This window comes from Ochlerotatus camptorhynchus, unplaced genomic scaffold (genome assembly GCF_037179485.1).
Source record: "Ochlerotatus camptorhynchus isolate MF236.1 unplaced genomic scaffold, CSIRO-AGI_Acam_v1.1 ptg000131l, whole genome shotgun sequence".
NCBI lineage: Eukaryota > Metazoa > Arthropoda > Insecta > Diptera > Culicidae > Ochlerotatus > Ochlerotatus camptorhynchus.
The window spans coordinates 435,551-1,561,307 of record NW_027040621.1 but is presented as its reverse complement, the minus strand read 5'-3'; the positions used below and the strand labels follow the sequence as shown (position 1 = coordinate 1,561,307).

The 1,125,757-nt window shown below is 38.9% G+C and overlaps 13 protein-coding genes and 1 pseudogene across 25 annotated transcripts; 8 read left to right on the top strand and 6 right to left on the bottom strand.

The window, feature by feature from the left end:
• The first annotated feature begins 7,848 nt into the window (after nucleotides 1–7,848).
• On the top strand, nucleotides 7,849–9,045 carry LOC135700254 (uncharacterized). Its single transcript, XM_065220698.1, has 2 exons — nucleotides 7,849–8,253; nucleotides 8,324–9,045. Exons 1-2 carry the CDS (start codon nucleotides 8,180–8,182, stop codon nucleotides 8,958–8,960), a joined length of 711 nt encoding a protein of 236 aa, XP_065076770.1. The 5' UTR covers nucleotides 7,849–8,179; the 3' UTR covers nucleotides 8,961–9,045.
• Nucleotides 9,046–28,621: 19,576 nt separating this feature from the next.
• On the bottom strand, nucleotides 28,622–31,214 carry CCT5 (chaperonin containing TCP1 subunit 5). Its single transcript, XM_065220700.1, has 3 exons — nucleotides 30,889–31,214; nucleotides 29,586–30,567; nucleotides 28,622–29,523 (listed from the first exon to the last, which is right to left on the bottom strand). Exons 1-3 carry the CDS (start codon nucleotides 30,994–30,996, stop codon nucleotides 28,991–28,993), a joined length of 1,623 nt encoding a protein of 540 aa, XP_065076772.1. The 5' UTR covers nucleotides 30,997–31,214; the 3' UTR covers nucleotides 28,622–28,990.
• Nucleotides 31,215–34,851: 3,637 nt separating this feature from the next.
• Nucleotides 34,852–35,464, bottom strand: LOC135700275 (large ribosomal subunit protein eL20-like; annotated as a pseudogene).
• Nucleotides 35,465–37,039: 1,575 nt separating this feature from the next.
• On the top strand, nucleotides 37,040–186,399 carry babo (TGF-beta receptor type-1 babo). Of its 5 annotated transcripts, none has more exons than XM_065220737.1 (8): nucleotides 37,040–38,338; nucleotides 107,932–108,258; nucleotides 114,622–114,736; nucleotides 163,581–163,795; nucleotides 177,511–177,747; nucleotides 183,611–183,844; nucleotides 183,910–184,433; nucleotides 184,509–186,399. In XM_065220737.1, the coding sequence occupies exons 1-8, from the start codon at nucleotides 38,209–38,211 to the stop codon at nucleotides 184,668–184,670; spliced, it is 1,944 nt and encodes a 647-aa protein (XP_065076809.1). In that variant the 5' UTR covers nucleotides 37,040–38,208; the 3' UTR covers nucleotides 184,671–186,399. The 5 variants fall into 5 exon arrangements, with proteins under 5 accessions (XP_065076809.1, XP_065076810.1, XP_065076808.1 ...); XM_065220738.1 differs by having other exon boundaries at nucleotides 107,929–108,258; nucleotides 163,581–163,768; XM_065220736.1 differs by having other exon boundaries at nucleotides 107,929–108,258.
• A 35,793-nt stretch (nucleotides 186,400–222,192) lies between these two features.
• Nucleotides 222,193–240,292, top strand: LOC135700269 (gamma-butyrobetaine dioxygenase-like). Its single transcript, XM_065220741.1, has 4 exons — nucleotides 222,193–222,320; nucleotides 222,400–223,153; nucleotides 238,331–238,639; nucleotides 238,703–240,292. Exons 2-4 carry the CDS (start codon nucleotides 222,408–222,410, stop codon nucleotides 239,040–239,042), a joined length of 1,395 nt encoding a protein of 464 aa, XP_065076813.1. The 5' UTR covers nucleotides 222,193–222,320; nucleotides 222,400–222,407; the 3' UTR covers nucleotides 239,043–240,292.
• Shrm (Shroom) lies at nucleotides 239,061–813,802 on the bottom strand. Of its 3 annotated transcripts, none has more exons than XM_065220703.1 (12): nucleotides 812,230–813,802; nucleotides 628,569–628,879; nucleotides 560,033–560,244; nucleotides 532,268–532,883; nucleotides 531,178–532,041; nucleotides 529,990–530,967; nucleotides 310,362–310,661; nucleotides 276,443–277,923; nucleotides 263,913–263,973; nucleotides 263,698–263,827; nucleotides 241,286–241,552; nucleotides 239,061–241,225 (listed from the first exon to the last, which is right to left on the bottom strand). In XM_065220703.1, exons 1-12 carry the CDS (start codon nucleotides 812,599–812,601, stop codon nucleotides 240,962–240,964), a joined length of 5,856 nt encoding a protein of 1,951 aa, XP_065076775.1. In that variant the 5' UTR covers nucleotides 812,602–813,802; the 3' UTR covers nucleotides 239,061–240,961. The 3 variants fall into 3 exon arrangements, with proteins under 3 accessions (XP_065076775.1, XP_065076774.1, XP_065076776.1); XM_065220702.1 differs by having other exon boundaries at nucleotides 263,913–264,033; nucleotides 812,230–813,801; XM_065220704.1 differs by lacking the exon at nucleotides 310,362–310,661 and having other exon boundaries at nucleotides 263,913–264,033; nucleotides 812,230–813,799.
• Nucleotides 813,803–813,810: 8 nt separating this feature from the next.
• On the bottom strand, nucleotides 813,811–921,571 carry LOC135700267 (dual specificity tyrosine-phosphorylation-regulated kinase 2). Of its 6 annotated transcripts, none has more exons than XM_065220729.1 (4): nucleotides 920,987–921,571; nucleotides 917,739–918,342; nucleotides 889,404–891,814; nucleotides 813,811–814,046 (listed from the first exon to the last, which is right to left on the bottom strand). In XM_065220729.1, the coding sequence occupies exons 3-4, from the start codon at nucleotides 891,415–891,417 to the stop codon at nucleotides 813,811–813,813; spliced, it is 2,250 nt and encodes a 749-aa protein (XP_065076801.1). In that variant the 5' UTR covers nucleotides 891,418–891,814; nucleotides 917,739–918,342; nucleotides 920,987–921,571. The 6 variants fall into 6 exon arrangements, with proteins under 6 accessions (XP_065076801.1, XP_065076802.1, XP_065076804.1 ...); XM_065220730.1 differs by lacking the exon at nucleotides 920,987–921,571 and adding an exon at nucleotides 918,426–919,096; XM_065220732.1 differs by lacking the exon at nucleotides 920,987–921,571 and adding an exon at nucleotides 918,569–919,096.
• Nucleotides 921,572–927,434: 5,863 nt separating this feature from the next.
• On the top strand, nucleotides 927,435–945,261 carry Rhau (RHAU helicase). The gene is made up of 5 exons (XM_065220697.1): nucleotides 927,435–927,582; nucleotides 927,724–930,413; nucleotides 930,482–930,631; nucleotides 930,711–930,839; nucleotides 944,776–945,261. Exons 1-5 carry the CDS (start codon nucleotides 927,526–927,528, stop codon nucleotides 944,936–944,938), a joined length of 3,189 nt encoding a protein of 1,062 aa, XP_065076769.1. The 5' UTR covers nucleotides 927,435–927,525; the 3' UTR covers nucleotides 944,939–945,261.
• Nucleotides 945,262–946,234: 973 nt separating this feature from the next.
• Nucleotides 946,235–953,585, top strand: LOC135700271 (UPF0764 protein C16orf89). Its single transcript, XM_065220743.1, has 5 exons — nucleotides 946,235–946,525; nucleotides 952,322–952,456; nucleotides 952,512–952,712; nucleotides 952,779–952,947; nucleotides 953,010–953,585. Exons 1-5 carry the CDS (start codon nucleotides 946,309–946,311, stop codon nucleotides 953,386–953,388), a joined length of 1,101 nt encoding a protein of 366 aa, XP_065076815.1. The 5' UTR covers nucleotides 946,235–946,308; the 3' UTR covers nucleotides 953,389–953,585.
• Nucleotides 953,586–963,592: 10,007 nt separating this feature from the next.
• Nucleotides 963,593–971,155, top strand: LOC135700270 (G-protein coupled receptor 143-like). The gene is made up of 5 exons (XM_065220742.1): nucleotides 963,593–964,362; nucleotides 969,787–970,208; nucleotides 970,277–970,604; nucleotides 970,667–970,774; nucleotides 970,833–971,155. The coding sequence occupies exons 1-5, from the start codon at nucleotides 964,213–964,215 to the stop codon at nucleotides 970,998–971,000; spliced, it is 1,176 nt and encodes a 391-aa protein (XP_065076814.1). The 5' UTR covers nucleotides 963,593–964,212; the 3' UTR covers nucleotides 971,001–971,155.
• Nucleotides 971,156–971,576: 421 nt separating this feature from the next.
• Nucleotides 971,577–1,001,512, bottom strand: tho2 (THO complex subunit 2-like protein). Of its 2 annotated transcripts, XM_065220706.1 has the most exons (13): nucleotides 1,001,413–1,001,512; nucleotides 1,000,613–1,001,038; nucleotides 999,281–1,000,544; nucleotides 998,948–999,219; nucleotides 998,764–998,881; nucleotides 998,336–998,680; nucleotides 997,104–998,268; nucleotides 996,690–997,040; nucleotides 996,436–996,624; nucleotides 984,758–984,792; nucleotides 972,093–972,239; nucleotides 971,900–972,025; nucleotides 971,577–971,817 (listed from the first exon to the last, which is right to left on the bottom strand). In XM_065220706.1, the coding sequence occupies exons 1-13, from the start codon at nucleotides 1,001,463–1,001,465 to the stop codon at nucleotides 971,704–971,706; spliced, it is 4,605 nt and encodes a 1,534-aa protein (XP_065076778.1). In that variant the 5' UTR covers nucleotides 1,001,466–1,001,512; the 3' UTR covers nucleotides 971,577–971,703. The 2 variants fall into 2 exon arrangements, 1 of the variants encoding a protein (XP_065076778.1); XR_010517574.1 differs by lacking the exons at nucleotides 971,577–971,817; nucleotides 971,900–972,025 and having other exon boundaries at nucleotides 972,092–972,239; nucleotides 983,149–984,792.
• Nucleotides 1,001,513–1,001,759: 247 nt separating this feature from the next.
• On the top strand, nucleotides 1,001,760–1,002,419 carry Nxt1 (NTF2-related export protein 1). Its single transcript, XM_065220696.1, has 2 exons — nucleotides 1,001,760–1,001,913; nucleotides 1,001,981–1,002,419. Exons 1-2 carry the CDS (start codon nucleotides 1,001,893–1,001,895, stop codon nucleotides 1,002,377–1,002,379), a joined length of 420 nt encoding a protein of 139 aa, XP_065076768.1. The 5' UTR covers nucleotides 1,001,760–1,001,892; the 3' UTR covers nucleotides 1,002,380–1,002,419.
• A 54-nt stretch (nucleotides 1,002,420–1,002,473) lies between these two features.
• Nucleotides 1,002,474–1,004,566, bottom strand: LOC135700251 (gastrulation defective protein 1 homolog). The gene is made up of 2 exons (XM_065220695.1): nucleotides 1,004,429–1,004,566; nucleotides 1,002,474–1,004,373 (listed from the first exon to the last, which is right to left on the bottom strand). The coding sequence occupies exons 1-2, from the start codon at nucleotides 1,004,514–1,004,516 to the stop codon at nucleotides 1,002,476–1,002,478; spliced, it is 1,986 nt and encodes a 661-aa protein (XP_065076767.1). The 5' UTR covers nucleotides 1,004,517–1,004,566; the 3' UTR covers nucleotides 1,002,474–1,002,475.
• A 93,381-nt stretch (nucleotides 1,004,567–1,097,947) lies between these two features.
• On the top strand, nucleotides 1,097,948–1,099,081 carry LOC135700277 (uncharacterized protein K02A2.6-like). Its single transcript, XM_065220748.1, has 2 exons — nucleotides 1,097,948–1,098,668; nucleotides 1,098,711–1,099,081. The coding sequence occupies exons 1-2, from the start codon at nucleotides 1,097,948–1,097,950 to the stop codon at nucleotides 1,099,079–1,099,081; spliced, it is 1,092 nt and encodes a 363-aa protein (XP_065076820.1).
• The last annotated feature ends 26,676 nt before the right edge of the window (nucleotides 1,099,082–1,125,757 follow it).

Below are 1,125,757 nucleotides of genomic sequence, written 5' to 3'. Positions count from 1 at the left end.
CAGCTTAAAATGGCACATGTTATTTTAACTATGCAGAATTTTCTCGTAAAACCTATGTTTTGAATTAAACGTAATCCACTTTTAATTTCTGCACTACCAAACTTTTTATTTGACAGTACTACAATTATTTTTAAAAGCTTAAACTTTTAAAAGAAAGTAGCAGGAAACTTTTGAATTGACAGTTGGATTACTTTCATTTTGAAAGCCAAGCGCTTTCTACCAAAAAGAACCAATGCAAACTTTTAATTCGACGAATGGTTTTTTTTAATTTTATTAGCGATTATTTTTTGTGTGTATTAATAATTACGGTCTTTTGTGATAAGTAACATTTTATTTACCAGCATTCATTAAGGAAGAGGGGTTTAAATCTCTGAGAATATTTAGCTGGAAAATGGCAGAGTTAGAGTCAACTCTCTCCAGAAGCGTTCGTTGTTTGCCCTGATACTCCTACAAACATCAATAGACACGAGTTGAAAAAGGTTGAACAGGAACAGGTTGAATTTTCATCGTCTGATATTTCTCGATGAACATTTCAAATGGTCCTATCTGCTTTGATCGATTCTCTTCATCGACTTTCTCTTTCGTCAATAACTCAGCTGCAAAACCTTTCCCTGTTGTATTTGACGTTTTGGACGCTAAATAAGAACCTCATTTATCAAACTATGTTGTAGAATTAGCGCGAAATCTGTTTGAATAGCAGTGGTTATGAAAAGAGAAAGTCGATGAAGAGAATCGATCAAAGCAGATAGGACCATTTGAAATGTTCATCGAGATTTAACACAAAAGGAGCATTGTTGAATGCAGTCGTTTATTTAATTATTCATCCTAAGTCCAAATAGGTTAGTTCTGGCCAACTTCATAGTTGATTCTATTCTGAAACTTCGTCGTCGTCGATCGTCGAAAGGATATAGGAACCATCACATACCATTTTTTAATACTGGAACTGTCCAGAATCTACCATTGGATTAACTGGATTATATGGAATCATCCCTGGACAGTCATGACTCCCCCTTAATATTGAGTGCAATTCTTCCTTTGATTGTCCGGAATCCTCCCTGGGATAGTTCATGTTCCTTCTTTGGATTTTCCGAAGTTACCTTTGATATTGTTGGGAAACCGAACTGGGATTGTCTGAAATTCCCGCTAGGCTTCCCGCATAAACGCGAACCATAAATTGACCTTACCTAAAATGGTTAAAAATTGTTTATAATCCCTGCTAAACTTTAACTGAAATGGTTATGGAACTTTACATGAATGTTTAATGATAAAGTTTCAACCTTATGTATTATGGTTTTTTGGAACTGGACCTTACAAATAATGGGTTGTTAAGAACCATTACCGTTCCAAATTATTGTTTTCTCCATACATTTTCGGAAAGAGAACTTATGGTTCGCGTTTATGCGGGTTGTTCGGAATCTCTACTTAGACTGTCATAAATCTCCTTTGCGATTGACTGGAACCCTCCTAGAGATTGTACAAAATCACCCTAATAAAACGTCATCGGCATGGCAGTAAAGCAAGACAGCTCTGACTGTTCCGTAAGGTCACCATAGAAATCTTCCATCGATTTTGAGGGGAAAGCTTGTAGTTCCTTTCATACACGTGCAATTGCCCTTTGCTTGCTGAAAGATCTTCCCAGTAAAGCATTGCAAGCGCACCGTTTAAAATGTTGTTGCTTTGCTTTGCTTGACAGTATCGATTGCTATGTGTATCTTATGTTGAGCAACGCGAGTTACTCAGAGTTACTCAAAATTAACTCCGATTTTACTCATGATCAAAAGCTGTCTTGCCGCAAGGGTAATAGCAACAGTAATAGCAAGTACTGAATTTTTCGTAAAATGACAGATTTACGGTGAATGACTAAAACTCAGTAAAATAGTAGAATCCAAGTGAAATTTATGCGTCACTTGTGGCGGGAAATAATACTAGTCGATGGTGTTAAATTTATGACAGCCGGTTCAAATACCAGAGTTTGATTGATAAATTTAAAAAAAATGCAAAATAGTGACATGATCTTGGATACGATCAAGTATGGGTGATACATGTAGGAAATTTGTCGAATAATGTAATGTTATGTTAATTTTCATTGCAATGTCGTTGAAAGATAATGAAAATGCGTTTTTGATGCACCGATATTATTTAGGTAATGTTTTGAATGATTGCAGATTCCCATCCCGAAATTGACGTCCAAGTCAGTCTGCTGGATGTACTGGATTATGTGCTAGAGACCTAGCATATTGTGTGCCTGGGCTACACCAGTAGATCAGCAGCAAAGCAAGAATTGAGGGGAATGGGTTTGAGCTGCAAAGTTCCCATCCCGGAGAGCGGCCACATGAAATTAATCTCAAATTACCGCACGACAACAAACTTTGGGACTTATATTTGTAATCAGGTAAAAGTTGATAGAATATTACAGTTATCAACATGATTTGTTCTCGAATTCTGTGTACATCGTACAACGTAATATTAGGAACGGAATGACTAATGTGCAGCAGTTTTGATGTAATATTCTACAACTTTTTTATGTATTCGTCAGATGTGGTATGTCTCTCCAGTGGGATGCCTTGACCATTTATCATTTTCAAGAGCTGACATCTACTAACTAGACGTGAAAAAGAACTGGCATCACTGATAAGTTCGAAATTTGGTGGCTTGCTCAATGCTTCAGTGGCGCCACCATGAAAAATGCAAGCACATTCCCAACTAAAACATTATTTGCGATGAATGTGATTGTGAGAGTTATGTCTGTTTGTCTGTGGCCTAAGTCAACTTGCTTGTGTCATCCTCCTCCGTTTCATCTCGTGCACTTTACCTCGGAAATCTCTGTGTGATAACAGAAAACCCTCGAGAAAACCTATGTGAAAATAAGTGAAACACACGACCATGCATGCCAATCAATAATTGTCCGTGGTAGAACATTCGCGTTCGGCACAATACCGGCACAATGTGGCTCACTGTAAACAGCGTTAAGCGTTTTTTTTTTGTTCTTTTTTTTTTGTAAAAGTATTGTTTATTTCTGTGTTAAAACATTAATTTACACGTATTATTGTTCACAATCGATGTAAAAATTTAGGGCACTAACATCTATTCTATCGTTAACAGAATTAACATAGTCGATGTACAATACAAAGATTTTCAAAATTTCGTTTCGTTTTCTTAGCCCTATGTTCAGAAGTTCTGGTCGAAGCAGATCCTCGATGGACAGCCTTTGCCAGCCGCCGAGTATCGTCGTAGTCCTCTGCTGTATGGAAGCCCATGCGTGCGCCACGCGGGGGCAGGCGCCGAACTTGTGCTGCAATGTTTCAACCGTAGCGTTGCAGTGCAAGCAGCTCTCGCCGGCTACCCATTGGATGATCTTCATCAACCTTCTATGCTCCGTCTTCTCGTTGATCAGCATATACAAGCTGCTCCGATGGCTTGATGACATTTGTTTCGACCCGATATTCGTCTAAATACGTCTCCAGTTTGATCCAGGATATTTTCTCTCGACCCGTGGGGTATCTGTCCGCTCCAGAAGAACACGATGAATTTGGTCGCTGGAGGGGTGTTCTCGGATAAGTGGGGGGAGAAGTGGAATTTGTTGGGCTAATAGTTTAAGGCAAGGAAGATCTGCGGGAGGAGGAATTGCTTGGTTCAGAAGGGACCAAGCATATTCTTGCGGTAAGCGCTTTGTGGTTCGTAAAAGAGCATACATGCGTGTCTGCACTCCGGAGATACGTGCATAGACCATTGCTGACGTATATGCGGTCGAGCCTGGAGACCGAGTTGTGCGTTACGTATGTGGACGAGGGGGTCGTGGGGTACAACTTAACCCAAACATCGTTGAGTTGTAGCTGCTGTACCGTGGCCTGGAGAGCGGGGCTGCTGTTGAAGCCCGACGAGTCACATGATCGTAGCACACAGTTAAAATCTCCGGCAAGTATTAGATGTTCGGTGTTATGCCGAAGATAAAAGGCGACGGTATTATTGAAAAAGCGTTCTCGCTCGGCAAGCATTGCTGTGCCCGACGGTGCATATACGTTTGCCAATGTGGTGTTTTCAACCCGCAGAGCAACGAGCCTGCCATCCAAGCTCTTTTCTATATGGGAAAACCGAATGTATTCTTTTAGCGCTATAGCAGTCCCCCTTCTCGAATGATCGACATTTGCGACAACGTTATAGCCACACACAAAAAATTATCGTTAGTACAACTGAAAAAACCATTGGTAGAATTAAAAGTTTTCGTTGGTTCTTTTTGGTAGAAAGTCTTTAGCTTTCAAAACAAAAGTCAGCTTACTGTCAATTCAAAAGTTGCGTGCATGCTACTTTTAAAAGTTGAAACTTTCAAAACGAATTGTAGTTCTGTCAAATGAAAAGCATGATAGTGTTATAATTAAAAGTGGATTATTTTTGTATTGAATCAAACTTTTGTCATGAAAGTTTGGTATAGTTGAAATAACATGTGCCGTTTTGAATCTATAACATAAGTATTTTCAATTTAAATTCGAGCATTTTCAACATTACAATATCAATTTTGATTTTAAGTATTATTTCTATTAATTATTTTTTTATGAATTAAAAAAAATAACCTCAAATATATTTATTAATATCCGCAAGAATATACGTATTGTAAAATATAACAAATATTATCCATAGGCTCTCAGCGAGTATAAAATCGTTGTCATTGTTCTACTTTATCACAAAAGTTGGATCACCGACGAGGTTGGATGGAATCCGGAACCCAGATGGATTTTTTCCGCCGATTATTGATTCGGACCTATTGATGACAACGGTAGATTTCATCGTCTGGAAATAAAATAAAGTTTACTTGATGCAATAATATTGATAATTAAATACTTACAATTTTAACTGTTGATGTCACCGCGTGCGAACTACATATCCGGCAAAACCAGCAATCCGGCAAGTAAGAATATTGCCTTGAATATCTAACGAATTTTAATTTATGCTTCTAGTTTCGTTCCACACAAAGAACATGATTTGCAAATTTTGACGTCAAGGTTAAAATTAGCGGCAAATCTATGTCCAGTGCTGCCAAAAACGTTGCTATGACAAGGTGTTTTTGACAGTTAAACAGTTTTCATTTTAAAAATATGCACTTTTAAAAATACAAGTTGAAAATGAAAAATAAACTTTCAAAACAAATCAAATACTTTCATTTTGAGAATTTTCGTGCTTAAAACTATCAAAGTCGGGAAACTTTTATTTTGAAAATGTATGGTTTTTATTAATACAATTTTTGTTTTTTGTGTGCAGGAATCGAGAGCTGCTCGTTCTCCACTTCTTGCAGAAACACGATGTCAAGCTCCATCGTTCTGAGAAAAGTTCGGAAGGCGTTGAGTTTTGTTTCGTTGGTGATCGTGTTTATATTGATAGTAGCGATGTTGTAGCTGGCGATTGGATTCACGATTGGTTTTCCAGATCCCGCTCGTCATCGATACCATCTCGTCGCTTTCTGGTTCTAGGGCGTCCTCTAGAGTTTGAGCTGTGCGTTGACATTGTCGAGTCGTCTGTCTCGTTGCCATCGGACTTTCCACCACAGACAAACAGACATAACACATTGAATATTTCTCACTGTAAAACATCGTCGCTAAAACATTACCGCCATCTGTTGAGTACACTCTGGTGGGCACTCACTGAACAGATGGCGGCAGTGTGTAAACGTCAAACGCAAGGGAATTGACTATGCGCGCCACAGGTGGCGGTACTACCAACTACGATACTTTTAAATTGTCCGTTAAATGCTTGTTCGACGAACAACTTGCAAGTGTTATGTCTGTTTGTCTGTGTTTCCACCATCAGGGGACTGTTGACCGGACGTGTTGGACAGCGACCTTTTCTCTGGCGGCGGTTTTGGACCCGATACGGGTATGATGGGGAGAGTGAGTGGAGGAAATTGTGTCTCCGACTGCGTGTTAATTGGTTTTTGTGTAACCGACAACAACTGCTGTTTCGGCTTCTTCGACGGTGGGGGTTTTGTCTGCAACGTTGGCTTTTGGCTCCGTGGCTTCGCATATGGTTTGGTTGGTGTTGGTGCAGGCTGCTTTGTCGCATCGGCATACGACTTCTGCACTAGCAGCTTTTTGTTCTGCACGCAGGTGGCACCGATGTGGATGAAATCCCGGCAGTGTCGGCAAGTTTGACGTTGACCAAAATAGGATAGCAACGTCGATTCCCCGTCGATAGTGACCCACGACTCGATGTTGTGTTTCACGATCATCTTGGCAATCCGAACACCAGTGGAAATGCCCGGAAAGTACAAATCACCTCCGCACATGTGTTCGCGAACTGAGATGACGTCACCGTACGTGGACAGGAATTTGATGATGGCTTCGTCCGATACGTCCTCAGACAGATCATACAGCTTCACCTCCACTGCCCCGTCTTCCATGGTTATTCGCAGGGGAACCATCTTCCCCTCACTCACTTGCACTTCGTGTTTTCTGTCGTGTTCTTCGCACACTTTTTGTGCCAGCTCCAGGTCGACGACCTTCACGAAGGCACACCCGAGACTTCTGCTATACTGTATTCTCAGCACTTCACCGGGCTTTAAACCCAACATGGTTCCAACAAAGTTTTGCACTTTTGCATAGTCCGGTTTTTTCGGCAACATCGCATAATCTATGCGGAATGTGTTGGCAAAACAAGAATGTAAACAAACTTTATGAAAGTCATGCGGGCTCGAGCACTCCTTACTCAGATTTTTTTTGGCGGGATTCATCTGAAGAAGAGCAAAACTATTTGCTAATTGAGAACATTTTCAAGCAGTTATCGATTGACTTGCAAAATGAAATAGATTCAATCCGCAGTACCCAGATACGACCCAATCAAAAAGGACTCCAGACATATTCCGGAGAACTTCGAGGTTTGGGCGTAATTGGTTTTGTAAACAAACACGTAAATCGCCGATTTCTCGCGAATAAAAGGTCAATATTGCAAACAAACTATGCCAAATGATGGAGAACCTCTACCTGTTTGGGCCTGTTCATAAACTACGTAGACAGTTTTTTGGGATTCTTGACCCCCCCCCCCCACCCCCTGCGTAGACAATTCTCGATGAACATTTCAAATGGTCCTATCTGCTTTGATCGATTCTCTTAATCGACTTTCTCTTTTCATAACCACTGCTATGCAAACAGATTTCGCGTTAATTCTACCACATAGTTTGATAAAGGAGGTTCTAATCTAGCGTCCAAAACGTCAAATACAACAGGGAAAGGTTTTGCAGCTGAGTTATTGACGAAAGAGAAAGTCGATGAAGAGAATCGATCAAAGCAGATAGGACCATTTGAAATGTTCATCGAGAATTGTCCATACAAAAAATTTAAAATTTGTATGGGCCGTGGATAATTGTCAACCCCCCCCCCCCCCCTAAACGGTCTACGTAGTTTATGGACAGCCCCTTTGTGGTGTTAGTTTTTTAGAGTGGACTTTAATTCGCGAGAAATAGGCGATTGACCGGTTTGTTTACAAAACCAATTACGCCCTAATCTTGAAGTTCTCCTGATATGCTAGCAGTTCCACATGGTAAGAAAAAACACACCCAAAAGTAAGTTTTTTCCACTCATCTCGGTATACTATCAGGCGCCCAATGCCAAATGACGTCACTTTTTCGCCGGCAATTCGAGTGGGTAGTTTACCCATATTATGGTACGTTTAGTTTTGACCGATCCGGGTGGTTCTACCCAAATTTGGGTATTTTTGAAATAGCGTGTATACACTAATAAAATCGACAATATTGATTTTATAAGAATATCGACGATATCGACGTCAGATCGCCCAATGGTAACACTACTTTGTTTCTAGATTTCCTTTCATAAGGGCCAATGTCGCAAACGTAAACAATGATTATTCTTCCATGATTTTCTCGAGAATGAAAACTAGCCCAAGTAAACCAACACGATCATTGTGTAGAGGCAGAGACTCTCTATGCATTACAATTGGTGACTTACATGGGTTTACGAAAGACGCCATTGTTTACGTTTGCGACATTGGCCCTTATGAATGCTCACTGTCGGTTTGGTTTTTTATCGAACCACCACACCATCAGGACACAGGAATCAAACATCTTTAACAACAGTGGAAGTAAACAAACGTTTTATGTTCTTAAAACATAAAAACATATTCAGTTAACTAGTGTAAAAGCATAGGAGTGCGAAAGTAACCTGGAAAAGCCTTCAACATGCGATGCATCATTCCATCATGCGGCATGGACCTGCACAGGCGGAAAGAACACTGTGGATTCTCGTCCCACAGGTAAGAATGTTTTCATGGCTTTCACAGTGAACCATCATTCGGGATACAAGTTGCTTCTTTTGTGTGATAGATTGCCGAAAAATGCAAAGAAGCGCCTGGCTTGGCTGAAGATGCTCGACCCATCCGGTACCCAGTACTCCATCGTTAATGATGCAAGGGTCTGCTCCCGCCACTTCCTGGAAAGTGACTTCTACGAAGTCGGTTCAAGACGGAAGCTTCATAAAGGCGCTGTGCCATCGCGCCGTCTTGGACCAGCTGCCAAGCTACCTGCGACATATATTCCCGAGCAGTCGCACTGTGTATTTCTGGATGAATCGTCGATGGTATGTCCTGTTCAGCGAAGTGCACCAGTGACGCTTCACAGCACAGCAATAGAGGCCATGCAGGAAGCTGAGTCGTCTACCGGTGAAAAAAGGGTCAAAACCATACGATATGCGGGAGACCTGAGGGACGATGAAGTTCCCTTTATCTCTCCAGAAGAGGCCCAAGAGATTCTTCCCAAAATTTACAAACAACTGCATCGAACCAAGATGCGCCTGAGCTGCTACAAACAGCAAAACTTGCGTCTCCGGAAGAAGGTGGAACAATTGAAGGAAATTATAATTGATTTGAGGGACGAGCACGACGGTGTCAAATCCAAGCGTGACCAGCTGGTGTCTGAACTGAAGATTGAGCCGACGCAGCTGTCCGAGGGCTTTGATGAATAGGAAAATCAAATGGCATCCTGCGCGATGATTTCCGGTAAAACATGATTCCCGCGTGCAAAATTGGACTATTCTATGATAATAAACTCGAACTGAATACATAATAAATTTTTCGGATTGTTGATTTTCATTTATTGTTTAGAATAGTAGTAGTAGGGGAAATGGATGTAATGTCGGCTTAAATGCACCTAATTTGGGCAAATACATAAATTCAGCAATCGACTAAATTTTCAATAGCGACCATTAATATCCATTAGTACCGTCCCAATGACTCGTTCATCTAGATAAAATTGATAAATAGCTGATTTTTAACGATGGGCCCAATCTTAGATTCATAGGCCAACATTAGACCCATTTCCCCTATTTACCGCACAACATTTATTTATTTATTTGGCGCAGCTACTCTTGAAGATGGCTGAAGTGACATCCGTTCCACCATAGGTAGCGCCACTAGGTACTGCGATCCCGGACCGAAGAAATGACTGGTTTGATGGCGGATGCAAACTGTTAGTAGAAATTTACTAAGAGAAGCTAAATAGTTCGCACACGGATTACGTGCCGCAAGCCGATATGTGCAAGGACTTGGACGGTAACCTTCTTACGAACAAGTGTAAGGTGATTGAGATGTGGAAGCAGTACTATGGTACTAATGGTACTATCGTACCACATCGTTGTCTGTGATCGTACTATGACGAACACCTCAACACGGTGATGCAGCAGAAAACGAAGGTAGCACGGCAAAAGACCTTAGAGCACGCGCAGAAGACGACAGGCTACAGGCCCCTGATCTCCCTGAGGAGTGCATGGAAGGTGTCGCATGCCCAATCTACAAAAAGGGCCACAAGTTGGATTGCTACAGCTACCGCGAGATCACACTGCTAAGGGGCCGCCTACAAGGTACTCTCCCAAATTCATCGATTTCAAATCCGCATACGACACAATCGATCGGGATCAGCTATGGCAGATTATGCACGAGTACGGATTTCCGGATAAACTGACGAGATTGATCAAGGCAACGATGGATCGAATGATGTGCGTTGTTTGAGTATCGGGGATACTCGGGAGTCCATTTGAATCTTTAATTAGGTTACGGCAAGGTGATGGATTCTCGTGTCTGCTATTCAACATCGCGTTAGAAGGTGTGATCAGAAGAACTGGTAAAGAAACGAGTGGCACGATCTTCAGGAAGTCCAGCCAGCTTATTGGCTTCGCCGATGACATCGACATTACGGCACGGAACTTTGAGACGATGGCGGAAACATACAAGCTAAGCGGATTGGATGTGCCATCAACGCATCGAAGACGAGGCTGGTAAATGGCTGGACAATGCGTACCATTGATACCCCGCGTATCTGCAGGTATAAAATAGACCCCATTGTGGTCCTTAGCCTATTGTCCAGAAATTCCTATCCCTACCTCCCCGCGGTGCCGGCTGAGGTATGAGTAACCATATAGGAAAGATCGGGTAACCAACTCCGGTGGGACCTTGATCGTATGCTGACAGGGAAGGGGAGGTTTCTCTCTCCGGAGGGCGTAGCCTAAACGACCGTCTGTTCTCCATATAAGGAGCGGCTGATCACCATCCTAGTACCAGCTTGGGACTCTAAACAGAGCTGTACACGATGGTCCTCCGGTGCAGACCCTACAAGCCAACCGTAAAACTTAAAAAGGACAGGAAGCAACGGACCGGAACAATCGGCATTGACCCAGGCAACGAATACGGACTAGCGATTGGAAACTCGGAACATGGAACTGTTAGTATCTCAATTTCTTGGGAAGTAACCGCATTCTTTCCGACTTATTGAGGGTTCGCAAGTTCGACATTGTAGCGCTGCAGGAGGTTTGCTGGAAGGGATCTTCGGAACATACGTATCCAGCTTTCCATGCTCGGTAATGGCGGCCTGTTGGTATGAATAAATGTATCTTCACTGTGCTTTTTGACACTAACTGGAGGGCCTATGTTGTTCCATTTTCTTCTGTTCCTGAGAGATGGAAAGGGAGGGATTAAAATCCGAACCTCCAGATAGTCCCCCCTATTTTGCGAGTCACGTGACTCTCTCTCACCGGTGAGGTGACAATAGTCACCTCGTGTGAGGTGACAATAGTCACCTCGTGTGAGGTGACTCTCCATTTGATTTACATGGAGAGTCACCGGTGACAGAGAGTCACGTGACTCGCAGAATAAGGGGGAGTGTCAAAAAGCACAGTGAAGGATACATTTATTCATACAAACAGGCCACCATTACCGAGCATGAAAGTTGGATAAGCATGGTTATACCAACAATCAATATGAAACTATCGATTTGAAATTGGCTCACTACTTGACTAGCCTATTGGTCCCAAGCAAATCGATTAACGTACCCCATTCTAGTCAAAATTCTAGTACTACACAATGTTTGTTTTGATTCGCTATGAAAGTTTGACAGATAAAATGAGGGGTTAATGGATTTTCCTATGTTTCGAGGGGTGAATCGATTAGCTTGGGACCGAAGATAGTACCAGAGCTGAGCCAAAAAGTAGAGCTCGTTTCTTCGGGACCTACTAGTCTTAGAGTTACCTCTATAGTTATACCAACAATCAATACGAAACCAACGATTTTAAATTGGCTCACTACTTGACTAGCCTATTGATACCAAGCAAACGATTAACGTATCCCATTCTAGTCGAAATTCTAGTACTACGCAATGTTTGTTTTGATTCGCTATAGAGATCTCCAAGCGCAATCTCACGAACACTAAAATCCAACATCCATACATAAAAATAAAGAAGAAGAAGAAACAAAAAGGTATCGCGATATCACAACTACTTAAAAAGGTAGCGCGCGGTCTCACGCACACTTTTGTGCATCTGGAGAACCATAGAGGTAACTCTAAGACCACTGGGTCCCGAAGAAAATCATTATTATTTTTGGCTCACTCAGTACCAGAACAACGGTCCCAAGCAGTCCCAAGCTATTTCACTCACCCCTGCATGTTCTGCATGAATCCACACACCCCTGATGTTATCTGTCAAACTTTCATAGCGAATCAAAACAAACATAGTGTAGTAATAGAATTTCAACTAGAATAGGGTACGTTAATCGTTTGCTTGGGACCAATAGGCTACTAAAGTGGTGAGCCAATTTAAAATCGTTAGTTTCGTATTGATTGTTGGGAGAACTCTATGAAAGTTTGACAGATAAAATGAGGGGTTATTGGTTTTTCCTATGTTTCGAGGGGTGAATCGATTAGCTTGGGACCGAAGATAGTACCAGAGCTGAGCCAAAAAGTTGAGCACGTTATTTTGGGACCTTCTAGTCTTAGAGTTACCTCTATGGTTATACCATTTAGCAGAGCTGCGGCAACACACATGAGCTGGGTACAGGTTTCATCGTGCTGAGTGATATGCAAAAGCGCGTGATTGGGTGGTCGACAACACGAATGTGCAAGTTGAGGATCAAATGCCGTTTCTTCAATGTCAGCATAATAAACGTGCATAGCCCTCACTCAGGAGGTGACGCTGATGATAAAGACGCATGACGTCAAAATCGTAATCGGAGATCTAAACGCTCAGGTTGGCCAGGAGGAGGAATTTAGACCGGTTATCGGAGAGTTCAGCGCTCACCAGTTTACGAACGACAATGGCCTCAGACACATAGGTTAGGTTGGGTTATCGTTAATAGCGAGACTTTCAGCCAGAGGCTGGTTCATCTCTTGACGAATATTGGGGAATCCAGAAGCGGTCCCCCCTAGTGACAGAATTTGAAATGGCGGTGGGCAGCCAGAAGGGACCCTCTAGTTATAGAGTTAATGAGGTGGGGTATCCAGAAGGGACCCACTAATTAAAAGGAGTGGACAGTCCAGAAGAGACCTCCCTAGTAACAGAATATTTGTTTATCAGAGTTGGTTGTCGAGGTGCTGTCGTAGTTAGTATTTAGATGTTCCTGGTTTGGTGCATTTGATCGGCTAATTGTTATGGAGATGTATACAGAGTCCGTTATAGTGGTTGGTCCTGGTTCGATGCAGTGGGTCAGTTATGGTTGGTTCTTGTCAGTGAGTTAGGTCAGATGTTCTTATACATGTTGGCGTCCTTGATGAAACATATAACAGCTGCTTCGGTTGAAGGCTCAGACTCATAGATTTCGGTACACCTGGAGATCACCACTACAGACCGAATCACAAATCGACCACGTTTTGATTGATGGAAGACACTTAAGTATTCTGATGTTTTATGCGGGCAACAAATTACATCGTGATGAAGTTTGATTCTAATGTAACGTAAGGTTCTGTTGTCATTGGATGTATTCTGATGTCAAGTTTTACATCGTCAAGACGTTTGATTCTGATGTTACGTTTGAGGCTAATGTATTTTTATGTACTTGGACGTCACACTGAAGTCTAAATACATTAAGGGTACAGCAATACGCGTTAAAATTTAATGTATTGAAGATGTCTGCTGATGTTTCCTACATTACAATTTCTATTCGGGTCTCGGATATTATCGACGTTGTGACCTATCGCGGCGCAAACATCGATTCGGACCACTACCTTGTAATGGTAAACATGCGTCAAAGACTTTCCGTTGTCAACAACATTCGGTACCGACGCCCACCACGGTACAATCTGGAACGACTCAAGTTACCCGAAGTCACAACTGACTACGCGCAAGACCTTGAAGCAGCGCTGCCGGTTGAGGGAAAGCTGACCGAAGCCCCTCTTGAAGACTGCTGGGATAGTGCCAAAGCAATCATTAACAGCGCAGCAGAAGGTGCCATTGGGTTTGTGGAACGGAATCGACGAAACGATTGGTTTGACGAGTTTAAACGAGAAGAATACAGCGCGGGTGATGATGCTGCAGAAAGGTACCCGTCAGCATGTGGAGCGATATAAACAGAAGCGAACACAGCAACTTCACCTTTTCCGGGATAAGAAGCGTCGCCTGGAAGAGGCAGAGTGCGAAGAAATGGAACCGCTGTATCGTTCACAACAGACCCGGAAGTTCTACAAGAAACTCAACGGATCCCTATGAAAGTTTTACAGATAAAATGAGGGGTTCGTGGATTTTCCTTTGTTTCGAGGGGTGCATCGATTACCTTGGGACCGAAGAGAGTACCAGAGCTGAGCCAAAAAGTTGATCACGTTTCTTCGGGACCTTCTGGTCTTAGAGTTACCTCTATGGTAATATCACCAACAAACCGACATGAATGACCTTACAAATTACCATAACATTTCTGATCAAAGTACAAAAGTGACATCTGCCACCGTGTTCGCGAAAAATGTTTATCCTAGCCACGAACACGCGTACAAAATGTATGAGTTGGTACGTGTCTAATCTATCGCGGGCAAATTATTTTTATCTAGATAAAAATAATTCTATGGTTTTGACAGATGGGATCACTGTATATTTGAATCGGCCGTTATGGATTCTCGATCAAGAGTTAAGTTTAAGTTTCATGTCGGTTTGTCGGTGGTAATATGCCCAATATACAAAAAGGATGAAAGTTAGAATGTGAGAACTACCGAGCGATCACCATTCTCAACACAGCCTACAAAGTGCTCTCCCAGATCATCTTCCGCCGTCTAAAGGGTGTCCACGATGAAATTGCCACACACAAAATTGATTCGCAAAATTCGAGTTTTCATCCGATTGCCATCAAATTTTCAGGGATTGAGAAATAACTATTAAACTTCATTTTACCATTTTACTCGTATTTTATTTACAGTCCATACGCAAATGCCCGCACCTTGGCCTTAACCCCGGCCATAAGATTCTGCACAACCTGTGAATCAACCGTTTTTTGCATGTAAACCCATAGTTTCTTCAGTTCCTCGACTGTCTTCACTACCTTAGGTCGTTTAAGAAGGTGCTGCTTCATAATCGCCCAGTACTTCTCGATGGGGCGGAGCTCCGGAGTGTTGGGAGGGTTGAACATTTTCGGCACGAAATTGACCTTATTGTCCGCATACCACTTCAGCACGTCCTTGGAGTAGTGGCATGAGGCCAAATCCGGCCAGAAGATTGTTGGGACGTTGTGGGCCTTCAGGAGAGGAAGCAGCCGCTTCTGGAGGCATTCTTTTATGTACACCTGTCCGTTCATCGTGTCCTGGGTCACGAAAGGTGCACTCCGCTTCCCGCACGTGCAGATGGCTTGCCAAACCAGGAATTTCTTCGCAAATTTGGACATCTTCTGAGTGCGGACATGCTCCGGAACGCTGAACTTATCCTTGGCCGTGAAAAACAGGTTGCCGGGGATCTGTTTGAAGTCGGCCTTCACATATCTTTCGTCGTCCATGATGCAGCATTCAACTTTCGTCAGCATGTTGAGGTACAACTTCCTGGCACGGGTTTTGGCGGACTTGTTCTGCTTCTCGTCGCGATTAGGGGCCTTTTGTACCTTGAACGTTCGAAGCCCAGCCTTAGTTTTGGCCTTCTGGACAAAACTTCGGCTTAGGTGCAGCTTCTTAGCCACATCCCTAACGGAGGCGTTCGGATTTCGGTTGAAGGCCCCAACTACGCGGTTGTGATTTTTGGTGTTGTACGGAATACTTTTTCCTTCACTTCTGGGCTTCCGATCGGTGGTCAACCGTTCCTCGAACCGCTTAATCACTCGCGACACCGTGGAATTCGCGATTCCCAACGTTTTAGCGATGGAACGATGCGAGAGATCCTTGTTCTCGTGATGAATGCGCAAGATTTTATCACGCACGAGCTGTTCTTTCGACTCCATTTCCGCGAGTTTTGATCACAGGACTTTAAATAATGCACTATGAACTAAATCCACCCAAATTTTCATCAAATTCTACCCAACGGTTAAAAAGTTAGAGCAATTTCATAGTGTGGCAATTTCATCGTGGACACCCTTTATCGCCGCTAGCAAGCAGATTTGTGGGAAGTTATCAAGCCGGTTTTGTGGACGGGCGTTCGACAACAGACCAAATCTTCACGTTGCGCCAGATCCTCCAAAAATGTCGCGAATATCAAGTTTCTACACACCACCTATTCATCGATTTTAAAGCCGCTTACGATACTATTGACCGTGAACAGCTATGGAACGACAACGGTTTTCCCGGGACACTGACGAGACTGATTAAGGCTACGATGGATGGTGTACAGTGCTGCGTGAAGATATCGGGTGCGTTATCGGACTCGTTTGAAACTCGCAAAGGACTTCGACAAGAAACGTGCGGGCTTTAACATGCGGGACACGATCTTCAATAAGTCCAGCCAGCTCATCTGCTTCGCTGACGACGTGGACATTGTCGGAAGAACGTTTCAGGCCATGGCGGAGCAGTACATCAGGCTGAAACGTGATGCAGAAAAGGTTGGACTGAAGGTGAATACGTCGAAGACAAAGTATCTGTTAGATGGAGGAACCGAGCGCGATAGGGCTCGCATTGGCAGAAGTGTGACAATAGACGGACATGAGTTCGAAGTGGTGGATGAATTTGTGTACCTCGGATCATTGGTGCCGTCAAATAACAATTGCAGTAGAGACATTCGGAGACACATTATTGCCGGATCGTGCCTACTACGGACTCCACAAGACCCTAAGATCGTGTAAACTTCATCTTCGTACTAATTGTACCATGTACAATACGCTGATAAGACCGGTAGCTCGAGGAGGACTTGCAAGCAATGGGAGTTTCGAACGACGGGGTATATGAAAACTCGTATGAAAATGGTGTTTGGAGGAGAAGAATCAACTACGAACTGGCGAAACTCTATGGTGAACCCAGTGTCCAGAAAGTCGCTAAAACTGGAAGGGTACAATGGGCGGGACACGTTGTAAGAATGCCGGATAATAATCCTGCAAAAATTGTGTTTACCTCAAATCCGGCTGGAACAAGACGCAGATGAGCGCAGCGTGCGAGGTGGTTCGACCAAGTGGAGCAAGATCTAGGAAGTGTGGAGACAAGCAGCCAGGGATCGAGTTAGTTGGCACAACATTGTTATGCAGGTCAAATCCTGAGGGACGTCGGGAGTAAGTAAAGTAAGCATCGAAGACGAAATAGATGAGAGGAAGAGGTTCTAGGGAAAACAATTTTAGCCTCCCACCCCGAGTTCAGATTGACGGTGACGAAATCGAGGTGGTCGACGAGTTCGTGTATTTGGGCTCCCTGGTGACCGCCGAAAATGATACCAGCAGAGAAATTGAATGACGCATTATGGCAGGGAATCGTGCCTACTTTGGACTCCGGAGGACGCAACGATCGAATAAAATTCACCGCCGCACGAAGTTGACTACGCTGATTAGACCGGTGGTCCCCAACGGCCACGAGACTTGGACTATTCTCGTGGTGGTTTCGAATGGAAGATGTTGCGTGCCATCTACTTGTTACAAGATTGGTATGATTTTTAATATGTGCATAAAGGCCCAAGCCGAAGACAACAAATCAAGAAGACTGGCAACTTTGCCAGAACCCAAGCGACAGATACAGTAGCGCTGCACTTGAGTGAAGGTGGAAGCAACGTGTGGATTCAACTTTCCGTTGGGAAGAATCGCCCCCGACCGATGAACACGACTTACTCCGTTGACGTCCTGGATACGAAAGAGGACGAGTGAGCTGCTGCTGCATTGCAGTCGGCTCGGACTCGATAGGCGGCGAACGAATGCCGTGTTGCCAACACTACGAGCACAAACGAAGTGACAGACGACTAACTGGCGAAGAAATCCATTAAAATAATGTGGTTCACTGTAATAGAATTTTCTTGGAAGCTTGTGCCATCATCCACCAGATGGGTTAGTTTTTTTGTTTTGATTTGAACAAAGTTGATTTTGTGTACAATGATTATTTGACAGTGTGCAAAGAGTGCGTATCATTCCGTCTCGCACGCTGAGCCGATCAAGTCGCATCGGTCTCGTTGTACGACACTAGTATTTGAGTTTTTGAGTTTTTCCCCACGCAAGGGTTTTTTCTCGCCAAAGTTAGTTGGCATAGTGCTTATACAACTAGTGCGCGAGTGAGGAAGCCGTTAACCATACGCCGAGCGCTTTGCTTACGGTCCAGCTTTAATCACCATCATCGCATCATCACATCATCCCATTGATAGCAACAACGAAAGCACGTTAAATTGCCTACCGAGGCGACCGAGGCATACCAGCTATCAGGTTATCGACCCTACAGCCGTTGGGGCAAACAATAACCTCGCACCAGTCATCTGCCGCCTCAGTGTAATAGGTATACCGTGTCGCTTTGTTTTCACCAGTATCGCATCTCCCCGCATGGTCCAGTATTAGATTAGGTTGGGTCATAATTAGGGTGATTCAAAATTTTGTAAATAGTATATATCTATATTTTTTTTTTCTCTTGGTTTTTTTTTTCTCGTACTATTTATAAGTAGAGCATAGTTAGGGTGATCCAAAAACATTTTTTTTTTTTTTTTTTTAGTATATATATTCTTTTTTTCTTTTTTTGGTTTTTTTTCCTTCTTTCGTATTACTCTTTATCAGAGTAAAACTATATAATTTTTTTTTGTATTTTTTTTTTTTATTTTTTATTTTATTTTTTTTTTCATTTTTTTGATACTATTTGAAATTATTGTAATTATTTGTAAAATATTTATTAAAAACACCATTGTGGCGATATTTAACCGCAATGGATGAAAATGATAAAGGCGGGGGATGGTCGCTTTCCATCTCAGACGACGAAACTCTTAATTCCTCACACGAAAGTCTCGAGGAAGTTGTGGAAATGGAAACCCTTGACGTCCCAGTTGACTCGCTCTCCAGCAAAAATACTGGAGCATATCCCAAGAATAGGTATTCCCCACAACCCTCTCCCCCACCATCACCTCCTCGTCCTGCACCCCCCACACCATTGCCCCCAAAAATCTCTGCGCTCCCCCGCCTAAAGGCTTACCCAGAAGCCTCGAAAGGCCCATGGGTTGTTTTTTTCCGGCCCAAACAAAAACCTTTGAACATTCCGAGGATCTCTAAGGATCTAACAACACATTTTTCGGCCGTTACCGATATTTTCAAGGTAACACCAAAAAAACTGCGCGTTACCGTTGATGACCGGAAGCAGGCTAACCAAATTGTTGCGTGCGAGCTTTTTTCATTGGAATACCGAGTCTACATACCCAGTAGTGAGGTAGAAATTGAAGGAGTGGTCACCGAAGCGAGTTTGACTAGTTATGATTTCTTGGGTCCCGATTCCTTCGGAATCTTTAAAAACCGTGCTCTGCCGAAGGTGAAGATATTGGACTGCCTTCAAATGCAGTCAGTATCGGTAGTAGGCTCCAAAAAACTTATTCCTTGTCAAACTCGTTTCGTGTGACCTTTTCGGGTTCAGCGTTACCTCACTACGTCGCTATTGGCAAGGTTCGGCTGCCTGTACGTCTGTTTGTACCTCGGGTAATGAACTGCTCGAAATGTAAACAACTTGGTCATACATCGGACTACTGCTCGAACAAACCACGCTGCGATCAGTGTGGCGAGCAACATCAAGAGGGCCCTTGCGGTGCTCCTCCAAAATGCGTGTACTGCAAGGAAAGCCTACATACCCTGACTGACTGCCCGAGGTATAAACAGCAGGGAGAAAAACTTAAGCGGTCTCTGCAAGCTCGCTCCAAGAGAACACTAGCAGAACTCTTGAAGAATACCGCTTCATCTTCTCAGACCACACCAAAAAGCAGTAACACGTTCTCCATTTTGCCAGTTGATGATCTAGACTCTGACTCAGAGGTCGGTGAGGGTAGTCCGTTTGTCTTTAAAGGCAATACGAGAAAACGAGCAAAACAACACAACACCGAAAAGCCTCGTAAGGCCACTCGTACGGACCACCCTTCCACCTTGGAAAAATCAAGAGGTAACGGAAATGCACCGAAGCCCATTCCACCGGGTTTTCAACCTTGTAATTATGACAAGAACTTTCCGTCACTTCCAGGATCATCTAAAACCCCAGATGTCCCAGTTTTTCGGCCAGAAAAGCAGCTGAATAATCAGCAAGAACATGCCCCCATGTTCACGTTTTCTGGTATTGTGGATAGCTTCTTCAGTATATTCAATGTCTCTGACTCAACGAGGAGCATTATTAATTTAGTGCTGCCAATGGTGAAAACTCTTTTGAAGCAACTAGCTTCTAGGTGGTCCTTCCTTGCATCGATCATATCTTTCGATGGATAATTCTCCGAATGAGGTCGGGGATATGATCTCTGTTCTTCAGTGGAACTGTAGAAGTCTTATGCCAAAACTTGACACATTTAAATTTTTAGTTAACAACTCACTTTCTGATGCATTTGCCCTTTGTGAAACATGGCTCTCTTCAGACAACGATCTTGCTTTCCACGATTTCAACATTATTCGCCTTGACCGCGCAGATTCGTATGGAGGGGTGCTTCTGGGGATCAACAAGCTCCATTCCTTCTACAGAATCGATCTGCCTTCGGTGACAGGCATTGAAGTTGTTGCATGTCAGGTTAATATTCGAGGTAAATGCCTCAGTATTGCCTCAGTATATCTTCCACCGCGAACTGCGATTTCTCGTCAAAGTTTCTCGGATATCTGCACGGCTATGCCAGAGCCACGGTTGATCTTGGGAGATTTTAACTCTCACGGTACAGGCTGGGGGGAACTGTACGACGACAACCGCTCAACCTTGATATACGACATGTGCGACTTCTTCAAAATGACAATTCTAAACACCGGGGAAGCAACACGAGTAGCCAAACCTCCAGCAAAAATAAGCAGATTAGACCTCTCACTTTGTTCGAGTTCACTATCGTTGGATTGCTCGTGGAAAGTAATTCAAGATCCCTACGGTAGTGACCATTTGCCAATCAAAATTTCTATTACCAATGGTTCATCTTCTACTCGCTCGGTCGACATCGCGTACGATCTTACGAAAAACATTGACTGGCGAAAATTCGCGACCGCGGTTCTTGATGCCAGTCAATCGGTTGACGTACTTCCTCCGCTGGACGAGTACTCCTTTCTCGCGCGTGTCATCATCGATTCTGCGCTGCAAGCACAGACGAAACGTGTTCCGGGTGTTTCCGTCCGCAAGCGACCTCCCACCCCGTGGTGGGATAAGGATTGCACCGACGCGAACAGCGAGAAGTCCGCCGCGTTTAAACGCTTCCGCAAACACGGCAAGGTCGGGGATTTCGAGCGGTACAGCGACCTCGAGAAAACTTTTAAGGACTTAATTAAAGCAAAAAAACGCGGTTACTGGCGTCGGTTCGTCGATGGTTTGTCGCGAGAGACTTCCATGAGAACACTCTGGAATGTCGGCAGGAGAATGCGAAACGCGTCTACACCGATTAACGAAGACAAGGAGTACTCGGACAGATGGATTTTCAGCTTCGCGCGGAAAGTTTGCCCGGATTCGGTGGCGGTTCAAACCAACGTTCGTGATCGTCCGTCGGGTAATAACGAAATAGATTCCCCGTTTTCGATGGTGGAATTCTCACTTGCTCTCCTTTCATGTAACAATTCAGCTCCAGGAATGGATAGAATCAAGTTCAACTTGCTTAAAAATCTCCCAGATGTCGCGAAGAGACGCTTGTTGAACTTATTCAATCAATTTCTGGAGCACAACATTGTTCCGGATGACTGGAGACAAGTAAGAGTTATCGCCATTCGAAAACCCGGTAAACCCGCGTCGGATTATAACTCGTACCGTCCCATCGCGATGCTGTCCTGTATACGGAAATTGTTGGAGAAAATGATTCTTTTTCGTCTAGACAAATGGGTCGAGTCGAATGGTTTACTTTCAGATACGCAATTTGGATTTCGGAGAGGCAAAGGAACGAGCGACTGTCTTGCGTTGCTTTCAACTGAAATTCAACTGGCTTATGCGCAAAAACAGCAAATGGGTTCAGTTTTCTTGGACATTAAGGGGGCTTTTGATTCTGTTTGTATCGATGTCCTTTCGGATAAACTCCACGATAGTGGGCTTTCACCAATTATAAACAACTATTTGAGCAACTTGTTGTCTGAGAAATATATGAGCTTTTCTCATGGAAACTCGACAACTTCACGAATTAGTTACATGGGTCTCCCCCAGGGCTCATGTTTAAGCCCCCTTCTTTATAATTTTTATGTAAAAGACATTGATGGTTGTCTTGATGAAAATTGCTCGCTTAGGCAGCTTGCAGATGACGGGGTTGTGTCCGTTATAGGGCCAAGTGCACCGGACCTGCAAGGACCATTGCAAGATACCTTAGACAATTTGTCTACTTGGGCTATGAAGCTGGGTATCGAATTCTCTCCGGAGAAAACTGAGTTGGTTGTTTTTTCTAGGAAGCATCATCCTGCACAGTTACAGCTTCAACTAAAGGGTAGAACAATCACTCAAAGTATATCTTTCAAGTATTTAGGTGTCTGGTTCGATTCCAAAAGCACGTGGGGAAAACATATTGCGTATGTAATTGTAATTGTAATTGTTCAGTGCATAGGCTGTGCCTTCCGCTAAGAAGGCTTATCTAGGGACCAACCCCCTAGTCTATACACCTACTGTCCTTCCCGTTGCACTCGTCAGCTCGTGCGATACTCTAGACACACATGGGTGGTCGTATCCGGGTCCTCCCCTGGGTAGGCTCGTGTCCGTCCAGGTTCTGGTACATTAACTTATCTATATGCATGGTAATTATACTTTTAAAACTCACCTTTTGATTATAATGTCGAAAATGCTGAAACTAAATAAAGGTTAGCGATCCATATAAGGTGTGTGCTGCGACGGAGTAGTATTCGAAGGAAATGAGGTTCTGATGTGAAGTATAGGTAATTCTAAAATAGGTAAATCAATTCATCATTAGCTGCTAACAGTTACTAATAAATGGGTACGATAAATCACTCATCAATTTATTTAAAATCTTTATTTTAGAGATTTTTAGCCTGAGGCTAGTTCATCTCTTAACACTCATCAATGAGTATTGCCACTCCCACTGAAAAATGGGCAAAACCTTAATCATAAATGGATATTCGATTCCTACCGTGTATTTAAAGTAAAGTTAGGATCTTATCAAGCAAGCACACACCTTATACGATTCTTATCCTACTTACGGTTTCCTGCACATACGACTTTTCCTAGATACAAGCTTCGTCCAGTATACATTGGCTGTCTCCAACCGGCATGATCCTTTCTGTCTGCTTGCCGGTGCAAGTTTAATTATTCTTTTCTTGTTCGAATTTTCTTTTTCTCCTATTGATCTTCTGGTCGTGTTCCCATTTGTCCTCAGGCAGTTAATATTAGTACATGATAGGAAGAAAGAAATAAATAGAACAAGTTAAGTGTGAGCCGCATGCATTGGTTACTTATTTGGGTCATGGTGTTGTCTTCCCTATTTATTTGCCTCTATTCGCTCTCATATCGCAACGTTTAACTCACCCCCTTCCCTCACACTATTATAGTCGGAAAAGAGTATAAGTAATCTATCGCGAACTGCGATACAGAAGATATTAATAGCAAACTAATATGGAACTGGTCTAAGACACATAACCCAGCGAGTATTGACACATCACACTGTTGTGAATGAGCACGGACGCGAGATTTACTAGAGTATTAAATGCAAAACGCAAATTCAAAATAAAACTTGACAAGACATCGTCAATCCCCTTATTCTTGGGCAGAGTCTGACGATGTGAATCTGATTTTGATCAGTGAACGGGCCCCATATGGTACATTTTCTCACTATGAACCTGTCATTTCCAGCCTATCTGAACTATTTAATAAATGGAAACCATAACATGGGTTACGCTTCCCCTAAGCGGGCCCTCCGCATCCTATCTCTGTCTTATCTCAAATGCCAATGGTTTGAATGTATCAATATATACATTGGAAATGACGTTCAATCAAATAAACCCATACCCCACTCACTTGGCCAGGCTTCAGAATCGTCCAGTGGGCAGTGCGCTCTACACTCCAAGTTACCTTTCTTTCAAATTCACCCCAAATTTGAGATTTTACCCCTTTGAGTGTTGATTAATCACAATGAAACATTGTGACAGAGCACGGACTTGAGGATACTAGAGTATTAAATAATCTAGGTCCTATTTAGGATTATATCCGAAAAATCCAAATCTGGCCAACGCCCACCAAAAAAAAACATATTGCGTATGTGAAACAAAAATGCCAACAAAGAATCAATTTTCTTCGTACAATTACTGGAACTTGGTGGGGAGCACACCCGGAAGATCTGATCAGGTTGTATCGAACAACCATCTTGTCGGTTCTAGAGTACGGTAGCTTCTGTTTTCAATCCGCGGCGAAAACACATATCCTGAAGCTGCAACGGGTTCAATACCGTTGCCTCCGAATCGCGCTTGGCTGTATGCACTCGACGCATACGATGAGCCTCGAAGTACTTGCGGGTGTTCTCCCACTGACAGATCGTTTCGCGGAACTGTCCTTCCGGTTTCTTATCCGTTGTGAAGTAATGAACCCATTGGTAATAGAAAATTTTGAGAAGCTGCTCGACAGAAATCCTCAAACAAGATTCATGAGTCTCTATTACGAGTACATGACGCTGGAGATTGGCCCTTCTTCATTCAATTCCTCTCGTGTTTGCCTCCAAGACTTTTATAGTTCCTCTGTAAATTTTGATCTGACCATGTTGCAAGAAATCCGTGGAATACCAGATCACCATCGGTCGATGGTTGTTCCCTTAATTTTTGCAAACAAGTACCACCATGTTAGTAACAATAAGAGTTTTTTCACAGATGGGTCAACTATAAACGCTTCCACTGGATTTGGAGTATTCAACGAATTTCATAGCGCCTCATATCAACTGCAAAAACCCTGTTCCGTATACGTTGCGGAACTAGCAGCCATATTTTACGCAGTAGAGCAAATTGCCTCACTACCATCTGATCACTATTTTATTTTTACTGATAGCCTTAGCTCGTTGGAGGCTATTCGATCAATGAGGCCGATGAAGCACTCCTCGTATTTCCTGACCGAAATCCGAGCTAAATTGAGTACTTTATCTAACTGCTCCTATACTATCACCTTAGTTTGGGTCCCATCTCATTGCTCAATTCCGGGCAATGAGAAAGCGGACTCGCTAGCTAAGGTGGGCGCTATGGAAGGCGATATTTTTGATCGACAAATCGCCTTTGCGGAATTTTTCTCAATTACCCGTCAGCACGTCCTCACCAACTGGCAACAAAAATGGAATGAGAGTGACCTGGGAAGATGGTTACATTCTATTCTCCCACAGGTGTCGAACAAGCCATGGTTCAAAGGATTGGACATGAGCCGTGACTTTATACGGGTCATATCAAGGCTCATGTCCAATCACTACTCGTTAGACTCGCATTTCTTCCGAATCGAGCTCGCAGGCAGCAATTTGTGCGCTTGTGGTAGTGGCTATCACGATATCGACCACGTACTTTGGTCATGTACCCTCCATTGTGTTGCTAGATCCGAATTATCCGCATCCCTCAGGGCCCGAGGAAAACAACCCATGCGGCCCGTTAGAGACATCTTGGCGAGCCGAGATCTCGACTATTGCAATTTAATATATGTGTTTTTAAAACGGATAGATCTGAAGATTTAGTAGTTAGTGTCATCTTGTGTTCCCCCAAGTTGTTAGCTGCCCATCGGTGTACCCCCATGTTTGTCTTTTTCATCAGTTGGTCGCTTAGTTCGAGATCAAGAGCACATTGCTCTCCAAACCTTGTGTTCTCAATCCCTACCCTGCCATCCATTTGTTACAATTTGTTACCCCTAACCTCGAGATAGCCGCGAGTAATCGGCCCCCGCTTTACTAACGTTAGTCTTAAGAAATTTTGTAACCTAAACAATGAATATCGGCTCCGCAAAGCTACGGCAAATAAGCCTGGAAAAATAAACACATTAAAAAAAAAAAAAAAAAAGAGTGCGTATCATTTTGTCATTTTTTTATGCATTTCAGTTTTGAGTAGAGTGAAAGAGATAGAACCAAAACATGCTAGTTCAATCCAGTAGTAGTGTTGCCATGTGGTACAATCCAGTAGTAGTGGTGTTGCCATGTGGTACACTGAAAAATTGCAATAGCAGGTTAGTCACCAAAGTTTTCGAGCCGCTCCGTCTGTCACTTCGTTTGTGCTACGAGTATAGTGATTGCGTAACGCTGTTGCGTAACATATGCTTGGAGTCACTAAATGTCAGAGAATATGCATGTCCCACATCTTCCCTCTTCTCCATAAAATCAGTACCAACATTTCAAAGGGGCGTAATTGCATTTGTAAACAATGGCTTTAGTCGTCGATGAAAGCTCACTTATGAAAATAAATGACACCAGCACGCAGAGAAATGTTTCCTGTATCAGCTAGCATTTGTAATTTATAGGGGTGGGTTTTCATTTGCGAGAAATCGACGTCTAAAGCCATTGTTTACAAAAGCAATTACGCCCCTTTGAAATGTTGGCACTGAAATAATAACCGTACCAAATTGAAAAATACAGACTGTAGATGAAAACAAACGAGAAAATGGGATAGAAACACTTGCTTTCTATATTTTTTTGGTTTTCAAGCATGGAAAGGAAATAAAACACTAAACTTCAAAATTCAAATAAAACAGGTGTTCTCCGCAGTTATGGGTAACAAAAGCAGTATAAAAGTGTAAGATAGAAAAAAAATGTTTTGAGATCATCCTTGTCATCTTCGACGCTTGGCTCACGAGTTTTTGTAGGGAGACGACGATCCTCGGGATAGTCTCCAGAAGTGCTGTTAACTCGCTTGCGTCGGCACATTACAGCGAAGTGGCCCCGCTTACCGCACGCGTTGCAGGTGCGAGCAAATACACAAACCCTTCTTCTGAGGATGTAATCTTTGCTATCAAATTCGTTCGAAGCATTTCCCTTCGAGCGGCAGATGACGCGATTGTACCTGTCTCATAGCGTTTGTATGAGAAAATGGAAGAGTTGCCAGTCTTCTTGATTTGTTGTCTTCGCCCAAGCGCAATGACAGCGGAAGCGGAACGGCAGCGGCATCGGAAAAGCCCGATCTGAGTAAGCCTACTTGTCGGATTGAAAACTAGTTAGACCCAAATCGACATCGGTTAGGCTTCTTGATGTCATTTGTGACAACTGTCAAACTTCCCGTTTCCGTTCCGCTTCCGTCCACATTGCGTTTGGGAATTAACTGTTTAATGTACTGTCACGTTTTTATAAGTTATTTGGTGTTGGTTAGTAGGATTATTAAAAGATTATATATTAAAATATTGTAAATTTGTTAGTAGGGAATTGTTTAAAATTTAAATTGTATAACAGTAAAGTGGGGATAGGTTACAGTACAGGGGGTGCAACTACTACAAGGAGATGCAGGCGAGAAAGGATTTTTTGGATTGGGATATAGGATGGAGGGATGGAAAAGCGAAGGGACAGAGGTCAGATAGCCCACGAACGACCCGCCATTCCTCATAACTATCCAGGCGTTCACGAGTGAAAGGTGTTGAACAGTTAAAGTGCTTGAAATAGCCAAACTATAGCTAACGACTGAACTAACGTCCATTCGTTACACTCACAGGACCTTTTGTATTATCGTTTGGTATACACCGCCATTTTGTCCATTGACAAGATAGTAGTAGTCTCTAGGGGCCGCTAGGTCTAAAAGCAAAGGAACTAGCCTTCCTCAAGCCAGACCAAAAATAATCGGCTGGAAGGAATTTGTCTCGGGAACCATCCCTAACCGCCAAGGAGCCGTTCCCCTCTCGGTAGAGTCACTCTGGCCTTGCCTGGGTTCTGCCGATGTAAGTCTATGAGGGAAGACGCCTGGGAGGACCTATAGTAGTTTCACGCGCCGACGATACCGCTTCCTCAGCCAACTTTGACCACGATCGCGACAGCGAATCTGGCAGAATTCGTAGCACAGTGAGTCCAGCGAGCGCTCGCTGAAACTCTTCAGCATCAGTCATCATCATCAGCAGTACCGGTACGTTTTTCAAGAATAAACCCCCCACTTTACACCGACACCCACAATAGTAGTAATATAAACCAACCCTCTCAAACAATAGTTGTCCTCAATAAAATGTTTCCATCTTGAACCACAGTTGCATTTTTTTCATAACGTTAATCAGGTGACCGTTTTCTGCACGTTTGGTCGCGTAGCGATTGCCCAGTAGTAAGCCGACCTTGAGACCCAGCTCGAGAGGTCTCATGCTATTGAGAACTTACCGGGAACATACAGTAGAGTTACACTAGTTACACTACGGTCGGAGTGCAGATGGATGACGGAACGTGGAGGAGGCAACCACGAATTGCACCAGCCGCTGGGAGAACCATCCATCGTCCACACTGCAAAAATTGGGCGACTACGGTGGGCTGGGTACGTCGTAAGAATGCCGGACGACGACCCAGTGAAAATGATTCTCGAAAGCGTCCCAACAGGAACATAAAGAAGAGGCGCACAGCGAGCAAAGTGGATCGACCAAGTAGAATGCGACCTGCGGACCCTTCGCAGACTGGAGACGACTTCTTCGGATTCGTAGGTGGCCTAAATTATAGTACCAGTGATGTAGTCGCTCATCCTTCATCACTTGGGCAGCAATTTAGGATTAGTCACCGCCGCTTAAACGGATGTGATACGTACAACCTGCAATAATACTGACCTGGTAGCGTCCTTGCAACTGGTGAGCATGGAAAGGACTGTGTGATCAACAGTTTGAAGGAGATTTCTTTCACAGAATAAAAACCTCCTCCAAATTCATACGTTCAAAAGCATAATCACGTATTTATTGGTTGTTTTGTTATTGTTGTGTTTAATGTATGTGTGTTCATTTGTGTTTGCGTGAGTAAGTGTTATCAAGTGAACAAGTTGAGTACCGACAGTTTCAGAACTTAACAGCCGCGTAGTTAAGGAAATTATGTGTTGATCAATTCTTCCAGCAGTTGTTGGAATTTCAACCGCTGTAAAAGACATTAGCGTTAAGTTAAAGCACAAAGAAGACCGGTTCTTACATAGCAATCCTTTTTCAGACGGGTATTTTCACGGGTGCATGAAAGGAGAAGATTAAATGTATAATGTTTGTTTGACACACTTGCCTACGGTTGTTTAATATACTAAGCTTAGGATGTCAAATTAAACGATGGAAACGTGAAACTAAATAAGAGGAATATTATTAGCAATGCAATTACTTATCGGCTGGCGATCGGACGTCGTCGATTTTCAGGATCATTTTCACCAGTTGCGTAGCGAGGATGATCTGCTGTTTCTTCGAATGCAACGACTCGATCACATGGTGTTCCTTCATGTCCGAGTTTCCGGACAGCATGCAGTCGACTCCGAGCGTGGAGGTATTTTCCGCCACCTGACGAGATTTCAGCTCGGATAGGGTTTCGATGGGCAGCAGACCACTGTTCTCGGCCAGGGCCAGCGGGACCGACTCCAGGGCAACACTGAACGAACGGAAAGCGTACTGTTCCAGGGTGGAAAGCTGATCGGCTTCACGAGCAACGGCCAATGAGCAGCTGATTTCAGCCGCGCCGCCTCCATAGACGATGCGGGAATCCTGGATGAGCGAACGGACCACGCACAGGGCATCGTGGATGGAACGCTTTGCCTCGGCTGTGATCATTTGGTTTCCACCACGGATCAGAATGGTGACGGCACGAGTATTTTTGCAGTCCTCAATCACCAACATCTTATCCTTGGTGGTTCCGAAACCTAAAAGTAGGAAATTGATGTTGAATTCTAAAGAAACCTTCGGCCACTAGCAGAATACTTACTCATTTCCCTCACCAGTCCAGCGTAACCCAGCTTGTCCGAGGTCAGTTCCTCGAATCGCGGCACGATCCGACCACCGGTAGCAATCGCAATTAGTTCAATTTCCGGGCCACCAACCCAACGAACCGCTGGCAGTTCCTGCTGCAGCAGTAAATGGTTTGCTTCATCGTCGAAGCCCCACTGGCAAATGGCCAGCGTTGCACCAGCATCCTTGACCTGTTTGACCATGGTCAAGAACTTCTCCTTCTCGTACTCGCGCAGCTTGCGGTAATCCTCGGCCGAGGTGACGTCCAACTTATGCTTGGTCTTGGGCTTTGGCGGTTCGAACGGGCAGGTGAGGACGGCCAGCTTGACGTCCTTCAAAACCTTCGGCATCTGCGAGTGGGACATGGTCTTGTCTATGACAACACCCTTAACCAGGCAAGTGTCCTCCATACGTCCTCCGACCTTGCACTCCAGTTTGATCAGTTCAAAGTTGACGTCTTTCTTCTCCAGATCGGCCACGATCAGTACGGCATCGACGGCAATCTCTGCCATCTGCCGGTGGCACTTGTTGACAATCTTACTTCCCAACGTAGTCATTGCCACCTCAATCAACGGTTCCTTATTGTCCCGGGAAATCGGGAACGGCTCGGCAACCGAATCCAAGTGCTTGATAGCGCACTGGGCAGCCAATTCGAAACCATCGGCAATACGGATCGGATGAATGCCACGGTCCAAAAGAGACTCTGCTTGCTCAAGCAAAGCTCCCGCCAGCACCACAACGCCGGTCGTTCCGTCACCGATCTCATCATCCTGCGACTGACTCAACTGGACCATCAGTTTACCGATTTCGTGATCCACATCCATCAACTTGAGGATCGTGGCTCCGTCGTTGGTCACCGTCACTTCACCGTCCCCGCTGACCATCATCTTGTCCAATCCTTTCGGTCCCAGCGAGGTTCTGATGGTATGAGCAATCTGTTTCGCTGCCTGGATGTGACTCTAGAAAAGCGACACACAAAGTGAGGTTAGGTTCAAGTTGATTCATCCGGCTGTTTTGAGAAAATCGATTTTAAACTGAAAAATCATCTAATTTGCACAAAATACCCAATGAAACATCAAATTGATGTCAAAAACTATGATTTCAACCAAGTTCTCATAAAATAAATCGAGCATTTTTCACTTAACAATCTAGAAGATTCCGGCCCGTCCCAAAGGTTCATCCTACACAAATCAAAATTCAATTGATTTTCAAACCATGTGACGAAGTCGAATCAAATTCCAAAAACTTTCGATTCCACAGCACCACCCGGCGGAACCTACCTTGATGGCTTCATTGCCGGTGAGGCGCTTCTGGTTCTCCTGATCCCGCAGGATGATGAACGGACGCCCGTACTCGTCGAAGGCGATACTTCCCGGTAAGGACATCATCTTGGATGCTTTTCGGTTTTACTTTCGGAACACTTCACCAGAAAACTTAATTGCCGACTCGTTTTTTTTCCGGAAGTTTTCACTTGAGGAAAATATGCAGATTTTCCTGATTTTTTCTTTGATTCCGTAAAAGAACTAACGGGAGCCTACGCACACGCGAGCTGCCTCGTTCTCGTGATGAATGGAGGACCGATGTTTTCTCGCTTCGGTTGCTTCTCGCTTCGACAAAGGAGGAGTTTTGACAGATATACGGCGAAAATGACTCATTGTTTTCGTGCATGTTTTTTTCAATAAGTGACAGTTGTGCGGGATGTCCGTCGGCGGATGGTGGTTTTCCGCAGGGATCGCTAAAGGTTTTTTTTCTCTGGTTGGTGTCTTCACTAGGTGGATAGGGGTGCACTCCAAAATATTACAAAACGTATAGATTAAATTTAATGCATTTTACGGTTTTTCAAAATTTAGACATTGGTTCGATTAAATTTTTAGTTAAAATTATACTAAGTCCGAATAACGGAGTGGAATTCGATCAGTGTTTACTAAAATGATAGGAAAAAGAACATCTGGATTCTCTTCGGTGCTTCGTGCTAGATTGCGTGAGCACCAGGGGGTAAGTCACTCTGCCACCTTGTGTTAACACCCACAAAAACACACTCCGACACACTCCAAACACCTTGCCACCAGGCAGTCTCCACATAACAGATAGTTTTTCATCAATCCTGGCACCACTTCCAAGAATGTTTACATCATATGTTGTTTATAATAGACCAATCCATGATCTGATTTTAACATTCATTTTTGACAGTATGATCTGCTTTTTATTGATCTGAACCTCTCAAATGAGTAAACAAACCAAACTAACCTGCCAAATTATTCAGAACGCTTGGTTTATTTATGTGACCCAGGATATCCAGGATATATATCAGCGATTGTTTTGCTGCAGGTTTTTATATAGCTAATTACCCTACTTACCGTATATTTTAATCTGTATATGCGGTTATTTCCTGGGTTGTTTTTAAAATTTGTAAATTTATTTTCGCGATATTATTGCAGTTCATCATGGATGAGGTAAGTTTTTATTTAGCATTTTTACCTGCATTTTTAATTGTTTAGTTAACACCGAATTTTATTGCAGGATTACTTCTGGCAAAAACTGGAAGGAATGTATGGAAGCATTCATACTCATATAAAAACTATATTGAGCATGTCTAACCTATGCAATCAGTCGCTTGGTAGATTGACCAGGAAAGAGATAATGCTTGTCGAACAAGATCTGCGAGAGATGGCAGAGGATGTAATCGCAAAAGCGCATGCTGGTGGTCCCTCGCTTGAAAGCGTGTATGGGCGGTTTGCAGGCCGACCGCATCAATTTAAATTCCTCGAGGGGGAGATTTTATGTCTAATGGACTTAGCGAACATCATCCAAACTCATGGGGTCAAGACGTTTATCCGTCCGGTGATGAAAATCGGGAAAAGTTCACATGGACAGTTCAGACACGAGTCCGCTACCGATGAGCTTGACAGACTTCGGCTAAAGATTTCGGCACATTTTTCTAATCCGTATGTCGTAATATTATGTAATCACATTCAATTATGTATTTAATACTATACTATATTGTATGACGTTTCTTGCATTTGTATGATTTTTTCAGAATATATTTATTCTTCATATTTCATTACTTAAAGCAGGTGCTTACCTGTAAAAATAATGTAATTGAAGAGAGTTTTTTGAGTTTGTCGTCTTGATGAAAATTGAGTAAGGATAGAAAAAATATTATGGGATTTATAATGGGATTGCATTGGATGCAAAGGTGCTTTAAATTGTCATCGGGATGCGTGCACCTGAAATGAAACAGTACGAAAGAAAAACATTGAAGTAGCCATTTTAGTCAATGCTCAGTGAAAAATAATGTTTGGATGGTGACAGCTGGACTACAAAAGCCCTCTACTAATAGAATGCATCGATTCTACGACGAAACTGCAAAAACCTTTAATTCTAAACACGCAAACGAAATTTGTGAAAGCCAGCAGAAGCGGCAGCAGTTGCAGGAATAGCAGCATTCCGGATTCATGTAGCCATTACCGAGGCTGGAAACCTCGGTCAGGTCACGATACTGTGATCTTCACAACCGATTTGCAATTCTCCACAGATTAACTTAAAAATCCTACCCTGAATTTGAACTCACAAAAGTGACTTGGAGCACAGAGAACAGACATGGAGGCTCGAACAAAATTTCTCTAAAAACTTGTGTAAAGATTCCTATTTGACTTAAGCACCACTAACGGCGACTTCCCCACTTAAAAACCCTCTTTGATAACATGATGGCGCTGGCGTTGCACAAATTACACTAGACACTAAGCGCTAGTAGCGCCAAGTGGCAATTTTCAACAGATAATTTATCGATACTAGCGCCAAACTGGTCGAAAGTGGAAAATTTATATAGAAAATCAGGAGATGCTAACACCACGTAACGGCGACGTTCCCACTTATTTTACACAAGTTTCTGACCAAGGGGTAACTCACTCTGCCACCTTGTGTTTAACACTCCAAAAACACAGTTCGACACACTCCAAACACACTTCCACCAGAATTTTCTATTAATACTGGCACCACTTCCATGACTGTTTACATTCGATCAAGTATTCGATTGTTATGTTTATAAATAGTAGCTTTGCATCTACGACGAATGTGTTACTCTTTACTCTTATTGGCTAACAGCAACTGATATTCGTAAAACACGATGGATTTTTCCTTACCTTTTCACTCCACTGAAAAAGCCTGAAACTGTTTTTTTTCTGCTCCAGACAAGGCTTATGGTTTCCTGCGCTAAATACCCATTGCTATCTGGAGCCATAACGTGCGTGACATAATTGTCGATGTCTTGCTTGTCTATTTGGGAATTACATAAATTGACCGCACCGGTAGATTGGATAGCATAAAAATTCTCCAACAGCCATATGCCCCTTTTCACGACACCTACTGGACATTTCAGCGGAACGGTTGTCATCGGGCAACTTCGTATTTTTCCTGTAAATGTATCTTAAATTATTTACACAGAAAGCTAACAGCCATCGCCGATGCCTCTGAGAACTGGAACATCTTTAGTTTCACGTGGCATGTTGCTAAGCTGCATGATTCACTGGCATCAGAAGTCATCAAACGCCTTTCGTCAGATGTCGCTTGCCTAGAAGCTTCACCTCCTCCGAGGAAGCTTCCTCTAATTGAAATGGGCGATATAGAGAACACGATCGGGATCGAGAACGACCATCAGCAAAATGGTGAAACGACTCATTTCACCGAGACTCAATGTTAATCAACAATACCGTCTCCGTTGGTTGCCAACCTCAAGCTTGAGTCAACAAATGCTACCGAACCTGACGAAGATGAAGATTTCATGATGATAAATTACAATCAAATTTGTCGATCACCCGCTATTCCGTTGTATGGGAAATCCGTTTCGAGAGACCTACCAGTCTTATACACTTAGTAAGGGGCGAAGTTTACCAGCTGTGATCTTATTATTATTATTATTTAGCTTTATTAAGGAGGCTTTCAGCCTTGGGCTGGTTCGCCTCCAAAAACTGTGATCTTTCATTCGCGAGTAATCAACGTCTAAAGCCATTGTTTACAAAAGCAATTCGGCCCTTTTGAAATGTTCACAGCGCATTACTCAATTACGAATGTCCGTCATTGCTAAATTTAATGCGGCATGAAATCGCTAATTCAAACTCATCCATCTTCACAAAATAGTTGTTCTCAAGGGAAACATTGAACGAACTTACTCCAACCATCAGGATCCACTTTTTATTCCACTCACGGATTTTCTTTCTCAACGAATCACGAAGAATTTTCACATGGTTTCTTACGGATCTTCATCATTTTACTCCCTAAAAAAGAGTGGAATTAACAGAACATGAACGGCGGCTCCTGGTTTACTGATAGTAAGTATCCGGTCGGCGGAAAGAGAACAGCTTCCTGTAGCGCTTGTGGTGGTATCTTTGCACCAGCGGGAAGCGGATCTTCGAGTCGTAGAACTGCTTGATGTGAGCACGACGGGTCTTGGAGGCCTCAAATGATTCGACCTTGATGATCTGTTGGGAAAACATTCGCATCAGTGATTCTTTCCGAGTCAATACTACCAAAAAGCAACTCACCTGAATGGAGTGGGCACGGGCACGGTGGCGCGAAGCCATATCGCTATAGCACTGCGTGACAGCACCGCCAACGGTCAGATCACGATACTCGCGGTACATATTGTGGGTACGGGACGGGAATCGTAGCGCAGCCAGATGCCGAAGTTCTTCACGCGCAGCGGAGTTTTCTCCAGGATACGCTTGACCTAGACAATCTCACCGGTGGCTTTCTTGAACTTACGCAGCTGCCGCAGGAAGTACCAGAAACGGGACTTGGCCACGATCTGGTCCGATGCGAAGATGTGCATCAATTCCGCCATGTATCACGCACAGACTGTCGTTTGCTTATTGGATTTTACAGGATTTTACCATAAGAGCAAAGAGCTATACCTGTATACAGAGTCACCGTCAACGCCAATAAACAACGACGATCGCAGGGGGATCTGTCATTTTCAGCGATGTGGAAGTCATGGTTGCCAGTAAACATTGTATGATGCCGCTTGACGTTTTGACAGCTCATTCGACACAGAAACACCCTGAAACACCCAAAAACACACAAGAAACACAATCAGCACAGTCACAAGGTGGCAGAGTGACTTACCCCCTGGGATAAGTTGGGAATAGAAAGAATAGATAGGATGAATTGAAATTTTGTGCACGTTGAAAATTGTAGAAGTGTTTTGGGTAAAAATGGGATAATCCTGAAGTGTCGTCCCCCCTGCTTGGGACCAATAGGCTAGTCAAGTAGTGAGCCAATTTAAAAACGTTAGTTTCGTATTGGTTGTTGGTATCTCCCCACTCCGGTTTTCCTTAATCCGACATCATGGTCTCTTATGGAGCTTTTTTTACATTGGTAACATTGATTTGTAAGGACTTGACAGTCAGATTATCAAATTTGTAGGATTAGCGGGGGGATACTGTAATAAGTACGCACTTACTCGCTGCAAAACAAATTCTTTTTTTGTTCATCATCCACAATAATAGCAATAGCTTTTAAATCAATATCCTCGCTCAGTTCACATTTGTTTCGATTAATTCGATGACAATCACATATTTTCGTTTTACAAATCATATGTTTAAACTTTTGGTTCTGTTCTGCTCAAAGACACACGAGACTACAAAAAAAGTTTAATAAACTGATTATGAATTGTGCATACGACCTCGCATACGACTGAAACGCAAAACGACATTTTCGCTGGCATCACTGGACTTCCTATGCCACTAATGTTAATTTTGACGTCAGACAATGAGATGAATTTTAAGCTTGGATTTTATTTATTGTAAATCATTTCCGCATTCGCCCTATTCAGATAACCCTTCTGAAAATTGTGAGTTTGACAGAACCACCAGCACCAAATTGTCGGGGTACACTGGCAATATACTGGAGTTGTCAAGTTGCCCCCGGGTTGTTTTGCTCAAATAGTTCTATCATTTAGCTTATCGTTCGCTTATGGTGGTTTTTTTTATTAAGGAAGTGTATCCGCGGCATTTCTCTGAGGTAATAGATATGGAACAATATGGCAACACTGCAACAGAAAGGCCTATTCACTATCCTAGCCCTCTCTCATTGGACACCTGTCATTTTTGCATAAAAAAACTGCCCGGCGAACGCAACACAAACACCGCACCAAACCAACACTGTCAAACTGCGTCACTGTTTTTAATGTTTCGTACCCACGGAGAGCTTTCCATAAAGTTTTCCATGCAGCTTCTCACGAACACTAGCGCAGTGTTGTGTTTCTACCAGCAAAGCCCATGCAAATCTCATAAAATACATGTGAAGAGCTGGAGAACTCCATTCATGTTTGTGTGCAATCCAAACGCTGGATCCACATTTTGGACTGGGAACTTGTGCAACTCGAGAGGTTCGCTGTGTGCGTTTCGCATTCGTCCCCATCTGTCTGTCGCTGGCTGTGCTACTGATGACAGCGAAATTCTTTTCCTTCACTTTGCTCGCCTTCGGTGCGGATTCGATTTGATTGCTCTGCAGAGCGCAGGCAGGCAGGCAGAAGAAGTTCGTGTGTGATGTGTGTTGAAGAAAATGGCCATCATCGGTGAAAATTAATCCGCTCGGATCGGGGATTTGCGTTGTTCCGGATCGGTCGAATTGTGCGGTAAACTGCGAACGGTGACGTTGCCGACCGGGAGAAGTTGGAGAATTGGCCGGAATCGGGCCGGATCGTGACAAGTGTTGAATTTTTATATGCATCGGCTGCTGGCAGTAGTCGGTTCGCGGCGGATGGCAGAGTGAAAAAGGGTTTTTATTTTTTTTTTTCCTGCGAGGAGCAGCGCGGTGGCATTAGCAAAAAAATACGGAAAAGGGAAGAAAATTGCAGTCCGGTGTGCATCTCGGTGCATTTGGCTGGTTGTGAAGGAAACCGGGAGCGGTTCCGGTGTTTAAGAAGAAAAAAGGTTTGAAGGTTTGCACTGGATTCGGCAGGAGGAAAATACAAATTTGTGCAGAGTGACAGGCTTCCAGAAAGAAGGAACTGTCAAAAATTGCGAGTGTTTTGTTGGATGCCAAAAGTTTGCCTGTTCCGTGCGAGCAAATAAAAAATAATATAGATTGGGGGAAAGAGTTCAATGGTTTTTCGCCTTTGCTAGTGAAGAAGAAAAATATATACGAAATACGATTTGTCATTAGACCGACACAGAAAAGCAGCCTTTGTAGCAAATAAAAGTGAGTGATTGTGTTTGTTTTGATCGCTGTGTTGGTTGGTTGGCAAAAATATTTGTTGGGCCCCAATGGCATCATCGAAATCCGACGAAGAGTGATTTATTGTCGGATCCGATCGGAGAAGAATATTCAACAACAAAAACTGCCATCTCGTGAAGGAAAGTAAGATAAATCATGCGGCATCAGTGTTTGGTTAAACAACCGCAGTTCCCAATTTGTGTGATTGTGTGTGAATTAATGCGCAAAAGTGGTTCTTTCTGAGGTGGAATCCATAATATAAAAAAGACGACACCAATCAGGGAACAGGAAGGAACCAATCTTCCGAAATAATAATTATTCTTGTAGTTGTACGCCACGAATGACGTTCTATTGGTTTTGGTTGTTGTTACTGAAAGAGCCTCATCATGATGGAATCGAGTAGAAGTAGTTCGGAACATATCACCCGACGGCCGGCGGTACAGCTCCGCTGGATTGCCATTGGGCTGCTGGTCCTGACAACGGTAGCCGGACTCGGGAGGCACAATGCCGCAAATGGTAAATATTGCTTTATTTCTATGCCTCAAAGTTTCAGCTGTAACTCATCAAACTTTTCCCGGCTCGCTTGTCGCACGGAAATAATTGCTGATTGCCATTGCGCCACTTTCTGGGTCCCCAAACAACAAGTAGTGCCTTTTCCGTCGTCCTCTCGTTCGATGCTAACAACACTAATGAAGGTCATTGCCCCTTCTCTCTGACGACAAAAAAAAAAAAGAAGTTTTATCGAATCGATATAGAAAACGGCTATCGTGATGGGATGTGATTGCTCTGGCTTCAAATGAACGAGGGTTTGATTGGAATTGATGTGCCGACCTGGGAATACCAAGCTGCCAGACTCCCAGGCAATTTGCTCCAAATGGAAAAAGGATGTTTTACTTGCGATGAGCTGTCGTCATTAAATTGTTAGGTGGAAAACTCATTGGGAGGAGGGTTCGATTCAATTAAAGGTACGGACATTGTCTGCTAAAATCATAGCTACGTTTACTGAATGGCTAATTTGATAGCTATCTTTAGAACATTTCCAGTCAACTTTAGGAAAAAAATATGAACCACTTAAAAAAAAATATTTCTTGGAAGAACAATAGGTAATTCACTGAAAACTTTTTGTCATCTCCGGTGACATAGCTGGAATTTATTTCAAGATTGATCATTCTTCTTGCAGTGTGTAGGATCTGATAGTCCAATCGATGCCTACATTTTATTCTAATTTTCGAACAATTCTGGAGTCCTTTTTGATTGGGTCGTATGTAACATTTTTGTCAATTAGAGAAATGAGGTGTTTTGTTTTGGTGAACAAGTAATTCCTTCAAAATTCCCATTTACTAACATCGGCTGAAAATCTCCTAAATAAAGGAAATCAAATCAATCATTTCCTAACATCTCAGGAGTGCTTCTATCGACTGAGTAAGGTATTTATAGTGTTACTGTGTAAAAAATATATGTTTTTTAACCAATCAATATTATAGGACCATTTGCATGCTGTGGTGTTACATTCGACCGTACGAATTTTAGCGGTTTAAACAAGTATTACAATTAGTAATATATCACGGCAAGCGTAGTTATCAACCGTTTAACATTGAAGATTTACAAAATTTGCAAGGTTTATTAGAAAAAACAACAGGTCGTATGTACAGTTTTTAAGCTTCTGTATAATTTATTGCATACGACGATTGACATCTCCATAGCCGGCGCTGGTGGTGTAGTGGTAAGCGTGACTGCTTTCTCACACCAATGGGTCTGGGTTCAATCCCAGCCGAGGTCGGTGGGATTTTTCTGAGGCATAAAAATCTCTGGTCACGTCTTCCTTCAGAAGGGAAGTAAAGCCCGTTGGTCCCGGCCCATGTGTGTTGAATGGGTGCGATATCCTACGCAGGTGTGGAAGCTGCCTTCCTGGCAATGATGGCAATCGATGTCCGTCGGTGATTGGCACTAGATTGCGGAACAGAGACCGACTTTAAATAAACGAATGAAGAAGAAGAAGAAGACATCTCCATAGAAGTTAGATGACGTATGTAACATTGAGCTATGTTTTGATCGGTTGGCACATCCGACAAACAGTTTTTTGATGAGCCAGTGAAAGAGAAATGAGGTAGTGGATCTAAATTTTGCCTCTAGGAAGAGTAATGTCTGGTATCATTAAAATATCAATTTGTTTGCGTTTGTTACATACGACCCAATCAAAAAGGACTCCAGAATTCGCAGGTGTTGTGTAACTATAGAGCTTTTGACGTAGCTCGTCTTTCTCTATCTACAGGGTGTCTACTCATTTGACTATGTAAATTTACCTGAGTTTTCCCGATTTTTACTTGACAGAACTTTAACGGATGATTTCAAGGTTTATAAAAAGAAAGCAATTTTTTGAATTTGTTAAAAATATGCTTATTTTGGTAATACAACAACAACAGTTATTAACGCGAACGTTTTTAAGACATGACCATGAGTTTTTAAGAAACAGTTCAAATCCATTAAATCTAGAGTAACATTTGAAATGGGCCTATGTTCAAAACGTAAACAAACCAGAAAATGCCATTCCGCCATTATTCAAATCATATTTAAGAAAATTGAAATATTTTAGACATTTATATTGTTCACAATAACAATAGTAACTGTATATCAGTATACAACATCTAAAATATGCGTAAAGCTTTCAAAAATATATGCAAAATCGATAACAACTTAATTTCATACATTAATAAGCCTTTTTGTGAATCTTTCAATGGATAGGCCCTTTGTTAAGCCGTTGTGCTTGTCATCAGAAATGGTACGCCCTTTGCTAAGCATTTTCGCAACGTCAAATAAATTCAAAACAAATCATCGGCCCTGCCTCAAGCAGCAGGGCCTAGTTTTGTGGTTTGAAAATTTTCAATCATCGGCCCTTATACGTCACTTGGTGTACCAATGAAATTAAATAAATGAATGGTTGGCCGTTTTAGCGTGCGGGCCTATTAATGAATCGAAAAATTTCGTTGTTCGGGCGTTTCGAAAATCGAATTATTTTTAATGATTTTCCTCGATTATGCGGAACTTTCCTACACGATTAGTAGCTATCAAGCGGTGCTAAAGAATGGTATAAAAACCCGATTTGTTTACGTTTTGGACATAGTCCCATTTCAAATGTTACTCGAGAAATGTTGAAGTTTAACACTCACTTAATTTTAGTAAGTCTATGATCTCAAAATATTCAACGCTTGAAGTTTCCATGTACAAGTTCAAGTTGAAGATTTTCAAAGTGCCAGATTTAAGGAAAACACATGATTTATTTCAAGGTTGTAGTTAACTTTTTGAAAGATTAGAGATCTTCAGTGAGCTTGAGCTTGAGCTTGAGCTTGAGCTTGATTGACCGCCCACGGTTGCTACTTTGTTATTGCCAGATCAGCTGTAATTACACAGAGAACCAATAGACGATGCTTGGGACTAGCAATCATCCTCAATGTGTAAAAACTGGTGATCTTAAATTAGGCAATACCAGCGCCGGCCGCGCCCGAACACAGGTCAAGAAAGGAATGGGAAGGATTGTGTTGACATGACACTCGCTTTGATGGAAGCCGAGAACACCTCTGCACTTCCACGAGGAATCACTGGATGTTGGATAAGAGGGTTGGGTTTGCAGCAGGGTTCGTTTTGGTAAACGATAAGCTGAATTGATGTCCTAACGAGCATATAACGCGAAGGAGCTTGGGACTAAACCCACGGTCTTCTGCTCAGTAAGCAAAAACGTTTGCCACTAGGCAGACGAGAACCTTTTTAATCACCGAGTTGCTGTTATTACCATGTAGTCGTATTAACAAATAAAACGATTGACGAATCTTGAATGTGGATGGGCCTGAGATTAGACTCATGATGTTCTGCTCAGTAAGCGAAAACGGTTGCTCTAAGGCCACCGAGCCCCTCATATCACATAATACCGTTGCTCAAATTTGTGTATCCATTCAAACCCGCAACCAACGACAACAACGAGTTTCGCAAAATACACGATACACAAGCGATTTTACCATAAATCTCTTTGATATGTAAGGACCTGGGACCGCGTTTTTCTGCTCAGTAAGCAGGCCACTGTAACCGACGATCTCTCAAATCCGAAAACTAAAAACTACGAAAAAGTACTTAGGCCTTCATTAAGTTCCACTTCCACGCGACGTTCAATGACAGGGTCCTATCCAGGATTACATCTGAAAAATCCAAATCTGGCCAACGCCCACCCTAAACCTAAACCTGTTCTAATCCACCTGAAATGACTAACGAATGGAAGACTTTGACTACCCAGCCATGCAATAGTCTCATTCCGTGCCTTATGGCAACTTGATGATTCTATTGCGCTCATCTTCTGGCACCACCCAGGAGAGACTTGGTCCTGTACCCAATGCTTAACTTATCTCCATTCCACTCAGCTACTCGCAATTTCTTGTGATATAGTGGGCGGAATATTATTATATGAGACAATTCAATGCAGACGTCTTTCCAAATTTGGCAGATCGACAGGTAATCGGTGAGTTACCACGATAGTTGCTATTCAACAACTCGACAACGTCCCATCGTCAACGCCTCCTATGAGAATTTCCCATTGCAGACGTCAACGAAATGACGTCATCGAGCTATCGATCAACTACCCTGGTTATCGCCTGGTACCTTATAGCACGATGCTAGGAGGCGAACCGGAAGAATCGATGAGCTACCTCTCCCCCTAGATTAGAGATCTTCAGTGAAGTACCATTAACTTCACAACAATTGTAGGAACTTCATAGAAGTTCTGAGGAATGAAAGGAAATGGTGAGAATTTTAGTCAAGCTTCATAAACAAACTGCGGGAATATAAGAGAAATTAACACCCAGAAAATTTGGGGCGGTTCTATTAGCTTTCGAAAAACTGCAGGAACCTTTAAGAAGTTCCTAGAATTTCAGAGATCTTCACCGGTGTCAGAAGAACTTCAGAATATATAGAACTTGAGGAAAAGTGTAGAAGCTTTTGAGAAGTTCTAAGTACCTAAGAAAAGCTAGATCTAGAGAGCTTTGGGAAATTTAAGGGCAGTTCCCGTAGTTTTATTCCAGACTTTTGGAGCAGTTTAAACATCTATAAGTGTGAATTTCGAAAAATTCGGGACAGTTTCATAATGTGCTGAAAAAAATCGAGTACAGTTAAGATTTTTCGAGAATTTCAGGGAAGTACAGATACCTTCACGGAATTTATGAAAACTTCAAATATATTTCAGGAACTGCACAGAAGTCCCGACAATTTCAGGGAAGTTTAAAAATGTTAACGAGAATTCCATTTATTTCAGAGCAGATCAAAGATCTTCAATAGACAGGTCAGAGAATCAAAGGGCAGTTCAAATGATTTCAAGAAATTCGCAGAAACGTTAAATAAGTTTCATAAGAATCTCAGAAAATGTCCGGAAACTTCAGCAAAGCTCCGAGAGAATTTCTGGAAGGCAATACATATTATATGAACATCCGGAAAATGTGGGATAATTTTAAGGGTATTATATCATGGAAATTTCAAGAACTTAATTAAATTGCCAACATTTAGTTAAGTGGATTAGAGAACACAAATGCCACAACTTGTAGCAAGCACCGATATCAACAAATTCCAGAGAACTTCTAAGAAAATTTCGATACTTTTAGATAGTTTCATGATATTCAGTGCACAGCAAAAAAATAATTTTGATATCACATCAAAGTGGATGCACTACAATCATGTCGAAAATTTCATGTAATTTTTATGACCACATAAATAAACAAATGCAGTAAAAGCAGCGTAGTGTCAGTTCATGCATTGTATTAATGATAATTTTGTCCTTTTTAGCAAGTAATATTACACCATATTTTCGACATGATTGTAGTGCATCCACTTTGACGTGATATCAAAATTATTTTTTTGCTGTGTGAAGTTCCGAGTACTTCGAGGACGATCAGATAACTTCAGGAAAATTCCATTAACTAGAGGAAATTTGCAGCGACTTACAAAGAGTTCCACGGAATTATGCGATATTCCAAGAATTGACTGATCCGAAAACTTAAAAAGCGTCAGGGAATTATGAATATATATCAGAAAATTTTTCTGAACATTAAACAAATTTAGAGAACTTCAGGAATGCATAGAAAACTTGAGGGATGATCCAGAGATATGCTCAGGGCAAATGAGTGATGTAAGGCAAAGTTCGTTTATAAAACATCAGGAAAATTGTAGAAACTTATGAAAAATACCAGTGGCGCTTCCTTAATCTTTCTGCGCACCAACTCTCAAAACATAAACAATTATCATAATATTGCTTGCAATCGAGTAAACTAGAAGATCAAGTGTATTTTTCAACCGATTCGATATTCATATGGTATTAAATCTGGTTTTGAAAGTGCCACTGAAAAATACTGAGAAATTCAGGGCAGTCTAGAGAACTTAAAGGAAATTCATAAACATTTTGGCAAGTTCTAATAACATCAGTCTATCTTGAAAACTGTCGCTTTAATGGCCCTTCGCTCATTTTCAACTTCTATTCAATTTTCATACTGCCGTACTCTAACGGAACTATCCACCTACACTCTTCTAAAGATCATTCTCTAGCTAATAAATCATCACACTAAAGCTTCATGTTAGCATTTCCAACCAACTCTGAACATCAGGAAGTTATGAATTAGTGTCGATAATTTAAGGCCAGTTCTATGAACTTCCGAAAAATCTTGAGAACTTCAGTGGAAATCATAGAACTATATTGATGATTCAATATTAACTTGAGCCAATTAAAAAAAACATGCTATATTGTACGTAGCCCCTCCCCCATCTTCGCTAAGGGGCTACCCCCTATGACCTCTACATGCTAAATTTGGTTCCATTTGCCTGATTAGTTCTCGAGTTATGCAGAAATTTCTGTTTAATTTGTATGGGAGCCCCCCTTTACAGAGGGGGAGGGGTCTCGAACCATCATAAGAACCTTTCCCTGCCCCAAAAACCCCTGTTTCCGAGTCTATAAGGGTCAGACAGACAGACAGAAATTCATTTTTACCTATATAGATTGTTCGATTCCAAGAAAATTGCGGGAGCTTAAAGAAATTTCAGAAAATGTTCGAAAACTTCACAGAATTGCAGAGATCTTCAGAAACATTTCGAAAACTTCATAGAAGTCTATGAAACTTAAGGAAGATCCGAGCACTTAAGGAACATTCATGAACATTAGCGAAATGCGGGAGCATTTCAAAGAAGTTTAATAATCTCCAAAAATAAGGGAATTTCAGGGGAAATACAGTTCCAAGAGTTTCAGAAAATTATCGGGATATTTAAAGAAATTCCCAGATTTCTAAAGATCTTCAGAGATGTTCAATTAAATTCTGGGCAGTACAACAAGCTTCATGAGAACTGCAAAAACTTTTACCACCGCGCCGTTGTGGTAAGCGTGATTCCCTCTCACACCAAAGGGCCTGGGTTCAATCCCAGTCGGCGCCGCCGGGATTTTCTGAGGCATAACATCTCTGAGCACGATTTCCTTCGGAAGGGAAGTACAGTCGTTGGTCTCCGGTCCATGATTGTGTGGAAGCTGCCTCCTTGATGGCGGTAGCATTGGCATTCAGTACGGAAAACAAAATATTTAGAGAAGATTTCGAGAACTGCAGGAAAGAACAGAGAAGCTCAGAGTTAACAGAGTTAACATTAGAGAAATTACCTACATTTTAAAGAAGTTTCAAGCACTTCCGGTAATTGTTCAAACTTTAGAGCAGATCCATGATTGTTAGGAAAATTGAGGAAACTTAAGGAAGTTCGAAAAAGTTCAGGGAGGTTTAAAATGTGCTGAGAAGTATTTTTAGTTAGCATCAGGCTAGTATAATGAGAGAGAGAGAAGAATTAGTATTTTCCATTTAATTCACTACTTTATTTGCTTATCCTTAACAGATACGCGTATTTCGTCTACAATGTGCAGACTTCTTCAGTGTCTTGTACTAATACTCGACTCGACCCATTGAGTCGAGTATTAGTACAAGACACTGAAGAAGTCTGCACATTGTAGACGAAATACGCGTATCTGTTAAGGATAAGCAAATAAAGTAGTGGAATTAAATGGAAAATACTAATCCTTCTCTCTCTCATTATACAGGTATTCCACTAAGACGCCCACATTCATCAGGATTCATCAGGCTAGTTTCTCAAACTACAAAAAAATTTTTGAAGGTTGTGTTCAAAGCAGGACCGCATTGTTGACGTAGGACTACGATATTATTTTTGCTGCTCCATTCAATAATGTATTAATAAAAATACAAATTGTTTAGAAATCTACCTTCAAAATGAATAATTCATTATTAATTATTTTTTTGAAATTGGATGGTTATTGAATAAATCCTAAAATTAGGATTAAATTTTTAAAATTATATAATCAGTTCCAGTATTATTCATATCTAGCTTCCAAAAATGTTCATCTAACTATCGGAAACTTAGTAAAACAACTTTAGAAATCAAAGTGCCCCTGACATCACAAATATTTATGTTGCAGAACTAACTTAACTTAACAGATAACTTAAATTCAGTTTATCTTTACCAGTGACCAATAAAAATTCTATAAAATAGCAAACGTCAATTTGATTGTTCCATTGTAGCATGTTAAACTCCCAATACTCCATGTGTGTAAAACATACAGTTCTAGTATAAATATATCACAGACAAACAGACATAACTCATTGATCATTTTTCACTGTAAAATATCGTCATTAAAACACTACCGCCATCTGTTGCGCACACTGTCATGGGCAGTACGCTCAACAGATGGCGGTAGTGTGTAAACTTCAAATGCAAAGGAATTGACTATGCGCGCCACAGACCGTTAAATGCATGTTCAATGAAAACCATGTAAGAGTTATGTCTGTTTTTCTGTGGTTGTAGTTTTCATAACTTTCATTATTATTAGTCCTCTTTTCTTTCGACAAAAATTGCATGTATAGTGAGATATTCACCAATTTTCCACTTGAATAAGACGTGAATTTTCTCACGGCACTAACGACAAAAGTCACTCCAATTCTTGGAATAATCCCCATTTACTTAATCTTGATCTTAATCTTAATTTCAAGATTCTTTGACTAGACTAGAATTTTTTGGAAGGAATTTTGAGATTATTTTAGAATGGATAACACCAGAGTTTTTTTTTTAGAGAAAATCCAAAGGAGTTTTGGAAAGAGCTTTTAGTGATTGTAGACTTTGACTCCATGTCACTTGTGTGAGTTCAGAGTAACATTTTTAAATGGCTCTGTAGAAAATTCCAAATCAATTGTGAAGAGGATCCCAGGATCCGTAAAAATACCAAGTAAATCGAATTTTGGGCGTACGATTCCAAAGAAATTCTTATGAACATTTAAATTCAAAAAAATTCCGAGAATAATTTCAAAGGTATCACGAAACGAATGTCTAGAGAATTTTAAGAAAATTTCTAAGCGAAATTGCAGAAAAATTTAGAAGAGAAGTCCAAGATAATTTTGAACTAAATTTCAAGGCAATCCTGAAGGGAATGGTTTCGGAATTCAATAGTGAATTAAAGCGAATTTTGAATAGAATTATAGCCGGAATCTTCAGCGAATTCCTAGAAAAGCTTTAAAATTTGAAGGAAATCCAAGGATTTTTTTTAATTGATTTATTTGATAAGGCTCAGTCGAATTAACTTTACAGAGCCGAGGATTCTTGTTCACTATACCATACATCTTTAAACTATAGTGAAATGGTACAACACTATAAACATTTTATTTTCTGCTATCCAATAAGCCTTCTTCACCAGAACGGGAGCCGCTTCCAGCGGTTTCATTATATGGCAGATTCGCCAAAGGGGGGCCAGAGGGCTTCCATTGCAGCAATGGACGCAAAACGTGGTCAGAACTTACACATTCATCACGAAACGGTTGCTTTCCAAAGTCGATGACGAGAGAACCGCAATCTTATTTTAGAATAATTCTGAAAAGTTTCTCATGTTGTTTAATCTTCTCCCTAATTCCCCTTCATGTCCGGAATATTTAATTATAGGTAAAAGTAAAGTATTGTTGGAAGGAGATTCTTAAATTCCCGTGGATTTCGTGTATGTCTCTGCTTACGGGTCCACCCCTCCGTTTTTGGCCATTCATACAACGATATTGTGAATTCAGATCGGTAGCTCAAATTGATCCTGCTATTAAGTGGAGCTGCATACAAGACAAGATTTTCGAAGGGATGGTGGCTACCTTACATATAGGAAATCTAAGTCTAAGGATTTCCATTTTTTCCCAAACCTTGAATCTTAACCTTTTTCTGTGTTCAATTGTAGACCTTCTTTTATAATTAATTTTATGATTTGAGTAGTAGCTATACTGAAGATCCGAGAGATGTCGCCCCTTCAGTGGTAGGAAAATCATTTTTGCAGTATGGAGAATATCAGAAAATCCACGATTTGTGACTAAACATGCTTTCACAGAAGGAAAAAAATAAACGAGTATTTACCTTCTCACCATAGTAATGTTCTCGTGCAATTTTTGTGCATCTAAAACTGCTTATAAAGACGATAATGAATAAAAACTGAAAATTTTCATACATTTCCAAATGGTTTCCTACCATTCCCATACATTCGAAAGTGACTGGCCCTCTGGATGTGGATGATGTCAAAAACAACAAAACATGATTAATTTCCATAAAATGCTTGAAAATCTTCTGCAGAACACTCTCTGAATTCACTCTGCAATGCTCCTCATATTAGTAATAACTCTAGCAATTCCCTGAAAAATACTCCTGAAAAAATCACTTGAAGTTCTCCTCAGCATGCACTTAGTATTCTCTTGAAATTCTCATAGAATGACCACAGGAATTTCTTTTTAGTTCTGCTCAGAATTCTCATTAATTCCTTAAAATTCTCCTCATAGTTTCTTTGAAAATCTCTTTTAAATTTTCTAAACATTATCACCGGAGTATCCTTGGAATACTCCTCAGAATTTCTTAGAAATTTTCCTCAAAATTTTGTTTGAGCTATCCTCGGGATTCAGAATTCAATTTTCATGGAATTTGGTTGGCATTACCTTAAAAATTTCATCAAAACTCTTTTGAACTACTCCTAAGAAGAATTATGTTCAGTATTATTTTTCTTAAAAATGATCAGATTTGCTCAATCGGTAAAGGCGCTGCTACGAAGCAAGTCTATGCTGGAGGAAGCTGGGTTCAATTCCCGTCAGGTCTATTAATTTTACGGGATGGAACATTTCTTGACTCCCTTGGGCATAGGCAATTAAAATGTGAAAGCGTTTCAAAAACAATAAGCTTAAAGCAAGCAATCAGCTTTTTTTATCTGTCGTAAGTATTTGAAGTCGCGGATTTATTTTGAGAAATCGCGGATTTCGCGGATCAAATTTTTTTTGCTATATTATAGAGACTTTCAGCCTCTAGCTGGTTCGTCTCTTGCGGATCAAATTTTGAAGATCTTGTAACAGGAGTCGAACAGCTTCGCAGCATTCTAGAACCTCAGTCGGCGTCCACAAACAAATGTTCAATCGCTGGTCTCTCTTTCTTTCAAGCTTCGGTAAACGGACGAGCGAAAGAGCGCTCGACTTTGATAGTTTCGTCTTTCATGAAACACACCAACAGAGGTTTCATGACGTAACATATGTAACATAAGTCCTGGGAATACTTTCAGGTGTTTATTTGACGGCATGAACAAACACACATATGTCAACCAATGCACTTGTCACGCTTATCTATACTACTACTAAACTGTCAAACTCAAATTGCGCAGTAGTTTCCATTTAAAATGTCGTACAAGTGAAATTCTAAGCGTGTTCAAAGACAAGCCAATATCAAAATCAACTATTTATCGAGTTTTGAAGGATTGTCGTGATGGCAAAGAACCGGAAAATAAAAAGAAATGCGGTCGCCCAACAAAATTGAGTGCCAGAACAACCAAAAAATGTTGTCAAGTGCTGAAAACAAATTTAGTCAATCAACACGCAAATTAGCACGAAAATTTCATGTTTCAAACATGTCAATCCATCGGATTAAAAAAAATGCAACGTAATCTATCGGAAACGTCATCGTGCTCTAAAATATACAATGAGAGAAATTTTCCTTTTTTGCAATATGAACATAGCATTTTTCGTTGTTAAATCATAAACGAATCGTATATATGCGAGTAATTGCCATGTATACCGGATATTCTAGGTTCTCCAAATCGCCCTGGAGTTCAGTTGATTTGTTCTACTATATCAACCAAGACTCCAATAATGTATATAATATCGAAATATGTCCAAACAGATTCAAAGTGTCTATGTGGATTGCACCCGACCTATTGCTACGTATACAAGATGTTATAGGTTCCGAAATCATTCTGCAGATCAGATAATTTTTCTGCTAGATCACCCAAGACTAATTCAATATCTGTAGTATCGAAATATGCCCCAGGCAATGTCTATGTGGATCATGCCAACCTATTTTCGTGTATGGCAAATGTTCTAGGATTTCCAAACCGATATTTCGATACTACAGATATTATCCCAGTCTTTGTTGATCTAGTAAAACAAATCATCTGAACTGCAGGACGATTTGGAGAACCTTGAACATCTGGATTACTCGGAAATAGATCATCACAGAGGCACTTTGAATCTGATTGGACATTTTTCGATACTACAGACATTATTGCAGTCTTGGTTGATCAAGTAGAACAAGTCAACTGATGCCCTGAACGATTTGGAAAACCTATAATTTCCGGTATACATAGTAATAAGACGTGTATGATCCACAAAGTCACATATATACGATTCGGTTATGATTTGACAACGAATAGTGCTAGGTACATATTAGAAAAAAAAACATGAACATGTCTCACCATTGGACAGAACCAAAGGAATATCAATTAAATTGTGAAAGTACTTCAAAGAACACTAAGTTGAGAGCAGGCAAAAATCTAATAAGCTATAAGCAATAAGCTTGAAATGCCGTGTAGTAGTATTCAAATGCTATTTTTAGTCGATGAAAACAGTTTTTTTGTCGCGAATTTCTTTTGAGAAATCGCGGATTTCGTGGGTCAAAATTAGAAAATCTTGAAACAGCCCTGGAACTGAGCAAAAAATACCATTTGTACCATCAAACGTGCCTCAGGCTCATCCGGGTGTACTCAAGGCTACGGTGTACGACAACGGCTGGGAAGCTCAAATTGAGCAACAATTGGTTGATCGAATCAAGCAAAATTTAAAAGAAATCGTCAAAGTCCAAACCGTCATTGTTGGCCTATGGATTTAAGATTGGGCCCATCGCTAAAAATCTGATATTTATCAATTTTATCTAGATGAACGCGTCATTGGATGGTACTTATGGATATTTTTGGTCGCTATTAAAAATTTCAAGACCAACAATTGAAATGGCCTCAACTCCATTTTGTAAACAAACCTTGTAAGGCCATTTTCTCCTACATTTGCAAACCTTCACCACAAACGGGTAGAGGAGAATTTCCCCTAACTGATTTGCCTTGGCGGACTTCGGTTCGCGAGAAAATGGCCTTACAAGGGTTGTTTACAAAATGGAGTTGAGGCCTTTTCAATTGTTAGTCTTGATTTTTTTTTTATTAATTACTTTATTTGTACAGGCTCAATCGAATAAACTTTACAGAGCCGAGTTATCATTTTCGTTATACATTATTGATGTCTTATAAGGTCTTGATTTAGTCGATTGCTGAATTTATGTATGGGCCCAAATTAGTAGTATATGGGTCGACATTACATCCATTTCCCCTACTTCAAAAATCTATCAATGATATCTCGTTTTTGGGGTTTTTTTTTTCCATATTTATCTGTATAGGGGAATTTACGTATTCTCGGCAACCTAAGCAGCGACCTTCTTTCTATAGCCTTTTTCTCTATGAAACGCACACATATGCAGTATTGGTTTGTTTACAATCTTTTGCTGCCAGCTGCTCTAACAATTTCAGTCGAAAGAATTGTCAAAAACTGTTTTGAAACGCTTTTACAAAGCTCCAATCTTCTCTACTGAGAGCGAGTATTGTCGGCAACCAGTTTTTCATCGGCAACTCGAAATCAGCTACAATTTGTAGTGTGTGTGTTTCATTTCAAGAAAACCCTGCTAGATTGCTTTTTCTCAGTGGTAAAAATATAATCAAATTGAAGCTGAAAGCATAAAGAATCGTTTGCATGCATTCAGTGAAGTGTTTTCGTAAGAAAATCCAGTGAAAATAGTGTTTCAATTTGGGTTGCCGAAAATAGTCTGTCATGCCGAAGCCGTCATTTCCCCTATATAAAACCGAGCATTTAATTTCTTAAAATTTATTGCCCACCCTGGGATAGATCCATGCTAGAATTAAAAAAACATCATGATTAAATAGATTTTTTTTTTGGCTTTCTCAGTCTAGGATAATCCCAACGGTCAGTTCCAATTTATAGTGGCCTTTTCCAATGGAATTTTCTCGACTTCCCTGGGCATAGAGTATCATTGTGCTTGTCACACAATATACAAATGGCATTGGCATTTTAAAGCTCTAAATTAATAACTGTGGAAGTCCATTTAGAACACTAAGTTGAGAGCATGCAAAAAGCTAATATGCGCTAAGCAATAGCATTGAAATGCGAATAAGAAGAAAGAAGAAGTTTTTCAAGGGTAAGACAGTTTTACCCTTGAAAAAGGCCACAATAAACAGCCGAAACGTTGAGCAATGCATAACTGACCGTTTAGAGTACCCTAGACTGAGAAATTAATAAAAAAAATGTAGGGAGATTTCCAGTCGAACAACATATTAAATTAAATACAAAGTAACAATCTCAAGCACCAATTATCGAGTTCCAAACTTCAAAACAACAAACTCACCCTACTCAATTAATTCAATAAAATACCTTTATGAAAGCAATTATGACTGCAGCAGTGCAAATAAATCGGAAAAATATCTTTTCGCTCCAATCAACAGAAATCTGTGTGTAAGGCCTGTCAGCAATCTACTGCTGACTGATGTTATCCTCAAATCTAATAACTCGCTGGACTGCACACTCACTGGCCGGATGGATGCGAGTCGCGGCTCTGTTGATATCGAATTATATGAAGCTCTACAATGTTGCAAAAGTCGAGCCTATACCCATAGGGGGCTGTTCATAAACTACGTAGACTATTTAAGGGGAGGGGGACCAGATTTCCAACGGTTTAAAAAAAATGTATGGATGATTGTCTACACGGGGAGAGCGAGCGGGGGGTCTAAAACATCGCAAAACGGTCTACGTAGTTTATGCACAGCCCCTAGACATATTTACTGTTGTTGTTCGCTACAACCTCATTCGAGCCATACATGATCAGGGAAAGGCAGAGTGGGGAGCTGCATTCCTGACATTATGGATTCTCACCTTCGGTTTGTTCCGAAGGCTTCACGCAATTCATTGTACCTATGCCTCAATGCAGCAACCGGGAAGAACTCATGCTTCTCGGCACGTAGGAAGACCGTCCGTGCATCGTTCTTTGGTGTCCGAGTGGCAATATACTTCCAACCATGACGTAGGAGTACACACTTCCAAACCACGCACGCATTTGGGAAAACTTTGGATTCACGGAGGAAAAGAATCCTCAATAGCAGCAGCAAGCAAACAATGTATAATGAACAATGGAAATGAAAAATAACTGAAACGAATATTTCGGAATGGCACTCCGGGAAAAAATTGCGTGGGTTGGAAAGGATTACAACTGAGACAGTTCTCCAATCAATCCGGATGAAAAATAAATAAAAATAATTGTATCAATCTTGCGAATCTTGTGAAGTAAAATAAGGTTATTGTATTTCACAGTTTAGGAGGTCCATAATAAATCTTGATAGAGCTGGAATAAGGGCCTAATAGCATTAATTAACAATGACTTTTTTCGATGGCTGTTGGTTTGCGTGATGTGTCCTGATTTTTCAAATATACAGTGCTTTCCCGATTTTCTCAGCCCCTTCTCACCAGTGTTTTATATATGTTAGGCTGAGTTTCCCGTTTTAACTGGCAAAATCGGGGAAAAAATCCTCATGTTTGTTCGATCAAAATTATTACAGAATAATTCAATTGTTTTACTTATGACTATTATTTGTGAAATCTCTTCTTAAACAATCAGTAATCAGTATTACAATTATTGAATCAATTTTTCCTTGACGATATAGAAATATCTAGGGGTATCTACCAACATTGATTACCGGTCGACTGCCTATGAAATTACCACGAATTACTGCAATTATTATACTATTATTATACACTGATTACATACTTATACAATACACACATACAATTATACGCTGAATAAATACTTTGTGCTGAATCGAGTGTTAGCGCAGTAAAAGATTCAAATGCGTTTCGACAGGTGCACATTAGCCTCTTGAAGATGCTTTTTTTTTAAATTTGGTTCCTCAATAAAAGGTGCCTGAACAAAACAGTGTCTATGACGATGATTATTATGAAAGCCCAAGCGATAGCTGAAGGTTGCAAAGTTCCAAAAACGTTCAAATTTTCGCAACATCAGGCTCATAGCTTCAAAGTATGGTATGGAATAAGAAAGCTAAAAATTCGCGGCGAAATATTGTTCAGTGACACAACAAGTATTGAGGGTTTCCTGGAATAATTTCACGAGGAAATTTGCCGAGTTTACACCTCAAATGATTTACAATGAGGACGAATCGGGGATTGTTTTTTTTTTAATGTTACCGTCAGAATTGTTTGTTGGTTTATTGGTTTATTTGGTTCTACATCAACAGTTTAGTCCTAATGATGGATTAATTAATACTAGGAAATACAATATAGTCAAGAAGTTGACAAGCTGCAAAGGTCGTGAAGTCCAAATTAATTCCTAATTCTTAAAAATATATCACGGAATCACTGACGCAGCGTCTCGCGTGCCAAGTGAAAATCAACACGATTGAAAACCCTTTGTAGCCCATTGATACAGGGTGTCTTCTGCCTGGAAAAACCTGGAAAACCGGGAATTTACAGGGAATTTTACTTTTTCTGGAAAAACCTGGAATATTCAGGGAATTTTGGTTCCACTCAGGGAATTTTCCAATTATCACTTCATTCGTAATTCAAAAGAAGTTTTTCGTTCAGTTTGTCGAAACGTTTTTTAAGGGCACTGAACTTGACTAGCATCTGACAGCTAAGACAACGTGTGCGAACGAGACAAGTTCATTCAGAGAGTCTTGTCACGCTCGCTCTTGGCTGATTTGTATGTGGAGGATCAAAATCGTCGTAAAAATGAAACAGTCGAAGAAGAGAGACTGGCAACCGTCAAAAGGAAGCATACGAAGCATGTATTGTATAAGAATAAGCATGCCAGACAGCAGGTCTGAGAGCCTACATAGAATTTTTGTTTGAGCTTCAGAGAGGGTCGGAGATCTACTGAGAAATGTGTTGAGTTTCAGGGTAGTTCGTAGATCTTGAGAACAGAACTACAAACAAATTAAAAGTAATTAATAGAAATTCATAAAAACAAAATCACAAGAGATTAATGTTCAAAGAAATTTTCAAAACTTCAAGCAAGCAAAAATAATTTCAAATCAATTTGTAAAACTATAAGCGAAATTTTGCATATCTTCAGGGAAATTCGCATAACTTTAGACAAGTCCAAGAATCTACAGTGAAATATAAAGTACTTCACATAAGATTTGGAGATCCTCGAAACATTATTCAACATCAGAAAAGTTCGTAGATCTTCAGAACAAAGCTACAGAACTTTGAAAAAAATTACAGGACTTCTGAAAAAATCACAAGAATCTCAGAAATGTTATTGGATCTTCAGTAACAATTGCAGAACTTCAGGGAAGTTCGACAATTAAAAAAAAAATATTTAAACGATTTCAAGAAAATTTGTAGATTCTGAGAGAGACATTTAAAACTTCAAGGAAGCTCAAATATTTTCAGATAAATTTTGACAACTTTAGGCAATCTTCAAGGAAATTTTCAAATCTTCAGGGTAACCCGAGAGGAATTTACAAAACATCAGAGAATTTTGCAGATCTACTGAGAAATTTATTGAACCTCAAGTTTTTTTTTGTAGATTTTGGGAATAGAGCTATGGAGCTTAAGACAACTTTACAGAACTTTAAAGATATTTGCAGGAATTTGACAGAAAATTTCACACAAATTGTGAGATCTTCAGAAAAATTCGTTAAATGTCAGAAAAGCACCTCAATTCCAAAAACAAATCGCAGCGAAGTACAAAAGTACAATATGTTGCAGAACTCCATGGAAGTCGGAAATAGTTAGATCTAAAGAACTTCAGAGAAGTCCGTAGACCTTAAAAGAAGTCTGTAGAACGTCAGAAAGTTCGTACGTTTTTAGAAAAATTTGCAAAACTTCAGCAAAACTAACAGATCTTCGGGAAAGTTCGCCGATCTTTAGATCAAGAATCCACAAAGAAATTTAAAGAACTTTAGAAAAGTTCGGAGATCTACTGTGAAATTTATTGAACTTCAGGGCAGCTCGTAGATCTTTAGAGCAGAAATACAGTACTTTAGAAAACATTACAGAATTTGAAATAAATTTTAGGAACTTCAGAAAAGTTCAGAGGGTAGATCGTAAATCTACTCAAAAATTAGCAAATGTTTAAATAAATTTTCAGAATTTTACTGCGGTTCTTGGATTTTGAAAGACATTCACAGAACTTCAGGTATGTTCGCTGATCTTTAGAGATATTTGTACAGCTTGAGAAAAATAAGAAAATTTTCAGAATACTTCCTAAAACTTCCGGAAGCTCAAAAATTTCTAGATAATCTTTTAATTCTTTAGAAAATGGTATAGATGTTCATTGAATCATGAAAATCTGTAGAAAAAATTGCGGAACTTTCGAGAAATTTGTAGATTATTAGAAATTTTGAGGAACATCAGAGATAATTGTCGATCTTCAAGGATCTTAAATCTTCAGGGATTCAGAAACTTTGTAGATTCTTAGGAAAATTTGCAGAACTTCTGAAGAACACACAGAACTTCAAAGAAATCTGTAGAACTACCGAGAAATTTGCAGATCATCAGGAAAGATTGTTGATCTGTAAAGAAATTTTACCGGAGAACAGAAACAAAACTTCAGGGACGTCAAAAGGTTTGAAGACCTTACAGAATTGCGTTGTTAACAGAAATTTTCAGAACTCAAGGAATCATGTAGATCTAGTGAGAACTTTTCCCACTAGCTTGTCTAAAGTTGGTATCGACATCCTGGCGAAGTTTTGAAATCCATTTTCATCTTCATATCGCAGCTCTTGAAGGACAAGATGAGCCAGATCCCTGCCGGTGTTCCTCCTGAGCAAAAATTTCCTACTCCACAAAGTTCACCTTCTCCTTCTCATTTTATTTAAAATAATAAAAGCAAATACGTCTGCCGAAACTAGAGCAATTTTCCGGTAATTCATGATGGAAGTATTTACTTTTGATTCCTGATACAGTTTTGTTTTGAAATCTAAATTGACAGTTCTTTCGACATGTGCAAGCAGTGTGAACACCAGCAAACAGGGGGGTTCGACAAAGTGTGTCGAAAGTAAATTTGAGCAGATTTTTCATCATGGCGGCGGTTAAAATCAGATAGTCTAAACGGACCTTAAGAGATTGTAGACATGTGAAACCATGATTTATTCTGTCTTGATCTTCCAAACAGAGTTGGACTCAAACATATTATTAAAATTATATTTTGTTTTTGAAAGCATATTGTTATCAAATTTTGATATATCGTTTTATCGAATAGTATAGACAGGTTTCTTACTTGTATTTATATTCTTGAATTAAAAAAATATTACACAAATACCAAAAAAGCATGTAATATTGATTGACGTAATGCATGCTACTGTATGAATAACTAATGTGATTGCAAAAACCAAATACAATATTACACCCATGGATATAATTTCTTTTCGCAAATTATGTGTAGGATAAATGCACCAATAGTGGAGGTACTTTAGTGTAATGTGTTCCTATGGTGGCTTATAGAGTCTCCCTAAGCCGCTGTAGAAGTACATTGTACTAACGTACCTCCACTATTGATGCATTTACTAAACATAAATTGAACAAATTAATATTAAACAACCTATGTGCAACGCCCAAGTTTGAAGAATCGAAAATAACATAAATCAATAAGGGATTCCAGATGGATAAATAGATAAAATAATAATGTGTATAATTTGTATGCACCTGGAATTTTTTTCATCCGACCTGGAAAAACCTGGAAAACTCAGGGAATTTGATTCCTTGAATTGAGTAGACACCCTGTGATAGCACCATACGAACTATAGTTTGTACGACGAAAAGGTATCCTCAGCATTGCGTTGTTACGGAGTGATCGTGGTTGAACGTTAACGTTGATTTGTTGTAGAATAGAAGGACAATCGATTCTGCCCTGTAGAATGTCTGCCACAAACAGGGCCCTTGTCGTATCTCTTCGACTCCACAAAGGAGCCAGGTGAATTAACTGGCACCGACTTTCGTAGCTTGGAAGGCGATGAGGATCCCTCCAAGGCAATCGTCAAAGGGCAAACCAGATGAATCGTCGTAGAAAAGACTATACTCTTTGTACACTGTTTTGGTAATTGGGATTCCATACATGGCAGCAGTATTCTAACACCGACCGGGGGAGGGAGCAGTAAAGCGACTTCAAACAGTAGATGTCCGTGAAACTTTTAGCTATCCTGAAAATGAAGCCGAGCGTTCTGGATGCCTTGTCGATCACGTACGAGATATGCTGGCTGTATGTGAGTTGACAATCTAAGATGACTCCCAGATCCTTAATGTGATTCACACGATGTACGTCAACGCCTTCTAGGATATAACTGAATGTAATTGGATGTTTCTTCCGTGAAAACGTGATTACTGAGCATTTTGTTGGATTTACACCCATGCGGTTCAGTTGGCACCGATTAGCAAAAGCGTTGAGTTGGAGTTGGACAAGGTGGCAGTCAGCGATGAAAGTGATGGTTCGATCAATAAAAATGCCCTGGGTTTAAAATTATGTTACGGCAAACAACAAACTGCGATTGGGGGTCATTGGATCATACAACCGGTGAGTGGGGAGAACAGCCTGCCCTCTATGCACGAAATATTAAAGAGAGGGATTTGGAATTCCCACTCTTCATTTCGCTTCAATCGGGTTGGTGGACCATCCCGTACCCTGCATATAATGTTTCATTTAATAATTTACTTAAAGTTAAGAGAAAAATGAAGTACTGACCTCACCCGATACGTTGCAAAGGAATCCATCCCATCACGATGATTTCGAAGAGCTCCGATAGATATGCTGCCGCTACTTCTCCAACCGGTGTTGAAAACAGTACACAGCCTGGAAGTCGCAGCGCTAGCTCCTCACCGGCCGCATCAACTCGCCACCAGCGCCGAAATCAGAACAGACAACTCCAGCGATCGAAAACAAACGCGTCTAATAGCGGCCATGGCACACTTCGATTGATTCAACCGATGGATCAAAATGTGATCCAAAATATTGAACTACGGTACCGAGAAAAGCGCTTGCGCCATGTGATGGACCGCGACAAGCATAGCAACACCGATGAATGTTTGAAGCTGACTGGGTACATGAAGCCTAGACTGAATTACACGACGATGTGATACAGGAATCATGGATGAAATTTGGCCTATTGGTTGGAGGAAAATTTGTTCATGAAGACGACATTCCTTTGGCACAACTATTGGGCTGGAGCAATAATCACCGTGATCGTCTACAATGTGGAAGAACGATATGCTAGTAAAGCTCATACAGATGAAGATATTTTGAAACTTGTGATGGGTGATCATCAGGTGATAAATGAAGAGCCAGAACAGCCAGAAGATCCAGAGCAGAATGAGTCTTATCTCTCCGAATCAGCAAACCAGCAAATCCAGGAGCAACCAGAAACATAGCTGAAGCATCGTCCCTATCAATTGACGATGTTATTTATCTCCGTCGAATTCAAGCATTTGTGATGACGAAATCGCTTGATGATTCAAAGTCATAATTAAAAAAAAAAAGGATTAATGTTGGTGACAATGTGTTTTATTACAATAGCAAAGAAGACATTTTCAAGCAAACAGAAATTCAAAACTCATAATTCCTAGTTGCTGAACAGGGAGTAAAATGAACAATTCTATACTAAGCTGGAAAAAGCGCCTAGCTGCTTTGATTTATTTTCTTCATCGACTTTCTCTTTTGATAACTACGGCAATGCAAACAGTTTTCGTGCTATTTTTACCACATAGCATGATAAAGGAGGTTTTCATCTATCGTCCAAATAGTCAAATGCACCAAGGAATGTTGTTACAGCTGAGTTATTAACAAAAGAGAAAGTCGATGAAGAGAATCGATCAAAGCAGTTAGACCCTTTTTCCAGTTCGTTCATTTTACCCCGTATGCCCATTTTACCCGCACTACCCTAACATTCAAATTTCAGTGAAGGGTAAGAACAAAAATCATCCAGATTTCATTGTTTAAAAGCCTGACAATTTAGTGAAACATGTAGGCTGACAAAATCGGGGGTATATTTTCCTGAAGAATATTAACCTTAGATTGTAAGTTTGATTAACTTTGTGTTTAGTTTGTATTTTGTGTGTTTGCTTTTTTCAGTTTTTGTTTTTGTTATAATTGTAAACTTATAGTGCTGATAACAAGTTGAATAGAAATAAGTTCATGTTTTAGAAATAGTGAAATCTCCTCCTCCCTCTCCCCATCCATAAAATTGTTAATCTCCACTAACCTCGAGACGACCACGAGTATTATTCGGTTCAATCCCTGTAACTCTAGATTTAAGATTAGGATTAAGTAGGTATAACGAAAATGATAACTTGGCTCTGTGAAGTTTATTCGATTGAGCCTGTACAAATAAATCAATTCATAAAAAAAATCAGGGATGTACACAGTCGGGAAAGCACTGTATATATTCATATTTATTTGATAAAGTTTTGAATTCCTAGAAATCATCGTGAGAAGTCATTGTTTACAAAGCTGTTAGACCCTTATATTAGTGTGCTTTCAAATTGCTTCCAAATTTAATGTAATTTGTGCAGTGGCGTTGCGTAACCTCACTTTTTACCTGTTCAACAACTTTGAAAACGTTATTTAGGGTCATGTTTACATTCAATTCAGTTTCAAAAGGCATGGGGTCTTCTAGTTTCACTGATTTGTATCCATTGGAACAAATATTGTTTTGTTTGTTTACGTTTTGGGAGTTGTTGAACAGGTAGATTGAGGTTAGGGCGACGCCACTGAATTTGTGTAATTACTTCTTTTGTATTTTTGATTTTAAACTCATTGGAATACGCAACACAGCAAAATTGATTTCCATCAATACATATTTCCCACAGTGCACCCTCGTCAGGTCATAAACCAACACGATTGGGAACGGGCTCCATACTACAGTGGCAGCAGTGCGGGGGAAGAGCGGGCAAAACGAACAACAGATAGATTTATCGATTTTGTTTATTATGATTCATACATGGTGGAGTAGGATCACAAAACTCGCACTCGCTATAGATCCTTATGTAAGTATGCGTGGACGACCGACGTCGCAGTTTACGTGCATCCATATGCTTTATTATAAGCAGACGAACAAACAGACAGACCGACGAACCGCGCGCGTTTCGCATGCAATTTTTTCGTTATTGCCATTCACCGTTGTTGTTATTGTTGTTGTTGTTGTAGTTTTAGCAAAAGTTAGTCGTCATACACTAGAGGACTTCCTCGTCGTGTGTCTGTGGCAATACACATAGGTGTTCGTCTTCGTCTTCGAGTCCGCCGCCGGGCCGTCAAAACAAGAACAACTGCATGCCGGCGGCAGCCCCAAGTTGAAGTTCACTTTACCATCAGCGAGGCGGGGGACGGCGACGGTGACGGGCGGGCGGTGCGAATGTGTAAACAGTCAAGCGTGAATAAGTTTGTTACCGCCATGTAGCGATTCGTGGTGGTGGCCCAATGAGGGAGGAAAGCGTCCTAATGCAGCAATATTTTGTATTTGTTTGTTCTGTTTGATTGGCTAGTAGGAGACTCCTGTGGTGGATTTATAAAATCTTTACACAAAAAAAAATGCGAAACGAGAATTGTTCATGTTGTTCGATAAAACAACATTGAATTTTCAGTTTAGTAATTACTTGTTCGCTGCTCTGTTCGTCGACAGTTACGAGGAAACGAGCGACGTCGAGGTTGATGAATGGTCTCACTTATACCAAGAAAGTAGGCGCTTATCGGACAAGTGAAAATGGTTTTTAGATTATCAACCTGATTATGGTTTCGCACTCTCGGCTGTAGCGAAACACGAATGGTCAAGTGCTTGGATCGACGAAATGGGGAGATGATTGAACAAACGTAGCTACATGCAATAGGAAAAAAATGTGTTGTTTTGTTGGTAATCAATCGTACCTGGTAGAGAATTTGTAACAAAAGCTATGGGTTTATTTCCTGTAAAGTTTTGTCGAAATATTTCCGATCCTTTTTTAATATTGATTCGCATATATGCATGCATTCAATCATTGAAACTTAAAAAAAAATCCACACCCAATACTTAATGAATCACGTTTCATCCATTTCTGAAATTATTACAAAATCCATAAGAAATGGATTATTAGATTTTAATGTTCCGTAGGGGAAAAGTCGGCTTCGGCAATACCTATTATCGTCATCCATATGCCAAAATTGAGCTCTCAAGGACGTTGTTTACCCCCCGTACCAATTTTGGCATGAGGATACATTGTGTTTCAGAGCATCTATTGGCCAAATTTGAGTGCTCTGAGTTTCGGAGAACGTTTAACTGTCCATCGGAAGTGCAAGTGAGTGCAAGAAAAAGTACTGCGTTGAAGATCACGAGCGAGTGGTTGCTGCCTTCAAACCAGCGTTGCCAGGTCATTTTCAGATAAATCTGGAGCAGTTAAAATATAAAATCTGGAATGCTCCTAAAAAATCCTGTTTTTAACATAATGCTATTGAAATCAAAGTGATGTGCCAATCTCCCGTAAAAATCAGTTTGTATGATCATCTAGAATTTATTCAAAGTACCAGAATGTTTATGAATTCCATGTTTAAATAAATTAAATAAAGCAAATAACTTATCCAAAAGTAAAAAAAGAAACAGTGTACCCAAAATGTTTAAATATTCATTACGCAGCATTTCAAAAAATAAGTTAATTTGTTGGTGCAATTCAGCAGAAAATATTTATAGATTTTTTTTTTAATTATGAGAAGCAAAGAATCAAGCAACTTTGATGGGGTGGATTTTTTTACTAATAGTCGTTTAGTCCTTACTATTCATTCGTAGTCGTTTAGTTTAGTAGATCTAAATAACTGTAATATTACCCTAAGGTTGATCAGACTTACAATTTAATTCTTGACATCATACAACACACAACACCCGGTAGACCAGTAGGCGATTCAATTTTAAACTTAAATTCTCCTGGCTGAAGTGAGAATCAAAACCTAATATCGCGGTACTCATGCACAGTTTACCTAAACAACGAGTAACTTTATTTTATGCCAAAGAATAATTTTATTATGTAAATAAAATAAAAGTCTTAAAGCGTTATTTTTGAAGTATTAGGATTATATTTTTCCGGGGTCCTAGATGATGAAATTTTTTCTTAGTCTGAATTTACGTGGAACTCTTCCCAGGATATATTCGTCCTTTTTTAGAGTTCCATTTGAATCATCCTAGAATTCCGTTATACTTCTTTTCTGGATTCCTCTAAATAATCTTGATAATATCCGAACTTGTTCAGTACCATTCTTAGAGTTCTTATCATTAACTCTTATAATCTCTTATAAATCACTCTCCAAATCCACAATTCTCTCAAACTGGTAATAATTTCCATTTAACTCTACGAAATTCCCTTAGAATATTCTTAATAATTTCCTTGGTACACTTTTCAGAATGGCTGACACATTCTTCCCAGACTAATACGATAATTCCCTTTGAACTGCTTTGTAGGTAAGGTCAGAATTTTTTTGAAATCCTCTTTAGTATTTCCTAAGTACTCACGTACTTTGCCAAACTGGCCTTGAAAGTCTTCCAGAAATTTCCAGATGTTCTTTTCGCAGAATTCCATTTCAATTTCGTAAAATATAATAAAAATGTTCAAAGTGTTTTTATGTTACTTCATACGCGAAGTTAACGATTTTCAGAGTTGGTTGGAAATGCTAACATGAAGCTTTAGTGTGATGATTTATTAGCTAGAGAATGATCTTTAGAAGAGGGTAGGTGGATAGTTCCGTTAGAGTACGGCAGTATGAAAATTGAATAAAAGTTGAAAATGAGCGAAGGGCCATTAATGCGACAGTTTTTCAAGATAGACGCACTATTAAACTATTTTAAGAATTACCTTAAAAATCTGAATTGTAGGGTTATTCAGAATTCTAAAGTAATTCAAACTGCTAAGGTAGCTCAATATTCACAGGTACTTTAAAAAAATCTAAAAATAAAAAGATGTCTATAAAATTCTCCTTAAAAATCTTATAAATAATCCTCAAAATTCGCACGAACATACTTCAAAGTCCTGGTGGTTGTCTAAATTCAAAAGCCTTGCTTATTTCCCAAAGCTCAATTTATTGTTTTCAATCCTTAACAGTTTTCGATTTCTCTAAACTCCAAAATTAGACAAATTCCTCCATATTGAATTTTTTATTTTTATAAATCCAGGATTTAAAAAAAAAATATAACCAAAATCTAAACAAAAAATCCCAATAAAAAATCCATGTTCGATTTTTTTTTTAAAGTTTGATGATTTTTTCAGTCAATAATCTTTAGAAAAAGTCTCAATTTTCATGATTCTGCAACCCATTGCAAACATGGTGTAATAATGTTCAACGTTGATGGCCTTTAATGATTAAAGAAACAAGATTAGCTTTTTATTTTTTGATTAGATGGACTTTCAATTTCAGTGATATTTTTAAAGCAACATATTTAAAAAATCTGGGAAAATCTGGAACATATTTAATAAATCTGGAAATATACGTGATCTGTCTGTGTGTCTGGTAAGACGACTGGAAATCTGGAAAATCCAGGTAAATCTGGAATACTGGCAACGCTGCTTCAAACGCAAATCCAACTATTAAGTTCGGGTTGTCGCGAAAAAACTGCACCTGACAAAAAGCTTCGTGCAGAAAGCCAAGAAGCGAGCTGGACTACGTTCATTCAGGGTTCAGAAAGAACCGAACCGCAATGAACGACAGAGTATGACAGCTGGAACGCGTACACGTAAGCAGCAAAGTCTGAGATCAAATGGAAATCTAAATTTGATGTTGTGATTTCGCTGATAATGATTACTCAGGTTGCTGTCGTTTTGGTCGTTTTAACGGTTAAAATATCATTGACATCCTGTGACATCACATTGAAAACTATTTCTGCTATCAGTGAGAGCAAACTGAAAACTAAATTTGATGTAAATTTTTCCTATTGATTACAAAACAAGTATTCAATTTGATGTTATGCTAAGGTAATGAAAACAAACCCGCAACAACATATTTTTGAAGAGCAAATGTACAGCAAAATGAAAACAAAATTTGGTATCAAATTTGTGAATTGCGAAACTGAAATCAAATTATGATTTCAGTTTGATGTTGATATAAAAACTTGATTCCAATTTGCTGTCATTTTGATGCTGGACTTTGCTCGGGTGTACACACAATGGACGATGAAACATACGTAAAATCGGACTTCAAACGAATTCCTGGTGTGACTGCGAAAGCCAAGTTCGATGTTTCAGAGTCTCTATGGAAACAGCAAGTGTCGAAGTTCCCCAAGAAATTCATGATTTGGCAGGCGATTTGTTCGTGCAGAACCAAGCCTTTCGTAACAACTACAATCGTAAATGGCCAAGTCTACAATAATAAGTGCCACTGCTTCCGTTTCTCAAATCGCACACGTTCCTAAAATTTTTTGGCCGGTTCTAGCCTCTTGTCACTACTCCAAGGATGTTCTGAAGTGGTACAAGACGAATGGGGTCAATTTCGTGCCGAAGGATCTCAATCCCCCAAAAACACCGGACCCCCAAACACGAACTCCGTAAGCATCCTAAAGACAATCGGCTGATAGACTTATTTTTGGCGATGTACTTCTAAGTGATGCAATTTAACTGTGGACACCTTTAAAGGTAATATTCGGTTCTCATGAAGATTTATGAATGGCAAAAAATGTATGGGTTTAGTATTAATAGATTAAAAATTAACAATTATTTTCTGTAGAATATGTTATTTAAGGCTATTTTTTATCAATCCTATGAATTATTGATTTTATAACAGAACTAATGTTTATTAGATACCGTCATATTTTTAATAGAAACAATGCACAATCGGAGAATTTATGTAGAAAGTGGTTGAAATATGAAGGGTTCTCATATTGCCCCAAAGGGAACCAAGAAATATTTAGTGAATAAAAGCTTGTATTTTTTTTATTGAAAACCACTAAAACATATTGTCATATTAGAAACCAATGACCGTTTATGTAGCAGCAGTAGAAGGATTACCGATTAGTTATTACAAACTACTGATAAACCTTATTTTCCGATGTAGGAATAATTTTGGCATTTTGAGCTAGTCTAACACTGTTCAAGTAAATGCGCTATAGAAAAGTAAATTTCCATACTAAAATGAAATGAATAGTTTTAGTCTGCAAGAGATTCTAGTAAAATATATACGATTAGTTGATTTTTAGTGCCCACATTACCCCTATGGACAAACTGCCCCACTTACCCCGACATGCAAAAGGATAAAGGAAGAATTTGTTACATTGTTGGTAATAAATCGTAATTGGAAGAGAATATGTAACCAAAGCCAAACTATCAAATTGTGTCAACATATTTCCAATCCTTTTTCAATATTAGCTCGCATGTAAGTATACATCCAAAAATTGAAGCTTTAATAAAAAAAATCCACATCCAATCCATATGAGCTTTCTGAATCACATTCAACCTACCCATTTCAGAAATTATTACGAAATCCAGAAGTAATGGGTTATTAAATTTTGATTTTTCGTACCGTGAAACGGGGTAACATTGATAGTTTTTTAAAGTAAATTATAATTATTTTTTACAACAATAAATGTTTTCCAAATTTTATATTTTTAAAACAAGTACTGAGTATCCAAGAGTTAATTCGTCAGTAATATGTTTAACGAAAATTTAAACATTTGCACTAGTTTTTTAGTTTTCTGACTGAACTTCAGTATTTTGATTTGGGGTTACTTTGATAATGCTCGATTAATGTAGAAGAAAATGAGTGAAACTCAAACAATTTAGTTCTTTAAATATGAAACTTTGAATGAGTATATAATCAGAAACCATCATAAGCAATAAGAATACAACATTGAATTTGTGATGGATGTATCGGAAATACATTTCATATGTGATGGTTTGAGTGCTTTTCCAATCAGGCGAAAAACACGAAAATTTCTTTTCAATATATGTATGTAATATATGTATATGTATAATATATGTAACACATACTATATAAAAATTATATACGATATCAACGGAAATACCCTGAGCTACAATATGGAACCAATGTTTCTAATTTGGAAAAAGCGCAGCGAGTAAATTTTATCTTTATATTATACTATCAAAGTTACCCGCATTATCAAAGATACCCCGTTTTACGGTAATTCATTGCGGGTGAGCGATGAGAGGTATTATCTGTCTCTGTCACTAGTGAAGTGAGAACAGTTACCAAGAGTGACGTAACTCTCCGTGCGAATCAAATGAAGAAAAAAAAAACAGAGTCAGAGTAACAGAGAGGCAGCTCATCTCATTATCAGCGTAAAATTTTATCTTCCAAGTTATTCACTTTTTATCATTGAACATAATAATTCTGGAGTGGATGTACTTTCAGTAACAATATACATTCTCAAACAAGAATTATTTTAGGAGTTTTGGGACATGGATTAGAAAAAACTTGGAATTCCATATTCGAAGATATTTCTGAGTAGAATCTCAAGAGAATCATCCAAAGTAAATTTTCAACGGCATTTCGAGGAGAATTTCACTCCAAGATTCTTGTAAGTAGCAAGGAGAAAATAATTCAATGATAATTCTGAGCATAATTGCAATGGAAATCTAAGGAAATTTATTAGGAAATTAAATTAAATTTTAAAGGAAAACTTAAGAGAGTTTCAAGAATATTCCTGTAATTCTGTTTAGAGAACTCAAAGAAGAGTTCCTTGAGGATCAATGCATAGAATTTACGGGACTACTTCGATTTAATTCTGTGTGGAACTTAGTGGACATTCAGAAGATAATTCATTGGGAATTTTAGGATAATCAAAACCTTTCGAATGCTAGCTAGATTAGTTCAGAATTCTGCCACCATACTGTGCTAGTACAGGGTGCGTGACGAATTTTTGCAGTAAATTTCAAATAGTAATTTCTCATGCTTGTGCATCATGATTTAGATATATTTGGCAGCACTGGATAGCTTATACTATTAGGTGTAAGATTTAAACAAACAATGTTGAGTAAACGTAAAGATGTCGAAACAAGAGAGCAATCTGTCAGCCGTTGTCGCTTTGTTGCGCGCCGGAGTATGCATGAAAGAAATAATTCGGTCGGTAAATGTGTCTGAAAGAACAGTGTATAATATTAAAAAAGGCTTGGGAAAGTGATAAGACGGAGCACCTGCTCATACTGCTAATAAAGCACAGAAATGGCTTACGGAAAATATTTCGGAAATTTGGAAGGAAGAAATTTGGCCCCCAAGCAGTCCCGATATCAATCCGTTGGATTATTTTGTATAGGGCTTCGTCCAACAGGATACCAATAGAACCCCTCACACCACACTTGAGTCGCTAAAAGCTAAAATCAAGGCAGTGATGACATCTATGGATCGAAACATTTTAAAACGTGACAGTCGTCGAAAGGGAAGCCAATTTTTTGAATAAATTTACTTACAACTTCCATATGTTGCGAAAGAAAATAAATCGCACAAAATTCATTGCTAGAATAACTAACTGGTGTATTTTTTTTCTCAAATATGCCATTTACTGCAAAAATTCGTCACGCACCCTGTATGTAACTTCAAAGAGAAAGTCGATGGACAGACATTGCTGTCTTTGGCAAAATTACTCAGATATGCAAAACCATTCGAATGGTGAGTAGTTCAGAATTATGCAACTGTGCGGCAATACTGTATATGTGAAATTTCGAAATGCGCTCTCCTGATCATGTAGGAAGCTGTTGTCTTTGGCAAAGTTATTCAAATAGTTAAAATCTTTCGAATGATGAATATATTCGTTCAGAATGCATGTGAAATATCAAAGTATGCTATATCTCGAGATCCTGACTATCTGGGAAGTTGTTGACTTCTGCAAAGTTGTTCAGCTAACCAAGGCCTTATACATGGTGTATAGATAAGTTTAAAATTCTGCATGTAAAAGGCCTTGTCTAAGACAATAATTTCCTAAATAGCGCTGCTTAGTGGCAGAATTCAGAATTTATCTTCTCACGTTTCAAATGGTTTTGATAAACCAATAAACCAATAAAAAGACCGAGTCCTTACCTAAAGAATGGCTTGCTCTATTTGCTGCATTGTTTCCATAAGTTTCACAACTTGATTTTGTTTAGCATTTAATCACTCATCAATATTTTAAATTTATTTTTCGTCCCATTCCAATTTCAGGTGTAAAGTACTTGGGTCTCAACATATCATATGGAATATTCTGGACTTTGGAAAGAATATTTGTAAAAACCGAAAATGAACGGGGTTATATTTTTTTAGTTTTCAATTCTAAATTAAAATAACCATGCAATTTTATTCACAAATTACACGATATGAATTCCAGATTTTACTTGGAATTCAACTCTGAACTATCATGGAATTCTTCTTAAATTAACCAGAAAACTCTCCAAGAAAATAGAAATTTTCTTTGGAATTTCCTTGATACCCCGTCTAAGAATTTGATTATAGGGGTAATGTCGGCCTAAATGCCTCTAATTTAGGCCCATACATAAATTCAGCAATCGACTAAATTTTCAATATCGACCAAAAATATCCATTAGTACCGTCCCAATGACACGTTCATCTAGATAAAATTGATAAATAGAAGATTTTTAGCGATGGGCCCAATCTTAGATCCAAAGGCCAACATTAGAGCCATTCCCCCTAATTCTTTTGTAATTCAATTCGACTATTTTTTTTAACTCTAGTCAATTTTATTCATAAACCCCTTGTAGCATTTTTAAGAATTTCTTTCACAGCCCTTTCTTTTGGAATCTCCGCAGTACCCCTTTGAATTTATCTCCAAGACGAATACTCTTAAAATTCTTTTTGGATTCTCATCATAATTCACTTGGAATTCTCCTTAAAAATCATTTTCCTCACAATCCCCATTCAATCTCCTCTTTATGATGATGATGGTCCCACCTCTTACCCCTACAAAGGTTTGAGCTGGACGATTTATCTTTAAGATAATTAAATATAAACATTTTAACCAGGTTAGCAAACAAAAACGAGCTGGTTACAGTTACAGATATAAATTCCCTCTAGACTTTACAGTTGCTTCACAGCAATATACATAAATGTGAAAAAGCTTAGGCGTCCACCTCTTAGTTCGCCTTTTTGTCCACCTAGAATATTCATAAGTATTACAAGCAATCAAGAGTTAATGAACAATCAACAAAGCATCCTATACACTAGCAACCCCGCAATGATGCTATTATAATTTTCAGCAATGTCAGGAATGCTCACGAACCCCCGACATTCAGCCAGAAAACTTAATACTAACTCAAAGTATCTTCCAAATAAGCTTCAAAGTTGCATTTTTTTTTATCAAATGTTAAATTCAGTCCTCTATATCCGTAATACGCGCGCGAGGCTCAAACCTTTGTAGACTACTACTTTTTTTTTTAACTACTACTTTAATTCAAATATAAAAAAAAAATCCATCATCACCATCGTGGCGAACAAAATAGTTTTTGCAGTGCTACAATAATTATTAAAAAGTCGTTATGACAGCTATCCATACAAAATAATCCGTTATAAATAACTTCGTCAAGATACATACTTCGTCCATTCATAAAAAAAAAAAAAATAAAAATCACTGGATAACTGTTCAAAAGACAGTTTTAACGTGTGAAATACAATGTCTCTTGAATTCTGCTAATGTTGTTGCACGTTTAATATGTCTAGGCATCGAATTGAAAACATTTACTCCTTTAAAATACAATGAATTCTGTGAAGCGCAAGTCAAGAAATGTGGTGTTCTTATTTCATCCGCGTTTCTAGTATTATATCTATGAAAATCACTTCCTCTTTCAATTCGATCACACAAATATCGAGGCAGCAAACCATTTACTACTTTAAAAATGAACACCATAGTCAAATATACAATTCTTTGCTTCACCGACAACCATTGTAAGGCGTCCAGCATCAAAGTTGAGGAAGTGAATCTATTACATCGCAAAATCAAACGCATTATTTTATTCTGCAAGCGCTGTAATCTCGATATTTGTGTTGCATTGGCCAGAAATAAAATGGAAGGGCAAAAGTCAAGATGATGATTGATTTGTATAGCTGTATTTTACTGGCAATAGTTAAATCGTTTTTCAGTCGACATAGAATTCCATACTTCTTGGCAATTTTCTTGATGACATTGTCAATGTGAGAGTTGAACTTAAGTTTGTCATCAATAATCACGCCAAGATATTTAATCTCCCGAACGCGATCAATAGCCTCATCATCAATTACCACGGAGACATTATCATTTACTCGGTTCCGCGAAATTACCATGAATTTAGTTTTACTTGTATTTAATTTCAACTGCTTACACTTCAACCATCTACTTAGAGAACGCAAATCTTCATTCAAATGTGAGACGGCAACTTCTAAATCCTTAGCTGCAATGAATAACACAGTATCATCTGCAAAAAGATTAATGTCGCAAAATCGTAAAACGCGTCGCAAATCATTAATATACATAATAAATAAAAGAGGCCCTAATACACTTCCCTGGGGCACTCCAAGGTTATTCCCCACGGGACTGGAAACAGAATCATTAAAAACAGTCCGTTGAGTTCTGTCAGATAAATAGCTTTCAAACCATTTATAAGCCGTACTCGTAATTCCAAAGCGCTTGATTGTACTTAACAGTAAGGGCCTAGAAATTGTTTCAAAAGCGCGTTTCAGATCCAAAAAAACAGCAACAGTCGTATCTTTACGCTCCAAGTTGTCTTTCCACTTTGCTAACACCAAATTCAACGCAGTTTCACAGGAATGACCTTCCCGATATCCTGATTGTTCTGGTATCAACAAAGAGTTACTATTCAAATACTCCAACAGCTGGCCTTTAACAACAAGTTCTAAAATTTTCTCTAATGTGTGCAACATGTTGATGGGACGAAACTCTTCGGCTTTAATCGTTCCAGCAACTTTTTGAATAGGAACCACTAAGGATTCCTTCCAAATTTGTGGCACATGTCCAGTCTGCAAAGATTCATTAATAAGGTCCAGCAAGATGTGGCCAATGACATGAAAGCAATCTTGAATAACTCTAGAATTAACATTATCTACTCCAGCCGATTTTCCTAATGAAAAGCAAATAACTCTAAGTTCATCTAAAGTAATTTGGTGAAAACCTTCAAATCTACAACTACTATTAACTGGCTGTTTTATTTCGTCAGGTTCATCGACCAATTCAATGGATTGATTAATCAATGAAACACTTTCGACAAAATAATCATTAAACATAGATGCAATTACTGGTTCTGACTGTTCTAATGTGCCATTAAAAGTTATGGACCGCGGTTTGCAATTACTAGGTTTTAATAAAGATTTCAAAATTTTCCATAACTCTTTGCTGTTGTTTTGATGCTGATCAATCTTCCTCTGGACATATTCACAACGAGTTTGTTTTATCGATTGTGAATATTTATTACGCGCGATTGTGTACCTATTCCAATGATTATCATTATTTGATCTGCAAAACTTTTTGTACCATTTGTCCCTCTTACGTTTAAGACGCAAAAGTTCCAAATTGTACCAGCTGTTCGAGTTTTTCAAAGAAACAAACTTTTGCTCAACTAATTGATTGGTACACGTTTTCAAAGTGTTAGTTAGAACAGCTGCAGATTCATCTAAATTACCGGCCGCGAATGGAAAATTCACGCTTCTCTCAAAAAGATTTGAAACAGCCTGTTTCGAATATTTCCTCCAGCACTTCAATTTGACTAAGTCATCGTTATTATTGATATTATCTAATACATTAATCACTAAGGTCTCATGATCGGTTATTTTCAAATCAGCATCCGGAACTGAACAAATGGACTCAAAATTGGAATAAACGTGGTCAATTCAAGTTCTACTGTGCCTGGAAATACGCGTATACTCATCTACCGTTTGTTTTAAATTGAAAAAATCAGCTAAACGCTTCAAATGATTCGAATTATGGTTGTCACGCCAATTAATATTAAAATCACCAGCTAATATATTTAATTTACTTGAATCAAGGAATGTCTCTAGCCAGTTCTCTAAAACATCAACAAAACGCTGGTCACTAGAACTGGGAGAATGATACAAAACACCATAATTACCCATCTTCATGCCACGCACAACTGTAATGCCCAAGAACCAGTTACCATCGATAACTTCGTTGATTCGAAGGTCGAATTGAATTGATTCTTTGACATAAATAGCAACACCGCCAGTGTGTCTAGAATGTGATAAACAAGCAGCAACAATATATCCCGGAATACTATACTGGTCAAAAGCTTCAGTTTCTACAATATGAGTTTCAGCTAATAAAACTAAAAGTGGACGTTTTTCCTCAACAATCTGACGTAATGCTACGTAGTTTGTTGACAACCCCGCAATATTCAAATATAAAAAATCAAAATCAATATTCAAATATAAAAAATCAAATCTCCTCTGAACAATGTTGGAATTTTCCTTGAATTTAATCACAACACCTTTTGAAATCTTCTAAATTATTTGAGGATTTAATTTAAAACTTCCTTTCTTCTCCACAGAAATCCCTTCAAATTCATCCCACAATTTCTCAGAATAATTTTAGGATTCTGCTCAGTACTTCTCCTTGCAAAATTATAAAGGAATCCCCCTCAGTAATTTTTTTTTTCTAATTCAACACTTGAGAAGATTCAATTTTTTCTTGAAATTCCAGGAATACTCTATGGAATGATCTGGAATTTGTTATAACCCTTAAATTTCCCATAATTATGATTTTTTTCATAATTTACAATTTAATTATTTTTCTCTAAATCTAGGATCACGAAAGTTGTTCCCTCCCCTTGGCTAGTTTTTAACCTGGACTTTGGTGGGCGGGCCTAATCTTATGCTTCATAGTGGAGCGTTGGAGACGGTTGGTTTAGGTCCGGCATCGTTGGCTCATGCCGTGACAGAATAGCGTCATGAGCATGCGATGAGGATTACTGAGTTTCCCCTCTCTGATGAACCATTGCATAAGAGAACCAAAGTTCTAGCCTGAAGTGATAGTATCACACTTGTTACTCCTTTATTTGAAAGCCGCGTTGTAGTACGCTTACGTATAGGCACTGACGTTGGGTGCGATACTGGCGGGTTTTGCCGCAAATCACTCTTATTTTATTTATTTTTGCGCAGATAGATTTATTTGGGTTTGCAGGGGAATTATACTATTGAAATATTTCAGAAAGTGCCTAACAGTGCTCCTTCTACTTGCGTGACAAGCTTTCGTTGTTGTTTTCATTGAGGTATTACTCAGGGAACAATGTTAAACACCATTTTTGTACATGGTATTGCAACTAATCTTATATGTGCTTCATTTTGATTTGGGATAAGTGTTTGAACTATGGCTCGGAATTTCCACTGTGGCGCGCTTCTATTGTGACATAACCATACGTATTTTTGTTGTGCGACATAGTGGAAACGTGTGAGCGTAGTTGAAGCATATGCCCTATGTAATTTAAAAATCAGCTAGGAAACTAACTTCAAAGTTGAAGCATTTTAGTCACTTGAAGGTGTCACCTGGGTCGATCTAAGATATAATAAATATAGATCAAAGTCAAAATTACTTGAAACACGTTCAATTTTAGATTACATAGCATGAGTTAGGATTGATTAGGTAAATTAGAGATTTCAATTATTTATTAAACTAGGTTAATGAGATATCATAATCATCAAACGAACTTAAATAGGAAAATTTAGACAGCCTAATAACATTAAGTAGATTAACAAAAGAGTTAGGATGCGGGGGGTCCGCTTAGGGAGGCAACTAGCCTTTAAAGTAACTGGCAACTAGCCTTTTCATATATTGTCTGTTTATTCTGATGGTTGCTTTGAAATATCAATTTGGTATATATGTGAAAGGATGAATCAGTGGGAGATGGATTTTCGGTTTCTTTACATTTTGCATCACAAATCTAGTACTATGTGTCATTTCAAAACTCCCCAATAACCGACCTCTTCAATCCCTTCCTTTTCCCATGGCGACCAAGTGGTCCGCATAGACTATTCAGCCATTACCCTTACTTTATCCTCGGCTTTGGATTGACTTGCGCTCCCATTGCCCCACCATACGCTGCAAAATGAAAATGAAAATGAAATCTAGGATCTCGAAAATTGTTATTAGTCACAAACTTTGGAGACAAGTTCTGATCTAACACATTTTTTTTTATTAAGAATTACGTCAGTTCCCACAGACAATGGAGGGAAGACACATTTTCTTAATCCTAAATCCTAAAATTTTCACTAAGTTCTTTTTTTTCTAAATCAATTTTTTTGATTCAATTTTTCATTCTTTACAATTTTGTCTTATGAGTGAGAGCGAATAAAAGTGAAGGGCATGCGAAGCATTGAATCAAATTTAAGGAATAATATCAATAATTGAAATACCCATTATTGATATTATTCCTTACACTCGTTTTAACGCTTCGCTCACCTCTTCGCTTCTCTTCGCTCTTACTATGGTGGTGGCCTCACCTTTTCACTACACAACATTCTCTCTATGATTTTTGGTTCATGAGTTATGCATTTTAAAAATTCGTGATGTCCGGAAAATCCGAAAACTTAAACTAAAATTTTCTGAAAAAATAATCACCCCGATTTTTTCGTTCATATGACCATAAACTCTGAATGTGGGCACAGTTTCATACAATTCAGAGACCCTTCGGTCCATTTAGTCCGATAATAAAAAGAAATATCCATATGCAAAAATTGTAAGCATGCATTTCTTGCACAACTGTAGTAAAAACAAATAACTTTTTTCAGAGTCAATTTTATCAAACCTTCATAAGATAATTTTCTTGGTTTAGTTAATTTTCGGAAATGTATTTAAATTTATTTTCTAAAATAAGCTAAGCTTGTTAAGATTTAGATTAGTTTTACACACTTATTTGAAAAATCTTCCGAATCAGTTCATGCGGTGATTCCTTACAGATTCGGTTTGTATGTAAACTGTAAGAGAATCTTACATTTCCCGGTGGGGTGTACTGTATTAAAACAAGCTTTCAAGGGAACTAATTCACCAGTAATTGAAGAATTTCAAATGTATTTTAAACATATAATGCACAATCCTTCGATAGCACCCTACAGTATACAGTTCTGGTGATAAATCAAATTCCATGTAGGGTGGTAAATGACGGTTTCGGCAATACCTTTACCTTTAATCGTCAGTGGGGTAAACAATGTCCTTGAGCGCTCAATTTCGGCCAATCGATGCGCTGAACCACGATGTATCATCCCTTATACAGAAAGTGAACGTTCGAGGACTTCCTTTACTTCCCTGACGATAATAGGGAAAGGTTTTGCCGAAGCCGTCATTTACCCTGGGTTTTATTTTATTTTCTGTTCCTTGTTAACGACCAAATGACCCCACTTGCTTATCTCTAGAAAACAGTCATTATCATTTCGATACACACTCGAAATCAGCCAACCAACCATCCGTCCCAAAGCTTGATTCAATTATCTTGAATTCCGCATGCTTCAGCTAAACAATAAACAACTGTGCGGCAACCAATTTGTCCGACAAGACAGAAGGAAAGAAAAAAAAACGAGAATCCCCTACAGTATAACGAGAGTGGTGGTAGCTACCCTCATCCCGTGGCAGAAGATATTTTTCCTCCGTTGCTTGATTATTTTTCCTGATCCTTACCCAACCCGAATCGAATCGATGAGAGCTTTTCTGTAGCAACTTTTTTTTTCCCTTTCCACCACCGATGCAGCAATCGTGGTTGCGTACGGACGAACCAACATTTCGTTATCTTTCGTGCACCCTCGTCGTCGTCGGCCGTCGTCCTCATCGTCATCGTAAACAGACAACCAAGAGGAAAATCGTATCCATAATCGTATCCTCATCATTCTCATCAGCCCCTACCAAGACCCTGGGGGAGCAACACAGACAGTATCTACCTACTATCTAGTCATCAGCCAAGACGACTACAACTTTCCTTGCCGTTCTTCTGTTCTGACTCGGACTGACGAAGCGCGCGCGGTCTCCCTGCCGGGACTGGATGATGACGGATGCGTTGTTGTTAAGTGCACCCCACACGACAGAAATTTCGTTAATATTTCCATCAATATTTTCATATCAATATTTCGGTGGTACCATCAATACTAGGCTGCTCCTTATTAAAATTGTTGTAACCGATGGAATATTCCGAGTCAAATCACAACCTTCCTGATAAAAGCTGCATGCATAAATATTTTAATTTTGCTTTTCAATAATGTTTACAATACCATTGAGTATTGACAATATTTTTGTTCGTGTGGTGCCTGCTTCAGAGGTCAATCCCCTTTTGCCAGCTTTTTTCCCGCGCGAGCATTATGTTTACGTGACGACGAGGATATGATGGAGAAAAAAAGGAATCCCGAGATGGGATAAATCCGAATGAAAGGATCAAGTGGTCCCACCACACACACGCTGCTACAATGGCTACAACAGTCTAACTCGGTTTATGGGACTTCATTCGTCTGCGCTGCGAGGTTGTATCTTTGTGTGTGAGTTTATATTTACGCGCGGCAGTTCGTTTTGTGGGAGATTTCTGGTTTGAGGGGGTGGATAAAAGTGCGTCTTGCGAGATGGATAACACAACCCCGAACCGGAAAAGGACGACGTTTGCTCGTCGTTCGGTGGTTCGTTTACTACCTATGCCAACAATTCTCTTCTGGCACCTCGTTATCCTTGCCGGTTGGTGGGAGGTGGCAATGGTGGGAGGAATAGACTGAAGTGCATTCGACGCTTTTAATTATTTTTCCCTTTTGCCGGTACCTTCGTCGGGTTGGCAGTGGACGACGACGACAACGCCACCGCAGGCCATAATGAAGTATCATCAGGTGGATTGGGTGTGGGTCGTTTTTCCTGGCCGTCCGGGATGTAACTTTTCCTTCCACCATCATCCACTGCCACCGGTTGAGCTTTCTTTTCCTGGTTGGATGTAGCTATATTTCTAAATAAAGATGTCGGTGGTATGGGTGGGAGTGATGCGTGCCGGTCGTTGGTTGTGAGCTTCACGATGAGACAGTAAAATGCGTAATAAAAAGTAATAACTCGTCTATTGAACTACTAACGACCGGTGCGGTACTTCTGGGGTTAGTGTCCTGGACTTATGCGACGCATTTTCCAGTTTCCATACGGAAACACAGAAGATGTTTTTTTTTGTATTGAAATGCCACCGTTGATGTGTACTTTCTTTATTTGTGACATAGAAATGCGGTTGTTTGTTTCATGTAATTTATTAGTTGTGCCAAAATTAAGTTGTACAGACGATATACCATTTAGTCATTCATAATCCACATTTTTGGATTTAAGTAACCATGAATCATCACAAAAATAGTAAAATTTATCAAACAATAACGAACTACTTTCTTTGAAAAACAACGTATATCTTTTGACTTTTGGGCGCAACTGTACTTGTAAATTATATAAGTCTGAGATGTGACGCTCTATGAAACGAATCATGAATTGTATCTTCCGATTACTTTGCGTATTCTTCGAATGAATTTCATAAAAATTTCAGCGTTAAAATGTCCAAAATGTGGAGCTGCTTTGGTTAACAATGAAGATTTGTTCTACACATAAGCCTAGATCTTCTTTGTTGAAACCTAGTAGTAGTCACATAGTCACTATCAACGGAGTTCCAATTTCTTGGTCAAGTCTAGTGAAATATCTTGGATAAGTATTTGACGAAAAATTAACTTTTAAAGATCACATTGAGGGCATTCAAGCTAAACAGGAAAGCCAAACATTGCCTGAAGAATAAACTTCTAATATTCAAACAAGTTGTTAGACCGGCCATGATTTATGCTGAGCCAATATGTTGTAGTTGTTACACTATCAGAAAAAAAAAATCAAAAGAATTCAGAACAAAATTTTGAAAATGATTTTGAAATTACCTCCCTTGTACCGTTCTACGGAGGTACATAGGTAAATACTCTTCTTGTAGCTCGACCCACAGGTGTTATGGAGAAGGAAGGGAGTTACTGTGAATGCTCACAGTAATATATCAACCACTTCTTGTAACTTAGAAGTACAATGATGAAATCATGAAATAATTTTTTGCACATGGAAGTTAAAAGAAGAGGTTGTAAAGTATGTGTCTGACATATAAAACCTCAATCCTTTAAATTTGTCGAACCTCTTAACGAAATACGCGTATCTGTCAAAAGATAAGCAATTATAACGGAATTTAAAGGAAATAAATCAACGCACTCAAAGCTCTTCATATAAAATCTGTCATTTTCGCTTTCAGAGAGTCCCAATTTAATGATCAGTAAATATTAACCCTTCATGATTGATGAGTGAATACTCACCTTCAGGGTGATTGCGACTTTCATGTACCAAAATTGGCAGGTATTATGTGTCAAACCCAAACTTCACAATATTTTCTTGTTGCTTACACAAACAAAATATTATCATAATATCTTATTATTCCATAATTTCATAGAACCTTTTTTTAGCCAAAATGAATGAAAGGCAATGTCAACCGTCAAAACCAAGTAGAGAAGGAGGGAACAATTCGATCGGAAACACGATTTTAATTGTTTAAAATCGACATAATACAATAAGGGGCTCGGTGTCCTAGTGGTGAACTTTTTTACTTACCTAGCAGAAGATCATGGGTTCAATGTCAGTCTCCTCTGTAATATTGAGTTGTTAGCGTCACAATGTGTCTTATTCTGCTACCCTTTCAACCAAAATAAATTTCTTTCTCATGATAGATGTGTAGATGCAGATGTGCTCTCGGTTTCTAGTAACAACGTCTGTCATTCTAACAATCCTTTCCTTTCCCGATGACCCTAGGGACGTGACCGGATCGCTATTGATCTTGAAAATACTGGGTCACCGGAATTTGCACACTGAAAATGGATAGCTAATCCCAAGCCCTATTCATTTGGTTCTTTGTGCAACTTAAACTGGATCTGGTCAATCAAGGAGTAGCAACTACGAATTGTACGGTCATCGATGCTCATGCTCTAGCGGCGGTGGTGTAGTGGTAAGCATGATTACCTCTCACCCCAGCAGGGCTGGGTTCAATCCCAGTAGGCGTCGCCGGGATGTTCTGAGGCATAACAACGCTGATCACGCCTTCCTTCGGAAGGGAAGTAAAGCCGTTGGTCCCCGGTTCATGAGTTGTTGGGTCGATATGCAGGGTCCAGGTGTGGGACCTGTCTCCCTGGCGTCGGTTGGTGCTCAGCACGGAAAACGCACGGAGTTAAGGCATTTGAGGAAAATTTTAACTCAAAACTCCATGTTACCATCTAAGTTCCATGATTACATTTCTAAAAAAACGTAAGAGCTGTTCAACGGATCTAGTTCTTGTTAGTAAAGTGAACGACTCATAACCGAACTCAGGGCTGGTAGCAGGTCACTATTTTCAAGTCAGTCACTAAAAAGTCACTTTTTACACCAAAAAGTCACTAATGTTACAATTTCTTAAAATTAAGTCACTAAAGCCTTTTTTACTACCAATGTGAATGAATTTGCCTTTAAAATATCACACCAAAAAGCCTGATCTGGTAAAAAAAATGTGTTTGAAAGATTCATTGAAAATCAGCGTGTTAAATCCGACTAGAATAGTTGTGAACAGCCGTAACGTTAACTGTCCAATTGCATTTGACAGAATCACTAATATTTTAATATTTGTTCCACCAACTCCTTGATCTAGACATTTGCAGGGTGGCCACTTAACCAGAAAAACCAGTAGAAGCGTGAATTCGAAGTTTTAGAATTTTGAAAGCTATTTACCCAATCCTGTCTTGAATTTATATGTCAGGAGCCTGAGCAAATTTTCAGTGTCTGAATTACCTATGTAATCGCTTCATTGAATATCCTTTGGAATTTTTTGAGAATTTTCTTAGAACCATCCCATGATGTCTACAGATTTGCTTTCTCCTTGATTCCTCTGAATACTGTTATTATTCTCTCTGTCATTCCATTGAAATGTTTGAATCTAAGAGCCTTGAAAATTCTCTGTGTATCACTTTTAGAATCCTCTCTGGGACATTCTTAGAATTCAATCTACAACTATACTGAATACTAAGCTTAATAATTCTCGCGAGGTTGCAATTGTAAGCAATTGTCGTTCAAATAGTGAGCAAAGTCATTACTAACATTTGGTACATAGGCCCTTTTCACTTTTTTTCAGTAACTTATCTTGAAATTTTGCTAAGCATTCTTAAATCATCCAGCTGGAATTTCCTTTAAATTCCGAGAAGATTAAAAAAAAAATTCAAAGATCCTCATTCGAATTTCTTTGGATTTCTCGTCTCAATTTGTTTTTGAACATTGTTGAACATGAGCATTCTTTGAGGCCCGGTAGCTTCAGTATCTGTCCAAACATCGAACAATCACGATTCTGAGTTCTTTATTCAAATGATTCCTTTTATAAGTCCGGAATCAAAAAATTTCCCGGTTTAGATTTTAGAAAAAATTCTATATCCAAGATTATGAAATATTTTCTATGTTTTTCTACAGTCTTACATATCGACTATTTATTTACTTTATTATTCTAGGCTTTCTAAATTTGTTTGTATTAGAGATCGTGAATTTCGAAGTCCCAACATTTAAAAAAAGTTCAACATCTCAATTTATCCCAGAATCTTACAACTTTTTTCAAGATCGAGATTTTAAATAATAAACACTTCCTCGTTCCAGAATAATGGGAATTTTTCCTAGACTACAGTCTAGAACAGTTGTTCAAAGGGTGTCCCACATCAAATTGCATCACGGAAAAACGCTGTAGAAAATTACCCATTGGGTATTTTCTCTTGAAAATTTGGGCAGAATACATTACTTTACACTGTATTTTTATCGCTTTCAATTTTTCGAAAGTTGGAAAAAATGGCTTCACCCGAAAAGCAACGTCACGAATTAAATTTGCGCAAGAACCTGGAAAATCCTCAACTCTCTCATCGTGACATCGGAAAACAACTCGGAATCGTGCAGTCAACGGTGAGCCGTGTGATTAAACTTTACTACGAAACTCTGAACATCAAACGGAAGGAGAAATGCGGTCAGAATGGATGGATCACAAACGTGTCGTGAAAGCGTTTTAGCGCTTCGGCTAGGGATGTGGCCAAAAAGTTGAATCTGTCGTTCAGAGAGTCAAGGATCGGGAGGGACAGCATACGTACAAAGTGCAGAAGGCTCCAAATTCTGACGAACGGCAAAGTCACGGGCTCGGAAACTGTACACCCAGATGCTGACGAAGCCTCATTGTCTCATCATGGATGATGAGACTTACGACAAGGCGGACTTCCGGGCGCTTTCGGGGCTACTGTTCTTCAACGCTCAGCACAAGTTTGATGTTCTGGAGGAAGTAAGGAAGCAGAAACTTGGCAATCGATCTGCTCATGTGGCAAACGGAGTGCGCCGATCGTGACTACCGGGACTATAAACGAGAAGATATACCGCAAGGAGTGTCTACTTCCTCTGTTGAAGCAACACGAAGGCCCTAAGAGCTTCTGGCCGGATCTAGCTTCGTACCACTATTTAAATGTTGTCCTGGAGTGGTACGAAGCCAACGGGATCACTTTCGTACCCGAGGACATGAACCCCCCAACGCACCGGAAGTAAGGCCCATCGAAAAATACTGCTAATATGAAGCAGGCACTACGGAAGCATCCCAAGGAGGTGATATCTGAGGAAGATGAAGAAAAAGTAGGTTTCCGTACAGAAGAAGCTGCAGCCAGATATTGTACAGAACCTAATGAGCGGAGTTAAGCGTAAGGTGCGAGCGTACGGTTATAGTACTGAAGTTGAATGAAATAAATATGCCAAAAACTTACTAATGGATTATATTGTATTGTCTGAAAGTTTGAAAAGGATCGGTCAACTAGGTAATTTTTTACAGCGTTTTTTTTTTCCGTGATGCAATTTGATGTGGGACACCCTTTAGGTTCCAAAGTTATGAAAATTTGTCTACAGAAATTTCTATATCCGAGATCTTTAAAATTGCATGTCATAAAATTTTCAAAATTTGATCAAGTCTGAAACTTTGAACTTTTTTCTCTGCAACTCAATTTTTCTCAAGTCCAAGATTTCTTAATAACTTTCTATGTTCAATCTTTCATATAACGAAATTCTTTCTAATAACCAATTCGCGATCTGAATCTAAGTTCACTTTAGTAAATGGTTTGTTTTCAAAAATTCGAGACAGGAAATTTAGTACTGTGTGAGGGAATGTAGGTTAGTAATGAACCTATTGAGTATTGAATTAATACTGCTTTTATGAAAACAAATTTATGGAATCTTTCAACCATTTGTATTATTTTTAATAAACTTGAAAAATACTCATGGTGGGTGGTAGGTTTATAATATTTCTCAAAGCTGGTGAACGATTGGATCCATGTCTTTCGTATCTTTTCGATCAATAAATGGTCACTTTTTTATTGTTTTAAAGTCATTATTTGGTCGCTATTTTCGTAATTTTAGTCACTAAAAGTTACTACTATTGTATTAAATACCCGCTGCCAGCCCTGCAAACTAACGTCGTAATTCCTTTGTTAACAATTACTTCAAACGTCAATTTGTAGCAACTGCTAGCTCGATCACGTAAACCTATACCACCAGCGACCTAGCAGTTTTGACAAATTTACATTTGAACTTTACAAAAGCAGTTTGTGTTTTGATTGTTTGCACGAGATTTATCTAAGACTTCTTATTTTATTTGTTCGCATATCCTAACTGAATTGTTATGCTTGGGTGCTAATTCCACATACATTCTTTGATCACTTTCACAGTTGCCATTGTGTCCAATGACGGATGTCTAGGTCTATATCTTTTTCTGCATTCGTATACATATTGAGCATTTCAAGGCCAAACAGCAAAAAAAAAATAATAAGTTTGTTGTATCTAGGAACACAACTGTGGTTTTCATCATAAGACTACGAAAATTTCAATGAATTCGTTTATTTAAAATGAAATTTGTATGTCCCTATTACATATGCACATTCAGTATGAGTGGAATATGAGTCAAGAAAGAATAACCTTCTAGAAAGAGGATTCTTGATTTTAGAAGAAGCTTCTTTCTAGAAGCTTCTGAAAAGAAGAATATTCTAGAGAAACTTCTAGAAGAATCATCTTATATTATAAAGTAGCTTCTAGAAGAAGCTTCCAGCACGAAGTGGCTAGAAGAAGCTTCCAGCACGAAGAAAGAATGCGTGATCGTTTTCAAGTAAAGGGTGATACGGTCAAAATTTGGTCAATATCAACTTGACGTATTTCTTTCAATTTTGCATTTAAAAAACCTGAACACCCCTCATTTTGAAGGTGTGTGTGTGTAGAATGTTGCTCCTATTTTGATTTTGGAATTCACTCTTCAGTTGTCAAAATGCCGTCCAAGCAAGAAGAGCAGCGTATCAAAATTTTGCTCGCGCATCGCGAAAATCCGAGCTACTCGCACGCAAAGTTGGCAAAATCGCTAAAACTTGCCAAATCAACCGTTACAAATGTAATTAAAGTGTTTGGGGAACGTTTGTCGACAACCAGGAAGTCTGGATCGGGGAGAAATCGAAAACCGGAAGCCACTGAGACGACAAAGAGATTTGCCGGTAGTTTCAAGCGAAACCCTAACCTCTCTCTCCGAGATGCCGCAAATAAGCTGGGTGTATCGTCTACAACCGTGCATCGAGCCAAAAAACGAGCCGGACTATCGACTTACAAGAAGGTAGTGACTCCAAATCGCGATGATAAACAAAATACGACGGCCAAAGCGCGATCCCGGAGGCTGTACACGACGATGCTGACGAAGTTTGACTGCGTGGTAATGGACGACGAAACCTACGTCAAAGCCGACTACAAGCAGCTTCCGGGACAGGAGTTTTATACGGCAAAAGGAAGGGGAAAGGTAGCAGATGTTTTCAAGCACATGAAACTGTCAAAGTTCGCAAAGAAATATCTGGTTTGGCAAGCCATCTGTACCTATGGCTTGAAAAGCAGCATTTTCATAGCTTCCGGGACTGTCAACCAAGAAATTTACGTGAAAGAGTGTTTGAATAAACGTCTGCTGCCTTTCCTGAAGAAACACGGTTGTTCCGTACTGTTTTGGCCGGATTTGGCATCTTGCCATTACGGTAAAAAGGCCATGGAGTGGTACGCCGCCAACAACGTGCAGGTGGTTCCCAAGGACAAGAACCCTCCCAACACGCCAGAGCTCCGCCCAATTGAGAAATACTGGGCTATTGTCAAGCGGAACCTAAAGAAGACCAAAAAAACTGCTAAGGGCGAGCAGCAGTTTAAGGCAAACTGGCTTTCTGCGGCGAAGAAGGTGGACAAGGCTGTACAAAATCTGATGGCAGGGGTCAAGCGTAAGGCCCGGCAATTCGGATTTGGAAAAGCGGAAGCCTAACTGAATATTTTTCCTGAATTTTATACTAATTGAACTTGAAAAAGAAATTTAATTTGATTTTTTAAATAAACGATTTCACCGATTTACACGCGTTTTCCCTTGACCAAATTTTGACCGTATCACCCTTTACATTGCATTTAGCGGTGCCGGTGATGTAGTGGTAAGCGTGATTTCCTCAGACCCCAAAAGGCTTGGGTTCAATCCCAGTCGGCGCCTCCGGGATTTTCTGAGGTATAAAATCTGTGAACCCGCCTTCCTTCGGAAGGGAAGTAAACCCGTTGGTCTACAGTTCATAAGGTAGTGTCCAGGTGTGAGAGCTGCCTGTCTGGTGTCGGTAGCATTGGTATTCAGTACGGAAAACAAGATCGACGGAAAACAAATCAAAGAAAAAAAAAGCACATTGCATTTATACGCAATTCATGTGAGAGATTCCACATATTTGGTATATGTATTATGCTACATTTCGCAATTGTTTACTGGTTGAATTTATGTTAGTGTTAGTGTGTTGGCATTTGAATTTGGCGTCCGTGTTAGGGAATTGTTATCATCGATACTCATTTTTAATTAGTATACTATTGATTAACATTATCAAATTATTACCGAACAAATCATGCATTAAATCTATTCAAATGATATATTAAACTTATAAGTCCATCCAATAATGGCCTAGTTATAAGCGTTTAAACCTTAAATGATTTTGTGACGCTGATTCGATGAAATTACCTACGCCATACGTCAAAAAGTCTAGGATATCAAAATGATTCAAATCAGGGTTAGAATTCCAAACAAAAATAAATAGATCGAATATCATAAAAAAATGCTCTCTTTGTGGAACTTAGTGCAAAAACAGTGTCTTGACTTAATTTTCTGAATGTTTTCTTGAATTTTTCGGAAAATTTAGTTCTCTGAATTTCTCCTGGATTAGCTTTCTGAATATTCACTTGAAGATATCATCACTCATTTAAAAGTCCCTTTTATTTGACGTTTGGAGTCCTGAACACTCTAAAAGTGTTCCAAGCTTACTCCTGGATGTACATACTATGTGAGTCTTCGGTACTTTCTTTTAAATGTTTCTGTTAGTTCTTTGAAATTTTCTTGAATGGTCGCAAGACTACATCTTCCTGAATGACGAATGTTATTAGAGTTCTTAAAAAAAATCTCATAGCTTTTAATGGAATGTCTTGCAACCAGTGTTCGGAAAATCATTCTCAAATCTCATTCATTGGGCCTCCCTGCGAAAATAAACTCGCGTGCGTATGCGGTAAACAAAATTCACGCTTGAGATTCTCATGCATATTCACGCACTCACACTCACAACGCCGAAAAATCATTCCAGCTTTAAACTCAACGTCAACGTCAACGTCAATTTATATTATGCCTATGCATGTTGTGTTAGTTTTCCAACCCCTGACGCACAAGCAATAGTAATAACAATGAACAAACAATAGTAATAAAGCAATGAATTTTTGAACCTTAAAACTCATCGGTGATTTTAACGACGTTGAATTTTGCAAGGCCAAACTCATAGGCGCATAAGCCCATGCATTAAATTTGAGTTTTTGAGTTTTTCCGAACACTGCTTGCAACATATATTGAAGAATTCTATCAGTTTCACGACGAAATCTCCCAGGAACTTTACAACATGGACAATTGAGTTCAATCCCAGTCGGCGCCGCCGGGATGTTCTGAGGCATAACATCTCTGATCACGCCTTCCTTCGAAAGGGAAGTAAAGCCGTTGGTCCCGGGTTCATGAGTTGATGGGTCGATAGGTAGGGTCCAGGTGTGGGAGCTGCCTCCCTGGCGTCGGTTGGTGCTCAGCACGGAAAACACGGAAAACGGAATTTAAATCTCGTTTGCCACGAACTCTTCTCAAAGAAAGTATTCGATCACCGCGCTGCACCGGTCACAACTTTTCAAACCTTGTTACGGAATAACCCACCACCACAGATCCCGGTGTGCAAACTACCGCAATGAAGGCAATTGCCATTTCCGTGCTCAACCGACCCAGGTTGGTTAGCTGGTCGCTAGCCATCATCGGTTACAATAGGTCCCCAAAGGCATGCCATTGCTGCTGCTGTTCATGGATGCCACCAGCAGCACCTAGTTAGCTAGTCTGAACGTCGGACACGGCGACCATCAAGGAGGAAGCGGAACAAAAACACATCCGAGCCAGGCGGAAAAAAATGGCAGTTAGAGGAGAAAAATCGAAGGAGCGTGCTCTTTTAGCTTTTCTTTGTAGTCATCCAGGTGATATCGGAGCACAGAATGCACTACGAAATAAAGTTTCATTATTCCTGGCTTGCCGTTAGGTCCCCAAAGGGTGAATAAGGTGAAAGTTTTTTTTTTTCGAGATTTTAGGAAAAAAATGTGCATGCATACTCATAGGTATTATCTACGTGTAACTGGAGAGGAGGTAAATCAAAGTGTAAGGTATAGATTAGCGGTTACAGTAATTGCCAAAGTTTTACAACGACCGAAAGTAGAGGGAAGGGGAATGAATCTCGATTAATTCCGGAGGTTTAAGGTGCTGCCCCTCTGTAGCGATTCTTTGGATTTTGCTGTTGCTGGTGGTGCACCGGAGAAATCCAGTGAAGATTTATGGGACTCGATTGTGGCTTGAATTAAGCTTCCTGTAAATCTTAAAGTTTTGTTGCGGGTTTATCTGTGTGGCTTCGGTAATGAATATAAATGGGGGTTCTTTGCGAAAAGCGAGTGGACGGGGTTGGTTTTCTATGAGAACTTTACAACAATGCAGTGAGTAATGAGATCTGGTTGAGGTGTGGAGAGATTGTTTGAAAAATCTGTAAAGTAGGGTGGTGAATTGACTTTTGTTAATCGAAGTTTAATTCAATGTTCATACCGGGGTAAGAATCATGTCGACACATGGAGTATACTTAACCAGCACACAATTATCGAATGATATTACTACGTGCAGGACTTCTTCAATTCTTCTAGGAAGGATTTTCATCGAATGTCAGTAACGCACCACGAAAAGGTTATCTACCAGGCGTTACTGTAGACAGTTACTCAAACTTATGCTGAATTGAAAGAACGTTTATTTGACAGTCAATTGTTATCTGAATAGTGATATTTTTCATTGCATCCACACGGGCACTGTATAAAATAGCTAAAGTAACAAAAAATAATCATTGTATCCCGTTTATGTTTCAAAGCGAAAGTCTGCATTCCAGGTAATGCCGACATTCCATCTATACTGCTCATATATCGAAAATCATAATTTCGCTTCCTTCACCGAGACAAGGAGCACAAAAGAAGGTCAATGAATTCGAAATGAATTTCCTTTCCATTGTTACCGATGCTGGCTGCTACTACTACTCCGAAAGATACCAGAACACATCCGTATGGATAGTTCTCAAAAGCATGATGGGTCCATTGAGGCTATAGATTCTCCTTCCTCGACGACAGTGAGCTAAAAATGAGGAAAGAATCCTTCCTAGCTGACTCCCTGCGGCCGGCGATGGTGGCAAAGCAAGACTGCTGAGTAGTGTGCAATTCCATCCCGTCCGCTCCGTACACCTACTCTAGAGTCTAGAACGAAAGTAGAGGATCAGGAGAAAACCCCTATCATTTAGAATATTACGATTATGATGATGATGATGGCAATGGGTTATACGATAATCCGCATACAAAGCGAACTTTTATTCCTCTCCTGGCGCGAACCAAACAACCAACGGATCCTGTCTGTCCTAGGAAGCAGAACGGACGAACCTGCAGCACATATAGCGGGGCCATAAACAAAGAACAGAAAGTTTAATCTTTATAACGCCATTTCTCACACCCCACGGAACGGTATTCTCGAGAAATCCTCCAAACGGTAAAGCAAAGCTTTGCTTTGCATCTCATTTCCCGCCAATTTTCCCGTCTTTGTTGTGCTGCTCCGTGCCTTTCGATTTGAAATCCTCAGGAATTCAATTCCGAGTGCGGACCAAGCTAAACCAACCAACGGAATCAGCTAAAAAAAGTAGGGGAAATACCCCTAATTTGGGCCCATACATAAATTCAGCTATCGACTAAATTTTCAATAGCGTCCAAAAACAGCCATTAGTACCGTTCCAATGACGCGTTCATCTAGATAAAATTGATAAATAGCAGATTTTTAGCGATGGGCCCAATCTTAGATCCTTAGGCCAACATTAGAGCCATTTCCCCTATATAAAAATTAATATTTTAAAACCCATCTATAAATTCAAAGGCGATTTTTATTATGATGCATGTAGTCACGTTCCGTTGCCGAGATGATTTCGTTCCGAACGAAGGCAGAGAGTTCGTGTGGTCGACGTGCGCCGGTTCACGAGTTCAACGGAAACTAAAGGAGTAGGAACCATGACCAACTCGGAATTGGCTGTGCTATTGGAATTTTTCCTCCCAAGACGGAAATTGCAAAAGGAAAAACCACCTTTCCCGTCCTACCGACCAACGTCGTCATTCATCGCTTATAAAGAGAAACCAGTTAGAAATGGTATTTTTCATGTTATCCCATTTTCCTTGTTGCGTTCGCGTTTTACTTCGTCGTCGTCGTCGTCGTCGTCGTCTTTGGTATCGGGTGTGTTTTGGCTTTTGATGTCTTCGTCCCGTCTTGGTCGTCATCGATGAAAGGTGTTTGCTATTTTGCCGGATGCCGAGCATATTCCGATGACCTATGACACTCCTGGCATGACACCGCACCGAATAACGACGACGACGACGACGACAAAGACGGACGACCGGGGTTGACATGGAAAGCGATGACTAAGAGCGGTCAGCGGAACAACAACGTAAAGCACGTTTGGTATTTTATTTTGTCACTTCCGGGGATGGTCGGTGTTGAATGGAATGGCCTTTTGGAGAGGAATATGTGAAAAAATGCCATTGGAAGGTCACACGGAATGGTTTTTTTTTATTCAATGAATAGGAATGGGAATGTGTCATTCCTATCCTGATGTTGGGAACGGGCAACGTATAGCTTGGTACCTATGCATTTGAAGTTCCAGATTTTTATTAGGACCATTAATTATTTTCATTCGATCTTTAATCCTACTGATGATTTATTGATGGCGGTGGGATGCACTTGAATTTTCTTCTTTGTTAAGGCTCGTGAAGTTTTAGGAAAACTATTCAAAAATTTATCATGGGTTTGCTTGAAATATTCCTGCAAAAACCCGGAATAATCTTATTATTAATTATCAAAAATGTTTGCAATCTCAAGATAAGTCTTGTTTTTGTTTGTCTTTCGACATCTACCTGGCTTCAATGCTCTTAAACGAGCTTTCACCTACTTACGATCAGGTTTTAATAGATAACGAATTTGGCCATATAAAACCACTTGAAACCATTATGTGGAACTGGTTTTATGGTGGCCCATATGGCGCTGTAATTGTTGTTTTGCGTACCATTGGTCATATTTCATCGAGTAGATGTGATTTGATATAATGTTTTCTATGTTTAATAATCCGATTTTTATTACTTCATGCGAGAAGTTGACGACTACAACGTTGAGGGAGATATTTAAGGTGATATGGCACGTCATGTATCAATGGCTGTCCCCACCAGTGCTAAGATTTGTCTTTGTCATTTTCAAACTTTCGCGCGATATCGACAAAATTGTTTTTTACATAATACTAGATCCTCAAAAAAACCTTCGTCAAAATCTCATTAATTTTTTCGTCAATGGCTAAGATTCACCTGGTAACAGAAAAAATGTAACTTCGTGAATTCTGTGTCACATTATTGTTATCCAAGCAGTTCAGGACGTAGACGGTTGTTCAATTTAACGGCTCCAAGTAATTGTATTGCTCAAGTCACAAGGCTGGTAGCGAGTCACTTTTTAGTGACTTGGTCACTTTTTTCAAGTCAGTCACTAAAAAGTCTCTTTTTTAAGGCCAAGTCACTAAAGTCACTTTTTCTTGTAATAAGTCACTATTTTCAACTTTTTTAGCGTGAATTTATTTCAAGATTGATTATTCTTTGCGTTGTGACGTTTAATCGTCTTTCTTTATATACAGGATGTTTCGAAGTAAGTAAGCCCATGATCTAAAAATATTCAATATCTTGAAGTTTCGTATTCCATGTACAAGTTCAAGACATTGAAAATATTCAAAGTGCTAGAATTAAGTAAAAAAAAAAAATATTTCAACTTCGTAATTAACTTTATGAAAGAATAGAGATCTTCATTGTAGTCCCAGTCCCATTAACTTTACCACAACTGTAGGAACTTTGGAGAAGTTCTGAGGAATGAAAGGAAATGCTGAGAATTTCAGAGAAGCTCTATAAACAAACTGCAGGAACTTAAGGGAAGTTAACACGCTGATATGGGAAACTTACTGGAAGCTGTAAGAACCTCAAAGCAGTTCTTTTAGCATCCGAGACTTTTCAGGAACTTTTATGCAGTTGCTAGAATTTCAGAGAACTTCACAAGTGTCACCTTGATAAATTTAAGAAAACTTGAGGGGTATTGAGCAATTTTTTTTAAAGAAATTCTAAGCACCTCCGAAAACCTAGATCTAGAAATCTTTGGAAAATTTCAGGTCTTAAGAGCAGTTCCCGTAACTATAGTCCAGACTTTTGGAGCAGTTTAAAATCTATAATGGTATATTTAGATAAATTCAAGATAGTTGCATGATGCGCTGAAAAACAAATCAAGAGCGCTTAAGGGGTTACGCCTACCTGCAAACTTTCAAAAAATCGATTTTTTTTATTGTCCTAATCGAAAGTATATAAAGTCAAGAATATTTCCTCAAAAGATCAAGTTGATCCGATGAAAATTGTGAAAGTTATGCGACGTACAAAAATATTCACTTATAGTGGACTAAACCCAACTTGAAACTTTAAACGCGATTATCTCGGAATCATATTTTCAAAACCGGTGCCATATATTTCTCGAAATGTATACATTCGATTCGTCCGATTCGTTTTGATTTCTGTTCAGTACTATTTTGTGCAGTCCACGATCGTTCGGATTTCGTCTATCATTTAATTTCGATTTTTTACAGCCGATCAAAGACAAATTTTAAGGATAAAAAATCGGCACTTCAACTTTGCAAGGCCGCCATTTTGTCAAAAAAATTAAAAAAAAAAACCGAACGATCAAGGACTAGTTTAACACATGCTTAACGATTTGGCATGGTTTTTTTTATTTCAGATGATTACATCACAACCGCAGTTGGCACCGCAAAAAGCGTTTTTTAGAACATCGTCCACGGGGAGCAGCCGTGCGGGGCACCAGGACCTCGTTTTTACAGCATCGACTGATAAATGTACCATTTAATGTGTGTTCAATAAACGGCAGAAAACCGATTTTCAATATGTTGCGTCGTTTTCGAGAAGAAAAAAAATCCAAACTTTCGCTTTTTTTCGGTCTTGTAGGTAAGCGTAACCCCTTAATATGTTTCGCGAATCTCAGGGAAGTACAGAGACCTTCAGAGAATTTATGAAAACTTCAGAAATATTTCAAAAACTTCACAGAAGTCCAGAGAATTTCAGGGAAATTTAAAGGTGTTTGATAGGTGTTTAATATACGGGAATTCTATTTATTTCCGAGCAGAACAATCTTCAATAGAACTAAGAGCTTTATGGAAGCTTCGATAACATCAAGACAGGTCAGAGAATCAAAGGGCAGTTCAAATAATTGCAAGGAAATATTAGAAACCTTTAAGAACTTTCGAGAAACTCAATGAATTTCCGAAAACTGCACCAAAGCTCCGATGAACTCCTGGAACGTGATACAAATTTTATGAACATGCGGAAAACGTGAGAGTATTTTTAAGTTCTTATATCATGAAGATTTCAAGAACTTAAAAATGCGAAAATTTAGCTAAGTTGATTAGAGAACATAAACGAAGTTCCATTAATAATAAAAAAGCGAGTACTTTTAGCAAGCAGCGATATCTTTAAGAAATTCTAGAGGACTAAATTTAGATATTTTTAGATAGTTTAATGATATTCAGCGAAGTTCCGAGTACTTCGAGGACGATCAGATAGCTTCAGAATAATCCCATTAACTTAAGCAAATTTGCAGCGACTTACAAGGAGTTCCGTGGAATTATAGGGTATTCCAAGAATTCTATGATTGATCCGAAAACGTCAGAAGCGTCAGGCAATTATGAACATATTTCAGAACATTTGATGGATTATTAAACAAATTTAGACAATTTTAGGCAAGCATAGATTAGTTCAGGGAAAATTAACGAGTGATAATTGGTTACAATACTCAAGGAAAATTTTCGAAACTTCGATGCAAATTAATTAATTTAAGTAAAGTTGCGGGTTCTTAAAAAATAATGATAAATTCAGGGCAGTCTAGAGAACTTTGAAGAAATTCAATAACCGTTTAGGCACCAGGAAAGTCTAGATTATTGAAGAAGTTTTAAATTAAATAATTAATTTTAATTTATAAAATAAATTTTTTTTTGTCGATAATTTAAGGGAAGTTTTATGAATTTTATAAAAAATCTTGAGAACAGCAGTGAAAATCATAGAACTATATTAATTATTTCGTTCTAATTCCAAATTGCTGCAGCACAAAAGGTCCAGAAATTTAGAAAAACTTCGGACACTTCACAGAAGGACAGTTGTCTTCAGAAACATTACTTCATAGAAATCTATGGAGCTTAAGATGAGATCCATGAACTTCAGAAAATTGTATGAACATTAGCAAAATGCGGGAGCATTTGAAAGAAGTTTAATAAGCTCCGAAAATTGGAGGAATTTCAGGGGGAGGTCAGTTCCATTAGTTTCAGAAAACTAGTGGGGAACAGATTTTCAGATAATTTTAGAGACGTTCAAAAATTATTTGAGGTCTTCGCATAAGTTCAGAAGTTTACTGAAGCATAAACATTTTTAGGACGATTTAATTAAGTTCAGTGCAGTACAACAAGCTTCATAAGAACTGCAAAAACTTTAGAGAAGTTTTGAGAATTTCAGAAAAGAACAGAGAACATCAGAGCAGTTCCGCCAACATTAGAGAAGTCACATAAATTTTAAAGAAGTTTAGAGAACTTCAGTTAATTGTTAAAGCTTTAAAGGAAATCCATGATCGTTAGAAAAATTGAGGAAACTTAAGGAAGTCCTATAAAGTTTAGTTAGTTAGTCCAGAATTTAAGGAGAAGTATTGTGAGCATCAGGCTAGTTTATCAAACTACAAAAGAACTTCAAGGCAGTTTCATTAACTTCAGGAAAAATTTGAGAACTTTCAAGTGGATCTGAAGACCTTAAAATAGTCCATTCCATATTCAACGGAGATTTCATCAAAATCTCGTTGAAGCTATCTTCAGAATTAGATTTTCTTTTAGTTTTCCTCGGAATTACCTTGAAATTCTCCACAATTAGAAATCCTTTGGAAAGATTATTCGAGTATTAATTGAATTTATTTCAGAGTCCTTTTTCAATCTCACTCCTTCCCTTGGAATTCTACTCACATTGAAAGTCTCCTAACAATTCATTGGCATTTCTCCTCAGAAATTCCTTCGATTTCTTTTCATAATTTGTTTGGCAAACTCTCCTGAATTTATTTTCCGAATTCCTTTGAAGATGTTCTCGAGTTATTTTTCACATTTAATTGTAATCCTCCTTTTAGTATTTTCAAACAATTTCCAAGGACTTGTGCTCCGTATTCATTTTTCCAATAAACTTTATGAAATTATTCTCAGAATGCCCTTGGAATTTTCCGGTGAAGTTCACAAGAGTTGTGCTCTTCAGAAATTCCTAAGATTTTTCATTAAAAATTACTTTTCTCAATTTCAGTGTGTCTTGTAATTCTACTCAAAACTAAGGCTTCACATGAAATCTAAAATTCCTCAGAACTACCTCGAAAGCCGATTGTGTTTGATATTTTTCTGAATGATTTTTTTCCCAGCGCTCCCTTGGAATGAGGTCTTTGGAAATTATAATAAAATTCCTCGAGTCTTTAAAACTGTGCATGGAATTAGACTACAGATTTTTGAAAATTTCTTGAAGTATTATAGCTGTTAAGTCCAGAACTAGTTCAAATAATATTTTTTCGGAAATATGCATGTTTAAAAAAATTCAATTATTTTAAATTTATTTGTTATTGAAGATTAATTCACTGTGAATTTTTAAAGTTAAATGCTTCGAACGAATTTGACAGCAAATATTACATCCTCAGAAGAAAGGTTTGTGTATTTGCTCATTTTTCTATGCGTTGCTTCCACCTTCACTCAAGCGCAGCGCTATTGTGTCTGTCGCTTTGATTCTGTGGCAATGTTGCCAGTCTTCTTGATATGATGTCTTCGCTAATACCGTGGTTTTGGTTATAAACTTTCTATTGAATCTTTCGCTTTAAAGGTTCATATCGTACATAAGTGTTTATGAGATAATAATTGAATAAGTCTAAAACATCAAACATTTATTTGCTGCGCCTCCTCTTAGGTCACTTTTAGTCACTAGTTTTACAACTATAGGTCACTATTTGGTCGCTTATTTATTCAACATGGTCACAAAAATCACTATTTCTGACTAAAGTGATCGCTATCAGCCCTGGTAATTTAATTTCGTTTCAAATTTAGTAAATAAAAAATCCACACTCGTCACTGACAACATTGGATTGACAAATGACATGGTTTGCCTTGACGATGACTTTTAGCTCAAATGAGAGACCAAAGCAGATTTGAAAATGATAAATTAATAGTTACGTACCTTCAAAATGGGCCAGAATTGTATGAATAAGATCTGTGATAATAGGTAAAGAAATGCAGAAGCTGTCATTTCGTTTATAACGATAATAACGTGATACTGCAAACATTTAATCACTTTAGTTTTTTGCTGCACATTAACAACCGGGAAATTTTTGTGATTTAAACCGGGAGAATTCGTAAAAGTTCCTTCTCCAACTTCAAACCACGCGTTACCCACAACCGCGATGAAGGTTCACAACACGGGAAAATTTTCCAGTAAATTTATATTCATCGTTCAAAGAATTATTTGCTTGAATATCTGGGAACAATTACAATTTTATATAAATTTTAAAACTTGAAAAATTACTACCGTAAAGTATCGAAATAACTTTAGTCATAAGAAATATTGTTAATATACATTGAAATACAGCTCCACAAAGCTAATGGAATTGAGCCTTGACAAATAAGTGAATAAAAAAAAAGTATCGAAATCCAGGTTCACATTTCCGGTCAGTTTTATAAAATGATTATCAATGCTTAAAATTGCATGCACACGAAATGTCAGGATTTATAAACCGTCCGGTATTCGGTTTTTTTTTTCAAAGTTTTTATAATTTATTCATTTTACGGGTCTTGATAATTTCCCGTGGTTTTTCTCGCTTATTCCATTTTCGTTGACGAGGAGAAAAGAAGACCCAGCGATTGCAAATACTGATTGTAAGTCTATGATAATTGTTAATTGCTAAAGACATTTAACTCATCGCTTAGGACTTATGATGAACAGTTACTGTTTGTTATCTTCTTTTTGAAGTCTGAGATGTTGAGATAGACAAGTTTTCTGAACTAAACTCTCCCTGTTAAACCTTCCAATAGTCTTCTATACATCTATTCGAGATGTTGAACCTTGTCACAGATATTGATTGAATCTTTGCATTCATTTGATTACCTTCAATCCTCACGCAACTTGAACCACCTATAACTGATACAACTCACCTGTTTCGCACTGCACACGAACAACAGGTCCCAGTGCAAAGCGACACTAAATGCTCGTTCCTGATGGCAGCAATTTACCCTAACACCTTGATTATCTTATCGCCCAGGTCGTATCTTATCATTGCAAGCCCCGCGAATAAATACTCACGGCAAGGGATGAGTTAGCAATTCTGTAGAGGAATCGGGAACGTTGCAAATGGACTACAAACGTTCGATATTCCATCCATGTTTCTCGTAACCATGGTTCATCGATGATATACAAGATAACGCGCCGATACGGATGATATGGAATGCCATTTGTTGGACGAAGATTTGCATTAATTGATTGTCCGATGGCATGAGTAGCACCGGTCGATGAAAGCACCTGAAGGTTAATTTCGCTCCATTTTGCTTGGAATGTGATTTTTATTCAAATCATCCAAGAAGACGGGTGTCATGACGAATCGCGACAAGCGAAGAAGAAGGCCTCGAAGATATTTAGGTTCTTCTGTTCCGTGCTGTGGCGCTCTCACTCCCCTGCGCTTTGTCTGTAATTAATTTAATTGCGAATTTATGCTCTATTTTCTTGATTTGTGGTCTCCGATGAAGTCGCGCTATTTTCTAGCCCTGGGCCGTTACAACAAGTGGAAGGAGGGATACCCATTATCTTTAATATTCCCATCATACTAACTACTGGTGAAATATTTCTTCCACCAGCCATTAATTAATTTGCATACTAGGTCTTTTCTTCTTCGGCTTTCTGCTCGGGTCTGGTTGAAGGAAAATGGTGATCATGAAGAGGTTGCGGCTGGTTGTTTTGTCGAACAGATGTTAACGACGCGGCGACTTTGTTGCAGAACTTCAAAGCAGATTGAACGCGGAATCACTCAAAATCAGTACCTAATTGTTGCGGGAAAAGTTAGTCAAAACTTTTGACGGATAGGTGCTCCAGGGCAGCAACACGAAGAGTTTATTGCTGAGCCGAAATATTCTCATCACGACAATGAATAACGTCTTGCACAGTGGGGCTAAGCTATTGCGAACCTTGAAGATTATTTTTAATTAATGATGAAACAATCAAATTCGTATATTCATTTTAATAATGAACAAGCTATAAATGAGGCATTATCCCTAAATGTAACACTTATGACGTGGGTATAATATTACTACGGTCAACTAAAGCAATATCCCATTCTCGCAAGTCCAAGTGTAATACAGTACGCTACGACTTCCACGCTTTCTGCCAGAAACGGTGTATAACTTTTCAGTCGAGTGTCGCTTAAAAGGTGCAATACTCAAACTAGGCATGAACACCAACCCGACAGCAAAGATTTTCCCCTTTCATTGTCCCCTGACAGAGATTCGAGCAAAAGAGGCTAACTTTGAAACAAGTTGAAACTCTCGGTATTATGTAGGTACCATACCACCATCGTCATACTGCTACAGCACAGCCAAACTTGAATTCTCTGTTCACCCATCGTGCAGCTCCAAAGCCACACTGCAATCGATTCCGTTTCCCTTTCAACAACCCAGAACCGTTTGCAGCATCAAGCCAAGTGTAAACACACTTGAACTTGACGACAACGACGACGACGACGACGAACCCAATGGTGACGGTGTACCACCTCCGGTGCAAAGGACGTCTCCAGTAGCAAGGCGCTACCATGCTACTACGCTCGTTGAAAGAAAGATAAAAAGAAGGAAATTATTGCCGCATATACAGTAATCCCCCGATTTATGCGGTGTATGATATCGTCTACCCATTGCTGTTTCTCAGCTGTTCTTCAACCAATTATGCTGATTTTTTGTTTGTGATTAATGTCAACCATAGTTATCTACAGAAAATCAGATCAATTGGTTGAAGGACAACTGAGCAATAGCCACCGCATAAATGGAGCGATTTCTGTACTTCCTTCCCACCCCTTTAGTTTAGACGAGGACGAGGAAGAAAGCAGCAGTTCAAGCTTTGACAACGTCGTCGGGGTTGTTCAGGATTGTGAAAACGGGAGGAACGAAGAGGAGATTCAACTTTGATTCAAGCAAAGTGAGATGCTTTCTCAAGAGAAAGAGCGAAAATGTGTGTAACGTCAAATTGGAGTGCGGTGAAAATCACGATAGGAGCTTAAATTTTTTATTTTATTTATCTTTTAGCACTTTTCTTCTTTCCCTTGCTATTGCATCTACCCACTCGAGCTTAGGTTCAGTGCGTCCTGGCCGTCAGTCGTTGAACACCCGGAGATGGATCTTTCAATTTTCACAGATTTCAAACCTTATTTACATCCCTCCTTCCTAGCACACCCCGGCAAGTTCATTAACGAATGACAAGAATCCTGTCACGGAGAAAGAGGAAAAACTGTCGCATCTTGATGCCGTTGGAAGCTGCTGAACCGAAACAGTTTGCACACTGATCTAAGTCTAAGTGTACTAAGTGAGTGTGGCTGGCTGTGTGTTTGTGTTTGTGGAAAGGTGATTCAAGATGATTGTAGGTGTTGCTGCGTGGCAGAATAAATTATCAGCTCGAGATCGGAACCTGGATAGAATGTCGAGTAAATTGGCAGCAGCCGGTAGAGTGTCATCATCGTTTTGGAAGAACACTGAACACTGAACACTGAACACAAATTTAATTTAGAGTCTAACGTTTTTCGTTGAACTTATTTTTTGTTCGGTTCTGGAGGAGGAGACGGAGTTTGTTGGAAGTAAAATTATCGTGTTAAACTGTGTTATAAAAATTTGACCGAAAATTGAGTAAACCTCGTTTGTCAAGGCGCTGATTGCTGGATATTGTTTTTGTTAAGGTGAACTCAGGCCATCGCTTGGTGTTTATTCTCGTGAGTTAAACAGTGTGTCGCTATTTGGCAGTACGATTTTCATTCAAACACAGCTATTGAAACAATAATTAGTATTCTAATCCTTTTTTTGAGCGACGCCGGTGATGTAGTGGTAAGCGTGATTACCTGTCACCCAGCAGGCCTGGGTTCAATCCCAGCCGGCGTCACCGGCATAACATATCACGCTTTCTTTCGGAAGGGAAGTAAAGTCGTTGGTTCCCGGTTCATGAGTTGATGGGTCGAGAGGTAGGGTCCAGGTTTGGGAGCTGCCTCCCTGGCGTCCGAATGCATTGGTGCTCAGCACGGAAAGCAAGATCGACGGAAAATAAATCAAGGAGAAAAAAAACCTTTTTTGTTCTATATAATACGATTTCCTACAAATCATACTCATGCATTTCTCAGAACCCATTCCGAACAATGTGTGAAAATATTTACAGAAAAAAAGCTTCCTCCCACGATGGCGTCTTATATCACTCTTACCCTCCTCCCTGCTCCCATTCAGTAGACATGCCTCATACTGTGAACCGTCGCCGGAGACAACAACAACTTTGTCACAACAGCATTAACATTATACAATACACGAAAAATGTAACGCAAAACCCTTCTTCCATGCCTTTCGGCTAGTCGCTCGTCAATCGAGCAGCAGCAGCAGGACTACACCTACAAAACGACGAAGTAAACTGATCCCCCATGGTTCTCCCGGCCTCTCGAGAAAAGCACCACCCAATCAGATCGTAAGTGATCAACGACACGACAGTGACAATATTTCGTCTGCTGCGCTGTCTCCTCCTTCCCCCCTCCGTTGATTCGACTAAAGTCTACCCGTGAAGACTTTTGAACGAACGTCACTCACAGCTAGTCACATCCAAAGCCAAGTCAACCGTCAGCCAGCTAGCCAGCCAGCCAGCCAGTGTGCGATTAAGAAGACTGCGACGCGATGGGGGATATATGTGCATGAATGAATGAATATTCATTTGAAGAAATTACGCATTCCACACTTACGGTTTCGCGCGCGCGGTCTGGACAAGCCACCACCACCGTTGCACCGTCGTATCGTTCGTCGTCGCCTTCGACGGTCGTCGGATAGTCAACAGAAGGAGACAGTATGTTACTAGGGGGTCTCTCCGTGTTCCCCTGTTGTACTCCCAATTTCGATCCGGGCGGTCACCGGCGGTGCGGCCTACACGCTCATATATCGCGTAAACCTTGCTTCCGTCGTCTCTTGCGAACAACCGGCGATCACACTCCTGACTTTCACTGTTTTGTTCAAGTTCGTCTGTCGTCTGTGGTCGTCGCAGGCAGCGCAGGTCTTAGCGGTTCTTGCCATCGTCGACGTCGTCGTTGTTGTGTTTTTTTTTAATGCTCGTGTCGTCTTGTTTGTGCGGTGATTTAGTCGTTAGGTTGATTGATATTATTAGTTTGTTACTCTGGCGCAGACAGATTTTTTTTATGCTGCAACTCGCCACGGTTCAACTTCTAGCTTGTGTTGTGTTTTTGGAGAGGTGGACATGAAGGATTGCGTATTTCTTTTGCAAACTTTTTCAACCATCTGGTGCAGATTTCAATTCAATTGATGGTGATTTAGTTTAACATCAGCCGGTCAAAGTTGGTTATTATTCAAGTTTTGGCCCATAATCGTATATCAGTATTAAAAAAAGAAGTTGACATTGATTAATTGGCGGTCAAAGGAGTAATAGTCAGTAAAGGTGCGGCATGACTGAAGACTTATTAATCAAAATAGGTTCCAAAGTTTAGTTTCAACTTCTTAATTATAAAATCCACTCTCATCAATCAATTTAGATTATAAATCAGTTCAGTTTAGTTTTCAAGGTGAATCTACTTATAACATAATTTATGATTGGAGGTTTACCGGAGCTTCTGTTCAAAATTTATCTAACAAAAATGGGAATATTAAAGAGTACTGCCCAACGTGATTTCACGCCCACGCAAACTTAACCATGGGGTAGAGGAAGACTTTCCCTACCCGAGGGATATGTTTATTTACTTGGGCGTGTCTTTAATTCCTAGAAATCATCGAGAGAAGTTATTTACAAAAGCTGTTAGGCCCTTATTCTTCCTTTAGTTTGATATGTTTAGATTGACTAAAAGATGGTTCCGGAAGATTAATACTGCAAAGTTTGTTATGGCCAGTATGTTAACGATGCCGATACAATTAGTTTTTACGGAAAAATTCTGCGAAAAGGCCATGGTTTGAAAAGCAATATATGAGTGTAGCATGTTGTTAATAGTGTTTACATTTCCTGGCCATTTTTGACTAGCCGGAAATCAGATTTTTTCCGTTAACCATATATAATGTAAGGCCAAGTTATTCATTTGATAGTTATCATAAAAATTAGAACTAAGTCCGACTTTGCACAACAATTTCTTTCAACATCTTCCGGAGGTTACTTAAAATTTGGCCTAGAAAATTCAACCATCTTTTCATGAAGTTTCTTCAAACCTTTCTGGGGAGTATCTTCCGATTTCTCACAGAAGTGATACTGGCTTCCTCTGAAAGTGGAAATTGTCTTCTAACTTCAGCGGGAAGTTTTTGCAGAGATACCCGCGAGAATTCATTTCCGACTTTTCCTGGAAGTCTCTTCAAACTTTCTTCCGAAATGTCTGTCACCTTACCCTGGAAGTTTCATCCGGATGCTCCAGATAGGTTTATCTGATTTTCCCCGGCTTTCCTAACTTTGCTTCGAAAGCTTCTTCTCACTTCGCACGAAACTTTCTTCCAACTTCTCTAGGAGGTTTCTTCAAAATTTCTTCGGATATTTCTTCCAAATTTCCCCGCAAAATTTATCTTAGCTGATATCTCCGGATTTGTTTACCTATTTCCTCGGAAGTTTCATCTGACTTCTCCCGGAAGACTCTTCGGACTTTCTCAAAAGTCCTTTAGACTATATAAATCAAATAAGTGAATTTCCCGAGTGTTGTGGTCTATTTACAGAGTAAATGTAAGTTTTATCATGGCTACTGTATAACCAAGCTGTTAACCGAGAACTCATTTCCGATAATATCTATACTGTAGGGTAATTAAAAGATTTTCTAAAATCAACAGTCATCATCCAGATTGGTGGTGGAAATCGATTTCCGGTCTTTTTTTTCTAAGCCGGTAACCAATTCGGAATTCCAAAATGGTATTGAACATCTACTTTAAACTTAAGTGCACTAAAGTACACTACATCCATTTGGATTGACCGTTTCACTCTGTTAAAAAGCAAAATAAAAATAAGAAGAACTAAGGACATTTTTTCACGTTTATATATTAGATTAGATAAGATGAAGGAGGAAATAAGTACGCATTTTCAGAATACAGTCACTTTGAGAAAATATTAAGAGAATTATTGCCCAAAGTCATTTGGAGCAGATTTTAGAATGAATTGTAGGTATTTCAGAGAAAATTTCAGGGTTTGGGGGACAACTCTAAAAGTTGAACTTGTACTCAATTGTCTCAAGTCCCAAGGCAATTGTGTGAGTTCCGAGAAAAAATTAGCTCTGTTGAAAGTTCCATGATGATTGTGAAGAAGATTCTAGGATCCGTGAAAAATACCAAGGGAATCAAGGGGACAATTCCAATGGAATTCTGCGAAGAGTTTCAAGGGAATTCCAATGATAATTCCAAAGGCATACCGAAAAGAAGTGTGTAGGGAATTTTAAGAAGAATTTTAAATGAATTCTCAGAAGGAATTAGAGAAGAACTCCAAAATATTTCTGATATTTTTTTTTTAGACAAATGGAAATTATAAGGAAAATTCAATCAAAAATTGGAATGGACCTTCAGTGAATTCTTGGAAAAAAGTTAAAATTTGAAGAGAATCTAAGCACGAATGTCATGAATTTTTTGGAGTGGTCGGCAGAGAACTGTATTGCTATAAATAAATTTGCAAATGACTCCTAGAGAGAATCTGAAATTTATTCTAGATGAATTCTGAAAAGAATTCTGTGACAAGAAAGAATTCTAAAGGGATTGCTTGAGAACAATAAAATGAGATCTTGTAAAGTTTTGAGCGAATTTTCGTAGATAAATTTTGAAGACTCGATCGCAGTATCAAATTCAGTATACAGGAAAAATGATGCTGTGTTAGTAATAGCTCATTTAACCTGATGATCTCTTCGGATCAATCGCGTTTGGTTGTATGCTTAATTTGTATGTGTATCACACAACCGGGAAAATTTCCGAAATACCGGGAAAATACGGGGGAAAATGGGAATCGACGAGGCTCGGTAGCTTAGTGTTTCCCGTTTCTGCTTACTGTGCAGAAGGTCGGGAGTTCAATTCTAGGCCCGTCTCTTTTCTTGTTATTTGTCACTATGCCTAGTTATCTATCTCCACTTGATTTAAATAAACTAATCTGCTTTACTTATCGCAGCACTTATCTCAGTGTCATGACCAAATAAAAATAATCCCCACACTAACACCACTTTCCATCCAATGGCAATCATAGAGACGCAAAGGTAAACACGATCTCTATAACAACGGTCGTTATACTAATCATCCTTCCCCTTCCGTAATCCCTGTGGATGTGGTTGGTGCTGATCTATAAATAGCTTGAATTAGTGAACTTGCACATTGAAGATATATAAATTAATCTCAAACGCCATCCATGTGGATCTCTATGCAATTCCACTAGTTCTGATCAGAAACAGAGTAGCACAATATCCACGGTCTTTAAAAATATAAAAAAAAAAAATAAAAGACGGGGAAAACGGGAAATTGCTAATCGGGATTTACTGGTGATTAACCAATTCAAATAATGCCTGTAAAATAATCAAAGTGTCGAAATGATAATGGTGATTCATTTGGACTTTTGTAATTGTTTATACATCACTGATTAATCCGTTGTGGAAAATTTAGTGATCTTATCCATTTAAAAATGTGAAAGATGTGTTAGTGATGCAACAACTTCTTAGGTTATGTTCAACTTATGAAATGTTAGAAAAAGTAAGAGGTTGTATCCAAGACCCGACCGTAGATTTGACGTAGGATTACGTGTTCGGTATTAATATTCGGCAACTGTGTTAGGAAAACCACTTTTTCCTATCACTGAAACGCCTCGTTTTCTGATCACAAAATTACGCATTTTCGTGCACAAAATGCACGGAATTTTTGGTTTATTCAATAAATAATAAAAACAGCGGAAATTGATTGGAGGAATTTCTTGCTAAAATTTTCCAATCGCGAGATATTCGCGATCAATCATATAAATTCGAGATTTTTTTGTTTTTCCAAGCGTCCTGTAGAAAACCTTACCTTAATTCAAAGTGTTTCTGGTTAATTGACAAGGTATTCGGTCATTGCGTGAATTTGTATGTACCACTTCAATGCTGTTACGCATTTGACCACAAACTTTTGGTTGCTGGGTACATTATCAAAGAACTTTTGAGGTGATGCGGCTGGCAGCAAGGCGAGCGAACGTGAATTAACTCTTAAACAACAATAATTTATGGTGGTCCTGAAAAGAACCGTTTTGTCGTGATGGTTGAGTAATGCTGTGCTATTAGGGTGTTCAACACGGATGAGGCTGGCGAGCTATATGTTGTTTGGAACGAGGGTGACGCACTTGGCATAGATGGCCCACAGCGACTCACGAAGAGCTACTGAATCCGATCAGTAGCGGTGAGCCTTGTGTGTACTGAAGAACAATGTTCAACGCCATGCACCGAAAGCACTGCTGCTGCTGATGTCGTCCGACCGGACACCACCACACACAGCACCGTTCGGCGAGGCCGGATGGAATTCGATTTTGAAATCTGTGTTAGGGAAAGCGCTTTTTGCAGGCAATCGGTGATAATTATGATCACCATTGCAGCAGTTGGACATTTGTGTAATTTTCAATAGTGACCTATTAAAAATTGATAAAGTGTTCGTTTTAGCAGATTCGTAGAAAAATTTCCTATCGATTGGCTTGTTTAGAATTAAAATCCATCCGCTATGAACAGAGTAGTGGTCAAAACCTTACCACTTTTCGTAACGCGGTTGTTTTTGGTTTTTTGAAATTTCACCCCAAATATGTTTCTGAAAGACGTAGTCCTACGTAAAAAAAAAAAAAAAAAACGTTTCAGAGGATCCAGTTATTTTAATGCACTTTTTCAGTGCATCTTTATTAAAAAAAAAACTGTCCTAACACCATGAAAAATCGTCCATGTCCAGAATCTTAAAAATTCAAATGTTAGGAGTCCGAGAACTAATTTGTTTGCCCAGATTCTCATTTTTTCAAGTCTAAGGGTTTTAAATATATTTTCTAAGTTCAGGGACAGGTATAGCGTAGTGGTTAGTATCCATGCCTTTCTCGCTGAAGGTTATAAATTAAAATCTCATCCTCATCACGAATGATCTTAAAATTTTCTATCGAAAGAGATGAACCAGCCCATGGCAAAAAGAGTGTTCTTCATTTAGATTTGGATAATACGATAAATACGAATATCGAAAAAGGAGAGAGGGCATTTCGTTGAATATGTCTTTCGTCATCAATAAAATTTCCAATTGGGAAAAATAAGAGGTCGAAAGGTCGCAGTATAGGGTTTGAATTCGAGCTGTGTCATTCCACTGATGGTCAGTCGGATAGCTAATAGACCAAAAGGTCATTAAGTCGAATGGATTTCAGGGCATAGATATGATGGCTTACATGTATACTCCAGACTTTGAGAAACGATTGAGAACCGGTTTTCAAAAACTTAATAAGAATACATTACCTTGATTTAAAAGCTGCTCGTTCTTTTCTTAAAATTCATAGCATCAAAATTAATTAAAAAAATAGGAAGTGTTCCCTTTCTTCTTATTTAATATACCATACCGTAATCTGAACACTTAGGCCATAAATCCGGCCAATTGATGTCATTCTAGCAAAATGTTATTCATCATTATGTATGAGAAATAAACAAAATTAGCAGCGCCGATGGTGCAGTGGTAAGCGTGATTACCTCTCACCCCAGCAGGCCTGGGTTCAATCCCAGTCGGCGCCGCCGGAATGTTCTGAGGCATAACATCTCTGATCACGCTTTCCTTCGGAAGGGAAGTAAAGCCGTTGGTCCCCGGTTCATGAGTTGATGAGTCGATAGATAGGGTCCCAGGTGTGGGAGCTGCCTCCTGGCGTTGGTAGCATTGGTGCTCAGCACGGAAAACAAGATCGACGGAAAACAAATCAAGAAAAAAAAAGGTAGGGTCAGGTGTGGAAGCTGCCTCCCTGGCGTCAAGACAAAAAAAAAACAAGATCGACGGAAAACAAATCAAGTAAAAAAGAAATAAACAAAATTCAGCTTGAAACCTGTTACAACAAAGATACTTAAATGGTAGTTTAAACAAGTTTAAAAAAGTTGGATAGGCCTGCCTTAAACGTTCGAGGTCTGATCTCTCATCAATCTTTGAAATTCTTAATCCCAAATCTAAAAAATTTCGCAAAATATTTGCAATTCTTCTAATGTTAGCTGTTTTACTATTTCTCTTGTTATTGCTTCTTCAATTTATATTGAAAGGCAAATGCTCATAGTGAAACGGTATCATTTTACATGTTTTCATGAAGTCATGTGCTGTTGTTTTACTAGGAATTATGGAATCCACTACCTTTCATACGCTAGCCTACCTCAGAGCTCGGAAAATTTCCCACCGTGGTTTTTAAAATCTTTTATTGCATTCTTTCCACAATCAATTTCATACTTGACATTCGCCATGCCCCATTTGCCACCCGGTTCACATTAGCACACTCACTCCGGCACGGACTTGACGCGTGAAATCACTCTCTAAATTAGAGAGCCCCATATCTCCCAGAATGGATCACCCCCTCCCCGTCATAACACTTACCATAAACATTTATATCCCCCTCTAATTTCTTCGGGACGGCAGCTGAAGAGCGATTGTTGTTGTCGTTTTCCCTGCGGCCGCCGTCGCATCAACCACTAACCATTCAAAAGTTGAAGAAAAACAACCACTAATCTCTCAATTTGATTTCTCGCGTCTCATTCCAGCAGCAACATCGTCAAGGATTCTTCGGCATACCAACAGCAAACGAAGTAGTAGCAGTCTCAACGATTATAGCGATTCGGCGACGGGGTCGTTATTCAAGGAACACCACCGCCAACAGCAACAGCAGCAGCAGCAGATTAATGGAAAATATTTAAATTCAAATGAGAACGGTGGTGGACTGGATGACAGCAACGGTGGCACCGCCGGGGCGGAACTGGGAGCAACACTATTCTCATCCGGCCCGTCGTCGGCGTCCTCAGCGTCACTGTCATCGCCGCTGTCGCATAATTCGCCGCAAACATTGACGCTGACGGCGGATAAAAATAAAACAAGTGAGTGTTTGTTTCGTGGTGCGGTCCTTGTGATTTTTGGCGGTGGCGCTTCTTTTTGCGCCGCGTTTTGCTTGTCCTACGTTGCTGGAGCTGAGGAGATTCTCCACTCCACTAGAGTTGTTTTATCATGTTTCAGTTCTCTCACCTCGTCGTGTCGAGTGTGTTGCGACATTTCGTGGAACTTTAATGGGACTTGATGAAATTCTTGTTCTGTGTTCTTGGCTGGTGCGGAAAAGTAGTGGCTTGAATGAGTTTCTCGGGGATATGGCTATGCATCATCTGGCATATTTGGCTTGTCTATTTGTGAAACCAGGTGGAGCATTTCACCAGACTGAATCATTACAAGATTTTTTGCACGACAGCACTTCTGTAGTTGTGTAGTAGTTTTATTTTCATAATACCGAAGTGTAAAAAAAAAAGCGAAGGATCTGAAAATTAGTAGCTAAGGGCCAACATTTCAGCCATTCCCCATTTTAAACACTATACAGTGGGGGAAATTCGTTTAAACGCAATGTCATTTTTGCGTTTATTTTCAACACAAAAGATCGAGACAAAAAATCAAATATAGTTTGTCATAGCCCATCAGAAGTCTCGTATTTGAGAACACAATTTGAACGGAAGTTCATTGTGGTCTCTGAAAAAATCCAATAAAGGTGATTTTAGAGGGGAAATTCGTTTAAACGCACACTAACGTAAAGCCGCATTGAGCGTACCTAAGCTCCTGTTATCTTGCGCATCTGTCATATTTACACTGTATAGCCCTCGTTCGCCATTAACACGAGTTTAAATTTGCGTTGCGCGGTAGTTGTTGCTTGTTTTCGGCAAAATGGGTAAAGGAAAGTATTTAAGCCAGTCGGAGCAAATACTGGTTCGAGAACTCAAAAGTCGCGGTGAGAGCAATCGCAAAATTGCACGTGTGATCCACAGATCGGAAGCAGCAATCAGGAACCTGCTGAAAAAAGGCAAGACGTATGGCGTAAAAAAGAAAACAAAGGGAAATTCGAAGATCACCAACCGTGTCCGAAACCAAATCATACAAATGGGAGACTCTGGAAACTTCTCTGCTGCGCAAATCAAGCAAGAAATGGGGCTTTCCATTTCTAAGAGGCGTGTACGGCAGATTCTACATGGAAGTGGCCACTTAAAGTACACCAAAAAAGCAAAAAAACCCAATCTTCAACCGGCCCACATTAGCGCCAGATTGAATTTCGCTAAAAAATACATGTCTTGGACTACGGAATGGGACAATGTTATTTTTTCTGACGAGAAGAAATTCAATTTAGACGGCCCAGACTGCACCGCATATTATTGGCACGATTTGAGGAAATCTCCGCAGGTTAAGTTGAGCAGGAACTTTGGAGGTGGTACTCTAATGTGTTGGGCCGCTTTTTCGATCCATGGAAAGACCCCTATTGCCACCATTTCAACCAGGATGAATTCGGGAAAGTACTTGGAGCTTCTGGAAGATGTTTTGATCCCGTTTACTGAAGACGTTATGCCGGAAAATTTCGTATTTCAACAGGATAATGCAGCAATTCATGTCAGCAAGCAATCTTTGAAATGGTTTTCTGAACGAGACATCAGTCTTTTGGATTGGCCAGCTCGTAGTCCGGATCTAAATCCTATCGAGAACTTGTGGGGCATCCTGGCACGACAGGTTTACAAAGGCGGAAGGCAGTTTAAAACAGTTCGTGAACTTGAGTCAGTCGTAAGAGAAGCCTGGAGCTTGATACCTGATACAACTCTGCAGAAGCTGGTGAAATCAATGCCGAACAGAATTTTCGAAACTATTCAGAAAAACGGAAAGCAAACGAAGTATTAACTATTGTTTATTGTTGATTTTTGAACTGTGAACTCGATTTGATTAATAAAACTAAAAGTGCGTTTAAACGAATTTCCCCCCCAAAATCACCTTTTTTGGGATTTTTTCAAAAGTCATTATGAACTTCCAATCAAATTGTGTTCTCAAATACGAGACTTCTGATGGGCTATGACAAACTATATTTGATTTTTTGTCTCGATCTTTTGTGTTGAAAATAAACGCAAAAATGACATTGCGTTTAAACGAATTTCCCCCACTGTACTTGGAACAACATTTTCCTGAGGTGGTTCGAATTTGAAATTAGCAGTTAAGATTCTCTATTTCATATGCATCACAATGTTTTTCAAGGGCTAAGTGGTGCTCCTGAACTAAAGTCGAGCCATCTGAATTTTCTGCAAAAATGTTTGATATACTTTGATCTTAATTTGTAATTGACCACTTCCCCGGGGATGTTCTGAAATGTATGTTTGATTTTTTTCACCTTCTACGAATGATTAAAAAAAAAGAAGAGATTTCTTCAAACTAGATACACCAGATTTGAAGACATATCTTCATTTTGAAGACATTCAAAGTTCAGTGAAGGTATTTTTTCATGCAGACATTTTGAAACTATTTCATGATTTGTGAAGTTGTTTGAAGATATGCGGAAGCTGAAGAAGACTTCCGATGGATTTTTTTTTTTAATTTTAAGTTGGCATATGATGATTTTTGATTTTTTACCTTCCTGAATATGTCGATAATGAATAATGTATCCAAAATCGGATATGGGATATGGGCACATGGGCCTGGACCAACGGCTTTACTTCCCTTCCGAAGGAAGACGTGACCAGAGATTTTTATGCCTCAAAAAAATCCAACCGACCTCTTCCTGGGATTGAACCCAGACCCATTGGGATAGGAAAGCAGTCACGCTTACAACTACATCACCGGCGCCGGCTGTAATACATTTTGATTTTACACGAATTCATGATTCCATGAGATTTTGGAGATCTAGATCATCAACATGTTAATGTAAATCTCATCTTATATTTGTAGTCAACAATTTATATGATCATTTCTAAACGGTTATTTTTGAACGCCTTTTTTGTTTAAGGCAGGGGTGATATTTGAGTTGGGTTTATTATTAAATAACCGGAAAAAATGGGAATTGAAATAAGGGATTTGAATGGACACCTTACCCGAGATCAAATTGAAATCTAAATTTGGTGTTGTGATTTCGCTGATAATGATTACACGGGTTGCTGTCGTTTTAACGGTTAAAATATCAAAATTGAGAGCAAAAAAATCTTCCTGTGACATCACATTGAAAACTATTTCTGCTATAAGTGAGAGCAAACTGAAAACTCAATTTGATATCAATTTTTGCTGTTGATAAAAAAACAAGTATTCAATTTGATGTTATGTTAAGGCAATGACAAACTCGCAACAACATATTTTTGAAGAGTAAATGTATCAAATTTGTCAATTACGTAGATTGCAAGGTTGCAAATACACATTTCAGCTAAAATAATGTTTTTCGGAATAATAAAATCAAAAGATGGTATGATGACATGTTTTACTTGTAACTTACAAGAAGAAATTACACAGTGTGCGTTTGAAACATAAAACCTGTAAATTTTGCTTTCTATGAGTCACAATCAGCGATTTACTGATCGCTGAGTGAGTGAGTGAGTGAGTGAGTGAGTGAGTGAGTGAGTGAGTGAGTGAGTGAGTGAGTGAGTGAGTGAGTGAGTGAGTGAGTGAGTGAGTGAGTGAGTGAGTGAGTGAGTGAGTGAGTGAGTGAGTGAGTGAGTGAGTGAGTGAGTGAGTGAGTGAGTGAGTGAGTGAGTGAGTGAGTGAGTGAGTGAGTGAGTGAGTGAGTGAGTGAGTGAGTGAGTGAGTGAGTGAGTGAGTGAGTGAGTGAGTGAGTGAGTGAGTGAGTGAGTGAGTGAGTGAGTGAGTGAGTGAGTGAGTGAGTGAGTGAGTGAGTGAGTGAGTGAGTGAGTGAGTGAGTGAGTGAGTGAGTGAGTGAGTGAGTGAGTGAGTGAGTGAGTGAGTGAGTGAGTGAGTGAGTGAGTGAGTGAGTGAGTGAGTGAGTGAGTGAGTGAGTGAGTGAGTGAGTGAGTGAGTGAGTGAGTGAGTGAGTGAGTGAGTGAGTGAGTGAGTGAGTGAGTGAGTGAGTGAGTGAGTGAGTGAGTGAGTGAGTGAGTGAGTGAGTGAGTGAGTGAGTGAGTGAGTGAGTGAGTGAGTGAGTGAGTGAGTGAGTGAGTGAGTGAGTGAGTGAGTGAGTGAGTGAGTGAGTGAGTGAGTGAGTGAGTGAGTGAGTGAGTGAGTGAGTGAGTGAGTGAGTGAGTGAGTGAGTGAGTGAGTGAGTGAGTGAGTGAGTGAGTGAGTGAGTGAGTGAGTGAGTGAGTGAGTGAGTGAGTGAGTGAGTGAGTGTGTGTGTGTGTGTGTGTGTGTGTGTGTGTGTGTGTGTGTGTGTGTGTGTGTGTGTGTGTGTGTGTGAAAAATCGCTGATTGTGACTTCTCATGAAGTGAAATAAACAGGTTTAATATGTCAAACACATTCTTTTCAACCTCTTCTTGTATCTTACCAATTCAAAATATGATCATAGCTTCCAATTATTTCATAATTAAAAAAAAAAATTGTTTTAGCTTAAATGAGTATTTGCAACCTTAGTAAACCGAAATCAAATTATGATTTCAGTTTGATGTTGACATCAAAACTTGATTTCCATTTGCTGTCATTTTGATGCTGGACTTTGCTCGGGTACCACTTTCACTACCCAAATTTCATCGTGGTAAGCACAAAGATACTAAATGCTCAGAGGAGTCATGAAAAATTCGACCGGGAAATGAACATGTTGCCAGTGTTGCTTTTAAGCCAGGAATTTTACAAACACTTAGATTGTTTCACCTTTTTCCTGTGTATGCAAACTTTTCAGATGTGTAACACTTCACGACTTAATTATTCTTAGTCCGGGAAAGAGAATCAAACAAAAAGTTCCTAGTCGCTTCGAAGTTTCATTACTTTTTCAAAGTGCTGACTCGTGCCGTGCGAGGCAGATTTTCCCTTTTGAAGCGTTTACATAGACCGGGATTTTATTTTTAAGGTAAGCATGACATCTTAACAACTGCTTGAAGTATCAGAATTTAACAAGTATTATCAAATCCTTAATCTTGAATTTCTGTGCCTGATGTCTTGAAGCATTTTCGATGCATGAATCACCTAGATAATTTCTAGATTTCTATATTAACTCTTCATAGGTTAATTACGGAATTTTATCATGAATTTGCTTAGAATTAGCTCACAATTACATACAGTATTCCTAAGGGTCAACAGTCGACAGAAATAATAATACATGTCTCAAGTATCAATTTTCGTTTTATCATGCTCTTGTACACCACGTTGCAGGCTTGGATAATGCTTTAAATTCTTAATAAAACTTGGAATTTTACTTGGGTTGTTTTACCATACACAGAAAAAAGTTCTGAATTTTACTGGTAATGTAAACCTCTATGCATGTCTTTCACGTAAACTAGCAAAACTAGCAAATTGCAAGAAATGAAATCGACGCCTGCATACAATATTTAGTGAAATGGCTCATAAATTTACGCTATCTTTAATGTAAATTTGTATAATATAAGGGAAATGGCTCTAATGTTGGCCTATGAATCTTAGGCCCATCGCTAAAAATCTGCTATTTATCAATTTTATCTAGATAAACGCGTCATTGGGACGGTACTAATAGATTTTTTTTTTAAATTATTATAGTCACTTTAACACTCTTGGGTCATTCGTGACTTGTCCGGGGATGAGATTTGAACTCGTGAGAGGTATGGATGTTAACCACTACGCCGGGGTCGCTCCCTACAGTTATTTTTGGTCGCATTGAAAATTTAGTCGATTGCTAAATTTATGTTTTGGCCCACATTAGGGGCATTTAGGCCGACATTACATCCATTTCCCCTATGATGCTCCATTTATGTGCATCTTATTAACAGAAATTTACACTACTTTTTCGAACTGTTTACCAACTGTGTGTGTCATACAACCGGGAAAAACCGCCATTTACCTTATACGTCCAAAACTTTCTACTTTGCTCGGAGCCTTTTTTTAATGCATTTCTGTAAATCTTATCTGAATCAGCTCCGATTGCATTTTTGGACACATCCTGACAATTTAATGAACTTTCCAAGCTACCGGTAATGGGAAACAACATCCCACGATAGCGTTGTTGATCAATGTACAAGACAAACATCTTCGACCGTCTGCCCGCAAGATGTTCCTAGAGAATTTCGCTCCTGCACCTTTAAAGATTTATTTTTTAAACAAATCTTCCGACCTACACCTCTCCTGGAACCACTCGCGAAAAGGCCACGCCACTTGCTAAATTAAAACCCATAAATCTCCAAGAGCTCAAGAAGCAAGCAGCATGCTGGTCGTAGTGTAGTACATCACACTGACTGTTTTCCTTGCTCAGAATCTCTTTGGCCATATTTTAACTCCTGTTTTTTTCTTCTTCTCTCTATCGTTATTTTTGTTCCGTTTTCTTTCGCAGAATTATTAAAATGTCACTGTGACATTTGCAAGGATCAGAACTACGTGTGCGAAACAGATGGACTGTGCTTCACTTCCCTGTCGCTCGAGCATGGCGTCTACAAGTACTCGTACAGGTATGTTACCAACTGTTACCAAATACAACCAGAGAGGATGCTCCCGACCCGAAGAAATTACTCCCGGATGTTTATTCTTCGCAGTCGATCAGAGAAAAGAGTGTTCTCTAGATGTGTAATCCTATTATTACGTTCAACTCATCGTCATTCATTAAGCACCACATTTCTCGTTTGCGTTGCTGCAGTTCTTCTTCCACTACCAAATTTTATAATAAATGTACTATGTTCGCACAGGCAGGGGATGCTGCTTTTAGGATGGCAGTCTTTTGATAAACTCTCCGGATCCGGCGTTGTCCCGTGTTGCGGAGTATTCGTTCGTTTGCATTCCACGTAGATCCCACCTTCTCCGGACTCAGACTCAGGAAAACGCCTAATTGTGAAGACGAGAGCGGGACTGTTTTAATTAAATTTCATAATAATTTTCAAAGAGAACATTCGGAGGAAAAACACGAATTGGCTTTCGCGAGGCGGGAGATTAGGGTACGATTGGCGATAGCGGTCTCAGTCTACAATGGTCCATCTTTGTTGGAAAAGTTCACCCTATTTCCAACAGAATCAGTTGGCTGACCTTCCCATTAGTCCAATAACAACAACAACAATAAGAACGAGCAACCAAGTGCGACGGTCTTGGTACTATCGTGATCTTCATTTAAATTTCAATTGAATGTTCGGTTCATTTTTCCTTTATGATATTAATAGTTGGCTTCCTGTCTCTCACGGTCGCTCCTCAGCTGAACCTCACCGGGTAGCGGAATATCCTGTGCCACTCCCAGCTGGAACTGGTGTGCCCCGTTTCATTCCATTTCGATTCCAGAGTTTATTTTATTATTATTTTCGCTTTCGGGTTATTTTTTCGCAATTCTCTCCCCGCTTCTCTACGGCCGGTGCTGTGGGGGTATGATCTTCGGACGACGGACCGGGTACTATGCACACCAACGTGTGCCGCTGCTCCTAAAGCCAATTCCATTCGTATGGAGCGTACTTTGAAATTTAATTTAATTATTCTCTTGTTCCTCGCAGCCGGGTCCTCTCCTAGGTTATGAAGGGGAAGCATGAATTTTAGAGTATTTGAAAATCATTTGGATTTGCAAATTGAATACCAAGAGTTTCGGATTGCAAAACGATGTAATCAAGCAGTAAAATTATCCTTTTCGAATGTTTCACCGGGAATCGATGGGAATCGAATTTTGTTTGCAGTTCGAATTGTTTCGAGTTCGATTATACTTGAACCTTTTCAACAGTACCGATAAAAATGGGAATGAAAATTCAAAATTATGGCATCATATTTCGGGGTCGGTTGGCAGGACACCATTGCCAAACACACACTCGCACTGGCGGTATTATGTCGGTTCCTTTTCGGTCGATTTTATGCTTTCCCATCGTATTACCGGTCTTGAAAGTGATTCCACAGTGTGTGGCTGTTTAGGTGGTTGGTTATGTTTCTGTGCATTTTTTTTTCCTTCACTAGCAGGGCGAATGGTGGAATTGCACCACAGCTATTCACTCATACGTTTATGAGTGGTGGAGCAAGGGGAAAAGGACAGACGATACGGGATGATAGGGGAAGGGTCTGCCAGGAATATAAAAGGAGAATCACTAGGATAGCATAGCATATGTGCGTTTAAACATTTATTTTTACTGCGCTCTGTATCGGTTGCAAGGGTGGTATGCAGTTGTCCCTTAATGTGTTAATAATTCATAAACTTTATTCAGTTTGCTCATTGCTCATTGAATTATGGAGTTAAAAGGATTTTGTTGTTGTTATTTCTCTTGATTTTGATCATAATCTTGATAATGTGCACAATATTTGTGGGCTATTTGATGGGTTTTAACGTTATGTGAGTGACGGGGTACACAGGTTCCCAAATCCCATTTGAATAACATCGAGCAGACATTCCATCGAAGTGCTACAGAAGATCTCTATGAATTCCAGAAGATCGTATAATTTCTTTAGGAATTCCGATTAGTCCAAAGCAAATTCAATCAGAAATCATTATGATTGCACGATGAATTTCTAAGAAACTCAATGAAGATTCTACACAACTATCTATAACACTCTGGTGATATTTCCCTTGAGGTAATATTAGGGCACTAGAAGAGTGAACGCGATACACCGAGTCGAGCGAAAAATGTTATGCATTTAGATAAAAGTAATCTGTATGTTGTTGATGAAGTCACTTCCGACTGGTAGCATTGTAAAAGAGCTGTCGAAAGTACCAAAATAACAATAACAACAACTATGCTTTCTGTTAAAATTGGAAGTAAGATCGGAAGTAGATTCGAAAGTCAGAAGTCAGACTGTGCTGGTGACACAATATCACAAGTTTCAAAGGCTCCCTTTTTTACATTATTCTAGTGAGTGTGTTGATTTCCTTTCAATTCCGTTATAATTGCTTATCTTTGGACAGTACTCAACACCACTGGCACTGATGAAGTCTGCAAGTAGTAGACGAAATACGTATATCTGTCAAAAGATATACAATTATAACGGAATTAAAATGAAATAAATCAACACACTCAAAAAGCTCTTCATACGGGATTTCGTTAAGAATTTCGACAAAATTAAAAGATATTCTCGTGTTTTATTTTATTTTTTGCTTGACTCGGCTTCTCGCATCCACTAATGTGAGGAAATTGAATGTAAAAGTTATTTCAAAATGCCTCTTATGTTAGGCAACATTTTGTTAGCATTTTTGACGGATTCTAAAAGATTTATATGAGAAATTTCAAAAGAAAAACCATGACAAATTATGACTGAATTTGAAACGAATTCTATCTAAAATAGACCTGTTCCGTTTCATAAATTCAACTTTAATATTTGTAAACGAGCGATTAGTAGTTTCACCAGTCTATTAGGTGTACAGTATCACGGAGTGACGCTCCAGGCGGTGAAAATTTTCACATAAAATGGAAATTCAAGGATAAATTAATAAGCTTTTTTAATCTTTATTATGTGATATCCAGCCGTTGTCACATAATTACCAAACAAGCGTAGCTGATTCTGTAAACAAAGATTCAAACGATAATTTGTCGAAATTACTAGATAGCCCATGTAAACTAATACAATCATCAGGTAAAAGTTTCCACAACCTAATGGTGGTGTTAGTTTGCGTAGGTCATTGACGTTTGAGTCATTGTTTTCAAAATCAGCTACGGAATTTCAACAATTTATGTTTGAATTCCCCTACTGATCTACTGGGTTGGCTGTCGTTCATTCTATTATGTAAAGTGTTCAGTATGTTCTATTTGATAACAATGTCTATTGTCCATATTTTTCTAAAATCCATTATTTTTATTGGAAGCTTAAAAGTTTGGTTATGGTCACAGCTTGGATTTGAAATTTGAAAAAAAAAGGAAATCATAACATCGTAGTATTATCAAGAATGTTTTGATCTGGATTTCATATTAGTATTATATGAATTTCGTGGTAAATATAGAAAGAATTCTAGTGATAATATCAATGGATTAAGGGATTTCATATTCATATTATATGAATTTCGTGGTGAATATAGAAGGAATTCTAGTGATAATATCAAAGAATTCCAACAAAGTTCTAGCTACAATTCCATCGAAGACACATATCAAGAAGATCGGCAACTTTACCAGAATCCAAGCAACAGGAACAGTCGTGCTGCACATGAACGAAAATGGAAGCAATGCATAGAAAAATGAAGAAATACACTAACCTTTTTTTCTGAGGTTTAAATATTTGTTATCTTATTCGGAGTATTTACCTTTGTGCGACAAATGACGCGAATGTGCCTAACAAAAAACGGGAGAGTTGTACATTAGAGTGATGCAAAATTTGAAATTTTCGCTCCACAATACTTAAACGATTCCAAATCGGATCCTGACTAATCTCTCAAAATTTGAAACTATTCGGTGAGAAACTGAGATGGCACAATTTATTTGAAGTTTGTATGGGAATTACTATGGTAAAATCAAGAGTTTTGTTCATGTCGATCTAATAATTCACCATATCGGTCTGCTTCAAAAACTTTCAATTGTACTTGTAGGAAATTTTCCCAGCTACAACTTTGCTGAAGACCATTTTTGATTAAATGCAAGGATCGAAAGTTATCAATGGTTCAATGCGCTGATGTCTTATGATCATGCTCAATCAACTGCTCAGAAGAGCAGAAAGAAGAAGCAACATTGGTGTTTCTGGGGCGTTGAATAGGACACAAAAATCATGGCTACTATGTCACACTGCAAAATACAGTGTTGCCTACAGAGCAGCTACTTGATCATGTCATAAGTTTAGCAATCTCTTAAATAATTAATAACTTTTTTTCCTGTCTCGTTTTACATAGAAACGATCTTCAGCAAAGTTGTAGCTGAGTAAATTTTCTGTAAGAAAGGCTATCGAACTGTTTCGCAGCTCAATATGGAAAAAGACTAGAAGACAATGAACAAAAAGTTGAGATTTCCTATAGTAATTTACATGTAAACTTCAAAAGGCTTGTGCGAACACGCTAACTCGGAAGTACCCATTAAATAAGTATCTTGTACTCATTTTTTGAAGTTATTCAAATCTGTAAAAAATGGGTATTTAAAAAAAAAGAAAAGCGGGTACTTTTTCCCCATTTGAGAAAATATCTTCTGCAAAAAAGAATGGGTAAAAACATGCTTTCAATCAACGATCATTCGCGAAGCGAGTATTGTCTTTTTCATTCGAGACAATACTTACCGGAACCATTTCAAAAATCGTCGCTATAAGAATTTTGAACCGGTTGTTACGTGGTAAGAATTAGAAGTGCAATCATGATGAAAATTATGACACGTATTTTGAAAATGTGTTCCGTTTCAGGCTAACGAAGAACTCTAAAAAGGGAAAAGCGGACCTGTGCGATGAGCAGCTCTCTCGCGGACTTTAAGTGTTCTTTCACAAGGACAACTTTATGCCTCGGAACTCGGATATATGATGATTATTGTGATTATAAACAATAAAGAGTATGACGTGTTTCAATTATTAAGGATTTTTTAAAAGATTTAATTGGTTTAATGCCAGGTAGCATCATGAAGCAAAACACTCGGCAAAACACAAATCAACAAAAGGTACTGTTTTACTCATCTACAGAAATAAAAAGGGTGCATTTTTTTGACGTATTCATCATATACTCATTAATGAGTAAAGTCTGTTTTACTCATTTCATGAGTTAAGCCACTTTTCTTCAAAATGGGTCTTTTTTACTCTTTAATGGGTACTTTTAAGTTAGCGTGAAGTCTGTTTCTGACCAAATGAGTTGTAACTTTGAGAGGCTAATCAGGACCCGATTTGAAACCATTTAAGCACTGTGGAGCGAAAAAGTCAAATTTTGCATCAGTCTATTGTACATCTTCTTGATATGTTGTCTTCAATTCCATGGTAGTTATGAGGAGAATTCTAAGAAAATTGTAAAGAGTTCTCAAGTGAATTCTTAGAACTGCTTTCATGGTAGTTCAGAGAAGAATCCCAACGTGATTCCGAAGGCCTCCTAATTCCGAGTGAATCTTAAAGAGAGTTCCATTGGAATACTGAGTTGAATACCAACGTGATTCTGAAGAAGAATTTAAAGGACTTGTAAAGAGAACTTCATGTGAATTCTGTGAAGAATTCAAAGAGAAGTGACTTCGAAGGAAATTTTGGGGAGAATTTAAAGTAAATTCCAAGGACTGCTTCCAAGGTAGTTCTCTGGAGGAGTCTTGGGGGAATATTTAACCTCGTATTTGCGCCAAAAAACTTACGTTGGCTGACCCCAAATTGAAGTTGCCGTAACTCAGCAATGGTTCAAAGGATTTTTGAAATTTCGAAGGCTTTGCAAAATAAATTTAGTGCAAGTTAAAACCATCCAAAAATTTGGAGTTAGATTTCGCGTGGGGAGCGGTCATTGCAAAAATGTAATAAAATGAGATATTTCGATGTCAGGATTGTTTATATGCTCACCATTAGGATATTACTTCCTTCAGCAAATATGTTCATGAATACAAGATCCCAAATTTTGTTTGAATAATTTTAATTTAAAGTACACTAAATTTACTTTACAAAACCTCTGTAATTTAAAAAAAAATCCATTGAAACATCGATGAGATACGGCAGTTTGAATTTGGGGTAAAATTTACCCCATGGGTACAGACAAAGGGTTATAGAATACTGAGTAGAATTCCATGAGAATTTTCAGAAGAATCGTGAGGAGAATTCCAACAGAGCTCCAAGAGAATTTTCAGAAGAATTATGAAGATCATTCCAAGGTAATTCTGTGAGAACTTTTAGAACTTAATGAGAAATACAGAAACAAGTTCCAATAGTTCTTTTTGAAGAGAATTCCGCAAGGTGAAAATCATAATGCAATTCCAGATAAAGTCCCGAGACTGTCCCAAAGAAGATTCTAAGAAGATTCTAAGGAATTTTTTGTGCTAATTTCTATGAAGTCCGTTTAGGAGTTCTATGGAAATTTTTAAGATGATTCAGACATTGACAAATCTTCAAGATTCAGGATTTTGAAAATGAAGATTTCGGATTTAAAGAAAAATTCTATACATCATGCTAAGAAAAGATTTAAAAATTCTGAAATAAAAATCCTGAAATAAAAATCTTTAAGATTGGGGACATTCCTGAAGTTATGAAAATTGAGATCTTAGATCTAAAACCTGGTTATGAAGTAATTTTCAAGATTCTGGATCATGAGAAGTTTCATGTTTCAATACTAACAGAAATATTGGGCTTTGAAACAATTGTAAGATTGTGACTTGGACTAATTATAGGATTATATTTTCAACGAATATAACGGTATTAAATCACATTAAAACACTTTACACTGGACAACAAAAAAACAACCATTTGAACGGTAGCCAAATATCATGCTTGACATTCATTTTATTCACAACGTGTTAAGTTGAAACTGAGAGTTGAATCGACGTATAACTGATTACGTTGCACCTCATTTTCTTAGAAAGAGAAGGTATGATAATGCTATCTTTTTTTTTTTCTTCGCCGATGGCAGACACGAAGTGACTGTTCTGTTGCGTTCGGGTGTAAAGCAAAAATCATGAAACTCAATCTCACCACAGTTTGGTGAGATTTGCAGTTGATAAGTTTGTTAGCTTAATATTCCCCCAGCTGCGGCACAACAGCTTGCAATATCAATATCAATCGTAGTTTTTTGCTTGTTGATTTTTGTCTACGAAAAACAAGCGAATGTGTTGAGGTTTGATTTTTTGAATTTGTTCGATCATAGCCTTACCCCATTTACACACGCACAAAACACCGAAACGACTGGTGACGCCGCTAACCGGAGAGCCACGAAGCTCACAATTGTCGGAATTTGGGAAATTTCTCCAGGAACTTCCAGGGGCTGTGGGTGGAATTCTAGGACTGCTACTGAGTACTGGAACTGCTGAATAAGTTTGAGAAATTCTTGTGGAAATCATGGATATTCAAGAATCTCAAACTTATTAAAGAAATACAGTTAGATTATTTAAAAATTCTTCTAATCAGTTGGTAACAATTATAATACATTCATGACGGGCGCGGTGTAGTGGTTAACATTTATACCCCTCGCGCCAAAGTCACGAGTTTAAAGCTCATCCCTGGAGAAGTCACAAATGACCCAAGAATATTAAAGTAATTATAAAAAATAAATAAATAATAACATAAAACATTGAATGATCATTTTGTTCTAAAGTTCCTGATATTCTTCAGATAATTTTAACGACTCCTATTGGGGTATTAGAAAACGTTAGATCATTAATAATTATTCCATAAACTGTAAGACGAATTATTCAAGATGCTCTATAAATTTATCAAAAAGTATACCGAATTAGTGCGAAAAGTTTTTTAAATCTCTGAATTGTGTTCATAAGTGTTAATACTAACTTCTTGGAATTATAATTCCGATGATCCATCAAGATTTAAAAAAAAATATCGTTTGATAATCTCTCAGATCCCCGATTCGACCAAACTACTGCATACCACCCTGCAACCAATCCGTTCTCAGTCGATCGTCGCAACGAGCCCTGTCGAAGGTACCCATGTGTTGAAAACATACTCCCAGGCCCTCGTGTGCTTTATATTTATTGGCGTAATTTTCCGGCGAAAAATATCTTTCCCGAAAACCACCAACCGACGAACGGAAATTGAGCTCGCGAGGAAAATCCCGGCCAGGGAAACGAGGATGACATAAGAAACGACTTTTCGATGTTGTTGTCGTTTGGTTGTTTGTGGATGGAAGTTCAATTTGCTACTTGATAATAACATAATAACGTCGAAGGCCCGTCCGGAGAATGGTGGGGAGAGAAAAGATCGCAAATTGTGGCACCGCGCCGCGTATGTAGCAAAACATTGCTATTATCCATTTATCGGAATTGGCTGTTTCTCCCCATTCTATCTGGTACTTATTTTGCTGCAGCAGTTATGATTGACAAGTTCGTCGCTTAACTTCGTGGGAAGTCTCCTCCGGGCCATCGAGTTAATTAGGGTGTAGGTGATTTGTATGTTTGTTTTGGTTTCGCTCGGTCTGCCATTCGGCCTTGGAGGTAATTAAATCGTCGATTTGTGGAAATGTTGGATGTTGACGAGCCTAGACGGGACTTACTTGACCATTTCGAATGTTTTGATTGTTGTTGAATTACATTGACTTTATCTCGTCTTAAACATCAAGGTGTCTGCATCGGAAGGACTATCTTGGTCCGTTCACTTGGAACTGGTGCCGCAATAAGAGCGCCGAACTGCACAGCGACCACTATTGCTGCTTCGGTCCCGATCTCTGTAACCGTTATCTCAAGCCGCAGCTACCGCTAGAGCAAGGTGCGATTTTGTTTTTATTTTTCGTTATCATTTCTACCTTTTCCTATATTTTCCGTTCCATTTTTATCGTTTTAGTTTTTTTTAAACAAAGTTTTCGATTGCATTGCTAATATTCAATTATGTTATTTTTTTCATTTTTTTTTTCGGTTATGCACTTTTGCCGATTCCGCCACCACCAGAATCAAGTGCTTACTAATAACTTTCCTTCGTTTTAATTTTGTTATTTTTGTTAACCGAATGATGAAAATTTTGTTATTTTATGCTTTGTTCTAACTCAAATCAGCCTCTTTGTAGACAGAGTTTTCCGTGTAAGTTACGGCAAAAATTAAACCGAAATGTGTGTTTACCCTTTTTCCCAGGAAGTTAACCCTCGAACGGCCACAGAACCATCTGCCATTCGGTGTTTCGAATCGTCTCCGTCGTCGTTGGTTTCGAAAATTGGTCCATTTCCTTACAGAATCTGTAGTAAAATCCTCACGCCGAAATAAGAAATAGAAACCAATAACTGAGCGAACAAAATTTCTCATTTCTCCCTTTTTCTCTTTTTCTCTTTCCTCATGCTCACGCGTCCAATACTTACACGAACCCAACCGTAACCCCAAAAACACACTCATACGCGTGCAATCGGTGATTTGCAATTCGGCTCCAAATATTAAAAAAAAAAAAAAAAAAAAAACAAAATGATCAGCTGCCAGCCGAAAAAGTACGAGCTGGCCGATCGGCTTCCGTTGAGTTGTCTCACCTCCAAGGAAAAGCGTAATTCGTTCACGATCGAGTGCTGCGCCACTGACTTCTGCAACCATAACAAACTATTACAACTGCCCAATCCAGGTACCGAATCGATTAAAACAAATTATAGCCCTCTACTGTAACCTTCACACTTAATCCTCCTCTAATTTTTTTTTGAAATTCCTATTAGAATGTTCAAAATTGGTTTTCGGTTGCCCAAGCAAATCCTCCTCTTTTGTTTCATAGTATATGGTTTCACTTTAATTGCTCGATTGTAGTTAAAAAAAGCCAGGTTATGGTCGCTATTTTTCCAGTAATTTCACTTAGGCTTTTGGAATGCTAGCAATTACCACTCTCTTTCTTGACTGTTTCCGATTGGAAATTAGACGTTGACTAAATGGCATCGCTCTGTAACTAACTTGCGTGCATCTGCAAGCTGTATAAATAGTAGTTAAACTTCAGTTCTTAATGTCTCGTAGCTGGTTGCTAGCTTTATATATTTGCAATTTAGTTGCTGCAAAAAATCCTCGTGGTTTTTTTTTTTAATTTAGTTATCACTCATAGAATGCGGATGAAAATAATATCTGTCATCAACTTATCTTAGTTCCGAACTTGTTATTGTGAATAATTTTTATCTAGTAGGTTCGGTAATGGGTCATTCCCTATTTCGAGGTTAAGGTGTACAATTAGTGTAAATAGCTTGACATTTAACATGATGACAAATAAATTATTTAATTATTTTTTCAGCTCTCAAAAGTATCCGAAATTATTTTACCTGATTGAAATCCGAAATTATGTTGCAGGTTATAGAGAAAACTGTAGTAACTGGTAGAACCGGAAATATCCGCTGATAACGCTCCTTATGGTTTATGAAGTTCTAATGGTTTAATTTTTGGATTTGCAATCGTTGTTTTGTTCGTTGAAAAGTTTTCAAACTCAGTTTATCCTTTGAGACAAACCAGTCTAGGGCTGAAAATCTCTTCAATAAAGCCAAACAAAAACTCAATTATTGAATCGTGAATTATTGTGATGGACGGAATTGTTGATTATATGTATTAATATTTGGGACCTCCCTTAGTTCTGTCGGTAAAAGCGGAGCTATAAAGCAGGATCATGCTAGAGGCGGCTGGGTTCGATTCCCGGTCTTGTATAGGAATTTTTCGGGTTGATAGAATATATTGCGGTTCTAAATCAATATGATTCTACTTGCCACAATAATACTAAAAATGGTCCAGACATTGACAGCTCTCAATTAACAACTACGATTTCATTAGATTTAGCATATTCAGATACCGTTTGGAGGCAAGTTTAAAGGAATAATTCCTGAGCCATATAATAAGTGTCTTATGACACAACGTTCTTTAGACCTATTGAGTCAATAAATAAGGTTTTCTAGAATAACGGTTTTGGAATTGATGCATAAAGTTTCTAAAATAGACTCATAATATCATTTTAAAAAAACATTCGAAGTATACTGGATTTAAGCCTATAGGCTCCCACAGTTGACTTAATTGAAATTGGTTGCCTATATAAAGTTCAGAAGCCCTATAATAACTATTGATCTTTAAGAGAATTTTCCTTTGTTTTCTCTTCTGAAAAAATATGATTATGACCTTTGAAAATTTCGAAGACCTTTGGATTGGATTGGATTCTGTAATTTTGAATAATAATAAAAAAAACAACGTTTTTTTTTGGGGAAAAATCTAAGGAAGTTTTGACTAGAACTTCAAGGTAATTGTGAAACAAACTTTAGTTGAATTTTAAGGAGAGTTCTGTTGGTAATTCAAAGGAGAATTTAATGAACATTGTGAGTAGGATTCCCGACTCAAAAAATGAATATTCCAAATAAGTTCTGATAAGAACGGCACGAAGTGAGTATTCCATTGACATCCCCAAAAGAACTCCAAGGGTATTGATTTTTGAGGATAGTTCCAACATAATTGTGGTGCATTTTCCAAGAAAATTCTGAGGATAATTCTAGGAGAATTCTAATGAGAGTTCAAAACGAATTCCGAGAAGAATAAGAAAGGAATAGCATTTCGAGGGTACAATAGTTCCATGAGAATTCCGAAGATAATTTCATAACAATTCCTAGAATAATTTCTAGTGAATTCTGAGAAGAATTCAAAGTAAATTTTCGGAAGTATTCTGTGAAACAAGCTTTCAAGACATTTCTGAGGTAAGTTGCATGGGCATTTGATGAAGAATTATGGAAGGAAGCTTCAACGAATTCTTGTGAGAATCAATAAAATTTTTACGAAATTCCATGAATATTTTGAAATGTTCCGATTTTTTGATGAAGGTGATTCCCGTCCATCAGCCGTCAGATTAGTCTTTATTATCGATGGTCGTCATGATGCCTATTACTTCAAGTTTTCTAGAGCACAAATCTCGGACCCGTAAAATTACTAATCGACATTTGCTGGTCAGCACAGTGATATACGGCTAGTACAACGTTTGCAAGTCCTATACAGTAATGACCCGATTTTGTCAGCCCCCTTTTCGAACATCTTTTCTAATGTTCTACGAAACCCATACACTTTTTCAGGGGTCTATTGCACCAAAGTAAATATTAATCATCCATCGTTAAGATAAATGAGAAAGATTTGGAATTACGGTTATGTGAAATTATTGAAAGATAAAAGTCTGATGCGAAGAAGGGCTGACAAAATCGGTTCATTACTGTATTAGCCTTTTTCAGCTGTATATTGCAACTATGTAGGGTAAATGACGGCTTTGGCAAAATTATCTGTTGTAATGATCTACTATCGTCAGGGGGGTAAATGAAGACCTTGAGCACACATTTTTTGAGTGAGGATACATCATGTTCCAAAGCCAATAATTAACTAAGAATTCTACTCTGGTAGAAGATTTCGGTGATCTTATTGAAAAAAAAAATGCCAATTCTCAAATTGCCCACAATTTCGTCAACCGTCAAGTGAAATTGACATTTGAAATCCACTGTTGACATATAAGTGATTTATGACGGCCGGTTTTAAAATGGGGTAAGCTTAAGAAATATCGACTCCATCACTTATGTGCACTAAAATTGTATTCCGATTCAGTAGGAACCCATATAACCATCAGCAACCAAAAATTTCCCCCATTTCAAAGTTGGCATCGGGATAAGACATCCAAATAAACGACTTCCCACCATAGGCAAGGTTATGTGTTGCAGAAAGGATTCCTCCTTTACGTCTATCCTGACAAAAACAGGGCACACGAATTCGGCTTGAACGCCGAGCAAGAAGAAGCAACGAAGAGGCGGGAGCCCGAATTCCATTAAACCAACCATCTCGGCATCGTAGGCAGGTCGAGAGTGGTTTACATAACTTGTGGCATATCACCTTGTCAAGAAGCCCATTATCGAGAGTGAATGGGGTTGTTGTTCGGCAGAGAAAAGAGCTTCGATGTCCTGGAATCCACCTCCACCTGCAATGGAGGTGGTCGATGGTGGGAAGCAGGTTAGATATCTGCGCGTCGATAAGAGAACAAAGGCCACCTTGTCAGCGAGGAGTGGGGGAGAGAAAGTGCCGGCCGGGACAAGGAAGGAGCAGATTTGGGAACTTCCTCTAATGGCAAAACAGATCGTATTATGTGCGGGCCAACACAAAGATATAATTTAATGTCTCCATATCTGCCCGGCAAACGAGCTGCTCTCGCAGGATGGCTTCCGAAGCAAAGGTAATTTGACACCTTTTTGCTGATTTAATTAACTCCTGGATGGGTGAATCTGGCGGTGTCTTGTCGTTTAGAAAGTCCACTCGGGAGCTATATTCAAGGATTGTCTTGAGTCCAACCTACTGGAAATGGCTGGTAATATATGACTAGAGAAAGGAGCAACCGTTCTCCTACAATATGGTGCGGCTTAGCCCTCGTTGACTCTTCAATAAAAAAGCTCGTCTATTGGTAGCCAAAATATGGCTTTGTCGCCATTTGTCCCGTTGTTGTCGGTGTATAACCATTCTGACTCCCTGATTCAATCTTCTCAGCTGGAAATCCAATTCAGCATTCATTCCCAATAATGGCTTCACTTCTTGGCGCGCTGGCGTGTCAATCCCGATGCTCATTATTCGCTCCAGACGATGGCAACAACGCCTTCTCCGCACTAGAGCGAATACAGTAATCCCTCCATTTATGCGGTGGATGGTACCGTCCGCCCATAGCTGTTTCTGGGTTCTCTTTCAACAAATTACACTGGTTTTTTGTATGTGATTAAGTCAATCAATTGGTTGAAGAACAGCAGAGAAATAGCTGTGGGTGGACGGTACGGCCCACCGCATAAATAAAGGGATTTCTGTAGCAATAACAGCTATAACAATAACACACAATAGCCAGAAGCCATTTGCCATCATTTCTTTGCTGCCGCCACCGCGGGCCGATGTTTGATCAAGCATTGTGTACACATCCCGAAATCATTAGTTTCCCAACCCAAACGGCCACCGACCATCCGACCCAGAAAGGAAATTGTCACGTGTATATTTATTTATGGGCAAAATATTGTGCCCGGCAGATTCCTTATTGTTGTGACCTTACGGCTACTGTACGGCGCGTCGATTGTGATGATTGTGATGGCTGGTGTGATGTTGAGGCATGAAGTCAGAGTGAAGCATTTTTTTTTTCTAGCGTTATCTGTTTTCTCGAATGCTTGTGATTTTGTTATGACAATGATGAAGAACAAATTAAGTTTCTATAATATTTGAAAGTGGTTAAAATCGCGTGTCATTCTCTGTGATTTAAATGGTAAACATTGTGACAACTGCGGACCTCGGGTATGCGAGCATGTCTTGTGACCTCGTAATTTAGATAATTCATAGTTTAGGACATCGATTGCAACCTGAGGTTCACGAACTTGTCTAACTGTCAGATTTGTCGCAATTTATCACTAACGGATAAAAAATAAAAAATTAAAAAAAAAATTAAAGGTTGCATGGGATTTCCGTTATTTAGTGCACTTCACACGGAGCAACACTAGAGTTCCACCTGTTGCTGTGAGATCTCGCGGAAAACTGATGGTAGCTTCTCTCTCTCTCTTTCACTTCGTTGCGATCACTTGTTGTCCGTCTCTCTTTTCCTTACATAGATATATATGTCCAGGATAATAATAATAAAAAATATACATATCCAGGTTGATAAAGTAAATCATTTGATCTTATCTTTAAGACGGTTCGGAGCATCGAGGATGTCTCATAAAAATTGTATTGCTTCCTAAATGATGTATCATAAACCTATGAAGCTGACTCGATATCTATTGGTAACATAAACATTGTATAGGTTATGTAGATCCTCAGATATGAGCTCCAGAAATATTGGATTGACTACGCCATGTTCAGCACTAAAGGTCCACCCATATTAGATCCGTTTGCGTTGCGTTGACGTTAATTTGACAGTTAGGCAATAGATTTAGCTGTCATTTTGCCGCAACGCTTCCAATCCGGATCTAATGTGCGTTGGCCTTAAAGATATTTTCCAGGGTGTCGACTACCTGAAAAATCTGGGAATCTCAGGGAATTTAATTCAAATTCAGGGAAATGTTTCTTTGAAACAGATACTTATTAATAAGTATGACTGACTTCGCTACTTTCAAACAACTTAACTACTCGATGTAGTTTGAGGATGGTTTTTCATTTCAAATTTTAAATAGAGTGGCGAACTTGTGGTTGTTCAATACTTTTGTAAGTTGAGCAAAAGTAACTCAAATAAAAGGGTATTTCAATGATTTTGAGCCTATTATAAATTGAGCTCCCACTGGGTGTTGTCATAGTCCTGAGTTGAACTGAGTTAAAAATCCATTTCCGTAGACGCTAGATGCTGTTAGTTGTTGCAAAATTTAAGCTGCTAATGGGTATGTGCGTCTCTTAATAGATGTTACTCCTAATTGCGTCTGACAAAATTTAACCTCCCTTAGCTCAGTCGGTAAAGGCGCAGCTACAAAGCAAGACCTTGCTGGAGGTGGCTGGGTTTGATTCCCGGTCCGGTCTAGGAATTTTTCGGGTTGAAAAATTTCTCGACTTCCCTGGGCATAGAGTATGATTGTACTTACCACACAATTATACTAATGCAGAAATGATACAGGCATCGAAAGCGCTAAATTAATAACTGTAGAAGTGCATCTTAGAACACTAAGTTGAGAGTACGCAATAAGCTAATATGTGATATGCAATAAGCTTGAAATGCGAAAAAAGAAAATGAAACTTTAACATACGAGTAGATTGGTGCGTCTGCTCGATCCAGCTGTGTCCAACAAAAATCAATCCCTTAAGTGCTCTTAAATCAATCCCATTGCGCCTTTGAGTAAATGTAAGAATGATAAAGAGTTAAGCTGGGCTTAGACAAGGCGAGTAATTGATCAAATCAGTTGAATTCAATTGGCTTGACGAGTTTAACCTGGTTCAACTTGGAGCAAGTATTGAATTATCAATCACCTGTGATTTTATACAGCTTTGAATGACAAGGGTCCATATAATCAGGATGTCCAACAAACCGGGAAAACCAGGAATTCGGATTTGCCGGGAAAAAACCGGGAAAATGCGGGAAAACGTAAATCGCACCGGGAGAGATCATAAATACTCATCATTAAAAACAATTTTGGTTTTATCATAGTATTGCAGGCCATAATTTGGTCTTGAAGATGCATAAAATAAAGTTTTGCAATGTTACTTGGAATCAATCAAGTTATATCGCATACACCATTATAACCTTCTGTTTACAACTTTCATATTATGTCTCTCACTGTAGTAAAATATCAAAAATCCTCAAAATTACAACTACTATATACTTTTTTCCACTCGCAATCTGTTCGCGCACGGGGAAACGACGAGTTTTTCCAACCACTATAGCTTACAGAGTAAATTTTAAGAATTTATTTTGGTGTCAGTGGAAGAAGAGTGTTTGAATTCTTTTACTACGATTTTCCGAGTGAAGTAGTGCTAGTATAAAGCCTGAGCCAGACATATTTTGTTACGAAGCTACACCGGACACAATCAACTAAAAATTATTACATCTGTAAAACATTACATAAAACATACAGCCTGTGGTTAGTCTGTAAAACATAAAGATCTGAATCCATATTTCTCACGCTAAAGTTTTGAGTTCAAATCTCACCCGGATATGGCACGAATGATCCAAGAGTGTTAATGTTACTATAAAAAAATAAACAGCTGAACTATAGAAATTGTAGAAAACCCAATAGACCAAACCAATTGTATCATTATTTTTAAACATAATTCAACATTTTAAATTATTTTATGAATCTCCGGTATGCACAAAATGCTCAAAAATTCTAACTGGGCATAGAACAAGATTTCGATTAACCTTTAAAATATCTCTAGGAAAATTTGAAGCATGATAAGTATTTTGATAACATATCTTTGTATTCCACAAAATGTTGCATGGCTTATAGAATTTTAAGATCCAAACTCCAGCAAGGTTTGAAGAACTTTTGATACTGCGTTTCTCCTGTTTAGATCTCTTGTATTGATATATGCTTTTTTTGACATTGAATTTTGCTCGATTTCTTTCCGATGAATTTAATTATTTGTTGGCAATTAGTTAAATATGATTCAAGTCATTTCAGGAGTCGTGACTCAATTCCAATTTTATGCAATTTAACATTCCGAACACGATGTCTCCGGTAAAATATGTAACGAAAAATTGACAATGTTTGAAAAATCATTGCTCAAAAATCTATTGAAAAATCATGGCTTAAATCTATTGATACCGAATAAATCTTTAAATAATGTAGTTTTAAATGGTGCCCTTAGATTCGCCAATAAATAGCTGAGCTATGATTTTTCATACATTGCCAGTTTCCCGATATACATTTACCGGAGGCTTCGTATTCGTAGTGTTAAATGGTCAAATGGTCTTTATAGAGGGCTTTTACGTGGTTTCCAATATCTATTGCATTCAATGAATAGTATATACATTCAAGTAAATTTGTCGAGGTAGAACGACTCTTGAAGAAGCCATGCATGTTAGTTATTCAATTTTTGATTTGAAGAAATAATGTTTCGTTGACAATTGACTCGAAAAGTTTAGGAATGCAAGAAATGATGGCTATTCCACAATAGTTACGTACGTCAGAACTAGGCATAAGCTTTTCTAAATTTTTGGGAGGTTCCGGATTCCAGGGACATATTTTTTTTTGAAGATGCCAAAACAATGGAGCAGTAAGTTCCATTGCCAGGCATTTCATAAATACTGGAGGAATTGCGTCAGGTCCAGGACCTTTAGAGGCGTCTACATATTTTAAAGCCTGCAAAACATCCTAAATTTGAAGTTGATTGACGCCAACGTCCCTTGAAGATTCGAAATAAAATGCAAAATAAATAAGATCTTCTTCCGAAAATGTTGTGTAGTTCGTCTCGCTCTAAAAGGGGAAGGAGGTTCTACAAGTAGTGCTGATACAAATCATTTGATCTACACTCAAATTAGCTAAAAATCAAGACAGCCTGAAAATATAAACCAACTACCTGTAGTAATTTGAATTTTGACATAACCACATTATCTTGATCAAGGCCGCTGATTTTCGAAGTCAACATTTGTTTTGGTTCATTCAATATAAAATGAAAATGATTTTTTTTTTGCTTTTAAGTTTCGCTTCCGATTTTGACAATGTTGGGTTGGAAACTCAAGCGTTGATGAACTTCAACAAACGCTTATTCGTCGGTGCATAATGAACTCATTTGTTCATTTCACTCGTACGTGATAGCAAAGGTATTCAAAACAAACGCAATTCTAAAATAGTCTTCATGGAAAACTTTTCAAAACTCTGAGAGATAAATTTGATGGCCTTGGGCGTAGAAAAGAGGAAATTAACTAAGGCTCGAAAAACATTTCGGGATCTCGCATAGCAACACTTTTAAGGTTCAATTTACTTTGATGCTTTTTGGAAAATTTCAAAAGCAGTTTTTTCCGACGCATTATTTTAGATTGCAAAAAGCTCGCGTCATTTTGTGTAAAATATCAAAAGGAATCGAATAGTGCGAGCTTTTTGTAATCTGAAATAATGCGTCGGAAAAAAACTGCCTTTGAAATTTTCCAAGAAGCATCAAAGTAAATTGAACCTTAACTGAAGAATTTGATTCCTGAGAATTGTTCTTCTTTGAACCATAAGTTGGTGATATTGGGCAATGTTGGTATCTTTAAATATAAGCATAATTTTACTCTCTTTTTTTGCTGCTAATTCTTTTAATAAACCAAACAATACAGATCCCGTATGATGCAAAGAGAATTACTATTAATATCTAAGCCTTGCAACCCATCCGGCCGATAGGCATTCGGCCTAATTCCCCTTCATCATCATCAAAGATCGCTTTCTGTGGAAACACAAATGCAAATTCCTTTCTGTGGTGAGACCTTTGAAGCCTCCGGTGACTGTTTTGTTGTTTTCATTCCAATCAAGCTCAATTCGTTCTTTTCGATCTACAGACAAGTCTGAGCTACCTTCTTCAAACAGTCATAACTCAATATTTTCCTTGGTAATTAGCGGAAATCCCCACGATGATGTGCTCCTTCCAAACAAAGACACTTGAACCACCTGGGGCCTCCTTCTTAACGTGCGGCCGGTGAAAGCAGAAGCTGAAAATGCTCACTCAAGTGATTAGCAAGGCGAGGCTCGTCTCCACCCGTTTCACTCCGACATCCAACCGGTAGGTGATTGCCATTTTCATTGTCATCGAGCTTGTACCGAGCGTTTTCGTATTAACCATGTGTGTTTATTATTTTATAACCGTGTTGCTGAGGTGTTATCGACAGCCGGAGCCGTAGGACGTAAGACTGCTGATGGCTCGGTTATATACTCCGACAAACAACAAAACATGCCAAATATTTGTTTTAATACATGGAATAACAAACAGTTGAACCTTGTTGTACCGCCATCTGGTTGAGGAGGGGGGAGTAGTGTCTCCTCGAGTGTCTTCTACTTAGTCTAGTTTGTTGTCGTTGAACTGATTTGCTTTTCAATCCCACAAGTGTGTGTGTGTGTCTTTGAGATAGACATCCATTTTCGGAAGTTCCGTAACGTTCTAAGTTTAATAAGAAGTTTGTGTTGACAGGGGATCTGATTAAAACAGGTGTTGGGAGTGTTTGCCGGAGTATCAAAGTTTAAGCAAACAGTCTACGCGACGCATCAAAAATTTGCATTTCAGATTTTAGATACTAATTCCTGATTTGCATTTTTATAGGAAATTGCGAATGAATAAAGTTTCTTGTGGAGCTTCAATTTTGAATTCCTCGAATTTGGAAAAACCCAACCAATAGCTTTTTTTCCCTCATCTTACCTGGGAAAAGTACTGAATGAGGGTTCAACTACACTACGGTGGAGAAAGCCAAATGCAAACCACAGAAAAAAAAGGACCCGGCAAAGGAAGAATCACATTTTTCATCGACTTAATCGAACGAAGATAAGAAGGTTGATTCCCTGTGGGTGGTGAGGTAATTGAACTTTCTCCGAGTACGTCTGTGAGCATTTCGGAAATGGCGATTTTCAGTAAAAACATTCTGATAGACTTGTTGATGTGTTCGCTGCCGAAAAGATTTAACAAAATTTGGTTTGATCCCACTTCAGTCAATTGTTGCTCCTCCCGGAATGCGTCCAATTAATTTTGAATAATATCACATTTCTAATGAATCTAAATGGCTACGAGGCGACAAATAATTAGCAAAGCTAATAAACCACTTGTAAAATTGCGAAAACAAAAAATACGGAAGAAAATCTGCCGCAAAGCTTTCCCCACACACAAAGCTTTCAACAAATTTCGCATCTTCGGAAAGAACGTCAATTTCCGTCTTCGCCTTTGTCGTCCTTGTGTACATCCTACAGATTCTGTCCCAAACAAAGAAAAGATTCCCAAATCGTCCCTCGCGTGAACGTCAATTTTGTTTTTGCTGTTTCCTCTCAGCGCACTCTATCTTGCTTCTTAACAGCTTAGCAAAGGTGTTCTGCCACCTGCACAGGTCCGGTCCTTCCAGAGGTGGCGTGGGGGTTCTCGATCCGCCAGCCGAGGCAGTCAGAATGCTTAATGAGATAATGCCAAGGTGTATCCAATTTAACATTTTCCTCTTGGCTGACTGACACTGGCAGGAACGGCAACAGCCAGCAGCTCATTCTTCATTTATTTCTTTGTATTGGCAGTGTTGCCAGCTTTGTTGGTTTTCAGAACTGCGTCCTCAACCAATATCGACCAATTTTCCGTGGTTTGAAGCAAAGCAGCTGTTTGAAATTCCATTTTATAACGGAATGCGATTCAGCCTGGCCTCCTGGCGCCCTGGAGGGTAATTCTTTGTTGTTATTTTCCCCGAGATGATACCTTGGAAGCCATCTCATCAGAGCAGACAAAGAGCGCGCCAAGACAAGACGAGAAACTCACTCTGAACGTGACGAGTTCTCGGTAGCTGGATGGATGGTGATGGGTCTTGTGTGGGGTCGGTGGGCGATAATGCTGTCCGTTCACCCACTTTATAGACTCGATCCAGAGTGGCAGCGGCGTACTTAGGGGGAGGGTTTGAAAGCAGCAATCATGATGGATTTAGAAGATCTATTTGGCATAAGGAGGCCTTTCGATAGCCGCGGTTGTTGTGTTGGATTGTTCGATCGATTGTATCTGTCAAAGAACAGGCAACTCCAAGAGAGAGAAATGATTTTTGAGTATTTTATTTGGATATCTCGAATTGAATCTATGTTTCTGTAATCGTATAATATATGTGATCGTATTAATGAAATTCTGGATGGTGGCATTCTGGGAAATGTAATTCGGGTAATGACGTTCGGGGTAATGGGTCATTTGAAGTAATGTTCTATAGCCTTTGTGCAGCCATCAGAAAAGATCCTTTTTGCCCAATTTCCACGTCAACTAGTGAAACTTCGCGTATCAAACTGACAATAAAGCAGGGATTGTCTGGAAGCTATTGGTCTCATAAACACGATTTTTTGAGAGCAAGAGACCAGAGGGAGCACGCAAAATTTTGAGAGACGTGCAAGATGGGTAGGAGCGCACAAAAAAGCAGATAGGAAGCTCAAAATTAGCGCAAGATAAACTCATTCCATTATAAATAGTTCCAAAATGATGGTTACAAGCAACATTTTGAATGTGAGTTCCGTAGCATGAAACAATATTATACTTCACTCAAACTTTAAATTTTTTTTTTGGTTTTTTTTTTAAATTAGTACATTCTGTATGAGCGCATAAGCGCATAGCTTATGCTCATTGAACGTCTCTTTATTTTTGACATGCAAACACACAGATGTTTCTGTTTACTTGTATGTGCTTTGTCTGTTCCTGCAATAAAGTTGGTTACGTTTTGAACCCACATACTGTTCACTATTAAAATATTTAAAATAATAGGGGAAATGGTTCTAATGTTGGCCTGTGGATCTAAGATTGGGCCCATCGCTAAAAATCTGTTATTTATCAATTTTATCTAGATGAACGCGTCACTGGGACGGTACTAATGGATATTTTTGGTCGCTATTGAAAATTTAGTCGAAATCTTCATTTATGTATGGGCCCAAATTATGAGCATTTAGGCCGACATTACATCCATTTCCCCTATATATAGTAGAATGCTACATAGTCGAACTTTTACTTGCACTACTGAACTATTGTGGAAAATTTTGTTAAAACATGAGAATCTGAATTTTACGGTACAATGACAACATATTAATGAAAAATTAAGAAATAACATAACCATCGGTACAAAACATTAGATAACAGATAAATAGAATCCGAGATACCTACATCATTTTGAAAATAATATCAAGTTCATTTTCAGTTTGGTGCCCGAAGAGTTAACCCTCATGAACTACATTATTGTAAAGATGTTGCGATGTCGGATAAATTCTTAAGGGCGATTATGGGACAGCGGGATAATTTATGGTAGAGGCCGAGTTTTTGTCGGATTGGAAGGCAGCCATTCGAATGAGGTCCTTGCGGTTCTCATTTTCGTCAAACATTTTCAATTGCAATTGAAAATTAGCAACACTACACTCAATTCTGATTCGTCCGTATTTTGATCGTGTGATCTCAAATTGATTTCAGATTAAGTGCAACTTGTTTCAAATAATCCGTGAACAATCAAAGCAAAATATGGTGGTATTGAAATTGCTGGACTCATCCTAAATGGGGACAAAACCAAACAAATTAAAATCCAGTGAATAATTGAGTGTACTTGAATATTATTGAACATACTTTGTGGATTTCTAGGAACCTTTTGAAACTTGGTCTGAAAATAGATATACCTAGATATGACAAACGGTCGAAAGGACAAAATGTCGAATGGACAAAACGATGTATGAATCCTAAATGGAATAAAAGATCGAATGGATAAAACGTTCCTAGAGGGACAAGTGGAATGGGTAAAATGTAAAATTGACGAAAGGTTAAATGGTCCGAAGAGGAACAAAACGTCGAATGGTCTCAAGAGGGTCCCTCTTGGGACAGTTCGTCATTTTGACGCCCCCATCCCCCTCCACTTTTAATGATTTGACGTTTTGTACCTCTTTGGATAATTTGACATGTAGCCCTCGGCCCTCTTCAAATTATTCGACGTTTTTGCTATTCAGCACAACAAATGACGAATCGCTTACTCAGATTTGCATGAATGTTTATTTTGGGCCTTTTGGCCATTTGATAAATTGATTAATTGATTATTCTTTATTCAAGAGATTTTCAGCCGTCTCCCAGATCTTTTGTCTCCCTTTCAATAATTTGACCTTTTGTACTTTCGACATTTCGTTGTTCGACTTTTTACAGGGTGGCCACTGAACTGGGAAAACTGTAAGAAGCTGTTCAATTTACGTCTGACTTCTAGAGAGGATTTTTCCAAGTGTGAGATCTCACACATCTCACTGTTACACTTTTCAGACTATTGGTTTTTGAAATTTCTAGCTCCAGTTTTCTTAAAGCAGGCTCATGCCATTTTTTGTGAATCGAAGTCTCAGAATTTTGAACATGTTTTTTTTTTTTATCCTGGAACTTGAATTTAACTGTCTATTGAGAAATGCCCAATGACTGAATTATTTCTTTGGAACGTATATCAGAATAGCTTTGAAAATTTCTCAAGGATTTCCTTAGGATCAGTCCAAAGTGTCTTGAGTTGAGTTTTCCCTTTAATAATCATATGATTCTCTCCGGTAACCCCTAGAAATATTGTCCGTTACAATCGAAGAATTCTTTTCCAAAACGTTTCCTGGCGTTTCCTTAACCTCAGTCTACCTGTGCACCAACTCTAAAAACATAAACAATTATCAAAATATTGCTAGAATGGATATACATCGAGTAAACTAGAAGATTCAGTGTATTTTTCTACCGATTCGAGTATGAATATGGCATTAAATCTGGTTTTGAACGTTGGTGAACAGGTAAAAAGTGAGGTTACGGGACGCCACGGAAATTAACTCTACATGATCTTCGTATGCTAAATAATTCTCATAGGAATTTGCTCTAATTGCTCTCCCTAATTTTCATTAAAATCCGTTTTCGATATTCCTTAGAAATCCCGTGATATGCCCTTTAGTAATTAGAAAGTATTCTCGCAAAATTTTCTTGGATTTCCCCTGGGAATTCTTCGGAAATTTTCCTCATAAATTTCTTGATTTTTTTTTTCTCCAGAAAGTTCCGTGGATGTAACCTTTAACCTTAAATACCTTTAGATTTTTCATGGAATTCTCTTTAAACTCTCTTCAGAATGTCCTGCAACGCTACTCAGAATTTATTTGTAAATATGCTTAAAACTCCTTGTGAGTACTCTTCTTTGAAAACCCTCTCAGAAATTCCTTGAAATTCCCTCAAAATTCTTATAAGTTCTCTTAGGTATTCCATTCAAACTATTTTCAAGCTAGTTCGGAATTTTGCATAGAACGTTGTGTGTGCTTTATTCAGAATTCGATATCCCTTGGATTGAAAACTGATTAACACTTAAGAGATTGTCAGCCTTAGGTGATCATTGGGGGTAGAGTCAGGATTGTAAGCATTAAGTTAGTTGTAAGATTAATTTACTTTATATACTCATACGAATTCCAGAACAATGCTCCCTGAAATTCCTTCAAATTTGCTCCCCATAAACTTCATTCACCTTTACCTCTCTTTACAATTTTCTTGAAATTTTGACTTCTACTTCTTCTTCTCATTCGCATTTCAAGCTTATTGCTTAGCGCATATTAGCTTATAGCGTGCTCTCAACTTAGTGTTCTAGATGCACGTCCTCAGTTATTAATTGATAGCTTTCGATGCCTGTACTATTTTTGAATTAGTATAATTGTGTGGCAAGTACAATCATACTCTATGCTGAGAGAAGTCGAGAAATTTTCCAACCCAAAAAATTCCTGGACTGGACCGGGAATCGAACCCAGCCGTTTCCTGCATGGTCTTGCTTTGTAGTTGCGCCTTTACCGACTGGGCTAAGGGAGATTTCTTTTTCATCGCTAAAACTCATCACGATTTTCCTGAAAACTCATTTGGCACTATCATCAAAATTCTTCAAAATGTCAGAATCCTAAAATGTTGTCTAAATTTTAAGTTCTTTGAAATCTGAAATCTTTAAAAAATCAAGCATATAAAACACAGGTCTAGCTTGAAAATTTTGAAAAATTCCTATTGAATATTGAACATATTTTGGAAGTTTGTAAGATTCAGGCTAGGCCTGTTTTTTATATATTTGTTTTTTTTTCAGATTTAGAAGAGTTTTAAATTTGGACAACAGTAAGATCGAAGATTCTCAGATACCCAGGGTGGCCAGCAAACCGGGAAAATCGGGAATACCGGGAAATATCCGGGAATCCGAAAAGTAACCGGGAATTCGGCGAGAGAGCCGGGAAAAATAAATTAACCATACCATAGGAACAAAGTTTAGACCAGAATTTCAGAATAAACCATTAAAACAGAGTGATCCTTTACCAAATGAATGTCTTGCTCTATTTGCTGCATAATTTTCTTCAGTTTCCCGTCTTATTGTTTTTACAATTTAATTACTCAGCAATATTACAAATTTATTTTTGTCGGTTCAATTTCAGATGTAAAGTGCATGGTCCTTAAAAGAAAATATTGAAGATGCTGGACTTGGGAAACAAGTATTTGTAAAAATCGAAACAGAATTATTCTTTTCCGGGGTTTTAATTTTTCGTTGTTCAAAATTCTCATGATATGAATTTCAGAATTAACTTGGAATTCTGCTCTAGATTATCTTGAAATTGTTCTGAAATAAACCAGAAAACACTCCGCGTAATATTTACCGTTAAATTATTTTTGGAATTTCTTTGAAACCCCTTCTAAGAATTTAATTTAAATCCTTCTTAGAATTCCCTTGTGCGTATCCGGAGACTGATTCCTTTGAAAATCTTTTCAAAAATTTCTTTTAACTGTATTCAAAATAGCAGAAATCTATCGATGTATCTTTCGCACTAGGGTTGAAATTATTGCCAAAACACTCTCAGAACTCTGTTTCTTGTTGATTTCTGATCATAATTCTCTTGAAATTCTTCTTAAACGTCATCTGTCATTTTCCTCACGATCCCCATAAAATCTCCTCAGAATAACGTAGAAATTTTCCGCAAAGTTTTGTTTATCACAACTTCTTTTTAAATCTCTAAAATTACGTAACAATTTAATTTAGAACACTCATTCTTCTCCACAGAAATCCCTCCAAATTCATCTAACAATTTCTAAGGATTTCATGTCAGAATAATTCTGGAATTCTGCTCAGAACTTCTCCTTCGAAAACTGTGTGGGAATCCTTCTCAATATTTGTTTGAAATCAACGCTTTGAATTCTTTTAAATTTTACTAAAAATTTCAGAGTTTGTCCGCTAGATTCTATAAATTGTTCTGTAATTCGTTATAACTCTTGAAATGCTTCCAAGTCTCAGAGCGTAACAATTATGACTCCATACTCATAAGTATGATTTTTTTTTCAAATCTGTGATCTTGAATTTTTTTTTTTTAATTAATTAATTAATTTATTCATTTTTTCTCCAAATCTTGCATCACAAAGGTTGTTATTAATCACTAATTTAAAAAAAAAAAGTTCTAGTTTCAGACTCTACACAAATTTGAAAGCCCCAGAATCTTGGAATCTTCTTAAATCAATTTTTTTATCCTTTCAGAAATTACTTTCAGCACGTTCTTAAAATGCGTTCAATTTCGTTTTGCTGTTGAATAATAACAACCGGGAACTTTTTAAGATTTGAACTGGGAAAACCGGGAATTTCAAAATGAAAATTCACTGGCCACCCTGTATACCTTAGATTTAATTGTTATCTATGTTAATTTATGTTTTCAATATTTCACTTTATAACATTCGGTCCAATGACCCAGTAGCGTTCGGCCTACCCAATTAACAATTTTTAGCTGCAGATTAGCTTATAAGGAAAAAAAATGACTTATTCAGCTTATTTTTGCCTGTATAATCTAGTCTGCAGATAAAATTGTTATTGTGTGGGGACGCTTAAAAAAACATTTCATGTAATTTATAAAGTTTTTAAAATCACGACATTTTCAAAAACATTTCAAAATTAGATTTCAAAAAATGATCTTAATAATAGAACATAATTCGCCTTTCTTTTACGATCCTAGAGCCTAATAAATTAAAAAAAAATTAAACAATAAGGGGCGCTGTTTTTCCTGTTTTCTGAATTTAAAATAATATGTTGTAATGTGTTTATCCATTGCTGAAGTAAACTATTCATTTTTATCATATTAAGCTGTGTATAGGAAACCTTGAAAAACAAGTTGAGCGTCCTGTAAATGGCGTATTTTTTTTTATTTTGTGGCCAGATTTTTTAATGAATTTCAAAAACTCTTCAGAAAAGAGTTTTCTGTTCAAAATTATTCAATTTGAATCCGGGCGACCCCGGCGTAGTGGTTAACATCCATACCTCTCACGCCAAAGTCACGAGTTCAAATCTCACTCAAAGTGACTATATAAACAAAAATAAAAAAAATAAAAATTAATTCGAATCCATTATTTCTTAGACATTGGCATATTTCAGGAATGGTGCTTAGCATGCTCCAATACCCTCTTCGAAAAAGACAACCAACTCCCTTCTTGGTTGCTACCACTGCACTGTGCAAACCCAGAGATATCCCAGGAAATTCAAGCGTAACAACGCAACCTTGCAAAACCCCAGCTGAAAGGGGGGGCAACAAAAGAAAACAAGAAGAGCACTTAATTGAATCAACGATTCCTTCGGTTTTGATAACAGATTCAGATCACATCTTGCTATCGTCATAAAGTTTGGCAAACATGCTCAAGCTCAACACAAGGTGATACGAGCCGCACGTTGCACGAGGGCGGAAAAAGGAAATGAACCTTGTTGCTCCTGACGAACTTCCTTAGTCGAACGATATCTACCTGCCTGCTGGGTGGTTGTGAAACGCCAACCAAGGGAAACGAGGGTACAATTATAGGAATTTAAAATTAGATGGAGAAAATTGAGAATTTCGGGACTCGTTTTCGGCGCGGAGATCTTTGAGAGAGATATCCCATCAGACAGTCAATTTCCGTAATCGTTCGTCGTCGCCTGTTTCGCTGTCGTCCCAAACTTTGGCATTCAGTGTCCTATCCTCTGTGTTGCTTGAGTGCGTTGCTTGGTTCGGTCTGGGACCGGTTAACCTTTGTTGTTTGTCTTTTCCACCCCAAATTAGAGGGCTGCTGCTGCTGCTACTTTTCCGGACGAGTGTTCCTATGGGGTGGGAATTGGATTGCCACGAATTTTGATAAAACTGTTCCTCATCCCACCCTCTCTCTTTCTCTCGTACTGTTTGAAGCTTTCAAGGAAAGTTTCCCACTCTTTGTTATGTCGGTGATGTTGGATTGCTTCGCTGGCTGCTAAAAAGCTTAGCGTTCGTACGCGGCTTAGAATGCCAAATGTACAAATCTCTTTCGAGAGGGGGAAAGTTGGAAAAGTTTTGCGAATGTATAAACAAATGGAAATTGTGTTGGTACTTAGCGCACTCAAGAGTCAAGCGAGGGGAGGGGGGCGTGAATGTTTTAGTAGATTATTGTTGGTGGGCGGTCAAATCACGCAGATCAATGGAAAAGTCTACCAGGATGTATCTACGTTTTTGCCAGATTTTCGTATTGTATCTGAAAAAATTTAAATGTAAATCTCAAATATTATTGCAGATTTGGAAAGTGTGATATATTTCCTATTATATTTGTTTTGAGTAGCTCAACATTATTTGTTTAACGACTATGTTGCGAGACGGAACAACATTTTGCACTTCTCAACTACAGTACTCAACAACTACTCATCAAAACGCTTTAAGCTACTCTTATAAGAAACTCTTGATCAAATGTTATAGGAAATTAAACGCAATTTCCAAACCTGCAATAATATTTAAGGGTTATTTTATTTTGTTTTCAGTTACGGGTACAACAACTGCTAAACTTAGACAAAACCGCTGTAACGTCGCGTAGAATGTGCCAGTTGCTAATTTTCACTTGCAATGAGCTTTTCAAAATCAAATTTTAGAAAGGATTTTCTACAATCGATCAATTCTCGATTATTTTTATACAGGGTGCCCCTAGCTCTTGAAGATACTGACTTTTTCCCAACTCTGAATCCCAACACGAAAAACATTTCCTAATCCGCTAGACATCGCTAGCAAATTTCCCCCCACAAACAATGGATTTCCGTTCACCGATGTTTACGACCGTATCAACAACGCATCAATAAAATCCAGTAACCAACCGCGGTGCTGATAAACACAAACATCACCGACAATAGAATCACGCAGAATTGAAAAGCGTAAAACCTGCCGCGTCGATTCGAATCCTTTCCATTGCAACCACCAGATCGTCATCGGTCTTCGGTCGGAGGCTATAAAAAACCTCTCAGTATCTGGTCCTGCAGTGTGTACATAGATACAGGCTACAGTTTTCCATCGGATCATTTCGCCAAACCGAACTCAACTTTTATATAGATAAGCTTTTTTTACTGCCCCAATGTTGCTCTTTTCGAAACGGGAAAAATGCTACCCACTTCACAGAATCCATCTCGACTCGTTTGCGAGTTTTCCTCGCTTCTCTACAGACCAGATTCTTTCGCTCTCTACCGCGTTCTTAGCTAGAACGACGCTGGCTGTAAAAACTTAGATAAAATATTAAAACAGCACTAAAATGTTTACGCCAAAAACTCAGCTGCTCTGGTTAGTCTATGCTACTATTGCCTGGCGAACAGCGAGAGCAAGCGCCGGCTGGGGTGTTCAACTTGAAAAGGGAGATAGTCATGATGCGAAATTGCAAACCGGGAAGAAAGAAAGGCTCAATTTGAAGGGAACGTGCGACTCCATGAAGTATATATTTCTGCTGAAATTTCGGTTTGGCTCGAAAACCAACCAACCATCACTACTAGAAAAACAGAAGACTCTAGCTTCGGCGGAAATTCGGTTGTTGTTTATGTTGGTGATGCCATGTACCACGATTTCCTTCCTGAAGGGTAAAGAGAATCCTCAAAAAGTGGTGCTCTTGGAAATTGGTGTCAATATTTCCGAAGAGCTGTGTGCGTTCTATGCAAACATGGATTTTCGATGGAGAAACATGGTAGTTTGGAGGATTTTGCGTTCTTGCCAACTCGGGTGCTTGAACATTGAAATTGGTTTTCGGTCGTAAAACTTCTTCTCGAGGAGAGGAACTGCTAACGTGGCAGGAATGAGTTCCTTCGTTTATACATATATTTAAACGTGCGAAGCGTGACTGGCTGTTGTATTTTTTTAAGGTTTCCTAATCACTGACTTGCATATTTAATCAGTTTAGTTGGCGTAATTCGATGGAAATGTTTGCCAGAGTTAGCTGGGATCATAGACGCGTTTTCCGCTCACGTTGCTTGTTGTGCTTGTTTTCACACTTTTGGGTGGAAAATCTCCCTCCTCTCTTTCTCACTTTGTTGTTTGGGCATGTGCACCATTAGCATAGAAAATACATAATTTACCTTTGCCATTATTGTACCATAATGCCCTTGTTGTCGCCGCTAGGTGAACAATTTAGCTGCCAAAGTCAAATGGTGGCGATTGAACTCGTGGAAAACGGACATGAATCGTTAATTAATATGCTCAATATTGAGGGTTCTAATGGTGGTTGGCTTTCTATTCGTTTTCCGGAGTAATTACTTAAGCAAGAATGGGACAGTTTAGTAGTTCTTTGTTTTGGTTAATTCTTGGACCATCTGTCTATTCGATCTATACTTCTCTCGGACCTACATTCTTCGGATTTGCGGATAAACTGCCATTCCATACCGGAATGCTTTGAAGATTCAACTGCGAGTGTTTATTATAACATTAGAGAGGTTTTGAGTAAGCTAGGGTACATGTGTGAATGTATACGGCATATGCTGCGTCTGCAAATTAGAGCCTCGGAATAAGTACTAAGACTTGGCTTATGTCTTTGCTGTATTTACCGTGTGCATTGGTCATATTACGGATTCACAAGTCGAGCTGTAATTCTGATCAATTGGTATGCTGGTACGACATTTTTTTGCTCATGTAGAAAGTTCGTGTACTGTATCGGTTCAAATTTAAGTACAGTAATTACCAGATTTTGTCAGCCCCTCTGTGCATCACACACTTCGAAATACCTAATCTTACACGTGACGGAATCCATCATTGACATAAACGGTGGGACGTAAACAAACATGTCATGTAAAATTAAGTGCTCCGAGATTGAAAACTTCGAAAGTACGTTTGATTGAGCTGAATTTCACGTCTATTATGACTTAATTTTATGTCGAAATTGACGCTCGTATATGTCAGTCTCAGAGCACCTAAATTTACATCAATTTTTCTAAGTGTGCAGACTTTTATCATTCAGTAATTTCACATAGCCATAATTCCAAATCATTCATCTTCAAGATGGATGTTTCAAATATGCTTTGGTGCATCAAGACCACTGAATAAGCGCATGGGCTTCATGGAGCATAAAACAAGATTTTCAAAAAGGGGGCTGACAAAATCGGGTCATTACTGTATTGCATGTGAGTACTGATTTGGGTAGCAAGATTTGGGAAGGTCTATTACACTACAGCGAATCAGCAAGCGGGTGAACTTGTCTTATACATTACAGGGTCACTTAAAATTCTAATTTTTTAAGGCCAAGTCACTAAAGTCACTTTTTATGGTAGTCAGTCACTATTTTAAACTTTTTTAACGTGAATTAATTTCAAGATTGATCATTCTTCTTGCAAGAATAGGCGTACATTTTGTTCTAATTTTTGAACAATTCGAAGTTGACGACCTTGTATAGAGTTTTTTTTACGTTTAATCGTCTCTCTTTATTTACAGGGTGTCCACTAATTTGGATAAATAAAGTTCCCTGAGTTTTCCAGGTTTTTCGATAACTTTGGCGGCTAATTTTCAGGTTTTTATGAAATGCGTTGAAAATATGTTTTATTTTTGTAAAACAGCAGCAACAACAATTAATCCAAACGTGTTTAAGACATGGTAATCAGTTTTAAAGAAACAGCTTTACTTAATATTAGTAAGTCTAAGATCACAACATTTTTAATGTCTTGTCTTGTCTAGCAAAATTGTGGAAACTTTTAAGAAGTTCTATTTATCTCAGAAAAACTAGATCTAGAGAATTCCAGCGATCTTAAGCGGAAGTCTCCGAAATTTTAGCCCAGACTATTGGATTGGTTTAAAAACTTTAAGCGTGAGCTTGGACAAATTCAGGACAATTCCATGATGTGCTGAAATAAAATTGAGAACCCTTAAGATGTTCCGAGAGTTTCAGTACAGAGAACTTAAAAAATATTTCTGGAACTTCACAGAAATCCAGAGAATTCCAGGGAAATTTAATGCTGTTCACGAGAATTCAATTTATTTTAAAGCATAACCGAGATCTTCATTAGAATTAAGAGCTTTAGGGGAGCTCCGAGAACATCAAGACAGATCATAGAATTAGAGGGCAGTTAAAACAAATTCTAGGAAATTGCAGAAACCTTAAAGAAGTTTCGAGAAAATTTCCAGGAATTTCCGGAAACATCGGTTTGCTCAGAGAAATTTTTTGTAACGCACTAAAAATTATATGAACATCCGAAAAATATGAGAGTATTTCAGGGGATTCGAAAATTTAGCTAAGTTGATTAGAGAACATCAAAGAAGTTCCATTAATTAAAAAAAAGCTAGAACTTTTAGCAAGTACCGATATTTTCAAGAAATTTAGATATTTTTAGATTGTTTCGTTATATTCAGTGAAGTTCCGAGTACTTCGAGGACGATCAGATAACATCACAAAAATCTCATTAACTTAAGGAAATTTGCAGCGACTTACTAGGAGTTCCTTGGAAATATGGGATATTTCGAGAATTCTATGATTGATCTGAAAACTTTAGAAGATACATGGAATTATAAATATATATCAGGAAATTTACCGGAACATTTGATCAATTTCGAGAAATTTAGGTAAGCAGAGAAAACTTCAGAGTTGTATAACTTAAAGGCAATTCAATCAATTGAAGTACAATTGTGGGATCCTTTAAAAATACTAAGATATTCAGGGCAGTCTAGAGAATTTTAAGGAAATCAAGAAATATTTTGGGAAGTTTTAAAAACACCAGGAAACTCTAAACTATTGAACAAGCTATGAATTAGTTTCGAAAATCGACAAATCTTGAGAATTTCAGTGAAAATCATAGAACTATATTAATTATTTCGTTGCGGGAGTTTAAAGAAGTTCCTGAAATTTCATAAAAACTTACAGAAGTACAGAGATCTTAAGAAACATTTCGAGAACTTCATAAAAGTCTATGGAACTTAAGGGAAGATCTGAGAACTTCAGGAACTTATATGGACATTTCGGGAGCATTTTAAATAAGTTTAGTAAAGCTCAAAAAACAAGGGAATAGTTTAACTAAATTAGCGGAGAATTACAAGAAGTTCCCAGATTTTCAGAGAATTTTAGAGATATTAAGAATATTATTGAGGTTTTCACATAAGTTCACGGAAGCTTAAACATTTTTAGAACAGTTAAATTCAATTCAGGGTAGTACAACAAGCTTCATGAGAAATGCAAACACTTTCGAGAAGTTTCTAGAACTTCAAGAAAGATATTGATCTCATCAAAAAGCTCAACAATAAACTTTATTCTTAGAGCAAAGATATTCCAGAGCAGTGAAATTACATAAACTTTAAAAAAGTTTCGAGAATTTCAGTGAATTTTTAAAACTTTAGAGAAGATTCATGATTGTTAGGAAAATTGTGGAAACTTAAGGAAGTCCGAAAAAGTTTAGAGAAGTTAAAAACAATGATGAGAAGTATTGCGAGCATCAGGCTAGTTCCTCAAACTACAAAAGAACTTCAAGGCAGTTTCATTAACTTCAGGAATATTTTGGGAACTTTCAAGTTGTTCTGAAGATCATTACATATTCAACGAAAATTTCTCATGATAATTCGCTTGGAGTTCCCCTCATCATTCGCTCGTATTCTACCGAAACTTTCCTGGAATTCAACTGGTCTACATTTGATTAACGACGAATAAACAAATAAACACTTTTTTTTAAGAAATTCACTTGGAACGCTTCTCTGAATTCTCTAAACAATATCACTAGAATATAGTTAGAATACTTCTCTTAACTATCCTCCAATTTTCTTTTAATTTTCCTAGGAATTGCCTTAAAATTCTTCTCAGTAAGAAATCCTATGGAAAGGCTCTCAGAATTCATTTCAGATTTTTTTAAATCTCACTCCTTCCCTTGGAATTCAACTCACATTGCAAGCCTCCTTAGAATTCATTTTCATTTCTCCTCTCAAATTTCTTAGAGTAATTGCTTTTGTAAACAAACACGTAATTTGCCGATTTCTCTCGAATTAAAGCTCAATCTAAAAAAACTAATAACACAAACAGGTGGAGGAATAGTTCCTCTATGATTTGGTGCAGTTTGTTTGCAAGATTGTTCTTATAGTCGCGAGAAATCGGCGATTGACGTGTTTGTTTACAAAAGCAACTACGCCCAAATCTCAAAGTTCTCCGGATTTAACTGTAATCCTCCTTTTTAGCATCCCCTTCACCTCTAAGTATTCATCCAGTGATGGCATAATCATTAGCAAATTGATATTTTTTCGCTCTCATACGCTCTCAATATCACGCGTGATATTGAAGCAAAATATCATGCTTGATATTGATTTAAAAAGCTCCTTTGATATTGCGAGACTATTCACAACGTGTCAGGTTGAAGCTTAGAGTTGAATCGAAGCAAAAATGATTCGGCTGCACCTCATTTTCTTAAAAAGAGAAGGTATAATAATGTTATCTCATGTATCTTTTCACCGATGGCAGATACGATGCGACTGCTGCCAGCTGTTATGGAAGTTTCGGTTGCGTTCGGGTGTAAAGCAAAAATCATGAAACTCAATATCACCACAGATGAGATTTGCAGGTGGTGAGTTTTGTCAGCTTGATATTTCAAGCTGCGATATCACAGCTTGCAATATCAACCGCAGTTTGCATGTTGATTTTTACCTACTAAAATCAAGCGTGATCTTGTTCTTTGGTGAGATTTGATTTTTTTTTATATTTTCCCAACACTGTATTCATCATAAAATTACGAGGACTTATGCTCCGATTTCAAATGTGTGAATGAAAATAACTAGGAATATTGAATGTTTTTATTTTAAAATGCATTCTTTTCTTTGGAGTATCCTTAGTAAAAAATCCTGAGTACTGATGAGATTCCCTGAGACTTCCAGATATTTTCAGGTAGTAGACACTTGGAAGTCATAAACTTCCTTTTGAATATTTCGCTCTAAATGTTCCTATCTTAGACATTTAAGTGTTTATGAGGTTCTAATTGATTAAGTCTAAGTCATCAAACATTTACTATCATGCCATATGCCATCAGAACGGCTAATTTTCTTCCCTTAGGTCACTTTTTAGTCACTTTTTTACAACTATAAGTCACTATTTGGTCACTTATTTCTTCAACATGGTCACTAAAATCACTATTTTGACAATTGATCGCTGCCAGTCCTGAAATTATATGTATGTTTCACATCATTGCAATGCATTGCTTATTTTAATGAGAGAACTTATTTGGAATCTTTTTCTCAACTTTGTTTAAATCAGAATGGAAACTCTACTAGGATATAAATTTGAAGGTTGAAGTCCAACATACCACCATAGATTGGTTTCAGGTCGAATACTTTGGTCTACCGTTATTTTTAAGAGGAAAATGTAAAATAATAGTAACTTTTACAAGAAAATAATGCATTCGATAGAGATAAAGTGATATCTGCCATTTCCTTCTCAGCTTTTTTCCACTTTATTTTTACTTAATTTTTGGCTATAAAATTAGCGACTTTGTATCATAAACATGATTTCAAGTAAAATCTGAATTAGTTGCCTATATTTAGACGTATTTTTAAATTGAACAGCAAAAAGGTTATCTTCCATTTAATTCCACTTAATTCATTTAGGTATCCATGACAGATACGTATTTCGTGCAGTCTTCATCAGTGTCATTCCCACTGAAGAACTTATCAAAATCTAACCCCCTTACGTACTCATCCCTTAGGTAAAAATGTCAAGATCACAGGTATAAAAATGAAACTACAATGTGTAGAATCGAAACCTACCTAAATATAAAACCAAAGATTTAAGTAAACTAAAGGAGAAAAATCTTTACAAATCTCTAATAAAGAAAATTCCCAATGGCTTGGTAGCCATCATAATGAATGCTTTAAATAAAACAGCAAAAAGGTTATCTTCTGGGGTTTAGTGAGAATAACACTGATATATTGTGTAAAAAAGCCTAAATTTTCAAGCAAAAATATAACAACATATCGCGCCCTCTGTCTACAATCCATGAAATCAAACACAATCAGTTTAAAAAAAAAAACGAGTTTTTGGACCACCCTAACATGGAAATGATCACCCCCATGTAAAAATAAGTAAAATACGGGTCTAATATTTTGCGATAAAAAACAAAACTACAAATTTTTACGAAATTCTGAGACCCTGGGGCCTATGGAGGTCCATAAGCCACATTGCACTAACGTACCTCCGCTATAGGTGTGTTTACCCTAGTGTTATTAAAATAGTAGAATTCATAGAAAAAAAAGGTTTCCTCTATTATTTAGGAACTTCCACAAGTATAACAATACAAATAGTGCCTATTAATGGACGAGCCAAATAATTTACTTTCTAATTCAACCATAATATAATATTTCTCCAGTAAAGTATAATTATCAACTGTAGATTCACCCATTTAACTTTAATCAGTATACTTCATTTATTTTTTGATTTCCTTTATTTCTATATCTAAAACCCTGTCTGAAATTTATTGTTCGTCATTGAGGCGACACCCTGCGTTTCCTACCACTCGAACTTTGCCGTGGAACAATATTTTGATATTTGCTCTTCTAGAACCTCGAGAAAATAGGGTCTTATTAATGCTCAGCTTGAAAAATCTTGAGTTCATTGCTTCATTAAATTAAAATATCTGATAGAAGGTCGTCACAAAACGGGTCGACAATATGATGAATTGAACTATCCGATTTACTATCGAGCAGTTCCAAGAATCCGATGGCGGCTCCTCCCCGGTCATCTTTTCCAATCGCCCATGATTCATGACTGTAAAAATGCTACGAACGGGGTCAATTGAAAATGCCCTGTAAATCCACATCGATTCTATTCAATATTTCCAGCCAAATGGACACCACTTTCCAACTCTATTCGAAGAAAAGATATTTTCCTAACGGCATGAATACTCGCTCGGTGGAAAGCTGATGAAGTGAATGAAAGTAGAAAATAAGCACGCGCCTGTTCCTGCTCCTGCTGCGGTGGCAGTTAGCCTTTTTCGCTTTCCATCGTATACATACATATGAGACGATTGTGTGAACTAAAGTCAGCCAGTGGTTGACTGTGTGACGTTCAACAGGATCGCCCGGTCCCCGTCAGAAGCCAGGGATCCGCTTTGATGCAGAGCGAGAGCAAAATCCGCAATATCGAAGGAATCAACCGGTTCGGTTTTTCGCTTCCCCTGGAGAAATATCAATTCGAACGTCGTTGGTTCGTCCGTGGGTTGGAGACCAGGAGAATGGAAAGCAGCAGGGCAACAGGGGAAATGTTGCTTCTGGTGATGTTTGGGCTATTACAAGTCGTAAAGTAAAGGATTTGAATTGTACCCTTTTCGAGCTTTATGTTGATATTTATGTTTTATACGGTAATTTATGCTGGGGTTCTGACAGTGTGTAGTTGCAGGGTACAAAGAGAAAGTGGAGACCCGCAGAAAGAGGGTGCAGCAAATTTGTGTCCATATTGCTAGAAGACACGCTCCTTCTTGGATCCATGGAATCCGGCAGTAAAAAGGATATAAGTGTCCGTAAATACTTTAGGGGTATCCGGTCCCTTTCTTGCGCCCTAAGGATGATAGTAGGGTGCCCCAGAAGAAATTGACTTTCTCTTTGAGATGGTCTCTTTGCCAGTGGTGGGGGTGGGCCACCGACTAAGGTGACCGTGATTAATTCCGCAAATTTTACATTCCTTCATGAATTTTCCAACGATGGCGACCGGGGATTGTCTGAAGCAAGTCTGGGGATTCCGGAGAGAAAGACCCATTGCCGTTTCGAATTCTAATTTCACACACGATTTATTTTTTGCCTTTTCTCGCAATGCGAAGAAGAATCTTCTTTTCTTTTCTTTTTTTCTCGTGAGAGTCACTCGACATGCCATAAAAATCAACGATCGATTTCCCCACGCTACCCATATACGCCAAATTTACCCGATTCGAAACGGGCCGCGAAATGGCGCTGATGACGACGGTAATATTCGTGATGAGGATGATAAAAATCAATAAGCATTGCGCCGAGTTCAGTTTTCTGGGAAGTTTATGTTCCACCTTCGCAATCAACTGCGGCGGAATCGAATATGCCGGCTCACTCGTATTGAACGTCGTCTTCGTCTTCATCGTCGTCGGTCGAACGATGGACGGCCTCTGACTGACGAGGAGCAAAATGGATGAGAAAACGAAAGAACGGGCAAAAAAATGTAAATTGCAGCTGATATAAATTTTTATTAATATTATTACGATCCGTTAAATATATTTATTTGACAGAGCAAACAGCCAACGGTTGCTTCCTTTTGTGAATCGTCCAATGCCACCAACGTTCTCCCAGCTCCGGGTGCTTCATTCGAATTCCTCGCATAAAGAGAAAATGGTTCCTGGAAGAGCGCTTTTCTTTTTCTGTTTGATTCCCTGTTTCTTCACCAACCAGTACCATGATCCTGGCGGCGTGTCCCTCGGAGAACCTGGTCCGGTAGGGGATGGATTTCTTTGAATGGAAATTCACTCTCTGTGTGCTGATTGTCTTGCTACTTATCCTAATCAAAATTGAAAATCGCTGTCGTTCAGAAATGTTGCAGAAAATATCATCCTTTCTGATTTACGCAAACACGCATCGCGAAACATTTGTTACCGGTTGACTGATGACTCGGTGTCACTTTCCATTGAACCGTTCCAATCGATCACCTTCCGCTCTATGGAGCGTTTCACTATTTTTTCGCTCTCTCGGAAGAAAATACAGGCGCGAAGGAAATCGTTGCTGCCACCATGTCCGTTCGTCAGAACAGGTAACACACTGTTGGGCGTTCGTTGACTTTTTGTAAGGGTAAATGTGTGTGTGTGTCGAGGTGAGCTGACGACTATTTATTTCTTTAATAGGATAAACCAAATTCACACAAAACCATTCTCCGGAAACGTCAGTAGGCAAGCAGGCTAGTAGCATCTATCCTAAAGAACCCTATTCCAGCCGCCAGCTCCGAATTGAATTGAGCCGTTAGTCGTGCAATCTACATTCGGGCACAAATTATTTTAAATTTGAATTTTATTAACGAGATTCAGATTTGCTCCGGTTTGCTTCTACTGCTACAAAATCTGCTACTACAATGCCAACGACGATGCGATGACGATGGTTTGGTTGCCGTCCTCTGGATTCCAGAAGCAGTACCGGCAAAGCCAGCCGTAGGAACAAGAATGTGCGTTCTACAAGCTATGATGGTATGGTAAAATTGCCGGCTCGATTACAAAATCAAATAAAGTTATTCATTGTTTCTTTGTCGTGCCGGCTGCCTTGGCACACACTTTCTCTGGTCTACGGTTCGATGGCAATTTTAGCAGATGTAAACTGGCGTTATACGCATAACTGATCCACATTCTGGGCAATTCTTGTGGATCGTGGGACATTCTTGCGTGCAACAGTAGTGGAAATGTTTACAGAAAGAAAATTACCCGAGTCAATTTACCTTTGGTGAGATCTTATTCTGCTTTTACGCATCCTAATTCTAATGGCTCATATAATTTGACGAATACCAACATCATAATAGAGTGCTATTATACAGTTAATGTAGTACCGTTGTGCTTCTTTAATCCAGTACCGCAATCGACGTACTAGATTAAAGGAGTACAATGGTAATACTACAACAATCATGTCTGTTGAAGGTATAAGGTATCTGGTCAAATACATCGCAATATTTACGTACAAAACCTTCATTAGATGATTTTTTAGACCAACGATTGGTAGAAATCAACTTAGTTCCTGAAGCTAGTTTAAAATTAAATAAATTTCACGCAGATCGTGCATAAGGTTTATTGGTGAAAGTTGCTGATTTTCACTTGCAATGAGTTTTTCAAAATCGAATTTTGGAAAGGATTGGCTACAACATCCAAGTAGAAAATGTAAGATTATATTACAACAAACTTGCAATGTTTCCCGACATGAACAGATTTTGTAATGTGGTTGCCGGAGGGTTTTTAAAATAATTTTGTAATTTTATGTTTGCTTTCACTATCACTTTTTAAAAAAACCTTTCACTTTCACTGTCACTTTAAAAAAAACCTCTAACAGATACGTATTTCGTTTACTACTTCCAAACTTCTTCAGTGTCTAGTCATAGACTCAATCAATTTAGAACCTTGAAACGCTAGAAAGGAGAAATGGTACATACAGACAACTCTCCATAGCTCGATATTGAAGGGACCAGAGAAAAATTCCGATTTATTCCAGATCTGACACATGGTAGAAGAAAATATTTATAGAAGGTCTGAACAGTTGACCCGGAATATGCAGGCAATATTAACGAAGGTACACAATACTTGAAATAAAGCTATTTACCTCAAGAACAGCCCGAAGAATGTGTCTGCAATAGTGCAATGTAATGTAGCATAAGGTGACCAGTAGTTCGGTAAAAAATCGGGAATTTGAAATCATCGGGTAAAACCGAGAAAAGCTTGTCAATTTCCATAGAAAATCGAAAAAAAAAATGTAATCCATCCTCTCTAGGGCAATAAACCCAAGCAACATTTGAGTTTTATTGTGGTCTTCAAGTCAATTCTAATCCTTACGGACCCCTTCAAATCCATGATAAAACCAAAATTATTAATTGGGAAAGGATTCCAGAAATTTTAAAATTTGCATGACCCTTGGACCGTGTTCGGTTTTAAAAATCTCTGTCACGTTGAAGAATTATTTAGATAATTTAGATGAAAATTCTTACGGAGTTTTGAGGAAAATTTAAAGCGAATTGTACGGATCACTCCAAGATAATTTAGAGGATATCTCAAAGGTATCTCTGGGGCGATTTTTAAGAGAGGTCTGGGGAGATTTTTTTTTATATAATTCCATGATGATTGTGTGGAGGATTTCTGGTTCAACTTTAATGAGTGTTTCAAATAAGCTCTGAGAAGAATTTCATGAGGGTTATGATCCGAGTTCCAATAACATTCCTAAAAGAAGTTTAAGGGTATTTTGTTCTGAATATAGTTGCAAAAGGGGGTGAAATCAGAGAAAATGTTGAGGATAATTCCAAATGAATCCTAAAGAGAGTTCCCAAGGAATCCTGAGAAAAAATACCAAAGATACCAGATAGACAATTTGTTATGCTAATTCTGAGGAGATTCTGTGTGCAATTCCAGAAGATTTCAGATGAGAATTCCACGATACTCTTCTGAGCAAGACATTTCTGGGATGAATTTCATGAGAATTCTAAAGGACCACCCACATTAGATCCGAATGTGACGCGTTGCTACAAAGTGGCAGCTAAATCTATTGTCTACTATAACTGTCAAATTTACGTCAACGCAACACATGCGGATTTAATGTGAGTGGCCGTCAAGAAAAGATCAAGCGAATTTTAAAAGTAGGGTATACGTCCCTAACCTCGGTCTAATATGCAGCCATCGATTACGTTTTTAATCATAACTCATCAATGAATTTACCTGCAAACGATATTCTACTGCTAAATGGTATGCTTAGATATGCTTATCATGTCGTTTGCTATCAGAAACCACGAAAAGTTGAAAAACTTACTTTTTTTAAGACAATAACTCACGAGGGAAATGTATGTAATATGGGTCTATTGTCCCCAAATTGGGTCTATTTATGGATGCAACTTCGTCCTATCTTGTTTGATCCTCAAAAAAACGCTCTTGGTAACGTTTTCTGATGTATTTTTTTTTATCACTATCACTGTTAACTTAATGCTCTTCATTCCTCAAAACATTTCTTAGAGAAAATTTTACGAAAACTACATTAAATCACTCAATTTAAAAATTAAAAATTAAAAATTTCGCTTATCGTCTTTTGACCGCAGAATATCTAAATCAGAACATTGTGATGTTCATTATACAGGTTTGGCAGAAAAAATCTCCCTTCCTGTTCGTTCCTTATCATCCAAATGCAAAACAACATTGTTGACGTTACTCTTATTGCTATATGCTGTCAAATGAATTTCATGGGCCATAGTTAGGAACATAGAAAAGAAATGTGTCCCTAAAGTTGGGTCCATGTTTTACTTGTGAAAACGTTGTTAAACAATTAAAATAAACATAAAATATTCAAACAGCAACTGTAAGTTTTACGTCTAGTGTGTATTATCAGGTAATTCCAATCAATAAATGCCATAATCAGGCCATTTGATGATCGTCAGTCAACCTTCCCATCTTAACCTTATAAGTCATGGCGGCTAAAAACTCCGAACATTGTGATATTCTCAACCAGTTTTATTACTTACGAGAGCTGAAAATGTATTGAAATGTTGTGATATAAATTGATTTGTGTGTGGTACACATTTATCAACCATCAGTGATCAATATTTTCCTTATTTTTTGTGTAATATTCCTTAATTAATTATTTATTTGCGTGATAGGCCGAATGAAAGGACTAGACCCACATTACATACCGTAACCCTATTATGGAAGGAAACTTCAGTGAATTCTTGAAAGAATCGTTCATAACTCAAATAGAATTTAAATTTTAGAGTAAATTCAATGAGTGTTTTTGGACTGCAGAGAATTTTTGGACTGTTATGTAGATAATTTCAATATCAGAAAAACCCGAGAGAATTTAGTTTATGTCAGATGAATACTCGAAAGATCTCTGAGAGAGGGAATATTAATTTTAAGGAAATTATTAACACAATTCAAAACCCCGTAAAACGCTCTGAGCGAATTAATAACCTCAGCAACATTTTTTTCTCGAGATTCTAAATCATTCTTTAAGTCTGAATTAAAAACTATAAGACTATCAAAAACGATAAAACTTAAATTGTAAATTACAAATTCATGTTGTTGGTTAAAACATTAAAGAATTTTGACGATCTCGGTCGCTGAAACAAATCCAAGATCCAGGAACATAATTCTGTCGTAAACTACGTAGACTAACGAAGAGTAATCACTCATCACGATTACTCTGTACATCTAAAATAGCTAATTCTGAAAGTAAAATTTACAGGTTTTATGGGTCATGCACACACTTTACTTCCTCATCTGGCATCTTACACATAAAAATTATTATTATAATATCTCATAGTTTCATAACTTTGAAATGTAGCATTTTAGCTGTAATGAGCCTTTTTAAGCCATCGTAGTAATTACACATGTAACTTGATGACCGCTTTAGCTCAAACGCATTTGGTTTATTCTCAATTTAAATTCATATCGCACAACAGGAGAGAAAAAAAAAATAAAAAAAATTGCCGATTAATTTGCCGGAAATTGCTAATAGACATTTGCAGGTCCCCATTGAAAACAGCAAGCCCGGCCTTACATACTATGAAATGGTGAAAAAAAAAATCTTAAAAAGTCATGCCATCTTGGAAAGTCAATCTTAGTGCACTAATGTGGCCTGAAAGCTCCTGAAAAATACCAAAAATGTTATTTGAACCATCAAATGGCTTCAAACCCTTTAAAAAGCTAAAATGGCCTATAAATTCCAAAATATCCCTTGTATTAGGGTGCAATTTACTTTGGTACGATGTCCACACATTTAACCAGTGTTGGAAAAATATCAAAAAATCAAATCTTACCAAAGCCCAAAATCACGCTTGATTTTCTTAGATAAAAATCAACAAGCACACACAACTGTGTGATCTTGCAGCTCGAAATATCAAGCCAGAAATATCACCAAACTGTGGTGAGATTGAGTTTCATGATTTTTGCTTTACACCCGAACGCAACCAAAACTTCCATACCATACCGGCTAGCAGCAGTCGCTTCGTGTCTGCCATCGGTGAATATAAAAAGAGATCGACAGTGAGCATGCATAAGGGCCTATACGCGATGATCGATTCTCTTCGTCGATTTTCTCTTTTGTTAATAACTCGCTAGATTTAACGTTTCTCGATGCGTTTGCTATTGCTTTTGATAGCCAATACAACCTGTTACTACTCTGCATTGAACAAATTCTAGAAAATTGTTTCGCCTAGCTGTAGCAATGCAAAGAGAAAATCGATGAAGAGAATCGATCATTGCGTATTCGCCCTTATGAATGCTCACTGTCGAGATAGCATTATTATGCTTTCTCTTTCTAAGAAAACGAGATCCAACGGAATCATTTTTGCGTCGATTCAACTCTCAGCTTCAACGTTACACGTTGTGAATAGTCGTGCAATATCAAAGGAGCTTGTAAAATCAATACCAAGCATGATATTTTGCTCCAATATCACGCGTGATGCGTATGAGAGCGGAAAAATATTAACTTGTTAATGATCATGTCATCACTACATTAAATAGGATTGGGTGATCTTCAGAGAAAGATCGATCTTATATTTGGCTCTATAATCGATCCACTGATTATTCGGTACCAAAGAATCGATCTAGATCGATGGTAGATCGATCTTTTTATTTTAATTTTAATACGCTTGTTTCCGTTGGTACCCCAAGAATTCTTTCTTTTATAATATTCAATTAAATGACGGTTGGGAGCAATTAGCACAGGAGAGAGCTAGTGCAAACCATCAAATGATGCTGTAACGCAAATAGTGATGTCATTGTAGGGAGCGATGCTGATGTTGATGTTATGTTCGTTAAATTTTCCACGCAGTCTGGAGTGAAAGTAAATCGTTTTTTTTTTATGTAAATCCACTTAAAAAATTTAACACCAATTTTTTTTAAGATCGAAAAGATCGAAAGAAGAGATCAATTTTTTCGATCTTTTCGTGGATAAAGAATCGATCAGAAAAATCGGAAATTAATCATGTTTTGTTGTTTTTGATATCATCCACAGCCAGAGGGCCAGTCACTATCGAATGTATGGGAATGGTAGGAAACCATTTGGAAATGCATGAAAATTTTCAGTTTTTATTCATTATCGTCTTTACGGGCAGTTTTAGATGCACAAAAATTGCACGAGTACATTACTATGGTGATAAGGTAAACACTCGTTTATTTGTTTCCTTCTGTGAAAGAAAGTTTAGTCACAAATCGTGGATTTTCTGATATTCTCCATACTGCAAAAATTATTTTCCTACCACTGAAGGGGCGACATCTCTCGGATCTGCAGTATAGCTACTACTCAAATCATATAATTAATTGTCATGAAAAAGATCGATCTTCCAAAGATCGATTCAAGATCGCCCAATTCTAGCATTAAAGCTCGTTTTTTTCGACGATTGCAAAAAGCTGTGGTCATTACATTCCTTTTGTCATTTTACTGAAACTGGGTTTGAATGTTCCGAAAATGCATCTAAGTAAATTGCACCTTAAATGATTATACCCGGGGACTGGCCTGGAGTAGCGACGTAGCATCCATGGCTCTCAGGCTCAGTGCTCGGAAAATTATTCTCAAATCTCATTCGTTGAGATTAGCCTCTTGAGCGAATAAACTCACATGCGAATTTGCAAACAAATCATTTGAAAAGTCAATATTACCTTAAATCCTAAAATTTGCTTTAAAGGGAAGTTCACGACTACGAAAAACAAATATTACGTTTTGATTTTTCACTGTTCCATAGCTCAATATTGACTAATATACCCAAAGAAAAATTTATCTGAGCTATGCGACGATCTCAGCTCGCGTCACTTTTCAGTAGGTCTTATCTTCATTGATCCATTCTCTTCGTCGACCTTTCTCTTTGGATCGCCACGGCCGTGTTAAGATGTTTCCGGATATTTTCGACACACAGATCGATGGAAGAAGCAACAAAGTAGCATCTAATACAACAAAGACGACAGGAAACGTTTGTGTAGACGAGTTATTTACGAAAGAGAGAGTCGATGAAGATAATCGATCTTTGATTGGTCTATTCGAAAAGTGATGCGAGCCAGAGATAATTTCTAGAGTATCAACTTATGAAGATCAGACTGTACCTACACATCAACAATCCAATCTTATAAATTTACATGTGGTACATTAACGTATTTTATGGCCTTAGTTGAAACATATACAGCAATAAAACATAAATTTTACATGAAATTATTTAATAATTCATTCATTTGCATTTCATTTTACACGTATGTGTGTTTTTACATGGAAGTGAAAAGTTCATCTAACGTCGATTACAATTTACATGAACATGTAAATTTCAGCTTTGATTCATTGGATTTCAGATATTTAAACGTGAAATTCTATATTTAAAAACCTGCTCCAGTTAGTAGTTGAAAATTACAAAATATTTTTATCTATGTATGTTTCTATAGCCGTGAAAGTGATAAAAAGTATCCCAAAAATTGATACCGATAAAAAACGACCAATGTCAAAGCCTGTACTCTTATACAACCCAGAGTCTAACGATTCAAAACACCATACTTCAGTCACACTGCATAACAAAGCAACGGCTCAGCAGACATGGGAGTGTGTGAAATCTAAACTTTAGTTAGATTATGATAACTCTATGCGTCTGGCAAAGGTTACGTGCTGAGAGGGATGCTCGGTTATAAAAAAAAGTGTTTCACACGAATTTCAAGTAGATGTTGAATGGGACAGAATCTACCAGGGGAAATCTTACAAAATTGAAATGTAGTATATAATTATATGTGAATGGAACTCCCAGCGTACGATTCAAATTGTTCAGCCACACATTTCAACCATTTCGTAAAATGTTCACCCCTACCCACAAAACCGTTCAGTCTGCACTTCTTGAATGGTGTTTAATATTTATTGTATATCATGAAATTATTCACGCGATTCGGACACATTTATTCATTGGATAATTCTATACCTAGTTCTCCGTTTACATTTTTTTTTAGTTTCTCATTCCAACCGCGGCTGCTGCTGCTGAGCTGTGACGATCGTCTGTCGTCTGATACCAATAAAATATAGCCTTAGTTTGTGAGACACGCGCTTTTTGGCTGGTCGGCTAGTTGGAATTTGTTGTTTCTCGTTGCCGTCGCCGTGTCGTTCATATTATCGCCAACAGAACCGACGACGGCATGAAATATAATGAAGGTTTCGTCTTTCTCTAGAGCCTGTCAACTGATCAGCAAAAAAAAAAACAAAAACGGTTGGAAGGTGCAACCACAGTTCATACGTATAAATTATATTAGAGAAATAAAGAGCGTTATCAGCATGGATGTTTTGTCTGAAATTACGAACACGATACACGATTCGGTTGCTGTTGCTGCGTAGCAGTTTTAGTTTTAGCATTGGCTAACCTGTAAAGGTAATGAGTTATAGTATAATATAGCAGTGACTGGAAAGTGGTTCAAGTGCGAACAAAATGTAAGGTCAGTCAGTGCAAACAAATGGGGGTATTATTTCATAATTTATTAAGATCTTTATTAGGCGACTGATGGACGTAATCCGCCGCCGAATGAATGCACCTGTGGGCGGCGGCTGCGATTCACATTTGAGGTGTTGTATTTTATGACCTACAGAAGGTGTGTATCTCCTCTGACCAGGCAGACAACAGTAGAGACAGGTTACGGCTACTAATAATAGCAACTATGAGTGGCATTTTTATAATAATTGACTTCTGTTTTGGAATTTATCAGCGGTGTTCGGGTGTTGTAAAATGGATTCCTCGGTCATATGCTGCTGTGTCCCGATCTACCGTTGATCTATTTTATGGCATAATTTGTGTGTCGTAAACCCAGTTGCTACCACCGGATGGCAGTTAAGTAATTCTCTGCTCGATAATGGAAGCAATCGTCGGTCACGGATGTGATTTCATTGTGTTCCACAGTACGCAAATTCTTTTTAGGGAATGTCTGTTATTTTCTATTTATAATCTAAACGAATAAGGACTCTCATATTGGTCGAAGATTCTACAGATTTGTCCATCAATTCTACACTTTTTCAATTTTTCTCCGTTTCTCTCTACGGTTGGTTTTGTTGGTTGATAATGAAAAATTGAGTTTTTTTTTGCATTCGATCAACATTTTTCAATATGATATAGACTAGGGGGGTACCTGACCAGAGGTCGAACGCAATTGTTCTAAACCAAGAGAACCTTAAAAATAATTAAAAAAAAAATCATTCAAGGCACCCTAGATAGGGTGTTGAAAGGCTTAAGCTCCACTGAGATCCTACTCCAATCATGGGATTAATAGTAACGTTCGACCGCATGATACAGCACGTATTAGAGCATCTTTAGGGGAACACTGAAAACGAATCTTACTCAGAGAGTGAGTTACTTTTACTCATTCGTATTGAGTAATTTCTAAAAGCGTAGGTTTTTTTTAATGCGCTGAGTGACCTACGCTTTTAGAAATGTTTCCATACTGATGAATAAACGTGACTCACAATTAAGTAATTTTTTTGTCTGTATTATTGAAATTTTTAGCCATTTGGCTAGTTCATCTCATACAACTGAGTAAAAGTGGCTCACTCTCTGAGTTAGTTCCGTTTTCAATGTAGGTTCTCTAGTAATTTTCTTGAGAAGAACTCAATGCTTGAAAAAGTGTCTCGAGTGGTCAAAGCCTTTCGTAACCCACATGTATTTTTTTTGTACGAATTGCGTATATTCAAACTATTTCAATGATTTATATATCTGCCATCTGGCGACTCTCCCGCCAGAAATCGTTTCGCATCATCATCACAGTCATACCTAACTAGCTATATAAGAAATATCCCAACTAGCACGTGATGACAACCGTTCGAACCGCTATGATTGCTATCAATTTATGTAGATGCATCCCACGACGAATCCTCAACCCACCGGACGACCCAATCTGGTGCCGGGAGAAGCTCCTTGTATCGACGGCTAGCACCCATTCCACCGCCACCACCACTGGAAACCACTCCTACCACACGATGGCTTGTTGCGATTTCAGCTATTGCAATCTGGAACTTACCTTTCCGCACGTGAAACCGATCGGTAATGCCACGCTAGGTTCCCAACAACGTAAGACTATAAGTAAACGAAGCAAAAGCAAGGCAGCAGTGTTGTCTTCATTCGTCTGTCGTCTCTGCATTTTCATTCGACATGGGTTTCCTAGGGTCACTTTTTGTTTTGGTGGAAAATCTCGGAAAGAAGCAGCTAGCAGTAGCAGAGTGTAACCGGAATGGCTCGCACATTAGAATAAATTAGTCATCGCGTGTGCGACTGCGAACTGTTTCCTTCCGTTTAACTCACATCTGCGATGTCTGTTTCCCTTTATCATAACGCACATCATATCGTCTGTCGTTGTGACACGAGTAGTTTGTTTCTGGGTCCGAGGTCTGTGATGATGAAATGTCCCTGTTTTATCACTCGCTCGTTTTCTTTTCATGGGGCACCGTGTATGTCTGTTTCCAGAGCTCCCAAGAGCTGCTACAATGATGCAAAATGACACGAAATTAATGTACCTTTTCGCACACGCACATGAACCCACCCGAAAAAGTGTTTCTTCTTTTTGTGTGTGTGTCTTTTTTGTTTCCACTCATTTACTGTGATATTATTGTCGCCATCAACTATTATCCTACATAGAAAAGTCCATCATCATCATCAGCAGCAGCACTTTGTGATCAATGACACAGTGGACAGCTTGGGATTTGGCCCCAAGTCCGACTTTTGTAATGTCTATTTCTTCGTGGAAATTGTGCGATTGTCTGTCTGTCTGTGAACCCACACATACGCACACATTCACTTACTCATTCACTGGAGGGTCGTCGTCTCTGATGGGTCGTTTGGTTAAACTTTGGTCACATGTCAAAATCACGAGCACCCGTCATGTTGTTCCTAGTGTATGTATATCTACGACACGATAGGGGAGGTAGGGGAATGTGATGCTGGGGTGTCAATGGTTGTGTTTGTTGCTGGGATTAGAGCTTTGGGGCGGGAGAAAGTTTGTTTTTATTCTTTTCAGTCATCAAGGGGTTGTTCGAGCATCGGTGTTTTCGGCGAAGATTTTTATTTGAGAAATTGCGAATACCTTCCATGATATCTAGAAAAAGCATCGAACACTTTATTACACACTTGTGATTTGCCTAGATCATCCATTAGGGAATAGAGGTGGTTGATGAAAAATTGTACAATGAGCACGATTACAAATTTGCGGAAATAAATAGCTGAAAAGGTCGTGTTGCCAAAAACTGGAAGGCACTGTACCTGTTACTACAGCTCTGTTTATGAGTGCAACTTTAATCGTGGACAATGATCCACGACTTAATTGCCTAGAGATTTGCTGGAACTTAAATAACTGCTAGAACTCTCAGAAGTCTAGGAGCTTCTGAGACATCAGTAATCCTTAAAACTTCTCATGACCGCTTCAAGCGCTACCTGGAAAACCGTGTTCACTGCACTACATAGGTATTTCTTATACGCCTTTTGCCTTCCATCTTATTCAAGTACTGATAGTCTAGCGGTCAAAGTATGGGTTTAATGATCGTAAGGTTTTGGTTCGAATCCAGGCTGTTTTGGTTTAAAAACTAAAGCTCAAGTGTTTTTTTTTTCGAAGGTTGTGATCAATGTCAGCGATGTCGAACAAACTTTGCCAAAATGTGTGTTATGATATTCTGAGAAAACATATTTTTGGTTTTTTTCTATAGTGCTTGGTTCCCACTAGGTTACAACCCTGGATTTAATTTTAGGTTGATTTTTAGAAATTATTTTTTTTAATAGAGCTTACTCTGTAAGCAAACAAGTTATGTTTACTCTTGACCCATGTAGAATTTGATCAATCAACATTTGATTTGTGTTGTAAACAGCCGATTATAGGAAAGAATCCAAATGACCAAACAATCACTCTTTTGAATAAGAGGTATGGCCAGATAATTTCATACAGGAAATACTATGCTTTTCAGCCGGAATATCACTATAACTTTGTAAGTTTGCAATTTTATTCGTATACAAAACTGCACAATGGTTCAAAAGCCATATTTTGGAGTTTTAAATTGTTTGAGCCTGAAACAATAATTTAAGGTCAATTACAGGATTTCGGGGGTTTTCATTTATTCAGCCAATCTTTAGATGAAAAATACATTAGGATGGTTCTTACAAATAATGAGTTCTTAATATAAACTTTTTGGGTATTTGAGATTGATCAACTCAAAGTTGTAGATTAATTAATTTAAAGCAATTTTGCTGAAGAAATCAATTCTTTATGTCTGATGGTTCTCGGTTTATACTAGTAACTTAGGCTTACCTATGAAACATAAGTCTAATTAAACTCATTAAATAAACTCTTTAAACATTTGTTTTTCGTCTATGATTTATTCTAGGCCTTATGTACATTCGAGTGGGTGAAGTTTGTATGGGGAATAATAACCTCCTGCTGCCCACTGATCTGTATTGAAAACCGTAACACCTGTACCAAGTTTGGTTACGGTCTGGATTTGTGGGAGTACTTTTTGTTTGGGAAACGGAATAAATCTATTCAGTAGCTTGTACAAAATTGGCTTAATTTAGACCAAACTTGAGACTTAGATTAAGTTTGCAATGGCATAGCTTAGCCATTTCTATATTAATTTCAAAAAGTGTGGTACTTCTAGAATTCCTAGGCTCTGTAGATTATTTTAATTGCAAAAAGATTGAAAATAGGGTCGTCTACTTTTTCAAAAGCGAAAAGAGTCGTTATTAACGACTCGTTACACGTTTTTTTAAAGGAGTGTTTATGGGTTTTGCAAGTGGCATAAGATCCATAAATTAGATTAATGGGCACAAATGTTCATAATTAGCCAGTCATGGTTCCTATATATGGATCCTGGAGACAACGGAACGGTCTTCGAAAGATCCGGAACATCCGTAAAAGTGGTCAATCCATAAACCCCTGATCCTAGAACTCCGCGGTTTTTTTTCGAAAACATTAGGAACTGTGATATAAGAAAGAATTTAGGTTCATGACATAAACATAGAACCGGAAGGCCATCGAACCGTCTTTCCGAAGATCCGAAACTTCCGTAAATGTGTTTAATCTATCAAACTAATCCTAGAGCTCCACGGTTTTTTTTTCGAAAACACTTGTAACTGTCATATATAAATTAATTAGGAGTCATGAGATAAACATGTACCTAGAAGGCCATGGGACAGTCCTCCGGAAGATCTGGAACATCCTTAAAAATGGTCAATCTATGAAACTGATCCTAGAACCTTTTTTTTCGAAAGCATTAGGAACTGTGATATAAGAAAGGATCATGAATTATGTCATGTTCATGACATAAAAATGGACCTGTATGGCCATAAGACCGTCCTCCGGAAGATCCGAAACATCCGTAAAAGTGGTCAATTCATGAGACTGATCCTAGAGTTCTACGTTTTTTTCAAAAGCACTTGAAACTGTGATATAATAAAGAATTTGGGGTCATGACATAAACATGGACCCAGATGGCCATGGGGCCGTCCTCTGGTAGGTCCGAAACATCCGGAAAAGAGGTCAACCAATAAAACTGATCCTAGAGTTCCGCAGTTTTTTTTCAAAAACATTAGGAACTGTGATATAAGAATTTGGGGTCATGGCATAAACATGTACCTGCATGGCCATGGGATTGTCGTCTAGAAGATCTGGAAAATTCGAAAAAATTGTCAATCCATAAAACTGATCCATGAGTTCCACAGTTTTTTAGAAAACACGTGGAACTGTGATATAAGAAATAATCTGGGGTCGTAACATAAACATGAACTCGAATGACCATGAAAACGTCTTCCGGAAGATCCGTAAAACTGGTGCATCGATGATACTGATTCTGGAACTTCGCGGTTTGCTCGAGAACACTTCGAACTGTGATGTTTTCGAAAAAAAAATCACGATTTGTTTGAAACACTTTTACGGATGTTCCGGATCTTCCGAATGACGGTCCAATGGCCATCCAGGTCCATGTTTATGTCACGACCCCAAATTCATTTTTATAACACAGTTCCTACTATTTTTTTAAAGTAAACTGCGGAGCCCTAGGATCATTTTCATGGATTGACCACTTTTACAGATGTTTTTGATCTTCCAGAGGACGGTCTCATGCCCATCCAGGTCCATATTTACGTACGGCCCTAATTTTTTTTTCTTGTACCACAGTTCCAAGATATAAAAAAAAACTGCTGAGCTCTAGAACCAGTTTCATGGATGAACCAATTTTACCGATGCTCCGAATCTTCCGAAGGATGGTTCCATAGCCAACCGGGTCCATATTTATGTCACGACCCGAAATTCTTTCTTATAGGGGAAATGGCTCTAATGTTGGCCTATGAATCTAAGATTGGGCCCCTAAAAATCTGCTATTTATCAATTTTATCTAGATGAACGCTTCATTTGGACGGTACTAATGGATATTTTTGGTCGCTATTGAAAATTTAGTAAATTGCTGAATTTATGGATGGGCCCAAATAAGGGGCATTTAGGCTGACATTACATCCATTTCCCCTATTACAGTTCCGCGTGTTTTCGAAACAACTGCGGAGCTCTAGGATCAGTTTCATGGATGAACCACTTTTATGGATGTTTCGGATTTTCTGGAGGATGGTCCTTTGGCCTTTAAGATCCAGGTTTACGTCATGATCCCATATTTTTTCTTATATCACAGTTCGTAATGTTTTAGAAAAAAAAACGGCGGAACTCTAGGATCAGTTTCGTTGATCGACCAGTTTTACGGATGTTCCTAATCTTCCGGAGGACCGTTCTGTTGTCTCCAGGATCCATATATAGGAACCATGACTGTATTCTGGCTAATTATGCACATTTGTACCCATTAATCTAATTTATGCATCTTAGGCCACTTGCAAAACCCATAAACACTCCTTTAAAAAAACGTGTAACGACTCTTTTCGGTTTTGGATAAAGTGGGCGACCCTATTTTAATTTTTTTACAATCAAAATAATCTACAGACCCTAGGAATTTTAGAAGTACCACAATTTTTGAAATTCATCAATAAATGACTAAGTTATGCTATTGCAAACTTGCTATTACACGTTTTTCGGAGGCATCGTATTCGGAGTGTTAAGAAAACTTTTTTTTTATATATATTTGTAATTTGATGTTAGCTTATTTTTCAAACAAAGTTTGTTTCTCTTAATGCATTGCGTCTAGAAAATCATCTCAGTTTATTACAAAAATATGCATTCTGGAAAAATATGCTTATGTACGTATGTCTATATGGTCCTTATACTTTACGCTTATTGGGATTAAAGCAACTGAAAGAAACATCGACAAAATTTTAATTTAACATAAAACACGTAGGACTTAGATCTAATTTTGGGCCTACTAAGCACAACCTGCCCTCTTTTTGGAACGGATTTCTTCACAAAATGGAATGTTCTCACTGCAGATGCCTTCCAAATTTATTTAACTTTCCGTACGTATCGTAAGATTTGATAAAGAGTAACACATTGTTGAGATATTGTTAAAAATCTCGCACTGCTTCTCGACCCCAAACTCGGCCTAACGATTTGAAACGTAATTGAATTCACTTCGGCCTACCGGATAAAGATAATAATTGATTCGGTTAGAGCGCCCTTTTTGTTTTTGAGAATAATGGGTGCAAACATTCGTTCGGTAGATTTTGAACAGAAGTATCGTACCATACGCATAATGGACTTGTTAAATGGTCAAAAATGGGCGATTAGGCCGAAGTAGTGCTCTACCCTATATGCACAGTGTGAAAGGACACATAGTTGAATGAACAAAAGTCTAATGCATAAATAGTCAAACTGGATCAAAGTCGAATTCTCTCTCCTGAATTCCTTCTTCGGGCCGTTTAGTCGATATTGTCACTCATTTTTTTTTTAAACTTTGGTTTATTTTGACCTTCTATCCCTTCATTCGGCCTTTTGTCGATGCGAATCTTTTGTCCTTTTCGACATTTTGTTATTTTCAACCTTTTGATCATTCAACCTTCTGTCCCTTTAACTTTCGTTTAACATTTAACCTTGTGTCCTTTGACTTTTGTCAGACACTATGGCTATCGGGTGGCCTCCCCCAGCTTAGTATCTAAGAAACATAAATTACCATCCCAGTAACTCCAACCGCAGCCAGTCGCAGCGTGATGGTCTTATCTGAGAAATCTCTCAATCGGCTTAAATGTGTCTCCTTGACCAAAAGAATCGCTCGGCCTACTATCGCATCATTTATCTTACTTTCCATCGAGCACATGCACACACAAAATTCCAACACTAACCACCCGCTGCGGAGCAAACGCACCAAATCATCAATCTTTCCTCATTCGGTGTACTCCGGCAACCTTGTTGCACGTATTGCAGACCGCACTGGGCTTTTCAGTTTCAAGCAACACACCCCTTAGTCTTTAGATGTTGAACTCAACGTGAAATCGCTTTCGTTTCGTCGCCATTTTCAGTGTCAAATGTATACGCATGTGTATCCAATTTCTTACAAAAAAATTTAATCATAGAAATATTTAATTCAGTATGTGTATTGGTGTGTTGGTCCAAATGTGTTTTTTTGGTTGAGGGATTTTAACTGCTTTCTTGCAGCCTTTCATCCCTATCCCAAATGTGTTGTTTTCACTTTCTTTTTAGTTTATCTCAGCTCTGTATTTTATAGCTACATTGAAGTAACACTTTAATGCACTTACCCCCCTGATGTATACATTTGTATACATTTTTTAAGCCCACTTTAATATCCGATTGTCTGCTTTTGTTATGAAACTTTTTTATCACGGATTTACACACACACAAATTCACATTGGTACACCCATAGTATCATTCCGGGAGTAATCAAACTTCTCTCCCCCCGAAAGACATCCATTTGTCGTCATCGCCAGTTGGTGTCCGCCCCGGGTCGTTATGAGCAACAATTCCGGTGACAATTAATCAAAACAAAGTGCTTGAAACAATCTGCGAGTCGGGCCAAATTACATTTTTGCGAAAATATTTTTGACAGTGAGAACACGGTTATTTCAGTCGAATCAATTTGATGGAACCATTCTTGGTAAAATACCACCAAGAAGCAACAACTACACCTGTTATTATTTTCCCCGTAAATTATTGTAATGAGAGCCTTTGGTTTTCTATTTCACGGCCAACAAACGAAAATGGTACCATTTTCTCGGGAAAACGATACAATTTTTCCTCAAACTTCAGATCCAGCACGACGCGTCGTTCCCCTCAATTCGGTCGAATTCTAGCCGTTCGTTACCGATTTAACGGCGCGCAGCACTTGCCCTTGTCCGATACATATTGACGCCAATACCATCCCAATCCGATCGCACGGAGGAGGATGGGCGGGCAGATCGCCTTCGCCGTCGTCGTCGACGGTGACATAAAAAGCCAAACGAAGAAAGGTGGCCCGGCAAATGCCCCCCGCTGCGTAGCGCGGTACGACAAAAAGTTCCACTTGTCGAGATTTCCTAGAAACTCGTTTTTCATCTTCTGTGGCGGTGGTGAAGCGATATTCTTACAGTTCGATTCAGTGATAATATAACCAACGTACCGACCCTACCGATAGACAATATATCCAAATTTATGGCTACCGCGGAGAACGTTGAAAGGTGCGCCCAATTCTGGGTCGGGAAAATGTGACTTTGTGCCGGAGACAAGGTTTTTCCTTGCTACTGTGGGTGGCCTTTTTCTTATCGTGACATGTTTTTGCCTTGGGGCTTAGTTCAGTTTATGGTTCTTTTGAAAAGTGACTGCTAATGCTAAGCTTTTTTTCTTTTCTTTTTTACCATGAAATCAGATGGTGAATATCGAGCTCAAACGACTTGTTCTAAAGAAAACAATTTTTAAATAACCATTTCTTGAATGCAAGCAAGGCTGACAAGCAATCTTTGAATAAATTATCCTTGTTTATCATGATTTGTCTTTATTTAGATCTTATGTGTCTAGATTGTACACGGTACAGTAGGTAAGTGAACGTATTGAATACAGCCCCCTCACACAATTCTATAAGAAGAGAGCAAAGTAATTTGGAAACGTCAATCATAATAAGCGTTTGTACTGAAATTTGCTTTTTTGCATTATGTCAGCCCTATATTGATATCAAGAGCAAATTTTCATCACATCGAAAGTAACAAAGGTAAACAAAGTCGAGCTATCAGTGTCAATCGATGCTCCTGCTACTGCCTATATTCTGATCACATCCCATTTTTAAATTAATTTACCCGTCAAATTGCTTTTTGACGTAATCACCTTCCGATCAAAATATTTTTCGATGTTACTTAAGTCAGTCGATTTCTATGGTGATGCCGTTTGTCTTAAGTAACAGCGCAAAGAAACTCGTGAAAAGTGTACGTTCTTCGTTTCGCTTTCTCATTATTAAAGTGAATAAATCGAACTGTTTGTTGTTAACCCTCCGTTACTCGCGCTGTTGTACTTTGTACAACACACATGAATTTTCCATTGCCATTTTGTTGCTGAGTTACCAATCGAGCTGAAACCAACGAGTATTCCTTAAAACAACTTGTTTTGATCTGAACAAGCTAAGCTTTTATTACAGTAAACACCTAAAATGCGGATAATGGGGAAAATGTAAATGGAAACCGCGTAAACTATGACTAAACTACGTGGGATTTGACTTAATTGATTACAACATGGAATATATCGAGATTCTGACCAGATAGAAAGTTGACCGTGCACACGTAAATACAGGGATTTTTTTTGTTTTAGACCCCTCTATAAGACATTTTGAAATTAGCCTAAAATGAAAGGGAGTCTCCCTTTCCCTAAACATTTATTTGGTGGAAGTTTCAGCGATATTGATCTTTTAAGATAATGTTTTCTATCTGAGATACGTGTTACCACTAATGTATCAGAGGTATAAAAGTGTATGTTTCCACAAATCTGCATGAAAATCTTCACGAGTAAATGAAATCCAGAATATATTTGTCTTATCCCACTTAGGCTTATGTAAATTGTATTTTTATTTAATGATATTTGATATGCAAGAATTGCCCGCCAAGTTTTGAAATATTTCTGAACTACTGTTCATCAGCCAAAAGATCTTTATCTCCTTAACAGCTTTGCCAAAAACAGTAAATTTCTAGCTGTTCAGGATCTCGAGATATTATATATGCGAAGACTTCACGTATATTCTAGCGCCGCGTAGTGAGAAAATTCTGTACTATCGACCAACGAAAAAGTTTTCATCTCCTGGACAACTTTGCCGATGAAAGTTTAGCAGGTCTCGAAATATATCTAATGAGAGAATTGCACGTGGGGACGACTCCGGCGTAGTGGTTAACATCCATACCTCTCACACCAAAGTCACGAGTTCAAATCTCACCCCCGGACAAGTCACGAATGACCCAAGAGTTAACACTCTATAATATATAACTATAATATATATAAAAAAAAAAAAAAAAAAATTGCACGTGTATACAAGTGCAATGATGTAAAAAAATGAATTTCTGTCCACCAGCCAAAAGGCCTTGGCCCCCTGAACAAGTTTGCCGAAGACAGTAACATTCTATTTTTTCAGAACCCCGTGATATTTTATATGTGAAAATTTTACGTGTATACTACCGCCGCTTAGGAAATTCTCAACTATTGTACACCAATAGGCTTTGACCTCCTGAACAACTTTGTCGAAGACGGTAACTTTTTGTCAGGATCTCGAAACAAACCACATGCGAGAATTTCACGTGTATACTAGCACTACGTAGTGAGAAAATTTTGAACTACTGTCCACTAGCGAAAAAGTTATGACCTCTTAAATAACTTTGTCGACCACAGTAACTTTCTATCTGATCAGAATCTCGAGATGTTTTACATGCGAGAATTTCGCGTATATACTAACGCCGCGTAGTGTGAAAATTCTGAACTATTGTGCACCAAGCATAACTCATAAACAACTTTTTCAAAGACAGTAATTTTCGACCTGTTCAGGATCTCGAGCTATAGCATACGCGAGAATTGTACACGTTTACTAGCGCCACGTGGTGAGAAAATTCTGGGTGACTGCCCACCAACCAAAAATTCTTGACCCCTTGATCTCGAGCTATTGTATATGCGAGAATTGGATGTGTATACTAGCCAACCGTCCACCAACGAAAAGATCTTGACTTCCTGACCAACTTTGTCAAAGACATTTACCCTCTATCTGGTCAGGATCTAGTGATGTATCACATGCGAGAACTTAACATGTATACGAGCGCTACCTAGTGAGAAGATTCTGAACAACTGTTCATCAGCGAAAAGGTTATCTCCGATCTCCTGAACAGCTTTGCCGAAGACAGTAACTTTCTATCTGCTCAGGATCTCGAGCTATTGTATATGCGAAAATTGCACGTATATACCAGCACCACGTAGTGACAATTTTCTAAACTACTCCACCTACGAAAAGATCCTGAAAAACTTTGCCGAAGACATTAAATTTTTATCTGGTAAAGATCTAGAGATATTTTATATATGCGAGAATTTTACATGTATACTAGCGCCGCGAAGTGAGAAAACTCTGAACTACTGTCCACCAACGAAAAGGCCTTGACCTTCTGAACAACTTTTCCGAAGACAGTAACTTTCTATCTGGTCAGGATCTCGAGATTGTCTATGTTGTAACCAATTAAGTCAAATCCCACCGTTTATGCGGTTTCCATTCACATTTTCTTTACTATCCGTATTTTTTTAGGGTTAATTGTGATAAAAGTTAAGCTTGTTTAGTTAAAAACAAGTTTTTTAAGGAATACCCGTTGGTTTCATATCGATTGGTAGCTCGGCTGCAAAATTGCAAAGGAAAACTCACACTGTTGTACAAAGTACACCGCGCGAGTACTCGTGTTACAAAAGTTGGCGCGCGTAACGGAGGGTTAAAATGATTTCTTTGGTCCTAAAATGATGAATGGGCCGCACGTAAGCAGACGTGATTGATAATTCTCCCGAATATCCTGGTAAATACACTTTGACTTAAGTAACATTAGAGGGCCACCAAACGACGTATAATAACTTTTGACTCAAAATCCAGTATTTTTAGCATGAAAGCTAGCGATTTGCTTTGTATGATTAAATAAAACCCTGTTTAATATGTTGAATATTGCTATCACTGTGAGATTATATGTGTTTAATTGCTAATAGGAATAACTTTTCGGTCATAAAAACAAAACTTACTTTTTCTCGGATCGGTGCGAATGTTACTTTCGACATAATGAAAATTTGCTCTTGATATACTCTTGGCTCAACTTGAAATCTCGTAAATTCTCGGATCTTTCGAAAGAAAGAATTGCCGAAGCAGAAGTTGTTTGGCTATTTATATAAATAAAATTAAAATCTGATTAGGGCGATACTAAACACATTGATAAATTGGTAGTACGATATATAAAAATGTTTGTATTGAAAGGTGACCTTAACTCCGCATACTTGGAACTCCTGATTATTCCTGCTTCTCCTCTTTAGGTGCTTCAGATAATTCCGATGCTAAAAGTACTCTTGAGATCACCGGAAAAATCCGGTACACTGATAATTTTTAAATTTATACAACTCCAAACATTCTTCCGGAGTCGTTCAAGTCCCAAGAACTGTCAAAAGTCCCAGAACTATCCAAACTGTTAAAATCTTAGATACCCCGACCACTTTACACACATCCTGATTTATCGAAATACCAAAAACATAAGGAACAGTCGGAAGTGCGAGAGCTCTTGAAATCTTAGAAGCTTCGAGACACCTGATACTTAAGGAGCAAGAACTGCAAGAACTTTTGATACTCCCGGTAAATCCCAGAGCTGTGAAAAGCTCCATACTTAAAGCTCCATGTTTTTTCAGGAACTCCATAAAATCCCGGCACATCCGGAACATTAAAATCATTCAAACTCTATTTTGAGAACTAAAAAACGATGCGAGTCCTCGAAGCTCGGATAGTTTTAAGTTCTACGGAAGCTTCAGGAGTTTCTGTATTTGCATGTGTGCTGGAAGTTTTCGGTGCTCCGGAGCTATGACAGTTTTTTTTTTAAATTCCCGAAGAAATAAATCCTCACGAACTACCGATATTAGGGTGGGTCAACTTAACAACCCTCCTGCTCCCGACTGCTCTGTAGATCTGTATTGGGGTCCTGCACGGGTGTGCAGGATACACGAGTGAGCGAGTGACTATATAAGATTGGAACTCATCACCCAAGTAACACATATTGATGGGATTATGTTGAGTAAACTTCTTTACAACTAAAACCAGTCATACAAAGGTTATAGGTTGGGCACACGGTGGTTATGTTGTAATCGTATTGAATACACAATTTGATCGATTATATTTTGGTATCGTATAATAGTACATATTATATCGGATAAAATCGTAAGACTTCAGAAATACAATTTGTTATTGGAGATTAAATCGTATAGGATGTATACAATGTAAATTTAAATTTTCCTCCACTTCTCTACATATTAGTCATTTCTGTGAAAGGTGAACGGTAGACATATATAAAATAACAATTATTTTTATTATCACCAAAAACCTATTATTAGGCTACAACATCATCTGGATGATTTCTCGATGAACATTTCAAATGGTCCTATCTGCTTTGATCGATTCTCTTCATCGACTTTCTCTTTCGTTAATAACTCAGCTGCAAAACCTTTCCCTGTTGTATTTGACGTTTTGGACGCTAGATAAGAACCTCCTTTATCAAACTATGTGGTAGAATTAGCGCGAAATCTGTTTGCATAACAGTGGTTATGAAAAGAGAAAGTCGATGAAGAGAATCGATCAAAGCAGATAGGACCATTTGAAATGTTCATCGAGATTTGTTCATTCCAGAAGAGGAAGTATAGGGTCAACATCGCTTCGCGTGGTGCTGCTGCTTACCCCCAACTGTACTGCCGGTGTTATTTGTTATGCATGGTGATGATAAAAATAAGCACTAAATAAATATTAAACCTAACATCCTTTTTCGTCGACGAGTGCTGGCTTTTATTGAACTTTCCGCTCAAACTGTTTTCCTTCCATCTATGCCACAGGCGGGTGCACTTACTAACTCACTCATTCACTCACTCACTCTCTTCCCCACCACCCGCTTACATCATGGTGGGGGTATATGTTTTATTTTATTATTCGCTTCGCTCTGTACTAAATGTTGCATGTGGAATAATAATGCGAAAAAAGCGCTTTTTATGTGAGCTTTTCAAGTTGTTTGTTTTACGAGAGTAATATGTGTGATGCTAACACGGAGGAGATGCTCGAGGAAGAATTGGGTGCTGTCGGAGGAGGAAAATTCCTTCCTACATCCGACCTTCTTCAGTTTTTTTTTTGTCAATCGACTTCTCCCTGAAGGCACTCACGCGCTTCTCACGGGTGATGGTGGTAGTAAAACGGAATATACTTGTGCATGATACTAATCCCTCTTTTATCCGCTGCTTTCCTATGTTTGTGCTGCTGCTTTTCCTGCATGGCATGGTATGCTTCTTGCTATCCGGATAGAGTTTATTTTATGCTTCACTAACTAGCGAAACAGGATTTGCGAGTTTTTGTCCTTCCTAAAGATTTTCTCCCTTTCCTCTTTCCTCATCCCAGAGAAAATCTGCTCTCGGTCCTAAGGACCAGTGCGGAGAATACGAAAAACGAGCATAAACTTTGATTTATCTTGCTGATTTTCTAATAAAACTTTTTTCCTCTTTCAACTTTTATTTTATTGCTGCTGCGTTCGTGTTTTGACGTCGCTCACCTGACGTTTCGGAACGGAAAAAATATATCTAATTTTCATTTGCGACACGCTGCGCGGTTACGTGCCCTGGAATAATTTGGGAAATTTTTCCGGTGACGCTGAATAAACAGCCCCCGAGGTGGACAAACTGGATAATGTACTGGTGATCGTGTTGGTCGTAGGAGCAGGGGTAACCCTCACGGCTCTGGTCAGCCTGATGTTCGTGATGCTGCGGCGCCGGAAGAGGAACAGCGGAGCTAGGCAAATCTTGCCGGAGGACTCGGTGTGCGGAGCTAGCTATCCCATTCTGAACGGACATACCACGATTCAGGACTTTATCGAGATGACCACTTCCGGGTCCGGATCAGGTGAGTGGAAGTGTTTGAGAGTATGTTGTTGTTGTTGAACAGAATTTCATAAATTTATGCGGATTTGGATGAGTATTAACGATAAATCAACGATGGCATCATATGCCATAAATAGGTTCCGCTACCCTATCATTGTTTGTATTTCCCCAACATTTTCAGACGATCACGTTTTTCGTGAGTCAAACTTCTCTAAAGATTGGCAAAATTCGGTTCAATATGCCAGACAGCGCTGTAATGAGCGGGTAGTGGACGCCAAGGGTGACAAGGCAAAGGGGTGAATTCAAAGAGTTTCTCTTAGCAACTATGGGCCAGAGACAACAAAGGAAGAAGACGGATGTAACAAATTTTCGCTAGGATTTTGCTCCACATTGACATTAGGCCAAATTGAAAAATGTCTATTGATGCAAATATCTTGAATATACAGAAAATTATGACTAGAATATGTTTTTTAAACTCCTGTAGTAAAGTGTTGATAACATTGGCCAGTTGTTTTATTTAAATAGGGCTGTACAGTAAAATGTCATGCATTGTAGCAAAATCACGTTTTTAAAAAATGTCCACAGGCAAACAAAAGTTAGAACACACTTTTAAGTGGATAGACGAGGGTTACACGTGATCTTTAGCCATACATACGAAGCACATTGTGGTCATTAGAGTGGATCATCGTTATATGAAAAAACGCAAACTTTACCTCACCAATCGAGAAAAACCTTTTTTTGATTTCATTTGGGGTCCCAAACAACTGTGCAAAATTTGGGGACGATTGGTTGTAACTCGGCATTCTGCATTGCGTTTGAAATTTGTATGGAAATTAGTATGGGAAAATCAACATTTTTGCATTTTTATCTCTAGAGACCACAATTTTGAATGAACCGTGCAACTAAGTATGCAGCAATTCCATAGAAAAAAGTTATAGTGGGTCTCAGAATTTCATGAAAATTGGTATAGTTCTTCCATAACAAAAAATATTAGACTCGTATTTTTTTTATTGCGCCATTAGGGTGACCATTTCCGTGTTAGGGTGGTCCAGAAAATCATTTTTTTTCAAAAATGTATTTTTTCAAAAATTTATAACTTCTGAACCTCTTGACCGATTTTTAAGATTGACCCTTCAAATGAAAGATGTTTTAATGTAATTTTAAGAAAAATTATGAAACACTCAGAGATATTTGATTTTGTAGGAAAAAAATATGTTACAAATGCTTTTTCTTGATTTTCACTGCGAGGGTCTTCAACAACTTCTTATTTTAGTATTTTTAATTGAAAGATCATTTAATTTTACATAATATATTAAAAATTAGCGATGTCGGAGAAGCAGTTTTGGAGATAAATTTTTTTAAAAATAAAAAATTATTGCTCCGCAATATATGCACCACACGTGCATGGAAACGATGAAGACACAAGGTAGTTCACAATGCGTCTCCATCGAGTCACAGCAGCTGTGACTAATGAAATCTATGAGTAACTTACAAGCTGGGTGCAACATTCAGTTCAGCCTGGAGGCTGTCCATAAACCACGTAGACCAGTTTTTTGATGTTATGTAAAATTAAATGATCTTTCAATTAAAAATACTAAAATAAGAAGTTGTTGAAGACCCTCGCAGCGAAAATCAAGAAAAAGCATTTGTAGCATATTTTTTTCCTACAAAATCAAATATCTCTGAGTGTTTCATAATTTTTCTTAAAACTACATTAAAACATCTTTTATTTGAAGGGTCAATCTTAAAAATCGGTCAAGAGGTTCAGAAGTTATAAATTTTTGAAAAAAGACATTTTTGAAAAAAAATGATTTTTTGGACCACCCTAACACGGAAATGGTCACCCTAATGGCGCAATAAAAAATACGAGTCTAATATTTTTTGATAAGGAAGAACTATACCAATTTTCATGAAATTCTGAGACCCACTATGACTTTTTTTCTATGGAATTGCTGATGTATAAATATAGTCCATGAAGTGCCTAACAACTTTGCCAAAGGAAGTTTGAAGCTATAATGTATCTAAAAAAAGTTATAACTATTCAAATATTTATGATTTGAATTAAACACCAAAAATCCCTTTTGCTGCCAACACTGCCCGTGTACCAATGGGAGTCAGATTCCAAACTGAAATATTTTCGGAGTTTCTTATGAATTATTCAAAAACAATTGCTCTATCTCATATGTGTAGTTTGAGGGGGGGGGGGGGGGTAATAATATACCACGCCCCCTCACTCATATCAATAGAAGTAAAGTCTCAAACTGAAATAACTTCGGAGTTTCTTATCTTATCGATTTCATATGTTCAGAATGAATTCTTCAAACATATTTGCTCAATCTCATAAGCGTTGTTTGAAATCGAGGGGGGGGGGGGTACTCTATAAGAACTTTTAAAACGAAAATTGTTGTAGTGTAAATATTTAATATCCACTTGTCCGTTTATTTGTTAGTGAGGAGATGTTGTTTGATTTATTAGTCCAGCTGCTATATTATTCCTATAAAAAGCTTTTATTTGAAATATTAAATAGCCACCCGCATATAGAAAACACATTTAAAACAACGCTTATTGGGCTTACTTAAAGTGGGCTACGTTTCAGTTGAGCTCCCAAGTCAAACGTCATTTCTAAAAGTGCTGATTCCTTTTCGAAATTTCGACCAACTTCATGCAAAAACCGGCAAACAAGTGGAGTAATGATACAGGTTATTTCAATGCGATACAACGAGTTGCTTCCGATACCGTCAACGATACCGTCAACGATACCGTTGTCAACGATATGGTTGAATGAGGTGTGAAACTAATTTCTGACTTATCAAGAAATTCACCCGAGACCTAGTTCAACAGCAATATTTGCTTCAGGGGATGGAACAGCATCGGAAAGAGTACCTTGAGAAATCGTTGAATATAATAAAATGAAACATAATCATTTCAATCCAATGACATTTGTGTGTGAATATATCTGACATTTTATACTGCACCAAAAGAGTACGGAAGGGAATGGGGGTACTCGCTTTCAAACTGCTCTTATGAGATTAAGCAAATGTTGTTGAATAACCCATCAAAATAACTCGAGAGATGGGAAACTCCGAAGTTATTTCAGTCTTTATGTTTACTTTCATTGATATAAGTGAGGGGTGGAAAGGATACAGTAAGCTCCCCTCCATATCTAACTACGCCTATTAAACGCAGCACATGCTTTTGAATACATCTGAACATACCAACTTGACAAGATCAGAAACACCGAAGTTATTGCAGTTTGAAGCTTTACTTCCATTTATAAAGGGTGTCCACGATGAAATTGCCACACACAAAATTGATTCGCAAAATTCGAGTTTTCATCCGATTGCCATAAAATTTTCAGGGATTGAGAAATAACTATTAAACTTCATTTTACCATTTTACTCGTATTTTATTTACAGTCCATACGCAAATGCCCGCACCTTGGCCTTAACCCCGGCCATAAGATTCTGCACAACCTGTGAATCAACCGTTTTTTGCATGTAAACCCATACTTTCTTCAGTTCCTCGACTGTCTTCACTACCTTAGGTCGTTTAAGAAGGTGCTGCTTCATAATCGCCCAGTACTTCTCGATGGGGCGGAGCTCCGGAGTGTTGGGAGGGTTGAACATTTTCGGCACGAAATTGACCTTATTGTCCGCATACCACTTCAGCACGTCCTTGGAGTAGTGGCATGAGGCCAAATCCGGCCAGAAGATTGTTGGGACGTTATGGGCCTTCAGGAGAGGAAGCAGCCGCTTCTGGAGGCACTCTTTTATGTACACCTGTCCGTTCATCGTGTCCTGGGTCACGAAAGGTGCACTCCGCTTCCCGCACGTGCAGATGGCTTGCCAAACCAGGAATTTCTTCGCAAATTTGGACATCTTCTGAGTGCGGACATGCTCCGGAACGCTGAACTTATCCTTGGCCGTGAAAAACAGGTTGCCGGGGTCTGTTTGAAGTCGGCCTTCACATATGTTTCGTCGTCCATGATGCAGCGCTCAACTTTCGTCAGCATGTTGAGGTACAACTTCCTGGCACGGGTTTTGGTGGACTTGTTCTGCTTCTCGTCGCGATTAGGGGCCTTTTGTACCTTGAACGTTCGAAGCCCAGCCTTAGTTTTGGCCTTCTGGACAAAACTTCGGCTTAGGTGCAGCTTCTTAGCCACATCCCTAACGGAGGCGTTCGGATTTCGGTTGAAGGCCCCAACTACGCGGTTGTGATTTTTGGTGTTGTACGGAATACTTTTTCCTTCACTTCTGGGCTTCCGATCGGTGGTCAACCGTTCCTCGAACCGCTTAATCACTCGCGACACCGTGGAATTCGCGATTCCCAACGTTTTAGCGATGGAACGATGCGAGAGATCCTTGTTCTCGTGATGAATGCGCAAGATTTTATCACGCACGAGCTGTTCTTTCGACTCCATTTCCGCGAGTTTTGATCACAGGACTTTAAAACTTGCAGGATGTAAATAATGCACTATGAACTAAATCCACCCAAATTTTCATTAAATTCTACCCAACGGTTAAAAAGTTAGAGCAATTTCATAGTGTGGCAATTTCATCGTGGACACCCTTTATGAGTGAAGGGGGCGGGGTATAGTTAGCCCTCATCTCTTAGTATGCCCATGAGATTGAAAAATTGTTTTTGAACAATTCATTTGAACATACCAAATCGATAAGATAAGAAACTCCGAAGTTATTTCAGTTTGAAACTTTATTTCTATTGATATTAGTGACATACAGTCAAAATTGGATACCTTAGCAACAAAATTAAGGAATTACACCGATAATGACCATGCGTCAGAACCCTAGTCTTAACCACTTCAAGCTAGGGAACAACGAATAGAAGATTAGGAATCACATAGATGAAGACTAACTCATTTTTTCCTTGTTTCAAGATCATCCTCGGTGGACAAAGCCGAGTCTTGTCACTATCAACAAGGCATGAAAAGTAACAAGGACTAAGATGTGTTCCTTGGATTACTGAAAAATCGTGTTCCCCTAGTTTGAAGTAATCAGGTTTGTATTTGTACTTGATTTGTGTTCGCTGATAACAAATCTGGTGATTTATGGACAAATTTCAAGTTGTGGTTTGCAAAAAACTGCATATTTTATCGCAAAATAGCTTTAAAAAATACGCCTAAATTTAGGCAATAAACATCAGTTTTATATGTTTTATGATACTAAATTGGTCATTTTACTGAAATATGATTTCAGTTTCGAATTCAGCAACCCAAAATTAAGTAAAATAAGTAATTTCGCCAGAATAAATGTTGATTTTGATCGGTTTTTGAGAATCACTTCCACAAACTAGTACATTTAGAGCGGTAGATTGGATCGTTTGCTACGGAAAACGTTTGAAAAGTATTGTTTATTTTATCATACTTAAATCACTATTTTCTAACTCAACAGTAGGTGAAGGTGCATCAGTTATGACACTACTTAATAGTTATACTAATTTTAACCTATGGGATTTAAATTAGGTAGGGGCAGAGTCATAACTGATACCAACTCGATGGGATTGTGCCAAAACTGGTACACCTACCCTACTAGCCCTGTATGCTTAAAATAATGAAAACAAACTTAAGGTACATCATGCTTGGATCACTGCGGAATCGTAGTATGGAATTTAGTTTGTCCTTAATCGGCTAGGAAACAATGTTTCCATCCTTATTATTTCGCTACACTTCAAGTCAATTTGACTCTTCTCGGAGAGTGCTCACCGCAAATGATTAATTGCCCCTTGTGTCGATATTAATTTCCACGCTGCCATTCTAATGCTGACACATGACTCATACCACACATCTTTCGATTGAATCGCTTCTAATATTTCTTATTCTGTGTTTACTTTCTCCCCGCTCTCTCTCTATCTCTTTCCGAACATATTAGCCGGATTGCCACTGCTGGTGCAGAGATCGATTGCCCGTCAGATCCAGCTGGTTGAGGTCATCGGTAAGGGTCGCTTCGGCGAGGTCTGGCGCGGCAAGTGGCGTGGCGAGAATGTGGCCGTCAAGATTTTCTCCAGCCGCGAGGAGTGCTCCTGGTTCCGGGAGGCGGAAATCTATCAGACGATTATGCTGCGGCACGAGAACATACTCGGATTTATTGCTGCTGATAATAAAGGTGATGTATTTGGAGGGGAAGATTTGTTGGGAAAGTTTGTGCTGATGGTGTTTCTCTTCAACCAGATAATGGCACATGGACTCAGCTATGGCTCGTCACAGATTACCATGAAAATGGGTCGTTGTTCGATTTCCTGATGTCACGCTACATCGATACTAAGACGATGGTTGAAATGGCCTATTCAATTGCCACTGGTTTGGCGCATCTTCACATGGATATTGTCGGCACCCGAGGAAAGCCAGCGATTGCCCATCGAGATCTCAAGTCAAAGAACATCCTGGTGAAGTCGAACCTCACGTGCTGCGTTGGTGATTTAGGGTTGGCGGTGCGTCACAATGTGGCCACCGATACCGTGGATATTCCGTCCACCCACCGGGTGGGAACGAAACGCTACATGGCTCCGGAAGTGCTGGACGAAACGATCAACGTGAATCAGTTTGATTCATTCAAGCGTGCCGATGTGTACGCATTCGGGTTGGTCCTGTGGGAAATTGCCCGGCGATGTAACGTCGGGGGCATCTACGATGAGTACCAGTTGCCTTTCTACGACGTAGTGCAACCGGATCCCACGATCGAGGAGATGAGAAAGGTAGGTTCATGGGCGTTTGCTTGAGCGAATAAATGTCAGTTCTAATATTCTACAACCACAACAACAACAAAATAGGTTGTCTGCATCGATCGGCAACGGCCGAGCATACCGAACCGATGGATCGCGTCCGACACGCTGCATTCGATCTCGAAGGTGATGAAAGAATGCTGGTACCAGAATCCGGCCGCCCGTCTTACCGCACTCAGGATCAAGAAAACACTCGCCAACATTCGCTAGAGGTGGGCCACCCGGGATCCCTCGTGGGTCTAATCTACTACAACTACTATTACTACTATTACTATTACTACAACTACTACTCCAGCAGCTTTTAAAAGGTGACCCGAAGAAGTTGAGATGAGGTGAGAACTTCCGGTCAACACATGAACTCTCGATTTAGGAATTAACATACACACATACACTTTTTATAGCCGGTAAGGATGATCTTTAGGTTTAAGGTGAATGCTGGAGATAATGAGTTTAGGTTGCTCCGCTAGTGGTGGAGCGAGTATTTGCGTGAGCTGACGATGAATGCGGGGGGAATGCGAGTGATAAATCTAGTTGTGTAAGTTTACAGTTTATTGTAAATGTATAAAAGTGAACAGCTAGTGTAGCAAAAAGGTAGCCGAGCAGATGAGAATTAGGTTTAACGGAAAATTGAAAATCTGATCCGTAGTTAAGCGTGGATACCATTTTTTGGTAACAAACACTGTCCGTACGTACTATCAAATCAATCGTCGATGTTTGTGTTTAGTTTGTTTTTTTAAATTATGGAAACTGGTTGACCGATGAGCGTTGAATGGTTGATTTTTATTGTGAAGCCTTAGGTTCAGAGCAGATGCATATAGTAATATATTATTATTATTTATGTTTGTCAACTTTATTTATCACACACACACTTGGTGCATTTTTTTTCGGGGGGCTTGAAGCCCTATCGCATATTATGCATACAACATTTGTATACACACACACACAAACACATACTATAGTACCAATCAGTAGCAAACATTAGTGGAAACCGCATAGTGCTGCGAAAAGTGTAGGAACGTAAGAAACCGGAAGGCAAAATCGGGAATGAAGTGTTAATGTGTCTAGTATAGTTTACATATCTAGTTTTTCCTCATACTATTTTTCCTCACGCATATTGTGGATTGTATCGGATGTTAGGATTTAGATTTGATTGGATCATGTTGATGCAAGGATAGTACCTCCATTTACACAGTTTATGACGAAAAATCCTCAGATGAAATGAACAATGCAGATATATTGGATGATTGACTGTAAAAAAAAACTTATGGAATCGAGATTGAAGCGTATTTCTTCCATACAAAAACGAGTGGTTAAATATTGCGTATTATCAAACTTATTTTCAGAGGAAATGTTGAACACGGAGTGGAAGGGTTTATTTAGCAATTATTTTTCTTCTTCATGTTTATTATGGCCAATGTTACGCCTGCCTTCAACTTGGAGTTATTTGAGCACGTTGTTAATTGAGAGCTGGTTTTTCTTTGTAGCTGCACCTTTTATAGGTTGAGCTTCGAAAGGCCTTTTATATAAAAATACGCTTTCAAAATCATCTGAGCGACTTACAACAAAAGGAATTGCAAAAATGGCAATCTTTTAAACAACAATTTACAATCTTCATTGCAACAGAGGATGGAAATGTAGCCCCCCCTCCCAATACTTTGTTTGGTCATTCTTATGTACAATGACTTGTCTTATAGTTGTATGTATTAAGCCTGAACATTGTACAAGAAGTTAATATTTTTTAATATTTATAAGAAAAATTACGTTTTACAATTTTGCTTTTATCATCCCCGTTTATATATCTACCCAAAAATAATTTCGTAACAAAATTCCCATAATGACGCATTTCGCGCCAAATCGTATTTGGAGCTGGCAGCCCCCTTTAAGATTTCAATTAAACTTTCTGGATTTGTGGACCTTGACTAAATAAGCCACTTTGCATATACTTAGTTTTTCCAAAATTTATCTAGAATAACCTTAAATAACTTTTTTTGCCGATTTTTTTTTTCAAAAAAATTTTATGGAAAAATGACAACTCCTACAAAAATGTGTTGTATGGATTACTTTTAGGAAATTTTCTAACTTGGAAAACTTTGACAATTTACTAAAAGTCATCCATACAACACATTTTTGTAGGAGTTGTCATTTTTCCGTAATATTGTTTTGAATAAAAAAAAACTGCAGAAAAAGTTTGGTCCTTCTCAAATGTTAGTCTAGATAAATTTTGGAAAAACTGAGTATGCAAAAGTGCTTATTTAGTCAAAGTCTACACATCCAGCTTCGATTCGATTTGACGCGAAATGCGTCTAATGCGGATTTCGTTTTAACCCTCTCCATCCCAGATGGTTTTTCATTGTTTTGATATGAAAAAAATGTATTTTTTTAGAAAAGTGCTAGAACAAAAGATGTTCTATACAGTTTAAATGATCGAATCCATAAAACGAAATTTTGTTTAAAATCAATAGTATTATTTTTTTCAAACGTAACTCAGTTGAATTATCAAGAATTAATATAGGCGAGAATAATAACCACACGGAAAAGCTTAAATAAGTACTGACTATTTAATGGTTGATTGACAAACATGAGATGCACCGAATAGTTGTAGATCACCTGTGCTACCATGGAAAAGAAAGGGATCTTTAAAGGGAAGTTGGAGATCAAATTGAAATCAAAATTTGCTGTTTAGATGTAACTTATTTTGAATACTCCAGTAAATTTCATTTTGGTTGACTTAACGGTTAAAGAGCAACATTTTACACTGTTAAATCAAATGGAAAACTTATCCTGCTTCTAATGAAATCAATTGGATTACTGATGTTGCATTTATAATATTTAACTGAATACAAGCCTGGCGTAAATCGTTAGCATCCATAGCATAACATATGCTTAATTTAATTTATTTTCATTGCCTATGATCCCGATATATAACCAATTTTCTGAGGTTTTTTGCGTTGCCTTGCGTTGCGTTTGTAACGGAGTAATTCGTAGATTGCATAATGGCAACCGTCACGTATCTACTTAAACGTTTTTATTCTAATTGCTTAAGGAAAACTATTTGGAAGTGAATAGCTCTCCAGAGTTCAGAATAGGAGAAGCATGACAATTACCATTACCGACCACGTCCATCTTCTTCGTTACGGAGAAAGGAAGGATATTGTTGATGTAACATCTACTTAACGGGAGGTCAGCGACTCAACGACGCCCCTTTACATGCTACGGAGTTGGATAGTTGGGTAGGAGATGGGTTAGGATTCGCTTAAGCAGGCAATGCAACCATAGTAATTGTTTTATTTTGGAGGAGGCTGGGAGTAAACCCACGATCCTCTACTCAGTAAGCAAAAGCGGCTGCCACCCAGCTAGCCGAACTCCTCAATTCTAATTTTGGGACCTTATTTGGTAAAGTTAAAGTTTATAAGAATGTTTATTGAAATATAATGTAAGCAAATAAGATGTTACATACGGATTCATGGAAATGAAGTTTGAGTAGAGGAAATGACGGCTTCGGCATGACATACTATTTTCGGCAACCCAAATTAAAACGCTAATTTAGCTGGATTTTCTCACGAAAACACTTCGCTGAATGCATTCAAACGATTCTCTAGGCTTTCAGCTTCAATTTGATTACATTTTTCCCACTGAGAAAAAGTAATCTAGCAGGGTTTTCTTGAAATGAAATACACGCACTACAAAATGCTGCTGATTTCGAGCTGCCGATGAAAGCACAGCCGTTTAACACGCAGCTCAAATAGAAAGGTTGCCGAATAAAAAGATGTTGCCCACAATAGTCGCTCTCACTAGAGAAGATTGGAGCTTTGTAAAAACGTTTCAAAACAATTTTTGACAATTCTTTCGAATGAAATTGTTAGAGCAGCTGGCAGCAAAAGGTTGTAAACAAACCAATACTGCATATGTGTGCGTTCCTTAGAGAAAAAGACTATAGAAAGATGATCGCTGCTTAGGTTGCCGAGAATACGTAAATTCCCCTAGATAAAAGTAGAAAACAAATACAATCTCACCAAATTAGTCCAACTGAATCCGTAGCAAGCAGCCCTGTCACGGTTTGTATAGCAGTTCCGATCACAGACGGTCTGCCTTACGGTGATCAAGTAGGTACAGCACGAACGGGAATGATGGGACGTCACAAGCCTGATGGAGCACTTTTGAAACTGCATGTCAACGGCACCCATAGGGCCGTAGAACCAGTATACGTTCGGGGACGGGATGCAGCACTCGTAAAAATTTCACTTTAAGCTTTCAGTCGTTAAATTAGCTTCAGTCATTTTGAATGGATGTGCAATCGAAAATATATGTGAATAAAATCCAAAAACAAGACGAACGTCATCTATAACAAATTTGGTGAGGTTTTGAAAAAAAACTCTGGTTCTAATAACCTGGCTTCTTTATTGTGTCATCTTGTTGAAGATGTTGAAGATGTTGAAAAATAGTCCAGCAAACTTTTCAAGCTCTAGAGATTTTTTGAAGACTTGAATTTTGAAAAATCTTAAATCTTAAGTATCTGTCCAATTGTCGAAAAACCTTGTAGAAGAATCATAAGTTTTTTTAAGTTCATCAAAATGTATTTCGGAATCAAGAACTGTCCAATCCCAGATTTTACAAAAATGCTATGTCCAAGCCCATAAAATCTTTTCCATATTTCAGAAACATTTAAATTTTTTTTACGACTGATCTTACATTCTCACATATCGAAAATAATTCCAGGCTTTCTAAATTGGTTTGTATTAGAGATCGTGAATTTCAATGTCCTAGCATTTATAAAACGACCAATATCTCTAACATTTATCCCAGAATCTTACAACCTTTTTCAAGATCGAGATTTTGAATCATAAACGCATGTAAATTTGTCTATTTCGGTGATAGTTCCAAGTGGGAAAATTTCCTCGTCTCAGAATAATGAGATTTTTTCTTAGACTACAATCTAGAATAGTTTTCTAGGTTCCACAGTTGTAAAAAAAAATTTTTTTTTAGGAGTTATAGAAATTTCTGTATTCGAGATCTTTAAAATTTCTTGTTTTAAAATTGCCAAAATTTGTTTAAGTTCGAGACTCAATTTTCTCTATGGCTTAATTTTTCTCAAGTCGCTGATTTCCTTAATAACTTTCTATGGTCAATTTTTCACATACAGAAATTCATTCCAATAACCAATTCGCGATCTGAATCTAAATTCAATTTCATTCTAAATTAGTACTGAATGGTGAAATAAACCAACACACTCAAAGCTCTTCATATCTGGATTCCGTTAAGAGGTTCGACAAATTTAATGAGTGTTAATAAGTTTTTAATATTTCCGATCAATAAATGTCACTATTGGTCACTTTTTAATTGTTGTTAAGTCACTATTTTCATAATTTTAGTCACTTCGTTTCTATCAAATACCCACTACCCTAGCCCTGAGATATGCATTGCATTAAGATGTATGCATTACTTAGAATACATTATCAGGTAAACATTTCTGTGCCTATTCTCGATGAACATTTCAAATGGTCCAATCTGCTTTTATCAATTCTCTTCATCGTATTTCTCTTTTGATAACCACTGCTATGCAAACAAATTTCGCGCTAATTTTACCACATATAGTTTGATAAAGGAGGCTCTTATCTAGCGTCCAAAATGTTAAATACAACAGGGAAAGGTTTTGCAGCTGAGTTATTAACGAAAGAGAAAGTAGATTAAGAGAATCGATCGATGCAATTGTACATTTTGATTGGTTTAAACATTCGTAGTTTTGGAAATGAAAGCTCTACCATAGACCTAGAGACCCATTTTAAGAATGACTGATACACGTGCTTTCTAAAGTCACTCTCACGTTCAATAAACGGGCTGAAGTGGGGCTGAAGGTGTTCGAAGGAATCATTTGTTTTATGCTATTTGAATACAGCGTCTATTGGGCCAATCGTCCATGATGGTTGTGTCAGATGGCATACATGTGCGGGATACCCGCATTGAGGGTCTTCGACATCAGAAAATCGTCATTTAATAATGACCAGAGGCGCGTCCACGTTCAAAGATGTGGGTGAGATAAGGTACTATGGTCCCCAAGGTTGCAAAGACTCATTTCAGCTAAAACAATGTTTTTCTAAATTATGAAATAATTAGATGCCATGATCAAATTTTGAATTGGTAGGATACAAGAAGAGGTTGCAAAGAATGTGTTTGACATATTAAACCTGTTTATTTCACTTCATGAGAGTCACAGTCAGCGATTTTTCACAAACTCACTCACTCACTCACTCACTCACTCAGCGATCAGCAAATCGCTGATTGTGACTCATAGAAAGCAAAATTTACAGGTTTTATGTTTCCAACGCATACTTTGTAACCTCTTCTTGTAAGTTACAAGTAAAACATGCCATCATACCATCTTTTGGTTTTATTATTCCGAAAAACATTATTTTAGCTGAAATGAGTCTTTGCAACCTTGAGGTCCCATGAAACGCTTTTGAATATTGTTGAATCGATCAACTGATTCCGGAGACATGACCGGAACATGATCTAGTCTGTATGAGCCATAAGACTAAACCCACCCTGAAATCAATAAAACCCATCATGTGACACATAAGCAAATGAGATAAGAATTCAAAACCCAGGTCAATGGTAGCCACCCAGGACCACACTGGCCACATCTAGACATGTTCCGGGTAAGTGGCCTGACTAGGGTCAAAATCCATCCTGTGATACCTTAAATCACAAGAGAATAATTCTGAAGTGTGAATTATTCATCACCTATCACCTATCACCACACATCATATCAGTAGTTTTGTCGGAATTACTATAAGTAAGAAGTGACAGATCTCACCATAGGTGGATTTTATCTATGTACTCTTTAAAATCGTGGGTAGGACAATGCTTCAACATTGTCCTATTCAGGTATTTTTGTGCGTAGGACAAGTCCCACCCACTCCACGCGCCTCTGATAATGACTGTTACTATATCATAACCGTCATGATATTGCACAACCTAAAATTTCACTTCCCGATTTGCACGGCCATTGAATGAGATTCAAATTTGAATTGCGTTCACTGAAATTCGCAAAAACGCAGCTCACTCATAGACTGATTAAATTTTCCTCGATTTCCCTCATAAATCTGCTCGTATTGGAGGAAAATCGAAGAAAACTTTACTCAGTGTATGAGTATAACCTTAGACTGAGTGAAATATGCCTCGATTTTCCTTCTTGTTGGTTGTAACTTGCAACTAAAACTGGACTTTTCCAAAAATGCATGTGTGATAAAAGTGCACGTTTACGTTAAATCGTTTTGTTGTCTTCAGAGCACTTATTTCTTGCTTGATAAGGAATAGGAAGTGCACCGAAGACAGCAAAACGGTTTTAGGAAACCGTGCCCTTTTTTCACACTTTTTTACCGAATGGAAACGCACTTATTTGGCCTGGTTGGTATGAAATTTTCAATATATTCAAGTTGATATTTATGTACATACTATTTTGAGGTGTCTCATTTTTGAGGCGAAAATGACATGCTTTTACTCAAATTTGAGTAAACGCGTCTATGGAGGAAACTGGGTAACGGTTACTCAAATTATGACATTTGTCAACTGAGTAGACCTCACGCATTTCGATAGAAACGAATGAATGCCCCATGAATGCTTTATACATACTTAAAAAACATTATGAAAATGATTATTCTGTATTTATTGATACCAACAAACAATTTGTTAAAGTTGTATTATACCTCACAATGTGTTAGTTGTATAATAAATCACCAAATAACTGCTGATAGCTTTCGCCATCGAGGTTATTACGTAGCTGCTCCACTTTCACTGCTTCATTTTTAAAAGCTAATTTTAGACTCACTGCGCAAAAATCGCCTGTTCACAGCTTCAAAGTGCGCCATTTTGAACTTAGAAAAAAAATCATCAGAACCATTTACCCAGAATCTGGGAGCAAAACCAGGTTACTCATTTTTTGTCAACTCCATACAGTGCGATCTACCTCTACACACTACTAAAAAGTCATGTACATTTCGGTTCCCTGAGACCGACACATGTAAGCGGGCCTTTTGACATAAGAATCAGTTGAAAGAAACGTGAAAATCATTTCATTCAAACGTTGTCTTCGTCGACTAGCTGATGTTTCGGTTTGAGAACACTTAATTTTACATGAAATTTTTGTTTACGTTCTATGATTTACGTCCAATACGAATTACGTCTCGTGTAAAAGTAGTTATTTCTAAGTGTGAACCCAGTCTCAAAATAGCGTGTAAAATCGAGGAAAATCTTACGCAGTCCTATAAGTTATACTCATAGACTGAGTAAAATTGTCCTCGATTTTCCTCATTTTCCAGCAGATTTTTGATGAAAATTTGCTCAATATATGAGTGACTTGCGTTTTGTGTATTTGAGTCGGATTTTTCCAGTGGCGACGAGTCCACAGGGTGAACTCCCTGGCCGACGAAGGGGAGAAAGCCGCAAACACTGGCGATATACGCCTCCTCTACTATATCTCACGACGCCTGAGTGGAGCAAGGATGAACCCGAGGATGCCAGTGAAGGACACGACTGGACAATTGCTTACCGACCCCACTGACCAGCTGAAACGCTGGTTTAAGCACTTCGAACAACTTCTTCAAGTTTCGACGGCCAACCAGTCATCAACATCTTGGCATGATCCGCCTAGGGTGCGGCGCATCACTCGCGTCAATTCCGAGGCCCCATCACTGCAGGAGATTGAAGCAGCTATACGAAGCATGAAATCTAACAAGGCTCCAGGGGTCGATCGCATATCAGCAGAGATGCTCAAAGCTGACCCCATGCTATCCGCACAAATGTTGTATCGACTATTCTGTAATATCTGGGACACCGCGACTTTTCCGGCCGACTGGATGCAGGGCATCTTAGTGAAGGTCCCAAAAAAGGGGGATCTGACTGTGTGCGACAATTGGCGAGGAATCATGTTACTGTGTATTGTTCTCAAAGTTCTGTGCAAAGTTATCCTGAATCGGATACAGGAGAAGATCGACACGACTCTCCGACGGCAGCAGGCAGGATTCCGTGCCGGAAGATCTTGTGTGGACCATATTGTCACGCTCCGCATCATCCTGGAGCAGGTCAATGAATTCCAAGAGTCCCTTTATTTGGTATTCATTGACTACGAAAAAGCTTTCGACCGTCTCAATCACGAGAATCTGTGGGGCGCTCTGAGACGCAAGGGAGTCCCGGATAAAATCGTCAACCTCATCGAAGCGCAGTATGAGGCTTTCACGTGCAGAGTTCTGCATAACGGAGCCTTGTCTGACCCTATCCGGGTAGTCGCTGGTGTGAGACAAGGATGTATACTATCACTGCTACTGTTTCTCATCGTAATCGACGAGATCATGGTAGGAGCAATTGACCGTGTACCGAACCGTGGGCTGCTTTGGCAGCCTATTACCATGGAGCATCTCAACGACTTCGATTTGGCTGATGATGTTGCTCTACTAGCACAACGGCGCTCTGATATGCAGAGTAAGCTCAATGACCGCCGAACGCTACTCTGCGGCGGGTCTCACCATTAACGTCAACAAGACCAAATCGTTGGATATCAACACGGGCAACCCTTCCAACTTTACGGTAGCGGGGCAAGCAGTGGAGAAGGTCGAAAGTTTCCAATATCTTGACAGCCAAATAGCGTTGGACGGCAGGACCAAGAAGTCTTTCACGTAGGCCCTTTGCACCGCTGGTGGTGCACAGGACCCTTAAGTAAGTCGCGTCCACATGTGCAACCTGTGCACGACACAAGTGTAAATAATTAAAAAAAAAATATGTTTAGATTTTTATAGATTTTATGGTCACATTACAGCTGTACTTCTTTACTCCAGACCACAAGTGACCATGAATACACTATTTTATAGTGTGGCTCAATTAAATCTTCGATCTTGGTTTGCTTTTTTTGGGTGGCGGGTGGCAAGTTTGTGAATGTTCAAATTCCTGATGTAAGCCAAGCAGACCTTCTATCACCTCTTGAAACATACCACAAATTTTCCACAATACATGGCGGTTTGCACCACTAGTTGTAATTGAAACTTTCAGCAGTCCCGCGTCAAACGGGAGCAACACGGAAACAACAGTCTGGTACGCTTTGGACGTGTATCATACTTGCAGACTGGTTTGAATGTGTGAGTTTGAATTAGAAGAACATTTGTAATGTATGGGTGCCTAAAGTGTGCATTTCTCGCTGTGCACTTGGATATCTGATTGCAGGCAAAGAGAGTAATGGAGAAAGAGAGCGCAAAAGCTCTCTTGTCAGTTGTAAATCTCTCAATTACCGATGGTTGTGCCGGTGCGCCTGTCAAAACTTATGAGCTTCCCCAGGTTCATTCTGATAGTGTTGTTCTGATGAATAAAGAGTTGATTAATTCGAGTTTGCTACCCAGGGGACTTCATGAATTTTCTCTAGATTTTGACACTGTTTTGTATCAAAAAATGTTTTCGGAAGTGTTTGACGGATATTCATCATTACACTTCAGTCGAAATAGTTAGCCTTGTAATAAAACCGAGGATTAGTTAAGTTTTGCAATTCCTCCTACTTCGGTTAGCGCGAAAAGGGCCATACAAGTTTTGTTTACACAACATGATAGGCCCTTCAAATGTTACGTTAGGTAGTGATTAATATAGTAATTGAGAATATGTCCTTCGAATTCATGGAGCATTGAAAAATGAAACAAAAACTAATATGTGGTGGTAAACTATAACGAAGAAAGTTTGGTGCACAGTTAAAATTGGTATAACACTAAAACTGCTCTGGACAAAAAAAAAAGTTTTAGAAGGCATCTTCTTCAAAGCCGTATAGGGCTACCGGTTAAAGTATCAGTGTTTTATACAACAAGAATTTAATTTTCATCTGCATCCTGGTGACGCAATCCGTAAAAAGACATTCTTCCTACCCATTGAAAATGTCACAAACAATTGTTCTATAAAACCAACCACTCCTAAGCAACATTTCCCCTGTTAGAGCAGCTCAGAAATAATTGTACCACTTTTCAAAACAACGATAAATCTCCTAGCAATTGTCCACAGCCATCACATTTCCATTTCCTGTTTGTCAGTTGTTCACCGATATTCTCGTTTGGTCATCCATTAAATACAATCGTTACAAGTGTTAAATGTGGTAAAATGCATAAGAAAACAAAACATAAACTCAGGCAATTGGAGCGCCCCTCCATCCTCCTGTAAGTAAATCCATCCCCTCCTCATCTACACATTCAACTCTAGGAAAAGTAAGAAAGCATTAAATGAACGAAGTTATTATATTCCATTCCCAACAGAAAAAAAACCCAATAAATACAGAAAATCTTCCCCCAGTCAGTGGCAAACAACACAACTCAAGACGAAACCAATTCCCAATTCAAGGAACACAAAAACGCAAAACAAATGATCTAAACACAAAACAGAATAGATACCTACACCTAATACCAAGTGAGTAAAGCGGTGCAAGTTGTTCGAAGTGTTAATTAGTAGAAGTTAGAACGAGTGGAAAGAGACGGAAGACATAAAACTTTATTGCAACAAGAAAACTGCCGTTAAATGTGTAATTTTTGAGATTAACCGTCAGAGAGAGAGAGAGAGAGAAAGAGAAACGCGATAAGCAAGAGTGAAGTGGATCTTCGTTTCAGTTTCGTTGCTTGAATAATCTGCGTAGCTTTGCAATCGATTATAGTACCTACTGCGTTTATTTAGCTGGTCTAAATGGGTTACGTTTAATTTCCCCTCACTTCCGTTTTTTTGTAATCGGTGGTAGAAGTTATTCAGACGAGAGGCGGGATTGAGACGGAAGAAGGGTTTGTTCGTAATCAATAGTCCTCATAAGCAAAAAATAATAAAACAGTATACAGAAACAAATTCCGAATCCTAGGAGCGAAGTATCGTACATATACATAGACATTCAAACACAGGAAAAAAAATGATATTAGCAATTTATATTTTGCGTGTAGAAAACAAAACAACAGGAGAATGAAAAGGAAGGTATGACGATGTTAGAAAAAAAAATGAGTTTCAGAATTTTTATATTAATCGCTTCTATTGCTTTTTATTTGACAGATGAAATCCAATATTTTTCCTTAATTTGTCCAGAGTTTTGACTGCTAATTTGTATGTGAGACAACCAATACCTAGTGAGCAATGGCAAAGAAAGCTACATAACCTATTTATTGTGCGAGAAAGTGGCTCGTTATTTTAGAGTGTAAAAAGCAAATGAATATCCTACTCCCTATCCTCTTATTCATGCAAAGATACATGCGTATTGCACTATGGATTAAAATAATTGAGTAACACTTATTATCATCGTAATTATGTACATCGTATGCATCATCCTGATTATTGTAATTATAATTACGCAAGCATTTCCTGTCCTAACTATAAATATTGGAGGGAAAATTACTAATTACTTACCAACAGCATCTAAAAGTAAATTACCATTTTGATTTTTGAATCTAATTTCGATTCGAAAGCTTACATTTGTATCAAAGTTCGTCAAAGAAGTTTGTTTTGAATGTGTACGTCATACCGACATCAGGATGGTTTACAAACGGGATCGCGTTTAGCATTTAGGAATGAGAGAATCGTTTCGATCAAACATGCAACTCCTGTTCTGTCAAAGCAGAGCCCAAGCAAAACTTTGTAATATTTACAAAGTGGCAATCATGTTTTGGCGGCCTGTTTTGATCAATTATTATCGTCGTCGTCGTGATTGTCGCAGTGTGATGATGTTGAATTTGTTGATACACAAACTGGAACTACCTTTGCATGTAAACAAACACATACAAATAAACCAACAAACAAAAACGAAAGATGTACACGAGCAACTAACCTGACCCATGTTGAAAAATATTGCATAACAAAACAAACAACAAACAAAATGAAAAGGATAACAAAGAGGAATGTGAAAGTGGAGAAGAGTGTTGCTGATAAACATACATAAATAAACAAACAAACCAGAGCATCTAACCAGTGTTATGAGAAGATAGAGTGTGAAAAACAAATCCATAGTAACAAATCAACAAATGGAAGATACAAACAAAGAAAACGCAAGTGACAAAAATGAGTAAGAGTAAAAGAAGAGAAAACTTATTACAATTATAATTGAACTACTAAGCACAGTGCAGATAAAGTTTATTTCTTGATTCGAAATGGGTGGAAAAGGAATCTAAAGTAGTAGTACAGTGAGCGGGAGAGGGCTATAAAGAGTTGCGTGTTTAAGGTTTGGTGTAAAACCCAGTAGTAACGTGCATAGTTTTGTTTTCCGTTTTTATCACTTGCCTACCTACCTACCTACCTACCTACCTACTACCGACATACTATACTATTGCTGCTTTCTGGTGACATTTAACAACACAGAAGCCATAGTAAACCGGAAAGAATCATTTGCTCAAGCTAATTGCAGCAGCACCCCGTCACTACCACTTGAATAAGAGACTTAGTAAAACAAAACAAAAAATGCTTTATCATTTTCAATCTCAAACGTTTACACTGTAGGATGTAGCTTGAAACATGAAAGCAGTGAAGCATAAAGTAAACGAAACCGGAAACTTGTGACTGACTGATTTTTTTTCCGTTGTTGAAGAACACCGAAGCTAAGATGCCACTTTTTCCTGGGTCATTCCATCTCAACGTCAAGTGACGGGATCAGGCGAAACAACGGTCTACGAATTGAACTAAAATTGATGGAATTATTTGTTTAGGATATTAGGCGTTCATAAAAGCAAGCCTTTGTACCGATCGGCCTACCCCTCGGTTCTGGGGATCTCTTCCCCCATTTTAACTCTGGATCTTATATACATGGGTACCCTTTTTAAATGAGATCGAACGTACAATTCTACAGTGTTGCCAACTTAATGATTTTTGCAAGTTATAAATTTGGGTGTACCTCTAGCTACACTATTCTAGTTAACTGATTTGTTATTTTGTTAAATTAGTCACCTCTATTCCCGTTTTCGTTCGAATCGTTCGTTCGTACGAACGACTCGATTCGAACGAGTTCGAAAACGGCATTATGGTTTTCGTACGAATCCGTTCGAACGAAAGCTTTTTCGAAAATAAACAGTGTTAGTGGTACCAGATGCACTTTGACATTTCTTAACAATTCGAAGCATAGACCGCGCACGAAATTGACATTATTCGGTCAAGTCGGTCAAACGATGTCAACAAAACAATAATATTGTTGAAATTTTTTGGTTGAAAATTTGAAAATCTCACTGATTTGAAAAGATAACTTCCTGATGTCTTCTGAGAAGTTGTTAAGCAGAAAGTTGGCCACCTTTTGGGACGATTCAGTTTCCGGTAGGATACAAGTCTGATCCTGTGGATGATCCGGAATATCCGTAAAAGTGGTCAATTCATGAAACTGATCCTAGAAATCCGCGTTTTTTAGAAACCACTCATAAACGTCTTATCAGAATGAATTCGGAGTTGTGACCGAAATATGGACACTGGGGACTACAGGATGGTCCACTAAAAGAACCGGAACATCCGTAAAAGTGTTCAATTCATGAAACTGATCCTAGAGCTCCGCGGTTTTTTCAAAACCACTCATAAACGTCTTATCAGAATGAATTCGGAGTTGTGACTGGAATATGGACCCTGCGGACCACGAGATGGTTCACCGGAAGATCCGGAGCATCAAAAAAGTGGTCAATTCATGAAACTGATCCTAGAGCTCCGTGGATTTTTCAAACCACTTATAGACGTCTTATCAGAATGTATTTGGAGGGACTACATGATGGTCCACCGGAAGATCCGGCACATCCGTAAAAGTGGTCAATTCATTAAACTGATCCTAGAGCTCTACGGATTTTTCGGAACCACTCATAAACGTCTTGTCGGAATGTATTCGGAGTTGTGTTCAGAAATAAGTATATGAAGACTACAGGTTGGTCCACCGGAAGATCCGGAATATCCCTAAAAGTGCTCAATTCATGAAATTGATCCTTGAGCTCCACGATTTTTTAGAAAGCACTCATAGACATCTTATCACAATAAAATCGGAGTTTTGACCAGATAGTTTATACTGGGGACCACGGGATGGTCCATTAAAAGATCCGGAAGATCATCAAAAATTCCGTTAAAAGTGTCTAGAAGTTATTAATTACTTAAATACCACCTAGAAATCATCCATGATAATAAATAAAAAATGTGTCTATGAGCAGTTCTAAAAAACCATAGAGTGCTTAGATCAGTTTTCTTGACCTATCCACTTTAATGGATGTTCCGGATATTCCGAAGGACCATCCAATGGACCCTGGGGTCCATTTTCCAGTCACAACTCCGAGTTCATGGTCTGCAGGGTCTGTTTTCCGATCATAACTCCGAATTCATAATTATAAGACGTCTATGAGAGCTTACGAAAAAAAACGGAGTTCTTGGATCAGTTCCATGGATTGAGCCTTTTTACGGATGTTTCGGATCTTTCGGAAGACCATCCACTGCACAATGGTCTCAAAGCCGTATTTAGGAAGACAAAAATGCTTGCGCCCAAACCGTTTTAGGTATATAGTGTCTTCGGGAAAGTTTCTTCATATTGTTTGGCCGATCTTTTTATGTTAGTGAAATTAGGGTGGTCCACAAAATTGGAGATTTGAAAAAACAAAATTATTTGAGATAGACTAATGCAATATTCTAAAAGTTGTAGAACAATCAATTCGAAGCAATTTTGCTCAAGACACCAAATTTTTGTCTCTTAAGGTTCATGAGTTAAGATTTTTTAAACAAGCAGGTTACAATGGCTCATAAAAACAGATTTCTTCGAATATCTTTTCATAAGTTCATTTCTCGTAAAAACCTTGTTTTGGTTACATTTAGAACTTATGATGACGCATATTTTTGCTGAAGCAACCAGGCTGCCATCTTTTTTATTATTAGAAAATTAATGGAGATTTTCTTCGAAAAAATGGTTCTATTAAAATGACAATGTCTCTAAATGGAGCAAACCGATTTTCAAACTTTCGATTTCATTTAAAAGATCGTGTTTTTTTTTCAGTATTTGTGGAAAAACTGTGAGAGCGTTTTTTGTTTAAAGTATTTAATTTAATTTAAAAAAAAAATCTTTTTTTTTATCAAAAACTAGCCATAACTTTTAAATAGGGAGATTCAAATTAGTGACTTCTGCAAAAATATGCGTCATAAAAAGTTCTAAAAGTATTTAGAATTATGTTTTTACGAGAGGTTAGGGTGGCCCCTAGAAAATCGGCTTTTTTTAAATATTGTTTATACGTTGATCACCAATAAAAATATTTAAAGAAAGATTTTCTAGGGGCCACTCCAACCTACTTGTTTAAAATAACCATAAGTCATGAACCATAAGAGATAAAAATTTGATGCCATGAGCAAAGTTGGTTCAAATTGATTGTTCTACAACTTGAAAAAAACTGCATTAGTCTATCTCAAGTAATAAAAAAGGTTGAATTTTTAATTCACCAATTTTAAGCACCACCCTAATTTCAATTCGGCTAAAAATACGAATAAGCTTTCCCCAGACACCATATACCCAAAAGTGATGGTTTTGGTGCTAATATTTTTGTCTTCATAAATACGGCTTTTATGGATGTTCAGGATCTTCCTGGTGAACCATCTCGTGGTCCCGGTCCATTTTCCGTCTAAGCGTTCATATTCCGGCCACAGCTCCAAATTCATTCTGATAAAATTTTTATGAGTAGTTTCGCAAACTCATGGAGCTCTAGAATCAGTCTCATGAATTGACAACTTTTGCGGATGTTCCGGATCTTTCGGTGGACCATCCTGTAGTCCCCAGAGTCCAAATTCTAGTCAAAACTCCGAATTAATTGTAGTAAGACGTTTATGAAAGGTTTAACAAAAACATGGAGCTCTATGAATTGACCACTTTTACGGATGTTCCGGATCTTCTTTTGAACCATCCTGTGGTCCCCACAATCAATATTTAGGTCACAACTCTGAATTCATTCTGATAAGACGTGTATGAGTATTTTCGGAAAGTTCACGGAGTTCTAGGATCAGTTTCATAACTTTACAACTTTTACGGATATTCCGGATCTTCCCGTGGACCATCTTGTAGTCCCCAGAGTCCATATTCCAGTCAAAACTCCAAATTAATTGTGATAAGCGGTTTCTTAAAAAAATACGAAACTCTAGGATCAGTTTTATGAATTAACCACTTTTCAGGATGTTCCGGATCTACCGGTGAACCATTCCATGGTCCCCAGAGTACATTTTCCAAACACAACTCCGAATTTATTGTGATAAGACGTCTATGAGTGGTTTCAAAAAATCCGTGGAGCTCTAGGATCAGTTTCATGAATTGACCACTTTTACGGATGTTCCGGATATCATAATCAGGCATGGAAAATCATTTGCATTCATTTCATACATTCATTTACATTCATTTGCCTCTAACTTTTTTCATCAACAGCATTCCGCAAAATGATGTATAGAGCTTTTGTAGGTTTTGTTATTAGCTACTACTTTTGTAAACAAGTCAAATCCGGATCTCTTATGCATGACGAAGCAGAGCGAACAGAAGCCACTACTGTTTTTCAGTGAATGTATTTTACATTCACCGAAAAACAGTAACAAGTTCTGCCCGCTCTAGTTCATGATGCATAAGAGATACAGATTTGAATTATGACCAAAACTTGTAGTTAATAACAAAACCTTTAAAGGTCTATACATCATTTTGCGGAATGCTGTTGATGAAAAAAGTTAGAGGCAAATGAATGTAAATGAATGTATGAAATAAATGCAAATGATTTTCCATGCCTGATCATAATGGATCCGTAGTCCCCAGGGTCAATTTTTCGGTCATAACTCCGAACTCATTCTGATAAGACGTGTATGAGTGGTTTCGAAAAATCCGCGGAGCTCTAGGATCAGTTTCGTGAATTGACCACATTTACGGATGTTCCGGATCTTCCGGTGAACTATCCCGTGGTCACCAGGACCAATATTCTGGTCACAACTCCAAATTCATTCTGATAAGACGTTTATGAGTGGTTTCGAAAAATCCGCGGAGCTCTATGATCAGTTTCATGAATCGGCCACTTTTACGGATATTCCGGATCTTCCACAGGATCAGACTTGTGTCCTACCGGAAACTGAATCGTCCCAAAAGGTAGCCAACATTCTGCTTAACAATTTCTCAAAAGACATCAGAAAGTTATCTCTTCAAATTGCCGTACAATCAGTGTTTGGTCCCAATGAGCTCTAATCCCATATGCTACGTGTATTCGTTAATGCCGGATCGACCGTACTATAGGAATCCGGCAAGAACGAATCCACACTATAGGAATCTTGACTGTATATGGCTATGGCAATGTTTTTGAGTCATAATTAAATGCATAAATATTTGTTATGTAAGCTGTTACATAGGGTAAATTATGGCTTCGGCACCCATTGACTGTTTTCGGCAACCGAAATTGAAACGTTTATTTCACTGTATTTTCCCATCAAAACTCTTCGCTGAATGTATTAAGCCGATTCTTTACCTTTTCAGCTTCAATCTGATTACATTTTTACGACTGTGAATTCCTGTTATACCATATTTTTCTTTAAATGAAATATACATACTACAAAATACGGCTGATTTCGAGTTGCCGATAATAGAACAGCTGGTTAACACGCAGTTCAAATGGAAAGGGTGCCGAAGAAAAAGAGACTGCCGACAATAGTCACTCTCACCTGAGAAGTTTGGAGCGTTGTAAAAATATGTTCAACCCGTTTTGATCAATTCTGTCGATTGGAATTGGTAGAACAGCAAGCAGCAGATAAATGTCAACAAACAAACCTGTCATGTATGTGTGTGACGCTGAGAAATCGCTAATAGAAGTTCGGACGCTGCTTAGATTGACGAGAATACGTAAATTCCCCTAAATGCTTTTGTCCAAATTTTTTTAGTTATTTCGTTCCTTATTAAATCTAAATTATATTTTTATTGCATGATTTTTCAATCAATTTCCATATGAGATCTTTAACTTCACGTAAGTTTAAGTAAAATTATTACAATCAAACACCAAAAATTTGGTTGTAGATTTTTTTGTACACTCAGGCCATCCCTTATAAAAAAATACCATACACGAACGATAACCCAAATGATTGAACTATTCCAAAAATAGTTTGGATGATACCCCGAACACGTTGGAGGCGAACCAGCCTCAGGCTGAAAGCCTCCTTATTAAAGATAAATCAATCAATCAACCCCGAACACGTCGTTATGTAAATTAACATTTTTATTAGGGATTACAAAAAATTTCAAAGTTTTTATCCCCTGGCTCTCTCTCGATTCGCGAGTTTGGAGTGACGTTTGGAAAGCGAACAAAAAAACGCATTCGTACGAAAATGGGAATAGCAACATCGTTCGAACGAACGATGTTCGAAAGTTAGAATTGCTTCGAACGAAAACGGGAATGGGAAATTGCTTTCGTTTCGAACGAATCCGGTTCGTACGAAAACGGGAATAGAGGTGATAATTTTGACTGACAAAGACCGCGCCTTTGGACGGTGTTTCAACACTCCGAAGGGTTTAAATAGTGGGACCCTTTAATTAGAGTCGGATCCTTTCGATAAATGCAAGAAAGACAACTGTAAAAAATCAAATACTTCATCATTTCTCAATAGTAATGGAGTAATACAGAGGAAAAAAATGGTTAGGTTTCTACTTCATTGCTTTATTGGATCTCCGCTCCATAACAGAATGCCCGCATCTTGCCCTTTACACCACTCATAAGGTTTTGGGCAATGGTGAGGCTGACTTCTTTTGATACTTTTACCCACTGATTCAAAGCCAGCTCATTCTCCAACACTTTAGGTGTTTTACGAAGTCTGACCTTCATGATGGCCCAAAACTTCTTAATCGGACGAAGTTCCGGCGAGTTCGGTGAGTTGCCGTCTTTTGGTACAAAAACAACATTGTTGTCTCTGTACCAGTCTACTTAAACCTGAAACCTAAAATGGTCGTGCGTAGTGGCAGAATGCCAAATCCGGCCAAAACAGCGTCTCGCCTCCATGATGCCGTAGGAAGGGTAGGAGTCGCTTCTGGCGGCACTCGTCCCGGTAGATTTGCCCGTTGATGATGGTACCCGTCGTGATGTACGGCTGGCTCACCTTGCCGCACCCGCAGATGGCCTGCCAAACCAAGAACTTTTTGGATAATTTGTGGGGAGAAACGATCAATCGTGATGTGGCAACGTAAAACACCTTCTCGGCAACTGCTTTGTGTCCCCATTGATGTAAGTCTCGTCGGCCATCACGATGCACCTCGGTTCCGTCAGCCACTCCCAGGACAGCTTCATGGCGCGGGTTTAGGCCACCGTGTTTTGTTTGCGTTTCGGTTCGGTACCTTCCGGACCTTGTAGACGTGGATGCCGGCACGTTTCGACGCTTGAAAACACTCAACACCTTCCTGGCCTTCACCGGGCCAGCTGGATCATCTGGGTCTCCTTGAATGACTTCACCATCCGGGAAATCGTCGAATGATGGATTCCCAGATGTTTCGTGATCCATCTGTGGGACGTAGTTGGATTTTCCACGATGGCGCACAAGATTTTTTGGCGGATCTGCTCTTGCTCCGATGCCATCCCGATAACCACTTGACAGATTGTGATGAAATTCTGCCAGCGTAAACATTACACTCTTAGCTAGTTTCAGTCAAAATTTAATCAATTTTTACCCACACGGTAAAAAAGATACAAACTAATCAATATGTCTCACTTTTTTCGAGTACAGTCTTTAAATATGTGGATGGAAGATACATTAAACATATAACGTGTAATCTGTGTTTTCACGTGAGAAATGCTTAAAGTATATAATGTTATATTATGTTCATTTTCCGTCATATAGGGGAAATGTAGGTAATGTCGGCCTACATGTCCCTAATTTGGGCCCATACATAAATTCAGCAATCGACTAAATTTTCAATAGCGACCAAAAATATCCATTAGTACCGTCCTAATGACGCGTTCATCTAGATAACATTGATAAATAGCAGACTTTTAGTGATAGGCCCAAATTAGGGACATGTAGGCCGACATTACCTACATTTCCCCTATGTCATAAAACCTCGGTTGATGTGTTTTATGAAAGAGTCGAGCGCTCTTTTACTCGCCTAGGGGAAATGTAGGTAATGTCAGCCTACATGTTCCTAATTTGGGCCCATCGCTTAAAGTCTGCTATTTATCAATTTTATCTAGATGAACGCGTTATTGGGACGTTACTAATGGATATTTTTGGTTGCTATTGAAAATTTAGTTGGTAGCAGAATTTATGTATGGGCCCAAATTAGGGACACTTAGGCCGACATTACCTGCATTTCCCCTACTTCACCGAAGTTTGGAAGAAAGACGAATGAAGCGACGGGAGAAAGAGAGACAAACGATTGAAAATTTGTTTGTAGTCGCCGGCTGAGGCACTAGCTAGAATGCTGCGAAGCTGCTCGACATCAACAGAAAAATAAAGCTAGCAATTTCTTCGTCGCATCGATTTTGTGAATCCCTGGTATCCAATCGCAAAACGTTATGGGCTCGACCAGTAAGGATTCGATTCGCGGATTTCTTCAATATATGGACGCTGTTGGAGCAGAACATGCCTACCTACCTTGACAGAAGAGTCCCCGAAAGCGTCTGCAGCGAAGGTTAAGTTCAATGAGGTGGGCAAGACGGCAAAATATGTTGATTGACGAGACGATTGCCTGGAGAATGTCTAAGAAAAATGAACCGTGAAAGAGGGGCGATGCATTAATTATGTCACGCTAAATTGAGGATAAATGTATCTCCCTCCCCTCTTTCGTCACGTTTTTCCTATACCTAATAATGCATTGCTCGTCACAAAATCATACGCCCCCTTCCCCCCTTAGAGCGTGACATATTCCCCCTTATTCTGCGCCGCGAGAGAGCTGAGCTGACTCGCTGTCACTAGTGAAGTGACAAAAGTCACCGCGTGTGATGTGACTCTCCGTGCAAATCAAACGGAGAGTCACATCACTCGCGGTTACTTTTTAGGCCTATTCTGCGCGGCGCATGAGGTGAGATGACTCTCTGTCACTAGTGTAGTGACAATTGTGACCTCGGGTGAGGTGACTCTCCATTTGATTTGCATGGAGACTCACCTCAGCCGAGGTGACTATTATTGTCACTTCACCATCACTTCACTGTCACCTCACCTCACTCGGTGCGCAGAATAGACCTCAATATATGGATCGTCCCAGAGGTGGAATATTCACCTGCTAAGAAATCGCTAGCGAAGTAAAACCTGGTGCGGAAGCAGCTTGGGCAATTGCTTGCTGAAGGAAGGTGAATCAATGCGGAATCATTTGGGGCGTTTTGATTAACTGATCCGCCATTGCGAGTAACAGGAGGGAAACTGAAGAACTGAATATAACCTGAAGAACATTTGGTTCTTGGGCGAAGATTTGAAGCAGCTCGATAGACATTAAGGTTGTACAAAAAAGAAGTCTACTGCATTTGCGGGTAACAACCAGCTATATTGCGGATTAGGCACGATTCCGGATTTCCGGACATCCTGGTGCGATTGGTAATTGATGTTTTTAGCCGAGTGGTGCGACGAGTGCCTCAAAACATTAGATTTTTTAATGTTTGCCTAAACCAAATAATTCCACCAAGTTCGATTCAAAATCGTAGAGGGTTTAATGTAACTGGTTCGGTCACTTTCAATCTTCATTATTTAGCTTTCTGTTTGATTTTACCAGCCACCAAATGTGTTGTTCGATTTTGCGATGACACTATAAGTTCTGTATCAGAGTATGGCAAAACACGTTTAAATCCACTGCTAAGCAATTTGGATTATCCTAAATTGCTCGATTGGAATCTGTTTTTTACTATTCTATAAAATACAATATTGCATCCAAATACTTCAATATGGCATCCTGCCATACTTTCATTACAGAACTTCACCGCTTTCGCTACAATCTGTCGATCACAGCAAGTCGAATTTCATTCCCAGTTGCAAAAGTCGAACCCCTTCTTTGAAAGGTTTCTGCAGTACCTAACATACCCGGTGAAATTGTTTATGATTTTTTTTCGAGCAATTCGAATAGTGTCCGAAAAGTATAACAGATGAAAACAGTGAGACAGAGAAAACATGAAAACAGCAAAACAAAAACGTCGATAAGTTGTATGATATGAATTATAATTTTCTACCTCATTTATTTAGTAACTTTTTTTATAAACACGTGAAAATATAAGAAGAAAAGAAGAAGAAAAATACAAAAAAAAAGTGTAAAAAGATATGAAAAATTTAGAAACAACACCGAGTAAGAAGATATTTTTAAATATGTAAGTCAAAGCAGAAAAAGTAACATTTAATATTAATAAAACAGAAAACAAATTTACTATTAAGAGAGTAACTTTAGAGACAGCAGTGGTAAAACTAAGGTGAACGCGAATTGTTACAATTCGCCGAAGCGGAGAGAGTTTAAATAAAGTGATTTGTTTTCCCAATCGAGATTACGTTTGTCCACCCAACAAAATTACCAGAAAACAAAAACAAGAAGCAGAACACAAATAAAGCTATTTTGAAGGCAATAACGGAATAAAACCGAACGAAAATTAAAAAAAAAAAGAATACACACGCAGCACAGAAAACCGTGAAAAACATATATTTTGAGAGAACACTTTAAAAACAGAAACTGTAAAAAAAGCTACAAAACTTTAAAAGTTTTGAAAGATTGGGAATCGAAAGAAGAAAGAAGAACACTAAAATTTTGTGATCAAATTGCTTGGAAGTTACTAAGAACAAAAAAAAAAAAGAAGTGAACAAAACGAGAATTTTTTTAAAAATAATTACTTTAGAATAAGTAACCGTGTGTAGAGAGTAAAATTCAAACCATTCAAAGATCTTCGTAGAAACATTACTGAAAACAATGTTTTATCGGCTGGAATCGTATCGACACCATTTTCCGTTCTCGTTTGTGTTCACTCTTTCCGTTTGGTCTATACATATAATTTTCGTCGTTTGGTTAGTGTGTTACTCAAAATCTAGCTAGGGTGACAACAGTAAATTATTAAGCTATATTCTACTCACTCACACACATACGTACGTAAAACGATACGCGATAGCGAAGAAGGAGGTAAAGAGAAAAGTCTGTTTTTCGAAAGGATCGCTGAAAGCGAATTTGTCAAACAACGTTCGATCGCATTCGGGAAATTGCGATTAACGGCAAGACTATCACCATCAAAACTGCGGGGTAGGGAAGCAGCGACAAGCCAGAAAATATATCGATTCGGATTTAGAAATTGAGAGTGGACAGCACTCTTCAAACCGAGGAAGGCGACGGAACGAAAACGGTAACATGAGTAAAGTGAGCGCGTGCGCGCGTCGTTAGAAATTCTATTATCATTCATTATTATAATTATTCATTATTACAAACAATAAAAGCTATCATTATATTACTTGATTAATTGAGTATATTACGCGTATATATTATTAACAATGAAAAACAAAAATCAGCAGGACAAACCAAGACAAACAATACACACACACTCACACGAAAGAAACAAAATATTACAAAGCTATCCGTTGCCCGTTTGTGGGAAGGCAATGGGTTTGCAATCCATAATTACGATACAAAACAAAACAAAAAAAAAATGTCTTCAATGAGTAAGAGTAACAAACGAGTCATTTCAGATTAGAACGAAACTAATAACACACAAACAAACACACGCAGTTTGAAACTTAGTTCTGAACCATAGAATTACAAGTGAATAAAAAAAAAATACAAGAAAAAAAGCAGAAAAAAAGTGGTGAAATTAAAAACCAGTGATTGATTATTGTCTTTTGTAATAAAAAAAAAATTGTGAAAAATATCTGCTGGAATAATGTTAAAGGAAAGAACACTCCCATTTAATAGATTATAGGTACCTAGTACAAACATTCATACAACTAGTATGAAAATGTATGTGCTTCCAATGGCGAATCTATAATGCAAAATTTCCCCGATCCAATATTTGAAAAAGAAATCCAGATTTTGGGTCCTGGGAAATAGTGAAGGCTATTGAAGGCAGGAAGAATTTTCTAACGAATTTCGATGAGTATTGTGATAATTCCAAACGTTTTCTCAATAGAACTCCTGGAGGACTCTGAACAGTATTCTTAACCCTTTCCACGGTAGCACAGGTGTTCCGCAACTTTTTGGTCAGTTTGCCATGGTCAGGCCCAGAGCTGGTAAATATCACGGCCGTCATGTGACTATGAGAAAACAGGGTCTCTCACTATCACGAGACAAAATTACCTATCATTAGCTTTCTTGTCAATTTTCAATGATCAAGCACTCATGAGAATAATTCTTATGCAGTTTTGACATCAACATGTCTAACTGATTTAGATGAATTTAAGCAAGTAACCGAATGTAATCGGTAGAGAGAATATAATTTTAAGATTTCCTTGGTACAAGTAACTTTAATAGCAATACATGAGCTAGTAATCACACAGGACTGTAATGCCTGTCATCTGCGAACAACTCAAGTGAAGCCAAATTTCTCTGGTGCTCTGGTGCTAATTTGACATGTTCGCCTTTTCCTCTACGATTAAGCTTGGTACATGTCGCGCTTCGTTGCGGAAAATAGAGAAAGTTTTCTAGATAACGTTCTAGTAAAGCATGTTTCATGCACATTGTGCCCGTCAATTCGAAAACAACTAAATCCATTTTTAATTGACCTTTGCAGGAAATTAAAAATGGTCTCTAAGACGTTAATTGTTTTGCTACCTTGCTGCATTTTATGTTACATCGTTGGAGCTTAAATATGTCATGGAACATCAGTGCTGCTAATGTTTATGGCAGTTTCAGGAACTGGTTCTTAAGGCAGGGGATTGAGTAATCACGATGATCACAGGACTGTCACGTTCTGTCATGACAATAAAATCGATGAGATTTTGAAGAAAATCTCTGTCATCGTTTTCTTATCCGATGATAGTGACAAAAGTATCTCTGTAAATATCGCGTGAGATCTTTCATTGAAAATGACATTTGCCAGCCCTGGTCAGGTCATCTTGGTGAGAAAACCGCTAGTTCAGAACCTGAGAAGTGCCGCTTCTTCGCTCAACATTTCGTTGGTTCGTTCAACGAAACTGCAACCTCACCAAACCAACTTGTAAAACACTTAAAAATGTTGCTGAAATACAACAGCTTTAGAGTTCCTTTTCTAGGTGTCGTTGTAAGCATCCAAATCGCATGTAAAGTTTTCATGGGAGATTCTTTTCTCTACATATCAATTTGATTAAGGCATATCAGGATTTAAAACCGAGTTGATACAAAAGAAATTTATTTAGGTTTTATTAAAAATGATTGAGAATCGAATGACTTTGTCTTCGATGTTTTGAACTTGTTTCTCGAATCAGAAACCAACAATAGTCACCCATCATTGCTTCATCCCAAAATCCTTGGTAACGACGTTCAATCATCTTCATTTGTTGGTGACAACGTTCGCCGTGCTCATCACTCTCGTCACCAAGATTTTCCGGGAAAAAATCCATGTGAGAATGTAGGAAATGTATCTTCAAAGGCATATTCACACCTGTGTTCAGTGAAATAAAAGGATTTGAAATTAATTATATGTAACAAACACAATATTTTTGATTTATACCTATTTTCTCATAATTTTTAAGCAATTCATCGACGGCTTCCTTATAATCTGGGCTTCTGAAATTTCCTAAAAAGGTTGTGACAACTCGCTGGAACGATTTCCACGCTTCTTCCTCATCTGGTGTCAAAACTGTATTGAATGCGGAATCATTGAGCAGTTTTTTGATCTGTGGGCCAACAAATACACCTTCCTTTATCTTTGCGTCAGATAAATTTGGAAATACTGATTTCAAGTACTGGAATGCCGGCCCTTCTTTTTGCAATGCTTTGACGAAATTTTTGAATAGCCCAAGTTTTATATGTAGTGGTGGAAGTATTATGCGTTCTTTTACCACAAGAGGATCATTTTTAACGTTGTCTTTACCAATTGTGAAATTATCCCGTTTTGGCCAATCTTTTCGGACGTAGTGTTCCTTACGAGCTCGACTGTCCCATTTACACAAAAAAACACATATATTTTGTGTATCCCTGTTGCAATCCAGTCAACATGGCAACCACTTTAAGATCGGAACAAATTTTCCAATTGTGTTGATTGTAATTTATCAAATTGAGCAATAGAGCCATTGATTCATACGTTTCCTTCATATTAACGGCATGAGCTAATGGAATAGAAGGTTTCTCATTCCCTTGATGCAGTAAAACGGCTTTCAAGCTCAACTTGCTGCTATCGATGAATAAACGCCATTCAGCTGGATCATATGGCTCACCAAACTCTTCAAACAAGCCGTTTACGTCATGGCAAAAACATGCCTTGTCCTTTGTAGAATAATATTTGTCAAATTTCTTGTGACGATTCCTGTGACAAGAAATTTTGACCTCCTTGCTCAGCATGTTGTGCTCTTTCAAGCGTGATGCCAGCAATTCGGATTTCTCCTTCGATAAGTCGAGATCTCGCACCAAATCATTAAATTCGGATTGTGTAAACAGTTTTGGGTTTCTTTCCAATTCCACCTCGAAGTCTTCCTCGCATTCCTCCTTGAATTCCTCCTCACTTTTTGTAACGGTCGATTCAACAGAGGGTTCTCGTTTCCGCTTTGGATAAACAGGATACGGGACCGAACTTGAATGTGGAACAGGTTTTGTCATAGAAGCCACTTGTGGATACTCAACTGTTTTCTGACGTCCTTGTTGCTTAACTTTTGTCAAGCAGAAATAACAATCCGTTGCATGACAAAACGGTCGACGCCATATGGTGGGCATGTCAAAGGACAAATATCGACTGACAGATAACAAATAAGTGAGTTAGTAAGTAATACATTAACACTTATCAAAAATAGATGAAGTAAGATAATGTCGATCAGGAAAGAACAAAGCACTACCATGCTGTACATAAATTGTTTATATGAAAGTTATTCAAAAAATCAATTTACCTTGCGCCTGACATCCACCTAGCCAAGCACGTTTTGCACGAACTACATAATACCATAGAGGTAACTCTAAGACCACTGGGTCCCGAAGAAAATCATTATTATTTTTGGCTCCTCAGTACCAGAACAACGGTCCCAAGCAGTCCCAAGCTATTTCACTCACCCCTGCATGTTCTGCATGAATCCACACACCCCTGATGTTATCTGTCAAACTTTCATAGCGAATCAAAACAAACATAGTGTAGTAATAGAATTTCAACTAGAATAGGGTACGTTAATCGTTTGCTTGGGACCAATAGGCTACTAAAGTGGTGAGCCAATTTAAAATCGTTAGTTTCGTATTGATTGTTGATAATACTTTTGGAATCCACGGTTCGTCAAAGTCTCCAGGATCAATTTAAAAATAAAGCCTGTATGCAGTTTGCAACGAAGCAGTGAAATTGACCGATTTTGTAAATATATAGTTGCCACACGCGTAACAAAACTTTTGAGGATCATTTTTACACTTGAATTCACGTTTTGTCGTAAACATCGTTAAGCAATGTTAAAGAAAGAAAGCTGTCAAATTGAGTTGGTTGCGTTAGGTTCTCGCCGAGCGGTCTCACAAACACTAACGTAAATTATATTGTTGAAAATATCCCATTTAATTTTGCGTGACAGCTGGTAGTGTTAGTGAAATGCACCGTATGCGTACACGTCCGCAGAAAGGCTTACTGGAAGTGGTGCATGAACCTAGGAGCGGGACAACGGCCAATCTTAGAACATTCAATTTCCATGATTTTACAAAAAATTTCATAACTTCGACAATTTCCAACCGATTTAATCCAATAAAGGCTCATTTTCTCCAGTTTTTAATGGACTTTAAGAACAAATTATGGAATGATTTTTTGAATCTTTTTATACCATTAAAAATGTTGATTAAAACAAGATTTTTATGAAAAATTCGCAGGAAAAATAAAAAAAAAAATGCTGTAAATTTTTAAATGACCTCAAAATTAAATTTTTAATTAAGACATAATATTCTAGTGAACGATAGCAAATGTATTTAGCTTCACTTTCATAAAAAAAGATTTAAAATTGGTGCACTAGTTCCAAAGATATTGACATTTTAGTAATCGTACTTTTGTCCAAAATTCAAAAAATCAAAATTTTTGTATACCTCAAAAATGGCTCTACTTTAATTTTTTCTGACCACGGCATTGAATTCAGCGTAGGATTTTGCATTAGAAACGTTGGTCAACCACTAAAGTTCACACTTTTTATGTTGTTTTGTAAACTAGTGTTACATACGGTTGTTTGCTCAAATTCATCTAAATCAGTTAGAAATGTTGATGTCAAAACCGCATAAGAATTATTCTCATGAGTGCTTGATCATTGAAAAATTACAAGAAAGCTAATGATAGGTAGTTTCGTCTCGTGATAGTGAATGGACCTGTTTTCCTATCTCTCCTGTCACGATATCTGCGGAGCAGATAATCCTTGCAAAGTGGGCCGACAAATGAAATTGTTGATGCAAAATTCTAACTGTTATATTTTACTTTACATTACCGGCCACCTTGAAATAATCACAATTTCAACAAATTATTAGAAAATCCTAACATTATTGATAAACCTAACATGCATTACACAATTGAAACACTGTACTAAGCAACATCGCCGAATGCTTCGAATCTCCGGATAGTCTGCAGTGATTGGACAGTCAGCCGAGTTTCGCAGTACCAACGGTGGTGTGCCTTGTCCCAAGTCTATACTTCGATCCACAATCGTCGATCTCCGTTCAGCGATCATGGCTTCCTCAGCCTTCGTCCGACAGTATTTAACAAATTTTTAATGACTTCCCTGGAGTGGAGGCTTGCGTGCATCCGCGGGTGCTCCTGCACCGATGACAGTGTCGTCCACATTAGTGATGCGAACGTTGTCTCTCTCAATGATGCTACGACTCGCAAGATTTGTGATGACGCGACAATATAACAGTATACGGCAATACCGATGGTCGCAACTATAGTGCAGTTGAGTAATAATCGTGATCGACTGGGTGGGTTAATGATGAATCCAAATCACATGCTGGTTGGAGCGCTCCGGTCTTCGGCGCATAGCTATGAAGACAAAACATTCCTGGAATTTTTTGATCTAACATTGAAAAGCAAAAACTTAACTGGCATGTGGGAACCAGTTGGCTCCCGTAGGCGCACTATGGGGATTCAGGTGACCAATAAGAAGAAGACCGACTTCTCTCGATTCGGATTCTGTAATCTGCTATCGAAAGAAGACTATTTGATACTTAAAATCCCACAAAAAGAATTCTCAAAACCGACTATTACTGCGATACAGGTAATAGAGTTGGTCACCCGCAATTTTTTTGTGAAAAGCAGTCATTTATTTGAAACTTAATTTCTCTAAACTGAAACAACCTAGTGCTTAGGAATAAGATGTAGCTGAAAGCTTAAATCTTAAGCTTTCAAATTGTATACAATTTTTTTATAAACGATTAGAAAAAGTATGCAATATAGACCAACGAAAAAAAAAAGTTTTTTTTTCAGCTTAAATGTTCAGAGTACTTAGAATGACCTGCAAAAAAAAAATTAGCTGCGCAGATGAACTTATGACTAGATTGAGTATATTTGACTTAACAATTATAATTAGTGATAAATCAAATATTCGGCAGCTTGAACTCGGGCAAACATGTGTGTTCCCGTACCTTTTTTTTTGCTGTTGCTGTAAGATACTGTAAAATAGCATGGGAAAACCAAGATTAGTAAGTTTAAAATGTGCAAAATGCATGTTTTTAACTTACTTTATTAGGTTTTACCAGATTCTTATTTTACTGCAACATACAGCGGAAGCGTTAAAGCATGTGCGGGAACAAACCTATTATTTACTGAAGTTTGCGTCCAAGTTGATAAACAATCAAGACCACTTTTTGATTAAATGCAAGGATCGAAAGTTATCATGGTTCAATGCGCTGATGTCTTATGATCATGCTCAATCAACTGCTCAGCAGGCAACATTGGTGTTTCTGGGGCGTTGAATAGGACACAAAAATCATGGCTACTATGTTACACTGCAAAATACAGTGTTGCCTACAGAGCAGCTGCTTGATCATGTCATAAGTTTACCTATCTCTTAAATAATTAATAACTTTTTCCTGTCTCGTTTTACATAGAAACGATCTTCAGCAAAGTTGTAGCTCAGAATATTTTCTATAAGAAAGGCTATCAAAATGTTTCGCAGCTCAATATGGAAAAAGACTAGAAGGCAGTGAACAAAAAGTTGAGATTTCCCATAGTAATTTACATGTAAGCTTCAAATGGCTTGTGCGAAGTCTGTTTCTAACCAAATGAGTTGTAACTTTTGGAGGCTAATCAGGACCCGATTTGAAGTTATTTAAGCATTATGGAGCGAAAAAGTCAAATTTTGCATCAGTCTAACCTACATGCATATAAAGCATGAAGTGATTCATATGACGCATGTTAGTGTGAGATGTGATTATTCAAAGATAATATGGAGAACCGAAAAAGCCCCAGGGCAGCAAACTCAAAAAATTGAAAAGGCATTTGAGTACATCTTCGAAAACTTCCGAGTGAATAAAAACAAACAACTGCAGCTGAAGCAAAAATTAAAAAAAATCTTGGCTTAAAATTCCGACATCTATGGGAAAAGGCTAACAGCGTTTTGAGTTAATAAGGATTTTCTTGACGCGCAGTTTAACATGGAAATATTCGTGGAAATCGAACCAGAACCTTCAACTTCATCGGGACATGGACGGCCATCAAAACAATTCGATATATCAAGCGAGCGTAGTAAATAGCGGAAAATAAACGACGAATTGATCGATCCAAAAGTGGATTCGATAGAAAAAGCGCTTTTGGTAGCAAGAAGAACTGCGTACAATCGTCGTGAAACCAGTCTTGTTAACACATTTTGAAGAACAGTGACAATGCTGCCAAAATGTTTGTTACTTTAAAAGATTCTTGAGAAATGATGTCAGCTGAAGAAGCATTTGAGTATTTTCTAGATTGTGACATGACCAAATATGTGTACGAACAGACACATAAAAAAAATCCCGCGAGGTTTCCTACCTATAAAGTGATACAAACTATGAAAACGATCTGCTCTCCTCCTGAAGAGTGCATTGAAGAAACGTCAACAAAAATATAAGTGAGTAATAATGCATTTATATTGAATAAACCAATAATAAAGGTTTTGATTTTGCTTTTTATAGGTTAAATTACAATCGCTTATGCAGCATACAGCGGAAAGAATTTTAAAAGTGGTAAACTCAGAAATTCAACGATACCTCAATGACAATGATCTTGACTACTTAGACTTAGTTCTTCTGAGTGTTGAAGCATGGACGACTCAACTGGATACTCACAATATCATCAAACGTTCTCATCTGCTAATCAGCAAGATGATTCCGATGTTTTTTTTCGGTAACAACAACTCCAATTCAACTATTTTTTCGTAACGATCAAATACAAATATTTTGGTATAATTTGACACCACAGAGTATAAGATATTGTAGACCCATAATGTTAGAGTTTGTTAAAGAATCTAAACAATTAGTCCTCGACACAAAGACAAGTATAGAAAAGGAAATGAGTAAATTAGTTCCTATAAAAATTGATTTACTCTATGATAAGCAAGTTCTCAATTACATTACAGATACAGCATCCATGCAGAACTGTCCAATTTGTAAAGCTACTCCAAATATTATGACCAGTATAGAGGTATACATGACTATAAACTATTATTTCGTAATACACAGAAGAAAAAAAGTTGTTGAATATTACATCCAAACTGCTGCAACCAGGTCAATCCATCGGTTGTGTAATATAACGTTGTACGATGTACATCGAATTTGCGAACAAAATTACATCCATTGATGTAATATTGTATCTGTTTTTTGTTATTACATCATTATTTCATACATCAGCTTGAATTACATTGATCGATATTACATTTGTTTTGCTGTGTAAGCGAATAGCCCCGAAATACTAGACACATATAGCAAAGAAACGTATCATCTATATCTACAATTATATAGTTGGTATAAAATTCCAGCTACAGTGCATAAAGTACTCGCTCATGCAGGAGATATAGTGATCCATTCTCCTGCACCACTTGGAATACTAGCCGAAGAAGCAGCCGAATGCCAGCACAAACACTTGAAAAAAAGTCGAACCCATCATGCTAGGAAAAGATCAAGAGTGGAAAATTTACATGATGTTTTCATAAGAGCCATGAATGCTTCTGATCCTTTCATAAGTTCGCTTTATTTTAGTAATCGATTACATAAAAAATCAATTCATGAATATCCCGCAGTTGTACGGACATTTCTTGTATTTAAGAATAATAACATTTCAACAGAAACAACTTCAGAGAGAACAGCATTAGAAGAATTATTGAGTGACGTTGATGAAATTGACTATGACTTTGTTGAAGATGCAAATGTAGAAAATGCGTGAATAAATATAACAGCATAACAGCAATAAATTAAAACTTTATTTTTTCGCACAGTTACTTGGATGCTACACCATTCCCAGGCCCATAATCTTGACAAATTTATTTCCTTGCTTGCTGCTTGTCGTTGAATCGTAGAGGATCCTACAGGGCGCGCTCTTCAACAGCGCGGTATGCAGATTTGCAGGTTTCACAAACGACTACAACACAGACATAGCGAGGGAGACACATAAATGATAATTGCTTCAATCTTCCGCAGCGACTTGCGAGCGAGAGAGTCACATGTGCGGGCTCGTATCAGGAAGCGTTCAAACTCTTCTAGTGACTTACCTTACGTACTACTCCTAGATCACACACAAAGCCACCTTAAAGCCTGAGTACGGCGGCGGCGAATGCAGCCAGTTTGGGTCAGCCTCTACTAAAGCGCTTATAGACTGGTTTTAATTTGAATTTTAAATCGTTCCTTCATGACAGAACAAAGGAGGTCATCAGCGTGGCATAAGTAGATGCGGTGCGGGTCGAGAGCGAGTATTCTCACACGACAAAATGGCAAAGGTGCCACTGCCGCACCGCACCCTCGCTCGTTTAGGGTCAAAATGACAGATTCTAGTGCTTAGGTGAAGAAACCAGAAACTGCTGTTGGATTTTTTTTATGGATCACGAAAAAACAAAAACAGAGAAGCTTCGGTTTAGGGGTTCAGGGAAATCGAAAATCAAAAGTGAAGCTTTGATGTCTGGATATGGAGAATCGATCACGACCACGACTACCAAGTGGACACACGATCATCTCGAATCGGATCAATGCAATGCGAAGCATGAAACGTGCATTACGAAGTACTCACTGCTTCACTTACTGCTTCATGACTGCGGGATGAAATATTAACCTAATAATGTAGTTCAACTGCGATGTGATACCCTCATGGGATTTGAGAGAGAGAGAGAGGGACAGGGAGGTTGATTGACAGACGGTGGCAGTGGAAGTCGCTTCCAAGTCCGGTCGATTCCACGTGCGCTGTGTAATTATTAGTCCATTTTTCTTAGGTCTTTCGATGGATGGCCGTGAGTGGACCCGTATATTTAGAGATGCTCTGCTCTGCTCATTGAAGATGATATTGGCAGTAGTCGTACCCATAGAAGGGAAATCATATCCTATCCATTTCGGAATTTCCATTGACCGAACTTGTTGGTGATCTGTACTTTGCGACCAATGCGGGTAATAACGATGGAGGATCTTGTTGGTTTTGAAGATGACCTCCGGATGGATTTTGTAGCTTTCATAGAATTCAAATTTAAATGTAGGTAATTATAGAAATGGATTGAAGCACTAGAGACTTAGGTCCGCGCTGGTTTGTTCGTTGAAGATATACTTAACTTGTTCCGATTTTGAAGTAATGTTACTGATGTGGATGTCAGCCTAATAGAACATCAAGTCTAGAGGTTCTGTGGCCAAAGGAAATTCTTGAAGGTTGGGTGCTGAGAGACTAGAATTTGGCTTACTTTAGGAGCCTTATGAGTTAAGTTCAGAGGCCGTATAAGTTGATTGCAAAGGCCTTACAAATTAAGGTTTAAATATCTGACTCGTCAACTACAAAGACAGTGAGTATTTTGAGTCAATTAAAAAGTTCATTCGAATGGAATCAATATCCGAGAGGAGCATGATGTTAGGCATAAATACGTTAGGAGTACGAACGTTAGATATTTCCATTATCTGCAATTCCCAGTCAAGGGCGTTTAGAAAAAGACAATTTGTTTTTTTTTAGCGATGGGCCAATCACAACAATCTCTGAAATTTCACTTATGAGCTATTCTTTGATTGCAATTTTCATCTCGTCCAACAAATAGTTATCCGAATAAACGAGCAAACACTTTACTAAGAAAGAAAAAGCTTTGCAAAAGAGATGAATGCTTCCGTAGAATTTCAGAACACTATCAAAGATTCGATTGTAGATATTGTAGATCTTTTCAAAGATAGTCAAGATATTTACCCCAATTCAACGTACCGCATCGTCTCTCTTTCACCTACGAGACAATAAAAGTCACTTTGTGAGGTGACTCTCCATGCGAATCAAATGTAGAGTCTTCTCACAAGGCGTGACTTTCATTGCCTCGTAAATGACAGAAGGTCAACCCGATTTACAGAATAGGGGTGATTGCTTAAGGCCATGATCTTGACTTGTAAAGTTCCATCATCTTTTTGCTCCAGAATAGTGAGGAGGGCACCGAATACCATTCTGTGATTTACATATAACCAGAACTTCCTGAGCTCATAAAGATTTTCGGGACATTTTTTACGACATAATTTAACCTAACTTAATGACCATAACTCCAGAATAGTTTGGAAGTAATTAATATTTAATCACTCATACTCTACGAGGCTGTTCAGAAACCACGTGGTACATTTTTTATGATTTTGAACCTCTCCCCACAACGTGGTCAAACTGAAAATCTGAAAAAAATCTAAATTGACGACGTGGTTTCTGCATGGCCCCTACGATGCATATTGCATTAAACATCATTAGTAGGGACCTGATGGCATGTCAAATACGTCGAAAATTTACGAGTCAAACCACATTGATTCAAGAGGACATCTAGATCTCGACTTGAGGACATTTTGTAGACCTTAAGATATTACATGACTTCCAAAACTTCTTGAAGCTAACAATTCATACCCATACCCATAAATCAAGACAAAAATGCATAAAAAGCACGAAAATATTTTTGGCTACCTTCTTGTATGGAGACTCCCCACTGTGCGCCGGTTGTGTAGTGGTAAGCGAGATTACCTCTCACTCCAGCAGGCCTGGGTTCAATCCCAGTCGGCGCCACCGGGATGTTCTGCGGCATAACATCTCTGATCACGCCTTCCTTCGGAAGGGAAGTAAAGCCGTTGGTCCCCGGTTCATGAGTTGACCTCCCTGGCGTGGGTAGCGTTGGTGCTCAGCACGAAAAACAAGATCGACGGAAAACAATGCAAAGGTTAAAAAAGTTTGTGGGAACGAAAAATATATCATTGTGATCAGAAAAATGATCTCTTTCAGATACATATTTTAAAATCAAAGATCTGAAATTCATGAAGGTTTAATTTAAAAATAAGCGTGTTCTTGGTGTAATTTATTACATTTGATTATCTCTTTTGTATAAAAATGCAATAAGGCAATTGGAATATTTTTAATCATAAAACACAACGCTACCAGTTTTGATGAAATCTTGTCAAGATCTAACAGCCATACATTCAGAAGCTAGATATTCCACTGGCGTAATCAAGATAGCAGTAGGTATCGTTTCTTCATTAATTTTATGTCTTCAATAATCAAATTTTATGGGGTTTATCAATTAATGCAAATATTAGTGACCCGTGTACCGAAGAGTTAATAAAATTTAAAAATTCTCCTACAATTTTATTCTAGGTCAGCCTATGTGGCTTGGATCAAAGGAAAACCTTTCCTTTAATTTCAATTATGACTGCTATTTGACTTGTTTGTGATCTACGCTTAAATGAGTGAGTATTTGCATACCTTTTATTTGTTTTCATCAGAAGCTCAGACCAGAAAGAAAAACATATTTTATCAGTCTCTTGACACCCGGACATATTCTCTCTCTGTGTGTATTGCAAATTTCGTACCTCATTAGACTACTGCGCTAAAAATAAGTACACCTATGTTCCCACTGATAATACAATTTAAATATTGAATTTCTTTAAGTTTTCTAGAGCTTGAAATCATTAGTGTACCTTGCCACTACTGTTCCAAAGCTGCTGCTACTTTCAAATAAACTCAATTTTGTTTTTACGCGAATTTTTTTTACTAATACCATAGAGGTAACTTTAAGACTAGAAGGTCCCGAAATAACGTGCTCAACTTTTTGGCTCAGCTCTGGTACTCTCTTCGGTCCCAAGCTAATCGATTCACCCCTCGAAACATAGGAAAATCCTATAACCCCTCATTTTATCTGTCAAACTTTCATAGCGAATCAAAACAAACATAGTGTAGTACTAGAATTTATACCAGAATGGGGTACGTTAATCGATTTGATTGGGACCAATAGTCTAGTCAAGTAGTGAGCCAATTTAAAATCGTTAGTTTCGTATTGATTGTTGCTAATACCATCTGATTTTTATTTTTTGGTGGTTAAAGATCACACGATCAAAAATAGAGGCCAAAAAAAAGCGCTTGTGCAAAACTCTAAAGTGGTGCAAAATGCGCAATACACGAAGCGTTCATTCGTTTGTCTATTTTATCGCTTGGTACCGGTTTTAGACTATATCGCCGTGCGTCCACTCGACCACATGCTGACTGCGCGTGAGCGAGCGAAAGTGAATATTATTCTTACGTGGTATCAGTATTACTTGAACCATCCAACGAGCAGCACACGTTCATCACGCGCCTCCATTTGAACAATTTCGCGTCATCGTGGGAATCCTACCTTCCAAACTAGGTTCATTTTTTTGATACGTACGGTACTCGCTCAGTATGTTGATAATTCACCGTTCAAAGTCCAATCGGTTCTCTCTATATGACTGATGATTTAGCGTCTAATCTAATTTTAGCACTCCATATGGCACTTCGAGCGATCACAACGGCTCGCGCATTCCGCCACTTGCTACGCGGTAGTGCATCCGTTATCAACTCGGAATCGTATCTTGTTGCTGCATCATCGTATGGTCAACACTTTCGTACGATTCACCGAGGGCCACACTCGCGAAAGGCGGTCAGTGCCAGTGAGCCTTTGACGGTGGAATCGGGTGCTGTTGTTTCACCGATAAAGTCGGCTTATCAGCTCGCCATAGGACGTCATCAGCTGGTGGTGGAATTAGTGAACGGTCAGCGGTTCGAGTTCCCACTAGTTTGGCTGCGAGATAATTGCCGGTGTTCGGAGTGTTTTCATCCGGGATCGCACAGCCGAATTTTGAACTGGGAGTTGTTCGATGTCGACGGAGTGCAGTTGAAGGAATGTGCAGTGGCTGAAGATGGAAGCCAGGTGCAGATTGTGTGGAGTGATGGGCATAGATCTGAGTTCACCGGCGAGTGGCTGGTTGAGAGGAACTTTACGCAGGAAAATTGCAGCGAATATTTGGAAGAGTGGTACAGACCGACGCCTCGGTTGTGGGGAAAGAAAAAGTTTAGTGAGATTCTGAAGAATTTTGAATTCCGAGATGTGATCACAGAGGACGAAGCTTTGCGGGGGTGGATCGAAGCGTTGATACGGTATGGCATTGTCATGATCAAGAACACACCGTTGACGGAGCAGGAGTGCCGCAGGTTGGCGGACCGCGTCGGATTCATTCGGAAAACGCACTATGGGTGAGTAGCAGCTTGGTGAATGGGACACCTCTGTATAAATAATTGCCTGTTACAAATGATTAATTACTCATAAGGTGTTTCCTTGGAGAGTTCTTTTACTTATCACGCGGAGATGATCTACCCAGTTGGCTAAAAATCTCCATAATAAAGCTTAAAAAAAAAACAAAATTCTCAACACACTTCGCAATCAGTGAATATGAGCGTGTCAAGTTGTGAGCATCGTTACAATTTTTTGTGAAGATAGCGCAACCAGTGTCCTTATGCCTGTAATTGACTGACAGAGTGGTGACAGACCTGGTGAGATCATTCCATTCTAAGGGGTTATGTGCTCACCCCCCTTAGAATCAACTAACGGAATATATTTTTCAAAAATCTTTTGCAATTGAAACTATTAATTAAAAAAAAAATCGGTTCTTTAGTGCGAATATTCGAAAAATGTGTGGGTGTATTGCATGTTTGATATCGTAAGATTTCAGAATCAGAAAATAATGTTTATCAGTAACTACTAATAACTTGAAATGGTCGAGGAGCCTGACGAAATAAAACAACCAGTTAATAGTAGTTGTAGATTTGAAGGTTTTCACCCAATTACATTAGATGAACTTAGAGTTATTTGTTTTTCATTAGGAAAATCGGCTGGAGTAGATAATGCTAATGCTAGGGTTATTCAAGATTGCTTTCATGTCATTGGCCACATCTTGCTGGACGAATCATTGCAAACTGGACATGTGCCACAAATTTGGAAGGAATCCTTAGTGGTCCCTATTCAAAAAGTTGCTGGAAAGATTAAAGCCGAAGAGTTTCATTCCATCAACATGTTGCACACATTAGAGAAACTTTTGGAACTTGTTGTGAAAGGCCAGCTAGGGTTAACTGAAGGGCGAACACGAAATTATTGCGACACATTCAACAGGGCATAACTTTTTTACCATTGGGTAAAAATCAACCAAATTTTGCACACTTTCTCATTGATCTGTATTGTGTACATGCTGTCAAACTCGAAGTCGTGTTTTTCGATTCAACGAAAATGGAGGTGAACCAACGCGAGTTGAGAGAACAAATTCTTTCCAAACACCTGGAATTTCCTGACCTGTCGCACCGGCAGTTGGGAAAAATGTTGAACATTCACCATTCAACCGTCTCCAGAGTGTTGAAGCGGTTCCAGGAGCGGTTGACGTTGGACCACGGCAAAGGAGCTGGAAGAAAACCGGGACCGGAGAACAAAAAGACGGAGGGAAAGGTGAAGCGGATGATTAAAGCAAATCCCAACGTCTCAAGCCGTGATTTGGCTAAAAAGATCGGCATGTCGCAGAGCTACGTCCAGAATGCAAAGAAGAGAGCTGGACTACATACATACAAGGTACAGAACTTCCCAAACCACGATGAGCGGCAACAATCGACGGCTAAAACTCGGGCACGGAAGCTCTACGACAAGATGCTGACAAAATATGGCTGCTGTGTGATGGACGACGAAACGTATATAAAAGCCAATTTTAAACAAACTCCGAGGTTGGAGTTTTTCACCGGCAAGAGCAAGTTCGATGTGGACGACAAATTTAAGAAGAAGAAAATGTCGAAGTTCGCCTCCAAATATCTCAGGCCATCTGCTCTTGCGGACTGAGGAGTGAGCCTTTCGTGACAAAGGGCACAGTAAATGGCGAGATCTACAAATCTGAGTGCCTCGAGAAGCGCCTTTTGCTGTTCTTGCAGCAGCACGACGAAGCTCCGCTATTTTGGCCAGATTTGGCATCATGCCACTATTCTAAAAGTGTCCTGGAGTGGTCATGAGGCCAATTCTGTCCATTTTGTTCCAAAGGACATGAATCCACCAAACTGTCCGGAGCTGCGCCCGGTGGAGCAGTACTGGGCAATAATGAAGCGGGAACTTCGGAAGAGCAAGAAGACAGTCAAAGACGAGAAGGACATGTTAAGAAAATGAAAAAAACTGAGACACTGGTACCGGATGACACTGTAAAGACTTTGATAGAGGACATCAAGCGAAAATGCGTTCAATTTTACACTCAAGGCTCTATCGATTAACTTTTCTTTTGATTTTTGAAGTAAATATATGTATAAAACTACCCTAAAATTTTGGTTTGATTCTAAACATTATAAGAAAATTGGCATGACATTTTCGGTGTCGGAATAATTTCGTGTTCGCCCTTTACCCCATTTCCGGCCTATTAAGCACAACCCGCACTTAGTCTTTCTTAATCTATCGCAGTTTAGCACCAAACGGAATGTTATTATTACTGATGGCTTCCAAATTTATTTTCCTCAATCGTAAGATTTGATAAAGAGAAACCAATTGTTGAGATATTGTCAAAAGTTTAACACTGCTTCTTGACGCCAAACTCGGCCTACGGATTCTAAATTCGGCTTAAAGCATTGAAACGCCATTGAAACGCCAATGAATTCACTTCGGCCTATCGGATGAAGATAAAAATTGCTTCGGTCGGAGCGCTTCTTTTGTTTTTGAGAATAATTGGTGCAAACCTTTATATCACGCGTTCTCATTGACTTCGTTCCGTAGCTTATTAACTAAAGTATCGTACCAAATGCATAATTAACTTTTTAACCCTGAAATCATGGATTTATTTGAAGTTTTCTGCTCGATAGGCCCAAAATGGGCGATTAGGCCGAAGTAGTTCTCTACCCTATTGGAGTATTTAAATAGTAATAGTTTGTTGATATCAGAACAGTCGGGATATCGGAAAGGTCGTTCTTGTGAAACCGCGATGAATTTGGTATTAGCGAAGTGCAAAGATAACTTGGAGAGTAAAGATACGATTTTTGCTGTTTATTTTGGATCTAAAACGCGATTTTGAAACAATTTCTAGGCCCTTATTGTTATGATCAATCAAGCGCTTTGGAATTACGTGTTCTGCATAAAAATGGTTTAAAAGCTATTTCTGTGGACTGTTTTAAATTATTCAATTTAAAATCCCGTGTGGAATAACCTTGGGAAGTGTATTAAGACCACTTTTTTATTTATTATGCGACGTGTTTTACGATTTGGCGACAAAAATCTTTTTGCAGATGATACTGTGTTATTAATTTCAACTAAGGATTTAAATGATGCCGTTTTACACTTGAATGAAGATTTGCATTGTCTAAGCAGATCGTTGAAGTACACTAATAGGAATGCCAGGAATGCGGTGCGGTTTTAGATGTAAATCATCTATTGGTGGAGTGCCCGGCAAGAGCACAATTGAGGGAAGACATGGGTGTCGTTGGTTCAATCCGAGAGGTATTGTTCAACGACAGGAGTACAGAACAAACCGTACTCAACTTCCTGCGGGCGGTTGACTTACACGATATGATATAAGCATAAGTAAGTTGAAGTGGCATTGAAAAGAAAATGACTAGTGTAGTCACTCCACTTCATTCGACAAGAAGCAGTCTTTAAGGTCCTAAAGACCATGGTGTGTGAGGGAGGACGACCCAATGGGGGACGATGATGAAACAGCTGCAGTTTGAAACCCGTCTCGAATGAACTAAATTCTCCTCTTGCAGGGGAACAGTTTAAAGAGACGTTAGTAAACTGTACAAATGGCTCAAACTGGTGCATTTGCACGCGTGATCGCATTTGATTCAGTTGGAAAAAAAATGGAAAATGCAGTGATTTCGAAAGCAATTCCCTTGTGTATCCGAAAATTGGTGGTTCGTGATGTGCAAAACGGTGAATCAGCAAGGCAGCGGTTGGGAAAATTCTTCTGAAACTAAAAACGATCGGATCAGTGGCGTATCGCCCTGACAGAGGCAAGAAGCGCAAAACGGATGCGAGAACGGACACCAAGGTCATGCCCGAAGTCAAGAAGAACCCGAAGGTAACTATCCGCGAGATCTAGGAAACCCTTCAACTATCAGTTTCCAGTCGAACAGTTTGTCTCCGTCTCGTAGCACAGGGGTTGAATAGCAAAGTTGCCTGGAGTTTGCTAAGGAGCATGCTGATAAGCCGCTAGAGATTTGGAAGACGGTTCTCTGGACGGACGAATCAAAATTCGAGCTGTTCAACCGAAAGCGGCGGGTTCGTGTGTGATGCAGATCTGGTGAGGAGCTTCAGGGGCGCCACATCCAAAGCACGGTGAAGCGTGGATGAGAAAATGTGATGGGGGTGTTTTTCCTGGGGTGGATTGGGAAACCTCGTGAAAATCGACGGGATAATGACGGCAGATTACTACATTAACATCCTACGGCAAAAACTAGAGGTTTCGCTTGAAGAGAAGTTCGTATTTCAGCTGGACAACGACCATGCTTCGGGAAGACCAAGTCCGGTCTTGTCGGATCAAACCGCTGGAATAGCCTCCACAAAGCCCGAACCTCAACCCCATCGATAATTTCTGAGCGATTCTCGATGTCAAGGTGGACAAAACTGGTGTTACCGATAAAAATAACTATTTTGAAGCCCTGGAGCGCGCCTGGGAAGAGGCAGATCGACAGCACCTAAAGAACCTGGTGGAGAGCATGCCGAAGCGCCTGCATCAGGTCCTGAAGGCCAAACGAGGACACTAGACCTGTTCATTTTAACAGCCATCCAAAATGTTCGTTATTTTATAAATTGCTGTTATGGCTCGAGTTTACTAGCCTTTGATAAAAAAAAACACGTCTACTGAGGATTCATATTTCTATCAATGAAACAGTCATCGGTCGACATTGAAAAGCAATGCAACTATGTTCTGTCAATCTAATTGAAACTTTTATTGGCTCTGTTGTCTTGTGAATTTTAGCTATAACGGCCTCTTTTCTGATTTTTATCTCTCAATCTATGGAATCTACACGAAAACTATGTATCAACGATAGTTCTAGAACAGCATGAGGAACATTATGTCTTAGACTACACATTTTTATATCATATGGGTGGAAAGTTCGTAGAACAAATACTTTAAAATTCTTCACTTTTTAAGATATCTTCGAGTATGAAACTAAGTCAAACTTCAATAAAACCATTTTGAATCGTCAACCTTTGGTGACAAAGTTAATAGATAACACATTAAGCATTGCTATGAAAGTTGTTACAGCAGTTTTAGTTGTTTCAGTCTCGAGATACAAATATTATAAGCCGTAAATTACCTTAAAAACATAAAATTAACTTGAAACACCTTTAAATCATCACCGATTTTGCTGAAAATTTGCACAGAAGTTCAAATTAACATGATAAACAGTAATCTCGGTTGACCCGTTGCATTCCAAACATTTCTGTTAACATGAACAGGTCTAGAGGACACATTCACTATTAAAGTGCTTTTCTTTTACTTTAATTAATATTTTCTGGAATCGCGCGGAATCGAGTAAATGAGAACGTCTCTGATGTGATTCTTTAAATCCAATTTGTAACTTTGATTTTCTTCTCTTCCATGACACTCATATGACTTTAAAACTTTTTCAAGAACCTGACATATTGAAATATTTTCAAAGTTCTTATAATTAGCTTGTTTTTCGACAGAAAGATTGACAATGTTGGCTACAATTCTAAAGAAATTTTTTTGCTCGAGAGATAATTTCAATGGGTTCTTAATAAATATTAGGGAATTTTAAGAAAAACCCTTGCAGCATTCCAAAAAAAATTATAACAAAGTTCTGAGGAAATTTTCAGGAGTGTTCTGAGGAAAGTTTCGAGAAAATTTTTAGCAAAATTCGATAGCAGGTCGGAGATGAATTTCAAAAGGTTTCTGAAAAATGCTGTAGATAAATCTGAAGAAGTTAGAAAAGGAACTGTAATGAAAGTTACAAGAGTATTTTATACATAGAATAAACTGAAGTTCGAGGTTTCATGAGAATATCAAGAATACTGTAGAGTGAATTTCAAAAAAATCAGTAGATGGTGAAAGTTTGAAGGGAATTCCAATTAGGAAATTGAGAACCTAAATTGTTTCTAGTGTGTCAGAAACAGTCTTGTTAGCGGTCACGGTAGTCGACAAATTTTCTGTGATAATCGACTGCCTTTGCCTCCGACACATGCAAAACCAGCTATCATAGTAAAGTACCAAACTAAAATGTCATATGACAGGCTCTGTCATACGACATACGACATTGAATGTATTTTAGTTTTTCTCATAATAAAAGCTGCTGATGTTGTGCTTGTGTGAATTCTGAAAATAACAAGCAATGATGTCCTAGAAATAACATTTCTGATCAGAAATGACTTAATTTACACCAAATTGAGGAATTAGAACGAAGTCACTCATGTCATATGATAGTTATTTGATAATTTTCTTTTTTCTTGAATGTATTCTACACCCAACCGGTGGATGTAAGATTCGCTTACGATTATGTGGAATTCATCATCAGAGGATGCAAGTGGAGACCGCATGAACCGAGGATGCAATATACCTAGCTGCGGTCCAACGCAAGAAAATTGGAGGCCGAAAAATGAGGAGTGTATTAGTGAGTGAAAATAATTATGTCGAAAAAAAAAATAGGTAGAAGGTTGCCGACTGGACTCGAACAATGAACGTTGCGATTATCAGGCCTGTGCTTTCTCCACTGCTCTCTCCATGCATCTGAATATGGGTAGCCTAAAAGCAAACAAGAAGCGCTCATTTCCTCTCACACTTGACTTCGTATGCTTTTTCTGCTGCAGAGATTCAAGGCAAGTGTGTACGTCGTTCTACCATGTTATACATAAAAATCAACCTAACTCATACTTTAAGATAAATCTAAAATAAAATGTTTCCAGCAAATGTTGAAGATAATGGTGATTATTGAAAAACTTTTATCGAATAAAATGGTAGATCTCTACCAAGACTAAGTTTTCAACCATAATTTTGTAAGTTGTTAAAAATTAATAGATGAGATGATATGAGGCATTGGGAATGTATTCGATAAAATAAGAAATCTTTAAGTATTGAACGTTCACCAAATTGTAGAATATTAAAATCATTTTCATTCATACGTTTGTTGAAAATTTTAATAGATTAGGGATACTAAAGATGCTTTATCATTTTGCTTTGCTTAAATGTCGGAGTCACAAAATATTGTAAAATTTTCTAAATGCTACAATCGTTTAGAGTTGATTATATGGACAACTTTAAAAGGACTATTAATGCAACGTTATGATCATTTTAAAAGTCTTTGTTTAAAAAAATATGTTTAAAATGCTCAACATTTACCCAAGCAGGTAAAATTTAAAATTATATTAGACTCCGAATTTAAAGAATCTGCCACTGTCTGGTGAAAATAAAATTCAGATATCGAGAAAAACATGAGTAACCGTAACATTAAGCAACCTATTCTTTGGATCTTAAATTCTTGCAAGCTGTAGATTCCTTAAACAATTCGTAAAACCAATTTATCGCTTTTACACCCTGGTTAATTCTTGTCTTCTTCCTAAAGTTATTGAGATCCCCGTCATCTTTATTAATAATTTAAATGACATAACTTGAAACTTGTTACTAAGAAAATTCTTGGAAACATTAAAAAAAATATGTTGTTCGGGTTTTCTAGGGAAACTAAAAAGATCCAGGAGCGGAAAATCAGAGGATTGTAAGACTTAAAAATGACTTAATTTTAATACGACTAGTAAAAACATGAAACTTGAAGACAATCCCAAGAGTTTTGAAAGGTTCTAGCACACAGTTCTATTTTTATACAAATTCATAAAATACCGATGACATATGCCGAAGTATGACTGAAAATTCAGACGATCGACCTAGTAATCCATACGATATAATACCATTCGGTATAATGGTGTTCAGCTAATCGATGTCTAACCTAATTCTCCATAAAACAAACCCCTAATTCGAAACCTTGCTACGCCCTTGATCTCTCCTCACTAGACTTTTGCCCTTCCATTTTATTTCTGGCCAATGATGCGTTTGATTTTGAGATGTAATAGATTCACTTCCTCAACGTTGATTTTGGACGCCTTACAATGGTAGTCGGTGAAGCAAAGAATTATATATTTGACTATAGTGTTCATTTTTAGAGTAGTTAGGGAACTAGGGGAATCATAAATACCCTAAAGATTTTGCCAAGTTTGACTTGATAGGAATCAAAATATCGCTATTTGTTATTTACTACACACTTTTGTCACTAATTTAGCAACAGTTGCACATTGAAGCAAATTTAAAAAATAACTTTTTTCTTCTTCAAAAACAATTTGAAAATTTGTTACATTACATTGACCTTTTTAAGCTAGCGGGGTAAAATGGAGCAGTATAGACACCTACCAAAAATTAATCAACGATATACTATATGTGGGAACAACAAAAACAATTGAATATTCCACAACAAACGATAATTCAAGAGCAACATGTGAAAAGGGCATACAAGCTTTTTGTAAACAAACCTTTGTAGGCTCTTTTATCGTTAACCGAGGGTCACCCACGCAAACCAACAACATCATCGGGAAGGGGAAAGCTTCCCCTACCCACTAATGTTAATGGTTTGCGTTGGTGTCATGTGGGTCGCGAGAAAAGGGCATAAGAAGGTTTGTTTACAAAAAGCTTGTATGCCCTTTTCACATGTTGTTCTTGAATTCCAGTCTAATTACCGTCATCTGCACGCTACACCTTATTTGGTGATACGTGAGAATTATAATTTTTCAGCACACAGCAAGACTGTGCTTTTTTTTCAAGAATTTAGGGTGTTTGGGAACATATTGAAATTAGTTCACTCGTTAAATTACTCATTTAGAAGAAGAATGTGAAACAACATATAGTATCGAAATTGAAAAAAAAAATTGATTTTTTGGAACCCCCTTGTGGGTTTCCAATCTGCCCCGGGTGTTCATAATGCCCCTAGTTTCCCTAACGATTTGCTGCCTCGATATTTGTGTGATCGAATTGAAAATTGGACTGACTTTCATAGATATAATACTAGAAACGCAGATGAATTAAGAACACCACATTTCTTTACTTGTGCTTCACAAAATTCATTGTATTTTAAAGGAATAAATGTTTTCAATTCGATGCCTAGACACATTAAACGTGCAACTACACTTACAGAATGCAAGATACATTGCATTTCACACGTTAAAGCTGTATGTTGAACAGTTATCTAGTGAATTTATTTTTATTAATTGACAAATTATGTATCTTGACGATGTTTGTAACGGATTACTTTGTATGGTTAGCTGTCCTAACGACCTTTTTAAATTATTATTGTTGCACTGCAAAAGCTATCTTAATCGCCACAATGGTGATCATGGATTTGTAACAGGGGAGAGGTAGCTCATCGATTCTTCCGGTTCGCCTCCTAGCATCGTGCTATAAGGTACCAGGCGATAACCAGGGTAGTTGATCGATAGCTCGATGACGTCATTTCGTTGGCGTCTGCAATGTGAAATTCTCATAGCAGGCGTTGACGATGGGACGTTGTCGAGTTGTTGAATAGCAACTATCGTGGTAACTCACCGATTACCTGGCGATCTGCCAAATTTGGAAAGACGTCTGCATTGAATTGTCTCATATAATAATATTCCGCCCACTATATCACACGAAATTGCGAGTAGTTGAGTGGAATGGAGATAAGTTAAGCATTGGGTACAGGACCAAGTCTCCCCTGGGTGGTGCAAGAAGATGAGCGCAATAGAATCATCAAGTTGCCATAAGGCACAGAATGAGACTATTACTTTGCTGGGTAGTCAAAGTCTTCCATTCGTTAGTCATTTCAGGTGGATTAGAACAGGTTTAGGTTTAGGGTGGGCGTTGGCCAGATTTGGATTTTTCAGATATAATCCTAAATAGGACCCAGATTATTTAATACACTAGTAACCTCAACTTCTGTCACAATGTTTCATTGTGACTAATCAACACTCAATGGGTAAAATATCAAATTTGCGGTAAATTTGAAAAAAAGGGTTTTTGCAAACTGGACGATTCTGAAGCCTGACCAAGTGAGTGGGTTACGGGTTTATTTGATTGTACGTCATTTCCAAGTTATATATAGATACATTCATTCCATTGGCATTTTGTATTTGAGATAAGACAGAGACAGATCGTTATTACATTTTTTTTTGCTGTGCACTACACCACCGGAGCCAGCAAAGTTCAACAATCCATCGTTGCTTATGCCTTTGTTGTCGTTTGGAACCAGTTTTGCGAGGTAGGCGACGATTGTGCGTATTTCTCGCGTAACTTTTGAAAAGGGCCTATTTATAGCCTGAACAATACGTAAAGAGCAAATTGAAACATTGAACGTCGCGTGAAAGTGGAACTTAATGAAGGCCTAAGTACTTTTTCGTAGTTTTTAGTTTGCGGATTTGAAAGATCGTTGGTTACAGTGGCCTGCTTACTGAGCAGAAAAACGCGGTCTCAGGTCAGATTTATGGTAAAATCGCTTGTGTATCGTGTATTTTGCGAAACTCGTTGTTGTCGTTGGTTCCGGATTTGAATGGATACACAAATTTGAGCAACGGTATTATGTGATATGAGGGGCTCGGTGGCCTTAGAGCAACCGTTTTTGCTTACTGAGCAGAACATCATGAGTCTAATCTCAGGCCCATCCACATTCAAGATTCGTCAATCGTTTTATTTGTTAATATGACTAAATGGTAATACAGGCCGGACTCGATTATCCGGAGGCTCGATTATCCGGGGCTCGATTATCCGGAGAAAATGGCTCGATTATCCGGAGTCATATTTTTTTTTACCTAGCTTGCAAATTATTTTTCATAAACCGCTTGGAAAACCGACTTCCGATCAGAGGACGAGTAACATACATCGTTCGACTCAGTCTGACAAGATTGGGAAATGACTATATTTAAGTGTTTATGTGCCTTTGTTACAAAATTCGGCGTTAAGGGGTTTTGGATTTACTTTGACCTGACAGGAATCAAACATATCATGTGCCACAACAACATACAAAAACTGAATCCCATGATGGTACGTTCACTAATTATGTCACGTTTCAGAGGGGGGGGGGAATGGCAACCAAACAAAAATTTTGAAAATCCGTAAAAAAATGTACCAAAGGGCTTTTAACCCTCCGTTACTCGCGCTGTTGTACTTTGTACAACACACATCAGTTTTCCATTGCCATTTTGTTGCTGAGTTACCAATCGACCTGAAACCAACGAGTATTCATCGAAAAACTTGTTTTGATCTAAACAAGCTAAAACTTTGATTACAGTAAACACCTAAAAAATGCGGATAATAGGGAAAATATAAATGGAAACCGCGAAAACTGTGACCATACTAAGTGGGATTTGACTTAATTGATTACAACATGGAATATATCAAGATTTTGACAAGATAGAAAGTTACTGTCTTTGCCAAAGTTGTTCAGGAGATCATAGCCTTGTCGCTGGCGGACAGTAGTTCAGAATTTTCTAACTAAGTAGCGCTAGTATACATGTGAAATTCTCGCATGTGATATATCTCGAGATCCTGACCAGATAAAAAGTTACTGTCTTTCACAAAGTTTTTCAGGAGATCAAAGCCTATTGCTTGGTGCTTAATAGTTCAGAATTTGCTCACTACGCGACGCTAGTATACACGTGAAACTCTTGCATATAAAATATCTCTAGATCCAGTAATTAAATGTATTCGGCAAAGTTTTTCAGGAAGTCAAGATCTTTTTGTTGGGTGACAATAGTTTAGAATTTTCTCACTATGTTGCTGTCTTCGGCAAAGTTGTTTAGGGGGTCAAGACTTTTTGGCTGGTAAACAGTAGTTAATAATTTTCTCACCACGTGGCGTTAGTATACATGTACACTTCTCGCATATGCTATATCTCGAGATCCTCATCAGATAGAAAGTTGTTCAGGAGGTCAAGGTCTTTTGGCTGGTGGACAGTAGTTCAGAATTTTCTCACTTCATGATGCTAGTATACATGTGAAATTCTCGCATATAAAATATCTCACGTTCTTGACCAGATAGAAAGTTACTGTCTTGAACAAAGTTGTTCAGGAGTTTAAAGCCTAGAGTTTATGAGAAAATTCTAAACTATTGTTCACCAGCCAAAAGACTTTGACCTCCTGAATAACTTTGTTGTAGACAGTAACTTTCTATCTGATTAGGATCTCGAGATATAGCATATGCGAGAAATGTACATCTATGCCACGTGGTGAGAAAATTCTTATTCTTTATCTCGTCAGGATCTAGTGATGTATCACATGCGAGAACTTAACATGTATACGAGCACTACCTAGTGAGAAGATTTTGAACTACTGTTAATCAGCAAAAAAGCTATGATCTCCTGAACAGCTTTGCCTAAGGCAGTAACTTTCTATCTGGTCAGGATCTCGAGATATTTTATATGAGAATTTCACGTTTATACTAGCGCCGTGTAGTGAGAAAATTCTGAAATACTGTCCACCAGTCAAAACTACTTGACACCCTGAACAAGTTTGCCGAAGACAGTAACTTCTATCTGCTCAGGATCTCGAGCTATTGTATATGCGAAAATTGCATGTACATACTAGCGCCACGTAGTGAGAATTTTCTGAACTACTCCACCTACGAAAAGATCTGGACTTCCTGAAAAACTTTGCCGAAAACAGTAACTTTTTATATGGTAAGGATCTCGAGCTATTGTATATGCGAAAATTGCATGTACATACTAGCGCCACGTAGTGAGAATTTTCTGAACTACTCCACCTACGAAAAGATCTGGACTTCCTGAAAAACTTTGCCGAAAACAGTAACTTTTTATATGGTAAGGATCTAGAAATATTTTATATATGCGAGAATTTTACATGTATACTAGTGCCGCGATGTGAGAAAACGCTGAACTACTGTCCACCAACGAAAAGGCCTTAACCTTCTGAACAACTTTGCCCAAGACAGTAATTTTCAATTTGGTCAGGATCTTGAGATTTTCCATGTTGGAACCAATTAAGTCAAATCCCACGTAGTACGGACACCGTTTACGCGGTTTCCATTCACATCTTCTCTATTATCCGCATTTTTGTGGGTTAACTGTGATAAAATTTTAGCTTGTTTAGTTAAAAACAAGTTTTTAATGAATACCCGTTGGTTTCATATCGATTGGTGGCTTGGCTGCAAAATGGCAATGGAAAGCTCACACTGTTGTACAAAGTACGACGCGCGAGTACTCGTGTTATAAAAGTTGGCGCGAGTAAACGGAGGGTTAAAGGGGGGTTTCGTGAGAATTGGTCTTTTGGTGGCTTCATACTTGAAAATTTATATCAATTTTCTTATCTTATTTTGTAGTTCAATTCATTTAATCATCATTCCAGTAAAAACAGTAGTTCATCAGTAAAGTGATTCAGTAAAAACAAAGAGAATTGCAAATTTGGTCATAAATCAATCCTTATTGACTATTTTATCAATAATATTTCCCCTGATTTCACGAAGTAAAAACTGCCGTTCCAACGGCAATTGGTTTTCCTCAGCCCATGTGATGATAGTGTCAATACTGTTCAGCGCTAATTGATCTGGAACTGGTTCGTACTCCTCATCTTGGTTGTCATCTGCTGTAGCAATGTTTGCAGTTTCATCCAGAGTGGTGTTCGTCACGCTTTCTCCTTCATAAAAATGTGAATCATGGTTAAGAACAGCATTGACTATGTCAGCATCAGACATGACATCGAATTCCGCATTCTCGTCTTCATTTTCGCCTGCAGCCGCTTTATCAGCAACCGTCAGTTGAATTGTTACACTATCATACCTAGAGGACCGGAACTAATATTTGCAATGTTAACATTTCAAAAATATTCATGGAAAATGGTCGAAATTGATCGAGTGCGTCAAGTTAGGAACCGCGTCAAATATTGTGCCTTCACGGTAGCCGTGATTTTTAGCCAAGCTCAACTTTGTCTTTACACACTCTTGAGGGTCGCGAGACTACGATTTTTCTCAAGTTGAGGGGTCCCAAGGCGTGGTTGGCTACACGTTCGCTTCTCAAGCGGATGGTCCGTGGGTTCAATTCCATTGATCTTCTTATCGAATTTTGATGTATTTTAATGTGCCTCATGATAGGTTATTATCCAAGTCCGATTCTGGTCACTTTCCCGGGGCACCTGGAACTTCTCCGGAAGTGGCCAATATGGTCCAAGGTACTTAATTTTTTCCACCATTGATCTGGTTATCGAATTTTGATATAATCTGATGTGTCGCATGATAGGTTATTATTCAAGTCTGGTTCTGGCCACTTTTCCGGAGGCACCCGGAACTTGCCCGGAAGTAGCCAATATTGTCCAAGGTACTTAATTTTTGCCACCAGTGATCTTGATATCAAATTTTGATTTAATTTGATGTGTCGCTTAATGGGTTTTGTTCCTTTCAAGACAAATTTAGTCTCATGGCCCATAAACGCCGGAACTTGATCCGGCCATATCTACAAAAACAGTGGTCTGATTCCATAATCCTTCAATAGCGTTCAATGGGACCACTAAAAACATTAAATGAGACCACATAAGACCAAAAAAAATATTTTTTTTTGATGGCTCGATTATCCGGAGGGCTCGATTATCCGGAGTGAAATTTTTTTCAAGACTCCGGATAATCGAGTCCGCCCTGTAACAGCAACTTGGTGATTAAAAATGTGCTCGTCTGCCTAGTGGCAAACGTTTTTGCTTACTGAGCAGAAGACCGTGGGTTTAGTCCCAAGCTCCTTCGCGTTCTATGATCGTTAGGACATCAATTCAGCTTATCTTTCACCAAAACGAACCCTGCTGCAAACCCAACCCTCTTATCCAACATCCCAGTGATTCCTCGTGGAAGTGCAGAGGTGTTCTCGGCTTCCATCAAAGTGAGTGTCATGTCAACACAATCCTTCCCATTCCTTTCTTGACCTGTGTTCGGGCGCGGCCGGCGCTGGTATTGCCTAATTTAAGATCACCAGTTTTTACACATTGAGGATGATTGCTAGTCCCAAGCATCGTCTATTGGTTCTCTGTGTATTTACAGCTGATCTGGCAGTAACAGAGTAGCAACCGTGGGCGGTCAATCAAACTCAAACTCAAACTCAACAATGGTGATCATGGATTTGTAACATTTGATTTAATAGTAGTAGTTATAAAAAATGTAATTTTCAGTAGTCTACAAAGGTTTAAGTCCCGCGCTGAAATTTACGATAGCATTTCCCCTATCAATTTTCCAAAATACAATTTCCCGGAATGCATTTGACATTCTTTTAGTTGCTTTTGTTCTGTATTTTTAGAATTTTGTCATTGTAGCCTTTCGAATTCTGTCGTACATTAGAATTACGAAGCTCTACCATGAGCAAATGAAATCTTTGTTCAGTAATAAATGCGTTCGTCAATTTCAGAGAGGAGTTCATCGTCAAAGCCAAGGAGGGCACCAGCAACGTGGCCTACCTGTCCACTCCGCTGCAGATGCACACCGATCTGCCGTACTACGACTACAAACCGGGCTGCAATCTGCTCCACTGTCTGGTACAATCCCAATCCCAGGGGGGACAGAACCTCATCTCGGATGCCTTCTACGTGGCGGATCTGATGCGCCGGGAGCACCCGGAGGATTTTGCCATTTTGAGTGAAACGTTGATCAACTGGACGGATATTGGCGAGGATGAAGGCGGGCGGTTTCACAGCATCTACCGGGCGCCGGTTATTTGGTACGCATACGTGGTTAAATTAACAGCTCAGTAGTATTTATCTAATACTGTTTGTTTTCGCAGCATTGGCCGCGATGGCAAGCTCGAGCGGATCAACCACAGCGTTCCACAACGGGATAGCTTCTTCAACGTGCCATTGGATCGCGTGCAACCCTGGTACCGTGCCATGGCTCGCTTCGTGAAGTTGATTCACCAGGAAGCGGTGGAGTTTAAAACCGCTCCGGGCGACACTCTTACCTTCAGCAATGTCCGGATGGTGCACGGTCGCACCGGTTATAGCGATACGGATGTCAATATGCGTCATATCGTCGGCGCCTACCTGGATTGGGACGAGATCTACTCCAAGCTGAGGGTCTTGAAAAGTCTTGATGCTGCGAAGAATGGAGATGTGAAATTGAATTGAGATGCTGAGGACAGGGGGTTTTAAATTTTCAAGCGAATTTATTCCTTACTCTCGTTTACTCGACACAGAGAACATACATTTATGTTAGGTTTTAACCGTGGAAGAAACTAGTTACTTGTTTGATTTTCGTAAATAATTTGCACACATAGTAAAAGTAGAGCGAAAGGAGACACAGATTTTACATAACAGTTCTGATTATAATAATTATCCTCTAAAAGAAACGATTTACGTGTATTTTAAAATTCGCAATAAAATCACAATACTTTTTTGATTTCTCCCACATTTCTCCTTGTCCGCGGCTAATCTTGTTTGAAAATTGCATCCTAATTTAAAAAAAAAAATATACACAGTTGTAAGGTCTCTTTCTAACTATTGAGGCTAAATAATAAGGAAACTAAGAAACGATAAACATAGGGAGTAGGTTGCGGATATGATTATATATTTTGATTGCAGTTTCTAGCGGACGAACGCGAGCGAAGGAGGAAAGAAAAGTTTCCCACCCCCGCCAGCGTGGATAAAATATAATGGGCAAACTGTATATAAATTGTTAAGTAATCGTTTAAGCACCTAGTTGCAATACGTTTTGCTTATTAACAAAGTGATAATGTAAAACTAATCGACGCATTGACTTACGATTTAGTTGAAACGAGCTCTTGTTGACGTTAAGTGGGTTTTAAAACAAACGTGAACTTACTTTGAGAGGTGTTTATTTTAAAAAGGAGGGGGGGGGGGTTGTTGAGAAAGAATTGGTTACATAAATTTAACGAATCACAAAACCTACACTACACACCCGTCAACCAAATTTCGAACATTTGGTTTCTGGTGAGACACGTTTTAAATACACGGTTAATGAGGGTTTTAAGGTGTTTTCAAGTAGAGCCCTTTTTCTTACCACACTTTGCAATTTCGAGAGCACAAATCTCAAGATTTACGATGTTTATAAATCTATAAAGTTCAGTTTTTGCTTGCTGCTCCGCAGCTGACAACAAGTAAGCAATAGTTTTAGCCACTAAAAGACCTTACTATTTTGACTTGTGACATTGCGAAGTGTAAGGTGAAAAAGAACGCTACAAGGAATCACCTTAACATAATAAGGCACTGCACACTGAACAAAAAATAAGAAATTACAACAAAAAAGAAAAAAAAAAAATGAAGAAGGGGAAAAAGGGAAAACCGTAGACCAATTCATACAAAGGAAAGCGGTGCAAAATGGAAAGAGATCACACAAAACAAAACAAAGAAAAAACAATGAGCGGGTGCACTTAAAAACTCTTTGAATTTCAACATCATACATTGAAATGCAAGAACTTTCTGCCTTATCACCAGAATGTTAGTACTTGGAAAAAGGATAAATATCATTTGTAGAAAGTTAATTGCAATGTTACTTTGCTAAATTTGTAGCAATCAAGAGCAGTCGTCCAGGTTCGTCACTTGACGAACCATTCAAGTTGCACGTTTTTGCTTGCGTTAACTAATGATTGAACTTTAGATTCTATTGGCCTAAACGATTGGGAGTTTCTTTGATTTTGTTTCCAAACAATTTACGAAAGACAAACACTTATTTCCGAAACATCTTAAGTAATGATAAAATAAAATATTTGCGATAATTTACATAAATTTACAAATTTGCGAGAGTTGCTCTAACTGCAGCGATGCTCCCTATCAGCTCAAATTTTCTCTTGTTAAATCTAATTCTACTCAACAGCCGATCGATTATTTTTTTACCTCTTTTCGCTCCGTTCGCTCAAAGAGTTAACTTGTTTCTGTTCTAGATTAACTTCGCCCCTTACTACGCTACACAGACTAAACACGTACACATACGTTAAAAAAAATCGACTTGTCTAATGCTACCTTAAAACGACGAAAATATAACGACTATTTACACGACGACGAGACCCCCCTGGGGACCGGAGCTTTGATCAACATTCGCTCTGCACCAGGGTGTCCTTGAGGGCGGCCAACTGCTCCTCGCCCAGTTTGATCTTGTCGGCAATCTCCCGCGAGTCCACGATAAGCTTCGCCTTCATGTTGATGAAGTAATCATAGTCGGCGTACTCCTCGATGGTCAGCGACTTTTCCAGGATCTTCGAGATGATTGCCCCTCGACGGTCGATGTCGTCCTTGAGCTGTTTGGCTTCCTCCAACTGTTCCAGCAGTCGATCCCTCTTGGCTTCGAGGATTTTCTGTGAATAGAGCAAACATTGATTAATTTCTGTGAGAAATCGAATGAATAACGTACGGACCTTATCTGGGTGAGAATCGTCGATGTTGTGCAGGGCATTGTCGGTTCGGGCTAGGCGACCGGAGAGGGACAACAGGAGCATGGTGATGTATCCGACATCGTCGACGTAGGAACGGAACTTGGACGCATCGGTGGGCCGCACATTTTGGGCCACCTTGAGGGCGACGTCGTTGCCGAGCATGTCGTTGGCGTTGCTCTCCTCGGCAATGCTCGTTTGCTCGTTTGACAGGACTAGTAACTTTTTGCCAAGACGTTGGACGAGCTCCTCCTGGAAGAGAAATGATAGAAGAAAGGGATAGGTGAACGGGATTGGTTACGTGGTGTGCTAAATACATGAGGAAGTGGAAATGGATGTAATGTCGGCCTAAATGCCCGTGATTTAGGCCCATACATAATACAGCAAACGATTAAATTTCCAATAGCGACCAAAAATATCAATTAGTACCGTCCCAATGACGCGTTCATCTAGATAAAATTGATTTATAGCAGATTTTTAGCGATGGGTAGAATCTTAGATTCATAGGACAACATTAGAGCCATTTTCCCTATGCGATTTTTTTTTATGATAACAGGTCACCATGTAGACAGCTTAGAGGGGTGGTTGGCAAGTGTTTATAGTTTAGACTTAGCCTGATATTGCCTCGTAACGTGGGTGGATCACCTTCTCGTGGTAAGTTATGGGATGTAAGATCTACCACATCGAACTCTGGCCCGAGGCTCTTCTTGTTGACGGTTATGAACCGCGGTTTTGAGATTGGGTACAAGAAAAGAATCGGACCAGGGTTCCGATGCATGGTCAAATATCAGTATCATCGCTTGTGTTTCTCACTAAAGAGACATATCAAATGATGCCGAACATTACTATTGAATGAGGATTCATGAAAGACCTATTTTGATTGATAATAGAAAAAGGTTGGAAAGGTTCTAGAACGCTTCGATTATTAGAAACATTATAATTGAATGAAGCTTCTTGTGAAATGAGCAAGTATGTATGATTCAACTGTATCGAAAACGAATAGCTCATTACTTTTTCATAGAAATTAGGTACTACGGCATGCACTAAACAAACGACACGAACATATAACAAACGGGGAGTAAAAGAAGCTTGATGTTTTCAAAATGTTTAAAACAGTTGGAATCCTAAAAATTTGCAGGTCCCTTCAAGTATATTACCAGCTTTCTGTATTACTTCTTCAAGTCCCGGAATGTCGAAAATATATCTGGAAATCGCTAAAGCTTGAACAGGGGGATGTGGGGGTTAAATGGGCAGGTACTAGTTTTATCGGAAAAACGTCAAATATCACCGCTACCCATTTAAAAAAATGCAGGTAATCAGCAATTAATTCACGTCTTACGGTGTTGAGAATTCGTTTAAAAATGTCCATTTTCGAACATTTAAAAAATGTGCTGATTGATGGGTAAAATTATACCTGTCTATTTGGGAGGCAAGTCTTGTTTGCCAACTTCATAGATAACAAGTTGAAAGTTTGCGACATTTATAGGTAATAAATAATTTCCATGAAAATCGTACTTAATAATGCTGCATACTTTATACTTTAGCTGAGGCCATTTTCAAATGAAATAGGGTAAATTATTAATTATTAAGCCGATTCCTTACCTTTTCAGCTTCAATCTGATTACATTTTTACGACTGTGAATTCCTGTTATACCATATTTTTCTTTAAATGAAATATACATACTACAAAATACGGCTGATTTCGAGTTGCCGATAATAGAACAGCTGGTTAACACGCAGTTCAAATGGAAAAGGTGCCGAAGAAAAAGAGACTGCCGACAATAGTCATTCTCACCTGAGAAGTTTGGAGCGTTGTAAAAACATGTTCAACCCGTTTTGATCAATTCTGTCGATTGGAATTGGTAGAACAGCAAGCAGCAGATAAATGTCAACAAACAAACCTGTCATGTATGTGTGTGACGCTGAGAAATCGCTAATAGAAGTTCGGACGCTGCTTAGATTGACGAGAATACGTAAATTCCCCTACGTGTATTTCAATCATGCTATCCAGCTACTCAGATATCACTTTAAGCTGCATTACTACTAACACCTCCAAACCAAAATTTAACAAGAAATCATGTTTAGTTTTAATTTAAAAAAGTTGAATATTATTTTTTTAATTTTCAATATCATAATGACACAATGGCGTATGTCGTCGAGGAAGCGTCCAGAACTCTTGGTTTTGTCTTCAAGATTACAAAGAACTTCACAGACATTTACTGCTTGAAATCGCTCTATTGCTCTCTCGTATGATCTACGTTGGAATACTGCTCTGCATTCTGGAGCCCGAACTACTATAATGGAAATGAGCGAATTGAATCTGTGCAACGACGTTTCCTTCGCTTCGTCTTCCAAGCTACGAGAATCGCTGCCAATTGATTAATGTCGAGCCCTTACGTATCCGAAGAGATGTTTTCAGAGCCTTAACCGTCGCCGATACTTTGCCATGAAGAATCGAAGCAATTATGCAACAAGTGAACATTAATGTTCAACCTCGATCACTACGCAGCAGTATTAAAGGGTGATACGGTCAAAATTTGGTCAAGGGAAAACGCGTGTAAATCGGTGAAATCGTTTATTTAAAAAATCAAATTAAATTTCTTTTTCAAGTTCAATTAGTATAAAATTCAGGAAAAATATTCAGTTAGGCTTCCGCTTTTCCAAATCCGAATTGCCGGGCCTTACGCTTGACCCCTGCCATCAGATTTTGTACAGCCACCTTGTCCACCTTCTTCGCCGCAGAAAGCCAGTTTGCCTTGAACTGCTGCTCGCCCTTAGCAGTTTTTTTGGTCTTCTTTAGGTTCCGCTTGACAATAGCTCAGTATTTCTCAATTGGGTGGAGCTCTGGCGTGTTGGGAGGGTTCTTGTCCTTGGGAACCACCTGCACGTTGTTGGCGGCGTACCACTCCATGGCCTTTTTACCGTAATGGCAAGATGCCAAATCCGGCCAAAACAGTACGGAACAACCGTGTTTCTTCAGGAAAGGCAGCAGACGTTTATTCAAACACTCTTTCACGTAAATTTCTTGGTTGACAGTCCCGGAAGCTATGAAAATGCTGCTTTTCAAGCCACAGGTACAGATGGCTTGCCAAACCAGATATTTCTTTGCGAACTTTGACAGTTTCATGTGCTTGAAAACATCTGCTACCTTTCCCCTTCCTTTTGCCGTATAAAACTCCTGTCCCGGAAGCTGCTTGTAGTTTCGTCGTCCATTACCACGCAGTCAAACTTCGTCAGCATCGTCGTGTACTGCCTCCGGGATCGCGCTTTGGCCGTCGTATTTTGTTTATCATCGCGATTTGGAGTCACTACCTTCTTGTAAGTCGATAGTCCGGCTCGTTTTTTGGCTCGATGCACGGTTGTAGACGATACACCCAGCTTATTTGCGGCATCTCGGAGAGAGAGGTTAGGGTTTCGCTTGAAACTACCGGCAACTCTCTTTGTCGTCTCAGCGGCTTCCGGTTTTCGATTTCCCCCCGATCCAGACTTCCTGGCTGTCGACAAACGTTCCCCAAACACTTTAATTACATTTGTAACAGTTGATTTGGCAACTTTTAGCGATTTTGCCAACTTTGCGTGCGAGTAGCTCGGATTTTCGCGATGCGCGAGCAAAATTTTGATACGCTGCTCTTCTTGCTTGGACGGCATTTTGACAACTGAAGAGTGAATTCCAAAATCAAAATAGGAGCAACATTCTACACACACACACACCTTCAAAATGAGGGGTGTTCAGGTTTTTTAAATGCAAAATTGAAAGAAATACGTCAAGTTGATATTGACCAAATTTTGACCGTATCACCCTTTACACTCGACACGGAATATGCTTCGCCGAAGATTCATTGACTTTTTTGCTGACCGAAGGCGCTTGACAGCTAAGTGTAAAATTTTAGACTTATATATTTTTAGTATCTTGACGACAATGCTTTCCTTGTTATTTTCGTTTGTAACTGTAGTATATGTAGTCTGTATAATGTGTACTTTTTTACAACACATCATTGGGACTATTTCTAGTCTGTTTATGCAAACATAACAAATAAACAAATAAGTTTAACAAACATTATGTCTAACTAGCTACTTAGAATACACTTATTTTCATCATAAACAAATTAATCTCCTTAAGGTGCCCGTTTTACCCTCACCACCCCTCACCCCGGCAACATGATTATTTTGAATATTGTCGACCTCAGAGTCAAAAACCTTGATATTATCATAAATTCAGCATGACGCAATAATTTGCATCGATCTGTGTGCAAAAACCAACACAACACGTTCCACAGCGCTATATTTGTGTAAAATGAAAATAATCATTTTGCAATTGATCCTCAAAATCATCTCCACCAAGATGAAGACGAATATTAATATTGACAACAACACAGGCGATAATGAACATCCAGCCACGAATGGACGAAAATTTGTGATTTTTTTTTCTGAAAATAGCAGTCCCACAGAAAATGACGAATCTGAAAAACTCGACCTGCTCCAATTTTAATTTTTTTTTTTGCATAATTGTGTGTTATGGGTAATTATTCACATTTTTACAAAAATTCGACCATTTTGGATGCTGAAATTTTTTCAAAACGGCGTCAGTAAATCTTACCAAAATCGTTTAACAAAAACTTTTGGTAAATTTTTTGAATTTTTTTGCTAGTTTGCATTTTTGTAATTTCTGCACATAAAAAGCGTTACCAATAAATTTTACAATATGATCAAAAGATGATGTCCTACGATTTTTGTAAATTTTTAAGTGTCCATTGTTTTAAATACTCAAAAAGTTTTAATTCTTCATGAGCTTGAAGATATACTTTTTGAGATATTTAAAAAATACCGTTTATATTTTTCCCAGAAAGACTTAATTTTTCTAAACAACTTTGTCCCATACGTCATTTTCATCTGAAGTGACGTTTTCGTGTTACAATTTATTAAAAAAGATTACAAGATCCAAAATGGCCAATGTTTTACAAAAACACATAACTACGCAAACTTTCATGAAAATCTTTTTTTTTTTCCTATTTGGCCTGGAACTGAAAAATTAGGCGAGAGTCAAAATAGACGGAAAAATAAAAGCGATTCGTCAGCTAGCGTGGAACTGCTCAAATGACATGAGAATTTAAAACCCAGTTCGATGGTATATATTTGAAGTGCCCAGTACCGCACTGACCACACCCGGACAGGCTACAGGTACCCCCGGGGAAGTGGCCAGCTTCTGACTAGGGTCAAAACCCATCATGCGATACCTCAAATCACATGATAATTCATTTATCACCTCACACCATATTATGAGCACTTTTGTCGGAATTTCTATTCGTAAGAAGGGTCAGATCTCACCATAGGTGGATTCATTCAGTTTTTCCTATACCGAATGCATTGCTTGTCACACATTTGTAAATCCTCCCTCCCTCCTCCTCAATTAGAGCGTGACGTATGTATGTATGTAGGGGCAATCCATAAATTACGCCACGAATTTAGGAGGGAAGGGGGGGTTCAAATATACACTCAGGTCTTTTTTAAACGAGTTTTTTATGTTTATTGCAAGAGTTCACTGAATCATCATTCAATAATTCTAATTTAAATTAACTTAAGGGGTTACGCCTACCTGCAAACTTTCAAAAAATCGATTCTTTTTTTATTGTCCTAATCGAAAGTATATAAAGTCAAGTTATTTTTTTGGGGCAGTCTTGTTAATACGTTGCATAAGCGACACGGTGAATGAGAATGACCCAAATTTGAGTTTAGTTTACTAATAAATCAGAAACTAAGCGATGAGTATATTTGCCTCATGTTTTCCAGGTTTGTCCAGGAAAAAATCCCGAATATCAGAAAAGTAAAGATTGGATTCACTCAGTCTATTGGTACTACTCCTAGACTGAGTAAATTTTTTGTAAATTTTTCGTAAATTTTTCGTAAATTTTCCTCATTTTCCGGCAGGTTTTTGAGGTTTTCCACAGTTCCTGCACTTTTGGCGATTATGAGTAAACTAAAATTAAATTTGGATCGTTCTCATTCGCCGTACACCACCATGTTGTTGAACTTTATGACCAAAATACATACATACATTAAAGAATAATATATCTATAACCTAACTTGAATCACGATGCAGTCCTCAGTCCCGTTTTTGACGTAGGACTACGTCTTTCGGACAGGGTGCCAATTCAGGGAAATGCACCGAAAATTGGTCAGACTTTAAATGCTACCGCAAAGTGCTCACCCCTAACACAGCCATCAGAAAGTTAATCCCTAACGACACAATCCCTATTCAATGTTGCACGTTGGACGATTCGACCTTGGACTTGTTTGCTGCAGCGTGGAGGACATCGTAGCATTCCTAGCAGCTCAATACATATACATACATACATACATACATTTATTTGTACAACATCACATTTAAGATAAGACATAATCAACAATAGTCCGCCACAATACTCGGTTTGCGGCTGCCGCTCTCCATCCTCGGTCATGTCCAATGCTCGCTAGATCGCGCTCTACCTGATCCGCCCATCGTGCTCTCTGCGCTCCACGCCTTCTTGTGCCAAACGGATCAGTAGCGAACACCAACTTTGCAGGGTTGTTGTCCGGCATTCTTGCAACATGCCCTGCCCACCGCATCCTTCCGGCTTTGGCCACCTTCTGGATGCTGGGTTCGCCGTAGAGTGCAGCGAGCTCGTGGTTCATTCTTCGCCGCCACTCACCGTTCTTCTGCACACCGCCGAAGATCGTCCTTAGCACACGTCGCTCGAAAACTCCGAGTGCTTGCAGGTCCTCCTCGAGCATAGTCCATGTCTCGTGTCCATAGAGGACTACCGGTCTTATTAGCGTTCTGTACATGGTACATTTGGTGCGGGGGTTAATCTTTTTTGACCGTAGTTTCTTCTGGAGCCCGTAGTAGGCACGACTTCCACTGATGATGCGCCTTCGTATTTCACGACTCACATTGTTGTCAGCCGTCATTAAGGATCCAAGGTAAACGAATTCCTCCACTACCTCGAAAGTATCCCCGTCTATCGTGACATTACTTCCTAGACGAATCCTGTCATGTTCGGTTCCGCCTATTAGCATGTACTTTGTTTTTAACGCACTCACCACCAGTCCGACCTTTGCTGCTTCGTGTTTCAGGCGGGTGTATAGTTCTGCCACCGTTCCAAATGTTCTTGCGATAATGTCCATGTCGTCCGCAAAGCACACAAATTGACCGGATTTCGTGAAAATCGTACCCCGGCTGTTGAGCCCGGCTCGTCGCATTACACCTTCTAGAGCAATGTTGAAGAGTAGGCATGAGAGTCCGTCACCTTGTCGCAGTCCCCGGCGAGATTCGAATGAACTGGATAGTTCACCCGAAACCCTTACGCAGTTTTGCACACCGTTCATCGTTGCTTTGATCAGTCTGATCAGCTTCCCAGGAAAGCCGTTCTAGTCCATGTTTTTCCATAGCTCTGTGCGGTCGATACTGTCGTATGCCGCCTTAAAGTCGATGAACAAATGATGCGTTGGGACCTGTTATTCACGGCATTTCTGGAGGATTTGCCGTACGGTGAAGATCTGGTCCGTTGTCGATCGGCCGTCAATGAAGCCGGCTTGATAACTTCCCACGAACTCGGTCATTTTAGGTGATAGACGACGGAAGATGATCTGGGATAGCACTTTGTAGGCGGCATTCAAAATGGTGATCGCTCTGAAGTTCTCACATTCCAAATGGTCGCCTTTCTTGTGAATGGGGCAGATTACCCCCTCCTTCCACTCCTCCGGTAGCTGTTCTGTTTCCCAGATCCTGACTATCATCCGGTGCAGGCAGGTGGCGAAATTTTCTGGGCCCATCTTGATGAGTTCGGCTGCGATACCATCCTTACCAGATGCTTTGTTGTTTTTGAGCTGCTGAATGGAGTCCTTAACTTCCCTCAGCGTGGGAGTTGGGTCAGTTCTGTCCTCTGTTGCACTGACGTAGTCGTTTCCTAAATAGCGCTGGTCTCCCGTGCCTACGTTCTCCTCGCCATTCAGGTGCGCATGGAAGTGCTGCTTCCACCTTTAAATCACCTCACGTCCGTCCGTCAAGAGGCTCCCGTCCTTATCCTTGCACATTTCGGCTCGCGGCACGAAGCCGTTGCGGGATGCGTTGAGCTTCTGGTAGAACTTCCGTGTTTCTTGGGAACGGCACAGCAGTTCCATTTCGTCGCACTCCGCTTCTATCAGGCGGCGTTTTTTCTCCCGAAAGATGCGGGTCTGCTGTTTCCGCTTCTGTTTATACCGTTTCACGTTCTGTCGGGTTCCATGCTGCAGCATTACCGCCCGCACTGCGTTCTTCTCCTCCAAAATCGCTCTGCACTCCTCGTCGAACCATTCATTCCGTCGACTTCTTTCCACGTTCCCCGTTGGTGCTCTCGGCTGCGTCGGTGATGGCTGCTTTTACTGTACTCCAGCGTTCCTCTAGAGGGGGCACATTGAGCTCGCCCTCCTCTGACAATGCTGCCTCGAGATTCTGCGCGTATGCTAAGGCGACATCCGGTTGCTTCAGTCGCTCTAGGTTGTACCGTGGCGGGCGTCGGTACCGTACATTGTTGATGACGGAAAGTTTTGGGCGCAGTTTGACCATCACCAGGTAGTGTGACATACACCTCACACCAATGAAAAACAATAAGACGCAGACACAAATCGGTCCAGGGAAATGGAAAAGCTGCACGTCGTGAGAACCGCCGCCATGGTCCGTGGGTTATCTTTGCCAAACACGTACCTACCTAAAATTCCGTCGAACATCCAGCTCATCGGAGTAGCTGTGATTGTTCAATTTATCAGTCACCAATAACAGTGTTCACTCGGCTGTCGACAAAAGCAGGCCACTCTCGATGTGTGCCACGCGATCGTCTGTTTTCTCGGCATCAACCATTGTGTGGTCCTCCTCATTGTTCTCTATCAGCAGTTCTTTCGGTTCATGCGTCGTCGAGTTTGGAAAGCAACCGTTTCGTGATGAGTGTGTGAGTGATGACCACGTTTTGCGTCCATTGCTGCAATGGAAGCGCTCTGACCCCCGTTGGCGAATCTGCCATACAATGAAACCACTGGAAGCGACTCCCGTTCTGGTGGAGGAGGCTTATTGGATAGCGAAAGATAAAATGTTTATTGTGTTGTACCTTTTGACTATAGTTTTAAGATGTATTGCATAGTGAACAAGAATCTTCGGCTCTGTAAAGTTTATTCGGTTGAGCCTTATCAAATAAATTAATAAACAACGACAGTCACCCATAAAAATGTAGTGAAAACAAACGATATTTTTCAAGGCCAGCAATAAATCATTACATAAGAGCTCTAGTTTATTGTAAATAAAACTGAACCGTCCTTAAAAGTACAAAACACGTGTAATAGTGCGCGATTAGCGTGTATCGCTTTGATGTGTTTGGCAAGCAAGGAACAAGTGCGCCATAGATACCGATAAACGATTTTGATAGAATTTACACCTTCCAGAACGTGCTCCGAGCGGAATCCAATTTGTATTTGTGTGAGCGCACGTCCGGTCTTGTGTTAATGCTCATCAAAACCGCAGTTTTACAGCTCACCTCATTGCATCCAACTCAACTTTTACTTACTTTTACACATTCGTATGGGAAATTTTCTTAAAGCGTAGGTTACTCAGCGCATGAGTAACCTACGCTTTTAAAAATTTCTTCATACGAATGAGTAAAAGTGACTCATTCTCTGAGTAAGATTTGTTTTCAGTATACAACGCAACGAACACTGCACTAAAGAGTTGAGTTATGAAATTCACTTTTTTCCAAACAATAAACTAGAAAATCGAAAAAAAAATCGTAGTCCTACGTCAACAATGCGGTCGTGTCTTGTACACCACCCTCCAACTTTCTTCCCCGTAGCTTCAGGTACGAGTGCTGAAATTATAAGCATAATCGAGTTTACTGAACCAGTTAGATGTACGAAAGAGTGGAGTGTTATGTCTCCATACATTTTAAGAAAATATACCCATATAAACTTTAAACTAAAAGCACCAGCTTCTGTTATAATCAAATGAGCTGGAACATGCAGAGAGTTGTTTTCTCACCTAAAGGAAAGAGTCTGGGGGTGGGGGGGTATCGATTTTTGTGAAATTTTGCGTTTTCGACCATAGTGCACTCTCCAAGCATAGTTTTCCAAATGCGTGGCATGAACGAAAGAGGAACGAAATATTCCATGAAATCGCTTTTCTGGTAAAAATTATTTTGAAATAAATAAAGATCATATGTTGGTTAAAAATCTGTAAAATTAATTCCCAAACAACTTAGAAATAATTAAGTGTTGAGATAACGTGACGTAATTTTAAAGGGGGTGGAAGAAACATTGTGACGATATGTGACACAGGGTGTTAATTTTGGACAAATTTTACGTGTCATAGTTAATAAACACTCCTTTAGCAAAAAAGTCACTGAGGTTTTGTCATACAATTTTCATCCACAGATAGAACTTAGGAAATATTTCGATTAAAATCGCGTAATACCTTTTCATTGAAAAACACTCAAGTTTGCAGCTCTGAGCAACAGCATACTACGGAAAGGGTTGAACCCAATTTACACGCATATTCTTGTTTTCGTTCGAACCGTTCGAACTATACATTTTTGTATGGTTCGCACGATCTGAAAGAAAACAAAAATATGGGTGATAAGGTTGCATGAAATTAATCTTGTTATAAATTGCCTGAATATAAAAAATGTGGATAGGATTAACGCAAAAAATTATCTTTACAGGCTTAGCAGATTTTCAGATTAGCAAATGCTTTACTATTGCACCACTTTCGAGACTAGACACCCGTACAATATTGTATTGCATCACATCCTAATTCAAATCAAAATCTGCTGGAAAAATGTGTACCAAAGAACCACCTCAAATCGTTGCGCAAGCCACAAGTTCGATCTTCATTATGAATGAGCCTAAATTCAAAAAAGAGCATAAACTGACACACATTTCAAATTTCAACCAAGAGTCACTGCGCGGCATACGATTGTTAAAAATTGGATTCGGATACGGAAAATTAGGCAGATTACAACAACAACAACAACAACAACAGCTACAACAGAAAAATGACCACCAGGCAAAACCAAAACAAACAATCACCCGAACTAGCCAAGAAGATTCACGAAAAAAAAAACCACTCTCCCAATCGTACCAGCTGATCTCTTGTCGTGGTGCTGCCCGTTTCCTTTCGCTTTTGACGATGGAGCTGATCGCGTTGCGATCGATGTGATTGCCGTTGTACAGCCGGCGCCGGTAGATCGTGCCCGATGATCTTCGCCATTGATTGGTCTTTAGGCCGAGCGAAAAATGAAGAAGATTCACTTCCTTTCTTCCTCCGTTTCAGCAGAGAAATACTTAAAACAAAAAGGAAAATACTAAGCAATCGATGATGGCACGCGCGTGCGCGAGAGTGACGGCGTGTCGTCGGCGACGGCGGTCGATGGTTGACTGCGGAATGATCAGCGAAGGTGCCCCTTCTGACTGTGGCGACAGACGTCTTCGAAGCTGAGAGGTACTAGGGTAATTTGCAAATTGTTGCACACTTCACATTGTTTACACTGTGCAGCATTTATCCATGGCCATGACGTTTACGGATCATGGTGACATGTTAATCATTTATCAATTATTGAAAAAAATATACTTTTCATTTTCAATGCTAGAAATATTGTTGGCATTGTGCACATCCCAGACAACCAGAAGTCCCATAACAATGTAGACAGTATCGTAAATTGCTACAGTTTAAGTCAACATCGTATATATGAATGACATACATCGCATTATGGTTAAGTTATAGTACATAAGTTAAGTATAGAATGCAAATTCCGACTTTTATACTGTGAATATTTTTTCCATCGCACTGTATCACAAATTAAATCGGATTACATCGTAAGACTTTTCAAATTGAATTTGTTACTACAGATTAAATCGTATATAATGTCAAATCAACTCGTTTCAAAAGCAAATAAAATAAGCATTTTTTATATTCTATACGATTTATTTGTTTGTATACATGTTTGTTAATCACAGAAACAGCTTTGAATATACGTGCATTCTGGTTGTCTGGAATCATTTCAAGGGATTTCTTAATTTTTCAGCTAAGAATTGTCAAGGAAAATGTAGGGGAAACAGCCCTATTGTTGCGGTACGTTAGCAGCGTTAGAAGTCTATTGTTGTGTATGGAGACCTCCATACACAACAATAGGCTTCTAAAGCTGCTAACGTACCGCAACAATAGGGCTGTTTCCCCTAGATGCAATAAATTTAATAGACATGTAACATTTTCAGAAAAAATTATTGATGTTCAATAATTAAATAGCATTTGAACTCTTGGCCCTGGATTATTGTCTATGGAGATAACGCCTAAAGGTATGCAACGTTTCATATAAAACAGCTGCTGCGTATATTTTCCTTCTACTGTTCAATAAATTGAATAAAGTAACTGATATCGTAAGTACAATATACCGAAAAGTTACGTTTAATAATCTAACAGAATCACTGAAAGTTCCTTCTTGCTGAAAAAAAAAGATGCATTTAATTAAATACAAAGTGTGCAATAATAGAATTTCAAAGTAAATTTATGCGTGCACCAATTGGACTCTGAGGCACGGTCAAAAGATTCATACGAATATAAATTACCGATCAGTTCGGGAAACGCTTCATGAATCGCATTTAAAAGTTTCCGGAGAAATTAATAGTTCAAAAACGTTTTTAATCTCATCTAAGCTGTGCAACAATTGGCAAACTACCCTAGTAATTGTCACGGCAAGCAAACCAACAAAAGCACGTTCGTTGAAGGGAATTTTCGTAACATGGGCAAATTTGACTTTCAGGTGATCAATGCGGTAGTTTTGGGAGGCGATCGGAGATCTGTCAACTGGCTGTGTGGCTAAGTAGTTGGTCAAACAAGCCAAACGAGAAGTTTCGTGCTAATCGAGCTTGGAGTAAATATTTTTCCAACGCGCTTTTAGTCTGTTGACAGAAGCTAGAGGGGTAGTGGTTGCCGTGTGGTGATAGATGGTTCAACAATCTCTTGGCGTTGAGTGTGAGAATTTGTGAGCGATGGAAAGCTTCATCTTCATCACCATCAGAGGCAAAGGCGGCATCATCAACGCAGGTGGATCATGATTCGAAATGAGATTGTCGGCTGACGAAGTGTGAGAGAGGTGAACTATTAGTTGTAATTTGTGGCTGTGTTATGCTCTCAATGCGGTTTCAAGATCTGCGATCATGACAAATTCGAGTGGTGATCGAGCGTTATGGTGTTTGGAAAACTTATTTGCAGCAAGGTGGGACGAGCAGGGGGATGACGGAGCGGTCTTGTGCGAGGCACGTGATTAAACATAATTATCTCGGTGCTTTGAGTGATTCGTTTTCACTTGGGCGATTTGAAGAATGTGATCCTCAGTACTTCAGGTCATGCCATGGCGATGTTTTAATTGCACACGGTAGTCTTTTGGTGGAATTTTGTTGTTGGCCTTGTCACTTCCGTGTTTCAGGGTCAGGTGATTGAATCTGGGTTCGCACCAAATGAGCTAAAATTTTGGGAGAATGATCAGGACCTGATTTAGAATCGATTGAGAGGGATGGAGCAAAATCAATGATGCCAAAAATTTTTTGCCAATGATTTTTTTTTTAATTGGCTCTATACTAAATGTACATTACCTCGAAAAAGACGCTATGCATAATTTGGGCTCAATCGGACATGATTTGAGGTGGCGCAACATCGTCAAAGTCTGTGATTTCTATATGGGGGTACACTTTGTGAAAATGGAACATGTAACACAATTATGAAAGATTTTGACCGTTAATAACTCAGCTGCCCCTGGACCGATTTCAATAACTTTATCACCAATCGATCAGATATGTTTCTACGCATCAGTTAATTTTAAGACTTTACTGTTTTTCAAAACGTCACTATTGAAAATTGCATGAATGTGCAACTGTTGCTTTAATAATTAAAATTGCCGGTGAAAAGCAATTTCCCTAAAACAGATTTCCAAGTTGAATTCCATCCGGTCTCACCAAACGGTGTTTATTCAATCACTGCGTAGTGAGTGGTGGTGTTCCCCAGTACACAGCGAAAGGCTGCCTGCAAGCAGCAAGCTGCAGCCAACATGAGCATCCATAGAAAGAGGAAGAAGCCGCACCGCTATTGATCGGAATCAGTAGCTCTTCGTGGGTTGCTGTGAGCCATCTATGTCAAGCGCGTCGTACTAAAGAGTATAAACAGAGAGAACCCCGCTCAAATTCCTATTCATACACGAAACACAAGCTCCTGCTGCTGTTAACATATAAGATTTATTATATAAGACCACGTAGTCCTACGTCACCATTGCGTACAGCCCCATAGGGCTGTCCCTTGTAGTTTTTTCATCTAAAAAATCTTTAACAGTAGTTAGGGTGTCTACTATCAAAACAATCAGCAAATTGTTTCGTTGATGTAAGGAAGCTCTTTTCATTCTAGATTCTAGACCAAAAAATAAATTAGCAAAAAACTAAATTTATAAAAATACACATACACAGATAAAAATGTAAATGTATTATTTTAATTATCCTAGTTTTATTTAATGGTAATAAGTATATTTCTGAATTTAAAATGTTCTGATTTTCAGCGAAATGGTGCTAATTTTAGGGATATCATTTAACAACAAAAGATCTACTCATGTATTCTGTTTTTCCATGTATACCTCATATGTTATGTCAACATCTAATGCTAATGCTCAATAACATTAATAATCAACGGCGTAAACAAGGGAGTGCAAATTGTTGAAGGAACTGATAATTCCAGAGCAAATTGTGATTAGGGTGAAACTAGCTAAATGTAAACAAATTATAAAAAAACGAGCAAGTGCAAACTTTAATTTAATTTTATTTTTAATTGATGGTGTAGCATTTTTTTTTCCAATGCAATTAAATTTTTGATCGTAAAATTGATCCATTTTCATTTGTGTTGAGTGTAAAATCTCTGTTTAGTTCATTTTCTCTAGAAAACTCATCATGTTTATAATTTCGCCCGTAAATGCGGAACGTTAATAATACTAAAGCCATACAGTTAAAGTATGGACGTCTGTCAAAAGTTGTTCCAATAGAACCGTCAAAATGCACCGCTTTGCTCGATTGGAACAGTTTTTTTTTAAATTTTGTAGTGACAGTAGTCTATACTTTTACTGTAGGGCTTTAAATAATACACCCTCATTAAATCGCCCAAATATTTACTCCGGAATTTTCAAACGAAGATAAATCTAACCCAAGGAGTCAATAATTTATTTTATACTAAAGACTTATCACTTTTTATATCTAGACTAACATTTCAAAAGTTCGTAACTCCAAAATGTAAACAAACCATATTTTGCCACATATAGAGAGAACAGTTTACACAGTACTCGATAAACACGAAAAAGTAGAAGTAAATATCACTTCAAATCATCAAAAACGTTTCTTTTTACATGGCGTATTTCCAACTTTCAACTGTAGGATGCATCTGGTTGTTACGCCTTGCACCAGAACTATGAATTATATTGTTTTAATATGCCAAACGTACTGATTATGTAGTATCTAGTCACGCCCGATTCATTTGAAATGCATCCGATTGATATTTCACGTGTAAACAACGAACAAAAAGAAGACCAAAAAAAAATAATTCTCCTGGCGTAATTCCACTCTCACAAAATTTGCGAACAAAGAACCAAGGCGGAACAACAAACAAAAAATCGCAAGTGTACTTCCACGGCGTTTCACCAGTGTTGGCAGTTCAAAGGATGGAAGATCCGGGGGGCAACAACATGTAAGAAATTATCAGGGGGCGTATGATGTTTTATTCTCAATTTCACGACAAAAAAATTTAGTGATGCATGATGATAGATTACACTATTAACTATATGTCAAGCTTATAAAATCATCCAGAAAATGGAAAGTCGTGAAATAGGATTAATTTTTAGGTCATCAAAATTTGGAAGCGATTTTCTCGATATGGTCATTTTGGAGTTACGCCCTTTTAAAATGTTAGTCTAGATATATAATTTCTTTTATTTGGATGGCTCAATCACGTTAGCTTTACGGATCTGATAATTCATTGTTCATTTTTTTTTAAACAAAATCACTTATTGACTCTTCGCTTTATTACTAAGTCTAACATAGCAATAAACGTTGCAAATACTCATTTTAGCTAACACAATGTTTTTCTGAATTATGAAATAATTAGATGCTACATGATCATATTTTGTTTTGGTAAGATACAAGAAGAGCTTGCGAAGAATGTGTTTGACACATTAAACATGTTTATTTAACTTCATGAGAGTCACAATCAACGATTTTTCACTCACTGCAAATCGCTGAGTGTGACTCTTAAAAAGCAAAATTTACAGGTTTTATGTGTCAAACACATACTTTGTAACCTCTTCTTGTAACTTACAAGTAAAACATGTGATCATAGCAGTAGAGAAAATAACTAAAAGTTCTAATTTATCTGAACAGGCATATATCATAAAACAGGATCATAAATTCGCCGAAAAAAGTGTTAAGCATCTTTCTGCTAAAGGCTAAAATTTACCAGCTTGTTGAGAGAAGGAGTTTAACGAGAAAAACTAAAAAGGGGGAAGGCTGAAGCTGGGTGGACACTGATATTCTGCGGCCTTCCAACCTGTCACAGACACCAGTTCAACCAGCAGCAGATGGGCCGAGTCTCTTGCGAGTATCCAATCATTGAACCGAAGAATATGGGATTGTCCGGGCCAATTTACTGATCCAGCTGCCTACACGTCATCATCATCTTCCAAAGGCCTGTAGTACCATCGGCCCTTTTCAGGGCCACCAAGATTTTCTAAAAGAATTAAATTTCTGAACATGTCCCAACTAAAATTCATATCAAAAGGTTCTTTTCAGGGCAATCATAGTCATACTAAAGAGTATGAACAGAGAGAACCCCGCTCTCATTCCTATTCCTACACAAAACACAAGCTCCTGCTGCAGTTAATAACATTTAACATTAACATTTATTATATAAGACCACGTGGTCCTACATCACCATTGCGTACAACCCCGTAGGGCTGTCTCTTGTAGTTTTTGTTTATTTCTTCCATATTCCTGCCGCCAATCACTCGAGGTGGCAGGACAATAGTGTTTTAAAACCCCCAGTAAGTTTGAGTAGTTTCAGCAACCCTGGTCCAAGCACTCATTAAATAGTGGTCCAGGATGAGAATTCAGTGAGATAAAGTACAAGTGCTCTCTTCGATCAACTTATGTTTGCCTTAAAAGCTAGTTCTTTTGACCGTTTGTAAAATTTGGGTGGTCCTTAACACTCCGAATAAGATGCCTCCGAAAAACGTGTAACGGCAAGTTTGGTTCCGCATAGCTTGACAATTTCTTGATGAATTTCAAAAATTTTGGTACCTTTAAAATTCCTTAGGTCTGTAGATGATTTTGATTGCAAAAACATTGAAAATAGAGTCATCTACTTTTTCAAAATATGAAAAGAGTCGTTACACCTTTTTTTTTTTAAAGTGTGTATGGGTTTTGCAAATGGCTCAAGATCTATAATCTACATTAATGGGCACAAATGTTCATAATTAGTTAGAATACCTTCATGGTTCCTATACATGGATCTTGGAGACACCGGAACGGTCCTCCGGCAGATCCGGCACATCCGTAAAAGTGGTCAATCCACGAAACTGAGGCTTGAGCTCCGTGTTTTTTTAAACATTAGGATCAGTGATTTAAGGCAGAATTTGTGGTCGTGACAAAAACATGGACCTGGATGGCCATAGAACCGTCCAGCGGAAGATACGGAAAATCCGTAAAAGTGGTCCAGTGGTTTCTTATATCACAGTGTTTAAAAAAGAATTGCAGAGCTCTAGGATCATTTTCGCAGATTGACAAATTTACGGATGTTCCGGATCTTTTGGAGGACAGTCCCATGGACATCCGGATGCATGTTAATGTCACGAACCTTAATTCAGTTCCAAGAGTTAAAAAAAACTACGGGTTTCTTACAGTTTCATGGATGATCCACTTTTACGGATAATCCGGATCTTCTGGAGGACGGCCCAATGGCCATCCAGGTTTATGCTGATGTCTCGACCCTAAATTCTTTCATATATCACAGTTCGAAGTGTTTTCAACAAAACTACGGAGCTCTAGAGTCAGTATCATGGATGGAATACTTTTATGGATCTTCCGGAGGACGGTCCCATGGTCATTCGGGTCCACGTTTATGTTAAGATCCCAAATTCATTCTAATATCACAGTTCCACGTGTTTTCGAAAAAACCGTGGAACTCTTGGATCAATTTTATGGCTTGCTTGCTTGCAATCAGGCTAAGGCCTTGTTGTCCTCTGCTGTCCGAAGAAGTCGTCTCCACTCTACTCGATCCATGGCCACACTTCGCCAGCTTCGTAGTCTGCAAAGGACCCACAGGTCGTCTTCTACTTAGTCGATCCACCTTGCCCGCTTACGATATGCCCAGCCCACCGTAGTCGCCCAATTTTTGCAATGTGGACGATGGATGGTTCTCCCAGCAGCAGTGCAGCGCGGTAGGCAGTGCTTCACCACCGTATTTAATAGCTCACTTGGTTGTTTATCTACACCAGTTGCTTTGTTGTTATTGAGCCGACCGATTTCCTCCTCAACTTCTTGAAGATCAGGGGCCGGTAGCCTGTCGTCTTCTGCGTGTGCTCCAAGGTCTGTGCCGTGCCACCTTCGTTTTCTGCTGCATCACCGTTGAGGTGCTCGTCATAGTACTGCTTCCATCTCTCAGTTTCATGGAGTGACCATTTGACGGATGTTGTTTATCTTCCGGACGACAGTCCCATGGCTATCTAGGTAAATGTTTATGTCACGACCCCAAATTCATTCTTATATCACAGTTCCTAATGTTTTTTTTTTTTGAAAAAACTGCTCTAGGATCAGTTTCATTGATTGACCTCTTTTAAGGATGTTATGGACTTACCACAGGATGGCCCCATGGCCATTTGGGTTCATGTTTATGTCATGACCCCAAATTATTTCTTAAAACAAAGTTCCACATGCTTTCGGATCAGTTTCATACATTGACCACTTTTACGGATTTTTCGGATCTTCCGGAGGACGGTCCGATGGCTATCTTTGTCCATGTTTATGTCACGATCCCAAACTCATTCTTATATCACAGTTCCTAAACGTGGAGCTCTACAAACAGTTTCATGGATTGACCACTGTTACGGATCTTCCGGATCTTCCGGAGGACGGTCCCATGGACATCCAGGTCCAAGTTTATGTCACAACCCCAATTTTTTTCTATCATCACAGTTCCTAATGTTAAAAAACGCGGAGCTCTAGGATCAGAGGATCGTGGATTTACCACTTTTAAGGATGCTCCGGATCTTCCACTAGACATGGCCCAAATTCATCTTATATCACAGTTCCTAATGTTTAAAATACGCGGAGCTCTAGGATCAGTTTCATGGATTGTCTAATTTTACGAATGATCCGGATCTTCCGGAGGACGGTCCTATGGCCATCCAGCTCCATGTTTATGTCACGACCCCAAATACTTTTTTATATCACAGTTCCTAATGTTTTCAGAAAAACCGCGGAGCTCTAGGATCAGGTTCATGGATTGACTACTTTTACGGATGTTCCGGATTTGTCGAGGACCGTTCTGTTGTCTCCAGGATTCATATATAGGAACCATGACTGTATTCTGGCTAATTGTGAACATTTGTGCCCATTAATCTAAATAACAGATCTTGCGCCACTTACAAAAAAACGTGTAACAACTCTTTTCGCTTTTTAAAAAACAGACGACTCTATTTTCAAAATTATTACAATCAAAATCATCTACAGACCCTAGAAATTCTACAGGTACCACAATTTTTGAAATTCATTTAGAAATGGCTAAGTTATGCCGAAGCAAACTTGCCGTTACAAGTTTTTCGGAGACTTCGTAGTCGGCGTAAAGTTTTTTACCCACCGTATTTGGAGTGTTAATTGAAATTCAACTAGGGGAAACGCTCCTATAAAGGGTGATACGGTCAAAATTTGGTCAATATCAATTTGACGTATTTCTTTCAATTTTGCATTTAAAAAACCTGAACACCCCTCATTTTGAAGGTGTGTGTGTGTAGAATGTTGCTCCTATTTTGATTTTGAAATTCACTCTTCAGTTGTCAAAATGCCGTCCAAGCAAGAAGAGCAGCGTATCAAAATTTTGCTCGCGCATCGCGAAAATCCGAGCTACTCGCACGCAAAGTTGGCAAAATCGCTAAAAGTTGCCAAATCAACCGTTACAAATGTAATTAAAGTGTTTGGGGAACGTTTGTCGACAGCCAGGAAGTCTGGATCGGGGGGAAATCGAAAACCGGAAGCCGCTGAGACGACAAAGAGAGTTGCCGGTAGTTTCAAGCGAAACCCTAACCTCTCTCTCCGAGATGCCGCAAATAAGCTGGGTGTATCGTCTACAACCGTGCATCGAGCCAAAAAACGAGCCGGACTATCGACTTACAAGAAGGTAGTGACTCCAAATCGCGATGATAAACAAAATACGACGGCCAAAGCGCGATCCCGGAGGCTGTACACGACGATGCTGACGAAGTTTGACTGCGTGGTAATGGACGACGAAACCTACGTCAAAGCCGACTACAAGCAGCTTCCGGGACAGGAGTTTTATACGGCAAAAGGAAGGGGAAAGGTAGCAGATGTTTTCAAGCACATGAAACTGTCAAAGTTCGCAAAGAAATATCTGGTTTGGCAAGCCATCTGTACCTGCGGCTTGAAAAGCAGCATTTTCATAGCTTCCGGGACTGTCAACCAAGAAATTTACGTGAAAGAGTGTTAGAATAAACGTCTGCTGCCTTTCCTGAAGAAACACGGTTGTTCCGTACTGTTTTGGCCGGATTTGGCATCTTGCCATTACGGTAAAAAGGCCATGGAGTGGTACGCCGCCAACAACGTGCAGGTGGTTCCCAAGGACTTACTTGTAACTTGCAAGAAGAGGTTACAAAGTATGCGTTTGAAACATAAAACCTGTAAATTTTGCTTTCTATGAGTTACAATCATCGATTTGCTGATCGCTGAGTGAGTGAGTGAAAAATCGCTGATTATGACTCTCATGAAGTGAAATAAACAGGTTTAATATGTCAACCACATTCTTTGCAACCTCTTCTTGTATCCTACCAATTCAAAATATGATCATGGCATCCAATTATTTCATAATTAAACAAATCATTGTTTTAGCTGAAATGAGTATTTACAACCTTGGTTAAAAGATATCGATTTGCTCTATTCGACAAAAATGTACGGTAAGGCGAGTCAAGATTAGTCACGGGGCAAGAAGGGTCAGCTAGCACATTTATTAATTTATTTGTTTGTCGATATCCACAGGTTCAATGCAACTCCAATGATATTTTGCTTTTTCCAAATCAGCACTGGGGCTACATTGAGTCTGTTGATGTTGACAAAAATATAAATAAATCAAGCAGGGGTAAGAGGGGCATACTGAACAGGTGGGGCATAGTAAGCCTTTCGTGCACCAGCTTGGATTTCCGGCCGTTCGGAGCACATTGCTTGGTGGTAGGATCAATATCATAATGATATTGAACCTTCTACCAGTTGATTTGTTTCATGCAGCTGGAGATCCAGAGCCAAAGTGCGGGATGCTCACTATGCCCCTCCTTTCCCTACACAGCAAAAAAATAATTTTGATATCACATCAAGGTGAATGCACTTCAACCATGTCAAAAATATGGTGTAATATTACTTGCCAAAAAGGACAGGATTATCATTAATACATTGCATGAACTGAAATTACGTTGCTTTTATTGCATTTGTTTATTTTTGTGGCCATAAATTGTACATGAGATTTTCGACATAAGTGAAGTGCATCCTCTTGGATGTAATATTAAAAAATTTATTTTTTGCTTATTAGTTGACCCATCTTGCCCTACTTTACCCTACATATTAATAATCTCTACAAGATGACTTCCTCGGTAAATTTAGGATAAAAAAGTTAGAGCTCAAAAACATGATATTTCAGGATCACCCTATGTCCATTCTGAAAAATTGCTCTAAATTGAGAACATTAGGAGATATAAAAGATGTTTCCTTTCTTCAACAAAGTAGTTTGAAATTATCTCAGCTACATTTTTACCCAAAACTGTGTGTCTCTATATTCAAAACTAAGAGTTTTAGTTTTTAAATATTAATTAATATGAGGACCACCATAACTTTAAAACCGCCAAAAAGAAGAAAATTTCTAAACAAAATAAATTGTAAAAATTAAAGCGATGTTATGTTCGGTATGGTATATTATCCATTACAAAGAAACATCCTCAGTAGTATTTTTATATGACAGTTGTTTACCTAGTAGCACCCTATTGAACGGTATGTTACCAACATCATAAACAAAATTACGATCAAAGTCACCATTGCCAAACGAAACTCACCTTCTTCTTGGTCAGATCACAGCAATCGCCATTGATTAGCGTCATCTCGCGACTGTAGCGGGTCATCAGTTTCGCCTTCGGTTCCGACACTTGGAAGTAGGTGGAACTGGTGGTCAGTATGTCCAGCGGGCTAAAACAAAAACAAACAAAAAAAAAACCGACACCGGTGAATATTTTGTCAACCAAAACGGCAAACAGGTACTTCTGAGTCTTACCTTTTCTGCGGACTGACTTCCGGCGTCGCCGTCGAGGCATCCTTCTTCATCGGTCGGGGTGCTATTTGAATGTTGAACAGGTCAGAAACATAATCGGAGGTCGATTTGAACGTTTTGGGAGCTGATGGAGGGGGGAGGTGCATAGGTTGCAAGCATGTAGCAATAGAAAAAAATAACGTAAATGAAACAAAAAAAAATGGATGAGTAAAAAGTTGGATTTTAGCAATACATATAGGAAAAAACTAATTGCAGCTGTTGAGCCACGTGTGATGATCGTTTTGAAAGGGAAGTGTGCGACGACGCAGAGACCTAAAAATTTACGTAAATTTGACCTAATTAATAATTGCGCTGCACATGGTGCGGCGTCTGCGCGGGAAACCCGCTTTGATGCACATTTTTATGCTTTAGCTGCGGAACCTTTTTTTTTTGCTTCTTTCATTTCGATAGAGACTAGTAATTATCTCGTATTTGGTTGATGGAGTATGAAGGCTGTTGGTTGGTTGGTTGTTGTTGTTGTTGTTGTTCGTTCGTGTGTATGGATGTAACTTTCACGTAGGGAACCGTCCGTGCGCTCGCAGTGTTGACGTGAAAATTGGTTAAGGTCGCGCACCGACTGATTCTGCATCTTCGATTTGGATGCGAGCGATCGGATGAGATGGGAAGTCGGTAATTAAAATTGAGTGAAAATTAATTCGTTTTATTAAAAGTAGAGCAAAATTGAATTAAACGGGCTTTGATTGGGGAATACACGTCGATCGGTGTTCAGCGGCGCGGCTGTTGTCATATTTGGAAGTGGACGGTGCGAAGACGTGCATCCGTCCGGTTGCTGGCTTGCGTTTTGGCGATTCGAGTTTTGATTGATTGAATATGATTGCGCTTGTATAGTATTTGGCTGAATGGGAAGAGCAAGTTCGATCAGTGAAAGGTAGGCTTATTTTCTTCATCGAATGAGGAGAAATTTTGTGTAAAAACTTGTAGCTTGCAAGTTTACTACATGTTTTGAAATTTTCAAGTACAACCTGGAGCAGAATTTTAGATATAAAATTACACGTTGATGATCTGTAATTCTATGATTTAATTTAAATTTATTAACTCAATCAATTTTGATTCACTATAACTAAAAACACAGATCCATGTTAAATTCAATACAAATGGATGGAATATTAAATAATTTCACGGAAAATTAAAGTTTTATTGCTGTATGTTTCAATTAAGGAGGCCGGAAAATACATCAATGTGTTACATGTATATTTACAAAGTCTTAATAATCTAAAGAAAAACATTTCAAAGCTTTGGAAGCTCACAACCATAAACACACCCCCGAGTGTAAGGTAACTTGTAGCAAAACTTTTGCGATTGCTCGCCACCTACATTTTGAAGTTAGAACTAAGAAAATGATGATGACTAAAATAGTTCCTTCAGGTACGGCCGGTTTTTAGCAAAATAAAACGTTAATATGAAGAAATTGTTGATTGCGTCTGGTAAGAAAACATGATTTCTATTCTATTGTCATATTGCGGAAAAATTCTATGGGTTTTAAACGGGGAAAATTTCAAAAATATTATTACTCCATACGGTCATGAATAATTTTCCGGAAAACGATGAAAACTGATGATTTTTTAAACCAAATGAATGTTTTCAGTAAAACATTAATCTTAGTTAAGGAAGTTAAGAAGTGGTTGCAAAATGCAACAATAGGAGAAAAACATTCATAATCACCTCCGGTCTATTTGCATTTTGTTTTTCAATGTTTCTTGATTTCGTTCCAAATGATTGCTTTATGTTGCAATCACCTTTTAAGTGTAAATTGATGAATCTTTCATTTGTTTACATTTGCTTTCGATTGTAGCATCACTGCTGCAAAATATCAATATCAATACCTACAACATACTGAATTTAACTAGCCACCTGATGTCATTATAAGATCACACAGTTAGAATATCAATGTCATTCGCCTCAATATCAGTGCTGAAATAACATTGACATCGTAGAGGGACCACTGATATTCCATATTCTGTCGCATTTTTTTTTCTTCTAATGTACGCTAACTAATCGAGAACTGATCTTTAGAAAACTCATCAGTTATATTAAAACAATGCAGCGGTTATACAAAGTTGATTTATTGAGATAAAAGTAAGATTTTCAACTTTTCCGTAGTGATATTCAAATGGATAGTAATGTCAAAGCCGTTCCATTTGAAATCATGCTTACTACGAATATCATTGTCGGAAGTGAAAGACCAATATCTTACGTCATTGGACATTGTTGACAGCACACAGCACTGTGTAGCATTGATAACATCATGAAATAAAATGAGCATTTCAGTTGAAAATTAACCTGTAAAGTCGACGTAGTTTGCCAGTTTGGAAAGAGCTTTCTTACATGTTTCAATAGTCGTTCCAAATTAAATTAAAAAAAATGCATTCTAATGTTGAATTTCGTGTACTTAATTTCTTCGTACCTCGTCACATTCATCATAATTTCTCAGTAGTGACATCTGGCTGCAGTTTTTGCGGCAATTTATCAATTGGCTACTGTGCTCTTCAAACTCGGTGTGAAAACACAAGTTATGCGCTCTTCATTTTTTGCAGTATACACTGTAAAAAATCGCTGCTTTTAAGTTTGTTGATATTTCAGATAAAAAAACGAAGTTTGCTGGAAATTTCAGCAAAAAAAACAAAAAAATGCCGAGATAATGTGTGGCTTTTTTTTTGCCGATTTACAGTGAGTGTCATAATCTCTTCGTTTATTGCTCGCTGCTTGCTTGCAGTAGTGTGTATGAATATGTTGTTGGGCATCGGGTTCCGTAACATGCCTTTCATGTGTAAGCAGTTCTAAATTGATATACATTACGACACTTGTTTGTACAATACGTAATAAGATGTTTTATGTTATGATGAGTGCATAGGTGGCACTAGTTGTATCACTGTGAATTGTTTTGATCGTCCTGATTATTGTATGTGTTGTGTTTGTATGCATCAGAAAAGGACGATAAATTATTCGGTTTTCAGCTATTGCCATGGTGGTATCGTATTGCAACCACTTCAATATTATTTAAATTAGGTTATGTCACAACGTAAGGGTCATACCCGTGCTAGATTAACCCCTTTTATGGAGTAATCTGACCATTTTGACGATCTGACCAGCAACGATCAGTACCTATTGAGCAGTTCCACGCCAAGTGACGAATCGATCTGACGCAACCTTATCCAATTTGCATAATTGTTTGTTATGATCAATCATTCATATTTGGTATGAAATACAACCATTTTGAATCTAGCAAAAAAAAAAAAAAACAAAAAAAAAGAATCGAACTGGCGTTGGGTATGGTGCCAGTTTTTGGCCCAAGTGGTCTTTTAATTGGCCCAATCTTAAATTTCACATTTTTTAGCTTTCAAAATTTATTTCGATACAAAACTAGAACATATATCAAGAGCCACATGTGAAAAGGGCATACAAGCTTTTTGTAAACAAACCTTTGTAGGCCCTTTTTTCGCCAACCGAGGGTCACCCACACAAACTAACAACATCATTGGCAAGGGTAAAGTTTTCCCTACCCGGTGATGATGATGGTTTGCGTTGGTGTCATATAGGTGGCGAGAAAAGGTCATAAGAAGGTTTGTTTACAAAAAGCTTGTATGCCCTTTTCACATGTTGTTCTTGATATAGCATACAATTTTAACTGTCCACAATAGATCAGACACGCACGACCTCATAACATATGCACACGTGTTCATAGTTCAACTAAACGCGAAAATGATGATCAGAAAATTCGTTGAAACAATCGTCTATGGTTATTAGGGTGGGTAAACTTTACAACTCCACTACTTTTTCGATCTGTATTGGTATCCCCAACCTACTGTGCCAAATTTGAACACATTTGGTTAAAATCTGCATTAAAGTTTGTATGGGAAAATGTATAGGAAACTGAGCGAAACTATTAATTTACTTCATTTCATTCATTCGAAATTTGATCAATATTTAACCAATTTTGAGGTTTAGATTGGGAAATCTATGCCGAACAATGTTTTCGAAGATTGCAAATCGATTAGACTTCGATACAAACAATTTTTTTTACTTTACACCAAGTTCACCAGGCATACCTAAGGGGCTGTCCATAAACTACGTAGACAGTTTATGGGGGGGAGGGAGTTGACAATTATCCACGGTCCATATAAATTTTAATTTCAAGAATCCCAAAAAAACTGTCTACGTAGTTTATGAACAGACCCTTTGTAAAAAATTATATCTTCATACAAAGAACCCGAATCGGCAAAGTTTTGAAAATCTAAGTCAGTGGTTTGGTCAAAATTGAGCAATTTCTGAATTTTTGACAAGTAAATGAATAGTTTCGCACCGTTTCCCATACATTTTTCATTCAATGTTGGGAAAATATCAAAATATCCAATCTCACCAACGCCCAAGGTCACGCTTGATTTTCGTAGAGAAAAATCAGCAAGTAAACAACTGTGGTTGATTTTGCAAGCTGTGATATCGCAGCTGGGAATATCAAGCTAATAAAACTCACCAGCTGCAAATCTCAACAAACTGTGGTGAGATTGAATTTCATGATTTTTGCTTTACACCCAAACGCAACCGAAGCTTCCATAACGGCTGGCAGCAGTCACTTTGTGTCTGCCACACAGCAAAAAAAAATAATTTTAATATCACATCAAAGTGGATGCACTTCAATCGTGTCGAAAATATGGTGTAATATTACTTGCCAAAAAGGGCAAAATTATCATTAATACAGTGCATGTGCTGACATTACGTTGCTTTTGCTGCATTTGTTTATTTGTGTGGCCATAAAAATTACATGAGATTTTCGACATGATTGAAGTGCATCCTCTTGGATGTAATATTAAAATTTATTTTTTGCTGTGCATCGATGAAGAGTAAAAAGAGATAGCAAACTATACTTTCTCTCTTTCTAAGAACGGAATCATTATTGTGTCGAGTCACCTCTCAGCTTGATTTTTGCACGTTATGAATAGTCTCGCAATATCAAAGGAGCTTGTAAAATCAATATCAAGCATGATATTTTGTTCCAATATCACGCGTGATATTGAGAGTGTATGAGAGCGGAAAAATATCAATTGATTGCTGATTTTCCGAACACTGCCAACATTGAAGTTCTCGCGCAAGTCTAGAACGTAACAAAATTCGTTCAAATTTAGCACAGTTGTTGGGGACCTCAATAAAAACCGAAAAAGCAGTGGGAGCAGGGGATTGTGTTCCGTTATACAAACTTGACTCATCCTAATGGTCATGTACGTTGGTTTTTCGGTGGTAAAATACCGTCGAAAAGCAGCAATTGAATGTTTTGCACTCTGACAGGCTTCGCCATAATCATAAAATTACGCGAAATTTTGACCGTTACGTGTTCACGTTATTATTCCATTGAAGTAGTATCACGAAATCGTGTAAGGCTTTAAACGCTTGTAACTTGGCCAATGGCCATTTATGGATGGATTTACATTCGCAAGTTTAATTTCTTGTTTTGCAAGGGTTCTGAAGATCATGAGTTAGACTTATAGTATACTTTAAGACCTCGATAAAACTTGCAATGTTGCTTGGGTTGGAAATGTACCATTTGAATCGGATTTGATATAAGAATTGATACGTATCAAAATTAAAACTGGTTATCAATAGTAAACTAATAAAAATTGATCACACTTGCTTATTACTATTACTATCGAGTGTAGGCAGACTAGCCGAATGAATTTTTGGCAAGCAAATGAATAGTTTCGTTTCATTTCTCGAACATTTTCCCAAACCAAATTTAAAATTCTATTGCAAATCCAGATCATAACCAAATTCGCTCAAATTTTACACAATTGTTGGGGGCATCAATGCACATCGAAATAGCAGTCGGGAGCAAGGGGTTGTGATCCACCATATAAACTTGACCCACCCTAATGGGGATGGTGTGGAGATTGGCAGGTGAATTTTAGGGAGAATTTCAAGATAAATATAAACATAATTTAAGGCGTGATCTGAGGATAATTTCAAAGAAATACTACGAGAGAATCAAAAGAGAACTTTAAGGAAGTTCCGAGAAAAATTCAGAAGGATATTCTGGTATGAATTTACGTACGAAGAAACTCAAAGAAAATTTTGAAATTAATTTTAAATGAATTTTAAGGCCATACTCATTACGTCTGGATTGGATTAGGGAAGACGATTTGAACTACTAATGAGTAATTAAATCATAAAGAACAGTACTAATACGGTCTTTCAAAATAACACTTTGTCTGGAAACCTGGCGGCTCGCCCTTTAAATGATAGCCCGATCAGATTTTTGAAAAAAGTCGATTTTTCATAGTCAGAGCTGAACAAATATTTCTAAAGTATCGAAATTTAGTGCAACGCAACCCTTTTATATTTTTTACACATATAGCTTTGGGTACCTACTATAACAGAAACAAAATTCAATGCCTACTTAAGGGGAAGCAGACCGCTCCGAAAAAAAAATTACGTTTTGATTTTTCTAAAAATATTGAAAAAAAGTATCAAAAATCTAAAAAAATCACATTTTTTCTAATTTTTTAAAGAAAATTCACGTGCAAAAACATGTTTTAGAAGTCATTATGGCATAAAGTTGGACTCAAAAAACCACAAAACATCAACTTTTCGGTTTTTCTGAGAGTCCAATTTTTTTTCATGATGATGATGATGATGATGATGATGATGGTCCCACCTCTTACCCCTACAAAGGTTTGAGCTGGACAAGTTATCTTTAAGATAATTAAATATAAACATTTTAACCAGGTTTGCAAACAAAATCGAGCTGGTTACAATTACAGATATAAATGTCCTGTTAAATATGCTATAGGCATCAACCAAAAACATTCAAAGGTGTAACTAGTTATCAAAAGTCCAAGTATAGTCCTCGACAATACTTCCATTTACACGTGACCTGGGATTTACACGTTTAAGCTTCCGCAGTGCCAGGACTATATCCAAGGAAACGACTTCCAGCCAATCCTTTACTAATTTAAGGCTTTTGCCACAATTTCCACGTATTAGTCATTTATACCTGTATTCCGCGCGCGAGGCTCAAACCATCGTAGACTACTCAAAGCTATTTTTACTATTACTACTACAAAATCAAAAAACTAAAAATCCATCATCACCATCGAGGCAAACAATGTAGTTTTTTTGTATATGCTACACCAATTACTAAAATGTCTTTATGACAGTCTCCATACAAAAATAATCCGTTAGAGATAACTTTGTCAAGATACATGATTTATCCATTCATAAAAATTTAACTGCTCAATAAACAGCTTTTACATGTGAAATGCAGCGTCTCTTGAATTCTGTAAGTGTAGTTGCACGCTTGATGTGTCTAGGCATCGAATTGAAAACATTTATACCTTTGAAAAATAATGAATTTTGTGAAGCATTATTCAAAAGATGTGGTGTTCTTACTTCATCTGCGTTTCTAGTGTTATATCTATGAAAATCACTTCCTCTTTCAATCCGATCACACAAATATCGAGGCAGCAAACCGTTAACTACTTTAAAAATGAACAGCATAGTCAAAAACACAATTCTTTGCTTCACTGACAGCCATTGCAAAGCATCCAGCATAAAAGTTGAGGAAGTGAATCTATTACATCTTAAAATCAAACGCATTACTTTATTCTGCAAACGCTGTAATCTCGATATTTGTGTTTCATTGGCCAAAAATAAAATGGAAGGGCAAAAGTCTAGATGAGGGGAGATGATTGATTTGTATAACTGTATTTTACTACCAATAGTTAAATCGTTTTTCAAGCGACATAGGATTCCATACTTCTTGGCAATTTTCTTGATGACATTGTCAATATGAGAATTGAACTTGAGTTTGTCATCAATAATCACGCCAAGATATTTAATTTCCTGAACGCGATCAAGTGTCTCATCATCAATAACAACAGAGACATCATCATCTACACGATTCCGCGAAATTACCATGAATTTAGTTTTACTTATATTCAATTTCAATTGTTTATACTTCAACCATCTACTTAGAGAACGCAAATCTTCATTCAAGCGTGAAACGGCTTCTTCTAAATCTTTAGCTGCAATGAATAACACAGTATCGTCAGCAAAAAGATTAATATCACAAAACCGTAAAACTCGTCGCATGTCATTAATATACATAATAAATAAAAGGGGCCCTAATACACTTCCCTGAGGCACTCCAAGGTCATTGTCAACGGGACAAGATACAAAATCATTAAAAACAGTCCTTTGTGTTCTGTCAGATAAATAGCTTTCAAACCATTTGTATGCAGAACCCGAAATTCCAAATCTCCAAATCCAAATGATGGGATGGAAAAAAAATTTTTGCATGTAATTTTTGACAAAAATCGAAGGAAGAAATTTTTTGATTTTCTTGGATTTTTGATAATTTTTCCCAATATTTTTAGAAAAATATAAACGTACCGAAATTTTTTTTTATTTTTGGGCCGGTGAGCTTTCCCTTAATGTAAAAAAATTGTATGACATTTTTTTCAATTGTCAGGAACTGCGATTTTTTAGGTGCTTAATGAAATCTTTGATACAATGGAGCATCTAGTAGGCCGTGACAAGTTTTTCTCTTATAGTAGGGAGGGAGTAAATGGAGGGAGACTCATGCATGATTTTTCGCGTATACACAATAAGAACTTTAAAATTCTTGCTCACAACTAAAATGAGCTACTTTTAAGAGTTTATTTTAGAAGCTTCTTCTGGATGCTCCTTTTGCAAGCTTCTTCTGAGGAGATTTATCAACAAGCATCTTCTTGAAACTTCTTTTAGAACTTTGACTATATGTTTAGTATTACTTCTGCGTGAAGTCTACGATTAACATAGTTGAAGATGCTAATTTCGAAAAACTGACTGAAGTGGTAATTTTTATACGATAGATGAGGAGGAGATTAAAGCATAGAATTGATAGTTCCGTTTAGATTACGGCAGTGTGAAAATTGCATATAGAGAGTAGATAGCGAGCTAGGACAACTTTTAAGGAAGGTACAAATCGGTTTTATCATCTCTCTTTACCAAACTCCCCCTTTGGAGAGAGATGGTGAGGTGTCCCCCGTAGGTTTGGAAATCGATCCCTCAAGATCGTCAAGTCGACGATGACAGGAGTACATACCGTGGTAGCTGCAATTTCCAAACCTACGACTGGATGCCTTCCTTCGAATAACAACTGGAGTGCGGTAAAAATCGATAGAACTGTTTCAAACACATCGTTGAGCGGTCGGCGATCATCTCTTTTTGCCAGTGGTGGCGGGGAGGACATACCCCTCACCATCCCTCTCCAAAGGGGGAGTTTGGTAAAGAGAGATGATAAAACCGATTTGTACCTTCCTTAAAAGTTGTCCTAGCTCGCTATCTACTCTCTATATGCAATTTTCACACTACCGTGATCTAAACGGAACTATCAATTCTATACTTTCATCTCCTCCTCATCTATCGTATAAAAATTACCACTTCAGTCAGTTATTCGAAATTAGCATCTTCAACTAAGTAAATTCTTTTAGAAGCTTTTTGTAGAAACTGTTTTTAAGTAGCTTCTTCTTTCTTTTAAGTTCAAATATGATAATGACTGTTTATAAATTATTCGGATTCAGTAATTTCAGTAAATTCAGAATTCATTGTAATTATTGTAGTCCTACACCGCTGGTATGTCCTTAGACATAATCCCCTTAATTTTGTATCATATCGATCCCTTAGCAACCGTACGGGATCCTTTGTATATTTGCCATACAAATTGGCAGTGATGAGTGTACCCCATCAGGCATAAATACGTAAGGCATAATGGACGTTAGGCATAAAATACATTGCTGCTGTGCAACTCTAGAAACCTGTTGCGAGCATGGTAAACAATGCTTAAATTAGGCTAAGCGTTGAAGTGACGTAGCTACATATGTACTTAGATCCAGATGTTTTTTTTTAGTTATGTAGGTTCCGATTCTACACGTTGTAGTTTCATTTTCATACCTGTGATCTTGAAATTTTTCCCTAGGGGTTGAGTAATTAAGGGGGTTAGGTTTTGATAAGTTCTTTAGTGGGAATGACACTGATGAAGACTGCACATTGTAGTTGAAATACGATGGGTACCAAAATGTATTAAGTGGAATTAAATGAAAGATAACATTTGTTGCTGTTTTATTTCAAGCATTGCGCTAACAACCCAATTTCATTACTTCATTAGATCCAAAATTAGTAGCGATAGCGGTTAAGTTATCTGGCAGTGAAAACTCAGCATGGTTTTGAACTATATCTTGAAATCAATCGCATCTATAAATAAAAAAAAATCACACATTTGTTGTAATATACTCTCACACACATATTGCAATTGTCAAAGAAGAAAAGGTTTTCCTCAAAGAACAACTCATGAAATAAAGAATTGTGAATTCTATGCTTTTTCATTCAATAACAAAAAAACAGCTTACGGTTGAATAAGAGATGAAGAATAGTGAATTCTGTGGTTTTTCATTCGATAACAGGATTTCCTCCCATACTTTTCGATACAACGATTCTGTTTTAGTTGTCATCAGAATGAAAACTAACGGAACCGTCTGCTGATGTGAGGGAGCAATACTTCCATGAACAGTGACGAGTTGTTGAAACAAACAAGGAACTGTGGCAAACGTATCATCTGCAATCCAATACTTTGCCTGTCCAAGACGTCGCAAGTTTTCATTAGCCCCAAAAATTAAGGCTCTTTCATTATTGCCACCGGTGTCAGCAATCAATAGACGGTCCCCATTATCATCCTTCTGGAATTCATCGGGTAGATTATGCCTAACGTCCATTATGCCTAACGTCCTTTATGCCTATCGTACATTATGCCTAAGGTCCGTATGCCTAACGACCGTATGCCTAACGTCGTGTACCCGGCAGTGATTGCTTCAGATAGGTAATTTGTTAACTTTCATTTGTCATCTAATAAAAAATCAAAAACCTTCGGTAGCTTGCTATTTATATAAACATATATTCTTCATAGTAGCCAAATGTCAACTCTTAAGCACCCACACGACCATACTTGGCATACACAGTTTTGGTCACGAACTGCTCATTTGCTAATAACTTTGCATACAGTTGACGAAACATAGTTATTTTTGAAGCAGTAGATATAATAGAGTTTAAGCTTGTTATAGATACGTAAAACAAAGTAGATTTCAATTCTAGTAATAAACTGTATTTGTGTTTGTTGTAAAAATTAAGTGAGAAATGCTCGCTGCACATCTCGGACTTTAAGCGTAAAAAATCATTGGTGTTGATGCAAATGTTAAGATTTACCTACTCTTGCATATCTATAGTAAACTATGATCCTAATCTATCAATTACTATAAAGAAAATCAAATTTCAATGACAATTAGTGTGTACTATACAACTGTGCATGCCAAGCATGACTTGACAGAAGTTTCGTCAATATTTCTATCAATACTTTCATCTCAATATTTTCAACAATATTCTCAATGGGTACATCAACAAAGGGATGCTCCTCACTAAAATATGGTTGTATTTGAGTCAAATCACAACCAACTTGACAACAATTGAAGACACAGGCCCCTACATGGATTAGTATAGGTTGCACAGTACTCACAGTCCGCTAGTGTTGGTGAGTAATTTGCCGTTAATGTTCATGAAAAGTTCACTATTTTGCAGTAAACGATGCCAAAACAAATAACTTTACATGCGGATTTAAATAGATTTGGACCTGCTTCATACGACCGGAAGGCGTATGCTAGTCACAAATGCCGTGCCACATTGATTTTCTACGCAAGTGATCAATCTTTGATGTGAATTTCGAGAATAAACACTAGATGGCTTGATTATAGTAAAATTTGCCATATACAACAGTCTTAATTCATTTTTAGTAAACAAACAAACACTTCTTCTTCCTTTTGCACCTGTACTAATCCATCTTGAACAGACCCCATCTGCTGCTGTAGTCAAACAGAAGGAGAAAATGAGTGGAAAAATTAAAACATGAATACTTTTTGATTTTGCGATTTTTCATCAATATTTTCGTCGCCAATATTTATATCATTATGGTTGTCAATTCTATTACCCGTGTGGCGCTTGAATTACAAATGCTTATTCACTTGTAGGACCAATGTTGTTAATTGCATCTGAAACTAGACTGCCCCAGAAATGCAAAAAGTGTGAAAAAATTGCAAGTTTCCGTTTTAATCGTTTTGGTGTCTTCGGAGCGCTTATTGCTTGCATCATAAGGAATAAGTGCACGGAAGACTCCGAAGAAACTCGCACTTTGATCACACTTTTCAACAAGTGAAAACGGTGCTTATTTGTCCAGTTCGGTGTGAAATGGGCAATATCTAAAAAAAATACTAACGGAACTTCTATCGCGTGGGGTCCACTAAACACTAGTTTGGAAAACAGTGACCCTTTACCAATTTTGTTTACCTTTCAAAACAATCAATCAACACGTGCTCACTACGATCACAACAAAACACAAAAATCGAATTCAAATAATAAACCACCCACATACATACGTCCTACCCGGTGGTGCTGGTACTCACCCAGTATGGTGTGCAGCTTATCCGAGGGCGACAGTTGACTGATCAGATCGTGCGACAGCTTATCACAGTCGATTTCCTCCGGGTGCACCTTGCGGGGTGCGGCCGTGCACGCTTTGCTGAAGAAGCCTCCCGGAGCTTTGGCACTGGTCGGTGTGCTGGGTGGCGAGGACGTCGTCGAAGTGGCCACCGAATGCTTGGTCACTCCTGCCGCTCCTGTGTGATCTATCACCAGTTCGGCGATACCTACGGCGATGGACGACGAGCTGGTCGTCGTGGGCGATCGGAGAGGCGCGTTCGATTCGCTACTGCAGGCCGCCGCGGCTAGTTCGTTGTCCGTTTGCGAGGATGCTTCCGATGTGGGGGCGGCTACCCGAAGAACGATTTCCGTTCGTTGAACCACTTTAGTTGCCGCTGCCGGTGGTTGTTCGGATGATTCAACAACGGGTTCTAGGTTGATCTCCTTGGTGACACGTTCGAGCGCGACGACGGTGAGAGATTCTTCGACGTTGCACGCGGCGATCGGATTCGATAGGTTTGCTTCCGCACAGATTGAGGTGTTGTTGCTACTGATCGAATCTTCTTCCTCTTGGGCCGCGAAACCATCGTAAGTGGCAGCAGCGCCGATCTTGCTGGTGTTGGTGCCGTTTTGGTTCGCTTCCACTGGCTCAACGGTGCTTGTACTGGTGGTGCCAGTGCTAATGCTCGACTCGAAGCTATCGGATTTTTCTGAAATTTCGTTACAATTATTTACAGTTTGCTGGCTGCAGCCAGTAGTGTTGGGGCCACCGTGCGGATGATTGAAATAATTGGTATTATTGATCGATTCATTGTACGGCGGCGGCGGCGGCGGAGGTGCTGGCGCTGGTGGTAGTCCAATCTGGGCCGGGTACTGCTGATGCTGCTGGATCAGATACTTGGAGTCGAGAATTTGCGTCTTTTTCAGATCGAACGTCGACTGGGATGTATATTTGGGGCTGATAGCTTGGTTAGTGGGGCTTCCTCCTGACGGGGAGGATGATGATGGCTTGTACGCAGGCGGCGGGGTCACCGGTGAGGAAGCACTCGGAGGTGTGACCTGATTTTGCTGTGGCTGCTGGGGCGTAAAATTGAACATCGATTTCAGACTATTGGTCGAGATTATGGGCGCACTGTGGGGAATCGTTTTCGGCGGTTTTCCAACGATTGGCTTTCCAATGCCCCCTAGGGTGGTGGTGGTGGTGCTGCTGCTATTGTTGTTGTTGTTGTTATTGTTGCTATTGTTATTATTGTTATTGTTTGAGTAGAGCGAGTACTTGACCCCGGGGGGCAGTACGTCCGGCAGATTGCACTTGGGCGAGGTGATAATCTCCTCTGGGAAGACGTCGTTGTGATTGATGCTGTCCTCGTTGGAGGTTAATGTCAGTTTGTAGCTGCCATGGTCCGGATCCGAGTGGAGCTTGTCCCGTGGTTGGCGCGGTAGATATGAGGCCTTGGAGTTACTCCTGCGAATGGGAAGAGAGAAAATCGGATGCAAAACATTAATATCCATTTCGGACAATTTAATCATAAGGTATACTGCCGCTATTCGCATAACCGTCCCATGTTAATAGGAATCCAACAGGACATGGGACTGTTATGCGAATAGCTAGGAAAGAAATCCAACACGTACGAAAATAGATACAAAAATACATAAATGTATGAACAGAGGGCGCGAAGCGATTGCAGCAGAGGCAAAACGATTACTGGCACATGTGCCTGGCTGGGTAGAGCCCCAAAGGGAGCGCGAGCGTGCATGGATGGATGGATGCTGATGGATGGAATCGGATGAGTCAGTGCGTTCATGCGGATGGATTGGGCTTTTCTGGTTGAGCGAGTCGTACAGGATGGAAGCGAGGGAGGGAGAGAGGGCTGAAACGGGTGCATGTTTTGGGTTGATCCAGCCAGGCTTTGTGTCTGTTTTGGGTTCCTGTTTGGGCAGCCCATCTGTTGTGCTCCATTTTGGGACGCGGGTTTGGACGATTTGTAATGCGGCGATGGAGAAACTTCGGACAAGGGGTCGCACAGCTGGGTAACGAATTGCGTTTGTAGTGTGTAATTTCGTTTTTTTTCCTCAATAATTTATCAAATCCAATATTGATATCCAATTGCATGATGCGACAAAAATACATATTCCATCCTTCAGAATCGGTTGATAAAATTATCATTACAATATTTCGAATAGTTCTCGAAGTATCTTGAATATTTCTTCAAGATTGAAATTCTATATTTCTGTTAAGCCCTAGGTATGGAAAAATTTTCTAACCAGTTTAAGTGCGAATCATAGATAATAAATAATCATAAATAATCTTTCTGACGATGTCCTGCTCATAGAAAATTTCTACACAAATACAACACAATACAAACGGTGGAACAACATTTGAGCAAAACGAATATTATATAATAACTATCATATTACAATATGTTATTTCGATCTAATTCCTCAATTTTTTGCAAACTAAACCATGACTGATCAGAAATGTTATTACTAGAACATCACTGCTTGCTATTTTCAGAATTCACATAAGCACAACATTAGCAGCTCTTATTATGAGAAAAACTAAAATACATAAATACGTGACGGTCTTCGATGACAATACCGTATCACAGAGACTTTCATGACATTTTAGTTTGGTACTGTAGTTTGATAGCTTGTTTTGCGAACATCGGAAGCAAAGGCTGTTGATTTTCACAGAAAACGCGTCAACTACGGTGAATTTTGGAAATTTTGAAATGTGCGAGTTATCTTTGAACCAAGGTTACAAAAGCTCATTTCGCATAAAAACATGGTTTTTGGAACAATGGAATGACATTTTAATTAATCATATCGTCCGGCCATTTTCCACAGAGATGGCGGTGTTCCGCTGGAAGGAAGTGATAAAAATCCCCATATAGAAATTGAGAGAAGCGGGAATAATTAGCTTTCGGTGCTTATTCAGGTCAAAAAAAAAGTGAACGGCAACCTAAAGAACTTTGGGACTTTGTCGTTCAGTTTTCCCCGGATATTATTGTTAAACAAGCCACAATTAAATAAAAAGGATTTTTCCCCATACAGTTCTACCAGTCCCCAGATAGCCAACAAAATTCAAATTTGTGAGAGAAAATTAGCTCTCACGAGCTCAATCTCTCAACATGCCATGTATTTTTAAAACACTCGATTTGTGATTTCCTTTTCACAGACTACAAAATAGAGTACCTGACACTGCAAAACATGTCAGGTACCTCTATATATGCATTTAGATTAACATTTGAAGTCCCTTCTTTTTTATAAATTCTGTGCAAACGATACTTTCTGCCCCGCCCCATTCATATAATTTGGCAGGAAATCCTGTAAGGGGTGAGCTATTTCGAGTGCAGAATGTTTAAAGAAGGAGGGACTTCGGATGTAGATTAACATGAACGCATGTATAGAAGTTGAGACATGTTTTGCACAGCACTGTCCTCTGTGTAACAATGATGGAAAATGAATGCAGAAGCTTGACTAAATGATTATTTTTTAATTTTTTCAAAATATTACTAGAATGATTGATGATGTTATGAACACATGTTTTACTTGTAAGATACAAGATTCAAAGTATATATTTGACACACAACACCTGTCCATTTTACTTTCTTAGAGTCGCAATCAGCGATTTTATCTTAGGAGTCATTTCAAATTGAGCTACTCTTAGGACTCCTTTGGGATAATGGTCTTGGATTCTCTCTAGTATTTCCTTAGAAATTTGTTCAAAACAAATCCCGGCATTCTCTGAAAAATACATCAGTTATTATGTTTATTAAACTTCTGGAATTCACTCAACAATACTTTTAAAATTTTCAATAATTCTCTCCAAAATTAGCCTAAGTTTCTATATTTTCATTGAAATTTGCTTGTAGTAATCCCTAGAAAACCCAGTGTACGTCGTTGGAATTAACTCTCCTAAAAATTTCCTAAAAATTCTCCAAAGCATTCACTTCGTATTCTTCTCAAACTCATAAGAAATCAGAAATGGATTCATAATTAAATATTTCATCAATCTTGATGCACAGGAACTATACTAAACAAGTGTTTTTTTGTATCACAAGTCATGTAAACAGGTTTTATGAGTCTTGGCTAAAATCATCATCAAAGCTCTCATTAAAAATACATTAGTAATGGGACGAGCTATTAATTTGTTAGTTACGAATAATTCACGCTTTTTGTATCTTGAAAGGCTATGGAATCGAAACAGAAAATCATTATGCTCAGAAAAATTAGCTCATTCAGATGAGGTATAAAATTAATATATTCTTCAAAATTGATAAACACGATTTGCTTCAAAATATTTCCAAAAATTTCATGAAATTCTTCTTAAAAATTGTATTAGCTTTATCGTGGAATTGTCTACACAAGTTCTGTGGAATATGCACATAATTCATCTCAGAATTATTTTGAAATTATCCTCATGTCAACAAAATTATCTCAGAGTCTTCTCAGAAAAACTTTCAGTATTCCCCTAGAATAGTCTTTTTCATTTTCTCTGGTATTTTCTTAAAAAATCCTCCATAACATTCTCGGAATCCTCTGTAAGATGCAATTTAACCTACAAATCTTCAAAATTTATATTTTCAATAATTGTCTCGAATGCTAGTTTGAATTTCTATCCATATTTATCTTTGAATTCTTGGGTTGCAATATTCTCCAGAATCCTCGTGATACCATCGATTGGTACTTGAAAAACCTTGAAAAAGTCACCAGAACCCCTAGAAAATCCCATGACATTCGCCTACATAGAGTAGCCACTCTCCTAAAATGTCTGCTTAAATTTCAAATTTTCTTGAAAAGTATTCAAACAATTCTAGCACTTCTCTCAAAACCCTTCCTAACAATGCACGTGGAACTGGCTTTAATTTTTTCTTTGGGTTCTCCGGGACATGCTTGGCATGCACAGTTGTACACACCAACTGCTCATTTGTTAATAACTTTTCACTCAGTTTTTGAAATTTGTTTTTCTTTAAAATAAATGATAGATTAGGATCATACTATAGATCTGCAAAGAGTAGGTAAATCTTAACATTTGCATCAACACCAATGAGCGAGCATTTCTCACTTCAATTTTAGAACGCAAATACAAATTCAGTTTATTACTAGAATTAAAATCTACCTTTTTTTACGAATCTAAAACAAGCTTAAACTCAAGTCTATCTACTGCTTCAAAAAGAGCTACACTACCGATCATAAGTTTAAGGACACCCCCAAAAAACCATGCAAATATCAGAGTTGGTTGGAAATGCTAACATGAAGCTTTAGTGTGATGATTTATTAGCTAGAGAATGATCTTTAGAAGAATGTAGGTGGATAGTTCCGTTAGAGTACGGCAGTATGAAAATTGAATAGAAGTTGAAAATGAGCGAAGGGCCATTAAAGCGACAGTTTTCAAGATGACGCACATTTTTGCCTGTGGACTTGGAGACATACTTCAAGTCCCCGCGTACATCGTACGGGCTAGGCAAAAATGTGCGTCATCTTGAAAACTGTCGCTTTAATGGCCCTTCGCTCATTTTCAACTTCTATTCAATTTTCATACTGCCGTACTCTAACGGAACTATCCACCTACATTCTTCTAAAGATCATTCTCTAGCTAATAAATCATCACACTAAAGCTTCATGTTAGCATTTCCAACCAACTCTGAAAATCGTTAACTTCGCGTATGAAGTAACATAAAAAACACTTTGAATGTAACAACTCAAGGCGGGAGTAGCCGTCAACAATGCTGATGATGGTACAGCACGCAACAACCACCCTACTGCTTTCTCTCTGAGATGATCACGTTGGTCATGACGAGAGGAGCAACACAATAGTTGGGTAAAGAAGAACTGCATTATAACACACCATCGACTGGAAATGCTCTCGCGACGTGGGGCTTTAGGTAGTGATGAAAACGTCGCTAGAACTATTCCACAGCCGCAGTCAGTTTATGAGCAACAAGAGTGACGCACATTTTTGCCTGTGGACTTGGAGACATACTTCAAGTCCCCGCGTACATCGTACGGGCTAGGCAAAAATGTGCGTCATCTTGAAAACTGTCGCTTTAATGGCCCTTCGCTCATTTTCAACTTCTATTCAATTTTCATACTGCCGTACTCTAACGGAACTATCCACCTACATTCTTCTAAAGATCATTCTCTAGCTAATAAATCATCACACTAAAGCTTCATGTTAGCATTTCCAACCAACTCTGAAAATCGTTAACTTCGCGTATGAAGTAACATAAAAAACACTTTGAATGTAACAACTCAAGGCGGGAGTAGCCGTCAACAATGCTGATGATGGTACAGCACGCAACAACCACCCTACTGCTTTCTCTCTGAGATGATCACGTTGGTCATGACGAGAGGAGCAACACAATAGTTGGGTAAAGAAGAACTGCATTATAACACACCATCGACTGGAAATGCTCTCGCGACGTGGGGCTTTAGGTAGTGATGAAAACGTCGCTAGAACTATTCCACAGCCGCAGTCAGTTTATGAGCAACAAGAGTGACGCACATTTTTGCCTGTGGACTTGGAGACATACTTCAAGTCCCCGCGTACATCGTACGGGCTAGGCAAAAATGTGCGTCATCTTGAAAACTGTCGCTTTAATGGCCCTTCGCTCATTTTCAACTTCTATTCAATTTTCATACTGCCGTACTCTAACGGAACTATCCACCTACATTCTTCTAAAGATCATTCTCTAGCTAATAAATCATCACACTAAAGCTTCATGTTAGCATTTCCAACCAACTCTGAAAATCGTTAACTTCGCGTATGAAGTAACATAAAAAACACTTTGAACATGCAAATATGTTTTGTTCAATGATCTCTCATTTTACGTTCAATTTTTGATCTCCAAAGGTTATTTGAATGGTATGAATGGTATAGTATAAGTGTCCTACTACTACTTTTGTTTCAAAATTTGGCCAACCCAATTCTGAGAAAAACAGTCACAATTCTTCGGAGTAAATTTTGAAAAATATTGTAACTTTGGGTGAACTTTTAGCACACAAAATTTAAAAATTAGATTGAATAATTTGCCTACAAGGAAAGTTCCATTCAATACCTTTCAAATGATCTAAAGAGAACGAAAATTGGACGTAACTTGACAGAGATATGAACATAACAAATTTGTAATGTTTTTTTTTATGATCGGGACTGTATGTTCCGTCAACTGTGTGCAATGTTATTACCAAATGAGCAGTTCGTGGCCAAAACTGTGTATGCCAAGCATGCTCCGGGGAGTATCCTTGGAATTGTCCTGAAAACGTATCTGAAATTTACTGGGAATCGTTCTCAATCGTACTTGTAAAGCGTCAGTACAAGTAATCAGAACTCCTTGGAATTAAGTTCAGAGTTTCAATGGAATCTGAAATCCTAATCACATGTTTTATGCGATGCTCCTTCTTTTAGTATTCTCCTAGGAGCTCCCTTGATACCCACCTTCAAATTTGAATTAATTTTTTTCTTGAATGCCATTGGAATTATCTCCAGAATTTGATTCCCATTCCGTGCTTCGGAATATGGATTGGCTAAAACCGAATAAGAACCGCTCATTTCCTCTCATACTCGATTTTGTATGTTTTTTTTTCCTACTGAACGGGAATTGGAGAGAGTCGTGGCAAGTGTGTGCAACAAATTTTTTAAAAATGTCAAAGACGCCATTTGGAAATTTTTACATGATCCTAAAAGGCCGAATTTAAACAAAAATGTGAATCATTGCCCATAAAATACAATGATGTAAAGTTGCACGCAAATCAGATTCCAATTCGTCACTTCGTTCCATATTCTCATCGGAATGCCCTGGAATTTTACTCCATACAATTTTCGTAGAATTCCTCTCAGAACTGAATTGGTATTTTTTTTTAGAATTCACCAGTAGTTTTCCTCACAAATTGCTTGAATTTCTCCTCTGAATTCTCTAGGAATTATTAACGGAATTACCTTTAAATTCACATCAAACGTTTTTGGATTCTAATCTAGTTGCCCTCAAACTTTCTTTGAAGTAACAGTTCCTATTAGAGTGGTTCAAAATATCGATTTTGCTTTACCAAGCTTAATCGATTTCAAATCAGGTGCTGAATGTTCACCCAAAATTTGATCTCATTTGAATGCGAACTCACACTGTACTGGCCCCCTTTGAAGTTTATATGGGAATAGTGAACATGTTGTTCTCGTAGTTCTAGCCCTTTGCTGTAATGATCTGCTATCCAAACTTATATGTAATTTTCTAAGCTACAACTTTGCTCAAGACCGCATTTGGATTGATCGCCATGATAATTAGTTATTAATTAATTAGGAAGATAACATTCTTCTGACATGCTCCGTAAACAGGCAACATTGGTGTGCTTGGCGCGAAGATTTGGGCAAAAAATCCAGGCTACTATGTCATAAGTGCAAGATGCAGTGTTGCCCTGAAAGCAGTCGATTGATCATATAAGAAAGTTATCTACTTTGCAATCAATTAATAACTAATGTAATTGAAATCTAACAAAAAGTGGTCTTGAGCAAAGTTGTAGCTGATGAAATTTCACATATGAGCGGATAGCAAGCTTTTCCGTAAATTGTTATGACGATGTGCTAGGACGTTGAGAACATGTTCAGTTTTCCCATAGTAATTCCCGTATAAACTTCTAAGGGCCAGTGCATTCGCACCCAAATAAACTCAAATTTTGGGAGAATGATCAGGACCTGATTTAGAATCAATTCAAGTCTGGTGGGGCAAAATCAACATTTTAAACCACCCTTGCCTTTTTTCAATGCTATAATCCTGATTTTTTGCTTTGATCAACAAGCTGTCAACCCTTGTAACCGGGAAGGCCACGATTATGTCAATATATGAATAAATTCAAAATTTGAGCGTTGATAGAGCAGATACGTAACTCTTAAGGGTAACATTTTACATACATTTTAATTTAAAAAAAAGTTATGAAGTATGAAAAAGTATGCCTCTAATGTGTCTGTGATAAACACTCACAGCAATTAAATGTATTGTAATTGAATTTTGAAAATAACAGAGGCGTCACTACTAATTTCTTTTCACAAATATTTTCAAACCAGGTTTGAGTCCCTAGTGACACTCCCCAAATTTTCAAAATCAAATTATAATTGTTATGAGTGTTTATAAAAAAAAACATTTTGGAGGCATAAATATTTCAATTTATGAAATCAATGAAGTTTAAAAAATAATTTATTGATGTCCAATTTGACGCTTCAGAGCCCCTCCTGCCTACGTATCTGCTGCATTACCATTAAATTGTTTGATTTCATCATATTTTAGCATGCTGAATATGAAAAAAATAGTCCCGTTTGAAAACTCTGAGGACCTTCCCGTTACATAAATAATTTTCTCAGATATTGAGTTTATTGAATCTTCCTTGATCAATTTGCCTTGATCAACCATTTTTCAAACTGCTTTGATCAATAATCGGCATCAAACAGTGATCAAACATGACCAAAATTTTTTTTTTAATCCGCAATCTGCCTTGATCAGCATTCTGTCTCGATCAAAAATTATCCTTGATGAACAGGCAGCGGCTACCTTGATCAATAAATTTGCATGATCAACAATCTTTCCATGATCAACGATCATCATTATAACTTGATCAAAAATTTATCTTGATACAAAATCTGCGTTGATCAACAGCTTGTATAGGACAGCAATAAGCATTAATCAACGATTGTTCTTGATCAAATACTTGCCATCATCAACAACTTGCCTTGATCAACTTCTCAATAAACATCATAAATTCTAGGTTGATCAAAATTTTCCCTTGATCAACAATCTGCTGGGATGATTAAACTGCCTTGGTCAAGAAACTGCCCTGATCGATATTTTGCTTGATCAACCAAGGTGCATGCATCAACAACTTATTACGATCAATAATCCATCATAATTGTCATTTTGCCTTGATTAGCAATTATCCTTGATTATGATGATATTCTAAGGAAGCCATAGCGTGAATCTTCAAAAGCACAAATTTCAGCTTCCACAAACATACAATTATCAAATTGTTACTCTCTGTTTGTAGTAGAGCAACAAACAAGGACTATTTCATATTGGTATGTTTTGGCCTTCTTGGGGCCTTGCTTAGCTCAGTCGGTAAAGGCGCAGCTACAAAGCAAGACCATGCTGGAGGTGGCTGGGTTCGATTCCCGGTCCAGTCTAGGTATTTTTCGGGATGGACAATGTCTCGACTTCCCTGGGCATAGAGTATGATTGTACTAGTCAAACAGTATACTAATGCAAAAATGGTACAGGCATCGAAAGCTCTCAATTAATAACTATGGAAGTGCATCTAGAACATTCAATTGAGAGTAGGCAATAAGCTAATATGCGATACACAGTAAGCTTGAAATACAAAAAAAGAAGATGTTTTGTGGAAGCTCACATTGGTGCTTTTGCAGTTTCTATAGAGTATCACCCAAAAATCTGCATTAATCTAAAGCTTCCCTTTGGTATCAATTGGCTTTGATCATCATTTGACTTTGATCAACTTCTTGACATGATGAAAAATGAGCCTTGACTAACGCTTTGTCTTGATTAAATACTTGCCTTGATCGTCATTGGTGTAGAAGGGTTAATATCAAACAAGATTTTTTTTCTATGGTAGAATTATTTCTAGTGACACCGATGTTGATCAACCATTTTCCTTTATAAATTACCCTATATTTAATCAAGAAAAAAAAAGGAATTTTAAAGGCAATATTTTCCACTTGAATAGCCCCTCGATTAAATGTAGATAAACGATAAAGCCTCACAAAAAAAAAACGAGCTTCGTACGGAAGGAAACACCACCGAAAAAAAAGCCTTCTCCTACCATAATCGCTCAAGCAAAGCAGTTACAGCAGGTAGGAGAAGCCAAGGGAGAAAAAAAACCTGACCAATTTATTAACCCCAACGCGTACAATAAAATCCAAAACATGCAACAGGTATGACGCATAGATTAACGGGGCCCAGTCGGTTTCCCTTCCTTGCTTTCGATCAGTTCATGAGACTTAAATATGAATGGAACAAAGTGGGAGAAATACAGATTGATACCTTTATTACAAAATCAACCATGTTTCTTGCATCGAAATCCGTCGAAATTAAGATGTTCCGGAGCGCATCTTAGGCCCGCATGTGGCCCACAAAGGTTAATTAATAAAACAACGGTAGCATAAACGCATAATTGATTAATCATTCCAGGCACGTGATTGTTTTCACCTCTTTCTTCGTACAAATTGGTGAATCATAGCAAGCGAAATCGCATCGCGGGCGGTTTCATGATGCTGGGAGCACTTCTCAAAGTGTTGATTGGTTGCCTACATTTGGGCGCTTTTCGCTACTCGTGAATCACGCAGTAGAGCTCAACGCCAACTTGTTGGACGCCGCTGTCTTCGATTGGTGCAGAGTGAATTAAGGTGATTATTTTATTTTTTGAAGCTAGCTGTAAATTTGCAATTCAAAACTTGTTGACGAACGTGTCATAAAACCAAACAAAAGTCTAATAAAAGAAAGAGCAAAGTTAAACAATAATTACGGAAGCGGGGCCGGTGAGCGTTTGCGTTTGTGTGCACCTTGTTTCGGTATCACTTTCCTTCGGCTTGCCGGATTTGATTGCCACCACCGCTCTCTGATTGGGGCTTTTGCTTTGTTGTGTTTCCATTAATTACCGCGCATTGATTGATTATGGCTGGGGCGAATCAATTGATAATTCGGTGCTACCGGAATTTTTATATGAATGAAAGCGGGGTGTTTCGTTCGACTTGATAATGTGCGGAATGCCAAAATTGGACAGGTGAGAATTGTGCCAAAGTCGTTTGATTAATTTAATCGCTTGGGACGTATTGACTAATTTAAGAGTAATAACTATATTTTAGTCACTTTGAAACAGTTTGCAATGTGCAGGTTTAAGCGTGGCAAAACTTCACGGATGTAGGACAAATTCGTTACGTCCTTTAAACGGCGATTTTGCATAACGAATGAAACTTTCCATGGTAGCTTCGATTTTTATTAAAAGCTTCACGCAAAATTTGCACAAGCCAATAATCGAGAAGGAGGCTCGGCTACGCAGCGCCCACTATTCATTTTTTCCCCTATGAACACCGTTAAAGCCCGCTAAAGACCAAGCCAAGGTACTTAAGCCTTAACTTTGAAAGTAGTTAATCTGTGTGACAGACAGGCGTTTATAATTGAATTAGTTCCAAGCTCGCGGGATAGAAGCAACTCTACCTAGAGGGATTGGAAGCCATTCTGGTGTCCACCAGCGACGAGATAGTCACGCTCACTTTTATTATTTTTTTCGCAAACGTCAACAAAGTTGGGTTAGGTTCGGATTTCAAACCCACGCGCGTTGGAACTTTTAAAAGTACGTTCACCATTCAATGCCTATTAAGCAACTTCTGTCTTTTCTGTCCGTATTGTGCGCGGCCATCCAAACTCAAACTTTGGCCACACCTTGGCCATTTGAGCCCGCAACGTTTTCGTATTTCCAACAGGTGCGGTAATTTTACTGCGACACCCGAATTATCGCGGCATGCTACTGTTTTACTGCGATCGCTGGTGGTTTTCACTTTTACCGAGTTAATCATCTTTAGTGCTAGCTGTCAAGTCGAACCAAATTTAGACGACGACAATGACCTTGGTAGCGATCTTTTCCTCATTATTTGAGAGATAATGAGCGCCATCTTTGGTCGGATTACGCGCTGCTACCGAAGTTGTTCAAATTAAAAAGCAATTATCCGATGTGGTTTGGATTTCCTAAAATCGGGGTGTACAATACTCTGCTAATCTGTCTGTTTGATTGATGACGACGACGACTACCTACTAGATTGGACGAAACGATGGAGACGAGTTTCTCTTTCGACATGGCTTGCTTCGAGAGGCTCGTTTACGTTTACATATGAGTGAGAAAAACAGTTCACGAGTAACGTCTCCCGTCATATCATGAATGATTCATCACAGAGCCTACAACGAGTCTACTGCCGGTGGCTGGTGGTGCAATGATACAATTAAAACAAATATACGATGTCGGTTTGAGGTGAGGTGCGTTTTTGATTGACACGTAGACAGCGGAGAAGATAGAATAAATGGATGGTTATGGTCGGTGGTGGCTGGCTGGGTGCGACGACTTCGAGGTGTGTAATGAAATGGGAAAGTTTGTTTTTCTGTCCGGTGGCAGTGACCTTGACTGATGGATGATGGTGTGGGAATTTTTGGGTTTTGTGATTCACTGTGTTTTTAATTTAAAGTTCAATGCCGATTATCATTGATTGAGATTAGATAATACTGAACCATTGAACACGTAATACAGAATTTGGTTATGTAGTTTACGTGAAATTTAACTGGCCCGGCAATTAGTTTTAGTGATATCTCAGCTAAAAATGACATTTACTTGCGGAAATTTAGAGGAACGTATTTCGAAAATCAAAAAATACTTTGGCTTAAATAACTGAAATCTGATCTGATTATTTGAGAGACTTTCAGCCATTCATCTCTTCAGGGTAATGGGGCACCATAAGAGTTGCCCCCAAGTGACTGTGATGTCTGTAAAATTGGATTGATGGGTGCTAGGTTGCAAAAATATCCGTAGAATTCTGGATTTTGACAAATTTCAAATTGAGGTCTTTGAAATTTATCGAATCCCGGAATTCAATGGCACTTAAAATTTTCCAATAAAATATAAATTAAGTTAAAACTATTAAACAGATTTCAATAATTCATTTTTCTTATATATTACACAATAAAATAATTGATTTGAACATCTAGAAAGGGATAATGATTAGTAATATCCATTTAATTAAACTAAAATTTGGGATGATTTTTTTTCTGCTCTATTTGAACACGATTCGCTGTTTTTTCGAAAGATTATATCACAAATCAAAGACAAAATGCAAGCAAATGGAGTACTAAACATTGAATATACCACAGAAATGACCGAGAGGGTGGTACGTAATAGGACAAATCAAGACCAACAATTGAAAAGGCCTCAACTGCATCTTGTAAACAAACCTTGTAAGGCCATTTTGTTGACCGAAGTCCGAAGTCCGTCAACGCAAACCAACAAAATGAACAGGTAGGGGAACTTCTCCTCTACCCTATTGTGTTCTAGGTTTGCGAATGTAGTTTTAGGTTCGCAAGAAAATGGCCTTACAAGGTTTGTTTACAAAATGGAGTTGAGGCCTTTTCAATTGTTGGTCTTGAAATGTACAAAGTTATTCATGGAGTCTATACGCATCACTTGTGATACATGTGAGATGTTTGTGGTTCTCCAAATCGTCCTGGAGTTTTGGTCAGATATTGTACTAAATCAACCAAGACTGTCTGAAGAATCAAACTATATCCAAGTAGATTCATGGAGCCAATATAAACCATGATTTCTCCAAATTGTCCTGGAGTCCGGATGATTTGTTCTACTAGCTCAACCAGATGTTCTAGATTCGATTCCGGGCAATGAGAAAGCGGACTCGCTTGAAAAGGTGCGCACTATGGAAGGCGATATTTACGATCAACATATCGCCTTCAACGAACTTTTCTTCATTTATCGTCAACAGTCGCTTGTCAGCTGGCAAAATAAATGGAGTGAAGGGATTCTCCTTCTCCCTCTCCACATCCATAACATTTTCATCTACTAAACTCGAGAAGAACGCGAGTAAAGAATCGTTAAATTTTATATTGAAGACATTAATAATGTATAACGAAAATTTTAACTTGGCTCTGTAAAGTTTATTCGATTGACCCTGTACAAATAAAGTAATTAACAAAAAAATATAAACTGATATAGTATATCAGGCTGGCCTGGAACAGTATATGTGGTATCTAAATATGCCCAAACAGATTCATGGTGTATTTCTTCATTTATTTGGAAGGCTCAATAGCGTTAGCTTTACGGAGCCAATATTGTTTGTAGTTTAACTAGAATAACTCAATACTATATCTAGATTAATGGTGTTTATGTGCATCATTTACGATCTGGTTCCATGTATATAAGATGCTTTACGTTGTCCAAATCGTCCTGGAGGTCAAATCAAATGATCTACTTAATCAACTACGTCTCAAAAATGCATCCTTAGAATCTAAACTAAATGTTCAAAGATTCTGTGCGCATGATTTGCAATCTATTTCCATGTACATCGGACATTCTGCGTTCTCTAAATCGTCCAAGAGTTCAGGTCAATTTATCAACGAGATCAACCTTTAAACTTTGAACTTTAAACATTGCCTTGTTGCAAAGCTCACCGTTGTGGTCACCGTCAGTTGCCCTCCTATGATTGGCTGTATGAAATTACAGATAATAGATAGCCACTTAATTTTTTGTTGTTTCTAGTGGTTTTAACTATTTAGAAAACAATGAGAAGGGATGTATATCATATAATTTAGGATCTTATATATATATATGAGCTCTGAATGTCAAAATATGAAACCCCCTAATATAGAAGATTCGATTTCTATAAATCCTGAATCAATAGAACTAGATTTTTTTTATTTTTTAACATTGATTTCTCTTCTGTGATCTTGATTTTTAAAATGTTTGAAACATCTAGGAGTTATGTACAGGATTTATTTAGGGTTGTCAAATGAATTTCCTTAAAGGCAACTCAAAATGTCCACAGAGTTCGTCTTAGAACTCTCTCTGGTATTCTCTCTCCATAATACACTAGAAATTTTCTCATGAAGACTCTTTGATTCACTTTACAGTCCCTTAAAATTCATAATTAGGTTCGCTGTATTACCTAGGAAACCCCAAAGAATACTCCTGATATAAACGCTCATCAGTATCTTCTGAAATTGCCTTGGAATTATCTTCGGAATTCCCTTTAAATTAAACTCCTTAAAACTCCTAAGTATTCCTTTGAAATTTACCCCAAAACTTTTTTGGTAATTTCTTGGAAACTTTCCTTAGAATTCAGTAGGAATCAGCCTCAAAATTTTAATTGAAGCCTTTCCAAATTTCCCTTCAAATTCTACTTCTGCTCTTGGAATTCTACTCGCAATAACCATGGAATTCTCCTTACAAATTTCTTAGGCAGAAATTCTCTTTGCAATTACCTTGGAATCCTCGTCAGAATTGGAAATTTCCTTTGATTCCTACTCAAGATACCTTGGGATTATACTCAGAGATACCTTGGAATTATCCTTACGATTCATGTGGAGTCCAACGGAACTCACTTGAAATGCATTTTCAGATATCACTTCAAGTTTTCCTAACAATACTTCCCCTGGAATTTTCCTCTAAATTCCGTTGAAAACATCCCTGCAGTACCTTGGAAATTCTCATCAAATTACTTCATCAAAGTCCATAAGCTAAGAAACTTTTGCAACGTCAATATTTTTTTATCTAATTTGGGTTCTTGGAAAACATTCAATGTCCGATGTCCAGATTCTTAAAATTCATCATTAGGTCCAGGGTTTAAAATATTTGTTTGAAATATGTAGAAATTACCCAACGATTCAGAACCCTAAAAAATTGAAGTTTCAGAATTTATGTGGTTACGTAAGATAAATCCACCCCAGAATTATTATGTTCAAAGTGTATAACGAGGAAATTAAAATGATTCGACATTCTTGAGAAGGTCCTTCGGTGTACTTCAATATATTCTATTATAATTGAAAAAAAAATCGCTTAATGCTTGATGATTCCTAAAAAAACCGTTTTTTCTGGGAAAAATAAAATTCCCTGAGGGTCTCTGGTTTTCTAGTTATTTCCAGGTTTTTCAAGGTAGTAGATACCCTGTAATTGGGATAACTTCTCGTACTCGACAGTTGTCTTTCAAGTTAGGAGCTGTTCATAAACTACGTAGAAAGGTTTTTGGGGTTCTTGACCCCCCTCCCCCTGCGTAGACAATTTTCCATACAATTTTAAAATTTGTATGGGCCGTGGATAATTGTCACCCCCCCCATAAACCGTCTACATAGTTTATGAACATCCCCTTATGAGCAAAATTAGATTATTTTAACATTTGGATTGACAACGGTAGTAATTCGTGTGAACATTCGAAATAAATTGGTGACATTATCAGTTCAAAACAATTAGTTTAAAAGCGTCCTCTGATATTTCCAGCGAAAATATGCCATCATCTTCCAAAACTGACTCCGTAGCAACCAATTTCTTATTGAATATTAATGGTTTCAATTTGGACCAAAGTTTGTTTTCTGAATTCTTGTATCAGTCATATTAGGTTGAAAATCATGGAGCACCATTTGCACGACATTTTTAAAGTTTTAATAAACTTCTCTAGATATTCTTAATTGATCTAGACTACAATACACCTTTTTTAAATTTTCATATCTGTGTGTGGTCCTTTCGAAACGAAATATGCATTAAATCCGTACTTGCGAACGAAAACCAATTTGGCAAAATTGGCTCCATACGGCAAACCCTAGGACTAGGAGTTCTGAAATTTCCCTTCAACCTAATAAGCTCGTTACGGCTGAAAGGGCATTCATTTCCAGACTCAGTATCAGCATCCATTGGCTAAAAAGTAATACTTTACCCAGCAAAACCATCACGTTGTCCATATTATTGCCTCACATTGTGATCCTCCACCGCCAACGGCATGACATTTACTGCCGCTATGGTTCGGCGGGCGCTACTGTTCGACTCAATCTCCCGCAATCGATCAGCTGGGCGTCAACTGTAACGTAATCATTCAATTATACTTTCAAATAAATCGACCCTTTCAACTCCCTCTTTGGATGTCGAAAACTCGACTTTGCCTAGCTGCTGCTGCTGCTGCTATTAAAATGTGCACCAATAATAACAAACGGGATAAACTCGGTTGGTAGGGAGATATTGCAGAAGCAGCGCAGCATCGAAAGCCGTGCAGTAGTAACCTTCGACTTGCTTTTTTTTGCGCGCGCGCTCTTGGGCCTGTTTAATCGAAGAAAATAATATGCGCGGGAATCAAAGTTCAAAGCCCGTTCGCCCGCCAAAGCTTTGGTAATGTGTTTCGAAAATGCCATCTTTTGAGATCTCCTCCTAAATTATACGTCCTCGCTGCGATCGTTGTTCATAAGGTAGTTTCCCTTCAGTCAGTTTGATCCACAGTGGCTGATGGGTTTTCTTCAGTTGCAGCTACTCATGAGCCTGCGTGGTAAATGGCGGGAAGGCCCTCCTACGAGAATGTATAATTATTTTATTATAACCACATTTCAGACCGTTTAGGCACGCGGCGGGGAGAGTGAGAAACCCCAACGCTTACCTCTAATATTTAATGTGAGCTACCCCTTTTGATTCATTCAAGTGACCCGTGCCGACGACCGCGGGCCATAAGCAGCATGAATTACAATTATTGGATATGTTTCGCCCACGGAACCCAATGCCACCGAGTCACCCACACACACATACACATAAATGCTGACTGAGCATACTGGCGCGCTCAACATCAATCGGTTGCAAATCGTAATTTAGTGCAGCTCACTCCACCCTGTCCCCCATGGATGGATGCATGGATGGACAGATCGGATTACCAATTGGAAGAGCCTGCACCTCATTAAACTCGAGCAGAAATTGATTTCTCGATTTTATTTTCTACACAGCCTGGACAAGCAAGACACGACGAGGCACTCGCCATCGACGAGCAAAACGAGATGTTCTAAATTAAAATATCACTTCGGGAATCGTGCCGACATAAATCAGATTCGTTGGATAAGAGAACCTTAGCTCACGGGTCGAGTTCTTCGGCGGGTGAGAATAATTGAATTATTTATTGCTCAGCCAGTCGCCGTATGCTGCGCCGCCGAGTTAGGAAGCGTGAAAATGAAATCGTTAGAAACGAGGTTACTACGGGAGATTCACTCGTTTGGTTGTAGAAGAGCAGCCTCAGCGGAATTTACGAGCTGATGGTTCATAGGTGAAAAATGAGCTGGCTTATTAGCGGAGGCTGGTTTTCTGAGTAGGAGGGTGCCCCCTCCGCTAACGGAGAGGGTTCTAATTCGAAGATGATTGGTTGTGTTTACCTGCGTTGATGGGGCTGCTCGCTACCACCTACGGGTTTCAAGGGATCGTGCTTGCGGGGGGTGTTTCGCAGTGACCCAGTTTTTGGTCGTTAGTTGCAAAATGATGAATCGAGTCATTTGTAGGGTACGAAATGTGGTTCAATGTTTGAGGTAAGCGTTTGATCATGTGGTACAGACGACTTAATTTTTGTACGCGGCTTTCCACGAAGGCGCTGGTTGAAATAGCATTGATTTTGAGCATGAGAAATGAGAGGTAGTCCTCTTGAAAAGTGGGTTGTCTGTGAAGGTATTTACTCAATCTAACCCCCAATAACCGGCAGTGGTATCATGGAAATAATCTGCTTGTAATAATACTTGAAGTGACAGTTGAATGTAGCTTTAGTCCGGGAGTTAGAATGTGATAGCTCTACTGCAGATCCAGTAACTCATTTCAGAATGCCTGGTAATTCACGTTCATTCCAATGTCACTTTATTATATGGATTATGGTACTGCATACACAGTTCCAGCTTTCGAAGGGCGAAGTTTCAAAATCCGGATTGTATTTAGTAGTAATTGGAAATAGGTATTTATATATTTATGTTTATAATTACATAGATCTTATCAAATTCCACCTCAGAATAGTTCACGTTTTCTGCTTTTTAGCCCAGGATTGCATTTTAAATCACACACGAAATTATTGAATAAGTTTCCTGGCGTCCACTAGTTGAGAAGTTTTACGTAAATTTGCACTTAACAAGCAGTAAAAACAAAACACGTCAATTTCAATGCACGGCCTACCTCGATCTTCTTACCTATGTATTTTGAAATTTATCACAATATTTACATAGCATAGATCTTGAAATCTTACTAGTATATTATATTTAGGATCATATTAAGGATGAACACTGAGAAACTCGAGGCCTCACTATATTATTATTTTATTTAGTAATATTTCTCATAGTCTCAGAGCCTTGAAAATTTATCTAATAACCTGGACAGACTATGGCTTATATCATGTAATATAGGCTGTCTTGCAATGAGCACTCATACATAGGATTTCCAGTGAAAACTAGATGTATGAGTGCTCATTGCAAGACAGCTTATATTACATGATATAAGCCATAGTCTGTCCAGGGTATAAAGCTTGGACCATTTAGAAATGTAACAAACATATCGGGCTATTACAGAATTGATAGAAAATAAAATTTGTCGATTTCAATGATTCCTTACGGATAACAGGGACACTAGGGCACTATTTTGAAGTCAGTGACTAGAAAGTCACTATTTTCAAACGAAAGTCACTTAAGTCACTAATTCCGAATTATTGCAAAAAATGCGAATGATTGCTCATAACCACTAGCGTGCACAGGAATCTTGTTAAGGAGGGGCATTTTTTTCGATGGTGCATTTAATCTGGGGATGGGGAGTACTCCAAAGTGCGTGGTGGATGGTGTTGTCCACCCACCACTGTTTCCCTACTGTTCAATTTAGCTAATTTTATTTATTTTTGCTCCGGTGGTGGTTCATGTTCTTCAATGCAAACTGCTTTCAGACAGCCAATGGACTTTTTTTTCCTCAGAACACATTGGAACTCAAATTCCCCTAAAGTTTCAGAAGAATTTCTCCCTGTATTCTCGAGAAATTCTTCCCAGAATGAGCTTAAAATTATCCTCAGAATTCCCTTGAAATTTTTCTCAACATACTTTTGGAGTTTCATTCAAAATTTGATTCTCTCGGTATTCATTTCGAAATTATCTTGGAACTATCTGCAGGATTCACTTGAAATTATTCTCAAAATTTTCCCCAGGAATCATCCCCAGAAATCTTTTCTTTTTGAACTGGCCTCAGAATTCAATACCCTTGAGGTTCATCTCGGAAGTCAAGTTTGAGTTGTTGTTTTTTTCTACCAGAAATATTCAATAAAGCTTGCCCCTCCAGTCACCAGAACGTTGCAATTTTTGCATCAGGAATTTTCAATTCAGCTTGCCCCTCCATGCAGCAGATTGTTGCAAATCTTACACCAGAAATTTTCAATACAAACTTGCCTCCAGAAAAGTTCAACTGACCAGAACAATGTAAATTTTCCACCGTTAATGTTCAATAAAAGTTGCTTCTCCAATCTTCTGACTGGTGCAGATTTCCTTTTTCTATTTTCCACCAGACATTTTCAATATAGCTTGCTTCTCCTATCATCAGAATGTTGCAGGTTTTCCATCAAATAAAGCTTGCCCCTATTTTCAGATTTTTCATCATAAATTTTCAGTATAGCAGCTTCCCTCCAATCATCAGAATGGTACAACTTTCACACCAGAAATTATTATTAAAGTTTGTTTCTCTATTCAGCAGAAGGAGCAAATTTAAGACCAAAAATTTTCCAAAAAGCTTGCCCATCCGTTCACCAGAACGGTGCAGATTTTCCACCAGAAATTTTCAATATAGCTTAATTTTAAATAAAGCTTGTGCCTTCATTTACCAGACCAGTGTCAGTTTTCCACCAGAAATTTTCTGATCATTTCATTTATCAGAGCGATGCCAATTTTGTACCATAAATTTTCAATAAAGCATGCTTCTCCATTCACCAGAACGGTGGACCAAAAATTGTCAGTGAAGTTTAATTCACCATGCACCTTTTTGGTGCAATTTTCAGGCTTTGGTGCAAATTTTGTACCATAAATTTTCAATGAAGCTTGCATGCATCAGATGCAAACTACCCAAGTAACATTTTAAGTTTTATGAAATACTACAAAGCAACTATAAAACAACATTCATAAAACCCTGGTAAAGGCTATCTTATCATTAATGCATCCACCAAAACCTCATTAAGACTAGAATATGTCTAGTTGGCCCACCCTGAAGAAGGTTCTGAAGGGTGTATTATCGAAGCTCTTCAAGATTGATTTACTGCAAAAGGTTGTATGACGAACGCATTGAGAACCATTTGAAAACTACAACAAAAGCTATTTAGCAACAATAAAAACCCTTTCCGAGCCATTTCCCCTAGCCGCTTACTAAATCCACTAGGAAAGCATCAATCAAGATAGAAAAGGATTTATGAATCCGATCTTAACAAAATAATTAAAATAGAAACTGATGATAAAATACTGATAAAAACTGATAAAAATGGTGTTGAATATCCAAATTTATTACAATAGTTCTCATTATGTGGCCTAGTTTTAAGTGCCTTATTAAATGTCATGTGAAGTGTACATGAAAACATCGAAAAAAAATAGGTCCGCTCTCGTAAAACGTCGATTTGACTAATTATTTTACATTGAATAAAATAAATTATTTTTCAGATCGAGCTAGGCCGAGATTCTTTTTTTTTATGATTTTCGCATTTTAATGTTTGCTCATTGCTAAATTTACCAAAATATAGTTATATCCAAGGAAATATAGATAGAAAATCGAAGATTGTAAAAAAACAAGCAAACTAATTGTAACATGGCGGTGGCATAAAAGTTGATTTTCATGGGTCATTTGTGAAAAAGTTGTTTTGCTTTTAAGAAATCCATAACAAAATCCTTAGGTTGTAAAATGGCTTTTATGAAGAAAACTTGCAGGCTGAATTGTATTTATCTAAAGCCATTTTGCTTGATCTTAACCCGTTCATATTTATGGCAGCATTTATGGAGGCAAAGTTGCCTGCAAAAGTTAAACGTCAAAGTTTGTTTATCTTTCGATAGTTGCGCTGTGAGATTCAGCGTTCTTCCAAGAGATTATCTCCCGATGACTTGGAAGCAGTTACTAAGAAAGTGTTCACAACATTTCGCATTTCGCACACAGCTGTAACCTCGATAATTCCCGAAAAGTTCCTGTTCTTCCGGATGGTTCTGGAAGTGCACCATCAAACGATGCAGAAATGTACAGTTGAATTAATTTTTTCCAAGTGATGACAATACGTTTACGACACCTTTCACCGAATAAAATCGCAGCTATGGATCGGAAACCAACTAGTGTCCGCTAACTGACAGTTTCAGTGGTTTTCTGTCGGTACTGACGCAAGTTATTCCGATCTCCATCTATTCGCAAGGTCTGGAGAAGGCTGGTCTGTTTTCAGGCTGTTTTGACAATGTTTTATGAATTTGAGGACCACGCTCACTTCTCTCTTCTCCACCAGATGCTCAGTCGTTGATTGTACCCGTTCCGCCGGACGTGCTGGTTCTTCTAAAGAACTAAATTTTACTGAAATCGACCTCCCTTCGGTCGTTAGCATCGCTTGAATTTTTTTTCCATCTTCGTTTATCCTTGTCATAAATTTGGTTTTTATTCACTGTGAGGATCCATCCTTAAAATTCAATTTGTAAACAGAGGAGATTTTATGATACACTTTTAAAAGCCTAAAAGGCAACAATATATGCCATTTGCTCTCATTTAAAACTTAATGGTTTTATGATTGCTTTCATAATGATAGAACAGGTTTATAGAGTATTTTATCAAGACATTTATAAAAAAAAGCTAATGAAGTTTATGATTGATTTATAGAACAGTTTTATGGTGGGATTGAGAACAACTTTAAATTTAATTTTAAAACAAGACAGTTTTTGACTTCTCGACAGACTGTAAAAGGTTTTTTAAAACAGCGAAAAGGTGAACTACTAAGCAGGAACGTGTTACACTGCGAAATGCTGTATTTAAACTAAATGGATCATTCATTGCCATTATAAAACCATCATAAATCAGAGTGGATGCCAAATGATTGCAGAATTGTTACTTGGGTATGCACCATGAAAATGAATAAACCTTGCTTTTACATTCACCACAGTGCTGCGAACTTTCCACCAGACATTTTCAGTTAAATGTGCACCTTCAAATTTTTAGCATGATTCAATTTTTCCACGAAAGTTATTCATTTTGATTAGTCCCGATGCCCTTAATGATATTTTTACAAAAAAAAAAATCATTAAAGTTTGTCCCTTCATGCACCTTTGTCGTGCAATTTCAGGCACCATTTCAAAGGAATTTACGCAAGGTTTTCAGTGCCCTTATATTATGAAATGAAGTTATTTTTCCTTCAAATCAAGTTATTTTATATCATAATTTTGTAAATGTGGAAATAAAATACTTATCTATAAAGGGGGGGGGGATTGCCCCACCTTGCCCCACCCTGTGTATGCCAGTGCTCATAACACACAATTATTTTAAGTGTTATGAAAATCGGAGAAGGTCGAGTTTTCCGATACGTCATTTGGTGTTGAACTGCTCAAAAGACTAAACGCTTTGAAAGTATAAAGTTTTGATCTAGTTGGTCTTATTTATGTCTAGCAAATCTGGAATTAATTGCTTCATTTTCTTTAAATTGCTGGAAGGAGGTTGTCTAAAAACTGGTCGGCAATATATTATGATTTTCGGTTGGGTAGACTTAACATTTAACATATATTCCAAGATCCCAAAGTTAGCAGTAGTACCGAGAGTAATGTTTCCCCAGTAATGTAACGCAACATGACATTTCTTAAGTACGGTGACGAGCACTGCGCAAAATTAGCAGTCATTAAATTCATCATGCAACGCAAAACCCGTAATTGGAAGCGCGTGCATTAATTTATTCAATCTGCCACGCGAGTGAAGACCATGAAGCGTCGACGAATGCAACTATGTTGCTGGAAGTAGTTGCCACAGTCAATATGTGCAACTAACCATGTTTGGAATCCCTCCTCCCTCTGCTGTGATTAAGAGGAGATCGAACGGAGATTACACGCAATCGCGTCACGCGTTAAGTAGCCCAAGTGTGTGTTATGACTCGATCCGAAGGGAGCGACTTATTTAATTGCTCTCGGCCGCAAAGTGACAGGTTTCGTTTCACGATTGTGTAATAATTTTAATTCGAGCAACTCGTGGTCGGTCGTGGGAAGATGATGGACCTGCTACAGCTGCTGCTGGTGACTCGGGGTGTAATGTTATTTAAACGATCCGCATAGTAAAAATATGCAATTCGCAAGTGGCACGAAATTTCGAACCGTCGCTGTTTCCGTGACAAGTACCTGCAATTTTCTTAATCAACGTAAATGATATAATCTCCACTTGAGACGCAGTAATTATGGCTCGAAACATCCAAATGCGATTACCTTGGATGACCGCTGCCGTCAACAATTAGCGAGATACGGTTGATATCAAATCACGTGTGTCCTGTTGTTGTTGTTGTTGTTGTTTCTATCAATTCCAATCCGTTCAAACTCCCCTTTTTGAAAGTCAAATCATCTCAAAGTCGGACGGAGGGGCCACTAAACTTATCGTTTTTAGCTGTTCCTGGGAACGTGTTCACCTCTGACAGGTTCACTCGGCCCACTGCATTGCATGGGTTGGCGGCTGGCACAAGTGCTTCAAAGTTTCCATAAATAAAAAATTCAAATTAGCCGACTATAGAGACTGTTGCTGCGTGTTTGATAACAGACATCCACCACAGCCGACTTAACATATTCCCGAAATGGCAAACCGCTGGCTCGCAGCAGTTTGGAATTGCGTTTCTAACACGATTTGCACGATTTGTATTAACGTGCGGGCGCACAAACTCGTGGCCGATTTATGAACTGAACTTCACCAACCCTCCCTCCCACCATTTTCGGATTACAACTTAGTAAGTTCCCTCCCGGTTCGGTTCCGAGCAAGTGAGGGAGACACCTCGATTTACCCGTGCGATTTATTATGCGCGTGTACACCTTTTTGCACGCCTTCCACTCCACCGCACCACCCCATCCCTGGGTTACTGATATTGTGGAAAATCTCTGACATGCTCAAATAGGCACACACCGGGTTCGTTGTTTTATTTCCCTTAATTAGCGGAATTGACAGATTTATTTGCAAACCCCTTGGGTACCTACACGCAAATCTCGAAGGCACAAAACCGACGGTGGAACTGGCCGGAGCCGAAATGACAGGTTGAATTAAATTGTCATTACAGCACATGCGGTTGAATTGGTCAAGTTGGAAGCGGAATAGAGAGATTAGCCTAAGTGGTACATTTGTTTGGCGGTGCAATGTTTGACGCGATTCTATTTGTATCGTTTATTGACTTATGTCTGTTTGTGCCTGCTAACATGTCATGTAAACAGTTTACGTTTGTGTAAAGTGTACTGCAAATTTGGATGTTGAATCATTACCTTTTTCCCCTTGATATTTCCGTTCTTTCTATAAATGTGTGCTACGTTTAGGGGTTAAGGAAGGTAACAAATAAACGTCACCTTAAGAATTCAGATGGTCAGTTTGACCCCAAATTCAAATTGTCTTATCTCAGCGCAGGTTCAACGGATTTTAGAAAAATTCTAATGTATTGTAAAGTAAATTTTATGTACTTTCAGTTTACATTAACAATATTTATTGTAAGGGGCGGATCTCTCATAGGGTCATTGTAAAACTATTCTCATAACGTGGCATACTTTGATATTAGAGATGTTTATATCACGAGATCCCAAACAAATAGGATGTTGCTTCCTTCTGCAAATATATTCAAAATACAAGGTCTTTAAAACTATGGATAGTGTATTACAGAATATACTTACAAAATGGCGCTAAAACGAAAATGATCAAGTATACACATCATATAAAGGTTTCTACAGAACCTGCTTATATAGATGGTTCCCGCCTTCGGCAAAGTTGTTCAGATGGGCAAGATTTATCCTAAAGTAAAGAGTTAAGTTAAAATTTGCTCACAAGGCGGCGCTAGTATGACATTCGTTTTGAATTGCTTGCCCTAACTTAACATATTTACTATATAGAAGGTTCCCGTCTACGGTCAAAGTTGTTCAAATGGACACGACCCATATTATGCTAAAGAGTTCAGCTCATAATGCACTCACCAGGTGGCGCTAGTATGACATTCATTTTTCATTGTTTGCCCTAACTTATCATATGGACTAGATAGAAGGTTTCCGTCTTCCGTAAAGTTGTTCAGATGAACAAGACCAATCTTAAGGTAAATAGTTCAGTTCAGAATTTACTCACCAGCGCCGCCGTGAGAAGAAGAATATTCCTTTATTTAATGTCGGTCTCTGTTTCGCAACCTAGTGCCAATCACCGACGGACATCGATTGCCATCCATTGACACACCTGCGTAGGATATCGCACCCATTCAAACACACATGGGCCGGAACCAACGGCTTTACTTCCCTTTCGAAGGAAGACGTGACCTGAGATTTTTATGCCTCAGAAAAATTCCACCGACCCAATTGAACCCAGCATTGGGGTGATAATGCAGTCGGCGGCGCTAGTGTGACATTCATATTGAATTGTTTACCCTAACTTAACATCTTGCCTAGATAGAAGGTTCCCGTGTTCGGTAAAGTTGTTCAGATGGACAAGACCAATCTTAAGGTAAAGAGTTAAGTTCAATATTTAATCACCAGGCAGCGCTAGTGTGACAATCATTAAGAATTGTTTGTCCTAACTTAACATCTTGACTAGATAGAAGGATCCCGTCTTCAGCAAAATTGTTCAGATGGACAAGACCTATTTTATGGTTAAGAGTTTAGTTCAGGCGGTGGTTGGTGACGTTAATTTGTCATTGTTTGCTCTAACTTAATATATGGACTAGGGTCTGTTCATAAACTACGTAGACAGTTTTTTTGGGATTCTTGACCCCCCCCCCTCCCCTGCGTAGACAATTGTCCATACAAACATTTTAAAATTTGTATGCGCCGTGGATAATTCTCAACCCCCCCTAAACTGTCTACGTAGTTTATGAACAGCCCCCTAGATAGAAGGTCTTCGGCAAAGTTGTATAGATGTACAAGACCAATCTTAAGGTAAAAAGTTCAGTTCAGTATTTAATCTACCTGGCGCTAGTGTGACAATTATTAAGAATTGTTTGTCCTAACTTAAAATCTTGACTAGATAGAAGGATCCTGTCTTCAGCATAATTGTTCATATGGACAAGACCTATTATATGGTTAAGAGTTTAGTTCAGAATTCACTCACCAGGTGGTGCTAGTGTGACGTTCATTTTTTATTGTTTACTCTAACTTAACATCTTGACTAGATAGAAGGATCCCGTCTTCAGCAAAATTGTTCAGATGTAAAATACCTATCCTAAAGTACAGAGTTTGGATCAAAATTCACTCAGCGGCGCTAGTGTGACTTTAATTTTGAAATGTACTGAATTCGTCTCATAAATAAGTGATTCATTTATGGATCATAATTTTCAGTGACTTTAATAAAAATTGTGATTGATTCGATGAAGTCGAGTATTAGTACAAGACACTGAAGAAGTCTACACATTGTAGACGGAATACGCGTATCTGTCAAGGATAAGCAAATAAGGTAGTGGAATTAAATAGAAATTACTAATCTTTCTCTCTCTATTTATACAGGTATTTCACTAAGACTTCCACATTCATCAGGATTTGTGATTAATTGCTGAAAAAAAAATTTATTTCTATGTAAACCTATCTAGTGAATACAAGTATTCTAGAGATTAAGGAATCAAAAATATGTCCAAATGACAAAATGACAAGCGATCAATGAACCGAACGATAACGCTATGTGTGTGAAAGCAACAATGATATAATCTTCTTCCTTTTTTCATGACAAGCAGCCCGAGCGATACAGCTCACTCGGGGCGGTAGAAGGAGACGAGCAAATTATTGGCAAGCTGCTCCACGAAGTAAAGCCGAAGATGATACACGTGTGTTAATGGGATTTTTTTTGTTATGTCTTTTCTCGATTCAGATCAAGCTCATCCGTGTATATTGCAACAAAGCAGGCAAGCAATATATCATCATCCTTCTACCACTCCGATCGATATATGTTACAGAGCGAGTTTGTCATGGTAGTCGTAGCAGCCGTTTTGTCTGTATTGTTGGTTGCTTTATGTGTTTGGATTCGCTGCTAAAGATAATAGAGAGGTTCTAAAACAGTCTAAGCATAATTCGCTGTAATTTTTTCAACTCTTTATTTGTTCCATACTCAAAATAAATTTCATTAAAATTTAACCTTGGTGCTCTAGCTACTACAGTAATTTACCAACCTTAATTGTTATGATATATATCTAAGTGTTTTTACATTGTTCCTGCCTTGACAATTCAGTATTTCAAAACTAAAACTAAATATTACCTAAGTATTAAGGGAATTAACGATTTTTACCTGAAATTATTAATTATTTTGTTGGACATTTGTTCTATAGTCTCAACATTCGAAATTCTATGTACCTTGGTAGTACTGCACCAGAAAGGCAACTTCAAAATCATCTTCAGAATTTTGTTCTGAATCTTTTGAAGTGCTTTTTTCCTGGTAGTGTAACAACTAGACCATATTGGCACAGCGTAAAGCATGGCCGGTCTAAAAACTTGTTTAAATTTTAGAAGTTAATTCGTCAAGCAAAGTTTGGATTTCCAATTTATAACAGGATAGAATTTTTTTATATATTTGTTACATTAGGCTTGAATGCCCTCAATGTGATCTTTAAAAGTTAATTTTTGGTCAAGTATTAATCCAAGATATTTCACTTGGTTTGACCAGGAAATTGGAACTCCGTTCATAGTGACTACTACTAGGTTTCAAAAAGGAAGCTCTAGGCTTATGTGGAAATATTATAAGTTGAGTTTTGGAAGCGTTGGGAGAAATCTTCCATTTTTGTAAATAAGATGCGAAAACATCAAAACTTGTCTGCAGTCTGCTGCAAATAAACACGAAGACTTCTTCCTTTAGCGGAAATGGCTGTGTCATCAGCGAACAAAGATGTGTGGCAGCCCTGAGGCAAATCAGTGAGATTTGAAGTGAAAATATTATACAATATAGGCCCAAGAATGCTACCCTGAGGAACTCCAGCTCTAACAGGTAGTCGATTGGATTTGTAATTTTGATAATTTACCTGTAGAGTTCTGTCAGTTAAATAACGATGAACTAATTCCATAATATAGAGTGGAAAATTAAACTTTTTCAATTTAGCAATCAAACCTTCATGTCAAACAACGTCGAATGCTTTTTCTATGACTAGAAGAGCAACTCCAGTTGAGCAGCCTTCAGATTTGTTTGAACGAATCAAATTGGTAACTCTTAAGAGTTGATGAGTAGTTGAATGCCCATGGCGAAATCCAAACTGCTCATTTGCAAAAATCGAGGTCGTATTGTTGTGAAGCAGTATTCAATTCAAAATTATTGTTTCAAAAAGTTTACTTATTGAAGAAAGCAAACTTATTGGACGGTAGCGAGAAGCTTCAGCTGGATTTTTATCCGGCTTCAAAATTGGAACAACTTTTGCATTTTTCCATTTATCAGGAAAGTATGCCAAATGGAAACATCTGTTAAATAGTTCTGCCAAGAAAGACAACGTACTCTCTGGGAGTTCTTTTTTTTAGGAGGATCAATAAAATTCCATCATCACCGAGAGCTTTCATATTAAAAAAAATTAGTTATAGATCTTAATTAGTCCAAATCAGTCCCCAGGAATCATCAACAATATTTTCCCGAGAGAAAATATTCAGATAATCCCGAACAACCTGATTCTCAATAGGACTAAATTGTAAGACCTAAACTGAAATTATGGGAACTCTCGAATTGGTTAGCAAGTTTCTGAGCTTTTTTCCGAATTTGTGATCAAAATTTTACCACCTTCTTTAAGCGCTGGAATAGGCTTTTGAAGTTTTTAATTTTTTTTGTGAGTTTCCAAAAGGGATTCGAACTCGGGTCTAATTTTGAAACATTATTTAAAAAAAATATCTTCCTCAGGGCAGAGAATCGCTTTTTAATTTGTTTTTGAAAATCCCGCCAGATAACTTTCATGGCAGGATCGCGTGTTCTTTGATATTGTCTCCTACGGACATTTTTAAGACGGATCAAGAGCTGAAGATCGTCGTCTATTATAATTGAATCGAATTTAACCTCGCATTTTGGTACTGAGGCAGCTCTTGCTGCAATCATAGAAGTAGTCAGAGATTCAAGAGCATAATTAATTTCATCTTTGGTTTGCAAAGGAATGTTTGGATCGAAGCTATATTCCATAAATGTTCGATATTGCTCCCAATCAGGTCTATGGTAATTGAAAGTAGAGCTGTTGAGATTAGAAATTAATTCTTGGGATATTTCAAAAGATACTGGAAGGTGATCAGAACCGAAGTCAGCATGGGTAACCAATTGGCTACAAAGTTGACATGAATCAGTTAAGACCAAATCAATAGTTGAGGGATTTCTTGCAGAAGAAAAGCATGTTGGGCTGTTTGGATATTGAATAGTGTAATAACCTGCAGAACAATCATCAAACAGAATATTACCATTGGAATTGCTTTGAGCATTATTCCATGAGCGGTGTTTTGCATTAAAATCACCAATAATGAAGAATTTAGACCTATGACGGGTAAGTTTCTGGAGGTCACCCTTGAGAAAATTCCTTAAGGTTGTTTAGTTCACAAGACTTGAAGTGAACTAAATAAAAAAATCGTGAAAATTGCGTAAATCGCCAGGACGGGATTTCATTTTCATTTTGATTGCTTGGACAGACTCAACTCCAAGTTGTTTAGTCAATTCATCTTTGATCTGATCCAGGGATTCCTCACTGGGAAGACCTTTCAAGACGACCTTGAACAGACGTTCAGTTTTGGTGTCATAAGTAAAACATGTGTTTTGCTTCTCAGTAAGGTACTTGAGAAGACGTTTGAATCCGTACAAGGTTTCAGCCAATACACGGTCAATTTGAAAACTTAAAATGAACGAAGTTCTAAAGTTCCTTGCGAAGAGCATGGAAATCGGAAGTTGTAACAGCAATACGGGAAACCTTTTCCTTTTTGGCATCAAACCGGGAATGTTAATGAAATTTTGCCTAGATGATGAATCATTCTCATCATCCGAAAGCATATCAAATTGATTGATTGCTCAATTGAATTTAATCAGAAGGGGGATCAAGCGATTTCCCTTTTCTTTTGCGCTTAGGCACCATGGCGGCAGAACCAAGATTCTCCAAATCTAATTCCAAGCAGATTACTATAAGAATCCAAAGGATCGAAGACGAATTTTCCAAGTCAATGGCCAAGCAGAATTACCTCGGGTAGGGTCCAAAGAAGGATCGAAGAGGAATAAGAGTCAAACAAGGTAGACATTTTACAGGTTGAGCACTGAAAGTGCTGTCTAAATTTGTTGTAGCTTTAGGTAGCAGTAAGAGCAAATAACAAATGTGCGGATCTAGAAGTGCACGATGCGATGAAATTTGCTATCAGTGTTAACATGAATTTAAGAGCTAGGCGGTAAAAGTTTAAAAATCTGTGGACAATTCAAAAACTGAGAAAATTTATTCCAAACTTGTTTAGAATTATTTCTGTTATTCCCTTTAAATGATAGAAAATAAAATTCAGCATTTCAGAAGCCCAATAAAAAAATACTGACTCCTGTAAATTAATCTAAGTGTGTAGATATGACATCAACTTATTAATTTCTATTGCTCTGTTACTATGTTCTTTCTTCTTCTTCGCATTTCAAGCTTATTGCATATCGCATATTAGCTTATTGCGTGCTCTCAACTTAGTGTTCTAGATGCACTTCCACAGTTATTAATTGAGAGCTTTCGATGCCTGTACCATTTTTGCATTGATATATGGCAAGTCCAATCATACTTCTATGCCCAGGGAAGTCGAGAAATTTTCCAACCCGAAAAATTCCTAGACCGGACCGGGAATCGAACCCAGCCGCCTCCAGCATGGTCTTGCTTTGTAGCCTTTACCGACTGAGCTAAGGGAAGCCATATGTCATATATTTGTTTTTGCTAGTTTAGCTCTGATATCGACCAATCTAATACAAAATTGATATTATCTATATTTGGATTTGAATAGCAAAATTTGCTATTGATTTAATGTTCTCTTCTGTTCGGGGTAACCTATCTGGGACATTTCGAGGAACCATTTCCGGGAAATTTGCCAAAATCACGTTGCCCAGTTCCCAGGAATTTTTAGTAAAAATAGATCACATCGCTCCAGAATTAAATAAGTAGAAAAATTTGAGAAAAAAATTACCGAAATGTCCAAAGGAAATAGAAACTTCCAGCGAGAGATTGAAAATCGTCCAGGTAAGTTGAAAGACAGTATATAAGGATTTTCCCCGAAATTCACAGGAATTTTCGCGGAGGAGTTACAAGAAACATCCGGAGATAGATGAACGATACTTCTAGTGGAAGCTAGAAGGTTTTCCAGGCAAAATTGGGAGAATCTTCCAGAAGAAGTCTAAAGAATCTTCCGACAGAAGCCAGGAAAAAGCCTTCTTGGGAAATCTAAAGACATTTTCAGGGGAAGCCAAAAGGACTTATAAAGGAACTTGGAAGAAATAGCCAGGCAAAGTTTGAAGAAGCTGATGTCAACTTTTCCCAAAATTTCCTTCTAACTTAAACTTAACATGAACTCCAGGCAAATATCAAATGAACCTTCGTGGGAAAGCTGGAAGAGAATTCAGAAAAATCTTCTGGATCAAAATAAACTTCCAAGGGTATCGGGAAAGGTTGAAATAAACCACAACTGTTTTCTAGACCCCTGATAGAACATTTTTATACTAGCTTCACATTAAAAGGGCGCAAGCTTTCATTTGGTGGGTGGTTTTCTTCCAGAGCACAGTATAGACTAACGCCTCTTAAACAAATCATTGAACGAAACAGCAAATTAAGTTTATTTTCGGATCATCTGAAAAGTGTAGAAATGTATTACAGTTGGATCGTTCCGTAATATAAGGAACAATTGCGTAGATATACGATTTTCGACAATCAAACTTCACACAAGCGAATAGTATTGAAATCTAAAGCGAACACATGAGCACTCACAAGCAAGATTGGACCAAAAACAAAAACAAAAAAACAAGCAACACTGTTGTGAAAAGCTCTTCCAGATCGGCATCACGTATCAGATTGCACTGCCACTGGCAATGATGGACCCACCAGATTACGGAATATTTTCCCACGGCGGCGGCGAAAGCAGCGTGGACAAACACAACACGACCAAAATCACAAGCGGCTGGTGGACGCAAATTGCAAGCAAAATCACTTCCAAAAAACAAAAAGCGAAAGTGGCCACCATCAACAACGAGACTTACATCAGCGCAAGGGTCTTCCGGACAGGCGGTGGAAGATGCCACCTGCTAGAACTGAAGTACTCCAGCCAACCACGGCTGCCACTGCTACTGGCCGTGCTGGTCGAGATGGAACTAGAACTCCCGGATCGGCGGCGGCAGTCGAGAATCGAGTCGCCATCGTCCTCGTCGCTGCTGTCCACTTCGTACCGGGGGTGGTTGCCCTGGTAACCATACTTGTTATCATGGGTGGTGAAGGCGGTTGCGGTGGCGTTGTTGTTATGATCGGTGACCCGATAGTCGTAGTGCTCCCGACCGGTGCAACTTCGGTGTTCATGAAGGTAATTGAGGAGTTGAGGGCGGAGTGAAACAGAAAGAAATTGTAGGTTAGATTGTGGAATTCGTGGATTTATGGCAATGGGGGAGGTCGGTCGAGTCGTAAATCAAAGCGAAACAAGATGAGCGAGGACGTCCTTGTTGGCTATGTGCTATTCTGCTAGATTTGGGATTATGGCAATGAAGAGAATTATATTTGGTGTCTCAGCGGTTTCTTTTGCGATTATTCAGTGCCGACACTTGCGGAAGGTCCAAATGGGGGGCCTAATTAAAAACATAAAAGGGGATCTTAAACGGAGGAGGCACGTGCTTGCTGGTTTGGATAAAGATATATGTAAGGTCGACCGTTTGTGGTTCGCTATCTGACCCAAAGTGAATACCAGCCATTAACGGATGGGTCATAAAGATAGCCGTTGGAGAATTAAAAATTAAAGAGGTCAGTTAGGGTGACATCTTATGTCCGTGAAACAAAGAATGGAACAAGAATAGAGTTTGTTAAGTAGTGATTTTTAAGAATCGCAGTAACGAATAATATTTCTATCCCCCCTCTAAGAGGCCCCTTACAGTTCCCAAATCTGAAGAAGATCTTACCCTCTAGGGACCTTAATTAGCAACGCCAGTGCACAGGATTTAAATACATGACTTCAGAATCTACGACATTGAGCTCTGATAGTGTGAGATCGTGGTGAAATAACAACTAACTTTGCTAATGTGGAGAGGATGCATTTTACTCCAACCCACGTGAGATACAATCTCCCTTTTTTAGTTGTTGATGTCTTCTCTGTAAAAGGAAGCCTTTCCCCTCCTCGGGGTCCGCACTCATAGAGCAAGCAAGAAAAAAAGTGAATGTTTCCCTACATTACTGTCCTCCAGACATGATCTCGCGTTTGATCTCCTACACGTTTAAGCTGTTGTTCACAGCTGCTGAGCTGCTAGAAACAAGAAGGAGGTCACTTGCACTTTTATTGGACCTCTTTGTGTTTTTTTTCCTTCTGTTTTTATCTGGCTTTTCTTCCACCTTACCAAACATAGAGCAAGAAGCAGACCCCAGAGAACCCTCTGGAGCAGTTTGGATGATGGAAAGGGTTTTAACGCGTAACCACATATATCAAATGACATCTCCTTCGCTTGATTGTGCCCATTAACGGTAACTTGAAACCTAACTGTATCAACAGGCAACAGCTCTCACTTTGTTAAAAGTGTGAAGAAGTCACACACTCTCACACGACGCTTTAGAGCTTATATAAAACTTAGATTAATCTCATTGCTCTCCGCTTCGTGACCTAAGCGTTCGCCGTCGTCGCATCTGCCGAATTAGGAGGCGATGTGATCGTGTTAATAAAAAGTATACAGGTTCCAAAGTGGGACATCTGATTGTCTTCTCCAGGAACCGATTTGGAACGAAACGGCCAATAGCATTCGGTGATTCCCGAAAGGAAGAGAAGTGAGGTAAGGTCACACTCTAATTTTTCCACTCGATTCGCTTGGAAAGTGAGATGTAAATCGTAAACCTAAATTGCAGCGTCGCAGCGCTCCCCCGCATTAAACAAAACTCGAACTCCACAGTCAAGTAAATGGAACTGACCCCATTCCGCGACTGGCTATAGCGTTCAAATTGATCATCACTTCTAACTGCGCCTGATTTTCACGCCTTCTGCATGGTCGACTGAAAATCGTTTGTTTAATCAAACTCATTCCAAAAAATCGTGGACCTTGAAGAAGTGCTTTCTTTTATAGGGCAGTCGTTTTCACTCTTTGCGATTGTTAACCGGCCACCGACTGGCGGGAACGGAAGACAAATGTTCAGCTAGTAAGTCAGGCTCGGTCCCGGAGGGCAACTTAATCAAAGATAACGAGAACTGTTAAAGCGCCTGCTGTAAGGGATCGATTTGTTTTCCGTTTTAATACAGATATCGGGCGAGTGGTTTCGCGAACCGGAGGAAGTTGATAAGTAATCAAGTTAATGTATTGATCGAAAGTGAAATGGCTGAATTCCGATTGCTACCGGCGAATGGGAGAAAAACTGTACCACTTAATAAGATGAGAATATGGTAAAAAAAAACAGGTGCAGGGCAGCAAGCTGTCTTGATGGATTATTTGCTCCGTCTATAGCCAGGAGTGCGACATGGAAAAGATGTGATAAATGTGCAGCAAATTGACTGCAATGGGACTTTCTCAGCCTTGTGATAAATTAGAGTTGTAACTGGAAAGTGTTGATTTGATATGATTATTCTTATTAAATATGTTTGGAATCGGCATTATAGTCTTGAAAAATTCAAAACACTGCTGTGTTTTCGACGATCGTTCCAGGATCATCTTCAAGGAAACTAGAATAGTTGATCTCAAACTTCTGTTGATTGTAACCCACCAATTTTAAAACTTCGCGTCGCGAAACACCATTATTAAAGTGAAGACAGATATTAGCCACTTTACTTAGAAAAAATTATCGACTTCAGTAAAATATTACCGAAATATCAACAGCCAAACCTCCGGTAAAACTTTGATTTGCCATCAATTTTGCATGAAAATAACTTCAGCAACCTATCAGCACAGACAAACAGACATAATACTCACAATCACATCAATTTCAAATAACGTTTTAGTTGGGAATGTGCTCGCATTTGTAACAATGGCGTCACTGAAGCGTTAAGCAAGCCATCACATTTTAAACTTATCAGTGATGTCAGTTCTTTTTCAGGTCAATTTAGTAGATGTCAGCTATTGAAAATGATAAGTGGTCAAGGCATCCCACTGTAGACATAGTACCACATCTAACGAGTACAGAAAAAAGAGTTGTTGAATATTACAAAATACGCTCGACGATATTTTTGAGAAAATTTCCTTCTAATGTCTGTTTGTCTGTGCTATCAGTCTCATTCAAGCATCTAAATCTGTAGATTTTGAAGAAGTTTGTTGGTTTAGAAGTTCTGAACTTTGTCTAAGATGTACAGTCTCTAGCATGTAAGAGTTAAAAGCAAGGTTGCAAATACTCATTTCAGCTAAAATAATGTTTTTCGGAATAATAAAACCAAAAGATGGTATGATGGCATGTTTTACTTGTAACTTACAAGAAGAGGCTACAAAGTATGCGTTTGAGTCACAATCAGCGATTTTCTGATCGCTGAGTGAGTGAGTGAGTGAGTGAGTGAGTATGTGAAAAATCGCTGATTGTGACTCTCATGAAGTGAAATAAACAAGTTTAATATATTCAAAGTGTGTGTGTTTTTTTTTTTTTTTTTTATGTTAGTTCATACGCGAAGTTAGCGATTTTCAGAGTTGGTTGGCTCCCCAGGTTTAATATGTCAAACACATTCTTTGCAACCTTTTCTTGTATCCTACCAATTCAAAATATGATCATGGCATCTAATTATTTTATAACTAAAAAAAACATTGTTTTAGCTGAAATGAGTATTTGCAACCTTGGTTAAAAGTTAGACTTTAGCGATCTATGCGGATCAGTTTTGAACTATTTTTTTATACCAAAAGATGGTCCTAGTTATAAAGGTTGAACACAAAAAATCCTTACACATTAAAAACGCTGCCATTAAGGCATTTTTTGAGAATTTTTTTTTTCAAAATTTCATTGAATCAAGCTAACAGTGTATAGAATCACAGTAAGCATTAGTTGTCAGAATAATTTCATTTGTTTACATCATGGCTTCACCGGACAAACTCGTCGCGATTCGATTATGCACACTTGAAACGAAAATCCCGGTCCATCCGCTCCTGGCAGTTTTCGATCAAATACCTTGGCAGGAATTTTATACCTCGGTTGATCGGATGATTTCCTCGAAAGAATGTAAAATCCCCAAAAACTTCCTTGTCTGGCAAGCAATCTGCAGTTGTGGGCTGAAAGGCAAAACTTTCGTTACTTCTGGGACTATGAACCAGCAAATTTACCAGGAGGAGTGTCTATGGAAGAGACTACTGCCTTTTCTGGAACACCATGAGGTGGATTGTCTATTCTGGTCGGCAAGCTGCCTCTACTCAAATTCCACCAAGCAGTGGTACAGCGAAAATGGCGTCACAGTGACGAAGACGGCCAACCTGCCGGAACTAAGGCCAATTGAGGAATACTGGTCCATTGTGAAGCAAATAATGAAGAAAAAGGTTGGTACTGCAATTGACCTGAAGGATTTCAAGCGGAAGCGGAGTTTGGCAGCCAAAAAGTGGGAACAGGGCTCGTGCAAAAGATGATGGACCGTGTACGAAGAAAACTTCGAACAATGGCCTTTGTTAAGAAGGAAGAATGAAACAATGGTCTAAACCCCTTACACCCCTTCGTAAGCAACCCTTCCTTCTCTAACTGGAGAGTTTGGTAAAAGGAATGCTCGGTTCGTTTCATACCGTCATCAGAAATTGCCCTGTGCTTGCTTTCAACTTTCTATATTAAGGTGTCTACTGATTTTGCTGAATAAAACTCCCTGAGTTTTCCAGGTTTTTCCAGGAATTGAACGAAAAATTCCAGGTGTTTATCGCAACTTTTTTTACAGGGAATTCAAACTATCATAATTTAAATTGATTGTATTGCTTTTTTTTAACAGAAATGGTGCTATTCTCAGTGGCATAATTTCACTACAAAAAATCATCTCGTGTATTAAGTTTTCCCAGTGTAATTTATTTTCTAAATCAACATTTCATGTTAATAACAAACTTGTATAACCAAGGGCTCAGGGAACTGCAAAATCTGAATGATTTGGCAATATTTCAAACGAAGTGATATTTAGTTGCAGGAGCCGATTTTTTTTTTTACCGAGGTCGATTTATCGCATTACTACTAAGTCCTAATTAACAAAAACAAAGCAATATCTTTAAGTTTTGAAAATTTGTCTAGGCTTAAAATAAAAAAAAAACGAAGTGCCAGAATGCACACTTGATTTATTTTTAATTTACAATCTTAACAACATTTAAAAAAATAGCATTTCGAATATTTATCATAGTTTTGAATCTTGAATGCTGTATATTGAAGATTGAAGACTTTTCTTATTCCATCAGAATCAAGAGAAGATATCTAAACATGATAGAGGAAATGGATGTAATGTCGGCCTAAATGCCCCTAGTTTGAGTCCATACATAAATTCAGCAATCGATTAAATTTTCAATAGCTACCAAAAATATCTATTAGTACCGTCCCAATGACGCGTTGATCTAGATAAAATTGATAAATAGCAGATTTTTTGCGATGGGCCCAATCTTAGATACATAGGCCAACAGAGCCATTTCCCCTATATCACATTCAGAGTGCTTTTGTTACTTCATACGTGAAGTTTTAGTTTTTCAGAGTTGGTTGGAAATGCTATCTAACATGATGCTTTATTGTGATAATTTATTAACTAGAGAACCTACCCTCTTCAGACCTTTCTCTAGCTAATAAATTATCACACTAACGCTTCATGTTATGTAGTATTTCCAACCCACCATGAGATATTAAATAAAATAAATCTAAGTCTCACAATTTAGATTTTTATTTTTATTCCTATATCTTGATATTTCTTCTGTGATCTCAAAAAAAAATCTATATTTGTATCATCTGGATGCCCTTGGATCTGTATAGTACAGGATTTCCTTAGATTCATCAAAACATTTCCCCAGAGTGCAACTTAAAATTCTCTCTGGTATTACCTTACAATTTGCTCCATAATTCGCTAAAAACAATTCTGCAGAAGACTCTTTAATTCACTGTACAATTTTCTTAAAAATCTTAATTGGGTTCGCTCTATTACCTACAATGGGGCCACCCTTAGCTCAGTCGGTAAAGGCGCAGATACAAAGCAGGACCATGCTGGAGGTGGGTTCGATTCCCGGTCCATTCTAGGAACTTTTCGGGTTGGACATTTTTTCGACTTTCCTGGGCATAAAGTATATGGAAGTTCGTCTAGAACACTAAGTTGAGAGCACTCCATAAGCTAAATATGGGATAAGCAATAAGCTAGAAATGCGAAGAAGAAGAAGAAGAAGTATATTTCCTACAAGCTTCCCAGAAAATTCTCATGGAATACATTCTCCACTGTATTTACTGAGTATTCTCCTAAAATTCCCATAGAATTACTTCGGAAGTCCCTCTAAATTCCTCAGTTGATCTGTTAATACATTCTTTGAAATGCTCCTCAGAATGTCCTGGAAACTTTTCTTTTAGTTCTATAAAAATGATAACAGGAATAGCCCCTCCTCCCAGACTCCCCTAAGTATTCCTTTGTAATTTATCCCAAACTTCATTGTTATTTTTCTTAGAATTCATTTGGAATATTCCTTAGAATTCCTTTGGAATTAACCTCAACATTTCAGTAGGATTCGTTTCAGAATTCCCTTTTAATTCTCCTTATTCCTTGGCATTCAACTCATAAGTACCATGAAGTTCTTTTTGAAATTTTCTTGGAATTATCAGAACCCTGTTGGAATTCTATTTGAAATTACCTTGGAATCCTACTCAGAATTATGTTGGAATCCCTTCTTACGTTTCACCTGGATTCAGGAGTTCAATAGAACTAACCTGAGAGGAATCATGAGAATTCGCTTCAAATTTTCCTAATAATTCTTCTCTTAAAATTCTCCTCTGAATTCCCTTGAAATTATCTCTAGAGTTCCTTGGAAATTCACATCAAATTCATTCATTATAGTGCATAAGCTGTAATTTTTTTTGCAAGATCCTTACTTTTTTATACTGGATTCTTGGAAAATATTCAATGTCCGACGTCTTGAACATTTACTTTTGATCTAGATTCTTTTAAATTTGTCCAAGCATAATGATAATTATTTGAGCAGTTTGCACAAATCCGCAGGTGGAACAAGTCTTCGACCATTGTCTGAGAGTATTGCCACCTCCTTCCGTAAACCGCATTGACCGAGATGTGAGATCTGATCTCGGCCTCTTAGATGGAAGTAGCATTATCTCCAACCATCGAGAACTGTCCTGGCCACGACCTTGCAACTGCTGGGGATGGGAAGGATTGTTAGTTGGACACTTACTTAAGAGGCATTCAGAGAACTCTTCGACCTCTCATAAGTGTCACAGGAGTGTTGGCGGTTTGTTCGTGGAGAGGGTAATGCAAATGGATGTGTTCGGTAAACTTTACTGGCAGATTTATAATACAGGGTGGCGACTCAAGGATGAAACCCACAATATCTGATATTCCATGATTTTCCAGAAATTTTTGAAAAAAGAACAGGTGCATTGCCATGCCAAGGACCTTCTCGTATCATGGAGTAAATCGAGGTAAGAAATGGATCGTGAACATGCTGAAAACATTAAGCGATTAAACAAGCCTCGAGATGCTTACAGTTTCCTTCACACATCGCTATCAATCAAATTGAATGTTACTGCCGGTTACTGCTTGAACTGGTACCTGCGCTTATCATGTTTAAAATTTGTAAATTTAGATAAATACAGTGCCTATCCCTTTTAGGTAACACAACCTCATCAGCTATTGCTTTATTAAATACCCAATGGACTTCTAACATATGAAAAGTGGTCCAGTACAATCTCAAATTGAATTCGATACATTTTATAGATTGCAAAAAAGACATTGCGTGTTGCCAGAAACGGGAAGGCACTGTATTTTTTCTATATTTACAAATTTTAAACATGATAAGCGCCAGGTACCAGTTCAAGCAGTAACCGGAATGTTAATTTGATTGATATCGATGTGTGAAGGAAACTGCAAGCATCTCGAGGCTTGTTTAATCGCTTAATGTTTTCAGCATGTTCACGATCCATTTTCTACCTCGATTTACTCCATGATACGAGAAGAGGTCCTTGGCATGGCAATTTTCTCACCGTTAGAAGTTCCTTTCTAACTGTTTCCAAACTCAACGCTAGGAGCAGAAATTCACCCAGTTTTCCTGCATCTTACATATGAAACACTTGTCTTTAATCCCATTATAATTTTCTTCTTTGAGCACATTTTGAGACCCAGCTCATTCCGGATAGTATAATTAACCAAACGCTAATTCACGGACGGATTCCTCCGGTGGGAAATCGTAAATTTTCCGAGCTGACCAGGTTTATAATGTAGACCTAGAATACTCAAACTTTATGATCGCGCATGGATAGTACCCAATTTGTACGTTGTGTGATAGATGTGATAAATAATGATATACGATCGATTCACTGACCGTCCTGCCATGGCGGACGTAAAAGTACTACAGGCGTTCATTTACTGTAAGATAACAAGAACAGTACATAACAAGCAATGACAATGATACGGGGACAAGTGAGGACATCTATGGGTAGGTACAGTAGCTGTGTCATGTTAAGGGTAGAGACAGTAGTAGTCGCCTGCACGAACACTTTACTATTCTTGCATTTACTCAAAGGCGCTCCAAGGCGCTCAAAGGTATGGTTTTTGTTGGATACAGCTTGATCGAGCAGATTCTGCAATCTACTCAAAGGTTAAATTTTGTCAGACACAATTAGGTGTAACTTCTTTTAAAAGACTCACATACCTATTTGGTGGTTGCATTTTGCAACAACTAGCAAGGTCTAGCTCTACGGGAATATATTTTTATCAACTCCCAGGATTTCAGTTCAAATCAGGAATGTGCCAGTGGGAGCTGAATTTACATTGTGTGTGTGAGTGTGTACAATCTAACCCCCACTGTCCGGCAGTGTTATTATGGAAGAAAACTGCTTTTTATTACCCTTAAATTAAAGCAGGTTTAGTCCGGGAGTTAGAAGGTGTTAGCTCTATTGCAGCTCCAGTGACCCATTTCAGAATGCCTGCTAATTCACGACCACTCCGAGGTCACTTTTACCTACAATAAGCCCCGCATGTTCACTCTACCTTTATCAAATGGATAATGGTATCATAAACACACTTCCAGATTCAAAAATATTATTTCCAAATCTGGCACGTATATAGTTTTGAAATTTATTCAACTGTATTAAATCGATTTGAATGGACATTTCTTACAAATTTTGTTTCGAATACCTCTTGATTCATCTGCTGGCAGCACTTACTGGCCCTTACCGGCGACCAACCCTTACTCAAATGCTTCAACTTCCCGGATGGCGGCCCGCTTGATTCACTCCATCTTGATGACCTTCTGTTTGCCTATCAGCCTCTTCCACTTTTCGTCATTCAGATACAAATCCGGAATAAGATCTTTTTTTTTTTACACAATCAATTTTAGAGTTTTTTTAATCGTTCAAATTGATAAAAACCATAAAAACACAGAGTACTTTTTTTTTAGCAAAATCAAAACACGTCATTTCAATCGCGCGACCTACTTCGATCAGTGGGAGCTGAATTTACATTAGGCCCAACATCATCGAAATAACCTTTTATTTGAGTAATTTTGCTCAACTTGTAAAAATGCAACATCAAGCATTGAACTCTATTTAAAATTTGAAATGATATCACAGCTCGGAATATCTAGCTAACAAAACCCACCAGCTTCACATCTCACCAAACTGTAGTGAGTTTGAGTTTCATGATTTTTGCTTTACACCCGAATGCAACCGAAACTTCCATAACGGCTGGCAGCAGTCGCTTCGTGTCTGCCATCGGTTAAGAGAAAAAAGAGATAGCATTATTATGCCTTCTCTCTCTTAAAAACGAGGTGCAATGGAATCATGTTTGCGTTGAGTCAACTCTCCGCTTCAACTTTACACGTTGTGAATAGTCTCGCAATATCAAAGGAGCTTGTAAAATCAATATCAAGCATGACATTTTGCTCCAATATCACGGGTGATGTTGAGAGTGTAAGCCAGCAGAAAAATATCAATTTGCTAATGATTAAGCTATCACTGTCCATTGGCGTAGCAATAAAATGTATCTGGAGGGGGCCTAGGGGGAGCCTGTTGCATTTTTATATTTTGTTAAACTACGGTTAAATAAAAACTCGTAAAGATGCCATTCAATCAAATTGCGTCAAGGCAACTACATTAGGTATATGAAGAAATCTCCATCTCTTTGTTGAAATTTATGTCCGGAATTCAGCTAACTCATGGAGCGCTAATTTTTGACAAACTAGCTAAATCACCAAGACATGGGTTTTCTCTATAGAGAATGTACAAACATGTCCATACAATACAGATTCATTATTCAAGATTCCATCAGATGCAATTAGCTGGAAAAGTTTAGAATGCTTCCTAAACAACCTACAGTCTTGAAAGAAAATTTTAATTTTTAAAAATTTGGAGGTCCTCAGAACTTGATCAACTGGACAATCAGATGTCCCACTTTGGAACCTGTATACTTTTTATTAACACGATCACATCGCCTCCTAATTCGGCAGATGCGACGACGGCGAACGCTTAGGTCACGAAGCGGAGAGCAACGAGATTAATCTAAGTTTTATATAAGCTCTAAAGCGTCGTGTGAGAGTGTGTGACTTCTTCACACCTTTAACAAAGTGAGAGTCCGCTCTGTTGCCTGTTGATACAGTTAGGTTTCAAGTTACCGTTAATGGGCACAATCAAGCGAAGGAGATGTCATTTGATATATGTGGTTACGCGTTAAAACCCTTTCCATCATCCAAACTGCTCCAGAGGGTTCTCTGGGGTCTGCTTCTTGCTCTATGTTTGGTAAGGTGGAAGAAAAGCCAGATAAAAACAGAAGGAAAAAAAACACAAAGAGGTCCAATAAAAGTACAAGTGACTTCCTTCTTGTTTCTAGCAGCTCAGCAGCTGTGAAAAACAGCTTAAACGTGTAGGAGATCAAACGCGAGATCATGTCTGGAGGACAGTAATGATCTTGGATAAATATCTAATATCTTCGTTTATATGGAGATCTTTATAATATTTCCTGCTATCTAGGAAGAATGCCTGAAAGAATATCCTGTAAGAATATCCTGTAACTTATGCACCGTTTCCTACAAATCTCACTTAAGTTTTACAAAATATCCTTCAATATTACAAATTTTACGAAAATCTCTGAACATCTTTGCACGTTTGGAAGGACACCTATCAGCTACAAAGATCTCTGACAAACTGCAACGAAGATTCCCAAACCGAAGCGATCGCTGAAGTACTTAGAAGTTTATCGAACTATTTTTAGATCTTCTACAATATTCTGCGAACTTATATGAAGTTTTGAGCAGCTCCTCAAAATGTTACGAATTTCTCAAAACTTCTACAAAGTTTGCTGCTTTTCTACGTGTCTCGTTGATTTTCCGCGAAGTTCCACGAACGAAATTTCTTGAATTTGTACGTAATTTCCACAACTATTTCAAGTCCGTGAAGCATCCCTGAAATAAAATAATGTTCCCTTGACTTGTACGAAGCTCCTCAAACTTAAATAAATTTTCCACTTCTACGCAGTTTTCAGAACTTTTCCAAATTCCTTGTTTCTACGAATTTTTCTCAAGATTTATTAAGTTCCCTGAATTTCTACTAAGTTTCCTCAATTTTAACGATGTTTCCTGAACTTCTTAGAAGTCCTTGAAGTTTAACAAAGCTCTCAGAAGTTAAAGAGAAATCCTTGAGCTCATGGCCAAATTGTACAGCCTGAAGACGTCTTAATATGCCATCGATTAAATATCTCAAAATTGTTTCTTAAAGTCCAGAACATAAGAAGTTAACATAAAGGATTAAAAAAAACCCGTTGATTGTGGTCCAATTTTTTTTTAATCGCTGTTAATAGTAACATCGAACTTGACAAGCTTGACAAAATACTGTTGATCTTAAAAAAACACCGGAAGTTCTGGGAGGCCTAGATAATTCTGGAGGGGGCCTTGCCCCCTTGGAACCCGCATTAGATACGCCAATGTCACTGTCTCTGATATTCCCTGATTTCCAGGTTTTTCCAGGTGGTCGACACTCTGTAATAGCAATGTATATAGAATAAGTCTTAGTGAAAAATGGCAAGGAAGGGAACGAAAGAAGATTCCCGGTATTCCAAGTAGTTAAGTAATAGGAAAAAGTAATTTCTTATCTGGAAAAATACACGCTGTGACAAATTTAAAGCAATTTTGTTTGAAAATTAAATACCATTAAATGACTCTCTTCAAAATTATTGAATATTTTAAAGTTTATAAAAATGCTATCTTCTGTGAAAATTTAAAGTTAGACACTATAAAACAAACAAAAATATTTTTTTTGCCATTTTTTTTTGTTGAATTTTGCACAGAAAATAAAGTAGTTTTCAGTTTGAAATTTAACAAACAATTGTTTAAGTAATAAGTTCTAAAATTTGTTGTCAAAAGTCAATGTTTCGACGCGACCAAAAGTCAATGTTTCAACGCGATCAATGCTTCCCAGAAGATAACCATTTTCCTAAGCTTTTTAATGAAAAATATTTAAAAATAATTGGAGAGGACAATTTTTAGTTAATTAAGCTTTAAACACTTGTTCAACTGTATTTTCCAACAACTTTGTCTCAGACGTTATTTCGACTGGAAGTGACGTTTTCCAATACGCCATTTTGATATTTTTTTGGCGAGATTGAATTTGAGCTCAAATGTGAATGATTGACCGTAACAAACAATTATGCTAAGTTTCATGCAAATTGGAGAAGGTTGCATCGGATCGATTCAACATTTGGCGTGGAAATGCTTCATAACATAACCTCAATTAATCTAGTCAAAACTGTGATTGAATTTTTAAAAGATTCCACATCAATTTGGTTCCATTGCTTGCTGCTAACTCTCAACAAAGTACCAGAACAGCGAAAACCCGAGCATTAGTAACTATCTCATAAAACTCGTTGCAGTTCATAAATACTCATCGACGTGCAAAGGGTCAACAAATACTCCAAACGACACTGACTGACCACGTTGAACTACTGTGTATGCAGTTTCTTCCATGCATGCACCAGCAGGGGTCTTAAAACTGACTTTGTGAAGGGGACAACTATACTCTTAAAACGGCAACTGTATCTACCAAACCAAGGCGAGATCGACGATTTACGTTCTGCGCCTAGGTACTAGCATTTACTGGTTGTAGTTTTTTTTTCGGGCTCATATTGAACGTGATTATCGACAGGCAAATGGCGAATTTATGCGTTGCAGGTCAAAGTTAATCGGCGCTAAAAAAAAAAAGATCTGAACGACCCTTAGCCAGCAACGGGTTTTTAGGTTAATACATTCATATGAAAAATCGAACCTGGCGACACTGAAAAATTGTTTACATTTATGACTACCGGCAATGCACCGTAAAGTGTTACCAATTTAGCTGTTTGATTGAAAAATCGGTGCCCCGTAGGAGGGCTGCAAATGAATTCTGCATTTTAATCAATATACCGCACAAGAAAAACCTAACCTCAATCAAGACAATGGGGTTCTGGTTGGACACCTTTTCATGTTAGCAGCGATCAGAAGGACAATAAAGATTGAAAATGAATTAGACTCTGGACACGACAACCAGCTGCACACCGGAAGCCGGAGTTGAAACAAAAACTCACAAAGACCACCGACATTGTGGAAGGACTCGATCAATTTGTAGCAACAAACTGTCCAACGGTGTTCCATTTTTAACCCTAATGATCATCTGGGCACTCTTGGGAGGTAGGCAATTTCAATTACAAGGCCCATGCAAAACGAACCGACGCGGAGACCTTTTTCAGCAATTAGCAATCCAAGATTTGCGAGCGGGGAGGGTGAGGGAAGGTTGTTGATATGTTTGTCAAGATTGATGGATCAACCCCGATTATGTTATAGGGACAAAATACCCCACACCATTGGCCATCACTGCCGGGTCGGCGGGTATGAGCCGAGTATGTGTTCGATTTAAGTGCAAATGGGTTGATCGTGACCGGGTAATGAGCTGCACACGGACGTTTTGCAGGCTGCTGACCGGTTTCACACGTCAAACGGTAGCCTCGAGTATGGGAGCTATGAGATTATGCACATATGGTTCGCTGCTATCCGGATCAGAGGCAGGAGATCTCATGTCTTAATATGGTGGAAAAATTAAGTGAAATAAATTTGTTACCTCCAGTCACGAGAGGGAGCTACTACACAAGCGGTTAAAGTCACGCCGATCGTTACCTGAAAGTAAACAGAAACATAAATATCAATTAGAGTTTAGCTGAACGGTGTATTAATTTAAAAAGAACGCAAACTTCCGAAATGTTTAACAAAAGCTCGACAGTTTTTACGTAACTTGCCAAACAATGGTTCCCGGATAATAGTATGGTATGGAACCGTTTTGTTTGGTTGGGTTCCCGAATAAAATTGCATTGAAAGTTGTAATGTAAAGTTAATTTAAGAATATTAGCAATCAGTTATGATTGACGAACGAAGAATGATGTACTCCTTTTTTTTTAGTTAGTATTGAGCATTTCCAGCCCAAAACGCAAACCGGTTGGTCATGAGTGTTTCCGATTTGAATGAAACATTTCTCACGTGTTCGCTGCTACTAATGGTTGCATTTTTCATTTAAATATGATTTTTTCCTCCAGAGTAACTTTTGAAAAGGGCGTATAAAAAAATGGATTATTTTTTTTCAAAAAATCATAACTTGAAAACTATTGATCTGATCAAAATGGCATATGAGAAGAAGTTTTAGGTAGTTAAATTATCTTTGCGGAAAAAAATACACTGAAAGAAAAACTTAGTAAATTAGTATTTCAAAAACGAAAAACGATGATTATCTCAAAACACCCCCCCTTCGATCTTTATAATTTTTTTTTTCAAGAAAACTGAAAAAATGCCCTAATATTTGGTAAAGAGTGTATACTGGTAACTTTCTTAAAAAAAAATTTATAATTTTTGAAATTTTTGTTGGTTTATACAAGTTGAAGAAATTGCATATTTTTTAGTAAAATAGTAATTTATTTGGATTCTACGCGTAATTTTCAAAAACATTGCATATAGAAACTTTTTTCCTAAGTCCAGCCGTTCTCAAGTTAATGCAATTTAAAAAAATATAATTATAATAATTTTCTACATTTTGGGCCATTTTCAAATGTTAGTCGTGATGTCCAGCAACGAGATGTTTTTCCATGAATATATATTAAAAAACAGACAATTCATTCTCAAATATGGTAGCTGTCAGACTTACCCGTTTCTATTTAGACGCAGCGGAAAAGAAACAAGTTTATAAGTACTACTCAACTACTAATACTCTCAAATATACCCAAATAATCAACAAACAAACTCATGTGACTTTTTTCTGTCCTCTATTAGTTGTATACCTGGATAGAATTGTGTAGGTCATAACAGAGGCTCAAAACATAAACAGGAAAACAAATATGTTATTAAACCTGTAATTGAGATAAATTCTCTAGGTACTTCTCTGACGTATACCATATTGTGCCTTAAGAGCTCATCCCGCGATATCACAACTACATAAAAAGGCACCCGTGGAGGCTTCTTACACTCACACTTAAAAAAGTTTGCTATAATCAATTGTACCTAATGAAGATAGGTATAATGTCAACATTGTAATTATTCTGCTACATATATATGTATATATATATATATATATATATTGGGACGATCTTCACCTGTTCCATTCAGTTAATTTCTCTTAGCGTTTCAAGTTAAAAAGCAAGTAGTTTTTTACGATGGATAACAATTTCAAGTGTTGTTAACCTCCACCTAAATCAATTTCAAAGCATGACACAGTAGCAGTTCAGTTTTTTATCTCAAAATTATTAGAATTTTTAAAGTTGCAAATAACAGTCCAAAAGTGTATTTTAATGTCAGATGAAGCAGCATCACAATACAAAAACATAAAAATTTTTGCTAGCATTTGTGGATTTAAAGATAAGCATAATGTAGAAATTGAATGGCATTTTTTTGCAACTTCACACGGCAAAGGTCATTGTTATGCGATTGGCGGTACCCTTAAGAGAATGGCAACCAGAGCAAGTTTAGCTAAGCAACACGAGCACCCTATAACGAACCCTAAACAACTGTACAACTGGGCAAATAGTCGTAAAGAAGATCTTCAAACAAAAATGTCATTTTGTTATGTTTCTACGGAAGAATACAAAAAGGCTGACACGGAATTTGATCCAATTTTTAAGAAAGTGAAACCAATTCCTGGAACTCGAAAATATCATTGCTATATTCCAGTTTCAAACAACCAAATTGCAGTAAAAATATTCTCTAATTCAAACGATACACCCAAATTATTCAATGTATTCAAATAATATGAGTTGTAAAATAAAATAATAAATATATACTGTTTCTTATCTCAACAAATCTTTCATTTGACCACATCAACGTGCTTCTCTTCCTCTGTCTCTAGATAGAAACGGGTAAGTCTGACAGCTACCATATCTGAGAATGAATTGTTTGTTTTTTAATATACAATCATGAAATAAAAATCTCGTTGCTGGACATCTCGACAAACATTTGAAAATGGCCTAAAATGTTGAAAATTGTTATAATTATATTTTTTTAATTTGCATTAACTTGAGAACGGCTGGACTTAGGAAAAAAGTTTCTATATGCAAAGTTATCGAAAATTATGCGTAGAATCCAAATAAATTGTTATTTTTCAAAAAAATATGCAATTTCATCAACTTATAAAAATCAAAAAAAATTTAAAAAATTATAGATTTCTTTTTAAGGAAGTTACCAGCATACACTTTTCACGAAATTCAAGGGTATTCCATCAATTTTCTTGAAAAAAAAAATTATAAAGATCGAAGGGGGGGTGTTTTGAGATAATCATCGTTTTACGTTTTTTAAATACTAATTTACGAAGTTTTTTCTTTCAGTGTATTTTTTCCGCAAAGATAATTTAATTACCTAAAACTTCTTCTCATATGTCGTTTTGATCAGATCAATAGTTTTCAAGTTATGATTTTTTGAATAAAAAATAATCAATTTTTTTATACGCTCTTTTCAAAAGTTACTCTGGAGGAAAAAATCATATTTAAATGAAAAATGCAACCATTAGTAGCAGCGAACACGTGAGCAATGTTTCATTCAAATCAGAAGGGGTCGAGACAAAATTGACATTTTTTTTAACGATTTGAGCTAGAAATGCTCTATTGGCAATTACATATTCAACAACGAACCAATTCAGATTTTTAGTCGGGATCAACAAGACAAAGATGACTCTCAGGAAAGAAAAATTGGTAAACCACAAAGCAAATAACAAAAGTGAAAGATCTTGGTGCGCATCACGAATCACTTGGTGGTACACCATTGTTGTGGTCTTAAAGTAATTTTTACAAACACAGTCGCGTGTACAGGAAATAAAGAAGCCTATCCTGGAGGGGAATGTGGAACAACCAGTGATGATATTCATAAGATTACTTATTTATAGGATCTGGCAACTTCTCTATCATGTATTATAGAACGATAGTTACTTTCAATCTTGATGTCATTCAATTACCTACGGTGAAATAAGCATTTCAAATTAAATAAATTTGAGAACGTCACAAATTTCCATCCTCATCCAATCCCTGCGCACGCTAGCGACTCCAATGCAAGCCAACGTACATCAGCAGTCAGCGCAGTTCACTATCCTCAAGTCCCGAAATGAGATCATTATCGGGAAGGGAAAAAAAGGGCGAAAGCGGATAATGATGACGTGATGGCGAATCGCGACGAGCAAAGAGCAAGAAATTCACTTTCAACGCGCTCACGACTATTCGGCGAGTTCCGCAATACCTTTATACTTAGCCACAGTCGTCGCGGTCGAGTGTAATCCTTTTGACACGAAAAGTAATCCACCACAGATCGCAGAGAGGGTCGATGTCATCTTCGTGTCGGTTCGACGATACCTACTCTCGATTTTAGTAGGTATCGACAAGGGGCACGCTAATCTAGCAGACGAAGGAAGGGGTTGAAGCTTAATTGCTTATTTATTGCAAACAAGTCACTCTGCTGCGACTGCATCTTCCTTGATGCGCGACACAGAGATTCAACTAGTTAAGCAGAAGAGTGCATTTTTCTTCGGCACTGAGATCGATGTCACCCCTCTTTCGAACGACTCACTGGGGCATCAATGAAAAGTGAAAGATCTCGGCTTGGTTGTTGTAGTTGTCGTGGCATATAGTCACAGTCTGTCACAGTCAGGCAGAGCTCCGCTGCTGGGAGAAGATGTCGCAAATGATTTCAATGAGGTTCAAAGGTTTGGCAGTTAAATGAAGTGACTCGTTGTATACAGGCAACTTGGTGATGCCTTTTTCTCGCGGTGAATCTGTAAATTGCATTGGAGCAGCCAGAATATGTGCCTCTGTGTTTTTCTTGCGATTCGATTCAAGAGACGAGAGGAGTTAATTGCCGGGTTTTAAGAATTGATGACCTGCGATTACGACATCGGCCAATTGGGATGGGGATGGGTAATTAATGGGGTGAGTAATTGACGGCAATATGGTTGGAGGGAGAGTTTGATGACTGTGGTAACGATGACGTGCTGAAATGTACGTGGTGGTAGCTGTCACTAGGAGTGGAAGTCACTGATGGGAAGATGGATCTAACGAATTTAACTTCACTTTTGGAAATTTGATAATTAAGAGCAAACGTAGAACAGGGGTTCTCAAACTTGTATCGATTGCGACCCACTTTAAGAAATTCCATAAGCTTTCCTTATTGAATACAAGACCAACAATTGAAATGGCCTTAACTCCATTTTGTAAGCAAACCTTGTAGGGCCATTTTCTCGCGAACCGAAGTCCGCAAAGGCAAACCAACACAATGAACAGGTAGGGAAAATTCTCCTCTGCCCGATTGTGGTTTAGGTTTGCGAATGAAGGTTTCGGTTCGCGAGAAAATGGCCTTACAAGGTTTGTTTACAAAATGGAGTTAAGGCCATTTCAATTGTTGGTCTTGAATACAGATGTAGTAAGACCAACATAGCCTTAAACACTCCAGAATGGCATTAAAACATCCAAATTGAAGGTTTTTTTTTAACTTCATCTGGAAAACCTAGAATGGCATATGGATGAGGTGAAGACTAAACAATTTGAAAAATAATGCCAAACAAGTTAAACGATAAAATCACGTTCAAACGGTAAATCGTACCAGTACCGGCCTCAATTGTCCAAACGTGATCTGAAAACATTGAAAGGCTTTCAAAGCCACTACACTTCACTAAAATATCCTGCAGTACCATAAAATGAGACAACACCGGGGCTCCTTCAGCTCCGTGAAACTACTCAATTACTCTCAATAGTGGCTTTTAATTTCTCAAATGGTTCAGAATACTGAAATAAACATATAAAAAAATAGATTTCTATAAATGAAAATAGATGTTCAAATTAACATAAGAAAACGTCAATGCTTTTATCAATTTGGTTGATAGTTTGAGCTAGTAGCATTTCGCGCCAAATCGTATTCGGAGCTGGCAGCACCCTCTCAGATTTCAATGGATGTGTGGACTTTGGCTAAATAAGGCACTTTGCATGCTTAGTTTTTCCAAAATTTATCTAGACTATCATTTGAGAAGGGCCAAACTTTTTTTGCGATTTTTTTTTCAACAAAATGTAATGGAAAAATGACAACCCTTACAAAAAAAGTGTTGTTTGGATATCTTTTAGGAAATTGATTTCAAATTCTGAGAACAACACTGAGTCGATTTAAAAAATAGCCATGTTTGATTTGAATGAAATTTTGTCTCAATATAATTAATTACTAGATGGGGTGAAAAGTAACCTCCTAGTATCCGCCAGAATGCGCTGCTACTGTAAAAAAGGTTATGGTGCCTTGTAGTCCGTTCATATTTTGGTAGACGATGCGGTTACAGAGGACAATGTCAAAAAATAGATGAAATTGTGTTGGCTGACCGTACGCGAGCCAGCAGATATCGCAAAGATTAATACTGAGCGCACACGCTATATTTTGGGCGAGATTCTGCATATGAAAAAGTTATCCTGCCGCTGGGTGCCGCGCAAGCTCACTCCTGACCAAAAACAGGAACGCGAGAGCACTTAGAAAGAGAGTTTGGACTGGCTGATGCGAAATCGGGCGGACTTTTGGCGTCGATTGGTAACTGTTGATGAAATCTGGATCCACTATTACACCCCATAGAACAGAATGAGTGCCCGGCAATTGACTGAAGCCGGCACGAGTGCTCCGAAGCGGCCGAGGGAGGCTCGATGGGTCGCAAAGGTTATGGCGTCGGTTTTCTGGGATTGTTATGGCATACTCTTCGCAGACTACCTCGAAAAAGGAAAAACCATCAACAGCGAGTATTAATGTGCATTATTGGAGCGATTAAAAGCCGAAATTGCTGCAAAACGGCCTCACATGAAGCGATTTTGTTTTTCGTTTTTGCAAGACAATGCGCCGGCACACAAAAGCATCGCAACCACGACTAAAATCAATGACTTACGGCTCCAATTGCTTCCGCATCCACCATATTCGCCCGATTTGGCTCCCTCAGACTATTGTCTCTTCCCAATCCTCAAAAGATGGCTCATGATTTAAAAAATTCAGCTCACGTGAGTAAATCATCGACGCCGCGGAGGAGTATTTTGCAGACCTTCCGGAAAATTACGGACGGGACCATGAAGTTGGAAAACCGCTGGAATAAGTGTATCGAGCTAAAATGGGACTTTGGTATATTGAATAAAATTAAAACAAAATACCTTAAAAAAGTAGAAGGGTCTGTGTCTAGGGGCACGAACGGAAGTTTGACGTAGGACCGCTAGTGGACCGAACAAATATGTTGATAATTTAGTTCTTAACCCCTTCCGTTTTTGAATTGGTGGCCCTGAAAAGGGCCGGTTGTTTTTCAAATTGTGGTCACACCAGTGCATGGCGATGCCGACCGGATGACGGCGGCCTAGTCATGCTTCCTATTGCAGGAAGCCTTTGCTCCGGTCGATGTGGGTGCTTTCGTCGTTGTCTCAGTGATGCCACATATACAGATTTATCTGTAATGATACAGATTTTTTTCAAAATTTTGATACAGATGTCTGTATATACAGATGAATTTTTTTTTAAATATACAGATTTTTCAGATTTTTTTAATAAGTGGAATATATGTTTAACTCTGGATTATATTTATTAATATCCATAAATAACCCTTTCTTCCTTTTGAGTAGGTACGAGCACCTAACCAAATCCCAATTTTTAACTTTTTATTTTATTATCTTCGTTAATTTTGAACGGACTTCTGATGCTCAGATGTTCTGATTTCTGATTGCTCGTTAGAAGGGATTTTTGTTTTTCATTCTTATTGTTTAATTAACTATATCACATGGTGACAGGTACTATAATTAATGTTTTTTAATTTGTCGAATCGGCAAACAAGCCCACAAGCTGATGATTAAAGTTTGTGAATCGAACAGTCAACTGGATATTTGACATTTGACTAGCGTAAAATCAGAGATAAAGTATATTCTATGCAATTCTACTAAACAACCAAATAAAAGTTTTGTGTTGTGACAAAATAAAATAAAGTTGATAAAACATATGAATATACTTGATATTTGTATTCTTAAACTTTTAAAAAAGATACAAATCTCTGAAAAAAAATCGAGATTCAGGATTTCGAGGTCTTTTAAATAGATTAATTCTTTAGAAAGCAAATTTAAGTCATTCTTCAAGATTCTAAACTATGAAAAAAGTATTTCTGAACTTCAAATGAACTCAAAGTGTATTTACGACGATCCGAAATAAGATCATACTATAGAATTTATACAGATTATTTTAAAGATTTTTGTCAGCCAAAAACAGATTAAAAGGATTTTTTACGGTGAATATACAGATTGAAAATGGAAATAATGTGGCAACCAGTGTTGTGAAAATATCAAAAGATCTAATCTCACCAATGTGCATAATCTCATTTGAGTATCGTAAACCAAAAACTCAACATGCAAACAACAGCCGATGATATTACAAGCTGTGATACGATTGCTATGATATCATGCTAACAAAACTCCCCGGCTACAATTCTCACCAAACTGTGTTGAGTTTGAGCTTCAAGATTTTTGCTGTACATCCGAACACGAAACGAAACTACCATCACTGCTGGCAGCAGTAACTTCGTGTCTACCATCTGTGAAGCGTAAAGAAAGATAGCAAACTATGCTTTCTCTTTCTAAGAAAACGATGTGCGAAGGAATCATTTTTGTGGTAAGTCAACTCGTGGCTGCAATTTTACATGTTCTGAATGGTCTCGCAATATCAAAGGAGCTTGTAAAACAATATCATGCTTGATATTTTATTCCAATATCATGTGTGATATAGGGAGCCCTTGAGAGCGAAACAAAGTCATTTGAGTGAGGATTATGCCATCACTGGTTGCAACACTGCATCGTCTTCGTATTGGTGCGATGCGGGCTGTTCCATTCATACGTCGTGTCCGACGCTTATCCGTCTGTTGCTCGAAAGCAAATAACGAAGAAAGCGGTTTGGAAAGCGTTTCTATTAGAAATACTCAGAGGGAGAGATGGGCGGAGAGAATGTTTTGAGCCAAATGAACAGTCATAATCTGACAAATCGAACATTCCAATTAGATTTTTTTCTTATTCTTACTAGAATAAATTTGACAGTATTGCAATCGAACATAAATTCAATCACCTTTATGTTTTATATGCTTTTCAAATTCAACTAGTTTTTGGAATCAAAAACAATATTATAACTCTATTGATTAATTGATCTTCGCCGGTTACCGCATGGCACCAAGAAATGTGCAAAATATTGCGATGCAATCAATTATTATTTAGATGCAAAATCGAATCAAAAATACAAGTAATTTGAAATGCTAGCTTCTAGCAAGGGTTGCAAGATAATTTAGGAACAAATCTCTGCTGCCGAATTGTATTTTGTTTTCTCCGCCTATCTCTCCCTCTGAGTATTTCTAGTTTTTATTATCGCTGCTTTTCTCCTCCCTTCCTTTCATTGGTGAAATGGTGAGCGATCAACCGAGCATTGAGCTCGCTCTTGTGAGCATGCGCAATGTGCGGTTTGTTCGATTTGCGCTCTGGCGTTTCGTCCGTGTTTGGGATTTTTCGTTACATGTCTGAATTTTGATTCTTTTAATGTGACCCCCAGTTTAGAAATTAAATACGTAGTCCTACGTCAACAAAATTCATTCCCAAGGAGGTTACTTTTCACCGCACCTAGTATGTTTACTATCAACCGTCCATACATTGCGAGATGGGTACCTTTAAGGAAAAAAAAAGTCTTCCTAACAATTTTTTTTTCTTGTCTGAGCTGAAATTTTTTTAACGTTTCATTTTCATACAAAACTAAAGCAGTGAAGGTCATAATCATCTCAGAATCCAATGTAGCTCCATTTGCGAGTCAATTTTGTCTAATCAGCAACTAAGAGAATTCCATATGAAAATGGCTTATATCATTAGAAAATAATATTATTGATTATATTGGTTACCAGAATTCAGATCCGTAAGATCTCTTACTTATCAGTGTTTTGTCCCATAGTTATCTTACTAGATCACCAATTTGAAGTCATAATGCCTCTCATATGGGTATACCCCATTAGGAATAAATACGGTAGATGCGCGGAGATAATGGATGTTAGGCTTGAAAGCTCATGCTATTTTGCTTGTTTGCTTTTTTTTTTTTCAAATTATGGTTCTGGATATTCAGCATGCTTTGAGTCAAATCCGAATGAGCAGAGTAGAATGATACATGCTTTAAGCGTACTGGTTCCATAGGCGTAACTAGAAGGGCGTAGAGGACCAAGTTACTCGTTAATTCATAAACAGAATAAATTTTAAGAAATTCGATGTGTGCTGGTTCCATACGCGATTTTCGTCAGTTTTTAAGTGTCTATGGTTTCAAACATTTTAAAAGTTTGCATTTTTCATAAATTAAAGAAAAAAACATTATAGGGAGGACATTTTGAGATATTTGGTTTTTTTTTAAATTTTGTTTTCAGTGTTCACTCGGCTATCGACAAAAGCAGGCCAATTTCGATGTGTGCCACGCGGTTGTCTGTTTGCTCGGCAGCAACAATTGTGTGCTCCTTCTCATCAGCAGTTCTTTCGGTCGATGCGTCGTCGACTTTGGAAAGCAACCGCTTAGTGATAAGTGTGTGAGTGCTGACCACGTTTTGCGTCCATTGCTGCAATGGAAGCACTCTGACCCCCGTTGGCAATACTGCCATACAATGAAATCACTGGAAGCGGCTCCCGTTCTGATGGAGGATGCTTTTTGGATTACGGAAGATAAAGTGTTTTTTGTGTTGTACCTTTCGACTATAGTTTTAGGATGTATTGTATAGTGACCAAGAATCCTCGGCTCCCTTAGCTCAGTCGGTAAAGGCACAGCTACAAAGCAAGACCATGCTGGAGGTGGCTGGGTTCGATTCCCGGTCCGATCTAGGAATTTTTCGGGTTGGAAAATTTCTCGACTTCCCTGGGCATAGAAGTATGATTCGACTTGCCACACAATTATACCAATGCAAAAATGGTACAGGCATCGAAAGCTCTCAATTAATAACTGTGGAAGTGCATCTAGAACACTAAGTTGAGAGCACGCAATAAGCTAATATGCGATATGGAATAAGCTTGAAATGCAAAGAAGAAGAAGAAGAAGAATCCTCGGCTCTGTAAAGTAAATTCGGTTGAGCCCTATCAAATAAATCAATTAACCACTAACTAAATTTTGTTTGAACTTTTATTAAAAATATTTTGGTTGTTTATTTTGCTTATATTATTTTGCTCTACAACTTTGCTTGGACATCATTTGGATCAAGGATTTTATTTTGAAAATGATACAAAATGCAAAATGACTGAATTTTAGCAAAACTGTGTGTCATTACCCATAACTAACAATTGCGCAAAGTTTCATACAAATCGGCGAAGGTCGATTCAAACATTATTTTTTGCATTTACTGCTCTAATAAACAATCATTGTTTCCCACAACCAATTTTCAGCTTTGGCGACTCAGCCCAACTAACGAAAGCCTTTCACTAATATGGTCTTTAATTGGTTATAGAATGATCGTAAAAAAAATCCTATTTGGCTGTGACATCAATTGCATCTGAAAATAACACACATTATACAAACGTTTTTATTCGTTTGTTCAGATAACTATTTGTTGGACGAGATGAAAATGGCTATCAAAGAATAACTCATAAGTGAAATTTCAGAGATTGTTGTGATTGGCCCATCGCTAAAAAAAACAAATTGTCCTTTTCTAAACGCCCTTGACTGGGAATTGCAGATAATGGAAATATCTAACGTTCGTACTCCTAACGTATTTATGCCTAACATCATGCTCCTCTCGGATATTGATTCCATTCGAATGAACTTTTTAATTGACTCAAAATACTCACTGTCTTTGTAGTTGTCGAGTCAGATATTTAAACCTTAATCTGTAAGGCCTTTGCAATCAACTTATACGGCCTCTGAACCTAACTCATAAGGCTCCTAAAGTAAGCCAAATTCTAGTCTCTCAGCACCCAACCTTCAAGAATTTCCTTTGGCTACAGAACCTCTAGACTTGATGTTCTATTAGGCTGACATCCACATCAAAATCGGAACAAGTTAAGTATACCTTCAACGAACAAATTTGAAACCAGTGCGGACCTAAGTCTCGAGTGCTTCAATCCATTTCTATAATTACCTACATTTAAATTTGAATTCTATGAAAGCTACAAAATCCATCCGGAGGTCATCTTCAAAACCAACAAGATCCTCCATCGTTATTACCCACATTGGTCGCAAAGTACAGATCACCAACAAGTTCGGTCAATGGAAATTCCGAAATGGATAGGATATGATTTCCCTTCTATGGGTACGACTACTGCCAATATCATCTTCAATGAGCAGTACAGAGCATCTCTAAATATACGGGTCCACTCACGGCCATTCATCGAAAGACCTAAGAAAAATGGACTAATAATTACACAGCGCACGTGGAATCGACCGGACTTGGAAGCGACTTCCACTGCCACCGTCTGTCAATCAACCTCCCTGTCCCTCTCTCTCTCAAATCCCACGAGGGTATCACATCGCAGTTGCACTACATTATTAGGTTAATATTTCATCCCGCAGTCATGAAGCAGTAAGTGAAGCAGTGAGTACTTCGTAATGCACGTTTCATGCTTCGCATTGCATTGATCCGATTCGAGATGATCGTGTGTCCACTTGGTAGTCGTGGTCGTGATCGATTCTCCATATCCAGACATCAAAGCCCCACTTTTGATTTTCGATTTCCCTGAACCCCTAACCGAAGCTTCTCTGTTTTTGTTTTTTCGTGATCCATAAAAAAAATCAAACAGCAGTTTCTGGTTTCTTCACCTAAGCACTAGAATCTGTCATTTTGACCCTAAACGAGCGAGGGTGCGGTGCGGCAGTGGCACCTTTGCCATTTTGTCGTGTGAGAATACTCGCTCTCGGCCCGCACCGCATCTACTTATGCCACACTGATGACCTCCTTTGTTCTGTCATGAAGGAACGATTTAAAATTCAAATTAAAACCAGTCTATAAGCGCTTTAGTAGAGGCTGACCCAAACTGGCTGCATTCGCCGCCGCCGTACTCAGGCTTTAAGGTGGCTTTGTGTGTGATCTAGGAGTAGTACGTAAGGTAAGTCACTAGAAGAGTTTGAACGCTTCCTGATACGAGCCCGCACATGTGACTCTCTCGCTCGCAAGTCGCTGCGGAAGATTGAAGCAATTATCATTTATGTGTCTCCCTCGCTATGTCTGTGTTGTAGTCGTTTGTGAAACCTGCAAATCTGCATACCGCGCTGTTGAAGAGCGCGCCCTGTAGGATCCTCTACGATTCAACGACAAGCAGCAAGCAAGGAAATAAATTTGTCAAGATTATGGGCCTGGGAATGGTGTAGAATCCAAGTAACCTACAGCTGCTGTGGAACAAACGACTCTATTTCCATGGAGATGAGGTCTGATCTAGACCAATGAGGCACAGCCTACTGAGATAAGCATCAACCTCCCTGTAGTAGCAGTCAGCCTGGTTGCCCCTTATAGTGAGCCTTGAGGGATATGGGCCTTCGGATTTCCCACGTGATTCGCATCTCGAGACGGATGTTTGCTGCCAGTGCTAATGGATTGAGCCATTCGTCATGGTGTGGCCTGTTTCTCTGCTGTAATCGAGAGCACAGACAAGATATTCTAGCAGCCAGCGCCTCCGGGCCAGCAAAGCGTGTCGTGAGTATACGATCAAGGATCTCTCGTGATAAGCGGCTCTGTTTAGAGATCTCGTTTCTTTCTGCGAAGTGTTGTTGTTGATCGATTGAAGATCGAACTGTCAAGTGGTTGCTAGGGGCGATTTCGTCAAATCTCAACAAACAAGATCGTTTTCGGGGTGGGGTTGCAAAGCTAGCGTACAATTTGGTTCTAACCTGCTGTAAATGCCAAATACCATGTTGTTCAATCAACGTGATTCTAATCTTAAATGCACCATCAACTACAACGGCCCATTCGCTCACCTTTTCACCAAGCAGTCAATTTATTTAAAAAGTGACCTGGAGTGCGCGCCCCCATTGGGGCTTATCACCTGGCAGCTCATCGCACTCACGCTTTCAACAGCAACAAAACATCGCAGCTGGCAAAAATAGGAGGAGAAAATTTATGCCAAGTTCCTCCCCTTTCCGACAGGTACCCTCATGACAGCTGGGTGATTTTTTGCTTTGCTTTGCAATGAACAATAAAATAGACGCCATTGCGCGCGCTCGACCGACCTATTGACAATAGATACCCGCCTAGAAGACTTGGGGTGTGTTCGTTTGGCGCGCACTGCGCATTTTATGTAATTCGACCCCTATCACGCTTCTCGTGGGGCTCTCCTCACCGACCCTACCAAAGACACAGAGTTGAAGAATTGTGGCTTGCATGTGACATTTAAACTCAGAGCTTTTTGTTTTCGGAGAGGGTGGGGAAGGATTCTGTGTCGTGGTCGTCGTTTCTTCGGAAAAGGGTTGAGCTCGTGCCGAAGAAAGAACGACTTGCCCTGCGCTCCAGTTGCCTTATTGATGCGGTTGGAGATTTGCAGCGACAGTGAACAGCTTTGCTCGATGGTATACCATGAGGTCTCTCCGGTAAAGTTCAGTACTTTTGACTTGTGGATATTTTCTAGCAATGATCCCCCATCATATCCTGGATTACGTTCTTGCAGCTATTGAATAGAAGCATCGTACCAAACGTTTGTTTGACACGTACACGCCGAAATCATAGTGATGGGCAACGGGTTGACTCACCAGGAAATTTTGCGGGACGGGCTTCGGGTTTATATGTACCGGGACGGGTTTCTCCTCTTCTCTATTCCTTACAGGTGATGTAAAAGCGATTAGCTTCCACGGGCAGCGGCAGCGGCAACAGCAGAATATACAGGCGAGACGACGATCAGCATAGGCTCCTCCGGTTCCAGCAGTTTGGTGCCCTCCAATAGGGGAGGCTCACTTGCCTTTCTTCCAAACAGCAACGGAATCACACACGACTGAAAACTAACGCGCGACGGGTAAAAATCGGGGAAAAACTCGGGAAAAACGCACTTTTCGGGAATAGCAAAGAAAAACAACTTTTACTTTCAATTGCTTCCTACGTTGTGTATTGATACATAATGGGAGATGATTGATGCAGAACAAAGGCAAAATGTAAACAATACAAAATCCAATTAGATTGCTGGGTGGAATCAGCGGAAAACGGAACAGTAAAATATTTCATGGGTACAGTGATAACTGCATTTTAAACCTATCACATAGATAGGGGAAATGGCTCTAATGTTGGCCTATGGATCTAAGATTGGGCCCATCGTTAAAAATCTGCTATTTATCAATTTTATCTAGATGCACGCGTCATTGGGACGGTACTAATGGATATTTTTGGTAGCTATTGAAAATTTAGTCGATTGCTGAATTTATGTATGGGCCCAAATTAGGGGCATTTAGGCCAACATTGCATCCGTTCCCCCTATATTTGAAATGTTGTGCTCGATAGGCCGAGAATGGGCGATTAGGCCGAAGTAGATTTTACCCCTATTTTTAGAAATTCAAAAATACACACACAAATTCGTGGCGGTAAATTTCGCATTAGAGTTATCTAAAGTTGATCTAAGAAACATCTAGAATCGACCAATGTCGACCGCTGTACATGAGTCATAAGATCTCCTGGCACATTCCGTAAGGCCTCTACAGATGACTGGGAAGGCTTCTAGGCCTAACGCCTCTGAGTGCAACCATGATATCTCTAGAGTTGACCCAAGGAATATTCGGAATCAACCCATAAAACCGTTGAAATCGTCTAGCCTGGAAGGCATCTGAGCGCATCCATGAAGCCTCACTTACTCAATCTATAAAGCCTCCGGAGTTGATATAAAATATGTTTGAAGTTAATCCGTAAATGGCCAATGATGCGTCTCGGGGACCTCCCTTAGCTCAGTCGGTAAAGGCGCAGCATCAAAGCAAGACCATGCTGGAGGTGGCTGGGTTCGATTCCCGGTCTGGTCTAGGAATTTTTCGGGTTGGAAAATTTCTCGATTTCCCTGGGCATAGAAGTATGATTGGACTTGCCACACAATTATACCAATGTAAAAATGGTACAGGCATCGAAAGCTCTCAATTAATAACTGTGGAAGTGCATCTAGAACACCAAGTTGAGAGCACGCAATAAGCTTGAAATGCGAAGAAGAAGAAGAAACTATGATGCGTCTTTACTAAATCAATAGACCTCTGATGCTCTGATGCTGACCCATAAATAGTCTCTGTAACGTAGAATGGAAATCTTGTCTAGATGCGTTGTGAACTCAGAACTTGTATGCAATCCAACCTTCCAGGCGATTAATTAATAATCAGCTAGTTTTATATGGTAGGACGTAGAAAAACTTGAAATTATCTCCCATACCAAAGAGTTTCAACAAAAATTGTGCTTTTGGGGTTAATGTTCCTAATGTCGGCAAAAGTTTCCCTAATATTGGAATCGTAGGAAAGCATTTTATGACTTTCAAATTTAAGAACATGAGATTTTTATGGTTCAATCTTTAGATCCATAGGCCAACATTAGAGCAGGTAACACAATCTCCCAGCAAGAGGAAACTCATTCACTCGCGCGACTGCCATAGAGACAAACTAGCCATAGCTTACTTGCTAGCAGTTGGCTGAACGGAGAAAAGGGCGAGAAACAGAGAGAATATGGAAAGCGTTCTCTGCAGAGTGCAAACGCGTTTCAAAGCGTAAAATACCATCGCTAAAGATTTATAAACAGCAAGTTGTGTGTCGGTTTGGCTTAGTGATGGAATCAGCTGGATCAATTGCAACACGTTTGATTGGTACTTTTACGTTTATTTGCTATACAATAAATTTTTTCTCATAAATTCCAATTCAAATGTGCGGAATTATGCTAACAATTAGAAAGCAAATTACAGATTCAAATCATGAGATATTATGACACTAGTTTTCAAAACCTTTTGTTTTAAAAGTTCAGCCGGTGCTGATGAGATTCCATAAAAAAGAACTTTCCCACGCACCTTGAACTCTCTTCCAGTTTGCTGCCAATAGTCGCATGCCACATTACAACCAATTTAACACAATATCCTCTTAACATTTTATTTAATACCATCGATTTCGACGGATATCGCTACTCCTGAATCGCATTTATTCACTCCGAGTGCCGTAACCAAATCAATACCCCAATCATGTAGTATGACCGGTGGCATCCGATTTTTACGACCCAAATCGAAGTGAACGATCGACACGAGACCCGGGTAAACGCAGACACAACACGACTACAGCTGTCACATGCGAAAACGCTCAACAACGCCGATGATGAGCAAACCCACGAGAGATTTTATGCAATCAATGAGCAATATGTTTTAGCGATTGTGCTACAAAAATAGAAGAGGTATATAAGCGTTGTATTATTATGGTCAAACCGATATTTATGAGTCACTGTTTACGACTGGATATTACCACTCCAAAGTGAGATACACATCAGAGGCATGTAAACATTGCAAATGGGTGATCAGGTGCGGAACAGCGGTTTATGCAATCTTATACTCACTTGATAACAGTAACTGCAGTAACTGATAAACGTCGATATCTTTGAAATCGAAACCTTTAGTGCAATGGAATTCACCAAATGATAATTTCCGCAACCGCTCCGCTCCAATTCTCACCGACGGAATCGGCGGAATAGCTACTCTTAGTTCCATATGTTTGCATTTAGGTAAGTGCACTTTGGTGTGTCACTTTGCATTGACTGTGACATGCTTTTACGACTGTCATCATCGCTCTCGGGAGGTACCTGTCCGCATCCAGCTGCAGCGACTCAGCAATTTGCTATGGAATGCTTTCTTCTGCTTCGTGTTTCTTCCTCCCATCGACGACAGGTTATTGGACGAATGACTAAAAGCTTCTTATTCTCGGGATGATCTTGATCTTGACTAGTGGTACTTTTTACACGGTTGATTTCCGCAAATGCGAGCTTCTGGCGCGGGAGATCGTGACTTGCGCAACGGGACTGCTACCTCTCTGCTAACGATGATGGACAAATGAGGTGACGACGAGTTCTGACTGACATTGTAATGAATAAGTGAATGGGATAAGCAGGTGGGAAACAGAGGGGGAGGGGGGATGAGCCCCGTTGAGAATCCGATAATTTGATCTTAATTGCGTCATCATTGAGCGGGCAGAGCAGGTGTTGTCATGCTGCTCCTCTCCTGATGCGGGCGTGTAGCTAATAATGATAATTTGACGAGTGAGTGCCGTGCAAAAGCTCCGGTGTTTTGATGATGCGGAAAGGAATTTTCTGCAGCGTCATTTCGAGAATTTGCCACAGCGAGGGAAATGGCTAAATTGAAGTGATTTCTTTTGAAAACATTTTTCTGCCGTTTGATTGACTGGAACCAATGGAGCTTCGTAGATTTTTTTCATGTATAGGATGATAAAGAATCTAATTTTCAGAAATCTATTGATATTTATTTAAATATCATGTAATGGAGGAATTTCTTCGGTATAGATTAAGGACAGCGTAAACATCCTCTCACACTAAAGGTCACGAATTCAAACGTCATTCCCGGACAACTCAAGAACAACATGTGGAAAGGGCATGCACACATTTTGTAGACAAACCTTCTTATGCCCTTTCTATATCTAGATAGATTGGAAGAGTTTCAAAATAACTTTTGTTTTAAACCAATATTGAATCCCAAAAAATTGTCCATCTCCAAGGTATTAATAGATTGCTTTTTTATAATTACTTTATTTGTACAGGCTCAATCGAATAAACTTTACAGAGCCGAGTTATCCTTTGCGTTATAAAGGGTGATACGGTCAAAATTTGGTCAAGGGAAAACGCGTGTAAATCGGTGAAATCGTTTATTTAAAAAATCAAATTAAATTTCTTTTTCAAGTTCAATTAGTATAAAATTCAGGAAAAATATTCAGTTAGGCTTCCGCTTTTCCAAATCCGAATTGCCGGGCCTTACGCTTGACCCCTGCCATCAGATTTTGTACAGCCACCTTGTCCACCTTCTTCGCCGCAGAAAGCCAGTTTGCCTTGAACTGCTGCTCGCCCTTAGCAGTTTTTTTGGTCTTCTTTAGGTTCCGCTTGACAATAGCCCAGTATTTCTCAATTGGGCGGAGCTCTGGCGTGTTGGGAGGGTTCTTGTCCTTGGGAACCACCTGCACGTTGTTGGCGGCGTACCACTCCATGGCCTTTTTACCGTAATGGCAAGATGCCAAATCCGGCCAAAACAGTACGGAACAACCGTGTTTCTTCAGGAAAGGCAGCAGACGTTTATTCAAACACTCTTTCACGTAAATTTCTTGGTTGACAGTCCCGGAAGCTATGAAAATGCTGCTTTTCAAGCCACAGGTACAGATGGCTTGCCAAACCAGATATTTCTTTGCGAACTTTGACAGTTTCATGTGCTTGAAAACATCTGCTACCTTTCCCCTTCCTTTTGCCGTATAAAACTCCTGTCCCGGAAGCTGCTTGTAGTCGGATTTGACGTAGGTTTCGTCGTCCATTACCACGCAGTCAAACTTCGTCAGCATCGTCGTGTACAGCCTCCGGGATCGCGCTTTGGCCGTCGTATTTTGTTTATCATCGCGATTTGGAGTCACTACCTTCTTGTAAGTCGATAGTCCGGCGCTTTTTTTGGCTCGATGCACGGTTGTAGACGATACACCCAGCTTATTTGCGGCATCTCGGAGAGAGAGGTTAGGGTTTCGCTTGAAACTACCGGCAACTCTCTTTGTCGTCTCAACGGCTTACGGTTTTCGATTTCCCCCCGATCCAGACTTCCTGGCTGTCGACAAACGTTCCCCAAACACTTTAATTACATTTGTAACGGTTGATTTGGCAACTTTTAGCGATTTTGCCAACTTTTCGTGCGAGTAGCTCGGATTTTCGCGATGCGCGAGCAAAATTTTGATACGCTGCTCTTCTTGCTTGGACGGCATTTTGACAACTGAAGAGTGAATTCCAAAATCAAAATAGGAGCAACATTCTACACACACACACCTTCAAAATGAGGGGTGTTCAGGTTTTTTAAATGCAAAATTGAAAGAAATACGTCAAGTTGATATTGACCAAATTTTGACCGTATCACCCTTTACATTATTACTGTCTTATATTTAAAGTTAAAGGAACTGGACAGAGTACTCGCGGTTGTCTCGAGGTTAGTGGAGATTTACATTTTTTTGGATGGGAAAAAGGAATAAGCAGGTTTGAAATGTGGTTTACGATACAACTATTTAATTAACCCTAAAGCATGAAATCATTTATATTAATCTTGAAAACAAACATTGAAAAAAAAACCCACACGTACAACATACAAACTTAACACAAGGTTAATCAAACTTACAATCTAAGGTTAAAATCCTTAAAGTAAACATATATGAGTTTCATAAACTCCAGATCGCGTCTAGCCAAAATAACCCGAACTGGAACATTAATAATAGATTGCTGAACGAGTGTAAATTCTTCCAAGCACGCGACGTTGCATATGGACTCCGAAATCACCCAACAGAATCGGAATTAGCGAGAATCTGAGAGAATATAAAAAAAAAACGTTGCCTGTCGTTCTCTGAACGTTAAATTTTAAGAATCAGCGAGCGAGCCGTCTTAGCTGTATGATGGAATCAGTTGAATTCATTGCAGCCATATTAGCTTATTCAAGTAGAAGTTTTACCTTCATGTGCAAAACTATGCTTATTTTTAGTCCGGTTGCTTAGGGCTCAATTGCTGTAGCTTTACGGGGCCGGAATTCATTTTGTAATTTAAGGCGGAGCACTACTTCGGTTTATGGGACCCATGTCCGTCATACGCGTCAGAAACAATGAAGACAAACATTCATGCATCCAATTCTATGCTCACGACTTAAATTACGAATGCTTTAAAAAAAAATTGTACGGGGATTTCGGAAGACTGATTTAAGGGGGGTGTTCTGAAGCGAAGTGAAGTGAAGTATGCCGAAATGGTGCCGCACCCTACATGGTGTAAGAATTATGAGACCTCCACACTAAGCTCAGTCGAAAAGGGCACAGCTATAAAGCAAGACCATGCTGGAGGCGGCTGCATTCGATTCCTGGTCCGGCCTAGGAATTTTTTGGTTTGAAACATTTCTCGACTTCCCTGGGCATAGAGTATCCCAAGTAACAATTTGGGTTTTATAAGGGTTCTGTAGACCATGATTTAGACTTTTCTTTAACTATTATAGTCACTTTAACGCTCTTGGGTCATTAGTGACGTGACTTGTCTGGGGGTGAAATTTGAACTCGTGACTTTGGCGTGAGAGTGATTTAGACTTGTAGAATGCTTTAAAGCCTCAATAAAACTTACAATGTGAGTTGGGTATGATTGTACAAACAGTATTGTCAAACAGTATACTAATGCAAATATGGTACAGGCTTAGAAAGCTCTTTATTAAAATTGAGGAAGTGCTCAAAACTAACTTGAAAACCGGCGTAAAGTCCCAGTGGGAATTTATTACGCGAAGAAAATTATGCCTTTCTCCACTACAACACGAATTAAAATGTGTAAAATTATCTTCAAAGCTACAAAGCAAATAAATGATTCTACGCTCATTTGAACTATTTGCTCGGTTCTGAATGCGATTCTGAAGGAACTAAGAGAAAAGCAAAAATGAATTCAATCATAGCTTCTTGGACATATTTTTCTAATTTCTTCTTTCGGTAGATACGTGTAGATTTTTCCGAGATCTTGAGAAAGTTTCGGAACTCCCTAATGTGTTCTACATCGGCGAACTCATTCAATTAGCAATGTCCTACATTTCAATTTTGTTTATTAAGAGTAGAATTGCATTCAGTTTTTCCTTTGTTGCTGATTTTCGATAATTTTCAAAGTTCCTAATCTCACACCTTTTTTGTTTTGTTCCTTATGGATTTTTGAGTACCATTCGCATCGTCCAGCCAGCTGTTTTTTTGGCCCAATGGTCCGAGGCTAAATTGTTTAATTCTTGAACTTTTTTTTTTTAATTTACATTCTAAGATTCATTGAAATCATCTAAAATTATAAAATCTGAGTTAAGCAAATTTTGAAGATTTCAAATTTAACCTCAGTTTTTTTAATTTGAATCGGTACCCAAAATATCAAGTTTATTGCTAAATAATATTTGTCTATTCCAATATTTCGGTTAAACAGATTGCTGAGTCAATGTGTACAACAAGTTCAAACGGTTTTGATGAAATACATTTATCCGTATGCCGTCAAATGTAAGTAGCTCATTTCCGATGAGTACATGGAAAAAGTTCAAAGGTTTTTCTTTAATTTTGATTCAATTTCAAAGAAACATACTATTTAAACTAAACCTAATTAAGGTCTAATGGGCTAAGTATGAGGTTTTAACCAGATGGCTAAGTTGAGTTCAAATACCTTTAGTGGAAAGGAGACGCAATTATTTTTTGGAATTTTGAATTTCCAAAAAATAATTGCGTCCCCTTTACACTTAAGGTCTTTGAACTCATCTTAGTCATCTGGTTAAAATCTCATACTTAGCCCATTAGAGCAGTAGGCAAGTAAAATGCAATTAACATTTTCTTGAAAGTTGGTTTTAAACGAAAACACTGCTGTTGAATTATTGACAACTAATGACGTCCCCTTTTATTATCTAGTTCATTTATTTGGAAGGCTCAATCAAGTTAGCTTTACGGAGCCAATGACGTCCCCTTAAAAGATATATTCAGAGACTGCGGTTCATGGGCTGATTGGATCCATTTCAGTGTTCTTATAGTTGAGTTTTGTGATCTTATATGCTAAACATAGTAGCCTTAACAGCCATCTGTTGAGGCTTTTCGGTATATATCCAATGAGGAAATTACAGTGATTTTATGAGTCGACTCTAGATATTGCTCAGATCAACTGCAGACAGCTAATAGAGGATCTCAGAGGTATTATGAACTAAATCCAGAGGCTTTTTCAGTCCAGACCTAGGACAGTTTTGAGAAATATCAGGGAAGAATTATTAGGGAGTTCTGAACTAATTTCCAAGGTACTTGCTAGGGAATTGTAATATTGCATTTAATTGCATAGTAGAGCTAAGAATAACTGGAATCCAATCCTGAAAAAAAGAGATATTTTGAGTGGAATTCCTTGATTATTCTGAAGACAATGCCTAGGTAGTTCAAAGAAGATTTTCAAGGATTTTCTAGTTTCAATGAATTGTTGGGAACATTCCAAGGGGCTTACCAAAATAGCGTGTGATTTATTGATCGGTTGTGTGATGATTTAAACTTTTGTTTGCACGAGTGGGGTGCGTTTTTAGAAAGATAGCACATGCAGTGTTTGGGCTTGGATTTTTGTTATATTTAAGTTAATGATGACAAGCGATGCCGATGGGTTGTGTCAAAGCAATTGTAAATTGGGATAACTAGTGCGCAATGCAAGCCTATACTAGTTCTTCACTTACAGGCGTTGTGGGAAAGGAAGAGATCAGTTCAAACAGGCGATCGGTATGGACACGTTCTGCATTCATCCCAAGCCCCACGCACAATACTTTTTTTTTACGTTTGTGCTTGACAACACAAGAGATGCAAGCTATCGCATTCTTGTGCTCTTGTTGCTCGGTATGGCATCGATCGCGCGAGATCTATTGTTCGGTTGGTGTGATGAGTCAGGTTTCTGTTCACGCGAGTATGCTGTGTTCTTTCAAAGAATAAACACCTCGATCTGTGGTAAGGTCATTTTGAGGAAAATTCAGAGAGAATTGTGAGGAGAACTTTATGGAACATGCGTAAATGTCGTAGTCGTATTTGAGAGGGAATGGGGGTGCTTGAGATGTTGTGACCAACCATGTATTAGGTATAGCAAAATACGCTACTAGGGGGGAGTGGGGTTTTTATATTTTATCAAATATATTCTTCTTCTTCTTCTTCGCATTTCAAGCTTATTGCATATCGCATATTAGCTTATTGCGTGCTCTAAACTTAGTGTTCTAGATGCACTTCCACAGTTATTAATTGAGAGCTTTCGATGCCTGTACCATTTTTGCATTGGTATAATTGTGTGTCAAGTCCAATCATACTTCTATGCCCAGGGAAGTCGAGAAATTTTCCAACCCGAAAAATTCCTAGACCGGACCGGGAATCGAACCCAGCCACCTCCAGCATGGTCTTGCTTTGTATCTGCGCCTTTACCGACTGAGCTAAGGGAGGCTCCATATGCTATGTCATTTATAGATGGAATTTTACGTGAATTCTAAAGATAACTCTATAGTAGAGTTGGTTGGAAATGCTATCTAACATTGATAATTTATTAGCTAGAGAATGGTCTGAATAGGGTAGGTGGATAGTTCCACTAGAGTACGGCAGTATGAAAATTGAATAGAAGTTTACAATTAGCGGCGGGCCATTAATGAGTCAGTAGGTCAAACGCAAACTTTTTGACCTAGCTCATACAATGTATGAATTCTAAAGTAGTTCTGAAAATAATTTCATGGGAGTTAAGATGATAATTCCAAGAAATGTCTGGAAAGAGACTTCTCTCCTTCTTTATCAAAGATCATGAAAATTCCTTTAATTCTTTGGCCATCTCATTTTTTCCCAAAACGTGGTATCATATTTCAATTTAAGAATCTAGTATTGGTTGTAGTAGTAGATTGCTGCATTTATTCCAAAAAGTTAGCATAGGTTAGCGACTAAAAGGCATTTATATAACTGACTGGTTACCGATTAATATGTCTAGAGCACCGATTTTCAAACTTTCGTTGGTTGCGACCCACGTTAAGAAATTCGTGGTCCATCTATATTAAAGACAAATATTGTAATGGCCTTAGATGAAATGAACCTAAAATTGAGGCGAGCTCTAATATTTCCTTAAAACAGTCAAATAGTCTTAAAAATACATAATGGCCTGTGAAGTCCACAAAAATATGCATTTATCGTCAAAATAGCTTAAAACTGCAAACAATGAGAATCAAGTTGATATCAGAAAAAAATAAACCTACATCATGATCCAAAGAACGAATAAATGTCTCTAAAACGCCAAATAAGGTAAACAATAGTTTTATAAGTGCTGATGGTTTGGATTCACCTCACTCATAAAACTATAAAATAGCACTCAACCACGAAATAGCAAAGCAAACGCAAACTGCCTAAAACTCAACCGAAGATTTTATAAAGGTTGGGGTCACAACGGTTCTGACCTAACACTTTTTTATATTCTGGGAGTTTAGCGAAAAACTATGCTTTACCGTTTGTTTACAAAAACAAAGCCATTCCTGATCGGTCTGAAGTTGTTCCATCAAAATAGATCAAGAACTGTCCGAATGGTATTAATTTATAATTTTTAGAGTTAAAATCTTTGGTATGCAATGATTAACATCAATTGTGTTTTTAAACGTTTGTCAAATCTAATGATAATAAAATCATAAAGCACTATTAAACGATGGTCCACTGTGCTCTCTTCAGCGATGTTGACTAGTACAAAAGTACAAAAATTTCAACAGTTCTAAAAAGAACTTGAATTTCACAAAATGGCCCCCGGATCAAAAACTCCAAGAAGTTCAGACTTAAAATGTATTCTGCCTATTGGAGGGCCTCTAAAACCCGCCATCTTGAAAAAAGGCTCGATGATGCAGATTTCAAAATTTTGCATGGCAAGGTATGGGAGAAACGTTTTAAAATGCTTATGGTTTTAGAAGCCTATATAGAAGTGCGGTTACGAAGATATGATGTTTGAAAGATATTTCAAATTTGGTGTTGGGCCATTAGGCTAAACGCCATTAACCCGAACGGGTCTTATGAGACATTTACAGCGATCTGATGGATCCATCCCAGATGTTACTCTAGATCTTATAGATGATCTTAGAAGCCTTGCAAAAGGTTTTTCCACTCTTTAGAGTCATGTCTAAAGCTTTTATGGGTCAATTACAGTCATCTTATAGGTCGATTGCAGATGTCACTAGGATATACTCCAGAGATCTTATAGTTGAGTTCATAGCTGTAGAAACCAGTCAAATCATATGTAGATGTTCGGATGTTTCTGAAATCAACAGCAGATATCTTGAGACTCCAAATTTTCTGGTAGATTTCAGAGGTTGGATTGCAAGATTTTTACAGTCTAAAGATTTTTACAATTCAAGGAAATTGTGTAAAAGTGCTTACCGAGCTACGTATCTAATATTCCTATAGAAGAGGTTCAACACATACCTGAAAGTAAAAACAACATATTTATTGATTAGTGAATGAAACAAGCATTGATACATTAATAAGGTAGAATAAAGTTAAGAATTTTTAAGATCAGCTTTGAGTTAGGATCAAGAATTTAAATCGATCCATTATGTGTCTATGAGCATTGTGAAGCACTAAACATTTTTATTTTTTATTCAGTGATCGTCTCGACCTTACAGCAAATACAAAATTACCCACATGAAAGGGCCTTTTAGAATTGGAGAAGAAACGTTCAAGCACCACAAGCATTTCGCCCATAAAACAGCACTTCCATAGCGGTGGTTTGAATTCTAAAATTGTCCCGATTCACTCTTTTAGTTAATGAAAATCTACTTCGCACATCAAAGCCACATAAAGAGTCTAGCAATTCTTCAAATAATTCCACGTTCCTTGCAACACGACAGCACAGAGGCCAATCGAAGAAGATCATTAAACTGTAACAAAGGAGAGGAGGCAGGCCAGAGCATTAAAATTGAGTTACGACCGAAAGATCTTCCCGGCGCTCAACCCACCGCCGAACGTGACTAAGCTGACTGACTTCGCTTTCGCAGCTGTTGTCATTCAGCTTTAATCCAGCTGGCGGCGAGTCATGAGTTATTATTGTGTGGCCACCATTATTTAGTACCACCATTATTGAGGTGCGTGATGGGTTTATGTCTTTATTAGCAAATTCTGGCCCTCTGTAGGAGCTGCCGAACTCGGACCTACTCTAATCTGGACCCGGAAAATTAAGCGCAAATTTACGAGCAAATGCTTAGTCCAATATTCAGACTATTACAGAGACAGAAATGTGGTGATGCTAAATAGAACAGAACTCATTCCAAGCAGTTCCTTAACCTCACTGCTGAATGGGAACGCCTATTCTAACTGTGGCTCATTTGAATTCTATCTCCATCGTGCCTACTGTAGTAGGTGCCTACATAGTTGGAGGTTTTGACTACTTCCTCATGACTTTTACACTGTTGCTGCGCACACGATTTTGCCAAGGGAGAAAATGAAAATAAATAAATCACGATTATTTTTTCAAAGGGACGTATTTGCTTTTGAAAACAAAGCTTCAGATGTCAATTTGTCGAAACTATCAGCACTCCCACACAAATTAACACCACCATCAGAAAGGGTAATGTTTCCCCAACAAGATAGTATTGTTAGCTTGTGTGGGATTGCTAAGAGTTTTGAAAAATTGACGTTTGATTCTTAGTTACTTCCTTTTGAAAAAGTGATCGAGAAATACCTTCTGCGCATTCTTCGGCGATGAACGAACGACCGACCGACCGACCGACCGACCAAACGATACTCAATTTGGCGTGTCGATTGGTCATTTCTACGCTTTCACCCTGTGGCAGAAAGGGGAACGTAGGAGGAGAAGATGAAACCACTGCAGCTTGTTGTGATTATTTGCACCGAGATAAAAAGCAAGCAGCAGCAGCTGGCGGTCGTCCTCAGCTAGAATGTGGTACCACTGCTTCACACTCAATTAAATCTCCCTCAAGTGATGGGTAGAAGTGCAAACAGAAGTGTAATCCTATGCGCTTTGTGCTACTGGGTCTTGCAGAAATGTGTTACATTATTGGTCGACATTTTTCATAACTAGATACTGTTAATACTATATAGTTTTTCTGTTTAAAAAAAATGTTATTTCTGATATGGTCCTACTGACTGAGATTGATTAGAGGTTAGTTATTGGTTGGGATATTTCTGGTGTTATTTGAATTTGTATAGAAACCATTCACCAAATAAATAAATTAAAGTGAATTTCAGAAATTAAAGAATCTTCAAATCATTTTATTTTAAATATAACCCAGAAAACAGTTTTATCATAAAAAGTGACTTAAACATGCAATAACTTTGAATACGTTTCCAACATATTCGTTCGACACGATCCGACGTTCAGTTTGCAAGTGTAAATTCCATTCAGCCTTTTTTATCTCCCCTTGCAAAGACCCCGTCTGCCGTTGAGCTTGACCTTGCATTCAATTCAAATCGATGCTCATTGTCTTCCATTGTGCAAGTCAACAACGTCACCCCTTTAATCCCCAGGTATATCTTCACATGTTAACTCTTGTATCATTAGCTCGGAGAGCGCAGGATTAGCTCACCATCATTATTTGATTCCTCGAACGTGTCTGCTTTGCAAAACAGACACCTACTCAATCTCCCCCACAACAATTGCACAGCTGCAAGAAGTCACAACTGCACTCAGATTTAAATGAAACTTGAACCGAATTAATTCCAAATTATGCATTTATGATAAACTACAATCAGACATTTTTCTCACCTCTTGCATGATCGGATTTAAAACAAATTACAATCGCGCACGCACCTATACCAAGTTCATTGAGCCGGATTTGCGCCTTCAACAGACCACCCCGCCACGAGTTTGCAAGTGCGGACACAAAACACACACACGCGATCAAAGGTTCGTTCCTCAAGTGACTCTCACTCTTTGCCATTAGCTGACTGCCAATTGAATATTGATGCTCCCTTCCGGTACGGTCTCGACGTCACACTCGCTCGGGACGAATGCAAATTGAAACATATTGGACACAATTGGCTGCACCAATCACCGGGCGTAGAATTGAAAGTGTTAACTTCGTTGATGAGCTGATGTCTGCTGCTGACGATCTACACCAGGCAGCGTGCTGTGAAGAAGATGAATTTGCGGCGCTCACGCGAAGATGATTGATCTTACTCGCACAGGCACTCCGGTGGGGGAATGCTAATGAACTCATCGAGAGTTGCCTGACACACCATCAAAGTCTAGGAGACATCGATCATTTGTTGAATTCGAAATTTTCGCAATTTTCCGTTGATTAATGGCCCACATGTTCTGATCACCGATAAACGAGGTCATATCCAAATGCCACCACGAGAAATTGGGTCAACGCGAAATCGATCACCATCCTCCATGCCCTTTCAAACTCTTATCAGCTCACGCAGCGTTCGAAGATCATCGATATCGACACAGATCGTTTAAGTTACCGATCGAGACGGAGCTCTTGAAAGGTAAACAAATTACGCTCTGCCATCAAGAGTAATTAACCGTCTAGATTGCAATTAAGTTTTGACATTAAGTGTCGAACAACATTCGCGGAAAACCTGTGAAATCGATCGCCACCAGAGGAATTATAGCGATCAATCCATATCGAAATTGTTGTTGTTGACATTTTCCAACGGGTCACTCGGTCGATCGCCAGAAGGCAACTGATCCCAATTACCCTCACAGCAGAAATGAACTACATGCATGAGGTACGAGAAATTATGCACATCATGTTCCCGGTCATGTCCAGCTGCTTTTGTTGTACTCAACCTGACAGCTCGCCTGCCGTCCTCGACTTCGCCGGGCAGTGTATCGAACGACCAGAAGCCTAATTTATGGCATGAAATCATATTTTCTGCACCAAATTGCCATTTTAAATTAATGATAAAGCTCTCAGAGTCAGTCGGGCCAACTATGTTCAGAGGGGCTGGATCAGGTTTGTTCTTAGATTGACATTGTCATAATGAGACATGGTTTTGTGCTGTGCAATCACGCGGTGCAGCAGCAAGGAAGGGCCAACTGTATGAATTTATAAATCTTTGACGACAAAAATCAACTTGTCAAAAATGGGAAGGTTCTGTATAACGAAATTCATTAGATAAAGTACTGCAAAATGTTCGACAGGATCTGTCTTTGTCTTGTCTTTGTCTTGTCTTTGTCTTGTCTTTGTCTTGTCTTTGTCTTGTCTTTGTCTTGTCTTTGTCTTGTCTTTGTCTTGTCTTTGTCTTGTCTTTGTCTTGTCTTTGTCTTGTCTTTGTCTTTGTCTTGTCTTTGTCTTGTCTTTGTCTTGTCTTTGTCTTGTCTTTGTCTTGTCTTTGTCTTGTCTTTGTCTTGTCTTTGTCTTGTCTTTGTCTTGTCTTTGTCTTGTCTTTGTCTTGTCTTTGTCTTGTCTTTGTCTTGTCTTTGTCTTGTCTTTGTCTTGTCTTTGTCTTGTCTTTGTCTTGTCTTTGTCTTGTCTTTGTCTTGTCTTTGTCTTGTCTTTGTCTTGTCTTTGTCTTGTCTTTGTCTTGTCTTTGTCTTGTCTTTGTCTTGTCTTTGTCTTGTCTTTGTCTTGTCTTTGTCTTGTCTTTGTCTTGTCTTTGTCTTGTCTTTGTCTTGTCTTTGTCTTGTCTTTGTCTTGTCTTTGTCTTGTCTTTGTCTTGTCTTTGTCTTGTCTTTGTCTTGTCTTTGTCTTGTCTTTGTCTTGTCTTTGTCTTGTCTTTGTCTTGTCTTTGTCTTGTCTTTGTCTTGTCTTTGTCTTGTCTTTGTCTTGTCTTTGTCTTGTCTTTGTCTTGTCTTTGTCTTGTCTTTGTCTTGTCTTTGTCTTGTCTTTGTCTTGTCTTTGTCTTGTCTTTGTCTTGTCTTTGTCTTGTCTTTGTCTTGTCTTTGTCTTGTCTTTGTCTTGTCTTTGTCTTGTCTTTGTCTTGTCTTTGTCTTGTCTTTGTCTTGTCTTTGTCTTGTCTTTGTCTTGTCTTTGTCTTGTCTTTGTCTTGTCTTTGTCTTGTCTTTGTCTTGTCTTTGTCTTGTCTTTGTCTTGTCTTTGTCTTGTCTTTGTCTTGTCTTTGTCTTGTCTTTGTCTTGTCTTTGTCTTGTCTTTGTCTTGTCTTTGTCTTGTCTTTGTCTTGTCTTTGTCTTGTCTTTGTCTTGTCTTTGTCTTGTCTTTGTCTTGTCTTTGTCTTGTCTTTGTCTTGTCTTTGTCTTGTCTTTGTCTTGTCTTTGTCTTGTCTTTGTCTTGTCTTTGTCTTGTCTTTGTCTTGTCTTTGTCTTGTCTTTGTCTTGTCTTTGTCTTGTCTTTGTCTTGTCTTTGTCTTGTCTTTGTCTTGTCTTTGTCTTGTCTTTGTCTTGTCTTTGTCTTGTCTTTGTCTTGTCTTTGTCTTGTCTTGTGTTTGTCTTGTGTTTGTCGTTTACAACTGGTCATTTTTTGCTGACAAATTTTCAAATAAATCTATCGTGGACGTATGGAATGTATTTGTATCGCTGCTTTATCGCGGGGATAAATCTTGAATTTTTTGTATGCACCAAATTATAGTCCTAACTAAGCCAAGAAACTTTGCCCAAGAAGTCAACTCAATTGGATGCAATCCCAGACCGTAGTTAATTGTTTCCAGCTAGATCTCATTCCTGGCCCACTGTGCACCGGAGATCATCGCTTTTGTTTATTGGATCGCATTCGCTGAAAGTCATCCGGTAATTGTACGATCGCGCATCTCCCGATGTCCTCCAGGGATATGATGAGGCCCGACTGATACTACCACTTCACTTTGCACGGCATTGCATCGCGAATCGGCAAATTCAGTTCAGCAAGCCATTATTCATCTTATGTCATGTCATGTTGTTATGATTTCTTGCCCCCTTCTCGATATGGGCATTTCAAGAGTACCATCCACACAAGACGCTGCCGGTCGTATTTCCATATCAGATTGAAGGCAGCCAGAGCGATTTAAATTGTTTTTGCTACTGTTAACTCTGCCAACAACTGTCACACGCGTCCAAATGAGGTTTATGATGCGTACTAAACTGAAAGTGAAATCTTGCCATACGCTCGCTTATTTAACTGAAGAGCTACTGAAAGGCCTTGGACTTCCGCCTTTGTGAAGATCTACGACTCTACTTGAGGCTGAAACGCCACCATGCGACACACATGGCCCATTCAAGATCTATCTCCGGCGGCCGAGTCCATAACCACCATTATCTAACTCGACCTTGAGATATAATCGATTGCCAAGTACCCACCGACTGCTGCTGCTGCTGGCTGGTGTAATCATCGAACCAGTACAAAACAAACGCACATAAAACCGTCCCACAACGACCGCAGGAGTCCCACAAATCTTCATCATCAGCAAAAAAGCGAGCCCCTCGAACGGCATTAGTTTCCTGTTTTGCCAACTTTTTAATGGCCTTAGGTTCATTAAGGTACAAACGACGACCATCATCGCTGTCCGTATCTACCAACTATAGGTTGCGGGGTACGGTACACCAATGACGCGACGGAGGACCTGCTCGCTCGGGCTCACACACACCGAAATGACATTGCATAACTCCCCACATGTGCTAGGAGCTAACCACAAACGGTAAGGGAAGGCAAATAGCGCGCGATCATCTCGCGCGCGGTTGTCCCACATTCCTCACCTCCCAAAGTGGCGTTGGAGGCGCTGCAAACAACGAAGCTTATCAGCAAGAGTGGCAACAAACGAAAATTGCACATAAAAGTTAAGTGTTTGCTTATCGAAGGTATCGCCGTAGTCGTCGTTCAATAAATATCGAACCTCCACTTGCAGTGAGGGAAGAAAGTGGGATCTTCAGGTTGCTGGTGCGCGAAAAGTAAACATTTCGCGCGACGACATTAGAAACAGTTGCTCGGATAGGTTGACACTGACTGACCGCAGGAGAAGGAGAAAGAAGAGGTCGTTGATTGTGTACACTTTTGCGTGTAAATAATCGTCACACATGTGCAGGTATAGGAAGGCACTTGTGGTGCGCATAATGCACATACTAACGGAACATAATCGGCAGGTGGATCGACGCTTGGAGGAAGCACTTGTAACTACACTGGTTACACTGGCTTTAACGATGTAATCTCACGCAACGGGGCTGGCTTGCTCTCAGGGGGCGTTTTGAAATAATGGAAGAGTCTTACTATGTCCTGGTACAGTTTCTAAAAAAATCATTTATTTATTTATTTATCAGTTCAAGCAAAAGTAGACAACCAACAATGGTTACAATGTTTTACTTGCATGCTGTGCATTATTTCTATGTCATATTAGTCGAGTTTTATTTGTCCTTTGGACATAGTGATGCCAATGACTTCGCAATGTACATTGTACTGGCGCAACATTCGATTGATGGGGCCATTTTTTGAATAATTTGTTCGGTATGATTTTTCTGAGAATAATTTCCGACAGGGTGTGTAATTTGTTTAAGTCAACAATTGGAAATTTGCTGTAAGAATATTTAATTGTTTGTATCAATTCAATTGGAAATTGAATTAAATTCTGCATTTTTTTTAATAAATAAACATGTAATCCGTTTCACCTAACCAAAAATAAACCAATCCCAACACTTTGAAATCAGATAAATTATTCATAAGATTAAAAAAAAACAAGAACAAAGGTCTAATAAACTTTTCGAAACACCACTTTCTCAAAACACCACATAAACTGAGTCCCGTTAAATTTTGATAATTTTGTATGAATGTATTGATACAGATTGACGAATAAATCCTTAAATGTTCCTTAAAATGTAGTTGGTGCAAACCAATTTTGAAGATTATAAATCATATAAAATGGAGTCATAATGACCACCAAAGTGTTTTTAAGTAAAATCAGAAGTTATTGGGATAGCGGTGCCGGTGGTGTAGTGGTAAGCGTAGCTGTCTCTCACCCCAAAGAGCCTGGGATCAATCCCAGTCGGCGCCGTCCGGAAGTAAAGCCGTTGGTTCCCGATCCATGAGCTGATGGGTCGAAATATAGGGTCCAGGTGTGGGAGCTACCTCCCTGGCGTCGGTTGCATTGGGGTACTCAGTATATAGTACAAATCTTCATATCAAAATTGTGTGTAAAGCTACTTAGGAAGTAAATGATTGATTCACTATATCAAGCTAGCTGTTTCAAATAAATGTACCGTAAAACGGGGTATCTTTGATAGTAGAATATAATGATTACAATAACCTTCTGCACTATTTCCAAATTGAAAACAGTGATACCATTTTATAGCTTAGGGTATTACCTTTGATAGCGTATAGATTTTTTATATAGTATGTGTTATATATTTTCCAAATGTCTGAATAAATCAATTTTCAATTTCCAATATATCCATCACATACTCTATGTTGTCTTCTTTTTGTTTATGATGTTTCTAATTAAATACTCAATCAATGTATCATATTTCTTGAACTAGATTGTTATCTACATTAATAATACTCGATTAAAGTAAACTCAAACAAAACAAAACTGAAAATACAAGACAAAACAAAAAAATAGTGCAATGTAATAATTTCCTATGGACATCCCAACAAACATTGAATGTTGAATAAGAGCTTATTCAGGCAAAAATAAGCTTCTTCAGCTAAAAATGGCATTTTCAGCTGTTATTCAACTCAAATTGTTTGTTGGGATATTACTAACGATTTGAATCTAGAATCCACAGTACTTGTTAAACAAAAATTGAAAACATTCATTGCCGTAAAACAAATTTAGTATATAAAACAGCAAAAAAAGGTTATCTTCCATTTAATTCCACTTAATTAATTTTGGTATCTACAGAGACGTATGTTGACTACAATGTGCAGTCTTCATCAGTGTCATTCCCACTAAAGAACTTATCAAAATCTAACCTAGTTATCTACCTAACTAATAAAAACCAAAGATTTAAGTAAGCTTTGTCTCCTTTCTGAATCGGAACCTTCCAGTTCTTTAGTGGGAATGACACTGATGAAGACTGCACATTGTAGTCGAAATACGTATCTGTCATGGATACCGAAATTAATTAGGTGGAATTAAATGGAAGATAACCTTTTTTGCTGTTTTATTTAAGCATTCTGCTAGCAACCCAATTTCATTACTTCAATATTTAGAATAACTAAAAAAACATATCAAAGTTACCCCTTTTTGCAGTACTTGAAAACGTACGTTAGGTAAATTACTTTAGTCAAATTTTTTTCTTCTTGGTACAAATTTGTTTTTCAAGAGAAGTTTTAATTCGAACGAGATTATGGCATCGGATTCGGCGTTGCTGAATTGACGTTTTTCGTGAAAAGTTAAATTAAAATTTTAAATAACTAATAATGAGAATTAAATTGTAACAATTGTGAAGTGGAGTTTTTAGTGGATTGAATGACGATGACCAAATGGAGTTCCACTCGATTTTGTTGCTTTAGTAATTAGCATTGATGAATAGTGAAGTCTTCCGGATGACAGCAGTTTGTTCCAGCCGGCGCCGACGCTCAGCTAAGTTATTTTATGGCTTTCGTTTCTGTAGCTCTTATACAAAATTTCAATGAAATAAACAGTAGCTCATTAAATACGCGCCAATCAAGTACTGCAATACTGCTTGATTGAATATTTCAGCGATATATTGGAATCGATATTGTATTGTAGCAGGGCTTACCGGAATACCTGCGTTCTTGTAATGGGTTATTGGATCTACTATAGAGGTATCACCTTCTAGTTCTTGGATTTAAGCTTCTTGCAGTCATGATTGCAGGGAGATTTTATGTCACTGCCAGACAGTGGAAGTTGGATTATAAATACATGCATACATACAGACCTTATAATGCCTCAAAATGTAAATTTAACATGAAACTGGCCTAAACTGGGTCAAAGGGATTCTGATTGTACGTCGTCGCTGAAATCTTGATCGATATCAGAACCGCAACTGGCGACAATTCTCTAATATAACAACAAACCCCCATTTCGAAGCTCTTGAACAATGTAAACCTTCTAACCTCACAAAGCCACATTACGGACGAGGTCGTTATTACTAAGTTGGTGGTCATTCCGTAGATCTGCTCCTTTCTAAAATAGTTGTGCAACATATAAAATCACTATACCAACCCTAGGTGAAAATTACGATGCCAGTAAAATATGAACCTGACAAATTTTGCAAACAACCTTTCTCTGATCCAGGTTCTTCGGTGGGTAATTAGACCTCGCTAAAGTTGTTCCATGCTGCATGGAGACACATCAAACTGTAAACTATATTGGTTAATACACTATATTGAATTCCTCTTTAGTAATGTGACTTATATTACATGTATACTTCGATGAAACGTAGCTGTCACTTTTGACTACCATCGTCAATATCTCGCTAATAACAATAAAGTCATACATATTAATATTACCGATATATAGGAAATTATCTCATCTGTCTGATGGTGCTATTACTTTGTATATGTTTATTTTAAAGAAGATTTAAATTTATTTTAGAAGATCAGTGCTGAGGGAGAGGCTGTGCGTGTGTTCAAACCTGACGTTTTTTTTCCGGGGAGTTTATTTTTATTTTATCTATAATCGGTTGCTGATCTAGCCATAAACAGACCCAGGAGACAATTTCTAGTTTTTTTTTTTTTTTTTTTTTTTTTTAATTTTAGTCACTTTAACGCTCTTGGGTCATTTGTGACTTGTCCGGGGGTGAGATTTGAACTCGTGACTTTGGCGTGAGAGGTATGGATGCTAACCACTACGCCGGGGTCGCCCCCCAATTTCTAGTTCCTCATTCTAGGTCCCTAATATTTGCGCGCTAAGAAGCTATTCCGAAGCCAAGTAGAACATCCACGAGGCGTCCCATCATTAGTTCCATCATTCGTTGAGTCGCAGCGTTGAACCTGATTATTGGTCACAAAAAGACTTGCCAATGCACATCAAAAATCTACTACATACATCCGAACATTTGTTTATCTCCCAATCGAAGGAAGACATTCCGCGCAACTATCATAAACCGGACTAGTTCATGTTGATCTTTGTCCAGCTTCGTCTACAATTTGGACTTCTACATCAACACATGTCAGGCAGCCTTCAGGTTCAATTGGCTAAACTTGGTCAGTTCGTTCCGTTTTGTAAATATTATCTTTTCAAACCAGTAACGTTGGGAAATCACCTTTTTTGTGGTGCGTTACTGGTATAAGATCTACCACCGAACCTTAGTTCTACTTCAAACTAGGGAATCAGGATTTTCCAGTAATCAAAGGATCACATTTTATTTCTTGTTACTTTTTATGACTTGATAATAGTGACAAAATTCGGGTAGTGACCACCGCGCCGTTATGCATTTCTATATTATATATTTCAAATCAAAAATATTGTTTATGTTCATAGATTTCACATAATCCTTTTCCCTTTGTCCTTCTCCTTTTCCTTTCCCTCTTCTCTTTTCAAAAAGCGAGTAATGGCGCTATAGCAATAAGTCCTAAAAGGCTAGGACAAGAGTTAGTGCTCATGCCCCAACCGTCAGAAGAAAATGGAGCATCACTTAACCTTTCTAGCTTTGATGCTTCCAACGACCAACCAATCATATAATTACCAAAATCGGAACGTACGGTACGAGATGTCCACGTTTCATCCATTTATTAGATTCTGAAGCATCGTGTTTAAATCTTAGATTTAAACAGGCCCGATGTGTTCTGAATCATCTTGCCCCTTAAATGCTGCACAGTAGGCCTGGCCGTTTTAATATGTGTGACGCATCTTCGATATGAAACATATATTAAATAGACAAGAAAAATGATGTAGTTCATTTTCCAGGATGATGTCAAGAACTGGCTGTTTTGGTGTTAGATTAGATTAGATTATATTAGAACGAAATGATTACATCGGATTCATTAGACCATGCCCCATTATCACCAATGTGAAATTCAAAAATTATTAAAATCATTGCTTCAAGATTATTTTCCTGGTGTATTTTCAATTTCCTGACTTTTTCTTGGTGAAAATAAAACCATGACTTTTTCCCGATTTGTCAGGGTTTCCTTGTCGACTTTCCACCCTGCTAATATTATTATAAATTTATTTGATAAGGCTCAATCAAATTAACTATACAGAGCCAAGGATTCTTATTCACTAAACAAAAACATCGTAAAAATAGAGTCAAAAGCACAACCGAATAAACACTTTAGCTTCCGGTATCCAATAAGCCTCTTTCATTAGAACGGGAGCCGCTTCCAGTGGTTTCATTGTATTGCATATCATACACAGGGAGGCGAACCAGCCCAAGGCTGAAAGCCTCCCTAATAAAGATAAATTAATTAATCATACACTGGGGGCATACCGCTTCCATTGCAGCAATAGACGCAAAACGTTGTCAGCACTCACACACTCATCGCGAAACAGTTGCTTTCCAAAGCCGACGACGCATCGACCGAAAGAACTGCTGATGAAGAACAATGAGGTGGACCACACAATAGTTGCTGCCGAGTAAACAGACGATCGCGTGACACACATCGAGAGTGGCCCCGCTTCTATCGACAGATGAGTGAACACCGATGCCACCCTGCTGAAGGCACACATTTTCTCTCACATCGCTTCTGATTCTCTTTTTACACTGGTTTTAAAAAATGTAACTTAGGGTGGCCCCTGAAAGAATCAGATTTTTACATTTACTTTTTATACATTGATTTCTCGCAAATGATTTGTTCGAGATACTTTTAGAACTTTTTATGGTGCATACTTTTGCACAAGTTACTAAGTTTCTATCCCTTTTGTTGGAAAGTGGTAAATGATTTTTGTTGATAAATATGCTATTTTCAAATGCTGACATATCAAAACGGAGTAAGTGGATTTTTTCCTCATTAGTTGCATTTGAAAGATCGTGCTTGCATTCAATCATAGCGCAAACACTACGAGAGATTTAACTGTTTAACTCATATAATTAACTTTAAAAGAGACACACATTTTTCATGAAAATTGTAAATAAATTTTCAATTCAAAGAAATAGCTGCTTGGTTGATTTATCAAAAAGTTTAAAAAGTGTTCAGAATAAATTATTTGCGATAAATCAATGTATGAAAAGTAAATTAAAAAATTCTTATTTTTAATGAATCACCCATCATACTTATAAGTATAAAACATGCACCGTCAAGTTCTGATTTAAATTGCTAGATGGTTCTGAAGTGTCTTGTATTTGAATCGTGAGGAGGATACCAGGTTTTAAGGATAATTAAAATAGAATTATAAACACAATTTAAAGCTGGGGGGTGCGACACATCTAAATTTCAATTTTAGATGGTTGGAAAATCTCACGTTAGCGAAAAATCTTTTTTCAACTCTAAATCGATCTACTCACATCGCTCTCCAACTATTTGATGGAAATCTTAAAAATCTTCATCAATCGTTCTATAACTAAGCTTGGGCGCGGCAAAGCAAAAATTTCCCTGCATCTTAGATAGAGTCGCACCCCGCGATTTAAAGGGTGTTCTGGCGATAACTTCAAACGGATACAGAAGAAGATTCAGAAACCAGAGGTATCTCACTCTAAAATTTAGTTCTAATATCATATAAATCCCGCGTACCTATTCAAATCGACGCATCTGCTTTTGTAAACAATCAGTTCAATCGACGGTTTGTCTTAACTGCGACGATTTGTCTTAAGTATTCTTAAGTATTATCAGTCCTGGCTAATTTTCATCGTAGTGCCCGGTTCCTATTGTATAGTTGTTTGTTGTTGTAACTTGAACACTTTATGACTTTTCGTCACGTATTTAGTGGCATTTATATTAAGGCCCTTATTACGGATATCTCTCCACGGTGAGTATGAAGCCAAGTTACAAGTTGTCATTCGCGGTGAAGTGATTCCCGGGCAAATCAAATGGAAATCACTTGACCGTGAGTGAAAAGTTGTCACTTCACTTCGTATTCACCGTGAAGTGACACCCGTAATATGGCCCTAATTTTACACTGTTTTATTATAAATGATATGTGAAATCATGTTAATGGGTAAATATTTTAATTTGATTTATGAAATAGTGTAACAAAGAAAATAATTTTCGAGCAAACCATTTGGAGTAGGCAGAATATTCGTTGGACTGTAGAATTCATCCAATTTATAGTGTATAAGTTCTTGGCAATACTCAAGCAGGTCCAGAAAACTGAATCTACGCTACTCCTTTGCTAGTGAGCCACGAGTGAAGCGCACAAGCTGCAGCAGGAACTGTTTGTTGGGTTGATGGACCTGACCATCGTGCCACTTTTTGAGGAGCGTAAATTGGTAGACTACGCCATACTGGCTAAAGACTTAAAGGAGTATTCTGTTAGTAGTCAATGATTTATTTTTAAATTCTAATTAGATTTCCTAATTTTAGGTTTCGGAACCTATAAAAGTTTATATATCCTTTGTAGTGTTCACTCGGCTGTCGACAGAAGTATACCACTCTCATTGTGTGTCACGCAATCGTCTGTGTACTCGGCAGCAACCAATGTGTGGTCCTCATTGTTCTTCATGAGCAGTTATTTCAGTCGATGCGTCGTCGACTTTGGAAAGCAACCGTTTCGTGATGAATGTGTGAGTGCTGACCACGTTTTGCGTCCATTGCTGCAATGGAAGCGCTCTGCCCCTCGATGGCGTAACTGCCATACAATGAAACCACTGGAAGCGGCTCCAGTTCTGATGGAGGAGGCTTTTTGGATAGCGGAAGACAAAGTGTTTATAGTTTCAAGATGTATTGTAAAATGAAGAAGAATCCTCGGCTCTGTAAAGTTAATTCGGTTGAGCCTTATCAAATACTTTAATAAATAAACAAAAAATATATCCTTTGTAGGACTGGTTTTGGTTGTATAGCAGTTTACTCAACATAATTCTATGAATTAGTATTACTTGAGTTTCTGTTAGAGGCAACCACATGACTCGTGCGACACGATAAAATGAAGAAGAAGTCTGCCAAGTTTGGCAAGAGGGAAAATATATGTTAAAATTGTGAAATAATAATTTATTTCAAAATGTTTATACAGCTCTCACATAAAAGACGGCATTTGCTTATTTTTACTATTCAAATTGAAATCCAAAGCTAATTTGTATTAATGGATTTTAAAACAGTACATTTAACCAGTGCTGTCCCGTAACCTCACTTTTCACCAGAGCACCAACTTTCAAAACCAGATTAAATGCCATATTCATACTCGAATCGGTTGAAAAAAATTCACTTAATCTTCTAGTTTACTCGATATCTATCCATTGCAAGCAATATTTTGATAATTGTTTTTGTTTTGAGAGTTGGTGCACAGGTGATTGAGGTTAGGGAAACGCCACTGAATTTAACAAATCACAAAAGTTTCTGATAGCTTACAGCAGTGCTTTTGCTAGGGCTTATAGAAGTAGTGATTAATTTTTTCCAACATTAACAAAAAGGGGATAAGTCGTTTCGATCTTATCCAGCTTTGATAATTTTTTAAACACATCGATTTTAAACGTTGCCTCACCGATTAATCCCACTCTTTTTTTATTAACTACTTTATTTGTACAGGCTCAATCGAATAAACTTTACTGAGCCGAGTTATCATTTTAGTTATACATTATTAATGTCTTATATTTAAAGTTAAAGGAACTTTACCGGATACTCGCGGTTGTCTCGAGGTTAGTGGAGATCAATCCCACTTTTCATCGCTTCTTTTTATGTGCTTTTCTTTTAGTGGGAATTCGCGAGCCCCAGGTTGAAAATCGACGGTTTAGAAGAAGAGCGTCGAAGGTTTTAAGTACGAGAAATTATTATTCACTTTTAGATAAACACATCCGTGATTCTCTGGACGCTAAATATGCGAAAGGTGTAGAAAGCCTCCACAACTCCTGACTCAGCTTCGATCAGCCTAAATTACTTCAGTTATTGTCACACTGTCAATATCCTAATTTTCACCTTCAAATTAACGGGTGGAATATTCCCACGACTATCAGCTATACCATTGCTAGAAATGTTTGAGTGCTCATCATTCAATTCGTTCTCAAAATAGAAACCATAACGGGGATAACATGCCGTCACTTTCAATGAAAGACATATAGGGGAAATGGATGTAATGTCGGAATTTGGGCCCATACATAAATTCAGTAATCGACTAAATTTGTAAAATGTTTTTTTTTTCAAAAATTACTTTACATTTGAGTAAGTTACATGCATAAATCAAAAAAATATTGATTTTGGAAACATGGTATTCGATTTTGGCAACAAGAATATTTTCAATTTTGTGTACATAGATATTCAAAAATAGCAATTTTTAAATAGTTTTTCAACAGGATACACTTAGAGAGAATTGGTTCTTATTGTTAAGCCAGTTTAGCAATCAATAGTGACACGTCTCGATTTTGGGATGGCTTCGATTATGGCAGCATAGATGAAGCAGTTGTGTTTCCAAAAACAATATCTCGCTGTAGTTGAAAGGGAATTTTAAGAAAGTTTACAAGGTAATTCTTAGGAGGATTCCTAGGGAATTAAAAAGCAGCAAATATGAGGAGAGTAACAATTTAAAATACTGATAAGTAACGCAGTAACCAGGATGCACCGGAATTTGCTATAAATACCGTCCTGGTTGGCTACTGTTCCAACCATCAAAACGAACACAAGTTATAAGTTTAATTAAAACAAGCCTTAATTTACATTTCATTCGATGATATCGAACAGCTATATTGATATTTTTTGGCATGTCATGTCCAAAGATCAGTTTCTCTTCGCAATGTTGAGAACAAAACTTAAATAAACATAACTTTCAAACTTATTATGAAAATTGGATAACATTTATGCCATGTTTGGGCTAGAGAGTTGTAATAAAATGTTATAATTTCGTTTTTCGTTATACAAGAATATTGTATCACAATTATTCTGGTATATTATAAACAGCTTATAACACGTTACAACTCCTAATTTTAACATGGAATTAAAGTCACCGAAAATTAATCCACTAAACCAAAATAGTTTTCTCATTTTGATTTGGAAAAGTAAACATGGAATTACCAATTCTTAAGTTTATTTTCGAAAACTTTATAATAAGTTTGTGTAGACAAAAACATTCTTAATAAAAAAACTTGTGGATTCACAAAAAAACACAAGCTATAATTTAAGTGACCGTTTATTAAGGTTTATTGATTTTTCCCGGTTCTCCCATCGAATTCCTGGGGTTTTTTTTTCCGGGTTTTCCGGTCACCTTTAGAATTTCCGGTTATTATCCGACTGCTTTCCCTGGCCACTCTGATTACTATTCCGACAAAATTCTGATCCACTATGCAATGGTAAACGATTTATTCTGGTTTTCAATAAGTCACTTAGGGCGACTCCAACACAAATCAGTTTTATCGAACTAACACTTTTTACATTAATTACTCGCAACTGAATTATTCTTGGCATTTTCAGAACTTTGACTAGAGCACATTTTTGCTCAAGCAACGAAGTTTCAACCTCTTTTGTTAAAAAGCTTTAAACGTGTCGTATAAAAATATGCCTTCATAAAACACGCATTTAGCCAAATGGACCACTGGGCACAGGTGGGACGCGACCCATAAATTTGGAAACGCTATCCAATAGGATCATTTCTAATTTCAGTTGCGATGAAAGCTTCAGACATTGAAAACAAAACAGGTGCTCTGTAATTAACATTTCGTCGGACTCCGTTGAATTTTTTAAAGACAAATTGAGCGAATTCTTTTGAACGAAAAGCACCACTTACTGCTCGTCATTCATCAAATTTGATTATATAAATATCATATTGTCAAGGCCTCCTACCCCGCCACCGAAGTTATTTTCTTACCAAGCACAAATGTCGCATAACTCATAACCGCGCGGCGCTCCGACTTCTTTGATCTCCGATTGATCTTCACACAACTGCCAGGCTTTGCGTGGACTCTCAAGTTACACCCAGTTCGCAGACCGACTGTAAGGCACTGGGGAACGCTTGGAATCATAATTTTGTAACACTCCGGTTTCACCTTCGCCATCGGTATTATCAATTTAAATAAATGCATATCAGTCAGCACCCTGCAGCGGTCAGTTGTGGGCATGGTGCAGCACCACAGGTAGGTACAGGTAACTTGTATGTAACTGCATCACGGCCAATAACCGCGTGGTCACTCATTGTAAAGTTGAAGTTGAACCAAAGTAGCTGTCAAATTATGGCTCACCCGAACAACCCGAACGAAGGGACGGTCATTAGCGATGCAAAGTCTTGAGGGGGAGAAACATATGCTTTATTTCGGTTCGATGTCAGATCGAAATCGGCCGATGATTAATGGCTTTGACGGTTGAAGGAAAATTTTTCGATATGTGTGTTATTTGCTACTAGGCATTGGTATTGGGCAATCGCAGCAAGCTGCGGTGGCGGCGCCGATCGAGTTAATGAAAGGTGCAACAAAGTTAACTCAAATTGATCTGCATATGATTATGGGTATGTGTGGCAATAAATGGATCATGATGCGAGTCAGCATGGCAGAATTGTGCAAGCCAAGATTGAAATGTTGCTGTTGATTCCCACAGCTGAGAGCTGCAACCTTGTGACCTGTCACGACCACCGCTGCCTTTGACGCAACGAATCTTCCCATGACATTCCTCTTATCTTAGTTACCGCTCGCGAAGATCGTTATCCCATGGAGTTCTTTGATCTACATGGGGGCAACAAAAAAGAACATCTTTGTTTCTCGCGCAATCAGCTGCGTCGCGCTTGTTCCGTCACAGGGCAGCTGAATAAATCACTTTGTTCCAGCCAGACGTCACCGCCGCACGGGGAGGCATTTCTTCAATCTGGCTGGCCAAAAGTCAATTTTTCAAAATAAACCGAAAATTATTTTAAATTGTTGCATTGTATATTCAAAGAATAGGAGAACAATGCTCTTTACTTTTTATTTTTAATTCAAAGTTCACCACATTGTGGTATCAATTCAAATTTGGCTGTTTTTGTATCGTGGAAGTTCGCTCTAAGTGATCGTTGTAGTTTGTTTTTGCCTCTGTTGCTGTTTTTTCCTTGATTTGTTTTCCGTCGATCTTGTTTTCCGTGCTGAGCACCAATGCTACCGACGCCACGAAGGCAGCTTCCACACCTGGACCCGAGCTATCGACTCATCAATTGGCCCCACCACCCCTGTTTGGCCTAAAATCATTAAAATTCTGAACAATAAACGAGTTTTTGTTTGACAACTTGTGTTGGTATTATATTTTTGACCAGCTAGAATAAGAAAACACCCCACTGTGTGCCATCGCCATAAAGAATGGTGTAAAATTCCACGCCACTGCAGTCTGCCAAGGACATGCCAGGGGATAGAACCTGCAGAACGAAGCATGAAAAAAACATCGAACAGTCAAGAATTTGAGGCATCCGCTACCGGCAGCTTGCTGCGATTATGATTCATTATTTGCAAAAGTGATGAGCATCAATTTAATAATCAACCGAGGAGCACTCCTCGCGTAATTGGCTTTAATTTCTCAATTTTGAAACAATTCCATTCAATTGCGGACACTGCGTCCCGTTGGGAGGTGAACAACCCAAAAAGGACACTGGCGGCGTTGACCTGCACTGACCTGAAGAGTTCGCGATTGCAAATCCTCACACAAAAATGCCGGCTCCTCCACATGAGCCGATAGTTCCGTCCGTTTCACCCAGTCTGACAGATGACGACAGATGACCATTAATATGATTATCACAAGCGAAGAAACGTTACTAATAATTGGCATTCGGAAACTCCGTACCTACGATGACAACGCAGCGGGTGACAGTTGGCTTTCAATTATTGCGGGCGCAAATCCTCCTTTAAAAAAAAATAGTGAAGAGAAGGCGGTGAACACATGCTGCGTTACCACGGCGACAACGACAACAACCGATGGTGACAGCGCATCAAGTTGAATTAACGTGATTGTGATCGCAGTTTTGAATGGGCTGAAGCTGCGTTTACTGTCAACTTATGCATCTTTTATCTATAAATTTATCGGGTTCAAGAGTGGTGGGCCTCGTTGGCTGTGGAAGACGCACCTTGCTGCGGGGGAGTTCCGTTGTTTTCCATTTTGTGGGTTACTTCCGTGGGTCTTCGACCGACCGTTTGTCTGATGATCGATGGAGCAGACGTATGTTCTGGCACGGCGTTTCTTAAGCTTTGGGTCGCGACCCAGTGCACACTGGGTATAAAAACGCAAAAATGTCTCAAGAACTTCATCTAATTAGTCGCTCTTACTCTTACACCAATTTGTTGGTATTTATACCGATTTTCCGAAATTGATACCGATGTACAGATATGACTTAATACCTAAATGATTGCCTGCCCGCGCTGAACTGTCGGAGGAAACCATTTTGAGAGACTTTTATCTTTTTGAATATCTCAAATTTTTAGCGCCTGCTCAAACAATGATTCATCAAAAACGTCTTACGCTTGATACTGTTTCGACAAATGTTTCCATTTCTTCGCCGTTTTTGGCTACCCAGGAATCGAGAAACAACTGATGAATCTTCCCGGTAGTTCCCGGAAATCGGAAAATACTTTTATTCAGTGAATAAATAGGTCCACCATAATGTAATTTTTATCTTCCTGAAGGTCATTCAATCCCTTTGGTATTTTGTTCCACCTTAACCGTAAGTTATTTTGCGATTCCTATGGGAAAATTATTTCAACTTCCCTTGGAAGTTTCTTCTGGCTTCACTCGAAAGGTTCTTCCGTCTTCTTCCGTCATGGCAGTTTTTTTTTCAACTCCATCGAAACTTCAGGGATGCTTAAAGTGTTTCATTGCGGTTCCATTTTTGTTTCAGGAAAACTTCAGAAACTTTTAAGAAGTTCTGAACCTTTGGGCTAAGTTCCGATGAGAAAGTTTCATTAAATTCTGATGAAATTCGAGAACCCGGGAACTTCAGGAAAGTCTAGCGAACTCAAATGAACCTAAGGAAACATCAGAAATATTTTAGAAACTTCACAAGTGCAAAGCAATTCAGAGAAATTTAATGCTTATCAGGACTGTTCCATTTTTTCCGGGGGAATTCAGAGAACTCAGGGAAGGTCTGGGAACATCAGAACAGATCAATTAATTTAAAAGAAATTGCTGTAACTTTAAGGAGTTCCGAGAAACTCGGGGAATTTCCAAAAATTTGAGCAAAGTACCGAGAGGCTCATGAAAATTTTGGAAATGTAAGCGAAGTAATATGAAGATTAGAAAATTGTGAGATCATATTAAGAGAACTTCCAAAAATTAAAACAATCGAGAAGATAAGAGAACTTTAATGCTGATGTTCCATTAATTTCAAAAATATTGTAAGGAATTTTCAGGAATGGGCATTGTTGCGTCTTCAGGGATGTTTTATAAAAATTAGAATATTTACTCAGAATCATTAGAACATTCAGGGAATGTTGGAAATGTTGTGCAGACATACTCCTTTAAGTTCTTTCGACTGATCCGTTAGTCCTCTAACTTCCAATTTTCTCCAGAAGTTTCTTCTAATCTACGTAAGGAACTTTCTTTCAGCGTCTCTTCCGTTTTCTCCAGGAAGTTCAATTTTACTTCTACCAAATGTATCTCCCAGAAATTCCGTTCGTCTTCCTCTGGAACTTTCTCCATAAGTCATTCTTCGTAGGTTTTTTTTCGGCAGCTATTGGAAGGTTTTTCTGAGCTTCTACTGACTTTCCCTGGAAATGGCTACACAGCAAAAAATAATGTTGATGTCACATCAAAGTGGATGCACTTCAATCGTGTCAAAAATATGGTGTAATATTACTTGCTAAGAAGGACAAAATTATCATTAATACAGTGCATGATCCGACATTACGCTGCTTTTATTGCATTTGTTCATTTTTGTGGCCATAAAAATTACATGAGATTTTCGACATGATTGAAGTGCATCCTCTTGGATGTAATATAAAAAAATATTTTTAGCTGTGTCCTCCTGGAATTTTAAGCCGAGATCTCGACTATTTGAATTTAATTTATGTATGAGGATTTAGTAGTTAGTGTCATCTTGTTGTTAGCTGCCCATCGGTGTACCCCCATGTTTGTCTTTTTCATCAGAGTGTCGCTTAGTTCGAGATCAAGAGCACATTGCTCTCCAAACCTTGTATTCACAATCCCTACCATGCCATCCATTTGTTACAATTTGTTACCCCTAACCAAGGTTGCAAAGACTCATTTCAGCTAAAATAATGTTTTTCGGAATAATAAAACCAAAAGATGGTATGATGGCATGTTTTACTTGTAACTTACAAGAAGAGGTTACAAAGTATGCGTTGGAAACATAAAACCTGTAAATTTTGCTTTCTATGAGTCACAATCAGCGATTTGCTGATCGCTGAGTGAGTGAGTGAGTGAGTGAGTGAGTTTGTGAAAAATCGCTGATTGTGACTCTCATGAAGTGAAATAAACAGGTTTAATATGTCAAACACTCTCTTTGCAACCTCTTCTTGTATCCTACCAATTCAAAATTTGATCATGGCATCTAATTATTTCATAATTTAGAAAAACATTGTTTTAGCTGAAATGAGTCTTTGCAACCTCGCCCCTAACCTCGAGATAGCCACGAGCAATTGGCCCCCGCTTTACTAACGTTAGTTCTAAGTAATTTTTTAATCTAAACAATGAATATCGGCTCCGCAAAGCTACATCAAATGAGCCTGGAAAAATAAACGCACTATAAAAAAAACTCCAGGAATTTGTTTCAGATTACCGAATTGCGTCTGGCTGTTTCTGGATGTGCCATCCGTTGTTTCGAAAGCTTCTTTAAATTGTCACCAGAAGTTTCTCAATATTTGTCGTGGAAGTTCCTCGGGAGTGTTTCCAATTTCTCTTAGAACTCTATTATTAACTATTGTATTTTTCCCGTAAAGCATTTTTAATTACCTTTCATTTGATCTTTGAAATCGGCCATGTATTTTTATTATTTGTTTGGGCCACCCTAACATGAAAATGGTCACCCTAAACCACAAAATAAAAAAAAATGAACAGTTTCAATTATTCCCTGATAATTCCAGGCTCTCCAGGTTTCTCCAAGTAGTTGTCACCCTGGTTTCGAACATCACGCAAACGCTTTCCAAATCCGTCGTAGCTCGCACGCTGCTTATAGACTAACCCATAGGATTTCTAATGCAAGCTCAATACCCTTCAAATCTAAGTTTAAATGTTTTCAACGAGTATTTCTAAATGGTACCTAGATTCAGTCCACTTCTAGGACAGTGGTGCGGACCACATGCGGCCCGCTGAGTAAGTTTGTGCGGCCCGCGGAATGCTTTCAGTCTGTGGATTGTATGCCCTCAGACTGACCAAACTTTTCAAAGATGCTTGACGTGTTTTGAAATTTCATATGTCCGGAATTAACTTTGAATTTTTCAAATAACTTCCTTTCGGTTTAAATTCTCTTTAATATTTTCTTTGTTTTTTTTAAATTATGAAGCATCTTTAAAAAGGTTTCCTTGGAATGTTTCCAGAAGTTCTTTGATATTTTGTTTAGAAGTCTCTTGAAATATTTCTCACGACTCGCAAGAAACTGTCCTTCGAATTCCTTTGAAATTATAATCAGATCAAGATTCTCAGAATTTTTTTAAGGATGCCCTTGGAGTATTTGTCAAGATTTAACTGAAATACTCATCAGAATTTCTTCTTTTCGATCATCAGAATTATTTTCAGAACTTGCTCGAATTTATTTTTTTTTCAAAATTTCATCATATTCTTCATATGATGCCGTTTTAATTTGGATAATAATTCCGTTCAAGATTGTCCAAAATCCGTTGTTAATAATTTTTGTTGAATTCTCCTAAAAACTCCCATTACACTATCCTCAGATGAATCGGGCCCCGCTCTACTAACTTTAGTTTTAAGTAATTTTGAAAAACATAAACTGAATTTCGGCTCCAAGAAGCTACTGAGAATGAGCCTTTTCAAATAAACAAACAATACTCAGACTACTGCTAAATAACTTCTCCTTGATGTTGTCAAAAATATTACATTATCCCTAGGATTCCGTTAGAATCGAATGAATTTCAGATTAAATTTTGACGTAGGATTACGTCTTTCGGCAACATATTGGGAGTGCAATTTCAAAAAAACCAAAATCGACCGCATTACGAAAAGAGGTCAGGTTTTGACCACATATAATTCTGTCAATAGCTCATGGATTTTAATTTTAAACAAGCCAATCGATTTGAAATCTTTCTACCAATCTGTTAAAATGAACACTTTATTAATTTTCAACAGGTCGCTATTCAAAAATACAGAAATATCTAACCGTTGCAATGGTGATCAAAATTATCACCGATTTCCTGCAAACAGCGCATTCCCGCATTGTGTTTACCAGTACACGACGAAAGGCAGCCTGCAAGCAGCGAGCTGCAGTGCCCACATGAGCATCCATAGAAGGAGGAAGAAGCCGTACCGCTTTGGATCGAAATCAGTTTCTTTGTGAGTCGATGTGGTTCATCTATGCCAAGCGCGTCACGCTTGCTCCAAACAACATACAGCTCGCCAGCCTCATCCGCGTTGAACATCCTTAATAGCTCAGCATTACTCAACCATCACGACAAAACGGTCCTTTTCAGGACCACCATAAATTTGAAAAAGAGTATGTTTTGGACATTTGTAAAGATCATCAATCGGATGTCAATTCCCGCAAGCAGCTAACTATCAAGGCTCAACCTGGTCTATAGGAGGTGTGGAATTGTAGGCCTGAATGTATTGGTGCAATGATGTCATAACGTTTGTTTCGATCGGCATAGGAAATTTAATATAAATTATAGAATTTTTTGTGTTACCAAAATTTATTTAAGGTCTGCCACTAAATGTTGAGATAATTAATTGATTATTGAATATCACACTGTGTATTCCATGAAAAAGCAGCCTGTTTGTGAGATCCAAATAACATACAGCTCGCCAGCCTTATCCGTGTTGAACATCCTTAATAATAATAATTTTCAGGACCACCATAAATTTGAAAAAGAGTATTTTTTGACGTAGGATTACGTCTTGCGGCAACATATATTAGGGGTGCAATTAAAAAAAATACAAGATCGACCGCGTTACGAAAAGTGGTCAGGTTTTGACCACTTATAACTCTGTCAATAGCGGATGGATTTTAATTCTAAACAAGCCAATCGATTGGTAATTTTTCTAAAAAGCTGCTAAAATGCATACTTTATCAATTTTTAATAGGTCACTATTGAAAATTACACAAATGTCCAACTATTGCAATGGTGATCAAAATTATCACCGATTGCCTGCAAATAGTCGCCAAATTTTGATGCCGAGCACGTAATCCTACGTCAAATTTACGGTCGAGTCTTGGATACAACCTCTTACATTTTTGTTTAATTCTTATCACAATCCGCATTAAATTTATGTCAGAATTCCTTGGAAGTTTTTGACAGCATTGCTTTGAGACTCTGGTCAGAATTAGCTTGGAGTTGTGGAGTTTCGGTTATTTTTTGGAGTAATCCTCAGTTCTTCTCAGATTCTTTGAAATTCTCCTGGACATTTCTTCACAATATCCTAGGAATTCTGTTCAGAAACACAATTTAATTATACTTATAACTACGTTTAAATTAGCCAAAGATGTAAATTACCTGAAGCTTTCCTCCCAAAGCCTTTGAATTCCTTTCCAGAATAACTTTCAAGTCTTCTCGGAATTTCTTAAGAATGCTTTCCGGAATTCCCCAGAAGTTCTCTTTGGAATAACCTTTGACTTATGCCAATTCTCATCGTAATTCCTATGTATTTTTTTACTGTAAGTTCATCCAAGTTCAAGACATGTCCTTAGTTTTTTATCAAGCTCGGATCCCAAGTGTTTGTCAAGCACAAAGTTTCTAAAGGACTACTACTACAATCTATCGCAAAATTCAAACTTGTTACTTTGTTCAGCATAGCAGCCTCCGGTAGTTTACACTCTTTTGTGGGCAAAAATTTCATCCCAATAACTTCACATTTATTTTACAATGTCCCTACTGTTCAATCGTTGGTAAACCCCGGTATTCCACAAATTCCACTTAAATAGAAAACAATCACCCCGTGTCCATCTACAACACCAGAGGCATCCTCTTGACGAGAGCTAGACGTTGAACAAGTGCCACCCAGCTTCCAACCCAACAACTCAAAGAGGCCTTTGCTGCTCCTCGAGCTACATAGTTGCAGCCGAGTTCAGTGATACCTCTCGGAGCCAAACCAACATGGGGAGAAAAGTGTAACTTTCCGCTTCCTCTTTTCTCCGCCGATTTCCTTCAGGGGGGTACTTTGCTAACTTATCCACGTCGTCCTCAGGTTAGCTGACTGACTGACTGACTGACTGTTGATAGGCCTGAGATTAACATCTCAATCACAGCCATCCATCCAGCCATGATGCACGAAGAGTCGATGGTGGCGGCGGCGGTGGGGTCGGTGCCTGATTGTTGGTCTCTCACTCTCCGGGTATGTGATGAATTACGATTATTATTTTGAAGAAAAATGCTAATTTTCTCATTCATTTTCATGCTGCTTCGTGTGCTTCTGGTGGTGTACGACAGTAATCTTATGTGGTTAAAGGGAGTAATGCGATGGATGAAAGGAGACCCTATTGAGTATCAATTAGACGCAAACCATTCATTTGGTACCACGTGCATGCGTGTTTGTGTGTATTATTTAGTTTGAATAGAGGAGAATTTATTGATCAGATGGGGAGACGGTTGCCACCGGGTTGGATCGGAACTCACTTTCATTGGAGCGTTTTTTCTCGGTCTGATTTGAAATGAAACTCAGCTTCTACCACGAAACTATCCAGAAAAATCAGACAGTACAAATTAATCAGTGTTGAAGTCTGACATTATTTGAAGATTAACTCTCCGAACGAGCAACTGCATTCCTGCATTTAAATTTTGCGTCATCCTCCATCCATCTCATTGCTCAAAAGCAACGACCTTCAAGTTACGTTCATCTTCCACCTAACAACCAGCAATTAGTTTGATTTGTGTAATTCTTCAATGCTTTTTATCGCTGCCGCCACCACCGTCATCATCGACAGGTCATCGGCTACCTGCATGCAAGGTCGTAAAGTGTTCCTTTATTACGAAGTCTGTAAATCAAATTAAAATAGACTCGAATCTATGTCTGCTACCGACTGGCACACGTGTGCATCGTCTTATTTTGTATTCAAAACTCGATTCTAACCAGAACCCATCCTCGTAAAATTACGAAATTGATCGTTAAAGCTTTATCTCCAGACCCGCGATGATGATGTCGACGTGGATGGCGGGTGATGCGTTCCGAACAAGAAGATTAACAAGTTCACGGTGGACTTCTAGGCCCGCCCGACAACGATGCGTTAAAATTTTAATGAACTGTTGATTCGAATGCTATATCCGTGCGATGGCTCTCCCGGTTATTGTGGCGTAATTGCATTTTAATTATTTCAATAAATTTCCCTACCAATTACACGTTTGCGTTTGCGCGACTAGGAACCCCCTCGGGGTAAACGAGTCTGATCACATCTCTGAAACCGGGATTTGTAATAAATATCCCTCATCTCATAATACGTCGACGACGACGGTGGGGTGGCCAGTTCCGCATGATGTCGTTGCGCGCTCGTTGTACGTTGGCCCTCAGGGAAGTCAAGTTTACGACCGGCCGGGGCCAATAAATGCGAACATTATCCGCAAAAGAGCCAATTTGTTTCAGCAGCGTGAGGTGATTGTAAATTTGTTTCCTTTCTGCCGCGCGGCGCGTAGATGCGATGACGTCTAGCCAGGCGACCACAGGAATTAGTTGTACTTGAAAGAAAGTGTGGAACATTTTGCAATGCAAATATTCTAGTTAATGTCGATCTGCAGTAAAATCTAGCGTTCAGCATCATAAGGGCCTAACTGCAATTATCGATTCTTTTCATCGTGAAGAAGAAGAAAGAAATCCAGTTGTTACTTATTGATTTGGCTAAATACAATTCTATGAGTTTTCCAGGATTTACTCGCACATTTACGGACATTTTTTAAGTATATGAAAGCTGTTTTTAAATGCGATAAAAATATGTTGTGGTAAAACAACAACTTAATTTCCGCAAACATTTTTAAGACATCACAATCAGTTTTAAGAGAAGAACTTTGCAATCAAAACTATAAAAATTGAAGTTTATCATTTACTTAATTTTAGAGATTAACTAGCACTAGCCATTCGCTAAAAATCTTTTAATAAATAATAAAAATAAATAACTTAATTTTAGCAAACATTCGAGAGGAGCAAAAGTTCGTTATGAGGTTTTCGAAGTTCGTGCTAAATACAACTCAAGGTTTTTGAGTGTGTTGATTTATTTTCTTTTAATTTATTTAAAAATAAATAAATCAACAATTAAAAAAGCTCTTCATAAAGGGATTGAGGTTCTACCAAATTAAAAGATTTGAAAATTGTTTTGTAATCAAAGGAACACATCTTAGTCATTTTTACTTTTTTTTTAAGCCTTGTTGATAGTGACAAGACTTGGCTTTGTCCACGATGGATGATCTTGAAAGACGGATAAATTAGTTAGGTAGCTATTTTTCATCTAGGTACGTGGTTCATAAGCTTTAATTCGCTGTTCTCTAGTTTTAAGTGGCTTAAACTAGGATTCTGATGCATGGTGATGTTGGTGTATTTGCTTGATTTTGTTGCGAAGGAATCCGTTCTTGACTGACAGAAGGGAGCGCCTTTGGAGGGTGTTCCAACACTCCGAAGGGTATAAAGAGTGGGAACTTACAATTAGAGTCGGATCCTTGCGATAAAGCGAAGACATACAATCAAGAAGACTGGCAACTTTTCCATTATCTCATATGACCGCTATGAAACCGTCATAATCACGTCATCTGCCGCTCAAAGGTAAATGCTTCGAACGATTTGATACCAAATATTACAACCTCAGAAGAAAAGTTTGTGTATTCGCTCATTTGTATATGCGGTACTTCCACCTTCACCCGACGGCAGCGCTACTGTATCTGTCGCTTGGATTCTGACAGAGTTGCCAGTTTTCTTGATATGTTGTCTTCGGATAAAGTAAAGTTGAATGTTAAATGACTAATCATTAAAATAGTTTTTTTTTTATTATCATACCCAAGTAACAATTTAACAGCCTTTTGGCTTTCACACTGATTTTTAGTGGTTTTATGACGGCAAACGCAACCTTTTTGGTTCAAATACAGCATTTAATAGTGCAACATATACTTGTTTAGCTGTTTGCTGCTTTGAAAACCTTTTAAAGTCTGACGATAAAGTCAAAACGGGTCTGGTTTTAAAAATGAATTTAATGCAGCACTCTATCCCTTTCTAAAACTATGAAGTTAGTCAATCATAAACCTGCTCGGTATTTTTTATTGATGTCATGACAAAATGCTCCATCATTCATTATTATTAAGCAATTATAAAACCTTAAGTTTAAAACGGGAACAAAAAGCATACATTGTTGCTTTTTGGTGTCAATAAAGTGTATCACAAAACCCCCCAATGTATACAAATTAAAGTAGACATATGGATCCACCTAGAGACATTGAAAAAATAAATAGAGTGGGGCTTTTAAATGCTGAATTACAAGTAAATGCCGATACTAGCGATAGTAGGAAGAATAATTCTAGCGATACTGTCGACGGAAGGGAAAAATAATCCAATTCCAGAATTTCCAGCATGTCCAGCAGCTCCGTCAAAAACGGTCAAAACAACAGAGCAACCGACTGAGAAGAGTGAAGTGAATGCGGTTTACGAAGCACTGGTTGGCAGGGTTACGAAAATTACAGATAAATCTGATTTTCTACAGATTTTTCAGAGTTTTTAAAACCAAGATTCTGTATTCACAGATTACAGATTTCTAGGATTTTAACAATAACACAGATTATTACAATATGATCAATCATTTTAGAAATTAAACTTGAGATGTTTAATAACAAAACATAATTTGCACTTGAGTGTAATTTTATTATCACCAACTTTTATACCTATGCATGCTTTTTTTGTGGAATGAAAAAAGAGAATGAGAACTGTCAGAGGTATTCTTTTTTGAATAACCATAAGTAATTTATGATACATATATTTTCTATTTTTTGTCTCTGTCAGATAAATGGCCCAATCACTTTTCAAGGGACATTTATGAAGGATTCAATTAATAAATTATCAACACTATCGAAACTGCACCCGCACTTTAGGTGAATCATCCTGTCGCAAAAAAAAAAAACCCATGCAGAAGACGGATTCTTCATCGCCTTTAACTGGCATTGGTCACAGGCGGAAGTCATGCTGACTCAGTTTCAAAAAGTGATTTAGAAACAGCGGTGGAGATGCTCTAATACGCAAAGAGGAATTGGATTCTCAAGATCGCCCAATGCTAGACAGTATTCACTACAATATGTCTGATTGGATAACTTTTTCACTGTTTTCACAACACAAAATATGCTCTAATTAGACGATTATCGCAACGAACTGCACTTTCCACTAATAACCAGTACAATAATACAGGTATACCGAACGGAAAAAAACGAATAACGATAGCCCATGTGATAAAAAATCGACAAATTTATCAGCGCACTATCACGACGATGTGAATAACAACAACTGTCTACAGCAAATCAATCTTGAAGTGCCTCGAAAATATGCCCTTAAAAACCTTCTCCAGGGTGGGCCAACTAGACAGATTCTAGTCTTAATGAGGTTTTGAGGGATGTAATAAAGGCAAAACTGTCTTGACCAGGATTTTATGAATGTTGTTTTATAGTAGCCGTAAAATGTTACTTGGGTATGAAAGAACGGGCAAAGACGAAAAGAAGGAACATAATTGATATTGCAATCCTAGCTTACAGTGTCAGTGTAAATACGTCTATTCGACCTTTTGTAGCTCTTTGGATCAGGTGACCTTTTGTAGCTCTTTGGATCAGGTGACCTTTTGTTATCTTTGGGCCATTCGACCTTTTGTTCTTCTTTGAGCCATTCCACCTTTTGTCCATTCGACCTATCTTTCGATCATTTGTTTCACATCCAGTTTCAGTCGCATATTCCTGTGCTTGTTATTTCCTAATAGTGAATATTCGTGGGGAAAAAGAGGTTTTCTGTAGAGGTGACTCCGCTAAGCCTGTGAGGTTGTAGGACGAAAGGTCAAAATGTTCAAAAGAACGAATTAAATTTAAAAGAGCAAAAAATCGAATGTAGAAAAGGGCGAATACAATTTAAAGAGATAAAAGGAGGAAATGGGTAAGGACAAAATGAAAAACAGGTCGAATCACTCGAAAAAAAAAAAATTAAATCCGAAAGGCAATATGCTGAGCAAAGGTAAGTTGACCAAATTTTGACTATGAGTAACCTAATTGAATTGCTCAAAAGTTAGTTCTCACTTGACTCCTTCTTTTAAATATGAGCAGTTCTTTGGTAGATAAAAGCTATTGGACACTGCAGCTGAAAATGCTCAACATTCTTCTATATACCATGAATAGTTCTTTGACAAATAAAATCTATTCCCAATAATAATTTAAAACAGCCTCAGTGCTAACTAAATCAAAAATATGCTTGTTCAGTTTAAAATGGCTTATTCAGCTCTAAATCAGTTCAAATCGTTTGTTGGGTTGAACACTAAATTCGACCTTTTGTTCATTTTAACCTTTTGTCTATTTGCCATTTTGTCTATTTGAACTTTTGCCCCTTTAAGTTTCACTCGACCTTTTGTCCATTCAAAATTTTACCTATTTAAACCATCGACATTTTGTTTACTCTTCTTTTTGTCCATTCGACCTTTTGTTCATTGTTCTTTTTGTCCAATCGACTTTTTGTCCATTTCAACCTTTTGTCCATTCGACCTAGTCTATGCAATCTTTTGTTTATTTCAACCTTTTGTTCCTTCGAATTTTTGTCCATTCGACCTTTTGCCCTTTGGACTTTTTGCTCTGCGACCATTTCTCTTTCGACAATTGTCATATATTCGCTTATGAGCATCACAGACGATCAGACCGACTCAAAATTTCGTCAAAAGTGGATTTACTCAAAAGTGAGTTGAATTTTCCGGGCTTTTCCAGGGAAAACTTCTATAATAGGAGGAAAATCGATAGTATACTCCTAGATTGAATAAAATTTGATAACGGGAAATTGATTCAGAATTTATCTCAATGGTTTATATTTGTAACTTTTTGATCCCAGTGTGTGATCTTTGAACGATCGTCGACGGAACGTAATCTTTCCGATGACAATGTGATATAATCGCCCATCACGAAATCACCCCGACAAAGTTAATCAGCTCAGTCCAAATTGAATCCAATCTAAAATGAGCACCCTGTTTTCCATAGCGTAACACACCACCAGTCGCCAATTTTGCCGCCGCTGGCTTGTGAAACCATAATTGAATTTACACTTAGTTCCTTCTCAAAGGCTGCGCGGGGAAAATTGCATAAGTGCCTCTTAGCACTGGAAAATGGCAACATTCTCCCGAACAAAAAAGAAAAAGAAACAAGACCAGAAGCGGCTCCCCCATCCAACTAAATCCATAATGCATTCGCAAAAAGACCCTTGGACGACGCCGACGTGATAATGGTCATTCGAAACGAATTCAACTATTCAAAGTTATTTGAATGAGACCAAGTCGCCGCCGACCTGCCGACGATGACGGGGATGGCGACGAAGCTACTTGTTAATAATAACATGAAAAATAACCAACCCAATCAAATCTGCATCACGCGCTGCACCGGCACAGCTAGAGGCTATGGCTGTGTGGCAGCGATTGTGTTTCGCTTCTGTTTTTCATCGAATTAGTTTAGCAGAGTGCGCGGGTTCTCGCTTTGAGAACCGTGACGAAACCACCGTGACCGATCATGTAGCGGCGTCGTCTCTTTTCGCCTCTCGGGGGCGCTTTATGAAAAATGATAAAGGAGTTCTTGCCCAAGTGTAATTAGAGTTAATAATAATATTTTTACGTCACTTGCAGGGGGTAGGAAACAGAATCGCCCGAAATAAAAATCTGATCTTATTAGCAGCGTTCAACAAGAACTGGTTTCTAATGAATCGTGAACAAAATTCTAGCCGATTCGATTCGCACGAGCTGCCTTGGCAGATACAAAAAAGCGTCTTGTTAAGGTGAGTCCGTTATTTTGTATTTTTGCACTTTATCCATTCTGATGTAGGTATCGAGAGGCCTGCGGTAGCCGGAGGGCAAAGAGGCACACCTCGTATCTCGCTGGCCACTGATATGCAGATATGTGCTGCATGCAGGCAGAGGATGAAAAACGAGCTACATTGCTACAGTGCAAACAGTAATTTTCGAGTGCAGCAGCAATAGCCGGGCTGTTCATAATCATATGTGAAAAATCGGATGGGTGGAGTAGCAGACGGTAAAATAGTGGTCAATCGTCGATCAACCGATTGAATAGGTTGATTGGTGGTTGGAGAATTGGCCGGCTTCATTTTTATTTTGCTTCAAGGCTGGTTGGTAATGAGATTTGATTGGGGTAGGTTGCAATGCGACAACTTATTCATGGATTATGTTGTTAAAAGATAACGAATCTGGGTCTCCCAGAAACCGAGGACGATCGTTAAAATGCGTGCATTATTATTGAAGTGAATAAAGTTTTTTTTTCATTGATTTGTTTTCCGTCGATCCGTGCTGAGCACCAATGCTACCGATGCCAGGTAGGCAGCTCTTGGACCCTATCTATCGACCCATCAACTTATAGAGCGGAGACCAAGGGCTTTACTTCCCGAAGGAAGGCGTGATCAGAAATGTTATGCCTCAGAAAATCCCAGCAGCGCTGACTGGCAATTGACCAGGTCCTTTGGGGTAAGAGGCAATCACGTTTACCACTACACCACCTGCGCCGCTTAAATAAACTTTTAGCGGGGGAAATACGAGTACACTTTCAAAATATTTACGATGAGGATTTTTCAAGATAATCCATATTGTGTTTTTTTTACAGAAATGTCGTGATCATGATGGAACATGCATGATCAATTCTATTCCAAATCTTTAATTGAATCCATTTGAGGAGGCAGTTCAAGTTAATTAAGTTAAAATCTAGTTAGTAGTTTTTTAAATTATACAGTTAACTCACCCTTACTTGATCTCTTTCTATCTCGATTTTATCCGGAAACCGATTAAAATACAGGCTACTTCGACTACTTTTCCCATAAACATTTCCAAAACTTTAATTGAATCCATTTGAGGAGGCAGTTCAAGTTAATTAAGTTAAAATCTAGTTAGTAGTTTTTTTTTTTAAATTATGCAGTCAACTCACCCTTACTTGATCTCTTTCTATCTCGATTTGATCCGGAAACTGAATAAAATACAGGCTACTTCGACTACTTTTCCCATACACATTTGCAAAATTTACCTCCGTAGGTCGATATGCTCTCTAACTGGATGGTTCTTTCAATTTCGAGTTTGGGAGCGTTGACTGTATTCATTCCTACTTATCTTGTTAAACATGATTACTTGCTCGATTCTATTTCAATAGCTTCATGTTGCCTGGATTGGATGATCATCGTCCGTAGTTATTGTTTGTGACGCAAGGAGCTCCATTGCCTAGCAGTGACCATTTCTGCTTACTGAGCGGAAGATCGTGGGTTAAGTCTTAGGCTCCTTATTTTGGTAAGTTTTTTTTATATAAGATCACGTAGAAAATAGATTTTGATAGAACTCAGTCAGAACCAGGGTTATCAAAAGTTTTTTTCAAAAATAACTGGCACCTAAAAAAGGAAGAAGAATTGATCCTCGATTTTTTTTGCATACATGCAAATTTCTGAACTATTCAAGTTTATGTTTACATAGGTTTTATTTTTCAATTTGTTCATTTGGTAAGACTCCATTGAAAAAAAACTATACGTAGCTGAAAGTCTTTAAATCAATATTGACCTAAGAAGTTGTAGCATTATTAATTATCGTAGACATTTTTTAATGGAAAAAGTTTACTAAATTTTCTGTTACGAATCTATCTGATCTATAAAAATTGACAAATGTCAATCGACAAATAGAATTGAGAATGGAATTTGAAAACTTTGGTCACATACTAATACCCAAAGAAACCATTTACAATTTATTTCGGGGTTTTGGATATATACAGCTGAGCAACGACTATACCAATGTTTGTAAGTTCTAATGTAGCCCGTTTAAGGCGTGAAGGGTCATTTATTTGGCTAAGTGATTGCTTGGGTGCAAGTACTAATATTAATTATTTACCCTTTGTCTGTATCTTGGGGTTAATATGACCCCAGGCTATTTTTGCAATCTTGATTATTCATCAGAACTATTTTTTCTCTGCTAGTTTTTGCATGCTTAAGTCTTTGTGATATACCTGCCTCTTAGTTGAGACATACAGTGTATCTCAAAATTGATCATACAGTTGTACTTAAGTTTAAGAAAAAAGGCTCTACACTCACAAGTTAAAAAGGTATGTCTTTGAATTTTTCGCAGCTAACTCAGCATACATCTATCAATTATTGACTCAGTATTGAGCATATTTGGTTGAGTTTACAAAAAGTTGGAGCAATTTAAAAAAAAAACACATTATTCTTGAAAAACCTAACATTCTTGAAATAAATTGAAGATAGCTTCTTGAAATTTTGCTTATTTTTTGTCGTAATAAAGATCATTTATATGCCACTAATTTTACTAAAATTTGTCAACTTGGTAAAAAGTTACAAATCCAGCGTTTTACTAAAATAAATCTAACTTCATACAGACTCTTCCAATATAGTCCAAACCTATAGAAATAAATCAAAAAAACATTTGTTCAACGACCAGCCACCATTAAAAAAATACCTATTCACTATGTTTCAAAAAATTGTCATCTAGGGGGTACGATCAATTTTGAGATACACTGTTTTTCAAATTTTATGTAATACCCTTTTTAAAGGATTTGCGCAATGATCTTAGCTTTATTTTAGAGATACATACAAAGGGTAAATTAAGTGATCTCGATTTTTCTGGAAAATTTGTTATTTGTAACTTATTAATGTAGATTTGCGATTGGTATTTACCTACAAAAAATCTACATAAACAATTCTGTTATTCAAGCTGTATCAACGTAATTATTTGAATATTCTCTTTTGGGACCATTTTACTTGATTATTAATAAAAAATCTACAATCATTCATGAGTGTTTGTTTTAAAATGATTTATTTGACATGTATACGTTTGTGTTGGAATATAATAGGGAAACCGGAAATCGACAGGGAAAATCAATGGATAGAGAAACCTGGAATTCTCAGATAATTTAAATTACTAAGGGAATATTCAAACTCTCTTACTAAGGAATTTTTAAGAAAATAATGTAAATGCAAACAATTTATTTTCCTCGTTAGGTAATTCCACTCATTTAATTTAATAGATTCCCAGGTTTATATTCTGTATCAAACAGATTTTGAAATTCAAAGGCTTAATAGTGTTTTTTTTTCAAGATATTTTTCACATGAGCATTTTTTTTTAAATTCTGTTCTTACTTCTTATGCTTGGAGACATTTTCAAGAGTCTGGAACGAAGATAAATATTCATAACGTTAGGCATAGAACACTTACCAAAATCACAGGTTTGAAAACAAAAATCAACAAATCAAGAAACGTTTGCAAGGCTCATGGAATATGATTAGAAATTCTAAGGAACTCATTCCAAGGGAGCTCTGGAAAGAACGTGAGAAAAAACATCAAGTGAAATCTGCTTTCAAGGTAGTTTCGAGGAACTCCAAATTTCATGTGAAAAGTAAGGAGAATACCAAGTTAGTCCTGGGTAGTATTCCATGGAAATTATGGATAGGATTCAAAGGAAACTTTAAGGAAAATTCATGAGAACTACCTCGGCCCATTCCTGAGGAAATTTAAAAAAAAAAATTGGTAGAGAATTCTGATGAGAGCTTCAATGGAAATTTCGAGTTTAACGAAGTTTCTAGAAGAAAAATAATCCAATGCCTAATTCCATGGGCATTTTCGGGGAATACTTAGGGGATATGCTAAAAGAAGGATTACGATCAAATCTGAGAATAATTCCACGGGAACTTCAAAGGAATTCCAAGAGCGTTCTGTCTTGAATGCCAAACCAATTTTGAAGAGACATCTAAAAAAAGAATGGCAGGGAGAACTGTAAGTGAATTTTTAGGAGAAACTCAAAGTGAAGTGAATTCAAAGAACATTCTGACAATTATTCCAATTGGTTTCTTAGGAGTATTCAACAAGAATTTAAAGGTAATTCCAAGAAAAATTTCAAGGGGATTTAATTGAGGGAATTTCAAAGCTTTTTGAAAAGCTTTATTTTAGAGATTTTTAGCCGTAGGCTAGCTAGTTCAAGCTACGGGGCCTCATAGCCTAGTCAGTAAAGGCACGGTATTACCAAGCCGGAGCCGGCGGGTTCGATTCCCGGTCCGGTCGAGGGAATCTTTCGGGTTGGAAATTTTATCGACTTCCCAGGGCATAGCGTATCATTGTACTTGCCACACAATATACGAATTCATGCATTGGTATTGGCATCGAAAGCTCTCAACCAATAACTGTGGAAGTGCATCTAGAACACTAATTTGAGAGCACGCAATAAGCTAATATGCACTAAGCAATAAACTTGAAATGCGAATAAGAAGAAGAAGAAGAAGCTAGTTAATAAAAAACAGTAACACAATTTTTCGGGAAGTCGTGACCCTATAGTTTGGTAATGAGCAGATCAGCAGAGAATACTAAAGAAGACTAATGACTTGGTATGCATTGGGCAGCATTTTAAGTGTACTTTCAAATGTAATCAACCCGGTTTGCTTTGCCCAACTTCGAGCTATTGACCTAGGAAATAGTGCTAGTTTTGGATCAAATATTGAAGATACGGACTTCCTTCCCAAGACAAAATGGCGTATTTAAAAAAAAAAACAAACATTTGTGTAGAACATACTAATATCAATAATTACTTCCTGAAAAGTTATTTGCAAAAAAAAATATTTTCTTAAGCCTCTTACCAAAACAATGGCATATCTCTGTAAATAAAAGTGATAGAGGGTTGACATTTCGAGCAAAAATGTTTGTATTGATATTGTCTAAAACTTTGCTCAAGAACCATTTTGCTATCTCGACAAACAAAAAAAGTAAATTTTTCATCTTCCTATTAAGTGGATTAATCATGAAATGGCTAAGCTCAAACGAAGGGGCTTTTTAAGTGCACAAACTTCTCCCAAGACACTATATGACTTAAATGGACCGTTTTCGCATAAATTAAAAAAAACACGCACGTTTTGGCACTTTTAGACCACTGTGCACCGGTGCCGCTCCGTAGGCTAGTTCATCTCTTAAATTTCAAAGCTGTTTCAAGGAGTATTCCAACGATATTTCGGTGATATTTTTTTAGAAAATTCAAAAGAGTCAAATTCTGAGGAGTATTTCAAAGAATTAATGGAAAGTCTGAGCAGAACTAAAGAGGAATTCCTGAGGAAAATCCATGGAAATTTCAGGAGAATACTAAGTGAATGCTAAGGAGAACTCCAAGTGATTTTCTCCATTTTACAAGGGATTGCACATAGGAGTATATGATCCAAAAAGTTGATCAAATTGATTCAATGTAAAATTGTTTGAAAAAAAAAAAAAAATCTTTTTTTTTTTTTTTTAATCTTTATTTTAGAGATTTTTAGCCTGAGGCTAGTTCATCTCTTAAAAAAAAAAATAATCCTACTAAAAGTACAATTTGAATTTTTCTCTATTTAAAAAAAATATCTTATTCAATTTATATAATATGTTGTAGGGGATCCAGATTTTTCAGTGATGAAAGGAACACATTTCAGTACTTGTTACTTTTTATGTCTTGTTAATAGTGGCAAGACTCGGATAGTGACCACCCTGTTATGATTTTTTTTATATTATATATTTTTTATTTTATTTTATTTTATTATTTGTCCTTCTCCTTCTCCTTTTCCTATCCTTTTACTTTCCCTCTTCTCTTGTCAGAAAGCGAGTATTGGCGCTATAGCCATGAGTCATAATAGGCTAGAACAGGAGTTAGTGCTCATTTCTCAACAGTGGAACATGGAGCATCACTTGATCTTTAGATGCTTCCAACGAATTAAATGGTAATCGTATAATTATCAAAATCGGAAAGCACGGTACGAGATGTCCACGTCCACGATGTTTTCTGATTCATCTTGCCCCTTAAATGCTGCACAGTAGACCTGGCCGTTTTGGTATGTGTGACGCATCTTCGATATGAAACATATATCATATGGCGTTAAATTAGATTAGATCAGATTAGCATTCTTCTGTGCATCGGTTTGGTTAACTGTGTCAGAAATTTATGTTAACTGTCATAATAAGCCTGCAAAATGCGTGTCAATACTGTGACACAGCACGCTTGTCCCATTGCCATGATGCGAGCTTGTACGAAGCATCGCCACGCAATTTTCAGGTATGGTATGCAGGTTGATTTCAATTCCAATCCAATCCATAGTAAAAATCTGGATAAAAGTGGAAGATTTCAGACATTAACTGTTTAACTGGATGCATCCAAAAAAATTGGAAGAATCCAGTTAATACTGGAATGTTGACATCACTGGTCACTGGCTATGCGGAAGAAAGTGGTATTCTCAGGCTAAGGCTCTAATGTTGGTCTATGGAATTAAAGATTGGCCCATCGATAAAATCTCTTGTTCTTCAATATGTCTTAGCAGAATGAGTTATTTGGATAATATAAATTTATATATTTGGATGCTATTGAAAAGTCAGCAAAAAATGCTTTCCATTGAAATTTATGTATGGGCCTAATGTTAGGAACATTTAGGCCGATATTATAGACTTCATTCCCATTCGTCCGGGTTCGAAATCATCTTTCCGGGGACGTCATCTAATTTGAATAACTTAAGGTCACCAGGCTTCGGTGATGGACAAGGCTCAGTGGCCTATTAGCGATCGTTTTTGCTTACTGAGCAGAAGATCATGGGTTCAATTACAGGCCCCACAGAATTATTGTGTTGAGTTGAAATGGGCCCCGACATACACCATAGACCTGCCCGAATGGTGTTGAATTCATCGCGATCCGCAAAAAGGCTTCTACAACTAACCAACCAGACCACAAACGGGTGTCGGAGGACTACGGGTAAAACTTTCCTGCCATCGACAAACGGCGTCTGATTTCAGTGTTACCGCCACTTTCACTCAAGAATCGACTGGCTACTTCTGCTGCATCGAATATTGTCAAATCAGCAGTCGTTTGCGGCAGCCAGTGCATCCCGGGACGATCTTATAAAGCGGCCTAATGACCCATTCGGCCTAGTGATCCATTTGACCTAATAACCCATTCCGACTTATGGCTTTCGGCCTAATAGTGTGTCCATCGAAAAATAGTTAAAATCCATTTAAAGCAACCTCAGAGGGGAATTTAACTAAAAATTAGAGATTGCAAATAAAGGTGCACCCATTAAGTAAGTTTGTTCCTTTCATCTTCGTAGATGATTTCGATTGTTTCACTTCAGTTCGCTGTCCTTGTAAAGTTTCCAAGAGATCAGATTTGATGCTAATTCAAGGCACCCTCATCAAGTTCAATCAAAATAACAAATGACGACGAACTTAAGCCTAATACTCCATTCTAGTGCTAAACACTCTTCACACCCCCTGTCAGTCGGTAAGTAGTAGCCCAAAACATGATAATTTACATGAAGCTTCCGGTTCTGCAGACTTACTCAGCCATACAAAAAAACCACCGCCACTTGGACGGATTAGCCTTCTTGAGATTTCGCGCTCGCACTCGGTCCGGCTCTCAGAAGTGTCGAGCAGCATTGACAATGGAAACAACCGTGTAATTAGCAACCAACTGCGGACAGGTGTGACAGCGAATCACCCGTTCATGCCTAGAGGTAATTTATAATTGTCTTGTCATAGTGCTACTTAGCAATATCTGCCTCTCAACGGACCCTCTGGAGTGCACTCTGCCTAGCAGAGTGCAGAGCAAAACAAATTTAGATCAAAGTGATTGAACTTGGATAGCACTTTATAGCGCAGTGCATTCTTCCGTATTGTAGGCAGACCAGAAATCGGTGGTCTAGAACAAGTAGTACGTTTACCTTCACACCTTTGTTGCTGTGGCTTCTTGCGGAAAAAAAAACAAGACTTGGGACTCACCTGAAAAGAGAAGGAAATGAGGGTAAAAAAGAAAATTAGTTTACGATTGTGGTTTTCTTCGAGCAATGCAGAGCTCTGCATTGCCCGAGGTTCGAGTCGAAGAGTTTAATTAAGATATGGAAGGAAGTATGGCTATTCGATTCGGTTACAGCCCGTTCACATTGTTATCGCCGTGCCGTGCACGGATTGGCGGTAGAATCTCAAATGCATTCTCCCATCGCTCCCTCTCCCCTGTTGAATTAGTATTTAATGAAAGGTTACTGGCGGATGTTTGATGATGGTTTGTTTCATAGAACGATTTTCTATGGATTTATCTGTTTGGTTGACTGCTAGAAGCAAGTAGAAGACTTTACGATCGGACGATTGGCGGCGGAATTGATTGTTCGGCAAACAATGTTGCATTTGCTGAACGGTGTGTTGCAATAGAACAACAAAACTGCGGCGATCAATTATTCCGTTGGATTTGTTGCCTGGCTTGATTAGGTTCGCGTGAAGGAATACTTTTGACGCGTCGTTTCTTTCGTTGTTCCGTTCCCCGTAGAATTAGATAAAAAACGTTTGTTATTTACAACATCGTAAGATATTATCCATCTTTTTTTTAACTGAGTCAATGTCCCATCAAAACAAAACCTGGCCGCCTGTCTAAGTGTGCCCAATAGTATTTCAAGACAATCCAGATAATCGTAACGATTTCCCACTCTGTTTGGATTTAAAAATCATCAAATGGACGGGTAAAGTTGTTCAAATATTCAATGCCGAATAGTTGGTTGATGCAGTCAAAAATAGGCTTGTAGGTGTTAAACATGTTTGTTGGCTATGGCTGCTTTAAATAGATCTATGAAATCAAGCTTCAGTTGACTCCAGGGCCGACAAATTTCCCTGCTGCAGGTGTCCAAAACATGTTTGGATTTTAACCGATCGGTCTCGCACCAAGGAATACCTTTTTCGAGAAAAAAAAAACACGCACACAGATTTAAATCCCACCTCACGCCTCCATCAGAAAGTGGAGTGATTGATGATCGCCATTATTACATATGATCGTCATATCAGCTGATAGGTCCCCCACTGCAAGAGCTGCCAGTGCTGAAGGCAGTCATGCAACATCAACTCGCATATGTACGACATACGGGCCCCGCTGCTGCTGACAGACTAAACCGGAGGAGCGAGAGTTTTGCACGCGAGATTAAAAAATAATGAGTTTATTGTTGTTTCACGTCTGAAATTTCACACTTGCGAGTCTTGACGGGAGGGAACCCCTGTACCTTCTCCCTATTCGGGAAACCTGCCCATCAACCAGAAGCAGTAGCCAGCCAGCAGCGGGCGATGCATCTACCTGGCTGCCTGACTGCCTGGAGGTTATAATCAATTTATCAATTACCAATCTCTGCGCCTAGTCTCTGCTGGTTCATCGTATCCGGGCGCGTTCAGCTTTTCGTGCGTGAAAAGTGTGTTTTTGGCTGTCCGCCCGACGATGCTGGATGCGACACGTGCAGTGGCCTGTCTTGTTCAATTTGTGCCATAATCGACCGACTCCGTGACTAGAAGGGGTGGTTGCGCAGTCAGTCAGTCAGTCAGTCCGGCCAACTTCAGGTCATAGAGATCAACGATCTACAACCGATCGTAAGTTGTCGTCGTCGTCGCCGTCGATGGTCAATTTAGGATCGATGTGTACTGGGCAGGAAAATGATTGTGATGATGCACTTCGATTGACAAAGTGATTAGTCATGTTGCTACAATGGTGAGAACGGGTTTCGGAGGGGTTGCGCAATATTACGTATGCACATGATTGTTATTGTTGCCGAACTTGATTGTATAATCGATCGTTAGTCCGGAGGTTCTTGATTGAAATAAACATCATGGCTGGATGCGTCTCGAGAACAATCAAGCCAATTTGATCAACTTGAAATTGAAATTCTACCAAAAAGGCAGAATCTTTCGCTGAATCATTGCACCAAGTGGATTTCTCAAGTGTAAATTCCTGCCACCAGAAACCCAGAGCTTGGAAACTCGAGATGATCACGCGGAAATGTGCACTTGTTACTGCTGGCTGTCCTCCGCTTTTGCTTATATATGACCGCCGACGACCCGAGGCAGCAGCAGCAGCAGCATCATATACAGTAGCAGCGCATCTTCTCTTTTTATGACCAGCATCGATCGGCGCGCGATCGGACTTGTAATAACTTCGAGAGAGCAACTCGTCGTCGCACATGGACACCATGTTAATTTTGTTTTTATAAATTATCGTTATTGGCTATTGAATTACGGTTATTGAGGCTGATGGCTGATTTGTTTCGTTTTGCCTTTATATGGCATTCCACTTTTGTTGGGGTTTCTGGTTTCATATCGTCGTGGATGTACTTTTTTGGGATATTTATATTGGATTTATGATTGCTTTTAGCATGTCGTTTAACGCGAAATTAGGATTATAAAGCCACTGCTGATGATGATGGTCGTAATGGAATGGTGGTTTTGTATTGACTTTAACAGGTGGGGGCGTCCCTAAACACTTCCATGGTACATTTTGGTTAAACGCCATCACTAGGAGCCAGGAATGCAATCTGGGGGACAATGTGAATGGCTCCGAAACGAAGCATTTCCGTGACTTGGTGTCTTGAGCAAAGTTTCTTACAATAATTAGGACGATCTATTTACAATAACAGATACAGTGAACTCTCTACAGCTCGATATTGAAGACACTATCGAGTTATAGAATTATCGAGTTATAGAATAACAATCCAATACAAATTCGCCATCACAGTTGCCATGAAATTAATTGTATTATATGGTTTCATTGCTCGATATTGATTTAGTGAATATCCAGTTGTGGAGAATTTACTGTAGTTTGATATTCAACCGCATGGATGGCGCCAAAATCTAACTTTTTACTCTGACTTTATTCTGGAGACGTGACGTCTTGGGTAAAGTTGTTCATCTTAAATTCTGTTTTCGAGTTATTCAAAACAAAACACTCGCTCTCATTTCAGAGTATTTTTTTTTAGAATTGAATTAGGGTGTACCTGAAAAAATTAAGCTTTAAATCTTTATTTTCAAATTTCTCGTGAAAGTCGTTTTCCAGTAACTTTTAGAACTTTTGAAGTACACATTTTTTGAAGAATAAAATTATTCGATATCTCTTATAGGAATATAGAGAATAATTTTATTACAAAGCATGCGTCTTATGAAGCTTCATAAGTTTCTCCACTGCAACTTTCATGAGAACTGTGAAACAATTAAGTTACATGTTCATACTGGCGACAACGCTCTGATGAGACAACGAAAACCCACCCCTAAGCTCCTCCCCTGATCCTATCCTTCGACAATGTACCCTTCTTACCTCGAGTAACCCGGCCCAACTCCTACTAGGCATAGAATTAAGTGAATTTTGGTACAAACAATGTATTATCGGCTCCGTAAATCTAACGCGATTGAGCCTTCCAAATAAACGAACTGGACAAAAAAGGAGGTTACATGCAAAGTATGGTTTTCAGAGGGTCTATAAATTAAAAAAAAAAGTGCTAATACATTTGTTTCAATATTTAGACATTTGATGTCTTTGGTGATGTTTTTACACTTATGAAGTGCCTTCTTTTGGCGTTTGTAAACATTAGGAACCTGAGCATGAGCATGAGCATGATTGACCGCTCCGTTATTTCCAAATCAGCTGTAAATACTGGTGATCTCAAACTAGACAACACCAGCGCCCGCCGCACCCGAACGCAGGTCAAGAAAGGAATGGGTAGAAACATGTTGACGTGACACTCGCTTTAATGAAACCCGAGAACACCTCGGCACTTCCCCGAGAAATCACTGCGATGTTGGATAAAATGGTAGGAATTGCAGTAGGATTCGTTTTGGTAAACGATATACTGAATTGATATCCTAACGATTCAATATCGCGAAGGAGCTTGGGTTAGAACCCACGGTGTTCAATAAGCAAAATCCGTCGCCACTAGGCCACCGAGCTCCTTATTTCACAAAACAATCACGATCAAGTTACCGTTCAACTTGATGTTACTAGGTTTCGATCCCGGCTGGACATCACCGACGACGACGACACCTGCTTTTAAGAAGGATTTGATATGGATATCCGATCAAAACGTATATTCTAAAACTCAAATATTACTTTTTTTACGTACCCTTCCCTTCAACCGAATTTCATTACTCTTTATATCATATTATTAAAGAAATTGGATTTAAAGTATAACTCTATAATGTGAAGGAGCATGTGTTGTATCGATGATTTTCTGCTCAGTGAACAAAATCTGCCACCAAAAGGCCACCGAGCTCCTCATTTCACAAAACAATTACGACCAAGTTCCAGTTCAAATAGTCTTAAAAAGGATTTGTTATAGATGTCCAATCAACATGTCTTTCCTAAAACTCGAATATTATTTTTTTAAGTGCTCGTTCCTCCAACAGAATTTCGCTTTATTTCATATTAAGAAACAAATCCGATTTATCGTTTCTCTCGGATTTTTGGCAATTTTTCCGGTTTAGCGATATACATTTGAATTAAGCATAACATTGAATGCGATTGAGCCAAAGGTTAAATGGGTCATTTCTAAGATAGCAGCACCTTAGCTGGATCTTCAATTTGGTTGTGCGACACGTTCGAAGTCTTCACTCAAAACTTTACAGGCTTTTATATGATTGAGGTTTCTTTCAGAATTCTTCTAAAACAAATTTGAAATTATCTCAAGAAGTCCCTTGTAAATGTCTTAAAAACAGTCCAGAAATTCTCTGGAGAATACTCCAGAAAATTCTTAAAATTCGTCCTTAAATTCTCTTCCAATTTTAAACGCCATCTAAGAATACACTGGAGCTTACATTTTTTTAAATTACTTGAAATTCTCCGTAGAGTTCCCATGAAATTCATCGCAGATTCTCGACCAACAATTGAAAATTGCCTATTAGCTTTTTATGAGCAAAACTTGTAATCTCCCTTCCTTGCCAACACAATCGGGTAGGGGAAATTCTTCCGCCGAGAATAGTCTTCAAATTTTGCTCAGAATTATCTTGGAATTCTCCTTTATTTTTTTTTTAAATTGTATGGATTTCTCATTAAAATTCTCTAGCAAGTCCTTTCAAAATGCGCTAGGAATTAAACTAAGACTTTCCTTATAGATCTCGTAGAATTATTTAAGGATTGGACCTTCAAAATTCGTTTCCCTCTAGAATTTAATTTAAAATCTGCTCAAATTTGTTTTGGAAAAAAAAATCTATTAATAGTGCTTCAAAGTGACTGCATTCCGAAAATCTAGTCCAGTTCAAGGGTCTTGAAATCTTATTGCTTTCGAAGGTCGAGGAAAGATTTGTCATCTTTCGGTTGTTTCACTTCTTCTTCTTCTTCGCATTTCAAGCTTATTGCATATCGCATATTAGCTTATTGCGTGCTCTCAACTTAGTGTTCTGGATGCACTTCCACAGTTATTAATTGAGAGCTTTCGATGCCTATACCATTTTTGCATTGGTATAATTGTGTGGCAAGTCCAATCATACTTCTATGCCCAGGGAAGTCGAGAAATTTTCCAACCCGAAAAATTCCTAGACCGGACCGGGAATTGAACCCAGCCACCTCCAGCATGGTTTTGCTTTGTAGCTGCGCCTTTACCGACTGAGCTAAGGGAGGTCCTCGGTTGTTTCACGGTGACTTCAAATTCCCAGTTTTTTCTGGTTTCCCGGTTCACTGGTCACTCTGCATTTTACATATGAAACATTTGTTTTTAATCCCATTATATTTGTTTTGCTTAGAAGACACTTTGAGACCCAGTTCCACAAGAAAATTATTCCGGTTAATACGCTTAACCAAAAGCAAATTAACGGGCGGATTCCTCCAGTGGGAAATCGTAACAACAGCGTTTTCACCTCCATAATTCTGTAGGTTAATTCCATCTAAATTGCAATAGCCGCAACGTTACAATACTAAAACTTCATTGAGAAGCTATTTTTACGAGCTAACAGGTTTTCAATGAAGACCTAGAATACTCAATAAAGACACTCTATGCTGTCTACATATATATGTCATAAAAGTGCTTGTTCAAGCAATCAAACAAAGTTCCTCTCTAGCAAGACCATTATCCTAAATATTCATTTAGTTAGTTCTCTGAATTAATCAAGCTGTTAAGAACACATTTTCGAATTTGTTGGAGCATGTAAGCCATTCAACTGACTTGATCAACTCACTCGATTTGAAAAAAAATGAACCAGGCTCAACTTTTCAAGAAAATTGCATTCAACTGAGTTGATCAAGGATTTGCTTTGTCTAAACTCTTTACCATTCTTGCATTTACTCAAATGCGCTCAAGGGATTGATTTTTATTGGACACAACTCGATCGAGCAGACGCACCAATCTACTCAAAGGTTAAATTTTGTCAGACGCAATAAGATGCATGATCAATTGAGCTGAAATGTTGACACAGAACTACAAATATGCTGAATTTTGTGTGTACGTAATATCAAATTATTAGAAGCGCTTACCGTCTATTATTTCGGAAATTTTTTACCATATCGTAAATAACCTTCTTAAGGTCGAAAATTTTAAAATTATAACACTTCGGAAATTTCGAATTATGAATTACTAAACAGTTAGCCATTTTCAACCAGCCAGTCAATTTCCGGTAAGTGCTTCCAATAATTTGATATTACGTACACGCAAAATCCAGTATATTTGTAGTTCTGTGTCAACAGTTCAGCTCAATTGATCATAACAAAACATAGTTGCAATATGTTTTCCGTTAAGTTTTTTAAGACACTGCATTTTAAAAAGTTCATTGATGTTACAATGAAGTTCTATATTTTAAAAATATGTCCACTAACTATATTGCTGGAAGTTTCTTTTCGTTCTAGCTTTTGCTAAGTCTTCAATGTTTGAGTGGGGAGACAGTGATCTTGAGAAATTTTCAGTTCCAGAGTATTGCAAATGAAACACCGTGTAAACATGCCTACAGCTGCAATGAAATATGCAGCAGCAAAGTAGCAACTGCGGGCGGTTAGATAAGTTCAAGCTCAAGATAGTTTAAAATGATCCCCAATAATATTTTGTCAGAGCGCAGTCGAAGGAGTAGCAACTAAACAGTTGATCATAAATTGGCACACAACAAAAAACGAAAAAGCAGTTAAAGCTTTCCTAGCTAATTGGATATATTTTTGTAGGTCAAACCATTTCATTTCCAATGGCCAGCCAGCCGCGCCGCAGCTCGAGAAATCCATTCCGAAGCTTATCATTAACGTGTTGCAACAACACCGGACAATTCCGCTAATCGGCATCGACAGCTTCACAGCCCTCGCAGCCCCCTGAAACCGTATTTCGTTCGTAAATTCTGTTACTGAAATCTTTCAGTCATTGACTGCGCGCGGTGGGCGTTTGATTGTCGATTTGGCCGCAATCATAAAAAAAGACCAAAACCGGGGCACAAGCGGTATGATCGCCTAATCAGAGTGCACTGCCGGGGCCACACCCGAAAAGAGTTCAACCCGACAAAGAAACAGTTTAGCTCTATTTAATTCTGACCAGTCATGCAAAACTGACCAAAACCGCCGAACAGACAATATAACGAGGCTTTGATGATTGGTGTGTGCGCCCATTCCATCGTCGTCGTCGTCCAGAAAGGGAGTGCTACTAACGAGAAATAATTCTAAATCACGAATTGAAACTGGGTTTAGCTGAAGCGGTCGCCGTGGTCAGCCAATAAACATTTCGATTAACGGTTTCAGGTCGGCACTCGTTCGTCGTCGGTGCCATTTTCCATAACGCTTTTGGGAGTTGCTGGATACTAAGAAATGAAGGTCACGTTCTTTGCATATCATTATAATGTATGAGTTTGGAAATCGACGTGCTTTTTTATGGCCCCGGCGGACGCTTTTCGTGCGACGATTTCCGAGAAGCTCGGCGTGAGTTGTTGCATTGTTTTTGTTTACCTTTTTTCGGAAGGCTGAGAACTTGAACCTTTTCGGAATGCTTTCTCGGGTAATTAGTATTCGCCACAGTGGCTGGCGGTGGATTCGTTTCTTGAATGAATCACGAACAGCATTATCTTTTGTTTTGCTTTGTTACGATGACTTTGAGGCTTGGTGATGACCCTGCTAATGGAAAAAAAAAGTTTTGACATTTAAAAAAATTATACAAGCAAATTCAGCGAAACCGACCATCATCATCACATCACATAACCCAATCAATCAAAAAAAAAAAAAAAAAACATGTCAAACCGTGGTTTTACAACATCCGCTTTGACATTTGATGCGTGATCTTATCACATGACAGCGTCGCGACAGCCGATTACATAATAATCTCGATCTCGATCGTGCGATGCTCTTCGAGAAAATTATGGCTCAACTTTTTCGTTTATTACTGCAAGAAAAGTCACCACCGACCGTCCTATCAACCGTGCAATCACCTTCCGGTGCTGCATGTGTGAACGGCGTTTCTCTTCACGACGCCCCGGAGGGCGACCTTCGCTCGCGTCCATTATCTCATCGAATCGCGGTGTGTGCTTTCGTTCGGTGGCCTTCTCCAATGTCTTCGCCCGAAAACCATCTTCTCGCTACCCCATCTTACAAAAAGGGGAATATTTGCCCTGTCCTGGGAAGTTTCACTTTCAACCACCTCACGTTCGATCACGCAAAAGATTACTTCATCGTCGTCGTCGTCGTCGTCGTCGTCGAAACTAAAATTAAAGCTGAAACTACGCCTCCCTGTCTGGGATCGCATCGGATCCGATTTTAACAGCCAACGATCCGATATCGATATTAACGCCGCAGCTAAACCTACTGCAATGCTGCGCATCAGATTCGATCTCGTAATTAAGAGATAATCATCTCCTCCAGCAACAACAATCGATCGATCGGTGAATCGATGGGAAACGGAAAGTTTATTGAATTGTCGTCCCTTGGTCCGCTCGGTTCTTCCTCATTCTCCTCCCCCAAAAGGGTCAAGTCCATCAAGTCCGCTAAGTGATCGACATGGGAGCTCGATAGCTGCCACTAGCTGCTGGATTGGACCTTTTCCCTCAATTTAGGCGCAAAGTGTCGGTGGATGACCTATTGCACGAAGCTGAAGAAGACGAAGAAGGCTTTTAGATCCGCTTTCGTGACTAACGCGCAACCGAGAAGGTGTTACCAATAATATTACGTGAGTTGATCTTTTTTTCTCTCTCTCGTTGGATATAAAATTTAATTATTTAATGAAGGGATGGGTTGTGCAGGGTACAGGGTGATGGGAATCTTTTGGTGATGCATCGTCACGATCGATTAGGTAATGCCAAGTGTAAGGTTATGGTTAGTGAAGTAAAAGTAATTAGTAACGAGATTTTAATCAAATTTGTTTTTTTCAAATTGTCAGCGTTGTGTCAGCCACTAAGTTGTATTTATGATGTAGAATCAAATTCATAATTTTCTAGTTGTTTTGAGTGAATTTCATAGTGATATATTGTGTCGTATTTTTTCCCAAATCGATTCAATGAGTACGACATGAGTAGGATTAGCTTATTAATAATTTATACTCTTTGGACGGTGAGAGCACGTACATTTACAAGAGTCGTTCGAAGTGTGTACTTTTGTATTATTTACTAAAATATCTTGGTGTCATTCCTAGAATCCTTTAAAACTCTCTTAAAATTTCCTCCGGAATTTTGATTAAATTATCTGGATGATTTCGGAAAATGAATTCTGAAAATCTAGCACAGACCGATATCTTTGAAAAGTATCCAAGGTTCAGATTTTTTTTCAGGGAAATGAAGTAGAGCTATCTGGGGTAACATGCACTGATGGAGCAAGATGCATTTCCTTCGTTTTAGGCCTTAAATACATTTTTGCAACAAAGTAGTTACCCTACAAGTTAAATCTATGTTTTCTTTGGACACCGTATCAATTTGGCAGTTCTATGTTATCAGACAATGTAAATATATAATAACAAAAACCAGTTTGCATAGTGTAATTTTGTGATTCGAATTGTTTAAACGTTTTAGCCATTCAAACACTATTAAGCGTCGGTGAAAGATATTACCCATATGACTGAGGTTAGAGCTACATATTTCTGATAAAATACCGGTAAGTATTAATTTGTATTTATATTTTATGATCAAAAACATTTTCTTTATACATTCGGGGCAAAATGCTCTCCTAAGTTCGGGGCAAAATGATCCTTTAGTAAAAAAGCTTTGTTTACGTTCTATTCTTTTTTTTCAGAAATGGTCCGCAACGTTCTGAAGTCTATTAAGCAGTCGTGAACCTTAAAACAACTTCGATCGGAACTGAAGGGAACCCAAAATTAATACGTTCTTCTGCCTCAATTGATCATTTATAGGACGGCAAGGAAATTCATGTTGCCACATGATTGTAATGCATTTTTCCCCATTGTTTGGGTAAATTTTACCTCATCATGCGTCTTCCCCTTTGTTTTAGTGCATTTCACCCTAGCATGTGTGCATTTTGCCTCGATTAGTGACATTTCCAGATTATTTTATCAATTTCTAAAATCTCTTTCTGTGGTACTTTTTCAAAATTTTCGTGTATGTTGCGAATATAAACAACTAAATAATGCTGAAGAGAACGTTCGCAATACATGATATTCAAGGTTGCTTTTAATTTTAAAGATAAAACACCATGATTTCCTTAGCTGGTGTATTTTACCCCAGGAACTCCTATATATTACCTGATTTTTCTCAGTTTTTTCTTGATGTTTTAAAATTATTTAGGGTGTGAAAATGTGACTTTAGCATCTATTTTTAGGGAAATAGTGACCTTAGTGACTATTTTTAGGGAAATAGTGACTTTAGTGACTTTTAAGAGACTGGCCCCTAAAAAGTGACTTGCCACCAGCCCTGCACTATGAATAAAATAAAAGCAGTTTCCAGTCTTTTTTGGAAGGCTTGAAAAGAAGTTCAGAGAAGTCTGAAAAAGCTCCCGGAGAAAATTTAAAGAGACTTCCAGAAGAAGCTGACCGATTCTGTAGGGAGATAAACATCCAGAAAAAAAGTCAGAAACAATTTTCGGGGCAAGAGAAAGTCTATTGATACTTCCAGAGGACAGTCAGCAGGACTTTTGGTGGAATTCAGAAGGAGCTTCCAGGAGAAATCGTATGAGCTGTTCGGTGTTAGTCAGAATGAACTTTCGGAGCAAGTCTGTATACAACTCTCAGATGATGTCTTTATAAACTACAGGAGGAAGCCAGAAGCACTTGAAAAATCGGCTGAAACTTGCAGGAATATTCCGGTGGAAGTCAAAAGACACTTTCAAGGACAGTCAGAAGAATCTTCCAGATTAAGTCGTAAAAAAACATCTTACAAAACAGGATCAAGTTTCCACGGAAACATGGAAGAAAGATGTAATATTTTCGCTGCTGTATGTTTGTAGTGATATTTTTTTTTGACGTAGACTACGTCTTACGGGAAGGTACTTGGAGTAAATCGAAAATCTAAAATTGCGACCGTCACGAAAAGGTGTAATTTTTTGAACGCTATAAGCTTTGTCATTTATAGATGAAATTAAAATCCGAATACACCAATCGATAGGAAATACCTTTCGTAAGCTGTTGCAATAAACTTTTTTTTTCAATTTTTCATAAAAAACTGTTTTAAAAATGGACAAATAAAAAGTGATAATTTTATCACTGTTTTCGTGAAATAAACGTTCTTCTCAAACCCAGTCCTCATAATCAGGTACAATTAGGTTGCACATCGTGCTGCTTGAATCAGAAAAGTTATAAAACAGCGCTGCTAATGTGCGTCAACTCATTTTCGCTTCGGATGGCGGGTAAGCAGGTAGCAGCAGAAGTAGCAGCAGCAACAGCAGAAGCAGTAGGAAGGCGGTTCATGTCAAGTGCGCAGAGTTCGAGTTTTGCACCTCGAACTTTGCGCGTCGTTCCCGTCGAGAGCATTGGCTGTTGGTAGCGGCGTCGCTTCGATGGCGCAAGCGCTCCTTGCCTGGATGATAACTACAAATCTCGATTACTTTTCGGAAGGACATATCAGCTTTTGTAAACAACGCATTTTATCGTCGGTTTGGCATAACTAATAGCTCGCCCCACATACTAACACCGCTAACAGGTTGGGAAAACTTTCCCCTATCTGATGGTAGTACTAGCAGTTACGTCAAATCGACGATCAAATGTGTTGTTTACAAAAGCTGATACGTTCCTTCGAAAAAGTAATCGAGAAATACTTCTTGGGCTGTGTATCAATTGCCGAGTTAAATTTAACTCGTGGTGAAACGTGACATTTCGTAAGTTATTTTCAATGTTCGGAAATGTCGGAAATTGATCAGTTTTCAAACAGAACTCAGCCACGGTTACCAAAATTTAACATCTAGACGGACCGAAATAACCACGCTCGTATAGCAGGGTTATTCGATAACTCATCTGTCACTTTTAACCACGAGATAAATTTAACTCGCCCATTGCGACACAGCCTTAGAAGTAAAATTAGGGCCATCCACATTAACCCCCCTTCCCCGTAGGAGCGTGTTTTGCAATACACCTAATACATGGCCGGTCCCAACTTGTGAAACCCCTCCCTCAACTACTACTTTATTTATGAAAGTTCCCTAATCATTGGGCAACACTGAAAGACAGCAGCACACACCACACAAAATGGGTTGGACATTTATGCGAAATTTCAGAACATTTTAGCTTGAAATCCCTCCATTTAATTCTCGGTACATCTTTATTTAATCTATGGATTGAATTTAAAAAAAAATAATATGGTTTTTTAAGATTTCGTGCGTTTTGTGAACGCACATTCATTAATTTGCATAAGAAAACGGGAACGGGGTGTTTCTGTGGTGATAAAAAGTATAAATGTGATAAATTTCTCTATTTATGCATTTAGATTATTCATAAAAGTCCCACCTACTTGGAAAATTAAGCTATAGAACGATTTATACAACCCCAGTTTTTTTTTGCATAATTCTTCAAGTAGGAGGGACTTGCAATGCTTATCTCTTAGCATAAATAGAGGTACCGTCGAGTTTATTTTCAGTGCTAGGTTCTGAAATTCGACTGTGAGCGTTCAAAAGGGCAAATTGTAATGTTCGATTCTCTTCATCGATTTTCTGTTTACAGCTAAGCGAAACAATTCAAACTGAACATTGCATTAGGTCCTAAGTAACACTGACAAGATTCTCTTCGTCGACTTTCTCCTTGAATCCACTCGGCCCAGGTATTTTCAGCACACATATCGATAAAAGAAGTTTTTATCTAGCATCTAATACGACAAACACAACAAGAAACGATCCTGTTCTCAAGTTATTAAGGCTGTGTTCCATTTGGTGAATTTTTACTTAAATTTGACGGATGTAATTTTTTTAAATAAACCTGCTATTCCAGCAGACTTATTTCTGACAGACAAGGAATCAATTTGACAGACGCTTTCTCGAAAATCAGCCGATCTACAACAGAGGGATTTTCGAACATCTTAATTTATTTTCGAAGTGTCAAATCTAAGTGAAAATTTTCCAAATGGAACACAGCCTAAGTATTTTTTTTTTATTTGTTCAATCGGTAGATAAAAGATGTACCGAGAACTTATTGGAGGGATTCATGGCTAATCGATATCATCTCGATCAACTATGAAATGTTGCATAACATTAATGCAAAATTGTGCACTCCGTTTTTGTGTGTGCATTTATTTATAGCGTTTTAAAATTTCAAGAGTACAGATATCAGCTCTTACAAAACTTATAACGAAGAAACTGGAACTTCACGTTTGTTGCAGTCCAGTACACAAGGAGTTTCAATTTCATGAGTGATGTCACAACCGTCCAAGATTTATGTCTTAGAAATCTTGAAGTGATAGGGAATATCAGCCATCATGACGGTCATTGTTGGACGCTTCAATGAATCACCTGAAGAAAGCCTTACTCATATCTGATTGTAATTTAGGAACCAAATGAAATAAAATATGTATTCGCATTTTATGAGGTCCTGAATTTAACCAAGTTTTACTAAGTAGGAAATCCAAAATATGTACATAGGACCGAAATCATAGGTTACTTCTACTGTATTTTAAATCAATATCTAGAAAAAAAGAAAGAGAATTTAACTACACAGCTTAACGTTGTCTACCTCAACCCTGCGGTCGTGTCTTGTACGAATTAGAGGAGCGCTTGTAGATCGAAATATTTGCACCCAAAAATCATTCTGCGGAGCTGTGACCCATTGAGTAATCATGAGTAACAACCATGACAGGCCTGGATAAATTGACAGAATCTTCCAAAGGAAACTAAAAAAAAAAACATGCTGGATGTCTGAATAATATTTCAAAAGAAATCAAAAGAAACATTCGTAGGTAGTAAAAAGACACTCCTAAAGGAAGTCGAAAGAAATTGGAGAAAGTTATAGAACATATTTTGGTGAAACCGGGAGAAAATTAAAGTAAAATATTAAAATATGATGGTTTTGTAAAAATATGACGAACCGATAGCAAACCTGACTACTACCTGGGACGTAATTTTATTTGAATAGCTTCGGGTCGCTGAGCTAGAACGATCGTCGGTCGCAGTGGTTTGTAATGATATAGGGGGCTTGGTGGCCTAGTGGCAACTGCTTTTGCTTACTGAACGTTCGCTCAACGAGGTTCTACAGGTGGTCGTCAGAGTCCTGTAACACAGTATCGGCATCATTTCATGTTACCAGGTGCTTGTAACATATCGCCGATGATGATCGGTGCACTAATCGCCAAAGAGGGTTTCTACGTCGACGATGCACTTTCCGGTGAAAAATCACTTTCGGAGGATTCGAAGCAGCGAGACAGATGGCATACTGAAGAGTGAAGAGAGGATGAATTTCACTCTACAAGAGGTGTTTCAACAGAGACATCCGGATGTTAAAGACCTATACACATTGAGCAACAACATAAGACAGATATGCTTTATAAAAGATCAAAATTCAAAAACATTTACAATTCAAACTGCTCCAAAAAAGTTCAAGCTGAATGCGTTTATATAACTCTCTGATCGACATTTTCATACTTTACTGCAAATTTATGTGAATGCTCAATTACCATAAATTAGATGCTGTGAATTCAAAACATCTCCTAAGCGCCTGTTTCCGACCGCGATGCCACCGACGACAACGACGAAAGAGGAAGCTGCCCGCGCATCGCCGTTGGTCGTAGGTCGTCGTTGGTGACAAGACAATAGGAATGCGAGCTACAAGAAGAGACAAAGTAGCATCATCAGCATTGTGGTGGGTGCTCTGATGGTGAAAGTGTCTCTTCCGACAACGAGACGCATAGGTCGAAATGTAACATCTCTGTTTCTATTTCACGTGTTTTCAAAAGATCCGCCTGGCGCCAGTGGCGTCACCAACGTTGGAGTTTATGCTGGTTTATTTTTACCTTTTTACATGATAATGACGTTGGTGATGAGATCGCGATGTCGTACTGCCAACGACTAGCAAATGAATGACATTCGTTGAGTAACTTCCAAGAGATGTCCGAAGCCTAATTGTTTGGAAAATTCCCCAGCGGGATAAGTCACAGAGCATCGTGAGAACCCCAGTAGAGCATCAGAAGAAAGCGCGTTTTTTTTCGCAACGATGTTCACTTTAGTGACCGCCAAAAGAACGTATTTGCATTCTCTTGACTTGTCGAAAGAAATTGCATGCTTGGAAGGTTTCTTCACGATACTCATTAGTCGTGGGACCACATAACCACACCGCACCGCAGGCAAGTCAGTTAGCCAACCATGCACAGACGGATCACGCTTGAGTGACCTTGCCGGGCTCAGTTTGCAGAACGAGTAAAGAACTATCGCCGGCAACGAGTCCAATTAAATAAGACACTAAAGAAAGAAGCTGGTACCGCTGTTTTTTTTTCTTTTTGCAAACACACTCACAAGCGATGATAAATGAAGAAATGATGAGATGCCCGTGGTCGGTGGTACAGCCAAGGTGAGAGGAGAATTTGCTCAGCCAAGCGTGTTAGAATGTTGCGGCGGCACGGTGGCGAAGAATTCTTTCGAGTGGAAAGTGAATGATCGGCAAGCCTAGGGTAGTTTTTTTCGCTGCTGGTTGCGAGGTACTTGAGAAATTGGCGAAAGAAAGCACTCGTGCTGATTGCGTATCAGTGAAATTCCGACATTCAACAGCCAACGATGGCGAGAAGATGGGAGTGTGTGTGTGTGTGTGTGTGTGTGTGTTCTAGATTTCGCTCGATCAATGACACAGAATGGAATGTAGTATTAAGAAAACCGCCGGTTGATTCATCCAGCAGATCAAATTTGGTTGCATTGTGGAGTCTCACAGTGATGAACAGTGTCGTTTAAAAATCACTGTCCAGCTTATCGCTTTTTACTACTTTCGACAAAATATCGTCTTTATGCAAGACTTCCATGCGACCAATCGTTCGAATGCTAATTGGCCGTTTTCCAAACATCAATATGCCAAACGGGACATTCCGGGTCATCTTGAAACGCCATTACTCAAACGACTCCAATCTCAAGCTTTCAAATACCTGGACGTGTATTTTCAGAAATGGAATCATTTTCCAGATTCTGTTACTTGAAAAGTTGCCATGGTTCTTTTAAAATTAACAAAAATATTCAAAATGTCAGACTCTTGGAATTGGCATTTTTTTTTTAGATTCAAGACTTAATTTTTGGTATATTATAGGTAAACAAAATCTGGCCTTGAAGAAATTTTGAAGATTCTAATAGACATATTCGAGATACCGGACTTAGAAAAACTATTAACAGATTTCAATTAGGGTACATACAACTTTTTTTTCTCCTTTGTTCGGGGCATAAAACTACTGTGACCAGTAATTTGAAGTATTGTAATATATCCCGTGTCCTTAGTTTAGTGCATGTCGTATTACTCCATCACTATTGAGAAATGATGAAGTATTCGGTTTTGATACAGTTGTCATTCTTGCCTTCATCGTAAGGATCCGACTCTAATTGAAAGGTTCCGCTATTTATTCCCCCTGCTGAGTGTTGGTACACCCTTCAGTCAAAATTGTCCTTTTGTCAGTCAAAATTGGATTCCTGAGCAACAAAAATAAGCAATGACACCGATAATGACCATGCATCAGTAATCTAGTCTTAACCACTTCAAACTAGGGAACAACGAATAGAAGATTAGGAATCACATAGATGAAGACTAACTAACTCATTTTTCCTTGTTTCAAGATCATCCCGGTGGACAAAGCCGAGTCTTGTCACTATCAACAAGGCATAAAAAGTAACAAGGACTAAGATGTGTTCCTTTGATTACTGAAAAATCCTGTTCCCCTAGTTTGAAGTAGTCAAGACTAGGAATCGGTGGTTCCGTAACGTATCACGAAAAAGTGATCTACCCACGTTACGAGGCACAACAATATTTTAATGATTCAACAAAATGCCCAGTTTTCCTGGTTCAGTGGCCACCATTCGTAGTAGCCCAGTATGGAAATTCAGCAAGATAAGATTCCTAGTGCTTTTTTCTTAATGTCCAGAAGTGTTGGCGACTTTGGTAAACTTTTTTTTTTTAAAAAAAAGCTCTTTCTCTAGAATTTTTCAAATTCGGCTGGTCCGCACATTCTTAAAAAAAAACTTTCTTAGTTTTTTTTTTTAAATAGAGACTCATGATCTACGAAAAAGTTGTAGCTGAGATGATGTTCAGCTATTTTGATGAAAAATTAATTTTTATATATTTTATCGTTCTTATGTTAGAACATTTTATCTGAATTTGGATTGTAATCTGTTGATAAGGAGGTTTTATTACCATTTAAAAAAAAATGCATTGAAGTAAACTCTACTCAAATGGGCTTTTCCCTGCTCCGAATAAAGATTAAAAAAAGTGAAAAAGTGTGTTTTAAGCTTTAACTTAGCTCAGATAGCTTTTAGAGCTTACTAATAAACACATGTACGAAGTTTTTAAAAACACCATAAGTGAATTTTGAAAAATTGCTGTTAAATGAGAACGACAAGGCCGTTCCAAATGCTGTTGTATTGTACATAGACTGTTTCAAGTTGACACATAGAAACAGACCCCTTGCAATGCTGAGTTGCAGTTTCATTATTCGAGCACTAGTTTGCACCATATTTGCAACTGCTCGACTATTCTGTTTTATTTATAAGTGGGTTTGAAACACGACTGGAGCTCTGTTTCACGTTTCTATAGAGGTATTTGTGGAGCTGTCGCGGAGGTGAACCAGCCCCAGGCTGAAAGCCTCCTCAGTAAAGAAAACTTAACTTAACTTGTGGAACTTCTAATGAGACAGATGGCAGACGGCCAGAGGAAAACGAGTTAACGAAATATTATTCTGTTATTGTTCGGAGTCGACAAATTGATCGATCAAATACATTTGCATTGCATCGTAGAGATCTCTCATGAAACCAGATTTATCCTTAAATCCTAATTTATCCAATGATCTTCAGAGATCTTTATTAAGTCCTCAGGATATTTTTTTTCACATCTTCAGATTAGATAGGTACTATTTTGAAGGTATCCAAATTGCGTCTCTCAGAGATTCTCTCATGATGCCATGCGTCTCAGAAATTAATCCAAAGACCTTCGTGTGCTCATAAGTTTTCAAAAATGTCATAGATTCTGGATTCATGGATTCTCTAGGTCTTCTTCTTCTTATTCGCATTTCAAGCTTATTGCTTAGCGCATATTAGCTTATTGCGTGCTCTCAACTTAGTGTTCTAAATGCACTTCCACAGTTATTAATTGAGAGCTTTTGATGCCAATACCAATGCATGAATTTGTATATTGTGTGGCAAGCACAATGATACTCTATGCCCAGGGAAGTCGAGAAAATTTCCAACCCGAAAGATTCCCTCGACCGGACCGGGAATCGAACCCGCCGCCTCTGGCTTGGTAATACCGTGCCTTTACTGACAGGTGCTCATAGGTCTCCACTAACTTCGCATGATATTTCATCACGTTTAATTCTGAAGATATAGAACTGTCCAATAATTCAAATAACGGATCTCAGATATTCTCTCGTTTATACCAATTTTCATTCCATTTATTCAGTTACGGATACTGATTTGAAAATAACCGATCATGAGACCTTAGTGATTAATGTCTTAGACTATAAGACGATAATTTAGTAAAATTGAAGTGCTGGAGGAAATATTCGAAGCAAGCTGTTTCAAATGTTGTTGAGAGAAGCCTTGATTTTCCATTCGCGGCCGGTAACTTAGATGAATCTACAGCTGTTCTTAATAACGCTTTGAAAACGTGTACCAATCAACTAGTTGAGCAAAAGTTTGTTTCTTTGAAAAATTCGAACAGCTGGTACAATTTGGATCTTTTGCGTCTTAAACGGAAAAGGGACAAATGAGCTTGAGCTTGAGCTTGAGCTTGATTGACCGCCCACGGTTGCTACTCTGTTATTGCCAGATCAGCTGTAATTACACAGAGAACCAATAGACGATGCTTGGGACTAGCAATCATCCTCAATGTGTAAAAACTGGTGATCTTAAATTAGGCAATACCAGCGCCGGCCGCACCCGAACACAGGTCAAGAAAGGAATGGGAAGGATTGTGTTGACATGACACTCGCTTTGATGGAAGCCGAGAACACCTCTGCACTTCCACGAGGAATCACTGGGATGTTGGATAAGAGGGTTGGGTTTTCAGCAGGGTTCGTTTTGGTAAACGATAAGCTGAATTGATGTCCTAATGATCATATAACGCGAAGGAGCTTGGGACTAAACCCACTAGGCAGACGAGCACCTTTTTAATCACCGAGTTGCTGTTATTACCATGTAGTCATATTAACAAATAAAACGATTGACGAATCTTGAATGTGGATGGGCCTGAGATTAGACTCATGATGTTCTGCTCAGTAAGCAAAAACGGTTGCTCTAAGGCCACCGAGCCCCTCATATCACATAATACCGTTGCTCAAATTTGTGTATCCATTCAAACCCGGAACCAAAGACAACAACGAGTTTCGCAAAATACACGATACACAAACGATTTTACCATAAATCTCTTTGATATGTAAGGACCTGGGACCGCGTTTTTCTGCTCACAGGCCACTGTAACCGACGATCTTTCAAGTCCGAAAACTAAAAACTACGAAAAAGTACTTAGGCCTTCATTAAGTTCCACTTTCACGCGACGTTCAATGTTTCAATTTGCTCTTTACGTATTGTTCAGGCTATAAATGGGCCCTTTTTAAAAGTTACGCGAGAAATACAAAATGCCAATGGTATGAATGTATCTATACATAGCTAGGAAATGACGTACAATCAAATAAACCCGTAACCCACTCACTTGGTCAGGCTTCAGAATCGTCCAGTGGACAGTGCGCTCTACACTCCAAGTTCCCTTTGATATTTAACCCATTGAGTGTTGATTAGTCACAATGAAACATTGTGACAGAAGTTGAGGTTACTAGTGTATTAAATAATCTAGGTCCTATTTAGGAAACCAAATATGGCCAACGCCCACCCTAAACCTAAACCTGTTCTAATCCACCTGTAATGACTAACGAATGGAAGACTTTGACTACCCAGCCATGCAATAGTCTCATTCCGTGCCTTATGGCAACTTGATGATTCTATTGCGCTCATCTTCTGGCACCACCCAGGGGAGACTTGGTCCTGTACCCAATGCTTAACTTATCTCCATTCTACTCAGCTACTCGCAATTTCTTGTGATATAGTGGGCGGAATATTATTATATGAGACAATTCAATGCAGACGTCTTTCCAAATTTGGCAGATCGACAGGTAATCGGTGAGTTACCACGATAGTTGCTATTCAACAACTCGACAACGTCCCATCGTCAACGCTTGCTATGAGAATTTCCCATTGCAGACGCCAACGAAATGACGTCATCGAGCTATCGATCAACTACCATGGTTATCGCCTGGTACCTTATAGCACGATGCTAGGAGACGAACCGGAAGTATCGATGAGCTACCTCCCCCACTTAAACGGAAAAGGGACAAATGGTACAAAAAGTTTTGTAGATCTAATAATGACAATCATTGGACTAGGTACACAATCGCGCGTAATAAGTATTCATAATCGATAAAGAAAACTCGTTGTGAATATGTACAGAGGAAGATTCATCAGCATCAAAACAACAGCAAAGAGTTATGGAAAATTTTTAAATCTTTAATAAAGCAAACTGCGGTCCATAACTTTCAATGGCACATTAGAACAGTCAGAACAATTAATTGCATCTAAGTTTAATGATTATTTGGTCGACAGTGTTTCATTGATTTATCAATCCATTGAATTGGTCGATGAACCTGACGAAATAAAACAGCCAGTTAACAGTAGTTGTAGACTTGAAGGTTTTCACCCAATTACATTAGATGAAGTTATTTGTTTTTCACTAGAGTTATTCAAGATTGCTTTCATGTCATTGGTCACATCTTGCTGGACTTTATTAAGGAATCATTACAAACTTTACATGTGCTGCAAATTTGGAAGGAATCCTTTGTGGTCCCTATTTAAAAAATTGCTGGAACGATTATAGCCGAAGAGTTACGTCCCATCAACATGTTGCACACATTAGAGAAAATTTAAGAACTTGTTGTTAAAGGCCAGCTATTGGAGTATTTAAATAGTAATAGTTTGTTTATACCAGAACAATCGGAATATCGGGTTTGAAATCATCTTATAACGCCAAATGGATTGTCTGTACATTTTTGAGCATGTGGTGGAACTTTACTGTAAATCATATATACTGTGGGGCAGCCTAAGGAAATCAAAGGATTTGTTGACTGGACGAGGGTTCGTGGATTTTCCAGTCCCTTGTCTCGTGATAACAGATAACCATATGGTCGTTTTGTCTTCCAAATGTCTTCAATGAAGCTGATTCACCCTGCTGCAACAAACCATCAGGCAGAACTTTACAACCGGTAAAGTATCTGCAGACGTTGGTAATCCTTGCACTGATGATGAGTCCATTCACATCACATCACATCACATCACCAGAACAATCGGGATATCGGGAAGGTCATTATTGTGAAACCACGTTGAATTTGGTATAAGCGAAGTGGAAAAATAACTTGGAGTGTAAATATACGACTATTGCTGTTTTTTGGATCTAAAACGCGCTTTTGAAACAATTTCTAGGCCCTTATTGTTAAGATCAATCAAGCGCTTTGGAATTACGAGTACTGCATATAAATGGTTTGAAAGTTATTTGTCTGACAGAACTCAACGGACTATTTTAAATGATTAAGCTTCCAGTTCCGTGGGGAATAACCTTGAAGTGCCCCAGGGAAGTGTATTAGGGCCCATGTTATTTATTATGTATATTAATTACTTGCGACGTGTTTTACGATTTTGCAACATTATTCTTTTTGCAGATGATACTGTTTTAATCATTGGAGCTAAGGATTTAGATGATGCCGTTTTACACTTGAATGAAGATTTACGTTCTCTAAGTAGATGGTTGAAGTATAAGCAGTTAAAATTGAATACAAGTAAAACTTAATTTATGGTAATTTCGCAGAATCGAGTAAATGAGAACGTGTCTGTTGTAATTGATGATGAGACTATTGATCGCATTCGGGAGATTAAATATCTTGGCGTGATTATTGATGACACACTTAAGTTCAACTCTCACATTGATAATGTCATCAAGAAAATTGCCAAGAAGTATGGAATTCTATGTCGACTGAAAAACGATTTAACTTTTGCCAGTAAAATACAGCTATACAAATCAATCATCTCTCCTCATCTAGACTTTTGCGCTTCCATTTTATTTCTGGCCAATGAACCACAAATATCGAGATTACAGCGCTTGCAGAATAAAAAAATGCGTTTGATATTGAGATGTAATATATTCACTTCCTCAACTCTTAAGGCGTCTAGCCTTACAATGGTTGTCGGTGTAGCAAAGAACTATATATTTGACTATGGTATTAATTTTTAAAGTAGTTAACGGTTTGCTGCATCGATATTTGTGTGATCAAATTGAAAGAGGAAGTGACTTTCATAGATATAATAATAGAAACGCAGTTAAAAAAAGGAAAAAACAACATTTCTTGACTTGTGCTTCACAAAGTTTATCATATTTTAAAGGAATAAATGTTTTTAATTCGATGCCTAGACATATGAAACGTTCAGCAATACTTACAGAATCTAAAAGACACTGCATTTCACACGTTAAAACTGTCGTTTGAACAGTTATCCAGTGATTTTTTTTTTAAATAATTGGCAACTTACGTATCTTGACGAAGTTATCTATAACGGATTATTTTGTATGGATAGCTGTCATAATGACTTTTAAATAATTATTGTAGCACTGCAAAAACTATTTCTGTTCGCCACGATGGTGGATTTTTAATATTTGATTTAATAGTAGATTAATTTAAAAAAAAGTAGTCTACAAAGGTTTGAGCCTCGCGCGTGTATTACGGATATAGAGGACTGAATTAAACATTTGATAAAAAAAAAAATGCAATTTTAAAGCTTATTTGGAAGATACCTTGAGTTAGTAGTAAGTTTTCTGGCAAATGTTGGGGGTTCGTGAGCATTCCTGACATTGCTGAAAATTATGATAACTTAAGATTTCGAGGTTGCTAGTGTTGCTTACTGATTGCTCACTAACTCTTGATTGCTTGAAATACTTATGAGTATTTTAGGTAGACAAAAAGGCAAACTAAGAGTTGGACGCCTGAGCTTTTCCACCTTTATATTGCTGTGAAGCAACTGTAAACTATAGAGGGAATTTATACCTGTAACAGTTCGATTTTGTTTGCAAACCTGGTTAAAATGTCATAATTCATTATCTTAAAGATAAATCGTTCAGCTCAAACCTTTGTAGAGGTAATAGGTGGGACCATCATAATCATCATCATCGTGATACCAGGTGTCCTGGAAATTATTGCAAAGACCTTCTGATGCTCACAGGTCTCCAAAATCTTATCAGGACTTTCTTTCAATCCTTCAGGATGATCAAGCATTATTCTGAAGATCTTAAACTGTCCAACAATTAAAATAAAGTCTCTCAGAGATTCACTCATGATATCAGGTACGTTGGGGCCTCCCTTAGCTCAGTCGGTAAAGGCGCAGCTACAAAGCAAGACCATGCTGGAGGTGGCTGGGTTCAATTCACGGTCCGGTCTAAGAATTTTTCGGGTTGGAAATTTTCTCGATTTCCCTGGGCATAGAAGTATGATTGGACTTGCCACACAATTATACCAATGCAAAAATGGTACAGGCATCGAAAGCTCTCAATTAATAACTGTGGAAGTGCATCTAGAACACTAAGTTGAGAGCACGCAATAAGCTAATATATGAAATGCGAAGAAGAAGAAGAAGATAAGGTACGTTGCGCTGGTCGTGTTGCAGTTTCATTTTTGACAATTTACAATTTTAGAACTGTCGAGTAGTTTGAAACAATTTTGAAACTCAGCATTACGAACGGTCTAAGCGATAGATTTTTTTTTTAATTTAAGCTATAACTTTACTGTTGTCCATGTGTCTTTATTTTCAAAAATAAGAAAATTAGTTTTTAAATATCAATAAACTTCTAAACCATCCTAATTAAAAAAACAAAACCGCCAAAGGACGGAGCTTTTGAGCAAAAACCAAAATTAAAAAAGACACCAAACGTCTAAAACTTAAGTCAAAAGCAAAAAAGACATTAGAGAAGGGAAGTAAAGCCGTTGGTCCCCGGTTCATGAGTTGATGGGTCGATAGGTAGGGTCCAGGTGTGGGAGCTGCCTCCCTGGCGTCGGTAGCATTGGTGCTCAGCACGGAAAACAAGATCAACGGAAAACAAATCAAAAGAAGAATAAAAAGAAATTCAACCCGATTTGATTAGACAAAAATGGATAAGTTTTTATCCTAGCTCATTTTAAATTATCCTAACATCTCAAGTAACCAATAAGCCAAGCAGGTATAAGGTATAAGGCTCTCTGCCTTATACGAGCCGCATCAGATCTTACAAACGGCTGGCAGGTATGGCCGTTGCTCAATTGAATATAGTCAAAAAGGCGAAATAACATCAATATTTTAATTTTGTCGAGCCTCTTAACGGAATCCTTTTATGAAGAGCTTATGAGTGTGTTAATTTATTTCATTTTAATTCCGTTATAATTGACAAATACGCGTATTTCGTCAACTACTTGCAGACTTTATCAATGCCAAGTACGGGTGGCTAAGTGGTGATGAGTACTTGGCACTGATGAAGTCTGCAAGTAGTAGACGAAATACGCGTATCTGTCAAAAGATAAGCAATGATAACGGAATTAAAAGGAAATAAATCAACACACTCACAAGCTCTTCGGACTAACATGCCAAAAGTCACATGTGATGACGTTAAAATCAGATAATTTTTTGATTATATTAACAAAACTTTAGAACAAGTTGACTCATCTAAGTCAACCCGCGATCTATGTATTAAGAAACCCTGGTCTTTGTTTTATTTCTAATGTACAGCATTATCAAAAGACAAATTTACTGTCACTGTCACCTTCAATTATGTCACAATTGTTTTGGCAGAACTCAGCTGACTGCCAAACACTGTAAGCATATTTCCTCAAAAATCCATGCAATCGAACTGAAATCTACAAATGATCCAATGTTTTCGAGCTCAAAGAGGTGAACAAATCACATCACACCAACAACCGAAAGGTCAGAACCACCACCACCACCAACGGAGGATGTAAATAAATATTATCTAATATTTACCAACCAGAGAGAGAGATGCACTCTTTCCTCATTTCGCTCCCCAAACACGATGACGATGATCGAATCTGCCTAAATATCGGAATACGCATCCGTCTCATCCGAAAAACACCCGCCATCTGAATACATGAATGTGTAACAACTATAGCGGTGTTTTCGACTCATTTGTATAATATTTGGCCCGTGGCGTTATATTTAAACACTAGCAGTAGGTTGTAGGTAGCAGCATCGACGGCGACGACGACGAAGACGACGGTAACAACAAAGCTTCCGATTGACTTGGTGTGTTTGGGTGATGAGATCATTTCCTCGCCCGCCGCCATCCACAGCCAGTCATCCACAGCGCAAGAGAGGCTAATAAATGGAAATTTGAAAAATTACCATCAGCAGGGTGTGAGATAACGTGTCTTTCACTTTGGTACGCGCGTGCAATTTTACACAAAGCCAGCGATTGGAATCGAATCTGTGTCGATCGAAGCAATTTTCCGTAATGGGATGTTCTTTTCGATCGACAACCAGACGTCCAGGCGTAGTGTATTGAATTTATTGGCCAAAAACTGCGCTTTTTCAGAAATTCAGTAAAATCACGGACATCAATCACTTTCCGTCTGGACGGTCCTTTTTTCTGCCATTTCTTTTATTTTGATTCCAACGATGATGGATCGTATGCATTTTACAATTGTTTACGTTGAAGATTCGGGCGATAAATCATCCCGAGTTATGCATCGCCGGGGCACGATGATGACAGCCAGAGCGTGGTAACAGTTATTCGAACCCTTTTGTAAGTATTCACTTGAAAATCTGGAAGTGAGTGGAATTTCGAGCCCCTTAATTTATGGCACAGTTTGGGACAAATCAAACTTTGGTGACACACACACACACACAGCTAGGGGCAGGCAGTCAGTCATCGGGTCATCAATTTACAGGTTTGCGACGAGAGAGAAAAATCAGCCATATCCGGTGAGATTTACTACGCGAAGATAAATGGCCGAACAAAACAGACACCAAAACCTGAAAGCTGAAATCTGCCAGCATGCATGGTGTGTTGTTTTTGCATCGTTTTGCCCGATTTGGTAATCGATGGCCGTGGTGCGGTGCACCTGAGGTTTGTTTGGAGTTTCTTTTTGTTTCGCGTCTCGCGATGGATCACGTTGCCTAAGGCGAGTGGTAATCAATCGATCAATTAGTTGATGGTAGTAAATTTGATTTGGATTTTTGGTGCGCGGAATATGGGTACAGTGCCTTCCTATTTTTTCCCACCAAATTTGTGCTAATGGTTTCTACACTGTCTTTCAAAAAATACCAAGCATCTCTACTCCCTAAGGAATGATTTAGCGAAATCACAAAAGGAATAAAGCGTTCGATGAATTAGCAAGTTAACATCAATGAAACTCCAATCCATTATTAAATTAAATTAATGAGACTCCAATCCATGAGTGGCTGCCGCATGGGTATAATTCATTTTAAAATTAGGGTAAATTAAATGTTTATTGAATTCGATGAGTGGAGGCTAAAAGCTGGCAAAGCAAGTCATAAGGCATTCTGGGTGGCGGCATCCGGGTCTGCAAACGTCTTCTCAAACCCATAAAGCAGGTGGAAGTGGAGGCTCATAAAACGTGATTATTGCCATTTAAGAGCACATTGCGGCGTTTTGGAAGGCAAAAATCGCCGGTTTCAAAACATTTCTTAGATTGGCGTTGGTTGGCGTTTTTCATGGCTTATTGGCGTGAAAATATTGACATTTTGGAAACACTTTGTCATTTCTGCATTCTTCGTTGAATAATTTAGGAGGATTCTTCAATATTTTGGCAGTTTGAAGCGGTTTTGGTTTTCAAGGCCATATTTGGTGACAAGTCAATTTTGGCGTTTTGATGTGATTTTGGACATTGAGTTCAATTTAATTTACTTTTAGCAGCAATTTAGGATGATTCAATTCTTATACACACTTTGGAAAAATTTGAACTACAGAACTGTCCATGAAAAGTTTAAAAATCTGTGATAACCCAAGTAACAAATTTAGTTTCATAAGGGTTCTGTACATCATGATGTCGACTTGAAGAATACTATAAAATCTTGATGACTTGTTCTGCTGACCAGCTCCAGACCAAATAGGATACAAAAATACGACTCGACCTTCTCCGATTTTCATAAAGCTTTGCATAATTGTGTCTTATGGGCAATCATTCACATTACAGGGCTGATAGCGATCACTGCTGTGAGAAATAGTGATTTTAATGACCATGTTGAATAAATAAGTGACCAAAAAGTGACTTATAGTTGTAAAAATAGTGACTAAAAGTGACCTAAGAGAAGAAAACACTAAATAAATGTTTGATGTTGTAGACTTATTCAATTTTTATCTCATAAACACTTATGTACGATATGAACCTATAAAGCAGGGTTACTTCCACTCACTTGCTATAAAAATGTGTTTTTCGGAATTATGAAATCATGAAATAGAATAATGGTAATTAGTACTTGTAAGTTACAAGAAGAGGTCATGAAGTATATGTTAAACACATAACATCTATCAATATTGCTTCTAGTGCGTCAAAATCAGTGATTTTACGATTCGTGAGCGCTCACTCTGAGTGAACGCTCACGAATCATAAGATCGCTAAATGTGACGCTCTGAAAGCGAAATTGACAGGTTTTATAAATCAAACGCATACTTTACACCCTCTGCTTGTTACTTACAAGTACAACATATCATTATAACATCTAATGATTGCATAATTCCGAAAAATATTTATTTATTGCAAGTGAGTGGAAGCACCCCTGCTATAAAGCGAAAGATTCAATAGAAAGTTTATAATCAAACCGGAAATCTACAGGAAATTTTTTGTTTCCTTAAACTACCTGGAGTAGTGAAGTCTCTAAGAAATTAAAAAAATATTACTAAGGATATTTTAAAGAAAATAATGAATTTTAAAATACAACCATTTAACTCGTTATTTTCATTCACACTTTGAACTTTAAAGATTCACAATGCATTAATCTTTAGTAACAAATAAATTTAAAAAAACAATAATTTTTGGTTTAGGAACATGCATATTTCCTAAAAAAAAATAACTTGAACTAATTCTGGACATAATAGCTATAATACTTCAAGAAATTTCCAAGAATCTGCATTCAAATTTCATGAACAGTTTAAAAGACTCGAGGAATTTTATTATAATTTCTAAGGACCTCATTATTATAATTTCTAAGGACCTCATTCCAAGGGAGCTCTGGAAAAACAATCATTCAGAATAATATCAAATGCAATCGGAGAATTTCAAGGGCATTCTGAAGATAATTTCATAAAATTTATGGAAAAAAAATGAATACGGAGCACAAGTCCTTGATTTTTTTTTTTGAAAATACTAAAAGGAGGATTACAATTAAATGTTAGAATAACTCCAGAACATCTTCAAAGGAATTCGGAAAATAAATTCAGAAGAGTTTTCCAAACAAATTATGAGAAGAAATCTAAGGAATTTCTGAGGAGAAATGCCAATGAATTGTTAGGAGACTTTCAATGTAAGTAGAATTCCAAGGGAAGGAGTGAGATTCAAAAAGAAATCTGAAATGAATTCAATGAATACTCGGAGAATCTTTCCAAAGGATTTCCAATTGTGGAGAATTTCAAAGTTTCCGAGGAAAACTAAAAGAAAATTTAATTCTGGCGATAGCTTCATCAAGATTTTGAGGAAATCTCCGTTAAATATGGAATGAACTATTTTGAGTTCTTCAGAAACACTTGAAAATTCTCAAATTTTTCCTGAAGTTAATAAAACTGCCATGAACTTCTTTTGTAGTTTGATGAACTAGCCTGATGCTCACAAGACTTCTCCTTAAATTCTGAGCTTTATAAGACTTCCTAAAGTTTCCTCAATTTTTCTAACGATCATGGATCTTCTTTAAAGGTTCAACAATTCACTGAAGTTCTCTAAACTTCTTTAAAATTTATGTGACTTCTCTAATGTTGACGGAACTGCTCTGAGGTCCTCGGTTCTTTTCTGAAATTCTCAAAACTTCTCTAAAGATTTTGCAGTTCTCAGGAAGCTTGTTGTACTGCACTGAATTTAATTAAATCGTCCTAAAAATGCTTCAGTGAACTTCTGAACTTATGCGAAGACCTCAAATATTTTTTCAACGTCTCTGAAGTTATCTGAAAATCTGGGAAATGCTTTAAATTCCCCACTTATTTTCTTAAACTAATGGAACTAACTTCTCCCTGAAATTCCTCAAATTTTCGGAGCTTTCTAAACTTCTTTCAAATGCTTCCGCATTTTGCTAATCTTCATAAAATTTCCTGAAGTTAGCGGATCTCATCTCAAGCTCCATAGATTTTTTATGAAGTAATGTTTCTGAAGACCACTTTCCTTCTGTGAAGTTTTCTAAATTTCTAATTTTTTTGGAATTTAATGGGATTACTCTGAAGCTATCTGATCGTGCTTGAAGTCTCGGAACTTCGCTGAATATCATTAAACTATCTAAAAATATCTAAATTTAGTTCTCTGGAATTTCTTGAAGATATCGCTGCTTGCTAAAAGTTCTCGTTTTTTTTTATTAATGGAACTTCGATGATGATCTTTAATCAATTTAGCTAAATTTTAACGTTTTCCGGATGTCCATTTAATTTTGATTACGTTCCAGATATTCGCTCGGAGCTTTGCAGAAGTTTCCGGAAATTCTCTGAGTTTCTCGAAACTTCGTTAAGATTTCTACAATTTCCTTGAAATTATTTGAACAGCCCTTTGTTTATCTGATCTGTCTAGATGTTCTCGAAGCTCCCCTAAAGCTCTCAATTCTATTGAAGATCTCGGTTCTGCTTGGAAATAAATGGAATTCCCGTAAACACCTTTACATTTCCCTGAAATTCTCTGGACTTCTGTGAAGTTTCTGAAATATTTTTGAGGTTTTCATAAATTCTCTGAAGGTCTCTGTACTTCCCTGAAATCCGCGGAAAATATTAAGGGTTTTCGATTTGTTTTCAGCACATCATGGAACTATCTTGAATTTAACTAAATTTACGATTATAGATTTTAAACTGCTCCAAAAGTCTAGACTATAGTTACGGGAACTGCTCTTAAGCTCTGAAATTCCCCAAAGATTTCTAGATCCAGCTTTTCTGAGGTGCTTAAAACTTCTTAACAAATTGCACAATATCCATCAAGTTTTCATAAATTTCTCAAGTTCGTTTGATACCTGTGAAGTTCTCTGAAATTCTAGGAACTTCATAAAAGTTCCTGATAAGTCTCGGATGCTAAGAGAACTGCTTTGAGGTTCTTACAGCTTTGAGTAAATTTCCCATATTTTCAGCGTGGTAACTTCCCTTATGTTCCTGCAGTTTGTTTAAAGGGCTTCACTGAAATTCTCAGCATTTCCTTTTCCAAAGTTCCTATAATTGTTGTAAAGTTAATGGGACTACAATGATGATCTCTATTCTTTCATAAAGTTAATTACGAACTTGAAATAAATCATTTATTTTTTTAATTAATTCTAGCACTTTGAATATTTTCAATATCTTTTACATGGAATAAGAAACTTCAAGATATTGAATATTTTTAGATCTTGGACTTACTTTCTTTGAACTGACTGACATGTATCTTTGAACTGACTGACATGTAAAAAGTGACCAAGTCACTAAAAAGCGACTCGAGAACTGCTTTGAGGTTCTTACAGCTTTGAGTAAATTTCCCATATTTTCAGCGTGGTAACTTCCCTTATGTTCCTGCAGTTTGTTTAAAGGGCTTCACTGAAATTCTCAGCATTTCCTTTTCCAAAGTTCCTATAATTGTTGTAAAGTTAATGGGACTACAATGATGATCTCTATTCTTTCATAAAGTTAATTACGAACTTGAAATAAATCATTTATTTTTTTAATTAATTCTAGCACTTTGAATATTTTCAATATCTTTTACATGGAATAAGAAACTTCAAGATATTGAATATTTTTAGATCTTGGACTTACTTTCTTTGAACTGACTGACATGTATCTTTGAACTGACTGACATGTAAAAAGTGACCAAGTCACTAAAAAGCGACTCGCTACCAGCCCAGACATTAAAAAAAAATCGACCATTTTGGATCTTGAAATTTTTATCAAAATGGCGTCGTTGTATTTTTCTCTTGCCTCCGTCTTATTATAGAAGTCTGAGCATCACGTAGTTTGTATTTTTGGCAGAAGAGAACGTAGAAAAATAGTTACTGCTAGAGTTCGGTCAGAACGATCCATAAAAAAGATATCTTCGGTAAAAGATGACGCTTGTTCGAACCAGGATGATGATAAACCATGTCATATATATTCCCGGAAACGAGATTTAATTTGAATAGCCGGGCTTGAACAATCGTCAATTGCAATAGTTTGTTATGATGTTAGGGGCTCGGTGACTTAGTGGTTACCGTTTTTGAAAACTGAGCGGAAGATCGTGGGATCTATCGCAGGATCCTTTATCTCTAATGTGCATAAGTAAAAAATCTACACTTTGTTATTCAAATGGAAATTGGGTATCCGGATACCACACACATAACCGTTAAATTACTGAGTGTGTAGGATTGCATCAAAGCATTGCATATTAATCATATCGTTTACCAAGATGACACAATACCTGATACATGTCCTCATTCAAATTCTTGTGATGTTCGTGGAAGTGCAGAGGATTTCACGACTTCCAATAAAACGAGTGTGCCAACAATTTCTTTCACTCTCCCAATGTGACCTACATTCGGACGCGTCTGGTGGCACGCTTGCACGCTATAGTTGAACGCTAGTCCCAAGTGGCATCTATTGGATCTTTGTACAATTAAAACTGATCTTTACCAGTGCTGCAAGTTATCATTGATATGATAACCTACAAAATGCTGAATTTCACTAGCCACCTGATTTCAGTATCAGTTTATACAATTAGAATATCAATATCATTCGCTTCAAAATCAGTGCGCAAATGACACTGACATCGTTAAGGGACCAGTGACGAGTAACGATCTTTAGAAAGCTCATCAGTTATATAAAAACTTGACAACGGTTATTCAAAAAAATAGATTTATTGAGATAAAAGTAACTTACAAAACTTTTCCCTAGTGATTCTGGATTCCTGTTTCCATCCATCAATCTCAAAAGCCGCTGTTTAGACAACCTTTCTTCAATCGGCTAGTTAAACAAACCCAATTATTTACTTGATTTGATTGGCAAAAAAAAAACGCATCATTCACCATCACTCAGACTAACCATCCAAACGGTCAGGTGGAATAACGGACCTGGATGTGTTTTTCGCCAACTCTGTTGCCAAATGTATCGAACCAGTACCGTTAGAACAGTTCCGAGAACTCCAATCAAACTCCTTCTTCCCTCATCCTAATCATCCATCAAATTTGACGAGATCTACTCGACGTCTGTCTGAAGACGTCGTTTCTTGCATGCAGAAAAAAAACAGCTGCTTGAAGAGTTGCGGCTTCGGCAGAATTCATCAAAACTTTAGAACCGAGCTCGAATCAAGTGGAACGACCGGCATTAGGTTTTAGATTCGTGTTCGTGTTTAATGACACTCGTTCGTCGCGTCTGAAAACCAGAACTAATGTGTGCGCTGAGCTGCCGCCGAAAGCAATTCGGCCTCTCTTTTTAGAACTTTCATCATTCTAAACTACTATGGAAATGATTCCCGTTCGAACTTTTCATTCGATCGGTGGTGGTTTACCGAGAAGCTAACTGTTCGTTTTATTCAATTTTAATTGTGTGATTCTCACCTCACCTCTCGTATCTGCAGGGGATCTTACTAAAGCTGGGGAAGGAAGATTAATTGAATTTGATTAGAAACACTTGTGTCGATGGCAGCCACTTGACATTCTGTACCAAAGGGAAGTGAGAATTGTGTTCATTAACAGAGCAAAAAAAAAGAAGGGTGGAGCGAGGAAGGGGATTGAGTGAATGACTCTCATTAGAAGTTTATTGCGCTACTGGGGATGACTGATGAATGCTCACTTGAGAGAGACGTTCTTTGAGAAGGTTTTCAACGATCACAGGAAGTGCTATTTCTTTATTTATGTTAGAGACGAATCGCGCTGGTTTAATGGGAAAAGCAATGTAGGTTTATGGGATTGCTGATGTGAAAATAAGATGCACAGTCGATTTCAAAAGCCACACTAATGTTGATTCTAAGCAGAATTTTTGAAGCTCATCAAAATTATTAGACAAACAGTCTATTGACACTGTCTTCAGGAAGAGGTTATGCAACATTTCACACTTGACAACACGTAGTAGACTAGTAGAGAAATTTCCTTTTAATTAAATACGGGTTGGAGCGGACCTTAAGGAATTAATGGTAATCAATTTTCAACCATGCCAGATAAAAAGAGACGGATAACAAATTATTGAATATCAAATTCATGATTGAAAAGATGATACGAAAAAGATAGTAAGAAATACACGCTTCACCATTCACATTACGATGGACTAAGGAACAAGCGTTTCTTGTGCAAAGTCGAGTAGTATTCTACCCGTCAAAAGAAGAATGTCTGGAAGCGGTCACGATCTATGAATGAGTGTCAATTGAAAGCATAAGAAAATGAATAGGAAATGGTGGAGGATTAAACATTTGTACGTAATCACAATCTGCGTCACTAGAAGACATTTTTGATGATCAATCAATGAATGTTGATTGATTTGCTAAAGGAGGAGCAGGAGTAGGAGAAAGAATTTTCTACTTCTGACATCTAAGTTATGATCTGAGGCCTTCTTGTGCGAACTCGAAATGAAGCGATTTTCCATATGCATGCTTGGACCTCCCTTAACTCAGTCGGTAAAGGCACAGCTACAAAGCAAGACCATGCTGGAGGTGGCTGGGTTCAATTCCCGGTCCGATCTAGGAATTTTTCGGGTTGGAAAATTTCTCGACTTCCCTGGGCATAGAGTATGATTGTACTTGCCACACAATTATACTAATGCAAAAATGGTACAGGCATCGAAAGCTCTCAATTAATAACTGTGGAAGTGCATCTAGAACACTAAGTTGAGAGCACGTAAGAAGCTAATATGCCACACGCAATAAGCTTGAAATGCGAGGAAGAAGAAGAAGATGCTTGTATGAAAAAGTCATTTGGTCTGGCTTCTGATTTCTGGTTTAAATTACGAATTGATTTTCCGATTGTTGGCTCATGATTTTAACCAAATTTTCCTTTCTTTGAGATCATTGACGACTTTGAGAATAAGTTCAGAGAACTTTCAATCTGAAAATTTCATCAATGCTTTGAACGAGACAAGCCCAACAAACAAACGATGGAAGGTCTGAGGCTACTAAGATTTAAAGTTCAGGACAGCTCCTGGGCATATCCAGGGTACAATCAATGGACTTGGAGAGGGTCCTGGTAACTTTTGAGGAAACGCGAGGTTTGATGGCAGGTGCTGTGGAATTCAGTAGTTATCAGCTTTGGGAGACTTCAATGCTTAACAAAAGGATAAGCGAATTTTGCTGATCCATAAAAAAAAGGACTCTGCATGAATTCACCTTGAAGGTTGATAAGTTGGGGATCTCGAGAGCTTCATTTCAAGATCTTATTTATTTGGGGTTATTTGAGAGCTTGTTCAATGATTTTCTGGAACAGATTATTTCTGACGCAGAATTAGAGCACATTTGGTTGCTTTCATTAGATGTTTACATGATGGATTCAATGCGTATTTTAAGCCTTCTTGTCTGGAATCTGGAATCAATCTTAACCGTCCCAGCCCAAAAGCATTTCGTCCTCTGAGTTTAACTTACTTTGGAAGTACTACATTGACTTTCATACCAATGGCCGTGGAGCTTCTTTGGACTAATCCTAGAGATTCATCGGACTTGTAGTAAATTTTTGCAGTAAATTTCAAATAGTAATTTCTCATGCTTGTGCATCATGATTTAGATATATTTGGCAGCACTGGATAGCTTATACTGTTAGGTGTAAGATTTAAACAAACAATGTTGAGTAAACGTAAAGATGTCGAAACAAGAGAGCAATCTGTCAGCCGTTGTCGCTTTGTTGCGCGCCGGAGTATGCATAAAAGAAATAATTCGGTCGGTAAATGTGTCTGAAAGAACAGTGTATAATATTAAAAATGCTTGGGAAAGTGATAAGACGGAGCACCTGGCTTATACTGCTAATAAAGCACAGAAATGGCTTACGGAAAATATTTCGTAAATTTGGGAGGAAGAAATTTGGCCCCCAAGCAGTCCCGATATCAATCCGTTGGATTATTTTGTATAGGGCGTCGTCCAACGGGATACCAATAGAACCCCTCACACCACACTTAAGTCGCTAAAAGCTAAAATCAAGGCAGTGATGACATCTATGGATCGAAACATTTTAAAACGTGCATACTGCAGTTTCCGGAAGCGTCTAACTACAGTCGTCGAAAGGGAAGGCAATTTTTTTGAATAAATTTACTTACAACTTCCATATGTTGCGAAAGAAAATAAATCGCACAAAATTCATTGCTAGAATAACTAACTGGTGTATTTTTTCTCAAATATGCCATTTACTGCAAAAATTCGTCATTCGTATGATCAATTCAAGAATTTTGTTTCCTCGTTTTCAGTCTACTTTCGTATACTTTGGAGCAGTCATAGACTGAAAAGTCAAGAACTTAACTCAACATACTCTGCAGCAGCAAATTTATAACTAACCTTGAAAGTGTAATTCAACATCAAAGTTACAAAATTTAATACTTTGATCGAATCAGCCATGATTGGTTTTTACACTAGTCGAGAATATATTTTTTAAACCATTAACAAATTTCCTGAATCTTTATCCATATCTCGAGTATTTTTTTTAATGATTGTCTGATAATTCAATTCTTTTTTTTTTTAATCTCCGATTCCAAATTATTTTTGTCTCAATCTTGGAAATTCATCCAAGTCATAGTTCTTGTATAATAATCCAAACTCAGGGCACTTTAAAATATTTACAAGTCCTACATTATGGATTTTTAGAATACTCCCAGGGCTTCAAACTCACCGAAAAAAAATCGGTCTAAGTGGTTGCTTGGGGCTCGGTGGCCTATAAGTAACCGTTATTGCTACTGAGCAGATATTGAGCAGTTATTGTTACTGAGCAGATGATCGTGGGTGCAATAACTGAATCGAATTGTGCTGAAAGACCACATTTCAAACCGAATTCAGATATAATTGGCCTTTTCCACTTCCGAACACAGCCGTGGAGATGCAGAGGAGCATATGACCTCTAGTAACAACACGTTGTTGCAACGAATGTCGAACTAACAATCCCCGATGACCGTGAGCACGTAGCCGGCATAAAACTACGCAAAATGGAGGTTTGAAATTCTAAAATTAAAGACTACAGCATTCCCTCCATACATGCGGTGGGTGGTACCGTCCTCCCACCGCTATTCTCGGCTGTCCTTCAACTAATTGAGCTGATTTTTAGAAGATAACTAGTTTATGGTTGACACTAATCACATACCATTTTAATGAAAACGCATAGGAATTTGTGAGGAGCAGAACTCCTGTGAACTTCAGAGGAAAATTCCAAGGGCATTCTGAAATTAATTTCGTGAGAGTTTGTGGGAGAAAACGAATCTGGAGCATACATCATTGGAAAATTTTGGAGAATACTTAGGGGATGATGGGGATGCTAAAGGAGGATTACAATTAAATCTGAGAATAACTCCAGGAGATCATATAATGAGAGAGAGAACGTCTCTCTCTCATTATACAGGTATTCCACTAAGACGCCCACATTCATCAGATTCCAGGAGATCTTCAAAGGAATTCGGAAAAGAATTCCAGGAGAAATTTGTGAGGAGAAATGAAAATTTATTCTTAAGAGACTTTCAATGTGACTGGAATTTCAAGGGAAGGAGTGAGATTCAAAATCCTGATGAGTGTGGGCGTCTTAGTGGAACATCGAGTATTACTACAATACATTGAAAGTTTTCACATTGCAGATGAATTACGCGTATCTGTCAAGGATAAGCAAATAGTCTAGTGGAATCAAATGGAAATTACTAATCCTTCTCGACATTCAAAAGGAAATCTGAAATGAATTCAATAAAAATTTTGAGAATGTTTCCAAAGGTTTTCTTACTGAAGAGAATTGCAAGGTAACGCTGAGGAAAATTCAATGGAAGTCCGAAAAGTATTCTAAGCATATTCTGGTTACAATTGTTTAAGAATTCAGAGAATTGTTAACAAGTGAATTTATAAAATAATGCCATGAGAGTTTCGGGAGGGTACAGAGTGAATGCTGAAGAGAACTTCAAGTGAAATTTCATGAATTTTTGAATATGTGATGGATTATTCAGAGGTCTTCAGAACAATTCCAAAGTTCCCAAAATTTTCCAAAAGTAAATAAAACTGCCTTGAAGTTCTTTTGTAGTTTGAGAAACTAGCCTGATACTCACAATACTTCTGAAAACATGTTTAAACTTCCTAAAGTTTCCTTAATTTTACAACGATCAGGACCTTCTATAAAATTTTGATAATTCGCTGAAGTTCTCGAAACTTCTTTATAATTTATATAATCTCACTAACACTAACGGAACTGCTCTGAGGTTCTCTATTCTTTCCTGAAAGCCTAGATACTTCTCTAAAGTTTTTGCAGTTCTCGTGAATCTTGTTGCACTGCCCTGAATTTAATTGAACTTCCCTAAATGTTTAAGCCTCCGTGAATTTCTAAACTTATGTGAAGACCTCAATAATTGTTTTAAGATCGCTGAAGTTCTCTGAAAATCTGGGGACTTCATAAAATATCCCGTAAATTTTCTGAAACTAATGGAGCAGATCTCTTCCTGAAATTTTCCTATTTTTGGAACTAACTTAACTTCTTTGAAATGCACCTGGGTTTTGCTTATTTCCTGAAATTCTCATATTCCATAGATGTATATGATGTTCTCGAAATTTTTCTGAAGATCTATGCACAAGTTTTTCTTATATTTCTGGAACTTCGCTATCGCAATTATTTTGGAATCAAATCGAAATAATTAATATAATGATGGTGACGGCTAGGACTTGAGGAGAATTGCTTGGTTTTACGGCTTTCTCAGTCTTAGCTTACTCTAACGACTACGATGTAAACTGTCCGACGTTTCGGCCCTGCGTTGTGGCCTTTTTCAAGAGTCAAATATTGTCTGTCGTTATCGTCAATAACTGTGTCGTTGTTGTGGTCGATTTTACATATCGTGGTTTCATTTAATGATATTTTAGGGAAGGAACTACTTGATCACATTTTTGACCACCACTGAGAACAACGATAATTTTAAGTCAAATTAGTCAAAATCAAACAAAAATAGTCCTCTTCAATCCGCATACCCAAAGCAACACGGCCAGCACAGATCGCGGGAAGCCGGTTCCCGCATGACACCCATAATATTACGGCAACTAATTGCTGTTACTTCATCGATTACCAATCGCTCATTTCCACATTCCGATGAAAGTGAAACGATGACAAAACTTTACTTTTTTGACGCATATAAATGAGCTTCAGTCGTCGTCGTCGTCGTCGCCGTCGAGCAGCTGATTCCACACAGCATCCCAGCAGCATAATCTTAAACGGAGGGGTCCCTATCTCCACCAACGACGACGACGCCGACGATGATGATGATGATGGTAAAAGTGGTTGAACGACTCGCTAATCCAAAACGGCTTACCAACCTAAAGGTGGCGGCCGTAGATCTCCTTCTCCCAAACTCCCCTTCTTCAATCGGGTCGGACGGCCGTTCATCGTCTTGGTATCTGAGAAAGGTCTTATTTCCGCGTCCGAAAGCGCGATCACGCGCGTGCACCTCCGAGCGCGACATGTAAACAAGACTGTGACGTCTCTTTCACGCCTGCCCGGCTGCTTGTGGCAAACACATGTCCGATTGGGAGGTAACCTGTTCCGTAGGTTTAGGCCTAAGCTACGCGATGTAATCCGAGATGAACCACGCGAAATGTCAGCCGGGTGGATTTTGGATTTCTCGGTAATTAGAATCCTTGAACAGCAAAGGCCGTTTATTCCAAGCGAAATTGGTAAAATCCGATCAAACAAACCACACAGAAGTCACCCCCGAGGGGACGGACGGCACCTGGCTCGATTCAGTCAATAAGATAAACTGCCCGGCACTCGTACAATTGGCCTCGAGTGGTCACAGCGGCACGGGTGTTTGCATTAGTCAAACTCACAGTCGAAGAGATTGAAACGGTGGCGACTTGGTCGGAGTTCGGGTTCAGGCCCGCGTCGACTTGAGGTGCAAGTAATTAATAAATTATACTAACGCTTCGAAGCACCCATTCGCAAGAGTTCCTGTTTTCTTTTCGCCCGGTCGGTGGTGTCGCGATGCAAGACACGGCCATTTGCACGGGGGAGATGGGCGGGAGGGGGGTTTTGGGGGGCAGTATCATGACAGTTGATCTAAGCATTGGCGATAATTACCATTAGTCGCGGTTTTGCGCCATTTTTCTTCGTGCGGTAAGCATTTGCTTAGAGTAGCAGGTACCACAATTTGCGAATATTGCCTAGCTTAAGCACGAGTTATGATAATTATGCAATGTTTTAACGTACGAATGCTTAAGTTTTATTGGCTTTATTAATCGTTTATTGAAATGCAGCAGAATGAAGTTATGCATTCCTAAATAAATTCGTTTCGCCCAATACTACTTCAAGAAACATTTACATCCTGTGGTAGCTTCTGTCGAGGTGTAAGTTGGGAAGAAATCACTACCTCTAATCGTCAAATCTAAATTAATTTTATCAGCTCCCAAATTATTCATATACACAACTATGACAAACAACAACAAACCTTCACACGCATCCTATCACCAAATCTTCGTTTCCAAACCGACTCAACTGGTTACGTACCTGCAAGTAGATAAGAAGACAAAAACAAATAAGATTTTAATAACGATATAGCCAACGCTGGTTTCCTGGGGGGACTTAGATAACGACGCAACCGTTTAGCCCGATATGGCCAACGGAGGATCGGAAGGAAGTTCAACACACAACACGATCCGCGACGAATTCTCACCCGAAAAAAAGTCGAGTGAAAGAAAAGCAAAAAACCTGAACAAGTTTCGAACCGTTCCGTTTGTGTCAACCGCGTCCAAAATTACATAACAGTCCCGTTCCCCGCAAAAAAAAGGTGGTCGATCGTCGCGTCGCGACACGGCAGATTTACATCTTATTATTTTGTTGTTATTAGCGCGGATTTATTATCATATTCCTTTTTTTTCCTCTCTCGGTTGGATCGCGAAAGGCTTTCGCCTCAAATTCAAATGTTTGACTATTGAAAGCCCGCTAGGTGTTATCACATCGTTCCGCGAGCGGGTCGGCGTGGAAGACAGAAGTTTTCTCAAATGATCATAAACTGCAGCACACAAAGAGCCGCGAGACAGTTACGAGACGCATTACGGGCGGAATCCAGGGATGATGTTCCAGAGAGGGGTTTGATCGTAAAATATTGTTATGGATTTGCATGAATTCATGCATAGGGCATAGGCAGTTTGAGCGCACGAGCGCTAAAATCGAACCGACGGTGAAAGGATGAGAAATGGATTCGATGCACTTTAAACGGATTTAAATTTGGAATTCCATGTGCGATAAATGGGTCAGTTCGTTAGGGATGTGTGATGGGCAGTAGGAGAAGAAATGTTATGTAATAATGATGGCGCTGTATGAGAAGAGCTTTGCCATTTTAATTCTTTAAATATATAATTTAGAGTAGATCGAAGAATCGCTTAGTACTATAAAGCAACTTGTACATAGACGCTTATAAAATATAACCGACTACGGTTATTTAATAACCGAACATTCAACCACCAGTCTAGAAGTCAAAGCCGTTAATTGTTTGTTATAGTCAATACATGGTCAGTATAACAAGATTGAACGCATTATGAAGTTATTTTTGAGAAAAGTAGCTGTTAAATTAGGGTCACAATTTCACCGAATGTTCAGTAGATTAGAAATTGCTTTTTCAATGCTAGCTCGGAAGCAAAAAAGGCATTAGCATCGAACAAGTTGGACAATATCGTAGGTGGTACGAATTCAAAACTATTAAAAGCAAGACGGATATCTATTACTGGACAGATAATATCTCCCAGATAAAGACATATCCCTCTCCAACAGCTAAGGTTTGTCCTGGCCACGTCCTTGCAACTGTTAGGGATAGGAAAGGTACGTCCAACATTTACTTAAGCTCGGAAGCAAAAAAGGAATGACGAGTAAATAAGTAAACCACGCCTTTTGTTTGATTTCCCCAATAGAAGTGCGACACCCATCTAGGATGAGATTAACAATTTTGTCAAGGTATCGTTGAATAAACTTAATGGATTTTCGAGGAAAAAGCACTTTTCATTAAGTTCAAGTCACATGCATTTAGGAACAACTGTGATGAATTAAATTTGCATTATTGTGAGGCAACATTCAATACGTGTGAATGTACGATCTACCACCGGAAGTCCCAGATCGCAATCTACTACTAGTGCTGGGATAATAGTGAAAAGTATATCGTGTCGTCCAGGAGGAATTCCCCGCGGGGTTGGGTTTCAACAAACACGCCGGTGTACGCGGAAGGAGATTCCCTTCTAGCTTAATTTCCTAATGTTCTACAACGGGATTGAAAACAAATGTTTCTTATGCAGGATGACGGTGCTGCAAAAGAATTCCTGCCTTAAGTTGATGGCCAAGAAGCAACATGAAATGTAAAAATCGAAAACAAAGAACATAGAGAAAGAACGTACACTGGTGGCTGGAGGAGCATCGTTGACCAACAACATATGGAAGTGCTCGGCGAAGACGGAGAGTAAATGTATATGACGATCCCGAAGGTCGAGGAAATGAAAAAATACCTCGAAGACCGAGCCAATGAAAAAAACAAGCGATCAGGCCTTATCATTTTAAACGCATAAGTTTTGTTGTTGCGAAAAACAAGTATGCAAAGATGCCTAATAAGACAATGTCTTTACCCCAATTAGTGTCATGAATTTGAGAGGGTATCTAGTAGAGTCCCAATGAAATCCGTCTTTGGTATATTGGACAACATCAACTTTTTTTTCTTCGGCTAAGCCTAAAACAGAACGGATGATTCTGACAGTCTACGTGTCTCGGGAATTGTCTGAATTTATTGTTATATAATATGAAATCATTTTTTTTTCCTTGGTTTGTTTTCCATCGATCTTGTTTTCCGTGCTGAGTACCAATGCTACCGACGCCAGGAAGGCAGCTCCCACACCTGGACCCTACCCATCGACCCATCAACTCATGAACCGGGGACCAACGGCTTTACTTCCTTTCCGAAGGAAGGCGTGATCAGAGATGTTATGCCTCAGAACATCCCGGCGGCGCCGACTGGGATTGAACCCAGGCCTGCTGGGGTGAGAGGTAATCACGCTTACCACTACACCACCGGCGCCGCTAATATGAAATCATGATAAATACATTAAGTCGTCCAGCTACGTTTAACAAACATTCGAAAAAGGTTTAAAATAATGGTAATACATAACAACATATTTTTAAAATTTAGGGTAACATGAGAACGGGTGAACTTGTACAAAATGTTAATACAAACTAATTAATTAAAAATTATGCGTAGAATCAATTTTTGTATTATTTTACTGAAGATCACGACAAAAGTGACTTTATGTTTGCCATTATGAGCTGGAAATGCTCAATGTTCTTATAATAGTAGTCTGACTATAGGGTCCTTTAATTTTTGGATTTTTCAAAGAAGAGATCGTAGAAAATTCTGATAGAATTCAATCACAAAGATTTCAACAAAGCAATATACTCATTTACATATAACATACACAGATAGAAATTACCGACTTTGGAAATATTTACCGAACTGTTCGGTAAAAATTCGGCATTTTAATTAATCAGGCAACAACGAAAACTTCACAACAATTACAAGACTTGAAATTAAAATTTAGTGAAACAGCTTTTGAAATTAGGGTCAAAGTACAGATGATTAAAATAACTAATAATTTCTAGGTGTGTATGTTCGTTCTGGGCTCAAAAACATAGTTTACTTCAGCTGTGGACGTAATTACATCAGCATTATCTATTCCCCCCCCCCCGAATTTTTCATCGTTTTTTTTTTGGCTCGCCGGAATTTTGTCAAGCTACCCTAATAAAAATTGTATGGTTAATTTGCTTAACGACGTGTTCTGGGTATCATCCAAACCATTTATGGAATAGTTTAATGATTTGGGTTATCGTTCGTTTATGGTTATTTTTTATTAGGGTAGTCAAGTTTGATGTTACTATTTAAAAGCGATTAATAAAATTGGACAACAAGCAACGATTTTTTAAAAATCCTTTAAGTTGACTACTTTTCCTATGTTCTGGACTAGAAGAAACAGTTTTGAGAAATTATATTATATCGATATTTAATCGATGGCATTATAAGACGTCTTGTAAAAGAACATTCGGTAAACAGTGGGGACTGAAACCGAAAGTGATCCATTGGATTTACTCGGCAATTGAGAAAACCAGGATAGTTTGGTTTGGTGGCCAAACAAAAGAGAGTGTTGCTAAGAGGAAATTAGAAAAACTCCAAAGGTTAGCAACTCTCTCAATTCCCAACTCCTACTAGACATAGAATTAAGTTAATTTTATTACAAACAAAAAACAATGAATTATCGGCTCCGTAAAGCTAACGCGATTAAGCCTTGCAAATAAACGAACTAGATAAAAAAAAACTCTCTCGATAACAGGTTTAATGAGAAGTAGACCATCGAAGGCATTGGATGCTTTGATTTACCATGCTACCATTGCATCAATTTGTACAATTAGAAGCCGAAAAATGTGCTCTAAGGATTACAAGGAGACCTTAGACATCTTAGAATTCTAAAAACTGTTAGTATCAACTCTCTAGTAAGGATCAACGAAGACTGGATAAAGGAAAGATACAATTTCAATCGACTTTTTCAAGTATTTGACCCTGGGCGTAATTCATGGCAATTTGGTGGTCCGATTCTTCGTCCAGGATCGATTGTTTTTGATACAGATGGTTCAAGATTGAACAACCAAGTGGGAGCAGGAGTAACTGGTCCAGGGTTAGACATATCGGTTCATATGTGCAGATGGCAAACTGTGTTCCAAACTGAAATCTAAACAATTTAAGAGTGTTCTATTATATGTTTGCGTAGAAACTATAAGAGTTAATTTATGCATAATGTCCGAAAGGCAAGCTGATCTAAATGCTTAAAATCGGCGACATGTACATCTAAGCTTATTGATTAACTTAAAAATTGTCTTGTCATAATCCAGTCATATTGGGTTCCTGGTCATTGCGGGATTGACGGAAATGAAAGAGCTGATGCATTATAGCAAGACTCGGATCTTCTCATAAGTTCATAGGGCCAGAGCCCTTTTGTGGCTTATCGGCTGCATCTCTTAGAATGGAGCTAAAAGCGTGGGAATCTTCAAAAGTGGAGTAAATCTGGAAGAACACTTCCATTGCTAGGCAGTCGAAGCGATTCATTAATCGAAACATTTCTGTGATCCACAAAATCCTGGAACTTTCTAAGAAAGATCTTAACATATATACAGGTCTTATAACAGTTCATTATCCGAGCCGTTATCACTTGAAGCTGATTGGAAAACTTCAAGATGATGTATGTCGCTTCTGTGACATAGAAAAGAAAGACTCGGAACATTTGCTTTGCCACTGTCCGGCAATTTTAAATAAAAGGCGTAAGTTCTTCTTCAAGGGGCTGATTGAACCCTTTGACATTTGGAGAACAACTCCCAGTACGGTAGTGCAGTTTATTCGAAGTGTAGTGCCTTGCTGGGATAATGTTATTGGTCAAACAATGGCGATCACTCCTAATAATATAATAATAGTGATACGGCATCTTGCTATATCCTGATGAATGTGGGCGTCTTAGTGAAATACCTGTATTAAGAAAGAGAGAGAAGGATTAGTAATTTACGTTTAATTCCACTACCTTATTTGCTTATCCTTGACAGATACGCGTATTTCATCTCCAATGTACAGACTTCCTCGGTGTCTTGTAATAATAGTCGAGTCACATTGTTGACGAAATACGCGTATCTGTCAAGGATAAGCAAATAAGGTAGTGTAATTGAATGGAAATTACTAATCCTTCTCTCTCTCTCTTTATCTTGCTATATATAAAAAAGAGAATATATCACAATAGATCAGAAAAATGCTCGCACTGATGAAAATACCCGACAAGAATAAAAAAAAAGACGTCTTTAGTCTCTACAAATTGATCATGAGCCTAGGGTACTTTCTTCAATTTCTGGGAACTACGTAAAACTTCAAGGACTTCTAAGAAGATCAGGGAATATCGTAGAAATTGGAGAAACTTAATAGAAATTCGGGGAACTTCATAGATCTTCAGAAAAAAAAAATCGTAGAAACAAGGAACTTGGAAAAGCTCTGGAAACTGCGTAGAAGTGATAAATTGATTTAAGTTTAAGAAGCTTCGAAGAAATTAAGGAACATTATTTTTTTAAGAGAAGCTCATTATTTGTCGGGAACCTCAATATAATTTCCAGGCACTTTTTTAAGCCTCATCGACTTGGATTAGTTGTGAAAATTACGTACAAATTCAAGAAAAAAAAAATCGTTCTTAAAACTTCGTGGAAAATCAACAAGAAACTTAGAAGTGCATCTTTGTAGATGTTTTGCGAATTTTGTAGCATTTTGAAAAAGTTCAGGGAATTTTGTAGAAGACATAAAATTAATTCAATAAACTTCCAAGAACTTCAGGGATCCTCACTTCAGTTTAGGGAACTTCTTTGCAGTTTGTCACAGATCTTACTTCAAAAAAGCGCCATAAAATTCTTGGAGGTTTGGGAACTTCGTTAAATTTCAAGGAACTTTCAAGATGTGCAAGAATATTTTTAGCTGATAGGTGTCTTTCCAGAAGTGCAAAGATTTTCAGAGATCTTCGTGGGATTACGAGAGATGGCATAAATATGGAATTTGGAATAAATTCAGGGAGCTTCGTAGAAGTTCGGCAACTTTTGTAAAACTTAAGGGAGTTTTACGGATATTCAGGAAATGTTGCATAAGTTACAGGATACAGAATTATGACAGTTGATGTAATTTCATTGACTCTATTTATATTTGTATTCGAAGAATTTATGCTTACAATCTGTATCAAAGATATCTATTTTTATGGTTAAATAGTTTGGGATCTTAAAATTATTTTTATTTTAACAATCAGGATGTAGAGAATTGTGTATGGACATATATCTTGCAAATTTTCCTAAGTCCTAAATGTATGAAATTTATTATGTGTGTCCTTGACCATGTTTTAAAGCCAGAATTTTAGAAAATTATAAAATTCAAACTTCTAGAATTTAATTATAGTTCCTATGTCTGAGATTTAACTGATGATGAAATATTCAAAATCTAAAAAAAGCTAGTTACGAAATTCATGGAATTACCTAACTCTGAGAATTTTCTTAAGTTTTAGATGCTTAAATGTATGAGATCCGGACGCTATGTTATGTCATGACAAAAAGCATGAACAACCGATCATTGCTTGTTCAAAATCAGTTACATTTTAAGGCTCTCACAATCGAGGTCTCAATCGTTGTTATGATGACTTGATGCAATTTGATTGAAAAGCATCTTCGCGAGTATTTATTTAACCGTAGTTTAGTAAAATAAAAAATAAATGCAACAGGCCCCCCTAGGCCCCCACCAGATAAATTTTCAAGCTAAGCCAATGTACATTAGGATTCATTGAAGGCCCACTGCACCGTTCGTTTGGGATCGATGGCCTAGTGGCAACCATTTTTGCTTACTGAGCAGAAGATCGTGCGTTCAATACCAGGCTTCTAAACATTATCGAATTCAAAGGGTCGTATTATTTGCTTATCAGGCTTCAAAAGATCGTGTCAAAGTTAATACAGATCTAATTCACACTTCCCAATAACAAAAACTTCTTCCCAAGGAAGCTGTAGTAGATGCAGAGGTGTATTCGGTCTCTAGTAACAAGGGATGTCGAACTAACAATCCTTCCTCTCCTCGATGACCGTAAGAACGTGGTCGGCGTCGCTGTTGACCATTCAAAGTAATGAACCTCACCTCAAGCTAACCTAATGGTTAGCTCATCTCAAGTCTCATTAATTTAGATCTGTGGGTAATTTTATTGGAGCATCAATCATGGAGCAGCAACTAAGAAATGTACGGTCATCTAAGCTCAAGTTCAACTTACATAATTCAAAACAATGTAAGGAAAGTATTTTAAAATACTTTAAAATTTCAAGAAAGATGCATTGTTTAACAAAAGATTGTACTCGAAAAAAATGCAACACTTTCTTTTATGTATAACTTTTTATTGCATGGGTAAACATTGATGAAATTTTGAGTAAAACTAGTTTAGAGTGTAATGTTTACATATGCGAAATCTCGCCACAATCTGTCAAATGGTTATCCAGATGACTTCCAAGCAAGAAGCAAGAAGCATAAAATTATAGGAGCGGTCGTGGAAAATCCAGGCCAGTCCCACAGGTGGATCGCGAAACAGTTTGGAATCAACAATTCGACTGTGTCCCGTGTGGTAAAATCGTTCAAGGAGACCCAGACGACCCAGCGGAAGAAAAGCGAAGACGACCGACCCCGTGAACGCAAGGAATGTGAGGGGTTACTTCAAGCAATTCAAGCGCAATCCGAACCTTTCGATTCGGGACGTGGCCAAGAAGGTCAATTCTTCCGTCTGGTCCGTCCAATCCTTCAAGGTAAGGAAGGCGCCTAACCGAACCGATAAACAGAATACGGTGGCCAAATCCCACGCCAGGAAGCTGTACCACGAGTGGTTGGTGCAGCCGAAATGCATCGTAATGGACGACGAGACGTACATTAAAGCGGACGCCAAGCAGATCCCCGGCCTGGAGTTCTTCGTCGACATATCCCGCCTGGATGTTCCAGAAGAAGAAGGTCGAAAAATTTGCCAAGAAGTACTTAGTGTGGCAGGCGATCTGTGGGTGCGGCAAATTCAGCAAGCCGTACATAATGACCGGCACCATCAACGGCCAAATATATAAAGAAGAATGCCTCCAGAAGCGCCTGCTGTCAATATTCTGGTCCAACGAAGGTGACACTCTGTTTTGGTCGGATCTTGCATCGTGCCATAACGCGAAACCGGTGATGGAGTGGTACGAAGCCAACGATGCTGTTTTTGTGCCGAAGGAGGCAAATCCGCCAAACTCGCCAGAACTTCACTCAATAGAAAAATTCTCGGCGATTATGAAGGGCAAGCTCCGGAAAACAGGGAAGGTCTTCAAAAACGACAAGGATTTGACGAAAGAGTGGATGAAAGTGTGTAAGAAAGATGGCGCAAGTGTTGCACAGGATTTGATGGGTAGCGTTACGTCCATGGTGCGGACATTTAGCCTAGGAGAGGAGGTTGAATAAACCAACTTTGCAAAAACATAGCTAATATGTGTTTATTTATTCCCTGGGATTTAACAAAAAATATCCGACATAAAATGAATTTTTGGTGATCATTTTTGTCTGTTGCATTTTTTTTTCGAGTACAGTCTTTATCCATAAAATGTTTAAAGTTAATTATGCCCAAATAAAGAAGTTCACTGAACCAGTGTAAACAAAAGGCAGTGTTCAGGAACAACTGTTATATCGAACTTAGCCTATTTTTCAATCCACGAACCCACCCCCACAATCCTACAATCACTGTCAAGGGCTTATTCTCGGGAACTCGGTCCAACTTCCGCATCGAGGAAATCGCTTCATACTGATAGTTGTTACTCGCCGAGAGCATAAATCATGCAGTGCCATTTGTAGCGAACCATCACCCACGCCAGCCGCTAGTGATCTCCCTTTACGACTCGTTCTCTGCTTAAGAAGCCAACAGTCCCATTTATATGCCACATGGCTCATAAATTCCAGCCGTGCTAGACTTCCTTCTTTGCTGCGGGATGCTCCTCCCCTCGAGGTAGTGGGTGCGTAAATCCAATCGCAATGCTGGTCGGTTAGTTTATGATACGCCAGGTACTGTTAGTCGCGCAGTGCATTTAAAAGTTCATTTCGAGAAAAATAATTGAAATTTCATTAAAACATGTGAGTGCCCAGCAGCGATTTCTGCCGCTAAGGAATGTGCAAGATGTCTTTCTACGAACGAATTCGCTGTCTGTCGACGCCTCGTTCACACCTTCATCCTCCAACCCTTTGGGATGGTTAAGAAGTCATTAATCGGAAATTTTTGCCCGAAAGCGATCCACATCAAGCTCTCATATTTCAACCATCGGATTTCCAACAGCAGCACTGGGCGATCGCGGTGGGGTTGGCAATCATGCGAGCATTAATATTTATGTGGAACGACACATGCAGCAGAATCAGCCGCAGTCGTAGCAGCAGCGTGTGTTCACAGATGGCCTTTTCTGGACGACGATCACCGAGCACTCCGAGCATTAGGGGAGTGGTCTACCTTTTTTTTCTGTAATTTCGAGCAAATATCTACTCGATCGGCCGTCGTCGGTGTGATCTAGGTCAAGCTTATAATACATCGGCCGGCACGCTGCCATGTTCTCTCACGCGCATCTCGCAAATTCGCTTCTGTCGCCGAATGGATGCTAAATGGTTTTTGCACAACTTCAAAAGGAAGTTGTTGATTTTGCGATATTCATGAGATTCTGGTGGACTTGGGTGCGTGAAAGCGAAACGTGTGAACAGAGACTAGTTAGCATCGTTAGACTTCATTGGTCAAACTGGACCGATCGATCGGGGACTGGAAATATAGATTGCCATCTGTTTTGAAGCACGGTGGTACAACATTGTTGCGACAGCTGCCGTCAATTAGTTTGAAGATCTCTCCCGACTGTAGGACCTGACCTCCTACTAAGTGTGCGTTTTTCTACTTACAGCGACATTGATGACGACGTCAAAGGGATGTATGGTTGGATCGTTGGCCGAAGGGTGTGGGCATCATCATCCACACTAATTATCGACACCTGGTCGAGCTTTCCGATGGATCGAAGTTTCACTGTCATGTTTGTGAGTGGGCTAAAGCATATCGTTTATGAGACGCCACCCGAGAGCCGTTCCCACGAATTACGACGTGAGGTGTGGTGGATTCAAGTTCACGGTAACCCTCCGGCAAGGTTGCGATCGTATTATTGAATTAAACCGTGGCTTCTATTGAAATATCGCGGCATTTAAGCTTTTTATATGCCGTACGTTTAGATGACTATCGGATTTTTTTTAAAGTTGATTGATTTTCCTTATATTTGCCTTTATCACATCAAACGAAAAGGCAATTTTCGATCCAAGGTCCAGTGGGTCAATTTACATGTATATCAATTAATTCAGTTCGATGAATAGACCTACTCAGTTTGATCAGACCTTCACCTTTTTTATATTTGTCCTGAAAGATCTTAATACGTTCGTAGTGAAAACCAACACATGACTTTAATGTTTTCGTAATTATTTTAACAACTAGAGGACAAACTAAGATTGGTTTACAGGAGTCAGTAATGTTTTACGTTATCCGTGAGGAATCAATAAAATTGACAAATTTTATGTTTACCATTAAATGAGGTTAACAGAACATCGTCTGTTCAAGTGTGCAGGCACAGCGATGCCAATACATTCTTAAAGTCTTTACCCAGCTGGACGATGTGATTTTCATTTACAGTTTTCAGTAAAATATATACAGGATTTGAAATCTGTTTAAAAAATATATAGTACAATGCTGTTGAAACATAAAATTATTAGATTGATAAAACATTAATCAAAATTGTTACGTAAGCAAAGTTCAAAAACAACTTTGTCACCACACGACACAATGGACTTGCGAGAAAATATAAAACCCATTAAACACCACAAAAGAAGCTTTTAGCAATCGTAAAACTTGATTTTATACAAAAACACAAACCCCCATTTTCGCCCTGCTCGTTGACATTTCCTTCCTCCTCATTCAGTCGAAGTTAAGTGTGTGTGTGTGATTCAACTGGATTTCTCACTTTCGATTTCATCATCATCCATCGCCGTCACAGCGAGTCTTTTGTTCCAAACCTCCCGAGTGATGCTGGTAGTTTGTTTCGATCGACTTTTTTTTCCTTTGCGGGTGTTATGTTTAAATCGGTACTTTTGTACATTTGCAAAAATGTTAATATGTAGGGGGTATACATTGCGCTAGAGAAAAAAACAACAAATTCCGACACGGTTTCGATTTTAATTGAAGTTACGCTGAATGAACGAACGAAGGGTTGATGTAGCCCCCCGTTTTGTTGTCTTATGGCATTACCAAATTCCAAAAGAAGAAGCAGCAGCAAATCACAATTCGTTTGTCTTCAGAGGAGTTGTTTGTTGTTCGAGGGCTCATCGGTTACGAGCAAAGCGAAATATATGCCACCGTCATTATTCATAGGAATTGAATAATGTGGTACACGTCGATTACCGGCACGGCGGGAGAAGAAAATTGCTTGCAAGTATGTTTGTACGTCTGCACATAGACACACCAGCAGCAGCACCAAACAAATGGGTATAATGTAGCGACAAGTCGCGAAAATTGCGCGCTCAACCAGCCGCAATGCTCTATGAGCAGCGGGCGACGAAATTGGGTGAAACCTATTGTTGTTACCATTCCGATTAAAGTGCTTGCGGGCGGCCGTGCCAACCCTTTACTCAAGTGGGTAGTGGTGGTTCAGTTTCACACGCACATTGTTGACTACCAGAGCGGAAAATGGGTGATAGAGCGGCTCGGCGGCTGTTTTTCGTGTTTTTCTTTACCTTTGATTGGAGAAAGGCGTGGGCAGCGGCGGAAGTGAGCAACCTACGTACATGGAACGTTTCGGTCCTATCAACGCTTGCTTCGAGCAGAACTTTCCATTTTGATAGCATTGTTTATGGGGGCATTCAGTTTGTCATGTGCTACAAATTAAATGGCGCTGTTTGCATTACGACGGAAGAGGCTTCGTGGGAAATTTGTTGCGAAGCTTTTCGATCAACTGCCTAGAGACATTCGTATCGGGGCTACAAGATAGCCGGGTCGATGAAGCCACGGAATACCATGTTGAAGACGGCGATTTCCCGTTCGCCCAAAACTGTAAAATCAAACGTATGGAACACGAGAACTGAAAGGACACCGAACTCATTGAATATTTAAGAGTGATCGTCCAAAACCATTTTAATTTCATTGCAGATTTAGCTTAGTTTAGCTTAGACTGACTGTACACATCAATTAGACCTGTGCGCCGGTCTTTTCATTGGCGGTGGCGGCGTAGAAATCATTTTTACCTAGGCAGCGTGGCGGCGTGACGCCGTTGACATTGATCAGCGGCGACGGCATTAACGTGGATCGGCGAATCACTATGGTGGCTTTCAAAATGTTACGTTTCAAAGTTGTATTTAAACCAAAATATTGTATGTGGCTTGTTACAGATTTTTGTTCCTTTGGTTTGTTTTCCGTCAATCTTGTTTTCCGTACTGAGTACCCAGGTCATTTGGGGTGGGAGGCAATAACGCTTACCACTACACCACCGAAGCCGCTAGCTTGTTACAGATAACACCATTTTGAATTTCTTATCGAAAACACCATCAACACATTTCGGAACAGTATCGGAAATATTTCCTAAGGTGGTTTTTTCAGAAATTATAATCATCCCAGATTAAATAGCCTATTCACCAGAGATGGTCGGGTACGAGTACTTATACCCGACGGGCACGGGTACAGGTACGTGTATGCTTATAAATAAATGTTCGGCTCTGGGTTGGGTACGGGTAACAACAAACGTGGAATAGTCGGGTACGAGTATTTCTGGCATCTTATCCAATTAAGAAAGTATTGATTTTGAGCAAGCTTTTCGGCGAATTTCTTAATAAAATAACACATAGAGGAAATGACTATAATGTTGGCCTATGGATCTAAGATTAGGCCCATCGCTAAAAATCTGCTATTTATCAATTTTATCTAGATTTTATCTAGATTAACGTGTCATTGGGACGGTACTAATGGATATTTTTGGTCGTTATTGAAAATTTAGTCGATTGCTGAATTTATGTATGGGCCCAAACTAGGGACATTTTAGCCGACATTACATCCATTTCTCATATCATGTGCCTTCACATAACCACAAACCTTACAAATAAGTATATGTATTCATTGAACTGTAGATGATCACGAACGATCAGGTTTGTGTACCAACGATTTCGGGTCGGGTACGGGTAATAAGAAAACTAAATTTGCAGGCTCTGATTGGGTACGAGTGTTAATTAAAAAAAAAACATTTCGGGTTCGGGTCGGGAACGGGTCCTTGAAAAAAAATATGAATCGGGTACGGGTCAGGTTCAGGCATTTAAATTACATACCCGACCGTATTATTCAGTTATGGCGGTATCACCAAACCGATGACGGTGGGTTCGATTAACAGCCCAGTCGAGAAAATCTCACTAGATCGACATTTCCTAAACTTCCATGAGCATAGAGTGAAAGTGCTTGAAACTCCGGTTCCTCCGGAAACAGTTGACCGATTTCAAATACTCCCGTCTATGATAAAGAAACAATGTCCTTTTTGTGCCCGGGAACCCCCTGTTAACATGAACAACACTTCGTGCATATTACCGGAGATCATTTTTAATTTGAAGTTCTAGTAACCCTATGACCAGGGTTGGCATGCTCATGTTTCTACGCAAATTGTTCATTTATTAATTACTTTCCACTCAGTTGATCAAATACTACGCTTCAACGTTCAGATTTTTGCGCAAAAATAATGTCACGTCGCCGGGCAGCGATAGGATTTTCGATCGTACCTGGAGGTGTTCTTTCATCAGACATGCGTGGCATACATTCTGCCTTGGAAGAATCCATATAAATAACTTGCGCATTAATTCCAGCGACATTCATTAGTACATAGAAAAAAGCTTGAATTCAAAGTCAAATTTTCCTTGACACAGAGTAAGCAGCACACATTTAATCGACGGTGTCAACTCAACCTTATGTCTGGTTGTAGTCAAAGATGAACGAGTATCGTCAAATTGATCAACTTTGCTGAAGACACGAAGCTTCTATGTGGTCTCAATCTTGAGATATCGGTAGAAGAAGTTTATGTGTACCCTGGTGTCGCCTAGTGAGTTAATTTCCAACTATACTAGGTACTACTATACGGGTCTTGTCCAATGGAACAACTTTGCTCAAAACATAAATCTTCTATCTGGTATCGATCTTGGGAAGTTAATTTGCACTCTGGCGTCATCTAGTGAGTCAATTTACAACTAAACTCACTACTTTTGAACGAGACTTGTCTCATTGAACAACTTTGCTCAAAACATGAAACTTCCATCTGGTCTTGATCTTGAGATATCAATAGAAGACCTCTATTTGCACTCTGGAGTCACAACTCAAGAAAGGATTTAGTGCTCAATCTGTAAAATTTATACCTTTTTTGACTCTTATTCCTCTTCAATCCTTGTTTGGACCCTTCCGACGTAATCCTGTTTGGCCATTGACTTGGAAAATTCCCCTTCGATCCTTCGGATTCTTATAGTAATCTGCTTGGAAGTCGATTTGGAGCAATTTGGTTGCGCCGTCATGGCGCCTAAGCGCAAAAGAAAAGGGCAATCGCTTGATCTCCATTCTGTTGAAATTCAATTGAGGAATCCATTTGATATGCTTACGGATGATGAGAATGATCCATCATCCAGGCAGAATTCCATTTAATATTCCCGGCTTACTGCCAAAAAGGAAAAGGTTCCGAATCACTTCAAATTGGCCGTCGGGGTGAATGCCGTGTATTGGCTGAAACCTTTGACGGATTCAAATGTCTTCTCAAGTACCTTACTGAGAAGCAACACACATTTTTTACTTATGATACCGAAATTGAACCTCTGTTCAAGATTGTCTTGAAAGGTCTGCCCAGTGGTGAATCAGATCAAAGATGAATTAACAAAATTACTTGGAGTTGAGCCTGTCCAAGTAATGAAAATGAAATTGAAATCCCGTCATGGCGATTAACGCAACGGGATTTTCAATGATTTTTTTATTTAGTTCACTTCAAGACTAGGCCTTTAGAAAAATCTAGCCTCTAGTCATGTCCGAGTGAAGTGGGAACACTTCAGGAAGACTGGAGGAAATTTTCAAAACCTAACCTAGTGCCGTGGGGTCACGGAACTAAAAATTGCTACATGCAAATGCATGAATTGTGGTAATTCCTCTCACGCTAAGGACGACTGTCCTGTGAAGGAAGATCCTAAAAAAAATTAATCAACAAATTGTGGTGAAAACCACAAATCCAATTTTTGAGAATGTAAGACTCGCAAAGCGATCCTACAATCTCGTTCTAAGCGACAGGTAGGAAACGCTCCACGTTCTCGAACAGGTACAAATTCCTCTGCTGTTAACAACGGTCAGCGCGGAACGAATTCTACAATCGTACCCTTAGGTACAAATATCACTCCTGCTTCAAATTTTTCATCTATACCTACTCCCCTCGCTGCTAACAATGTTCAGCGAGTAAATGGAGCATTGCAACGGATATAAATCAAAATACTAGTAATTCTAGGAGTCTCCCTTAGCTCAGTCGGTAAAGGCGCAGCTACAAAGCAAGACCATGCTGGAGGTGGCTGGGTTCGATTCCCGGTCCGGTCTAGGAATTTTTCGGGTTGGAAAATTTCTCGACTTCCCTGGGCATAGAAGTATGATTGGACTTGCCACACAATTATACCAATGCAAAAATGGTACAGGCATCGAAAGCTCTCGATTAATAACTGTGGAAGTGCATCTAGAACACTAAGTTGAGAGCATGCAATAAGCTAATGTGCGATATGCAATAAGCTTGAAATGCGAAGAAGAAGAAGAAGAAGTAATTCTAAGGGAAATTTTGAAAATTTTGACTTAGGAAGCATTACTGCTCCTAAAATGGAATTTTTATATTTTGACATGATTAGTGATATGCTTAAAGCTAGCTCCATGTTTGATGCTATTCAAACTAGAGTAAAATACAATTTCGTCATGACTTTGAAATTTAGTTATGGATTTTAAATCATTCAATATTTTCAATTGGAATGCTCGATCTCTTAAAGAGAATGAGGACGAGCATTCCAATTGCTTTTGAGAGTTTATAACGGCCATATTGCCGTTATAACTAAAACGTTACTTAAGCCTCGACCATAAGGTGGAAGGGGACGCACATTATTTCATTTATCGAAATGATCGTCTTCATGGAGCCTGTGGTGGCCTTGCCATCATTGTTCATAGACGTATTCAAATTCTTTCATCGTTAGAAACCAAAGTTTTTTAAACTTTGGGAGTTTCTGTCGAAACCAAATTTGGACAACTTACGTTTATAGCTGCCTATTTACCATTCCAATGCGCATGTCAGCAAACGAATTCTCTCAAGCGTGAACTTCAGAAACTTACCCGTCAAAGATCAAATTCTACATTATTGGTGATTTTAATGCAAAACACCGCTCTTGGAATAATACTCAAAGCAATTCCAACGGTAATATCACAGACAAACAGACGTAACACTTCATTGTGTATCTTCGTTCACGCATTTAACGGTTGATTTGAATATTATCAGTTCCGCGAACTACTCGCCGCAGCGCTGGCATCGTATCACTTTGACGTTTCTATATATTTATGCAATATTGTTTGCGAGTAAGCGAGCAAGCTTGTTTTCCGCGAGAAGCCCGCGAGGTGTCGTTACTGAGGTCCTATGTTTTGAGATACTATCTTTTCAAGACAAACTTTTTCAAAGAGTTACGTCTGTTTGTCTGTGGTAATATTATGATTGTTCTGAAGGTTATTATACTATTCAATATCCAAACAGCCCAACATGCTTTTCTTCAGCAAGAAATCCCTCAACTATTGATTTGGTCTTAACTGATTCATGTCAACTTTGTAGCCAATTGGTTACCCATGCTGACCTCGGTTCTGATTACCTTCCAGTAACTTTTGAAATATCCCAAGAAATAATTTCTTATCGCAACAGCTCTACTTTCAATTACCATAGAGCTGATTGTGAGCACTATCGAACATTTATGGAGTATAGCTTCGATCCAAACATTCCTATGCAAACCAAAGATGAAATTAATTCTGCTCTTGAATTTCTGACTACTTCTATAGTTGAAGCAAGAGCTGCCTCAGTACCAAAATGCGAGGTTAAATTTTATTCAATAATAATAGACGACGATCTTCAGCTCTTGATACGTCTTAAAAATGTCCGTAGGAGGCAATATCAAAGAATACGCGATCCTGCGATGTAAGTTATCTGGCGGGATTCGCAAAAACAAATTAAAAAGCGATTATTTGCCCTGAGGAAGTTCAACATTTTTTGAAAATAATGTGTCAAAATTAGATCCGAGTTCCAAACCTTTTTGAAATTTACAAAAATTTTGAAAAAAAACGTCAAAAGCCTATTCCTGCGCTTAAAGAAGGTGGTAAAATTTTGATCACAATTTCGGAAAAAAGCTCAGAGACTTGCTAGGCAATTCGAGAGTTCCCATAATTTCAGTTTGGGTCTTACTAGTCATATTGAGAATCATGTTGCTCGGGATTATCTGAATATTTTCTCTCGGGAAAATGTTGATCTATAACTAAAAAATTTCAAAATATGCAAGTTCTTGTAATGAAACTAGAAAAATCAATCAACAAAGGTCAAATTGATGGACCCCTCGGTGGCTAAGGGCTCTAACAGTTTTCAAAAGTTATCAAGTATTTTTTTAAATGTGTGTGAATGTAACAACTCAAGGCGGGAGTAGCCGTCAACAATGCTGAGGATGGTACAGCACGCAACAACCACCCTACTGCTTTCTTTCTGAGATGACTACGTTGGTCATGATGAGAGGAACAACACAATAGTTGAGTAGAGAAGAATTGCATTATAACACACCATCGACTGGAAATGCTTTCGGCCACGTGGGGCTTTAGGTAGTGATGAAACGTCGCTAGAACTATTCCACAGCCGCACGCAGTACATATTTGAGCAAAGGCAGACCCACACTTTTTGTCTGTGGATTTGAAAACAAACTTCAAATCTCCGCGTACATCGTACGGGTTAGGCCGCGGACAAGGTAGACGCGACACGCGACGCGACGCGATGCGACTCATGCAAAGAATAATAATAATAAATAAAAAGATTCTTTTGAATTGGTCGCGTCGCGTCTACCCTGGCCGTACCCTTATGCAATGAGTGTGTGTTTGACTTGCACTATCGCATTAATGGTCCTTCGCCCATTTTCATTTCTATTCAATTTTCATACAGCCGTACTCTAACGGAACTATCTACCTACCCTCTTCTAAGATCATTATCTAGCTAATAAATTATCACACTAAAGCTTCATGTTAGATAGCATTTCCAACCAACTCTGAAAATCGCAAACTTCGCGTATGAAGTAAAATAAAAACACTTTGAATATAACCAAATTGTTTAGCAGCCATATTGAATTTGGCTTCCATAATTGATTTTAATGATACAATACTATTTTCATAAGGCAGTGATAAACAGTCGGAAATGCAAATGCAAAGCACGATTCGATAACAATGAGGATTTTCCCTTTTTCACATTGCTTGAGTTGATTTGTTAGGCGCCAGTTAAAACTATTACAACATTTCGAAAATTTAGAGGAAACGAGCGCATCAAAGCAAACTTTGATCTCCTCAAATTCGCAGCTCTTTTTAGGAAAAAAAAAATGCTGCTTTTAAAGCAAACTTCTGTCTACTAGCAAAATTTATTTGGCTTGCAGGATTGCCGGATTTCCAGCTTGGCAGAATCCACCAAAATTTTGCTGGTTTTCAGCAATTAAAAATTGGTGTGTAAAGTGTGATCTGTGATTGTATATAAGTAAAAAATATTAAAAGACTGTCCAGTATTCGGTGCTATACGGTATCTAATTTCTAACCATCTGGATGTAGGGAAACAAATTTGAAAAAAATCATCGGAAGCTTAGTTATTTTTTTTTTCTTAACTTTTTTTTATTTGAGGATCTAAAATTGAAACAAATTTTTGATGTACTGGACAAAAATCGTACAGAAAAATCCAACGTCCATATTGAAATTCAAAGAGGTATGTGTCGACTTTTTTCAGATCGAGTGCAAACAGAATGATTGTTTTCGCCAACCTTGAAAAGTTCCTAATCTTATCACTAGCTCCATATTGCTCCGCATTGAATTTCTAGGTCAAATCTATGCACATCCAACAACCATGAAGCACTGACACACAGCAGGCCGTCAATGTACGTCGCAGAAGCACAACAACATCGCACTAGGTGGCGCGCGGTTTTAGTGAACAAATTTTTCAAAGAGAAAACACAGCGGCTGTGGTAGAAAATGCGCACATTTCAAGATTCACTAGCCTCTCGCCTACTTCACTGGAAAATTTCTCCCAGCAAATCACCACCACGACGTCGTCTGTCTGCTGTCTGTTGCCGGCAGATAAATGCTATCGTTTGTACACGGCCGATGAGATCGACTCAAAATTGAGTGGTTTTTCAAACAAAACCGCAAAAACGTATGCAAAAATTAGACTGAGTGAAGCCTCTCTCGACTTTTTTCAAATTCGAAAAGTTTTTCCTGGAAAATCCAGGAAAACTTTACTCAATCTATGAATAACCTACACCGCTAAAACTATAATATAATTTTCAACTACAAGCTGAAGCAGGTTTTAAAATATAAAATTACACATTTAATGATCAGTAATTTAATGAATTAAAACTGAAATTTACACGTTCATGTAAATTACATTTTTGTTCGTTGAAAATTTAATTAATTTTAATTACACAATAGTGAACAACACATATGCATGTAAAATTCAATCGATCTGGGTGAACGAAACTCAAATTTGAGTTGGTTTAATCGTCCGTGTATGCCTCGGAAAAGGGCACGGGTGTGCTTTTCCGCAAAACTTCTACGTACTGTGCTCGGTCATCGCCGGGACGTAGATTTCTCAATTGCTTTTCAAGAAATGGTTCAATTATTGGAATGACTGGAGACGACGAGGAATTCAACACGGTCCAAATCGTAGTAAACTGTTCGCGCGGGCGCGCGCTATGTTGTTTACGTTTACTCGAACTCGTTTCTAAGCAACAGCCGTCTATAATCACTCTAGCGTGCGTGCCAGTGCGAGAGAAGAAAGCGAGTAAAAGTAAACATTTGCTGGGCAGAGAGAAAAAAAAAACCTCTAAACTGCAACTGTCCACTGCGACGATGCTGGATATGGTCATGGAACGACCTTGATTTGCTCCACTTTTGCGACACCGCGTACAAGTGAGAGTGGTCCCGGACCAGTATTGCACGTCGAAGTGGTTTGTGTACTTTTAAGGGACCAGCCGAGATTTCCCTTTCGAAAATTGCATTCCACTGCAGCTGCAGTGCAGCGTTGCAACATGGTTGAGCCCGCTGAGTGCTGTTACCCGTTCGGTGTGCATTCAAATCGTAAATTTGTGCACCCCCAAACAAAACACCTCAGCCGGATTACATTTTCCGAGCTTTTATTTTGATCAAAACAAATCTCCAACAAAGTTGGTGAAGCTCGCGGGCGGATGGGCGCCTTGTTATGTAACCCGAAAAAAAGCAAAACATCGAAAAACCCAACATCAAGGCAGGCTGCGTGTTGTTGCACCAGATTCCGTGCCTACTATGTACTGACCATCGCGGCGCAGCACAACATACCAGCAAACATACGAATGAGTATAGTGTCGATAGCATCGAAATCGCAGCAACCAGAGCGAGACCCAAAACAGCCCAAAACGGACTTGACCGGCCAGGCCAACCATCGCCGTCCATCGGTCTGTAGCGTTGCATCATCCCCCGGGCCAAGTCCGACGCGTTTTGTTGTTGTTGATGTTATTTTTCTGATTGGTAATTGAATTGAATTAAACTATTTCGATTTACAAAATTTTGTAGGTCGAGTTGCGATTATCTACCATGCGTTTGTAGTACAAGGAATGGTGGAATGATTGTGTTTGGACATACAAAGTCATGCTTGGACTGGCTGTTGACCCATACCCTCGGTGTGGTAGACTGTGGCAGACGAGGCTAGTGTGTTTTGTGATAGTACCCACTCGGTTGATAACTGAAGTATGCAATTGGGCAGATTTGGGCACAATTGACGAAGAGAGCACGCAAAGAGCACACAATCGTTTAGTGCTCATTAGGGCGCTTCAATTTGCAAAGTATGCTGACCATATATTGGCGCAGTGCACAGTGTCAGAATGAATATAAGCTGCAAAAATGTCTTTCAACAAGCTAAGTACAATTCATGGAATTTTTTGCGGGTTGTGATGTAAACTGAGATTCTAAAGGAAATTCAATCGAATTGTTGTATTTCTTTGATTCATTAAATTCATTTGACTGCTCGGTATCCTGCAAATGCGTAAAGATGATGATGTGACACAACACGACTGTCCCGTTGCCGAGAAGCGAGCATGTTCACAGCATCGACACGCATTTGCAGGTTCGGTATGATGACTGTTAAGTATCTTGAACATATTTTAATATATTAATATGTAATTATGGGCTTTGCAAAATTTCTAAAACGATAAAATTTGATAAAAAATTCAAAAGATTCCGGGTCTTGAAAAAAATATAAAAGGCTTTTGGCGTAGAACTCCAAACAAGAACCCAGGGAATTCAGTGGAGAATTTTCATGACAGCTTCATGGAATTTAGAGCTTGTTACTCACTGATTATTTAGATGTGCGCACTCCGCCCACCTCAAATCTATGCGGCCATTTCAAGAGCACTCATAACTGTGATGTATAACTGCATGAACACACTATTTAGTTCAGTTAAGTTTAGTAACAGAGGATTAGGCAATCAACGTCTGCAATTCAAGCGAGAATAATTTGAAACATGACTGTTATTAGCTACAGTCAGATATTAAAAGTAATGCAAAGGTCATATCATTAAATGTTCCAGCTGTTCATAGAACAGTTTTGAAGATCTCAGAATTTTCCTGAAGACCTCGAACTTACTCTGAAGTTCGCGTATTTTGCTTAAAAATCTCTAAACTTTGAAAAATTTCTCTGGACTTCCCTGAAATTATTTTCCAACAAATTTCCCACAACTTTCGGGGAGCTAACAAAACTGCCTTGAAGTTCTTTCCAAATTTTCAAAGCTACTCGATACTCACGGAACTTTCCTTAACATCTTTGTACTTCCTTGTACTTCACTGGACTTCCTTTAAGTTTCCTCAATTTTTCTAATGATCATGGATCTTCTCAAAATTCCCGATTTTTTTCTGGAATTCTAGGAAGTTCCTGAAGCTTTAACTATTTCCTCTAAGTTCACAAAATTTCTCTAAATGAATTGTAATTTCCCTGAAGAAATGGAACTGCCCTGGAGTTTTCTGACCTTCCCTGAAGTATTCGGAACTTATCTCAATTTCTTCCAATTCTCGTGAAGCACTTGGTACTGCCCTGAATTTTACAGAACTATCCTAAGAATCCTTCCAATTTCTTGAAAATCCTTGAACTTCTGTGGCTTTCTCAACATATTTCTGAGCTTTTCGAAACATCTCTGAAGTTCGCTAGATTTGTTGAAAATTAACGAACCGCTCAAAATTTCTCGCAATTTTCCAATGCAATGCAATGATATTCCCTGAGGTTGCCCCAAATCTTGAAACTGCCCTGAAGCTTAAAGCACTTCATTTAAAGCGTCCTCGCATTTTTAAAATGTTCATGAAACTTCCCAGAAGTTCTCGGAGTTTCCCTGAAGTTTACAGATATGCTATAACGATTTTGAACTTCTATGAAATTTCTGGATTTTTCTTGAAGTTCTCTGGAGTTATGTGAAATTCTCACGTTTCCAACTTTCCTGGAGTAATTTGGACTTCCCTGATTTTTTTTAGATTTTACGAAGGTTCCCACTCTTTTCCTGAAATAAGAACGAAGTGATTAATGGAGTTCTTAGATTTTGTGAAAGAAAAATCTCAAAATTTTTCGGAAGTTAATGGAACTGCCCTTAAATTATCCAAACTAATTCTTCAACATCTTAAAACTTTCCTAAAATTCTAGACTTTCATGATGTTTAGCGTGCTATACTGATGCTATTAAAACTACCCAATAGATCTCCGAACTTCGTTAAATTCTCTAGACTTCCCTGAATTTTTCGGTAATTTTCAAAAGTTCCCATAATTTTCCTGAAGTTTTGAAAATGTCTATGAAAAGCTCAGAACTTCCGCTAAAATCTTCTGAACTTTTTTGAACTTTCCTTGATCTTGAGGACCTTTGTCAAAATTTCATTCACCTGGTAAGAAAAAGTTTAATTTTGTGCATTGTAAGTCACATGATTGTTCTTCAAGCAGTTCAGGACGTAAATGCTTGTTCACTTTAACGGCTCCATGTAATGGTTTTGCTTAAGTAATTTGATTGCATTTCAAATTTCTTTAATGAAAAATCAGCACGTTTTCGTTACTGATAAAGGGTGTCCACGATGAAATTGCCACACTATGAAATTGCTCTAACTTTTTAACCGTTGGGTAGAATTTAATGAAAATTTGGGTGGATTTAGTTCATAGTGCATTATTTACATCCTGCAAGTTTTAAAGTCCTGTGATCAAAACTCGCGGAAATGGAGTCGAAAGAACAGCTCGTGCGTGATAAAATCTTGCGCATTCATCACGAGAAGAAGGATCTCTCGCATCGTTCCATCGCTAAAACGTTGGGAATCGCGAATTCCACGGTGTCGCGAGTGATTAAGCGGTTCGAGGAACGGTTGACCACCGATCGGAAGCCCAGAAGTGAAGGAAAAAATATTCCGTACAACACCAAAACTCACAACCGCGTAGTTGGGGCCTTCAACCGAAATCCGAACGCCTCCGTTAGGGATGTGGCTAAGAAGCTGCACCTAAGCCGAAGTTTTGTCCAGAAGGCCAAAACTAAGGCTGGGCTTCGAACGTTCAAGGTACAAAAGGCCCCTAATCGCGACGAGAAGCAGAACAAGTCCGCCAAAACCCGTGCCAGGAAGTTGTACCTCAACATGCTGACGAAAGTTGAATGCTGCATCATGGACGACGAAACATATGTGAAGGCCGACTTCAACCAGATCCCCGGCAACCTGTTTTTCACGGCCAAGGATAAGTTCAGCGTTTCGGAGCATGTCCGCACTCAGAAGATGTCCAAATTTAAATTTGCGAAGAAATTCCTGGTTTGGCAAGCCATCTGCACGTGCGGGAAGCGGAGTGCACCTTTCGTGACCCAGGACACGATGAACGGACAGGTGTACATAAAAGAGTGCCTCCAGAAGCGGCTGCTTCCTCTCCTGAAGGCCCACAACGTCGCAACAATCTTCTGGCCGGATTTGGCCTCATGCCACTACTCCAAGGACGTGCCGAAAATGTTCAACCCTCCCAACACTCCGGAGCTCCGCCCCATCGAGAAGTACTGGGCGATTATGAAGCAGCACCTTCTTAAACGACCTAAGGTAGTGAAGACAGTCGAGGAACTGAAGAAAGTATGGGTTTACATGCAAAAAATGGTTGATTCACAGGTTGTGCAGAATCTTATGGCCGGGGTTAAGGCCAAGATGCGGGCATTTGCGTATGGACTGTAAATAAAATACGAGTAAAATGGTAAAATGAAGTTTAATAGTTATTTCTCAATCCCTGAAAATTTGATGGCAATCGGAGGAAAACTCGAATTTTGCGAATCAATTTTGTGTGTGGCAATTTCATCGTGGACACCCTTTAGCATTGTCACTGACAATTGACATGGTTGTGCCTTGACGATGACTGTTAGCTCAAATGAGCCTTGTATTGTCGAGATTTTGCAGCACTGCCCTGAAGTTTTGGGTACTTCTTTAAAGTTCCTATATTTTCTAATGTTACGGCCATTTTCCTGACATTCATAAAACTCCCCTGAAGACCCTACAATAGTCCTGAAGTTTTCGGAACATTTCTGAAATTTATAGAATTTCTCATATTTCCTCTGAACTTCTTCAAAGCTCCTGCATTTTTTCTGAAGTTAATGGGACTGCTCTGAAGTTCTCTGAGCATCCTCGAAGAAGTCGAAACTTCCCTGATTATAATGAAACTGCCTTGAAATATCTTTAAGTTCTCAAAACTTTTTTGAATATTAAAGGCCATCTTAAAAGTTCTAGCATCGTCGCTGAAGTTTCTACATTTTTTATGTTCTCGAAACTGCCATGACAATGACCGAACATCCTTTAATATGTTTTCTCATAATCCTGGTGATCATGTAACTTCCCAGCCGTTTCTGACAGCTAATTTCCGCTAAGCCCTCGAAACTTGCTGAAGATTTCGAAAATTCCGGAACACCCTCGAGCAATTTCCTTAAAATTAATTGAACTTCTCTTAGTTTCTCTGATCTGTCCTGATGTTCTCGGAGCTTCCCTGAATATTTCGTATGGTCTTGGAAATAAATGGAACTGTCCTGAAAACCTTGAAGCTTCCCTGAAGTTCTCTTCTCTTCTTCTGTGAAATATTACTGATGTTTTCTTATGTTTTCTGGACATTTCTGAAATTCCCGGAACTTCTTAAGGGGCCCCGAAATTTTCCAGAAGTTAATGGATCTGTCTTGAATTTAATGGAACCTACCCTTATTGATGTGGAGTTTCATAAAGTATTTTTAACTTCCCCGAAATCTTTGGAATCACCCTTAAGATCTCTGAAAATCCCGCAAGATCTCTATCTCTTCTAGGTTCTCTGAACTATTGGATCTTGTTTGAAGATTCAAGAAAAAGTTCTCTTGACATCCTAAACATTCTCAGAATATCCATGAAGTTCTTAAAACTTCTTCAAAGTTCCCGCAATTTTCTTGAAGTCAATGTAGCCGATTTTTTTTCCTAGGTTTGTTTTCCGTCGATCTTATTTTCTGTACTGAGTACCAATGCTACCGAATGGAGGGAACTCTCACATCTCAAACCTACCTATCGACCCAACGGGGATTTACTACCTTTTCGAAGGAAGGCGTGATCAGAGATTTTATGCCTCAGAAAATTCCGGCGGTGCCGACTGGGCTTGAACCCATACCCTTTGGAGTGAGAAGCAACCACGCCTACCACTACACCACCGGCATCCATAATATAACTACCTTGAAGTTCAAGAAGCTTTTCTGACCTTCCCAGAATGTTCCAGAATTTTGCAAAACTTCCCTTATGTTCCTGCAGTTTGTTTATGATACGTCCCCAAACTTCTCGATATTTCCATTAATTCCTCATAACATCCCTACAGTTCCTACAATTTGTGTGAAGTTAATGGGACTACTTCAAATATCTTCAATCTTTCCTGATATTTTTGGAACTCTCCATAAATTCTCGATATTCTCCTGACCATGTTTCTGGGATTGGCCTGAAATGAATGGAACTGCCCTAAGGATCTCTAAACTCTCCTTAAGTTCTCTGGACTTCTGTGAGTTTCATGGATGTTCAATGAAGCTTCCAAAATTTGTTAGTGAACTCTCCTGAAGTTCTTTGAACTATCCTTAATTTTTTGGAACTTACCGAAAGTTTCCGCTATTTTCCTGAAATTAATGGAAATGTTCTAAAGTTCTAGAAAATTAGCTTAAGTTCTCGGAACTTCCCGGAAGATCCCTCAATTTAAGTGTTTTCATATCCCAGGTAATTTATGGCTACCCGGAAAACGGGAAACAGCTGATGGAATTCCCAGGAAACGAAAATTATTTGTGTTCAAAGTTAAAATCACGGCATTTATTCATCAGAATAATCTTTACTTCTGGGTAGTGATTTATAATATAAAGAATAGTTTAACAACTGAATTTTAATATTCTGACTTCCATCAGAAAATTTTCCCGAGTTGCCAACGATTCTTCCGACTTCTTCTGGATTTTTTTACGACTAAGGTCCATCGGAAGTTTTTTTTTACCTAGAAGGTGTTAACGAATTCTCCCAGAAGTCTCTTCCAATTTTCTTTGAAATAATAATCAGATTTCATCGGAAGCTTCTTTCGGAAGTCTTTCTGGCTTCGCAGTAGCTTCCTTTAATAGGTTCATCCAACTTCTTCACCAAATTTCTTAAAATGTCATAGGAAGTTTCTATTTAATTGTTTTAAACTACCCCAGAAATTTTTTCAGCGTCTACGAAAGTTTCTCTCGACTTCCGTAGGTCTTTTTGGCTTCGCAAAAAGGATTCTAACAATTTAAAGAATTTCCCATGTAATTCTGACGAGAATAATTATGGAATTTTGAGGGGAATTTAAAAAAAAACCCAAGAAACAATTTTGGTTTTATCATAGTCTTGAAGATCACGATTTGATCTTGAAGAATGCTTTAAAACCTTGATAAAACTTGCAATGTTACTTGGGCAAGTGTGGAGAATTCCTACAAAAATTTTAGGAGTTCTTACCAGAATTCTAAGAAGATTCTGAAATGAAGTCCGAAAGGATTCATACAAACATTCCTATGGATTTCTGGAAAGAAGAAATGAAGTTGCAAGAGAATTGAGAAAAGATCTTCAAAGAGAAATGCTTGTTGATTCTGAGAAGGATTGTATGGGAATCGTGAGAAGAAAGGAAAGGAACAGTTTAAATTTAATGAACATTTCGAGAATATTACATTCCGAACATTCCGAAAATTACAAACATAATTTAGAAAGAGGTAAACTGTAATTTCCATGGAATACTGAGAAAGATTCATAAGAAATATTTAAGGGAATTCTGAGAAAAATACCAAAGGGATCGTAGTCTGAATATAACAACATAAAAAGAGGAAAATTAAAAAAAAATATCATGAATGTTTCAAGAAAATTCAAAAGAGAATTCCAACGAATTATGAAGAAAATTTCAATTTCAAGTTTCTAATGTGAACTACGAACGATTTCTGAGAAGAGATTTGAAATAAAATATTGACAAGATTATAGAAGAATCAAGTTCTCAGGATAGGTTTCCTTAAAGAATTCCTACGAAATTCTTAGGAAAATTTCAATTTCCAACGAGAATTCCAAGCTAATTACGATGAGAGTTTCCTGATTTGTATGATAATTCTAAACAGGAATCCAACATAACGCTCTGATTGATATCTTGGGAATTCTGAAAAGAATTCCGGATAATTTTTAGTTTAGTTTAAGTTTGCAAACTTGTGTTTCTAATGTCCGACACCATGCATATTTTCCATACACAAAACTGCAAAATTGATAGGAAAAATCAGTAATAAATATTGTTGAGCTATTACATCTTTAAAACAGACGAATAGCTGATTGAAAATTTGAACCAAAAAGAACATGTCTTTCCTAAGTTGATTTTTCAACAAGGTTTTCCAGGTTCACTGGCAAAGGCGTTGATCACCATTTTGCCCAAACCCACTGTATTTTGAAACCGGGCTGTGCCCTTGACTGAAGGTCTGCAGGTAAAGTTCAACAACGCTGTTTTTCGTTTTGTTAAACTGTTACAAATGATCCGGTAAATGGCACCGATTTCATTATGAAAAGATTGATACCGCTCACGCCACTCGAAATTCCGCCACCATTCTCTCCGAAGCTTATCTCGAAACTACCTCATGGCCATCTGATCCCCAACAGATAACACAACAAAACTAAACTCGCTCACTGACTTACAGCCTGACATGAGATCGTAGCGGATCCGTTCCAGCCCGGGCATTCCCACTGTTCGATGGCATTGTACAATACCGCCCTGTCGTCGTGCCTTTTCACATGTCTACAGATACAGAGCTGTAGATACGCCTTTCTAAAACTCAGCTGAATTCCTACTACCAACAGCACCATGAATAACAAATCGGTCTCATCTAGATTAGATTCTCTGTCGTCGCGCGCGTTTGGCGTCAAAGCTGTCCGGTTACCCCGTCCGTCCGCGTGGGTTGCCTTCACCTTCATCCCTCTCAAAACGAACAGCTGACATTCTCCCCTCATCAACTGATGCAGTTCGCCTCGCAGAGTTGCTATAGTAACAGTTAGTAGCACCCAGCCCGGCGTAACAAATCTACTATTACACATTTTTTCCAATGCCACACTGCGCGCAGCCGAGATGGAACGTGAACTCCCACATTTAGTGAGGAATCTCTTTTGAGAACGGAAAAGTCGCATATCCCACGCCCGGCCCCCGGTGGCAAAAAAAAAAGGTGCCAAGAATGCACCGTTAGAAAAATCGCGGCTCATTTTCCTCAGCAGGCGGGAGCAAAATTAATTACTTGAACAAGTTCATGGCATTCTTTGCTTTGTGGTTTGTTGAAGCCTAGGAATGTCAATACTCTTTCGCTCTCTAGGTGTGTAATTAGTTGTGATTTGTGACACGATTAATCCGCTTATTGTCTTTGCCATCGTCATCATCCATGGAGCGACGGATTCATGGGTCGATTTTTGTAGGTCACAGCACACTGCGACTGTCTGAGCACTTCAAACATTTGAACAACAATTGGAGCATCCAGTGAGTGTGCGGTGCCTCTGCTTGAACGGTGAGAGGTCTCTGTGTTTGATCTCACTCACCTCAACTCACCGATGACGACGACCGGCGACCTTGACTATTTTGGGCTTTTCGACGATTTGTGTGTAGGCTGCGCGTGGTATGCAGTGGAGCGTTCATCATCATCATCTTTGCTCTCGGAAAGGGGTTGTTTTGTGAGCGAGGTGGAGTGCCCTCTGGGAGGTCGTTCAGATGATGTTAAGTGGACCGTGGAGTGGCGCCATAGTGGAAGTCGAGACGGATGATTGGGTTAAATTGAGCGGGTACTTGGGGGATTACCGTTTCAATGTTGTTCGAATTTCGATTACATATTGTGTTGGAAAACAATTTTACTGCAGTTTGGCGATGGTCAAGGCGATCCCTCTCTTGCTAACGCAGAAGGTTGGATCGAAATCGATGGTTCAATCTTTGCTTGAAATACCGATTTAAAAGGTTGAAAGTTGGAAACGAAAAATATGCTTCCAAGATTCATAAGTTGACTCAATATAGTTAGTCTTAAGCTTGATTAGGAACTTGTATTGCTGGTTCCTCATTGATTATTACTTTGACAAATTCCCTTAAATAATCCTGAAAGCTTAGGAAAGCTTCTTCGCATTTTTATTTAATGGAAATTGAAGCATTCAGTTTATTAAAATGGCAATCAACTAAGTAAACACTTAGCAGTCCATTTTCACAAACTGGCTCAAACCTTCCTCCCAAAAACCATCACTAAATTTTCCCACCCATTTTTCGTGGTTTTCTCCCACGGCCATCTGCGATCACAATAATCCACGGCCACAGGGCGACGTGATCTTCCAGATAATTTTAAATTGGTGTCCAATCTCCGATTTTATAGCTGTGACCGTTTTGGGAAAGTTCCTTTCGCCCGTCACGTCCCAAACCGGAGCACGGTCGCGGCGGCCGGCATTGCTTTGCGTACCGTCGTCGTTCACACTACTGTCTGCCGGTAAGTAAAGAGATTGAGATGAATGGCCAAACCGAACGCGACCGCTACCGCGCCATTGTCAAATCTCCTAGAGCTCTGAAACAAAGCCGGCGAAAATATCGTGCTGCCCGGATTTAGACCGGACTTGACGCAGAGCATAGCTTCCTTCCGTTTTGTGCGCGTGATTTTATGATGCTTTCGCATTTCTCCGACCAGTCGGTCCGCGCTCTGTGCAGCAACATAATAGAAGTTTGAACAATAAAAGTGATCCCCCCTTCCTCCTTCTTCCTATGTGCCGACCAACATCACGATCACACAAGCGCAAGGTGAATCCGGACTTTTTCAAAACAGTCTAAAACCAACGGAGGAGCGAAAACAAATGAACTCATTGTTCGGATTGGGCTGTTGGCAACAAATGGCGAGCGGTTAAATTAAGTCCCTCGTTACCAGTTAGACTTATGCCACTTTTTCTTAATTTTATTTGTCCAAGCCAAGCAAGCGAGCGAGCGAGAGAAGAGCAGTGAGTGAGAGTCCGCCGGCTGATCGCATCAATCAATCTCAAGGTAAAAGACCTCATCGCAGCAGGCCGTGGAAAAATGCCAATCATCATCAAGCACCACCGACCGAGCATGCTGCGATCTACATATGGAGACCCACAACAGAGCAGTGCCCCCCCTAAAAGTATAATAGGACTCTACTGGAAGGACTCATCTCGAGAAGCGCGACTAGAAACATAACCTTCAAAGGTGCACAACAGCTTAAAAATAGATCCACGTTTCAGCCAGACGCTCGTCGTCGTGAATGGGAATTGGCAGATCTAGATAACGATATTGCTGTGAGCTGGTACTGGTAGCCTCCAAAATAAAATCGTTCAAGAAGCCATTAATCTTTATCTTCAACTGTCAATTGCTGCTTGCGCTGACGACGCGACGGCTGAAGCTGCCGGCAGTTTAGAATTTTTAACAACTGTTTATTGGCCCAATTGGCAGACTTGTTAGATTGCTGCTGGTGATTTTTGTTGCTGTCTGACCAAAATTGTACCCAAAGGTTAAAGGATTTGACGGATTAAGTCTACGAGAGGTGAAAACATGAGTACAATGAATGTCCAAAACCTTCAAACCAACCGGAGAGGGGGATGCAAATTTTATCGATGATTAATTGGCAGGATGCCTGTCAGTGGCTCTGCTCTGCTCTCAGATTTGTTTGAGCAGCGATAGAGATAGAGATCTCTTTGTCGGGGTTCGTTGTTGGGCAGCATAAAATCAAACACAGATGATGAGTCCATTCCAAAGTTGAATTTAAATAAGGCCGATTGATACATCAGACAGGCTATGGGCAGAAGGTTATTAGGAGGCGTTTTAACTTGGTAGAAATTGAAGGTATCACAAAACAAGAATGCAGGAATTTGCTGTTTCATACACACCGTTTGAAGAAAAACTTGTTAATTTATGTGGATTTTGCCGCATGTATAATTATTGCTAGATTTGATGTATATTTACATGATAGTTCAAGTAAATTTACACGAAATATCGCATAAATGGGCGATATTGCAAACAACTTCCTAGCAGTCTTGTTACCAGTTGTAACTAATTTGAAATCTGCTTGATGTGTCATCAAAGGGAATTGTTGGACACGTCTCTTTATGACCCTCCCCCTTTTTATATGTTATTTTTTTTTACTCACTGCAGTTATGATTATGAAATTTGTACTATAAATCATTTAACTTTGTAAAATGCCGTCAAAAATCAATTATTCATGATAATTACATCATATTGCAATACATTGGACATGTGATGGCCATGGGACAGGTTCCGGCAGCCCTTAAGGAAGTGGACAGATTTTTACTATAACAGAAACCTATCGAGCGACATATCATTGTTCTCAGAATGTTGTAAGCAATCCGAAAGAGGCCATATAACCTCTTCTGGATCCTGATGAATGTGGGCGTCTTAGTGGAATACCTGTATAAAGAGAGAGAGAGAGAGAGAAGGATTAGTAATGTCCATTTAATTCCACTACCTTATTTGCTTATCCTTGACAGATACGCGTATTTTGTCTCAAATGTGCAGACTTCTTCAGTGTCTTGTACGAATTAGTACAAGGATAAGCAAATAAGGTAGTGGAATTAAATGGAAATTACTAATCCTTCTCTATCTCTCTTTATACTCTTTTGGATCGTATTGGTCATCTGGAGTTCCCGGAACAGGTTCCAGAAGCCCTGAGGGAAGTGGACAATTGTTTACTACAATAGAAACCTATCGAACGATATATCATTGTTCTTAGAATTTTGTGAGCAATCAGGAAGAGGCCACATAATCTCTTCTGGATCACATTGGACCAGATGACAGATTCCAGAAACCCCTTGGGGAAGTGGACATTTTGGAGAATTTTGTGAGCAAACCAGAAGAGACCATAACATATTTTATGGCCTAGTAGCATTAGAATATCATCCAGAAGAGGCCATATCAGCCTTTCTGGATCACATTGGCCATCTGTTGGTCCATAACAGGTTCCAGAACCCCTGTGAGTAATCAGGAAGAGGCAATATAATCTTTTCTGGATCACATTGGCCATCTGGTGGCCCCAGAACAAGCTCCAGAGGCCCTGGACTAAGTGGATATTTTTTACATCAACAGAATCCTATCGAACAACATATAATTATTTTCAGAATTTTGTGAGCAATCCGGAAGAGGCCATGTAGCCTCTTCTAGACCTCATTGGCCATCTGCAGTCCTCGGAACAGGTTCCAGAAGCCCCGGGGGAAGTGAACATTGTTTTACTACAACAGAAACCTATAGAGCAACATAGCGGAAATTGTTCTAATGTTGGCCTAATGGATCTAAGATTTGGCCCATCGCAAAAAATTTGCTATTTATCGATTTTATCTAGATAAATTGGGACGATACTAATGGATATTTCTGGTCACTATTGAAAATTTAGTCGATTGCTGAATTTATGTCTGGATCACATTGGCCCTGGAACAGGTTGCAGGAGCCTTGGGTGAAGTGGCCAATTTTGCACTGCAACAGAAACCTATCGAGCGACAAATCATTGTTTTCAGAAATTGGTTGGTCATATCATCTTTAATTGATTACATTGGACATCTGGTGGCCCCAGAACAGGATCCGGAAGCACTGAGGGAAATATTTTTTTTATTACAACAGAAATCATAGCATAATGAATTCTACAAGAACTTGTAACTGCCAAAATTGAAGACATTTTTTCTTTTAGAAGACTTCTGCCAAGATATTTTTCTCCCGCAACTTCATATAAAGTGTATCGGAAAATTGAGCAGACACCCTAGTGGACAATTTTTTGAAACATGGTGATGCCAATTTGCTTTTACACATTCTACCGGAGGCATCGTGATCGGAATGTTAAAGTCTACAATCTCTAAAAGTTATAACCAAAATTCCCTTTAATTTTCTCTGGTGTTATCCTTGACATTCTAAAATGTTCTCAAAATTCCTTAGAAAAAAAAAATCTAGTCTAGTTCAAGAATCTTGGAACTTTTCAAATGTCCAAAATGTTATTTTTTCTGGAAAGAGAATACAATGATTTTTTTCCCGATTTGTCATCGAAATTCATGGGTTTTTCTCGGGTTTTCTCCCGGTGACTTTGGATTCCCGGTTTGTCTATTTTCCTGGTTCACTGATCACCCTGGAAGTAGAATGATTCATTTCTTTTTGATTCCCTTAAAAGGTCTTTGAAATTTTGGCGTTTGAAATCAATTTAAGAATTTTCCTTAAAAGGAGTTTTAAAAATATTTTGACGTTTTTCTTAGGGATCGTTTATTAAATACGTCACGCACTATTGGGGGAGGGGGGTTACAAATGTATGACAAGCAATGTATTAGGTATAGGAAACACGTGATGAAAGGAGTTGATCTTCCATAAAAGTCTCGTGACATAATTAATACTGCTATTCTAAAGGCTGCTATGCTGAACACCATTGAGCTGAATGGGTTACAAGGCCGAATTTAGGAAAGTGAAAGATTGTAGCAAAAAAAAAACTTTTAAAAAGCCATGAGCTTGAAACAATAAGTTAAGATCTGAGCTTGAAAAAACTCGGGATCTGTATTGAATTTGAATGAAATTACAGGATAAAAATTTAATTAAAAAAGTATTCAGAAGAGATCTTCTATAGATTTTTTTCCTTGATTTGTTTTAAGTAGATCTTGATTTCCGTACTGAGTACCAATGCTATCGGCACCAGGGAAGCAGCTCCCACACCTGGACCCTACCTATCGACCCATCAACTCATGGACTGGGTGCCAACGGCTTAACTTTTTTATGTTTTGATCAAAGATTTTATGCCTCAGAAAATCCAGGCGTAGTCTTTGTGAGGAAATATCCAGAAGAGTTTCATAGAATCTCCGAAAAGTACTCAAAAAGAATTCAGAGAATACAAAACATATCTAAAACTCCACAACTCCAAGTAAATTCTGACAAGAGGTTCCAAGCAATGCTGAAAAAACTTTTGAGGTATTCTGAGAATTATTAACACAATTCACTAGAAATTTAGTGAATTGTGTTAATAATTCGAAAGGAGTTTGAATCTGAAATTGATTCGATACCAAAGGAATGCTAGGAATTTAATATTCTCGATACAGCCAAAGTGAGGTTATTTAGCTTTAGTTTTGAGTTGAAATTCATGGAACTTCAAACTCGCAACATATGAAAATAGTGCCATGGGTGTATTGAGGAGAATTCAACAGAATTAAACATATATTTATAATGGAATTTTAAGAAAAATCCTAGAGAAATTTTGATAAATTAAGCATGAATTCTGAAAATGATTCTTAGAATGGAAAATCCAACTGATGTAATTCGTTGCATCCAACTGATGCAATTCGTTGAAAAACTGTATTGTTTTTCAGGTTTTGACCACTTATATGTCTGTCAATAGTAGATGGTTTTTAATTCTAAACAAGCCAATCGAATGGAAATTTCTCTACAAATCTGCTACAAGGAATACACTATCAATTTTCAACAGATAACTATTGAAAATTACGCATTTATCCAACTGTTGCAATGGTGATCAAAATTATCCCCGATTGCCTGCAAAAAGCGCTTTCCCTTACACAGATTTCAAAATTGAATTCCATCCGGTCTCATCGAACGGTGCTCATTTAATCAACTTGTGTGTGAGGTGTCCGGTCCGTCGTCATCATCAGCAGCAACAGCAGCAGCAGTGCTTTTGGTGCGTAGCGTTGAACACTGTTCTCCAGTACACAACAAAAGGCTCCCGTCATGAGCGAATTCAGGAGCTCTTCGTGAGTCGCTGTGGGCCATCTACATATGTCAAGCACGTCACCATCGTTCCAAACAACATACAGCTCGCCAGTCTCATCTGTGATGAACACCAGCTCAGCATTACTCAACCATCACGACAAAACGGTCCTTTTCAGGTCCACCATAAATTTGTTAAAAAGTATTTTATGGCGTTTGTAAAATTTGAAATTTTCTTTCCACAGTGCTCAAACGGTTCCAAATTGGATCCTGATTATCCTTCCAAAATTTGAACTCCTTTAGTAAGAACCTGGCTTGGCACAAATCATTTGAAGTTTATATGGAAATTGCTATGGGGAAACAATAATTTCGGTTCATATCAATCTCAAAGTTCACCAGTTCACTCTACTTTAGAAAATGATAAATGAGCTTGTTTAAACTTTTCTCAGCTACAACTTTCTTTAAGACCATTTTTCGATCAAATGTATGGAACAAAAATTATTAATGATTCAAGTCACTGATGTCTTATGATTATGCTCAATCAACTGTTCAGCAGGCAACATTGGTCTTTTTGGCGCGTAGTATAGAGGACAAAAATCATGGCTACTATGTCACACTGCAGTATACAGTGTTGCCCACAATACAGTTGCTTAATCTTGCCTATTTAATTTGACGTTTGGCTGAAAAACAATTTTGTGCAAAGTTGTAGCTGATAAAAAGTCCCATAAGAATAGCAATAGAACTTGTTTACAGTACAATATAGAAAAAAGTTAGAAGACAATAAACAAAAAGTTTAGTTTTCCCATTGTTATTTCAATATAAACTTCAAATGTCAAAAAGCCTATGTGAACTATTTTCTAGTCCGAGGACAAGCTGTTGAGAACTAATTTAAAAAGAAAAACTAATTAAATCACATCTAAAAATGGATGGCCATACTTTTCGACATTTGCAAACCTAATTAACTAATTGCAGATATCATCAGTTCATGCATGGAGATTTGAAACAAAAAAATTTGATATTTTATATCCTAAACACCCAAAAAGATCAGTGATCCGTCGTAGTAAAATGAATCTGAAAAAAATATATTTAAAAATACCTTAGGATGATAATGTTAGGGCTCACGTAATTATCGCACTTTTGTAATCCCTCAAATGACGCAAATAAACTGAAGACATACCTGAAAGTACAAAACAAATGAAAGAATGGTTAGCGGTTTGTTGATATTGATTGAGCTTAGAACAACATGAAATTAATATAGATTAACATAGATTGAAAACAACTACGGGCATCAGACGAAAATGCAAAACACAAACCTAGGCTAATTTTCGGAAAGCAAATATGAAATCCACTTTCAATCAAACCTCCCCATAAAACATTTCCCCGAAAATCCACTCGATTTCATCACCCGCCATCTGGAGCGCGAGTAGACATTTGCGTCAGTCGGTTTCATTTTCAAGCCGAAACCGAAAAGCGAACGCAAATTTTGCTTTACGAGCGAAATTCACCACTCCGCAGTTCGTCACTCATCCGTTTCTAGCCGCGAAGACGAAATCGAAAACCAATTACAACGCTCAGGGGCTGGCTGTTCTAAAATTAACACCGCACGACGAACTGAGCCATAAAATAACAACTAAAATTTCTTGTACCTCACACAGATGTCTAATTGTCTTACGGCCACACCATACTCTCCTAGCAATAAATTCCATCACATCATTTCTAAATGCGGTACAATCGCAAATTTTATGACTACATCCAATCTCCTGAAACAACGAAAAAACACCAGGAATGACCCCATAAAAATTAGATCTCCAGCATTGTTCCGGAAGGTTCGTTCCACTTTCCGAGAATTCACATAACCTTTGGAAGCGACCTCTGCTCGCTTCCCGACAAAGAAAAACACAACGCACACTAGGTACCTATTGCGAACCGCGCACGATGATGCGGCGTCAACACATTTCCCGGTTGTCGACGCCGTCGCGTCATCGAAAACCTCACGGGAGTTTTGGGACCAGACGAGGTATGCGGTATAGATTGGCCGATTGCTTGGATTGCACGCAGTAGCAGTAGGTAGGTAGCTCTGGCAACGGCAGCTGGTTTTCGCAAATTGAAAGCGTTCGAGTCGTATATGCAAACAAAGGAAGCGCTGCCCGGCTTGTCTTGGAAGAAAGTTGAATTTCTCGCGGTGCACAACAAGGAAGCCGCGACGCACGGTTCTTCCCCGTTGCGAGTCTTGGGTGGGTGGGTTGCGATGGGGGGAAGATCGCCGTCTTCGTCCGACCGTTTCCTATCCTCCACAACCAGAAGGCAGAAGAGTGCCACGTAATAGGCGTTCTTTCGATTTTGCATTCGCATCTGGAATTGTGAGTGTATTAAAGTGAGTACATTTCATCCAAAGGAGTTTATAGCACCCCAGGTTCAGGCTCACTCTGGGCGAGTAGGTCTGTGTTATCAATTAAGCCATTTCGGCTTCATAGCTGATGTTGTTATTTAGCAAACCGAGCTGCTCTCGCCAAATGCCTAAGGTTTGGGTTTTGTTTTCGTTTTCGTGGAACCATTTTTCATGCGGATGCAGTATTTGAACAGCTGGATTCGAAGAATGTGGAATTGTCTGTCGGTTCTGTTTTTCGGCTGAACTCGGCATGGAATGTTTTAATTGAGACGCTGTGAAGATGCATGTTCTGGAATTCTCAAGGATGAACGATTTTTTCTTGGTAATGACCTAGCTTTGGCTGGGTGCGTACTAAAATTGGAACGACCTTGGTTGGAACGACATTTTGGAACGTTATCAAATTTTGGATAAGTGGTAGTGCATAGTGACTGTTTTTTTGGAAATTTATGATACCTCGAGTAAGCTTGTGAAGGTAGTATTGGAGTTAGGCATTTATTTTGAAACAAGTTTATTAAATACATTAACCTTCCTAGTGTATTGGGGTAGCCTGAAAACACTGTTTAAATTTTTCCTAATACATTAGGATGGTTAATATCTGCCAGAAGTAAAACCAGTGAAGCGGTCCACCGATGTATGAAAAAACAAAACCGGAATCAAACCTTCAGGTTGGCCACTTAAGTGTCATTTTGGGATTCCCGACTTTTCTCGGTTTTCCCGGCACTAAGAAACTCTAAAAGTAATCTCTTGATGGGAAGCCGCTCTGCGAATGATCCCACGCTTTCAAACACCAACATATTGCAAAACTTTCCCGGAACCGATATCGGTAGAAATTTTAAATTTAAATCAAACCCATTCCAAACCACCACTCTCCACTCCGAATCCCTGCTATCCAAAGCTTGCACTTTAATAGTGATGACGACGTTCGAAAAATCCAACCCAACCGCGCGTCACATCATCCCAAATTGACGCGGTCCACACACGGCTGCATGTTGATCATATGGCGATGCATTTCACACGCAAGCACGGAAACCAGAGCGTGTCGTATCCCCCTAGTCATCGTCGTCGTAGTCATCTAGTTTCACATATAGGTTTGAAAAGCTGCTGTCAGTTGAGACCAGTTTTGCAGACAATGATCTCATTATTGGCACTTTTACTCCTATATGCATCGTGCCGGTGTAAGCGATGTCGTTCCTCTCGATCGATCGATCGATCTCGTTTTCGATCTCACATAAATCATAATGTTTTCGCACTCTTGTGTTCATGTGGCACATCAGTAGCAGCAGCAGCAGCAGCAGCAGCAGCAGCAGCAGTAGAGGAGATCTTCATTTGTCGCGTAGGATCGTGATCTTCTTCGTCCCAATGTTGCTGTTGGAGAGGACAGGGTCATGGAATCGGTAATGATGTTGATCATTATTGCGTTGACCGGCTTTAGGATCCACGTCGATCGAATTGGAGATGCTGTCAATGTGAAGAACCGTTGGATGCTAGGACTTTGATCCGCTTCAAATCAAAAATTCAATAATTCATATTGGCCACCATGCCTTCTTGATCGGTTAGAATTGTTGCTGAGGCACGATTCCCGACAGATCAACCGTAGGTTGTTTTGTTTTTGATCAACTTGGTCACCTGAACCATTTAAATAGCGACCAAAAACTGACATTTGGCTATCGGCTTGATTTAAATTTCGCTCGTGGCGCTCGTGGCAGTTGTAACCAGACTAGCTTAATCGGTAGCTTTGTAGTGCCTAAATTATCCATTACTGGTCAACAATTCGTGTCACTTTTCATATAAACCAATCTACATTAATCAATTCTTTTCATTGACTATCTCTTACGTTAATAACTCGGCTCCAAAAGCCTGGTCAGCTGTTCATACCCAATACTTTCTGTTAACAGATTATGTAGAACAATTGACCAAAAATGCCAAGTTTTTAACGAAAGAGAGAATCGATCAGTTGACGCAAGAATTCATCCAACCAGCTTCCACCAACAGTGCGCTGCAGGCCGTGCTCGAACCGAAATCTCCCCCATCAGATTGTGTATGTCGGAAAATTTGTTCCGTCCGTCCTGAACGAGCTAGCTGTGATCGATCGAGTTCGTTCGCCACCGGAATATCAATTGATCACTGCAACCAACCGGTCCTACCGTCGTCACCGCCCGTCGGATGCAATCGTCAACGTCAGCCGGATCTCTCCGGACAACGACGGACGCGCGTGAGTACACGCTTATGACGCGTTGGATGGGTGAAAAGCTACACAACCGGCAAGTGACGAGAATCGATATCAGCCGTGTCAGGAAAGTGCGAAAATCCAAACGCAGAGAAACAAATCACAAACCGCCAAAGTCCACTGGAAAGACGCGTGACCGCAACTTGGAAAGTGTGGGGTGGCAGCGAGAGCGGGACAGAAACAATAGCGATCGGATCGCGGCGAAAATGACTTTTGAAATAAACGATCGAGGGAAAATCGCACAAGACATGGCCGGGGCTGATGGCTGATGTAGTTGTCGAGCGAGTTTTGTGACGATTTAGCAATAAATGGCTCTAGTTGGGATGCGAAACAAGTCGTCGCCGCTGAATTTGATGGCTCGCGATTTGCGCGCGCGGATTGTTGTGACATGTCGGTCGGTTGTTAGGTTATGTTGTGCTTGTTATGTATGGTGGTGTTGCTGTTGCTGCATTTTAGTGCTGCACAGGACGCGACGACCAAATGAAATGGAAAGTGGCGGTAATTGTATCAGAGCGTGTTGCAGTGAAGTATCATGAGAAAATTGAAATGGAAATCGATGCGATGCGATAATCCGCAATTGACAACGGGAACTGTGAAGGACGTTTGAATTGAGTTGATTTATTCATTTGGTTTTTGGATAATGCGCAAATGTTTTACGAGGCTTGAATCGGTAAAAGGAGGTTTGTTGGGTCCAACATTTTGGTGTTGGGTATGAACGATGCATGTAAACGATGTCGTTAGCTTTGAAACGTAAAACGGTCGTCCCGATCCAGACATAGTTTGAACGAAATTGATTCTGTGGTTGATCTGAACCGCCTTAGGTAAATCTAGTCCTAGAAGTTGTCCGGAGATGACTTCAGGGGCCGTCCTGATTAGATTCCAATGAATATGCTTCCGATGGCCGGCCCAAACTGATTAAACTTTATTTTTAGTTGTCGTCCCGAATATTTCTGGGAAATTAGAGTTGAACAGAAACCATAGTTTTAGTCGTCGTCTCTTGTGGAGTGTTTGCTGCTTTACTGATTGAATGATTGTACTAGATGCTCCGGATATCCGAAAGGATTGATTTAATTTTAAAGGTCGGATCGGTTCCTGGAAACCGTGCTGATTGAAAGCGGCCAGATCGTGTAGTTGGAGGTATTTTTAGAGGAATAATTAAAAAATTCGTGCAACATACATCCCATGAGTGACGGTCTAATAACGGTCTTCACAAGAAATTAAGTGACATAACATTAGATTTTACAGTTTTAAGCGAAATTATTGGCCCTGACGATTTCTTAAAAATAGTGGTCGTCTCGATCCTTACCCGATTCGAGTGAAACTGGTTTTGTGACCGTTTTGAGCTGGCTTCAGTGAAACTAGTCGTGGGAGTCGTCCAGAACTTTTTTGAAGGTAGCCGATTTGATTTATCTCCAATGAAAATTATGATGACGATATTTTGCAGTAGCCCTTACAATTTTTCAGTTGCATTTAACATTGTCTTGGTGCTTTAACTATTTATGTTTGTATTACTTCTGCGTAAAGTTAATGATTTTACATAGTTGAAGATGCCAAGCTTCAAATAACAGACTTAAAGTGGTCATTTTATACGATAGATGAGGAGATGAAAGTATAGAGTTAGAGTAAGGCAGTGTGGAAATTGTATAAAGAGAGTAGAAAGCGAGCAAGGACAACTTTGAGGAAGGCACGAATCGGGTTGGTCATCTCTCTTCACCAAACCCCCAGTTGGAGAAGGATGGTGAGGGGTATCACAGTGGAGCAGGCAGGAATCACCTCCTGGGAAAGCACCATCAGCAGTGGCAAATGACGCCAGCAATCACCAAAAACACAGGTAACGAGGTGAGTTCCGACTATTGTTCACTCCGGAAATTTCTCAGTAAGAAATTATAACGCGAATTACTTTCGAGCAGATTCACCGGTAGGGTAGAGAACTACTTCGGCCTAATCGCCCATTTTGTGCCTATCGAACAGAAAACTTCAAATAAATCCATGATTACAGAGCTAACAAGTCAATTATGCGTTTGGTAGGATACTTTAGTTAATAAGCTACCGAACGAAGTCAATGAGAACGCGTGATATGAAGGTTTGCACCCATTATTCCCAAAAACAAAAGAAGCGCTCCGAGCGAATCATGTTTTATCTTCATCCAATAGGCCGAACGAAGTGAATTCATTGGTATTTCAATGCGTTAGACCGAGTTTAGAATCCATAGGCCGAGTTTGGCGTCAAGAAGCAGTGTTAGACTTTTGACAATATTTCAACGATTGGTTTCTCTTTATCGAATCTTATGGTACGTACGGAAAGGTAAATAAATTTGAAAGCCATCAGTAATAATAACATTCCGCTTGGTGCTAAACTGCGCTAGATTTAGAAATACTAATTGCGGGTTGTGCTTAATAGGCTGGAAATGGGGTAATTAACCCTATTTTGTCAAGCTTGTCAAGTTCGATGCTACTATTTTTTTTTAAAGTCCTTTATGTTGAATTCTGTTCCCTGGCCTTATGACCAATTTGTAGAACCTGAACCTGATTTCACAAAATTTATTCTTCTAGTCCCGGTTTAGAAGAAGAAATTTTGAGAAATCATATTATATCGATACTTAATCGATGCCATAAAAAGACGTCTCCAGGCTCTAAAAATTGGCCATGAGCCCAGGGTTTTAATTTAACTTTTGGAAACTTCGTAAAACTGCAATTACTTCTAAGAAGCTCAGGGAACATCGTAAACATTGAGGAAACTTATTAGAAAATCTGGGAATTTCATAGAACTACAGAAAAATTCGTAGAAACAAGGAACTTGGAAACTGGAAACTGCGTAGAAGTGGAAACTTTATTTAAGTTTGAGAAGCTTCGGAGAAGTTAAGGGAACATTATTTTATTTCAGGGAAGCTCATCATTGATCGAGAACCTCAATATAGTTTCAAGGCACTTTTTTGAAGCCCCATGGATTTGGAATTGGTTTGAAAATTACGTGCAAATTCAAGAAATTTCGTTCGTGAAACTCCGCGGAAAATCAACGAGAAACGTAGAAGTACAGCAAACTTTGTAGAAGTTTTGCGAATTTCGTAGCATTTTGAGGAACTGCGTAAAACATAAATGTAAGGAATTTTGAAAAAGTTCAGGTTATTTTGTAGAAGATCTAAAGACAGTTCAATAAACTTCTAAAAACTTCAGGGATCATCGCTTCAGTATAGGGAACTGCTTTGCAGTTTGTCATAGATCTTAATTCGAAAAAGCTTCATGAACTTCTTGGAGGTTTTGGGAACTTCGTTAAATTTCCAGAAACTTTCCGGATGTTCAAGAATATTTGTAGATGATAGGTGCCTTTTAGAAGTGCGAAGATGGTCAGAGATCTTTGTAGAATTAAAATATATTAAAAAAATATGGAATTTAAAATAAAATCAGGAAACTTCGCAGAAGTTGAGGAAATTTAGTAAAACTTAAGGAAGTTTTGTAGATGTTCAGGAAACGTTGCATAAGTTACAGGATATTCTTTCAAACATCCTTCATAGACAGCAGGCAATGTTCAAAAGATCTCCATATAGACCAAGATATTAGTGAAGCTCTCTGAATATTTTTACCAAGACTTCAGGTTCATGTTCAGAGGATCTCCAACTGTTAAAACATTCAAAATTTCTTTCAAAACTGTATGTTGTTCAGGAAGTACTGTAATCCGGGAGCAAATTGATCATTATGCGTAGCACTTTTAATCATCACGTATAACATGGTCGGTGACAGATATCAAGATAAATGTTAAAAGTTTATCAACACGATACTCCAATGATCAAGGCAATGTATTTTTCCTAACAGCAACAAATATGTTATTGCATGAATTTCAATTTTATATAGCTGACGTTAAGAAGCATACAATATCAACATCCAAAGAAACGATCATAGGATTGCAACGATTGATGTCATTTCCATTCAAGTAGCATTTTTTTACTAATGAAAAAAATTCGAATTATTTAATAAATTGCGGTAGAATGTTTCAAATATCAAGAAATTCAGGGTTTTCTCAAAATTACTAGTGAATTTGAATGAAATTGCCTACATTTATTGTATTGCCTACATACATATATTGCCTACATTGCCTACAAAGCATTTAAGACATCTTTTTTTGTCTGGCATTTCTGCTGAAAATACTTTTCACATAAGGATTGTAGCATCTGCATCGGATTCAGGGAACCCACATTTAATAAAAACAATGACTAGAAATGCAATGGGAAGCCATTTGAGGGGTTGATCAATTTTACCCCATATCGATATTTTCAAATTTAAGATTTCAAAAATTTCCTAAAAATTAACAAAACATCCAATATCATAAGAAATCATGCAGGAAGATGGAGCCCTCATTACTAATGATATAAATAGGGTTTTTGATCTGATTTCAGCACAACCCGCGCTTTATTTCTTTTTTTTTAACGGGTTAGAACAAAAAATGGAAAATTTTCTTTTAAATATGACTTCTAAATTTATTCACCTTTCCATCGTTGGATTTGATAAAGAGTCAAACAATGTTGAGTTATATATATTTTTTTTAATTTTATACAAAAATTTGGGATTTTTCTATCATTGTGTATTTTTTTTTTTTTCTTAAAAGGCAATCCAATATTCGACAACTTTGTCTTATACGTAGTTTCGATTAGATGAGCCATTGTCGTGCTATAATTTATTGAAAAATATAGAATACGCCATTTTGAATAAATTGGCTTGAGCCAAAATGGTCGATTTCCAGAATAAATTAAGTTCATTGCCCTTACACAGAAAAAAAATCTGAATTTTAACTATCGCATAAAATCTCCCTTCGTTTAACTTTGAGCTATACTTGGCATAAACAGCGATATCGTTTACAAGCTTGCATACAATATTGCTAATTTATGCGATATTGCGCTTAAATTTATACGCAATATCGCGTAAATTTATGCCAAATCTAGCGTTATTTTTTTGTGCGCTATGTCTCGCAGAAATTTACATGAATTTTTCGAACGGCTTATAGAACAAATGCTAAGTTTCATGGAATTCTGAGAGGTCAAATCTAAAATTTGAATATTTTTTCGCTATTTGGCTTATGCTTAACATGGATCGGGACGACTCGACTAGTGACGATTGCTGTGGCGATAATTTGGATTGAAATCGAAAAATGTGAACTCAGAATGACTGTCGTTAGTAGCTTTATGGATTATCGATAGTAAAACCACCGAGATTACGTTAAATGCAGCTGAAGAATTCTAATGGATAGGGCAGAATATCGTGAAGACGACCGTTAGCATAATTTCCATGCACAGAAAAAAATTCTGAATTTTAACTATCGCGTAAATTAATTTTGAGCTATACTTGGCATAAACAGTGAAATCGTTTACAAGCTTGCATACAATATTGCTAATTTATGTGAAATTGCGCTTAAATTTACACGAAATATCGCGTAAAGTTATGCCAAATCTAGCGTTAATTTTATGTGCGCTATATCTCGGAAAAATTTACATGAATTCTTCAAACGGTGTAGGATGTAAATCAGAACGGCTACACACTTAGAAAAATTCATGTAAATTTAGGTGCTCTGAGAGTGACATATACGAGCGTCAATTTTGACATAAATTTGAGTCATAACAGATGCGAAATATAGCGCAATAAAACGTACTTTTCGTCTAGCAACGAACTTTTCAGTCTCGGAGCACTTAATATTACATGACATGTTTATTTACGTCTCATATTTTATGTCAAAGATGGATTCCGTCACGTGTAAAATTAGTTATTTTTAAGTGTGTACCGAATACGCTATTTCGAAAAAAAAAGAAAAAAAGTCAAGAGTCAAAATTACTGAATTCCTGCACAAACTTGGTTCATTGCCCCTAGTGAACAATTATGCGACGTTCCATGGAATTTGAATTGGAAGTGGTACTGCTCCATAGCTAAATATCCCAATCAATAACCGTTTAAGGACAGCTGACTCTTTTTGATTGCCAAAGGTGATCCTAGGTGGACTAGTGGTCCAAATCCATCCCACGCCCGGGGGGCGAAATCAAAAAATAGAGACATGGCCATTTGTGACGAAACTATTGAGTGTAGCATTTTGATGTCTTCTAGAATGTTTCTTTAATTTTTAAATTCTTTATTGCAGTGGTGAATTTTGACGTAGGACTACGTCTGTGATTTATATATGGGGGTATACTTTGTGAAAACCGAAAATAAAACATGTAACAAAATTATGAAAGATTTTGAAAATTAATAACTCACCTGCCCCTTGACCAATTTCAATATTTTTTTCACCAATCGATCAGAAATATTTCTACGCATCAATTACAATGCTTTTCAGTGATGATTTCCAACAAGAAACTATTAAAAAAGTTGTAATATCAAGCATTGTCCAAAGTACAAATAAAAAGTGATAATTTTATCCCTGTTTTCATGAAATACACCTTCTTCCCAAACCCAGTCGTCATAATCGAGTACAACTTGGTTGAACAAAAGAGCGCTGCTGTCTAGCCTCAACTCATTTTCGCTTCGGACACCACGCCGAGCAGGCAGCAGAAACATCAATAGCAGCAGTAGGAAGGTTAGGTAGTCCAATCTTCTACTCAACAAGCAACAATGACTGGTCGTTGCAAAGGAGGAAAAGGTCTCGGTAAAGGAGGCGGCAAGCGTCATCTCAAGGTTCTTCGTGATAACCGGCATCCGTCGTCTGGCTCGCCCGGGCGGTGTCAAACGTGTCTCCGGTCTGATCTACGAGAAAACACGAGGTGTGCTGAAGGTGTTCCTGGAAAATGTGATCTGTGATCCTCTCGCCTACTCTGAACACGCCAAGCGTAACGGGCAATAGATGTCGTCTACGCTTTGAAGCGACAGACGCACTCTGTACGGTTTCGGAGGTTAAATCATCATCAACTTTGGCAACAAAACGGCCCTTTTTAGGGCCAACAAGCTTATTACAGTAAAGAGTTGGAATAGAATTTATCGGTGCCTGTATGTCCATAATCAGAACCACACGCCCCCAACGACCACACAAAATGCTGTCCAGAGTTGTGATCTTGTAACCAAACTTGGAAGCAGATGATTGTGATCGATTCTCTTCATCTTTCGTTAATAACCCTTTGCTTTCAAGGTATTGACATTGGCAAACTACGCAAAAAGAAGGTCTCTACTTGATAGCAAACTACTCATGATGCGAGGAGTCTGTGTAGCTTACCATGCGTGCAAAAAGAAAGGCAATCCAAATTTTATGTTTCCCAAACACAGACATCATATTGAAACACCATCGTGATTATGCATTATAGCATTTTCTGTAAATTCTAATTGGTACAGTAAGTGCTTCAGTGTTTACACTCCGCGTAATATAGAGTCAATATTCGAAAAGAAACAAGTCTTTATCTAGAAATTCTGTAAAACTCTTCGAAATGTGTCAACACATGGTTGCTAAATATTATATTATTGATTATCGGAAGCGCGTGAGAGACCAGGAGGCAGGGAAGCATGTGAAATATACGCGGACCGTTGCTGAACGCGTTCGAATGTGTCGAGCCAGCAAGAAAGCGACCAAAGGTTATCCTAATTTTAGGATTTATTCAATAACCGACCAATAAAAAAAAATTGAATAATAAATTGTTTATTTTGAAGTTAAGTTTCTAAACCATTTATTTTGTTATTAATATATTAGTGAAAGGAGCATCAAAAACAATCTCGTAGTTCTACGTCAACAATGCGGTCGTGCTTTGGACACAACCCTTAACTTTTTTTGCTTAAGGGTGGTATACACTAAAATAAAATAAAATAACTTTTTTATGTCTTGTTAAAATTGATGATCATCTTTGGAAACATTGTAGATGAAGTCATTTTAAGAAGCTTTGGCCAAGACGTCAATTTTCCATCTCTCAAGTGGACGAAGTTATAGGGTGAAAATGGAGTACAAACGGTAGTACCCCCTTAAAATACAATTTTTATCATAAATTTTTAGTTTGAAATTTCCATTATTTTTTTTTTCAATGTTGCACAAAGTTGTAAGTGCTCTAAAACTGCACATTTTTGCCGTACAAAACAAATCGCCATCTCTTTGTTTTAAGGATTTAAGTCTAAGACTATTTTTTCAACGCTATCTGTAAGGGGGTGTATCTTGCAGGTTAGCAGGTTTTAGCAGCGAATCCCAACGTTATTTTGTTCGGCATCTTCCACATCCATGTTTCACAGCTTTCCATTTGGATTTTCTTTAATGGTGAAAACCTTCATGTGAAATTTGTTTCCAATTGTATTTTTTATGAATAGTTGACAAAATTTCAAGTAATTTTTGTTGATTGACTTTGACGTTGAGAAAATCGGAAAACTTTAACTATGGTTTTCCGGAAATTTACTTTTGTTAAAATATCTATAAACTCTACCTATGGAAGAAGTTTCATAGAAATCGAAGATTCTTCGGCCCAACTTGCTCGATGATTAAAAAAAGAATCCCCTTATAACTCAAATTCAAGTTGTTTTTGTATATTGTTTAGAACTGTTTATTTAAGGCCTTGATCGTTCGGATTTTACATAGTATTAAAAATCGATTTTTGTGAGCCAATTAAAGGCAGTTTTTCATCTGTTATATTATTTATTTTTTACCTTTGAAAGGCAACCATTTTTTAAAATAAAAATTTTTATCTATCGATCGCCGCTTGAATTGACTGATTTTTAATACAACCCTTTTGAAATCCCAAGTAACACACAAAACATCTTTCTGTAAAAGAATTAGAACGACTTGTTGTATTAATGTATTATAAGTGATGCATAAAGCATCCCATGTTTTATATGAGGTTGAAAGATGTTTTCTTCATACTTCCTAGAATTCAACATTTTCCAAAACTGTTTTCTTTTGCTTTTAACTTTAAATGTTATTTAAACGTGCATCTTACTGTTTTAATACCACTATAAAACTTGTCGTATGCAAAATCAATCTTAGTTGTATTTATAATGATCTTGAAGAGATTCTGCACTTTCCAGATTGACGTGGACATTGACGGCGCCATTGAGCCGGACTGTCACTTCACGCAGTCATTGACAGTTTCTTATGAGGTTTTCGGAGGTTTGTTATAAAGAAAGTTGAAAACATTCTTTTATAACATCTCATAAATTAATGCAACTCAAAAGGTTCAGGATGTGTTATAAGTAGTTGAAAATACATTTAAATAACACTCTGGCAACTAAATGTACGCATTGCTGCTTACAAAACTTCTTTATGACGGATCGAAGCAGGCGTGTTGCACAAAAATATAATTTTCATGCCATTGGCAAGAACATAATAGATACTTATTATTAACGTTATATCAAGCGGAGTTGGTCTAGTTAGGAAGTAATAAGTCTTTCACGCCAAGGACCTGTGTTCGAATCCCATGCTCATTTTTTTTTAATTTTTTGCCGCTGGTTTTTATGATGTTTCCAAAACATGTTATAAGACCAGTATTTAGTTTTATAAGCTCCGCTTCTTGCGCTTTTTAGGTTGTATAAATGTATTAAATGATGTAAATCAAAGTATTATTGATTCTATACGTAAGTAATTGAAAAGTATTTTCAACTTAATTATGACAAGCCGTGTTGCTTGGGATTTAAATCGGCCTCCTCCTGGGAGTGGCGTCCTGGGGAACAAACACTACCACGAAACATAGCATAGCATAGCATAGCATAAATCAGGTTGCACAATGACATAGGTGGTACAAGCTCCAAACTGTTCTTAAGAAGGAGACCCACCTTCATCCGTTGCTGTTAGATAGTAATTTGTGATTAATTACTACCTCTTAGATAAAGGATGTGTCTCCCTCCAACAGACCAGAGCTGTCCTGGCCACGTCCTTGGGAGGAATGTTAGTCCGACACTTACTTAAGAGAGATGCAGAGAACTCTACGACCCCTCATAAGTGTCACGGGAAAGGTGGATCTTTGTTAGTAGGGAGGGTAAGCCATAGGATACGTCCAGCCGACGTTGCTGGCAATAGTTAATTCAAGCATTAAATAAATAGAAGCTGTAAGTAGTTTATCTGTTCGTTGTTGCTGCTCATTACCTAAACATATTATTAAAAACAGTCTTCAGATTTTGGAATTAAGAAACGTTATCAGCTCGATCCGGTTGCTCCTTTGTGTCTGAAAATGTTTGTTGATCCTAAACATATGCACAATTCATTCTGATCGATAGGTGGTTTTCATGGGTAAAAGGTTGTTAATAGTATGTGAAATCGTAAATTAGAATGAAGATTCATCCTTGGCCTAAATACCACTGTCTGGCAGTGGCATTATGGATAAAATCTGCCTGCAATAATTTCTTATGAATGCAGGAAGCTTGAACCCGAGAGTTACCGTAGCTACAATAGCCCATTTCAAGTACGCAAGCATTCCGAAGCTATTTTCACACATGAATACCGCTCCAATAGATTATCGATGCAAATATACACCATTGATAATGTACTGAAACTTTCAATCAAGCAGAGGAACGAAAAGGTAAATAAACTTAGCTGAGCGTAACTACGCGTAGGTTAGAACAGTCGGCACCACATGCCATGGATAGGAATTTGAAAATTTTAACCTTATGCACTTTTCAACATCAATTCTGTACTTTCAAATTAACACTTTTTAAAAATGAAATTGTAAATTTATAACATTTTCACTAGACCGAAAACGACGCAGCAAAACAAAAACACGTCATTTTCGCAGCGCCGCGGAACAAACACTACCATGAAAAATATGACATATTGATGTTCGAAGGCGCATGTAAGAACAATAAATGTGTGAAAAAAGTCCCAAAATTTTGCTTAAAGTAAGTCTCAATAAAAAAAAATAGGAGTGAAAGGGTTAAAACAACTCCCGATAACATCTAGAACCAACCAAAAATCAGAGTCAATAATTATTAAGTGGCTTTCTAGTGCATACCTGAAGGTGTTCAAGACACGGTTAATTGATTTAAAAAATCAACTTTAAAAGGTTTCAAAGTTTATTCAAAACGTTCACAAAAAGAAAAACACAAGACCTTCAGATCAATTCCAAATGTACTCAATCAAAGTAATTCAAAAGTGAATTCAACGGTCTTCTTAAAGAACACACAGTCTAGCGGATCATTTCCAGAACTCCTTTATGAGTGAATGCCCCAAGGTACAAGAAACGATCGACCAATGACCAATGTGACTGAATGAAGCTTAAAATTATACATACATAGCCTTACAATAACCACTTCCCAACAGACCCCCCAAATAGCTCGGCACAACGAACTCACTTTATGGCACTAGTTAGACACATCTTGCCTAGCCTGACAACGAGAACAATGACACCGCGCATTTAGAGCAAACCTGCATTGTTTTCAACGCTAAAGCGAGGCAGCCGCGTGCTCGTAAGTGAATTACGGTACCGAGTTCTAATTTGCTCGCGTCTCCAGCTGCCCAACAACCGGCGGCAAAATTGGATCACTCTTTGTTTTAGCGGTGGCAAGCACCGATCGGTGACACTAATTTTCGGTAATGTGTGTGTGTGTGTGTGATTCCTCGCCCGGCTCCCCTCAGCGGCTCCAATCCGGCTATCATCATGGTAACAGGACATGTGCGCACGCATTACACATTGTAACTAGCCGGGGGAAGAGGGTGGGCCCGAGACGATGGGTTGATGAAAGCTGAGTCATACCTCTCCCGGGTAGTGAGTGCGCTTGCGCGAGTAACAAAACGGACAGATACAACCGACGTCGTATAAATGGTAAGCAACGATTAGCTACCAACCAGGCGGCGATGCGAAGCTCTTTGTTTGGATAAAATGTGAATGATTGAAAAAATAAAAACAAAACAACAACAATAAATGTGGATTAACCGTTAGATTTGTGGGCCATCAGTCAACAAGGCAGCCACAGTTTTCCGCAGAGTTGACGATACGACTCGACACGGGTATAGAGAGCAGTTCGATGAGTGTGCACGAGTACGCGTGGATCAATAAAAGGCAAAGGATTCACGATTCCAAATCAAATAAACGATTGGTTGGATTACGATTGGAATTCAGGGGGAATTCATACTGTAAATAGACACATCGGAATTGGGTTGTTTAATTTCGAAAAACATATCGTTTTTTATACATCATCTGAAAAAGCTTCGTTTTCTGAGCACAATTAATTTTTTATCGATCCCATAGATATTCATCTCGATTTTTAAATCAAGATTTAAATTTTTAAATTTAATTTATAAGTTGACAGCTTGCTCCCATATGCAGGCATTTTTACCCATTCAAATAATTTAACTACAGTAATCCCTGCGCTGGGTGGTACCGTCCACACACCGATATTTCTCGACTGTCCTTCATTGCAACCAATTGAGCTGATTTTCTATCGATTACTAGTTTATGGATGACACTAATGACATACAAAATCAAATGTTATTGGATGAAAGATATCCGAGAAACAGTGGTGGGTGGAAGGTACCACCTACCGCTTAAATGGAGGGAACACTGTATTTTGAACGGCTTGTTACCCGCTACTCCCCTGTTTGCAATATAAAGTTAATATAGGGCTCCCGAACTTTATATTAGTCGTACGATAAGGCTCTTGCGAAAAAGAAAAAAAGGATCAAATATATTATAACAAATCAATAAATCTCTTTAGCGTGGATATGTAGCATATTCGTGAACGTCAAATCATAAGAGTGCCCGAATTAAATCCACTGGATTAGCATAGATTGCCATTTGGAACCCTAGAAGTAAGGTCCAGAAAGCTTGAATGGCCATGCACAGAAAATTTTCATTTTTAAAATTCCCAGTTTTTCCCGTCCAGGTCTCAAAAAATCTCCCGCTTTCACATAATCAGCGAAAAGTGAAGCTTTCAATGATAAGATTTTTTAACGTATCCAAGTGCTAATTTTTAAAGTTATTTGTGGGACAATTTCTAAGCTTCTTCTTCTTCTTCTTCTTCTTCTTCTTCTTCTTCCAGCGTGGCAGTGAATTTTCATTTTGAAATTCCCGGTTTTTTCCGGTTTTCCCGGTTCAAATCTTTAAAAAATCCCGGTTGTTAATATTCAACAAAAAGCGGCGCTGGTGGTGTAGTGGTAAGCGTGATTACCTCTCACCCCAACAGGCCTGGGTTCAATCCCAGTCGGCGCCACCGGGATGTTCTGAGGCATAACATCTCTGATCACGCCTTCCTTCGGATGGGAAGTAAAGCTGTTGGTCCCCGGTTCATGAGTTGATGGGTCGATAGGTAGGGTCCAGGTGTGGGAGCTGCCTTCCTGGCGTCGGTAGCATTGGTGCTCAGCACGGAAAACAAGATCGACGGAAAACAAACCAAGGAAAAAAAAAAAGATATTCAGCAAAAAAACGAAATTGAACGCAATTTTAGGAACGTGCTCAAAGGAATTTACTGAAAGGATAAAAAAAAGTGATTTAAGAAGATTTCCAAGATTTTGGAGCTTTTATATTTGAGTAGTGTCTGAAACTAGAACTTTTTTTTTTATTTGTGATTAATAACAATCTTCGTGATGCAAGATTTGGAATAAAAATAATTAAAATGTGAGATTTTGAAAAATCACAGATTTGAAAAAAAATATCATATTTATAAGTCGTGGAGTCATTATTGTCACGCTCTGAGACTTGGAAGCATTTAAAGGGTTATAACAAATTACATAACAATCTATAGAATCTAGCGGACAAACCCTTTTTTTTTATTAAAATTTGAATGAATTCAAAGTGTTGATTTCAAACAAATATTGAGAAGGTTTCCCGCACAGTTTTCGAAGGAAAAGTTCTGAGCAGATTTCTAGAATTATTCTGACATGAAAACCCTAGAAATTGTTAGATGAATTTAGAAGGATTCATGTGGAGAGTTGAATAATTTTAGAAGATTTAAAAAGGAGTTGTGAAAAACAAACCTTTAAGGAAAATTCCTACGTGATTCTGAAGAGATTTGTATGGGTATCGTGAGGAAAATGACAGATAAATTTTAAGAAGAATTACTAGAGAATTATGATCAGAAGTGCTGCTAAACATCAATATCTAAATATACAAACAAAATGCTGATTTAAGTAGCCTCCTGATATCAGTATGAACTCAAACTAGTTTTCTCGTAAAGAACTCAGAAATGTCTGATTTTCCAATCGTTTTTCTGAATAATTCCATGCATGGAAAACTATTCACATTTCTCTTCATTCATAAATTAAAACATGGAAAGCATCAGGTCAAGCAGTATTCATGCGACTTATCATAGAACGAACAATGTTGTCTTCCAATATGTATTTTCATCGTTAGGATACTTGCTTAATCGCCAGAATTGTTTTAACAAATGATGATTCTTTACTTTCCTCAATTTAACTCAATGGCATGTTAATTTTTTCACCCTTAGTAATTCCAGTGCATCTCCATCTTGCATATGAAGCATTCAAAGAAAACTCTGCAGATAATGTTTAGTGCATTTTGCAGATACTTCCAAGACAATTTCGAAAAGAATACCGAGAAAATCCAAGTTTGAGTGTCATTTCCAAGGGATTTTAAGCAAAATTTCAAGCGAATTTCGAGGATTATTTCTAGCTCATTCAATTTCAATGTGTTCTGAGAAAAAATATGAAAAATTCTAAATATAATTCCAGTGGACTTCTGAGAAGAATTTCAAAAGAGCTCTTAGCAGAGATCTAAAAAAAAATCAAAGAAAAACCTCAAGGATATTGAATTCTGAGGACAGTTCCAAAGGATTTCTGGTGAATATTCCAAGAAAATTCTGCCAGTAATTTCAAGTGAATTCTGCAGATAGTTCCTAGATAATTCCGAAAAGAATAATAGGAAAATAAAATTTTGAGTGGAATTCCAAAGGGATTTTGAAGAAAGTTTCAAGGGAGTACCGATAATTTCTACCTCATTCCAGGATCATTGTTTTTAGGAAATTCTTCTGAAACTCTAAGGGAATTTCAGTTCCAAGGTGTTCTGAGTAAAAGTCAAGAAGAGTTCTAAAAATAATTCCAGAGGACTTCTGAGAAGAATTTCAAAAGAGCTCAAAGAGTTCTAAAAATTTCGAAAAGAACCTCAAGGTATTCTAAGGATGGACTTTTTCGAAACTGTACAATGTTCAAAACAGCTTTTGGATTCTCTCATTGAAAAGTGGGTATTAGTTTGCCAGTCTTACTAAAAATTCGTTTAAGAATCTTCTCTGAAAATTTCAAGTAATTTGTTACCGTGGTTAGAAAGCTGTTTATGTGCGTTGCAATAAATTCGGGTTGTCTCTTATATCATCTTTAAAACATGTTGAATGTTCGGCATCATTTTTTGTCACCCCGACTGACGGTACTTTGGGACGGTTCATCATTGTCAATGCGATTAAATTGCCAATTTCCGCAGTTTGCATTGCCACCACCGGGTCAATTAAAGCATTTCTGAAAACATGACGCTGCAAAGTCTCTAGGCCAATCGGGTGAGATCTTTTCATTTTTTCTATTTATATTTCATTTTTGTCACTGATCTATCAAATGCTTTATATTGACGAATAGAGTTTCCAAATCATCCACCCTCCCACTAACACAACTCTTTCCTTCCTGTGACACCTATGAAGGTAGTATGGGTTCCCTGCACCTTCTTAAGTAGATGTTGGATTAACTTTCCCTCCCTTCCCCTGCGATTGTAAGGATGTGGCCAGGTGTATAATGCGATGCTTGTTTTGTAGATTTTATTTTTGTGTGGGGAAAATCACTAATCCCTAGTGATATTTTCTGCGTCAACACTCGATATTTTCTGCAAAACGTATTAGTTGACCATTATATAGCCACCCACGATTTGTACAATCGCATATGCTATGCTATGCTATGCTATGCTATCTCCATCTTGCATATGAAGCACTTGTCTTTAATCCCGTTATAAAATATATTCCATGTGCACATGTCGAGATCCACCAACTGTTGCTTAAACGACGACGACGACAAGAGAATCGACCAAGTTATAGAAAGCGAACAAAGTCTACCGAAACAATAGCTTCCACTATACAATTTGCCGTGTTTATTATACATAACAAGTTACCAAAAGTTTCATACTGATCCACTTATTCTGCATTCTCTACTTCTTTTACTCAAATTTGTCATGATTATTCAACGCATGCCCTCTAAGTAATGAGTAAAGTTTCAATCTGAGCAACTTGAAGTTTGATTTGCAACTTCATTAATATGAGTAGCATCACTAAACTAAAAATTCACCGAGAAGCTAACCCTCTGAGCTAACCAGGCATTTAAGCATACAATGAAGACCTAGAATACTAAATATTGTCATTCTGGCCAGTGAAAGCATTGCTTGACTATTGGGTTAATATTGAATCATGAATCATATCGAATCATCAAACTCTTCAATCCAAGCAAATTCATAATCCTAAATTCCCATTGAGTAGTTGATTCACTTAGCTTAACTGGATTTTAAGCGCATCATAAGGAACTAGAAATACAACTAAATCATCAGAAAAATCATCATCTTCTCTTGGATGTTTGTTTTTTTTTAAAGACATCTGAATTTATCTAACAAGACCCATGATTCCACTGGACTTGCATTGGGAGGTTTTAGCACTTGCTTCTTAAGTCATTTGAATAGGACCTCTGCACATGATCCACAAAACTACGGAACAATTTCTAAAAACCTTAATTTATCCACCTTTAGTGAAATCAAACCCTCCTTGCACCCAATATGACCACCAATGATCTTAATTTCGGATTCTAACGTGATTTGAGGTGTCGCATGATGGGTTTTAGTTCAAGTCAGGCTCTGTTCGGGAATCTGTTCCAATTTCCCGGGATATAAATTTAGAAGAATTGTTGGGAAGAAATTGGGTAAAAGTAACAAGAAATTTCTCAGAGAAGCCAAAAGAAACATCTAAATAGAAATTTGGTATTAACTTCCAGAGGAAGCTAAAGATCTTCTAATGTAAATCGGACGAATGTTCCAGAAGAAGTCGGAAGAATTTTCCGAGGGAATATAGAAGAAATTTCCGGGAGAAGCCAGCAAAAAGAACTTATAAAGGAAATCGGAAGAAACTTCCGGAGATGTCGAATTCGGGGTAGTTTAAAACGATTGAATAGAAACTTCCAATAAAAGTTCTAAGAAACTTGCTGAAGAAGTTCCAGCGGGAGTAAAAAGAAGCTATAAAGGAAGTAAGAAGTACTCCAAGAAGAAGCTTCGAATAAAATTAGATCAAACACTCCAGAGTCGTAACTAGAAATACGGAAGAATTCGGAAGACACATCTAAGGCCCGTAAATTTTTTCCAATGGAAGTAAAAATATCAAAATTATGTGTTCAAAGTGTTTTTATGTTACTTCATACGCGAAGTTAACGATTTTCAGCGTTGGTTGGAAATGCTAACATGAAGCTTTAGTGTGATGATTTATTAGCTAGAGAATGATCTTTAGAAGAGGGTAGGTGGATAATTCCGTTAGAGTACGGCAGTATGAAAATTGAATAGAAGTTGAAAATGAGCGAAGGGCCATTAATGCGACAGTTTTTCAAGATAGACGCACATTTTTGCCTAACCCGTACGATGTACGCGGGGACTCGAAGTATGTCTCCAAGTTCACAGGCAAAAATGCTCCAAGTCCACAGGCAAAAACCTTAATGCTGATGATGGTACAGCACGCAACAACCACCCTACTGCTTTCTCTCTGAGACATGATCACGTTGGTCATGAAGAGAGGAGCAACACAATAGTTAGGTAAAGAAGAACTGCATTATAACACACCATCGACTGGAAATGCTCTCGCAACGTGGGGCTTTAGGTAGTGATGAAAACGTCGCTAGAACTATTCCACAGCCGCAGTCAGTTTATGAGCAACAAGAGGGACGCACATTTTTGCCTGTGGACTTGGAGACATACTTCAAGTCCCCGCGTACATCGTACGGGCTAGGCAAAAATGTTCGTCTATCTTAAAAAAAAAAATCTGTCGCATTAATGGCCCTTCGCTCATTTTCAACTTCTATTCAATTTTCATACTGCCGTACTCTAACGGAACTATCCACCTACCCTCTTCTAAAGATCATTCTCTAGCTAATAAATCATCACACTAAAGCTTCATGTTAGCATTTCCAACCAACTCTGAAAATTATGTGGTTAATCTATTACATACTTTATAAATCGTTCTGCAGAAGCTAAAAAAAATTTAATCTGTAACCTTCATTAATTCAAATTTATACTTTCAATCACCATTTCAACCCCTGGTCTGGGTGTGGCCAATGTGGTCCTGGACACTCAATGTAATACCTACCAATGATCTTATTTTTAAGTTCTCATGTGATTTGAAGTGTCGCATGGTTTCGAGTTCAATTAAGATTTTGACAGGGTATGACCAACGTTGTCCTGGGTACTCAGTTTAACCAGCATTGATCTTATCTTCGAACTGTTATGCATTTTAATGTGTCGCATCATGTGTTTGACACGTTTTAGGTTACCTCTAGTCTCAAAACCCATACCGACCGAACATTTTCTAAAGTAGAGTGAACTGGTGAATTTTGAGATAGATATGAACCGAAATTATGGTTTCTCCATAGTAATTCCCATATAAACTTCAAATGGTTTGTGCCAAGTCAGTTTCTCACTAGATGAGTTCAAATTTTGGGAGGCTAATCGGGGCCCAATTTGGAACCGTTTGAGCACTGTGGAGCGAAAATTTCAAATTTTGCATCAGTCTAATGTTCCAGCCATATTTCCAGAACCAGTTGAACGAATCCAAATTCAATATTCAATAGTGTCCTTTGGGCCCAAAAAGTATCTGAAAATCAAGGCCTGTGGACATATGCCATAGCATCACCTTAACCTTAACCCACCTCTAAAGTTGACCAGATTCAGGCCAGTGGACTTCATATCGTGTCTGAAGCTGACCCATCAGGCTTCTAGATTTAACTCATAAGGTATCGTCAGCTATTCCATCTTATTTCCATAATTCATTCACAAGTTCTACGAAATCTCCGAAGATGCCCAGTGATACCTTATGAGTCCAGAAGTGATAAATGTACATTTTTACTGTAGATTAAATTGTATAGGGGAAACTAATGTAACGACATTTTTCCCCATAACATTTTCATGACATTTACCACCTATACTTATGTATATTTCCTAAGGCCTCTGAATCTAACCCATAAAGTCTCATAATTCGGGACTTCCTGCTCAGGTCAACACGAAGTTCCAAAATTATGATGCTAAAGTTAACCCACAAGTTAAGACCTCCAAAAATCACCATAAAGGTCTCTGGACTTAACTCGTAAGACATATATTGTTTTAGGAATCAACTACTAATATAACCACGTAGGGCCTCTGCAATCAAAATTAAAAAGATTTGGAATTTACCTAGGTACAAGGACTGTACCCAAGTAACACAAATTCATAGAATTATGTTGAGTAAACTGCTATACAACCAAAGCCAGTCGTACAAAGATTATATAAAGTGTTATAGAACATGTTTGTTGCTTGGGTAGACTGAGGCTGAACCCAAGTAATCTTCCAAGTTTTATCGAGGTTTTGAAGCATGCTACAAGTATAAATAAAACCAAAATTGTGGCTGGACTTCGCTTTCAACGCATACAGGATTCCAATTTTTTATTCAAGATTCTGGGACTAGTGGATTTTTTATTCTTTTGGAAGTTTTGAATATTTCAGCCACATTGATTTTATCCCATGGTAAAAATCAAGATTTTGGAACACTTGCTTATCCAAGAAGTACCAATAATGAGTCATATCATTCGGGCAGTTTAAAATGGCGTTTCCTACCACTCGAACTTTATCATGAAGCAGTATTATGAGGTTTATTATATATTTTTTAATTACTTTATTACTTTACTCAATCGAATAAACTTTACAGAGCCAAGTTATCATTTATTTCTAATAGAAACCATCAGAAAAAGATGGTTTTGGCTGGAATATGTGATTAATTAACAAATAATGCCACTAGACTTTGACCGTAGTGCGAGCCAATGACCTACAGATTTTTCTGATAATAACGTTAATAAGAACCTTTGGAATTGATCCAAAAGAAATCTGAAATTAACTTATAAAATCTCTACACCTTTCCCGTTGGGTCTTCGATGTTAACCCACAATAGTTCTAGTGTTTAATTTGTATATAGCCCGTAAAGTCTATGAATTTGCCTGTTAGGCATCTAGTCTTAAATTCTGGGACCTCTAAAATACCCATATAAAAACTCGAGGCATGGCTTTTCAAGCTTTTCATAAGATAAATCAATCATTAGCGGAGAACGGAGCACTGCATTTGTAAGATAAATTACATTGAGGGATCAGGCCAAACACCATTAAGTCGGATGGGTCATTAGCTTGAACGAAGAGATTGTTTAAAAAAATCTAAGACCTGAATAAAATTGCGATTTAGGAAAAGTTCGTGTTTTTTTCAGATATTCTGAAATTGTTTTAAGATTCTGGGACATGCATGGTATGGTTTAAGAAAGTTTTGAGTGTTTTGAAATGCTCGGAATAAGTTTTATTAAAGATCCAAGGCTTAAAAACCCAAATTCTGGAGTACTTGAAGTTTTTCGGACAGAGAAAGATTTTTCAACCTTGGAATAATGTTGCATATTTTAAGACCTCAAAAAACTTGCGGATTGTTCAAAATTCATGAACCAGAAATACCTACACTACCGATGATAAGTTCAAGGACACCCCAAAAAACCATGCAAATATGTTTTGTTCAATTTTCGATCTCCAAAGGTTATGTGAATGGTATGAATGTTATAGCATAAGGGAAGGTCCATTAATTTCTTTCCTTTATTTAACGACGGTCTCTGCTCCGCAATCTAGTGCCAATCACCGACGGACATCGATTGCCATCCATTGACGGCAATCGAATGTGCAGGAAGGCAGCTTCCACACCTGCGTAGGATATCGTACCCATTCACAACACACATGGGCCGGGAGCAACGGCTTTACTTCCCTTCCGAAGGAAGACGTGACCAGAGATTTTTATGCCTCAGAAAAATCCCACCGACCTCGGCTGGGATTGAACCCAGACCCATCCGGGTGTTAGAAAGCAGTCACGCTTACCACTACACCACCGGCGCCGGCCATAGGTCCATTAATTATGTCACGCAAATTTGGACCATTTTCAACCCCCCCTCCCCTCTTTGTCACATTTTTTATATGGACCTTAATTGTTTTTTGTAAGGCTCGTCACAGTTTCCCCCTCTCCCCCTCCCCCCTAAAAGTGTGACATAATTAATGGACGATCCCTAAGTGTTCTACTACTACTTTTATTTCAAAATTTGGCCAACCCAAGAAAATCAGTCACGTAAATTTAAAAATTTTGAAAAATATTGTAACTTTGGGTGAACTTTTAGCACACAAAATTTGAAAATTATATTGAACATTTTGCCTACGAGGAAAGTTCAATTCAATACCTTTCAAATGATCTAAAGAGAACGAAAATTGGACGTAACATGACAGAGATATGAACATAACAAATTTGTCATGTTTTTTTGGGGGTGTCCTTAAACTTATGCTCGGGAGTGTACATCCTTATGATCATTAATGTTGAAGATTTCAAACTTATTTTCTTTAGATCTCAGACTTAAAAAAAGCCAAGAATGTGAAAGACAATAGTTTTTAGATTCTGGAGCATTGCAAATATTTAAAAAAAAATCATAGTACAGGTCGGACTCGATTATCCGGAGTATCGATTTTTTTTTCACTCCGGATAATCAAAGCCTCCGGATAATCGAATCACAAGAAAAAAAAAATCTGCCCCTCCTCTTAACGATTGTGTAAATTATCATATTGCATATTATAATACAAAATAATTTCAAATGTCTGCATTTTATTATATTATTATTATTATTTTATTAGTTCTTAACTAAAAAAAAAAATACTCCGGATAATCGAGTCTAAAATTCCGGATAATCGAACCCCGGATAATCGAGACTCCGGATAATCAAGTCTCCGGACAATCGAGTCCGACCTGTAATAGTAATAGTAATAGTAAAAGTAATCATAGTACATGATTTAGACAAATTTCTAAGCTCCCGGACATGACCAAAATATCAAGAGCTCAGCCTTAGTAAATATTGTAAAATCTTGGGCATTTATCCGAATGATTTCTAAGCGATTCCACTGCGAATCTTCAGTCGAAAATTCGCGTAACTATTCCGATGAAGGTACTGTTAAAACGTTGAAGACCTTCACAAAACTAGTCCACTATCTGCACGAACCAAAAAGGAAGCATTCAACCAGCTAAATTCCCACGACAAGTGCACGCGTCCTTCACCACGATCTGACATTCCTTTGATCACTCCACACGGGATTTAGCTATTTATTTGTAGCCGAGACCAAGAGTATGTCTTTCTCATGATAGTTCTTTTGCTTCAACGATTCCCTTTCAACACTCTTTTACGCTCCTGCTAAAAATGCATTCGAACGAATGCAACGTTGCGTGGCATCAACAGGTCGTTCTTCGAGTCTCAGTTCAGCTTGCACTACTCAGTCTGGGACTCGCATCGTCGTCGTCAACGAGTTTGTGTGCATTGCATAATTCGTACATTCCTTTCCACCCAACCAACCAAGGCACAGACAAGGTTGTCTGTCTCCTCACTGGTGGCTGCTGCTGCTTGTAGACTCTCGGTAGAGGAAAACCCGAAGTTCTACTTTCTAAAAAAAAAACACAAACAAAAAGGCTCCCCGAAACCCGAAAAAAACAATCACAGTGTGAAAAACTGGTTCACGCCCAATTGTCTCCACTTTCGGGCTCACGAGACATGAAAGGCTTAATCAACTAGAGTGATTAAATTTCACTACTCCAAGCCTAGACTCGGAAGAGGCCTACCTTCCAATGCGAAACCGGTTGCCGAAAACCATTTTGATGCTGTCGACCGACGACGGTGCTCGATGGTCACAAGTTGATTGTCTAATTTCCTATATTCCTCCGGGTGCCCAAGCACCGGTCTGTCCGGCTCTCAATGGACGTTGATGGCGATGATACTGCTAACCTAATTACTCGGCAACTCCCCGGACACTCGTCGTCACAAAACTCAATTAATTCACGTCTCCGAAGCGGAACTTGACAGACTTCACTCTTCCTTCTTCCGGATCACTTACGAACCACTGACTGGGAACCTCTTTCTCTTCCCAATATCACTGTTGCGTTTTAACTAACACACGAGAAACTCTAAACTTCGATCGTTAGGCGCACTGCGGATGACCTCCGTCTCTGAATGGCCCCACGGGATAACAATCGGGGATGCGGTGCGGATCTTGATGAAGAGGTTCCCTCACCTAGTTAAATGGGAAACAATCTAGGTAATTGCTCATTGGCTCTCGTTTCCTGAATTCACTCTTTTGTAGGTTTGATGTCACACTGATCGCTTCAGCCTACAGCTCAAAGGTTTCGCGCAAGGTCACTCAATGATCTTCCCTAGGTATTCTTCGTCGTCTTCCTCAAGATAAAAAAAACAACAACTTCCAATTCATCAACCAAACGAAGAAGACGGTGAAATTACACACACAGAGTATTCACATTTCCTCGTAGTCGTTGTCGTCGGTGGCTTCTTGATCGAGCAGTAGTCATTCACTTTTTCTTCATTTTCCAGGTAGAAAGCTCTTCCACCGCGGCGCAGCAACAGCCACAACAACGGCGCTCATGGCATTATAATTGGCGAATTGCACTTTCCAACGAACGGCACACGACGGGCGATCAAGTTTTGCACAATAAAACATCCGGACTGTGTAGCCCCGGTGCGAACTCTTCTACTTGCTTACAAGGCAGACTTCAGTCAACGAACCTCTCGTGAGACAGCAACGCGAAAGACTAACTCCCCAAACGGGATCCAAGGTGGATTTTGCGGCGGGGGCCCTAGTCCCACAGAGTCTCTCTCGAAAACTGAATGCTCTCGCTCATCGCGTGCTGCTTGGGCCGCGAGACTCGAGATCCATGACGACGACCAGAGTGCGGTGGGTGAGTAATTTTCTCATTATAACCACCCGCCGCCGCCGACGACGACGACGCCGATACGGTTGCGGTGTCGCGGTGTGTTTTGGAGTCATCATCGGATGAGCGGGTTGCTCGCCAACCCAACACGGAGCGCAGTTTGTTGCAGCACCGATGATGATGATCATCATTAGCCCAGGGACGAAGATGGTCACAACAGAAAAACGAAAACAGAGTGCGGGATCGAATTTCTGCTGGGAGAGTTGAGAGAGAAATCGCACAGAGGTGAGAAGTTGGGTGGAAGATAGAGCGATTGTGATTGGGGAAGCATTGCAGTAAATATGAAGAAGTGCGGTGTTATACGGTGTAAGAGAGTGTACAAAATCAAAGAGTGAGACTTTCTAAGTAGATGGAAGGCAGTGCGGGCAGATTGAGGTAACATAATGCTTCATTATAACAAAGAAGAATGATGTAAAGGTAAGGGATAAAGCAACATTTTTTTTTTAAATAAATAATGAAAATCATGCAATTAATGCGAATTGGGGAATGACAGGGACTTGAATTGATTTTTGGGATATTGGATTTTCAGTGTCACGTTTTGATCCATCCACACATCATTTTTGTTCTTCACTTTCTACAACATTTATCGAGCGTTTTATTATACATATGTATATTGTGATTTTACGAGATCATTGTTTAAGGACTAAAGATGATAGGTATTTGAAGTTCCACCTATCGGCTAAAAAATATGTCTACTTCTTCTTGTAATATTCTTGAAACATCACTGTCAATCCAGTCTCCCCAAAACTTCAAACTTGTATTTTGTAAACGTAACACCAAAATTTCCTCGACAAAATATGTGCACTGTATATGATTATGATTAATTGAGCTCTTTGGATCACTACACTATTTCAAATAGTTGAGGACATGGAAATGGAAGCAATAAAGCTGTTTTTTTAAATCTCTAGGCGAAGAAAAAAAAACTTAAAAAAAAAATCATTCCGACTCCACTACTGCAATGAATCATTGAACAAGCGTTGCCAGATAAATTACCTGTTGCCATGCTTGGCATGCACAGTTGTACACACCAACTGCTCATTTGTTAATACCTTTTCACTCAGTTGTTTAAATTTGTTTTTCTTTAAAGTAATTGATAGATTAGGATCATAGTTTACTATGGATATGCAAAGAGTAGGTAAATCTTAACATTTGAATCAAAACCAATGGAATGTGCTGCGAGCATTACTCACCTCATTTTTACAACGCAGTTCTGTCAAAACCTCATCATTTTCATTGATACATTTGGAGGACAACCCTAACATAAAATTACCATGCATCATCATTATGTACTTTACAGCGTGTTCGTAGAATGATTGCAAAATAGAATACTGTGACTTTTCTCAAATTAAACGTTTGGTTTCCAATAAGTAGGTGCTTGGTACAACATTAATTGAAAATTAGGGGATTCAGCTATTGAATTTCAAAGTCAGAGCAAAAGCTTATAAACAGGTTCTCCACCTGTTTAATGTTTTGATAGTAAACATCATAGTTAAGGTACACCGGTGCAAGTTGAAACAGTACGTATGTCTCTTTGGAAGTGAATATTCACTGTAATTATTTTTGAGAGGCATTGTGTACTACCGCAAACTATATTGGAAATAATCTCAGTGATTATTCACTTCCGCTAAGAGATACATCTACCGTTTCAACTTCCCCACGCGTTTCTACTTGCCCCGGTGTAGGGTAATGGATTTTGGTTGGACCTATTCATGTCATTTTCGCACTGCGTCTAAATGTATGCAGTTTTTTTCTATGAATATGTGTTTTTGGTTAAAAAGTCAAACTTTAATAATTCCAAAAAATGAACTATGTTCTCAAAATATGACTTTTTTTGAAACGCGGGCTCGTAATCACACAAGTATTTCTGAGTAATTGCGCTGATTGGGTTCTTTAATTTTAAAAAAAGTGTTTCGATTTTTATACATCATCAGAAAGAGCTTCGTTTTTTGACCATCTCGATTTTTAAATCAAAGTTAGCAAAAGCAAAATATTAACTCCAAACTAAACTAACAAATCGACAGCTCGCTCCCATACAAAGTCCCACTGAGGGGCGCTAAGATGGTGATATTTGCTAATGTAATCGCACTTATTTAAAATAGTTCCAGTGCTCCAATTTTGATCAAATTTCGGATTTCAGTTCCATGTTTAATGTAGAGTACGAATTTGCCTTTACCCCAATACCCTTAAAGAATCCAATTAGAAACAGTAGATAGAGCTTCTTTCTCTATGATGCACGGTATATGCATTTGGGTTAACATCCGACGCCCCTCCTTCTTTACATATTCTGCACAAAAAAATATTTTCTAAGCCCCGCCCCTGACAGGATTTCCCACCGTTTTTTTTCATGAATGGGGCGGGGTAGAGAGTATCTTTTGTGCAGAATATGTAAAAAAGGTTGCACTTCGGATGTTTATCTAACGGGTGGCAACTAAAATTTTGGAATTTCTTTCTCAAGCTGTCAAAAACGACAAAAATACTTGAAGAAGATCTGATTTATTGAAATTAAAGATACATTGTCCATTGTTGGAAGAAAATTAGTGAACATTTGAAAACGGTCCGTAATCGGATGTTCGGCGAAGCTTCCGTTTGATGTCGGAACAGGAGCGTTGTACGGCCTTCATGTCAACTTTGCGAATGCATCTCTTGATTTTACCAATCAACTGTTTCCAATTCGTGGCTCTCCAGTTATTTTTGTACACCAAGGAGCTCAAAACCCCGAAGAAATCTTCGGTTGGGCGACACTGAGGCAGATTTGTCGGGTTGTGGTTTTTGGGTACAAATGTGATCGAAGATCCAGTCGAAGCCACAACATTTTCGCTTTTAAAATGTTGTACCGTATACTTTTTGCCGAGATTTCTGTGCAGTTCGTAGAACTGTACAACGCGCTCGCGAAATACTTCTTGTTTCGACGGCATTTTGAGCAAAACTGAGCAAGCATAAACAAAACAGAAAATACTAGCAGAAAGAGGAGAGAGAGAGCTAACACATACACACTCTTATTTCTCTCTGAGCTCGTTTGTTGTTGAGCATAGATGTCTCGAAAAAATTCCAAAATTTTAGTTGCCACCCGTTAATTGCATATATAGAGGTACCAGATATGCTTTACAGTCAGTTGGTGGTAAATCACCCACAGAATAACATCAAAATATTGTGAGCGATTTTTTTTTTCTAAATTCGAAGCTCGCTGGGCAGTTGTTGGGTAAACAAAATTAACGGAATTACACTTTTTTGACTACATTGTAGTTTGCTTAACAATTGTTTCCCGGATAAAAGTTATCGTTAAAGTCCATGTTTTTTCAGGTTGTCGTTATAGGAGAGGAGGTGAGGGTGCTTTGCATAAATAACTCTTCTGCGTTTCGTATTAGGTTGAACGGGACCCAAGTCAGCTTTAACCACTGACTTGCTCCTGTTTACTGCAGGACCAAGCGCCACGACGTCCGAAGCGGTAATGAGCAGAAGCACGACAGCAGTGCTGTTTTATATCTTTTCAGAACAATATGCAACCAAGTGGTACTCAATTATGAGACTGGGTATGGGAAAAACGCTTATTTCATGAAAACAGTGATAAAATTATCATTTGTACATTTTTCAAAAGTTTTATTACAGAAAAATGGAAAAATATTTATTTCAGCATGTTTGTAATGTAATATCCTATCGATTGACGTATTTGGATTTTAATTTCATCTATAAATGACAAAGTTACAAGCGTTCAAAACCTAACACTATTTCACCACATATATTTTTTGATTTGCACCCCATTATAGTCGACAAAGACGTAGATTTACGTAAAAAGAAGCAGGCAAACACTTTCACCATGAAGGGTTGCACCTTAACAAAAGCACAAGCATAAATTTTAGAAAAAAAAAATCGTTATAGTAGCCGTTTTCCAAAAAAAAGTGATGACACAGTAAAAATCAAGCATTTAAGGGCCCGTTCGAATATAAGGCAACGCAAAAAGAGGCATTACTCGCCATGAATTAGAAAAAGTGCACAATGAGAGATGTATGACGAATTTCACGCCAACTCGATCAGTAATTGGCAGTACCCTCTCAGACACCAATGAAACTATGTGGGTGTAAAAATGTCGTCTACTTAAGCAACTTTTTAAAAACAACCCATGCGGCCCGTTAGAGACATCTTGGCGAGCCGAGATCTCGACTATTGCAATTTAATTTATGTGTTTTTAAAACGGATAGATCTGAGGATTTAGTAGTTAGTGTCACCTCGTGTTCCCCCAAGTTGTTAGCTGCCCATCGGTGTACCCCCATGTTTGTCTTTTTCATCAGTTGGTCGCGTAGTTCGAGATCGAGAGATTGCTCTCCAAACCTTGTGTTCTCAATCCCTACCCTGCCATCCATTTGTTACAATTTGTTATCCCTAACCTCGAGATAGCCGCGAGTAATCGGCCCCGCTTTACTAACGTTAGTTTTAAGAAATTTTATAACCTAAACAATGAATATCGGCTCCGCAAAGCTACGGAAAATGAGCATGGAAAAATAAACGCATTAAAAAAAGCAACTTTTTATTAACTTGTTCTCCAAAAAAATATAACACAAACGTAATAATACCTACAAAAATTTTGTTAAAGTGTGATTTGTAGATAGTTATGTAATTTTTTATAAGATAATGATTAAGCATTCAAAATATCATTCCTGCACTGGAAAACAAAATATTTAAAAATTTAAAAATAATTATGCTCAAAAAACGTATTTTTTTTTATATTAAGCTAACAAGTCATACCCATCATGAGCACTTTTACACGGAAATTTTTTTTCTAATTAAAACTTTTTCATGTTTGCACGGAATGAAATCTCAGCTGATGAATTTCATCCCAAAGTGGATAAATTTCATCCAGATCCCATACAAATTAGAACACTTGGTTGCTTATTAGCTAAGCGAAGTATTCCATGATTTTTTTTTTATTCGGAGCAAAGATGAAAATTACAAAATTTTGTGAGACGTATTTCTCGGCAACCATCAAACCGAATTGGGCTCAATAACCTCCAAATGAAGGGTTAGAACGGTATTGAATAGTTTTGGAATGGATCAACTGGTTCAAGCAGTTTTGGGCTTCGTTCTTTTCTCACCATTGAAGATGCGATTCGATTCGTAGTTGGGAAAGTAATCCCGTTTAATGTCATTCTTATGGAGAAGGAAACTTCTTAATTCTAGTACCTCGTTATTTCTCATTATGCTTTATCTGTCTATGGTGGGAGAAGCTAGGAACAACCATTTACTAATTTACCAATCAGGAGAATGTAAATCGTAAAGACAATTACCAATACGTATACAAAGTCATATCGAAGAGTGTGTTCGTATTGACTGCTTTGAAATAAATAAGTTGTGTGAAAGAGAGAACATAATTGCTTAGCGTTCTGAGTGGCATGAAATATGAATATAAGGGATCGTAAATGAGTCATGTTGTTATTGAAGAAAACAAGCGCATTGCTCAAGTTGCAAACACTTGTGTGGCATGGAAATCGATGAGTGTAAAGTGACATGACACAGATTAGTTCTTAGGAATGTTTCATGTCACCTAAAGGAATTTATTAGCTACGGAACATTGTGTTCCAGATGAGTTCATGGAATTGTTACATGACACTTGAATGAATGTGAAGAAAGCGCATCCAACATGCGCGTGAGAACATTCTGAAATTGAGCTGCATGATTGCTCCGTTGGAAAACGTCAAGATCTCTAATTTATGATCTTCGAACATGATATGGAAACATGGTATGCTACACAGTTGAAAACAGAAATTTCATAATTTTCCAAAATATTGTTTTCGAGATGAACAATTTTTAAATTTTTAAATATTTTTACATTTTCTTTTGAAAGCGCAAATGATCTACAAATCACTCTTGGACAACATTTTTGTTCGTTTTATCATTTTTAGTTATAACTTTTTGTAGAAAAAGTTGAAAAAGAGTTCCGCTTTATTCAAATGGAAGGCTAGATTTTATTTTAATGTAATAATTGCATACTTATTACTTAAATAGACAATATTTTTACACTCACAATGCAATGTTTCATTGAAATTTGAGAGCTTGGGAGAGGCACTAGGCGCGTTCGTAATAATTCTCGTAGAATAGGGGAATAGGAAGTCTTTTCAGCATTCACTCAGTTTTCTCCTAAAGTTCCATTGGAATTATCCTCAGAATTCCCTCTGAATTCTGTTCTGAATTTTCTTGAAGTGATCCCTTAACTTCCTTGAAATGCTTTTCGAATATGCTTGAAATTCACCTAGGAATTCCCTTGAAACTCTCTTAAGCAGGGCGTCACAATATCAGCTTTAATCGACAAAATTGTTGCGACGAAGAGACTTCTAGCTTTCTTTTTTTGTTGAAGTCGACCAGCTTCGCAGCATTCTACAACCTTAGTCGACGTCTACAAAGAAATGTTCAATCGCTTGTCTCTCTTTCTTCCGTCGCTTCATTAGTCTTTTTTTTTTTTTCAAGCTTCGGTGAAGCGGATGAGTGAAAGAGCGTATGACTTTGATTGTTATTACTTTCATTGAAAGTGATGAGCCAAGCAACGACGAGAAGATCCACTGCCAGTCTTTCTCAATTTCGTTTCATGCTGATAGTCTAGCTAGGCGTTACAGAAATGATGCGTTTAAACACGTTGTATGAAAGACTCAAAACTAGAGTTCATTTTAGAGCTTCGAAAATGTAGAGCCCTGCTCCTAAGTATTCCCTAGGAATTTTCCTCATAATTTCGTTCAAACTATCCTCGGGCGGAATTAAGAAAAACAGAACAATTCGTAATTTGCATGTATCATGATTGTAGCAATTACCGCTCACTCGTGTCAAAAACTGCAATTTTTCAAATTCATATCATCTAACGTGTTAAGAGTTTTGTTTTCTGCTCTTCTCATCAGGTAGAGAGAACAGTTTAGCTTGTAGCATGAGTGGAAATTGGTACACTAATGGTAATTCAACTAACTGGTTATCCACGTGTATTTCCACTGCAATGTGCAGTTCTGCCCGAAGCATAGTTCGAGAAAGGCTTCTTCTTCTTCTTCTTCTTCTTCTTCGCATTTCAAGCCGATTGCTTATCGCATATAAGCTTATTGCGTGCTCTAAACTTATTGTTCTAGATGCACTTCCACAGTAATTAATTGAGAGCTTTTGATGCCTATACCATTTTTGCATTAGTATAATTGTGTGGCAAGTACAATCATACTGTATGCCCTGGGAAGTCAAGAAATTTTCCAACCCGAAAAAAATCATAGACCGGCCCGGGAATCGAACCCAGCCACATCCAGCATGGTCTTGGTTTGTAGCTGCGCCTTTAGGGAGGCATGAGAAAGGCACTAAGCACTAAGCATGATACTTTAAGCCCAGGGAAGTCACTGCTTCCAGCATGGCCTGCTTGATAATCGCCCCTTTACTGACTAGACTAACAGGTGACATAAGTTGAACAATTTAAATAGCTTTTCAAGCTTCATAATATATAACCTAAAAAATCACAAATCATCCAAAAAATCAAAACGCAATCAAATCTGCAACATTAATTTCGCCCCAAATATGTTATTTAACCATCCGGAAACGGCTTATCAAAAGATTGTAGCCAAAGGCAACAGGTTACACCCAGTCGATCACAACAACCCCATTACGAAAACCGTACAACTAACTGCCTAAGAAAAGAGCGAGCGAGCGAGTGAAAAAAAACTGGTAGCTGCAGGCCATAAATTTTCACCTGGATTCACCTCGAAAGATTTCGCATAAATCATCCCGGCTCGGTCCTCGAAACCACTCAATCAACCGCTCTAGGCTGTAGGTAGACGTAAACCACACAGTCACAGTCAGTGTAACAGCATTAGAAATCGACCCCATCATCCGAAAGGCTCCAAACATCACCAGCTGACAAACGACGATCGACCAAAACTGATCACTGACTGACTCACTTTTCTCCAGTTCAGCCCCTTCCCCACCCCCTTTGGGGGTCGAAGTGATTTACGGCCACTCACCAATCTGCCAATTTTATGCTCCAAGCCCCATTTCCAACACCTCTTTTTAGTTACTTCGGTTGTCCCTGCCGTCCCCGCCGTGTCTACTACGGTAGAGCGAAGAGGGATGCGAGCTTATGCTCAACAATCTCCACTCTAACAACAATGCGAAAGAAATGAACAGTGCTAAAATTTGCATAACAAAACCACCAACATCCGAGGGAGAACCGATATTTTATCGCTTCTGGTTTTGTTTCCATCTGCCAGCCGTCGTCGCGCCGCGTCGCGCCGTGGCATACATCGCATAGATAGGCGCAGGGAAAACTGCATTGCATTGATTGCAGACGACGGCGCGACCGACTCCCGGAAGGCTTTGGTAGCTCAAAATTGTACGTTCCACGTCAGAAATTCGTTTGTTTTGGGATCTAAATTGGCTGTTTCCCAGCACCCATTCCTAAGGGGCTGCTAGCTACTTCGATTATCTAAGTCAACCGGGCATGAGACGTCCGCGCGCGCGCAGTCTACTATGACCAAGACTATATGGCTCTGTATCGCGCGGATGCTGTTTTGGTACAAATAACAGGGGGATCGCAGTCGGCGGGAAAAGCAAACATCTTAATGATGGGGGAACGGCCCTTGCACGGCTAAGACGACGACCAGAAGATGATCTCTCGTGGTGCTGCAGCCTGGAGGCAACACAGCATTGATGGTTTATTAAGGTGCGCTATGGAGTTTTGAATCATAACGAGCTCACGAAACTCTCACTTTTGCCATAATAAAGCGCTTGATCTAGATCCAGCGTGTAGCATCGAATAATAATTAATTCTGATCAGAAATTTGTCAATCTACCCACGAGAAAAGCATATCACTGCATGCCAATCATTTATGCGATCGAATCGAACTGGTAGGGTGTGGGCAACAAATTAAAAGCAATCTCAATGTCACCAGATCAAATCTCGCAAGCAAACAACAAACTACGATACAAAGTGTCATGATCCAATCAATTTTCCAGTCAACTTTGTACCTACGGCAGCTGGCTCCTAGCACACAAACAGTCGACTGGCCTCGTCTCCTAATAGTGACAACGTCAAACTTGCCGTAAGGCTCAGCAGCCTACGACTACTGTGACGGTGTATGTTCGTAGCCAATGGAAACCAATTAAAGAGCCTATTTACACTATCATTAGAAAAGCAACCTACGCGCCACCTTCACCGTGGTCGTCGTCAGCTGAATTGAAGCTCTCGTGTTCGACAACGACAAGATTTGACTGAAGGATCCAGTCGCCTGAAGGTGGCAACCCATTAGCTTCTCCATTCATTCATTGATTCGTTTGGTTTGGGTGATGCTCTATGGGATACATTATGGCATTCATGGGAAAAGTACGATCCACGCCCACGTGCGTTTTGGTTCGTTCTTGCTTGAGGTTGAAAAGCTCTTTGTTTGCCTGATGGTGTACGATGTTAGCAGGTCTCCTAAATAGTTACCTAGTAGGTTATTGGTACAAGGAACGTCTAAGTTATCTCTTCATGACAAAAGACACAGCATTCGCTGTTTAAGGATGTCTACGAGGTTAGTATTTGATGTAGAATTGTGTCAAATTGCTTTACTTTGATCAACGGTCAGTTAGGATATACTACAAATTCTAGCGGACCTAACTGCGATAATAGATTACCTTTATCAGTTTTAATTTTAAATTACTACAATTCAGTTAAGCCTCTTTTCCAAAATGGTTCCAATACAGTTCTGTAGAAGGTTATTTTGGCTAACAGTAGCAACAACAAATGCACCGAGAAATGTTTATTCCAAATTTGTAGAAGTAATAGGCGTCATACCGATACTTGAAAAAATATGGCTGCTGTTCTATTGGCCTCCAAAAAAATCAAATTAATTTTCAACACCCCAGCCAGTATCGTTGTTGGTATTGCCCAACGATGCACTCCAGCAATCAATATTGCATAAGAAACATTTGTGTTTAATCCCTCCGTAGAATATGTTTCTGATCTGATTTGTGAAATGAAGCGAAAGGGGATTTCCATACAACGAAGTGCATTTAGAGGTAAAGCTTGGTGCAATATCCTTCAAAAAGTAGTGTTAAAGTTTTGATGATAAAAGCATTTTCTTTCGTTTAAATTACTAGTTTAGATCCGTTTTCCAAAAGTAATCATTTCGTTACATAAAACAAATCCATACAATGTTGCAACATGATTTTTTTTTGTTGGAGGGAGTTGAACCACTGCGTACATTATTTGAACTTTTGTGGTAACCATGTTTACTGTTCGTATCATGCAAGCTGACAACCATTTAATGAGTGGACTGCTAATTGCCTGGACACGTCCTTTCCCAGTCAGGTATGATATGGTTTATGAAACCAACTACATTTCCAGGATTAAATAGCAGACCAAATTCCACTAGGTTGTAAGATAACACTACGAAGAAATTTAGATCTACGCCTGTGTAATTCACCGCAACTGCAGAGCAGATGTTCCGAGGTTTCACTTTCTATGCTACAGAAACGACGAGATATCGCTCTGAACCCGACCAATGTTCTTCAAATGATATCTACTCTGACAGTGCCCAGTTACTAGGCCAGTGTATATACTAAGAGCCCGTTTATCGAGATCCAAGAGCTTTTTGGTATGTGTTACATTTGGAGTTATAAATCTGTTCGACTGGTTGCACTTCGTGACGGCCATCCAGTTGGCCATCACCCTTTGTCCTTCCCAGCGTTTGAGTTCCATTTTTACCGTACAGTTGGATATTCCACAGTATTGTTCTGGGCCAATAAACGGTGAATTGGAACCTAATTTTGCGAGATAGTCTGCCCTTTCATTCCCTTTGATGCCACAGTGTCCAGAAACCCAATATAAGTTTACTGAGTTCTGTTTGCACAGCTGTCGCAACAAGAGAATACATTCCCAGACAATTTTTGATGTACATTTGTAAGCACGAAACACTTACACATTCAAGTATGGCCACGATTTCCGCTTGAAATACTGTTGGACAATGTCCCATCGCTACTGAAATATTTGTCCCACTGTCTGTCTGTGTTTCAATTTTTGAGCCATCTGTGAAAAATATGATTGAGCCTTGACGGACGCTAGGACCACCGACTTCCCAATCCGAACGCAACATTTCACATACGTTGAAGGGAGTGTCATAATTGTCCTCTGGTTTCATCCAGTCTCCATTCATGCTCATCACTGGTCCTCTTTGGAAGTATTGTAAAATGCTTAGGTGATAAACCAGCTCACCAGGCATGACTTTTTGACGTAGGACAACGTCAGTGATTTATATATGGGGTACACTTTGTGAAAACCGAAAATGGAACATGTAACAAAATTGTGAAAGATTTTGAACGTTAATAGCCCAGCTGCCCCTGGACCAATTTCAATTATTTTATCACCAATCGATCAGAAATATTCCTACGCATCTGTTAAATTAAAGACTTTATCATTTTTCGAAATGTCACTATTGAAAACTGCACGAATGTGTAACTGTTGTTATGATAATTAAAATGATCACCGATTGCCTGCGAAAAGCGATTTCTCTAGTACAGATTTCAAAGTTGAATGTGATCTGTTCTCACAAAACGATGTTTATTCAATTACCGCTTGGTGAGTGGTGGTGTTCTCCGGTACACAACGAAAGCGAGCTGCAGCCCACATGAGCATTCATAGAAGGAGGAAGAAGCCGCACCGCTATTGATCAGAATCAGAAGCTCTTCGTGAGTCGCTGTGGGCCATCTATGTCAAGCGCGTCATACTGAAGAGTACTAACAGAGAGAACCGAGCTCAAATTCCTATTCCTACACAAAACACAAGCTCCTGCTGCAGTTAACAAATAAGATTTAATATACAAGTAGTCCTACGTCACCATTGCGTACAACACCATAGTAGTTTTTTAGACATTTTGAGCCTAAGAGCACTTCTTTCCGCTTCTGGTTGCACGTATACATGCAAGGGCAGTAGATTGAGAATTGCATCTAACGCTTTTGATGGGGTGCTGCGCAACGCACCCGTTATAGCAATACATGCTAGATGTTGTAGTTTTGCCAGCTTCCTCTGTGCGGTAGGCTCTTTCGTTTTTGGCCACCACACTAACGAAGCATAAGTTACTGAGAACAGTTGTAAGGGAAATCAAGGAATAATTCTAAAGAAACTCTGGGAAAATCCCAATGGAATTTGACTATAAATTTTCAGGTAATTTTGTATTAAGTATTTTATGAAAATTGTAAGGAGATGGAAAGATGATTTTAAGCTAGTTCTGAAGATACCTATATTTGATTTTGATTATAATTTCAGAGAACTCTAAAGCAAATCGAATTGAAGTTCTAGGTACATTCTAAGGGAATTTGGAGCCTCTTTTCTTCAAAGAGAATTAACCCTTCGGCAAACTAGACTGTCGGAGAAGTTTAAAGAAATAGTAATTTTGTTTCGGCTTTCAGTCGTCTTTTTTCAAAGAGAAAGTTAACGAAGAGTATTACAACTCTGGAGAACATTTTGAGTGGTCGTTGGGGGCGTGTGTTTCTGAATATGGACAAACAGGCACAGATCAGTTCTATTCCAACTCTTCTCTGCAGTAATGTAATGAGCTTGTTGGTCCTGAGAAGGGCCGTTTTGTTACCAAAGTTGGTGATGATTGACCTCCAAAACCGTACAGAGTACGTCTCTACCGCTTCAAAGCGTAGATGACATCCATGGCCGCTTACGCTGAGCGTGTTCAGTGTAGGTGATAGCATCACGGATCTCATTTTCCAGGAACACACACTTCGTAGATCAGACCGAAGATACGTTTGACACCGCCACGGCGAACCAAACGACGGATGGCGGCTATCACGAAGAACCTTGTGATGACGCTTGGCACCTTCTTTATTGTTAGGAAGAAGAGTGGACTACCTAACCTACCACCACCTTCCTATTGCTGCTATTGCTGCTTCTGCTGCCTGCTCACTAGGCCGTCCGACGACAACAGCGCTCTTTTATATTTTTTCAGGTTAAAACAAAATGATGTGCAACCAAGTGGTACTCGATTATGACGACTGGGGAAGAACGTTTAATTCATGAAAACAGTGATAAAATTATCAATTTTTAGTTGTACATTGGAAAATGCTTGACATTACCACTTTTAAAATAGTTTCTTGCTGAAAATCATCAACCGGTAGCATTGTTATTGATGCGTAGACATATTTCTGATCGATTGGTGATAAAATTATTAAAATTGGTCCAGGGTCAGCTGAGTTATTATTGTTCAAAATCTTTCATTATTTTGTTACATGTTCCATTTTCGGTTTTTACAAAGCGTACCCCCATATAGAAATCACAGACGTAGTCCTACGTCAAAAGTGTTGCAGTTTTATCATCGTCAACGTTTCGCTCCAGGGGTTGGGATCTTCATCGGTTGATCAATCAATCAATCAATAAATCAAAGAGAAATTTTGAGGAGAGCTAGCGAGGAAATATACACCCTTAGAAATTATCGCCGACTTCGGTAATTTTTACCGAAATCTGAACAGCAGAATTGTTCGGTAAAATTTATGCAATTCAATTCAATTGCTTGTCAGCTACTTTGAAACTAAATCTCCACTTAAATTACAAGATTTGATCATTTAAACAAGGTTGAACATGTTTTGAAATTATTTTCGAGTTCAAAAACCTTTAAAATAAAGGTCAAAGTTTTACCGAACGTTCAGCTGTTCTGATTTCGGTAAAATTTACCGAACACGAAAACAAAATCTTAGTGTGTAGATACTTATTCCATGGAAAACTATTTTTGTAAATAGTTCAAACAATTCCTAGCAGATTTTCATGCTAATTTAAAGATAGTTTCAAGAGAATTTATAAGAAATTTTAACGAATTCCAGCGAAACTATGAGTAGTGCTGTAAGAAAATCTGAAGATAATTTCCAACGGATTACTAGGGAGAGTTTCAAGATAATTCCAAGAGATTCCCTTAAGGGCATTTTGAGAAGAATTCTGATGTAAAATACATGGAAATTTCGGGAGAATACATTTCTTAATTTTAAATGACATACGAATAGATTGCCGAGGAATGTTCCAATCGAATTATAAAGAAAATTATGGATAGAAATTAAACAAATTCTGTCGAGAATTATTAGGAATATGAAGATAAATTGAGTGATTTTCAAGAGTTTTTTTTAAAGGATTCCTGAAGTGAATTCAGAGACAGTTGTGGATAAAATTTCTGAGGGAATTCTGGGCACAATCTTACGATTATTAAGGGAAATTTAGTAAATTCAAATATGGAAAAATTTTCAGTATTCCGTTCAGAGAAATTCATGATCCAGGATTAACAAAAAAATTTAAGATTCTGAGACATCAGTTTAGAACAAATTTCAAGATCCTGGTCTTAGAAAACAGTTTAAAATTATGGAGCTAGAAATTTCAAAAAAGTGTAACAGTATGGTATGCGAGAAAAATCTTTTATGGATGTGCATCCAATAAGGGTGGCCAGTGAATTTTCATTTTGAAATCCCCGGTTTTTTCCGGGTTTTGCCGGTTTAAATCTTAAAATTTTCCCGGTAGTTAATATTCAACAAAAAACGAAATTGAAATCATTTTTTAAAAACGTGCTGAAAGGAATTTACTGCGAGGATAAAAAAAATGATTTAATAAGATTTCCAAGATTCTGGGGCTTTGAAATTTGTGCAGAGTCTGAAACTAGAACTTTTCTTCAAAATTTGTGGTTACTAACAATCTTCGTGATGAAAGATTTGGAGAAAAAATAATTAAAGGGGCTTGTTACGGATGTCACTTCACGGTGAAAACTTGTCACTTGTCGTCACGGTGAAGTAATTCCCATTTGATTTGTACGGCATCACGGCTCTTATTCTGAGTATCACTTCCTAATCACCGTGTAGTGACACCCGTAATAAGGCCCAAAATATGAGATTTTGAAACAATTTAAGGATGACAGATTTGAAAAAAAAAACTTATGCGTCGTGGAGTCATAATTGTCACGCTCTGAGACTTGGAAGCATTTTAAGGGTTACAAAAAATTACAGAACAATGTATAGAATCTTGCGGACAAAGCGTGGAATTTATAGTAAAATTTAAAAGAATTCAAAGTGTTGATTTCGAACAAATATTGAGAAGGATTCTCACACAGCTTTCGAAGGAGAAGTTCTGAACAGACGTCCAGAATTAGAGACCTTAGAAAAAATTTTTCGAGGGATTTCTGTGGTGAAGAATACAAGTTCTAAATTAAATGTTAAGGTAATTTTAGAAGAGGATTAATTTTAGGAGTTGTGAAAAAACAAAACATTAAAGAAACTTCCTATGTGATTCTGAGGAGATTTGTATGAGGATCGTGAGGACAATGACAGATTAATTTTAAGAAAAATTCCAAGAGAATTATGATCAGAATTCAACAAGAAACAGAGTTCTATGAGTGTTCTGGCAATAACTTCAACCCTAGTGCGAAAGATTCATCACAGAACTCCAACAAAATTTATTGCAAAAAATTTGCTGATAATTAGAAAGAATTTCATAATAATTCCAAGTTTATTCTTTATTATTTATTCATATCATGAGAATTGTAAACAAATATTTGTTTCCTAAGTCCAGAATCTTCAATATTTGCTATTAAGGACCATGCACTTTACATCTGAAATTGAAACGACAAAAATCAATTTGCAATAGAGCTGAGTGATCAAATTCTCAAAACAATAAGACGGGAAACTGAAGAAAATTATGCAGCAAATAGAACAAGACATTCATTTGGTAAAGGATTGCTCTATTGTAATGGCTTATTCTGAAATTCTGATGTAAAAAATTGTTCTTAAGGTATGGTTAATTTATTTTTCCCGGTTCTCTCATCAAATTCCCGGGTTTTTCCCGGTTTTCCTGGTTACTTTTCAAATTCCCGGATATTTCCCGGTATTCCCGGTTTTCCCGGTTTGCTGGCCACCCTGAATCCAATATCGTAGAAATGGAAAAATAAAAATAAAATGTAACATGTAAAGTTTTCAAGCTTATAACATTATCAAAAATATTCAAAATGTCAGACTGTAGAACATTGGATTTTTTCTTAGATCTCAAGTCTTGTACCATGGAAAATTCCATGATATTCATGATATCAAAAATCGATTAATAAGGTCTGTATCCACAATAATCCGTACACATCAATATTTAAGTAAAGTTGTTAAGTAGTTGTTTACTTCATATTTAAAAATTAACGATGTCAAAACATAGTTACTCGGTATTTGCATAAAATTTTCGAACTTTGCACTTAACTCCATCCATACACACTCCTAAGATGGTGGCCGTCTTTGTCCAAATTGGTTGGAAGTGTTTGATATCTTTGATTCCTTGTTTCTTTCCAGAAAGTTTCCGCTTCATCAGAGTCCGATATCTCTCGATTGGACGTAACTCTGGATTTAGGTAAATCCAATTTTTTGCAAGTTCCCGTATTGACAAGTCAGGATTTGCATTACGTCCGTACAAAATCCGTTCGCGCACCGTGTTTTTCATTCGTCACCATCTTGAACACTAAACATAGAATGTAAACACCAATCATAGTCTTATTGGCTCCCAGCTATACCTTAGTGAAATTTTTCACTCCTACGTGCAATATTTCAAAAGTTACAGTGATTCGAAGGTGTCCGGATTAATGTGAAACAAACGTCATAGGTATTGTAAGGTTACAATCAAATTCCCGGATATTACCCGGTTTTTCCCGGTTGTTTTCGGTTCCTGGTTAATTCCCGCTTCTCCAGGTTTTCCGGTTCAGTGGCCACCCAGGATGTTATAAATCGGTATAAATTCGTGTGTTATCTTTTAGAAGCTGAAATCTCTTCGAGTGAATGAAACATATTATTTTTCGCAACATTATATAGGTACAAAGAAACCGTGCTTGAAAATTCTGTTCAATATCAGGACTTAAACGCATTGCCAAGACTCCAGAAGTGCTGGAACAAAAACGTGTGTGCCAAATATTAAACTTCAAATCAACCAGTCACCGACCCCAGTTGTATCCCCTTAGGTTCAAACCATGATGTAAAATTTCCAAAGATTTTTGGGGGGATGCTGCCATTTTGGAAAAGTTTTTTTTTTATGTTTCTTAGCACGATTCCTAACCATTAATTCATAACATTAAAAGCTCATGATCAAAACGTCAATACAAACAAATTAATTCGTTACTGATCAATGGATCATCAATTATCGATCAAGGAAGTATGAATCATTAAGTAAATATCAAAAACCGACCCCTTATATGATCAAAACCGATTTCCGGGCAAGGTTCCTCTAAGCCGAACATTGCAAACCACCTACAGCAACAGGATATAATTATAGGACCCACAAAATCGACCGCCAATCCAATTTGGTTCGCTAATTTCCAGTTTCAATAGCCCCCCAAAAATCGTGATCCTCGTTAGTAGTCCCATTACCTACCTGATGGAATCGTCAGTTCCAAGCGATCGTTATTACCGTACCATAAATAGGGAAACTGTTGACGGCTTTTGCTATACATACCTGGAACGAAAAAGAAAAAAAAAACAAACAAACGAATGATTTAGTCTTACAGAATATCGGTTCGATATGGTGAAATGATCGTGAATTGCTCATCTAGTTTCAATTTAATGTTCACCGCAGCGCCCATCAGTAATCACACTGGGATCTATAACCTGACATCTAAGCGCCAATGCCTATGCCTGTACCCATTTTCAGCAGCAACAATTATAAGCCCTGAACAAATGCCGGCACTTAACCCCTAAATCATCCGTCAAATACCGCGCGAGATCATCATGATGCATTTCTCGATTGGTAGCGATTATGTTGAGCCATCATCATCCCGATGTTCACTCAACACGAGAAAATATCGCTCTCTATCTCTCTCAAATGATTAGTTGGGTTGAGATCACTTTCAACATCCTCCATACTCCGGCTGCCCATTTACGCATAGGTCATTGGGGTTGATTAGTTCTGGCCGAGTAGTTGACACAGATTCCCTTCCACAATGTGGCACAACAGCTGAAAAGGGAAAGCCTGCAACGTCGTAAATTGTTCGTCGATTTGAAGGAGAGAAAAAAAATGAGCCTTCTGATTCTAGCGAATTGAAAGTCGGACAATGGTCGCGTAATGTCCAAACTGGGCTGCTCATTAGGCCGTGTCCTCATAATTCACACCCCGCAAATGGGACAACCGCGCGTATCGATTGATAGCGAAGGCGACGAAGGCGATTTGTTCATATACAAAACGCAATATTTATGCGCTTTGTGGAACACGACTCGGTCGGCGGCTGACATTTAAAGCGACGAACCCACCGAGACCGAACAGCGAACTCGCAGGGCATTTTCCTTTCTTCCACTCATGTTCTCGAGCGGTTTTTCCGTGAGAGAATCGAAAGATTCACTTTCTCTCTCGTTTCAGTTTGATTCTCTCTTACGAATTGTCCCGGCTGCGAAAAAAAAACTAGTGAGTCGTGAGAAATCAGCAAAGTGAGCTGCCTTGCGTGTTCGTATACATTTAGGCGTATCGAAGTTCGCTTCACGTAAGGGATTGAACTGCTCTCAACCAGTGCTGCAAAATCTCGACAGTACACGATGATATTGACAATTCTGCTTTGGTCACTCATTTGAGCTAACAGTCATAGTCAAGGCAAACCATGTCAATTGTCAATGACAATGGTGTCAGTGACGAACATGTGCAGATTTGTTTATTAGCTAAATTTGTAACGAAATTAAATGACTTGAGCAAAATAATTACATGAATCCAGTTTAATGAACAAGTATCTACGTCCTGAGCTACTTGGATAACAATAATGTGACACAGAATGTACTAAATTACACTTTTTGTTACCAGGTGGATCTTTGTCATTGACGAAAAACTGAATGAGATTTTGACGAAGGTTTTTTTGAGGATCAAGTCTGTCAGTGACTATGTGACGAACACTTTTGTCAATATCGCGCGAAAGTCTGTCAATGACAATGACAAATCTCAGCACTGCTCTCAACCTCAACAAGCAGTCAATGCGCTCGATGCATAAAAATGCATGCAAATCAACACCAGCGACGAGAATACGGGGAGCGTTCGACAGGGCCATGCTAAAACCGAAATAGCGGGTTGCGGGTGGCTGGAGTGTTGATCATTATCAATCACTGCCGAGTGCCGAGAGGTTGTTGTGGAGACTCGCGCGATTCTTGTGAAAAGCGACTGTCAGTGCCAGAGCGTAGTGCAGCGCAGCCCGGCACTTATGATTTATTAGCAATAATTGAATGATCTATCCCTATAGGAATGGTCGAACCAATTACAAGTGCTGGTGATTGATTGCGTACATGTGGCCAATTGCCGTGTGGTGCCAATATTGCCCCGGAGGGACACTTACAAGGCAACGGATTGGTTGGACGATGACGGACGAGGGCGCCCTGTCGTAGATTATGGAAATGAGGTGAGAAGTGTTCTCTGGAAACGGTTTGAACGATGTCTCGGACAGATTATTATGCTATGATAGCACTGAGGAAATCTCGGAATCGGATTAATCCCTTGATTTTTTTTTATTTTGAAGGTAAATTCAAAGGATTTGGGCATGGACACAGATATAAAGGACCTTGCGAGTATGTCCGAAGGTCATTCAATGCAAGTCAACTTCGGTGAACTTTGAGGATAAGTCCTTTGTACATCAAAAGCAACTTCACAAATTTAGAAATGTTTAGAATAAATGTAGGTAAAACAATAAAACATCTGAGAAAAGTCTACAGGACTCAGTGAACTCTGAAAGTAAATTAAAAACATTTAATTGACAAACCCAGATGACCTGAAGTGTAAATATGGATGATTTTGAATCAATTATTGCTGAGAACCAGAATGGTTTCAAGAAATTTGATTGCAAACTCATTAAATCTCTGGCCTAGTTGACTGCGAGTCACTTAAGTCTCTCTTGAGAAATCCAATGCATTTTTAGCATAAATCTGAAGGGCTTCGGAAATAAGCTTAAAGTGCATAATGTACAAGCCCCAAGAACTTTGAGTGTGCTTTGAGAGCAAGTCGTCATAGTATCTCAGGATTCAGATACCATAAAAAACATGATCGGAGCACGTCTAGACTTATTCTTTTCCAGTAAATTTCGAGAGCAAGTCTAGGGGACTGTGAGCCTCAGGATTCTGAGAGTATATCAATAAAATACCAGAGTACGTTGAGAACAAGTTCTGCAGACAGGACTTTGAGGGCCTTCCTTAGTTCAGTCGGTAAAGACGCAGCCATAAAGTAATACCATGCTGGAGACAGCAGGGCTCGCATTGAAAAATGTTTCGAACTCTCTGGACATAGAGTATGATTGTACTTGCTACACAATTGCAAAAATGGTATCGGCTTAGAACGCTGTGGAAGGGCTCAAAGAACACTAACTTGAGGGCCAACGTAAAGTCCCAGTAGGAACGTAATAAAAGATAACATAACAGAGTTTTAGAGGACTTCAAAAAATAAGCCAATCAAACTTCTCTGACTAGTCTTGGCTCCAGTTCTGGAAACCAGAATTAGTAATTTGAGATTTTTGTTGTTCAGAACCACGATCACTATAATTTGTCTACCAGTCATGGTTCACGATCCTTGATTGCGGACATTGTATATCTTAGGGTTTCATTGTAAGCAGCTAACGCTTTTTTAAAAACAATGTTGTCTTAGATCATTAACATTTACAAATGGTTCGGCATCTGGACGCTTAGCAAAAAAAAAAACATCCAACAACCCAAGCCCTCGAAGTTCCCCTTAAGCCGCAGCCCATTTATCAGCTTTAATTACCAATTGACAAATGTTCTCATTTGTTCGACACACACAACGGTTAAGATTTCGTTTTTTCGTCCGTGCTCTAACCAAGAATGGCTCGGTCGTAGTTGGAGTTACAAAAAAGGCAATGATCACGACTTAGCACTGCTGTAGTTAGTGTACCACTAAATGGCAGCCCGATCAAAGCTCTTCAAGAACGCTGCTGACCTGACAATCTTAAGCACCCGCAGTGGAGCAAATTTATTAGAATCAAATTAACGACCCACAGTCCTCCCGGCACACGGTGCGAGAAATTGACACTAATTGATCCCTCAGCGAAATAGTTTGAGGTCCCTCAAGGCCTCTCTCGTGTCCGTTCGTTCGTTCGTTCACTCTGCTGTGTGATCTGATTAATTGTAGGCAACTACATAGCGTAAAGCTTTATAATTAGGTTAACATAAAAGAAATAACGGAGCATATTAAATGCGCGCGACCCCTTCTGAACGAAAGAAAACAAAGATCAAGCATCATCCGGTAGAAGAGGTCGGCAGAAAAAAAAGAGTTACTTTGCATAAAACGGGTATCCACTACGCCAAGCGGGCATTGATTGAATAAATCACCGCCAGATTTTATCGCTCACCTTTTGCGGGTTCGCCGTCTTTTCCTCGTTGCCAAAGCTTAGCAGCTAGGGCTCGTGGGGTGGGTGGTTCAATTAAAGACCCCTCCGATCAGATTGCCCAGTTTAGCAGGGCGTAATAAATTTCATTGATTGAACTTTTCAAGAAGGCAAAATTCCGATCTAGATCGGAACTCCTTTTCTTTTCCAAGAGGCAGAGACATGGAAAACGGGCTTCCCAAGGGTCGTCCCGAATGCTTGTCTTATAACATTATGGCCACCAATCGGAGAAGCCCGGTTTGAATGAAGTGGAAAATCGTGACTCCCATCTTGTAGCCACATGTTGTCTATTGGGCCACAAAAATCACACATTCAAATGGTCCTATTAACATTTAGACCCCTCGCCCTCGGTCCGCCACCAAGCTGTGACATACCAGTGAGTGGCCCTGTCAAACGGCGATATAATAAACATTTCACGTCCTAATGGCAACGAACAGACAACACTCTCGATTTTCTTCCTGGGATTCAACGAACAACGAAACGAGCTGGTTCGGCTTTGATTGAAATTTCAACCTCTAGCCGGAGCTATAGGCAGGACAGGACCCGAAAAGTTATTGCCATTTGGTGGTTGAATGGGGCACGCTTTTCACGTCGTCGAATCGGGGGGAAAATTTTCAGACTTCGACGGCTGACAGCTTGTAATGTTAAGTGGCGCAAAACAAGCTACACGTGCCCAGTCGATCGATCGATGGGTGGAAGGTTCCTGAGAGTGTCGTTAGTTCTGCTGCTTGTTAGCCGTAGGTAGATTTAATGGGGAGTGACGATTTATGACCGGTCGTGGTCAAATCGGATCATGTGTGTGTGTGTGCCGGGTTACGTTTGCTCGCTGGCTGAATGGAATGATTGAATGAATTGGAAAATGGAAAATAGGCCCCGATTGACCGCGGGGGAAAAGGTCAGTTTGATATTTTAAATCGGAGGATCAATGGCCAATGTAATTGGAGAATGTTTCCTAAGAGTTTAGACCTATTTCATTCACAATGAGCAGTTCTAGAGTTTTCAGGTGTCCAAGGGGAAGTTCTGAGGACTTTCAGATCAATTTTCATAAAATTTGTTTTGCCTGAGATCTTAAAAATTAACTTATAATGTAATCAAAATTTAAGATCTGTTCATGGCTAAGGACTAAGATGTCTAAAACCTTTATTATTATAAATTATGATACATTGCCAAAATCCCGGATTTTTTTCAGTCAGCTTGAAAAATTTGGCTGATGCTAGCATTTTGAAAGCTATTACTAAGTTCGAGCCTAATTTACCTCAGTGAATTACACATTTTTCCAGATCATACACATTTGAAAAACTCTTAAAGATTTTGAGATACTTAAATAATTTCTTGGTTCAGGATGTTCAAAACTTTATCAAGTCAAAAAAGCTAGATTTTTTTTTTCAAAAATCCCGTTTTTGAATTTCTTCAATTTGTTTGGCGAGATTCCAACAGTCAAGTAGTCCTGCAAATCATTTTTCTGAGATTCAGTAAAATAATTGCCAAGATTCAGCTAAAAAATTTGTTTAACTTAGATCTCAGCTAACTAACAGATATTTTTGCAGAGATATTAGCAAAAGTAAATGCCAACATAATCGGCTGTTGAAAATTTCACCGAGCTGGTGTTTGTTGTCGGTCGCTGGAGTTGTCGGTTTTGATTTCGACGTTGATCGCAAGTTGATTCGGCCGGTGACGAGCTGGTGCTGCATCTTAGAGACAGTGCACTGGCGAACTGAAGCCGTTGCGTCGCGAGTGAATTGTTTCCATCACCACGGACGCAGTCCTTTTTTCTCGACTGAGATCCCTCTAGTTGAAGCAGCTAGAGTGTGTTTCGTGGTAGAGAAACATTCAATGTGTTATGTGCTCTTGATAAAGGTTGTAAGAAGGAGTAGGCTGTGCGTGTGATCAAACCTGACATTTGTTTTTTTTTTCCGTGGAGTTTTTTTTATCTATAGTCGGTTGCTGATCTGGCTAAAACCAGGCCCAGGAGACAATTTCTAGTTCCTCAGTCAATATTATTTGCCACTGAAAAGCTGTTCCGAGTCCAAGTAGAACCTCCAAGAGATGTCCCATCATTCATCCCATCATTCGTCGCATTATTCGTCCCATCATTAGTTCCATCATTCGTTGAGTCGCAGCGTTAAACCTGACTATTGACCACGAAAAGGCTTGCCAATGCACATCAAAAATCGACTAAAGGGTGATACGGTCAAAATTTGGTCAATATCAACTTGACGTATTTCTTTCAATTCTGCATTTAAAAAACCTGAACACCCCTCATTTTGAAGGTGTGTGTGTGTAGAATGTTGCTCCTATTTTGATTTTGGAATTCACTCTTCAGTTGTCAAAATGCCGTCCAAGCAAGAAGAGCAGCGTATCAAAATTTTGCTCGCGCATCGCGAAAATCCGAGCTACTCGCACGCAAAGTTGGCAAAATCGCTAAAAGTTGCCAAATCAACCGTTACAAATGTAATTAAAGTGTTTGGGGAACGTTTGTCGACAGCCAGGAACTCTGTATCGGGGGGAAATCGAAAACCGGAAGCCGCTGAGACGACAAAGAGAGTTGCCGGTAGTTTCAAGCGAAACCCTAACCTCTCTCTCCGAGATGCCGCAAATAAGCTGGGTGTATCGTCTACAACCGTGCATCGAGCCGAAAAACGAGCCGGACTATCGACTTACAAGAAGGTAGTGACTCCAAATCGCGATGATAAACAAAATACGACGACCAAAGCGCGATCCCGGAGGCTGTACACGACGATGCTGACGAAGTTTGACTGCGTGGTAATGGACGACGAAACCTACGTCAAAGCCGACTACAAGCAGCTTCCGGGACAGGAGTTTTATACGGCAAAAGGAAGGGGAAAGGTAGCAGATGTTTTCAAGCACATGAAACTGTCAAAGTTCGCAAAGAAATATCTGGTTTGGCAAGCCATCTGTACCTGTGGCTTGAAAAGCAGCATTTTCATAGCTTCCGGGACTGTCAACCAAGAAATTTACGTGAAAGAGTGTTTGAATAAACGTCTGCTGCCTTTCCTGAAGAAACACGGTTGTTCCGTACTGTTTTGGCCGGATTTGGCATCTTGCCATTACGGTAAAAAGGCCATGGAGTGGTACGCCGCCAACAACGTGCAGGTGGTTCCCAAGGACAAGAACCCTCCCAACACGCCAGAGCTCCGCCCAATTGAGAAATACTGGGCTATTGTCAAGCGGAACCTAAAGAAGACCAAAAAAACTGCTAAGGGCGAGCAGCAGTTCAAGGCAAACTGGCTTTCTGCGGCGAAGAAGGTGGACAAGGTGGCTGTACAAAATGTGATGGCAGGGGTCAAGCGTAAGGCCCGGCAATTCGGATTTGGAAAAGCGGAAGCCTAACTGAATATTTTTCCTGAATTTTATACTAATTGAACTTGAAAAAGAAATTTAATTTGATTTTTAAATAAACGATTTCACCGATTTACACGCGTTTTCCCTTGACCAAATTTTGACCGTATCACCCTTTACATAGGGGAAATGGATGTAATGTCGGCAAAAATGCTCCTAATTTGGGCTCATACATAAATTCAGCAATCGACTAAATTTTCAATAGCGACCAAAAATATCCATTAGTGTCGTCCCAACGACGCGTTCATCTTGATAAAATTGATACCTAACTGAGTTTTAGCGATGGACCCAATGTTAGATCCATAGTCCAACATTAGAGCCATTTCCCCTACATCCGAACATTTGTTTATCTCAAATCGACGGAAGATATTCCGTGCAACTGCCATAAACCGGACTAGTTCATGTTGATCTTCGTCATGCTTCGTCTACAATTTGGACTTTTACATCAACACATGTCAGGCAGCCTTCAGGTTCAATTGGCTAAACTTGGTGAGTTCGTTCCATTTTGTAAATTTTTATCTTTTCAAATCAGTAACTTTGGGAGATCACCTTTTTGTCGTGCGTTACTGGTATAAGATCTACAACCGAACCCTAGTCGTGACACCTTCAAACTAGGGTATCAAGATTTTCCAGTAATCATACTTACCTTACCAATCAGGCTAAGGCCTTGTTGTCCTCTGCTGTCCGAAGAAGTCGTCTCCACTCTACTCGATCCATGACCACAGTTCGCCAGCCTCGTAGTCTGCGAAGGGTCCGCAGGTCACCTTCTACTTGGTCGATCCACCACCCGCTGCGCGCCTCTTCTTCTTGTTCCTGTTGGGTCGCTTTCTAGAACCATTTTCACTGGGTCGTCGTGCGGCATTATTACGACGTGCCCAGCCTTCCGTAGTCGCCCAATTTTTGCAATGTGGATGATGGATGGTTCTCCCAGCAGCTGGTGTAATTCGTGGTTCATTCGTCTCCTCCACGTTCCGTCATCCATCTGCACTCTACCGTAGATGGTACGCAACACCTTCCGTTCGAAAACACCACGTGGTCCTCCATGAGCATAGTCCAGGTCTCGAGGTCGTAGAGGACCACCGGTCTAATCAGCGTCTTGTAGACAGTCAACTTCGTGTGGCGGCGAATTTTATTCGACCGGAGCGTCCTCCGGAGTCCAAAGTAGGCACAATTCCCTGCCATAATGCGTCTTTGGATTTCTCTGCTGGTATCATTTTCGGCGGTCACCAGTGAGCCCAAATACATGAACTCATTGACCACCTCGATTTCGTCACCGTCAATCTGAACTCGGGGTGGAAGGCTAACATTGTCTTCCCTAGAACCGCTTCCTTTCATGTATTTTGTCTTCGATGCGTTGATGGCATGTCTAATCCGTCTAACTTCAGTCTTCAGTCTGATGTACGTTTCCGCCATCATCTCAAAGTTCCGTGCCATAATGTCAATGTCATCGGCGAAGCCAAGGAGCTGGATGGACTTCCTGAATATCGTGCCACTCGTGTCTATCCCAGCTCTTCTGATCACACCTTCTAACGCGATGTTGAACAGCAGACACGAAAGTCCATCACCCTGCCGTAACCCCCTTCGAGATTCAAAGGGACTCGAGAGTGTCCCCGATACTCGAACAACGCACATCACTCGATCCATCGTCGCCTTGACCAATCGCGTCAGTTTATCCGGAAATCCGTACTCGTGCATAATCTGCCATAGCTGATCTCGATCGATTGTGTCGTATGCGGATTTGAAATCGATGAACAAATGATGTGTGGGCACGTTGTATTCGCGGCATTTCTGCAGAACCTGCCGAATCGCGAAAATTTGGTCCGTGGTAGCGCGGGCACCCATGAATCCCGCCTGGTATTGCCCCACGAACTCTCTTGCATATGGTGACAGACGGCGGCATAGAATTTGGAAGAGTACCTTGTAGGCGGCGCTCAGCAGTATGATCGCGCGGTAGTTGCAGCAATCCAACTTGTCGCCCTTTTTGTAGATAGGGCATACGACACCTTTCATCCACTCCTCCGGTAATATCTCCTCCTCCCAAATCTTGGCAATTACCCAGTGCAGCGCTCTAGCCAGTGCTTTACCACCGTATTTTAATAGCTCACTTGGTAGTTGATCTACACCAGTTGCTTTGTTGTTCTTCAGCCGACCGATCTCTTCCTCAACTTCTTGAAGATCAGGGGTCGGTAGCCTGTCGTCTTCTGCGCGTGCTCCAAGGTCTGTTGCCGTGCCACCTTCGTTTTCTGCTGCTTCACCGTTGAGGTGCTCGTCATAGTACTGCTTCCACCTCTCAATCACCTCACACTCGTTCGTGAGAAGGTTACCGTCCAAGTCCTTGCACATATCGGCTTGCGGCACGTAGCCTTTGCGCGAACTATTTAGCTTCTCGTAGAACTTCCGTGTGTCGTTTACGCGGTATAGATTTTCCATCGCCTCGCGATCTCGGTCTTCCTGCTGACGCTTCTTCCTTCGGAAAGCCGAGTTTTGTCTGTTCCGCGCTTGTCTGTATCGCTCCACATTCAATCTCGTGTGGGGTTGCAGCATTCTCGCCCGCGCTGCATTCTTCTCCGCTACTAACAGTTTGCATTCGCCGTCAAACCAGTCATTTCTTCGGTCCGGGATTGCAGTACCTAGTGCCGCTGCAGCAGTACTACCTATGGCTGAACGGATGTCTCTCCAGCCATCTTCAAGAGAAGCTGCGCCAAGCTGCTCTTCCGTGCAACTTCCAGCTGCTGCGCGTAGTCCTGGGCAACTCCGGTGTCCCGTAGTTGCTCAATGTTGGGTCGTGGCGTTCGACTTCGACGTGTGTTATGCACCGTCGAGAGTTTTGAGCGCATGCATACTGCAACTAGGTAGTGGTCCGAATCTATGTTCGCACTGCGGTACGTGCGGACGTTGATAATGTCGGAGAAGAATTTCCCGTCGATTAGAACGTGATCAATTTGGTTTTCTGTGTGTTGGTCAGGTGATCTCCAGGTGGCTTTGGGGATATCCTTGCGGGGGAAAAAGGTACTTCGAACTACCATACCCCGGGAGGCTACAAAGTTCACGCATCGTTGGCCGTTGTCGTTCGATACGGCATGCAGGCTGTCTGGCCCGATTGCCGGTCTATACATTGCCTCCCGTCCTACCTGAGCGTTCATGTCGCCGATGACGATTTTGACGTCCCGTTGCGAACAGCCGTCGTACACCTGCTCCAGCTGCGCATAGAACGCTTCTTTCTCGTTTCCAGTAATCAAAGGATTACATTTTAGTGCTTGTTACTTTTAATGACTTGATGATAGTGACAAGACTCGGGTAATGACCACCGCCGTTATGCATTTCTATATCATATATTTCAAATCAGAAATATTGTTTGTGTTCATAGAGTTTACATAATCCTTTTCCTTCTGTCCTTCTCATTTTCCTTTCCCTCTTCTCTTTTCAGAAAGCGAGTAATGGCGCTAGAGCCAGGCTAGGACAAGAGTTAGTGCTCATGTCCAAACCGTCAGAAGAAAATGGAGCATCACTTAACCTTTCTAGCTTTGATGCTTCCAACAACCAACCAATCATATAATTACAAAAATAGGAACGTACGGTACGAGATGTCCCGGTTTCATCCATTTATTGGATTCTGAAGCATCATGTTTAAATCTTCGATTTAACAGGCCCGATGTTTTCTGAATCATCTTGCCCCTTAAATACTGTGCTGTGCAGGCCTGGTCGTTTTGATATGTGTGGCGCATCTTCTATGTGAAACATACATCAAATAGACAAGGATGCTTTCAAGAACTCGCTGTGTTGGTGTTAGATTATATTAGATTAGATTAGATTGAAAATTTTACCGAGCTAGATTGAGCATGTAGAATCTTGAAAAACTTACTAAATCAGATGTGGGTGGCTGAGTGGTAATCATGACTGCTTTCTCAGATGATTTTTCTGAAGCAAAGAAATCTCTGCTCACGTCTTGCTTCGGAAGGGAAGTAACGGTTCCCGGTGAGGAAGTCACCCCTCTGGCACTCGGTTGCCGACAGTGATCAATCACCAATTGACAATCAGTGCTTGTCAAATAAATAACACAATATACATTTTGTTATGACCCTGGGCCTTATTTCAGGTGAAAAATCTCAAAGATTGATTGAGGTTTTTTTTTTTAATTATAGTCACTTTAACGCTCTTGGGTCATTCGTGACTAGTCCGGGGGTGAGATTTGAACTCGTGACTTTGGCGTGAGAGGTATGAATGCTAACCACTACGCGGGGGTCGCCCCATGATTAAGGTTATTAAGCTTAAAATCTCAGCTTGATTAAAGACCTAGGGAACTTTTTTTTAAATTTTGAAACCTTATCTTCACACTACTCCAGGCCTCGTTCCGAACTTGTGCAGACTTTTTTTAATTAACCCCATTTAATGATATTTTTATCGATTTCATTGATTTCTATCTTGTAACGGTCATTTTAAATTTTAACAATTTTTTCAGCTGTTCAAAAACCCGGTAAAATTTTACCGACTTAAGTAATCTGAATTTAGTGTGTAGACTTAAGTCTTGTCTCTGTCAAGATGTTTTGTTTTTATTATTTTCAAATCGTGAGGAATAAGTCTGATATTTTGGTTCGTCTGAGAGAAAGATCATGAAAATTTGCAGCCTCAGGATTTTGATAAATTTTTAAAATCCGAGTTCCATAAATGTATTCTAGAACCAATATTCAGAAGTATTTTTCTCATGCAGGGATTTCGAAAGTTATTCTTAATCCAAGGCAGCAGGATATATTTTTCTAGTCCCAGACTAAAGTTGTTTTCCTTCCAAACTCTTCTTCTTATTCTTCGCATTTCAAGCTTATTGCATATCGCATATTAGCTTATTGCGTGCTCTCAACTTAGTGTTCTAGATGCACTTCCACAGTTATTAATTGAGAGCTTTCGATGCCTGTACCATTTTTGCATTGATATGATTGTGTGGCAAGTCCAATCATACTTCTATGCCCTGGGAAGTCTAAAAATTTTCCAACCCGAAAAATTCCTAGACCGGACCGGGAATCGAACCCAGCCACCTCCGGCATGGTCTTGCTTTGTAGCTGCGCCTTTACCGACTGAGCTAAGGGAGGCCCCCTCTTTCCAAACCTGGAATCATGAAAAATATTGTTTGTTCGAAATCATACCTTGTTCCAGTTCAGTGATCATTGTACTGGATTTTGAAAATTGTTATGATCGTGTACTTGTTCGATTCTAAGTCCAAGACATTGATTTTATTTTGTCAATGTCCAAGAATCTTGAAAAATGTTTGATATAGGAAGTTATGTAAATTTGTCCCATTATAACGAGATCACGACTTGTTACAGTCCAAACTTTTTTTTAAAAGTTATGATACTTTGTCCATGTCCAATAGACTGATGCAAAATTTGACTTTTTCGCTCCACAATACGTAAAACGATTCCAAATCGGATCCTGACTAACCTCTCAAAATTTGAACCCATTTGGTGAGAAACTGAGATGGCACAAACCATTTGAAGTTTGTATGGGAATTACTATAGTAAAACCAAGATTGTTGTTCATGTCTATCTAATAATTCACCATATCGGTCTGCTTCCAAAGCTTTCAACTGTACTTGTAGGAAATTTTCCCAGCTACAACTTTGCTCAAGACCACTTTTTGATTAAATGCAAGGATCGAAAGTTATCAATGGTTCAATGCGCTGATGTCTTATGATCATGCTCAATCAACTGCTTAGCAGGCAACATTGGTGTTTCTGGGGCGTTGAATAGGACACAAAAATCATGGCTACTATGTCACACTGCAAAATACAGTGTTGCCTACAGAACAGTTGCTTGATCATGTCATAAGTTTACCAATCTCTTAAATAATTAATAACTTTTTCCTGTCTTGTTTTACATAGAAACGATTTTCAGCAAAGTTGTAGCTGAGAAAATTTTCTTTAAGAATGGCTATCGAACCGTTTCGCAGCTCAATATGGAAAAAGGCTAGAAGGCAATGAACAAAAAGTTGAGATTTCCCATAGTAATTTACATGTAAACTTTAAATGGCTTGTGCGAAGTCTGTTTCTAACCAAATGAGTTGTAACTTTGGGAGGCTAATCAGGACCTGATTTGAAACCATTTAAGCACTGTGGAGCGAAAAAGTCAAATTTTGCATCAGTCTAATGTCCAATTTGGATATACATTAAAGCTTAAATGGTGTATTTGATATGAAGGACTCGGTGGTCTAATGGCTACCGTTTTTGCTTAACGGTCATATGATCGTTGGTTAATCCCAGTCGCTACTGTCACATCACTTTCATTCTTAATATGAGCACATCCGGGTAACATGGTAACAAGATCTCGAACATAAGTGGTGCGTTGTGATATCAGGGGCTTGGTGCCCCAATGGCGACCGTTTTTGCTTACCAAGCAGATGATCATGGGAACAATGTGCTGCAAACGCAACCGTTTTTATCCCGCATCCCAGTGAATTTAGGTGGACGTGCAGATGATTTCTCGGTTTCCAACAAAGCTAGTATCACATCTACACAATCCTCCTAACAATTTCTGAAAATGATCGGCATTTGGACGTGGCCGGCGCTAGTATTACCTTTTGTGAAGTATGAAACCATCTTCATCAGTTTTTCATTTTGATGTCGCATGCTGTTCTCTGTGTAAAAATACGTGACCTGGCAATAACGGAGTATCAAACGTGGGCGTTCAATCATACTCATCCTCATGATGCATTATCCATGTTCGGTATTTTGTTGTTTTTTCAAGTCTTAGAGCTGAATTTGTTCTGAAATTCGTGTTGTGATATTTTAGTAAGTACACGAATTATAATATAAACTTATACAGTGTATCTCAAAATTTATCGTACCTCCTAGAAGATTTTTTTTAAACACGGTGAATAGAAGCATTTTTTAAATTGTTCCTGGTGATTGAACAGATGTTTATTGATTTATTGCTATAATTTTGGTATTTATTGGAGGAGGTTAGATGTATGAAGTTTTGTAAAACGCTCGATTTTCAACTGTTTTACCTAGTGGACGATGATTAGTAAAATTAATGGCAGATGAATGATCTGTGTATGCTGAGTCAGAGACGTATCTTTTTAACTAGTGCTTTTAGAGCCCTTTTTTTATAAAATTTAAATATTGGTCTACGATTAATTTTGAGATACACTGTATAATATGTGACGCTCCATTTATGTGCATCACATCGAACAGAAATTTGTACTACTTTTTCGAACTGTGTTCGATTCGTTTTGACTTACAGATCCACAAATTTACTGAATTCATTATAAAAACAAAGCTTAGTGACAAGCTGTTTTTTTTTCATCCAGGACCTTCAAAGTCTGTTCAGTTTGGAATTTAAAAAACTACAAGGGACAGCCCTATGGGGTTGTACGCAATGGTGACGCAGGACTACGTGGTCTTATATAATAAATCTTATTTGTTAACTGCTGTACACGCAGGCAAAAAACATAAGAATTCTATAAGAAATACTTATGAAATTTAAGAAATCAGTATGAATTTCATTGATTTGCCTTATGAAAAATAATGTTGGCAAAAAAATAATAAATCGGAACAGAGAACACGGGGCCCGTGTGTTGACCACTTTATTTTCCACGCTTGGGAAAATGCAATTATTAAAGCCGTATAAGAGCTACCTCATGTTACCCGAAAATCATTCATAAGTCACGCTTATGAAATTAATATGTGTTGTTCATAAGTCGAGCCTTATGAAATTCTTAATTTTATTTACCTCAGTGTAGGAATAGGAATTTGAGCGGGGTTATCTCTATTTATACTCTTTAGTATGACGCACTTGACATAGATGGCCCACAGCGACTCACGAAGAGCTACAGACTCCGACCAATGGCGGTGCGGCTTCTTACTCCTTCTATTGATGCTCATGTGGGCTGCAGCCACGCGCTGAAAGCACTGCTCCTGCTGCTAATGCCGACGACCGGACACCACCACACACGGTGATTGGAACTGAATCCGATCAGCGATTGAGGCCAGCCTTGATAGCTAGCTGCTTGTGGGGAGCCTTTCGTTGTGTACTGGAGAATACCACCACTCACCACGCGGTGATTGAATAAACACTGTTTGGTGAGACCGGATGGAATTCAACTTTGAAATCTGTGTTAGGGAAATCGCTTTTCGCAGACAAACGGTGATAATCATAGCAACAGTTACACATTCGTGCAATTTTCAATACTGACATTTTGAAATATGATAAAGTCTTAAATTAAACGGATGCGTAAAAATATTTCTAATCGATTGGTGATAAAATTATTGAAATTGGTCCAGGGGCAGCTGAGTTATTAACGTTCAAAATCTTTCATAATTTTGTTACAAGTTCCATTTTTGGTTTTCACAAAGTGTAACCCCATATAGAAATCACAGACGTAGTCCTACCTTTAAAAAAATATCAAAGACCCAGTAGTTATAAAATGAAGTCTGGAATTTTGTATTTTTTGTCAGTAATCTTGAATATTTTTAAATCTAGAATTTATGTTGAAAGACCTTAAAATGTATCCTTGATAAGGATCTTGTAATTGTTACTATGTAAAAGATCATGATTCTTAATGATCTCTTAAAATCTTGAATATTTTTTTAAGTTTTAACATCTTGTAACAGTTTAGGATCATCACGATCACGGATTTAAATTTCAACTCCAAGAATTCGACATTATGCAAGACCAAGATCGCTAAAATAATGTCTATGTTCCTTTTCTAACTTTTAAACAAGCGGCCTTATGATCGATTTGCCATAATTACGCTCGGTATAGTGACTTCAAGGATAATCGCATTCGGTCGAACGGTCAAATACTTCCCGAAGATCACATGGGAAAGCTCGTAGGAGTTCCCAGTAGTTCCGAAGACTTCTAGAAAGATCAGAAGATAACCGTGGTAAGTTCAAAAAGTTTCTAAGGAAAGTTCGATTGAGGATGCCCGGATATACTTTTACAGACATGTCAACTTTCAGCGCAAGTTTGAATGCAGTGTTTCAGAAGAATTTTAGAGAATAAATCTTGAGATGTTTAAATGAATTTAACGCAAAATTTGAAGAAATTTCCCAAAACTTGCAAGAAGTTTAAGAAATCTCAAAGAAACCCCATCTAGCGGAAGAACTTCTAGAATTCACGTAAACCACGAGATGTCTGAACGACACCAGAGCTTTGAGTTTCCAAGAATTTCGGAGCACGTAATATGAAAATTTGAGAATTGTCATGACCAAAAGTATAGAAGACATCTGAAAAATTCATTGGATAGTTTCAAATAATCTGCATGAGAAAATCGACGATGCATCTTGAGACTTTCAACAATAGTTCCCTAATATCTGAGGATTACTAAATGATGTTCATTGTACTTCTAAGGGAAACTCAAACGATCGTCAGAAATAAGTCAAATCTCATCCAGGAGAGTTCCAAAGAAGTTTGAATGGAAATCCAACGGAAATTTCACTTGATGTTCAGTGAACCGGAAGTTAAAGAGTGAAGTGGAGTGCTGAGAACTTCTATGGAAGCAACTTCAAATCCAGTTGGAGCTGTTTTCGTTGAAGTCTTTTGAACTTATCCAGTAGAGAAAGGGGCAAGAAAACCAGACAAATCGAAAATGTTTGAAGAATTTCCAGAGAAAGATGGTCAGGTTTTGCTAGACAATAATCAAAAGCAACTCTACAGGAAATGGAACTTATGTGGGGTTGTACATAAGTTGTGGAGATTTAGCAGAAATTGTGAAACAAACCTATAGGATTACAGTGACAGTTTCGTATGAGCAGCTCCACAAAACATTCGGAGCATCGCCCCAGGATGTTTGGTTCCATTCTACAGGACTTGCGAACAATCTACACATAACTTATGGAGATATCCACGGGTTTTGTGAAGCAACTCCACATTGTTTGCGAGGAAACCCCACAAGGCTTATGAATAACTTCAAGTGGTGAACTCTTGGGAAATATTCGGGTAACCTCTGAAATTCTACTGAATTTGGTTTCTGAAAATCATAAATTAACTTCATTTGCAACGCAACTAATAATAATTTCAGAAACATTTCGCAAACAAGTGTTAATATTCCAACAAACGGGGCCTTTTATCAGCATACCTCATACCCCGTGGGAGAGTAATCTTTCTCGTTACACGCGATCTTCCTCATAATCATCACAAGCAATCGCCTAGAGATAGACCACAAGCAAAACACGATCTTCCTCACCGGTAAATAATAATCTGGATCGTTCGATCGATCACCACCTACCTTTTACTGCCCATGGAGATCAGCGGTCCACCATTCTGGAGATCCTGAAGCGGCGACAACGATAGCTGCTGCTGCAACGACATCCGTGGTTTCAGTGGCGGTGGCGGCGATGTCATCATCATCAGTCCCCCGTTGTTGTTGTTGTTATTGTTGTTAACACAAGTGGCAACTGTTGCTGCAACGGTAGTTGTAGAGGGAGGAACCATTTGACCGTTCTGATGATGCGTGACGGCAACCGCCTTCAGGAGATACTCCGCCACCGGAATTTGTTGGGAGTTGTGCGATCGTTTTCGCATGGAGACTCGCGCGTCCGATTGACGCGGGACGAACTGCTGGGTTGGCGAATTGAGCTGCATCGGGAGTGAATGCCTCTGGTCTGGTTTGCCATTGACCACTACTCGATGCGCTTGGTGGACGGAGTTGGGTGTGGGGGAATTGCAAGCAGGTTGTTGTGATTTTGCCATGCTGGACGATGGCCGTCGATAGATGACCTGGGGATCCATGGGTTGGGGTTTCTTGGGCACGGCGGGAGGGATGATCAGTTGGCTGATTTGCGGTTGGGATGGTGGTGCTCCCGGGGGAGGAGGGGATAGATTTTCGAAGGTGGACGCTCGGTACAGGGACTTTTTGTTTGTTTGACCGGCGAAGCTGTTCCGGCGGCTTGTAGTGTTCGATTTCGGTTCTCCGGAGTCGCTGAGTTGCCGAATGTGTCGGAGAATTTCCGGTGGGGGAGGTGGCAGGGGTTCATCTTGGTAAAGAAGGACTACGTCTTCGGTTGGGCTCATCATGGGAGGAGGTGGTGGAAGTTCGGGGCTTGGTATCCGGAGCATTGGGTTCTTGGGAGGCCGCTCCGGGACCCAATCATCCAGAGCAATGATGGGACCCATGATCATGGGGCCGAGGAGATCCTTGGATAGTTGCTGCCGTTGTTGAATCATTTGATCACGGAGGGACGAGTATTCCGACGCCGAGGAGGTCCTAAAAGCGAGAGAGTGAAAGGAAACGCTAAATTAGAAACGACGCACTCGGTCACAACATGGAAGTTGCTAAAATGATTTATTACATCTTGTTCACCCCCCGTGCTTAGGTTGGGGTCGCAAACCGGTAGAAACGAGGAACATACTTTTCGTGACATGTAGATTTGCATAAGCCGAGGCATGTGGCGACTCGTGCCGAACTACAACTTACCTTCGAACGGTGGCCAGCTGGGCTGCGTGCGTAGCTGCTGCCGTTAACATGGTCGTGTTGTTGCTAATACCGGGCATTCCGATCGATCGCGATCGTGGAGGCGGCGGCGGTGGAGATCCATTGGCATCCAGGGCATCGGAGTCCGGAGTTTGATCGTTGCTGAGAATTAACGAGGCGTTGCTGATCATCTGCGATTCGATAAGTTGGGCAGTCTGTTGACACGGAGGGGACTGCACTTTGTTCAGGAGATTCATCGTATGGACGGAAGCCAACTGATTCCGGAGGTTGTTGGCAGCGATCTTGTCCAGCTGTTGCTGAACGACGATGCTCGGATGGTGGTGGTAGTTTCCGGCGAGCGGAGACTGCGAGGACGGAGTCAGGTCCATGGTACTCCCCGACGAGGAGTACGCACTGGAGATGGAGGAACGTTGCGAGAACGATTTCAGGGACGGAGGTGATCCCGAATGCAGCTGCTGTTGCTGCTGGTGCAGGTTCAACGTCGTCGGCCGGGAAAGGTTGTGGTTGCTTTCGCGAGCGTGTGCCTGCTGCCGCTCAAAGTAGGATATCACAGCGTTTTTCTGGAACGCCTTCAGCGATGGGTTCGGAACCCGGTGCGTTTTGGACGGATCGAAATACGTATACTTCTGGGGGCTTTGCTGCTGCTGCTGTTGCTGCTGCTGCTGTAGTGGAGGCTTAGGGGCTGCCGCCGTATGCTGACTTAGATTCTTGGAAGGGTTGGCGTTGTTGCTATTGCCACTGATGCTGTTGTTGTTGTTGTTGTTGTTGTTGTTATTGTTTAGCTGATGCTTTTCAAGCTCGTTGATGCGCTCGGCTACCGATTGCCAGTTGTGCGGACTGAGTTGCCTAAAATGAAAATGTGTGTCAGTAGGGTGGGGTCGGTTACAAATGGTTACAATTTAGCAGGAAATACCAGTAGTAGTAGTAGTTCCAACTTGAGGAAGCAGCATGCAGTAATTGAATTAAATGTATGATAAACTTATCCTAAATTGAAGAAGTTCCCAACCTTTTCGTTGTGTCATTGCTATATACGGGATTGGGAACTCCTTCCTTTTCAACACAAAATACTCACTTGGAACCGTCAACCAGGCTGATGCCACTGGGTGTGGCCGGATTACTACTCGTACTATTATTGCTACTATTATTATTATTATTGCTACCATTACTACTGCTAACGTTGTTGCTAGGAATCTCGGTGTAGGTGCTGATGGGAAACAGCCGATTATTACTACGACTAGATCGGATCGAATTGTTGCAGCTGTTGCCGCCGCCACTCATCCCGGTCCCATTGCCGGGAGGTGCGGACGCGGACGATGCCAGGGACGTATTCGAGGGCGTCCTGTGCTGAAACCGCAGATCCTCCCCGACCGGCGATCCACTGGAGGATGAGGAGCTGGTGGGACTTCCTTGCGAGTGCTGTTGCTGGAGCGATCCGTTCAGATAATGTGGCGGGTGCGAGTGGTGGTGATGCAGCGACACCATCGACTGGGACACCAAACCAACTGCCGCCGGCGATTGATGGCTACTACCGAGCAGGGCCTGATGTTGGTGGAGCAAGTGCTGCTGCTGTTGCTGCTGTTGTTGATGTTGCTGTTGCTCTTCGGTGGTCATGAACAGGATACTTTCGGAATTGTGACGCTGAGGTGTCCGGACGCGAGAACTATGCGCAATCAGCTGCGATGTGGAACCTGTTGGTGAGTAATGAGAGAGATGGTCATTAGTCATCATCAGTGTCTGACAGTACTGTTATTAGGAGGGTGTGGTGCATGTTGCGTCAATCATCGCTTATGAAAGTTTGTTCATCGTGAGTAAGTCCCAATAATCCCGATCATCGTCGATTGTCCTAGGGGCTAATGCTGAGGGTTCAAGGTAACCCACAGCCTCTGGAACAGCGCCACCATAAAATCGACGGCTTTGCGTCTTCAAGTTTATTATAATCTAGCGCAAAACGGTTTTAGTCACACACTTGTCCCCCTCCCATTCGACGAGGACGACGACGGCGGCGATGGCGAAGGTAATAAATTTGTCTCGGCGAAGGCGAAATAATTGGATTTGCAACTCTGTGATCGCGCGCGGCGGTAAAGCCTGGGAGGTACCAAACGGCTGCTAAATACTACTGAAGTGAGTAATAAGGAACAGTCGTAGAAACTCCCTCACCTTGTCTCTCTCTCTCTCTCACCGGGAGGGGTCGTTCCTCGCATAAGACATGTTATTTGTAGGATACGCAACAATCGCAGATCGTTTTCTCTAGCTGCTAATAGCCATAAAAGTCAAATTAGCGATACACCGCACATTGCAATATATGTACGGTGATGATGGATGGCTTTTTCCGCATGCAGACACCACAGACAGACGTATGGGGGTGATTCGACTAAACGGTTGCCGGAAAGAGGGAGGCTGTAATAGAAGATGGCGCTGTTTAAATTTGCGAGGGGGATTTAAATTGAGGTTTGGGTAGGTGGATTTGCACGAGCGAGTGACTGGATGGATTTAGATGCTGATTTGGCATGAATTGGTGGATCAGAATTCTGCAGTTGGATTGCTAGACAGTAGGAAGGCCTTGAACTGTAAGGTTCCTTGTTGGTTGGCGGGAGCTGCCAGTACAAGGCATGTGTATATTAAAGAGCTTTAACGATTCGCACGTGGGTGAGCGTTTAAATGCGTTTAAGTAAATGACGATGAAACTGCGAAACAATGCTTTAATGAAACCTCACTAAACAGTTATTACAGCCATTAAGCATTTAAATCTGTTACAACGTTTCGCATGACCTTCTTGTAGAAGAAAAAGTAGGCATTGAGAAAATGACAGTTGAAGTTAAGAAGTTCAATTTTTATATAAATATTTATATATAAAATTATATTAAAATCGGTAATTTTGTCAAGATAAAATCAGTTTTATGAGATCACCAGTTTTAACATATTGAGCCCTAAGCATGATCTATTGATTCACTATGTAAACAGAGGTGATCTGGCAATAACGGAGTAGCAACCACGGGTGGTCAAACATACTCATACTCTTTGTAATGAAGGTGTGCTTCCTTATGGGGTGGTTATACTTATGATAGTTCACTAACTCAACCAACTCAACCAACTAGTATAAATTTCAGTAGCTCCTGAAATCTCATGCTGGTACATGCTGAATACGTTTTAGTACCAGATGTAAACACCCCATTAGAGTTTAGATGCTTGTAGAGAAGTTTCAACCTAAATAAAGAATGTTTCTATATTAGACTTCGGGGCCTTGAGCTCAACTTCTGCACCAGTCCAAGAGACAGCTAGTCTATGTAATCTCAAAAATTCTCCTCTGAATTTAACAAGACAAATCCGCGAAAGAGGCACGGAAATCACCCGCCGCAGGCGACGAACCCGTGGCATTGACATCTCCTGTTCGATGTTTTGTCATGCAACTGCAACGACACACAAAAAAAAAATACATACCATACCAACCACAAATAATCAACATTCCTTGCATGAAATCGAAATCACCCGAGTCAAACTCTCGCTTTCGATTCGATTCGATCAGCCCTGTAACAAAGACTGCATCAGCAGCATCGGGTAACAAGACAATAAATAAATCTCCGCCGGATCGACAATTTTCCTCTCGATCTCAGCGGAGCAGTAGTGGCATCCAAAATGCCCTCAAGAGGATCTCCGTGCGCTGCGATCCAGATTTGGTACCACCAACAACAACGACGATGACGGCGACGGCGACGACGAAAATCGAAACACACGGCAGAGAGTGATCGCCTCGGAGAACAATGAATCAATCAGCGGTGCTGCGGTGGCGCACGGCGGTGACGATCGACGACGATCGTCGAGTTTGCGAATTAATGGGGTCCAATAGAGCAAACAAAACGGCCGAAGTTTATGCCCCCTTCCCCCGTAAGGCGGAGATGGAGAGCGGGAAGGATCAAATTTGCATATTGAACCGCCGCGTGCGCTAAGTTTTGCCAAACAGATCTGGCAATTCTTGGGCCTTGAGGGGATGACAATTGGCACGAGTTTTCTGGAGCAAATTCAGCACACCAAGGATCCGCGATCGGTTGGGTTGGCTGGGCTAAGAATGTTTCGCTATAATGAATTACGATCACGAGGAGCTGGACTGTAAAAAGGGTAGTTAGATAACAGCCGAGGCCTGAACGATGACGAGGGTAATAAATTTAGTGACCACTTACAATGTGATCGTTCAAGCACGGTTGATTTGGAGACTTTGTTTTGATACAGTTTCCATTAGTCAGAGCCTTTAGTTTAAGCGATCGAGTGTGGTGTGACTAATCTGCTGGAAATTGATTACCAGTCACGTACAAAAGATTCATTTTGCTTTGTCAGTGGGAAGCGAGAATTACAAGGAATCCACACGTGCAAGGGTCAAGGCCGAACCTGCGGTGAACCGAGTGAATTTTAAACAAGCAGCTATCGATTTCCTCGCGCGGTACGACCTCGTCTTTCGATCGAAACAATCAGAACCAATCATTGCGAACCTAATCAACCGATCCATCTTGTAACCATAACTTTTAACGGCTGCCCAGAACATTCTGCACCGCTCTGTTTTTACTACCCTTTCAGTGTGCTATACGATCAACGCCAATCTACCCGCCGTATTCTATCGAGACACAGACCCAAAGCGAGATAATCTCATCTCCTGGACAACAAATCACCATTTCGCGATTGAGAATATTGCGTCTACTCCCCCTTCCTACAGCCGCAGTGCTAGCCAAGCTAGAAAGAAGATGTTCTTCGTCCCGATCGATTGCCCCACGTAGGTTCCTTCCAATAGCGCAGCGTCGTTGAACGTAAAACATTATTGATGGGGTGCAATAAAATCTGTAATTATAGTGTCTCGTGTGTGATCAGCCACTCTCTGTTGCGAGGTGTCAGGTCTGGTCAGTGACATCGTCGTCGTCGTTGTCGTCAGGGACCCACCACCAGGGAAGCTCGGGAGAGTGCCCGACGAGGGATTTAGCAAAGATGACGCGACACGCGGTGTGAAGCTGCAAGAATCTGCGACACACGCAGACAGAGCAGGACAGGACGCATGACATCCGGAGTTAAATCATCGCACTTAAATCATAAACATTTCCCCGCACGGCCGCGACTTCGACAGTGAGGGTCTTTCACCGTTGCGATTCTTCTTCAACGCTGGCGGGGGGGGGGGGGGGGTGACGGGATAGTAGATCGCCCGATTGGACGACGGGAAAGAGAAATAAATGTCCATATATTTATTACCGATTTACATGGAAAATAGTTTCGAGCGGGATGTGTTGTTTGTAGATGAGAAATCACTTTTCCTAGATTGGACTGTAAATAAATGTAAATTGTGCTAGGATTCGAGATTTATTTTAAATGGGTTTAATTGTTTGCAGTACAGCATCTTAATCTTCTAGCATTGATTTTTCTTTTTCAATTAAAATGTATATTGTGAAACACGGGGGTTGTTACAAAACTTCTAAAACTTGTGATATTCGATCGGCGCCGTGAATTTCAAAACTACAAAGGAGGAAATTTCCATAATAATGCAGTATTTGTAATACGGATGTTTGGACGAATGGAGGTTTGGTCTGATAGTATAGCCGAAGAAATTTTTTGCCACCCCTCAATTTAACATTAAACAGGATGATACACTTGTATCAATGAAATCCGTAGAATTTTATGAGCAATCAGAACATCTAAGCTCCTTTCAACAATCTTTCTTTCTCAACAGAATCTTATTCAAATGAGGCAGTCTCTGCAGCGACCGAGATGTAGTGGTTAACAATCCATGTTTGATATTTATTTATTTATTTAATTAATAAGCCATCTGACAAAGTTGTCTTAATGAATAAACTATTCGTCTTATATAAGGTTCAGGCTTCTAACTCTATTCACAAATTGAGGTGTGGCATACCAAAATCAAACGCGGACTCGACGGATACAAGCATACGAACCATTGCACAAATAGGCTGGTTGTACACACTTAATGAGCATGAGCATGAGCATGAGCATGATTGACCGCCCACGGTTGCTACTCTGTTATTGCCAGATCAGCTGTAATTACACAGAGAACCAATAGACGATGCTTGGGACTAGCAATCATCCTCAATGTGTAAAAACTGGTGATCTCAAATTAGGCAATACCAGCGCCAGCCGCGCCTGAACGCAGGTCAAGAAAGGAATGGGTAGGAATGTGTTGACGTGACACTCGCTTTGATGGAAGCCGAGAAATCCTCTGCACTTCCACGAGGAGTCACTGGGATGTTGGGTAAGAGGGTAGGGTTTGCAGCAAGGTTCGTTTTGGTAAATGATAAGCTGAATTGATGTTTAAACGATAGGGAGGGGTTACTGTATAAATAAATAAAAAGGAATGATGTCAGCCAAATATCCAAGTGGAGCTGCACCAAAAGTAACCGGCCAAATTCATATTATATTATAATAAAATAAAAAGTAAATAACAATGATAAGCAAATTGATACACCTTCTGGTCCTTCAGGATCTACAGGACAACTTTTTTCTAGAAATGAAAATTATAGTTATATAATGATAGTTATATAGTGATATAATGATATTTTAAAAATGTGAAATAAAACTAATTTTCTAGTCATGCAATATATAAAATAATGTTAAATAAACAAGTATTACAAAATACAAATAAGCTCGATTTCAGTTTACCTCCATACATTCAACTGATTTCAACTTCTGATATTTTATTGGAATTGAAACATACACTTTATTATGCACCATGGAATTTCTTAACGCAATATGGAATGCTTTTTTAAAATATTGGTAAACTTTCATAATGCATCAATAGTCAGAAAAATCGAGGTTATTTGGACAGTCTACAGTTTTTATGCAATTGTAATCATGCATTCCAATGTTTTTTGTATTTTCCTGAACGACGGCTGAAAATAGTGAATCATTATAATATTAATCTAAAAATGTCGAAGAGCTGAAAATAAACTTAAAGATTTAAATCAATGCGTCCAGCCTAAACGGAGGGCTCGCGAACACAATAAGCTTCCTCATCACTCATATTCAGAATTTGATTAAATAAGTATTTACAAATATACAAATAAATATATCAATAAGTTATGTAACTTTCTATCCTGGAAAGGAAAAATTAAATGGTTAATTTCACTTTTAATATAAACGTTAAACATACATTAGAGAAAATCAAATTATGTTACGTTGCTTCTTCCAGTTGTGTTTTGACCCTGTTATAAATATTTATCAATGAATATTTAATAATAATATAATAGGACCTAGGATGTATTCAAACTCAAACTATATCAAGATGGAAATAAAATCATAGTGAATTATTCGTATACACCTAACCGTAAAAAGCCGAGGAACATGCAACATGCGACCATGGTCATCACTTTGACAAATGAAACGATGAACGATGAACATACACAAATCTCGAATACTCCCCCGAAGGGACGCATCCACTCCCGCAAACAATACATCCCATCGTCAATCCGGCGCAACCAGCATCCCGTCCACGCATGCCAACACCACCATCAGATAGGAGAAATTTTCCCCTACCTGATGGCGGCGCCACAACGCGCGGGCGAGGCACCAACCACACCAAACCGACAACCAAACGCACTGCCCACAAAAGCAGACACGTCCCCTCGAAAATGCAATCGAGAAATGTGTAAGAACAATCTTCAACTGGAACATACTCACCAAATCAATACATCCGGGAGCGCATTCCTGATGCTTATCTTTCTCTAGTCATCTCTAAACAACCACATCTAAACCTCTTTCCACTCTGTGCACAAAGTAATGCATTTTGCAAAAACCTAATAATAGATCCACGCGGTCAAGTACCAGCTCCACCGTTACATTTCTTGGGTCGATTCTAAGCTACAATAAACTAGCAAACATGACCAAACACAATCACGATAGTGAAATCGAAACTTAAACACACGAAATCTTTCCAATTCAGACACAATAGTTAGCTCCAAAAGCTCTTTCTACACATCAACCAACACTACTAATAGCCTCACAATAATTATATTTAATTTTCCTCCCGCCGATTCTAGCCGCACAAAGCGCCAGAAACACCAAATTCAAATAGAAGCTGGTTGTACACACTTAATCTAGCTCGGTAAAATCTCCAACAGCCGATTAACTCGGCATTTACTTTTGCTGATATCTCTGCAAAATATCTGTTTGTTAGCTGATATCTCAGCAAAAAGTTATTTGTTAGCTGAGTCTCGGCAATTGTTTTACTGAATCTCACCAAAACAAATTGCAGAACTGCTCAGCTGTTGGAATCTCGGCGAAAAATTTTAAGTGTGTAGCCATAGAGAGTACGATGAAATCTCGGTTGCATCAGGGATTGCTGACGTAACATCCTACCTGAAGCACGGAAATCAAGCAGTGACAGAAGATGAGAGCAATCGATGTCACCGTTGAGTAATTTAGCTATAAACGTAGCCTCTTGTAGCTTCGATCAAGCATTTCAAGGTCAAGCAAGGTCAGGCATCTATCGGTTCTTGCACGCGCTCGATTCTTAGATTCCATGATACGGCGTTTGGAGCCCATTCAACTGAAGCATTTTAAAGGATCGGCCTTACGAGTGAACAATACAATGCTTTTAGACAGTGTGGATCCGTGAAATCCTTGGCAATCTTAGAAATGAAGCCAAGTTGACGATTAGCCTTGGAAATAATCGATGCATAATGGGAATGAAAGGAAAGCTTCGAGTCCAATACGACACCAAGATTCGTCACTTGATCCACTCTGCTAAGAACAGTATCATCGATGTGGTATTTATAAATTAACGGGTCTTTGGACCGATAGAAGATCATCCCATGACGCGACGCTGATGACAAGCTTGTTCGAGTGGCACCACTGATTTTCAGATCATCAGCATATACGAGCTTGCACTTGTGGCCAAGGGTAGATGCAGCGTCATTGAAGAATAACACAAACAATAACGGTCCCAAATTACTTCCTTGCGGGACACCGGACGTGCTAGCAACTGGCGATGAAACATAAGATCCGTGTTTAACGTACAGCGTTCTGGCAGTCAAGTACAATGACAACCACGACACCAATCGATTTGAGGCTCCCAATCGCGATAGCTTGCAGACCAACACCTTATGATCAATTTTGTCAAAAGCCGCCTTCAGGTCCGTATATATTACGTCAACCTGCGCTTTATCTTCCATAGCCGAAAAACAGGTAGTAGTTAGATCCAGCAAGTTAGTAGCAACCGACCTACCGGGAATTAATCCATGTTGATCTGACGAAATGTGGTTTTTTGTAGCGCGTAGAGTTTGATCACTGACGATAATCTCGAGAAGCTCCGATGCGGCAGAAAGGCGTCGGTCACCATTTTTGTGCACAGGAAACATGTACGATAGTTTCCATTTCATGGAAAATTCACCTAGCTCAAACGAACGGTTGAAAATGAAGGTTAGCGGCTCAGCTACTGCGCATGCGCAGCGACGGAAAACAGAGGGAGAGATACCATCCGGGCCAGGAGCAAATGGATTGTTCGACTTTTTTGAAGCACCGATGATCATTGCAGATGAAATTTCGCACGTGTCTAAATCAACTGCATCCAGCGCGACATTTGACGCAGCCAGTTCGGTCTCGACTTCGGACGATGACACTGATTCGAAGATGGATGCGAAATACATCGCGAAGAAATTGCATGCTTCTTCTTAACTATTGGGACTCTTTGCCATCATAGATCACATTAGGCGGAATTGATGAGCTTTTCCTCTTGCTGCTTGCAAAACGATTTCGGATCCTGGCGTAAACCAAACTGCACACTCAAAACGTGTGATTTGTAGCATTCTACTTTCTGTAGCCGTCGCTCGCTCGTTTGCAAATGGTCAAACATTCCCAATTCAGGCATTATGAATCTTGTAAAAAACTTCAAAATGGCGGATTCGACATTTTTCAACAAATCATGACTCGAAAACGTCACATCCAATCGATGTGACGTCTGATACTAAGTTTTAAGGAAAAAAAAACAATTCCTTTTCAGGAAAAATATACACGGTAAAAAGATTCAAAACCAGGTTTAAACACTAACTTTCAAACAAATGACCCGGTCCCTTATTTATTGAATATTTTTCATAAACAGCTTGTGAAAAATAAAACCTTATGTGGAAGTTTCAAGCTGGACACTTAAACATTACTGCCATGGTAAATTTAAAGCTAGTTATTCACTGATTTCTAAGAAGCGCACACCCCACCTACTTACATTTACAGCGACTGTAACATGGCCACAACGCATGGTAAAGGGTGTCCCATATCAAATTGCATTACGGAAAAACGCTGTACAAAATTACCTACTTGGCCGATCCTTTTCAAACTTTCAAACAATAAAATATAACCCATTAGTAAGCTTTATTTTATTCAACTTCAATACCATAACCGTACGCTCGCACCTTACGCTCAACTCTACACATTAGGTTCTGTACAACATCTGGCTGCAGCTTCTTCTGTGCGGAAACCCACTTTTTCTTCATGTCTTCCTTAGATTTGACCTCCTTGGGATGCTTCCGTAGTACCTGTTGGCGCGCTCCTTGGCACCAAGGCGGTGAATTCTCCTCGTCAAGACGGAAAACAAGCAGAATCGAGTCAGTTCGTCGACCGGTCCAGCGAATGCGGTTTCGAAAGCGGCAGAATAAAAGGAGGACAAGTTTTTACTTTTAATCTTTTATCCTCCGATATTAACCGTGTGCGATACAAAAATTAACTGAGCTCATTCACGAATGGGCTGCTTTATTTATACTCATTCACCGATCTGACAACGTATAATGGGCGGAGCGTTGTGCGCTTTTCTACGTTTTCTTCTTGTAGGTTGCCTTTGTTGGTGTGCGTCGCTTCTACTGCTGCCGCTGCTTCTGTTGGTGTACGTCGTTTGGTTTCATTTGGCAGTCTTTCCGGAGCGAACGGTTCTGTCGCGAACAGTACCTGCTTCATAATAGCCCAGTATTTCATGGGAGGGTTCATGTCCTTGGGTACGAGAGTGACCCCGTTGGCTTCGTACCACTCCAGGACAACATTTGAATAGTGGCACGAAGCTAGATCCGGCCAGAAGATCGTAGGGCCCTCGTTTTGCTTCAACAGAGGAAGCAGACGCTTCTGTAGACACTGCTTGAGGTAGATCTCCCCGTTTACAGTCCCGATAGTCGCGAACGGCGCACTCCGTTGCCACATGAGCAGATCGCTTGCCAAATCATGTATATCTTGGCAAACTTTGAAACTTTCTGCTTACCCTACTTCCTCCGGAACATCAAACTTGTGCTGGGCGGTGAAGAACAGTACCCCGGAAGCTGCCGGAAGTCCGCCTTGACGTAAGTCTCATCGTCCATGATGAGACAATGAGGCTTCGTCAGCATCTGGGTGTACAGTTTCCGGGCCCGTGACTTAACCACCGTATTTTGCCGTTCGTCACGATTTGAAGCCTTCTGCACTTTGTACGTATGCAGTCCCTTCCGGTCCTTGGCTCTCTGAACGAAAGACGGAGGACAGATTCAAATTTTTGGCCACATCCCTGACCGAAGCATTGGGATTCCGCTTAAACGCTTTCACGACACGCTTGTGATTCTGATCACTAATAGAACATCCATTCTTACCTAATTTCTTATTCAGTTCGATGCTCAGAGTTTCGTAGTAACGTTTAATCAACACACGACTCACCGTTGACTGCACGATTCCGAGTTGTTTTCCGATGTCCCGATGAGAGAGTTGAGGATTTTCCAGGAGCTTACGCAAAATCAATTCGCGACGTTCCTTTTTGGGTGACGCCATTTTTTCCAACTGTCGAAAAATTGACAGCGATAAAAATACAGTGTAAATAATACACTCTAAACTACTTCTACCCAAATTTTCAAGAGAAAATACCCAATGAATAATTTTCTACAGCGTTTTCCGTGATGCAATTTGATGTGGGACACCCTTTCGTCTAATCACATAGGAGTATTGAGCGAAAACCCAAAACTTGATAACTTCAAAAAAATATAACTCAAAATCTAAAACAAAAAAAAAACACATCGCTGATTTTGTGATATAATGTGTAAAAAAGCCAAAATTTTCAAGGAAAAAATATAAAAAACATATTGCGGCCATCTACAAACCATGAAAACCATAAAAATCAAATACAATCAATGTTTGTCAATACAAAGTCTCAATTTTTTAATATCGTTATATTTTTTCTAAAAAGTATTTTTAATTTCCTTTCATTTGATATTTTGATCTTTGAAATCGGCCTAGTGCACAGTGGTCCAGAATGCAGATTTAGGTGGAATGATATTTTTTTAAATCTTGATTTAAGAAATTTTTAGAGGTGCAATGATATGTTTTGAGCCTGAAATTGAAAATTTTCACTAAAAGTCTCGTCTACAAAGTTGTTCCTTATAGTTAGGCCCTCATTTTTGTGACAATGAATTCTAGGATAGTTCTTATTATCATTAAAATCAAAAAACTAACTTTTTTGTTTGAATAAATTAAGGTATAAGTTCTTCGGCAAAGTTATAGCTGGAGCTAATTTCAAGCAACTTTGCACAAAATTTTTTTTTTTAATCTCTTAAATAAACCTACTTACTGCTATTTTCTTGAATTGAGTTAGGGTGTCCCTAAAAAAACTACAAGGAACAGCCCTATGGGGTTGTAGGCAATGGAGACTTAGAACTACGTGGTCTTATATAATAAATGTTGTTTGCTAACTGGAGCAGGAGCTTGTGTTTTGTGTAGGAATAGAAATTTGAGCAGGATTCTCTTTATTTATACTCTTTAGTATGCGAATGATTGCCATGAAAAGAATCTTTTGATATGAATTTTAGTTGGGACATGTTCAGAAATTCAACTCTTTTGGAAAATCTTTTTTTTTTTCCTTGGGTTTGTTTTTTTCCGTCGATTTTGTTTTCCGTGCTGAGCACCAATGCTACCGACGTGCCAGGAAGGCAGCTCCCACACCTGGACCCTACCTATCGACCCATCAACTCATGAACCGGGGACCAACGGCTTTACTTCCCATCCGAAGGAAGGCGTGATCAGAGATGTTACGCCTCAGAACATCCCGGCGGCGCCGACTGGGATTGAACCCAGGCCTGCTGGGGTGAGAGGTAATCACACTTACCACTACACCACCGGCGCCGTTAATTTGGAAAATCTTGGTGGCCCTGGAAAGGGCCGATGGTAGTACAGGCTTAAAGCCTTTGGCAGATGATGATGACGTGTAGGCAACTGGTTCAGCAAATTGGACGGGACAATCCCATATTCTTCGGTTCAACGATTGGGCACACATATGACGACGACTGAATTAAGGGGCTTTGAAGCAGAGGGGTGAAAATCAATTATCTTCATCGATTTCCTCTTTTGATGGCTTCACTTCTATCATCCAGAACAACAAACGTATCAATGAATGTGTTTTCCGTCGAGCTATTAACGAAACAGAAAGTCATTGAAGAGAAACGATCAAAATCACTTGCACCCCCCTTCCAAGTTTGGTTACAAGATCACAACTCACAACAGCATTTTGTGTGGTCGTTGGGAGCGTGTGGTTATAAATATGGCAATGTGTTTGCAAAATGTTACGCAAATGCACCCTCTCTATTCGCACACGCCCGAAGACCGGAGGCGAATGCCACTTCGAATTGTTTCGTCTAGAAACGATGACTGTGTTGGGGAAGCAGCATATGCATGTACCTTATTGGCGGCTTTGTTAGTTATTTCGATGCTTCTTGACATTTACCACTTTTTCAATAGTTTCTTGTTGAAAACCAACAGTTGGAAGAATTGCATCGATGCGTAGAAATATTTCTGATCAATTGGTGATAACATTATTGAAATTGGTCCAGGGGCAACTGAGTAATTAACGTTCAAAATCTTTCATAATTTCGTTACATGTTCCATTTTCGGTTTTCACAAAGTGTACTGTACCGCCATATAGAAATCACAGACGTAGTCCTACGTCAAAAACAGTTGTTTTGCTCAATGTTTTCTCATTTCAAATTTCTCAGCAAAGGTGTTTTCAAATAACTTTTAGATCTTTAGAAGGCGCAACTTTTTGCTGCACAAAGCTTGTCAATATCTTTCGCCGATCAAGAGTTATTGACGTTTTTCTACTAAAAATATGCCCTTTTGAAATGTTAATATCTCTGGTTGGGGCAACTATATTTTTAACTATAATTGGGTATATCTTTTTTATTAGAAGAGATACAGACCACAACTTTTACTACGAAACGTGCATCTTGAAGAGCTTCAAAAGTCTCGAGAAGATGACTTTCATGGGAAATTTCAATTGAAATTAGCTCAGCTATAACTTTGCCGAAGATTGTATACCATAATTTATTCAAACAAAAAAGTTAGTTTTTGATTTTAATGATAATAAGAACCATCCTAGTATTCATGGCTATAAAAATGAGGGCTCAAGAGTTTCAATTTCAGGCTCAAAACATATCATTCCACCTAAATCTGCATTCTGGACCACTGTGCAGTGGTTCAAAAGTTATGAAAAAAAATCGATTTTTTAGACCACCCTAACATGGAAATGGTCACCCTAATGACAAAAAGAAAAGAAAAATACGTGTCTTATATTTTGCGGAACAAAACTACCTATTTTTACGAAATTCTGAGAACCACTATATCGTTTTGCTATGGAATGGCGGTATTAGTATATTAGCTCCATTTACATCCGATAACATTCCACAACTGACCAGCCCAACCACACTACACAATTTAGTGTGTGCAGCCAGGGTTGACCGAAATGCCACACCCATGATTGCTCACTGCGCGCACCAACAACAAAGGGACTGATCCTTCAGTGATCAGTACCGATGTGGAGCCGCTAAAGACCTTTCGTGTTATTTAAAAGGCGCCGTCGCTATCATTGTTGGAGTTCTATTCATATCACGAACGAGCCAACGGTTCATAGAACAACCGGGAGGGTGCTTTTTTGCGGCACTGAGTCGATTGATCCGGTCGCGTGTCCGTTTCCAGGTTCAATCTACTGACTCGATTCGGTCTGAGTAATTTATGGACTGATGTGTAGATTTCAAGGCTTCAAACTGCTCGACGGAGGCTTTCTCCTGCATCCCTTTTCAGCTGGTTTTATGAACTCAAGAAACTTGACGAGTGATACCAATCGAATTGCAAGCAATTAAACGTATGCAGTGAAAGTCGTTTTCGACCCACCGGAAATCCTGCTGATCTCAGATGGAAGAATGCGCGATGCGGTCATTCGCTTCGAGTTTAATTTTATTCTTTTTATATTTACTCGAACGGGTGAGGTCAAATGTCTCGCCCATCGACCGCAAACTAAATAGCTCGCGAGTACACGCGAGGAATTCTTTTCACTCTTGAGTAAACAATAACGACCGATTACAATAACCTTAAAAAGGAATAAGACTTCAAAAAAAGAGCTCCTTTCAACAACCAGTGACTTCAACTGGTCGGTAGGAAACAAGTGAGAAACCTCTTCCCCTTATACAATACTACAAAACAAGACGCGATCGTGTGTCTATTAAAAGAAGAAAAAGAACGCAGCATCAACAACACCACCATCGTCATCGGTTCCAAGCAGCAATGAGTGCTAAATGAGTTTAAGACTTTAAGTTACGTAGAAGAAAAGAAAACGAGCGGAAAAAGAATTCCCAATCTCGGCAAGGCACACAACGTCGTCGTCGTCGCCGGCCGTCGGTCGTTGGACGTTGGAAAATGAATTGAGCTGTTAATGCAAATTTATCTCAATGTTTGCCCCGCTGTTGGCTGGTTTTGGAAAAAAAAAAATGGAATTTAAAGAGCAAAAAAGTCCTAGTCACTAGAGTCACATCAACAGCAGCAGCATCAGCATCAGCAACAGAGCGCGATGGTGGCCTGGTGCGATCATGCGTAGACAACACCACTTTGCTGATTGGTTTCAATTGAAACGGAATCGACAACTGGTTGTCACGCGACAGGGGTGTGAACAGGGTGGGACGGGCCGATCAGATCAAGCCCCTTGCAGATTGTTGGGATTTTTTATGGTGGCATTAAATACAAATGCTGCGTTTGCAAACTGAATGACATTTAGATAAATTTATGTATGCTCAACAATGCTAGATTTAAATATTTATTTTCTCCAACATGATAAGAATAAGTGTGATCTACTTTAGTTTTGTAAGTAGATGTATGATAAATTTGGTTTATTAGTTTAAGAAAAATCAAGAAGAAGTTTCTCCAAACACTTCGCAAAAATTTCCATTAGGGGGCGACCCCGGCGAAGTGGTTAGCATCCATACCTCTACGCCAAAATCACGAGTTCAAATCTCATCGCGGACAAGTCACGAATGACCCAAGAGCGTTAAAGTGACTATAATGAAAAAAATCCAATAATTCATTCAAGTTTTGAAAGCATCTCTGTGGCTTCTCTAGAACTGAAGAATCTTTGAATTTCCACAAAGTTCCCTATATTTACTTCCTTGAGGTTTTTGTGAGATTCACTAAAAGATTGGAAGATTGATCTATTGTTTGCTAATGTTTTTTTTTTTGGCTCTATGATTTTATCTGTGATTCCCTGAGTCTTCTGAAGATCTCTGGATATATTTACGTTTTATAAAACTCCCTAAGTAACATTGTAAGTTTTATAGAGGTTTTAAAACACTCTACAAGTCTAAATCATGATCTACAGTACCTTCATAAAACCCAAATTGTTACTTGGGTCTGAGGTTCCCTAAGCTACAGCGAGCGAGATTTATTTATATTTATGAGACCTTATGTTATTTCGTGTGTTTAAGTTTGTATTTGATCCTTGGATTTATATATGTCGTGAAATTTATATGGTTAACTGATATTGTATTAATATGTGGCTGTAGGTGCGTGCTTGGGAACCATTTTTTTGTTTATTAATTTATTTGATAAGGCTCAACCGAATTAACTTTACAGAGCCGATGATTCTTGGTCACTTTACAATACATCTTAAAACTATAGTCAAAAGGTACAACACAATAAACACTTTATCTTCCACTATCCAAAAAGCCTCCTCCATCAGAAATGGAGCCGCTTCCAGTAGTTTCATTGTATGGCAAATTGTTGTACGCCAACGAGGGTCAGAGCGCGTCCATTGCAACAATGGACGCAAAACGTGGTCAGCACTCACACACTCATCACGAAACGGTTGCTTTCCAAAGTCGACGACGCATCGACCGAAAGAACTGCTGATGAAGAACAATGAGGAGAACCACACAATGGTTGCTGCCGAGAAAACAGACGATCGCGTAGCACACATCGAGAGTGGCCTGCTTTTGTCGACAGCCGAGTGAACACTGAGCTTGGGAACCATACTTTGTATATAATAAAAAAGGAATTTGTGTATCATAAAGCAAAACCATTATGATGAAAATAGAAAGTTCTTCATCGAAACAAAGCTTACATTCATTCTTGAATTGAAAAATATTGGTTTGATTGTAAAATATCCAACTTTTGAACTGGCCAGCATGTCGCACCGATCTGAATCCCATTAAAAATCGCTGGAGGATCCTGGGTATATACTGGTAGCCAGCAGTTTGTAACAGTTGGTGAACTACAAACGCCTTTAGTGGATGAATTCTGTTCAGACACGAATTTACGTAACAATTTAGGAAAATACTTATCAACTTATACTAGTTTCATGGTATAAAACTCAAGTAGAGCTTATAAGAATTTCCATCCATAAATGGTGGTTTAGTCATTTTAAATTATTATTGAGACATAATTTAATGCTAGTAGTAAAGATAACTCATTGGTCAAGTGTCTACTACAATCAAAACTTATGCTCTGTGTTTGATATTCAAAAAGAACATAAGATCTAAAAATGACTATGCGCTTATAAGAATTTCTCTTACTGTATTATTAAGTTGATTAAATATCATTCTCTGATATTCTCTGTTTTTTGAGTGGCTCTCTGAGCTTCGCCAAGATTTCTTGATCTTCTCTAAGGACTCCAACACATTGCAATTGTTGCGTGATTACTCATTTTCTGATGTTCTTCAATCTTCTATAAAGTACCATCGTAGATAATTTCCCAGAACTTCTATGAAGTTGTCCTGGAGTTTTTTTTTTCAACTGATTTATTTGTTTAGACTCAAATGTTTTTAAAACTATAAGGAGCCGATTAATACAAAGATTTTTATGGAAAAAAAATGCAGGGTCTGTGTTTGCGTTCATTTCTTCCCAAGGAGGCGACTAGTTTCTGCTTACTTTTTCCCACGCCCGCAATTCAATTCTTTCTCCGGTTTTAACAGCTCCTTCAACTAAGGTAAGTACGTCGCCTATTTCCGGTAGTCGAAAAACGGTCCAGCGGACAAGGTCGATCAACTAGAACCGGACCAGCTCGGAAAATGGCTATCCTAAATGATTATCGATCATCAACAAATGATGAATGTATCTACTTTTTTTTTGCAAAAATCAAGTTCAATGTTTATTTGAACTAACTAGGAGAAATGGCTCTAATGTTGGCCTATGGATGGCAGTTTCGAACCCCTTCGAATACGGTGGTGTTTAAAGTTTGCTCTCTGTTTTGTGCGTGCGTTCGTTTTCATAGTTTTCGGCTGCATTTGCCTGATCAGCGCTGGCACTCTGCCTCCCGGACGGTTATACGTGTGTTGTTGATTGGTGATTTTCTCGCTCTCCGAGAAGTTTTAGAATCGAGAAAGAAAACATGATTCATCATGTTTGCGAGCATCAGAAGATTTGGCGCTATCTGCATTGTTTGATTTTTTTTATCCCGGACCAGAAATTTGTGGCATCGCGAGTGATAATTTTAATTTCAGTTAGTGATGTTGGTTCGTTCGCAACTATTTTCGAAAAAGTGTTTTCGACCGAAAGTGTTCCAAAATTGCTTTTGAACGTGTTTCGCAGTTGGGTGTGGTGAAATCCGTGCATTCCCGGTCGATTTTCAGTGGATATTCCGTATCACAAAATTGCCTACTGATTCCTTTTTTTGCTGTTCGACGACGACGGGTGTGCTTTCGCGTGAGTGACGTTTATTGGATCCGTTTCTATGAACGGCTGCGTTTTTTTTTTGTAACCAGCGGTTGCGAGTGTGCCTGTGAATTGCATTGCCTCCTGGGTGACCGGTTCACCGTGTTCGGATGTCACGCTTTCATCGTGTAGTTCTATCGAGAGTCTTTCAGAGACGATAGTTTTTGTTTAACTGCAGAAGGATATAAATCGTCCTCTAATCTATGGGAGCTCTTCGAAATCGCCGTGAAGTCATGGATTCCTTTGCAACATATCGGGTGAGAGCTTTCCTTTATTGCTCTCTTATCATTCATTCCATTATTATATGACACATTGGTATGGGCCGGTCCAACCAGGGCACCCGATGGAAGCAATTTGGATGGGGAGAGTGTAATTGCCAATTTCCTGTCGTTAACAGATCGTGAATTGAAGGCGGGCTCTTCTTCCCCACTCATTGGGACATCCCCTCGTGCGATGGCTTGTTTATTACCGGCTTGTAGCTTATCCCGCGGACTAAGCGTAAGTGTCTCTGCTTACAGGTTCGCCCTCCATTTTTGGCCCTTCATACAATGGTAAATTGAATACAATCAGTTGTTGTACTTGATCAAGTCGTACGAGGTGGACAGTCCACTGTCTAATGGTGCGAATTAGTGGGCTTGTTGGTTACTTGGGTGAATTCCTCTGATTCTTGAAATTGGAAGGTGCCATGCTTTTTAAGGTGTCCTTTTAATAATTTCCACCAGTGTAGAAGTTTTACAATCATCCAACAATTATGGATCAGCCAATAATAATTATGAATCTTTCAGTCCAGCGTGTTAGTCCACTGAAAGTACTCCTTAAAGGTGGGGTATTGAATAAAACATAGAAAAAATAATAATAGATATTATCGAGATACTTAAAAAAATCAATTTTCATCACTTTTCTAAGCTCGAGACTTCTTATGTTTGCAAAGTCTCAGAAATTACTGAGCAACTTAGTCATGGAGTATTTTTTTTGAGCACTGAGCAGACTGCTATTGACTGAATAGGTCATTAGACCGAATTTCGAAGCGAGGGGATTGAAGTAAGTATTTTTTTAGATATATGAGTAGGAAAAATAAGTGCAGATCTTGACGTGATAACATAGGGGAATTTACGTATTCTCGTCAATCTAAGCAGCGTCCGCACTTCTATTAGCATTTTGTCAGCGTTACGCACATATATCACGTGTCTATTTGTTAACATTCATCTGCTGCTTGCTTCTCTATCCATTCCAATCGACAGAATTTTTCAAACCGGTTTGAAAGCGATTTTACAACGCTCTAAACTTCTCAGGTGAGTGTGACTATTGTCGGCAGCCTCTTTTTCTTCGGCAACCTTCCCATTAGAACTGCGTGTTAACCAGCTGTTCTATTATCGGCAACTCGAAATCAGCCCCATTTTGTAGTGCGTATACTTCATTTGAAGAAAAATCTGGCGTTATAGGATTGCTCGGTCGTACAAATATAATCAGATTGAAGCTGAAAGACTAAAGAATCGTTTGAATACATTCAGGGAAGTGTGTTGATGGGAAAACATAGGGTAAATGTTGGCTTCGGCACCCATTGACTGTTTTCGGCAACCAAAATTTAAACGTTAATTTCACTATGTTTTCCCATCAACGCACTTCCCTGAATGTGTCCAAACGATTGTTTAGCCTTTCAGCTTCAATCTGATTATATTTGAACGATCGAGCAATCCAGTAATGCTACATTTTTCTTCAAATAAAGCATACGCACTACAAAATGAGGTTGATTTCGAGTTGCCGATAATAGAACAGCTGGTTAACACGCAGTTCTAATGGGAAGGTTGCCGAAGAAAAAGAGACTGCCGACAATAGTCACACTCACCTGAGAAGTTTGGAGCGTTGTAAAAACGCTTTCAAAACGTTTTGAAAAATTCTGTCGATTGGAATGGATAGAGAAGCAAGCAGCAGATGAATGTAAACAAACAGACACATCATATATGTGCGTGACGCTGAGAAAATGCTAGTAGAAGTGCAGACGCTGCTTAGATTGACGAGAATACGTAAATTCCCCTAGTGAAATTATCGTTTAAATTTTGGTTGCCGAAAACAGTCAATGGGTGCCGAAGCCAACATTTACCCTATTTGAACACTCCGTAGTTTATACTAAAAGAAATCTGAAAAAAACGAGGTTAGGGAAATTTCAAGATTCTGAGACTTCGACATTTGTAAGGAGCATAAGGCTTTATTTTTTTTTTCAGAGATTTGTGATTTACAAACATCTTTAAGATCCTAGATCTTGGAAAAAAATAAATGTGTTTGCCATTTGATATAAGAATCAGTCGAAAGAAACGAGAAATTCAAACCAATCCCACCAAGGTGGTTGTTGTGTAACGGTATATATAGCTAAAAGCAGAATCCAACTCTAGTGTGAACTCTTCGTTAGTTTAGCTATCGATTTTCAATTCTTTCGTGCAGTTTTCAATCAGATTTAAGTTGACAGTAGCAGTAATAAAAATACACAGTCCTTATCAGTAGCTCAAGAAGTGACGATTTAAAATTAATTTGTAAGAGAGTGGAAGCAATAAAGTGGAGTTCAAGCTGTGGTGTGAAATTTGACCTATCGATGACTAATTAACCAGTGCATGGTGCATGCTGAAGAGTAGGGTCCAGATTGGCCACATCCTGCCACTCCGTGAACCGTTTCCCCAACATAATTTGGTACCGTGACCAGGATAGTGGCAATTCAGTTCAAGAGGTCGCCAACCGCTTTGACACTCCTGCGCGATAAAGAAGCCTACCTTCGCCATTTTCCAAGCGAAGCCCTGAACAATCTTGACGCCATCGTAGTCATCTCGGCTATTGAGTGTTCCGCCATCAAAGCCAAGCCTGAATAGGCATACAGCCACCCCTATTGTGCCATCATAGTGACGCCATCCGCCATCGTGACACCAACCTTCCTTGCGCCTTGGAAGTGGAGATTAGTTCCAGATATTTTTTAAATACAAGGCCTGTTGAGATCAGGCAGAAGGTAATTGCCTGTCCAACTATTGTCATAGTGATTTCTGGTGCTTTTTAGAGTGTTTTATCCTTGCATGTACATGCCGATTATTTCGCTTTGGAGCTCAAGTGCATCCGCCATTGCTTCAATTTTAATTCCACGCTCACACGTACTTAGCTATTGCTCAGGAGGATTACGTTCAGCCATTTGGTTTTCTGTGTCCACGCCGTGGCAGAAACTGAATTTACATCCTGTCTAAAGTCGGCCGTGAATAGCAGCCTGCTTCAGTGTGTCCAACAGTGACGACCTTACCAATTACGTTGGTGGACTTCTTGCGACCACGCCGTGGTGCAAACCGAGGAATAATCTCGTCGAGTTGGAGTACTGCTGAGTAATTGACAACTATACAAGGCACAAGTCCGCCTTGGTCAGGTGAGCACCTTTCCAAGCATTTTATTTTTCTTTCTCCAGTGCTTCCTGGTCTTTCTGTTTACCAGATACGTGTCTCTCTACCTATCGTCACCGCACGTCTCGCTTCAATGCGAGGAAGATCGTCGGAAACATGTGCTGACATTCCGGCGAACAACTCTGCTTGCGTCTCTAGGAAGAGCGGAGAAGTTCATGCTGCAGTACCAGGAGGAACGGGACAAGCTCGAGGTCGATCTGCGATTGGATAATCTTGACGTGATCCTTCAAGGGCTAGAGGAAGTGCAGACGGAACTGGAGGACATGGAAGACACCAACGAAGGCATGGTGAGAAACTAACAGTTTCGTTCCAATTTCGAAACTCTGTCCTTTAAAATAAAATCCTTCTTACGCTCTAAACTTCCTCCTCCAATCAATCTGCAAGACAATCTCCCTCAACATACTGCTTCTGGGGCTAACACTCTAAAGGGTCTGAAACTGCCTACCATTTCATTGCCTGAATTTTCTGGGGACTAAAAAGACTGGCTTGCGTTTCACGACACTTTTCTGGCTCTTATCCATGCGAATCCGGATGTGGCGGACATCCAGAAATTCCACTACCTAAGGGCTGCTATCAAGGGAGAAGCAGCTCAGTTAATCGAGTCAGTTGGAATCAGTGCTGCTAATTATTCGCTCGCTTGGGAAGCTCTTGTCAACCGATATGCCAACAAGTACCTCCTGAGGAATCGTCATCTTCAAGCGTTGTTGGAGTGCCCAAAGATGAAGAGAGAGTCAGCGTCCGTCTTGCATACCACGTCAAAATTCTAGGTCAGTTGGGTGAACCAGTAAATTTGTGGAGTACCATATTGGAGCACATCCTCTGTACGCGACTGCACGATGACACCCTGAAGGCGTGGGAGGATCACGCTTCCACTCTGGACGCAGTAACTTACGAGCGACTGATCGAGTTCCTGCAACGTCGTATGCGTGTATTGGAATCGATTTCCGAAACCCAATTCAAACATCCGTTTTCGAAAAGATCGTTTCCAACGAAAGTCTCGTCCCATGCTGCCGTCGAAAATTCTCCTATGAAGTGCTACGCCTGCGATCAACGTCATCCTTTAGTAAAGTGCCACAAATTCGAGAAGCTTCCAATTTCCAAAAAGTTGAACCTTCTTAATGCCAAGCGTCTCTGTCTCAATTGCTTCCGCAACGACCACTTCGCTCGAAATTGTTCGTCGAAGTACAGCTGCAAGTTCTGCCAGAAACGCCACCACTCCCTCATCCATGCAGCCTACGTGGATAGCTCCAAACAATCCAGCGCAAATGTCAACGCTTCCTCTTCTGTTAGTTCTTCTAGGGCATCCGTTCAAAACAACGTAGCCGCTTCCGAGGCAGTTCCGTTGCTGTCCGCATCGACATTGGTGAAATCCCAACAGCAAGTGTGCAGTATCCCGATGCAAAGTTGCGGTAGAAACGTTTTCATGCTCACCGTACTGCTGAAAATCGTCGACTGTTATGGTGAAGAGAATTTTGCCAGAGCTCTTTTGGATTGCGCTTCCCAACCCAACCCATCTCCGAAAATTTGGCTCATATTCTGCGGCTAAAGCGAAACAAGGTGAATGTTCTGATCCATGGAGTAGGAGAGAAACCGCAACACACTCGCAACTCTGTCCGTACGCAAGTTCGTTCCCGGAAAGGAGAATTCATCCTAGATGTCGACTTCTTGGTTCTGAACAAGATCATCCCGAACCTTCCGTCTCGTGACGTCTCCATTGAAGACTGGAATCTACCCCAGGACCTGTTCTACGCCGATCCAAACTTCCACAAGAGCTCCGGGATTGATTTGATAATCGGCAATGAGCATTTCTTCTCTTGCTTCAAGACTGCCGCTAGAATCCAACTGTCCGATTCACTTCCGTTGCTTGTCGATAGTGTATTCGGTTGGATCGTCTCTGGTACCGCCCACGCTGCCACAAATGCGCACGATGCGTCCACCTGCTCCGTTACGACCGTTTCACTAATGTCCCTCGAAGAAAGCCTGGAACGAGTTTGGGAAATCGAAGAGCTGCCAGCTCGATCTGCCTATTCACTAGAGGAGAAGAAATGTGAGGAATTTTACACATCCACGGTTACCAGAAACAGCAAAGGACGATACGTAGACGAGCTAGTTGGAGAATCGAAGGCCACCGCTCTACGACGATTCGAACTTCTTGAACGCAGGCTTGACCGAGATGCCCACCTGAAAGAAGAGTACTGTAAATTTATGCGAGAATACTTAGAGTTAGGGCATATGCGTTTGGTTCCCGAGAAAGAAGCAAGCAAGTCGAAGGAATGCTTCCTGCCCCACCACCCAGTGCTAAAAGAGGCCAGCACGACGACGAAGGTACGTGTCGTCCTTGATGCTTCCGCCAAGACTTCTACGGGGCACTCACTGAATGAAGCATTACTTGTAGGGCCTGTAGTACAGGACGATATTCTTAATATCAGCCTTCGGTTTCGAACCTTCCCAGTAGCGGTTGTGGGTGACGTCGAGAAGATGTACCGCCAGGTATTGATTCACGAAGACGATAAACCACTCCTAGAAATACTGTTTCGATTCAGCAAATTCGGTCCAGTGCAAACTTACCGTCTCCTGACAGTTACGTATGGCATGGCTCCGTCTGCATTCCTCGCTACGCGCACGCTGCTGCAGTTAGCCGACGACGAAGGTGATGCCTATCCGCTGGGAGGACCAGCACTCAGGAAGGGATTCTACGTAGACGATTTCATTGGAGGTGCCCAGTCGGTTCAATAGGCTATCCAGTTGAGGACCAAATTAGGAGAGTTAATGGCGAAGGGTGGATTCTGCTTGAGGAAATGGACGTCGAACAGTCTGGAAGTGCTGCAAGGACTAGCTGTTGACCAAATCGGAGCTCAGTCCTCTCTGAAATTCGACAAGGACGAAACAATCAAGGCATTGGGAATCAGCTGGGAGCCTGAACTCGACGTGTTCCGTTTTGAGACCATACTTCGACCGACCCAAGGACCACCTACCAAAAGGAGCATTTTATCTGGGATATCGCAGCTATTCGACCCCCTAGGAATAGTTTCTCCAGTCTTAATCCGTGACAAAATGCTGATGCAATTCCTGTGGCTGCAATCGTCTGGCTGGGACGACGAGGTTCCAGAATCGGTCGCTAAGAAATGGGAGAAGTATGCCGAACAACTACCGAAGCTTTCCGAGTTCCGGGTACCACGCTACGCGTTGCTTCCAAACGCTACCATCCAGCTGCACACATTCTCCGAGACATCCGAGTGTACTTTAAAATAGGTCTGATAGGACTAGGAACTGTAAATAATAATTAAAATCTCAAATGTACTAAGGTTGAAAAGACGCATCTGTGTCACTTGAAAAATTCAAACATGTAAACCACACAAACACAAAAAATAAAGATCATTTAAAGTAAAAAAAAAAAAAACGAGAAATTCAATTCAACCAAACGCAATTTTCGTGGATTTGCTGATGTTTAGGTTTCGGAACACTTAATTTAACATGATCTGTTTGTTAACGTTCCATGATTTATGTCAAATATGGATTACGTCAGATTGATAATAATACTCAAAATGTGGACTTTTGGAATCTTTACAAGATCCCAAATTAAAAAAAAAATCACTAATTTTGTCCTTGAATGTGTTCAAAACCTGCAACTTGGAAGAATTTTGAGAGTTCCAACAATTCAAATATATAGTAGTTGTGTTAATGCTAGAGTTATTCAAGCTTGCTTTCATGTCATTGGCCACATCTTGCTGGACCTTATTAATGAATCATTGCAAACTGGACATGTGCCACACATTTGGAAGGAATCCTTAGTGCTTCCTATTCAAAAAGTTGCTGGAACGATTAAAGCCGAAGAGTTTCGTCCCATCAACATGTTGCACACATTAGAGAACATTTTATAACTTGTTGTTAAAGGCCATCTGTTGGAGCATTTAAATAGTAATAGTTTGTTGATACCAGAACAATCGGGATATCGGGAAGGTCATTCTTGTGAAACCACGTTGAATTTGGTATTAGCGAAGTGGAAAAATAACTAGGAGTGTAAAGATACGATTGTTGCTGATTTTTGGATCTGAAACGCACTTTTGAAACAATTTCTAAGCCCTTATTGTTAAGATCAATCAAGCGCTTTGGAATTACGAGTACTGCATATAAATGGTTTCAAAGCTATTTGTCTGACAGAAATCAACGGACTGTTTTTAATGATTCTGTTTTCAGTCCCGTGGGGAATAACCTTGGAGTGGCCAGGGATGTGTATTAGGGCTCATGTTATTTATTATGTATATTAATGACTTGCGACGTGTTTTACGATTTTGAGACATTAATCTTTTTATTCATTGTGATATTTTTTCAACTAAAGATTTAGATGATGCCGTTTTACACTTGAATGAAGATTTGCCTTTTCTAAGTAGATGGTTGAAGTATAAGTAGTTAAAATTGAATACAAGTAAAACTAAATTTATGGTAATTTCGCGGAATCGATTAAATGAGAACGTCTCGGTTGTCATTGATGATGAGACTATTGGTCGCGTTCGGGAGATTAAATGACAAACATTTGATGACAAACTTAAGTTCAACTCTCACATTGACAATGCCATCAAGAAAATTGCCAAGAAGTATGGAATTCTATGTCGACTGAAAAACGATTTAACTATTGCCAGTAAAATACAGCTATTCAAATCAATCATCTCTTCTCATTTAGTATTTTGCCCTTCTATTTCTGGCCAATGAAACACAAACATCAAAATAACAGCGCTGGTAGAATAAAATAATGCGTTTGATTTTGAGACGTAATAGACTCACTTCCTCAACTTTGATGCTAGACGCTTTAAAATGGTTTTCGGTGAAGCAAAGAATTGTATATTTGACTATGGTGTTCATTTTTAAAGTAGTTAACGGTTTGCTGCCTCGATACTTGTGTGATAGAATTGAAAGGGGAAGTGATTTTCATAGATACAATACTAGAAACGCGGATGAAATAAGAACATCACTCAGGAGGATTTCTTATGAGCAGTTTCTAGTGTATTTTAGTTTAGTCTACTGAGGAGAAGTTTAATAAAAAAATCGAGATGATTTTCTAAGGAATAGCATTCTCAGAATAATTCTAAAGGAATTCTATAAAATGTCAAGGGAATTCGAAACAGAATTTCACGTTACGCAAAGAATTCCAAAAGTCTTTTCTTGTGAGTTTAAGGAGAATCCCATGATTATTTTGAACATGATTCCAAGGTTATTAAGCAAAAAAAAAGCGTTTTGAATTTAAATAGGTTGATATAAAAGAATTAGGAAAAGTTACGCATAAATTGATAAAATTTAAATCTTCATGGCTAAGAGTCATATCGATTCAAAAAATCTATTTTTACAAACTTTTTTATAAGCTAAAATACAAAACATAATTTAACCGATCATACAAATAAAGAGTATTGATTTTTCCCGGTGCTTTCGTCAAATTTAAGCGGGATTCTCCGCTTACTTTGAAAACTCCCAGTTATTTCCTGGTTTTCCCGGTTCACTTCAGCTTTAATAATGAAAAAATAAACCTAAAAACGCTTCAAAATCATTTAAGCACCAAAAGACAAAAGATTGCCTCTCACCCCAAAAGTCCTGGGTTCAATCCCAGTCGGCGCCGCCGGGATCTTCTGAGGCATAAAATCTCTAATCACAGGGAAGTAAAGCATTTTGTCCCCGGTTCATGAGTTGATGGGTCGATAGGTAGGGTCCAGGTGTGGGAGCTGCCACCCTGGCGTCGGTAGCATTGGTACTCAGTACGGAGAACAAGATCAACGGAAAGCAAATCAAAGAAGAAGAAAAAGTTCAAAAGAAGACATCTGTTAACGCAGAAATATATGAGGGTGCGATGTAAACTCTCTAAAACTTTCTACGTAGTAAATTATTATCCCCTCAACATGCCAAAAAGCCTTCAAGACGTCAAACAGCCCTCAACTAGAATACTATAACTCTTAAACCAGAAATTCAGCATCATTTGCTCAATAAGCTATTGGGCAGTCCATAATAGGTAATTTTACCCTATTTTAGCGAATGTGGTAGATTCCCCGAAAATACATAATTAAAAAAATATCACAGTTCTTTGCTTGTTCAAGAAATGCATAAACTATGTTCAGTCCCTTGCTAAGCCGCTGTCTGCGAACTTGAATCAATTGAGATTACCACGGTGGTAAACATCATCGTCGTCGTCGTCGTTCCACTTCGGTCGCTCGCCCAGCTCGGCTCAACCCGGACCGAATGTGTGTGGTCTCCCCCATCAGGTGAGAGAGAGAGAGAGACACGGACCGAGCAGGAACGTAATGAACTGTCCACCCAATTGCGAAACTGATTGGACTAATTTGACCCTGGTCGTGCGTGGGCTGGAACGTCGTCGTCACTTCGCGCACGCAGTCAATTAGCACACCTCGCTCAGAGTGTTCTCACGATGATCACCACCGCAAGACGGAAAGTAAAAGTTAGATAGGTATCGGGACACTTACCGGCACTGGAAAGCGCGGACATACTGGTGGCGTGGCTTGCCTCCGATACATCGCTCATCGATCCGAGCCACTTGAGGGTCTCCGTCGAGGAAGTACTCTCCGAACTGTTGTTGTCCCCGATGCTATTGCTGGAGGACGATAGCTGTTGCAGGTCTTGCTGGGACCAGTTATGGGACGATCGGGACAGCAGCAGTTCACTGTCCTGGCGCAACCTGGAAAATAGAAAGGAGACCAATTTTAGAGCCAAGGTTGTGCGTTCAGGATCATCGTAAATCTTGCATCGCGAGCAGAACAATTGCCCTCCGAAATCCTTTCACCGAGTGAGCATCGCCATATATGACCACCGGTAAGGTTCGCCCAATTGAACCCCGCCATTATTATTAATACCAATATTTATTGTTTGCACTTCAGGAGGACCATGATCCCAGCCGGGCGATAAGCAGCAACCCCTCGGTCGATTGTTATTATATTGTTCAATTACACCTCATATATTTGTGTTTCCGCCGCGTCGTCGAATCGTCCATATTTACCATTCCATTCATTCGGTACGGGTGATCAATTTTGCACCACTGACTGTGACTGACTCAGAGATCGTCGCGAGTTGATTGTACGCTCGCGAATGTTTACCAAATTTAGTGTGCGCTCGTAGGCAAATATTGACCCTGCTTTCCGGACGGGTTAGCGAGCGGTTTGTCTGCCTGTAAATTTATCTCTTCAATTTACACCAATCGATGGAATTTCGTGACAATTGTGATCTGAAGTGCTAAATGCAGATCTTCCGTGGTTGATAAAGATATGAATGAATAGGGGGGTGCTTTTTTTTTTTGGAGGAAATCAATGGAAGGAAGAATGTCCGTTTATGAAAGAGTTTGGTTCAGGATGATCGATAGTAGATAAGATTTTCGAAACAATGCAATGGGTGAGATCAGACCTATATGACTATAGATATGCTTATTTGGGAGAATTCAAAGAATTTAAACATATGTTCGGATGACCCTATTAGATAAATCATCTTTAGTATTTATAATTTTAATCTACTGAAACATGCAATTGATCAATTGTACAAATCTCATTCATTTTGTAAATAACCACATCTGCGTAACCCCAAAATCATCCAAACCCCATCGCTATTACTCTGATCCAAAATGCAACGCGATGGCGCCAGCCAAACAAACCCCGGTAGCCACGCCATGGTGTTGATCTTGGGGCCACTGAAAAGACCCCCATTTGACACTCGATACCTCGACGTCTACGACGATGACGTATCGTTCGACTACGACCGACCCCCGTTCCATAATCGCAATCACGTTCCGCCCAGTTCTCCAAACATCAGCTACCACCAGCTACCTACTTGAACTGCGAGCCTCTCCGTGTGCTGCGGATCAACGGCAGTGCAGTATGTACCGCAAGTCAGTCGCCAGCAGCCAGCAAAAGATCAATCGATTTGACACGCTGACCCCGTTTCGAGTTTTCCATCGGTGGGGTCCACCCCCTTCCCCGCACTGCTCCTTCCGTTCTCCGTTTGAACGTACAGCAGAACGACTCTCGCAACTTCTCGGTAGGTAATCAGTGCCATTCAATCTTGCCGGGGTTTTCCACCCTCGCACTCTCTCGCAGTACCCGCCACTGCCAGTTCGTGGTCACTCACCACTAGTTGGGAGGAGGAAAAATCCGTTTTAATGAAAATTGATTTGTCTCATTATTTGAAGTAAATATGCGAGCCCAGGCAGGCCAGATCGTTCCGGGGTGATCCGCTGTCCTTTGAAATGCCAATATTCGAAATAGTGATAGAGACCCGATGAATTGAATCGAACCCAAGACGATCGGTGGGCAAGGAGGGTAAGGAGCAAAAAAAAATGAATGCATGCTAATAAATAAATAATGGCCTTTTAGGCACTGGTTGGAATCAGGCATTTGAGCGGTTTGAAAAGTGGCATCGATGAGTGGTTTGTCCGTCCAGCAGAAGTGCTACTGGTCGTTCGTTGCTCGGCAACAGCTGCTATCCAATTGTAACGAAGACGACGATGAAGACGGTTGTCGGTGGGTGGCTCTCCGTCGTATTTGTTGGGACCCACTTCTGCCCGGACTTGAAAGTGGTGGCATAAAGTATCATATCGCTCGGGAGCTGAAGCAGATTGCAGACACTTCATACGCTTGCCATTGACCAATTCCTCGTCGGCGGCGGTTCGGTCGGTCAAATCGTGCGGGGTGGCCCAACAATGAGATGTAGTAGCTAATTTGTGAACGGTACAGGATATGGCATTGCCCACGGTTCGTCCGTCTTGGGGTGGTCTGGTACCAAATCGTGCTGATTGAGAAATTCAAACTGCTGTCAGGGTGATTTTTACATTAACAATTGCGATTAGGGAATTCAGTAGATGGAAATATTATTGATTTTCCATACCAACTTTCAAACTAAATGGAAAAACAAATCGTGGATTATTTTTTGAGGAAGACCAAAATAGTGCATGAAACGAATTTGAATTTCAATTACATTTCAAATTGGACTTAAATTTAATTTGAAATGATAAACTTGCGACCGAGAAATTATGAGAAAAATGAAGACATGTGTAACTTTTGAGCTCTGGTTCACAGCCATAGAATCATCCGAGTTGAAATCATGAGCTTAATTCTAAAGCCAAAAACTGTTAACCAAAAAATGTAAAAAGAATAAAACAAAGCATCAGACTGGATTCGAACCAAGAACCTTGAGATCACTAAACCCTTACTTTGACCTCTAGACTATCAGTACTTGTATAAGATGGAAGGCAAAAGGCGTATAAGAGATATCTATGTAGTGTGGTTTATGAACACGGTTTGCCAAGTATGTGTAACGTTTTCAGCGGTTTTGATTCCTCTGCATTATGAAATCATGAATTTCCATCCTGAAATCATGAATCATTGTTACAATTTCATGGGATGGCAAGTTTTTTCATTTCATGATTTTTTATTCATGAAAATGGAATCGGATTTGTTTCCGTGTAGCCTCAACAAATAGACTACACCCGGATATATTCCGGTTACCCCCAGGCAGTGGCGTAGCGTCACTGGATGACACGGGATGGGGGGCTTGGTCACTGATAATGACAATAAAATAAATAAACTTGAATAAGTAAGAAGGGTCTGATCACACCATAGGTGGATAAATTCGGGTTTTTCTACATTGATCCGCAAAATTTATCTTGTCTTTGTCCGTCTTGAGTAACACTTTTCGGTCGTAAAGTGTCATAAATTAATTATAATAATAATAAATTTTTCTGTGATAAAATGCTTCATTCCGAGATTAGTTTCCTATTTAAAGTATATTTTGTTTAGGGTCAGTATTTCCATCACGGCCACCCAACTCCATCATAACGCACCCTGTCATGGTAAATGGTATTCCCAAATGCCACAACCGACCACATAACAAGACTCACAGCCATAACGGAAGTAGGGGAAATGGATGTAATGTCGCGTTCATCTAGATAAAATTGATAAATAGCAGATTTTTAGCGATAGACCCAATCTTAGGGTATAGGTAGGTATTATAAGTATTGAATGAAAAACAATGAAAACGTCTCGCAATTGAGAAGTGCACTTTTTAGTCGTTTTCCATATAATGTTTCAAATATCTCTAATGTACATTATTTAATCTAACTAGTATCGTCCATTTTATTACGGCAAAACCCACTGATGTCAGTGCCTTTATATAAATGTACTACAACGTGGCTAAAAATTAACGAATTAATAATTAACCCCCAACCCCCTTTCAAAAATTGTAAAACATTGAAGGGGCATACAAAGAGTCAGCTCTAGGTACTCAAAATGAAATCGTCACTCGCACTGCGCTTTAATCTAAAACTATACGATTTTTTTAGTATGTTTTTGAGTCGCAAAAATAATGAAGAAAACCAATATCAAATGGAAGAAGAAGAAGAAAACTTTTGATCATGACTTTAATTTGATGCACGATTGAAACCCAAATCTCGTTGACGATCTTGACTTCATCCGCTTGCCCTAATTTCGCAAGCAACAAGAACAATTACCCATCGGCTGATCCAATTCCCATTCACCCACCCACCCGAGTTCGATAATTGTTCCGATGACCCGCTGACTACAACACAAGTCGAACTCCATTCCAGCTGGAAATTGCGTCAACCGAAGAAGCCTCTGTCATCGCCCGGGGGCCGATTTCCCAAGCTGCAACCAACCACTGCTGGACCATTTTGCGCAACGCAATCTCCGCCGCAGTCAGACACCACAGTCTAGAGAAATTGCCGCATCGATAATTGTCACAAATTTGCTTGCCATTAGAAGCGGCCAGGATGATGAACCGCAAAAAGGGCCTTCATTTCGGAAAAAGAGAAAACCCGCGGCAACAATTATCGCAGGCTCTCTTTCAGTTCAGCAGAGATGAATTTTTTCGCCAGTTTTCCCACAGAATTGTAACTGACCTATCCATAAAAAATAATTACCACCGAGAAGCTGAAGAAGCAAGTTCAATCACGGTGGCGGCGGCCGTGGCTGTGATTTTCCAGACTGTTTAGGCTTTTCGGAGTCCCATTACGGTGGACTGTGATCGTGTGATGATCATAATCGTTCCGCGGATGCTTTCCTTTCGTTCCGTCACTCTGCTTGTTACACACCGAGAGAGCAGCAGCGGTGCAATGTAACTCCACTACCGTCGGAGATATGGAGATGGTCTGTTCTTGTTGTAGTCCCTTGCAGGGGATAAGAGCGGGTGGGGGAATGGGGTTTGCCCGAAGTCGTGGGCACACGAAAGCCCATAAGCATAACCATTAAGATATATAAGCTCTCCCGCGAGGTGCTCCCCCAACTCTCTCTCTCTCTATCTAAAGGGGTATATGTTTAGTGCTTTTTCGTCATCTGTTTCACATCACGGAACTCACGGAGATTCCGGAGAGGAGCGCAACCATCATCAGTGTGAGCTTTTAGTGGTCGTAAAGTCGGAAAAGTGTCGCCGTGTGGTCTGACCTAGTTCCGAACCGACCTAATGGGATCCCATAAAACCTCCGATCTCAGCACGGGTGCGTACGAGACGGTTCAAACGTGGCCCCATTTCAAGTAGGCTCAACTCGAGTACCTTCTCAGCGCTTCAAGTACGCTCCAGTTGGGGTCAGCAGCAGTACTGCACTAATTAGCGGCGCTTCAGCCTCCCCCCAATCGATGGTAGGCTATCTGCAGCCAATCCCTTTATTTCGATCTCGACACTTCTATACCCTCTGCTTGGTGTCTCATTGTGGACACGTACCGACCGTACTCCAAAGATGATGAAAGCGCGATGGCCAAGCTGATGAGGGGCGGTACCCAATTTTGGTCACCTTCGCGCCGGCGCACGGCGTTCGAAAGAAGACTCTCTTGAAGTTACGTAACGCTTCTTCTCGTTGAACCAAAAGTGGAGTAAGTCTTCGAGAGGAACGAAAGAGGATTTTGGCCGGATCAGTCAATCAAAATGAACCCCTCGAGACATGCATGAGTCAAGATGCGATGCGACGCGATTGAACTCTAAGTGGGCGGATCGATTCGTGAAAATGATGGCATTATTTCAACAACGAAGCCCCATATGGCGCCGCCATTCAATCGAACAGCTGCTCCAAAAGTGGACAATCAACCTCTGATCTCCAGAATCCCACTCTGTTCAGTATATCCAGTGAATCCAGTTTCCAACTCCAACTAAGCGGATGCAAATTCCTGCGGTAGCCGCAGGAAAATGAAGTCATTCCTGTCCGTGTGTGGTTGGAACGAAGATTTTTCCCACCAATGAATGTTCGACCAAGTCACTTCTTGCTGACAGCAGCACAACACGAACAATCGATCGTTAGGGCTGCAGCAGTCATCGTGCATGATCATACGAGATCACTTTCCGCGAATAAAAGTAAATAATTCAAATCAGCACGGACAACAATAGATCACGAACATCCACTAAAATGGATGGTGGCTGTTTTCGCTTCGATGCAGATGTCGATATCACTTTCTTCCGAAAGAGGCACCCACAATTGGAGATCACTGTCAAATGTCACGATTTGGAAGAGTGGAAAACGTGGTATTTATGTGTATCACTTGTGTACTTCTACTAGTACTTACTAACGAACATGTATGATTACCCCCAGGTGAGGAAGTTTCGTTTTCGACGATGGAATGCGATCAGCTGTCGCCCGGGTTGGTTTGACTCTGCAGCGCCCTGGCGCAGCGGCTGAGCAGAGTGTGGAAGAAGGTAATTGATCGCGACGTGAAGCTCGCGAGCCCTCCGGGTCATAAAAGTTGTCGTGCAAATAACTGCAACAGTTGCCTTCAAATTACACAATTCCTGTTTTTCTTTTTTTTTTCTAGCGGACTCTCAATAAAGACGGAACTTTCGATGGGGTTTGTGAAATTTAAACTTGGCCAAAACGCTTATTTTTGCATTCTGAACAAATGACTTTTTTGATTTTGCACTGAAGTGCCTAGATCCCTCTCGGCTACAACCCTGGAGTTTCGAGATTTTAGAAGAGATTACTCTAGCGGCGCCGGTGGTGTAGTGGTAAGCGTGATTGCCTCTCACCCCAGCAGGCCTGGGTTCAATCCCAGTCGGCGCCGCCGGGATGTTCTGAGGCATAACATCTCTGATCACGCCTTCCTTCGGAAGGGAAGTAAAGCCGTTGGTCCCCGGTTCATAAGTTGATGGGTCGATAGGTAGGGTCCAGGTGTGGGAGCTGCCTCCCTGGCGTCGGTAGCATTGGCGTTCAGCACGGAAAACAAACCAAGGAAAAAAAAGAAGAGATTACTCCACAACCAAATAAGCTTTTTGTGATCTTCGAACGTCAATTTGAAGGTTTTTGAATGTAGATTCTAATAGGTGTACTCACATTTTAATTTTTTTTATAGTAACTACAGCAAACAGGCTGATTACCGGTATCCAAATTGTCAAAAAATGGCCTATTTTCACCATGGGCGGGATTCTTAATTTCTTAATATTTTGGGCTTAAATTTTCGTCTACTTGATGTATTTCCAAGGGCAAATGATTTGGACAAATAGTTTTTTAGATATGACCAGATGAGTGAGTTTTAGTTTTGAGCTTTTCTGGTGGAAAATCAATGCTATTTAATATTTTTTTTTAATTTTTCTTGAAATCCTTCACGCCGATGGAACAATAATAATTGTATGTTATTTTTCACATGTTCTGGTTAGGATTCCCGAGTAAAGTAAAATAACAACCTGATTTCATCTTGAAAACAAGTTTTATTCTTCCAGATATCATTTTGTTTTCAGTTGTTATCGTATCACTAATTTAGTTATCACCCTTGAATAATTTTGTTATCAGTTGTTATCTTAAAAAAAAATGAATTAATGTAAGGTTAGTTCAAAACTTTAAATATTATGCGCATGGTAAGAAAAAAAAATACTGCCTGTCACATTTCAGTCAAGGTTGCAAAGACTCATTTCAGCTAAAACAATGTTTTTCTAAATTATGAAATAATTAGATGCCATGATCAAATTTTGAATTGGTAGGATACAAGAAGAGGTTGCAAAGAATGTGTTTGACATATTAAACCTGTTTATTTCACTTCATGAGAGTCACAATCAGCGATTTTTCACAAACTCACTCACTCACTCAGCGATCAGCAAATCGCTGATTGTGACTCATAGAAAGCAAAATTTACAGGTTTTATGTTTCCAACGTATACTTTGTAATCTCTTCTTGTAAGTTACAAGTAAAACATGCCATCATACCATCTTTTGGTTTTATTATTCAGAAAAACATTATTTTAGCTGAAGTGAGTCTTTGCAACCTTGATTTCAGTTATCAGCGTTATAAGGCTTTCATACCAAATAGATAAAATAACTTGAATTTTGTTGAACAAAATGCATGGATCACAGGATATGTTATCAAGATGTTTTCAATGATAGCTAAATCAGTTATTTTTGTGATATCGAAGGAGTATTATTTTGTAATAATTTTTGTTATGTTGGCTGTTTCTTCAACCACAATGATAACATTTTCAGTTATCAAATCTCGATAACCGGTATCAGAACTTGTTATCAATTTGGTATAAAACTTTGCTCGGGACGGTAGTATACCCGAGCAAAGTAGAATAACAACCCGATATCATCTAGATAACAGGTCTTGTTATCCCAGATATCATTTTGTTTTCAATTGTTATCGCATAAGCTATTTAGTTATCAGCCTTGATCAATTTTGTTATTAGTTGTTATCATGAAAAATTCACTATATATTTATTATCGATGCAAGGTTAGTTCAAAACTTTAAATATTATTCGCTTTGAAACAATAAAAAATAGTGCTTTTAATCCCTAATCACATTTCAGTTATCAGCGTAAGGCTTTGATATCAAAATGATGACATGATTTGAAATTTATGGAATAAATTTGCATGGCTTACAGAATTTGTTATCAAGATATTATCAATGATAACAAAATTAGTATTTTTTGTGATATCCAACGAGTAATTTTTTGTTATCATTTTTGTTATGTTGGTTGTTAATTCAACCATAATGATAACATATCAGCTATCAAAAAGTGATAACCGGGTAATAGAACTTGTTATCAATTTAATATTTTACTTTGCTCGGGTATTGAGAACATTCTAAGGATTAAATTGACGAAAGGACTATACGAGAAAGGATATTCTGAATCAATCAACAGGAACCTTATTTTAACTACAAAATATGGTAGCAGCTATCAACTAGATGAATGTACACATCAAGTGTCAGAAAGCCCGAGCAAAGTAAAATAACAACCTGATATCATCTTGAAAACAAGTCTAGTTATTCCAGATATCATTTTGTTTTCAGTTGTTATCGCATAACTAATTTAGTTTAAAAAAGGGATTTAAGAAGATTCCCAAAATTCTGGGGCTTTAAAATTTGCGTAGTCTGAAACTAGAACTTTTTTTTTAAATTTTTTGATTAATAACAATCTTCGTGATGCAAGATTTGGAGTACAAAAAAATTAAAATGTGAGATTTTGAAAAAATTTCAAGATCACAGAGTTGAAAAAATATCACATTTATGAGTCGTGGAGTCATATTTGTCACGCTCTGAGACTTGGAAGCATTTTAAGGGTTATAAAAAATTACATAACAATCTATAGAATCTAGCGGACAAACCCTGGAATTTTAAGTAAAATTGAAAAGAATAACAAATATTGAGAATGATTCCCACACAGTTTTCGAAGGAAAAGTACTGAGCAGATTTCCAGAATTATTCTGACATGAAATCCTTAGAAATTGTTAGATGAATTTGGAAGAATTTCTGTGAGAAGAATGCAAGTTCTAAATTAATTTGTTAGGTAATTTTAGAAGATTTAAAAAGGAGTTGTGAAAAACAAAACTTTGCGGAAAATTCCTACGTGATTCTGAGGCGATTTTTTGTATGGGGATCGCGAGTTAAATGACAGATGAATTTCAAAAAGAATTTCAAGAGAATTATGATCAGAATTCAACAAGAAACAGAGTGCTTAGAGTGTTCTGACAATAATTTCAACCCTAGTGCAAAAGATTCATTACAGAACTCGAACAAAATTGATTGCAAAAAAATTGTTGATAATTATAAATTCTTTAAAATACTCCAAGGAGTTTCTAAATAAAATTTCGAAAGATTTCTGCTGTTTTCAATAGAGTTAAAAGAAATTTTTGAAAAGATTTTCAAAGGAATCAAAGTCTCCGGATAGGCTCAAGGGAATTCTAAGAAGGATATCAATTAAATTCTTAGAAGGGGTTGCAAGGAAATTCCAAAAAGAATTCAACGGTAGTTATTACGCGGAGTGTTTTCTTGTTTATTTCAGAACAATTTCAAGATAATTCAGAGCACAATTCTAAGTTAATTCCGTAAATTAAATCATGAGAATTTTGAACAACGACAAATTAAAACCCCGGAAAAGAATAATTCAGTTTCGGTTTTTACAAATATTTGTTTCCAAAGTCTAGCATCTTCAATATTTTGTTTTAAGGACCATGCACTTTACATCTGAAATTGAGACGACAAAAGTCAATTTGCAATATTGCTGAGTGATTAGGTTCTTAAAACAACAAGAAATTAATTTTTTGTTTATTCTGAAATTCCGGTGTATAAATTTGTTCCTATGGTATAGTTAATTTATTTTTCCCGGTTCTCACGCTGAATTCCCGGGTTTTTCCCGGTTTTCCCGGTTGCTTTTCAAATTCCCGGATATTTCCCGGTATTCCCGGTTTTCCCGGTTTGCTGGCCACCCTGATAGGGGAATTTACGTATTCTCGTCAATCTAAGCAGCGTCTGCACTTCTACTAGCATTTTCTCAGCGTCACGCACATATATGATGTGTCTGTTTGTTTACATTCATCTGCTGCTTGCTTCTCTATCCATTCCAATCGACAGAATTTTTCAAAACGTTTTGAAAGCGTTTTTACAACGCTCCAAACTTCTCAGGTGAGTGTGACTATTGTCGGCAGCCTCTTTTTCTTCGGCAACCTTCCCATTAGAACTGCGTGTTAACCAGCTGTTCTATTATCGGCAACTCGAAATCAACCCCATTTTGTAGTGCGTATGCTTTATTTGAAGAAAAATGTAGCATTACTGGATTGCTCGATCGTTCAAATATAATCAGATTGAAGCTGAAAGGCTAAACAATCGTTTGGATACATTCAGGGAAGTGCGTTGATGGGAAAACATAGTGAAATTAACGTTTAAATTTAGGTTGCCGAAAACAGTCAATGGGTGCCGAAGCCAACATTTACCCTATTTCATGGATCACAGGATTTGTTTTCAAGATGTTTTCAATGATAACTAAATCAGTTATTTTTTTGATATCCACGGAGTAATTTTTTGTTACAATGTGTGTATTGTTAGCTGCTTATTCAACCACAATGATAACATATTCAGTTATCAAATCTTGATAACCGGGTATCAGAACTTGTTATCAATTTGTTATAATCCTTTGCTCGGGTTCTCTTTATATGAAATCATAACTTGCTCATTTATTTACTTCTGCCCATAGTTTAATTGTGGTCCTAAAAATGAAAAATACGTTCCTATGGGATACAGCCAAAACGTTGTGCTTTAGAAGTACGATGAAATCATATAGATTAGCAGGTACCTACATATATAAAATTTCAGTTGTGGATGACAGCTGCAACTTGAATAATATTAAATAGCATTGATTTTACACCAAAAAAGCTCAAAACTACCACTCAATCATCTGGTCATATCTCAAAAACTGTTTGTCCAAATCATTTGCACTTGGAAACACATCAAGTAGAAGAGTTTTCCAAAGTGTGGTGAAAGTTTGAGCCCAATATAGTATTCATAAATGCCAGTCATTGCAGCTCACATTAGTACCTTTTATTGCTAATATATCGCATCAACCGTGTACAGTTCTGGACGCCTTCAAGCATAGAGCTAATATTGTGAATATGAAATAATTATCCAATTAAACATTCTAGATTTTTGGACAGACATGAACCATTTCACTTTAGTTCACCACGTTCACCTCAAAGTTCGAACGGCCATGAACCTTTCAAATGTCGTTAAACTTCTTCAACATTAATTCTATTGGGATAACGAAACGATGATTGATGATCCTCTCTCAAGACATATTAATCAAGTTAGGTTTCGTTATGGTAATCCCTTTATTCATCAACAGATTATATTAGAAATTTGCTCATTTCCTCCTAGTCCACACAACTCCAGTTAGTTTTGCGATCAAAACTTGATTAAAAATTGGTTCCACCAACAACCGGAGGGACCTTCACCTGATTTGATGCCAACCCCATTCCAACTTGGATGATCTAAGTTTATGACGTCCAATCTCCAGCTCCTAGCTGCGGGCTTTTCCGCAAGTCATAAACCGTTCACACCATCATATAACAACCCAAACCGAACAAAAATCAAGCCAGTGCGCCATCCGCGGTCCGGAAATTGAACCGCATCGAACAGTTACATTGGCCCAGATTTGGGCCCACCGAAGCCGGAGCCGAAGAGAAGAGGCACGAGCGTTTTTCATCAAGGTCACACCAACGGCGAGGCCGAGGCGTGAAAAATAGCGATGCGGACCATTTGTGATAATGGTCAATGGCTTTGAACTAGCCAAAAACTGCGATACAATAGAAACCCGCGAAAGATCATAAATCATAACTCGCGCGAACGAGCTTATCCGCATGGAGGTGCGAAGCGAAAGAATATTAAGGTTCGTCGATGTGTTGAGGTCTCACAAATCAAAACTCGCGATAGAGAAAAAAATGGAGACCGTGAGGAATAATTACTGATGTTTTTTTTTTTTTTCCAACCACCTCCAACATATGTTGCGAAATTGCTAGACTCTACCCATCATCGGGTGCGCAGTTTGCTGCTCGCGATGGTGTGAAAACAGTCATTATCGGGATGGGTGCGCGCGTGATTCATGGATCCGTACGGTTGAGGAGCCCCCCGGCTCAAGGAAAGTTTCCATTTTTTTTTTACGAAACATTAGTCGAAGTTGTAGTCGTGATGGAAGATGCCCCTGTCGAGATTAGGGAAGAAGTCAGTTGGCGGACTATTAGACGATTCGTGAGGCAATGGGTCAGCGAAACAGAAACCCACTTCATGCTGAGGGAGTCGTGAACTTCACCGGTGGCTGGAGAAAGTTCTGCTAGGAAAAGGTGTTGAGTTATTGTTGCAATGGAAATCGTTGCAGTCCTGCACGGAAATGTTCACAGATCGCATCTCCTTCATGGTATCGTCGACCTTGTCGTAGACTCACCCTTGTCGGCCTTGTAAGTGATCATACCACCCAAACCGTGTGATCTCTTTGTGCATACACCAGATCACCCAAATCGGAAGTCATGTCTCTAATTTGTAAATTAGACTGTCAGACCTTGCGATCGGAAAGTGTGCTCAGTACTCTTCACACACCGAGTGATCGCGAGTTAACCTTCAACGGATAGGTAAACTACACTACACATGATCACCCTCCGACGATGATCATGCAGGTAGGTAGGTATATGCAAAACGACGACCGGCTCAGCCAAACAGACAGACGGACAGATCTTTGGAAGGAGAGACACACAGAGAAAGATAAATATGCTCTAATTAAATGAATGAGCAAATTAATGCTCATTCAGCATCAACTGAGCCGAGCTGCCGCGCAGAAGCAGCAGCCGTTTTTTTTTTCGTATGCCAGAAGGTACGTTGAGAAAAGAGAGCGATCTTTACGCCTGCAATTTTATGCTCAAAGGTTGGCCGAAAGGAAAAATAACTGACATAACGAGGTTAAACATAGTTATGGTTTTCGAGAGTGCAGTTGTAGGTGCTGCAGGTTTTTTTTTTCGGTGCTTGAACTGATCTTTCTCTCGATCGACGGATCGTTGCTGCCAACCGCCACGGAAAAGGGGAATGACACTGATCGTAGGGTAGGGCGTCCGGCCGGAGTCGCGTGGACAGTATGATTTGGGAGGTGTACGACGAGCGAAATGCAAATGATATTTTGAGCACCTTGGTAGCTCGTTAAAACTCTCGGTTGGCGACGTTGTAACGATCAATTTCAGAAAATATTCATGGCAAACTTTCTCCCTGTCGCGCCCTAGCTGGCGATCCTTGATTTGATTGGTCGCAGTCGGTCAGTAGAGCTAAAATCTGCAACCTAATTTTTAGCTTCGCAACAGCGTAATTTTCACGTAACCTTCGTACTCGATGATCCTCCGTTTCGTGTTAAGATTTGTGCATGTCGCAATTCGGTCACTCGCTGCGATGTTTTCGGGCACGGAGTAGGCGGAGGACACTCGCGTCGTCGTGACTGCCAATCTTTTCGAGTTGATTAACCTATCGCGTGCGCGGCTCGTGGCTCGCCACTTCATGTTTGTTTGTTGGTTGCACTAACGCATAATGGCGGTGGCGGTAGCGGCCGTAAGAGAGTGTCAAAACCAGTCAGTTTTGATTAAAAGTTTGAACTTCTCTGGCTTTGCAAAGAAGCAGTCTTTTTGGACCATTTTGAACGATGACGAAGACTACGAACGATGAGATTGACCAAGTCAGAGGGCGGTTGTTTATTTGGTAACAATTACGATACTCTTTGTTTCGGTTTCAGACTCAGCGGGAAGTTGTAGGAATAATTGTTTTCGGAGAGGCGTTACGTCTGTAAAACATTGCATAATTCTGACATGTTGGCCCTTTGGATGATCTGATGAATGATTGAACGTTGCTTATTGAAGCCTCGGAGGTTCCATCCTACAAAGAACAGCCCACGCTTTACCTTTAGTCTTTAGCGGGTTTTTACAAGAAATTAAATGTCTGTTCGCTCGGTAAATCGGAACCAATAAAAAACCAGAATATCTCATCACGACTCCAGTACTACTTCGGAATGGTGTTGTAAAATGAACGGTACAATTGTTTTAACGTAGAGTTTATTTAAGACAGTTGAGCCTTACTAAATAAATTAAAGGAATGAACAAACGTTTCTAATATGAATAACTTCTTATTCATCTATCATTCCATGGTTTGATTTATGTGTATAATTACTCCAAGTAAACTACTTATAAACTAATTTAAAATACTGCAAAGGGGAAGTAAACCGTTTTAATTACGTTTCGGCTTTTGGGTTTGACCTTCTCCAGGAGATATAAAGTTGTGCAGTCTCTTGTTTAACTCGTTTAACAGCCCAACTAATGCGGTTATATTTTTTCAATCAATGAGTCATTGCTTTGTTTGTGATAATCCTCATAACAAACATATTTCTACAGTAACTTAAAACACGACCGTTATATCACTTCTAAATACAGGGTGGCCAGTGTAAATTTATTTTGAAACTCCCGCTTATTCCCAGTTTTCTCAATATACATAATAATGCAAAAAATACCGATTGGTAATACTCAGCAAATCACATAATTGTTCAATGATTACATGTTTTAAAACGTGACCAAGGGAAAATTTTCGAAGATTGTACGAAAATTTACTGCCGTAGCAAAACTACAGGAAGACGTTGACATATTCATAAACAAACTATTATTCTTTACGTTATTGTTTTGATTGACTAAATGCATTGTACTGTAAAGGGGCACCCACATTAGATCCATTTGCGTTGCGTTGACGTAAATTTGACAGTTAGACAATAGATTTAGCTGTCACTTTGCCGCAACGCGTCCGATCTGGATCTAATGTGCGTGGGCCTTAACAGTCATCACTCCCCCCTCGTGTACGCTTTACTAACTACAATTCCCGTATTGACTATGATCTTTTCATGAAACAGGCTATTCAAGGAGTTTCAGATCAACTTTGACTTATCTCATTTTCCCGTATTTTTGCTGAAAAGTACCAACAAGTCAATTGCAATAGAAGATTTTTCACTGATGGATCACGCATTGATGGCTTCGATGTCTATGAATACTCAACCGCCTTCCGGAAACTTCAGGAACCTTGTTCCGTTTATGTTGCTGAGCTAGCAGCAATCAACTTCGCATTACTTCATCTTCTCGCATAGTCTCATATCGATCATCTTATTCCCTTTCAAAGGTAAGGGAGCAGATGAGTTTGCTGGTCGAAAGATCATATATGATTACCATTGTATGGGTTCCCCCACATTGCTCAATCCCAGGCAATGAGAAGGCAGACTATCTCGCAAAGGTGGGTCAATTGGTCAAGTTATTCTCTTGGGCGGAGGTTACATTCCATTACTAAAAATGTTTCTTCGAGAGCGTGGTTCAAAGGTCTGGATGTAAGTTGGGGATTCATTCGCGTGATTTCAACACTTATGTCCAACCACTACTCGCCAGACGCACATCTCTACAGAATAAACCTCGTTGACAGCAATATATGTAGGTGCAGAACCGGTTATGATGACATTGATTACGCAGTTTGATATTGCCCGGGTAATGACGCCTCCAGAGCACGACTATTGGATACCCTAGTGACCCGAGGTAGACAACCCTTCCGTGAAGTAAGAGATGTATAGGTAACCCGTGATCAGGGGTTGAAACAGTTGACGTTTTGTACTACACTCGCTTCGTTGTCGTGCGCGACAGTCTGTTTGTATTCGTACTCTCATGCTCTACCGTCATCTCTCTCACACAACACAACCGGTGGAATAACATTCGAACAAAGAGAAAGTTATCAAATAACTATCATATGATATGTGTGATGTCGTTCTAATTCCTCAATTTGGTTTAAATTAAACCATTTCTGCTCAGATATGTTATTACTAGGAAATCGTTGCTTGCTCTTTTCAGAATTCACACAAGCACAATATCAACAGCTCTTAACGGGGTATAACTAAAAAAATGAGAATTTTCTTTGAGGGCTATAACAAAAAGACTTGTTTATAGAAGGGAAAACAAATTGATTTAATTTGAAGGGACGTCCCTCAAATATCCAAATAAATCTTCAATCGGGCGACACTGGGGCAAATTTGTTGGATTGGGGGTTTTTTGGTATATAGGGGATGTTTTGGCTTTCCAAGAAGGCTTGTGTTTTCCGGCGTAATTTCCGGTCATCCAGCGGCATTGGGATTTTACGGTTGATATCTGTTGCTCCGTGTATTCTGGTGCTCTTGATTTCTTGTGGCAGACTATTCCTATCTTCTTCAAAGTCTTGCAGATGTAAGGTTGTGTAGTCTTGAACCTTTTTGCTGCATCAGATCGACTAATCGAATCCTTGTTGTTAAAAGTACTGTGAAGCAATCTAAGTCCTTTCTTGTCCAATATTTTAGCCGGTCTCCCACTACCACTCCTACGAGCTGTTCCTGACGAAGCCAGGATACGATAGATGGTTGAAACTGGAACATTCTCGCTTTTAAAATGGTTCACAGTGAACTTTTTCCCGTAATTTATGTTTGTTTGATAGAACTGTACAATCCGCTCGCGTAATGCTTCTTGCTTCGACGGCATTTTGAACACAACTGAACAAGTTGGAACAAAACAAACATACGATTATGTTGGGGAGACAGAGAGCATTGCTTCACATAATCTCTCTTTTCTCTGTGCACGTTTGTGGTTTGGTATGAGAGAGTTAAAATCATTCTCATTTTTTAGTTATACCCCGTTATTATGAGAAAAACTAAGATACATACATTCTTGACAGTCTTCGGCGAAAGTGTCGTATGACAGAGCCTGTCATATGACATTTTAGTTTGGTACTGTACTATGATAGCTTGTTTTGCAAGTGTCGGCCTATTGGTTTCAATTTCGTACAAACACATAGGAATGTCATTGGCTTTACTTCGTCATACGGACGAAGGCACGAAATGAATAAAAAAATTGATAAGCTTGGAGTGCTTCTATTGATTTTGAAAACAATGAGAGTAAATATTCATACTTAGCGCTTTTAACCCTTCGAGTAGCACACTGCAAGTGATGTCGACACATTTTTCAAAATGATGCATATCGGATTCTATTTACCCGCTTTCCAATGTTTTTATACCGGTGGCAAAGGTAATTTTCTCAGATTTGCACTGGTCACGCTACCTGTTTTTGTGAGTAAACCGGAAAATTTAGATTATTATATTTACAAAAATTTCCAGAGGCCAGTATTTTTTTTTTTAGCAGTGCAATTAAAAATTCAACATTGCAGCATTTTACTAGATACAGCTCAAGTGTATACAGAGTTGTAGTCACTGTCACCATTTTCCACCAAACTTTGCCCAGAGTTGTGGTCAATATCACCGATTTCAACCAAACATTGCCCAGATGCTTATTTCGACATTCTAAGAAAACGTACTTTTGGATTTTGTTCTAAAGTGCTCGGAACCCTCAGGGATACAACCCTGGGTTTTCGAGATTTTTGAAAACTATATCTTTAAATAAGGATTACTCCGCAGCCACACAAGTAATTTGTTGAAGGTTTTTCAATGTAGAATTCAATAAATGTACACACATTTGATTCGTGTTTTTGAAACTGCAGTATAGAAGCAGATTATCGGAAGGTACCCAAATTATCCAGAAATGGCTATTTTTGTAGCGCTCGGCTTTTTTTCTTCTAGATATTGACCTGAAATTTTTTCCAGTTATTATAAGAATAATCTACAAAATTTGTTCAGAAAATGAAAGTATTTGGATGTATGGTTTATGAGATATAATCAAATGAGTGAGTACAGGTTTTTTCAGTTTTTCAGTCGAAAAATCATTTCACCATACCTTTGAATTGAGATTACTCCGCAGTTAAACACGTTATGTTTGTTCTTAACCCTCCAATTTGAAAGGTTTTTAATGTTAAATTTAATAAATCCACACATATTGGATTTGTGTTATCTGAAGGTATCCGAATTATACAAAATTGCTATTTTTCATTCTTCTCGGGAACTGAAATTTTCTCCAGTTATTAGAAAAACCATCTACTGGATGTTTTCCAAAAATGAAATGATTAGGATTTATGGGTCAAGAGGTATGATTATGTTGCCAATGTTGCTATTTTTAAGATTTTTGAAATTTCTTTCATATATGGGTCATTCCAGCTCAAGTGGGTACAGAATTTTAAAAAGTTGTGGTCGATGTCAGCGATTTGAGCCAAAATTGGCCAAAACGCTTATTTTGGAATTCTGAACAAACGCTTGAAACTCCAACTCACTCGTCTGGTCATATCTCAAAAAATATTTGTCCAAATCATTTGCCCTTGAAAATTTTAGCCCAAAATATAAAAAAAAATGAAAATCCCGCCCATGGTGAAAATAGGCCATTTTTTTACAATTTTGATACCTGCCGGTAGTCAGCTTGTTTATTGTAGTTATTATAAAAAAAAACAAAATATGGGTACACCTTTAAGACATTAAAAAACATTCAAATTGACGTTCTAAGTCCACGAACAGCTTATTTGGTTGTGGAGTAATCTCTTCTGAAAGTTGAAATTTTTAAAAATCTCGGAAATCCAGGGTTGTAGCCCAGAAGGATCTAGGCACTTTAAAGCAAAATCAAAAAAGGCATTTGTTCAGAATGCCAAAATAAGCGTTATGGCCAATTTTGGCTCAAATCGGTGACATCGACCACAGGTGGTGTACCCACTTGAGCTGGAATGACCCATATTGAAAATCGTATCCTAATTACTCTGAGGGAGCTCACACCGGAAAAGATCACTAGTCGTCCTAAGAGAACTCGTCGATTATAAACATGATGTTTTTAATTTATGTTTTGCACAATAAAATAAAAAAGTGCTCTATTGTTATGAATTTCACTCATTTGCAGATATCTCATAAACCATACATTCAAATACTTTCATTTTCTGAACAAATCTTGTAGATTGTTTTTATAATAACTGGATAAAATTTCAGGTCAATATCTTGAAAAAAAAAAGCCGAGCGGTATGAAAAATAGCCATTATTGGTTAATATCGGTACCTTCCGATAATCTGCTTCTATACTGTAGTTTCAAAGACACGAATCAAATGTGTGTACATTTATTGAATTCTACATTTAATAAAACCTACAAATTGGTGGAGCAATGACACAAATAACCTGTTTGGCTGCGGAGTAATCCTTTTTCAAAAATATAATTTTCGAAAATCTCGAAAATCCAGGGTTGTAGCCTAGAGGGTTCCGAGTACTATAGAGCAAAATCCAAAAAGGCGTTTTCTTAGAATGTCGAAATAAGCATCTGGGTAATGTTTGCTTGAAATCGGTGATATTGACCACAACTCTATATACACTTGAGCTGGAATGACCCTAAGCTTTCAGGAAAATAATATGTAAGGAGAAATCAATTAGTTTTAATTTGTTAAAACAAGCGGCGCTGGTGGTGTAGTGGTAAGCGTGATTACCTCTCACCCCAGCAGGCCTGGGTTCAATCCCAGTCGGCACCGCCGGGATGTTCTGAAGCATAACATCTCTGATCACGCCTTCCTTCGGGAAGTAAAGCCGTTGGTCCCGGTTCATGAGTTGATGGGTCAATAGGTAGGGTGTGGGAGCTGCCTTCCTGACGTCGGTAGCATTGATGCTCAGTACGGAAAACAAGATCGACGGAAATCAAATCAAGAAAAAAAAAGCTTGTTAAAACGGCTTGTCTACCGGCTCGACAAAAACCAGAAATTCAAAAATTTGTCCACCAACCACCAATATTTTACAAAAATACTGAACATTTAATTTTGGTTTGGTGCTCGAAGAGTTAAAAACGTTCAGTTGTAGCTTTTGAACTAAAGCGTACCAAAAGTTTAATTGATGATTTCTGCTCTATAGCACGAAAGTGCGCCCAAGTAGATGTTCACCCTGTCTGCTGAAAATTAAAACCTGGGCAGATTTGCGTGACACTTAAAAATCTAGTCAATTGAAATTTAACTTTTCAACATTTTAGCAGACCGATTAAATTCGTTTGGAATGAAAGCTTGTGCTAGATACTACAATGCAATAGCCAAGCATAACCATTTAATGCCAAAGCAATAAAAATGTCAACTTTTGCTGCAATTCAACTTGTTTCGTACCAGGAGCTTTATAGTAAATCCATACAGTGAGACACAAATCATCAGCAATCAACATCATTAGAGATTGTCCCATGCCTACACATTAGATATTTTCACAAAAATCTGCATCTATGCATACGTTAGCTTCACTCGGTTTACGACAGAAGACGCCGCCACCGCCACCAGCAAATGAACGTTGTTCGTTGTGACATCCTTTCCCAATCAAGATGCTGCATCAAGATCACATCAACTACACACAAAAAAAATCACAACCAGCTTCATTAAAACAAAGTAATAACAAATTAAGATTTCATGAATCTTTTGCATCCCATCTCAACGGGTGGCATAGTTTTTATGCTCACGCAGGTACGCACCTGTTCCCTTAATGCTCATCACGCGTGTCATTATGTTGAGGTGGCGATTTTAAATCCCTCGTGCACAAAAAAAAAATGCTCAGTAAGTCCCAAAGCTCACTCTAATAGCTGTACGAATCAACGAGCGGAGAGAGAGAGAAAAAAAAATCACTCGGACGGTGATCGTGCATGAATTAAAAGAACTAATTAAATTAATTGAATTTTATTAGACCACTTTTATGGGGCTGCTGCTGTAGCTGACGGTTGTAGTGCACTAGCAAGAGCAATTGCAATCGCTTCGGGTGCAACCGAGCTTTGATCATCATCGCAGTCATCATCATTACCATCATCATTATACTCTAGGAGCTGAGGCTAATTCCAAGCATGTTCTCTGCCAAGACACCGAGAGGGAGAAAATCACTCAAAACGGTTGACTTTATAAGCCGCATCATAGAGCTGATTATCAACTCATTTCTGGCGGCATAAATTGATTTTATGGTAGGATGCACCCGGGTGAGTTTGAGCAGGGTTTTCGAATGTGGATCGAACCCTTCCCGCGTCACGCAACATTTCGGTTTTGACCTTATTCTTTCACCGTAGCGTAGGTGGGGACTTCTGGTGTCGCCTCCCAGGGACTGAAACTGCAACATTTGTGCAACTTCCTGTGTGGTTGGTTTTGAAATTCGTCTACAATCGACATTTGCTGCTCTCGAGCGCGCGCGCGTGCTATTCTTCGCGATTAAGCCACTAATCCGTCCAATAACAATACAATAGCGAGGGCTATACTCAATTCTTCAAGATTGACCTTTTCGATTCCTTGCCTCTCGAAGTAAGCCCGATCTTCATTGCTGTTTGATGCTGTTCTTTACCTGGTAGGTAGGTACCTGGTGCTCTGCTTTCATTTTCGACTTATCTTCGGCCACTAGGCACTGGGCGCAAATTTGGAGCAGCACCTCCCGCTCCGCCCCAGCTGACAGGGGGTTTGATGAGCGAGAAAAGTTCAATGATACAATTAGAAGCCTTAAAGCCTAACCATGCAGCACCTCCAATATTGTTGTGGTGTATATCACACGAAAGACGAAAGGGAAACCTCGAATTGAGGTTAGATTTTATCCAAAAAAAAAAGGCGAACCGAGTCGGGGGCTTTTCGCTCTCGTTTGGCATGCGCTCTCATTTCCGCGCACAACAACAATAACACAGAATCCAACATGAAAAAAAACAACAACATCAGGCAAAGCTCACCCCGACCGACTGCCGGGTTCAAAGTTGATGATTTGACAATAAGGTTCGCCTCGGAGATCGGTGCGGAGCGTGAAGCGAAAGTACCATCATCTTCTTCAGCATCGGTCGGTGGTGATTTTCGTGAGGTTTATTAATAATGAATTAGAGTTCGAAAAAAAAATCGAGGGCGAGATGAAAGTGAAATGAGGTTAGATTGGAACAACATTGTTCGGTGAACGACGAGGTGAAATGGTTTATCGATGTTTTGGAAGGTTATTGATTGCCGATTTGGAATTCGCTGGATATGGGATGGCTTTCCAAGAGGTCTTGAAATTGTAGAAATTTTAGAGGCTTAAGTGCAATTTTATCTGTAGCTAAAGCATACCCAAAAATACGACCAGTTAATAGAAGTGCAGAAGCTTGCAATCGACAGAATGCCGTTATAGAAAACATTGGAGAGTCTTTTCAAATAAAACGCCGTGGGACTGTCCGTTTTGATGTTTGTTTGTTTTTTTTTCCTTTGGTTTGTTTTTTCCGTCGATCTTGTTTTCCGTGCTGAGCACCAATGCTACCGACGTGCCAGGAAGGCAGCTCCCACACCTGGACCCTACCTATCGACCCATCAACTCATGAACCGGGGACCAACGGCTTTACTTCCCATCCGAAGGAAGGCGTGATCAGAGATGTTATGCCTCAGAACATCCCGGCGGCGCCGAATGGGATTGTACCCAGGCCTGCTGGGGTGAGAGGTAATCACGCTTACCACTACACCACCGGCGCCGTTAATTTTGATGTTTGTGTCGTATCTCAAATATGCTACAAGCAGTGCAAACTACAGCGTTAGTGAATAAACATAAAATGAGTCATGATTAATGATTAACATAATTCATTTTCACTTATCATAAACTTTTTAGAGATAATTTAAATGATTAATCACTATTCTTTTATTATTATTGTGCCATTCTGGAGGGGGAATTGAGCCTGGTCACCAGTGTAATGTTGATGACCAATTATACAGCAATCAAATAGATAAAGATGAGATGGCTCTTAGACAATGACTTATGCGAGTCGATTGAAATCAGCCGGTCAGAATGTTTCATCGGTTGCGAAGTGAAGTGCTTCTCAAACTGAAGCGATATATTTTTCAATTTTTCAATTTTATCCTAACGTTAACTTAATATTATCACCCATATGCCCGTCCACGCCCGAAACCTATGCACCACACAAAATCAAATAAAAATCTTTCTGTATGGCAAACACGCCCAGACATAAACGAGAATATGGGTGTATATCTTCACTGTAACAACTACGGGTAATCATCGAAAGTATTTGCATTTTACTCAGGCACTTTTGAGCAAACTGCAATCACTCTCTCATACTCGAAATGTGCCACGACCAAATTGGCACAACGACGCCCTATACGCTGTCTGACCAAAGCGCAGGGTCAAATGATTAATCACCATTCTTGATCATGTATTAGTCCATTCATTAGTCGAGAGAATTCACAGATCACGCAGTACTGCTTTAAAGATCGAAAATAGTCTTATGGGGAACTTCATAAAAAATACATTTAGAATATTTTATGATTCACAAGGGGCCTAACTTAGCTCAATCGGTAAAGGCTTAGTAATAAAGCATGACCATTTTGTAGGCGGCTAGGTTCGCTTCCCGGTCCGGTCTAGGAATTTGTCGGGTTGAAAAAATTTTCGGCTTCGCTGGGCATAGAGTATGGCTATACTTGCCACACAATAATATTAATGCATAAATGGTATAGGCTTACAAACAACTATGAAAGTGCTCGAAGAACACTACGACATTGACATTGACATTGATACGATGAAATGCTTCCTAAAGCTATAAAAAACGCACCTTTACGTAGCAACTCTGTTGAACTGTCATGTACGTAATTTTATAGTCAGAAGAGCGGAGCGACGAGCAAGCATCTAGGATAAGATACTTTTAAAGAAAATTCTAAAAGAAGCCTCTAAATAACATTAGATTCTAAAATAGTAAAAGGTTGTATCCAAGACACGACCGTAGATTTGACGTAGGATTACGAAAGGTAGTTTTGATATCACATCATTAGTGCAATGACGCGTTCATCTAGATAAAATTGATAAATTGCATATTTTTAGCGATCCATAGGCCACACAGCAAACAAATAATTTTGATATCACATCAAAGTGGATGCACTACAATCATGTCGAAAATTTCATGTAATTTTTATGACCACATAAATAAACAAATGCAGTAAAAGCAGCGTAATGTCAGTGCATGTATTGTATTAATGATAATTTTGTCCTTTTTAGCAAGTAATATTACACCATATTTTCGACATGATTTTAGTGCATCCACTTTGACGTGATATCAAAATTATTTTTTTGCTGTGCAACATTAGAGCCATTTTAACAGATTCATAGAAAAATTTCCTATCGGTTTGCGTATTCAGAATTAAAATCAATCATCTCTGTATCAAAATCAGACCAATTTCATGCAGCGACCGATTTTGGATTCTGAAATTGCACTGCCAGTGTTGCCTTAAAAATATATGGTATCTAGATTTAAACATATAGGAACTGACAAGCTGAGCTTTGCATTAGGTTCTGACCGCCGCCATAATGAAAAATCTGCTCAAATTTACTTTCGACACACTTTGTTTGTGTTTGCACATGTCGAAAGAACTGCCAATTTAGATTTCAAAACAAAACTGTATCAGGAATCAAAAGTAAATACTTCCATCATGAATTACCGAAAAATTGCTCTAGATTCGGCAGACGTATTTGCTTTTATTATTTTAAATAAAATGCGATGGAGAAGGTGAACTTTGTGGAGTAGGAAATGGTTGCTCAGGAAGAACACCGGCAGGGATCTGGCTTATCTTGTCCTTCAAGAGCTGCGATATGAAGATGAAAATGGATTTCAAAACTTCGCCAGGATGTCGATACTAACTTTATACAAGCTAGTGGGAAAAGTTCTCACTAGATCTACATGATTCCTTGAGTTCTGAAAATTTCTGTTAACAACGCAATGCTGCAAGGTCTTCAAACCTTTTGACATCCCTGAAGTTTTGTTTCTGTTCTCCGGTAAAGTTTCTTTAAAGATCAACAATGTTTCCTGATGATCTGCAAATTTCTCGGTAGTTCTACAGATTTCTTTGAAGTTATGTGTGTTCTTCAGAAGTTCTGCAAATTTTCCTAAGAATCTACAAAGTTTCCGAATCCCTGAAGATTTAAGATCCTTGAAGATCGACAATTATCTCTGATGTTCACAAAATTTCTAATAATCTACAAACTTCTCGAAAGTTCCGCAATTTTTTCTGCAGATTTTCATGATTCAATGAATATCTGCAAATATCTCCGAACATCTATACAATTTTCTTAAGAATTAAAAGATTATCTAGAAATTTTTGAGCTTTCCGGAAGTTTTAGGAAGCATTCTGAAGTTTACGACCTACCCTCTGAACTTTTCTGAAGTTCCTAAAATTTATTTCAAATTCTGTAATGTTTTCTAAAGTACTGTATTTCTGCTCTAAAGATCTACGAACTGCCCTGAAGTTCAATAAATTTCACAGTAGATCTCCGAACTTTTCTAAAGTTCTTTAAATTTCTTTGTGGAATCTTGATCTAAAGATCGGCGAACTTTCCCGAAGATCTATTAGTTTTGCTGAAGTATTGCAAATTTTTCTAAAAACGTACAAACTTTCTGACGTTCTACAGACTTCTCTTAAGGTCTACGAACTTCTCTGAAGTTCTTTAGATCTATCTATTTCCGACTTCCATGGAGTTCTGCAAAATATTGTATTTTTGTACTTCACTGCAATTTGACGACTGACATTTAACGAATTTTTCTGCAGATCTCACAATTTGTGTGAAACTTTCTGTCAAATTCCTGCAAATATCTTTAAAGTTCTGTAAAGTTGTCTTAAGCTCCGTAGCTCTATTCCCAAAATCTAAAAAAAAAAAAAACTTGAGGCTCAATAAATTTCTCAGTAGATCTGCAAACTTCTCTGATGTTTTGTTAATTCCTCTCGGGTTACCCTGAAGATTTGAAAATTTCCTTGAAGATTACCTAAAGTTGTCAAAATTTATCTGAAAATATTTGAGCTTCCTTGAAGTTTTAAATGTCTCTCTCAAGATCTACAAATTTTCCTGAAATCGTGTAAATATTTTTTTTTAAATTGCCGAACTTTCCTGAAGTTCTGCAATTTTTACTGAAGATCCAATAACATTTCTGAGATTCTTGTGATTTTTTCAGAAGTCCTGTAATTTTTTTTTTAAGTTCTGTAGCTTTGTTCTGAAGATCTACGAACTTTTCTGATGTTGAATAATGTTTCGAGGATCTCCAAACTTATGTGAAATACTTTATATTTCACTGTACATTCTTGGACTTGTCTAAAGTTATGCGAATTTCCCTGACGATTTGCAAAATTTCACTTATAGTTTTACAAATTGATTTGAAATTATTTTTGCTTGCTTGAAGTTTTGAAAATTTCGTTGAACATTGATCTGAAGATCTACGACCTCTCTTGTGATTTTGTTTTTATGAATTTCTATTAATTACTTTTAATTTGTTTGTAGTTCTGTTCTCAAGATCTGCGATCTACCCTGAAACTTAACACATTTCTCAGTAGATCTCCGACCCTCTCTAAAAAATTCTATGTAGGCTCTCAGACCTGCTGTCTTATACAATACATGCTTCGTATGCTTCCTTTTGACGGTTGCCAGTCTCTCTTCTTCGACTGTTTCCTTTTTACGACGATTTTGATCCTCCACATACAAATCAGCGAAGAGCGAGCGTGACAAGATTCTCTGGATGAACTTGTCTCGTTCGCACACGTTGTCTTAGCTGTCAGATGCTTGTCAAGTTCAGTGCCCTTAAGAAACGTTTCGACAAACTGAACGAAAAACTTCTTTTGAATTACGAAAAATTGTAAAATTCCCTGAGTGGAACCAAAATTCCCTGAATATTCCAGGTTTTTCCAGAAAAAGTAAAATTCCCTGTAAATTCCCGGTTTTCCAGGTTTTTTTCCAGGTAGTAGACACCCTGCTAATGCAATGTTCAGATTGAAATGTCAAAAAAATGCTCTTTATCAAATTTATGGTGGTCCTGAAACCACCACCACACACGGTGATTGAATAAGCACCGTTCAGGGAGACAGGATTGAATTCGATTTTGAAATCTGTGTTAGGGAATGCGCTTGTTGCAGGGTATCGATGATATTTTTGATCACTATTGCAACAAACGGACATTTGTGTAGTGACCAATTGAAAATTAATAAAGTATTCAATTTAGCAGCATCGTAGCAAAATTGTAACCGATTGGCTTGCTTAGAATTAAAATCCATCCGCTATTGACATAGTTATATGTGGTCGAAACCTGACCACTTTTCGTAATGCGGTCAATTTTGTTTTTTTTTAAATTGCACCCCCAATATGTCTCCGAAAGACGAAATCCTACGTCAAAAGCATATTAAGAAGATTCTAAAAGAAGCTTTTTTCTGGAGGCGAACCAGCCCAAGGCTGAAAGCCTCCCTAATAAAGATAAATTAATTAATTAAGAAGCTTTTTTTGGAAGATCATGCCTTTTGAATTTTCAGAAAATTATGCTTATCATTCTTTAATGTAGGAATAATGAAATATTTGTATCGTAAACCATATTTAAAACCTCTTCCTTCCTCTCCCATCCATGAAATTGTAAATCTCTACTAACCTCGAGACGACCGCGAGTACTCGGTTCAATTCCTTTAACTTAATATTTTTACTTTAGATTTAAGATATTAACCATGTATAACGCATTAATTTAGCTCTGTAAAGTTTATTCGATTGAGCCTATACAAATTAATTTACAAAAAATTTCAATGTGACCGAACCTTGGAATTCCAATCCAGTCCAAGTTCCTTGAAAATGTTCCAAGCTCCAGAATCTTAGACGAAGTATGTCCCTTGTATCAGTTGCTACCCCTCTTGGAGTCAGCAATGACAGGGAATTTTCTGTGAATCCAAAAGGAAACGCGTCTTTGTGAGACTCGAACAAGACTTATATTATTGCATTTTCTTACTATTTATATACAGCCATTCCATAGCAAAACGATATAGTCGTTCTAAGAATTTCATATATTTTTTTAGTTTTGTTCCGTTTCACAAAATATAAGACCCACATTTTTTTTATGTTGTCATTAGGGTTCCCATTTTCACATTAGGGTGGTCCGTAAAAATCGATTTTTCAAAAATGACATTTCAAAAATTCAAAACATTTGAACCACTCGGCTGATTTCAAAGATCAAAATAACAAATGAAAGGTAATTAAAAATACGTAAACAAATATATAATGATTTTAAAAAAATTGAGAATTTGTATTAAAAACCATTGAATGTATTTGTTTTTCTATGACTTTCATTTAAAAAAAATAGCACGAAAACGGCATTTCTGATCAAAATGACGTCTGAGACAAGATTGTTAAGGAAAACAATGGCTTTCTGAAGAAAAAAAAACTATTTTTTTAATTTTATTTTTTTTTTTATAAGTAAGTAAGTTTGAAATAGCTTATAATAAATGTTCACTTTTGGAATATTCTTGAAGACTGACATAAATCGCATCACAAGAACTTTTGAAAAAAAAATCCAAACTGGTTTAGGTACGCTGAATTTGTATATTTTTTCACAAAAACAAACATTGTTTTCTGAGTGTATAATTTTATAACTGTTTTAGGTACGCTTAATTTGTATATTTTTTCACAAAAACAATTTTTTTTCTGAGTGTAAGACACATGAAAAAAATAGCAAAAAGTTCATAAATTTTACCAAAAGCTCTTGTCATTAGTGTTCATAATTTTAAATTTTTCAAAAGTTTGCATTTTTCCGGATCTTTAAAAAAACAAAATTCGGACAAGGACAATTTGAGATCATTAGGTTTTTAATTTTGTTTTGTTTTTTTTTTAATTTTACTTGAAGTTACTACAAACATTTTTGTATATTTTTCCCAGAAAAACATAATTTTTCTCAACAACTTTTTCGCAGACCTAATTTCGATCAGAAGTGGCGTTTACACATAACGATTTTTTTGAAAAATATCAAAGACGACAAATTTGGAAATTTTACAAGATCCAAAATGACCGAATTTTAGCAGAAATGGGAATCATTGCCCATAACAAACGATGATGCAAAGTTTCATGCAAGGTGGAGTTTTTCCGATTCATCATTTGGCGGGCAACTATTTCTATATTTTTAAAATATTGTTTTTTGAAAAGCTTATGAAAAATGCTATCCTTTGTGAAATTTTCAAGTGAGACAGTTAAAAAAAACACCATAGAAGAATAAGTATTTTTTATACATTTTGTACTGTTAGTTAATACATTTATTTTTGTAAATTTTGGCCCAGAAAACAATATTGAAAGTCTAAAAAATTGTTTTCTGTGCAAAATTTCACAAACAATTGTTTAAACAACTGAATCTGGACAGTGCTATACAAACACTTTCTTCGGAACTGAGTTATTTAAAAAAAAGTGATCAAATAAATATGAGTTATCAGATAAAAACATGATCGAGTAGGGGAAATGGATGTAATGTCAGCCTAAATGCCCCTAATTTGGGCCCATACATAAATTCAGCAAGCGACTAAATTTTCAATAGCGACCAAAAATATCCATTAGTGCCGTCCCAATGACGCGTTCAGCTAGATAAAATTGATAAATAGCAGAATTTTAGCGATGGGCCCAATCTTCGATCCATAGGCCAACATTAGAGCCATTTACCCTATAACAGATGTTTTCAGTTTATTATTTAGATTTTTATAGTAGATATATAAAACATCATTCAATGTTTCAGAATTTTTCGAATCATTCCCAGCTGCAACTAATCTAAAGCTTTGTCTAAGGAGGACGGACCAGGCGTAGTAGTTAGTATTTCATCATCTCATTTTCAATGCAACAGAATTTTCAAAATGTTTAATATATCTAGATCACGAATGTTTACCAAAATCCTTTAAAAAAAATCCAGGAGCTGAACAAATTTTTAGAAATTCAAAAAAACAAAAATATTAAAATCCCATCTCCCCTAGAATATTTTTCAAAGACGCAGAGTTTTAAATAGATTTTCATGTAGCAGAATATTAAAACTATTTAATTTCATTTTTTTCATTCCATCAAAAAAAAATCATTCATTTAGCAAAAAAATCCTGCTTCTGAATATTGAAAATGCATTCAAAATTTTCGTAGTCTGTGCTCTCTCAAAACTATCTAAAGTCAATATCACGAGCATTCTCTAAGACTGAAGATAGCTCAAATATATTTCGAAATCGCATTTAAGCGGCCAAAATAACTCTAGTCCGAACCAAAACCAATTAAAAAAATCGCACCCTTGTCTCCGAAATCCAATCCTTTTTTCCCAATGTGGCTCCAATTGCCCATATTTGTCACATTGTTGCAAAATTCCACGGAAACAGTGCGCTGAGAGCTTTCGCATCGCAATCATTTTTATGGTAGCACGATACTATTATTGATATTTATGATCTCGAGGACCGCAAGCAACGACGGTCGCACTTTCGATCATCATAAATGAAAAGAAAAGCAAGAGTTGCGAATCCATCCTCTCGTCCTCAGACTCGCTGGGACCTCCGGAGACCGGCGTGGGCGCATGAATCTTGCGAAATGAAAAGTGCGAACCCTGATGGACCCCCCACAAATACCGGGGAAAATAATCTTTAAAATATTAATAACAATAAAGAACCACAACCACAATCCGATATGGAAAGTGAGAAGAGTTCGTGAACTTTGGCGCGTTGCAAAAGCGAGCGTGCGAGCGAAATTAAAATTACGATGGCAGATTACATGTGGCGTGAAATTGAATCGAAATCAGTGTCACTTACCCCCGCAATGCCAATGGGTCGCCAATACCAAGCGCATAAATTAAATTAAAGGTGATCCGTGTCAGTGCGGTTGAGTCCCCTCGTTCCGTTCCGTCCCTTTCCATCCCGGTCCCGATCTTCGGTGGTAATCTTCGAACGTATTTCGGAAACATATCGCGCTGCGTTGGTTGGTGGCCCACTTTTAGGACCTATGCGCGGGCTCTGAGGGATAATCTGATATCCTGGTGCTTCGCGGTTGACCGGCGATATCGAATGCAAATGATCATCAGACTGGACGTAATTTATGCTGTGCGTTGACTTTTTGAACCCACAGACGAACTTTCAATTTTCTCGAAGTATCACCCTCTCGAGACATGGATGGCATATGTACCGCCATAGGTCGCGATTGTGTAATACTCCGAAAATGAGTCATACCTCTACGATCGGTCATGCATTCTTGTTCGTTTGATTGAATTTATTCAAAACAGCAATCTTTTGCGCAAAAGCATGACAAATTCTCCCGCTGCTGGGGTACGGCTTTGATCTGAGCGCCCGCTCTCGAGATGCGGTGGTTGCGAGAAAAAGGAAGCATAAATAGACCGTCCGTCCTTTCGAAAGGCAACCGAACCGTCCAGCATTGATTGGCCACAGACAGGCGGCGGTGGCAAACAAACAGTGCTGTTGTGTGTTCTATTGCGAATGACCGGCGGCGACGGACCATCAGCAGCCATGCGCCTTAGAAGCTGAAGTTGCAAAAATAAAAAAAAATAAAATAAAATGAGAAAAAGTGCCAGGGAGATGAGCCAATCAGCCGGAGGTTTGTTGAAATGCGCACTGACTGTGGCCAGGGTGACATCAACCGTCACTCGGCCATCATTGCGGCCGGGCACAGAGGGCACAAAATCGTGCGCATGCTCCCATCTTCGGTTCGGTTCTGAACGGGTGTCGTGAACTACATAATGGAAGGGTTTTGCTAGACGAGAGGCGACTAATTGCTGTGCTGGTTCGGTTGGTGACGGTGAAATTGCACCACCATCGTGGACTGGTGGATTGGTTGCCAATTGCGATGAGTTTATTGTGATGGTGACGAAGAGTTTTGGTTTTTTTTATGTGATGTTTAAATCAAATGTCAAATTTGCGTTAGAGACATGCTATGCACTTTAACTATCCTCGAAATTACACTCGAACCGATAACTCTACAGTCAATCATAGCAAATCTTTCGCCAATTTAACGAATATCAGTTGCACCGGAAATCTTTCGCAATAATCCGTAAATATTCAACAGCAGCAACAGATTTTCCTTTCTCGGATCTGTCGAAGAGCATCTTAAGTCCGTCACCTTGTATACTAAGCGTTTGGTAAGTGAGAAATGTTTGCATTTTACTCAGAAAACGGGATTCACTAACTGAAAATCATTTTAAATGCCAAACCAGTTGTAAAATTAATTTGAAGTGTAAATCAAGTCCATTGTTTACTTTATCGCGTCGATTCCTTTTGCCAAAACTATATTTTGGAAACCAGTTCCACGCGGAAATTGCAAATCCTATCCAATTTCGACTGTTTCGACTTATTCTCTCGTATGATGAACTATTCAGTTCAGCGTTCTCTCACCAAGCGGCGGTAGTGTACCATTTAACTTGTTTTTATTTTATTTGATTCGATAGCCCAACAAGATACAAACTTGCTGTCGTCGGCAACAAAATTCAGGAGGACAAGTGCCTAGGTAGTTCAGAGTTTTTTTCTTGCCAGACGGCGTTTGGTTTCTGGTTCCTATACTTTACTCGGTATCACTAGGTTAGGTAGATACAAATAAGATGATGAACAGCTCGGTTAAGAATTTATTTTAACAGATGGTGCTAGCAAACGAGACACCTTGTAATTATTTTCAAGCACCAAAATTCAAAAGATTCAACACATTTCTTTATCCATCTTCAGTTAAAGTTTGTATTAAAATACTTTTAATTTTGTATTTGAAATTTTGTCTTTAAAATTCAGTTAAGAAGTGGGGTTAGGTTCCTATTATTGAAATTTGTTTGTAAATGGCTGAGCTGTGATTTATCAAACATTGCCAGTTTGGCGTTACACATGTTACCGGAGGCATCGTGTTCAGAGTGTTACTAGTGTCAATTGTGTCCAATATCAGACAAGTTAGCATTTTTGATAAGCTTTCAAATAAACATAAGTTTAGCAGGTTTCAACAGATTTTTTTTTTCCTAAATTTGTGTTTTTTTACAGTGATTATTTTATTCTGAAAAGCAATCCAGTTTCTTACAACTTTAGTTCAGACGTCATTTCGATAATATGAGCCATTTTCGTGCTATGCTTAATTTTTTTTTTTCCGTCGATCTTGTTTTCCGTGCTGAGTACCAATGCTACCGACGCCAGCAGAGGCAGCTCTCACACCTAAACCCTTCCTATCGACCCATCAACTCATGAACCGGGGACCAACGGCTTTACTTCCTTTCGAAGGAAGGCGTGATCAGAGATGTTATGCCTCAGAACATCCCGGCGGCGCCGACTGGGATTGAATCTAGGCCTGCTGAGGTGAGAGATAATCACGCTTACCACATCTTCTTGAATTCTTCAATCCCGCTGGGACCGTCTTTTGAATGCTCTAACAATTCTAGATAGAGCTGGAATTAGGGCGTAACAGCTTTTGTAAACAATGACTTCTTTTGATGATGTTTAGAAAGTGAAGGCTTGCCAACGCATATCAACAACACCATCGGGTAGGGAAAGAGTTCCTCTCCCCTACGGTTATGTTGGTTTGCGTAAGCGTGCCTTGAGTTCCTGGAAATCACCGATAGAAGTCTTTGTTTACAAAGGCTGTTACGCCCTAATTACAGCTCTATCTATCGGCATTCCCTTAAAGCTTCCCAAGTATTTCCAGTATTCTTCCTCGAAATTTCATTGGAACTTTCCTCGGAGTTCAATTTCCTTAGAATATTCCGCAGAATTCCCTTTAAACTCTCATTAGAATCTCTTTGGAATACTCCTAAGAATTCCTTTGCAAAAATCAGTTCCGGGTCGTTTGGTCGAATTCTCATTCGCCCATTTCATGAATGCCAGTTGAACGAATACTAAACAAGAGTAAAATAATGAAAAATATGCAAATACATGAGATTCATTAAGAAAAACATCTTTAACATATTAATTTCTAATCTTGATAGTGCCACGAACAGAGGTTTCAATTAACACTCCAACTTGTGAAACTTATCTTAAAAAGTGAATAACAAAATGTTATGCAAAAAAGACACTAGCATGTCTCTGAATCATTAATCACCAGTACAATACAACTCATCATTTTGCAAATTTCCCTATATTCACTATCACATTTACATTTTAATTGATGTGCAGAGCCTTTCACTGGACACGAATTGAGGCAAGCATAAACCAAACCACAACGTAGGACCACAAACCTACCAAAAAAATCTCTTATTCCATTATCGAAAAATTCGACAGCTTGGGATCTAAAATCATAAATTACTATTGCTAAATAAAAGCGTTTTTTTTTTAATATTTAAAAAAAAAAAAACAACATTCCGAAAAAAATGATGGCTTCTGCCATTGTATTCGGCAGTTGCTAAATAAGGACTGAAGAAAAATGTGATGTTGATAAAGGCTCGCAGTTAGCAAACGTTTAGTGTATCTCCATTTCTCAATTTCAGATTTTAAATCGGAATTTTTACTCAAGAATTCGGCCAAACGGCATTCAGTCAAATGATCTTTTTGGCCAAACGGCATTCAGCCAAATTACCCTTTAACCGAACTGGCCACAACTGGCATAATCCTCACAATTTTCATTTAATTCTGTTTAGAGATCCCTTTGAATTCCTCTCCTTCCCTTATAATACAAATTTTCCCTAGAGTTCACTTGTGGCTCTCTTCACAAATCCCTTCGAATTCTCATCAAAATTAGTATATAATCTTAGTCATAGCTCATTTCAAATGCTCCTTTGAATTCCATCTTCATTACATACCCTAAGTATTCTCCGATAATTCCCATGAATTTATGCTTCGGATTGTTTTTCTATTCTTCCAAAAATTTATTAAAATTCTTATCATAATTTGCTTGAAATCGTTGGATTTTTTTTTCAGAATTACTATGAAACTATTCTCAGCATTCCCTTGCAAATTTTCTCGAAACTCCCCAAAAATTCAACCTCAGTAATTTCCTTGACTTTTGATTAAAACTACCTTTGAATCCTGTTTAGAACTCCCTTTGAAATCTACCGTGCCGATTCAAATTTCGGACACTTAAACTCGAATTTCGGACACTTTTAAAAGTTGATTATCTCGGTCGAATATGATCCACATGTCTTGTAAATTTTAAATTTTTTTTTACTAGTGCCCTCCACGATCATCTAACATTATTACTTTGTTTCGAACTGGATGTAATATTTAATTAAAAATGAAAGTGTCCGAAATTTGAATCGTCCGAAATTTGAATCGGAACGGTACTCAGAACTACTTTACACTTCTCTTTTGGAATCTAGAGTTCCTCAGAACTTTAACTCTTCCTTACAATTTGATCAGAACTCCCGTGAAATTCAACTCTACTTGAAAATAGCGTTAAAAAATTGCAGGATTTTATTATTTTCTTCAGATCTGAATTCTTGAAAAAGGTTCCTAGTTTAAGTTCAAGATTTCACAAAAAATGTAAGCCTCAGATAAAAAAAAAGAAACATTATTTCGTTATTGAAGATTAATTCCATCCAGAATTATGAAGTACAATGAGTAAGATAAAATAATGAGTTAGATAAAGTTGATTTTATAAAACAATGTGTTGCATTTCCTTGAAGATTATTTGACGTACTTCAAGACAATATTTTCTTAAAAATCGATAATATAAGAGAATTTTTTTAATTCCCTGAGTAATTTTGCATAGTATTATCAAGAAAAGGTAGAAGGGTCTGTGTCTAGGGGCACGAATGGAAGCTTAACGTAGGACCGCTAGTGGACGGAACAAATATGTTGAGCATTATTTAGTTCTATTAAATTATTTAAATGATAATAATCCATTATCTTAACTCTTTCCGTTTTTGAATTGTTGGCTCTGAAAAGGGACGGTTATTTTTCATTTGGTGGCCCTGATAGGAGTCGTTTTTTTTTTGGGCGTCCTTTTGATCCTTTAGAACGGCTACCGTGTAAATAGTGATTATTGATAACTGTAATTTTAAAAGTGTGTTTGTGACATTAAATTCTGAATTTACTACTTACCTATATCGGTAAGTATAGGCCGATGGTAAGGGAAATAGCAGGTGAATACTTTACATCTAAGATCTTGAATATGTAGCGCAAAGTCCGTGAGTGGTCGGAACAAACGTGTTTGCTCTTAATTCTTTTAATGATTCGAAAATCTATTATCTTAAATCCTTCTGTACTTGAATTGGTGGCCGTGAAAAGGGCCATTTGTTTGTTGGTCATGAAAAGGCAAATCTACTCGCCCGGACCTGGTACACAGATGACATTGCTTCACGACGCCGCTGATGGTGACACTCCCAAGTAACAATTTTGGTTTTATGAGGATTCTGTAGACCATGATTTAGACTTGTAGAATGCTATAAAACCTCGATAAAACCTGGAATGTTGCTTGGGACTGTAACGCGCAACGCACTTAACGATGATTGCCCACAGCGGTGGATCTTATGACACATTTGTGGCCAGTGTTGGGAAAATATCAAAAAATCAAAAATCAGAACGGCCGAAATTCATTAATGATATTGAGATATATCAATATCACGTAACACAAAATCAAGACTGATTTTCACCACCACAGGCAGCAAGAAAATGATTTCACCTCAACCAATATCACTAACCTCTAGTTCTCCTGTTTTGTACGTATTCGCTCTATCATCTACTACAAAATATCAATCTCACCAACGATCGGTGTTTCCATTTTTTTAGAGCCTCTGTGCCTCTACCTATAGAGACTACCAACATTCTGGGGCTCCTAAAACATTGACGCGAGACTAGCAGAGCAGCCGCAATTTATTTATTGATGAGCAAATCCAAAGGGCCTTACCGCTATTGTAAATTTGTAAATCAGCCAAAATAAACTAAGCATTGAAAACCGATTATTCATCAACCAAATTCGTCCACAGTAGAACTAGTAGATAGATGAAGGCTTTCACTTTGTGAAAATGTTCTGCTGTAGGGGGATTTTATTCAGAAAAAATAATCCTAATAAACAAATACTATAAACGAATGATAACCCGGATGCGTAAACTATTCCACAAATGGTTTGGATGGTACTCCGAACACGTTAAGCTCCTTTTTATGGTTATTTTTTTATTAGGGAATGCATTTTATTTCTATTTAACTACACACACACACGCTACTAACATTTGATAACGGCACAAAAGCATTTGTAAACAAACTTTCTAAGGCCGTTTACACGCGAACCAATACCACTTTCGGAAAGGTGATAGTTGCCCCTATCCGATAATGTTGTTGGTTTGCGTGGGCGTACTTTGGTTCGCGTGTAAAGGGCCTTAGAAAGTTTGTTTACAAATGCTTTTGTGCCGTTATTAAATGTTATGCCTGATTGGCAAGATCAGGTGAATGCAGCTGAAGATATAGCGAAGAGCAATCCTTGCCGCGAAAATATAAAAAATACTGTAGTTCGATTTCTCTATCAATTGGTGTTGATGGTGACTCTGTAGCTCTTTACTCCTATGCTAAAATTCATAAGCAAACGTCAGACGGTACGTGAAACATGCCGGACTTTGTACTATCCTTTCACTCGACAAAAAAATCCTATAAGAAACTGTCAATCTTTGTTAGAAGAGACGATTTATCGACGGTGTAGGATAGAAAATATGTACTAAAATACGGGGTAAAATGATCCACTGGCATTTGTAGAAGTGAGATCATCACAATTCTGTAAGTGTATACTATTGTAGGTGCAGAATACGCATCGAATAAAAGACATGTCCGAAGTGATTGGAAGTTTGATCCAATCTGCTTTTGTAAACAATGGATTCAATTGCCGATTTCTCGCAAATAAAAGCTCACCCTCGCAAACTAACAACACAAAAAGGTAACTTAATGAGGTACCTTAATAAAATAATTACCATAAACGGACGATAACCCAAATAATAGAACTATTTCACAAATTGTTTGGATGATACCTCGAACACATCGTTAAGCAAAATAACCATAACAATTATATTAGGGTAGTTACCTAGATTATGCTTTTATTCGCGAGAAATCGAAAATTGACGCCATTGTTTACAATTAGATGCACCTAAATCTGAAATCATTTCAAATTTATGCTGAATTGAATGATATAAAGAAAGTATTTAAAAGCATGAATGTATTGTTCAATTTACCCCACTATGTTCATTTTACTCTTACTTCCCTTATACAAGAACCCAAACAGAGAACAAAAAGGAAAGGAAAAAGTACTGAAGAATCTTGCATTGAACCATTGAACCTCACTTACGCAGCGGATAGCAAGCAATGAGGGAGGTTGATATTGAGAAAATAAAATCACACTTGAGAGAGCTCGGAAATCGCCTCTCAGCAATATCAAGGGTGCTTGCTCTTTGATATTCCAGTGTGATATTGGAACAGAATATCAATGATGATTTTTTGCTGCGATGATACGTGATATTTGATTTTTTGATATTGATTTTGCCAACACTGTTTGTGGCCGATCAGAAGTGATGTAACGTTTTTACTACGGGCTGGAGCGTTCCTGGTTGCTAGTTTATGACAGCATCACACCAGACCAATTCGTGCTCCGCTCAGCATTGAATTGGATTTGTTGTGAAAAAAACAACTAGCGCTACTTGGCTCTTGCTGCCTATTGCGGGAAACCTTTCCTCCGGTCGATGTGGGTGCATTCGTCGTCGTCTTCGTATTGGCGCGATACGTGCTGTTCCACTCATACGTCGTGTCCGACGCTTATCCGGCTGTTACTCGAAAGTAAATGATGAAGAAAACGATTTGGCAAGCGTTTTCATTACAGCTGGTTTTTTCCTCCCTTCCTTTGATTGGTGAAATGGTGAGCGGTCAACAGAGCATTGAGCTCGCTCTTGTGAGCATGCGCAATGTGTCGTGTGTTAAATTTGCGCTTCTATCGTTACGTCCGTGTTTGGGATTTTTCGTTACATGTTCGTTAATGTGACTCCCAGTATAAAAATTAAAGACGTAGTCCTACGTAAAAAAAATCTCTGATAATTCTCTGGTGTCCACAGGCTTCTTCATGTACAAAGGGAGTATATAGTTTCGAAAAATCTAAAATGTTTTATAACCATTATCACCATCTATTGAAAATTAAGAGAGAAGTTCCACACCAAATGACGAATCAATCTGACGCGACCTTCTCTGATTTGCATGAAACTTTGCATAATTGTTTGTTATAGTCAATCAATGGTGTTAAAATTCGTCCAATTTGAATCTTGCACATTTCAAAATGGCGCAATATATTTCAACAAATCGTAGCAAGAAAACATAGCTTTGAGAAAAAATATCCAAAAACTCAAATAAAATACTCAATCTTTTGAATTATGGAATATCATGGACACTTATAAATTACCAAAAACCGTAAATAAACACATTTTGTTTAAATTTTCGAACATGGCTTGCATGTTTTTTTTGTGATTTTTGAACAGAAAGCAATACTTGAAACCTGATATTGAAGAAATGAAATTGGGTTGTAAGTGGAATGCTTAAATAAAACAGCAAATAGTTTATCTTCTATTTAATTCCACTTAATTATTTATACCTACAAAAGTGACATCATATCCCAAGTAGCATTTCTTGTTTTATTGCACTCTATTAGTGGTTATTGAGATCAATTTCATAAAACCGCCAATAAAATTAATAGCTCCAGCACAACCTTTTGATAACCGCTATAAGATCGTCATACAGCTTAGTGGACCACTCTTGATAAGGTTTATAAAGCATGTTTGAGAATCACAATAAAGCTGTCTTAAAACCTTTTGTCAGGAAGCCTCATACTCTACAAAAGGTTCTCATAGCCTCTATAAGAGTAATATTGTATCCAAGCAGTTTTATGACGCTTTGGTGAAAATCAGTTATAAAGCCAATTTAATTTGTATTGGCTTCAAAGCAACCGCCATAAATTAGCTTGTTGTTGTTCTGTTCTGCTGAAACCAAATGGAAATCTTTAGCGGTTAAAATAGGTTTGAGTGTTGGTGTCAAGATCACCATGCAATCAATTTTGTTTCATGGCGACATTAGTGAAAATCTTAAAGAAAATATATTACTTTTTAGAAGTTCCAAAACATATGCGCTTGAAATGTTATCGTGTATATTGAGATAATATGAGCGTTAAATAAATGCGCCTCCAAAATAATTCAAGTTAACAAAAAAGATTGTTTCAGAAATTAAATGAATTTGATGGAATCACCTTAATTTTACAGAAAATAGATCTCAATACATAAATTCATACCAATGCACACTGGAAATCATTTCGGATCTCTTATTTAGCCATTATTTTATTGAAATTTCTTGGATTTTATTCCAAGGCTAATGGCATTTTCATAATGACAATATGGCGACAGAAGACAGCAGGCAAGAAAAACACCAAGCGCAATTTCTTAAAATGTCTAATGCTTACATTGCACACTGGGTCAGGAATGCAACCTAGCGGAGCAAAATTAATAACTCCGAAACGAAGCATTTCCGCGACTTGGTGTCTTCGGCAAAATTTCTCATCATAATAAGGACCATCTATTGACATAAACAAATAGTTCAAAACTCTTCCGCAAAGATGGTGTCACAATCTAACTTCTTTCTCTGACGTTTTGGAAACTTGATGTCTTGGGCAAAGTTGTTTATCTTGACAAAATGAACAGGTCTTTCAAAGACGTAAAATTTCCAAAGTCTACTGGTTCTAAGTTATATGGAGTTAAAGAAAAAAATCTTGAAAATATGGCTTTTTTCTGTTTCGGTTTTTTTGCTTACAGCTTTATAATGTTATATTTTTCTCTTATGAAAATACATTAAATAAATAGCTTTTGTGAAGAAACATACTGGATTAAGCTTCAAATTTCAAAGACATTGTTGAAAAAACGAGAAAAAAAACACAATTTTGACATTTTCAGCAAAAATTAAGCAATACTCGATAAAAAAAATATCAAAATTTGAGAGAGGTATATTTTGGTGTTTTGTAGATTTCTTCATTTTAGTGGAACATGTTTTTTTTTCTATAACTTTTTTTAATGCATTGAATTTGTGTTTCGAAGACTTCACGACTTTGTCAAAGTTTGTTATCTTGATAAAATAAACAACTTTTCTTAACACGTTAAAACTTCACAGCCTACTGTTTTCGAGTTATGTGAAATAACAGAAAAAAAATTGCGTTTCGTTTTTCGTTTCGGAGTTATTAATTTTGCTCCGCTAGGTTGCATTCCTGGCCCAGTGTGCATGGGATGAAAGCAGAACAGAAAAGGATAATGCATGATTTTATTACGAGAACTATTTTTTTACAAGAGCAATTCAAGCTGAACTTTGCATTAGGTCCTAAGTAACATTGATCGATTCTCTTCGTCGACTTTCTCTTTCGTTAATAACTTATTCACAGAACCGTTTCTTGATGTGTTTGTCGTATTGGATGCTAGATAAAAGCTTCTTTTATCGATTTATGTGCTGAAAATACCTGGGAATGTCTTTACATGACCGTGGGGATGCAAAGAGAAAGTTAACGAAGCGAATCTGTCAATATTACTAAGGACCTTATGCAATTTTCAGCTTGAATTAATTTTTTTATTTGAGGGCAAATGTATATTCCTATTCTACGGGTGCAACCGATGAATTTTAAAAACATTTAGGAAAGTTTTGAATGGTACATTAACCTTTATGAAAAGTTATGCGTGATTTCAACCTAGGACTGTCACCATTCCATGTATTTCGACCAAGATTCGACCGTGTCACCCCATGTATATGCGAGCGAGAACGGAAGAATCATGGAGATTGCTGACGTTTTTCTTACGCACACTACGTCGCGTATACGTATACACGAAATGTTTTCATGCTCATGCTAACAATTTTGTTGATTTTCTTTGCGCTCCGCTTGGAAGTACCGGAAAGTTTTTATTCTTTTCTATGTTGTAAAAATAAACCACCTATTAACATTTCTGACAAGTTGCAACTGAATGCTTATAATTGTTTTAAAATAACTGTTTCATGGCCAACTAGTTTTATTGCGCTTACTTATAAAGCAACGATAGGATTTATTTTTAGGTTTTATAAGGGCAATTTATATTACTTTTTTGTATACTTCAAAGCAATCATAAAACCTTTCATAAGTGAAAATAGCATAAGCATCAGTTGGTTTTTTAATTAGCTTTATAGGGGTTTTGTAGATAGCTATAAGAATGTTTCATGACTTGCATTGTATATGACCGTCATAAAGCTGTAGGTAATGGTTGCAGCTGCAATAAAACCTTTATAAATTTTGAATATAGCCAAGCAGCTCTAGATTTGTTACTTGGGATACGACTTTAACTGTTATAACTTATTCAGTTTGACAAGTTTTACGGGTTTCTCCGATTTAATTTGTACTCTTGTAAGATGAATAAATGGTACATCGTATTAAGGTCAAAAGTTTGCATTATATACGATGCAACTTTAACATCATGCGATGAAATTCAACCTTTTGTGCGATTTCGACTTAATATGTAGTATATTACGATTCGATCTGTACATTGTTATATGACTTCTGGTTGTTTGGTTAGTTTATTGGTAATTTCGTATCGAACATTTTGGCATCCTTCTCTGAATTTTAAATCTTTCGTACCATAATGCTTCTTTTGGAACTACTTCAAATCAGAATGGAACTTTTCCCTATTTCGCCAAAATACTATCTTAAGCCTCTTCAGATGTCTATCAATCAAATCGTGAGAAGCCCCATTCCCATCGACTTCTCAGTGCATCTTCTTTACAATTAAAAAAAAAAACTGCCAGCACGATTAGTCTTACACAACCCAGCGAGAGAACGTCTAGCAAACCCATCACCATGTCACAGGGTTGCACAATCGTCCGTCTGTCACAAACGATCAGAACTCGCTTTCATCCTTCCGCGTGATCGCGCCTAGCCTACAGATCCAAGATCGAAAGTGCATCCCACCATCACATCGGCGACCGGCGCGCCGTGTCAAACGTCACAATGACCCTCGACGATTGGACCCAAAGACTCATCTGGTCTCGCTTTTTCGTGACTCCAGAAAGGAAAATCTAATTAAAGTTGACTGCTTCTCACTCACAGTTCTCATGCAGCATGGAAACTTTCTTTTTTCCCCAAGGGCCTCTCGATTCCGTCTGCGGTGCTGCCGGAATGGAATAAGATCGTGGAAAACAGACGAAAGTTCTGCAATTTTCGCCGTACACCTCTAATGGTTTGACTGTCATTATTTCCTGTTTTGCTTCGACCTTTTCTTCAAGCTTCACAGCTCATCACTCTCAACTCTGAAGCCCAGGGGGATGGGTGCTAGATTTTCCCTTCAAAACACCAATAACGTCTGGTCTGCAGGGTTCAACTGCTTTTATCAAGATTTTCCACCAAAGTTATGACCCTCAAAACCCCTCCTCACGACGAAAATAATCAATTGCCCTCGCACCCAACGACCATTAAGAGCGTAAATTATTTTTATCTGCGTGCCTCGGCAACATTGTTGCCCATCGAACCACAAATCAATGCCAAGCTACGACAACAGCGACACCGTCGATGGCAAGGCTGAAGCCCACTCGCTCTTCGTCGTACGGCGATCAACGTAGATCTACTTACTTGCAACATTGTCGCCCCGCAATGTGACCAAGAAGTTACGACTTCACCGGTCTTATCGTATGTGTGTGTAATGACCAGAATTGCCCACTGGGACTAGTTTTACGAACTTATTAAATCGTCTTTTAATGGGTGTGTGCGCGCGCTCCGACACACTCCGACCGAGGCATGTGTGGATCGATCAGGTTTAATTAGCAGAGCAGGGTGCCGGAATCAATAAGTTGAGGGAACCCTACATCTCGGAGAACAATTGCGTGAGATTGTCGATCAATGTCCGATGGCAATGTCTCGGTGAGACGACGTCCTACGCAAGAACTGTGTGCTGGTGGAATCAGGAATTTATGCGATTGCTGCTCTACAAACTGTTAAATTGTTTTGAAAGCAGCAATTAGGAGGAGTTATGATTGTAGGGGGGAAAAATCGAAGTCACGCTTCTCTGGGGGGGGGGGGATGGTTGGTAGGTTGGGCTAGAACAGCAGTAAATAATGAAGCTATCAAGATCAATTGGCGGTATTTAAGCGAGTCAATAAAAGGTACTTAAGCGGGAGAAGTCCGATGCTCTTGTAATCAGTCGCATTGATCGTAATGATTCTAGCAGTTGCCGTAAATAATAGTGCGATTGGATTTTATTACCCGGGCGCACAGTATGCAGAGCTTTGCTACGTGTACTTTGTAACTAATATGAAGTTTTTATTCGAAGCCATTCGGTATATTAAAATCTTGATTTTTGTAGAACTAAGCTTGATGGTTAAGAACTATCATCGAAGAATGTATTTCCCAAAACATCAAGCCATTAAGAACCCTCGTTATCAAGCCGCCAATCAATTATTTCATACAATTCGTGTGAAAAGTTTCCACAAAACTCAAACACAATCCATCCCGATTCAATTCACAATTGGCTAACATTTGGCCCCAACGAGCATCGGAAAGCCAAACCGAATCCATTTCAGGGCACATTTAAAACCAATCAAATGTAGAGTTTTACTTCTTGTTGGCCTTTGTTCAGTCAGTTGATGAACGAAACCCGTTAGTTATATACCTTCGTCCCGTATGATATAATAGTCGGTTTTAAATCCCCGAAATCCACAAAACCTACCAACGATTCCACGCGCACTAAACCCGTACTAAAACCACGATCATCTCATGCGATCGTTACGGCTATTGTAGGCCTTTCTTTCTTTCTCGCTAGCCACTGCAAACAATAATTACCCAACCGAGCTGATTCTAGTGTTTATGTTTCTGGCTCGAAAGGGCGGAAGATACTCTTTAAGCTCTCGCTTCTTGTCTGCTAATATGTTTTAACCTCAAATTAATTAGTCTAAAACCGAACCCCGGGAGCAAAGTGAGTGAGAGGACGACCATCCGCCCGGCTGCGCACATGCAAAGTGATCGCCAAGCCAAGTCAAGCCAACCACCAAGGCAATAATAATGTTACTTTCAATTTAAATCGATTGGATGCTATTACCCGCGACGCGCGGGTTGCGCTATTTAATAATCTCATAAATATTCCACTTGCGAGCCTGTGGCGGGCGGCGCTGCTATGGTGTGTAGTCGGTAGGTAACCAGCCAAATAGTCCACCACGCGAACACTCTCGCACACACCGCAGGGCCCTAGGAGTTGTCTTATAAATTTGTATGGTTTTGACGGTTTTTACGATCACGCTCCTTTCCATTTGCAAACTTTTTTTTTTTTTTTGCAGTCGTTTCAGTACCCCAAACGGGAGGAGAAGTTCAATAACTGAACTAGATATTTGCGTTGTTTTTGTTGCCGTCTTCTTCTAGCCCTGGCGATAAAGCTGGCCACTGCTGGTTGATGTGTAAGTGGTTTTCAATTAATTTATGTCATGCATGGAAGCGTGATTTTTATACTCGAACTAAGTATTGCACAATTTATTGCATTACTAGAAAGGGGGGGGGGGTGTGGGAAAGCAACAGTCACGATGGTTTGAACGGTGATTGCGAGGGTGCTGCAATGCATCAAAACTATAATCGATGATGACTTGGAAGTTGTGGTTCGGAGAAAAAAGGCCTCAAATATAAACGTTTTGTTTATTCCAAAAACTCTAATTGGATTCTCAAACTATTGACTGAGTTGGATTATTCATCACATTATGATTTAGTTTGTTCAATTTCTTGGCATAACTCACTCACAGGTTTATACAGCATACCTATTTTAACATAAGTTTCAGTTCATGTAAACAAACCTTGCATTTTACCATTTTACTATTGCTGTAAACTATCGATGGCTAAATGTGACGAGGGGTCCAACAATTGTACAAAAAAATTTTGGTTTCATTTAAATTTTATAGATCTGTCAGCCATAGGTTAAGTGTGCCAGGTAGAGCTCCATATTTTGGCTCTAGGGCCTACATCAAATTTGATATAAATGTTCATGTTTTTATTAGCGTAGATATGTTCTAACCTTCTAAATACATTAAGTAAAGAATGAAAAAAAATTAATTTTAAGATAGGGCCAATTATAATGCCACTAGGGTCAAAAACTGACACACTTACCCTAGTACTCTAGTAATTATACTTATCTTATCAACGTCATATTTTAGTATTTTTAACAAATCTTAACACAACTGTTTTACCAAACAAATACAGTTTACTTTCGCATGCATTACAGTATTCCTCCGTTGTCAGTTGTGAGTATTTGAAAAACCAGGATGGAATGATAACAGCAACTCGACCGGGGTCGAACTCGTTTATGATTGTTTTTTTTTTTTAGATGTAAGGAGCTCGGTGGCCTAATGGAAACCGTTTTTGCATATTGAGTAGAAAATTGTGGATTCATTCCCAAGCTCCTTTACACCCTTAGCATCGACATGATTTAACACATGAAATACCAAGACGAATCCTCACCTATTACCTACCCTCAGCCCTACCTTCGGACGTTGCCAACCAGTATTGTTCAAAATAGATTAGATGTCCAACATTTGCACGTACACAAGCACCGTAAATCTATGGCAAAAGGTCGAAAGAACAAAATGTTGTCCTTTCGACCTTTTGTCAAAAACTCATGGTGGTTGTGAGTAGCGATCATCCTCAATGTGCACATTCTGATTATCTACTTCTTTTTGAGCAATACCGGTGCTGGCCACGTCCGACTACATGTCAATTAGGAAGAGGGTCGAAAATTGTTGGCGTGATACTTACTTTGTTTGAAGCCTAGAAGTCCTCTGCATCCGTCCACGAGCAGCACAGGAAGGGATGATGGTGAGAATTCATCTTGGTATACGAATTGTTAAATCAAGTCGATGCAAAGTATGTAAAGGTGCTAGGGACTGAATCCACGATTTTCTGCTCAGTATGCAAAAACGGTTACCGTTAGGCCATCGAGCTCCTTATATATACAATCATAAACGAGTCCGTCCCCGGTCGAGTTATTGTTATCATTCAATCCTGGTATTTCAAATACTCATAACCGAAACGGATAGGGAAATGGTCAAAAGGTCAAAAGGACAAAAAGTTTAAATCAATTTTTAAGAATGAGCGTCTTTCTAAGACGAGTATATTGAATATTGTTTTTCATCATTTCATTCAACATTAATGTTCCATATCGTAATTAAAAAACAAATTTAAAATAACGAACATAAAGTCTTTTTTCCAGTCATTCAGAATAGGAATTTAACAGGAAAGATGCATTTAGAGCCTACAATTGTTTTCTGCACTGAGTACAAATGCTACCGACGCAAAGGAGGCAGCTCCCACACCAGGACCCTTTCTATCGACGGCTTTACGTCCCTTCCGAAGGAAGACGTGATCAGAGATTTTATGCCTCAGAAAATCCCAGCGGCGCCAACTGGGATTGAACCCAGGCCTTTTTAAGTGAGAGGCAATTACGCTTACCAAAACATAAAAACAGTTGCTTGTTCAGTTTTTTTATTTAAAATTTCTCAGCCACAAATTTTAGAAGTTTTGAAAACACAACTTTTGCAGCTCGGAATTTGTCGTTTTTTTTCGATCAAGAAAGAGTAAGTGACATTTTTCTTTCAAAATTATGCTCTTTTTTAAATGTTAATATCTCTTGTTGCGGTAAACATAGATAATATTTTTCGATAGTGCATATATTTTTCTAAATAATATCAAACAAATAGATTCATAATCTTCTATAAAATCAATATGATATTGATAATTTTATGAAATATAATTCGGTATATTCGGTTGATGAAAAGAAATATAAACACTGTTTTCACAACACATGCGTCTTATGATGCTTCAAAAGTCTCTCAAATACGACTTTCAAGATAAATTTTATTTAAAAAAAGTTTGTGTTAAAAAACTAAATTATTCTGGTACACCCTAATTTAATTCATCAAATTACTCTAACATGATAACGTTAAGAGATTAGAGAAAGTTGTACCGGTCAAAGTTGCTTGAAATTAACTCAGCGACTGTCTACCTGTATTTAAATGAAGAGCTACAGTCGATATTTGTACAGCAAAACATGCGTCTCATGATAAAACCTCTCAAAGATGACTTTCATGAAAAATTTGAATTAAAAAAGTTACTCTCAAAATATGGTTTTCAGAAAGACAGCCAGAAAAATGAATATTTAGATTGTTGGTGTCGTAGGTCTGGTTATTGTGATTGACAAATCCCTTCTTTTGGTGCTGGTCATTATTAGGGTGGCCCTTAAATTAGTTGATATGCAAAAATAACTTCTTTTTTTAAATAAAGATATATCCAGGCTTGCAATTGTTCATTACAGATCAAAAGCATTTCCATGTTAGGGTGGTCCAAAAACTCGATTTTTAACAACAATGACTTTTTTTAAATTCATAACTTTTGAAACACAGGGCCGACTTAAAGATCGCAATATTAAATAAAAAATATAATGATATTAAAAATTTGGGATTTGATGTTTTGATGTTTTGAAAATCATTTTCATGGTTTGTAGACAAGAGGGCACAATATGTTTTATATATTTTCTTAAAAAAAAATTACTTTTACACAACATATTCATTTTTGTGTTATATTTTTTTTAAGTTATCAAGTTTCAGGTTTTGCGCAGAAGTTAGATTGGAACTCGTGTCTTTGACGTGAGAGATGCGAACCACTGCGCCGGGGTCGTCCTTTTGATTTACATATAATCACATGACGAAACCTATCCACATATCATATCTGAAAAGTTTATTTTTTAAACTTTTTTAAAGTGATTTTCGTAGCACAATATATATGAAAAGATCTACATGATCAGCGAGATCTTATATTTGACTATCGTAAGATATCCAGCCAGGTTCAATGGACTTCATAATTTAGGAAACAAATCAAAAACAAATAAGTCTTTTACGGATCTTGAAACCATCCTAGAGTTGAATAATTTGACCAGTCATGATCATTTAACTTAAATTCATACATTTCCTTAACTTTAAAATATTATTGATTCCTCCAAATCATTCTAGTGTCCTGGTAATATGATCTACAAGATTGACCAAGACTTGCTCGATGTCCTCAGCAACGATATCTATCCACGTAGACAGGCTTGCTTCCACTCACTTGCTATAAAAAAAATGATTTTAAGAATATTGAAATTTTCAGATGTTATAATGATATTTTGTACTTGTTAGATACTTGTAGAGATGGAAAGGCAAGCGTTTGACACATAAAACCTGTCAAATTCGCTTTCACATAATCACAATCAGTGATTTTACGACTCGCGAGTGCTCACTCTGAGTGAACGCTCACGAATCATAAAATCGCTGATTGTGATACTCTGCAAGCGAATTTGACAGGTTTTATGTGTCAAACGCTTGCCTTTCCATCTCTACAAGTATCTAACAAGTACAAAATATCACAGGTTTCTTGTGTCAAACACATACTTTGCAACCTCTTACATCAACTTACAAGTACAAAATATCATAATAACATCTAACGATTTTATAATTCAGAAAAAAACATTTTTTCATAGCAATTGAGTGGAAGCAACTCTGTATGTAGAGTCTATGCGGAGGATATACAATCTATTTAAGATGGTCTTGGGTTTACAAGTAGTCTTGGAGATCAGATCAAATTATCAACTAGATCAGAAGAACATTGTACAACGACGACTAGTTAAATGTACTTAGTAACGGAACATGTCCGAACAGACCCATATAGTTTTACCAGAAAAGCCCAATTGATTCTCTACAGCTTCCTCCCAGACTCAATTTTGTTTAAATTAGCTGTTTTCGGACTATGATTTTTTATTGAAAACACATACGCCTTTTAGAATGATTAGTCTTGAGTCGACATGGCCTCTTGACTTGAGGAAAAAACAATCTTCCATATCGAAGACATGACAAAAGTTTTATCCAAATCGGAGAGGGTCGTGCAAGGTTTTGGCTTTTCCTGGAAAATTTGGCAGAGAAATGCTCGGGATGGTCACCAAAAAGCTCTAGGAGAAATTGGAACAATTTTCTTGAACGAAGTCAGAAGAAAGTTCACCCCGAAATCACCATGCTGAGACTACAAATGAGTGCCGAAAATGTCTGTGCAAGAATCAACTAGAGTGTTAGCCGATGCTCATACCCTCGATCAGCAACAGTGCACATTGAATTTCCACGCCGCACGTAGGAGTATTTGACCCAAAAAGTTGGCCAAAACTAAAAAAGGATGATTTTTTGTTGAAATTGATTAAATTTTTGCTAGTAATGTGCTTTCATGTAAAGTGCAATTTGAATTTTTCTCCTTTTATTATTATAAATTATATAATTCAATTTATATAATATGTTGTAACATTAATTCATCATCGATTATAACAAAAATACTCCTAATATACGCAAATACGACATTCTAGACTCTAAGATAGTTAATCAAATGGACAGAACTTTCAAAAATTGCTTGTAAGCATATTCAAAATGAAATATCTAACTTGGCAAACAGTACCAATATATCGTAAATTCGCAAAAACTTGCAGAATTTTATACCGTAGATCATTTGTTAGAACCCTAATCTACCGAACAGTATCAAACATTCTGCTCGGAAATGCCCGGAACAATAACAAATATACATTTCAAACATAAACACCTAAGCAAAAAACGTGACTTGCCTCTACCTTGATAATTAGGGGAAATGACGGCTTCGGCATGACAGACTATTTTCGGCAACCCAAATTGGAACACTATTTTCACTGGATTTTCTTACGAAAACACTTCGCTGAATGCATGCAAATGATTCTTTATGCTTTCAGCTTCAATTTGACTATATTTTCACCACTGAGAAAAAGCAATCTAGCAAGGTTTTCTTGAAATGCACTACAGATTGTAGCTGATTTCGAGTTGCCGATAATAGAACAGCAGATTTACATGCAGTTTAAATGGAACGGTTGCCGAAGAAAAACTGGTTGCCGACAATACTCGCTCTCACTAGAGAAGATTGGAGCTTTGTAAAAGCGTTTCAAAACAGTTTTTGACAATTCTTTCGATTGAAATTGTTAGAGCAGCTGGCAGCAAAAGATTGCAAACAAACCAATACTGCATATGTGTGCGTTCCTTAAAGAAAAAGGCTATAGAAAGAAGGTCGCTACTTAGGTTGCCGAGAATACGTAAATTCCCCTACTATATTTGTGCATTAAAATGTTTTGGTTCTTGGGTTCAACATATTCTACATACCATTATCTTGAAGATTCATTTTAATTCAGGTTGATGCTTAGCTTAAAATTCGGAAAACTTTTGAGAGAACTTTCCTTATTTTTAAACGAAATTTTGACATGCAACTAACTGCACAACTTTGACACCTGGCAACGGGATGAAATTAAAACAAGGGAACCCAAAATTGCTGCATATTATTGCACTGGAGAGTTAGGAACACAGGGGCTATCAAAATGATGTGCTAAGCAGCTTTTTGAGTTTTGCCATTTTGAACAACTTTCTTGTCTTAATACTACTCTGTGCGCAGGTTAAATTTCTAACGGAAATCGCGGACCTGCTCCAACAAAACTTTTAGGAAAAACGTATTCAAAATAGACTCGTTTTTCAAAACATCAAGAAAAAATAATAAAACGTTGGTTTTATCGGACCACCCTCTTCGATTTTGCAAGCCTTCGCGAATTTAAAGACAAGCACAATGTAAAAAATAAATGGCATTTTTTTCAACTTCACACGGTAAACGTCCTTGTCGAAGGTACCCTTAAGAGAATTGCAACTAGAGCAAGTTTAGCTAAGCTGTTTTATTTAAGCATTCCGCTGACAACCCGATTTCATTACTTCATGTTTCATGAAATTTAATACCCACATCCAATAGACCAATACTTACTTGAAGAATATTTCTGAAAGGATAAAAAAATACAGATTCCTAAGATTCTGGGGCTTTGACATTTTTGTATTGTCTGAAACTAGAACTTTTCTTCGAAATTTTAGTGATGCAAGATTGGGAGAGAAAATAATTAAAATGTGAACTTATGAAAAAAAAATCCAGGTCACAGATTTGAAAAAAAAAATCAACTTAAGTCATAATTGTCAACGCTCTTCGACTAGGAAGCATTTGAAGGGTTATAACAAATAAAGAACAGTCAATAGAATCTTGCGGATAAACTCGGAATTTTTATTAAAATTTAAAAATAGTCAAAGTGTTGATTTCAATCAAATATTGAAGAGGAATCGCACATAATTTTCAAAAAGAAAGTTCTGAGCAGAATTCCAGATTTATTCTGACATGAAGTCCTTAGAAATTTTTAGATGAATTTGGAGGGATTTCTGCGGAGAAGAATGCCAGTTCTAAATTAAATTCTTAGTTAATTTCGGAAGATTTCAAATTGAGTTGTGAAAACGGGATTCTGGGGAGATTTGCATGGGGATCGTGAGGAAAATGACAGATGAATTTTAAGAATAATTTCAATAGAATTATGATGAGAATTTAACAAGAAACAGAGTTCTAAGAGTGTTCTGAGGATAATGTCAACCCAAGTGCGAAAGAGTCATCACAGAGCTCCAACAAAATTGATTGCAAAAATGCTGATAATTAGAAAGAAATTCTTTAAAATACTCCAAGGGGTTACTAAATAAAATTAAGAAAGATTTCCGCGGTTTTGAATAGAGTTAAAATAAAATTTTGAAAAGAATTTCAAAGGAATCAAAGTCACCGAATAGGTTCAAGGGAGATTCCAATCAAATTCTTAGAAGAGGTTTCAAGACAATTCCAAAAAGAATTCAACTGTAATTATTTAGTGGAGTGTTTTCAGGTTAATTTCAGAAAAAAACATTTATGATATTTCAGAGCAGAATTTATAAATTCTGGAATCCATATCATGAGAATTTTAAATGCATGGTTATTTTGATTTCGAATTGAAAACTAAAAACGAAACCAATGGAAAAGTATACTTCAGATTAGGTTTTTACAAATATTTGTTTGCATAGTCGAGCATCTTCATTTTTTTCTTTTACGTGTGAAATTGAAACGGCAAAAATCAATTTGAAATATTGCTCAGTGATTAAATTCTATAAAAAATAATACGGGAAACTGAAAAAAATATGCAGCAAATAGAGCTAGACATTCATTTGGTAAAGAATCACTCTGTTTTACCTTTGTTACTAGCGTAACATAGGTATTAGAATCGATTTTCACACGTCTTGCCGTCTGCGCCCGATAGCCATCCACACAAGCTATCTCACCTGTATAAAACATTCTCAATCGATAGAGCCCAATCGATTCCCAATTTCAGCTAGGCAAGATTTTGTCGAGATGGCTTATTCGATCAATATACGTGCATGTCGGTTAACTCCCGCTTTTTTTTCAGTCAGAGGAAGGCTTTATGTTTAGTTTGGGCGTTAGAATCAGAAGAAGAAATCGTACGCAAAATCGTGAAATGTAGGGGAGAATAGCCCATAATGCACCCCTGGGGTATAATGGCCCCATGCAGTTTTTCGTTGCTTTTGCATTACTAATTCTGGAAATATCATGTACCAGAATGTTAATTCAAGCACTGAACTAGCAATGCTGGTTTTTAAATTCAAAAATTGACAATCGAAAAGCTATGAAAAACAGCGCAGGGCCATTTTACCCAAAGGGGTGCGTTTTGAACCATCTACCCTACATATTCCAATAGACTTTTTCGGTGTATTTTCCCACTAATCTGTTTCCTTCTTGCTCGCACTCGTTGGATTTAAATGGTACAGTAGTGTGCGCCGATTAACCGTCGAAAAGCTCTATAATACCAGTCCCAGAGTTGTCCCTTCAAATTTGTGCACGACCTCAATAATCTGCTGCAAAATGAGGAAAATTTACGAAAATTTTACACAGTCTAGTAGTAGTACCAATAGACCGAGAAAATCCAATAGTTAGTGTAATCATATTTTGACATTTCTTCCTTGAAAATGCGCGAAAAAACTGGAAAACATGAAGTAAATTTTTCTGAATTTCTGCACTTTTTGCGATTTATGAGTAAAGTAAAATCAAATTTGGGATGATCTCGTTGGCCGTGTACAGCGAGTTTTTCCACCTTTCTGCACACAATTTCAGTAAGATCTACTCATTTCCAGCAGCAATATGGCTACCCAATATTGAGCAAACTAGATTGTAACTAACAAGATAACAAACTAACATTTGGATTTAGGTCGATGTTGTTCATTCGTCATCTTGTCAGTCCCAACTTTGTTTACTCAATTTTGGTGGATATGAGTAGATCCTACTCAAATTTGGGTTGTTTAGAAATAGCTTGCACCCTGCACTGTTTTTGCCCATATTTCTAAGCACCTATACATCTAAAGTGGACGTTACACATGTCAATACATTCACAAGGAGGGAAGTGTAACTAGCGCTTTAAATCTTTGTCTTTACATCACCCTCATTTTTAAGAATCGCTATTAGAACTGGAACATCGTGAAACAAATCTGGAAACTCAGTTCTATCAGTCCCGTTGCTAATGAGGTGATGGCACATTTTTCGAATGTAATTCTGTATCTCTTGTCAACGAATTTATCGCTAAGCTCACAGGACAGTTCGACAGAAGATGATGCATAGTCGCTATGCATTGACCAATTGAGCTGTCAAATCACAACCAACAACAGAAAAGAGCACATAAGCTATTGCTATTTTCTCGTGACTTAAGACACACCTACGCAAACTAACACCATCTTTGGAGAAAATTTTCTCCATCCGATGATGCCGGTAATTTGCGTTCGATTGGCGAGGAAAGAATAATCAACGTTTTGTTTATAAAAGTACCTTTTCAATTGTTGGTCTCAATAAATTGAATTGGTTCCACTTTTTGATAGATCGAAATTCTATCCGCCAGACTATAAATATAGCGACTATAGTTAACTTGCGCCTGAATCAACACACTGATTGGGAAATTAATTCACAAGATAAACCACAATTATATCTTAAAATTATTGTCATGTTAGGAAATTAACGTGAAGACATAAATCAATTGATTATTGAATTATGATTTGGACTCCAATTCAAACTAGCAATTGCTGTTCAATTGAGCAGTGCAGAAACTGAGACCAATAAAAATAAAAATATCCATTAAGGCCTCGTATATCTATGGATAATATCAAAAACGAGATTCTACTGGGTAACAAAGGTTCTATTCACCTACCCGTTGGATCAATATGGGTTTTTATGGTTTATTCTGAAATTCTGGTATAAAAATTTGTTCCTATGGTATGGTGAATTTATTTTCCCGGTTCTCTCGTCGAATTTCCAGGTTTTTCCTGGTTACTTTACAAGTTCCCGGATATTTCCCAGTTTTCCGGTTCGCTGGCCACCCTCATTAAAGTATTCTAGAATCCTCCAAATCAATGTACTTAGTAACGTATCATATTCTAACAATTCCATATAGTCTAAGCGCATTAATTACGATCCATTTACGTATATATGAGATGTTATAGGTTCTTCAAATCATCCTGAAGTTCAAATCGTAGCGGATCGTTGTGGTTTTACCAGTAAAACATATTTTCTATTGCAAGTTTATAGTTTTCAATCGCTGCTTTCCTCTAGTATATTGCTCATTTTCAATAGTTTATTTCTCCTGTGCAAGCAAATGATTGACAATTTCGCAATTAAATATGGGAGACGTTCTAGGTTTCTCAAATCGTATGGGAGTTCAAATCAAATGTTCTACTAGGTCTACGAAGATTGGGATAATGTCCTTAACAACGAAACTGCAAGATTTCTCTTGGTATTTGGCAAAAAATGCAAGGTAATATGATCAATTTCACCCGGTGATCAATTTGCCTCCGGATTACGGTTGGAAAATCTTCAACGAATTAATTCAACAATCCAAAATCATCAAATTATTCTTCTGTATTATCATTGACATAGAAATTTTAAAGTTAATACAAGTTCCTGTGCTCGCAGCCATCCATCGGTTATTACAACCTGTGTACCTCGTTTCACCGGGTTTTCCCCTTCCTAACCAATAATAGTACTTGAAATCTTGAATTATACCCACACCGCACCGATTTCCCACCATCATCGGTGATTGTCCATTATTTCAGCTCGCTAATATATTCAATTCAACGCAAAAGTTTCCATCTGACTAGTATATACCAGGAGATTCCGAGAAAGAGAGACCATCTGCCACCAGACCAGATTGCCGTGCCATTTAATCATAAGTCTTACTCCTTCTCCACTAGCACTCAACATCACACGCGGTTCATCGTCCAGCAACGACTTCGTCCGAATCGACTTCAATCAATCATTTCGCCAATTTCACCTCATCTACCACCATCAAAGCCTGCCACCACGCTTGCTGGCCGGCCTGGACTGCGGGGTTAGTTGAAGCCTCCGCCCACATTGCGATCCATCTTCCGAGTGGAGGAGCCTCCGCAAAAAAAAAGAATCAAAAATAAACAATCCTATATTAGCCGCAACAACCATTACACGCATTTCCCGTCGCCTCGGTCGCCATCGTCGTCGCCTCTTTGTGTGAAGTGTTGCTTAGCATAGCACTTGATCGGACCTTTTTTTTTTTTGAACTTTCAAGCTGTTGGTTCCTCTGCTGAAGATCAAAAAGGTATACGCTCGCTTTCAGACTCCGGATGAGCACGGTTTCAGTCGGAGATGGGCATTTTAGTAGGTTTGAAATTGACTGGTTTTAAGGGCAAATTATTGGCACCGATGGACGCGTGAAAGCGTGATCTATCTGCTACTGCTGCTGCTACTACTACTACCTGATATTGGTCTATTTCCTCGTTATTTTTCTCAGCATGGGAAAGGTGGTTTTTATTAGCCACTGGTTAAATACAAACCACATTTGTAAGATGGAAAAGAGCGTCGAATCGAGTGGAAGAGAGTGAGATTTAATATGCAAATTTTTCATCGCTGCCATTAGTGCGTTTGATGCAACCCCAATGAGTGGGGCCGAGAAGGTTGCTGCCGCCCTGCCGAGGGTGGATGTTTGATAATTACGCAATGGATTAGGTCATGATTTGTTGCTACGAGTCGTGGCTTGGTTGTGGTAGGCTAATAGGAAGTGACTGTTTTGTGGTGTAACACAACAAACATGGGAAAGCGAGCTTCTGTCGAGCCCTCACAACAAATTTTGAATGCTTGGAATTTTATTTGCATCAAGCTTTTGATTTGAAATTAGCAGTGTGCGCTGCAAACTGCATTCGATGAACTCAAAAGCCAACAAGCGAAACATAATGGTGAATCCAAAAACAGCACAATCATTGAATGCCAACTCATCCCGTGGTGAGGATTTCGCTATCATAAAGCACTTCCCATTTAAAGATTTGATCAGCACGAACACACATTTCCTACCACTAATTCCAATCGGACGATAACATCTGGATATAACCCAATTACGATGACTGCTCTGCGGAGTGCTGACTGCAGTGGATATGCCGTAAATTAGCTTCGAATGATGCGCTCTTTTGATGTTACGAGTTTGCATTTAGCTTGATTTCTTCGTTCTGCCAATAATACTGAAAAAAAACCTCCCTCAATTGGTTTTGAATGGCTCCAATTTGGAGGCAGCCTCCAGTCAATTCCCAAGTCCATTTACAAACTAATTAATGATACACCTTTGTACCTGCACAAAGCAGCATCGATCGGAGCACAAAAATCGAACCATTTATCAAAAGATCACACAACCCACGACCACCACAAGACGCCATCTGTCAAAAGTTCAATCCCGAAAACAAAAAGATCGTCTGCTTCTTCAGATGCCCGAACGGAAGACCTTCGCCTTCTAACGTCATCGCTCAGAAATGACGACGATCATCCCCATGTTGGCGAATTTGTTGCAAAGCAAGAAAAGTGCATGTGTGCGCTTTCAAGAGGGATCGAGTTTCGCCGTTTAGTAGACGTCTACGATCCGTTTTTTTTTTTTTGTTCTGTCTTGTTCTAATGGCTTGGATGAACGTGAAAAATGAAACCCGAAACTGGAGCCCGGTATTCTTGTTCTAGATGACACCGGACAGGGGTACAAGGTATTTAGAACAGTTTGAGCCCGTAGCAGCCCGGGACTGTCGAGAATGAAAAATGATTGCGTCTCTGAAAGGGGGTTCTTAAAGATTGATCAATTAACAGTCTGTGGTAAATGGCTACTTCCTACAATTATAAATGTTTTTCTAAGGTAACTCCTTCGAAGCGGGCAATGTGACCCTTTGACGAAGTATTCGACAGAGTCTTTATTCTTGTAATCAACATGAATTCACTTAAATCCCAATGATCCAAATTGACACAGAGTTTGAAAAATATTGTTTTTTTAGTTATGACGATGCCGATAACATTGTAACATTGTAAAATCTGAGATCAATATAAATATGTCAAGGTCTGAAATCTCGGAAACTGAATCTAATCTGAGATCTTGATTTTATTTTTCTATTTCGATCGCAATCAGTGTCCTGGAACTTGAACATTTTGTTTAAGCCAATATTAAAAAGATATTATTTTGAAATCTCAAATTTATTTCAAAGTTCCTGAATCATTTTCAATCTTGAATCTGTATTTTCCTGGATCTGGGATGTTCAATAGTAAGGGAAATGGCTCTAATGTTGGCCTATGGATCTAAGATTGGGCCTATCGCTAAAAATCAGCAATTTATCAATTTTATCTAGATGAATGCGTCATTGGGACGATACTAATGGATATTTTGGTCGCTATTGAAAATTTAGTCGATTGCTGAATTTATGTATGCGACCATATTAGGGGCATTTAGGCCGACATTACATCCATTTCCTCTATTTCTGGGGTGAATTGCAAAAAAAATGTGGAGAATGATTCTGAGAAAAACGTATCTGTCATGGATACCAACATTAATTAAGTGGAATTAAATGGAAGATATCCTTTTTGCTGTTTTATGATTCAATTGAATATTCACAGGACTTCACTGACATCTTCGATTAACTGGAGATCTTTTGAATACTTCTTGATCAACGTGCCATTTCGTAAGAATATCTTCACACTTTCAATCTTTATATTTGTCGAACCTATTAACGAAATCCCTTTATGAAGAGCTTTGAGGGTGTTGGTTTATTTCCTTTTAATTCCGTTATAGACGCATTTCGCGCCAAATCGAATCGAAGCTGGCAGCACCCTCTCAGATTTCAATAAAATTTTCTGGATGTGTAGACTTTGACTAAATAAGCACTTTTGCATACTCAGTTTTTCCAAAATTTATCTATAGACTAACATTTGAGAAGGGCCAAACTTATTCTGCCGATTTTTTTCAAAAAAATATTTTGGAAAATTGACAACTCCAACAAAAATATGTTGTATGGATGACTTTTAAGAAATTGACCAAATTATCGAAAAAAAAAACTGAAAAAATATCACTTGAGACCTACACTGAAAAAAAATGATTTTTAAAATTTAAAGTCAATTTAAAAAAAATGGCCATGTTTGATTTGGTTAAAACTTTGCCTCAAGATAGGTAATTATGTTTACTACCAACCGTTCATACATCGCGAGATGGGCACTTTTAAGAAAAAAAAAGTTTTCTTACAAAAACTTTTTCATGTCTGAACTGATTTTTTTAACGTACCACAACTTTACACAAAACTAAACCAGTGAAGCTCAAAATTATATCAGAACCCAATGAAGTTCCATTTGTGATTCAATTTTGTCTAATTAGCAACTAATCACTTGGAATTCCATATGAAAAGGGCTTATATCATTAGAAAATAATATAATTGATTATATTGTCTACTACTGAGGCAAAATCCGATACTCCTATAGCAACTTAGAATTCTTAGCTCAAATTATCCATAAAGAATTAGGTATGAATAAAATTTAAATTGAGATCTTCTTTCGAATCAACAATATTTTTGGGTAGTCAAAGTACCGCATCATAATTCTATATGCCCTTCTGTTATTTATACCTAAACCATTAACATTATATACCTACCACTTCATTCTACCTATGAGCACTATAAAACTAAGGTTGGTTTCATACAAGCAGCAGTCAATCTGATAACGAAAGTTGTGAAGACAATTTGTAGTAAAATTATTATCATGGACCAAAGTAGCAAATTAAGGCTCAAAGGATTGAAATATTGTGCAAATATAAATAATCCGAGATGCAACCGAAATAAGTTACGGGCCATATCGTCAACGATGGTAGAAAAAATACATTCTATGGGATATAATCACGAAATTGATGAAACGATGAGCATTTGTGAGTCATGTCGTAGCGTGATATCTCATAATACAAGTCCAGTTATGAAAAAACGCCGATCGGTTGGAAATGAAGTAAATATCCAACCGTCAACTAGTGGGCAGCAGCATAGTGTATACATAATGTATGTATTTGTACAATTCATGAAAATGTAAAATTAATGATCAACAGTTTAAGAATTATGTCACAAGATGCAATAATAGAAAAAATGCTTTGTAATACTTCTACTAGAACAACTGATTGCTTTTTCCGTGCTTGCGAAAAGTGTGCTTCCAATGAAAATATTGAAGAGGAACTTACTTTGCTATTAGAATCAAATGACAAACAAGATGTTGCGTTTCAACAGTGGCTGAATACTGATCGTTGTAATTTGGAAACATAATTACCCATCTTGAGGCAAAGTTTCATCCAAATCAAACATGGCCATTTTTTTATATCGACTTTAAATTTTAAAAACCTTTTTTTTCAGTGTAGGTCTCAAATTAAATTTTTTCCAGTATTTTGATAACTTGGACAATTTCCTAAAAGTCATCCATACAACACATTTTTGCAGGAGTTATCATTTTTCCATAATATTTTTTTGAAAAAAATCGGCAGAAAAAGTTTGGCCCTTCTCAAATGTTAGTCTAGATAAATTTTGGAAAAACTAAGTATGCAAAGTGGCATATTTAGTCAAGGTCCACACATCCAGAAAGTTTCATTGAAATCTGAGAGGGTGCTGCCAGCTTCGAATACGATTTGGCGCGAAATGCGTCTATAATTGCTTATCTTTTGACAGATACGCGTATTTCGTCTACTACTTGCAAACTTTATCAGTGCCAAGTACTCAACACACAATTACTTGATCAACTTGAAGCATTGAAAAATATTCAGAGGACTTTATTGAAATCTTCGATCAGCTGGAGACCATTTAAATACTTCCTGACCGACCTGCCATCTTGAGATAGCCAGTTAAATGTTTGACCACTTCAACCTGTATTCACTAATATCTGATCAACTAGAAATCTTGATAAGCTATCTCTAGACGTCATTTGAATGTTATGAACAGTTAATTGTCTTAATAATTGACGGCTTTAGATCTCTAATCACCTGTATATCGTTTATATACTTTCTAATCAAACTTCCGTCTTGGAAGGATATCTGAAAGATGTCATTTGAATTTTTGAACTGTTGCAAATCTTCAGAACATTACATGATCAACTTCAAAAGTCTTGAATAACGTCCAGACAACTTTATTGATATCTCGTCGAAAATCCGTGAAAATCAACAAAGTCATCTAACATTCTACAGCGGTGGTGTAGTGGTAAACGTGATTGCCTCTCACTCCAAAAGGTCTGGGTTAAATCCCAGTCAGCGCCACCGGGATTTTATGAGGCATAAACTCTCTGATCACGGGAAGTAAAGCAGTTGGTCCCCGGTTCCATGGGTTGGTGGGTCGATAGGTAGAGTCCAGGTGTGGGAGCTACCCTGGCATTAGTACTCAGTACGGAAAACAAGATCGACGGAAAAAAATCTAACATTCTACGATGCTTTCTGAACTTCTACGAAGATTCCTGTACTTGAACTTAAACTCAGTTCCATAAACTCAAAACCACAATGCAGTTCCTTGAATATGTGTAATGTTCGGACGAACTCCTGAGATTGTTCGTCAACTTCTACGAAGTTCCCAGCACTTCAGATATTTTTTCATAGCTTACAACTTTTAATTTTTCGATAGCTACAACTGAATTTCTGCCAAGTGTTACCGTTTTGGTTCCTGTACCCTATTGGTTCACTTCGAGCGAGACAAATCAGGAGATAGCGAGAGCGAGGAATAGGGTATATGTGTATTCATTGTGAATTCAATCTGTATGTCAGTTTCTTGTATGCAATATTGTCTTGTTTTGAATGTAAGTAAATATGTACTCCCAAACCAACGGTCCAATTAAAAATTGTAACCCAGTCACACCAACAACACATAACACATAATACATAACGGGAAGGAGTAAGGATGAAGGTGGGCGTTGGAAACAGGAGAAGGATATGGACAAGGGGTGGTGGAAAAGTGGGAGGAAGGTGGAAAAGTGGGAGGGAGGTGGAAATGGGCTTAGGTCAAGGGGGAAGCTACTGGGTTAAACTGAAAAGAAGATTCTCTTTCACTTCAGCCATTGCGCGAGATAGTTCAGTCTGCCAAGTTTGCTATTAGTTTTGGAAAAATTAGTGAAAAGTTACCAACAAATACCGGCTAATACCACCGAATACGGAGTCAGGTAGGACCCAATCAATAACCCGGTAGCAGAATTCCCAGCCCTAAGACCACCTCTCATATTCCCCTCAGGACCCATTAATTACGGGCTAAACCACGAGGGCGTCCATTAACACGCCAACACCCGTGTAGCAAGCGTCCATCGGTAATACACCGACAACCACTGGGAGATCACCGTCGATCACCCGATCGAGCCCCAGTGTCACATCCGTCGTGCCACACGGTGACAACCGTCGAGCACCGGCATCCACTGGGAACAGTCCGTTCATCCGCCGCCGAAAAACCCCACCCGTTGCAGAATTCCGTCATCGCTGGCCAGCAATCTACACACCCACACTACAGGCATAACAAGTGAGTGAGAGAATAAAGAGTAAAAGTGATAAAGAAGTGTTTTGTACTTTTGATCAGTGCCGACAAGCCAGGAGCCGACCTTGAAGCTCCAGGGTTTCAAGCTCGAGCTAGCCAACAAAAGAGGCGAGTGTAGCCCACCCCAGACGATCTCCGTGGCTAGACCAGAGGTTAGGGGAATCCCTTTAAACTAGCCCATCTGGCTAGCAATTAACACAAGCTTGCTGAACTTGAAAAAATTTCCTATAATTTATACAGTCAAGATTCCTATAGTACAGTTAATAGGGACCGCACTATATGAACCGGCATTAACGAATACATGTAACATATGGTATTAGAGCTAATTGGGGATAAACGCTTATTGTAGGGTAATTTGAAGAGATAACTTTCTGGTGTCTTGTGAAAAGTAATTAAAAGAAAATTTGCCACCTTTAGGGAACATTTAGAATCCGGAAAATCACGAGTCTGATCCTCGGGAAGACCCGGAAAATCCGTAAAAGTGGTCAATGCATGAAACTAATCCTAGAACTCCGCGATTTTTTTCAAATCCGCTCATAGACGTCTTATCGGAATTAATTTGAAGTTGTGACCTGAATATGGACCCAGAGGACCACGAGATGGTCCACCGGAAGATCCGGAACATCCGTAAAAGTGGTCAATTCATGAATCTGATCCTAGAGCTCAGCGGATTTTTCGAAATCCCTCCTAGACGTCTTATCAGAATGAATTCGAAGTTGTGACTGGAATATGGATACTGGAGACCACGAGATGGTCCACCGGAAGATCCGGAACATCCGTAAAAGTGGTCAATTCATGAATCTGATCCTAGAGCTCAGCGGATTTTTCGAAATCACTCCTAGACGTCTTATTAGAATGAATTCGAAGTTGTGACTGGAATATGGACACTGGAGACCACGGTATGGTCCTCTGGAAGATCCGGAATATTTGTAAAAGTGGTGAATTCATGAAACTGATCCTACAGCCCCGTGGTTTTTTTGAAACCACTCATAGACGTCTTATCAGAATGAATTCGGGGTGTGATCCAATTATGGACTCTGGACGCCACGGTATGGCCCTCTAGATGATCCGGAACATCCGTGAAAGTGGTCATTTCATGAAACTGATTCTGACGCTCATAGACGTCTTATCAGAATGAATTCGAAGTTTTGACCTGAATATGGACCCAGGGGACCACGGGATGGTCCACCGAAAAATCCGGAACATCCGTAAAAGTGGTCAATTGCTACGTGTATTCGTTAATGCCGGATCGACCGTACTCTAGGTATCCAGTGGCAACCGTATTATAGGAATCTGGCAAGAACGTATCCGTACTATAGGAATCTTGACTGTACAATGTTTTGTGTTCATTTACAAAGTTCCCTTAACTTAAAAAAATGTCTCAACTTCTTAAGATCCATAATTTTTGCTACGGTCTCAAAACATCCATCAACTTCTTCAAACTTCCGGGAAGAACCTGATCCTTTTCTATGAATTTCCCTGAACGTACTGGCGAAACAAAGCTCCCAAAGTAACACAGTACCCTAAACTGATACGAAGAAGTTCTAAGAAGTTTAATGAATTTCTACTTTATCTCCTGAGCATCTAAGCAATTTTCTTAACTTTTAAAAAATTTCCTGAACTTTGCTGAAAGTTTGCCGAATTTCTACAAATTTTGCCGAACCTCTAAAAAGTTTTCCGAAATTTTTCGAAGTTCCTTGATCTTTAACATGTTTTTTTTTGTATTAATTGTTTTTTTTTATCTTTAATACATTCTCTTTAACAAAGTTCACTTCTCATTTAGGGATTTCTATGATTTTCTGCGAAGTTTTCTGAACTTCGACGGAATTCCTTAAGCTAACAAATATACAAAAATTATTAGCGAAATGCAATTAAGAGCAGGTCCTGGAACACTTTTATGAAGTTTCCTGAAATGAAACAAGGTTCCCTAAACTTCAACAAAGTTCCCCAAGCAGAAGTTTACACTTATATAAAGTTTTCCCGAATTCTAACAAAGCTGTCTGAGTTTCTACGACATTCTCGGAAGCTCTATGAAGTTCTCCGCATTTCTCTTCAATTTCCTGAATGACTACGCTGTCTCCTGAACATCGATAAAGTTGCCGAAATTTTACAAAGTTCGCTGGAATTTAAGAATATTCCGAAGTTCTCCGAGTTTCTACAATATTTTCGAATTTTCTTTCAAGTTTGCTAAATTTCTATAAAATTTGCTGAAGTTCAACAAACTTTTGTTTTCCTCGATTTATTTTCCGTCGATCTTGTTTTCCATACTGAGTTCCAATGCTACCGACGCCAGGGAGCCATCTTCCACACCTGGACCCTACCTATCGACCCATCAACTCGTGGTCCGGGGACCAACGGCTTTACTAGGCGTAATTAGAAATTTTATGTCTCAGAAAATCCCGACGGTGTCGACTGCGATTCAACCCAGACCGTTTGGAGTGAGAGGCAGTCACGCTTAACTTCAACAAACTTCTCTGCACTCTTCGTAGAACTTAAGTTGTACCAAATTCACTGAGCTTTCTCAAAGTTAACTGAACTCCTATTTGTAGCACTTCTAAAAAAAGTAGTTGCCTAGGGGCACGAACGGAAGCTTGACGTAGGACCACTGCTAGGGCACGGAACAAATGTGAAGAAAATTTAGTTCTTTTAATTGATCGATCATCTCTTATGTTAACTCTTTCCGTTTTTGATTTGTACCAAATTTGTAGTTTTTTTTTTTTTTTTTTTTTTTTTTTCAAAGAGAAAGTTGATGATTAGATTACAACTCTGGAGAGCATTTTGTGTGGTCGTTGGGGGCATGTGGTTCTGAATATGGACCAACAGGCAGATAAATTCTATTCTAACTTTTAACTGCAATAAGCTTTTTGGTCCAGAAAAGGGCCGTTTTGTTGCCAAAGTTGGTGATGAAGTAACCTCCGAAACTGTACAGAGTTCGTCTGTTGCTTCAAAGCGTAGACGACATCGATGGCCGTGGCGTGTTCAGTATAGGTGACAGCATCATGGATCATATTTTCCAAGAACACCTTCAGCACACCTCGTAGATCAGACCGGAGACACGTTTGAAACCGCCACGGCGAGCCAGACGACTGCTTTTGCTGCTTCTGCTATCTGCTCACCACGGCGTTCGAAGCGAAAATGAGTTGAGGCTAGACAGCAGCGCTTTTTTATATCTTTTCAGGTTAAAGCAGAATGATGTGCAAGCTACAAAGACTCCTCCCATCATGAGTAGTTTGCTATCAAGTAGCAACACTGGCTCCTTTCCTTTTGCGCAGTTTGCCAATGTATGTACCTGGAAAGTTAGCGGCGCCGGTTGTGTAGTGGTAAGCGTGAATACCTCTCACCACAGCAGGCGTGGGTTCAATCGCGATCAAAGTTGATCAAAATCATTTGTACCCCTGCTTCCAGTTTGGTTACATGAGGAGTTTTGTGTGGTCGTTGGAGGCGTTTGGTTCTAAAGATGGACAAACAGCCAGATGAATTCTATTCCTACTCTTTACTGTAATGAGCTTGGTGGCCCTGAAAAGGGCCGTTTTGTTGCCAAAGTTGGTGATGATTTAACCTCCGAAACAGAGTGCGTCACTGTCACTTCGAAACGTAGATGACATCGCTTGGCGTGTTTAGTGTAGGTGATAGCATCACGGATCTCATTTTTCAAAAAAACAACTTCAGCACACCTCGTAGATCAGACCGAAGATACGTCAGACACCGCCACCACGACGGCAGGTGGTTATCTCGAAGAATTTGCGATTACGATTGGCACCTCCTTTGCCACGACCAGTCAATTGTTGCTTGTTGTGTTGTACAAGAGTGGACTAGCCACCACCTTCCTACTGCTGCTATTGCTATCCACGCCGTCCGAAGCAAAAAAGGGCAGATGCCAGACAGCAGTGCTGCTTTATACCTTTTCAGGTTAAAGCAGAATGATGTGCAACCATGTGGTACTCGACTATGAGGACTGGGTTTGGGAAGAACGTTTAACAGCGATAAAATTATCATTGTTTATGTGTACATTTAACAACGCTTGACATTACCACTTTTTCAATAGCTTCTTGTTAAAAATCATCAGTTGTTAAAGATGCGTAGAAATATTTCTGATCGATTAGTGAAAAATTATTGAAATTGGTCCAGGGGCAGTTGAGTTATTAATGTTCAAAATCTTTCATAATTTTGTTTCATGTTTCATTTTTGGTTTTCACAAAGTGTACCCCCATATAGAAATGAAAGACGTAGTCCTACGTCAAAATCCATAATTTCAACGTAGTTCCCTAAACTTCCACGAAGATGTCTAATGTTCAACGAATTATGTTTGACCACCAAATTTCACAATAGTCTATGAAGATCATGATGATTATGGTGGATAATGTCTCTCATGAATATATTTGTAAAAACTATTTTGCCGTGCTCTATGATTACGTAGATTGGATATGCAAATGGGTAAAGATAATGCTTGCCCGTGAACTTAAGGAAATAACAGAGAGGGAAGCCAAGATAGAAGTCGGTGACAGATGAAAGTTCCTCCGGAAGGAGTAAACATTCAACAAGATTCCGCTAGCTAGTCCAAGAAAGAACTCTAAAAACTGCAAATGCTAAGTCTTTTCATCACTCGGGACTAGCTTAATAACGTACTTCTAAAAGACTGAACAATGTATTTCAATGGTTTGTCGATCAACTATGAATGATGGACATCGCACGACGCTCAACCTGATTTTCGTATATGTACCATCCAGATACGCGATTATAAAATTTGAACAAAATATTCACGCTTTGTTGTACTGCTAGGTTGTATTTTTCAAGAAGTGTTGTCTATATTACTTTCAATAAATCAGAATAAATGTCAAACGAAGGGAAGAGATATATTTCATAGGACGTTAAATTTCTGGTTTCAAATCCTACTACACATATTCCAAGAAAAATTTAAAGGAGTAAAAGTGTATCAAATTAAAAATCCCTGAATGCACGGGATCCCGGGATTTATAAATTCATATAACCGGGATTCGGGAATCCCGGGAAATGTCAAAATCCCGGGATTTTTCATCCCGGAACATCCTGGAATGGAAGCTCTTATATTGAGAAACCCATGCTTACATTTCTCGACCAATCCCAGTACTGTTGTTTGATTGCGTAGGCGAGCTTCGGTTCGTACGAAAAGGGCATTACAAATATTGTTTACTAAACCTGATAAGCCCTCTTCAATTGTTTATATTGTACTGGAATTAAGAATATCTATTCAAAGAATTATAAAAAACGGCTTGCAACAATGTTGATTCAAATCTCACATCTGATTTCGAACAACATTGTCCCTAAGATGCCCTGAGTAAGACCAGAGTGCAACATTGTATTATTCCGCTTACAATTCCACCGTCCAATTGCGATAAAAAAACAGTAACGGTTACATTCCATCCCCCCTGAGCAGCATTCATTTATTTGAACAACGATCTGTACAATTCAGAAACCACTCACCCATTTGGCCGACGACGCTTATCGGTCGATACATATATTTCCCGCAAATTTACCTGCCCATTTCCTACAGCCTTGTATGCAAATAACCTCATGCAACCGCACGATCACCCAAATGGCTGCATTAACACACAGAGAACTCATATTAACGCAGATTTATGATCATGTTTGCTGCCGCCGTCGTCGTCGTCGTAGCCCACTATTCACTACTGTGTGTTCTATGGAGTGCAAGAATCACGTCCAATTTGCAAGAATGTTCCGACTTGTAATGATCGGTGTCAGCTGCGGAGTTGCCCGCACAAACAAGATCACCGAGCCTAGATAAAGCTGGCAATAAAAACGAAGATGATATTGCAGGTGATGCTGCTGCTGGGCAGGTGGGAAACAAGTTCCCATTCGAGTGTAAAGGGAAATACAAAGAGGAAACTCACCGATCGAGAAACGGCGTCGAGCTGGAATCCGAACTGGACACGTAGCTGTGGTAGCCCTCCGATTGGGCATAGGACGACTGCTTCTGGTGGTGGTACATGGTTTGCTCGTAGTATGACCTGCTGTACTCTTCCAGTCCGGCCTGCGTCAGACTGCTGTTGTTCTGCGGACCGAGAAGCCCCGGCAGTCCGGACGTGTTGTGGCTGGCCATGCCAGCTCCGCTGCCGGGAGGACCTGTTAGCTGCTGCAATCGGCTACCGCCATGATGTGCCGTGTGTGCGTCGCCCGCCCCATTCGATGGATGCTGCTCGTCCTGTTGATGAGAATTGATGAGAAGGGGAGAAATATTAATTATGGTAAACACTTTTCTCGCTGCTGACGACGACGTCGAGACGTGCGTCGCGAAGTCATGTGGAGAAATGATGCGATTTTTTGTGCGCATTCGTGTTGCTACTGATGATGTAGCACAGACGTAAAAAAATGCAAAGCTTCGAGCCCAAGCAAATAGTAAGAGAGAGAAAGAGCGGGAGAACTGTAATTGAAAAATTAATTTCTTGGCCACTTAGAAACGGCAATTATTCAACGGTTCTAATTTGTTCGCGAAGCCGACAACAGAAGCGGTGGCCATACGTGTGAGCTGATGAGAGGAATGAATTGAGTTGGGAAATTCTGAAATTAAGCCGTAAGTGTATTGTTTTTGTGCATTTTAATTGTCGATTGCTATAGATGGGGAAACATACTCGTTTGGAGCGGTTTGCTCATTTAGTGTTTTGGAATTGAATTTGTGAAAGTGTTCCATTAAATTGTAAACTGCAACGAAAAATTACAAAGCAAGTGATCAGCTTCCGTGCCACCACCATCGCTGTCAAAAGCTGTAAAAAGAAAACCAACAACAACAACAAACGAGGTGACAAAGAAGAAAAGCTCCGTTTCAGCTTCCTGAACACGCCACCACCTATGCCGATCGACCGACCGACATCATTCCACACGGCACGGAAACCACGCCAAGAGCCAACAGCAAGGTATTCGGGAATAATATCCATAAATTATCCTCTGTTAACTGTTTCATAAATTTCTGGGGGTCTGTCCTGGGCAGCCCGGCCAGAAGGCAATGCGACAGCAAGACAGGCAAAAATTTGTATTGAACCCTTGTTTGCGGAGGCGGATCCGTCCCGGGTCGGTCCGTTCGTTGGCTGATCACTTGGATCACGGAAAGGACCTTCCATCTTCCATCGTCGTGAGATCTCGCGTGCCCGGGTGCTGTTTTCATTATCGAGGGAGATGGTTAATTAATTTTCCCGACGACGATGTTCGAACGACAGCAGCAGCAGCAGCCAGCAGTGGGGAGATCCGGAAGAAGCCCGGTGATTGTTATTTGCAATTTTAATTTTTCGCTACCCCTGGTGCTGATCGTTGGCTTTATCTCGTGGTTTGCTGACTCGATCATGGACGTAGGATCTTTTTCATGGTCGCTCAACAGCAAAAGACCAAAGGTTCTAAGGATGGCAGAACAGAAGTCTTATAGTGCTCATTTGTAATTCCACTTTGGAGAAAAAAAATGCTCGCGATGGCGTCCGATTGTCGCGTGGGTTTTTTGTTTTCGGTATTAGGAAATTGATGACCAGTTCAGCGCATAATTACGACACGGGACAGGTCGTCCGGTAGGTCACATTACAAGGCCACTTTTCTTCTAACGTTGTTCGGAGACGGAGACGAACGTGGGAATTCCTATCCGGTTGGATCTCCAAGTAAACGTCTATGCGATATATGCTGCTTGCTATAATTATATGGATGTCACGCAAGATGTGGTTTTGAAAATTACTACTTTCGCTTTGTGAGGAGGAGCACAGAAGCCGCAGTGCAGGTCAATCCACTCATAGTAGATCTCTTTTTTTCTGTAAGCAATTTAAGATCGTTATAAATTTCTGGACTACTGTTTTTGAATATTCACAAACGATCATTAAGTGAAATTCAGAAGTTATTGAAATCCTTGCAACCATTTTTTTTTAATCGCTGAACATTGTCAAACTGAAAGGTCTTAAATTTCCAGCGATTAAATAATCTGAAATTTTACAAGATTTTACTGTCAAAATTAGCATCCAAAAGGCACAATTTCAAACACAACTTATTTGATGCAAATATTATTTCCCAAATAGTGTATTACTATACTTAATTTTAAATATTTAGTTGATGGTTCCTGTCCTCTATCGTGAAAGGTGCTCAATGAAGATTTTATCTCCTCTAGCCTACCCGATCAGAAGGGCATAACAAAATAATAACACAATTATATCAATGGTTGATATTTATATCAACGTGTGTTATATTTTGATATATTAGTGAAAAGGGGTTTGTGCGAAGTTTCTCATCATATCAGATTTATAACAAAGCCAGTTTTAATTACTATCAATACATAAAATATGTATTAATGATTCCAAAATATAAGTTTATTCACTATTTCCTGTTTCTAAGTGACGATCATTAGATGCATCTGTGTATAAAAAGTAAGAAATGATAAAAATTTTGAATGATTGTTGAAAAAAAAAAAGATTGATTATCGGCTTATAACGCGAATTTCTTCAGTAATAACCGGTGTCTAGTATTCAGCTATTTTTTTGGAGTATTTCAAAAGAGATTATCTGATTTGCTGCTCTTTGGGAAAACTAACCAAAAAGTCCGTTTAAATTGATCCACAGTTTTCCACAGGGCTAGAGGTTCAGGTTGTGGAGTAGCTTCATATCTTAAAGTAAAATAGGTTGTTAGTGTGCTGTCATTATCGAATAAGAAGACGACATACCCATCATGACAATTCACACAAAAATAAACCCTTTCGGAGCTGGGAAAAAAAAGTGATATAGCTTTCAGGAAAAGTTTTGCCTATCGTGAACACATTCAACATTTTCATAAAGTCTTCCAAACCTCCTTGGGTAAGCTTGTGTCTTATGTAAAAATTAAGTGCCATAAACATTATGTCTTTGACACGAATGTTGTCATGAAGTTTTGCCGATTGATCGTAACTCGAAGGGTCCTGAAAAAAGATAGGATGTTCTCAGTCTTGTCTACCTTGAATTAATGCAATCCGAAATAGACGCTTCTGAACCAGATGATAAATAAAATTCCATCACCATAGGAATCTCATGATTTGATGGAAGATCCTCTAACAACCCAAGTGGAAGACCACGAACGACGGCAACCAAGCCATTCATTCATTCAGAATTACTAAAACAACTTTTTTTCTCTCAGATCGGTTGTTGGAACTCCGCATTTATCAGGGAGACAAACCAGCTGCTGCAAAATCTTTGGCTGATGAAGCTCCACACATTATGAAACGAGTTCTGGCATATTATGGAAAAAGAAGCCAGGAAAATTACTCTTAATTAATTAATTAATTAATTAAAAAGTTGATGAATTCCAATTGACTTAGATTAAAAAAAAAAGTGAAAAATAAATTACATTACCATTACCAGAAATATGGCAAATTTTATATCTTATTTATAACAACGTTTGTTATATATGTAAATTATTGAATGCGATAATAATTTATTTAATAATAATAATTTTGATATAATCATATCAAGATCTGTTATAATTTTGTTACCACTAGACGAATTTGTGTTATGATTTTTGTTATTTTAACAACTAACCAGCCAATGTTTATAACACGTTCTGTTACATTTTTTTTTGTTACATAAATAACTCCAGTTGTTCTAATTTTGTTATGCCTTTCTGATCGGGAGCTACCGAGCAATCTATACTAGAGTGTATACAATAGTTGAATTTTCAAGTAGTATTTATTTTATGTTATTTATTTATTTATTTATTTATTGTAATTCATCTGACAGTAGTTGTCTTAATGAATAAAACTTAGATAATACACAAAACAGCAACAGATAAACAGATTAAAAAAATAGTCACAATCTTCTCAATCGGTTTCGAAATTGGTTCGATGTTTCTCTTATTTCAAATACTTCTTCTGCAGAGGAGAATGCCCGAATCATCGCAGACATTGGCTCATGGTATCCATATGCAGTCCGATTGAATCTTGGTTGTAGTAAGGATTTATTTTTTTTAACTCTTTATTTGTTCCAAATTCAAAATAAATTACATTTCATTTTAACCTAGGTGCTCCAGTTACTACAGTAACTTACCAGCCTTAATTGTTATGATATATATATCTATGTGTTTTTACATTGTTCCTGCCTTGGCAATTCAGTATTTTAAACATGTTTTTTTTTAAAAACCTGCATGTCAGAATAACAATTGAAATCTTAAAAACTAAAAACTAAAACTAAATCTTATTTAGGTATAAAGGGAATTGAAAAAAAAATTGAGGATTACAACGATTTTTGCCTGAAATTATTAATTATTTTGTTGGACATTTGTGCTAAAGCCTCAACATTCGAAATTCTATGTACTTCAGTAGTATTGTACCAGGGAAGCAACTTCAAAATCATCTTCAGAACTTTGTGCTTTTTTCCTGGTAGTGCAATAACTAGACCATATTGGCACAGTGTAAAGCATGGCCGGTCTAAAAACTTGTTTAAATATTAGAAGTTTATTCGCCAGGCAAAGTTTGGATTTCCTGTTTATAAGAGGATACAAACATTTTAAATATTTGTTACATTTGGCTTGAATGCCCTCAACGTGATCTTCAAAAGTTAATTTTTGGTCAAGTACTAATCCAAGATATTTCACTCGGTTTGACCAGGAGGTTGTAGTAAGGATGATTGCCGCAACATCCTTTGAGGAACACGTTAGTTTAATTGTGAAAGCAATTGAGGGCAGTCCACATCGCCATTTAAAAGTTTCGCTACAAATTGTTGTGTTTTTCTTCTGTGTTCCAATGTGACCAGGTCCAATAGCATGGATCGGTCTGCATATGGTGGTAAATTCATTGGATCGCGGCACGGCAGGCTGCGCAAAGCCAACCTCAAAAATCTTTTCTGAACACGTTCCATTCGGAGATTCCACACTAGCTCATAGGGGAACCAGACCACAGATGCATTCTCAAGTATGATCCGAACTAAAGAGCAATATAGTGCCTTCAAGCAGTGAGGGTCTTTGAAATCTTGTGCAATCTTCGAAATAAATCCCAGTTGACGAATCGCCTTAGAGATGATCGAGGAAAAGTGAAGATTGAAGGTCAACTTTGGGTCCAAAAGAACACCAAGATCAGTCATACGTGTTCTACTCTGCGAAGCGTTACATTATCAATGCAGTAATCGTAAAGGATTGAACTCTTAGAGTGGTGAAACGTCATCACTGCACACTTTCGAACGCTGATGATGAGCTTATTGCGACGGCACCAATCCACAAACAAGTCTAGCAGAGCTTGAAGACGATGACAATCCTCAATCGAGTGAACTATGGCGTATAGCTTAAGATCATCTGCATAAACGAGCTGCATTTAATTCCCAACAAAGCTGCTACATCGTTGAAAAATAACGAAAACAAAAGTGGACCCATTTTACATCCCTGAGGTACTCCAGAGGAGCTGGTAAACCTCGAAGAGTTCATCCAATCAAGAAGGAATGTAACCACGACCTAAGTTGTTAAGACGCTCCTAGTAGGGAAAGCTTGCATAACAAAACCTTCTGGTCGATTTTGTCGAATGCGGCTTTCAGATCAGTATGTATGACGTCGATTTGTGCCTGCATCGCGGTGATGAATGTACTGGTGAAATCCAAAAGGTAAGTAGCTACTGATCTACCGGGAATAAATCCATGCTGGTCAGATGAAATGTAGTTCTTCGAGCGATTCAGGACAAATTCGCTCAAGATGATCTCAAACAGTTTGGACGCTGCCGAAAGACTGGTGATACCTCGATAGTTCTTAAGGGGGTATTCCCGATCTTTTTTTTCAAAAAATCAAATTTTTTTTTTTTACGTTTTTTTGTACTTTAGACTATATACTTTCATCCCCCCAAGCCGTTTTCCGATCAGCGAATTCGGTGTCCAGGCATAGCTGACTAATGGTAAGAACCCCCAAATGGATTTAACTAAAGTCAAAACTTTAAACGCGTTTTTCTCGAAACCACATTTTTTTTATCGGGCGAAGATTTTTCTCAGAAACTATAAGAGATATTGACTTGAATCTTTGCGCATTTTGTTCCTTATTAAATTCTTTGGAGCTTCTCCCACTTTCAGCCAAAAACATTAACATTTAACATTGTTTGAAGCACCTTAAAGCTGCAAAAAAGCGGGCTAAAAATCGCCTGTTTTTTCATATGGCCGCCATTTTGTTAATTTGCAAGATTTTTTGCTGCCAACGGGAGAAGCTCCAGAGAATCTTATGCAGATTATAATTTCATCACGAAATCTGTTTCAGATGAAGCCGTTCCAGAGAAAAGTCTTCGCCCGTCCAGGCGTTTGCGGCGAACAGGGGTCTGTTTGCCGCCATTTTGTGACGTCAATAATGTCTTTTTTTATGTCGAAAAAAATTTATTTGTAAACTTTAATGTTCAATAAACAAGAATCCCAAAGAGTTAGGCGCATTACTATTCATTTTCCTTGAAAAAAAATTAATTGAAAAACAGGCCGAAAAAAGGCAAAAGATTGGGAATACCCCCTTAATATCCCGTTTATTTCCAGCTTTGAAAACAGGAAACATATACGACTGCTATAGTAAGTACCTGAAAGTACCATATCCCGAGTTACTTCGAATGTGCTCAGTTCCACTAAGTCACTAGGCGTATCAGAGGCAGCAGATTCAGCTTCAACGTCACTTGTCATATTTTTATCGAAGACAGATACAAAGTGTTTAGAAAACATCTCACACGCTTCGCTAAGAGAAGTAGACTCTTTCCCATCGAGTAGCATGTTGGACGGTATACTCAAATCTTTCCTTTTGCTGTTGACAAAGCTCCAAAAATTTCGGGGGTTACGCCGCAAATTCTACTGGACTCTGTTTGAGGATGTGTGATTTGTACAAGGAACTGTAAAGTTTATTGTAAGCGATACTGGCACGCTTGAAGTCACGCTTCGTGTGAGCTGTTCTGTGACGAAGTAGTTTTCTCTGGACTGCGTTACGCTCACGCTTCAGCACTCTAAGCTGAGGAGTGCTCCAAGCTGGGGAAATTGGTCGTCTTTTGAGATGACCATTTGATTCCAACCAATACTGAATAATGCTACAGAAACGCACAGTCATCTCATCAACATCAATGCATTCAAACACATTGACCCAGTCTTGATCAAAAAGATACTGCAGTAATGAGACATAGTTAATCAATTTTCTTGAAATTTAAAAGCCCTGCTTTATCATCCACGTTCCAAGCTGGGTGAGATGGCCAGTCAAGTGGAGCAGGTAGCGACAGAATTAAGGAAGGATGGTGAGCATCAATAGGTAAAAGCGGTACCACGTATTCGTTGATAGTATATCCCTACCTGGAATTGATGTCCGTGTTAGGGATTTTCCTGCACGATCTCTCTACGCTCGTGTCGTTAGTCATCGGAGGCAAGCAAGTTATTTTTGGACTTTTCCTTATAGTGCGGTCAATTTCAATAGTTTACTACTGAAAAACAATTATAATTTTAATACCATGCTAATCTTACATCAAATCACTATTTCGTGACGCTCTCAATTTGATTTTTTAATTCCTGAATTAAACTTTAGCTAAGTGATGCTTTCCGACCATGTCATTTGCTTCGTTAAAACTTTATTTATATTATAAATTACAAATGATCCCTTTGCCCCGTATCTCACCTGGAGCTGCTGCAGATCCTGATTGCAATGACCTTTACAGAGCTTGAACACGAAATCCGGCACTAAACACGAAAGATTCCCTACTGAGACGGGAACTATACCAAGTGGGAGTAGCTATAATTATTTGCACTGATCGTCACTCGACTCACAAACTCAGAATCTCTGACTCGGCACAAACTGTTGTCTTTGTTCGTCCACATGGTTCTCAAGTCGATGCGTTAATCGAAAATCGTGCGAACTTAATAATAAAATAAAATTAACGGGCGAAATGCGATTGCTTCCCGATCTAGGTCCGTGTGGCACACGCAGCTGGCTGCTGCATTCGCCATAGCCACTAACCATGATCGCTAAACTGCCTAAGCTCTGCCATTTCCACCCTCTGCTGGGCGCTGGACGCAGTTGAAAAGGTTAAGGTGAGTGCTGATTTGCGTTTGCGAGAAACGAATGCAATCAGAATCTTTGAATTAAATCATCTATCTGACGGGGAATCCTGATGATGGGGTCATAACCAAATCCAAGGTCTACCCATCAACACCGCGCGCACGCCCGGGCAGAGCGATAAAAGGCTTTTTGCTGAACACACCCTTACATTATGCCCGGTAGGTAAATGCACTAAAAGTTTATTTGCACCATATAAATGCGGCTGTTTATCCGGTGGCTCTGTTTGTTCTTCTCCGCCCGAAAGGTCGTCAGTCAGTCAGTCAGTCATTCAGCGGGCATCGCAGCCAGTTAATTTACTAGTCTTCGGCTGAAAGTGAAACCCAACAGGATAATCGCTTCCCCGTTGTTGGTTGAAATGCGATAATCCTTTACTGGTGCTAAATTAACTCCGGCATCCAACGAGTAACTAACAACGACGACGTTTTGAATGAACTGGACTGGACTGAATTATTGGGAATGCGTTTCGTACTCTCGTGCTGTTTGGTCGGTTGGTGGGTGCAGCCACGTCACGCCACAGGAGAGAACAGGTATGTAAGTGCTTACTACCACCACCGGGCACTTTGGCCGCGTTGAAAATGGCATTTCGTGACGAGGAAGCCTTATGAATGCCAGGTTGTTATGTTCGGTGCCATGACGGCCGAACAGGCGACAAAATATGCTAAGTACACTTTTTGTGTGTGCTCAAATAAATATCGCAGTCGTTCGAGAAACGGCAGTGACGGGGATCGGAGTTGACAATCCCTTTAAGAAGTCGGGATGGGTCGCCAATTTTCAATAGCAAGTTGATTAACCGTTTCAAAGTGGAAACTAAATCCACAATACATAGATTTATTCTATATCTATGCTTCATTAAAAGTTTTGTTATAAATTTTTCGAATTTCCATCGAGAATTAATTTTTTTTTCTAATTATTTTTTTAATCCTGCGCTTATGGCTCCCAAAATGCTACAGATCCACAGACACTTTGTTTTAGTTATTAACCTAACCTATTTTGTTTGAGATACCGTAATGTCACGTCGAGCCTATATTTAAGACAGATAGTTTAAAGCCAAAAGGATCTCAAAATCATTAAGAGGCAGTAAAATACCCTTAAAACACATAAAAACTCTGAACAAAATTGTCAAAAAATCAAGATGACATCAAAAACATCATAGAAAGTCTACAAAACACAAAATAGCATAACAACAGGAATCAAACGTCAAATAAGACCAAAAAAATCAATATACGGAAATGAAAAATTACCAACAAAAATCACAGAGGCGAACCAGCCAACGGCTGAAAGTCTCTATAATAAAGAATTCAATCAATCCAAAAGAATCATCAAAACGCGGCCAATAAACCCAAGATGAGCAGTTCCACGCAAAACAGACGAATGCTCAGATTTGAGTCTTTCCGAAGCTTTATCTATTTTTTCGACGGGATTTTATAATGGCGTATGTATATTTTATGAGCATTATGTTTGATAAAACGTTTCTAGAAACTATTGATTGTACCGAAATGGTGTCTATGAACGAGTTGTAGAGAATTGATTTTGAAAGGTGGAAATAGATTAAATTCATTACAATCAAGTTGAAGAGTCTGTGTCTAGGGACACGAACGGAAGGTTGACGTAGGACCGCGATTGGTCGGTACAATTATGTTTGAGCTTAGTTTTGACGTAGGACTACGTCTGTGATTTCTATATGGGGGTACACTTTGTGAAAACCGAAAATCGAACATGTAACAAAATTATGAAAGATTTTGAACATTAATTACTCAGCTGCCCCTGGACCAATTTCAATAATTTTATCACCAATCGATCAGGAATATGTCTACGCATCTGCTTTCAACATCCCACTATTGAATATTGCACGAATGTGCAACTGTTGCTATGATAATTAAAATTATCACGGATTGCCTGCGAAAAGCGATTTCCCCAACACAGATTTCAAAGTTGAATTCCATTCGGTCTCACCAAACGATGTTTATTCAATCACCGCGTGGTGAGTGGTGGGGTGGTGTTCTCCAGTACACAACGAAAGGTTGCCTGCAAGTAGCGAGCTGCAGCCCACATTAGCATCCATAGAATGAGGAAGAAGCCGCATCGCTATTGATCGGAATCAGTAGCTCTTCGTGAGTCGCTGTGGGCCATCTATGTCAAGTGCATCATACTTAAGAGTATAAACAGAGAGAACCCTGCTCAAATTCCTATTCCAACACAAAACACAAGCTCCTGCTGCAGTTAACAAATAAGATTTATTATATAAGACCACGTAGTCCTACGTCACCTTTGCGTACAACCCCATAGGGCTGTCCCTTGTAGTTTTTTTAGTTGATTAAAATCTATAAATTTAAAACTCTTTAAATATTGCAAATCGTGGCCGGTTCTGTGGAAAGGGCCGAATCCATAAACGAAATGGAATGGATACCAACAGTAAGAGCAAAACCGTTAAGAAAGGCTGCCGTGTAACCAGATGGCAATGAATGGTTGTTAGAACCAGTAATTTCAAGGTTTCTAACTGCCATCATAGTCTTTATGATAATATTACTATTGATATTTAAAAAAAACCAGAATGATTTTGTATCGGTAATTTACCATAGATTATTGTGAACTCATGGAACTCCCCTTAAAATTATCAATAAATTCGTTTTGAGATACCCTTGAAATTATCCCCAGAAATTTCTTAAAACTCTTCGCAATTCGTTTGGAATTGTACTCTCAAATTCGATTCCGTTGGTATTTTTCACGGAACTGGGAATCCTCTCCACAACCACCATGCATTTTTACAGAGCTATTAAAAAAATACTCTCAAATCACGTAATTGACAGGAGTTTTATAGTTGAAGATGCTAATTTCAAATAACAGACTAAAGTGGTATTTTTTATACGATAGATGGAGGAGATGAAAGTCTAGAGTTGATAGTTCCGTTAGAGTACGGCAGTGTGAAAATTGCATATAGATAGTAGATAGCGAGTCGATTTTTTCATCTCTCTTTACCAAACTCCCCCCTTGGAGAGGCATGATGAGGGATGTACCAAAACATTGGCAAAAAGAGATGAAATGCCGAACGCTCAAGTACCAACGAAGTGTTTGAAATAGTTCTACCGATTTTTACCGCACTTCAGTTGTTATTTGAAGGAAGGCATCCAGTCGTAGGTTTGAAAATTGCAGCTATTGTTTACCCCTACCACGGTATGTGCTCCTGTCATCGTCGACTTGACGATCTCGTGGGGACACTGGTGAAGTTCATCTCTAGAATTTATCCTAAAATCAGCTCAAAGTTGCTTTGGAATTGCATTTTCTAAAGTTCTCGCAATAGTTCTTCAGTGACTGTAGCCCGAAAATCTAGTCCAGTCCGAAGGTCTTGAAATTTGTTCAAGGTCCAAAATCTTATTTTTCTTGAGGAAAGTACATTTTTCCCGATTTGTCATCGAAATTCACGGGTTTTTTCCCGGTGACTTGGAATTCCCGACTTTTCCCCGATTTCCCGATTCATTGATTAGAACAAGTGGCAGCGATTTGACAGACGTGGTGTGTGGATGTAGATTTCCGTTACTCTTCCTCTGGTGGATTCGAGTTGGCAGAAGCATTTTGGAACGACGAAGAGCTCTTCTAACAACACCGTGCAGTGTCCGGGCCGGACGGTATTTGCTGTGGCTGTGGTATAAGAGACTAAACTAGCTATAGTTGTATCTTTGTTGTTACCAATGCAAATCCCATCCGGCCAAATCCCTCTACTCTGACTACTCCGACGTTATCTGCCAGCTCCGACCAGCTTGACTATCTGGCAGTAACTGATGGTTGAAACTATTTGTGGATGAACATGTCGGCTGCCCTTCCTGTTCCACTATTCTTGCATGATCATTTTTCATCGAGCTCCGATCAGATCGACCGTTTTTCCAGAAAACGCAGTGGAAGGCAAAATCCCGCAAAAGCTGGAAAGTAATGTCCGTGCAAAAGAATATAGCTCGTGATTAGTTCGTAAAATATTCCTATATTGTTAGTTAATTTTTTCGTCGAATGGTATATTGCATGACAAGTTTCCGATTAATGGTTTTGGGAAATATGTGTTTGAAATATGCCCCCATTTTCGTTACATGTCTCATTTTCTATTTCGTAGTGTAACGCCCAGTATAGTAAAGAAAGACGTAGCCCAACGTCATAATTTCAATCCAAATTATTGAGAAAAAAAAAATGCTTAAGGAAAATAGAATCCAATTAGAGACATTAAAACATAATTCTGAGATGGTATTAACAGATTCCGTAGTTCTACGACTATCTTCTAAGACCAACTTTTCATGGATTTTTTAAAGTCTATGTTTTCAAATATAAAGTACAAATTTTAACCACTAAGGTTTAAGCGTTTACCCTATGACGATTTCTGATATCATTTTGAACAGAAATTCTCATGGTGATCATCTTTTTAAATGCAGCCATTTACAAGATATTTAGAAAAACAAATCCAAAAATACGTTCATTTTTTAGGACTACGGTGATTTATGTTTTTGAGCAAGTGCATTGAATTTCCAACGATTTGTATTTTTGCACCCGGTTGGATGTATTGGCACATTGAACGTATATCTTTTCATTGAAGTGACAATCGAGGAAGTTATTGATGTTCTAATTGACTTCAATTTTTGCTAGACAAAATTATTAAAAACAAAATTTCAATGATTTGGATTGGTTGTTAAATAAATAAATCAAGTAATCGTCAATCATTTTTAACAGTGTTTAAAATAAATTATCTCCAACTTTTCCTTAGACACCATATCGGTACCTGGGATGGAAAAGACCACCAAAACTTACTATGACTCGCAAACTTTTACCTTGGTGAACTTCGTGAAATATCGTGAACTTTTCCAACACTGTGTTTCAATTATTCAAAAGTATTTCAGATACGATTTTTTTTAAACATATTGCTAATGAAAATGCAAACGCCCCTTTAAAATATTACGCTTGATTTGAAATGGTCTAAGTAGCGATGGAAGATTCAAATCCCATTGTTTCATTTAAATCGGAATGATTCGCGTCAGATTTTATCTTTTTCGGGGAGGATAGACATTAGACTGATGCAAAATTTGACTTTTTTGCTCCACAGTGCTTAAATGGTTTCAAATCGGGTCCTGATTAGCCTCCCAAAGTTACAACTCATTTGGTTGGAAACAGACTTCGCACAAGCCATTTGAAGTTTACTTGTGAATTACTATGGGAAATCTCAATTTTTTGTTCATTGCCTTCTAGTCTTTTTCCATATTGAGCTGCGAAACAGTTCGATAGCTGTTCTTATAGAAAATTTTCTCAGCTACAATTTTGCTGAAGTTCGTTTCTATGTAAAACGAGGCATGAAAAAGTTGTTAATTATTTAAGAGATTGGTAATCTTATGACATGATCAAGCAGCTGCTCTGTAGGCAACACTGTATTTTGCAGTGTGACATAGTAGCCATGATTTTTGTGTCCTATTCAATGCCCCAGAAACACCAATGATGCCTGCTGAGCAGTTGATTGAGCATGATCATAAGACATCAGCGCATTGAACCATTGATAACTTTCGATCCTTGCATTTAATCAGAAAGTGGTCTTGAGCAAAGTTGTAGCTGGGAAAATTTCCTACAAGTACAGTTGAAAGTTTTTGAAGCAGATCGATATGGTGAATTATTAGATAGACATGAACAAAAATCTTGGTTTTACCATAGTAATTCCCATACAAACTTCAAATGGTTTGTGCCATCTCAGTTTCTCACCAAATGGGTTCAAATTTTGAGAGGTTAGTCAGAATCCGATGTGAAATCGTTTAAGTACCGTGGAGCGAAAATTTTAAATTTTGCATCACTCTAATAGACATCATTGGCCACCCGTGGTTGCCAGTCAATATTCATTTCAAAATACCCGGTTCTTCCCGGAACAAATCTTAAAAATTTCCAACAACTAAACTACAGGAAGCATTTTATACATAGTGCTTTAAGTTTATTCAAGTAAATGGGTCATTTGATGTATTCAATAAAAAAAATACACTTAACGATAATGTTTTGACCCAATATAGACATGGAACAGTCATCCCACAATTAAGGGTCAGTATGAATCAGCCAGCTCACTTTGTTAACCAACTGGAGAAGATCCATAGCTGTCGAGTGAATAAATAAAATAGTTGAAACCTCAAATTTTCAAGGCCACAGAATTTACCGAGAAACAGAGTCAAAACGCTTTAGGACCAAATTGTAAACAGTGAGAGACTAATTATGAACAAAAGAATTAAGAAATTGTTATTGAAACTCTGAAATTGATTACAAATAATGATAATTAGGGACAACTCTTGGAGACCTTAAAACAAGAACATATGTTTACATTCTGCATTCTGTACTAATAGAAAGACAAGAGTTTGCCCTGAAAAGTTGCCAAGGCTTGGACTTGGAATAATTTTCTGAGTTTTTGAAATTTGAAAGATTTGGATAATTCTGCCAAGAATACCTGGAATTTTGGAGAGGATTTAGAAGAAATTAAAGTATTGATTCCATTTCATTGGCTGAGAAGGTTTTCTAAAAAAAAATCTTTTGGATTTCTGATTACTTTTCCAATATAATTTTGAGATAAAGTCCTCAGAAGTTCTGAGATGAATACCTTAAGATTTTTGTGGAGAAGAAAGGAAGTTCTGAATTGAGTTCTTAGTTCATTCTAAGTAGAATTTTATGGAAATCGTGAGGAGAATAGCAAGTGAGTTTTAAGGAAAGGTGAAAAACCTTTAAAAACCATCAGAAAAGCTTCACATCTAATCGCCTGGGAATCATTATTTATCGCCAATACTGCTGAACCATTGATTGACCACGCAGTGAACAGCGTTTGGTGAGACCGGATGGAATTCAATTTTGAAATCTGTGTTAGAGAAAGCGCATTTCGCGGGCAATCGGTGACCATTTTATTATCATAGCAACACTTTCACATTCGTGCAATTTTTATTTTTTTTTTTTTTAATAACAAATCCTTTATTTTAACAGATTTGTAGAAAAGTTTCCTATCGATTTGCGTATTCAGAATTAAAATCCATCATCTCTGGATCAAAATCAGACCGACTTTTTTTTAACTCTTTAATTGTTCCAAATTCAAAATAAATAACATTTCATTTTAACCTAGGTGCTCCAGTTACTGCAGTAACTTACCAGCCTTAATTGTTATGATATATTTCTAAGTGTTTTTACATTGCTCCTGCCTTGGGAATTCAGTATTTTAAACAGGTTTTTTAAACCTGCTTGTCAGTATTAGCGACCGACTTTGGATTCTGAAATTGCACTGCCAATGTTGCCACATATATGGTATGTTAGATTTAAACATATAGGAACTGACATCCGATTGATGACCTTGACAAATCAAGCTGAGCTTTGCATTAGGTCCTAAGTAACATTCACAGATTCCCTTCGTCAACTTTCTCTTTGAATCCCCACGGCCATGTAATGACATTCCCAGGTATTTCCAGCACACAGATCGATAAAAGAAACTTTTGTCTAGCATCTATTACAACAAACACAAAAAGAAACGGTTATGTGCTCAAGTTATTAACGAAAGAGAAAGTCGACGAAGAAAATCGATCAATGTTAGTTAGGATCTAATGCAATGTTCAGATTGAAATGTCCAAAAAATTTATCAAATTTATGGTGGTCCTGAAAAGAACCGTTTCGTCGTGATGGTTGAGTAATGCTGAGCTATTAGGGTGTTCAACATGGATGAGGCTGGCGAGCTGTATGTTGTTTTGAACGAGGGTGACGCACACAGCGACTCACAAAGATGGATCCCGATCAGTAGCGGTGAGGCTTCTTCCTCCTTCTTCGGTGAATGGACGTTCATGTGGGCTGCAGCTCACTGCTTGCGGGCAACCTTTCGTTGTGTATAATGTTCAACGCTACGTGCCAAAAGCAGTGCTGCTACTGTTGCTGCTGCTGAAGACCGACCGGACACCACCACACACGGTGAATGAATAAGCACCGTTCAGGGAGACAGGATTGAATTCGATTTTGAAATCTGTGTTAGGGAATGCGCTTTTTGCAGGCAATCGGTAAACATTTTGATCACTATTGCAACAATTGGACATTTGCGTAATTTTCAGTAGTGACCAATTGAAAATTAATAAAGTTCATAGCAAAATTTGTAACCGATTGGCTTGCTTAGAATTAAAATCCATCTGCTATTGACATAGTTATATGTGGTCAAAACCTGACCACTTTTCGTAACGCGGTCAATTTTGTTATTTTTTTTTTTAAATTGCACCCCCAATATGTTGCCGAAAAACGTAATGCTACGTCAAAAGGATTAGAAATTTCCATTTCATTCCACTACCTTATTTGCTTATCCTTGATATATATGCGTTTTTCGTCTACAATGTGCAGGCTTCGTCAGTGTCTTTTACTAGTACTCAATTATTAGTATTAGTATTAGTACAAGACACTGAAGAAGTCTGCACATTGTAGACAAAACACACGTATCTGGCAAGTATAAGCAAATAAGGTAGTGGAATTAAATGGAGCTTACAAATACACCTCTCTCTCTCACTCTCTCTCTTTATATATAGATATTCCACTAAGACGCCTACATCTATCAGGATTCAGTGATTTCTCGTCTGCCTGTTCAACCAGCTCATAGGACAGGTAAGTGATTGTGAACAGAATATGTTTTCCACGTACAAGATGATGAAAAACAACATAATTTCTAATCCGAATAGCGTAATCCCATTCACCAAGTTCATATCAATTTTAGTATCATCTTAAAATTTCACCAGTGAGAAGTATTCGATCATGAAAAAATTCAGCTTGAGCTGAGCTTGAGCTTGATTGACCGCCCACGGTTGCTACTCTGTTACTGCCAGATCAGCTGTAATTACACAGAGAACCAATAGACGATGCTTGGGACTAGCAATCATCCTCAATGTGTAAAAACTGGTGATCTTAAATTAGGCAATACCAGCGCCGGCCGCGCCCGAACACAGGTCAAGAAAGGAATGGGAAGGATTGTGTTGACATGACACTCGCTTTGATGGAAGCCGAGAACACCTCTGCACTTCCACGAGGAATCACTGGGATGTTGGATAAGAGGGTTGGGTTTGCAGCAGGGTTCGTTTTGGTAAACGATAAGCTGAATTGATGTCCTAACGATCATATAACGCGAAGGAGCTTGGGACTAAACCCACGGTCTTCTGCTCAGTAAGCAAAAACGTTTGCCACTAGGCAGACGAGCACCTTTTTAATCACCGAGTTGCTGTTATTACCATGTAGTCATATTAACAAATAAAACGATTGACGAATCTTGAATGGGGATGGGCCTGAGATTAGACTCATGATGTTCTGCTCAGTAAGCAAAACGGTTCTTCTAAGGCCACCGAGCCCCTCATATCACATAATACCGTTGCTCAAATTTGTGTATCCATTCAAACCCGGAACCAACGACAACAACGAGTTTCGCAAAATACACGATACACAAGCGATTTTACCATAAATCTCTTTGATATGTAAGGACCTGGGACCGCGTTTTTCTGCTCAGTAAGCAGGCCACTGTAACCGACGATCTTTCAAATCCGAAAACTAAAAACTACGAAAAAGTACTTAGGCCTTCATTAAGTTCCACTTTCACGCGACGTTCAATGACAGGGTCCTATCCAGGATTACATCTGAAAAATCCAAATCTGGCCAACGCCCACCCTAAACCTAAACCTGTTCTAATCCACCTGAAATGACTAACGAATGGAAGACTTTGACTACCCAGCCATGCAATAGTCTCATTCCGTGCCTTATGGCAACTTGATGATTCTATTGCGCTCATCTTTTGGCACCACCCAGGGGAGACTTGGTCCTGTACCCAATGCTTAACTTATCTCCATTCCACTCAGCTACTCGCAATTTCTTGTGATATAGTGGGCGGAATATTATTATATGAGACAATTCAATGCAGATGTCTTTCCAAATTTGGCAGATCGACAGGTAATCGGTGAGTTACCACGATAGTTGCTATTCAACAACTCGACAACGTCCCATCGTCAACGCCTGCTATGAGAATTTCCCATTGCAGACGCGAACGAAATGACGTCATCGAGCTATCGATCAACTACCCTGGTTATCGCCTGGTACCTTATAGCACGATGCTAGGAGGCGAACCGGAAGAATCGATGAGCTACCTCTCCCCCTATTCGATCATGAAAAAATTCATTAGATAAACTTGTATTACCGTCACAATGGTTTTTCCTGGTTTACCTGACAATTTTTATCCACCGTGAACATTTTCGTAGATTTTTTTTTTTGTTATGGATTGCTGAGATAATTTTATTATTCAACATTATTTCTACGTTGCTTTGTTCATGAGTTATGAATTTTGAATGTACGCAATGTCCAGGAAAATCCGAAAACTTCAACTAGCATTTTCCGGAAAAATTAACAAACCCATTTTTTTTTTAAATGTCGTCGTGACTATGTTACAGTCGCTATAAATCGATGGAAACGCATGGTAGTCTAGTCGCATAGGAGTATTGAGCGAAAACCCAAAACTTGATAACTTCAAAAAATATAACTCACAAACGAAAAAAACACACATCTCTGATTTTGTGGTGTAAGCAACCTAAATTTTCAAGGAAAAATATAAAAACATATTGTGCCCTCTATCTACAATCCATGGAAACCATAAAAAACAAATACAATCAACAAAACCTATATTTTTTAATATCATTTTATTTTTACTAATAAGTATTTTTAATTAACTTTCATTTGATATTTTGATCTTTTATATCGGCCCAGTGGTTCAAAAGTTATGAAAAAAAAAGTCATTTTGGAAAAATATTTTTTTTTGAACCGCCCTAATATAAAAAAGTACGGGTCTAATATTTTTCAATAAAGAACAAAACTATTATTTTTTAAGAAATTTTAAGAACTACTATATCGAATGGCTATGGAATGGCTGTATATAACTATTTCAAGATATAATTATTATAAAAGTGTTCAAAATCAGTGTTCATTCGGTTGAAGATGAACCAATACAATCATTCAATCAATTCTGTGAAAACGAATTCTCACATGACCATAATTTGAAGAGCCCCTTTCTCATTCGAAACTCATAGTCACTCACTATCATTCGATATCAATTTTGGTGTTTTATGAGAGCTCCGTTTATGTGTAGGTTACACATGATTGAATGATATCAAGCGTTTCTCAAATGAGAATGATCCATGCCTTCGTCAAATGACTAAGCAACTGATATCGCCCATTCGAAGGAGGTTCCCTTTGATAGCGGATAGCTGCTTTTCTCATTATCATCAAAAATGTTCAATTGATTTTGAGAATTTACAGCACTGTCCGAAACATCAAGGTGTCCGAAATATGAATCAGAACGTTATTTTTTCTTGCATGAGCGAATTTTTGTATAGATTAATTTTAGGATGGCAGTACTTTGTTGTTAAATGCTCAATACAGTAAATTGTAAAAATATTCAATTTAACTCGGCTCCGCAAGACATTAAAGCCATAAAAATAAAAGATTGTAAACAAGTAGAAGTATGACGAGCCCTTTTCACCCCGTTTTCCCCAAAAATCAGCACTGAATTCTGATCTTTATAGGATCCATTAACTGCAGATGATGATTACATAGACCCATTTCAACTCAAATTTGCCAACATTATGCGAGTTTTAGGTTGGCAAGTAAGCATTTTTATACCTCTGCGACCAATTCAGCAAATTGCTGAGATTTCACAATTTTTCGGTAAACACCAAATTTACAATGCCTGTTTACCCTTGTGCCCAACGTACTCCAGCTGACTCCTGAGACTAATTCTGATAATCCTAGTACAAGCTAACTGCTGGTACTTATATCGATCATGTTGCAATTGAAATTAACCATTTCCAAAAGGTAGAGTCGGTCGGACTACCTATAATAATTTAGACAAAATCAATCAATGAAAATCGAAAGTGAATGAAAGATACCGAATCCGCGTAAATCATCATCACCTCAACATGGAAAACAACTCAATTACGCTTCTTCAGCGAATCTAAAAATAATCGAGCCGTTTGAACGAGCGTTTTGCCAAGCCTAACAATTCAATAAACTTGAACGAAATCAAAGCACTTTCTCACACCGACCGGCCGGGCGCTTACACTTGGACTAGTCAGCGGAGGAGGAGGGAGAGGATTGGGTGGTGATTTAACGAGACAATACAACATTGTAAACAAAGTTTAAGGTAAATACAAACACAACCACACCATACTCTCAAATTGATCATAATTTAATTAATTCAATGAAAGTGCTGTTTGCTGCGTGTGCGAGCATTTGAAGATTAGTGCAGTTATTTGCGTTACCCCTTCACGCAATATTGGCACATGCTGTGAGAGTGCCGAGCATTTTTTCCTAATTTCATTACATGCTGGCCGTCGAGGAAGGCGCCCAAAGACGATGACTACGACGACGACGTGAGAAACCACGTTTCTCACCACACTACATGACTGACTGTCAAGGTTAATGGCAGTAATGGTTTGAATTGGTTTGTCTCTTGTTTTGCTCGCATTTCTTGGTTTCGGTTTTTAACGTTGCTTGAGAATTTGAGGAAATTAGAGGTTTTAGAGGTCGAGAATGTTTTATGGTAATTTTAAGGGACCTGTAGCAGGCATGGTGCATTTTGGAGGTTAAGTACAGAAGCTCCAATTAGGATGAAATCATTCTTGAATTCCCCCCTAAAGCATAACCTGAAACCGATCGAAAAATCCGGATCATCCATCAAAACTCTGCAATATACCATTGATCCATCACTCAAACCAAACAGAATACAAATGGTGTCGATCTTCATCTTTCTCTCGTAAGCTAATGCAACACATCGGATGTCGACCCTATCGATCATTCAATCGCTTGTCTCTTCAAATCAAACCCCGGTTAATCACTGCATCGCAATAGGCAGGCAGGTAGGCACTTGGGCACGCTCCATCCATCGCTCTGCTCAAGTTGGTAGCCCACGAGACATTGCGGTCGAACATCTTTCTCGCTCCTTCTCTCGCTGTCTATTTTCTCCACCTACTACCACCGGATCGCCAACGTCGTCATTCCGAGGAAATCCATGCTACCGCGGTTCACGACGGCAATGCTTGGGTTTTGACATATTAGATACGCTAATGAAACTCTTCTTCAACTCCGGGAGCGAAGGCCGGTTTCCGCGCGAAAAACCGGTCCCAATCGATACCGCTTGATCCATCGATCATCTGTGCGGCCAGTGGTGGTGGATCGGTAGCATGGGTAGAAATTTGTTTATTTGTTTGTAACAAATCCATCACCGACCGATTGAAAAGGGGCGCTGCGAGGAAAGTAGGCAAACGGCCATTAATATTGCAATTGAATTTATGGGGCTTCGGAAATCATGTCGGTCCGGTAGTATCAAGTGGGCTTCGGTGTTACACACTGCCACAGTTATACGGTCGATACTGGTCTTGGAGTGGTCGACGGTGGAGGCCCTGGCAGCGACGTAGACGAGGCTGTTAATCGAAACTGATTGACAGATTTGAACGTGTCGGTTGAGGGGCCAGACCCACTATGGACCACGTGGTCCGTGCACTTTTTAATCACTATGATTATTCAATTATGAAAGGCGACTTAGACCGGGCGGCGAGTTGATTGCTTCGCTAACTGCTGATCCAGGTGCCGATGGATAAGTGTAGATAGCACCCGGTAACAACATAGCGATGCTTGTTTGTTGGTCGTCCAACGGAATGTTGAAGGCCGTTGGGACAAATTATGATCGTTGTCAACTGCTGGGCTGCTAGAAAAAAAAAACGAAAGCGACAGTCAAGGTCGCGGCGGGGCGTTGGAATGATAATTGATTTACCGTTTGTAGATTGGAGTAGTTATGTCATGGGAAACGAAGTCACTCCATAGAATTCAAAGCCAGGATGCAAATAATATCGAGTTCGTCACTTAAAATCATTGAAGTCACTAGTTGAGTGTCAACACGCCCAACTTAGTTTATTCAATTTCGATCAACCATTCCCCAGTTCTTCCAAGTCTTCCCAGCTCAAGGTAGGGAAAGGTCTTAAAATTTCAATCATCTCGCAAACATCACCTCGGGATAGTTGCTACCCACTTCCAATTACCGACTGTTCGTTGCATCCATTCTCCACTCGTCTAACGGTTCCAAGCATCCAACAGCTACCAACTGTTTCTCCTCCGACAGCACATCAACCAAGACTACTTTCTGCATCGACCTTGAAACATTAACGAGCAGCAGTCCTTTCCCCGCCTATGCATCAACTAGTTTCAGTCTGACGACTACGACGACGACCACGACGACTTGCACGGTAGATTGCCCGCAGAGAGCCAAGAGAAAAGACGAGACAATCATGGGAAAGCCCAAAAATGGTATGAGAGAAAAGAATCACTTTATTATCTCTTAATTGCATCGCGTGTTACCCGTATGGAGCAGACATATAGAACTTCGTCTAGTCGGGTTGATCTCTTCGCTGCACTGCATAGATGGAGGATGGGAAAAGTTGATCCGTGGACGACGGGTCTATTGCTACAGTTATGTTTTGATAATGATACCTTGCTCTTCTTTTCTGCTTTGGATTGTTTTCTTTCCGCACGAACACCATCAACAACACGCGAGATGGATCAGATGAGACAATTATGTGTCTGTGTTTTGTCTCGGACTAGGACCAGTCGGACCAAGTCACTCAGGTTCTACAAGACCAGCAGATTGCGTCCGATGATTTATAGGTTATGTTTTAAGCGAAGAAGCTGCTGCTGCCGCTGCTGCAAAAGGCAAAAAGTGCAAGGTCCAGGTCTTCCAACTACTTTTGCACACAATCTCTTCTCTCTTTCTCCGTCCGCAAAGACTGGTCAGCAGAGGATAGTCGTTAGCTGTTGGTTTATTTTATTGAATTGTAAATGTAATAAATTCCAACCATTATTGATTAATTGAGCGGATCGCCGCGCGATGAGTGGCTGGTGGATGGATGGATAGATGGAATGGGTCATAGAGGCAGGTAGGCTCCTCTTCGAACGGTTTCTAATGGCCATGTGTGTGGTAGGCAGCAATATTTCATCGAGCACACATCACCATCAGACGCAGCAGCACAAATGTCATTCAACGTGCGCCAGCCACGTCAGTCGGACGGTCTCTCGCGGATTAACGGTTTACAATCCATCATTCGCCAAGCCGTCGTCGTCGAGAATATTGACTTGAGAGTCCATCCCGGTTGCGGGTTAGAGCGAATGGGATAAAATATGATCGATTGATTGGTGATTGCCTTCTCTCGTTAGTTCACGCGTGGATGATTGTTTCTAAGCTATTTTTCTAACCTAGAAAGTCGGCCGGTCTGGACTGGTGATTGAAATTGAATGAACAATCACAGATCCTCGGCTGGTACTCAACTGTGACGACCGGCAGAAGGCGTTCGATTGAGCTTTTGGAAAGTCGTCCTTATACGAGTTTACTTTCAAGAGGATTTGCCTATTCGTTCAGCACCTTATACCATGACTTTCAATTTTATTTAATGGGGACAACTCAAAACACCTGTTCTGATCTATCGAAGTTCACTTTTTTCCATACTATATTATGAATATAAAAAACTATATATTAATATTAACTAAATCATTCAATTGTGTACAAAACACTACCCTAGTGAGAAACACTGAAAGAACATTCTAAATTTAGCGAAACATCACGAATTTGATAAATTTCAATCTGATTGGGAAAACATTTTTTTACACTCCTTTAATCGGAAATGGAATTTATAATATGACGGGATTAAAAACAAGTGTTTCTTATGCAAGTTAAAGGGGTACCGATTGAATTTCTGCCCCAAGCAGAATTCCCAGAAGCAGCCAAAACAGCACGACGAAAAACAAAAACAAGACAACTACGACAAGGAAACAGAGGTAGAAATAGAGGTGCATGAAGAATAGATGATGGAAATACATGGGACTTCCTAAGAGGCCGACGAAAACAGTGCAGCAGATGCAGGTTTTGCCAATAAATAGCAGCATACAGCCCTACTAGACGCAGTGTTAAGTTATTCTTTTTAATCTACAAACTTTAAAATATTGGCTCCGTTACAAATTAATTAAACAAGTTTGAATGGAGTTTAACACAAGAATACCACAGATTTTACGTTGTGTTGACCTGTAGGGAGGTCAATTGAATCCGGTTTTGTTCCATATTATGATTTCAGAGATCATAAAAGTGCTGGAACTTCATGAACTGCAGGATCTGTGGATCTTGAAATATCAACTTAACCTCTAAAAACGCTTCTTGTTGCCTGAATTCGAAGAAGTCGAGTAATTTTTATGACTCTTTTCTAAACATCAAGCATTCCCATATATACAAAATCAGCTATTTTTAGATATTGACAGAATTCAGGGAGTTTTAAAAGTTTAAGCCACTCTGAGAAATCTAAATAATGTTTGATGTCCTAGAATTGCGGGGCCATTTCTAGACCAACAACTGAAATAGGCGGAACAACCAAACGTAAACAATGGCATTAGACGCAAATTTCTTGAGAACCAAAACACACCCACGTAAATTGATAGATTGATTTATCTTTATTAAGGAGGCTTTCAGCCTGAGGCTGGTTCGCCTACAAACACCCACGTAAACAAACTAAAAATGCCATTATATGAAGGATCAAATATCTATCAGATGCTGGTGCTAGATTGCTTGAATGTATTTTGATTCTCGTGAAATTTGCGATTAAAGCCTTTGGTTGTTCCGCCTATTTCAATTGTTGGTCTAGATTGCACACTCTAAAAACGACTGAAACTTTGTGAAATCGGTGGAAGATACAAAGAGTTCTCGAAGTTCCAAAACTGATTTTTTTTTTAATTCTGATAAGGTACCCGTTAGTTTCTCAAGTTTCCCAACCTCTTAAATTTCGACTTGTTGTTGTACAGTTCTACCAGAATTTTATAAATTTTAGAAGCCTTCAGGAATTCAAGGTATGTGTTTCCAAGAACTCAAGGAACATCTTGAGCTCTCAAAATTCTCGAAACTCCAGAACATTCTAAACTTATGCCTACGCTCTAAACTATTTGGATTAGCAGAACCTCAGGCAATTCAATTTTTCTGGACACAACCAATAAAACATGTTCTCGGCATCTTTGGAGCTTCCGAGCTTTGTGGTAATCTGTCAAGTATTTATTCGGCGTCCTAGACTTTCCTCTCTGCAAAAACTTCAGAACTTAAGAAGCTGGTGGAGCAAAAACTCCTGGAACATCCAAAACTTCAAAATTCGAGAATTACATGACAAGCTTTTGTAGTTTCAAGAGTTCCTAAATCTTCGGATAATCCTACCAAAATATCCGAATAATTATATTTGGGTAGTTTTCGGAGATCCAGGAGATTTTCAAGCATCACAAGGTCCCAAATTTCAGGAAGTTCTTGAAAATTTCTGCCGGAATTCAATACTGAAAATCAAGGAAAAGAATTTCCTAAGAACTTCCACTTTTTCCGTAATCAGCAAATTTATCCCACATCACTTTAAATTCGTGGAACTCAAGACAATCTAGAATTTCGTCCGATTTCCAGAAAATTTCGTAATCTCCACAACTTTTGGGATTTGTGGTACTCTGAACTTTCCACACACTAACAAGTTTAAAACTTCACGAACTACCGGAACTCCTAAAATTCTCAAAACTTGAAGGTTAGAAGCAGTTTCCGATGTTACAAGAACTGAAGTTCTGTGTGTTGTGAATGGCTTTTCAGTCTCAACAAAATCAAAATACTGTTATTTTATTTTTGGTCCAACGTTTCGGTCCATTTGGGACCTTCTTCAGGGACTCAATAATTACAGTTTTCTCGTGTAGTGTGGTTCTGTGGCACTTGAAAATGTCCCGAGGTCAGAGTTTTCCCGCTGAAACGCAAACGGTCGAGACTGAAAAGCCATTCACAACACACATCCATTCCCTGTCAAACTGTACCAAAGAACTGATGTTCCTGAGAACCGTAATATCCGAAAAATGATGTAAGGACGGTTTCCAAAGATCTCCAAAGCTTCTCAAGTTCTACACGCTCTCAAATTTTGGAATGTTCTTGGAGAGTTCTTCTAGTATTTATAAAGTTCAAGATTTTCTAGAATTCAAGGCATTTCCAAGAACTCATAAAGCTTTAGGACATTCCTATTTATTCTTAGAAAACGGAGATTTCCAGATATTTTCGGATTCTTCAAAACTTTAGGGATTTTTGGCGCTATAAGCCACCTAATAATTTAAAGAATTTTCTAAGAACTTCAAATCTTGTCATGAGTAAAGCTTCAGCAAATTCGTGGGACTCCAGACAATCTAGAATTTCTTCTAAAAGTGCGATTTCTAGGAATGTTTGGTATCCCCACAACTTTTGGGATTTGTGATACTCTGGAATATCTACATTATTTTGACATACTGAAACTCCGAGAACTTACCACACTCCAAAAATTTTGAAACCTCAAAAACTGCCCAAACTACTAGAACACTCAAAACCTCGAGAGGTAGTTAAGGAAGTTTCCGATGTTCCAAGAACTTCAACAGATCGAAAAGTCTCTGAGAGCCGTAATATTCAAATAATGATGTTATGACAGTTTCCAGAGATATCCAAGTCTCTCATGTTCCACAAACTCCCAAATTTTGGAAAGTTCTTGAAGAGTTCTGCATACATTTCATGAACTTTAAACACTCCTAGAGTTCAAAGAATTTTCGAGAAGTCACAAAGCTCTCAGATGCTCCCTTTTATTAATCGAAAATTGCGCATGCTGAGTAATCTAAATTCTTTTCTGAATCCTGAAACATGACATAATTTAAAAAAAAAACTTCAGGAACTTGCGGAACTCCTAGAACATTCAAAAGTTTGAAGTTATTTTTAACTGATTCAGGCTCAGCAACGTTAATTCTCTCGTTTCGATATGACCAGAATCCGAAAAAAAAACAATGTTAACCTATTCAGTCGAACAACCTAGTTTGAAGGTAGATGCAGTTCTAAAAATCATCTAAGTTACAAGAACTTCGTATGTTTCTGAAGTTTCGAGAATTCCGAAAGTCCCTAGGAAACGAAATATACAAAGAATAATTACAGGAAAATTTCCAGAGATCGGGATATTTCTCAAGTCCCACGAGCCTTCAAATTTTTCTTGGAGCTCTTGAAGAGTTGTGTCAAAATTCCATGAACTTCAAAAACTCCCAGAACTCAAATAATTCCCAAAAACGTTGGAACTATTAAAACTCTCGAAACTCCACAACGTTTAAAACTTCAGCCTGCAGCCTAAACTCTTGAAATTTTCAGGGCTCCAGGCACCTCCTTTTCTCCGGAAATTGAAGTTTCCAGATATCCCGGTCCAAGAATTCTAAGAACTTTCCACATTCCAAAACCATTCAAATTTCCAGAAACTGGTAGAACTCCTGGGACTCTAAAAGCATCTAAGACAGAGGATTCCAGAACTTCCGATTTTGGAATTTCTAGGGATCCGTAAATCCTCAAAGAATCTTAAAATCCGAAAATTAAGAGCAGTTCGAGGCCAAATAGCGAATGTATAAACAAATTTCAGATTTTACTTCACAGAATTCCATGAAATTAAATTTTATTCAAACAATTATAGGTTTTAGTAAAATAAATAAACTTTTTTTTTTTACAAATAAATTTAGTATTGTTCCACATGCTGAAAACATAATTTTTTGTCCAAAGAATCGTTTGCTATGTGCTATGTCAAAATCGAATAATTTTTGCGTGAACATTTTATGTTTAAAATTTAACGAAAAGTTGATGTTCTATGATTTTTGGCAATTTTAAAGTCTCCGTTGTGCCCTATTCAGAAAAATTATAATTTTCTATAAGCGTTCAAATTAACATGATTTTAAAAATATCCTTTTTTGTTATTGAAGTTATTAACCGATTATTTTTTAGACAAAAAATTAAATGTATTATTTAGTGTATGAAAAGGCAATCCAGTTTCCTATAACTTTATCTCGGACATTATTTTAATTAGATGAGCAATTTTCGTGCTATGATTTATTGAATAATTTCGAATGCGCCATTTTGAAAAACTAGGCGAGAGGCAAAATGGGCGAATTCCAGCACCAACTTGGTCCATTGCCCATAGCATAGCGAACAATTATGCGACGTTTCATGGAATTCAGAGAGGGAAAAAAAATCGATTTGTCAGTTCGCGTGAAACTGCTCTATACTAGGGTAGTTTTGTGAAATCCGGGAGCATCTCAAATTCTCAAAATTCGGGAAACTCTTGAAGAGTTCGGTCAGAGTTCCACGATCGTTCAAAACTACTTGAATTCAAGCACTCAAATTTCGAAAAAAAATTGTGATTTCCAGATATTCTTAGAATGTCCAGAATTATAGGTATTTATGGCACTGTGTAAATTCCAAATACACTTCTGCTTCCAAGAACTCCGATTCCACATTTGAAGAATTTATAAAAACTCATAGACTGGTAGCAGTGCTGCGACTTTTAAATCCTATGATTTCCTAGCAGTTCTACGAAGTTCTAACTTTTCCAGGAGCTCTCAAAGATGCAGAAGATTGGAATTGTAATTTTTGGAGATTCAAGAGTTTTGAAAGTTTCCGGATTACCGGATTCAAGCCAAACAGCAAAAAAAAAAAATTCAGGCTCGAGCATCTCCGATTTGCATGAATCTTTGCATAATGGTTTGTTATGGTCAATCATTTACATTTGAGCTGGAACTCGGCTATTTTGAATCTAGCAAATAATAGCAAATCGAACCCGAAAAAGTCGCTTCCAATCGAAATAATGTCTCAGACAAAGTTGCATGAAAAATTAATTCCTTTTTAGGAAAAATATAAGCGGTAATTTAAGCAAATCTGGGAAAAAATCCAAAAACGGGTTAAGGACAGCAGTAAAAAATAACCCTCTCAAATATTTTTTTAAAAACTTCATAAAAAAAGCTTACTTTTCTGTGAAATTTGCAGGCTGGATGCTTAAATTGAGAAAAATCATAGAACACCAACTTTTGGTATTTTTTTTTTAGTTTTCGATTTATGCAAATGTTTATAAACTTTTGCACAGAAAACGATTTTCCAAGGCTAGAAAATAGTTTTCTGTAATAATTTTTACAAAAAAAGTATAAACAAAAAGTTCAAAACTTTTACCAAAAGATGCTGTTCCATGACTTTTGTAAATATTTAAACGTCTGACTTGAAAATTTTAAAAGAGTTTTAAGAGCATTCAAACTTCCATGAAGTTCCAACATTTATCGAGATCAAGAAAGTTTTCTAGAGGAATCAGAGTTTTTCTGGGTATCTGACAGATGGAAATTTGTGAAATCCTGAGATTCTAGATTCTTTCCGACATCCCAGAACATCGGCAACATTCTAAAATTCAAGAACTTCAGAAACTGGTAGAACTGCACGAACACTTGAACCAAGGACTTGCAGTCCAAGAGTCTCAGTTCCAAGTTCCTGGTAGTTCCTAAGTGTGTCTGGTTTTTCCAGTAGCTCTCGAAGTTTTAAGAATACTTTAAGAAGTTTCGATAGTTCTGAAGGTATTCGAAGTACCGAATTACGAATTAATCTAGGGTAGTTTTACCGGTTTCTCAAGTTCCACATTCTTGCAAACATCAGAAAGTTAATGGAGAATTAAAGGAGTATCGGAATTCCTGCAATTTCAAGACCTGCAAAGGTATCGGGAATTTTTGGGAAGCCACGTAAGTTAGTGCTCTCAGAGTTCCAAAAGTTCACTAACCTCTTCAGTTTAAGACGGTTCTTAAAGTTCCAGCAAAAATTGATGGATTTACATTTTCTAGAGAAATCGGAGTTTTCGGAACTGTCTCAAAATCTATTTGATGCACTCTGAAGGACCACCCACATTAGATCCGTTTGCGTTGCGTTGACGTAAATTTGACAGATAGACAAAAGATTAGCCGTCACTTTGCCGCAACGTGTCAGATCCACATCTGCTGTGGGTGGCCCTTGAGAAATCTAAACTCTTTTCGACGTTTTGGAGCTCCAAGACCATTCCATACCCCAGAATCTTCTGAAACTGCAACTCCAAGACCAAGAGTTCCAGTAGTTGCTGGCAGTTTTAAGAGTGCCTGGCTTTTCCAGGAATTCTAAAGGATCCAGGTCGTAAGTTTTTGGAGTTTTGAGAGTTCTGAAATTGCTCGGAGGACTGTTTATGTCCAAAGAAATATGCTGAGGCAGGTTCCCTAGTTCCGGACGTTTCCCAAATCCGAAATCCTGAAAATGTATCGTTTAATATGTATCGAAAGAAAAATACTTCCAAATCTGGAGCTGCAAGTGCTCTAACAGTTCAAGCAGTTTCTTAATTTTCAAAAGTTTCAAAAACTCTTTGAGGTGTTCATAGAGTGTATGGTTCAAGCAATTACCGAAAATGAAAAGTTTTTGAGAATTTTGAGGGATTCGAAACTTTCCAGAGTTTCAAGAAATCATGTAATTCCGGGAGATCCCAGAGCTCCCAAATTTATTGGAGTTCCAAGAGTTTCAGACTACGCAGTTCTGGAAATACATGACGATTCCAAAATTGTTGCAGTTTATAAGTTCCAAAAGAACCTTGGACATTCTATTAGCCATTAGTTAGTGTTATTTGGCTGTTTGATTCCTGCGACAATGCATATACAGCTAAGACCAATCTAAAACGCGTTTTTTTTCTCCTAGCCTGATATCCAGTTTCTAGGTAGGTGTCGGTGCTCAAGCATTTCGGCACAGTGCTGAAACCACGCTGTCACTACAAGCCATCAAATCAAAGGGAACTCCTACGGGGACAACCCTCATAGAGATCTTTGTTCAAGGCCAATTTACTCGCGTACGGTTCCATTTTATCAATCACCTGTATCTCACATTCGGCGGCCAAATCAAAAACCCTAAATCTAGTCACACATCATAGTACAAACAAAACAGGTCTGCAGCCTCTGGCCATCCGTCTGTCGTGGTCGCCTAAGGTATCGCTGATTGCATAATAATGTTCGATTTGTTTTCTGGCGACGACGAGGTAAATCGAAAATTCCATTCCATATTGATTTTCCCCGCTGTGTTATGGATTTATTTACAAAGAGATTGCTGGTGGCCGTCGTCACAGTGCTGCGCGCGTAGATTAAGATCACTTCAGTTACGCGCGCGCGTTGGATAGTCAAATTTATGGAGCCGCCGTGGAATATGTGTAACTGGATCGGATTTTAACGATCGACGATCTACGGTTGTTGCAAGGAGCAAATCGATTGGATTTATCTGTCAGCAGATCTCGCTTAAAACATCGAATATTGATTTAACACCGTCTGACTGAATAAGTTAAGCAACACCGTTTAGTTTATGGATATTTTCCACGGATGCCAATCAGAGGTAAAAGCAATTTGAATTAGTAAAATACGACGTCTCTCTCGATGCAAACAACTGGCTGACCCATTTCTTCTCACGTGGTCCATCATCATCGCCGGTTCTTCCCATCCGCCAATTTCGCCTAACTGTACTTGGGTGAAATTCTCATCAATTTTCCCCTAACACACCCTTTATGGCCATTTCGAGACATCCATTCGGAGTGTAGTAGAATCTCTGCACTGCTTCTGTGCGCTGATCAATTCTAGCGGCGTTCGTCAAATCCAGCCACGACGGAACGGAAAGAGAGGCGGGAAAAGGTACAACGCCTTATTTGCCTAGTCACCTCGTTTAGTTTGTTTTAGGTGCACCTTCCACCGATCTTCCACTCGCTGGCTGGTTTGGTCGGGTCCGTCAATCTTGGCCGTCAGTCTCCATCCAGAATCGAGACCGTTAGAAAAATAGCATACCCACATGGTCCGGAGCTGGGCAGTTGCAATCTCGGCTCCGCTGGATCCGCGTTTGGTGAGGAATTCAGAAATACCTACATGGAATCTATCTTAGGGTGAAAAGTTTGTTGAGATTTACACATCTCGTAGAATTGTTGTGAACCTCAGACATTGATCACTTACTGTCTCGTTGAAAATGAAAGCTCCAACGTAGAAAAAGCCGTCAGATTTTCCGGATATCACTCACCCGTCTAACAAGGCGACCGTCGCTCGCCACGCTCATTATTCATCTGTAACAAATCCCGCTTGTTAATTTATTACATCTTCATCCCGGACTCCAAGATTAACCGAACTAGCTGGCACTTATCAGAGATGCAAACTGCCCATTGACATTCGATGTTTGTGCAGCAGCAAGTGAATGGTTGGCACTTTCGAGCAGCAGATTTCCGCTGCTGCCATTGCGCATTTCGCCACAGTGCCAACATCCGCTCGCCTCTGGCCCGCGAACTTGACAGATGCGAGCTCATTAGGAAAGGAGGATATTATTCCCGATGCTGGCTAGCTTCTCTGGTTTTTTGCTTGCGGTTGTTTTTAGTTGGATAACACCGGATTGTTTTGTCACCACTAACTGCTGCTGTGCCAGGTATTATCACTTTTTACGAGTTGTTTTTCTCGCTTTCAACCAACCGGCGCGCGATGTTGGCAAACAAATAATGCCAAAGTTTTACACCCATGAATGCTGGATGTGAGCCGTTTAGGTCGAGGATTAAGTCACAGACACTGACGCTCTGTACGCTGGGCATGAGTAATGGCCGAAACCGGAAGAGGGCAGGCAGCACCAGCATCGAGCGAGTGACACTACTTATTGCCTAATGCGAAGTGACTAATAGAGATATTAAATATTATTATCGGTTGCAGTCAAGTAGTAACGGCTGCATGAAAAATAGGTTGCTATATTAATTAGCGACTAATACGGGGCGGACCTTGACATTTTGTGGAATTTCTCTTCGATGGACTGTTTGTTTGTTTTCCTGTTGGTTTGCATGCATATCTTGTGTTTTAATATAATAGGAGAAAATACTGTTATGGTTTAAATTGAGCCACATCAGCCACTCAACCAAGATTATCAATCAATGTTGATATTTTTAAGGCAGAACACACTAGTATTTGAGGATATTCTGTGAAAAATTCAGCCTATTTGATGAAGGTATTCTGATTTATCTAAATATTTTTAAACATAATTAGATAAATTGAACTATTTTAGAAATCACCCACCTTTTGAATTGCTAAATGAAATATTTTTGAAATCAAAAGGTTTCTCAATTTTCACAAGTTGTTTCACAAATATTTGGGAACATTGAAATAATTGCTGGTTAGCACATTCAACAAGAACGTAAACAACACAATTTGAATTTTCTTGAATCCACCATTTTCGAATTGAAACTTCGTATTACAACACACAGTACAATTATCAAAACTATAAAACAGTATGGTATACAGAAAAATCGAGCATTTCGTCAAAGATCTACCATTTTGAAAATAATCCATCATCTTGGATCCACCAATGTGAAAATAAATCGACATCTTCAAATTGAAATTCTCATTTCAATAGTAGAATTATCAAACCTATACACAATGTTACTTAAAATGAACGAATTTTTCATGAAAGACCCGACACAGGGTGGCCAGGGAATTTTCATTTTAAAATTCCCGGGTTTTGTGTTTAGCAAAAAAAAATAATGATTGCAATATCATGTTATTTTCGAGGTACATAGAATCAATTTTAAAAACTTTGTTTAGACTCGAGTCCTCTTATGATTGTAAATCGACAGAATTAACAAAGTATCAGAATTATGGATTTTTTGAGGTTGCATAGCTGAACGCTATCGGGCTGAATGGGCCATTATACCGAATTTTAGAGGGAGAGATAAAATTAAGACATTGTTTTAAAAATCTTGAACTTGATACGGAGCAAGACATTTTTTTAAAGTATCGTGATCTGTACGAATATAAATCTTAAAAATAAATGTAATTTTAAGAACAATTTTAATTTTTAAGATTCTGAGGCTTTGACGTGTGTTTAGAGTCTAAAAATATGCAATTATTTAGTAATTTGTGACTTGTGAAAATCTATCCTAGATTTGGAAGTATAAACAGGATAAGATTTTATGCAACAATATGAATCTGAGAAAAATACTCAAAATGTGGGATACTGAAAATGTTTCTAGATCCCTGATTCTTTTTCGAGATTCCAGATTTGGAAAAATACAGTCCCAGGGAAAATTTATTCGGTTGGAAAAATGTTCAGGGTTCTAACAATTTAAAGAACTTTTTATAGAATTTTGAAAATTCAACGAAGTTCTGACAAGAATCCCAAACTAGTTCTAGGATTAAGTCATGATGAATAATTACAAGAGAGTTGTGAGGAGAACTTCCAGGAGAATTCCTTGTTGATTCTGAAGAGAATTGGATGCGGATTGTGAGGAGAATTTTAAGGAGAATTGTAAAAGAAATATAAACAGAATTTAAAGAGTTTTCTGATAATAATTCCAAATGAATACTGAGGAAGATTCACAAGAGAACTTTAAGCAAGATCCGAAAAAAAATGCCAAAGAAATCGTGTTCTGAGGTAAATAAAGAAAAATGCTGAAGAAATTAAATTATATTCTTAAGAAAGTTTCCAGAAAATTCAGCACAGAATTCCAAGGTATTCTGAGGAGAATTCCAAAGGATTTCTGAGGAGAGTTTTGTTAAGGTTTATTAATTTTTCCCGGTACTCACGTCGAATTCCCGGCTTTTTCCCGGCTTCTTTTCAAATTTCCGGTCATTTCCCGGTTTTCACGGTTTTCCCGGTTTGCTGGCCACCCTGCTAACATCTTGTAACCACTATTTTGAAATTCATGCGCCTTCTTGGATCCACCATTATTTTAATTAACCGTCATTTTGTATCCACCATTTTGAAATTCATCCACTACCTTGAAATTGTAATTGTTATATCAATATTGCAACAATTATAGCTATACTATATTATTGGAAGATCGGACACCATCCTTAATCTAAAATTTTGGATGTCATCCATCATTTTGAAATTGAAATTAAAATTTCAATAGTGGAGTTATTATAAGCATACAACAGCATTATTTTTAGAAAGATCGAACATTTTATCAAAGACGTTTCATTTTAAATTAAGCATTTTGAAAATCTCTTCTTGGATAAACCAGGGCTTCCCTGAAGTTCAGCAAGACTTCCCCGACCATCGGCAGGGCTTCCCTGAACTTAGGCAGGAGTTCCCTGAACTTCATCAGGACTTCCCTGATTTCCAAGAATTGAAATGGCAGGACTTCCCTGAACTTCGGCAGGAGTTTCTTGAACTTAGCAGGACTTCCCGAAGTTCGGCAAAACTTCCCTGGACTTCGGCAGAACTTCTCTGAACTTCCCTGAAGTTCAGCAGGCCTTCCCTGAACTTCAGTAGGACTTCACTGTCCTTCGGCAGGCCTTCCCTTAACTTGGAATCTTAGAATTAAAGTTATCATGTCAGTAGTAGAATTATTATAATCATACAATAATATTGTATTAACAAATATTGTCAAAATTTCAATACTTCCCATTTTGCTAATTTGCAATGCTTGTTGGTATTGGTGCAATTTGAATTTGGGTGTGGTTCAAACGGGTGTGGAGTCAGTATTAACGGAAAAACATTAACTTAGCGGTTTTTGACATCCAAATATGTTAATTGAGAGCTTTCTAGGTATTAGTATAATTGTGTAACAAGTAAAATCTAAACCCAGGGAAGTCTTCTTCTTTTTCTTCTTTTCCTTTATTTAACGTCAGTCTCTGTTCCGCAATCTAGTGTCAATCACCGACGGACATCGATTGCCATCCATTGACGGCAACCAAATGTGCAGGAAGGCAGCTTCCACACCTGCGTAGGATATCGCACCCATTCACAACAACACACATGGGTCGGGACCAACGGCTTTACTTCCCTTCCGAAGGAAGACGTGACCAGAGATTTTTATGCCTCAGAAAAATCCCACAGACCTCGGCTGGGGTTTGAACCCAGACCCATTGGGGTGTAAGAAAGCAGTCACGCTTACCACTACACCACCGGCGCCGACCCCAGTGAAGTCGAGAAATTTTTCATTCCGAAAAAAATTCTAGACCAGACCGAGAATCAAACCCAGCCACCTACAGCCAGGTCTTGCTTGCGACTTTACCGACTGAGCTAAGGGAGGTACCAACTTGAAGTAATGAGCAAAGGCGGGCGCACACTTTTTGCATGTAGATTTGAAGACATACTTCAAATCTCCGCGTACATCGTACGGGTTAGGTAAAAGGTGTGCGTTTGACTTTGTATTGTCGCATAAATTACCCTTTGCTCATTTTCAACTTCTATTCAATTTTCATACTGCCGTACTCTAACGGAACTATCTACCTACTCTCTTCTAAGATCATTCTCTAATCCTTTAAATTTGTCGAACCTCTTAACGGAATCCCTTTATGAAGAGCTTTGAGTGGGTTGGTTTATTTCCTTTAAATTCCGTTATAATTGCTTATCTTTTGACAGATACGCGTATTTCGTCTACTACTTGCAGACTTCAGTAATTGGTGTAAGAGTTGTCGAAATACGCCTAAAATGATCCCTTGTTCTTTTATCGATTACTGCTTGAATTGTTTTTTCCTGATACCCATTAAGTCTAGCGATTTCAAAAATGTGAGCTATTTCCTTTGATTTGCGTGTATCGCTAAGAGGAAGGGTTTGCATCCTGTGAACCATGTGGTGAAAAGCGGCCATTTTGTGTTGATGGGAATGGTTTGAAGTGCTTGGTATTACTCTCTTTGTGTTTGTTGGTTTCCTATAGATTTCGAAATTGAACGAAGACGTTTCCCTGATGATGAGAAGATCTAAGAAGGGGAGTTTGCCGTCTCTCTCTTCTTCGTGAGTAAATTTGATGTCCTTGTGAACGTTGCTTATGGCCTCCAAAGTTTTTGATAAATCTTCCCTTTTGACAATGCTAAAGATGTCATCCACGTACCTATACCAACATTTGGGCAACAAATTCCTATCCTCCAGAGTATTTTCTAGGTTAGCCATGAACAATTCACATAAAAATGGAGAAAGCGGATTGCCCATAGGAGCGCCTTTAGTTTGTTTATAGAAATTTCCTCTGAAAATGAAATAATTTTCCTCCATACAAAGACGAGTAAGCTTGAGATATGACCGAACTTTGTTTTTCCAAGTAAAATCCTCACGTTGCTTCAGAAGCCAGTCCTCTAAAAGGCTGATGGCTTCCTTTACTGGTACACCCGGAAAAAGTGCTGTGACATCAAATGAAACCATGACTTCATCTTCCCGAATCTCTCCTGATGCCTGAAGCTGACTTGCGAATTCCTGTGTGCTATTAACTGAGCGAGTGGAAAAGGGTTTAGGCATATTTTGAAATTCCTTTACTAGCCATTTGGCAAGCTTATGAGTGGGGGATCCTTCAGCCGAGATAATCTCCCTCATTTCGTTTCCTGGTTTGTGAATCTTTGGTAAACCTTTGATCCTAGGTAGAATAGGGTTTGAAACTTTCAATTGATTCGTACTGTTGCCAATAAACGCCTTGCACTCTTTCAACGTTTTATCCACATGTTTAACTATAGATGGGAGGGGGTCAATCCTCAACTGTCTGTATGGGCCATTAGTAATTTTTTCCGTCATCCGATTGTCATAGTCCTCTTTGTCCAAAATCACTACTGCATTACCTTTGTCCGCTTTTGTGTAGAATACCGGCTTTGTTTTTAATTCTTTGAGAATTCGAATTTCCTCTTTTTCGGTTTTACTAAGTGAATGTCCCTTTCCGTTTTGTATTGTCTCTGAAATAATATTCCTGGCAGTCTCGTGTAATTGAATAGGAAGTGTGTGAGTGATTGCAGTCTCCATGTTAACGATGGTCTCTTCCACGTCACGAAATCTATAGGAAACCAACAAACACAAAGAGAGTAATACCAAGCACTTCAAACCATTCCCATCAACACAAAATGGCCGCTTTTCACCACATGGTTCACAGGATGCAAACCCTTCCTCTTAGCGATACAGGCAAATCAAAGGAAATAGCTCACATTTTTGAAATCGCTAGACTTAATGGGTATCAGGAAAAAACAATTCAAGCAGTAATCGATAAAAGAACAAGGGATCATTTTAGGCGTATTTCGACAACTCTTACACCAGTAACTGAAGGTTTAAAACGGGTAGCGGTGAATTTCGACAAAAACATTACCAAACCATTGATTTCAAAGTTTAGAAGTTTTGGCCTAGATTTAGTATTCAGCAGTAGGATAAATCAGCTGAAGTCACTGTTAGGATCAACTAAAGATTCAATAAAAGTCTTAGGGAAAGCCGGAGTCTACAATTTTTTTGTCTAGATTGCAATAAAATCTACATTGTTCAGACGAAAAGGACTTTGGAAACAAGGTTTGAGGAACACATCGCAGAGGTAAAAAAGGCTAACAAAGAGATGGATAAAGGACTTCATTATGAATTTAAATCCAAGGTTGCAGAACATATCGTTAAAAAGGGGCACAATTTGACTAAGGAAAACATTAATATCCTGCGGACTGTATCTTCACCTTGGAAACTAGACGTAGCCGAAAGTCTAGAAATATTTAAACATAATCCATCAACATTGCTTAATAGAGATCAAGGAAACGGATACTCGAGACTCTTTAGCATGCTACCTAAAACAACACATCGTAGCATGCCTCTACCTGTTGGAGACTGAATTTAGGTACCTGTTTAGGTAAATTTTGACATGGCAGTAGATACCTGCTGATTTTTAGTACCTATTGATTAGTATATAACTCGTAGATTAAAGATGGATTCTTCAGTGGTGTTGAGTACTTGGCACTGATGAAGTCTGCAAGTAGTAGACGAAATACGCGTATCTGTCAAAAGATAAGCAATTATAACGGAATTTAAAGGAAATAAACCAACCCACTCAAAGCTCTTCATCATTCTCTAGCTAATAAATTATCACACTAAAGCTTCATGTTAGATAGCATTTCCAACTCCTCTTTCAAGAGAACCAGGGAGATCATGAAAAGATGTGTAGCTTGAAAAACTTCTGTCTAACTGCTGATATGTTCAGCGAACTCGGAACATCTTAACAAAGGCTCTTAAGTCAGTATCTATGATCTTAGAAGAGCTTTAGAGAGCTTCGAAGAGGTTAAATGGTTTTCAAGGAACTGGTATCGTTGTGGAAGTTCTGATACATTTTAGAACTGTCAGAGTTTTGTTGGAATTTCAAATATTCCAATACGAGCAAGTCCACGCCAAATAGTGAAAAAATAAACGAATTTCAGATTGTACCTCTCAAAATTCCACGAAACTTCGCATAACTGTTCGCTAGGGACTATGAAACAAGTTTGTGCTGGAATTCGGCGATTTTGACTAACGCCTAACTTTTCAAAATGGCGTGTTTTATATTTTTATCAATAAATCATAGCACAACAACGACTCATCCAATCAAAATGATGTTTGACTCTAAGTTGTACGAAACTGGATTGCTTTAATATTTTAATTTTGTTGAACCTCTTAACGGAATCCCTTTATGAAGAGCTTTTTGAGTGTGTTGATTTATTTCCTTTTAATTCCGTTCTAATTGCTTATCTTTTGACAATGTATTTCGTGTACTACTTGCAGACTTCATCAGTGCCAAGTACTCAACACCACAGTTCAGGAAAAAATACATACTGAAAACATATGACAAATTTTGTCAAAAATCATAAAAAACTTCATTAACAGAAAATATATATTTTAAGATTTTCAAACTTATGTTAGTGAGTGTTAGAAAAGCCACAATTTTTGATAACCTTTTAATATAAAAAATGGTCACTTTTTTGACATTGGACACAATGGACACTTAAAAATTGAACCTTCAAATATATCAAATTGAAATTTACTTTAATTCAGAAGATCCAAGTGGATCTAATCCGCGCCAAATACGTGCCAGACCAAATCTGAGATGCAAATTCGCGTAGTTGTAGCAATACTGAAGTTTCGGTGCACTGAGTTACATATTTATCAGTCTCGGCAACATGCAGTAAATACATGCCCGAGCAACCTGATTTTCATTAGGACTAGTAAGACCCAAATTGAAATAATGGGAATTCTTGGTTGCTTAGCAGGTTTCTGAGCTTTTTTTCGAATTTGTGATCAAAATTTTACTACCTTCTTGAAGCGCTGGAATAGGCTTTTGAGGTTTTTTCAAAAATTTTGCTAACTTCCAAAATAATTCAAAATGTCGTTAGTCGTTAGTCACATCTTCGTTTCGAAACAAAATAATGTTAAAAGATTGAACTTCGAAATTCATTTTAGAAACAATGATCCTGGAAACAACAATTTAAATCTCGATCTAAAACAATGTTTTAGCATTAAAAACCAAAGACAAATATTCAAGATTTTGAGACTCTCAACATTGTGGCTAAGTATTAATATTTATTAATTAAGCTTGAGTATTTAGGGGAATTCAAAAGGACTTGAAGGGATAATTTGACAATGAAATTCAACTAGATTCTCATGGAAATTTTGAGAAGTATTTCAAGATAATTGTAAGTAGAAGTAAAGGTAGGGTTCTAAACAAAATTGTATGATTGAGAAGAGAATGGTAGGGAAATCTGAAGTAAATTTGAAGAAATTTCAATGAGAATCCTAAGGCAATTCTGAGGAGAATTCAAAGGGAATTAATCCTACGAAAAAAAACAAACCTGATTATTAGTATCACATGTATACATTATTCGTAAAGGCGCAGGTATTAAGCCAGATCATGCTGGAACTAACAGGGTTCGATTCCCGGGACGGTCTAGGAATTTTTCAGGTTGAAAAATTTGTTGACTTCCCTGGGCATTATAGGTATTAAGTCACAAATGGTACAGGCTAAGAAAGCTCTCAATCAACAACTGTGAAAATGCTCACAGAACGTAATAAAGCCAAAGACTAATTCATATAATTCTCTAGCAACATGTGAAAAGATCCTACGTATCAAATTATCGATCCACTACGCCCATGCAATCTACCTACCCCATTTTATAGAGCAAACTTCCTCTACAAAATGCTGCTATTGGTTTGCCTGAGTAAGCCTTACTGCGTGAGAAATCGGCGTTTAAATCCATTGTTTACAATTGGCATATTGGCCCATTACAATTGATGATGTGTAATTCTGTACGTTAACAAATCGAATTCTGCGGAGAGCTTGGGAATACCGACAAAAACTAGTCAAATCAAAATTACGAACTTCAAGCTAATGTTAAAGATAGTTTCATGAAAATTTGTAGAATAATTCTTCAGAATTATGAGATGATTTCAAGGAGTTTCTGGGAGGGTTCCAAAGAACTATCAGCAGTGGTGTTTCCTTAACCTCAATCTACCTGTGCACCAACTCTCAAAACATAAACAATTATCAAAATATTACTTGCAAAGGATAGATATCGAGTAAACTAGAAGACTAAGTGTATTTTTCAACCGATTCGAGTATGAATATGGCATTAAATCTGGTTTTGAAAGTTGGTGCACAGGTAAAAAGTGAGATTACGGCACACCATTGACTATCAGCAATAGAATTTAATAGAAATTCTGAGTAGCAGTACATGAATGTTCTGAAGGGAAAGCTGAGGTGACCTCCGAGGTGATTTTGGGCGAATATTTCATAAAATTCCTGATTTCCTACATCATTTTGATTAGAATTATAAGACAATTTTGAGGTGAATTTCCAGGGAATTCTGAGAGGCATTCGCATATTTCTAAATTCTGGAGGGAAAGGAAATCCAGAAGAATTTTATGAGAGAATTATGGGGCAAATTATTGCCATAATCATTGAGAATATAAAAATAATTGTAGAGTTCATTCAAGAGATGTCTGGAAGAAATTTCTACAGAGAATCCCTGGTAGATTGTGGAGCAATCTTCAACCGAAATGTAGTGTAGTGAACAAATTCGAGGAAATTGGTTTGGTGAACGCTTCAACTACCAACCGCACGTCAACGGAACGCAAGGTCTACCGAGAATATCGCCGCTGTACGTGAAAGTGCGGCAGTCGATTCTGTGCCGCACACAAGAACTGATCCTCTCGCAGGCTTCAACTTGGCGAATCCTGCGTCGAGACTTGGATCTGCACCCATACAAGATCCAATTGACCCAGGAGCTCAAACTTAACGATCATAGACAGCGCCGTGTGTTCGCTGATTAGTTTTTGGAGCGGTTGTCGATTTTGTCCGAAAAATCTTCTTCAGCGACGGGGCCCATTTTTGAATGAACGGGTATGAGAACAAGCAGAGCTGTCAAATATGAGACAAGGCCAATGCACACGAGGTCCATAATGTGGCAATTCATCCCCAGATAATCACTGTTTGGTGTGCATTTTGAGCGTCATCGGCCCTTACTTCTTCGAAAACGACGCTGGCGAGGCCATCACCGTCAACGGACTGCGCTACAGGTCGATGATTACCGACTTCTTCTGGCCTAAAGTGGACGATCTGGATGTGAACGATATGTGGTTCCAACAGGACGGTGCAACACAACGCACGAAACAATCGATATTCTGCATAAGCGATTTCCGGGCATAGTTATTTCACGTGGAGGCGATGTCAACTGGCCACCAAGATCGTGTGATTTAACTCCGCTAGACTTTTTCTTGTGGGGTTATGTTAAGTCGCAGGTCTATGCCAATAAGCCGCAAACTACCGATGTCCTCAAAGCCAACATTACTCAAGCCATGGAAAATTGAACCGCTCGGATGCACGCCACCAAACGAAGCCGAGGTGGCCATTTGAACGATGTCAAATTCTATACATAATGGTATTGATAGGCTTTTTATCGAAAAACAAATCACGAAAATATCTCGCACACAGTTTGTTTTATTTTTATATTTATTGCAGTTACTTTAAAGATAGGAAACGCTTAATGGAAATACTTTAGCTCTGAAGACATTTTGAAATGATTCTGTGGAAAAAATTGAATGTGATGAGGTTCATAGAAATATTTTACAAAATTTAAAGATATTTGGCACATAAATTCATAATCCAGCATTTGGATATATTTTTTATTGATTTTGATATGTTGAAAAAAATTAGATCACATGCTTATGAGTATATTTTTAAGATCATGGGTTTACGTAAACTGATCACCGTTAACAGAATTCGATAATATTCTTAAAAATGTTAAGGTTGCAAGCAAGTTCCCAGTAAGTTTCCGTTCTTTCTCGGTTGTTTTCAATTTCAAGTTCCTCTGATAGTTTATCGCCAGATTTAATCGATCGTCGGTTGCAGTAGTTTGCTTTTATGTACGGAGCTCGGTGATCTAGTATGGACCGTTATTGCTGACTGAGCAGAATATCAAGGATTCAATCCCAGGCCTCTTTTCAGCATTTTTTGCTTATCAGGCTTTAATCATCACCCTCCCGAGTAAAGGAGAATATCAAATCATTAGCGAGTTTTACTTTTAATAGTTTTACTATTAAAATTGTTTTTGGAATTGGAATTATTACAGGAATTTGAGGACAACGTTTGATGACTTTGATGGCAAGTTCAAAGGACATTAAAAAATCTGAGCTGAGAAATTCTAGCAAAAGTTCCGGGAAATATAAAATAACTTTATGAACCAGCCTCCAGCCTCAAACATCTGAAGCTCTTCGACACAATCAAAGTATCGCGTAGAATTTTAAATACTTTACCGGAAATTTTCAGGATTATCAAGATACACCATTATTTCCAAATTATATCATTAATATAATCAAAATATCTGAAAAATTACATTTAATAAGAATTATGTTAACAATTGAAACAATACGTTAGTAAAGTGTGCTGAATTATTCATGAACTTTAAATCTGATCTTTGTTTATACCCAGCTATACCAAATAACCTGTTTTCCTAATTGATATTTACCCCATTATAGAGCCAATGCAGCTTCTTCAAATGCATTAATTTTCACGCCACACACAAAAAAAGACCTATCTAATAAAAATCAAACACGCTTTCTCACTCTCGGTCATCCCTGGATGATCTCACACTCTCCAGGCCAGCCATTCGGGAGCCAAAATCCCATTCCCATCTGGGTGGCTTTGATCTAAGCCGCCCGGCCAAGTCAACCTGCACCGATCTCACTCAGCTAGCTTATCTCTGACCACTGACGACCCCATCCATGGCAGGGGGATGAGCATCCCGAAAAAAATAAATAAAGAAACCGGCATAATTTTGCACAGCAAACCGCACGATTCACATTCTTCCTTAATGGGAAATCGATTCGGGATTCCGGAACGCTCTCGCTGGCACCCAGTCCCTTGCGGAGGAATTTTCGCATTTTGGCACAAAACCATCAGCAGCCATCCAAAAGCAGGTTGGCGGCTGCAGTAGCACAAGAAATTATGCCAAAAGCGAACGGTTGTTTTATTTGCCTTACACGCCATCGGGAGCTCATGCACTTACTTATCTAGATAGTCCAGGAAAACATCGTAGAGAGAGAGAGAGGAAGCCAGCATCCACTCGCATTATCTAGGGTGGAGTTTTATCTAATCGTGATTGATTCTCGATTCGAGTTCAATTAATTTCCGTGCGATCGAATGATGCAAACGTGCGCAGGCAGAAGAGAGAGAGAGAGAAAAAACACACACACAGTCGAAAGAAGGGCGTGAGAGTGAGAGCGCGGGGAATTCATTATGCATTTTTCCCCATCGATACGGATTAGTTGGCAGTTGTTGTAAATTTTGCCGGATGCTCGACTCTGGCTCGATGTTATCGAAAACGTAATGAGAAACAGTACCGCCAGAGCTACTGGTTTTTTTGAATAATTTACATTTCGCGTAAGATGTGGTGGCCTCGCAAAACCGTCATCATCCGCCTCTCTTCGACATGCGGGCAAATGTGTATAAATTTTTCGCATTTATGATGCTTAATTTTTGCATAAACAAATAAATATCCTAGCCTCGATTGGAATAACTTACGGGCTGGGTACTTCGGTGCTCAGTGTGAGTGTTTGCATACACACAGTTGGTGATCGCTCTGTTCTGCTGCTGCTGCTGCTGCAGCTCCCCGTGAGGCTCTGATGATGTAGCATTTCGAAATGGGAGCTAATAAAAATTCAATGTTATGATTTTTAATGAGTCATGAATTACACATTCACTTCGGTCTTTCCCATAGTGGTCACATTATGACGATGGGCGAAGATCTCGGTTGGCATCTGTAACGGTTATGTGTGTCCTATTTGGAATCATTCGGGCAGTGTTTCAAAGTGCATAAGATCGGAGTTCTTCGTTGTTTTCTGGAAATAATAAGCTCATAGAAAATACTCTAGCCAACCAAAGATTTGATTTTCAAGCGTAGGTAAGCTTTCAAACGAACTGGGCGTTATTGGACATTCACGACAAATTAAGTTTTGTGAAGTTTTCAAATAGCAGTAACGAGATTGTTGGCCGTAAATTAAGATGAGAAAAATAACCTAAAAGGCACATTTTGAACCTTTATGAACTAATGTTCCACATCAGCTTTTCAACGATTGCTTTTCGAACTATGATTTGACACCATTTACTAAATCGAAAATTCTTCCAAAAAGGGAACAAAATCAAACAAACGTGAGAATTGTTCTCTAATTTTACGCATTCCAAGAATTTTCTGGATGGAGTTCCTAGATTGCTCCGGATAGAATTTCGAGACTGATATGGATAGAATTTATAAGGAATATCAGAGAAAATTATGAGATTATTTAAGGAAATCACAAAGTGATGAAGATACCCAACACGGAATAATAAAAAAAAAACTTAGAGGAAATTATGGGAGTAAGGAAATCATTGAGAATGTTCCAAAGATATCCTGAGACAAGTTCTAAAGAAATAATTTAGTTCATTCAGACATTCCCAATTTTTCATTTAAAATGTATACAGCAAAAATTGGACGCGGAAACAATTGTTACAAAATAAATATAAAATAAGGCAGCAGGTCTATCCACAACTACCCTGCTTATCTCGTAGATTATCACGATGGCAAAATATAGCCAGCTTTGAATCAACGTGTTAAGGCTTAATTTTCAAAGGAGCGAAATTTTGCACACTCTTTGTCACTTTGTTTTTGCATCAAGTCATTCTTCAGTAACTTGACTTTTTTTGAAAACTATAATTTATTTTCATATGATTACCTTTACTGCATTTCAAGTTTAAATCATTGTTCGGATATTACTTTTGGTTGATATGAAAAAAGTTGCGGAAAAATAAAAATACAGAGGATAATCAAAATAAATAAGACGGACTAAACCGTGTCCAAATTCAAAGAGCCACAGTTTCGTGAATAATTAATCGATTTTGAGGTACTTGGAAGCATTCGAAGCATTATTCTACATGAGGCATATTTGTCCAAAATTGGAAGTTTCTACCGAATCTGATATTTTTCGGCAGCTCATAATTCTAGGGGGTAGGTTTATAATCTGAAATATAGAATTTTTATCAAAAACAAAGACCTATAAGAACTCTGACCATGGTCGATGATTGGCTCATAAACAACCGAGATATGACAATTTCCGAGCAATTTGTTTTGGAATAGTGGTTAGTATCGTTAATGTCTTCCTAAAAGCTGTGCACATGGATATCAACATTTTTGATTTGCAAGGTGGTGTTAATGAAAACAGTTTGATAGCCACTAGTTGCCTTGGCCAATACTCTAGTGGGTTAGAGATGCCTTGGCCAATACTCTAGTGGGTTAGAGATGCCTCCGGGATAGTACAAAACCGGTCATGCGACACTTTAAACTACATCAGCATTCAATGGTTATTCCATTGGTGGTGATATTTAATGTTAAAGACCACACTTAGCCACTTTCGGAAATGTTTCGGACCTGTTTCGGAAACCTCCGGGGAAGTGACCAAAACTTGAAATATACCAAAACCAGTCATGTGACATTTCAAATTGCATCAGCAATTAATGTCTAATCCCATTGGTGGAACATGTTACAGATTTATTCCGGAAAATCCCGGAGAAGTTGCCAAAACTTTAATCGTACAAAATCCAGTCAAGCGACATTAACCCACATCAGCATTCAGTGAGTAATCCATTAGTGGTAGTATGTGAGGTGGTTTGCTGTGAGATCCTTATTCTCGCTACCACTTCGAAACTTTAAGTGCACAAATATCAGCTTCCACGACACGTACTACAATGAAATTGTTACTCCATGTTTGCTGCACTGCAGCATACATGCAGTAGCAATTTCAGGTGAAATGGAACTCTAATTTCCGAGATTTGTGTAACTGAGAATTCGAGGTGGAAGTGCATTTATAGCCTACGTGGGGCCATTTGTGGACTCTACAACGAATCACCTTAACCTTTAGAATGACATTTAGTAAAATGAGGACTTGTTCCGGAAAACCCCGGGGAAGTGGCTACAACTTGAATAGAGGATTTGATTTTCTTGAAAATTGCAGCCTTTTCTAAGTATTTCCCCTGAATGATACTTGGTTTTACCTCGTAGTCAACATGGAAGTTACCAATCCACTTACATAACTAATTTTTTGCAGAATGATGCTCCACATCAAAAAGGAATTTCTGATTAATTTTATTAAAAAAAAAACTCTATTCCAAAGGTCTCGGAAGGGGAAAGGCGCGGGGCGGAAGTCGTTCTCCATCCAACTTCGACTGCGATCGAATTTCAAGGAAACAATTTAAATTCTAGCGGCAAAAAGTTTCTGAAAAGTGTTAAGGTGAGATAAAAAACAAAGAGAGTTTAACATTACTAAGTTTAATAAAACAAGTAGGGTAAGTGTGCCAGTTTTTGGCCTAAGTGGTCCTTATCTTAATTTTCACATTTTTCGTTTTTAGGCAACTGTAGTGTTTTTTAGTGTTGACATTAGTAGGATTGTTGGTAAAATTGTTGTGATTGAAAAATGTATAAATTTGTGTAAGTAGGATTAGTTTGAAATCGATATTTGTATAAACATAATTGGGCGAGACAGGATCGATAAGCTACAAGGAAGGTTCGGTGATAAGCTACAAGGAAGGTTCGATAATAAGTCAATACTAAAGGGAACCGAACAAAGAGCCTCAAAGTTTTTTGTTCCTGGTGTTCGTTCAGATCCTCACGATCGGCACGTTTCGACTAAGTCAGTCTCGACTATCTTGGTCTAAAAGTCAAGGACCTTCCACTCTCCGGCTTGATAATCGCCAGAAAGGAGAGCATCCTCGGACTCGGAAGTCATAATCGATAAGGAGGAAGACCCTTCTCGGCTCGACCAAGGTGGCCTTGTCACGGTCAGCAGATATTCGCCACCGATAGGAGACGCCGTTGACCCAGAAAAGCTACTTCGGTAGCTGCACAGGGATCGCTACATTCCCTGGTTGAGAACCGCCTCGAATCCCTAATTGTCGTGACCACAGCTCCAGTCACCAGGCGCCATCTTCCAGACCAGTCGAAGCCACCGATCCGCCATCGCTGCCGAACTAAAAAAAAAAGTTTAATTCCGTTAATTTTTTACCCGCTTACTATCATTGCCCAGAGAGCCAAAACATTCAAATTTGAGGAAAAAAAAAATCGCTCACGAATATTTTGATGATATTCTGTGCAGTCTTCATTGTTTGTTTATCGTGTCTTTTGCGAAACTTGCCAGTGCCGGGATTGAATGGTTACTACAACTCGAATAGCGGATATGAAGGGCTCGGTGGCCTCAGAATGACCGTTTTTGCTTACTAAACACTTACTAATCTCAGACCCATCCACATTCAAGATTTGTCAATCGTTCAATTTATTAATATGACTACATGGTAATAACAGCATATCGATGATTAAAACGGAGCTCGTGTTAGTTTTGAATCATAAGTGCTTCTTAAGTTCCAATCTTGGAACATTCTCAATGTCCGGAATATTGTTCTGAGAGTCTTATAAGTCCTGAAAATCGAAAAAAAACTCCCCTGATTTTGAAGATTTGTCTTAATCCAGAATCAAGAGAACTTTGCTAAACATGGAGATGAAACTAAAAAAAACTTAGCCTCAGACTATATTTTAGTGATCTCGATAAAATTTCTCTGTTTGAAGCGTTTTGGAACATCGTACACATATTTTTTAGAATTGTATCACACATTTCATTAAATGCAACTAAAAAAAAATATCACAGTTCATTTTAGGTATAAAAATTTGCTCCGTAATACTCTAGACATTTTCGATAGAATCCCTGCCTTTCTCATAAAATTCTCAACAATTCTCACTGTATTACCTAGAAATTTCCCAAAGAATTCTCCTGAAAATATCACTTCTCTGTATGCACAAAGTACTCGTCTAAAATTCCCTCGGACTAATCTTTGGAACTCCCTCTATATTGCACTTAGAATTCACTCAGAGTGGTTCCGTGAATTCCTTGAAATGATTCCCAGAATTCCTTAGGAACTCCAATTTGAGTTCGGTAAAAATGATTACAGGAACAGCCTTGAATCTATCCATAGTATTCCTTTGTAGTTTACCTCAAAATTTCGTTGGAAATTTCCTGTTTCAATCCTCAAAACTTATTGGAAATACTACTTAAAGTACTTTTGGGATTATCCTCAGGATTTTAATTTTATTCTTTTTAGAATTCTCTTTGGATTATCCTTCTTTTCTTGGAATTCTACTTATCTTGGAATTCTGCTTAGAATTCACTATTAGTTCTCCTTACAAATCCTCTAGAAAAGTCTCCTCAAAATAACTTTGCAGTTTTAGTCAGAACTCTCTTTGAATTCAGTGTGGAATTGCCTTGGAATGCTCCACAGAATTCTCTTCTATGGGAACTTTAAATCCGACTCAGGATTCCCTTGGAATTCTACTCAGAACTAGCATGGAATTCTGTTTACGTTTCACCTGGAGTCTGGAGTTCCTCAGAACTAATTTGAAAGGAATCCTCCTTCCTAAAAATTAATCCACTAATATTTTCCTCTGCGTTCCCTTGAAATTATTCCCGGAGATCCTTGGAAATTATCATCAAATTTATTAATTAAAGATCATAAGTGTTGGAGCGAACTACGCCACTGTCGTCCGGCTTTTACCAACTCTGCGCATCGAAATAACATCGCTCCTTGGCAGGCCTTTTGACAACAATTGATAGGTAGCTGTCACTACCATTTCCTATCGTAATTTCTCTAGAACCATTCTTTGCTAGCCACAAAAAAGGCAGAGATTAGAATTTGTGACTTGTAAGTATATCGGTGAATTATACCGTCATCCTGAGTCGGCGATAATTTCTAAGTGTGTAGGTACATTGGATTCTTTATTGTAACTGGATTAATTAACTTTGCCTGAAGAAACGTACAGCTTTGAACTCGCAATTCGAGCAGGAAAAAATAACTTATTAATACCAAATTCAGTTAAGGGAAATGACGGCTTCGGCATGACAGACTATTTTCGGCAACCCAAATTGAAACACTATTTTCACTGGATTTTCTTACGAAAACACTTCGCTGAATGCATGCAAACGATTCTTTATGCTTTCAGCTTCAATTTGACTATATTTTTACCACTGAGAAAAAGCAATCTAGCAGGGTTTTCTTGAAATGAAACACACGCTCTACAAATTGTAGCTGATTTCGAGTTGCCGATAATAGAACAGCAGATTTACATGCAGTTCAAATGGAACGGTTGCCGAAGAAAAACTGGTTGCCGACAATACTCGCTCTCACTAGAGAAGATTGGAGCTTTGTAAAAGCGTTTCAAAACAGTTTTTGACAATTCTTTCGACTGAAATTGTTAGAGCAGCTGGCAGCAAAAGATTGTAAACAAACCAATACTGCATATGTGTGCGTTCCATAGAGAAAAAGGCTATAGAAAGAAGGTCGCTGCTTAGGTTGCCGAGAATACGTAAATTCTCCTATGAAAATAGCATAACTGGCAACCTAAATATGATATTAGTGAGGCTGACATAAGAGGTAAAATACCAAAAATAATACCTCAAAAATATTCTACGCATATCGAATTAATAAATAATTTAGTTATTACAATAACAAACGCTTTTTAAGATGCCAGAAAACCATAGTTTGTTATTTTGAAGGTCTTCTAATATCAATTGAATAACTCTTTAAGGTGTTATTGCCTAAAAACTGAAAGATCACATTTTGTTATTTTGGTTTTCATTTGATATTTTATAAAATATGTCGATAACTGAATAATATCAAAACAAGGTTTTTGTACCACAAACATACCAAGATCTGGTATCATACCACTTTAAGATATTCATTTGTTATCGATTAGCTATCGGTTCCTGCTCGGGAATACGAACCTAATCTTGCATGCTGCAAAGAGAACCCGAAATTGTCCCGACAATAAGCTTTAAAACTGTTCATGCCCGTAATCTTGAATATTTATTTCCATTCCAGATTCTTGAATGATTTTTTGTAAAGTTTGATTTAATAAGGCATAGGCATAGTTTAGGAATAAACCTTAAAATCTGTTGTTTGTGTGTTTTGTTGTTACTGAAGATAAATCCACTCCAGAATTAAAATGTTCAAAGAGCAAAAGTAACTAACGAGCAAGATAAAGTTGGTTGTATTTTGAAATATTTTAAAATTACTTAGATGGATCTCTGGCTTACTTCAATGAATTCAATTCTAAAAAAGTAGACGGGTCTGTGCCTAGGGGCACGAACGGAAGATTGACGTAGGACCGCTAGTGGATGGAATAAATGTGAAGAGCGTTTAGTTCTTTTAATTGATCAATTATCTATTATCTCAACTCTTTCCGTTTTTGAATTGTACGCATACCAAATTTGTAGCAATCTTTTTCGAAGAGAAAGTTGTTTAAGAGAATCAATCAAAATCACTTGCACCCCTGCTTCCAAGTTTAGTTACAAGATTACAACTCTGGAGAGCATTTTGGGGGCTCGTTAGGGGCTTGTGGTTCTGAATATAAATTATATAAATTCTATTCCAACTCTTTACTGATATAAGCTTGATGGCCCTGAAAAGAGCCGTAGAGGACATCCATGGCCACTTACGATTGGCGTGTTTAGTGTAGGTGACAGCATCACGGACCTCATTTTCCAGGAACACCTTCAGCACACCTCGTAAATCAGACCGGAGATAAGTTTGACACCACCACGGCGAGCCAGACGACCGATGGCGGTTATCTCGAAGAACTTTGCGATGACGCTTGGCGCCTCCTTTACCAGACCTTTTCCTCCTTTGCCACGACCAGTCAATTGTTGCTTGTTGGGTGTGAAGGAGTAGACTAGCCACCACATTCCTACTGCTGCTATTGCTGCTCACCACGCCATCCGAAGCGACAATGAGCTAATGTCATACGCAGGGCCCTTTTATATCTTTTTAGGTTAAAGCAGAATGATGTGCAACTAAGTGGTGTAAAAGCCAAAGTTGGTGATGATTTAACCTCCGAAACCAAACAGAGAGCGTCTCTGTCACTTCTCACTTCAAAACGTAGATGACATCCATGGCCGCTTATGCTTGGCGTGTTTAGTGTAGGTGACAGCATCACGGATCTCATTTTTCAGGAACACCTTCAGCACACCTCGTAAATCAGACCGGAGATACGTCAGACACCGCCACGGCGAGCCAGACGACGGATGGTGGTTATCTCGAAGAATTTGCGTTTGGTTCTGAATATAGCAACAAGTGTGCAAAATATTACGCAATTCCATCCTCCCTATTCGCACACGCCCGAGGATCGGAGGCGAATGCCATTTTGACTTGTTTCGTCTACTTACTACTCTCTGACGACTGTGCTGGGGAAGCAGCATATGCATGTAGGTAATTGGTGGATTTGTTAGTTAATTCGACGCTTTTGGACAAGGCTGGACATTTACCAGTTTTTCAATAGTTTCTTGTTGAAAATCTACATTCGGAAGTATTGTTATCGATGCGTAGCCGTATTTTTGATCGATTGGTGATAAAATTATTGAAATTGGACCAGGGGCAGCTGAGTTATTAACGTTCAAAATCTTTCATAATTTGATACATGTTCCATTTCCGGTTTTCACAAAGTGTACCCCTAAATAGAAATCAAAGACGTAGTCCTACGTCAAAAAATGCTACATAATGGAACTTGAAAATTCCCTGAAAATTCCAGGTTTTTCCAAGTTGAATAAAATTCACAGAAAATAACAGGATTTTTCAAGTTTTTCCAGGGAGTAAACGCCCTGTCCTGGGCTAAGAGAAATCATCTACATTCTGGGTCTTGAGTTTTATTTTTAACATTCCAGGTCATTTGGACATCTCTTACTTGTTTTTTTTTTTTATTTTTTGGTACGTTGGACAAAGGAATTAAATGAACCCAAACATGGAGGAACGTTCAACATTCCAGTTTTTAAGATTCCAAAACAAGTAGAAGATTTAGAAATCCTGTTTCTCGAAATAATTTAAAGATTCCAATCTCAAAGAAATCCACTATTTTTAAGCATCTGGCAAAATGGAAAATAATCAAGAATTTTGACTTACAATGTTTTTGTTCTCAATATCCCGAAAAAATAATGTTAGCTTCAAGACTTGAACACATTATTAGGATTCCAAGAAATTTTTCGAGATACGCTAAATGACGATATGGCAAAAGCTTTATCTATCGTCGTTTTAGAGCTTAGTTTGGTAAAAATTTAGCACTCATGGATTTCATTCATCCCTTGACGATAATAGGTAAAGCCATCACTTACCCTATCTGAGCTATAAAAATTTCCATTTATTGATTTCCATGAATACTCGCTATGGTTAATAATTAAAATTTGTGCTGGCATTCCGTTGGCCATGGAAAGAAGTTATTAGATGTTTTGTGATCGAAGAACATTCACGTATGTTTAACTGAACAAAATTATCTGACAAACAACATCGAATAGGATACATTCATTCAATTGTAAATCGTTTCCAATGCACAAATCACATAAATATTGCGTGAAAAAAAAGTTCAAAAATTATACTACAAGTTGATGTTCTATGATTTTGGTTTATTTTGAAGTGCCTTTGAGGCCATTTTAGCAAATTTAGCTTTTTTAATAAGCTTTCAAATGAACATAAGTTTAAAAATCTTATAAATTCCCTTTGTAAATTTGTAACAGACGAAAATGTATGACGTTTTTTTATCAGGGTGTAAAGGAAATCCACTTTTCAACAACTTTATCTCAGACGTCATCTCGATTATATGAGCCGTTTTCGTGCTATGATTTCTTGAAAAATATCGAGCACGCCATTTTGAAAATTAAGGCGTCAGTCAAAATGGCCGAATTCCAGCTAAGCTTGGTTCAATGCCCCTACCGAACAATTATGCAAAGTTTCATAGAATTTCAAAAATTTGTTTATTTTTTTTTTCGAAATTTGGCCTGGAGCTGCTCAGCTATTGATTGGTGCTGGTTTCATTTCATTGGATGGTTAACTTAAAAAAAAAGATCTAGCCTCCAGTAAAATTTTAAACAATTTCCATGCTTCAAGAAAAGTGTTTGTAAACTCTTTACGCACTACTTAAGAATAACCACAAATTTGAGTTCAAAATGCAAGTTCTCCCCCAATTTTCGTCAAGTATTTTCCAGACAGTCTTTGAAACGAAATTTTCATTCGAATCTTAATTAACACTCCAGCAATGCGAACACTTTACAATAACTCACTTCATAAGACCATCGGAACCGACTATTGAGACGTTACGTGAAATCGCGTCGCGTCGTAAATTCCCAGCCCGAAAAAGACCTCAATTCACTGTTTTGACAAACGAAATGATTAACAGATACGATTTCCATCGTGTGCGCAGTAGGTCACAATCACCCACACTCAATAATAAACCCTTTCTTCACGGCACATTCTGTTTAACCACCGCTCGGAGATTAGAGCCCAACCCTTCGCCGTCATCATCATCTTGGGCCGTCGCCATGCGCTAAGCTCGCTGGCTCCAGTCATTCATCTATCTGATCTGCTGCGTGTGCTTCCTCTCTCGGCCTCTCACCGTATTTGGGTTAGGCGAACACGCTAAGCCCATACAACAACGCTCTTTATCACCGACCGTGTAGTATCCCCGAAACCCTCCCCGGTCTGTTTATATTATTCAATCGTCACATTAAATTGGATTAGTGAGACACTTTAGCACCAGCAGCAGCGGCAGCATCCATGGTGAATCGTTTGTGAGTGCGTGCTTGCTCACTTGCTTGGGTGTCATTTCCTGTTTTTCAGAAGCTGTACCACTTTACGGTGGAAAAGTCAAGAACCACAACAGTCAGTGTGGTCTCCAAACTGCACACTTCCCTGGAGCTGGATTATGTAGAAAGGGCGCGTTTTTTGGCGGCGTCACATTTCGGGGGGAAGACGAGCTAGAGATGGAAGCAAATGGCATTAGGTTTAATGGGTGGATTTTACGAGCGACAAATTTTCGATTTTCCAACGCCGTTTCCCGCCGAAGAGAGTCGCCTTAATCGGTTGTACTAATTGGTTTCAGGGGTTCGATGCAAACACAATCGATGAATCCGGACAAATTGGGATAGGTTATTGATGGGTGTGTGTATGCAATTTGAAGGCCGGGTGAGGAAGGAGGCCAATAGAGGCTATGGAAGTGATGTGAGCATAATGGGTCACTAAAGAGATTTGTTAAGCTGTGACGATGACGGTAGTGACGACAAAAACGAAGACGGGAATCATAAATAACCGAGGGAATTAACACAAGAGACAAATTGGATTTCGTCTTTCGCGTCATTCCTCGCGCTTGGAGACATAGTGCCGTAGTGGGACGTTTGGATTAGAAGAGAAGGTAAAATTGAGCCCACAAACGATGGCATTTGAGTCGAGTGACCTTAAAAGCACGTGTGCGTGTGCTTGGAGTTCGGCGACGGATGACCCAATTTCGGGTCAATCCGATCGACAACAGCCGGTGTTGGACGTGTACGATATTGTAGAACTCAAAGAGGAAATCTTGCTAGTACTTGAAGGGGTTCCGTCCGTTGCAAAAGTTGTTCGCTCACATGAGCGTTATGCGTTATGCAATGTCACCCGGTTTCGACGGCTGAATCGGCATAACCGCATAACCGACTGCTGGCCACTGCTGTTAGTCTATGGAATTGCGGGGGCGGACTGATGTATGCGGTTTACTTTTTTCAAATGAAACAGGGTTACCAGAGCTAACCGAAAAAAGTTCAAGAAAATCGGGGGAAAAAAGGTTACCCTATTCCGGACTCACCCTCTCCGCCCATTTCTTCACCGTCGCATCCTCATGCCAAGGTGTCGATACGGTGTTGTGCAGAAGGTGTAAACAATTGAGAGTGACACGAATGAGCGCGTGGGCGGGACGGCGGTGACATGCCTATGTAAGTCGGTGTGGGAAAACCTTTTCCCTTTGGGCTAGAATGGCCTGCACTAAGCTCGGCAGAAAGTCAGAGGTCGTCCCCAATCTTTCACCCTAACCCACTTTCCAGGTTCGATTTTCGAACGTCAACGTCGTCGAACCGCATGAAGCTTCGTCATTTCGTCCAGAAGGCCAGAAGGCGTCAGCCGACGTGTCATAAATCATGTCTGCCTCGAACGAGATTTATACCACGGACGCTGACGTAATGGCTCAGTGCAAGCTTTCCTGGTTGTTTGCGGAATATTTGCATTTCTTCCAGCTCTACATTTCAGGGGATTCCTGTGATTGATGGAAAGCTACTGCTATGCAGATCAAAATATCAACACGCTGAAGTGGATGGCGCCGTCCATGATCGAGAAATGTCAGCATGGCCCGGAACGCCAGAGGAATTCCACGACCAAGCCCAATGGTTAGGATTTTCCGTGTTGAAGCAATGTAACAATCAACAAGAGAACACGATTGAATGATCCAGATTCGCGTCTAGGGTAGTGAAATTGCACAATCGATTACCGTATAATATCGGCGCTGTTATAGACACCATTCGAAAGCTTATCGAATGTGCGATCTATGGATTGGACGACGAGGTGAGTGTCGAGACTATAGTGACAAATTCTTGCTGCCATTTTATTGAATTCTTTGAGCTTGTTGCAGTTGTTTCTGTGAATATGTGCTAACAAATGGCTACGAAAGCGATAGCCATTAATTTTCACCTACGTAAAGTGAGGTCATATATAAGACCGACTGCGCGAGTACGTGAAGGCATTTCGTGTAATTAAAGTGCTCTGTAAAGCACGGTACAATTATTATTATAACCTTTCTAATTTTCAAATGTTGGATAATTTCCATTCTTTGTAAGATTGAGGTATTTGGTGAACTAATTGACAGCCCTGACTTTATGCGAAAAGTTGAGAAAAATAGATTGATGCAAAAAATCAAAATGTCACTTGAAGAAATGTTAGTCTCTCGGCTCCGTTTAGCTCCAGGAGACATTGAGCCTATCAAATAAACATTATGAAAAAAAAACAAAAAAATTTCTTGAGAAATAATTTGCAAGTTGATTGTGTTTTTGAAAAAAAAATATCAGACATTTTAAAAAGAAACTCTTGTTCACTGATTTAAATACTTGCCATAAATTGATACAATCAAATTGCAAATAAATCCAAGAGCAATAATACCAAGTAGGTAATGCTTGTACATGCTTTTGATTTACCACCATAAAAATGATGCCAATAGGTGTAATTTTCCTTAGCGCGTTTTCCTAATATTCAAACCCAATTTTTTGTCGATGCATCTTTTGAAAAAATTAGTCGGCATATTAATCTTCATGCCATAAAAAGTAAGAGGTTGTATCCAATACACGACCGTAGATTTGACGTAGGATTACGTGCTCGGTATCAATATTCGGCAACTGTGTTAGGGAAACCATCTTTTTGCAGGCAATCGGTGATAATTTTGATCACCATTGCAACATTTAGACATTTGTGTAATTTTCAATAGTGACCTATTGAAAATTGATAAAGTGTTTATTTTAGCAAATTTGTGGAAAAATTTCCAATCGATTGGCTTGTTAAGAATTAAAATCCATGCGCTATTGACAGATTTATAAGTGGTCAAAACCTGACCACTTTTCGTAACGCGGTCGATTTTTTTTTTAATTGCACCCCTTATATGTTGCCAAAAGACGGAATCCTACTTCAAAAAACTATTTAACTGTTCAAACTATTTAATTTATAGAAAAAGTGCCAAAGTAAATCATAAAACACTTCAACGAACTTTAAACCAATATAAATGATAACCTTTAACGCAATGATATTATTTTCAAACGATAAAAGCCATACGTTAGTATGAAAATTATGATTTTAAAAGAAATTGAACACAACTCGAAACGATTTTGAATAACTTTGAAGTAAACTGATCTCAATTTTCAATATAATTTGTCGACATTTCTAAAAAAAATCTGTTACAAGCCCTGGCAAAGAAAATGGACAATTTTTATTCGAAATTCGCTCAGTTTCGAGCAAAAACCACACGTTTATATAAATTTGATAAAATTTGTATTGGAATTTATCGCAATATATAACGAAATTGGTCATAACTTTCATTTACCTTTTTACAAAACGTTTAAATGAAATTCATCCCATCTTACATTTCATAATTATTAAAAGAAATTGACCGCATCAAGAGAAAATTTTAACAACTTTGAACGAAATTGATCACAACACCGGTCATAATTTTCAAATAAATTGACCATATCTTTTTACAGCTTGACCATAACTGTTAATATGCTTGATAAAAAAAAAATCCAAATTTACTCACAGCTTGCATTGGAATGCCGAACTTTAATAAAAAAAATTGGTCGCAACTTTTACTGAAATTGATCACAATGTTTAAGTAATGAATTTTTAAAAATGTTTTAATGAAATTAAAACTAATCACTGCTTCCAACATACTTGATCGGAAATGTGGCGCAAGTTCGAAGGAAATTTTCACAATTTTTGACCATTTATTTCAAAAATAAACGTAGCTTTAGAAGACAATTATCACAATTTGGTAATAATTGTAGTCATAACATAATTATCTGATCGTTTTATATTTTTTTCAAAAACTGGAGTGTTAATAAAATTAACCCAACTGTAATCAAAAACAAAAAATCTTACACAATTGGTGTATTTTGCACGGATATCCAAACTGCACTTCAATAATGTTTAATAGTTTCATAAATTTTTAATTGTTTTGTAGTACAGTTTAACTTTCTCAAACCGTCCCTTGACTGAAAAAAAACTGTGCAGCAATCAAAAGATTTAGAAATTTCAGGGAAATCATTTCACAAATCTGAATAATTTTAATTATTTTTATAAATATTCTATATTTTACTCGCACATGCTTGTTGCACCAAAATGTACAGAAATATAGTTGCTATCTGCCTAATTCATCCATTCATTCAGCCATTCCATATAAATAATAAATGATACGATAAAACGATATAGTGGTTCTCAGTATTTCGTAAAAATTGGTATTTTTGTTCCTTATCGCAAAATATTAGACCCGTATTTTTTTTGTGGCATAAGGGTGACCATTTCCATATTTTTTTAATAGTTTTTGTCATTAGTGTGATCATTTCCATGTTAGGGTGGTCCAAAAATCGATTTTTTTAAATGACTTTTTTCAAAAATTCGTAACTTTTGAACCACAGAGCCAATTTCAAAGATCAAAATATCAAATAAAATATAATTAAAATATTTTTTAGGAAAGCTTTTTAGATATTAAAAAATGTGATTCTTTATTGAAAAACATTTTTTTTGGTTTCCATGGTTTTTAGATAGAAACCGCAATGTGTTTTATATTTTTCCAGAAAATTTAGGCTTTTTTACACAACATATCAGCAAGCATGGGAAAATTCATTCACTCGCGTGAGCACCACAAAATCAAAACAGGCATCCTCACCTACAAACAGATTGCCGAACGAGTGTACATTCTTCCAACCAAGTGACTCTGCAGGTCGACTTAGACGTAAAATCCGAATGCTAACGATTTAAATAGCCGAGTTAGATAGTTTTTGGCTCACTGATTTAAATCAGCTGAATTGGCCACAGCAGTTTTACGGTATTTGCTTGACGCTTATGTTTATGTGTTACAGTATAACCGTTTTCTCCATATTAATAGCAATTTAAATGTGTCAATGTATGTTTAAAGCTAGAAAATAAAAAACGATTCTTTCTGTAAAATTCTCATTCAGCGCACTCAGCAGAGTGCAATCGTAAAAGGATCAGCATGGAAAAAATAATAAGAGATGAATCATCCACACTACTATACTCAGAATCATTCATGTTACGCTCAGCTGTCCGTTTTGCTCAATTTCTGATGTTGTAAGCGTGTTAGTCAGTGGTTAATGCAAAATGAAGGGATTTTTCCCATGCTTACAAATCAGTTATGAGTAATATTTTTTTTTAAGTTATAAAGTTTTGGGTTTTCACTCAATACTCCTATACGACTAGACTACCAAGCGTCGCGACCATGTTACAGTCGCTATAAATCCAATGGAGACGCATGGTAGTCTAGTTCGCATAGGAGTATTGAGGGAAAACCCAAAATTATATATCTTCAAAAATATAACTAAAAAAAAACAAAAACAAAACAAAAAAAAATCTATTGCTGATTTTTTTTATATGTTGAGTAAAACAGCCCAAATTTTCAAGGAAAAATATAAAAACATATTGCTTCTTCTGTCTACAAACCATGAAAGCCATTAAAAAAACTAATACAATAAAAAATCCAATTTTTTGAAAATATCATGACAAATTTCCCAAAAAAATATTTTTAATTTCATGTCTGTCTGTCTGTCTTGTCTGTCTTGTCTGTCTTGTCTGCCTTGTCTGTCTTGTCTGTCTTGTCTGTCTTGTCTGTCTTGTCTGTCTTGTCTGTCTTGTCTGTCTTGTCTGTCTTGTCTGTCTTGTCTGTCTTGTCTGTCTTGTCTGTCTTGTCTGTCTTGTCTGTCTTGTCTGTCTTGTCTGTCTTGTCTGTCTTGTCTGTCTTGTCTGTCTTGTCTGTCTTGTCTGTCTTGTCTGTCTTGTCTGTCTTGTCTGTCTTGTCTGTCTTGTCTGTCTTGTCTGTCTTGTCTGTCTTGTCTGTCTTGTCTGTCTTGTCTGTCTTGTCTGTCTTGTCTGTCTTGTCTGTCTTGTCTGTCTTGTCTGTCTTGTCTGTCTTGTCTGTCTTGTCTGTCTTGTCTGTCTTGTCTGTCTTGTCTGTCTTGTCTGTCTTGTCTGTCTTGTCTGTCTTGTCTGTCTTGTCTGTCTTGTCTGTCTTGTCTGTCTTGTCTGTCTTGTCTGTCTTGTCTGTCTTGTCTGTCTTGTCTGTCTTGTCTGTCTTGTCTGTCTTGTCTGTCTTGTCTGTCTGTCTGTCTGTCTGTCTGTCTGTCTGTCTGTCTGTCTGTCTGTCTGTCTGTCTGTCTGTCTGTCTGTCTGTCTGTCTGTCTGTCTGTCTGTCTGTCTGTCTGTCTGTCTGTCTGTCTGTCTGTCTGTCTGTCTGTCTGTCTGTCTGTCTGTCTGTCTGTCTGTCTGTCTGTCTGTCTGTCTGTCTGTCTGTCTGAAATTCTGATAACCACTTTATCGTTTTGCTATAGAATGGCTTGGTTTTCTTGATTAATATGAAGTTCATATTCAACTTTCAATTTTAATTAGAATATGTTAAGGTTTATTAGTTATTCCGGTCATTCCGTAAAATTTTGGGATTTTCTCAGATTTTCCGGATTCTTTTAAAATTCCCGGCTATTTCCCAGTTTTCCTGGTTCGCTGGCCACCCTGACATAACTCACCCTTCACCATATATTACAGTCTTGTTGTTGCTCTCAAGTCATACCTGGAAGAAAGATGAAAGATATAAACATTAAACCATTGTTTTGAAATAGATACTCGAAAATATGAAGATCTTTAACAATTTAGCTCTTATATAACTATCATTACAAGAATGGTGCCTTCCATTCATTTTGGATAAAAAAAAAGTTTTATGATATTATGGAATAATAAGATATTATATTTATATTTTGATTGTGTAAGCAACAAGAAAAGATTATGACGTTTTTGTTTGACACATAATTCCTGTCAATTTTGCTACATGAGAGTTGCAATAAGCTATTTTGAAATTGATCTCACCCACTCTTCGCTCATCACTCTTTGCGATGAGGCAATCAGAAAGTCGCTCATTGTGACTCTGTCAAAGCTAAATTTGCAGTTTTTTTTTTTAATTATAGTCATTAACATTCTTGGGTCATTCGTGAATTGAATTTGCAGGTTTTATGTGTCAAACACAATCTTTACAATCTTTTCTTGTTACTTACACATACAAAATATGTATCATCATTATATCTTATTATTCCATAAATTATTTTGACGTAGAACTACGTCTTTGTCGACTATACTGGGGTGCAAGTCAAAAATATAAGTATGGTGAAAAAGTGTTAGGTTTTGAATGCTTGTAACTTTGTCATTTATAGATGAAATTAAAATCCAAATACGCCAATCGATAGGATATCACTTTACGAATCTGCTAGAAATAGTCGAATCTTGCCTACGCCCTCGAAGACATCAATTTCGATCAGAAATGTCGTTTCCGTACTACAATTAAAAAAGATAGGGACGGCATTTTAAAAAATTTACATAATTCAAAATTACCGAATTTTAGCAAAAATGTGAATCCTTGCCCATAATAAACAGCTCCATACAAATCGGAGAATGTTGTTTTAAACAAATGTTCGCTATTTTATCTAGAACTCCTGCTAGATAGGATGGTTCAAAGCTGGCTATAATGTTGTCAACATGATATCCATCTAGATATAGAAGATAGTTCTGCATGGACCTGCTGTATTAGATTTTTAAACGATTTTTTCAATGGTCAATTTGCGGTTCTTTAGATAACAATCAATTGAAAACTGCCACTGCCGAAAAACCAGAATGGAATTTTCGCTCAACTAGAAAATTAGACACCACAGCTTCTGTTGTTTTTGGTTAAGAATTATTTGAATTATTAGACATATTTTCTGTTCGTTCCAACGAGTTGCATTCATGTTCTTTTCCTCGCTTAATTTCCGTCAGGCAAATGTTACAGATGCGATTCACTTCAGCCAAAACACTCATTGGGAACTACGCCGGGTAAATTAGTCGCAACTGCAATTTTCGCTGCCTTCCATACTTCAAAACTTGTCAGCTGCATATTGTTATACCGGGTAGAGGGAAATATCAAAACCAGAGCAAAATAATATCTAATGTTACTATCAATGTTATTGGTAAGTTTTGAGCTACAACACGTTAATAGCTTATCCTGCTATTTTCTATTACTATGATATTTTGAAAAGTAAAACTAATATTTAAAGTAACATAAATATAACAAATTGTGTTATGATTACAGAATGAGTTATTACTGTTATTGATTTAATTTGTTTAACAAACCAATAGCTCAAAGAGATATGATAGCCAGCTCTGATATTATTATCCTATGTACCTCTATCCAAAGCTTCTCCCGAGATTAGCTAACGTTTCAGTTACTTCATAGAATTTACAAACAATACGGACATAAACATTTACGCACACAATTAAAATCACATGCTAAATAATAATAATACCTCGTACGCTGACGGCATTCTCTTATCCTAAACAAATTGAGAAATTTTGAACATTTTGAAAATCACTTTTTATGCAAAGTTCTTACGACACAAGATCTGCATTATTTTCGCCTTTAAAAAGTAGAGCCATGACAACCGAAGAAACTGTTGGCCCTTTTTCCTCCTACCATCAACAAGAAGATAGCTGAGTGGTCAGCACACGGGACAGACACGCAAACAACCTGGGTCCAAAACTCGTTGAATCCGTACTTTAAGATTTTTTTTATATTTCTGTAATAGCTCAGTATGAAATTGGATGAAAAATTATATTACTTCTTCTTCTTCTTCTTCTTCGCATTTCAAGCTTATTGCATTTCGCATATAAGCTTATTGCGTGCTCTCAACTTAGTGTTCTAGATGCACTTCCACAGTTATCAATTGAGAGCTTTCGATGCCTGTACCATTTTTGCATTGGTATAATTGTGTGGCAAAGTCCAATCATACTTCTATGCCCTGGGAAGTCGAGAAATTTTCCAACCCGAACCACCTCCAGAATGGTCTTGCTTTGTAGCTGCGCCTTTACCGACTGAGCTAAGGGAGGCCCCAAAAAATGATATTAACATAACTGATTTTGTTCCACTCGTAGGATTGCAATTTACTCGACATGACGTGCAAATAGATGATGGATAGTACAATTCTCTAATGTCGATATCATACATATAATGTTCATGGATCGCTTCTTATCCATGTGTACTTACTGAATTAAAACCGTACCGATTTCTTATTAAAAGCATACTGTTGTAAATCTTGTTAAAGAACAATGCCTACTACTATGCACGTTTACGTTAAAAGTGAGATAACTTTTTTTGTTTTTCTAAAATTTTAAAGATTTAATTTAATTTATATGAGCTATCCGTCCTTTAAAATTTAATAGGACGTAAATGAATAAAATGGTCTGGCGACCCTTTAATAAATCTACCAAAAGGTGTAACATGGAATTACAAAGCAACTGGCGTTCATCGTTTAGATTTTTTTAAATAACGGTTAGAGGAACACCGTGTGAGCAAAACCATTAGGGCAAAATTTACTGAGATGCGCCAAGAAACATGTTTGAACCACTGCTAATTGATAACCCTTCCAGTCTTCATTGGTCAGTTAGAGCAGATCCAGTACAACCATTGAATGAAATGTCTCAGCAAATATTACTTGACTGCCTTCCATAAGCAATATTTCAAATATGCCACCGAGAGTAGTTGCCTGCACAGCTACCGAAACAATACCGTAATCGCGGAAGCCAGCTAAACTAAACATACTTCAAACCGCAAAACGAGCAGCCAGCACCACGACAAGATCACGACGCGACGTAGGATTAGCAAAGCGCGGCAGCAGCCAACGCCAACCAAGAACATTTGTTTATTTACATTAGTGCATACCGAGTAATGGCTTAGGCACTTGAATTTTACTGCTTGAGCATCGACGACGACGACGACGACGACGACGTGGTCTAGGTCATAGTTTATATTTATGCTAGTGCTCGTCGTCGTCGTCGTCGCCGGTCGTGATGGTCGTGAGGCTGTGAGAACTTTCTGCGCTTTCTCCTCCCTTGGCTTGGCGGGGCCTCGTAAGGATGCAACTTTGTTGAGAAATGACTCGCTCCGAACTCGACCGAATGAGATTGCATAAATTCCCCCAACCAGATTTGCATATGCGCATAATCAGGGTGGAAGATGTAGAACACACGATTTTGACACGGAAACAATCTCCGGGGTTTAATGAAATTTATCGGCTTTTGTTGATCGGCTTGGGGGACCGTTAGAGTAGAGCTTGCTTGTTGACATAACGACGACTGGGCGTCGAAAGCGAGGAGCTTTATTCAATTCCGATCGATAATTAACCAATCCGAACACGATATCTCCATTCCGCGCTGATCCGTTGAAAGGAACATTAAAAACCAATAGAGTGCACTGCAGAAATCAATCACCCGTCACGGTGAAGATACGGTGATCGAACTGTGGAGGCGGCGGTGTCGGGACGATAATTACCGCAATCGAAGAGTCTCTTTTTGGTGCGAATTTCGTGTCTCTCGTTGCTGTGAAGTGGTCGAACTTAATGGATCTAATGTTATCGAAGTAATTACCTGCGCCAAGAGCTTTTCTTCACACATTCGTCGAGTTTGAAAAAGTCTCGGAGAGGTGTCAAACTGAGGACTGAGCTGAAGACAATGATAATTAGCGAGTCAACACTCCAACTCGAATGCGGTTTGCCCATAGTCGCCTATTAAAGACGTAAAATGGGACGCACTACCAGCAAGAGCAGATTGGAAACTAATCGCGATAAGCTTTGTGGCAACTACTCGAAAGATTTGCATTAACCCGTCCAAATGGCAGCCGGCGAGAATTTAGTTCACGCGTCGGTCCGCTTTTCAGTATTAAAGGCCTTAATCTGGGGTGTGTATGTGTTGAAATTAAAATCCAACTCGGATCGAAATGAGTCGGTGCGCGAAAAGCAATCGGTTCGAATTTTTTTTTCCCTCGATCGATAATTACGGATAAATAGTGCACCACCACCAGAGAGATGTTTGGATTTGGCGTGAAGCTAATTACCTTCCCCTCTGCTCCCGCTCGGTAAATCCGTCTCTGTTGTTGAGTTGAGCCATTTTCGGATAAGCCATGAACCAAAATCTCCCCTGAATTAAAATGGCATTTTTTAAACCCATTTGCCTTCACCGGGCGAGGAATTTTCTCAGAATTTGAAAGGCCTGAATAGACTTTCCCTTATCATCACTTATCACGTCACAAGCTTTGAAGCTTGATCTTGGAACAAGGTGAATATCCGGACTGGGATGAAAGTTGTCCTTTGGTTGCCATAAGGCCCTGAACCTCCAAAGCGCGCCCATAATACGCGTATCTACTTTGCATTCAACGTCATTAGCCACGCAATCCAAACTTGGCGGACAATTAACCATTTTGTGAGCTACCCGCGTGGTGGAAACTTACTTTCGCATCAGCACGCAACATTTATGGCAACAGAGCAACTATGGCGAAGAATGACCCCCTCCGAGAGCCACCCAAAGCCAGCATGGGGTTCCAGCTTTCTACCTACCACCAGATAGATAGACACAGTCGACGACAACGAGCAGTTACGCTTAAGTAGTGGATGGAAGGTAGCCGGGTACTTGCTTGCTTCATTATCAGTGAACCTAACTATGGGTGCAGACGCAGTCCCAGAGAGCAGAGCAGATGCAATTTGTCACGCATCAACACCTTATCGGACATGGAAATGGAAAGTCACTTCGAGCGAGCGATTCGCTGATCGACCGGGTAGTGTACGTCACGATTTAATGGGACGAATTCGTCAGCATTCACAGTAGGGAAGTTTCACAAAGTTTCCACCACCGAGGATAAGCTGCTGCTGCTTGCTCGAATTGACGTTGAAAATTGATTCTTGTGCCGGTAAACCATTTGATTTTGGTCATGATTGAGAGGTTTGGTTATTATTTAGATGTTGTATTGTGATGTCTTACTCATCTACTTGTTTTCTCTGCCTTCCTCATCTTAGTGTTCTCATTAAACACATTTACAGATGGTTTTCTAAGGCCATACATTGAATGATACTGACTAATTTCACACCAACTCGGCCAGTGATTGGCAGCACCCTCACAGATTTCAATGAAACTTTGTGGGTGTGAAGACTTGGCAAACTTGTTTTCGTTGAAAAAAATCAAGTTAACCATTTTAAAGGGGCTGATTGATCGATACTTACAAACAATCACAAACTCAGTAACGATAACACCTACACACAGTTGGAAAAAAGTGAATTGTCGAAACAAAAATTGAATCTTACATAAAAGCAAATTCAAAAACACATTTCTACACTGAAAAAAAAAACATTTTAAAACGAAAAATGCTTTTATCAAAAATGTAACTTTTTGAAATAATATTTCAACAAAATCAGGAAGACAAATTAATTATCTACAAGTCGTTCATTCATTGCAAGATGAGCACTTTATAGGAATAAAAGTATTTCTAACAACAACTCCCTGCACTGAAAAAAAAATCTTTAAAACCCATCCTAAAATTTCCTCGTAGATTCAGGAATTCTCTAAAAATAATCCCGCGATTTTCTCACATGTCACACATATCAAATTGTACGCACAGCCATGTCATGTATAGAATTTTGGAAATCAACGGGTATTAATACTTTGTAAACCCTTCGATCATCGCAACTAAATCACTGAACTTCTCCAATGAGGTTCCTTGCAATTCTCCCGAATGATCCTGGAGGTTCCACGATCTTCACCTAGAAGTTCCTTGAACTTCTCCATACAAGTTTTTCGAACTTCTGATTTTCGAAATACTGTCAGAAGCTCCCTTAGCATCTACCAAAAGATTCCATAATCTAATATGGAATTTCCAGAGGAACAACTTCCTCAATCATTTTCATAGATGTTCTTAGAATTTTCTCTCAAAATTCCTACTGACAATTAAAAGTTTCTTGAACTTCATTTAAAAAAAATCTTTGCACGTATTGTATGAAGCTTGTCGAATATCTCCAAGTAATTCGAATTTTCTCTCAGAAGTTCCCTGAGCATCTTAAATGAGGTTCCTTAAACGTTTCCTGTTTGAGTTTCTCGTAAAAGTTCCTGCAATGTTTCCCACAGGTTTTTCACATTTATCCACAATCGAGTATTAGTACAAGACACTGAAGAAGTCTGCACGCGTATCTGTCAAGGATAAGCAAATAAAGTAGTGGAATTAAATGGAACATACTCATCCTTCTCTCTCTCATTATACAGGTATTCCACTAAGACGCCCACATTCATCAGGATTCATAGGCATTATATTTAGCGTTTTCGGCAATAAAGGGCGAACACGAAATTATTTCATTTTCTCTCAAATGTCACGTATTTATCAGATAAAAACCAAATGTTTTGGGTGGATCTATACATGTATTAAGCTGAGTATACATATATTGGATCAATTTTTGGGAGTTGTTTGGTCAAATGCACGACACTTTTGCTTCTCGCCATCTATAGGAGCTTGTAAAGTCGTATCCGGTACCCATCCATTCCCTCTGCATGTCATTTGCAGCCTTTACTTTCTCCTTGGTGTTCTGGACAGTTCGGTGGATTCATTTTCTTGGGGAGAAAATGCACCGACTTAGCCTCATACCATTCCAGCACGCTTTTAGAATAGTGACATGAAGCTAAGTTCGGCCAAAACAATGGTTTAGGAGGCATACATTTTTGTAAATTCCACCATTTATGGTGCCCTTTGTGACGAATATTTTACTTCTTTTTCCATTATTTGAATTAAATTTTTTTTGCCTTGACCGTCTGCACGTAACTTTGCAAAACACCGACTTTTTTTTGGCAATATCACGTGTAGAAATGTTGGGATTTCGGGAGAAATTACCCTTCACCTTTCCCTACGCCTTCCTACATGCTGCTCCCGATTCCCTTTCTGCTCCGTGCTTGTGATCCAATGTCAACCGGTCCTTGAACCTGTTTATAACTCTTGATACGATTGAATTATTGATATGCAATATTTTCCATGTGAGCTCCGAATTTTCCATGTGAGCGTACAACATTTGTTCAAGCGTCTTCACTGGACTCACTTTCATCTTAGCTGCATTGAAACAGACAATACTCTCTACGGCCACGAGACCTGGACTATGCTCGTGGAGGACCAACGCGCCCTTGGTGTTGCGTACCATCTACGGTGGAGTGCAGATGGATGACGGAACGTGGAGGAGGCGAATGAACCACGAATTGCACCAGCTACTGGGAGAACCATACATCGTCCACATTGCAAAAATTAGGCGACTACGGTGGGCTGGGCATGTCGTCAGAATGCCGCACGACGACCCAGTGAAAATGGTTCTCGAAAGCGACCCAACAGGAACAAGAAGAAGAGGCTCCCAGTGGGCATGGTGGATCGACCAAGTAGAAGGCGACCTGCGGACCCTTCGCAGACTACGAGGCTGGCGAAGTGTGGCCATGGATCAAGAAGAGTGCAGACGACTTCTTCGGACAGCAGAGGACAACAAGGCCTTAGTCTGATTGGTAAGGTAAGGGTAAACAATACACTTCAAATGGAGACTATGCCAAGTTTGGTTAATTTAGAATACAGGGTTGTATGTTACAAACATCTCCCAAAAGTTCTTTGAATTTCTTCCTCGCAGTCCTTTGGAAAATTCCTGACCCATAATTTTTTACCAGAAGATTCTTAAACTACACCACAAAAGTTCTTTGACCATGTCAAATAAAGTGGCTTGAATGTCTCCAAGAAGTTCCTCTTACAATTTTCTAGGAAGATGTTAGGATTAGATCTCAGAATAAAGTGCTTTGCACTTATCCTATGAGTGCCTTGAATTTCTCCCAAAATTTTCTAGAACGTTTCCTTCAAGTTTCACATAATTTTTCCTGGACGTTCCTCGATCTCCACGTAGCCGGAATTCATTAAGGTTGGAACGTATACAATAATGTAATTTAAAATTTTGTGTTACAAAATATAGGGGAATTGGCTCTAATGTTGGCCGATGGATCTATGATTGGGCCCATCGCTAAAAATCTGATATTTATCAATTTTATCTAGATGAACGCTCATTTGGACGGTACAAATGGATATTTTTGGTCGCTATTGAAAATTTAGTCGATTGCTGAGTTTATGTATGGGCCCACATTAGGGGAATTTAGGCCGACATTACATCCATTTCCCCTGTATAAACATATTTTGGGAAATTATGCTTGATTGATCTGAATTTCTCTTCTCTAATGGATGAATTTTATATCGCAAATTACGCTCATAAATGTCAGCTTCTCCATTAAAGTTCCTCGAACATCTGCCAGAAGATGTTCGAACTACTTAACTTCTCCAGAAAAGTTCATCGAACTACTACAATGTAATTCATTGATTGAATCCGAGATGTTCCTCAAACAACTCCTAAAAGTTGTTAGAATTTGTTAGTTCTAGGATTCCCTGAACTTTTCCATTGAAGTACCTTTTGGTTGGTTAAACTTCCTCGTAAGTTTCCCTGAAATTTGTTGATTTTTTCCTAACGGAATTCATCAAGATTGAAACGTGTCATGATAAATTGAGTGATCCAATTACCATGTCAAAAATAGTCTGGGAAAAGCACATTTGCTTGAAATGAGTATCTCGACGTTGATTCGTGAATTATATGTAGTAATTGACGCTTATAAATATCAGTTTCTCCATTATAATTACTGGAACGTTGACCAGAAAATCATTGAAATACTGTGAGAAGCTCGCTTAACTTCTCAAAAAAAAAATTACATTGAACTACTAAAAGTATTTCAAACAGCACTACCAGCTGGGATTCCCATTTGGAAATCTAGACTTAGACTTCAGAATAAAAAAGAAAAAAAAATGACGTTACATTAAACCCAAATACATCTAATTCATCGTCAAGATGAATGCTTAACGTATACTTTGCAGCAATAAGACCAAGTGCATCAGCTACGTAGAACATTAGAAAATATGTTCTGAAAGGGGCTGACAAAATCGGGTCATTGCTGTATTCTTAAAAGTCTCAGAATTTTGAAATGTATCTAAGTTAAATTGTGAATTATTGGAAGGACAGTAGACCTAATTCATAATTTGAGCTTGAAAGTTATTTTAGAAAACAATGAGATCTACGAACCTTTTTCATACTCGGACTGGAATTCTTGCACTTAGCGAGATTTTTTACTTTTAAAATTGCGTACTTTAAAGATCACTCAGATTAAAACAAAAATTCTTGGATTTGATTTTTTTTTAGGATTCTGACACTATGAAGCATTGGCTAGAGAATTATGATGAGAATGGCAATGAGGAAATTTTGAGAATTTCTAAAGGAACTCTGGGGAGACTTCCAGTGGAATTTAACTAGACATTTCAGTTTTTTTTAGAAGTAGGGGAAATCACGACTTCAGCACTTCTTAACCTATTATCGTTAGAAGGTAAATAAAGGCCTTAAGCGCCGATTTTTTGCATGAATGTGAATCATATTGCAATATTTAATAGGTAAAGAACTGCCGAAGCCGCTATATCACGAAAATTGTAAGGAGAAGTAAAGGTAAGTTTAAAGATAATAGGGATATAGGGATTATGATTGTAATTAGAGGGGATTCTAAAGCAAATCGAAAGGAATTCCAAGGATTCTAAGGGAATTAGGAGCCTTTTTTCATTCAAAGTGAATGAGCCCTACGATAAACATGACTACAATCCTGAAAATACGCCTAATTTTCACATAAGGCTGAAATCTCTTAATTGTTGATTCAGTGTGGCCATTGGATTTTGAAAATTGAATTTCCGATATTTTCCGGTTTTTCTCGGATGCCCATCATAGTTTTCCTGGTTTCATATAAACAGCCAAATCTGGTAAAATTGCATACCCACATGCAGTGGTCATTAGGAAATTGATATTTTTCCGCTCTCATATGCTCTCAATATCACGCGTGCCATTGGAGCAAAATATCTTGCTTGATGTTGATTTTACAAGCTTCTTTGATATTACGAGGCTACTCACAACGTGTAAAGTTGAGACTGAGAGTTGAATCGAGACAAAAATGATTCGTGCAACGGTTTTCTTAGGAAGAGAAGGTATAATAATGCTATTTCTTTTATCTCTTCAACGATGGCAGACACGAAGCGACTGCTGCGAGCTGTTATGGAAGTGTCGGTTGCGTTCGGGTGTAAAGCAAAAATCATGAAACTCAATCTCACCACAGTTTGATGACATTTGCAGGTGGTGAGTTTTACTAGCTTGATATTCCGAGCTGCAATATCACATCTTGCCATTTCAACCGCAATTGATTGCATGTTGATTTTTGTCTACGAAAATCAAACATGATCTTGTTCTTTGGTGAGATTTGATATTTTGATATTTTCCCAACACTGCCCACATGAATCTACTTTCAGATTTCTTTTTTATTAGGCTACAAGTATGAAATTGTCAAATCATGTTCTATTATTTAGTAGTCTAAGAATATTAAAATTTCTTTCGGATACATGTAAATTTTTCGAAGGGCACTAGGCCGAAGGCTACTTGGCTGAGTAGATTCAGTCCTTCGACCATATGTTATAAAGTGATATATTGAACTTGGAAATCTTTTTTAAAAACAATGAGATCCTCGAAATAATTTTGGGATCTCGGACTGACAAATTTTATGAAGAATTACATGAGAAAATTTTCGAGATTTTCAGACTCGACCAGTTTGTAACATTCTTGAACTTTTCAAGATTTCAGACACCGTAAAATTTAAAATCACCAGACTGATCAGACACCGTAAAATTTAAATCTCAGATTAAAACAAAAATCATGGCTTGGACTTAATATTTGTATTCTGACACAATGAAGAATTGTGTACAGAATTTGAAAGAAAATGCGAAATGAGTTGTGTGGAGAATTGTAGATGAATTTAGGGAATGGTTATGGCGTCGCTTATGGTTATGTTGGTGGTGGTGTAGTGGTAAGCGTGATTACCTCTCACCCCAGCAGGCCTGGTTTCAATCCCAGTCGGCGCCCCCGAGATGTTCCGAGGCATAACATCTTTGATCCTTCGGAAGGGAAGTAAAGCCGTTGGTCCCCGGTTCATGAGTTGATTGCTCGATAGGTAGGGTTCAGGTGTGGGAGCTGCCTCCCCGGCGTCGGTAGCATTGGTGCTCAGCACGGAAAACAAGACCGACGCAAAACAAATCAATGGGAAAAAAGATATGATTATGAAGTAATTTTTAAGAGAATTCTAAAGTAATTCGACTAGAAGTTACAGGTAATTTTGAGAATTTCTAGGAGAACTAAATAATAATTTCCAGGTAGCTGTGATGAGACTATTCCAAGAAAATCCAAGGCAAATTTGAAAAAAAATCAGGGAGCATTCTATCAGGAAAGTCTGAGGAGAGTTGATTAACCTTAATGGTGGTATCGCCCTGTCATTTTCCCTAATAATCAAATTACAGATGATCATAATATTCTATGTAACACTTTGAGTTCGTTGTACGCAGTCAAGGAGGGTCCTTACGGTGAAAAATCTCTTAATTGACTATCAATCAATCAATCAATCAATTTCTGATGAGAGCTTCATGGAAATATTCCAAGAGAATCTAATTCTGACGAAATCGAACCAAATCTTTGATGAATTTAAAGCTAGTTTGAAAATAGCCCCAAAGGAATTTCTATAAGACTTCTTCAGAACTTTGAGGGGTTTACAAAGTATTTCCGAAAGGAATAGTATTGTGATTCAAATGGATTTTGAACATATTTCCAAAGAATTCTGTGTACCATTCCAGGAAGATTCGAAAGAAGTTCAAATAGATGTATAAGGAGAGCTTCAAAAGAGTTTCGAAGAGAGTTCCAAGGAGATTTCAAGATATTCTCTCGTTTTAAGAGAATTCTGGGAAACAGTTCCATGGAATTTTCATGTGAATTTCAATGTATTTTTAGGAAAATTCTTCAATGCACGATGTGTAAATATTTACATCATTGACAAATCTCAAGTAATTATGACATTATGATCTTATGGGAGACCTACTGCGTCAGGATCCGTCATGATTACCTGAGATTAAAAAAAAACGTAAATATTTACGCTGTAACTATGTAGCGAAGAATACTATTGAAAACCAGGGGTGAATTCCAACAACAAGGGAATCCTAAGGATATTTCCTAGATTTATTTTTATATAACTTGATTAGAGCAATTTTCAGCCTGATGCTAGTTCATTACTATTATTTGAGACTAGATGAGACTCACTCTAGTGGCTCAACCAAGACTCCCAGGTAACTAGCTCAGTAGCATGAGACCCCTGAACTGTGTCACAGGGCCGGCATGCTACGGAGGGGCTACGCGGAGCAAACTGTGCAGAAACTGTGGGATTTCTATAGTGATGGTGAAATGAATTGAAAGCTAAAGTGTGGGTGGAAAAAGTCTAGGAATTTATTCAACTGGAGTTATGGTGCACATTTTGAAGTTTTATTGGGCTATTGTGAGGTGTTTTCTGCTGCTTTGGTACGTACCGGTGGTGTTTGCTGGACGATGGCGAGCGCTCGCGAAGAGTACTTGCGTTGAGGCCTGTGATGTTTGACCGTGATGGTGGTCCGTAGCTTGATCAGTCCGGCGACAATGGCAGATCGGTGGCTTCGACTGGTCTGGAAGATGGCGCTTGGTGACTGGACTGGTCACGAAAATGGCGGTTTGCAACCAGGGAATCTAGCGATACATGTGCAGCTACACCGAAGTAGCCTTTTCTGTGTCAACGGCGTATCCCTTCGTTGGTGAATATCGGCTGACCGTGACAAGGCCACCTTGGTCGAGCAGAGAAGGGTCTTCCTCTTATCGATTAGGACTTCCGAGTCCGAGGATGCTCTCCTTTCTGGCGATTATTAAGCCGGAGAGTGGAAGGTCCTTGACTTTTAGACCAAGACAGTTGAGACTGAATTGGTCTAAACGTGCCAATAGTGAGGATCTGTACGTGGAACAAAAAAGGTACTGAACGAACACCAGGAACATAAAAACGTTCTCTGCACTTTGAGGCACTTTGTTCGGTTCAAATTAATTTCAACATGTTCAAATTAAAACCTAGGACATTGTAACTAAACGGTTACATATTCCTTTATAATTCTGATAAGAATTTCAATAAAATTCTGAGGTAAACTTTAAGAGAATTCAGATGAGAAATTCTGAGAGTCTGTGACATTAAAAGCTTTCAAGATTACAAACTTACAAAGTTGTTCAAACTGCCGGACATAGGACATTGAAATACTTTTGAGATAGCGAGTCTCATATAAATCAAGTGCCTGAGGCTTGTATGATTTATTTATTTATTTATTTATTTCGTCAACCAACGTAGACTAGTACAACTAATACAGATTTGTTTTCTTAAATATATATTTATATAAAAAAAAGTAGTGTCAGCTTTCTTGTCTTTTCTTTTATGAGTTGTTATTTCTTATGGAATAAAAATATTGCTTTAGTTTATGCCGAGACATTGTAAAGTCAATGGTTTCGCAGTGTTTATTGTAAGAGGCCATCATGCGGTTTAATGGCCCATATTTTGCATAATTTGTGCGATGATGTTTTATGGCAAATAAATTTCGATTTCGGAGTTGCCGAGTGGGTGCATGGAAATTTAATTTTGATAAAAGTTCTGTTGAGTCAATTCGCTGCGAAACGATATCATTTACAAATGAAACCATTGCATATTCACGACTTTCTTTTAATGTTTGTATGTTTATAAGCATGCAAATGAAGTCCAACCTAATTTACGAAGAGCGTATAATAGAAATTGTTTTTGTACTGATTCTAATCTTTCTTCGTGCGTGATTGAAAATGGAGACCATACAATGCTGCAATATTCCAGTATTGACCTCACATAGGCAATATATAGTGTTTTAATTGTGTAAGGGTCCTGAAAGTTATAGCAAAAGCGCTTGATAAAGCCTAGCATGTTATTTGCCCTGTGAATAATTGTATTGTAATGGTCTATGAAAGTTAGCTTAGAGTCTAAGATAATTCCTAAATCCCTAACTCTTTCACATTTGTCTACAGTTTGATTTCCTAATGCAATTGAAATGTTTGAAGTTGTTCTTTTTCTACTAAATGATATTAAGTTACATTTTTTTACATTCAATTCTAGTAGACTTTTTTTGCACCATATGTAGAATATGTGTATTTCATTCCGGAATATATTGATGTCTTCTTCATTTCTTATTTCCAAAAAGAGCTTCATGTCGTCGGCATAAATAAGCAATTTAAGTTTTTTGAGAATGTAAGATATGTCGTTTACGTATAGAATAAAAAGGAGAGGTCCCAAATGAGAGCCTTGGGGGACGCCTGAAGTGACTTGAATTGGGCTCGATTTCTTTCCGTTGAATTTAATTATTTGTTGGCGGTTAGTTAAATATGATTCAATCCATTTCAGGAGCCCTGACTTAATTCCAATTTTTTGCAGTTTAAAGAGTAACATTGGTATGTCAATGCGGTCAAATGCCTTGCTAAAGTCTGTATAGAGAGCTTCTACGTGGTTTCCATTATCCATTGCATTCAATGAATAGTCTATAAATTCAAGTAAGTTGGTCGAGGTCGAACGACCCTTGAAAAAGCCGTGTTGCATGTCAGTAATTCTATTTTTGATTTGGAGAAATAATTTTTCGTTGATAATTGACTCGAAAAGCTTAGGAATGCAAGAGATAATGGCTATACCACGATAATTACGTACGTCAGATTTTCTTATCCCGGTAATTATTATTATGAAAAAAAATCATGTTCTTGGACTTGAATAATTTATGAAACTCTGGGACATTGATAGTTTTTTTAGAACTCACACTAAATTTTTATTATCTCGCACTAAGAGAAATTAAGAATTGCGAGCTTCATAGAATTTGAATTAACAGAATTCAATTACTAAATGCATAAAGCAAATCTACTTATTTTAAGGTTCAAATAAAATTCCCGGTTGATTCCCAGTTCAGTTGCCTCCCTGTTGATCATTAAATCAATCAAAGAGAAATTTTGATGAGAGCTGCACAGTAATTCCATGGAAATCTAAAATTTAAAATAGCTCAAAAAATTCTAAGCAAAATTTCATGGTAGTTTTACGAGAACTCCTACGAGAATTTGCAAGAATTTTGAGGGAATTTCAAGAAGTTCCTGGTAGGGTTTGGCACGCAATTCTTAGTATATTTCCAAAGAAACTATGAGTAGTGCTCCAAGAGAATCTTATGAAATTTCCAAGGTAATTGAGGTATGACGGACTTCGGATAATTTACAACCAACTCGGTTGACAGTTCAAAAGGCAATCTAGGCCTTATTTCATGAGTTCTATCGATGAAGGATCATATCTAGATTTTTGGAATGTATACAAAAGATAAACCTAGAGTGAGCAAAGCGACGCGATAGGCTTATTGTGTAAACAGTTTACTTGCATACGCGTGAAGCTTATAAGCTGATAATACCCATAACAATTAGAGAAGGTTATTAAACAAGTAAGTTAAAAAAAATTAAACCTAAAGTTAAATGAAAAGGTTTTGGTGTTATCTGAGCAGTTTCTCAGTAGGTCAAGAATTTGGGTGATGTTTAACTGTGTCAAAAGGAAATGGTTAATTTATGGATTGTGAATGATTGATTCATAATACATGTGGGATAATGCAAGTATGGTAATACTTCAGAATACTAAGGGGAGTTTTAAGATAAACCCGAGATAATTCTTAAGAGCATTTTGGGAAGAATGCTGAGATGAAGTCCAAGAAAATTTTGGGAGAAAACATTTTTCAATTCTAAATGACATACCAAGAGATTTCAGAGGAATGTTTCAAGCAAATTCTAAAGAAGCTTATGGAGATAAACCTAACAAATTCTCGCAAGAATTATTAGGAATGCGTTCTACACAAAATTCCGAGACAGTATTGAAGAGAATTTCTAGGGAATAGCGGACATAATCATAAGCTTATTGAGGGAAATCCTGAAAGTAAAAGCAATTCTGAAGACTTTTTGGAATCATCTTAAGCAAATGCCAGACTTATTTGCAAAGATATCCAGATATGAGGTCCTAGGAAGCAATTTAGTAAATTCAAATATTGAAAAAAAAAATCCAGGTTCAGTGCACAAAAATTCAAGAGCCAGGAAATTTTTTTCAAGATTTTGAAACTTCGGTTGAGAACAAATTTTAAGATCCCGGTCTTAGATAACTGTTTCAAATTATGGAGCTAGAAATTTCAGAATAGCGTAACAGAAATGTGAGAATAATCTACTATCCAATGTGTTGGGAGAAAATGCTATACTAAACATATATGAAGAGCATACATTGATAGTTCCGTTGAACAGAAGTTGAAATTGAAAATGCATACTCTTTTGCCTAGCTCACTTGATGAGTGAGGGCTTGAGGTATTTCGTCAATTCCATCTTCTGCTCAATTTCACATTGTCGTACTCCAACCGAACAGTCAAGCTGTCCTCGTCAGAACTTTGTTTTATATAGTTCGTTTATTTGCAAGGCTCCATCGCATTAGCTTTACGGAGCCGATAATTCATTGCTCGTTGTTTGTTACACAATTCACTTAATTCTATCTCTAGTACGAATTGGGCCGAACACTCGCGGCTTACCCGAGATTAGAGGGGGTACATTGGGTATTAAAAGGATAGGATAAGGGGATGAGCTGGGGGTGGGGTTCCGTTGTCTCATCTGAGCGATGTCGCCAGTATGAGCGGTAGTGTGGTTCTAGATTCGTCTGGCGGTCGACCGGCTATGGTGACCAGTGGGCGACGATGAGACTCATCAAGTCGGGGGACAAGGCAAACAAAAACTAATAAAGAGATATAAAAGAGAAATGAATTAAATTCTTATACTAGACATTAGCAGAAACACATAAATCGACTGCATATAACAGAGATCGCAAGTACCCAACACGTCTCTGATCTCTTCAGAACATTCTTTAGCTAATAGATTATCGGAATAAAGCTTCATGTTGATATTAGTATAGGAATTTCTCGCAACTCTGTAATCGTAAACTTCACATATGAAATGGAGAGATTTTCTAAAACTTGTGACATGAATAGTTCTTAAGGTTCTAAAATTATCAAAAAAAATTCCAATGTCAGACTGTGGGACATTGTTTTTAGATCTCAAACTTATGTTTGATATCCTGTTCAATGGAAACTTAAAAAGGCGCTTGAAGAAATGTTCAAATTTTAAGAGACATATTCAAGATATTGTATTTAGAATGTCCATTAACATAATTAATATAGGTTCAACAAAATATTGTAAGGTTCCAATAAAATTCCCGGTAATTTTCGGGTTTTTTCCCGTCTATTTCGATTCTCGATTAATTACCAGTTCTCCTGGTTTTCCCAGTTCAGTGGCAACCTTGCACTACGACCGATATGAACACCTTGATCGTGTGTTGTAGGCATCCGCATTAGAATTTTTGAATAATAAGACGGGAATTTAAATGGCCACAAATTAGAATCACTGCCGATAGTTTCATGGAAAATGGTATCCTTCTATCTAGCCGCATCTAAGTATCATGGAACGAGCTAACTTTATTCTCATTCAGCACAAGAGCTGCTTATCTCCCACTTGGAAGATGGTGTCAGTGCGGTTACCTTCAATACCATTTAATACCCGGGTTGCTCCAGTTACCGGGAATGGACTGCAGTTTTGTACAGAAAACACCTCTTATCTCGCATTCCACCACTGCTGTTTGTAGGCGTGAAAGCAATAACACTTCCCGTTTGGATCTTCTTAGAAACCCCCAAACTTGGCTTTCTGGAAACTATCTCGGTCTTTCAATCGCCCACCCGCCCCAAAACATCCTCGTCGTAGTCGTCGTCATCGGTGCACCGTGCAATTATAACACGCCAACTATCATTTACACTTTGATTGCCCTCTTTCGGCGGCTTGTTCTGCTTGGTTTTACGACCGTCATCGTCCGAATGAAGAGCTTTAGGTTTAAATCATTTTTTTTAGACTAGTTAATGATAATCCTCCCGTAGAGCCACCATACTCACGAAACCGTAATCGCAAAACGTCAAAACTTGACCCAGAAGAAGAAGCCGGTGGTAGTGCCACCACCGCCTACAACGACAATGATGACGACGTCAACGACAACGGCCAAACGAATAGAAAAGAAAATCCGACGAAATGGGCGAGAGAAATGATGATGATGGTCGCTAATAGTAAAAACAATGAGAGTTATCCCAATTTTTTTTTCGGTTGTTGTTGTTGTCTCTTGACCGGACTGCGTCATCCTCCGTGACGGTTGGCGGCAGCGGGCGGCGCTACAGCGTTTGCCCAAAAGAAGAAATTAAGAAATTAATTCAGATGATGTACTCCAATAATAGAAACTCGTGTTTTCCTTCAACGCCGCTGCTCCCGGGTGTGGATTTGGATTTTTTTTTTCTTCTCGCCATTGTTTATGTTTTACTTTTTTCTTAAACTAGGAAGTTGGTTCTTGAGAAAGTGAGGGACACCAATTATTAATATTCAATTTAAAGTTTGCCAAAACAAGTGTTCGACTGTGAATGTAATTAATTTTTGGGTTTCAGCTTTGTAGTCCCATAAACTCAAAAACAGAACGAAATTGTTGTAGTTCATCTCCCAGAATCAAAACGTACAATTTAGAGTTCAAAGGACTGCAAAGCCGGAATCCAAAAATTGTTTACCAAAGTGAAATCAAATTTGTAATAATGCAATCAATTGTCTTAACAACTGTGATTAAATCTTATAGTATAACTCTAAATGGATTCGGAGAACATCGACTTACGAAGGTTTCACTGTTGATATTACATTTCCAGTGGGAATCATACCTGATGCCAATGACCTTACCGAAATTTTCCCATTTTTTAGAGCTTACTTGTGGTGCAAAAAAAAAGAAACCAAATTACCTATTCCAAGAGCGCCCTTTCCCTTGATAACGAAACAAAAAAATCAATTCCACGTTTGAGTTTCCAGTTCCGCATCTGGGTGCTCACCTCCAAAAGCATTTTTTTATTCATAAAGTTCCGCTTGAACTCTATCAACGTTTTTTTTCCACGCCTCACGGCTCCTCCATCGCCACCGCCACCATCAGCAGAGTCCTACTTGGCCATTGAATTTTTTTTTTGGTTTCTCGAGTTGTTGTTTTGGTGTAATCTTTCTTTACAACTTTTTTTTTCTTTCTCAACTGTTTCGGGGCCAATAGGAAGGAAAATCTCCATCAGCTGGTTGATGTGCGTGCAGAAGCCGCAGCAGCAGACTTTGGGTCGTTACTGCCAGAGTTGGGTCAAATTTTAATCAAATTATTGATTTCCACTCGGAAATTTCTCTTTTCATGCCGAGTTCAAGTCTAGCCGGATTCCGAATCGGCAGTGGTTTGTAGGAGCATGTTGTTATGTAATATCGATTAACCGAAGTCTAACGGCACTGCTATCGCACACCACGTGTGATAAGGGTTACTTAAGTCGATAATGTGTCTACATACGTAACCGACCGGCAACCCCGGAGAAGATTTCCATAATTTTCTCGGAGATTGATAATCGATGATGGTTTAAAACATCATTCGATTTGATTCGAATGCAACTCAAGCTAAGCAAAATAGATTAAGTATAAACTGTTTACCGTCGTAAATCATGGAATCCATTCGGTTGGACTTGAGAGGGTTTGGAGGCGGTCCGTAAATTTAGTTTCGTAACAAGATAAACAAGTCGATATGAAAAATCACATTGTTTGCATTTATAATCTAATTGAATCTAGTTTGAGCATATCCCAGGGAGGTTCGAAGCTTATTATTATTATTAGCAATAACTGTTTTAGGGATGACCTAGGCCATCCAAACTATCCTGGAGTCCCAATCATTGACATTATCGATACAAATTTTGAAGCAAGGGGTGGTACGTAATTAGGGAAAAAATAACAAGCAGATTCATGGAGTCTATGAAAAAAGGTCCAAAAAAAGGGCGAAGGCCTAAAGGTCAAATGGCCAAAGGTCGAAGGGACACAAAAGGCCAAAATAGACAAAAAGTCGAAGTTCAAAAATCAAAATTGACAAAATTGACGAAGTTCAAACACCAAAATTGACAAAATATTGTTAAGAAAATATTCACTCAGAGTTTAAACTAAATATAAAAAAAAACACTATTCAAATACTTCTTTGGGAGTATTTGCATAGTATTTTTTTTTTATATTTTTTAAATTTGATTTTAAACTTCGACTTTCTGTCACATGAAAATTAATTAAGGGTTAGCCACCCATGTTATCCTCCAAAAATTTTACTAGTTCATCCATTTGACCTTTTGTCCATTCGATCTTTTGTCCATTCAATTTTTTGTCCATATAAGTTCAATACGATCTCGACATTTTGTCCATACAAGTTCAATTCAACATTGTGCCCATTTCAACATTTTGTCTATTCGACCTTTTGTAAATTCGACCTTTTATTCTTCTAAGTTCAATTCGACTTTTTGTCCATTCCACCTTTTGTCCTCCTAAGTTTTTTTTTTAATAATGCGTTTATTTTTCCGAGTTCATTTGCTGTAGCTTTGCGGAACCGATATTCATTGTTTAGATAAGAAAATTACTTAAACTAACGGTAGTAAAGCGGGGGCCGATTACTCGCGGCTATTTCGAGGTTAGGGGTAACAAATTGTAACAAATGGATGGTAGGATAGGGATTGAGAACACAATGTTTGGGGAGCAATGTGCTCTTGATCTCGAACTAAGCGACTTCTGTTCTTCTTCTTATTCTTCTTCTTCTTCTTTTTCTTCTTCTTCTTCTTCGCATTTCAAGCTTATTGCATATCGCATATTAGCTTATTGCGTGCTCTCAACTTAGTGTTCTAGATGCACTTCCACAGTTATTAATTGAGAGCTTTCGATGCCTGTACCATTTTTGCATTGGTATAATTGTGTGGCAAGTCCAATCATACTTCTATGCCCAGGGAAGTCGAGAAATTTTCCAATCCGAAAAATTCCTAGAGCGGACCGGGAGTCGAACCCAGCCACCTCCAGCATGGTCTTGCTTTGTAGCTGCGCCTTTACCGACTGAGCTAAGGGAGGCCCCCTAAGCGACATACTGATGAAAAAGACAAACATGGGGGTACACCGATGGGCAGCTAACAACTTAGGAGAACACAAGATGACACTAACTACTAAATCCTCAGTTCTATCTGTTTTAAAAACACATAAGTTAAATTCAAATAGTCGAAATCTCGGCTTGCCAAAACATCTCTAACGGGTATCGCGAATTGTTTTCCTCGGGCCCTGAGGGATGTGGATAACTCAGATCTGGCAACACGATGTAGGGTACATGACCAAACAACATGCTCGATATCATGATAACCACTGCCACACGCACATAAATTGCTGCCTGAGAGCCCAATTCGGTATCCTTCTAAGCTCAATTCAACCTTTTTTACATTAGACCATTTGTTCCGTCGAACTTTCGCCCTTTCGACCGTTTGTTTGCCCTTTCCGTTTGTCCTACAACCGTCTATGCACATCGATTGCGATACACTCCCCTGTATGTGATATGTTGCTGAAAATTTTGGGATTTGTCACTGTCATTGAAAGATTTCACGTACTATTGACCAACTAAATTTTAACATCGCCGTAGGAAGAATTAACTCTCACATAAAATTCGTGATACGGGAAATGGCTCAAATGTTGGTCAATGGATCTAAGATTGGGCCCATCGCTAAAAATCTGCTATTTATCAATTTTATCTAGATGACCGCGTTATTGGGACGGCACTAATAGATATTTTTGGTCGCTATTGAAAATTCAGTCGATTGCTGAATTAATGTGGGCCCAAATTAGGGGCGTTTAGGCCGACATTACATCCATTTCCCCTACTATCGTTCTTTTGTTCGTTTATGACAACGGTTCTCCTGATAACAAAAGTGTTATTATTTTTCACATTACTATTATCCACGCTGTTAAAACATCATTACAAATTTAGCTGATAACGGAACCTGTCCATGTTCACCACTTAAAATTGACATGGTAGCCCTTGAATAACATTTTTAGATTTTCGCAAGTATTGTTTCAATGTTTGAATTCCCGGGAAACGGAAGACAGCTGATGGCTCTTCCCGAGAATTCGCGGGAATCGGAAAATATTCTAGTTCAAAGACCAGAAAAGTATAAAGTTGAATTCATGACAGTTCATTAACAGATTTTTTTACTTAGCTTCTGCAGAACGATTTATAAATTATGCAATAGTTTAACCACTTAATTTTAATATTTGTTCTTCAATTAGATAACAAATTTCGAACTTCCGTAATTTTCGTTACGAGTACCCTCGTTAATTTCTTTTGACCCAGAAGGTATATCCGAATTCTCCCAGAAGTCTCTTCTAACTTTCCTGGAAATTTGCATCTCATTTCATTGGGAGCTTCATCCAGAAGTACTTCTGACTTCCACGACAACTTCTTTTGACTTCCGCTGGATGTTTCATCAAACTTCAGCAAGTTTCTTAAAACTTTCATTCGAAGTTTCTACTCCATCGTTTTAAACTACCGCAGAATTGGACGAAGTTTCTTCCGACTTCCCTGTTTAGTTTTATTGGCTTCGCATAGAAATGTCCAGGCATGGAAAATCATTTGCATTCATTTCGTGCATTCATTTACATTCATTTGCCTCTAACTTTTTTCTTCAACAGCATTCCGCAAAATTATGCAGATAGCTTTTGTAGGTTTCGTTATAAGCTACAACTTTTGTTAACAAATCAAATCCGTATCTCAGATGCATGACGAACCAGAGCGAACAGAAGCCACTAGTGTTTTTCAGTGAATGTATTTTACATTCACTGAAAAACAGTAACAAGTTCTGCCCGCTCTAGCTCGTGATGCATGAGAGATACAGATTTAAGTTATGAGCAAAAGTTGTAGCTAATAACAAAACCTACAAAAGCTTTATACATAATTTTGCGGAATGCTGTTGATGAAAAAAGTTAGAGGCAAATGAATGTAAATGAATGTATGAAATGAATGTAAATGATTTTCCATGCCTGGAAATGTCTTCTGATTTCGTCAAAGTTTTTCCTGGCCTCCTCCCGGAAATTTCTTCTGCCTTCCCTCGGACAATTCTTCCGACTTCTTTTAGAACATTCTTCCGATTTACCTTAAAAGTTCTTCAGATTTCTCTGGAAGTTAATTCAAACTTGCTCTTTAGACGTTTTTTGGCTCCTCTGGGACATTTATTGTAACTTTCACCTAAAAAAAATTGTTCTAATCTTGTTTCCCGGGAAATTAGAACAGATTCCTGGGAATCGGGATTTTTGAAGTTGTTTCCCGGGATGTCCCGGGTAGAAAACACTAGTTAAAGGTTCTCCAAACTATCCTGGAGTTCACCTCAACTAAGACTGGGACTGTAGTAACGAAATATACCCAAACCAGGAGTTGAAACCGTTGACGTTTTTTACTACACTCGCTTCGTTGTCGTGCGTGACAGTCCGTTTGTACGACTCATGCTCTACCGTCGTTTCTCTCACACAACACGAACGGTAAAATAACATTCGAGCAAAAATAAAATTATCAAATAACTGTCATGACATGTGCGATTTCGTTGTAATTCCTAAATTTGGTGTACATTAAAACATTTCTGATCAGAATTGTTATTATTAGGACATCATTGCTGGCTATTTTCACAATTCATACAAACACAACGTCAGCAGCTTTAATTATAAGAAAAACTGAAATACATACATTCGTGACGGTCTTCGGCGACAATGTCGTCAAGCTTATTTTGCAAGTGTCGGAGGCAAAGGCAGTCGATTATCACAGAAAATGTGTCGACTACCGTGACCGCTTACAAGACTGACCCAAACAGATTCATGAAGCCAATGCACACAATTCATGACCCATTCTTATGTATATCAGATGTTCTAAGTTCAGCAAATCATCCTGGAGTTTACGTCAGGAGATGAACCAGATCAACTAAGACTGGGGCATTATTTTTAATATCGAAATATATCCAAATAGATTAATAGAGCCAATATGTTCTGGATACAGATGATTTGGTCTACTAGATCAACCAAGACTACTGGGACAATGTCTGTAGTATTGAAATATGCCCTAAATGATTCATGATAATTATGTGCATCATACTCGATCCATTTTCATGTAAACCAGATGCACTCGCTTCTCCAAATTGTTCTGGAGCTCAGGTCAGTTTATCGGCGACTTTAAAAATTTCCTTTCCTACGATGCGTGTGCTTTATTTGCGGTCCATATCCATACATATCAGATATGCTAGGGTCTCCAAATCTTCCTTGAGTTTTGGTAAGAGGATCTACTTAATCAACTCAGTGTCCCAAGTAACAACACATGTCCAAACGTATTCAAATAATTCATACAAATCATAAATAATCAATTCTCATGTATATCAGATGTTCTTGATTCCCCAAATCGGCATAAAGCCAAATAAACTGTGACTAACAACAAAATATGTCCAAACGTATTCAATTAATCTATGCGCATCATGTGCGATCTACTTCCAGGTGTTCAGCAGAGGGCATTGCTGAATCGTGGTTGATCAACAGATTTGATCCCGAGATCGATTTGTTGATCCTAGAACATCTAATATTCATGAAAATAGATTGAAAATTATGAACATAGAATTTATGTGTCGTTACATGGGACACTGTTTAAGTCGTGATGGATACATTACCCAAGTAACAATTTTGTTTTTATGAGTGTTCTGTAGACCATGATTTATACTTGTAGAGTTCTTTAAAACCGCGATAAAACTAGCAATGTTCCTTGGGTAGATCATCTGATCTCATCTCCAGAACGATCTGGAGAACCTAAAACACCTGATATGCCTAAAAATAGATCATTAATGATGCACATTAGGGTCGGTCATCATGATCATTTTTCAGAACAATATTTTTTGGTTCCATTTGAGGTCCCAAACAACTGTGTAAAATTTGGGAACGTTTAGTTGTAACCCGACTTTCCGCAATGCGTTTGAAATTTATATGGAAATTAGTATGGGAAAACCTACTTTTTTGCATTTTCATTCCGACGCACCACAATTTTGCTTGAACCATATATATAATCATGTAAAAGTATAGCCAAAAAAGTGCATAACAGCTTTGCCGAAGGATGTACGGTGCTGCCTCTGAAAATAGTTATAGCTGTCCCAAATCGATGTTTCGAATTAAATGCCAAAAATCACGTTTCCTGTCAACACTGAAGTTATTTTAAGCTTTACTTTCATTTATATAAGTGAGGAGCGGGGGTATGGTAAGGCCTCCTCCTCTCTAACTATGCTTATGATATTGAGCTTTTTTTTTTATAATTCATCTGAACATAGCAAATTGGTAAGATAAGAAGCTTCGAATTTATTTCAGTTTGAAACTTTACTTCCATTGATATGAGAAGAAGGAGGGTGTAGTAAGCCCACCCCTTCTCTAACTACGCGTATGAGATGGATAATTCATCTGAACATACCAAATAGATAATATAATCGATAAAATCAAAATTATTTCAGTTTGGAATCTTACTTCCAAATTACATTTCCACTTTTATTGTAATCCTTCACATCAGCCATACCCCTGTACCATTATGAAACGTTTCAACCATCAATTGCTGCGAATTTGATTCCGTGCCATCAACGCAAGTTTCACCTTATCGAGCGGCACCACTCTGAAAATCCATCAACCATTAACCCAGAAACGCTGAACATGCGCGCGCTCTCACTGGCGTCCGTCACCCTTTCCTAAAATTGAACCTTTTTTCTCATCATTAGCAGCAACAGTGCATCAGTTGAAATCATTCCCAACTTCCCTGATGCCTTTGGCAATCGATTGGGGAAAACCCCTCGACACATGAGCTGAATTATTGATCGTTGTACAAAACCTCAGCATACCATTTTGATCTACACTTCTCACTCTCGGTAGGTAACTCTTCTAATATTAGAGAATGATGATAGTGATTTCTTTTATTTTTTTGCGAATCTTCTGCACCATCAAAAATTAATGATTTCACCCGAACGATCAATCTTTTTAGCACTTTTGTGAATTTAAAACCTGATCTTTGACTTCCCAGTCCCAACCATTAAACCAAATGTAACATCAGTTTGGACCCTTTTCCGTTAGTCTTTCAGACCGACGATTAATGGAAATGGCTCCCCAATTCTAAACGGTCATTTAACAGTCGTCGTCGTCGTCGTCGTATTCGAGCATCAACATCTAGACGCAAAAAAAAACACCCAAAAAGATCCAACAAATCAAAACGTCACGCTTGGCTGTTCTGCTTTGTGTTGATTTCTTTTACGATCTCCCGAAAAACTTATTCCCCCCAAAAAACGCCTTCTTCATGGAAACCTCACTAACAATCTCAACAACCGACGGCCGTGTTGTTGTGGACAGCGATTTTCAGGGTGTTTTTAGATGGACAAGCAGGAGAATTGGGTCAGCAGTGCGTCCGGGCGCTTTTTCACAATAGGAATGCGTCGACGTGGGGGGGGGGGGGGTAGGAGAAGGAGGAGCAGCAGGTACACAGAAATTAAAAACTGAAAGAATGGCCCCCGAGGCGGCATCGGGAGGGAATACATTTGAAATTAGAACGCAAAGCTTTGGCTTGGCTTTGGGAGACCCAGGCAGAGGGAAAACTATTATGTTTTCAAATCAGCTTGAATGGCTGGCCTGTTGACTTGGTAATGGCTACGAGCTACGAGCGAATGCTAAATGCCAGTCTGGTAGTAGCGATTAGAGAAATTCTGACAACTGTAATTATCGTTATCTAAATGCGCACGGCGATAGAAATAATTTAGGAATTCAAGGTGTTGTTGAATTAAAGCGATGGCACCTTTGTGGAATTTATTTTGGTTTGTATTCCCGCGAACTCTAAACTGAAATCTGAAAACTTCTTCGATGATGGTATCAATTTTTAAATCATCCTCAATCTCGCCAAATCGAGATCTCAATCCATCCATTAACCATCGAAATTGCCAACACAGCATCCCATCGAACCCCTGGCATTACGCGGGCAGGGTGCTATCACGTAACGCATGATCTACTTTCGGTTGAAACTCTCAATTTCGGACCGCCCATCATCGGCGAACGATCGCGAACAACAACAATAACAACACATCCAATTACCAGTGACAATCGCTTCCATCTAATGGAGCCAGTGGAGATAGCAACGCCATCAATAGGCCGAAGCAAATTGATTTCGGCCCTCTTGCGCGAGAGGGCCGGCCGGAATTGGGTACTACCTGTTCGCCGGTCGTCCGGTCTCTGGTGGTCCGTCGTCGTCAGCTTGATTACAAATCAATTTGCAGTTGAAAGCAGTAGCAACATTCGCTTCCCTTCAATGTTCGTACTTTTAATTTCCTTTACAACCTAAATCGTTCCATCACCACCGGGTGCTGAGAGCGAGTTGGCAGCGGTCAAGGGGTGGCCAACAAAAATGGGTTCAAAAAGGCGATTGGTACTAGTGAGCCAGGTTCCTGGAAATTTGTGTGTCTTCTATATGATATCAACATATCCAGCCATATCCAGCCAAATAAAGCCAAATAAAATTTTGGCAACACAAAGATTCAGAAATTTCAATGACAGCGGCTGTCAAACTAATGTTGATTGCGACCCACTTCTATAAAATTCATAAAGTCACATTTAGCCGAAAACCATTCCCAGGAAAATCAACAAAAATCACATTTTCTGATTCCCGCGAAACTGGTTCGACTTCTCGGGCAAAACTTACATTTTCACTAAAAATAGACCACACCAACCAGGAAATTTACCCATTTGATTAACTTGAGGAAATTAGAAGAACCGCTCCACCAGTCACGAGCCGGTAGAAGCTGAGATAAACTTCTGGAGGATGTTGGAGGAAACTTCCGAGAAAAGTCGAAAGAAATTTCTGGAGGAGCTCTGATAGTGCTTCCCTTGGAAATTGGAAGACTCTTTCTGGGGAAGTTAGAACGTCTTTTGAAGAAAATCGGAGATACTTCCAGATGGGGAAGCTAGAAGAAACATCCATGAAATTTCCGAAGAAAGTTGGAAAAAACTTTCGTGTCATGTTAAAGGGAACTTCTGGGAGAAATCAGATGAACCTTTCCGGAGCCGCCACAAGAAACTTCTGGGGCAAGGTAGCAGAAATGTCCGGAGGACTTTGAAAGTATTTTTGAACAGAAAAAAAATTGATTTTTAAGCTTGATGCCCATGTAGATTAATGGTAATAATATCTATGAATGGTAACTGTCTAAATTGATGCCGGCGCCGGTGGTGTAGAGGTAAGCAAGACTGCTTTCTCACCCCAATGGGTCTTGGTTCAATCCCAGCCGAGTGGGATTTTTCTGAGGCATAAAAATCTCTGGTCAAAGTAAAGCCGTTGGTCCCGGCCCATGTGTGTTGAAATGGGTGCGATATCCTACGCAGGTGTGGAAGCTGCCTTCCAGCACATTCGATTGCCGTCAATTGATGGCAATCAATGTCCGTCGGTGATTTGCACTAGATTGCGGAACAGAGACCGACGTTAAATAAAGGAAAGAAGAAAATCGGAATTGTTCATACAGTCATCATTTCCACATACGTAATTTTCTCGTTCGGATGCTTTTTAGTTGAGAATGTCAAACAGCATTGAAATTTCATTGTTGATAATTGGAACTAATCTGGTTAGCTGTTCTACCCGAGCAGGAGAAAATAACTTATTAATACCAAATTCTGATATGAAAAGAGCATATAGTATTGACTAAATATAGTATTGACGAGCCGGACTAAAAGGTAAAATACCAAAAATAATACCACAGACATAACACATTGAATATTTCTCACTGTAAAACATCGTCGCTAAAACATTACCGCCATCTGTTGAGTACACTGTGGTGGGCCATACGCTGAACAGATGGTGGTAGTGTGTAAACGTCAAACGCAAGAGAATTGAATATGAGCGCCACAGGTGGCAGTACTACCAACTACGATACTTTTAAATTGTCCGTAAAATGCTTGATCGATGAACAACTTGCGAGTGTTATGTCTGTTTGTCTGTGATAATCCCTTAAGAATGTTGTACACTTCTAGAAATATTAATGTTAATTTATGTGCTCTGAGACTGACATATACGAGCGTCAATTTTGACATAAAATTGAGTCAGAAACAGAAATTCAGCTCAGTCGCACGTACTTTCGAACTTTTCAGTCTCGGAGCACTTAATTTACATGACATGTTTGTTCACGTCGCATCCTTTATGTCAAAGATGGATTCCGTCACGTATAAGGTCAGGTATTTCTAGGTGTGTACGAATAACTAAAAACTATTAAATAATTTAGTTATTATAATAACTGACCGATAACGGCCGCTTTTTTCGATGCAAGAATACCATAATTTGTTATATAAAATGGTCTAATTATACCAATCCAATAGCTCTTATATCTGTTATTGTCTGAAAACTGAATGATCACATGTTGTACACAGCTTGGTATTTATTTGATATTTTACAAAATATTTCTATAGATGAATTGTATAAAAATAAGGATTGAGGCACACCAAAATTAGGTATCAAATCACATTAAGATATTCAAATGTTATCAGTTAGTTATCGGATTCTGCTCGGGTACCGTTAAATGACTTCTGAGTAAGTATTCGGGTGACCAGTGATTTATAATTTTAAAATTTTAGATTTTTTTCTCGGTTTTCACAATGCAAATCTAAAAGAATTCCTGGTTTTAATATTCAACAAAAATCTAAGGTGTTCAATGATAACAGTTTATTGTTTTTTTTTTTTTATTTTAATAATCACCACGTACAAATTTTTGACATTATTTGCTGGTAAAAAATCTTACGTTGCAAAACAACATTAAACATTTTTTTAAAGCTAAACTAAATAGGTCACTTGTTTATTCAAAAAGCAACCATCGATTAGATTCGTTGTACAGTCATCCCACAATTAAGAGTCAGCTAATTATTATTATGCGTCAGTCAGCCCGCCAACGAGGCGCGACGCATGAAGCTAGAAATCCTGGGACTGAGTGAAGTTCGTTGGCCAAACTTTGGAGAACACAAACTGCCGTCGGGACAGGTACTACTATACTCTGGTATTCGAGGTGAAAACGCTCCCCGCCATCGTGGAGTTGGTCTCCTACTTAGCGTCCAGGCAAGTGCTGCGCTCATCAAGTGGGAGCCTGTTAGTGAGAGGATAATCGTTGCCAGATTTAGAACACGGGTTCGTTACCTTACCGTAATCCAATGCTATGCGCCAACCGATGCTGCCGAGCTACAGGACAAGGAGAATTTTTACAGTCAAATGAATGCCGTCGTGGATAAGGTTCCAGAGGGTGACATCAAGATCTACACTGGCGACTTCAATGCGAAGATCGGCTCCGACAACACGGACTATGAGCGTGTCATGGGACGCCATGGTCTCGGCGAAATGAGCGAGAACGGTGAGCTGTTTGCAGAATTTTGTGGCAATAACGACATGGTGATCGGGGGCTCGCTCTTCCCCCATCGGCCAGTGCACAAAGTCACGTGGGTTTCCCGTCATGGACATACCGAAAATCAGATCGACCACATCTGCATCAGCCGAAAATGGAGACGGAGCCTTCTTGATGTCCGGAATAAACGCAGCGCGGACATCGCGTCTGACCATCACCTTCTAATCGGTGAAATCCGCCTACGCATGGCGCGGATCCAGCGACGGGAGGAGAGACTCGGGCGGCGGTTCAACACACGCCGACTTGAAGATCCAGCGGTAAAAAGGTCTTTTGTTGAAGAACTTGAGACTCGAGCTGCGGCCGTTCCAGAAGGTGGCAGCGTAGAAGAACAATGGACGGCCATCAAGAATGCCTTTATAGAAACAAGCGAGAACAACTTGGGTGAGCTGCGCACCCAGAGGAAAGAGTGGATCACAGATGAAACCTGGCGGAAGATTGAGGAGCGTAGAGAAGCAAAAGCCGCGATAGAGCGGGCGAGAACCAGAGGAGCCAAGAACGAAGCCCGTCAACGCTACTCGACTCTAGAGAAGGAAGTCAAGCGCTCTTGCAGACGGGACAAGCGAGCGTGAGTGAACTCCCTGGCCGACGAAGGGGAGAAAGCCGCAAACACTGGCGATATACGCTTCCTCTACGATATCTCACGACGCCTGAGTGGAGCAAGGATGAACCCGAGGATGCCAGTGAAGGACACGACTGGACAATTGCTTACCGACCCCACTGACCAGCTGAAACGCTGGTTTGAGCACTTTGAACAACTTCTTCAAGTTTCGACGGCCAACCAGCCATCAACATCTCGGCATGATCCGCCTAGGGTGCGGCGCATCACTTGCGTCAATTCCGAGGCCCCATCACTGCAGGAGATTGAAACAGCTATCCGAAGCATGAAATCCAACAAGGCTCCAGGGGTCGATCGCATATCAGCAGAGATGCTCAAAGCTAACCCCATGCTATCCGCACAAATGTTGCATCAACTATTCTGTAATATCTGGAACACCGCGACTTTTCCGGCCGACTGGATGCAGGGCATCTTAGTGAAGGTCCCAAAGAAGGGGGATCTGACTGTGTGCGACAATTGGCGAGGCATCATGTTACTGTGTATTGTTCTCATAGTATTGTGCAAAGTTATCCTGAATCGGATACAGGAGAAGATCGACGCGACTCTCCGACGGCAGCAGGCAGGATTCCGTGCCGGAAGATCTTGTGTGGACCATATTGTCACGCTCCGCATCATCCTGGAGCAGGTCAATGAATTCCAAGAGTCCCTTTATCATTGACTACGAAAAAGCTTTCGACCGTCTCAATCACGAGAATCTGTGGGGCGCCCTGAGACGCAAGGGAATACCGGATAAAATCGTCAACCTCATCGAAGCGCAGTATCAGGCTTTCATGTGCAGAGTTCTGCATAACGGAGCCTTGTCTGACCCTATCCGGGTAGTCGCTGGTGTGAGACAAGGATGTATACTATCACCGCTACTGTTTCTCATCGTAATCGGCGAGATCATGGTAGGTGCAATTGACCGTGTACCGAACCGTGGGCTGCTTTGGCAGCCTATCACCATGGAGCATCTCAACGACTTCGATTTGGCTGATGATGTTGCTCTACTAGCACAACGGCGCTCTGATATGGAGAGTAAGCTCAATGACCTAGCCGAACGCTCCTCTGCGGCGGGTCTCACCCTCAACGTCAACAAGACCAAATCGTTGGATATCAACACGGGCAACCCTTCCAACTTTACGGTAGCGGGGCAAGCAGTGGAGAAGGTCGAAAGTTTCCAACATCTTGGCAGCCAAATAGCGTCGGACGGCGGGACCAAGAGCGACATAGGTGCACGAATCAAGAAGGCTAGGGCTGCCTTTGCGAGTTTACGAAACCTCCATACGTTTCGTAAACTCGCAAAGGCAGCCCTAGATCCAACCAGATTAGTCAACGCACCAAAATCCGAATTTTCAATTCGAACGTGAAATCTGTGTTGTTATACGCCAGCGAGACGTGGTGTGTATCAGCGGAGAACACTCAAAAGCTGCAGGTCTTCATCAACCGATGCCTGCGGTATATAATTTGTGCCTGGTGGCCTCACAACTGGATCTCGAATGCCGAGCTCCATCGTCGATGTCATCAGAAGCCGATAGCAACAGAAATTCGAGAGCGAAACTGGAGGTGGGTCGGCCACACACTTCGACGGGGCGGAAACGAAATCTGCAAGCAAGCGCTGGATTGGAATCCGGCAGGACATCACAACAGAGACAGACCCAGGGGCTCATGGCGGCGGAGCCTCAATAAGGAAATTAAGCAAGTCGATAGGAATCTGACCTGGGCCCAGGTCAAGGCAAAAGCGAGCAGCCGCCCAGGATGGAAGTCTTTCACGTTGGCCCTTTGCACCGCTGGTGGTGCACAGGACCCTTAAGTAAGTAAGTAAGTAAGTCAGTCAGCCCAGTGTGTTAACCAACAGGAAGCAGACCATAGCTGTGGAGTGATTATATAAAAGATACAACAAGTAAATGTTATTTTTGAGACAACTGCATCACTTTTTAAGATATTTTTAAGCCGCAGAATTTTCAGAGAAATAGAGTCACTTTTAAGGTAACATTTAGATCGAACACTATCATACTGAATAGGTAATTAGACCAAATTGAAAACAGTGAGAGAATGAATTCAAAAATTGTTGAAATCATGAAATGTGATGCCAAGTGAGACTTGGAGAAAATCCTTGAAGACATCGGAGCAAAAAAAATGATAACACTTCGTAGTATGACTAATAAAAATCTTTAAAAATCTTGGGACCTAGGAAAATTTTCAAGATTCTGAGCAGTGCTGAGATTTGTCATTGTCAATGACAGACTTTCGCACGATATTGACAAAATTGTTCGTCACATAGTCACTGACAGACTTGATCCTCAAAAAAACCTTCGTCAAAATCTCATTCATTTTTTCGTCAATGACAAAGATTCACCTGGTAACAAAAAGTGTAATTTAGTACATTCTGTGTCACATTATTGTTATCAAAGTAGCTCAGGACGTAGATACTTGTTCATTAAAATTGATCCATGTAATTGTTTTGCTCAAGTTATTTAATTTCGTTACAAATTTAGCTAATAAACAAATCTGCACATGTTCGTCACTGACACCATTGTCATTGACAATTGACATGGTTTGCCTTGACTATGACTGTTAGCTAAAATGAGTGACCAAAGCAATATCACCGTGTACTGTCGAGATTTTGCAGCACTGATTCTGAGACTGCAATGTTTGTTCAATAGAGTCTTAGAATATTAACATTTTTCGAGATTTCCGAATAAAAATCTTCGTGATCCATGATTTAGAAAAAAAACACAGAATTGGATTTTTTTTTTTTCATCAAATTGGTACAGAAAAAACTACTGAAAATGAGGGATTTAGAAAAAAAGCCTCAATCCCAGATTTTGCCCTAAAAAAAATTCAAGCTTTGGAACTTTTATATTTATATTTATATTTATAACAATATTTAAAACTTTTTTTTTATAAAATTCTACCGTAAAAATAGTCAATGAAATATTGGGAAGAACTGAAAATGAATTAATTTATTCGAAAGAAATGCTGAGATTTTAAGGAAAATTTATAGAAATCGTTAGGAGAATAGCAGATCCAAGAGAATTCTGATCAGAGTTCAAACAGAATTAAAAGCACAATTTTCAGGGATAATAACTAAGGACGATTTATAAAAAAAAAACTCAAGGTAATTTCAATAAAATACTATATCCAGGGAAATCGAATTCTACAATTCCAAAAATAAAAAATAGTGGAGAAAACGAGAGAAAAAAAAATTCACACGATAATTCCAAGCAATTTATGAGAAGCTTTCCGAAATGAGCAGTTCCACGCCAAACGAATCAGAAAAACACAACCTTCTTTGATTTACATGAAACTTTGCATAGCTGTTTGTTAAGGGCAATGATGCACATTTTTGCTAAAACTCGGCCATTTTGGATCATGTAAAATTTTCAAAATGGCGTCTTCTTGGAACTTCGGATCGAAAGAACGTCTGAGACAAAGATGTAGATAAAAATAAAGTTTTTCTGCGGAAAACATACAACCAAATGTTTAAGTAACTACTTTTACTAATCAAGAAAAAAATCTTAAAAATCTTAAAAACCTAAATATCTCAAAATGTCATTGACCAAATTTTTTAAAATTTTATTAAAAAAAATCCTAGAATAATAAAAAAATTTGAAATTGTAAAAATAATGGACAGTTATAAATTGACAAAATTCGTAGAACACAAACTTTAGATCAAATTTTTGAACTTTTTGATTAAAAATTTTTTCATGTATATTGAGATACATTTGAGATATTTGGAATTGTCTCAAACTTAATTTGAAAAAAAAAAATCAAAACAACAAAAAAAAGGTCATTGTTTAATATTTTTGATTTGTATTCATGAAAACTTCTGGAATATTGAAAACTTTGGACACTTGAAAATTGACAAAAATCGTAGAACAACAACTTTTAGGGAAATATTTTTGTTCGTTTACTTGTATTTGTAGCTTTTGCACAGTAAATAATATTTGGGTAATTTTATACCAATTTCTAAGCAAAAATTTCTAAAATATTTCCCAAAAAAAGCTTACAAATTGGACAAACATTTGTTGTTCTACAATTTTTGAAAATTGGTCCAAAGTGTCCAAGGATTTCCTTTATTTTTTCCCTCTCAGATATCATTTCGATAAGAAGTGTCGTTTTCGTGCTACGATTGATTAAAAAAAATCGAATACACAATTTTTATAAAAAATGCAGGATTCAAAATGGCCGAACTTTTGCAGAAATGTTAATGATTTCCCATAACAAGCAATCATGCAAAGTTTCATGCAAATCAGAGCAGGTCGAATCAAAAAACTTTTGTTTTTGCTATTTGGTGTGGAACTGCTCAGAAGGTTTATTATTCCATACGTCTTCATTTTGATTAACTTTCTATGAAATCTTAAAAAAAATGTGAATAAATGATCAGGTCATCAAAGGACAGCCACGGGGAGATTTAGAAACGCTGGTCTTAGATGCATGATGGATCTCATAAGTGTTTTCCATATTGTTTAGAAGAGCTCAAACGTGTTCTTAAGATACTAGTTTCAATGCGTGCTCTATGTTGCCTACTCTTAATTAACACACCACAAGACGATTCAGCAGCGATCAGAAAATTTCCAATCCGCCAATCTCAGGTACACTCACACGCATCGAAATGCAACCGCTCGGTTCAAGTACATCAGGTAAGAAATCGCCACAATCGTGCGTTGTCGTCGTCATCTTCAGCGCTTTCGGTTGCTTCCTTCCAAGCTTCCGGTGTGCTTCGCCGTCGTTGATCAAATCCGAACCGAGGCAGTTTTGTTCCACATCGATAAAAAGGTATGCTGCCTCATGTAAGGGAGGTATAGTAGTGATATATGAACGCGTCCGGTTTTGTTGTTTTTTTTTTTTTTTTTTTTTGGGGAAGCGGATCAGGTTACGCGCGTTTCCTCTTTGTCAGTCATGCGAAGTCATACCTTCGCACCGTCGTCGATGCGATCGAAGTGAAGAAGCCGGTATCCAATGGCCTTCAGTTATCGTGGTCGTCATTGTCGTCGTCGTCGTCGCCGACATCGCATGGTAGTGTGTCACCGTTTTTTACGATTGTCATGTGTAAGGTGGAGCGAAATTAATTTTCGGGTAGCAGCTTGATGAGGCACAGTGACTCCTTTTTTTCTGTTCGTCGGTCATGCCAAAACTAGCAAACGAGCTTTATGATGCGGTAGTTGACCATATTTCTTAGCAGTTCCTTTTTTTCTCTGAGCTAAGTGTCTGCCAGCCAGGTGTTGTACCCGACGCGTATGTGGAGGAATTGTGTAATGTGGATAGCAGTTGGTTCGCTGAAGTTACATCATTAGGATGGCGAAGGCAGGTGCTTTGCTGGGTATTCTTGGAATGGTGTGCTTCGGTAATTTTTTTTTAAGAGTAAATTTACGATATGTTTGAAGACATTTGGGTAAGTTGTCAATGCTTTTAAAAGACGCCCTGATACGCCGAAAATGGCCTTAAAACCACCGCTGAAAGTGGCTTAAAATCACTGGAAAAAGGCCTCGAATTCTCTACTGAGATAGTTCAAAATAACCGACTCCGACTCCAATTAAAAAAATACAGTAAAAATAAACTGCAACAAATTTCATTCATTCATTAATATTATTTAAGAAAAGATTGATAATTTAAGGAAAAAATATTCCATGGGCTAAGAAATTGATCGATTGATTTTTTAAAGAAAATTCGGATATTTCTCAAGGAGATCCTTGTTTACTGATTCAAATATTTTCTATATGGGAATTAATTTAATAAGCAAATTAAATACCAATACAATAAATCATGCTACGTATTCTGGGAATCATAAGAATACATTTAAGGAAAAAGGGATCATAAATTTAAATATTTGGAAAATTATAATTAACTATTTATTAAAATGTAAACAAATTCTAAACGATCCATGATTGCTGATGGTACAAATATTGGTCAGCTAAAAATTCCAAGCGTAAACATTCTAGTAATTTTTTTAGCGACTGTCATGACACATTTAAACAAAATCATGGTGACCAGCAAATAAAAATAAACTCTTGTAAATATCGCTCCCTTACGGCATTATTCATTAACCTTTCTTTCTCTAAACCGTCCCTCAAACTATCACCATCGCCGTCGCCGTCTTCGTTGTCGTCATCGTCGTCGTCTTCGTCGAAATTCATCCGACAGTGGTACTGCTGTTGGCATTGCATAATCTCGTGCACCGAGACCGGCATTAAGACAAACGGCAAACCGATTGGCAGCGCTGATGATGACGAATGTTACGTTTGATATTAATTTTTCGGCACCCAATGAATCCAAACCCGCCCCGCGCTCAACAGCGCACTTGTTCAGATCTAAGTGAATAATTGCATTTTTTTTTTCTTTTAATTACTCCACGCCGTTGAAGCAAAGCGCGTTTACGTCACCCATCAAATGAGACACACACAAAAAAAGTGATACCGAGATGATGCTAAGTGCTCTACATGGCTCGTCGTGGCCGTTTTGCATCGCTTCTGTATTTCTCCGTTGCATCATTTCTAATGGTGTTGTTTTTCGAAAAACTGACCAGCAATCGAGGAGCATAGTGTACTTCCCTGACCGAAATCAAGATCGCTACAAACAACACAAACCAAACGCATTTAATTGTGCAACTTTTCGACACATGCTCTAGGCGGGGTGATTTCATTGCTGTCAACCCATTGATCGACCGACCGACCAACCGGCAGCTCTTGATGTAGTGCGGAATTCGCCGTGGATGCAAATTGCTTAAATGCACTCCTCTATGGACTGCTAGTGGTGGAGGATCGTAAAATTTAAATTATCCTATAAAATGACCATGCAGAAGTCGCCGTCATCGCCGCCAAAGTGCTCATTAATCCGCATTTCCCTTAGCGTGAGAACCGCCCATTTTACGGATCGGCCGATTAAGATCTATTCTGTCTGTGGCTGTCGGTAGGTGAAGCTACAATGTCGCCGTCCCTCGTTGTCATTCCGGAGCAAAGTGACGGAGAGCACGGAGTCATAAAACTATCGCCACTATCTCGAAGTTTAGCATTTATAATTCTTATGGCATGAATTTCAGCCGAGGTAACGATGACCGAGGCGAGGTGGGCCGTGATTGCCATTCCGAGATGTGTTGTGTAACTATGCTTGGAAATGCACTAAATGTTTGCTGGTGGTTTAGGAAGGGAAACAAAGTTCCTTAAACTCTAAAACACTCCTTTCTTAAACTTAAAGCAATCGAGAGCTATGGACAAATTCACGAGAAATTGATATCGAACCAAGAACTCAGAAAAAAGCGTTGATGCATTGAAAAGCCTTCTTCTATTCTACCTGACTTTGACGTTCTTCCTGGAGTGATCGTCTGTTCTCAACTCAATTTTCTTTAAAGCTCGTTCACTGCTATTGATTGAGATCTTTTTATGCCAAATAATGCATGAATGAATATGTATACAGTCAACTCTCCATATCTCGATTTTGATGGGACCAACGAGATATGGATCTCTCCAGAAAATAGAAATATAATAAGAATAGCCTACTGGACCATTTGAATGAACCGAGATAACCATCGACATATCAAGACCAACAATTGAAATGGCCTTAACTTCATTTTGTAAACAAACCTTGTAAGGCCATTTTCTCGAGAACCGAAGTTAGCAAAGGCAAACCAACATAATGAGCAGGTAGAGGAAATTCTCCTCTACCCGATTGTGGTTTAGGTTTGCCAATGAAGGTTTCGGTTCGCGAGAAAATGGCCTTACAAGGATTGTTTACAAAATGGAGTTAAGGCCATTTCAATTGTTGGTCTTGATATAGAAAAAAAAGTGATCAGAAACTTTTAGAACCCGCAAGATTTCCTCGACGAAAAATTAACTGACTAGGCTATCTAAGGCCTCCGAAAAAGCCTAAAGCATCTAAAAACGCCTTGAGAGTTCAATAAAACCCTTCAACACTTAATTTAGTTTAGTGAATCTCGGCTCTTTTTGCTATGACAGCAATCAATGTTTACTAAGACCTCAACAAAAGTGACGTATGGAGCATGATCATCAATGACAGAATAAAGCATAGCATAGTTTATATTTTTCCACCAACTGAGTTGCAGTAATGAATAGCATCAAGATTGTACTTTTGCAAGTCGGTTATAAAACTATCGGTGTTTATCTTGTGATATTCTCTTGTCCAATACACAGCTGGATGTTGATGAGTTTGAATCATGATAGCTAAAACCTCCTATAAAAGATTGAAAGTTATTCCTAACGTTAAAAGTGCAATTTACAAGTGCATAATCAATAAAAGATGAACTGCAAACTGCTTTATGACAAGTGGGGGAAAAAGGTAATATTTTAACAGAAAGTTATTTAACCATATCGATTAGCTAGTCTGAAGCAGCGAATTAGCTAGGTGAAGAAGTTTCACACAAATTTATATTGAAATCATCCATCAATACGATGTGAGATTTAGTAGCACTGACTTTCAGGGCAAGCTCAAAAATACTGTTCAGCTCAAAAACCCTTATATCAGAAGGCCTATAAACAATGCCGCACACACAATATTTGAATGAACTTATTTAACAAAAAGGTAATCTATCTCATCACAAACATCAGACTTGTGATTTTTTTCGGAGAAACGATTTCGGCATATTTTCAAAACAGTATAAGAAATCAATCTGATAGTGATTTCTAGAGTTATTCAAGTTTGGGGCTGTCTTTCCGTGACTCTCAACAGAACCCGTGTCATGAAGTTTTTTCGGAGCTTCAGAGGGCAGCAACTCCGAAAACAAACTCCTCCAGTGAACCCCCGACGTTATTTCGTTTGCGACGACGTCACGGAGACTCTGTGATATTTTGTGATACCGTGATACCGAGATATTTTGTGATACCGAGATGTCCACGTCTCATCCATTTATTGGATTCTGAAGCATCGTGTTTAAATCTTCGATGTTTTCTGAATCATCTTGTCCCTTAAATGCTGCACAGTAGGCCTGGCCGTTTTGATATGTTTGACGCATCTTCGATGTGAAACATATATCAAATAGACAAGAAAAATGATGTAGGTAAATATATCATTTTCCAGGATGCTTTCAAGAACTGGCTGTGTTGGCGTTAGATTAGATTAGATTAGTTGTCCCATCAACCGTCCATTCACCTTTCGAGGTTCAGAGCACTGCCCGCTACCGCAGTGCTTCCTCTACGTTTATTCACCGATGCAACGGTGACGGAGATTAAAACGACAATTCACCCCCATGTACCTCCTCCCAAGTCCACGTCCAACATGTTTAAAAATTGTAGTCCTTAACCTCGAGTAAGCCTCGAGTAATCGGCCTCCGTTCTACTAACTTGAGTTCAAAGAAATATTGTTAATACATATTGAATTACGGCTCCACAAAGCTAACGCAATTGAGCCTTGACAAATAAATGAATTTATAAAAATAAATCCCCAATACAGCTAGCTTTGAATTCTAAAATAAGGTTCTGTAATAATCAATATTTCTAACAATGCTGCGAACAATATCACCCCTATTCTGTATTTCGTTTCGAACGAAATTCTTATACAAAAAAATATTTTTTTGTATGAGAATTTCGTTCGAAACGAAATACAGAATAGGGGTGTATGATTCATCAATAAAGTGTTTCATGATCATCTCAGAAAAACAACGCGAATTAACCGATTCATAGACGTCATCGAACCTTATGTCGGAACTGATCATCGTCTCAACTTTTGCTAGGACTGTTGAAGGCTTACTGGTCGATTCTTGTTTTTTTATTTGAATTCACGGACCTGAATGCCTTCGAGCCAATAGAAGGAATTGCAACCAGATCAGTCAGATACAGTCACCTTACAGGAGATAAAGGTTAGCATAATTAACATAATTATGAGCCAGAAATGAGCCTATTTTGATAGTTATTTCAATCATTTCAATGCTTATTTATTAAAAATGCTCACTTTCAGACACATAAAAAAGTCAAAAATAATAGCACAAATTCTACTTTGGTAGAATGTTTAAACTAATAAAAAAATTAGTCATTACTACACATAAAACGGTTTAATAGACCTTAAAATCGGTCATATCCTGCATATCCCAAAATCACGATCTTATCTTTGTTTCAGGTAAAAAATGCCATAGCTTTCTCCACCGCTCTGTTTTATTTTGTATTTTAAATAAGGATAGTCGAAAATTGCCGAAGATATTTTCTCGAAGACTTAATTCATATTGACCTGATTTTTTTATCTATATTCATTATTCTAACATTGAAGTCTCGCAAATAAGTTCTGAAATTTAAAGTCTTTTAATCTAGACCAAACTCGTCAAATATCGTAATTTTATACGATAGATGGGGAGAAGATACTATAGAGTTCATAGTTCCGTTAGAGTACGGCAGTGTGTAAATAAGAGAGTAGAAAGCGAGCAAAGGTCAATTTTGAGGAAGGCATGAATCGGGTTGATAATCTCTTTTACCAAACTCCCCTGGGAGGATAGTGAGCGGTATCTTCCTCCGTGGTAAAGGAGATGATCATACCGATTCGTGCCTTCCTCAAAACTGACCTTTGCTTGCTGTACGAGATGAACGCTTCCAGTAGGAAAATGAACGACGTCATCGAATGGCGCATCCTGATTGACTGACGCAACCGAAGAAAGAGTATAAAAGCAAACAACATTGCAATTCATTTTTCATTCTGTATCCTGTATTTAACCATTGAAGAGGAAGCAGCGAATAAAAAAAAAAGCTGAGTTGAGAACAGTGTCTCAGTCTTTTCGTCCGAGAACGGAGATTTCCCGAGCATTCTTGTTTTGTCCAGTTCCTGTTCGATTGAGTACATAACACTCGCTTTCTACTCTCTATATACATCTATCGCATAAATGACCCTTTTTAAGTCTGATATTTGACGCTAAGAATCTCCAACTATGTATCAGGATAATTTGGAAGAATCTTGAAAATCCGGGGATGCCTGTAGAATCCTTTAAAAGAAAACCGAAGAAACTTTCGGAGGTACTTACAAGAAACTCCTGAACAAAGTCACAAGAAATTGGGGAAATTTGGAAAACAAATTCTGGAGAAGTCGGATGACACTTCCTGGAGTAGTTGGATTTAACATCTGGAACAAGTTAACTCACAGAAAAGTCGAACGAAACTTTTGGGGGTAATCCAATAGGTCTTCCAGGGTTAATCAAAATATTAAAATAAAATTGTTAAATTTATTTAACGCCTTAGGGAATTTAGTTGTACAGAAGTTCATGATTGATTTTCCTTTGGCTAAAATCTAAAATGGTTTGAACTTCAAAATCTCCAAGATTTAAAACAAAACATTTTTCCTTGCATTTTGATACTTCTACACAAAATTTTTATCGCGAGTCGTGAACATAAAAGCATGTCATCGACATTCTGTGCATATTAAAAAGTGTAAAAGTTGACCCATATTTTGTATTAAAAGGCAGATGAGTATTTATCTCATGGCTCTGGGGGAGGGGGAGAAGGTTTGAACCCTAAACTCATCCCCCCACCACGCTGCATCAGTGGGACTGATATGCGATACTAGGCAGTATAAATATGCGAAAATGTTTGATGTTAGGTTGATAAATCCTGTTCCGGCTGCCTAGACCTTTAATTTCTAGTACTCGCGTTAATTCTTGGTTCTAATGTAAATCCCTAAACTGTCTACTGGTCTAAAATTGGTTAAAAATGCTACGTCATTTATGGAGTGTACGCTACAAGTACACTGAACAAACGAGAAACGTGTAGGAATACGTCTTTCGGGAAGCGTGCAAATTCAGGGAAATGCAACGAAAATTGGTCAGACTTTAAATGCTAATAACTTGGCCAACAATCAATGGATTTTGATGATTTGTTTGTCGATTGACTCACCAGTGTTATAAGATGTGTGTGGTATGTCACACATTATAATTGTTAAATATTTGAACAGTTAACAATGAAGAACTATGGAAGTATTCAAATTTCCTATACATTTTATTTGACCGCAAGGTGTTCACTAGACTGATGCAAAATTTGACGTTTTCGCTCCACGGTGTTCAAACGGTTTCAAATCGGGTCCTGATTAGCCTCCGAAAGTTTAAACTCATTTGATAAGAAACTGACTAGGCCCAAACCATTTGAAGTTTATATGGAAATTACTATGGGAAAACAAAACTTTTTGTTCATTGTCTTTTAGCCTTTTACATATTCTACTGTTAACAAATTCTATTGCTATTCTTATGGGAATTTTTATCAGCTACAACTTAGCAGTGAATTGTGTTTCAGCCAAACCTCAAATTAAATAGGTATTAATTGTTTAACAGGTTGATAATCTTATGGCAAGATTAAGCAACTGTATTGTGGGCAACACTGTATTTTGCAGTGTGACATAGTAGCCATCAATGTTTCCTGCTGAACAGTTGATTAAGCTTAATGATAAGACATCAGTGACTTGAATCATTAATAACTTTTGTTCCTTACATTTGATCAAAAACTGGTCTTCAACAAAGTTGTAGCTGTCATTTTATAAAGTAAAGTAAACTGGTGAATTTTGAGATAGATATGAACCGAAATTATGGTTTCTTCATAGTAATTCCCATATAAACTTCAAATTGTTTGTGCCAAGCCCGTTTCTCACTAAATAAGTTCAAATTTTGGAACCGTTTGAGCTCTGTGGAGCGAAAATTTCAAATTTTGCATCAGTCTACTGCTCACCCCTAACACAGCTATCAGAAAGCTGATCGCTAACGACACAAGCCGACCAAAGTCGCACAATCATTCAACGTTGCACGTTGGACGATTCGACCTCGGACTTGTTCGCTGCAGCATTAGCATCATAGCATTCCTAGCAGCTCAATACATACACCTCACACCAATGAAAAAGTTGGAGGGCGGTGTACAAGACACAACCGCGTTGTTGACGTTAGACTACGAAATTTGTGTTCGATTTTTTAGTTTGTTGTTTATTCCAGATATTGTTTTGGAATAAATTCATTTTCATAACTTAACTCTTTTGTAGAAAGTTGTGCTGGCCCTGAAAAGGGCCGATGGTTTGGGTGGTTTTGTTTAACAATGTAGTGTACAACAAAATGAACACCCCTGTTTATCACTCGGTAGTCAAACGATGACTGCAGTCAAACTTTCTACGTTTCCCTTACTTTAGCATTTAGATTAGCATTCTATGCACCTCCTTTTTTCTGTATTTTGCTGATGTATGATGGGCTACCACAACTTTCTACAAAATAGTTGAGTTATGAAAATGAATTTATTCCAAAACAATATCCGAAACAACAAACTAGAAGATCAAACAAAAATTTCGTAGTCCTACGTCAACAATGCGGTCGTGTCTGGTACACCACCCTCCAACTTTTTTATTGGTGTGAGGTGTATGCTGCTAGGAATGCTACGATGTCCACGCTGCAGCGAACAAGTCCGAGGTCGAAACGTCCAGCTTGCAACGTTGAATGATTGTGCGACTTCGGCTTGTGTCGTTATGGATCAACTTTCTGATGTCTGTGTTAGGGGTGAGCACCTTGCGGTCAAATAAAATGTATGGGAAATTTGAATATTTCCATATTTTTTCATTGTTAACTATTTAAATATTTAACAATCATAATGTGTGACATACCAACGAAAATTTCATAGTCCTACGTCAACAATGCGGTCGTGTCTTGTACACCACCCTCCAACTTGGCGCCTTTTACCTGTTTCAATATATTGTAACACGTGATCGAAATGACGTCTGAGACAAAGTTGTAGAGAAAAATAAAGTCTTTTTGGGAAAAAAACATACACTGAATTTTTGTTAAGAAATTTTAAGTAAAAATTGCAAATAAGTGTTAAAAATTCAAATATCTAATAATGCCCTTGTGCAATTTTTGATTTATTTTTTTGAAAAAGTGCAAACTTTTGAAATGATCAAAACTATCGTAGAACAAGAACTTTTGGACCAATTTTTGAACTTTATAAAGCTAAAATAATTTGTTTGGTGGGAGATCTCAAAATAGTTCAGAATCCTTTAAATTCGAGAAAAAACTTCAATTGCGGAAGTTAATTTTATTTCTCAAAACTGGGATCTCAATTAGGTTGTTTAACTTCGAAAAATATACCGATTTTTATACACCATCTGATAGAGCTTAGTTTTCTGAGCACAACGATATTTTTATCGATCCCGTAGACATTCATTTCGATTTTTAAATCAAGATTTAAATTTTTGATCGTTGACACGAAATCTATTCGTTGACAGCTCGCTCCCATACAAAGTCCCACCAAGGGGCGCTAAGATGGTGATTTTTGCTAATGTAATTGCTCTTATTTAAAATTGTTCCTGTGTACCAAAATTGATGAAATTTTGGAGTTCGGTTCCATTTTTAATGCAGATAACGAATATGTGTTAACCTCAATACCCCTAAACAACCCAATTGTTGTGTTTCCGACATTTAAGTCATAACAGCGCTTTAAAACGGTAAGTTGTTTAATGTCAGACGTTTCGGCATGTGAACTTGGCTTTCTCCAGGGTTCACAAACAAAGTGGTACCGTCTTACATTTAACGCTAAAAGCTGTGCAATAGCTAGGTTCTCTTCCAAGATATCTTCCAAGAATACAAAATAATAATAATTTCATACTCGACCTTCTCCACTTTGCATGAAACTTTGCATAACTCTTTGTCATTAGCAATCATTCAACTATTATTCACATTTGAGCTAAAATTCGTCCTACAATCTCGCAATAAACTTCAAAATGACATATTCGATATGTTTCAACAAATCATAACTCGAAAATGTCACTTCCAATCGAAATGGCGTCTGAAACAAATTTGTAGAAAAAAAATAACCACTTTTCAATAAACTTACTTAACAAAGATTGACCCTATTAAATATGTTTTGAACATTTTTCATTAAAAAGCTAATAAAGAATGCTATCTACTGTGAACGTTTTAAGTGAGAAAATAAATAACAAATATCATAGAGCACAACTACTGGTCAAATTTTTGAATTTTGGTTAGTTTTTTTTTTTTTTATTTGGCACAGAAAATGATTGTGAATGCATAAACAATGGTTTTCTGTGCAAAATTACACAAAACATTTGTATATTCAAAAATTTGTCCAAAAATTTTTGACAAGCAATTATGCAAAGTTTTCAGTCAGATCGATTCGTCATTTCGAGGGGAACTGGTAAAAAATGACTTTGAGAAAGTTCAGAACGAAATTTTTTATTTTGAAAATGTTGCTTGTTCGCTGTAATCTGTTGTACTACCAATTTCTCGTAAGAAACAAGCACAGAGGATGCAAGAAACCCATGCTTACATTTGAAGTATTTTTCCTTTGATTTACGAGTATTCTTATGTTTTGAACACGAATACCATTGCAAAGCTATTTCGTAAATCCAGCAATTCTCGGTAAACATCAACTCTACAGCTCACCCATATAGGGTAGTGTGCAAAACTCCAAAAACAATCGTTTCCTTCTATTTTGCAGAGGAATTTTCGCCGCTTATTGTCCACCGTATACGGCAAACCGGATCGTGCTCGGAATGATAGATTGGATTTGGAACTCTCTGCTGTGCTCATGCTGCTGGTGACATTCGTTCGCGAAAAAATAAATAAAGAAGCATACATCAACCGACGGAGACACGCGAAGGTCCGTCCGTCCGTCCGAAACAGCATTGACCTTGATCTTCCTACGTCTCTTCAAGAGGAAACGATCGATATCAGAGTTGGTTGATCTTTACGGTGCTCGGCAGCAAGCATGAGCAAGCGAGCGAAATTCTGCAGCTGCCTTTCGGCATGGCATCGTGGCAGTCATTCATAATTTCTACTTTGGCTTAAAAATTAAAAGCAACCGAGAGCATTCATGTTAAACCGAAATTATGCTGATGAATGCCGTGCCGATCACACATCTCTCGACGGGTACGAAGATGAGTTATTTTTGTCAGAGCACGCAGCCGCGAAAGGGAAAAAAATGGCAGATCATCGGACAAGATATTATAGGCCAGTCTCGAGCGAGCTCTCATGTATAATTTTATAACGATTTTTATAATGTTGTTGCGTTTTATGTTTTTTTCTTTTAATAAAATTGTGCAGCTGTGTATTTTTCTTGAGTCGTCCAAATTTGGGGGTACATGTTTTGAAGGGAATAGAGCATTGTTCGGGTATGCTGAAATCCATACGCAATCGGTCAAACGCGTTTTTGGGTAGCAATTTTATGATTGTGTTTTCGATACAGAGTCAAGGACACGAAATGATGGCGTCGTTTTTCTTTAATGCTTGCAGTGAACTTGAGTAGTTAAAGGTCCAAGTTCGAGCTTAATTCTGAAATTGCTCATTCTTACACATATTGAAAAAATGGCCGCCGAACCTGCCCAAGAAAGTCGACCCAAAAGGGGAATTAGTCGCGGAGTGGCGCAAAAGTCTCACCAAAACCACAAAAGAAGGCGGCCGCCGATCGCCATGGGTCAATTACCTAGCCAAACACCTTCAAATTACCCTTAAGTGAGGCAATCGAACCGCGCGTCTCCACATCCTCACTATCAACGTGCCCCGCACGATGCGCGTCAATTGCGAAAGATCTTCACATAAATGATCTTACTCACATTAATTTGCCGGTGAGGGAGCATGGATCTAGAATTTCAACACACTAGTGCCTTCGCCATAGGTAGGAGAAGCTCACAGTGCGAGGGTACATGACCATTATTACCGGCACCTCATCGCCAGACAGTCTGCGTGTTTCTTCGTCTATGTCTATCTCAGATCTTCCACCAAGGCGCGAGGTGTGGAGTGTAACGCACGGCTAATAATAATGGTAAATAATTATAATTTCCCCCGTCTCGGCTACCGTTACCGAAATTAGAGATTATTGATTCACCTTTCTCGACTTGATCGTGTGTTGCTTGTGCCGGGAACAACAAATAGTTTGCGATCCGGCGGGCAGATTTGCTTCTTTGTGTCCGATCTGGATTGTTGACTGCTACCGAGAGTCGAAGAACCTGTTTGAATGTTTGAGGAAGAATGAAATTCCAGACCAGCACAGACACACAGACCAACCGGGTTGGAACTGTACTTAATAGGCTCGTACGATGGGGATCTCGGTGACATCCCCCAGTCCGGTCCGGTTGCCATATGTTGCCTGTCCAAGTAGGAAGACGAACCCCACCTGGGAGAACAAGTACGTGTGTAATTAGATGATGTTCTGCTCTCGTCGTCGTTAGATTTTTCACCGACAATTAGAGCCAGGTACAGAAAATCGATGTTAATTGCGCCGTTGGTCAATGTGCGGTGCAATTATGATTCTTGCGAAATGGTGGTACTTCAAGAGAAATGTGCAGGAATTTGCTCCTGGCCCGCAAGTGACCAGAGTCAATGTACTTGCCATGCCATGGGGATATATTGCTTTTCGCAGGCGACGATTCCATTTCACCTTAAAACTTCGTCAAAACAATCCGCCATAAAAGCTCGGACGCGTCAATTCCGGTTTTGCATACAAACCACATCGTTAATTAGTGCTTCCCCATGCCCGTTGGACAAATAACTCAAGTTGGCGATTTTCCACAAACAATAGCCTCATTACCCGTAGATAAACCGCGTGACAAGTAGCGGTCAGCCTCGATGATCGTCCGGCGAATAAGTGGGCATTCAAGTTTGAAGAGTGCATTGTGTGATGGAGGTTTGCTGATTTTTTTGGCACCGACTCGCACAGTTATGAGGTCGTAAACTTGTGGCCAATTTTAGGTGTCCTAGGTATGCAAATCCAGACTTGCAGATTTCCGCCAACGCGATACCTTCGCCTGGGGGCAATTAGAGCTGAAAACCGAAAGATACTTTTTTTCGATATTGAGGAAGAAGCTTGCAAGAAATGAAAACATTAAACTGACATCACTCAGAAATTATGGTAAATTGTCCATGTAATTTAATGGAAAGCTACGCAGTAGCTGTATCTGTAATGATCTAATGTTCAATGTGCCAAAATGGGTCCAAAATTACTAAAAAAAATCATCATTTCAAAAGGACACTGAATTCCTATCATGAGCAATTAATTTTCCGTATGGAAACGGTTTGAGTTATCGATTGCACACCGCAGAACCTTAGCATTATCGGGGCTGGTTTGGGCATTTGATACAACAGTTTTTACTTTAGTTACTAAAATAACGTAAATAGTAGCCAAATAGTGCCTTAAAAACAATAAAAAAAAGTAACCGATAGTGACATTTATTGATCGGTAAGATATGGTTGCCATCTTTCGTTGATTTTTTAACTATCTTCAAAATATAAAAAATGGTTGAAGGATCCCATAAATTTAATTTTGAAATTCAGTATTAATTAAATTATCAAGAGAACGGTTAATTTCTAACCTACATTTTCTTACTCAGCACTCATTTTTCAGGCTCAATTTTTTACGTAGGATAACGTCTTTCGGCAACATATTAGGTGTGCAATTTCATAAACCCAAAATCGACTGTGTTACGAAAAGTGGTCAGGTTTTGACCACTTATAACTCTGTCAATAGTGGATAAATATTAATTCCAAATAAGCCAATCGATTGGAAATTTTTCTACAAATTTAAAACGAACACTGTATCAATTTTCAATAGGTCACTATTGAAAATTACACGAATGTCCAACTGTTGAAATGGTGATCAAAATTATCACCGATTGCCTACAAAAAGCACTTTCCCTAACACAGATTTCAAAATCGAATTCTATCCGGTCTCACTGAACGGTGCTTTTTTAATCACCGTGTGTGGTGGTGTTCGGTCGGTCGCCATCATCAGCAGCAGCAGCAGTGCTTTCGACGCGTGGCGTAGAACATTATTCTCCAGTACACAACGAAAGGCTCCCCGCAAGCAGCAAGCTGCAGCCCACATGAGCGTCCAATCACCGAAGAAGGAGGAAGAAGCCGCACCGCTACTGATCGGATTCAGTAGCTGTTCGTGAGTCGCTGTGAGCCATATATGCCAAGTGCGTCACCCTCGTTCCAAACAACATACAGCTCGCCAGCCTCATCCGTGTTGAACACCCTAAAAGCTCAGCATTACTCAACCATCACGACAAAACGGTTCTTTTCAGGAGCACCATAAATTGTATTGATTGATTGTTTATTAATTTATTTGGTAAGGCTCAACCGAATTAACTTTACAGAGCCGAGGATTCATGGTATACTATACAATACATCTTAAAAATATAGTCAAAAGGTACAACACAATAAACACTTTATCTTCCGCTATCCAAAAAGCCTTCTCCATCAGAACTGGAGCCGCTTCCAGTAGTTTCATTGTATGGCAAATTGTTGTACGCCAACGAGGGTCAGAGCGCGTCCATTGCAGCAATGGACGCAAAACGTGGTTTGCACTCACACACTCATCACGAAACGGTTGCTTTCCAAAGTCGACGACGCATCGACCGAAAGAACTGCTGATGAAGAACAATGAGGAGGACCACACAATGGTTGCTGCAGAGAAAACAGCCGATCGCGTAGCACACATCAAGAGTGGTCTGCTTTTGTCGACAGCCGAGTGAACACTGGGCCATAAATTGTAGTTGTTTAAGAGTTAATTTTCATAAGACGTTCGCTCGCCTTGTTGCCAGCCACATCACCCCCAAAGCTCTTTGATAATGTACCCCGTTTGTGGTCAAATGCGTAACAGTATTGACGTGGTATATAAAAATTCTTGCAATGACCGAATATCACATGACTTTCTCAATTAAACATGACAGGAACAAGAAGAAGAGGCGCGCAGCGGGCAAGGTGGATCGACCAAGTAGAAGGTGACCTGCGGACCCTTCGCAGACTACGAGGCTGGCGAACTGTGGCCATGGATCGAGTAGAGTGGAGACGACTTCTTCGGACAGCAGAGGACAACAAAGCCAACACTTCGAATTAAGGTAAGGACGCTAGAAAAAAAATATGCATGGAATTCCTCCAATCAATTTTCGCTTATTTATTATCTATTGAACAAACCAAAAATTCCGTGCGATTTGTGAACGAAAACGAGGCGTTTCCGTCATGGGAAAACGTGGTTTCCCTAACACAGTCGCCGAATATTGATACCGAGCACGTAATCGTACGTCAAATCTACGGTCATGTCTTGGATACAACCTCTTACTTTTTGTAAACGAACAGTTTACTGAGTTGAATTTACATATAGAACGCGAATTATCGCGATCAGAATTAATGGAAATCTTGGATTTGAGAAAAATTGAGGTTCAGAGAAAAACGTTCGAAGACTTCAAGCAATTTTAAAGATCTCGTGCATAGAAACTTCTGTAACAACACCATAGATAAATTTTTATAATTCTGGAACTCAGGCAACTGTTCTAGATCGTATTCTAATAAACATTCTTATTATTCTGGAGCGAAGAAAAAAAAAATCCTCTTGGAAAGATCACGGACATAGAAAATTTCCAATGCATTTATGATTTAAAATCTCGATCTTGAAAATAGTTGTTAGATTCTGGGATAAAATTGATAGATATTGGGCTTTTTTTTATCTGGTACCGTGCCGATTCAAATTTCGGACACTTAAACTCGAATTTCGGACACTTTTAAAAGTTGATTATCTCGGTCGAATATGATCCACATGTCTTGTAAAATTTAAATATGATCCACATGTCTTGTAAAATGGAATAAATTTCAATATGTAAAAATGTAAAAAATCGAAAAATATTCATGATATAGATTTTTTTCTAAAACGTAAGCTGGGAAATCGATTGATTCCGGGCATGTAAAAAATACAACTTGATGAACTGAGAAAAGAAGTTAAGATTCTGCTACAGGATTGCTCGATGTTTGGACAATACTAAAGTAACCGGGCTATAAAAAATGTTCAAAATTCAGGTCTTAAAAAATTTCCTATACCATTTTTCAACAATTTATGCATGAAAAACTTCCCAGATCACGAAGTAAACAAGCCAAAGTTTTTTATTCGAAACCTCGAAAAATTTGTGATATCTCGTGTGGCAATGGAAAAAAAGTAATCTGAAAAAATGTTGAAACAAATGCACCCTGGTCACTCTATTTAAGAATTTAAATATCTGTTTTTCCCGGTTTTCCAGGTTGTCTAACCTAGTTTTGCCGATTTAATTGATACAGCCAAATAAGCTAACATACTCCAAGCAACTTCACAAGTTTTAGCTAATGATAAAACGAAAATTCTTACTTGCAGCGTAGATGATTATTTCACATAACTTTTGACTTTGTAATAATAAGATTATTCTCAATGAGACGACACATGCAAGGAAATTCAACCGAGGATCTTTGACAAACTTTAAAAAGAATCTTTTCTGAGTTTAAATGGAATCTTCAGGAGGATGATTTGAGAATGCTTAGTAAAATTCCAAGGGTACTTGAAAATACAATCATGTATGAAAATGCCGAGATTTCCTAGGTATTTCTGTTTAGATTTGCATTACAATTCGCGAGAAACATGTGAAAAGGGCGTATGTACCAAATGTAAACAATTATTTAAAATTTTGATAGCTCGCGAATTCCCGCATGCATGATTGGCATGCACAGTTGTACACAACAACTGCTCATTTGGTAATTACTATTCACTCAGATGTAGAAAATTATTTTTCTTTAAAGTAATCAATAGATTAGGCTCATAGTTTACTATAGATATGTGAAGATTAGGTAAAGCTTAACATTTGAATCAACACTAATCAATTTAACACTTGAATTCCGAGATGTGTAGTGAGCATTTCTCACCTCATTTTTACAACGCAAAAACAAATACAGTTTACTACTAGCATTAAAATCTACTTTTGTTTACACATCTATAACAAGCTTACACTCTATTCTATCTTATGATTCAAAAAGAACTATGTTCCGTTAACTGTGTGTAAAGTTATTAGCAAATGAGCAGTTCGTGACCATAACTGTGTATGCCAAGCATGACAGCATGCTCACGCAAACTAACTAACGGGTGTTCAATAAAAAATGAGAATTTTTTCGGTCATATAGCTAGTAAAAAAACAAATTTTCAACGAATTCAGTATTTTTTATTATAAACAATGTTTATTTTTAAAAAAAAACGTCAATGAATATTGTAGAAGGGACCCTGGTCAGTCGTACGACGCAACTTAGTCGCGATGCTCTCACAAGAGCGCTGGACGGCACTGAAATCATTCTCATTTTTTATTGAACACCCGTTAAACCATCTGATGGAGCGAATTCCTTCTACCAGATGCAGCTGTTGGTTTACCTGAGTGAGTCATAATCCGCGAAAAATCGTCAATTCAATAGACCTGTGCGCCGATCAAAATATTTTTGGCGGCGGCGTGATATGTTGTTTTCTGCCGGCGGCGTTGGCGTTGGTCGGCGTGAGTTTATTTTTAATGATCTAGAAAAAAATACTTTCCAAACCAATCGCACATGGACAAAAAATGCTACCCACATTTGAGTTCAGATTACTCGAAATCGCTAAAACGTATATCACTCATAGTATGAATAAATTTTCCGACACTTTCCCGGGCAAAACTTCTCGAATATGGGGAAAATTTAAGAAAATTGTACACAGATTAGATGTGTACTAGTAGACAGTCTAAAACCCCAATCAGTTTTCCTCATATTCGAGAAGTTTTCCTCGGAAAAGCGTCGTAAAATTCACTCATTCTATGAGTGAATAAAGGTGGATTTTGTATTACTATTAAATTATTTGATAAGGCTCAACCGAATTAACTTTACAGAGCCGATGATTCTTGATTGATTGATTTATCTTTATTAGGGAGGCTTTCAGCCTGGGGCTGGTTCGCCTCCATACCGATGATTCTTGTTCATTATACAATACATCTTAAAACTATAGTCAAAAGGTACAACACAATAAACATTTTATCTTCCGCTGTCCAATAAGCCTCCTCCACCCGAACGGGAGCCGCTTTCAGTGGTTTCATTGCATGGCAGATTCGCCAACGGGGGTTAGAGCACTTCCATTGACCAATGCACGGAATGAACTGCACGAACAAATTTGACGTTTGAGCGGTGCTGTGTTTACTAAAAATGAACACATGAATCATGCTCGCGTAACATTTAAAAATGGCCCATCAACTTTTGTATACAAAGCTTGATAACCCCTTTTCGCGCAAACCGAAGTACGCCCACGCATACCAACAACACCATCGGGTAGGGTAAATTCTCCCCTTGCCGATAAAGCTCTTGGTTTGCGTAGGTATCCTTCGATTCGCGTGAAAAGGGCCTAACAAGTTGTTTATAAAAGTTGATTGGCCCTTTTCTAAGGTTACATTTTGTGTTCATTTTAAGTAAACATGGCACCGCTCAAACGTCATTTTTTTCTTGAGTTCATTCCGTGCATTGGTCAATTGCAACAATGGCTCAAAACGTGGTCAGCACTCACACACTCATCACGAAACGGTTGATTTCCAAAGTCGACGACGCATCGACCAAAATAACTGCTGATGATGAACAATGAGGAGGACCACAAAATGGTTGCTGCCGAGTAAACAGACGATCGCGTGACACACATTGAGAGTGGTCTCCTTCTGTCGACAGTCGAATGAACACTGAAATAAAGGTGGATCTCAAGTTTGAGTTTTCAGTCCATTTGTAGACTTAAAAGATGGCGTTGTGATAATGTAAAAATATGCAGTTTGCCTTTCCGTCGTAGAAGAAAATTTGAAAATTTCGAAAGAAATCATTCAAAAATGGAGCAAATTGCAGCCACCATGGATGAGAAAACGTACCGCAAATTAAGGGGTTATTGTTTTGCATTCTGTTTGCTATAAACTAAAATACTTGCAGTTTTTGGTTTATTAATCCTAAAGAAAAAAAAAGGAACGAAATGTTTGCCCATTTGTGTACTTTTGACTCATTTCCCTATATTTTGGAGTTTATGGGAATGAGTAGAAATAAATCATCAACAAATATATAGCCGTTTTACTCAAAATTCAGTTCTGGCTATGTTACTTAATTTAGAGTAGAGCGTGCTCACAAGTTCTAATTTCAATGCGTTCAAGATGCATTTTACCGAAAAGATGTTAAGGATTTATCATTGGCGTGACATAAATTTATTCGGTGGCGTGAACCATTGTACTGTGGCGGCGCGCCGGCTCATCGGCGGCGGTGGCGTATGAAAATCGTCGGCGGCGGCGCACAGGTCTACAATTCAAGCCAATTTTACATTTGACACGTGAGCACTTTTCACATGCTGCTCTAGAGTTCTGAGATTCAAGCAATATAAGAAGAATACATTTCCAAACGGTAACTTTTAAAGAGTTATTTCGAAAAAAAAAATGAGGGAAACCTCGCGAGAATTATTAAGAATAATAAGATAATCGTAGATTATATTCTAAGAATTTCCTAAGGGGATTCCAAAGTGGTATACAGATATTATTCAAGGGAATCAACGGGAAAACAAATATATGTCTTTAGATGGGATGATTCTAAGAGAATTCTAAAAAAATTCCAAAAATATCCAATGAAGAGTTATCTTCTAGAAATGTATAAATTATCTACAAACGTAATTCAGAAACTGAAAATTTTCGCAGGCTCTGGGCATATAAACTTAAGATTCAGGATTGGGTAAATAGCTTTTAAAATTCGGAGACTTTGACTTCTTCCGCTTCTTCCGATTTTCCGGTCGAGCGGCCTCCCTGCAAATGTGTAGATCGAAGTTGAAAAAAAAAATATTGTAATGAAGTAATTAACTTGGGTTGTTAGCGGAAAGCTTTAAATAAAACAGCAAAAAAGGTTATCTTCCATTTAATTCCAATCCATGACAGATACGTATTTCGACTACAATGTGCAGTCTTCATCAGTGTCATTCAACTTATCAAAACCTAACCCCCTTAAGTACTCATTCCCTAGGTAAAAATGTCAATATCACAGGTAAGGAAAGTAGCTAACAACTCAATTTCATTACTTCATTATGATGGCTACTAAACCTTTGAGAATTTTTCTTTATTAGAGATTTGAATAGATTTTTCTCCTTTACTTTACTTAAATCTTTGGTTATTATTAGCTAGGTAGGTTCCGATTCTACACGTTGTAGTTTCATTTTTTTTTTCCTTGACATTTTTATCTATGTGATGATTACTTAAGGGAAATAGTTTTTTTTTTTTTGATAATAACTTTATTTGTACAGGGTCAATCGAACAAACTTTACAGAGCCAAGTTATCATTTTCATTATACATTATTAATGTCTTAAATCTAAAATTAAAGGATTACTCGCGGTCTCCTCGCGGTTAGTGGAAGACAATTGTATGGATCGGGAAAGGGAGAAGGAGATTTGGAATATGATTTATGATTTAAAAATTTCAAAAACATGTACTTAATCTTATCAACGTTATATCAACTCTGTAATTATACAATTATTACAGAAACAAATATACAAAAAAATACAATCACTCACACTAAATACAAACTAAACACAAGGTTAATCAAACTTACAATCTATGGTTAATATTCTTAAAGAAAACATGTATGAGTTGCATAACCTCCAGATCGCGTCTAGCCAAAATTTCCCGAAGTGGAACATTATGTTGTCTACCCCGAGCCCGAAGGGTATCGTACAATTCGGATCTGACTCCACGGTGCTCAGCACATGACCAAATAATGTGACCTGCGTCCTGATAACCTTGTCCACATTCACAGAGATTACTGTCTCCCAGCCCAACAAGGAACAAGTGAGCGCATAGCGAATAGATATTGGACATGAGGCGAGACATCACACGAATGAAGTTTTTGATAAGTCTTTAGTGGGAATGACACTGATGAATTTTGATAAGAATGCCAAATGAGTTTGGATGCAAATTGTAGGCCTCTACAATTTACTCTCTTAAGGAACAATTCTAAAGAAATTTGACTAGAAGTCTTAGATACTATTATCAAGATTATGAGTAGAATTGCAAAGAATACTAACACAGTTTTGTAGAAACTTCGACAAACTTAATGATTTTTTTTACCACGAACGTAAGTCGTTTTAACACTCTTGGGTCATTCGTGAATCTTCTGGGGAAGAGATATGAACTACTTAATGAAGATATGAATACTGAGTGAGCTCCAACTGAATATCGATAATAATTTCAAAGGAACTTAATTCTAAAAATAAATTAAAAAAGATCTTTGGAGAACTTCATGATACTTGGGCGATAGTTGCCGAAGAATTTGCCTAAAGAAAATTTGGACCTATGTTTAAAAAAAACATAAGTGGCGTTCCAGGAGATTGTTTCACAAGTTTCCAATTACAATTCCAAGAAAATTCCAAGAAAATCAATAAATGCCATTCTGAGAAGAATGTTAAAGGAATTCTGAGTAAATTTCCCATGTAATTTTAAGGTGAAGTCAAAGAAAATGTTTGGAAGCAAACTTTGATAATTCTCAAGAGCTTAGCAAGAGGTTTCTGAGGAATATTTTAAGGGTATTTTAATCAAAACTAAGGAGAGGTACTAAAGCACATTTTCTCAAGAATTATAAAGAATACGAAGATAAATGTAAAGTGAATTTCCACAGCATTCTGGAGGAAATTCCTTAAGTCTGAAATCACAGAATTCCGAATCTTTTATGGAAAAAATCTAGGAAATACCGGAGAGAATCATTAAAGTTACGAGGTCACGAGTTAAAATCTCATTCCTGGACATGCCACGAATGACCTAAAATATATTAAAGTGACTATAATACAAAAAAAAACAACCTATGAAGACAATTTGAAATTATCCTAAGAAAATCTTTTATAAATTGATAATCCTGAGAAATAAAAAAAATCAGGCATTGAAAACTGTACAAGTTTTTTTTTTTCCTTGGTTTGCTTTCCGTCGATCTTGTTTTCCGTGCTGAGCACCAATGCTTCCGACGCCAGGAAGGCAGCAGCTCCCACACCTGGACCCTACCTATTGACCCATCAACTCATGAACCGGGGACCAACGGCTTTACTTCCCTTCCAAAGGAAGGCGTGATCAGAGATGTTATATGCCTCAGAACATCCCGGCGGCGCCGACTGGGATTGAACCCAGGCCTGCTGAGGTGAGAGGCAATTACGCTTACCACTACACCACCGGCACCGCTTACTGTACAAGATCGCCACAGAAATTCAAGCCCGAGATTATTTATTTTGATTTTAAGAAAAATGTTCAAGATTATGCGACCAGAGATAACCGAAAAGTGTAATTGTGAGAGGAATGAGATTTCCAGGCCACTGGCTATACCAACAACAGAGTTAGATAGTAGACAGCATATTCTGGCCCATTTTGCTACTGTCTTGGGCCCGTGTTGCCGACACGATAATGAGGTCTTTTCATTGGCATAGAGATTCGACAATCGTAAAAATCCTCAAATTCAATATACCAGAAATGAAAAAAAAATGCAAGGTTCTAAAATTAACAAAATATTAAAAAATTCGCACACATAGAAAAACTTTTTAATATTGCAAAAAATAACAAAAAATCACGTGTCCAAGCTTAAGAAACTGTTTAAGATTGTCACTTGTATAAATTAAAAAAAATCTTGGACGATCTTGAATGTGACAAATTTCCGTAATTCTGGGACATTGTCATTTACATTAGATCTCCGACTTAATTTTAGATATTCCGTATTAATGAAAAGTTCAGAATTACGAGCTTGAAGAAACATTCAAGATTCTAAATAAAATAGTCGAGATATCGGACTAGGAATTTTTATTATAACACAATTTAATTGAACTGGGTTTAAAAAAAAATATTAAAGGCTCCAAACAAACTCCCGGTTAATTCCCGTTTTACCTGGTTGAGTGTCCATCTGGATTATTCTGATCGTAAACCAAACAGTAGTATACAATATTAAGTCTCTATGCTGTCTATGACCTGATATCCGATAACCATAAAGTTATATCCTCGTGAGCGTACCTGTAAAGAAAAATAAAGAAGAAAATCGTTATTTACTAAATGAACCTGCGGAGTGTAATTTAAGCCTGTGATTCTATTTTTGATCTATAGCTTAAATTGAAGATTGAAATTACTAGACTTTATTTTATCTAATCCAACGAAATTATACAACTCATTTAGTTTTTTCTAGGCATAACAATTTGCCAGAACAAGAATAGGACCAAAATATGAGTGATTAGAACAGTGAAGAGTTAATAGATTTCTAATCGATTATTTTTCCCAAGGATTTGTTGTTGCTCGTTTCTATATTTCTATGAGTAAACAATTCATCCAATAAACGACCCATTGAGAATATTTATACTATACGTTAAGATCATGCTCCAACCCAACTGTTCAAAAACAACAAACTGCTCACTATCAAACAAAACAATCTTAGATCATAAACTTGATAAGTTTGTGGCGATTGACATGGTGCCCTTTGATGTGACATCACTAGCTCACTGGATGATTAATTGTCTCCAGTAATGAGACTGTACATTCAAAAAAATATTGGTCAGTTCGAATACGAACTGTCTTTGCCACAAGGTCAACCTTCCAATTCATCTGTCAACCCGAGATAATACAAATCTCCGAATTACCGCCAACAAAAGCTCACTAACCAGAGCCCATTTGAAATCGTACTGCTCTCAGTGCTCATAGCTTAATCCGCTTAACAAAACACCCCAAATAGTGTCATCACTTCATCGTCGTACTTGACCCCGCCCGGCACCCTTCCCCGTTGAAGTCTAATTACCATCATCGATCGCAAAGAGTTTCGTAAACATTTCCAACATCTTGCCCGAGCGATCATTACCTAACGAACGTACTTAGCGTAGAGCACTTGGCCGCTGTCGAAGGTCATTCCCGATGCTTTATTTCTCTAGCCAGACATCTTCACACCGTCGTCGTCGTCGTCGTCGTCGTGTGGAGTGGGTGAAAAAATTGAATCAACTTGTTTGTCCTGATGGACCCCGGTTGATCATCATCATCGTCGTCTCTGCCAGAGCATTGTGTGAAGTAATTACCTTTCTCGCCACGTACCTCCACTCAGAGCATAACAACAACACAACCTACGGGAGATTGACATCCCTTTTGTCGGGTTGTCATGTGTGAGGGGAGGATGTTTGCATTAGGGCGATCCTGGCGTTTATACTCTCGGATGATCACCGAAGATCCCCAATCACCCTAACGATACATACATTGTATTACAACATCCACCCGGCTGACGGCCCTTTTCAATGTTATTACGTACGAGGAGCAAGCTTGTTGCACAGAAACTTCTTTTCTTCTTTAATGAAAGTGAAATAAATAAACCACATGACGAGCTAACCGCGGCAGCGGCAGCGGTGTGGTACGTACCCTATTACGTTAATATGTAACAAAAGAAACCATAAACAATTTACTCCGAAGGAGACTTTGCCAAAGCTCTCTGGGCTCTGAGCCATCATCATCATAGAGTCCGCTACTTTTTTTCTCTGCGCTGTCCGGTTTCCTTGTACTGGCAGTAGGCTTCGTCATATTTTCCATCCCACAAACAACAGAAAACAGAGCAACCGCTGCCTGAAACTGACTGACTGACTGGAACTGGAAGCTCATTGTCGTCGTCGTCGTCGTCGTCGTCGGTCACAGCCTACTACCATAGACGTAGGGTAGGTATGTCCGCTTTTGGTGTGGTGTAACGAAAGAAACAATCTTTTCTGCCGTCATTTTTACGCCCCGGCTTCGTTCGTGGCCGGGACGAATGAGTAAACCCGCCCGGGTAGTTGTTATTCTCGTCGACGACGGTGTTTGTGTGAGCTTGTTGCAGAGACTTTGAAGAAACACTATAATAATGGAATCAATTGTTTGCTTACACAAATAGATACACTTTCGCTTTTTTTTCCCTTCTGATTTTCTTTCGTCGAACCACGTGATGACGACACACCTGTTGTAGTAAAGAGCCGTGAAGTAAGCTTTGGTGTTTTGGAAATCTAATTCTTGAACAATTCGGCCACCCCGCTGTCAATGTCATCTGTCAACCGAAATGAAAATTAAGACTATTCAGGACTCTTAAACACTGCAAAGGTCATTGAATTTTGCACTTGGAAGTTGAAACAAAACACCCGCGTTCTCACGCGTTCGACACGTACGCATTTGAGTGTCGTAAAAGTTACTTACAGATTTCGTTGCATGTACAAGACGACTGACTGCTGCCTTGCACGGAGATTTATTTGTGATCTTTTGAGTGCGCGCGCGGATTGAAATTTGAAACGCGTGTGCTGCATACGCCGTATACTTTGTGTGCGCCCTCTTGGTATTCCCCAACCTCTATATAGGAGGATATATGAGCTAGCCGGTTATTTTTTTTTTTTGCTGAATGCTCGTGTATGAAATTTATGCACATCATAATTTATGAGGCGCTGCAATATGGCTGTGAGAGCATAAAAAAGTGCAGAGGAGAAAAAGAACGTACGTGGTATGAAAACTGAGGAAAACACTCAATTCTGACGGTATCCTAAGAGGAAGCAGAAGAAGAAGCGATGATCGACAGGGGAAGATGAGCTTATGTTTTTATTATGCTATCGTGTTCTCTGGAATGGCAACGTTCGCACTTTTTGAAAGGAATGTTTCCGATTCTGATGTTGTTTGCTTTGAATTAAATCGTTGCACCAATTCAATACACAATTGGAGCAATGCAATCTTGATGGTGGTTCAGGTTTGAAAATCTATCGGACTCTGCGAATTATCGACATGCGATAGTCGTGCTAATCGCTTGTAACTACTGATTTATATTCCGATATTGATTATAAAAATTTAGCAAAGTTTCATTAGAATCGTCTACAAATATTTATTCCCAGTTCTGCTGCCATTCAAACGAATATCACGTCAAGACACTCTTTTTCATGCCATAATTTACCTGTATTTGGACGCGACCGGAGTCAGTGTTGCCTATTGTAAGACATAAGTTTACGAGTACTTACACATTGAGTGGAAAGTCAATCGCACGGATTATCTATTCGTGCACTTTCCTATTCCAACTGATCTGGCAATAATGGAGTAGCAATAGTGAACGGTCAATTACACTGTGAAACATACCCGAGTAGCGGATTCTACCAAACTGATAACAACCCGAGCAAAATTGATAAATTGATAACAAGTTCCGATACCCGGTTATCTAGATTTGATAACTGAACATATTATCAATGCTGTTGAATAAACAGCCAACATAACAAATATTATAACAAAATAATACTCCTTCGGTATCTCAAACTAACTGATTTAGTTATCATTGAAAACATCTTGATAACAAATCCTGTGATCCATGCAAATTATGTCAGCAAATTTCAAATTATTTTATCGATTTGTTATTAAAGCCTTATGCTGATAACTGAAATATGACTGGCTATATTTATCTTTTTTTTTCATACCAAGCGGATAATATTTGAATTTTTGAACTAACCTTGCATAATTTCATATGCATTCATGATTACAACTGATAACAAAATTAGGCGAGGTTGATAACTAAATTAGTTATGCGATAACAACTGAAACCAAAATGATATCTGGAATAACAAGATCTGTTTTCAAGATGATATCAGGTTGTTATTCCTCGGGAGCTGCAACAGCATTGAAAAATAAGAAGAAAGTGATGAAATCGAAGAAAAACGCAAGAGAATGAGGATGACTGCGCAAAACTCGAACGTAAGGTTCAAGGTTTTTCCCTCTGTTCGGGACCTAACACTACTGCGACCAGTAATTTGACCTATTGTAGTATAGCCCGTGTCCTTAGTTTAGTGCATGTCGTATTACTCCATCACTATTGAGAAATGATGAAGTATTCGATTTTTTTTTTTACAGTTGCCACTCTTGCATTTATCGCAAGGATCCGACTCTTATTGAAAGGTCGCGCTATTTATATCCTTCGGAGTGTTGAAACACCCTCCAAAGGCGCGCCCCTTTGTCAGTCAAAATTGGATTCCTTAGCAACAAAATTAAGGAATGACACCGATAATAACCATGTATCAGAACCCTAGTCTTAACCACTTCAAACTAGGGAACAACGAATAAAAGATTAGGAATCACATAGATGAAGACAACTAACTCTTTTTTTTCCTTGTTTCAAGATCATCCTCGGTAGACAAAGCCGAGTCTTGTCACTATCAACAAGGCATAAAAAGTAACAAGGACTAAGATGTGTTCCTTGCATTACTGAAAAATCCTGTTCCCCTAGTTTGAAGTAGTCAGGACTAGGAATCGGTGGTAGATCTTACATCCCGTAACGTACATCGCAGAGAAACCAATTACCTCAGCAGGACAGTTAAGGAAAACTGAACCCAAACTCAGTACGGAGGCATGTTGTCAATGAACGATCTGGGGAACAATTCCGAAAGAAACATTGTGGGACAGCAGAATATGGTTGGTTTCAGGGATACAACCACGGAAATAACTTGGCAGTATTTCCTCCGAAAAATATAGAAAACCCGGTAGGAAATTTCAATCATGGGTTCATCAAACGTGAAACAATCGGAATCCAGAGGGAACCGTTGCCTGGAACGAGTCAGCAATGGTGGCCGCATGGGAACGAACGCGAAAGTGACGATGGTGATCGATCTTCGGTTATTTCTAATCCTCTAGACATTTCGAGGCAGAACAGGATCCAATACAGATAGAATCGTACGCAGTAGGGCAGGAAGATTGAAAAATAGAACACTTTCTTTTCGGATGCTGCAAGATCACCAACTCTAGAAGACTTCAATTATAAAGTGAAAGTCCTAGCCAGCATGAACGGAATTCCCAGGGCTTGGTTTAATCAGCCACATTCACCTACTTTTGCGTGATGAGGCCTCGAACTGATTTTTTTTTCATATTACGATGCTAACTGGAATTGGTATATTTTCGAAACCAGGATTAGATACAGTTTTGGCAGCCCAAACCAACACCAAGATAATCGCCAGCGAATTTAAGTGAGGAAACAGCTGAAGAGGGAGACTTATATTGCCTTCGTTACGGATATCGAAAGTTACCGACCAAACTTTTGGTGCCCAACGTAAAATACAAATTTTGATGTTTTTTTATGGTGAATTTTACCAATGTAAAATAGTATAGTTCTTGTAAATATGAGCAAGCATGGGAAAAATCGTTCGTTGCATTCAGGCAATATCTTGGTAATTTATTTCAGAAATCGTTGTGAACTTGCCTTGGTCTTGAATGAACTCAGGTTTCACTGCATACATATTTATCTTAAGTTTGGTGTTTTTCAGGGCCTAACATTGTTGATCGATTTTCTCGTTCGCGAATAACCCAAATGAATTTCCCATTGAGTGTGTTGTTTCAGACGCAAGCTAACAGTTTCTTCTGTCAACATTTGTGTGTACAGCTTACATGCCCTCGTTCTAGCTGTCCTATTGTTCGTTCATTGCAGTTTTGTGCATTATGAACCTTGAATGAAGGTAGTCCTGCTCGTTTCTTAGCTCTCTGCACGAAGTTGGGTTTGCGTTTGAAGGCAGCTATCACTAGCTTGTAACGGAAGCCTCGCAACCGCGAGATTTCGACCACTGAATACGCTTCCTGTCTCAAACTAGTAGCTTAAGCGCCACCTCCGAAGAGGACCACTCGTCACGGTTTGATTTGCCCGGCAAGAAACCCAACCTCAGGGCGGGTTTATGTGTAGAAGAGACCGAAAATTAGTTTGAGGGCGATTCAGTAGACTGAAATCCCATGGGGGATTGAGATCCTCGCAGATAGAGTCTTAAGCGAAAGTTGGTGCTAGCCGCCGTTCTACCGAAACACAACAAACCCCACTCACATTTATCATCACTGGAGGAACTTCCCCTTTCAGATTTCCTCCACCCATCGTGACACGTGAGTGCGGAGACTGTTTTCCCAGGCAGTCCAACGTGGAGTAAATGCTGCTAACAAAAAATACCACAACAAATAACGCAAAAATAGAACGATGCCAAATGTGAAAAACCTAGTCAACCAAAATTAACATTACAGCTCAAACTTTACGAAAAAACAACATTTATTTCAGGGGCAAATAACGGAAATCATTGTATAATTTATTAGAGTTCCTAACCTAGGTTTGTTCATAGCTTGTTCCTTTTCGTTATGTTTGTTTGTTTGCTAGCTTTCCCCAATCGTGTGTGCGGTTTTCTGATCTGGTTCTAGCGATTGCTAGCCTATCCTTTTACTTGTCTTCCCAAGAAGCCTTACATATTTTGTCGTTTCAGAACCATTTAGCATTGCTAATGCAATTTTTCCAGGGAAATTCATGGGCTATTTTGGCGTTACAAAGTGGTTATTAAAGATCCCTGCGCTTTGATCAGAGGCGTATAGGACATCGTTGTTCCAGGATGGTCGTGGAACATTTCGAGTATGAGAGGGTGATTGCAGTTTGCTCAAAAGTGCCTGAGTAAAATGCAAGTACTTTCGATGATTACCCGTAGTTGCGATAGTGAAGATGTACACCCATGTTATCGTTGATGTATGGGCGCGTTTGCCATACATAAACCCTTTTTTTAATATTAAGCTGTCGTATACATTCTTTGGTGTTTCCTAGCAGATAATCATGTTGGTGTTCGCTGATTCAATAGCATTGAGCTGTCCATAGTTGGGCGTTGTTGAACGGGATGGCACTTGCACTACATTTTATGGGAGTACCCAAGTAACCATATAATCACAAAATAACTTTAAATGTAAGTTCAGAGTAAGACAATTTCATTGAGATACGCTATGGTTAGTTGGGTATTCAGATGAAACTATTACTTTAAAAAACTAATCCTGTACTTTGACTCTATGTTTAGTATTACTTCTGTGTGAAGTCAACGATTTACATAGTTGAAGATGCTAATTTCAAATAACAGACTAAAGTGGTAATTTTTATACTATAGATGGAGGAGATGAAAGTATAGAGTTGATAGTTCCGTTAGAGTACGGCAGTGTGAAAATTGCATATAGATAGTAGATAGCGAGCTAGGACAACTTTTAAGGAAAGTACAAATCGGTTTTTTCATCTCTCTTTACCAAACTCCCCCTTTGGAGAGGGATGGTGAGTGGTGTCGCATATGTGATGATTCATCATATATAACATAAACATAAACATTTAAATACATATACAAAAGGGAAGGGAGGGTCCAACAGGGCAACCAGAATGAAGCGATTTGGACGGGGAGAGTGGGAATGCCAAATCCCTGTTGATATCATTTCGTGGATAAAGGACGGGCGCTTCTCCCCACTCATTGGGGCATCTTCCTGTTTGGAGGCTCGTCTTTTTGACCAATTGTGCGATCATGTTGCTGGAAGGAGATTCTTTATTATCCCGTAGATGCATATAGGCGACTTTGCCTATCGATCCACCCAATCCGTTTTTGGTCCTTCATACAGCGACGTATTGAGGACAATCAGAGGTTATTAAGCTTGATCAAGACAAACAGAGAAGAGAACCCACTGCTATTGGACTTAGTTTCCGTGCTACAATGGGTGGTAAACCACTATCACTATCACTACAAGGTGGATATTAAAGATTATCAAAGCCATTTTTGATAATTGAGGTTTTGCGGCCATCGTGGCGTTTTGGCGGATGCAATGGCCTATCTCTTAAATAAGTTAACCAAACCAATTTCAAAGGCCATTTTGATGTTTGAAAACGCGACTTCATCAATTCTGGAACGAAGGATTTGAGACTGTTTTTGGCCATTTTTTTTAAACCGCCCATTTATATTGTTGTTGGTTGTATATTACCAGGCCATTTAGCGTTAAGGCAAGTTTGTAATGTTTTAACCATTTTGGCGGCATCAACTTTTCTTATTTAGGCATTTCCAGCTATCCTAAATTGTAGAGCATAGTTATTCAATGTGTGTAATGCTATCTTTGGACTGATTTTGGCTTTCTTTGGCAATTTTTGGCGTTTGAAAGCTATTATTGTGGATCTCAAGCAATTAATAATTACGCAGTTTAAATACTGGAATTGGATGCATATTGGAGTTTTAATGCCATGGTTTAATGCATGTCAAGGAGTACTTTATGAATGTCCTTTCTAATTTTTTTTTTATTATAGGGCTATATTGGCGTTTTTTAAGCCATATCGGAAATTCTGGACCTTTTCTGCGATATTAAAACTATATTGGCAAATTAAGATTTTATGGCCAATTTACGTATTGGCATTTTCAGGATTGAAAGGTTTTCGGGTCTTTTTACAGTTTCAAGGTCATTTTTATATTTTTAAATCGACTTTGGAAATTCTGGACTAAATGTTTGCGACCATTTTAGGTGATTTAAGGGCGATGGCGATAATCGCCTTGCCGCACTCGAAGGTCTTTCTTCGGTTGTATAAAACCAACCACATCAAAATGCACTCCACAAGCGACCGTACTGTGTTTCTTCAATGTGCATATTGTTACTGATCTATTTACAAAGTTTTTGCTGCTCCCTTATCTACCTATCCAATGTAGCAGTCAACCATCGACTACCATCGTTATCGCAGAAATTTTCTCCCTCTCTGTGCTCACAAATTTAATCAGAAGTACAATCTATGTCACTTGAAACTGTACTATCCTGTTTGCAAAATTCAGTGTAAAAATTCAAAATTCTAATGTATCATCTCCAACAAAGGGAAATTTGGCGATTCTAGAATTGTTTTAGTGTTTAATGCCTGCAGCTTCTGAGACCATTTTAAGCCATTTTTTAGCATAAGGTCGTTTTTCATGTTCGAGGCCATTTTCATGATTTAAAACCCATTTTAGCATTTAATAGTCATTTTGCGATTTTTGAACCATTTAAGCGCTCTTCATTTTACAACTTGATGCCATTCCCGGTTTTTTGTTCTCTACTTATTTTGGTGTTTCTAGATTACCCAAATGATGGAGCTTTGCTAATGTTTTTAATGCTATCGTTGAACTGATTTGTCGTTTTTACGCTGACTTTGATACTATAGGGTGTTTTAAAGCTATTATTGCAAATCTCCGACAATCTATAATTACGCAGTTTAAATTCTGGAATTGGATTAAGTCATTTTGCGATTTTTGAACCGATTTTGGCGTTCTCCATTTTTCCACTTCCGGCGTTTTTTCCTCATTATTTAGGTGTTTCCAGATGGCCCGGAATTTGAAACTAAGCTATTTAATGTTTTAATACTATATTTGGATTGGTTTGGCGTTTAAGCGCTTTCATTGTTTATTAACAGTCATTTCGAATTTAAAGGTCATTTTGTCGTAACATCCATCTTAAATATTGGTGGGCAGTGAATTCATGAACTTTCTTATAAAGGGTCACAATTTACGTTTGTTCCGAAGAACTGCTGCAATAGACAATTTTTACTGCAGCGTATGTTTTTAAAAGAGTATGTTTCATGTGATTTTTTGTTTATGATTGTAAGCACTAGTAATACTAGTTAACAATGTTTTCAGTGAATTAAAACAAATGGAGTCATATGTTTTTAAACATCATTTCCAAGGTTTTATCACAATTGATCACAATATTTGAAGAAACATTTTTCTAGAAATACGAGTTAAAAGAAGATTTAGTTAGATCACAATTTTTGAAGAGAAATTTCTCCAGAAGTACGAACGAGGAAAAAGTTTTAGTAAACTATTAAAAACAATAAAAACAATTTTTCCACTGGAATTGATCCATGAAGACTGTAAAATTCAGATGAACCAAGCCATGAGCTCCTCAAGCGGAATCAACCTGTAAAACCTTTAGAGATACTCAATGGTTTGGAGATTTAAATTTTACCAATAAGGCTTCTGGGTTTGATCCATGAACCCTGCAAAGTGGATAATCATAAAGCTCTTAAGTTAAGGTTCAATTTACTTTGATGCATTTTCGAAAAAATCAAAGTCATCAAGCTCGCATCATTTTCAGTAAAATAACAAAATACAAAGAATAACGGGAGCTTTTCGCAATCTGGAACAACGCGTCGAAAAACACTGCTTTCGAATTTTTCAAAAATTCTGCATATGTAAATTGATCCTTAACTAATTTTCGAATTCAAAAATAGTCTCCAATACTACACTACTCCAGGAAATGTTTAAATGATAATTTGAAATCTGCACAACATGCCAAGTTCAAGTGCAAGTTTCCTTCCACTGAGAATTCTTACATTTTACCCATCGGTGATCGATCGTCCGGAATGCACCCCGATGACGACGACAACGAAAAATGAAGATAAACGAGAAGCCAAAGTAAAATTGACACCGCTAACAAAATGTGTAGTTTGGATCTTTTTGTTTGTTCTTGCTTTACCTTTCGGAAAAGGGTTACCCACCTCGTTTTTCATCTTCAGCCTCCAATGCACTAATGGGGATGGGTGAGGTATTCGCAAATACCGTTCCTCCCACCCCGCTACTTGCTTTGACGACTTGTTGATGTTTTCTTGGGACGGGAGTGCAAATGGGATCCATTATCTCCTTTTATGCCTTTTCAGGCTCCGACAGGGTTGCACTCGGATGTCTTAGCCCAGACAAAAATTAAATTACATTCGAGTAAATACAGGAAGATGGGTTAACTGAATACCTACCTGGCAGAGTAGTACCACGAACAAAAAAGAAAAACAAATCAAAACGTCGCACCACCAGCGAGGAGACTGCAAGAACGAACGAAAACAGCTAACTGCACTTAAATTGCGTGTGTTGGCTCTAAAGGGGGGCATTTAAAATATTTTCGCACCTCCATATTGTGGCATCCTTCCGTGCTACCGAACACGGGTTACCAACCAGCCACAGTGAAAGGATTTTACCATGCCCAAAATGACACATGTGGCGACCCCGGGGGGATGGTATGTCCAACAATGGCCTCGTTTCAGACACTTATGTTCTCGCAACCTTGAGAGATGTCTAATGTGATACATTTTGACGTTTTTCCAAGTCACGCTGTCATATGGTGGACGACCTCACCGGGGAGCTTCCACAACGCAATGCAACAGCGGGAGCACCGTGTGTGGTTTTCGTAAGACCCAAAACTGAAAAGTATCGGATTACCGAACCCTGCTGAACTAATTGAGACATATGCGCTTAAAGAGAGATAGAGAATTACTTTGATGGTGGTGAAGTACTAGAACGGTCTGGAATTTCCTGGCTGAAAGCACACATAGCAACAGAAAAAAAAGTGCAAAACCCCCGACTCATGATTGTTTTGAAAAGCAAATAAAGCGCAAAATTCCCACAAGTGTTTTGAGGTTTCCGCGCAGGCCGAAAAAATGCCTATTGAGGAAGAAAAAAAAAAGCGTCGTCGTAAACAAACCGTGCGATGGAAGATGAATGTTTTCGACGACGTCGATGATGATGATGATGATGATGGAGATGATGAGAGGAAATATTTGCATTATGATTATTCAATCCGCGAGTACGCGCACACAAGAAAGTAGGTATGCGAGAGCGGCAACAAGTGTTGGAAGTGAATGAACGTGGAAAGAACTCTTCACTTTTAGGTGCATGCAACGAGGAGGTTAGTTGGAGAAGAGCAGTTCGTTCAACCACCCGTGTTCATTAGTCATCAGGGGATGGATCATTAGTCATATTTTCTGGACATTGAAGCTTTCCGAACCAGCGAAGAATCAGATCAAATCTTCCCGGACAGCTAATGGGCATTTTTCGCGGGCGCGTGCTGAATTTGAAAAGTACAATGTAATCAGATTTCTTTCAGAGCGATCTCTCCAGATTGGGATTCTCTTCAGTTTCTTTTTTTTTCGGTGGAAAGTGTTGAATTAAATGTTTGTCTCGGTTCAGCGCCTCTCTTGAATCTTTGAGTGCTTGTGGGGGTGCTGTTTTTGCTTCTGCTGGGAAGATTGATGGTCTAATGACGGTTATTTACGAAAGAGCTGGAATACTGGGTCGAATAACGGATAGTGGCTACGATCGAGTTTGCAAAGTTTTTGGAAGTTGAGAGGTTGAACTTGGGACCATCAGTTTCTTAAATTATTGATAGGTGTTCAGCTGACGAAAATTTGCGTTCGATCAATTCTTCTGTGTAGCGGCGCCGGTGGTGTAGTGTTAAGCGTGATTACCCCCAGCAGGCCTGGGTTCAAATTCAAGGATCTACCATTTCTGAAGAAATGCCAAAAATATAAGGTATAGGATTAAGGTACGGATTCTAGACTGATGCAAAATTTGACTTTTTGGCTCCACAGTGCTTAAATGGTTTCAAATCGGGTCCTGATTAGCCTCCCAAAGTTACAACTCATTTGGTAAAAAACAGACTTCGCACAAGCCATTTAAAGTTTACATGTAAATTACTATGGGAAATCTCAACTTTTTGTTCATTGCCTTCCAGTCTTTTTTCCATATTGAGCTGCGAAACAGTTCGATGGCCATTCTTATAGAAAACTTTCTCAGCTAAAACTTTGCTGAAGATCGTTTCTATGTAAAACGAGACAGGAAAAGGTTATTAATTATTTAAGAGGTTGGTAAACTTATGACGAGATCAAGCAACTGCTCTGAAGGCAACACTGTATTTTGCAGTGTGACATAGTAGGCATGATTTTTGTGCCCTATTCAACGCCCCAGAAACACCAATGTTGCCTGCTGAGCAGTTGATTGAGCATGATCATAAGACATCAGCGCATTGAACCATTGATAACTTTTGATCCTTGCATTTAATCAAAAAGAGATCTTCATCAAAGTTGTAGCTGGGAAAAATTGCTGGGAGAAAACGAATCCGGAGCATAAATCCTTGGAATTTTTTTAAATACTAAAAGGAGGATCAATTAAATCTGAGAATAACTCCAGGACATCTTCAAAGGAATTCGGAAAATGAATTCAGGAGAGTTTGCCAAACAAATTATGAGAAGAAATCTAAGGAATTTGTGAGAAGAAATGCCAATGAATTCTTAGGAGACTTTCAATGAGAGTAGAATTCCAAGGGAAGGAGTAAAATTGAGGAGAATCTTTCGAAAGGGTTTCTTATTATGGAGAATTTCAAGGTAATTCCAAGGAAAACTAAAAGAAAATTGAATGCGGAGGATAGCTTCACAAAAATTTTGAGGATTATTTCAATGGGAATCTCCGTTGAATATGGAATGGACTATTCTGAGGTTTTCAGAACTACTTGAAAGTTCCCAAATTTTTCGAGAAGTTAATGACACTGCCTTGAAGTTCTTTTGTAGTTTGAGATACTAGCCTGAGCCTCACAATACTTCTCATCAAATTCTTAAACTTCCCTGAACTTTTTAGGACTTCCTAAAGCTTCCTAATTTTTTTTTCAATGATCATGGGTCTCCTCTAAAGGTTTAACAATTCGCTGAAGTTGTCTAAACTTATTTAAAATGTATGTGACTTCTCTAATGTTAACGGAACTGCTGTAAGGTTCTCTGTTCTTTTCTGAAATTCTCAAAACTTCTCCAAAGTTTTTGCAGTTCTCATGAAGCTTGTTGTACTGCGCGAAATTTAATTGAACCGTCCTAAACATGTTTAAGCTTCAGTGAACTTTTGAACTTATGCGAACCGCCCTAAATTTCTCAGTATTTTTTTAAAAACCCGGTTACCTGAAGTTCTCTAAATTTGTTTCCTAACACTTCTGACGTTTTTGGTTCAATCACAGAATTCTCACAGAGCTCTCAATTCTAGGTTCTGCTCGAAAATAAATGGAATTCCTGGTTGCGACCCCGGCGTAGTGGTTGACATCCATACCTCTCACGCCATAGTCACGAGTTCAAATCTCATCCCCGGACAAGTCACGAATGATCCAAGAGTGTTAAAATGACTATAATAAAAAATGGAATTCCCATAGGCACATTCAAATTTCCCAGAAATTCTCTGGACTTCTGTGAAGTTCCTGAAATATTTCATTAATTCTCTGAAGGTCTCTATACTTCCCTAAAATTCTCGGAACATCCTAAGGGTACTCGATTTTTTTTTCCAGCACATCATGGAACTATCCTGAATTTTTCTAAATTTACGATTATAGATCTTCAAACTGCTCCAAAATGCTGGACTAAAGTTACGGGAACTGCTCTTAAGATCTGAAATTCCCCAATCATCTTTAGATCTAGCTTTTCTGAGGTGATTAGAACTTCTTAAAAATTTGAACAATAAACCTCAAGTTTTCTATATTTCTCAAGTTCGCTTGACACCTGTGAAGTTCTCTGAAATTCTAGGAACTTCATAAAAGTTCCTGAAAATTTTCTGATTCTAAAAGAACCACTTTGAAGTTTTTAAAGTTTTCAGTAAGTTCCCTATATTTTCAGAGTGTTAACTTCCCTTATGTTCCCGCAGTTTGTTTATGGAGCTTCACCGAAATTCTCAACATTTCCATACATTCCTCAGAACTTCTCTAAAGTTCCTACCGAAACTTTCATTCCTTAGAACTTCTCCAAATTTCCTACAATTGTTGTGAAGTCAATGGGACTGGGACTGCAATGAAGATCTCTAATCTTTCATAAAGTTCATTACGAACTTTTTTTTTATAATTACTTTATTTGTACAGGCTCAATCGAATAAACTTTACAGAGCCGAGTTATCCTTTGCGTTATACATTATTACTGTCTTAAATCATTACGAACTTGAAATAAATCATTTATTTGTTTTCCTCAATTCAGGCACTTTGAAAATTTTACATGTCTTGAACTTGTACTTGGAGTACGAAACTTCAAGACATTTAATATGTGCAGATCTTGGACTTACTCAAATTAAGTACTTTTTTTTTTTTTTTCTAAAGTGAGAAATTAAGTAAGTGCTAAACTTTAACATTGAATGGATTTGATTGTAAAGCTGTTTCTTTAAAACTGATTGACATGTCTTAAAAACGTTTGAGTTGATTACTGTTGTTTTTGTTCTGCCATATTTTGAACGCATTTTATAAATAGCTTTCTACATAATAATTTGTTTATCCTGGAAAACTCAGGATATCATTTAGAAAAATCGTCTTTTTTCTATCTATGTACAGTGATAGAGAAAGACGATTAAACGTCACAAAGAATGATCAATTTTGAAATAAATTCACGCCAAAAAAGTTTAAAATAGTGATTTATTACAAGAAAAAGTGACTTTAGTGACTTGGCCTTAAAAAAGAGACTTTTTAGTGACTGGCTTGAAAAAAGTGACCAAGTAACTAAAAAGTGACTCGCTACCAGCCCTGTAATGACCTTTTTCTTTTGCAACTCATTTATTTTAACCCGGAAAAATACCGTGCCCGAAAAGTGAACGTTGACCTTATGACTAATCGCTTTCAGCCTATTGACCCATTCATACACTTTTAAAGCTCTGGAACGCTTGTTTGTGTTTATTTAATGGAACGATAACTCCATTATCATCACCTAGCATTAGCCGAATCCTGTTTTGTTCATACCGTACTACCCCACAAAAAAAATCAAAACCCGTTCCATCAAACTCCTCAAAACACTTCCTTCGAAGAAGGAAAAAATCCGGTCTTAACTTATGCGATTAGAACATGATAACGCTCGTTGTGCTCGAAAGGACTGCTGCTCCGTGTCGGGACGTGCTCCAAACGGCGTCTTAACAACTTAAAACCGGCTGACTATCCATCCCACTCATCCCTGCAGATGAGTCATTGTCGTCTTATCTTCCCCCTGGAGCAGAACCCGTCAGCACGCCTAATCCAGCTTCTGCGCTCGTGGTCAGTTCGTGACAAAACCACAAAGCCGTTATCATCTCGCTTGTGCTTTTTTCTTTGATTGCCAATCCGATGCAAAATGTTATTCTCAAACCGCTTTCAACAGATGATTGAAAGGTTCATCAGCCGCACACGCTTTTCCATAAATAAATAAATAGTAGAAAGAGGCGAAAAATGGCAACGACTGGCTATGGTCGTCGGTAGCATTTTCGGGGTTTTTATCATTTTGGAAACTGGGCCTATTAGCTATTCACGCCTCGCTTCGTTTTCGCCCGTGGGCTTGACTGCGATCAGCTGTGAGGAAGTTGTTTCGGCGGATTAAGCAATTGCCCCATCGATACGGTTCATTGACACCCCTGCCCGGTTCGGACGGTCGCCATTTGTGGAGGCAATTTGTTTACTGTCGCATTTTGAGGTTGGTGGAATTTCTGCTGCAGCAGCCGTTAAGTTAACTTGCTATCATTTCGCGAACCGAGCTCGCCAGAATATACCGTTAGCTGAACGGCTCACAACAACGGTCGGTTGGCCCCTATTCTCGTCGTCGGTCGCATGTGACCTGCGCACGTTTTCCCGTCACTTTGTCGCATGTTTTGCTCTCGCATGTGGCCGGTTTTTAGTTTCTGCGTCGCCTCGTCGCAACTTGTTCCAAACGGAGCGCGCATTTGTCCTATAACCCATACGCCGGGGTATCGTGCTGAGGTAACGTTACGCTCGCCCATACAATTGGATTATCGATTATTACGTTCTACCATCACCCCGCACCGCACGACACCGGGCACTGCGATCTCGCTGCCGTGAGATCTGCAAACAACCATTCAGCGTATAGTTCAAGGCTTGCTGGGTTTACACTGACCAAACAAACCCAAACCGATGTAAGCAGGCCTAACTATGCATGGTGGGAAATGGTTAGATTTTTGATGAAAGACCATCTCTGCTTCGATCCAGATCACTCGACCGAGAGTCAGCGGGAAAAGGCATTCCGCGACGGTCACTAATACCAACTAATGGCCGCAAATTAAATTATGCAGAAATTCTACCCCCCTCACTCGCTCCCTTGATTGGAGCTTGGTTGGGCGGCTTTTGCTTTCAGAATGAAAAGAACTAGCGACCGCAAACAGTTGGCAGGCAGCACCGCGCCTTTTCAAATCCCGAGACATTTGAACGCCGCGTCGCGTCGCGTCGGTCGAGTTTGTTGTTTGTCTGTGCGGTGCGCGCGATTAATCCGCCGCAAAACGCACCGCTTAGCATTTAGCTCCCACCCTGCTCCTTCTCATGCTCCTTGATCCCAGCACTCTTCGTTAGCTTATTCAAAACAAATCGGGTGCGGTAGAGTAGCTTTGCAGTCGACTTTGGCCAAGCTACTTGTTCTTGTCTGCTTCGATATATATAGCAGGCCATGTGGCAGTTGGAAGTTTGATTGGATCTGTTTTTCTAAACTGGGAATGGATTTTGCTCATATGTTGCTGCAGTTGAGGTCATCTTAATTTGCAGTACTGTGGCTCGGATTGGTGTCTGTTATGATTTTTTTTTTATTAAAATCATAATCGTTTTTTTTTTCTGTCAGGCATGTGCTATGAAATATGTGGGAATGCACTTTCTTGCTCATAAAACATAACAATTTAGAGGACAGTTTAGAACTAAGGAATGTTTTCAACTCCCAAAACATTCCGAACAATCACCTGAATTAACCACACGTGCAAGGTGGCCTCCAACCTGTTCAAACAAGGGAACCCTTTTCCGTTGCATCAAAATCGACGTCCCCCGGCCGGAAGAGAAGCGCGCACCCGACCGAAAATCTCAGACTATGTCTCGCGTCCGCTAATTATAAACCGAGCGAGCCCCATCTGATTTATGGATTTGACCTATTTCGAAATCTTCTTCGGGGAAATTCCTCTTCCGGCTCATGCCATCGGTGCTTTATAGGACTGACTGACTGACTGTCCGACCAGCTTCTATTTACGCGCTTTGCACTCATTACACATGCGTGCTCGTGTGTGTCTTACCAACCACCTACTACCACCCTAGTCCAGCGCAGAAAACGCAAACCCGAGACTTTCCATGACTGATGTTTGAATGGTTGTAATAATAATAAAACATTGAAATTAACTAGCGTCAAATAGATGCGGCGGTCGAAGCGGTGGCGGTGTTGGCGTACTTGGTGTAGATTGCAAAGCCTAGATTAGTTACCGTCGTCGTCGTCGTGGTCGACCCAAAGTCAGTCCTCATAAGCCTCCGCTAGCAGCTGTTTACGCTGTCCGAGCAGCATTCATTTCTGAGTTTCTCGTTGTTGTTGCCGAGATAATTAGGTTAATCGACCTTCAGGAGAGGCCTGTGTGCGCGGTGTGGCTAATAGGTAGTGACCGCGTAAGCGAGCGTGTGCATTCCAAGATGAAGGTTGCTTTTCGGTGGTTATGGTACGCAAAATGTGGTGATTGGACCTGCCCAAAAGAGTGAAGGAAGCAGCAAAATAACGAGATTGCTTTGAGGCCAGGGCCGGAAAAATGGACGATCTCGGACGAGTGATAATGACCGCAAACTGATGGACGGACGGACGGTGTCACAAACTGCTTCATTAAAAATGATTGCGCTGGGAAATGGGAACAGGTTCCTTCAGTGAGATGCTTTCGAGTGTATGGGAAAGTTTCCGGATCGGGTTAATTTTGGAAACGATGGGATGAAATAATTCGATGTTCGATGAGACATTTTCATATAATGGCGTCATATAATCTTTCTTATGCGTGAGGAAATTGTGTATAATTTGCCATATTTTTGTGATTGTTTGTATCGACGGGCAAGCTTTATATACAGAGGCCTTGTAGCGGATAAACTGGTAGAACAGGGAAATAACCGATAATTTGATTGGCACAGTTGATGAAATTTTGAGTAAAATTAGTTCAGAGTGTAATGTTCACATGTGCAATATCTCGTCACAATCTGTCAACTGGTCATCGAGATGGCTTCGACAGAGTACGACAAGAAGTACTTCGACAAAAAATTATCGGAGCAGTCGTGGAAAATCCAGGCAAGTCCCACAGGTGGATCGCGCAACAGTTTGAAATTGACAATTGCGGAGAGCTGGCAGCGGAAGAAAAGCGAAAACGACCGACCCCGTGAACGCAAGGAAGGTGAGGGATTACTCCAAGCGCAATCCGAACATTTAGATTCGGGACGTGGCCGGACTTCATGTCTTCAAGGTCAGGAAGGCACCTATCCGAACCGATAAACAGAATACGACCGATAAACAGAGACGAGACGTACATTAAAGCGGACGCCAAACAGATCCCCGGCCTGGAGTTTTTCGTTGGCATGTCCCACCTGGATGTTCCGGAGAAGTTCCGGAAAAAGCAGGTCGACAAATTTGCCACGAAGTACTTTTTTTTCCTCTGTTCGGGACATAACACCACTGCGACCAGTAATTTGATCTATTGTGGTATATCCCGTTTCCTTAGTTTAGTGCATGTCGTATTACTCCATCACTATTGAGTTCTTGCCTTCATCACATGGAATCGATTCTAATTGAAAGGTCCCGCTATTTATACCCTTCGGAGTGTTGAAACACCCTCCAAAGGCGCGCCCCTTTGTCAGTCAAAATTGGATTCCTTAGAATAAGGAAGCAATGACACCGATAATGACCATGCATCAGAACCCTAGTCTTAACCACTTCAAACTACGGAACAACGAATAGAACATAAGAATCACATAGATGAAGACTTACTAACCCGTTTTTTCCTTGATCCTAGGTGGACAAAGCCGAGTCTTATCACTATCAACAAGGCATAAAAGTAGCCAGGACTAAGATGTGTTCCTTTGATTACTGAAAAATCCTGTTCCCCTACTTTGAAGTAGTCAAGACTAGGAATCGGTGGTAGACCTTACATCCCGTAACATACCACGAAAAGGTGATCTACCCACGTTACGGGGCAAGTACTTTGTGTGGCAGGCGATCTGTGGGTTCGGCAAATTCAGCAAGCCGTACATAATGACCGGCACCATCAACGGCCAAATATATAAAGAAGAATGCCTCCAGAAGCGCCTGCTGTCCTTTCTCCGGTCCCACGCAGCTGACACTCTGTTTTGGCCGGATCTGACATCGTGCCATTACGCGAAACCGGTGATGGAATGGTACGAAGCCAACGATGTTGTTTTAAGCTCCGGAAAACAGGGAAGGTCTTCAAAAACGACAAGGATTTGACGAAAGAGTGGATGAAAGTGTGTAAGAAAGATGGCGCAAGTGTTGCACAGGATTTGATGGGTAGCGTTAAGTCCAAGGTGCGGGCATTTAACCTAGGAAAGGAGGTTGAATAAACCAATTTTGCATAAACATAGCTAATATGTGTTTATTTATTCCCTGAGAGTTTCAAAAATATCCGACTTAAAATGAATCTTGGGTGATCATTTTTGTCTGTTGCATTTTTTTCGAATACAGTTTTCTTAGCCAAGATCGTGAAATTTGCTCTCAATCGAAGTCTTAAAAACTGTAGGATTAGGTCATACTTTTTAAAAAAAATAAATTTTTGTTTATCCTTGATCATGAATTTCTGTGTATGGTCATATTTTTTCAATGTTTGAATTCACTAGAATAGGGGAAGAAGGGGAAAAGTCAACATATGGGGCATAATGAGCATCCTATACTTAAATCTGTCTTAAATTTTGAATTTCTCAAAACAAATTAATAGGTAATAGGTTCAATATCACATTGAACAATTATAAATTTAAGGCTACAATACAGGATGCTTACTATGCCCATCCTTGCCCTACTGAATTTTAAATACTTAGTCTTTTAACAGAAATGCTGTATACTATTAACAACAAAAGATTCACTGATGCATTATGCTTTTCCACGTGATACTTATTTGTCATAGCAACATTTTACGTGGACAGAATTCGAAAAAGAAGAGTGCAAAATCTTGAAAAAAAAACTGGTAATACAGTCAACTCTCCATAACTCTATATTGAAGTGACCAACGAGTTATAGACTAATCGACATATACAAAAAAAATACAAAATTGTTCGTCCATAATTATAAGAATAATATTGAAATATGTCATCTACTGGAGTATCTGGCCTTATTTACCCATTTGAATTCGATTTTTTTAAGAATTCATTTACGGAAGTTCTGCGTAGTTCATTTATAATATTAAGCCAATATGCTGTTAACTGTCAATTACTTAAATTCAATGTGTCGCATGCAAGGTTCAGACTCCATGATAGGTGTTGGCGATTTGCCCAAAGAGAATTGAGAATATGGCAGAAGAAATGATCGAATTATTTATCACTTTTCGGGGATCATATAAAATATTTCTGGATAACACTCTAAATCGCAACCATGAGTACTCAAGAAAACCGGTCTGATTTGTTTTATGATAGATGCTGATTTTAATTAAAACTAGAGCAGTTACACGGCAAATGACACACCGGAAAAACTCGACATTCTCCGATTTGCATAACACTTTGCATATATGTGTGTTATGAGCAGTGAATCCAAACCCATAAAGCTACCAACGATAAAGACAAAACGCTTGCTACGACTGCCACGACAATCTCTCTCTGCAACACAGCTCGATCGGAGTGGTAGAAGGATAACGCTTGCCTGCTTTGTTGCAATACACATGATTGAGGACATAGCTTGATCGAAATAGGGAAAATCCATAGCAAAAAAATCCCACTAACACACGTGTATCATCTTCGGCTTTACTTCGTGAAGCAGCATGCCAACAATTTGGTCGTTTCCTTCTACCCGTCCGAGCAAGCTCTGTTGCAGAAGCTGTTTGCCATGAAAAAATAGCAAGAAGATTATATCATTATTGCTTTCCATTTCTGACAAAGCGTTATCGTTCAGCTCGTTGATCGCTTGTCATTTTGTCATTTGGAGATATTTCTGATTCCTTGGTTATGAGCAATCATTCACATTTTTGCAAAAATTCCGTCTTTTGCATCTTCTTTTTTTTTTTTTTTCAAAATGGCGTTTTTGCCATTTTTAAATAAATTGTACCACGAAAACGTCACTTCGGATCGAAATGACGTCTGAGATAAAGCTGTAGCGAAAAAAAAGTCTTTCTGTAAAAATCATACATGCCATTTTTGCTATTAATTCTGATTTAAAATTGCAAAAATGTTTAAACCTTGATATTTCAAAAAAAATATATGTTCAATTATTGTTTTACGATTTTTGTCAATTTCCAAGTGTCCATGGTTTTAAAAATTCCAAAAGTTTGCATTGCAAATTGAAGACATGCTTTTTGTGATATTTGAGTCAAAATAAAAAAAAAAAAACTACACGAGCAAAGGATTATACCAAATTGATAACAAGTTCTGATACCCGGTTATCAAGATTTGATAACTGACCACATGTTATCTTTGTGGTTGAATAGACAGCCAACATAACAAAAATTATAACAAAATAATACTTCTGTGATATCACAAAAGTAACTGATTTAGTTATCATTGAAAACATCTTGATAACAAATCCTGTGATCCATGCTAATTTTTTCAACAAAATTTCAAATTATTTTATCGATTTGATATTAAAGCCTTACGCTGATAACTGAAATATGATTGGCAGTGTTCCCGAGCAAAGTAAAATAACAACCTGATATCATCTTGAAAACAAGTCTTGTTATTCCAGATATCATTTTGTTTTCAGTTGCTATCGCATAACTAGTTTAGTTATCAGCCATACATTCATTTTGTTCATTCATTAACTTTCAGTTGCCTCTAACTTTTCTAATCATCATAATTCTGTAAAATAATGCATTAAGCTTTTGTAGGTTTTGATATCAGCTACAACTTTTGCAAATAACTCAAACCTGTATCTCTTATGCAAGACGAACTAGAGTGGGCAGATTTTCTAATTCACTAAAAAACAATGGTGGGTTCTGTTCACCCTGGTTCATCCGATTTTCCTGATTTGCTGGCCACCTTCGAGTGTACACCAATCCTACAATCTAACACTTAAAATCGACTGAAGTTACTGAACTCCTAACTGAAATCCTTGTTAGCACTCACCCACTCTCCCACCACAGATAGAAAAGTTAGCGAAAGTCACAAAGTTCAAGAACCTTTCCAGTCAGCCAGCCCAGTCCGTACGTTCATCCTAACGATCATGCTGGGAAGACAAATAGCACACACCCCCTCTTCGGCGTTCTGACTTGGCAGCCACAAGCTTCACCTTAAAGTGTACTACGTACGTACTATACCAGAGAATAATTCCACATTTCTATGGTTCTATAGAAGTCCTAGGAACCTCATGGGGGGGGGGGGGACCCCAAAGGGAACGGGAGGCACACTAATAGTAGGAATGCAATCCACCTTTTATAACCTCATGAACGGAGGAGAATGTGTGTGAGCCCGGTCGGTCGATCGCTGGTGCACTTGTTTTGCGTCTGACTTTTCGATCCGGTCCAGAAATTCGAACGGCAAACAACAACCGACCGAGACCGCCATACAGTCGCAGTGAAATAGATGGTAGAATTCCTCACACCGGCTCCAGATTTCCGAAAACTTTTTCTCTTCTCGAGAGAAGATGGGTCGGTCGGGATGGAGGAAATGCGGCAAGGCAGGCAAGCAAAACAGAAATGATAAAAATTGAACTCCAACCACGAGGTCCCGACGACGACGGCCGGTGGTGAACTTGGCGAGCAAGCGAGAAAGACCCCGAAGGCTGGAGGTAAGATCATTTGGTTGGTGATCATTGATTTATACGAAAACCTGTTTTTTCTCTTTTCTTTATTCCCGCATGTTCTAGCCGTAGTCGTCGTCGTGTAGCACTCTTCGAAATGAAGGTACACGTTTCTTTTGCCTTGGTTTCTTTCACTGACTGTTGGTGCTGCTGCTTGTTCAACATGTTTCCTCCCTTCCCGTACACACAATGACCCACCTCTTCCCTCCCCAGCAGTGCAGTGGGTTAGAGTTCGATAAACATCGGGCTCTGATGTAGAATTGGTTGGTAGCTCCAAAATTGAAACCTCCGAGCGGAACACAATTCGCGGAAGAAGAGTTCAGGTGGAGAAAGTATAGTTAGCGGATTACGTAACAGCAATTTTCAGAGTTTCCCGGGAGGCTGCAGTTTGGAGAATTTCTGTAACGGTCCTCCGGCCACAGGGGGAAGATGTACAGCGAGCAGTATCATAAATTTCCTGTGCTACAGCAGAACAGCACAGCCCCGATTGGGGCAACAAAGACCCTGGAAGAAACGGACGTCTGCAAGTATTCTGCGTCCTAGTACCCTTCCCTGTACGAAACAATAATGGCACACGAGAAGCTGCACGAGCACGTTTCGTTTCAAGAGTTGCTGAACTTGACTCTGAACAAGACAAGACAAGACACACACACACACACAGAACCAAGACACGGCCGGCGGGGCGGGGGAAACTATCGATAGAATGTGCAAAGTAGCATCGGTCGCTTGCAACTTCTGCTGCTGCTGCTGTAGGGTCTGTCTTGTTTTGGTCATCGACTTAGGGTAGCATTGAGGGGGGGGGGGGAGAATGACGAAGAGGTGGACCTATAGTCAACGGTGGTGGACTCAATGATCCGGAAGATCGACTACAACACACGATTGAGGAAAGGGGCGTGAAAGGGCCTCCGGGGATGCAACGGAGATGATAGTAGTGGTAAATAGAAGAATGGTTAACTGTTGTGAAGAAGAATAGGTATTGGATTGAGTTTGAAGCTACCTGTTAAACAATCGAGACGAAATTGATCCTGTTAGTTGCAGGTCCCGCAAGCTGCGGAGGAAGCGGCCAATTTATGATTTCAACTCAAAAGAAAATAGTCAAGTTAAATCATACTTACTTACACACTTAGATTTGGTAGCAGCTCATTATTAGAGAGAGAAGGATTAGTGATTTCCATTTAATTCCACTAACTTATTTGCTTATCCTTGAGAGATACGCGTATTTCGTCTACAATGTGCAGACTTCTTCAGTGTCTTGTACTAATACTCGAGTCGGTTATAAGTACAAGACACTGAAGAATTCTGCACATTGTAGACAAAATACGCGTATCTGTCAAGGATAAACAAATAAGGAAGTGGAATTGCATGGAAATTACTAATCCTTCTTTCTCTATTTATACAGACCACTAAGACGCCCACATTCATCAGGATTTGCTATCAGAATCTGATATCTTTGCTATTTTCCGTCCAATTTTAGATATGTAGTAAGACGCTTAAATTATGTTTTAAGTTAAGTGTCACCTCAAGCAGCGTCGGTGGTGTAGTGGTAAGCGTGATTACCTATCAGCCCAGCAGGTCTGGGTTCAATCCCAGTCAGCGCCACCGGGATGTTCTGAAGCATAACATCTCTGATCACGCCTTCCTTCGGATGGGAAGTAAAGCCGTTGGTCCCCGGTTCATGAGTTGATGGGTCAATAGATAGGGTCCAGGTGTAGGAGCTGCCTTCCTGGCGTCGGTAGCATTGGTGCTCAGCACGAAAAACAAGATCGACGGAAAACAAACCAAGGAAAAAAAAATGTCACCTTTAAAGTTAAACACCATACCACCAATATTCGTATGAATTAATTTATAATTAATTTTTACTCCAGATTTTCACATAAGTTGGGTATTTACGGTGGCCAGTGATTTTTCTCTTTGAAAATCCCGGTTCAAATCGCTTCAAGGATAAAATGGTAATGATCAAGGTATATTTACAAAATTACTCGAATGTTATAAAATAAACCTTTGATCTTTATTATTTACAATGTTTTGATCCATTACATACCCATTTTACAGTCATCCCACAATTATGGGTCAGCCAATAAAATTTATGAATCTGTCAGCCCACCATGTAAGTCAACTGGAAGTGATCTTAAGATGTAGAATGGTTATAAGAAATATATCAAGTAGGGGAAATGACTCTAATGTTGGCCTATGGATCTAAGATTGGGCCCATCGCTAAAAATCTGCTATTTATCAATTTTATCTAGATGAACGTCATTGGGACGGTACTAATGGATATTTTTGGCCCCTATTGAAAATTTAGTCGATTACTAAATTTATGTATCGGCCCAAATTAGGGAGATTTAGACCGACATTACATCCATTTACCCTATCAAGTTAATGATTTCTTAAACAATATCTAAATTCAATCTCTCACTCTTTACAATTTGGTCTACAGGGTCTCCACATATAATCCGTACAACTAAATGGTGTTGAAATTATCATTTATTGACAACTTAAAAAAAAAAAACAATATAGGAAAAATGGATGTAATGTCGGCCTAAATGCCCCTAATTTGGGCCCATACATAACTTCAGCAATCAACTAAAAGTTCAATAGCGACCAAAATGTTTCATTAGTACCTTTCCAATGACGCGTTCATACATTTAAAGCAATATTTATAGAAGAAAACAGTCTTATTTGTTCATTTCAAAATGGCCGCCCGTGCTACACGCCTTCAAACGTTTCAGATGGTCGATGGCCGCAAGTTCTTCTTCAGATACCTTTAGAAGAGATGCTTTCAAATGTTCCAGTGCTTTATGCAAAGTTCTGCAGGCTCTTGACTCCAAGATAGACCATACCGAATAGTCCATTGGATTCAAATCCGGTGAGTTGGAAGGCACTCCTCTTTCGTCAAAAAGCTCGGAAAAAGGCGTTCGCAGAGACTAATTTTTCCCCATGAGGCGGAGCCCAGTCTTGCTGAAAAATCCAATCGATCTTGCCGAAATGCTGTGATGCCCAGGGAGCTACTGAGTAAGTCAACAGCCTCTGATACACTGCTTAGTTCACTTTTACCCCTTTGTCTATGAAGATTAACGGGGTTTTGCCGGTGTGAGTTATTCCAACCCAAACCATGACGGGATGATGACTCCTTGAAATACTTCCTCGATTTTTAGAAGCAACAGGAAGCAACTGCCGATCACTCTGGTGGTTGTGATGCTGCTCGATAGTGAAACTTCATCGGTAAATAGCACTGACTGATGACGGCCCTCGGACAACCGATTCAGAAGAACCTTAACTTTTCTGAACCGATTTGTTTTCATTGCATATGTTTTAAGCTTCAAGTCATCATAAACTATGGCAGCAGCGGAATATTTCGACATTTTTAGTGACTTCACCAACCGGATGGAAATTGTTGAATTTCGCTTGATTCGTCACCGGATTGTCTCACGCATTTATGGAGTCCGAACGGTGCGTTTTTTTCCTCTCCCAACGCGGTCCTCTAGCGTTCCAAGCTCCTGGAATCGTTTTATTGAGTCAATAACAGTATATTTCGCCATATTCAACGTCGTTGCAATCTCTGACACAGTTTTTCCTTAACGAAAAAGTTTAATAACAGCTACACGCAAACTATTCGGCTTCATTTTGCTTGAATTCGAAATCACAACTTTACCAAACTAACTGCGTTCTATTATTCGTAGCAACGTTTGTATCTACTCACAGGTGTCGTTAGTGGTATACGCAAGTGTTTTGCCTTGTGTCTTGCTCTGTATACAAAATACTGTTTTGTATTGTAATGAATGATGAACGGCAATCAATAAATGCTATAGTTCGTATGCCTCCGGCATGGCACGATGGCCAGACAAACGTTCGTCTTTTATTTCTTTGATTGTAAAATAACACTGCGTAGGAAAAGGTCTTGCCCATGCACGATCAGTATGCTTGGTTCAATTCGTTTGGTTGTATAGAGGCATGCTGTCAAAGTCTGTACGAATAATTTGCAGATACCCTGTAATGACCCAATCAGCTCAATAGCGTTCGGCCAGGTGACCATAAACATCCCATGGCACAGTTTCTTAGTAAGTTCTCGAGATTTGCAAACATGAAAGGTCTCAAGCTTAGTAAAGTTTTGAAAATTGAATTTTCTTAGTACCTATCTCGATAGTATCATTTACTTTTTACATTTACTAATATTTGTAAGGTCACTACGCCGAACGCTATTACACTGAATTGGTCATTAAACCTAATTGTAAAGAGTGAGAGATTGAATTAAGACATTTTTTAAATATCTTTAACTAGATATAAATGAGATCTAGGAAAATTTGTTGAAGATTCCCAACTAAGAAAATGCTTGAACATTTCGTAATCTCAACTAACAGAAATCTTAAATAAATAGTAAGGTTTTAGATTTACAAAACATAAATAATTGGATTTTTTAAATAGGGTTAACTACCCCATTTCCGGCCTATTAAGCACAACCCGCACTTTGTCTTTCTTAATCTAGCACAATTTAGCACCAAACGGAATGTTGTTATTACTGATGGCTTCCAAATTTATTTACCTTTCCGTATGTACCGTAAGATTTAATAAAAAGAAACCAATCGTCGAGATATTGTCAAAAGTCTAACACTGCTTCTTGATGCCAGACTCGGCCTACGGATTCTAAACTCGGACTAACGCATTGAAACGCCAATGAATTCACTTCGGCCTATCGGATGAAGATAAAAATTGATTCGGTCGGAGCGCTTCTTTTGTTTTTGGGAATAATGGGTGTAAACCTTTATATCACGCGTTCTCATTGACTTCGTTCCGTAGCTTATTAACTAAAGTATCGTACCAAATGCATAATTGACTTGTTAGCTCTGAAATCATGGATTTATTTAAAATTTTCTGCTCGATAGGCCCAAAATGGGCGATTAGGCCGAAGTAGTTCTCTACCCTATGGGATGGAGAAAAAACTCGAAATGTAAAACATTGGAATATTCAAAAATTAAAAAAAAAAAACCGTTAAAGTTTTCAAGGCTCTACAAATTGGAAGAAGGTTCAGGGCTCCAGTAATTAAAAAAAATAATCATAGGATTCTGAGGATAATTTCTATGGACTTTTTAGGAGAATTTAAAAGACATTTAAGTGTTAATTCAAGAGAAATGCTCTGCAAACTAACTACAAAATTCTGATGAACATCCTAAGGGAACTCCGGAATTCCAAAATAATACTGAAATAATTTCCTAAGGAATTATGAAATGAATGCCATGGAATTTATGGGGAGAAGAATTAAAATTCTGAATTGAAATCCTAGATTATTCTAAAAATAATTCCATCTTCTTCATCTTGTTCGCATTTCAAGCTTATTGCTGTGTGTGTGTGTGTGTACAATCTAACCCCCACTGTCCGGCAGTGTTATTATGGAAGAAAACTGCTTTTTATTACCCTTAAATTAAAGCAGGTTTAGTCCGGGAGTTAGAAGGTGTTAGCTCTATTGCAGCTCCAGTGACCCATTTCAGAATGCCTGGTAATTCACGACCACTCCGAGGTCACTTTTACTTACAATAAGCCCCGCATGTTCACTCTACCTTTATCAAATGGATAATGGTATCATAAACACACTTCCAGATTCGAAAAATATTATTTCCAAATCTGGCACGTATATAGTTTTGAAATTTGTTCAACTGCATTAAATCGATTTGAATTGACAATTCTTATCAATTTTGTTTCGAATACCTCTTGATTCATCTGCTGGCAGCACTTACTGGCCCTTACCGGCGACCAACTCATCTGCCCGCAAATGCAACAACGCCTAAATCTCAAAGCTCTCCCAACGTCCCCTCGAAAATGCAATCGAACGTACGCACCAAATCAATACATCCGGGAGCAAATTCCCGATGCTTATTTTTCTCTCGCAAACCTGTCGTCGTCGAACGGCAAAAAAAGGAAACTCGGTGAGCAATTTTGTGACACGGAATTTTCACTGAACATAAACCGCGAATGCACGAATTTCACCACATCCAACTGCGAAACACGTTCAGAAGCACAATTTCGCTCAATTTCTTTCGAAAACACAACAAAAAAAGTTACAAGCGAGCCAACATCAACACCGATTGTGCCGAGCTCTTTCACGCACCTTGCAGCGCACGCACCAAAATTATCACTCGCGATGCCACTAATTTCTGGTCCGAGAGAAAATCAAACAACGCAGATCGCGACATCTCTTCTGATGCTTGCAAACATGTTGAATCACGTTTTCTTTCTCTATTCTAAAACTTCCCGGAAAGCGAGAAAACCACCAATCACACACGTATAAACGTCCGGGAGGCAGAGCGCCAGCGATAATCCGGCAATTGCAGCCGAAAACTATGAGAGCGAACGCACGCACTAAACAGAGAACAAACTTAAAACACAACCGTATCCAAAGGCGTTCGAAACTGCACCCGCACTTTAGGTGAATCATTCTGTCGCAAAAAAGCCATGTAGGAGACGGATTTTTCATCGCCTTTAACTGGTTTAGCGCATTGGTCACAGGCGGAATCATGCTGACTCAGTTTCCAAAAGTGATTTAGAAACAGCGGTGGAGATGCTCTAATACGCAAAGAGGAATTGGATTCTCAAGATCGCCCAATGCTAGACAGTATACACTACACGCTATTTCAAAACTACCCAAATTTGGGTAGAATCCACCCAGATCGGTCAAAACTGAACCTACCCAAAAATGGGTAAACTGTGTTGGGACTGACAAGTTGACAAATGAACAATGTCGATCGGATTCATGTCGATGTTGTTCATTTGTCAACTTGTCACTTCCAACACAGTTTACCCATTTTTGGGTAGGTTCAGTTTTGACCGATCTGGGTGGATTCCACCCAAATTTGGGTAGTTTTGAAATAGCGTGTACAATATGTCTGATTGGATAACTTTTTCACTGTTTTCACAACACAAAATATGCTCTAATTAGACGATTATCGCAACGAACTGCACTTTCCACTAACAACCAGAACAATATTACAGGTATAAGGAAGGGAAAAAAACGAATAACGATAGCCCGTGTGATAAAAAAATCGGCAAATTTAGCAGCGCACAATCACGACGATGTGAATAACAACAACTGTCAAATCAACCTCCTTCGCATTTCAAGCTTATTGCTTAGCGCATATTAGCTTATTGCGTGCTCTCAACTTAGTGTTCTAAATGGACTTCCACAGTTATTAATTGAGAGCTTTCGATGCCAATACCAATGCATTAATTTGTGTATTGTGTGGCAAGCACAATAATACTCTATGCCCAGGGAAGTCGAGAAAATTTTCAACCCCAAATAATTCCCTCGACCGGACTGGGAATCGAACCCGCCGCCTCCGGCTTGGTATTACCGTGCCTTTACTGACTAGGCTATGAGGCCCTTAAAAATAATTCCATGGAAGTTGTGAAAAGAACATCAAGGGGAAATCCTACGTGATCCTGATGTATGGGGATCATGAGCAAGGATTTTTTTTAAATAATTCCAAGAGAATTTTGACGAGAATTCAGAGATAATTATTAACAGAATTGTGTGCTAAGAATAATTTATAAATAAATACACTCTGGTGGATTACTGAAGAACATATTCTAGTCTAGTCCAGTCTATTTTAAATACTGGAATTCCAGAGGAAAGTTTTAATTAATATTTTGATAATAATTTCAAATGAATTTAATTCTTAGCACAATTCTAAAGGTAACCTATAAAGGATTCCAAAGAAATTGTTAGGGGAGTTTCAAGGGAATTTCAAAGAGAATTCCAAGGTACGAGAAGAGTTCTAAAAGTATTTTCTTTTGATATAAAATGTATATTGGTACTGCGTGTACACTTCCATCATCAAAACAATTCCTGCTTTGTAGATGGCACGTATTTCTCTTTCTCTATCACTTTTCGATGTTTTTCGTATCTCTTCTTGAATATTTTAACCTCATATATTATGTTGATGCTGGCGCACTCATGGTTCCCTCTAAGTAAGAAGAAGTTCTCGGGATATTTTATTTTTTAGGCAAGCAGTAAGCATATGGTTTCGAGCGATTGTTTTCCTCTATATACCCCAGGAAGAGCACACAAACTTATGACTGTTGACCATCATAATCACAAGTGAAAGGAACGAACTCACCAAATGAATCCACAAGCAATGTCATCCGGATGAAATTGCATGGGGCTGCTGGTACTTTCATGATCTCTCTTTCTTGCTTGAATCAGGATGATATCTACAAGCCCTTGACCGCTTCTTCCACCTCGTACTGGCATTTGATGATGGTACTCAGTGGGGTCGCCTTAACCTCAATCTACCTGTGCACCAACTCTCAAAACATAAACAATTATCAAAATATTACTTGCAATGAATATATATCGAGTTAACTAGAAGATCAAGTGTGTTTTTCAACCGATTCGAGTATGAATATGGCATTCAATCTGTTTTTGAAAGTTGGTCCACAGGTAAACAGTGAGGTTACGCATTGAACAGAATCAGCGTCCCAAGTAACAATTTTGGTTTTATGAAGGTTCTGTAGACCATGATTTAGACTTGTAGAATGCTATAAAACCTCTATAAAAGTGGAAATGTTACTATGGATACTTGAATACACCGTGATTCCTGGTGTTTCCTTTTCATCAGGAAGGATTTCCTGTAGTCCTGTATCTGTGATATTTTTGTAATTTTCAGATTTCCGTCATCCATATCTGGTACATCTAATATGAAATGTCAGTAAAGGAGCCCTCAGGATCAACACTTGTCGGTCGCTTCTCCGTGATGTCGTTGAAAACAAAAGAACATCGGGGGTTCAGTGGAGGAGTTTGTTTTCGGAGCTTCTTCTTGACTCTTCGCTTGAACTCCTTGTTAGCGGCTTCTGGACCGGTGTGATATGTGGGTCTCTCAGAGTACGGTTAATATGAGAGTACTCTATTCTTGGATAGATATATATATCACTTCCGAAATCACTATCAGATTGTTTATAAAATATGCCGAAATCTGCTTCCTAATTTTTTATGGCAGGAAAATACACAGCCAATAAAATGAACGTCAAACTTGTTCAAAAACAGAGCCTACTCTTCAAACTTCTTATGGTCGGGATTGTATTTAAATGTTCGAACAAAAATTTTAAAACAACTAACTTCCCAAGCAACATTTCCGGTTTAAAGCCCATTCTAAACCTTATAAACTTCTTCAAAACCATGATAAAACCAAAATTGTTAATTGGAATTAAATCGTGATACAATCTTCAGCTATGTTCAATTTTTAATCTACAAAATTGAAATAAAATTCGGAGCTTAATCGAGTATGCTGAACCAGTTGTGGGCCAGACTATTCCTCACCCTTCCTCTACTATAGTTTTAATTTGCAAATTGCAATACTTTTCTACACATATTCTGTGACTGCATCTCTTAATTCTATACTTGTAATGTATGTGCTGGGGTGAAATTGTCTAATTTTACAGTGAATTAAGCACTTTCTTCGAGTGATGCTAAACTTGTCAACTTGATGATTAAAAATCCAGCATAGCTGCTATTTTAACCGCTTTCATTTTACTATCTGTTAAATGTAAGAAATTCATTCGAGCTTAATTGCTTTCATGATTTTCGGAACCCATATGCTTTGGATTTTTTTAATGACACTGATAGTTTACTGTGACTAAGAGTTTCTACAGAAGATTGATCTAGTCTAAAATAATTATTTGAGGTCGACACTTCGGCAAATAAATTTCAATAAGTTCAAATATGTGACGCTTTGAGCTTGAAATTGCTAGACTTAACAGTCCATCTTTGATTTGTAACTCGTTCTCTTCTTACGACAAAAGTTTTTCTTAGGCAAGTGTAAAACAATCGCTTTCAGAAATTCAACTTATTGACGATTTGCACGAGAAACATTTGTTGTTCAGTCCCTTGTAATATTGTTTTGTTGCTGTACTACTCGAACGAAGAAATGGAGAACATTCTTCTCTTTGTGTTCAAAACCCTGCCAGAGAATGATTCAGAAAAAAACTCCGTTTTTGTTGCCTACGATTCTGATTACTCAACAAACCCGTCTTTAATGAAAGATTGCATCAATCAATATGGATAGCCTCGTTCAAAATTGTGGAAATCCTACTCGTGTTCTTAATTTCCCAAGCATCCCAAGTTTCGGATCAATGAGGTTTGCTTTCAATTAATGCCATCTTGGTGAACAAACAAATTAGCTCTATTATCTTTTCTGCTGCTTACCACGAAATTTCGAACGTAAAATTAAATCCAAATTCAGCAGGAGAATCCTGCTGGGTTTTGCTACCTCCAAATTATACGCTGCTCTCATTTCCCCTCTCTCCTTTTGTTAATAACTCCACCGCTCACAACACTACTTGCTTGTTCGCCATGTTCGGGGTTCCGATGAGATCAACTCTCGATCATCATCAGTGGGTTTTGTTTTTGCACAAAACAAAACCAAAAATATACGTATGGAATCAGTCAGCAGGGATGCGCGATCACTTGGCTGCATCCCCAACTCACACAAACAACAACAACAGCAAGTGGTTCTACTCGCTCTCAAGTTCAATGACTTGGTCGGCCGGCCGGTGACCGGCTTGGCGGCAAGTAGCATTGTCGGTGGATGCTGTGACTCTGGGTGGAGAAGCGCGGGGGGACTTGGTTATCTCATCACTCTGCCACACTACGTGCGTTGTAATGGTTAATTGTAGCCCCGAAAGACGAAGGTTGTCATCTGGAAATTTTCGCTATTTTCGGAAATTGATGAAATTTATCGAAACGAACAACCCTCGAAGATTCAAGTTCGGATCGAAATTGGCCATCCAGAAAGAAGGAACGAAAAAAAAAACAACAAACCAGTTCAACATGCGGGAGATGAAACCTGAAATACCTATACTCGACGAGAGAGCGCAAATGAAGATTGGCAGTTATAATATTTGGTTCACCATCAGCCGGTTATTCGCGGTGTGTTCTGGCTGGCTGTTATTTTGGCATTGCCTTGCCTCTGGCGGTTTTCGATGGTTCAGTGGTGCTTGCGTGCGTATGTGTGTATGTATGTATGTGCTGCGCAGTCATCATATCTTTTCCAAAATCGAGTGCTTTCTAAAGATGCTTTCAAACCATACGATTGGAATGCTGGCAATTTTCGGGTAATTTTTCGAATCTGTTCTGCTACCATTGCGACGATGGGAGAGGTATTGCAATTGGGAATCAATATGAAACTGGAATCTAGTCGTATGCCATGGCTCTCTATTCGATTACTGCAATGGTTCAAACTATACCGATTTGATGGTAAATATTTTCATATATTACAATTTTAAAGCACATACAAGCATTCAGATGATCCAAAGAAACCTTCCAGCACACTTCCATGTGATCGCATGCCGATCTTCACGGTCATACAAACGAAATTCTATCCCCGAAACGATGAAACCGAATCTTGGGTAGCGACCGACGATCGTCAGTCAATCAGCCCTTCTTCCGGGCCCAGTACCATTAATTATCATTTAATTGGCTGCCAGTGAATTAATGCAACTAATTGTTCTTCAGAAATGCCGGGAGCAGCACGTTTGGCTCAAGTGCAGCGCAGAGTAATCGAACCGAATCGGAACGACCTGGCCTGCTCATTTGTTCTGAAGGTAACCACGACAACGGTCGCTCGCCGGTGCCTTCGATAACATCGAAACATTTATATTATCCGCCTTTTGCTGTCATGGCTGCGTGGCATTATTGTGTGAACGTCTATACGAATGTGATTTCGCGCCGTCGGGGATGAGGTGTAATTGGAAATTTCGGTTAATTTTGTTGCCTTGATTTTTGCGACCCGCGGTGGCCTTGCAGGAGGAAATGAGCGAACCAACGATGTTGGTGGCTCCAGTCGGTGATGGATGCCATCCTGGGCGCGATGCTGTGCAGTCCAATGGAAGTGGGTAAAACATTAGATTCAAGGAACACTATTTAAAGAGAAGACTCTTTAATAATTTTAATCAATTCTAGATAGAGCTGGAATTACGGCCAAACAGCTTTTGTAAACAATGACTCCTCTAAATGATTTCTAGAAATTTAAGGCTCGCCCATGCAAACCAACATCCTCATCGGGTAGGGAAAGACTTCCCCTATCCGATAGTTAGGTTGGTCTACGTGGACGTGCCTTGAATTCGTAGAAATCATCGATAGAAGTCATTGTTTACAAAAGCTGTTACGTCCTAATTCCTGCTCTATCTAGAATTGTTACCTATAGGTTTTGAACTGAAAAAAAATTAAATTCTTAAAGATAAATCAATCGAGATTGAAAATGAGTTGCTAATATTACCGTACATTTCGTAGCTGCTACTAAGTGATTGACAAGAACCAGCTAAATTGTACATACACAACTTCCTCTAGATGTGACAGGAATCCATCTTGGCGTAGAAAACATCAAAACTTCTCCTGGATTCTCCTCTAATTTCGAAGTCTTCTCTAGAATACAATTATAGCAGAAATTTAAGTGTTGTTCCATTTGGCATTACATTTTAGTTTCAATATCTTCTGGACACTCTCGGGTCATTAATTAAGTTAGTGAAATCCTTCAAAAATCATCACGTTACTGTTACTTATGTTAATATTGAACATGACCATCGCAAAAAAAAAACAATCAAAGGTCAAAAGGCGGAAGTCTCAATTCCCCATAAATCAAGTTCCCCGCCTAATTGAGCTCAACTAAGCGACAGCTGACGTCCCATAAATAACGAAATCCCCAATTGATGACACCGATATCCCGGAAGGCGGGGAAAACAGCCGCAAACCCATCCAGACAGGCGCGGCGGCGGCAGAAGAAAGGAACCCGAATCCATTAATTTATATCCTTCACCGAGAGCGCGAGTATCCATTAGCGACACATAAGCATAAGCGATGATCAAAAGAACAAATCCGCGCGAGCGCGCGCAACACTGTTGTTGTAGGCAAAAAAGGCCGAATCTCACCAACGGACGACGACGACGACGACGCAAATTCGTTATATAACCTCTGGCTCTGGATGCGACCGTCGCAGTCCGTGGCGTGCGCGGAAAGCTTAATCACATTATCATAGTTCTTAATAATGGTCCTGTGAAGAGAAGGGACAGAGAAAAACCTGATCTCAGTCAAAAACGGGACGAACGAGATGGGCGACATCATCAATTGACCCCGCCACGGTTTCCCCTTCGTCCGTCGAACCTCCCCAGGGCAGGAAATATGATTTACTTCGGTTGCGAATTTGATTTATTCCCAATCGAGGAGCGTCTCCTTTCGGAGATTTTCCGCCACGCTACCTACTACTGAGAGCCGCACGAGAAGCCCCTCCTAGAACCTACTTCTTCGACTAAATAGGCAAACGGAAGAATGAGCAGAAATAGATTAGATTGCTAATACTTTTAATATCGATTTATCTTGCTTTCCACCCATGTGGGCCGCTCTCTTTCACTCGCTCGGCTGTGATGTGCCAGCACGATGTCAATACTCTTTTAAGAGAATTAAAATCATCGATAAATCAAAACGAAGGTGAACGAGATTCCGGTTCCACTGGATCAACTTCTGCTTCTGCGGCTACTGCTGCTGCTGCTGCTCGTATTGAAGGGAGGAATTCATCGGGTTAGTGCAAAACAAGAACAAGAACATTCTCGGACTCCGGCCAGTAGTGCCAAATCATCACCGGTTGTTAAGTATGTATGCCTAGCTCATAGATTGAACATGTTTGAAGAGGTGGCAATTAGGGGAAATTATTACTGGTCCAAGCTTAAGTGCTTCCTTAATCGTTCCTTACCAAAGACCGCAAAGTAGACATACTGGGCAGACGGACAACTTTCCCCTCGTAGTTTCTTGGTTGCATCATTCGGTAGCTCCCGGATGGAAAGGAATCAAGAGATGCTCTCACGTCACGCGGATGCTAATTCAATAAGTTCCCTGACCTTCCCCTCCTTGCGCTGCTCCCCATCGGAGATATCAGCCTGGGGACTAAGGTTAATCCCACAGACGCCATCGGGACTTATAAATCATTTGTCATTGGATCTCACACAAATGGAAATCTCTCTCATCCATCCAGCATCCAGCAGCTATGGCGCGCAGTGCGAGACGAATTGCACAAAATTAAACTAGGCGCACTCTCTTCCAAGTTCCAACTCGCATGGCGGTGATCCGCGATCGCATGCAGACATGCATGCATAAGTCTCGTAGCGTAAGTTTGAGCACTAGATGGCGTTAATTTATATTTTTATTTATCTTCTGAATGGGTTCCTCCACAGTACAGGCAAAAGCAGTGAGATTAGAGGGCATGCAAGATGCACATAAATCTAGCATATTCGTAGACATCGTCGTCGTCGTCGTCGTCGTAGGTCATGCGAAAATGCGTATTTACTGTTTGCTGGAACGGAACGCATGGATATAGAAGACAGTGACGCAGACGGCAAACGGTAATCTTTGTCCAATATGCGCAACGGGAAAACATAAGTTGAGCTACTAGATAATGAATGCCACTATTTCAAAAGTTATTAGGCCGAAAGGAAACGGTAAGTTTTGTTCAACTTCAAATTTGTCCAAATTACTCAGTCTACGAGTATCCTAAGTATTTGCGATTTTGAGCATGATAGACCGCCCGTGGATGCAACTCCGTTATTACCAGATCAGCTATAGTTACACAGCGAACCAATAGACGTGGCTTGGAATGGGTAGGAATATGTTGACGTAATACTCGCTTTAATGAAAGCCGAGAACTCCTCTGCACTTCTACGAGAAATCACTTTGGTGTTGTATAAAAAGGGTTGGCATTGCAGCAGGATTCGCGAAGGAGCGTGGGATTGAACTCACTGCTCAGTAGGCAAAATCGGTCGCCACTAGGCCACCGAGCTTTTTATATCATAAAACAATTACGATCAAGTTTCCGATCAACTTGTTGTTATCCCGGCGGCGACCTCACCAACAAGGACAACATCTGCTTTTGAGAAGGAGAAGGGTTTGAAATGGATTTCCGATCAACACGTTTTTCCTAAAACTCAAATATTACTTCTTTTACGTACCCGGTCCTCCAACCGAATGTCTTTACGCTTTATATCGTATTATGAAAGAAATCCGATTTAAAGTATAGCTCTATAATGTGAAGGAGCTGGGGTTTGAACCCATGATTTTCTGCTCACCAATCTAAATCGGTCACCACAAGGACTGTTCAACTTCCTGTAACTACGATAAAAACTTCTCTTGAGAAGGATTTGTTATAGATTCCGAGAGTCTTTCCAAAAACTCGAATATTATTTCTTGTACAACCTTGTTTACTCTATAACGTGATGAAGGAGCTTGAGATTGAACCCATAATTTTCTGCTCAATAAGCAAAATAGGTCACCACTAGGGCACCGAGCTCCTTGTATCACCAAAAACTACGATCAAGTTCCCGTTCAACTTGCTTTTACTAGATTTCAGTCCCTCACAGACGACGACAACAACTGCTCTTGAGAATGATTTGATATGGATTTCCGATCAACACGTCTTAAACAGACGATCTCCGAGACGTTATTTGGTAAATATTGGATTAAGTTTAAGCAAATAACTGGAAAGGATCTCATTAGAATGATTTGTAATTAGCCGCCTTCTAAAGTTTCTTAAGCTTAAAATCAATCACTCTTCCATGTTCACCGGTAACAAAATATATATAATTATATACATATAAAAAGGTCAACTTTATCGCGTCGTTATTTCTATTTAAAAAAAACTGAACTAATGTTGTTAATCTTCTGCACACGGCGAAAAAAAATATCTCACGCGGTCAATATCATGTTCCACATTCACTCAATCAAAAGCGTTGCTAAAGGCATTCTATAAATTGTTCATCATATCATCTATTTGTTCTACTTGCACGCACAAAAGATCGCACTCCACGCAAAATGAAGGTCATGCAGAAATTAACCAAATGCTGCAAATCTAGACGCTTCAACAATAATCTTGATTGCGGCTTTTTCTTCTTATAAAAAAGAAGTATCACACTCGCAAGGACAATAGTCCGTACCAAGGCCACATACAGCGTAATCAACAACCTCACTGCGCAATAGATAAAGAAAATCGTGTGCGGATAGGAGGAGAAACTTAAAAACACGTCTGCACTGAGCGACTACCGACCAAAAAATCTCTAACCTAAGGTTTTGTTTATTTGAGTGAAAAACCACTCAATTTTGAGTCGATCTCATCGGCCGTTCAAGTAACATTGAAAGTTTTATCGATGTTTTAAAGCATGCTACTAGCCTAAATCATGGTCTACAAAACCCTGAAAAAAACACTAGCGTGCGTATTAGGGATGGTAAACAACTTTTAAACCATATTGTTCATACAGTCCCGGTAGCCGGCGCCGGTGGTGTAGTGGTAAGCGTGACTGCTTTCTCACCCCAATGGGTCTGGGTTCAATCCCAGCCGAGGCCGGTGGTCCCGGCCCATGTGTGTTTGAATGGGTGCGATATCCTACGCAGGTGTGGAAGCTGCCTTCCTGCACATTCGATTGCCGTCAATGGATGGCAATCGACGTCCGTCGGTGATTGCCACTAGATTGCGGAACAGAGACCGACGTTAAATAAAGGAAAGAAGAAGATACAGTCCCGGTAGTCACGAACGGCGCACTTCGTTTGCCACATGAGCTGATCGCTTGCCAAATCATGTATTTCTTGGCAAACTTTAAAAGTTTCTGCTTCCTTACTTCCTCCGGAACATCAAACTTGTGCTGGGCGGTGAAGAACAGTAGCCCCGAAAGCTGCCGGAAGTCCGCCTTGACGTCCATGATGAGACAATGAAGCTTCGTCAGCATCTGGGAGTACAATTTCCGGGCCCGTGACTTTCCCACCGTATTTTGCCGTTCGTCACGATTTGAAGCCTTCTGCACTTTGTACGTATGCAGTCCCTCCCGGTCCTTGGCTTTCTCAACGAAAGACTTGGACAGATTCAACTTTTTGGACGCATCCCGGACCGAAGCATTGGGATTCCGCTTAAACACTTTCACGACACGCTTGTGAGCAAAATCAAGCTACGTTGCTTTTCGGGTGACGCCATGTTTCCAACTTTTGAAAAATTGACAGCGATAAAAATACAGTGTAAACAACACACTCTAAACTACTTCTACCCAAATTTTCGAGAAAAAATACCCAATGGGTAATTTTCTACAGCATTTTTCCGTGATGCAATTTGATGTGGGGCACCCTTTAGGTGGGTTTGTCTCCTTCGGTACAACATGGACTTCATTCTCTTCATTTCGTCAAATATTAAATTTCGTCAAAAATTGGATTGTGTAAAATTTTTAAAATGAAACCCTTGAAATTAAAAAAAAAATATAGCATCGAAACGGTACTTCTTTCACATCGTTTTCATTGAAAAAAATACAAAGAACGTTGTAATTACAAAAACTTCAATTTCTTTTTTCATGAAGTTTTCAAGTGACCATGGTTTTGAACATTCCAAAAGATTTCATATTTCATGAGCTTTTAAAAAAACTACAAGGGACAACCCTATGAGGTTCTAAGCAATGGTGACGCAGGACTACGTGGTCTTATATAATAAATCTTATTTGGTAACTACAGCAGGAGCTTGTGTTTTTGGTAGGAATAGGAATTTGAGCGGGGTTCTCTCTGTTTATACTCTTTAGTATGACGCGCTTGAGATAGATGGCCCATAACAACTCACGAAGAGCTACTGATTTCTATCAATAGTGGTGTGGCTTCTTCCTCCTTCTATGGATGCTCATGTGGGCGGCAGCCTTTCGTTGTGTGCTGTAGAACACCACCACTCACAACGCGGTGAATAAATAATCACCGTTTGGTGAGACCGGATGGAATTCAAATTTGAAATCTGTGTTAGGGAAATCTCTTTTCGCAGGCAATCGGTGATGACTTTAATAATCTTAGCAACAGTTGCACATCCATGCAATTTTCAATAGTGACATTTTGAAAAATGATGAAGTCTTTAATTTTTAAAAGATTCGTAGGAAAAATTCCTATCGATTGGCGTATTGAGAATTAAAATCCTCCCTTAGCTCAGTCGGTAAAGGCGCTGCTACAAAGGAAGACCATGCTGGAGGTGGCTGGGTTCAATTCCCGGTCTAGTCTAGGAATTTTTCGGGTTGGAAAATTTCTCGACTTCTCTGGGCATAGAAGTATGATTGGACTTGCCACACAATTATACCAATGCAAAAATGGTACAGGCATCGAAAGCTCTCAATTAATAACTGTGGAAGTGCATCTAGAACACTAAGTTGAGAGCACGCAATAAGCTAATATGCGATATGCAATAAGCTTGAAATGCGACGAAGAAGAAAAAGAAGAAGAAGAATTAAAATCCATCAATCTGGATGCCGCGACCGACTTTGGTTTTTGAAGTCACAACCCCAATGTTGCCTTAAAGTACATGGTTTGTTAGATTTAAACATATCTAGATAAAGCTGAAATCAGGCGTAACAGCGTTTATACACAATGACTTATCTAGATGATTTTTAGGAATTCAAGGCACGCTCACGCACACCGTCGGATAGGGGAAGCCTTATCCTACCAGATGGTGATGGTGATTTGCGTGGGCAAGTTTTAACTTTCAAGACATCATCGAAAGAAGTCATTGTTTACAAAAGCTGTTACGCCCTAATTCCAGCTCTATCTTGATATGGGAACTGACATCCGATTGATGACCTTGACAAATGTCCAAAAAATACTCTTTTACAAATTTATGGTGGTCCTGAAAAGGACCGTTTTGTCGTGATGGTTGAGTAATGCTGAGCTATTAGGGTGTTAAACACATATGAGAATGCAGAGCTGTATGTTATTTGAAATGAGGGTGACGCGCTTGACATAGATAGCCCACAGCGACTCACGAAAAGCTACTGATTCCGATCAATAGCGGTGCGGCTTCTTCCTCCTTCTGGTTGCAGGCAGACTTTCGTTGTGTACTGGAGAACACCACCACTCACCACGCAGTGACTGAATAAACACTGTTTGTTGAGACCGGATGGAATTCAACTTTGAAATCTGTGTTAGGGAAATCGCTTTTTGCAGGCAATCGGTGATGATTTTAATTATCATAGGAACAGTTGCACATTCGTGCAATTTTCGTTAGTGACATTTTGAAAATTCTTTTATAATTTTGTTACGTGTTCCATTTTCGGTTTTCACAAAATGAATCCCCATATAGAATTCACAGACGTAGTCCTACGTCAAAAATCATAAATCGGGCAAGAGCATTGAGGGTTTTAAAATGTTTGAGAATTATTTACTTAGAAATACTAAAAAAAATGTAGCATAATTTTTCCAGCAAGACACTTCTTTTCTCTACAAATTTGTTTCGATCAGAAGAGCTGTTTCCATGCTACAATTTTTAGAAAGATAATTAAATGCGACATTTTGATGATTTTACAAGATCCAACATGACCAAATTTTAGCAAAATTGTGAATCACTGACCGTAACAAAAATTACGCAAAATTTCATACATATCGGAGAAGATCGATAAAAAAAAAAATTTGTTGTTGCTATTTAGCCTGGAACTGGTTATTAAGAAAAAAAATGTTGACCATTTGGGCGTTCCTAAGGCTATTTTAAGGTAATTTTTATCGCTGTTGTAGCCGTTTGGCGTTTCTGACGCATTTTTCCCGTTTCTAGTGCAATTTTGCGGTGTTTTGGGGCCAATATTGGTGGGTCACGAGTTTATGGACTATCTCAAAGTGGGTCCCAATCAACGAAAGTATGACAAGACGCTTTAGGAAGACTGTTCATTGTTTTGAAAAACGTGCAATCAAACAATGCAGTAAACAGTCGTATGAAATTGACACCTTAGTCCCCAATCTTCGCAAATCGGCAGCAATTACCGCTCGAACTAGCTGAAAATGATACGCATTCCAGCTACCTCCACCGCAGCAGCCTAATCAACTCCCATATCAAAGTACCGGTTTCGGTCCAGAAAAACCGTAAACCTCTCACACCAAATCCAGGACACTTATCGCGAGATTGCAGCCAGTACCCTAGTGTGGCAAAAACCGAACCTGTCCATCAGCAGTACCGAGTGCAGTCCAATCGATCATTTCACCATGTGTTCCAAATCGGTAAACTTCATCGGCAATTGGCAACTGCAATGAAGAGGCCCGCCCGCCAAAGGCAAGTTCACAGAAAAGCCGCTCATCGACAGATAAAAACAAACAGCCTACAAGTAGGTACTCGCACACGCACACAGACCGCAACCATCGATGCGTTACAACCTTGGAGGCGACGATAGAGGCCTATTGACTATTGGCTTCATCCCACGATCGATTGGAGGTTTGTGGCATCCGGGGCAGGGGGAAACCTTTCGATTACTACTGTTACCACTCATCAATTATGGATGCGAACATTGTTTACAGTTATGTTTACCTGCGCTGCTGCGACCGACTGCGAGCGCGCTCGCGATCACACAGCAGAGAACTTGGAGGTGGGTTGGGACAGGAAGAGATATAGGTGTCGATAGGTGCATTTATGTGCAGTTTGCTCGACCCAAGACGATGCGGTGAAGGGCGAAGGCGCGCAGACATTCCTACCACTGATTACGGTCATCGTCGTGGCCGTCAACTTCTATGGGTGAGTGTGTCATTTCGGAGAATCCTCTGGTGGTGGTCCATTTCGGAAAATTGACATTGCCCTTCCGGGATTAAGCCAATCCAAATGAGGCATCGGGGTGAGAATGTGATTGAAAGTGGTTCAATTGCATCTAATAGGAAAATTTCTCTACGCGCATTCAGTGTACTTAAGTGCGATTAGCCGTCAACTGTCGGCTTACGGGACAGCTCTTCTCCACACTGAGATGCGAGCAAATTCAAATTCCAACCGTCGAGATTAGATCTTAATCCTGACCGTAGGAGGGCTACTGCCATTATTCCCACACTCTGCTGCCTGCTGTCTTCCAGAAAGGAATCCTTCCTTCCCAGGAAACGTGAAACAGGCAGCTAGGCCGCAAAAGGCCAATCAAAATTACAGGAAAGAGTTATTTTCAGAGACCCCAGATCGACCCGTACACACCCGGGTGCATGACTTGCAGAAATCGCATTCCAGTTTCTTCGTACTGTTTGTTAGAACCTTCCTGAATAGATTCGTTGTCTTCGCCAAGAACGCCAAGGAAATCTTGTCCAATCCCAAGAACGAACGCATTATCCCATGCGGTGGGATGTGTTTATTAGAGATGTTTAGCGGCAATTTAGAACCCCTCCGTTTTCTACACAGACACATGAAATGGGGAACCTTTTTTTCCATCTCCTGCTTGTCTATTTCTTAATTTGATTTCCCCAGAAACCCGACCACAGGCAACAACAGCGTACTCCCGCGTTAGATAAATGAAATTAAGTGATTAGATGATGCTCTCTTCTCGGGCGAGCTTTTCCTCTTAACGTCAGAACGTCCGAACCGAACGAGTGAATTGGAGAGTGGAGATGCTGTGAAGAGGCTTAACGCATTTCAATTTCAAATCTACCCCGAGTCAGGTGCAACATCAGCAGCAACAGCAGCAACAGCCAACTATTTGCACCTGTCTTGTCTATCTGTGAAGCTGCCTGGCTGCCTGCCTGCTTGCGCGTTCTTTTTTAAAAGCCGAGAGATTGCAACGTGCACATAAGCTTGGAACCCCCGGCCGGTCGGCCGCCCGCCCGCTCTCGCAGTTTTAAATAAATGTACTTTTCTGTTTTGACCTTTATCTCGATCCCATTTGCATATCACTTGGATTTCATCTCACTCTATCTGATCCGAAATGGTTCGTATGTATGCGGGCGTCTGAGCATATTTAAACTTGTCTATTTTTTTTTTCTTCTGTTTAATCTGCCGGGCGAGGTGCGGCTGGCGAAGGGTACAGAATGAACCCGGGTTGGCTTTTGGATCGGGATGGGAAGAGAAGGAGTTGAATGTAAGCAACAGCCAACACCAAGGCCGGAATAGAATATACATTCTTGAGGATGCCTAATGCCCGGACCATGTTTGTGACCGGTGGAAGCACTTCGTTTCATTATCTGATTAAGCGATGGTGGCGGGTGGGCAGCAGTTGGGCTGAAACAGTTCTTCGGAAGGATCAAATTATTAAGATTCTGCAAATCAGTTGTTTCACAATCTACTAGGGTCTTCCGACGGGAAGCTTACCAAGAGAAAAATTCTGGCACGTTTTGATTTATCAAGATTTCCTAAGCATTTGTCAAGTTCTTTTCTGAAAAAAAAAATCTAAACCACACTTTGGTTTATTTGACCTTCCCTTAAACTTGCCCTTAGCTTCCATTAGGTTCCCTTAAACGTTTCCAAGGAGTTTTCCTGATGTTCCTAAGCAGTTCTACTAAGCATGATATTTCCTAAAATACAATAATGTTTCCTGTGCTTCTCTGAATTTCGCAGAATATCTGTTAAATCCACTGGTCTTCTTTGAAATTCAAGATGTATCACTAAACATTTCGGAACATCTGAAAAGACCAAGGAGCGAATGAAAAAATGTAAAGCATGAGACGTTCCATAATTTACAGATAAGTACAGCGAATTTCGAAAGAGCTTAAGAGTGGATCTACGAGCTACAGACTTTGACGAGGTTCAGAGAGGTTTAGAGGTGTCCAACGAGCTCCGAACGTTCAGAGAACTACAAAGCTCGTGGATAAATTTTAGAGCAATCGGAGTTTTGGAGGTTTCAAATACTATAATATGTTCTGAGAACTATAGAAACGTTGTAAAAATGGACCATCGGAAAAAAGCACTGAGATCTTTAAAAAATGAGCATTTAATGATTTCAGTAGTTTGTGAGGGCGAGTGACGAATTGACGAATTGAGGTCATTATAATCGGAATGGGGTCTTCAAATAATTAAAATTGAAACCAAGTTGAATTCAGATCTAATTCACGACAAATCTACACTAGACCAAAACTGAGATGCGAATCAGCGAAAATCACGAAAGTCGCTAAATCCACGTAGACCCTGGAATTATTTTGTATTTTATTTTTTGTAGAAAATAATAGTTGCAAATTCGACCGAAAGCTACGATTCTATGACTTCTGTCAATTTTAAATCAAGCGTAAAATTTGAAACAATCAAAAATTAAAATAAATATTTAACCGTTATGTATTGATTTATTGTTATTCAAGTTTTGAAATCAGTTTTTATTTTTCACAAAAAAATTTTCAACAATTATTTACTGTTTAAATTTTTCTAGAAAAGTCTATATTTTTTCTGCATTTTTGTCTTACACGTCATTTTTTTTTTTTTTTCAAAATTCAAAATGACCGAATCTTAGCTCAACTGTGAATGATTTCTCATAACAAACAGTTATCCAAATTTTCATACTAATCGGAGAATATCGAGTCTGAAATTTTATATATTTTATGCTCTTTGGCCTTATGTTTCAGGATTTTGAAATTATAGAATTATGAATAAAGTTCAAAGGCCACTAATTCGAAAAAATCACGAAATATGAAATTTGTTCATGATTCTGGGACTCCTATTTTTGGTCAATTTTAGAACATTGACTTCCCAACCCACCGTCTCCTTGTTGCGTATTGCGCCAGTTAATACTGTTGCATGTCCTCTTCCTCCCATAAAATACTGCGGAATTTTTGCACGACTATATGCGCAATATTAAGACTGGTAGCGATCAATCAAAGCTTTAAGGGACAAGATTAAAAAGAAAACTTATCACCAAACCAAGGTGCCAGGATGTCTACTAACTGACAAAACCTTGTTTGGGTTGGTGTTATATGGGTGGCGAGAAAAGGACATACGAATGTTTGTTTACAAAACGCTTGTATGCCCTTTTCACATGTTGTTCTTGATTTAGTTTTAATCGTTATTTTCATTCACACATTGAACTTTATACATCCAAAGTGGACTAATCATCAGTAACAAATAAATTTAAAAAAAAACCCATAGACTTGAAATGCTATTTTTAATTTGGACAAGTTTTTGAAGTTCTGGACTTAAAAGTTATAATACTTCAAGGAGTTTTCAAGAATATGAAGTCAAGTTCCAATTTTAGGGACTCGTGAAATTTAATTTTAATTTCTAATGACCTCATTCCAAGGGAGTTCTGGAAAAAAATCTCTGAGAAAAACATCAAGTGCATTCTGCTTTCAAGACAGTTCTGAGTTTGAGAAACTAGCCTGATGCTCACAATACTTCTCATCAAATTTAAACTTCCCTGAACTTCATCGGACTACATAAAGATTCGTCAATTTTCCTAACGATGAACGAAAACTTCTCTAAAGTTTTAACAATTCCCTAAAGTTCTCGAAACTTCTTTAAATTTATGTAATTTATTTAATGTTAACGGAACTGCCCTGAAGGTTCTCTGTTCTTTCCTTAAATTATCAAAACTTCTCTAAATTTTTTGAAGTTCTCATGAAGCTTGTTGTACTGCCCTGATTTTAATTGAACTGTCCTAACCCCCGTGAAATGCCTCCTTTTTGGAGCTTACTAAGCTTCTTGGAAATGCTCTCGCATTTTGCTGTTCTTCATGATAGTTCCTGAAGTTCTTATATCAATCCTAAAATTCCATAGACTACTATGAAGTTCTCGAAACGTTTCTGAAGATCTCTGCGCTTCTGTGAAGTTTCTGAAGTTTTTCTGAAATTTCTTTAACTCCGTAACCGTAATTTTCGTTGAATGAAACGGAATAATTAATATAGTTCTATCATTTTCACTGAAGATCCCAACATTTTTTTTAAATTACATTTAAATTATCGACACTAATTCATAACTTCAATAGTCCAGACATTCCTGATTTTATTAAAACTGCCAAAATGATTTCTGTATTTCGTAAGAGTTCTCTAGACTGCTCTGAATTACTCAGTATTTTTTAAATGAGCTCACAATTAAACTAAAATTCATTAAATTGCCTTGAAGTTTCCACAATTTTTCTTAAGTTTTATAACGCTCACGGAACTTTGCCTTAAAGCAGTAATTTTCCCGGAACTTATATGGACATCCCTGAAGTTTTCTATTCTTACCTGAAGTTCTCTATATGGTTCTGGGATTATTCTGAAGTTATCTGAAGATCGTCCTCGAAGTACTCGGAACTTCGCTGAAAACAATCTAAATTTCTTTGAAGTTCTCTGGAGTTTCTTGAATCGGTAGTTGCTAAAACTTCTCGCATTTTTTATATTATGATTTCAATGACGTTCTCTAACTAAAAAGAATTTTTCAAAAAATTTTGAAGCACTTGAAACGTTCATGATATATCACCTTTAAAATACTCATTCACTTTCCGGATGTTCATATGATTTTTATTGCGTTCCAGAAATTCTCTCGGAGCTTTGCTGAAGATTCCGGAAATTCCCTGAGTTTCTCGAAACTTCTTAAAGGTTTCTGAAATTTTCATGAAATTATTTGAACTACCCTTTGATTCTCTAATCTGTGTTGATGTTGTCGGAGCTTCCCTGAAGCTCTCAACTCTATCGAAAATCTCGCTTCGTCTCTGAAATAAATGGAATTCTCGTAAACTCCTTTAAACTTCCTTGAAATTCTCTGGAGTTCTGTGAAGTTGCTAAAATGTTTCTGAAGTTTTTAGAAATTCTCTCAAGGTAGTGCAGAGTCCCTGAAATTCTCGGAATATCTTTATGAATCTCGACTTTTTTACAGCACATCATGGAACTATCCTGAATTTGGTTAAACTCACTCTTATAGATCTTTAAACTGCGCCAAAAGTCTAGACTAATGTTACGGGAACTGCCCTGAAATCCCCCAAATATCTCTAGATCTAGCTTTTCTGAGGTACCGTAAAACGGGGTATCTTTGATTATGCGGGTAACTTTGATAGTATGATATAAAGATTAAATTTAGTCACTGCGCTTTCTCTAAATTAGAAATATTGGTTTCATATTGTAGCTTAGGGTATTTCGGTTGATATCGTATGTAATTTTAATATAGTATGTGTTAAATATTTTACAATCAGATTAAAAAACCATTTTCGTATTTTTCGCCTGTTTGAAAAAGCAATCAAACCATCGTTTATGAAATGTATTTCCGATATAGCCATCACAAATTCATTGTTGTATTCTTATTGCCTATGATGTTTTCTGATTATATACTCATTCAAAGTTTCATATTTAAAGAACTGAAAAGTTTGAGTTTCACGATATTTTTTTCTACATTCATCGAGCATTATCAAAGTTACCCCAAATCAAAATACTGATGTTCGGTCAAACAACTTAACAAAAAATGCATGTGCTTTAATTTCCGTTAAACAAATTACTAACGAATTAACTCCTGGATCCTCAGTACTTGTTTTAAAAATATAAAATTTAAAAAAAATATTTAGAATATACTTAAAAATTTATCAATGTTACCCCGTTTTACGGTACTTAAAACTTCTTAAAAGTTTCCACAACTTTTCTCAAGTTCTCTTTATTTCTGAAGTACTTTTGGAACCGGTGAAGTTCCCTGAAATTCTAGGCACTTCTTAAAAGTTCCTGCTGTTTATTGGAAGCTAACAGAAGTGATTCTTAAAGCTTACAGTGAGTTTGCATTGAAGTCTCTAATCGTTCATAAAGTTAATTAGAAACTTCAAATTAATATTTTTTTTCCTTAATTCTGTCACTTTGATTTTTTTTTTATATCTTAAACTTGTGCATGGAAAACGAATCTTCAGAACATAGAATATTTTAAGGTCTTAGAATTACTCAAATTAAATAAACGTTACACTTCAACCTTTAAGGTGAATCGCTATGACAACCTTATTCTCGTAACCACTTCGAAACTTTAAGTGCACAAATATCAGCTTCCACGACACGGGTATCATTTAAATTGTTACTCCACGTTTGCTGCACTGCAGCATACATAAAGTAGCAATTTCAAATTAAATGGGGCACTGATTTCCAAGATTTTCGTAATTGAAGGAATCACCTTAATGGATTTGTTCCCTACAAAACAGTGAATCACAAAATAAATGATCACAGTATAAAGAAAGACTGGCATGTAATAAATGTTGATGACTCTGATGGGTTAAAGAACAGCTCATGTTATAAAGAAAGATCAACTCCTTGAGTGAGAAATTACTTTTGGGCAATAAGTTGGATTACTCGTTACACTTCGGGTGTAGGGTCATCTTTTTTTGTTAGTGTCATAAGTCTCTCCAACCAACATAATGACATATGTCCTTTGTTTAGTGTTTGTTGCAGTATCTTACGTTTAAATATTTTTTTTTAAATGTATGCCTAAGATGATTTAAACTTCAAAAAATCATTTTGGGATTTAAATAAAACTGTTCGAAATAGACTGGTCCTAAAACAAATCACTGGCTGATGCTTGATCATTGTTATTAATTTCTCACGCATACAATCGGGTTTGCACTCGTCAGAACAAGTTTCTCACATTCTCTCAGTTTCTCGACTAATTCGTTCTACTGCAGCCATTTCTCATTAAGTATATGAGTATCACAATATTCGTTCTGTCGTACTCGAGTGAATGAATTTCGCCATGCTGCGCCAAGGAAAAATTCTTGATTTGTTTTCCGTCGATCTTGTTTTCCGTACTATGTACCAACGCTACCGACGCCACCTATCGACCCATCAACTTATGGACCGCGGACCAACGGCTTTACGTCCCTTCCGAAGGCCTGATCAGAGATTTTATACCTCAGGAAATCCCGATGGCGCCGACTGGGATTGAATCCAGGCCCTTTGGAGTGAGAGACAGACAGTTTACCACTACACCACCGGTGCCGCTTAATTTCGCCATGCTTGTCTGCAACTTTGAAAAATCATCGAGATCTCAGACATATAAAAATATTGGATACGTCAGACGAAAACAATTTAAGGTTTTTAAGACTTCTGCAGCACTATAGAAAACTTCCAAGATCTCATATTAAAACAAGTTTTCAAAATTCGACGATTGTTTTTAAATTGTTTTTCAGATTGTATTTCAAAATGAATTGACGAATTTCACGCTAACTCGACAAAGGAATTGGCAGCACCCTCTCAGATTTCAATGAAACTTTGTGGGTGTGTAGATTTTGTCTACTTAAGCAACTTTGCATACTTATTTTTTTTTAAACGATAGACCAACATTTAAAAAGGGCGGATTTTTTTTATTAATACTTTCTTCATAAAATCATAATTCAATAATGTCAAGTCCTACAAAAATGTTGCCGAAAATAATTTGTAGATAAATAAATGAGCTTGCATAATAAAACACCAAAACATTAAAAATGTTATTGCTACACTGAAGAAAAAAATGTTTAAAATTTAAAATTAAGATTTCTCAAAAAAAATTTTTTTTTTAAATCGGAAATGTTTTTTACAGATAGGCAGACCATTTATCTATAACTCGTTCATATATCTCAAGATGGGCATTTGTAAAGAAAAAAGTTATTTAACAAAAACTTTTTCGTGTTCGCACTGAATAAAATCAATGATTTTTTTTATTATAGACATGAAAAATATTGAAATGTATGAAACCTACCACTCAACCGGATTTCACTCAACAAGCTCCAAATGAAAGGTACACCAAAAAAGATATTATAGACGTTTTCAATCCTAATGTGAATGATATAGAAAATTTAATTTTAATGTTATTATTTCATAATTTTTTAGTTTATCTTATTTAGAGAATAACTTATATATATTATTTCTTAACATTTTCAAACAAAGTAAATTTTTTGGATGCTCCGTTGAATTAGAATATTTTTTAGCTGCAATTTGATTATCGGCAATGGGCTGAAAACTGTGAAATTTTTGTGTACCAGATATCGTCTTTGCGTGGTGAAATAAATCTTCTAGTTCTTCTGACATTTTTTCGTATTGCTCAGTAGATATATAACAGAAATTCAATTTAGCGATGCTTTGCGCTGTTTGTTTAACTGCCCAGTCGTAGAGCTCTCGTGGGGTTGTAATAGTATTTCCGTATTCTTGGGCAAGACTTGCTCTTTTTGCCATTCGTTTTAAAGTTCCACCAATAGCATCACAGGGCCCTTTGCCATGAGATGTTGAAAAGAAATGCCAATCTGCTTCCAATTTGTGCATTGATTTGAAGTTACATAGACTGGCAAAAAATTTCTGTTCTTATAATGAGCAGCTGCTCCAGCTGACATAAATGTAATTTTGGAAAAATCTATTGATAGTTTCAAGAATTCAATCAGTTTTGAAATGAACAATTGAACTGCTATTGTATCATGGGCCAATACCTTTGATATTATTATAAAACTGACGTTTTCTATTTTACTGTCCGTCATAAAATAAACCACAAAAGGGCGAATAGTTGCCTGAGCGTTATTCCAATGGTAACCAGCGTTCTGAATAATAAATGAGAGAGAAATCGCAAATTACAATTAATTCATCTTCTTTTAGAGAATCTTTGTTGTTCCTTAGAAATAAAGACTGTTCTTTACAAAAAAAAGTCATGAGTGATTAACTTATCAATTTAATCTACGAAGTACGTGGCAAACTCATCTGCAGGTTTCATAATGTTCTCCAAGTTTTACAACGATCCGTAGTTAGCCACTGTTGAAAAAATACATCTTCTTTACCACTTTCTTCTAATAGTGCAGCAAGTTCGTCTGCAACTTCTTCATTGGTGGCACATTTCTTGCAAGCTCGAATATAACACTCTGTCGTCCTATTAGCAAAGCTGTTAATCCATTATTTCTTCCTGGGATACAATTCCTAAACTATTCAGCATTAATTTTAAATTTTCGTGTGTTGTTCACACACATACATTATGAGTACCTTTACTATCAAGTAGCTTACAATGTTCAGGTCTCAAGGTTGAAGCCAATTTTAATACTCGCATACGTTTCTTCAAATATTGTATATGCCTCTTTGAGAGACATAATAAGAATTCACTTCTGAACCCGTTCTTTTAGGCCATTTCGGAGTTCAGACACGTAATCGTTAATTCCAGGCATTGGCCTGCTTATATCATTACTATCAAAGAGTGAGAATAATTGTAATTAAACGTTACAGTAATTTACTTTCTCACTGTCACTGTTTCTACACTACATTGAATAGGGTCGTATCTACATCTTCACTTAAATAGTAAATAATGTATACCTACCCACAGGCTTGTGGTCGTACCTACATCGTACCTTTTTTGTACCTACATCGTACCTTTTTTGTACCTACATCGTACCTTTTTTGTACCTACATCGTACCTTTTTTTGTACCTACATCGTACCTTTTTTGTACCTACATCTTAAACGGGAAATAATATATATTTTCTAGGTACATTTTGTGACATTGAAACTGGTTTTCTCACTCGTTAAAAATATCTTATGTGATTTAATATATCGACACCCAAATTTACCATAACATATCTCCGAAACTAGTTGACCCTTCCTTTATATTCAAAAGCTTTATAAAAAAGCATTTTATTTTCCATTTGGAGTTTAACTCAATCTCATTTAGTGGTAGACGTGAAACACGTCTTTCAAAATTTTTAAATTTGTCGGTCCCACCCTAAAAAAAAAATCATAGATTGTATTCAGTGCGAACACGAAACTTTTTTTATTGAATAACTTTTTTCCTTTAAAAGTGCCCATCTTGGGATGTATCAACGAGTTGTAGATAAATGATATATCTATCTTTAGAAAAAGTTTCAGATTTAAAAAAAAAAATTTTTGGGAAATCTCATTTTTAAGTTTTAATTTTTTTTTTCAGTGTAGAAAAAAGACTTAATTTTTTTATATTGTCTTACAAAAGCTCATTTATTTCTCTACAAATCATCCTCGGGCAACATTTTTGTATGACTTGACATTATTGAGTTATAATTTTTTGAAGAAAATGATGACAACAAAGTTCTGCCCTTTGCAAATGTTGGTCTAGATTTTTTTTTTACAGAAAATAAGTATGCAAAGTTGCTTAAGTAGACGAAATCTATACACTTACAAAGTTTCATTGAAATCTGAGAGGGTGCTGCCAACCATTTGTCGAGTTTGCGTGAAATTCGTCAATTTCATAATAAATTTCATATTGAATTTTAATTGAATTTTGAGCTTGCTCATTAACAGTCGCCAATAATTCGCATCTCCACGGTCTCATGATGACTCATCTCAAAAAACATTCTCAGACCATTTTACCTTTTCACACGTTCAAAAACCCGCCTATTTTCGCCAAGAACCACCGGAGAAAAATCTGATTACGGATCATCAACCAGCTTCCCACCACTAGATAAATACCTATGTGTGTAGAGCTTCCCAACCTAACTTCTTGCGGTGGTTGCGGGTTCACGTACTTTAAGTGAGGTTAGTTAAATTGACGATTTCGTTCTTCTTCCCACCACGTGATGATGATGAAGCTGCCGATAATAACTGCACGAGACGACCGGAAATCACTGCTCCGGAGATCGTCTTCTAATGGAACTCCAAATTCGCACGCACATAAAAATGATGAACTGTCTTACGAGCTATGCTGTGATTCCGGGAAAGCATAAATCGTTTCCAAACCTCATTTTTTGCACGAAAAAAGTAGAGTCATAAAATTGTGTTCTGTTGCGAAAGAGGTTATAAAATCGGCATCGATGCGTGCAGTTGTGTGGACTTTTATGACTTAACACACACACATACACACACACACACACCGGGTAATCAGAACTAGTTTTTCGGACATTCTGAGCATGTTTGCATACGGATGAACAACCTTCGAAAATACTTTCGACGTTTGGCGTTTGGTCGCGATTGAGAGACAGAGAAACGAGTTTCTAATTAGACGAGCCCCGTGCAGTCAGGATAGGATGTTGCTAATGGAATAAATTATTGGTTCTTCCCCCAGTCGCGGAGGACAGGGATTCGGATCCCTGCCAACCAACGACTGTCATTGGGTGGTTCCGCTTGCACTTTGCTGTGCGGGGTCACGATCTCAATCAAATATTCTAATTCACAGATTGACAGACACGTACAAGTTGAGGAATTCATCGTAATTCCAACTGATGATACGCTCCCTCGCTTCATTACGACACCGCTATAAATCAACCTGGGCCGGGCTGGCATGTGGGATCCCACTGCCCTAGATTATCGCACCGATCTGCCGGGGTCCCCTGTCTCCAGGTGTGGGGTCCCTATCTTCGAAATGGGAGATAAACCTCTGATGTGTGTGTGTGTCGTAATCTGCACTTGCTTTGACTGGCCATCGCCGAACCATCATCGCGGCGCGTTCGGTTTAGATACCGTACGCTAATGGCCTGTCTATGTCATTAGCCATTTCCCCCTGCCTGGAAAGTCGAGAGACCTTCGCTCAAGGTCTGGATTTATGATCGACACTAATACAGAAGCTTCCTACATCTATCGGGTTGGGACCTGGCGGAGGACGCGTGCCTTCCTACAGCACGGAATTATGCTCTTCTCTGGACGGGGATAGTATTATGAATAGGCCCAAGCAGTAAGGTAATGGCCGGGAGCCCAAGCAAGAGATTCGGGGGTTAACTGTAGATTTTTGTTGTTTGTTGATTTTTTGGGTCATGCTTGTGCACTTTTTCTCTTGCCTGTTTGCTGTACTTACACACATATGAGAGCAAACGGGCGCCGCCGATCAGCCGAGTGGTCGGAACGAAGAACGGTCGAGCTATTAAAAGCTCTCCGTGGAAATTACCCCCCTCGTCATCCGTCCGTCCGTCCGAGCATCGAGGATTGCGGGGCGGAAGCTTTCTGGGGCCCTGTTAAATGTAGTTCTTGGATCAGTGCGCGCGCCATAGATGACCTGGACTGCCGCGAGTTCTACTGGGCTCTCAGTTTTTTTTTGGTGGGCCAATTTCGGTGCGGTGTGGTGGGTAATTCTAGTCCACAAGTCCATAAATAATATGTTGTTTTGGATTGGGAGAAGGCTTTTAAGCCGTAACTACGCGGCGGTTGTAAATTGCCAGGAAGTGGGATGTGTTCGAAATGTAAAGTACGAGTAAGTTTGTGGGTTTATGGCGGCTGATTTAACCTTGTTTTGGGATAGTGCAGCCAATGACGCAAGTTCTGCTCCATTGGGGTTTATTTTGATCTTCGTTTTTTGGGAATTAAAGCAATACGGGAGTGAAAGATGTACGTTTCAGAACGGTTCAATTTGCGAGAATTTGAGCTATGCGATTCAAATAGATAAAATTCAAGATTTCTTTAGATTATTGGAGTAAGTTGAGGTTTTGGAATCATTTGGCCCCGACTGCCTTATTTGCACAAAACGTATTAAACAACCCTAGCCAACCCTAGCCTACGAGGAAAAATTGTTTGTTTTTAAAGAAAAACAAACTCACAAATACAATTAACTTGGATGAATCTCGTGCATATTAGCGCAAGGTGGGATTTCAGACATTGGTTGTTTTAAAACCCTTTATTTTGCATTAACTACACATGCTACATGGGTTTTGAATTGATTGATTTGGGATCGCCTATTTTGAAAATATCTCACAAAACTTTCAATGATGATAATGAAAGTGAACCTAATCAATTTTGTTGTGTAAGGACATCTCAGTTAGTCAATCAAATGTATGTAAAATGGTACAGATGCGCAGAGCTGTTACAGATATCCCCATTTTGAGTTCGCGAAATCCGCACCGTGACATTTGGCGCGGATGACACAGCAACAGTGTCTTAAACAGCCTTAAATTTTAATAATATCGAACCTCTAAGACTTAGAGTCTAAGTAAAAGTGCTTTAAATTTTGGCTCTGAGGAAATGTACATGTACTGGCGCTCTTTCTTTGGTAGGCATCGTTGAAACTCAGTATGGGAGAAGGGAGATCAATTATCTCCAATAATTACAAACAGTTTTCATGAATTCATGGGCCATGTACATAGAGATAGTACAATCCATTACTTTCAACCTTTTTACCTTCAACCTTTTTACCTTTGTCTCCCACACGAGCTCAATATCTGTACATGCGATGTATTTTGATGACACTCGATTTGTGATTTCCCTCTCACAGACTACAAAATAGAGTACATGTACCCTGCAAAACATGTCTGGTACCTCTATGTCTGCATTTAAATTTACATCCGAAGTCCCTCCTTTTTTGCATATTCTGCACAACAAATACTTTCTAAGTCCCGCCCATTCGTAAAAACGGCGGGAAATCATATTAGGGGCGAACCTTTTTTCCCATGATTTATTTTCCATCGATCTTGTTTTCTGTACTGAGTACCAATGCTACCGACGCCAGGGACACCTGGACCCTACGTACCGACACATTAACTCATAGACCGGGGACCAACGGCTTTACTTCCCTTCCGAAGGAAGGCGTGATGAGAGATTTTATCCCTCAGAAAATCCCGGTGGCGCCGACTGGGATTAAACCTAGGCCTTTTGGGGGAAAGACAATCACGCTTATCACTACACCATCGACACCGCTGCTAAGACACCTTGTCGGCCACTTGTTAGCCGAATATCAGATAACATTTTGATGTAAACACCAAATACCTGCCGACTAGCACTATTCAGTGCATCCCTAGTTTTCGAACCAATATTAGAGCTCCAGGGTCAGCTTCATAACTTATCTTGGTAACTGTGAGGCTCATAACCGAAATTCCAACCAGATGACCATTAGACTGATGCAAAATTTGAAATTTTCGCTCCACAGTGCTCAAATGGTTCCAAATTGGGCCCTGATTAGCCTCCCAAAATTTGAACTCATTTAGTGAGAAACTGACTTGGCACAAACCATTTGAAGTTTATATGGGAATTACTATGGAGAAACCATAATTTCGGTTCATATCGATCTCAAAATTCACCAGTTCACTCTACTTTAGAAAATGATAGCTGAGCTTGTTGAAAATTTTCTCAGCTTCAACTTTGTTGAAGACCACTTTTCGATGTAAGGAACAAAAAATATGAATGATTCAAGTCACTGATGTCTTATGATTATGCTCAAGCAACTGTTCAGCAGGCAACATTGGTGTTTATGGCGCGTAGAATAGAGGATAACAATCATGGCTACTATGTAACACTGCAGAATGCAGTGTTGCCCACAATACAGTTGCTTAATCTTGCCATAAGATTATCAATCTCTTAAACAATTAATAACTATTTAATTTGACGTTTGGCTGAAAAACGATTTTCAGCACAGTAGTAGCTGATAAAAATTCCCATAAGAATAGCAATAGAATTTGTTAACAGTACAATATGTAAAAAGGCTAGAAGACAATGAACAAAAAGTTTTTTTTTCCCATAGTAATTCGCATATAAACTTCAAATGGTTTGTGCCAAGTCAGTTTCTTATCAAATGAGTTTAAACTTTCGGAGGCTAATCAGGACCCGATTTTAAACCGTTTGAACACTGTGGAGCAAAAATTTCTAATTTTGCATCAGTCTAATGACCATGGCAATGCAAGAAAATTTGTCTTCGTTGAAGGAAGTATCACAACATAGATAATTGCTCTTAGCTATTTTTGCAGACATGAAGATCCAGCGGAGGTGCCACGTTCGCTGTTGTCGTCATCGTAGTCGCCGTTGGCAGTTCCATTCGTATATTTAAAACTAATCATCAACCACAGAAACTATATGAATTATCGCGTATCTCTGTTGTTCATTACATACCAAGTGAAAACTTAATCATATTTTGTCGTGGAGTGTTGTGGTTTTGAGATGCTCAATTACCCTGAAGGGATCGTTTTTGCTTACTGAGCTGAAAATAATGGGTAGTATTACATTTTTATATTCTACATATTTTCATTTAAACATAGAAATTCATTGGGTAGGGATGGAATCATCAGGGGCGCCTTATTGAAGCGATTTGGATGGGGAGAGTGGAATTGCGAACTCCCCGTTGTTAACATTTCGTGAATTGAAGGTGGGCTCTTTTCCCCCACTCATTTTGACATCCCCTCGTATGATGGCTTGTTTTGTATTGGGTTAACCCTTCATACAATGGTAAATTGAATACAACCAGGTAGGGTACTTGATCAAGTGATAGACAATCCACTGTCTAATGGCTGTGCCCTGCAACAATGAGTGGCATATTTTACATACATACAAAACCTCTCATGTTCCAGAATCTTGGTCCTGAATATTGAATTTAAAATAAGTTTTCTTAAATATAGAATTAAATTTTTTTAAAAACTCAAAGGCTCAGAATTTCAATTTATTTATTAATCCCAAATCTTAATGTATTTGTCTGTGTCCAGGATCTCGAAAACATATCAATGTTCGAATAATCTTGATACCCTTTGAACTCTGCAGAACTTCTGTAGCATATTCTGAAAAAGCATGCACTTAATATTACCTTGTAATTCCAATTGAATTGTCTTAGGAATATTTGTTTAGTTCTGCTAGGAAATCCCGAAAAATCTTTGGAATGCTACTCCTATGGGACTCTGCTTTGAATTATCTAAAAAATTATAACCGAAATATCCTACGGATACTCTTCGAAACGTTCTTGATGTTTTCCTCCTAAGAAATCCTTTTGCATTATTCTCAAAATGTTAATAGAATGTATTCCTAAATAACCTTTGAATTTTTCTCCTTCCCTTGGAATTTAATTCACAACGATTCTCAGCTAAGAAATTACTTTCAGTTCTCCTTACAAGTTCCTTATATTTCTCCTCAAAAAAAGGTCAAAACCCTATTGGCATTTTTGACCAAATTCATTTGAGGTTATATCTGAGTTATCCTTAGATGTAATTGTAATCTTCTGCAACGTACCCTCTATGAATTCTTCGAAAACTTTCATAGACATATGCTCCGGATTCCTTTTCTAACATAATCTTCTTGAAATTATTCTCAGAATGTCCTTAGATTTCTCTTTTGGGAGTTCTCCTCAGAACTATCATTATCAACCCTGATTATTGTGTATTTTGCAGTTGAAACTCGATGGAAACCCAAGTAACGAATCACTTCCAAGTTCCAAAAAGTTCAACCTTTTAGTTCCTTAAAATTCAAATAAAGTTCCGACAGAACTTTCAAATTCCATTTAGTTCGAATAAAGTTCTGACAGAACTTTCAGGTTCCATAAAGTTCAAATAAAGTTCCAACAGAACTTTCAATTTCCATCAAGTTCGAATAAAGTTCTGGCAGAACTTTCAAGTTCCATAAAGTTCAAATAAAGTTCCGACAGGACTTTCAAGCCACATGAAGCAATCCGCACAAGTTTTTATGAGTTACAAAATTTAATGTACGTAAATATGAAATAATCAGTGGCCCGAATAAATCATAATTCTTATATTTATGCAACATTCTATCAAAAAATAAATAAAAAGTAATTTCCTGGATTCGAATCCGTGTATTCGGCATGTGATCTACGATTGCTAACCACTGCGCCACAAGTGTGATGGAATACCATGCGGGCAAACACCAATTCAAAATTCATCAAGGTGTTGTATTTCGTATTCAAGTCAGTCAGCTGGCACTGAAAAGTCCAACAGTAGGCGGGACAACAGTTCATTTTAATATATCTCAGATGACGTAGCGGTTCGTGCTGGGGCTCTCACGCAGAAGGACTGGGTTTAATTCTACCAACAGCTCCATTACTACTATTAATGCTGATAAATCAATACACATTAAAACCTGCCTTTAGAAATAACTTTCATAAAAGTGCGAACTAAATATATAATTGGTGTAGAGGACAAAAACCTTTTTTAATTTATTTTCTAAAAGTTCTGTTCATTTTCGTCCAGAGGCTGCTTAGAATGCTTTTCAATTATGGTACCGAAACTTTCAAGTTCTTATAACCAGGGTTCTGCATTTTCATTGGACTCATTGGACTTGTCACGACCTGAAAGGCATCCAGATTAGGTGTAGTAATAATATATTATTTTATATTGAACCAAAATTTAATTAATGAGGCCATTCTGGACTCCAAGATGGCGACCATCGGGGTCAGGGAAAGTCTCAATTACCCCACAATATGGGTATTTTCGGAACGAGGACGACATGAAGGTGCGGAAAATCGATATTCGACGTTATGTTGGAATCCAAAATGGCGGCCATCAAGTTTCCTAAAACGTGTCAAATACCCTAAGATATGGGTATTTTCGGAACGGAGACAACGCGTGGCTGCCGAAAATCGATATCCGATGCTATGTTGAACTACAATAGGGTTTCAGAAAAGGTGTCAAATACCCTACAATATGAGTATTTTCGGGATGAGGACAACGTGTACATATCAAAAATCGATATTCGATGCCATTTTGGAATCCAATATGGCGGCCATCGGGTTTCACAAAAGTGTCAAATACCCTAAGATCTGGGTATTTTCGGAACGGAGACCACGCGTAGATACTGAAAATCGATATTCGATGCCATTTGTAGGCTATTTGATGCTTCTTCTTAAATTGAATTTAAAGATGGCATCGCACATCGATTTCTGGCTTCTAGATGTTAGCCCGATTTAAAAAAAAACGGCGTGACATCAATTTTCGACATCTATCTCATCCCCATCCTGAAAATACCTATATTTTAGGATATTTGACACTTTCCGCAAATCGGAAGCCGTCGTTTGGCGTCGGATATCGATTCCCGACTTCTAGACGTTACCCGGATTCTTAAAAAAAAAACGTTTGTATGGGTATTTGATGGATTACAAAATGGCGTTGGATACTGATTTCCAATCTCCAGACGTCACCCCGATTCCAAAAATACCCATATTGATGGGATGGCATCAGCATTTCCCATTTTTTGTCTGAAATAGGAAGCCGTCATATTGGATTTCAAAATGGCGTCGGATATCGATTTCCGGCCTCTAGACGTCATCGCGATTCCAAAAATACTTATATTGATGGGTATTTGACAATATTTCCCACTTGTGCTGAAATCGGAAGCCGCCATCTTGGATTTCGAATTGGCGTCGCATATTAATTTTCGATCTGTAGACTTCATACCGATTACAAAAATACCAATATTGATGAGTATTTGACTGTATTTCCACTTTTTCGTAAATCGGAAGCCACCATCTTCGATTTCAAAATGGCGTCGGATATCGATTTTCATCCTCTAGACACTATCCCGATTCCAAAAATACCTTGATTGATAAGTATTTGACAGCATTTCCCACTTTTTCGTAAACTGGATTTAAAAATGGCGTCGCATATCAATTTTCGATCTCTATACGTCACCCTGATTCAAAAATTACCCATATTGATGGGTAAACAAACCACCCAACAATGATAAATTTTACAACCACGTGCACAGATCTATGCGCACACGCTTAAATGAACCGAGTGAACAATCAACAAAAGTCATAAAAACTGCGCGAATTTGGATCAAACAGCTTCGCTTCAATGCAAAAGGAAGTTCTTTTGACAATGAAAGAAGAAATGAACACGAGTCAAGCCAAAACAAACAGCATGAAAACCGATCGAAAGTTCTGGTTCTGTTGATGTTGACGGGGATCTGCTCGAAGAGAAGACGGAATGACTTTCAATTGAAAGTGATGGTTGAGAGCTTCATCGTCACTTGAAGATTTTCGATTGAAAGTGACTTTGTGGGGCCCTGCTTATAACGTTTTAAAAATGAGACTGCTTAGAATTCTATAGACCACCTTCAACCAAGCTGCTTAAGCCACAAATAGCCTTTTATCAGAACTTTACTTGGGATAGATCCCAGTCAAATATATCAAACAACTAAGGCAGCGATTAATAAAGTATACCGTGAATAGCAATTTCTACAGGAAAAGTTCTCACACCATCTGTTTTATCTCGTACCGACTAGCGCATTTCGGGTGCTTAGAAAATATTTGTCTTAAAATCCCTTATATTACATTAACTACAAATTGATATCGTAAAGATTGATTTGAATTTTGGAAAAAAAAACTATCAATTCGTGACGTTCGAGTTGAGCATTGGGAATATGAATCTTAAATTTTCGTTTTGAAGATTTGAGAAAATGAACAACAACACGCATTTTTCTGTAAAGCTCAATTCATGTTCTACTCTATCTTGTAAGACATCTATTGAAAACATATTACATATTAAAGTGTTACTGTTGAAATACAATCAAAATAGTATTGATTTTCAACCAATACTTTATTCAACGAACTGGGTAAATTTGGGCTAAACAGAGCAACATATTTTCCAGGAAGGAAATGGACTATTATTCGTGAAAAATAAATTTTATGAAAAATGTGGACATAAGCAGCAACCTACGGACAACAAATAATGCAAGAAGTAATCCTACCTGAATCGATTCCGGCAACGTTGACATGCTGTAATCGGACGTGGCACTGGCACTGCCCGGTCCCAACCGGTGAAACGATCTCCGATAGCTGGATGCAACGGAGGCGACCGTCGATGACGACGAAGACGCCGATGAAAGCGTCGAGTCAATGGACGCATTACCGCGATCAGGGCGCAACTTCACACCATTGTTGTTATTGCTATTGTTGTTGTTGCTGCCGGTATTATTGATGTTGCTATTACTGGTGGCAGTGACGATACTGCTAGCTCCTCCACTTGCAGCATTGTTACCAGTGCTGTTGACGACCGCGCCAGAAGTGGAAGTCCCACCACCGGCATTAGCCGATCCGTTGTTCACACTAAACCGATCCATTGTTTAGTAGATATCTTCCCCCGTAACGAAGCAGAAAAAGAGCCTAAACACTACACTCCACACGAGCACTACAACACATTCGCAAACTTTTCTTCTTTCTTCTCGCCCTGCTAGCTCTGTGCAAAGATTTTCAGAAAAGCTTAAAAACTTGAGCTTCACGCTATTCACTTGCAAACTCTCGAGTTGATTGCACAAAGGGGAGCATTTTTCCCCCCCACACATACACTCACACGAGGCGGTGGTCGAGGTTTTCTGCTTTCTTCTCACATCTAGGGTTTGACCTTTTTTCCGCGCATTTACAAGAAAAGCTCACTCGCGCGCTCGGGTGAGAGCTGGGCACACGCGACTCTTGGTGGCGATAATTGTTCGCGGGGGCCTATTGTTTTCCACGAGCAGCGGGCGACGACACTCGGGCGGCGCTTAATTAAATCAAATCTTGCCGCCACCGCGACTGACGACGACGACGACGACAAAGGCTGTGTGATTATGCATTAGGGTGAAAGGGGGTGATCTTGTTTGCCCCCGGCCTGCTGTCGATTGTTGGCGATGATGGGGAGGTTGTGTAATTTCTCCTCCTCCCTGGTTAGGTGTTGATGTGGTCGTCTTCGTCGCTGTGCTTATTAGGAATGCTGTAACTATTGTTGTTTCTGCTGTTGCTGTTGCTGATGATGAAGATGCTTTCAGCGGATTTACACATATGGACATTAGTTAACAATAACAGATCAATTTCCATGTTATTGTCTTAGCGCAACACTTTTCCCGAATGTGTTTTTCCTTCCGTAATGCTGCTGCTGCTGCTGCTGCAATTGTTTTTCACTCTCTTGTTTGATGATTGTAATTTTATTCGCTTTATTAGTTAATAATGTTTAATTACTCTGACGCGAGCCACTTTTTCCCCCTGCAGCACTGGCAGCGGACGCGAATTTTCACTTTCTCCTATCTCTGGCGCGGCGGCCTAACGCCTCTTTTTCTCGCGATTCCGAAGGGGGCCACAGTCCGAAAAGAGCAGGAAAATTGGCCCCGATAAGCTCCACGAATATGCTTTTAAGCGTGAACTGCTCCCAAAACTGCGGTATCGATCGATCGACGCGGAGAGATGATTGATTCGGACCGCAATTATCCGGATATGTATACACACAAAACTTTTATGGTAATTGATATCCTCGCATCAATAACACACGCACGGCAACCATCGACGACCGACGACGCCTAATGGAATCCACCGCCCGTCGAGCAGGAGAAGGCCGGAAATTGTTCCGCAAATGCACTCAGCCTGTAGTGATTGTCGATGCTGATCATATCACCCTCTGATGTGTGTGGCTGATTAAAACGATCCAACCAGATTTGTGTAATCGCACTCACCAAATTAATCAGCAGTCGAAAGCAGCAAGGCGACCGCCGAATGCCATCCGATTGTTCAACAACACCCCAAACGAGCGGGCAATCTGCGGAGTAAACAGAGAGAAAAAGATAACGAGATATGAATGTGAATGGGGCTTACAGTGGAGATGCCGTACGAAACGCTCATATGTGTAAAAGGGGTATATCGATCCATTTTGAGACTTGTGTTTGCTGATAATGGCAGGAAATGGAGAGATGATAAAAAATTACTAAACGTGGCAGAGATGGTGCACAGTGTACATGTACACACGGTTGCACCGCAGATAACAGTGATTCACGTGTGGAACCGTTTCCCATGAATGGGAGCATGAATGATGCGATGCACGCTCCAAGCGAAGCAATCGATATTTCCAATGGTTCTTATCGTGAATATTTTAATTCAATAATTCGGTATGAATTGAACATTGAACGAACCCATTGTTTCTAATACTAAGCCTCTGCTTATAAAGATAGTTCAAATTCAAGCAAATGTAGCAATCATTGTTTACCTGGAATTCGAATAACTTTCAATGTATATTTAAGCGATGGAAAAAGGATTTAGAAGTCTAATCAAGGATATCTTTCTGGAGCGTATTTAAATTTTCTATCAAATGAAGACCAACAATTAAAAAGGCCTCAACTCCATTTTGTAAACAAACCTTGTAAGGCCATTTTCTCGCGAACTGAAGTCCGCAAAGGCAAACCAACATAATGAACAGGCAGGGGAAACTCTCTTCTACCCGATTGTTTGCAAATATAGGTTTCGGTTCACGAGAAAATGGCCTTGCAAGGTTTGTTTACAAAATGGAGTTAAGGCTATTTCAATTGTAGGTCTTGAAATGTCAAACGATATGAATAAATTTTTTTTTTTTTTGAAAAGGGCCCATAGCGATATTTGATAACAGTTTAGGTCAAGTTATGGCTGTTTTTTCTTTTATTGTTAGTGTTCTTCATGTTAGAAGCGGCTCAAATAAGTGTCTATTCCCCATGAGACAGGGGTTTGGAGCTGGCTAGAGGATCTGCCCTTGAAAACCAATCGTTGCAAATGATACAGAAGGAATTACGTATCGAAACAATCGGCAAAGACCGTAAAAAATGACTACGATTGGAGACTCGGATTATGGAACTGCCAGCCGCTTCGCTTCCAAGGTTGTGATAGGGAAATCTACAACGAGCTTCAGCCGCACCCTAAGAAGTGAGCCGATTGGAGATTTCAAGTTTAAAGACACTATTGATGAAATCCTATTGCAAACAACTTGTTTCACCACTTAGCATTTTCTCGGGCTCACAACTAGCGTATGAAGTCCAAAATGCATCTAACTGATTGCTGCAGAGCAGCTGGCTCCTGGATTAATCTTTAAATCTGCACGACTTCTGGATGTTAAGATAAGTGCCCCTCTGGATGTTAAGATTAGTGCGAAGTGGAAGGATTTCGTCAATCTTGCCCTTAAATAATGTTGATAAGCAAATCAAAAGACTTCTAAGAAAAACCAGCGTGGCCACTAGACTGATGCAAATTTTGACATTTTCGCTCCACAGTGCTCAAACGGTTCCAAATCGGGTCCTGATTAGTCTCCCAAAATTTGAACTCATTTGAAAAGAAACTGACTTGGCACAAACCATTTGAAGTTTATATGGAAATTACTATGGGAAATCCAAACTTTTGTTCATTGTCTTCTTACCTTTTCCATATGGCACTGTTCAAAAATTCAAAAGCAATACTTATGGAAAATTTTCTCAGCTTCAACTTAGCAGAATGTAGTTGTTGAGCCTAACGTCAAATAAAATAGTTATTAATTGTTTAAGATATGGATAATCTTATGGCATGATCAAGCAGCTGTTTTGTGAGCAACACTGTATCTTGCAGTGTGACATAGTAGCCATGATTTTTGTGCTCTATTCCAAGCGCCAGAAACACCAATGTTGCCTGCTGAACTGTTGATTGAGTATAATCGTAAGACATTTGTGGCTTGAATTATTGATAACTTTTGATGCTAACATTATATTGAAAAGTGGTTCAGAACAAAGTCGTAGCTGAGAAAATTTTCTACGAGCTCAGTTATCATTTTTTAAAGCAGAACCATATGGTAAATTGTTAGATGGATATGAACAAAACATTTGTTTTTCCCATAGTAATTTCCATATAAACTTCAAATGGTTTGTGCGAAGTCAGTTTCTTTTCAAATGAGTTCAAATTTTGGGAGACTAATCAGGACCCGATTTGGAACCGTTTGAGCACTGTGGAGCGAAAATGTCAAAATTTGCATCAGTCTAGTGGCCACTTAATGAAATTCCCAGTTTTTTTTCCGGGTGTCAAATTTGTTTTTCCTGGTTTCATATAAACAGTAAATATGGTAAAAAATACCGGCATGGCAGATTTCAGCAATAGGTGTCGCTAAAAAATAGATGGGATCGAATGTTAAAAAGTGATAGATTGATAGACATCAAAACGATATAGTGGTTCTCAAAATTTCGTTAATATTGGCAGTTTTGTTCCTTATAGCCAAATATTAGACCCGTATTTTTTTTTAGATCATCTCACGACCACACATATAACGAACTGTCAAGTCAAGTAATAACAAGCCGAACAATGCATTAGCTCCAAAGTAACATTGACAGATTCTCTTAGTAGATTTTTACTTTGCATCCACACGGCCATGTATAGACATTTCCAGCTATTTTCAACACATAGTTCGATAAAAGAAGTTATTATCTAGCATCTTTTTTTCGTAAATTAATTTTATTTGAGCAGGCTCAATCGAATAAACTTTACAGAGCCAAATTATCATTTGTGTTAAACATTATTAATATCTTAAATCTAAAGTTAAAGGAATTGAACCGAGTACTCGAGGTCGTTTCGAGGTTAGTGGAGATTTACAGTTTCATGGATGGTTATCTAGCATCTAATACGGCAAACATGGCAAGAAACGGTTTTGTTGCCAAGTTATTAACGAAAGAGAAAGTCGACGACATTGTTCGGCTTGATAGTTTTTCGAAGTACCTGCACGGTAAATGAATATGACTCATATTTGAATCCCGATCACTCAAATTCTTAAAAAACGTTAGTCATAGAGTGAGTAAACGTTAACTCAAATATGATTAAATTTCACTCATATATGAGTAAATGTCACTCAAATATGAGTGAAATTTAATCATATTTGATAAAAGAGACCTACACTTTTGCGAATTTGAATAAACGGTCTCACATATGAGTCAGTTTCATTTTACGGCAGGATTAACTGCACGCTATTTCATACAACTGAAATTTGACTCGGATCTACCCATATCCGTCAAAAGTAGAGCTATTCTAAATTGAGTAAACATAGTTGGGACTGAAAAGATGACGAATGGAAAACATCTTTCGGATTCAGGTCGATGTTTTCCATTCGTCATCTTGTCAGTCCCAACTTTGTTTACTCAATTTGGGGTACCCTACTTTTGACGGATATGAATAGATCCTACTCAACTTTGGGTTATTTAGAAATATCGTGTGTACCGTGTCGACCTCTCCTTTCACGCAAAGATTAACATTTTTCCTACGGGATTTTCCAGTGAAAGGATAAGAATCGATCCGCCAAGTATCACGAAATTGGACATTTGCCTATGGGGTTGTCCTATAGGAGTGAACAGTTGCAGAGTCGTCGTCAACGCGAATGGTTTCACCAATACCAAAGTCATCAAATAAATTCGTAGGCCATAATTAGGAACAAGCATCAAAATGACGTCCCTAGAATTCGGTCCATAGTTATAAAGTGCTAATAGCGTTCAATCTTCTAAATGTGCAGTAAGAGTTAAAAGTGTGGTATTGATTTATTAGGCTAGCATGTTACAAAAAGGGAAGTCAAATTATCAGGTTTTTTGATGACCACCGCTGCAGCGCGCTGTGTGGATTTCGTTAGTGCAGTAATACGGCAAGATCATGGCGCCTAGAAATCGAAAAATATGTAAACTTCACTAAACTTTTTCTTTGAAAAAGAGCAATAATTGATATAAATTGATCCCAAAAATAGGCAAATAATATACGGATTATAATTTCACAGCAGAGGTGGCATTGGTTTTTCATTACTATTGTGTATTATTGCTGAATTAATGAGTTATGTGCTTGATAGGCCGAAATGAGGAGCTAGGCTGACATTACATCCCGTAACCCTATTTTTCAATAATGGTGGAAATGGATGTAATGTCAGCCCAAATGGCCCTAATTTGGGCCCATACATAAATTCAGCAATCGACTCAATTTTCAATAGCGACCAAAAATATCCATTAGTACCGTTCTAATGACGCGTTCATCTAGATAAAATTGATAAATAGCAGATTTTTAGCGATGGGCCCAATCTTAGGTCCATAGGCCAACATTAGAGCCATTTCCTCTATATTAAGTATTTTTAATTACCTTTCATTTGATATTTTTATCTTTGAAATCGGCCCAGTGGTTCAAAGTAATTAATTTTTGAAAAAAGCTATTTTTGAAAAAAAAAACGATTTTTGGACCACCTCAACATCACAGCAAAAAAATAATTTTGATATCACATCAAAGTGGATGCACTACAATCATGTCGAAAATTTCATGTAATTTTTATGACCACATAAATAAACAAATGCAGTAAAAGCAGCGTAATGTCAGTTCATGCATTGTATTAATGATAATTTTGTCCTTTTTAGCAAGTAATATTACACCATATTTTCGACATGATTGTAGTGCATCCACTTTGACGTGATATCAAAATTATTTTTTTGCTGTGATGGAAATTGTCATCCTTATAAGTCACGAATGACCCAAGAGTGTTAAAGTGACTATAATAAAAAAAAAAAAAAAAAAAAAAAAAAAAAAAAAAAAAAAAAAAAAAAAAAAAAAAAATTGTCATCCTTATGACAAAATAAAAAATACGGGTCCAATATTTTGCGATAAGGAACATAACTACCCATTTTTACGCAACTCTGAGTAGCATTACATCGTTTTGCTATGGAATGGCTGAAGAAGGATATTTTTTTAAAAGTACACTCTCAAGTCTTTTTTCACACGATTTACACCGTTGAACTTTTGACAAATTCTCAATAACGATACAAACTTTCGAATTGATTGGAACTACGTCATCCGTTTCAAGCCAAAGGTAATCGAATGGTATACTTGAAGAAAAAGTCGCATTTTTTGGTGTAAATACATAAATTTTTGAAATATTTCATTTTGGACCATAGCATGCTATTATTACGAATTTCATCAAAATCCGATATTTAAAAAATGTTTTAATATGTGAGAAATCAAACTCTTGGCAGGATTTTTCAACACGTTTTTTTACACGGTACACATCCCTCGTGACTTAATTTAAAATAAGGCGTTATTTTCAAGATCTTAGATTAAGCAAAAATCACACATCTTGAATTAAGATAACATTTTAGAATCATGGCACATTGAAGAACTGTATGGAGTATTTTGATGAGAATGCCAAAAGAGATTTGAGGAAAAATTGAAGTTCTCTACAATTCACTCTCTTTAGGAATTCTTAAGACAATTCCAGGGCTGTCACAAGATCTTCAAAATTTGAAAAATCCCCGTAATCCAAGATTTCTCAAAAGAAATCTTGGATAAATAAAAAACTGGTTTCATTACTTAAAAATAACATTTGCATAACTAATAAAAACCTGGCATTTCAATCTTATTGCTTAAAGCATTAACACTTAAAGCGAAACATTCCTAGACCACACGGGAATCAAACCGAGCCGCACTCAATATGGAATTGCTTTGTAGCTGCGCATTTACCGACTGAGCTAATGGAGTATCGTTTACACCCTTTGAAAAAATAAATAAAAAAATATGTATCATCTTCAGTTATTTATGTTTTTGGTAGTATAAATTCTGAGTATTTAGTGAATATAATAAAACAAATTATGAGATATTAATGAATAAAAGTGGCCTAGCTGCTTTGAAACATTATTTTAAAATATTATGCATTTTAATTTTAATGCAAATTAACTAGAAAATGATTAACATCCAAATCCCAATTAAAAAAAAAATTGATGCATAGAACGAATTACCAAGAAATAAATGTTATTTTAGGTTTTCATTTTTATGAAAAATAATACTGAAAATAATTCTTCTTAGGAGTATTTCAAAAGAGTTTTAAGCAAAACTTTGAAGTAATTCCAACGGTAATTCAAATAAAATTGAATTCTAAGTTCCGAGGATACTTCTAACAAAATTTCGAGGAAAATTTCTAAGGAATTCTGAGAAGTATTCCAAGGATATTCCGGTGACAATTTAAAAGAGATTTCAAAGGAAATTATGAGGACCAGGGATGGATCGCGTTTTTGGATCTTTTTCATTACTTTTTAAAATGGAATGCTTTCGTTAAGTCCAATTGAATTTTCCGTTAACCCATCTTAAAATAGATAGTATAGTGCTAATAATACCCCTTTCAAAATTCAAAAATACCACACCGTAGAGCAACACTCTGTGTTTTCACTGAAAGTGCACTTGAGAGCGCTTTCGATTGCATCTTCAGTGAAAACACAGAGGGTGGCTCTGCGGTGCGAATATCTTCCATTTTGATAGGGCAGGACTGGTAGTGCTTATGCGATATAATAGCAGTGACTTTAGTGACTAAAAATACGAAAATATTAACCAAATAGTGACTTTTTAATAATAATAAAGTAACCAATAGTGACATTTATATGGTGACTCAGACATTCAAATACGGTTTGATATTGAAATAAACTCAATTGTTTGTCATGGAACCTTAAATTACATTTAATAAATTCCTCTAATAATATCAAATCTCTTAACAGAATCTCCCGTGAGGAGCATTTGAAGATATTTGACCAGAAAATAGCAATTTAAAATTTACCGGATTTTCTGAAGTTTTGTAAATTTTATTGATTGCGCAATATACATTTAAGGGGGTATTCCCGATCTTTTTTTTCAAAAAATCAAATTTTTTTTTCACGTTTTTTTGTACTTTAGACTATATACTTTCATCCCCCCAAGCCGTTTTCCGATCAGCGAATTCGGTGTCCAGGCATAGCTGACTAATGGTAAGAACCCCCAAATGGTTTTAACTAAAGTCAAAACTTTAAACGCGTTTTTCTCGAAACCACATTTTTTTTATCGGGCGAAGATTTTTCTCAGAAACTATAAAAGATATTGACTTGAATCTTTGCGCATTTTGTTCCTTATTAAATTCTTTGGAGCTTCTCCCACTTTCAGCCAAAAATATTAACATTTAACATTGTTTGAAGCACCTTAAAGCTGCAAAAAAGCGGGCTAAAAATCGCCTGTTTTTTTCATATGGCCGCCATTTTGTTAATTTGCTAGATTTTTTGCTGCCAACGGGAGAAGCTCCAGAGAATCTTATGCAGATTATTATTTCATCACGAAATCTGTTTCAGATGAAGCCGTTCCAGAGAAAAGTCTTCGCCCGTCCAGGCGTTTGCGGCGAACAGGGGTCTGTTTGCCGCCATTTTGTGACGCCAATAATGTCTTTTTTTATGTCGAAAAAAATTTATTTGTAAACTTTAATGTTAAATAAACAAGAATCCCAAAGAGTTAGGCGCATTACTATTCATTTTCCTTGAAAAAAAAATAATTGAAAAACAGGCCGAAAAAAGGCAAAAGATTGGGAATACCCCCTTAAACTAATGTATAAACCAATGAAGCCATTAGGTTAAATAGCGCCAAATTACTACAACAGCAGTATTTCTAGTAGATTTTGAATTTGTGTTTTCGAAATCTTAAAAATTTGTATATATCTAGGTTATATACTTAATAATTTGCTATTCCCCTTCTTATAAACTTGCCTGTGAATAAGCTGAACAAAAATAAAATTGCATTCTTGAAATTCTCTACAGAACAATCCACAAAATTGGACGTTTTAATGTTAGTTCCGGGAATTCCCTGAAAGTTCATTCCAAAATCCATTTTAAATTTACTTGAATTCTCCTGAGAACTCTCATGCAATTAACCTCAGAAATGGCCTAAATTTCTTCTCTGTATGCTCTTGGACTCTGCATTTCTTATTCTCTTTAGGAACATAGGAATCTAGTATTTACTCAGAATTCTCAAAACAAAAATCCATCTCAGAAATTCCACCAAAAATTCCTTTAAAACTAACCGCTGAGTTTGGAGACCTTTTTGAGTTCACCGGATTTCCTTGGAATTCTCATCAGAGCTCTCTTAAAAAAAAAGCAGAACTTATTTTAAATATTTATTAGAATTTGGACCAAGAATCCTCATTCTATCATCATAGGATTCTTATCAGAACTCTCTTTGAAATGCACCTGGAATTCAACCAAAACTTGTTTTGGAGCTGAATTTTGCGTTTCAATCATTAATATCAAAAGTGATGCTCGTATTTGTCAGACTCTGGACCGATTTTTTCACCTCCGCTTAAGTCTTAAACCAGTTTTAACTGATGGTTAATCCTGGTTTAATGTATGAGCGGAGATGAACAAATCGGGCCTTAGAGCACCTAAATTTACATGACACTTTCATAGTGTGTGGCTTGATATGCTTCTCTGAAATATTTTGGTGTTGTCCCTAGAATTCCTTTGAAGTTTTCTTCAAATTTTCTTGGAAATTTTCATTAAAATTTCTAGATAATTCTTTAAAGACTTCTGAAAATCTAGCACATACCGGTATCCTTGAAAAGTTTCCAAGGTTCAGAATTTATTTTCGGAAAAAGAAAGATATTTTTTCCCGATTTGTCCTCGAAATTCAAGGTTTTTCGCAGTTTTGAAATTCCTTGAATTTTTCCGGTCACCCTGGTTATAATTGTTCATTTTTAGAACAGATATGCATATTTCTACGGTAGACTTCCTTAGTGCCAAGAACTCAATTTAAACAGCCCAATTTAATGAACAGCTCTTTACTAAAATTATTCATAATATAAGGAGCATAGCAGAGTGAATTCAGAGAGTGTTCTGCATAAGATTTTCAAGCGTATTATGGAAGAAATTATAAGAGAATTCATTTTCTTCATAATTGGTTACAGAAAAAGGTCAAGGTTTCATGATTTGGGTACAAAAATTAAATTCTGTGCCTTATATATTTTTCATGATTAAAAAGTTATATGATCCTGGATTTGGAAAAATCTTCAAACTGCAAGGTATTTTTTTAATAAAATATTCCGGGCAAGGAGGGGCGATTAGGTAGAAGATAAGGGAACGTGAGAAGTATTCAAGTTCCAAAACTTATTTAAAACACCGAACTTTGAAATTTATGGACGCGAACTTGAAATTAATTAAATGGCTGAGAGTTCATTCTGGGATTTTGGAACATTGAAAAGTTTCTAGATCTCATGGTGACCAGTGAATTCCGATTAGCAATTTCCCGGTTTTTTCCCGATGTTTCCCTATAATTTTGGATATTTTCGGGTGTACGATATCCATTTAAACTAAGCATAAACCAAAAACCGAAAGGATCTCTCATTAGAATATTCTCAAACATTTCCTTTTGAACATTTTCCCAGAGTTTATTTCAGAATTCCTCTAAAATAAGATTGAGATTCTGTCTGACAGTCCCTAAACAAAATATTAGAGTCTATAAATTATATGCCGATCCATCCAAAAAACCATGAAATTTATCCTAAGATTTTCATAGAATTTTAAAGCTTATCCTAGGAATTCGCTGAAGATTCCTGCTATAATTGTATTCAAAATTCGCCTCAATTCTCTTCAGAATTCCCTGGAAATTCCCTTGAGAATTGCCTTTAAATTTTGATCAGAATTCTTTTGACTTCTCCTCTAAATTATTCTGCAATTTTGCTCAGAAATTTCCATCAATTCTCTAGAAATTCATTCCGTGATGCCGTTGGAATTATCTTCGGCATTCCTTTCAAATTAACTTCAGAATTATTTAAGGATTGTGCGCTCAAAATTCGATTTGCTTGGTAAAGGCTAACTAAAAGTAAATTAGTACGCACAAAAAGACCTTTTTTTTTTCCTTTGGTTAGTTTTTTCCGTCGATCTTGTTTTCCGTGCTGAGCACCAATGCTACCGACGTGCCAGGAAGGTAGCTCCCACACCTGCACCCTACCTACCATCAACTCATGAACCGGGGACCAACGGCTTTACTTCCCATCCGAAGGAAGGCGTGATCAGAGATGTTATGCCTCAGAACATCCCGGCGGCACCGACTGGGATTGAACCCAGGCCTGCTGGGGTGAGAGGTAATCACGCTTACCACTACACCACCGGCGCAGTTACACAAAAAGACCTGTAATTCGTGATTCAATAAGTTTAAAAAGTCTGTTAATGGTTGCTTTACAGTACTTTTATTAAAACTTCAAAGTTACAGCATTAGATGGTTACATTTCTCCAGTTCGAACGAACTCTCGATCCTTCCTCTTGATGGAGCCCATCAGCCCCCGCACAGTGGAAACTTACACGGAATCAGCGCATTCCTTCCATTTTGCCCGCATTTGCTGGATGTCCTTGACTGCTCCGCCGCTTCGTCGAAGTCGCTGCTTTGAAATCACCCAGCATTTTTCGATTGGTCGAAATTCCGGGCAATTCGGAGAATTCATTAGCTTGGGGACAAAATCGATCTTGTTGACAGCATACCACTCCAGAACCTCCTTGGAGTAGTGGCAACTGGCCAAATCGGGCCAAAAGATGACTGCCCCTATGCTTGCGGATGAACGGCAATACACACTTTTTCATGCATTCTTCGATGTAAACTTGGGATGTCATCGTCGAGGATGTGACGAATGGTTCCGTTTTCAGGCCACAACTGCAAATCGCTTGCCAAATCATGGCCTTCTTCACGAAACTGTCGGCAAACACGAACTTGAATCTTCCCGGAACATCCCCACGTCCAGTCGCGATGTAAAACTTTTAACCGGTAAGCTGCATAAAATCGAGTTTGACGTATGTTTCGTCATCGATCAAAGTGCAGCCCTTGTGTTTCGTCAAAACACGGTCGTACAAGAGCCTTGCACCCTTTTTGGCCACGGAATTCTGCTTCATGTGCCGGTTCGGATGTTTGAAAGTTGGCGTTGTACCTTTTGGCCACAGCTCGGATCGAAAGATCGAGGTTGGTTTTAACGCACCTCAACACCTTGCTGGGCAGCTGACGATCCCTGATTCCAGTTTTTTCGTAGTACTGCTCCTAGGATTCCTTTCCACACTCAGGGTTTCCTTGTAGGTTTTGAGCACTCGACAAACTGTTGTTTTTGGCATCTTCAGCACTTTAGCCAGCTTGGAATCGGACCACTCCGGATTTTCCAGGTGTTTGTGCACAATATTTTTCTTCTTTCGAGTTCCATTTGACGTTATTTCTGAACGCGATCGACTACTTTGATCAAACTTGCACCAGTTGTTCTATATAGAAGAGTAAATAAACCACTGTCAAAGATTTTCGATTCCAGAAACAAGAGGCGAGGTAGTGGCGCGCAAGGTGCGTACTATTTTACTTTTTAGTCAGCCTTTATTTTTACGGATCCTGGGGTCCTCCCTCCTCACAATTGATTTGGATTTTTCCACAGAGCTAGATAAAAAATATACTTTGAACTCACACAAGTGACATGGAGTTAATGTCTAAAATCATTAAGAGTTCTCTCTGACATTCATTCTAAAATATTCCCAAAATTCCTTCAAAAATAAAAATCTAGTCTATTCCAAGAAGCTTGAGAATTTTTAAAGATCAAAATCTTGTTTATTTTGCAATGGAAATCATCGAGAGAAGCCATTATTTACAAAAGATGTTACGCCCTAATTCCAGCTCTATCTAAATTTCTAAATGCTAAATGGCAATCTGCAAATGGAATCTTTAAGAAAATTATGGAGGGAAATCAAAGAAATTCTCGCGGGTATTGTTAAAAATGTGAAGATAAATAACGAGTGAATTTCGAGAGTTTTTGGAAGGCATTGTTTAAGCTTCCTGCACAGAATTCCGAGACTGTTAGGGAGAAAATTTATAGAGAATACCGGACACAATCATAAGATTATTGAGGGGAATCCTGAAATAAAAAGTAATTCTAAAGACTTTTTGGAATGATCCTAAGAAAATCCTTGGCAAATTCGGTATCGTAATATGATCGTAAAGTAAATTCAAACATTGATTTTTTACAAGATTCTGGGAACAAAAAATCAAGTTCAAGGATTAACAAAAATTCTTAACATTCTGAGACATCTATTGCGAACATATTTCATGATCGCATGCTTTATTACCAAGGCTTTAAGCTTAAGGCTGGTTCGACTTCCTTCAAGATTTTTGTCTTAGAAAAGTATTCAGGATTATGGGGCTAGACATTTCAGAAAACTGAGATCTCAAACTTTGATAATGCTTCTGTGAACGTGCATTCAATATCCCAGAAATGGAGAAATTTTATAAAAATTGTTATGTTTTTGTTTTTCTCTTAATTAGAGAGACTTTCAAGTTTTCAAGGTTGCCAAATGCCAGACTCTGTGACATAGCTATTTAAATTAAGAATTTTTGGTATTTTGTAAAATGGAAAAGTAAAAAAATATCTGGGTTTGAGGAAAGATACAAGGTTTTAAGAGAAATATTCACGATATTCAGAATATTTACTAGTAGAACTCAACCAAATATTGTAATATAAAATTTCCAGTCATTTCCCGGTTCCTTTCGGTTCTTGCTGTTTACCCGGTTCAGTAGCCACAATTTCCATGAAACGGTAGGGTAACAATTTACTTCGACCTAATCGTCCATTTCTATGATTTCGGCTGCAATTATACGTTCGGTACGATAGCTTAGTTCAAAAATTGCTTACGTATTTTTACCAACATAAACAAATGTGTCTTTCTTAAATGAGACTTGCCTTAAATGTTCAACCAATAATTTCTAAAAATATAAGCAAAATCTAAAACACGTTTTTTTCTTCAAAACCACATTCTCACCTTCCCAACGTTTACTCGCACAATTTCACGCCTCGATTCATTTCGGCTCAGATTTTTAGCTTCATTCTGCGATGAGAACTGCGAATGGGATGCAAACTGTGCTCGCTACAGTCAATGTATGGGGGCGAACAAGTTTTTTTTTTTCGCGCTGATCGGCCGGTGGTGGCCCATTTCAGGACCCACCCGAGTGTCTGTCTGTCAAACCCCGTCCTGCTGCGGTTTGGCCTGCCAGACATCCCAAAATTAATGACACTTATGCTCAAATCGTGGTGGACTGACATGTCCGGATAAATTTACTGCGAGTGGTGGGCAAAAAGACTCCGGAAACTGCATTCATATATTGGTTAAGCTCTCGAATTAGGCTTTTACGGGTTGAATTGGAAAACCATGTTCCGACCTCGCGGTCATGTGTCATCGGAATTGGCTCCATTTGTCGATGTTTGCGGTTGGTGGCTTTAACCAAAATTACAGAATTGCACTCGACAAAACCGGGATCCAGTTCTGAAACAATACGATGGACAAGACGAAGTTTAATATAAAGAAGAAGAAGAATAAATGGCACATTGGAATGGCATGTCGTAACCGAGTGCATTTTCCTGCCCGTTTTCGGAATAAACATGTTATTTGTCTCTCGAGTCGCGCGGGCAGAGCATTTCGATCCAGTTTTAGTTTGTTTTTTTTTCTCTCCCTGTATCGCGAAGGTGGGCGAAACGAATAAACACAAGGCAGGACTGTATAAGACATAAAGCTGCATTCCAGCGCCCGGGTTCTACGAGGGCGCGCGAACGAGAGTTACAGACTAATTTTCTGAGTGGAGCAGAGTGTTTTTTATGATATTCAAAAGTTCAGCCGTCAGCATATGTCCGGCCAGACAGGAGGCAGCAGCCGTCTGTTGCAATTTGTTGTTGCGAATCGGAAGGATTATATGGCAAAACCGTGTCGTCTGTCAATGGGCGATTTTCGGTGGAATTCGGCGGGTCGTAAAATGTCTGGGGGTTTTGAGAAATTTTTGAAAACTATAAAAATAACTAAAATGAAATACCGCAGGATTGATTTAGAAATGCGATTGGGTCTAGATTCCCATTCTCTTAAGGAAGGATAAGAAAATAAATGTGTTTGGTTTGCACAGCAATAAAATTAGCAGTCAGACGATAGACTTCTATTTAAGAAGTACACGCAAGCAATTTCTCTAGTACTCAAGGTAGTTCATTAGTTCAATGTTTCTAAATCATCAAAGACCTCATTTGGTGGAACGGAACAATCTTTTCGCAAAAGGCTTAATCTATTTGACCTGCTGTTTTGATGCCAATCATCTATACGCCTTGTTAATTAAACTCGTTAGAGAAAGTTTAAATAGCGACGAAAATCGTTAACTCAGAATACCATAAAGAGGTCGTCAAAATAACCTTCATCCGCAAAGCTTGATTCAACCATCATCGAAAGACCATTTGCACCTGTCTCTGCTGACGTAGCGACCTCCAGTAGCAGCAGTAGCAGCAGGAGATGCAGCACAACGTCAAAGCTCTGCGTTTCGACTACTCTCAACACTGTCAACAAGTGCCCAATTTTCGACCAATTAATGCGACCGAGATCGGGCGCCTCAAAACGCCTCAACTTGCCTGCGCCTTGGTCGGTTAATTGCCCAATTGATCCAATTTCAATCGCTCGAGCAAGTGTGAAGCTTCGCACATCTTCCTGACCAACACTGAGCGACCGGTTCTGCGCGCGCTCGCACGGAAGAACCTTCACCGGTACACATATGGCATCTCCGGATCCGGCGACCGTCATCGAACCGCGCGCAAACACCCACCATCCGATCGGAACGATTCGGCCAGAGCGCAGATCTTGCGCATGCACACACACACACATGCACACTCTCAGGTAGGTATATGGGAAGAAGAGTTAAAGTCGAAAGTCGAATCAATTAAATCGGAACCGGTGTGCACGGTAGCGAGCAGTGATTCACTTGCGAATGAGCTGTAGACTGGTTCGGAATGGAGGTAGGCAGAAGTCGTCTGTCGGATCGTATAATACTTGCTAAATCGCATGGCATTCGATCATTGAATGTGAAGTTCTACGATCGCTGAACTGCACATTTAATGCACGGTTTATTTAACTTTAACAAATTCCATGAATTACGTACCTAAAAAATGTTTAAAATGCACAAAAACGTTAAAAAATATGAGGAAGGACCATCAGGGTACCCAATTTGGATGGGGAGAGTGAAGATGTCAACTCCCTGTTGATAGCATTTCGTGGATAAAGGGCGGGCGCTTCTCCCCATTAATTGGGTCTTCTTCCTGTTGGATGGCTCGTTTTCTGACCATTTGGCTGATCAAGTTGTCCCAAGAAAATGAATAGGCGAATTACCTACCAATCCATCCATTCGTGTTTGGCCCTTCATACAGAGATTTGCTGATTACAATCAAAGCTTATTAAGCTTGATCAAATTCAACAGTGAGAAGAGCCCACAGCTATCGGACTAGTTTCCGTGCTACAATGAGTGGTAGAGCACTATCATCATCATAAGCTGACAACATCGTGAAAGCTCTACACACTTAGAAATAACAAATTTTACACATAAAAGATGACATAAAATCTTTGACATAAAAGATGAAACGTAAACAAACATGTCATGTAATATTAACTACTCCGAGACTGAAAAGTTCGTTGCTCGACGAAAAGTACGTTTGATTGAGTTATGTTTCGCGTCTGTTATGACTCAAATTTATGTCAAAATTGACGCTCGTAAAGTCACTCTCAGAGCACCTAAATTTACGTGATTTTTTTCTAAGTGTGTAGTTGATCTAATAGCTCATATCAGTGCTAACATTTGAAAACGGCACAAAAGCCATTTGTAAACAAATGGTTTGTGGGCCCTTTACTCACTACTTGAAGTACACCCACGCGACACAACAGCAACATCGGGTAGGGGAAATTTTCCCCTTACTGACGATGCTGTTGGTTTGCGTGGGCGTTCTTCGGGTAGCGAGTAAAGGGCCCACAAACCATTTGTTTACAAATGGCTTTTGCGCCGTTTTCAAATGTTAGCACTGATATGATCTGTGCTTAATTTCGTCATCTATCACCTAAAGGTTAAAGCTCCAAACGAATTTGGCCAACCTAAACACAATGGTGGTTTCACCTGTGCTCAAATGCAACGCTACTGCATTTGTCGCTTTGATTCTAGCAGAACTTCCGGTCTTATTGATATGTTGTCTTTGCTTTAGCGCATATTATATCAATAAACTTATTGAAATCTACGGTTGGAGTAATTGTTCCTGATTTGTTTTCCGTCTATCTTATTTTCCGTACTGAGTACCAATGCTACCGACACCAGGGAGGCAGCTCCCACACCTGGACCCTACCTATCGACCCATCAACTCATGGACCGGGGACCAATGGCTTTACTTCAGAGATTTTATGCCTAAGAAAATCCCGGCGGCACCGACTGGGATTGAACCCAGGCCTTTTGGGTGAGAGACAATAACGGTTACCACTACGCCACCGGCGCCGCTTGAGTGCTTATATAGAAATTGATCAAAGCAGAGCTGGTAGTGCTGATGCGATATAATAGTAGTGACTTTAGTGACTAAAATTACGGAAATAGTGACTTGTAAATACTAAATAAGTAACCATTTATATCCTAACTTATAAATTCAAATACGGTTTGATATTGAAATAAACTTTTTATCATGAAACTTAAAATCAAATTTCATAAAATCCTCTGATTTAATCGAATCTTACAACGGAATCTGCTGTGAAGAGCATTTGAAGAGATTTGAATAACTTACTTTTGCTTACGTTATACATGATGACTAGCAAATAGTAATTACCATTTTTTTATAATGTTGAATTTGATTCTGCGTTTGAAATCTTTAAATATTTGATATACCTAGGTAGATAACTTTGATAATGTGCTATGAACTTTTCACAGAATTTCTTCAGAATGATCTCTAGAACTTTTTTAGAATGATTCCCCTTCTCTTAAGCTTAGAGGCGAATAAGCTTTTACAAACATAATATTGCAGTCTTGGAATTCTTTGCAGAACAATCAACAAAATTCTTGGAAATAGATAATTTTCGTAGTTGGAAATGCTTAACATTAAATATCAGAATTATTTCCATTTTTTTTATTATTATTATTATTCTAGGAACTCCCTGGAAGCTCCTTCCATAAATCCATCCTTAGAATTTCCATGCAATTAGCCTCAGAAATTTCATTCAAATTTGCTTATGATAATCTTGGACTTCTCCCTTGCATTCGATTCGAAATTCAATTCGTATTTCTCCTTAGAATCCCCAGAATTCTCAAAACAAAAATCCATCACGAACTTTGAAACTCTTCTCAGAATTCCTTTGGGTTTGAACCCTCAAAATTCTATTCCATTGGAATTCTTCTCGGAATTTATTTCGAACTCTTCAGAATTCTCTGGAAGTATCGCCAGAAATCGCCCCAGAATTCTTTTAGAACTATGCGCAGAGACGGGATTTTCATGGAATTTTCATCAGAGCCTAAGCAAAATTTCAGAATTAATTTTGAATTCTTATTAGAATTGGACCTACCATAAGCGTGATAATGTTTGCACCATTGAGCAATGTCAAAATTAAAAAAAACTCAAAAATTTCGTTTTCATGTTTTTTTATTCATTCAAAGGGGGGATGTTTCTCAGAATCTTAAACTATGTTAATCATCGATCAAGTTTCCACTTGCTGCAATTACGGCCTCCACATGCTTCCGGAATGCACTACAGGTTCTAATGATGTAGTCTGGATCCATTTCTCTCCAGGTACGGGTCAATGTTTGTCTGAGGCTTGCTGTACTCGGGTGGCGTTTAGAACAAGCCTTGGCCTTCATGACGCGCCATATTGAGTAATCCAGCGGATTAAGATCGGGGCTGGATGGCGGCCACATATCCTTCGCCCAGAACGGAAGATGTTCCTGCAACCACTTCTGAGTGCGGTTCGAGGTGTGGCACGGTGACCCATCTTGTTGAAATACAACATTTGGCTTCGGACCGTACTGTTCTTTGATCCACGGAAGAACATACTTACTTTAAATCCCGACGTAGACTTCCGTGTTGACCTTGTCGGCTTCTGGAATCAACACCGGGTCCATTTTTTTTTGCCATCGGAAGCCACCAATCAAAACACCATAACGCTAGCAGGATGCTTGGTCAGATACACGTTCTTGTGCTCGTCGGCCACGTCTTTTACCGGAAGAGAACTAATATATTGATCGGTTCTGGAATTTGATACGGGATCGACGGTAAACGTGCTTTCGTCGGTGAACAGGATTACCGCATTTTTTCGTTTAAGGAAGTTCAAGGAAGGAAGGAAGTTCGACTCGTAGCTCCCGGATGCGGTTGGTAATCATGTGAGTTTTTTTTTTCGTGCCCTCGACTTCCCCCCGCAATCTTCCTTTACGATCTTCCGTGCCGTAAAGTCACTGATCCCGTGTTCCTTTGCCATTTTCCTTATTGAACGCACTGGATTCACCCGAATCTTCCTTTTTATAGCAGTGATAACCCTCGGAACCCGAGCTGACCTCGGACGACCTGTGGCCACCTTCGCGAATAGTTGTCCATTCTTTTTTCTCGGACCCTTTTGACGGTCCACCGCGACACTCCCACGGCGATTGAAATGTCTTTTTGCGACATTTGCGCGTTGGACAAATCACGAATACGCTGCCATTGCCGTCATGGTGCAACTGTCAAACTAAGTAAATCATTTTCTTTTATACACAGCCTACTACGGTATGAGCTATAGGTTACGTGCGTGCAAAGAAAACCAAGGCATTGTATGCACAGGTGAAACGGGAACCTTATTTGTACGATGGTGCAAACATTATCACGCATACGGTAGAATCATCAATCATCATATAATTCTTCTCAGAACTCTCGGTAAAATGCACTCTCAATTATATTAGAATTATTTCCAAAATTGTTTCGGAGCTAAATTTTGCGTCTCTAATAATTTAAACAACAATCCAAAGCGACGCTCATATGTGTTAAGCCAAGTTTAACTATATAGGTAAACCTGGCTTAAGATTTAAGCGGTGAAGAAGAAATCGGTCCTCACTTAATTTTACATGAGACTTTCGTAGTCTGAACTTTGATATTCTTCTCTGATACATCTTGGTGTCATCCCTAGAATCCTAATTGTAGGCATTTCCCAATAGATTTCCTGGTGTTCTAAAGTTTTGCGGAACACTGGTTACCTCGGTTAAAATTTTATTTTTTTACAGATATGTATATTTTGATAAAACTACTTTAGACTTTCTTAGTGCCAAGTACTCAATTTAAACATTTTGTTGATATTTTTAAATTTCACTCTATTTTAGTAATGAAATAGTGACTTAAGTGACTTTTTGGAGTAAAATAGTGACCAAGTCACTGTTAAGATTACCCGCAATCCCTTTGTAGGTATCTGAAGTTCATCAATAAGACCGTGGACTTAACTTCTATGACATCTACAATTACCTAATAAAACTTGAGGAATTATTCCACAAGCTTTTCGTAATTTCGGAACATATCAGAATCGCGTGAAGAAATGATTAGTTCGATTAATTGAGAAGTAATCGGACATCTCTAAGTGTGCCGTTCATAATGCAATGAAATATTTCGCCTCAACTGTGTCGTACGAAATTAACGCAATGTGCTAAAAATGCAACGACATGTTACAAACTTGCAATGATTCCCATGCAATAAAAAGCTGCTGACGAATCAAACAGACAAATTCGCCATTCATTGAACAAACAGAAACTGTTTGGCGCCAACAACACAGTGCCTTAAAAAAAAAACTAGCGAAAACAACTTGCCTATAAATCTTCCTCGGAAGCTACCTGCAGAGCGTAACAAAAATACAACCTGAGCAGTAAAACAATTTCGCCATCCAATATAGACTAAAATGCAATAAAGTAGCATTCGGAAAACGACGAAACTGACAAATTTTACGCATATCTCAATTGCTATACAACTCGAGCGAACGATGATATCCTTTCTTGCTCTACTCGGGAACCCCCGCTGCGATTGTGTCCTCAATTCTATTGGGCGATTCGCTTTCTATCCCCTGTAAGTGTTGGCCTCGGGTTGCTGGTGGTCGGGTAGGAACAAAAAAAAAGGAGATTGTAACAAAAACGGAACGGACCTCTTATCACCTCGTTTTTGAAGGTTTTCTTCGGTCGGTCGGTCGGTCGGATCGCATTCACAAAAGGAACCTTTAAGAGAATTATCCTTGTATGTACACAATCCGATTGAGGTCTCTCCAGTGTCAATACATTTCGGGACAGGTAGAAAAAAAGGTTCATTTTCTTTTCTCAGTCCTTTTGGGAAAATGCTACAGCAGAAAGTGAATCGAAGAATTTTGATGGCATCGCCGCGGCATAATCATAAATTAATAAGAAGAGACTTAATAAATATTGTCTTAGGACGCTGAGCCGTTGTCAATAAAAATCGATATTTTGACAGACTTGTTTAAACAATAAAAGTATAAACGCACGTGCAGATCCCACTCGCTGATGGGTTTACAAGCTTTCATCGCGGTTTTAGCAGCCATCGGTAGTTAGAAGAAAATTGGCACCCAAAGAGGTCCGGGGATTGCATCATGATCGTGTGGTTTTTAGCTTCTTCTTCCTCTTCGTTGAGAAATTGAATGTGATTCAAAATTGGCCAAAAAACAACAAAAAAGTCAGAGAAGCTGGGGTGCTGCCTCCCCCTCCCCCTCCTTTATGGAAAAGCGTTCAATCGGCATTACGCGCCGCCACTGGCTGTCGGTTGGGCTTATATAATTAAACGTGAATCGCCGCGACCCGGAGCCGACCCGGTGAGAGATGGAAGAGTTCAAGGACCGGTAAGAAATCTTTCGAATAAACACGTACGCTGCTGTGCAGTGGCAGTGGCAGCATACCGGACTCCTCCTCCGCCCCGGCTCCAACCAGTAGGTAGTCCGTGGAGTGTCTGTTTGTTTTAAGCGATTAAAAAATTGTTCTCTTTTCTACTCTGCGAGCGAGAACTCCTTCCCATGGGTGCGAGCTGGAGCTTCTGGGAAGCTCGTTATAGTTCTGATGCTGCTTTTTTTTCCCGACTGCAGATGACGGTTGCTCCGTACATTGATTCGGATCTATGGAATTTCAGAATTCCGGCTCGGCAGCTTGCGTAGTGATAACCAAAGTTCTTAAATACGATCCACGTTATACGAACAAATAAATCGCGTATTGCACTCAAGACTTTAATGATATAAAGCTTGCGTCATTTAAAATCTGGAAGCACTGTTTGTCGATCTGGAATGCTTTGACAGCAGTTTGTTTTGAAATGTTTCCTCTTTCAGTGTTGAAAAGTTCGTCACGATTCATTCAAAAATCGCGAAGTTGTTGAAATTGGCTAAATCGACCGTGTACAGTGTTCTCAAACGTTTCCGTGAGCGGCATACTATCGATCGGCAGCATCATAGCAAGCGTCGTAGTAGAACTAAGGATCGGAAGCTGTATTTGAATGTGTTGAGAACGGTTAGGGCAAACCCAGGGCTGTCGAATTATGATAAAGGCTGACTAAAAGTAAATTGGTATGCTCATCGCGCGCCGCTAGCACGCCTCTATTGTTGTGAATTGAAAACCTTTGATAGCGGTTTTTTTACACTTCTATATAGAAAAACTGGTGCAAGTTTGATCAAAGTAGTCGATCGCGCTCAGAAATAACGTCAAATGAAACTCGAAAGAAGAAAAATATTGTGCTCGAACACCTGGAAAATCCGGAGTGGTCCGGTTCCATGCTGAAGATGCCGAAAACAACAGTTTGTCGAGTGCTCAAAACCTACAAGGAAACCCTGAGTGTGGAAAGGAATCAGCGGACCTACGAAAAAACTGGTCCCAGGGATCGTCAGCTGCGCAGCAAGGTGCGTTAAAGCCAACCCCGGTCTTTCGATCCGAGATGTGGCCAGAAGGTACAACGCCAACTTTCAAACGGTGCGGAACATCCTTGCCAGGGAAGGATACAAGCCGTTCAAAGCCAGTAAACATCCGAACCAGAACATGAAGCAGAATTACGTGGCCAAAAAGCGTGCAAAGCTGTTATATTTACGACCGTGTTTTGACGAAACGCAAGGGCTGCACTTTGATCGATGACGAAACATACGTCAAACTCGATTTTAAGCAGCTTCCCGGTCAAAAGTTTTACATCGCGACTGGACATGTTTGCCGACAAGTTCGCGAAGAAGGTCATGATTTGGCAAGCGATTTTCAGTTGTGGCCTGAAAACGGAACCATTCGTCACATCCTCCACGATGACATCCTAAGTTTACATCGAAGAATGTCTGAAAAGCGTGTATTGCCGTTCATTCACAAGCATAGAGGAAAAGTCATCTTTTGGCCCGATTTGGCCAGCTGCCACTACTCCAAGGTGGTTTTGGAGTGGTATACTGCCAACAAGATCGATTTTGTCCCCAAGTTAATGAATCCTCCGAATTGCCGGAATTTCGACCAATCTAAAAATACTGGGTGATTTCAAAGCAGCGACTTCGACGAAGTCAAGGACATCCAGAAAATGCGGGAAAAATGGAAGAAATGCACTGATTCCGTGTCCGTTTCCACTGTCCGGGCCCTGATGCACTCCATCAGGAGGAAGGTTTGAGATTTCGTTTGAACTGGAGAAATGTAACTTAGAAGTTTTAATAAAAGTACTGTGAAGCAACAATTATTGGACTTTTTAAACTTTTTGAATCACGAATTACAGGTCTTTTTGTGCATACCAATTTACTTTTAGTCAGTCTATATTCAATGCCAGCCAAAGCACCATCAGAAGGATTCGTAAGCGAGAAGGATTTCGATCTTTTGGGGCCAGTAAGTAACCAAACAGGACACTGAAGCAGAATCTAGTGGCCAAAAGACGTGCCCGGAAGTTGTACAATGAGGTTCTTACAAAGTACGAAGGATGCATCCTCATGGACGGTGAAACGTACGTGAAGATGGTGATTACCTCTCACCCCAAAAGGCCTCGGATCAATCCCAGTCGGCGCCGCCGGGATGTTCTGAGGCATAACATCTCTGATCACGCCTTCCTTCGGAAGGGAAGTGAAGCCGTTGGTCCCGGGTTCATGAGCTGATGGGTCGATAGGTAGGGTCCAGGTGTGAGAGCTGTCTCCTTGGCGTCGGTAGCATTGGTGCTCAGCACGGAAAACAAGATCGACGGAAAACAAATCAAGGAAAAAGAAGCCGCGAATCTGTTTGAACATCTTTTCTTGCTAATGACATTGTTTCAGTTGCAGTTGACCTAGTAGATCACATGATTTGAAATTCAACACGATTAGAAGATCCTAAAATATCCTATAGACATGCTTGTACTATCCCATCATGGTGACTAGCAAATCTCAATGAGCAATTTCCCAGTTTTTTCCGGAATTTTGGGAATTTTCTCGATTATGCAATACACATTTAAATCAAGCCTACAACCGAATGCCATTATGCCACTTTGTAAAATGGGTCATTACTAAGACAGTAGAATTTTCCCTGGATCTTGTATTTCGTTGGAATGTTTTCATGAATTTCCTTTAGAACCATATCCCTTGACAAAATTCTTTCCGCTAAAACAAATTTGAGATTCTCTTTGGCTCCTTGAAAATGGCCAGAAATTATCTGTAAAATTTATCCAAAGTTTCTCTTCGAATGGTTAATGCAGTGCTGCTCAGCTGAAGTGCGGGCCACACTCAGTGCCGCAGTGATGGGTGGCGACAATGGCCAAGGGTGACAAAGTGGGGTCGAATTCAAAGAGTTTCTAATTAGCGACTTTCCACCAAATTCATTGCATCAATAACAAAAGATACTTTATATATTTGCAACAAATTCTTTGAGCTCTAAAAGTAAGTTAATGTTTTGAGGATCGAGATCTCGAATGATGTCCGAAGTCTCATCTGCTATGCCAAACGCCATTGGGGCTGAATTTAGGTAAGTGAAAATTTGTAGTAAACAAATCGTTTAGAAACCATGAGCTTGAAAAAAAATATATAATTCAAATGTTATTCTGGAGAGATCTCCTATGGAATTCTGGAGAGTATTCTTGAAGAATTTCATGGAGCCTAGTTAGTAATTCTGAAAAAAAGCCCAAAGGATTTGTGAGGAAAACTTTAGCTGAATTCTGTCAGGAAAGGTCCAGGCGAATATCATAAAAGATCTGTGAAGAACTCAAAGAGAATTCAGTTCCCAAAGATATCCAAAACTTCACAGCTCCAAATAAATTCTGACAAGAGTTCCGAAGCAATGCAGAATCGTGACAAGAATTTAAAAGGAATTGGAATCTAAAGTTGATTCAATTCCAAAGATAAAACCAAGGTGAGGTTATTTATCTGTATTTTGAGTTGAATTTCATGGAAGTTCAAACTCGCAACAACTGAGTATAGTGTCATGGGAGTATTGTAGAGAATTCGACAAAATTAAAAATATTAACAACTGAATTTTGGGAAAATTCGAACGGAATTTTGAGATAAATTGTAACGACAATTTATGGATGATTCGAAAGGAATTTCGATAAATTTAAAGAGAATTCCGAAAACAGGCTTGAGAATGGAATAGAAAATGTTTAGACAATCATGACAAAAAATCCAAGGGCATCCTGAAAAGAGTTCCAAAAGAATTCTGTTAAGAAATCCAAGGGAATTTCAATCTCATAATAGTTTCAAAAGAATTTTAAGGTGAATTCTAATTCGTAGGATAGATCCTTGTAAATCACGAGGAATATTCCAAGAGACTTGCAAGGAGAATATCAAAGAACTTTTGGGAACATTTTAAGCACACTTTTGAAAAGTGGCTCATTGAAATGACTAAAAAATCCAAGAAAATTTTAAAGAAGAATTCAACCGAATTTATTTTTTTTTTTGTTTATTAATTTATTTGATAAGGCTCAACCGAATTAACTTAACAGAGCCGATGATTCTTGGTCACTATACAATACATCTTAAAACTATTGTCAAAAGGTACAACACAATAAACACTTTATCTAAAAAGCCTCCTCCATCAGAACTGGAGCCGCTTTCAGTAGTTTCATTGTATGGCAAATTATCGTACGCCAACGAGGGTCAGAGCGCGTCCATTGCAGCAATGGACGCAAAACGTGGTCAGCACTCACACACTCATCACGAAACGGTTGCTTTCCAAAGTCGACGACGCACCGACCGAAAGAACTGCTGATGAAGAACAATGAGGAGGACCACACAATGGTTGCTGCCGAGAAAACAGACGATCGCGTAGCACACATCGAGAGTGGCCTGCTTTTGTCGACAGCCGAGTGAACACTCAACCGAATTTAGACAGAATACTTAAGGAATATTGAGATGTGTTCCAATTCTGCGGAAAATTCAAAGTAAATTCTGGACATAATGACTATTATGAAATAACAAAACACATTAAGCATCATTAAAATGTTTGGTCAGTCTGCGGATTTACATTCCACAGACTGAATGCATTCCGCGGGCCAAACAAACTCACTCGTTGGGCAGCACAAACCACCACTGGGTTAATGATTAATCCAATAATTCACTGCAGCATTCTTCAATAATGCTATTTTAAATTAACTTGAATTTTCATTAAAATTCCGTTCCATACACCTCAGAATTATCTTGAAATTCTGCTCGTAATTATCTAATAGTTTTGCTGACATTTACCTGGAATTCTTCATACAATTTGCAGGATACCCTTGGAACTATGCTCAGAATTTCCATAAAACTCTATGGATTACATTGAAATTGTACCCTGAAAATTCGAAACCCTGGAGCTTTCTTTAGAACTGACTTAAAGTTATCTTTCTAATTTCCTTAGCATTCAATACCCTGGAAGTGTCCTGTGATTTCTCATCAGATCCCGCTTTACACTCTTCTCAGAACTTATTAAGAATATTCATTATAAATGAAACAGTAATCCTCTGCACAATCGTCAAGGAATTTTACACAGAGCAACCAAATTCTACTTTTAACCCACATAATTTATTTGGAGTTCTTCCAAAAACTTCTTTTTAATTTTACTGTGACATAAATTGCTGTTATCTCTTAGAATTCATTATGAAATCCTATTAGAATTTTCATCAAAATTCCCTCAAATTGTGATTGAATCCGGAAATATCTAGTCCAGTCCAAGGGTCTTGACTTTTTTTCAAGGTCCAGAATCTTATTTTCCCCAAAGAGAGGACGAAAGGAAATTCAGGGTGACCAATTAATTTTCATTTCAATATTCCCCGGCTTAAATCTTAAAGAAATTCCGGTTGGTATTATTAAGCAAAACAAAACCGAAATTTAGCATTTTTTTTTGCATTAATTGTGGGAAAATTATCTTCAGGAATTCAACTCTATGAGTCACTAAATGTATTTTAAAAAAATCATAAATTGAATATAATGAGAGAGAGAAGGATTAGTATTTTCCATTTAATTCCACTACTTTATTTGCTTATCCTTGACAGATACGCGTATTTCGTCTACAATATGCAGACTTCTTCAGTGTCTTGTACTAATACTCGACGAAATACGCGTATCTGTCAAGGATAAGCAAATAAAGTAGTGGAATTAAATGGAAAATACTAATCCTTCTCTCTCTCATTATACAGGTATTCCAATAAGACGCCCACATTCATCAGGATTCATAAATTGAAATTTATGTCACTTTTTTAAGCTCGATACCTGAGTATCCTGAGAACCACCCTAACCCACTAAGTAAAATTTAAAAAGAATTAAAGTGTTGATTTAAAAAATATTGAAGTGAGATGACATAATCATTAGCAAATGCAACTACTTGTGATATTAACATTAGAAGACTGCACGTTTTTTGGGATAAAATTACCCATAACTTTTGAATCTCCAGTTATACCAAAATAGTTTCTCCAGTAAAAATCCCTAACATCATCTGAAGGCTACTTAAAAGTTATAATAAAAAAATAAGTTTTTAGGGGGACAGTAAAATTAAATTCAGAAAAAAGGCTTTAGCATTGTCAGATAAATAGCTAGATAAAGGGTGTCTTCAGCAAATTTGCTCAAAATAATTGTTTCTACAACTGAAGAATGTAACCCCTTATAACGTAGATTCTTGATTTGAATTTAGATCAGGACTATTAGCATTGTCATAAAAAGAAGGACCATTTAATTATAAATAACTTCTACGTAGACACAAACCTCCTAAAATGAATAGAAACGGGTTAAAAAAATATTCCCGTTTCATTCCAGTCTTCTTCTTCTTCGCATTTCAAGCTAATTGCATATCGCATATTAGCTTATTGCGTGCTCTCAACTTAGTGTTCTAGATGCACTTCCACAGTTATTAATTGAGAGCTTTCGATGCCTGTACCATTTTTGCATTTGTATAATTGTGTGGCAAGTCCAATCATACTTCTATGCCCAGGGAGGTCGAGAAAATTTCCAACCCGAAAAATTCCTAGACCGGACCGGGAATCGAACCCAGCCACCTCCAGCATGGTCTTGCTTTGTAGCTGCACCTTTACCAACTGAGCTAAGGGAGGCCCCGTTTCATTCCAGTGCATTGCCCAAAGAACACTGATTTGAAAGTAGGAGAAAACAACTAATGAATACCTAACTCTGAATTGATACCAAAATTTGGTGTTGATCAGCATTGACATAAGAGGTAAAATACCAAAGAATAAAACCAAAAAAATACAAAATATTTTGATAATAACAAAAATTGATATTTGGGTACCAAAAGAATACCTGTGTGCATTATCATAATTTGGTATTGAAATGGTATTGTGGGAACATTTCTTTTTGTGGTATTTTTGGTATTTTACCTCTTATATCAGGCTCATCCATACCATTTTGATGTATCGAGATATTCAGTCCTGCTCGGGTAGTTTCAAGTTGTTTCGTAATATCCAAGAAGACGAAGAACATATTTTGTATTGGCTTTAGAGTTTGATTTTGATCATCTACGAAATTCAAAATTGGGTAACACCTTCCAATCAGATCCAGACCCGATCGGTTCACACAACGAACCAACTAATTCTACCGACTGAAATTGGCACAACTCACAACATTCTTGCTATCAGCACAAGCCATCGACTCAGAGATAAAACTTCTCACACGGTGTACCTTCAAGACGCGCAAAAACACTCTCTTGCAATCACCATCTTCCCCGAGATAAAACCTCAAACTCAAACATTCCGCCATCCACACACTGACAGCAGCAGCAGCAGCAGCAGCGGAGGAGCTGAATAAGCAAACCACTCTAATCTCTCACGAGCAAAACATTGCGTCACGCTAGCCACCGACCGGCAAGATCCGCAAGCAAGTCGCAACCTATTCGAGCCGCGAGCCACCACTTCACGCAAATAGCCAATAAACATTGAAAGCATTTCATTTTCATCTGTTCTATGAAATCGTTTGAAGCCCTTGCGACGACGACGACGACCGACCATTCTGTCAGCATTATAAAGGGAACACCACCACAACCTAGATCGCCGGAGAAACCTACGACCGGAAAGAAGTTTCAGCATGCATTCATCGAAGGATGACGACAGTAGTGAGTGCTCAGCGGCCGCAAGAAAAACCAGAACCAGAATTTCGCTATCATCGCTTGCGATCATCGTCCGGTCCGCCGCTGCTGGACTCCGCCTAAGACGACGACCGGCGCGGCGAGAGCTCATGATTGAAAGAAATATAATAATAAAACCATAAAAAAACGAGGCATGCATATAATACACCGGGAAAATGTGAGTGCAAAAAATTAACATAAAATAAAATGGATTCAGTGACTTTGATCCCGCACTGGCTGAGGATCGCGAACAAAAAGAGAAACTGACTGATGAAAAGTTCTACAGACACCAGAGGAGCAAGTCATTGTCGCGGTTGAGTAGTTTTAGATCGGAACTTACCTCGAACGGCTCCTACTTTGTTAGAACGAACATGGAATCTGTCTAAATCTTATTCCGAATCGAAATGCAACGACGACGACGACACGACGTTGACACCGGACATCAGGACAAGTTCTGCCTGTGCAGCTTTCGCTTCACATGGGGTAGGCTCTGGCGCTCTGAACTTGACATCCAACTCCGCGGTGCGCGCGGTTATCGCAAAAACCAGTCTTCTAAGGTACGCAAACAGCAGCAAGCTCCAACATAGTTACAGAGTAAGAACCACTGCCTCAATACATCCAAGATCACGAACGCGACGACCATCGACGACGATCGGCAGCAGCTGGAAAGCAAAATTCAAGATCGCGATCGGCTGTCCGCAGCCTCTTCCCGTTTTTGTTGCAAACGGAGAAGATCTACCGCACTCCGACGATCGAAAGCTTATTGTGCAAGTGACGAAGAAGTCACTAAACGCGTTCCCAGACTCTTCTCTTCCTCACGAACACACACGCATTTGCGAGCACACGGTGGCTACTTCTTGACGTAACCCTTTCCACATTTGCTGTAGTTCATTCGTTCCTTTCCCGTCGTCCGTGATCGCAGCCGATTGCGAATGATGGAGTTAGAACTTGGTGGAGAGCTAGTAGCATTTTACCCACACACTCTTTTATGATCAGTCCAGAGAGCCTGCCACGAACACCACCACGCCGCAGAGAACAAGAATCGCGCACAGGTGTGTGAGGGAACGATCGCGGCCAAGCTTATTACTGACTGATCGAGACTCCTGTCCAGTTGTTGTTGTTGTTGTTGTTGATGATGTTGTAGGACTTCTTTTTATCAGCAGTTCAGTGGGACTTGAATCCATCGACTTTGTGTCTTTGCGTAGCTCAGTTAGAATTCAAAGATCGTGGATGACGCAAACACAACTAACCAACTAGCAGCAATATCTGTCCAGCGTTGGAAGTGGAGCGGAGAGGAGGAAACCCTTTAGGCATTATTACAGTTCGGGGCAATCAACTAGTACTGTTTTAGATTTGGCTTTTTAACAACAGCATGTGGTTCGTTCGATCTCGCAAGGGATGTATGCATATATGACCAAATTACTAACCGTGCGTTCGCGGGATAATACGAAAACGAGGATTGGGCAAATGAATGAATGGAACTCGAAAGCAATAATCAAAGATAGCCATTAAAGTGCTACCAGTTATGGTTTGGGTTTTTATACATGAGGCAGACAGCAGTTTAGGACCGTTCGCGCCAAATACTGAAACCAAAAGTTTTTTTTTTTTTTGGTTTTCAATAACAACGTGTAAAGAGAGTAAAAGGTAGTCAAAGCATTATCAATAAGAAAAGCTAGATCAGCGCTACCGTACGATGATTCTAGTCTAATTTTATTCATCATTGTGAATTTTTGCCCAGAATTGATGAGAAATAAACCAAATGCAGTTTGAAACATGTCATATAGATACAGCCATTTAAAAAAAAAGTAAGTTTAGATAGGTTGGGCACTAGGCGAGTAAGAGAGGTGACATAGTCGGAAGAATTGTTAGTTTGTTTACTGAAATGAACCGCCCATTTTGTTATGGCAAGTTGTGCTATAAGAAATGATCCTCGTGTTTATTAGCGAAATTCACATCAAAGATTGATTAATTGCGTAGGAAATCAGTTTGGCACGGCATTTGTGACCAGCATACACCTTCCGGTCGTATGAAACAGGTCAAAAACTGTCCAAATCCGCAGATAAAAAAATTTGTTTTGAATTTCTGTGTAGCAAAATAGTGAACTTTTCGTCAACATTAACGGCAAAGAACTCACCAACACTGGGAGACCGTGAGTTCCTGCCCAACTGTCTTAAAAACATCTCGGGTTGGGCAGGCATGAGCTAGATTATTTTACAGCGTTAATGAATCCCTAAACCTATAGAATGCCCTAAAACATATTTTATAAACATTGAATATTGCCAACAGATTCCAGACTGTACAAGTTCAGGGTCTGTTTTCAAACTTAATGAAATCATTTTTTTATTACTTGATTACTTCATAGTAGTATTTCATTTGTATGAATTAGTTTCCTCGATTATCTTGACGGAGTTTTTCTTTATCAGAGTCACGCTTCGATGCGCAATGCGGATCATGGTTTTTGAGATGTTGAGGTATCTCACTCCTTTATACCGTAGAGACATGTCAGATCTCTCTAATTCGCGAAAGTTACCAAAAGTTGGGGAAACTGATTCAAAATTCAACAATTATATTCAAGATTTATGCTTCAAACTATTTGCAAATTAAATTACGATCTTAGAAGTAATTCTCAGACCGATAAGATGTCTGTAGTTGATCAAGATTTAAATTTAATCTACAGTTGTTCCAAAAAATATTGGAAGTTGACCCATGAGACCTCTGACGCACCTAACCTATAAAAAGTAACATTAACGGTGCATTGCTATTCGGACTTCTATTTCGACAACTATGGTCGTTGCTATTTTAGCTAGTAACCTGTTTGCACACCGATCGTTGCTATCAAGTTTTTATATTGTGTTTTTGACTTTCGCACTGGTGCTTGCTAATCTGAGTTCTTATCTTAGGTAAGAGTTGCCCCTATCCGATGATGTTGTTGGTTTGCGTGAGCGTACTTCGGTTCGCGTGTAAAGGCCTTAAAAAGTGTGTTTACAAAAGCTTTTTTGCCGTTATCAAATGTTACGCCTGAAATGAAATCAAGCGCTTATCGATACCTGTAACACCCAAGGTTTCAACCCGCTCTATGTTTCTCAATTGCGTACAGTTAAATGTTCTGCTCAAATCCCAACACAAAAATCTACTGACTGGTTATCTACAATATGACTGGTTTACTACGCGCCTGATTGACTTATGACCGACTTCAATACACACGTTAATAAATCCTTTGATAAGCCCCCTGTGCCCTAAAGCTAGTCAAAACAAGAATGGCCCATTACCTTGACAATTCGCCTTTTCGGTCACTCTGTAGCTGTAACAGGAGTATCTATGGTAAAATATCAATCTGTGCGTGAAACATGTTAGACATTTCCTTAACCTTTCACTCCAGTGAAAAATCCCACATAAGATACTGTTAATCGCGCAACATAGTTTACCAACTTTTTTATAGGTTCAGTTTTGACCAATCATGGTGGATTTTACTCAAAATTTAGATAGTTTTCAAATAGCGTGTACTGAGCATGCAACCAAATATATGCTTTTATTTCATAAGGGCCAATGTCACAAACGCAAACACTGACTTTTCCACGAATTTCTTGAGAATGAAAACTCTCCCAAGTAAGCCACCACGATTGGCTGGTGGTTTACATGGATTGGCTTTGAATTATAAAAATATTTACGAAAGAAGCCATTGCTTACGTTTACGACATTGGCCCACATGAACGCTCAGTGTCGAATCACGAAAATTTAATTTTGACAGATCGATGTCCGACTATACCAGTTATACCACTGAGGTAACACAAAAAAGGGGTCAACTTTTAGTCAGCAGTTTTTCATAAAGTTCCACACATGTTATGTGGTACATGGCTACTAGACTGATGCAAAATTTGAAATTTTCGCTCCACAGTGCTTAAACGGTTCCAAATTGGGTCCTGCTTGGCCTCCCAAAATTTGAACTACTTTAGTAAGAAACTGACTTGGCACAAACCATTTCAAGTTTATATGGGAATTACTATGGGAAAACTTATGTTTTTGTTCATATCTATCTAACAATTCACCACATCACTATGCTTTTAAAAATGATAGTAGTGATTGTAGCAATTTTCTCAGCTAAAACTTTGTTGAAAACCACTTTTCAATCAAATGTAAGGAACAAAAGTTATTAATGATTCAAGTCACTGATGTCTTATGATTATGCTCATTCAACTGTTCAGCAGGCAACATTGGTGTTTCTGGTGCGAAGAATAGAGCACAAATATCATGGCTACTATGTCAAACTGCAGAATACAGTGTTGCTCACAGAACAGCTGCTTGATCATGCCATAAGATTATCAATCTCTTAAACAATTAATAACAATTTAATTTGACATTTGGCTGAAAAACAATATTGCACAAAGTTGTAGCTTAGAAAATTTCCCGTACGAATAGTTATAGAAATTTCCGAAAAAGCAATATAGAAAATGGGTAGAAGACAAAAAACAAAAAGTTTGGTTTTCCCATAGTAATTCCCATACAAACTTCGAATAGTTTGTGCCAAATCAGTTTCTTACCAAATGAGTTTAAATTTTGTGAAGCTAATCAGGACCTGATTTGAAACCTTTTGAGCACAGTGGAGCGAAAATTTCAAATTTTGCATCAGTCTAATGGCTACATGTAGTAGATGAAATAATCGTATCTGTAAAAAAGGCAAATTTTATTGAAATTAAAAGGAAATTACTCAACCCACCACAAAAGTTCTTCAGTCGCAAAATGTCATACTAAATTCCCTGATTTTTCCAGGTACCGTGACAAAATTTCCAGGATTAAATTATATGCTGGTTTTCGATAAAACTGTATCCGAAATGAACTTTACAGAAGCAATGTTTCCAACGGCTTGAGGCAGATTAACAGTTTCGTCAACACAAATGGCAGACTGCTGGACCTTGTATTTACCAATTTACCAGAATATCTTGACCTGATTGCACCGTCTTCTCCGCTCCCAAGTAACATTGCAGGTTTTAACGCGGTTTTATAGCATTCTACAAGTCTAAATCATGATCTACATAACCCTCATAAAACCAAAATTGTTACTTGGGCTGTTACCTGTAGATAACCAGCACACACCAGTCATTTTACTACTTGACAAGAGTGACGCACCAATACTACTTGACGATCATGATCAATTTTTCAAATTTGACTATTCGCCATGCGACTTTGACTTGTTGACCTGTATTTTTATGGATATTGAGTGCGAACGATTGTGGAATAATAGTACGGTAGATCAGATGCTATCAGCTTTTTACCAATCTCTCTCGGAAGTTATCAACCGTCATGTACCTCGAAAAAGACAAAAATCGATATCTGTTTTCAACCAACCGTGGTGGACTCCTGAGCTACGTAGCCTTCGTAACAATGTACGTAAGATGCGCAACCGATATTTCCTTACAAAAAATGGGTCCGACATGAAAACTATTTGCTCAGTATTCAGTCAACCGTCAAGCAAAATCCTTCACGCTTCTGGGACTTCATCAAGAAACGGAAAGCTGGAAAGGGAATCCCTGGCTCGGTCAACTTCGATGGAATAAATTCTCGTTCAAGCTCAGAAGCAGCCAATTTCTTTGCAAACTTTCTTCGAGAGCGTGTTTAGTAAAGCATCGCCCGTACAACGTCAAAACTGTTTTGAGCAGATACCGTCCCATAACATTAATCTACCGTGTATACAGTTTTCTCCAGACGAAGTTCAGAAAGCCCTCGATTAGCTTGATTCAACGAAAGGCCCCGGAATAGACAGCTTGCCTCCTGTGTTTTTGAAGAACTGCGCAGCTCCGCTGGCAACGCCCATCGCTGTTGTTTTCAACCGTTCGCTCCAAGACACAACGTTCCCAAATGCATGGAAAACGGCGTCTATAGTACCTATCCATAAATCTGGAAGCTACAACCAATTATCGAGGTGTATCCACACTTTGTAGTCTCAGTAAGGTATTTGAGAAACTGATCCACACAGTTTTGTATAGAGCTGCTGCACCGATCATCTCCAACAGTCAGCACGGCTTTATGAAGCATCGTTCAACAACATCGAACCTAATGTGTTATGTATCAGCGATATCACGTAACTTAGAATCGAAGCAACAAATGGATTAGGTTTATGTTGATTTCGCGAAAGCTTTTGATACAGTACCGCACAATCTCATCGCTGACAAAATGAACCACATTGGATTTCCGACATTTAGTCCAGGTCTCGTGGCCGTAGAGGACCACCGGTCTAATCAGCGTCTTGTAGACAGTCAACTTCGTGCGGCGGCGAATTTTATTCGACCGGAGCGTCCTCCGGAGTCCAAAGTAGGCACGATTCCCTGCCATAATGCGTCTTTGAATTTCTCTGCTGGTATCATTTTCGGCGGTCACCAGTGAGCCCAAATACACGAACTCATCGACCACCTCGATTTCGTCACCGTCAATCTGAACTCGGGGTGGGAGGCTAACATTGTCTTCCCTAGAACCTTTTCCTTTCATGTATTTTGTCTTTGATGCGTTGATGGCAAGTCCAATCCGTCTAGCTTCAGCCTTCAGTCTGATGTACGTTTCCGCCATCATCTCAAAGTTCCGTGCCATAATGTCAATGTCATCGGCGAAGCCAAGGAGCTGGATGGACTTCCTGAATATCGTGCCACTTGTGTCTATCCCAGCTCTTCTGATCACACCTTCTAACGCGATGTTGAACAGCAGACACGAAAGTCCATCACCCTGCCGTAACCCCTTTCGAGATTCAAAGGGACTCGAGAGTGTCCCCGATACTCGAACAACGCACATCACTCGATCCATCGTCGTCTTGACCAATCGCGTCAATTTATCCGGAAGTCCGTACTCGTGCATAATCTGCCATAGCTGATCTGTGAGGCAGTGTTCTCGGTCCTCTTATTTTTATGATTTATGTTAATGACCTGTGTGACATGCTTTCATCATCCAAACTTTCTTTTGCTGATGATCTAAAAAAATTCCGTGCGATTGTTTCTCCCACTGATTGTGTCGTAGTGCAATAAGATATACATCGTGTGATAGTCTGGTGCGGTCAATATTTTGAATCTGAGATTTTCTAAATTTTGCAAGAAACCAGAACTTTTAAAATTCTTGTGATTTTAGAATTAGAACCATTAATTATTTAACTCTTGAAGTGAAGGAAAAAGAAAGAATTTGAATCTGTCATACAGGTAGTACGAATATTTCAGACTTTCTACAGAACTAATTCGCTGATTTCCAAAGTATATATTCGGGTCACAACTCCACACCATTCTCAACTAGAACTTTAAAATAAAAAGGGCCATGATCACTTTTAATGTTGATCTGGAACTTCTATTTATTATATAATCATATCACAATCCTCAAATTAAATTTAATATCACAACTACAAGTGTTTTCGAACCAATCTCTAGGGTCAACTTCCGGAAGACCAGATTGTGGAATTTACGGCAATGCATCAATTTTTGGCACACCAGAAAACCCCAGTAGCTCTAAAAACTGAAGATAATTCACGACAATATCTGAGAATTGAAAATTGAACCGGACATGTGTGTGTAAGTAGGATTTCTAGTATTCTCCACATAAAAAATTCCAGTAACTTCCGAAACATAAGGAGCCTTCGTTGTTAACAAATTTTTAAATTCAGAGATCAGGGTAATAATCTGAAGAATTTCAAAAATCTAGTATGGTACCAAGGATAAAGTATGAAATACTAATTATTAATTAGTAATTATTATTTAAAACTCAACTGTGTCTGTCACACTGCGGTTTCTGGAGCTCAAGTCTTAAGAATCACGAATATCTTTAAGTTTCTCGGGTTTCTAGGTAGTTCCGATAATCTCGTAATTTTCCAAAGCAAAATTTAAGTAAGATGAATGAATCTTCCGTTCACCTTTCACTATTCATAGGACTTTGATATGATTTTAGTCTGTAACAAATTATCTTTTTTTTTTTAAATTAGCTGAGTAAGTTAGATGAGATTTATTGAAATTAGAAATTAAAATCCACTAAAACATATACTTTAATTTAATCATTTTCAAAAATATACTCAACATTTACTTCTAATTATTATTATTCTTCGCAATATCGATCAGAAACTTGCTGAACAACATTTTTTTAATAGTTGGTATGACCTCTTAAATAAAAAATGAACTGATAGTTGGAACATAGACCGATAAAAGGATTTAAATTTTTTCATAAGCTTTCCGCAAAATCCAGGCCACAGAGCTATAAAAACGCGTGATTTCGCGTCTAATGCAAATTTCGCACCAGCAGTAACAATAATCTAATACACGTCAATTCATAAAACTTATTCTAAAGCTCAGCAATTTATTTTTATATCACTTGCTATAGTATGACAGAATTTCTATCTGTGACCAGAATGTGGACCCTGGAAGCCACGAGATGGTTCTTCGGAAGATACCGACTATCCGTAAAAGCAGTGAATTCATGTAGCTTATTCTAGAGCTTTGAGATCCAAAGCTCAGTGATTACAATTGAAACTAGGACATGAATATAGACCCTGAAGGTCACGGGATTGTCCTTTAGAAGATCCGGAACATCAGAAAAAGTGGTCATTTCATGAATTTGTTTCAAGAGCGCTGCGATTTTTTTACGATCACATCAGATATAACTAGCAAAAAAATCTGAATTTTAATTGTGCTGTAAACATTCATTCCGGTAAACTTGTATTTCATTTCACGCAAACGAGCAAACTTGTAGCAATGTTGTTTACAAAAATGAGCCATTGTATACAATATTTGCAACATTTCATGAAATGTCTCAGAACTTTGCACGATTTATAATGTAAACTTATATGATATGTGACGCTCCTTTTATGTGCAACATATTGAACATAAATTTACACTGTGTAGGGATGTAGGGACGGTGTAAATTCGCTATTTTGGAATTTCCTAAATTCCGCAAAATACCGCGAATTTGGTTGAAAATGACAAAAGTCAATCAAGAACTCTTTCTTTTGTAGCAATATGCAATAAGTTGTGTTTTCGATGATGATGATGAAGCATGTTGAGTCTACTCTATCATCGATCAAATATTACATTACTATTTTTCTACGTGAAATTGACAACACGTGTTGTTGTTTTGGAAAGTAGTTCGTACCACAAAATGTCTGAAAGAGTGGAAATGTTGAGTGCACTATTTTTTTTAAATTCAATGAAAAACTATAGTACTTAGAAAATGCGACAATATGAAACCGTTGATGTTGTGGTTTGTTGATCAATGGACCACTTTGTTGATCAGTTTAAAAAAAACTTTTACAGCCTTTCAAACTTTGAATTATAATAACCTTTTGAGATTTTTTTTATCTAAAAAATCAAGACAAGTTTTGCTTATTAATCGATGGTAATTTAAGGCAGCGCTAGAAAAAGAATTTAACTCAATATTCAAGGGACAATCGAGTTAAGGAGAATATCGTGTTACGGCGGTAAATTTCAGAAATTTGTTTGGAAACCTCGGTTGAACTAGCCTGCATTTCCATTAACTTAGGAAGAGACCGAGGAAGGGAGAGTTAACTGTGAACGTTATGAATTGTGTTTATATGCAGTGAGATGATAATATTCCGAGTTATAAAATTTGAACATAGGTAAAATTCATTAATAATAAAATATATAATTAAAAATAGAAAATCTATCGATTCTTAACATTATTTGGAAAATTACTCTTAGTGATCAGTACCCTCAAGTTCTTCCACGAACCTGAATCACACCCCATTGCAAGTCGCCAAGAACGAAAGGCACGACCAAATATATCCGACCATCATCAGCACAACACTCTGTAATGGAAGACGTAATCGAAGAGGAAAACGAGAAAAGTGTTTGACCTTGCATCTCCTGCGATCTAGAGAATCAAACCGAATACCTTTCGTGAACCATAAAGCCTGTTACTAGAACCTTAGCCATTTGAAACTTACTGTCGTCGGTCGGTAAGGTTGACGCCAACAATCCAATCTTCGTTCAACGAACAGTCCACTCTTGATATGTTTTCAAAACAATCCACTTGCAGGCTCAGCTGCACACACATAACACTCTTGATTCAACCAATTAGTGTAAACATTCATTTAAACACTCTCCGATTGGTGCAAATTGTTTGGGAAAATTCTTCACACCTCCTTAACCACCGATCTACTGCTGTAAACTCAAGTTATCGATATTTACAAACACCTTTCCAGCTGCTGCTGGTGCTGCTTGCTTATTGATCGATACTAATTCGAAACAACCACTGCAGCACCCATCATACACAACTAGCTAAAACTGCCTGGCCTGGCCTGGTCACACATTTGGATGGTTCGAGGGATTTTCTTTCTTCTTTTCGCTTCTTCCTCCCTCACGGCACGGCACGGCACTTGTACCTGATGTGTCGTTTCGTTCGCGGCACTTACGGCCGGAGTTATGTATGTTGTTAGCAAAACAGAATGTGGAACAAAAACAGCCCCAAAGAATATCACTGGCAAACTGGGCAACGATTGCAAAATATTCGTCCACCTAAACTGGAAAGGAATTTGTCTTCGCCGTGATTCACATTCTTCTGTGGGTACGAGTCCACCAACACTGTCACTGATTCGCGTTTTTGGAAGTTGTCACTTGGTGCGATCGTTCGCAAAAGGTTTCGAACTTTCGGACGCGATCAAGTCACGCGGCTTCTCGCGACACTTGAATTATTATCAAAAACAAAAAACTATGCGTTCTTCGCCTAGGTTCACTGCCACTGCCGTCGTTTTCTGCACCTTCCTACACATACACACGGCAAGATCCATCGCCAAGAGGGAGTAGCGCGCGATCGCGAATTTATTTTTCACTTCTTCAGAACTCCCGCTTCTTGAACTGAAAGTTTTGCACACTGTTTTTCGATTTTCCCTCTTCAGCAGAACGGCGAACACGAAGGCTTCCACAATATTCTTGCTTCTCCAGCCACCACACACAGGTATGTTATTGTGTGACGACCACGACGACGACAACGACGGAACAGCACACAAGCGGCTTCTTCCATCCACTCTCTAGAAGATCGGCCACGATCACGACGCCCGGAGGAAAATAAGAAGAAAGATCCGAGCAAAAACAAGCACCGATTGATCGTCGAGGAGCACAGGAAAACTTGGTCGCAGAAGGCAATGTGAAAAAAAACAAAAGAGGAAAGAGGTGAGAAAACTGGACTTGCTGTTGCTGAACGAACCCGGCCAGGCGGCGATGACCGAAACGAACAGCACACCGAGAATCGTCTGCTGTGCTTCTGCTGATGGATGATGGGAACACCAACAGACACGGAAAAAACGACGACGATCCAACTACGACGACGTGCTACCGAGAACTGAACCGAGCCGGCTGGAAGTCGTTTTTTTACTCGCGAGCGCCCGGGACCGGGCGGGCGGTAGATGATCTTCATTTTCAGCTTCAGCTAGCTCTGTTCTGTGTGGGCCAAATGGTGAGCGGGAGAAAATGAGAGTGAGAGGAAAGCTCTACGAATCTCCTCTCTCCAATGTACATGCACGGTCGGTTAGATCGACTCAATATGGAGTCAAGTCGACTAAATTTCAAGTCAAAAGTGAGTTGAATTTTTCAGGATTTTCCAGGAAAAACTTCTAGAATATGAGGAAAATTAGAGAAAAAAAATAGTATAGGAGTATACTGCCCTTTTCAGCATAGTTGTCCCATTCCTTAAGACAGCAAGCTGTGAAAAACGATTTTTTTTCTCTATGGGCTCTTTTGGATGGGACAGCATAGTTTTGGTATTTTTGCGATATTTTCTGAACAAAGTAGGAAACTTTACGTGTACATTGTAAAGTGATGGTACTTTACAATCGGTTTCAATGTATAACTCATTTTCGGAGAAAACCAAAAAAAAAATGCTAATGGGACTGTTATGCCGCACAGGGCAGTACACTTATAGACTAAGTGGAACCGCTATCGATTTACCTCATATTCGAAAAGTTTTTCCTGGAACAGCCCGGAAAGTTTAACTCACTTTTGTGTCAAACCACTTTTGACGAAATTGACTCGAATCTTGAGTCGCTCTGATCGACCGTGTGCGTGGATGGAGTTCGTGCCAGTCCAATGAGAGAGGGTGGTGCCAGTAGTGTTGGAAAATTGATTTGATTTATGTATTCCGGAGTTTAAATAAATCTCGCGTAGCATTTGAAAACGGCACAAAAGTTTCAGAAAGCAAAAGTTGTAAGGTCCATTAAACGCGAACCAACGTACGCACACGGAAACCAACAACATCATCGAGTTTGGGGAAATTCTCTCCTATTCGATAATGGTATTAGTTTTCGTGGGCGTTCTTTGGTTCACGTGTTTATAAAACTTTCTGTGTCGTTTACAAATGTTACGCCTGAAATTACCACCTCCATTTGCTCTGAATAATTATACAATTGTTGCATCATTTGAACGATCAAAGATGTTTACTGGTCCGAATTTTGATAATTTTCCCGGTGGTGTTATCTGCCTAGAATCACACATAAGTCCCATAAGTAGGCTTTGAGAAAATGGCAGTCAAAGTAACGAAGTGCAATTTTCATGTAAATATTTGAAAAATCATAGCAAATTTATTGATAATTTTGTCATGTTTTGGTAATTCAAAAAGCTGATCTGTAACTTGACTTCAGGACGATGGAATTTTAGAATGCAATTACTTTGCTTGATGGGACAAACTGACTTGATGTTGTTTTCACATTTTTCACAAAAATCCTTAGTTTTATCATATAATATTTAGAAAAAAAGATGCCAATTGATAGCGTGGTTATCTTAAAACTATCTGAAATGCATATGGGACTGAATGCGATTTTAGGCAGTGATATCAATTTAAATTAAGCATAAAACCCAATGACGGAGTACCCAGCTCCCATTTACATGGTTCCTCACGCGCATAAGGGTTAACTGGGCAGCAATTAAAAAGAGCAGAATTTTCTGCAGCTTGAATTTGATTCTGCTTTAGAAGTCTACAAATTTATCTATGTTTAAACTACCTTGAAAATACGCTCAGAACTCGATGCAATTTTTTTAAATGTTTTAGTTTCCTTCAAAATAATTTCCGTTCAGTTAATTTCCTTCAAAATAATGTCCGGTCTGTTCAGAATTCCTCTAAAATAACAATTTGACAATTTCATTCTAAGTACCTCTTCGAATTTATAATGATTCTTTTAAGAATTTACTATGAAGAATCCTCCCACACTTCTATTTAACGATTGCGCAAAACGCCGAGGGTGCGAAACGGATTCGAAGCTCAAATCTCATTAGCCAAATACATCCGTAGACCATATAGGTCCACTGTTGTATAATTGACAATGCACCCGTGTACTAAATGGGAATTGTGGGTTCGAATCCCACCGGTGCCCTTAGATTGTTTCGCAAATTTTCTTACACACACGTCTCTTACCGATGATATGTGCTTACCTCTCAGTACGTAAATCTTCTCGAGGAACCCTTGAAATTACACTCGGAATTCCAGTAAAATTCTTCTCAGAATTGTTCAAAATTAGATTCCCTTGGTATTTTTTGTGGCATTCCCTTGGTACCCTCTTTAGGCACACACTTAGAAAATACTATTTTTACACGAGACGTAACTCAGCTTTGACGTAAATCATGGAACGTAAACAAACATGTCATGTAAAATTAAGTGTCCTGAAACTGAAACATATGCAACTCGACGAAAAGTGCGTTTGATTGAATTGATTTTCTCGTCCTTTTCAATTGATTCTTATGTCAAAAGGGCTGTATGTATTTGTCGGTCTCAGGGCACTGAAATTTACTTCTTTTTCGTGCAGAGCTTTGGAGTGAGTTAAGTCAACCGGTGGAAACTAACAATTTAAAACTGGCTCACTACTTGACTAGCCTATTGGTCCCAAGCAAATCGATTAACGTACCCCATTATAGTCAAAATTCTAGTACTACACAATGTTTGTTTTGATTGGCTATGAAAATTTGACAGATAAAATGAGGTGTGTGGATTTTCCTATGTTTCGAGGGGTGCATCGATTAACTTGAGACCGAAGATAGTACCAGAGATGAGCCAAAAAGTTTAGCACGTTTCTTCGGGACCTACTAGTCTTAGAGTTTTCTCTATGGTTAAGTTATTTCCTTTTAATTCATTTATAATTTCTTATTTTGGCGAGTGTCTACGATATTAGTGTATTTTCTAATTGCTAATAATGACAGAACCGCTCTTCCCTGATGTTGTTGCCGATGTTACGAAAATTAAAATAAACTCTTTCGCAATCATTTTCAGCGTTACCAGTATGTTGCTTTAAAAATATCACTGCAATTGATTTACCCTGTCATCAAAAACTAATAAGCCAAAACTGCTACTTAAATTATTAAAGTCATTGGGATAATTAAGGGGAGGGACTATAGCCCCTTCTATGATTTATTTAGCTCCATCTAGAATTTAAACTGCAATTACTTATTTCCATGAAACATTAAAATTATAATTTTAATTATTGATTTTGCGAGACAGAAGGTTGGTCAAGGTCACATTTCAGAACGTGAGTGGATCATGGTGATCACGTCAAACTTTAATGTCTCAAATGAACCACATGCCCCACACAACTCTCCATGTTGAATCGCGAGTCCCCCCTTTTCCCATATCATTGCATGAAAAATAATAACCCAATGCAATGGAGGTCAATTGAATATGCCTAAATAAATTAGTTGCAATGATAGTATGAACAGTAATGTTATTCGATTGAGCCTGTAATTAACAAAAACAAAATTAACAGTATAATAACTAATTGAATAAAATTAATATGTACCTGTTAATAATGATCGAGATTGGCGAAAAGTAAGGGAAGTTGTTAGTTAATTTTACCATCACAGCGTTTGACAATAGCGCGATGGTATATTATTATGATGCTGATTAGAAGAATCCTGGGAAAGCATCATCCTCGTCGTTGGAGAAACCTCTGAAATCCGAGATGTTCAGTTGATCATCGCTTCTTGAATCACTGAGAGCATCTTCCGAGTCTTCGTATTCTGATTCCACCATTTCAGTGAACAATCTTGTCGTGGCAATCTAGTGCCAATCACCGACGGACATCGATTGCCATCCATTGACGGTAATCGAATGTGCAGAAAGGCAGCTTCCACACCTGCGTAGGATATCGCACGGCTTTACTTCCCTTCCGAAGAAAGACGTGACCAGAGATTTTTATGCCTCAGAAAAATCCTACCGACCTCGGATGGGATTGATCCCAGACCCATTGGGGTGAGAAAACAGCCACGCTTACCACTACACCACCGGCGCCGGCTACTTCAGTTATTAGACACTTCCTTCTACATCGTTCTCCATGTGAAGCATGGTCTTCCAATTTTCTTCTTCTCCGGGTTTCTATACTAGAGGGCTTTACTGATAATCTGTTATGATGGTTCTGTTTTTATGAAAATAAAACGATCTTCTATCCCTCTATCTTGGCTCTATGTTGATCCAGCGTGCGGATAGTTAATATCGTTGTCTTCTTCAAAACTTCATCGTTTTGATCTAAAGAAAAGAAAATCGGCACTCGATCAATTCGAAGGTAGTATCTGTGTGTTGTCGCATTCCAAAAGTTTTGAACCAAATAAATAAAATAACATGTTTTGCAGCCATTAGACTTAATTATTTAGAAAAGCCATTCATAGTTTAAATCATAATTCTAAACTACAAAATTATTTAATTTAGGCTAGTAGTTAAATTCCAACACACTTTTGGTCCGCTACATCACAACTGGCATCACTATTGTACATCTTTTAAAATGTAAAGATACAGACAAGCCCTGGGACTTGGTTGCAGTTAAGCAATCCTCAAGGTTATGCCAATGCCCAGGGTTATTTTCCTCACACATTAAAATTGTTCGCTATAGTTGCCTAATTGAGAAGTTCAAAAAATAAATGTAGTCCTTCCATAGGATTTTTCCTTAGTTACGCCAATGATTTAAGGCCATCAACATTGGACACTATTGCAACATCGTACATGAAATTGTTACAACATGTTTGCTGCAAAAGTTGAATATCAGGCTCATTATTGTATGCTTAATGGAAGCTGATATTTCAGTCGTTGAAGTTTGAAATGTCATGACATGTATCAGAAATAAAAACTCGCAGCGGTTCACCATGCACATTGTTAGACATTTTACTATTAACGAAATTAATTAATTGACAAAATGAATTTTCAGCATTTTGATAATTTTTGTCAGTTTATCTGTCGTGAAAATTCTCCAGGTTCCAAGATCGCAAAAAAAGAATTTTCAGATTTTTTGTAGGCTGAGATCTCGAAACTATATCGATTTTTGTTTTAATTAATGGATTGCAGAATCATGAACATTGGAAAATTTAGACATTTTTTAAAGATTATAAACTAAAAATAAACAATCTTTAGAAAATATAAAAAAAAATCGGGCTTAGATTTTGATTTATCTGAAGATTCTAGCCATAATTTATTTTTCGAAATCTTTGATTTAAAATAACAGTAAATTTTTCAACATTGAGACATTTTCACAAATTTTGAACTTAGAGAAATTTAAAAAATGTTCTGGATTGAAAATAATAAATTGGGCCTTGAAAAATTAGCAAGCCTTTAGAATTCAGATTCCATTATTCTGGCAGCTCAAAGCATGTTCGTGAGCTTCTAGAGAATAATTCATAAGATTTTTTTATAGAGAATTTAAAAGGCATTTGATAATTCTGAGCTACAACCTTGGAATTTTGAGTTAGCCTTAGAATTTTCATAGCCTTAGAATTTAAGAATTTTAAGGTGATTCTGAAAAGACTTGACACCCAAGTAACATTGCAAGTTTTATGGAGATTTTAAAGCATTCTGCAAGTCTAAATAATGGTCTACAGAACCCTCATAAAACCAAAATTGATACTTGGGCATGGAAGTGTGAGACCCCCTTAGCTCAGTCGGTAAAGGCACAGCTACAAAGCAAGACTATTCTGGAGTTAGCTGGGTTCGATTCCCGGTCCGGTCTAGGAATTTTTCGGGTTGGAAAATTTCTCGACTCCCTTGGCCGTACAGTATGATTGAACTTGCCACAAAATTCTACTACGGCAAAAATGGTACAAGCATCAAAATTTCCCAATTAATAACTGAGCGTTTAATCACTATCTAAAGCCTCACGTTACCGAAAGCATTTCCAGTCGATGGTGTGTTATAATGCAAGTCTTTTTTACCCAACTATTGTGTTGCTCCTCTCGCCATAATTCACGTGGTCATCTCAGAGAGAAAGCAGTAGGGTGGTTGTTGCGTGCTGTACCGTCATCAGCATTGTTGACGGCTACTCCCGCCTTGAGTTGTTACATTCAAAGTGTTTTTATGTTACTTCATACGCGAAGTTTTCGATTTTCAGAGTCGTTAGAACTATTCCACAGCCGCAGACAGTAATGAGCAAAGGCGGGCACACACTGTTTGCCTGTAGATTTGAAGACATACTTCAAATCTCCGCGTACAATCGTACGGGTTAGGCAAAAGGTGTGCGTTTGACTTTGTACTGCCACATTAATGGCCCTTCGCTCATTTTCAACTTCAATTCAATTTTCATGCTGCCGTACTATAACGGAACTATCTACCTACCCTCTCCTAAAGACCATTCTATAGCTAATAAATTATCTTCGTGTTAGATAGCATTTCCAACCAACTCTCTTAATATGAGTTTTAAGGAACTTTGATGACCAATTCAAGGAATTGCTGGGAGCAATTTCAAGGAAATCTGAGAAGAATTCCATAGGTATGCTAAAGAGAATCCATAAAATAATCATGAGGAATTCTGGACGAATGTTTCTATTCAGATGAATTCTAATTAAACTTCAAGAAATTTAAATTAAATTCTGCGAGAAGAACGTCTAGATTTTTATTGAGAGTATTTCAAGGCCATTTTGATAGAGTAGTTAGGAAATACTGAAGAGAATTCCAAGATAATTCACTGACCTTACTTCCAAACCAGTTCCAAAGTGAATTATAAGATAAGTCTGAGAAGAGTTTCAATGTAGGGGTGTACCAAAGAAATTATCAAGAATTTTCTAAGGGACTGCTATAGAGAAAAACGAAGGTAAAATTAAGTGAATTCTTTAGCGACACATCTTAATCTCAAGTTAAGATGCTCAACAAATCTCACATTAGCGAATCAATCTTCGAAAAATCTTCTTTCATTTGTCGCATCTACTTGCATCGAGCATCATCTTTTTGCAGGAAATCTTCAGAATCGTCATCAATCTTCTTTCTATAGCCACAGCAAAACACCATCTTTTCTGCATCGTAGATAGAGTCGCCCCCCTCGATTTTTAACTAGTTTTAGGGAACTATGGAATTGCAGAGTGATTTCTAACAGATATCTAGAGAGAATGAGTACTAGCTGCAGAGAACGCCTAGAATGTTATTGAAAAAGTTTGGAGATTATGGGACACAGGAAACATATTAATTCCAGAATTTAGAAAAATTCCATATCCTGAGGCTTAAAAAATACAGAAATAATTTAATTTGTAAAAATCCCAACATTTTAGAACTATTTAGAATTACTAACATCTTTTAGACATAATTTGATACTACGATCCATCAAATAGTTAAGGACTAAATTGGAAATTATAAGCTCATCAATCTAAATCTCGCCAATAAGTAGTTTTTAAAAAAGCTCATTATAATATAAAAAATCTATTCATTTAAAGTTCCGTCATTTTGTTTTCAAATAGGAAACAGTTAAAAAAATACAATTGTGAAAAAAAAATATCTTTATTTCTTTCACATAAGGTTTAACTCCTTTTTTGGAATTCTGTTCAATTGATTTTTAAATTTATATGACGCATACTATTTAAATTTATAGATATTTAAATTTATTTGACCAATACTTTTCTTAACTTTTACATGGTTTTAGCAATGATAACAACTTATTTGTTTTTTAGAATTTATTTAAACTTGGAATTACTATGGTAATAAAGATTCCGGAACTTTGAATAAATTCAAGAGGATTAAACTGGAAGATTCAGTAGATTGGCACAGCAATTTTCTTTAAATAGTATTATTTAAAATAATGACTTTTACGTAGTTTATATTTTTTAGAGCATTCCATAGTTTTGTATCATTTTTTTTCCTTTGGTTTGTTTTTTCGGTCGATCTTGTTTTCCGTGCTGAGCACCAATGCTACCGACGTGCCAGGAAGGCAGCTCCCACACCTGGACCCTACCTATCGACCCATCAACTCATGAACCGGGGACCAACGGCTTTACTTCCCATCCGAAGGAAGGCGTGATCAGAGATGTTATGCCACAGAACATCCCGGCGGCGCCGACTGGGATTGAACCCAGGCCTGCTGGGGTGAGAGGTAATCACGCTTACCACTACACCACCGGCGCCGTTTATAGTTTTGTATCAGATTTTATTTTGAAACTGGACCATATTGTCCTGAAAATGACCTGGCAACTGGCTCATTGCGGAAAGGCTTTTCTCGAGTCACTTTGCATGTGGTCTGTTTTATGGAAGTCATTGGGTTGGTGCGATGTGTGTGTTAAGCTGCACATTGTTCACGCTGCGAATACGTCTAATGTTCGAATGGAATCGTGGCTTCGGCTTGTTTCGTTTGGTACCAACTTTTTGATGTCTGTGATAGTGATGCATGCACGTAATGGATCGATTTATTGATTATTACTATGCTTTTGACTATGCTGCACATTGTTCAATCTTACATTGTTGAACATCAATAGTTAGAGATATTTCTTAACGATTAGGATTACAATGGCTGAGTTATAAGAGTTCAAAAACTAACTATTTTTCGACTAACTATTTAACGAAAGTGTACGTTTTTTGCACTCGCAAAGTGTACTATCATATTTTAAAAAAAGGCATAGTCCACGTCATAAATCACCTGCTCTCAAAAATATTAGAGCAGTAGAATAATAGCGCTGAAATAATATATTGAGTTGTGCGAGAGCTTCCGGATCGCTACACTGAAAATTCGATAATGAACCTCTTTGTCAAGCAGTTTTGGCGTGATTTTCTACCAGCGATTTCACAGCGATTTGTTTTTATGAAAGACCCAAATGTTGGCTATTTTTCTCGTGGTTCTAGAAGAAAAAATCTCAAAATATTGTTTTATTTCAAAGTTCGAATATGTTCACTTATTTTTTTAAAATTACCTGCGAGGTTTCAGTTTTTTTAATCTCCGAAGATGTCAGAATTATTTGAAACTTCAATAATCCTTTGCTTAGAAATATTATCGGTACTTCGAAGTTAAAACAAAACGTGCGAAAGCACAACATTAACTTTGACATGTTTGTAGTCGCAGTCTTATGAGTAAAAATTACAAAATTAAGGAAACAAACAAAAATATATTCAAGACCTAAAAAAGCATTACAAAGGGGAATTTGCGTATTCTCGTCAATCTAAGCAGCGTCTGTAGTTCTATAAGCAATTTCTCACCGTAACGCAAACATATAACGTGTTTGTTTGTTTACATTTATTTGCTGCTTGCTATTCTATCCATTCCATTCGACAGAATTTTCCAAAATGGTTTGAAAACGTGTTTACAACGCTCCAAACTTCTCAGGTGAGTGTGATTATTGTCGGTGATGTACCTTACCTGCGCATTCAATATACCTTGCGCGATGTTTTGTCGATGCTTTACGGTTGAACCATAGAGGTAACTCTAAGACTAAAAGGTCCCGAAATCTGGGGGGGGACGTGCTGTCAAATCAGCCTACTGATCATCTTGTATGAAACTGGCTCCAAACGTAAACAAACGCTGTAGGTTTCTTATGGCTTGTTTACGTTTGGAACCAGTTATGCGAGGTAGGCGACGATTGTTCGTATTTGACAGCCACAGCCCCCCCCCCCTTGCCCGAAATAACGTGCTCAACTTTTTGGCTCAGCTCTGGTACTCTCTTCGGTCCCAAGCTAATCGATTCACCCCTCGAAACATAGGAAAAACCAATAACCCCTCATTTTATCTGTCAAACTTTCATAGCGAATCAAAACAAACATTGCGTAGTACTAGAATTTCGACTAGAATGGGGTACGTTAATCGTTTGCTTGGGACCAATAGGCTAGTCAAGTAGTGAGCCAATTTAAAATCGTTAGTTTCGTATTGATTGTTGGTTGAGCCGAAGGGGCGATATAAACGAGAAATATAGAAGATAGTCAGTCTACTCTGAATCAGTCGATTACTACTGTGTTGATTTATCCGTAATCCTCTCTCGTAGTTTATTGTCGGTAAGTCAGTAGTGTGGTGTTGGAGTCTGGCCACAGGACAGAAAAGTCGGCAGCCCCTTTTTCTTCGGCAACCTTTCCATTTGAACTGCGTGATAACCAGTTGTTCTACCTATTATCAGCAACTCAAAATCAGCCGTATTTTGTTGTGCATACCTATACTGCCTATAATCCCATATCAACCCCATATGGAAAAAGTAGACATTGAGAAAATGGCAGTCGAAGTTACGAAGTACGATTTCTCATGTAAATAATTGAAAAAATCCTAGTAAATTTATTAATATTTTTTCAAGTTAAAATCAGTTGCAATGCAGCTTGTATAATTTGTTATATCAGCGAAAAATATAACGATTCAAAAAGCAGAACTGTAACATGACCTGTGGACGATTGAATTTCAGGATGGGACTGATATGCGATTACTTTGCTTGATGAGAAAAACTAACTTGATGTTGTTATCACAATTTTCATGATCCGTAGTTTTATCACATAATATGAAAGTAGATGCCAATTGATAGTGGATAGCGTTGTTATATCAAAATTGACGAAAATCCATATGGGACTGATATGCAATTATAGGCAGTATATTTCATTTGAAGAGAAACCTGGCATAACAAATTTGCTCAGTCGTAAAAATGCAATCAGACTGAAGCTAAAAAACTAAGGGCCTGTTCATAAACTACGTAGACATTTTTTTGGGATTCTTGACCCCCCCCTCCCCCTGCGTAGACAATTGTTCATACAAAATTATTAAAATTTGTATGGGCCGTGGATAATTTCCAACCCCCCCCCCCCCCTAAACTGTCTACGTAGTTTATGGACAGCCCCTAAGGAATCACTTTAATACATTCAGCGAAGTGTTTTGGTGAGAAAATATAGTGAAATCAACGTTTAAATTTTGGTTGCCGAAAATAATCAATGGGTGCCGAAGCCATCATTTACCCTATCCAATTATTTTTTATTTGTATATTTGAGGATTCCCTCCTTCGATTCATGATAGAAGGTGAATAAAATCTCGAGTGGCTCTACTGGCCATTTTATGTATCTACTGGTCATTTTATACCATTTCCCCCCTTCGGAATCGAAGAAGTTTCACAACAACAAAACACATGTTTGGTACCTTCTGAAAGCCTACCCACCCCCATCTCGTACCCACCCAGTGCTGATCTGTTTTAGTTCTCTCCGAGAGACTGTGCATCAAATATGGATAGAAACGGTTGAAGCAAATCCGAAATTTTAGCAAAAGGAAGAGAGTGGGACAAACGGTGAAACGGTGAGAGAATATGAGCTGGACCAAGACTGACCACACCGAACGATCAAATCGCGGCTAGTGTGAACGCTGCTCAGCTGAGCGATCGCAACCAAGCTGAATGTGTGTTGGTTTGCCGGTAAGGCAACTCATTCATGCATTTGCTCTCAAGAACCGGCGACGATGCTCCGGTTAAGTTGTTGTTTTGGTGCTGTGGAACTCGGAAAAAAAGAGAGCATTAAAGCTCATGCAAAGTATGAAAAGCTTTTTTTCTTACAACGAGCTTTCGGTTCGGTACATTACACGGTCATGGATATGAATTTAAAACTGAGTATAATCTCTCTCAACTATGGCGAGGAGGGTCTTTGGGAATTTTCCTTATTAGAGATTTGTATCGATTTTTCTCCTTTAGTTTACTTTACTAACTTTAGTCTTTGGTTTTTTAGTTAGGTAGGTTCCGATTCAACCATTGTAGTTTCATTTTTATACCTGTGCTTTTGACATTTTTACCTTTGGCATGAGTACTTAAGGGGGTTACGTTTTGATAATTTTTTTTAATGGGAATGACACTGATGAAGACTGCACATTGTAGTCGAAATTTGTTTTTCCTTTATATGTTTCCCGTCGATCTTGATTTCCGTACTAAGTACCAATGCTATCGACGGACGACCTATCGACCAATCAACACAGTAACCGGGGACCATCGGCTTTCCTTCCCTGAGCGTGATCAGAGAATTCTGAGGATAGCGTCTTGCAAAGAAAGTGTAACGAAAGATTACAAGACGCCTAGTTTATTTATTTAGGTCTATGTCTGGTTTTTGCGCACAGGTCATTATATATACTTATTTTTTTTTTTTTTTAACTTTATTAGAGAGATTTTTAGCCGTTGGCTAGTTCATCTCTATAAAATAGGAGGCCCCAGAGGGGGGTTCTGCCAGTAAATTTTGTTACGGAGTTGGCTTACAATTCACATGTACTCAACTAGAAGCAATTAAAACAGATTCCAGTAAAAAGACTAACAATACAGGCAACGAGAAGAAGAAAAAAACAATCTGGCACATCAAAGTTAGGTAGGGTTTTGAAAGAGATCGGAGCTCCACCGTAGGAGGGGTAATCCCCCATCCGGTAGAGATGTACCGTCAGCCAAAAGAAAGTTAAAAGGACCTAAATGTTGTTGTATAACCCAGCGTCCTTGAGGAACTAAATAACTGTCGCTAAAGTGGAAGGTTCGTCGCCCAGTATGTCCCTAATGCTGTTGGGAAGTGCGTACTGCTCCCTTAGTTGTTGGTATTGCGGACACAGGCATAGGATGTGTTCCACCGATGCAGTGGTTCCGCAAACGTAGCACATTCTGTGGAACTGCGTCCCACCAAAACTATGTGAGATCCTTGTATGGCCTGTCCTAAGACGAGAAACCACCTTCTGGTCCCGTAGTTTTGACATATCCGTCCACTTGCTCGTCGTTCCTTTGATTCATCGGATGAAGAGGGATTTGGGATTGGCACCACTCAGCTTCCCAGGCTTCCCACATTTTGCTGACTATCCATCGCTTTATGTCCTGTAGTGGCACTTCGTCGGTGTAACGGGGGCCAGCTGGTCCAGACCCTGCCAGGCTGTCGGCTTCGCTGTTTCCTGGGATACCGCAGTGCCCAGGAATCCTTAATATAGCTCGATAAGATCTCCAACAGCTGATTACCTCGACATTTACTTTTGCGAATCTCTACTACTCGGCTGTTGGAATCTCGGCGAAAAAATTAAGTGTGTAGAGTTGTTGCATATGCGCTGCAAGATATATAAGCGCATGCCAAAAGGGCATATAGGAACCACGTTCACCTTTATATTTTTAAAGCTGAATTTGAATGCGTTGTGAAGTGGAAGATTGTTATGCACATTAGGAGAGAGTGGGTGATAAATGCAGGAAGGAATCTAGTTTTTTTAATGTTGTCCCATTTTCACCTACACATTAGAGTAGGGAATTTTTCTACTCAAGGATCATTTTTAGGATAGAATTTCGATATATAAGGGAAATGAATTGTAGAATAAAATAAGTTCGTAAGTGATATTCAATGCGGCTGTTTTGGCTGTTTTCATCCGAAAACTCAATGGTATGTTTCTAGTTCAAGAAAACTGTAGATTCCCAATAGTTAGAGCACTGGCTCTTGAGAAAAAAAATCTAAAAAGTATTCTTGAGCACTATATCATGAATTGATTGAGACTCTCTTCACTCAATAAGTATAGGCTCTCACCCTGGTTAGAGCAACTAGCTTTGAGTCGTGCGGGAATTTAAATAAAATTGAAAATAACAAAGTTTCCAACTCTCAGTTGGTCGAGTACTTCTTTACCCGACAAATAAAATAATTGTTAACCAGCGATAGCGTTCCTTCGTAAGTGTAAATCGATCGCATCGCTAACAATGGCAAATATTTGAGATAATAGTAGAACTCTGCAAAACCGCTATATTGAACAGGGATTTCGGATGATGATGGTGATTTCGGAAACAATGGATTAACAAGTACTTGTTTTCAGCTTAATTGTTATTTTCATCCTGCTACACAAGGATATTTCTAAGATGATTCTCTTATAGCGGTAAGCTCCACTTCGGGCTAACATTGAATACTAGCCCTGATTGGAGGATCGGTATCGAGGGGGCTGGTTCAGAAATTGATACCGATGTGGTCATATCCGGTCCTTTCAATAGCTTATCTTGGAACGATGCTCCGTTCGTTTTCGAAGCTTTCCCGGTTATTTCGGTTTCGGCAGATCAGTGTAGATCATTCCAAAAAAAGCTTGTTTCGTTTATCGATGTTACCGGTCCTGTTCAACTACCAACCCAATTAATATGTTTCGCTTATACAGGCAAACATTTGGCTTATACAGTTAATTTTTGCCTATGTAAGCTAGTCGGCAGCTAGAATTGTTTGTTGGTCACCCAGCTTCTGATATTCCAACAGGCTCCTTAGGAAAGGAAGAATTCCGCAAGTGATCGGACCGAATTATGAGAATTGCTTTTTCTGAGACAAGCTCCAAAGTTCCACCTTGATCCTTCCAGCAGCCACGTGGTCACGGATAAAGTATTGCTTGATATCAATGTGTTAAGCGCGTTTGTATTCCAAGTTCTAGGACACTAGGACATCCGTATGCATCCACTGTTATCCTCAAGGAAGGTGACTGGCTCTACGTCCACCACGCCAAGATCGCCAAGAAGTCCGATCAACCATACTGCTTGCGATATTTGTTTCTTTCTGGATCAGGAAGTCGTAAAAACCTGAAATAAATATCCTCTCACCGGTTTCCTATCTTTTTTATCATTGACGGTATCAGCATCAGGACACAAGGAACGTCCGAGAATATCAACTGGGAAGCAAATAGATGGTCGTGTCGCCATCATCACATCAAAGTTCTCGATAAGGTTGTGTCCTCTGACAGGCTCCACGATAGCCGCAGACCTTTTCTTTTCCATTCGTGTTTTCGCTGGTTTACAGTCATCCATTCCAAATTTCTTCAGAATCTTGTCAATGCGACCATTTCATCTTCCCTGGCTCTCGATCATCACTCACCAAGTAAAAACTATGCTTCGCCACAGTCAGTCATTTTGAAGTATTCAGTTTCAGAAAGCTTCTTGCCGGCGCCGGTGGTGTAGTGGTAAGCGTGACTGCTTTCTAACACCCCAATGGGTCTGGGTTCAATCCCAGCCGAGGTCGGTGGGATTTTTCTGAGGCATAAAAATCTCTGGTCACGTCTTCCTTCGGAAGGGAAGTAAAGCCGTTGGTCCCGGCCCATGTGTGTTTGAATGGGTGCGGTATCCTACGCAGGTGTGGAAGCTGCCTTCCTGCACATTCGATTGCCGTCAATGGATGGCAATCGATGTCCGTCGGTGATTGGCACTAGATTGCGGAACAGAGACCGACGTTAAATAAAGGAAAAAGAAAGAAAGAAAGCTTCTTCTTCACACTTTCGATAGTCTTATTGATTTTCGTTCCGATAATGAGAAGGTCATCGTAAGACCGCTTCATTCCACCTCTCGTCGATCTGGGTGTAAACGAGGCAGTTTATGTTTATTACCTGTTCTGTTCTACTGTAAAAAAAAAAATATTCCTGATAACCATGTATTGGCCCGTTCATATGACCAGAGGGTCATCGGATCGAAGTTTGCTCTGCTTCTGTAAGGACGTGAAAAATTTCCGAGTGTCAAATGTTAGGCTTAATTTTTTCTGTCTTTGATTTTTTCACCGCGTTTTAACCCGAAACAATGTGACACTCGATAACATAGTTTTAGGAAAGAACTTTAGTGCAAAGCAAGTGCAAGTGATCGGGTAAAATGGATTGTAAAGTGTTTTTTTTTTATCAGCATCAGTCAGAACTGTTATTAGGCGAGTGGCAAGCTGGCCCGATGATCCTGATTGGATTGGAGGCGGATTGTGCAAGCGTTTCTATGAAGATCCGACGGAATGGTTTGAAGTGTTGAGCTAGAACTAGGAAATGCAACAGTCTTCCAAGTTTTTGCTTCACGGGCAAACCATCGTTCATTTGGTGAGTTCGTTCCTGTTTATATATTGACCTGTTTGGGTTTCTGCAACTTTGTCTTAGACATCATTTCGAAGAGCCACTTTCGAGCTGTATTTTGATGAGAAATCAAATGTCGAGTGCGCTATTGTCGAAGGTTGGGAACGAGTGGGTATGGCCAAGCTCCAACATAGATTTGTCAATTGGTTCATTCGGCAAGAGAGTCGTCCTAGTGCTTTTTTTCTGGTTTTAGACGTTTGATATTTTGCACTTGAAAGTTTCCTTTTTGTGATCATGAAGAATTTTTGAAGTAGTTTGGAAATAACCCTGAAAAGTCTTAGAAGTGCAGTAGGACAGTAAGAGTACAAAATTAATGAAACTTGCTGAGATCTTCCCTTTATTTTCATTTATGTGTTCTTAAATTTATAATATATTTTCGTTCTATTACTCTCTACTGAAATCTAGTTCTCACCTGTTCATGTTCAGCGTTGGAAAATAGGAAAAGTTCGCGAGTAATTGTGAGTTTTAGCGAACTTTTCCTGTAGATTAATTAGAGACCCGGTTTTTTCCAGTTCATGTCCCAACCACTCGAGGAAAATGGGGCATCATTTACCTTTTTTTTGATTAGATGCTTACAACGACCAATCATTTATAGATAACAACACAACGGAACGTACGGTACGAGATGTCCACGTTTCATCCATTTATTGGATTCTGAAGCATCGTGTTTGAATCTTTCATTTAAACAGGCCCGATGTTTCTGAATCATCTTGCCCCTTAAATGCTGCACAGTAGGCCTGGCCGTTTTGATATAATTTGCGCATCTCTGATGTACAAAATATACCAAATAGACAAGAAAAAGGATGGAGGTATATCTATCAATTACCAGGATGCTTACATGAACTGGCTGTGTTGGTGTTAGATTAGATTAAATTAGTTCATATGACCAGAGGGTCATCGCAATATTTTCATAGCCATGTCGAAGCTTTTTGAAAATTGCACATTATCTTCCTTCCAGAACAGCCCTGTTTCGTTTCACCGATGATAACATTTTGAAATTTAACTCACTCGAATACATTTTCTTGGAGAACAAGAAGCTTGAGTAGTTTTTTTATGTAAGGGAATTGTTTCAACACTGATATTTTTAATTTTTGCATCAATTTTAGATTTGAGTTTAGTCTGATATTAAAGTTGTGAGCGCTTGGAAATATTCAAATTGATACTGAAGCAGAATATAATATAAAACAGAAACAATTTAATCACACTTAGATATGTATCATAACAATTAAGGTTGGTAAGTTACTTTAGTAGCTGGAGCACTTACACTGAAAAAAAAATCGCTTAATTTTCAATAACAAAAATAATGATTGTTATCTGAATATCACATAGCATAATACAGGGTGTTTGGTTCCGGGTTTTACATATTTTCAGGGTAGATAGGGCTCCTAAAGTTATGAAAAAATCCCCATGAAACATAGGGTCGGAAATGACTGCTAAGTGAGTTATTCAACATTTTATGTTTTTCTGTATTGCCAACTTTGGTTAGCTATATTTTTTTAATCTTAATGTGGTTTTCTGATTTAACATACCAAATGAAAGATTAAAGTCTTAGCTATCAATGCTCTTTGAAAAAGAACTCGATTAAAGTTAATTATCATACATTAAAATTGAAAAGTATGTTGAAAGTACCAGAAAAACTGGTGAAATTTCATACATTTTAGTGTTTTTAAGTTGAAAATTTTCATTTCTGTTTATTTAGTTGTTCTACAAAACATTTTCCATGCAGTTCCCTAGATTTGTGCCTTTGGTAGTAACCTTGTAGGCTTTATGGTTTCTTCGTAATTATTGATTTAAAACAGCCATAAAAACTTGTGACGTTTTCTTAAAATGCGCTATAGTCACCCTATTCGTTCGTACGTTCGGCTGTTGCAGTGGACTACGCATATGAAAATTTGGTAGAATGTTATTGTAAATGTTTAGCTACATTCTTAACTTTTGATTACCGCACATCTCCTGCGCCGAAAGAAAAGATAACTGCGGAGATGTTTCGCGGTATCGAATATTGCTCAGTCTCAGCAGAAAGCACAACGAGAGACACCGAATCGGCGAATTCTGAGAGCGGATGGGAGAGAAGTAGGTAGTGGTAATAAGTCGATGTCCTTTTTATTTCATAGCACTCGCAGCTGAGCTGCGAGTGCTATGAAATAAAAAGGACATCGACTTATTACCACTACCTACTTCTCTCCCATCCGCTCTCAGAATTCGCCGATTCGGTGTCTCTCGTTGTGCTTTCTGCTGAGACTGAGCAATATTCGATACCGCGAAACATCTCCGCAGTTATCTTTACTTTCGGCGCAGGAGATGTGCGGTAATCAAAAGTTAAGAATGTAGCTAAACATTTACAATAACATTCTACCAAATTTTCATATGCGTAGTCCACTGCAACAGCCGAACGTACGAACGAATAGGGTGACTATAGCGCATTTTAAGAAAACGTCACAAGTTTCTATGGCTGTTTTAAATCAATAATTACGAAGAAACCATAAAGCCTACAAGGTTACTACCAAAGGCACAAATCTAGGGAACTGCATGGAAAATGTTTTGTAGAACAACTAAATAAACAGAAATGAAAATTTTCAACTTAAAAACACTAAAATGTATGAAATTTCACCAGTTTTTTTGGTACTTTCAACATACTTTTCAATTTTAATGTATGATAATTAACTTTAATCAAGTTCTTTTTCAAAGAGCATTGATAGCTAAGACTTTAATCATTCATTTGGTATGTTAAATCAGAAAACCACATTAAGATTAAAAAAATATAGCTAACCAAAGTTGGCAATACAGAAAAACATAAAATGTTGAATAACTCACTTAGCAGTCATTTCCGACCCTATGTTTCACGGGGATTTTTTCATAACTTTAGGAGCCCTATCTACCCTGAAAATATGTAAAACCCGGAACCAAACACCCTGTATATTCCACATTTGAGAAATCCTACAATTGGACACATAACATTAATGTGATTTAGTGGTGCTCTTTCCAATTATGGGATCACATGAAAGTTATGCGAAATTCACATGGATATTTTCCACTAGTTATGTGATTTATTTTATGAGTGTAGGTTAAAATGAAATGAGAGGGTTAGAAGGAAAGAGGTGTAAGTGACTTTGATCGATTATCTTCATCGACTTTCTCTTTTGATAGCCACAGCTGTATAAACAAATTTTGCGCTATTTCTGTCTCATAGTTTGATAAAGGAGGTCTCATCTAGCATCCAGAATGGCACACGAATCAAGGAATGTGATTGCAGCTGAATTATTAACAAAAGTGAAAGTCGATGAACAGAATCGATCAAAGTCACTTACACCCCTTTCCTTCTAACCCTCTCAAATGTAATTTATTTTGAATTTATAACAAATAAAGAATTAAAAAAAATCGCTCGTAATTGACGAACACTTATCAAAACGGTGACCCATGAAGGAATTTCGGATATATAAAACATGAAAGACCCGCCTAACCATTTTTTTTTTCAACGATTTTTTACTGTTTTCATCCGACATATATTTTTCTCTATACATACTTTTGTTTCACTTACAATATAGGTTTTTCTTGTCCTTCATTTCACTTTCTTGCATCAATTGCTAAACAAATAATGTCTCTCTCTCTCGTTCAACGCGCACCAACACTAGGTTTAGTACTAGTTGTGCGCGAGTTTGTTTTTCCCCTTTTAAGCAGGAATTTCTGTGTATGTATTGGTGTGGGTGTGAGCGTGTGTACTTGTGAGTGTGTATGTATGTAATTTTAATCATTTATGCTATTGTGGGTGGTTTTAGCTCGTGATCTCTCTACACAACAATTTTCCTATACATAATTTTTCTTCCTGTGGTTTGCTATCATCGGGATTCGGGATTCTTACAACTTTTTCTCATCTTGGATTTGAAGTACAGAGGAAAAAATGGGGAACACACCTGTTTGTTACGTTATGTTTGCCAAAAATTTGACTTTCGCTGAGTATTTTTTTTTTCTATCTGCTTTCCATGAGACATTTGCGGGGACTGGGTGTGGTGTGGAGAGCAAGGAAGGTGGAAAGAAAAGTGATAAATCTAAAGTACATTTTATCTGAATGTAAAAACAAAATGGGCATCCTCCTGTCACTTTCTTCGCAAGCTGAGGTGCTCGTGGAAGTTTCTGTTTTTGACTCGCGTTTTTTATTTTTCGTTTTTTCTTTTCTTTTTTATCTACAAATATTTACTTGTTTATAGTTTACCTCTACTAGTAATACAGTCCATTTGTTATGTTTCATTTTCACATTTTTTTTTCTTACTTGCGATTTAGCATCATCATTTTGGTTAGTATTATTTCGCAGTGTAGAATTCAATCGCGGTGAAAGAACGATATTTTCATCCATCAGAGAAACTTAAGAACTAGAGGGCTATTGTTTACACAGTTTGTTTTCAGCGATAATTTACAATGTGTTTTACTTCGTACTCGAATATTCTTCATGCTTGTTTTTTTTTCTTTTATGTGTGAGTGAGTGTCTGTAGACGATGTGAATGTGAATAAGTGTGTGTGTGTGTTGGGGGGTGAGAGTGCGAGAAAAGAAGAGATACTGTTACGAGTGATTTAATTAAACTAACACATATCAGACGGGGGGTGATTCAAACGAGAACGCACAAACGAACGAAGCGATCGAATTCCGGCTAACTGTACACTTTTGTTGTGATCTTTAATTTGCTGTTTGATTTAATCTAAACCTTCGTCTTCGTAATCACAATGTTTAAAAGATCTCTATTCACGGGTATGTGTTAGTGACTATCGAAGAGAAAGGGAGAAAGTTTGTTTACATGTATTTATCTATTAGTTTGTGTATGACTTTGTAGCATTACTTCCCGGCCTGTGTGGTTTTTACAAAATAAGAACAATATTCAAACAATATAGTTCTGGAATATGTTGTAGCTTTGTAGCTCACGTCTAGGCGAGAAACGACTTTGTCCTATTCAGAGTACGAATATCAAATGTTGACTGCGTGTGTGTGTGTGTGGGTTTGTATACAAGAATGTTGGTATTACAAGTACAAATATGCATTATCTATGTGTTGGTTATCGGTTTCGTATGTTTGTTGGGGGGTGAGTTTTAAGGATCAACAATGCGAATGTAACGATGCTACTTCTTTTAGGGAATTCGAATATCGAATCACTCCTAACTGTCAGTGGTAGTACGGTTACATAAGCTTGACAATTCCGTCCTCATCTTCTTGCCGTTATCAAGGTGAAGAAGTGTGCGTGTGTGTGCAAGTGGTACTATTAGCATACGGTTGGTTATGAATGGTTGGTTTGCCTTAGCTGACAAGGAAATCTTTTAATATGCTGTAATGAGCGTGTGAGTATATGACTGACTTTGTCTAGGTTTGTTTTCATGTGTATGCATTTGTTTTTTTTTTTTAAGGATGGGCGATTTAATGTTTGTCCACTATTCTTACTTATTGGCAGTTTGTTTCGCTTACTTATACTGGTTTCCTACTTTGTTTTGTGTGTCTTATTCTGTTCCTGCACTTTTATTGTGGGTCTACTTGCATCTTTCTGAATTTTTCGGATTCGACAAAGTATATATATGCAGCTTCGCTAAATGCGCATGGTTGTGGAGTTAATGGCCGTTACAATAACCGGTTTTGTTGGATGGGTGTGGATTTTTAAGGCTGATGCAGATTTGAAAGCATATTTTGCAATATAAGTTTGTTGTCCAAGCAACATTTACTGCTTCATTATGGTCTCCAAGTTAATTCTAAACCTTAAAAATCTCTCTACAAGCATGATAACAGAAAATGTTACTTGGGTGTATTAGAATCGAAGCTAAGACTACATATCATTAGCGTCGAGTAACCTCACCTTTTAACTGTTCTCCGACTTTGAAAGCGTAATTTAAAGCCATATTTGTATGTAACTCGGATCTAATTTTCACAGAATCTGTTAGTTTCACTGTTTCAATTTAAGCAATATTTTTTCATTTGTTTACGTTTTTAAAGAGGGAGAACAGGTAAAAAGTGAAGTTACGTGACGCCACTGCTACATATCAATAATACTGGCAACTCTGCCAGCATTTAGGTGTCAAATAAAGTTACGCTTGAGCAAAGGAGTAAATACGGATAATCCTCTTTTGAAATTGTGTCAGTCTTTTGACTTTTGTGTATCAAAGCTTACGAGTTGCCAGTCTTCGATCGGCAACAATCTATAACAAGAAGATTGGAAACTTTACCTAAATCGCCAAGAGACAATGATACATTAGTGCTGCGCTTGAGAGCCAAGGTTATACGTGTTCGACTGAAAACCGATGTGAATATTTGGTTGACAGCACTTTTTCTCTTGCTTTGCAAATGTAACTTCGCATCGCAATTCATTCCAGACCACCACAGAAAAAGCAATTTCTTAAACCACTCTTTGGAGGATGCTTTTACATGTTAAAAACGACTCTAAATTGAGTATAATTGCACTCATTTTCACTCAGGATTTCTAATAGAGTTGTCAGTCTTCTTGATAAGTTGTCTTTGTCAAAAAATAGTTTGGTATAAAATCACCAGTTGGTCTAAAAGATGGAAAATTTACGCATTGTTAACCAGGGTGGCAACTGAATTTACATTTTAAAATTCCAGGTTTTTCCCCGGATTTCCTGGTCAATAATTCAAAAATACCAATATTACAAATCCAATTTAAAAAAATGATTTTTTATAAAAGAAACATTTTAATTCTTCTGTCAATTTGATTGAAAATTTGTTTAAGTTTTACATAAATTTCTAATAGTTAAAAATTTTAAACCACAAATATTACAACCAAAGGAACTTATTTTATTACAATTTTGATCACAACATGATTGTATTACCTTTTTTCAAGATTTTAAAACCAATGCTGGGCCATTAAACTTGACAAACAACGGCAATGTATTAAATCATTTCAAAATTTGATGAATTTGTATAAATGTATTTATACAGAATTCTATATAAATTATTGAAAGTTCGGTAAGTCAGTTTTGAAATTTTAAAATGCATATAAATTGTAGTCACAATGAGGGCATTCACGGGCCAATAAGGGCACTTTAGTAGAATGAGAAGGTATTACGACTTTCACTCTTACTTTAAATTATTATTTTTACTGTATCTATGACAGTTGGGAAAACAATTGCAATTATGGGAAAATTCATTCATTCCAGCTAGCAGCAAAATAGCTATGGTTGAAAGCTAAAAAAAAGTTGTACAAATGTTAATTCTACCAAGCAGATGATTGCACATAACTATACTCAGAATTAACAGCAAAAGAACGAATCAGGCGAGAAAATGAAAGAATATGAAAAACATTCTCATCGAGTGCAAAGTCGAACATAATAGATTAAGGGTAGAACTGAAATTAAGGCCTGACTGAAGCTATAAAATTAGTGAGAATTCATGTTTGACTTAGATTCTTTCCATTTGGATTAATTTTATTAGGACATCTTGCTGCAAATTTTTAGTTGTGTTGAAGAATTAGCTTGAACGTAATGCTAAGTTTTCAATCAAGTCGATGATAAACGATAACATCCGTTTTGTTAAAACTTATGCCATTATCACCTAGGTGAAGTTTAGAAGCTATTTAAATAATAGAATCAAGGTTATATTCCTGGTAGATTATTCAAATTCCCGACTTTTCCGGGTTTTCCTGATGAAAATAAAATCCCTACTTTTTCCCGATTTGCTGGTTTACGTGCCACCCTGGTTGACCCAATTTTGAAAAATTTACGATCAAAATAAAACCGGACAATGCCGCCAAAAACTTAAAGGAACCATATAACAAATTCGGATTGATCCTTATGCCACATGGGCTATACAAGATATAGTGAGATCTCGATTTTGACAACACGTCACTATGGTTTTTAATCTAATGATACACAATACATCCTATTCAAGATGTCTTATTCTTGTAGGCAATTAGAATCGGTAGCGCTGCCCAACGTGCGGCTCACGGGCCGGACGTGGTCTCTGGATCTCAGCGCTGACATAATTCTAGTCCAATTTTATTCGTCATTATGAATTTTAGCGTAGAATGAATGAGAAATAATTTAGAATGTCGAACGAATGTTGATCGAGATCTCACTGTACTGGAATCTGGGCTCGCCGATTTGCACGAGCACAGTTCTGCTGTTCTTTCAGATAAGATGCTTTAATACTATATTGATAACCCTATTGATGAAGAGATAAATTATTCAATAATGTTTGTAAACATACAAACAGTGATGCAAAATATCATGACACTCACTCGACACTCGGCAACGCATCAACCGACTATCGCTAACGGAACGTTTTGTCACGCAGTGATAGGCAGAGCCATGGCAAACAACAATCACCAGTAATGGTCGCTGCTCACGGGTAAAACGTAACACTCGCTGCTGATGATGGGCCTTATTACGAGTGTCACTACACAATGATAAGGAAGTGATACTCATAATAAGAGCCGTGATTGCCGTACAAATCAAATGGGAATCACTTCACCGTGACGACAAGTGACAAGTTTTCACCGTGAAGTGACATCCGTAATAAGCCCCGATGTAAAGCACAACGAAAACAGTGAAGACTTCTGCAGTACGATGATGAGAAAAAGCGAAACGACAGAAGAGAATGCAAACAATGCCAACGAATTCCAAGTTCGTCTCGGCACGCACGACAAAGCTGGCAAAATTCAACGGAAGCTGTTGGACTCACTCACATAAGCAAGCAAAGCAGCAACTGGTTCAAAACGAGCACAGATGAGTGTCGTGATTGTCGGGAATGACCATATCGGTGATAGATCACCACCGAAGACGACATTCACCAGTAGCTTTTTACTTCTTTCGTCAACCTGATGGATGGTTATTAGAGTGATGCAAAATTTGAAATTTTCGCTCCACAATACTTAAACGAATCCAAATCGGATCCTGACTAACCTCTCAAAATTTGAACCCATTTAGTGAGAAACTGAGATGGCACAAACCATTTGAAGTTTGTATGGGAATTACTATGGTGAAACCAAGATTTTTGTTCATGTTTATCTAATAATTCACCATATCGGTCTGCCTCAAAAGCTTTCAACTGTAGGAAATTTTTTCAGCTACAACTTTGCTGAAGACCACTTTTTGATTAAATGCAAGGATCGAAAGTTATCAATGGTTCAATGCGCTGATGTCTTATTATCATGCTTAATCAACTGCTCAGCAGGCAATATTGGTGTTTCTGGGGCGTAGAATAGGACACAAAAATCATGGCTACTATGTCACACTGCAAAATACAGTGTTGCCTACAGAGCAGCTGCTTGATCATGTCATAAGTTTATCAATCTCTTAAATAATTAATAACTTTTTCCTGCCTCGTTTTACATAGAAACGATTTTGAACAAAGTTGTAGCTGAGAAAATTTTATATAAGAATGGCTATCGAACTGTTTCATAGCTCAAATATGGAAAAAGACTAGAAGGCATTGAACAAAAAGTTGAGATTTCCCATAGTAATTTACATGATAACTTCAAATGGCTTGTGCGAAGTCTGTTTCTAACCAAATGAGTTGTAACTTTGGGAGGCTAATCAGGACCTGACTTGAAACCATTTAAGCACTATGGAGCGAAAAAGTCAAATTTTGCATCAGTCTAATGGTTATGGAAAGTGCTTCGACAAGCACGTTGATAGGAATGTATCAAGCTTTACAACCATCAGCTGTTTGACGATCGTGATTGTGATAGGTCGCAACTCTGCATACAAAAACCTTTATTGGATCCTACAAAAACCAAGGTCTATTGGTAATGCCTTATTTCGAATTCCTTTTCAATGGGAATCCTTAAACGTGAAACTCAAGGCCTTTATAGAAATATGTTCAAGCCTTCGTAAGTTGCTAAAAGGCTTCAAATTCTTCTGTCCTTAGGCCGATATGCTTCCTGAAAAGCCATAAATATTTGGAAGAAGTCTTCATCGTCTCGATTTACGTCTTTCAATCAAAACGACATTTGATAGGCAGGATTAGAGGTTTTGAAGCATTCTTCAAACTTGAATAAAATTAATCTTGTTACTTGGGATCACTTGTAATTCCGAATGCCAATTCCTTAATGGAACTTTGACGGGTCATCTAGAAATCAAAGACGATTTTAGAAGTTGGAAAACTGTTAGAGAACATCCCAGTTATCACGTTCGTTCCGTTCCAATCAGGCCAAGGCCTTGATGTCCTCTGCTGTCCAACAAATTCGTCTCCACTCTACTCGATCCATGGCCAAACGTCGCCAGCCTCGTAGTCTGCGAAGGGTCCGCAGGTCGCCTTCTACTTGGTCGATCCACCTTGCCCGCTGCGCGCCTCTTCTTCGTGTTATCACCTTTAAGATAAATTTGAATAGCTTCCAGCAGAAATTTACCCAACTGCTAGATTGCCCATGAAAGCATAACAATCACATCTTTGCTTGAGTTCCTATACAAATGCATTTATTGGTAGTAGGACACTGCAGCATTTTATTCAAGTATATTGATATTGATGCAAAGGTTGCGTTCCAATTTAGGGATTCGCACTAAACTATGACAGATGGAAATTTACAAAATGACAGACGAGGATCTAATTTAGTTTGACTCCCTCGAATCCTGTATACGGAAATCGGCCACGCACACAATCACTTCCTCCTCGACAGCGTGAATTTATCCACCTATGATGTGATTTGACCCTTCTTACAAATATAAATTAGACTCTGGCCAATGCCTGGATACTCAATATGGCCGCCAAAGACCTTATACTTGAAATCTTACGAGGCATACGTAGCGTGCGAGGGTGGCCAACGTGATCCTAGTCACTCAGTATGGAGCATGTTCTGGCCATATCTCCGGCACCAGAGTGGACCGATTTCGATATTCCCAGAGCTTTCCTGAAATTTTTCTCTGAAATACCTTGGTATTATCTCTAGAATGCCTTCTAAATGCTCCTCGAAATTCTCTGGCAAAATTAATCAAAGTTCTCTTGCAGTTTGGATTTAGATTGAATGATATTTCTAGTCACATTGCTTGTTCATCGTGTGTTGTGTGACGCTTTCCGTCGTCGTTGCCCTCATCTCGGTCATAAATAATGTAGTATGAGGAGCTCGGTGGCCTTAGAGCGACCGTTTTTGCTTACTGAGCAGACAATTTTGGGTTTCTTAAACTTAAATTTAGCATACCAAAATAAAACCTGCTGCACCCAACTCTTTTAGCCAAGATCGGTGCAGAGGATTTATCGGCTTCCAACAAAGCGAGTATCACGTCAACATATTCCTACCTATTCATAATTGACCTGCACTCAGAACCGAATATATTCAAACCGATGAAACACTTACCATGCTCAAGCTTCCGAATCTGCATCAGTCTTATCTCATTCAAAAGTGTGTTCATCGTTCGTGATGTTTTTTTGGACAGAGACAGATGTTCCCCTTCGTTCTGCGCCATTATGTGGTACCTACAATTAAAAGTCTAAATCCCGAAATATACTTGTATCAAGATTCCCTAAAATGTATTCTCACAACATGTTCTTTGTATCGGTTGCATTATTTTATTCCTACAGTGTGTGACTCTCGTTTTGTTTCAGTGTTTTAGATGGGATTTTTTTTTCTTCTTCTAATGAAATCAAGGCAAATATGAAAACGACACAGGTCCACAAATGCAAAAAGAAAAACCTATCTTTCTTAATTGCTTCAAATAGAGAGCATGGGCGTGTAATTGAACTTAAAATTGATTAAACTTGAAAACGTCCAGGCACGGCAGTACTCAATAGAATGCATCGGTGTGGAAACTATGGTCTCGGCTGTGTGAAGCAATAGGACATCGATATGAGCGAATGGCTAACAGCCTTTTGATTTTTGGTTTCTACCTTTCTCGCAAAATTATACATTTGGAAAAGTTCGTCTAAATAAAGGTTCGAAAATGTACATGCATGCCCAAGAGAGAAACGGGGTCTGTGTTGCTCACTACCTTAAACTGTGTTCCATTTAAGCATTTATTTTCTTAATTTCCACCCACGAATACAGGGAATCTCGATTCACCCACCGCTTCGGTTGAGTGCGACATCCTTCAGCGAAATTATTTAAAGTATAAGTACGGTAGAATAAGTCGCATGAGAATCCACAGGACTGGCGGTAAAATCGAGAGCTCCCTGTATACGCTGGTTTAGTTTTGATCATATTTTTTGTTTCATTGTAGGGGTTTACTTCCTTATGCGGAATCTTAAATAACAACAAGCCTAAAATTCTTGGTTTTCAGTCACAATCGCACAGCACTTACTCCGTGTTACGCACAAATGTCAGCTCTTTATCCTGATAGTCTACGTAAGCCGTTACAAAATGTTACCTCCCTAATTACCTTTAACAGATATATAAACTTTATTTTCAAAGTTTGATTCTTTTACTTTTTATACAGAATTTACTGTAATGCGTCCAAGTCGTAAAATCCAACTATACTTCCTATATAGCCAATGGGTTTGTGTGTTTTCTTCTTCGTTTGTTTGTTTTGAAAAAAAAAAACTCTCGCTGATTAAATCATGCACGGGTGTCTCTTCTTCGCTCATCCGTCGTCGCATTTTGCTAAATTATTTATCTAACCACTAAAATAGCAAATTAAATTACTTTATCCTCATTTTTCTCTGTTTTAGTATAAATTGATTTACCTCCTCAAACGCCTATCGTATTATATAGAACCTATCAGTTAATGAGTGATTTTTCGCCTTTTTGTTGTCTCCCTTAGTAGCTTAGTAGATCGTTACTAGTTATAATAGGTTGTTTTCAGATAAATTACTATTTAATTGTCACTCGAATCGAACGCGTTTGGTCCGAACACACGGAGGTCATCTGTTCATCATCGTCCGCATCCCATCATCATCCGCCGCTGCTACCCCCGCGATGTTTCATTACTCAAATCAAAATTTTGATACTCTGTTTCGATCCATCTCTGAGTGTGAGTGTCAGTGTCAGTTGGTTGACAATTGAAGTGAAATTTTGATCATACGGTTGTTGCTATGCCGAAACAGTTTCTCGGTGCATATTCTCCATACTTGAGAATATGACTGGTTTCCGTCCGGTGACTTTTTCAGTCGATGACAACCACTGCTTTAGGTATTCGAAAAAAAAATGGAACAATTTGGAAGGAAGAGTTGTTTAAAACTTTCAGACGAAACTTGTTTTGGAAGGATTCGAAAGCCAAATGAAGCATGGTTAATACGGCGCTGCGCCAAATGCTACTGGATGTGGAATGCATTGATTGTGAGGGTTATTCACATGGGGACTTCAATCGGTGATCATCGAAAACCGAGCTCGGTTAAACCGGAAAACTACTTGACGATGAAGAGCAAAAGTACCGACGGTTACGAGGTCAAGTTGAGCTACACTAAGCCCAGTTTAAAATCAATAAGGGAAAGTGGGGCAGTTTGGCCACCTTAAGAAAATGATCACTAATCATACAACATTCAGTGGAAAATTCGAATGATGTTTAACCAAATGGATGGTTTCAAGCCCTATTTACAGCATGAATACAAATTGAATGTTAAAAGTAAGCTTTTGAATCTTATGCAAAAAGATTTGAAAAATGTTCGCTTTGTAACCGAAATTAAACCGTTGGGGTAAAATGAGCGACCTTGTAAACAACGGGTAAAAACATTACGTTCTCTTGAGGCGTTATGAAAGGTCAACAATGAACAGTTTTAGCTTAAAAATATTGAACAGAAACAATTATTTTCGGTAGAATCAATTAAATTTCAGAAGTACTGCCTATTTAAGGTTATGTTTTTTTCAGTCTTGTAAATGACTGATTTTTTACCAAAGCAGCTGTTTCAAAACTTGACAGTCATATTTATGAAAGGAATAATGCAGAATTGAAGAATTTAAATTGAAATATCAGTAGTTCTAATATGCCCCAAATGGACTTAATTAATATTTTGTTAAGAAAATCTTTAATATTTATTAAAATTTAGAAAACCATCGTGTCATATAAGAAACCAATGACAATTTATAAAGCTGCTGAAGGAATATCAACGATAAGTTATAAGAAACTACTGATTGACCTTATAACAGTTTTGACATCTTGAGCTAGTCTAACGTTTTTCGAATATTGGCTCTAAAGAAAAGTATTTTGTTAGACTTAAATAAAATGGATAATTGAAGCCTGCAACAGATTTTTGGTAAAATATGTTCAATTAGTTGGTGTTTAAGCCCCATTGGCCATATTGCCCCACTTTCTCCTACGTATTTATATAAAAAAAAAATCTCTAAAAGAAAGCGCTAAATTTATCCAGCCGTCCCCATGATGCCTAAAATACACTCTGTCAGTTGTGCAGATCAAATGGATATGTGTAATTGTTCATACATAAAGTGGGTAACCCGCTTTTATCGTGCACACTTACAACCGCTGTTGAGTTTGGTTTGCTCATCGGATTTGGAAAACATACGAAAGAGTAAAAGAGTCGACCAACACCCCGTAACGTGGGTAGATCACCTTTTCGTGGTACGTTACGGAATGTAAGATCTACCACCGATTCCTAGTCCTGACTACTTCAAACAGTAGGAACAGGATTTTTCAGTAACTAAAGGAACACATCTTAGTCCTTGTTACTTTTCTGATTTGTTGATAGTGACAAGACTCGGCTATGTCCACCGAGGATGATCTTGAAACAAGGAGTTAGTCTTCATCTATGTGATTCCTAATCTTCTATTCGTTGTTCCCTAGTTTGAAGTGGATAAGACTAGGGTTCTGATGCATGGTCATTATCGGTGTCATTCCTTAATTTTGTTGCTAAGGAATCCAATTTTGACTGACAAAGGGCCGCGCCTTTGGAGGGTGTTTCAACTTCAACACTCCGAAGGGTATAAATAGCGGGACTTTAGTTCAGACTACAGAGTTGTTGTTATAATGTTATAATAATTATCGACAAGAAAAATGTTATCAAGATAGGCTCATTAACATGTTATAACTGCTCAGTCTGGCCAGCATTTTAGAGAGGAAAACGGTCGCATGAACAAAGGGTCGACTTGAACTTAAAGACACAAAAGATTAAAATGGACAAAAGGTCGAATGGACAAATGGTCGAAATGGACAAAAAGTCGAAGTGGACAAAGTTCAAAAAACGAACATCATAGTTTACAAAATATTGTTTAGAAAATGTTCGCTCAGAATATAAAAGAAAAGTCCCAAAGAACTGCTTATGATTAAAGAAATAAAAGAGTGCTTTGATTCTCGAGGAATTTGCGTTTAAAGCCATAGTTTACGTTTGGTTGTTCCGCCTATTTAAATCGTTGATCTAAATTCGTCCACTACGACTTTTTGTCCACTACGACTTTTTGTTCATTCGACCTATTGTTCCTTCGACCATTTGTTGTTGATTCTTCGACGTTTTGTCTTTCGACCTACTGCCCTTCGACTTAATGTCATAACAACCCCATAAACTATGTAGTAGTAATGGGCGATTTTGAATCGAAACTCGGAATATCGATCTTTTTGGTTCGATTAATCGATTGGATCGTCCATTATCGTTAGGTTTTTTGTTCCGATTAAAACATAATAATAATTTAATGATACAGTATATTTGCTTTTTGCTTGTTGCACTCAAGCTCACTACCATTTTATTTGTCGCTGTGTATGGAACAATACGATGGGTGGCTTTTCATACTCTTCCAAGGTGTCTACTCATTTTACTAAATAGGACAACGGAAAATTTCCAGTTCTTGATGATTTTTTTTTAAAAGTGAATTCCTTGAAATGGTCCTTCTTTGAGTTCTCTAAAGATGATTATAGAAACAACCCTGAAATTATCCCTAGTATTCCTTTGATATTTACCTCAAAAATTCGTTGAAAATTTTCTCAAATATTCTTTGATTCTTACTCCTAAGAGTACTTTCGAATCATCATCGGAATTTTCATTGAACTATTTTCAGAATTCCCATTGGATTCTCCTTCTTTTCTTGGAATTCTACTTACAAGTACCACCTTGGAGTTCTCCATAGAATTCACTTTCAGTTCTTAGTCAGTTTTAGTCAGAACTCTCTTTGGAATTGTCTTGGAATGCTCCATAGAATTCTCTTGTAATTTTACTTTGAATCCTACTCAGGATTCTACTGGAATTCTACTCAGAACTACCTTGAAATTATCCTTACGTTTTAACTGGAGTCTGGAGTTCCTCAGAACTAATTTGATGCCACTTTCCTGAAAAATTATGATCTGATATTTTCCTGAGAATTCCCTTGAAATTATTCCCAGAGATGCTTGGAAGTTCCTATAAAATTCGAGCATAAAAGTTCATAAGCTTTAAAACTTTTGCAAGGTCCTACATTTATTTAAAATCGCGAAATAAGTCTGATTCCATATTGTGCTTTCATTTTTTAAATGAAAACAGCTTAACTTCAAGTTTTGCTGTCAACGTCTTGTTGAAAATTGAACTAACGATTATTGTTTAATTGTTTTGTTGAACGTATTTCAGGTTGTTCGTGACAACTTCGGGTGAGATTTGAACTCAAGTCTTTCAGCGAGAGAAGCATGCATGCTAACCATGTATGCCAGGCCCGTATTCAGTTAAATATTATTAATGCAGAATCAGTAATCAAATTGATTTCACTGAAAGCAGTTGCAGCAAGTTGCTCTCATTTTTGCTGTGTTAACCTTTAAGTCTACCAAAATGAGATCAACTAGAGCATAACAACAAATTTTGATTTCAATTTGATCTCCAGCTTTGCTCGGGTAGCTACCACTTCCATTGAAAACCTCAGTTTTGACAAAAAAAACTCAAATGGGACCGTCTCACGAAGAGCGGAAGTATAGTATAGGAATGTGACATTCAAATACGTAGTTTTCAAGGGTAGTCAGAAGAGAAGTGCAAGGAAATTCCAGGGGCAATCGTCGATAAATTTTACGGTGAGCCTCAAGGGAATCTATTGAACAATCCAAATGAATTCTGAGGAGAATTCAAAGGGAATTTTAGAAATGCTGAACTAAATTTCAAGTTCCTACGTATTCTGAAAAACAAAATCCCGAGGGGAATTTTTAGATAATTCTTATTGAAATTACAAGACAGTTCTAAGACGAACTACAAGTAAATTTCCAAAGCATAACTTTGAAAGAAAATAATTATGAAGTTACATTTAAGCGAATTCTCGCAAATGGTTGAGATTACAAAAAATAATTGAAAACCGAATTCTAAGAGTTTCCTGGAGGGCTGCTTCCTAAGGGGGTATTCAGCGACTGCAATGAACAAAAACTTCAAGGGAATGCCAGGGATAAGATTATTCATTTTGGGATGATTCTAAGGAAAATTCTGCCGAAAATTCCACAGATATCCAAGGAAGAGTTGTATTCTAGAAATCTAGAAATTATCTAGTTAACATTAAAACATTAGATTTTTTTCCAGATTCTGAACACAGAAATCAAAGATCCAGGATTTAGTGAAACTTTTGACATTCTGAAACTTCAACAGTTCTAAAGATTCCTTACTTACAAAACAAAAAATAAATCCCGGTCTAAGAAAACTCCTCAAAATACAAGTCTGACAAGCACGACACGAGTTGGATCCCATTATAAGGCTGATCGGTAGAACCATCTCAGAACTTTGAAAAAGTTTTGAGACTCCGAAGTTCCTGAGATGTTTTTTAAAATAATTCTCAAACCCAGCCTGGGCCACCCACATGAGATTCGTTTGCGAAGCGTTGACGTAAATTTGACAGTTAGATAATAGATTTAGCTGTCACTTTGCTGCAACGCATCAGATCGAACAGTACAAATCTTTGCATCCACGAAACGGGAAACAACTGATGACTCTTCCGGACTCTTCGGGAAATAATTTAGTCCCAAGACCAGAACAGCATTAAGTTGAATTCATGAAAGTTATTCATCAGAATGTTTATTTTTAACTTCTGGAGAATGATGTATAAATTATATAATAGTTTAACCACATCGTTTTACGACTACCTTCGGGAGATTCTTTTGACCTAGAAGATATCTTCGAATTCTCGCAGAATCTTCCAAATTTCCTATTAATTTTCATCTGATTTCATCCACGATAGCTTATTTTGACTTCTGTTGGAAGGTTCATCCAACTTCGCCAGCAAATGTTTTAAAATATTCAATGGATGTTTCTATTGAATCTAGTTAAAAACGAGAATCGTGAGAATTTTTTTTGACAACCACGAGGTTTCTTCCGACTTTCAATAAGTCCTTTTGGCGGAACATTTTTCTGACCTCCCCCGGAAATTTCTTCTGACTTCCCTTGGAAAACTCTTCCGACATTTTCTGGAACATTTTTTTCCGAATGCCCTTAGAAGATCTTCAGATTCATCTTAAAGTTTCTTAAAATTTAATCCTTCAAAAATGTGTCAGTGGAATCAATCTGGAAGTTGGAACAGATTCCCGGGAATCGGGAAACGTGATTCTTGGAAAATTTCCCGGGTAGCAAACACTAGTTGGAATGTATATTGGGAATAATCAGGGCGAACCCCGGACTCTCGGATCGTGATGTCGCCAGAAAATACGGTGCCAGCCGCAGTATCGTCCGGAGGATTTGTTTGCGAGAAGCAAGCACCCAAACAGTAAATTAGCGAAACTTGAAACTTCTTGGGAGATCGAACCGCATGACGACTACAAATAGCTGGAAGGTGTCCAAAAGAAGAAACTGGAGTTTGAGAATCGTTCTATGATGCTACATCGTTCTCGATGCAGATGGCTCAGAAGTTTCAGCACGAGTCTTCACTAAACCAATCACACTCAACGGAGTACTGACATCACTCTGTATGGTGCAATGGACCGCGTACGACTTCCGCAAATCATACTCCAGACTTTCAATGGTAGCATCAAAGATTGACTGAGCTTCAGGGACACTCTACACGTCTCTGATCCAGGGGGCGACTCCGGCGTAATGGTTAGCATCCATACCTCTCACGCCAAAGTCACGAGTTCAAATCTCATCCCCGGACAAGTCACGAATGACCCAAGAGCGTTAAAGGGACTATAACAAAAAAAAAAAAACGTCTTTGATCCATCAAAAGGCATATCTTCTGGAAGTGGAGAAATGCCACTGTCTCAAGGGTTGCTTCGGGAGATGAGGCGACCAAATAGTGGAATTGAGGATTCAGTAGGTTACGTCCTTAAAGACTGGATTTAAAAATTACCCATCTAAAGGTTGCAAAGATCTCCTACAAAACATGTCAAGACCATTTTGAGCAGCATTCCATATCGGTTGAAGGTTTCAAGAATCTTTCTGAACTTCACTACGTTACGAGTTTAGCGGTCTTTGTTTCTTTTCTAGGTTGGACATAATATTGGACAAAGTTGTACTTAAATTCTGTTTTTTTTTCATGCAACAAAAAGGACTCGGTAAATTTCACTCGATTCCACATCGAATTGAATTTGCAAAACGGGACCAATTTTAAGCATTATTCAGCTACATTCGACATGAATATGGATGGTACTTTAGCAATGAAACTGTCCCACCATGATAGTGTTATTGCAATGCGTCCAAATGGGTGGTTATTAAAATGCATCCAATAGTTTGCGTAAATTTGCATGCTTTGCTGCTGCAGCTCTAGCTTCTGCTATCATCCTACAAGTGTTTATCTTTCTAATTAGTAAATGTGCATTGTCTGTTATCAACATTCCATCAAAGCAGCAGTGATCGTGATCGAATCTTCCGATGAATGTTAAAACTGCGACGTCGGCACAACGCAGAGAAACGTTAAGTTATTGTATTAGGATTGCACAAAAGTTGCGCTGGCTGACTTCGACGGGCATCCACGAACTTAGAACATAAAACACACACACACACACACACACACGATACGTGGTAGGAAGTAGTAATAATGTGGCTTGCAAGATTAGAGTAGGTACACAATGATCACAGAGAGATCGGAACACGTGGGCATGACTATAGTTGGTTGCGTAGTGAAGAGTAAATAGCGGTTGGTAGTTTGGTAGTAAGTTGCCAATATTAGCACTAAATGTGTGTTTTATGGGGGTAGTAACGCGGATAGAGAGTAAGAGACGATATTTTTGTGATGACACATCAGATACGGACGAACGAGCGAACGAACGAGCGCGCACAGCAGCAGCAGAGCAGCAGCACAGGGTATGTGTGATACTCGGAGTGGTGTGTAGCTTTTTTTTGGACAAGAAATTAACTAAACTTACCATAGTCTACGAAGGAAGTGGTTGCCAGTCCGGGATTGGACGTGAGCGAGGACGCCGCCTGCGGGGAAGTGTTCAGTAGCCTTTTCTTGTCGTTTGGGTTGTAGGGAATATCGATGATGGTGGTGGCAGCGGACCGTCCGAGCGTGCCGGTACTGCCGACGAGACTGACTCCGCCGATAGCTCCTACGCTGCCGCTGACTGCCGGAATGCTAATCGCCGATGAGGTAAGGGAAGCTGATTGTAACGACTGCAGCGAGCTGGAATTGCCGTGGTGTGATGCAACCAGCGAATTGCAGGTAGAGGTTGTTACTAGAGACGATGCTTGCTGATCCGCGTACGCGTACGCGATGTTCAGTACTTTGTTTATATGGCTATTTTGACAGTTGCTCGACGTGGAAGGACTGCTGGTAGTGGTGATCGTTGCCACGTTGGGCGAGGGTGGAAGCAACCGTCGGAACCAGAAATGATTCAGCGCCGCTTCCGGGGTCATCCGTAACGCCGGATCCCACCGTAGGCAACGTTCGATAAAGTTCAGAAACAGCGGGTCGTCGCAACCGTTCAGTGCTTTTACCAAACTACGAGATCCAGGTGGTCCTCTCAGTTTTCCCCGCCGGGAAAAGCCACCCGTTAGCACAGTGGTACCATCTTCCAGGGTTTTCACATTACAATACCGTGGATAACCTTTGGCCGAGATGAAGTTCTTCGCTCGTTTCGAGTTTTCCAGGATCTTCTTCGGTGGCATACCGATCACCTCGATAATACAAGCCAACTGATCCGCTTCGTCTTCCCCAGGAAGAAGCGCGAAACCGGTAAACAGTTCCGCCAGAATACAACCCAGCGACCACATGTCGATCGCCATGTCGTACTTTGCACCCAGAATCACCTCCGGTGCCCGGTAGAACCTCGACTGGATGTAGGTGTAGACCCGTTGGTGATCGAAACAGGACGAGCCGAAATCGATCACTTTGATACCGGAACGTCCCTGCTGCTTCAGCAGCACGTTCTCCGGTTTCATATCACAATGGATAATCTTATTCTTATACAGTGCATCCAAGCACTTTAACAGAGAGTGAGCAAACTTCCGAACCAGCTGTAAGCTGAACCCCTGGAATTTATTTTTCTTTATCAACTCGTACAGGTTGATGTACAGCAGTTCGAACGTTATACACATGTGGTTACGAAAGACAAAGTAGTCGTACATGTGGATAATGTTCATCGAGTTCATCCGATCCTGCGATCGTAGGTGCTTGAGAATCCGAATTTCCTCCTGGGCTTGCCGGTGGAATCGTTTCTCATTGCGGACCATCTTCAGTGCCACATGCATGTGGTTTTTGTGATCGTACGCTTTCACCACTTGACCGAAGCTACCTTTGCCGATGATCTTCAGCACCTCATACTTGTAGGCGATATGATCGTGCGCTATGTGAATGTACGATCCCTGTTCGTTATCGTACTCGGAATTACTGGTGCCTCTCCGCTTCTTGGCGTTTGCTCCGATGAAGTAAATCTTCGGGTACTGGTAGATCTCGTGGTGCTCGTACTGGGTCAGTTTGTCCATGTACAGCATCATCACCTCCTGGGGTGTCTTGTACTTGGCCCGTTCGTACTCTTCTCCGGTACCACTGGCTCCGCTTCCGACACCGCTGCTACTGCTACCACTGCTTAGCTTGTCACTTGACAGTGTTTTATTATTGCTATTGTTGTCGTTATTGTAAAGACTACTGCTACTGCTATTGCTCTGATAGTTGTTGTTCTGCTGCTGTTGAGCCGCCGCCGCAGCTGCAGCCGCAAACAGAGCACTCGACGGATTGCTCACAGCGGCCGTCGAGAGCAGATTCGAAGCGGCCACGGCTGCTGCCGTCGTGGCCGAAGCCAGCTGCGACGGGGTCATCGTTATCGATTTGTCCGACATGAGCGCCACGGCCGACGATGAGGACGACGCTGCAGCCGCAATGCAACCGTTCGCATCTCCACCGGACGTCGTTGTCGTCGTTTTGAACGTTATACTAGTCATGTTGTGTAGTACCTAGCAGTTGTGTTGTTCTAGTTGATTGAGCGTGCCTTCGACTCTCTCTCTCTCTCTCTTTCTTTTTCCTAAAATGTTCCCATTCAGGTAATTATTATTATTCGTACTGCCTAAAAACTAGATATCACAAAGGATCCTCAAACACGGATGTTAAGTAGCATGGTTTCTTGTGCTCCTGCCAACAAGAACTATGTCGCTGCGCTGATATAACACACAATCACCTCGATCTCGATTCCGGAGGCCAACCCGCCAGCAGCATGCATTCGAGACGAGTCGATCGGCGTCTTCTTTCTCCTCCGATCCGATCCAATCCGATTCAATCAATCTTTCTATCTTCACCAGGCTGTTGTGTTCAGTTGTTGTGTAAAGACGTGAAAGCCAACATCTGCAAAGAGGGAGAGGGATAGAAATGTGAAAAGAGCACATTAATGAACAAATAAATATCCAAATTTTCGATCTGCACGGTTTGCGGTTACTATCAATATCAATATATCTGGTATCTACTACATTATTTACTTTCACAATCATCATTCATTGACACTGGACGGGGGCAGAGTCGGAGAGCAGAGTCGAAACGACTGCTAAAGTGCGATCGTTTGACCGAGTGGCAAAAAAAAAGTGTGAACAAACGATTGATCGTTCCTCGCCGGTTGTAAATGGGAAAATTTAGCGCCAAATTAAGGTGGTGACTTTATTAATTAATAGCCGGAGTGCCAAACTGGATTTTTGAAATTTGAGGAGGTCATCCGAAGACCTTATTATCACGGCCAATTACGTAGGGTAGGGTGGGGCAAAAGCGCAAGTTTCAATAAGTTTGTAAATTATTATGAAACATTCAGTCGGTAAAGGCGCAGCTACAAAGCAAGACCATTCTGGAGGTGGCTGGGATCGAATACTTGCCACACAATAATACTAATGCAAAATTGGTACAGGCATCGAAAGCTTTCAATTAATAACTATGGAAGTGCATCTAGAACACTAGGTTTAGAGCACGCAATAAGCTATTATGCGATAAGCATTAAGTTTGAAAAAGATCAATGGCAATGCAACGCTCCCATAAAAATTCAAAGACATCGAACCGTTAGTTCTAGACGCTAGAACGACTTCAAACCTCAATCTGACAACCCATAACGGGATGAGGTTATTTGCGCAAATCCAATCACCAGGGGCACCTTCCCGGCGACCATTAACCAAGTAAATCCACCCGATAATCCCAAAGGGAAAACATATTGCCCCGAAATCAAATTTAACACTCATAATTGAATATCGCATCGAAAATTACCGCGACCACACAAGCAAGCAAGCAGCAAATCTCCTTTTCGCACGATACCGAAAATCAGCTAACCCGCATGCAGTCGAAGAAAGGGCCTGGGGAGGAGAAGAGACTGGATTTTGCAATACCCAAACAACAAACGAAAAAGGCTGCTCCTGTCTGCCACCAGCCCAGCCCGGCCCAGTCTCAAAAGCAGCCAGCGAGTGTGGCATGTGCTGCACACGTTTGATGTGGAATCGATATTCAATCGATTCATGCAAACCGCGCGGTCGTGTCCCGTTTCTTTCGCCAGTCTTATGCTCCTTGCACAAAGCTCAGTTCCGTAGGCCCTCATCGTCGTCGTCATCACTTGTTTCGTGCTTTCAATCGAGGCATCAGGTCTTGGCACTATTTTGCATGGTGGTGTGTTGACCAAAGCTGGGCTGCTACCTGGCAAGAGTTCATCATCGTCGTAGAGCTAGATATGCTTCTTTGACCGCGCTGACGTTTGCTGCTTATAATTTTTTGATGAGGCAGAACCCAAATCGCACCTCCCTTCTCCGTATCCATTTTGGGCATCAGAGCTCGGGAGAGTACCAACTTATGTGATGTGGCTTTGACCGGCTGCCTCATTCATAACAGAAGGACGTGTGATGGGTTTGGTCGCCCCCTCTTGTGCGTTTTGCGGTTTGATGTGTAGTTGGATTATTTTTATTTTCGACAGTTTTACCACTGTCATTAAATCCCTTTCACGGAACGGACAGAACCGGGCGGGGAGCGGACGACAGGTTGGAATCGATTTCAAAACCTATTAATAGAGTACTGTGTAGTAGTAGCAGGAAACATGTCAATCTCTGATACCCGAGGACCTGGGGGTGCATGGTTTGAATTTGCATTACTGCCAGAAGCTGAACTTCGGTTTTCTTTATGGCTTATAGCATTTTATGTATTCTTGAGAATTAAACTTAGCAACAATTAACAAACAATTTAAATACTATTGATTTTAAACAAAAACTTTTATTAATGGATTCAGAGCTTAGATTCTAATAACTTCCGAAAAACTGCAGGAACTTTAAAGAAGTTCCTAGAATTTCAGAGACCTACACCGGTGTCAATAGAAGTTCAGAAATACAGAGAACTTGTGGAAAATTTTAGAAACTTTTATGAAGTTCTAAGAACATCAGGAAAGCTAAATGGGGAATTTCAGAGATCTTAAGGGCAGTTTCCGCAATGATGTTTGAAAGCATCAGGAGAGATGTAAGGTGTGTGAAAGAGCTCGCACGGTCGGTGTTGATGTTGGTTCGCTCGCAACTATTTTTGCAAAAAAATCAAGTGTTTTCGACCAAAATTGATGCCGAAAGTGTACCAAAAGTGCTTCTGAACGTGTTTCGCAGTTGAGTGTGGTCAAATTCGTGCATTCCCGGTTTGTTTTTCAGTAGAAATCCATATCACAAAGATGCTGTACGGGTGTGTTTTTTGTACCCAGCGGTGTGTAAGTGTGCTTGTGATTTTCATTGCCTCCCGGGAGGCCGGTACAGCGTGTTCAGATGTCACGCTTTCGGCGTGTAGTTCTATCGAGAGTCTCGTCACCGTGTGCTAGTTTGAACACGGTCCGGTTGGTAATTTTGCCGGGGAAAGTGCCGATAATGTGTCCGTCGCGAGTTTTGGTGGTGATTTGGTGGTCGACGTTGCCGTGAATCAGCGAGTTTACGGCTTGCAAAAGTGCTCGTATGCTGGTCTTTCGCCAGTGTCGGAGATTGTGAGCAAGCTGAAGGATGCCTCGCTGGATACGCTCAAGACTGGATGGGTGGTAGCTGGTGATCGCGAACGGTTCCTGGGGAAAGCACTAGACGCGAACCTCCTCCCAGGTGACCATGGCAATGCAAGAAAATTTGTTTTCGTTGAAGGAAGTATTACAACAAAGGTAATTGCTATTACAGGGCTGGTAGCGGTTACTGCTGTTAAAAATAGTGATTTTAGTGACCATGTTGAAGAAATAAGTAACCAAATAGTGACTTATAGTTGTAAAATAGTGACTAAAAAGTGACCTAAGAGAAGAAAAGTAGTCGTTATGATGGCACACTAAATAAATGTTTGATGTTTTAGCCTTATTTAATTAGTATCTCATAAACACTTATGTACGATATGAACCTATGAAGCGAAAGATTCAATAGAAAGTTTATGGTCAAAACCTACGGTATTAGTCAGGGTGTCTACTAACTGCAAAAACCTGGACAACCGGGGATCCTCATGAAATTTTATTTTTCCTTAAAATACCAGGAAGTCTCAGAGAATGTAATAATTTTCTTACTAAGAATATTTAAAAAAAAAAGAATTAATTTTTAAATACAAGCATTAAATTTTTCTCGTAATTTTCATTTACCCTTTGAACTTTATAGATGCACAGTGGATTACTCTTCAGCAACAAAAAAAAAAATTAAAAAAAATCATAGGCTTGATATGTTTTTTTATTTTTATTTTGGGACATGCATATTTTCTAAAAAATAAAAAATTGAACTAGTTCTGAACTTAAAAGCTATAATACTACAAGAAATTTTCAAGAATCTGGAGTCAAATTCCAAGTACAGTTTTAAAAGCTCGTGGAATTTTATTATAATTTCTAAGAATCTCATTCTAAGGGAGTTCTGGAAAAGAAAAATCTTTCAGAAAAACATTATACTTCTGAGTATTTCTGAGAAATTTTAGATTTCATGTGAAGCCTGATAGTTTTGAGTTGAATTAAAAGTAAATTTTAATGAAAACTCTTAGAAGATTATGAGGAGCACAACTCCTGTGAACTTCAGGGGAAAATTCTAATGACATTCTGATTAATTTTATAAAGTTTGCGGGGAAAACGAATCCAGAGCATAAGTCCTTGGTAATTTTTGAAAATAATAAAAGGAGGAATACTATAAACTCTGAGAATAACTCCAGGACATCTTCAAAAAAAATCGGAAAATAAATTCAGGAGCGTTTTCTAAACAAATTATGAGAAGAAATCTAAGAAATTTGTGAGGAGACATGCCAATGAATTCTTATGAGACTTTCAATGTGAGTAGAATTCCAAGGAAAGGCGTGAGATGCAAAAGGAAATCTGAAATAAATTTAATAAGTGTTTGGAGAATTTTAAGGTAATTCCGAGGAAAACTAAAAGAAAATTTAATTCGTAGGATATGTTCATCGAAATTTTGAGGAATATTTCAATGGAAATCTCCATTGAATATGGAATGGACTATTCTGAGGTCTTCAAACCTACTTGAAAGTTCCACAAATTTTCCCGAAGCTTCTGAAACTGCCTTGAAGTCCATTTGTAGTTTGAGAGACTAGCCTGATGCTCACAATACTTCTCATCAAATTCTTAAACTTCAGTGAACTTTGTAGGACTTCTTATAGTTTCCTCAATTTTTCTAACGATCATGGTTTAAAAATTCGCTGAAGTTCTCTAAACTTCATTAAAATTTATGTGACTTCTCTATTGTTAACGGACCTGAGGTTCTCTGTTCTTTTCTGAGATTCTCTAAAATTTTTGAAGTTCTCATGAAGCTTATTGTACTGCGCTGAATTTAATTAAACCGTCCTAAAAATGTTTAAGCTTCCGTGAACTTCTGAACTTATGCAAAGATCTCAATTAACTTTTTAACGTCTCTGAAGTTATCTGAAAATCTGGGAACTGTTTTAATTTTCCCACTGATTTCCAGAAACTAATGGAACTGACCTCCCTCTGAAATTCCTTCAATTTTCAAAGCTTACTAAACTTCTGTCAAATGCTCCCGCATTTTGCTCATGTTCAAAACAATTCTTGAAGTTCGCGGATGTTCCCTTAAGGTCCATATATTTCTGTGAAGTTCTCGGAATGTTTCTGAAGACTGGAATTATAACGAAATAGTTCTATGATTTTCACTGAAGTTCTCAAGATTTTTCTGAAGTTCATGAAACTTCCCTTAAATTAGCGACATTTATTTAAAACTTCTTCAATAGTCTAATAGTAATAATAATAATGTTTAATAAGCTGGTAAATTTTCTAATCTATATATTCATAACTCCCTGACACTTCTGACGTTTTTGGATCAATCATAGAATTCTTGGAATACCCCATAATTCCACGGAGTCGCTGCAAATTTGCTTAAGATAATGGGATTATTCTGAAGCTATCTGATCTTCCTCGAAGCACTCGGAACATCGTTAAATATCATGAAACGATCTAAAAATAACTAAATTTATTAGAATTTCTCTGGAATTTCTTTGCTGCTTGCTAAAAGTTCTCGCATTTTATTTTAATAATGGAACTACGTTGATGCTCTCTATTCAACTTAGCTAAATTTTCGAATTTTTTCAAGTTCTTGAATCTCCATGATATAACATCCTTAAAATACTCTTACGTTTGTTTATCACGTTTCAGAAATTCTCTCGGAGCTGTGTTGAAGTTTCCGGAAATTCCATGAGTTTCTCGAAACTTCTTTAAAGCTTCCAAAACTTCATTGAAATTATTTAAACTGCCCTTTGATTCTCTGGTCTGTCTTAATGTTCTCGAAGCTTCCCTAAAGCTCTCAATTCTATTGAAGATCTCGGTTCTCTGGACTTCTGTGAAATTCCTGAAATATTTCTGAAATTTTCATAAATTCTCTGAAGATCTCTGTACTTCCCTGAAATTCTCGGAACATCTCGAGGGATCTCGATTTTTTTTTTTCGAGCACTTCACGGAAATATCTTTAATGTTCCTTAATTTACGATTCTAGATCTTTAAACTGCTCCAAAAGTCTGGACTAAAGTTACCGGAACTGCTCTTAAGTTAAGAAATTCCCCAAAGATCTTTAGATCTAGCTTATATGAGGTGCTTAGAACTTCTCAAAAAAATTGCACAAAACCCCTCAAGTTTTCTATATTTCTCAAGTTCGCTTGACACCTGTGAAGCTCTCTGAAATTTTAGGAACTTCATAAAAGTTGCTCAAAATTTTCGGATGCTAAGATAACCGCTTTGAGGTTCTTAAAACTTCCAGTAAATTCCCCATATTTTCAGCGTGTTAACTTCCCTTATGTTTCCGCTTCACTGAAATTTTCAGCATTTCCTTTCATTCCTCAGAACTTCTCCAAAGTTCCTACAATTGTTGTGAATTTAATGGGACTGTAATGGGCATCTAATATTCCATAAATTGAATTACGAATTTGAAATATATCATTTTGTTTTTCCATGATTCTGGCACTCTGAAAATGTTGTACATGGAATACGAAACTTCAAGACATTGAATATTTTTAGATCTTGGACTTACTCAATTTAAGTAAGTTTTTTTAAACTTTATTTAAGTGTGAAATTAAGTAGGTGTTAAACTTCAACATTCAATTGATTTGATTGTAAAGCTGTTTCTTTAAAACTGATTGTCATGTCTTAAAAACGTTTGTGTTAATTCCTGTTGTTTTAGATCTACAAAACAAAACACATTTTTTAACGCATTTAAAAAATAGCTTTCTTATTATAAGCCTGGAATTTATCCGTTAAAGTTCTGGAAAACCCTGGAAAACTCAGGTTTTTTTTAGAAAAATCAATAGACACCTTGTTGATAGAGAAAGACGAAATAAATTCACGCTAAAAAAGTTGAAAATAGTGACTGATTATTTTATGGTAATAACAGCAACTCGACCATCAAAAGGAAGCTCGTTTGCCTAGTGGCAAACATTTTTGCTTACTAAACAGAAGACCGTGGGTTCAATCCCAAGCTCCTTCGCCTTATATGATCGTTAGGACATCAATTCAGCTTATCGTTTACCAAAACGAACCCTCTACTGCAAACCCAACCTACTTACCCAACATCCCAGTGATTCCTCGTGGAAGTGCAGAGGACTCCTCGGCTTCCATCAAAGCGAGTGTCACGTCAAAACATTCCTTCCCATTCCTTTCTTGACCTGCGTTCAGGCGCGGCTGGCGCTGGTATTGCCTAATTTAAGATCATCAGTTTTTACACATTGAGGATGATTGCTAGTCCCAAGCATCGTCTATTGGTTCTCTGTGTAATTAAAGCTGGTCTGGCAATAACAGAGTAGCAACCGTGGGCGGTCAATCATGCTCATGCTCATGCTTAAGGGCAGTTCCCGTAACTTTAGTCCTGAGTTTTGGAGCAGTTTAAAGCTCTATAAGCTTGAGTACAGAAAAACTCAGGATAGTTCCATGATGTGCTGAAAAAATTGAGAACCCGTAAGATGTTCCGAGAATTTCAGAAATATTTCAAGAACTTCACAGTAGTCCAGAGATGTTCAGATAAGTTTAAAATTGTTTACGAGTATTCTATTTATTTCAGACCAGTACCGAGATCTTCAATAGAATTGAGACAGATCAGAGAATCAAATAATTTCAACGGAATTGCAGAAACCTTAAAGAAGTTTTGAGAATGTCAGGGAATTTTCGGAAACTTCAGTAAAGCTCCAAGAGAATTTCTGGAACGCAATAAAAATTATATAAACATCCGATAAAAGTGAGATTATTCTAATAGTGGTAAGCTCCAACCGGTATTATCCTCGGATTAAATCCCGATCAAGAATGTCAGGCTGCTTTGATGTCGACGTCAGAATTAATTAACACAACTCTAAGCAAACACTTTGCAGATCATCCAAACAGGGACGGTATTAAAAGTTAATCCGAGTTCGAGCTCACCGCCATAAGAGTTAATATTATGGAAATTTCAAGAACGTTAGACAAAAAACATCAACGAAGTTCCATTAATTAAATAAAAAACAAAAACTTTTAGCAAGCACCGATATCTTAAAGAATTCCAGAGAACTTAGATAGTTTCAACATATTCAGCAAAGTTCCGAGTACTTCGAGGACGATCAGATAGCATCAGATCAATCCCATTAACTTAAGAAAATTTTCAGCGATTTACAAGGAGTTCCGAGAATTCTATGTTTGATCCGAAAACTTTAGAAGCGTCAAGGATGAATGTATAACAGAAATATATAACAAATTTACAGAACTTCAGGTAAGCATAGAAAACTGCAGGGAGTTCAGGGAAATAAGCTAATAAAACTTACGGAAAGTTGTGAAAACTTCAAGGCAATTCAATTAATTTCAATAAAATTACGGGTTCTTATAAAAAATACTGAGAAATTCAGGGCGGTCTAGAGAAGTCTAAGGAAAGTCAGACATATTTTGGACAGTGACAATAACATCAGGAACGTCTAGCCTATTGAAGAAGTTATGAATTAGTGTCGATAATTTAAGGGCAATAAATTTTTCTGAAATTTCTGGACCTTGTTCAAGATTCCGCATTTCTTTGAAATCGAAGCGTAATAATTAATACAGTTCTATGATTTTCCCTGAAGTTCTCAAGATTTTTCTGAAGTTCATGGAATAATTCCATGAACTTCAGAAAAATCTTGAGAACTTCAGTGAAAATCATAGAACTGTATTAATTATTTCGGTTCGATTTCAAAAAAATGCGGAAGCTTGAACAAGTTCCAGAAATTTCAGAAAAAATTCGGAAATTTCACAGAAGTGCAGAGATCTTCAGAAACATTTAGAGATCTTTCTAGAAGTCTATCAAACTTAAGGGAAGATCCGAGAACTTCAGGAACTTTCATGAATATTAGCAGTTTAGTAAGCTCCAAAAATAGGGGAGATTCATAAAATTAGCGGGAAATTTAAGAACCCAGATTTTCAGAGAACCTCAGGGCAATACGACAAGCTTCATGACCATGAGCATGATTGATCGCCCACGGTTGCTACTCTGTTATTGCCAGATCAGATGTAATTACACAGAGAACCAATAGACGATGCTTGGGACTAGCAATCATCCACAATGTGTAGAAACTGGTGATTTCAAACTGGGCAATACCTGCGCCGGCCGCGCTAGAACGCAGGTCAAGAAAGGAATGGGAAGGAATATGTTGACGTGACACTCGCTTTGATGGAAGCCGAGAAATCCTCTGCAATTCCACGAGGAATCACTGGGATGTTGGGTTAGAGGGTTAGATAAGCTGAATTTATTTCCTAACGATATGTTGGGGTTACTATATAAATAAATAAAAAAGGAATGATCTCACCCAAATAACCAAGTAGAGCTGCACCAACAGCAACAGGCATCATCGTAGACTTTCAATACAACAAGCTTCATGAGAACTGCAAAAACAAGTTTCGAGAACTTTAGGAAATAACAGAGAACCTCAGAGCAGTTCTCTTAACATAAGATAATGTACATAAAATTTAAACAAGTTTCTACTAATTGTTTAAACTATAGAGAGAAGATTCATGATCGTTAGGAAAATTGACGAAACTTTAGGAAGTCCGAAAAAGATCAGGGAAGTTTAAAAATTTGATGATAAGTATTATGAGCATCAGGCTTGCTTTTCAAACTACAACATAACTTCAAGGTATTCTCATTAACTTCAGGAAAATTTTGGGAAGTTCTGAAGACATCAGAAAAGTCAATTTCATTTGTATTCTCCCGAAACTCTCTTGGAATTATTCAAGAAATTGGAAATATTCTTCAAAATTTCGTTAGAACTATCCTCCAAATTCAATTTTCTTTGAATTTTCCTCGAATTCACCTTGAAATTCTCTTCATTAAGAAAGCCTTTGGAAAGATTCTCAGAATGTTCACTGAATTCATTTCAGACTTCCTTTTGACTCCCACTCCTTTTCTTGGAAAACTCTCCTGGAATTCTTTCCAAATTCCTTTGAAGATCTCCTGGAGTTATACTCAGATTTAATTACAATCCTCCTTTTAGCATCCCCCTCAACCCATAAGAATTCTCCAAAAATGACCAAGGATTTATGCTCTGGATTTGTTTTCTCCCACAATCTTCATGAAATAATCCTCAATGCCCTTGGAATGGGACTCGCTTGGCGCAGTGCGTAAAGGCGCAGTTACAAAGCAAGACCATGCTGCAGGTAGCTGGGTTCGATTCCCGCTTCGGTCTAGAATTTTTTCGGGTTGGAAAATGGCTCGACTTGTACAAGCCACACAATTATACTAATACAAAGTTGGTACACGAATCGAAAGCTCTCAATTAATAGCTCTCGAAGTGCATCTAGAAGACTAAGTTGAGAGCACGCAATAAGCTAATATGTAATACGCTGGAAATGCAAAATATTTAAACATTTAAAAATTCGATGGAAAGTTCCGTTAAACAGATTAATTCTTGAGTGCGACACGTGACTTTTTCGTAAAAGATATTTAGAAAAGGTAGGAATCAAACGGGCTACGGAGTCGGGTCAGAGTCGTCGGCATACGAAGTCAGAATCAGTGATATTTTTTACTATGCTACCGGTAAAAACACCATTAACTCTAACTCCGAGCCCTGATAATACTGGAAATGGCTACGACTCCGACCCGACTCTGCAGTCCTTTTTTGCTTATATCTCCGATCGGGATAAAATTAAGTTCAATAGGGTTCTATGAAAAGTATACACGCACAAAACGAAACGGCAATTACGATCCACTAATTATAGGAATTCATATATTTGGCGCTGTGTCAACTTTTAGTAAACCGACGATAATATGTGAGGTGGCAACCTACTCATATGCGAACGCTTTTGGGAAATCGAAGGTGAATCTCCTCCCTGTTCTTCCCGATCATGCTGACCTCAACAACAACAGCAGCAACACCTTGCCGCATTTAGAGAAAAAGAAGATCCTGCCTGAGTGGTTTTCATTCATCTAACGTATTTTTCGAGCGTTTCCTTTGTGTAGCACGCCCCCTTCCCTTTCCCACGCCACAGTAGTGGTACCGTCCAAAAACCAAGAATCAAATTCATCGCCGTATCATTTCCCAATATAGGTACATCTCATTGTTTTGGTCTGAATTTGAACTCGCTCGCTGTTTGGACTTGACCGCTACGACGACGACGACGACGACGGCCGGTTGCTGAACTTGTTTTGTCCAACCGAGAACGAGACGAGCAAGAGAAGGAGATGTGAAACCTTTAATGGTCGCTCGGTCGATCGAGGAAGAAGGCCAAAGTAAGACGCAAGCGGGGGAAACAACCGGGACGGAGGCCTAGGTTCAGGTTTAAGCGCTGCTCCTCTCAAAGTAAACCGATCGAGTCATAAGTTCATTTTCTTTACTTTTTGCTCTGCGATGCTGGATTCTGCTTCCTCTTCGTGTAGCTTTTGTCCGTATGTGTATGTCTTTCTGAGACCGTGTGGGAATAAGAAGAGCTGCAGCAATAGCAGCAGCTGCTGCTGCTGCCTATGGCTGAATGGGAAGAAACAGGTTCTATCAGGTCTTGGGCTGCACCACATCCAACCGACCATACACAACCCATCATGGATCTTCTGTCGTGGCCCAGTATCCTCTTCTCTCCGGGCGGTTGGTCTTGTTTCCTTTCCTCGAAACTTCTTAAGCCTCCCTGGCCTCTCCGGGCTGATCTGGTCTGGTGGTCTGGGGGATGGGGCGACGACTACCTGTGCGTAAATATAAATATCGGGAAATAGGAGACGGCCCAAGTCGCTTTAATTGGGCTGTAAGGATATACGAAGCCGTTTTCGAACATGCCCTGTTCTCTGTACACATGGGATGGAAGAATGAACGATTCGGGGGGGGGGGGGGGGGGGGGAGAGGACGAAAACAGGCGCACATGTGAAGTGAATGGATAATGGCCTATTATTGGGCGCACGATTTTTTGTTTTGCGAATTCTGCAACAGAGCGGATGTTAAGTTGATTTCACGTGAGACCTTATAAGCGAATGGATCATTTTAGATGGCTGAGTTTTGAACCCACCACAGCTTTCATTTGGCGCTACTGTATACGGACGAACCAATTTAAAATACTGTGGTAGCCACAGTACGGTGCTGTCAAAACCTCAGCATCTTCAATGATCCATTGCGATCGATTATCACGGGACGCGTTTGGGGAAAAGCGGAATCACCGACATAGATTTTTTTTTCACTAATTGTAATGGATCATTGAAGATGCTGAGGTTTTGACAGCACCGTACTGTGGCTACCACAGTATTTTACATTGGTTCGTCCGTATACAGTAGCGCTAAATGAAAGCAGTGGTGGGTTCAAAACTCAGCCATCTAAAATGATCCATTGAAATAGGTGTCTAAGAAAGGTATTGAAAATTCTTCAATTCTGTATTGAACATTTTGACAGTCCCGTGACACACTCAACGAAACATACTCAACTGATGGTATTCGATAACTCGACCTGAGTAATAGGGTTTCAACTCATTTCCGGTGTGGAAATGACTTGATTTTTACAGGTCGAACTAAACAACATTTGGCATAACTACCGTTTGGCATAATGACCATTTGGCATAACGCGAGAAAATCCATTTTATTGTCTTTATCGAATATGACTGCTTTTCACAAAATATGAAAGAACAGCTCATGTACAAAAAAGGAAAAATAGGGGAAATGGATGTTATGTCGGCCTAAATGCCCCTAATTTGGGCCTATACATAGGGTTACCATATCAAAAGCTTGAAAATGAGGACATTTCATGTAAGGTTTTAGGTCTTAACATTAAAGGAGGACAATGAGTTTTTATCAAACGATTTAATAATATGTGCACTATCACAAAATTCATGATTCGCAAAGGTTCGATTGAGATGGTTCATAACTTGTAGTCGTTACCAATTTAATTCATCTTCTCATTATACTTCTGAAAAATGCATCAAGCCTAGCATAATTCATTTTTGATACTTGGACTTGATTTGCATGAAAACTACAGCTTACAGCCTTAAAACCATCCCAACTCATGTACAAAAACCAGGATACATGTCATCGTTGATTGAAACTAACATGGAACATCTAAGCAACCTGTTAATTTTATCATTGATTCAGTATAGGACGCCGCTGCCATATTGAGTGGGAGCGAAGAAGCGCGCTAAGCGTTCTATACAAAATAATTCCTATTATTCCTTAAGCAAACCCCACACGTATCAATATATTGACGCGAAGGGGAATTATTGACATTAATATTGATGATGTGAATACAAAAATATTGTCAATACCGATGTATTGACGTCAATATTGAATGTATTGACAATACAATTATTGTCAATAAAAGCAATCGTGTACGGTCCACATTACACTCGATTTCATGCTTCGCGTTCGTCTTCGCTCTCAGTAAACAAATCAAGCGTAACTATTCAAACCGACATATCTGCTTTTGTAAACAATCTCTTCAATCGACGATTTGTCTTAACTGCTAACTCACCCACGCAAACAAATACCATCATCAGGTAGGGGAAAGTTTCGCCTACTAGCTGATGTTGTTAGTTTCTGTGAGTGAGCTTGAAGTTGTCACAAATCGTCGATTGAAGTGATTGTTTACAAAATCAGATACGTCGATAAATCTCCTTAATAAAGAACTAAAAAAAAAAAAAGATGCGTCGATTGGGCATATAGTCTACACGGTTAGAAAAAAGTACTCAAAATTAAGTTATTTTCACTCATCTCGGCACTATAGTGCAGGAACCTAAAAGTAGGTAAAGCGGATCAAAGTAATTTTCATTTACTTGTGTGCAGTTCGTATGGAATTTTCCACTGGCTTTTTAACCAAAAGTAAGTTAGTTGTCCCCAACAGTAGGTAAATGCTATTATACTCAACGTTGGGTTCCCACACTTAACTACCCCTGTTGGGTAGTTTTGCTCCTCCATTTTTGACAACATTAGAAGGAGAAAAGGAGACAAACTAGTCAAAAGTAGGTGAAAGTGAACTTTCCGTTGGGTACACGGATAGGAATCTCCTTATACCTTTTGGCAAATTTCTATTACTGATTATTAGACTGATGCAAAATTTGACTTTTTCGCTCTACAGTGCTTAATGGTTTCAAATTGGGTCCCAGAGCCTCCCAAAGTTACAACTCATTTGGTTAGAAACAGACTTCGCACAAGCCATTTGAAGTTTACATGTAAATTACTATGGGAAATCTCAACTTTTTGTTCATTGCCTTCTAGACTTTTTCTATATTGAGCTGCGAAAAAGTTCGATAACCATTCTTATAGAAAATTTTCTCAGCTACAACTTTACTCAAGATCGTTTATATGTAAAATGAGACAGGAAAAAGTTATTAATTATTTAAGAGATTGGTAAACTTATGACATGATCAAGCAGCTGCTCTGTAGATATCACTGTATTTTGCAGTGTGACATAGTAGCCATGATTTTTGTGTCCTATTCAACGCCCCAGAAACACCAATGTTGCCTGCTGAGCATGAGCAGTTGATTGAGCATGATCATAAGACATCAGCGCATTGGACCATTAATAACTTTCGATCCTTGCATTTAATCAAAAACTGGTCTTGAGCAAAGTTGTAGCTGGGAAAATTTCCTACAAGTACAGTTGAAAGCTTTTGAAGCAGACCGATGTGGTGAATTATTAGATAGAAATGAACAAAAATCTTGGTTTTACCATAGTAATTCCCATACAAACTTCCAATGGTTTGTGCCATCTCAGTCTCTCACCAAATGGGTTCAAACTTTGAGAGGTTAGTCAGGATCCGATTTGGAATCGTTTAAGTATTGTTAAGTATTGTTTTGCATCACTGATTATCCATAAAATGTATAAGTCAACTAAAAAGCAGCCATTGCAAGAAAATCATGTGTCAAATGCAGTGTTGGAAAAATCATTTTCAAAAAAAGTTCTATCACAGCTCATTGCAGAGATAAATCCCAAAGGAACTTCTCACAAAAAGTTCGCAAACGAGAGATGATAAAAAGTTCATGAAAGCGTAGAGCGAGAGAAATTTTCATTTCGTATCGCGAAAGATCTTTCGTCTCTCCATATCACATCAATTCACACGTACTCGTGATTCGAACCAACCAAATATCCCCTCAGCTTTGTTCTTTTTTTTTCCAGCGAGTAAAGGTAGGCGATGATCATGCGAGAGTGTCTGTTTGTTTTCTTCTCGTTCTCCGATATTTTTCACATCCTTCACATTAAATACCATTTCCAGAGAACTTTGAGATTTGGGCGTAATTGCTTTTGTAAACAAACACGTCATTCAGCGATTTCTCACGAATCAAAGCACAATCTAGCGAACTATACTATACCAAATGAATCATTCATCTACCTGTCTGTGTTGTTAGTTTTTTAGATTGAACTTTAATTCACGAGAAATCGGCGAATTAAGTGTGTGTTTACAAAAGAAATTACGCCCTAATCTCAAAGTTTTCCGGATTTATTTATAGTTTTAGTTCTCAATGCAACCAGCTAATAATAGATACTTGTAACCAGTGCTGTAAATTTTCATATCATTCGATTGAAGATGAACCACTACAACCATTCACAGAATTGTGTAAACGAATTCTCACATGACCATAATTTGAAGAGCCCCTTTCTCATTCGAAGCTCATTGTCACTGTCAATTGAGTCACTCAGTATCATTTGATATACGACAGTGGAGTATGGAAGAAATCCAGGAAAATGGTCCCGAACAGACAAGTCGACCCGATGTCGGATCAATGTGAGGCTAATTTAAGGTCGATGTCGACCCAATGTCGTGTTAATGTCGGGTCAATTTTAAGTTTATGTCGGGTCAATGTCGGGTCAACATCGGGTTGGGGTTTGATAGAAGTCAGGTTGGTGTCGGGTTGGCTTAGCTTTTTCGCCGGAATGTCGACCAGAGCTCCGTTTGTGTGTAGGTTACACTCAATCGAATGATAGGGTAAATGTTGGCTTCGGCACCCACTGACTGTTTTCGGCAACCAAAATTTAAACGTTAATTTCACTATGTTTTCCCATCAACGCACTTCCCTGAATGTGTCCAAACGATTGTTTAGCCTTTCAGCTTCAATCTGATTATATTTGAACGATCGAGCAATCCAGTAATGCTACATTTTTCTTCAAATAAAGCATACGCACTACAAAATGGGGTTGATTTCGAGTTGCCGATAATAGAACAGCTGGTTAACACGCAGTTCTAATGGGAAGGTTGCCGAAGAAAAAGAGGCTGCCGACAATAGTCACACTCACCTGAGAAGTTTGGAGCGTTGTAAAAACGCTTTCAAAACGTTTTGAAAAATTCTGTCGATTGGAATGGATAGAGAAGCAAGCAGCAGATGAATGTAAACAAACAGACACATCATATATGTGCGTGACGCTGAGAAAATGCTAGTAGAAGTGCAGACGCTGCTTAGATTGACGAGAATACGTAAATTCCCCTATATAGCGTTTCTCAAATGAGAATGATCCATGCCTTCGTCAAATGACTAAGCAACTGATATCACCCATTCGGAGGAGGTCCCCTTTGATAGCGAATAGCTACTTTTCTAATTTTCATCAAAAATGTTCAAATGATTTTGAGAATTTACAGCACTGGTAATAGCACAGTGAAAAAGTTCACCACCACCTATATTCCCAACCATCCCCCTGCATATAATTATTGCCTAAGAGCTTACAGGAACGATATTACGAACACTAGTGATGAGAGGAGCCATGCATTAACTGTATTTCGTGAAAATGAGGATACATTAGGCGCTCCTCCTTCCGCAACCCCCTATCCTGAGGAACGGTTTTAATATAAAAATTGCTAGTCACAAAATCTTACACTACCCTCCCCGTTCCTCGTTAATGTAGCGTTGACACTTGTGCTGATTCATTCATTTTTTTGCCAGAAACCAATGCACCAATCAATCAGTTGCACAAAACTGTTCACATCATCCTGATAACGGCTACTTTAAACAACAGGCGCCAGTAGACAGCCAGGTACCAGACTTATCAATCTTTAGAGATTGTATTGATTTACTCGGGATAGCTTTCTGTCTATAATCTTTCCCTTGTGAAATGTGCAGTGCAATTTTCAAGAACGAATGTGGTGTAAAGAGATAGAGAGAAAAAATGATCTGATATTTTTCGTATCCTCACGTTGGTGATTCGAGTTAAAAAAGTTCGCGATATCTCATTCTGTCATCCCAGAAAGTTCGCTCAGGAAATATTGGAGTGTGAAACTAGTGAGGGAAAGTTCCCAAGAGAAAACGTATCGCAAGCGAAAATGATATTTTGGTGAGAATTCCATCACTGGTCAAATGAAATGTATAAGTGGTCACACATTCCTTTAATGCATTCTTATAGGATATATGTGGTTTGTCTTATGGAATGTATAAGGCTGATGTTTTGGTAAAAATGTGTAAGTGAAACACATGAATAAAGTAATTGATTCTCGTTTCGTGTACTTTTTTCTTACCGTGTAGATACTGCCCAACACTGAGCTGTCAGACGACAGCTGAAACAGAAAGAAGAAGAAGAGGAACGTCAATTTGAATAGTTATGCTTGAAATACCTAAAATCCCATAGAACCAGAAAGTCAAAATCGAATAAATGTTGGATTCAATCTAAATGTAGCGGGTTGACAGCTGTAGTATACTCCTAGTCCCATCATTGAATGACATTTTCTAGATAAGATGAGGTTGTGACGTAATTAAACAAATAAGTTCTGCGATGAACGCCCTTTGAAAACAATTTTATGAATATATTACTTGAAAAAATGCAAGGATTAAAAAGGAGGACATTTTCGGGCAAAAGGAGGAAGTAGAAAAAATATTGAAAGAGGAGGACATGTCCTCCATTAGGATACCATATGGTAACCCTACCCATACATAAATTCAGTAATCGACTAAATTTTCAATAGCGACCAAAAATATCCATTAGTACCGTTCCAATGACGCGTTCATCTAGATAAAAATGGGAAATAGCAGATTTTCAGCGATACGCCCAATCTTAGATCCATAGGCCAACATTGGAGCAAATAGTATTGAGCAAACTAGAGGTCATGGCAACGCGAATGGCTTCACTGCCCTACTGTGCCCCGCAGTGACCAGAAACCCAAACGAATATCGTTCCTTCTTTGATTATGTTGCGGACTGCTTGAATACACGGGTGACGTATCGCAGCGGAGAAGTTGGTAAGAATGTCCGGAAGTCTTTGGTGTAGAAGTAATTCGCGTACTGTAAACCCGATTCCAATCGTGTTTCTGCCTTTTGATCAATTTGCTTGAAAGTTCTGACTACTCCATATGTGGTGTCACCGACTTTTTAGAGATCAGATTATCTTGGGTGTGGAATTATTCCACCTTTCGTTTCCAACACGGTGAAGCTCTTGGTGACCAAGTTTACGAAGGAGCTTGTTGGGATCGATTTGGAGGAATACGCATTCAGCGTTAACCGACGTAACATGTTGCCTTTATAAAGACGTGACGGAATGGTAGGAGGCCATGCTGAGCTTAGTAGTTATAGTTTCAGCTGCATGGCAGGTTATTTCAATGCCATATAACAATTTACTAGTGACCATCGATGAGGCTACTCTCAGCCCAATACTATGATTGCTAGTCTCATGGCAGCTCGTGATAGTTTGAAGAGGACGTATTCTTGAGTTACAGGATTCATTGACAGTGTTTTTCAAAGCTGTGGCGTCTATATAAATATAGGGGACGACGGGGGAAAACGGCTAACCTAAGCTTGAAGTAAAATTTAACCAAAAATGTATAAAATTTCTGCGATAAATTTAGTGGTTATTGATCTTTAGAGTACTTTCCCTAATTACATTTATTTTCAGAAAATTTCCTTTTCATTTGATGATGTTTTATCACGGATCAAAAACTAAATAATGAGAGAAAGAAAAACCTGTCGGGTAAGGTTGGCCACCCCTAGAGGTAAGATGTCCACATGGAATATATCATGATCCTGGCCATATAAAAGGTTACTGTCTTCGGTAAAATTGCACGGTAGGCAAGGCGGATAGAGAACAATAGGGTAGAGAACTACTTCGGCCTAATCGCCCATTTTGGGCCTATCAAGCAGAATACATCAAATAAATCCATGATGTCGACGATAACAGGTAAATTATGTGTTTGGTACGATACTTAAGGGCAAATGCTACCGAACGAAGTCAATAAGAACGTGTGATATGAATGTTTGCACCCAATATTCTCAAATACAAATGAAGCGCTCCGACCGAATCAATCTTTATCTTCATCCGATAGGCCGAAGTAAATTCATTGGCGTTTCTATGCGTTAGACCGAGTTTAGAATCCGTAGGCCGAGTTTGGTGTTAAGAAGCAGTGTTAGACTTTTAACAATATCTCAACAATTTGTATCTCCTTATCAAATCTTACGGTACGCATAGAAAGGTACATAAATTTGGAAGCCAACAGTTATAATAACATTCCGTTTGGTGTTAAACTACACTAGATTTGTTTATTTGTTTATTTGGTTCTACATCAACAGACTGGGTTTAGTCCTAATGATGGATTAAGCAATACTAGGAAATACAATATAGTCAAGAAGTAACAAGCTGCAAAAGACGTGAAGTCCAACTTAATTCCTAATTCATAAAAATATATCACCGAGTCTCTGACGCAGCGTCTCGCGTGCCAAGTGAAAATCAAATAAGGAAGCAACACGATTGAAAACCCTTTGTAGCCCATTGATAGCACCATACGAACTATAGCTTGTACGACGAAAAGCTAAAGTGTATGAACGTTAACGTCGATTTGTTGTAGAATAGAAGGACAATCGATTCTGCCCTGTAGAATGTCTGCCACAAACAGGGCCCTTGTCGTATCTCTTCGACTCCACAAAGGATCCAAGTGAATTAACAGGCACCGACTTTCGTAGCTTGGAAGACGATGAGGATCCCTCCAAGGCAATCGTCGAAGGGCACACCAGATGAATCGTCATTGAATAGACTCTACTCTTTGTACATACACTGTTTTGGTAATTGGGATTCCGTACAGGCCAGCAGTATTCTAATACCGACCGAACGAGGGAGCAGTACAGCGACTTCAAACAGTAGATGTTCGTGAAACTTTTAGCTATCCTGAAAATGAAGCCGAGCGTTCTGGATGCCTTGTCGATCACGTACGAGATATGCTGGCTGTATGTGAGTTGACAATCTAAGATGACTCCCATATCCTTAATGTGATTCACACGATGTACGTCAACGCCTTCTAGGATATAACTGAATGTAATTGGATGTTTCTTCCGTAAGAACGTGATTACTGAACATTTTGTTGGATTTACAACCATGCGGTTCAGTTGGCATCAATTAGCAAAAGCGTTGAGTTGGAGTTGGAGAAGGTGGCAGTCAACGATGGCTCGGATTCGGAGATAGATTTTCATGTCGTCTGCGAACGACAGTCGTGGACCGCCGAGGACGAATATGACGTCGTTGAAATACACAATAGCCGGCGCCGGTGGTGTAGTGGTAAGCGTGACTGCTTTCTCACCCCAATGGGTCTGGGTTCAATCCCAGCCGAGGTCGGTGGGATTTTTCTGAGGCATAAAAATCTCTGGTCACGTCTTCCTTCGGAAGGGAAGTAAACCCGTTGGTCCCGGCCCATGTGTGTTGAATGGGTGCGATATCCTACGCAGGTGTGGAAGCTACCTTCCTGCACATTCGATTGCCGTCAATGGATGGCAATCGATGTCCGTCGGTGATTGACACTAGATTGCGGAACAGAGACCGACGTTAAATAAAGGAAAGAAGAAATACACAAGAAATCTCGTAACATTTGAAAAGGGCCTATCGATTCTCTTCATCGACTTTCTCTTTGGATTACCACGGCAGCATAAACGAATTTCTCGCTAAACTCACAGCACAGTTTGACAGAAGATGATCTTAGCTTGCGCCTGAAACAGCACACTCAATGGGAAATTCCTTTGCAGACGGGTTATTTACTCCCAGATGTGATATGTTATTTTCCGTCGGTGGCGTGAGTCTTATTAACTGGTAAAAAGACTACTATTGATATGCAGCACCTTACTCAACAAGCGGCAAAGGTGTCCCACCAAAAAATACGGAAGGGCGAGAAAATTGCTCTTGAACATTTTCTCAACCTCTATGAAGGTCCATCAACTTCTACCATGTTTCATAATTATTAATTTTACACTATCTCTCAATTCGTCCAAGATCTTAGAACATCTATGTCTTTCTCCAAAGTTCAGAAAATGACCCTGAACTTTTCCTATGAATTTCGAAACAATTATTTCAAAACTTCCAGTAAGTTCTTAAGTCAAACCCTATAGTTTTAAAAAGTATGCTGATAAGACGTATTTCCTGAGCTATTCCCTAAACTTCTACAAATTTGGAAGAATGTCTAAGAAGTTCCATGAACTTAAAAAATCTCAGCACTATGAAGTTGTGTGAAGTTTCTCGAAGTGCTACGTATGTAGTTCCTCTGACAAAGTCCTTAGAATTCCTATTAACTTCGCTGCACTCTTGCAAAATTTTCTGAACGTTTTAGGATTTTGTTGATTTTCTGTGATTTTTTTTTTTAAGTTCTTGAATTTTCACGGAATTCCCTGATCTATTTAAAGTTCATTCCAGGGCTCTACATTTTCGAAGCACTAAAATGAACTCGAGTTTTGTTTCTCTCATACAAACGTGTTCAACGCTTCATTTCTATAACGCCTAGCTAGACTATCAGCAAGAAATGATAATGAAAAAGAAGCACGCTTAGAAGGAAACGCTGGCTGTGGATCTTCTCGTCGTTGCTTTGCTCATCGGTTTCAATGTAAGTAATGTCGATTTTCTAGTTAAACGAAACCTCATTATGGCTTTCAATCCCCTTTCACGAACACTCTATCACCGCTCTTTCAATTTGTTTAAAATGCGTTATGTCCCGTTTTCGTTAATTTTTTTTTAGATAAATATGTGGATGGAAGATAAATTAAACATATTACGTGTAATCTTCAAGTGTTTTCACGTGAGAAATGCTTTAAATGTGTTATTTCATTTTCCGTCACATACGTCATGAAACCTCTGTTGATGTGTTTCATGAAAGAGAAAACTATCAAAGTCGAACGCTCTTTCGCTCATCCGTTTCACCGAAGCTTGAAAGGAAGACCAATGGAGCGACGGGAGAAAGAGAGACAAGCGATTGAACATTATTTGTTTGTGCACGCCGACTGAGGTTCTAGAATGCTGCGAAGCTGTTCGACTTTAACAGAAAAAGAAAACCAGCAGTCTCTTCGTCGCATCGATTTGGTCGATTGAAGCTGATATTGTGACGCCCTGGTTCATTCAACTTAATAATTATTAAAGTTTTGCAAATGAAACAAAATGCCCTTAACTACAACCAGGTTTCCCAAACTTTTATGAGGATCCCAATTCGGGTGCACGACGTTAGGCCTAATCTACCCGATGAATTCCAGAAGGATGATAATGGGGACCGTCTATTGATTGCTATCAATATGTGACAATAATGAAAGAGCCTTAATTTTTGGGACTCATGAAAACTTGCGATGTCTTGGACAGGCAAAGTTCGGCAACTCGTCACTGTTCATGGAAGTATCGCCCCCTCACATCAGCAGACGGTTCCGCTAGTTTTCATTCTGATGACAACAAAAACAGAATCGTTGTATCGAGAAGTATGGGAGGAAATCCTGGAAACAGCAGGTATGTTTTTTCAGTGTCGTTCCGTAGCCTCACTTTTTACCTGTGCCCATACTTTCAAAACCAGATTTAATGCCATATTCATACTCGAATCGGTTGAAAGATACACTTAATCTTCTAGTTTACTCGATATCTATCCATTGCAAGCAATATTTTGATAATTGTTTATGTTTTGAGAGTTGGTGCACAGGTAGATTGAGGTTAAGGAAACGCCACGCGGAGCTGTTCTTTGAGGAAAACCTTTTCTTCTTTGACAATTGCAATATGTGTGTAAGAATATATTACAACAAATGTGTGATTTTTTTAAATTCTAGATGCGATTGATTTCAAGATATAGTTCAAAACTATGCGGAGTTTTCTTTGCCAGATTACTTAACCGCTATCGCTACTAATCTTGGATTTAAGTAAATATGTAGCTATGTCACTTATGATATGATAAATAATGGATTCCAAACTATGTTTTAACGTTTAGCCTAATTGAAGCATGCCCCGTAACGTGGGTAGATCACCTCTTCGTGGTACGTTACGGAATGTAAGATCTACCACCGATTCCTAGTCCTGACTACTTCAAACAGTAGGAACAGGATTTTTCAGTAACTAAAGGAACACATCTTAGACTTTCTTACTTTTTCTGACTTGTTGATAGTGACAAGACTCGGCTTTGTCAACCGAGGATGATCTTGAAATAAGGAAAACATGAGTTAGTTAGTCTTCATCTATGTGATTCCTAATCTTCTATTCGTTGTTCCCTAGTTTGAAGTGTTTTAGACTAGGGTTCTGATGCATGGTCATTATCGGTGTCATTCCTTAATTTTGTTGCTAAGGAATCCAATTATGACTGACAAAGGTGCGCGCTTTTGGAGGGTGTTTCAACACTCCGAAGGGTATAAATAGCGGGACCTTTCAATTAGAGTCGGATTCTTGCGGTAAATGCAAGAATGACAACTGTAAAAATCGAAAAATTTATTCATTTCTCAATAGTGATGGAGTAATACGACATGCACTAAACTAAAGACGCGGGATATACTACAATAGATCAAATTACTGGTCGCAGTAGTGTTAGGTCCCGAACATTAAAAAATAATTAATTAAGCATTGTTTACTATGCTCGAAACAGGTTTCTAGATCTGCACAGCAGCAAGGTATTTTAAGCCTAACGTCCATTATGCCTAACGTTCGTATGCCTAATGGGGTACACTCTCCCAATTCATAGACTTCAAAGACCTTTAAGAAGCACCGTAGAACTTATGAAAACTTCGTAGACATTCATTGAACTGCGTTGAAGTTCTGAAAACATTCTAGACATGCAGAAAATCAGTAAATTCAGCTATGTTAATAAAAGGCCACCAACCCACCGACGAACCGACATGAATGACCATAGCAAAGCCATAGCTAAGCCATGAACCCACATGCAAAAGTTATGAATTGGTTCGTGCCTGATCTATTCTGGACAAATTATATTTATCTAGATAAAAAAAATCCTATGGTTTTGACAGTTCAGATCACTGCACATTTAAATCGATTTTCGGACATAAGTCAGAATTAAGTGTCATGTCGGTTTGTCGGTGACCAAACTTTGTAGAAATTCATTAAACTTCAATGAAATACAGTTGAACAAGAAAAACTTCAGATAATACAATTTAGCATGTTTTGTAGAAGTTCTGAGAAAGTTTATAGGAATTCATCAAATATTGTGAAAAAATAGCGAACTTTAAAGGAATTTAGCGAATTTTCTAAAAAATCAGGGACTATGAAGAAGTGTTTGTTTTTTTTTTAACTATCCTTTAATTTCATTTGAGCTGTTTAGAGGACATCCTCGAAATCCATGAAATTCAGGAACACTTCTTTAAGAGAATAAGATCAGAAAAAAATCGAAGAAATTGGGGGTGCTTTGTAGAAATTCGAGAAAACTTCATACAACTTACTACATACCTTATAAAAGTTCGGGAAACTTTGTTCAATTTAAGGGATGTTTGTTTATTTTTAAAGAACTGCATTAAACTTCATTTAGCTTCAGTGTGCTGAAAAGTTGTATGAACTTAACATATCATTTGGAAATTTTGAAGAACTTCACGGCACTTTAAGGAATTGCAGTTAATTTCAAAACAATTGTGAGAACTTGGTAAAATTTAAGCGAATTACATAGAAATTCCAGGAACTTCGTAAAGCTTATAGAAATGCTAAGTTTTTTTTTTTTTAATTTAGCAAAAAATGTAGAAGCTCAGAAAACCTTGTAGAAGTTCAAGGAACTTCATAGAAGCTCAGAGAATATTGTAGAAGTTTATAGCATGCTCTTCAGAACTGCAGGCTTTGAGTTAAAAACTTTATTTTACTCAGATTTTTAGAAAAATTCTTAGAAAAGGTTCAAGGTCATCCCTGAAGTTTGCATGGGGGTGGGGGTTATCTAATATCTTGAAAGAATTGAGAGAACTTGAATTGGAAGAATTGAAAATTACTCTTATGTCCTGCAGTCTTGAATATTTATTTTCGCTCCAGATTCTTTAACATTTCTCCAAGTTTTATTTCATTAGGCATTTCTGCTTAACTTGTAAACACTGTCATGTAAACAGGCATTTCAGCAACCACATGTTCGCGACTCTATTTAGGATGTGATAGTTACAAATATTTTCAAACTAAACCAAACAATTACATTGTATAAGGGCCGATTTCTTCACCTCAGCTTAAATCTTAAACCAGGTTTACCCATTAAGGTAACCTTGGTTTAAGGTGTCCTAATAATTTTGAAAATAAATTGTTTATCAATGCTACCTCACCCATGCAACTATTTTGAAACATTCAGGGGCCTCCCTTAGCTCAGTCTGTAAAGGCGCAGCTCAAAGCAAGACCATGCTGCAGGTGGCTGGGATTAATTCCCGTTCCATTCTAGGAATTTTTAGGGTTTAAAAATTTCTCGACATAGAGTTCCAGTTCCAAAATTGAATTCCCTAATTGTCAGGTCATGGACACCCTATTAAACGTCAAATAGCTGCAAAAATGCATTCGACAACCATAGTATGCTATTCGTAGCTCTGGTAGAAGCTATGTTTTTACAAATTAGGTAGTTGTATCAGCTCATGTTAAGGAACATCATCATGAATCGGAATTTAAAAGCGAAGCCAACAAAAATTGAGAATTTACTCCTTAGACTGGTAAAATCAAAACACTGCGGGACAAAATGCGCATCCCGCATTTCTTCCAAGGACATTTGAACTTTATCTGTATTCTTCCACTATTGAATTTTTAAACTACACAACAGATGATTATGCATCAGATTATGTATTGCCAATAGTTTACATCAATCAAATCGTTCGTTTTCAAATGTAGTGTTCAAAGATACGAGTCGTTTCAACATATTGATTTTGTTGCCAATCTTATAAATTGTTTTGCTTTCATCCAGAAAGTATGTTTAAAACGTATCGTATGGTAGCAGTTTTGTCCACCAGCTCAACTGATGTTTGTCTGGTGGCCTATGATTCACAATGTCCGTCGTCAATGATTTGTTAAATAGCATCAAGTCAAATTCCACACAGTACATAGCCAAATGGCTATTTCTTCAAGCGGCTACTTACAAAACAAACATATATCATAGTTCACGGCACTAGAACGAGTAACCTATTTTCTAAATCTGATTCATGTATCTCTACCCCGAAATCTGCATGAACAATGGGTAGCCACGATAGGTAGATAGATAGTGAAGGAAGGTTCGACGTTCGAAACCACTCACCTTACTTTCTCGGAAAATGACTCTCAGAGCACTTGGTCCGCTTCGCCGATGCGTGTCACCATTATTATCATCAGTGGCAACGGCAATAATAATAGTAGCAGCAGCTGCAGCAGCAATCCTTTTTCCTATTAGAAACTTATTTTCGCTGCTTTCTGCCGTTTCGTTGTCGCCTGTTTTCTGAATCTCCGCTTACTGTTTTCCATGCTCTTCCTGCGACATTTGTGAGCTTTCCATCATGTTTTCGGGTAGTGGCGTTGCTTAATCAAAAAAAAAAAATCGACCCAGACTTAATGTAGCTGGGAAATGGGTGTTCTTCTTCTTGGCTATAGTTATTGGTCGTTCGGCGTACTCCGGTTGAACCGTTGTTAGTTTGTTAAAAAATTTCACTTTAATTATGGGGTTCGAAACTGCAATTCTAGATCGTCCTGCCTGTTCTGAGCTTTTCAAAACAAAGACAACTTCTTGCAGCCATTTCCGTCACCACCGTCGTCACTATCGTATTAAAACTTTACACTTTTCCACACACATATTACACACTAAACAGAGAGAGATTGCTATCGTGTAAGACCTCACACATAACACGAACGGGGACCAGCAAATTTTCCTGCAATGGGAAATCGAAATTTGGCCGATCAGCTTCACTTTTCTTTCAATTTCAGCGAATGGATAAGTAGGCACATCACACACATTATTTCGGGGGAACCTCGCGCGAGCTTCGGAGCCTTCGTCGGTCGCAGATGGATAAGTAACTATCTATACGAGCTGCTGGACGGTGGCCACAATGCGAAAAGAAACGTCAGACACTCGCACTATACAATATCATAACTAACAGCAGCAACAGCATCACCAGGCCAGGCGGAGGTACAGAGAGAGATATAACATCGACATCACAGAGCCATCCATCCGCGATCCATCATCATTCACTCACAGTGTAGTAGACCGTCGAACGAAAGATTTGGGAGTCAGAAAGTGTTGCACTGCCCGTCAGTAGGGTACATTGTTCACCAACACAGGGTTGGCATTTTAGATTGAGACGGACGGATGGAGTTAAGCAGCAAACCACCATGGCATGCATACTAGCACAAATGAACTGTATTTTGCGGAGCAAAACACACGCACACCAGTGCTGGGGAGAAGGCAAAAATGAAAATCGGTGCAGGGTATGTACACACCCATACCTACACATCCCAAAGCCCTATGTTGGTACACTGGAGGAAATTTGTGAGCTACATTTACAAGGCAGATATCGATGATTGTTTGTACTCTCCCTTAACTTGATGAAACTCCTGACCGCTACCTGGGTCATCTAGGTATACATCGATTTTTGAGATAAATTCTGGTCGAGAAAGTCGAACCATCAAGGGATCAATAACTGAGTGTTTTTATATATCTCATCTCAGCCTACCTATGAATTTGATTGAGTCTTGATGAACAATACAATCCTTCCCATAGCACAAATCAGCAAGCCGAGAAAAATGCGTTTCAAAATTGTTTCGTACCATTGCTTCTTGTGTGATGGGACAGCCAGTTTGGCTGATTTCCGAAACATTTCCATTGAAAAACTCATTTTGGACAAAAACACAAAAGGGACCGACTTGCGATGTGCGGCAGAGTAGGTCCTCCAAATTTCCAGATTATATGCCAAGTGCCATCTAGTTTTTAGTTTATGTCATAGTAATGCTCAGGTTTAATCTAGTCTCCGTGTGTTCACATCAACGATATTATTTGTAAAATAGTTCGCTTTACATGCCATTGGGTGAACAGTTATTCCCGTTTCTAATGATACGTATTCATACGAAGGCTACAGATTTAGAATAACATTTAATTTCAGCTATAACGTTGATATCTTGCAGCATGTCCTGAGCGGTTGACTTCTGCCTATAGGTCTCACTTTTATACAACGATTTTCATTAAGCACTTGCTATGGTTATACATATTCAGTCAACGATCATGCCATGTTGAAGATACCGGTTCTAGTCCGATCAGCGAAGTTGAGCAATTTCTGGAGCGATTAGTACTTAGATGGGTGACCGCTTGGGATCGTCAGCAAACCAGAGTCCGATCTAGAAAATCTTTCGGGCTGGAAGTGTCCTCGACTACCCTACGCATAGAGAATCATCGAGCTTTCCACAGAATATACAAATGTATGCATTGGTTGGCATGGGAAGCTCTGCGGAAGTACTTCATCGATGTTGATAGCAAACGTAAGCTCATTTATAAGCGTCAATCAGGATGAAGATTTTTTAACCGCCTATTACTAACTTGCTTCCAATGACAACCAGTCAGCTACGTTGATTTCGTTGACATTAACACATCTGATTTGATGACTTTTAGATGTACAATTACACGACTTTTTCGACATTACTTGATGTGCACAGATTTCAGTGCGATATTACCTACTCCTGTAACTATAATCATGCCTCTAAAAGCATACTTCCCCAAGCGACCTTTTTCATTACCTTCAATTCCACAGTGACCAGTGACCAGAGCCGTTCAATACAAAAAAAAAACATGTTTCGACGATATTAAAAATTCCAATCAAGGCTCCATTTGCCAGGCCGGTAAACAGGCGAAATTTCCTCTTAAAATACGGAAAAGTGAAATGCGTGAGATGAACCATGACCATGCAGCCCCAACAACAGCTGGGTGGTCATTTACTGTGTGTCCTCTCGGGCAACAAATGAACATTGAATTATTCATTACGCCAAATACGAATAATGCACAAAATTTCACCTGCACACTTCTTCCAGTGCACCCAGCAGCAGTAGCAGCAGTGGCACCAGAAAGAAGAAAACAGCAAGCGAATATCAAACAACAATGTGCAAAGACAACAACGAAGAAACAAACGGCAACGAACCAAACTCTCGAAAGGAAGGTAGAGCGAAAGAAAAAAAAAATCTCTCGTTCGTCCAACTTTTCTTTCTTTTCTGTCTCTCTTTGTGGCCACTCTCCTTCCTCCACCCTCCACCAACTATCCCCCGCACACCCCTTTTCAGACCCACTTCTTCGTCGGCCTGGCTGGCTAGCTGCCTACTGCTGGTCGACCACCTTCTACTCGCTCGGCTCTGCCTGCCTTTCCTGAGCTGCTGCTAGCTCTATACGCAACCTGATCATACAAAATCTCATCAAACACGGCCCGATTTATGTGTGATGAACCTTCCTTTTTTCGCTGTTTTCTTTCGCTTCTTCTTATGCCTCCTCCTATACTCCGCCTTTTCGCTGGGGCTCTTGCTACATATTGCACTCACTATTCCTCCACAAAATCAGCGTTTTTCATTTCCCTAATCCAGGGCACCGAAAATTCTCCGAATCCTCTACGGCTGCACTGATGGAAACTGCGAAAATCCTCCTGGACTGCACACCTTCGCCAGAAGAACGAAAAGAAAAAAAAAATCCAACTTCCGCTGTCTGACGACTGGGACTGCTTAGGTACCGTTCCGCAGCTAGGTACTGGCCAGTCCGTCCACACGACACGATTGCACAAGGTTTTCCGCGAAACGAGGACCTGTACTGTGAATCCTTTTGTCGTCGCACTCGACAATCTAGTCCTGATTTCCTTCTCGCAACCGCACTACTTTTTTTTTCTCAATCACTGCACGCAACGAGGAAATTGGATCAAGAATTTTTTGTTTAGCTTTTGCTTCTCGTCTTTTGGCTGCTGCCTCGAGACTGTAAAATCGACTCGCGACTTGGACTTCGACAGTTCGCCCGTCTTCGAAACGCGACGATAGAAGAAAAATCACTCACACATCCACGGAACTCCACAACGATCGACATGAAAAAGAGTGAAAAACGGACCAAGAAGACGGAGTCGAGCTGCATTAAATTTTATGCTTTCGCGGTTCAACTTGTTGTCCATCTCACTCCGGCGAACAGCTATGCTGCGCTGTGTCAGCTGGGTGGCAGAAAGAGAACAACAAACCTTCGATGATTTCGGTTTGGCCTGTTATGGAATATATCTGACGGGTGGTGATGAAATATTTCATTCCAACATAATTTTGTCGCTCAATCACACAGGTCAACTTTTGCTAAGCCGATATTGGATGAACTCACCACCAAGAGAAAATAAATTTTTCATTTATCAAGCTGGACAATGCATTAGGTTCTAAGTAACATTGACAGATTCGCTTCGAGAAAGTCTCTTTGCATCCTCACGGCCATGTTAAGAAATTCTCAGCTCTTTTCAGCACACAGCTCGATGAAATAAGCTATTATCATCTATTATCTAGCTTCTAATACGACTAACACGACATGAAACGGTTCTGTAAATTTGTTGTTCTGTAATTCGGTAAATTTAAACGTAATCTCAGTTTGCACATAGTGTAGTGCTAGAATTTCGACTAGAATGGGGTACGTTAATTGTTTGCTTGGGACCAATAGGCTAGTCAAGTAGTGAGCTTATTTTAAATCGATAGTTTCGTATTGATTGTAGATATTAATGTTTAAAATAAAATAATGTTACATTTATTTCAAACATATTCGTGTTGAATATTTTTGTTTGATTTGACAACTATGTGAACAAAAATATATATGTTTATTTTAAACATGCTTTTTATTTTTCAAACAAAAATATATATTTTGAAATTATTTTAATATTTGAATGAAAAAAAAAATATCTGCAGACAGGGCATTTAAATTCCCGCTATTTTACGGGGTCGATTAAAAGTGGTATGTGAATGGTGACATTTTAGTGCAGGATCTGGGGGCCCGGTGGGTGTCCGGGGGTTTCAGTTCAGTGGAACCAGCGAAGCTTTGTTATGTTTGTGTCGTTTTATCGTTTCTGACGCTGATGCTCATACCGACCTCTTTCTACACGCAGAAAAATTTATCGTTGAAACAAAAATATTTGAGGTAAATTTAAATGTAAACTCAGTTTGTTCTGGCCACAAAAATAAACAAGGTTTATTTCAAACGTATTCCATGTTTGAAGTCATGTAATATTTATGTTCAAAATAAAAATAATTTTACATTTATTTTAAAAATATTCGCTTTAAAATTAAACGTGAATATTTTTGTTTGGTTTGACAACAATGCGAACAAAAATAAATATGTTTATTTTAAACCTGCTTCTTATGTTTGAAAGAAACATACTTAATTTTAAATTATATTAGCAATACCCCGTTCACATTACAGCCTATATCACGTAATATAGGCTGTCTTGCAATGAGCACTCATACATAGGATTTCCATAGAAAACTAGATGTATGAGTGCTCATTGCAAGACAGCGTATATCACATGATATACGCTGTAATGTGAACGGGGTATAAAAGATAAAGCAGAAAAAATGATTTTTTTTTTTCCTCTGTTCGGGACCAAACACTACTGCGACCAGTAAATTGATCTATTGTAGTATATCCCGTGTCCTTAGTTTAGTGCATGTCGTATTACTCCATCACTATTGAGAAATGATGAAGTATTCGATTTTTTACAGTTGCCACTCTTGCATTTATCGCAAGGATCCGACTCTAATTGAAAGGTTGCCAAGAGATGAAAAAACGATCTGCAGGAGGATCCCGAATTCAGTTTGATTGCAATGCTCGTTGCAATGTAGGATTGTAAATGCAGGAATCGGAAGAAGATGAGGATGATGAGATACCGTTGAGTTCGGTAAGGAAGGAGGATGAATGCAGCAATGATTTTAGTAAGAAGTTGATCCAACAAATTAATCAGTGGAGTCAGGATTGTGTGAATATGATAAAGCTTGCTGAAGTTTCGAAGCGAATGGAAAATGAGCGGATGAAGTTGGAGCAATTACGGAAAGAGCAAGAACACAAGGCAGGTGTAAATGAGGAGCATGTTTCGGATCTGTTTGTGGCAGGAGAGATCAAAGACAAAAGCTCGAAGCAAACAGGAAGAAATGACTTTTTCAGAGGGGGGAGGGGCTGGAGGTTCCGGAATAGATTCAAATTTCAAATGTCATTTCGGATTTTCGTTTCCCTAGGTAGGTTTCCGCATCCATGACTTCGGTTTTGTTGCGGGCCGTTTTCAGTTGATTTGCAAAGCTGGGGCAATTTTTTTCCGAATGTAAACAAGAAGGAAAAAATGCAGGGCACGCTAAAAATCGTTTACCCAATCTCTATATTGTTGAAATAAACATATGCTTATGATTTTAATTCAAACATATATATTTTTGATGCAAACATGGTTTTAATTTATATTGAATTATTCATATGTTTATAGAATAAACATTTTTATTTTTGATTTAAATGAACAAAATTCGGTTCCGGTGTCTTAAGTGATGGTGATATGGGGATTGGCATTAGAAACCATGGAGTGACGTTTTAATTGTGGGTTCCTCCGGTTTTGTCCTAAGATGAAGAGGACAATTGGCTTCTTTTTGTCTGTGATGGTTCTTCTTCTCTCGCAGAAACGACCGTGCAAAATCTATTTCATTATGGGCGACGCAGACGACTGTCAAAATACAAGAAAATTGATTCCCTGTTGTAAAAATTCTCGCGTTTCTACGAGGGGGACGACTCTATCTACGATGCAGAAAAGATTGTGTTTTGCTGTGGCTAGCTGCACGCACGCTGAGTAGATAGAAGGAAGATTTATGTCAATTTTGAAGATTTCCTGCAAAAAGATGAAGCACGATGCAAGTAGATGCGAGAAATGAAAGATGATTTTTCGAGGATTGATTCGCTAGGGTGAGATTTTTGAGCATCTAGAATTGAGATTTAGATGTGTCGTCCCCCTCGCGTTTCTATAGGTTCGCCCGACCAATCAGAAAATTGATAGAAAATTGGTTCATAAAAGTCCCCCTATTGTCTCATCTTCCTCTTAGGATTTGTCAAGCTGGAGGTTTATGTCCAACACTTGCCTAGGTGGGTTTCCGGATCCTTTTATTTGATTTCACCCAGGGGGTAAGTCACTCTGTCACATTGTGCTAACACCCAGAGAAACACACGTCGAAACACTTCCAACACCCACAAACACCCTTCCGCCCCATGATAAGCAAATTTTTTAATCAATTCTGGTACCACTGCAAATAATGTTTACATTCGATTGTTATTGTTGTTGTTGTTATTTTTGTTTACAGTTACAACGATTTGACCCCAGATTGGTGCGATTGAGTACGAGGATTATCGGCAAATCTTGATACCCTCGGAAGTGATATACTAATAGATTTTCGGGACACCATAGGATACGAATGGACTCATTGAATAACGCCGAGAAACATGGATACGGTAAGGTTGAATGATAGTTTAACAATGAGGAAACGTAAACAGTTTAGATCTCTGTGCGATACGTATATATAAACAAGCGAATGATACAGCTGATCGTATCAAAGAGAACGCTGCCCAATTGGAGCTGGATAATGAACATTAGGCTTACAACAAAATCGCAAAGCATTTTAGCGAAACGAGGCATTCACCGTGGCCACGAACTGCAGGGTTCTTTGAATCGCTTAGTCCCGGGTCCGTCCTGCTGGACATTGGATGCAGTAATGGTATATACCTGGGGTTGAATCCACAGATCATCGGCTTGGGTTGCGATCGGAGCGATAGATTATTGAAAGTTTACACCGACCGTGGCTTCAATGTGGGCAATGCGACTGCCTAGCGTTTCCTTTAAAAGCGACATGTGTGGATGCTTGCATCTGCATAGTATAAATATTATAGATTCCATTTATAGGAGGAGGAAAATATAGTATTTATACTGGCATCGCTGGAAAGTCGTAGACAAGCGATTGGAGAAATGTGTTGAATAATTCGCCCACGCACAACAATAAACCACCGCGAGATGGAGAGCCGGAGAAGGTGGTTCCGACGCAGGACGCAGTTTCAGCATCAGAATTGGCTGGATTCCTTGGAATTTGCGTGTCGTATAACGGCAGCAGCAGGAAGCGAAGGTAACTTTTCTCAGGTATTACCATGTTTTCGAGGAGAAGGAATTGTCCGAACTGTGTTTGGCGGTGGGAGGGATTAGCGTGGAGGATAGTTACACCAGGGCAATTGGGTTGTTTAACTTCGAAAAATATACTGATTTTTATACATCATCTGATAGAGCTTCGTTTTCTGAGTACAACGATATTTTTATCGATCCCGTAGACATTCATCTCGATTTTTAAATCAAGATTTAAATTTTTGATCATTGACACTAAATCTATTCGTTGACAGCTCGATTCCATACAAAGTCCCACCAAGGGGCGCTAAGATGGTGATTTTTGCTAATGTAGTCGTACTTATTTAAAATAGTTCCAGTGTACCAAAATTGATAAAATTTTGGATTTCGGTTCCATTTTTAATGCAAATAACGAATACGTATTTACCTCAATACCCCTAAACAACCCAATTGGTGTGTTATTTTTAGTATCAGTATCTGGTAGTCCTTCGTCAGCTTGTTGTAGTGAACGATCTTCGGTTCAATCAAGTTGATTAATCCGGGAAGGCTTTGCTCGTTGATATATGAAAATGGGTGCTACGTAGGTGCTACGCAGTTATCAATCAAATAGAATTTGTTGAAAAATGTTACTCACTGGTTGAAATCTCCAGCTTGATCCGTTTATTGGTGGATTCCTTCGTAATAAAGTCCTTCAGAATCGAAATGGTAGAAATGTTGTCGCTCCTGAAGTTCGCTTCCGAATGGCCGTATTCGCAAATCAGTACCGTTCCGATGAAGACGTGACGAAAAACGAGTCGATTCCTTTCGTTTCCATAAATCTTTTCCGGTATTTCTGGGATACAGTTCATCAACCAGTTGTGCGTTTCAGTCAGACTGAAAGCCCCCTTGAGAGAGCACATTCATAGGTCTAGATGCCATCTCGTCTGGGAGGTTCTGAACGATCATATGCGATTCTCGAACTCCTTTTTCACTCCACCGAGAATCTTGTGTCCAACCGTTTGCTGGACGCAATAATATCTGTATATCACGGAACCGAATTTTGTTCACTTAAATCAAAAATATAAATGTTCCTTCTATAACCTGGCACAGACATTAGGTGGCAAAGTGACTCACCCTCTGAATTCTAGTCTTCTAACAAATGGAAATTCTCATGCTTAGAAGAAATTTTAATATATCAGTTCATAAAAACTCAGGAGCTTTTAATATTCAAGCTCTTTCATTTTCAAAATCTTAGACTCAAACAAATGTATGAATCCTAAGAATATTCAAATATTTCACGATCTGAGATTTATATCAATTTGTGATATTTTAAAGATTATATGAAATGATTCTTCAAAGCTATTTTCTAGACTAATCACTTCATTTGAGATTTCCCCCCGTCTATACTTTACTTTGAAACCCTTCTACGCTTTTGCTCAAATTTACCATGTTCAAGAAGCTGCTTGAAATGTGAAGTCAAAATGTAATTTTGTAAAAAAAACTTCAAATTTACATTAATTTTCAAATATATGTCTTAAAAAGTTTTCACATAATATGAAATATATTCAAAATATCTGCGAAATCAAAATGTTTTTAGAGAAATTCAATTGTCTGCAAATATGTCATCCCTTTCGTAAAGTTAATGGACCATTGAGCATTATACCAAATAATTTTATGTCAAACGGGTATAGCTTCTCACCCATACGAAATATTTCACACCTTCGATATGTTTCGCATAGCTTTTTAGCGCACGTTGAAGACGCGCGAGAAACAAACAAATAAACGTCAAATTTTAATGTTATGCGCAATCTTTTGCGTGAGACCTCCATCGTTTACCATCTCATCAAAGGAATCGGAATAATCGCGGAAAATTCGTTGAAATCGATCGGGAAAGGTATCACAAGCATCGCCACCACGAAGTGCCGTTGCTAGGAGTGCGTTCGGGTAAGCAGTTTTGGTGGAATGTCCGACTGCGAGGAATCGCTGGAGAGCAGGCTTGCCAAATTTCGACTCGATAGGGTAAGTGGAAGAAGAACAAAACAAAAATTCGCGCATAATGTCTTTGGGGCTGACCCACACACAAGCATGAACCATGTGCGAAGTGCGTGCTTGATGTCGATAGAAGATGGTGGGGCTTAGTGATTTGTTTTGTTTTTGCAGGAATTGACCAAACAGGACTCAGCAGTCGGAGGGGCACCACAGCAGACAGAAATGGATCGTGGCGCGGGTAGCAGTGGTAGATTCCACGGAGGTAGTGGTCACAGAGGTTCAAGACGCGGAAGAGGAGGATATGGGGTCGATGAAGGGGAACCGTGGAGAGGTGGAAAGAAGTTGCGGCGAGATAAGGTCAAAGAAAGGATGGCCTACGAGAATGGCGAAGGTGGAAGCAATGCCAATAGATTCAAACGGTTTGGTGATGGCAGAGATGATGAGGTGGTTACTGGTGGGGACGAAAGACCGCCACCTGGATTACGCGGAAAAGCATTGGGATTGTTCTATCGCGATAGGCAGACGAGGAAGAAGAAGGAGAACGAAAAGAGGAAGGCAGTGGATATCACCATTCCACAGTGGCAAATCGAGGAGATTCGCAAGCAGCTGAAGCTACCGGATGGACATGAAAATGTGGACTTTTTCAAACATTTCACTCACAACGAGGATATAAACTCGCCGTTTAAGAACGAGTACCTGAGGGTGATCAATAAGAATTTGGAGCAAATACTGAAGGAGGAATCCTTGAAAAATGACGTCCCGATCGATGATATGCAGGCCGAGTGGAAGCGGTTGGTGAATGATAATTTATATGCGGAATGTCTTCAGAAAGATGAGTTGGGTGAGATGAAGAGCTTTCGTGAAAAGCTACCCGCTTTCGGAGCCCGGCAGGAGATTCTACGCATGATTGGCGAACATCAGGTAATTCTGGTGAAAGGTGAAACGGGTAGCGGAAAGACTACGCAGATTCCGCAGTTCATTTTGGATCAGGCGATGATGCAGGGGAAAGGATCTGATTGTCGGATTATTTGCACTCAGCCGAGGAGGATTTCGGCGATTACGCTCTCCGAAAGAGTGGCATCGGAAAGGGGTGAGAAATTAGGGCATTCGGTGGGCTACCGAATCCGGTTGGATTCCCGGAAGCCTCGTAACGACGGAGCCAGCATAACCTTCTGCACGACGGGGATTGTTTTGTCCATCATGCAGAGCGATCCTTGCTTGAAGGATTATTCCCATTTGATTTTGGATGAAATTCACGAACGAGATGTCATAACGGATTTGCTGCTGGGGATTACCAAGATGATTCTTCCGTATAGGAAAGATCTGAAAATCATACTCATGAGCGCCACCTTGACGGCGGAGACCTTTTCCAGTTACTTCGACAACTGTCCAACGGTGCAGATTCCGGGATTGGCTTTCCCCGTGGAAGAATTTTACCTAGAAGACATCGTCACCGAGTTGAACTTCCATCATTTCGAAGGCCAGATTGTGAAGAAGAACTACCGCAATCGAGATCGATTTAACATGCAATTTTACGATATGATCGATCCGTACTTGGGAGAAATACGGAATCGCTACCCCGCCCAGGTGTTGAGTACCATCAGCAATCCTCACAGCGAAACCAACCAAAACGATCTCATCGTGGAGCTTATCTCCTTCATAACGACCACCAAACCGGAAGGAGCGATCCTTGTCTTCCTGCCGAGCTTGGCTCAGATAACGGAAGTAAACAAGCTCCTGTCCAACCACCGTCAGCTGTCGAAGATGTCGACATTGATCTATCCTTTACATTCGAAAGTTCCTCAACTCGATCAGAAAGCGGTCTTCTCTCGACCTAAATCGGGTACACGAAAGATCATCCTCGCAACGAACATTGCCGAAACCTCGATTACAATCGACGACGTGGTGTACGTCATCAACGCCGGTCGACACAAGATCAACATGTACGAGGATGGCATCTCTTCCCTTCGCGATGAGTGGATTTCGATTTCGAACGAAATTCAACGGAAAGGTCGCGCCGGACGTGTCCAACCGGGCGTCTGCTACCATTTGTATACACGAGCTCGTCGAAATGTGCTGCTCCAAAACACCCCGCCAGAAATCCTTCGTGTAGCACTGGATGAAGTCATCCTGAACATCAAGATTCTCGCCTTGGGTGACGCTGGGCGCTTCCTAGAAAGACTCCTGGACCGACCTTCGGAATCGGTAATCGAGGAATCTCTCAAACTTCTGAACCGTCTTAACGCGATTGACGACAACGAGACGCTAACTCCACTAGGTTACCACCTCGCCCGTCTACCGATGGACCCCCGTACCGGTAAAATGGTTCTCCTGTCCAGTATATTCAGCTGCACCGATCCCATCACTTCGATCGCTGCCAGCCTTTCGTTCAAGGATGCTTTCTACAAACCCTTCGGGAAGGAGAAGGAGGTGGACCGTGTTCGCCGCAGATTCGCCGAGAACTTCCACAGCGATCACCTAATGTTGGCCAACGTCATTCACCAGTGGGGTCAACTTTCCTACCGGGAGCTACCAGACTTTGCACGGCGAAATTTCCTAAACCAGACGACTCTCAATCAATTGTGCAACATGAAGCAACAGTTCTGCGAGTACTTCCATGCAGCAAAGTTTCTGCCGAATGCTCAACCGGGAGCACAAAGCAACAATCACAACTCCGGGAACGACAAACTGCTGTCGGCCATCGTCGGAGCTGGACTGTATCCAAATGTGGCTGTTGTGAGAAAGGTCATCCGCAATCGACACAATGCGGACGGGCGAGCGATTTTGGCTATTGAAGGTCAGGGCCGGGCGACCATGCATCCGTCGTCGGTGAATAGCAAGCTTGCTAACTATGACTCGAAGTAGGTATCACTCAAATATGCTGGCGATAAGCTAACATTAACTGAACTATGCATCTCGTTGACAACAGCTTCGTGGTTTACTACGACAAACAGAAGATATCGGATCTGACGATCTTCGATACGACGGTGGTGAATCCGTTTCCGTTGTTCTTCTTCGGAGACAATCACGTGGAAACGGAAGGGAGATTCGAACTGATTTCCATTGCCGGGCATTACTGGTGAGTGAGATGCTCTTTGTTTTGGTAGTAGCGCAATCTAACGACAGAAAGTGATGATTATTTAATTCTCGTCCAACAGTTTGAAGTGCAACAAGGAAACATATCAGTTGATTCAGGATCTGCGTGGTGGTTTCAATTTGTTCCTGCAGAAGAAAATCTGCGAACCGTCGCCGGTCGATTGGTCATCGGAGGAGGGAACGCTGCTGAGGTAAGTACATAATAGATTATCCAGAGTGATAGAGAGATCTACCTACGGTGGCGACTTAAATCGGCTTTCTGGTTCGTTCCTTCTTGACTAATGATGTTCCAATTAAATATCGTACCTGCTACTGTCGACGTCCAACATTTCGATTCCATTGTCAATTTATAATGGGAGCAGTGTGTTGACGGGTCCATTAATGATCACACGATGGAGATCGATAAAATAGGTATTATTAATTAACCAGAATCACCAGTACCAGAATTGAAAGAATATAGGAGATATCGGATATGTTCGCACTTTTCTTTTGCTGTGTTTAGTGAAGCATCGTTCGACCCAAGCATGCGGAAATCGCCATTCCGATCGGAAAACGAGCCGGATCAGACACCGCCGACGCTCAGTTACCATCGGAAAAGCTGCTGGCGAACAACAGCTACGCCGTTCTGGAAAATGATGATGAACAGCAGGTGGATCGGTAAAGGTCTCAAGTACTTCTCCCATGATATTGAGGCGAGCAAGCGGTTCAAGGTGGTCCTGCATGTACTTCCGGACATGACAACCGGACGAACTCAAGTCAGTCAATGTTTTAAAGATAAATCGACATGACAACACTCGCAAGTATCGTGACCAGCTGTATCTGATCCACCTTGAAAAGAATTCAACGTGCCTCAAGGTGAAAAGGGATCAGTACAAGCCCGTCCACCGTACGAAAAATTGCCATATGGCCTACCGTTGCAACGATTGCCGCTAGCAGCGCGCGCTCGGTGCCTGTGAGATGGTAGAGTACGCCGACCCAACATGCACCAATTGTGAGGCTGCTCATCGAGCAACTAGCAAGTCGTGCCCAAAACGTGCGGAATTCATTGCGATCCGCAAAAAGGGCTCCACGCAGAACCAACCAGGCCGCAAAAGGGTATCAGAGAACAATGGGCAGAACTTTCTTGCCGCCGCTTCCAATCAACAACCGCTTTGCTGCTCGTCAACTGCTGGGGTGCCCAACTGATCGTCAAAAGTATGCGGCAACCGTTGCATCCAGCACCTCCCCACCTCCGGGACTATCCAGGCGTCAGGATAATGCACCATTAGACCGATGCAACATTTGAAATTTTCGCTCCACAGTACTCAAACGGTTTCAAATCAGGTCCTGATTAGCCTCCCAAAATTTAAACTCATTTGGTAAGAAACTGACTTGGCACATACTATTCGAAGTTTATATGGAAATTACTATCGGAAAACCAAACTTTTTGTTCATTGTCTTCTACCCATTTTTTATATTGCTTTTACGAATATTTATATAACTATTCTTACGGGAAATTTTCTAAGCTACAACTTTGCGGAATATCGTTTTTCAGTCAAATGTCAAATTAAATTGTTATTAATTATTTAAGAGATTGAGATTTGGCATGATCAAGCAGCTGTTCTGTGGGCAACACTGTATTCTGCAGTGTGACATAGTAGCCATGATATTTCTAGATAGAGCTGAAATTAGGCCCTAACAGCTTTTGTAAACAATGACTTCTATTGATGATTTCTAGGAATTCAAGGCACGTCCACGCAGACCAACCTAATCATCGGATAGGGGAAGTCTTTCCCTACCCGATGAGGATGTTGGTTTGCGTGGACGAGCCTTAAATTTCTAGAAATCATCAAGAGAAGTCATTGTTTTTGTGCTCTATTCTTCGCACCAGAAACACCAATGTTGCCTGCTGAACAGTTGAATGAGCATAATTATTAGACATCATTGACTTGAATCATTAATAACTTTTGATCCTTAAGTTGTAGCTGAGAAAATTTGCTACAATCACTGTTATCATTTTTAAAAGCATAGTGATGTGGTGAATTGTTAGATAGATATGAACAAAAACATTAGTTTTCCCATAGTAATTTTCATATAAACTTGAAATGGTTTGTGCCAAGTCAGTTTCTTACTAAAGTAGTTCAAATGCGAGGGGGCCGACACATCTAACTCTCAATTGTAGATGCTCAAAAAATCTCACACTAACGAATAAATCTTCGAAAAATCTTCTTTCATTTCTCGCATCTACTTGCAAATCGCATCATCTTTTTGCAGGAAATCTTCAAAATCGTGATAAATCTTCTTTCTATCTACTCAGCGTACGAGCAGCTAGCCACAGCAAAACACAATATTTCCTGCATCGTAGATAGAGTCGTCCTCCTCGTTCAAATGTTGGGAGGCTAAGCAGGACCCGATTTGGAACCGTTTAAGCAAGTGGAGCGAAAATTTCAAATTTAGCATCAGTCTAATGCACCATCATCGAATGAACACACAGATGCTCTGTTCATAGCGGAGCAACTGATCCCCGTATTCACCCAGCTTGCCACACATTTGCACAGTTGCAAAACCCGTTACGATTTCTGGGCCTTTTCGTCATCGAGTATGGCCTCTGAGGTGTTGCAGCTAGTTAACTGGAATGCTTGCTTGCTCAAGAGCAAGAACACCGAGGTCGTTGAGTTTCTCAATGAACAAAACATCGACATTTCCATAATAACTGAAACCCACTTGAAGCCCGAATTTAACGTCTATCTTCCCGATTTCCGGGTCGTGAGGCTTGATCGCTAAGGAGAAACATCTGCTGTCGGCTGCTGCCGAGCTTTCAGCTAAAGACCATCGAAGCCATAGGGGTGGAAGTTTCTACTCCTTTCGGCCCCATCACCATCGTTGCGGTTTACTGCCCCCAAAAAAGTCAACATCAGGGCCGGGTCGACAGCAAACCTGTGACGAGATATTGTCAAGCTAGTACGACGGCGGGAAAACTTCATCATCGCTGGCGACTTGAACGCCAAACATCATGTTCGGGGCAACAGTCGGCGCAATCAAAAAGGGAACCATCCTGGATAACGACCTGCAGGAAGCGCAGTACAATATCTTGGGTCCGGATATTTCCACCCGGTTGAGTCGGTCCGGTGCTCATGTCATCATCGACATCTACATCAGCAACATGGCCCACATCTCGCCATCGGTTGTCAACTGGATCAATATCAACACTGCGTTGACCCAACCATTGACTACGATGTCCAACCGGAGACGTTGACCGGTGTCTGCAATCCTTCAAGGAGGCAATATCCCGGCCAGGGAACAACACGTGCCAGTATCCAGACAGATGAGTTACACTCTGAACCTTGACAGCCCTACCAAAGACCTCATTAGACTCCGTAACACCATTCGTAGGCAGTACCAGTGTTATGGTTTGCCTAACTTGAAGACCAATTGTAATCGATTATCGAAGATCATTCAGGCCAGGATGGTGCATTTCAGAAATAACGATTTTACCAATAAGATCCGTTCTCTCCCAGATTGTGCAAAGCCTTTCTGGAAGCTATCCAGAATCTTAAAAATAAGCCCAGACCCATTCCACCACTGAATCGTCCCGATGATTCAGTGGTTCATTTGATAACTCCTGTTGAGAGGCTGCTGTGTCATAATCTCGGACCAAACATGATTAGTCCACATGAGGCTGCTGTTGCTGAAAATGCACTTCCCCGAAGTTTCAAAGATTTCAGCTGACGAACTGTTGACCGATATTAAATCTTTAAAAAAAAATTAAGGCCCCAGGATTCGATAACATCTTGAATCGAGAGCTCAAACATATGAGTTCTAGATTATATGATTTTCAATCAGTGCCTTAGACTTGGCTACTTCCCCTCGGGCTGGAAGTTAGCTAAAGTCATACGGGAAATGGATGTAATGTCGGCCTAATGCCCCTAATATGGGCCCATAAATTCAGCAATCGACTAAATTTTCAATGGCGACCAAAAATATCGACCGTACCGTATCCATTAGTACCGTCCCAATGACGCGTTCATCTAGATAAAATTGATAAATAGCAGATTTTTAGCGATGGGCCCAATCTTAGATCCATAGGCCAACATTAGAGCCATTTCCCCCAACCTCCCCAAACCTGGGAAGGATCCTCTTCTCCCTCCAGCTTATCAGCCTTCCCTCAGGGTAATCAAAGCTTCTTGAAAAAGCAATTTACCGGCGTCTTCTAACATCTGCCGACAAAAATAAAATCTTACTTGAGGAGCAGTTTGGTTTTCAACAAGGTCGTTTGACTACTTACCAACTGACTCGAGTAAGCAATATTCTCAGGCGGAACAAGTCTGTATCTAAAACATCTGCCATGGCATTGTTAGACGTTGAAAAAGCGATGGCCTCGTGTACAAATTTTTTTTTTTTTTTTTTTTTGTAAAATATAGTTTGTTTATTTTTAGCTAATAGATATCACATTCAATTTGTAAAAAATATTACTCTTCTAAATTCAGAAGGAATTCTAGTTCACCTACATCTATTCTGTTATTAATATTTGCATTAATATAGTTGATGTATTTTATAAACAATTTAAGAATTTCATTTCTTCTGGCTGCTGCAATGTTGCCCAAGATTGGTCGTATCAACTCGGTGAAGTAAAGTCGTTGCCATCCGCCAAGAGTCGTAATTATTCTCCGTTGTACGTGCGTCCATGCTGCAGCTATACGAGGGCACTCGCAGAACTTGTGCTGTAGCGTTTCAATAGACACCATGCAGTGCTGACAATTCGAATCATTTGCACGTCCGATAATGTTCATTAGTCTGCGGTGCTCCGTCTTCTCGTTGATTAACATGTAGAGATCGCTGCGTTGGCACGACGTTAATCCTCTGGACGAAATATTTGTCCAGATTTTTTTCCAATTTTGACCTGGCTGGTTCCGTTCCACCCTTGGCAGTTCGGTTTGCTCAAGATAGAGGCGATGAATTTGATCGCTGGTGGGATTTTGTTGGATGTTGGGTGGAAGCAAAGCAGTCTGCTGAGAAAGCAGTTTGAAACAAGGAAGATCGGCAGGGGGAGGAATATTTTGGGAGAGAAGGGAACGATAAAAGGGAATGGAATCGATCTCCTGCAGGTGGCGGTTGATGAGAAGCGCTTTGCATTTGATCGCTGGCAATTGTAGCTTTAGTCCACCTTTGTCTCTGCTACGTGCCAACTGCTGCATTGGAATTCGTGCGGGCAGCCCACGAAACAGGAATGTTCCCATCGTCGCTGTCAGTTTCGCCGTGTGAACACACTGTGGTGGTATTACAGACGAAAGATACCACACCTTCGCTGTAATAAAGGTGTTTAACAAAATCACCTTCTGTTGCAGGGTAAGGGAGCGCATGTTATGCAACCAAATAAGTTGCGTTATTCTGGCTACTAAAGCATCCCAGTTTTGCTTCACCATCAGCCGAGTTGGTGAAAATAACACCCAGAACCTTCACATTCTCCTTCGTCTGCAGTCCTGGTATTACAAGTGGGTTCCCATTGACGAATCCAACATCGATAGCCACTGTTTTTTGCCGATTTAATTTTGCCCCGGCAACTATCTCAAAACTGCCGAACAGCTGGTAAATACGGTCTATTGTTTGTGTTGTGGTTGCAATCAACGTGATGTCGTCGGCGTATGCAACGCGAAGGTCACCACCACAAACTCGCTCTATCCGTGTGAGGAGGGGATGGAGATAAAGCACGAAAAGTAACATCGACATTGGGTCTCCCTGCCGTACGGATCGCTCTATACGGAACGGCTGTGAAAGGCGCCCATTCACTAGCAGACGTGACGAAGACGCAGCAGCGATCCGAGAGAGCCAGCCGACGAAACCCTGGTTGAAACCCAGAGATAGAAGAGTCCGATGCAGGAACTCGTGAGAGACCCGATCGAACGCGTGGTCGAGATCGAAAGAGATCATTTTCCCTTTTTGCTTTCTCGCGGTTAGTTGTGCTATACGATCCTTAAGCGAGAGCGTGGCTTGGAAGATGGATCGATCGGTGTTGGCACATTTTTGCGCGTCGCTCAGGACTCGATGTGTCCGGAGAATGTGTTCCAGGCGGGTCTTCATGACGCGGGAGAGAATTTTGAAGTCGACGTTGAGCAGGCTGATCGGACGGTATGCTCTCGCTGTTCCATCGCTACCTCTCTTTTTAACCAGTACGATAGTGCCATCGGCAAATTCCGAAAGTAGCTCATCCGTCATAGCTTCATTGGTGACGAAGTAGAGCTCTCGATAGATGATGTCGAAAGTTCGATGGTAAAACTCTACCGGTAGACCATCGATACCCGGCGATTTTCGTTTTTGTGACGTTCGGATGGCATTTTTCAATTCGTTGATGCTGATCTCTGCCACAAGAGCAGCGTTAGCTTCGTCGTTCTCGGGTACTGCTCTCTCGGTTTCAAACATCTCCTCCCCAACTTGCCTGGTCTCCCCCGCCGCATACAAGTCCTTGAAGTATCGGAGCATGTGCTGCTCGATCTCCAGGGAGCCTTGAATCTGCTCTCCTCGCTCGTTCTGCAGCTTTGTGATTATTGTTTTTTTACGTCGTCTATCACCCAACTGGAAGGTGGATATGCTCTCTCCAGCTACGAATGTTTCATTGATTCGAATGAAATTTTGTGCGAAGCGTCGCTGCAGCGTGAGCATTTTCGCTTTCACACGGTTGATAGTCGTCAACATGCCTGGATTTTGGTAGTAGCCATCATACGCGAGCCTCAATTGCGCGTAGAGACGTTGGTATTCAGCGTTAAAGATGCTGAATGCTTCGCTTGACTTCCAGCGGAAAAACGATTTAATTTTTGGCTTCGCGTATGAGATCCACCATGCCATCCAGCTGGGGAAATTCCTCCGTTGGCGGGTCCAAAACTGCCACCGGACTTGGAAATCATCGATGTTTTCGGAAGTCAAAAGATGAGGACGGAGGGACCAGAATCCACGTCCTTGTTCACGACCGAGGTGCGGAAGGCAAATTCGCGCTGTAAGAGCTTTGTGGTCTGTGAACGAACATACGTGTGTGGCAGCACTTCGCAGATGCTCGCAAAGCCCATAGCTTACATACATGCGATCGAGCCTGGATGCCGCATTGTGCGTAACGTATGTGGGTGCGGGGGTGGTGGGATATAGCTTCAGCCACAGGTCTTGAAGCTGCAGCTGCCGTACGGTCGCTTGGAGCGCCGGACTTGTGTTTGAACTCGTGGAGTCGCTCGGGCGAAGCACGCAATTAAAATCGCCAGCGAGGACGACGTGTTGCGTGTTGTGCCGAAGGTAATATGCGATCGTGCCGTTGAAGAATCTCTCTCTTTCCGCACGAGCAGCTGTCCCCGATGGCGCATAGATATTACAGAGAGTCGTGTTTTGCACCCTCAAAGCGATGAGGCGGCCATCCAGGCTCTTCTCCACATGCGAGAACTGAATGTGGTCTTTCAGCGCGATTGCCGTTCCTCGCCTTGCCTGGTCCACATTGCAGACAATGTTGAAGCCAGGGAGAGAGAGCTGATCATTCTCCACCTCCTGGAGGAAAACGATATCTAGCTCCAGCGTTCGTACAAAGGTCCGAAGAGAGTCAATTTTCGTTCCGTTCGTGATATTGTTGATGTTGATGGAGGCGAGGTTGTAACTGGAGAACTCAGCCATTATGACAGTTGGTTACTCCCATCTCGCTTGTCGTCGCAGTCGTCCTCCACCCGAGGCTTTTTGCCTGGTGGTCGATTGCGGAGATGCCTTCTTGAGCTGGATGAGCCGACAGACGAATCTGTTTCGTTGCCATCGGACTTGCCACTAGCAGTTTTGCGATCCACTCCGCTGCTAGCAGGGGGCTGTTGACCTGTAGAGGGAGTCAACGACCCGCTGTCCGATGGGGGAATCGAAGCCGAGGAAGAGGCTAGCGTGGGAAAATTCTGTTCGTTGCGCATCGGTGGTAACAATTTCTGTTGTCGGTGGGAAACTTGTTTCGGTGGCGGCATGGTAGCCGGGTTAACCGAGTTTGGTTCGAACCGGGGCCGTGCAGCTTGGTTCGAAGTGGTTTTGTTTTGATTCGCACTGGGAGTGATTTGGTTCGAGTGTGTGTTGGTTTGGTTCGGAGTATAGTCGGCTTGAGATGTTTTTTGTGAAGGCATCTGCTTTGCGGCATCGGCGTACGACTTCTGTACGAGCAATTTTTTATTCTGCACGCAAGTAGCCCCGATGTGGATGTATTCGCGGCAGTGTCGGCACGTTTGTAGCTGCCCGAAATACGATATATTCGTCACTTCACCGTCGATGGTGACCCACGACTCGATATTACGATTCACTTTCATTTTCGCTATGCGGACACCGGTCGAAATACCAGGGAAATCGATATCGGCTCCACATCGTTGCTCTCGTACTGATATGACGTCACCATACCTTCCGAGAAAATCGGCGATTTTTTGGTCCGACACCTCGGACAAATCGAAGAGCCTCACCTCCACAGCTCCATCCTCCAGCGTGATCCTTAGCGGATATTTTTTCCCGTCGACGGTAATGTCGTGTTGGTTGTCATGTTCTTCGCAGATTCGTTGCGCCAACTCTAGGTCGACAACTTTCACGAACGAAACACCGAGGGCTCTGCTGTTCTGTATACGTAGCACTTCACCTTGTTTCAGACCAAGAACGGTCGCACAGAATTTGTGGACTTTGGCAAGGTCCGGTTTCTTCGGCACATTCGAAAAATCTATTCGAAAGGTATTTTCTCGACGGCCCATCGCGGAGTCGTTACAACGATACGGTGTTCCAATCTTCCTCGTGAAGATCATCCAAAATTATCGCTCAGGCAGGACATTCCAATTCTCTCTCAATGGCATCACTTCTGATGGCTTCAACATTGGCGCGGGCGTTCCACAAGGAAGTATCCTTGGGCCCATCCTCTTCAACTTGTTCACCTCCGACATTCATCGTCTACAATGGAAGGGTCATCGGAGCTCTTACTGCCAAACTTCAGAGAGGCTTGGATGTCCTGTCTGAGTATTTCAACATCATATTTCCACATTCATAATCACCAAGACTTGTTCCGTCTGGTAATAATAAGATATGCTTAAACGGCTCAGTGGTGGAGTGGTCCAAAGAGGTTGTCGGCTAACACTTGAAACTGTCAATCGATCGTTTCATATAAGAAGCGTTAGAGTTGGTTACGCCTGAAAAAAACGTGAGTCGCGTGTTGAAAAAAATTGATAGTTAAAGTAAGCGTTTTTATTGAAAAGAAAATTAGAGTAATTTAATAAGTGAAATTGAATTGAATTGATTATAGAGAAAAGATTGCTTAGGAGTGAGTCGGAGTAATAAAAAAAATCAACGTAGAAGAAGAAAGAATTGAAGAACATGTAATTTAATGGAAATCATTCAAATGAGTGTGTGTGATGCTAAGGAGATTTTTCTCAACAGAAGCCACGAGGAGGTGGCTAGTGCAACTTGGGCTTTTGTTGCTTGCTTTGTCGACCCATTACCGAGGCATCCGAGGTTAGGAATCTCGGTAAAAAGTGACTTTTGATCGGTAGCGAATCCGATCCCGTTGGTTGGTGGTATCAGGCATGGTTACCCTGGGTGTCCCTATCGCCTCGTGGTTGCGTACCACTATAGGGCATTCGGAGAGCGATGGTCATCGGAAGGTTAACTCGGCCCACGTGCGTCACGTGCCAAAAGTGACTGCCTGAATCGTGGGAAAGACTCCCAACGCCAGCGTGACCAGCCGGACTCACGTACCTAAAAATCGGAGGCCCTCCGTACGATACCACCCCGTCAACGTCACTCACCGAAAGCAGCCTAGTTCAGCACGGTTCGAACGGCCCCGCCGGTATCAACTGAGCGTCGATAGACATCCGAACGACGCTATCCATCCGAGCGTCGGTATCCACCGAGCTTCGGTACCCATCAGGCCAGCGATAGCCATCCGAACGTCGGTATCCATCGAGCGTGGGTGCCCAACTGGCCGTTTATCCTGGCTCTAGCAAAATCCTCTAGCCGACACCGCCCTACACGGCGCTGTCCACGTAGTGGTTTTCCCTGCACGGTCGAGAGCGATCGTCATCAACCGTCATCGAAAGGACGAAGTGGGGTTCGGACCAGGTAGCCAGCAGAACAATCGTAAGTAAGCGAACCATCATCATCATCACACAAATTACACACCGCTAAACCAGGGACTCACTGATTATATTCAGTAGGGGAAAAACCAAAGGTAGGGGGTTAGTAGAGTCGGTGTATAATGAGTCACGCCAAGAGCGAAGCCAAGTCTACCTATTGAACTGTCAAACCGACTACCTATCGTGCAAAGTAAACAAGCATTACGATGCTATGAAAGGTCCACGAAAGGTATTGCAATTAAATATTAAATATAATCGAAGAAATGATCATATACACGCAGTGAGCATTACATTTGTCATGCGATACGTTTTGTAATGATCAGTAATGACAATTTCTACTATTTTTCACTGATATAATGATTTACTACAGCCGTTAATTTTTTCGCTAGAAGTCATTTGAAGTTGATGCAGAAGTCATCTGTTGCCAAGTTAAAAGAAAAGGGATTCTTTCGAAAACCGTGATGCGAGTTCAACTGTTTTTCTCTTGGCGTGACTCATTATAAACCGACTCTAGGGAGTTAGGACGACTCACGATCAGGAAAACACGCAGGGAGTGACGTCACAAGTAGTTACCGAATAGTGATCAGGGTGTATGGTCCCGTTAGCTCACTTATGTGCCGGGAAAATACACTGATCAATACTCAGGGGAAAGCTAGCTCTGATAGGAGACAGAGCAGGGGATTGTAAAGTTTCTTTTATTAAAAAAACATTAAAATTAAAATTAAATCTGTAAAATTTACATCAAATTTACTATTCGTTTTCTCTCATTAAAAGTATTCTTTTAAAACTTGATTTTAATAAATTCACTGATACACCGTATTCACTAGTTAATCAATCAAATTGGAAGACTTACTACTACTTAATTGGGAAATTTAATTGAACGGATTAAGGATTTTGGACTTGGGAATTGGGCAGATGTTTGGTTGTTGGGTAAACACTGATAGGTGGATTCTGCTGGGTTGAGGAAAACTGCTAGCTGGGCAAATATATCTGCAATTCTCGGCAGACGACTGCTTCGTTTGGCGCATAAGCCGGAATTTTGAGAACCCTAGCAGGATCCCCTTTACACACTTGACAGCAAGCTTCTTTTCAAGGAGCACATTGACAAAACTAATACCAAGTGCCACATCTTGATAAGATCACTGTATCCGCTTATCAATACGAAGTCCACCTTATCGCTGAAAAATAAGCTTGCTGTTTATAGACAACTAATTCTACCTGCCATTGAGTGATGATCCTAAACAGTCAACATTCTGAGATCCACCTCCTGGCTAGAATTCAGACATTAGAAGAATGGAGAGTACTCATCCTGGAAAGGTTCAGAGACATCTGCCTAAGATCAGATCATCAGATCATACGTGATCTAGCACGTTAGGTTAAGTTATACTCGTAGTTAGGTGTGTTGTCGCATTTTTCAATTAAAACAAAATAACCAACCCCCTCCCCCCAGGGGTATTCTGTTAACTAGTTAGGTATTCTGTTACTAGACTTGAGTGATTTTAATTTCGTCGTTCTCAAAATTCGCTTTCGATTTCGCTCTCACCAATCCCACCTTGGAACATACTCTAGATAAACATTTCAAAAGGTCCTATCTGCATTGATTGATTCTCTTCATCGACTTTCTCTTTCGTTAATAGCTCAGCAGCAAAACATTTCCCTGTTGTATTTGACGTTTTGGACGCTAGATAAGAACCTCCTTTATCAAGATATGTGATAAAAATAACACGAAATCTGTTTGCATAGCAGGGGTTATCAAAAAAGAAAGTCGATGAAGAGAATCGAACAGAGCAGATAGGACCATTTTTGAAATGTTCATCGATATATATAACACTTCGACAGTGAGCATGCATAAGGGCGAATACGCGATGATCGATTCTCTTCATCGACTTTCTCTTTGCATTGCTACAGCTAAGCGAAACAATTTTCTAGAATTTGTTCAATGCAGAGTAGTAACAGGTTGTATTGGCTATCAAAAGCAGCAGCAAACGCACCGAGAAACGTTAAATCTAGCAAGTGCATGCTCACTGTCGACTTGGTTTCCACGACATTTCTTCTGATGTTTGCTTTTGACTCCTTTGTCCCAAACCAGCTTCCTCTTCTATGTGTTTACTTTTGACCCCTTTGTTCTTGAGCTTAAGCTGGGTTTAAACAGGGCAAGTCAATTGATCAAGTCAGTTGAATTCAACTGACTTGAACGCGAATTGAACGTGTAAACCATGCCATTCAACTGACTTGATCAACTCACTTGAATTGAAAAAAGTTGAACCAGGCTCAACTTTGCAAGCCAATTGAATTCAACTGAGTTGATCAATTGACTTGCCCTGTCTAAACCCAGCTTAAGCTCAAGAACAAAGGGGTCAAAAGTAAACACATAGAAGAGGAAGCTGGTTTGGAACGAAGGAGTCAAAAGCAAACATCAGAAGAAATGTCATGGAAACCAAGTCGACAGTGAGCATGCACTTGCTAGATTTAACGTTTCTCGGTGCGTTTGCTGCTGCTTTTGATAGCCAATACAACCTATTACTACTCTGCATTGAGCAAATTCTAGAAAAATGTTTCGCTTAGCTGTAGCAATGCAAAGAGAAAATCGATGAAGAGAATCGATCATCGCGTATTCGCCCTTATGCATGCTCACTGTCGATGTAATCCTTTTTCAATAATTTTTCTACTTCCTCCTTTTGCCCGAAATGTCCTCCTTTTTAATCTTTGCATTTTTTCCAGTAACATATTCATAAAGTTGTTTTCAAAGAACGTTGTTTGCAGAGCTTATTGATTTAATTATGTCGCAACCTCATTTTATCTAGCAAATGCCATTCGATGGTGGGACTAGGAGTATACTACAGCTGTCAACCTCCCTACATTAAGGCTGCGGTTCATTTGGTGAATTTTAACTTATATTTGACAGATGGAAAATTTTCAAATAAACCTGTTATTCTACCAGAATTATTTCAACAGAGGTATTTTCGAACATCATAATTTATTTTAGTAAAATTTGACATTTCGAAAATAAATTATAATCTTCGAAAATCGTGTGAGAAGGTGTTTGTCTAAATTGATTCCTGGTCTGCCAGAAATAAGTCTGGTACAATAGAAGGTTTATTTGAAAATTTCCCATCTGTCAAATTTAAGTTAAAATTCATCATATGAAACACAGCCACACAGATTGAATCTAACATAATATGAATCAAAATGTGAGTGTGCAGAATTTTTTCACGTCTGTCACGTTCCATCTTCGATAACTTTTGAACAAGTATATGAATCTTGATAAAATGTTCACTACTAAATAAACAATTCTTCCGGATCAAAACGCTGTCAAAAGTTTCTACAACTAGAGACGCTACAGTTATTAAAAAGAAGCGGCCAAATACTAACTGGAACAGACTTTAAATCGGCGGTATTGGCCGATTTTCAGTGCGATTACAATATCACCGACAAACCGACGTGACCCTTAATTCTGACTTATTCCCGAAAATCGTAAATGGCTGATTTAAATGTGCAGTGTTCCGAACTGTCAATACCATAGGATTTTTTTATCTAGATAAAAATAATTTGTCCAGAATAAATCAGACACGAACCAATTCATAATTTTTGCATGCGGGTTCATGGCTTAGCTTAATATTTCCCGCGAGCACGGAGCCAGATGTCAGTAGTGTGCTTTGGTCAGAAATTTTATTGTTTTTGCTATGGTCATTCATGTCGGTTTGTCGGTGACAATATTATTTCCCTCTTGGGTCCCATTCAATGTATTTACTTGTCTAGACCAAGACTTACAAATTTTCCCAACGTCCATTTTTAAATCTAAAACTAAAACTTCATTTGTACTACAGTACAACCCGACAGAACTGCTCATGTTTTAAAGAAGGGCGTTTGGGATTTGAGCGTCGGTCGTCTTTGAGGAACGTTTCGAAGAAACTCATACATTGTGTCTGAAGAGCTGTGATTTAAGTTATTCTGCTTTCATTCTAGTGCTCCATCTATCACTAAAAGCAAAGGAGTTCGTAGAAGGATATCTATATCATTTCAACAACTGTTTCTTCCATTTCAGAGCAATCATCCAACTGATAACGATCGATGGAAAGTTTGAAGACGACTTCGACTACGACGATCCATCGCCGGCTCCGGGTCCCAGAAGGAATCCGGAGGAAATTCCGCTGGACGAACCGGAAACGAACTACGCCGACGATGATTTTAACTATCCAATGTTTTAGATTTCAGAAAACCATGCCAATTCTCACATAATTTCCTAACCTAGCTAAGTTTGTTACCGGAATAATAATAATCCGTTTGGGAATCGCAAAGAAACTTGTGATGCCATTTGTGTCTAAATAAAACTTCTACACCACAAAGCTTTCCTTAATCCAACCCCACTAGTTCCATTTTTCCATATACTGCCTACGGTCGATGCGAGGGAGACGGATTGCGTGGGGGATAAATTTAGCAAATTAAATTGTAATTGTAATTTATATCCATTCGGGAGTGAAAGAGAGAAGAAGCGTGTGCGTGCGTTCGGATGAATCACGACGGAAGGAGAGAATGAGACAAAAATAGAAATCAAGTGGAAGAAATTGAAATAAGTGTTTTTGTTTTGATGATCCTATCCGAAACTGAAGGGGGCCCTCCCCCGGCGTGGATTTGGTTGCATTACTTGGCAGCTGATTGCGGTGGCTTTAGAAAGGAAATGTATTGTGAATATCTGAGGGATGCTTGGTTCAATAGATGGGACAGGTATGCTTCTAAGTTTAGCTAAATTAAGTTTTTGGTTGATTTTCAACGGTTTTTTTTTAATTCTGGAAAATGACTTGCTTTTAGGATACTCAAGAATGCTCCCTTGAAGAAATATCAAAATACTTTGCCTTCTATGTTATGCAGTATAATACTTGCTTTCAAACTACCGTTAGTCCACCCACAACCTCTGCATACATTTGTAACAATCGATGGACTGCGGTTGGCGATCGACACCAGCGGGCCAGTGGTAGCCAAGCAATAATAAAAACTTGCGGTGGCTTAAAATCCCCCTTCTTCAAGCCGGTGATAGCTAAATCACCATCTTCGCGAATCATACCCAACAATGACTGCTGGCGGAAATATGTAAGCTGCACAGCAGAGCATAGCGATAGCACTACTTTTACGTTCCCACACACAGCATCTTCGTCAAGAACCACCAAACGGAACACGACAGCGACGGAGCCAGAAGTAAGTGAAATCCTAAATTGTTTTTCTATTAGCCAGGGATTAGTTTAATCCAGAGAAAATAAATTTTTATTTCGTTCCACACCCCCTGGGCAGCAGCACCACTCGAAGAAGATTGCCAAAAGCAAACGCATGCGTTTGTCAATGTTTTGCTCCGTACACGTTCGACGAGGAATAAGCATCAACCGTTGCTATCACGCTGCCTCATCTTGGTCTGCGGATCAAGGAGCTGCCTGCCATGGCTACGGAAGAGCGCACAAGGATAAAATCTCGATGCCGATTTTTCTTCCGCTAGCTGCTGTGTAACTTAAGATGCGAGTGGATGCGGTATTGGAGCTCACTTCAAATTCGGTCGTGTATCTGAGCGGACGGAGAAGCGTAGATTAGTATGGGTTCTTTAGTGTTGAAATTACTGCTGATTTCGGTGGTGTTCAGTGACCATGGTGAAGGAATAAGTGACGGACTTCCGGCGGCGGATGCACCGTGGCGGAGGCTGATTGGACCGGATGCATTGCTGACACGATTGGATAAACTGCTGGATGTGTGCATAGCGAACTATGAGGATCTGACCACGGATCTGCTTCTCGGTGTGGCGATTGCCAATGGTAAACCTAAATTTGGGCATTGTTGTTTGCTTTGACAGGGGCGGATACCATCGCACTTAACTAAATATTTATTACAGATTCGAAAATGTATCACGCTGCAGTGCTTAGACACATAACATAGCTCTATAGTGGTGTTAGCTTGCGTGGGCAAGCCAAGAGTTTCAACAAATTGATGTTTGAATGTTTGTGTCACTGCCGAAAGCTACTTTCTTCTCCAATTAGAGAGTCTTTCGCTTTCGTGACACCTATTCCAAAAACAGCTTCTTGAAGTTACTTTTTTCTCCGTTAGGAGAGAAGTTTTCACTTCTATAGATCGAGAGTTTTTCGGATTCAATGAAGAACCTGGAGTAAGCTTCGAACTTAACTTTATTTTTAATTTCTGCACATGGTGATCTTAGGTCTACGTATTGCATAAGTGATTTATTATTATGTAAAAATCTTTCCTGTTCTTACGGAATTGTCCATGTCCCTTTTAATACCGGGCTTTTCACTAGTTTCCTAACTTTAAGCTGAAAATTCCACTTGTCCTAACTTATATGTTGAGGCCTTATGTACTATGTCCTTTTTAGAACCGGGATTTGGTTATCATTTTCCTAAGTTTATTGGTTTATTTTACTCAAGTCTGAGAAGGTTAACAAATAAGAATTTGAAACATTTGTAGCGCTTAAACAGTAAATCATATCCTTCCTTAAGGATAAACCGAGAGGGAAAATTATGCCTTATCGTGTACGCCCGTGGGCGTGTTATTCTTAACTCGAAAGCATGAGCGTTCCTAGATAAATAGTGCAGGCATATTATGTAAATGAGCGATCGTTTTGTTTTACCCTACATTTCAATTTCATTTTCTTGAATCTGGTATCGACATCAACGGACCTGGTGCAACTATGTGGATTTGCTTATGGATTTGATCTGTAAATTAATTGTCTCGTGGTAACAGTTTGTTTACAAAAGCAGATACTGATATTTGAAAATTCACTATTAGCGAATTTTAGAATTGTCTTTTTTTCAAAGGAATTTTGAGAAGATTTTAGAATCAATTTTTGGGATAACACCAAGATATCTCAGAGAAAATTAAAGGGAGTCTTAGAAAGAACTCTAAGACAGTTTAGATAAGCCAGTTGTGCGTGTTCAGAGTAAAAATTTTATGTAGCTCTGTGGAAAATTCCAAAACGATTGTGAAAAGGATTGCAGGATCCGTGAAAAATACCAAGGGTAACGAATTTTGAGGGCACAATTCCACAGGAATTCTCAGAGGATAATTCTAGAGAAGTTTAGGGAATTTTTCATTCAGAATTTCAGAAGAATTTAGAGCACGATAAGAATTTTAGACAATCATAAGGATAATTGCTTGGGAATTTCAAAGAAAATTCAAATGAACTTTAAATATAATTCCGGAAGACAATGTCTTCGTAAAAATCTAAGGATAAATTTCATGATTTTTTGGATTCCAGAGAATTTCTAGACTGTTATAATGAAATTTTCAAGAGACTCCCAGAGAGAATCAGAAAATTATTTTATACGAGTTCTGAAATATACTCTGTGAAATGAAATTATTGTAAAGGAAATGCTTGAGATTATTCCAATAACATCCTATAAAGCATTCAAAGTGGTTTTATGTTCATCATACGCGAAGTTTGCGATTTTCAGAGTTGGTTGAAAATGCTATCTAACATGAAGCTTTAGTGTGATAATTTATTAGCTAGAGAATGGTCTACGAAAAGGGTAGGTAGATAGTTCCGTTAGAGTACGGCAGTATGAAAATTGAATATAAGTTGAAAATGAGTGAAGGGCGTGTGAGGTGAGGTGACAGTGAAGTGATGGTGAAGTGACAATTGTCACCTCGGGTGAGGTGACTCTCCATTTGATTTGCATGGAGACTCACCTCACCCGAGGTGACAATTGTCACTTCACCATCACTTCACTGTCACCTCACCTCACACGCCGCGCAGAATAGGCCTAATTAATGCGACAGTGCAAGTCAAACGCACACTTTTTGCCTAAGGATACGGCCAGGGTAGACGCGACGCGACCAATTCAAAAGAATCTTATTATTTATTATTATTCCTTGCGTGAGTCGCATCGTGTCGCGTCTACCCTGGCCGCCACTAACCCGTAAGATGTACGCGGAAATTTGAAGTATAAGTCTACTGCACTGTCGCATTAATGGCCCTTCGCTTATTTTCAACTTCTATTCAATTTTCATACTGCCGTATTCAAACGGAACTATCTACCTCAGGGGTATGTTAATCGATGTGCTTGGGATCAATAGGTTAGTAAAGTAGTGAGTTAATTTTAAATCGTTAGTTTCCAACCGAAGAAAGTACCACAACTGAGCCAAAAAATTGAACACGTTTCTTCGGGGCCTTCTGGTCTTAAAGTTACTTCTACCATAGAGGTACCTTTAAGACTCCATAGAGGTAACTTTATGAGCAGAAGGTCCCGAAATAACGTGCTCAACTTTTTGGCTCAGTTGTGGTACTGGTGGTTCTCTTATTCCCAAGCTAATCGATTCACCCCTCGAATTATCTGTCATTTTATCTGTCAAACTTTCATAGCTAATCAAAAAAAAACAAAGTGCAGTACTAGAATGGGGTACGTTAGTCAATTTGCTTGGGACCAATAGGCTAGTCAAGTAGTGAGCCAATTTAAAATCGTTAGTTTCGTATTGATTTTGGTAACTCTAAGACCAGAAGGTCCCGAAGAAACGCGCTCAACTTTTTGGCTCAGCTCTGGTACTATCTTCGGTCCCAAGCTAATCGATGCACCCCTCGAAACATAGGAAAATCCACGAACCCCTCATTTTATCTGTCAAACTTTCATAGCGAATCAAAACAAACATAGTGTAGTACTAGAATTTAGACTAGAATGGGGTACGCTTATAGATGTACTTGGGACCAATAGGCTAGTCAAGTAGTGAGCCAATTTTTAATCATTAGTTTTCACCGGTTGGTATTACGACTGGCACCGTATTTTTGGAGACATCCCGATCCGAGAGTCCTGGGTTTCTCTTGATCGGCATCAACACCTTCCAGTTCAGCTGCCGATCCAAAGTTCCAGCACGACGTTTGCTTTGAACCTTCCGGGTCACACACTTGTGATCACGGAACTGCTTGAGAATATCTCCCACGGTAGAAACGGCAATTTTCAACTTTTTCGCGATATTTCGAATTGGTCACGTCAGGTTTCCAACGTGGGTGTGCAGGATCAATTTTCTCCTCTTCCATCTAGTACAATTTTTTTAATACAGCACGTATCACGAAAAAAAAATTACCACTGAAACACGTGTACTTTCAAATCAAATCACTGCTAAACATTCCAAATTTGACCACTAGAGGCGCTGCTGTAGAATAAATAAAGTGTCCGGATTCTAAGTGGACCAGACTTGAGCTCAAAATATCCGGCAGCCACTTACTTCCAATTTCGGTCCGATATGCTTAAACTACACAGAAAAAAGTGTTCATATAGTTTCCATTGGGAAGTAAAAAGTTGTTTACTGAGAGTTATTTGATATTTAGAAAATTGAAAAACATTTTCGGCAGAAAACAATGCAAGAAAAGTTATTTCTTGAAACAGCTGGTATCTCTGAGCACTGCCAAAATTAATGATTTGATTGATGCAAGTTATGAGGTAACTTTCATCTTTCGACCCGATTGCTCGACTGGTATGTTTATTAGAAAAAATAGTAGTTATTTTTAACATTACCATTTGCTACTCTAAAGTGGAGCACAATGCGTCCCGCGAATTGTAGTGTGGAAAGCATAACCATCAGGCGTGAACCTTTGCAATTCAATAGAGGAAGAACATAGATAAAGCCTAAATGTATGCTTCATTGGCATGAAACCATGCATTTGTCCCGCAGTATTTCGAAAACTGGTGTATGTTGGCAATTTTAGTTTCACGAATTTATACATGAATTTAGCCATTTTCAGTAAGCATATCAATTGTAATATCTTGCGAATAGCCTAATTCAACATTTAGATGACATTGCACTTAAATATTGACTCACCTTGTAGAATAAAACAGTTTTCATGTGTCAAACACTTGCCTTTCAACCTCTTCTTGTATCTAACAAGTACAAAATATGATTATAACATCTAATGATTTCAAAATTCAGAAAATCATGTTTTTATAGCAAGAGAGTGGAAGTAAGCCTGGTTGGTAGTACTGCCACCTGTGGTGCGCATACTTAATTCCCTTGCGTTTGACGTTTACACACTAACGCCATCTGTTCAGCGTACTACCCACCACAGTGTATTCAACAGATGGCGGTAATGTATTAGCGACGATGCTTTACAATGAGAAATATTCATGTGGTTAAAGGGTATGCAATAAGAGCTTTTCCCAACCGTCCAAACAGCCATAAGTAGCTGACTCAGTTCGCCATATTTGCTTGTATAAAGGTTGAGTAAAGGTTTCCTCATATCGTATAACGTTTGAATACAGCTTGAGGCAGTATTTATAAATGAAATGAGTAAAGCGTAGGACTGTCAATTTTGCTTTGCTGAAGATCCCCAACAAAGCCAGTAACTCCGGTTAGCAAACAACGATTTTCATAACTGGGTAGGTTGAATCGAGCGAACCGGATGAATTTTCGCTGAATAGCCTCAATGCGATGAATTTTATTCTGGTAAGGAGACCAGATGATGGACGAATACTTCAAGATAGGGGGCACAATTAAGCGAAAGGGTTAGTGATCCTATTCTCGGCTTACGGTCCTATTTTGGGCCTAACGCTAAAACTCAGTTTTAACCCTACTTCTGCTGGAATGGAGTCTAATGAATTGCATAATATCATTAGTAAATGAAAATTAGTTACATGTTGCTTCAATTCTGAATTTTAGCGTTATGCCCAAAAAAGGAGCATAGGCAGTAGACACCCTTGAACTTTTTTGCAAAGTGAAATAAAAATCCTAGTTGCGATGAGGCATTGGACACAACCTACGCGACGTGATCCTTGAAGGTCAATTTTGTATCAACAGAATCCCCAAGCCTTGACTGTCGACTCGCGTTGTAGATTTACGCCTCCCATAGCATAGCCAAAATGGAAGCGTGAGTGCTTGCGGCCAAATGAGATAATCGAACATTCATTCAGCGACATTCGATTAATATGACACCACTCAACGAAGGCTTCCAGTTGTTGTTGCAGAAAAAGCGCGTCTTGTTGTTGCTTAATCAGGTCATCGACTTACGAGAGTTTTAGGCATTTTAAGATGAAATTGACATCGTTCATATACAGCAAGAATAGAAACGGCCCCAAGTGACTTCCTTGGGGAACACCATACCAAACCGGAAAGGAGCGCGGAACGTGGTTTCCAATTTTGACGGTTAGGTAGGATCGAAGCCAGGAAAGCTGTGATTTGACGATTCATTTAATCAAACGCGGCGAATAAGCATGTGTTAATAAAATCTATTTGGTGGATGACGAACATAGTTAAGTAAGTCAAATTAGTTGTCGTCGAACGGTTAGGCATACTATAAATCCGTGCTGATCCAGCGAAATATAGTATGCGTAGCTCTGAACCAGCTTATGAAGAACGATCACGATGAGATTTGAGAAGGATATATTGCCTCTAAGACAATGAAGAGGAAGGTCTTAGTAGTGCTGGACAGCGTGTTCTTACCTTGTTGCAATAAGCGAAATTCAATAAAGAAATTAATTTAATCAATTAAAGAAATTCAACGCGATAGAAAAGTGAAATTCAAAAAATATAAAGTAAAATTCAAAGTTGAATCGGTTGACAAAATCAAAAAAAAAAATAAACAGCAACTGATTTAAAATATTTAACTCCCATTCCAGGTCAACTGAAGTCAATACTCACCGGCCCACGTTTGGAAAACCAACCTTTCATTGAAACGGTTCGGAAAAAGTGTGATTATGTCGAGAGTAGGATCGACAGCATATTCTCCTTTCCAAGTTCAGCAAATGCCATAGGTAATTGTGTTCTACAGCTCAATTATTTGAATCTAAGTAATCCTTTTTTCTCCAGTTAGTAAATTGCTGATAAATGCAAACTTCTGGCAATCCAACGACGCTTTGCCGGACGATTATCAGTCCGCCATCGTACCGGTTCCTGATGACGTTGACGATCTGGCATCAGCAAGCCCTCACAAGCAATCACATGGGCGTCACACGTTGCACAGCTATCTGCGCGCGCTTCAACTCGGGGCGCCAAGTGAACTTCAGTCAGGTAGGTAGCAGTGCTTGCATATTTATTTGCCATAATATTATAAACAATTAATTAACCTCCGCGCAGACGAATGCTTATCAGAACTGCTGGTAAATGATTCGGAAAATGAGTTCGACAAGACTTTATCGCCGCCAGGTGAACGGCAACCACATCTAAAGCCGCTTCTGTTGAGCCGTGAATGCAGCAATGCGATGTCCCTTAGGAAGAAGTCCTACGGTTATCATCTCACTCATAAGTAATGATCGTTCATACAGAACAAAACATGAAATTAATAAATATAAAATAATCACTCTGCAGACTGCTGTTCTACCTGATTTTGGGCAAGCAACACTTCACTAACATCCAGCAGGAATTTGTGGTGACCGCAACGGACCAGCTTTGCGAGCAGATCCTACGCGAATCGCAGCTGATTGCGGAGCTCGATTATCCGGAGATCTTTCGCGATTTGTTCATGGAGCAGGTGTTCCTGTGCGCGTACGTGGGATACGCCGAATTCCGGAACCAAACATGGCTTGGCGAAATCGTTGGTTGGCAAAATGGCAACGGATGTTTCAAGTACTATCAGGACCGGGATCGGGTGGGAACCAATCGCCTGACGACGGAATGTTCAACCCATATGACCGGTGTGGGTGCGGCAGTGCTGGCGTTGTTTGCCAAGTTGCAGTTGATTGGGTAGAATTATTTGGAGTTGTGTTTGAAATTGACCTATGCTTGTGTAAGATATTCGTCCGCTGATGTTCAATAAAGTTGCCTCTATTGTTGCTGAAACACATAGGAAGAAGTTTATTATGATGAAGAAAGCATTAACATATCCTTAAGCTATTATAGGTTATGTCCGGGATGAGATTTGAATTCTTGTCTTTGGCGTGAGAGATATACTGCCGTTCTACGGATGTTTTTACATTTGTTCAAAAAATCAGTACTTTTTTAGGTAACGATCAAAAAGAACTGAATGAGTCATTTCGGGAAGTAAAGGGTGTCCACGATGAAATTGCCACACTATGAAATTGCTCTAACTTTTTAACCATTGGGTAGAATTTAATGAAAATTTGGGTGGATTTAGTTCATAGTGCATTATTTACATCCTGCAAGTTTTAAAGTCCTGTGATCAAAACTCGCGGAAATGGAGTCGAAAGAACAGCTCGTGCGTGATAAAATCTTGCGCATTCATCACGAGAACAAGGATCTCTCGCATCGTTCCATCGCTAAAACGTTGGGAATCGCGAATTCCACGGTGTCGCGAGTGATTAAGCGGTTCGAGGAACGGTTGACCACCGATCGGAAGCCCAGAAGTGAAGGAAAAAGTATTCCGTACAACACCAAAAATTACAACCGCGTAGTTGGGGCCTTCAACCGAAATCCGAACGCCTCCGTTAGGGATGTGGCTAAGAAGCTGCACCTAAGCCGAAGTTTTGTCCAGAAGGCCAAAACTAAGGCTGGGCTTCGAACGTTCAAGGTACAAAAGGCCCCTAATCGCGACGAGAAGCAGAACAAGTCCGCCAAAACCCGTGCCAGGAAGTTGTACCTCAACATGCTGACGAAAGTTGAATGCTGCATCATGGACGACGAAACATATGTGAAGGCCGACTTCAAACAGATCCCCGGCAACCTGTTTTTCACGGTCAAGGATAAGTTCAGCGTTCCGGAGCATGTCCGCACTCAGAAGATGTCCAAATTTGCGAAGAAATTCCTGGTTTGGCAAGCCATCTGCACGTGCGGGAAGCGGAGTGCACCTTTCGTGACCCAGGACACGATGAACGGACAGGTGTACATAAAAGAGTGCCTCCAGAAGCGGCTGCTTCCTCTCCTGAAGGCCCACAACGTCCCAACAATCTTCTGGCCGGATTTGGCCTCATGCCACTACTCCAAGGACGTGCTGAAGTGGTATGCGGACAATAAGGTCAATTTCGTGCCGAAAATGTTCAACCCTCCCAACACTCCGGAGCTCCGCCCCATCGAGAAGTACTGGGCGATTATGAAGCAGCACCTTCTTAAACGACCTAAGATAGTGAAGACAGTCGAGGAACTGAAGAAAGTATGGGTTTACATGCAAAAAACGGTTGATTCACAGTTTGTGCAGAATCTTATGGCCGGGGTTAAGGCCAAGGTGCAGGCATTTGCGTATGGACTGTAAATAAAATACGAGTAAAATGGTAAAATGAAGTTTAATAGTTATTTCTCGATCCCTGAAAATTTGATGGCAATCGGATGAAAACTCGAATTTTGCGAATCAATTTTGTGTGTGGCAATTTCATCGTGGATACCCTTTAGAAGCTTTATATTAAAAATATTAAGAGAAACGGGAATTCATATTAAAACACCAGATTATAGTTCATATTTCAAGCTGTGCATTATTAGAGTAATAATAATCAATTGATAAGAAGCAGTGTAACGATCTTGAAATAAATCAAAGACAAAATACCATGATTTAAAATTCAATTGTATGTAGCAACGATGTTGGCAGAATTAAAAAGTACGTATTATTATCTAAAAACAACTCGAAGCAACGCAGTTAACAATGCTGGAACATTCTGTCACTTTATGTGTTCATTCATCATAGCTGCTACCATATTTTGTAGTTAAAATAAGGTTTCTGTTGACTGATTCAGAAAATCCGTTGTCGTATCGTCCTTTCGTAAATTTATTCGTTAGAATGTCCTCAATATACTGCCGTGGATGCATTTGGTTGAATATAATACGCAGTATAAAGGACAACTCCGTACGGAAGAGATCCTTACTGTGTATGTTAACTTTTCCAAAGTCTTTCTTGAACTCATCGAAGTCCACAATCGACAAACTTATTGTGTTCTATACAGAGCATTCATCATTTGTTTCTCATGATGCCCATACTACAGACAAACAGACGTAACTCTTCATTGTGTATCTTCGTTCATGCATTTAACGGTTGATTTGAATATTATCAGTTCCGCGAACTACTCGCCGCAGCGCTGGCATCGGATCACTTTGACGTTTCTATATATTCTATAGAACTTTTATGCAATATTGTTTACGAGTTAGTGAGCAAGCTTGTTTTCTGCGAGAAGCCAGAGAGATGTCGTTACTGAGGTTATATATTTTGAGATACTATGTTTTCAAGAACAAGTTTTTCAAAGAGTTACGTCTGTTTGTCTGTGCCCATACTTTAAAGGCTTTATAGATGTAGCAAACGACGATTACTCAATCTCAACGCACTTATTGCTGGTTTCAGTTAATGATGCAAACCTATGCAAACTATCTACTTTCAAAACTTCGAGGAGAATTCAAGCATGCTCATGTAAACACAACCACAACCACACGAGTAAAGACGTCAAACGCAACGTGGCCATCAAAGCAACACGGAAAGTAATAGTTCTTAGTGGGACTGATATGCGTAGAATTTCCTACTTCATAACAAATTGATTCTGTTGAAATGTGAACAATGCACTAACTTATTTTAACTTTTATATCTTCCCATGAGCAGAAATGGTTCGAAACATTATTCGCGATTTCCTTACATATTACTTTTAGAACATGGGACACATATGCGTAGAACGGCAATATAGATGTTAACCACTAGTGCTGCATGCTGTCAACAATGTCAATTGACGTAAGATAGGGTTAATTACGCCATTTCCGGCCTATTAAGCACAACCCGCACTTAGTCTTTCTTATTTAATCTAGTGAAGTTTGGCACTAAACGGAATGTTATTAATACTGATGGCTTCCAAATTTATTTACCTTTCCGTACGTATCGTAAGATTTGACAAAGAGAAACCACTCGTTGAGATATTGTTAAAAGTCTAACACTGCTTCTTGACGTCAAACTCGGCCTACGGATTCTCAATTCGGTCTAACGCATTGAAACGCCAATGAATTCACTTCGGCCTATCGAATGAAGATAAAAATTGATTCGGTCGGAGCTTTTGTTTTTGGGAATAATTGGTGCAAACCTTTATATCACGCGTTCTCATTCACTTCGTTCGGAAGCTTATTAACTAAATTATCGTACCAAACATCATCAGTCCGCATCGTGCTCTCTTGCCGTGCGGATCTATTTGCTTTTTGCTTAAGGAAGTGTTACTACTACCTAAAGCTACAACAAATTTAAACAGCACTTTTCAGTGCTCAACCTGTAAAAATGTTCTACCTTGTTCAACTCCTCTTATTCCTCTTCGATCCTTGTTTGGACCCTACCCGAGGTAATCCTTCTTGGATATCGATTTGGAAAATTCCTCTTCGATCCTTCAGATTCTTATAGTAATCTGCTTGGAAGTCGATTTGGATAAAAAATTTACTGCCGCCATGGCGCCTAAACGCAAAAGAAAGGGGCAAACTCTTGACCCCCCTTCTGAAGAAATTAATTTGAGTAATCAATTTGATTTGCTCACGGATGATGAGAATGATCCATTATCCAAGAAAAATTCTAGTAAACTTTCCCGGCTTAATGCCAAGAAGGAAAAGATTCCCCCTATTGTGATAACCACTACCGATTTCCATGCTCTTTTGAATTTCGTGAAAGTTAAGTTTTCACTACAAATTGGACGTCGGGGTGAATGCCGTGTATTGGCTGAAACCTTGGATGGATTTAAATGTCTTCTCAAGTATCTTAATGAGAAGAAGCACAAATTTTTTACTTACGACACCAAAACTGAACGTGTGTTCAAGGTTGTCATGAAAGGACTGCCCAGTGGTGAATGCCTGGATCAGATCAAAGATGAACTGGCAAAATTACTTGGAGTTGTGCCACTCCACGTAATCAAAAAGAAAATGAAATCCCGTCCTGTCGATTCGCGCAACGGGATTTCTAATGATTTTTATTTAGTTCACTTCAAGTCTAGTGAACTAAACAACCTTAAGGCCTTAGAAAAAGCTAGCCTTATGCTCCATGTCCGAGTGAAGTGGGAACACTTCAGGAAGACTGGAGGAAATTTTCAAAACCTCACTCAGTACCGTAAGTGCCAGGGATGGGGTCACGGAACTAAAAATTGCTACATGCCAGCTAAATGCATGAATTGTGGTGATTCCTCTCACGCAAAGGACGACTGTCCTGTGAAGGAAGATCCTAAGAAATTTAAATGTTCAAATTATGGTGAAAACCACAAATCCAATTTTTGGGAATGTAAGACTCGCAAAGCGATCCTACAATCTCGTTCTAACCGACAGGTAAGAAACGCTCCACGTTTCCGACCAGGTACAAATTCCTCTGCTGTTAACAACGGTCAGCGAGGAACAAATTCTACATTCGTACCCGTAGGTACAAATATCACCCCTGCTTCAAATGTTTCATCTGTACCTACTCCCCTCGCTGCTAACAATGTTCAGCGAGTTAATGGAGCTACCTATGCTGCTATTGCAGCGGGTAAAAATCAAAATACTAACCAACGTTCTAACGGAAATTTTGACAATTTTGACAATTTTGACTTAGGAAGCATTACTGCTCCTAAAATGGAATTTTTACAGAATTCATTAATTGACATGATTTCTGATATGCTTAAATCTAACTCCATGTTTGATGCTATTCAAACTGGAGTAAAATTTGCTAATAATATTGTCATGACTTTAAAATTCAGTAATGGATTTTAAAGCATTAAATATTGTAAATTGGAATGCTCGATCTCTTAAAGATAATGAAGACGAGCTATTTAACTTTTTGCGAGTTCATAACGTGCATATTGCCGTTATAACTGAAACGTTCCTTAAACCTGACCATAAGGTTAAGAAGGACGCAAATTACTTGATTTATAGAAATGATCGTCTTGATGGACCCTGTGGTGGCGTTGCCATCATTATTCATAGACGAATCAAACATAAAATTCTTTCTTCATTTGAAACCAAAGTTTTTGAAACTTTGGGAGTTTCTGTTGAAACAAAATTTGGACAACTTACGTTTATAGCTGCCTATTTGCCATTCCAGCAAAAGAATTTTCTCAAGGGTGACCTCCAGAAACTTACCCGTCATAGGTCTAAATTCTTCATTATTGGTGATTTTAATGCAAAACACCGCTCATGGAATAATGCTCAAAGCAATTCCAATGGTAATATTCTGTTTGATGATTGTTCTGCAGGTTATTACACTATTCAATATCCAAACAGCCCAACATGCTTTTTTTCTGCAAGAAATCCCTCCACTATTGATTTGGTCTTAACTGATTCATGTCAACTTTGTAGCCAACTGGTTACCCATGCTGACTTCGGTTCTGATCACCTTCCAGTAACTTTTGAAATATCCCAAGAAATAATTTGTAATCCCAACAGCTCTACTTTCAATTACCATAGAGCTGATTGGGAGCAGTATCGAACATTTATGGAATATAACTTTGATCCAAACATTCCTTTGCAAACCAAAGATGAAATTAATTATGCTCTTGAATCTCTGACTACTTCTATAGTTGCAGCAAGAGCTGGCTCAGTACCAAAATGCGAGGTTAAATTCGATTCAATTATAATAGACGACGATCTTCAGCTCTTGATCCGTCTTAAAAATGTCCGTAGGAGACAATATCAAAGAACACGCGATCCTGCCATGAAAGTTATCTGGCGGGATTTGCAAAAACAAATTAAAAAGCGATTCTCTGCCCTGAGGAACAAAACTTTTGAAAATATTGTTTCTAAATTAGACCCGAGTTCCAAACCCTTTTGGAAACTCACAAAAATTTTGAAAAAACCTCAAAAGCCTATTCCAGCGCTTAAAGAAGGTGGTAAAATTTTGATCACAAATTTGGAAAAAGCTCAGAAACTTGCTAAGCAATTCGAGAGTTCCCATAATTTCAGTTTGGGTCTTACTAGTCCTATTGAGAATCAGGTTGCTCGGGATTTTCTGAATATTTTCTCTCGGGAAAATATTTTTGATGATTCCTGGGGGACTGATTTGGACGAAGTAAGGTCTATAACTAAAAAGTTTCAAAATATGAAAGCTCCAGGTGATGATGGAATTTTCTATATCCTCATCAAAAAACTCCCAGAGAGTACCTTGTCTTTCTTGGTAAAATTATTTAACAGATGTTTCCATTTGGCATACTTTCCTGATAAATGGAAAAATGCAAAAGTTGTTCCAATTTTGAAGCCGGATAAAAATCCAGCTGAAGCTTCTAGCTACCGTCCAATAAGTTTGCTTTCTTCAATAAGTAAACTTTTTGAAAAGATAATTTTGAATAGAATGATGCTTCACATCAATACGAACTCAATTTTTGCAGATGAGCAGTTTGGATTTCGCCATGGGCATTCAACTACTCATCAACTCTTAAGAGTTACCAATTTAATTCGTTCAAACAAATCGGAAGGCCACTCAACTGGAGTTGCTCTTCTAGACATAGAAAAAGCATTCGACAGTGTTTGGCATGAAGGTTTGATTGCTAAATTGAAAAAGTTTAATTTTCATAATTTATATTATGAAATTAGTTCAAAATTATTTAATTGACAGAACTCTGCAGGTAAATTATCAAAATTCCAAATCTAATCGACTATCTGTTAGAGCAGGAGTTCCTCAGGGTAGCATTCTTGGGCCTATATTGTATAACATTTTCACTTCGGACCTCCCTGATTTGCCTCAGGGTTGCCACAAATCTTTGTTCGCTGATGACACAGGCATTTCCGCTAAAGGAAAAAGTCTTCGTGTTATTTGCAGCAGACTGCAGAAAAGTTTAGATATTTTCTCTTCTTATTTACAAAAATGGAAGATTTCTCCCAACGCTTCCAAAACTCAACTTATAATATTTCCACACAAGCCTAGAGCTTCGTTTTTGAAACCTAGTAGTAGTCATATAGTCACTATGAACGGAGTTCCAATTTCCTGGTCAAACCAAGTGAAATTTCTTGGATTAATACTTGACCAAAAATTAACTTTTAAAGATCACATTGAGGGCATTCAAGCCAAATGTAACAAATATATTAAATGTTTGTATCCTCTTATAAACAGGAAATCCAAACTTTGCCTGACGAATAAACTTCTAATATTTAAACAAGTTTTTAGACCGGCCATGCTTTACGCTGTGCCAATATGGTCTAGTTGTTGCACTACCAGGAAAAAAGCACTTCAAAGGATTGAGAACAAAGTTCTGAAAATGATTTTGAAGTTGCCTCCCTGGTACAGTACAACCGAAGTACATAGAATTTCGAATGTTGAGACTTTAGCACAAATGTCCAACAAAATAATGAATAATTTCAGGCAAAAATCGTTGCAATCCTCAATTGCAACGATTAATTCCCTTTATACTTAGATAAGATTTAGTTTTAGTTTTTAGTTTTAAGATATCAATTGTTATACTGACATGCAGGTTAAAAAACCTGTTTAAAATACTTAATTGCCAAGACATGAACAATGTAAAAACACTTAGATATATATATCATAACAATTAAGGCTGGTACGTTACTGCAGTAACTGGAGCACCTAGGTTAAAAATGAAATGTAATTTATTTTGAATTTGGAACAAATAAAGAGTTTAAAAAAAAAAGAAAAAAAATGATGGAACTTTCTGTCACTTCATGTGTTCATTCATCAAGCTGATAGCTGCTACCATATTTTGTAGTTAAAATAAGGTTTCTGTTGACTGATTCAGAAAATCCGTTGTCGTATCGTCCTTTCGTAAATTTAGTCGTTAGAATGTCCTCAATATACTGACATGGATGCATTTGGTTGAATATAATACGCAGTATAAAGGACAACTCCGTACGGAAGAGATCCTTACTGTGTATGTTGACTTTTCCAAAGTCTTTCTTGAACTCATCGAAGTCCACAATCGACAAACTTATTGTGTTCTATACAGAGCATTCATCATTTGTTTCTCATGATGCCCATACTTTAAAGGCTTTATAGATGTAGCAAACGACGATTGCTGCAATCTCAACGCACTTATTGTTGGTTTCATTACAAACCTAGTTTGCATCTACTTTCAAAACTTCGAGGAGAATTCAAGCATGCTCATGTCAACACAACCACAACCACACGAGTAAAGACGTCAAACGCAACGTGGCCATCAAAGCAACACGGAAAGTAATAGTTCTTAGTGGGACTGATATGCGTAGAATTTCCTACTTCATAGCAAATTTCTCAGCATAACAGTCCCACAGAATTGTTTTCGTATAAAAATAGGCTTAACTAATTTCATTGAAGGTAATTTCTGTAGTTTTCACTAAAACAAATTGATTCTGTTGAAATGTGAACAATGCACTAAATTATTTTAACTTATCTTCCCATGAGCAGAAATGGTTCGAAACATTATTCGCGATTTCCTCAGATGTTACTTTTAGAACATGGGACAGATATGCGTAGAACGGCAATATAGATGTTAACCACTAGTGTCAATTGATGTATGATAGGGTTAATTACCCCATTCCCGGCCTATTAAGCACAACCCGCACTTAGTCTTTCTTAATCTAGCGAAGTTTGGCACCAAACGGAATGTTAATAATACTGATGGCTTCCAAATTTATTTACCTTTCCGTACGTACCGTAAGATTTGACAAAGAGAAACCAATCGTTGAGATATTGTTAAAAGTCTAACACTGCTTATTGACGCCAAACTCGGCCTACGGATTCTAAATTCGGTCTAACGAATTGAAAGGCAAATGAATTCACTTCGGCCTATCGGATGAAAATAAAAATTGATTCGGTCGGAGCGCTTCTTTTGTTTGTGGGAATAATTGGTGCAAACCTTCATATCACGCGTTCACAATGACTTCGTTCGGAAGCTTATTAACTAAAGTACCGTACCAAACGCATAATTGACTTGTTAACTCTGACATCATGGATTTCTTTGAAGTTTTCTGTTCGATAGGCCCAAAATGGGCGATTAGGCCGAAGTAGTTCTCTACCCTATTAGTCTAGCACTGAATTTCAATGATGATACTGATATTCATAGTAAGAATAATATCAGGCTTTGTTATTACTATCTACCTATATGAATATCATTAGAGAAAAGTTGAATATCTTACTTTTATCTCAATAAATCAACTTTTGTCTATAACCGTTGCATTAATACTACTGACGCAGTTCTTCACCTTCCATTGAAATAATAGACTCGACAGCTAAAGATAATGAGAACAGTTCAAGATAAATAAGTGAATTTACTTTCTTATTCTTGTGTAAGTAGTCAGCGGTAAATTGAATTTTGTTTTCAATATTCAGAATTTCTTAGAACGAAATTCACTTAACTGGGTTCTTTAATTATTAAACTATATTATACATAATCTGAAAGATCGCAGTTTTCTGAGCACAATTATGATATATGTTATGTTCCCAACAAAAAAAACTTCAACCTTTAAGACCCATTTAAGCTAACGTTCTTCGTTCTAGTGTATTTCGACCTAATGACAGGACACCGAAATGAAGGATAGTAGTGTGTTTCCCTTCATTGATCACTCCCTGCAGTCACTGCACTGCTTTCTGTAAATATATATATAGAGAAGCACCTCCGTTCGCCGAGCGTTAACCACATTTTTGCGGCTTCACGTGTTCCCACACGAACACGCATGACTAGTGCCCAGTAGTGGGACGCGAAGGGATATGAATTTCTTTGGGACTTACCTCTTATCGGATATTCAGACACATACCCAGGTACGACGAGACGACCACATGTCCATGGTGCCGGTGCAACTTATTCACTTTCATCCGGCTGCCTGTCTGTCGTCATCGAGCATCAATGACGGTCGGGACCATACGCAACAATCTGCAAGTACAAGTCGAGTAGCTTATTATAATGTATACACCTATTAGGAACGAACGTTATCAGTCTTACTCGTTTCTATTTTCCCATTCAATGTCATGACTAATAAAAAGCGTGCAAAAACAAAAACGGAATCGACCTTATCAGTCGTCGCGGTGGGAGATGCAGAAGTGACCGCACCACACTCACTGACCAACAATAACAGTGCAAATTTAGGATTGTCTGTATCAGTCTAGTCTAGGCTTGGGCGTGAGGAGAGAAGAGAAGATCGTCGTGAGAACTAGGATTTTAGCACACAGCAAATCTGAAGAACACGTGTCACATGTTTATCGTCGGTGTCGTCGCACGAAAGAGTCTCTTTAACCGCCTTAGGCGTGAGATAAGAAGTCAAAATATGGCTTCCGAAGCATTACGTTTACGGAAATCTTGTTTGATGTGTCGACATTTTTGGTGAACATTAAACCAACATCAACAGTGATAAGTGCGATGAGATGAGAGCCGGGATTGGAGTGAACGAGTGATACGAGCAAAAAACCTCGATGATAAGCTCGCTGGTCCGCTGCTTGAAGGAACCTGCGAGTGAAGATTTTCCATGAGTAAGAAGAACCCGTTGATTGCAGCCGAAATTCTATTCCGAAGCATGGATTAGAAGGCAGTCAGTCTAAGTGCACCAGTTGCCAGTTGATGGGCGTGGCGTGGATCTTTCCGGGGATCAAACTCGTTGGAATAATGTAACAATATCCAACGCAAGTGTAATTGAACTCCAAAGTGTGCATATGAGTGTGTGTGTTTGTGCTCAAGGTCGATTTTATACTTAGCCCTTGTTGGAAATAGGCGAAGGGAAAGTGCAGTGTGAAGATATGGCTGATCCAACGATACAGACATTCTGCTGCCACAACCGGATACGTTCACCACCGGCTGTGAAGCTCATGTCCGAGTTCAACACCGATGGCTACATTGTGGTGTGTATTGTTTCGTCGGTTCTCGGAATAGCTGGTGCCATCTATCAGGTGAGTTGTCGCACTACTGACTGTGTGATTGTGCACTTTGTCAACTTATACATAAAAGTGGTAGCTGATTCACTATTCAGTGGTTTCTGTTAATCAATGGAAGCTAATGGATGACTTCATTAATCTGTACAATATTCTAAGAAAGAAGCCCCGCAAGTGTGGTGTAGTAATGATTCATTCCAACTCACCAAATATAAGCATGGTGTTCAGCACGTTTTTTCGTGGTGAAATTCAATTATATTCGAAGTGTTAGCAACATTAGAGAGAACCTGTTTATGCAGTGAATCAAACTTTTAAGACTTTAAATGATCTATATTTCTTGAATTTGTGTGGTCTACATGTATAACTTATCAAGTGACACAGATGCGTCTTTTCAACTTTAATTCCTTTGAAATTTCAATTATTATTAATTACAGTTCCTAGTACTATCAGGCCTGTTTTAAGAATGACCACCTTGGTGGGATTGGTTTGTTTTAAATTTGAAAAATGAGACTACTTATAACTACTATTTACAACTATAACTAACCTACAACAACTATATACACCTAATCTACTATATACAAATTGCTTATCAAAGCATGTTCTGATAAATTACATTTTTGTGCAAATTTAGTCTTAATTTCGTTAATTCGGGAATCTATTTTGGCAATGCCTGCCTCTTCATGTAAATTTGTTATTCTAGTGTCGAAAGGACGATCAAGAACCATCCTCAGCACTCTATTCTGAGCGATTTGGATTTTGTTCCTGTGAGTCTGTGCACATGATTCCCACACCGAAGCTGCGTAGAGGATCGCAGGTGCTATGATTTGTTTGTAGACAGCCAGTTTGTTCACCCATGAGAGGCGGGATCTGCGGCAAATCAGCGGATACAGACACCTAACCAAGACAGAACACTTGACTACTGTTTTCTCTACATGCGAACGGAAGAGGAGCTTTTCATCGAACAACATCCCGAGATAGGTTACTTCGGCGGACCACTCAACCCTTGTGCCATTCATGATTACAGTACAAGATGGAGCCGGTTTCAGTTTGGGCGATTGCCGATGGAGGAACATGATCGCTTGTGTTTTGGAGGCATTGATTTTGATTTTCCACGTGGTGGCATAATCAGCAAAGGCGTTAAGGCATCGTTGAAGTTTGTTCGTTATTTCGCGAGGCATCCTTCCTTTGACGGCTATTGCGGTATCATCTGCGAACAGGAAGCAGTGAATCAAAAATTATACCGTATATTTTCTATGCAATTCGGTAATAGAATTTGACACTTCCTAGTTGGAGTTTTAGTCGGTACATAGAGATTAGTGGCGTTTAACGCATGCACATGGTGGATCGCTATGTAAAGTTGTTTATTATTTTCCTTTGGCTAACCTATAAAATGTATGAAATTAGATCTGTCAACATGAGTTTGACAGCGATTTGTTATGTACTTTTCTCGGATATTCACTAACACGCTCGCATATATCGCACCAATACAACTGGACGTGAAAATCTCTATTCCATTTTCCCAGTAGACATTTTCACGCCTGGTTGTATTGGTGCGCTGTGTGAAACTGTGGTAATGAAAATTCGAGGAAAATACATAACAAACCGCTGTCAATCTCATTATTACTACTCGAATTACATACATTTTGAGGTTAGCCCGAGGAAAATAATAAAGAACTTTACACGGCGATAGACTCCCGTTAGTGTGCGTGCGTTAAACGTCACTGGTCTCTATTGCTAGTTGCCGGATCTTTAGTTGGAGACGACGGGCCACTCTTTAGATTATTGAAACAATCAACTCTTGAATAAAAATAATGATGCAGAGTTCTTTGCTATAGTATAGTTATTGTTTTATAACAGATTCTAGCTTGATAACAAGTGAAACGTCAAAATAAACATCAAAAACAAACATTATGTGTGGCGGCGGCCTTCATGTTTACGGCATTTATTGTTTTAGGGCTAAATACTGGTCGCAGTGATCAAAATACCTAAAAATGTTTTAGGGCTATCATATCATTGATAATGTAAAAGTAACGTTACTAAAAATTGAATGGTTTTTTAAACTATGCGGTACTACAGAAGCTGTTAAAGTTTGGCTTGTATCGGTGTAAGACGGCCACCTTTGCACAGTGGGCAAACCACGGGTGGGCGAATATTGACATAACCACGATTAAATTGAATATCTCGGCTACAAAACGGTTTCAGTCAACATGTTGTATATATTTTTAAAGGAAAAACTCTGGTTTCATTGCCTGCTGGGATAGAGGGCCTGAATCAACCTGAGTTCCCAGTAAAGTAGGAAATGCCTCTATCTATCGACATGTTTTACATCTCACTTTACGAATATTACTGGAAATTGATAGTACTAAGTATATATGGTATAACGAAACCATTTACACCCTCAGGGAACCTCTACTGGTTTAAAGGAAGATCCGGAACGACTGATAAAGTGACCACATTATAAAAGTTGTCCTAGAACCTTGCGATTATTTATATATGGTTCAGAATAACGAGATGAAAGTGTATTGAATATTGTTGCAAACGACCTCAGCAGGTATGAAAGCTTTGGCCGAACCGGCCAACACACAATGATCACCTCAACAATACCATAGATTTTATCGTACAATCTTTATTTTCCTTCTTTAACTCCTGAACTCTTACTTGACGCATCTGCGTCTCCTGCCTCGTAACGTGTGTAGATCACCTTTTCGTGGTACGTTACGGGATGTAAGATCTACCACCGATTCCTAGTCCCAATTACTTCAAACTAGGGGAACAGGATTTTTCAGTAATCCAAGGAAGACATCTTAGTCCTTGTTACTTTTTATGCCTTGTTGATAGTGACAAGACTCGGCTTTGTCTACCGAGGATGATCTTGAAACAAGGAAAAAATGAGTTAGTTGTCTTCATCTGTGTGATTCCTAATCTTCTATTAGTTGTTCCCTAGTTTGAAGTGGTTAAGACTAGGGTTCTGAAGCATGGTCATTATTGGTGTCATACCTTAATTTTGTTGCTAAGGAATCCAAGTTTGACTGACAAAGGGGCGCGCCTTTGGAGGGACCTTTCAATTAGAGTCAGATCCTTGCGATAAATGCAAGAGTGGCAACTGTAAAAAATCGAATACTTCATCATTTCTCCATAGTGATGGAGTAATACGACATGCACTAAACTAAGGACACGGGATATACTACAATAGATCAATTTACTGGTCGCAGTAGTGTTAGGTCCCGAACAGAGGAAAAAAAAAATCTGCGTCTCCTAAATCTCACTAGCTTCTTCTTTCCTCTCTCTTTCCACCTTTTTCTCTCATTTACTCACTATCTTCTCGTACATTTGTCTTCCCTGGCGCCGCCGCGGACGTCGTTTGCTGCTTAGTCTCTGCATCCGAGCATTCGTTCGGTCCGCATATTTTGGATGCTTCCACCATTTGCGATTGCCCCGGAGACGAATGCTTCGAGGAAGCCGGACAGTGGCCTGATTGTGGAATGGCCTCCGGAGTCCAAAGTAGGCACGATTCCCTGCCATAATGCGTCTTTGCATTTCTCTGCTGGTGTCATTTTCGGCGGTCACCAGTCAGTGAGCCCAAATCCACGAACTTGTCGACCACTTCGATTTCGTCACCGTCAATCTGAACTCGGGTAGGAGTCTAACATTGTCTGAACCTCTTCCTCTCATGTGTTGAAGGCAAGTCCAATCCACCTACCTTCAGCCTTCAGTCTGATGTACGTTTGCGCCATCGTCTCAAAGTTTCGTGCCATGATGTCGATGCCATCGGCGAAGCCAAGAAACTAGATGGACCTTCTGAAGATCGTGCCACTCGTATCTGTATCTATATCACACCTTCTAACGCGATGTTAAATAACAGACGCGAAAGGCGATCACCTTGCCATAACCCCCTCCTTCTCGAGATGCAATAAATTAGGGAATAAATTTCAAGATTCTGGTATTGGAAAACTGTTCAAGATTTAAGGGGCTTGATTTAAGATTATAAGTGATATATCGATATATTGGACCTAAAAAAATAAATATGATAAATGTTCCAATCAATTTCCCGGTTGTTTTCGATTCCCGGTTGAGTCCCAGTTGAGTGGCCAAATTGTTACTCAGCGTTGAGTAGCCTACGTTTAAAAAAAAGTGATTCCCATTTGATTTACACGGTAATCACTTCACCGTGAGTGACAAATGGTCACTTCACTTCGTTTTCACCGTGAAGTAACCCTCGTAATAAGGGCCACTATTAGACCTATTCTATGCGGCGTGTGAAGTGATAATTGGCCATTTGCTACGAGTACCTCACCCGAGGTGACAATGGATCAATGAAAATGCTGAGGTTCTGACAGCACTATGCTGTGGCTACCACAGTATTTTACATTTGATCGTCCATACACAGTATGGGAAGTGGAAGGTGCTGTTACTTAGCGCTAAGTAGCCTACGTTAAAAAAAAACTTTCATCTGAGTAGAAGTGACAACTCATCACTCACGGTAAAGTGATTCCCATTTGATTTACACGTTAATCACTCCACCGAGAGTGACAAGTGGTCACTTCACTTCATTTTTACCGTGAAGTAACAGTCGTAATAAGGGCCACTATTAGACCTATTCTATGCGGCGTGTGAAGTGACAATTGGCCATTTGCTTTGAGTACCTCACCCGAGGTGGCAATGGATCAATGAAAATGCTGAGGTTCTGACAGAACTATGCTGTGGCTACCACAGTATTTAACATTTGATCGTCCATACACAGTAGCTATAGCTGAGTGAGATTGGACGGCCAAGCAGTTGGTACGCCTTTGGTATAGTAAAGGGTGTATTCGATACAAATGACACACATATATTTACTCACCAAAATTAAAACGATTATCTAATTTTCTTGAAATTTTCAGGGAATGAAAAACTGCTAATTAGTTATGATTTACAAAATTTGTTTTATTCAATTTCGTTTCCCACTCCAAATGCCCGCACCTTCCTTTTCACTCCACCCATCAAATTTTGTACAACCGATAATCCCAGTGTTTGTTGTTTTTATCCAAATTTTCTTAAACTCCAGCTCTGTTTTAATAGTTTTGGGATGTTTGCGAAGTTCCGTCTTCATAATTGCCCAGAATTTTCCAATTGAGCGAAGTTCCGGTGCATTTGGTGGGTTCATATCGTTTGGCACAAAATTGACTCCGTTGGCTCGGTACCACTAAAACACGTTTCGAGCGTAGTGGTAGGATGCTAGATCAGGCCAAAACAGAGTTGATCCTTTGTGCTTCCTTATGAATGGCTTCTTAAGGCACAATTTTCAGGTTTTTTACTCATACGCTTCATAAGTTACAAAAGATTTTCGGTGTGCCATTTTTATCGAATACTCCCTTTAGTATCAATAGAACCAGATGTCTGTTGTAAAAGATTAAATGTAAAACGAAAGCATTTTCTCATTTTCCTCTTGCATTTCCATTCCAGATTTGGATCCGCAACGAAGACCCACCCAATCCGCAGTTCGTCCACCGTCGTCGCCCGGGCTCGGCTTCAGCCGCCAGCTATAGTACGGGGCGTAGCATTATCGTGTGGCTAGCGGTAGCCGATCTGTGCGCCTCGCTCGGTGTATTCCTCCGGTCGGCCCTGTGGAAGTATATCAAAAATGTTATCCCACCGGACAGCGACGATGTCGACACGACTAACGTTATCTTTTGTGCCGTTTCGTCAGCATGGATTCAGTATTTCTATATGTGCACGTGGCTTTGGACGCTGAGCTACGCGATCAATGTGCGGCGGCAGCTGAGCGGTACCAGGGTGGCACTGCGAACGTATCACCTCTACGTGTGGAGCATTTCAGCGGTACTGACAGCGACCGGGTTGACGGTGCTCTACGTTCCGGATGCTGAGTACGGATGAAATCTGATAGCTAGTTGTGGTTGATCTAATATGATTGGTATGTTTTATTTCACTGCAGTTGTCACAACGTGCACGACGTAGGCAGTGCCTATCTTCGGATACTACCAAACTACCTCACCACCTACGGGCCGATGATAGCAGTGATGGTGGCCAATCCGGTGCTGTACTTTGCGGCCTCCAAGGAGGTCGATCGGCAGCTGGTGGCGCGCTTCAGCCAGATGACATCCACCGAGCGCGATCTCATGACCAAGTTTAAGATGAAATTCTCTCTAATCAATTTTGTGTTTTACGTGTGCTGGTTACCGAACTTGCTCAACGGTATCATCCTGTGGACCATGTGGTTTTCGTTACCATTCCAGACAATCGTCACAGTGTGGTATGTGATGGTAAGGACGCGACTGGAAATAATTATTGTGAGAATGGGTAAAAAATGTTCGGACTGTTTTAGGCTATAACAAATCCACTTCAGGCATTCCTGAACTCATTGGTGTATCAGAGGTGGAACTGCGGATGGCGGTTACGACGGCATGAAGACGATGCAGATGCTGACAATAGGGTTCGTTTCTTACATGTTAGTACCTGGATCAATTAAAACTTTTGCTTGAATATTCCAGCGTCGAAACCGTCACTCACACGGATCCTCGGAGGCAACACCACTGCTCCAGTCTCAGCTATTCAAGCCGGAATCACCTTCGACGTCATCGCATGTCCTGTTGCAAGAATCTCCCGTCGGTTTGAACCCCAATCCAACGCGGAGCATCAATTCATGTACATTGGTCTGATGTAAGATGGTGCTTCGCTTCGTTACTAACAAGAATGATGATAATCACACACACACAAATTAGAGTTTAAAACACATTCCATCTCATTTTTAGAATCTACTTATTTATGACAACTGAACAGATTGTGAGTTTTCTTTTTTGTTCTACAGAATAAATGGTTTCTTCCAAGCAGCTTTTTTTTATCTTACGACGGACAGTTTGTTTATATTCTTCTCGTGATGACATTAGCACGTTTTCCAAACGACAGAGATGTAGGAGATGTTCGAAATCACGCAGTCATCAATGATCAATTATGAATGTTTTTTAAACGTACTGCTTCCTTATATGCACAGGGTTGCATAACCTGAGAATTATCTTCTCTGGTTTAGTTCTAATCTAATCTTGTAAAAGACATTGGAATCGAACACATTTGCGATTCTCGTTATGCTTCTTAAGAGATCATCCACACTTTTTCTCGAGCACACTGAACTTTCTCATACTCGTGCTTGCTATGTAAAGTATTGTTCTTAAAGTATATCATAACGCAACTTAATTGTTAAAGTAAATTTTTAATAATGATCGCCAAAAAATATAATGGTCACTTTTCTATTTCAAAAATAATTTGCTGCTTTGTACTGATGAGTCAGAAAAGAAGAAAAACGTAATCTTGTAGGAAATTAATGATAAAACTTTTCATTGATTCGCACGAGTCATCGAGGAAAGTCTAGTAGCCAGATCTTGTGCGCGATGATTTCGTAATGTACGGCTTCTCACTGCGATCGATGCGATCGTGTGATCGTTCGCGATGATCCCGACCACTGTAGGGAGGTGATTTTTCCTAAAAGAAAAAAAGAAAAAGAAAACACAACAATTAAAACAACCACTTGGTTCAGTTTTTCCCACACAAAATCGTGATTTACCCTCAAGTGATGATGCTTGTCGCGATGGGAAGGACCAAGATCATCTTCACCGTTCTGCAAATGCAACTTGGCTTTCTCCTCCTCGCGACGACGCTTTTCGGCAAGCATGATCTCTTCGGCGCGATCCTGTGCGAAAAATTGCAACCATTATATCTTCCCAGTCCTCATTCGAGCTCTAATCGAACCTACTCACCCTCTTTCTGCCGAGCTTACGCTCCTTGCGAAGTTCCTTCTCCTCGTCGGTTTTGTCACGCTTGTCCTTGGTTTTGCTGCTGCGTTCTTTTTTGGACTCGGTCGACGATGATGACTGCATCGTAATGGCGTCGCCTTCGTGTTTGCTCTAAAATGAAGTCGAAAAGGGAATGGGTTCCAATAGTTTGCCGGGAATACCTGAGCTTTGCTTGTTGTTTAATTTTGGAGGGAGGTAGACGGGGGACTGAATACACGCGGGGATCGCTGTCGTGTCATCTTGGATTGTAGAACCTGCACCGTTAATATGATTACTGTTTAATGTTCGCTTCATGTTTTGTTGTTGTTGAATTGTCCCACATTTCCCTCCTTATTAATTTCACTAGTTAACTAACTTTTATTGATTGCACCGAGTTATTTAAATTGTGAGAAAGATTGCTATCTCGCAAATTAATTTACCGCTTGCATACGCTAGCGGAATAACGGTGACATCCCATATATTCCCAAGCGATTCGAGTGCTATCTATGAACTATGCCTCATTATAGTTAAGCTTCAAAAATTCTGTACCATTGCAGATACAATCTGTATCAATGTTTATGATTATACTTTTGAGCAGGGTTGCTTCCACTCGCTTGCTATAAAAAATCTAAATTGACTAATGAGCGTTTTAGTAGAATAATTGTATACCTTATTACGTTGTTTTTGCTTTTAATTCTACTACTGTTGTATCACTTTCACTTCACTATCACTTTAAAATAAACTATAACAGATATGTATTTCGTTTACTACTTGCAAACTTCTGCAGTGTCTAGTCATAATCATATAACTAGACACTGAAGAAGTTTGCAAGTAGTAAACGAAATACGTATCTGTTATAGTTTATTTTAAAGTGATAGTGAAAGTGAATAGTGAAGTGAAAGTGATACAACAGTAGTAGAATTAAAAGCAAAAACAACGTAATAAGGTATGTAAGAAAAAAAGTTTTTCTAAACTATGAAATCATTAGATGAACTTGTAAATTATAAGAAGAGGTTGTTTCATAGACGTAAGTCTAAGACCAGAAGGTCCCGAAGAAACGTGCTCAACTTTTTGGCTCAGCTCTGGTACTCTCTTCGGTCCCAAGCTAATCGATGCACCTCTCGAAACATAGGAAAATCCACGAACCCCTCATTTTATCTGTCCCCTCATTTATATCATAGTGTAGTACTAGAATTTAGACTAGAATTGGGTACGCTTATAGATGTACTTCGGACCAATAGGCTAGTCAAGTAGTGAGCCAATTTAAAATCGTTAGTTTCCACCGGTATGTGCAAGACTCATAAAACCTATCAATTTCACTTTCGAGCATCACATTCAGCGATTTCATGATTCGTGAGCGTTCACTCAGAGTGAGCGCTCACGAATCGTAAACTCGCGTCAAATGATTTCATAATTGGGCAGTTCCAAGCAAAATAGCGAAGCAAAAATTTGAATCGACCATCGCTTTAGATTTTTGCTAAAATTCTACCATTTTGGATTTAGTAAAATTTTCAAAAAGGCGTCTTTGAAATTTTTCAAAAAAATGTAGGATGGAAATGGCATTTTTGATCAAAATGTCGCCTGACTCGAGTATGTAGAGAAAAACAATATATTTCTGGGAAAAATAAACAATTTTTTAAACATCATTTTATTTTATAGTCTATAATTTCAAAAATAATAATACCAAAATAGTCTATTTAATGGAATATCTGGCCTTATTTAATCATACTAAATTAGAATTAAGATTTTTATTATATGTTTCGTATGAATGAGTATTTCGAACTATGATAATTGTTTTATACGACGACTAAATGAACTTTATTAGTTTACCTGAGGTTTGTTCAAAGCAAAACAATATGGCTTACGCACAGCAATTGCTAGCCGATATCAAGATTCGTCTCCAAATTATCATCTACATTGTAATTTTGTAAATGAATTTCGACTAAAACTACAGAGTGTGGTGTAAATAATGCAAAAAATATTCCATTGTGTCGTGCCAATATCAATTGGAAATACGATTTAATTTAGGCATTTATTTTGGAGTGACGAGAGAGAAACGTAAGTAAAGGGTGTATTCGATAAAAATGGTACACCGAATATCTTCTGTAACTTTTGAACCGTATGAGTAAAAAACCTGAATATTTGATTAAATCTTATTCATAGTGCATTGTTTACATCTGTCAAATTTCATAACTTTTCATACCAGTCATGTCATCGAATCGAGAAATAGCCAGTGAAAAAAAATTGTGCACTTACAATCACAAACGAAGTGACAGACGACTAACTGTTGAAGAAATCTATTAAAATAATGTGGTTCGCTTTAATAGAATTTTCTTAGAAGCTTGTAACATCAGCCACCAGATAGGCTAGTATTTTTGTTTTGATTTGAACAAAGTTGATTTTGTGTGCAATGATCTTTGACAGTGTGCAAAGAGTGTATCATTTTGTCATTTTTTATGCATTTCAGTTTTGAGTAGAGTGAAAGAGATAGAACCAAATCATTCTAGTACATTTCAGGGGAAACATGTCAGAAGGGTCTAACTCGAAACGTAAACAATGACTCATCGGTTCATCGGTTTCTTACGAATGACAACACACCCACTCAAACTAACTAAATCATCAGACAGAACAATGTTTGTTCTATGAGCTGGTGTAGTCAGATTCCGTGAGTGTGTGCTCATTCAAGACAAATCGACGTTCAAAGTCATTGTTTACTTTTCGAGTTATACCCTTCTGACATGTTTCCCCTGATTTGGTGGAAATGCTTCCAATCAGTGGTGGCACGAGTCCTGGAGTTTAACATTTTTTCCTTAACATTTGATACTTTTTGCGATAACCATTTTGACGACACACAAAAACAAACTGGCAAGCGGCAAAAATGTCATGACATTTCTAAACTGTTTTCTGCCAGCGACAGAACATTTTCGCACAAAAAAGCAGACAAGACCGGCGGCACGCGCGACATAAATTTATGTCGTGTAGAATTTTGCTGATTTCTGGCTAATTACTGCATTTATTTGATGTTTATTGCATGGAATTAAAAGATAAGAATGAAGACTAACCAGTCATAAGCATTGATGTTAAAATTATGCGTAAATAAGGGAGTTGGTAATTTACTGTCACACGCAAGCCTGAAGCTAAAATTTCATTACAATAAACTGTTTGGAAAAATCAGGCTGCGAGATTTTATTTATTCTCTATCTCCGCTGTTCGCTTGGAATGTAGTTATAAACGGCCGCCCGTGTGCTGGCTGTTTTGTTTCGCTCTGGACGATAGTTTTTCAAAAAATGTACTGTTGCCACCTCTGCTTCCAATACAATCCAGTAGTAGTGTTGCCATGTGGTACACTGAAACATTGCAATAGCAGGTTCGTCACCAAAGTTGTTGAGCCGCTCCGTCTATCACTTCGTTTGTGCTTACAATCAAAATCCAGAGGCGTCCCACCGATGAATCGCTAAAAAGCTGGGAATTGCAAATACCACTGTGTGTCGTGTGATTAGAACCTTCAAAGAGCGTTTGAGTACCCAAAGGAAGAAAGTGAGTGGTCGTAAAAGTGGTCCAATGAAAAATGGCCAGGAAAGTAGTCCAACCTGTTTCAAGAACTGTCCAAACATGTCAATTCGAGATGTCGCTAAAAAGTTCAAGGTGTCAGTCGGTTTTGTGCAGAAAATCATGAAGTGTGCTGGGTTAAATGTTTACAAGGTTCAAAAAGCCCTAAAACGGAATGAAAAGCAAAAAATCACTGCAACAATCCGGTCCCGGAAACTGTACACTAAGTTGCTCACCAAATCGTGTTGCATCGGAAGTCGGCCTTGACGTAAGTTTCGTCATCCATCACGAAACTTACGTCACGGCCGACTTCCGTCAACTTCCTGGGTAAGAATATTTCGTTGCCAAGTTTAAGTTCGATGTTCCGGAGGATGTTCGAAAGATGAAATTATCGAAAGTTCCTGATCTGGCAGGCGATTTGCGGATGTGGTGAAATAAGCGCTCCCTTCATCATTTCCGGAACAATCAACGGTGCGATTTACACGGAAGTGCCTTAAGAAGCGTTTATTGCTTTTCATAATGAAGCACAAAGGATCAACTCTGTTTTGGCCTGATCTAGCATCATACCACTACGCTCGAAACGTGTTGAGTGGTACCGAGCCAACGGAGTCAATTTTGTGCCAAACGATATGAACCCACCAAATGCACCGGAACTTCGCTCAATTGAAAAATTCTGGGCAATTATGCAGACGGAACTTCGCAAACATCCCAAACCTATTAAAACAGAGCTGGAGTTGAAGAAAATTTGGGTAAAAACAACAAAAACACTGGAATAATTGGTTGTACAAAATTTGATGGGTGGAGTGAAAAGGAAGGGGCGGGCATTCGGGATGGGAGACGAAATTGAATAAAACAAATTTTGTAAATCATAACCCATTGTGCCATTTTTATCGAATACACCCTTTAATGTAATGTAAAGCTTATTTCAAATTTATTGAGTTTAAAGGTCTCCACAGAATCTGTCTACCATCGCAATACACGCAATTGACTTCTTAAATGTTGAAAAATTTATCGGTTAATTTACATCATCTGAAAAAGCACAACGAATTTTTTTCGAAGACTTTCTTATCGATTCAAGATTCAATGCAAAATAATGACATCACTGTTTGACAGTAAACTAACAAATTGACAGCTCACTCCTATACAAAGTCCCACAGAGGGGCGCTAAGATGGTGATTTTGCCAATCAAATCGCACTTATTTAAAATAGTTTGAGTGTACCAAAATTGATGAAATTTTGGATTTCGGATCCATTTTTAATGCAGATTATGAATATGCATTAACCTCAATACCCTTAAATAACCCAAGTTCTATGGTTAGAAATTGAAGAATTTATCGAGAACAATGGACCAATAAAAAGACTGGAACGTCAGGAGGGGAACGTCACCTTCCCTTTTCCTGATGCGGTATAAAATTCCTGTCCCGGAAGCTGCTTGAAATCTGCCTTCACAAAAGTTTCGTGTGAGAACGTCGGATTCTCTTGCTGCGCGAGAATAAATTTTGACACGCTTCTCCTCTTGCTTGGACGTCATTTTGAAAACTGGAGAGCAAACGGTGAAAACTCATCATAGTAACCATTGTATATACACTCAACTTCCAAATGCAGCATTTCAGGTTTTGTTTTATGCATTTTTAAAAGAAAAACACATAGTAACTATAAATTGGATTGCAGGTGATTTTGACGGTAATGAGCAGGAGCACTAAAGCAGCTCTCTGTTATATCTTTTCAGGTTCAAGCAGAATGATGTGCAAACAAGTGGTATTCGATTAGGACGACTGGGTTTGGGGAAAACGTTATTTCCTAAAAACAGTGATAAAATTATCATTTGTACATTTATCAAGTTTTTTTTATGGAAAATTCAAAAAGTATTTATTTCAGCAGATTCGTTAAGTAATTTCTTATCGATTGACGTATTTGGATTTTATTTTCATCTATAAATGAAAAAGTTACAAGCGTTCAAAACCTAACACTTCTTCCCCATACATATTTTTTTATTTGCGCCCCAGTATAGTGGACAAAGACGTAGTTCTACGTCAAAACAATTCAAAATGGATCATCAACTGGACCAGTTGGATAGCGAGGATACCTGGGATACCGTGTCCTATTTTGGAATTTTGTCGGATCCAGAAGAATCAAACCGAAGAACCGAAGCGATGAACAGAAGCGATCAGATGTAGTCTCGGTCATCATCAATACGAAGATGGAAATCCCCAACCGTTCAGAACCCGACGTAACTGAAGAAAATCAGAGCGATGAACATCAAGGTGCACGTCCTGTGGACATCGACCGGAATGTGGAAATTTCGAGCAGTACAGAACCCGAAGCGAGTGACGAACATCTGGATGAGTGTTCTGTGGGAAACGGATGTTGAAATCCCAAACAGTCCAGAACCCGAAGCGGCTGACGAGCATCGGAATGAGCGATCTATGGACATCAACACGGATTGGGAAATCCCGATCAGACCAGAACCCGAAGCGACAGACGAAAATCAAAGCTACCATTTGAACAAAAAGGTATGTACAAATAAATAAAAATAAATTTAACAACATCGAACTGAAGAGATATGCTTACTGTAACGTTCATTAATTCTTTACAGAATGATGAAGTGCACTACTGGTCTTGCGTGAAAAAAAAAACGGGCCAAGCAACAGGAAAACCGTTGCTACGCGACCATTATCACGCATCTTGCAAATGGGTGCCATGTGACTGAAGCACCATCAGTCCATAATCACCTGCCAAGTCCAAAAACACAGTCTAAACAACTTCGTAAGGACCTGAAACGAAGATCGGAGTTTCACCATGAGACAACATCTAGCACGGTTCGAGAATGCGCAAAATACGTGGCTAGTGAGGTAATGCATTGTTTGTTTTATTAATACTTTGCATTGAATTGAAAAAGACCATGTATTGCAGTTGCAAACAACGATTTCCAAGGCAGAACAGAGAAAGATCTGCCAACGCGCTCGGCCACCCAAAAACTATACTGCTGAGCCGAGATCTTGACTATTGCAATTTAATTTATGTGTTTATAAAACGGATCGATCTGAGGATTTAGTAGTTAGTGTCTTCTTGTGTTCTCTCAAGTTGTTAGGTCCCCATCGGTGTACCTCCATGTTCGTCTTTTTCTCCAATATGTCGCTTAGTTCTAGATTAAGAGCACATTGCTCGAAAAAACCTCCATTTGTTACAATTTGTTACCCCTAACCTCGAGATAGCCGCGAGTAATCGGCCCCCGCTTTACTAACGTTAGTTTTAAGTAATTTTGTAACCCAAACGATGAATATCGGCTCCGCAAAGCAACGGCAAATGAGCCTGGATAAATAAACGCATTAAAAAAAAAAAACAGTGCATGCGCATGGAGGAGATATTTTTTTAGTGTTCACCACCGACGACAACATTCGGCGACTGTCCACCGCCGAAATTTGGATGTTGGATGGAACGTTTACTGCTGCTCCTCCAGGGTTTAAGCAAATCTATTCAACCATGGGATCCGTGGGTTCTGGCGATGCGTTGAGGTATTTGCTTTTTGTTTTCATGTTGCTCCCGAACAAACTTGAGGAAATATACACGCGTGCTATGATGGAGGAGGTGGTAAGGCATTGGCGTTGAGCTAGACCCAGAAGTGGCGCTTACCGGCTTCGAGCGAGCTGCTTTAGGGTCGATTTTCCCTGATTGTTGGCGTCAGGGATGTTTTTTTTTTCAGCTGACACATTTTTTCTAAAGAGTACAAAGCAGTGGACTCTCAGGGTCAAAAACATTTCCATGACCTTTAAGAAAATTGAAACAATCGCATTTGTCTCTATAGAGCAATTAGAGAAAGCGTTCATGATCATTCCTTGCGTCCTTTCGACCTTTCGTCCTTCGGAACTTTTGTCATAGATTCGAATGACCGAGGTGAAGCAATCGGTTTAGTAGTGTGAGTGAAATCACTGTACGATACAAGCAATTAGTGAAGTCACTAATTGCGTTTACGTTGTTTTTTTTTGGTATACTAGTACAACCATATTTCAAAATCTGCTTCATCTCTCTCAGTACCTCATTGAAATCGTACATCCAGATGATACCAGTACGTTTTAGCGTTTTTATTATTTTTGAACTCAGCCCTTTTTAAGATACGCTATTTTTTTTCGGCTCGTACGCCATATCGTTCACATCACACGAGCGTTTCATACGAACGACTTATGATTTATTTCACACAAAATCATCTAATAAAGTTCATTGCAGTTTCGTATGAAATTTTTAAGCGTTTCATATGGAATTCATTAATGAGACGTGTAATTTTCATGAGCATGCTATGGAAACCATACGTGTCGTAAAAAATAATTTCCAGAGTTCAAAACGACCGTTCATACGAAACATATTATGAAAATCGTAGTTCTACTTTCCTCAGTGTACGTGACCGATGAGCTATATAGTCGCTATATTCATAGTCTGGCGGATAGAATTTTGATCTATCAAAAAGCGGAACCAATTCAATATATTTTAGACCATCAATTGAAAGGGTATTATCAACTTTTATAAACAAAACGTTGATCATTCTCTCCTCGTGAATCGAACGCATCATCGGATAGAGGAAACTTTCCTCAACCCAAAGATGGTGTTAGTTTGCGTAGGCGAGCCTTGAGTCACGAAAAAAGGGTTTCCAAAGTTTTGTTCGGAAAAGATAATGTGCTCTTTTCTGTTGTTGGTCGTGATTTGCTCAATTGGTTCCCGAGATTCTACCCGCCAGACTATGAATATAGCGACTATAATGAGCTACAGTGACCGCTACAGCAAGTCGAATCGCTCTGTGCGAATTAACGATGCCAGATCTACAGATTTCTATTCACGAAAAAAATGAACACACCCTTTAAGTTTTATCCATACAATATCAAACCAAACATTTGGTGAAGCCATGATTGATGAAAAAATATTAATTGTTTAACTAACTAATTAGATGTTTTCTAATACTCTACGAGCCCCATGACCTTTTTTAGTAGTCTTATTGCACCAAAGTATACCTTAAATATCGTTCTTGAAGATGCATGAGAAAGATTGGGAATTACGAATCTGTAAAACTGTACAGGGTGTCAAGTCAATGATGAAAAATAAATTTCCTGATTTTCCATTTGATCATGTAAGGGAAAATCTTAAGAAAAGTTTAACGGAAATTTCGTTGTAACGTCTATGGTAAAGCAAGTCGGTTTGTCGGTGTCACAACGTCGTAGAAAATTAGTAAATTTACAAGTTCGTAGAACATACACTGCTTTACCGATTTCCTAAAAATGAAACTTAAAGTTACGCTGAACATAACAACCAACTAAGCGCACTAAGTCAAGTTTGGGCTGAATCAACCCCATATCAATCCTATACGTTTGACAGTAGGCAACATCACGGGCCTTATTTAAATATGGCCCGCCTGACGTATCCATGGTGAAAGGGACGGAAATCGTGTTATAAACAGCAAGACAAGAGCAGATGATAGCATCAAAAACATGGCCGCCAGTCAGGCCTCTGGGCTGAATACTTTTCGTAGTTCTACAAATTCCCTTTGCAAACCAACCCCTTCTCCCTCAGAATAAGATTTTTAAAGAATATTGGTTCATTCTCGGGTGAATATTTGTGTTAACCCTCTCTTTCCCATGGTAGCGCTCACAGGTGAACCACAACTTTTCGGTCTGTCTCATGTTTGTCTATCTTCCATTAAATAGTCATTAGTTATTTAAGCTACTCAGTGTACTCATTATTCTCGTCCATATGTATTCTTGAGAATTCAACTGAGCAACTATTGAAAAATAATTAGCATGCTATGGACTTTAAACAAAGACTTTTTTTTACGGATTCAATAATTTTCGACTGTGTGGAACATCTTTTGTATGGGCACTTTTTTCACAAATACATTTTAGCATCTCAAATCTACCAAAAACCTTTTGGAAACCAGTACTGTGACGAGGTCGTATTTATCGGTCTCTGAAAACATGGATATCATTTCGATATTGGATTTTGAGTACCGATATCGGGTCCGATATCCAATATTCAATGGAAAATACATTAAACATATTTCATTCTTTCCAACTTCATACTGCATTTGAAAAATTAAAAAGATCGACATCGACACAAACAAAAATATTGTCTATCCACTCTTCGAGGCTACATCGCTCAAAATTCGCCGTGATACCGAAAAATAGCACATTTAATTAATTCAATATCACGCCTCGCGTACCTACATATCAATTTCCGTACGAAGCCGTCCCCTTCGATTATTATTACGTTGAACCATTCCCTCGTGATAGCTCCATACCAAATTAGCGGTAGAGATATTTCTCATTGGCTCGACACGAACAAGTTCTTCGTTACCAGATCCTTCAAATGGAGATCGAACCATGTCGATGATTATTAACATCGAGGAAAGAAATATCAAAGTTTTGTTTATATAATTTGATAGTACCTTTTCAATTGTTGGTCTATAATATATTTAATTGGTTCCGTTTTTTGGTAGATCGAAATTCTATCCGCCAGAATATAAATATAGCGACTATATCTGCCCCCCCCCCCCCCCCGTTGGCGATACTGATGTATTGCATATTGAACAAGAATCCTCGGCTCTGTAAAGTTAATTGGATTGAGCCTTATCAAATAAATTAATAAACAACAAAAAGGAACCATATCGAATTTCGATTATCGTTGATATCGGATTTTTAAATATCGGTTATCGTATCGATCATTTATACCCGATATTTAGCGATAATATCGAACTTATCGATATCGTCACAGCACTACTGGGAAGGAAAGGGTTAACGTTGTCTTATAATGATGATACACAACTAACAGTTTAATTGAAGATGCTTCTCATGTTGCATTGGAAACATAGAACATAGATAAACTTGGTGCTCTGGTGGTGAATAGGAGAACGTCAAAAACAGTGATGTGAGAAAGCGGAACACTTTTTAAATTTTCCTGATATAAATTGATTCATCTGAGATGCTGCAGAGCTTGATCTACAGTTGAAACATTTAATTCTGAATCATTTTTGCTAGAATCCTGCTAGTGTTCAGGAATATTTTTGTTGAGAAAAATTGATAATTATAATAGTGCCTTTAGTGGTTTTGATCTTCCGGATTTCTTGTGTGTGACTAGTTTAGGTGCAAATCAGTTCAGATCTGTGGAAAATCCTAAAATAAGACAATTACTGATGGAAAATGGCAAGATGCTTAAATTTTCGTTGTGAAAAATCCTTATTCTGATGTAAACGAACAGTTTGGTTGACATTTACTTCTCAAACTCGCCCGGAGCACTCTACATTGGTGGTGCATTAAAAAGGCCTACTGTCCGTAAAATGGTAAGCCCTTCATTTCAAACATCAACCAAATCCTACCACTCTATTCGCCTAACAGTTTGCTATCATAGCACCCCAAACTGGAGGAAATGTTGTGACGCACTGCGAATCATCAAATCAGTATTGTAAGTATGTAGGTTCGGTTTCTTTCTTTTGCTGTGTGAAAGTAATACGTACCTTGGCACAGGCCCACGGAAGAGAGGACTACGAACTACGACTACGAGCGCTTCAACGGATTGGTTAACAAGGAAACTGCCGACCGGTAGAGTGCCGAGCCAGGGCAGGATCAAACACGCTAGGTTTCGAGACTTCCGGACACGGATGGCAATTGTGCAGGGGAGATTGACGGATTGCCAACTGGAAACTGTGGAATTCTGGTTTGCTGAACGATTTTGCTTTTTTTTTTCAACGGATGTATGCACTTTTCGTATTCAATATAATAACAACGGTTTTATTAATTATTCGGTTGGCAGAGTTAGTGTGTGGAATTATTTACGCGAATATGCTAAACTTGCTGTATATTAAAAGTAGTTAGCAGTTATGCGTTGAAGTTAGAAAAGGCGGTAAAATGTTCCTTTTTAGCTAATTGAATTGAATCGACGAATCACTTGATCAAACTGAACACATTTAACAATGCACTTAACGAAGACTTCTAACGGTTTGGCATTTCCTCCGCTTGAGCTCCTGGGTTTGGTAGGCGGCTTCCAAGGGCGTTTGGTTGGCTTGCTGTATTTCTTTACGATGGTTTGAATTTTTCCTTCTTGATTGGCTCCATCTTTCCTTATACTTATAGCAATAGGTTGCAAAACTGTAGAAGCATTGAAGAGCCTTGCTAAGCCAGCTCGGGCGATTCCAAAATTAATCGTCATGTGTTTGAAAGCTAGCTATGAGTTGCATAAATCTCTCATTGGAAATGTGGCTACTGACAATTTATAATCACATTCTTTGCGAGTTCCTAATTAAGTCGATTCTATTGTATTGGTACGATGATTTCAGATTGACTTGGAATGCGCTGTTTCCGATAGCGTGGTGGTCTTTGAAAAGATTGTCAGTGCATTATTAATCCTTAACTCATTGGCGCCCCGTTAGTTACTTATGCTCCAGTTACATGGTGTGTCCTCTTCCTCCAGCGTTGTGCGAATATCTCCTGTTGTAGTTTCACTCATCCTGTCGCATTTCTTCATCCCCGGAATCCATTCATGTTGTCCTCAGTCCCATCTTCTCGAACATCGTGTGATCATCGATCCAGGTTCAGCGCAGCCGTGAATCTACCCTTCAGACTAAAGTTTAAGTCTGTTGATTACAAGTATTGCTAGGGCCATGTTGAGTCAAAATTTATTCGAAAATACTACTTTTGGGTCATCTTCAAGTCAAGCGTTACGGAAGAAAGATTCACGGTTTTATGTTCTAGTAGTCTGTCTAGGCGCTGCAGTTCAATTAACAACTGCTCCTATCTGATCCTGCGGTCCATGGTCCGGTGCATTGGCCATCGGTAATTGGTCTGTAGTGCCTCGTCTCTCCCCTGCAGCAGCTTGTGCGACGATCGATCGGCCACCGTTTGGGATTGGAACAACGAACCCATACGACGCCACCATCGGATGTGCGATTTCCCCGTCAAGACACTAATTTCTCACTCTCTCTCTCCCTTCTCTTCTTGCCTTTCTCTATCACCGCCTGTTTCTTTTCTTTCCGGTTTCGGCATTGCACATCACTTTTTTCTTTGTTTCTCTATCTTTTCTTACGAATTGGCACTCTGTGTCAAGTGTGTTTACACCACAATACTAACCTTCGAGGAACTTTCCAGCTTGCGACGTTTGACTTCTGTAATGGAGAGAAAGGGAATGAGGAATTAATCATGGGGAATCACGTAAACGTGCTAAGGGACACCTCCAGCACGGTTGTTTTGGTTCCAACATGGAGCAGAATGTTGAATCGATGAACAAGTTTTGTATGATTGGCAAAACGAAACATGCAAGCCAGTTTTTAGTCAGTCAGTCAGCCTGACAAGGCGATCTTTGAAGTCCGGAGTCAGGAGGCTTAAGGTTAAAGTGGTCAAAAATGGTTATCTCTGAGACATCACTTCAGATTGGCTAAAGTCCTCGTCGTTTTGAGCGAAATAATAAAAGGAAAACATCAACAAGAGCTTTTTGCAATCTGAAATGATGTCTCAGAAATAACCATTTTATTTTCATTCACTCAAAGGTCACTTTCACCTTAGAGAAACCTATATAAGATAGAGTTGGTTGGAAATTTTAACATGAAGCTTTAGTGCGATAATTTATTAGCTAGAAAATGATCTTTAGAAGAGGGTAGATGGATAGTTCCGTTAGAGTACGGCAGTGTGAAAATTGAATAGGAGTTGAAAATGAGCGAAGGGCCATAATGCGACAGTTTTTAAAGTTAGACGCACATCTTTTGCCTAACCCGTACGATGTACGCGGAGACTTGAGGTATGTCTTCAAGTCTACAGGCAAAAGATGTGCGTCCTCCTTTTGCTCATTACTGACTGCGGCTGTGGAATAGTTCTAGCAACGTTTCATCACTACCTAAAGCCCCACGTTGCGAGAGCATTTCCAGTCGATGGTGATGGATGCACAATCGAACTATTCCACAGCCACAGTCAGTAATGAGCAAAAAAAGGAAGCACATCTTTTGCCTGTAGACTACATACTTCAAGTCTCAGCGTACATCGTACGGGTTAGGCAAAAGATGTGCGTTTGACTTTATACTGTCACATTAATGGCCCTTCGTTCATTTTCAACTTCTATTCAATTTTCACTGCTGTATTCTAACAGAATTATGCACCTACCCTCTTCTAAAGATCATTCTCTAGCTAATAAATTATCACACTAAAGCTTCATGTTAGCATTTCCAACCAACTCTGAAAATCGCTAACTTCGCGTATGAAGTAACATAAAGACACTTTGAATCTATATAAGATATTTGAATGTAACCGCGGAATTGGGGCCTCCCTTAGCTCAGTCGGTAAATGTGCGGCTACAAAGCAAGACCATGCTAGAGGTAACTCGATTCCCGATCCGGTCTAGATTTCCCTGGGCATATCCCTAGCAACACACTTGTCACTGAACAGTTGTGGTTACTTGTGTGCAACTTATTCCAGTCACAATCAAGTTGCAGCAACTTATTTCGATGGAAGTGTGCTGCGTGGGATAGTATGAATGTGTACTTGTGTGTACTACAAAATTATATTAATGCAAAAATGGTACAAGCATCGAATGCTCTCAATTAATAACTGTGGAAGTGCATCTAGAACACTAAGTTAAGAGCACGCAATAAGCTCAATCTGATGACAGTTTAGTGATACTGTTTACGTGGACTTAGTCGATTTTTTCTTGGGTAGATTTTCTCGATAATTTTTCAGACTGCAGTGATATGTAAACCACACTTCTGCATTGTCCACGAGCAACATCCTTCCACTGCGCTGTTCCTCGACAATTTTCAAGTTAAAATTCGGAAATTTTAAAATATTTTTTTCTCTAAAAAACGACTAAGTGCTTGTAAACAGTACCACTGAACTGTCTAAAAGGTTCAGCCGATTAACACTGAGTTCATTCGTGACCTCACGCTGCAGTACCTAATATGTATTAAGCTTGAAATGCGAAGAAGAAGAAAACAGAGCGGACAGAGCAGAGCGCCTTGCGTGAAGGCTGACTAAAAGTAAATTGGTACGCCCCTCGAGCGCCGCTAGCCCGCCTCTAGTGTTGGGAATCGAACATCTTTGACAGTGGTTTGTTTCTGCGTTGCCAGATATACCGATTTTCAAACTGTATACCGATGCACAGATAAGGTTTCTCAGAATACCGACTTTTGAGTTTTAATACTGATGTATACCGATTTTTTAAAATATTCAAAATGATTACAGCTCGCCCGCGCTGAAACTATTAGGAGAGGCTTTTATCTTTTCAAACATTCAAATTTTTGAGCAATCTCAAAAAAAAAAAATTCCTCTTTGAAAATGTCCTATGTTTGAGACTCTTTTGACTAATGCTTCCATTTTCTCGCCTTTTTGGCTTCCAAGGGGTCGAGAAACAACTGATGGCGTATCCCGGTAATTCCTGGAAATCAGGAAATACTTTTATTCAGTGAACGAATAAATCCATCAAAATGTTAATTTTTCAATTTCCTGAAATTTCTCTAATCTTCCCTTGGAAGTTTCTTCCAACTTACCCTGTAAGTTATTTTACAATCTATTTCGACTTCCCTTGGAAGCTTCTTCTGGCTTCCCTTGAAAGCTTCTTTCGTCATCTCCCGTACCTTTATCACCTTTATTGTTTTCCTCTGCTGTCCGAAGAAGTCGTCTCCGCTCTACTCGATCCATGGCCACACATCGCCCGCCTCGTAGTCTGCGAAGGTTCCATTAGCTTCAGGAAAACTGCAGGAACTTTTCAGAGATAGTTCGGACTTTTGAGTAAGTTTAAAGATATGTAAGGGTAAGTTCCAATAAATTAAAGACAGTTTCATTAACTGCTGTTAACATTCGAGAACCCGGCAATTTCAGGAAAGTCCATAGAACTCCAGTGAACTTAAGGAAACATCTGAAATATTTTGGAAACTTCACAAGTCCAAAGAACTTCATAGAAATTTAATGATTTTCAGGACACTTCCATTTGTTTCAGGATAATTGAGATAACTTTAGGGAAGTCTGAGAACATCAGGACACATCAATTCATGAAAATTTCTGATCCTTCAAAGGAGTTCCGAGAGCTCAGAGAATTTTCAAAAACTTCAGCAATGTTCCGAGAGGTTCATGAAAACTTTGTAAACTTCAAAACAGCCCCATTAACTTTAGGAAAATTGCAAGAACTTTCAAGGAGTTGCAAGGAATTAAGGGATATTCCGAAGTGCAGTTCAGGAATATTCTGAAAATTTCAGGGAAATTGTGGGGCTTCAGGGATGTACTATAAATATCAGGAATATTGCTGGATCATTTGAGCATGTAAGGAGCTTCAGGGAATGTTGCTAACATCGCCAAGAAATCTATTTCTTGCAGATTTTTTTCCCCACTTCTCCTTGAAGTATCTTGCAACTTTTCCGTAAGCCCTCTGGCTTCCGACTGTTTTTCATAAGTTTCTTGCAATATACCTTAGGAAGTTTCTCCCAGCACCTCGAAAAAGTTTCTTCCATCTTCTACAGGAAGTACTCTGAGAAGTTTCTACTTACTGACTTACTCCGTAGGTTTTTTCCGACTTCTATTGGAAGGTTTTTCCGAGCATCTTATGACTTCCCTTGGAATTGCCTTCCCATTTCCAATACTTTTCTGGTTTTCTCTGGGTATGTTATCTGATTTTTTCCGAAAGTTTCTAAAGTTTTCGCCAGAAGTTTCTCAATATTTGTCTTGAAGGATCGTCATCGGATGTTTTTCCGACATTTTTTAGAATGTCCTGCAAACATCATTAAGAGACTAATTCAAATATTCCCGGAAATTTCTTCCGACTTACTACTTCGTTCTTAATCCAAAAGTTTGAATGTTAGCCTTTAAACAGGCAAAAAATATAAAAATAATTAAAACATTGAATACCGATAAATACCGATAGTTGTAAACATTTGATGTCGATAAGCTTGAAACAGTGGCATCGCCGTAACCTCAATCTACCTGTTCAACAACTCTCAAAACGTAAACAAACAAAACAATATTGGTTTCAATGGATACAAATCAGTGAAACTAGAAGACCCTATGCCTTTTGAAACTGATTTGAAGGTAAAAATGACCCTAAATAACGATTTCAAAGTTGTTGAACAGGTAAAAAGTGAGGTTACGCGACGCCACTGGCTTGAAAACAATCTGACAACGCTGGTTTGTTTACACTTCTACAGAGAACAACTGGTGCAATTTGATCAAAGTAGTCGATCGCGTTCAGAAATAACGTCAAATGGAAGTCGAAAGAAGAAAAAACATTGTGCACAAACACCTGTAAAATCCGGAGTGGTCCGGTTCCAAGCTGGCTAAAGTGCTGAAGATGCCGAAAACAGTGGCCAGAAGGTACAACGCCAACTTTCAAACGATGCAGAACATCCTTGCCAGGGAAAGATACAAGTCGTACAAAGCCAGTAAACATCCGAACTGGCACATGAAGCAGAATTCCGTGACCAAAAAATGTGCATGGTTAACGACCGTGTTTTGACGAAACACAAGGGCTGCACTTTGATCGATGACGAAACATACGTCAAACTCGATTGTAAGCAGCTTCCCGGTCAAAAGTTTTACATCGCGACTGGACGTGGGGATGTGCCGGGAAGATTCAAGTTCGTGTTGGCCGACAAGTTCGCGAAGAAGGTCATGATTTGGCAAGCGATATGGAGTTTTGGCCTGAACACGGAACCATTCGTCACACCCTCGACGATGACATCCCAAGTTTACATCGAAGAATGGCTGAAAAAGCGTGTATTTCCGTTCATCCGCAAGCATAGGGGCAAAGTCATCTTTTGGCCCGATTAGACCAGCTGCCACTATTCCAAGGTGGTTCTGCTGTGGTATGCTGTCACCCGGAACGCACCGTAGAAAGCACTGTGGAAGCCCCTAATCTATCTGACACAGTCCTGCCTTCTGCCGCCTCCGTTCATCACAGACGATCCGGACCTGCGGTCGGTTGTGGGGAGGGGGTCTTCCAACCCGTTCACTATGGCGAGTATCCTCTTGGTAATAGTAATGTTCGTTTGCTACCTGTCGTCCCCGTGATTTCCAGGGACATCGCTTCGCGTAGCACGCGATATCACCATGTACTACCAAAACATCGGTGGAATGAATTCTGACGTTCACGAGTACCTGTTAGCTGTATCCGACCGTTGCTACGATGTAATAGTTTTAACCGAGACATGGCTAGACTCTCGAACGCTTTTCTGCCAAGCGTTCGGATGTGAGTATGCGGTATTTCGCTGCGATCGAAACCCGAACAATAGTCGAAAGTCCACTGGTGGCGGTGTCCTGATTGCTGTTCGGTCCGAGTTGAATGCTAGAGCCATAGAGCACGACATGTGGAATTGCGTTGAACAGGCATGGGTAGCTGTCAAGCTGAGCGATCACACACACCCGACAGAGTTCGCGACATTGAACTTATCGAAACTCATTGTCGATCCGTTTCCACCATATTAGATTGTGCCTCACCTATCGATGAGATTATTGTTCTGGGCGACTTTAATCTCGCTGGTGTTTCGCGGAAACCTTCCCACAGTGGCTTTCTCTTTCCGGACCCCGCTGGTTCTGCTTTCCATCCTGGATCAGTTAGCCTTCTCGACAGCTATAGCGCAGCGACGTTATCTCAAATCAATCCCGTGGTTTACGAGAACAATCGTAGCTTAGACCTCTGTTTCGTAAGCGCTCATCATCTCGTCGGCTCCTTCTCCACTTGTAAAGGAAGTTCCTATCATCCTCCTTTGGTTATTACTGTTGAAGACAATCACATTCGGAATCTCGAAGGCATCTCCACTACGGTGTCTTACAATTTCTGGAAAGCCGATCATCGTAGCATTGCCAATGTGCTGTCAAGCATTGATTGGAAAAACATACTCGATTCTGATAACGTCGAAACCGCTGCTCAAACTTTTTCACATGTCTTGGCTTATGTCATTGACAGACACGTACCTAAGAGCGTTCACCAGATTGCATCGCACCTCCCTTGGCAGACGAACGAATTAAAGAAGCTGAAATCGATCAAGAGAGCCGCGTTGAGGAAATTCACTAAATATCGAACGATGTCACTGAAACGTCACTACGTTAAACTCAATTATCAGTTCAAGCGAGTCAGCCGTCAATGTTACTTGCATTATCTGCGAGGGATTCAAAGGAAATTCAAGTCGCACCCGAAGTCTTTCTGGAAGTACGGGAAGGAGCAGTGCAGGACTCTCTGGTCTCAGGTCTACCATCATCCATGATATTGAACGGCGAAGTCGCTTCCACTCCACAGGACCTCTGCCGCCTGTTCTCCAACAAGTTTGCAAGTGTCTTCTCTGACGATAGCTTAACCAACGAATACGTGACTCTAGCAGTAAGCAACATTCCACTTTCCGGTCAAGCTCTGGGTGGAATTGTTGTCAACGCTGAAGTGATAACGAGGACTAAAATCGACTCGTTTTTCCTGGCTGTTGCGGAGGCCGAATATGATTTGATTGTGCTGACGGAAACGTGGCTGGACGACCGAATTTACTCATCGCAACTTTTCGGGTCACTCTATTCCGTCTTTAGAACTGACCGGTCTGCCCTAAACAGTCAAAAATCGCGCGGTGGCGGAGTCCTGATTGCAGTATCTACTAGACTAGCCAGCTACGTAAGTACGTCACCCATTTCCAGTCAACTGGAACAGCTGTGGATTGTCGTAGAACTTCCACAAAGCAAGCTTAGTGTAGGCGCAATCTACCTGCCTCCCGACCGCAAAAACGACTGCACGATCATCCGTGAGCATGTGGAATCGTTAGGGTCAATTTCGTCACAATTAAGTCCCTGCTCTCCCGCTTTCGTATTTGGTGACTACAATCAAGCTGGTCTAAAGTGGCGCTTTACAGACAGTGGCACACCATTAATTGATCCACTGCTTTCGCATATGCCGGTTGCTTGCTGTGCTCTTTTGGACGGTTTTAACTTTTACGGGTTCACACAAGTGAATACTTTTCCGAACCGAAATGGACGTTTGCTAGATCTTGTCCTGGCAAATGATTCCGCACTACCTGGCACTTCTGTTTCCTTGCCCGTCGAGCCAATGATTGATCTAGATGCCGATCATCCCGCTCTCGTCGTGTCATTTAGTTTACCTGCGCCGATTCTTTTTACGCCGTCATCTGAGTGCTACTCTTTGGACTTTCGCCGGGCCGATTATGTTGCATTGAACAATGCGCTTGCGGAAATTGATTGGCAATTTATCGAAACTGCCGCTAGCGTGAATGATGCAGTGGATTTTTTCAGTGCTGCACTGGAAGATGCTATTTTCCGCATTGTCCCAGCTCGACGACCTCCGCTAAAGCCTGCATGGTCTAACCCACGCCTACGCGTGCTAAAACGTCAACGCTCTGCCGCCCTCCGAAAGTATTGTAACTCTCGCTCGCCGTACTACAAACGACTGTTCAATTTTGCGAGTCGTAGTTATCGAAATTACAATCGTTTTCTCTATAATCGACACGTGAGACGCACGGAAGCGAACCTTCGCACGAATCCGAAAAGTTTTTGGTCGTTTGTCAACTCAAAACGGAAGGAATCCGGATTGCCTTGTTCCATGTTTCTCGGGAATGACTCGGCTAATAGTGAAAGAGAAAAATGCGACTTGTTTGCTCGTCATTTCAAGCAAGTGTTCAACGATTTCTCCGCTTCGCCAACACAAGTGCTGGATGCTGCTGTTGGGATGCCACGTGATGTGTTTAGTTTCGTTATTCCGCGCATTTCAGAAGACATGGTGATAGCCGCAACACGCAGACTGAAGCTATTGTTCGCCTCCGGACCTGACGGCATTCCGTCATCAGTTCTAAAACGTTGTGTAGCCAATCTCTGCCTTCCACTTGCGAGGCTATTCAATCTCTCGGCACAGCAATGTGAGTTCCCCTGCCGCTGGAAACTTTCTTATCTGTTCCCAGTGCACAAAAAAGGAGATAAACGGAATGTCTTAAATTATCGTGGAATCACCTCCCTGTGTGCCTGCTCAAAACTGTTCGAGATTATCATAAATGGTGCTCTGTTCGCACGCTGCAAAAATTATATCGATACAGAACAACACGGTTTCTACCCGAAGCGCTCCGTGTCCACGAACCTGGTGCAGTTCACTTCTAACTGTCTGCGATGCATGGATTCAGGATGGCAAGTCGATACTGCGTATATGGATCTAAAAGCTGCATTTGTCACGGTGGACCATAATATCCTGTTGGCCAAGCTGGAGATACTTGGCATCTCGTCAACTGCTGTGGATTGGTTTAGATCTTACTTGGTGAATCGCTATGTACATGTCAAGATTGGCGCGTCGGAATCGGATGTTTTCTCAAACAACTCGGGAGTCCCGCAAGGCAGTAACCTAGGACCACTACTATTTTCGATCTTTTTAAACGATGTCGCCTTGCTGATACCATTAGGATGCCGCGTTTTCTATGCAGACGATACGAAAATCTACAAAATTATTAAAAGCCTCTCGGACTGCTGGGATCTCCAGAATATGTTAGGTATTTTTGCTGACTGGTGCTCAAGAAATTTGATGAGTCTAAGCATAGAAAAATGTAACATTATTTCATATCACCGAAAAATTGAACCAATCATGTTTGACTATGTTCTCTACGGACGCTGTCTTGCTCGTGTAGAGCACATAAAGGATCTCGGCGTTACCTTGGACTGCAGACTCACTTTCAAAATCCACTACAATGACATCATCTCCAGAGCTAATCGACAATTGGGATTTATTTTCAAAATTGCCGACGAGTTTCGTGACCCGCTATGTCTCAGGTCACTTTACTGCTCGCTTGTGCGATCCTTATTGGAGTCAAGTTCAGTTGTTTGGTGCCCTTTACATGCTAGCTGGATCACTAGAATTGAATCCGTTCAACGCAAGTTTGTGAGATATGCTCTTCGTTTCCTCAACTGGCGTGACCCAACGAACTTGCCACCGTACGAGGAGCGTTGCCGTCTCCTGGGAATCGAGCCATTAGAGGTGAGACGGACGGTTGCTCAAGCTATGTTCGCTGGAAAGCTGCTTACAGGTGACATTGACTGCCCAACACTGCTGCCACAGCTAAATATGTATGCCCCTGAGAGGTCTCTTCGTCAACGCGACTTTCTGTTTTTGGAACCACGGAGCCGGAATTATACACTACACGAGCCAATTCGAGCAATCAGCCGGCAATTCAACAACTTTTTTTATATGTTCGACTTCAATGTATCAGCTGACGTGTTTCGTCATCGGCTACTTGGCCTTTTCCGTACCGTTGACCGTAACTATTTAGTTTAAGTTTTATTCATTTAGACAGTATTTGTCAGTTGAATTTTTCAATAAACAATAAACAATAAACAATAGACTGCCGCACTAAAACTAAAGCCTTCTATCAACCCTGGACCGGATGGTGTCCCTTTAGTCTTTCTGAAGAAGCATATCGCTAACTTGCTGTCACCGCTACAACATCTGTTCCGATTGTCCATATCGTGTGGCATTTTTCCATCGAACTGGAAATTTGCGCATATGTTCCCTGTGTATAAAAAGGGTAGTAAACGGAACGTGGATAATTATCGTGGAATTACATCGTTGTGCGCAATTTCGAAGTTATTCGAGTTAATCATCATAAAGCCTCTGCTCTCCCATTGCAAGCAGTATCTAAGTGAAGATCAACATGGCTTCACCTGTGGTCGATCTACTACCACGAATCTACTGTGTCTGACATCGTACATCACGCAAAGTATGCTTGCAAGGTCACAAACAGACGTCATCTACACTGACTTGTCTGCTGCCTTCGATAAGATAAATCACGCCATCGCGATCGCCAAATTGGATAGACTTGGGATTAGCGGAAATCTCTTGAGATGGTTTTGCTCATATCTCGCCGATCGTCAGTTAGTGGTTGCCCATGGTGACTGCCAGTCCGACATTTTCGCAGCTACGTCAGGAATATATTATACCTCAAGGAAGTCATCTGGGACCGTTGATTTTCTTACTCTACTTCAATGACGTGAATTTAGTTATCGAAGTTCCACGACTATCGTATGCAGACGATCTCAAAATCTACTTACGGATCTGCTCGATCGATGATTGTCAATTCCTCCAACGTCAGTTTGAAGCGTTTGCCAGCTGGTGCCATTTGAACCGAATGACAGTAAATCCTGCGAAGTGTTCAGTCATCACTTTTACCCGAAAGAAAGAACACCATTATTGAACGTGTGAGCAATGTAAAAGATCTAGGTGTCATCCTGAACTCTCAACTTACATATAAGCAACACATCTCGTATGTCGTCGACAAGTCGTCAAGGACATTGGGCTTTATCTTCAGAACAGCTAAGAATTTCTCCGACATCCATTGCCTCAAGTCACTGTATTGTTCGCTGGTACGTTCCATTCTAGAATTTTGTTCTGATGTTTCGAGTCCGAACTACAACAATGGTACTGAGAGAGTCGAGTCCGTTCAACGCCGCTTTCTGCGATACGCGTTGAGAATGTTACCTTGGAGAGACCCGTTTAATTTGCCCAGCTATGAAAGTCGCTGCCAGCTGATCGACTTGGAGCCTCTTCGCACCAGAAGAGATACTTCAAAAGCCCTGCTTGTCGCGGACATGTTACATGGCAGAATTGATTGCATGGCAATCTTGGAGCAAGTAAACATTAACGTCCAACCCCGAATGCTTCGTAACGATGTTATGCTGAGAATGCCACTACGTAGGACAAACTATGCAATCAACGGTGCAATAGGCGGACTGCGGCGAGTTTCATCAGTATTCGATTTTCACCTGCCACGACTCACTTTGGAGACGTTTCTCTTCATTCTTCTCCAGAAATGGAATCAGTCTATGATCATGTTTTAATGTTTTGTAGTTTTAACTTATGACTTTAATTTTAATTTTATGTTAAACCATCATTTGGACCATATCGAGTCTGTTGATGCTGACAAATAAATAAATACGTACTGCCAACAAGATCGATTTTGTCCCCAAGCTAATGAATCCTCCGAATTGCCCGGAATTTCGACCAATCGAAAAACACTGGGCAATTTCAAAGCAGCGACTTCGACGAAGCGGCGGGGCAGTCAAGGACATCCAGAAATGCGCTGATTCCGTATCCGTCACCACTGTGCGGGCGCTGATGAGCTCCATCAAGAGGAAGGTTCGAGATTTCGTTCGAACTGGAGAAAATGTAACCATCTAATGCTGTAACTTTGAAGTTTTAATAAAAGTACTGTGAAGCAACCATTAATGGACTTTTTAAACTTATTGAATCACGAATTACAGCTCTTTTTGTGTGTACCAATTTACTTTTAGTCAGCCTTTACTACACCTATCGGACCAGGCCACTCCGAATAATCCACCGGCGAAATGATGTTTAATTGCTCCAGGCTCGAGCTCTTGATTTGGGCAAATAACTGACATACACTGTTCTTTCAGTTCCAATTTCAGTTTCCTCTTATGACATAAACCAGTTTTTCACTGAACACCTTATGGAATGTTTTCTTCAGGGAAGTAGTAAATCACTAAAGGCTGTATCCAGCTGCATTTCACATCCGGGAACACAAAACATGAACAAATCTATCCACAACAACCACTTTGCTGGCCATCGAGTACATCCTCCGTTTTCTCGAAGACCCTCATGATTTTAGCCGTAATTGTATGAAAAAAGGATTCCGTCCATCGTGCCTATCACTTATAAAGATAATCCGGGGGCCACGCTTTGTTTCGTCGTCCACAATGAGGCTTCAGGGTAGTGTAACGATCACGAAGCCCCTGCTGGAGGAGCCACTCAACAACAATGGAAAACAACGATTAGCCAAAAGAAAGGTACAAACCTCTATCGTGCTCCGGTGGATCCTGGCTGCGACGATGCTCGTTGCTGGAGTTAGACACCGAACTGAGGTCCCGTTCGGTGCGATCGCGATCTCTGTCCCTCTCGCTGGCGCGCGAATCCCGTTCACTGGTGTGTAGCTGCTGCTGCTGTTGGAGCTCAAACTCGGCGGCGGCCGCAGCTGCCAGGGCGGCTGTTCCACAAATAGAAAAAAACGTTTCAATTCATTTTCCGACAAAAAACACAACTCATACGAACCTCTGGTAGTTTTGTCACGTCGTTTCTCCTTCTCTTTCTCGCGCTTCCGTTCGGCGGCTGATTCCTCCCGTTCGCGTTCCTTCTCACGGGCCCGTTCCTCCCGTTTGATCTCCTTGGACGACTTTTCCTTCGTAGTGCTACTGACGGATGTTTCCCTGGTCGATTCTCTCACCGGAGTGTCCTTCTTTATTTCCCGCTCGATAATCTTGACATCCGGATTGCTACTGCTGTTGCCGCTTCCAACGTTGTTGGAGTTTGCCGCTGAACTAGACGAGTTCAGTTGTAGCTTCGAACTGGACGACGAACTATTGACGACGATGATCTTTTTTTCGGACTTGATCTCTTTACGATCTGGGAAGATACAATAAATTTTTGAAGTTTTTTAACCAACCGGAAAGTCATCCTAACACTTACCACTTTTGCTATCCCCGTTCATTGCCTTCGATTCCTGCGGTTCCACCTTGACGGGCTTCTCCGCCACCTGATGGAAGTCGCTTTCGCGCATCATCTGTCCGGCCTTGGCCTTTAGCTGCCCGATGTAGCTGGAAGCCAGAACGAACAGATCCTGGCGTTGGTTCTTCTCCTCCTCCCGTACCTTCTCGACCTTCTTCTCGATGATCTGTGCCAGCTTGGCTAGAACCGGGAAGTGCGGCAAGATGCGCATCAGGATGATCAGCGAATTTCGAATCTGCATGTAGTCCTTGGAATCTAAGCAGAATACCATCGCCTTGGTGATCTTGTAGTGCCACTTGTGACACACGTGACGGTAGTTTTCGTAGTTGACGTGATCGTTCGCTTCGGAGAACTGATTACTGACGCGGAATTTGGTCACGAATCCGGGATAGTTTGAGCACTCCCGGTTGAAGGTGCTCTGATCGGCGTGCCAACGCATGACCGTTTCCAACATGGCGCACAGGAAGCGCCCGTACCGAGTAGCTTCGTTTTCCGTGCAGGACGTAACCGAATATGTTATATCGCAGAATATTCTATCGTAGCAAAGCAACGTGGAAAAGTTGGCCGTCTTCAGGCTGTGAATCGTGTGGACGAACTTTGCACAGTAGAGCGCATCCAGGGCCGTGAAGGTACATCGCGGGAAGAGACACAACTGCAGGAACTGGGTGATGGTTTCGTTTTTGGCGGACTTGGCCGAACGTGACAGGAACCATGCATCCTTCTCGCTTGTCAGTCGGTGCATAATTTTATCAACGTGCTCCTGTTGCTTCTTCCGTTCGTCCTGCAGTTTCTCCATCAGTGCCACGTGTCGTTCCTGTTCCTTCTTGTTCTTCGATGCATTCTGTTCCTTGGAGTCCATCGCCGAAATGGAAAGTTGCTTCAGTTTGTTGATCTCACGTTGGTAGCTTTCGGCCGGAACCTGCAGGTCGTACATACTCAAGGACCAGAACGTGACCAGAAATTGCGGACTGATGTCTTCCCAAACTTTGGGTGGATGCAGCGGACGGACCGATTCGATTACCGGGTTCATCACGAATGCGGTCGCCTCCAGATATTTGACCATCTTCTGCGAGGTGGACAGCTTCTTTGAGTTTTGATCCGCCTTGCGTAGTTGATCGTATTTTTGCTATAAGGACAAGTTTAGGATGATTAGCTTGAATGATTCCTCGGTGTCTGGAAGGTTTATAGCTTACACTGATGGCATGGGAAAACATCGGCCTGGCAAGGAAGAACGCCACGTCCGAGTGGATGTGATATTCCTGTAGCATGCTGTGAATCGTGGGTAACCGATCGACGTACTCCTCCACTGAGTAGGTCGACCCGAGGAACGTGCCGAACTGGACCAGCGTGTCCTGGCATTGGTCGTACAGCTTTCCGACCAGCTTGAGATGGCTAGAAGCCGTTTCACGATAGATAACGCAGTGCTTCTGCTGGGCAATCAACAGACACAGGGCCACGGATAGGTCGTTGCTGGCTAGGGCATCCTTCAGACGCTGGGAGGACTTCTTGGTATTGCGCACCTGGCTGAAGTATCCGGCCTGGAAGATGCGATGTTGGAATGTTAAATAATAATATTTAGGTGTTTTGATCCTGGAAATTCTCGATAACTAGTCAAACTAACCTCGCCTCGCAGCAGTTCTCCACCGCACATGGCACCGATTTGCTCGGAGGTCATCTCCTCAGCAGCTTCGATACCGGTCATTTTCTGCACCACTTCCTTCAGAATCAACAGATCCAGGCTGAAATGAACCGGCCATTAGCTATCGAAACCTCTACTGGCTAATGACAGCGTTTGAAAATCTCACCTCTTATGCGCCTTCAGCTGATTGCCCACATACTGCAGCAGTCCGCTGAGTTCGATGTTGTACTTCTTGTAGATGGCCCCACAGAAGTTGGCCAAACTCTGCAACCACAGCGAAATGGACGTCCCGTCGTTTTGCATGGGATTACGATCCACTTGTTCCAGCGATTCTATCAAGCAATACCCGAGCACATCGTACGAGAGGGAGGTAAGATATTTCAAGGAATCCACTACCGGTGTGATCAGATTGTCGTAGATTTGAATTTGCAGGAGGATCTGAAAATGACGTTGGAATGAATTATGAGCGAATTATGAAGACATTCGGCGGACGACTTACGTAATCGAACAGGAAGCCCGGCGAACAGTGACTCAGTTTACCGATCAGCCGTCCAACCGGTTTACTATTCTCCTTGCTGACCCGCTTCATCAGAGCCTTGATTTGCTTCTGGGCATTTCCTCGGCGGCGGATCAGCTTCGGCTGCAGCTGGTAGGTGTCGTTCTTCCAGCGGGCATACAGACTGTACCGATATTGATAGGGATAAAGTTTCACGATCGACCAGATTTCTTCGGCCACGCAACAGTTGCAATCCATATAGGAGAGAGCCGGAAGAATCGAAGCATCCAGCAGGGTTATGATGTCGTAGTAGAGCTGTTCGTTCTCCGATCCGACTGCGGGTGGATTCATCGGATCGACGTTCATTTCCGTCAGGATAATGCGGACCAAGCGGAGAAGCTTGTAGAGCAGAACGGAATCGTAGTGCAGCGAGGGTCCCAAGGCGGTGAACATAGGAAAGGCGTGATTGCGTAGTTTGGAGATTGTGGTAACCGGTGCCGGTGCTAATTTGCTGAGCCCGTTGCTGATTGGACGTCCTTTGATGTTGCATGGAAGTGCACACTTCAGACGGTAGACTGGTTCGATTATCATATGCAGCAGTCGACAGAGAGCCCTTGCTATGCGCTCATTGACCATTACGGATTGTTCCGGAAGTTTTTTCAGCAAAAGCTGGGCCGTATTCCAATCGCCAACGTGGAGTAGCGCTTCGCAAAGACCCCACTTTTGGTTGGTGGCGTATTTCTCCGGTGTCACCTCCTTCTCCGGTTCAGGTTCCTGTTCCTTATCTTTATTCGTGGAAACGACATTCAACCTTCGAACGAATTCCTTTGCATCCGCCACATCAGATTCCCATTCGGTGATGATAAGCTTGTCTGTTGGGCTTAGCCAAGCATAGATATCATCCAACTTGATGACTCCGTGCTGCAATAGCAATGCCGTCACCTTGAACAGCGATTCTGGAGTTCGACTGTCGGCAAAGTGTCGATATTTATAGCCTAGCACCTCGCAGATGATATTTCCATCGTTAATATACGACTGAAGCAGCGGAATGAACATCTTATCGTGTTCCGGACGGGTTTCGAATGATTCCAACATAATGTCCAGCACTCGATTCGGGTCTAAATTGAAGCAACCAATCAGCGATTTGATAATCTCCAGTATGCTTAGAACTGTGTTCGATTCATTGAACTCCTGATTCAACTCCGTTATCAGTTTGGCGTACCCTTCGCTTTCCTCGCGGAACAAATTGAATCGACGTTGCTTGTAGCTAAAAAAGAAATTCCCATTAAAATGTGCATTTAAAATCAAAACCGATTCAAACCCTTCAATACTCACTAAAGCTTCGTTTTCACCTTGATGAACTTGGTATAGAAACTCCTATTCTTGATCGTCCCCACATCCTGCAGCGTGTCAATCTCGAGCCGTTCCTTCAGCAGCTTTTCCGACAGAAACCGCTCCGATTCCTTTGCGATAAAGCAGAATGCACCACGTTCTTCGGTAGAAGCATCCGCGCCACTTCCCCCTCCTCCGGCAGCCGTTTCCGCATCCAAAACTCCAAAGATGTCCAACATGATCGACGGAATGTCACTGTGTAGATTGGCTAGCTCGCCCAACATCGCCAGGGCGCTTTCCTTCTTGATCTGTCCCCGGATGCCATGTGATACCAATTCGTAGATTGCCCGCGAAATTCCCGTCTTCCGGTCATTTTTCCCGAACAGAGGACTGCTATCCTCCTTCAGTAGAGCTTTACATTGTTTCAAACTGCAAAAAGAAAAACAATAACAATTTCAAGGTTACCTGCGGCTCAACAACAGTTCCAAAGTGCTTTGCTCAAGTGAAAGTGTTCTTCCGTATTTTGATAGTGTTCCGCGAAACCGGTATCCACCGGATTCCATAATATTCCCTCCGATGCAACAACACACTCTTCTAACAGGCAACAAAAAGCACCACCATCATCAAAGCAGTAAGAAAAAGAAAACATTTTTTCTTTTGCGATTCGAGGAATCAACCCAGAACTATAATTCATGTTTTCTTCGCATATAATGCACCATTTGCCAGAACTCCACCATCAAACGGAAGTACACCACCTGAGCTACACTTTGCACAATGTTTTAGAACGAAAAAACAGCAATTACAATTCAGATTTTCCACTTCTTTCCCAAGATTTCCAAATATCAGCGTTCAGCATTTTCGCGACCAATATTTCGATTTGACGTTTCGGATTTGGAAAGATGCGTGCGTGCGGCGGAGTGGAATAAAAGAGAGAAAAAGACGGCATGAGTCAAAAGCGTTTTTTTTCCCAGCACACAGATGCGTCTGCCGGACAGATAATTTTCTGATAGGCAAACTACGAAAGAGATCTAAAATCTGGCTGCGTGCGAAAATTCATTGGTTTCAGACGTTTGTTTCTGAAGGGGGACGAATGAAATGTCAAACTCAGTCAAAATTGAACAAAAACATAAAAAAGTTACAAAAAAAAAAACCAAGCGGCGTCGATTTGCTTCATTTTCGTTGCAGTCGAGTTTATGCGAAAAAATCTGGCATTTAATTGATTCTAATATTTACATAGCTCTACTAAAACACTACATTATCTCATCAAGTGAAAGTTCACCAAAATGACGGCCGTAATTGATCCGGTAAGTGGATTCCTTGCTATTTGCTCCCGTTTAAGGTTATGTTGTCACCGTCAATGACTGCTTCCAGGAACTGCGTACCAAAATCGACACCGCTTGCCGAACGGCGGAGGAATTCACAAAGTTGTACTACGAAAGCGTCGACAAGAAGCGCCACCAGATGGCTCGGCTCTACATGGACAACGGTTTGCTGGTGTGGAACGGAAATGGTGCCACCGGTAAGGACAACATCCAGAAGTATTTCCAGGAGCTGCCCCGTTCGGAGCACATTATGAACACCCTGGACGCGCAACCGATCATCGACGACGCCGTCTCGTCGCAGCTGACGTTCATCATTCAGGTGTCGGGGACGGTCAAGTTTCAGGATAATCCCACCAAACCATTCCAGCAGACGTTCATGATTACAGCCCAGGGGGATAAGTGGAAGATTGCGAGCGACTGCTTCCGGTTGCAGGATGCTATATTTTAAGATTATGACGCTGATGGATAATATATGGATTCTTCTGAGTAAAAGCATAGTTTGTCCATGTGTTTGAAGAGAAATTCCTTTATTGGGTTACAGATTTTACTCAGTTTTCGGCTTCTTGCTGTCCGGTTCGTCTTCAGTGTTGAAGATGGGTTTGGGTTGAGTCTTGTTATAAGCAGGGGAAATCCAGTAGGGATTGTCAGCAGCCTCTTTTGCGTACTTCAGGATGGCTTCACGAGGATCTTGATCGTCCTCCACCCTCTTGCTGAGTCCGAGATTTCTGATGACATATGAGGAGAGCGTTCCTCCCGAACTGGCAACACGTCCCCCTTGGCCGCTGGTGATGGGCAGATCGGGTCGTCTGGATTTGACCGGATCGAGACGATCCTTTTCGAGCTTCTTCCTGTGTGATCGGGACTTCTCCTGTCGGAACATCGGAAGAGCATGGGGCGTTATGACCTGTGTCGTTCCGATCATTTCCATGTCCTTCTTCTTACGGTGGGTTCGAACCACGCACAGTTTGGCCCCTCTCATGCTGCGCTTCTCATCGTACAGACCACGGATGATGCCGTTTCCGCAGCCGACAAAGACTTGATTCAACTTCGGATGCCAGTGGGTTCGAATTACGTGTGAATCCGTGATGGGAATGATTGTGACAGTTTCGAACGTTTTTGTATCGAAAAAGTACAAATTTCCTTGTTTCTGTTCTTTGGGAATTGATTCTCCTGTCAGGATCATGGTATCGTCCGGACTGAAGCAGCAATCGGTCGTGTCGTAACGGGACAAAAGATTGTCAAACACATGGAGGGGCTTTTTAAATGCTCTCATATCCCACAGCTTGAGGGTTTCATCTGTCGATCTGGTGGCCAGAATTTGCCCAGCGTAGGAGAATAAAATCGACGAAATTTCACGGCCTTTGGCATGTGCGTCTCTGATGCAGTGAGTCGTGTTGACGAACATCCTCCTGGTGTCCCAAGTTTGAATGGATCCGTCGCTGCATCCGGCTGCGATCAGCGTCGCATCCCGATTGTAAGTACACGCAGTAGGAGCCGTCCTCAGTCCTCCCTGAGCTCGAGTCTTGATGACGTTCTTCTGTTCCTTTGATTTGGCAAAAACCCAGGTCCTCAGGGTCGAATCCATTCCGCTGGTCAAAAACTCATCCTTTTTCATGAAATTCCAGCAGCCACCGGTCAACCCAGCCACATGACCCTTGGTCTTGGTCATATCCGTTATGTACTGATCACCCTTCACGCATTCCATCTTTTCGAATCCATCTCGATCCAAAACCTTCGCCTGAGAGCTCCCCGAAACGACGAGGATCATGTCGCCCGTGTTGGAATAATGCAGATCTCTAATCGGATGATTTTCGCAGGGCTGCAAACTTCTGAAACTTTTCATCGATTTGTCCATTCCGGAGAAGTCCCAAAAGTTCAAATTGTAATCCACCGATCCGGAAGCCAACCTCACTCCAGATGGATCAGCCGCAAGGGCAATCACTGCCTTGCCGCCGTGTCGCATTTCCACTTCGTGCGAGTAGGGAATCTTATTGATTGGGGCATCTTCATCGAAATCATCGTCATCATCATCGTCCTCATCGCTATCGTCATCACTTTCCTTACGTTCTTTTTTCCCCTTAACTATCCTATCAGCAGCAGCAGCAGCAGCATCAGCAGAGCCCATCACCGTTGGCATGGGTCCAATCGTATCCCCCTCACTATCGTCATCTGACGAGTTATCATCGGCAGTCGGAGGTTCTTTCCGAATAGCCTTCGGGTCCTCTTCCGCTTTGGGAGCATTCCGCTTGGCTTTCTGGATCATCTCGTTGATGTCGAACTGTTGTGCTTTCCGGCCAAATCCGCTGATCCCCATAACCTCCTGCATTCGGCTGTTTTCCAGGTCGGTGGCAATTTTTTCCACATCAGCGTGCCTGGCCGAGCTCGAGGGACCCGGTTCGGGAGGTGGTTCCATACGGCCAAAAGATCCGAATCCACCGGTTGCTGTCAAAATGGTTGAAAGTGACACTGGGAGAGCTTTTTTATATCATGATCTTACCTGAACTGGATTCGGGATTTACAGATGCGGGAGCTGGGGTAGCTGCCTTCAGCTGTATTTTACCAAACGTAATTTTACCTTTATTCATTTTGTAAAATTTGCTAAGAAATTGCAGAAGAATCGTCTTCTGATCTCTGATGCAGCAAAATATTTTTTCACAACAAAAATGATTAAAATTTGACAGATGCGGTGCTTGCCCTTTGGGATTTTCCGTAATCTAATTTTAAGTCGAGACAACAACTCCTTCTGGCTGGTTGCGTGCTGTTTGTTTAAATTTTCTATTTTGAATTGACTGTTTCCAATCTCGAGCAAATTATCACATCGACTTAAGGACTTTTGCAAACAATGACTTTCTATACGTCATGTTATCGAAATTTAAAGCTCGTCCATTCAAATTTCCACCTTCGTTCTCAGGAAGGTGAAATTTACCCTCTGCCTAATGGTGGTTTTAGTTTAGTGTAAGTTGGTGGGCTATAAGTTTCGATAAATTGCCGTTTGAAGTCATTGATTACGAAAGTACTTAAGTTGATTTACTTTCTACTCAGATTTACTATCCCAACACAGCGAACATAAATGAAAAAAAGGTAATTACTCATCAGAAAGAAGTTCCAATAAAGAAGCTTCTAGAAGTGGCTTCTAATAGAAGATGAAGAGTATTTAATACTCTTAATCTTCTATTAGAAGTCTCTTCTAGAAGCTTCTTTATTGGAACTTCTTTCTGATGAGTAATTAACTTTTTTCATTTACTTGGCGTATCACTCCTATAACTAATATAAACACGGGCAGGACAGTAAATCTGGGCAGCCACGCCCCTGAATACAGGGTTATTATCCTATAGGTCTGCACGAAAAGACAATAGAAGCTGTACGACAACTGCAGCGAAAAGCCCGATCTGATAAAGCTTGCTTGTCGAATAGAAAACTTGATAAACCAAATCAGCTTCAATTAAAGATCTTGATGAAATTTGTGAAAACTGTTAATCTTGCCGTTTCCATTCTGCATACGCCTACATTGGTTTGGAGCCATATAGAAAAGGATCTATCAGCATTTGTATATAAATTTTGTAATGCTCTTTCCTTGCGAATCGCAGCTCGTATACGCACCCCATCAACAATGAATACTATCGGGATGGGGAGAATTTCCCCTACCCTATGGTGTTCTTGATTTGTATACAGGCGAGTTACGGTTCATGCGAAAAAAGACGAATGCACCGATGAATTGTTGAAAGTTGAGAAAAAGTGACACAAGCTGCGGGCATAGCGGGCACAATAACGTAACGAATGAAAGCAATGGACCCGCGTTCATCAGATTGACATCCAGTGGTGGTTTGTTTACCTTTGCGTGTTAGTCGATCCATGTTGATTTGAGTTTTCAAATAAAAAGGACTAAGAGATATGTTATCCGTCTGTTCTTCTAAAAAAAATCTATTTTTTTCTAAGTGCTTGTACGCCAACAGATTTCAAAAAAGTGAGCTTAACCCAACAGTGCAGCTTTCTATTGTTTACTAATCATTAATACAACCGGTGGAAACTAACGATTTTAAATTGGCTCACTACTTGACTAGCCTATTGGTCCCAAGCAAATCGTTTAACGTACCCCATTATAGTCAAAATTCTAGTCCTACACACTAATCCAGCATTTAGTTGTTCGGTTTTTTTTTGTACTGGGCTTACACGGTAAAACGAAAGATTTACCAACAATCAATACGAAAGTAACGATTTTAAATTGGCTCACCACTTTAGTAGCCTATTGGTCCCAAGCAAACGATTAACGTACCCTATTCTAGTTGAAATTCTATTACTACACTATGTTTGTTTTGATTCGCTATGAAAGTTTGACAGATAAAATGAGGGGTTATTGGTTTTTCCTATGTTTCGAGGGGCGAATCGATTAGCTTGGGACCGAAGATAGTACCAGAGCTGAGCCAAAAAGTTGAGCACGTTTCTTCGGGACCTTCTGGTCTTAGAGTTACCTCTATGTTAATACTGAGTGCCGCACGACGACCGAGTGAAAATGGTTCTAGAAAGCGACCCAACAGGAACAAGAAGAAGAGGCGCGCAGCGGGCAAGGTGGATCGACCAAGTAGAAGGCGACCTGCGGACCCTTTGCAGACTACGAGGCTTGTGAAGTGTGGCCATGGATCGAGTAGAGTGGAGTCGACTTCTTCGGACAGCAGAGGACAATAAGGCCTTAGCCTGATTGGTAAGGTAAGTAAGAGCGAGGACAAAAATCGGCAGTGACGTGTCGCTCGTCAGGAAATGTTTCTCCAGCGAAGTTCACCAATGCAATGTAGTCTTTGGTTCAAGCTTTGGTTCGATAGAAAATTAAACTGAATAAATGAAAATTAACTTTCTTGTCAATTTCATGTTAATTAGTTGCAAATCATAGGCATACAATCATGAAAATAAAAACAGCATTGGAATGTGCCATAAACTCATTGAAAAAAGCAAGCTAATCGATGCACCCCTCGAAAGATAGGAAAATCCATGAACCCCTCATTTTATCTGTCAAACTTTCATAGCGAATCAAAACAAACATAGTGTAGTACTAGAATTTCGACTAGAATGGGGTACGTTAATCGATATGCTTGGGACCATAGGCTATTCAAGTAGTGAGCCAATTTAAAATCGTTAGTTTCCACCGGCTGCTAAATAATCGTCAATTATTTGAAAAGCATGTTGAATATAACCAAGGCAACACAACGTGATGCACTATGATTGTTGTGTTACACTGTGATTGTTTCGATTTTTCAACCGATGTTCTTCGAAATCGTCAACACAGCAATATTTATTTATCGTTTCCTCGTTTATTTTGATAAGTTATAGTTTGAAATTGAAGGCGATAAAATCAACAAATGGAACCTCGAATGGAACCCAACGTGGATACGTACACACTTAAATTTTTTCGCCGAGATTCCAACAGCCGAGTAGTTCTGCAATTTATTTTACTGAGATTCAGTAAAACAATTGCCAAGACTCAGCTAACAAATAACTATTTGCTGAAATATCAGCTAACAAACAGATATTTTGCAGAGATATCAGTAAAAGTAAATGCCGAGGTATTCGGCTGTAAGAGATTTTACCGAGCTAGATTAAGTGTGTAAGTAGTAGTGAAACTTCATATTAAAATGCCTTATCTAAAACAGCACCATTTCATACAGATACGAAGACGAGGAACATTCAGAGGAGGAGGGAGACACGGGCACTGCCCAACAAACATTGAATGTTGAATAAGAGCTTATTCAGGCAAAAATAAGCTTCTTCAGCTTAAAAATAGTTTATTCAGTTGTTGATCAACTTAAATTGGGTTCTTTAATTTTTAAAATGTATCGGGTTTCATACATCATGAGCTTTGTTTTCTGAACACAGCGATATTTTTTTCGAAAACATATTCTTTCATCTCGATTTTTAAATCAATATTTAAAGCAAAATAATAACTTCACTGTTTGACCACAGACAAACAGACGTAACACTTCATTGTGTATCTTCGTTCAGGCATTTAACGGTTGATTTGAATATTATCAGTTCCGCGAACTACTCGCCGCAGCGCTGGCATCGGATCACTTTGAGATTTCTATACATTCTATAGAACTTTAATGCAATATTGTTTGCGAGCTAGCGAGCAATCTTATTTTCCGCGAGAATCCAGAGAGATGTCGTTACTGAGGTCCTATGTTTTGAGATACTATGTTTTCAAGAAAAACTTGTTCAAAGAGTTACGTCTATTTGTCTGTGGTTTGACACTAAACTAACAAACTGACAGATCACTCCCATGCAAAGTGCCATCGAGGGTCCCTAAGGTGGTGATTTTTGTAAATGTAATCGTACTTATTTAAAATAGTTCCAGCACCAACAAACGGACATGAATGACCATAGCAAAAACAACAAATTTTCTGACCAAACCACACAACTGACATCTGGCTCCGTGTTTGCGACAGGGACCTCCATTAGCTTACACGGGAAAAAATCCGTTCCGAAATTCGTCAACCTCCAGTCACGATTTTCGGAACAAGTAAATTTTTCGTTTACGAAAGTACACCATGAATAAAAATCATGAAATCGTGAACATTGTTCCACAAAATAAACGTAACGCCTGCAAAGACAACAAAAGTCATAGAATCGTGAACTCTGTTCGGAAAATCATGATCTAGTTCTAGCAAACGTGATTTATGTTCATGCGTTGTGATTGATACCGTGAACCTTGTTCTCGAAAACGGGAACATGGTTCATGAACTGTAAAATGTCAACTTAATTGTAATTAGCAATATTTTAAATGGAGTGAGGAAATGGAATGAAAACAACGGAAGCCTTGATGCAGGTTTTACCCGCATCCCAAACTGGCAGCAGGTATCTGTCTAGCAGATGGAACATGAACACACTTTCAGCCGAGTTTTCAGCTCAAAAAATCAACACCACCTTCAACTTCCTTCGGAGCGGCGGGAGAAAGAACACCGGATGCGTTTGGGGATTCTTTTTCTTCGAGGACGGCCAGTATGATGACATGTACCAGCCGCTGCCATTGTGCCGAACCACCATTCTGATGATACGGCTCAGCTCACTTACTAATAATCGAGACACTATTCTCGACGGATCCGAGCACTCTATATTGATTTTCACGTCCGGTTGTATTGGTGCGATATGTGAGAACGTGTTAGTGAAAATCCGAGGAAAATATATAACAAATCGCTGTCAAACTCATTCTGGCAGATGTAATTTCATACATTTTTTAGGTTAGCCAGAAGAAAATAATAAACATGTTTACACGGTGGTGCACCCGCTAGTGTGCGTGCGTTAAACGTCACTAATCTCTATAAGGATAAAATCAACAACAACTGAAAATGACAGCTGCAGCATTGCATGTGATCCAAGTTCACAATTTCAGGAACGAAAATCACACTTATGGGTTCGTGGATCACGAAATCATGATTTTATTTTGTGTTTTCTGTAGCGTTATGATATCGATGGTCGCGCTGAACAGGCGTGACTTAAGTTCATGGATTTAAGATTTATTTCATGAAAATGTTATTTCCTCGATCACGTTTACGGGAACTAAGTCAGGAATTCAAACGAACTAGCAGTTCATGCTTTCGTGATTTGTTGTTCACGAATACCGGAACGGCTTTTTTTTGCGTGTAGTTTTGTAAAGGCGCCGCTACAAAACAAAGCCATGATGGAGGTGGCTGGGTTCGATTCCCGGTCCGGTCTAGGAACTGTTCTGGTCCGATTGTACTTGCCACACAATTATACTAATGCAAAAATGGTACAGGCATCAAAAGCTCTCAATTAATAACTGTGAAAGGGCATCTAGAACATTAAGTTGAGAGCACGCAATAAGCTAATATGCGATAAGCAATTAGGTGAAGAAGAAGCAGAAGGATGCTATCGGACTAAGGACTAAAAGTGACAGTTCCACTAATGTCGCTAGAAATCTTCTCGTTACTGGACTCTCCAGCGAATTGCAGGGTTTTGCTGCAGTGACAATACTTCCTTCCGGTCGTAACGTTTTATTTAAAAATTAGCCAAGTATATTTTTTTCCTAGATAGGATTTTTTTAAATTCGGTTGGTGTCCAAAATGTTATTCTTATCAATCCAAAATTTTTATGAAATTAGCTTATGTCTTCCGCCAAATGTCCAGTAGAAGAATCAAAGTGTTATTTTATTTTATTATTAGGGAAGAGCGCTATTTCGTCGTAATCACCCATTTCTGTTCTATCGAGCAGAAATCATCAATAATATCAATGATTTTAACATGCACAAAACAATAATACGTTTGTTTCGATCCGTTAGTTCATAAGTCACAACATAAAGACTATTACAGCGCATTGTATGAATATTTACACTCATTGTTCTCAAAAAAAAAAAAGAAGCACTCCTAGCGAATCCACTTTTTCTACCATCATCCGTAGAACGTAGTAAATCTAATGGCGTTTCAATGCGTTAGGACGAAATTAAAACTCATAGGACGAATTTAGAATCAAGAAGCAGTGTTAGATTTTTAATAACATCTCAACATTGTATGACTCTTTATCAAATCCAACGGAAATGTGAATAAATTTAGAAGTTATCTTTGATGAAAACATTCCATGTTTTGTTCAAACCCTTTAAAAAAAGAGAGGTAAAGTTGCGGGATGTGCTTAGTAGGACGGGAATTAGATCGAACACCTTATTAGTTTATCAAATAAACGATTTGGGAATGCAAATTTTTTGGATTATGTCTTATTTAAGAAAATTTACTTACGTGCTTGAAAAATACGATCTTTGTTAAATTGTAAACATTAAATAATAACTGTACATCTTTTAATCAAAATAAACACCCAATAAATGGCTTCGTAAAGCTAATGCGATGGAGCCTTTCAAATAAACGAACAAGATAACAAAAACACCCGGTTTATTGTATTCTAATGACGTGTCGTCATAGCCTTGTCGCGCCGACAAGGACATGCGTCTACACTCCACTCCACATAGGAATGAGTTTAAAATGAAAAGCCAACAAAGAGAAATTTGCATATTTATCGCTTGCAGGAAGAGGATCGCCTGACTTGCAGAGTGCACTCCACTGCTGCCAGGACATGCTTCATAACTTGCTGATAATTTTTCCTACCGTATATTGCCTACCTAACGGGCTGAGTATGGTCAAACACTATGCATTACAAAGTAGTATGCTAAATGAATGTTCGTCTCCCGAGCGTCCGGGCAATGCGTGCTCCGGGAACATCCACGACGGAACGCTCACGAATGTTGATGGATTCGTAACCTTGAAGGTCGCCAGCACCAGTCGATTAAAACACAAAAGTTTACACAAATTTACAATTCATTTGTTTTCAAGTTCCCTTCAGCTGATCACGAACGAGTGATTTCATCAGGCGCGGAGAAATTCCTCGCATCCGAAATCCCCGTCAAGGTCAATGCCGAAATGGCGCTTTGCTCAAAATATGTAGTTAGTTGTGTGATTGTTTTCACAACTTTTCCATTCAACAAGTTCCGAATAATATTCAACAACGGGGGAAGTGGGAAGTTAGCCTTCGAAGGCATGCGGAAATGGGGTTTCCACTCTGTTCGATTTTCTCGGCCAGTCTGACACATATACCTACAAGTGAGCAAAGAGGCTGAAACACAGGGGTCAGCATTTTAATATTTACAAACTCGTCTGCAGTGCAACAAGGAAAATGAGGGAAACGCAAAAAAAAACGGGAAAATACAAAACGGTCGCGAAATCAGCTGCTGGACGATTCTTGGATTTTTTTCCTTGCGAAAATTTCACGTTCGCCATCGGCGAGAGGTCTATCGAAATGGCATTACCGCAAGCCTATAGAAGAAGGGGGCTGAATGTAGGGCACCACTGTGGTCGACGACGTCTGCTCCGATGAGGTTTCTTCCGTCCACCAACGACTACTACGGTAACGTGGAGTGAATGGCAATGGCATGGCAGGTGCAGAATTCTATTAATAATTTTACTTTCCTCAATTGGAGCTGCCCGGTGTTGGCACTTTTGGCCCTATTTGCTGCATATAACTGTATTTACAAAATCCGCGTCTGACTGTTTAACCAACACGGGACTAATTTTACCCTATATGAATGCATGTAAATACGACTGGGCCCAGTTAAGTGTATAGCCACGTAATGTTGGAAGGGGGAGTTCTGTTCGTGACTTTGTTGAGCGACAATTTTATTGAATTTCGCTTAACCGAAAACAAACTTTATGGGTGTGTGAAAAATTGTAATGCTAGGGAAGGTTAGGTGGACGTTTATTTACAATAAGTAAATTAACTTCTGACTCAATCGACGTTTCAAGTGATTTTCGATGAAATTGGGGGGCATTTATATTCACTTAAGGCATCGTTAGCAAATTCACTATCATAAAAAATACCAGCTACCATTGAAGTGTAATGGAAGTTCTCCAACAGCCAATTAGCTCGGCATTTTCTTTTACTGGTATCTCTGTAAAATATTTGTATAATAGCTGAGGTCTCAGTAAAATTTGTTAGCTGAGTCTCGGCAAAATAACTTGCATAACTTGTCGGCTGTTGATATCTCGGCTATAAAAGTTAAGTGTGTAAAGTTTACTTTTAAGCTTCTTTTTGAATCTTGTTTAAAGGGTGGATGGGCCTCCCTTAGCTCAGTCGGTAAAGGCGCAGCTACAAAGCAAGACCATGCTGGAGGTGGCTGGGTTCGATTCCCGGTCTGGTCTAGGAATTTTTCGGGTTGGAAAATTTCTCGACTTCCCTGGGCAATAGGGTATAATTGTACTTGCCACACAATTATACTAATGAAAAAATGGTACAGGCATCGAAAGCTCTCAATTAATAACTGTGGAAGTGCATCTAGAACACTAAGTTGAGAGCACACAATAAGCTAATATCAAGCTGAACATTGCATTAGGTCCTAAGTACCATTGACAGATTATCTTCGTCGACTTTCTCTTTGTATTCTCACGGCCATGTAAAGACATTCCCAGGTATTTTCAGCACACAGATCGATAAAAAAAGCTTTTATGTAGCATCTAATTCGACAAACACAACAAGAAACGGTTTTGTGCTCAAGTTATTAACGAAAGAGAAAGTCGACGAAGAGAATTGATCAATGTTACTTAGGACCTAATGTAATGTTCAGCTTGATATGCGATATGCAATAAAAGCTTGAAATGGGAAGAAGAAGAAGAAGAGAAGAAGAGTTAAAGGGTGCAACGGTCAAACATTGTTCAACCATGATTAAGTGCACACTGATTATGTTATCACAGAAAAATAGACGTAACACTTCATTGTGTATCTTCAATCACGTATTTAACGGTTGATTTGAATATTATCAGTTCCACGAACTACTCGTCGCAGCGCTGGCATCGGATCACTTTGACGTTTCTATACATTCTATGACTACAAAATACAGGAAAATTATTTTATTTGGCTTTCGATTTTCCAAATGCGAATTGTCTGGCTTTACGTTTCACACCTGCCATCAGATTTTGTACCACTGTTGCAACAACCTTATTTGATGCTGAACGTTAATTTGCTATGAAATGTTTCTCATTTCCAACTGTTTACTGAGTTTTCTTGATGTTCCGCTTAACGATTGCCCGGTATTTTTCAATTGATTGCAGCTCCGGCGAGTTTGGAGGGTTTTTGTCCTTGGGTATGACTCACGTTATTGGCGGTATACAGTTTCTGAGCCATTTTCCCGTAGTGTCTGGCCAAAACAGCACGGAACAACTGTGTTTCTTAAAAAAGGCAACAATTGTTTTTGCAAACTTTTCTTTTTTAAATGTCTTGGTGGCAAATCGCCTGCCAACCAAGTATTTTTTCGGGAACTTTGTAAATGCACGATTTAAAAAAAATCGCAAAACTTGAGTCGACCATTTTTTAACTGTTTCACCCTTTAGAAGCATATTTTAAAAGATTTTTTAAACTATTATAAACCAATCAGCTGGGTTGGATTTTCCGACTACACAGGTGTGCTTCCTGGGTTGTCATTACTTGGTAGCAACCAGTGTTCTGCTGTTGTACGACGATGAATGCCGGCTTGAGTGCAGACTTCCAAGACAATTACGATATTTTCCTTACTGTGTTAGTCCAATACAATGCGTCTGAGAAGCAATGTCATTCTTCATTATTTAGAACCTGGAACGGGACTTGACAAACGGGTAGCGATTTCGAGCCAATTTGCTGTCAAATCCGAGCCAGTTTCTGATTGGTCGATTTGACAGTAGTAATCGTGGGATAAAAAGGACAGATGGTTCACATCAATCTGGCTGGCAGTGATGCCGGAATCAATGTTGACGTCAGTGGCGTTGTTAATTGTTTATATATGCGAAAGGATAGTTGAAAAATTGAGTGCACTGCGTGTTTTAAGCGACGGATATTGTTGTTTGTTTATGGTTGTTTTTATTGTGTTGAGCAAAAATGATGCACAAGCTACTAAACCATAGAGGTAACTCTAAGACTAGAAGCCGAAATAACGTGCTCAACTTTTTGGCTCAGCTCTGGTACTCTCTTCGGTTCCAAGCTAATCGATTCACCCCTCGAAACATAGGAAAATCCACTAACGATTTTAAATTGGCTCACTACTTGACTAGCCTATTGGTCCCAAGCAAACGATTAACGTACCCCATTCTAGTCGAAATTCTACAACTACACAATGTTTGTTTTGATTCGCTATGAAAGTTTGACAGATAAAATGAGGGGTTAGTGGATTTTCCTATGTTTCGAGGGGTGAATCGATTAGCTTGGGACCGAAGAGAGTACCAGAGCTGAGCCAAAAAGCTGAGCACTTTTCTTCGGGACCTTCTGGTCTTAGAGTTTCCTCTATGCTACTACCGATACGGTTAAATAAGTATTCATTTTACCGTAATGCTGAAGCAGACGACAAACATTTGAAGTAAACACAAAACTGCGGGTTGCCAAATCTTGCAGAAAAATAAATTAGTTGGCCGTGCAACCAGACTTGCTTTTATTCTCTCCGCGCGTCTCTTGTTATTTGGGACCTCCCTTAGCTCAGTCGGTGAAGGCGCAGCTACAAAGGAAGACCATGCTGGAGGTGGCTGAGTTCGATTCCCGGTCCGGTCTAGGAATTTTTCGGGTTGGAAATTTTCTCGACTTCCCTGGGCATAGAAGTATGATTGGACTTGCCACACAATTATACCAATGCAAAAATTGTACAGGCATCGAAAGCTCTCAATTAATAACTGTGGAAGTGCATGTAGAACACTAAGTTGAGAGCACGCAAAAAGCTAATATGCGATATGCAATAAGCTTGAAATGCGAAGAAGAAGAAGAAGAAGAAGAAGCGCGTCTCTTATATAACATCGTCTCTGAGAGTTACCTCTATGGGAGCATCCCTCGTTCATGCAATTTTTTCATCAGTTGCTTTTCCCTCGTTCTGTCAACACGTCAGCCTTGTTGAACAAAAACAAAACAGAAGCAAGTCAGTGATGTCGGTTCTACCAAATTTTACGTAAAATGGATTGAATTTTGCAGAAATACGGATCTATAGGAGATATTCACAGAAACGTCTTTTTTTTCAGGGATTCAATTTGTTTGTTTAGTATGATTTTTCTTTTGTCGGAAAAGTTTTTAAACGTGGTCTATCACCGCTCATCACTTTAATGTGTGCACAGCAAACAAATATAATATGTATCAGCATATGTATCCAGCACAAACTTGGTTCATTACCCTTGGTGAACAGTTATTCAAAGTTTCATGGAATTCTGAGAGGTAAAATCTGAAATTCGTTTAATTTTTCACTATTAGGCGTGAATTTGCTCATCTATAAAACATCATAGAAGTGTAGGTAATTCTGTAAATATTCATGGAACTGTGTAGAAGTTGGGCAAAAATTGTAGCAGCTCAGCAAACTTAATTGAAGCTCAGGGAATCTCGTAAAAGCAAATGAAATATGTTAGAAGTTTAAGAAACTTCTTTGAACTTCTGGGATCTTCATATAAGTTTAGGGAAGTTCGTAGCAGTTTGCCAGTATTTCAAAACAGTTCAGTTAAATTTCTGAATTTTTTGGGAACTTCGTTTTGCCTTGATATTTAGGAAAATAAAATTAGTATACAAAGTTCAGGTCTTCCCTTAAGTTTGGATGTTCTGAGATCTTGGTTGAATTAAAAGTGCTTGGAATAATAATAATAACATAACATTCAGAAGCTCAGTAAAAAATGTATGAAATATAGGAAATTCGTACAAGTTCAGAAAACTTGGTAGAAATTCAGCTGTAATTATTATAAGCTATTGAAAAATCTTAAAAGTACAGGAAACATCGTAAAAGTTGATGGAACTTCTCAGAACTTCGCGGAAAATCCCACAGTTCAGGGAAATTAAAGGGGTTCAGAGAACTTTGGATAAGCTCAATATGCCTTTTTAATGCACCACCAACGTGGAGTGCGCCCGCGCGTTCGAGAGGAAACGTCAACCAAACCGTTTGTTTATATCAGAATGAGGATTTTTCACAGCCCAAATTAAAGCATTTTTCATTGAACATCTTACCAATTTCCATCGGTGATTGTCTTATTTTACGATTTTCCACAGATCTGAACTGATTTTTACCTTAACTATTCACACACGAGAAATCCGGAAGATCATAACCACTAAGGCTTTTTTTCTAATTTTCAATTTTCTCAACAAAATTTTTCCTGAACACCAGCAGGAACTTTGCAAAAACGTTACAGAATTAAATTTGTCAACTGTAGATTAAGTTTTGGAGCATCTCAGATGAATCAATTTATCAGGAAAAGTAAAAAAGTGTTGCGTTTCCTATGTCTCAAGGCAAACAATTCTGCTCGCAACCGCAACACTCTTTTTGACGTTCTCCTATTCACCACCAGAGGTTAAATCTATCGTTTAGTTTCTATTAAAAAGGCCTATGAAATGGACAAAAGTTCAGGGCGCTTCGTTTGAGCTTATGGAACTTCACGAAAGTACTGGAATCTTCGTAGAATATCAGGAAATTTCGAAGAATTTGAGGTAGTGTTGGAATACCAAAGAAGAGAAAATACAAACGTGTTTTCTTCACAAACGTCACTTTATTAATGCTCTCATAGGTTACAAGGTTGCCAGTAATCGCAACACTATCTCGCTTTATTTAATTTTGAAAATGATAAAATATCGGAAGAACATTATTCCATTCAATTATCTTCGTAACGTTTAGGACGTACAATCTCCCGGCGGGGCCTTGTATCCGACGATGCACTCGCTGTTGGTAACACGGTACCTCCGAATTCAGTTACTTTTGGATTCTTCGGGACTCCGTTGTCGGATGAGTTCAAGGTTTTCAACGGTCAAGTTTCAACGGTCGCCATACTACCAACCGGTGGAAGCTAAAGATTTTAAATTAACTCACTAATTGACTAGCGTATTGGTCCCAAGCAAATCGTTTAGCGTACCCCATTCTAGTCAAAATTCTAGTACTACACTGTTTGTTTTGATTCACTATGAAAGTTTGACAGATGAAATGAGGGGTTCGTGGATTTTCCTATGTTTCGAGAGGTGCATCGATTAGCTTGGGACCGAAGATAGTACCAGAGCTGAGCCAAAAAGTTGAGCACGTTTCTTCGGGACCTTCTAGTTTTAGAGTTACCTCTATGATACTACCAACAATCAATTCGAAACTAACGATTTGAAATTGGCTCACTACTTGACTAGCCTATTGGTCCCTAGCAAATCGAATAACGTACCCCATTCTAGTCGAAATTCTAGTATTACGCAATGTTTGTTTTGATTCGTTATGAAAGTTTGACAGATAAAATGAGGGGTTATTGGTTTTTCCTATGTTTCGAGGGGTGAATCGATTAGCTTGGGACCGAAGAGAGTACCAGAGCTGAGCCAAAAAGTTGAACACGTTATTTCGGGACCTTCTAGTCTTAGAGTTACCTCTATGATACTACCATAGAGGTAGCTCTAAGACCAGAAGGTCCCGAAGAAACTCAACTTTTTGGCTCAGCTCTAGTACTATCTTCGGTCCCAAGCTAATCGATGCACCACTCGAAACATAGGAAAATCCACGAACGCCTCATTTTATCTGTCAAACTTTCATAGCGAATCAAAACAAACATAGTATAGTACTGGAATTTATACAAGAATGGTATACGTTAATCGATTTGCTTGGGACCAATAGGCTAGTCAAGTAGTAAGCCAATTTAAATGTAAGTAATTGGCTACAAGAACGCTAGACCTTGTTTTGTAGGTTTTGAGGCGGAGACACCCTATTACGTTTAGGTTAAAAAGTCAAAAGACTTGACAAATTCCGCCGAACCGAAAACTACCCCGACTTTACTCTGCAGTTAAGAAGTAGGTATACTTTGATCCAAACATATGTTAATTCTTATTTCCCCGTTCCCATCCATCACGTTACCACTTGAAATTAGCACTAAAAGCACGCCGTGATAAACACGCACACACATTCACTATCCTAATGCTCTTCTGAGCTTCGATTATCTATCTCAGAAAGACACTCACGGTCATTCGTCTCTGAGCAAAGTGGGCTGTCTTATCTGGAAATTATTCTAATAGCATCCACTCGTCATCAGTACTGCAGACGCAGTGCCCGAGCAAAACAAAATAGACATTAAACAACCAATATTGAATGTACAAGTGTGTTTCTATGGATCATCTATGAGTCTAACCATTGCAGCTAAAAGTTTACCTTCAGTATAAATGAGGGAAGACGCCAAATTAGCGTAAATTTTTGTTCGGGTGCGTACGCATGCTACCGTTAATTGTCATGCTTCACTGCTCCGGTCCGGGCCAGGTCCTAAGAGCTTTACAATGTCGTCCCTTCGTTCGTTCGCTCGGGGCAAGTCCTTTCCAAGTGTCGCTGCGGTAAATATCCCTTGCACCCTGGCTTGAGCAGTACAAAAAGGACCATTTAGTAAACAGAGTCACTATCATGGCACAGCAGTTGATAAGACACTCACCGTGCTTTTTGTTTTCAGAGGTTGGTCCCAATCACTCCGTCACGAACCTCTACACTTCACGGGCTAGACAAATTACCGCGCTAGCTTCCTTTTTGCGCTTTATCTTCGAATGGTCTTTTTTTCATGGGTGGGGGTGGTTTATTTAGATGAAAATGGAAATTTTGACTAAATTGCTTCTTGGATAAGGTGAGAGGTTTTCACTTCTAGAATCACGTGGAAAACCTCCGCTGGTGCTACGGCCAGGGCATATGGCCGATTGGACACAGCCAATAAAAATAGATTTTCACACTAAATCACTATCGGCAGCGTCGACCTGAGGCGGAGGCACCATCAAAGGTCAAGCTACATAACCGAAACTAATGCAATAGAAAACATGTGTTGCCTGCACATGTCGCGCGCCGTCGAAGGTGGATGGGGGAGAGAAAATTGAATGGAAAATTTATTTTCCGGTGTTGAAATATTGTTTTGTGGATATTTATTGAATAAGTTTTCATATATCATTGATGTTACGTGTGAGTGGGCGAGACCCTTTGGGGGTGGGAAGAGGTGAGCCCATTTTCTGGAAGGAAATGGAATGGTCTCCTTCGTTTCTCTAACGTGTTTATTTCAGAAAATCTGATATCCTACCCGACTAATAGTGCCACAGAGTGCCAGTCAGCGAGAAACGGCCAAATTCGGAGATCTTATCTCACCACTCAATGTTTACTCATTTTTCCGCTATCACCGTCATATTTCACGAAGTTTATAGGTATTTTAATAAATTTTAGAATGAATATTCATTAGACAGGTGAAAATGTATATTATTAATAATGGACACAAGCCAAGTGGAAAAGTAGCAGTACGAGAGAGAGAGAGAGAGAGAGACCCACTGAAAAGGGCCAAATATTTGTTATGCGTTCGTGCGCTGATCACGTCAGGATTGGAGGACATTCCTGGGTATCCTTATCAGCAGTGCTTTTGCGTCTCCTCTAGAGGGTTGCGGCGAACCGTGAGAGTAGAAGGATATCGTGAGCAGCACGTTACTCCGACTGACTGGTTTCGCCATAAACTCGTAATAAGGGCAAACCAGTCACCTCACCATCGCTGCTAGCTGCTGCTATCGGGGAAGTATCGAAGATTGGCTTCGAGCATATTTTAGTTTTAATATATTCAGCTTCACGGTAAATCGGATGCCTTGACGATGGCGAAATCCTTTGGCGTTCAGTTCTCCCCATGACTTAGCATTACAGGTTTGAGCGAATGGTATTCGATGGATTTGGACACCGCCACGATGAAATCTATGGATGAACAAACAAAATACTCATTAATTGGACACTTTTTTTCAGCTTTGACATTCGATTGTAGTAAATAAGATATTTAGAAACACTACTTGCAGGAGTCATTTAATTTAAAGAAAATATCAGGCAGTGTGGGTAAATTTCAGGCTTTAGTCGAGGTGTTAAAAAGGCATACTATGTACCACACATATTCCAGCATCTATATTTCAACTTACATATTCTGAATCTGTTCTGAGGGTTGTTATCTAAGTTCTAGTACTACACAATAAAGAGAGCACATCCAAAGTAACAATTTAGCAACCATTTGGCGTCCACTCTGATTTATAGAAGTTTTATAACGGCAATCAACAATCCATGTCGTTTAAATGCAGCATTTTAAAGTGTATAACATTCCTGCTTTGCAATTCATCTTTTTGCTGTTTTAAAAACCTCTGGCGAGAAAATCAAAACTGTCTTATTTTAAAAATACATTTAAAGCAGCTCCGCTCTCAATCTCTACATTAAACTATTCTGTAATTTAATCATAAAATTCATTAGCAATTGTTTATTAATGAATTGCTAAATACTCTACAAAAATCAATCTACCATTCCGGAGATGAACCAGCGTCTGGTTGAAAATCTCCTTAATAAAGACAACCAACCCAACCTTTCTACCATTATAAAAGCAACCATAAAACCATTTGGTTTTAAATGAGAGCAAAAAGCATGCAAAAAGATGCTTTTTAGGCTTTTCGAAGTGAAATTCAAAATCCCCAATTACTCTGTTAAACAAATTAAAGTTTAAAGATGGATCCTCATAGTGAATAAAAGCCAAATTTATATCAAGAAAGTCTCGAAGGATAGACAAATTGAAGAATTGAGTATGGCAAAATGGCGGGCATTTGAAAATAAGTCATTTACCTAGTAACCACCATTTTGTAAAATTTTGAGATTTTTCAAAGATTCTAGTTCATTCCATTCTCTGAACTATACTCTTCAAGAAACTGAGCCGATTTTCTTTCTAGGTGACGATTTGCGACCTCTAGGCTGCTCGCAGTTTTGGGAAGTACCCGCCGGGCAGCCGCCATATTGGACGCCATTTTGGATTTTTGGACTTGAAAAAATTCCCAGTTGTAGAGCAAGAATGAATAAAGATTTGACAAAAAACTCAGGTCTCTAACTCTTACCAGTTCCCTCGAAGAAAAAAATCCAAAGTTTAGGTCAATTGAACCGGAAATCCCCCTTAAAATGATACACACCAACTAAAATAAATATGAATTTCGTAGAACAAAGTGTCGGCACGATTTTGTATAATTTTCAGTGTCATTTTTCGTCCCACGTTTACAGCTTTGCAAAATTGACAATAATATCTCAAAAATTCAGATATATCCTAACACCGTAAGTATAAGCTATTCAGTGACTGTTTTCATTGTATTGAACAGTATTGTGATTCAATGTGCAATGCACTTAAATTGATAGTGAGAGATTATCAACATTTCCAAATTTCAAACACTAGAAATCAACGTGTAGAACACATTGAACCATGGTGAAATAAATTTAAATTAATGTGATTGTGCATATGAAAAATCAAGTGTTTGAACACTTCGATCGGACGTGTGGACTTTTTTGAGTGTAGATATTCAAGCAAACAATGAGTTGGAAAAGGATTTACTGGTACCTGTATGTGCATGGGAAATGTGGTCGAAGCAGTCTAGAAACCCTCTAGGGGAGAAGGATGGTTGACTTTATTTAAAATGTGATGTGATATCAACGTTAAGTATTAAGAATACTTATCAGTAATTCTAGATAGAGCTGGAATTAGGGCGTAACAACTTTTGTAAACAATGACTTCTATCGATGATTTCTAGGAACTCAAGGCAGACTAATATAATCATCGGATAGTGGAAGTCTTTCCCTACCCGATGAGGATGTTGGTTTGCGTGGGCAAGCCTTGAATTTCTAGAAATCATCGATAGAAGTCATTGTTTACAAAATATGTTAGGCCCTAATTCCAGCTCTATCTAGAATTGTTCATTTCTTAATGTTGGGAAGGTTTTGTTTATGAAGTTTTAAATTTACACTAGGTTTTGAAAATTATCCTTGCTTCGACTTATGCTTCCATTGCCATTTTCAATCTTCGTTTCGAATTCGCTAATAAGGCTTCCTGATCTCCAAGTTATAAAGGGAGCTGATGTATGTCGTTTCATATCGTGATAGTTTTCATTGGCAAGACTAATTAATACTTCACGTAGATACCACGTGTGTCGTTTGCTTCTACCTCAAGAGCTAAAACAAAAAAGTAAGGGGTTGTATCCTAGACACGACCGTAGATTTGGCGTATGATTACGAAAAGTAGTTTTAATGTCACAGCAAAAGTATAGTACACATTAAATTGATTTCTTAACTCGTTATCAGTGAAAAAGTTCGATAGGTTGAAATTCAGAAGCAGTTTGAAAGTTCTGTTTTTGAGGTGTTCTGTCGGTGTCCATGTAGCCAATCTTGGACGATGTGTCTTGGATACAAACTCTTACTAAAGACTTCAATTTAGTTAACTCTTTTATCAGTCATTTCTGGTCCTGAAAGGAACCGATAGGTTGAAAGCTTGGAATCCAGTTTAGAACAATGCTGTGGAATTTTTTTTTTTTTTTTTTTTTTTTAACTCTTTATTTGTTCCAAATTCAAAATAAATTACATTTCATTTTTAACCTAGGTGCTCCAGTTACTACAGTAACTTACCAGCCTTAATTGTTATGATATATATCTAAGTATTTTTACATTGTTCCTGTCTTGGCAATTCAGTATTTTAAACAGGTTTTTTAAACCTGCATGTCAGTATAACAATTGATAGCTTAAAACTAAATAACTAAAACTAAATCTTATCTAAGTATAAAGGGAATTAATCGTTGCAATTGAGGATTGTAACGATTTTTGCCGGAAATTATTAATTATTTTGTTGGACATTTGTGCTAAAGTCTCAACATTCGAAATTCTATGTACTTCGGGAGTACTGTACCAGGGAGGCAACTTCAAAATCATCTTCAGAATTTTGTTCTGAATCCTTTGAAGTGCTTTTTTCCTGGTAGTGCAACAACTAGACCATATTGGCACAGCGTAAAGCATGGCCGGTCTAAAAACTTGTTTAAATATTAGAAGTTTATTCGTCAGGCAAAGTTTGGATTTCCTGTTTATAAGAGGATACAAACATTTTATATATTTGTTACATTTGGCTTGAATGCCCTCAATGTGATCTTTAAAAGTTAATTTATGGTCAAGTATTAATCCAAGATATTTCACTTGGTTTGACCAGGAAATTGGAACTCCGTTCATAGTGACTATGTGACTACTACTAGGTTTCAAAAACGAAGCTCTAGGCTTATGTGGAAATATTATAAGTTGAGTTTTGGAAGCGTTGGGAGAAATCTTCCATTTTTGTAAATAAGAAGAGAAAATATCTAAACTTTTCTGAAGTCTGCTGCAAATAACACGAAGACTTCTTCCTTTAGCGGAAATGCCTGTGTCATCAGCGAACAAAGATTTGTGGCAACCCTGAGGCAAATCAGGGAGGTCCGAAGTGAAAATGTTATACAATATAGGCCCAAGAATGCTACCCTGAGGAACTCCTGCTCTAACAGGTAGTCGATTAGATTTGGAATTTTGATAATTTACCTGCAGAGTTCTGTCAGTTAAATAATTTTGAACTAATTTCATAATGTAAAGTGGAAAATTAAACTTTTTCAATTTAGCAATCAAACCTTCATGCCAAACACTGTCGAATGCTTTTTCTATGTCTAGAAGAGCAACTCCAGTTGAGTGGCCTTCAGATTTGTTTGAACGAATTAAATTGGTAACTCTCAAGAGTTGATGAGTAGTTGAATGCCCATGGCGAAATCCAAACTGCTCATCTGCAAAAATTGAGTTCGTGTTGATGTGAAGCATCATTCTATTCAAAATTATTTTTTCAAAAAGTTTACTTATTGAAGAAAGCAAACTTATTGGACGGTAGCTAGAAGCTTCAGCTGGATTTTTATCCGGCTTCAAAATTGGAACAACTTTTGCATTTTTCCATTTATCAGGAAAGTATGCCAAATGGAAACATCTGTTAAATAATTTTACCAGGAAAGACAAGGTACTCTCTGGGAGTTTTTTGATGAGGATATAGAAAATACCATCATCACCTGGAGCTTTCATATTTTGAAATTTTTTGGTTATAGACCTTACTTCGTCCAAATCAGTCCCCCAGGAATCATCAAAAATATTTTCCCGAGAGAAAATATTCAGAAAATCCCGAGCAACCTGATTCTCAATAGGACTAGTAAGACCCAAACTGAAATTATGGGAACTCTCGAATTGCTTAGCAAGTTTCTGAGCTTTTTCCAAATTTGTGATCAAAATTTTACCACCTACTTTAAGCGCTGGAATTGGCTTTTGAGGTTTTTTCAAAATTTTTGTGAGTTTCCAAAAGGGTTTGGAACTCGGGTCTAATTTAGAAACATTATTTTCAAAAGTTTTGTTCCTCAGGGCAGAGAATCGCTTTTTAATTTGTTTTTGCAAATCCCGCCAGATAACTTTCATGGCAGGATCGCGTGTTCTTTGATATTGTCTCCTACGGACATTTTTAAGACGGATCAAGAGCTGAAGATCATCGTCTATTATAATTGAATCGAATTTAACCTCGCATTTTGGTACTGAGGCAGCTCTTGCTTCAACTATAGAAGTAGTCAGAGATTCAAGAGCATAATTAATTTCATCTTTGGTTTGCAAAGGAATGTTTGGATCGAAGTTATATTCCATAAATGTTCGATATTGCTCCCAATCAGCCCTATGGTAATTGAAAGTAAAGCTGTTGGGATTGGAAATTATTTCTTGGGATATTTCAAAAGTTACTGGAAGGTGATCAGAACCGAAGTCAGCATGGGTAACCAATTGGCTACAAAGATGACATGAATCAGTTAAGACCAAATCAATAGTTGAGGGATTTCTTGCAGAAGAAAAGCATGTTGGGCAGTTTGGATATTGAATAGTGTAATAACCTGCAGAACAATCATCAAACAGAATATTACCATTGGAATTGCTTTGAGCATTATTCCATGAGCGGTGTTTTGCATTAAAATCACCAATAATGAAGAATTTAGACCTATGACGGGTAAGTTTCTGGAGGTCACCCTTGAGAAAATTCTTTTGCTGGCCTACGCATTGGAATGGCAAATAGGCAGCTATAAACGTAAGTTGTCCAAATTTTGTTTCAACAGAAACTCCCAAAGTTTCAAAAACTTTGGTTTCAAATGAAGAAAGAATTTTATGCTTGATTCGTCTATGAATAATGATGGCAACGCCACCACAGGGTCCATCAAGACGATCATTTCTATAAATCAAGTAATTTGCGTCCTTCTTAACCTTATGGTCAGGTTTAAGGAACGTTTCAGTTATAACGGCAATATGCACGTTATGAACTCTCAAAAAATTAAATAGCTCGTCTTCATTATCTTTAAGAGATCGAGCGTTCCAATTTAAAATGTTTAAAGCTTTAAAATCCATTACTGAATTTTAAAGTCATGACAATATTATTAGCAAATTTTACTCCAGTTTGAATAGCATCAAACATGGAGTTAGATTTAAGCATATCAGAAATCATGTCAATTAATGAATTCTGTAAAAATTCCATTTTGGGGGCAGTAATGCTTCCTAAGTCAAAATTGTCAAAATTTCCGTTAGAACGTTGGTTAGTATTTTGATTTCTACCCGCTGCAATAGCAGCATAGGTAGCTCCATTAACTCGCTGAACATTGTTAGCAGCGAGGGGAGTAGGTACAGATGAAACATTTGAAGCAGGGGAGATATTTGTACCTACGGGTACGAATGTAGAATTTGTTCCTCGCTGACCGTTGTTAACAGCAGAGGAATTTGTACCTGGTCGGAAACGTGGAGCGTTTCCTACCTGACGGTTAGAACGAGATTGTAGGATCGCTTTGCGAGTCTTACATTCCCAAAAATTGGATTTGTGGTTTTCACCACAATTTGAACATTTAAATTTCTTAGGATCTTCCTTCACAGGACAGTCGTCCTTTGCGTGAGAGGAATCACCACAATTCATGCATTTAGCTGGCATGTAGCAATTTTTAGTTCCGTGACCCCATCCCTGGCACTTACGGCACTGGGTGAGGTTTTGGAAATTTCCTCCAGTCTTCCTGAAGTGTTCCCACTTCACTCGGACATGGAGCATAAGGCTAGCTTTTTCTAAGGCCTTAAGGTTGTTTAGTTCACTAGACTTGAAGTGAACTAAATAAAAATCATTAGAAATCCCGTTGCGCGAATCGCCAGGACGGGATTTCATTTTCATTTTGATTACTTGGAGTGGCACAACTCCAAGTAATTTTGCCAGTTCATCTTTGATCTGATCCAGGGATTCACCACTGGGCAGTCCTTTCATGACAACCTTGAACACACGTTCAGTTTTGGTGTCGTAAGTAAAAAATTTGTGCTTCTTCTCAGTAAGATACTTGAGAAGACATTTAAATCCGTCCAAGGTTTCAGCCAATACACGGCATTCACCCCGACGTCCAATTTGTAGTGAAAACTTAACTTTCACGAAATTCAAAAGTTCCATGCGAAGAGCATGGAAATCGGTAGTGGTTATCACAATAGGGGGAATCTTTTCCTTCTTGGCATTAAGCCGGGAAAGTTTACTAGAATTTTTCTTGGATGATGGATCATTCTCATCATCCGTGAGCAAATCAAATTGATTACTCAAATTAATTTCATCAGAAGGGGGGTCAAGAGTTTGCCCCTTTCTTTTGCGTTTAGGCGCCATGGCGGCAGTAAATTTTTATCCAAATCGACTTCCAAGCAGATTACTATAAGAATCTGAAGGATCGAAGAGGAATTTTCCAAATCGATATCCAAGAAGGATTACCTCGGGTAGGGTCCAAACAAGGATCGAAGAGGAATAAGAGGAGTTGAACAAGGTAGAAAATTTTTTACAGGTTGAGCACTGAAAAGTGCGATTATGCGATTATCCAAATCGACTTCCAAGCAGATTACTATAAGAATCTGAAGGATCGAAGAGGAATTTTCCAAATCGATATCCAAGAAGGATTACCTCGGGTAGGGTCCAAACAAGGATCGAAGAGGAATAAGAGGAGTTGAACAAGGTAGAAAATTTTTACAGGTTGAGCACTGAAAAGTGCTGTTTAAATTTGTTGTAGCTTTAGGTAGTAGTAACACTTCCTTAAGCAAAAAGCAAATAGATCCGCACGGCAAGAGAGCACGATGCGGACTGAATGCTGTGGAATTATTTCCTCGAGTTCTTGGAGATGATAGCGGTGCTCATCCCAACTAACAATTTTAGCTGCAGCTTAGCTTATACAGCCAAAAATTGGCTTATACAGCTAATTTTTGCCCTTATAAGCTAGTCTGCAGCTAAAATTGTTTGTTGGGATGCCTTGTACCTGGATCGATTGGTGAACAGTTTGGTAACCACTTGTCGTGATGGTTGAGTAATGCTGAGCTATTAACGTGCTTTACAGATATAATGCTGGTGAGCTGTATGTTGTTTGGAACGGTGACGCGCTGAGCATAGATGGCCCACAGCGGCTCAAGGCGAGCAACTGAAATCCAATCGGTAGCGGTGCAACTTCTTACTCCTTCTTCGGCGAATGGACCGCTCAGTGGGCTGCAGCTTGCGCTTGCGGGCAGCCTTCCTTCGTGCACTGGAGAACAATCTACAACGCCACGCGCCGAAAGCACTACTGCTGCTGCTGGTGATGACCACTGGACACCATCACTCACCACACGTGGGGATTGAATAAACATCGTTCGGTGAGACCGGAGTGATTTCGATTTTTAAATCTGTGTTAGGGAAAGCATGTTTCGCAGTCAATCGGTGATAATTTTCATTATTATAGCAACAGCTACACAGCAGCGCCGGTGGTGTAGTGGTAAGATTGCCTCTCACCCCAGCAGGCCTGGGTTCAATCCCAATCGGTGCCGCCGGGATGTTCTGAGGCATAACATCTCTGATTCATGAGTTCATGAGTTGATGGGTCGATAGGTAGGGAGGTGTGTGAGCTGCCTCCCTGGCGTCGGTAGCATTGGTGCTCAGCACGGAAAACAAGATCGACAGAAAACAAATCAAAGAAGAAAAAAAACCACCTACATATTCGTGCAATTTTCAATAGTGACCTTTTGAAAATTGATAAAATGTTCAATTTAGCAGATTCGTAGATGATATTCCAATCGATTGGCTTGTTTAGAATTAATATCCCTCCGCTATTGATACAGTTATAAGTGGTCAAAACCTGACCACTTTTCGTAACGTGGTCGATTTTGGTTTTTTTGAAATTGCACCCTTAATATGTTGCCGAAAGACGTAGTCCTACGTCAAAAATCTAGAGATCTCCAGATGATCCCGTTCACACGCCATGACTAATGACGTGTTCAGTCTAAGGCCTGGTTCGCCTTTGGAAGATCTTGACTAGAGCCAATTTAACAACCCTGTAGTTAATTTTATGAATCAATAAATACTGTACGTTGAAATCAGATCACATTTCAAATCCAGTCAAGAATCATGTTCTTTAACACGATGTTCTCCCTTACTCGATGGAAATCCGGGCAACTTCAACCATATTTCCCATGCAAATTTACAAAGCTACCGTGGAGAATTTATTTATATTTCGAAACTATTTCGTATCTTTTTGTTCGCAAATATCGATTTAGAAAGAGTTTATTGTAATAAGGTATACCTTTTTTCCTCTCTCGTTTTCTCCTTCTTTCTCTTTCTCTCTCATTTTCTCTTATTCTCATATTTACTCACGCTGCATCTATCATCGCAAGGATGCTGATTGCGATGCATCAATCCTGGTATCCTATGCCATATATCTCGAGAACCAGTGAAGATATCGTAAAATGGATAAAATTTTCGTCTTTAAGGGTCACAAAATCACGTGTTATAGAAGCGTATGTTTTATTTGAAAAAGTTCATGGTTTTACCTTTAGGACTAAGATTTCTTGTGTCACCTCTAAATGTCAACGAAAAAAGCTTCATTTTTTATATGTTTCTTAATTAGCCCCAATAATCATTTTTCACCTGGGAAAACATGTCCCCGAACGATGAAACCTGTATTGTTATACACCAGCGAGAGGTGGTGTGTATCAGCGGATAACACTAAAAAGCTGCAGGTCTTCATCAATCGATGCCTGCGGTGTATAATTCGTCCTTGCTGGCCTCACAACTGGATCTCCATTGCTGAGCTCGATTGTTGATGTCATCAGAAGCCTATTTTTTTTCTCTACCTATCGACCCATCAAGTCATGGACAGGGGACCAACGGCTTTGCTTCCCTTCCGAAGGAATGCGTGATTAGAGATTTTATGCCTCAGAAAATCCCGGCGGCACCGACTGAGATTGAACCCAGGCCTTTTGGGGTGAGATGCAATCACGCTTACCACTACACCACCGGCACCGCTATCAGAAGCCTACATCTGCAAGCAAGCGCTAGAGTGGAACTCGGCAGGACATCACATCAGAGGCAGACCCAGGAGCTCGTGGCGGTGGAGCCTCAATAAGGAAATAAAGGAAGTCGATAGAAATCTAACATGGGTCATTGTAAAGGAAAAAACGAGCTGCCACCCTGGATGGAAATCTTTCACGTTGGCCCAATACACCACCAATACATGAGAGAGTGAGTGTATGAGTACACTCGTAAACTGAGCCGATATTTGAGGAAAATCGAGGAAAATTTAACGCCCTGTCGGTAAAGGCGCAGCTACAAAGCAACACTATGCTGGAGGTGGCTGGGTTCGATTCCCAGTCCGGTCTAGGAATTTTTCGGGTTGGACAATCTCTTGACTTCCCTGGGCATAGAGTATGATTATACTTGCCCACACAATTATACTAATGCAAAAATGGTACAGCTCTCAATTAATAACTGTGGAAGAGCATCTAGAACACTAAGTTGAGAGCACGCATTAAGCTAATGTGTAATAATCAATAAGCTTGAAATGCGAATAATAATAAGAAGAAGAAGAGGAAAAACTAACTCATGCACTAAGTAACCCCTTTTTGCAATTTTGAGTTACTCTCATGGGCCGTGTTTTCGATCATTTGTTTTTTTTTTAAATTTCACACACATACAATTGATGATTTTATCTATAAAAAAATACAAGCCCACAAGGGTCACATACGCATTTTCCACATACATGCAATATGTCCACATTTCCTCCGCCAGACTTAGAGGAACTGGTTTTCCGTTAAGTTAAGTCATTAGCATTGAAATTTAATTTTATGCCTATTAGTATCTCGCCTTGTAGCTTATCACCACCGTCATTGTCGTCGTCGTCGTCGTCTCTCGCTGAGAAAGTGTGCACATCCGCGACTTCTGTTGCACCATATGTCACACAATTCAACTCGCATCAACCGTCGTTGTGTCTTATCGGGTGTTTTTGAATCGCAAGAAGCGGAAGCAACGAATGGGAGATGTGTCGTAACTGTCGTGACGAATTTGGTTTGACGAGAGAAATTAATGTCGATCCTGGTCGTATTCAAAAGTGAAGCAATACAGGACATCTGGCTTCTTTATATTCTTCTTCGCAGATTCTTCATTCGCTCCTGCAATACAACTAAACAGTTATGAGAATCTTAAACTTTTTTTTCCTTAATTTGTTTTCCGGGGACTATCGGATTTACTTCAATTCCGAAGGAAGGCGTGATGAGAGATTTTATGCCTTAGAACATCCCGACGGTACTGGGATTCAACCCAGGAACCCAGAGGCAGTCACGTTTACCACTGCATCACGAACCCCGCTAATTTTAAACCTGAAGATCGACCAATTAGCCACTGGATGAAAAACTGGATCCAAAGCTATACTCCAGTTGTGTTCACCTAGATTTGAACGTCTCCATTCAGGTTTAAATGATATAATATAATACCAAGAACTACAGAGAGAGTTATTTGATTATCGCACAGATTTTTATAACCTCATTCAATCCATCCACCTCAACAAAGCCTGCCATCGAGTAACATTGGTTGTCACCAGGAAGTGCGTGTCACAGAATGAAGATTTATTATGATAGAGGTGCGCTATGTCACCGTGTCTCACTTCCCCCAACGCCCCCAATCATATCCTTCAAGACACACAAACCGGGACATGTTCACGACATTTTCATAATTAATCACGAAAAGACAAACTTTGCATATTAAAACTTCAACCCTCCACCAACGTGGGGCAGTTGACCACACTACACCTTGCTGGAGAGGAAAACAAAAATGACCAGGAAAAGGACAACCACGCAGCCGGAATGGGAAAACATTGAACAAGAAAAGCACTAAATCAAAGACATGTTCGGGCGCTCTTTGGCGTCCGAGAACAAGCCGTCCTCCCCGGGGTCGTAAAAATTTAATGACACTACAAGGAAAATAATCAAGGAGCAGGAATTTTTATTCATGATCGAGGCAATAAAAATTTTCTTGTATTTCGTTACCCTTTTTAGCCTTGTTTTCCTTTTCCCCCTATTGATATGGGTGGTTTCCTTCGGCAAGGAATTTTCCCGCGGGCAGCTCCACGGGAGGTCACAGAGAGGGTACGAGAGGTTCGTCACAACACTGATGCAAATAGATACCGACCGTCCGACTCCGGGGAAAGCCCATAAACGACATCATCTGTGCAAATGGCCAACCATCGTCACATCGCTGACGCTTGGTTAATCACTTTCACCGAACGCTGCTTGTACTTTTTTTTTGTTTTATTACCACACCCCAATCGCTTTTTACATGCCGCTAGCTCGTTGACCAACAGGGTGACCACTTTTTACGGCATTTTCGTATAAATTTGCATCGTATTTGGCTTTATCGTTCCGGCTTTTGGATTTTATATTTTCTGTTTTTTTTTTCGACTTATAAAGTGTCCTTTTAGGGTAACACATACTCTTGTCACTTCATTTTAACTTAAACGTTGAGAATTAATCATCATTGCATGATCTTTTGCACGTTTGAGAGTTCTACAAAAAAGTACTATATGCTACGTGATTTGTAGGGAAGCGTAAGAATGTTGATTTTTTCTTGCTGCCATTTTACGTATCTTACGTGAGCGTTTTGATGATGATGATATGATGATAGTGGTTAACCACCCATTGTAGCACGGAAACTAAGTCCGACAGCAGTGGGCTCTCTTCTCTGTTTGTCTTGATCAAGCTTAATAACCTCTGATTGTCCTCAACATGTCGCTGTATGAAGGGCCAAAAACGGATTGGGTAGATCGATAGGCAAAGTCGCCTACACGCATCTACGGAACAATAAAAAATCTCCTTCCAGCAACTTGATCAGCCAATTGGTCAAAAAGACAAGCCCCCAAACAGGAAGATGCCCCAATGAGTGGGGAGAAGAGCCCGCCTTTTATCCACGAAATGTTATCAACAGGGAGTTGACATTCCCACTCTCCCCGTCCAAATCGCTTAAATCGGGTGTCCTGTTGGACCGTCTCTTCCCTTTTATATACACACTAATCCAGGCCTCCGTCGTTCGGTAAATTTTGAACTACAGAACTGTTCGGTAAAAGTTTAAAAATCAGTGAAAAATCCAATTATTAAAAAATTATCCCGAACTTGTATAGAACTTGTTCAGTTTACCCCATTTATCGATGAAAAATAAAATTAATAAATTTTCTTGATTTCTCACGTGTAACGGTCATTTGAAAATTTTACCGAGTTCTTCCGCTATTCAAAAACCCGGTAAATTCCAACCGACTTCGGTGATCTGAATTAAGTGTGTATGTATTTCAATGTATATACGAGTTGATTGTTATGATTATTGTCAATAATACCCTACTTTTCGATGAAGATCGTGATACTTATCATTATAGAAACCAATCTTGAATCGTAGACCGGGTCCATCAACAATACACTCGTTCCGAGACGGGGCTCTGCGATAAAGCCGTCTTCTTTTTCTTCATCATGTTCGCTCACCTCCCGAAATGCATGCAAACGAAAAAGAGATACAACCAGGATTAGTTTTTTTATATAAGTATAAGTAATAATTTTATTCAAATACCCAAGTTACCATATTATGTACATTGCCTCACTTTGAACCCATATACTTTGTGGCTATTTGGTCACTTGGATACTCATATAAAATGTTGTACAAGTACCACAATTTCAACAACGCCCAACTTTGGACAGCTCACTGTTTATCCAATCCATTCTTTGAATCAGCAAACACCAACTTGATTATCCGCTAGGAAACACCGTATCTTACGCGAGCGTTTTGATGGCTCAAACCACATTGAGGTAGACAACCTAATGTTCCAGTTCAGGATGTTTTGGCTGGACGCGATCTGGAGTTTATGAAACTCATATATGTTTTCTTGAAGAATATTAATCTTAGATTTTAAGTTTAATTAACCTTGTGTTTAGTTTGTATTTTGAGTGTGTGTGTGGTTTTCTTTAATGTTTGTTTTGTAATAATAGTATAATTACACTGCTGATATCAAGTTGAATAGGATTAAGTACATGTTTTAGAAATAGTGAAAATTTTGTATCATAAGTCATCCTTAAAATCTCCTTCTATCTCTTCCAACCTCGAGAAGACCGCTAGTATTCGGTTGTATTCCTTTAACTTTAAATATAAGATATTAATAATGTATAACGGAAATGATAATTTGGCTCCGTAAATTTTATTCGATTGAGCCTGTGCAAATAAAGTAATTAACAAAAAAAAAACTCAAAGATTCAAATATTCTGAAGATTCTGTCACAATTAAGCAACTTTTTGTGACGGAAGTTTGCTACTTGGGTTATCCCACTAAATCCGTTCTTTCTGGATTCGTTCCATAAAGCCACTGAACTTGAACTTGATTTTTTCGATTAGCACATTTAACTTGTCCCAGTAGTCTTGACCCTGGACGGGACTTGACAATCCAGCTTCTCACTATTCTTAACGTTTTTGATGAATGCCCGCCGAAAATTAGTGCATGGTGTTTGACGGAGTTGACCAATGATTGCAGAATGATGTTTCTATTTTAATTTGAATTTGATTCGGAGTTTCTACCGCAGTTTAGCATCTTGTACATCATTTTTGCTTAACACAATAAAAACAACCATACACACACAAGAATATCAATCGCTTAAAGCACGCCGTGGACCCTATTTTCCAGGTTTTCGTTCGGCAAATATAAACAATTGACAACGCCATTGACGTCAACATTGATTCCGGCATCACGGTCGGTCAGATTGATGTGATCCCTCTGTTCTTTTTATTACACGATTGCTACTGTCAAATCGACCAATCCGCAACTAGCTCGGATTTGACAGCAAATTGGCTCGAAATCGCTACCCGATTGTGAAGTCCCGTCCCAGGTCCTGACGATTTGATCCTCAAGATCACCGGAATGGTCAAATACTGGTTTTGAGTAGAGATTTGGTCAAATTCTGAAAAGCTAATAGTGAATAATAGTCTCTCGAGGCCTCGTCTATAAATCTCTAATAGTCTCTCGAGAACTGGAATTGTTTTATCAGTTTTCAGCACTTGTTCTAATAGGCTTTTAAAGTTCAAAAATTGTTCCACAAGGGCTCGCATAGACTTTTTTTTATCCATTTCGTTTATTTGGAAGGCTCAATCGCGTTAGCTTTACGGAGCCGATAATTCATTGTTCACTGTTTGTAACAAAATTCACTTAATTCTATGTCTAGTAGGAGTTGGGCTGATTACTCGTGGCTTACTCGAGGTTAGAGGGGTACATTGTTGAAGGATAGGATCAGGGGAGGAGCTTGGGCTTGGGGTAGGGTTTCGTTGTCTCATCAGAGCGTTGTCGCCAGTATGAATGGTAGTGCTGTTCTAGCTTCGTCTGGAGTTCGACCGGCTATGGTGACCAGTGGGCGACGATGAGAACCATCGAGACGGGGGGACAGACAAACAAAAACTAATAAAGAGAAACAAAAGACACATAAACGGACTGCATATAGCAGAGATCACGGGTTGCCAACACGTCTCTGATAGGAACATAGGGTTGTCTTCCTTGGCCTCGAGGGTATTCAAAAGTCGCTCTCTGGCGGCGTCATTATCCGTACATTGCCAAATTGCGTGTTCGATGTCATCGTAACCGTTTCCACACCGACAGATGTTGCTGTCCACGAGGTTTATTCTATTGAGATGAGCATCTAGCGAGTAGTGGTTGGACATAAGTCTACTCATCACGCGAATGAAGTCACGACTTAAGTCCAAGCCTTTAAACCACGCTCTCGAAGAAACATTAGGAATAATTGAATGTAACCACCGTCCAAGATTTCCAGTGTCCCAATCGGTTTGCCAACTCGAAAGGGTACTCTGACGCACTAAATGGTAAAATTCATCGTGTGAAATTTGCCTGTCATATAATTCGCCTTCCTGTGCGCCCACCTTTGCGAGAGAGTCCGCCTTCTCATTGCCTGGGATTGAGCAATGTGAGGGAACCCATACAAAGCTAATCATATATGATCTTTCGACCAGTACACTCATCTGCTCCCTTACCTTTGAAAGGAAATAAGATGAGTGCCTACCTTGTTTCATCGACCGAATAGCCTCAATCGAACTGAGACTATCCGAGAAGATGAAGTAATGGTCTGTGGGCATGTTGGAAATCATCCCCAATGCGAAGTTGATTGCTGCCAGCTCAGCAACAAAAACGGAACAAAGGTTCCTGAAGTTTGCGGAAGGCGCTAGCCACCGAAGCCAGTGGATCCATTGAGACGGGACCCGTCTGTAAAATATCTTTTCATGCAATTGACTTGTTGGTACTTTTCAGTAAAAATACGTGGGATAATAATAGGTCGAAGTTGATCGGGAATCCCATGAGTTGCTTGTTTCATGGTCAGATCATATTCAATTGAGGAACTGCGATTGGTGAAGTGAACACGGTCTGGAGTATAACAAGGAAGACACATATCCGACGATATGTAGTGGTGGTAGATTCTCATAAATCGAGATTGTGTGTTCAGCCCAAGAATTTCTTCAAAATTTGCAATTATAAGTGTGTTTGTCACTCCGCATTTGATTAGTATTCTGAGAGAGAGCTCCCAGAAACGGTTCTGGAGGGGTGTCACTCCTGCCAGAACCTCGAGACTCATGTTATGCGTTGAGTGCATACAGCCAAGGGCAATACGCAGACAACGATATTGAATTCGTTCCAATTTTATTAGGTGACTTTTTCTTGCCGAGAGAAAGCAGAAAGAGCCGTACTCTAGAACAGAGAGAATAGTTGTTTTATAAAGCGTTATGAGGTCTCCCGGATGAGCACCCCACCATGTGCCGCAAATTGAACGGAGAAAGTTGATCCTCTGCTGACATTTTTGCTTCAAATACGTAATATGGGCATTCCAAGTGCACTTTGAATCAAACCAGACCCCAAGGTACTTGAAAGACAATGATCGGGTAATGTTTCTGCCCAAAAGATTAAGCTGCATTTGGGCTGGGTACCGCTTTCGAGTAAACACTACCAGTTTTCTGAGGCGAGAATTCGATCCCTAGATTCATAGCCCAAGAAGACAAGTTATCTAAGGAATTTTGCAATGGTCCTTGCAAGTCCACGGCATGTGGACCTCTTACGGAAACCACACCGTCATCTGCAAGTTGTCTTAGCGTGCATTGTTCTGCCAAACAGTTGTCGATATCTTTGACATAAAAGTTATAAAGAAGAGGGCTGAGACATGAGCCTTGGGGCAGGCCCATGTAACTAATTCTGGAAGTTGTCAGTTGTCCAAGAGAAAAGTTCATTTGCTTTTCTGACAACAAATTGTACAAGAAATTATTTAAAATTCCAGAAAGTCCACATCTGTGCAGATTGTCTGACAGAATTTCAATGGAAACTAAATCAAAAGCCCCCTTAATGTCCAAGAATACTGAAGCCAATTGCTCCTTGTGCGCAAAGGCCAGTTGAATATCTGTGGAAAGCAGCGCTAGACAATCGTTTGTTCCTTTGCTCTTGCGGAACCCAAACTGTGTATTTGATAGCAATTTATTTGATTCGACCCAGTGATCAAGTCTCCGAAGGATCATTTTATCCAACAATTTCCTAATGCACGAAAGCATAGCAATCGGACGGTATGAGTTATGGTCAGACGCTGGTTTGCCAGGTTTTTTAATGGCTATTACTTTGACCTGTATCCATTCAGGCGGTACAATGTTGTTTTCTAGTAAGGAATTGAATAAGTCTAGCAAGCGTCTTTTAGCGATATCTGGGAGATTTTTCAGAAGATTGAATTTAATCATATCGCTTCCCGGTGAGGAGTTGTTCGATGAAAGAAGAGCCATAGAGAAATCCAGCATTGAGAATGGTCTATCCAGAGAGCCGCCGCTCGGAGACGCTTCTCGAAGAATATGTTGTGCTGGAACTGAGTCCGGACAGACCTTTTTAGCGAAATCGAATATCCACCGGTTGGAGTATTCTTCACTCTCATTGAAAGATGAGCGGTTACGCATGTTGCGAGCCACCCTCCACAAGGTGTTCATTGAGGTTTCTCGTGAAAGTCCCTCGACGAAATTGCGCCAATAACCGCGTTTTTTTTGCTTTGATTAATTGTTTCAGCTTTGTCTCAAGCTTTGAATATTCCTCGAAGTATGTGGAGGTTTTGTGTCTACGAAAAGCTTTGAAAGCATCAGATTTTTCTACATACAATTTTGTGCATTCTTCGTCCCAACCAGGTGTGGCTGGTCTCCTTTTAAAGAGTGCATTTGGAACTTTTCTTTTTTGTGCTTCCAGTGAGCTTTTGTAAATCAAATCGGTGAGGAACCGATATTCGATAAGCATTTTTTAAATTTTGTTAAACTACGGTTAAATAGAAACACTGGACCTGCTATTCAATCAAAAGGCGTAAAATCTATTTGTAATTTTATTTTCCTGTTCGATACATTTCCACTTCGTCAAATAATATTATCTATTATGGCAAGGCTTACTGTTATTTTAAAGGAGAAACATTGAATTTTATTTTATTTATTTCATAACAACGCTTGAGGAAGCATTAAAAGCTTACAGATTTTGAACAAGTAATGATCATTTGTTCAAGCATTTTGTAATGGAATTACATACAATCTTTATCTCATAAGGGTTTTATGAATCTCAAACTTAAGAAAAAGTCTCATGTAAGATAATTGGCAGAATTATATAATTACATTAATTTTGCAACTAGATTTTTTTAGATCTTCTATTTTTAATAATCAATTGAATCGCAGACATCTCTACAACTTATAATTTTCAAAATTTCTGACTTTAAAATAAAATTAATTACTTACATTTAAGAGCGATCCCAAACCCATATGTTTTCAAAATTTTGTATCCCAAAACTAGGTATCCCTGACACAGATTGTAAGCATAAATTCTTCGAATTCAAATGTAAATAAAAAATCCCGAAATTTGATGAATTATCAAAATTCTAAGACAGAGATAAAACTGCAGATCCTTCTTAGAATGTAATTTCATAAATATATAATAAATAATTATTACAAAAAAAATGAAAAAATAATTTTGATAATTATACTCCAGCAAAAAAATATGCATGAAAAATAGTAGATTTTCTTATATATAGAAAAATATCAAATATCCGAAAGTTTCAACATCATGGACCAGCTTTGAATCTCCCGAAAACTTACCTATATTCTGATTCTTACATAGTTTTTCGAGAAAACAATTCTTCGTGATAAAAATAACAATAAAAGTAAGATTTTAAAACGAAAAATCAGGAATCGCAGTCATTAAAAAATTCCAGTTATAATTCAATTTCCCTCAGATTTTTAAGACACCTAGCGGATTTCGAATTTCTAGATTCTAACGTTTGATGAGAAAAGAAAACTATATAGCATTTGTCCAGATTTTTTTTTCGATACCTCGGACTAATTAACTTTTAAGATCACGGAATTAGATATAAAATCAAGATTAAAGTCCCAAATTTAACTTCAATTCTAATCGAAAGGAATGAACTTCAATTTTTATGATTGTTCGTTTTTGATAATATTTGAATTTTGTTCAGCAATAAATAAACCAATTTTTTAAATACTCTAAACTATCCAAACTACCATGCAGTGATGGAAAAGTTCATCAATGTTCCCTATGACTCGCGAACTTTTCCCTTGGTGAACATCGTGAAATATCGCGAACTTTTCCAACACTGCTACCATGGAGTGCTAATTCTTGACAAAATAGCTAAGACTTCCTCATAGAAAATGTACCAACTAGACTGATGCAAAATTTGACTTTTTCGCTCCACAGTGCTTAAATGGTTTCAAATCGGGTCCTGATTAGCCTCCGAAAGTTACAACTCATTTGGTTAGAAACAGACTTCGCACAAGCCATTCGAAGTTTACTTGTAAATTACTATGGGAAATCTCAACTTTTTGTTAATAGCCTTCTAGACTTTGTCCATATTGAGCTGCGAAACAGTTTGATAGCCATTCTTATAGAAATTTTTTTCAGCTACAACTTTGCTGAAGATCGTTTCTATGCAACACGAGACACGAAAAAGTTATTAATTATTTAAGAGATTGGTAAACTTATGACATGATCAAGCAGCTGCTCTGTAGGCAACACTGTATTTTGCAGTGTGACATAGTAGACATGATTTTTGTGTCCTATTTAACGCCCCACAAACACCAATGTTGCCTGCTGAGCAGTGGATTGAGCATAATCATAAGACATCAGCGCATTGAACCATTGATAACTTTCGATGCTTGCATTTCATAAAAAAGTGGTCTTGTGCAAAGTTGTAGCTGGGAAAATTTCCTACAAGTACAGTTGAAAGTTTTTAAAGCAAACCGATATGGTGAATTATTAGATAGATATGAACAAAAATCTTGGTTTTACCATAGTAATTCCCATACAAACTTCAAATGGTTTGTGCCATCTCAGTCTCTCACCAAATGGGTTCAAACTTTGAGAGGTTAGTCAGGATCCGATTTGGAATCGTTTAAGTATTGTGGAGCGAAAATTTCAAATTTTGCATCACTCTTGTCCATAAAATCTAGATTTATCATTCAATATTCCATCAGATTCGATTATTTTGAATACTTTTAAATACTTTCTGATCAACCTTCAGTCTTGCAAGAATATATAAGAGTCGTAATTTGTACTTTCTAACAGTTGGAGATCTTCAGAACATGATTAACTTTAAGTCTTGAAAAAATATCCAAGGAACATTACTAATAGCTTCGTCTATCTGAAGATTTTTCAAACATTGCAAGTTTGACTTTACTCATTTTACCGGAGGCATCGTGTTCGAAGTGTTAATAAATGTTGGCAACCATACTAACTTTTGTTATGGAAACTAATCAGTTACATGAAAGTTGATTAATCCGACACTTCTAATACGTGTGCAGGTGAAGTAAATAGCGGAGCCTCAGATAACCTTATAATTATAAGTGAAATTGTGTCAAACCACATATAAAACCGAATGGCATTCGGTAGATGGATTGAAGTTCTCTGCTATTTTATTTACCGCAAGGACCTAAACTAGCTACACGACAAGAATTAAATGAGCATTACACATCGACCTTATAACAAAAAAGGCCACATTAGTAGAAGCACATAATTTGGTATGTTGTCACACTATTGAAAACCATACAGCCACCCCAACATATTTTACATGAGTGTCTTTATTATGCGCCCAACCTATCGTCGTCATTCCTGTTAATCTCTAAACCATGTCTCTCGCGATTGAAAAGTGCTACTCCCATCAACACATAGTGCACTTCTCGATTGTATTATGTGCGAGTAACACCAGTGCAGTCCAACTGCTCTCACCTAGGTATGAAATCTCTCTCTCCTTTGTATCTTTCTCCTATTAAAGATAAGAGGCACGCTCCCGTATTTGATAGCAACACAAGTATGTTTTGCACCACTCTGAGTTTCACTGTACAAAACTCCCTTAAGTTTTGCGAAATTTCCTTCACTTCTACGAAATTCTCTGAATTTATTCCTAAATAATTTTTTTTCATCCCTCCTAATTTTTCGAAGATTTCTGAACATTTTGGAACTTCTAGAAAGATCCCCATCATTTATAAATATTCGCGAACATCTGGAAAGTTCCTTGAAATGTAACGAAGATCCCAAAACTTCCAAGAAGTTCACTGAGGTTTTTTGAACTATGATCTCTGGAAAACTGCAACGAAGCTCCCTAAACTGAAACGAGGATCCCTGAAGTTCTTAGAAGATTGCTGAACTATGTTTAGATCTTCTACAAAATTCCCTGCACTTATATGAAGTGTTATGGTACGAAATTTCCAAAACTTTTACAAAGTTTGCTGTTTGTTTGGAATTTCTTGAACTTGTACGTAATTTCCTGAACTATTCCAGGATCATGAGGCTTCCAGGCTCATGAGGCTTCAATAAAGTGTCTAGAAATTATAAAGAGATCCCCGAACAATAACGGGGTCCCCTGAAATTAAAAAATGTTTCACTGCTAAGAAGATGCCCTCAAACTTAAATAGAGTTCCCACTTCTACGCAGTTTTCCGAACTTTTCCAAAGCTCCCTGAATTTTTATGAATTTTTCTGAAGCTCTATGAAGTTCCCAGAATTTCAACTAAGTTTAGTTAATGCCAAAGATATTCCCTGATCTTCTTAGAAGTCCTTAAAGTTTTACCTGTTCCCTGAGGTTAATGAAAAATCCCTGAACTCTTGGCCAATTTGTAGAACCTGAAGTCGTCTTATAATGCTATCGATTTAATATTATTTCTCGACATTGCTTCTTCTAGTCTAGATCATTAAAGTGATTCCTTGTAGAGTCCACAAATGGCCGCCACGTAGGCTATACATGCTCTTCCACTTCGAATGTTCAATTACACAAATCTCGGAAATCAGTACCCTATTTCGTTTGAAATTACTACTTCATGTATGCTGCAGTGCAGCAAACGTGGAGTAACAATTTAAATGTTGCACGTGTCGCAGAAGCTGATTTGAGTGCACTTAAAGTTTCGAAGTGGTTACGGAGAATAAGGATGTCACAGCGAATCACCTTAAGAAAAGCAGACATTCATAAAAATCAATAAACATGAAAAATTGCCTCAAAGGTGCTAGACAAAATACCGGTGTATAAAAACACCTAAAATTCCTGGAGGGGCCTGGCCCCCTTGGCACTCCCATTAGGTACGCCAATGGTCACCACTTGTGTTACTGTGATGAATACATCTGGTGGTGATGGGTCAGCCACCAATAAGTACACCGTAGCGTATCCAAAGGTTAAACGATCTCGACAGCCACCTTCTCCACCAGCTCCTCCATTGCCCCCTGCTCCACTCGTTCCCCCGAGAATATCACCTACCCTCCGCTCTAAGGCTTACCCAGAAGACTCGAAAGGCCCGTGGGTTGTCTTCTTCCAACGCAAACAAAGGGCTTTGAATGTTCATCAGATTTCAAAGGATCTGATTAAACATTTTTCAGTCGTGACAGAGATTTTGAAAGTAAGACCAAATAAATTTCGCGTTACCGTTAGCGATCGTGTGCAGGCAAACAAAATTGTTGTATTTGAGCATTTTTTGTTGGTATATCGAGTGTATATTCCGAGTAAAGAAGTTGAAATCGAGGGAGTTGTTACCGAAGCGAGTATAAATCGCGATGATTTCCTGAAAGGCGGGGTTGGTGGCCCGAAAATTAAAATACTAGACTGCATTCAAATGCATTCAGTGTCCCTAGTTGGATCGAAGAAAACTTACACGCTTTCGGACTCGTTTCGTGTGACCTTCGCTGGGTCAGTACTACCAGATTACGTCACGATAGGGATGATCTGATTACCTGTGCGCTTGTTTGTACCAAAGGTAATGAATTGCACAAAGTATAAGCGACTAGGGCACATTGTGGCCTCTCTGTGGTAACAAGCCACGCTGTGGTCAATGTGGGGAGAAACATACGGAGGGTTCTTGTCGTGCCTCCCCAAAATGTCCTTATTGTTTGGAAATTCCGCATGCTCTCACTGATTGTCCAAGCGGTCTTTGAAGGCTCGCGCGCAGCGTTCCTTTGCGGAAATCCTAAGATCAGTTACTCCATCTTCCCGAGTTCCTCCTTGTAATAACCCCTTCGACCTTCTCTCGGTTGATGATCAGGGATCTGACCCTAATGTTGGCGAGGAAAGCCATTTAGTTTTCAAAGACCCACCTAGGAAGCGATCCAAAATTATCACGCAACAGCCTCATGAGGCCTCTCGTAGTGAACCTCGAGTCATCTTGAAGAAACCAGGAAGTAGCGGTAATGTTCCGAAAGCCCCTCCACCGGGTTTCAAACCATTTGCTGTTGATAGGGACTTTCCGCGGCTTCCAGCTTCTTCCAAGGCTCCGGATATTCCAGTTCCACAGCCAGGACAACATGCAGCCATGTTAACGTTTTCTGGAATTGTAGATGGCATTCTCGAAATATAGAATGTGTCTGACTCCACGAGGAACATTATTGTTTTGATGATTCCAATGTTGAATACTCTTTTGAAACAAAATTACTAGCGTTTGAGAGTGTGATAGTGTTTTGTCTCTTCGTGTATCAATTTTAGTTTCTGTTTCCTCATCGTTGTCCCTTCCCAAGCCTCTCTTTTTATGTTTCGTTGCATTTGTAAACCATCACCACCAGTCATCTCGAGAGAGATCAAGAGCACTTTCCCGTCACCTCACTGCATCTCCCATGGTCAATCGTCGAAAAACAGCCAATAAACGGCGGTGGAGATAAATATATCAATCGCATCCTTGAGTACCTTCTCCTTGATCCCTTCTCTACCTTTTAATAGATTGTAGCCCGTAACCTCGAGTAAGCCGCGAGTATTCGGACACCTTTTGTACTAACTCTATTTTTAAGAAAAATGAATTTCGGCTCCGTTAAGCTTCCGCATTTGAGCCTTGATAAATAAATGAATATACAATTTTAAAAAAAATCTTAGTATATGTCTGACAAGACCTGTGATGTGATGTGGACTTTGGCAGTAGCACAGAAGGTTTTCAATGTCCCATTTATAACGTAATCAAATACGAGATAAAGCAAAAGCAATCATCCTCAATAAACTATCATAATCCTCATATCAAAATATTTCAACGAAAAAATAAGCCTTTCTTCTATTTCCGAATTCAAACCTCCCATTCAACCAACCAGTGTCCCACGGCTGACATTCAACAAGCAGCAGTTGCCGCTGACGATTGGCACCAGTGTCGAGGTGTTTTCCCGGAAAATTTAAATCACTTTAATTCCACACTTTCGACCAGGCTCAACAACCCACCAGAGCGAAGGCTCCATTCGTACGTCGTCCTCCGTTCGTTCCGGTTTAATTGCAGGCACGTTGCTCTCCATCGTCGTCACCATCAGGAATCAATACTCTTGGGTTGACTCTTCCGGGTGCGGGCAGGTGTACCTACATATACTTCAAGAGTATTGATTTTCCAGTTCAGATAATTTTTCGCTACCTCCCCCCAGCCCGTGTTTTCCTCGGAACAGTGTTGGCCGAGAGCAAGCGATCACATTTCAATCAATCTCTTCACCCTTCAAAAGCTTTTATGGTTGACGAAAGGAGAGGAAGAAAGGGGGGAGGGGGTGTTAGAGTGCGGTTTTAAATCTCTGTCACCGCGTTGTCCCCCAGCAGCGGGGTGGTTCTCTGTTATGGTCCGAGTGGGTGGGTTACGTGGAAATGGTACACCAATACAGGTGTCGGTTCGATTGAGAGCGTGAGCGGTGGTGAGCACAACTGAGTTTTCTCTCCCATACACACACACACCGCTGCAGTGGGAGACCGAAGAGTGGGCGTTGACTAACGTGTTCGAGACTGATAATGCGCATGCCTATTGGGGACCGCTGGAAGCTAGCTCAGACGTACGGCTGACGTCGCGACGGTCGGTCGGTCGGATGAGCACTTCGGGGACAGTTGGATGAGCTCACACATTTTTAACTACATATCAGACTTCCGCCCGGGAGGGTGGGAACCCTGCTGGGGGTCCGGAAAATGCTACAAGTATAAAGCTGCACTCGACTGCCCTTTTAGGTTTTGAGTTATTTTTTTGTCCGCTTTCACCACAACTGTTGTAAAATCTAATATATATATATATCATCGTTGGTATCTTTTGGTTCGTATTGTGTTGGGGATTTTTTTGGGGGGAGGTTGAAGGGTGAGCATGTGTCACACAAATACACAGATACCGACGACCGAGAGTGAAGGAGAGTGAATGCGAGCGCATTTGGGATCCTCCTATTGGATATTGTATCACTTTTTTTCCATTTCTGCCAGTAGGAATCCCAGGGCCAGCGAGAATCTAGTCTTATCTGTTTGGGGAACTTCGATTCTGCGTTCTGGTAGTTCGGAGCCAATCCGTCGGTGCCTTTTGCCACTTGCCAGTGTGGTGGTGTGTGGAGCATTGGAGCTGTAAGAAATGTGGGGTGAGTGGCCAGGGGGGGATTGGAATGGGATTTAGTCCATCCGGATGAGCCTTGGATGTCGTCGTATATACAGAGTATGTCTCTGCTGTCTCGTTCGGGTGCATGCTATCCTCTGTCTCGCTTACTCCTCGTTTGCGCGTTGCTTCGTTTGACTTGTTGGTGGAGCTCTACGCTATGTACACAAGTGAGCCAGGGAAGATGGGCTCGTTCTAGCAGCGGCGGTGTTTTCCGAGAAAACGCTCCAAGGAGGAAAAAAGCGAAATGGAATGAATTATTGATTTTGTGATAAAAGTAAATAGCTCTCTGTGTGCTCTTTATCCGGAATTGCTACATGCGCTGGAGATGAAGTTTTGTGATTTAGATTTACAATGGATTTCGTTAATTATTTTATTCTCGTTCGCCCGTAATGGAGCGAAAGCTTTGGGGAGTTTGTGTTGTTTGCGTTTCGTTTTGTGGGCTTCTGCCCAACTGATATGATGAATCACTGCAATTAAAGCTGATACGCGATGCGGGCGTGCTAGAAATGGCGATGAAGCTTGGGAAAAATCGTTTTGATTGTTCTTCGGAATTGTTAGGATATTCTTCCTAAAAGTAATTCCATCGTAACGAACTTTACAGTAAATTATTTTTGGTTGAAATTTGGTAAAACAATTATTTTTCAGTGCTAGTTTCTGGACAATCTTCATAAAAATTAGTGCAATCTTTAGGGATACGATGGGTTTTAACAAGGTTGGATCTAGTTGAGATAAATTGATCTTTAACAAAATAATGTCGCGCAATATATATATGAATAAAATATACTTATACGGATGCTTTGAAAATCCAGCAATTGTTTTTCACTGACAACTTTTCCAGAACAAATAATGATCAATCATTTTTAAACTATAGGTTTTTTGCAAAACAACATTCAAAGTGTCATTATTTCAATTTGTAAAGGATGTTTGTCAAACTTTTCTACATCCGTTAAATGTTAAGAGGATTGTGGGTTTTGTTTATTTAGGTATGCTTAAGCGTAATTTGCCCACCAGATGACATCCCGAGTAATATTTATAGAGGTTCTACAAGCCTAAATCATGGTCTACAGGACCATCACAAAACCAAAAAAGTTATTTGGGATATGTATCGGAGTCGCCTTAGCCTGATTGGTAAGGTAAGGTATCACATTGTTTCTTTTTTGGTTTTATGATATTCGAACATACAGTGTATTTAGAAATTTCACATACAGCTGTCTTAATATTATAAAAAAAAGCAGTTGTACGAGCTCAATTTAAAAAGATCGATTTCTGATTCCTTGGCTGCTATTTGATCAAATGTTTATTGATCATCGGTATAGTTTTGAGTTTATATGGGTGATTGTGTTTCCTTTTACCGACCGTTTGAGGCTGTCCAGTAATCGGGAAACAGCTGATTGCCCTTCACGGAAATTTTCGGGATTCGCGAAACAAGTCATTATTTGTAGTTATTTATAAGAATATTGGGATGCTTTTTTGACTGTTATATGAGAACTAAGGGGGTGGTTTTTGGCTTTTGCAGTCTAAAATAAGCAGCTTAAATGATATTTCACGGCTACTTTCCGACGTTTCGATGGTTTATTCCATCTTCTTCAGAGGGAATAAACCGTCGAAACGTTGGAAAGTAGACGTGTAATATCGTTATAGCTACTTAGTTTAGACTTCAAGAGTCAAAAACCATCCTTTTAGTGTACGAATATTTATTATATAACTTACGTTTCAACCACTAAATCGTAACATTTTGTTTCCTTTCAGATGTTCGAACTCAGAACTACCCTGTAAGATTCTTCCAAATTCCTCTGAAAGCTTCTGCCGTCTTCTTCTGGCAGATTTTTACATTTGCCTTAGAAGTCATACAAGCTTCTCTGGGAAGTACCGTCCGATAACCCCCCGAATTATATCCCGAATTTTCCTAACAAGTTTTTATCACCATCCCTGGATCACCATTTTCGACTTCGAAGGTTTCTTCTGGCTTCACCCAGAAGTTCTGCTGGCTCTGAAAGTGGAATTTTTTCTATTTCCGTCGTAAATTTCTTCCAACTTTCCCCGTGAGATATTTTTAATTCTCTTGGAATAGTTGAAGATGCTAATTTCAAATAACAGACTGTAGTGGTAATTTTTATACGATAGATGGAGTAGATGAAAGCATAGAGTTGATAGTTCCGTTAGAGTACGGCAGTGTGAAGATTGTATATAGATATTAGAATAGCGAACTAGGACAACTTTTAAGGAAGGTACAAATCGGTTTTTTCATCTCTCTTTACCAAACTCCCCCTTTGGAGAGGGATGGTGAGGGGTGTCCCCCCCCCGCCACCACTGGCAAAAAGAGATGAAGACCGACCCGTTCAAGTACCAACTGTGTGTTTGAAACAGTTCTACCGATTTTTTCCGCACTTCAATTGTTATTTGAAGGAAGGCATCCAGTCGTAGGTTTGGAAATTGCAACTATTGTTTACCCCTACCACGATATGTGCTCCTGTCATCGTCGACTTGACGATCTCGAGGGGACACGGGTCTCTTGGAAGTTTCTTCGCATTGCCAAAAAGTCGTCCGACTTTCCCCAGAAGTCCTGCTAGTCGCATTTAAAAATGTCTTCCAAGTTCCCTTAGAGGCTCTTCGGACAAATCAAAGATAGTTTATCCAGAATTTTGCTAGAGAAATTTCTTCCCGTACAGCAAAAAATAAATTTTAATATTACTTCCAGGAGGATGCACTTCAATCATGTCGAAAATCACATGTAATTTTGATGGCCAGAAAAATAAACAAATGCAGCGTAATGTCAGTTCATCCACTGTATTAATTATAATTTTGTCCTTTTTGGCAAGTAATATTACACCATATTTTTGACACGATTGAAGTGCATCCACTTAGATGTGATATCAAAATTAATTTTTTGCTGTTCGGAACTATTCTCCATTTTATCCCGAAAGCTTCTCCGGAAATTTGTACCGGCTTCTGTGGATAGGTTCTTCAGATTTCCCGTAGTAAATCATGTTAGTAAACTTCTTAGGTGATGTGGTTTATATTTTTTTGTGAAACTATCTCTAGCTAACGCAGAACAGTTCTGTCCTGTGGAATTCCATTCTACATGGAACTGTCAGGCGAATAGTTGCAGTAGATTTAGATTGTATCCTGTACAAAAATACCTGTCGAAACAGTTTCCCGTGAATCGGAAAAATATATGCGTTGAAGCACATACTGAAGAAAAAGGGTTGACCTGCACAGCAAAAAATTAATTTTAATATCACATCAAAGTGGATGCACTTCAATCGTGTCGAAAATATGATGTAATATTACTTGTCAAAAAAGACAAAATTATCATTAATACAGTGCATGAACTCACATTACACTGCTTTTACTGCATTTGTTTATTGTTGTGGCCATGAAAATTACATGAGATTTTTGACATGATTGAAGTGAAACTTCTTGGATGTAATATTACAATTTATTTTTTGCTGTGTGGAGGATTTGCAGCGGAAATGTAATTTGGCTGCCAAACAAGTGGGAACAGGGCTCGTGCAAAAGATGATGAGCAGTGTACGAAGAAAAGTTCGTGCAAATGAAGGAAGATTGAAACAATGGTCTTCCAATAAGCGCAATACCTACTAATATATAGTTGTTACATTGAACTATGAAAAATATAACGCATTTTTAAACCCCAACAAGTTTTTCATGTCCGTATTTTCTCGTTTTCTACCTTTAGGTAGACTCAACAATTTATAGTTGGAATCAATTTGATTTTTCTAATAAAAAATCATTGGAAATAGCAATGGCCCTTCCATTTTTTTATTTGTCGATTTAATTCTTGATTACGTTTTCAAATGGACGTATTTTTTAATATACAGACTTTCCGCCACTGCCTGGTTCACCTCTTAGGGACGTATCTGTTTTTTTTTTTGTAAACAAAGATTTAAACGTAAATTTATCAAAACTCTGAGTATTCTAACGCAAACTACTAGCTCCATATTGTTGAGGATCATTATCCTATCTGATGGAGTTGCTAGTTTACGTAGGAGTTTCGAGAAATCGATGATTGAATCTTTGTTCACAAAAACAGATACGTCCGTTTGAAAACGTAATCGAGAATTGAGTACTTCCTATGGCAGCATTCAAAACTTCCACCGACATAGTGTGGAACCTTCTCCATCGAGAAGCTCAGCAAACTCCCTCGAAGTTCACTGAAATTTTCGATGCCCTCCTCAACAGAGAACTTGAGAAAACTTTAACAAAATACACCGAATCTTTCGTTGGCTTCGTCTAAAATCTTCAGCGAAATTTGTCGAAATCTACTGAAAAATTCGTTGATAGCATCTGCACTCTCTACTCAAAAGGTGTGGAACCTCTTCTGACGATACATTTAGCAACATCCGTCAAAAACCACTGGAATTTTGATTGGCAGCATCAGTAACCTTTACCGAAATCTACTGGAACTGCTTCCATCGAGGATGTCAGAAAACTCCGCTGAAATCTACTAAAACTTTCGTTGGCAGCATCCAAAATCTCAACCGGTATCGACTGGAGCCTCTTTTGTAGAGGACGTCAGAAAAACCCACTGGAACATTCGTTCACAGGTTGGCAGCATCCAAAATCTCAACCGAAATCGAGTGGAACCACCTCCGGTCACTGGACCCTTAGTTGGTACCGTCGTTGGCAGCATCCGGAATCAACTGGAACCTGCTTCGTCGAGAATGTGAGAACAATTTACTGGAAATATCCACCGGAATTGGCTAGAACCGATGTCAATCATACAAGGTCTGGAACAACAGTCAGCTTGCTAGTGTTAGAAGCAAACATGTTGAAAACATTGCTGAGCAAGCGAATGCCGATGTCACGGCAGCACAACATTCCATACTGCGATTAGCAGACGTGTTGTCATAGAAAACAGCTGTTTCGTGTAAAAAGATAAACATTGCGATGAAATATGACCACCACTAGACATTTTCACATTTCACTAATACCAATAAGCCGGTTGGGCCAGACCTTGTATAATTTAGAGTCGGTGTATAACAATGAGGTACAGAGAGAGGTGACGCAGATCGTGAAATAGGGTTGTATTAGTAAACCAAAAAATCAACGTAAACGCAAGTAGTGACGTCACTACTTGCGTGTACTTGCGTGTATCGTACAGTGGTTGTGTGAGTGATTGCTTCACCTCGGTAATCCAGCTCATTGGGTGTATAATGAGTCACGCCAAGAGTGAAGCCAAGTCTACCTATTGAACTGTCAAACCGGCTACCTATCGTGCAAAGTAAATAAACATTACGATGCTATGAAAGGTCCACGAAAGGTATTGCAATAAAATATAAAATATAATCAAAGAAATGAGCATAAACACGCAGTGAGCGTTAAATTGTCATGGGATACGCTCGGTATTGATTAGTAATGTGAATTTCTACAATTTTTTGTTAAGATAATTTGACAAAATCACTGATATAATGATTTACTACAGCCGCAATATTTTTTCTCTCGCTAGAAGTCATTTGAAGTTGTTGTAGAAGTCCTCTGTTGCCAAGTGAAAAGAATGAGAATCTTTCGAAAACCGTGATGCGAGTTCAACTGTTTTTCTCTTGGCGTGACTCATTATACACCGACTCTAGTATAATTGAGATCGGACTAGAACCTCTTCCGTCACGAACGTCGTTCTTTGTGCAAATCAAAACAAACACTGAATTAAAAAGTTGCAAGTGGATCTCAAACAGCAGCAACATCATTGTTCGAGATTTGTGCTCTAGATAACTTGAAGTGATAGGTCATAGGTTCTTATTTTAAACCAACATAACAATATCAAACAAACGAAATCTTGATTTTTTCTCCTATAGTTTATACAAAAAATCAAATAGTATAACATGTTTATTATATCAAAATATTGCTTTTTGATACAACAAAATTCGACATTCATACCAACAGTATTCGAGGTTGATCATCAAATTAATATTTTAGTATTCATGATTGTTTTTTCCTATGTTTGTTTTCCGTCGATCTTGCTTTCCGTACTGAGTACCAATGCTACCAACACCAGGGAGGCAGCTCCCACACCTGGACCCTACCTATCGAGCCATCAGCTCATGGACCGGGGACCATCGGCTTTACTTCCCTTCCGATGGAAGGCATGATCAGAGATTTTATGCCTCAGAAAATCCCGACGGGTCCGACTGGGATTGAAGTCAGGCCCTTTGGAGTGAGAGGCACTCACGCTTATCACTACACCATTTTTCTGCATGTACAAAGCATCGGTTGTTTTCATGGAAGCCTGAATTAAACTTTCGATTTGGTGTCTTGAAATTAGTATGATTTAAAATAATTCAGTTGTACCCCATTTTCAGGATTTTTACCTAAGTACCTAAAAATTAATTGAACTGAATTATTTGAAGTCATTTCTTTGAAGCATTAAACACAGTGGTTCCAAGCAAAGAAAATGTGATCGTTTTAGATTGGAGAGGGAAAAATTTGAAGGGAGTTTTTTTTTCAGAAATAAGAAGCTTCAGATTTTGACTTTAATTGTTTTTAAAAAATACTAATCCAATTGGCACGGCAAATTGTTGATCATAATAGATTGCTGAACAAGGCAGATCCTCAATCATTGCGGATAAATTATTAAAGTAAATATGTGAACCAAGTCAGGTTTCTTGGAAAAAGTTTCATGAAGAAACTTCTTCTACAAGCAGTTTCTAGAAGAAGCTTCTTCTAGAAAAAAGATTCCTGAAACAAACTTCTAGAAGGACCTTTCAAAAGGAAGAAGCTTCTTGAAGAGATGAACTAGCCTTCGGCTAAAAATCTTTTAAATAAAGAAGCTTCTAGAACCAAACTTATATCCGTCCAAGCACCGATAACTAACAGATTACATATGAATATCTTAAATAGGCATGATACCTTATTTAGGTATGCTTGTGGTATAAAACCTTGATTTGCTATTAGTCAGTTTAAACCATGAGTTTTGGCAATGGTGTATGCGTGATCTAGTTTGGAAGACATTGTTGACTGCTATTAGAGACGTCGCTTTGAATAGCTTTTTGTTAAGTCGGTCGTAGATTGTGGTAATGTAAGGGGCACGGTGGCTATAGAGCAACTGTTTTTGCTTAATGAGTAGAAGATCATGGGTTGAAACCCAAGCCTCATTACATTACTGAGTTAATCTATAATCCAGGCCATTATTGTTAATAACAGAAATTGGAGAAACAATTCAGATAAGTAATAAGTATATTTATACCAATGTGACGTACGTCTGATCCGGTTCGGAAGACATTGTTAACTACTATGGGGGAATTAATTTCATTGTAATAGCTTCTTGTAACCGATAATGAACGATCGTCGGTCGTAGCTTGTTGTGATGTAAGGGGAACGGTGGCCTTAGAGCGACCGTTTTTGCTTACTGAGCAGAAGATCGTGGGTTAGAACCCAAGCTCGTTTACATTACTGAGTTGATAGGATCGCGTCATTTGCTTAACAGGCTTTAAAAGAGCATCTCTTTCCAACAGGGTTCCTTCCACTCACTTGCTATAAAATCATGATTTTCTGAATTTCGAAATCATTAGATGTTTTAATCATATTTTGTACTTGTTAGATACAAGAAGAGGCTGAAAGGCAAGTGTTTGTATCTAACAAGTACAAAATATGATTAAAACATCTAATGATTTCAAAATTCAGAAAATCATGATTTTATAGCAAGTGAGTGGAAGCAACCCTGCTTCCCAATGTGAATCCAGATCTAACTTACCCTTCTCACTAACAAAAACATCCTTCCCGTGACAACCGTGGCGATGCAGACGTATACTCGGTCGCTAGTAACAACGGTTGTTGAAATAACAATCCTTTCCTTCCCCGATGACCATAAGGACGTGGCCGGATTTTGTACACTGAGAATGGATTGCTAGTCCCAAGCCCTATTCATATGGTTTTTTGTGCAAATTTTGCTAAATCTGATCAATCACGGAATAGCAACTATTGAAATGTATGGTCGTCAATGCTCATGCTCATGCTCTGGCATCAAAAAAACTTATGGTATTTTACTTCTTATGTCAGGTTCGTATATACCATATTCAGGTTATGCTATGTTCGTACCTGAATTTGGTATTAATACGTTATTTTCTCCTGCTTGGGTAGAAGAAGCAGCTAGAAAGAAGCTTCTGGGCAAACGTTTCTTCTAAAATGAAACTGCTAAAAGAAACCTTTTAGAAGAAGCTTCTTCTTTCAAGTTGCTGCCACATCGGCAGTTCAAGAAAGAATGAGGGAAATATACACCCAACCGGGGGATGTAAGATTTGCTTACAATTATGTGGGATTCATTATCAGAGGATGTTAGTGGAGACCGCATGAACCGAGGATGCAATATGCCGAGCTACAGTTCAATGTAAGAAAATGGAGAAAGAAAAATGTGGAGTGTCTTAGCGAGTAAAATGAATCATGCCGAAAACTTCGGCTTCGGAATATGGATAGGCTAAAAACAAACAAGAAGCGCTCATTTCCTCGTATACTCGACTTCGTTTGCTTTTCTGCTGGAGAAAATCAAGGCAAGTGTGTACGTCGTCCTACCTAAAGAGCCTAAGTTTATAAAGAGGCGACATGTCAAAATTGGAACAATCGATTGTCTGTCAAAGTCATAGGAAAAGTCATTCCAATCGAGCAGAAGACCTGTCAAATGGATAAGATGTCGTCTCTTTATAAATTCAGGCTCTTTAGTTCTACCATGTTATACATAACAATCAAGGCAAATGCTTGCTTGTGTAGGTGAAAGCATATACAGAACACGGAATAAAAAAAGATTAAAAACCATTACATCGTCTGCAAGGTCAGCTTCTAACATTCGCTGTGATGTTCATAAACAGAAGATGATAGGAAATGGAACTAACATTCATTGGTTTGCGTGTACTAAGTGAATTGCATTTATACGCAGGGATTCAATTAAGAGGCTCCATTCACTTGCTATAGCATTCTACATTCCCCATTTTTCACTGTTTTGATTTATGTTAGGGCCCATTCAAAAAATACATAAGGCAAGATGGGATGGGATGTAGTGTGGTAATGCATTAAATGAAGAAAAGTGTGTGACAAGGGGGTGGGGGTATTCAAAAATCCACTTTTTTGCGTTATATAATATTAAAGTGTTGGTATATGGACTTGACGTCCGTGTTACAGAATTTCTATCATCTGCATTCGGTAGTCAAGGCAAGCAAGCATGTTTAATAATTGTTAAATACTGTACTATTCATAAATAATCATGATTTTAATACCAAACAAATCTTACATGAAATTTGATCCAAATGGTTCATTAAAAATGTAAATCCATCCATAAATGGCCAAGTTATAATCATTTAAAACCTTACATGATTTCGTGATGCTGTTTCTGTGAAATGGTACCCTAAACCTTCGGCAAAGACGTAGTCCTACGTAAAAAAAGTCAATGGGAGTCAAACTGAGGATCTAGGATATGTTTCGGGTGCCCCCATGGAAGTGGCCAATTTCGAAATATGGCCAAAACTCACCACGCGATACCTAATTGGATATTTGGTACAGGTGCTGGGTCAGTTTTTTACGCAACAACCCAAGCAAATTTTTTTTTCTGTTTTTGCTTGCTAAATAGTTATTTTTCTAATACTGTTCAATCTCCATACATTACTTTTCCGGTTAACTGTTTCTTCATATGAAGGGTTAGATCTTACCATAGGTGAATAAATTCAGGGTTGATTCATTATCAACTGTCGGGCGGCTTCCAGGTTAATTCCATCCGAGTCTCCGAATCAGCGATGCAACATTACAGCTCAGATCACACCGCTTTCTTTACCCATCTCAATCTTTCAAGCACGAGTGATGGATTGATCATTAAAATTCACCACCACGTGGCGGCAGCTCCTGCAACACAATATTCAAACAGAAACAACGTTCGGCATATCGTTGCTGCTCCTTGCTGAAAGAACTCAACCAAAATCCACCCGGCTGGTGGTAGCCGGCTGCTCGCTCCGAACGAATAAATACCTGACGACCGTTTTCAAGTCGTCTCGAAAATCATGATTTTCATTACGATTGCCTTGACTTAGTGGCACTTAATTCCACGGATGGACGAAGCCCTAGACTGACGAAGGGGGGTAGGTTGTGAAATTTTCCTACACCATCCCCTTTCTACGAGGGGTAGCTTTTTGGTGTTGTTGTTTTTGCGAGTTCTGAAACTTTTTCAACATTTTTATGGGTTTCTGTGGTCGGTGGAAGGTGAGAGTCCTTATTTTCGCTTAAAAAAGATTTGTTAATTTTCATTGGCAGATATTCGGATCCAATCCTTTGCGATTAGCATTAGTCCAGTTCAGACATAAACCGCTTAAAATCGGTCATAAAATTCAACCTTCCCAATGCCACCCACCTTCACCAGTGCATGCATTCATGGCTGCGAAACCTCGAGTTTGACCACATAAAAGCACAAGCAAACCACACACGTCGTCGGTCGGTTGGTCGTTGTGAGCCTCGTCAAGTGGTTGGTGTGATATGGTTACAGCAGCAGTAAGCACCTAATGACTTCCTCTCTGGCAGCGGTCAGTGTGCTGCCACAATGATCATTTGCAGGTGGCTTGGTTGGTCAGAGTCTGATAACTCCCGGGCCGGGCACACGTTTCGGTGGGTGGTTGGTGGAGAAAGTCCAAGATAGTTCACTCGCTAAGAATGCATGTTGGAGGGGTGGGTCTCGTCCTGTAGTGAGCGTTCATTGTTTAATGGAGGGAATTGAGTAGTGTCTCCTCATTCTTATACCTACATCGAATTGTTTGTTCTCTCACTACCGATCGAAAGTGGCTCTCTTTGCAGCCTTCTTTCACCACATTTTCGTGGGACAAGTTTCCGAGGGGTGCTCTCTTGGTTGGTGGTGAAGATCTTTAGTTTTCCCAGTGAAACCTGTGGTTGCCAGTTTTGGAAATTTCGTCGATTTGTTGTTATTAACAATAGACAGACAGTCCAAGATCATCATTCAATGAATCTGTTTTCGTCCGTTCGTTTGATTCTTAATACAAAACTCCCACCCAGCTGACAGCACTGACCAGAATCCAAACCAAACACGGTATACTTTCCAGCAAACCAACTCCGAATCCAACCGTCTGATTCGTCCACCTGTGACGGGGTCAGGGGAGCACCTCTGTTTGCGCTGACAGTTATCGCCGACCGGGTGCAAGTGGTTCGGAAAAACTAAATTCTCTCTTTTTTCCCGCGCTCCCGCGTGTGTTGTTTTTCCGGCATGTGTCTTCTCTTCCTCCACTGTCCTGGCGATGGAGTTGTGTGTGGACGCGAGTCGAGTGTGTCGTCCTGGCCTGCGAGCATGCAAGAGAGAGAGAGAGAGGGAGAGCGAGTGTGGGAGAACGAGAGAATATTCCGCACTCGCGCGAATCGACGCCCGCGATTCCGCCGTGTAGGTGAATTTGTGTTTTTATATAAATTACAGTAATTATTCTATTCTCAATGAGCGGGCCGCGAAGAGAATCGCGCGTGTTGGGGGGATGAGAAGCGGTTACAAAAAATAAATCCAACGAGAAGAACAAAACTAGGTGAAAAATATTTGTTTTCACGAACGGTTTTTCGCTTGGTGGCCACCCGGCACAGACGGACGACCCGTACCCACCGCTGCCGGAGGGTCCGCATAGTTGCACACACTCGGATAGTCCAGGCTCAGTTTGTTCCGCGGCTTAACACGGCCAACACAAAGTACCCACCTCGGTACCTATCTGCCACACAGAGTACGTGAATGGGAGAAAAACTGTAGGCTCGTCGGTCGTCATCGGCGGCGTCGTAGTTGTGGTTGATAGTTTTGGTCTTACCGCGGAAAATCAGTCAAACACGGGGCTGGTTCGAAGGGCGCCGTGTAAATGAAAAACTATCGCACGATGTATCAGTTAGTCGACTGTTATCAGTTCGGTTGTTCGCTCGTGGGTGTTTGAAAGGATTAGCGGTTTTCATCTGATTCGCGGTGTTGTTCGACTACTTGTGGATTATATAGAAGAGGGACGTGGGTGGAAAATTTCTGGCTTTTTTTGGGTGATTTTGATGATTGAATTTGACGTTGGGCAGTGCAGCAAAGTGGGAACGTGTGGATCAGGCATGACATAGAAGGCGTTTACCGCGAACAAGCTGCTTGAGTTTATTTGTGTGTGTGTGTTTTGAAGTAGTGGCTGTTTGTGAACTACTGGACCGTAGGAGCAAATCTGTAAAACTGGTACCGTTAAGGATGCGGTCCAAATCTGTCGCGAGGCGGTTTGCTCAAGGTAAGTGTCGAATTTATGATCAATGACTGATGTATCTGAAGGTGATAGCAAAGGCGATCATAAGGGGTTGAGATTGGAATACTTCGGAACTTCTGTATCTTTGTGTCATGTTATGATTAATTGAAATGGCATCCCTTCCGATTACGTAATTGTAGTTTCAGCTCGAAGAGCTGTGAGATGCACAGCGTTTGTGACCAAAAACTGACCACTTATTTCAATAGAGTTCTACGTTATGGGGCGATCAAAACAGGTTAAATGTAGATCTATACCAGCAGCTTAATTTTGAAGGGAAATTCTATTTGTAGAATTGGAGAAGTCTTACACGCTAAAACTAGTCACTCATTTGTCAATAAATGTGTACCCATTTTCTGCTTAGAAAAATCTCCACTTTTGGCATGGGATAAATTTTAAATTCACAAAGGTGTAACTTTGAACTCACAAATGAGTAACATTTATGATTGTATATGGTAATTTTCTAATTGCTCTGAGTTGCAAAAAGCATACTATTTTTTTTATTTAAATACATCATTGATTAACTGTAAGGTCGTTCAGGACAGATAAAATTATGATTTCTTAACTAGGCCAAATTAATTGAGCCAAATTTTGAAACGTGTAAATTTGAGCTCAGTTATTTTATAAATCATAAATTAGACGAACTAAACTTTGAAACTAATCTCTGAGATCACGAAAAGAATTTGTTTACGGTCTTATTACGGAATATATTACGGACTTCGAAAAAAATTTATGGCTAGGATTTTTTGTCCAATCCAGACCCTGGTTTTTTTTTTCTGAAATTTCATACATCGATCAATTTTTGAGGACCTGGTCTTGAAAAATTTATCTTAATATCGGTTTACAAATTGAGAGACATTTAAAAAAAATAAAGACTGATGATATTAAAACACTCCTTATCCTTTAAACTTTTTAAAATTCTGAGTTTGTTTTTTTTTCAGATGAACTTTGGATTGTTTATCGAGATACGGACTCAGAGAGTTATATAATAACCATACGCAGCTTACTTTTTATTTATTTATTTGTTATTATAATCACTTCAACACTTACAACAAACAAAAAAAAAAAGCTGTTTAGAGCCAGTTTTTCTAAAAAAAAAGATTTGTTTTTCAATAATTTAAGAAAAATTAAAACGTGCCAAATATTAATTTTAATTTCGTGGTGGTGAGCTTCGCGTTAACAATCTTCTTGAGTCATTCGTGACTTGAGTTCGTGGCATTGGTGTGAGAGGTATGGATTTTAGCCACTACACTGGGGTCGTACCCAATAAAGGACTAGAAAATATATGCAAGGAATCGTTTTACCCTTCTTACAGAGAAGGGTGAAAATATCGCTTGGAAAACCAACTTTCGATCCGAGGCCTAGCTTTCAACTCATCTCAACGAGATCGGAAAATGTCGAATATTTATGGAATCGATCTACTGGATCTTGAGATATGGCCGGAACATGATCTGAAAAACATGGATTTTGGGAACTAAGTCGTGTTTCGCAGCAACCACTGAATCGTAGTAGGCGCAACATCCGCTGATCCATAGAATTTCAAAGAATCTATTTGCCAAGATATGGCTGGGACATGTCCCGGTTATTCAGTTTCTGATTAAGCTCAAAATCCAGTAAGTGATACCTTAAATCACTTGAGAATTTTAAAACCAGTTCAACGAAAGACATTCAGAGTTTCAAAAGGCCACACTGGCCACATCAGAGCATGTTACCGGAAAGCTGCGGGGTAGTGGCCAGTTTCTGACTAAATCCATCATGAGAATTCACATGATAAATCACATGAGAATTTAAAAACCAGTTCAATGAAATACATTTGTAATGCCCGGGATCATACTGGACACATCTGATTATATTCCGGGGAAGTCAGTTTCTGATTTGGGTCAAAATCGATCAAGCGATACCTCAAATCACATGAATGTTTATAAAACAGTTCAAAAGTAGTAATTTGAAGTGCTCAGATCCACACTGGCCACAACTGGACATGTTCTAGCTATTACTAGAGAAGTGGCCAGTTTCTATTAGTAAGAAGGGTCAGATCTCACCATAGGTGCATTCATTCTTTTAGATTCATAAGAAAACGATTTTAAGAATTAATTTAGATTCTAAGAGTTTTTAGCCTTTGGGCATTGGGAAATTTTCAGGTACTTTAAAAATGAAAGTCAATAACTTTGAAAAATCTTTACGATTCTGGGACTTAAACATATTTAGGTTAATCTGGGACCAAAGCAAAAATGTGAGATTTCAGGATAGGATTTCTTTTCCATTCACCGATCACAGTTCAGATAACAGACAAGAAATGATCTACATTGTGGGACGAGAAAAGTTTTTAAGGTTTTGGAATGAGCGAATATTAGAGACATCGAATCTTTGAGGATTCTACATTTTTTTTTTATATTTGTGGAACTTTTCCACGATTGGGATAATTGTTTTTTTTTTTTCAGATTCTAGGCATTTGTGGACTTTGACTCGTTAGTTACGAACAAAGCATGAGCAAACTGTGAGTGATTTACAAATTCTGGGTTTAATAGAAATGCTTAAGTTGCTGACTGCAGATAAATTTAAAGACTCTGAAAACTTCCAAATAATTGTTAACTTTCTGGCACTGCGAGCTTTGGAAAAATGTGAGCACTCTGGAAATGGCACATTGTGAGCACCCTTAAAATCGTGGTTTATGTCATATTTACAGAGATAAACATGATGAAATATTTTGAACCCTAAAACTCTCCTTAAACCAAATCTTGGTCCTTTTAACGATGGTAAGATATCTAATCAAAAAATATTCTAAAGAACACCCATTGGACCGTTTGTGATAAATACGATTAAATATTTAAAACCCTAAAACTCCATCAAAATTACGATTAAAGCCTTATCTACGGATAAACGATAGCTTTAACTCCCTTGGAATCACGGTTTGGGTCTTATTTAGGAAGATAAACGGTACTGATGAGTTTGAACCCCAAAACACTCTCAGTTTCAAGTTTCAGTTTTAGCAAAATCATGCTATTAAAGATTTTGAAACCTTAAGCACCCCTAAAATCACGATGTAGACCCTTTTAAAGTAAATAAACGCTGATCACATGGCACATCATTTACATTTATTTCATGCAATCATTTACATTCATTTGCCTCTAACTTTTTTCATAAGCAGCAATCCTCAAAATGATGTATAGAGTTTTAGTAGGTTTTGTTATAAGCTACAATTTTTGCCCACAACTCAAATCTGTATCTCTTATGCATCACGAATTAGAGCGGGTAGAACTTGTTACTGTTAATACATTCACTGAAAAACAGTAGAGGCTCCTGTTCGCTCTGTTTCGTCATACATAAGAGATTCGGATTTGAGTTCTTAACAAATCGTTGTAGCTAACAAAACCTACAAAAGCTCTATACATCATTTTGCGGAATTCTGTTGATGAAAAAAGTTAGGGGCAAATGAATATAAATGAATGCATGAAATGATTTTCTATACCTGATACTGATGGTTAAGAACCTTTAAACAGCTTTAAAAAAATAGGATTTTGAAGATTTGAAACACTAAAGACCCTTAACACACGATGAGGCTTTACTTACGTAGATAAATGCGATTATAGATTTTGAGCCTTAATTACTCTTTAAATCATGATGTAGGCCTTATTTACGGAGATAAACGAAATTTGAGATTTCATACCCCAAAACAGCTCTAAAATCACGATTCAGTCCTAACGTAAGGAAGAGAGAAGGATTAGTAATTTACATTTAAGCCCTCTACCTTAATTGTGTATCCATGATACGCAAATTTCGTCTACAATGTGCAGACTTTTTCAGTGTCTTGTACTAATATTCGACTAGTAATACAAGACAGAAGTCTGCACATTGTAAACAAAATATGCGTATCTGTCAAGGATAAGCAATTAAGGTAGAGGGCTTAAATGGAAATTACTAATTCTTCTCATTATACAGGCATTCCACTACAGCAATTCTCTGCAGACGCCCTTATTCATCAGGATTATTACTTAAGAGGGGGACCCCGGCGTAGTGGTTAGAATCCATATCTTTCACGCCAAAGTTACGAGTTCAAATCTCACCCCCAGACAAGTCATAAATGACCCCAGAGCGTTAAAGTGCCTATAATAATTATAAAACAACATAAGGAGGTGGACGCAGTTAAAGATTTCGAGCCTCAAAACTCAATTAAATCAAACGGAATTAAAGATTTCCAACCTCAAAACAATGCTTCAAACGCAATTGAGGCCTTATTTACGGAGATAAACGCGATTAATATTTTCGAACCCCAAAATTGCCCTAAAATTACGATTTAGGCCTTTTTACGAAGATAAATGCTACTAAAGATTTCGAATCTGAATTAGCGAGATAAACGCATTCAAAAGACTTGAAAAACTGTATTAAAATCAAGACTTAGGTCTTCTTTACATCTATGTCTAGTCTATAGACAATTGCGATTGTAGATTTTGAACCCTCAAACACTACAAGTAAAACATTTGGGAGTTGGTTGGAAATCCTTTAGTGTCATAATTTATTAACTAGCTAGAGTGTAGGTAGATAGTTCCGCTAGAGTAGGGCAGTATGGAAATTGAATGAAAGTTGAAAATGAGCGAAGGGCCATTAATGCGACAGTACTAGTCAAACACACACTTGTTTACCTAACTTATACACTTTTTTGCCTGTAGATTTGAAGAAATACTTCAAGTCTCCTCATTCATTCATGTATGAGTTAGGTAAACAAGTGTGCGTTTGACTAGTACTGTCACTGTCGCATTAATAGCCCTTCACCCATTTTCAACTTCTTATTAATTTTCATACTGCCGTATTCTACACAGCTAAAAAAAGAAGTGTAACTTTCCGTTACTATGATGCACATAAATGGAGTGTCATATATCATACAAGTTTAGATTATAGATCGTGTAAATTTATGAGACATGTCATGCAATATTCCATATATTGTATACAACTGTCCACTTTTGTTTGCAACATTTCTTGCAAGCTGCTAGTTTACGTGAAAAGGAAGTTTACATGTACGAATATTTGCATGCATGGATGTTTACATCGCCAGTAAAATTCAGAATATTTTGGTGTGTAGCGTAACTTTTCAGTCCTTTCTCTTGTTAATAAATTATCAGTCTAAAGCTTCATGTTAGATAGCAATTCCAACCAACTCTGAAAATCGTAAACTTCACGTATGAAGTAACATAAATGCACTTTGAATGTAACAATTTTGGTTTTATGAGATTTTTGTATACCATGATTTAACTTGTAGAATGCGTTAAAATCCCGATAAAACTTACAATGTCACTTTTGACCCGTTAAATTACATTTTAGGCCTTATTTACGAAGTTAAACGCGTGTCAAGAACCCCAAGAACTCTTTAATTCGCGATTTGGGCCTACACAGTTCGAAAAAGTAGCGTACATTTCTGTCACTATGATGCACATAAATGGAGCGTCACATATCATAAAAATTAACATTACAGAATCCATCTTTGTAAGAAATATTTCTTGCAAGTTGCTAGTTTACGTGAAAAGGAAGTTTACATGCTTCAATTTTAGCATGCATGGATATTTACATCACCGTTAAAATTCATAATTTTTTGGTGTGTAATTTACGGAGTTGAGCTCGATTCAAGATTTCGAAACCCTCAATCCATAAATCACGATTTAGGTCATATTTACAAAGATAAACGTGGTTCAAAATTTAAGTCCCTAAAATAATTCCTCAAACTACAAATAATAAATGCGATTGAATATTTTGAATCACAAAATACGCTCAAAATTCCGATCCAGACTATGTTTAAGGAATAGCGCACATAAAATTATCGCTAAATATTGTTTGCAATATTGTATGCAAGCTTGCAAACGATTTTGCTGTTTACGCCAAGTTTAGCTCAAAATTAAACGAAGGGAGATTTAAAGCGATATTTAAAATTCAGATTTTTTTTTTCTGTGTACAAGGCTTTATTTTAGGAAGATAAACGCTTCTAAACGTATCGGAACCCTAAATGCCTCTTGACCATTAGGTGCGCGACAGGGTACCTGGGTACCCAGCTTCCATTTGAATAACACTGTGTAGAAAAAGGCACAAAAATCCTCTCGCACATTAAGGTTGAATCGTGATTTGGGCTTTATGTAGATACGGAGATAAACCCGATCAAAGATTTCGAAACCTGTTGACACGCCTACCATAGCGTTCTAGGCCTTATTTACGAAATTCAAGGAAAATTTTTCTAGATTCTGAGATATGAGAAGTTTTTAAGATTTTGAGACTAACAGAAGGAGAAATCCGAGACTTGGGAAATGTTAAGAATTCTGGTACCTACTTTCAGTGTCTGCCATCAGTGAAGAGATAAAAGATGCAGCATTATTATATCTTCTCTTTCTTAGAAAACGAGGTGGAACGGAGTCATTTTTGTTTCAATTCAACTCTCAGCTTCAACGTTGTGAGTAGTCTCGCAATATCAAAGGATCTTGTAAAATCAATATCAAGCATGATATTTTGCTCCAATGTCACGCGTTGATGGTTTTAAGTTATTTAAATGTTTTGGTCTTGGAAAAGGACAACTTTTTTTGATTATAGTCACTTTAACGCTTTTGGGTCACTCGTCTTGTCCTTGACTTTATTTTTTTTAATTTGTGCAATACGAGTTCATGCTTTTAAAATACATTAACTAACTCAATTAAGGCCATGCATATCACCTCTGAATTCAAGATCTAGTTTTGAGTTTTCAGACTAACGCTTCATATCTAAGTTATGGCAGTTTGTGTAGTTGGCAGTTTATCTTTTTGTTAAAAATAATTTAGCATAAACATGTTGTTTTTTAAATCATTTTCAATTTTACTCACATTTCGATGATCGGAGTTCAGTAAGTTCAAAATGAAAGAGTTTTTAGTTGCTTACGATTGTTTTGAGCGTCACTATGCAAACCCACAAAGATCTAATAACGCACTCCATTGATTACAATAGAGCTCAGAAGCCAACAGAAATCATGCTAACAATAATGAATAGAAGCAAAAAAAAAAAAAACTGAAGACTTGATTCTTACGTTAATAAGAGTCCTTGTTACTTGTGCACAACATTGAATTCGCTTCCCAGTAACAGCAACAGACTTTTTACCTCCTCTCTCGCACAAGGAAAATCCCACCAGACCGCTTCAAAAAAACGTCCTCCTTCCTTGCACTTCTTGGCATCCTGCCTAATACACGATTTGCATGTGTGGCTCCCATACGTTTTATCGTCGGTACCTACTCTAATATTGTGCAATCAACCCCATCCCCATTGCGTCCGATTCCCGAGGAAATCCGTGTGCAATATGCTTCCACTTGACATCCTTCCGTTAACTACCTACCTAGCTCCTTGTTTCCACTGTTTCATTCAGATGTATGAAGGCATTTGATTTTTTTTTCGCATTCATCCTCTTGCTAGAACCACATCTATAATTCCGCCTGCGGAAGCATTACAATTTCACTGGACGATCATGAACCATTGCCCGCCCGATTCCATACATAGTTGTTGTAGTTAGGCAATAAGCCAATCTAGTCGCGCTTTGTGTTATTATTAATGATAGAATAAAACGATAACGTTGCATTAAACAAACCGTGTGTGAAGCGGAAAATCTTGAGCTTGAGGTTCGAGCTTGGAAATATCCGATTCAGGGAAGCGGAACAACAACAACAACAACAACAACCACGACGACGTGTATCTGAAGTGCCGTGCGATCCAATAAAACCCTGATTCCGATGAGTTTACATTTGTGTGAATTTAAGTGGTTGTTTGACTTGCTTCGAGACATTGGCTTTGTATATTTGTAATTGTTCGCATTGGAATGGGGTTTTTATTTGATTTGAGGGAAATCTTTGAATTTGTTGATTTATTGGAATGATCCTTAACTTTCAATACATCAACAACAACATACAGTACGACAAACTGAATCTACTTTGTTGGTTTTTTTTTGTGTTCCATAGTGCTAGTTGGGTAAAGAATAATTGCATTATAACACACCATCGACTGGAAATGCTTTCGGCAACGTGGGGCTTTAGGTAGTGATGAAACGTCGCTAGAACTATTCCACAGCCGCACGCAGTATTTGAGCAAAGTCAGACGCACACTTTTTGCCTGTAGATTTGAAGACATACTTTAAATCTCCGCGTACATCGTACGGGTAAGGCAAAAAGTGTGTGTTTGACTGACTCTTCGTTCATTTTCAACTTCTATTCAATTTTCATACTGCTAAAAAGCTTCATGTTAGATAGCATTTCCAACCAATTCTGAAAGAACAATGAACTATCGGCTCCGTAAAGCTAACGTTATTTAGCCTTTCAAATAAACGAACTAGTTAAAAAAAAACATCCTTATGACCTTGGCTAGGATTGAAGCCAGACACACTGGGGGGTTAGAAAGTAGTCACGTTTACCACTCACCGGCGTCGTTAACCTAATGTTGATTAAATGGGGATTCTGTGATCATATTCGGCATAAAATTGAAATGTTTTGAAAACATTACTATAATAAATAACTAGATAAGTAAGTAAATTAGTACATAAGGCATTAAGTAATTTTGAAAGTTGGTAAAAAAAACCTGACTACATGTTTCATAACTTACTTTCAAAATTACTTTCTACCTTATGTACTAATTAACTTACTTAATTAGTCACTTATCAGATACAGATTACTTATCTTACCTCCTTCAATATTAGCTTTCCTACAAGTAAGTAAGCAAGCAAGTAAGTAAGTTAGTAAGTAAGTAAGCAAGTAAGTAAGTAAGTAAGTAAGTAAGTAAGTAAGTAAGTATGTAAGTAAGTAAGTAAGTAAGTAAGTAAGTAAGTAAGTAAGTAAGTAAGTAAGTAAGTATGTAAGTAAGTAAGTAAGTAAGTAAGTAAGTTAGAAAGTAAGTAAGTATGTAAGTAAGTATTTAAGTAAGTTAGTACACCTGTGTTCAATATAATAGCCGATTTCCATTCAAAATGGTCAACTTAGACAAGTTGTAACTTTGTTCTCTTAAGATCAATTGAGCTGAAACGTTCGCCACAGAAATACAAATATGTTCAATTTTACGATTAAAAAATACCAAATTTTTGGAAGCACCTGCCGGAAAGTGAGATACTATGTTCTTTACTATACTAATTGTTCAAAATAATAGCAGTACTAATAATTTGCATTTCAGCTCAATTTTGAAATTTTAAATTTTACATTTCTCAAAATTCTAACAATCCCCACCCAATTAATAAATGTACATAGTAGTTAAAAATGTTTAAAATATTTACAGTACATTAAAATTCAAATAAAAAACTGCTATTTAGTTTGAACAATTTTACCAAAATTTGGTATTTTGTAATCGTAAAATTGAACATATTTTTCGTTCTGTGGCGAACGTTTCAGCTCAATTGATCATAAGTTAACAAAGTAAGTAAGTAAGTAAGTAAGAAAGTAAGTAAGTATGTAAGTAAGTATGTAACTAAGTAAGTATGTAAGTTAGTAAGTAAGCAAGTAAGTAAGTAAGTAAGTAAGTAAGTAAATAATTAAGTAAGTAAATAAGTAAGCAGGTAGGTAAGTAAGTAAGTATGTAAGTAATTATGTAAAAAAATAAGGAAGTAAGTATGTAAGTAAGTAAGTAAGTAAGTAAGTAAGTAAGTAAGTAAGTAAGTAAGTAAGTAAGTAAGTAAGTAAGTAAGTAAGTAAATAATTAAGTAAGTAAATAAGTAAGCAGGTAGGTAAGTAAGTAAGTATGTAAGTAATTAAGTAAGAAGATAAGGAAGTAAGTATGTAAGTAAGTAAGTAAGTAAGTAAGTAAGTAAGTAAGTAAGTAAGTAAGTAAGTAAGTAAGTAAGTAAGTAAGTAAGTAAGTAAGTAAGTAAGTAAGTAAGTAAGTAAGTAACTAAGTAAGTAAGATAGTAAGTAAATAAATAAGCAATTTAGTAAGTAAGTAAGTAAGTTAGTAAGTAAGTAAGTAACTACCCAAGTAACCATAAGCACGTTATTTCGCCTTTTTGGCTATATACAGCTGAACAACGGCTATACCAGTGTTTGCAAGTTCTGATGAGGCCCGTATACAGTAGGGGAAATTCGTTTAAACGCAATGTCATTTTTGCGTTTATTTTCAACACAAAAGATCGAGACAAAAAATCAAATATAGTTTGTCATAGCCCATCAGAAGTCTCGTATTTGAGAACACAATTTGAACGGAAGTTCATTGTGGTCTCTGAAAAAATCCAATAAAGGTGATTTTAGAGGGGAAATTCGTTTAAACGCACACTAACGTAAAGCCGCATTGAGCGTACCTATGCTCCTGTTATCTTGCGCATCTGTCATATTTACACTGTATAGCCCTCGTTCGCCATTAACACGAGTTTAAATTTGTGTTGCGCGGTAGTTGTTGCTTGTTTTCGGCAAAATGGGTAAAGGAAAGTATTTAAGCCAGTCGGAGCAAATACTGGTTCGAGAACTCAAAAGTCGCGGTGAGAGCAATCGCAAAATTGCACGTGTGATCCACAGATCGGAAGCAGCAATCAGGAACCTGCTGAAAAAAGGCAAGACGTATGGCGTAAAAAAGAAAACAAAGGGAAATTCGAAGATCACCAACCGTGTCCGAAACCAAATCATACAAATGGGAGACTCTGGAAACTTCTCTGCTGCGCAAATCAAGCAAGAAATGGGGCTTTCCATTTCTAAGAGGCGTGTACGGCAGATTCTACATGGAAGTGGCCACTTAAAGTACACCAAAAAAGCAAAAAAACCCAATCTTCAACCGGCCCACATTAGCGCCAGATTGAATTTCGCTAAAAAATACATGTCTTGGACTACGGAATGGGACAATGTTATTTTTTCTGACGAGAAGAAATTCAATTTGGACGGCCCAGACTGCACCGCATATTATTGGCACGATTTGAGGAAATCTCCGCAGGTTAAGTTGAGCAGGAACTTTGGAGGTGGTACTCTAATGTGTTGGGCCGCTTTTTCGATCCATGGAAAGACCCCTATTGCCACCATTTCAACCAGGATGAATTCGGGAAAGTACTTGGAGCTTCTGGAAGATGTTTTGATCCCGTTTACTGAAGACGTTATGCCGGAAAATTTCGTATTTCAACAGGATAATGCAGCAATTCATGTCAGCAAGCAATCTTTGAAATGGTTTTCTGAACGAGACATCAGTCTTTTGGATTGGCCAGCTCGTAGTCCGGATCTAAATCCTATCGAGAACTTGTGGGGCATCCTGGCACGACAGGTTTACAAAGGCGGAAGGCAGTTTAAAACAGTTCGTGAACTTGAGTCAGCCGTAAGAGAAGCCTGGAGCTTGATACCTGATACAACTCTGCAGAAGCTGGTGAAATCAATGCCAAACAGAATTTTCGAAACTATTCAGAAAAACGGAAAGCAAACGAAGTATTAACTATTGTTTATTGTTGATTTTTGAACTGTGAACTCGATTTGATTAATAAAACTAAAAGTGCGTTTAAACGAATTTCCCCCCCAAAATCACCTTTTTTGGGATTTTTTCAAAAGTCATTATGAACTTCCAATCAAATTGTGTTCTCAAATACGAGACTTCTGATGGGCTATGACAAACTATATTTGATTTTTTGTCTCGATCTTTTGTGTTGAAAATAAACGCAAAAATGACATTGCGTTTAAACGAATTTCCCCCACTGTATAGCCAAAAAGGCGAAATAACGTGCCTATGGTTACTTGCGTAAGTACGTAAGTAATCAAGCAAGCAAGCAAGTATGTATGTAAGTAAGTATTTATATGCGTAAGTTATGCTTGTTCTAAATAATTAAGCTAGTAAGTAATAAATAACTTAAACATTTAGTAAGTTTAGCTAAGCAGGAAGCTTGAAGGTAACTTCGTCGAATTTTATGATTTATAGAAGATATCTGCGTTTAGATATTTTAGATTACCATAAAGATTGAAAGCGGTATTAGTTCACAATTTCAAATGAAAAATTAAAAAATAAAAGTATAAATCAATAAATTTAAAAACAAACAAAACCCTAATCTCACGAAATAAAGGCTGAATAAATCATATCATTCAAGAAGCTAAAAAACAGCAACTGACTGCAGTGAGTAAACAAGTAAGTTAGTAAGTATTTTTTTTCTTTATTATAGAGGCTTTCAGTCATTGCCTAATTTTCCGCTTGTAAGTAAGTATGTAGGTAACTTAAGTAAGATAGTAGCCAAGTAAATAAGTAAATAACGACACTCAATTCTGTTTTCATAAGATTTGTTTCCGTTAGTATGTTCGATTGGGTGATCGCAGATTGCAAGCAAATTATACAACTTGTTTAAAAAATCAAAATAAAATTAATGAAAAACATGGTGGCATTCATGCTTGGCATACACAGTTTTGGTCACGAACTGCTCATTTGCTAATAACTTTGCACACAGTTGACGAAACATAGTTCTGTTTGTAGCAGTCGATAGAATAGAGTTTAAGGGTTTTATAGATACATAAAAAAAGTATATTTAATGCTATAAATAAACTGTATTTGTTATTGCGTTGTAAAAATGAAGTGAGAAATGCTCGCTGCACATCTCGGACTTTAAGTGTAAAAATTTATTAGTGTTGATTCAAATGTTAAGATTTACCTACTATTTGCATATCTATAGTAAACTATGATCCTAATCTATCAATTACTTTAAAGAAAGAAAAAAAAAATCAACAACTGCGTGAAAAGTTATTAACAAATGAAAAGTTGCTATGTACAACTGTGCATCCTAAACGAGGATGAAAAAGAAAAAAAAATGCGTAATAACAGGTTTGAGTGTAAATAAGAAAATGTAAGTAAACAGGTAGATAAGAAAGCGAGTCAGTAAGTATGTAAGCAAGTAAGCAAATGTAAGTCTCTAAGAAAGTGAGTGAGAAAGTATGTAAATAAGTAGGAAAGAAAGTAATTCAGTTAGTAAATAAGTAAGTATTTAAGGGGGAACACCTGTTGAAATCTCTAAAACAAAAGTTTATTTTTGCTATTTTTTTTAGAACATTAGAATACATGCAAGCACTTCGGGTTGCCAGTATGTTAGTGAGCATCATTTCAGCTTTATTTTCGAAAATTTTCAGCCCAAAATATTAATTTTTCCGCAGGTGGTAGCCCTTGTCTCGAAACCATATTTTTTACATTGCCAGACAGTGATCTCGGAGACTATTCGATCAATTTTGCTAAATTATCAAAAATCTAGCATATGATTTTTCGGATATGCCAACTTTTTGATTTTCTACGCGTATTTGAGTAGTGAAATTTTTTGCCAAACGCTGTTAATTTGGCAATCTTGCGAATTTAAAAAAAAAAAAATCTATGTTAGATTTTAGATATCTTAATGAAGAACCCAAAACGCAATTTTTTTTTTTTTTTTTTTATATATCTTTATTAAGGAGACTTTCAGCCGTTGGCTGGCTCATCTCCGCCAAATTATTTCTTTACTCCAGTGTTTCAGTGCTGACAAAGCTGTCCCACAAGCGACGAAAATTAATATCTTGGCCTGAAAATTTTCGGAAACATGCAGAGATGTTGCTTAATAACATACCGAAAACCCGAAGTGATTGCATTTATTCTAATGTTCTTAATCAATTAACAAAAAAAAAAAACCCTCTTATTTAGCGATTTTAACAGGTGTTTCCCCTTAAGTAAATATTGGAGTTTTAAGGAAATCAATCAAATTTCATAATTTGCTGGAGATATAAACATTCAAATTTTCAACTAAACCACACCGATGGCATCCCTAGCGTCCGCAAAAAAACACGCATTCTACCCCTTTGCGGGTCTCCATTGCATTGTCCTAACGACACACGGAACAGAAACAACGATGAATTACAGCGTACAACCCACCTCGGAAAAATCGACTTTCCTAATCTGAAGAACTATAAATTCGAGACATGCCATTATTATGGAGACGAGCGTGGGGAGAAGGGCATGCCCCATCATCAGGACATTACTGAGCTGCAGTTGGCTTCCGAACGACGGACGTCGCGATGTCGATGTTGATGATGATGAGTGAAGGAGTTTCCCACATCGGTCGTTGTGTGTAAGCTTTAACCACACACTAGTACGTCGCATCGCACTGCAAACTAACTAACGGGAGGGACGTTAGTTATCATCAACCTTAAGTCATTTACTCTTCCGTGGCTGTTCGGTGTAGTTCTCTTCCCATTACATTACCGGGAGAAAGCAGCGAACTTAGAACAATTTATTTTAATGATTATGATGATTTTTATGAATTTTAATGAACACAATATGAGTGCATGTGAGGGGGCTCAAAGCGCGCTCGAGTCCTGCAGAACCTTGTCAGATAAAACTGTTCACCGTTTTGCGCTTCGGTTGTGCTTCGTTCAGTCAAGTACTTTGTCATTTCATGCGAGGTCCCAGTCAAGTCGCGCACAGTTGACGGGCGGTTATTGATTTTCACTCCTTTGCTGGCACAATGGTAAGGACCTGTGTGTATGCGGAGATGCCGTGATTCCTTATTCAAAGCAGCTTAAGGATAATTCTCTATTTTATGATGGCTGTCGTGATGTCATGCGAGAGACTATGGAAATGGATCTGAGTGAGCTGAGGGTTTATGGCGTGAATGATTGCCGACCGGGAAGGGAGGAAAATTCCGAGAAATTTGGTTTTAATAAAAACGGCAAGACCATATTCATCCCACGGGCATGGATGGGAGTCGATTCCATGAATATGGTGGTCATTGACGATTCTCGTGTCGGTGTGGTGAGATTCTTGGTTATAAACGGGGCGCATATCATGAGCGCTTTAACCTAGAAATGTATCCAGTCTTTATCGATCGCCACGTGACAACAGAGAACAGCACTGCACAGCAGCGGACGGACACAAAGGACACCTTGCACCGTGTTCGCTGACCGGCAGTCACCGCAGCAGAGCGAAGAGGTTCCCCATAACTCTCGGACCCTTTCCGCATTCGTGCGAAACACGCAACCCCTCAGCGACCAGGTTTGTAAGAAAGAGGAGATCTCATATCTAGATAATAATTGACAAGCGAAATAAGTTAATATTCTTGCATGTCAAAAGGACAAAGGACATGACATGCAATCATATCACTCTGTGGGCGCCGACGACCACGACCGTGGTTCGTCGTGTATGTCCCGATGGTGCGCCTTTTCGCCGGAGCCGTGGTGGTGATGGTGGTCACTATCCTTGCCGGTGCAGTGGCGTAGTGAGGGTAATCCGCAAAATCCATCTTAAGTGACCGAACTCAGCTTGCGATCCGTGACCGAACTCAGCTCAACGAGATCGGAAAATTTCTGTGTAGCGTAATATAGAACGGTGTGTATCTCAGTCACTGCCCAAATTAGACGCTACTTATGTGCCGAATACAAACTTCACAATATTTTCTTGTTGCTTAAGCAAACAAAATATTATCATAATATCTTATTATTCTATAATTTCATAAAACATTTTTTTTTGGTCTCCATGAAACAGGCTATTCAAGGAGTTCCAGATCAATTTTGACCTATCTCAATTCCCCGTATTTTTGCTGAAAAGTACCAACAAGTCAATTGTAATAGAAGCTTTTTCACTGATGGATCCACTGGCTTCGGTGTCTTCAATGAATACTCAACCGCCTTCCGGAAACTTCAGGAACCTTGTTCCGTTTATGTTGCTGAGCTAGCAGCAATCAACTTCGCTTTGGGGATGATTTCCGATATGCCCATAGACCATTACTTCATCTTCTCGGATAGTCTCAGTTCGATTGAGGCTATTGGGGCGATGAAACAAGGTAGTCACTCATCTTATTTCCTTTCAAAGGTAAGGGAGCAGATGAGTTTGCTGGTCGAAAGATCATACAGGATTACCTTTGTATGGGTCCTCTCACATTGCTCAATCCCAGGCAATGAGAAGGCAGACTCTCTCGCAAAGGTGTGCGCGCACAACAAGGCGAGATTTATGATAGAAGAATTTCACATGTTGAATTTTTCCCATTAGTACGTCAGAGTTCTCTTTTAAGTTGGCAAAACGATTGGACAAGTAATTCTCTTGGGCGATGGTTACATTCCATTACTCCAAATGTTTCTTTGAGAGCGTGGTTCAAAGGTCTGATACCCTAGTGGTCCGAGGTAGACAACCCTTCCGTGAAGTAAGAGATGTATTGGGAACCCGTGAGGTTTCCTACATGCAGGCGATCTACGAATTCCTTTGTTTGTCTGATGTTAGAGTTTGATGTGACCATCCCCTCCTTTACACACATTTTCCAGCCATTGTGTCCCTGTCTTATTATCCACCTGTTTCTGTGCTACTTGCCCCTGCCCAGCCAGCATTTGATCAACCGTTCAAGAGTAGTATCTGAAGAAGGCTTCAAAAACCTCTTTCCTACCTATTTCCTTCCAATCGAAATTGTTACCCATTAACCTCGAGCCCGCCACGAGTAATTGGTACCTAATATTAACCTTGATTACTGCTGTTTAAAATGTTAATTAAAAAATTACGGATTTTTGGCTCCGCAATGTGTCACACACGACTGTGCCTTGTAGATAAACAAACTAGTTAAAAAAAAATATTTTTTTTAGCCTAAACGAATGGAAAGCAGTGAAAGCACCCTGTTCCGCCAAATGAAAGGTTCTATGATTCCAGTTAAATAATTGAAACCAGCTTAGAGTGTGTTGGTTTATTTCCTTTAAATTCCGTTATAATTGCTTATCTTTTGACAGGTACGCGTATTTCGTCTACTACTTGCAGACTACATCAGTGCCAAGTACTCAACACCAACAAGTACTTGTGTTGAGTACTTGGCACTGATGAAGTCTGCAACTAGCAGGGATTCCGTTAAGAGGTTCGACAAATTTAAAAAAATAATCGAAACCATTTAACCGACTCCATATAAAAAAAAATTGATTCGGTTAAAGCGTGAATTTAAATACAAGTTCAATAGTGATCATATCAAGTGTCCAGAATCACATTGACCACATCTAGACAAGTACTAGGTGCACCCAGGGAAGTGGCCAGTGTCAGACTAGGACATGAGAATTCGAAAACAAGTTTAATGATAATGATGTCAAGTGGTTGTAGGACAAAGGGTCGAAGGACAAGATTTCAAATGAAAAAAAAAATGATGAAAGGACTAAAGGTTGAATGGACAAAAGGTCGAATGAAATTTAAAGGAACTGAAGGACGAATGGAAAAAAGTCAATGAAATAAAAACTCCAGAAGCACCAGATCTCGCCATAGGTTGATAAATTCATGTTGTAAGTTTCCATAGGCAAATCTAGACCGGTTTTTTGGAACATTAGCATTTGCAATGCTATTTTCTAGACGTTTTTTTAATTCAAAGTGTTTTTTATGTTACTTCATACGCGAAGTTAACGATTTTCAGAGTTGGTTGGAAATGCTAACATGAAGCTTTAGTGTGATGATTTATTAGCTAGAGAATGATCTTTTAGAAGAATGTAGGTGGATAGTTCCGTTAGAGTACGGCAGTATGAAAATTGAATAGAAGTTGAAAATGAGCGAAGGGCCATTAAAGCGACAGTTTTCAAGATGACGCACATTTTTGCCTGTGGACTTGGAGACATACTTCAAGTCCCCGCGTACATCGTACGGGCTAGGCAAAAATGTGCGTCATCTTGAAAACTGTCGCTTTAATGGCCCTTCGCTCATTTTCAACTTCTATTCAATTTTCATACTGCCGTACTCTAACGGAACTATCCACCTACATTCTTCTAAAAGATCATTCTCTAGCTAATAAATCATCACACTAAAGCTTCATGTTAGCATTTCCAACCAACCCCGTTTTTTTAAGTTTGTAGGCCCATTCAAAGTCAGCATGGCATAATGGAGGTTGTTTGGAGGGTTTCCTGGAAGGTTTTTTCAAATTAGTTTTCCAGCTATTTTTGCGTTTGAACGTCATCTTTGTATTTTGAGGCCAGTTTTCTCAATTTGTTTATTTGATAAGGCTCAACAAAAGTATGACTCCGGTGTGACTAATAGAATTGGTGGAACGACCTGGAGTGGCTGACGAAAAGTCTGATTCAAAACACCTTCGGTGACTGGACCGTTCTATGACAACTTTATGGCGCACACGAGAGCGGTAAATTTTACCGAAGGACGTTTTTATGTCTTTGAACTTTTCTCAAAGCTCAGTAAGTATTTAAATCATTCTCGAAAAAAGATTAAGAAAGTTCGATTTTTCAACCTGGCAAGCTATGCTTTCTCTTTTAAACATGAGCAGAAATTTTCAAATAATCGATATTTTTGATTTATAGGAATGCTTTCTTCTTTCGAACATGATCAGTTCTTTCAAGTTGTACTGATTTCCGAAAATTATAAAGAATCAATATTTTTAATTAATAGGAATGCTTCCTTCTTTAATACATGAGCAGTTCCTTTGAGTTGCTTTACATGGGAATATCTATTATTTAAATGCATTCCAAATTCATTTTATTTGTCTATTAATTCATGATTAAAATTCGGTGAAATGGCCCATTCGGTGAAACTACCCATTCCGCGAAATGTCCTTCGGCGAAATGTTTTTCTGTGAAACGTCCTTCGGCGAAACGTCCTTTGGCGAAACGTCCTTTGGCGAAACGTCCTTCGGCGAAACGTCCTTCGGCGAAACGTTCTTCGGCGAAACGTCCTTCGGCGAAACGTCCTTCGGCGAAACGTCCTTCGGCGAAACGTCCTTCGGCGAAACGTCCTTCGGCGAAACGTCCTTCGGCGAAACGTCCTTCGGCGAAACGTCCTTCGGCGAAACGTCCTTCGGCGAAACGTCCTTCGGCGAAACGTCCTTCGGCGAAACGTCCTTCGGCGAAACGTCCTTCGGCGAAACGTCCTTCGGCGAAACGTCCTTCGGTGAAACGTCCTTCGGTGAAACGTCCTTCAGTGAAACGTCCTTCGGTGAAACGTCCTTCGGTGAAATGTCCTTCGGTGAAACGTCCTTCGGTGAAATGACACAGTCCCGGCGCACAGAGTATCCAGAAAGTCGCTATAACTGGAATATCTTGTTAGAATGCCGGACAACAATTCCGCAAAAATGGTATTTGACTCGAATCCGGCCGGTACAAGACGCATAGGAGCTAGGTGGTTAGAAGAAGTGGAGCAAGATTTAGGAAGTGTGGCTCAAGAAAGTGGAGACAAGCAGCCGCGAACCGAGTTAGTTGGCGTAACATTGCAGGTGAAGTCTCATCGAAGAACGCTGGGTAAGGTTATAGAGCAGATGATGGGGGACCATAGTGGTGAGATGTTGAGGTTGCCATCGACTTGAGGGGCATGGGCCATGGCAGTATTTTCCAAGGGCTCGCTGAGGCTTTTGTGCTCCGGAACTACGGTTGACTTTTTGTGATTTTCCCACTACTTTCTTTTTCCTGGTCTTGATGTTCTTGCATGAGCTTATGCCTGTCCTCAATTTTGTGTTCTTTGTAGCAATTTCGCAGGTATTACTTGGGAGCTTTCAATGCATAAATTTGCATAAAATGCCCAGGGAAGTCGTGAAAACATTTTCTAGAACTGACCGAAAATTGAACCCACTGTCTCCGGATTGGTAATACAGTGTCTTAACTATCTGTGGCCCACTGCTTCAGTGTGGTCGAATCGAGGTAATGTGTCCCAATTGAACACTTTATCTTTCAGTGTTTCATTTAATTAGTAAAAAATTCGAAAAAGTTTCAAAGAAGATAATGAAAGATATAACAAGATGAAAACCTCCCAGCTACGACTCTGCAACGGGCACCCATTTAGGCGACCATAAGTCCTGTCCCGAGTCAGAAGACTAATACCGAAAGAAAAATGAGGGAAATGTAATAACAACAACAACAACAACAACAGCAGCAAAAGCCTCTCTAATGGATACGATAAATATTATACGTACTTATATCGCTTTACGACCTCTGCTGAGTGGTGGTTGTGGTGTCCAAGAAGACGCTGTCGGTGAGGACAACGACAACAGCGCACGGGTGCGGTGGGGGTTGGTGACCACCCACCGCGGTCAGTGCCTCTCTTTGTTCCTAAGAATAAGAAGAAGAAGAAGGGACGACGCTTCAAAACAGACTAGACCATCATATCTTGTGTTTGAGAAGAGGGGGCTAGGTAAGGTGGCCGAGCTGTCGTCGTCTCCATTGTTGGTCTCTGCATCGTGTAGGCACTGAGCTGAACATAATGGACAAGCCGTCGTCGTCATCGCTGTCCGTAACAATGTACGGAGGACATACAAGAAATTATAGTGCTAGTTTATCCTTCCGAGTCAGTCGAAGTTTTTCGCAGCGTGGATGAAGGGGAGCGATGGATTTGGGGGAAAACAGTCGTTTCGGTCACTGCGACATTTTCTGCCGGGTGAATTGAGGATAGTGAAATCATTTTTTTTTGTGGTAGCTTTGATTTCACTTATCTTGGAACATGAGTTCAACATGCTTCACTTGTGTTTTGTGTGATTGTAGATGTTTAGAAAAATTTGGAAATTCAGATAGAGCTTTTTTGCTACTTGAATTTCATTAGCACAGTTCTATTAGTGTATACTGGAGCATTGGGAAATATTCCATACATACAGAAGTAATTTTAGTATCAACCCGTATCGAACTCCATCGTCATAGAATTTCAACCTCATATGAATCCTATGTCCCATGTACTCTCAAGTCAGAGATGAACGTTACCAATCAAACTAGCAGGTCTCAAGTTTCGTTTCAAACAAAGCCGATCATTTGTGTTCCCATGGCTCAGCCAGTGTGTGATCTAAATGAGTTCAAACCCATAAAACGAAGACGACGACGACGACGACAACGTCAGGGATGGCGGCGCGAACGAGCAAGAAATTTCCACCAACAGTAATTAAATTTATCATTTCTCGCGCTCCAACTGTACGGAGCAGATTCGTTCGCCATCATGCTTCATTAGCAATATGATGGCGGCCGTTGCGCGCGGCGGCCCAGAATACGACGATTCACGGTAATAAAAGTCTGTTGTTGCGCTTGCCAGAGGAAACTGACGGGAGAAAAGCGTATGATATTTCGAAAAAACAAACATCGAGCACTTGGTGTAGCCTGGAACAGATATTTTCTAAACATGACTGATCTTTTCAGTGGAAACCGTGACTGTTGGCGAAATGAGTGCATGGTCAACGCGCGAGCAAACAAACCAAGATCATCCACGCTTCCAAGCGGAACACGTGCACTTGCAAAAGTAAAAAATCTGCATTCATTACCTAAGGTATGAGTGAACTTGAATACAGAAATTAGAATTTCAAACAAGTTGTATGCTTCAATATCGTGCAATCAAAGTCGTAAATTAAATTTTATCAACGCTAAGCAATCGCCACGTAATGCTCACTTGACCGACGTCGTCCCGGGATAGTCTTCGTGTCTGTCACATAAAAAAATTGACCGGCTTTATTTTCCTGTTTTGCCATAAACCAACCCCTTCCGATCCGAAGTTATGGTTGGTCATCCGGGCGCCGATGGTGGCGTTGTCACGTCGTAGGCCGCTTTTTCTCTCCCGACTGGGCAATGGCAATCATAAATTTTATGACACGAGGAATATTATGTATGATAAATTAAAACAATTGACTCCGGCTGGGCCGGGGAGGGAGTTGGATTACCATAAATATGTGCTTGACATCCAAAGACGATTACTTCGTCGTCGACGTCGTGTCCTGTGAGCAGTGCTGCGATTTGTCATTTCCATTGACAGATTTCTCGTGATTTGACGACATTATTTTTGACATTATCACTGGAAGAATTGAACCTCAAGTAAACTTTAGTCAAAAACTCAATTATTTTTTCGTCAATGTCTTCTTCTTCTTCGCATTTCAAGCTTATTGCATATCGCATATTAGCTTATTGCGTGCTCTCAACTTAGTGTTCTAGATGCACTTCCACAGTTATTAATTGAGCGCTTCCGATGCCTGTACCATTTTTGCACTAGCATAATTGTGTGGCAAGTACAATCATACGCTATGCCCAGGGCAGTCGAGAAATTTTCCAAACCGAAAAATTCCTAGACCGGACCGGGAATCGCACCCAGCCACCTCGAGCATGGTCTTGCTTTGTAGCTGCGCCTTTACCGACTGAGCTAAGGGAGGCCACCGTCAATGTGTCAATGAGATTTGTCATTGCTTGAAAATAGGGTCCAGATTCTGGAATCCAGAGTATGCAAAAACTGTGCTAAAGAAGAGCAGTTATTCGACTATTTGTTCCTTGTTGGGTCATTTGACTTTTCGTCCCTCTCTGGGCCATTCGACCTTTTGTCTATTTGACCTTTTGTCTATTTGACCTTTTGTTCATTTGACCTTTTGTTCATTTGACCTTTTATCCTACTGCGTTATCTTACCGCTGGTGACTAGCATATCCAAAAAATAAATCAGTTCTAAAATTAAATCGAATTACACGAAATTTTCCATAGATTTGTCTATGTATCCAGCATTGAATGCTAAGAGCAATCGTAACGGTGGGCTGCTAGGCCCTGTTTATTATCGCATTACCATACTTTCGCACCGTACCGGTCGCTCCCAAACGCGGTACCAAAATAAGAGCGAGGCTTTCGGGAAGCACCAGGTGCTCAAATTTATCTACGCGATAGGCGCACGAGGGAGGGTTGCTATTTGACGAAATGTCAAATGCTCGGTGCCGTTGGTTTGTTGTTGTTCTCGATTTTTCCGGAGTGATTTGAGATTTGGGTGTAATTGCTTCTGTAAACAAACACGTCAATTACTGATTTCTGTTGAATAAAAGCTCAATCTCACAAACAAACCATACCAAATGATAGAGGAATCATGCCTTTACCCCATAGTGTTATAACTTTTCGAGATTGAGCTTTAATTCGCGAGAAATCGGTGATTGACGTGTTTGTTTACAAATGAAATTACGCCCAAATCTTAGAAATCGCACCTAGAAAAAAATCATGTAAATTTAAATATAGCTCAATCAAACGTACTTTTCGTCGAGCAACGAACTTTTCAGTCTTGAAGCACTTAAAATTACATGACATGTTTGTTTACGTCTCATCTTTTATGTCAAAGATTGATTCCATCACGTGTAAAGTTAGTTATTTCTAAGTGTGTAGTCTTAAACACTTTTAACTAGGGAACAACGAATAGAATATTATAGAATCACATAGGTGAAGACTAACTAACTCATTTTTTCGTTGTTTCAAGATCATCCTCGGTCCAGGCACCTACCACTATCAACAAGGCATAAAAAGTAACAGGGACTAAGATGTGATTACTGAAAAATCCTGTTCCCCTAGTTTGAAGTAGTCAAGACCAGGAATCGGTGGTAGATCTTACATCCCGTAACGTACCACGAAAAGGTGATCTACCCACGTTACGGGGCTAGTGAAGGTAAAGATAAAGTTTAGTTACATTTATGTTAGAGCTAAGCTAAAGCTAACATAAAGTTAAATGATAGTTTAGTTGATGTTTAAATGAACCGGATCCCAACAGCAATTCTGAAACCGGTTCCCAATAGGGCATCTGAAGGTGGATCCCGACAGGGAATCCGAAGTTGGATCTCGACAGAGAATCTGAAGCTGCATCCCAACATGGAATCCGAAGATGGATCCCGACGGCCAGATCTCTAAAAATTAGTTTAAAGTTATGTTAAAGTTAAGTTAAAGTTAAATTAAAGTTAAGTTAAAGTTAAGTTAAAGTTAAGTTAAAGTTAAGTTAAAGTTAAGTTAAAGTTAAGTTAAAGTTAAGTTAAAGTTAAGTTAAAGTTAAGTTAAAGTTAAGTTAAAGTTAAGTTAAAGTTAAGTTAAAGTTAAGTTAAAGTTAAGTTAAAGTTAAGTTAAAGTTAAGTTAAAGTTAAGTTAAAGTTAAGTTAAAGTTAAGTTAAAGTTAAGTTAAAGTTAAGTTAAAGTTAAGTTAAAGTTAAGTTAAAGTTAAATTAAAGTTAAGTTAAAGTTAAGTTAAAGTTAAGTTAAAGTTAAGTTAAAGTTAAGTTAAAGTTAAGTTAAAGTTAAGTTAAAGTTAAGTTAAAGTTAAGTTAAAGTTAAGTTAAAGTTAAGTTAAAGTTAAGTTAAAGTTAAGTTAAAGTTAAGTTAAAGTTAAGTTAAAGTTAAGTTAAAGTTAAGTTAAAGTTAAGTTAAAGTTAAGTTAAAGTTAAGTTAAAGTTAAGTTAAAGTTAAGTTAAAGTTAAGTTAAAGTTAAGTTAAAGTTAAGTTAAAGTTAAGTTAAAGTTAAGTTAAAGTTAAGTTAAAGTTAAGTTAAAGTTAAGTTAAAGTTAAGTTAAAGTTAAGTTAAAGTTAAGTTAAAGTTAAGTTAAAGTTAAGTTAAAGTTAAGTTAAAGTTAAGTTAAAGTTAAGTTAAAGTTAAGTTAAAGTTAAGTTAAAGTTAAGTTAAAGTTAAGTTTAAGTTAAAGTTATAGTTATGTCGAAGTTACTTCCAGAGAACTTAGGGAAACCTCTTGGAGGTTCATTGGATTATTTAAAAGTTTTTGGATATTCTTGGAACTCCTTGAAACTTGAAAATTCTTGGAAGTTCTTGTTAAGTTAAAATTAAATCACAATTAAGCTAATTTTAGTATAGTCAAAGTTGTGTTTAGTATCAGCAAAGTTAATTTGTTAGAGATAAAATCAAGTTAAGTTAAAATTGAGTCAACGTTTAGTTAAAGTTAAGAGAAGGTTTAGTTCAAGTTAGGTTAAAGTTTAGTTGAAGTTATGAAAAGGATATTTTGAAGTTAAGATAAAGCTATGTTAAAATTATGTTAAAGCGAAAAAAAATTGAGTTTATGTTAAGTTAAGTTAAGTTAAGTTAAGTTAATTTGTTTAAGTTATGTTAAAGTTAATTACACTAGTGATGAACCAGCCGACAGCTGAAAGTCTCTTTAATAAAGTAAGATAAGATAAGATAAAGCCTCCCTTAGCTCAGTCGGTAAAGGCGCAACTACAAAGCAAGACCATGCTGGAGGTTCGATTCCCGGTCCGGTCGAGGGAAATTTTCTCGACTTCCCTGGGCATAGAGTATCGTTGTGCTTGCCACACAATATACAAATTCATGCATTGGTATTGGCATCGAAAGCTCTCAATTAATAACTGTGGAAGTGCATCTAGAACACTAAGTTGAGAGTACGCAATAAGCTAATATGCGATATGCAATAAGCTTGAAATGCGAAGAAGAAGAAGAAGCTAAGATAAGTAAACTTAATAAGTAAAAGTTTAGCAACATTAAGTAATAGTTTAGCAACATTAAGTAAGAGTTTAGTTGAAGATAAACTCAAGTGAAGTAAAACATAAGTCTAATTTAATTTATTTTTTAGTAAAGGTTTAGTTAAAATTAAGTTAAAGTTAAGTTAAAGATAAATTAAATATTTGTTGAAGTTATGATAAAGTGATGTAAAACCAAACATTAAATTTAGTTTAAGTTATGATAAATTTATTTCCAAGTGACTTCAGAGAAATTTCAGTTCCTGGAACTTCTAGAAAGTTGTTGAAAGCTTTTGGAATTTATTGAATGTTTTTGGAACATCTGAGAGTGACAAATAAATGATTGACACTTCACTTGAAAGTTTTTGATATGTTCAGATTAAGTCAAAGTTAAGTTAAAGTTATGCTAAAGTTAAGTTGAAGTGAAATCAAAGTTAAGTTTATATGTTAAAGTTTAGTTAAAGCTAAGTTGATGATTGGCTAAAAACAATATTCATCAATTGCGTCTGCGGGAGTTCCGTAAGCCAACTGGCGAATTGCTGCTGCGTAATTCTGAAGAGTATTTAGACCAAGATTCCCATTTTCATCCGCTTGTTGGACGAAGTACACATGGGCAGCTTAAACTTATCAACGATGCGCATCTCGACTCATACGGAACCGTATTCGAAATTGGTCGTTTTTGTACGTCGGATTATCCGACAAAGAATCCGACACCAGACGTTTAGCTTCTTCCTACTTTTCGTTTCTGCTACGCTAGCCTGCGTCTGGAATAACATCCTGCTGAGGGGCGACCCGGCGTAGTGGTTAACATTCATACCTCTCACGCCAAAGTCACGAGTTTAAATCTCAGCCCCGGACAAGTCACGAATGACCCAAGAGTGTTAAAGTGACTATAATAAAAAAAAAGAAAAAAAAGAAGAAAACATCCTACTTACCAAGTCCAGATTGTCGTCACTGAACTAAAAAACGCAGCGAAAGGTTCGAATAATAGTTGTCCATTTTGATTTGTTCAACTCGATGTTCAGATGGCTTCGGTGTCAAAATTTTCTTTTCCGATACGGAATGGAACAACTTGTTTTGTACCCACGATAGTAACGACCGGTGTGAAAAAGAGTGGCTAAGTTAAAATGAGAGCGCAGTGCGTAGTTAAAATAGACGCTCATATTCCAACGACCGTTACGGTTGCTCTAATAGCTCTGAATATTCTAGGGTGCGGTTTTGTGTGATTACGTAGGTATTACTTTTGAAAGTTATTTAAAATGTAATGACTGTTGTTCAATATCCGGGAAAAGATGCATCAAAACAGGGTAGTATCTTCGGTAGAGTTGCATTCTACATGCATTAGTAAAAAAATTAAAAACTACTGCTTTTGATGAGAATAAAAAATAGTTAAATGTAAAAATATGGGTTTTTAGACTTTAAATTAAATTAATAAATATCTTGAAAGCTAAGGCAGCTACAATTTTAACGTCCTGGTAACTGGTTAATATATTTGACTAATAAACAACTTTGTACAAGGCACCAAACCTCCAGAATGAATAATTAAATGGTAACATTTTGAAAAGCAGTTTAGTACATATTAAGTACAATTATTTTTCTACCAAAAGAACAAAAACGAAACTTTGCCGAAGACACAATACCACTAAAACGACACGACAAGATATTTTCTTTATATAAAAATTATAAGCATTTATAATACACTAGCTGAGTGTGCCTGGTCTTGCTCGGGATTCAATATTAACTTGAGTTTATGCGCCGATTTAAAAAAAAGCATGCTATATTGTACGTAGCCCCCCCCCCCCCTATTATATAAGGGGCTACCCCCTATGATTATCTCCTTATACCCCCACACTCGCCCCCACATGCCTAATTTGGTTCCATTTGCTTGATTAGTTCTCGAGTTATGCAGAAATTTCTGTTTCATTTGTATGGGAGCCCCCCCCCCCCCTTACAGAAGGGGGAGGGGTCTCGAACCATCATAAGAACCTTCCATGGCCCCAAAAACCCCTGTATACAAATTTTCACGCCAATCGGTTCAGTAGTTTCCGAGTCTATAAGGGTCAGACAGACAGACAGACAGAAATTCATTTTTACATATATAGATAAGAAGATGTTCTGCATTGGTGTAGCTAGAAAATTTATTTGGAGGGGGCCTAGGGGGGGGGGGCACAAATTTGATTATATTTATTTCATAACAACGATTGGGACCTCGATTTCATAACAACGATTGGGACCTGATTTTGAACAAGCAATGATCGTTTGTTCATGCTTTTTGTAATGAAATCACATAGCGTCCGGAATTGATAAATTTAAGCATCTCAAACTTAAGAAAATTCTCAGAGTTAGGTTATTCCATGAATTTTGTAACTAGCTTTTTTTCGATTTTGAAAATTTAATCATCAGTTGAATCTCAGACATAGGAACCAAAATTAACCAAAATGATTTTCTAAAATGCTGGCTCTGAAACATGGTAAAGTGCTCGCAGAACAAATTTCATACATAGGACTTAGGAAAATGTGCAATTTTTAACATTCTGAATGTTAAAATAAAAATATTTTTGAGATCCCAAACCCATATGTGTTCAAGATGTTGAAACTAAAAAATAGATACATAGCATAAGCATAAATTCTTCGAATACAAATGTTAATAAATGTTAACGAAATTAGATCAATTGTCATAGTTGTAAATCCTGTAACTTATGCAGCGTTTCCTGAACATCTATAAAACTCTCTTAAGATTTACAAACTTTTCCATACTTCTACGAAGTTTTCTGAATTTATTCCAACTCTCTACGAAGATCTCTGAACATCTTTGCACTTCTGAAAAGGCACATATCATCTACAAATATTGTTGAACATCTGGAAAGTTCCTTGAGATTTAACGAAGTCTCTAAAACCTCCAAGAAGTTCATGGAGCTTTTTTGAAGTAAGATCTGTGACAAACTCCAAAGAAGCTCGATAAACTGAAGTGAAGATGCCTTAAGTTCATAGCAGTTTATTGAACTATTTTCAGATCTTCTACAAAATTCCTTACTTGAAGTTTTACGCAGCTCCTCAAAATGCTACGAAATTTACAAAACATTGTTTATATAAAATTTTACGCAGCTCCTCAAAATGCTACGAAATTTGCAAAACATCTACAAAATTTGCTGCACTTTTACGTTTCTCGTTGATTTTCCGCGAAGTTCCATGATTGAAATTTCTTGAATTTCAGAACTTTTCCAAGTTCTTTGTTACTAAGATTTTTTTCTGAAGGAGTATGAAGTTCCCAGAATTTCTAAAATTTGAATGATGTTCAGTGAACTTCTAAGAAGACCTTGAAGTTTTAGGAAGGTCCCAGAAGTTGGAGAAAATACCCCGGGCTCATGGCCAATTTGTAGAGGCTGACGACGGCTTATTATGCCAGCGATTAAATATCGATTTAATATAACTTCTCAAAACTGCTTCTTTTAGTCCAGAACATAAGAAAAGTAGTCAACTAAAAGGACTTTAAAAAATCTTTGTTTGTGGCCCAATCCGCAGCAAATTCACCGTCAAATTGTGGTGTAGCGTTAAATAGTAACATCGAACTTAAGCTTGACAACATATCGGCGAGTCAAAAAAAAAAAAGCACCGAAAATTCTGGGGGAGGGGCCCAGAAAATTCTGAAGGGGGCCTGGCCTCCTTGGCACCTCCATTAACTACGCCAATGATATTCTGTCATCACATTTAATTGATCGAGCATTATTCTGAAGACTTTCAACTGATCGAAAATTCATACGAAGTCCTCTGATCGTATCAGGCTGCTCTGGGATTGTGTTGAAGATTTTCAACGAAAGTTTACTATTTATAACTTCTATTCGAATCATAGTAGAATACCTTGCTGAGTCATAAGAACTACAAGATCAAATGTCTGGGATGATTTGGAGAATCAAAGATATGTTGTTAACACAGTTTCATATCTCACATGATGTTATGAGAATCCACGAAGGGTTCAAGAAAAGGGTCTAGACATTGAACCAGATTTCGAAGAGCCTGAACAACATCACAATCTTAGCTCCAGGAAAATTTGGAGGATCATAGATATTTTGATAACAGAAATATATGTTATGGAGCTCCATGAAGCGAAAAGAATTAAAGATTCATTTGGTACGTCATGCAAAACATCGATGGTAGAACTTCAAGATATTAACTCCAGAATTATTTGAAGTATTAGAAAAATTAGGTCTGCACAACTATGTGCTCCACAGAATTTTATGGAGTTTCATAAAACTTGAGGGGTTTGAGAATTCGATCGAGACATCGTACAATATTTTGTTGACCATGTAGGGTGATTTGGAGAAAACTCTTTGATTGTATGCGAATTCATAATTCCTCGATGTTTAGGAGATATTGGTTATCCAAGGTGTTCACAAAAATCCCATTCCATATTTTATCTGCAAAGTAGACGTTTAGTAAAGCAGTTCCCAACAAACATTGAAAGTTGAATAAGAGCTTATTCAGGCAACAATTTGCTTCTTCAGCTAAAAAGTGGCTTATTAAGCTTTTATTCAGCTCAAATTGTTTGATGGGTATTGCTGAAGACATCATAAGATTATCTCTGAAAGGAGATTTTTATGAAAACTGATTTCTAAATCGGTTGATGAATAATATTTTATTTAAAGAACCATTCGGCCAATCGCCCTGAAACACACGTAGCCCCTTACCTGCGACCAATGAGACATGACAAATGAAGAAAACAAATGGTCTTCATCAGTCGTGAAAACAGTCAAACGTGTGAATGAGAATACGCTTTTCCAACAGCCAAAAAGTTGTTTGTCGCAGCTGCTGCTAAACTGTCGAACTGAGTGAATCTACCGGCATTGGCAACACCGGCCCAGACCGAAACCGAGAGTTTTCTAGTCTAGTTTGGTGCTAAACCGGTACCGTAGCTAAGATGCTGGAGTGGGTGGTTCCTCAGGCGGCAGACAGAAGGCACCCGAATCGTTAATTAGTGACGTGATTCGCAGCCAGTGAGAACGCGCCACCGACCGCCATTCTTCTGCTATTGTGAGTTGTGAGATCTCCGGTGGCGGCGGCGGCGGCAAATGGAAAATAATTGACGTGACTTGAATTTTGAATGTGCGCTCTGTGAGGGGATGAAGGAGTGATAATTTTTGGGCGCACGGGTGGCGGGAAGGAGTGTTTCCTTGGAAGGGGTAATTAATTTGTTTATTATTATTCATAAATTTCGGAGCGAACGAGTTGCGTATTGTCAGAGTTAAATTTCCGATTTTTCTTCCCGCCTGGTGGTGGCGGTTGCTAAATAGTTGGGGGTTGAATGTCGGAAAGTTTATTGCTTTGATGATTATTGTTATTGTGGAGCATATTTCATCCGAAAAATTGTACTGATTCGGATGAAACCTTGCGAGTCTGGGCTTCGGTGACTGGGGGAATGTTTTGATACTCTTTCGGTCGGTAGGTGATAATAGTGCGGCAGATGTATATAATTTGTCTTGGAGTTCCTCGAGAATGAAACACTTCTAAATCGGAAACCGTACAAGTCGGGTTCTGCCTTCGCCAACAAAAGAAGGCCAATTTTCCGCACCCCGGTAATTGACAAGTAGAACACCACCAAAACCGTTGTCTTCCGATTGCCACAGGCAACCGGCCCGGACAAGCAGCTGAAGCGGGATCGCCTCGAGGGGAGAATGAGTTAATTGGTTTTATCAAAACACGTTTATCTCTTGGGCAAGTATCTTTTCCAGTAATTGAATTTCCATTCCCAAGTACCTACCTACCTACCTACAAACACCAGCGGAAGCAGCAATCATCCCTGAAGGCAGCAAAAACAGTAGCAAAATGCCATTCGAGTCAACAAACGAGGGGGATGATTACGTAAAACGATTTTCGCGCTCGTGTCTGGAGGAACGATGAAGACACACAGACCAGAAAAGTGATGATAGCGACGATGTTATTTCGAGGGCGATGAAGTTGAGGGTGATTCCTCTTTCCGTCCCGGGGACTGACTGACAATATGTTGCGGAGGAGACACGGTTTGAGTTTGAGGTGATAATTTGTATGAATGAAAGTGATGGGTTTGTTTGCCACGGTCCTCTGGTCCTCGCTCTCGGGTGTTAGGTGTTTGATGTCATTGTTGATGAACGACAGATAATTGCTGGTAATTGAATGGCTTCGTGGCGGCGCGTGACTTGGGGGTGATGTCACGGACTTGTTGAACGGTTGTCAGAGTGATGAAAACAATTCTGGGAAAGCGAATGTAGATTATTAGGTTAGATTAAAGGCGATGTGGCTCTGTAGAAGGAATGAACGGCAATCGAAGTTAATCGACAACTTCCATCGGATGAAATATATCGCCGTGGCACGAATAGGCCTATCGAGCGTTGTTGTTGCTCCTTATCGAAAATTTGTCCCATCTATCTATATTGACGTTCCATTAGCCTGACGATGGATTTAATTACAACCGCACCGAGCGACCATCGACCAGTAGACATCGGAATAAATTTCCCATCTGAATTCCGGTGCTCGCAGCCTTTTCCCTTTATTATCATAATTTTGCAACAAACAAACCTCAAGTTTGAGGTAGAAATTCTACCACGTCGGCATTTCGTCTTCTGTTTTTTTTTCCAAAAAATTGCTGGATAATGGAACGTGCACTGATAACATCTGCTACATAGGAGAGTTGCAATTGAACTCGCTGGAGTAGACGACGGTAAGTGAAATTCATCATTAGCTCAGAGTAACTGAAGGTAGTCACACTCCCGTACCCACCCTACATGGAACGTTGGTTCCTGGCAGTATATTCACATTCATCGCTAGAATAGAGAATGAAATTATAATTATTCTTCTAATTAGTGACAAAGTATTACCGGTGTACCGATGTATAATAAATTATCATACAAAGTGGTGAGGTTTCCCCGCGCACTCGAGGTGAATGTGAACGGGAAATTAGTACCGGAAGTTGAGACGCTTTTCTAGTGCGAACCGTGCTCAGTGTGCTGTGTTCTTGATTTGGAAATTTGAGAAAATATTCATAAGCATCGCGCTTACAAAAGAGCAGTTCCAAGCCAAATAGCAAAAAAAAAATTAACTCGACCTTCTCCTACTTTGCATGAAACTTTGCATGGTAATTGTTCGTTATGCGCTATCATTCACATTTGTGCTTAACTTCGGCCATTTTGAATCTTGCATTTGTTTTTCAAAATGGCTTGTTGGACATTTTTGAATAAAGTTTTGGGAAAAATTAAAAGTTTTTATAGAAAAAATGTACACGGCAAATTTGTACAAGAAATTTTGACTAAAAAAATAGTAATAGGAACTTAAATATCTCAAAATGTTCTTGTTCAATATATTTGGATTTTTTTTAAGCAAAGGCTTATGTATGTATAGTTTTAATATGTTAAACATTTTAGACACTTAACATTAAACACCGACAATAACTTTTGGAAAAATGTTTGAGCTTTTTTTTGTGTTATATTTTGCATGTAACAAATGCAAGAAAACTTTGCCTATTTCATGAGCTTTTAAAACGAAATTCAAAATCTGGATTTACTTTTTGGGTTTTTACTCAAAATACAATCTCTCTATAACGAGATGTGCAAGGGACCATCGAGTTATAGAATTATCAACTTATAGAATAAATACAAATTATAATTTTATGAATAACACCGAAATACTGCATTTACTGGAATATTTTTGGCATTAAGAGTTGATTGGAAATACTTTCTAACATAAAGCTTTAGTGTGATAATTTATTATCTAGAGAATGAGGTTTTTTTTTAAGGTGTTTCACACCAATCTAAGTGACTTTTTATTTTTCCGGTATTGATGAAATTTCATATAGGCCACGACATTTTTAAAGATTAGGGTTTGGTTATTTGGGATGAAATCATAATTTAATATTTCACTGATTTTTTCTTCTATTAATCATGAGCAGTTCTTTCATGTTTTACTATTTTCGTGATTTTTGGCACCATGAATAAAATATGCAATTAATTATTTTGCCTTCTGCTGATCATTCTTTTCTTATACCAATCAATTTGACTAACTGATAGTTAACGTTTCTAAAAAAATCGGGGCATTTGGCTACATAAAATTCCTTAAGGTTCCGAGTTTTCCTGTTTTTTTTTTTTCAATTCATTGAATAATATGTTATGTTTGGTGAAACAATAACTTGTTTGCCGTAAACGTTTTTAAGACATGTCAATTAGTTTTAAGAGAACAGTATATCAATCAAAACCATTAAAAGTTTTAGCTTAAAATTTACTTAATTTTAGCAAGTCTAAGATAAAAAAAAACACATTTAATATCTTATACCTAGTTCCAAATTGCAAGTCCAAGTTCAAAATCTTTAAAATTTTTAAAACTCCAGAGTTAAAAGAAAGGTTATTTTAAATTCTCAATCTTAAAAACATACCGAAGTTTGGCATTACGAATACTTCTGTTAGTGTTCCCTCTCCTTGGCTAGTTTTCGCACCTTGCTGTTGATGGGCGGGCTTAATTTCATGCTTTTTAGTGGAGTGTTGGAGACGGTAGGTTTATGGACAGCGTTGCTGGCTCATGCCGCGATAGAATGGCACCATGGGCAGGCAATGGGGATTACTAAGCTTCCCCTTTCTGATGAATCACTGCATGAGAGAACCAATGATCTTGTCTAGCAGTGATAGTATCACACTTGTTACTCCTTTGATTGAGAGCCGCGTCGTAGTACTTATTTTTTTACGCAGATAGATTTATTTGGGTTTGCAAGGGAATTATACTATTGAAATATTTCAGAAAGTGCCCAACAGTGCTCCTTCTACTTGCGTGACAAGCTTTCATTGTTGTTTTAATTGAGGTATTACTCAGGGAACAATGTTAAACACCATTTTTGTACATGGTATTGTAACTAATCTTATATGTGCTTCAATTTGATTTGGGATAAGTGTTTGAACTATGGCTCGGGATTTCCACTGTGGCGTGCTTCTATTGTGACATACCCATACGTATTTTTGTGGTGCGACATAGTGGAAGCGTGAGAGCGTAGTTGGAACATTTACCCTATACAATATGCAATTTAAAATTAGCTTGGAAACTAACTTCTAAGTGAAGTTAGACATATCATATAATTAATATATGTCAAAGCCAGAAGTACTTGAAACACGTTAAATTTTAGTTTAAAAGCATGGGTTATGATTGTGTAGGTAGATTAGTGATTTCAGTTATTTATTAAATTAGACTAAATAATCATCAAATGAAATCCAATTCAGAAAGTCAATTAACATAAGAGATAGGACGTGGTGAGTCCGCTTACGGAGGCAACTGGCCTTTAGAGTTGTATAATAAATATTCCTATTTAGTATATTTGTTAATTACAGGCAATGTCAATAGCGAAAGTTATATCTTCAATCAGACGCTTACGCATAAGTGAAGTTTTAAGAAAGATGTGTTAAATATGTTGATAGGTTTAAAATAAGAATAAGGATTGTTGGGCTTGAGTTTTCGGTAAGGTATGATGTGTCAACTAAACGTCAATACAGCAGGCCGTGCTTAAACTGACGTGTGAATTTTTGCTGCGTTTGTTTTCTGCTGATTATTTAACAACTTTTAATTAAGTTTTGATTCGGCTGGTTTGGAGCTAGCACTGCGTCTCCTGGACTGTTCATTGTTCCCCTCGTGAAATCAAATCGAACCAGAATTCAAACGAAAAACTGAACTGATGCAGGACAAGGTAGAAATTATACGACTTCAGAAGAGAACAATCAACATGTTCGATCTGAAAAAGTCAAGTTTCGCAAATAAGCTGTTATTGGAAGATAAGAACACCTTGGAAATGATATTAACGAAGTTAAAGTCGTTTCATTGACTGTTACTTGGTGCGCTAAATTACTGGGGCATAGGATTTTTTTTTTTAATACTTTATTATAGAGATTTTTAGCCATAGGCTCATCTCTTAATGGGGCATAGGAAAATTAGTTCGTCATTATTAGGCACACGAAGTACGATAAGTTGTCGTCATCAAAAGGTAAGTTCGTTGGTACACGTAAATTCATTGAAATCATTCGTTTTTGAGTACATATAATACATAAATAAACTTTTCTAAAGGTTTTCTGGTGAGAAAACATGATCTTAAAGCACCCAAATAAAATAATAAAAAATTATCTTATCAATGAAATAGAGGAATAATAGGAATAATTAAAATTTGGATGCAGAGGAGTTGACAAAATTGGAACATTACTGTAAATCATATATTTTAAAAGATTATATTATATACTGGGGGGCAGCCTAAGGGAATCAAAGGATTTGTTGGCTGAACGAGGGTTCGTGGATTTGCCAGTCCCTTGTCACGTGATTATAGATGGCCATCTGGTTGTTTTGTCTTCCAAAGGCCTTCAATGAAGCTGATTCACCCAGCTGCAACAAACCATCAGGCAGAACTTTACAACCGGTAAAGTATCTGCAGACATTGGTAATCCTTGCACTGATGGTGGGTTCCATTAACATCACATCACATCACGAATACTTCTGTTAGTGTTGGAAATTGGAATTTTTTTCTATGTCCAGAATAGCTACCTGAGTCTTGAAGATTTTTAATTTATTTAATTTTTTCCAATCCTGGATCTTGATTTTTTATGAATATCTCGATAAAAAAAAAACTACATCGGAATCATCCTGATACAATTGGAAATATTTACAGGATTTCTTCAGTATTTTCTTATAATTAGCTCGATAATACACTTGAAAATCTTCTGCAGAACACCCTTTGAATTCAATTAGCTATGATCTTCAAATTATTTACTACTTACTCCCCGCAGAACTTACTCCGGAAATTTCACATAGAGTTCTCCAAAACATTCACTTTGAATTCTCCAGAAACTCATATGGAATTTGTCTATACATTCCGTTTTAGTTCTGCTCAGGACTCCCATAAAAGAAAATTTCTTCAAAGATTTTGTTAAAAATAAGTTCCATAAATTCCATATTTCAGAACCTGGAAAAGAATTCAAGCCTCTGAATTTTTTTTATGTTACTGAAGATAACTTCGTTCAGTATCTATAAAGTTAGATGAGTGAAAGAAAATAACGAGGAAAGTTAAATGCTTGCATAATAAAATATATTATACTCTCTAAAACAAACATTTTAGCAAGAGAATTTGAAAATTTTCCGAGTAATGATGAAATTCCCAGAGAATTCCTCAGAGGCACACAATCCATTATTAATCGGCTCCCAACTTCGTCGAAGTAGTTAATGGCTTCATCAATGATTCAATGCAACGATGTCAGCTCTACGAAAGTCCAGGCTTTGTACATCAACGATGTCTTCATAGAGAACAGGAGCTAATCAATTAATGAATGATTCCAAGGCTACATAATCGGCGTCTAAATGTATCAGAGGCGACACTGCACTCTAGTGCGGCGGCTACGTTCGGAAGTAGGCATGTACGACTGAAGAATGTCAATGGTTGGATGATCATTCGCGGAAATATTCCAAACAAGCCCAGACTGGTTGAAGTCGCCAAATATCAGAGCTAGGTCGTTGTGATGTAGATCGGGACAAAACAGCACCTATGGAACTGGAATGGTTCTGAACGCAGCTCAAATTAGATTTACGATCAGGAGGAAGGTACATAACGCCGATGCTTATAATGTTGTGTGACGTCGTAATCTACACCCATAACTGCTCAAGAGAAGTACTGACCGGAGCAGGATCGAGGCAACTTGGCCGCTTGGAAACCGCAATCAAGACGCCACCACCACGTGATTTGGCATTGTTCATCCGGATACGATCATTGCGAAAAACTGAGAACATCCTGCCAAATAATTGTGCTGAGTGAATTCGATCATCTAGCCAGGTCTCGGTAAGAACTATTGCATCGTAGTTGGACTCAACAGCAGTCAAGAATAAGTCGTCGATCTTAGTTCGCTGGCCACGAACATTTTGATAATACACCACAAGTCGATCGGATAGCATAGGTTGGCAATCGGAAAGGCGAGGTTTAGTCGGTGGTGAAGAAGACGATCAGGCAAGGAATTGGTTCCAATAAACGCATACTTGCCTGGAATCGTAGCTTGGAAGACCTCTTCACCGTTCTCAACCATAGGGCCAGAACGACTACGGTGGCAGGACTCAGTAAACACGACTGCGTTGAGAGGCTTAGGGGCTTCCATAGGGTGGCGGGCAATGCGTTCTGGGCTGACAGTTTCAGAAACGTGGCAGCTACGATTCAGTGCAGTATATTCATAATCGGTGTTATAAAGTAAACCGTCATCGGTGGACTGCAGACCGTGTTGTTCAGGATTGGAATAAGCAGCATTGGAAATGCCAGACGTGCTGCACATTTGTACTTGCCTGTTGAAGCAAGCTGGAAGACCCCTGATCCACATCTAGTCACAGGTCCGGGATGACTGTGATGAGCGCTGGCAGGAATCAGTGGGACCAGGAGCCTCCAAAATGCAGTCCACAGTGCGTCCCGGGTGTGAAGTTTGGTGACTCATGCCGTACAGTGGTTGTTTAATGCCGTTGGCAACGGAAATGCTACTCAACTGGAGGAAGTCGGTGAAGGATTCGGTATCTAGAGGCGTAACACTGGAACTTGAAAACTGATCAGCCTGTTGCTAATGGAAGCAGACTTGCCTGAACATGATGGTTGGGGGACCTCACCGCCATACTCGACCGCAGGGCCAGAACGACTATGATGACTGGAAACAGGTCCCTCATAGTGCGACAGGAATTGATATTCTGGTTAACATGAAATGGGAATAAAATCGACTTCATCAAGTTATGCTGCAGCTTCGATTGTGCAACGCTGCATGCAACTCGGAATTACCAGATGCCATCCATTCTGGTGACGGGAGTGAAATAATGCGAAGGACACGGAACAGGAGAGATTGTAATGGTCGGCGTGTTCAGACGAGGCAACCACATGTTTTTTTTGAACTTGTGTCCTCGTATTCGCGGAACACAACCTCCTCTGGCCAAGCATCCGAACTCAAAGTTTTGTAACCATTCCGACCTTGTACGAAATTAAGCTCAAACGATTGGTATCGGCTCCCTTTTTCACACTGTGACAAAAGTAAAAAAATAAAAAAAAAAAAAAAACTAATCAAATATAATTACAACAAAAGGTATATGTATATGTGTGTCTTATGATTCAAAATGGTAGTAAGTATTCTCATACAAAGTTTTACTCTTGTCATACTCATGTATCAGTTTTATATGTATGCAATACTTGGGGGGTTCCAACACTGAGTTATCAATTTCAAATCAAAGTGAACAAAAAATTAAAAGGTACAACACAAATTCAATTAATTCTACTAAGTTCACAAACAAGCTGTTAAAATTCAATTATTTGAGGCCACTGATCATTTCAAATTTATGTACATTACATTTTGTTACTAATGAAGACTTGTGCAGATTGCTTCATGTGGGCTAAATATGACGGACCTTTAAAGGAACTTTCAAGTTGCTAAGAAGTTCCGCAGGGAAGTTTTAAGATACATTAAAGTTGCTGTTGTGTATGTAAAATAATTTACGATCGAACTATATTCATTCTGGCAACACTGCCGTTCAGTTATCAAGTGTAAAAACTAAAAGATAGTATCGCCTTTTCGTCGGTAATCGTTTTATTCATTTTAGTCGGTTCGACTATTAAACCAGACAATAAAAGTTTTTAAAAAGTATTCGTGGTTGTCTTCTCTGCTTCCGAGATCCCAAAATACGTAACATTTTGGTGTCAGAAGTGGGATTTAGAGGCAATTTTTCCAGTCGATAGTAAGACGCGTACGTTTCGGTCCCGCGAAAAGCAAAATGGCTACTGCAGAGCTAATGGAATCTCTCACGCGGATGTTAGCCGATGCCCTGAAATCCTCCTCCCCGGATGATCATCGACGAACACCCGATTCCTAAAATCGAATCCATCTTCCATCAAATGAGAGGAGCAAGTCTGTTCTGTCACGTCTGTTCTGACGTCTGTTCTGACGTGACGGATGCTTACACCCACCTCCCAATCGACGCAGAGTTTCGACAGGTCCTCACACTCAACACACCGACATATGGGTTGGTTCGTCCGACAAGAGCGGTCTACGGTGCAGCCAACATCCCTGCGATCTGGCAACGTCGTATGGAAGCAGTGTTTCAAGGTTCGTCCAATGTCATTAATTTTTATGACAATGTTATAGTATTTGCGGATTGTTTCGAAAACCTGCTGATTGCCCTCACAGCAGTTTTCGAAAGAATGAAGCATCACGGTTTACGCCTAAATCGTTCAAAATGTGTTTTCACCACCCCGGTTCTCGAATCCCTGGGCCACAAAATTGACGCTAACGGGTTGCACAAATCGGACCAACACATCAAAGGCATTCGTAATGCAGCACGTCCGTCAAATCCGGATGAGCTACAGCTGTTTTTGGGAAAAGCCACATACTACAACGCTTTCATTCCCAATCTCTCCACTCGAGCTCGCTGTCTGCGCGACATGTTGCAAGGGGAACCTTTTGTGTGGAAACATGAGCGGGTCACAGCATACGAAGACATCAAATCAGCCCTCATTTCACCGCAGGTGCTGACTTGGGAGCTGTTCTTTCACACCGACTGGGAAATGGACTGGAACGCCCGATAGCATACGCTAGCTGTTCCATGTCTCCCACGGAACAACGTTACCCGCAGATTGATAAGGAGGCTCTCGCCATCGTATGGGCAGTCAAGAAGTTTTTCTACTACCTATACGCTCGAAGATTCACGCTGATCACCGATAATAAGCCATTGAGTCAAATTCTGCACCCGACGAAATCGCTTCCAATCCTGTGTATCAGCAGAATGGCCAATTATGCTGATTATTTGGCACACTTTAATTACGATGTCGTGTACAAATCAACGAAAGAGAACGTCAATGCAGACTACTGCTCTCGAATTCAACGACAACCAGCTACCAACAAAGTAAACAAACTATCTTTCTGTGAGGGAAGAGATATTGGTGACGACGAGTTCGATCTGTTTGCCCTTCACCAAATCGCACAACTACCAATTCGCGCTGAACACATCGCTCGTGAAACGCGCAAAGATCCTAGCCTTGGTAAGATTGTTCAACTGTTGGAAGCAGGCACCGATCTGTCACGATCTGGCTACAAAGCACCGGAGGCAAAATACTCACTTGCTTCAAATTGTTTGCTATTTGAGCATCGAGTAGTAGTACCGTCCGTTCTCCGTACGTCAGTGTTAAACGATCTTCACGTAGCACACATTGGTATTGTGAAAATGAAAGGACTTGCACGTTCGTTTGTTTACTGGCCAAGAATCGATGCTGACATCGAAAGAACGGTGAAATCTTGCTGTGAGTGTGCTCGTCAAGCGCACGCTCCACCCAAATTCAGCGAACATCACTGGCAGTATCCCAAAGGCCCCTGCGAGAGGATACACATTGATTATGCAGGTCCAGTGGCAGGTTCAATGCTGCTGATTGTAGTCGATGCGTACAGTACATGGTTGGAGGTCAAGGTCACCGCCTCTACAACAACAGCAGCAACGATTGGTATTGTGGACGAGCTATTTTCCCGTTATGGAGCGCTAGTCACTGTTGTTTCAGACAACGATCCGCAATTTACGGCCGCGGAATTCAAGGAGTTTCTGCAGAAAAGTGGGGTCAAGTACCACAAGTTGTCGGCCCCCTACCACCCCGCAACGAATGGTCAGGCCGAACGTTACGTTCAGACGACGAAGGATGCACTGAAGGCAATGGGAACCACAGCGTCGACGTTGCATTCAAACCTGAACGTTTTCTTACAGAAGTATCGTTTAGCTCCACATGCAACCACCGGAGAATCACCGTCCAAATTGTTCCTTGGGCGAAACCTCAGAACGCGTTTAGATCTCCTCAAGCCTGAAGATGTTCACCTGAGAGTCACGACAAAGCAGCAAACCAATTTTGACCGAACTTTTCGTGAATTCAGCTCGGGTCAACCTATCTATTTTCTTTCCGGTAATTTCCGTATGGACAAGTGAATTCCTGGTGTAATTGCAGATCGACTAGGAGATCTCCACTACGAAATCGACTACGCTGGAAAACGGTTCAAGCGTCACATCGATCAAATTCGTTCGAGGCTCGGTGCAAACGGTCATCTCATGGTTGAAGCACCCGAAGCAGAAAAGTCAAGCCAGCAGATTGTGCCACGACGTGTAACTGTTCAGTTCTCCGATAATGGTGTTACAGTTCCGAGAGCACCATCAACTCCGCTAAATCCAAGGAATCTTCGAGGTGCTCCTGCCGTACCAGGGACTCCAGAGTTTCATACGCCATCTGGTAGCCCAGTTCATCAAGATGCAAATTCTTCTCCCTTCATGGTGCGTCTTTCGACAAGAGAACGCCGCCCTCCCCGCAAATACTCACCGTAGACGTTTCAGTTCCAAAGGAGGGAAGAAATGTTGTGTATGTAAAATAATTTACGATCGAACTATATTCATTCTGGCAACACTGCCATTCAGTTATCAAATGTAAAAACTAAAAGATAGTATCGCCTTTTCGTCGGTAATCGTTTTATTCATTTTAGTCGGTTCGACTATTAAACCAGACAATAAAAGTTTTTAAAAAGTATTCGTGGTTGTCTTCTCTACTTCCGAGATCCCAAAATACGTAACAGTTGCTAAGACGTTCCGCTGGGAACTTGTTTGGAACTTTGTTGTTGCCATGTTTTCAGCCTTGCCGGAAGTTCCTAAAAAGTGCTTAGGGATGCTTTTTAGAACTTTTTTTGAACTTGAAGAACTTGAAGTTGCTAAGAGTTCGCATCGGAACTTTTTGGAGCCCGAAGTTCCTCGTGTGCTTTCTATAGCTTCTAAAGTAGCCAGAAAGTTGTGTTGGAACTTTATTTGCTCTTTATGAAACTTGAAAGTGTGTTTTATCACTGAATGCGAAACTTTTTGTTGCTTGGGAAGAAAATTCTGTCAGAACTTTATGGAACTTTATGGAACTTGGAAGTTGGTTTTATCATTGAATGTGGAACTTTTGGTTACTTGGGATGTGCTAACCTTTCAGTATCTTCTAACTTTCTCGTAATTACTCAGATATGCTAGCAAAATTTTATATTATTTTTCAATTATTATGCATCTCTCCCCGGGTTTAAACAAAGATGGTTGGAGTTTGACCATGTTTTAAACTGCAACAATTCTACAACGGATTTTAGTGGCTGACAGTTGGAGATTCTCGAATGTGTGTGTGAGTGATTTGATATGGTTTATCGTAGCATACATTTGTAGTGTGATTTGAATAATTCCAATTTTTTTTTTATTTAGTTCCATCCTGGATCGGGTATCAAGATAGGGTCTGATTGTTTTCTAACAAAAGTCAGTTTCATCGATTGTTGATGTAGCCTGATTGGTTAAGGTTTGCACTGACGAAAAGTTTGGTTTGATGAATAGAAAAAATGTTAAGCATATCTGCTTGGGTGCAGTTATACAGTCCATACACAAGTAGATCTTTATGTTGACATGGAGGAAAGTACTCTCTGCTTATCATGAAGAGCTTCCGGTTGCATGACATGACGTATGCTTTAAGCATTAGCCCCTAATAACAGTAAGTGTAAAGCGTAGTGTTATGCAGCGCATTATGCTGGGAAGGACGGGCTCGATTTCCTGTCTGGTGAAAAAGCTGAAAAAGTAGGTAAATCAAGAAAATCCGTCACTCGTAATGACACAACCAATAATAGCATGTTTTAATTTTTATTAAAAACTTAACGAAAAAAAACAAAATTAATTATTTTTTTTTAGTTAAAAAGGGCAAAAATGGATCAGTTTATGCATGGTGAGTACACTTTTCCGATTTGTTGATGAAAAGTAGGTTGAATAGTGAATTTTTTCAGTGATCATCGGAAAACCTTCCTGTCCAGAACACGCAGATGACGGGGTGTACAAATTGAAACCGATTTATTCAAGCAGCCCTCCATTCTTGGCTTATTGTGAAGAGATGTTAAATTTTAGTCGAACATTGCTCGACTACCGTGCAGGTTTTGGTGATCTTCAAGGCGAATACTGGCTGGGGTTGGAGAAAATTCACCAGATAACTCGTGGGGGCTCTTATGAGCTGATGGTAGTTTTGAGAAATAGCTCCAATGTGGAAACAAGATCGACATTTGAAGGCTTCAAAATTTCCAGTGAGTTCGAGCAGTATCGGCTAGGCCTGACAAGGTTCATAGCTGGGGATGCTGGAGTATTATGAGGCACAAGGGGACATTTTTTTCGATTCCAGATGCATTTAATTGTAAATTTGTCAATGTATGAGCCATTTATGCGGTCAGGAGTGAGTATGCATCAATCGTGTTGTCTTTTGTTGCTTAAATAATTATTTCTTTCAGGAAATATAAAAAAGTGGTGGATAGTTTAAAATCCTTCCAAGAAGCTCGTATGATGGTTCGTGGTGTTGTGTCGAGAAAATAGACTGGTTTCTTGGTGTACGTAAAATATTTGATGCCACGTTTGATCAATTGTTGTAATCTCCACTGCAAACGAGTGAAAAAGTAATGTTAAGGTACATTTTTTATAAAAGTTTTTCACCCAAATCAACCAAACTAAAAACTACCAAATCCCAATTAAAAATTATTCATTTATCACACTCGCCGGTTTCCCCCGCTCAAAAGTACCGGTTGCCCTTCCGGTGAAGCACCGAATCCGCGTCGCTAATTTCCCTTCCGTGAAGTGGCTGACCATTTGCCAGCTGAGTTGTGTTTCCTGCATTAAAGCACAAGCCTCGACTCTTTCGCATCCTCGCCTCCATCAGTTTCAAAACGGGCGGGGGCGCCAAAATGTTTCGATTTTCACACTTTCCAACAGTGCTCCGCGCTTGCCAGTGAAAGCTTTATGGTGCTACCCAGTCATGGAGGCAGAGTAAACGACGACGACGACCAAGGCATGAAAAGGATACGGTGGTGGTGAAAATGAAAACGAGAAGTTAATTGCTCGTGTATTTAAATGCGAAATGTATAGTGTTGAAGGAAAAACTGTGCACAGTCAAGCTTTCCTGGTGGAAAATTATTAAGTCATTCCAGTTGGTTCGTTTCCTGGCTTTGCCGTTTGGGCAGAACACGCGGCACCGGGAAGTTTCCTTGAAATAAAGCATCCATCCCAGGCAGCAGCAGCAGTGTCCTTCTTCCAACTTCCGATAACTTATTAATATATTTCCTTCATCCTTCATTACCAATTAACTAAGATTCGAGCAAGCTTGGCGCTCTTCCAAAGAATCGTTAGCAAAAAAAAATTGTTTAATTAAAATCGTAAATAACATTTTTCACGCCATTTGTGTGCGCTCTCCCAGCTGCAGCAGCATGGCTTCGAAGAGCGGCAGTCATTTGCACACTAAATAGCCATATTTATACGTAGTGTAAACTGTTCGAAACTTTCAAAGAAAACGGTGGAAAGGTAAGGGAAAAAAAGATCCTGAACGAATGCGCTGTTTTCCGCTGGAAGAATTGGTAGCAACTGCTGAAGAGGTATGAATGAGGAAATCAACGAAGAAAACCTACGTGAAATATTGATCTATAAGCGAACTCTGTCTCGTCTGTGCGCTTGAGTTTCTTGGATTGGGTTTTCCATATGAAAATGTCTTTTTTTAGGGTGCTTATGAGAGCAAACAATTTTCAAAAGTTGGAATCATGTATGAACTTATAATTTGGAGATGCCAAAAATCGCGTATGACATTGAAACCGTTAACTGCTTGCGAGGTAGGCTCAGGCTTACTTATAAAACTACCCAACAAATAATTTGAGTTGCTTAAAAGCTGAATAAGCCATGTTTTAGCTGAAGAAGTAATTTTTTTCTGAATATGCTCTTATTCAGTAATCAATGTTTTTGGGTATTGGCACTTGTTGCTAAGGCAGTCTTAGACCTGTAAAATTCAATTTGAATGATTTGCAATTTATTAACAATGCGCATTAAGATGTATGGACTTTACAACCTTCTATGCAGAACAACTTAAACGAAGCAAACATTGTTGCTACTTTAGAGCTGAGTAAGCCTGCTTGGCTGAATAACAATATTTTGGATAAACAAGCTACTAAGCAGCTAATATTACAAAATGTTATTGCTAGTCCAGACGATGCTCATTTCACCTATAGAAAATAACCATAAGAAGTGCCTAAGCAACTGGTCGGGTAAATATCATCCCAACCTTATCAGATAAGGTTGCACCATTTCTGATATCTTTCGTGAAAGGTTCTCTCTTGTAGGGTTGTCAGCTAAAGTTTTTTTTTTAATATTTTGATCTAATTTCCGTCCTACTAAGCTCAACCCGCGTTTTACTTCTCTGTTTTGAACGGGTTTGAACAAAAAACGGAATATTTCAACTACAGATAACTTCTAAATTTATTCACTAGACTGGGTCATCGTTATATGGAAAAACGCAAACTTTACCGCACTAATTCGAGAACAACCCTTGTTTGGTTCCATTTGGAGTCCCAAAAAACTGTGCAAAATTTGGGGACGATTAGTTGTAACTCGGCTTTCCGCATTGCGTTTGAAATTTGTATGGAAATTAGTATGGGAAAACCAACTTTTTTTTTTATCCCTAAAGACCACAATTTAGCATGAACCGTGCAACTAAGTCCAGGAAGTGCCTAACAACTTTGCCAAAGGAAGTACGCTGTTAGAATGTATCTAAAAAAAGTTATAGCTATTCAAATATTTATGGTTTGAATTAAACACCAAAAATCCCTTTTTCTGCCAACACTGCCGGTGTACCAATGAAAGTCAGATTCCAAACTGAAATAATAATGAAGTTTCTTATCGTACCGATTTGGTATGTTCAGATGAATTATTCAAAAACAATTGTTTTATCTCATATGTGTAGTTGTAGAGGGGGGGGGGGGTTAATAATGTACCCCAGCCCCCTCACTCATATCAATAGTTTCAGTTTGAAATAACTTCGGAGTTTCTTATTTTATCGATTTTTTATGTTCAGGATGAATTATTCAAAAACATTTGCTCAATCTCATAAGCGTTGTTAGACAGCGGGGTGGGGGAGAGGGAAGGGCTTACTGTATGCAGTTTTTAAAAAGAAAATTGATGTAGTGTAAATATTTAATATCCACTTGTCAGTTCATTTGTTAGTGAGGAGATGATGTTAGAATTATTAGCAGCTGGGAAATTTTAAATTTCTATGCAAATCTTTTATTTAAAATATTAAACTGCCATTCAGGACACCCGCATATAGAATACATAGAAGTAGTCGTACATCAAGAACCAAAAACAAGAGAAAACGAAAACTGTCTTCACCAGTTTTGTCTCAAACACAGGTACAGTCGGATTTCGCTTGTTGGGCTAACTTTCAGTCACTTCTAACAGTGCTGATTTCTTTTCGAAATTTCGACCGGCTTCATGCAAAATCCGGCAAATGAGTGGAGCAATGATACAGATTATTTCAATGCGATACAGCGAGTTGCTTCCTTGATGGTTGTCAACGATATGGCTGAATGAGGTGTGAAACTAATTTCTGAGTTTTTAAGAAATCTACCCGAGACCTAGCTCAACAGCAATATTTGCTTCAAGGGATAGAACAGCATCGAAAAGAGTACCCTGAGAAATCGTAGAATATATTTAAATGAAATATAATCATTACAATCCAATGAAATTTGTGTGAATATATGACATTGTATATTGCCCCAAAAGAGTAGTACTCGCTTTACAACTGCTCTTATGAGATTATGCAAATGTTTTTGAATAAACCATCCGAACAACTCGAAAGATGGAGAACTCCGAAGTTATTTTAGTCTTTATCTTTACTTTCATTGATATAAGTGAGGGCTGGAAAGCATACAGTAACCCCCCCCCCATATCTTACTACGCCTATTAAATGGAGCACAAGTTTTTGAATACATCTGAACATACCAACTTGGTAAGATCAGAAACACCGATGTTATTGTAGTTTGAAGCCTTACCTCCATTTATATGGGTGAGGAGGACGGGGGTATAGTTAGCCCCCCCCCTTCCTCATCTCTTAATATGCCTATAAAATTGATTTTTTTTTTTAAATAATTCATCTGAACATACCGAATCGATAAGATAAGAAACTCCGAAGTTATTTCAGTTTTAAACTTTACTTCTATTGATATGAGTGACCCCTCCGATCCCCCCTACGACTACGCATGTGAGATAGATCTATTATTTTTGAATATTTCATCTGAACATACCAAAAAGATAAAATAATTAACTTCGAATTTGGAGTCTGACTTTCATTGGTACACCGGCAGTGTTGGCAGATAAAAGGATTTTTGGCATTTAATTCGAAACATTGATCTTTCAACAGCTATAACTTTTTTTAGGGACATTCTAGCACAATACATTTCTGAGCAAAGATGTTTGGCACTTCCTGGACTATACTTTAACGTATTTAGATGCGTGGTTTGTGCAAAATTGTAATCCCTAGTAATAAAGATGCAAAAAAGTAGGTTTTCCCATATTAATTTCCATACAAATTTCAAATGCAATGTGGAAAGCCGGGTTACAACCAATCATCCCCAAATTTTGCCCAGTTCTTTGGGACCCCAAATGAAACCAATAATACATTGTTCTGAAAAAATGATCATGATGACCCATCCTATTATTCACATTTCCATACGTACCGATGGATTTGATAAATAGTCACAAACAACCCTAGCAGGGATTGAGAACATCTCACCTTAAATGACCATTTGTTCGGTTGTTTCGGTTCATCAAAAGGGCCAGAATATGACTACTCTTCGTTATAAAATCTTTTGGGTTCATTGGAAAATATCGTTGCGTTTGAAAACAATGAATGTGGTTCTTTAAGGAAACATCACAGCTCTTTTCTTCTAATTCGAATTTTAAAAATCCTTAGAATTTGCCACTATTGAGGTTTTAAGATTCTCCTAGATCACCTCTAAGCAGAGCCGTACTTAGTTTTTTTTTATTATTAGGTGACTGAACCCTCAATTTTGCGCCTCCCTGTCTTTTTCACTTTTACGATGTTCTCACCACATTCCATGAAAAAAACCAAACTGAGGCTCGTAACTCGAATCAGTGCGTTGGAAAAAAAACTCGTTATTTGGGATTTGCTTCGTAAAAAAAGGTTTATCGAAAATATTGTCAAATACCCCCCAATATGGGTATTTTTGGAATCGGGGTGACGTGTAGGGACCGAAAATCCGTGTCTGATGGATTTTGAAATCCATGATGGTGGCTTCCGGATGCAGACAAACTGGGAAATACTGTCAAATACCCCACAATATGGTTTTTTTTACGTAGGACTACGTCTGTGATTTCTATATGGGGGTACACTTTGTGAAAACCGAAACTGGAACATGAAACAAAATTATGAAAGATTTTGAACGTTAATAACTCAGCTGCCTCTGGACCAATTTCAATCATTTTATCACCAATCGATCAGAAATCCACCTACGCATCTGACTTTATCATTTTTTTAAATGTCACTATTGAAATATGCATGAATGTGCAACTGTTCCTATGATAGTTAAACTTATCACCGATTGCCTGCGAAAAGCGGATTCCCTAGCACAGATTTTTAAGTTCAATTCCATCCGGTCTTACCAAACGGTGATTATTCAATAACCGCGTGGTGAGTGGTGGCGAGCTGCAGAAGGAAGAAACCGCGCCGCTATTGATCGGAATCAGTAGCTCTTCGTGAGTCGCTGATTCCATCTATGTCAAAAGCGTCATAATAAGGAGTATAAACAGAGAGAACCTCGCTCAAATACCTATTCCCTCACAAAACAGAAGCTTCTGCTGCAGTTAACAAATAAGATGTCCCAAGTTGCTGAAACGGTGAGGGACACTCCCAGTGATGCGTTCAATTTTTCGATTACCTTGGTTACAGTAGACCTCGTCGAATCTGCCATCAATAAGCTGAAATTTTCTAATGCTTCTGGCCCTGACGGGATCCCCTCAAGCATCCTGAAGCGAAGCTGTTCAGAGCTTGCAACACCGCTTTCGAAGCTGTTCATTATTTCATTACAGCAGGGGGAGTTCCCTACGCGTTGGAAATCGTCATTCATGTTCTCGATCTACAAGAAAGGAGACAAGAGAAACGTCGAAAATTACCGAGGGATCACATCACTCAGTGCCTGCTCTAAAGTGTTTGAAATCATCATCAACGACGCACTATTCTCTAGCTGCAGAAATTACATTTCTCCTGACCAACACGGTTTTTATCCCAAGAGATCAGTTTCAACAAATCTAGCTCCGTTCATTTCTTTATGTCTTCGGAGTATGGAAGCTGGAGCGCAGGTGGACGTTGTATATACAGATCTCAAGGCTGCATTCGACCGGGTTGACCACTCCATACTGCTAGCTAAACTTGAAAAACTCGGTGTATCCTCGGGTTTAACTCGTTGGTTCAAGTCCTATCTGACCAATCGGGAACTTTGTGTTAGAATCGGATCAGAGCAATCGGACTATTTTACAAACAGCTCCGGTGTTCCTCAAGGTAGCAACTTGGGACCATTGCTATTCTCGATTATTGTGAATGAGGCCGAACTGATCCTCCCAACTGGTTGCCGATCGTTCTACGCGGATGATTTGAAAATCTATGTGATTGTTCGTAGCTTCGCCGATTGCTTGCGGCTTCAGCACCTAATCGATACTTTCGAAGAGTGGTGCTCAAGAAACTATCTCACGTTGAATGTACAAAAATGTAATATTATCTCATTTCATCGCAAGCTGAAACCAGTGGCATTCAACTATACGATAAATCACCAACTTCTGCAACGTATGGACAATGTTCGTGACCTAGGAATCACGCTGGACTGCGCCTTAACATTCAAGCTTCATTACTCGGCGTCATTACTCGTTGCGAAAGCTAACAGGCAACTCGGGTTCATTTTCAAGATCGCTGACGAGTTTCGCGATTCTGCTTGTCTAAAAGCTCTATACTGCTCTCTAGTGCGATCGATCTTGGAATTCAGCTCGGTAGTATGGTGCCCGTATCAAGCAGTTTGGATAGCGAGGATTGAAGCTGTTCAAAGGAAATTTGTTCGGTATGCCTTTCGTCACCTTCCTTGGAATGACCCTGTGAACCTTCCGCCGTACGAAGATCGTTGTCAACTCCTGGGTCTTGAAACACTAGAACATAGGCGGACGATTAGTCAGGCCGTGTTCGCAGCGAAAGTACTTATTGGTGATATCGACTCTCCAGGAATCCTGGCTGAATTCGAAATCTACGCACCCGAACGAGTTCTTCGGTCGAGAAGTTTCCTGCATCTTGGACCTCGTGCTGCGAACTACAGCTTGCATGACCCAATACGTTTCATGTCTGGGCGTTTCAACGAGTTTTACGAGTTTTTCGATTTCAACTGTGCAGCGGAAACCTTTCGTCACCGTATTCAACGCAGACTTCTGAGAAGGTGAGTAGCTGTCCATTTAATGAACACGTGAAGGATTGCGCTACCTGTTTATTTTTTTGTTTCCGGTTCAACTGCATGACGAGGACTTCTACCTGATTCACGGACAACTCTATGCCATAGGAGGATAACTTTTTTTATGCTATAGACTTGATTAATGTTCGTTGTAATTGTATTGTATTGTATTATTGTGATTCATGTGTTTCGAAAAGATATGGGGTTTTTACGTCTTTTCTAGGCTTTTCCCCATCAGGCTTCATTTAGACACGTTAAGTCCGATGAAGAAAAACAAAATAAATAAATAAAAAAAAAATAATTATATAACACCACGTAGTCCTACGTCAACATTGCGTTCAACCCCATAGGGCTGTCCCTTGTAGTTTTTTGAATCGGGGTGACATGTAGAGGCTGGAAATTCATGTCTGACGCCATTTTGAAAGTCAAGATGGTGGCTTTCGGTTACAGAAAAATGGGGAAATACTGTCAAATATCACATAATATAATTTTGGCAATCGGAGTAAATGGACTGCAAATCCATGTCTGTCGCCATTTTGAAATCCCAGATGACAGCTTCCGGTTACTGAAACATTGGGAAACTCTTCTATTTTGAAATCCAAGATGCAGCTTCCGGTTACAGAAAAACTGAGAAACTCTGCCAAATACCCCACAATATGGGTATTTTTGGAATTTGGGTGACTTGTAGGAACCAGTATTTAATATCAGACGCCATTTTCAAATCCAAGATGGTGACTTCCGGTTTCAGAAAAGTTGAAAAATACTGTCAAATACACCACAATGGGAACTGCAAATCGATGACTGATTCCATTTCTAATTGCAAGATGGCGGCTATTAAGGGGTACTTGACAGTATTTCCAGGTTATTTTTCTAACTGGAAGATACCATCTTGAATTTGAAAATGGCGTCAGAAATCGATTTCCTGTCCCTACAAGTCACCACGGTTCTAAAAATACCTACATTGTGGTGTACTTTATAGTATTTTGCATTTTTTTTAAACCGGAAGTCACCATCTTGGATTTAAAAATGGTGTCAGACATCGAATACCGGTTCCTACACGTCAACCTGATTCCAAAAATACCAATATTGTGTGATATTTGGCAGAGTTTCCCTGTGTTTCTAACCGGAAGCTGCCACCTTGGCTTTCAAAATAGCGTCAGACATGGATTTTTAGTCCCTACACGTCACCCCGATTCTAAAAATACCCATACTGTGGGATATTTCTCAGTATTTCCCAGTTTCCCAGAATCGCAAAAAACCTCGTCATTTGGAATTTACTTCATAAAAAGTGGAACGTTAACTGAATGCTGCGTTAACGGAGGTTTCAGTGTATCGAAACAAATTTCTTGTATTTTTTTTTTACTTTCAGTGAACGTCAGCAGTGAAGTGCAGCAAAAATTACAGAAGCTCAGCAAACTTCGTAGAAGTTCATAGAATTTCGTAAGAGCTAAGGGGGTATCATACGGAAAACAACAGGAAGTTTTGGGAACTTTGTTTCGCTCAGATGTTTAGGAAAATTCATAGAAAAGGTCCAAGGTCATCGCTGAGGTTTGGAGAAGGTCATGAATGTTCTGAGTTCTGACATCTTGGTTGAATCAAGAGAACTGAGCGGTTCCTTACCAATTCGCAAATCGATTTATTTTTGATTTTTTTATTTGGCTAACAATTTTTAGAAACGGTCTTTGTAATCAAAAATGCCTTTTTGCATCTTCAGATCGCCATGTTGAATCCAGCCTTATTTTTGAAAAGGGCCTATTGAAAAATGCAAAGCTTATCTTCAAAAAACTGTTTGTTCGATCGGTTTGGTGTCTTGAGCGATATCTTAGGTAATGGCTGGGACTTTTTCAAGAGCAAATTTTCATTATGTCGTAAGTAACATTCGCACCAATCCAAGAAAAATAAAGTTTTGTTTTAATGACCGAAAATTTATTCCTATTTCAAAGTAAACACATATAATCTCATAGTGATAGCAATGTTTAACATATTTAGCAGGGTTTTAATCATACAAATGCAAATCGCTAGCTTTCATGCTAAAAAATACTGGTTTTTGAGTCAAAAGTTATTATACGTCGTTTGGTGGCCCCTATTGTTACTTAAGTCAAAGTGTATTTACCAGGATATTCGGGAGAATTATCAATTATGTCTCCTTACGTGCAGCCCATTCATCATTTTAGGACCACCGAAATCATCTTAGCAACAAACAGTTCGATTCATTCACTTTAATAATGAGAAAGCGAAACGACGAACGTACACTTTTCACGGGTTTCTCAGCGCTGTTACTTAAGTCAAACGGCATCTCCATAGAAATTGGGTGACTTAAGTAACAGCGAAAACTATTTTGATCGGAAGGTGATTACGTCAAAAAGCAATTTGACTGGCAAATAAATTTAAAAATGTGATTTGATCCTATATTCGGACAGTATATAGTGTAATAGCAGGAGAATCGATTGGCACTGATAGCTCGACTTTGTTTACCTTTGTTACATTCGACGTAATGAAAATTTGCTCTTGATTTGAAGTAATAATATGCACTCTAAAAATGTTGCTCATTGTTTTTTTTAATTTAAAATAAAAATTTAAAAATAAATTTTCTAATAAACGGATTTCTCTATTTTTTATTTTTTTTTATAAATTTTAGGGAACAACCAATGCCATCTATTGCACTCTAGGTCAAGATAGAGAAATGCCAAAAACAGATATGATTTTTTTTTAAACTTAATTTTTTAGAAAAATATCCAAACCTAAGTCTATTTTTTTTTCGTCTAATATATTGATAAGCAATTTCCTTTGGAGTTAAAGCAGATTCCTTGAGACTCAAGTATCTGAATAGGTACTACATCTCCAATAACTCAGATTATATCTTAAAATTTGTCACTTGTGCTGTCATAACAATATTACACAAGCTGTCAATCGCTTTTTAATGTTCCCTGAAAACAATACGAAATTGTAGACCTTCGTCAGATTCCGCGATTACGGTATTCAATTGATTCCCAATGCGCGCCTTGTGCTGACACAAATATGACATCCGCTGACAGCTTTCGTGAGTTCCACACCGGGTAAACTGCATATCAACTGCCGAATCAGACACCGTCTATGGGTCTATGTCAATCTAAATGTTTGCTCAAATGATGTTCTTCGTGTTATCAAATTTGACTACTGTGTGTGACTACCAGATAAGAGCTGTACGCAAAGCGACGTACCAGCCGGCAAGTAGGGCCACTTTATCCCGGAGCAGAAGCGCTGCCATTCGGCTCGCAGAAACCCCAACCGACGGTAGCTGCAAACTGTCATCGAAGCTCGCAGCAAAGCAAAATAGGGATGGGATTTCGATAACAGCGCTGAATGACACTTTAATTGTCCCATAATTGATTAGGTAGCGTCGTCGTTGTCGTCGGTGCGACAGCAAATCACGCGACTTTAGAGCGGCTTATCAGTAGCCCGAAATACGGCACTGGCATAAGCCTGTGTATTTCCCTATACGATAAGTCACACGATCGGACCAATGTAGATCCAATGCAAGCCATTCCCTCGAGGTTGATTGAAGTACATAAACGATTAGACGGAAATCAAATCCACATGGGAGGATATTTTCAGACAAGCTTATCCTATCTATTTTGATGGTGATAAGCGAGTTAATCTGCTAATCGGAAAGTGGTGGCCGTTCAAAGGTTACTACCATTCAGTGGTGACATCTGTGAACGGGGGCTCAACTCCTTTCTTGCGCAAAAGCGACCAACTGCCAATCAATCAAGCTTAACTGTTGACATTCGTTTGGGGAATTTATGAGCGGTGCTTTTCATGGTGATAACTATCAGTCTTTCGCTATCAGCGAAGTGACTGTTTGGATCAATTATGCGAATCGAATTGACGAATCGGGTTAGTTATTGAACAAGCGAATTAGTTAGTAGACCAAAGTCCATGGCTTGCAATGAATTTCAATGTGCGGGCGCGCTGCGTTATCTCATCCAGGGTCGCAGTACTTCTTATCGTAGGCAAAGTGCAGTCTTGATCCCAGCCCGGACCCAAATGATAAGTGTAATCCCACCTCATCAATTGACACAAGTCTATTTTTCGTCCTTATCATTTTTGTTTGTTGCGACAACGTATGTGACAGTGATGTGATGGGATGAATATCATTCGTCTCCATAAAACTGTCACTCGCGAAGTAAATGCCCAGTGCGACGCAATTGCTCAGATTGTCATGGAATTATTACACAGAAAAAGTCAAACCCTCCCACATATATGGACAGAGATTCCCTACCCTTCAGGAGGAACAATTGAATTCTTCTTCAGGAACAACAATAAAAGCTTATCAACCAAGGTGACGACTTTGTCTTGTCACACCTTTCGAGTGGTGTCTGGTTTAGCCATAAAGGCATAAAACGCTTTACGACGGTACAATTACGGCTTAATTCGGTAGCAGTTTTCGATAGAAACCGATTTCTGATATCAGGAGTGGGGACATTTGTCCATCATTAGCACGCGCGCTTCATAATTTGCCTTTGAAGAAACGAGGCAACGAACTGAAACGATTCCGTTATCTTCCTTTGCTTCAGTTTGTGACTTTGTTTATTTATTCACAAAAGTTGGGTTGATTTCTTTTCCGAAACAGATAAAATTTGACCAAGTCGTTGTTGGTGCTGACAGTGCGGTCTTCTAACGATGGCAGCTCAACGCAGGAGATGTGGGACTTCAAAAAAAAAGAAAAAAAAGTGCTTGTTGATATGTTTATACAGATTCAATGGGTAGCTCGTATCCGGAGATGGCGTTCAATGTTTTGACGACAGTGCTTCTTTTTGACGTACTAGGTGCTACGTTCGCTACAATGTGTAAGGTTTATGATGCTATGCCAGTCAGTGTAAACATAATCGAATGTCGCTTATCTCATTTGTTGACACTGGGAGCGGTTTTTTGGTGAACTGACATATTTTGCTATTACTTTGAAGTTATCCTGCATTTTGGAGTTTTGTTATCAAGTCTAAGAATTTTGGATTTAATATGTGATTAATGTATGAAAAATTTCTCTCATGTTTGCGTTTTGAAAATTTACCAAAATTTGATCTGAGGATGATGAAATTGCTGGGTGTTGTAATAACATTTCATGGCATCACATTAATGATTCACACAAATCCCCCGAAGAGTGCGATGGTTTGTACCTAGTGCTTCCGTTTTTCGATTCCAGGGAATTCGTTCCGATTTCCCGGGAAACAATATTAGAAGAATTTTGGGAGACAGTTACAATAAATGTCCCAGAAGAGTTAAAATAAACATCTAAAGAAACTGTTTGAAGAAACTTCGAGAGTAGTCTGAAGGCAATGTTCCACGCAAATCGGAGAAGGTTGAGTTTTTCCGATTCATCATTTGACACGAAACTGCTCCATAACGTTCGTATGAAATTTGAAAAATGCATGATTTTCTTTTGACGTAGACTACGTTTTACGGGAAGGTACTGGGGGTAAATCTAATATCTAAAATTGCGATCGTCATGAAAAGGTGTAAGTTTTTGAACGCTTATAACTTTGTCATTTATAGATGGAATTGAAATCCAAATACACCAATCGATTCCAATTTTTTAAAAAATGTCATTGAAAAATGTACAACTAAAAAGTGATAATTTTATCACTGTTTCAATGAAATAAACGTTCTCCCCAAACCAAGTCGTCATAAACCAGTACCATTTGGGTGAGTATTGTTTTGCTTGAACCTGTTTTTTTCTTTTTTTTTAATTGAACTTAACCATATCAAACTATAGAGCATTTATATCTTTGAATTACGTTATTAAACTTGTGTAATTACTAAACTCTTTTTGCAAAAATTGTTTTCTTCGATTCATTTCTAAAGTCAAAATTCTTTTGAAATCCTCTAAATTACCATTCATATAATTCTTCAGATTGTAATTAACTGTGTTGGTTAAAATCCACAATCCCAACTTTTCGTTTTTCTTGCCTAAACTTTTATCCAATATTTCCAGAGGGTCTGCAACATTGATTCTTAGGTTAGTAATTATTTTCTCTGTTGCATATTTCCAAATAATGCTTGAAATAAGACATGATTTTAATCAATGTTTGATGTCATCAGTTTCATTACACTTTCTACAAATACTATCATCTGTTCTACGAATCATGTGTTTTAAAAGCTTGCTGCGAGTTGGAATAATATCGTTTATGAACTTCATATTCATGTTAATCCAACATTTTCCCAAGTCAAGTTAATATTTTTCATTTCTATTGCTGGTTGAATCTGCAAACTATCAATAAAAAAGGAGTAAATTTGTTTAGTCGTGTTCAAATTTGTCATCCTCACAAGATTTTCTGCTTCTCTCCCATAAATACCGAAGGTTCTTCCTAATTTAAGGTTATTTCTATTAATGAATAGAAAATCTTGTGAGGGATTTGAACCGTTCTTAACTGAAGTGTATAACAAGTTACGAATAAACAGTGCTTTAATTTTCATGCCGACATGAACCAATTCCAAACCCCCTTTCTCTGTTTCTAAATATAGTTGATTTCTATTGATTTTAAATAAGTGTCCCATCCACAAATAGTTACCTACAATTTTAGTTACTTCTGCGATGAACTTGATAGGAGCCGGAATTATCTGACCCACATACCACAATTTGGATAAAATGTATGTGTTTAGGATTCAATTTTTTTGGATTATGTTTAAATTTCTAAATTTTGCGCTACTCTTTGTGGTAGGCAGCCTGGTAAGGCCCAATCAAATCAGGCAAAACTAATTGAATTCTGTTTGCCAGAATTTTGGAAAACAATTTATTATCTGTGTTCAGTAAGGATATTGGTCTAAAGTCTTGTACTGATGGGTTGCTGGCTTTTGGTATAAAAGTTGCCACACCCTCTTTAAAGCAAGAGGGCGGCACGATTCCTTGAATGAGACAACTATTGAAAAGGTGTTAAAGATCTTCTTTTAGAATTTCAATTTTTTTAAATAAAATTCATACGATAGTCCATCCCATCCAGGTGATTTTTTCTTTGATGCATTGTTTAAAACGTTTGCTAACTCCTCCTCATCTATCGTTCTAATCAAATATTCTTTTTGTTCAAGATTCAATCCTTTCGTGATGAAGTTCATGGATTGATAATCCAAGGAGTCAAAGTTATTATGATTGTTTTCAAATATAGGTTTGTAGTACTTGCAAAATTCATTTCTTATTTTATTGCTATCGGTTGTAATTTCATCTTCAATCTTTAGACGTGACGTTGTTTCCTATCATTATGTTGAGCAATTTGAAAAATTCCCAAATAACATGAAACGTGAAAAATGTTTTTTTTTATAAAAAACCCTCCCATCCTCCTATAACAACAACTTTAAAAGAATTGACGTTAATTTTTTCACCCGCCAAAAGAGCCAAAAATTCAAGTTGAGAGAAAATTTGCATGTCATGTATGCTGTACCTTTCACAGCTAAAAAATAGTGTAAAACATGACCGGTACCTCTTTATATGCAACTAGCTGAATGTGCCCGGCCTTGCTCGGGATTCAATATTAGCAATATTATGCGCCAATTTAAAAAAGCATGCTATATTGTACGTAGCCCCCCCCCATAACTAAGGGGCTACCCTCTATGATCTTCACATGCCAAATTTGGTTCCATTTGCTTGATTAGTTCTCGAGTTATGCACAAATTTCTGTTTGATTTGTATGGGAGCCCCTCCTTACAGAAGGGGGAGGGGTTTCAACCCATCATAAGAACCTTTCCTGGACCCAAAAACCCATGCATACAAATTTTCACGCCGATCGGTTCAGTAGTTTCCGAGTCTATAAGGGTCAGACCGACAGACAGACAGACAGCCAGACAGAAATTCATTTTTATATATATAGATTAGAATAACATCCATCCTCTTAAACATGCTCTGGACAAAAGATACTTTCTGTCACGCCCCATTCATAAAAAAAAAAACGGCGGGAAACCCGGCCAGGGACGGGGCTTACAAAGTAGTTTTTGAGCAGAATATGTAAAAAAAGAGAGACTTAGGATGTATTTTTTTCTGCAGAATCAGTGTTGGAAAACCATCAAAAAATCAAATCTCACCGAAGAACAAGATAACACTTGATTTTCGTAGACAAAAATCAACAAACAAACAACTGCAGTTGATATTGCAAGCTGTGATATCGCAGCTCGGAATATCAAGCTAACAAAACTCACAAGGTGCAAATTGAGATTGGTAAGATTGAGATTCATGATTTTTGCTTTACACCTGAACGCCATAACGGCTGGCAGCAGCTGCTCCGTCTGCCATCGGTGATGAGATAAAAGAGATAGCATTATTATACCTTCTCTTTCTAAGAAAACGAGATGTAACGGAATCATTTTGCGTCGATTAAACTCTCAGCTTCAACTTTACACGTTGTGAATAGTCTCGCATTATCAAAGGAGCTTGTAAAATCAATATCAAGTATGATATTTTGCTCCAATATCACACGTGATATTGAGAGCGTATGAGAACGGAAAAGTATCAATTTGCCTATGTTTATGCCATCACTGTGCAGAATATGTAAAAAAGAGGGACTTCAGATGTTGTATACAAATTACAGATGTATATGAGCTGTCAAAATCCTATGAATTTACACGCTAGTTTTCGTGAGATTCTGCTTGGCGAACTGAATTTTGATGATTTTGGGCCGTTCCTGTGTTGAAGTGGGATCCAGAAAAAAAATCATTTACATCTTTAAGTAGAGCTTTACATTGTTGTTTGTTACAAAATTCATGCACCAAGTGGATTTGCGAGATTCTGGGTAGTGCTGTGTTTGGTTCGGTCCAACAAAAATTAAAACACTGAAAATGGGTTGGAGCGTCTTTGTGTAAATGCAGTTAAGAGATATATTTCTGAATACTTGTAGTTCTAGTTCCTTTTTATGTGGTTACGAGGCGGATAAATTCCTACGTTAAGCTATATAATGAACATTTAGAATTATAATCCTGCTTGGATGGACAAATTTTTGATTGCTTGAAGTAGCAAATTATGGTTAAATATTGAACATAGACCAAACTTTCTAAATGTGTAAAAGCACAACTCTCAATATCAAATTTTCGATTATGCTGATGGAAAGAAAGTGAGGGGGCAATCCCAAGTAACCAACAAGCCTGCTTAGTAATAATCCGACTAATAATGCGCCAAAGCACTGTATTATTAGTCGTATGTTGGCTTTATACAACAATCCATATTAGCGGGCTTATTGGTAACCTCCTAAGTAACAATTTGGGTTTTATGAGGGTACTGTAGACTATGATTTAGAATTGTAGAGTGCTTTAAAACCTCAATAAAACTTACAATGTTACTTGGGCTAGGATGTGCAATACATGCTTGTGAACGATTTCCTACCGGATGTATCCCACTGCGATCAAGCGTTTGGTTAAACGTGTTATCCATAACAAATGTTCAACGGATATGGGATGGGCATTGAAGTGTGCACGGGGAATTTATTTTATAACGGAGGATTAAAGAGAAGTGTTTCATTTGCGGAAATATCCCTAACGGAAAGTCCAGAAACAGTTCAAAAAATAACTAATAAGGGTGAGGAAATTGACATGTCAAGAAGAGGAAATGGAGTAAATTGAGAAAATAAGTTACTTTTACTGTATTTTAAATCAATATCAAGAAAAATGCACTTGAAGTTCACTAAACATCTCAACGTAGTCTACGTCAACCGTTCGGTCGTGTCTTGTACACAACCCCACCAATTTTATTTTCATGGATAAGCGCAAGTGAGCGCAAAATGCGATCAGTTATTCAAAATGAACATCAAACAGACTTTTATTCATCAAAATATCTCAGAGGTATATTTAGATATATTTGATATATTTGGATTTGAATCAACAATAATGTTATTCTTTTATGTACATTAGGGTGGGTCAATAGACTGATGCAAACTTTGAAATTTTCGCTCCACAGTGCTCAAACGGTTTCAAATCAGGTCTTGATTAGCCTCCCAAAATTTAAACTCATTTGGTTAGAAACTGACTTGGCACAACTTTATATGGAAATTACTATGGGAAAACCAAACTTTTTGTTCATTGTCTTCTACCCACTTTCCATATTGCATTTTCGAAAATTTCTATAATTATTATTACGGGAAATTTTCTAAGCTGCAACTTTGCGCAATATCGTTTTTCAGCCAAATGACAAATTAAATAGTTATTAATTGTTTAAGAGATTGATAATCTTATGGCATGGTTAGCAACACTGTATTCTGCAGTGTGACATAGTAGCCATGATATTTGTGCTCTATTCTTCGCACCAGAAACACCAATGTTGCCTGATGAACAGTTGAATGAGCATAATCATAAGACATCAGTGACTTGAATCATTAATAACTTTTGTTCCTTACATTTGATTGAAAAGTGTTTTCAACAAAGTTGTAGCTGGGAAAATTTGCTACAATCACTGCTATCATGTTTAAAAGCATAGTGATGTGGTGAATTGTTAGATAGATATCAACAAAAACATAAGTTTTCTCATAGTAATTCCCATATAAACTTGAAATGGTTTGTGCCTAGTCAGTTTCTTACTAAAGTAGTTCAAATTTTGGGAGGCTAAGCAAGGCCCAATTTGGAACCGTTTAAGCACTGTGGAGCGAAAATTTCAAATTTTGCATCAGTCTAGTGGGTAAAGCTTATGGGGTGGATTACATCCCCTTGATTCACACAATTTTTACGATATATATTAAGGTCACCAAAAGCTGTTCCAAATTTGAACGAATTTGGTTAGATCTGAAACAGCAGGAGAACATTAAAATTTGTATGGGAAAATGTATGGGGAACGGAACAAAACTTTTTATTTGATTGTCTTCTTGCACTCACTTTCGCTTGTTCAAGAAAAATTATTCAGAAAATCATGTACTTTTTTCAAATTTCAAGTGATATATATTTTTTTAGTACTCAAAAATAAAAGTATTGTTCTGGAAATGATTGACTGGACCAAAACAATCGAATGACATAAGTATTCATTTGAAAGAATTTACAAGACTTAATACTAAAAACGTGAATTTCGGGCAAATTTTTCATAAAATTTTAATTAAGACAGAAAACTTCTAGTTCGGGAAATAAAAATTTTGGTATCGCTGCCCACCTTTGCGTCAAAAACTTGAACTATTTATATCCACCAAATGATAGTCCTAACTAAATCAAGAAATTTAGCTCAAGAAATCATCTTGATTGGATGCAACCAACTGATATTAATTTGTTCTTGCTAGATTTCATTCCTGGTCCATTGTGAAATGGCTGACAGTTTCATTCAAAAATTGTTTACTAAGTCATGTTAGCATTATTGGAAATAGAAATATATTTTTTTGTATCTCATTTGCCATAGTTGTAATCTTATGAAAAGTTTCTTATATTTCCATAAATATTCATATGCTCCGATTTAAATTTACTAAAATGTTTCTGAGAACTCGTGACATGATTTCTTAATACAAGAGAAACTCTCCAAATACAATATTCACTAAAATCATCAACATTCAACAGTGTCATCAGCGGCGCCGGTGGTGTAGTGGTAAGCGTGATTACCTCTCACCCCAGCAGGCTCAGGCCTGGGTTCAATCCCAGTCGGCGCCGCCGGGATGTTCTGAGGAATAACATCTCTGATCACGCCTTCCTTCGGAAGGGAAGCAAAGCCGTTGGTCCTCGGTTCATGAGTTGATGGGTCGATAGGTAGGATCCAGGTGTGAGAGCTGCCTCCCTGGTGTTGGTAGCATTGGTGCTCGATCTTGTTTTCCGTGATCGACGGAAAACAAATCAAGGAAAAAAAAACAGTGTCATCAACATATTTTAGAAATGACTTGCTGTGCTCTGATCTCATTTGCGGGACTTGCGTGGACGTCAATTGAGATTCTATTATCACTCTTTAACTTCGTTCTATGCATATCGCCGGTCTCTAACTTAAACCACTTTCTGCGGAACCAGTTCTAGCTTTGTATCACTTTAGGTTTGCTCTACATTTGATAAGAATCCCCAACATCCATAGTGTTCAGGCAACATTGTTGCTCAGATAAGTATTCGAAACCTAATGGGGTGATTTGGCGTCGTCGCGTCCAATCTCGAGAATGACGAATTACATAGAAAACACGCATCTTGCGTAAATTCCCCAAAACAATTTATCGCGTTGACGACGATGACGACGAAGGTCGCTTGGCCGTGCCATATGGTCTACAGATTCCCGTTCCATACCAAAGGAAGCAGACAAGGGCACGACCGGAGGAGGGGCGTTCTTCGATGGTTGCAACTCTGCTTCCTTGCACCTTTCATTACTGAGCGGTGGATCTTCCTCAATAGGATTCGGTATTATCTTTCAACAGGTCCTCCCCTCTTGCCAAACAGTACGCTAAGGATACACAACGGCGGTGAACAAAAGGAAGAGCCACGCGTGTTTGTTATTCAAATATTTCAATTTCAGCAACACGTGCGCGCTTTCGAGCCTTGTATAAACATATGTTTCCTCCTGCTGCGAGTAAAAGGAAGATGATTCTTATCTCTTTTTTTTAACCCTTGTGGTGATGATTGACTGTTAAATAAATCTTCTCGAGCAGAAAGGATCATGCACAAAATTTAAGGGAAATAATTTAGAGATAAACTGGCACTGGAATTTGTCGATACCATTAGGAGTCATTTTTTTGGCAACTCCATCCCGATTATTCCGAGCATGAAAATTATCCTTTCAAAGTCAGTGACTGATTAGCAATGCAAATGGAGCTGAGACTGTCGAGAAAAGTCGGGGGGTTTGCGTTGTGCAGAGAATACCACAGAACGAACTGATAAGCGAATTATGATTTCATAATTTCAGAATCGAATTAGAGAAGAGGAAAGAAACGGCGAAACCTGTGAAAGAGAGGGTGCTACAACAGTGTAATTGGAAAATTTATTAAAATTACCACTTGGCACACGCTTTCGCTGACTGAAGTGTGGCTGCTACGGTTTGTATGTGTTCGTTCGCGCACCCACCTGGATTTTAATTTGCTTATTAATAATTTGAGCGATGGCGAATGGAAATTGAGTGAGAAACTAAATGCGAGTTTTGACTTGTGAGTCAGGCTTGAGGTCAGGTGTGTTTGTGTAGCACACAACTCGCGTGTGAGCGATAGCGTAACGTTTTTTTTTATTTTTTTTTGTATTTTGACGATTCTATTCGAGCGGGGTAATCTTGATGGGATCAGGTTGAATAATGGGAGCAGTGAGGCAGTATTATTGCGGTACGATTAGGATCAGACGAAAGGAATCTATTCTGTGGGCGTTATATTTTAATTAGATTCTTGTTAGCAGTTTTGAAGGCAGCAAGTATGATCTTGAGAAGAAAGTTGGAATGGAAACTTTGCACGCTCAGCTTTCAGTCGTTATTCGTCATTTGATAAATATTTGAAATTGTTTCACCTTAAAATTGTGGATTGGAGTTCTAAGAGTATTCGGAGGTCGTTTACTTTTTCTGCGTGGTCGATTTTCCCGTTCCTTTTTTTTTAAATACTTCCGCATTAATGGATAAAGATCCCAACTAACAATTTTACCTCGAAATCAGCTTATGCAGATATAAATTGATTTTTCCCTGTACCCACAATCAATAAATAAACGTGTTGTGGTATGCGTACGAAAGACATCCCAACTAATAATTTTCACAATATAAACAAATATTCATTTATACAGCATCAAGCTGTATTCAAACGTTTTACGATATGAGACAACCTTTACTCAACCTCTACCGTATGCGTGATAATGTTTGCACCATCGTACAAATAAGGTTTCCGTTTCACCTGTGCATACAATTCCCTTGGTTTTATTTGCATGCACCTATAGCTCATACCGTAGTAGGCTGTGTATAAAAGAAAATGATTTACTTAGTTTGACAGTTGTAGCGTATTCGTGATTTGTCCCACATTTCAATCGCCGTGGGAGTGTCCCGGTGGACCGTCAAAAGGGTTTTAAACTGAGAAAAGAAAGGACAACTATCCGCGAAGGTGGCCACAGGTCGTCCGAGGTCAGCTCGGGTTCCGGGGGTTATCGCTGCTATCCAAAGGAAGATTCGGGTGAATCCAGTGCGTTTAATAAGGAAAATGGCAAAGGAACACGGGATCAGTGACTTTACGGCACGGCAGATCGTAAAGGAAGATTGCGGGGCGAAGTTGAGGGCACGGAAAAAAACTTACATGATTACCAACCGCATCCGGGAGCTACGGGTCGAACGATGCAAGAAAATCTTGAACTTCCTTAAGCGAAAAAATGTTCACCGACGAGAGCATGTTTACCGTCGATCCCGTGTCAAATTCCAGAACCGACCGGTATATTAGTTCTCTTCCGGTAAAAGACGTGGCCGACGAGCACAAGACCGTGTATCTGACCAAGCATCCTGCTAGCGTTATGGTGTTTGGATTGGTGGCTTCCGATGACAAAAAAATGGAATGTTCGTTCCAGAAGGCGACAAGGTCAACACGGAGGTCTACATCGGGATTTTAAGTAAGTATGTTCTTCCGTCGATCAAAGTAGAGTACGGTCCGAAGCCAAATGATGTATTTCAACAAGATAGGGCTCCGTGCCACACCTCGAACCGCACTCAGAATGGTTGCAGGAACAACTTCCGTTCTTTTTTTTTTTTTTCCTTTGGTTTGTTTTTTTCGTCGATCTTGTTTTCCGTGCTGAGCACCAATGCTACCGACGTGCTAGGAAGGCAGCTCCCACACCTAGACCCTACCTATCGACCCATCAACTCATGAACCGGGGACCAACGGCTTTACTTCCCATCCGAAGGAAGGCGTGATCAGAGATGTTATGCCTCAGAACATCCCGGCGGCGCCGACTGGGATTGAACCCAGGCCTGCTGGGGTGAGAGGTAATCACGCTTACCACTACACCACCGGCGCCGTTATCTTCCGTTCTGGGCAAAGGATATGTGGCCGCCATCCAGCCCCGATCTTAATCCGCTGGATTACTCAATATGGCGCGTCATGAAGGCCAAGGCCTGTTCTAAACGCCACCCGAGTACAGCAAGCCTCAGACAACAATGACTCGTACCTGGAGAGAAATGGAGCAATTGCAGCAAGTGGAAACTTGATCGATGATTAACATAGTTTAAGACTCTGAGAAACATCCCCCCTTTAAATAAATAAAAAAAAACTCGAAAACGAAATTCACGCATACGGTATACAAGCGAATCTGGTGAACTTAGTCAGCTACGTGTGGCTGTTGGGACGCTTGGGACAAGCTCTTATTGCATATCCATTTACGCTTCTATACAGCTGTTATCCTGCTGTTTAGTTGTGTGTGAACTTGAACGGCCCTTATTCAACCTTTTTTCGGTTATCCAATAATCACGACACAGCTTTCTCTTGAAGCCGGGTTAAATATTGTTTACGTTTTGTTGTTGTTGGAGGAATGTATTGAGTTTATTTGACTGTGAATCAAATTGATTAAAATTAAGCTACCTCTGACTGCTTTCATGGTTTTAAATTAGCATTGTAAGTCCCTCCTACTTGAAAAATTATGTTCAGCTGGGTTTAGACAGGCCAAAATTGATCAAGGCAGTTGAATTCAATTGGCTTGAAAAGTTGAGCCTAGTTCAACTTTTTTCAATTCAAGTGAGTTGATCAAGTCAGTTGAATGGCATGGTTTACACGTTCAATTCGCGTTCAAGTCATTTGAATACAACTGACTTGATCAATTGACTTGCCCTGTCTAAACCCAGCTTTGCTGTATCAGCAAAAAAATCGGGATATTACAATTGAGGCGAAGTATAGCAAGCCGTTCCATAGCGGTATCATATGATAATTTCAGTGCTTGGTACGGAAATATGTAATCTGTGAAAAGGAAATCCTTTTTTTCGCACCACAGAAACACAGAAATAATAGAAAAAGCTATATTTATTGAAAAATTTTAACTCAATCTGTAGCTTAAAAAATATACCGATAATTGATTGGAGGGAAACTTTTCTGATCGTGAGATATTCACGATCAATTACGAAATTTTGCATAGAAGAGGTGCAATTTGTACACCTAATTTTTGTGTTTGCGAAAAAAAAACCCTTCCTTAACTGCCTTGAAAATTTACACAAAACCCTTCACAGGATTTTTTTTCCTTGATTTATTTTTCCTTGATTTATTTTTCGTCGATCTTGTTTTCCGTGCTGAGCACCAAAGCTACTGATGTCAGGGAGGCAGCTATCACACCTGGACCTTACCCCTATCGACCCATCAACTCATGAACCGGGGACCAAAAGCTTTACTTCCCTTCCGAAGGAAGGCGTGATCAGAGATGTTATGCCTCAGAACATCCCGGCGGCGCCGACTGGGATTGAACCCAGGCCTGCTGGGATAAGAGGCAATCACGCTTACCACTACACCACCGGTGCCGCTGTTGACAGGATTTTCTTTTGGATTAATTTCCCTTCATAGAGATTATTTCAGATTATTTTTCTCTCTGGGAGTGTACCGTAAAACGGGGTAACTTTAATAGTTTTTTGGAGTACATTATAAATATTTATTTTACAACCATGAATGTTTTTCAAATTTTTATTTTTAAAAACATGTATTGTGGATCCTAGAGTCAATTCATTGGTAGCTTGCTTCCCAAGTAACACTTGCAACATCTAGCATGAAAAATAAAAAATATTCCAGTTGTAAATATGTTCTATATTAATTGTTTTTAAAACATCCTGTTTTAGACGCGTTAAATTGTTGTTTGTGAAGTATTCAACCGTTCTGACAAGCATTTGTTATCTTGAAGTTATAATTCGATATTGCATGTCTCAATTACCAGTTTATAACACATTTATAACTGATTGTATTTGGTGAAAACTGGCTAGCCTTATGTACAACATGTTTTCATATGTTATTATTAGAAACATGAATACATCTGAGATATAACTTATTGATAACATGTTATTAATAAGTTATATTTCAGATATACTCATGTTTCCAAAAATGACATATGAAAACATGTTGTATATAAGGCTAGCAAGCTTTCATCAAAAACAATCAGTTATAAAAGTGTTATAAATAGGCAATAGAGAGTTGCCATACCTAATTATAACTTCAATATACGATACAAGTAATGTTCTCGTTTTTCGTGTTATAAACATGTTTTGATAACAATTATGAAATTTCTCAATGCATTCTATAAACTGCACTAAAATATGGCTGACCAATGAAGCAATGTATAGAATGAAAAAAAAAAAAAAAACATTTAATTTGTGCTTTCAACATCACATGTACGTTTTGTAAAAGAGAAAAGTAAGATAATTAAAAAAGAAAGTTGATATTCTATTTGTTTTTGTTTTTTTTGCAAAGTTGGGGAATTTTATCCAGGATTTTTTATGCAATTCAATTTTTTTTTCTAAGAGCCAATGAGTTTTTTAGAAGTAGAATGTATAGATATACCATAAAAACGAAAACGTTTTTTTTCATGAACAGTGATGAAATTGTCATGAAATTTTTCAAAAGTAAAGGAAAATTGGAAGGGTATTTATTTTAGCAGATTCATTGAATTATTTCCAATTGGTTGGTATGTTTGGATTTCATTTTTATCTATCAATGAAAAAGTTATGAAGGTTAAAAATCTAACAGTTTTTCGTGACCGTCGCAATTTTAGATTTTCGATTTACCTCCTGCATCTTCTCGTAAGACGTAAAAATGAAAGTATACATTCTTCAGCAAAGTTGTAGCTCAGCTTTGAGCTGTAGAAACTTAGAAAAAATGATCTCTTTAAT

What these genes read in the sequence shown, in the direction of transcription:
- Rhau (XM_065220697.1), top strand. Translation starts at nt 927,526, where the DNA reads ATGTCCGACTGCGAGGAATCGCTGGAGAGCAGGCTTGCCAAATTTCGA. An exon ending in CTTGCTAACTATGACTCGAA is followed by an intron (nt 930,414 to 930,481) that starts GTAGGTATCACT and finishes CGTTGACAACAG; the next exon opens with CTTCGTGGTTTACTACGACA. An exon ending in GAGGAGGGAACGCTGCTGAG is followed by an intron (nt 930,840 to 944,775) that starts GTAAGTACATAA and finishes CTTCCATTTCAG; the next exon opens with AGCAATCATCCAACTGATAA.
- babo (XM_065220736.1), top strand. Translation starts at nt 38,209, where the DNA reads ATGATGGAATCGAGTAGAAGTAGTTCGGAACATATCACCCGACGGCCG. An exon ending in GTCTACAAGTACTCGTACAG is followed by an intron (nt 114,737 to 163,580) that starts GTATGTTACCAA and finishes CAATTTATGTAG; the next exon opens with ATGCATCCCACGACGAATCC. An exon ending in CACGCTAGGTTCCCAACAAC is followed by an intron (nt 163,796 to 177,510) that starts GTAAGACTATAA and finishes CTGAATAAACAG; the next exon opens with CCCCCGAGGTGGACAAACTG.
- LOC135700251 (XM_065220695.1), bottom strand. Translation starts at nt 1,004,516, where the DNA reads ATGAATAAAGGTAAAATTACGTTTGGTAAAATACAGCTGAAGGCAGCT. An exon ending in AAATCCCGAATCCAGTTCAG is followed by an intron (nt 1,004,374 to 1,004,428) that starts GTAAGATCATGA and finishes CCATTTTGACAG; the next exon opens with CAACCGGTGGATTCGGATCT.
- CCT5 (XM_065220700.1), bottom strand. Translation starts at nt 30,996, where the DNA reads ATGATGTCCTTACCGGGAAGTATCGCCTTCGACGAGTACGGGCGTCCG. An exon ending in CCGGCAATGAAGCCATCAAG is followed by an intron (nt 30,568 to 30,888) that starts GTAGGTTCCGCC and finishes TCGCTTTTCTAG; the next exon opens with AGTCACATCCAGGCAGCGAA. An exon ending in TGGACTGGTGAGGGAAATGA is followed by an intron (nt 29,524 to 29,585) that starts GTAAGTATTCTG and finishes TCCTACTTTTAG; the next exon opens with GTTTCGGAACCACCAAGGAT.
- Shrm (XM_065220702.1), bottom strand. Translation starts at nt 812,601, where the DNA reads ATGGATCGGTTTAGTGTGAACAACGGATCGGCTAATGCCGGTGGTGGG. An exon ending in TCGACGCCGTTTCTCGATCG is followed by an intron (nt 560,245 to 628,568) that starts GTGAGTTTCCTC and finishes TCTATTTTCCAG; the next exon opens with GTTGCGCCAGGACAGTGAAC. An exon ending in ACGATTCTCACCCAGATAAG is followed by an intron (nt 241,226 to 241,285) that starts GTCCGTACGTTA and finishes CTCTATTCACAG; the next exon opens with AAAATCCTCGAAGCCAAGAG.
- LOC135700277 (XM_065220748.1), top strand. Translation starts at nt 1,097,948, where the DNA reads ATGAAAGGACTTGCACGTTCGTTTGTTTACTGGCCAAGAATCGATGCT. An exon ending in ACCTATCTATTTTCTTTCCG is followed by an intron (nt 1,098,669 to 1,098,710) that starts GTAATTTCCGTA and finishes GTGTAATTGCAG; the next exon opens with ATCGACTAGGAGATCTCCAC.
- LOC135700270 (XM_065220742.1), top strand. Translation starts at nt 964,213, where the DNA reads ATGGCTGATCCAACGATACAGACATTCTGCTGCCACAACCGGATACGT. An exon ending in TCACAGTGTGGTATGTGATG is followed by an intron (nt 970,605 to 970,666) that starts GTAAGGACGCGA and finishes GGACTGTTTTAG; the next exon opens with GCTATAACAAATCCACTTCA. An exon ending in ATGCAGATGCTGACAATAGG is followed by an intron (nt 970,775 to 970,832) that starts GTTCGTTTCTTA and finishes TGAATATTCCAG; the next exon opens with CGTCGAAACCGTCACTCACA.
- tho2 (XM_065220706.1), bottom strand. Translation starts at nt 1,001,465, where the DNA reads ATGCTGAACGCTGATATTTGGAAATCTTGGGAAAGAAGTGGAAAATCT. An exon ending in GAACGGGGATAGCAAAAGTG is followed by an intron (nt 997,041 to 997,103) that starts GTAAGTGTTAGG and finishes GTATCTTCCCAG; the next exon opens with ATCGTAAAGAGATCAAGTCC. An exon ending in ACAAGCATCATCACTTGAGG is followed by an intron (nt 971,818 to 971,899) that starts GTAAATCACGAT and finishes TTTTTCTTTTAG; the next exon opens with GAAAAATCACCTCCCTACAG.
- LOC135700271 (XM_065220743.1), top strand. Translation starts at nt 946,309, where the DNA reads ATGGGTTCTTTAGTGTTGAAATTACTGCTGATTTCGGTGGTGTTCAGT. An exon ending in AAGTTCAGCAAATGCCATAG is followed by an intron (nt 952,457 to 952,511) that starts GTAATTGTGTTC and finishes TTTTTTCTCCAG; the next exon opens with TTAGTAAATTGCTGATAAAT. An exon ending in GGTTATCATCTCACTCATAA is followed by an intron (nt 952,948 to 953,009) that starts GTAATGATCGTT and finishes ATCACTCTGCAG; the next exon opens with ACTGCTGTTCTACCTGATTT.
- LOC135700254 (XM_065220698.1), top strand. Translation starts at nt 8,180, where the DNA reads ATGCGATGCATCATTCCATCATGCGGCATGGACCTGCACAGGCGGAAA. An exon ending in TGTGGATTCTCGTCCCACAG is followed by an intron (nt 8,254 to 8,323) that starts GTAAGAATGTTT and finishes TTTGTGTGATAG; the next exon opens with ATTGCCGAAAAATGCAAAGA.
- LOC135700267 (XM_065220729.1), bottom strand. Translation starts at nt 891,417, where the DNA reads ATGACTAGTATAACGTTCAAAACGACGACAACGACGTCCGGTGGAGAT. An exon ending in CACTTCCTTCGTAGACTATG is followed by an intron (nt 814,047 to 889,403) that starts GTAAGTTTAGTT and finishes TTTACTCCGCAG; the next exon opens with ATTGCCCGCTCGTTTGGGGT.
- Nxt1 (XM_065220696.1), top strand. Translation starts at nt 1,001,893, where the DNA reads ATGACGGCCGTAATTGATCCG. An exon ending in TGACGGCCGTAATTGATCCG is followed by an intron (nt 1,001,914 to 1,001,980) that starts GTAAGTGGATTC and finishes GACTGCTTCCAG; the next exon opens with GAACTGCGTACCAAAATCGA.
- LOC135700269 (XM_065220741.1), top strand. Translation starts at nt 222,408, where the DNA reads ATGGCACTTCGAGCGATCACAACGGCTCGCGCATTCCGCCACTTGCTA. An exon ending in ATTCGGAAAACGCACTATGG is followed by an intron (nt 223,154 to 238,330) that starts GTGAGTAGCAGC and finishes CGTCAATTTCAG; the next exon opens with AGAGGAGTTCATCGTCAAAG. An exon ending in TACCGGGCGCCGGTTATTTG is followed by an intron (nt 238,640 to 238,702) that starts GTACGCATACGT and finishes TTGTTTTCGCAG; the next exon opens with CATTGGCCGCGATGGCAAGC.